The sequence below is a fragment of the Pelodiscus sinensis genome, chromosome 2 (assembly GCF_049634645.1).
Source record: "Pelodiscus sinensis isolate JC-2024 chromosome 2, ASM4963464v1, whole genome shotgun sequence".
Classification (NCBI taxonomy): domain Eukaryota; kingdom Metazoa; phylum Chordata; order Testudines; family Trionychidae; genus Pelodiscus; species Pelodiscus sinensis.
This window is the reverse complement of record NC_134712.1, coordinates 163,014,321-164,046,527: the sequence shown is the minus strand read 5'-3', so window position 1 is coordinate 164,046,527 and position 1,032,207 is coordinate 163,014,321. Positions and strand designations below refer to the sequence as shown.

General features: G+C 42.8%; 3 protein-coding genes and 8 long non-coding RNA genes across 19 annotated transcripts; 3 read left to right on the top strand and 8 right to left on the bottom strand.

The window, feature by feature from the left end:
• Positions 1-3,798: 3,798 nt before the first annotated feature.
• Positions 3,799-25,359, bottom strand: LOC142827260 (uncharacterized). Its single transcript, XR_012901866.1, has 4 exons — positions 25,282-25,359; positions 17,505-17,627; positions 5,136-5,283; positions 3,799-4,866 (listed from the first exon to the last, which is right to left on the bottom strand). It is a non-coding gene; the product is annotated as an uncharacterized LOC142827260 (long non-coding RNA).
• A 94,482-nt stretch (positions 25,360-119,841) lies between these two features.
• Positions 119,842-166,457, top strand: LOC142827259 (uncharacterized). 5 transcript variants are annotated; one of them, XR_012901863.1, is made up of 5 exons: positions 119,842-119,920; positions 160,958-161,056; positions 163,940-164,035; positions 164,460-164,591; positions 166,320-166,457. It is a non-coding gene; the product is annotated as an uncharacterized LOC142827259 (long non-coding RNA). The 5 variants fall into 5 exon arrangements; XR_012901862.1 differs by lacking the exon at positions 119,842-119,920 and adding an exon at positions 123,960-124,655; XR_012901864.1 differs by lacking the exon at positions 163,940-164,035.
• LOC112545977 (uncharacterized) lies at positions 126,176-147,581 on the bottom strand. Its single transcript, XR_003089566.2, has 5 exons — positions 145,844-147,581; positions 144,652-144,810; positions 129,756-130,114; positions 129,157-129,264; positions 126,176-127,318 (listed from the first exon to the last, which is right to left on the bottom strand). It is a non-coding gene; the product is annotated as an uncharacterized LOC112545977 (long non-coding RNA).
• Positions 166,458-169,884: 3,427 nt separating the features above from the next.
• On the bottom strand, positions 169,885-221,144 carry LOC142827258 (uncharacterized). Of its 2 annotated transcripts, XR_012901859.1 has the most exons (5): positions 220,934-221,144; positions 217,453-217,533; positions 213,539-216,586; positions 173,471-177,619; positions 169,885-172,512 (listed from the first exon to the last, which is right to left on the bottom strand). It is a non-coding gene; the product is annotated as an uncharacterized LOC142827258 (long non-coding RNA). The 2 variants fall into 2 exon arrangements; XR_012901860.1 differs by lacking the exons at positions 169,885-172,512; positions 173,471-177,619 and adding an exon at positions 185,147-185,371 and having other exon boundaries at positions 220,934-221,134.
• LOC102449766 (uncharacterized) lies at positions 202,557-206,332 on the bottom strand. The gene has a single exon (XM_075921714.1). It carries the CDS (start codon positions 206,130-206,132, stop codon positions 202,704-202,706), a length of 3,429 nt encoding a protein of 1,142 aa, XP_075777829.1. The 5' UTR covers positions 206,133-206,332; the 3' UTR covers positions 202,557-202,703.
• Positions 221,145-221,277: 133 nt separating the features above from the next.
• Positions 221,278-228,897, top strand: SEC61G (SEC61 translocon subunit gamma). The gene is made up of 4 exons (XM_006124115.4): positions 221,278-221,419; positions 224,321-224,420; positions 226,471-226,573; positions 228,643-228,897. Exons 2-4 carry the CDS (start codon positions 224,327-224,329, stop codon positions 228,650-228,652), a joined length of 207 nt encoding a protein of 68 aa, XP_006124177.1. The 5' UTR covers positions 221,278-221,419; positions 224,321-224,326; the 3' UTR covers positions 228,653-228,897.
• Positions 228,116-683,485, bottom strand: TPK1 (thiamin pyrophosphokinase 1). 3 transcript variants are annotated; one of them, XM_006124113.4, is made up of 9 exons: positions 683,180-683,475; positions 682,426-682,485; positions 579,148-579,222; positions 488,822-488,891; positions 428,871-428,943; positions 384,842-384,937; positions 364,476-364,622; positions 317,780-317,891; positions 228,116-230,466 (listed from the first exon to the last, which is right to left on the bottom strand). In XM_006124113.4, the coding sequence occupies exons 2-9, from the start codon at positions 682,466-682,468 to the stop codon at positions 230,348-230,350; spliced, it is 735 nt and encodes a 244-aa protein (XP_006124175.1). In that variant the 5' UTR covers positions 682,469-682,485; positions 683,180-683,475; the 3' UTR covers positions 228,116-230,347. The 3 variants fall into 3 exon arrangements, with proteins under 3 accessions (XP_006124175.1, XP_075777830.1, XP_075777831.1); XM_075921715.1 differs by lacking the exon at positions 579,148-579,222 and having other exon boundaries at positions 683,180-683,485; XM_075921716.1 differs by lacking the exons at positions 579,148-579,222; positions 683,180-683,475 and having other exon boundaries at positions 682,426-682,488.
• Positions 604,601-610,726, top strand: LOC142827257 (uncharacterized). Its single transcript, XR_012901858.1, has 3 exons — positions 604,601-604,895; positions 605,347-605,425; positions 610,269-610,726. It is a non-coding gene; the product is annotated as an uncharacterized LOC142827257 (long non-coding RNA).
• A 13,891-nt stretch (positions 683,486-697,376) lies between the features above and the next one.
• LOC142826804 (uncharacterized) lies at positions 697,377-791,196 on the bottom strand. Of its 2 annotated transcripts, none has more exons than XR_012901054.1 (3): positions 790,996-791,195; positions 789,080-789,209; positions 697,377-697,604 (listed from the first exon to the last, which is right to left on the bottom strand). It is a non-coding gene; the product is annotated as an uncharacterized LOC142826804 (long non-coding RNA). The 2 variants fall into 2 exon arrangements; XR_012901055.1 differs by lacking the exon at positions 697,377-697,604 and adding an exon at positions 725,374-725,564 and having other exon boundaries at positions 790,996-791,196.
• Positions 791,197-809,021: 17,825 nt separating this feature from the next.
• On the bottom strand, positions 809,022-821,433 carry LOC142826803 (uncharacterized). The gene is made up of 3 exons (XR_012901053.1): positions 821,286-821,433; positions 810,760-810,832; positions 809,022-809,183 (listed from the first exon to the last, which is right to left on the bottom strand). It is a non-coding gene; the product is annotated as an uncharacterized LOC142826803 (long non-coding RNA).
• Positions 821,434-1,001,967: 180,534 nt separating this feature from the next.
• Positions 1,001,968-1,015,986, bottom strand: LOC142826802 (uncharacterized). The gene is made up of 3 exons (XR_012901052.1): positions 1,015,888-1,015,986; positions 1,005,001-1,005,152; positions 1,001,968-1,002,555 (listed from the first exon to the last, which is right to left on the bottom strand). It is a non-coding gene; the product is annotated as an uncharacterized LOC142826802 (long non-coding RNA).
• Between the last annotated feature and the right edge of the window lie 16,221 nt (positions 1,015,987-1,032,207).

Here is a 1,032,207-nt window from a genome sequence, read left to right as displayed (position 1 = left end):
ATGATTAAAAAAGTTACGACAGTGCACTAGAGCTTGGAGTTTTGCTACTGCTTTCTATGGGACCGATCCTGTTCCCACAGTGTGCATTTTATCATTAAAACTCTCTATGGAGTTTGTGAGAGTAGAAAAAAAGAGTCTAACTATATTATTTTTATGTGTCCTTTCCTCCCTCAATAACTCATAGTCCCTTGGGCACTGATCCTACTTGGAACTAATGGTTTTTGCTATATTGTATGCTCCTGTTCCTGTGTTGCTTGGTTAAGGAATACTGAATTAAGAAAAAAATTGTTTTATAATATTTTCCTTGTACAAACCAGCATATATATGCGCACACACACATTTGGACAACACATTAAATTATGTGGGTTTTTGATGGTTAGTATAACATACTGAGTTTGTGCATCTGGAAATACTATTACACTATCAGATACATTGTGGGTGGATTGTCTGGCTTTCATTAGAGACAAATAGGATTTTTTAAAATCACACCAGGTCAACATAAATAAACTTTGCAGCACTGTGGGGGTAACCTTAGTATATATTACAGATTGCAAATTGCACAAGAAGGATGGGTACTAGATTAAAGGTGCTGGGAGAGATGTCTGTCACATCTCATAAGAAAAAAAGTATAATGTAAAGCCTAATGTATCTACGATCTTGAAGATAGTGCAAGAATAATTTATTTAATGCATACTGTTAGCCTCCTGAATGCAATAGACTCAGACATTTACAGAGTTCACCAAAAACTAAATAAACCACAAACCAACACACACACACTTTATCTATGGTCAATCATCGTTTCTATTTGAATTTGTATGAAACTGACCATTTGACAGTGAGTGATCTCTTACCTCGTTCCTGACCTAAACTGAAAATATGTCAGCATTGCGCACTCTTTATGGAGGCATGTGGAGTAAGACATCCTTTTGGTATGTGCATGAATAGCAGTGGAGACGGGGAAGCACTGCTGAGTGGAGTATAGACATGTCTGAACCCTGTGGGCACCTATCCTACAAACAGCTTCACTTCTCTACATGTCCAAGCAATATCTCCCACATCTGTAGGGCTACTTTTAGTTCTGTTTTGTATAGTGGAATTTTTCCCATCACATGGAAAGACTCTAGCAGCAAGGAAAGGGCATGGAGGAGATGGTAGGGAAAGGCTCCCAATGTTCATCATCACCAGAGCCTTTCCCTGGCCACAGCTATTTCCCCCCTACTGCTATCTTTCATTGATGTATTGCTACACACCACAAAGTATATGCAGGTTGCTTTTCATTGCGGCATATAGTTACACGTACCCTATATGCCAGCACCAGTGGTGTGCAGCATAGATCTAGCCTTTAGGAATTCCCACTGTAGTTATCATTTCTCCTACTGCAAATGTTCAACTCATTTTCAGAGTGGAAAAGGCTCTTTTAGCACTGACACTATGGAGTTCTGCAGCAAACAGCTATCATTTTTTCCTACCCTATCCTACTGAGTTTGAATGTATTACATTCTTGACAACTGAACTCTTCTAGTCAAGAAAGTAAGATACATAAAGATACACCAAGACCTGAAGACCATATGCTGCAGCACAACTGGGAACTACCAAAGCTGTCAGGTCTGCAGATGTCTCCTGTTCACATAACCAAACAATCGCTGAAATTGTTAGTTTACATAATATCTCTGTTTCAAACACAGGAACCTGTTCTATGTGGGTATGTCTACACAGCAGCATTATTTCAGAATAACTGACATTATTTCGAAAAAACGTAGTGCATGTCTAAACTACAAGCTTTTATTTTGAAATAATGCTGAGATGGAGGACTTCTTACTCTGACTCATGGTAACCCTCATTTCATGAGTAGTAAGGGAAGTCGAAGCACCAAAAGCCGAATTAAGCTATTTCAATTTAAGCTATGCAATTGTGTAGTTTAATTCCACTTTAGCTTTGGGCTGTGTCTAGACTGGTCAGCTGTCTACACTGGCCACTTGAATTTGCACAAGAACACTGATGATCTAATGTAAGATTGTCAGTGTTCTTGCGCAAATACTATGATGCTCCCACTCGGGAAAAAGCCCCCTTGTGCAAATGCTTTTGCGCAAGAGGGCCGGTGTAGACAGGTAAAAACTGTTTTGCGCAAAAAAGCCCCGATGGCAAAAATGGCGATCGGGGCTTTCTTGTGCAAAACTGCATCTAGATTGGCACGGACGCTTTTCCGCAAAAAGTGCTTTTGCGCAAATGCATCCGTGCCAATCTAGACGCTCTTTTCCGCAAATGCTTTTAACAGAAAAACTTTTCCGTTAAAAGCATTTGCGGAAAATCATGCCAGTCTAGACTTAGCCTTGCTGTGTAGATGTACCCTGAAAGGCCTCTACAGGACTGACTAACAGAATTCTAATGTCCCACGGTTTTTGTTGTTTCAATAGGCGGGCTGTCATCCCTTACTACATGGCATAGGAAGAAATAATTGACATTTCCATAATTCCTCAATCCCCATCAACAGCAGAGATGGAATTAACCTCACTTGCCCCCACAGACTGTGTTGCAGAACAGAATGCAGCTTCAGAACAATTCCATGGTAGGTAGAGGGATTGTGGAATCTTGTTGCATGGAGTCCTTGCAGCTTGGTCCTCCACTCTTACAAAGCATAGGTGTGCCTTGCGTTCTATTGCCTTCTTACAAGGATGGTGACAGGATTTGTTCCACAATGAGAACTTGAAAGGTTTTATTATGAGCAGAGGAAAAAATAAAGGTGCATTGATTGGAAAGAATTTAATCTTTAATTTGTTCAGACTTCATCTGTGTTATGCTGGAGTTTGTACAGAATGTACTTTGACGTATTTTGCATTTTAATGTAAGAAATGATTAAATGACTTATAGCACTTCTGTGGTCCCTGACACTTTCAAACATTAACTAGTTATTCTTCACAACTCTCCTGTGAAGCAGCTTAGTATATATAAGATCCACATTTTACAAAATATCTTCTCTGGAAGCAGCATGATATATAGGCATATAGATAGATATAGACAGATACATATTCACATACACACGGGTAATAATTGTTTGCCTAACAGCATGTAGGGAGATTTGGGAAGGTATACAGATGGGCACTGGGGTTAAGCCTTAGTAACCATAAATCCCTTAGTCAATATTGCTTTACACAGAATATGTGCCTCTGTCCAAATCAAGAGATTTTTATATTTCTGAGTTTGTACTGCCACTATCTATGCTCAAGGCTATCCCTCCCACCCTCCAAGGGGCCAGGACACAGACCGGTGGTTACAATACATGGAGGAGGACCCTACTCCAGGGACGGTCCTGTATGCAAACATACAACACGGGGGGAAGGGGAGTAACCGAGTGGGCCCAAGGCACACTACTGTGGTGTCACCTGGGCTCAGGGGTGGAGACCATGAGGTGTGGGGACAGTGGATGGGCTGCCTGACTGACCCATCCTTTCTTCTGTTCCCTGCAACGGGACCAAGTACAAGCCAGGGACCCTCAAGCCCTGTGGCAGCGGCAGCAGCAGCACCCACAGCCGCCCAACCACCAAGGCGGCGGCTCCGCCACTGGGATCAGCTCCTTCGGCGCCACATGCAGGCCATCGAGCGCGTCGAGGCAGCCATCACTCGGCGTGTGGAGGTGGGCCTGCAGTGGCGCCAGGAGGCCTGGGGCTCCTTCCAGGCCCAGTGTGTCCGCAAGGCGGATTCAATATCCACCCTCACGTCACGCATTGGCCATGCCATTCACTATAGCATGGCCTTGCCCCATGCCCCCGCCATCCCTCCCCTAGCACTGTCCCTGCCCCTCCTGCAATGGCCCCTCCTGCTCCTGTCCCTCCTGCCCCTGCCTCTCCTACCCACCTCCCCGTGTTGCCTGCACCAACGCGGCCTGCCCCCCATGTGCAGGTCTGCCCCCGCAGAAGCAGTCGCAGGGGCCAACCCTCCTAGGAGTAGCTCCTCCCCCTCCCAGTTCAAGGTCTCCCCTCTCCCCATTGTAAATAAAAAGTTACAAGTTTGTGTTAAAAAAAACCCCTGTGTTTGTTGTTTATTGGGAGGTAAGGAGAGGGGAGGGGTAAGGCGAGGGGATGGAGGGAGTTGTAAAGGGAGACGGAGGCGACCCTACTATGGGGCCTGGGAGAACATGTCCGTCAGGTCCTCCCGGATACGCACCCCATCCTGGTGTGCCAGGCACATGACAGCTGTGAGGGGCTGTTCGTAGGCCTGGCCCTCGCCTGCCATCCATGCCGGGAGGAAGGCCTCCCCCCTCCGCTCCATGAGATTGTGGAGCATGCAGCACATGGCCAGTACCTCCGGGACATTCCACTCACCCATCTCGAGACGGGTGAGCAAACAACGGAACCGGGCTTTCAAGCGGCCGAAGGCGCACTCCACTTGGTTGCGGGCCCAGTTGAGGTGGTCGTTGAACCGGGCCCAGTTGTATTCTGTCTGCCCCCTGTAGGGCCGCATTAGCCAGGGCAGCAGGGGGTAGGCTGCGTCCCCCACAACATAGATGGGCATAGGCACATCCCCGACAGTAAACTTCCGCCGGGGGAAGTAAGTGCCCGCCTCCAGCCTGCGAAATAGGCCAGAGTTCCATAGGATGCGGGAGTCGTGTGCCCTGCTGGACCAGCCCGCATAAACGTCCAAGAACTGGTGATGGTGGTCCACGAGGGCCCCGAGTACGATAGAAAAGTACCCCTTTCTGTTCATAAAATGGGCCGCTCAATGCCCCGGGGCACGGACGGGGATGTGGGTTGCATCCAGGGCTCCTCCGCAGTTGGGGAACCCGAGGGCAGCGAAGCCGGCCACTGTAGCGTCCACGTTGCGCAGGCGGATGACTCTTGGGAGCAGGACGTCATTGATGGCATGGACGACCTGCAGAAGGGTGCAGAGAAACACAGGGGAACACATTACATAAGGCAGGGTGAGTGCGCCCCCCCCCCATGACGTCCTCTATCCTCACACACACACACACACGCATCAGGGCTCCCTCGCCCCATGGGCCCACCCCCCATCAGCAGGCCTGTGCAAGGGAGGGACGGCCCAAACCCCTGGGTGACCCAGCCTGGAGTCTTGGCTGCCCCTGGGCATGGAGTGCAGCACTCCCCTCCCCTCCCCTCCCACACACTCCCCCTGGGACTTACCTCCATCACGACGACACCGACGGTTGATCTGCCCACCCCGAACTGGTGTGCCACTGATCGGTAGCTGTCCGGGGGTGGCCAGCTTCCAGACTGTAATGGCGACCCTCTTGTTGACGGGGATTGGTGCCCGCAGCCGGGTGGTGGTTCTCTGGAGCACAGAGGCAAACCAGGCACATAGCTCCAGGAACGTCTGCTTTTGTATACAGAAGTTCCGGAGCCATTGCTGGTCGCCCCATTGCCCCAGTACCAGCCGGTCCCACCAGTCTGTACTGGTGTCCAGTCTCCACAGTGGCCTCTCCACAGCTGGGGCACCAGCTGCAGGCACACCAAAATGGCCAGCAGGGGCCAGAGCAGGCACATGGCCACCCCTGGCTCCATGGCACAAAAAACAAGCAAGATGAAAAAAAAAACAGGCAAAGGCACTAAAAGGCAAAAGGCAATGGTTTTCAACAAGGCAGAGGGCAACCACAAATAGAACTGCTACTGCTGTCAGTCCCTGCAAGAGGTCCTATAGCACGCAGCAGGAGAGAAACGGCTGTCCAGGGAGATCCCTTTAAGCACACGTCTCAAATAAGCTCCAGCCCCCGCCCCCGGAAAGGGCTGGTGCCCTTTTGCCCTCTTCTAAATGGTTCCAGGCTTCTGCTTTTGCGCAAAAGCATCTCGCCAATGTAGACTCACATTTGCGCAAAAGCGCATCGTTGTAACGATAACTCCGGGACCAATCTAGATGCACTTTTGTGCAAATACTTTTAACGGAAAAACTTTTCCATTAAAACTATTTCTGCAAAATCATGCCAGTCTAGACATAGCCCTTGTGTTTACTGAGCATGCTGTCATTTTGGATGATTTTAAGCAAAAGAGAAAATGATCTCACTCTCATTGCAGTTAATAGGAGTTTTGCCTTCCATACTACAGGTTGAAGCTCTGTTGTCCAGGACTTTCTGGTCCAGCAACATCCATGGTCCAGAAGGATCACAGATATTGCTAGACTACAAAGCCCCAGCACAGAGGTTGCCGGTGGCTGGGAGCAGAGCTGTCTGATGGGCAAGGAAGGGGCAGCAGAACCTGCAGCGGGCCGGGTTGGGAAGCTGGCAGGGTAGGGGGGAAGCAGAGCTGTTGGGAAGCCAGTGGGAGCACCAGAGCCCACGGAGTGGGTGGGGCCAGCAGAACTCAGAGCTGGTCGGGCTGGGAAGCCTGCAGGGCCGTGAAGGGGCAGCAGGGCTATTGCCAGAGCTTTTGCCGTGGCTATTGCCAGGGCTATTGCCGTGAAGTTGGCAGGGCCACGAGCACCAGCAGGGCTATTGCCAGAGCTTAGGGGGCCAACAGGGCTGCCAAAACGTGTGGGGCCACAGAGCTAATGGAACTGGGCTTAAACTCATCCCTCATGGGGCAGCAGAGCCCACTTGTGGGGCCATGGAACTAATGGAATTATTTTCTTATTCATCCCAGTCTGATCTAAGAAAGATATAGGTAGGTATGTCAAAGGATTATGGCATTGTAACACCCCCCAAATAAATGCAGCCTCCAGTCGTTATCTGCCACTAATTAGTAACTGAAAAATTCAGATTTTCCTGCATCTGAACAACCTCTCATTATTTTGGATGATGGAGACCAACGTATTTTTGGGTTTGACGTGTGCACACCTTATTTTTCAGTTTTTATTCAAACAAAATATATTTCCCAATCATCAACCATTTTATCCCCGCCTTCACTCTCCTTCATTTCAAGACCCACTCATGCAACAACCAGCAGCAGGTGAAAGGATGATACACACATCTTGGAGGCTAATATCTCTTTGAAAGATAACATGGAGCTGACAACCCTTTTCTCAGGCCTGTAAGCTTAATGGGTGTGATAATGATCACAGACACATCATTGCCTTTCGCAGCATTCTCAACCTCTTCGCTTATATCCATGAATGACTTCTCTTTGGCTATGATTCTACAGAAAAACATTCAGTGCTCATAAACTGTCTTTTTTGTTTAAGATTCATGTTTATGGCAAAACCTCTAGAGTGAATGCAATTTTATCTCTATAAATATTCTGATGTTGGGATAGCACAGTTTAGTTCCCTGGCTCGAATAAGCTCTTCAGGTATGTCTACACTAGCCACCCTAGTTCAAACTAGGGTGGCTAATGTAGTCATTCAAACTTGCAAATGAAGCCCGGGATTAAAATATCCCGGGTTTTATTTGCATGTTCCTGGGCGCCGCCATTTTTAAATGCCTGGTAGTTCGGACTCCCTGCCCGCGGCTACACGCGGCACGGGCTAGGTAGTTCGAACTAAAGCCCCTAATTCAGACTACCGTTACTCTTCATTTAGAACTATCTAGCCCATGCTAGTGTATACATACCATTCTAGTCTAAGTAAATTATGACTGCAAAGCAGTGTTGCGGGAATAAAAAAAAATAAAGATGTATCCCCTATGGTCATAGCTATAATGGTCAGCCTTTTAGACCAGGCCTCAGTTGCCAAGCAGAGAGACAGAAGATAGAAAAGTTTAGGAACATAAAGCACTGCTGTCCACTATTGGAAGACTTGTGGTTGTCTTTAAATACTTATCTCGTCTTTACATATTCTTCTTGTTCTTTACCCCTTTCCATGTTATTATTTCCCCACTCCACCATCTCAGTTTCTCGCCCACTAAGGGTTCTCTCCTCTGTCTCTTTCTGGGAAAGATAACCTTTTGCCTCTCGAACAATTTCTCCTTTGATGCCTGTGCTTTTCATCTCTTCCATCTTTCCCCATGAGTTCTCTTTTCTCTTCCCCTTGCTCCTCCTTTTCAGATCTCTCATCTCCTAACTGTTTTCCTTATTTTATACCTTTTGTTTCTGGAGAAAGCCAAAATCATGTATTCATATACTTCCAAATTTTAGAGTGCTTGAAATTGAGGATCTGAATCTTAATTTTACATGTTTTTCCTTCATAATGGGTTGAATTAAAACTTAAAATCCAAACAACCTTAGTCCTTTAGTTTTACCTGGACAACCACCGGATATAGGAAAGAACATAAAACCAGCCATTCTGGGCGAGACCAAAGGTCCATCTAGCCCAGTATGCCATCTTCGGACAGTATCCAGTGCCAGGAGGAAATGAACAGAACAGGTTCATCAAGCAATCCATCACATTTGCCGTTCTCAGTGTCAGTAGGATGACTGTAGTGATGTTTTGGGGATCCAGCCACATAAGAGGTCTATGAAAGATGGTATCTAAACCCCTTGATCATTGCCCCTCCTTATTGGTGAACCCCAGTCTCAGAATATCCATCCTTTCTATCCCTGTCCCTCATACCAGTTCTTCCTCATGTCCTTCCTGAGCTCTCAGCTCTTGAGCCTTGCAGACTATAAGCCTTTTTACTGTTCAGAGAAGTGGACAATCTTTACCTTCTCTGGGTGACCACTAAGGGTACGTCGACACTGCACGTCTACTTTGGGATACTGGAGGTATCCCGAAAAAGCTACTCCATGTCTACACAAGCTGCCCATTATTTAAAAATATTTTTCGAAATAACAGGCGTGCTATTACAACATCCTGGTAAATCTCATTGCACAAGAGATAAGGGATGGCTCGAAATAGCACGTTATTTCAAAATTTGGCATTGTGTAGACGTGTCAAATTTCAAAATAAGCTATTTTGAAATAGTTTTGAAATAAGATATGCAATTTGTCTAGCCCAAATTGCGTATCTTATGTCGAGTTTAGGTTGTTGTGCAGACGCACCCTCCGGTGTGACTATTTCGAAATAAGTGCTGTGGCCACTCCAGCCTCAACCAAGAACACTCCTCTCCTTCCTTCCTCCCCAGAGCCCTTAAAGGGGTTGACTCTGGCCACAGTGCCTGAGCCAGCTCCAAGCCTGCCAGCCCAGAGCCAGCAGTCACTGCCTTGACCCAGTGACCCCAAAACATGAGCCAGCAAGCCACTGGCAGCCAGCCTTCCACCACTCCCCAGGAGCAGTCTGACAGTTCCCAGGAGCCTGCTTGGGCCCGGAGAAGGTGGGCACCTTCCTGGTCCAGGATGGAGATCATGGACGTTATTCAGGTCTGGGGAAGATGCCCCCAATGCCCATGATGCCCACACTAGATGGAGGAACATGGCTGTCTATGGCAGGATAGCTGCCAGCCCGGCCACCAAAGGCCACATGCGAACCCAGGAGCAGGTTTGAATGAAAATCAAGTTGGTCCAGCGAGACCCCCAACCCTGATCCCTGAGCTTCCCCTCCCCCTTCTTCCCATTGCTTCCCCCTTTCAGCTCCCTCGTCCCAGGTTTCCCCCTCCCTCCCACACTCACTTCTCCCCTCTCCCACCTCCTTTCCCCAGTCTCACAAGAGTTTCATTCCCCCCTTCTCCAGTTTTGTTAAATAAAGAGATACAGAATACACTTGATCTTAGCCAAAAGGCCGAGAAGCGAGGTACTATGTCAAATTTGTTTTAATCTTGATACAATACTACAGGATTAAAACAAGAGCTTTTCAAAAAGCACTTAAAGGAATTACAAGTGCAGGCGGTATTGGCTTTCAATGGGCCTTCTGTTTCTTAGTCCCTTAAATGCTTTTGAAAAATCTACCCTCAAATAAATAAATTCTTATGCAAGAAACAAGCACTAAGTAAAGAGAGAGGTCACCCTAAGCCTGATACTGGCTCAGTCTTGACTCACTGTGTTGCTATAGGCAAGTGTCTGCCTTTTTCTCTTTCTCCGTCTGTTAATTGGGGATATCACTTTCTGACCTACCAGTGAGATGGTCTGAGGATTAACTAGTTAGTGTCAATACAATATTTTGGATTTGTAGAGATGGTGACAGATACATGTTTGATGTTTTAGGAATGAGCCTCACTCTCTTTTCTTAACAATTTCAGTAGTGAAGGATCTCCACCTTCAGGAGATTCTGAAATTCAAAGTTGGTAACAGGGCCAGTCCTAACCAATTGGCAGCCCCGGGTGACTTCTTGACTCACCCGTAGGGTTGCCAGATGGTTTTAAAAAAATACTGGACCAAAATTTTTCAAGAAAAAAATAGGGTCAAGAAGTTGAGAGTGAAACCTGGGAGAGAATTCGGGAGGTCGGGCCGAAATGCGGACACAGCCCCAAAGACCGGCTCTGTCGGCAGCTCTTTGAAAATAGCAGCCGCAGGCGACCGCCCGGCTTGTTCTCTCCTAAGACCAACTCTGACTGGTAAAGCCAAACATGTGTACAGACACTACTGCTCTGTACCCCTAACTATTCACAGAGCGACAGGGCACTATATAAATCAAGCTTGCATGGTAAACAGTAATTGCCATGTTGAAACTAACCTCTATATTAACATTAAGATCTGCCACAGTCTTATGAGGGGTTATTTGTTTCATTTATTAAAAGCTTAGGAAGAAAAACCATATGACTGAATTGTCAGCTGGATGAAATGCCACAGAAGTCTATGGAGCTGTACCCATTTATACCTGAAGAGGATTCAGAGGGGAACACTGCAAATGATGTCAATGAGTTTTGGTAAAAAATGGTCATACATGGTGTCACAGGGTGTGGGGGAGTCACCAGGCCCTGCATCCCAATCCGCAGCCAGATTCGACTCTCAGGCAGCAAGTAGAACAGAAGGTTTATTCCTTGACAGGGCTACAGTGTAGCACACACTTGTTGTTAACACAGGAACCAGGAACATTCAGTAGAATCCCACTGGCGGAGCGGGGCGAGGGGGAGGGGGGCAGAGTCAGGGCTCTGAGTCCCTGTCCGGCCCCCCAAGCCAGCTAGACTCCCTTCTCCCCAAGCCAGCTGAAAACTAAACTACCATACCGGGCCACTGGTCCCAGCTGTCTAAGTAGCTCCACCTCCTCTTTTGTACAGATTCCCAGGCAAGGTGTTCTCTGACTATCACTAGTAGCATCTTCCCCTGAGGGTCAGGTGAAAGGCTGGCCTGGGGCCATTCCCTACGTGCCTTCTCCCAGGAATTCTTCCCCAAAGATCCCATTCCCTGCTGGAATGGATGCACGCATGCACACACACACACAGAGTCACTACAAAGCAGAACAGGTCAGCAGGAATCACAGCATAACAAAGCAAACAGTGAATACAGTGACTACAAGAGTGAATACAGCCCGCCACTACATCACACATGGATACAAACTATATTCAGGTTAAAAATGGACAAAGTAATTCACTACCATTATATAGGACATAGGTTGAAATGTTTGGTTTTGAAAATGCAGAGTATTTTTAACAAGAGCATCTCCATAGCAGTGATATTTATTTACTTTAGTGTGTGTAAATATGCTAGAATGAGTTCTGGGAAAATGAAAGCCTCTCTTCTTTCACAGAACAAATACAGAAGGAATGTAAGCGTCTTCTTAATGCTCCAGCCAAATGCCTCAACTTGTAGCTGGGAGAGGACCACTTACAGAGAACAAGAGGGCAGATCAATCTTTGTGCTCGTTTGACTCTTGTCCTGCTTCCCGCCACCAAAAGTGCCAACAAGTGCAAGTTTTGGTGTGGGGTTTTTGTGCTGTGGACACATGTTCATTTGTAAGTAAGCAGGGATCACCAAATATATTACACAGGCTAAATAGCCAGCAGGAGGGTAACAATTAGGGCTGTCAAGCAATTAAAAAATTAAGCATGCTGTTAAATAAATAGTATTCTATTATTGTTTAACTATTTTTGATGTTTTCTCCATTTTCAAATATATTGATTTCAATTACAACACAGAATACAAAGTGTACAGTGCTCATTTTATACTATTGTTATTACAAATATTTGCATTGTAAAAAGATGCACAGTATTTTTTTTATTTACCTCATACAAGTACTGTAGTGTGCTTTCAGAGAGTGTTCACATTGCAACACGAAAAAAGTTGCAAAAAACACCCAGTTTCGGCGACAAAAAGCTTCCACCTCCACAAGGGACTTTTGCCCCTCCTTCTCCCTTTACTGTGAACAATCATGTAGTGTTTACTACAGCAGACTTTTTTTTTTTTTTTTTTTAGTTCATTGAAAGATGTTTCCCACAGGGCCCGATTATCCACTTTGGCTAGTGTTTTGAACTCTGCTGCTCTGCAGCCAGGTAAACAGGTAAGTAGAAAAGTGCCCTTGCCCCCTGCATGCCCTGGGAACTTTAAAATCCATTTCCTGATGGCTGGCTGGCTCAGCGTGCAGTGCTCCTCATGGCATCTTCTCAGGGAAACAGGGGTGGCTATCGCTCAAAACACTCTCCTTCTCGGAGCACCCCAGAGCTTTTGGATCTTATCAGTTTGTGGGGTGAATAATCAATGTAATCACAGCTGCGAGTGACCTGGAGGAACTGGGACACGTACGGCTATATTTCTTGAGCCCTGTGTGAGAAGGAGTATGAGCGAGACACCCTGCAATGCAGAGCCAAGATAAAGGAACTGTGGAGGCCCACCATAAGGTGAAGGAAGCAAATTGCCAATCTGGTGCTACACCCAAAACATGCCATTTTTATAAAGAAGTGGACACAATCCAGGGAGGGGACCTCACATCGACAAGCAAGGACCCTGTGGATACTTCACATACTATGGTGTCAGCAGAAATAGGACATAACCTGGAGGATGAAGCTCTTGATGGAGAGGTAGAAGCAGATGAGGAAGAGAGGCTCATTGTGGAGTCAACCAGTGTGGCGGGCAGCCATCAACTGTTCTCGAGTGCTGAGGCTCACATGGTGTCTCAGTAGCATTTCCCTACCCCTGTGGTATGACACCTTTCCAAACCAATGCTCAATCTGTGCTGCTGGTACCCAAGGCAGCACAGAACTAGTCTGTATAAGAAGCCCCTCATTCACATCCATTGCGAAGGATGTTTTGCAACATTCAAAGTTCAAAATCAAAAAAAGGAAGAAGAGGCGGTCAAGGAAAACAAAGCTAGAGCAGAAGCCACTGAGCACATGCTAAAGCTCACTGAACACCAAACTGAGATACTGAAGTTCTAATTAAGATGCAGCATGAACAGAACCTCTCTGGCGGCACATTCAGAATTCTTTATTAAGCAACCCTCCCTTTATGCCCACACAGACGCCTCCCTGGCAACACATGCAAAATTCTGAATCCAGCATCCCTCTCTCTATGCCCACACACTCCTTTTCACTGTCTGGGAATGGTTTTTTACCAGCCCCGTCTCAGCAGCTGTGATTTTGACAGCCGGATGTTAACATAGTTCTGAAGTTTTCCCAATAACTCTTACCTTCCCTTGCTAGAAAGCATTCACTCTATGTGTTACCGTGATTGAAAGGGATCAATAAGAACAAAATTGATGCAGGGTTCAATTAGTGTATTTTGTGACACACAACTCATATCAATTGCTCTGGCCTCTGTGGAAGCCTGTAACCATGGCTGTATGAGGTAAGTCAAGTCAACTGAGGATCATTATGGGTATTTCTACATCCCTCCCTGTAATTCTGTGGTCTGGAAAGAAAGTCCCAGCCTGCAGCCTTCTGTACAGGCCGCTGTACCTGAAGATGCATGTGTCACGCCCCTTTCTAGCCCACACTGCATTTATGTCTGTGAAACACCCGCAGCAATCCACAAGCCCTTAAAGCACCATGGGGAAATATCCCTTCTGTCTGATGTACTCTGAGGCGGGATGGCGCTATATGGGAATGCATGCACCATCAACTGCTCCGCCACAGTTTGGAAAGCCCATGTCAGCAAAGCCAGCTACTATGTCATACACATTTCCCAGAGTCACAGTCCTACACAGCAAAATGTGATTTCTTGCCCTGCACACTTGCATAAGTGCTGCCTCAGTAGTAGACTTGCCCCCTCCAACCAGGTTTGCAACTGAACAGTAGCAATTGGGAGTCGTCAGTTTCCACAAAGCAATGGCAACATGCTTCTCTACCGAGAAAGCAGCTCTCATTTGGGTGTCCTTGTGCTGCAGTTCAGGGGCCAGCTCAGCACACAGCTCCAAGAAGGTTGCTTTATGCATCCTAAAGTTGTGTAGCTACTGCTCTTCATCCCACACTTGTATTACAGTATGATCCCCCCACTCGGTGCTGGTTTCCATGGCCCAAAAGTGGCACACTAGTCTGCACAGGTGCTCTGAGGCAGCCAAATGCAATGCCAAGTTGCTGCTGTCCATGGCACTCAGACTGCCATCTACATGAAACAAAACACAGGACTATGCAGCACTTTAAAGACTAACAAGATGGTTTATTAGGTGATGAGCTTTCGTGGGCCAAACCCACTTCCTCAGATCAAATTGTGGAAGAAAATTGGCATGACCATATATACCAAAGGGATACAATGAAAAAAAGTGAACACGTATAAAAAGGACAAATCAAATTTCAGAACAGAGTGGGGATGAGGAGGGGAGGTTTATGTCTGTGAGCTAATGATATTAGAGATGATAATTGGGGAAGCTATCTTTGTAATGGGTAAGATAATTAACATTACAAAAAACCCATTACAAAGATAGCTTCCCCAATTATCACCTCTAATATCATTAGCTCATAGACATTAACCACCACCCCTTATCCCTCCTCTGTTCTGAAATTTGATTTGTCCTTTTTATATTTGTTCACTTTTTTTCATTGTATCCCTTTGGTATATATGGGCATGCCAATTTTCTTTCACAATTTTATCTGAGGAAGTGGGTTTGGCCCACAAAAGCTCATCACCTAATAAACCATCTTGTTAGTCTTTAAAGTGCTGCATAGTCCTGTCTTTTGTTTCAGTAAGACCAGACTAACATAACAGGGCTACATCTCTATTACTGTCATCTACATCTGAGTCTTCTTCCTCTGGTACTAAGTTCAACAGTAGTTGTGCTGCCACACGTGACGTCCTAGGCACATTGAAGACAGCACAGGAGAAAAGACTGGAATCCATGATTTCTTACAGCGTATGCTGCAATGCACAGCAAGGACTGGCAGTTTCAAATTGCATGAAAGGAAGCTGAAAGTCCTAGGAAGGCTGGGAAACAAAGAGGTGGCTGATGGGACATTTTTCATATTCCCCAAATGGCTAGCACTACACATGGGTGGCGGGTGAAGGCCCAGTTGGGAAACGCAAGTTGAAACCCCGCCCCTTCCACCTGAAATCTCACCTCGTCTCTCCAAGACCATGCCCCTTCAACAATCTTCCCTCTCCTCCCAGCCAACAGGGCTGACTGTAGGTTTTTTGCCACCCCAAGCAAAAATTTTTGGCTGCCCTCACCTGCCCCCCACTTGGCCCGCTGCTGCAGGACAGGCACTGAGGAGGAAAGCGCCCCTTTCACCTTGCGGCTCTTTGACTCCCACAACGCCTTCCGGCCAAACCCAGCCTACGTCCTGTCTCCCCTCCACACACATCCCCAAACCCCCACCCAGCCACTCACCGAACCCAGTTTCCACCTGCCCCTCCTGGGTGGCTTGCCTACATTACTGGCCACCCATAATGCTATGTTGTGTGTTCCCACAGTGCCTATAGACAGAGGGTGATGCCAGTCATTGAGGAATGTTTACCCACCTTGCCTTGCTCATCCTGTTACCCGGGGTAAGGGGAAGCTAACAATGTGATTGTGATAAGTCAACAGAGGATGGCAGTGTAAACATGATTGGATGACTTTTCTTTTTGACAACTTTTGCACGTCAGTAGTACTTTCATTGCCAGTATAGACATACCCTAAGTGATTTTAGGTCAGAAGCACAGTCCTGGCACAGGTGATTTCAGTTCTTAGTGATTTCATCTCTGGAGCAAAAGGACAGTCCTGCTACAACTGACTTCACTTCAATGGGGCAAAATAACAAAGAGGCTCCTAATGAAGTCTATTTAGCTCTGTTCTTGGAACAATGGGGAGAAACAGGTTGAACCAGTCTTACAGCAGACCCTGGAGGGTATGCAGAATGCTGAGGGGAGTCCTTCCCTCCCCTTTTACTCTCACAAAACTCTGACATTCCAGCCCCTGACCATTTGAAGTTCTTGAAACTGATGTCTCTCTTTTTTGGGACAGGTTATGCACAGTTTGTCTTTTCTGTTTTTCCACAATAATGATTGGCATTGGTGACCATATTTCACAATTCCTGCATGTAGCACTAATATTATTTGGGACACAACATCCACCAAATTGATTACAGTGGGCAAAACATCACTCCAGCAGCTGAACATCTAGCAAATCTAATCAAACCAGGAGCAACTGCATATACATAAACATGCCCAGAATCTCTTCCCCGCTTCCCAGCTAGCTGTCAGGGAAGCATTCATTCAGATCCTGCTTACATTTCACTGCAGATTTAGCAAAATGTGCATGTAATCAGAACTGAAAAGCTAGAGGTGAGTGTTTCTCAATCCTGGGGTCAATTTCTTGAGTCCTTCATTGATCTCAGGTGTTATCTTCCCTTTCATTTGTCAGAGAAAATGTGCCCCGTACTCCACAATGAGCACTATTTCCGTAGAGAGAAAAGTAAAGATGCTAAGTGTCATTTCAGAGTTCTCCTGGCATTCTTGCACTGGGAACGGGTGTGTGGAGGGGACTCACGCATTTCTCCACAAGTGGAAAATACTTGGGGATAGATAGGAACCCAAATCAGCTCTGTAAAATCATCAGATCTCAGAGAAATCCATTAAAAGAAAGGGATATCGATGTGTAAAGCCCAATCTCAGTTCTGATGCCACCCACCTCTCTGCCTCCTTGACAGCAGAGATTCTGCAGGAACCTGGCTGCCCTTGGAATTACCTTTGGAGCTGGTGGTGAAGTAAGTTCCACAGCATGGAGGAGGCTGCTGAAGATCCTGCAGACTCTGAATCAACTTGTGCACTTTCCCTCATACATTTTGTCGGAATTTAGTTACTCTAGCCTCACCCAGCCCTCCCCAAACCAGGGCAGCTAGTACACAACCACAGGACTTCCCCAGAGGACACCACTGGCCCATGTTACAAACCCAGCCGGAATCCACAGATATAAGATCTGATCCACCCATAGAAAAAAATATTTGTCCTAATATTTTAGGGCAAGATCCTGAGACCATGACACACAGAGCAACACCTCAGTATACAAGAAGCCCCACTAGCTTTCATAGTATTATCATGGAGAAAGGCAATATTGACCACAAGTAAAGGTATCAGAATCTGGCATTTAATATAAATCGCATGCATTTATATGAACAAACTGATATTATTAAAATTAATGTACACTTACACTAGTGTTCTGTGCCAGCTCCCCAGCTGGTCCAAGTTAATGGAGCTATGTTAATATACTCTAATTGAGGTTTTGGTCTACACTTTTATTTCCCAATAAATTGCAGGAACACAATCTGATGGTAACTAAAAATATGCTATTTCCCCCCCACCCCCAATAACTCCTTATCAAATCCATCCTCATATTAACCAATATTCTCCAAAAACATATTCATGACATGAAGTTTCCAGACGGGAATATGAAAAGAGATGAACCCGTACCTGCTTTTATACAGAGAAGTTCCACATGTAACACATTTTCACAAAATCAATGTCATTCAAAACCACAATGTTTGCTGTCTGGGCCATTCACTCATAGATGTAGAATCTCTGAAATGGTTTGTGCTGAAGGAGAAGAAAGAAAAACATTCAGAATAATATTTTATCCTTTAGAGACTTTTATGGAAATACCACTATACTACAGTGCTACTAAAAATATAAGAGGGCAGAAACATGATCACAGGATTGGCTCACACTGGTGTTCAATATACCCAGGAAAGTCAATCTAAATTGTGGTATTAATGCAGGAACCTCCCCCCCCCCCAATTGCAGCACTGAATAGGACATTTATAATTGAATGATTTGGGGATTTTTTTAACTGTTTCAGGGCTTGTTTTCCCTCTTTTTGCAATGAAATTTTTTTTTAAAGTTGTACTTATTTTCTGGAGAGCAAAATTGCATTTAGCAAATATTTCCTCCAAAGAAACCAGAACTAGACACAGTAGTCCAGTAGCTGTAGCACCAATGCCAAATGCAGAGGTAAAATAGCCTTCACACTTCTATTCAAGATTCTCTTTTTTATGCAGCTAAGTACCCCATTAACCCATTTGACCATGATGTTGCACTGGAAGCTCATGTTCAACTGAAGATTCATGACTCTCAACTCTTTTTCACAATCAGTTTCCCCAGGTAGGATCCTGCATCCTGTCCTATATATATACATTTAGCCACATTAAAATGAATATTGTTCCTTTGATAAATTGGACACAAACAATTCAGTTCACTCTGTATCAGTGACCTGTCCTCATTTATTGATAAGTTTTCAATAGCATACAACAGGAACCTATCTTTCTGAAACATCCTCTAGAAACACATCTGCTAAATGATGATCACACTTTAGAATTACATTTGGAGACTTATCAGTTAGCCACTTTTTAATTCACTTAATATGTGCTATGTACATTTTATGTTGTCCTAGGTTTTTAGTCACAATGTCATGTTGTACCAAGTCAAATGCTTTACAGAAGTCTAAGTGTATTATAACAACACTATTCCGTTTATCATTCAAACTTGTAATCTCATCCAAATCAGTTGGAATTGTTGGCAAAACAATTGTTTCTTGGCAGATTCCATAGATACTTTCATGTGTGCAGTGCTGTTAGCTGTTAATAAAAACAAATGGGACGTTTTGCACCCCGAGAGAGGACAAAAAAGAATGTACAATGATTCAGGAGTTACAAATAACCTTCTTTTTTTCCAGTGCAACCATTACACTGCTAACCATTGTGAAATTACCAGTACTGAGGAAATATCAGGGCTCTTATTAGGTTTAAATTTAGTCTGCAATAGGATTACTTTCTAGAGATTAATCTAGTTCAAAATTTTCTTTAAAGCATGTAGCCTCATTTAATACATACATTAAGTTTGTTGTTTTTTAAGAAATAGCTTTGTGGCCAGGAGAATAAACAATGGTTTTTAATAAGAGGAAGAGTAATTCATCTGAGCATAAATGAAGTTGTATTAGCAAGGTGGAAAGAAGTAACGCCAGATGGTTCCACATAATGTAATCCTCACATCGTTAGGGTATGTTGACACTATGGGATAAGGTCGAATTAAGATACACAATCTCAGCTACATTAATTGAGTAGCTGAAGCTGAAGTACCTTAACTCGACTTTTGGCTCTATCCGCACTGCAGGAAATCAAAGGGAAAACACTGTCCCTTTGACTTCCCTTACTCCTCATGGAAACAGGACTGCTGGCATCATGGAAACAGGACTGCTGGTAAGTGGCATGACCACTGGGCTTTTTTCTCTTGCCATAATTTTGGTTGGGAAAGGTTCTCCGAAACAGATACAATTGTACAAAATGTTTGCTTCAACGAAGTGGTATTTTTGAATAAATGAAAAACTGCTTTGTCAAAAAAATCCCAATCAGCTGTGAGAATAACACCATTATTAGCTCTTTGTGGAATCAGAAGCTTTATACAAAAGTTAATTCTTCTATGGTTTACATTCACTACACAGACAGACACAATCCCCAGTACAGCTTGTGTGCACACTCCACAATCTAATCTAAATAACCTTTCCACGCAAATAACTACATGGGCTATACATGAAATAAACAGCATTGGTATGATTTGCTACTTTGATCTCTACTGCAACTCTTTTGTTTACAGTAATATGTCTAAGTTTGTTCTAGTCTTCTATTGTTAGATATATATGGTCCAGAAGTCCCTATTCCAGATTCCTCTCCCTAAATTGTAGCTTCTTCAAATCTTCTTCCCAGTTATTCGTCCCTTCAATCCATCAGGGAACAGAAACACCACCAGGTGATTTCTAACCAGTCAGAGTGAATAAATACTGCACAATTTTCATATGTCAAGTATCAACTATTTGTGATCAGTCCCGTTTTTAAAAATTCCCCAAATGGTGAGATGATTAAATACAATAATTAGTAAATTTGAGAATCACAATGTGCTTACAGACATTCCAAGAACAGAAAGAGGCCAAATTAATCACCCTTTTTATTTGTTATTGTGTACTTAACAAGGTTACTAAGAGGTCATTCTGTATGTCACCAAGTTGGTGACATAGAAAGAACCTGTATAAAACCACTTCTTTGATCAGATTATCCAATCATGAGCAAGCTTACCCACAGAAAAACAACTTTATTCTTCCAGATGACTGTATTGCTTGGTTGACAGTATAAACAGTTATTAATTTGATCTTTCCATTATTTTTGTACTGCAGTTCTCTTCACAGCAAGGGCGGACCTTTACCTTGAAATAAGCTACGCAATTTGCATATCTTATTTCAATGTTATGTTGAAATAGCTTATTTTGAAATTTGCTACGCAGTGCCAAATATCGAAATAAGGTGCTATTCTGAAATGTCCCTTACCCCTCCTGCAATGAGGTTTACAGGGACGTCAGAATAGTGAGCCTGTTATATTTTGATATAACAGGCTTGCTCTTAAGATGCAGAATAGCTATTTCGGGATACCAGAGGTATCCCAAAATAGCTCCGTTGTGTAGAAATAGCCCAACTGACTCCTACTTACATCTTCTACTTCTTTAACCAACCATAGTACCAAAAACGTAACTGATCTGGCCCTTCTTTCCTATCAACTTGTCCACAAGTCAATCATGATTTTTACAGATTTGATTTTTAGAATTGCTCACCAAATATACTTCCATTTTTAAAAACTGTGTGAGGCAAATGCTCTCCTGTGCATTTGGTCTCTGAAATTCTGTGTGTTTGGCTAACTGGTTACATCACATGGTTCCTGTTCCCTGAATCGATGTATTAACCTCTAAATGAACAGGAGTAGTGGAAATCACTGAAAAGGTAAGGAGAAATAGGTAGGCAGTAAACAAGGTTAGAAAATGTTACTGTCTCCTTTTGCAGTTTGTTTATATATATATATATATATATATATATACACACACACACACACACACACATATAGAGGGCTTGACAAGTGGTGGCGAGCCCTGCTCGCCAGCCACGTGGTTTGGCATGCTGCACATGCGCAGACCGCGCTGCGGTGCCATGCCAGGCTAAAATCTACTCACCACGGGTGAGTAGAATGCCCTAATTGTCGAGCCCTGCACATATATATATATATATATATACACACACACCCGCGCATTCACATATATGGATCGCTGATTTTAAAATAGCTGGATTCCCAGGAAATGTAAAAGAAATACACCACATTATCTAATACACTGTACTTTTTATTGTCACATTCCTACCATATAACTGCATATATTGACCAGATGAGCACTTTGGGCTTGAAAACACTCATTAGGCGTGGATATCTGTGGTTGGATGAATAAAAGTTTTTTCCATCAAACATTCATGTGGAATAAAAAAACAAAACACGTGAAGGATACTAGTCAAGTTGCTTCGTGAGCTTCTGGAAGGCTCTGATACCATGGTGGTGGGTTTGGTATAAAGTACTTGAAAATGAAACCTATTCTTACAAATGTTTGTTAAAATCAGCTTAAGTTTCCTGAAAATGCTGCATTCCCACAGTAATTTGCCCAACCAGCTCTACTAAACCCATGGACTCTAAAAGAGACCACTGGAATCTGCACCTTTCTCTTCTTTGTAGTTCCTTCACAGAGGATCTCTGAGGAGAAATCAGCCAAGTTAACTACACATAACTCACTCCTAAAGGGCACCTATCCAAGAACCTCAGGATTACTGCATTTCATGAACACTAAAATGACACCTTATAAAGCTTTCCAGCAGCCACCTCAAGGAGGAGGAGACAATTACAAAAGTGTTGCTTTGATTCTGTAGAAAAGTGTCTGACCAACATCCGCCTTATTTTACACTTCAGCAGTAGGGCTTGTAGAACTTAGAAAACACAGTAACCATAAAACTACTTAGGCCAATATTTTCCTTACAATGTGGTTATGTTAGAAGTTGTGTGCTTAATTCTCCATGCACTGCCCTGAAAATTATCCCCTTAATATTAGCCTGAGATTTAGGTAAAAAAGGCAAACTGAAAACAAAGAACAAGATGTCGACCAGTCATAAGCCTGGGTGTTTATGCATGAAATTTATGGGGCAGAGACATTCCCATGCCAGTGTACTTAACACAGCGTTTTGGTCACAGGGCTAGGCATTGGTATATTTGCATTCCATTTCCACCTCCGTCACTATTTTGTTGTGTTTCAATGAGCAAGTCACTTAACCTTTCTGTTTATCCATCCATAAAACTGGTCATAATTCCTATCTCATGGGAGTTTTGTGAGCCTTAATTAAATTATTTAACTTAAAAAACAACAAATGGTCTGGTAGCACTTTATAGACTAACAAAACATGTAGATGGTGTCATGAGCTTTTGTGGGCATGGCCCACTTCTTCAGATGACCTCTCAAATAGCACCTTATAGGAAAGGTGCTATTTAAGTTAGTTTAAAGTAGTAATTCCTCAAAATTCTGAGTTTTCAAAAACAAAAATAAACCTGAATTACTTGATTAGAAAAAAGAATTCTCTCTCAAACCCAACCAATGACATTTTCCATTGTGTCCCGAAAATTTCTCTATACATGAGGCATAAAGAATTGTTGTATAAGAAATTCAGTTCTACTTATGCAGTTTCCTGTTGAAGGATGTGGTGAGGTGGAAACCTATTTTCAGCGTTGGTGGTCTTGTCCTAAAATCTTCTGGGAGTACAGTGTTAGTTGCCTACTGTAGCTTGTTCCAGAACTTTGAGCTGGAGACAGGACAGTAGACAAATGAAGTTCATGGTTGTTTTAGGGCCTGATCCAGTGCCCACATCTTTCCACTGAAAATAACACAGGCACAGGAAGTAAGGGTGCTGCAGCACCTCCCAGATTTTGCATCCTATGTCTGAGTCTCAGCCACCAGCCTGTGTCTGGGGGCCTTGCTGCCATCTTGGGTCCCAGCTGCCAGCCCCAAGGGGTCCCGGCTGCTGCTGCCTGGGGTCCCAGCATCCCTGCCTATTGGCCCTGCACCCAGGGCTGTGCAGCTGCCAGCAGCTGTGGACCCAGTCTGGGACAGTGAGTACACGGATGGGGTAAACTGTATGGGGGGGGGTGCAGCTCAGCACCACCACCCTAAAATTGTTCCAGCTCTATTGGAATCTAATGGTAGGAGGTCTTGGACAGTGAAGAAACTGCCAACCTTGGTGAAGTGAAGGGGACTATGGGGCAGATCCTTAGCTGGTGTAAGTTATCTTAGCTCTACTCATTTCCATTTTCACCAGCTGAGAATCTACCCATATGACTTACAATGGTCTGTATGCTGAATCTATGGCATACTGCAGCAAGAGGGAGTGCCTCCTAAATGGGTTCCCACATATCGACTATGCGGGTTCCCTTTTGTAAAATTGGAACTCAGAGCATTTCATTAATGCTGGCTCTTGGGTTATGTGTGGTAACTACTCCCTCTACTTCTATTTGCTTCCTGCGGAGAGACTCGGTAAGGTTCTTTGCACCACAAATTCCATTGGTTTCTATGGGGCCTTTAAGTGTTTTTCGCTGCCTTCCAATAGAATACTACTAAAAATAGGAGGAGGGAGGGGAGGAGTTCTCAGAACTTTTTCAGGGGCTAACACCCCCTGATTTGATGATAGTATACTTATTTAATTTTGATTCATTAATTTTGGTTTATATTATGCTGTTTAAGATCACTATGTACAGTTTACTTGATCTTGACAGAAATTATTATATTACCATTGTATCTCATTTAGTCCAGATTTATAAATGAGTGTTGACAACTCATGTGACTGTATTGCAAAGTTTGCAATATTTGGTGTTTTTCTACAAGCTTCAACTCTTGGAATCATGTGATTATGTTAGAACCCCAGCTTTTTTAAGGACAGTAAGGTCTGAGATCTCACAGTTGGGGAGAAAAGCTTGACTCGAGCCCATGGGTCAAAATCCTGTAGATAAAGAGAAAGAAACACAAATGTGTCTTTCAAAATTGTCATTAAAAGACAAGCTTGAAAATGTGATACTTAAGACTTTAACACCAGAAGGTAAATAAAAAGACCCCAAATTTATTATTGTTAAACTCTTGTGACTGTTAAGCTAATCTCATGATTTTTTATATCAGATTCATAATTTTTGAATGCCTGGGGGATTGGCAATAGTATTTAATGGACTGAATCCAGACCCTGCTCCTTCACTGTCTTTGTTCCACATAAGTAGTACAGAAGGCTCAGAAAGCAGCTGGATTTCCCCGGCTCCTACCCAGTCCTTTGTGTAGCTTCTGTTTAGAGGGAGTGTCAAGAGTGTTTCCAATGGGAAGGGGTGTTGCTGGATCATTGCTACCCTTCAGCAATCCCCAGCAGGGCCATAGCTAGCTGGATGTAATGCAGAGCTATGCTAGAGATACATGTGGGGAAGAGGAATCATACTTAAAAAATTATCCTACAGTATAGTCAAGCCCTTTCCTCAGAAGCCATTATCCACACTAGTTCCCCTAGGAAGGAGTTTCTATTCTTTCAGTTAAAGATGATTCTATGTGCTGCATTAGCGGATACCACCCAACAGAATAAATATTACTTATAAAAGAGTGCTGCATTTAGGATGTGGTTGGTAGCTGGGAAAATACGCTTTCTCTGTTACTTGCCAAGTTTGTGGTAGCATCAAGCTGAAGACAGACATACAAACATTAACTATGAGAATGTAAAATATAGACTGGATGATATTTTGCTTTTACTGGATCCCTACTCCAGTTTGAAGCTGACAGGGCTGTTCCCCACTCTGGCACTCTGAGTGCAGAAGGCGAGGGCCCACAATAGAGCTTCAAAATCTTGCCGCTACAGGCACTGGTTACAAAAAGCTTTCCCTGGAATCATAAGAAACAGATTTTGGGGGCCACCATCAAGTGCTTTTTGATCCCTAAAAACCAGGGGCGAACACTTGAAATCACCCTTAGGGGTATCTCAAGCTCTTTTGCCTCAAAAGAGCTTGAAAAAAGAAAAAGAGAGAAACAAGCTGCAGTCTCTGGTAGCTGACTCCTCAGTCAAAGGCATGCAGATACCCACAGACAGACCGAACTCCTAGGTCACAATAATCAAATCATCATCTTAAAAAAAGTGATTTTCATTGCAAAACAAAAGATAAAGTTGATAAAGCATACTTGGTTGCTAGATGTTACAAAGCAACTAAGGAAAACAAATTAAAACACAGAGAAAAGTCTCTCACAATGCTTAGATGGTAGTAAATGGGGAGGAAAGGCATAGAATCACACAAAGCAGTTCAAACCAAACCATAAAATAAAGAAAAATTACCCTGAACATGACTGGATTCACTTTTCCTACTTCCAATTTTCCTCTGTGTTCAGTCTACTCCCATGCCCTGAATTCCTTGGAGTCCTGCCTGGGTTTAAATCATTCTGTGTCTCTCAACTCCTGGTTTTTCTCTCTCACTACCTGAGCTTAACCCCTTATTCACTAGGTGCTGGTCAGCACTCCTCCAGTCCATTACAGAGGCTGTAAAGATAATCACAGCTGCTTTCAAGTACATCCAAGATGAACACGGCCATCCACGATAGATTAGTGCTTTTGATAATTGCACATGAATGAAAATAAACCAGTCTGATAGAATCATAATTCAGAGGCAGATTCTAACCAGTTACTCATGCTTGACTATCGTCTTATTGCTTGCCAGAGCACTGTATTAATCAAAATAAATTAAGTTAGGAGATCCTCCTGCTCAGCCATTTAGCTTTGGTGCTTATGACTGCATCAATCTATGCTTGATATGTAAGCACTACAGAGGCCTATTTCACTTTGGGGTGCAACTCTCTTCTGAGCAAAGCCTAAGAAAATGACCTTTGCAAACAGAATGATGCAGTGAGGGATGGTATCTTGCCCTCCCTATCTCAAACAAAGTTAGAGTACAGGGCAATTATGTAGCCACTCTGTGACCACTGCTACTGTACCTGGATTAGAGAAGCAGTCACAGCATCATGCTTTATGCTGAATCAGGAATCTTGGCCTAGAACCTCTTGAAGTCCCATGCCCTATTACAGAGAACATGTCAATTTGCTTGCAGACAAATTGTCTCTATGGTTATATAGGTTGGAAATTTAAACACCTCTAGTTTCCATTCTAAAAGAAAACATTTGTAAAAGGATTTACAGCTCCCTCAGCTCAGGAACTAATAGTGCTTGTTAGGCATGTTTTGATATAAAACTCCCTAATGATATGGCTGTACATGGATATAAGCAGCATAGAAATGATCCCCCTCGCTACAAAAAAAATAAAAAAATCTAGACACACCCATATGTGTGTAAGCGGCAAGGAGTCCTGTGGTACCTGATGACTAACCGAAGTGTGCATCTGACGAAGGGGGTCTTTGCCCACGAAAGCTTATGCTCTAACACTTCGGCTAGTCATAAGGTGCCAAAGGACTCCTTGCCGCTTTTGCAGATTCAGACTAACACAGCTACCCCTCTGATACTCGACACTGTGTGTGTGTGTGTGTGTGTGTGTGTGTGTGTGTGTGTGTGTGTGTGTGTGTGTGTGTGTGGAGATAGACAGACAGACTTTCAGATATGTGGGCATCTGTTTGAGGTGGATAGGGGGCATATTTTTCGACTGACACACAGATGTGCATTTTTGTGCTAAAATTTCTATTTTCCACAAGCTTTCATATCTTTCCCTCTCCATTTTATGAATACCTTTTGGTCAAATTTCAGCAGATATTTTTGTTTTACAAGATCTTTAGAAACTTTAACTAATTGTTACAATATCCTATGATGAGAAAGTAAGTATTATCATAGCATGATTATTAAGACAGAAAGTTTAAGGACCAGATTTTGCCTACAAACATAGCCCTGAGCAAAGGGTGCTTTGTAAGCAGCACTGTTGCTCCCAGAGTAGGGATGTAAGGGTATGTCTAGACTACATGGCTTCCTTACTAGACATAGATGAGTTTACTAGACATAGGAAAATGAAGCAGTGATTTAAATAATCGCCACTTCATTTACATCAAAATGGCCACCGCGCTGTGCCGATCAGCTGTTTGGTGGCACAGCGGGGCAGTCTGGACGCGCCGCGGTCGACAAGGGAAGCCTTTGTCGACCGCTCCGGTAAACCTCATTTCACGAGGCATAAACGGAGCGGTCGACAAAGGCTTCCCTTGTCGACTGCAGCACATCCAGACGGCCCCTCTGTGCCACCAAACAGCTGATTGGCACAGCGCGGTGGCCATTTTGATGTAAATGAAGCAGTGATTATTTAAATAGCTGCTTCATTTTCCTATGTCTAGTAAACTCATCTACATGGCTCCGTCGATGGAGCCATGTAGTCTAGACATACCCTAAGTGACTAGTTGACTATCCAATAAGCAAAGGCTTATAGGATAGTCAATTAGTCCCTCAGCTCGTTGCTTCCCCCCCTTGCTGCCTCTAGAGGCAGCAAGGGGGGTAGGAGCCAGTGCTGGGGGGAGCTGGCTGGAGCCGGCCAGAGACATTGCCAGTTCCCCTCAGCAACATATCTGCAGGGGGAGCCTTCAGGCTCTTGCTGGGTCCCCCTGCTGCACTTCCTATTGGCTCTTAATACATTGAAAAGGCAGAGCTGCAATGAGGTTAGCTCCCGGGACTGGGAGCTAATCCCGCTATGGCTCTCCTGCTTACCAACTAATTGACTAGGTGATGGAAAATCCATCAACTAGTTGATTAAACAAAATGTAACATCACTATCCCAGACATCCTCTAAAGTTATAATTCCCAACCTGGTCCCCCCATTCCTTTGGGCCTAGGACAAACAGAGCCTTGCTGGTCCAACTGGGGTGTCTCCATCAGTTCAGTATGGGGGTGGCCTGCTCTGCCACCCAGTTGTCGGGCTTTGCCATTTAGCAGGTGATTCTGGATGGGCACCATCTAAACAGATAATCTGTGGATTCTGAGCTGCAAAACAACCAGTCTGGCAGGGGCAGGCGATAGTTATCAGCAGCAAGAAGGCTGCAGCCCCAAGGCAAGGCAAAGTAAACAAGCTCTATACTCTTGCAGTTTCCAGGCTGGGACTGCAAAACAATCCAACAGTCAGGGGAATTAGCCCCCTGGACAGAGCAAAGCAGCAAACAGGCAGGCAAGGCAAGTGAATAATCAGTCTACAGGTCTCTCTGGGCTGGAGCGTTATTCAGGCAGCTTCCTCAGAAGACAGTAGCTCAGGTTTCACGGCAGTTTCTGCATCTGGCAGGTAGTCCAGATCCCCGGGCTTTACTGAGAAGGACACTGTTGGGTTTAAGAGCCGCCGCAGCCGCTGTTTCCGTTCCGTCTCGTCTCGTCTCGTCTCGTCTCTGGTCTGGTCCAGTCCAGTCCAGTCCCAGTTCCTCCCCCTCCGTTTGACTGGCCTGGGCTGCTTCCTTTTATCTGAGTTCTCCACTTGGAGCATGTGCAGCTGGTAAAAGGGGGTGTGGACTCCAGGGCCCACACTGATTATTTTGCCCCAGATGGCCCAATCACAGAGACCCTAATAATTTGCTTCTGACTTATAATAGCTGCATATCATGGCAATTTGAAAGCTGGTACAGCTGTGTTAATTGGTTACCGGGGTGGAGTCAGTACTCTATCAACTTCTTCCCATCTGCTCCACAGAGAGGAAGTAATGGCCACAAGTGGCCACTTACTTCTGCACACCCAATGATTACTCTTCTTTATGCCCATTTGGGAAAGCAGTCCAGATCATAGCCCATAGTGACTTGATCAAGACTACAGAGGGAAGTCAGTGGCAGAGCTTTGACATTGATACCAAAATATGTAGATCTCCATTCCCTGCTTTGTACACCAGATCCTGCTAACCCTTGTTCTCTTGAGTTGCCCCTCCTATGGTCAGAGCCAGGCTGGCCACTCAGGAGAAGAGCTGTGTCAGCTGCAGGTAGTCAGTGGCCAGGAGAGAGCATGCAGGATCCCTAGCATTGTTGGCAGCAGTCTGAGTGACATGACCCTTCTACATATACTCCAATTGGCCTAGAGTTACTCAGAAAGCAAAGTGCCCCCACAAGGGCAGCCTTCCATTCCTAGAGAGACCCATAAGCAAACTATGACTGTTGAAAATAATCTTGCAGAGCTCTGAACCTTCACTATAACATATCATTTGTATTGTAGTAGCCCCTGGAGGTGACAGCCAGCAGCAAGGCCCTGCTGTGGTAGAAGCCAAATGCTACCCAAACTGAGTTCCATTTGTAGGGCTGTCTTCACCGTAACAAAGGCTCGATTGTTGAAACCCTGATCGAAGGGGATGTGAGCTTATAACTTCAGCCAGGATAGCAACACAGAACTGGGTGCTACACTGTTCTCCTAACGGAGTTCAAGTGAATTGAAATTAATTCACGTTTGATATACAGACTTGGAACCTTAAAATCCTATCTGTTCTACTGGAAGGTAGAGCCTTTTAAAAACAGAAATCAGGGCCAGGATCACTAGCAGAGTTGTTGACTCGAGTCCCATGAGTTGAACTCGAGCCCAACTTAAGTCGCCTAGGTGACTCACCTTGAGACTCGACTCGGGTTCATTGTTTGTTACTTGAGACTTGACTTGAGACTTGCTAATTCTGTTAAATCGACTTGATGAAAAAACTGTCCGAAAATGCCAATATTGATGGCTTGTACAAAAGTGACTTGACATTTTTAAAATTAAGATTTGAGACTCGACTTAGGACTTGACTCGAAAGTGGCTTTAGGGACTCAAGACTCAACTTGAGACTTGAACTGTAATGACTTGAGACTCGACTTGGACTTGTCAGTGACTACTTGAAGTCAACACTGATCACTAGTATACTTCAACTGTGTTGTGCCACCCTGGCGACACAATGCAACCATTACTAACCCACTTTGGTTAAACTGGGTTTGACTGCTTTGTTTTGCAAGAGTAGTGCAAAGAAGACAGAACATATCAATTTATCTGGCCCTCCGTATTGTTGCACCTTCTTCTGACACCAGTGCCATGTTCTGATGTCAGTGTTGTCTTTCTGCCAAGTGGTAGCAGGTGTCGGGGGCCTTGCCGGTTGTTTTCCCAGTCAATGAAGTGAGGCCTGGGATATTTTAAGTGTGACTAGATTTAAACTCATAATCCAGTCGTGAAATGAAATGGTCAGACAACACGCAATCCCTTCCTCCAGGAATTCCAGAACAACACCAATGCCCAGATCTCAGGGAGTAACTGCCTGAAGAACTGACTCTAATCAGAGCCTGAGGCAAAGAGCAACCTCTTCTACTGATTGTGCAGCATTCTCTCTCCTCTAGCTGCCTCTACAAAAGCCTTGACTAATCCAAAATTAACAGTATCACAGCACGTCTCCTTAAGACTTTGCTTGCAAGACTATGTGAACAGTCCCACCTTATGACACTTACCATAAGAGTATTACTCAAAGGTACTCACTGTTCAAGACAAATGGAATTTTAAGGCATCAAGACCCTAGCTGTTCAATTAGAAGTTTTATGGTTTCCATTTGGTCCATAATGGACAGATGACAACTAACCAGGGGAGAACTACAAGAACTAAAAGAAATGCAGCAGTCAAATTTGGTATAAATAACTCCCACAAATGTTAATGCTAAATGAAAATGAACCCCAGCTATCCCACAAACTCCTGGGTTTATAGCACTAGAAGAAAATGTTGGCATTTCTGCACTTACACTTTTAGTATGATCTGAAACCATGCAGTGAGGAGATGAATAAAAAATACAAACAAAAATTATTCTGTAATGAGATCTCTCATCTTTCTCTCTTTGTCCTAGATGAGAATCCAAAATTGGTTCCTCTTTCTCCACAAATCTTGCTCTAGTCTTGAAAAAAAGTATTCTGGTTAAACAGGAATTATTCTAAAAAGTGATAACATTTTCAAATTCCCAAAAAATCTGAATGGTAGCATACAGTATTCATGGTTACTTTGTAGAAGATAAAATACACTTGGGATTTAGCAGGACAGTGGCGCTGCCTGATGACCATAGACCTCAGGCATAAGGTGGGTAAAGCAGCCATAGGATCTGGAAATGAGTTACCCAGAGGTCTACTGGTTTTCCGTGGTAAGTAGAGAATCCCAGTGATGGAAGCAGAGGTTTTGGTGATGGTAGAGAGATGGTTGGCTGGCAGTAGAAGTTAGTGTATACCTATGTTGGCAAATGTTCTTTCCATAAAAAGTAGAAAATATATTGAACCTAGAACTTGTGCCTGATTGCCACAGGTTCAAGATTCCTTAAGAACTGCCTTACTTATGACTACTGAACATGGCACCTCTTATCCCCAAAGTTCCCAAATTGCCTCTTCAACTATTATACAGACTTTACATATGGATCACCTCATTGACCCCTGAAATGAAACCAACTCCAGAGTGAACAACTGTTTAACAGTGACACTACTCAATAGGACAGAAAATTTAAAAAAACTTAAAAATCCAGTTTAAAAATCCAGTTAAAATTACAAGTGGAATTTTGGATGGCAGAACATAAACCCATGAGATGGAATTTGTCTATGTTGCCCAGTTAGCACACCTGTTACTAAGAAATTAAAATGGGATCTTGAAATACCAAAAGTGGTCAGGACCTCATATGTTTGTCTTATTAAGACAGAGACACCTGTACAATGTGGAGTTTTGGAACTGTTTCAAATCAGAGTGAAGAATGCCACCTACTGAATTATCTACATCGTACAACCCTTCCATGTTTCTTGAAATTTTCTACAGGTACTGATACTATGGGATTCATGAATTCGGAAGCAATAAGAACACAAAGGGGTAATGCCGTTCATTTAGGATATTATTATGGGCAAATCAGGAGCATTATGTTTGGTCACTTTGGCTCATGATAGAAAAAGGGTAGACAATACTGTATGCCATCTTCCCTTTATTGCTCTGACTGTAGTTGTAACTGGGTATATTACTTTCCTAGATGGCACTTGGGTGCTCTGACAAACATTGCAATGGGAACACATCTTCACTTTTGTGGCTGTCAGACAGGCCAGGTAAAAAAGAAACTTTAGCATGGAAGTAGTGCAGCATGAAGCCGTGTGGAAATGCTACAAATAAATTGGCAGAAGAGTTACCTTTTTTTCTGCTGATGAAGCCACACAGTTTTGTAACATGAACTTTGCTTGAAGGCTTATTAATATTTTTATTACTCTTTGGGAATACTTACTGAAACCTTAATTAACGTATCCCCCAGTGAAAAAGCATTGTTGAGAGCAGAAGGCAGAGTCCCAAGAGGTGAACTAAATTCTGAACACTCCCTTCCCTCAAGGTGAAGCTGGGAAGATCAGAACAGTTGCTAAACGTGGTGAGCAGAAACAACTGGAAATATGTTCCCTGAAGGGTGGTACGTGCTCCCTCCTTCCATGTCAGTCAAGAGCAGAACCATCAATTCTTTGCCTTGTCCTTATCTTGGGAGGGTTTGGAGAGCCACGCTTCTGTTTACACTCCCGTATTTCACATGATAAATCACAAGCATACATGATCAGATACTGCCTTTGATCCATGTACAGCTCTCCCACTGAGGGACAATCAAGGCTAATAAAGGACCCTGCATATTCTAGGGTTGCTTAGTTGCTATTTCCATTTGTTAGTGTATGAGCTCCTGATGTGACATAATCTGACAGAAATATAACAGTATGTACAGTGCAAGAAGATAGGATAAACTTGGCTTAGTAGGGCTGGTTGCTTTGTGTGGGTATCTCAAAAAGAAACCCTTTTATCTTAACGATGGGGAATTGTAATGATTGCTACTTAATCTAGACATTAATGACATACATTCTGGGGTAATGAGGATGCATTTGCTCAGTGCTGAAGGAGAAGAAGGTAAGTGGGTGGTTAATTACATTAACAGCTGTGATTTTCTGAAGTCTGGCGTAAGTCCACGGTAATTTCTGTGACTTCAGAGGTGCTACAGAAAATTTAAAGCAGCATAAAATGGTAAAGAAATTAAACAATTATGAAAGTGGGTCTGAGAAAGGGCCAGATTTCTCATCTATGCCAAGGATGCTTTATACCACTTTGGTTCCTTTACACTAAGACTACGTCTACACTGGCATGATTTTGCGCAAATACTTTTAACGCAAGAGTTTTTGTGTTAACAGTATTTGCGCAAGAGAGTGTCTATACTGGTCCGGGACTCATCATAAGAACGATGCGCTTTTGCTCAAAAGTGCGTCTACATTGGTGGGACGCTTTTACACAAAAGCAGAAGCCCGGAACCATTTTGAAGAGGGAAAAGGGCACCAGCCCTTTCCAGGGCTGGGGCTGGAGCTCCTTTGAGACACGTGCTTAAAGGGATCTCCCCGGACAACTGTTTCTCTCCTGCTGCGTGCTATAGGACATCTTGCAGGGACTGACAGCTGTAGCAGTTCTATTTGCGGTTGCCCTCTGCCTTTTTGGACATCACTGCTTTGTGCATTTTAGTGCCTTTGGCTGATTTTTGTAGCTCAGCTTGTTTCTTGTACCATGGAGCCAGGGGTGGCCTTGTGCCTGCTCTGGCCCCTTCCGGTCATTTTGGAGTGCCTGCAGCTGCTGCTCCAGGCTGCTGCATTCCTCATCCAGGACCTCGAGGCGCAGGTCGCTCTGGTCTTCCTCACCAGGGAGGCCATGGCATCCCTGTGCCATCCCCACCCCACCGTGCAGAGGTCCTTGTGGAGACTGGACACCAGTACCAACTGGTGGAACCGGCTGGTCCTGGGGCAATGGGACGACCAACAATGGCTCCAGAACTTACGCATGCAAAAGCAGATGTTCCTGGAGCTATGTGCCTGGCTCGCCCCTACGCTCCAGGGAACCACCACCCAGCTGCGGGCACCCATCCCAGTGGACAAGAGGGTCACCATTGCACAATGGAAGCTGGCCACCCCAGACAGCTACCGATCGGTGGCACACTAATTCGGGGTGGGCAGATGGACCATTGGTGCCGTCGTCATGCAGGTAAGTCCCAGGGGGAGTGTGTGGGAGCAGAGGGGGGTGCTGCACTCCATGGCCAGGGGCAGGCAAGACTCCAGGTTGGGTCACCCAGGGGTTTGGGCCATCCTTCTCTTGCACAGGCCTGCTGGTGGGGGGCGGGCCCATAGGACAAGGGGGCCCTGATGTGTGTGTGTGTGTGTGAGGACAGAGGACATCACGGGGGGGACGGGCCCAAGGGAGCACACACTCACCCTGCCTTATGTGATGTGTTCCCCTGTGTTTCTCTGCACCCTTCTACAGGTTGTCCATGCCATCAATGACGTCCTGCTCCCGAGAGTCATCTGCCTGCACAACGTGGAGGCTACGGTGGCCAGCTTTGCTGCCCTTGGGTTCCCCAACTGCGGGGGAGCCCTGGATGCAACCCACATCCCTGTCCATGCCCCGGAGCATCGAGCAGCCCATTTTATAAACAGAAAGGGTATTTCTCAATTGCACTCCAGGCCGTCGTGGACCACCATGGCCACTTTCTGGACATTTATGCGGCCTGGTCCGGCAGGGCACATTACGCCCGCATCCTACGCAACTCCAGCCTGTTTGGCAGGCTGGAGGCAGGCACTTACTTCCCACAGCGGGAATTTACTGTCAGGGATGTGCCCATGCCCACATGTGTTGCAGGGGACACCGCCTACCCCCTGCTGCCCTGGTTAATGCAGCCCTACACAGGGTGGCTGGACCACAACCGGGCCCCGTTCAACGACTGCCTCAACCAGGCCCGCAACCAAGTGGAGTGCGCCTTTGGGCATCTGAAAACCCAGTTCTGTTGTTTGCTCGGAGGGTGTGCACGGTGAGGGTGGAAATGGCATCTGCCATGCACACACACTGGGCCTGGAAGGGACCCCAGGCCTCCTGGTGCCACTGCAGGTCCGCCTCCACCCGGCGTGTGATGGCTGCCTCCACTCGTTCGACGGCCTGCACATGCCGCCAAAGAAGCTAGTCCTGCTGCCGGACCCACTGCCTTGGTGGTTGGATGGCTGGGGATGCTGCCACTGCCGCAGGACTGGAGGGTCCCCTGCTTCTGCTTGGTCCCGCTGCAGGGAACAGAAGAAAGGATGGGTCAGTCAGGCAGCCCATCCACTGTCCCCACACTCTATGCCCTCCACCCCTGAGCCCAGGTGACACCACAGTAGTTTGGCTTGGGCCCACTCGGTTATCCCCCTCCCCCCATGTTGTATGTTTGCATACAGGACCGCCCCTGGAGTAGGGTCCTCCTCCATGTATTGTAACCACCGATCTGTGTCCTGGCCCCTTGGGGGGGTGGGAGGGCGCTTGTGTTGTGTTAACTGTGAAACTCCCTGCCGGTGGAGGCTGTGAGGCTTTAGGCTGATCACTGGTGTTTGACAGGGAGTGAGATGAATCCACACACAGTGCTTGGGAGCACATCTGGCAGACGTGGGCTGGGCTCTCAGATCCCCATCACGTGGGATGTCTCCTGGATGGAACCAGGAGAGTGACTGGGGAGTGTCCCATCCTTGCAGCAAAACTCAGGTTGCCCTAGGGCCGGCCCGAGTGCTTCCCCCCTTCCCCTCCCACTAGCCCTCACACATGGTAGCCCAGGGACATGTGTGACTGCAGTGGGGACTTCCCTCGGGGGAGCCAGCCAAGGCACCGGGAGCAGGCGAGGAGCTCAGTGGGGGCCACGCTCACAGGCTGTGACGCTGCAGTTTTCCCAGGAGCAGCTGGCTGTGCCTCACAGCCAGGCATGGGACAGTGAGCCGTTCTGTGTGCTGCATCCTTGCAGAGGTGCAGGCTCTGGCCTGAGCCCCTGGGGTCCTGGCTGGTTCCAGCCGGCATCCACCCTTGCCCCTGGTCCCACCGGCAGCACGGTCCCAGGCGTGCCCTGGAGCTGCCTGCCACAGCCACGTGCCACTCGGTCAGCAGGCTGCACGTGCTGCATACTGCTAATGCTACACAGCGTGTAGCTCACACGGCCTGAGTGATGTGCTCTCCCCCTCCCCCCTCCGGGCGCCTGGCTCCCCCTGGCCCTTGTGAATGCAAAGTGCAACACTCACCGGTGGATTCTTCCCTGGCCTCCAAGGACGTACGGGAGACCTCTGGGCTGCTGGAGGGGGCCTCCACCTGGATGGTTGCAGTGCTGCCCTCGTCCTCCGACCCACTGGCTGGCTCATCTTCCTCCCCCGCCTCGCTGGTGCCTGTAGGTGTCCACAGGGACAGAAGGTCCCTGAGGTGGTGCCTGGCCCAGGATGCGGTGGAGCCGCTGGTAGTGGGGGCAGCTGTCGGCTCCTGCTCCCTGCCCCTCGCTGGCCCGGACATAGCCCAGGTGCAGCTCTTTCACCTTAGCCCGGACTTGCTCAAGGGTCCGGGCTGGATGTCCCTGGTGTGAGAGCTTCTGGGCCATGCGGTTGAAGATCTCCGCATTGCGGCGACGGGAGCGGGTGTCATGGAGGGCCTCCTCCTCCTCCTCCCACAGGTCCAGTAGGGCCTCCAGCTCCTTCGCAGGCCTTTGGGGCCTCTTGTGCTGGGGGTGCAGGAGGCTGTTCCCCCCCTGGAGCTGCCATCCTGCTCTGGTGGCTTTTGGGGATGGCAGGAGCCGCGTGGCACAGCTCTGGGCAGAGGCAGCAAAAAAGGCTTCTGCTTCGTGGCCTCTGCAGGCTGCATCTGCCTTTAAGGGGGCTCGGGTTACCAGGAAGTCCAGAGCTGCCTGCAGGTACGGAGCGTCCAAGCGGCCACTAGGGATTTTTTCCGTTTAGACTGCTTTTGCACAAAATGTCTTGGCTGCCTGTCTACACTGGCCTTTTGCGCCAGAGCACTTGCTCAAGAGGGCTTATTCCTGAGCGGGAGTGTTAGAGTATTTGCGCAAAAGCACTGATTTCATACATTAGAACATCAGTGTTCTTGCGCAAAAACTTGCGGCCAGTGGACACAGGTGGCAAGTTTTTGCACAAAATCTTGCCAATGTAGACACAGCCTTAGAGCATGATGTAAAAGGGACCATAGTATAAACAAGAATCTGGCTCAGTGCAACCACAACGTATTTTTTAATGGCACTAAGGTAAGTAATGTCACTGAGCTTCAGAAGAAAGCATAGGCCACCTGCTATCCAAGGGATAGCAACATGCTAGTTGCCAACCTTAAAACTCATGGACTTATTTTAACTTTCTTTCCAAGGTTACAAAGAGTCTAAACAAGTACTGTAATAGTATCCTTGACTGAAACATCTGAACATAAAAAATCCCATAGTATTTTGCTGATGTGCAGACAGACACACCCCAGACTGAGACCATACATCTGACATTGTCACTCCCCGTCCAGCAAACTGCTTAGTCAGCCCAGTGATTCATACACAGATCAGAAAATCTAAAGGCCCAGGCAGACATGAGGTTTCCTGTCCAGGAACACTGAGGCTTTATAGGAATAAGCAATGGCACTAGGTAAATAAAATTTTAGCAACAAAATACAAATGTGAGCTAAGGGACTGTATTTGTAATGTGAATTGAATTGTATTGAGCATTTTTAGAGAATCTGAGTCAAGAATGGGGGCCAAAACCTGCCCTTAGTTTTGACCAATGCAACTCCACTTAACCCACTGGGGTTGCATCGATAGGAGCAAATTTATGCACTGTTGTTATAACTGGGGCCAAGCAGGCCTGCTTTGATGGTTAGCCTAATCGGTGATAAGTAATGATCACAATGATCTATTTAAGAAAAGATGTGAGAAGGGGACAGAGAGGCTGAATTAATTTAATCAGAAGGAGCCAACTGACCCCCTTCAAAAGACTGTGTTCATATTACAACTGGGCTACATCTACACTGGCACCCTTTTCTGGAAATGCTTAAAACAGAACAGTTTTCCGTTATAAGTATTTCCAGAAAAAGAGCGTCTACATTGGCAGGATACTTTTCTGGAAAAGCCCCTTTTCCGGAAAAGCGTCCGTGGCCAATGTAGACGCGCTTTTCCAGAAAAAAGCCCCGATCGTCATTTTCGCGATCGGGGCTTTTTTCCGGAAAAGACTGTTATACCAATAAAAGCAAGCAGGATCTTATGAGGGGGATAAGGCAAAAAGCCACATTTATTGTAAAGATAATAATAAAAAAATAAAGAAAAGATAGAAGCAAACAACGTTGTTTAACTACTTAACCCTTATACATATAAACATTCATTCATCCATTCATTCAGGTTCTGTGTATTTGTTATAGTTACCAGCCTGGAAGTTGCTTGTGACAGAATACTGGCCAGGTATTCTGTACACAAGTGATGGTAGTGGGGAGCGAAGTCCTGATCAGATGCGCATCTGAAGCTCCTGGTAGGCTGGCAGCAGAACCTTGGACTCTGATTCCATAGTTTTTTAGTCCAGTTCTTATAGGAATTTCTTCCTATGCCAGTCTATGGAAATTGCTGCATCATGCTGATGTCTCCAGGGTGGCTGCCAGGTGCTCGTCAGTGATCTCATCAGGTGGACCTCCAGTACTTGGTTTTCTCCACTTGACACCTTTTGGTTGCACTGGCACCTGACGCCTTCTTCAGCCCTTTGTTGCTGTATTCTCAGGCTGGCACCTCTCAGAGCCATTCACTCATCATCCAAGCACTCTCTCATATATTCATACAGTATTTTGTATAATAATAAAAGTTGTAGTTACAAAAGTTTCTGGGTGGTATTGCTTAAAATATTCTCTGAGTGCTGAGTAAAGTTACAATGTTTTAAAGAGAACAGGCGTCAATTATGTAACAATGCCCGTAGTCAATTACAGGGCTTGGCTCCCATAGCAGAGTTAGTGGCTTGACAATGCACTGTTACAATGTATCTCTGCAATGTCAATTTCAAGCAGCCCCTTGATTATATTCTTAACAGTTCTAAGTAACATGACCTAATACATTATATTCTAAAGGGGCAATAATAATAATAAATCTAAACATTTAACAATCTTAACAAATAATAATAATAATAAGAAGAAGAATTAATAATAAATCTAAACACTTTAAGTTGTGGGGAACAAATTATGGGGAGTCACTTCCATTTGGAGGAATCATTTTCAATACATTAATATGTTATACCTACAAGACTACTGTGATGTCTACACTGGCCCTTTTCTGGAACAGTTTTCCGGAAAAAGGACTTTTGCCCGAGCGGGAGCAGCATAGTTTTTCTGGAAAAACACTGACAATTTTACAGTAGATCGTCAGTGCTTTTCCGGAAATTCAAGGGGCCAGTGTAGACAGCTCACAGCTTATTCCGGAAAAGCGGCTGCTTTTCTGGAATAAGTGGCCCAGTGTAGACACATCCCTGGTGAAAAAGAGGAGTAGAAGATCAGAAATCAAGACAGCAAAGTTAGAGCGGAAGAAATTAAGCCTAATTGATGGTCAAGTAATGAGATGTATTATTCTAATCATTACCTTTTTGAAGCCCCTAAAAAAGACTTTGGCGGAGCGGGGGGGAGGGAGAAGGGGGGAGGGTGGGGTGGGAGGGGAAGGAATTTTCTACCATCACTGCAGCTGTGGCATAAGAATTCTTGCCACAACACCAGACACCTTGATACTCTAATGGAGATGCTTGAACATCATTACTGCACCAGAGAGGACCCCAGCAGGACATATGTGAGATACTCCTGTGTCTTGTACTTTTTTCTGTCCCTCCTCCCCACACCCATCTTCCTTGTACTGTCTCTCTTGGCTTTTCAACTACTCCTGGAATCAGGAGCGGCCTGATGCCGGCTGTAGCAGCTGGCACCCCAGGCGGAACGTGTGATCGGCGCCCCCGGCTACACGGCTGTGTGACGGCGCATTGGGGTCCCCCGTCTCCTGCACCCCGAAATGGCACAAACAGACTGCACCAGCCGGTGGAATAGAGGAAGTTTATTGCCTCTCCAGGATACAGCACAGCACAGATGTAATCTGGTCCCAGAGCTGGGCTAGGATGCCTCAGGCCCCCTTGAGATGGGGGAGACTGGGCCCCTAAACTCCAGCCCCTTCCCCTAGGCTCTCCTCCATGCTCTCCGACAGCTAGCGACCCACTAACCCTCTTCCAGCCCTGCCCCCCAGCCAGGGCAGCATTCCACCTTCCTTTGTTCCTCTCCATGGGGGGTGTCTGGCCACTGGTTTGCATAGTGACTCATCCTGTTTTGCTGGGTCGTGGTACCCACGGCAGCCAGTGGGGGTTACCCCAGAGCCAGCAGCATAGAAACCAGCCAGGTACCCCCACTACGTCACAGGCTGTCAATGGCGTGACGTCAGCATCGGGCACCCCAGGTGTCCCATTGAAGGCAGCGCCCTAGGCGACCGCCGAGTCGGCCTATACTCACAGGCCGCCCCTGCCTGGAATCTGGCTGGCCTGAAAAAGACTAGTGAGACGAGGGACTCGACCAGAACCACCAGATTATTCTTCTGACCAGCAAGGGATCCAGGGTCTAGAGCATGACAAACTGTACTCTTACATTCACTCCTTTAGAGAATTATGATAAATTTTGTGCAGTATGACATGGGAGATGTGATTTGAAAACTCGTAGTCTGCTGAACATTATTGTCCAGTTTAAAATATGTGTGGCAAAATCATATGTAAAGTTAAAAAATTCTACTACATGGGGTTACTGGACCTGTCACAATTCTGGGGAACTCCCACAGACCTGTTCCTCAGAGACAAAAGGCAACCTGACACTTCAGAGAGGTGTCAACAAAATCAAATGAACTAATACCTGGTTAAGTGGCCATTCTTTCACAGGAACGAGGTGTGAATGAAAACAAAATCTGTATTTGGACAAAGGAATAGCTGGGGGTTCCCATTCTGACAGACTTTCTGTCTCCTGAATCCCAATTGGAAATTATTCTTGCAAATAAAAGAGAACTATAAGAAAGAAGAATAGACATCCCAAAATACTCCTCTTTTTCTCTCTGCTCATAGCATCAACACCATTTGAAGAAAAGAGACAGCTTTGAATGCGGAAGGAATCCCAATTGAAACAATTCCAGCCAGCAAAACTGCTAAAGCAGTTAGTGAGAGAAACCTTTATTTTGAAAAAATATCTAACTAGTTGTGTTTTGACTTATTTGTTTGTCACGATGCTGACTTTTATGCCTCATTACTTTTAATCAATTAAAATCTCCCTTTCTGTAGTTAATAACTTGTTTTATTGTTCTATCGAAACCAGCGTGTTTGGACTGAAGTGTTTGGGAAACTGCATTTGAGATAACAAGATTTGTGCCTATCATTTTCTAGTAATAAAATAACAGACTTTCTATGAGCTTGCATTGTTCAGAAGAATGCTGGACAGTATAAGACAACTTTTCTGAAGGAAAATCTGGGACTGGGAATTTGCTGGTGTTACTCTGTTGTGTAATTCAGGAGTGGCTGACCATAGTGTTCATGTAATACAGCTGGGAACAATGTACATGTTGGAAGTGTGTCTGAGCAGAGCAGGAGTGGTTGCTGTCATAGCAAAGCAGTGTAAAAAGCCCCCAAGTTGGAGAATTGAGCGAACAGAGCTGTTCCACATTTCAGATTGTACATTGGGTAATGTAACAGAACACAGCTGCCATGGCTATAAAGCATCCATCTGTGACTGACCATCCATCCTTTATCCCACTAACTTCAACAAAAGCTGTATTTTCCCCATCTTTACAATATTATCTCGTCTTTCCTTCTGCATGTCTGTTTTATCTAAAGCAGGAAAGTCACAACTCAGAACTGAACAGAATAAACCTCTTGCTTTCCCACTGAGCATGACTATTTGATCAAAAAAAGAAATTATATCCCATGTTCACGTTCTCTAAAAAGGGACTCCAATAGGTTTTGATTACACTTATTTTGCATAAACACTCAGTTTCAGAGCTCTTTACTTCATTTTCTTTTGTGCTTGTCTATCAATATATTTCTAAACGTGGGCATGAATTTAATAGTGTGTTCACCATGGTACAAAGCAGGCTAAAGTCTGAGAACAAAACTCCAAACCTTGTTTGAAACCATATAATGTTGAACAATTTCAGAGTCATGATAATACCTTTGACTCTTTGGGCTCTTTGATGAGCCAGAAGCCACAGCATGTGGCTTCCTATGGAGCCCAGAGCCATGGTACATGACTGCCCAACAGGTTTGGGAGCTCTGGCATGCAGTTGCTCAGTGGGGTCAAGAGATGCAGCAGCGGTGGCTCCTCAGTGAATTGGCAGTAGGTGGGGAGCCTGTTGGAAGGCCAGCAGGACAGGCCACAGCTAAGGGGGCCAGTGGCAGGAGGGCCAGAAATGACCTCCCTTGATCCGGAAAAATCCCTCATCTGGGACCAGTCCTGAGGGTACCAGATTAGGGAGGTCCAACTTGTATTGTCAACATTAAAAAAAAAATCATTACAATTTTTTTATTAATAGCGGGTTTAGTGAAATAAGTTTTTTAAAAGAAATCCAGTCACAGACAACATCTTTATATTAGAATTTTATTCCACAAGTAGCTCCACTGAAATCAGTGATACTTTTTATGGAATAAAGTGTTCCTCAATGTGATTTGGGGGGAGGTCAACTTCCCTAAATTTCAGATGCCAACTACTCAACATAATCTCTCGTATATTAAAAATATTAAATATGCAAATGATTTTGTAAAATGATGCTATCCATTCAAAGACAGGAAGTTTAACGCAGTCATATACCCTTTTTTCTATTTTCGGTGACTAGTGGGATTTTGTTATAAAGCATTTTTCACGAGTATCAGATTAGTGCGTGGAAATAATGGCCAGCTAAGGATATGTTTTCTCTGCAAAAATATTGTGTTCTTACACTGCGATGATTCTCTTGCTACAAAATGCTTGCAGGAAAACACAGCACTGCAATCAAAGAGAGCCCCAAGTTGTGAGAGGCATATAATTGACCTAGACTAGCTTCATTGCAGTAAAAGCCTACCTCCAGTAGGCTTTTATATCAAGATTGATATATCCATGTAATCACATACTTTTTAGCCAATGAAGACAAAGTCTAAGTATGGTCCTGAACCAAAGCCTATCGAAGTCAATGGAAAAACTCCTATTAGCTTCAATAGGCTTTTCATGAGGTTCTCTGTTCCCAAGTAATATGAATGATAGTTTAAAGTAGCACATTTAAGCCATATGTTGCTAGGACACTGCACTACTATTTTGGTTGTATGAGAAGATTAATATTTTTGGCATTTAACTAATCCTAGGGGGCATCTAAAGGGAAGGACACAAGGAAGTACTGAATGGGAAAAGCATCAGTAGGCCAAGTATTTTTGCAGCAATGCAACTGAAATTGTGTTTTGCATTTTAAGATGAGTCTCAGAACATTTTGCAGTTTTATTGCTTCCTTCTAGAGTGCTATTCACTTCAAAGGACAGATCTTGAGACCAACAGGGGCAATAGGCAAAAGGTGGGTGAACAGTGTCAGTGGTTCATACTAGCACAGTTATAAACACATTCTTAAACATATGGGAAAAACAGCAGGATTTAGGACCAGTTCCATTTTATTACAGGCTCTATGTTTGAATAACTTCACAGGTTCATAGGGAAGAAAGTGTACAACCCGGGGTTTTCATCTTGAGAGCTAAACCTTTCTTTCCCCTCCTCTTCTTCATGAGAAGGCTCTTTGGGCTGGTTTCTGATTACACAACAGCATAAATCAAGAATAAGTCAATGTGTGCATGATCAGAATCAGATACTCACTGACCACAAGGAGCTCAGTGCTACTCCTATAGCCAGATTTTCAAAAAAGCTCAATGCTCTACAGAAAAGGTAGTTAAAAGTATTTCAACAGAACAGTTTTTCTTTGGAAAATAAAGTTTAATCGGAATCAAAATGTTTTGTGGCGATGTGTCAATTTTGACACTTTTCAAGGGGTAAAGGGTGAAAGTTTGTTTCAATGCTGCCTTTTCAATGCATTTCATTTTGACATATTATATAATTGTAGACATTAAATATAATATAAAATATAAAAATAAAAACTAACTGATCTGAAATGACACAACCAAAACAAAACCTTTAGATGATTCTGTTTTCGGAATTTTCGTTACCCAGAATATGTCAAAAATTTGACTTTTCATTCTAAATGCAAACAATTTTTTTTTAAATACTGCAATTTCCCATGGAATAGAAATTCTAGTTCCTGACCAATTCTACTAGGGATGTCAACATGTAGTTGACTATACAATTTACAGATAAGCCTAGGCTTATTGGTTAATCTTGTCAACTAAACACATTCCATGCCCCCTTAGTGTCTCTGTACCAGAGGCAGCAAGGGTGGGGGGAAGCAGAAGCTGGTGCTGGGGAGAGCCAGCTTAAAAACTGCTTCTCCCTGCACCGGTTCCATGGTGCTGCCTACCCCCTTCTCTCCCCCCCCCTCCCCACAACAGCCAGCTGCTGCCTCTCAAAGAGGCATTGGGCTAGGACTGGGGAGGCTGCTGCAAAGCAGACTCTGTCTGCGGTGGGCCCGAGCTCTCCACGGACAGAGGCTGCTATGCATCCCATGGAGCAGCCTCTGTCCACAGTGAGCCTGTCTGTGGGGATTCCGAGCTGCTGGGCCCGCCCCTAAGGACTATCAACTAGTTGTGTAAGTGCTAAGATTTAATGTGCTTACACAACTAATCAATTGCCTGATATCTAACATCCCTAAATTCTACCCAACAGTTTCTGTTGTTGCAGGTGGCCAGCAAGGGAGCTGCAGAGGAAACACTGGGAGTTAGTTGGTAAAGCAGCCACCAACTGTGCCTTCCAGTAGTGTTGGGGATTGATTAATAAACTTCACTCATATCTACTTAAAAGGCACAGGGATCAGCTCAGGAAATAAGTTTGCAAAGCATAATCAGATACAGATTTCATCTTTAAAACAGCTGCCCTTGAAGGCCACAATTTAGAGTCTCAAGTGCCAGAGATTAGCTGCCACTGTGTTTGTGATGTTGGCCAGCACTTGGTGACTAAAGGGTTAAACTTGGGAGGCTACAGGGTATTGGCAGGAAGCTAGGAAAGCCAGTGGGAAAGATTGTTGAAATTTAAATTGAATAGATAGATTTGCCTGCAGTTCTTTTGTGTGAGTTTTAAGCTAGGTATTGGAGAAAACAAGATGAATTAATCCAGACAGGACTACCATGCCTACAAGGTACACTGGGGATGGAAATAGACTGAACCTTGAAGTATGGATCGTGAGTAGATAGGAAAATGTAAAGTTAGTCATGATCAGGTTATTTTCTTTATTTTGCTATTTGGTTAAACTTCTCTATGCTAAGTCCATGTGCCTCCCATTCACCATATCTAAGATGCACCCAGAGATATTAAGTTTCTTTGTGTTTTACTTTGTTTTTACTCAGTTGCTCTGTAACACCTAGCAACCAATATGCTTTATTAAGTATATCTTTTTTGTTTTGCTAGTCTCTAATTGCTGACCCCTGTTTTTTAAGTTTTTTTAGTTGCAACAAGATTTTCCTCCAGACTGCATTGTTTTTCCAAGGTCACCAGATAGTCACAAGATTAGTAAAATTTGTGATTCATCAATGAGAAAATCAATCCTCACACTTGCTACAAAAAACTCCTTGCAGAATTAGGTCTTCTGTAATCTCAATGAAGCCCACAGAGCCCATTCCTAATCCCGTCCTACATGCTTCATTTATATCCATCTGTGCATAAATTATAAGTCTATTTGTGACTGAATCCAACTCCAAAAGACTTTAGTAAGAACTGAAGGCCTTTTTACATATTACTCTAGCTCCTTTTCTGTCTCTAGAAAAATCAATGAAATCTGTATCAGAAGAAAGAAATGATTCACAGTGTAAAAAAAAGTGTACATTGTGCCCAACAATTAGTCCGATTCTAGGCCTCAATCTGAGAACCTCTGTGCAGTCTCAGTTTTCATTGACTCAGAGGAGAGTTAAGGAAGTTTAGTACCTCTTGTGAGCCACTTAGCATGTTGCAGGATCTGACTTGAAGTGATGAACTAGTTTATGACCTTAGTCCACACCTTATGTAGATGTAATACTCTTAATATTGCTATGCTTTTGTTCCCTGCAGAGCATACAAACTCATCAAGAATCAATAAAACCCTGCTTTGGGATCAAACTGTTTACCAATTAGCTATTTTAATTTTTTGACAATTGTAATTTTATAGCATTTTTTAAGCTCCATTTGCCAGATAGCACATTTTTAAATTACACGATCTCACTCTGACTACTAAAAACAATGTTTGACTCCCATCCTGGCAGCAATACGTATCTGATATGAAGGGTTGCCAGATGGTTTCAACAAAAATACCGGACACACTTGACATTACATCACAGTCTACATTACATCTTATTTAGAAAATACCGGACATTTATATTTTCTCTAATCGTTTCCTGAACAGAAAGCTCAAATACTGGACTGTCCAGTTCAAAACTGGACACCTGGCAACCCTAGAAACAGTGAAGTGCTCCAATGACTAGTTAGTCTATGCCATTTACTCCTTCATATATCTCTGTGGATTAGTATTTGTATGGGACATGTAAAACCAATGGGAGTGATCTAAACCAATTAGTGCACCTTCATTGTTTAGTTGAATTATCTTCGGTTAAGAAGCCCACAGTTCTTGGCCCCAGATGGAAAATATGAATCTGAACTACTTACATTCCTTATTTAGATTTGTTTACACTGGGTTGCCTTGCACTTGTAAGAATTTTAAGTCACTGTAGCCCATGTTTATCAGAAGCCAAACACCAATTATTTTGTACTCGTCTCCAAATAAAACTACTTTCTTTCAATCCAAACCTATTAAAAATATACAGCTGCAAGGTTACACCCATTTCCTTCAAATTACAAATATTAAATCATTCTGTCAGGGCTTCCCCTGTAGAAACATACAATGAGACCCAAAAAAAGCAGGAGGGAAATGCTGATAGTGCTCTAATTTTCTTTTTGGAGCGTATCGCCAGGGCATTGCAAAGAAAAACATTTCTTCTTTAAAGTTATTGCATTGAATTGAAGCTGAGAGGCCTTCAACTGAAATAAAAACTGAGGGCCTGGCCATGTGTGGTTCCTAAGGATCTCATGACCATTTTGATAACAGTACAGGGAGTAGGCTCCATGCTATGACCAAATTCCAATTTGGAATATTACAGTCTGCTTCCCAAAACATGCCTTTCTAGTTCAGTTCTATCATTTCCTGTCCTAAGTTATTGTGTAGTGTTCCTGCATGCTGCCAAACATTAGCTATGTTTCCTAGGACATCATTCACAGACATGGACAGTGGGTGAAGGCAGCTGAAGCCCCGCCCCTTCCTCCCAAAGCCACATTCCTTCCCCGAGACCATACCCCTTCACAACCTATCCTTTCACCCTCCAGCAAAACCCTCTTCAACCCCAGCTGAGGGCCAGGGCTGCCACATGGCATAGTCCTCACTTTCCCCAGCCATTGAGGAGCTGGACTGCCATGTGGCACGGCCCCAGCTTTCCCCAACCACTGGGGAGCCACATGGCATGGCTCCAGCCTTTCCCAGCCTCTAGGAAACCAGGCTGCCATGCGGCGCAGCCCCAGCTTTCCCTGGCCATTGGGGAGCCAGATGGCTATGCGGCACAGCTCCAGCCTCTTCCAGATGGCTAGGCAATGTAGGCAATTTTGGGGAGGCAATGCCTTCCCTTGCCTACATGACCAGCCGCCCATATTCATACATTAAGTAGTGGTGTTGTAAGGCTTAATTTTCAGTCATTACTAATTGGGCCCAGATGCTCTGCTCCATGCTACACAGAACAGAGAGGAATCAGCAGACTGTACCTAAGAACTAATATTCCCTCTAATTTTTTTCATCCATGTGCAGAATATATTGTACGTGCACCAAGGCAAATGCAGATTTGCGCCACCAATAGAAACACATTCTGCTGCTGTGGGCAGCTGTGGACTCTCTGCTAATCAGCTGAGTGGCATCTGAATCTCTTCTGGGTGGCTGCCCAAGTGCTCACCTTACAGGGAACACTGCAAGGCTCTTGCATTCTTGTTTATAAAGTATCTTGAGCAGTGATGTGCTAAAGGAGACTCCTAGGAAATGTCCTAGCCCTTTCTGCCAATCTGAAATGGAGAATAGGGTACTTCCACAGACTGTGGGAATTCACTCTCTCTCTGGCTGCTATTGAATAACCTCTGCCAGAAATGACTTATTTCCAGAGCTCATTAAAACAATTGTTTGATTCTGAAATGCATCAGATTGTGCCAAATGTCAGATATATAAACCCAGTTGTACATTCAGTGGGTGACCCCTCATTTTTATATTTTGGGGAAGGATAAATAATATTTCTCTATTTTTCCATTCCATTCATGATGTGATATACCTCTGTCATATTGCCTATTAGTCATCTCTTTTCTAAAGTGAACAGTCCCGATATTTTTAATCTCTCCTCAGATGGATGCCATTCCATACCTTTGATCCTCTTAGCTGCACTTCTGCGAACCTTTTCCCATTTCACTATACCCTTTTTGAGATGGTACAACCAGAACTGAACACAGCATTCAAGGTGGGAATGCAACATGGTCCTGGATTTAGAGAGTGAAATTATGATATTTTCTATCTTATTTTCTGTCCCTTTCCTAATTGTTCCTCACACTGTTAGCTTTTTCTACTGCTGCTATGTATTGAGCTCATGGGTGGCGGGTGAAGGCCCAGCTGGAGAAGGCAAGCCCCTTCCTCTCAAAACTACACCCTTTCCCCCAAGGTCACATCCCTTCAACAACCTCCTCCCACCCAGCCAAGACCCACCCAACCTCAGCTCTCAAACCCAATCCTTACTGGCCACCTGGAAGGCCGAGGCTGCCATGCTGTGGCCCTACCCATCCCCAATGGCCAGGGAGCAGGGTTGCTGTGCCGTGGTAATTTGTCACAGTATGCATAAATGCTACACAATTGTGACTGTGTATATCCTGCCCCGTCAAGTCATTTCATTGCAAGGCTGACCAAGCCCATAAGGAGATAAAACAAAATAATGCTGCTTGATTCTTCTGCATGGTCCATCCTAATAAATTCAGTCTTCCCTAAGGCTCTCTCTCTGCTATTAGAAAAACACTCTGTGGCCATCTCCAGCTGAGGACTATCTATTTAACTTGCATATGGTGCATGTCACGTGCAACCTGGGCTTATCCTTGCTTTTGGCAGAAAACTTGCAACACATCTCTGAGTCCCAGCATTTGATGGTTTCCAAAAGTAGACATGACACTTCTCTGCAAGGACAAGAGAAGAAATTTAGTGTCCAGGCCAACACCATCCCTTGCCAGCTGTCCAGGAAGCTTTGTTTGACCACTCTACTAGTCTCTAAGTCACCCCTTTTTAGAGCATGATAGAGAATGACGTGGTACTATGAGCACAAAATACAATATACAAATCGTGTTCCATTCAACCTCACCCGGTAGAATCAGAGGGGACTGCAAAGCTGAGATCAGTGGGTCAGTAGCTACCCGCAGCTCATAAAATTCAAGGTTAAAACTGAACCATACTTGGTGGATTTAGCTGCCAAATAAGAGGCCTTTAAGATGGAAGCAAGGGATGAAAGACTAATAAAGTAAGGCAGTAAACAATCAATTCCAGACAGTAAACACAAGTTTGGTAAAGAGGTTGAACAATTTAAAGAGGGGAGAAAAAACAAAGTCATCTGGCTTTCCCTGTTAATAGCGGGAGGCCTGGATAACATGTAACTAGAGCTGTTTAAACAAGCGAATTTACCATTTCATGGGAAATTCTGGATTGGCATGGTTTCGTTTTATTCTGGTTCACATGAGAGAGGGGGAGTGCTGGCAGAAAACCAGGCAGGTTGGTAGGGAGGCTGGCCAGTTGGCCAAGTTTCCATCAAAAATTTGGGCAGAATCAACATGTTTCTGTGGAATCAGCATTTTTTAGCTATGAACTGTTCCGTTTGAACACTTTCAGCCAGCTCTGAAAAGGCCATATTTTAAAGGCATAAAGAAAAGGGAGAAGAGTTTAGGTCAAGACCAGTGACCCTGTAAGCTGTGCACTCGTGTGGCTGCCTAGCTGATTAGCAGAATGCCCACAGCTAGGTTTTCTTTCTATTAGTGATGCAAATTTGCACAAGTCTTGGTGTACATATAACATTTACTCTGTACAGGGACGGAAAAGGTTAGAGAAAACATTAGTCAAGACCTCAGCTACTATGTGGCACATTTATGACCTAAATCAGGGGTGTCCAAACTTTTTTCAAAGAGGGCCAGATTTGATGAAGTAAACATGCGTGAGGGCCGACCATTTTGCCTGACATTCTTTGAACCATTAAAATTAAATGCAAATTAACTATTTTATGCAAAGTTTATTGCAAACGGCATACTTTTCATTTCATCACATGGATGACAAATCTAAACAGGTGTTAAATCACTCTGCCTTTCATATCTGAAGGCCAGATGAAAAAAAAATCCAGGAAGCTGAAATATATGTCAGGAACATTGTAAAGTACATTACATATTATTGGTAATAAAGGTTGTCTGTCAACTTTTAAGTTCAAAAAATATGAACAGGAACATAACACCAAGTATACATGTTGTGTCCAAATATATTTATAACTGATTTAGACCAACTGACATTAACTGAGATTTTACAATGTATTTCATCTCAATACATATGGATTCGTTGGGGGCCATAAAAGATAGATATTGCCAAATTACCTGTGGGGCCGTATTAAACCGGAACACGGGCCGCAATTGGCCCGCGGGCCGGACTTTGGACATGCCTGACCTAAATGATACAGTCATGTCCTGTAATTGGTGTTTCGGAGCTAGGGGGAGATTTTCAAAGGCACAAAGGTACTTCACAGCTATCTATACTTTTGAAAATCTCTTCTATTCTGAGTTCTCCAGGAAAATGAGAATTATACAGCCATACTAGTTAATTATGAAATCATATAACAACTCTCAGTGTTAGTGAAATAACTGCAAAAATACACTTTGAAATGAAAAACAGACTGCATGAATGTTTTAATTTGAAATAAGAAATACTACTGCAACTGGTCACAAAAGAGTCAACAATTTTCGGCCAATTTTTCTCTTTTTTTCAGGCGGGAGGGAGGGAAACAGTTTTCAGTTTTTTATTTAAAAAATGAAAAAGGGGAAAATTCTCATTTGAAAAGAAAGTTTTGTTGTGGTTATTGTTGTTTAAAATGTAGAATACAATTCCTGTGTGCTCTGGAAAGAGGGTCCATTACTGGACTTTGTGGTTGGCTAAGGAATGAAGGACCAGGGATATGTACCAGTCAATTTGTGGGAATCATAGGATGTAGCTGCCATCTAGGATTTATAAGCTCTGTTGGGCAGTCACTTCTCCATCTCTGTCATCTCTGACACCACACAGAACCTGAAGCATCACGTGACAGGCAAAATTCCCTAAAGGGAAGATTTTATCCTCTGAAATCTCTTTGGGAGGTTATGAGAGAAGAGAACAAGGGAGAAAAAAATACAAAATAGCAGGTGCACAAGCTGAAAATTTGGATGATGACAGGAAAAAAGACTTGAATGCAGATTTATGGAACACAAATAGATTTATACAACACCTCAGCATGAAAGAGAAATCATTTGGTATTTTATGGAGCAACATAATGCATTATACATAAGGCTATGATTAAGACTGAGCTTTCTTCTTTAAAATCTGCATTCCCTGACTTCTGAATGGCCAGTTTGTCAAACCTTAACATTGCTAGGTTTTGCAAGAAACTAGTATGGATGTTTGGTGTATGTGGTGTTTCATTTACACAGGCAGTGCAACCAGGGTAAAGTGGGGGAGGGAGGGACAGCTCTGTGCCCCTAGAAGAGGTGGGGCCTTGGACAGAAGTGGGAGCTGGGAGTAGGCTCCCCCAGGAAGCCCTCAGTGCCACCCAGAGTGTGCCACCTGGGACTCTGGTGGTGATTTAAAGGGCTTGGGGCTCCCAGCTGTCACTGCTGTTTCTGGGGGTGGCGGCAACTGGAAGCCCCAGGTCCTTTTGAATCACCAGGCCCTGGAGCTGTTGTCCCCTTTAGCCTCCCCACTCCGAGTCAGGCCTGTACACAGGAAATATGAAAGAGGAACTGAATTTGCTTTGGGACATTGCCTCCATTCACAAACTGCATTTGCATGCACACATTCTGGCTGTGTCTACACTGGCCAGATAACCCGTAATAGCTATGGAAATGAGAGAAGTCAGAATAGGGAAATGCGCAGGGGATTTAAATATCCCCCGCGGGATTTAAATAAACATGGCCGCCGCTTTTTCCCGGCTTGGGGAAAAGCCGGAAAAGAGCGTCCAAACTGGCGTGATCCTCCGGAATAAAGCCCTATTCTGGAGAATCTCTTATTCTTCTTGCAAGTAGGAATAAGAGATCCTCCAGAATAGGGCTTTATTCTGGAGGATCGCGCCAGTCTGGATGCTCTTTTCCGGCTTTTCCCCAAGCCGGAAAAAAGCGGCGGCCATGTTTATTTAAATCCCGCGGGGGATATTTAAATCCCCCGTGCATTTCCCTATTCTGACTTCTCTCATTTCCATAGCTATTACTGGTATCTGGCCAGTGTAGACACAGCCTCTCTGTATAGCTGTTAATAGTGAATTACATCAGTGAAGACAACCTAGTATTCTGTCATCATTGGCTTTCTAATCAATTCTCTTGAAGCAGGAATTGGTCTGGTTTCCACAATCTTCAAAATATCAATACTCATCCTTGGCTTCAAAACACTCCAGCTTATTCAATTTACAACAAACTAGAGGTAACGTGGATGTGTAGGGGCGTATCCACACCCAACAAGATTTGCTGCTTGTACTGAGGATTCTCACATGTACTGAATATCCTCAATAACATCAGCTGAAGCTGCTGCCCCTCGCTCTGCCCCTCCCACTATTGGCAGATACAGGCTGTCTCTTCCTCAAATAAACTTTAAGGCAGCATTAAGATTGGAAGTATAAATACCTTTAGCAAACAGAAATATATTAAAAGATTGTGTAAAGAAACTAAATATTTTAATACTGGGGTTTGAGAGCTAAGCTTTCACAAAACAATGAGCCAAACCGGCCTGAGCATTTGTTTCAAGTCCTGTGAAATATTATGCCACCAATCTTCTCATATTCTCCTCTGTTTCCAATTCTTTCCAGTCACAAATAATTAGATGGCTAATATTTATGGTGCTCAGATTCTGCTCTCAATTGCACTTAATGCAGCTTTTTTTGCTTTCAGGACGGATGAACAGAAATAACAGGTCATGGTATGAAAACAATGGGGCTACTCAGGTGATAGTGAACTGGAATTTAGTTAATTCTGCTAATATATAAGTCCCACATGATTCAACTTTACCATCCCAGAGCTGTGTTAGCTCGGAGAGACTGACAAAAAAGGCAAAAAGGAGGAGAGAAATATTCTTAAAATAGGCAGCTGGAAATCTAGACAAACAGAACACACTTGCTGTTATAAAGGAATTTTTTTATTAACTCTTTTTTTTCAGCATAGTAGCACACTAAATCTGTCCCATATCTCCCAGGTCTCCAGTCAGGGGCTCTAAGGAGCCCTGATTTTGAGCAGTTTGCCCTGAGCTGACAGCCTCAGAGGTGCCCAGACCCGGCCAGGTCTGTTACAGCTCCCTTGAAATAAATTGTAGAGACTTTGAAAGGTAAGTATTAGAAGAGTACAGGCAGTCCCCGAGTTACACGGATCCGACTTATGTCGGATCCGCAGTTACAAATGGGGCTTTTCTTGCCCCGGAGGATGCGAGCGGCGGGACGCCCAGATGCGCCGCGGTCCCGCCGCCTGCGTCCCCCAGGGCGAGAAAAGCTGCTCCGCGTCTCCCTGGTCTGCTGGGGGGGGGGGGGGGGGGCGCACTAGCTGCGCCCCCCCCCCCCAGCAGACCAGGCTTTTCTCGCCGACGACATCTGGGGTAGAGCCACTGGGGCGCTGCTGGGTTGGTCCCGCAGTGCCGCTCCTCGGCGCTACTGGACCAACCCGGCAGCACCCCAGCTGCTCTGCCCTAGGTGTCCCCAAGTCAGCCGCTGCTGAAACTGACCAGCGGCTGACTACAGGAAGCCCGAGGCAGAGTTGCTCTGCCCCGGGCTTCCTGGAATCAGCCGCTGATCAGTTTCAGCAGCGGCTCACTTGGGGACACCTGGGGTAGAGCAGCTGGGGTGCTGCCGGGTTGGTCCCTGCAGCGCTGAGGTGCAGCGCTGCGGGAACCTGCCTGGCAGTGCCCCAGCTGCTCTGTCCCAGGCATCCAGATTCAGCCGCTGTTGAAACTGATCAGCGGCTGATTCCAGGAAGCCCAGGGCAGAGCAACTCTGCCTCGGGCTTCCTGTAGTCAGCCGCTGGTCAGTTTCAGCAGCGGCTGAATCTGGACACCAGTTCCGACTTACAAATACAAATTCAACTTAAGAACAAACCTACAGTCCCTATCTTGAACATAACCCGGGGACTGCCTGTAGTTGTGTTAGCCTGTATCCATAAAACAACAAGTAGTCCCATGGCTCTTTAAAGACTAAGGGCACATCTACACAGTAGGGCAAAAGTCGAATTAAGCTATGCAACATGAGCTACGTTAATTGCATAGCTTAAGTTGAAATAGCATAATTTGGCTTTTGGCGCCGTCTACACAGCAGGAAGTCAAATGAAGAGCACTCTTCCTTTGACTTCCCTTACTCCTTGTGAAATGAGGGTTACAGGAGTCGGAGTAAGAAGTCCTCCAGCTCGCCATTAATGTTAGTTATTCCAAAATAATGTTGCTGTGTAGACGTACACTAACAGATTTATTTGGGCATAAGCTTTTGTGGGCAAAACCCCCACTTTGTCAGATGCATAGAGGGGAAATTACAGAAACAGGCATAAATATACTAGCACATGAAAAGAAGGGATTACCTTATCAAGTGGAGACCCAGTGCTAACCAGGACAATTCAGTCAGGGTGGATGTGGGTCATTACCAAGAGTTGAAGAGGAGATGTGAATACTAAAAAAGGGAAAATTGCTTTTGCAGTGAACCATCCAGTTCCTATTCAAATCCAGTAATAATGTTAAGTTGACAAATACATTGCAGCTCTGCAGTTTCTCTTTGAAGATTGTTTTTGAAGTGTTTTTGTTGAAGGCCACTTTTAAATCTGTTGCTGAGTGTCCAGAAAGATTGAAGTGTTCTCCTATTTGGTTTTGCAAGGTGCAGATGATGATACGGAGAGATTGAGATCACAGATAGAAGAACATTTAGCAGATGAGCAAGCGGGATTCAGGAAAGAGGAAATACCATACAGCAGAAATTGGCACTAAGATTGATAGCGGAGAAAGCTCGGCGAAAGAACAAGAACATTTACAATTGCTTCATTGATTTTCAGAAGGCATTTGACAGTATAGATCAGAAAGTGACTGGGGCGGTGTTGGAGCCGTACAGAGTGGATAGCAGACTGATACGGTTGTTGAAAGATATCAACGATAATGCGGAGGCAGTGGTGAGAATGTGCAGAGAGTTGGGAAGTTGGTTTAGAACGAGTAGAGGTATGAGACAAGGAGATCTGATATTGCCAAGTATCTTCGTCATGCACCTAGAGCGAGTGATGGACGAGATCAAGGAAGAGGTAGAAGGGATATCAGTGCATGGGATGAGAATTAACAACTTGAGGTTTGTGGATGATCCAGTTATCATCAAGGAAAATGAAGAGAAGCTAGCGAGAAAGGTGCAGGTGCTAAATGAGGAAGGGAAGAGGTATGAACTGATTATGAATATTGATAAAACTAAGACAATGGTATTTGGAGACAAGGAAATAGGAAGGAAGATAGATATAGATGGGATCGAACTAGATAACAGAGAGAAGTTCATGTATTTGGAGAGCAACATGACGTATGGTCTACACTGTAAGAGGGAAAAAGCGACTAGAATAAGAAAAGCAAAAGTGAGCTTGAAGGTGCTAGATAAGATCTGGAAAAGTAAAGTGATTAGCTTAGGGACGAAGCTGAGCGTCTTGAAAACGTGTGTATTTAGCAGCATGTTGTACGGATGTGAGACATGGATGATAACAAAACATTCGAAGAGAAGGATATTGGCATTCAAGAGGAGTTGTTATAGAAAGATCCTGAGAATAGGATGGATGTAGAAGGTCACCGGTGAGGAATTATATAGGAAGATATAGCTGAAAAAGAACCTACTGCAGAAGGTTATACAATGGAAGTTACAGCTATTCAGGCATATCTGCCTGATGAATGACGAGTGAAAAGTTAAGACCCTGGTATTCGGCATAATGGATGGTCCGAATAGGAGTGGCAGACCCCACAGAGAATGGGTAGATGATATAGTAGATTGGTGCGTAGCTAGTCTACAGAAACTAGGCCCCTCTGCACTGGACAGGGAAAGATGTAAGGAAATACTGAGAGAGGCATCGGATACCAACGGGTGTTGAGCCCATGGTTGTTGATGATGATGATGATTCTTGATGTTTGATTTGTGTTCATTTATTCTTTTGCATCAAGACTGTCGGGTTTGGCCAATGTACATGGCAGAGGGGCATTGCTGGCACATGATGGCATATATCACAATAGCAGATGTGCAGGGGAATAAACCTCTGATGGTGTGGCTGATTGGGTTAGGTCCTATCATGGTATTCTTTGAATAGTAATTTTATTTTGCTATATAACCATTTTAATTATATTTATTCTACCCAGAAAAGTAAGAGGTTGCCTCATCCATCTCTAAAACTTTTGATGGTGGTTCTAAAATCATGGATCAAGATATAAATTGGCATTAGAGTTCTTTAAATTGTATGCCTACATGTCATGTCACACAAGTTTAGTAGCAATTCTTGCTTGGATTCTCCCAGAACTGGGAGGGTTCCAAGCCAGACCCTTGGCTAGCGTAAATAAACATAGTTCTGCAAAAGGCAGTGGAGCTATGATGATTGAAGTTATTGGAGCTATGTTACTTCACATCAGTCGAGGCTCTAGCTAAGATACTATTTCATATCAACTAGTGTTTTGCAGAAGTGACACCCTTCCAATATTCAAATGTTAAGAAAAAATATTTGCAACAAAATCTCAGGGAATGTCATGGCCAATAAGTTTCACTTTTCATGAAATACCTCTTTTTTTGTATTGACACATGGGGAAAAAATGGAATCTTCACATGCTTAAGGCACCTCCACCCTCATCTTTCTCTAAATAAAATTCAAATAAGGGTCAAAATTTAAACTAATAAAACTAGACTGTGCAAGCTTCGGAAGGACAAAAAGAACATTTTCTCAAACAGAAAATCTTATTGTCACTCAAATGGTCTTATATACATGAAAACAGAAGTGTTTTGTGAAATAGATTTCCACATATTTAAAGACGTCTTAAGCATACGTATATTCTTCATCTTATCAGGTTGAAAAATAGAAACATTTCCAGATACCAAAACACCACTGATTTCTCCCTATCTTGTTTTGTTTTAAAATATCCAAGCTTTCAGAATTTTCTGAACACATCTGTTCTTCATGACCACATGTGGTAAATCAAGAGATCATCCGCAACATGAACCATTAACTAATAAAATATCAGGACAACTGGGGTGAAATCGTGGCCGTACTGAAGTCAATGCCAAAACTCCCATTTAGCTTCAATGGGATCAGAATTTCAGCTTTGGTGTGTAGTCTGTCTAAACTTTACTAAAATGGCTCAACTATGAAAGCTGAAAAATGTGGGAAGAGAAGTGGATACCCCTTTCTTATGCCATATGCCAGTAGGAGCTGCTTTGTACTATTCTTAATATGATCCTAAAATCCTTGTATAGGATTTTTATTCATTGGATTAAAGTTACTATGAAATCTCTTTTCTTTCATTACTGTGGCCCCAATTATATAAAGTATCCAAGCACATGTGTAACTTTAAACATGCAAGTAGCTCCATTAAATTCAAATGAACATGCATACATTTTTTTCCTCATCCAGGGACCTGAAACATTTTCTATACTTATGGCCAAAACTTATCCTCGGCCCCCAATTTCTTTGTTTCAGAAAAGAGTCTCTAAATTATAAATAATGGTTTTCATTAGCCAAATTATTGCTCTAAGGATATTGATGCAAACATCTCTTCTCTTGGAACAAAATGTAAGTCTTCCCATCTCTTATTCCCTGAAGTGTAATAAGCTTTTATTTTTTAAAAGGTTCACATAGTTCCTAGCAGTGTGCTGACTTCATACATAACTATAATAAAGGGACAAGTTTAAGTCTTTAATAAGAGAATAAGTTTCTATTATTATGAGAAATAGCCATATGAATCTTGAACGTCTTCTATTTGGAAGTCTATAAATTATTAGATCAGTTGGCAGGCTATTGGAATTTGGTAGGATTGAGTGTTTTGACTGCATCTATCACAATATTTTCACATATTTATTTTTCATAGTAGGTATTTTGTTACAGGTAGTTTTGTTGTTTGGACTCACTCAAACAAATCAAAGCATTATGATCAGCCTGTTGTCTGGAGCTGAATAAATAATGCGCTAATCACAGATATTATGAAAATATTACTTATTTCTGTTGACACATGAGGTGGCCATTTCTTGTTTCTATTTGGGAGATGGCATATCCACTTTCCTACTTTCTGAGTAGCCACACCGAAAGTTGCCTTGCTTTTGCATCCCATTGTGTTGGTCATAAAATTAAATTTTTATGTTCCAGTTGTGACACAGATGGACAGTTAATTATGAACCACATTGAAGTTTACTTGCCTTTCGGGATAGGCTGTTAATGGTATTCCTGCTCAGCATAATTCATTCTGTTTTTCTAAATCTGACTTTATTTTGTTGCCAATTCCTGGGATGGGATGTGGGGAAATCTGATCTCAGATTCTAGCTTTTTAGGCATCTTGCTATATCCTGCAGCTGATGCTTTTTCTTTTCCAGTGTTGAAAAATAACCTTGAGTTTTTGTCAAAAACTGTGATACAGCTTCTTGAGAATCTTAAAAAAATAGTATATACATATGTATCATAAATGGGTGTAGGAGTACTACTGATATTCATCTGCATATATTTATATGCTATCCTGCAGATGGCTTAGAGTTTGTATTACATTATTGGAGTTGTATATATTATAGTATATTGAAGAAATTCCACTTCTGCTTTTCTTACTTTGGAATGGGATTAGTTTAGAGCTTTTCTAAAGAAATATATCTAATAGGAAATTAAAATAACTCCCTAAACCTTATGTCACAGGCATCTTTATAAATTCTCTCTTCGGTTAACTATAGTTTTGAATAAAAACTGCTTAAATGGTTTATTAATATCTAACTGCATTGGATATAGTTTATTGCTACTGTTGTGAATAGCAGCGGTTTTATTTTTGTTAGCCTTTTGCTTAAGTCTGTATTTCAACAGGTTGTCAGCTCTCTCACCATATTCACAATAGTTTCGATTCAAAGAGAATAAAGCAAACTCAGTCTCTTTGGGATAAAAGTTTCTTGATGTCATATCTTATAATGAGTTTCCTTGGGTGCGGGTGGGATGGACAAAAAAGTCTACATAGAATCATAGAACTGGAAGGGACCTTGAGAGGTCATCAAGTCCAGTCCCCTGACAATTAGGAAGTTTTTCCTAATGTCCACCCGAAAACATGTTTTCTAGATCTTTAATATTTTTTGTTGCTCTCCTCTGGAATTTTTCCAATTCGTCCATATCTTTCCTGAAATGTGGCACCCAGCACTAGACATAATACTCTAGTTGAGGCCTAATCAGCAAGCGGTTGAGCAGAATTACTTCTCACTTTTTACTTACAACACCCCTGAAAATACATCCCAGAATGATATTTGCTTTTTTGCAACAGTATTATACTGTTGATTCATATTTAGCTTGTGGTCCACTATACTGTAATCCCAGCTAGGCAGTCATTTCCCATTTTGTACGTGTGAAACTGACTGTTCTTTTCTAAGTGGAGTATTCTGCATTTGTCCTTACTAAACTTCATCCTATTTACCTCAGACCATTTCTTCAGTTTGTTCAGATCATTTTGAATTTTATTAGTATCTGCCAAAGCACTTTTCCCCTCCCCCCCCCATCCCCAGTCTGGTATAATCCACAAACTTTAAGAGTATTCTCTTTGCCAGGGTGGCCAAACTGAGCCTGAAAAGGAGACAGAATTCATCAATGTGCATTGATAAAAAACCACAGTGATATGTCAGCAGCCACCCATCAGCTCTTTCCCACTCTGCTCCAAGGATCTCCTGCCCACCAAAAACCCCACTGATCAGTGCTTTCCCTTCCCACAGCTCCTGCCCACCACAATCAGCTGTTTTGCAGTGTGCAGGAGGCTCTGTGGAGTGGAGGGGAAGGCAAGGAGGTGTAGCAGGCTCATGGGAGGCGGGAAGGGTGGGGGCCTTGTGAGAAGAAGTTGTTCTTGACAAACCCGTGCTGACTATTATGTATTACCTTATTATCTTCTGGATGTTTGCAGTTAATTATTTGCTCCATTATCTTTCCTGATACCGAAGTTAAGTTGACTGATCCATAATCCCTTGAGTTGTCCTTATTTTTCTTTTTATAGATGGGCACTATATTTTCCCTTTTCCAGTCTTCAGGAATCTCTCCCATCTTCCATAACTTTTCCAAGATAATAGCTAATGGCTCAGATATTTTCTCAATCAGTTTCCTGAGTATTCTAGGATGTTCTTCCTCAGGCCCTGGTCACATGACGATATCTAATGGGTTTTAGCTTGTTCTTTCCCTATTTTAGCTTTTGATCCTACCCCATTTTCACGGGTGTTCACTATGTTAAGTGCCTAATTGCCACCCTTCTTGGTGAAAAGAAACTTATTAAGCAGCTTTATGTTGCTGTTTTCTCTCCTACTATTCCTTAGAATCATGAACTCTGTCATTTCATAATTACTTACCCAAGTGGCCTTCCATTTTCAAATTCTCAACCAGTTCCTCCCTATTTGTCAAAATCTTGTGCAAGAAGCCCCTATGGTTAAAATGGCCATCAGAGCTTTCTTGCGGAAGAGAGCGTCTACACTGCCATGGATGCTCTTGTGCAAAAGCACATGGCAGTGTAGATGCTCTCTTGTGGAAGAGTTTTTGCACAAGAATTCTTCCGCAAAAGAGTTCTTGTGCAAGAAGCTGTCAGTGTAGATGTAGCCCAAGCAAATCTTCCCGGCCAATTATTTTGCTTGGTTAAAAGTTACCCTTATTGCAAACACATCATGGGCGTAATTTTGAAAGAGCCCCACAACAGCAACTTTTTACCTCTGGAATGCTGTGCTATAAGCTCCTAAGGCTACGTCTAGACTGCAATCTCTTTCAAAAGAGGCTTTTTCGAAAGATACTTTCAAAAAAGCCTCTTTCGAAAAAGAGCATCTAGACTGCAAGCAGTACTTTCGAAAAAGCAAGCCGCTTATTTGAAAGAGCACACCCAGGCAGTCTGGATGCTCTCTTTTGAAAAAGTACAGTTTGCATTATATAGCACCTTCGAGCACTTTCGAAAAAAGGCGTTATTCCTCATGAAATGAGGAGTACCGCCTTCGAAAGAAAAGCCACATTCTTTCGATTTAATTTCGAAAGAACATGGCTGTAGTCCAGACGCAGGTGAAGTTTTTTCGAAAAAAGGCTACTTTTTTCGAAAAAACCTTGCAGTCTAGACACAACCTAAGTGGTGAACAACACAATCAGCTCTTTAGGCCAACCTCCTGGAACTGGCTGGGGGCAATGGCCTTCTGGCATCCCTCAAAAAATATGCTTAAGTCCAACTCTCTTTAATGAGGCTAAAGAAAACTTTTTAGGGCCTTACAGGATAGGGATGGGCTTAATCACGCACTTAAGTATTTTAGTAAATTGGAACCACAAAGCCCTAGTTATTACAAAACATTAGTCTGTCTCTTACATTAATGGGGTGAATGAGCTCACTGCAGACACACATTAGCTAACAGATCCATTCAGGTACCAGAATGTCCATTCCATGGGAAATTCAGACATTTAAAAAACAATTCATTCCAAATTAGAAGGCACTTCCAGCCGCACCATGCGCCACTCTCAGCCCTGAGCCCCTCCTCCTATCCAGGTTCTGAGCCTCCCCCCTCCCCAGTTACTGTTATCAAAAAACAAAGTACAAACATATGTTTTGAAAACAAAACCATTGTTTTTACTGACTGTACAGGGAAGGGAGTGGTTTTTGTAGGAAAGGCATGGGGGTCAAAGCACAAGCCCCTAGTGGGGAGGCCCTGGGGAGAGTTACTGGGGATGGTCAGAGAAACTCTCTCTCAGGGCCACCTGGATGCGCACCCCCTACTGATGGGCCTGCCAGATGGCAGCTGTGCATGGCTGCTCCAAAGCCTTTCCCTCCTGGCTGGTCTCTGCCCTCCATCCTGGTAGTAAGGCCTCCTCCATCCTTTCCACTATGTTGTGGAGAACAGAACAGGCTGAGATCACCTTGTGGATGTTGTGCTCCCCAACATCGAGGTGGGTCCACCTGAATGCAGGTCCTGTTTAAGCAGACATTGGATTGGTCTCTACTCAGGTCCAAGTGGCCGGAGTACGGCTTCATGAGCCATGGCATGAGGGGTAGGCCGCAGCCCCCACAATGCACAGTGGCATCTGCACATCCCCAACCCAAAAGTCACACTGGGAGAAGAATGTGCCAGCCTCCAGCTTGTCACAGAGGCTGGAATTCCTGAAAATGAGGGCATCGTGCGCCCTGCCCGATCACCCGACAAAAATGTCCAAAAACTGTCTGCAGTGGTCAACCAGGGCCTGCAGCACCATTGAGAAATAGCCCTTTTGGTTGATGTAATGGGCGGCTCGATGTTGTGGTGCTCGGATTGGAATATGGGTTCCATCTAGGGCCCCTCCACAGTTGGGGAAACCTAGGGTGGCAAATCCAGTCACAATTGGGTCCAGGTCTCCCAGGCAGATGACCCTGTGCAGCAGGATGGAGTTGATGGACCTCACCACCTGCAGAAGGAGACAAAGAAACACACAGAACAGAGAATGAGAGGGAGCCCTTGGGAGGTCCCTGAGTCCCCCTTCTCTCCCCTTCAAACACCCCCTATGAAACTCCCTCCCACAGGGCTGTGTGAGGGCAGGACCCACCCCCAGCTTACCCCCTGCACTCCCACCCCCCACTTCCCTTTCCCTAGGGTCCCCCTTTCCAGTACTTCCCCCTACCCCTTCCAGGGACTGTAGCCTGAGAGTGCCTTACCTCCATGAGGAGGGCCCCGATGGTGGACTTTCCCATGCCAAACTGGTTGCCCACAGACCGGTTACTGTCTGGGGTGACGAGTTTCCAGACCCACTTCTCCAGGGGGGTGGCAGGTCACATCTTGGTGTCCCATCGATGGAGTTCAGGGGCAAGCCAGGCACACAACTCTATGAAGGTGGCCTTCCTCATTCGGAAGTTGTGGAGCCACTGCTGGTCATCCCAGCTTTCCATCACCAGCCACTCCCACCAGTTGGAATTGGTGTCTAGCCTCCAAAACCATTTCTCCACTGTGGGGTGTGGTTGCAAGGGCTTTGCTCCCGCACACAGAGAGACGGTCTTGATGATGAGCTCAGTGTCGAACTCCTGCAGGGCCAGAAAGGCAGCCTGCAGAAACTGCTACAGAAACAGCAGCATGGCAGTGTGAGGCCATCACATGGCAAGAGGCAGCTCCGGCAAAAGCTTTGCTGTCCCTTGGAGAGGTAGGCAAGCACGCAGCAGAAGCAGAGAAATGGATTTATGCACGTGTCTCAGCTAGTCTTAGGCAACAGCACCCAGAAGCAACTGCTGACTTAATGTGCTGTCTGAACTGGTGCCAGATGGCCTTAAATGTGAGACAGCATCCAATCAACGTGGATGCTGTCTTTCAAAAAAGCACATCACTTTTTCAATGCACTTTTGCTGTGTGGATACTTTCTTTCGAAATAAACTCTTCTGGAAAAGCTTATTCCGAAAGAGGCTACGTCTCATCTGCAAGCTTAACGCAAATAGTTTCAGATATGTACAATGTAAAAGATTAGGTTTGAAAACTGTTGAAATAAAGCTTGTCACATGAATCAATGCAAGCTCCAGGACCGATTCAATCAGCATATAAAAAAAAAATCTGTGGAGACAAGCTATATTTATTGTCTGGGTCAAATGCTGACATTTACAAAGACAAAGGCACTCAAAGATAAGTCTCTGATGTGGGGACCTCCTGGGTAAGAGAAAATAGTAAAAAAAAAAACCCAAAACCCTACACACAAGAAGAGTCGGGACAAAAATTTATCTTCACCTATGAGACAAGCAGACAGCATATTTTGTGTTCTGAAAAAAGGATCACAATCTGCAGAGTTTGAAAGACACTTTATTAGCCACGGGAGTGCTTTTGAGAAACAGGGTGAGGTAATCTCTTTATTGAAACAACTCCTGTTGTCCAATAAAAAGATACTACTTCACTGCCGTGTCTCACTCATATCCTTGGACCGACAAGATTACAACTACACTACATACAAGTAGTATCTTGTTAATCAAGTGTGGGCTATAAAATAACACACATTCTATTTTACACATAACCATTTGTTTCCAATACTTCTACTTGATATCATACAAACCTCTATACTTTGTGAAATAAACTTTTATATGTGTTCACAAATGTAGTGATCTGAGGTGAAACTAGGAAGCTGCGGGTTCTGTTCCACTGGGAGCAGCAAATAAGGAAATATTGTGCATGCCCAGCAGAACGGGGGCTGGACACTCTAGGGAGATGCTCAGGTGTAGAGGTTAGACAAGGGAGTGACTATCACTAACCTGCCCAAAGAGGGAGGGGCTTGTTTAGGCTTAAAGGACTGGGAGGGGGTGTTGTCACAAGACAGGAATTGGGGAGCTGATCCCCACCAGGCACAGATAAGGTTGCCTCACACTATAGGCAGGTGGTAACAAGGTGCCTGATATTCCTGGAAAGTGTCACATTCTGCCAACCATTTTAAATTGAGAAAAAATTGAATTTTCTCCAATAGAAAATTGTTCAGACTAAAATTTTTGACCGAACTCTAACAGCCAATATTATTTTTGGCTCAGAACACGTCAAAAGAACGGTTGAGCATCTGTCCTGTGCCAATCGCCAAGGAATTCAATACGACAGCACAGAGCTCCATCTGCGCAGTTCTCTTGGCCAGATCCAGGCCTCCAGCTGTATATGCAGTGAGTTCATGTCATGAAGAAGAGAGGGGATAGTTTCCCTCTGTACAGCTTGATCCAGGCCAGGAGGCACCACACAGTATGTTGCTCAGTCCTCATCCAAAGCCCACTGAAATTAATGCAAAGACTTGCTGTGAGGTGCAACAATGCCCCCTGAGGCCAAGCATAGCTCAGCCCTGATCTCCCGTAGCCTAGTGGGCATGGGCGGTGGGCATAATAAGCTGGGGAGGTTCTGCTGCGGCTACCCCATCTCTGGTTGTGAAGTTTGGTGGAGAAGTTTGTTTTATTATGCCCCATGCAGGTTCCAGAGCAGCTGAAGAGGCAGTCTGTGCTATACTTGGATTTATCAGTAATCTTCCTGGACTCCAGACAGAGCATTGATGAACTCAGGAAGCTGAGTAGCAATTACTGCCTCTAGTTGCCCAAGAACTTGGATGGGGCATATCAAAAACATCTTCAGGATGAGATGCTTTTCACCCAGTATGTGGCTTGGCTCTAGGGAAGCGAAGTGCAACATGACTGGCTGGTCCAGGGCTCCTCAGGGCAGATGAAGATGGGGGGCTTGGTCCTTCACTCAGCCCAGAGCCTCCCCAGCTGAAGTGGGAAGGTGTTTGGGATTCCTCGGGGAAGGAGGGGGGAATCATGGGCCTAGTGGGGGGGGGGGGGCAGAAATGGGTGGAAGCTGGGGAAATGTGGCCTGTGGGAGCTGTTGAGGTGGCACCTGCAGATGGGGCAGTGTGCAGAAATGCCTGGCCATGCCTCTGCTCAAGAGCTTGTGGGGGTCAGGCCACTGCTTCTGGGAGCTGTTTAAGGTAAGCACCTCTTGCAACCGACATCTGAGTCCCCCTCTCCACCCCAGCCCCTGCCTGAGCCTTCACCCTCCAAATTCTTCCTACCCGCCAATCTCTTTGATCCCAACCCAGAGCACCCTCCTACACCCTAAACCACTCTTCTTTGGCTCCATCTGAGACACCTCCCCCATTCCATGCCCAAACCCTCCAGCTCAGAGCCCGCTCTTGCACCCTGAAGCCCTCATTTCTGTCCCCACCCCTTCACCCACACCACCAGTCCAGAGCCTATACCCCCTCCCCTCAAGCCAATTTCCTGCTTCAGCCTGAAGGCCCCTCCTTTACTCCAAACCCTTAGGCTCCCCCCCATAGGCTGGCGCCACCTCCTACTCCCCCAGTTCCTCATCCCTGGCTCCCACCCCAGAACTCTGTACCCCCTGTCACATCCCAACCCACTACCTCCACCTGGAGCCCTCTCCCAGATCCTTGGTTCATCATTTCTGGCCCTACCTGCAACTCTCCTGCAGCCCAAACCCCTGAGCCAGTCCAGTGAAAATGAGCCCATGAATGAGATGGGACAGAGTGAGCAACAGAGGGAGGAGGCATGGAGTAAGCATGGGGCAGATCCTAGGGGCAGGGGTGGGGCCACAGGAGGGACAAGACAAGGCTGTTTTGTTTTTTGGGTGTAGAAAGTTGGCAAGTTTATAGGGGAAACTAGGCCTGACCACTCCACTGGGTTCCAGCTCTGAGGCCCAAAAGGACTTCACAGTTCTTCCACTTCCCTGAGCTTCTTCCTACCTTCTTCTGGATCTCTGCTGACTCTCCAGACTAAGGGTCACGTGTTCCCATTCTGAGCTGTTGTCTGTGGCCAGCTCTTTAGTAGCTTTTTGGCAAAGACTCCTTTTTCCAGCCTGCTCACTCCTCTGGTAGCTACCCCACCCTTTTGCTTCCCAGCTGTCTTATCCTCATAGCTGCTGCGAGACTTCCAATTAGCAGTGAATGGCAGTGCCTGTATTAACCCTTTGGTTGCTGGACCAACATGGGGTACATACCCCCATTACACTCTCAAAGACTTCAAAGACCTTTGGATTAAGATCTCTGTGACCTACAGTGTAAGTGTCCCACATACTAAAGAATCCCCATTGCTTTCCACTCACTACATCTGAGATAGTGTCAACCACTGACTTACTGTCATAATCTTGGGCAAGTCATCCAGGTGGAATTTTTGAAGAAACCTGAGTGAATGAAATTCAGTGGGGATTTGGGCTCCTCATTCAATCCCTTTGATCTTTAATCACTTTAATCTCTCAGTTCCTTAATCTCCCCAATTTTTAAATTGGAAAGAATAATATTCCAAATCCTTGCACAGTGTTATTAAACTAGCAAATACTAAATGCAATTCGTGATGTCACAACAGCAACAGAAATCCATTAACGTTAAGGGCATGAGTGCAAGCATCACAATTATCAAAGAGTTATCAGTTCAGATTTACCTTCTTCCAAATGTCTGCCTACACACCACCTATAAGCCTGAGGACTTTGCTTCTTGTACAGAGCTTTCTTTGATTGCATTAGACTGGATTTCTTTCACAATGCTTTCTTTCATTTCATTATACTAGATAACTCACCCGTGCTTTGAGCCTGCACCAGGAGTTGATACAAGAGTTTCCAGCTCAATCTGTGATTCTCCGTTTCAAGTGCAGTGTTGACCTGGGGGAGTGGGAGGCAAAGGATACACCTCGGCAGAGCATGGGAAAGGTAGATTCAAGAGGGCCTATGCTCATGCAATTTCTGGCTCATGCTATGAAGGTGAGTAGGTTTCACATATTGGGGCATAGAGGGAGATAGAGTCTGCTGCTGTTGCCCATTGATGGGAAGAGGTGTGTATGCACTGAGGCTCATCCATTCTTGTTATAAATTATATATATTTGCAAGCTGGGGTGGGGGGCTTTCTATGCTGGTAATTGAACAACAAATAATTTGTCTTTCAAATGACACCCTGCTCCTGAAGACAAAAGTTTTACCAGCGACAAGCTCCGGTGAGGACAGTGCTTGCTCTGCAGAAGCACTTTCCTGCTGACAAAGCTAACACTGCTCGTTAAGGGTGGAAGTTTTTTCTCTGCAAAAGAGCCAATAAATGGCAGCTACACTACATGATTTTTAGTGACACAGCTGTAGCAACATAGCTGCATTGCTAAAAGCTGAATAGCGTAGGCAAAGCCTCAGTCTTTAGCACCTCAGAGAGCAGGATCTTCCAGTGTGATTATGTTCTAAGCTCCTATTTTCATTAACTTTCTTCTTTAAAATTACCTTTCAGCTCCGCAAGATTTTTCATGATTGTGAATTTTATATGGGTTATAACCTCAATTATTTTTGAGGGGTTTTTTTGGACAAAAATGTATTTTGGGGGTTCTGAAACTATTTGCTGAAATTGAGTCGAATTCAGCTGGTAGTTTTGATAGAGGAAAAACAGAGTCAAAATGTTGCATTTAGAAAATGCCAAAAATGTTTCATTTGTATTTGAAACAGAATTTCACATTCAAAATTTGGCCAATTATAGAGACGGAAGGAGGTTTGGGAAAAAAAAAACCCCTTAAGTGGCTAAACTGAAATAAAAAAAAAGAAAAAATTAGTATTGATGAACAGAAATGTTTCAAAAAATGAATCAAAATGAATAGAAAAAATGAAAATGTCTTGTTTCAAATTAACAGGAAATGTTTTGACATCATCCTGATTTTGTACTTTGATTTTTCATTTGGCTGCCAGACTGAAAAAACAATGTTATTTGCTCAGATCTAGTTACAAAGCAAATGAGTGAAAGAGATTCAGTGGCTAGATTGCATGTGGCAAGTTCAAAGGGTGGAAGAGGGAGGACAGGATGTAGTTCAAGGAGCTTCCCCTTCCTCCCCCATTCTCCCTCTGTATAGTCTCAAACCAGCTATAGTCTCAGTTCTTGTAGACCCTGTTATACATCCACCTTGTGAATTTAACACCCCCAGAAGAGAGAGTGTGAGAGAGCGAGAAATGGAAAGGGTAAAGTCACAATTTTGTAGAACTAGGTAGGCCATCCCAGGAGGGAGCAGGAGATGCATCTAGAAAGTGGAGCAGATGCCACCATAGCCTATGCTCCCTGAGGCACTAGTCTGCCTCCAGGATTAGTTGATTATGTTTACTCCCTAATCAGCTCCTCAGCCTCATGTGGGCAGTGACTTAAAACCACACAATCTATCCCTGTGACTTTAAACAAGAACTATTCTTATAGCAATAGCTTTCAATGACACAAGGCTACAGCTTATCATTTTTAACTACATTGTACTTGAAATACATTATTTGTGAGGACAATACGTAAAAACAGAGCAAATTACATTGCTCATCAATTATAGAATCATAGGCTGTGTCTAGACTGGCCAGTTTTTCCGGAAAATCAGCCGCTTTTCCAGAAAAACTTGCCAGCTGTCTACACTGGCCACTTGAATTTCCGCAAAAGCACTGACTTCCTACTGTAAGAAATCAGTGCTTCTTGCGGAAATACTATTCTGCTCCCGTTCAGGCAAAAGTCCCTTTTGCGCAAAACTTTTGCACAAAAGGGCCAGTGTAGACAGCAGAGATTTGTTTTCTGCAAAAAAGCCCCGATCGCGAAAATGGCGATCGGGGCTTTTTTTGCGGAAAAGTGCGTCTAGATTGGCACGGACGCTTTTCCACAAAAAGTGCTTTTGCGAAAAAGCTTCCGTGCCAATCTAGACGCTCTGTTCCGAAAATGCTTTTAACTGAAAACTTTTCCGTTAAAAGCATTTCCGTAAAATCATGCCACTCTAGACGCATCCATAGAGTCATAGAATACTAGGACTGGAAGGGACCTTGAGAGGTCATCAAGTCCAATCTCCTGCCCCATTGCAGGGCCATGTACCATCTAATTTAATCTAAAGTTGCTCTTAAATATCTCCAGTGATGGAGATTTCACAACCTCCCAAGGCAATTTATTCTAAGGAATGACCATCCTGACAGTTAGCAAGGTTTTTCCTAATGTCCAACCTAAACTTCCCTTGCTAGAATTTAAGACCATTGCTTCTTGTTTTATCATCAGATATTAAGGAGAATATTTTTTCTCCCTCCTCCTTGTAACAAACACCCTTTCAGGTACTTGAAAGCTGCTATCATGTCCCCTCTCAGTCGTCTCTTTTCCAACAAAACAAACCCAATTATTTCAGTATACCCTCATATGTCATGTTTTCTAGACCTTTAAAAAAATGTGTTGCTCTTCTCTTGACCTTCTCCAATTTCTCCACATCGTTCCTGAAATGTGGTGCTCAGAATTGGATGAAATACTCCAGCTGAGTCCTAATCAGCACTGAGTAGAATGGAAGTATTAGTTCTTGTGTCTTGCTTACTACACTTCTGTTAAAACATCCCACAATGATGTTTGCTTTTTTTGCAACAGTGTCTGACTATTGACTCATATTTAGCTTGAGGTCCACTATGACCCCTAGGTCCCTTTCTGTAGTACCCCTTCAGAGACTGTCATTTCCTATTTTGTACGTGTGTATCCTTCACTTTTAAAAATTACTCTTTCCACTGACGTTGACTATAAAAGGACTATATTTTATAACCAAGAAATGTGGCTGAGTGGGTATGGCCCTGGGTTGGGAGTCAGAAAACCTGGGTAATATTCTTGACTCTGCCACTGATCTGTTGTATGATCTTGGGCAAATCATTTGACAACTCTGTTTCCATCTGTGTGACTGCTGTAGTTAGATTGCAAACCCTTCAGGACGAGGGCTATCACTATGCATTTGTTCAGGGCCTAGCATAAGAGAATTCCAATCTCAGTGAGGGCCTAGAAGTGTCACTGTCATAATAGTACGTGAGGTTTTTTGTTTGTTTTTGTTTTTTTTAAATATTTTCTTTAAGTTTAATCATAGCCTTGTTGGCACAATGAATCATAAACTGATAAACTCTTCTGGAGAAATGCTCAATCCCATGTCTTTGATTTGAATCTTTTCAAATGTATTATGGCTTTTTAAGTGAACTTGCCACAACACATCTTTCTATACTTCCAGCTAAGTATCTCAGCTAACGCTAACAGCACCTAGCGGAGGTTACCTCACACTCCCAACACAGAGCAAAACTGAACAACCAAGTAAAGTTCCACATCGCTTAAACCAGTGGCTGAATTTAACCCCTTAATGGGGTGTCAGAACAGTCAGATTTTCCTTCTAAGGGACATTCCTTGTTTATGGTGAGATGCATTGACACCACTGGAATCAAGGCTGGCCCCAGGGATGGGCCACACCAGAAACTACCTGGGGTACCATGGTCAAGAGGCTGCTGTGTGGCAGCGCAGAGGTGCATGCTTCCAGTGTGGTATCAGAAACTACTCATGACTGGCAAGGGAGTGTGGTGTGGGGGGACACCCAGTTTTCCCCCGTCTTCTTGGCAGAGGAAGATGGGAAGAGGTGAAGCAGCGACACACACACAGATACTGCTTCACCACCCTGAATTTCCTCTATGTGAGAAATGGGGGGAAGAGTAACACCAAGTGTTCCATGCATCCAAGTCACTCTCCTCACCTGACCTGAGCTGCAAGGTGATCATATAGAGTTGCTTCTCTGCTGCCTCCCTGCAGCACCGCTGGGGAAAATGACAGGGATGCAGAGAGACCTGATGTGGCTCCTTGCACCCCATCTCTACACAGCTCCATAGCAGAATGTGGAGAAAGGGGAAATGGGAGCAAGAAGCAATGCATCCAGGTCAGTTTCCCCATGTAGGCGTAGGAGGGATGTGCAGGGCTGAGGCACAGTAAGGGTATGTCTACACTACCCTCCTAGTTCGAACTAGGGGGGTAATGTAGGCATACCGCACTTGCAAATGAAGCCCGGGATTTGAATTTCCCGGGCTTCACTTGCATAAGCGGGGAGCCGCCATTTTTAAAACCCCGCTGGTTCGAACCCCGTGCAGCGCGGCTACACGGGGCACGAACTAGGTAGTTCGAACTAGGCTTCCTAGTTCGTGCCCCGTGTAGCCGCGCTGCACGGGGTTCGAACCAGCGGGGTTTTAAAAATGGCGGCTCCCCGCTTATGCAAATGAAGCCCGGGAAATTCAAATCCCGGGCTTCATTTGCAAGTGCGGTATGCCTACATTACCCCACTAGTTCGAACTAGCGGGGTAGTGTAGACATACCCTAAGATAATAGGGGCACAGGAGGGAGGGGCACAGCGTAGGGATTAGGGAGTAGGGACTAGAATGAAGGGAGCACATTGCAGGGGTAGTGGGGCACAGAGAGCACAGTGCAGGGGGGTTTAGGGGCTCAGGATGCACAATGTGGGGGCTAGGGGAACAGGAGGAGAGTGCAGGGGTTGGGGCAGAGTGTGGGGTTTGAGAAGCCACAGAGGCCAGGTGCAATGAGGTGTTACTATGTCAATGGGGGCCGGGGAACCAACATACAAGTTCACCCAGGGCACAAAAGTAGAATTTTTCTTAACCGGTGGTCCCCAATATTTTGGGGCTGCCGGGCGCCTGGGGGCAGAATCGCACATGCACCGTGCGCCCGGGCCAGAGGCTGCGCAAGGGCCGCACGCCCGGGGTAAGGGCTGCGCATGCACCGGGGGCGCAAGAATGGCTCGGGCCGGCCCTAGTCACTAGGCGGGCGCACATAAATGCCCCAGCAGGTGTCATGGCACCGGTGGGCACCGTTGGGTACCACTGAGGTAAGCCCTGACTGGAATGCCCAACCCCTGCACTGTACCCCCTTCACTCTAATCTCTACTCTCGTCTCTGCACCCCAACTCTTACAAAGTCCCTAACCCTGCCCCGCCCCCCCATCCCCTACTCCTGCACTGTGCTCCCTGTGTCTTTTGATGTAGGCCCTAACTGAAATCAGGAGAATGAAAGAGATTTTCTTGCTTTTTGATGAATGAGTACAGAGAGGACTCCAAATATCAGCAATTCTTAAGCTGTCTTGGGAGAGGGACTTAAAAGAAACACTATATACTGGAGGGGAAGGTGGTTGGGTTGGACTGGATTTTCTTTTCTGATTTATAAAAACATGCTTAAGGAATTATTCCTCCCTGGTTTATGCATCATGTGGGATATACTTTGTTAGGGGGAAATTGCCTCTGCTTTTTCACTGACACAGAATTGGGATTCAGCTGTCATGAAGTTATTTAGCTTGCATACAACAAAGGACTTTGTAACATTTGGGTGAGGAAGAGGGAGGAGGGGAGGGAGGAAGAGAAACTGCTCCTCCAAATAAGAGGAACAGAGAATAGATGTTAAAAAAAAAGTAGTGGGAGCACATAGCATAAGCTGTGGCATTGGAAGAGGGGGTAGAATGTGGCCACCTGTGTCCCCAGCAGACCCCATAGTGTGCAAAGGAGACAGTACCCCACTCTGGACTAGAGTCTACGTGGTGCCCCCAAGTTCTTCCCCCCATAGCAAGTGACGTTAGGGGAAAATTATGGTGAGTAGCTAACCAGAGGCTCCAGCTGGCATGGTCAGATTCAGCAGCCAAAGCAGGGCCCTCTGAATATTCAGGTTCCTTTCTATAGTTGACTGGACTTTTTACATCCTGTGCTGATTGAGTACTTGCTCCCCATTCCCCAGTCTCTTCACCTCAGTATCTCTCAACTGTTCCTCTTCTCCTGCCCTGCCTCTTTCCATCTGCTGTGGCATGAAACAGGGCTGCCCTCTCAGCCCCATCATATTCATCCTGGCAATGGAACCACTCCTCCGAGCCATCTCCCATGGACTGGCTGGGTTCAATCTTCACAGCAAGAGAATCAGCATCCTGGCTTACATAAACAACCTGGTCCTGGACACCAACAGCTTGGAGGGCCTCTGGCAGGTGCTTGACTCGTGCCCTCCTTGTGGGGCCCTGGGCACATGGGACCACCCCTCCCAATGAGCCAGTGAGGCGTGTGGCATGGGTCGGTGCTACGCCTGGCTCACGAGGTAGCTGATGGTATCACACGCCATCCAGTGGTCCAGGGTCATCTACACTGAGCATGTCATGGGCCACCGACAGTACCAGGATGAGCGCTTGAGATCGCCAACAAGACACACAGACACACGAGACTGCAGATGAGAGACATGACTAGGGACATCATCTGCTTCCTTCCTTGACAGACTATGTATCTTTTCACCAAAGACCCACAAGACACCAACAGACCAAGAGACAAACTCCTCTATGGGATGCACTCCACCACTTCACTGCCACTGACTGTGACTTTATACCCTTATGGGTAGCATCCCAAGGACACATTCACTGACTCTTCAAAAAACCACCCGCCTTACACTGAGACAATGCAGGTTGTTCAAGCTATGTATCTTGTTAACCCTACAAAAACAGATACTTGCATTTCCCCATAACCCAAGCTTGACCCTGGATATACGTCTTCCTTGTTTAACTTGTATCTTGTACAATCTTGTATTTGAAACATTCACTTTAAGAAAAACTCTTATTGCTTGCATCTTTGAATCAAGATATGCCCTAGCCAAATGATCTGTTACCAAACAGGAGGAGGGAATTACAAAGTGAAAAACCACATCCTGTATTAAGTAGAAGACTAGACAATCACAGAAATCACTTGTGATCTTAAAAAACTAAGAATGCACAAGTTTGTCTAGAACTGAACAAGTCTCCCTGAAACCTCTCTTGTAGTCTAGACCCCACGTGATGGCAGATACCATTATATTCTGTCTTTTCAGAGTCAGAACTGATATTCTATATGAGGCATTAACAGGAAAGATTGTAAATGTAGCAGGGCTAAAAGTAGGAAGAACATCAGCCAGCAATTCCTGTCTAGTGTATACTTGAAGAGGTTCTCTGTTTTCTCTGAATTAGGTATAAAATGTTTAGACCACTTCACGCTGAGACTCACATTCCTCCTTATTGAGACAAAGAAATCCATAGTTAAGAATATAGACTGTCAACCCCCCACCCAGCTCAAAGTCAGTTCTGATTAATCTTGTGCTGCAAATACACACTCACCAAGGAATTTAAAGCCAAATGTGTGCATGTGTGTGGGGGTGGGGGCGGTACGCTCACTCACTCTTCCTTCTGCAAACATGCTTCTGTGAACAAGAAATGTATGAGGGAAATCACATCTCGATTTTTGTGCTACCATAATGCTGTAGGATCTAGTGGGGGGGGGGGGGAAGAAGGGGGAGTATCATAGTGGCAGTTGTATGTATTATTAATTAGGCCTTTGGCAATAGCTGAGAGAAGGCACTGTTTCTCAGTACTCAAATTTTCGTGCTATTGGTGCCCTTGTGTCCTCAAAATATTTATCATTGACCCTGCAGTTCACTCTTATTTTTGTGACAAAAAAATTGCAGTGACCCCCACCTGACACAGTCAGCCCAGTTTTAAGCTTGCACTTCATCCTAAGTTAGCCATATATTCCTTGCCATGTTTATCATAAGACCTACTGTGACAGGGTCAGGCTGGAGGACTATAATAGATAGAAAGGCAGCTCTAAGGCAGCAACAGCCCTGGTAAATCAGGAGCAAAGGAGACAGGGCTGCTGTAAATCCATCAGAGCCAGCTGAGGCTGCCCTGGAGCCTTTTAAAAGGAAGCTCTCCTTGGGGGCGGGGGAGGCTAAGAAAGGTAACAGGAACATTGTCAGAGATAGCAAAGTGGGTGTGCGGTGTGCCAAACAGGGGTTATAGGCCCAACTTTTCCTGGCAGCCTGAGAACCCAGCTGAGAGCTGGAAAGGACTGTTTTGGCAGCCCAGGTTGACCCCGGGACACTGGCCCCAATATCCTTTGTGGCTGAGGGATCAGAGCTTAAATCCTACCAAGGGCTAATAGCATGGTACTGAGACTGCCTGATGAAGGACTGAGCAGAGTACTGGGACCCAGGAGTTGAGTTACCCTGCCACACTACATATTTTCAGCCCTAGTTAAAACCATGTGCACACTCTCAGCAGTATCTTACTGTATGTCCAGATACAGAACTGCCACTGAAATTGATGAGAAATTTGTACAAAAAAATCTATGACTGAACAGAGTCTTGCATTAACCATAGACTAGATACTGACATTAGGCTCAGCCCCAAGAAAAGGTGAAATAACGCATAAACTGCATAATGCCATCAAGAATCCTGGGAGCAATGTTCCCCTTAATTTTTTCCATCCATGTGCGGAATATTTTTATGCATATTGAGGCATGTGTGAACATGTACCACCAGTAGAAACAGAAATCAAGCTGTGGGTGCTCTGTTAATCAGCTGGATGACACGTGACTCTCTTCTGAATGGCTGCACAAGTGCTCAGCTTACAGGGAACACTGCCCAGGTGGTGTCATGAATGAAAAGCACACATTCCCTATTTCTTCCTTGCTTCAAGGAAGCATTCATTTACTGCTGGCCTACACCAGTCCTAGCTCAGAAATTTCAGCCAGTAAACTGGGCCATGGTCTGTACCAATCTATCTCCATATAATCCCTGCACAACTTGTCCAGGGAACGATTGAGTAGCCCAGTTGATTCCAACATGCCTGGACTTGGGCTCGAGGAAGCTCTCATCAAGATAGAAGTAGGATTTTCTTATGCATTAGGCCCTTGTATTGATGAATAGTCTGTCATCACCAAGTCATATCATTGTATGTTAAGGCAACGTTATGGTTGCATTGCAGGTGCCATGTCAGTTGCACCTATGAGAAAAATGTTCATTAAAAGGCTTTTTAAGGAAACCTAAATAAAACAATAAAGCTTATGTGGACAGTATATAATACTGGTATGAAATCAAAGCCTACCTCATTTCCTGCCCTGCATCAGGAGATACATTTGGCACCCACCCAAGAAATGTAACAGCGTCATACTCTGCATTGAAAAGGATCTCTCCTGCGAGAGAAAGAGCAGATACATTGCTCTTGTCACTGAGACATCCCAGAATCCATATGGATGCTATACATTTGTGAGATGGGAAGCCTCCCTCTGAATTACTCTCTTAACTTCCTATTGGCATAACTTCTGGATAGGCCTGTGTCCCCTGAGGTGCTAGAAAATTTGGAGCCAGGAAACGAACAATGAGTTGCATTAGTGCTCATGTGGGAAAGCAGAATGGAGTTTCTGCAGGCTTGGAGATGGATGATGCCACTCAGAATGCCCGTTCTGCAACTCTGCTAAATTAAAACCAGGAGGAATGACTGGAAGCAATAAAACTGTCGAAAGCTCCCCTCAAGCAGAAAGAAGAACAGCTTTTCCTATCCTTCTCGCTCCTCTGCAAACTCTGAAAGCAGACAACTGGTGCACAGCAGAGAACCACGCTCTACAGGTTCCTTTTCCTTTGATGTCTCATCAAAAAGATGGAAGACACAAGCTGCAGGAAAAGGTGGAAATTGGACAAAATAGAGAAAAATGAAGAGAGGAGAATCAGTTCTGTAATCAGGATATGTGTAATGCAAGAAAGTACAGATCCTTTAAGACAAGGAAAAAAGCAAGAAGGGCATCTCTCCCACACCTCTTAGTGTCTAGACTAAAAATGAGAGAACCCAGAATCTGATTATGATTCCCTTACTCACACTAAATAGCTGCTTTTCTCAGGACTAAATCCACATTTTTTATGTTACTAAAATATTTTGCTTTTCCATGGGGAAAAACCCCTTAAAATATTTCATTTTGAGGCCAGTGTGAACTGAATTGAAATCCTTTGGTTTGTTTAACATACTCAAAAGGTTTTGCTTGAGTCAGTTCAGCATTAAAATGTTTTCCCTTTGTTGGTGTATTGCTGTAGCCAGACACAAACCCCATCTTGTTTTTCCACAAACCCCATCTTGTTCCCCCCCCACCCAGAGAGCAAGAGAAAGGCAGTCAGCCTTTGATGCCCTGGGAACTCAGGTGTGCTGCCTGTCCCTGACTCTACCATAAACAGAAACCAGACAGTAAATGGGCTAGCTGATGACCCGGGGCCTCCCGTCGCCCTGATGGCTAGTACCAGTAATTGACACGCCTGCACTGTCCCAGGAGAGGAATCTTCGCCCATCACATACCAGAGGTGCCCATTGTCTGCATTTTTCCCAGGTGTAAATTATGCTTTGCACCCTTCGTGGGAAACTTGGTGTTCAAAGCCATTTTTCCTAATTGGCCACTTGAAACCAGGAAGAAGCCTACATGACCCAAGGGGTATAAAAGAGGTTCAGCAGCCCACTCCATTTGAGCTCCAATCATCTATACCTGCTGGCAGGTATTGATTGTCTCCCGAGGTCTGTGGGACGCCCAACCTCGCCCTACTTTTTCCCGAGGGATTGAGAGAAAGACGCTGGCCACGCCAAGTCTGGAACGCAGGGGTGAGAATATATACCTGCTATGTGTCTATTTTGCATGCATTTAATAAGAGCTCAGAGAACCAAAGGGTTTCATGGTACCTGTAAGTGACTTATTAGTGTAATTTCTGTCCTGTCCTTTGTAGTGTCTGTGTTATCTGTAACACAGTAGTAGCATTTAACAACTAAGTTTACCCTGTAACAATAAATAGTAACTGTTTAAGCTTTAACCTGACTCCTTCAGTTGCTGTAACAGAACCAAGCACAATTTAAAAGAACTTCAGCCGGTCATAAGGGACTCACTGCCCTGACCGTCGGCTGACAATTTCCCAATGGGAGTTTGTATTTGGATGCCTAATGACTCCATTCTTAATGACAGGCCAGCCTCCCTGGTAGGGTTATGTTGCAATGCCATTTCCCCTTTGATGGAGTGGCCTGGTGTTTCACATGGATGGGAGATGTAATCTGGACAGGGAATTCATGGAATGGAATATGATGCACCTCAATTTCAACTCCCATAAGACATTTCCAGATTGAAATTTTTTGCATTTTATTTTGTGAAGAGATTTGATATTTCAACTTTTTGTCCCAACATAAGAAAATTTCATTTTCTCATAAAATTACAGATTTGATTGATAAAGATAACTGTGTTCATATAGCTTCATATAGCCGAGTTAGTCCGTAACAAGAAAAACTTAAAAAACAACAAATAGTCTAGTAGCACCTTAAAGACTAATAAAACATGTAGATGGGATCATGAGCTTTTGTGGGCAAAACCGACTTCATCAGATGACTGGAATATAAGTCCAGATCCAAGAATAAATAAGGTAAGGAAGAAAGGGTGAAGGGAGAAGGAAAAAGGAGAGCGGAGGAAGAAAATGAGAGACAGTGAGTAGATAGTTCAAATGGTTACAAGAGGTTGTTAAGAACCATTTGCACCTCCATTGTTTGGTTTCCACCACCCTATACCGGAAACCTACTGACTGCTACACTTGCCTTCATGCCTCTAGCTTTCATCTCAGACACATTTCCCAATCTATTGTATTGTAAGATACAACTGTATTTGCTCCAATCCCACAGACAGAGGCAAACACCTATAGGACCTATATAGAGCATTCTTAAAACTGAAATACCCACCCAAAGAACTGAAAAAACAGATCGACAGAGCCAAAAAAGTACTCAGACATGAACTACTTCAAGACAGGCCCAGAAGAGAAAACAGAATTCCACTTGTCATTACCTACAGTCCACAACTTAAACCCCTCCAATGCATTATCATCAATCTACAACCTATCCTGGAAAATGACCCCTCACTCTCACCGGCCTTGGGGGAAAAGGCCAATTCTCACTTACAGACAACCCCCTAGCCTCAAACAAATTCTTTCTAATAACCACACAACACACTTCCATCATAATCATCCAGGAACCCACCCCTGCAATCAGCCCTGATGACAACTCTGCCCACACATCTGTACCAGCGATTTCATCACTGGACCCAATGACATCAGCCACCAAATTAAAGGCTCATTTACTTGCACATCCACTATGTGATCTACGCCATCAAATGCCAGCAATGCCCCACTGCAATGTATATTGGCCAAACTGGACAATCTCTACTGGAAAGAATTAATGGACACAAATCAGATATCCGAAAAGGCAATACACAAAAACCTATTGGAGAACACTTTAGTCTTCCTGGACACTCATTAATGAATCTCCAAGTTACCATTTTGTTTCAGACCAATTCCACAAGCCAAATACACAGAGAAGGATTGGAACTTAACTTCATTCACAAGTTTAATTCTTATGCAAATGGTCTTAACCAGGATATAGGATGGCTGGCACCCTATCTTCTACCTTTTAATGATTTAACCAACCAACCAAACAAACAAATATAGGTGCTAAGGGTTCTTAACAGCCTCTTGTAACTATTTGAACTATCTATTCGCTATCTCTTTTTTTCTTCCTTCCTCCTCCCCTTCCTTATTTATTCTTGGATCTGGACTTATTATACTCCGGTCATCTGAAGAAGTGGGTTTTGCCCATGAAAGCTCACGATACCATCTGCATGTTTTGTTACTCTTTAAGATGCTACTAGACTATTTGTTGTTTTTTAAGTTTTTCCTTTGTTCATATAATATACTTAGACTTTTATAACCCACACAGCATTCTGACTTAAAAAGTTAGCATCGTGAAGTATAAATAAAGCACATAGTAAACGGATTAATAACTGAGACAGCTTCCCTAAAAACGTTGCTCACAGTGGAGAATCATCATTGAATGAGGGTGTTTCCAAAGAAGTTCCACAGACATTGATTCTGGGCCTGATGCCATGCAATATTTTTATGACATTATCTGAAAGTAAATATATAATCATTACTGATAAAATATGTGATGACACAGATTGGAGGAGTGGGAACTAATGACAATGGCAAGGCAGTCGTACAGAGTGAACCACAATGCTTGGCCATGAAAAGAAATGCATTTTAATACATCCAAATGCAAAAGATATTAAAGGGCAGTTTTAATACAGCAGAAAAAGGCATAACATGAATCAATGGCTGGAAGCAAGATACATTCAGGCTAGAAACTAGGCACAATTTTTTAACTGTGATTAATTATTGGTATTAACAACCCCAGGTAGTGGTTGACTCTCCATTTCTTGAGGTATTCAGATCAAGACTGGAGGTTTTATTAGAAGATATTCTTTAGTCAAACGCAAGTTATTGGATCACATACAATAGTGGCTGGATAAAATTCTATGACCTGTGGTATATTTCAGGTCAGACAACATGATGTAATGGTCCCTTCAGGTCTTAAAAATCTATGAACATATTGTTTGCTTTTTTGACCACAGCTACAAATTGATCAGAGATCTTCACTGAGCCCCTTCACTGAGTATCCAATGACATACAGAATCATACAATCATAGAATACTAGAACTGGAAGGGACCTTGAGAAATCATCAAGTCCAGTCCCCTGCCCTCATGGCAGGACCAAGCACTATCCATGATAGATGTCTAGCCTACCTGCTCTTAAATATCTCCAGTGATGGAGATTCTACAATCTCCCTAGGTAATTTATTTCAGTGTTTAACAACCCTGACATTTGAGAAGTTTTTCCTAATGTCCAACCTAACCCTCCCTTGCTGCAATTTAAGCCCATTGCTTCTTGTCCTATCATCACAGGCCAAGGAGAACAATTTTTCTCCCTCCCCTTTGTAATACCTGAAAACTGATATCATGTTCCCCCTCAGTCTTCTCTTTTCTAAACTAATAAGCCCAATTCTTTCAGTCTTTTCTCATAGGCCATCTTTGCTAGGCTTTTAATCATTTTTGTTGCCCTTCCTTGGATCTTTTCCAATTTCTCCACATCTTTCTTGAAATGTGGTGCCCAGAACTAGACACAGTACTCCAACTGAGGCCTAATCAGTGCAGAGCAGAGTGGAAGAATGACTTCTCGTGTCTTGTTCACAACACTTCTGTTAATGCATTCCTTTTGTTTGGCCCAGGGCTGGCCTTTTAGGGTATGTCTATACTAGCCCCCTAGTTCGAACTAGGGAGGCTAATGAGGGCGACCGAAATTGCTAATGAAGCACGGGATTTAAATATCCCGTGCTTGATTAGCGTGTTCCTGGCTGGTCGCCATTTTGGAAACTGACTAGCCCGAAATAACTGCCCGCATCTATACGCGGCAGAGAAGCGGGATTCCGAGATAAACCCCTTAGTTCGAATTAACTGTTAAATCTCATTCCATGAGGAGTAACAGTTAATTCGAACTAAGGGGTTTATCTTGGAATCCTGCTTCTCTGCCGCGTGTAGACACGGGCAGTTACTTTGGGCTAGTCAGTTTCCAAAATGGCGACCAGACAGGAACACGCTAATCAAGCACGGGATATTTAAATCCCGTGCTTCATTAGCAATTTCGGTCGCCCTCATTAGCCTCCCTAGTTCAAACTAGAGGGCTAGTGTAGACGTACCCTTATGAAGCCTTAGAGTAAAAAGAATTGATTTGTTTGTGTCTATTCTGAACTAAAGATGCACAGCCCTTCAAGACTTTGAAACAAATGAATTGTACTGGATTGCACTATAATGCCCAGGACAAATACTGACATCTTAAACGTTTTGAATTCAAGACAGCTATGTTAGAATCCATCCCTAACTGGGCAATCAAAGATCAAGGTTTTGTTCAAAAAGATAAAGGGCCTGATTGTTCAAATGATACTTCACAAAGATAGTCCTACTAAAGTCAACAAGCCTATTCATGTGAATAAGGCTAGCGGGACTGGACTGAAATTACTTTTTTAAAAGGCCAATTGTCAACTTAACCAGGCACGTAAGGTAATCTATTTACTGTCTGAATGCACACTTGCATATAACCCTTCAAAAGTGACATTTGAAACATTTGAAACTCTTCTGAGATATCCAAGGACATGTGAAGAGAGGGAGTCCTTCAGATTTTGTCTGAATTATTCCAGATAGCTGGTTTGATTTATGAGCAAATTCAAGCAGAGCTTCAGAGCCGTAGCAAATGCTCTAGACCCAGCCCCTGTGAAACTGTGGTTGGATATTTGCGGTTAGATTTGCCTAACATGGAAGCAGTGAAACTTTGTGACTCTCAAGTCTATTATTTGAGTAGCTCATTTTTAATGAAAGATATCCGTGTTTTAGCTAGATTTTCACTTGTGTGGTATTCTTGATTTTGGACCTCATCTGTTTGTCTATTTTGACTGACACTTTTCTGAACTGTGGAAGGATTGCTGGTTGGTCTATGAAAAAATTCTGTGGGTGAGAAAAGGAAGAAATTCTGACTTTATAGCAGAATTGTGGTAGGATTGGTTGTGTAAATTGTGTGAGACTGTGCCCAAGGGAGCTGGTGTCAGCTCTCCATTGTCTTCCTTTAGAACCTTTCTAGGTATTTTGAAAATTCCTGCTTAGACAATGGCCCCAGAATGCCCCTGGTTTCTGTTTTGTTCAGCAAAGAGCAAGGAAGTCTGGTGATAGAGCAACTTTTCACTTAAGCAAAAATAGAAGTTGAAATTGATGCACCTTATACCTAGGGTTCAAAGGTGAAGTAAGCATTTGTGCTGCTTCACAGGGTTTCTCTCCATCTTACCCAAGTGATCAGCAGCATTCCTAGTCTGAAGCCACTGGTGAAGAAGGAATGAAAGGCATGAGCAAATCCTCTAAAATGAATAAAACCAGAAAAGCTGATCAAGCCAAATTCTGCTCTGAGATGAGACACACAACTCCTACCGATTTTACTGGACTACCCAAATGAAAAATGCTTATTTTAAATTGCACTTTTAATTTTATTATTTTAATAGAAAAATATCAGAAACCGCATTTTGCCACTTGATAAAACATATTACTTGTATTACAGCAGTAATACGTTGTATGTTAGGTCAGTGTGATCATATACAGGCAGATTCTCTCTCTGTTACTCAGGGTACATCTACACTAGCCCCCTAGATTGATCTAGGGAGGCTAATGAGGGCAACCGGAATTGCAAACCAAGCCCGGGATTTAAATATCCTGCGCTTGATTTGCATGTTCTCGGCCGGTCGCCATTTTAGAAATTGACTAGCCCGAAGTAACTGCCCATGTCTACGTGCGACAGTGAAACAGGATTCTGGAATAAAGCCCTCGAATTAGGTGGTATTCCTCATGGAATCTGGCCCACTGAAAGGCACAGTTCAAAGAACGCTTTTTAAAACTCAGTCAAAGGATGTGGTACTGGCTAAATCACTAAGGAGTAATGGTAGTTCGAATTAGCCTAATTCGAACTACCTTCTCCGTGGAGTCCGCACTAACGGGGATTTAAAAATGGCGGCACCCGGCAAGATGCAAATGAAGCCCGAGATATTTAAATCCCGGGCTTCATTTGCAACTTCGAATGCCTACATAAGCCACCCTAGTTCAAACTAGGGTGGCAGTGTAGACATACCCTAAGTCGGAAGCCCTTATTACCATCCTGCCATCCAAAAGCTTTGTAAAGCTTTTCGTCAACAGCAAGCAACCCATCGATACTGTTAGTATGGTACAATGGTCATCTCCACTGGACTTTTTTTTTTATTTAAGAAAAAAGGGTTAAAATAATGAGTAAAGATAATATTAAAAGGAACCCTGCAATTTCTTTTTTCACATTTTTATCTGAAGAAAATCACTTACAAGTCAGAAACAAAGTGACCTTTAGGCTCAATAAATCAATATGACAGGTGATTCAATCAGCTACATGCCTTCTCCGATTTAAACAGCTGCTAACTCAAAGAGCAAGCTGAGTTCAGGTCCCAGTGGTTCTGCAAATGGGGAAGAAAGAGCAGGTTTGCACTTTTGAAACCACTGAAGCCTGGCTGAGGAAATCACTGACACAAGTGAAATAAAAGGTACTGAATATTTAATTGACACGAGCTACTGGTACTGCACACCTTCACATTCTATTTTCGCTCCTACATATACTGTCAAAAAGTGCCATAGAAAATCTGCTCTCAAAGGATAGAGTTACATTTCTATTGTAAAGTATGAATCAAGCCTTGTCTGAAATTTCAGTGCATTTTACTTAACTTTAAACCAAGAACTATTGAAGCAGAAATATTATTAGCTTCAATATGGAGGAAGTAGAGTTGAATAGACTCAGGGTGCCAAGGTCTGTCCTAACAGACACCTGGTGGGCCTGATTTTTCTTGCACTGTTGTTACATCAGGACAACTCAATTGGGTTTCAAAATAGTGTTTTGCTATTTCGAAATAGCACATCCACACTGAGTGGACCCTGAACCGAAGTTAAGGCTGGCCGGAACCAGTGTCGGCAGGGCATCAGGTTAGGACTTAGTGTATGGGGCTGCTGCCTGAGGCTAACTGAGCTTCGTGCTTAAAGGGATCCTACCCCCACCCCGAACAGATAGTTTTCAGGGTTCCCCGCTTGCTTGTCTACCTCAATGAGGGACAGCAAAGCACTCGGCCACATAGTGCCAGAGCTGCCCCTGGGCCCGCTTGTGCGTCTCGTGGGGTCGTTGCCATCAGCCCGGCTGCACTTGCTGCAGGCAGCCATCTGGCGGGGCCATCAGGGGGCTGTCAGGATCCAGGAGGCCCTGTGGGAGAGCGTCCACTGTGAGGAGCCCTCAGAGCCACCCCGGTCCTTCCCACCGGGGGCTCGTGCCCCATTCCTCCCTCACCTCCTTCCACTTATCCCTCTCTAGCTCCCCTTCCTGATGTCAAACAAAAGACACATGTTCAAAATAGAAACTGAGATTATAGAACAAAACTGAGGAGGGGGGTTGAACCTCTGGAGACTGGGAAAAGGAGGTGGGAGAGGGGAGGGGGAAACCTGGGAGGAGGGAGCTGGAAGGGGGAAGCAAGGAGAAGAAGGGGGAGGGGAAGCTCAGGGCTCAGGGCTCAGGGTCTCACCAGACCAACTTGATTTTTATGCAAACCTGCTCCTGGGTTCGTATGTGGCTTTTGGTGGCCAGGCTGGCAGCTATCCTGCCAGAGACAGCCAAATTCCTCCATCTAGTGCAGAGGTCATGGACTTTGGGGTCATCCCCCCCAAACCTGAAGAAGGTCCATGATCTCTACCCTGGACCAGGAAGACACCCGCCTTCTCCAGCCCCTGTCAGGCTCCTGGGAGCTGGCAGACTGCTCCTGGGGAGCGGTGGAGTTCTGGTTGCCAGTGACTTGCTGGCTCATGTTTTGGGGCCACTGGGTCAGGGGCCCTGGTGGCCACTGCTGGCTCTGGGCTGGCAGGCTTGGAGGTGGCACAGGCACTGTGGCCAGGGTCTACCCCTTTAATGGCTCCAGGACTGGGGGAGAGGAGAGTAAGTTTTCCTGGTTGTGCCCAGAGTAGCCACCAGGGCTCCCTGGGAAGGGCTGGAGGCCTCCTATTTCGAATTAAAGTGTCTACACAGCACTTAATTCGAAATAGCTATGTCAAATTGGCATTACTTCTCATAGAATGAGGTTTACCAAATTTGAATTAAGCGCTCCACTATTTCCACTTAATTTCAAAATAGTGGTTTGCATATACAGATGCTATTAAAGTTCATTTGAAATAACATCTGTTATTTCAAATTAACTTTGCAGTGTAGACATACCCTTACTTACACTAGTCTAAATGAGAACAGGAGAAACAAGCCGATAGAGTTCTATGGTGTTTCACAGAATTTGTCTCAGAATCAACAGGGCATGAACCCCCAAAGATGTAATTCGGTTCAGGTGACACAGTCCATATTTTTCCCACTCCAACTATGTATTTGTATATGTTATACCAAATACTGCAGATTCAATAGCTTTATAGAATATCCACTTAGCAGCAACCTTGTCTTTTCTCAACTTTATGATTTTTTTTCTGTGCCTAGCTGTCCTAAATAACTGTTCAGAGCAAAGGATTCATGGACTTTCTTCACAAAAGCTATAAAAGCCAATCTTTCAGTATAAATTGCAAATTTATTCTCAGCTTCATTATGAAGTTTTCTTAGGAATATTGTTTAACCAGCCTTCTGGATCAGTGGGTTTGATGTTAAGCAAATCCTTAGAATCAGGCCTTCAAGTCTCTGTCCTGTTTTATTAATGAAGGAGACATACTGTACAGATCAATTCACTGAAAGAAGAGAATAAAGGTGCAAATACAACAGAAGATGGTCTCTGTTGGTCTTCGCTCCACTCAATTAATCCATTCTCACCCCTCGCTCAGAAATGCACACAAGGGAAAAAGTGAATGCAAATATGTTGGAAGAGCTATGGAGATGACATATTATGCTGGACCATTGGGGGAGGAGAGGGGTCTGATGAGGGCAACCTCTCAAAAACAATCACAACGTTCCAATTCTATAGAACCCAGCCTAATGCAGATACCATCTCCTTTGAGACCCTCTAGTCTCAACATGGATCATGGTACCATTGTTTGGCTGGCCCATTGCCAGGCTCTCTTATTGCCCTGATAGGGTTCCAAGATTATCAATGTAGGAATTTGCTTTTTACACCTTTCACTATGTGAAATATGCAGCTTATTGCAATCCCATATCCTTCTTGTTTTGGCCACACTGATCTGTTGCAGAGAAAAGGTAAGTAGTTCATCAGAAAACAGTGCTATTCTTTTTTCCCATTTGAATGGTTTCCCTCCTCTTCATACTGTTTCATCATTACTTTTCTCCAGGGGTCTGCTCCGACCCACACTGCTTAGCTCTGAGATCTTTCTGGTGCATATTATTACTACTCCTCCAGATTCAAATTAACACATCACACTTGTTAACTGATTGAGAGCAACAAGAAAACCAAACAGCAAAAATGAGGTGACAATGCAGCAGAATCTTATTCGCAAGCTATTTCTAGCCTCACTTCATTGTTGGATTCAATCTCTAATTCCAGCTGCAACTGCTACTGTCAAGCACATCTTTTAAACTCTGCCCCACAGAATGTTCTAAAATCTTAGACATCCAGTAACACCATGTTTCTTAGACCAAGTCTACACTAAAGCTGGAAGGTGAGGTTAAGGTACCCAACTCCAGCTATGTAAAATATGTAAAATACATAGCTGGAGCCAGCTTACTTTAAGCCGAGCTTGGCACCATCTTCATAGAAGGAGGCTGATGGGAGCAAACACTCCTGTCGGATTCCCTTACTCCTCACAACTGCCAAGAGTACCAGTGCTGATAGAGACTGCCCTCAGCATTCAATTTAGTGGGTCTTTTTTAGACCCTCTAAATTGAACGCCAGAAGATCGATGTCCGGCACAGCAATTGAAGACGTGGCCTTAAAGTGCTTTATATCACAGTCACTCTCTTCCTCTCCCCATACCTTGTTACCTGGGCAGTATGACACCTGAAGGAGCTGCTGGCAGTTCTGTTGCTTTCTCTGAACTCTGCCTCTGTAAGCAGAAAGGAGCAGAACCCCAGCTCTACCCCTGGCCCTTCCACAAGCCCTGCCAGAGGACAGTATCAATTGCTCCAGCCCATGGAGGAAGGAGCAGAACGCTGGCAGCTCCTCCAGCTGGCATAACACTCCCACTCCTCTTTCCCCTCACCATTGTCCTGCAGAGCTGCTGTTGTACAGAGGGAGCTGGAGGAAAAGAAGCTCCGGAGAGTGGATGGGAGCAGTACTGTGTCTTTCCAATATGCTGTACTGGCTATAAATAGCCAGTATGTATACCAGAGCTTGCCACTCTCTTTCTTGCTGGTATGGCTTCCCACACCCTACAGGCTTACTTTCATCTTTGCTACCACCTCCTGTTCATGACAATAGGAGACTCAAGCAAGCAGAAAGAACAAAATGTTGAAGTGAAGAGCAGCCACACAGTTAGGGCAGCCACACAGTTAGGGCAACAACTTTTGCCTGAAGTTTGTTGTTCTGGTATCCACTGGTCAAACAAAAGGCAGTCATAGGCAATACTCCAAACAAGTTATATTAATTTAGTCACACTAATTTTACCTGAAGCATTCATTGCCCTTTTAAAGGGAAAAAAATTTTTAAAAAAATAAAACATTTAAGAGCATGGACTATATCTTCCAACTGGAAAACTCACTTCCTCACCAACCACAGGACTGTATCTTGGTAAAGAAATCATGATTTATGCTGCATTTGCACTTATTCTACCAGCATCCCAGTCAATAAATAATTCTGGATACATTACTACATTTTTGTAGTTGGAAGAAAGACAGTAGGGCTAAATCCTCAACTGGAGTAAATCAGCATTGTCATATTAATATGAGTGAGGCTACACAGATTTACTCCCGTTGTGAACATGACCTTATATTTTTTCCTAGATGTTTATTTTCTTTTCAAACAAAAGAATGGCATATTTTGGAGGACAGTTTATTATGAATGGATTAAAGGAAAAATGTGACACGGTAGCATGTTCCAACACTACAACTCCTTTAAAAGTTGAGCCACAATGAAATGCTTTTAGTCAATTACTTCATCTGCCAAAGAATCCCCCCCCCCCCCATGGAAAAAAAAAAAGCATCAACAGTCCAAAACTGCTGGTCATTTAAATAGTCATGTCTTGTGCATTGCTTCATTTCTTGGAATCTGCTTGAAATCGCTCTCTAAAAATATTTGTCAGGAGAGAGGAAATTAAGAGCTGAAAAAGTAACTGCTTGAAAACAGCTTTTCATCATTCAGTCATTATTAGTGTCCCTAAGATGAGAAAGGGTGCTTTTTAATCACAAGATCTGTTAAATATTAAATGCAAAGAACCCACTTAGAATTACATGTATGGTGAAATATTCAGGTCTAGATCATACTTTGAGGCACAACCCTGAGTGGGGGCAATGCATAGAACAAGGGTGGGAAACCTTTTTTGGGACAGGGACTGCTGACCCACAGAAAAACCATCCCATTGACCTGGCCCTTTAGTGAGAAACAGAAAGACACTCCCCACATTCCCCCACCCCACCAGATCCTAGGCGGGGCTGGGCTAGTAGATGTTGTGGCCTCCCCTTAGGCTCTGGGCTGGGGCCAAAATGAGAGGTTCAGTGTGTGAGAGAGGGCTGCCTCGAAGTGGGCTTGGAGTGTGGGTTCTGGGCAGGAGGGAGGGTGCTTGAGTGGGTTGAAGTTTGGTGAGTATGGGAGGGTGCTAAAGCAGGCTGAGAGTGGGGACCTAGGGGAGCGGTAGGGTGCAGGAGCAAAGTGCAAGTGGGGAGTCTGGGCAGGAGAGGGTGCAGGAGTGAAGTGGGGTGCATGGTCGGGGTGGACAGTAGGGTGCAGGAGTGGGCTGGGCTGGGGAGTTGGGTGGGAGGGGAGTGGGAGATGCACAATCTGGGCGATGGAGGCAGGGAGCTTACCTGGCATAGCTCCTCAGGGATGCACATGGCTCTGTATCCCTCACCTCTCCCAGGCACCTCCCCTTCTGCTCCTATTGGCTGTGATTACAGCCAATCAGAGCAGCTGGGGGAATCCTCCAGGCAGCGCTGCCATTTCTCCAACAAGGGGAAGAGAAAGCAGGTATGGCAGTGCACGGAACCATTTCTTTCCTCCGCCAGACAGAATAAGGGTGAGATCCAACTCCGGTTTGCCTAACTCCAGTCCGTGAAGCTCAGGGCTTCCCCCAATCCACAGCGGAAAACCGATGCTGACGTCCTGTGGGAGTCCCGTGGGGGGAGCCACAGGGTCGGAGCACCAACACTGGCTCCCTGACGCTGGGGGGAGATCCCGGAGGGCCGGACCCAAGAAAGCCAGGTGCCAGACCCAGCTCCTGGGCCATGGGTTCCCTTCCCCTGGTATAGAAAGACTATTCAGTGGGAGGACTTTGTGTCTCAGAGATTCCTGCTATCTGTGGTACTTATATGGCCCCCTACTACTTTAATATTCTAGCTTCTGAATCTGTAGTGTATTTATCTTTACAAAGCCCCTGGGAAATAGGAAAGTCTTGCTGCACTTGGGAGCTAAGTCACACCAGTGATTTCTCCAACATCAGACAGGACCTCTGAGGTGGTACAAGGAACTGAACTCTCAGAATAGGGCCCTAACCTCTAGACTATCCTTCCTCTCAAATCCTCCTGGGACTCCTATTGCACGGGTAGAGGAGTTATCGTAGTACCTTATGCAGTACAGCATACTACCCTCCTCACATTAGGATCTGCTGGTTCTCCTGGCTGTCAGTTGGGAGCCACAGTTGGATCCCTTGTTCCATTGCTAAACCAAGAGACTAATGAGTCAGTACATTTTCCATTCTTTGAAAAATTCTTCTTCTCTCCATTTACAAAATCTTAACAGTCATGTTATGGCTCACTTGGGTAATCCTCATTACCGTAGAGTTTGTAAAACACTGTCTGTTTTCCATCTCTCTGACATTTCTCCAAATTCATCTGGGAGATTAATTTTTCCATGTTTAGTCTCTACCCACAACTGAATAATCGATTTGTGACAAGGTTGAGCAAAATCCCACTAGATTTCAGTGGGGATGGAAAAAGTGCAGTCACAAGACAGATTTATATCCAGACCAGCCAACCATGGTTGATGGGAGAATTGAGGAAAATTAACTCTTCCAGTTGGCCCTTCCCAGAGAGCATGTAGACCATAGATGCCTCATGACTCAGTGAGGCACATAGAACATATAACCTCTGACTCCATGGACACATGGACCAGGGAGGGGGGAGATATACACTGACTGGAGAGTGTGACCTCATCCCCTTGCATCCAATCTGTTCCACCTCTCTGGATTATGATTTTAACAAAGAAAAGTTTTGAACAATGAACTGATGAGCCCAATATCTGGCATGAACCAGAGAGACTTACTCCAGACTGTCTGATTTAATATTACTGCTATTATTCTAATCTACAAACTCTGAAATGATTATTCATTTTAACCTTTTAATAACTCTTCCTTGTTGTATTTTTAATTATTAAAGGATTGGCTACCAGCATATTTTGGCCTGGCCCATGTGTTTGATTCGTTGGAACTAGAAGAACCTAATATATGTGACTTTGGGTTTTAACAAGCATTTATGACAGAATTCTGGTTTGTCTGGCTGGTACAGGTAGGGCTAAAGGCCAGAAGGGGGCTATCTGTGACTTCATAATTGCTACTATAGTATTTTGGAAGCACACATTTATTACTGGCTTGGTGAAATCTTATGAGAGACTCTATCATCAGTTTGGGGTATGCACACTGTGTTCTGGCAGTCTGACCTGAGACTAGCATTCTTAGCTGTGTCCCATACCAGGCAGTGAAGACCTCCTGACTCTGAACCCTGTGCTTGGTCTTACAGGACACTCTTGTTTCTCAAAGTCCAATAGCTCAAATTATTATTTGTTCTTTAGCACCACACTTAAACATCAACTCCCTTTTTGACCCTGCTGCTGAACAATTCAGCTCAGCTTTTCCCTCCACATGACACCAAAGGGGAAGTCCAAAAGAAAAGCAACAGTTGCATAAAACCTGAAAAACATTACGGAGGAGAAAATAATATTTTAATGGAGCAACTCATTACATCGTAATTTTCTATGTTGGAAAATAGGTACAACATTCCTGATGTTGGTACATGTTTGTAAAATATTCCTCTTGCAAATATCAAATGACTCTGCTTCCTTTCAGTGTACATTCACTCATGAAAAGTATGTACTGCCTGGTGTGTAGAGAACAGTATGACACTTTCATAACCCCAGTGACCAACATTCACTCAGTGGTGTTGTGGTGAATAAAAGAAGTGAGTAAACTAACAAACTAACTTCTATATTCCCCAAATGAGAAGCGGTAAACTCAGTTTAATTTTTTTTATTATTGTCTACATTACTGAGTTCACCATGGTTGATGAATGTAGGCAGAATTTCTTGAGCTCTCACCCATCTCCATGGGTGTCCAAAATGGATTTACTGATCATTTTAAAACATGAGAAAACTCAAGACTAGGTTAAAATTAGGTTAAAATCTTGGTTTCAGCTGAGGGTTTTTCTTAGGAAATGATTATTAATTATGCACAAATGGTGAATAAGGCCCACAGTGATGCATACAATTCTGGAAACCTTATTACCAAGTAAGGCTATTACACAGTGAGTGCTAGAGCACCAATCCCTGCTATACATAGATACTCCTTTTTGCCAAGATATTAAACAAAGGCCATCCAAAAAGCTTCACCAGATAGGTGGAATAGCTTAGGAGAAAAAAAAGATACTGAGTGATGATGACTAAGAAGGAAATTGACAGTGGAAAACAACAAATGTTTGGAGAAGGATTTAAGTGTAATAAATGAGTTAGAGCTAGAAGTGATGGGATAAAATTTAGAAAGGAAAATTTGGCCTGAAAAATCAGATAATAGGAATCATAAGATCTTTTAGGGTATGAACCAGGAAAGGCCTGGGGAATGATAAGCAAGGGAAAAGGTGGAAGGCCTACATAACAGTACACTAGTAAGCTGGAGTGTTAATATTTACCAACTGTTATCAGACTCTCAGCTGTTCTTTTCTAAGTATATGTATAGAGAACTCTAATATTATTAGCGAGAGAAATACTTTTGAGAATTCTCTCATGGTGAGAGGCTTTAACTTCCCAGATATAGATTGGAGAATAAATGCTACTAGTACTGGTAGATCCCAGTTATTCTTACATACGATAGATAACTATCAAACTATCACTGCACCAACAAGGGGAGATACAATTTTAGACTTGATTTTAGTAAGCAGTTTGTCATACAAAATACTCTTGGATCGAGCTAATTTAGTTTACATTTAATGGAAGGATACTCAAAATCAGGTTGTCAACTATAGGCTTTGATTTCAAAAGGGGGAAGCTATGGAAAATAAAAAAAAAGAGTTGAAATCAGCAAAACTGAAGAGCACAAGGGCTTACCTGGAATTTCTTCCAATCAACTACATATATATATTTTAAAAACAACTACCTGAAATGTGTATTCTGAGAAAAAAGAAAAAAAATTGTAGGAGCATGTTGAGGGCAAAGGATGTTGTTCTCTGTTTGTAAGTTATAATTGATATAAAGCTGAATTGTTATCAGTTTAAGTTCTGTAAGTTCCCCTTATGGTTCCCCCTTCCTCAATGAATGCATGGTGTGTGTAGGAAATGAACATGCAATGGGTGATGAACTTTTACTCACCTGAACTTGAGTGCACACGGCCCAGCAAGGACAGCAAGGAAGGATTATGGATCCAGAAGCTGCACATGGCCTATGCAGCATCGATCCATAAAAGAGAGCGAAAACCCGGAAGGGGGATCACCAAGCAAGACCTCCTGATAGTGCCCTCTGCTTGGATCACCTGGCTAGCCAACGGGTTCCGGGGTCAACACAGGAAGAGATCAACAGCATAAACCTCAGCATGAACTTCTGGTGCCTGGCGCTCAGCCTGTATTTCATCGGACTGTAAGTGTGATTGCAGATAGTGAGAATGAGTCTCCCTTTCCCCTCCTTCCAAAGCAGGTTAAAGCAATTAAAGCCATTTGCACTCGTTACCTCATGGGCCCAGTCCTTGTTAGTCCAAGGTTAGTTGCAAACTTGTATCTCCCAGTGTTCCTTATTCCCTTTCCCTCCTGCTTGCAACAGAGATATTTAAAAGAAAGGACGATGCTGGCACAAAAACAAATGGATGTAAACTGTCTATGAACAAATCCAGGCAGAAATCTTTTAATTTCCAAACCAGAGGGTGAGATTCTGGAACAGCATCCTATCAATTGTACAGGCAACTAACTATTAGCTTTAATAAAACCCGAACAAATGTATGAGTGCAATTGTATAAAGGCATTGCTTTGTGATGATGGTGGGCAGGGTTCCACAACCGTGGGCCACAATTCCAGCTTATATTAATAAAAGTTCATGCTTCAGGTTTTCATCCAGCTACAAGCTAGGTTTCGAAAGGGATTTTATCCTCTCCCCAGCGTATTGTGGGAGACTCTTGTCTTTCATCTCCCTCCTCTGAAGCATCAGGGATGGCCACGGCTGTAGTCAGGACACCGGGAAGGGTGAGCTAGGGCTGTGAGGTGATCCTGAGCATACTCACTCTCTCTCTCTCCTGGCTGGCTGTTTTTTGCTCACATGCTGAAAGTCTAACTGATCTCTATCTGTTGGGTTGGGAAGGAACTTCCCTCCTGGTCAGATCAGCAGTGGTCTGGGGATTGTGGGGTTCACTTTCCTCTGCATTATGTTGGTACTGGGCACTTGCCAGGATTATCTGGGTCTCTCTCACTTTATCATTTCCCTGTCACCGCAGGGGTCTCAGGGATGTGAGAGACTAGTCGACTAGTCAACTACCTGATAAGCAAATGCTCATCGGATAGTCGAGTAGGAACTCGACTAGTCAGTCACTTTCCCTGCTTGCTGCCTCTATCAGAGAGAGACAGCAAGGGGGGAGCATGAACCAGTGTTGGGGGGAGCCGGCTTAAAAGCTAGTTACCCCCCAGAGCTGTCTCTGCAGAGGGCAGGGGAGGCAGAGGGCAGCGGGGAAATGGTGCGAGATGGGATTGAAACAGTCCCACTCGTGCCAGTCCAACTTTATTGAATGTAAACTAAATCAGCAGCTCCTCTTCCTTTGAAACGTACAAGAACTGCCTGCGGCTTTTGTACATTTCAAAGGAAGAGGCACAGAGGGGAACTTGTGCCAGCAGGGATTGCTTCAGTCGGCTAGTGTGGGTTCCTGCTGTCTCTCTCCCTTTGAAATGTACAGGAGCTGCCTGTGGCTCTTGTACATTTAGTGCGTCTCTCTCCCTTTGAAATATACAAGAGCCACAGACAGCTCTTGAACAGGTCAAAGGGAGAAGTGCAGCAGGATAGTGAGCACCTCCCCAATCGACTAACTGAGTAATGATAGAAATTCCATCGAGTACTAGATTAGTTGATTAATCGAAATGTAACATCCCTAGTCTCAGGTGCTGGTACATCCACGGTCCTTTCTAGTCTCTGCCCATGGTACATTCTAACATAATTTTCTGAGAGTCTCAGTTACTTTAGTCTCATTTCTGTTGTTGGGTTTGGTTGCAGATGCCAGGTGGTGCTAGTGGCCTGTGACATACAGGATGTAAGGTGAGGTGATCTAGTGGTTCCTTCTGCCCTTAAACTCTAGCCCAAGTATAAGGGGAAAGGATAGTAGATAAGATAGAAATGTATGGTTAACATGGGCAAATACTGTCAGACGACACTAGCGAATAAGGACATAAGAACAGTCATTCTGGATCAGACTAATGGCCCATCTAGTCCAGCAGCCTGTCTTCCAACAGCGGCCAGTGTCAGATGTTTCAGAGGGAATGAAAAAGAATAGTGTAATTTATTGAATGATCCGCCCCTATCATCCAGTTCCAGCTTTTAGCAGTCAGAGGCTTAGGGGAATCCAGAGCATAGGGGTTGCATCCATGATCATCGTGGGTACTTATCCTCCGTGAACTTATCTAATTCTTTTTTGAACCCAGAGGGCTGACAGAATTGCCAACCCCCTGGGCAAACTGGAGAAGGCTGACTCTACACACCCAGATGGGGTGGGGCCTCAGGCAGGCAGCCTTCATCGCTGCCCAGACTGCACCTCACCATGCCTCTCCCCCCTCCCGCAGCCCTTGGAGCACGCTGCTGGGTCTCCAGTGGTGATTTAAAGGGCCTGGGGCTTTTTCTGCCATTGCTACTGCAGCAGCAGTGGCCAGGAGTCCCGGGACCTTTTGAATCACTGGGCTCAGGGCAGCTACTCCCTTTGTTCCTCCTTGTTGGTGGCCTGTTTGAAACTAGTTATATTTTTGGCCTTCGCAATGTTTCAAGAGTGAAACCACACAGAATTAAGTGCAAGTATCTCTGCAGTCCATTGTATTAATGATTTATATATTAATGGGGGGCAGGACTGTATGTAATCTCTCAAAGGGAAAGATGTCACAGATATGAGACCTGGATGTTCAAAGGACTACACTGACTACATGCCAGACAAGACTGGACTTTTGGTTTACTGGGGAATATCTACAGGAAAGATTACGTGGCAGGGTCAGGCCACAGGGCTGCTGCAGAGGGAGGAAAAGGCAGCCCCAAAAGGCTAAAAGACCTGTTTATAGAAGCAGAGGGCTGCAGGACAATTAGCAGCAGCTGGAAGGGATCTGGCTCAGGCAGATTGGGCCCAGCTGACTCCACTGCTGGCTGGCTCTGCTTTTAAGAAGAATGGGAAGAATGAGAGGAGAGGTGAAGGAGAAACAGAGAGCAAGAAGTCTGAGAGCAAGTCGTACCAGCATTAGAGCAGAAACAGCTGGGGAGGAAGACCCAGACATAGTTCCCTATCCCATAGAGCTGCTGCAAACCCCAACCCGTGTGGTTGGGAGCCAGAGAGTAGCCCCATCGGTTGCCTGGGTAAGATGGGCCCTTGCCACAATTATTACAAATTCCCTGTCTCTTGTTCTGCAAAAGCCTGAGCTTTCGAATCTATGCCCTCAAGAGTGAACTGAACACCTTTTACCTGAGGCCAAGCTCAAAGACCCATGGGCTGTGTCTAGACTGGCCAGTTTTTCTGGAAAATCAGCCGCTTTTCTGAAAAAACTGGCCAGCTGTCTACACTGGCCGCTTGAATTTCCGCAAAAGCACTGACTTCCTACTGTAAGAAATTAGTGCTTCTTGCGGAAATACTATGCTGCTCCCGTTCAGGCAAAAGTCCCTTTTGCGCAAAGCTTTTGCGCAAAAGGGCCAGTGTAGACAGCTCAGATTTATTTTCCGCAAAAAAGCCCCAATTGCGAAAATGGCGATCGGGGCTTTTTTGCGGAAAAGCGCGTCTAGATTGGCATGGACACTTTTCCGCAAAAAGTGCTTTTGCGGAAAAGCGTTCGTGCCAATCTAGATGCTCTGTTCCAAAAATGCTTTTAACGGAAAAACTTTTCCATTAAAAGCATTTCCGGAAAATCATGCCAATCTAGACGCATCCATGCTGTATAAAGGAAAGACTATACTATTCACTATAGTTCAACTTCTGAATCTGAGGCAGTTACCAATTTGTAACTATAGAGAAAACCCAGCTGAAAACCCAAATAGAGCCTAAAGCTGGTAAGATTTTTAGCAGGTGTGTAGATTCATTCTTTTATTATTTTGAATATACTTTCTCTGTAACGTGTTCACTTTCACAAGAAAAAACGCTTGATTAGAAAGAGCTGTGTGGTAACTTGTAACTGCAAGGGAATTGTGCTGTTTGTAACCTTTGCAGAGAGTAAGCAAAGCACAGATGCTGGCCTTTCAGGCAGCCTGGGTTGCTGCGGATATGATAGTGTAGGCAGAAAACTGTGCAACATGGATGAAAAGCCTGGTCAGAAGGTAGACAGATGTGGGTCTTTGCCCAAGAGAGAAGGTGGCTAAGGAGATAGAAATCTAGAGTGGACATCTTCAATGCACCACCGAGGAGGAAAACAGGTGCAAATGCCCTCAACTGTGACACACAAAACCATAGTTCTTTGATGCTTCTTAAAGTAGCCAAATCCATCCTTTTTATTAAAGCTTGAAAGTATTGACAAGTCAGCGTGAGGAAGTTTGAATAGTGTTTAGCTTAATTGTGCATATAGTCTTGGTAAACAAATGGCTTTATTTCTCGGAACTGCCAGTCCACTCTTGCCAACCTTTCTGTTTATATTGGAAGGCCTCCATTTTGGAGACACCCACCTACCCTGAATACATTGGCGAACTTCCTGGGTTTCCTGGAGCCCTTCACTCACTCAAAGATACAAAACAAGGAAAGCACCGCAGGCAGCAAAAGGGACCATTAAAAAAAAAATCACAATAGCAAGGAAATCCAAGTAGGGACCACATAAAAATACATTCTAAACACTGGAAACAAGGGGCACCTCCCTCACAACAGTGAAGGGGGAAAAAAGGTGATCCTGGTCATCAGAGAGAAGAGCGTCCATGACATTTCCTTATTATAGATCTGGGCATGGGCTGGCTGACAGGGCTAGCGCTCAGGCCAGCTGAAGGTGTGGGTGGCTATGGTTTAGACTGGCTGGCTAATGCAGCTAGGATGAACCGGTCAGTGGACTGGGGCTCAGGAAAGCTGGGGCAGTGTTTAGGGTGGTTCAACTGGAGTTCCTCCAGCCATGGTGAGGGAGGGGGGGGGAAGGCAGAAGAAGTGGGGTATGAACAGAGCCTTGGGTAAAATGGGCAGTGCCAGGGGGTTCGCCTGCTGCCCATGTAGATAAAGGTACCTTACTGCAGAGTCATTTATCAAGCTAATAGTGCACTGAGTTGTAGTAGAAAGATAGATCATAAAGCATGGGCTTGGTACAAGGCCTGAGGCCTGAATCAAAATCAGCAACAGTCACACCCTGTCAAAAGCAAATGCTTGCCTGCAAGTCAATATTCGATACACAAAGTCAGTACTGGTAGTGCAACCATTGCTAAAAACATACTGAATATGGAAACATATTCCAGCAGGCCAGCCAAGAACACCCCAATGATAAAATGATTTGACCAAAGTGATGAATAGGAAGGTTTATCTGAAACATCCAGAAGAAAGTATAAGGAGAGTTAACAAACATGTCATGAAACGCTTACATAAGTTGTTCAACACGGATTGTTTGCCTGGGTCAATACATTTTGGGATGCCTTGCTTTAAGCTTTTGTCCAGCCTAGGGGGTAGTAGAAAGTCCCACCACTGATAGATCTGTGTCCCTTGTCATGGGCATACACGTGTTAGTGTACCTGTAACCATTGAGCCATGGCATTAGCATCATGCTTCGTCAGCCATAAACCTGGTCGTGTGCCTTTGCTACCAAACCAAGTCATGAGGTCTTATTGGGAAGTTAATTTGGAGCCTGCCATACGGGCCCCCTGTGCAGAGGGTGTACTACAGACAGAACATACACAAGCAGGCAAACACCTGATGTCACGTGTATTATACTGACAGGTACTCAGGTATCAGGATCCCTTCAGTGGTTCCTGAATTATCAGCATGTGAAAAAAGCAGCATGTGTGTTTCGGGGTGTCAGAAGTAACTGTCCCACACTACTGTAACTCAAAAACTAGTTTTTAAGACTCTGCATGTAAACAGGCCTCATGTTAAGGTTCAGCCACAAAAACAAAACAAAACAAAATAACCTCTCCCCACCAACTCACACCTTGAAAAAATGATTGAAAATGGAGCTAAGATGAAACCTGTGAGGCAGGCTGCCTCCTCTAAAGTGCATAGCTTAGAGGGAGCACTGGTTGTGGCCCACTTTCGGGGTCTCAACCCACAGTTTGAGAGCCGCTGATCTAAATAAATGCACTTCATACATGCTATTTTTCAGTAGTGTGCACATTTTAAAATGAGCTTTCTAGGTTAATCACCAGTCTGTTTAATAACTAATTTCAACATAAACGCTTAAGCTGCTTTTAGTCTTTAATGTCTTAAAGGAAGCTTTCAGCCTTTACTTTAAAAAATGGAAATTAAATGCAAAAATGTTTGTTAATTAAAGAAACAGAGACAGGAAATACAAAAGTTTCACAGCAAAAGTAAATAGGCCATGTTTGGTACACAAAACATTCTCCATTTCTGCTTATTAAATGTAAATCATAAGATATACTTGCATGCAATACAGTGAAATTTACATTGCTGTAGAGAACTCACTTTTTACATTTCCTGTTTATTTCTAACTGTGCAATCTTAAATCTGCAATATCATTTTTGTTTAATGACAGGAAAGAGTATATTGGAAGTTAGTGACAGGCAAAATTATTAACCATGTTTTATAAAAACTCTCAGATTTTTGTTTTTCAAAATCAAACACTAAAGCTGTTCCCATCTAAATGAATTCCTACCAAAGTTCAATGTGTTCAAGGTATGTTTCCAGGTTTTACCCCTATAGATTTCTATTTAATTAAGTTTTAGATTCATGACTACTTCATTTGTAATTTTCTATTCACAAATATATCAACTACACATATAATATCTACATATTTTTATAACAGATTAAAGGGAAAATGACTCAATAAGAAATTATGACTTAAGTCTTCAGAAGAGAGTATATTATGTTTCTCTTCCCTAGAGGGTTGCATCAACTGAATATTAAATGGCAGATACCTGTAGCAGACGGACAAAAAATTCTTAGTATGCAGAAAACAGACTACAGTTTACAACTATTTGCCGTATTATTGGTTGGGGCTCTAGTTGCAAAGCTAAAGCCTCAAATGATTCACAGAGTCAGATTACCATTTCTCTCAATTCCATCTGAATGTGAGTGGGGTGAATGGATAAATGGACTCGACTTTGGCCTACTTCCTATTCTTAAACAAGATAAAAAAAATAACATGTTTTATTTGTCAATTAAGCAATTCATCCACATTATAACAACCTAAATAAGTTAGGGGGTTAATTGACTTGCTTGAAAACATGCTTAAAATTTCTCTTGGGAGTGAAAAATAATTCTTCTTAGCTCAAAAGAATTAAGCATAAAATGACTAGGACCAACAGAGCAATCCAACTGACTAAAGTAAAGTTCCAAATCATGCAATTAATGATAATTATTATTAAACTCTTTACAGCAGCGGTTAGACGCCAACTGCAAAATTCTTAACCATGTTATTCAAATAATAAAATTATAAATGGAGCAATACACCAAGACATTCACTTGTGAGATAGCTGTACTTCTGGTTGTTTGCAGGACTTGGCTACTTTCCCTGGACTTCACTACGAATCAGTGATGCGTGATTCTAACAGCTGCATGTTCCATCATGTAGCCTCCTCTCTTTCTGCTGGAAGATTCCATTTTCTCATGGCTCTCCTCCAGTGGACTGCACCAAGTTATTATTTGAATGTGTGTTGTGTTTTGAATATACCATGAGCCAATGGGCTGCCTTGTCCATGTTTACCTCATGCAAAGTTTTCTGAGCTTCAGTTTTCACCAGAGTTTGCTGTATTTCTTTAATCTGTTGTTTGGCAATTCTTAAAACTCAGAATTATGCCACCAACTAATTATGAAAAATAAAATGTCATGATTGAGCTGTGAAAAAGTGATGCTATGAACAATAACCTCTGAACTGCATGAAGCGGAGAGCTTAACTACTCTGTTTAATTAGACAACCCCCAAAGGCACTATTAGGAGAATTATTCATCAGCATAACTTTCATCTAGGACTATGTGTGTCAAAATTATCCCTGGAAGCTTGCGTGAAAGAAGGGGAGCCCTTTTATAAATTGCACTAAAGACGTAGGATACTCAGTAAACACAGATGTGTGTTTTGACAATTGCAGAGTTGCCAGATTTAACTTCAAACACTTAACAGAGAGCTAAGCAGCCAAAGCACTTCACAGAGGCCTGGGTTATTTTCTTTTATTGTCTCATGTAATTGTTTATACTGAAAGTATGTGGGGTGTTGGGACAACAATTATTAAAAATCATACAAACCCTCAAACCAACTCAAACTGCTCTTCATAAAATTATAGCCTAAGATAATCAGTGAACCAGCACAAAGACATCACCATGGCCACCACGAACAACAAATACAGGGGAAAATTTCAGTCCAAAGCCTGACTGAACACGAAAAACTTGCAGTCAGATCCAAAGCTCAAACTCAGAGTCTGACAGCCACATGAATTCTGGAATCTTCAGCTGACAATTTCCTATTGCTTGCTGCCATCTTAATGTGTCTAAAACAGTGTTTCTCAATCTTTTTTTTATAAAGTACCCCTTTAAAAAATTATAAATACCCCCAGTACCTACAGTTTTCAGACACACACATTTTTTTTCTACCTTTGCAACACATTTGTTTAAACAACTTAATTGTAGCTGGGCAGGAGATGAAATTTTTGTGTGTAAAAAGTGCAAAAATAATAAATCGCTGTAAAATTTAAAACAAAAATTCAGTTTTCTCCAAATTTCAGTTGTGTTGACCTACCCTCAGACTTCTCTCGAGTACCCCTAAGGGTACTCGTACCATTGGCTGAGAAACATTGGTCTAAAATACCCCAGTGGACTTCAGTTGCTGCGGCAGGCTACTAAAAGGCACTGTCTCAAATAACTGGGCTCCAAAATCATGCTGGGTGTTAAAGATTCTAAACTCTTGAGTATTAGACCTGAAACTGAACTATTGGCCATGCAATGTGAGTAGCAGAGGTGTGACCTATAGCTTATTATACAGTGATGGATGGATCACTGTGGTGAGGACTTCATCAAAAACGACAGGTTCCAGTCTCCTGTATAGCTGCAGATGGAAGGAGATGTGATGAACTGCTGCTCCTGGCTGTGATTCCAGAAATAGAGACAGTCAGCAGGACAACGAATAAGGATACTGCAGTGTAAAATGATGGCTATGAACTAAATGTAGATTTAAGCATGATCCTAACCTCTCAATTTATTTAGATTTAATCAAAGGTACCTCTTTAGTGCTATAGGCACCTTCTATTACATTTAAAAATTCCTGATTGGTTTAATTTTTTTTATAATCAACAGCCATGAAAATAATTGACTGAGAACTACTCAAAAGGGGCTGAGCAAACATAATTCTTCCATCAGCCCAGGGAGAACTGCGGCTGCTCACCAGAACCAACATCTTCCCTCACCCCTCAAAAATTATTAAAACAGAACTGAGACTGGCTTTCACCACACAGCGTCAATCGTCTCTCCCAGTTCCCAAGCCCGTTTGAGAAACTGATGTATAGACCCTGAGCACCGTGAGCTGCAACTAATGCAGCTAGCATGCTGAGAAATCCAAGTGTTTGCAGTGGTAATGTTGTTATACTCCGAGATTAAGTCAAGACATAAAATTCAGGTTTGGCTTTAAAGTCATTCAATATTGGATGTAGTTTAATTCCAGGGTTTTTGTTGAGCCTGTAATAGAAAAAAAAAAAACTGTCTGCCGATCCTGAATCGGACTTCATGCTTTGAATAATCCCAAGATTTGGAAGTGTTTGGAGCTAATAATTATACCCCATCTCTATTTCTAGTGTTATTCTAAGTACAACACTTAATATTAGACTAGTACATTGAATTACAATAGTAGCAGTGATTCAGCTATTTGGGTACTGTGCCCCAGGAGTACAGTGTAAGGGTTTCCATCCCAAGGCAAAAATTTCTAGGTTCTATACTGAAATGCTCTTAATATTGACTAATTTAGAAAGATGATGATTTTTTAATAAAATATCTGTGGACAGTGAAGCGAAGAGATATCCGTATTGTTGACTTCGATAATGACAAAAGCAGCAAAAGGGCTATTTAAAGTCAAATGCTGAAATTAGCATCTAAAGACTAGATTCATGCCCCTGCTCAAGAGAACTCGCATTTTTGTGGTAAGCAAAGTGATAGAAACACTGTCCAGGAAATATATGTTGCCACAACACTCCTAACACAGGGATTTTGTAAAATATTCTCCTGCAGTTGGTTAACTTTGGATTTCTGACACATCATACATCAGGCAATTCGAAGTTAAGAGGTCTGCCTTCTAAGACTTGTTTTTGTTTCCTTTTTTGGCTTTTATAACAGAGCTTCTCATATGAGATTTGTGACTTTTAAACAAACTCTTCCTTCAGAATAAGACATTTTTCATGCTGGAATTCAACAGTGTAATAGTTCTGAATGTATTACTCCATTTGATAAACAGAGTGCAGCAATTCAAAACTAGGGACTGTATACTGTTCTCAATTCACATATACAATTCTCACTGGCGTCCAGGGTGGTATATTATTCTAACTGCATACTTTAAATAGATACCTGAAAAATGATTGTTTGCTTCCACTATGAAAGCTTATGTATCAATAGTCTGGCATACAGGATGCCAGTGTGGTTCTCTTGGATAGCTACATGGGTACACAATGACTTGAGCTGGTCAGGAATCATATTTTATTTCCCACAAAAAATATCAAATTACAGATTAATGGCAAAATTTGTAGACTCTTTTTTGGTGTTTTTTCAAAAACCTTTTTGTGCAATTTTTGAAAATGAAATCCCTAATTTTTTATGAAAAAGGAAATGTTTATGAGAATTTATATTTAGTCAAAATGATATATTTTTAGAATATTTGGTGAAACATCTCTGACCAGCTACAATGGTGATGCAGCATTTGTTGGCCAGCATTTTTATTCATAGGGTTCCATGTATTGTAAGAGGGATGTAAGTTACAGGACTAAGATTTGAAGCTCTTATTCTAGTGATCAAACTCCAAAGAGGAGCCTGCAATATAAATGAGATTTAGGTTACAATTAAAAAAGAGATATAAACATGTCCAACTTTAGAAACCATATTTAGACATATGAGCTTGTGGCCTGAGTTTTAGGAATGCAGGACACTAAATACACACTTACTTTAATGGGTAAGGTATAATTTCCAGCTTTCTGAGACAGACCTATATTAATTCTGCTTGAACTAATGGACTAAAAGTAGAAATATAGCTGCAGCAGTGCAAGGGGCTAGTTGCTCTAAGTACACACCTAAGTGTCTTGAGTCAGGACCATATTTGGAGCGGCTAGCTCCTCCTGCCACTGTGGCTATATTTCCATTTTTTAATGAACTGGTATGGGTAGTTCGCATCAAGCTGACAATTGCACCTTCCATTCAAATGTAGACATGCCCAATGAGTGGCTAAGTTCTTTTGAAAACTGAGCCACTGATTTACATGCTTTAGACACCCAATTTTGAAAATCCTGGCCCTAACTTCCACATAGGTTTGTTAATATATATGCTTTATTCACCCAAACCAGCTGCATTTACAGTAATATTTTGGCAAAAGGATTGTTTACAATGTCAATGGAACACTGTACAAAAAGAGCATCAGTTTGACTCTGTTAAAATCCTCCAGTGTAACTCCGCTGAAATCAGTCACTCCCAGTTTACACCAGCATAGCTAAGAGCAGCATTTGGCCTATTAGCTTTTCCTAATCTTCAACTGCCCCTTTGCAGTATCTTCTCTTTGGCATGCTCTGAATCTCTGGGACAGCCTGGGTCCTTCAAAACTAAACAGATGGTCCAGCTACCCCACTGGCCTTTTTGGTATGGAACACTGACACTGGTAGCTGAAACCTGGTAAATGAAGCCTCGGACAGGGCATTATTAGTGACAGCAGTGTGACAAGCTAACCCTTGATTAATGGGTCATTTTTGATGGCACTGGGTGCTAAAGAGACTGACAAAGTTGAGGCCATACTGACAGCTCTGAAGGGCTATGTAATAGTTTTATTCACCCTGCACAGAAATTCATTTTATTCTCTTCCTTTTTGTGGCTCATTTTACATACTGATACCCATGCACTGATGTTCTTGTGCTGTGAAGCTATCCCTGTATACATCCTAAACTCTCCTGGTCCTTTCACAATTCAGATCTGACTGATTCAGATTCAGATTGGTGTTAAAAGAAAATAAAACACCAGACTACTGTGAATCTGTAGGCCACAGACAAGCCAGAAACAAGCGAAGCTACAATGCTGAAAAATGACTACAAAAATGACATAGTGGGGGAATCCATATTTATTGGATCACAGATCAAATTATGTTCATCTTACAAGTAATAAAATTTCTTCTGAATGCCAGCTTTGCAAAGTGCAAATTCAATATGCATTGAGGTCTGGTCTAAGATTGGGGCTAAAGTCTTTCATTCTCATGCATCACCATCGGTTATAAAGGATTGTCAGGGGGTACGTCCCCGTTAAGGGGTTCGGCCCCCTCAGACCGGGCCTGTACAGCACTTCGAAGTCTCAACGCAAAAGTCCCGGCCCTTCTATCAGGGCATATACGGTACTACAGTCTCAACACAAAAGTCCCGGCCCTTCTATCAGTGCATATACGGTACCACAGTCTAAACACAAAAGTCCCGGCCCTTCTATCAGGACATATACGGTACTACAGTCTCAACACAAAAGTCCCGGCCCTTCTATCAGTGCATATACGGTACCACAGTCTAAACACAAAAGTCCCGGCCCTTCTATCAGGGCATATACGATATGGGAGGCCTAGCCGCTCTGAGAAGCCTCTCCTGGCCCGGGGTTCGCTTGTCCAGGGAAGGGAAAAATGGGTGGTAGGGGGACCCGGGCCCTCCCTCTCCACCGGGTCCCAGCCCAGGGTCCTGTAGGCAGGGTCTGTGGCTCCTGCCGGCTCGGCGGGGGATCCGGCCGATACAGGCCGAGCCAAACCTTGTCTCCCTTGCCCTGGGCTGCTTCCTACCGCACCCTGGTTCCCCCCGGGCCCCTTCGCCTCTCAGGCAGGACCTGTCGGGGTTGAGGGCGCGCTCCTGCCTCCCTGGGTCGGCGGCTGCTTTCTCCGTGTCAAAGTCCAGCGCAGGCTGTGACTCTGGACCCAGCAGCTGCAAGAACTCCGGTCCGGCCTGGTCTCCTCCTTCGCCCTGGGGCCTCCCTGCCTGCTGGGCTCCTTCTGCCTTTATACCCGGCCGCTGTTGGGAGCATGCCCAGCAGGGTCAGAGGGGCGGGGCCTTCTCTGCCAGCTGGGCCTGGGCTATCCCCTGCTCATCCCCTGTCCGCCCCGTCACAAGGATCTACTGACTAAATTATGCCAAATTTGTGTGAGCCCATTACTTTCACTGGGTTTGCCCACATAGAACTGATTGTAATTTGTTAAACAATTCTGTTAATGCACAAGAAGGAGCAGAACCCAAGTCCTTCTTCCATAGCCACACTGGCTCTATCAACTTCAGTAAAACTTGTTTTTCCTCAACAGAGTCAGCAGATATGACAGAGCGAAAGTCAGCTGAGTAAGAAAGTACTAATTTTACATAGTCACTTTTCAAACAGTAGAACTATGATTTATGCTTAGTATAAATGTGTTGGAGTACTAAACTGGAACTCTTTTCTTTTTATATACCCTACACAAGATTTCTGTAAGTATGGTTTCTGAATCTCCAGTCATCTAACATTTGACATCTCTTTGGTTTCAGTTGGCAGCATCTTACCAGAAATGAGGATCTTACCTTTTCTAACCAGAATGATGGACGTACATGTGAAATTCTGCCCCTCAGTCGACTCGCCTCTGGGTCAGGTATCCACAGCTGAAAGGGTCATAGTAGTGCATACAGTAGCCTAACACAATTGCACCTGCTTCAACACTTTCCCTCTTTAGGACCAAGCATAAGGAATCCCCTGTAACTGCAGGCATCTCTGGCTAACTCCTCCCACCTGACTTAGAGAAATTCTTGTAGGTAGAACTCAGAAGTGAGTAGATTCCAAAATCTGCAAGAACTGATTCTTAAAAATGAACAGAATTCAAGCCAAAAGGTCTGCTTGCAGAAACATTCTGTAGTTTTGTTTTAAAGGGTTTTATAAATAGTTTTTATTTTATCCATTTGCTTTTTTTTCTCTGGTGTCCCTTACCATTCTTCACCCTCCCAATATTAGCTCCCCACTCCTCATTAGAAGATCTACAAAGTTTTCAGAATATTTTTTATTAATCAACCTTCCAATAATATTGTTCAAGTTAATACTTTTGCACAATGAAATAATGAAACAACGAAATATAAGATCCTATCCAAACACATCATTCAATCTGTAGCCCATTCAGTTACAAATCCTGTCTCCTTTTAAGTCTGTGAAAAAAGAAGGGCTTTGTAAAGTTCCCAGAAGCTTAATAAGTTCAAACTCTGACTAATGAGGGATGCATAGTCAAGAATCAAGAACCATTCACGGAACATCAACTTCTAGCTACTTCCCTATTTCTGGTCTTGGTCAAATACATGAACACTCCTCCAAGCCCTCTCCCTGCTGGCAGCAGCAAGCTCCAGTAAAGGGGTATGCCTCCTACTCTTCCTTCTCTCCTCCACCCAGGTATGACACTCATCCAAGTCCCCTCCCCCCGACAGGCTGTCGCTCAGGAGATCCAATCAGGATAAGCTCCTCCATAATCAGAGTTCCATACTGGACAGAGGGGAGGGCATGTGCACAGCAGACATCCCAGTCTTCCCAGGGAAGATCTCCATTGTAGCTGGCCAGTGCTATAGTGCAAGGGAGCACAGTGTGGAGCTGCAGGGAGCAATCACCCACTGCCCAGGGCAGGCAGGGATGCTCAGGGGAAGTGGCAGGCAGGGACGGAGGAGAGACCTGGTCTTGATCATTGGTAGATACAGGACTCTTGGCCCCCAATATTCCTGGAGCCCAGGCACCAGGGGCCTATACAACTCATCCCTGCAGAGAGAGATTTTAAATGGCAATAATCAAGGATTGCATCCACGTCTTTTCACCCCAATAAAATACAGCCAGGCTCACGCAGTCATCAAATCCAATCTCAGTTGCATCATTATAAATAAGGGGTAAACCCATTGATCTCACAGTGACCACAAATTCACTCCTGTAGAAGTCTAAGGTAAGAATTTGGTCCATTGCATTTTAAGTCACAAATACGTAGTTCCCTTGTCAAGATGCTTCTGGGATTTGTGAATTCTTACTCAGCACTTTGACCTTATTGCAAGAATTTTGGCAAAGCCATTTTTCTATTTTTACTAAATGAAATTCACCCTTGTTCTCTCATCAAGAAAACAATCCATGTTCTGAACAGCTGGTGGTTCTCTTGGTGGGGGGGGGGGGGAAAGACTTTGCGCGTTCACCCACCCCCAGAGCAATCAGGATCTGTGGGTGGGGAAGCATGGAAGTGTCCTGGCCCCACCCCTTCTTCCTGAGACCCTGCCCCTTCTGGGGTGGTCTGGAGCCACTTCAAAAATTTCTTAAGTGGCCTCCAGTCAAAAATGATTGCCCACCCCTGCTATAGACCTATACTATACCAAGATTGATATGGACATTTTAACACCCCCAATTTCCATATATCTTCCTGAACTTCATCCTCTATAGTAGCATATTTCTCTTAGAAACTATGTTTTTATATAGGTCCCCTGGAACCAGCTGTAGAAGGGGTTCCTATTGTGGAGGCAGTCATTACAAGATGTTGCATACTTTTGTTGTTTGCAATCATTAGATAAATGTGTAAAGTGTAAATTAATCTAACATTAATTTGCATTAGGTATGTAAGATTTATCTGTACTCTTTCAATACTTGTTACTGTACACACTTGAAATGGATACTAATTTACACAACCTTCCTTATTGACTAAAGAGTGATTTACACTGCTGAGCAAGAGACATACATCCATAAAGGGGGATTTTGAAAAACGTATACATTAAGATCTTTGCTGTGCCCCAACGAGATGCTTACTTACTATGTTGTTATGCGTTCAGTTGCATATGCCGTTTCTTCCAACCCAGCACTTACACATTCCTGTGATCTACCACACCAAACCCCAGTTCTCATATTGCAACTCCAAATTTTGACCTATGTAAGAACGAATAGGAAAATAGCTTAGTCAAGACTTTCTTGCATTAATCCCTGAATCTGTATCCCTCACTGATGTGCTCATCCCAAGCTGGGAGTGCAGTTGACCTTTGTAAACTAGATAAGGGAAGATGACTATCCTTTATTATCTCTAGTACAACTCTACTCCGCTCACCCCTCATCTGGCTACCTCTGCCTGCCTCAGGAGAAAATGGAAAAAGATGGCTACTTTCCGTAACTGATTTTTTCAAGATGTGTTGCTCATGTCCATTCCAAGTTAGGTGTGTGCATGTGCTGCATGCCCAGTCGCTGGGAAGCTTTTCCTGTAGGTCAACAGGAGAGACCCCTAAAATGGTGCCAAAATAGTTAGGTATATAGCACCCTGCCAACTGCCTCCTCGCTCAGTTCCTTCTTGCTGGAAGCTACTCCAATAAGGGGAGGTCGGAGGGTTCTGGAATGGACATGAGCAACACATCTCGAAGAACACCAGTTACAGAAGGTTACCGTCTTTTCTTCTTCATGTGATTGCTCAAATGCATTCCAAGTTAGCAGCTTGGGAATCACCTATCTGGTGAAGGGGTTGCAGATCACCAGTCTGAAATCTGCAACACAGCTCTTCCAAATGCAGCGTCCTCTTTAGCATAATGTTGGATAGCATAGTGGCACATAAATGTGAAGACTGAGGACCACTTGGCTGCTCAACAAATGTCTTGGACAGGAACATGGGCAAGAAAAGCCATTGGGATGACTGGGCAGACAACTGAGAGGCTGACACTTTTGCCAAGTCATAACAAGTATGGTCCGGATACGGGCAGTGATCTAGAAAGAGATCCTCTGGGTGGTGACTGGAAGCACCTTCATCCTAGCCGCTATAGCAAACAACAATTGGTTGGATCTCCTAAAGGGTTTAGTACAATCAAATTAAAATGCTAAGGCATGCCTCACATCCAGGAATGTAGGGACTTGTCCCGAGGGTTAAGGTGAGGGTTGGGGTGGAACGCTGTTAGGGAAATGTCCTGTGACACATAAAATGGGAAACAACTTTCAGAAGGAAAGAAGAGTGGGGTCTCAACTGAATCTTATCTTTAACGAAAACAGTATAAGGGGATTCTGACATTAACACTTTTAGTTTGGAAACTCATGTGGCTGAAGTAATGGCCATCAAAAATATTACCTACATAGACAAATACAACAAAGAACAAAGTAGCTTGAATGGTGGAGCCATTAACTTTGACACCAGGTTTAGGTCCCATTGGGGCACTGGGTCCCTCACATGAGGGTATAACCTATTCAAAACCTTAAGGAACTGTCCCACCAACCGATCCATGAATACCAAATACCGCCCCCCCATAAACACACTCACAACCCTGGGTGGAACGCTGATATTGCAGCCAGATTAACTTTAATGGAGGAAGTGGCAAGCACCTGTTCCTTTAACCTCACAAGGTACTCCAGAATAAGGGGAACTGAAGCTTGCAGTAGCTGGCTGCAGGGCCCAACAAGGAAAACCCCTTCCACTTAGACGCATATGAGGCCCATGTGGAGGGTTTCCACTACTCAGTAAGATTGCTCGCACTCCCCCTGAGCACTGTTGCTCTACTGTGCTCAACCTTGGAGCCTTGAGGCAGTCAGGTGTAAAGACTGTAGGCTGGGATGCAGCAACGCACCACATGCCACCTGAGAGACCACCTGTGAGCTTGAAACGAGCGGCTGAGTCTGTCTGCCAAAGAGTTCTGGGACCCCAGCAGGTAAGATGCCACCAAGTGCATCTCATTCCGAACACACAACTCCCAAAGTAATATCGCCTCTCTGCACAGGGGAGAAGAGCAAGTACCACCCTGTCTGTTAATATAAAACATCACTGTAGTATTGTCCATATGGACCGAGTTGCACTTGCCACTGATTTTATTCAAAAAGGCCATACAGGCCAACCTCAAGGCTTTGAACTCCTTTACATTGATGTGCATCATCCATTCAGCCCACAATCAGATTCCCTGAATCCTGAGATCACCCAAATGTGTGCCCTACCCAAAGTCTGAAGTGTCGGTCACCAATGTTCAAGTGGGCCGAGGGGAATACAACAGAACCCCTTGGCACACATTTACGGGGTCCAGCCACCACTGAAGAACATCCACCACCAATGGTGAGACAGTCAGACATCTGGTCAAATGATGCTGAGATAACTTGTACACACGTACCAGCCTCATCTGTAAAGGATGGAGGTGAAGCCCTGGTGAAGAGAAAGATGTAGGTGCAGGATGTGCCCCAACAATCTTAGGCAGGTCCTGGCCATTGTGACAGGGTGGGCCCACAGACCCCAAATCAGTCTGCACATGTTCTTGAAACAAGGCTGGGGGAGGGAAGCTCTGGCTGCCAGGGAGTCCAGATGAGCCCCAATGAGTTCTATCACTTGCGTAAGAGACAGTGTTGATTTTTGAAGGTTGAGGAACAGACCTAAGTGGTTGAACATGGCCCTGGTCAATTCTATGTGGGCCTTGACCACTGACTCAGACGGCCCTTTGATCAGCCAATAGTCCAAGTAAGTGAAAACCTGGATCCCCCTGTGCCGCAGGTATGTCGCCAGTACTGCCATGCACTTTGGAAAAAACCCTTGGTGCAGCCGAACAATAACACCTTGAACTGATAGTGGGATGCATCCACTGTAAAACAGAGTGTGACGGGACAAGCAGGCCCCGTACTGCAGGGCTGGGAGTAGCCCAGGCCCAGCTGGCTGAGAGGGCCCCACCCTTCCGTCCCTGCTGGGCATGCTCCCAGCAGAGCCAGTATAGAAAGGCTGAGGGAGCACGGCAAGGGAGGAGGCAGCCTGAGAGTAGGAGGGCCCAGGCTGCAGCCCCGGTGTTCCTGCAGCAGCTGGAGCCTGAGCCAGAGCGGTAGGAAGCAGCCCAGGGCAAGGACTTGCAAATGCCGCTCGGTGCATATCGGCTGGATTCCCCACCGAGCAGGCAGGAGTAAGAACCCCTGACTACAGGGCCCTGGGTTGGGACCCGGTGGAGAGAGAGGGCCCAGGTCCCCCTACCACCCCTTTCCACAACCGGGGCAAACGCGTCGCCCAGGAGAGGCTTTTTCCAGAGCTAGGCCGCAGGTACCATATATGCCCTGATAGAAGGGCCTGGACTACTTGTAAATTCTGGGAATACCATATTTGCCCTGAGAGAGGGGCCGAGACTTTTGGGACTTTGGGTACTATAAATACCCCGAGAGAAGGATCCGGACAGAGACATGGGCCCGGAGACGGGGGCCGCAACCCCGTCAGGGGCGTACCCCCTGACACAGAGGAAACTTCCGTGAGCTGGAACTATGGCCACATGTAAATATGCGTCCCTCAAACTGAGGGTGGCGTACCAATCTCCTGAATCCAGGGAAAGAATAATCGAGGCCAAGGATACCATATGGAATTTCTATTTCTTTAGGTACCTGTTTAGACTGTGGAGGTTCAATATGAGGCATAACCTACCTTTGGCCTTCGGGATATGGAAATAACAGGAATAAAACACTGTGCCCCTGAACTGCAGAGGAACCTCCACTACCGCCCCTACTGCAAGGAGCATCTGCACCACGTGTCATAGGAGTTGCTTGTGAGAAGTATCTCTGAAGAGGGGTAGGGGAATTGGAAGGAGGGGTAACTAATAGCTGGACAGAATATCCCAGTCTTATCATGTCTAGAACCCATCTGTCTGATGTGACCTGGTTCCAGGCATGGTAAAAATGGGATAATCGGTCCCCAAACGTAGGGACATGGTCCAGAAGTGGAGAATGGGATCGGTGCCACGAAGTAGTCTTCAGCACTGGCAATCTTGGGTGCTGGGAGCACTTGTCTGACTTCTTATGTGGAGCTAGTGCAGTCTGCACCAACAATGGTGCACTCCGCACCAAGGTCAACTGATCTGGTCCCACAGCCTGTGGCACCTGTTGGGGATCCAGGGAGATCTCCATGAGAACATTTCGGAGGCAAAACTCTCTGTCACTTTGTGTTCTTGAAGTAAAGGCCCTGCAGATCTTGCACTTATTTGCTAAATGGGCCACTCCCAGACACTTAAGGCAGGAGCTATGTGGATCACCCGTGGGCATAAATTTCATACACTCCTTGCACTGCCTGAAGCTGGAAGGCTGAGGCATGCCCTGGCCCGAGGGCAGGGAGAAACACAGAGAATCCTCGCAGGAAACGTATCATTTAACTAACTATCAACTACTTAAAACTTGAAAACTATCTACATACAAACGCTAGGGAAAGGCATGCTTGCTCAAGACAAGAGAAGCTAGCTCTGACAACTGTCACTGGCGGTAAGAAGGAACTGAGGGGAGAGGACAGTTGGCAGGGTGCTATATACCTATTCATATTGGCACCACTAAGGGTCTCCATTACTTACCTGTGGTATCCTGCTAGGGAAAATCTTCCTGGCAACTGTGAACGCAGTGCGCACACACCTAACTTGGAATGCACATGAGCAATCACTCAAAGAACACTCCTTTTTGGGGAGTGTTCGCCAATCAGCCACTGTTGCGTCCCAAGTCCACTCCCACCTTTTGGCTACTCATTACCAAGTCCTTGCAGATTCAGACTGGAGTATACAATGTGTACATTAGATGCAATATGACATGTAAATCACTATTTACATATAAATTATCTTTATATTACATTCAGTGAAATGTCATGCCTAAGAGGGAGCATGGATTTAAGTAATCAGCTGAGGAGAAAAAAAATGACACACACACACACACACACACACACACACACACACGCACGGAACAGTGAGTGGGAGGGACTTTAGGCTTTTAAGCCAATATTGAAGCCTCTGCCTAACTTTCATAAGTGTAGAGTATTCCACGCAGCTCCCTTGATGGTCTTTGTGTATCACTGGGGGCTCAGTACTTTTGGAGATCGGGCAGATGCCTCAATGTGCACTTAGAAGCCTAACTGTAGACTCCTCTTGGTCATTAGTGTTTTTTAAAATCAGGCTATAAGTGAACTTGATCCTGATAAGTTCAATTAAATCATTAGGAGTTGCAGTAGCTTCTTGGAATCTGGCCTACTACGAGCAGGCAGTGAGCATTTTGGTTTTGTGCATACACTGCTTTGCCAATTCACCTCATCTCTCATCAGCTATATCCCTGTTGTGGGTCTTCCCTAGGTCAAAGACTATCCATAAAATAAAGTGATAATGTACAACTGAATCTGTCTACCCACTTCCAAGTACTTGTAGAAATACCGTTAATTGAATTAGCCACATGCCAGACTTCATTTCTTGTATTTTTTAAAATCAAAGCTGGTTTGGAGTTTTAGAGAAGCATCTGGAAATATTTGGTTAAAGATAAATTGCTTTTAGTCTGGATTTTGGATGACAAGTTTCTGGCTGGCTTTTAGAACAACTTATAAGAGATCTGCTGGCAGATGATTACATATAGTGCTCGGATACAATTAGAGCAATATTCACAAAATAATTCCTGAGCTATTTGTTTAGCCTCTATTTTATGTTTATATTTCAGTAGGAAGTTAGATCATAGAGAAGGATTTGATTCTGCTTATACTAAAAGTGGTGGGGGCTTTGCTTCTAATTTTCACAAGTGCCACAGACTCCATGAAGTACACCACGGACTGTGAGCTACTGCTATCATTGTTACGTGGAAGGCACTCAGGTACTACAATGATGAGTGATAATGCAAAAGCCCAAGATAGATTTTGATGGAAACTAAATCAGGGCACAAATTATTCTGATCTGTCTAGAAACTTCTAAAGTGTCATCACCTTGATATTCAGATGTCAGTATAATCGTAATTCCGGAACAAAGGATAATCAGTTGATCAATTAATATGCCACAGGAAATCCTGTAATTTTATAGAGAAAAATAGTTATTAATACTACTACAGTAAGGCTCAGCCTGACCTACAGTGTGGGGTACGTCTAGAACACAGGCCTTTGTTGACAGAGGCTTTGTCGACAGATACTGTTGACAAAGCCTCTGTCAAAAAAGAGCATCTAGACTACAGCCAGTTCCGTCGACAAAGCAAGCCGCTTTTTTGACAGAGAGTCTAGACGCTCTCTTTTGAAAAAGCACAATGTGGATGCAATAGTACCTTTTTTCGACATAACTCTGTCAAAAAAAGGCGTTGTTCCTCGTAGAATGAGGTTTACCGCCGTCGACAAACTGCCGCGTTCTGTCAACTTACTGTCGACAGAACTCAGAGGTAGTGTAGACGCAGGTATAGTTTTATCGACAAAAGTCCACTTTTGTTGACAAAACCCTGTAGTCTAGACACACCAATGCTCGCTTTCTGAAAACTGAAAAGAAAGTAATGGAGGTTTTCTTCTTAGGTTGTTCAACTTTATGACTCTTCTGAAGAAAACTCTCTCATAATAATAACCTTCATTAGAGATTGAAATTGAAAAGGAACACTTCAAGGATCTAAAACTTCCAATTATCAGACTCACCAAGTGACTGGGATTTCCTTCCTTTTTAAGTAACCCTCTTTTCCCTGTCTATTACTGTGACTCAAGCCAGATGTTAGAGTGACACAGATACATCCAGAGAACAGATGACACATTCAGAATATATTATCAGATCCAGCTTGGTATATTATTGCAAGCTAACTTCCTCAGAGTCAAACTTCTTGCAGTGTTGAGATTTATTTTAAATCGGATCCTCAAAAGGGTGAAGAAAACTAGATAGGAGTCTGATTTGTCTAGGGCCTTTAAAGTCCCATTCATTTTTTGTTTGTAGTATTGTTGTAGCCACATTGGCCTCTGAACGCTAGAGAGGCAAAGCAGTGAGGTAATTTCTTTTATTGGAACAACTTCTCTTGGTGAAAGAGACACACTTTCAAACTACACACAGCTTTTTTTCAGGTCATTATAAGAATGTAGTTACTTAGCAAGAACTCAGCATCTAACACTGGCTACGTCCAGACTGCAGAATTTTATCGAAAAAAGATAAACACATTGCAAACCGCAATTTGCGTATCTTTTTTCTGTTTTTTTGGAAGAGGCTTTTCCAAAATTTGCCCCATCTACATAGGACCAAATTTCGGAAAAACCTCCTCTTTTGGAACATCCCTTATTCCTCTCACTGAGAGGAATACAGGGATGCCGAAAGAACGTGCTTGCTTTTTTGGAAACTGTTCCAAAAAAATGGATGTGTTCCCTGGACGCAGCAGAGCTTTTCTGGGATATCTCTGGTATCCCGGAAAAACCCTGTAGCCTTGACAGAGCCTCACTTTCTTTTATATAGGAACATAAATAACAATGGCATGCAAAAATCTACATGATAATGTAGGTATTTCCATAATTGTAGATGTGCATAAAAGCCAGAAAAAATTAAATCTTATGTTCCCATATCATATATAACACCACAAAACAGTATATGGCATTTTGTATTATTTAATATTAGAAATAGTTCTGGGGAGAATCTTTGTGGATGTCTAGATTGAGGATGGTTCTGCTCATAAGATAGGTGGTTGTTTAGTGCAAACAACTGATCTACATTCAGACTTTCCAGAAGTTTTGAACTGTAATGATCTAGGATGTTACTTTGGGATCATCTCTACTCTATCTGGAATGTTCGTGCCTATACCTTATACATACAGCATCCATTGTACATTCGATGTGGAAGAGCCTTTCACTGTGATAATTAAGAAATATTGGAATAGAATTTCCTGGAACTTGCCAAATAAATTAATTTCTGAGTTGGAGCAAGACTGAAAAATATCAGCTTCAAAAGGTCATTTTAATCAAAAGTTGTAAGCACCTGAAAATAGGGATTTGGAATGAAAGTGCTGGTTTAGCTCACATTTGTTGTGAAATATACAGCTTAACAAGAGTTCAGTATATAGAGCTGTGCACCATGCAAGACACATAGTGCAATGGTTTTAACATTGTTTTCTGATTTTAATCTCTAGGCCACACTCATCCCTATAGCATATGCGGAGGAGGGGGGGAGGGGCCAGCCCCTCACACTTCATCTTCACTCCATCACCCGCTTTGCACACCCACCCCGATTGTCAGCCACTGGTGAAAAAGACTAACCAGGTCCTGCTGCTGGCCAGATCCCTGCTTACCAGCCGCCCTGGTGGGAGGGATCTGGCCAGTAGAAGGACCCACCAATACTGATTGGGTTTGGAGTGGGGAAGATAGAAAATATGGGACAATTTGCCTATTTTAAAGAAAAAGTTGGGACACCTACAGGAGGGTTAAAAATGGAACTGACCCTTTAAACATGGGATGTGTGATCACCCTACATAAATGCCTTCCTGTGTGCAGGAAGTATTTTCCCCCTCCAAGTTAGTCACACAGTTGTTTATGTAGCTTGGCTCTAGATTGTTGTAACAGGGGGAAAAAAATCCAGCATTTGTAAATCCTTACTGCAGAGAGAACAAAAAATGTTGGTGGAAATTTCATCAGAATCATTAGGTTGCGTGTCTCAGTGATTGAACTTGGACACACACCCACTGACACACACTGGTGTGATACTAGCCCCCCTTCAGCACTGTGTGAACAGCTGGGGATTGCAGTACCGGTCACCTCATCTTCCCGTCTGTACAGTGAGGAGATATGCTGTGCTATCTGAGGAATGTGCTCAACTTGGCTTTTTCTCCAGAGTATACCAAGCAGACATGAATTTACACTGTAAAGCTCAGTTCATCTTGTCCAAGATGATCTAATTCCTTTAGAGTTGAGCTGTCTGACAGTTCTGTTTTACATCCCAGAGAATGTCTCCTGTACAAAACACAGATAACAGCTTCATAACATTTAAACAGCGTTTTCTCCATCTGCTTGATAAACTTAAACACAACTCTGTCTGGTGCAAAGGGAACCAAATATAGAACTTTTTAGTTCTCTCTCTCTCACTCACACACACTCAGAGGCATAGTCCCAGAGCTGATGAATCCATACTGCTGAAAGCCACGTGTAGATGGAATTGAAAAGAAAACACATAATTCTAATATTATTCTGCAAAAATTAAACAAATAGAGTGGTGGTTTTTTGCTTGTTCTGTATAGCTTTTCTTAGAATTAATTGATTCCAAAGGATTTTCCCCTTGACTCTTAGACATTTCGACTTTGTTGGTGGAGATTAAGACGTGTGTGTGATGTAATATTCTATATGCTTTACAAAAATATGCTTATTATATGAATATGTCATTATTGAGCTTTGCTTTTTGCAAGATGGCTCATGTATTATTTATTGGAAAGGTTGTAATTTACTGAATATGATTATCCCAATTGAATGTATATATCATCTTTGTAGATGAAGTTGGAAATATTGACCTGTGTTTCTGTAATTTCATATTTGCTGCTTTTGTGCCCAGCCACAGTTTACCCTTCAGGAACAAGAATGAAAGAAGCCACTATACTAATAGCCTATCAGCAAAAGACAATGAACTGTGAAGAAGCTTGACACTCTTGGGAATATGTGGGTCAGCCTGTGAGAAAATGGCTACAGCGACATATGACCATGTCACCTGATGCTGGAACCCATCTTGATTTCTGTACTTTTACATGAGAAGCTGAGAGGACGTCAAACTATGAAACAAAGGGCTCCCACCTTATGGAAATCCTATATAAAGGTGGGGAGTGAGATAATCCTGGTCCTCAGTTCTCCCTGGCTATTCCACCCAAAATGACTGCTGGAAACAACTGAACTGGAGGAAGGAACTGGGCCCAGGCTGGGAGGGTATCTGGCCTATAAAGAAGATTATTAGAATCAGATTTAGGGTGAGATATTAAGGGTAATTAGTTTCTTTACTCGACTAAGCTTAACTTGCTTGTTTATTTTGCCGAATCACCTACTTGGTTCTGTCTGCCACCTCTTAAATCCTATCTTTTTATACCGAAAAAAAATAGCTTTGTTTAGTAATGAACCCAATGAAAGTAAATACTACCCGGGGAAACAAGGAGCCTGTGCATATCTCTATTTAAATTGAGAAAAAGGACAAATTTCACAAGCTTGCATTGTAGAGATCTCTGCATAGCATAAAATGGGTTTATGCAGGGTTCAGCTCTCAGAGGGGCTGTGTAATTGAGTTCTGGGAAAAGGACTCTCACTGAACTTTCATGCTGTGCCTGCAGCCTTGAGGGTATTGCCTTGTCCCTGTACTGAAGCAAGCTGGAGGACTGAGCAAGACTGGGTGTCACAACCATGAGGGCTGGCCAGCAGCCCAGTGGCTAAGGGGTAAACCTAGCCAGGTATCTAGTCAGCCAATAACAATGCAGATAGGGATTTCAAACTGGGACAAAGACATTTTTAATTTTCCCCACCTTCGTCTGAGTCAGAGCAGTTTTTTCCAAGTAACAGGGAGATGGAAAAGCCTGTCTCTCTCCAAGAAAAGCCTTCTCACAATGTGTAAGTAGGACAAAGTTTAGTTAGCCCATCAGGTTTGCTTTGTTTTCTGGTTTGGGGATTTGGAACTGATGTCTGTGCTATTAAAAGTGTTTTTTCTCTCTTTTGTAACTAAGTTTTGAGCCCATTGGTGAGGGGTCCCCCATAAGTATATCAATTGGTGGCTCTTGCCATCTAGCCACCTTAACTATGCTTGCAATGGTAGTACGGTTTTAATAATAAAAGTTTGTTTTCTTTTTCTAATTAACCTGGTATTGGTTCATTTCCGTGTCCTGGAAAATCTGTCTGGGTATCTTCATGCCTCTGACTAGGAGGCAACTACTACAGACTGCAGCTTGCTGTTTTCTCTTTTCTTTTTCAAGCTCTTTGGGGGAAAAGAGCTTGAGGTATTCCTGAGGTTTTAGGGAGGAAGTTTCCAAAGTGATCTCTTCCTTGGTTTTCTTGGATTACTTGGGTGGCGGCAGTGGTTTTTGTATTCTCCAAAGTCCAGGTGTTAGGATTTTGGTGGAGTTTTTTGTACCAAAGACTATAGAGATCATTGCTGCCCCCCACTTCTGCATTTTTCATGTCAGAGTAGGGTTACAGGGCACTCACTGTCATGGGAAGCAGGATCAGTGGTATCTTAGCACATCAGGTGATGGTCCCAAGGGAGTCTTGACCTGCCACACTGTGTTTTCCACCTTGTAACAAGGCCTTCTTGGTTCTGTTTATATTTCAGTCAACAAATGACACAGAGACCATTTTGCTGGCCCAACGTTCTGTGCAGTCCCACCCCTTTCATAGCATATATAGCACCATTACTAAGCAGAAAAGAGCTCTGCTTCCTGTGCCTCCCTTGTGGGCTCTGGCTAATGACTTAAGTAGCCTTTTTGTCCTGCCCCATCCACAAATTAGACATAATCTTGCCTAGTCAGCTCCAATCTGCTTTGCCTTATTGAAACTGCCAGAGTGCTGACTCAGGCTTTCATATTTGACACGTGGTCACACTCCTCTATTTGTGCATATATTGGATAGCACCATTGTGTCACTTTGGGGTTCAAGGGCAAATGATGAGATAAACCCTAACTGGTCTGTATTGACCCTCAAAGCATCACAAACAGACCTGGGAAACAACTGGAAATAGTCTTCGTTACTTAGGATGTTGAAAATATTAGGCTGCAAATTGACAAACGGTGGTATTTTGGAATGGGTGTGTTAAAAGAAGCCTGGTGTAATCCTTACTAGAGATGTATCTGAGCCACAAAGTTCAGATACATCTCTCAAATGCAACCTCAAGTTCAATGGTGTTAGGATCCATGGTTTTGAATTAACTCATCAGTGCCAGCTGCAAAGTTTGTATCTTCATCTGCAGCTAGATTAATTCAGACTGAAAACAAGGTATAAAATTTTACCAATTACAATAGTTAACCACTGGAACAATTTACCAAAAGTCAATTTACCAAGTGTTGTGGTGAATTCTCCATCACAGGCAATTTTAAAAACAAGATGAGATTTTTTTTTTAAAGATCTGCTCTAGGAATTATTTTGGGGGAAGGTCTGTGGCCTATGTTGTACAAGTGGTCAGACACAATAATAATAGTCCTTTCCAGCTTTGAAATCTGATCTACAAAGCTGCGGTTAGATCTCAAGGAGCTTCCAAATGGCTTTGCAGATCAATTCAGGAAGGATATTTTATGTATTTCAAATGGTGTAGAGGAAAGAAGAGTCAAGATTGATGAATGAGGGAGAAACAGAAACCTTCAGTCTTCAATATTGTCCATCAAGATCCTCGGCCAACATTAAAGTCACTTAGATGAAAAACAAGGATTTAATTCTGCTTTTTCCATTCTATGTTCTGTCCAATGGCTTCTCTCTTTTAATCACTCTTCAGTTATGTCTTCCTTAAAAACCGTGCAGTAGCACAGTTGCAACTGAGCCACTGTAGTGATTCAGCATAAACACATTCCTAAAGGGAAAAAATTCCTCCAACAGCATAGATAATCAGCTAGGTCAACAACAGACCTAGCACCGTCTATACCAAAAGGTAGGACATATAACTATACTGAATAGAGGTGTGGTTTTTTCACACCCCTGAGCAACGTACCTGGGTAGACCTAATATTTTTGTGTAAACCTGGCCTTATTCAGTGTCATGTTTTTCAACAATATCCTTCCAGTGTCTCTGGGTATGTCTACATTACAGAGTTTTGTTGGAAAAATGGCCGTTTTCCCAACAAAACCTGAGTAACGACCACACCGCAATCACGTCCTTCCAAAAGTCAATCGAAAGAACAGAAGTGATCTTTTGGAAAAAGGTGTGTGTGGACGGGGAAGAGGTAGTTCCTTCGAAAGAAGAGGAAAGAGGAAAAAGCACAGGTGCCCTGGTGGCCACTCTGTCCATAGTAATCACAGCTTACATGTGAGATAGCATCCACACTGAATGGATGCTATCTTTTGATAAAGCAGATTGCCTTTTCGATGCACTTTTGCATTGTGGATGCTTTCTTTTAGAAAAAGGTTTTTTTGGAAGATCTCTTCTGAAAAATGGTTCTTACAAAAGAAGTCTGCAATCTAGACATAGCCTCAGATACTTGAAGATATACACATGTGCTTCCACTTATAGAGGAGTCCTGCCCATGTTCACAAGGCCAGAATTTGCCCCTTCCATGTAGGAGGTAATAAATTCAAGATGGCTCTTTAGAATCAGGTATATTTTCAGCAACGGATGTCGGAAATATAGCTGTATACCTTTTATTTACGTTCATGGGAGACATCTAGTTTAATCCTTATGCTGGTACTTCCACAAAGAGTTCTTGTTTAGGTGTATTGTCCCACTGAGGTTAATATTTGCAGAATGGAATCCTATAATTATACTATTAAGTGATTAAGTCTGAGAAGTGAGTCTTTCCAACACTGGTTCAAACTGAACTGAAAGAAATTAAACTTGGTTCATGCTTTCTCACAGGCTAGTATAGTACTTTTGTTCTCTAGTTGTGCAACGTATTTTCACACACAATGGAAAAACATTGCTTTTTATTTCCTTCTTAGTTTTGCTATAAGACGTATGTGTAAAAAAAAAAAAAAGAGTGGAAGTGAAAGCTATTTAAATTAAATGTAGAATTTGCACAGTTTAGATCAAACACTACATTTTTTTAAAGCTTAAAACAACAACAAAACACACCTAAAAAGTGTCAAGAACTAAGCTCTTCCTTTGGTCTCATTCCTGCACTAATGACCTGACATACTTTTCATTTTCTTTAGTCACATGAGAAAGCATATGAAGACTCATGAGAGCTCAGGCATGTGAATGAATGGCTACCTTAACAGAACTCACAAGTCTGAGCCCAGAAGAGAGATTTACAACTAAATTCTACCAATAGAAGCAGGAAGATGCAGCTGAAGGATTTACATAGATGAGAAAAGGGACATAACAGTCCTATCTGTCCCTTATAAGAATTACTCAGTATTCTATATTAAGGGTCCAACACGTAGAAGATGTCAGTAATATTACTACAGTTATGAAACAGTATAGGTGACTATATTTCTATTATAGCATAGGATGATCAAAGGGAAGTGTCATGCCCTGAATATAACCTTTTGTTAAGTAGACATTTAAATCCCCTACAACACTGAAGCAGAATTTCCAACCAGAAAGTGTCATTTGAACTGCCTGACTTCCATTGACTCCAATGGGAATTTGTCAGCTAAAACTCAGCCTGCTGCTTTCAAAATGTGCCAGTGAAATCCTCACCAGGGTAAATTCAGCCTTGTTATTAACAAACCCAATGCCATTTTGGCTCATTTATTTTAATAGCAAGTTTGCCTAACAATTGTAGTGTTTACCAATAGAATATTTAGCATGACATTAGAATGCATTCAGCTTTGTATTTGAATAAGGAGGGCTAGTTGCTCCTCTGAAGTGTCATACAGCAAACCTCCAGAGCCAGGCCCAGGCAGCCTAAATATATATGCTAGTTTAAAAAAAAAAGATCTTTATTCTTTACTTTTTCATAGGGCTTTTACCTTTCCCAGACACCACAAAAAAAAGCTATCATAAAAAACAATCTCAAGGGAAGAAGAAAGGCTGTGAGCATACTTTTGATGAATAGTTAATATATCAAGTGCTGGCAGGCAAGCTCTTTTTCACTCTTAAATTTCAGATTTTTTTCCCTCCTATTTTGACTCAGCTCCTTTAATAAATATTAACAAATTTTAGCCACTGGCAAGGCTAATAGGAAAAAAATGTTTTGCATCTCCCAATGACTGTTTTGCTGGAACTGATAACCCCTCAAAGTCCAATTAAGCAAACTGTAGACATATGATAAATAACTGGGGAGACTGAAAAACTGTATGAAAGAAAATGTTAGAAAAAGAGCAATAGTTGTTTTTCTGTCACGGAAATTAAATATCTTCCTAATTCTTCCCTGGAAAAAGGTTAAACATACTGGCAAGAGCCCTAAAAGAGACTAGCAGGAAATCAGTCTTATGCATTCTAAAATCCTATTATGAAAGAGATGAAAAAAATGCTATTGATAAAGTTTTTTTCTGGGAACCTTTTGGCATCTTTTCCATGGTGCGTCATTTCCACTCATCCATTTGAAAAATAACACAGTGTTCCAACTTGCTTTGCATGTCTGAAATGAAGTAGTCCATGGGACAGTGATGTTAAAAAAAAAAAAAAAAAAGTCAACTCCATTCCTTGTTACTTCTCACATCCCTCCGGAGAAGGTGCACAGACAGCATTACTTCCTGAGTTAAAGGTACTGTTTCACTGCTCTTCATACTTACAAAGGAAACCTGCTCCTATCTTATCATAATACTTATCATTTCTTGATTGTAATATTTCTGAAGAGTTCAATCAGCTGTTTCATGGATTTATTAGTATTCAGTCTTACTATTTCACAGAATGAAGTCTGGCACACAAAGTATAAAGCAGGAGACTTTTTTATTAATATTATTAAATCTGGCTGACATTTATTGGGCCATTTTTCAGTTCTATGAGAGAAAAAACACCCAACAAGGGAAGTAGTTTTGTTATTACAGATTGTTTTTGCTGTCCTAGAACCAAAACTCATTGTATGCAATGAGCCCATATTGTGGGTTTTGGATATAAAAAGCTTGTAATAGCTAAGATAATGGGTCAGATTCAGAGATGATCTGTAATGTGGTTCAAGTTTCACATCCAAGACTTATTAAAATCAATGGCAGAGTCCCCAGCGCTTTCCATGGGAGCAGGATTTAAGACCCAGATTGGGCAACTTTCATGCATAAGGTCAGGGAGCAGGAATTCAGATGAAAAACAAAGTGGGGGAAGCAAAAACTACTTCCATTTACATGTTCTTACACTTTTTTTCCATGTGAAAGATGCCTATAGAATTGAATGAGAGAAAACCAAAGGTTTACATATATTTTAGATTCTAGAGGCATCAAAATCTAGAGAATGTTACAGAAAAAAAAGCATAATTGTCTATAGAACATTTAAGCCAACCTACAGAATGCAAAAGATAATTGTAACCCACAATAGGATTCTATAGGTTGGCTTAAAATAATTAAAAATAAATACTGTTTTCTATTAGGTTCTGTCAGACTTTTCCATAATGGCTGTTGTTTGAGTCTCTGAATGTGGCTCTCAGATTTTACAAGTGGTTCACAACCTTCCATTGAGATTTTCATTACTTTGCCTTTCTTTAGAGTTTACCCAATCGAAACTGTTGATAGGTTTATAATGGATACCAACATTATCCATTTAAATGAGACATGCCCAAAACTATCAGAAGAAAATTAATAAAGCTAGTTATTTCTGATCATGGCCACTGCCAAACCAACGCTGTTCCAATCATCATAGTACAGAGTACAATGCAATGAGGCCTGAATTTTCTTGAGTGTCTGTGTACTACAATACCAAATATTTCACTAAAAAGAAACAGTTGGGATTTCCCAAAGGTGATGGCAGCAGCAAATTATGCTGCCATTCTGAGTTAAGAAGAATGGCCTGGCTACAACTTCTCTGCTGACTCAGATCAGAAATCAGGTATCTAGTGAAGGTAACGGACACAGGAGCTGTCTTTGTTAGTCCTCTAGTAAACATGTATAACATAGTTCTCCACATATTGTTCACCTTAGAAGTACCCTGCCAAGTTAAAATATGAAACCAATCTACTGTGACATGATAGAGATAATCTATTCTACACCTTGGATCAGCTCTTTGACCTGGGTGCACAGGAGATATAAACTACATGATATTAAATAGCAAAGAATTAGTGTCAAAAAAGGTCAGCAAGAGGAAATTAGGTACTTTCCTGCAATTAATCATTATGTGCAAGGTTGGAGATTTCTGAAGTTGAACATGATTTAAATTGATACAGCTCCGCTGGAATTACAGAAATTTATGTCAAGTGGAAACAGTGGACCAAGAACTTTTTAGTTTCCTTATTTTAGTAGAAGTGTACAGTGTGGTTGGGAGACTATGATCACATGCTGTAGCCCAGATTCTGATGAAAGCTAATCCAGCATAAATATGAAGCAGCATTTTCTTTAAGGGAGAAGGGTAAAAGACTCATATATCCTACTTGTGACCCTGTGCTGTTTAGATTACTTGGGAGCTGTTTACATACCCCTGTAAACCTCTGTAACAGTTGCTTCCACACTGCACCTCCTCCCCTCCAATGTAACACATAGCTGGGAACATACTACAATCCCAGGTGCAGGCATTAAAGGTGACTGGTCTGCAACATTAAAGAGTAAATAAAAACATAGAACTGTTATAAACGGTCTTTATTAATCAGGAAATAATGCACTGAAACACTTCAAAGCACCTTCGATAGCTGGTAAAGGAAATGCTGGCAAAGGATTTCATCCTTCAAATGTGTGTAGGTCCAGGGATCATAATCAAAGTTGAGAGAGGGGAAAACGAGGACTTGCAAAGGGAAAAGGAATGTGAGGGCCTACAGGGCAGTTGCTGGACACAGAAGTTTGAATCTGCTGTGGGGAAGGAGGATCCTGTGTTGGTTTACTGTGCAGTTTCACTAAGCACTTCAGGATCTCAGTCTGTTCCTGTTACCCTGGTTGTTCTATGGCCTGCCTGTAAAGGCCTGATTGTCCTTGTAATTCCTTAACTCCCTTTCGAGGGTTGTTCCTGTTATCTGCAGTTTCTCACTGATTGATTTAGCACTTTGTGAACTAAAGCCTCCCTGTTTTCCAAGGACATGTCCTTATCTGTTGCAGCTTATCTGACGTAGTGCACATAGGGGCTGGCAAAGTCTCTGTTCGGCAAAGTGCACAAAAAGGAGTCTGAACATCGAGTCCTCCACTGTAACATTTCACCGACAAACACTTTTTTCAACGTTTCCACTCACTTCCCACTGATTTTGCAAAGAACACCTCTCAGCAAGCAGTTTAATCATTCAACATATTCAGAAATGATCTGAAGAAAGGGAAAAACAGTGAGGGGGTACAACTCTGCAGATGATACAAAACTGCTCAAGATAGTTAAGTCCAAAGCAGACTGTGAAGAGCTTCCAAAAGATCTCACAAATCTAGGCGACTGGGCAACCAATGGTTTTTAATGTTGATAAATGCAAAGTAATGCATACTGGAAAACATAATTCCAACTATACATATAAAATGACTGGGACTAAATAAGCTCAAGCTTAGATCAGAGGTTTTCAAACTACGGGTTTTGACCCTGGATTTTGACCCTGGGTCATGGAATGTCAGGCACTGTGTCTCATTGCTGCAGAGTGATCAGGTGACCAGTGGGGGTGCTGAGGCTACCTCTGCCTGTCCTGACACAGCAGACTACGCTGCACCCCAGAAGTAGCTGCCAACAGGCCTGGCTCCTAAGTAGGACGGGGGGGGGGGGGGAGGGGGAAGGAGAGTGCACAGGGCTCTTCACACTGCCCCTGCCGTGAGCACTAGTTCCACACTCCTATTGGCTGGGAACTTGCTTTTGGCTACTTCTGGGGCACAGGATGAATTGCAGTGCCAGGAGAGACAGGAAGCCTTCCTTAGAATCCCCACTTCACCACCGACTGGCAACTGTTAAAGGTAAACCCTCCTGCCACAGTTCCCCCCCCCGCCCCCCCACACACCCACCCCTAAAGCTCCCATACTCAGCCCCCACCCTGGAGCCCACACACTAGTCAAATTATGTTGGGTAGCAGGCATCAACAATTTTCTTCAACTGGGTTATGAGGAAAAAAATGTTTTTGAAAACCACTGTCTTAGACCACTCAAGAGAGAGATCTTGGAAGTCATTTGATTGTTCTCTGAAAACATCCAATCAATGGGCAGCAGCAGTGAAAAAAGGAAACAAAGTGTTAGGAATCATTAAGAAAAAGGATAGAGAATAAGACAGAGAATATCTTATTGCCTCTATGTAAATGGATGGTAGGCCCTCATCTCGAATACAGTAGTAGTTGCCTCATCTCAAGAAAGGTATCTTGGAATTGGAAAAGAGAAAGGCAACACAAATCATTAGGGCTGTGTCCAGACTCAGGGTTTTTTTTGGGAAAAGTAGCCTTTTTCCGAAAAAACTTCACCTGCGTTCTTTCGAAATTAAATCAAAAGAACGCGGCTTTTCTTTCGACGGCGGTAAACCTCATTTCACGAGGAAGAAAGCCTTCTTTCGAAAGTGCTTCTTTCGAAAGAAGGCGTTCTTGAATGTAAATAGGGCTTCTTCGAAAGAGAGCATCCAGACTCACTGGGTGCTTTCTTTCGAAAAAGCGGCTTGCTCTTTCGAAAGTTCCACATGCAGTCTAGACGCTCTCTTTCGAAAGAGGCTCTTTCGAAAGTATCTTTCGAAAGAGCCTCTTTCGAAAGAGGCTTGCAGTCTAGACATAGCCTAGGGGTATGGAACGGCTGCCATATAAGGAGAGATTATTAAAACTGGGACTTTTTTCACCTTGGAAAAGAGACTACTAAGGGGGGATATGATAAGAGATCTGTAAATCATGACAGGTGTGGAAAAAGTAAACAAAAATGTATTTACTCATTCCCATAACACAAGTAAGGGTCACCAAATTAAGTTAATAGGTAGCAGGTTTAAAATTAACAAAAGGAAGTACTTCTTCACACAGTGCAGAGTCAATCTATGGAAATTCCTGCCAGAGGATATTGTGTAGGTTAGGACTACAACACAGTTAAAAAAAAAGAGCAAAATAAATTAATGGAGAATAGGTCTCTCTGTTAGCCAGGATAGACAGGAATGGTGTCCCTAGCCTCTGTTTGTCAGAAACCGGGAATGGGTAACTTGATGATTACCTGTTCTGGTGCATCTGGCATTGGCCAAAGTCAAAGGACAGGATACTGGGCAAGATGGATCTTTGGCATGACCTTCACTTATCGTAAGTAGTGATGGGATGGCGGTGGCTGGAAGTCGTGCATATAGACAAAAGAAAAACCAGTCGGGGCTCAAAAATTCCCTTTCCAGAAACAGTTCTAATTATGCCACACTTCTCCACTGGTGGGTTACACCTTGGCAGACATCTCCCTATTCAAGGTAAGCAAGAAAACCAGGGCACAATTTCTCCAGGCTTGTGGCTTTTGTCTCGTTCCATATGTGGTCCACCTATGCTCCGTTTTGGTTCTTGCACAAGTGATTGGTTAATGGTATGGGCTGGTGTCCTACAATGAGGGAGGGGACAAAGCTCACTGCCATGGAACCTTAGGCAGAACATTTACAAGTTCCTCTCCAAAAGTTTCGATGGCCTGTCCTTTCAGGGTTCCACTGAGATCACAGAGTGCATCATCATCGTGCTTGGCCATATGGATTAGCTACACGGGTACATACAGCTCACAGAAACACAGCCAGCCTTCCACTTTTCCACACCCTTGGCCCTGCACAAGCCACAGCCACTTACCCCGCATCTCATCATCTGCTTCTTGATCCCCGGAAAGTGACTGCTCAGACCGGCTATGTGTGTCAGCAGTGGAGAACAGTTCCTGGCTGCCAGATATATCCGGGGAAGAGCTCCTGGTCCACATCAGCCACAATCACCTCATCTACAGTTTCATCCTCCGGGCTAGGTCTTCTGTGCACTGCCTCCATGCCCTCTGAAGTATCCAGAGGTCTCTTGTTGGTGGAGGTGGGGTCACCGCCAAGGATAGCGTCCAGCTCCTTACAGAAAAGGCATATCTTCAGTGAAGCACCAGAGCATTGGTTCTCTTCCAGGGCCTTATGATCAGCTTGTCTCGGTTCAATCTTTTTTCTGCACTAGGGCTGTAATAGTGTAGCCAATTAAATGATTATCCAATAAGCAAAAAGTTATAGGTTAATGCTATAGAATACACGCATTCTTCCCCTCCCCCCTGACAGTTACTTTTTTTTTAGCAGGCTGCCCAGCATGCTGACTCAGTCCTGGCTTGTGCTGGGTCTGGGAGCTCAGACCTCTCTCCCCTCTCCCCCCCTCCCCCCACCCCACAACAGGAGCTGCTGCAGGGTGACAGGATGCCGGTTCTCAAGGGGAGCTGGTTTTTTAACTGGCTCCTCTTGTTGACCAGCTGCCGCCTGGCACCCTGCACTGCTGCTTCTGATACAGAGGCAGCAGTGCAGAGTGGCAGGGGGCTCCTCGGGAGTGGGGCTGGAGTGCACTGGCTGCCAACCCCACCCCCAGGGACCACAGAATAGTCAAGCAACCGATAAGAATTCATGAGGTTAATCGACTATTCAATTAACCAAAATTTAATATCCCTACTCTGCACTGCAACATGTCCCGCACATACCTCTTTTCACACAAGGCTCGAGAAACGTGCCTGTACATGTCCCAGGTCCTAAGGGTGACTCGCAGCTGGGACAGAACAGACTCTTCTCCCCTTACACTGATCAGATCCAACAGCTCTGCGGTAGTCCAAGAGGTGGAGTATTTAGTGTGATGGGCAGACATGGGCATCTGGGTAGACACCATGAAACCACTGTACACTGAGCCAGGACACAGGGGTGTGTCTGTGTCCAGCTGCTCAGGCAGCAGAAAATGTGATTTAAATTTCTTGGGGTTTGCCAGAGAGCGGGCTGAGTAGCTAATGACCTGGGTGCAGGACAGAGGAGTTAAAACTGATGACCAGAGGGTCCTGTTGGGAACAGTGGGCCACTACCTAGAGTTCAAAGCAATGACAAAATGCCTCGAGAACGGGGAATAGAAAAAAAAAGTCCTTTGTGGAGCCGGAAGCTTTTTTTCGTATTGGCAAAAATATCGTGATTTTTTTGCAACAAAAATCATGTCGCAGTGTGAACGTTCACAGTTTTCTCTACAAAAGGCACTTTTCCTTGACAAAACTTGCCAGTGTAGACAAAGCCTTAGATAAATATCCCAGAGAAGTTTGTGATGTCAGTTATCCCTGCTGGCCCCCTCCTTTGTCATTGTTTGTTGCATTTATCATCGGTGTGAGAGCAAAGATGGAACAAGACCATCTGGTTAAGTTGCTAGCCTGGGACTTGGGGGCCTGGGATTTTATTTCAGTTCTGCCACAGATTTCCTGTGTGACCTTGGGCAAATCACTTTACGCCCCATTTATCGTGTAAAGTGGGAATAGCCTTGCAAACCTGTTGTAAAGATAAACACACTAAAGACTGTGAGGCTCTATTGACAATTGTAATGGGTGTAGGGGACCAGAAAGAGCAATGGCATCTCACCCTTTAATAGTATCCTATATCAATGTCCAGCACAGCAGGTTGTAAAAGATTTTGTACACAATTGCCCAGAATCTAAAGCTAACATGTCAGAAATTGAATTAAGAAGCTTTTCATTGAGATCAGCTGACCAACTGCAATTCAATTCTCAAATGACGAACCCAGCTTCAGTGCAGTAAACTGAAACAAGGGAACAGTAAGAGGCAATGAACTGCTGTTTGCAATGAAGCAGGTAAGGCACTTATGAAATGCAATATTTCAGATTTCTCTGGGCATAGCTAGGGTTGTCATCATCCATCTGGATAATCCATAACCCACTGGTGAGAAAAATTGGGGAACAGCACGAGGAGAATGTGTGCCTAGTCTTCTGGATTGAAAGCCAGAGCGATATTTTAGATTTGGCTGAAAAATCAGTCCTGTGGGGTTTTTGGCATTTGTCACAAATCAAGATGAATTAAATCTGCAAAGCATAGATCTGGTCTTCCCCAAAGTTAATAGAGGCTTGATTCCAAGTGTTTTGTTGATGAACATCTCTAACTTAAAACAGTTGAATATAGCCCATAAAGATTTGCTTTATTTGCTATTTTGATTCTGCTTCTGCTAGACTTAAAAATATAAGCCAAAAATTTGAAACTTGGGTGCCCAAAGCTTGAGGCTTTGGGTTTGTCTACACATAATTGTGCAAACCTTGAGTAAAACTAACCTCTACTGCACCCAACTCTGTCTCAGCCGTGATCTCCCCTCCGATCCCCTCGGGCCCAGTCCAGAGTACCTTCCTATATCCAAAACCCCACACCCTTCGACATACCCCATAGTCTGCATTCCCAGCTGGAGCCCTCATCCCTTCCTGCATACCAACACCCATCCCAGGATCCCCCTCCTGCACCCAGAACTCCTTGCCCCAGAGCCGGCAGCCCCAGCTGGAGTCCTCATCCCCTCCCATATCTCAACTCCCAATTTTGTAAACATTTGTGGACCACCATACAACTTCCATACTGACATGTGGCCCTCAGGCCAAAACATTTGCCTACCCTGCCATAAAGTCTTCCCCTACTAGCTGAAACACAAACCAGGCTTGCCTTTCTTTGTTAGCATTTGTTAAAAGTGTCACAAATCTCAATAATTTTGCAACAAAACTATGCTCAGCCCCATTACATAACCCTTGTCTTCCATGTCTACACTTAAAATGCTACAGCTATACTGTGATAGTGGTCAAGTGTAGACACTTAGGGTATGTATACACTAGAGTTTTGTCGGAAAAACGGCTGTTTTTCCAACAAAACTTGAGAAATGTCCGCACTGCAATTGCGTTCTTCCACAAGAAAAATCAAAAGAACAGAGGGTTTTTTCTGGCATTGGTAATCCTCATTCTACGAGGAAGAAGCCATTCTGCGAAAGAGCTCTTTCGCAAAAAGGCATGTGTGGATGGGTAAGAAGGGAGTTCTTTTGGAAGAAGAGGAAAGAGGAAAAAGCACAGATGCCCTGGTGGCCATTCCATCCATAGCAATCACAGCTTACATGTGAGAGAGCGTCCATTCAATCTGGATGCTCTCTTTCGAAAAAGCAGATCATTTTTTTGATGGACTTTCGCAGTGTTTTTTAGGAAGATCTCTTCCTAAAAAAGCTTCTTCCGAAAGAAGCCCGCAGTCCAGATGTAGCATTACTAACGTGATAGAACAGGTTCACCTGTTGCTCTAAGTAATCCATTTCCCCAAGAGAGTTTGAAAGAATTCTTCCATCAGTCTAATGTTATGTATTTCAAGGGCTAGGTCAGCTTAACTATGTCTCTCACAGACTGATTGTTCCTGAGACATGTTGCTATATCGATGTAACTTTTCAGCCCTGCATATCTGCTTTACTTTCACCAGATCTGTTGTTTACTGGAACATTGAGATGTAAGGATTATTAAAGGACCCAATAATTTGAAGAATTTTGGTATGGGTTAGGTCAGTGGTTTTTTCCTTCTCCTTTTGGAAAAAAACCACAAAAACAGAGAACAGTGCACAGTCAGCACAAGAGACTGCAGGACAAAATGACAGGTGATAATTATGGGTACAGTGCTCAAACCTTTGCACTATAAATTTTTTAAAAATGCTGTTGCTGAGATCCTGTGTTTTGGGGACCTCAGGGAATACTTTAAATTGTGAGTAAAGCTGAGTTTTCATTTCAATTTCTGAATAATTAATGGCATTGCAGAAAAAAAATATCTGAAAACTTTTTTCTTAATAAGGTATTATTGCGTTATCTGTCTCACTTTCTTTTCTCCTTTCCACCAATATCATGCTCTGGCAAAAGTTAATTCTGAAAAACTATGGAAAACACAGTAGAAAATTTGAAGTGTTACCTGTATTTCTAAAAAATCCTGATAGGAAGTACATTTCCAGCAGAGGATAAGGTGAAGTGACTGGTATAAATACTGACAAATTCTTACCAAAAGCTGGTCTAAACTAAGCTTTATTCCGATGAATTTCCTATCCCTAGAGCCCTGCACATATACAAAATTTATATTTGCATCTGTAAAAATGATCCACAGATATCCATGTCCACATCCACAGATTTGAAGGGCTTTTCCCATGATTGCTAATGCCCGTGCAGCTCCACCAATGGCAACACTAATGTAGATAAGGCACCAACATTTTTACCATCTTGTGTAAAGTAAGCAGATTTAGACAGCATCATGGTGAGAATTCTGTCTCAGCCATACTCCCTCTTTTGTTACAACTGTAAAGATGTAGTAGGGGTGTCAATGGTAAGTACTTCTGTCCTCCCCCAGTAAAAAACCCTAGGCTACGTCTATACTGGCATGATTTTCCGAAAATGCTTTTAACGGAAAAGTTTTCCGTTAAAAGCATTTTCAGAAAAGCGCGTCTAGATTGGCAGGACGCATTTCTGCAAAAGCACTTTTTGCGGAAAAGCGTCCATGGCCAATCTAGATGGGGTTTTCCACAAAAAAGCCCCGATTGCCATTTTCGCGATCAAGGCTTTTTTGCGGAAAACATTACCGTGCTGTTTACACTGGCCCTCTTGCGCAAATGATTTGCGCAAGAGGGCTTTTGCCCGAATGGGAGCAGCACAGTATTTCCGCAAGAACACTGAAGATCTTACATGAGATCGTCAGTGTTCTTGCGGAAATTCAAATGGCCAGTGTAGACAGCTGGCAAGTTTTTCCGCAAAATCAAATGATTTTGCAGAAAAACTTGCCAGTCTAGACACAGCCCTAGTGTAGTGATAGCCTCAAGTTATCAATTCCTGTTCTGCAAATACCACACAGAATTCTATTTTCAACAGGTTATCTTTCGCTGACTGTACATCACACCAGCTCTTCAACGACGTATCTGCTGTTAATCTCAGCCTTAGAGTACAACTATCCTGCATATGTTCCCAAATAATCTCAGAGGCTCACCTCCTTGTAAGTCATATTGGAAATATGGCTTGATTTAACTGAAAAGTTCATTAGTCCCCCGTATCGGAAATCATTATGTCAGTTACCTTTTCATTCTGGAAGTGGATTTCAGTTATGTTTACAGCATCCAAGTTCAAAAAAACTTCCAAAACAGATTGCAGCATGAAACTGTAGAGTTGCAATTCATATGCAAACTTGACACCATCAGAATGTATCTGAATAGATATTAGGAATGGCTAGCTCAGTACAAGAGAGTAATTTTTGCCCAACTGGTATTCTGACCTTCTTATTACCTGTTGAGAATGGGCCATATCCACCCTAACTGAATTGGCTGTGGTAGCACCAGTACTCCACATAGTAATGTAACCCTCCTATCTTTGTATGTATCCCCACCAAACTGAACTTTCCACATTATGCATCTAATGATGTGGACTCCAGCCCATGAAAGTTTATACCCAAATAAATTTGTTAGTCTTTAAGGTTCCACAGGACTCCTCATTGTTTTTGTTCTTAGTGTTCAATTTCACTTCTTGTGAATATTCTTGACCATCTGTGAATTCAGGATTCATGGAATAGCAAGATTCATGCATCAAATGGCATCACTTTCAGAAGTCCTTATTCTCTGAAGGCAGATATGTAAGAGCTTCACACTAAACTCACTCTTCAGCAACCCATTTTGATTTGCTTGAAGCGTTTTGCTTAATTGCTCTGCCTCAGGCATATTCTGGCCCATTCCAAACAGACTAAAAAAGCTAGACTCACCTATGCTCCAAGTAGCCAAAGAATAAAGGGCTTTTTTGGTACTTTCCATTTGTAGAGGGAGTGGCAAAAGGTGAATCAGACCAACACCAAGGAGATGCAAGATTAACATCTCTCTCCTCAGGTTAGATAGGTAGTTGCTCAATTCTCTCTTTCCATTCCTACCTGAATTCATTACCTAATTCTAATTTAGACAATTACATTCTGCCTACCTAATACTCTCCCTGCAGTTAAAATTGGATGGTATTCTTCCCTGCTCATTCCTAAGTTATTTTGTAGTGTTGCTGTGTACTGTTAAGTAGTTAGCACAGTCTACTTTATAATATGGGTGTGGAACCTTTTAGTCATGGCTGAAGTGTGAACACATGAAAAGTCTCTTGGACACCCCTCAGAGTTCCTGCTCAGGCTTTGTTTTTTTATACATGTAGCTTATCCTTTAGGTTGCAATTATAGAGAAGCTGAAGTCAAGTGTGTTTCCCGTATGACTGGCATATACCTGGATGTAGCTGTATCCCGTTTAGAATGCAGTTGTCCTTGCCCTGAGGCTGCCATTTGGGGGCAAACTTCTTCTAACATTATTTTCATATTAATGAATTCTGCAGTGCCCTATTTTGGTTAAGTTCCCAGTCCCACCACAGTTATAAGATGCTGCCCAAGTTCTGTCAAGTGCCTATTTTACACAGTACATGGAGCCCTGCATGGAGCCCTCAGTGTTTCAGCTTGCACAAGCAGCTTTCTAACAGCAGCCGTTAGCATAACACCAGCTGTCTATCCGTCCTTGATCAAAAAAACCTAACACAGGCTGGCTGGGATAGTGGAGTTCTTACAAGTAGGCTAGAGGGAGAAGTAGTACATGTGTTTCTTCCCCTCTCTTTGTTGTGCTGCAATCAAGAAGGGATAATTCATTGCGTGTAACCTGTCTGTTTTTTTGGCAAAGACTACACAATCACCACCCACTACCAATTTCTCCAAGACAGAAAAACATTCCCCTACTGTGACAATCAGGGAGAGAACCTCCCTCCACCCCCAATAAGCAACTGAATCAAATTTTATACAGTATAATCACACCATAAAGGTATTGTGGTATGATTAAAAACACTTGGTGATAGGCAGGTCATGAATATCATTGTATTATGTATGTACAGAGGGCTGGAGAGAGTTATGTATACGTGAAGGAAGTATGTTCCTAAAATACATTTTCAGAGCATATCTAATAAACAGGCTTTTCTGGACAAAGAACAGTGGATTTGCTAGTGTGCCAGGGGAAGCCAGACACTACATTTACATATAAGCTAAAGAAAGCAATTAAGCTAACAAAAGATAATTTGATGAGTACACCAATGTCTGTAGCCCCTGACTCCGGAAGCCTAGAGGATGCACTTTGAGTGATATAAGGGGAGCAAATAACCATTTCAGTTTAGGGCAGTGGTTCTCAACCAGGCATCTGAAGCTCCCTGAGGTTTCAGAGGATGTGCCAAAGCAGGGCCAGTGTCAGGCCCTGGTCAGGTCAGGAGCTGGAGCCAGGCTGTGGAAGAGTTGCCCAGGAAGATGGGGACATGGGCTGGGAGTTGCTCTTGTGCCCCCTCACCCAGGGTTAGTGGAAGGTCTGGGGCTTCCTTGACAATTCTTATCATGGCTCAGCTGCAGCTTCTGGCCTGGCTAGGGGCGGGGCCTCAGGACAAGAAGAGGAGCAAGGGGTGGAGCCACAGTTCAAGAATCATTGGCCTCCTTCCTGTCTCTAGAAGAGACAAATGCTCACATTAGATTTATGAGAGTTACATATTTGGCACCCCTTAATTTCAGCCAGCAAACAGTCTATAGTAGTTCAAATTCCTGTATGAGTCACCGCTTGGAACACCACCTTTGGAGGAGTCATCTACAGAGGCTGAATTCGGGAACTTGACGTTTAAAAAAAAAAAAAAAACACGTTCATGAATCTCTAATGCTTCAGTTAGAACATCAGGACTTAGGCAGTGACAGTAGCAGATTCAAACTTCTATAATGTTACCTAACCACTAGAAGAGATTAAGAGCCACAGCAAGTTACAGATACACACTGGCTGTGTCTACACTGGCACCCCTTTCCGGAAAAGGGATGCTAATGTAGACTTCGGAATTGCAAATTCCGCGGGGGATTTAAATATCCCCCGGGGGATTTGCATTTACATGGCTGCCGCTTTTTTCCGGCTTGGGGATAAGCCGGAGAAAAGCGCCAGTCTAGACGTGATTCTCTGGAAAATAAGCCCTTTTCAAGTAGGAATAAGAGATCCTCCGGAAAAGGGCTTATTTTCCGGAGAATCACGTCTAGACTGGCGCTTTTCTCCGGCTTATCCCCAAGCCGGAAAAAAGCGGCAGCTATGTAAATGCAAATGCCGCGGGGGATATTTAAATCCCCCGCGGAATTTGCAATTCCGAAGTCTACATTAGCATCCCTTTTCCGGAAAGGGGTGCCAATGTAGACACAGCCACTGAGTGTGAGTCACATCTTCTGTGATCTATCCTACCTCTTTCCAAATTTACTGAACACAGAGTGCTAGGTCAGTCACAGAGAGATCATTTCAATACGGCATTGAGTTCCTCAGCTTGCAGCCAACCTCAAATAACAACTTTGAGAAGCTTGAACACACCTATCCTCAAAAATCCTCAGGGCGTTAAAATATCGTCAGTAGCAGGGATGTAGAATCCTGTTTAATTAGTTAACCGGTTAAATGTTAAGTTTAACTAGTTAACTAATTAAACAGGGGAGAGCTGAAGTAGCCCCTGTGCTGGGGGCAGCGACAGCTCCAACCTGGCTACTTCCAACCCCGTGCTGGGCTGCCAGCTCCCAGCCCACATGGCCTGGGAGTTGGCAGCATTGTGTGGGGCTGGAAGCAGCAGCAGGGTGGGGGCAGGGGAGCAGGGGAAGGCTGCTGGCTCCCAGACTGTGTGGGCTGGGAGCCAGCAGCCCAGTGGGGGAGTGGAGCAGCCCTCTGCCCACAGCAGGCCGTTCCCTGGTAACAGTTAGCCATTATCCATTCATGTCCCTAATCAGCAGGCTTTAGAATTAAGTGCTATTATTTCATTGCTGATCATTTTAAGAAATGGGAGGGGCTAGGAGCAAATTCCTATTGGGAATCACTGCAAGGAAGTAAATGCTGAAGGAAGAAATAAGTGACACACAAATAGGCAGTGATGGAAAAAGTACCCAAAAAAGTGACTTCAGTAAAAGTACTGCTACTTTGAAAAAAAATGTAATTAAGTAAAAGTCAAAGTATCCTTCTGGAAAACTACTTGAGTAAAAGTATCGCATCGTAATTGTACTCAAGTATCCAGAAGTAAAAAGTAGCCATCTATAGTTAACCACCTGAGTTATCATAGGGCATCATTATTTGGGTCGGGGGCCACTGATCTACAGAAAAATCAGTCAGGAGCCACACAAGTGAGAGGCAACCCCCACCCCCAACCCAAAAACAAAAAAACCCAAGACCCCTCACTGATGTGGCCCCCAACTGAGATACCTCAGTCCCCTGCCAGTCCCTCAGCGGGGGAGGGAGGGGAGAAGAGGCAGGGAGGACCAAGTTTCAGAGCTTCCCATAGGCCAGATTAATTCTTTTGGGGTCCCAGGGTTAGTAGATTTGGTGAGGGGCTCCCCAGCCTCTGGAGTGAGGCCAAAAGAGGGGTTCAATGTGTGGGAGAGGGTTGCCAGGGAGTTGGATAGGGATGGGGGTGAGGGCGGAGGCCTGGGTGGGAGGGAGGTGCAAGAGCAGGCTGAGAGTGGAATGTCTGGAAGCGGGGAGGTTGCAGGAGCAGACCAGGGCTGGAAAAGCTGGGCAGGAGTGGGGGTGCAGGAGAGGGATGGCCATGAGGAGAATGGGGGTCCGCACTCTCTGCTGCTCCCAGCTGTTCCTATTGGCTGAAATCTGGCCAATGGGAGCAGCAGGGAAACGCTCCCACAAGCATTTTCCAACACCACATTCCCCCAGCCAGGGGGAGGGTGAGCAGGAGTGTGTGGCACCACGCTTCTGCCCAACACACCAGATCTGGCCCTGCATATAGACTGTTTTTTAATAAAAAGGTGTTGATACGGTTCTGAAAGTAGCAAATAGCTAAGCACTTCTGGAAATAGTAGGGGAGTAAAGAGTACAATATTTTCTAAAAAAAATTAAGTATTTCTACTTAGTTACTTTCCATCTCTGCAAACAGGAAACGTGAAAAAGGCTTAGAAAAACATGAGCTATGAGGGAAGACTAAAGGCACTGGGCTTGTTTAGTTTAGAAAAGATAAGACTGAGAGGGAACATGCTAGCAGTTTTCAAGCGTCTAAAAGGATGTTACAAGGAGCAGGGAGAAAAATTGTTCTCTTTGGCTTCTGAGGATAGGACAAGAAGCAATGGGTTTAAACTGCAGCAAGGGAGGTTTAGGTTGGACAATAGGAAAAACTTCCTAACTGTCAGGGTGGTCAAACACAAGAATAAATTACCTAGGGAGGTTGTGGAATCTCCATCTCTGGAGATAAATATTTAAGAGCAAGTTGGATAGACATCTGTCAGGTCCTGCCATGAGGGTAGGGGACTGGACTCAATGACCTCTTGAGGTCCCTTCCAGTTCTAGTGTTCTATGATTCTAGGAAAGGAGAGAAAACAGAAGAAGAATGGGAAGGTGAGACAGAAAAAAGGGCAGAAATAGATGTGGTCCTGAAAAACAGACTCCCCCAATGAGGGATACAGAATTGACTGTTGGGCCCTTAGTGTTAATAACTCAAAGTTTAGTTAGTCCCTAAAAGCCATATTCTTCTCTTGATCTTTGTTCAAACCTCCCACTGATAGATGTGGGTACTCTGTTGAGGATTCAACAAAGGGTGCACTCCTAATTTTGTACCCTGGTGCATGGATAACATTCAGCATTCTCTGTAGACTGAATCTGACATCCCTGCTTTAGCATGCTGGGACAAGACTGTAAGTAAGGTATCAATTGCCAAGTTGTGCTGAGATTTTGGGTAATATTGTTTTAAAAGCATTCCATGTCTGACTGAGAATCAGAGTCATGAGTTAATGTATTATAAGTGGAAGCCACAGATGTATGTTATTTTATTTCATTAAGTAGGGTAGCTTGCTTGGCAGTAGAATGGTGGTTGTTCATCAGCTATGGATTGCAATTTAGCTCATATTACCTCTCTGCTGATTACTGTTGGTTAACTTGAAAAACTTTTCTTTTTCTTTTTTTATTTGGCACAGCACTATTTAGGTTGTCTGGGACTTGGCCAAGTCCAGAGGCTGCACTCATCTTTCTTCAGTTATGCAAACATTTCAAAGTACGTGCGTTCATACACACACGCCCATTTCTCATGATGAGAGAGAAGTGCTGTAGATGAAGGGCCCGATCTTGACACCAACAAGAATTTTGGTGGATGAAAGGGAGCAGGATCTGGTCCAAACAGAAATGAGGTGGAGTTTTTTATGACAGGAGAGCGAGAGGAAGTTTCGTCCACTGGTTAGGACTCTTCCCTGTGTTCAAGTCCCTGTTCTGCCAATGAACCCCTGTGTGATTAGGCCAGTCACCTAGCCTCTCTGTGCCTCAGTTTTCCATCTGTTAAATGGGGCTAATGGCATCTTCCCCCTCCCCCAGGTGTTGAAAGACTGAATACATTAAAAACTGTATGATGCTCAGACACTGCAGTAAATAGGATAAAATTAGAGATGTGAATGTGTAAATAGTTAACCGATAAGCCCAGGCTCATTGCTTAACATTCACCGTTACCCGCAGGCTCCCACCCCACTCCAGGGGAGCCAGCTGCTGCCTCACGCTGCTGCCTCTGACACAGAGTGGGCACTAGAGCACACTGGGAGCCGGGTGCTGCTGCAGGTGCATGTAACTGCTAAGTTTTTCAGCAGTTTCAAATCTTTTCAACATCCCGGCTGCGTCTAGACTGGCAAGTTTTTCTGCAAAAGCAGCTGCTTTTGCAGAAAAACTTGCCAGCAGTCTACACTGGCCACTTGAATTTCTGCAAGAACACTGACGATCTAATGTAAGATTGTCAATGTTCTTGCGCAAATACTATGCTGCTCCCTCTCGGGAAAAAGCCCTCTTGTGCAAATGCTTTTGCGCAAGAGGGCCAGTGTAGACAATGTGGTATTGTTTTGTGCAAAAAAGCCCCAATTGCGAAAATGGCGATCGGGGCTTTCTTGCACAAAACCGCATCTAGATTGGCACGGATGCTTTTCTGCAAAAAGGGCTTTTGCAGAAAAGCGTCCGTGCCAATCTAGACGCTCTTTTCCGCAAATGCTTTTAACAGAAAAACTTTTCCGTTAAGAGAATTTACGGAAAATCATGCCAGTCTAGACATAGCCCCCTAGTATAAATACGATTATTTGTGGTAGGAAGAGACTGAAACTAGCTGCTCAGAGGCACTACCTGAAAACACCAAGAAACAGGTTCAGAATTTCACACTAGCACTTATTAAAAAAATATCTATTACATATACCACACATTTAACTATTCCTGATGGTCAGACATGCTAATTACATTTATTTTTATTATTTGGGATGGGGAGGGAGTAATATGGTATAAACCTTTAACCCTACAGCCTAAATGGACTTTTACAAGTGATCTTTAAAACTTGGTCTTATAACTGCCAGTTCTCTCCCACCTAAAATAAGTAAATGAAAATCAAGACCCATTCTTAGTTGCCTAAAAGAAACAAATATCTATATTGGCACTCAAAGCTCAGTGTACATTAAATGACACTCTACTAACAAACAGATAACTGTTTCCTTTTTCCACTGAAGTTTGCTGTAACAGTTACATAGTACTTAAGAAGCAGTCATCTGTAGAGAAGATCCAAATATTATCCAATGTCAAAATCCATGGGACTTTTAAGATTTCCAAGGCTTATGCCTTACATCTGGCTAAGGCTTTGTCTACATTGGCAATTGAGTGACAAAGCTTTCATCGTTCTCAGTTACTTAAACACACTCACCCCCCCATGACAAAAGCCTTGCTGCAGCAAGTACTAGTACAAACAGTGCTGCAAATGCCAGGAGGTGAAAGTTTTTGGCCCGCAAAAGTGGTGATAAAATGTTTATGCTACCTGACACCATGGGCTCGTCTACATTGGCCCCTTTTCCGGAAGGGGCATGTTAATTTCAGAGATCGCAATAGGGAAATCCGCAGGGGATTTAAATATCCCCCGCGGCATTTAAATAAAAATGTCCGCAGCTTTTTTCCGGCTTTTAGAAAAGCCGGAAAAGAGCGTCTACACTGGCCCCGATCCTCCGGAAAAAGCGCCCTTTTCCAGAGGATCTTATTCCTTTGAAGTAGGAATAAGATCCTCCGGAAAAGGGCGCTTTTTCCGGAGGATCGGGGCCAGTGTAGACGCTCTTTTCCGGCTTTTCTAAAAGCCGGAAAAAAGCTGCGGACATTTTTATTAAATGCCGCGGGGGATATTTAAATCCCCCGCGGATTTCCCTATTGCGATCTCTGAAATTAACATGCCCCTTCCGGAAAAGGGGCCAGTGTAGACGTAGCCTATATGTGGAAGTTCAACATGGAAGTTCAACAACAAGCGATATGATATTTTAAAACAAAACATGTAAACAAAACACAGTGCTGGGTTTAATTATCTTTTTGATCATTGTCAGACTTTTTGGAGTCAGGGCTGCCTGTCACTCAGCATTTGTGCAGTACCTAGTACAGTAAGGCCCATCTTTACTTTGTCTTGAGGTGCTATCATAATAAACAAGATTAATAATAATAAATCAGCAGATAGAGACCATTGGAAATATTTGGCTAGTGAGATGGAATTGGCAGAACTTTCCAAAATATCTTACAAGTGCTCATGTACTTAAAATGTTATAGACCAGCAAACATTGCAATTTTGGAGCAATTTATTCCTCTGATAGCTAAAGAAAGAACTCACAGGTGCTACTTTCTTTCAAAACTGGGATCAAAAGTGTGATGTTTTGCCATCCTTGCCTCTTACAGACTGTTATATACCACAGCAGATGGTGGGGGGGGGGGGAGGTGGTGTCACGTTTCATTTAAGTGGATTAAGTAATACAACCCTTAGAGACTTGAAAGGAACTCTCACTGGCCAGGACCAGCCTTAAGTACCAGTAAAGCCACTGTCGATATCACAGTTCAACTCATGCTCAGTAGCTCATGTTGGCTTGACTCCCACTGAACCACCTGGGCCAGAGCAGAGGCAACAATTTAGAACTAGATTCCCTTGGTCTCTGGCAATGGGATTGGATAAGTAAGCAATTTAAGTAGGAAGAGAACTAGCATCTTAAGTCTGTGCAAATCATAAAGTTGGCTGTGTCAAATGTACAGTACAGGATAGCACATGACCAAGGTGGACAGTCACACAGCTCAAACACTGAGCTGCAAATAGCAGCTACTCAGAGAAAATAAGGAAGGAAAGCAGTTTGTCAGTAATCTACAAAGGCTGAAGCTTGCCTACACAAGACATTTAGGCCAGGATGTTCAAAGAAGCCTTAGGGAGCTAAGACCCTAGCTCCCACTGATCTTTAATTGGAGTTGGGATCTGATTTATGCTGCTTTGAGAATCCCTACCTCAGCCAATTTCAATACATGAACAAGTTCTTGAGGCATAGCTGCTGACAAATAAATATGAAATAAATCTGGTTTTGATCATTGCAAATTATTTGGCCAGCTCTAATTATAAATTGCTATTCATGTTATTGTATCTTTTCAAAACATTCAATCTTGGTAACAAAAGTTTCCATAGCATTCCACCTTCAGGTGAATGAATTTGATAGAGATAGCATATTGCTAGTACTGAGATTTCTCCCCTGTACTTTCTACTAATCACTACAACATTTCACCCCTTTCCCCAAAGAGGTATAACATGACAATAGATCAGCCACAGTTGGAAGCGAATACTAATGTATGTCAGTAACAGAACCCCACCCTCCCCAATATTGTTTAATTTAATCTTTGTTCCCTCAAGTTCATAATGATAGAAGCTCTTACCTGAATAGGGAAGGAGAGAACAGAGTTCCCAAACAGGCAGAAAAAGTGACAGCCAAACACTAGTTGCCCAATCAGGTGAAGGTAATTTGAAGATTCACAGGTGCAGCAATAACCAGTCAATAGAAAAGGAGACAGCAAGGGTATTCTGTTGAATAAAAGCTGGGAGCAGAAGAGTGGGTTATTTTGGAGAGTGATCTTTAAAGGTTTTGGGTCCATTAAAAATAGATCAGTGAGTGCATTTCAGAGAGGATATTGTGAGACTTAATACATGACTGACTAATAAGAGTACAGTCTTTGAACAGAAGGACTTGTTTTGCATCTCTGTTTGCACAACACTTAGCACAAATGGGCTCCTGGTGCAGAACTAGGGCTTTTAGTGCAAGACAAACTAGCGGAACAAATAAAACATGTACTGTACAATTAAGTACATTAGTAAGTGTTGTTAAGATATTAAGTAACTTTGTATTGTATTAAATAACTTGGACTAAAACTCAGATTCCTAATTGAGATATTAAACTAACCTTATATGAAATGAAGAGGGGGAAAAAAATCTGTCCATGCTGCATTTCCCAACCCCCCTGCAAGATACATAAGTTTCCTGTATTTGACCTTCTACAGAGTTTGTAAATTATTGAATTATATATAATGTGCCAGTTACTTGCTTGTTAACACTGCCCAGACGTTTCTTAAGAACAGTTAAGTATTAAAATTTAAAAAAGAAAAAGGAGGAAAACTTTTTGAATTACCACACAAATTTCTGTTACTCACACAAAAAATGCCTTATGGCAGTTCCCCAACCCTACATTGTCTCCTCTATTCCTAATTCAGTGGATGAAATACATTTTCCTTTGGTTACATCTATTGCAGAATTGTGTTCAGAACACAATCATTGAACTAATACAATTACTGAATGAAATGCAGAAGAAGTGCCCTGTCCTAAGTGACTCAATTATTTATCCTATATGATTGCAAAGGAACAGCAGTGCATTATATTCACACTATGTGGGATAAAATCACCAAGACTATTATTAATCCTCAGGCTTCAAGGAATAAATTGATCTCCAGCTGTAGAGAGCTCACATGATTATGTGCAGCATTATGAAGACTTTAGACTGCTGTTATCAATAGGACAAGATTGGATGCGACAAAATTAACTGGAATGTCTAATATATTTTGAATTTTACTTACTCACCTGTGGAATTCTTGTGCTAATGTCACAAAGGAAAAGGAACCTGACATATGGAGAAAAAAGACACATATTTGTATATAAATCAAACAACCCCTTAGTTCCTTTCTAACAGTTGCAAACAAAACAAAACACCTACCCCAATAGAGACAATATTAATCCAAATAACACCCAGATTAGATTCTATGTAATATCATAGTTTGAAAGGAAATTTGGGCATATGGGCTGAGGAAATCTTGATGCTGGTGTCATCCATACACTTACAATACAAAAATTGGCAATGTTTTAACCTTTTAAATAACATTTGAACTCTTATCACATCTAATTTAAATAGGTGGATTTGTTTTCTTTAAAATATGATAGTCTCTTTGGAAGATGTGCCATGAAAACAGAACAGATTGTCAGACAGAAGAGTGCACCAGTTGATAGACTAGAGAGAATTCATTCTTGGTACAACTTTACTATGAAGTAAAACGAGTGATGAATTTGGTCCCAAATCATTTGCAACAGAGACCAAATGGATGGAAAGGAAACAATTTTCTAGCAAAATTAAGATTACTGTAAAACAATGATTTGAAACTCTGAGCCGCTGAAAACTTTATTAAAAAAAAAGTTTCCTGAAATGGACAGCACATCCTTTCACATGAGGCCGAACAATCCTTCATCTGATCTCTGGGTTAAGCAGCTCTATCCCAGTTTACTATTAATTACTTCTTAGAGATGCAGCAGTAGCAGGGAAAGCTTAAATGGGGTGCTATGTCTAGTAGGCTTTTTTTCCCTGCTAATCCTTTTTATCTTTGAATTAAGGCCATAGGCTATAGGCTATGGAAGTTAATTCCACACTGGACGTGATGAAACTGTAGTAACCTGTGAAAACTGCAACCTTGACAAAGAGAGTTAATCACTTCTTGCATGTTTAGGCTTGTGAAAGTGAGCAAGGATTTACATCAGTAGAAAGTGTGTTTTTCTTACGCTGATTGAAGGGCATGAAGCTATGTGCTCCCTAGTTCTCTCAGCGCCATCTAGTAGGGTTAACAAAAAAAAGTTTTACGTTCATTCTACACTACAGGAACAGTGATTAACAAAGCAATTTAAAACATAAAGCTTAAAGACTTATTTATATGGTGTTAAATAAAAGAAATGGATGTTTTAAAAAACTAGGGCCTTCCTGGAAGATTGAGAGACTGAGCAAAAAATCATTGCACTCAGTCGTGTCATCAAAATACAGACATGTACAATTTTTGAGCCAGTCATGAGGGAGGACAGCAGAGAAATACTGGAGAGTGAGAGAGATATCTTCATCTTTCCCTCTCTGTAATATTCAAAATTATTGCACTAGTCCTCAAGATCCCAAATCAACATTTGGGAACCATTGTGCAAATTGCTTTACAAACTCCTGGTAGGGCAGATCTACAGTCATTTAATTTACCTATTTTTAAATCAAATTCCATTATAATTTTTAAAAGGCTCTAACAACAAATGCTGCATCTCACAAGAAAACTGCCTATTGGCAGGGGATTAGACTAAATGACCCTAGTGATGCCTTTTAATTCTCTGTTTCTATCTAACTCAGTGGTTCTAGAAATCTACACTTAAAACTCTGCATCAGCACAGCTCACTGATGTAATGCTTAAGTGAAGGGGTCCTATACTAACAGGAGAAGTTTTCCTGTGGGTGTAGTAAATTCAGCTCCCCAAGAAAGATGCCGAAAGCAGCTATGTTGACAGGAGAAACTATCTAACCGATATAGTGCTATCTACACCTGAGTAGGTCAGTATAATTCAGTTGCTCAAGGGCAAGGTTCCTTGTAAGTTGCAGGCTCCTGCAGAGGCATGGAAATCAGCTGATGGGGGTGGGGAAGGGAAGGGTGAGCATCTTACTGAGAAAGCAGATAAACTGGAGCTAGCTGCCTGCTTGGACTGAGGCACTCAAAGAGCCAGTAAAAAGGGAGATAAGGAGAAAATTAGTGGTGAGGGGGAGGGAGTAAGTAACTGGCTGCTCAGGAGTCAGAGGGGAGGGGAGAGGAGTTTAGAGCATCCTGCTGCAGGAGAAGAGAGAGGCAGAAATTCAGCACTCTCAAGCCTCCTGGGAAGGGGGAGGTAAAGGGCTGTCTGCATGTGTGCAGTGAGGTGGAAGTAAGGGGCAGTTTGTTTGGGGTATCTAACTCACTGCTGTTTGTCTGGGTTGGGTGGGGAGCAAGCTGCAAGGAGTGTGTGTGCGTGTGCCAGGACACTTTCATGACTATATTTCAAACAAAGTTTACATTAGGTGTTAAAGGCTTAAGATAAGAAAGAAAAAGATTCTTTTAACATTCTATCTTTGGAGTGTTGCAGACATCTAAAATTCTGATCTTAATGTTTTTTTTTTTAAATCCTGTGTTACTAATTAATACATGGTAAATTTAATAGCATTAAGACCAGATCTTTGTTATGTGGTAGAATTCTGGCTCTTATGAGTCAGAAGTAGCAAGTAATAGCTTGAGCTGTTAGAAAGGTTGATACATGTACTCCAAAGGTAGTGTTAATTTTCTTTTTTCTTTGATTTCATATTACATATTTCAAGTATTGCTCCTTGTTAGATATCTCTTGTTTTAATATATTTTTTTCCACACAGATGGACTGCTTAAAACTATGTGTGTGTATTTTGTTTGTATTAGTGGCGCACATCCACACACTGTCAATATTGGTGGTATACATAAGAAAATTCAACCCACCCAAGGATAGAAAATGTTAGAGGGAACACTGCTTAAGGATTTTTCACACCTTTGAATAAGTATGTGAAAGGTCAGCCTGTACAACATACGGCCCAAGGGCCACATGCAGCCCGCAGGGGCTCACTGTGCGGCCCGTGACAACTATGGGCAGCGTGGCCCCATCCGATCCGCTGGTAGGGCGGAGGAGCGGAGCACTGCCGGGGAGGGGAAAGTGCAGTGATTCTTGCCACTGGGCTGCCTGCGTGCAGCTCCGGCATGAAGAGGCGAGGTGCGAGCCAGAGGGTGGGACGACGGCAGATGCCAGGATGCTGGCGTGAAGTCATGGTCAGTGACCGCTGGATTCAAAAAGGCAGAAGCCAGGTAGGGGAGGGGAAGGGGCTTGTGCTGAGGGGAGGGGGGCAGGTCAGGAAAAAGGGGAAGACACCAAGGGGCAGGGTGAAAGAGGGTATGTCTACACTACCCCCCTAGTTCAAACTAGGGGGGGTAATATAGTCATACGGAGTTGCAAATGAAGCCCGGGATTTGAATTTCCCGGGCTTCATTTGCATAAAGCTGGCCGGCGCCATTTTTAAATGCCGGCTAGGTCGGACCCCATGCCGTGTGGCTACACGCGGCATGGACTAGCTAGTTCGGATTAGGCTTCCTAATCCGAACTAGCTGTACACCTCGTTCCACGAGGTGGTCCGACCTAGCCGGCATTTAAAAATGGCGCCGGCTGGCTTTATGCAAATGAAGCCCGGGAAATTCAAATCCCGGGCTTCATTTGCAACTCCGTATGACTACATTACCCCCCCTAGTTCAAACTAGGGGGGTAGTGTAGACATACCCGGAGAGACAAATACCAGGGGGCCAAGTGGAGACATGCGGTTTTTCTTTTTTTTTTTTTTCTCAACAAAAATTTTTAGCCGTGTGTTTGGTATTTTTTGGGATAGCATCCCTACTTGCGGCCCGCAGCTGTTTTCTTTGGAGTAATATGGCCCTCGTCGCTTTCCGAGTTGTGCAGGCCTGTGAAAGGTTAACTGGTTCTGGTTAATGGGTGGGGGAGGAGGCTGCTCCAGACCCACAGTGCCTGCCATGGACAATGGAGGGGCTCAACAAACTATAGAATCTACTTGCCCGTGGCAAGTAGATTTCAACCCGCGCGCCCCGTTTACTGGTGGTGTGCGCAGGCGCAATGTGGCTCTTGCACATGCGCAGTGCGGGGCTGGCGAGCGGCTTTCGCTGCCGTTTGTCAAGCCCTAGACAAGGGTAATCCAGCCTGGTCAGAGCAGTCCCTGTCCACAGAAGGCCTGGGCACACACCAGGCAGAGACTGCTCCGGGGGGAGCATGCTCTGGAATGCTATCCCTTTATTCAGTTAAATGGTTAAACAAACATAACATTTAACTGGTTAATCAATTAAATGGGACTTTATATCCCTACCCTGAACAACACAGTTATAGCAATATAAATCTGTAGTGTAGACCTGGCCTAAGAGAGCATCTCTAGGCTGAAATCTAAATAGAGGAGAGAAAAAGGAAGCACTAGCTTCCCATTTCACAGGAAAACTGAGGAACATAGAGACTAAGGCCTGGATTTTTAAAGATATTATGCAATGCTCTGCTCAGCATTACAATATCTGACTTAGGAGCCCAGGTAATTTTCAAGAGTACCTTAGCGCAACTGCATGCTACAAAATTAAACTGACCTAAGTTACATTCACGTACAGCCACTGCAGTAATTAAACTGCTTTTATATGTCTACGGCAGGGGCAGGGAACCTCTTTTGGGTTGGGGGCTGCCGACCCACAGAAAAATTAGTCATGGGCTGCACAAAAGTGAGAAGAAGGAAAAAAAGACCTGTCCTCACTCACATGGCCCCTAACTGAGAAGAAAGACACACCCCACATCCCCCTCATACATCAGAACCTAATGGGATCCAGGCTAGTAGATTTTGTGTGCTCCAGTCCTGCAGTAGGCATGGGTTCCCCAATGCTGAGGGTGGGAGCCCTGAGCCTTGGGGGCCGGATCCAGGCCAGCCAGGAACTATATCTGGCCCATGGCTCTGAGGTTCCCCACCATGTTCTACACTATGCTCCTTTGGTCAGCTGTGCCCAACCTCACCAGCAGTGCTTGCACTGATATAACTGCTGGAGTGGGGCATTGTGGGATGGCTTCTGAAAGGCAGCAACAGTCTATGTAAACCCATGGTCCCCAACACGGTGCCCGCGGGCGCCATGGCGCCTGTGGGGGCATTTGCATGTGCCCGCCAGGTGCTCGGGGCTGGCCTGGCCCCGGGCACATGGCGCAGCGCTTGCAGGGAGCACCGGCCCCGGGCGCGTGGCGCTTGTGGGGGGGAGCGCCGGCCCCAGGCGCGCGGCACTTGTGGGGGGAGCAGGGGAGTGCCGGCCCCGGGCACGCGGCGCTTGCGGGGGGGAGCACCGGCCCTGGGCGCGCGGTGCTTGCGGGGGGGAGCGCCGGCCCCGGGCGCGCAGCCCTTGGAGGGGGCCCCCGGCCCCGGGGCTATGGGGGGGCCCTGGCCCCACGGCTATAGGGGGGGGGCCGCCCCCGGGCGCGCAAGTGTCCCCACCCCCTGGTGCCCGGCGGGCGAACGGCCACGCCCCCTGGTGCCCGACAACCTCAAAAGGTTGGGGACCACTGATGTAAACAATGGAGGGTCTACACTGACACTCCATTGCATCGACATAACTGCTATGTCTCTCATGTAACGGGAGAGTTACATTGTGTACACTAAATGCAGCTCTTCCAGTTACAGAGTTTAGGGTTGCCTACCCTCCCTATTACCCTGGAGTCTCCCAGAAATACAGATTAATTTTTAATGAAAAATTGTCATGTGATGAAACCTCTTTATTTTGCATAGAGCTCCTTTAAATACCTATGAATACTGTCTATCTGCAGAGAGACAGCAGCTATTTTGTTGTTGCCATTTCTGCAGCCTGTTAGAAAGGAAGCACATTTAGCTCTCTCCAGGAAGTATTGTCCATTCTGTTTTTGCAACCAAATACATCAAACCAAAATTGGCAATTCTGATAAAGTTAAACTGATGTAAGCTGCCTTACATCGACCTATCTCTGTAGTGCAGAGCTACACTTAGACACTTTAAAAAATGAGATTTAAAGAAGGATCTGAAGAAGGATCTTAACACATGGGTTTATCTTAAGTTATTGACAAAGTGGATTAAACTAAACCAAATTAAGTTCCTCATAATTCTGAATTATGGCAACAAAGGGATTTAAACATTCAATTAATGTTCAAACATACATCTTTACTAAATTCAGATTAGCTTTCCTTGATGTCCCTCTGTCCACAAGTGCCTTGGCTCCTAAATTAGTTGCATCTTCCAACACCCACATACCTTTAAAAATCTGACCAGGTCACATACGTAGAATTCAGAATTGAATACAGAACTCCAGACCCTGATAAGTGACTAAGGGCATTACTGTGATCTTAGATGGAATTTATTAAGGTCAATATTTTACTGCCTGATTTTGTTAAGTCAAAGGTGTATGTTCCCACTTTGCAAGAGAATTCGATGCTGTTCAAAGTAGGTTGCAGTAGTGCATGCCCAGCTGGGAGGCTGCTGTCGACTTTGAGAGCGATGTATTGTGGGAAACTGTATGTGCCCCTTTGCATTCTGGGTTAAGTTCCTGGTGGACACCGGGACCAAAACTGTGCTCTGGTGGTTCTGGGAATACGTCATCAGCATCCCATAATGTACTCATCTAGGGTAAGAAACGAGGAGTAACAGTAGTTCGGAATAGGAAGCCTAGTCCGAACTACCTAGTCCGTGCCGCGTGTAGCCATGCGGCACGGAGTCCGCACTGGCGGACATTTAAAAATGGCGGCGCCCGGTGAGATGCAAATGAAGCCCGGGAAATTCAAATCCCGGGCTTCATTTGCAACTCCAGTTGCCTACATTACCACCCTAGTTCGAACTAGGGTGGTAGTGTAGACATACCCCTACTCACTTCACCTTTGCCTTATTGTAACAGTAAACAGTCTTTTTGTACCCTTTCTTAACTGTCTACCGGTGCAGACACTATAGCAGTGGACCCCAGGGTGGAACTTTCTGCACATCAAATAATTGTGATAATGACGCTAACCATTGTGTGACTTACGCTGGAGTATATTCAGAGCATATTAAGTGTCTACCAAAATCTGACGAATCACAGAAGGCCATAAACATGCTCCTATGTGAAGCACTTCAGTTGACCAACTTGCAAATGCCAACAGCATTCGATCCCCCGGACACAAGTGGAATGCCAGTTCTGTTGCCCACAGACAAGGACAGAGTGGTGGGACCACATGAGCAGTGGCTGCAAAACTTCCATATGTGCAAGGCCGCTTTCACTGAAGTTTGTAATTGCTTTTTCCCACCCTGAGATGCAAGAATACCAGAATGAGACCCACTCTGACAGTGGAGAAGCGTGTAGCAATTGCCTTCTGCAAGTTTGCAATGCCAGATAGCTACTAGTCAGTTGGGAATCAATTCACTGTGGGAAAATCTATACAGGCAGTCCCCGGGTTACATGGATCCGACTTACATCAGATCCCTACTTACAAACGGGGTGAGGCAACCCCGCACTAGCTGCTTCCCCCCAGCAGACCAGGGAGACGCAAAGCTAGCACCCCTCCCAGCAGACCAGGGAGACGGGGAGCGGCTTTTCTCAGCAGACACCTCAGCTTGAGAATAAAGGACTGAGGGAAGTGAGGTGTGGGAGAATAAAACTGAGCTCTGGAGAAATGTTTGGCTAGTTTCCCCTACAATATGTACCAGTTCCGACTTACATACAAATTCAACTTAAGAACAAACCTACAGTCCCTATCTTGTACGTAACCCGGGGACTGCCTGTAGTGGGGGCTATTGTGATTCAAGTGGCCAAGGCAATTAATACCCTCTTACCGCAGAGGGAAGTCATTCTTCAAAATGTGAAGGACACAGTGAAGGGCTTTGCCAAGTTGGGGGTTCCCCAACTATGGTGGGGTGACAGATGGAATACACATCCCTATCTTGGACCCCAACCACCTTGCCGAGGAGAACATACACTGCAAAGAGTACTTCTCGCAGGTGCTGCAGGCGCTGGTGGATCACAATGGCCTTTTCACTGACATCAATGTGGGATGGTGTGGAAAGGTGCACGATGCATGAATCTTTAGGCACTCCTGTCTTTTCACAAAGCTGCAAGCTGGAACTTTCTTCACAGACTGGAAAATTAACATTGGGAGCACACAAATGGAAAAGAAAAGGAGTTTGCGGGGGAGAGAGATAGGGGGAATCAGTGGCGTGGAAAGGAAAATCTTTTGCTCCAGGATGCAGCACAGCAGGTTGAGGCTTCCCTTCACCTCACATTTCCTTCAGCCCTGCTTTCTAGGGCCCCTGGGAGAGCTGTCTATGGACCCGGGAAATGAGGGAATGTTGCTCCACAATGACTGGAGGGGAACCTCTGGAGGAACACATCCTGGAAAGCCGCCATAGACAATATCAACCTCTCCTGGTTTCTCAGTTCCTAGTCCCTGCATGCTCTCTTGTCCTCATATTCAGTGCGCATCTTCTCTGGGAGCATGCTCCTTCATTCCCCTAATCACTCGTTGTCCAAGCAGGTGTTTTGCATCTGCTCTTTGAACATTTCATCCCTTGTCTGTTTTCACCCGTGGAATTGCACCAGATGGACAGCTGGCGGAGTTGGGGGTGTGCACAGCAAGCTTCCTGCTGTACTGAAAAGTTAAGGGCAGACTTTTCCAGAGATTTATGGAGCCTAAATCCCAATCTGTTAACATACAATGAAGGTCTCTCTAAAGACACTAGGGATGTGTTCTGTGCAAGGCTTCAGTTATGCTTTTAAGTGTCCACTATGCAGCAGGTACACAACAGAGTTCTTAGGGGAGGAGTTGGACTCGGTTTGTTGGCAAGCATGGTAAGGGACATGCCAGGGCATGTTCCTGCAGGTGGGAGGGGGGTCCGGTTCTGCTGGCTGGGCACAGTAGCGGCTCATGCAGCTGCCCTCTGTGTCTGGCATACACCATTTCCCGGGAGAGTGCTACTTTCCCATCCACAGGAGCCTGCAGGCAGGAGGGGGACAGGATCTGGTCACGCTGGCTGGGAAGGGCGGTGGCTCATGCAGCTGCCATCTGTGTCCAGCACACCCTGCTTTTCAAGAGAGTGGTACTGTGCCATCCTGCAGAAGGCGGCAGGTGGAAGAGCAGGAGGAAGGAAGGGGGTGCCAGAGGTTGAAGCCATGCTTCCCTGGGGTTGGGCAAATGGAGGTTAGCAGCAAAGGCAGCAGCTAATAGCTTCCCCTTTCATCTAGGCTGCCATGCAAGATAACAGTCTTTTTCGAATCACAGAGTGATAAGGAGCTGATGCTGACAATGTGGCCAGAAACCTGGGCCTTATGCTGCAATGCTTTGTGCTGCAGTGATGGTAGACCACTTACTGCTGGCTTGGCGTGGGAAGGGGTCTGACAGCGGAGGCCTCCCCAGAAACCTTGTGAGAAGGATTAAAGAGTTCCCCTATGACAGGTTCATGGAGATGTGCAGGGAGGATTCTGGCTCCATCTCCAGATACATAAACAAGCTGTTCCTGATCCCCTGCACTGAGTAGTTATAGAGAATGCCACAGATCACCACCTCACACTCATTTTCCTTAACCCACTTGTACCAAATATATATATATATATATATATATATATATATATATATATATATATATATATTAAACTCACCAGAAGTGCCTCCCCAAAATCAATGCCCAACTGAAATGTCCTGGGGGAAGGGAATTGTTTCTAAAGTAATGAAAAGTTCTTGGCTCTCGGCAAAACTGGTTTCCCCAGTTGCCTGCTGCGTATTCTCCCCCTCACCTTCCTCATCTACGCTGTCCTCCGTGCCACTGACCAAGACTGGCGGAGTGTCTTAGGAGGAATTCGCAGTCTGACTTGAGAGAGTGATTCTCCCTCTCCCTACCCCTCCCCGAGAATTGCATGCAGCTAGTCTTAAAGCAACATGTTTGTAGTGATGCTGCAGATCGTCCATTTGCCCTCTTTGCTTTTTGGGAGGACAATCTCAGCTCCTTTATTTTAATGAAGTGATCTTTTACACCCAAAATCACTTTTTAAATGTCTGGGCCACCCAAGGTCTACCCCCATCCCTTTCCTGAGATCCCACCCCTTCCTTGAGGCCCTGCCCTCTCCATTCTCCTCCTCTCCATCACTTGCTATTCCCAGCCCTTACTCACTGGGCTGAGACAGGAGGTGCGGGCTCTGGGGTGGGAATGAGGGATTTGGGTGTGGAAAGGGGTGAGAGGTGCAAGCTCTGGGAGGGAATTTGGATGCGTTTCATGAGGCATACCGGAGCGGTCGACAAAGGCTTCCCTTGTCGACCGCGCCATGTCTAGACTGCTGCGCTGTGCCGGATCAAGCTGATCGTCGGCACTGCGTGGCTGCCATTTTTATTTTAATGAAGCTGAGTAAACTACTTTACATGGCTCCGTTATGTAGTCTAGACATACCCCAGGAGTGCATTAGAGTTGCAAATCATGGCCAAGGTGGTTTCTCCAGCACGTCCTTCTGTGTTTGGACACAATATTGTAGATGAGACCCTGCCTCAGTTTCCCCTCTCCCAGGGTATAAACAAGCCAAAGTAAGCTTCCTAGTATTATAGAGCACTCTCTTCAGAGAGTCTCATTTAATAGAAAAGGATAATGAGAAAATATAAATAAAAGTTTCAGTTACCTACTCCACCAGACACTGTTCACCCAAAGGTTAATCCATTTTATGTCTCACCCCTCTAGACCTAGTGCACTCTCAGGCTGGATTTCTTGCCTGAAGCTTGGGACTCCTCACTCCTGTTTCGGCTATTCATTGGTTGTCCCCTGAATTCATTTGGTTCCCAGAAGCAGGCAAGTGCACTTCCTGGATATTCCACTAAGCCCCCCTGACAGTCAAATACTACAGAGACAGTTCTTTAAGTTGTTAATATTCATACCAAGACCATAGGTTCACAACAACTGATTTAAGAGAAAAGATATGTTCTCTGAGAGATTTCACTCTTTTGAGTGCTACGTCTAGCTTTATTCAATCAGGTAGTTTTGCCACTTTGTTACTGTACATTAAATTACTTGACATTTTACACAGAATCATGAGATGATGTGTCATTCCATGACAGGATAACCATCACATTCTTGTTTTACTGCCATAAACAAACAATTGGGCCAGGGATTTAAATTCTTCTCAGGGTATCTTGGCAACTCTTCTGTCTGTGAGATCAGGTGTTAATAACTAAGACAATGCAAAACTCAGAGGCTTTGACTCATAGGGGTTTGTATGAACCTTTAGATAAATTCTAATTTCAGTTACAGTAATTTGCTAGTGATTCATGAGTCAGTCTTAGCACTAAGTCCACACACAAAAAATGAACATGTATGATACAGATCATATTAACTATAAAGGAGAAAGTTTAGTGAAGTGGACTGACTCGAGTCCATGAGGATGTCTGGCTCAGTCAGGTGTACAGTTTCAAACACCCTTGGAGCTGCGTTAGTTATGAATTTCCTTTTGAAATGACTGACTCATGAATCACTAGCAAATTACTGTCTGCCTATGAGTAGGCATCAAATGTGTGGGATGTGAAACTAGTAAAAAAGGAGCAGAGGGAATGAAGGAAATCACCTCGTAACTGAGCTCAAAGGACAGTTATGTGAGGAAACTTCATTTTCCCAAGTATATCCTTCCAGTGAATGAAAATGTAACTTCACTTGCATTTTTTTTCTGTAAACAAAATATAATCTCTTAGGGTATGTCTAAACTACATGGCTCTGTCGACGGAGCCATGTAGATTTGTTTGTTTGGCAAAGGGAAATGAAGCCGTGACTTAAATAATTGCGGCTTCATTTAAATTTAAATGGCTGTCGCGCTGAGCAGACAAACAGCTGATCAGCGTGCTAGTCTGGACGCTCCCGCGCCAACATGAAAGCCCTTTATCGACCACCCCGGTAAACCACATCCTACGAGGCATAATGGGGAGGTCTATAAAGGGCTTTCAGGTTGGCGCGGGAGCGTCCAGACTAGCGCAGTGAGCCGACAAACAGCTCATCAGCTGTTTGTTGGCTCAGCGTGGCAGCCATTTAAATTTTAATGAAGCCGTGATTATTTAAATTGCGGCTTCATTTCCCTTTGCCGATCAGCCTAATCTACATGGCTCCGTCGATGGAGCCATGTAGTTTAGACACATCCTTAGAGTAAATCATAGCAAGAACATAAGAACATGCTATACCACATTAGATCAATGAACACTCTAGTCTAGTATCATGACCCAGAAAGTGGCCAGTGCCACAAGAAAGCACAAGAAGTCCTGCACTGGACAGGTATGGAAGAAAATCTTTATAAAAAAGGTTCCTTCCTAATTCCCATCTATTAAAAGTTAATGCCCTGAAGCATGAGAGTTTACATCCCTTATAAACATTGTTTTGATCTTTCTAATCTAACTGCCAAGAATCACAATTTCCATCTAAATGACCAATATTTTTTTATAATTCTGTTAAACTCATGCTCTCAACTAAATCTTGTGCTACTGAGACCTGTAGCCTAATTGTGGACTGAGTCAAATAGTACTTCCTTTAGTCAGTTTTTAAATTGCTGCCTTTCCATTTCATTGATTGTTCCCTTCTTCTTGTATTATACGCAATGATAATTAGAAGCCACAATCTTCCTTCTCTGTATCACTCAGGGTACGTCTAGACTACATGCCTCTGGCGACAGAAGCATGTAGATTAGGCTACCTGGCATAGGAAAATGAAGCGTCAATTTAAATAATCGCTGCTTCATTTACATTTAAATGGCTGCCGCGCTGAGCCGATCAGCTGTTTGTCGGCTCAGTGCGGTAGTCTGGACGCTCTGCGGTCGACATCAAAGGCATTTGTCAACCTCCCAGGTAAACCTCATCTCAGGAGGCATATCTGGGAGGTTAACAAATGCCTTTGATGTCGACAGTGGAGCATCCAGACTACCGCGCTGAGCCGAGAAACAGCTGATTGGCTCAGCGCAGCAGCCATTTAAATTTAAATGAAGTGGTGATTATTTAAATCGACGCTTCATTTTCCTATGCCTACAACCCTAATCTACATGGCATTGTCACCCTCATTGTTTTATATACATTTATTATGCCTACTTTTATTCACCTTGAAAGCAATTGCCCCATAATTGTCACTCTCTCTTTATATGGGTGGTTTCCCCTGCCTCTGTTCTCATCAGTCTCTGCCCACCTTTCCATTTCTCCTATTGCATTCATTAACACATTAAAATCAACATTATATGCTGAGATTAAACTAATTTAAACATGTAACCAAATGTATATTCCTTTTGTGCAACAATCAAAACATCTGTATTAAGATTATATTCAGTCACATCTTAGCTTTCTACATACAACGAATGATATTATCAGCATTAAGGTGGTAGTCTGTCTAAAATTGGTTGTGATAATTAGAAGTCTGATTCCATTGGGAAGAGTATTCAGATTTCCAGGCGTGAAAGTAGATGCCGGAACTTACCAGTGCACTCTGCTCAAGGCCCAGCAGCTCTGGGCACCTGGAAGGGGCATGGCCTCAGGCAGAAAAGGTAGGGTTGGAGGCAAGCCCACTCCCCCCCCCCTCACAGCCAAGGTTTTAGCTATGAGCTCCAGAGCTGCAGCAGTGGAAGCTGGGAGAGCTGGGGCTCCTGCAGCAATTTGAAGGACCCAGGCTCCATCTGCTGCGGCAGTAGCTGGGAGCCCCGGGGCCCTTTTAAATCACTGGGCACTAGGGCAGCTGCTCCTTTTCTTCCCCTCCTATTGCAGCCATGCTGGTAGGGTCCAATGTTGGGGGCAAAAGGGGCAACAAAGTGCTGACACAGCAGAGCTGCTGGACCCCACCTCACTGGCAGGGCTGCCGATAGGGAGGGGAGCAAAAAGTGGGCAGTGTGGGGCTGGTCTGATGGTTGGTTCTTACCCACACCAGCCCACTTTCATCGCTGTAGATTTCTTTTTATTCTGTACTTTTTACTTATTCTGAGTCTTGACCTTAAATAGTATTTAGCACAATGCCTTCCCTATAAAAATAAACGATAGTGTGTGCACTGTAGATCAAATACAGAATGTTATTAGAGAGATTACTGAGGAGAGTTCTTACAATAGTCACAAAGTAGTTCTCAAGTGGTCATTATTTACTCAGGGATCCTGACTATCTGGATCTAAATTTCCCTTATCCTGCCCTATCAATGGCATTATTGCTTTACTAAGGGCTCAACTGTTCTACATGAAAAACAAATACAACACTGTACTTATATATTCAAAACAATATTTCAGCAGAGACTTCCACGACCTTTTACTTTATATATTTACTATTATATCAACCATTTTATTTCATGCTGAATTTTATACATTGTAAAACACTTCCTTAAACTTCAGGCAGGGAGTATAGAAGAGATGAATTGTTCCAGTGTCATTATAGGCTAATTTAGGAAAAAATTAAGAGTCCATTGGATAGGGTGGTAGCCTAAAATGCAAATCTCATTTCAACTCTCTTCGCTGTAAGGCTACATCTACCAAGTGTACCATAGTTCGAAATAAGATACGCAATTTGAGCTATGCAAATTGTGTATCTTATTTCAATATTATTTCAAAATAGCTTATTTTGTAATTTGGTGCTGTCTACACAATGCCAAATTTCTAAATAACCTGCTATTCCGAAACATCCCTTACTCTCGTGGAATGAAGTTCACAGGGACATTGGAATAGCAAGCCCGTTATATTTCAAAATAACAGGCTTGCTGCAAAGATACGGGAAAGCTATTTTGGAATACTCAGGTATCCTGAAATAGCGCTGCAGTGTAGACGTAGCCTAACAGACTTTCTGTGTTGCCTTGCGTGAGCCACTTAGTCGCTCTGATTATGAACTGTAAAATGTTGATGTGACATACTCCTACCTCCCAGAGGTGCTGCATGGATGAGTACATTAAATCATGTAAGGTGCTAAGATACTATGGTATTAAGAAGCTATGTACATAGATAAGATACATTTAGGGAAACAGAATTAATGAGAATAGGTAATTAATATCCCACAGAAACCATGTCTCCGCAATGTCACCGTGAGTTGCTTTACTTATTCATTCTTTCTGTTGCCAGATGGAATTGGGAGACAAAGCCTGATTCCACTGAAATCTATGGCAAAACTCTGTACTGGAACTAGGATTTAGATTTCTGCATTTAAGAGGATTTAAGTATGGTTTGTAGTAGATTATGAAATCTAGCCTGATGGCTATTAAGTAAGGTCACTGTCCTGTTACATGTCTGGGCTTTTCCTTTCTGGAGTAAATTGGGTAGATTGCCATTCCCAGCCTGCATGCAAAAGGTTAAAATGTTTGTTTTTAATATACATGCACAGAAACCATCCTACTTTGCCCAAGAAGCTGGATCATGTTTAAGAGGAAAGTGGGAACCTCAGAACGGAAATTCTTCTTGTCCTTGTCAAGTGCAGCATGAGGTATGATACTATATTCCTCAAGGAGGTGTGCCAGAGACCAGTGACAGGCCCAAACTTGATCAGCTTCTATGTTTTTAACATCTCAATAGTCTTATAAATCAAAAAGATTAAAAAAAAAAACCTGCAAAGAAATAAGCTTAACAGCTCATGAAAAACCCTGGAGCTCTGGTATGAGCACAGAAAATTAACTCTTTCTCCACTCTAAAGCATAAGACGCAACTCCACTTAAAGACGTTATCAGAACTATATTTAAGTATTTAAAAATTGTTTAGGGCTGGCTAGTGTCCAGGAAGTAAGCACCACTCCCCACAAGTTTCCAGTTTTACATCACTTTTTATGTAATTAAGGCACCTTCATCTTTTTGCTTCCTGTTTATTTGTGGATGCTTATTATCTTAGAGTTCCCCCTTTAAATTTAGCAGCTCCTTAGGAATTTGCCTCATCACCATCTTTTGCAACTATTTCATAGTCTCCAGGCTTTCCTCAGACTGGTGATCTATGCTATCATCAAACTTGGGAGCTGAGAAATCCTTTGCTACACATAGAAGCATTGGTCGCTCAAGCTCGGCAGTCACACTTCTCGTTCCTTTAAGTAATTGGGAGGGGCAAACACGGAGTGGCAGATGAGGAGCAAGTGGAATAATTTCCTTCTGACAGAAAGGTCAAAGTCAGGAGGACAGGTTTAGTTGATTGGTAAAGTGACTGCTGCAAATACTCAGTATTAATTGAACATGTTGGGACTCTAATTGCTTACATCAGCATAGGCCCACCGACAAGGGAGGAAAAGTGGGCAACTGTCCTCGGGCTAGGCAATTCAAAGGACTGCAGGGCTCCCAGCTGCTGCTATTGTGGTAATGGAGATAAACAGAGTCTTGGACCCTTTAATTGCTGTTGGAACCCCAGGCAGCACAATCTGGACAGCACAGAAGGGCATGGTATGGTCCAGGCGGCACTGAAGGCCAGCTGCTCCAGCCATTCCCCTTCCACCCAAGGCTCCGTCCCTTGCAGGAACACATTGTTGCCCCTGCTCTACCTTGCCGAGGGATCCGGTGAATCTGTTGGCTTGCCTGCATTGGCGTAACTCCACTGATTTCAAGAGGGGATGGGACCTGAGAAAGTTTCACTATTAAGATGTGGCATGCCTTAGCAAAAAAGTTTGAGAAGCCCTGCTCTGTGGAAGACAAAGGGCAAGTCTACACAATGGGGCAGTGTTGATTAATTTACACAACTTTAGCTACATGAATACTATAGCTGTAGTTAACATACCTTAAGCTGAGTTGCAGCAGGCTCTCTACTGTGGGGGGTCGATAGGAGAAACTCACCTGTCGACTTCCATTACACTTTTTATTCTGGTGGAGTACCGGAGTTGACAAAAGAGTGACCTACAGTTGATTTGGCAGCTCTTCTCTAGACCTTTAAATCGATCCCCCAGTAAGTGTAGAAATACCCTAAGTTGTTGTAGAAAATATTTGTAATTCCTCCCCCTGAAGACGAAATGGTAGCGCTCTTCCCTCTGAGGCAGCACTGAACCAAGGAAGCTTTGTTACAGGCACTCAGGGTCCTGAAAGTTAAATCTACGTTGCCAACCCTTGCTATTTTATGTGGGATGTAGTGATAAAGCAAAGTTACTCATGTTGGTGCAGTAACTGTTGTTCTTTGAGATATGTGTTCCCATGGGTGCTCCACTGTAGGTGCTGGGCTTGCCCCGGCATCACAGGACAGAGATTTTTCACAGCAGTAGTCTGGCCGGACCACGCATGCGTGGGGAGCGTCTCGCAGCATTCGTGCCCTTTTGCGCTGCCCGGTCTAGTTTGAACCAGTTTCTCATGCCCGCCTCAGTATCTGGAAAATAAAACGGACACAGACTCCAAAGCAGGGAGGTGGGCGGGTAGTGAAGCACCCACGGGGAAACACATCTCGAAGAACGACAGTTACTGCACCAAGGTGAGTAACTTCGCTTTCTTCTTCGAGTGATATTCCTGTGGGTGCTCTACTGTAGGTGTCTGCACAGCAGTATCCCCCCATCCCGTAGCATGGAAGTAGGTTGGATTCGGAGCCTCTATCGATTGGCAGATGAAAGAACTGCCGCTGTTACGGATTTATCCGGCAGCCATCTATGCTGTACAGCGTGATAGGATGCCCACGTGGCTGCCCTACAGACGTCTGCAAGGGGAACACCTCTCAGGAAGGCAGTGGAAGCTGAAATGACTCTAGTGGAGTGCGCTTTAGGGCTCTCGGGAAGCAGTATTCCCCAAATAGAGTAGTAATGGGTTATGCATGACACAATTAAGTTAGCCACTCTTTGAGCAGAAATGGGTTCGTCCTTGGAACGTTTTGTTAGGGACAGGAGAAGCCTGTCTGTCTTTCTAAAGGGCTTGGTACAGTCAATATAAAAGGCTAGAGCTCTACGCACATCTAGGGTATGGAGAGCCACCTCTTTAGCAGAAGCATGTGGCTTAGGGCAGTATGAAGGCAATATGATGGGCTCGTTAATATGGAAATCGGAACAGACCTTAGGTATAAAGGCTGGGTGATGCCTGAGGACAACACAGTCCCGCTGGAAGCTGGTATATGGGGGTACCGTCATCAACGCTGATAACTCACTGACTCTGCGGGCAGAGGTGATCACAAGCAGAAAAAACAGCTTCTGGGTCAGGAGCTGAAGAGGTATTGTAGCCAACAGTTTGAATGGTGGGGCCGTAAAGGTCCGTAGTACCAAGTCCAGGTCCTAGAGCAAAGGGGGTGTGTACAAAGGCGGGTTCAGATTTGTTAGGCCCTTGATGAACCTCTTTGTGAGGAGATGCGCAAATATTGACAACCTCTCTATAGGTTGTTGGAAAGCCGCTATTGCCGTGAGATGTACTTTCAGGGATGTTTGTTGTAGGTCTATCATATAGTTGAGAATGGTATGGATAGGAGTAACTAGTGGGTTCATAAGACGGTCTGAGCACCAGGCGGTAAACCTCGTCCATTTCGCCAGGTATGTATTTTTTGTATTACATCGCCTACTATGTATGAGAATGTTTTTGACACTCTCAGAGCTTAAGGCTTCAGAAGTGCTCAGCCAGCTAGGTACCACGTTGTGAGGTACATTGTGTGAAGCTGTGGGTGGAGAAAGCAGCCATGGTTCTGGGTGAGGAGTGTCAGAAACAGTGGTAGCTGGTCAGATGGGTAGTGGGACAGTTGCAATAGTAGAGGGAACTAGTGCTGCTTCGCCCATGCTGGAGCTATCAATATCACTGTGGCCCGGTCTATCTTGATTTTCTGCAGCACTCTTGGAATGAGTGGTATAGGGGGAAAGGCATATATCAAGGGGCCGCTCCAGCTGATGAGGAATGTGTCCCCCAAAGAGTGGCGTCCGAGACCTGCCCTGGAACAGTAGCGGTGACATTTCTTGTTGTAAGTTGCAAACAGGTCGATGAGCAGCGTGCCCCATCGGTAAAAGAGGGAGTGGAGGACTCCTTGGTGAAGCTCCCATTCGTGATCTGGTGCGAAGTTCCTGCTGAGGGAATCTGCTGCAACGTTGTTGATGCCAGGTAAGTATGATGCAACAAGAGTGATGCCGTTGGTGATGCACCAATTCCAGAGTCAGACCTCCTCTACATATAGGGATCGTGAGCGTGCTCCGCCCTGTCGACTGATGTAGTACATTGTGGCTATATTGTCTGTTAGGATCTTTACTGTGGAGTTGCATATGTGGTCAGGAAAATGCTTGCAAGCATTGGCGACGGCTCTGAGCTCCAGAAGATTTATATGGAGTAATGTTTCTTGGGGTGTCCAGAGCCCTATATTGAGGCTTCTCTCATATGTGCGCCCCAGCCCAGCAGGGAGGTATCTGTCATAATCTGGCATCATGGTAGCTGCTGGCGGAAGGGTACTCCTGACAGCAAATTCTTTTGTTTAGTCCACCAGGAAGGTAATGACATTGGGAGGTATCGCCACAATCCTCGTCAGGGATGGTATGATTGTGCACGGTGGCTAGCCAATGTTGGAGGGTGTGAAAGTATAGTCTAGCATGCGCGACCATGAAAGTAGTTGTGGCCATATGGCCCATTAGCTTGAGGGATAAGAGTACTAGAATCCTGTGATTCAAGTATCTATTAGCAGTTGTATTGAATGAAACCTGGCCACAGGTAGGAATGCTCTTGCCGCCTTGGGAGTCCAGCCTCGCCCCAATGAACTCTAGGTCTTGGGTGGGAAACAATGCTGATTTATCCTCATTCATTAGTAGGCCGAGAGATTGGAAAGTCTGTCTGATGATGGATAGCATCCTGCCTACCTGCAAAGACGATCGGCCCTTTGAGACAGTTGTCTAGGTAGGGGAATATGATAACCCCGCTGAGATGGAGATGAGCGGCGATGACTGGGAGCACTTTTGTGAACACTCAGGGAGCAGCTGAAAGTCCAAATAGAAGGACTTTGTATTGATAGCGATTTTCGTCAACAACAAATCTGAGAAACCGCCTGTGAGAGGGGTGGATTGTACCATGGAAATATGCATCTTGGAGGTCGAGAGCAACAAACCAGTCGTTCTGATCTAAGGCTGGGATAATTGATGCCAGGGTTACCATTTTGAAACGCTGTTTTCGAAGATATTTGTTTAGTTGCCTGAGATCCAAAATAGGTCTCCAATCCCCTGTTTTCTTCTGAATCAGGAAATAGTGGGAATAGAACCCTTTCCCTCTGAATTCGTGTGGCACTCTTGCTACCGCGCCAATCTGCAGCAGATGATTTATTTCGGCCATGAGCAGATCTTTGTGAGAGGGGTCCCTGAAAAAGGTTTTGGGGAGGTTGTAGGTGGGATACACAGGAAGGGTATGGCATAACTGCTTCTGATTATCTCTAGCACCCATCTGTCACTGGTGATATTTGTCCAGTGCTCGTAAAATGAGCATAGACGATGGTGAAACAGCGGGATGGTAACCAGTAAGACTGGTTGAGTGCTCTCGACCAAGCAGTCAAACCTGCTGCCTGGTACTGGGTTGGTTTTGTGGATGGTTATTCTGATTCCAACGTCTCAGAGGCCTCTGCCATTGATGGGAGTTATCTAAGGGCTGGTGCTGTTGTTGCCATAGCTGCCTTGGATGGTAGTAATCATAGCATCTCTGGAATGGCATGAATTGTCGTTTCCTATATGGCGGAGTGTACATACCAAGTGTTCTCAGTGTGGACCTGGTATCTTTGCTGGAGTGTAGTAGTGTATCCATCTTCTCTGCAAAAAGGTTATCTTTCTCGAAGGGTAAATCTTCTACCTTTGATTGCAGGTCCCTAAGAACTGCTGCTGCCTGCAGGAATGAGGCCCTTCACATGACAACTGCAGTGGCAGTGGCCCTGGCTGCAGTATCTGCTACATCAGCTGCTATCTGCAAGCTGGCCCTGGTGGCAGCGTAAACCCTCCTGAACAACAGCCTTCAGAATGGGTCTCTTAGATTCAGGTAGAGACTCCATGAGGGTAGTCAGTTTTGAGTAGTTGTCAAAATTGTGGTTGGATAAATGTACCAAGTAGTTGGCTATTTGGAGAAGAAGTGTACACCTTCCTTCCAAATAAATCCAGCCTCTTTGAATCTTTGTCTGATGTTTGGCTTCTATACTGTGGTGCCCTTGCTCTTTGTTGCGCTGCGTCAACCACTAAGGAGTTGGGGAGCGGGTGGGCGAATAAGAATTCTGACCCCTGGTGGGGGGAGGGGACGACAAAATATTTCTTGTCCGCCAATATTGCCTCATCCAAGGGGATAGCCAGTTTAGGAGTATGAAATGGCTCAAGATTCTTGAAGAGACGGTGGTGTTTCCCCTTGATTTCAGTGAGCTGAATCTCCTGAGAGAAAGATTGTCAGGGGGAGAGGAGTCACCTGGTATAACTAACTCATACGGTGAGGATGACGTTGGACTGGTACGTTGTCTCAGGCTGTTGCATTTCCTCTAGTAAGGGCTGTTCTTCCTCGATGTGAGGATGGGGAGGGAGTGGGGACCTTGAGCCATGACCCTAACTGGATGGGTCGGTCGCTGGTGAATATCTCAGGGTATGTCTACACTACAGCACTAATTCGAACTAACTTAATTCGAATTAGTTAATTTGAACTAAGATAATTCGAACTAGTGCATCTAGACCTAAAACTAGTTCTTCTTCACAAAGCAAATAGTCAACCCGTGGAACTCCTTGCTGCAGGAGGCTGTGAAGGCTAGAACTAGAACAGAGTTTAAAGAGAAGTTAGATAAATTCATGGAGGTTGGGTCCATGGAGTGGTATTTTCCAGGGGGTAGAAATGGTGTCCCTGGCCTATGTTTGTGGAAGGCTGGAGATGGATGGCATGAGACAAATGGCTTGGTCATTGTCTTCGGTCCATCCCCTCCAGGGTCCCTAGGGTTGGCCGCTGTCGGCAGACAGGCTACAGGGTTAGATGGACCTTTGGTCTGACCCAGTACGGCCATTCTAAGCTCAGGGCTCAGCGTCGGGGGTCTCACTGGACCACCCTGATTTTCATGCAAACCTGCTCCTGGGTGGCCAGGCTGGCAGCTATCCTGCCCTAGACGGCCTCTTTCCTGTGCCTAGTGCGGAGGTCGTGGATGAGGTCCACGATCTCCGCACTAGACCAGGTGGGCGCCCACCTCTTGCGGACCTGGGCAGGCTCCCGGGAGCCGCCAGCCTGGTCCAGGGAAGAGGCAGAGGGCTGGGTGGCAGCGGGTGGCTGGTTCGTGCCGTGCCAGGTGCAGGGTCTGCTGGCTGGGTGCTGGCAGGCTTGTATCTGGCACTGGCACTGTAGCCAGACCGTTCCCCTTTAAGGGCTCCGGGGCCGGGAGGGGGGCAGACGAGTTTCCCTGGTGGTGCCCAGAGTGGTCACCAGGGAAAGCTGGGGAGGGCTAGCCTCCCACTAGTTTGAATTAAGTGGCTACACAGCCCTTAATTCGAACTACTTAATTCAAACTAGGCATTAGTCCTCGTAGAATGAGGTTTACCTAGTTCGAATTAAGCGCTCCGCTAGTTCAAATTAAGTTCAAACTAGCGGTTTGCCTGTGCAGCGCCTATCAAAGTTAATGCGAACTAACGTCTGTTAGATCGAATTAACTTTGTCGTGTAGACATACCCTCAGAGAGGAGTCGTGAGTCCTAGATCTAGGATGTGATCTGGATGAGCAGTGATAGGAGTGGTAGTATGGCGAATGGGTTCTGTAGTACGTGCGGCTATCATACGGGTCCCAATAATAATAGAAGGAATGAGATGGCAAGCGCTCGTAGCGATGAGACCTGCTATAAGACCGCCTGTAGGAGTGGTTCAGTGAATGTGGTGACAATGAGGGAGAGTAGGACCTCTGTGGTAATGGAGAAGAGGAGGTGGAAAATTGGTTATGATAATACCGTTCCCTTTGATAATGATGCTCCCTTGGTGGTGTTAGGAATGGAGATGGTAGGCGTTTGCAGGAGGAGAATCTCCTAGGTGGTGACCATCTAGGTGACTAAGGTGGCGAGGAGGGTTCTGGAGAAAACATTGGAGAAGGGGAGCATGGAGATGGGCTCCACTCTTGTGGTGTCTTGGTTGTAGCCTACCTAGGTTGCGTGCATCTCGGTGTCGATGTCGGTGCTGGATCATCAGACCTAGTAGGTGGGGTTGCAGTCACCGGTGCCGCTTGCGGTGCTGGCAAACTCGGTACTCACAGGCAGTCTGGTCTTCCGGGCGACTCGGCATCACAGTCGGTGCCACGTGAGGTTCTGGGGAGGGGGGGTCGGTGCCGCCATTAAGAGTCGGTGCTGGCAGTGCGGCCATGGCTCGAGCAGAGCTTGTCGGTGCCGATGTGCCGCAAGCAGAGCTTGACTGTTCCTTAGACGTCAGTGCCGATAGATGGCGTGTGGTCGGCACCGAAGAGCCAGATTTTGACAGTGCTGTGGGCATCGTAGACATGCCTCAAGTGCCCGGTTTACTGCCAACGCTCAATCTGCCGTGCGAAGTAGCTGGCAGAGAGTGGGTCGGAGATGGCTTACTCTTTCTTGGCGGGGCAGCAGTTGGAGAGGAAGCCCTTCATTTTTGTGGCTCTCTTGATGGCCGTGGGTGGAGGCAGGTCCTTGAGGCTGAAGAGCCTGATCGAACAGGATCATCCTGAGCCTCATCTCCCTGTCGCGTCTTGCTCTAGCTGTAAGCTTAGAGCAGTGAGAGCATTTTTGTGGCACATGGCCCTCCCCTAAACAATGAATACAAGAGGAGTGGCCCATCTGAGGTGGGCATGGCCTCACGGCAGGCCCCACATTTTTTGAATCCTGGTGAACTAGGCATTGTTCTAATCTAACTTCAAGTGTACTTAACTAACTTTAAACTTTTTTTTTTTTTTTTTAACAGAGAGAAGGTAGAGAGTAAACAGGGAAGATAACTGAAACTTAGCAAGTAAGGGCAGTTAAAAACTTATGCTAACTACTTTAAACTGTAACTCTTAACTTTATTTTTTTTTTAACAAGCAGGAACGGAAAGGAGAAGGGTAAGTATAAACTGGGTTTGAACAAGAAACAAGCTTGAATTCCTCACAAACAGAAGAGATCCAAGGAGAGAAGCTTCCTGGCTGTGTCTACACTGGCATGAATTTCCGGAAATGCTTAAAACAGAATACTATTCCATTTTCAGTTTTTCCGGAAAAGGAGCGTCTACATTGGCAGGCTGCTTTTCCGGGAAAGCCCTTTTTCCGGAAAAGCGTCTGTGGCCAATGTAGACGCGCTTTTCCGGAAAAGAGTCCCGATCGCCATTTTCGCGATCGGGGCTTTTTTCCGGAAAAGACTACTGGGCTGTCTACACTGGCCCTTTTCCGGAACAGTGTTCCGGAATAAGGACTTACGCCCAAGCGGGAGCAGAATAGTTTTTCCGGAATAGCGGCTGATTTTGTACAGTAGAGCATCGTTGCTTTTCTGGAAATTCAAGGGCCAGTGTAGACAGCTCGCAGCTTATTCTGGAAAAGCGGCTGATTTTCCGGAATAAGTGGCCCAGTGTAGACACAGCCCCTGTGTCTGCAGCCTGAGGCAGTTCAGAAGAACTGGTTCAGACCGGACCGGGCAGCACGAAAGGGAACAAATGCCGTGAGAAGCTCCTCGCGCATGCGCGGACCAGCCGGATTATTGCTGCAAAAAATCTCTGTCCTGCGGCGCCGGGGCAAGCCGAGCACCTACAGTGGAGCACCCACAGGGACATCACTCAAAGAAGAACTGTTGTTTTTGTAAAAGTCCCAGCTCCTGTATCAAGTAATTCTGTGACAATCTCGGCTTATATTAAAAGTACATTTCTAACTCCTTTGATTACAATAAAAAGATGGGAAAATGTGGCTCCTAAAAAAAGGCTGAAAACTGTAAAGGAAAAACCCCCTCAAAAATTCGTTTTTTAAAATCTCATGGGTTTTGGAAGGGAACCTGACACGATTTTTGAATATTTGTGATCAGCACTGCTCAAAATATAAAACCAAACTAGCAAACATGTGGGCAGAGATCACACGCCACTTTTTGCTGGGATAGAGGTATACATCTTGGTATCCTGGAATAATTATTTTCTGCTCCATTTAATTTCCTTCACTTTGAAATGAGTTTTATTCTATATACTCCTATCTAAAAAAATTGTTATTTAGAGTTCCTGGTGCAGAGTGTCAGCTACCTTTTCTCTTCAGAGGTAAAGAGAGCCTTATACGTATCAGGCAAAATGGTTCTCTTGAAACTACACTGCTGAAAAAGTAGAATTTGGCAGAGAGTCCATAAAATACTTTGCGATACTTCAAGATGAAAGGTCCTATTAAATGGAAGGAATTATTATTAAGTTGTGAGCTACAGCAGAAAATCTATGAGAACTTGGAAGGAACCCTGAGAGAAAAGTTTTATTAAACAAGATCAAACTAGCCAATTGAGAGAAGTTGTGTGTGTGTGGAGGTGGGGGGACGGACAACAGAAATGTAATTCCTGTGGCACGATGCCAATGCCAGTCTTGTTGGTGCATGTAAAAATAAATCCCTGTTTTCTTCACCTTCCAGCTAAAAAATTAAGTTTTTATAAGACACACATTTCTTCCATTATGACTAATCAGTTGTTCTGGAGACTGATTCTATAGAATTGGCTCCTACAAATTATGCTCAGCATCTCACAAGATTGGACAACTTTTAAAATGGTTCCTAGCCTATCGCTTTGCATTTATTGTGGTATGTACATATTGTTTACACTTATCTGATTAAGTGAATTAATTTAAAAAAAAGTCAATGGGTTAGACACTTGAGATTTATTTTATCTTGGGCTGTAAGAGTGGGTGGAGACAACATGCTAATATCAGAGAGGCTTATCTCATACTATACCCCTGCTGGATTTCACACCTTCCTGCCCACAGCTTGGAAACAGTGGATACATGTCCACTGTATTGGCCCCTCTCTGAATCTACAATCTTGTTTTCCAGAATCTCAGTCACTGTTTTAATTAACAGCATTAGCAGTAGAATATTCGACCAAGATTGGGGGAGCCCCACTGTGCTAGGTCCTTGTACATACAGGGTACATCTAAACTACACCTCTCTGTTGGCAGAGAGATGTAGATTAGGCACGTTAAAATTGCTAATGAAGCAGGGATTTAAATATCCCGCACTTCATTAGCATAAACATGGCCACCGCTTTTTTTTGAAACGGAGCTTTTTTCGAAAAAACAAAAACCCGGCAGTCTAAACGCGGATCTGTTGAAAAATAAACCCTTTTATAGGCCTGTCTGTCTTTCAGCATCAAAGGGCAGAAATGCCTCCTGTAGTTATGCTAGCACTGGACACTTTAAATAGCAGCCTGCACTGTGCTGCAGAGTTAATGTTTTCCCTCTCGCTGCTTTTGTCTCCTTCAGTAATATAAATGCCAAATGCAGTGAGCTGTTCTTTTAGCTGGAGTTTCTCTTTTTAGTAGTATCTTCAGCATATGAAACCTTTTGTTTGTTCAATGAAACATCCAGCCAAACTCTCTTCACCCTTCTTCTCTTAAAAAGTGTAAACAACCAACAGTCACTTAACAGCCAGGGGATAATCCTCGGTACATGCATCTCAAATAATAGTACAGAAATTCTGGAATAATTTATTTTACTCATATCATTGGACTCACATAATATTTAGAATAAGGTTCCCGTAAAGGAGCTTAGACTCTCACCATGGAGGGAGGTCTCTGGCAACTGCTGGCCAGAAGGAACTACAAAATTATGAAGGCGGGTGAGGGGGAGAAAATGCTCAGCCTTACCAGGAAGCTTCTTACTGCAGAATTTTTTACTTCAAACTTAGAACAATACCACTATATTGTTTTATAATTCCTATCAGAATTATAAAGTTGAATAAAAAACCAAACTATTTCCCTGAATAAAATCATCACAGAAATCTCTTTGTCCACCTGACTGATGCCTCTCCACAACACAGGGGCATTTGTTCTTCATAGAGAAGAAAATTTCCAAAGCTGGAAGTTTTGCTCTGACTTCTTCTGGACACAAATCCTAGAATGGTAGAGTAAGCAAAAGAGAAGTAGGAAAAGAAACCATTACTGTGAAGAGGGGAAATTGGTTCTGAAACAATGAGAAGTCCCATTTAATTATTCGTTATATTCAGTTGTTATCCTTCAGCTATAAAAAAAGAGGTGTAGGCCTGTTGCTTAAGAGAACTCACACTTATTGGCAGCTTTAGGGTGACAATATATGGGGCAATGGTCAACCAAAAGAAATTATGATGTTAATGTGACTTTTAAGACCATCTACATTTACATGTGAACAGTGTCTGAAAACTGCATTATGCATTCTGACTATGATAAAGTTACATTCACTGTGTGGTGAACAGAGAAGCCAACCATGGGATATGGTAATGAAAGGGTTACACTTCTGGGGATTAAACAGGTGGCTGTGTATGCACCATTGGATTTCTAGGTTTACATGTGGGCGTAAGACTGCATCCAGTTATTAAATTATTTCAGCTGCAAAGAAGAGAACCCGGAAGTGGCAATGGTTGTGAATGGTGCTAGTTACGAAAGGCCCAAAATTGCTGGAGAGTGAATGAGAAGAGGATGCATGTGCTGTGACATGGACAAGGTTACACTTTGTGGGAAACAAACAACAAGGAGGCAGAGACAGAACAAAAATTCAGACTGAATTCTCCCTCATAGACCATGGCTGACTGAAAAAAGTCTCATCTCCAAACTCTGGCCTTTCAGTTTCCCTTTCCTCCTCCCTACAAGTTCTAGAATTCCCCATCTCTATTCTCTGCCTTTCTCTCTATGTGCCCATTAAATCTAATTACCAAGAGCTCTTGTGCTCAGGGACTCTTCCTTAAATAGAACTGAAGCCCAGGTGTCTGCAGTGAGCTCCAGTGAACACATTGCTGAAGGGGACTGGCATTTTATTTTTTTCTGCTTTTCTTGTCAGCTAATTAAGGTTGTGGAACATATTAAAAATATTTACTTACATCTTTCAAGAAAAACTCTTAGAAAAGGATAATTTTCTAAGTTCTCTTCAGAATTAATCTGGTTAGACGCAGGTCTGGTGAGTTTCTCTCTGAGGACTGGTAGACCTGAGTATGAGAAAGGAAATGAATGATTCCGAACAGTTACTGTTCATAAAAATGAGTTCTAGTTTTCAAGAAATGTAATAAAAAAGACATCCTTGGAAATTGAAATCTGCTCTCCAAAGAATAGGCTTAAAGCATCAATGTAAATTTTACCATGTATGCCTCAACTGGATTCTGAAGAGACCAACTCTAAGGTGATTGGATTGTCTCTACTACCTGCCCAATCAGTAGTTTTTCCATATAGTCAGTCAAGATTACAAACAGCAGTGATGGTTTTTCTGATGTAGACACCTTTCCATTAGGAACTTTGTGTTTGAACTGCCAAACTCATTTCACACAAGCCACTGCAGCTATTATGAAAGGGTAACAAGTTTTGGACACTATTAAGGTGAAATTCGGACTTTGGGCCAGAAGTTGAAAGGTGCCATATCTCTAATTCTCTGACTAGACTAGTCATAAGAAAATTAATATTTAAGACTTTAAAAAATACAAGATGGTTAGGAAAAAGTTGGATCAAGGTCTTCTTTCCCCCATAAGACTTCGCTAGACACCTAAGGCTTTGTTATAAATAACTGTAGACTAAGCATCCCAGATCCCCTTCAGTCTTTTGTGTTCTCTGTTATCAGCATCAAAGGACATTCTTATATGAGTCATATCCCATAACACACTTAATTAAAGAGTAAAATCCCCTTGGTCCAGCTAATTGACAACATTTGTATCAGTATTTATTTACATAATTTTGGCAAGATTGAAGGAAATCTTTCATCATTATGAATTAGTAGGAAAAAACATAATTGGAATTTCCTTTAAGGTTCACAGCTTAATCCTATTGCACTCTACTTAATGCTGATATACAATGAATGTATAACATAACATAATTTAGTGGAAGGGTCCTGACCTATAGAGTTTGGTCAGTAAGGGCACATCTACACTGCAACGTTATACTGAAATAACAAGGTGAGCATCTACACAGCAAGGGTGTAAAATAAAAGGCTTCTTATTCCAGAATAATAAACCCTTGTTTCACAAGGCATAATGCCTCTTTTGAAATAATTATTTTGAAATTGGGTGTGTGTAGACAGTACAGTTGTGGTTATTTTGAAATAATTGGCCTCCAGGGCTTCTCACAGCTGCCCTGGTGGCCACTTTGTCCATACCTATCAGCAGGGCTTGACAAATAGTGTAGTCTACTCGCCCGTGGAGAGTAGATTACACCCTGGAAGAGCTGGCGTGGAGCAATCTGCGCATGCGCAGAGCGCAGAACCGCGCGGCTGGCGAGCGGGGCTCACCGCCACTCAGCAAGCCCTGCCCATCAGAATTCTATAGTTCCCCTTTTGCCTTTAAAGGCACAGCCTCAGGGAAAAGGGTTTGTAGCATCAAGCAGACCCTGTTAGCCCTGTGCCACACAGCAGCAGCCTTCACTGACTTCTTTGCTGCCATGACAGAACCCCATGTTCCCACTGTGCCCCCACAGCTGCAAGTGAGCCAGCAGCCAACTCCCAAACCCCTGTCCAGAGGTGGAAGAGGAGGGCACCATCCTGGTCTGGTGCGGAAATCCCCATTGAGGTCTGGGGAGAGGAGGCTAACCTCCACGATCTCTGCACCAGATGTAGAAATGCCGATGTTTACGGCTGGATGGAAGGGACACATGCGCACCCACAAGCAGGTGTGCTTGAAAGTCAAAGAACTGTGTCAGGCCTACACAAAGGCCAGGGAGCAAAGCTTCCAATCTGGCACAGCTCCCCAGTTGTGCCAGTATTACAAGCAACTCCACTGTATCTTGGGAGGGAGAGGGGCTCAGTCCTTTCCCCACCTTGTTGTTGACTCCGGCCTGGAGATGCCCTTTGTTAGCCTCCAACAGGCAGGCCTGTGGATGAGGAGGTGGCCAGCACCGATACCATGCCTGCCAGCTAGGAGTTCATCCTGTCCCTGGGTGCACACAGAGCACCAGTCCAGAGCATACAGCTGCATGAGGCTGCCACAAACAAACCTTTCACTCCTGCTCACAGGGTTTCTGGAGAGGCCTGCCTTCTACCACAGAATTGGGAGTGACACCTTTCCACCATAAGCCACCACTAAGGAGGCTGGGATCACGGGCACACACAGCAGTGCCACACATGGCACAGGCTCATGCCCGCACTCCCAGGGCAGCATCTGCTCCTGGGCAAGCACAGCAAGGTGGAAGATACCGAGCCCATGCATGGGAGCCTGCCAGGGAAGAGGCAGAAGAGGAGACCCCCGTAGCACTGTCTCCGACAAGTGGCATCTGCTGCTCATACATACCTTTCCTAATGCGCCTCCCCCAGTAGGCAGGGAAAGAAGTCCTGTCACTGTGGGAGGTCGCCACTGCACAGCCCAGAGGGAAGACAAGATGCTCTGTCCCTCCCTCCTGCAGGCTCCTGGCCTGGCTGGTACCTTCCCATGCCTGCTCATTCCTGGGATGTGGGGGTAGCGAGTCTCCCCTGAGACATCTGTGCCCCTGCAGGAAAGTGCCCACTGTCTAGGACACAGATGGCCTTTCTTGAAGCACATCATCATCGTCTGAACCAAGACTTTTCGCTGTCACCTCACACATTAGGGCTAGATTTCATGAACGGTATCTCTGGGGATGACTGTCATTCTCCGTACTTCACAGCTGGACCAGCTGCAAGTGGTGTGAAAGCCACACCTCCCATGCTAGCCTCCAGACCCCTTGAGACTCACAGGTCTTGGCAACTCCAGGAAGACCTCAAGCAGTAACATCTTATCTGCCTGCATGCCCTGCAGTAGTCTCTGGAGTGGCAGGACTGGAGGTTGGATGCTGACGTAGAGCTGCACCATACAACCTGGCAGGAGCTGTCCATACAAAACTGCAGAATGTGCATAGCACACACTGCCACCATTGACCGCCTTGTCACTGCCTTTGAGCAGTCCAGCAGCTGTCCCCTTCCCCCGCTCCTCTGGCTTACCCCTAGTCCCAGTGGGTACTTGTACTCCTAGTTTCCCCCTGTAGCTGTCGAAAGTCCTGCACATGAGGTGGTGGGACCACCCAAAGCTGGCGCCAATCTCAGCCCCATCCCTCATCCCAGGTCCTTTCCACAGTCCTTCCCCAGTTACATTTACCCCAAATAAAAATAACAGTTTCTTGTTCCAAATAAAAAAGTCTGGTTTCTTTGGTCTGCAGGGGAGGGGCTGGGGGGAGGAAAGTGGGAAGGGAGGGCAGGGTAAGGGAGGTGTGGGGGAGGAAAGGCACACAGGGGCTATGCAGAAGCCCCTTGTGGGGAGACCCAGGAGACAGTGTCTCAGGAGTCCTTGGCTGAAACGCTCCCTTCAGGGCCTCCCGGATATGCATAGCCCCCGATGGGCCTGCTGGATGGCAGGGTGCATGGCTGCTCAAAGATCCTTGCGAGCTGCTCAGCCTCTGCCTCTCACTCTGGCAAGAATGTCTCCCCCTTGTTCTCGCACAGATTGCGCAGGACAGCAGGCTGCCACCAATTGGGGGACGTTTTATTCACCAAAGCGGGTGAGGAGACCCTGGAACCTCCCTCTGAGGTGGCTGAAGGCACCCTCCACCATGATGTGGACCCTGCTCAACCTGGCATTGAAGCGTTCCTTGGTGGGGTCCAGGTGTCCCATGTAAGGGTTCATTAGCCGAGCAGCAAGGGGTAGGCTGTGTCACCCACAATGCACATGGGCATGTCCATGTCCCTAATCCTGATAGTGCAGTCGGGGAAAAATGTGGTGGCATGCTTCTTCTGGTAGAGGCTGCAGTTCCTAAATATGCGGATGTCGTGTACCTTCCCTGACCACCCATCGTTAATGTCAGTGAAGCGACCTGGTTGGGCCATGAGGGCCTGCAGCACCATTGTAAAGTACACCATTGTACACCTCCTATCCTGTTTGATACAATTGGAGGCCCAGTGGTCGGGGGTCAGGATGGGGAGGTGGGTGCTATCAATGGCCCCCACAGTTGAGGAAGCCCATGGTGGCAAAGTCGGCGATGATGGGGTCGATGTCGCCCAGGATGATGACCTTGCACAGCAGGATGGTGTTGATAGTCCTTACCACCTGTAAGGATACAAACAGAGAATTACAGGGTTGCCAGAGCCCCAAGGAGGTCCCCGAGCTCAAGCCCCTTCTCACACAGCAGGAGCAACCCCCAAGTAACCCATTCCCGACAGGGCTTTCCCTAGGGAATCCCATTCCAGTAGTAGAAACAAAATACAGGACTATGTAACACTTTAAAGACTAAAGTGCTACATAGTCCTGTATTTTGTTTCAGCTACACCAGACTAACACGGCTACATTTCTATCACTATTCCAGTAGTACACCACCATTCTAGAACAAGAGCAAGAGAGCCAAACCTGCATGAGCAAAGCCCTGACGGTTGATATCCCCACACCGAACTGGTTCCTGATGGAGCGATAGCTGTCTGGAATGGCGAGCTTCCAAACAACAAAGCTGACCTACTTCTGGAGGGGGATGGCGGGTCTCATGTGGGTGTCCTATCACCAGAGGGCAGGGGCGAGCCGCTCACAGAGCTCCATGAAGGTGTCCTTCTGCATGTGGAAGTTCTGGAGCCACTGCTGGTTGTCCCACTGCTCTATGTTGATCCGGTCCCACCAGTTAGAACTGGTTTTCTGGGGCATGGTGTGCAGGGGAGGTTGGGAGGATTTGTACTGCATAAGCAGCTTGTGGAGAGGGGAGATGAGGAGCTCCAGAGTGAACTGCGGGTCCTGGTCCTGCAGGGCCATGTGGGCAGCCTGCAGTAACTACACTAGGAGGTGCAGCAAGAGGTCTAAGAGCCGGTGGGTACTTTGCAGCAGGTCTGGCTCCATGGCAGAAGTGCTGTGGTGTTCACAAGGGCAACCAGATCAGGCAGTGAGAAAAGTTTGCTGTTCCTCAAGGAGGTAGGCAATGGAGAGGAGACTGAGACATGGCTGTAGAGGTGCCCTTTTAAGCACAAGCCTCTGATAGCCTCAGGAACCAGCTCTAGAGTGACTGCTGCCCTTATGCCCTGCCCAGAGTACTTCCGGGGGCAGTTTAAATGTGATTCAGTCTCCAATCAGTGTGGATGCTCTATTTTGACATAGATCTGTGCTATTTTGATAAGCATTTGTAGTGTGGACACACTGTTTCGAAATAGCTATTTCGGGAGTTATTATTCTGAAATACCTTATTTCAAAATAAGCGTGTAGTATAGACATACTCAAAGACTGCTGACAGCCTGTCGTGAGAAAACTTTGCTTTGAATCTAATTCAGTTTATTAAATTAGACATCAATAAATGTGTTTTTTTTTATTTCTCTGGCAATCATTTCTAACTTTTAGATCTCCTTACTCGTATTCACCTAAAAAGCTCTCTTTGTGTAGTAAATAACTTGTTTTATTGTTTTATCTAATCCAATGTATTCAAGTTGAAGTCTGTGTAACTCCATATGGTGCAACACGCTGTGTGCATATTATTCTCTTAAATGAATAAATAAATAAATAAATAATGTCCAGGAGAACTCTGGACAGTATAAGACATATTTTTAGGGGTTAAGGGGGAGGAATCTGGGCTTGGGTGTGTGCTGGCGTCACCTTGCAGCATAATGAAGTCTGGTTAAGAGCCAGTGCCAGATTAAGACATGATGAGGCCCTAAACTGTGTCAAGTTTAAGAGGCTGCATAGCGTTACCAAATATGTGATTATTCTAACAGAAAGGACAGTGAAAATAGAAATAATAAAGTTTTATATATGCATAAATCGGGACCTAGAGCACAGGTATGATTTTTCTCAAGTAGTTTTATCCTCTGTAAGTTTCCATTTTACCACATTATATATGGTCAATAGATGAAGAAGAGATACTTAAAATCCTTAAACCACTCGTTTTTATTGTCCTGTGAACATGATATTTTAATGTGTAAAAGCAGGGAGGCATGAGTGATGATCTCATGGTAGGGGAGATGGTGGGGTCATGGGAATAAGTCCTGTTCATATTTTGCTATTTATTTTTGTGTCATTCTTAATTTCCTGATTTAACGAGTAAATGAAAGTACTGAAATGCCACACAAATGTTATTTTTACAATGGAGCTGAACTCCATAAAACCCTAAACAAATACCGCAGAGTTGGTCTGGTCCATTGTATACATCACAACTATATGCAGTATAGTAAAGAATAGATCCGACACACATTGTATATACATATACAAATGTATTAAATGCATTTTAATACAATAACTGGTTATATTGATACCAGACATTTTAGAGAAGTGATTAAATAGCACAGTATGTAGTTACATGCTGCTTTTGAGTATATTACTACTGAAGATAACTTTGGGTATTTTTGTTTAGATAACGTTGATTATATAAAAGGGAAAGAGACACTGTGTGAAGTATTAAATTAAAGATGGGCAACAAACTTATGCCTGCTGAAGATTTGACATTTTCTTTTCAGGACTTCATGAGGCAGGATATGGGATTTTCAGCTTTGCACATAGCCTATTAGTAGTGGCATCCATTAGTTTGGGTGTGTATGCTAAACACTATGCCAGCTTGAAGGGGGGGCAAAACCCAAACAAATTCAACAAAAACCAAACAAAATACTTGTGAGGATCTGTAAATAGAGACTGATGAAGACAATTGAGCAACAAAAAAAAATATGTATCCAAAGTTTACTATTCTTGCTAGCCTGAAAGAGAAGCTGGTATTTTAGTATGTATATTGGCACAGTCTGTAAGAACACATTGGGACAGACAGAGAGTCAAGCAAAACTGGCAAATGTGTTTCTGTGAGTTTGGGGAGTTGAGAGAGACAAAGGATAAATAATATCTAGCTGGAGACAGGTGGAACAGGTTTGTTAAAAATGCAAAATTATTCTTCTCAGGTTCCCATAAACTTCAAGATTTCTATCTGGTTATACCAGATATGATCTTGACATAGTCTCCCCTGCTAACAAATGCTCAGATATGGCTTGCTGGATTCAAATTACAGAAATGAAAAGGAACACTGCCATCTAGTTGAGATTTCTTTGCTAAGCTTGCTATTGCGAATCATTTTTAATTTAGAAGACACAGCTTATAAACTTGTATCAATCAAAACAAAAGATTATATGGACAAAATTCAGAACTCACTGTAGCATAGCATAAGAACATAAGAATGGCCATAGTGGGTCAGACCAAAGGTCCATCTAGCCCAGTATCCTGTCTGCTGACACTGGCCAATACCAGATGCCCCAGAGGAAGAGACCACAATAGGTAATCCTCATGTGATCCCTCCCCTGTCACCCACCTCCCGAGAAACAGAGGCTAGCGACACCATTCCTACCCAACCTGGCTAATAGCCATTGATGGACCTAACCTCCATGAATCTATCTAGCTCTTTTTTGAACCCTATTAAAGTTCTAGCCTTCACTGCATCCTCTGGCAAGGAGTTCCACAGGTTGACTGCGCTGAGTGAAGAAAAATTTCGTTTTGTTTGTTTTAAACCTGCTGCCTATTAATTTCATTTGGTAACCCCTAGTTCTTATATTGTGGGAATAAGTAAATTACTTTTCATTATTCACTTTTTGCATACCAATCATGAATTTATAGACCTCTATCACATCCCCTCTTCGTCTCCTCTTTTCTAAACTAAAAAGTCCAATTCTTTTTAATCTCTCTTCATATGGGACCTGTTCCAAACCCCTAATCATTTTTGTTGCCCTTTTCTGAACCTTTTCCAATGTCAAGATATCTTTTTTGAGATAAGGCGACCACATCTGTCTCCCATATTCGAAATGTGGGCGTACCATGGTTTTTTATAGAGGCAATATGATATTTTCTGTCTTATTCTCTATCCCCTTTTTAATGACTCCTCACATTCTATTTGCTTTTTTGATTGCCGCTGCACACTGAGTGGATGTTTTCAGAGAACTATCCACAATAACTCCAAGATCTCTCTCAAGTAGTTGTAGCCAAATTAGTCTCCATCATACCCAAGGCTCGACAAATACACTCGCCCACTCGCCTGTGGCGAGTAGATTTTATCAGCTGGCGAGTGCAGGGGTGGACTGGTCTAGTGGGTGGTTGTGACGGGCTGGCCAAAGCCCGCACTACGGGCGGCATGGCCCCATCTGATCTGCCGGCCGGGCGAAGGAGTGGAGTGCTGCCGGGAAGGGGAAAGCGCAGTGATCCTCAGCGCCGGGATGCCTATGTGCAGCTCCGGCGTGAGGAGGCGGGGCACGAGCCAGACGCCAGGCCCCGCCCTGCCGGCTCCAGTCCTGCCATGGCCCCAACCCCCTCGCCGGTAAGAGACCGCTCCTGGCCGACCACCTGGATCGCTGCACCCACCCCGCGCCACTTTGTCTCCGCACGACCCATTCCCCACGCCACCCCTGCTCCCCTGCATCCTGCACCCCCTGCTCTCCCTCTTCCCTGCGACTCTCTGGCTCTCCGCTGCCCTTGCACCCTGCCCCCCAGGTCTGTGCTGCGTATTCCCTGCACTGCCCCTAGACTCCGATCCCTCTGCCCCTCCCATTCCCCACGTCCCATTCCCCGTGCCTCCATCGCACCCTGCGTCCTTCTGGCTCTGTGCCTCCCGTTCCCTGTGCCACCCTGTACCCCCACTCCCCACTGTTCCCTGCACCCCTCTGGCTCTGTGCTGTCCCTGCACCCTGCTCCTCCTGTGGGTTGGGAGTGAGGAGTGCTTGTCCATAGGGAGGGGCTGGACAGGCCAGGGAAAAGGTTGCTGTGACCCAGCAGCGAGTGAAAGGGGGAGTTCACTTAAAGCGCCTTTGCCTTTATGGAAAAAACAAATGAAAATGCTATTTGCTATTTATAGGGCTAAAATGCCAGGACAAAAATGAAAACAAACACACACACAAAAAAAACCATTGCAAAATGCAAACGTGTAAAAGACAACAAAAAAAGGGAGGGGGGCAAAAATGTTTTGCTTGGGGCAGCAAAAACCTAGAGCTGGCCCTGGGGGAGGGGAAGGGGCTGGGCTGGGCTGTGGGGAGGGGAGGGGAGGGGAAAAATATGGAGAAGGGGCTTGTGCTGAGGGGAGGGAAGGAGGTCAGAAGAAGAAGAAAGGGGAAGGCACCAAGAGACAGGGGTGCAAGAGGGACAAAAGCCAGAGGCCAAGTGCAGACAATGAGGAAAAGGGCAGGAGGGGAGTTGTCAGTGGGAGGGGAGACAGGGTGATGCTGGGAGAGGAGAGAGTAAGGGCACTGGGGCTAGAGGGGAAGGGGGAGGTGCTGGGAGAAGTCTAGAAAGAAGGGGTGGGCATGAGGAGGGGGGATGGAGCAAGGGAGTGGGCATCAGGGAAAAAGAGGGCAAAGGGGGCAGGGGCAGTGAGGGAAGGGGGAGGCACCAGGAGGGTGCAGGTGCCAGGGGATTCTGGGGGTGAAGCAGAAGGGCAGACACCTGCAGGAGAGGGACCATCACCAGAGGAGAGAAGCAGGGCAGGTGTGTAGAGGGACGTGTTAGGAGAGGGGATGAGGATCAGATCAGAGTAGGGCTACTGGAAGAGTGGGCACAGGGGGGAGAGAAGGGATGGTGGAGGGGGACAAGTCTCAGGAAGGCTGAGGGCAGTGAGAAGGGCAGGAGTCAGGACAGCAGAGGTGGGTGAGGAGTTGGGGGGGGGGAGCAGGCACCAGGGGAGCTGATGGAGCAAGGGGAGGAGACATGGCAGCAGAGGGAAAAGGTAGAGGTTTATAAGATATTTATTAATAACTTGGGTGACATTTATTAATAACTTATTAGTAATTACTGTTCTTATTCTTATTAGGAATTTATGCTATTTAAAAAAACACTTTCTGGGAGGAGGGTGGTGAGTCCCTTTTTTGTCTGGCAAGTAGGGTTTTCCAGAATTTGTCGAGTCCTGATCATACCTCTCTCCACTCTGAAAACTTACCATTTATTCCTACCCTTTGTTTCCTGTATTTGAATCAATTTCCAATTAATGAAAGGACCTTCCCTTTTATTCCATGACAACTTACTTTACTGTTTTTAAGCAAAGTTATACTGTTGTAAACAAAGATCAGCTAAATATCTTAATGGGCTGAGTTACAGGCTCTGATTTTTCGCTGCCTTGAAGTTTATACTGTCATTTACACTTACACAAAACAGGTACAAAAATGCTACCACCAGTATGAGTAGAGAATTCTGAATTACCAATACTAACATTTTTTAATGTTTTACTAAATGAATTTACTGAATTAATTTTACTAACATTAAATGCATGTGACAGTGATTATAGCAGATGCAAAGCAGTGAAGAATCAGGACTACAGAATATGAGGAAGTAAAACAAAATTTTGACTTGTTTTCAGAGGCTAGAGGACTGGATAGTTATTAAACAAAACAAAACAAAAACCCTGACTACAAGCAAACAAATCATAGTCATAATTTAAAAAACTGCTGTTACATAGAAAAAGTCCACAACATGACAATTGCTTTAGGGCATTCAATACATTTTTTGTCTGAATTGTGCTGCCTAAAGTCAACTACTATATTTTGTTTCAGTCCTTCACGTGGTTTGCTTCTTGGCTGCATGTAGTAGCAGCTTGGTAAGCAGCTTTTCTGTGGATGTGGTTACACATATTGTGGGAATGTAGGACACAAACAATGAGTATTGAAAAAGAGCTTAGAAGGGTTTTTTGAACTTGTATTTATTTCATTGCTAATGAAACAATCAATTTCTGCTCAAGGCATATGTGGTCACAATTCAAATAAACCTATAAAAACGTTTCTAGGAAGCTAAAAGAATGACAGCACCCAAAGACAAACAATGAAAATGAGTGAAGAGGAAAATAAAAAACCTGTCTCTTAAAATCTATGATGTGGCTGAAGAAAGACAATCAAGCAACTAGCCTATGATTTGCTAGAGAACATAGTGCAGAGTACAGCAAAGGCAGAAATGGTGTAAAACTACGCTGAAACCTGAGCATGGGCTAGTACATCAAAAGCTGTACACTTCTCTCTACCTAGCTCGTTTCTGTTAATTCTCTTTTGGCATGTTCGAGTTTTGGTAGCAAGCATCCAGATGACAATATGCTTTTCAGCCACTGAGAGGGGTAAAATAATGTCTCCTTGAGGCTTTAAAAGGTTGAGACAATGGTAAAAAGAGGTTAATTATGGCATAGGAAATGTACAGTAGAACTTACCTCAAAGTTATGAACCAACTGGTCAACCACACACCTCTTTTGGTACCAAAAGCATGCAAGCAGGCGACTGACAGACAGACACACACATACAGAGCAAATACTGTACAGTGTTGTGTTAAACTAAAAAAATAAAGGTAAGGTTTAAAAAAGATTTGACAAGATAAGGAAACCATGTCTGTGCTTGTTTCATTTAAATTAAAATGGTTAAAAGCAGTATTATTCTTCTGCATAGTAAAGTTTCAAAGCTGTATTAAGTTAGTGTTCAGTTGTAAACTTTTGAAAAAACAAACATAACATTTTATTCAGTTACAAACATTTCAGGGTTACAACCAACCTCCGTCCCGAAGTGTCTATAACTCTGAGGTTCTAGTGCATTAGCTCAAATCTCTTCAGAATTTACAAAACTAGCAAGGGATGCAGGCTTGAGCTCCAAGCGTTAGGTTGTATTAAGTATTACAAACAAGGTGTCATTTTAAGCTACAAGTATATTGTTCAGACAAGTAGCAAAGGCAAGTCCAAGCAGGGTTCTGTCTTCACACTTCCCAGTTCTTTTTGGTGACACTGGAACATTTTGCATCTGTGTCTTCTTTTGGGCTTCTGTGGTGTATTGCTGTCCTCTGAGTTTTCCACAACTTGAATTCATTTGGCTTCAAGCAAGGAGGTTCTATAATCTTCTAGATTTTTTTCTCCATCTGGCAACACATGAAGTTAAACAAAAAAAAAAAGGTGCATCCTCTTAGTGGTTTCCAAAATGAGTACTTTTCATGTGAAGAACAAATGAACCCTCTGTAGAAACTTAGTAATTCTCCTTCCAGTAGTGATTTGATGGTAGCCACTTATTTTGAAGAATGCTTTGGGAGAAAATGTTTTGCCCTGTTTTTCCAGTCAGCACTTGATATTGCTGAAATTTGTGATTTCAGTGTAAGCTGGGGTATCAGAATCAGACCTTATGCTTGGCAGCCTTTGGGAAACTAATCAAGAGCCTCCTTGATTCCTGGGGAACAAGAATCCATATCACTAAATCCACTACCTCAATTGGTACTGATTGGTCCTTTCCTTGGCAGTCTTAGCAGTGAGAACAAGGATTGAATATGCAACAGAAAACTAAAACTGATCCTTCCAGATCAGAGTTTGAGTATATAGTCAGGGCAGCATGGAAAAAGTTTGCATTTCTTCTCCAGTGCTGTACTTGTCTGTAGATAAATAAAGGACTTGAGATCTAAATGCTTAAATTAAAAGCTTCAGAGAATGTTTATATAGAATGGAATATATTTATTCAGTAGGGCCCTATCAATTGATGGCCATGAAAAATGCATCACAGACAGTGAAATTTGGTCTTTTATATGCTTTTACTTTATACTTTAGAGATTTTCCCAGGGAAACCAGTGTTTCTCAAATTGGGAGTCCTGATGCATAAGGGAGTTGCAGGGGAGGGAAGGTCACAAGGTTATTTTTGGGATTGTTGCTTTATTGCCACCCTTACTTCTGCATTGTCTTCAAAGCTGGGCAGCTGAAGAGTGGCTGCTCCTGACTGAAGGCCCGGCTCTGCAGGCAATAGCCCAGAAGTAAGGGTAGCGATACCATACCATGCCATGCCATCCTTACATCTGCACTGCTTCTGGAGGCAGCTCTGCTTTCAGAGCTGGGATCCCAGACAGCAGCTGCTGCTCTTCAGCTGCCCAGTTCTGAAGGCAGCCTGCCGCCAGCAACAGTGCAGGTGTAAGGGCAGCAGTTCTACTGTCCCCTTTTCCCACAATTCCTTTTTGAGTTAAGACCCCCTACAATTATGACATGAAATTTCAGATTTAAATAGCTAGAATAATGAAATGTATGATTTTTTAAATCCTATGACCATGAAATTGACCAAAATGGACCGTGAATTTGGTATGGCCCTATTTATCAGGTTTTTCATGGTTTATAGAAAGAAGATGTGTTTCCTGTGGTAGAGAATAGTTGAAAATGTGGGTAATAATTCTACTGAAGTCAGTAAGTTATTCCTGATTTACTCTGATATAAATATGATCAGATACAAACCCACTGGTGTCTTGATAAGGGTTCACTACTATTTATAGATTTAGGCCCAATATCTGTTCTGATGGTATGTGGGTTTTCCCTATTTTTACCTCAGTTTTGTATTCTGGTAGATCTTGCAGCAAGGTAATAATATTGCATTTATGATGATCAGTTACCATGAAAAGGGTTGCAAGGTTACAAATTTAACATTAAAGATTACTGGATTTGCATACAGTATTCACTGTCTTTGGTCTAGAGATAGTAAATGATTGACATTTAGAAATACTTTCACGTGAACTGCAAAGGAGTTATAAAAAAATCAAATTACATTATGCATCTTTTTACCCAGAGAAATCCAACATTTCCCAAAACTTAACAAGGGTTTGCTTTCTCATAGGCACTTGCTTTTATTGTCTGATTCTTTACCAAGATGCCTGTGACAGTATTTCATGCAATTGCTTCAACCACTGAGTTTAATTTTTTAGAAATATACTTTTTTAGACACTCCTACTATGAGATGCTTATCTATCTTATTTAAAAGATAGTGACTGAAAAAGGCACAAACTACAGCGCACTATATTTTAAAAGGATTGTGCTCAACTTAGCAAGTTAAATATCAGTCTAGACACAATTAAAAATCCCAAGTACTGTTGAAACACATTTTGCTTTTGTGATAGTCAGGTTAAGGGAACACATGGGATTCAATAACAGTTAATAGATAAGGGTTTTATATAATAGGTTGTCCTTGTCCATGACATTTTTGCTGTATGTGAACAACCAAATAACAGTATACAATGACATACTATCATGGAAGATAAGGAAGTCAGCTGCTGCAGCAAAACTATTGGCTCTTAATAGAATCATAGATAATGGGACCAGGAAGAAATCAGTTGGGTCATTCTATCAGACTATATTATACTGAATACATCATAACTTCTATCATCTGTCTAACCTGTTTAATATCTATAGAGATGGCTCTTTGGCCATCTTGCTTGGTATGAATTCTGCTACTCAATTGCTCTCATCACTAAGCAATTTCTTCCTGATATCTACTGATTGGACCTTGCTGGTTGGGCACCCTCAGGATCTGACCAGTCCTGGACAAGGGAGTTTTCCAGAGCAGGGAAGGTTTGGGAGGGCTGGCACCAGCATCCCCAATGGGCTCTTCTCCACATCCACTCAGGCGCCTCTCCACGGCCTCTCAGCGCCACAAGCTGCAGCAACCCCTCTGGAGTTCCTGGCAGCCCTGCCATAACTCCTGGTGGTCCCACTGACTTGACAGAAGCCCCACCACCCTGCCAAAGCTCCCGGTGCTCCTATGACTTCGTGGCAGCCTGCCGCCCCACTGGAGCTCCCAGCCACCCCTCTGACCTTGCGACAGTCTGCAACTCTGCCTGCGCTCCCAGCAGCCCCACCGTACTGCTTGGACTCTTGGCGGTCCCACTGCCCCATGAGTTCTGCCCCCCCAGTTTCCCTGCCTCACTGGGTACAAACTCTGGTGCCCCATTGGCCAACTCCACTCCAAGCCACCAGCAACCTTTGCTGCTGGAGCTCTCTAGTCCCGCAACTTCTGTGGTCCCTGTGGATCACAGACATTGCCAGACCAGAGTTCCAGACCACAGAGGTTCAACCTGTAGTTGAAAATATCGTGCCTGGATGACTGTAGTAAATAAAAACCCTATTGCATTTGTAACTGGAGTCCTAGCCCTAGTGTCTTGGCCCAGTTTCATTTTCAATATCTTCTGCTTACCTAACATTTCCTATCTAGTTTCAGTAGAATATTGGTGTTTTTCACTTTCTCTCCTAAACTGTTACACAGCATTTATAGGTCCTGGAACTAAGTATGTTGGAGGTGCGGTAGCACCCTTTGATTTGAAGTGGGTTCCTTCATATACACGGTTTATCGTTTGGTTCAATGGTTTTCAGCACCCCCCCACTATAAAAATTGTTCCTGTACCTATGACAGCAATATCATGTGCTGTTAAACAAATGCTCCCTGCTACACCAGAAGTGAGAGCAAAGTAATGTGTATTAATATATAGGGCATGCAAAGTGTTCTGAGATTAATCTGTTATAAAATGCTGTTATGACTATCCAAAGAATCTGAGAGACTAGAATACTAAATGGTCCTATATACTACAATCCGGGTTGTTATGTTCTGCCATGACATATTACAGATGTTTACCAAAACACATGCAATGTTGACAAAGTACTCACCACTTGTTCAAGAATGAAAGCCTGAAACTTAGGGAAACTACTGTGGGAAGAGGGGAAACCTAAAGAAAGGATTTCTCACTTCCTTCCTGTGGTGGAACTATGGTTCACAATTAGGCTACGTCTACATTGGCAAGATTTTGCACAAATAATTTTAATGCAAGAGGCAGAAATTGAAATTGAGACAGACAAGTATTCCAGATTCATGTTTGCTATTGTAGTACAATATAGGCAAATATACAAATGCCATTTGTATTTGGCAATTTGATGGGCTGGGAGGAAGAGGGAGTCAGAAATGGGAGAGTCATCAACTAGTCCATCAAGCGATATTTGGAGGCCCTGTGCCCCATATTTGCTGGGGTCTCAATCCCTCCCATTTTATTTCACTTACACAGATCTTATATAGATATTGGGGGAGGTGCATTAGTGCTAGGCCCTAGCATAACTGTCCTCTCACCTATCAGTCCTGGTCATCAGTTCAAATCAAACCCACAGCTCAGTAATGCCACTACCACTTAAGTCCCTGTGCTGGTAGTATTGGTACTACAATTCAGTAATATTTCCCACTGTTTCCATAGCCACATCAGAAACCACCACTACTCTTGATAAATTGGTCTCTCCTCCCTCTAAACACAAGGACACCCAGTGAGTGGGGGCACTAATACATGCATTTTCTAGTTTATAGGTATTGAGAGTACACCAAGTGGCTGTTTTGTTACAGACCAATTCCACAAGCCAAATACACAGGGAAGGACTGGAACTACAATTCATTCACAAGTTTGATACTCATGTTAATGGATTAAATAAAGATACCTACCAAACAATGAAGGTGCCAATGATTCTTTGTCTGTATTGTATCTGGTGCTAGTACTCTTCTTCCCTATTGTCTACTTTATAGACTATTTGTTTTTTCTGTTACATTCCAGCTCGGCTTTTCCCTTGATATTTTTATACCTACTACCTCTTCTTGTCCCCCCCATCCGATTTTTTTCCTTCTTTCCCCCGCCTCCTTCTCCCCTATTTACTTTAGTTCTGGACATCCAACACTCTGGTCATTTGAAGAAGTGGGCTGTGCCCACAAAAACTCATGATACCATCTACATATTTTGTAAGTCTTTAAAGTGCTACCAGACTATTTGTTGTTTTTTAAGTTTATCACATCTAGGCAGTAATGTTTAAAATATTTTACAAAGCAAATAACACAATACACAGGAAAAAAACATTAAAGAAAAAAAGTTATTCATATGAGCAGTTCTCCTAAAAAACTTAGGAGAAACTTAAATAAACTTTTTATGAAAAATAATTGACATTTATCCAGGTTTTCTGCAGTATTTTCCCCCTGAAATCTTTTGTGGAACAGATCAATGAAAGTGTTGGTTAGAATGCCAGCAAAAAAGAAAAGTGGACCAACTTCAAAATCCTGCACAACAGAAATAAGTGAGATATTCACAAAATTAACCTATTGCCCCCATCATCTCTTAAAAATATAATGTAGGAACATAAACACAGCATTGGGTTTCTTCTATATCTTTATTTCTCCCTTTAATGTCACTCTCTGTCTCTCTACTCTTACCTTTCTGTATGTTCCCTTCTTTATTTCCTGTCTTTCCTCCTTATCTGATTTCCACATTCACTTTGTCAGTAGCACCCATCTCCTTATCCCAACTTTTCTTCAACTCACTTTCCCTCTCTTTTGGTCCCACAATTTTCTCTGGCCCTAATACTTTACTGTTCCCTTCCCTGAGGGTATGTCTACACTGCATTCCTCTTTTGAAAGAGGAATGCAAATGCAGCCGAGCGAAATTGCAAATGAAGCACATATTGGAATTTCCCACGCTTCATTTGCATAATCACGTTCGGGCGCTATTTCGAAAAAAGAAATGCTGTCTAGATGCGGTTATTTTGAAAGAAATCCCTTCTTTCAAAATTACTCTTAGTCCTTATAAAATGAGGTTTAAGGGTAATTTTGAAAGAACGGTTTTCTTTCAAAATAATCCGGTCTAGACAGCGTTTCTTTTTTCGAAATAGGGTATTTCAAAATAGCGCCTGGATGCAATTATGCAAATGAAGCATGGGAAATTCAAATCCGCGCTTCATTTGCAATTTTGCTCAGCTGCAACTGCATTCCTCTCTTGAAAAGGGAATGCAGTGTAGACATACCCTGAGACCTCTCATTTATACCGCCCTCTTTTCCCTCACATAATTTGCCTTTTTCTTTTTTTGCCTGTTTGTGAAGCTCTGTGAAAGAACATGTTTCTGGCTAATCTGTCCTCTTTCCTCCATTTCAGTCCTCCTTTCACTAAGGACACCCCAGATAATAATAAAATTAGCATGGATTTGGTCCTAAATACTCTCTCTAAGGTGCCACAAGTCTACTCCTTGTTTTTAAAGATACCTCTGATATGCTTACTGATTACAAGTTACAGGGAGTAATGGAGTGTGAAAGAATCAAATTCATAAATTGAATGAACTGTTTTTTGCAAGGTCAGGTTAACAGCCTAAGGCTAGATCTACTTTGCAGCTATAATTGTTATTTTGTAAGCAGCTATGGACACACTCAGTTTAAGTGGTTAAAAATTAAATAGCATGGTCTGTCCACACAGCTACTTTTCTGCCATCACAACAGAACAGTGTCTCTACTTCTACACCTTGCACTCTGCCTAACGATGCCCACTGGAGTGAATTATGGGCAGCTGTCCCACAAAGCTGTAGGACCAAATGTTCCTGTCAGGAACTACAGCTAATTTTACAGAGACCATCCACCATTCTGTCTAAGATCAAGGGATAATCTCCTGCCTCCCGGGTCATCATGGCCATTTTCCATCATAGACTGTACTGACATTATAGGCTGTTGGATTTGCTTAGCTTCTCCATTCAATTGCTTAGCACTGTGAACACAGAGTGGGTCAGAAATGGTAACAGTACCCAGTGTACTCAGATGTTACCTGGAAAGGAGGCAGAAGTACATACAATTTATATCCAGATACCATAATGACCTCACTGTGGTTCAGTTCAACAAACTTAGGGCCAAGAATAGTTCTACCACCCATTGTGGTGACAGTGTTATAGCTGTTTAGACTAACAGTGGCTTGCTCAGATATCTGCCAATCTCACTTGAATTGAGTTCAGACTGCAGCTGACTCACTATAAGAAATCCATGTAAATGGAGAAGTGCTGCTGCTGTTGACAAAAGAGTTACCATGGCCCTTGATAACAGTGACCACAGCAGCCTGTCAGAGCTCTTTGATGCAGGAGAGAGGAGGGAAAGGATGAGATCAGAGCCATTGGGTTATATATGTACTTACTAAAATAGGGCAAATATCTTTGTGATCAATGTTACCAACACTTGTAAAATAATAGAGAGGTTTGAACCTAACTATGCTGGGGGTGATTCCCTTCTGTTTTTACTTCTCCATCAGACCATGGAGTTCTCCTGCTCCTTGGTCATGCAGGCTATGGTGGGCTCACTTCAGGGAAATAAAAATTGACTAGCCAAGCAAGAGTCATGATGATGCCTGAACATTAAGGAAATCCTGCTTTTACAGTGTTCTCTCCTCTCAGGAATATTATTTGTGTTTCTATGATAACTGTGATCCAATCTTTATAATCAGGGGCTGTTATGTAGTCATTCCTGTACCTAATCTAACACCATTTTGTTGAACAAAGCCATATCTTTTAGAAAGACATTCCCACTGGAAGAGAATGTGATCAGTGAAGGAAGATTTGTTCTAATACTGAAGTAACACCAGGGATCTGTGAATAGAAATCAAGACTTGATCAAAACAGAGCTTTTCAGAGATCTTTTTTGTGCCAAGTATGAGCAATGAAAAGGGAATACTGTCACATGACAGTTGCTTTCGCCCCATAACACTGAAAGAAGAACTATATAAAGCAGGATTTGTACTAGAGGTCTGACACACAAGAGTGTCAATACGATATTGATCTTCAATTCCTGGCTCCAGAACATTTACTATTCACTGACCTTAACTGTCCCCTTATGACTCTGCTCATCCGAGGAAGTGGGTTTTTGTTAGTCTCTAAGGTGCCACAGTTATACTCACTGGCTATGTCTAGACTGGCTACAAATTCCGGAAAAGGGATGCAAATCAGGTAAGTCAGCATAGGGAAATCTGCGGGGGATTTAAATATCCCCCGCGGATTTAAATAAACATGTCCGACGCTTTTTTTCCAGCTTGGGGAAAAGCCGGAAAAAAAGCGTCTAGACTGGCGCGATCTTCCGGAATAAAGCCCTTTTCCGGAGGATCTCTTATTCCTACTTCAGGAATAAGTAGGAATAAGAGATCCTCCGGAAAAGGGCTTTATTCTGGAGGATCGCGCCAGTCTAGACGCTTTTGTTCCGGCTTTTCCCCAAGCCGGAAAAAAAGCGTCGGACATGTTTATTTAAATCCGCGGGGGATATTTAAATCCCCCGCGGATTTCCCTATGCTGACTTACCTGATTTGCATCCCTTTTCCGGAATTTGTGGCCAGTCTAGACGTAGCCACTGTGTCTTCTGAAGTCTACCCTAATAGAGCAAGTATCAGAGGGGTAGCCATGTTAGTCTGAATCTGCAAAAGCGGTGAGGAGTCCTGTGGCACCTTATAGACTAACTGAAGTGTAGGAGCATAAGCTTTCGTGGGCAAAGACCCACTTCATCAGATGCATGCCTAATAGAGCAGGTCTTCAAAGAATTAAAACTCATCACAAGATTGAGGCCAGTAAGCAACCACAAACTAATGGTGCTTATATCAGTATTATTCCTAAAACTGTTCAGTTTCTTTTCCATTGTAGAACTTCCACCTAGAATTTTCTTCAATCTCTTCTGACCTTCTCTACAGGCATAAAGACTCTGTACATAACAAAGGCTCATACTAATCAAAATTGTGAGCCAATAGGTTATTAAGGAAGGTTTATGGCTTATTGACTATTAGAAAGCCTTCTATAATGAGAGGCAGCCTGTGTCATTATAGTCTGATTTAAAAAGCAGGACAGAGCCCCAGAATTTTGCTTATGATGATGTAAGAACTAATTTTTTTTTCAATTTCAAACTTTTATAGCCTTTTCATATGGCTGGCTCTTTCTACAGGTCTTGAATAGTTATAATGACCAAATCCTCTACTCCCCCAACTCCAGATTATGTAAACTTTGTATACTGAGAAGTTGAGTTAATAGAAATCTGTTTTTTAAATAAGAGTGAGCAATTTATAACAATCATCAATAAAGGCTGAAACAATTTTATTTCTCCATATCTTATAAAAATCTTAGTGTAACATTGCTATTATGATACACAAGTATACTGCAGTGCCACCTACTGTCAAAATATGAAAAGAGTCATTTCAAATGCACAGCTCTAGGTCAATATTTAAAGGTGGGCAAGAGTACATAAACATATATGTCCACCATGGCAATGCATGCTGAAGTATCCATTTTCATACACAACTGTCACAACAGTGCAGAGTTTGTATTTGCCAGTTTGGAAACAAATGCACAGGCCTAAACAACAAATTAAGAGTAAGCAGTGATGAAAACTTCTGTGATATATGATACTCAAGAAAAAGAAAAATCAATCTATGTTCTGCCATGGTTATAACTCCCTAGAGAATATAGTATCCCAGACCAAATTTTTTGAAAAAGCAAACAAACAAAACGTAAATACCATTCAATGCCTAACCGAATACAAAATATTTAACGTGTTCTACTGGATGCTGAACAGTGATAGAGATGCAGCCGTGTTAGTCTGGTCTAGCTGAAACAAAAGACAGAAGTATGTAGCATACTTCTGTCTTTTGGATGGTGAACAAATTGTAAGCTACCAATTACTGGAGATGCAGCTATGATTTGTTGGCACATAAAGTTATTCTGGAATAGCTATTGTGGAATAACTATTGTAGAATAAGTGCATTTATTCTGGATTAATTATTCTGCTTTAAACTCACAAGCTTTCATGTGTAGAGACAAGCCTTTACTATCACAGCCTTTAGTCCATGCAAGTCAAACACCTAGATTTTTATCTGCACCTGTTCCTCAGAAGCACTAAATCATACACTATCCCTTCCATTAAACAAGCTGGTCTCCATATTGGAAGAGAAGATTAAAGGAGTAGGCCCAAGTACCTACTCTGTGTGGCATCAGAGAAAATGAAAGCTTTCTGGACAGAAGTCAGTGTAGGGCATTGCAGGCACAGCATGCTGAAGAATCAGAGAGGACAGCCATAGAGCAGGGAAGAAAACTGGAAGGATGAGACCTCCAGAAGAAAGAGGAGAACTCATGTACCCCCAATGCAATAGAGGTAAGACATTGTTTTCAGGTTCTTTGCATAGGTACTACAATGGACAATGATTTGGAATAGTTAACTAAGTGAAGGAATTAGAAGGAGATTCCATCAACTGGAAGGCATAGGATGCAATGCCCTAGGGATGGGGATTCCATGACCACCACTCTCACAAGGAGGAAACAGGGTGGTGGTGGTCAGGAACGACCTGTTAAGGGGAACAGAGTCATTCATCTGCCATCCAGACTGGAAAACTCAAGAAGTGTGCTGTTTGCTTGGAGTTAGAATTCAGGATGTGATGGAGTGTCTACCAAAACAGATCAAGCCATTGGACCGCTATCTCTTCTTACTTCTCCAAGTGGGTACCAATGATACTGCCAAGAATGACCGTCAGCAGGTCACTGCAAGCTACATGGGTCTGGGAAGAACAATACAGGAATTTGAGGCACAAGTCATGTTCTTGTAAATCCTCCATGTTGAAGAAAAAGGCCCAGGGAGGGACCATGGAATTGTGGCGGTAAATGTGTGGTCACAGAGGTGGTGTTGGGCTTCGAATTCTTCAACCATGGGATGTTGTTCCAGGAAAAAGGATTGTTAGAAAGAGATGGAATCCACCTAACAAAGAGAGGGAAGAGCATCTTCTCAAGCAGTTGCTAACCTAGTGAGGAGGGCTTTAACTAGATTCACCAGGAGATGGTAACTTAAGCCCAGATTTAAGTGGGGAAGTGGAATACAGGGAGGAAATACAAGGAGGAGGATGCAACAGGTGAGACCTCCTGATTCATAATGAGAAAGTAGGGAATTGGCTAGTTATCTTAGGTGCCTGTACCTGAATGCAAGAAGCCTGGGAAACAAACAAGAAGAATTGGAAGCCCTGCCACAGTTGAGGAACTATGATGTGATTGGAATAACAGAGAATTGGTGGGGCAAGTCACATGACCGGATCACTGTCATGGATGGGTATAAATTGTTCAGAAAGGACAGGCAGAGGAGAAAAGGTAGAGGAGTTGTACTGTTTGTAAGAGAGCAGTATGACTGCTCAGAGCTCCAGTATGAAACTGGAGAAAATCCTGTTTGAGAGACTTTGGGAGTAAGGCTAGAGGTGAGACCAACAAGAATGATGTTGAAGTGGGCATCCACTATAGACCATTAGACCAGGAGGATGAGGTAGAGGAGGCTTTCTTCCGACAACAGGGCTACGTCTAGACTGGCCACAAATTCCGGAAAAGGGATGCAAATCAGGTAAGTCAGCATAGGGAAATCCGAGGGGAATTTAAATATCCCCCGCGGATTTAAATAAACGTGTCCGCCGCTTTTTTTCCGGCTTGGGGAAAAGCCGGAAAAAAAGCGTCTAGACTGGCGCGATCCTCCGGAATAAAGCCCTTTTCCGGAGGATCTCTTATTCCTACTTTAGGAATAAGTAGGAATAAGAGATCCTCCGGAAAAGGGCTTTATTCCGGAGGATCGCGCCAGTCTAGACGCTTTTTTTCTGGCTTTTCTCCAAGCCGGAAAAAAAGCGGCGGACACGTTTATTTAAATCCGCAGGGGATATTTAAATTCCCCTCGGATTTCCCTATGCTGACTTACCTGATTTGCATCCCTTTTCCGGAATTTGTGGCCAGTCTAGACGTAGCCCAGAAGTTTTGCGATCACAGGCCCTGGTTCTCACAAGAGACAGACATCTGCTGGTAGAGCAATACAGCAATGCACAGACAATCCAGGAAGTTTCTGGAGATTGTTGGGGACAGCTTTCTGGTACAAGTGCTGGAGGAACCAACTCGGGGTCATGTTTCTCTTGACCTGCTTCTCACAAATAGGGAAGAATTGGTAGGGGAAGTAGAAGTAGGTGACAACCTGGACAGCAGTGACCAGGAGATAGTTGAGTTCAGAATACTGACGAAAGGGGAGCTGCAGAATGCAGACCCTGGACTTCAGAAAAGTAAACTTTGACTCCCTCAGGGAACTGAGGGCTGTATCCCCATGGAGATTAATATGAGGGGGGAAAGGAGTCGAGGAGAGTTGGCTGTATTTTAAAGAAGCACTATTGAGGGCACAAGAATAAACGATGCCCATGTGAAGAAAAAATAGCATATATGGCAGATGCTCAGCTTGGCTTAAAGGAAATCTTTTGTGAGTTTTAACACAAAAAGGAAGCTTATAAGAAATAGAAACTTAGAAAAATGATTAGGGAGGAGCATGCAGGGGTGTAATCAGGAAGACAAAAGCACAACTGGAGTTGCAGGTAGCAACAGATGAGAAGGATAACAAGAAAGATTTCTACAGGTATATTAGCAACAAGAAGAAGATCTGGAAAAGTGTTGGACCCTTTCTTGAATGGGGCAGGCAATCTAGTCACAGATGATGTGGAAAAAGCTGAAATACCCAATGCTTGTTTTCACAGACTAGGTCATCTCCCAGACTGCTGCATTTAACAGCACAGTATGGGGAGGAAGAGAGTAGTGAAAGATCAGGTAAAGGACTAATCTAGAAAAACTGGACATGCACAAGTCCATGGGGCAACATCTAATGTATTCAAGGGTGCTAAGAGAATTGGCTAATATAACTGCAGAGCAATTGGCCATTATCTTTGAAAACTCATGACAAGTGGGGTAGGTCCTGTATGATTGGAAAAAGACCCATCTTTAAAAAAGAGAAGAAGGAGAATCCAGGGAGCCTCAAACCAGTCAGCCTCACCTCAGTTCCTGGAAACACATGGAGGTGAGGAAGGTGATCAAGAACAGTCAACAAGGAATCACCCACGCCAAGTCATGCCTGACCAACCTAATTGCCTTCTATGATTAAATAACTGGCTCTGTGGATATGGAAAATTGGTGGCCATGATATATCTTCATGTTAGCAAAGCTATTGTTATGGTCTCCTACAGTATCTTGCCAGCAACTTAAAGAAGTATGGGTTAATGGAATGAATTGACTATAAAGTGGACGAAAAGCTGGCTAAATTGTTGGGTAGCAATCAATGGCTCAATGTCTAGCCGGTATCAAGTGGTGCACTCCAGGGATTGGTGCTGGGACTGGTTTTGTTTAATATCTTCATTTAATTATGTGACTGTTAAGCTGGATTGCACCCTCAGCAAATTCAGAGATGACACTAAACTGAGAGAAAGGGCAGATAAGTGTGAGCAACCTAGACAAATTGGAGGCTTGGTTCAAAAGAATATGATGAGGTTCAACAAGGACAAGTGCAGAGTCCTGCACTTAAGACAGAAGAATCCCATGCAGTACTACAGGCTGAGGACCAATTGGCTAAGCAGCAGCTCTGCAGAAAAGGACCTGGGGATTACAGTGGATGAGAAGCTGGGCATGAGTAAACAGTGTTCTTGTTGCCCAGAAGGCTAAAAGCATATTGGACTGCATTAGTAGGAGCACTGCCAGCAGATTGAGGGAAGTGATTATTCTCCTCTACTCGGCACTGATGAGGCCATATCTAGAGTACTGCATCCAGTTTTGCCTCCCTCCCCCGGCCACAGAAAGACTGTGGAAAAATAGGAGAGAGTCTAGCAGAGGGCCAGGGCAATAGGATGTGCCTGGAATAGGATTGTTTCTCATAAAATGGAAAGGGAGGAGACTGGTAGGAGGGAGAGTGATACTGCAGAATGACCCCAGGGGCCATAGATGGGGACCAGGTATAACTCAAATGAACCCCAAAGACATCTCCCTTTTCCTGGGCAGTGACTGCAGATCCCTTCCCCACAGCTGCTCTCAACTTTATATAGGCCCTTCCTGTTCCATAGAGCTGAGCTTCATTTAATCAATCCCTGATCCTTGGCTCCTCCTCCAGGTGCAGCATGGGGAATTAATTGGTACTTTAACACTTGCAGGGCTTGTGTGGTATGGATGGTCCATAATAATGCTTCAGCCCCAATAGAATCCAACTTCTTCAGGCAGCAGAAAGCTTCAGAAATTTTGGTCCAGCCTGACAGCCTCTAATTCTACTTTTCCTTCAAAGCAAGATAGCTTGGGACTACCTTCTCTTTAGTTCCTCTAGCCATAATGAGCATCATCCACAAGTGATTAGCAAAATACAGCATTTTCTGCTATGGACTCCTTTCCCCTCTTGTAGATTATAAACCTCTGCTTTATTTGCACTGGACTCAGCCACGTATAATTTATCAATGATAAGCAAATGTTATGCATTGCCTGCTTACAAGTTTACAGAATCTGGCAACAACAAATCTAATATTGCAAAAACACACATTTCTCAGAGCTAGGCACAGAGTACTTGTGTAAACAAATTCCAGAAGAGTGGTCCCAGAACATCCCAATATCAAGTATGGTCCAAAAGCATTCCATAGGGATTATAGAAACACAATGACCCCTCTTAAAAGATGTCAGGATAACACAGTAATGAATAAACATGTTTTAATATAACCAACAAGTACCAGGAGATGGACAATACCTGATCACGTTGGGAAGGGGGTGGCAATGGGTCAGACTTCTAACTATATTAGAGTGACAGTATGTAACGTGTATAAAGAGATCACTCAGAGTATGTCTTGGTCCAGCTGAGGGTAGAAAAATCACTAAGTTGTGTCCATTCTCACAGTATCTTTGTGAAATTTGTCAGATGCAATTCCTGTGCTTTGTCAACAAAAAACTTGACCCAGTGCCCTTATACCTTACTGGATCGTATAGTCATTGGCAGTGTTCCCTCTAAGATTTTCCATCCATGAGCAGAGTTAGTTAAGTCTTGTGTACCAATATTTAGGTCATGTGCACTTGTTCGGATGTATGCCATGGCGGCACCCAATTTATTTATATATATAAAGTGTTATGAAAGAAAGAATATTAAAACAAGGGATAATTAATAAGATCCATGACTTTAAATGTTTATTTAATATGAAGTGAAATATGTTAGATGGGGCGGCGGGGGGGGGGAGGGGGAGAATAGCTCAGTGGTTTGTGAGTTCAATCGTTGGGGGGCATTTAGGGATCTGGGGCAAATCTGTCAGGGATGATACTTGGTCCTGCCTGGAAGGCAGGGACTGGACTCAATGACCTTTCAAGGTCCCTTCCAGCTCTATGAGATAAGTAGCCTCAAGGCTGCTCTAAATCTGCACTGTCCACAATTCCATAGAAGTCACAGGAGGCCAAGACTAAGCACACTGTAGCACTGCTCATACTGTGGTAGCAGCAAGGCTCTTTTCACACATGCACAGCCTGCAGACAACTGCTCAAAAAGTTCTGCTCCATGACTCCAGGACATCACTACACTTTGGGTGGAGCACCCACAGGGACAGCACCCAAAAAAGAACAGAGTGATTCCATGTCTAATATATCAGAATTTAAATGTATAAACAGTAAAGTCCAAAATTAGAGCTGTAGTAAAACAGCTGTCAAAAAGTTATTTTGCATGCATCCGTTCTTTTTTTAAAAGACGTGTGAATATTTAGTCACATACCTGTTTTATCACTATTGCTGATTTACAGCTGTGTGAGAGCAGAATCAGTCCCCCTCAAGACTGAAGAAATGCTGATTTTGCTTTCACTGTATCTGATTCTGTCTTTTCTAACCCCCATCCCCACCCCAGTGTTTGAGCATAGCCCTGCTCCGGAGCAGCCGCCTGTCTGCCATGTAGTCGCTGCCTCAAGCCTCAGGCAGCAACCTTCCTGCTGCCTCAACCCCCCAGTGGCAGCAACCCGCCCATCTGCCCGCAGCCCCAGACTCCAGCAGCAACCAGCCAGGCACTCACATCCCTAAACCTCGGAAGCGGCCATCCACCTGCAGCCCCAGACCCTCAGCAGCAGCCACCCGCCCGCAGCCCCAAACTCCAGCGGCAGCCACCTGCCCACCCACCCACAGCTCCAAACACTGGTGGCAGCCACTTTCCCACAGCCCCAAACCTGGTGGCGGCCACCCCGCCTGCCTGCAGCCACAAACCCGGTGGCGGCCACTCCGCCTGCCTGCAGCCCCAAACCCAGTGGCAGCCACCTGCCCGCCCACAGCCCCAAACCCCAGCAGCAGTCGGAAGAGCCGGCCCCCAACACAGCCACAGACGCCAGAGTAACGGCTCAATCCTCGACCGCCATGCGACCTCTCCCATGGGAACAGCTATGCCACTCACCTTCCAAATCCAGCAAGAAGGTGAGTGCACTGTGTGGCTGTGTGAAGGACATGGGCAGGCTTAGAATTTTTTGTGCGCAGCCACATAGGCACGCACCTAAGGGTACGTCTAGACTACATGCCTCTGGCGACAGAGGCATGTAGATTAGGCTACCCGACAGAGTAAAATGAAGCGGCGATTTAAATAATCGCCGCTTCATTTAAATTTACGTGGCTGCCGCGTTCAGCCGACAAACAGCTGATCAGCTGTTTGTCGGCTCAGCGCGATAGTCTGGACGCTCCCCTGCCGACATCAAAGGGAGTTGTCGACAACCCAGGTATGCCTCCTGGGATGAGGCATACCTGGGTTGTCGACAACTCCCTTTGATGTCGGCAGGGGAGCGTCCAGAGTATCGCGCTGAGCCGACAAACAGCTGATCAGCTGTTTGTCGGCTGAACGCGGCAGCCACGTAAATTTAAATGAAGCGGCGATTATTTAAATCGCCGCTTCATTTTACTCTGTCGGGTAGCCTAATCTACATGCCTCTGTCGCCAGAGGCATGTAGTCTAGACGTACCCTTAGAGAGAACACTGGTCATGGGGCAGTTTGCTCAAGATCCGCTGTGCCAACTGTCTATAAAGAGCTGAAACAGCACAGGAACAGCACACTGGAAAAACACACACACACACACACACACACACACACACACTCTCTCTCTCTCTCTCTCATCCTGACCAAGTGGCTCCCACCATATATCACAAACAATGCACTCTTCAATCACACTCTCACCCATAAATTCACTCTTCCCTTCATAGCTCCCCATCAATAACCTGGCCTCCATCTTCAGTAAAAACTCCCCCCATCACCCATTTATCTGGAGGCTCCTCATCCAGCAGGTTACGATAAGCTTTCAGTTGCCACTCAAATCCCTCCACAGATTTTTCTGTTGGCAGGATGTTCCATAACTTCTTTCCCACATCCCCTTTTACAGGAACAATAAATAGCATCGGAAGATTCCAAATGCCAGCCCTGTTCTTGCTCCTGCAATCGACTGATCTCTGAGAAAGTATCAGAGAGATTAGACAGACATTGGCAGAGAGGTAGAAGTGTGAGGTCCATTTGTAGCTTATCTACTAGTGTTGTGATATTTAGATTGATGAAGGAAATGCCATTGAGTTACAAGGCAATCATGTTCAATTGGGCAGCAGAATTCCACATAGTCCATGTATACTTGTGCATGTGTCAAACACTGTGTGAGAAGTGTGGTAATCCTTTAAAAACTGTTTAAATAGAGAAATAAAAAAGAATATGAACAGACTTTTTCCATTTGTGTTTTAATGTTAATGAAACAGTGGTTGTACATAACCTCTAAACTTACACAATGCAGTAGCATGCACTGATTCCTGTATGTATTAATGTTTGCTGGATTCCAGAAAAAATTCAGGCAATGGGTCAGACTTCTGAGTCTAGCCTGATTCAAAATAGTCCCAAATGGATTTTGCAAGAGGTCTTAATGAACTTTTTGTTGCATTCTCTGGCTCTTTTTGAGTTTCCAGTTGTTCCTCCATGGCTCTATCCTGTTCTTCTATGTCTTTCTCCTGATCTTGCTCCTGTTCTACACAGACCTTTTTATGAGCTGTCTCCCATTCCTGTAAGTCCTTTTTCTGAACTCTTTCCAGGTCTTCACAAAAATTTTTATGAACTCTTTCATGTTCTCCTGGGGCCTCTTTCTGAGTTTCCTCCTGTTCCTCTGGAACCTTTTTCTGAGTTCTCTCATGTTCCTCCAGGGTTGTCTTCTGAGCTTTTTCTTGCTCATCCAGGACTCCTTTCCGAACTCTCTCCAGCTCCTCTAGGGACTTTTTCTGAGCTTTCTCTAGTTTTTCCAGAGCTTTCTGAGCCATCTTCTGTTCCTCCAGGGCCTTCTTCTGAACTTTCTCTTGTTCCGCCAGGGCCTTCTTCTGAACTTTCTCTTGTTCCGCCAGGGCCTCTTTCTGAACTTTCTGCAGCTCCTCCAAGGCCTTTTTCTGAGCTTTCTCCAGTTCCTCCATAGACTTTTTAGCTCTGTCCTGTTCCTGTATAGCCTGCTTCTGAACTCTCTCTTGTTCATCTAGAGCCTCTTTCTGAGTTCTCACCAGTTCTTGCATAGTTTTCTGAGCCTTCATCTGTTCCTCTAGGGCTTTTTTCTGAATTTTCTCTTGTTCCTCCAGAGCCTCTTTCTGAGCTCTCTCCAGTTCCTCCAAAACCTTTTTCTGAGCTTTCTCCAATTCTTCCAGGCCTTTTTTAGTCTTCTCCTGTTCCTCCAGAGATTTCTTCTGAGCTCTTTCTTGTTCCTCCAGGGCCTCTTTTTGAGCTCTCTCAAGTTCCTCCAGGGCCTCTTTTTGAGCTCCCTCAAGTTCCTCCAGGGCCTCTTTTTGAGCTCCCTCAAGTTCCTCCAGGGCCTCTTTTTGAGCTCTCTCAAGTTCCTCCAGGGCCTCTTTTTGAGCTCTCTCAAGTTCCTCCAGGGCCTCTTTTTGAGCTCTCTCCAATTCCTCCAGAGACCTTTTAGCCCTCTTCTGTTCCTCTACAGCTTTCTTCTGAGCACCCTCTTGTTCTTCTAGGGCCTCTTTCTGAACTCTTGCCAATTCTTTCAGGGCTTTCTGGACTTTTTCCTGTTCCTCTATGGCCTTCTTTTGAGCTCTCTCTTTTTCCTCTAGGGTCTGCTGCTGAACTCTTGCCAATTCTTCCAGGGCTTTCTGGGCCTTTTCCTGTTCCTCTATGGCTTTCTTTTGAGCTCTCTTCTGCTCCTCCATGGCTTTTCTCTGATCTCTTTCTAGTACCTCTAAGGTCTTCTGAGCTCTCCTCTGCTCCTCTAGGGCATCTTTTTGTGCTTTTTCTTGCTTCCTGTGAGCTTTCTCCAGTTCTTCCATAGCCATCTGAGCTTTCCTTTGCTCCACCAAAGCCTTTTGCTGTGCTCTTTCATGTTCTTCCAGGCCTTTTTTCTGAGCAATTGCCAGTTCCTCCAGGGCCATTTTCTGAGCTCTTGTCAATTTCTCCAGGGCCTTCTCAGCCCTCTCCTTTTCCTCCTGGGATTGCTTCTGAGCTTTCTCCTGTTCTTCTAGAATTGCCTTCTGAGCTGTCTCCTGATCCTCTAAGATCTTCTTCTGAGCTTTTCCCAGTTCCTTCAAAGCCAGTTGTTGAGCTCTCTCCAGTTCCTCCAGAGCCTTCATCTGGGTTCTCACCTGTTCTTCCAGCACCTTCTTATGTGTCCTCTCCTGTTCCTTCAGCAACTTCTGCAGAGCTCTCTCCTCTTCCTCCAGCTGTATCTGCTGACTTTGCAACTGTTCTTCCAGCTCTAGCTGCAAAGCTATCAACTGTTTCTCCAGATCCATCTGCTGAATTGAGTCTTGTTCCTTCACTGGTTCCTGTTGAGTTTCCTCCTGTCCTAGCAATATCTGCTCAGCTGTCTCCGGTTCTTTCATTACATTCTCCTGAACTTTCTCCTGTTTTTCCATGGCTGCTTTCTCATCTATCTCTAGTTCTTCCAGGTCTTTCTGAGCTCTTTCCTGCTCCTCCAAGACTTTCTTCCTCCTTTTTGCTAGCTCCTTAAGTTCATCTTCCTTGCACTTTTGCTCATACTTCCTCCAGTGTTGGATGATTTTCTGTGCTCTTGGTTGTACCTCTTTCAGAATGGCATTGGTCTCTTCATCATAATCCAGCTGACAGGCCAAGGAGAGGTCCTTGGCAGCCTCCTGCCAGTAACCCAGAAGTCGGAATGCTCTCCCTCGCCATTTGTAGGGCTGTGCGGAGTCAGGGTTGATTTTTATGGCTCTGTCACAGTCTCTAATGGCAGCATTTGGCTTCTGCAACTGCACATAGACACTAGCTCGATTAGCATATAAGATTGTATGGCGGGGGTTTAGTTTGATGGCATCTGTGAATAAATCAACAGCTCTATGAAGTTCTCCTTTACGCATTGCATCAAAGGCCTCCCTCTTCTTTTCTGTGGCCTGATTCGTCATTTCGCCTGTTACCTTTAGATTTTCATCTCCCATCTCCTGGGGCTCATCCCTGTCGGGTTCAATCACCCCTTCATTATCAATCTCCAGCTCACTTTCTTCACTGGACTCCTCCTTCTGAGCTTTTTCCTGATCCCTCAGGAATGTCTTATTAGTGCTTCCTTTTGCCAGAGCTTTTTTTACTCTCTCCAGTGTCATTCTGTACTTGTAATTTTTCTCATTTTTAGTTTTGTGTTCAGAGTTCTTTGGGTTTCTCACCTGAACTTCCTTTACTATATCCCTGGCATCTTCATTACAACTCAGTTTGCAAGCCAAGGCCAGGTCACAGGCTGCTTCTTCTAACAGCCCTAGAAGCTTGAGTGCTTTTCCTCGCAACTTGTAAGGCTGGGCTAAGTTAGGGTTGAGTTCTATGGCTCTGTTACAGTCACTAATGGCTGCATTTGGTTCCTGTAGTTGCACAAAGACATTGGCTCTATTAGTGTATGAGTGTGCAAGATATGGATTCAGTTTGATGGCATCTGAGAACAAGTTAACTGCTTTCTGAAATTCCCCTTTAGACAGGACATCAAAGGCCTCCCTATTCTTTTCAATAGCCTGCTTTGTCCTCTCAACTGTTACCTGTAAGTTTTGGTTTCCCATCTTTTGGTGATCATATTGGTCTGCTTCCTTCACCTCCTCTGCATCAATTTCCAAATCAGTCTCCTTGTTCCCAGTCTCTTTCAGGAGCTTATCTGCTGCAGTGACCATCTTCCCTGCAGTTGTATGGCTTGAAGTGGGAGACATGGAATTTTCTATGCTTTCCGCTGACTCCCAAAGGAAACGGCGCTCTTCAGAATGTATAAAGTCCTGATTCAGTTTTGGTAAGTACTGCATCTCACTATGAACTTTCCTAGGATCCATACTGCCCCTCCCAGGAGAATGCTGGAGTCTGAAGTATACAATTTGGCCTCAGTGGAGGGAAAAAAAAGGACAAGAAGGAAAATGACTCACTCTAGAAAAGGATTTGGTTAAGAAGTTAATGTGAAGCCTCATGGTAAACATCTTTGTTTCTTCTCCCATTGTTCTGAGTCCTCTTACAAAAGTAAGTCAGCCTCCCTTTGACTTCATAAACTATGATGATTTTTGTGATATCATAGATCGTGTCATCATCGGAACCCTGAGATGTGTTCTTAAAGTCATGTGCTGCCAATGTTTTTAGAAGAAATTCCCACAAAATCTTATCTCCTCAGACTATTACATATATCTTGTCTACTAGGAGTGTGTGCCCTACAGTCAGAAGTCGTCACAAGACTGGGGTATTTATTCATTTGTCTTCTCATTTGAACAAAAATTATTTTTCACAACCATAGGCAGAATCTGGCAAGCAATCTTCTATTAAGCTGTGTTTTTGACATGTTTATATTCAATTAGTGGGGGGAAAAAACTTCCTGCATTCACCATGGCAACGGGAGCTAGAACGACATGGCAACCTGCTTCACTCCGCTGCCCTTCCCTTCACTGTGGTAGTAGGATGCAGAGTATCCTGGGTTTGGGGCATTTCCTGCTGCCACGGTGAAGCTAAGCACAGTGGGCTAGGAGAAGGCAGAGCAGAGCAAGCTGCCATGTGGCTTTGGTTCCCGCCACCATGGGGGAGTGTGGAGGGATGACCCCTGCTGCTCCTTCCTCAGGTTATCCCTGGGCCCCATCAATAAGAGGGTTGAGGTGGCCACCACAGAGCCCCCCGAAGCATGGAGCAGCCTCCCAAACCATTCTATGGCTCTGCTCTTGACTTTGCATTATGGCACTACATCCACACAACTCCAGTGTGTACCTTAGACAATGTCTTTTTCCAGATTTTCCCCAATCCTCCTGTGATGGGGCGAGCCGCCTCCTCCCCACTGACACCGGCCCGCCCCGCACCGAACCCGCGGTCGCCCTGACTCTCCTGGGAACCACCCGGAAAGCGGGGACAAACTGCGGTGCCTGCTCCGCCGCCGCGGCCCAGCTGACGAGTGACGCGGCAGGGGTGTGGCTGGCGGAAGAGCGTGGACGCGCAGAGGGGGAGGGGCCAATGGGCGCGGCGCCTGACGTCATCAGGGCCAGACGCCGGCGCGGTCTTTTTTAAAAGCCCCGTGGAGCCAGAGAGGGGGAGGGAGCAGAGGGGAGCGGGGAGCGAGAGGGAAAGCGAGAGGTAGAGAGAGCAGGAACGAGCAGAGGAGGGTGGAGAGAGCTTGGTACAGCACAGAATGGGGGGGTGGAGGTAGCACAGACCCGTGGAGGCCACGGGGGTAGTGGATAGGGGGTAGGAAGAAGCCCAGGGCGGGTGAACCCGGCGAGCTGGTGTGCTTCGAGCAAGCGCCCCACCAGCGAGACAGGTCTCCGCTCACCTGTCCTTAGGGCCCTGGGTTGGGGTCCGGGAGAGAGGGTGGGCCCGGACCCCCCCTACCCCACCTCGGGGTGCTATCACCAAGGGGCTGACCGGAGAACCCGAAACAACAGGGAGAGAGGCTGGCCTCGCCTGTTACACCTCCCTTCAGCCAATGTCTGTTAGCCTTTCTTCCATGCTGGCCTCCATTCATGGAGCATCTTCTCAAAACCTCCCCATGAAGCCACCACCTTCTCTTGACTGAAATTATTTCTTAAAATTCACTTGTGCCAGATCATCCACACAAAGTGAGTCAATATACTTAAAACAAATACCCGACCAAAAAAGTATAGCCAGAAATCAAGAATTAGCATAGGAACAATAGAAATGTACTATTCTAAACTATCAGAGCAATAGAGCCTTAACAAAATAAATTATTCTAAATATGCTAATACTGTATGCCATGATAAACATGCTAATTATGTGCAGCTGTTGTACTGAGAAAAAATGTCTAGTGATTCCAACCTCCTTATCTTACTAATTCATCCAATTTTTTTAAACTGAAAAAAAGGGGGGCGGGAAGGATGAATGGAAACAAGAGATGAAAAAACAAAGACAGAATTAGAATTTGACTATTACTGTAGTCAGTCTATTGGTGCCATCTAGTGGAAGAAGGTGATTACTTTAAATGTACCAAACATTTATATTATTTATATCTACAACACAATATCTAAGTATATTTTCTTAAAATGATTATAGAAAAATGCAGAAGGAAAAAATTCTGAAAAAGAAAAAATCATTTAATGTTACAATTTAATATTTAAAAGCAATAATAAGGGTGCCTCAGATGGGCACTCTTAAATATCTGAACGGTTTGGGAAAAGGCTATCATCTCTTATAAAATTCCCCACAATACGTAGCAAAAATATCTCTGCAAATGGAAATATCTTTCAAAGTGGTATTACTTTTTAAATGTGCCAGCTGTTTACAATCTGTCATCCAATGTTTTTTTTGCAATGACAGACACCTATTTAATCTTAGGTTAACAGATTTTGATATTTGTTATTTTCTTTACTCTTTTCCTTAGTCAAAGATGATAACTGTCAGGCAGATAGACTGAAAATCTATCAGTCTGGCTACTATATGGCTTTTCATCCGGGTGCTGATTTTGACATGACCTTAGAGAATGTGGGGAGGTGATTTAAGTTCCTCTTAGCTGTGTGGTCACGAGCTTCTCATTAGTCCCGGGCAGGGGGTCAAGCCTGCAGAGGGGAAAGATATCTCTCCCCAAACACTGAAGCTGCTGCAGCCAGTGGGGAGGACCCTCTTCTTGCCAGCCCCAGCATGGAGATGCCATAGCAGGTGGAAAGGAGCTCCTCCCTGCTGGTCCCAGCACTCAACTACCATGGCCGGGGGAAATGGAGCCCCTTCTTGCTATCCCCAGCAGGAAGATAAGCCTGAGTCCCAACCCCCTTTCCCACCTTTAGTACTTCCCAGCTCTGAGCACCTCCTGCATCCCAAAGCCTTCATCCCCAACCCAGAGCCAGCATGCTCTCTTGCATCCTAATCCCCAGCCCTAAACCCCTCCTCAAACCTGCAGCCCAAACCCCATTCCCAACCCTATCCCAGAGCCTACACCCCCAGCCAGAGCCCTTGCACCCCAACCCTCTGTCCTAGCCCTGAGCCCAACCCCAGCACCACCCTAAAGCCTGTACCCCCAGCCAGAGCCCTCACACTTCAGCACCCCAACCCTTTGCCCCATACCTGAGCCCCCTCTCACAATCAGAACCCCTTGGCCCATTCCTACCACATTAATTTTATGTGCACCAATACGAAGGTGATGTGTTGCACATCACCCCCACAATGATGCACATCAGAAAATTCATTCCGCTCAGGGGGAGGAAAAATTAGAGGGAACACTAGAGATGATGTTTACAAAATACACATTTTGCTCTTTCAGTACAGAAAACAAAACAAGTGATATTCTCTACTATGCTATGGCTCCTTTTAACTGCTCTGGTTATACAAGCTTTACTGACTTTGCTAAGAAGTTATGCTAGCCTAACCAACCATGTATGAACATCCCATCTATAAATGGAACTCTCAGGTGGTTCAGAGCTAGATAGCACCACTACTCCAACTCATCTTTCATCCCCCACAGCATGTCTGGGGGAAAGAGGCTTGGCTGGCATGCTATCTTGCCTGAGGCCCTACAAACTGGACTTTGTGACAAATAGTCACAACAAAAATCACACAGCACACATTCAGCTACTCCAGTCCCAAGAGAACAGTCAGTTATGCCAGATAAACTGGCACCCTAGAATGATCTTACGGCAATGGCAGTATCTGTAGCCAATCCTGTAATAAATAACCTAAAGGTTTATTAACTTGGAAAATGAGGTAAGAGAGATAGTTACAGGTTAAACCAAGCATTATCATCCAAATCTTACGAGTTATAGTGATCTGTCAATTCAAAGTGTCTTTCAGAGTAGTCCTAGGAGGTGGTCACTTGGGATTTCTGGGTCCAGTCTGGTGTGTCTAACTGTCAAAGTTCAAAAAGCCAAAAAGATGGATTTTTTTCCTGTGACTTAGTTATATTTCCTTAATTTATATTCCAAGTCCACAGGACAAGCTTCAGTGCACATAGCATTTTCAAGGTGTGACACTACCATTAACTACCAGTTCTTTGGATTTCAAAGTTCTTTGATGGTCTAGCTGATTTTGATAGTCTTTCTGGATGGGTGTCTGGATTCACAAATTCTGAGCGAACATTTTCAAAGTTATAAAGCAAAAAACTTACATGTTTTTTACAGCTGTGGTCACCAACCTATTTATCACGATTGACTAGTTGGCTGCAGGGGCACAACCAGTCAATTGCGAGGTGGCCCCAGTCCCCCTTCGTTTTTCCCCACTCCCAAGAAGAAGCCCGCACTGGTGCTACAACTTCCTGGGAAATGAAGGAAGCACTTGCTTCCTGCAGTGTGGGGAGGGAAGTCCCACAGCTCTGCCAACTACGCCAATTCTGTCAGCCGACGGTCAGGGCAGTGTGTGTATGACATGATCCAATGCTCAAGCTCTCCCTATATCTGTCCCTTATGACCGACTGAAGTTCTTTTTAAAATTGTGCTTGGTTCTGTTACAGCAACTGAAGGAGTCAGGTCACAGCTTAAACAGTTACTATTTTATTGTTACAGGGTAAACTTAGCTGTTAAATGCTACTACTGTGTTACAGATAACACAGCCACTACAAAGGACAGGACAGAAATTACACTAATAAGTCACTTACAGGTACCATGAAACCCCTTTGGTTCTCTGAGCTCTTATTAAATGCATGCAAAATAGACACCCAGCAGATATATATTCTCACCCCTGTGTTCCAGACTTGGCGTGGCCAGCGTCTTTCTCTCAATCCCTCGGGAAGAAGTAGGGCGAGGTTGGGCGTCCCACAGACCTCGGGAGACAATCAATACCTGCCAGCAGGTGTAGATGATTGGAGCTCAAATGGGGTGGGCTACTTAAACCCCTCTTTATATCCCTTGGGTCATGTAGGCTTCTTCCTGGTCTCAAGTGGCCAATTAGGAAAAATGGCTTTGAATGCCAAGTTTCCCACGAAGGGTGCAAAGCATAATTCACACCTGGGAAAATGCAGCCAATGGGCACCTCTGATATGCGATGGGCGAAGAGTCCTCTCCTGGAACAGTGCAGGCATGTCAATTACTGGTACTAGCCATCAGGGCGGTGGGAGGCCCCGGGTCGTCAGCTAGCCCATTTACTGTCTAGTTTCTGTTTATGGCAGAGTCAGGAACAGGCAGCACACCTGCGTTCCCAGGGCATCAAAGGCTGACTGCCTTTCTCTTGCTCTCTGGGGGGAGGGTGGGGACAAGATGGGGTTCATGTCTGGCTACAGAAGTCCCACAGCTGTGCGCCAGATCTGGCATCTCAGGAAGCACATGCGATGTTCCTCCCCTCCCCAAAACAGCCAGTGCGCTTCCTGAGAAGTCAGATCTGGCGCGCAGCTGGGGACTTCCTTCCCTATGCTGCCTGCCTGCTGGCCTTCCTGCAGCAGGGGTAGGGGAGAGGAGAAGTCCCGGGGCTGCGCACCAGATCGGACTTCTCAGGAAGCACGCACATTGCTCCTCCCCTCACCACAATAATAGGTGTACTTCCTGAGAAGTCGGATCTGGCATGCAGCCCTGGGACTTCTCCCGCCCCTCCCCCCGCACATAAAGGCAGGCAGGCTGCTCGGGGAAGGAAATCCCCAGCTGCGCACCAGATCTGACTTCTCAGGAAGCACACCGGCTTCCACCAGCACCCTGCCCCTGACCAGACCCCATCCAGCACTCTGCACAAACACCATCCAGCTCCCTGCCCCTGCCTCATGGCCAGACACCAACCAGCACCCTGCTCCTAACCCCAGCCAAACATCCACCAGCACCCTGCTTCTGGCTTCCCCCTCCTGGCCAGACACCTACCCCCCATCTTGCTCCTGTACCCTATTTTCCACCCAGATTCTGCACCCTCATCCCTATCCCACTCACTGGCAGCCCTGTCCTGCACACTGGATCCCTTATTTTTGGCCCCACCTCAGAGTGTAGAGGGGCCCACAAATTCCACTAACCCTGGAACTCCAGAAGAGTTAATCTGGCCTGAGGCCTTGAATCTCAGTCCTACCTCCCCTCCCCCCCACCATGGGGCTGGAGTGCCAGGGGACTGAGGTGTCTCAGTTGGGGCCACATCAGTGAGGCTTAGGGGGTTTTGGAGGGGTTGGTTTTTTGCAACTCACTTGTGTGGTCCCCTACTGATTTTTCTGTGCGTCAATGATCCTGACCCAAAACAGGTTCCCCGGCCCTCCCATAAATAAAGACAACGCTGAAACATTTTGTTTTGGATATAATATTTTATTTGGGGGCCAACAAGCCCCAAATTGGGGCCAAGCTCCCATCTGGCCGCAGAATCATAACACTCGTGCACCCCCCCCCCCAGTCTCCAATCCTGAGCCCATCATACACCAGATCCCCTTGTCCTGAGCCCCTCACATCACCAAACTCCTGCACCCGCATTCCCACTCTTCTGCCACAACACTCCTGCACCATCCACACACTGCAAACCTGTGCCCTGAGCCCATCACACACCCAACCTCCCTGCTGTGAACCCCTTATACAACACAACCCAAAATCCTGCACCCTCACATCCACAAGCCTGCGGCTTGCTCAGCACCCCAACCCTCCACCTAACCTCAACACTTTCCAGCCTGGAACCCCCTCCCTGAGCCAGTATCCCCTTCTTCATCTCCTCCTGCACTCAAATTCCCTCCCAGAGCTTGCACTTCTCACCCCTTCCCATACCCAAATCCCTCATTTCCATGCCAGACCCGCACCTCCTGTCTCAGCCCAGTGAGTAAGGGCTGGGGATAGCAAGTGATGGAGAGGAAGGGAATGGAAAGGGCGGGGCCTCAAGGAAGTGGTGGGGTCTTAGGGAAGGGATGGGGTAGATCTTGGCTTGCCGTGACATTTAAAAAGTGATCTTAGGTGTAAAAAGTTTGGAGACGACTGTTTTACAGCATGGAATAGGAATGTTAGCTATCAGTTAATTGAACAGTTAGGTAACCACATGAAATCTTTGTAGTTACTCGACTATTCTATTGTCCCCAGTGACGGGTCTTGCAGTCAGTGTAATTCAGCCCCACTCCCAAAGAGCCTCCTGTCTCCCCTCGCTTTAAAAACTAGCTCTCCTCGTGGACCGCAGACCGGCTACCTACTGTCCCAACTGCTGCCTCTGACACAGAGACAGCAATGCCGTGTGGCAGCAGCCCCTGTCCGCAGGTGAACTGGTCTGGTCTCCAGCTATGAGTTTGTTAGATCTTAGCTAATGCCTGCAGTCTCAGCAACAGCTGGCACCTGTTTTGCCAGCATCACTTGCACTAAAATGGTATTAGATGGATCAAGGAGAAAGATGTTGATACCTTTAATCGCTGTATCACTGATGTAAATCCCGTCCAAATCAGTGGTGACTATACAGCACAAGTTGAAATTCTCTAAACTGGGACTCTCTGGTCCGGCAACATCTGCAGTCCAGGAGGAAGCCAGAAGACCTTTGTGGTAGCAGGCTCTGGCATGGCAGTGGGTTCTGGGGGCTGGGAGCCTGATGGAGCAGCAGACTCCAACAGGGGTGGTTTCCCCAGCTTGGTAGCACTCTACCTGGTTAAAATGGAGGCACTATGGAACAGAAACAGTCAGGACTGTCTCAGACCATTAGAAATCAAAATGAAACAGAGATCGCTTAAGTGACCAGCATACAGCAGCACTGAGGAATTCTTGCCATCTTACTTGCATATTTCAATTAATATTCTCAGGAAAAAAAATGTTTTTACTTAAGTGCTTTTTTCCTAAACACTCACCGAGAGATAGAAAAGAAATCTAAGTGGAATGAAATTACTGTTGTAATTAGGACAAGCTTGTTATGTTAGAGGCCTATTTAATAGTTGTATGCAGAAACTGCCATAATTAAAAAGCAGATTTTGACAATAATAACCATAGTGTAGAATATAAAAGTTACATTTACAAAAACATATTAGTGTCACAAAATGATACAAACTAATCTCTTCAGGAAACATGTATTTCAAACCAAACAGCTTAAATGGAAAAGCCTTTTTGGGAAGTGCATAAAAGAATACCTGCCTGTTTGCTCTAGGAACTCCTAGGATGGACATATGTAAGCCACAAAAGGCAATTCTGAAAAGAACCTAGACAGAGATGATCACATCAGACAACAGAGTAAGTTTTATGGGTACAAAACTTCAGCAAAAATCATGTACTTCCTTTACAATCGGCAAAAACACGTACTTTAGTATTTTATTCTAAATCAAGGCAGACCAGATGACTCAGAAAATTGTAAAAAACCTTCTACATTTCCCAATGTTGATATTACTTAAGAGTTTCATATAACGCACTATAGGCTGGATCAATATATTTGAATATTTTAACAACAACAACAACAAACAGATCAATAACCCAGCCCCAAGAGAACTGGAAAAACAGAAATACATATAGGAAATAGGTGTGTACATGTTCTTATACAGTACATTTAAAAATTGTTAAATGTTAGACTTTAAATATTAAAAAAGCTACATACAGAAAAAAATATCCTTTATAATAGCTATACAGTTTATTTTATTTTTAAAACACCAACAATATGAATAATGCTGGTCAAGAATCAAAACAAAGAGAGTGTCTAGCCCTAAAATATAAAAGACAGAAACAGAGAAAAGAGATTTCTCATACAAGCAATTTAATGTTATTTGGTAAAGATTTCATGTGATTAATTTAAGGTTACTTGCCCAAGATACCACAATTAGAGGTAATATGTAAAATGTTGTAAGCTTTATATCTTTAAATGGGCATGAAGGGGTCTAAATTCTAGTCTACACTAAGAGGAATTTGCCAATATAGTTATACTGGTAAAGCTATACGAGCAAAACCTTTTAGTGTAGAGAGTTAGGTTGGTGTAAAAGTGCCTATGCCATATAACTCATGCCTGTTCTCCAGTCTGGCATCAGCTATACTGGTACAAGTACAGTAATACTAGTATAACTGCACCTATTCTAGAACTTTTACAGGTGTACCTATGTTGGTAAAACAAAACAAAATTGAAACAAAAAAAACATTGCCACTCATACAACAGACACTATTATTCTGGTAAAATTTTTTAAGCATAGGCTAGGCCTAAGAAATAGCTAGTAAAATACAGAACGGATGACTGACTGACAGTTATTTTCCATATTTCGACTGTATAGTTTACACACTGATTCATGAAAGGCCTTATGTTGCAGCCTCTTGCAATATTGTCATGGGATTTGTGATACAGTACTTGGTTTTTTAGTTCAAGACCAAGATTCTGTGCATAACTCACTAACCTCTGACTCCATCATTGCAATTGATATCCTAGTTCAAACTGCATTTATTTTCGTGCAAATGTTAAGTTATTTTAAAGACAGAACTAAAAATACAATTTGAAAATAAGCAATTTTCAAATGCCTCATGTCTAAAGTTAAACTGGCACTGCTAAAATTAGTACAAGCTAAATTTATATTCTAGAAGGAAACTATTATTTGATGGTACCTTTTTAAACAATTAATGACAAAACACAATATGCTAATAAAAGTAATAATCATAATTACTCCAGCCAAGACAGATTAGGAATTTTAGAACTCACTACTCAAAACTTAAATGAATTATGAATGCATAGATCAATGAAAAAACTAAAATATCAGCACTTTGAAAGACTTATAGAGAATATATGTGTTTGCTCATGCCTTGAGTGCAGGGAACTGAACTTGATGACTTCTCAAATTCTAGTACTCTATGATTTTATGTGCATTGCAGAAGGAACCAAGAAATAACAACAATACAAGTATGCATTGAGGGTTAAGTTTATGAAAGAGATAGTGGCTATGACTCTGTGCGAAAAAACTGTGTATATGTGTGTGTATATGAGAGACAGAGGATGTGTGTGAGAGAGACAGAGAGTGTGTGTGTGTGTGAGAGAGAGAGATAAATGCAGTGTGTGTGAGCATGAGAGACAGAAGCAGTGTCTGTGTGTGTGTGAGAGACAGTGTGTTTGTGTGTGCTGGGGGTGTGTGCTGTCCTTTTAAGTACAGTGGCATTCAACAGTCTGAAAGCTTGTTCAGAGAGCAGCACCTCTAGCTGTTCCACCTCACTCCTGAGCCTTGTCCCCCATTTTCCCACTCAGCAGAGATGGGGTACATATGCAGGAGACATCCTGACACCAGTGCTTTCTCTCTTCTGCACAGCAGACAGAAAATCTGGTCAGGGTGGCTCCAAGGCAGGGGCCAGAGGTGTCCTGCTTATAACAGTCCTCTGAGCTTTTGTCCTGTTCACCCGTATCAAAGGCCAGCCTTGTGTAGGATAGGTAGAATTGTGTGCCACCAGCAAATTGCTAGCATTTGACCCCATGTCATCTGACCAGTTTTCTTAGCGTTTGCATGAAGATGCTGAAAAGGATCACAGAAAAACACAAATTTACTTTTATCTAGTATCAGCAAGGAGAAGAGAGCCCAAAGAAGGAACATTCTAGTTCTGTGGCTAACTGTTGCCTGGAGCTATTTTTAATTTTTGCTGAGCTCCTAGATGGTTTATAAATTGCTGAATGCACAAACAAAATTAAAATTAATATAAAAAGTCATCCAACAAACTATGAATTTATACGTGGCTGAAAATAAAATAAATACTATATTGTATTACTATCTTAGCCTTCAGCAGTACTAGCATGATGAAATAAAACTCTGTAAGTATATTATCAGGAAAAACAATTTCTTTTTAATCACCTCTCATACATAAATGTGTCCTCTGTCTTACTGAGATGCATCTATTTCTTAGTTAACTTCTTTATCTTCTCTGCCCTTTCAAAACTTTATTGTGGATTCTTCACAATTTTGAGTTTAGTTGTCATTTTTAATGCAATCCTTGTTTCTATCAAAATCATATTTTTAATGCCAATAGAGACATAGATATTCAAAATGACCATGTTCCTCAGTTCTTCTGAATGAAACTGAATAAAATGTTGGATTAAAAGGTCAACTTTACAAACGCACACAATAAATTTACTGATAAAAAACTATTCTAACAGCATCCGACACCTTCACCACCACCACACATTACATTATTCATGTCATCCTCACTGAATTATAAGCCAAGCAAATCAAAAGATGGGGCTTGTTGACTGCTTGTGACTAGCAAAATTTCTTTTGTGCTCACAGTGCTGAAAGCTGATCTAGAAGCACGTCTTAAATTAATGAAGCTGATGCAGGGAAACAGAGCATAGACACTTAATCACTTCCTTCAGCACAAAGAATCTTACCTATCATTAATCCCCAGTATGCCCTTCCTCCACGTGCACACTTCCACAGCCATTGTGAAGGGGAAATCATCATTCTTCTCACTGTAAATCATGTAGAGATGCTCAGCAAATAAACAAAGTCTTACAATCAATTAAGATCCCTTAGTGGAATGAAAAGCTAAAAATTATTTAAACCCTCAGAAGCAAACATATTCCAAAGATTTCCCAAGAAAAAATTAATCACAGATATTTATGATATTATAAAATTAAGAAATAAAGGCCTTATTTATCTTAGGATTGTCTATATAGCAATCATCACCATAGGCTACAGTTCCCTCAGATCTCTTCCTCCCAGCTCCATATTATAATTTCGATTTCCCTTTGCTTTTCTTATTCTCCTCATTCTTTCTTTGTCTTTACTCCATAAGCCTGATCCCCCCTCTATTGTCTGGCTCCTATGTAGCTGTCTAGACCTGTTAAAAGTTAGTGCAATGTAGGTTCAAAATGCTGACAAATCACAATTTTCTGTTCCCTTAATACCTTGAATATTATGTACAGTTCTGGTCACATCATCTTAGAAAAAAGATATTTTAGAATTGGAAAAGGGCAACAAAATGTATTAAGGGTATGGAACAGCTTCCATATGAGGATAGCTGGGACCATTCATCTTAGAAAAGAGATACCTAAGGGGGGGGAGGAGTATAAAGAGATCTATGAAACCATGAATAGAGTGATGACAGTGAATAGGGATGCGTTGTTTACCCCTCTGCAAAACACAAGACCCTAAGTCACCCCATTAATTAATAGGCAGCAGGATTAAAACAAACAAAAGGAAGGACTTTTCAGACAATGGTTAGTCAACATATGGAAACTGTTGCCAGGGGATGTTGTGAAGTTCAAAAATGTAAGTGGGATAAGAAAAGAAATGTATAATTTCATGGAGGACAAATCCCTCAGTGGCTATAGCCAAAATAATCAGTACCCCCTGTCCCAGGTGTCCTTAAACCTCCAGCAGCCCGAAGCTGGGACTGGATGACAAGAGATGGATCAATGGAAATTGCCCTGTTCTGTTCACTCACTTTGATGCATCTGCTAATGGTCAGTCAGAAACAGGATACGAGCTAGATGGACCATTGGTTTGACACAATATGGCCATTTTTATTTTCTTACTTTGATGGTAACAAGACTACACAAGGTGCAAGGCATGGAAAATCAAGTACTACTGTCCATCCTTTCCTATCTTCCATATTTTATCATCCTGCACTCACCTATCACCATATACTGATATTTTCCATAGCTTGCTTTATTCTTCCTTCTTTTGCTCTGTACTTTGGGCATCCCTCTTTCTTAGATCTTCTCCAAGTAATCCACCTTCTCTCACTATCAGTGTAGGGTTGCTAATATCCTGACTGCAAAAACCTGGCTATTTTTGCTATGTCCCTTCTCCAAGGCTCCACCTCTGCTCACTCTATCACTCACTGTCCCCGACCCTTGCACATTTTCACCAGGCTGGGGCAGGAGATTGGGGGGAGGAGAGGGCTAAGAATGAGGGATTTAGGGTACAGGCTGGGGCTCTGGTCTGGGACAGGAGGTTGAGGTATAGGCATTGGGAGGGAGTCTGCATGCAGGAGAGGCTCAGGGCTGGAGCAGGGATGTAAGAGAGGTCGCAGGCTCCAGGTGGTGCTCAGCTCAGGTGACTCCTTGGAATCAGCTAGCATAACCCTTAGGTTTCTAGGCAGAGAGGTAGCTAGGGAACCCTACTGATGTCTGCAACACCCCTGCATCTCCCTCTGGCCATGGATCCTGACCAATGAGAGCTGCAGAATTAGGGCTCTAAGGAGGGCCTGCATCACAGGTGGAGGAAGCAGGCAGAGCCCTCCTAGCTGCACCTGCCCCTTTCAACTGTACTAACCCACCTCTGCCTTCTAAAAACAAAACAAAACAAAACAAAACAAACACTGCTTAAAAGATACTATGAAGTATTACAGTTATTGTGTGGATTTAACTTGCTACAATTTATAGCTTATTTGCAAGACCTATTCTAGCCGCATGAAATCTCTGTATGTATTCAAATATATTAGTCTGCGTGTTAAGGTGTTCATAGAACTTCCTTTCAGATGTAGTTTCTTGGTTCCTTAAAAGCAATACCTAGACCAGGGGTGGGCAATAATTTTTGGCCAGGGGCCACTTCAAAAATTTTTGAAGTGGCCGTGGGCCAGGACAGAAGGGCTGGGGTCAAAATGCTTCTGGGCTTCCTCAGCCCCAGCCCCGCCCCCTGATTGGCCTGGAGGTGGGGGGAGCGCGTGAAGCTTCCTCCCACCCTAACCCGCCCTGTAGCTCCTTTTTTGTGCCTTAGACTTTCTAATTATATCTCTACATCCAGTTCCTCCCTAAAAAAGCCTGTCTCTTATAGCTTTCTCCACCTTCTAAAATAAAAATGTTATCTTCAATGCATTCTATGAACTACTTGGACAATCAGTGCCCTGCTATATTCATTTTCCAACAGATGCCTCGGCAGTTTGAGTCTCCCCATCACCACCAAGCCCCATGCTTTGTATAATTTTGTTAGCTCAAAGAAAGCCATGTCATCCACCCCATTGTCCTAGTCAGGTGATCTGTAATATGGATTTTATAATGCATTTAATCAAGTAATTGTGTAACTGCTGAAAAATTTCAGCAGTTACATGGTTACACACAGGGGAGCAGTTGGCTCCCATCTGCAGTGCTCTTTGCCTTGTACTGGCTCCTGCCTCGAACTGCTACCTCTGATACAGAGGCAGCAGTGTGGCAGGATGGGGGGAAGTGGCTCCCTGGGAGTTAGTGGGTGTAGGCAGCCAGCTTTGAAGCATAGGAGGAGTCTGCCTGTAACTGTGAACGTTAACTTTAATTTCATGTTTGACTTACTTCTGGGCTTCTCTCTCAAAGGTGGCTGAAGTTAAAAGCCTAAATACATAGTTGGGCATCTGAATAAAAGAGATCTAATTTTTATCAGTGCTGAGCCCCTTGGCCTCAATCCCAGACCAAATGGAAGCTGGGGTTGGTCAGCACTTTTTGAAAATTCTGTTCACTTCCATGTAGGTGTCTAATATACATTTTGAAAAAACTTAAATACTACCAGACCATTTGTTGTTTATTAATAGACTAACATAACATGGAGATGGCATCATGGGCTTTCGAGGGCTCAGGCACCCAGAGGTGAAAACTGGAGCTTTGCTGGGGAATGGGCCTTTCCCGTTGGCTAACACAGAAATGCTGCCCCCTCCGGGCTTGTGTGTTATTTGAAAATGGCACAAACCCCTTTACACGCCCCAACAAGGAAAACAACAGCCACCGCCTGCCTGCCTTTCCATCTCCCTGTGCAACGCCTCCCCACTGAACTGTGCGTGTGTTGGGAGGGGTCCGTGCCTCTACGGGAATCTCTGGCCACCAGATGTGTGTGCGGGGCCCTGCATGTTGCATTTGTACAGCACCGTGCACAGCTGGCGGGGGGAGGGGCTCATACCTTGGCGCGGGTTCGCAGCGCCTGCGCAGCTGCAAACAACGCAGGGGCGCTCCAGCGGCCGTTGCTACCCCCAGCCCCTGCTCCCACTACAGGAACCCCCACCGGGCTCCGGGCGCGCGGCACGAAGGGCTGTAAGAGCAGCACGACGGAGATGTACACGTCACTGGAAACCCCGCCCCGCCCTCTAGCGTTCCATCCGCCTCCACGTGAGATCCCTTCCACCCTGAACATCCCCTCCCCCCCCCCACTGGCGCATGCGCAGAGTGCAATAATCCACCCTCCTCTCTGCGCCCGCAAAGGCGGGGCCCATCCCATCGCCGTTTAGCGCATGCGGACTAGGAGAAGGTGGCCTGCGGCCTGCCCAACGTCCCCCCCCCCAGCGGCGGAAGTTCCGGTGCATTTTCTCGTTCCGGTTCCGGGTCCGTGCCGTGGCGTCTGCAGTTGCTACGTGTCCTTAGCGCGAGCGGTTTGGTGCCGGTGCCCCAGGTGAGAGCGGCGACGGGGCTGGTGCGTGGCGCGCGGGGTTCTTGAGGAGCGGAGGGGTCCGAGCGGCGCCGCTTTCTGTGTGGGGCCCGCACCCGTCCCCGAGCAACGCGCCGGGCTCTGGCCGCTGGGAGCCCCCTCGGTGACGTGGAGCGGGGGGGGGGATGGCGGTGTGTGGAAAAGATGGGGGTCGCCCTTGGGGCTGTAACGGGCCCGCGAGCCTCGCTGCGGGCCCGGGGGTTCGCTGACCTGATGTGGGAGGCCGGAGTCGGCTTCCAGCCCGCATTCAGCGAACCCTCCTCCCTACTGCCCCCGGGTCCGAGGGCTCCAGGCCGGTCTCCTCTGGGTGCCAAGGGAAAGGAAAGCTCGAATCCGGCGACATCAGCGATCTCGGATGGTCCACTAAATCCTGGCCCTAATCTACGTCGTCTAAGCCTGGGTCACCTCTTTTCCCCTTCTCCTTTCCTGCTGGAAGCCCCCCCCCCACTCCCATTTTTTTAAAACTTTTTGTAAGGATCTTGGTGAGTCATTCTCCTCCTTTCCTTCAGCTTCAGGAAGAAGCAAATGATGAATTACGTCAGGGTCCTGTTCCCTGTCTCTGGCTGTTAAGTTGTGTGGTAGTACAAAGAATAAAAACTAGTATGAACATACCAAATGTTGGGGCTAGGGGTGTTAAGGACTAGTCGCTCCTCCTCCCCCTCTCCCTCGTGCTGCCTCTATCAGATAGGGGAGGGATGGGGGTATTTCAAAGGGGCAGTGCCACAGGGAGCCTGGGATCAGCTGTGCGTTTCAAAGCAGCAGCGCAAGGTGGAGCCTGGGATCAGCGGGGGGAGTCCTCTAGACTAATTGAATAGTCGATGCAAAAATGTGTTGACTATTCAATTAGTGAATTACATGCTACTTACATACTTGGTTGAGGCATTATATTGCTCAGTTCCAGCTCACGCTGGGTTCAGGAGCTCAGACCACCCATAGACAGAGGCTGCTGCCACCCTGCATTGCTGCCTCTATCAGAAGCAACAGCACAGGGCGACAGGTAGCTGGTCTGCGTTGGGAGCTGGTTTTTAAACTGGTTCCCCTCGCGGATCAGCTCCCACCTGGAACCCAACGCTGGTGCCTCTGATAAAGAAGCAGCAGCACAGAGTGGCAGGAGACTCCAATGGAGTGAGGCCAGAGCTCACTAGCTACCAGCACCACCCCACAGGGACTATAGAATCCTCCACTAATGGATAAGCATTCATGAAGTTACTCATCTATTCAGTTAACGGATAAGAAGTACCCCTAGTGTTAACTAGTGATGTGAGGGGTTAACTGGTAAGCCTCATCTTTAATGTGTGAGACTTACCTGTTCTGGTTAACCGGTGGGGGCTGCTCCAGCCTGGGCTGGAGGGGGGAAAAAGAGAGGAGGTGGTATTACAACTCAGCTGAGCTGGAGTGGCCTCTCTGCCAGCTCCCCTTTAATCGGTTAAATGTAAAGCTTAACCCATTCACCTTGCATTTCTCAAACTGTGGGTCCCAACCCCCTGAGAGGGTTGCGAGCAACTTTGAGGGGGTGGTGCAGCAACTTGGGGGGGGGGGTCGCAGTATCACAAAGTTTGAGAACTCCTGCATTAACTTATTAAACAGGATTAACTGAAACTTGAAGATCTCTGAAAGGCATCACATGGCAGCTGGATCTTGTCCTTTGTATATGCAAAAATCTCATTTCCTATCTAGAATTTGGATTATGGTGCACTCTTCATATTGATAATCCCATTGAAATGTGTTCAGATATTTTACAGGTGAAAAATTTGTGATAGTATTGATAATCCCATTGAAATGTGTTCAGATATTTTACAGGTGAAAAATTTGTGATAGTATATCAGAAAGCGAGTTAGATTCTTCTTTGTTTACTAATTTTTATACTTTAAAATAGTGGAGACAAATGAAAATACAGGCAGTCCCCGGGTTACGTATAAGATAGGGACTGTAGGTTTGTTCTTAAGTTGAATCTGTATGTAAGTCAGAACTGGCATCCAGATTCAGCCGCTGCTGAAACTGATCAGTTTCAACAGCGGCTGAATCTGGACGCCAGTTCTGACTTACATACAGATTCAACTTAAGAACCCCATGCATCCCCAAGTCAGCTGCTGCTGAAACTGACCAGCAGTGGCTGAATCAGGACGCCTGTGGCAGAGCAGCTGGGGTGCTGCCGGGTTGGTCCAGTAGCGGCCAGAGCGGCGCTACAGGACAAACCGGCAGCGCCCCAGCTGCTGTACCACAGGCGTCTGGAGCAAAGCCGCGGAGCACGGGGGCAGCGGGACAGCCCAGACGCACCGTGGCTGTCCTGCTGCCCTCGGGCTCCGCGGCTTTGCTCTGCTTTGCTCCCCGTCTCCCTGGTCTGCAGACCAGGGGGACGGGGAGCAAAGCGGCGGAACACGCAGGCAGCGGACAGCCCAGACACGTCTGGGCTGCCCGCGTGCTCCGCCGCTTTGCTCCCCGTCCCCCTGGTCTGCTGCAGACCAGGGAGACGGCTCCGTTTGTAACTGCGGTTCCAACATAAGTCGGATCCGCGTAACTCGGGGACAGCCTGTAGAGGGAAATGAGGAGAATGAGAACATCAAATAGACCTGAAGTGGATGTAAGAATTGGATGTCAGAGTTCATGGTTCTTTGGATTGATGAATTGACTGTTCTAATGGACATGCATCCATCTCTTGGATGCAAAATATAGATTTCCTACAGCTTTATAGACTTAAATCCCCTAGAAACCTGACATGTATGATTAAACATTAACATTTTAACATTCAGTACAACATATACAGTAGAAGGGCAGGGGTGCACAGGGAGAATTTGCCTTTAAGATATGAAATGATTTTAAAAAGTTACTCTTGAAGCTATGTATTAAAATGTGACATTCTTGCAGGAAGTCATGGATCAAGTAATGCAATTTGTCGAGCCCAGCCGTCAATTTGTAAAAGATTCCATCAGGCTTGTTAAAAGATGTACTAAGCCAGACAGAAAAGGTAAAGTATGCAAAAAGAAAGATTAAAGGAAAAAAGCCCCTAGGACCATGATGTTCATTTCACTTGATATTGTCTGAAACCGCCCCCCCAACCAAACAGGCAGACCCAGTATTTAGGTATAGTAATGGATATCCATTTTTCATGTTAACTGAATCTCAATTTTGCACTTGTGTAGCAAACTATTTATTTTCACAATTTTGTCTGAAAAGCATGAGAAGCTCTTACTTCTGTGTATAACTTAAACTACAGAAGACTCACTTACAGTATCATCTGACCTAAACAGGACCGACACATGGTCAGATTACCGAATATGTCAGATGATACAGACTCTACTGTAGAGAGCAAAGGAACAGCTGATGCTGCTCCTGCGGGGAACGTCCCCCGCAGGAGCAGCATCAGTTGTTCGCTTGCTCTCTAGGAGAAGCTGCTGCTGCTGCAGCTCCTGCCTGGCAGCGTCCCGGCAGCAGCAGCTTCTCGCAGAGAGCGACGGGGCAGCAAGCGGGGCCAAGACCGCGCTGTATACGACCCTGCAGCTCCCTGGGAGCTGCAGGGTCAGATAAAGTGGAGTGTTGGATTACTGGGTGTTGGTTAATCCGGACTTCACTGTACTTTGAAAGTTTTGTGGTATACATCTTGCTGAAATCAGACTTGTGATAGCAGCAGTATGGTAGTGTCACTTTAAGCTAAAGTGTTTCTGAAATGTAAATTGCTTAATTTCAGAATCCTTTTGATAATGACTTCTATGGACACTTCACAATTGGTATTTGAGTGCTCAAATCTTGTCCAGTGTCACTAACTTGATTTAATTTTTCTTTCGGAAAGTGAATGCATTAGTACTTTAAATTAAATTTAACATTCCCATTGTTAAACAATCAACTAATTGACTAGTTGCTGGATTTTCCATCAATTAGTTGATAAGTGGGGAGCTGCAGTGGGGTTAGCTCCTGGCTTGGAAGCTAACCCCACTGTGGCTCTGCCTTCTAAATGTTTTGGTGCTCAGCAGGGGTACCCAGTGCAAGCCAGGAATCAGCTGTCCCGGCTCATGTTGGGTCCCCTCCGCTGCCCTTTAGCCTTTTAAATGTATTAAGAGCCTGACATTTTACATCTCTTGTTTACAATATTGTCAGTGACTTAAGTTCAAGTTTCCTTTAAGCCAGATAAGCTATATGTGATTCTATATATGGCAGGGCTGCCAAGTGATTAAAAAATGTAATTGCAATTAGTCGCATGAACTGTCCCTTTGAAACGCTGTGAGGATGTTTCAAAGGGGCAGTGCTGCAGAGGCCCGGAATCATCTGGAGTCCTCAGGTGACCCCAGGTTCAGTGCAGCTTCCCGTTTGAAACGCAGCAGCGGTGATACAAAGGGGCAGCACTGCAGAAGCCCGAGATCAGCTGGAATCCCCAGCTGACCCTGGCTCAGTGCAGCATTGCCCTTTGGAAAGGCCACCCTGGGCCCTTTGGAAAGGCCGCGGGAGCCTGGGGTCAGCTGCCCCTTGGAAACGCTGGACCAGCACTACAAAGGGACAGCATAATGTAGACCCAGGGATCATTTGGGCACTGCAGCTGATCCCAGGCTCCATGTTGCATTGCCCCTTTGAAGCACTGCTCTGCTGCTTCAAAGGGGCAATGTGTTAGGAGCCTGGGATCAGCTGGAGTGCCTAGCTGATCCCTGGCTCTGTGTTACGCTGCCCCTTTGAAGTGCCAGAGCAGTGCTTCAAAGGGACAGAGCAGCATTAATGCGTTAAAAAAATCAACGCATTAATCCTGCCTTGTGTTAATCGCAGGATTTGATCAATTCACAGCCATAATATATGGTAATCTCACAAGTATTAATCTCTAGAAACCTAGTGTTTATTTTTAGAAATTACTGTCTTTGTCTTCAGATATTACCATCTTAAGTGAAACTTCTGAAGTACCTTTTTTTTAACATGGGAGAAACTTTCAAAGTCGCTAATCTCTCCATGATCTTTGTAGTAACTTAATCTACTGCATGTTTTAAGTAGTAGGTTTACATTTGCAAAACTAAAATGTATAATTTCTTAAATTACAGAATTCCAGAAGATTGCCATGGCAACAGCAATAGGTTTTGCAATAATGGGATTTATTGGTTTCTTTGTGAAATTGATCCATATCCCTATTAACAACATCATTGTGTAAGTAAATCTGGTAAACGAGCTTTACTGGTATCAGAAAATGAATAGCAAAGTTTGTTCAGCTTTGAGCAGATAATTAAACTTGTGATTTCAGTGAACATAATCAGAAGCCCACTTTGTTATTCATTTATCAAAATACTTATGTGGCCCCATCATTATAAGCATTTTAGTTTCTTCATCTGTTTCTTGCTGTAATCATTCAAGTGTTTTCAGTAAATATTTGCTTTCAGCTATTAGTGTTTCATCTTTTGTTTGCTAAATATACTGCAAAATTTTAGTACTATTCATTGCAGCTGTAGCTGAGAGGAGATGGGACAAAGCGATTAGAAGCTAAATGTTGTACAGTTAATCTACTCCAGGGGGAATTCTGCACCATTGTGTAATGCAGAATTTGTGCGGAATTGGGCTGCTGGCTGCCAATGGGGCCACTGGACTCTAGGGATGTTAAGGTATGTCTACACTTGCACCCTAGTTCAAATTAGGGATGCAAATGTAGGCATTTGAAATAGTCAATGAAGCGGGGATTTAAATATCCCGTGCTTCAGTAGCATGATCTTGTTGGCATGTTACTCTGATCAACAGCTGTTTCGGAAGTGAAAGTGCGCGCTGCGATGCGTTGGTTCGAACTAACTTTACTCATTTTTTGTTTCACTTTCGAAACACCTGTTGATTGGAGTAACGCGCTGGTGAGATCATGCTAATAAAGCGTGGGATATTTAAATGCCCGCTTCATTGACTATTTCGAATGCCTACATTTGCATCCCTAGTTCGAACTAGGGTGCAAGTGTAGACGTACCCTTAGAATGCAACTGAATAGTCATGTAACTTCATCAAATTTGAGCAGTTACATGGTTATTCTATAATCCTCGGGGATGGGGATGGCCACCAGTGCACTTCTGTCCCTGAGCTCAGACCTCCCATGGACAGGGGATGCTGAGTGCTCTTCATTTAAAACTCAGATCGGTGATCTAGGACTGAGCCAGCATGCTGATCCAAATTTTAAATGCAGAGCACGCAGGGGAGAGGTATGATGTGGTTAACTGATGCAGTGGACATTAGGGACCTCAGCTGATTAACTGATAAGCCTGGATTTATCAGGTAATCTTGTCAACTACATGCATTTTCCCCAACCCTACCCCCCTGCCTGAGCTCGGTACAGACAGACTGCTCCACATCCCGGGCAGCTTGTCTGCGTATGGAGCTGGTGAAAGAGGCAGCAGTGTTGGGTTGCAGGGGGCTCACCGGGAGTGGAGCTGGAATGCACTGGCTGGGGACTATTCAATAATTGTGTAACCGCTAAGATGTCATGGTGTTATGACTATTCAGTAACACAATATTTAACATGCCTAATTTAGACCGTATGGAAGATAGTTTATTGGATTTTGCGCTGATAACTTTCCACTTAATTTTTAATTAGAAATTTCCTGACACGACTTGAACCCTGGTAGAGAAGAATATTGCAGAGAATGTAGCAGTATAAATGAGGCATATAGTTGAGGGGTTAATGTTTTATCAGAAAAAGACACACAATAAAGCTGCTAATTCGTAGTACTAAAAATCTTTATTAAAAGTCAATTAGTGTTTCCAATTTCACATAGCTTTTACTTTTGTACAGTCTACCACAACTTGTGTATTAAGGTTTTGCAGATGAACATTGAGCCTTAAATTAATCTGGTAAATAGCAAGACAAAAGTTACTAATACTGAAGATTTCAAATACTACATTTAAGACTTCTTAATTGGTTAACATAGCAATTGTTTTGGCTAAGTTGTTCGCAAACATTTCCCTTGAAGGGACTTGTTTTTCAACAGAAGTTTCAGGATCCTTTTCCCATCCTATAAAAGTGTGTGGTTGTAGTAGTTTGAGATCCGTTTATTATCACTTTTGGAGCAAATTTGTGATCCTCAAATTAAGAAATCAGGCTCATCTTTATTCCAAGACTAACAAGCTATGTAATGTCTGGGCTGTTTTGAAGGCATAGCGAGGACATAGTTCCAGTTAAAATGGGATGATGTAACCTAAAATAGCAGTCATCTATATGAAACTGATCAAACTCTCTTTTTCTACAGTGGTGGCTGAACACTCATCAAGAAGATTATTTACCTGAAGCTTGGAGTGATGGACAGCTGGGGGGGGGGGGGGGAAGCTTTTGTTTACTAATATTCCATAAGCCTGTATCTTGTTTGTTTACTGCTATAAACCAGGTGAAGATTTAAAATAAGCTTGATATTTGAGTTAGTCTTATTTCATTTTACTGCATCTATGAACTTTCTAGGCTGAGTAAATAAATTATCAGTGTGGTGGTAGCTGCACAATAAGTGAGAGGCCTGCCTTTCTTGGTTTATTGCTTTCATCACTAGAATAATTATTTACCTATTACGACTTTTGGCCCAGTATTAGGAGGCACTAAAAAAATCAACTCAATGTATTCATATGAAAAAAAATTAACCTGTTGCCATTTTCCTATATTATGTCTTGTGCCGGGGGGGGGGGGGGGGGGGGGGGGAGTGAACCCCTACAAAAAGGAATGTGGTTATATAAAGTAATGTCAAAAGCATAAAGCAAATTGAAAAAACTTCAGTCTCAGTTGAAAAAAATTCAGTCTAGTCTTTGAGTTGAAATAATCTTTGGTTTTACTTACAAAAAGTATGTTAGTTTTTCAGATCTTGTTCTAAATACCGTCTCATTAAGAGTCAACAATTGAAATACACACTTACAGATCACCACACAGTTGAGGGCCCTTATCCTTCCTTACCAAATGGACTTTACAGTGTCTTTGCAGTGCTTTTGAAGATGGTGCAACTTGACACTAACATAAGCACTAAATTTGCTGTACATAAGAACTTTTGAAATCTGATGATGTAACACGACATGTTTAGTATCTATTCTCTTTTGAATGACGTCCTATACGTTTTATTCCACCTTACATGAACAGATTCTTTAAAAGAAAATATACCAACTTGCTTATCAAGGTGGTCTCTTCAAATTTTCCTTTACAAATTAAAATGCAACCATAGCCAGTTGTATAAAGAACTTGCATGGACTTCTGCGTACAATGCTCATGCTGTTGTGACAAATTTAAACATTTTAATCAATACAAGGTTGCATCTTAACAGTTTACTAGCACTTGGTTAGTTTAATGTTGCTTACTTTCTAAATAGTACTTGACGCTGGGAAGCCACAGTAAAAGGGCAGCACAGACAGCAGTATTAAAGGAAACAGCCTGGTATTCTAAGAGTCACTGTAGTGGTATTAATCATTGCTGTTCTCCTTTAAGCTTTGCAGCTGGCTTTTAACTTTACTTCACTTGAGTTATGTTACTAAACAGTGGGGCAGACCAACTTGTTCTAGTCACCATTAAACAGCAAAAGGTTTGTTTACTTACAACAGTGCTGTATTATAGTACTTGTTTTAAGTCAAATACACACACAAACTTTACACTATCAATTAAATTTTGACTTGTGAAGGGATTTTGATCACTAGTATTAGTTCCATGTTGATTTAACAGTAATAAAACCTAATTAAGACCTGCTCCTGCAAGGAGTAAGCGTAGGTCAGTTTGTGCCATTTTTAGTCCTGTTCAGTGACTGTTGGTTTAGGAAGTGCATATATCCTATGCCTGGAACTTGAGTGAGGTATTCAGTCAGTTTTCTACTATCTTCCTAAAAGTGTATTTACTCTTGCCATAATTCTGTTTTTTGTTAGTGAAATTTTCCAACATGTTTAAAGTCTTTGGTCAGCTGAAAAAAGGCAGTTGTAGTCTTAAGCATTTTGCTAATTTTTAATACCCATTGTCCACAGCAAAGGTTTAGCTGTCTCTATGGTCACAACTCCAGATTCATCGTACGTATTTGAAGTGCTGACAAGCGTTCCAAACTTTAGCACATGGTTAGCTGTAAATAATAAAAATAGTTTAGGTAAACATCAGGGGAAATTTTGCAGTGGCATTTTAAAAAACAAACTGTTAAATAATCAAATGAAATGACATTTATATCCTCTCTGGCTTAAGTGGTTTCAATTTCATGTTGACTGCAATGAAAACAATACAGCTGGTCCCCAACTTACAAACGAGTTACGTACCAAACACTAGGTCGTAACTCGATCTGTTCGTAAGTTGGATTACATTCACTAACGTACGGCCACACTGTTCGTAAGTGTGGATTTCGTTTGTAACTCGGGTTCTGGCTGTATAGGAGGTTGGTCGTAAATACAAATGGTCGTAAGTTGATCCGTTCGTAATTCGGTGACCGGCTGTATACAGGCAGTCCCCAGGTTACGTCAGTCTGACTTAAGTCAGACCCCTAATTACGAACGGGGGGGAGGGCGCAACTAGTGCGGGGTGCCTCCCCCACTATCGCCGCCTCCGGCAGTGCGGGGGGCGCTTCCCCCCAGCAGACCAGGGAGATGCGGAGCGGCTTTTCTCGCCGCGGAGGACGCGGGCGGTGGGACTGCTGAGATGCACCGCGGTCCCGCCACCCGCGTCCTCCGTGGCGAGAAAAGCCGCTCCGCATCTCCCTGGTCTGCTGGGGGGGGGGGGGGGGGGGAAGGCGCAGCTAGTGTGCCCCCCCTCCCCCAGCAGACCAGGCTTTTCTCGCCGACGCCTGGGGGGCTGCCAGGTTGGATCGGCTGAATCGGACACGCCTGGGGCAGAGCAGGTGGGGTGCTGCTGGGTTGGTCTGGTAGCATCGACCCTTGGAGCTACTGGACCAACCCGGCAGTGCCCCAGCTGCTCTGTCCCAGGCGTCCAGATTCAGCTGCTGTTGAAACTGATGAGTGGCTGATTCCAGGAAGCCTGGGGCAGAGCAGTTCTGCCTCAGGCTTCCTGTAGTCAGCCACTGGTCAGTTTCAGCAGCGGCTGACTTGGGAACACCTGGGGCAGAGCAGCTGGGGTGCTGCCAGGTTGGTCCAGTAGCGCCAAGGGTCGATGCTACCAGACCAACCCAGCAGCACCCCAGCTGCTCTGCCCCAAGCGTGTCCGATTCAGCTGCTGCTGGTCAGTTTCAACAGTGGCTGAATCTGGACGCCAGTTCCGACTTACATACAAATTCAACTTAAGAACAAACCTACAGTCCCTATCTTGTACGTAACCCGGGGATTACCTGTACTCTTAATAATCCCTATATATCCTTTTATTCCCTCTTGCAGCTATATATGCCATTTCAGAGGAAATTCTGCATACTGTAAAATACAGTCAGTCAAAGCACAGACCAGCAACAGAAAATAGCTTCTGTGTGTTTAAATTTTATTTTTCTGCATAAACTAATTGAAAATAACATTTGGTAAGAGAATCCTTCATCTTTCTGTATAGGTCAAATTAAGCTTTAGTTTAAACATAGTTATCAATTCACATTTAAAATTACTGGTGATTTTGAAAGGCAGTTGAAGGAAACAAGTTACATGAGTCAAGTACGCTTTTGGCCAAGAGTATTTCCTAAAATATAGGCATTGTTTGCTTTTGGAATGAAGAAAACTGAAAGACAGAAGAAAGCTGTTTTAATAATTCATAGCAATAAGTTTAGGAAGGGAACTGAATATAGTAGCCAACTGAAATTCCTGCAAGGGGCATTTTAGACAAGCAGCTCTATACTCACTCAAGTTGGAATTTGGTCAAGATAACAGCACTGATTCCTTTCCACTTGCATGAAGTACCGTATCACCAAAGGTCAGTATGATTAAAATAAGAGAAAAGTTATACACCTTTACCACCACCTTTCCACCAAAAGTTGGGGGTGTATTTATACCTTTGCCACTTATCTTCCAAGGAAGAGGATGTATACCACATGCATTGCATATCAACATCACTATGGTCATTAAAACTAGAAAAATAATTATTTTTAGCTGGAGCTGAGATACATCAGCAAAACTTCACATAGCAAAGTTTGGGAACCCCTGTTCTAAGCAATTTCTTTTCTAGCTGAGCTATTCAGGAAGTAGGGTTGCCAGGTGTCTGGTATTGACCTGGATAGTCCACTATTTTTGCCTCCTGTCCGGTAAAAAAAATTCAGAAAATACCGGACACCCCCCAGCCAGAAGGTGAAAATCCAGGGGAGCTGTCTGGCCTGGTGCAGGAAGGCAAGATGGCAGACGGCTGCCAGCAACCTGTTAGGGCCAAAAAGCCTCAAAGCAGTTCCTAAAGGTGCCACGCTGTTTAATTATTTTATTTATTTTTATTTTTTTGCTCAACTTTGGTGTGTCTTTTTTTTTTTTCCTCAACAGAACTTTTTCCCCGGTAGGGGGTGCGTGCGTTTGGTATTTTTGGTTAAACCATCTGGCAACCCTATTAGAAAGTGAGCATGTTCAATGTTTAGACAGATAAAATAGGGGCAAAGGCTGCTGTCTATTATTGTTCTAGGTTATCTTCTACTTGAAGTGGTTCACTTCCAGGGACAGAAACAGCTTCTTACATTATATAAAGATTATAATTATATGCATATTTTAACACCAGTAAATCCTGTATCAGTTTCTGCTTAGCCAAGATTATCCTCAGTTTCTGCTAACTTGTCACAAGGATAAGTCCATTACAAGCCATTTCAAAAGGGAAATATTAACAAGATGTGCTTATTTTATCCATCAGTTACATTACTATGAGCTGATGGGTAAAATAGGCACATAATCTACAAAATGGTAGAATGATCTACATGGCAAGATACAGGAAGGGGTAGAGACAAGACTCTCTGTGGGTGATCTCTTAGCTCTATCAACTCATGCAGCAAAAATGCATTGTTTTTGATGGATCTGAAGTTGAACCCCTCTGCATTTGCAATTAAGTGGCCCAGTAAAAATGAGAAAAAATTTTGCTTTCTGGGAACCTAGTGTGGAAAGTAACATGTATTGACTGAGTAATGGGCTGCTTTTTCTGTGGCCCAAGGCCCAAAGAAAATAAAATGCCAATTGTGGACATCAATGAGGGCTGGACAGTTCATGTGTACCCATCAGAACTCATCAACTCACAAATCTAAGGCAAAGCTATGTGTTGTCTTCATTGTCTCAAAAAGTAGGACAGGCAGGAACTAGGGCTAACTTTTTATAATACTTACTTTAAAGTAATAATTCCCCAAGTCAAATCTTGAATTGCTATTCCAATGGCTGCTACCCTCACTTCAGTTGCTCGTTTGGAATTGTTGAGTTGAGGCTTCAACACTGAACCAGGTCAGTGTTCAGTATATTAATGTCCAATCCACATAGCTCCTTCAAAGTTCTTCCCTAAGTCACGAAAGGCCTGGGAAACTGCATTTTTTACTTCCCATACTGATGACATTCCCACAATATGAGTGTCATATAGTGATTCAACAGCCGACAGATCTACTGTCCTAGGTCAAGACCATACCCCCAAATGGTTAGTTTCAGGGGGTTTCTATCAGATTCAAAATTACTCCTGAGGGAATTCTAAGAAAAAAAGACTGGCAGAATTTTAAAATATTGCATGCAACGTCAAATTAATTTGGAGGATCTAGCATGCCAGTAGGAAGCATAGCCCACTGGCTGAACAAAGTTGGGAGATCACTTTGCAGCTCCCCCCATCTCCCATGGACATAGATTTGATAGTGAGGATCTACTCAATCCTGACAGCTCAAGGATCTGCCCTAGAAACGTCCCAGACTCCTGTCCCTCTATGCCTGGCATACCAGAATGGACAGGCAGGCAAGCTGGCTCAGCCTGGTAGGTTCCAAATGTGAGATGAAACGATTGTGTGGCGGTGGGGCCAGATTGCAGAGAAACGGTCTGGATGCACAGGGACTGGTTGAGGGGATTCCAAGTGCAGGAACAATGGGACTCTGCAGGGGGAATCCAGGTGAAGGTGGGTGGGGGTTAAAGTATAGGGCTCATTGGTGGAGTCTTCATGCTAGAGGACTGGGGTTTGGGGTCGGGGTGTGGGAGTAGCTGGTTGGGGCTTGGTGGATGAGGGTTCATTAGGATGATCCGGGTGAAGGGGCTTGTGGATGTGGGGGTTCAAGTGCAGGGGACTCAGTTGGGGTGGCCTGGATGTAGATGCAGGAAGTTGGGGCCAGGTTGAGGGGTCTGAGTGTGAGGGATGGACTCGGTTAGGGGATCTGGGTGAGGTTAGGTATAAGGGGTCAAGATACACAGAAGTTGGGTGGACAAGGAGCTGTCTAGTCAGAGGCCTAGGGAGAATGCTTTCCTCTGGAGAAGGCTTTAAAATAGTTTGCATGCTTTGTCTTAACAAGCTTTGCAGTTCACCTTAATTCTTTAAAACTGACTCTGCATTTTTTTAAGCTTCATACTAAAAATCAATTATCAAGTGAAACATGTATAGCATACAGACAGTTTGTAGAAGCTGCTTATGATTTAAAATGTCAGAACATTTCTTTAAACTGTCCCACAAACATTTAATTCTGTCATCTTTAAGTATAGTACCCAGATTATACATTGTAGTTTTTGGGAAAACCCCTAAACGACCTGTTTTTTTTCAGCCCTGGACACACACACTATAAATCTGATAGTTTAATAGTAGTAGTTATTGCACGTTGGTTAAAATAATGAAAATGATTCCTATTATTTGAACTGCAAGTATGAAATAAACCTTCCCTAACAAAGCAGCCATTAAGCACCTGCCATTTTAATAAAACAAAATCAGAAGGAATAATGTCTTCATGAATAAAAAGTTAAAATGAAGTAAGTAAAAAGAGGGACAAGTCTCTCAAATATCCCTGCAACCCGCACAGCAAGAACAGTAGTAGTTCCAACATAAATTAAAAGAAAGATTGCCAGTTATACCACTTTTTCTATCCTGTAGGGGGAGCCTTCTACCTTTCTCTACACAGGAATTTCTTTGCAAGAATGGAAACCCAGGCGAACAAGGAAAAGGATATAAACAACACTTTATTGATTCTCACAGTTCAAATGGAAAAGTTCAAATGATTTGCTTTCACACCCAGCCAACATTTCAACTAGTGTAATTAAGAAAGCACATTTTTAAGCCAGCAAATGAGCAGTAATGTGTGGAGAAGTGGAGTTGAGCTGGCAAAGGTAATAGAACTAATGCAGCTTCTATGTTTAACTGTTAGTCTTGCAGGAAAAATGTATTACATCCTAAATTTGTGTCACAACATCAATATAATAGGTTACAATACTCTCAAAGTATCAGAAAATAAAACCAGCAAAGCTCTATTTGTTAACTTCTCCTTCATTCCCTGGCCAGTGCAAGATTATTCACCAAAGTACAAGAGCGTATGTTGTATCCAATCTAGACTGAAAACTTCTAAGCAATGAGGCTTCCCAGGAAGTTTTTTCTGCTATTCATTCGAATTAAATTTTTCTTTTTTTAGACTAATCCCATCATGCCAATGTACCTCCCCATACAGACTCAGGCAGAAAACAGAAGTTACATTTTGGAAGGATTTTGAGATTTCAAAATCTGTTTTCATTCAAATTTATAACAGAAAAAATTGCTGTTTTGGTTTTGACCTTATAATTTTAATACAGAGTGCAAAAACTGAAAATGAAAGTAATTTTAAAAGAAGAAAAAGTTTCGCTTCCATAATATCGAAATATCTTGTTTTGGTCTCTGAAGTTTTTCCCCCTCCCTTTTCATGCTCTCAAATAGAATTTTGGAGAAAATGAAACAATTTTACAAAGTGTTTGAATTCAGATGGAACTGCATTTTCTGATGGAAAAGTATTCTGCTGATTTTTTCTAACAAGTTACCCTATGAGTTATATTTTTTGTTTTCATATTCCCCCACCTGTAAAGCCAAATTGCTCTAATTGTTCCGGCTTCCAAGGGAAAGAAAGTGTAACATTTTAACTTAAAAAAAAAAAAAGGAATTCTGCCATCTATGATGCTGTGATTTTCAAGTGTGACATAAGGCCTTCCAGAGCTAAAAGCAAATGCTAATTTACCTTTGGAAAAGTAGGGATCTCTTTCTAAATTTATATTTTTTTCTTCTGGTATAAAACTCATATTTCTAGCCTTGATGAATCCTGTCATTGGTGCACAAAAGAATATTGCCTTGAGTAGGTGTCATTAGGGAAAAGTCAACATTTAGGAAAGGGAGGAATAGAAGAAAACAGTTCTCTGGTGGTTTTTATGTAACAGGACAGGTGTGTGAAACTACCCAGAGATTTGGAATGCTGGCAATAATATAGAAAGAGATGGATTAGTAGGGCTGATGGTAGCTGAGAGTTTTGAAGTCATATTACGTATAATTTACTAGAGAATTTATCCAGTGTTCCTTGAGTCCTGTGTGGGATCAGGGCAGAGGCTGAGAGGTGCAGGAATCAGGGTTGTGGGCTGGAGTGTTTGGGAGGGCTTACCAGGGTGTTCCATGGTGACAACGGTGGTGCTGCTCCAGCAGCTCCCTGCAGCTTCCAGGGCCATGCTGTTTGGCCCATGAGGGGGCGCTGCTCAACTCTTATCTAGGGTTGCCAGGTGTCTGGTATTGAACCGGACAGATATTTTTGCCTCCTGTCCAATAAAAAAAATTCAGAAAATACCGGACGCCTAAAATGTCCAGGACTTTCTGATTGTTGCCCAGCCAGGAAGCAAAAATGCCGGGCTGTCTGGCTCAATATGGAGGCAGCCTGGCAACCCTAGTGCTTACCAGGATCTGCAGGGAAGCTGTCTGGCCCAGTGCAGGGAGGCAAGATAGTGGGTGGCTGCCGGCAGCCTGTTAGGGCCAAAAAGCCTCACCACATGTTTTTTTAAAGGGGCCATGCTTTTTTTTTCTTAACTCTTGGGGGCTTTTTTTTCCAGTATTTTTTCTGAAACCATCTGGTAACCCTACCTCTAATCCATCTCTCCTCCAGGAGTGGATGGGTAGGGCAGAGGGCTGTGCTTCCCAGCCCTGGCCAGTGTCTCCTTTGGGGGCGGAAACTGGGCTGTGCATTGCCTGGTCCCAGCTGTGAGGCTGTTAGCCCACCCCTCTGGCACTGTGGCCGAGGGCCAGTTTGGGACAGGGGGGCCACTTACCTGTGACAGGCAACATGGAGAGTCCTGGTCCCAGCTGGCTACTCTCTTCCTAGTGCAGTCGCCTCCCTCTGCAATATAACTGTCCCCTGCGCCTGCTGCCCCCATCACTGGGGGGAAGCATGATTGTCCCTGTACTCAGACCTCTCCCTTTCTGTTATGGAAAACAATCCAATTCCTCGCAACCTGACTGGTGCTGAACTAGAGAATTTGCCAGACCATGGGAAATCGATATTGTCTAGCAGCATTACCAACACTTCTACTGCTTACTGGGCTCTTAGAAGACATTTAGGGGTAAATTAGAGCTAAATAACAGCACAGAACACTGAGAGCCAGGACTGGTGGCAATAAAGAAACGTTATGGGATCGCGGGAAACTTGGCTACCCCCATGATAAGTGGACATCTGGCTCACTAAAATCATGCTGAACTGCAGATGTTGCCAGACCAGAGTGTGCCGGGCTAGAAAGGTTCAATCTGAACTATATATACATTTCCTTTGGTATATTTTAATCTCTAATGACCAGATTATAAACAAAGCCTCAAATAATCTGTGGTAAACTCAGTATTGGCAACTCATGCTTTCATTGCAGGTGTTTTGATATTTGGTGTTCTCTAAGCCCCCATGCCTGTGGACATGTGGTTAGGTCCATGGTGTCCAACACACTAATCACGTTAGCTGAATGTTGCTAGTTGGCTTGAACAATGTGGCTATTTGGCCAGCTAAGAGTGGCTAGTTTGCTATAGCAGTCACCACTATAATGGCTAATGCTTCAGAAGTGGTTGAACATAACAGAGTTAAATGATAATTTATTTAAACCAAAAATAAAACAAAAAAACCTCAAGCAAACAAGTTGCTAGCCGTTGTACTTGCCGAGAAAAGCTTAAGAATGTGACCCAAGGCTACTGTACTGTTTCAGAAACTGGAGGACAAATAAAAAGAACTCAACATTTATGTTTTGAAATCCTTATGATTTTTAATCTACTTTCATGATATATGGGGACATGCCTCATAATTTATGAATGCTTGGAAGTCACAATGCTAGATGACAGACCTAAATTCTGCTGCCAATCCACCTGCTTTCTTTAGCTTCAATGTACTGCAGACTGGACATTCATTTGCAACATTAGAACAATTCAAACAATTGAGTTCCCTTTTTAATATTATTACACTATAGCCCTCAGCTACATGGTGCTAAGCTCTATAAAAACAAAGAACAAATGGAAGTTCCTGATCTAAAGAACTCCATATCAAATATTACAAGATATTTTAATAACTGTGTATTCATATTTTAATATTATTTAAAAACTAACCCTTTGTGATTACTTTTATGGCTTTAGTGTGTCATTTAGATAAATCAGACATACACAAATCCATGGGTCCGGATTTATTCTATCCAAGGGTACTGAGGGATTTGGCAAATGTCATTGCAGAGCCTTTGACCATTATCTTTGAAAACTCGTGGAGACTGGGAGAGATCCCGGATGACTGGAAAAAGGCAAATGTAGTGCCCGCCCATCTTTAAAAAAGGGAAGAAGGATAATCTGGGGAACTACAGACCAGTCAGCCTTGCATCAGTCCCCAAGAAACCCATGGAGGAGATTCTCAAGGAATCAATTTTGAAGCACTTGGAAGAGGGGAAAGTGATTAGGAATAGTCAACATGGATTCACCAAGGGCAAGTCATGCCTGACCAATCTGATTAGCCCCTATGATAAGGTAAGTATCAGAGGGGTAGCCGTGTTAGTCTGAATCTGCAAAAGCAGCGAGGAGTTCTGTGGCACCTTATAAACTGAAGTGTTGGAGCATAAGCTTTCGTGGGCAAAGACCCACTTTGTCAGATGCATGTAGTGGAAATTTCCAGAGGCAGGTATAATTATGCAGGCCAGAATCAGGCTGGAGATGATGAGGTGGATCCAATCAGGGAGGATGAGGCCCACTTCTAGTAGCTGATCTGGAGGTGTGAATTCATTTATGATAAGGTAACTGGCTCTGTTGATATGGGGAAGTCAGTGGATGCGATTTATCTTGACTTTAGCAAAGCTTTTGATACGATCTCCCATAATATTCTTGCCAGCAAGTTAAGGAAGTATGGATTGGATAAATGGACGGTAAGGTGGACAGAGAGCTGGCTAGATAGTCGAGCCCAATGGGTAGTGATCAATGGCTCGATGGCAGGTTGGCAGTTGGTTCCATGTGGAGTGCCCCAAGGATTGGTTCTAGGACCAGTTTTGTTCAATATCTTTATTAATGACCTGGATAAGGGGATGGATTGTACTTTCAGCAAGTTTGTGGATGACACTGAACTAGGGAGAGAGGTAGATACTTTGGAGGGCAGGGATAGAGTCCAGAATGACCTAGACAGATTAGAGGACTGGGCCAAAAGAAATCTGATAAGGTTCAACAAGGACAAGTACAGAGTCCTGCACTTGGGATGGAAGAATCCCAAGCATTGTTACAGGCTGGGGACTGACTGGCTAAGTAGCAGTTCTGCAGAAAAGGACCTGGGGATTACAGTGGATGAGAAGCTGGATATGAGTCAACAGTGTGCCCTTGTAGCCAAGAAGGCGAATGGAATATTAGGTTGCATTAGGAGGAACATTGCCAGCAGATCTAGAGAAGTGATTATTCCCCTTTATTTGGCACTGGTGAGGCCACATCTGGAGTACTGTGTCCAGTTCTGGGCCCCCCCACTACAGAAAGGATATGGAAATACTGGATAGGGTCCAGCAGAGGGCACCTAAAATGATTAGGAAGCTGGAGCACATGACTTATGAGGAGAGGCTGAGGGATTTGGGCTTATTTAGTCTGCAGAAGAGAAGAGTAAGGGGGGATTTGATAGCAGCCTTCAACTTCCTGAAGGGAGGTTCCAAAGAGGATGGAGAGAGGCTGTTCTCAGTAGTGATGGATGGCAGAACAAGAAGCAATGGTCTCAAGTTACAGTGAGGGAGGTCTAGGTTGGATATTAGGAAAAACTATTTCACTAGGAGGATGGTGAAGTACTGGGATGGGTTACCTAGGGAAGTGGTGGAATCTCCATCCCTAGAGGTTTTTAAGTCCCAGCTTGACAAAGCCCTGACTGGGATAATTTAGTTGGGATCGGTCCTGCTTTTGGGCAGGGGGTGGACTTGATGACCTCCTGAAGTCTCTTCCAGCCCCTATGATTCTATGATACTAGTATTGTTTAAAGATGAAGTTCACACCTTTTGAAAGGCCTGCAAAGGCCTATGCCCTTCTTAGAATTTACTTAAATCCTCAAAATAAGTGAGAAATGAAGGATGCACAGTCCTCTGTGTGCACATGGAAGCCTTTCCTATATTACACCACTAGGTATTACATATAGTGAAGCTAGCCACCATCTGAGCACCCCCTTTTGACTAGAGATAGCTCTGAACTGCTCCGCCTTATTGTTGCCTTCACAGTGTTCCCTAAACTCAACGTCCAAAGAAAATTAAAACAGTTCCCAATTTGTTCAGTCTTCAAGCACACACTGGTCTTTCAATCAATTTCTATCTCTCCTTAGCTTGCAAGTTCCTACCTCCTTCTCAGAGCTAAGTACAACTCAAAATCTTTGGAAGAGCTAATCTTGCTTTGATGCTGGGGCCACCACCATCCCTTCTAACCCAAACCTTCCCAGTCCTCTCTCCTTTCCAGACCTCCTCCCACCACCTGCTGCTTTTTGTAGAGAATCAGCTACTTTATGGTTAGTACTCAGGGTTGGCTAGCTCCAGGCTATCCTGCCATTAAAGGGAGAGCCACTCTGTTACATGGCAAAAAAGAAAAATGAAATTAACCTTATAGGGCTAATTAAAGATAGTATTCTCCAAATTAGTTAATTGCATATATAAATAAATAGCATTAGGTAAGGAATGACATTTTGGGTGGCAGTGAAGTTTTTGATGATAGTAAATGATTGTTATAAGTTGTTATATAGCACCTAGGACCCCCAGTTACAGATTAGAACCCCACGGTGCTAGGTACTGTAGAAACAAAGATTACAATGATAGAGCTCTCCCAACATTAGCAGTTACAGCTGGTCCCCGAGTTGAAAACGGTTGACTTAAGACCGTTCGCAGTTACGACTGAAGCTGTAGTAAATGGTGGACCCCGAGTTATAAACGCAATCCACACTTACGAACAGCGGTCGCATGTAACTCCATGGGATCCGACTTACAAACTAACCAAGTTACGACCAATTGCTTGGTCCGTCACCGATTCGTAAGTCGGGAAGAGGCTGTATTGATGCAAATCACTATTGTGCATATGGAAATAGGGACAGGTTCAGTAAGAATAATAAACTTTGGGTGTGGCAGGACAAAAGAGCCAATACTCCCCCAACTTTCTCCAGCTATTTTTTGAATCTGGTGCACATTTAGGCCCTGATCCTGTGGTTGCCACTGAAGAATCAGAGCCTTTGACCAGTAGTGTCAGAGAGCTCAATACTCTTGTGCTCAGCAAGGCTATTATGGTGAAGTGTCTGCCTCCCTTTCTCCTTCTCTCTCTTCCAAGTTCTGTCTCTCAGTTACTTCCTGCAATATGTAAGGTCACACCTTGCCAGTTTCCATTATTGAAAATAGGCACCAGCATATAAGCACAATGCCTCTAGTGGAACAGATACGTGGAATATCAGAAATAATTAATAATTAATTACAAGCCTTATTAAAATGCATACAAACCTCTTTCTTTCCCCCCTGGACAAACGTTGCATTAAAAGTGATAGAAAATTAAGATCAATAAGCTGCAACACATGTTAAAGTGAAATATTGAATTACAATTTGCTATCCTATTACAATTTATGTGAAGAGGATTTCCCTGAAGTCCTGTGTAAAGAGCAAAAAATCTGCATTTAAATAGGCATATGTTAGTAATGCATGAGCTCGTGCTTTGCAGGTCTCCCTGTGCCTGTAGAATAGTAAGCATTCACTTTACTATTTATTTTTTTTAAATTGCAAGGTTACAGCCTAATTCTCCTCTCACCTCCAGCATTTTACCCTTGTGTAATGTGACTGAATTCAGTGGAGTTACACTTGATTTACACTGGTGTAAACTAAAGGAAATATCAGGCCCTTAGTCTTGAAAACTGCAGCACTGTAAGTCCTAAAAATAAAGCACCCACTGCAATTTTCTGCAGAGCTATGTGGAGAACAGCAATTGTTTCATGGAGAATATCAGAATTCTGCTTTATTCCAGTCTGGAATGAAAACCATACCTTTGAAATTCTCTGCGAACCAGAATTTCAAAAAATTAAAAACCAAAGAGGTTCATTTTGATCATTTCAAAATGAAATTCCACCATGCAGGCTGACAGGGAGCCAGTAAACACCAGTTTCCAAGATATCAGGCTCCTGGCCTAGCTGGGGCGTCTAAGCTCTTGATTCTCTTCATCCCACTAGGCCCTCCCAAGTTCAATGTTCTGGTGGTACTTTAATCACTGTCCCCCATGGACACAATAGTGTTTTTCTTTAAAGGGTGCAATTCAACTTAAAAGGTATCAAGTGCATCTCCCTTCATTAGTGATTCACCAGGAAACAGCAGGTGGTATTTGCATCCCCATGTTCCCCCACTGGACAGTTCCACTGGATGTGCAACAGCTGTAGACTGTGTCTACACTTGCAGAATTTGTGTGGTCAGTTTCACCAGTGATAGAGAACTGGTAAAAGAGAAGAGCTGATTTATGCATTTTATTACTTCCACAGATGTCAGAGTGTGTTTACATTTGTAGCACCTCCATCGCAGATGAGAGCAGTGTCCTGATGACAGCTATCCCACAGTACAGCTCTCTCCGCTTTGAGGATAGGTCTTTCAGGAAGTATGTGTGAGTTGGTGGGTGGTGATGGTGGGGCATCTTGAGTCCCTTCACAGCCTCCTCTCTCCAATCACTGACCAGCAGCTCGGCATTACTGCAAGCAGGGGAGTGTTTGCTCCATGGAGCAGGCATTGTCACGTAGCCAGACAAGTGAGCATTTGCCAAGAAAAAAGACAGGGGAGCTTCAAAGTCCCCAGGGCTTTACAGGGGGAGGGGTGGACATCTGTTTACCTGGCATCAGAGCAGGAGAAGTGATAGCTAGAGTCACCGAGGCACTGTGGCATTTCCTGTGGAGGCTAAAAGCTTGAAAAACAGCAAGAGCATGCCTTCACTTGCACATCGGCACAAAAACATCACCAGTAAGAGCTGTCTCTTGTGGAGGCATTTTCCTTTTGTGCAAAAAGTCAATGGCACTGTAAACACACCAACAGTTTCTGCACAAAAAAGGGACTTTTTACATTTTAAGTGGAAAAGGTAGACATGCCTTTAGTTTCTGCTCTTTTGAGTCTTCCTGAGGGCTTCACTTAATTACCACATCCTCCAGTAAACAATTACTCAAGGCAGCAACATGTAGAGTGGGGCAGAGGTATATATACAGGGGCGGAGGAGGTACACTGACAATTCCCTCTTCCAAGTGGACTTTCCATCACAGGGGTCCTATGCTTGCAGCCAATATTACCCAGCGGGGACTCACACCCGAAGTGGCAGCTTTAATTTATTTCGTAGCTCGCTCTGGGTTGAATCCCAAACATTTATAAGCATGGTTTTCTACCTGGATACCAGAACATTATTAGTTTTTTTCCTCCTGTACACTGTGTTGTCTGGATTCCTGACAGTGTTACACTCCAAATCATGCCATGTTAACAAGGCTTTAATTTTTGTTTTCTATGTTATTTAAAAATGGCCAGGACATTATCAATGTTTATTACAAAAAATTAAAAAAGTGAAAGTCTATGCAAAAATTTCACAGTTTGCCAGAGTGGGGAGTCAGAGCTGGAGGCTCCTCATGTCTGACCAGGTTACTGAACTGCTCTCTCTCCTTCCAGAGCAGGGAGACAGGTCCAGGAGTTCAAACACTTCTTTTATTTAGGAATTCAGCCCTGATGTACGTAAACATATGTGCATGTCTGTATTTTCCACTATGTTGCCTTACTTTAACAGTCTGGCATTTATACTTATACTAAATTATTATGAAGACAAGCATCTATCTAATATAGTGTTTTGTATTATCTTAACTTTTCCATGTACTTGAGTGGTCCAAAATTTGTGTGTGGGGAAAAAAAACCTAACAATAAGTGTAGTAAACTTGCAAAATTTTTTTGAGTAAAAATTGGTTAACTCTCCCCACCCACAGCCTTACATATAAAGAACAAAAGCCTGAGCCATTGAATCAAGATTTAAATCCAATACATACACTGATACACAAAGGTAGATGAGTCACTCAGGGATAGAGTGCAAATATGATTAATGTGTACATTACAAGGGATCCATTATGCTTCTGAGCTTGTGAGGCTTTGGTGAAACAGGAGTAAAGCACCCAAATGGCAGAGACTGGAGCCACTAACCATGGGCAAAGCAACAGGTGGCTCCATGGAATATCCAGCTTTACAAAAATAAGGATTAAAGCAAACAATCCCAATGCTTACAATGCAGCTCATTAGCCAACCTTCTTCTAACGTGGTTTAGGAAGGTGCTTTCTATGGGTATGTCTACACTAGGTACCCTAGTTCGAACTAGGGTGGCTAATGTAGTCATTCGAACTTGCAAATGAAGCCCGGGATTAAAATTTATCATTGCAGGAGGAGTAACGGTAGTTCGAATTAGGAGCTTTAAGTCGAACTACCTAGCCAGTGCTGCGTGTAGCCGCGGGCGGGGAGTTCGAACTACCGGGCATTTAAAAATGGCGGCGCCCAGGAACATGCAAATAAAGCCCGGGATATTTTAATCCCGGGCTTCATTTGCAAATTCGAATGACTACATTAGTCACCCTATGGGAGCAGGCTATCTGATAAATTGCCTACTGTAGGGAGTCTTCTTCAAGCATCTGCTATTGGCCACTGTTGAGGACAGGATGCTGGACTAGACAGACCATTGTTGTGACCCATACGGTAATTCCTGTTCTTAAAACTGCTCTGGGGCCAGAGCTGTTGATAGGTGCAGGGACAAAAATGGGCTTCATGGCCCAGCAATTTAAAAGGACCTGAGACTCCTGGCCACTGCCACTTCAGCTAGTGGTCGTGTGGTCTGTACTACTGAAGAGCTGGTGGGGAAAGGCTAGCTCAGAACCCACCCCTTCTGTCCAAGGCCCTTCTGGGAGAACCCAGAGCTGCCCACCCTTTTTACAGGAGCTTGGCATTTCTGTCCTCAGCCCTGCCCCGGGCACTAGGAAGAGTATAGTCAGAAGTGGCAGCTATTGTGCACAGTGTTAGTATACATTGCCCTTCTTCAAGCACTGTCCTCCCTAACACTTGCCCAGGTGCAAAAGAAATGGACACCAGCTATATTTCCAACCCAGCCAGACCTGCCCTTGTTGGGGTATACAGTGCTGCTGGCAGTACTAGTCATTGCACTCAAGGACTGCAGCCTGATGCATTATTGCTAGTGGGCTGGAGCAGGGAGTGATAAAAGGCTCCCTACATGTTAAATGCCAGAACAGCCACAATTTGGCAATTAGTGCTCAGATTATACACAGCAGCCTTTGCTCAAACTAAACCATACAATAAACAACTCTACAGTGCAGGTTTTAATAGCAAACGGTGCCATTTCCTACATTTCCAGTGTTTATGGAAATAGGCAAATAAAAAGAACAAACTAGAGCATTCATCCTATGCACACAAGGTCATCACCAATGAAGCAGCTGCGTTTTTGTCTAAGCCATTCCTTTTGAAAGGGTAATCATTATTATTTTAAAAATATACATTGATCTGCTGTAGACAGCTCACAAGGTGTCTGCTCATCTCCTTGCTTTCTCTGGCAGCTGATCTATTTCTGAGCTCAGGTGAATGACAAATAAGGCCTATTATACATCTAATAGAAAAGTGACAACATTTATCTTTATTCTTTCTAGCAGCATTGGGATGGGATGTTTTTAAGCTTCCAACCTGTAATTATTTTTACTCCTAGAACCACTACGTGTAATTACTTAGAATTTTAGATTGCTGCATTTTCTTCATAAAAACAATTAGACACAGATAATATCACCCAGAGGATGAGGCCAAGCCAATTATTTTTGTTACAAAATGTCCCCTCAGATTTCCACATGAAGTTTACATTAAACAAATTCTTTCTATTATCAACACACTATGTATATCTAACATCTATACTATGTCATTTATAAAATCATTACTGAAGTTGTTTGTTTTATTTACGGAGGCCTGTATATATAAAAACTTGCAGATGCAAAAGATGGTGAACATGCACAAACGGTTGGTATTCACAGAGTGGCAACCACTTACAATTTGTTCTGTAGAAAATCAGCAAAGTGTCTATGGGCACCCAGAAAATACAGCAAGGAATTTCACAAGACTCCAAAGATTAAATAAACAAACCAAAACCAAGCATATTATCCTTCAATTAACTAGTTGTTTCCATCGAAGTCAATGCAACTATTTGTATAAGTAAGTGTTACAGGACTGGGAAATTACTTGTATGAGTAAAGGTGGCAGGGCTGGGCATCAATACATTTTAACTAAACATATTAGCCTAAGTCCTGAGTGGTGTTGAGCATCACAACTCCCATTAACTGGAATGTAAGTGATAAGCTATCACCTCTTAGGATGTGCCTCGCTGTAATGTACAACTTTTTTCTCAGTAAAAGATGATTCACTGGGAAGCAGTGTTTGTCGGGGGGTGGGAGGGGGGGAGAGAGAGAAATAGGGGGAGGTGCGCTCAGGACAGGGGATAGGATTGGCAGGGGCTGCTTGGGGGCTGTCACAGGGCAGCTTCCAGCTGCTTCTTGAGGTTGTCCTAGAATTGGTGGGGGGCCATGTGGCTGCTCCCTTGGCCAGCAGGAACCATGCAGCATGGGTTGGCGGCTGCTCCCCAGGGGTGGCCAGGGTGGCAGCGGCCACTGTGCTGCTAGCCAGTGGCTGCTCTCCTGGGCTGGGGTGCTTTCTGCCTGTCTGTGGTCATTCTGGGGTATAACTGTCTCCATGCTTGCTGCTTCCCTGTGGTCATTTGTGAGTATAACTGTCCTTGCTATGACATTCCTCCCTTTCCGGTTGATGAGAAACAATCACATTCCATGCACATCCCATTGTTCTGACACAACCAAACCCAGACCTTGCTTTTGTTAGGATAAGAGGAATCTGCATACAAATTTAGTGATTCTAGCTTTTTACTATTTAGGAGGAGTTCTTGAACAAATGGATTCACAGAGGGAAGGATGGACACACAAACTCTCTCAAATATATAGGAAAGAAAGGGTATTATCATTATGATTTTAATGAAATAATGCAGCCCTCCATGTTCTTTCTGTTCTCTGTTTATTTTAAACCTATACAGTCAGCTGATTTACAAATTAAGAAAGGACACAGATTAATTGTGTATGAATTTGTGCTTTAGATTGCTTAGGGCTAAGATATATTGGGAAATTTTCCTTAGTCTTGTTTGGATACATTCTTTGACTTATTTCTTCAATATATCAAGGGATTCTTTTTGATGACAATAAGACAGAGGGTATTCATCAGCTTATGACAGAGCCAAGGCCCAAGGAACTTACTCTTACACTGAGCTAAATGCAAAGATCTTTATTTTAAAACAGAGCTAAATATTGAGATCTTTAACTCAGTTTTGCACTCTGGCAAACTCCTGTTGATTTCAATAGTGAGTAAAGCCCACACTGAAAGAAAGCAACAGAAAACAGTTTCATTCAACAGAAAACAGTTCCAATCTCTAATCTTCTTCAAAGTTCCCCCTATCCCACCCTTTTTTGGGGGAGCTAATTGGCCTCACAATATCTTTGAATTCAGAAATGTGCCTGTTATCTGTAAAGATGCAGTGGTTCTGGATGTTTTCTCCTGCTTCTCCAGAGATAGAACAAGATTTCTGCAAGGCTGAGAGAAATTAAAAGCCTTGGCATTATTCATGTAGTTGTTCTTTTTATTAGATATCAACCAAGCCATGTGATGTAAGCTCTTAACCCTAAAAGCAGAGGCTTAATGCACCACTGCATTAACATACGGGTACACTGGGCAGTCAAAGACATTCATATTTCTCTAGTACAACTGATTACGTGTAGTCCAACTTTCAAACATGCTTCCCAGAAGGAATTCCCAGTCACACTGCAGTACAGCAATGTGTGTCCGTGGTTTCTATAATTTTAGAATATGGAGGACCTGGTGTTGGCTTTGAATGCAACATACACCTGAAGTAAGCAAAGAAACATCACTCTCCACCTTAAGAACTCCAGAAGAAATTGGAAGGAATACAAACTACAAAGGCCATGCCACCAACTGGAATGAAGTGTTAAAATAAGACACTAAATCAAATACATTATGGCTTGTCTGGATTTCTGTCAACACCAACTTATTTCTAGCACTTGGGGTTAAAAGATGATGACAGCTGCAATTGAAGAGTAAGAAAATACACTCCCAAAGCATATATTTTCAGGAGTGTTCTGAATTCTTGTCAAGTGAATCTGATTTACTACCTGGGACCTTCCTCATCTTGTCTGAAATCTAGTCCTTTTTTCTGGTAGAAATTGCTCAAAACTGAACACTAACATTTGAGAAAGCAGATGGAAAGACACATATCAGTAATTATTACAATAACCTTACAATGTTTTATTTTAAATTAAAAAATTATAAGTATTAATCATTTTACTTCCACTTACTGGACATGGTGTCTCTTATTTTGTCACTGAATATAAACTGATTTCAGTAATCATTTAATAAAATAGTTGATATTTATATAGCATTTCCTGTGTTTTATAAGGCATTAGTTAATCCATCCTCAAAAAAACACTAAGTAATAATTATTAATCCATTTTATAAACAGGGAAACGGAGTCTCAGAAAGGAGTAAGAATATGTCCAAACACAGAGAAAACAGTCATAACTGGGATTCTAAATCTTTATAGGGTCAGGGATTATATATATTTCTAAGATGCTTCCACAATGAGCCCTCAAACCCAATGGAGGCCACTGGTGCTATCATAATATAAACAATGAGCGCCAATTTTAAAATAGCAATTTTCTGTGAGAAATTTCATTTTTAAAAAGTTTTTAGTAAAGTTTCACCGGAGACTTTCATTCTTTTTAATGAAAAAACAAAATTTGAACATTTTCAGTTTTTGAAGCAGTCACTGGTAAAACTTTTAAAAATTTAATCAGTTTTTAATTTCCAGTTTTTCATTACAACACCCCAAAACATATTATTGAAAATAAATTTCCGTGAAAATTTCTCTCAGATGAAAAGCCTTTTTTTTAAAATTGCTTTTCAATAGCAAATTTAAATCAGTTCTATAAACAAACAACAATGGGAAATTCCTGTAGTATAAAAATGCTTCTGAATCAACGAAGCCATGGACAGCATACTAAAGCAGTTCTGAAAGATATGGCAGGAATATAAGAGAAGGAAACAACCACAACCAAGACAGATGCAAAACTAGGCTAAGGGTTAATACCACCTGCCAGCCGAAATTTCTAGGTGATGGAGAAGATAGGTTGTGTGGTGCTTAGTTTTAACTTTGTTTCCACACATCTTTTGAGTTTACACATTTGTTTAAAATTAAACCAGTGCCCAAGGCACAATTGTGTATTTTCAGTCAAGTTAAATGAATGATGAGAACCTTTCAATATATTGTATCTTTAGGTACAAAATGCACCTAGCACTATCCTGGTGTCACATAGTTTCTTAATAATAGTTGTAATGTCCCTCCTATGCATCATGTTGTGAGTTTGGCAATAGCTTTATAGAATCGTCACCTGCATTTCCCCCCTATGTTTTAATCTACAATATACAAAGCCAATGAGAACACAGCAAGAATTCAGGGCCTTCCTAAGAGAATAATCTAGAAAATCGCATAGAGATATAAACCTGCTCTCTGACATCCCCATTGCCACAATGTGAGTAAAATTAGTTATTGTGCAAGCAGACATGTTTTATAAGGCATGCAGTGATGTAAATATCTAAAGACTGAACCTGGCACAATGTACAGTTCATGCTGGGCATTTACAAGATAAGTCAGACTCAGATGTTTTAAATGAGCCAGATCCGAACATGTATTCACTACCAAGCTTGAACTTTTTGGATGTTGTAGAGATCTGCATGCTTTCTTCCTAAGCATTTATTTGGCTAGTGGTCTGGAAACTGCCAGCATTTTATGGGTCACCTATCATACCCTAGAGATTTCTCATGCTCAGACCTAGGACAGAAAGATGCATGTACAATAATTAATGTCTACTGAAAAATACAATACAATGCTTTTGGATTAAAGGCAGGATCTATTCTCAACATCACATTGTTATTAAATATGGAGCAATGGTCCTACACTGATAGTGAGTTTAGCTTCAAGATCCTACAATGTCAGTGATCAAGGATGTTTTTAGATTTATCTATGTGCGTGCACGCACGCACGTGCGCATACATAAGTATATACAGTAGACTTCCGATAATCTGGAATCTTTGGGACCTAGGTGGTGCCGGATTATCGAATATGCCGGACTATCAGGAGGTAATATAAGTTGGTTTTATATATATATATATATATATATATATATATATATATATACACACACACACACAGTATATAGTTTATATAAAGTGTTTTAACCCTTTTTATTGTACATACTGTACATAGTATACTGTAATGTTTTCGTTTTTTTAACCTTTTTGTACCCTTTTTGCTCAGTTCAGCTGCTGCCTTTGCTGCCTTGTGACTCATTATTTGCCGAAGCTCACTCACTAGGCTCTTGCCATTTTGATGCCGGACTATTGGGAGTGCCGTAAAATTGGAAGCCGGGCTATTGGAGTTTTACTGTACCATAATGGTGCAGACTACATGAGCAGTCAAGTAGCAAATCCCCCGCCCCTGCATATGTATCACCATATTTTGGTCTCATAAAAGATTAATGTATTCCTAATGGGATTAAGGTTTTCCTAGTGCCTTTGGTGTTTGCCCCAATGCTAGCATAAAGTTTTGAATTTTGTTGTCACATGTAGTTTCAGTGATTCAAGGACAATCTTCAAGATACCTCTAGAAAACGCCCCATCGTTGTAGACTCAGTGGCCTCATTTCTTACACCAGCAAACCATCTTTCTGTGTCTTCAATAAGATTGTGTTTGCAGATATTTCTTGAAGCTAGTCAGGTGTCAATAACCCCTGATGAGACATTCTTTTTTTACAGAATTATTGATCCTCAATGTTCAGGCATTTTTATTATTCTTAAAGATAACATAGATCTGGATTCAGACTTGGATCCTGGTGGAAGAAAATCTCCTCAGGGTTTGCTATAGCTAACCAGAGCTAAAAGACCTGATGCTCCAAGTGTCCTAGGCTATTACTATGGTATCTGATCTTATTTTCTTGATGATCTCCTGGACTGATGGAACTGTTGGAAAAATCTGAGATATGGTCTTTGGCTTTTGAGGCTCTTTTCAGAAGAGCTATACATGAATTTGGAGAGGGCTGATGGAGGGGCTCTCTGCACCAACTACATAAATGGTGTGGTAGGACATACTTGTGAGGAGCATGGCAAAAGCCTTAATGATGAGAGGGTAAGAGGCTTTAGGTAAGGTTATGCAACAGGTCCTGAGAGTCCAGAAAGAATTACAGAATCTAAGAAAAAAATTGTTTTGAGCTGAGATAGAGAGGTGAGCCCATGCGTGACTAGTGATATCACTACACTGCATGGGCCTGTGACCTTATATGCAAGAGTGAAATCAGGTTACACATAAACTTCCTTCTAAGGAGTTCATTCTGGGGTACCTAAGTGGAGAGAAGAGCAATAAAGTGTAAAATTTGAAAGTGATGTGAAAAACCTTAGCAACATGATGGTTTTAATGTCAGCGGCAGCCAGTTGGATAAATCTCTGCATGCTGCTGTGAATGTGTATCTATAAATAGCTAAATGATTTTTGGCCAAAGGGCAAGGATTTTTAAAGAAGGCAGGAATTCCACAGAAAGTTGTTACTCAGAAAGCAAATCTAGAATCAATCAGCTTCAAAGAATGATTTACTAAAAGTCCAAGTGTATTACGTTAGAAATGGACCTAGGAACTTAATACTAATGCTGCACACTAGGATACGCCCCTGTTTAGACAGAGAGTAGGACTACTAGCCAGGCATTGCTAAAACCCATCATTTTGGGGCAGGTGGCAAAAGGCAGGAGTAGATTTGACAAAGGGGAAAATGATATTTGAGAAGTCTGCTCACTTGATGCAGTTCGCGGGCTGACCTCTTTTGCCTGAGATAACCATAGGTAAACTCCCACCAGGATTTTCATTCTTTCTCCTGAATACCAGACATCAAGTCAGTGGAGGCTGAATGCAACACCCACATGACCTGCTTAATTTGTAGAACAGGGAATGGACAATATCATTGACATAATGTAATGAGCCATTTCCCTTCTCCCCACTATGATTAATGGTGTGGAGAGGAGTCCTGCTCTCTGAGCTGACAGACAGGATTCTGGCCCTAGGGGCATGCCCTATATATCGCTCTCTGAGAGCATATGCATGAGAGACTGGCAGCTCAGAGCTGTGTCAAGGGCCTGTGCTACTGTCCAGCTGACTCTTTCCCAAACACCTCATACAATCTGTCTAGCTTCCAGGGAGATATCTTTAGAAGAGATTTTCTTGATGGAAGAGTGCAAATAATGCAAAGTAATGTGACAGTGATTGACTGGAAAAAAAAAAAGGGGGGGAGAGGGGGATGAGTTAGAGCAGTAAGAGGTGGGGGTGAGAAGACTCAAAAAAAGAAAAGATTCGTCATTACAACAGCATGTGTGCACTGGCAAGACATAAGACGTGGTTGCCTTTTATTACAGACACTAAAATCAGTTAGGATGATGTAAGTGTAGTGTGATAAAAATGGTTTTCAGGTGATTACTGTGAAACTTTTGAAAAGTTTATTTTCCCTAAATGGAAATTTTTAATAAGTTTAGGAATCTATCAATGTACTACCTTCTCCTCAGTGTTCATGGGCACTGCAATGAGAACAGAAACCTCAGAGCATAATCCTACCTTAGATTGATACTCCCAGGCACCTCAGGTCCTGAGTCTCCCCTCACACTTATTTCACATTATGAATTTGTATTAAATAAATCAATTAGACTCATATAATACACCGCACTGTGGTGCATTCTATATAACTGGTTTTTGCAGTCATGTTGTGGGTTTCCAGGTCCAAGAGCAGAAATTTCTTCCCTCACTTATTTTTGTATCAAAAATGAAAAATATACCTTTTGTGAAAAAACTGTTATTTTAAAATATAGTACACATCCAAATGTTTTGCTGAACTGAGGTCCCAACCAGTATTAGATCGAGGATTTGAAAATGGATACTGTGGGGTAGTGAAAAAGGATGGAGTTAAAAATGTGGAGCGTATGATGGTTTAAGCAAAAAGGGCCAGGGAAGTGAGGAAGACCTTACAGCTACAGGACTTCAGAATATCTGGAGCCATCAGTGCCTCTAAAGTTTAATTATTAAAAAACCTATTTTGACTTAATCTCTTTATTTATGATCTAAATAATTGTGAAACAAATCAATAACTAAAGGTATGAAAACTATTCTCTTTTCCCCACTGACCGTTCTTCTTACAGCAATTATGGTATATTCCCCCATCTCTTGAATAAATGAAGGAGACTTGCTTCACTTAGATGTGGATTGTCTGAGCCACACTGGCTTTACATTTTGACATGCACAGCTAAGAATCACATGATTCTGAAACCGAAGGGCACTTGCTAAGAAAGGATTGGGGTTCAAAACCCAGTGAATTTAGAAGTTCTCTCCCCCATTTTAACATAACTTTGCTCCAGAGGGCAGCGGTTATTTTCTTTTTCACACTAAAACAAAACAGAGTTAATATGACCCTAGTTATACTGTGCCAATTTGAAGGGCACTATGAAAGCCTTGTATTACTTTCTGGGGAAGTTAACATAGGAGTGGGGGGAGCAAGGGAAGCCCAAACCACCAACCTCAAGCACATAAACTAGAAATGTGAACTTGGAAATACACTCCATGAAGTGATCTAGACATTCTGACAGCTGCAATTTATCAACATAAATTACTGCGCTTAGCTACAAAGCTTCTGTCATACAAAGACAGTGCACTTCCTAAATTGCCTACTGCCCCTTTCAATAATAATCTTAGTTTTTAAGATCTAGATTTCCATTGATAAGAGACACCTCAGTGCATACAGAGACAGAAAAATTCAAGTCTCATGTACATCATTGGACACATCCATGCACTGCTCTATTAATCTTTAGATTAGGGTCATTTTTCTGCTTGGATATGGCAACAGATTACTTTTAGAGATGAAAATGGGGGAGGCACGCTTAGACAGGATGCTGCTGAGCAGTAAACAAGTGTGCCTATTTCCTTTTAATTTTAAATCAAAGAAAGACTCTTCTGCTGACAAAAGTTGCTCTTAACAACTGACACCCACAGACAGACCCCCTACTGAAATCCACAAATAGAATTTGAGAAGCATAATGGCATGAAAACATCAGGAGGTTTAGTAAATATAACTAGTTTTATCAACAAAAGCACCATATGCTGTAGATACAGCCAACTAATCTATACCTCTATATTTTAGAGGTATCTGTCTGTCACTGTAGTCCGTCTGTCTGCAAGTCCATTTATTCAAAAACGCCTCCTAAATGTTAACAGCTAGGACCACCAAATTTGGCATGCAGATTCCTCTTATCCTAACTTAAAGCAAGGTCAGGGTTTGGTTGTGGGGATGTGCCTGGAATTCAATTGTTTTCTGTTACATGAAAAGGGAGGGTGCTGATCAGAGGGATACAACACTGCAAGGTCACCACTAGGGACAGCAAGCACAGTGGCAGCTGTACTGCAGCATGACCTCTGGGCACAGCTGCACTGGGGAGGGAATAGGGCTTGCCACTGACCCAGGTAAGTGCCTCTCCCCCCCCCCCCCCCCCCCGCCACCAAACCCTTTCCAGGTCTGAGGCTTTGGCCCTAGCATTGGGGGGGGGGGGGGGGGGGGGAGGGCCTTGCTGCAGTCCCCTTGATCCGGAGCACCGTTGGGGCTTAGCAATACAACTCTCCCTCTCAGAATCACAGGTGGCCCCCCCACCAACACCATTGGGCCACCCAAAGTGGCCACCCCAGCAAGCCAATGTGTCTCCCCTTTCCCTCTCCCCAGGAAATACTTGCAGGTGTCTTGCACAGATTCCCCTGGCTCCACATTGGCTTCTCTCCTCCCCAGCTCCACGCTAGACCCAGGGAGTGCCACTGGGAGGCCTGTAAGGTCCTGCTCCCCACCACCCTGTACCTGAGTTTTTTTTTTTTTTTAAACAGTCTTGTGTCTTCTATTTGACCCAAAACACTCACACTCCTCCTCCACATTTTCTCCATCTCTTTTGCAGTTGTCTTGCTGGGGCCAAATTTCACTCACACAAAACAGGCACTGAAGTCTTTAGGAATTTTACGTGAGCCAGTTGATCAGGATTTGACATTTGAACTTTATCATTTCTTGCCACTCATTCTCCTGTGCTACTGCTACTGGTAGATGTCTCCTCCTCCTTCATTGTGCAAAGTTTTTGAGTCATATCAGTTTGCTCCTGAATTTTCATCACTGATACTGATGCTTGTCTGTTGTACTCTAATGCTCCTTTGCTTGAGACTTTTAAAGCCACACTAGATAATGCTCCTGAAAATACGCAACAGGGAATAATCCTACCCAATTAACGGGTCTTTGTTCTGCGTGGTTGTAAAAGATCTTTTTCATCTTCTGTGCCACTCTTCTTAGCTCTACTTTTTGAAAACCATGTCCACCAGCAACTCAGTTTCATGACAAAAGTCCAAATTTGTATTCAGGACATCTAATTCTCTACCCACATCAATGTAAATCAGAAATAACTCTATTGCAGTCAGTGGAGCAACACCAGAGTAAAATGGTGCAAGTAAGATGAAAATGAGAACCAGGAAAAAAAAAGTTGCCCCTATTCAGTCATCAAATTGTGTCCAATCTTCTTTACAGAATTTCTGCTGGTTTGGCTTAACCCTTCAGAGTATGTTTTCTAGAATCCATAGTGTATTCTAATTTATTTTATTGCCAGTCCCTCCTAATACCATGTCAGGGTGCAGCGAGTGCATGACGCACTCTGGCAAAATCACACCAGTGAAACAGCCCCTATAGAGCCATTCCCATTGCTCAGGGGTGGGGGACCTTTTTGGATCAGCAGCCACACACAGGTGAGAAGCAAGAAGGACTGAGGAGGAGGAAGACAATTCTCCACATTCCCCTCACACACCAGAGCCTTGGGGAGGAGGGGGAGGCCCAATCTAGTAGATTTTGTGTGCTCCAGCCCTATGGGGAATGGTGGGAGGGTCTGAAGCACCAGCACAGGCTCTCCAATGCTGGGGGGCAAGCCCCGAGCTTCAGGGGCCAGATCAAGGCAATCTGGGGGCCACATCTGGCCCCTGGGCCTGAGGTTCCCCACCCCTGCCATAGCTATTAGAGCAGCAAAAAACATGCTTTAATTTATGCCGGGGCCAACCTGGCCCACCAGATGTTTCCAGAATTAGTACGGGAGAACAGGGTGGGGAAAGATGCTCCCCTAGCCCTCTGATGTTGTGACCTCAGCTCAGGAGTACCTGAAAACTGAGCTCTTTGGGTGTATTTATAGAGTATGTATATATAAAGCATGGTCTCAGCAGCCAGTGGGTAATAGTCAAGGCCTATGTTTGTATTTTAATTTAATAGTACCAGCTACAAAAAGTTGTCAGCGACCATCCCACATTTAATTTTATAATATAAACTTTTGGTTTTGTACGTTCTTCGAGATCTGAAACAACTTCATTGCCAGTTACAAACGTGCACAAACCAGTAGAGCCTTATGTGGCGACTGTCTTTTGGTACTGGGCCAGCCAAACACAGACTGAAGTTTTTTGAGACAGAAGGATGATACTGAAATCTGAGGAACAGATTGTGCTATTATCAGGTGGCCCATGCATTAACCTTAGAACCAAGTGTCATGTTTTTTGCTACTTGTTCTCTCAAAGATTTATCATTTACCAGGCAGCCTTCAAGCCCTAACTGCCATTTGTCCAGCACAAAGGGAGTCTATTACAGACGCTCATTGATATTAATGACATTTGCCCAACAGCACAGGGAATCCCAAGCATGACAGAAGAACTTTTAGGGTTTTGGGACTGTAGGATGTTAACAGTATTTCTAATATATCACATCTTAGCATAATGTGAAATGATATTTGCAGGAACTAGACAAAAGATCTCTCCACTTTTAGAAGCATTTCTTGCACTTGATATTTCAAATGCTAAGGCTGGTATTGATCCCCCTCCTATACCCCCAATGCTTCATCCCTAACCCCACCCCAGAGCCCAATCACCCCCTCCTGCACCCAACCTCCTGCCTCAACCCACAGCCCCTCTTGCACACTGAACCCCTCATTTTTGGCCTCACCCTGAAGCCCAGGGCCCTCCCAAAATCTAATAGCCCTGGCTCTCTTGAAGATTTAATCCTGTCTACAAGTGGTGTCCAGAGGATACACATATTGGCTCCATCTGGGCACTGAACTAAGCACAAAATGGTATGCGCAGTTGGGACTGTTGGCTGCCAACAATGGTTAGGCCCTGCCACTACGTAACAGTACGAAACAGTGGTATATCATGTTGAGAATGCAAACTATGAACCCTGATGTTAATTAAGTCACGGTTTTTGTTCCCATGTCAGTGGAAAGGAAGAATAACATTCACAATGCCTTACGTGCATATGGGCGAAATGGAGGAACTATGGATAAAGGTTGCTTTGCCAATGAAAAGTATTTGTCAATTTGCAGACACTCAGACATGAGTTGCTCTTAACTGAAGGGGACATAATCAATTCAGATAACAGTTTCCCCAGAGCACATCCAGAATAACTACACTGGTTTCAATGGGGTTATGAAAAATTTACACTGGTGCAACTAATGGCAGAATCTGTTCCAGACACTGATCTTAGGGGTTGTCTTCATGAACCATTAGGCTAGTTAGGGTGCAAATCTACTCTGCACTAGCCTGATGTGCACTGTCTGTGTGGACCCTGCTGATGTGCTTTCATAGTTCATGAATGAAAGCTTCATGAGATGAAAACTTCCATCTCAAACAGTTACACACACTGTTAATGCACATCAGCAAGGCCAACAGAATTATTGAATGTCAGGCTAGTGCAGTGCAGATACACAACCTCTCTTGCTGCAAACTGAGGGCACTTCTACACTTAAAACACAGCACTAGTGCAGGTGCACCACTTGTAGCATTTTAATGAAGATGCTCTACCCTGATGGGAGAGCTCTCTCCTACCTGCATAGTTAAATCACCTCTCCGAAAGCTATGTCAGCAGGAGAAGCCCTCCCACTAACATACCACTGTCTACACAGAGGGTTAGAAGTCAGTATAACTACATCACTCAGAGGTATTGATTTTTCATACGCCCGAGCCAAGTTCTTCTACAGAGATAGATCTGTAGACTTAAATGTTGATGCATATATACCCTTCAGAAGGCCATATACATCTAGGGTAATCTGACTTCTGTAAATCAAGTTACTCCAGATTCACTGAGATCAGAACATGGCCTTCTGTGAATACCCTGAACCTGAAAACGCTTCTAATGAAGTTAATGATCTGGAAAAATTCTGGTACGCAGTCCTGATGAGTCACTTGCATTGACCCAATCAGCAGTAATGACTCTAAAACAACACTTACAGGTTATTTAGGTCAGTTTCCTGTAAACTAAACACATTTGACACAGGAGGCCACATAGCTTTTGGCCAGAAATCTGCATGTTAATAATTCTGAAATTGATTTTTTTTTTGTAATCTGGTACTATTACTTATTTTAAGAATGCCCAAGAAGTGAAAGAGTCATCAATAGATGTGCTGATACTATAAAATTCATAATAAAGTTTCCACCAACTCAGTAATTACTGTGAATAATTCACAAGGGTTATAATAGTGTGACATGTTTTGATGAATCCCTGTGATTTAGGATATTTAATGATTACAACAAACTAAGAAATTAAATTCAAATATATTAGAAGAAAAATAATTCAATTTTTTAAAAAAATATAACAAATCCAGTCTGAATGGAGGAGTTGTATCTAGATCATATGAATTCATTAGCAATATTTTTTAAACTAAATCTGTAACATTAATAAAAAGAGTCTGATGCCACAAAAGCTAATGCATATGAAAAACTTCATGTATATAAGGAATTTTGTTATTTAATGGGACAATTCAGGCTTAAGTGTTTGTGAGACAGGAGCCACATTTTGCAGAAAGAAAGCAGTTGAAAAATAGTCCATCCTAATTTAAAAAAAAAAAAAAAAGACAAATAGAACCATTCCTACTTCTCTTTTTAAAATCTTCTAGAGTGGTTCAGAAAATAAAGAAGAGGGCAATTAAATACTCAGAGTGACAGTGTGGAAATTAAAGTAATCAGTCTGATTTGCTCCAGTGTAATACCATTGATTTCATAATACTCACCATCATGTATGCTGATATAATTCCATTGATATTGAAGTAGTTTCTACACCATGCAAACTGGAATGCAGAGGGGAATTGGGCACAATTTATTAGCAGTGCTACAACAAGATATTAGATTATGAAAATTGAATGGATTTCAGATATTCAGGGCCAAATCTTGCTCACCTTATTGAAGTACATGTCAGCCACCAGCTCAAACTGTTTCAAATATTCATAATTTTAAAAATTGTTTTAATGGATACTCAAATATTATTTTAAAAGTATCTTTAGCAGTTTTTAAAAAATAGTTATATTTTGAGACCAAATAAGTGTGACCATTTGAACATTACCGTACAACACCAGAGATCCAAGAAAAAAAGTGTACAGTTATTTATTTAAAAATAGTTTTGTTTTTTAGTCAAGAAGTTGGACTATAAAAGGACTTGTGTTCACATGTCAGAAAGAACCACAAAGGGCCCAATTCTATCACCCTTAATTCTATTGGGTTGGTCCACTGAAATAAAAATCAAGCCTTGTAACTTTCAATACTTTCACCTATGGAATCATTTTGTTACACAGCAGCGACTTATTTACCTTTGACTAAAAGGAAAATGCCTATCACAAAAATGCTACGCTGGGAGACTCCAGTCAATGTGGCTTCTTTCATTTTTCCTCTTGAAAGCCAAAGGTCAGAATTCCAAGTGGAGAGATGAATTTTCCAGCTTCTAATTCTGTGATGACATGCTGATAGAGATGGGGCAAGCCCCACTATGACTGGATCTACTGTAATTCCACTACCCAAGGAGTGGGCGCTTAGGTAATTTTTCATATGCAAACTGGGTTTTGTGCCCAGAATATTGCAGAGCCCTCAGCCAACAGATGGATGGATTTTGCTACCAGGCACCCTGAAATTCCCTCTAGAAAGATGAAGTCAGACTGTGCAGGACAGAATATTCACCTGAAATGAAATATGCCCTTATTTCCATTGAGTTTTTGACAACTTGCAGTCATTTTTTCCAGTGCCCATTTACTCTCTTGAACACATACAATATAATGCATAGCTTTCCTGTTTGAGAATTCATCACTTGAATGGCTTTGACCACTCTGAGGTGCCCCTAATGTCCCTATTTTTATAAATACTAGATGGCATATTAAAGTATGCTGAACTATCAAGCTAAAATATTTAAATATTACACACTGTCGACTACGTACACACCCCTCTTTCTTGATTGCTAAAAGTAGGCAGCAGACACTTGTGGAGGGGGTTGCGACAGATGAGAAAGATGCATTAAATCAGTGTTCCTCAAAGTGGTCCATGGATCCACTCTGAGAAAGCTGCCAACGGGCTGCTACGGTTTGTTTATTTACTGGCGCTACAGCCACAGAGAAAAGGCCAAAGGGAACTGCGGGAAGCGGTGTGGTCTGGTTATCCCCCATTCTTTATTGACATAACTATATTACTAAAAGCCTTAAGTGTAGACTGGGCCCTATGCTTTTTCCACTTCTTTGTCATATGGAGGAAGCAAAGCAAAGAGCTTTTATTCACTAACCTTCAATATTAAATGATAACGTTGAAAGTAAAAGACCAATTCTTGATTGGTTGCCTTGGTTGTCATGCATTCTTGAGATATTCTGTGCTACGGCGGCAGCAGCATATTCAACCCCCCAATTCTAGTAGAGACCCAAAGGTGCAGTGTTTTCACGGGAGGAAAATAACATTTAATTTTATTTCTTTATTGGAGAAAAACAATTTAACAAATGGCCCCTGAAACGAGGCATTTCTTGGAGAATTGACCAGTTGAGGTTAATGGCCCTTGGCTGTGCTGTGGGCTATAAAATTTCCCAGCCAGCCATTAATTTCCAAGAAATGCTTTGTGCCTCAGTCATTACTGCTTAAATAAAAACACATATTGTATATCTGGCTGACTCAAATTATTATTGGAATTTTGTTAAGCATAGAAAAGACTGTAAATATAATGAGCCTTTCAAAAAAGGGTTTGGGTTTTTTTGGGGGGCAGACATGTTCAGCAGTGGAAGGAGCGTTTAAAAGTCAAAAACATGCCCAGGGAAATGCCCTTGTTTTGTCCTTACATAGAATGATAATATGATTAGAAACTGGAATTAATTAATTAAAAATAGTCAATTGCATTTATTCTTCTTGCACATTAATGAAGAAGTACAGCTGTAGGTTATTGGGTTAAATCTCATTTAAACTGAGGCTATGCTGATGGGAGAGGTTCTCCTGTTGGTATAGGCAATCCACTTTCCTGAGAGGCAGTTGCCAAAGTGATGGAATAATTCTTCCATCAACCTAGCATTGTCGATGCCATGGGTTAGGGTCAGCATAGCGATGTGGATTTTTCACACCCCTGAAAGACATAGCTACACTGAAAAATTCCCAGTGTAGACCAGCTGCCACCATATCAACTAGGTCTTCTCAGTGCCTCAAGTCAACAGAACACCATCTGCACTAGGGGTTAAGCCAACTTAATTGCATCTCTCAAGGGTGTGGGTTTTTCACACCCCTGACAGGCGTAGCTATGGTGATGTATCTTTTCCACAGTACAGCTGCCCTTAGCGTAACAACCATCATTCCTTCAGGTCAAAGATAAGGCCTGGGCTACATTAGTAAATTAGGCTGGTATACTTCATCACTCAAGGGCAGAGGTGGGCAAAAGGGCCTCCGCGAGCCGGATCCGGAGGGTTGATCCAGCCCGTGAAGGCCCTGCCACTCCCCTGCCCCCAGGCCAATTAGGGCCTAGGAGTGGAGGGGGGAGGGGAGGAAGCGCACAAAGTTTTCTCTGCTCTGCCAGGAGCGCGCGGCATTTCTAAGTGCCATGCACTCCTGGCAGGGCAGGAGGAGACTTTGTGCGCTCCCCAACCACGAGCCCTGATTGGCTTGGGGGCAGAAAGGGGAGCACACAAAGTCTTCTCCTACCCCAGGAGCATGGGTGCCTAGGGGGAACCTCTGTGGGGGAGTTCACATGCTCCCCTACCTCCCAGACCAATCATGGTCTGTGGGTGGGGAAGCAGGGAAGTAACCTGAACCTACCCCTTCCACTTGAGGCCCCGCCCCTTCTAGTGCAGCCCAGACATTTTTGAAGTGGCCTCTGGCAAAAAATTATTGCCCACCCTTGCTCAAGGGAGTGAAACCATATCCTTGAGCGGCATATGCCAATGTAACCCTCGATGTCAACCTAGATACTGCCTCTTAGGGAGGTGGAGTACCTAGGTTGATGGGCAAATCCCTCCTATTGGTGTAGGAGGTGGCTTTGCAGTGCAGTTGCACTGCTGCAGCGTTTTTAAGTGTAGACAGCCCTAAGAAACTACAATAGTGTCCAAGGGAAAGGGACACCCAAGGTCACTCAGGTGTTGTAATGACTCAGAATCACAGATTAGGGTCAAAAGAGACTTCAGGTCATCTATTCCAAAGCAGTACCAACCCCAGCTAAATCCTCCCAGACAGGGCTTTGTCAATCCTGGCCGTGGGCAGCAGGGTTCTAGCTGAACATTGTTTGAGTAAGGGTGTGTGAGAGAGAGAGTGGGGGAAGAGGGTAGGAGACAGAGCACCCAGAGAGAGAGACAGAGGCCTGGTCTACATTTAAAAGTTACGTCCACATAGCTATGGTGCTCAGGGAATGAAACATACATGGTCCTGAGAACTGTACCTATGTTGATTCAAGACCCCAGTGAAGATGTAGCTAGGTCAATGGAAGAATGCTTCCATTAAAATCTAGCTACCTTTGAACGGGGAGATGGAGCTCCTCCAGAGGTAGAAAAAAAATCCCCTTCTATTACTATAGGAAGCTTTTAGGGTTATCATATGGTGCTACACCAGCCTAGTTATGGCACTGCTGCTGTGCCACTCTACTGCCCATAATGTAGAGATAGCCATGGACAAACATGGGAGAAACCCTTCTGGGTCTGGACAAACTAGCTAAACAAGGTTGGGGCTACAGACAAAGAAGTTATCTTCTATTATTTGGTTCCTCCATGTTTGGGGGGAAAGGACTTTGTATAGGGTACTGAACTTTGACGAACTGTACAAACAAGATTCGAACAAGTCTCAGGTTCCATCTTAAATATCTCTTCCAAGCTGCAACAATCCTCAGGGTCCTGCATGTTGATCAGTTGGTAGTGTTAAAAAGGGTAACAATACATACACTCCATGCTCCAAAATCATATAATGAACTGTATATAACAATCCTCCTGCACAACTGGAATGGTAGATAATTTATTGGCATGAGTTTGGGATGCCTGTGGAAAAGTCATGAGTATATTGTGTATACATTCCAAATGAGTGTCAATAAGCCCCATGCTACGGAAACACCAATTTATAATTGAGAGTTTAACAAATTTTACTGTGGCTGTATTTTGCATCTCCATACCTATCGAGCTAGGTACTTTCATTGCCATCAGTCAGATGACAAAGGGATTGGAAGATCTGAAAGATTAACTAGTAAAATTTTAGGAGCCTCTATAAATGAGCAAAAATAAATATCCTTTTCTAACATCTGAATCTCTCATTCACCTTTCATTATTCACAGTATTATACAGTGCAACAATTCAGCTCTGGATCTATAACAGGTTTAAGGTCAAGTATCTTGTGACTGTGAAAGGAACTAATGGGAGCTTTATACCAGTGGAATGAGGGGATATACCAGGTTTCCAGTGGGACATAAAGCATTTGTGTCTAGCCATGGACAATCCAGAGATAACAGACTTTGAAGTTTTGAGGATTTTATCTACAGGAAAGTAGCCCTAGCTCATTCGTAAAGATCTTTTACATTAATGAATTATATTCCCCTGCCCCTTCCCCACTGCTAGTCCTGAAACAGCAGAAATCATGGAGTGGATTTTGTGTGTTTAGAAACAGACTTATTTAAAAATAGGACATAGTGGTATCATCCCAGCAATGGTGCAGGAATAGAACTGTGACTCTCAGCCCTTACCAGCAGCAATTTACTTTCTACTGCTATATTGGAAGGGCAGAGCTAACACTGTTTACTCCTCACCTACTTGTAAGGAGAAGTAGTACAGGTATACAACTTCTTCTCTGCCCTTTGCCCCTGATGTTGACATGTGAGAAGTCCATGAGAAAAAGAGAAATTTTATCAGCACTCATTTAGGAGGATCTGCATTACTCACTCATGCCTTTGCCACTCATAAGTAACTACAACATCTTAAATTAATGCTAATAAAAGCTGAACATTCTATTTCCTAACAATTACACTCAGTTTATATGAGCAAGCCTTTGTTTGCAAGTGTGGGCCATTATTCTGTTCCAGAATCAAAGCACTTTGACTAGAAAAGTCATAATGTCATTTAACAGAGAATACTCTGGCTCTCTTTCTTCCATTCTGCAGAAACTCAATTTATTTATGCATGTATGTGAAGTCATGAAAGAATCAGGACACAAATATTAATTTTGTGCCATAAAGCCAATGAGCAGTGTTGCAAATATTTGACATCTTTAACTTGCACTGCAAAAGTTATTAAGAAATTTATGCCCACTAACAACTGCAGTGAACCCCCACACCAATTAATTTTAGTAATTATTATTATATTACATGCACCAAGCAAATGGTGTGTAACAGATTATTTTAGAATGTGATATTGAAGAGATGGTAAAGCAGTCTTTCTGCCCTGGTAGAATGAACAGAATGAATTTTTACCCTGATTAGAGGGGTAGCACAAAATATTGGCAATGGAACTATTAATATATAGAATCATAGAATACTAGGATTGGAAGGGACCTCGAGAGGTCATCGAGTCCAGTCCCCTGCCCCCATGGCAGGAAATAATTAAGACTTCTGATTTTAGCTGTTAAGTAAGAAACACACACACAAACTCAATACAAAAAATTATGTTTAGCAAATAAATATTAGAAAAATGCTGGAAAATGGTGACTTGTATCTAAGGGCTTGTCTACTCAGAATAGCAATATAGATTCCAGGGGTAGAATTTCTAATGTACAGTAATGTGTTTTACATTAACTGGGGCATGTATACCAAAGGTGGGCAATATTTTTTGATGGGAGGGAACTCCAAGTGGTCAAGGGCCACACTATTCCATGATATTAATGGAGGAAGTTTGGGGTCTGGGATGAAGGCTGGGTGCAGAAGAGAGCTTGCAGTAAGGGACTGGGGTACAGGAGAGAGTGTGGGGTCTGGGAGGGAGTTTGGGTGAAGGAGGCACCCAAGAGGAGGTGCAGGGGTTTTGGTTGTGTCCTAGGGCAGAGGATTGGGGTGTAGGATCTGGGAGGAGATATGGAGGCAGCAGGGGGAAGAGGGTATGCGTTATGTGGGGTAAAGGGGCAGAGAGATGGGGTGCCAGAGGCAGGGTCTGGCTGGGAGACTTACCTGCTTGACTCTCAGCCAGCAGCCTTGCTTAGCAGACTCCCTGCCTGTCCCATTCCCTCACTGGCTTCAGGGGCCATGTGGTTTTTGAACAACTACAAGCCTGAGGGGGGAGGAGGGGAAAGTGCTTCATAAGCTGCCTGTTGACAACAGGCAACCCAGTGGCTGGAAACCGGCCAAGGGGATCATACTAGGGACAAGCACAGCATCTGAAACCACTCCTCCCTCTCCCGGGCTCACAGCTGTTCAAACAGAGCCTCCCAAGTTCACAACAGACACTTTTCTCAGCAGGGGGGCAGATAGGGAGTCTGCCTGAGGCTCCTTGCTCTGTCCATGGGCCAGATCTGGCAGCTCGCAGAGAGTATTTTGGCCAGGCCTGATGTAGGCCTTGATGGTATGCACACAAGGTTCCATAGTGAGCTTCAATATAGTGCTGCATGAAACAGCACTCCATTAAAGTGCCTTGAGGAACAATTACATAGATATTAGTCTTTACAGTATATACTACTGTATTTACAAAGGAAACCCCATCCTCCCAATTTTTGGGGATTACTAAAAACTCAAAAAAAGCTAAAAATAAGATCTAAAATATGATATTAATAAGTCCACAAACCAGAAGCCCAGTATGCAACGTTTTGTGGCCACGTGAGAGAGTACATGCACATTGACATAACCATATATTTAGATTTATAATTATAATTTGTAATTGTATTTTGTTCTTTTCTAACATTTGAATCTCTCATTCACCTTTCATGCACATTATTAAGTGATATGCCTCTCAAAAATATTATGATTCCAGGAAAACAAGGGCACTTATTAAGATCTGTGATGACTGATTTATGCAAATACACCTTTCTCCACTGTTAACCATGTCCTCCCCAGTTTTACTCTCCCTCTCTTATTGGTTTATTCACAGGTTAAATATCTAAATCCTATATGAGAATCCTTTGGGCAGTAACTCTCTATACATAGTCTCATAAAAGATTTGTTTATGTCTTATAGTGGTTCTCAGGCACTACTGCAACAGAATAAATAAATAATAATTAAAGAGAAAATTATAACAGCTTAAATATGAGCCACACATTTCCTATCTTGCAAATATTGCGGAAATTTTTTCTCTGTCAGGACACACCAAAGACCTTTTTTTCCTCCCCAGAAAACAAACATCAAAGAGAGATTGAGAGACCAGCCTACCTCAAAGTAACCAGTAGCTCAGTGATTAGGCACTCACCGGGAAAGCGAGGCCAGTTCTACTTTGCTGGAGAAAACTGATGTAAGATATGCAATTTCCAGCTTTGCAAATTGTATAACTGGAGTTGAAGTACCCTGCATCGATTTTCTGGGGCAGTCACACAGTTGAAGGTCGACGAGAGAAATTCTTATGTCTATCAGAAGACAGGATATTGGACTACACGGACCTTTGGTCTTACCCAGTATGACTGTTCTTATGCTCATAGTCGATGCGGGTGCCCTCAGCATTTGATTTAGTGGGTCTTTACTAGACCCGCTAAATTGAACCCTAGAAAATTGATCACCAGAGCATCAATCCTATGGTAAGTGGAGACGTGGCCTAAGAGTCAGAGATTCAAGTCCATGCTCTTTCTGATTCAGACCACAGACTTGCACTTTGATATCCCATGTTCCAAGTGAGTGCTGTAACCGTCAGGCATGGGGGTGCTTGAGGCATCTAGGATATTGAGGGACCTTGTTACTCCCTATCTGTACTGAGAAGGAATCTTTCTTGGGATGTTTGGGTGTCATCTTCTTCTCACCCCCAACCTTCCAGCCACTCACTATCTTCTAGGCTTTCTCAGCCCTAACTCTGTCATGTAAGTTAGCGACAGATGCACCCCAACTCTGAGTCCCTTTAAAATATTCCCCTGTGATATATAGCCCCTGATACTGGCTACTCACAGAAATTCCATATACACTGCACCTGAAGGTGAGATATATCCCAGTTTTACCTTAAATTACTACTCCTGTAAACTACACAGATCTTGTGAGTGCTCACAGTCAAAGCAGATTTATTTGAGAAAGAATTAACACTTATCTAGAAGTGAGAGAAAGTGATGGAAACACAATTGGTTACAATGCAAAATCAGAAAATGTGAACTTGTTTCTACTCTTATCAGTACAGGCTGAAACTTGCTAAACCAAGACTCTCTGATCCGTCACCATCCGTGGTGCAGCAGAACCATGGATGTTCCAGGACTAGAGTCCTGATGGAGGACTAGCAGCCTAGCAAGGCAGTGGGCTGCTGGTGATAGTTCTGGGAGCCCAGTAGCGGGGCTACAGACCTGTCTGGCAGGGTTGAGAGCATGGTATTAGGGTTGTCTGGTGGTGGGGATGAAGCCCAGTGGGGCTAGAAGCCCAGCACACAGATGGGCTGGTAGTAGGAGGGAAGCCAGCTGGGAGGCCAGCAGCCAGGCCTTGGCTGGGGAGCTGGTGGTAGGGAAGGAGGAGCAGAAATTATCTGCCCTTGTCCAGCAAGTCCATCATCCAGGACCAGTCAGGTCCTGAGGGTGCCAGTCCAGGGAGGTCCAACCTGTAGTTATTTTTCCTAACTTATAAATAGATTTAATAAGAACAGGACTGGCTTTAGGCCGATTCCCCCAATTCTGCCAAATCAGGCCCCACGCCTGAGAGGGGAGCCCCGGCTCGGTGCATGCACAGCCCCCGCCCCCAGGAATTGGGCCCCGCACTTCCTAAAGCTAGCCCTGAATAAGAACCAGGATCCAAACATTCATGAACTGCACCCCGTCCCCCCGTTAAGGTGTTTCTTCAGTGAATGGATATAGAATGTGTTTCTTCTGTTATACTAAAACAGTCATTTTCAGCTGTCTTTGGTGGCTTTCCATTGATAGCTCTGGGATGTGGGGCCAGGGCAGACAACAGAAAATTGTACTAAATCATCGGCTGGGCAGGTAAGCAATTCCCTCTTTCTTGAATCAACCCCAGTGACTAAGTTTTTACTCTAAGTCCATAAAGCCTATTTTCAATGTAACCAAACTATTTCTTACATATTACCCATGTGATTATGAATCTTGACAAGTTCTAAGCCTTCTGTGGATACCTTACATGTTACTCTTTATGGAGAAATATCCTGTAAGATGTCTTTGCTGTAGTAAATTTGTTGTATCTGAGGTTAAAGTTATTTGCAAAGAACAGGTGATCTATTGCCAAGGTGCTTGTGTGTCATACCACAACCCACCACATAACAGATATACTGTACTGGGATAGGTTGGTCTCCCTCTCTCTCTCTCTCTCTCTCTCTCTCTCTCTCTCTCTCTCTCTCCCAGTTGATTCTGGATCTGAGAAACTTTCTCAACAAAGGTTTAGTCCAAATTAGTATGTCTTCACAACCCATTTTAGTTTTGATATATTTGCAGTTTCTGACCAAAACAACAACATTTTGTCAAAAAAATTCTGAATAGCTTTAGTTGGAAATGCTCAGCTTCTCTGAAAATCTAGATTTGACATAAATTTGAACATTTTGGCCGCAGGTAACTGAACAGTGAAAACTGTTTTCAAAATTTAGTTGGCGTTGACAATAAAACAAAGTTGTGCGAGGATAGTTAAAATGACCAGGAAGTTCTCCTCTATCATTAATTTCCATGACATCATTTACATGCTGGAGATTATTGAATGAGTCATTAATACATAATATCATTTTCCACAAAGATGCTCAAAAACAAGTATCTCTAAATAAATACTTATTTTACACATATCCACCCCCCCAAGCCCCTGTAAAAAACATTATTGAGATCGCAAAGTCCAGCACTCAAAAGCTAAGAATGGTCAGATTTATTTGGCCTTCTGGTGCATATGCATTATGATCCATTTTTAAATTACTAATTTGAAAATATACTATTTTAAAATCACACTTTTTTCACAGCTCCCTGCCTCACTGACTTCAGAGGATTTTGGACCAGGCCCTTAACCAATTAATTTTGCTAATTATTTTGTCATTTTAATACTCTGCAGCAAATTGACAGCTGCATTTATGTTACAGGGTGAGGCTCAAATTATGATGGTGCTGAATGACTGGCTGAAACTGAAATAACATGAGATAAGTAGTAGAATATTCCTGCCTGACCTTGATATGATTGAATATATATTGCTGGTGAGGTCTTTTGTTTGTAAAAAGAATCTTGGGCCGAGGCCCCATAGTGAAAAAGGGTCTCCTAAAAGGTTAACACATTCTTCAGCATACTAAAGAGAGCAGCAGTCTGATCCACTTAGCTTATGCATACAAAAGGAATTTTCCTGCTTCACATTTCTGAATTAGTCCATCACTCTTTGTGAAGGATTTTAATTAATGGACCCTAGCCAGCACCTGCCCAGTCACTGCCTTGTTTTTAGTCTGATTTATGAACAAACATTAGCTTTTTCCCAGTGTGATCAGGATACAAGTTACCAGCTGATGGCTTTTTTGGCTGTGAGGTTTCCATAAACTTATTACCTTGTGGAAATCAATCCTTTAAGATGTGCTCATGCAGACGTGGGATTCAAGACAAAGAGTACCAAAGATTCTTCAGGATTTGTGTACAGTTTACATATCTTTCAATTCCATATGGTGTACTCACATAGTAGTGACAAGCACATTTTATATAACCAATTAAAACTGAAAGAGAAAACATCTGTAGAAGGTGAAGACAAAAACTGATGTAACTACTTCACACTGTTAAGGGCTTGTCCGCACCAGCATATTGTAAGGTGTGAATTTAAACCTATGTATCTTTATTGCTATAACCTTATTGCTATAACTTATTCTACTGCAACAGTACCATTATTTAGTTTCCCTTAGGCTGTTTTTGAAGAGGTTTAAGCTAAATGAAACAAAAAAAACCCACTCATAGACTTTAAGGTCAGAAGGGACCATTATGATCATCTAGTCTGACCCCCTGCACAGTGCAGGCCACAGAATCTCACCCACCCCTCCTAGAATAATCCTCTCACCTATATCTCAGATATTGAAGCCTTCAAATACTTTGAAGACCCCCAGATGTAGAGAATCCTCCAGCTGTGATCTGTACCCCATGCTACAGAGGAAGGCGAAAAACCTCCAAGGCCTCTGCCAATCTACCCTGGAGGAAAATTCCTTCCCGACCCCAAATATGGCAATCAGCTAAACCCTGAGCATGTGGGCAAGACTCACCAGCCAGACACCCAGAAAGTTCTCTATAGTAACTCCTATCATCCCACCATTGATCTATTTCCCACTGATAATGAATGGTCAATTAGTTACCAAGATCATGTTATCTCATCAAACCATCCCCTTCATAAACCCATCTAGTTTAATCTTGAAACCAGATAGATCTTTTGCCCCCACTACTTCCCTTGGAAGGCCGTTCCAGAACCTCACTCCTCTAATGGTTAGAAACCTTCGTCTAATCTCAAGTCTAAACTTCCTACTAGCCATCTTATATCCATTTGTTCTTGTGTCCACATTGGTATTAAGCTTAAATAATTCCTCTCCCTTCCTGGTATTTATCCTTCTAATATATTTAAAGAGTGCAATCATGTCCCCCCTCAGTCTTCTTTTGGTCAAGGTAAACAAGCCAAGCTCCTTGAGTCTCCTTTCATAAGACAGGTTTTCCATTCCTCGGATCATCCTAGTGGCCCTTCTTTGTATCTGTTCCAGTTTGAATTCATTCTTCTTAAACATGGGAGACCAGAACTGCACACAGTATTCCAAATGGGGTCTCACCAATGCCTTGTATAATGGCACTAACACCTCCTTATCCTTACTGGAAATACCTCACCTAATACATCCCAAGACTGTATTAGCCTTTTTCACGGCCATGTCACAATGGCGGCTCATAGTCATCCTATAATCAACCAGGACTCCGAGGTCCTTCTCCTTCTCCGTTACTTTCAACTGATGTGTCCCAGTTTATAACTAAAATTCTTGTTATTAATCCCTAAATGCATAACCTTACCCTTCTCACTATTAAATTTCATCCTATTGCTATCACTCCAATTTACAAGGTCATCCAGATCTTCCTGTATGATATCCCAATCCTTTTCTGAATTGGTAATAGCTCCCAACTTTGTGTCATCCGCAAATTTTATCAGGACACTTCCACTTTTGGTGCCAAGGTCAGCGATAAAAAGATTAAATAAAATTGGCCCCAAAACTGATCCCTGAGGAACTCCGCTAGTAAGCTTCCTCCAACCTGATAGTTCACCTTTCAATATGACCCGCTGTAGTCTCCCTTTTAACCAGTTGCTTATCCACCTCTCAACTTTCATATTAATCCCTATCTTTTCCAATTTAACCAATAATTCCCCATGTGGTACTGTATCAAATGCCTTACTAAAGTTGAGGTAGATTAGATCCACTGCGTTTCCTTTATCTAAAAAATCTGTTACTTTCTCAAAAAAGGAGATCAGGTAGGTTTGGCACAATCTACCTTTTGTAAAACCATGTTGTAATTTGTCCCAATTGCCATTAGCCTCAATGTCTCTAACTACTTTCTCCTTCAAAATTTTTTCCAAGATCTTGCATACTACAGATGTCAAACTAACAGGCCTATAGTTACCCGGGTCGCTTTTTTCCCCTTTCTTAAAAATAGGAACTACAATTTTCCAGTCAAATGGTACAACCCCTGAGTTTAGAGATTTATTAAACATTTTTGCTAATGGACTTGCAAGTTCATGTGCCAGGTCCTTTAATATTCTTGGATGAAGATTATCTGGGCCCCCGGATTTACTCCCATTAAGCTGTTCAAGTTTGGCTTTTACCTCGGATATGGTAATATCTACCTCCACATCCTTAGTCCCATTTGTTATGTTACCATTATCTCTAAGCTCTTCATTAGCCTCATTAAAGACTGAAGCAAAGTATTTGTTTAGATATTGGGCCATTCCTAGATTATCCTTAACCACCACTCCATCCTTAGTAATTAGTGGTCCTACTTCTTTTTTTGTTTTTTTCCTATTTATATAGTAGAATAAGTGATAAGAGTGTCTACTTGGGGAGTTATACTGTTAAATTACACCAGTATAACTAGCAAAGCTTTCCTCTCATAGACAAGGCCTTTTGCTTGCTCAATCTCTACAGCATGACACCAGGGATGGATTGTTGGTTCTCAGTTTCTTGCTCCCCAGGCAGCATAGAATTGGGTGAATGTTGAGGCATTCAACATAACTGTTTTTTGGGGACTGGCTGCACTTCACATTATTGATCAGTAACCACACGCTTTACACCTTAAGTAAGGATATGGGAATTTCATACCAAGTCACCCTCCAGCAGCAGCATGGAGGCTGAAATGTGGAGCTTTGAAACAATAGGAAATAGATCACATCCCTTATGGCTCCAACCAGGGCTAACCCAAAAAATGTACAATGTTTTTAAAGTTGTGATATGCTGTCCTACACTCCATTAGCTCTGTCATGTTTTATGCTACATGCCGTCACTCTGGAAGCAGACATGATCTAGTGCATCAGAATAACAAAGTTTAATCTGGACAGAATAGAAACTGCTTTGCCCGGCACTGTTCAATTTACATTCTTGGAAAAGATAAGCCTCTGTCTGATTCACTGCTGACAGAACCTGGCCACGAGCTTGTGGGAGGAGCAGCATGCCTACTAGGAATGAGAGAAGAGTGCATTTGCTCTCATTGGAGGAGTCTGGTTGGACTAAAGGGGTGCTGATTCAGTACATCTCCTGGACTTCTGAGGGAATTTAAAGTTTCTCCCCTGGGAAAATGGTGGAAAAAAGTCTCACTCTCATAATCTGTTCCCTGAGGAGTGCCAGGGAGTGTCGAATGCTGTGCAAATGTGGCTTTGTGCTTCTCGTGAAATTAGCACATTCAGTTTGTTTGGGGGAGCAACTGAAACTGATGATTATTCATTCTAGCAGCCTCCCGCATACCTTCTGGGGAGCTAAATATCAGAACAGTCACAGATAACAGAAGCTTGGATGTGAGCTTCAACTCCATGATGGTAATAATCAGTCCTGCCACCTTTTGCTGAACGCCTGCTCTACACACAAAGTTGTCTTGGTATGAATAAAAAAAAAGTGACTTATACCAATTTAGTTAAACCAGAGCAATGGGGGAGTATGAATATTTTTGCTACACCTTACTTGTACTGCTTTACTTTATGTCGGTAAACTTACTGGTGTGTGCAATAAACAGGTAGGATCAGTTTTAAACTGATATACAATCAAAACCATTTTAAGTTCAACTGCTACAACTTGCGAGTCTACACAACACAAGCTCTAAGCAAAGGTTTATATTTTCTATTGAGGATCCCCTACGGTAGCTCATCAAGATGGCATACTAGTCCCCTATCTCCATCATAACATTTTCTCTCATTCCCTCGAAGTTACTTTGCCTTCTATATTCCAATCAAGTTTTTTAAGAACAAACCAGGATTTTCCTCAACTAAGGCTCCAATTCAGCTTAGCACTTATAGCATGTGCTTCATGTTAAACAAATGAATAATCTGTCTTAGTCAAGCACAAGTAGTCCCAAATAAAAGTACCCATGTGCTTTAAGTTAAGTAAATGCTTAAGTGCTCTACTAAGATAAGGCCTAAGCGACTGAGAAATGTGGAACTCAGAACCTCTGAAAGTTAGTTATTTAGGCCTTCAGCTTTTTTGCCTTGATAAAATGTGTAGAACACCACCTACATAACAGAGGTCTACAGAGGCTTTTAAAATTCACAGCTGATCATTTTGGATCCTCTTTCCTTCACCAGTTTTTTCCTCTTCCTCGAATGTTGGCTTCTCTATTGGCCTCCAATATTATTACCAATCATCAAAGTTTTGTACCTAAATATATATAGATGAGCATTGTGTAAATAAAAATTAATTGATCCAAAGTTGTACAACACTGTCACACACAAAAGTTATGTATTTTGATAGATACCACTGCAACAGACTATCAAATGTCTGAGGTCTTATGTACATTATGTTCTGGATCAATCGATGGTGTAGTGATCAATCCATTGGCCATCAATTTATTATATCTGCTGTAGATGCAATAACTCAATCTCTAGGGCTATGTCTACACTGGCACGATCTTGCACCAGAAATATGCAAATGAGGCTAAGTGTGGAATATCGCCGAGCCGTATTTGCATATCTAATGAGCCACCATTTTTGTGGAAGAGGCTCTTGCGCCAGAAGGAGAGTCTACACTGCCCCTTCTTGCAGAAGAAAAACACTCTTGCGCAATGCTGTAATTCCTGAAAATAATCAGCGTAGCAGCATTGCCCAAGAGGGTTTTTCTTGCACAAGAAGGGGCAGTGTAGACAGCTCCTTCTGGCGCAAGAGCCTCTTCCGCAAAAATAGTGGCTCATTAGGTATGCAAATGAGGCTTGGCGATATTCCACGCTTAGCCTCATTTGCATATTTCTGGCGCAAGAACCCGCCAATGTAGACATAGCTCAAGAGTACTCATATCCCTGCTGGTACTCCACCAATACAAGAAGAGTAACTTGGCGTTGACAGAAGAGCAGTGCCACTGACCTTGGGGAAGGAAAAGAAAACACTGAATATATTGACTTCAGCTACTCTACTTGTGTACTTGAAGTAGATAACGGTGCAGATCAGTATAGACAAGGCCTAAGATAGATACATGTAAACTGTCATCATCATTGTAAACAGGTGTGCCACTACTTAAGCTTTTCAGCATACCAAGGATCTCATGAAGGAAAAAACAACAAAGAGGCTTACCATGACTGGCTATACAGAGGGACACAAGTTTGTATTACACTGACATGCATGACAGCTGAACAAAAGCAGGTTTTATGCCCCAGCAAATGGTAAATAACCTGCATGAGAACCTTAAGCAAAACTTGCACCCGATCAACAGGCAATAATTAGTTGCTGATTGGGCTCAGATCACTGTAGCTTGGTGACTGGTTAAGGAATGGCTAGGGAGTAGACAAGGAAATATTTCTCCCAAGAAATCAATACAGCTGTCTCAGAAAAATATGATTAATGTTTTCTTGAGAAGCTGCTGCACTGGAGGGACAGCTATGTCTTTACACATTATTAATATCAAGTGCACTCCTGCTCTAAAACTCTCAAGTAAGGCAACCTACAATTGAATTACCGATCTGTCAAGTCTAAAAGACTTGCCCTGAAATACAAAGTTTCTGTCCGAATCTTGTGGGCACACAACAAATCTATTATATCTCCATGTTTCTGCAATCTGATGCCATATGTCTGCTAGTGAATGCATAGGCTGTTTTGATATGTTTGTCTATCCCACCCAAATACTTCTGCCTCTGTTATTTAGCTTAGTTTGGCTAAAATGGCTGTTAAAAAAACCCAGAGGGACTGTAGACTGATCCAGGCAAAAAGTAGGTTAATGGCAAAAACATTGTTATATTGAATATTTAAAATGTTGTGCAGGGATGGGGGAGAGGAGAGAAGAGAAACATTAAGATGGAAAATACTCCTTCCTTATATTAATAATTTTATAGTATAGGAAATGGGTTTTTTATACTTTTGCCTACTTTGCTTTGGAAGTTACTATAGGACTCCTATCTCAACTGAAAACCCATCTCAACACAGCATTATACCATACACTATTTTCTTCGCTACCAACACACACACACACACGTATATGCACATGTACACACACAGTAGCTATATAGTCCAGAAGAAACAGCATTAGAGTTTTTTGTTTTTAATAGCATGCTTACAATTTTTTATTCTGTTCTCAAGAGAAAGGACATTGCGGAGACTTACTAAAAGATTTCTTGTTACTGCAGAATGAGACAATTTAGTTTCATGACACCAATGTCATGATAAAGTATGAGTTACCATGAAGTAACAGGAAACTTTTCTTTACTTCACTTTTTATCTGGGATATTTTTATACATGTGCAAATGAGCTCATACATCATCCAGCTTGTCATTAGCTTATCTAAAACTCGACACAGAAAATAATTGTTCATGATGTGCAAATAATATTGCAAGTACTAAGAGCTGTCAAAAGTATTTAGGAGGGCCAAAAGTCACCAAGACAGGCTAAATGTAAAACTTTACAATATAAATATCCTTCTCCTGCAACCTGTAAGCTCACTGAATTTGACTACCCAAGTTTGAAGTGTTGTCCTCTTTTTTTTTTTGTCCAGAGAAAAAACAGTTTATTGACAACTTGGCATACTAGGTGTAAACACCTTTTAGTTTCAAACTTTAAATCATATCATCACTGAGTATCCATAATCTCATGAACAGCACTGTCTCATACATTTCACATTGATTAACAACTAGTGTGGTGTTAGTTTTCAAATGATGCTGTACAAGACATTTTGAACAAATAACATTGCAGTACTGTATGGGCCGAGAACACAGAGGTGCCTGGAGGCATGGGGGTAAAGGGGTAGTTAATATTAATTGCCCACCTAGTAGCTACACTGGATATAGACAGATGTGTTCAGTCTCTAGGGCTGTCAATCTGGTGCAATTTGCCAGCACTGAAGTTCATCTTTAAAATAATAAATAAATAAATAAAGTAGCCACCTGGACTCATTTTTTGTGTGTCCCAAATTACTTCATCTACATAATGATCACTTGGGGGGCGTAGCTCCAGATCTCCCCAGGCAGGTGAAGTGGGACATCATGCAAATTGCATTCATTATTCTCCTGCAATGTTGAAAATGATGAAGGAAAAAAACTATCATGTGGCTAAATTATAAGAATCTAGTTATCTTAAACTGTCTTAAATGGTTTGTTTTCTTTCCTCACATTCCCTTTATATTCTGGATGGGGAAAAACTGTAAGCAGGCATAGAAAAGATGGAGGACAAGAATTAATGTGAGAACAGGAGAAAAAGAAAAGAAACACAGAGAATGGAGACCAAGAGAAATTGTGAAGAACAATGGGGAAATCCCAATTTTACTTATAAATTATGTAATAATTCTTCAATTTTACTTCCAGATTTCAATCTATATTATTCTTTTTAACCCAGCAATGGGTTTATCAAAAGTTGGCAGCCTTAGCAGTCATTCAACCAATACATAACACTGATTTCTAAACAGAGGGGATTCCAAGAAGGGCTGCTATTAAGCATGGGCAATTAATTGGCCTTCTGTTCTAAGAAATTAAAGAAGCAGAGAAAGTCCACATTATCTTGGCTTTTGCAGACATGACCTCCTAAATTTATAATAAACAACGGAATTTGTTGATTTATAGCCAAAAAAATCCAACCCCTACATGTGAATACTTTATCTTTGTTATCATGGAAATGCCACTAAGAGTGCTCATTTCTCTGTTTCAAAGTTGCACTGATTCTTAATACTTTAAAAAACTCTGGTGATTAATTATAGTAAGAAAATATTATTCATATTGTTGGCATTAGATATTATGCAAAGGTACCAGATGACGCTTTCCTGTGCTATTGATTGCAAATATTACATCAGATTTAATCCCTCCAAACTGCAGAGTTTAGATCATAAGTCTTCAGGATGACAGCATCAAAAGGTGAGTGTAGGAGTGTGCTGAGGGGCGTTTGTTTTGAAAGACTGCAGAATTGAAGATGATGTAAAGTAATAAAGTAGTCCTTCTGACCGTGGAGGAGTCAACTGACAACATTCCACGGGTTTATAGGGAAACCAACAGAGAGTTTGCAGCAATGGGGCTGCAGCAATCCAGCTGTGCAGTTAGTTGTAAGCTCTCTAAATAACTGCTCTAGGCCAATGGGAGAGAGCTCTCCTGTTGGCGTAAGTCCAGTCCCACGAATGGCAGCAGCTATGTTGGTGGGAGAAACTCTTCTGCCGGCATAGTGCTGCCTACACTGGCACTTAGGTCGGTGTAACTTATGTCATTCAGGGGAATGTTTTTTCACACTCAGCAACAAATTACACCACAGTAATTGATAGCTCAGAGATAGCCTTGGGAGCAGACAAATCTTTGAGCCAGCACTTACACTACCAAGTTTTGTTGCCAAAATCTGCCCTTTGTGGACAAAACTGTAGTAGCATTCACACTGCCACATGACAAAAGTTGTGAAAAAATTCCAGTTTGGGTGGCAAAAAGAACTTCCACCTCCATGAGGGATTATTTTCTTTCCACCTCCCTTTACTGTTGACAATCATGCAGTGTGGACAACAAAAGTTTTTTTTTTAACCTTGTTTGCCCTCCAGGGAGTTTCCCACAATGCTTCAAGTAGCTGCTCTGGCCAGCACGTTGAACTCTGTTGCCCTGCACCCAGGTATGCAGCAATCCACCCCTTCCCCTTGCAAGCCTCGGGAACTTAAAGTTTAATTTCCTGCTGGTTTGCTCTGCACAGATTGTTTTCATGGCATCTTCCTAGATGATCATGGCTGGCTATCACTCCAAACTCTCTGCTGCTTGTACCACTGCTGAGCTTTTGGATCTAATCTATGTGTAGAGAGAGAAGTCTGTGCAGTCCTAGCTGCGAGTGATTCATAGGAAGCGGGACAACACGTACAGGCATATTTTGTGAAGCTTGTGTGAAAATAGCTATGAGCGAGACACACTGCAGAGCACAGCAAAGATAAAAGAGCTGAGGCAGTCATACCATAAGGTGAGGGAGGCAAACCATTACTCCGGTGCTGCACCCAAGACCTGCTAGTTTTATAAGGAGTTGGACACAATCCTGGGTGGCGAGGCTACCCTATTTCCACTGTCAAGAGCCCCATAGATACTTCAGGGGTACTGAGTAGAAAGAGGACTTAAACCAGAGGATAAATCATAGATAAAGAAGTAGAGCTGGACAAAGATGTGGGGCTCATAGTGGGGTCACCCAGTAGGATAGGCAGCAAGGAATTGTTTTCCACTCCAGAGGTGAATGGCTAGTCTCAGCAGCAGCTCTACGGGGAGCAGGAAGAGGAGGATGAGATGCAGGGTATGTGGTTCTGCTGTGGGAAGTGCAAAGGTGGGTGGAGGGCATGGAAAGATGAGAGGGGGGCTGTGTTTCTTCGAGCTGCGCACAGCCCTGCATAGCTAGAAGTTATGTCCACGCAGGGCATTGATGCACACTGAGATGTCAATGGAATCCTGCAGAAAGATGCTTTGGAAATGGTGCCTGAGGTATTTATCGATTTTCTCGTGCAGGTTCCAAGGCAGCACCGCCGTGTTTCCTTCTCCATGGTAGGCCACTCTCCCATACCATTCTGTGGTGTAGGGACCAAACTGGCACATAATTGGGCTGCACTTGGAGCAAGGCCAGAATTTGAGCCCTGATTTGCCTGTTGCCCCTCAGCAGTGAGGTATCAGCAAGATATCCACCTCTGGAGAAATGTGGCATAATTAGCAAGATTTCCCTGCAAACATGCTGCACAAGCTATGGCTGTATTTTCTTGTGTCCCTGTGTACACACTTAATTCCTCCCTTCCGCTTCCCCCACATTGAGTGGGTTTACGGTGCCTGCAGGGATGTGTGTGTCTTGCAAGGTTCAGTAGGAAAGTGGCTGCATATGTTGGAAAAGGTACTTGTAAATGAAATGTTTCAACTTTGAGCAGGAATTTAACATTAGTAACATTCTATGTTACACATGAGACCTTGAGAACAGAGAAAATTTCTCCTGCTAACAGACTTGAGTCAGATAAGGAAGAGACCCAAAGGCAACAGTGAGGACCTCAGGAGGAAAGTTATAAAGCATTCCTTAATGGAGGGAAGGCTCAAAAAAACCAGAGGAGCAATGGGTAACTGAAAGGCAGGATAGGAAAGATGCATGATCAAGGTCATGGAGGATCAAACCAAGATGCTCACGTCTTTAATCAAGCTGCAGAGTGAGCAGACCTGGCTTCAACCTCCCCTGCAGCATATACACATTTATTTGTCCAGAACCCCCTCACTATGCCCACCCATTCCTTTTCACTTTAGTAATCCTCCACTCTCTACCCACTCTTACAACTTTACTATGACCGCTGGACCTACACACAGTTGGGAGGCTTTATCTTTTTCAAGACCCTCGCTTACCAGCAAAGGTAGGTGCTTTGGTGTGTTTCACTGTGATTTGTCTTGATTAATAAAGGCAAATTTGTTTTCTGTTCTACAGCACATAGCAATCACTCAAGCCCTTCACAGAACTGTGTTATATGGGATGCAGCAGGGAAGCAACTCTGCAAGAGAGATATTTCAGTGCCCCTCCTTGTCAGAGTGATTCCTCAAAGCCTCCTTGATGTTAATAGCATCCCTCTGGGCTCCTCTGATTGCCCTAGTGTCCAGCTGCTCAAACTCTGCAGCCAGGCGCTGTGCTTCAGCGCTTTCCATATGAGCAAATACTGCACCCTTATTTTCACAGATATTATGCAAACTATAGCAAGCAGCTATAACCATGGAACTATGATCCTTCATAAAGTCTAGCTTGCTATAAAGACATCTCCATCCAGGCCAACAGCAACCTCCTGAGTGTGGGGTCTGTGGCAACATCCCCTCTACAGGTGCTTCTCCACCTCTGCTCATTTCCTATGGATGGAACAGCTCTGCCTCCATCTCTCTTTCAATCTGCCAAAGACACATTCCATTACCAGGCAGCATCACTCAGCCTGTTGATAAAATGCTCCTTGCTGCTGTCCAGGTGCCCTGTATAAGGTTTGATGAGCCTGGGCTGCAAGTGGGTAAGCCGGGTCTCCCAGGATCAGAATGGGCATTTCCACATCCCCCACTGTAATCTTGTGATCTGCAAAGAGAGTCCCCACCTGCAGCTTTCTGTTCAGGCCAGTGTTACTGAAGATGTGTGCATCTTGCATCTTTCCCAACCACCTGACATTGATGTCTGTGAAACACCAACAGTGGTCCACAAGCACTGCAGCATCATTGAGAAGTATCTCTTTCTTTTGTTGTACTTGGTGCATCATTCAATTTTGTTCCTGCAAGTTGTGAGTACTTACATTTCATATGTACATACACAACAACAAATATATGTGCAAAAGCAAGTGTTATGCCACCAGAATATACACATCTCAACATGCACATGGGACAAGAATAGACTGGGCTGTGGAGATAAGGAAACAGTGTTATAGATGGTTATTAGCACATCAGGAGATTCAGAGAGTCTAAAGCCATTATAGACTAACTGAACTGTAGGAGCATAAGCTTTCGTGGGCAAAGACCCACTTCGTCAGATGCATGTGCATGCATCTGACGAAGTGGGTCTTTGCCCACGAAAGCTTATGCTCCTACACTTCAGTTAGTCTATAAGGTGCCACAGGACTCCTCGCCGCTTTTGCAGATTCAGACTAACACGGCTACCCTCTGATACTTAAAGCCATTATGGTAATCTAATCTGACCTCCTGTGTAGCATAGACCAAAGAACTTCTCCAACATAATTTCTACATCATATATTTTTTAGAAAAAAAATCCAATTGACTTAAAAATTGCCAATGATGGAGAATCCACCACTGCCCTTGGTAAACTGTTCCAAAGGTTAATTATCCTCATTTGTTTTAAAAAAAATGCGCCTCATTTCTACTCTGAATTCAGCTAGCTTTAACTTTCATTCATTGGGTGGTGTTCTGTTTCTAAGATGGAAGAGCTCATTATCAAATATTTGCTCACCATGTAAGTACTTACAGACTATAATCATGTCATGTGTGTCCCTCTCTTTGTAAAGCTTAAATAGGAGCTCAACACATTTTATTAATCTTTAATCATCCCCATGCTCTTCTCTGAGCACTCTTCCATTACTCAATAACTTTCTAGAATTGTTGCCACTAGAACTGGGCAGAGTAGTCTAGCCGCTCTTCAGTTTAATCTATTCAATGTGTGCCATATGAATGTTATATATTTCTATTTTTTTAATCAAAAGTCAAATTCAGAAGTCTATTTCATCAACACCATTACTTTTATCAACCTAACTTTTAATCTCATTAAAAAAAGATACTAAGTTAGTTTGACAGGAATTATTTTCCATAAACTGAAGTTGATTGGAATTAATTTATATTACCTTCCTTTAATTTTTTTTGTTAATCGAGTCCCAAAACAGGAGTTCAATTATCTTGCCCAGGATCAATGTCAAATTGACAGGCTATAATTACTTGGAGAATGTGTAAAGAATGGTAGCAAGCAACCCACTGACCTTCTGGACTCTAACAGTCTATAACCACTATGACCCAAAGGTCACTCCAATACCAGACAGAAAAGGCCTCTGGGTATATAGCAGTGAATCTTAGCTGGCCTGATCAGCTCAGTGAGCCTCATTTCACTGTTGTTACATAAGGGTTCTTATGCTAATTAGCAACAAGTTGGTTATTAACACCATTGGTGGCATCTTTATGAGTGATGTATGAAAAAATATAAGTGCTGGATGACAGGATGAAGGCAACTCTGCTCATTTAAGAGTTAAACCTCATTTAAGCATCATTTGCAACCAAGATGGAACAGGGAGATACCTCCACTAGCATACAGAATGGAGAACAGAGATTCCAAGGCAAGAACCACCCTGAATTCTGGGACCAGAAAAGCAAGGAAGCACTACATGATGGGGAATCTCTGCTCCAGGTGTTAATGAGCCCACACCTATACTCAACCAGTTCAGTAGTTATCAGATCAATAATAATAATAAATCCTTATTGGTATCCAAAATATTGAAGCCCCCTCAAAGGAATACCACCTATAGCCAGGAATTATCAGTTTCTGTGGTCTGGGCTGAACATAACAACTTTGGTATACTCCCTTGGGCTATCAGTTTAGCCATAAACAAATCTATTGTTCTCCCAAGAACCACTGATTTTTCTCTACAGAAACCCCTGCCTGTGTTCAAGTAAGTGCTCTGATGCTTGGATCCAAAATTTGCATCAGTTCCATTGGGACTTCATTTTCTCGTGACTGATCAGACTGGGGGCTCTGCATGTCTCCAAATGTCTGGACCCTGCACAACCAACCACCTGTGAACATAGATCATTTCAAGCTTCATGGAGTGGTAAGAACCAATGTTCCTTCAAATCTTTTCCATCTATGTGTGCATTTTTTCCATCCACATGCAGAATACATTTTTTATGTGTACCACCAATAAAAACAAAACAAAAAAACCTCTAGTTGAGGACACTCTGCTAATCAGTTGGGAACATTTGAATCTCTCCTGAGTGGCTGCACAAGCACACAGCTTACAGGGAACACTAGTGAGAACCCAAATCTCTGGCGATGTCTATATTGCAGGCTTCTTGCGCAAGAACGACTGTTCTTGTGCAAAAACTTGTGGCGCATCTACACTGCACGCACATTCTTGCACAAGTAAATTTACAGCGAGGCGTCGGAATAGAGGGCTTCTTGCGCAAGAGTTATTCCTCTCCCCACGAGGAATAAGCCCACTTACGCAAGAGCTCTTGTGCAAGAATCTGTGTGGATGGGCAACAGAGGATTCTTGTGGAAGAAACCTCTATGGCTAAAATGGCCATCAGAGCTTTCTTGCACAAGAGAGCATCCACACTGCCATGGATGCTCTTGCATAAAAGCACATGGCAGCATGGACATGCTCTTGCACAAGAATTTTGGCGCAAGAACTCTTGTGCAAAACAGTTCTTGTGCAACAAGCCTGCAGTATAGACGTATCCTCTAAGTATAGCCTTCTGACCCTGACTTGTGTGCTCAGTTGTAGTTTTCTAAACATGACTTTTGTAATCAAATTAGACTTAATATCGTAATTGATTGGTTTGTTTGATGACGTTTATTGTATAGTTATTACCTGGCAAAAAATAACTTTCATGGTTAAGCTGGTTACTTTCCTCTCTCTCTTTCCCTCTTGTACCGAACCTAAAGATCCCTGCATTACCCAAAACTCCTGTGGGGTTTGCTCAGTGGGCTACTACCAGAACTGTAACGTGAAATTGGAGATGGGGACATGCTGAAACTGGAACACATGATGGTGGCAGCTTGGACGTGCTGCTCGACCCAGCCGGCTCAGGAATACTCTATTCCAGTGTGATGTTCATGGTATATGAAAGTGTCAGCTTGGAAGTGCCACTCAAACTAGCCTATTGAGTCCAGTCCTCTCATACATTCTCTGTTAAAATGTGCATGTGTGTTCATCTGATTCTGGGGTGAGAAGAACCCAGCCCTGGGAAACCTAGCCAGGAGAGCTCCATGGGAGGGAACTAGCAGAAGGGAGAAGTAGAGCTCTGTATGAGAACACAAGTAACACAAACAGTACATTGATAGAATTACCACCCTCCTCCCGCTCCCATAAGAGTAACCCTAATAAATGAGTGTATCCCAAAGTAAGAGTCAAATCTGGTAACAGCACGTGGTGATGCAATCCCTTACTGGTCTGGATGCACTCCCAAAGCATCACAACCATACATTTATTAGATCTATTAACTCTTTATGAACCCTAATACAAAGGGCAACTTTCATCTCTATAGAGTCTTACTGGTTTAATCCCCTAGCAGTTTTTTTCCACGTTTCAGCTCTGCTAACACCTCCCTGTCAACACTTCATTGTCTGTCCTAGAGCAATTCTTCAAGGGACTGTGAGAATCAGTTAACAGGGAAAGGAATGTGTAAATGCACAAATCAGCGAATCTGATGTACCATTGGGGGGGCTCTGTGAAGTGTAACCACCACAGGAGTTGAAAGGCAGGGTAACAGCATAGAAATGAAAGCAGTTATTAAATTAAGTTGGAAGGTTGGGAAATCATGCACTAAACAAGCAGAGAAGGAAGCAGAAGGCAATCCGAGCTGTTGTGCTCACTCTCATGTGCACACATCTTTAACATTCAGCAGAATAGTTTAATCATAATTCTGCAGCAGTGGGCAGGAACGTCTAAAAAAGAAGCCTCCCTCCATGTGCAATTTCTTCCACAGCTGGCCAGCTGCTTTACTAGCACCACATTCTGTTGCCCTGGAGGAGCAATGTCTACGCAAGACACATTAAAAGAATCTGCAGCATGAACCTGTAAAGAACAGTGCACTATTTACAAGTGTCACTGAGGGAGGGGTGAAGGGCAGGTTCAGCTTTTTTCGATAAAGCGGTATTTATAGACATATTAATATTGACTAGGAAGGCAACTCTAAGTGCTGGAAATAATTAAAATACTAAGGGGAGGACATGACCACTGGCTTGTTGCTATGCTGTGGACTGGAGTTCTCAGAGTGAAAGATATTTTTTAATTTGGATTCCCCTCCCTCAAAGAGCTGTGGCTTAAATTTATAGAAAGCCAGCCTTTAGCAAATATGAAATGACACACCAGTTTTGTTAAAGCATAACCCCCCCCCCCCCATCCCACTTACTGCAGAACTGTAAGGAATCTCTCAAAGCAGATTTTTTTCTAGCTCTGATCACAAATATAAGCCAAAGCAATGTTATCCGTGGAGCTTGAAAAAACAGACATGAGAGAGACAAAATGCTGCATTCAACACAGCAACTTGTTAATCATCAAACCTGAAGGTGACAGTTTAAATATCCAGGCAACTATTTCATTGCTGATAATTTTAGCAGAAATATTGTGCTTTTGCCACAATCTCAAGCTTTCCAAGCAGCCTCATATAGGGAATTTAATTCCAGAAGTTATAACACAGAAAACCACTTTTCCGATTCTGCACTTTTAATTCTAGCATTTATTTACACAAACACTTTTTTAACGGACTTGGGAAAGGCATACAGATGTAACTTCCCACTTATGTAAGAGGTGCCTTTTTCATTGTCACTTAAGGTCCTTGGGAAGTGTTCAAGATAAATAAAAAAAGGCACTCTTGCCAGAACAGTGTATCCACATGGGGAGTATATTTATACCCCAACAGCAGTTAAACATACCAGTATAATGGTCAAAGAACAGGATTGGAGGCATGCCTACACTATGCTATCATGGCACAGCTACAGTGCTTCAGCTTTAGCACCATAGTGCAGATGTTTTTTCTAGCACTTCTCAAAGGCCTTCTTTAACAAAGCTACATACACACCAGGAGTTAGGTTGATCTAGCTCCAGTGTTTTGGGGTGTACTTTTTTGCACCTTTACGTGACACAGCTAGGTCAATCTAATTTTGCCGTGTAGACCAGGCTTTGGATATCAGTAAGTTGCAATAAATACGCACCAGAAAGTAAGCAATGGAAATCGAGAGCTTTCTGAATAGGTATGGAACAGCGCAATGCAGTGGGGCCCGCAGCCACACACACACCAAATACAGTTGGATGGGCTAGAGTAAGGTACAGGCAACCTAGGCAGCGATCTAGGGCCCAATTCATTGCGGGTAGGGGAGGCCGGGGGCCTATCTGATCTCTGACTGAGCAGGTTCAGATTGATGCAGGCACTGGCCCAAGGGGGAGCAACTCTGGCTGTCCCACTGATCACTTGGGTTTCGACCCATGACCTTCCACCATGGTGAGGCTGGGGCAGGGCCAAAATGGAGTGAGTGATGTTGAGACTCTGTGCACAGGGGTCACGGAACCCCTCAGGGCTGTCTCTGCAATCCCTCCAAAACAGAGGAGCCACGGGACCAAACGTGAATGGGTATGATATGGTCCACAACTTCAACACATTGTCACTGGCTTCTGCACCAGGCACCCTCCATCCTGGGAGCCTATCCTGCCTCACCTCACTTTCAACTGCCTGTTCTGCCCACTGTACAGAACACCTATTATAGTGTGTAGAGCTGCAGCAAGTGCCTGCATGGGAAAGCCAGCCAACAGCAGGGAACCCTTAAGTGGGGTTGGGACCAAAATAAGGGGTGTAGCCTACAGTAAGATAAAGTGTATGGGTAGCTGCCATGCTAAGTTAAAGCAAGAATGTGTCAGTGCACTGGAGTGATGTGTGCTGGAGAATATGAGGGGTGGGGGGCGTTACTTCTACAAATCTCGTATCCTCCCAGGAACTAATTTTACAAGGAAGGTTGTTTGGGAGATGTAATGGAAAACTTTCTTTCACAGCCACAGGACTAGTAGCATCCTGGCCATATCACTGGTCTTTGAGTGCACCCCTCAAGTGTTCATCCTCTTGGCCTCACTATACTCACTCCTAAACTGGGAGCCAGTCCATTATCTCGCATGTACCAATCATCCTGAAGGCCTGTCTGAGTCTGGAACACCAACATTTCCTCCTTTTTGCAAGCTGTAAGCTGTGATACTCACCAATACCCTTCTTAGAACAAACTGCTTTAATTTCGCTGTTGGAACACAGCATTACAAAGAAAAAAGATAGAGACATTAAAACAACAGACAGCCTACAGGCATATTTAATCACGTGTAATCTGTTGCTTCACTACAAGCAAAAGCTGGATAGGCTTTCCTCTTCCAGTTGATGAAGGTCTCTCACTCTTGTTTATACTGGTTTAGGTTAATTCGCTAAGGATACTTGCTCTGGCACTGTCTCCTAACAACCACTACATGTAAGATGTTGGTGGTTACCAGCAAGGACTCTCGCACTCACTCTCTGTGTGTCTAGATGGATAGATTGCAATGTTGACAAACCCAACAGGTGAAATATCAATTCCCATGCATGGTACAGAAAAACCACGCTGGTGCCAGGTCCAGAAATAGTATGCATAATTATTATAAAGCACTACAATGTTTGTTATTGTAATTACTGATGCCTTTGAAAGAGTAAAGCCAAAAGAGAGTGTTAGAAATAAAGGCACTAGTGTAAGCACATGGAGATTAAGTAGAAAAGTTGGAACAAACTGAGGTGAAATCTAATCAAAAGAGTGAAAGGGAAGAAGAATGGGAGGAGAGGCTCAGTCTGGAGGAATGTGTTTCCCTGAAATGAACTGGGTGGTATGAAAACAACCCAAAACATTCAGCTGAGAACAGTGGTGTGGTTATATCTATATACACTTTTCTCTGACAGGAGGAATTTGGTTTGTCAGGGGAACCATTTTAAAAACTGATGTAATGTCACAGGTTGTTGCTTTGGAATAAAGAGCCAAAAGAAGCTAGGCATGGTTACAAGTACAAATGAATTTCCAGTTAAAACTGGAAAAAGTGTCTCGTAAGTTCATTAAGTTAACATATAGAAACAAATAGGCTGTTTGAGGGGACCGGTTAAGACAGGAGCCTAAAACAGCAAGAAATTTACTGTTTTATGACAACTTTATATAACTGAATTATTACAAAATAATATTTAAGACTCTCTCACATATGCAAAAAATAGCACTTATAGAGTTTGCAGCAAGGTTGCCTGACTCCCTTGACTGGGGTTTATACTTTTATCCTCCCCACCATGAGTGTACATCATTATATAACAAAAGCAAGTTAGCAAACAGTTCTCTATCACTGTGAAAAAAAGTCTTAAGAACGTTCCTAGGTCAATATAGATACTGTACTGGATATAATGATTATCCCAATGAAGTATTTGACATAAGGGAAAATCATAGAATCATAAAATCATAGAACACTAGAACTGGAAGGGACCTTGAGAGATCAAGTCCAGTCCCCTGCCCTCATGGCAGGACCAAGCACGGTCTATATCTTCCCTGATGGATGTCTATCCAACCTGCTCTTAAATATCTCCAGTGATGGAGATTCCACAACCTTCCTAGGCAATTTATTCCAGTCTTTAAGCACCCTGACACTTAGGAAGTTTTTCCTAATGTCCGACCTAAACCTCCTTGCTGCAATTTAAGCCCATTGCTTCTTGTCCTATCATCAGGGGCCAAGGAGAACAATTTTTCTCCCTCCTCCTTGTAACACCTTTTTAGATACTTGAAAACTGATATAATGTCCCCTCTCAGTCTTCTCTTTTCTAAACTAAACAAGCCCAATTCTTTCAGTCTTCCCTCATAGCTCAGGTTTTCTAGGCCTTTTATCATTTTTGTTGCTCTTCTCTGGACCTTCTCCAATTTTCCCACATCTGTCTTGAAATGTGCTGCTCAGAACTGGACACAATACTCCAATTAAGGCCTAATCAATGCAGAGTAGAATGACTTCTCGTGTCTTGTTCACAACACTACTATTAATGCATCCCAGAATCATGTTTTCTTTTTTTGCAACAGTATCACACTGTTGACTCATATTTAGCTTGTGGTCCTCTATGACCCCTAGATCCTTTTCTGCAGTACTCCTTCCTAGACAATCACTTCCCATTCTGCATGTGTGAAACAGATTGCTCCTTTCTAAGTGGAGTACCTTTAATTTGTCCTTATTAAACTTCATCCTATTTATCTGAGACCATTTCTCTAGTTTGTCCAGATCATTTTGAATTATGATCCTATCCTCCAAAGCACTTGCAATCACTCCCAGCTTGGTAGCATCTGCAAACTTAATAGGCGTCCCCTCTATGCCAATAGCTAAATCACTGATGAAGATATTGAATAGAACCATTCAGCATGTCCGCAAACCATTAATAACTACTCTGAGAATGGTTATCCAGCCAGTTATGCACCCACATTATAATAGCCTCATCTAGGTTGTATTTCCCTAGTTTACTGATAAGAAGGTCATACAAAACCATATCTACACGAGTGTAACTGTTTCCCTCACATCAATGCATGCAAATAGTGAGTTGTATGTATCTATATGGAGCAGCTGAGAGCAAGGAAATTCATCCAAGGCTATGTTCCTAACCCTGGACTTCCAGGCTTCCCTTTTGTGCTTGCTTTACTTTTCATGTTATTTTTTTTCCTAAGCATCTTTTGACTTTCAAATTTCAAAAAAAGTTCAGAGTTGTCTTTGAAAATTGCGTTACAGCTGCTTCGTCTCACTGAATTCAAATAAGCTGGGAAGAAGCAGCTAGAAAGAGTTCCTTTTTTATAATGCTCTGCTACAACCCACTGATTGTGCCATCTGTTCAACACACAATGAAGAATCTCTAAACAGAGAATAGCTGTGGGAGACAGTACACTATTTGTAGATCTAAGTTTGATAAGAGATAAGAGCTTGTATTAAAATAGCAAGCCTGGCTGCTTTGAACATGTTAGATATGCAGTATGTTTCTGGCACAAAGAGGGGGGAAATGATAAAGCTGTCCAGATGGAAGGAAAAGGAAAGCCACAGGCTGGACAAGAAAAAGGTGCTTCTGTCTGTGTGAAGACCATGTCAGCGTATTCTGCCTAGTATGAATGCAAAGTAAAACTGCAGAATGTGTGATGTTGGAGTTTTAACAGATGAGACTCTGCAATGTAGGAAGACATATGACAGAGAGGGAAAAAAATAAAGCTCTAAGTACTATGCAAAGGAAGTGCAAAAAATCACACCTCTGATAAGTATTTGATACAATTATTATGGCAGTTCCAATAAATCTTTCCACACAAATCATGTAGGTAGGAACATCTCTTGTTGCAGTAATTGTTATAAAAAGGCTCCCATCTGGCTTTTGTGTCATTGTTTTTGCTAGCATGGCTAGGGACACGTACGTTTTTGACTGGCATGCCATAGGATAGTTACATATGGGATGCACAGGCTCCTCGCTGCGTGGGGGGGGGGGGCGAGGAGGAAGGGAGAGGCTGAACTTCTGCTGTGTGTGCCACTCAAAATTGATGCGTGCTGTAGGTTGCTGACCCCTGGATTAGGGAATGGTTTATTTCCTGTGAAACAAAACATCTTTAAGAAAGGACCAATTATTCTGCGTAGCTCTTGGGTGTAAATGTGTAAAATACAAGAAACTGCAGGACCTATTGTGATTTGGGACTCAGAGCCTAGGAAGTTGTTCCTTCCCTGGGGAAAGACCATGATCGAGGTTCCCTCATGTGCCTAGCTAAGGTGGGGGCAGGGCTGGCCTTACCATGAGGTGAACTGAGGCGGCCGCCTCAGGTGCCAGACTGTGAGAAGGTGCCACTAGCACCCAGAGTATAGAAAATTGTGTCCGTTGCTGGTGCAGCAAGGGGCATGAGGGCATCATTTGAGCTCCCCACCTCAGGTGCCAAAATGTTGTGGGCTGGCCGGGGGTGGGCTTTCTCCAGGTGGAATGAACTCCCTCGAGTAGCTTTGGGCTCTGCTGAGGTTAACTCCTGTGCCAGAATGCATGCAAGGACCTTTCAACAACTAACAGTTGTATTTCAAATGCTTAAATGACTTAACTTTGATACCATCGCTTCCGCTGCATAACACCATTTTCATTTCCGTTGAACACAGATGTGTAACTTCTTAAAAAACAACTCCCAAACCAACTACCAAATCTTCTTTTCCTGAAATAAACTATTGCCCAGCTTATCTTCTGTTCTGAAATATAAATCATTGCCTGACCCCAAGGCAACTGACCAACTGAGAAGCTGTTCTGAGCGCTCTATTGCACAAAGTGCACTGCATATTGATATCGTCATACACGTGATTGAGGTAGTCCAGAGTACATGAAAGTAAACAAATGAGATTACAAACACTTCTGGTTTATAAGGGCTGTGAAGGAGGACTTTAAAACACATTTAATTGACATGAAAAGTTGTTCTAAGACAAATATTTTAATTTCTAAACTCAGATCATTTTAAGAGAACTAACGAATACTGGTAAGAATCCAGCTTATAAAGGAAAAACATCATGGGACAATGAAGCAAACTTTGTACAAAATACAACTCTGGCAGAATTGTTGAAATGTATCTCAGAGCTCAGGAAATACCATGCATTACTCAAAATTATGTGCTTATAGACTTCCTTTGCATCCCACAATCTCAACGTCTTTTATAAACATTAATTAAGCTTCCAAATGCTCCTGCAAGATTCAGCAGGTAATCATTATACCACCTATTACACACATATAAACCAAAATTATGATGCTTATTTATACGCAGAGTTGTTTCTTTTAAAATTGATTTCTCTCTATAAAAGATAATGCTGGTTTTACTATTACTTTTAGACCAGGATTTTATGAGTCAAATTTTTAGTAGGCAGAGTTATACATACAATTACCCAATTAGCAGAAAACCGGGGAAACAGTCCACAGAAATGGATAGCAGGGCAAGCACAATCCAAACCAAAGTTGGTGATGGAATGGAGGAACTGACATGCTGATCAGACCAGTGATCCATCTTCTCCTTTTTGTCAATTCAGAGGCAACCCTGTATTAGGCAAAATGCAGGACAATGTAGCACTTTAAAGACTAACAAGATGGTTTATTAGATGATGAGCTTTCGTGGGCCAGACCCACTTCCTCAGATCAAAACCGGTCTGGCCCACGAAAGCTCATCATCTAATAAACCATCATGTTAGTCTTTAAAGTGCTACATTGTCCTGCATTTTGCTTCAACTACCCCAGACTAACACGTCTACATTTCTATCACTATTCTGTATTAGGCAGTTATGGGATAACTTACCTCAAAGAAAATATTCCTCCTATCCCCCTATTGGATGGTTACATGCTATAAAACTTAAAGGGTTTATATCCCAAATTCTTTAAACATTTTTTGCTATTTTAACTCCAGATGGTCTCATTACCCATAAGAATACACTATAGTTTTGGTTTCCTGCTAAGCCTTTGGTCTCAATATCATCTTTCAGCAATGAATTCCAAAAGGCAAATCACACATTGTATAAAATTGTTTTCTCTTATCAGTTTTCAATTTTCTACCTTTCAATTTCACTGAATGTCCCCTGCTGACTATGTAGTCTGCATTTTGTTTAAATTCCAGAAGAAATGGATATTTTCAGCCGTTACACAGCAGTAATCATTGATAAGTAGTGTCATTTTAACAAAGGTTTCAGCGGCATACACTGAATTATGAATTGATAAAATGCAGTGCATCTGTTCTATAATGTTAGGTACACAGGATAGGATAATTTTACTTATTGTTTTGCTACAAAAGCTAATCTTACAGTATGAGACTACTCAAGCCAGCTATCAATACAGGAATGTCTAGGATAATATGATTTCCTTCCTTCCGCGTTCTGAAATGTACCTGGTCCACGAAGAGAACATTGTCTTTGGGGCTGGCAGCTCTGAAGTTCACATGTAATATTTACTGTCGTTGTTACTCCCAACCAGATTGGTCACTGTGGAGATTGAACTATTGTCTCTGTGCTGTAGCAGGAGCTATATATTTGGCTCAGACTGTAGCAGCACCAGGAAACTCTAATCTGACAAGGCCTAAGAATTAAAATACTAAGTAGTTTCATGTATTTTTTCTAAGACAAGAAACAATGGCACAATTTTTCTTTTGCTGAAGGGAACAAGCAGCTTAGAAACATAGACTCTCATTGACAATACATTAACTCGTCAAGCAGTTAGGGGATGTTGGCTTCATTGTCATCTGCTCCCACCAGGCCTCTAATTTATTACATTTTGTTGATGATGCTATGCTCCTGTACTCTAACCAGGGGACATAGTTTCAGCAATAAAGATACTGTCTTTGACCCCCGGCCAGGGAGAGGTCAATACAATGAACACCCATGGAGGTTTTGGACTGGATAGGATACTAACATGAGAGAGACTCTCCACCTTTTCAACTTCTCAGATGTCTGCCTTCAAAAAGCTGGCTTTTTAGCCTTCTTTTAGCCTTCATAGAGTCCATAAGCATTTTATTCTGAGTAGGTGTGGACAAGCTGAAGTTAGCAGGTGCAAGTCTCAGGTACTAGAAGCTATGCAATGCCATTTAAAAAAAATAATGTGATTCTAATCCCTGATTTATAAAAGACAGTTCCTCTTGATTATTTTTGGATGCTTCTGTTTATCTGAAAGGAATGAAGACTCTTTTCCTCACCTGGATTTACATGTGCTAGACATGGACCTTGTGTGTTCTGATAGGTTGTATGGAAAGTGAGAGAGTTTCTCGAAGTCCAGAAGAGGTAGCATGCATCAGAGGGGCCACATTCAGAGATTAGTCTAATCTGACAATTTACTGTAATACCTCTCTTATGGCCCATTATTTTAGACTTCCGTAGGTTTGTTTGTTTCTCTATACACATCAGATTGTAATTAGGTTGATGTCTGCTCTCAATTATGTCCACGCAGCTCCACGGACTTGCACTGTATTGTAAATAGTAGAGCAGAGCTGTGCACAATTTGTCCAACTCTAAGCAGATATCAATAAAAAAAATTGGCAAAAATGATTCTGCTACCCTTTATAAACATCCATCAACTCTGAATACAAACACAAGGCTGCACAGGGCTCACCCGGACTAGAAGCCAAAACAAGATAAACTATTAACTATTCAGATATTTTCTACATAATATAATACATGAACAAGTTCCCCATGTACTCAAACTATATCTGTTACAAGCTACGTAGTATCTTTTCATATTGCTTGAACTATTCCCTGCATTGATTCAGTTATACAGGTTGGACCTCCCTGGTCCGGTACCGTTGGGACTTGACTGATCTCGAACAAAAGATTTTGCCGGGCCAGGAGAAGTCTCCTATCAATGGCCCTTAAGCCCATCACCTGCTGCTGGCAGACTGCCCCAGGAAGCACCCTGCCTCACCCTTCCTCACTTCCAACCCTGGCTGGGCTGCTTACCCAGGTACCAATGGTTTCCTGGGCAGCACAGACTCTGGCTTCTGCCATGTGGGGGCAACTGCGGGGCTCCAGCCCTGGCCCTGCGCTGTGGCAGGCTGCTATGGGACTCCACCCCCATGCTGCTGCAGGGCTTGACTCCAGCCCCATGTGCTCAGGGGCTGCCAAAGTGCCTCAGCCCCACACTCCTGGGATGTGCCTGGGGTCAGGGACTCTGGTCCTGCATTGCCACAGGGCTCTGACATCAGCCCTGAGTTCCCGGGAGCTGCTGGGGGACTCCATCCCATTCCCATGCTGCTGCGGGCTGCTGGAGGCAGTCCCTGTCTCGTGCTGCCCGCAGCTAGGCCAGAATTTTTGCACTGACCCAGGCTAGTCTTCCTGCCCTTCGGCCCCAGGGCTCTCTGGTCCAGGAACATCTGTGTTCCTGACGGACGATGGATGTGGTATGACCAGAGAATGCCAGTTTTTGGAGGTACAACTTATATTTCAAAATATCTGATTGAAGAGTCAGTTAAGAAGGAAAGGGAAACCCATTTATAGGACCTGTTGACATCTTGTGGGCCAACTGATATCATGGCCTCTAATTCATAAATTACCTTTCACATATCTCCATTCCCCTATACACAAATCCAATGATCTGTTCTAAAATCAAAAGTGAAATATTTTAGCTCACGGCAGAACAATTCAAGAAAAAGAAAAACCTTGAACTTCTGATTATCCTACAATGGCCCGACGAAACACAAACAATAAATCAAGAAAATACTCCAGCAGCAGTCAGCAGACACATTTCTTTCTTCTTCTTATATATTCTGTCAATGTCAAACTCTATCATTTGCACAGTGGTGGGCAACCTGTGACCCATGGACCACACGTGGCCCAATGGAGTTCTGTGTGTGCCTCCAAGACTTTTTTTTTTTAACCATTGCCTATGCTTAGGATTTCCAATCAAAATGCTGCTATGGTTCAATTGACACATCCCACAAATACTAGGGATGTAAGTGCAAGTGCTTTTAACAAAACTACCCTAACCAGAGAGCATCTTGGTTACAACAGTCTTGCAGCCCACTGAGATGGAGGGTGACTCATGTGGCCCACTCACTAGCCTAGATTGCCCATTGCTGCATTAGCATGTGCAAACCCCTTCCCTTCCTCCCCCCCATTACCCACATGAAAATGTTTGATGGTGGTATAAAAGTCACAAAGAGAAAATGGCTGACGAGAATTCTGACTCCTTGGGAGTACCACCAGCTGCTAGTGTGTTGGCAGGACACCAAATAATTCACAGAGTAACCACAATATTAAGAACAGTGTCATCTAATGAACTCATACCACACTACAGTTTGCCTTTTCACTATGCATGATGACTTTTCACTACAGACAGAACAAATCTTAGGGGCAGGCGAGCCAGGCGGTTGTCCGGGGCCGCCACTTTGAAGGGGCCATCGACAGAGCCTGTGGTAAGGTTGCGACTGCATTTTGGCCCGACCTCCCGAATCCTTCCCCTTCAGGTTTCCTTGGTTACTCCACGATTCCCCCCCCCCCTCCTTTTTTTTTGCTTGACAAATTTTCTGCAGCGGGTTTTTTTTCGCTTGGTCCGGGCTGTCAATTGATTAGGACCGGCCCTGACTACAAAGGTGTGTATAGAATTTTTCACATGCCCTTTTTCCAACCCGAAACCTGTCTCATAAAAAAAAAAATCCCTAAAAGCAATATGCACTAGACTTGGGTCTTGTGTGTTCATGTATCTTGCTACTCTCACAATTCCCATACAACCATACTCAAAAGGCCAGCAGAGACAGTACACATCAGAAAGGCTACATTCAGAGATGAGTCTAAGCTGACTTGATTTACTGTAAATCCTCTCTTAGGGCCATTATTTTAGACTCCTTAAGTTTCTTTATTCCTCCATAAACATCAGTCTGTAATTAACCCTCAATCTATGAAAGGGAATCAATGAAAAATTGAGATAATCAGACAATTTTTCCTAGTAAGCTTAGGTGATGGGAAGTGTCTCCCAAGCACTAGTGGGAACATTTGGAACATTTAAAACCAGGCTGGCCAAAATACTAGGATAATGTCTATGGATAATGACAATTTATACCAGCTAAGAAAGTGCCCCAGATAATATTTTCAGCATACAATCCTGCGTTGGCAGGAGAAGAGTCTAGACATGGTAAGATTTTCTATAGCCATGTCTGAGTCTGTGACTTCACAACCCATATGGAAACACGGAAGATCTGTTATTCCCAAGAGATCAAAAATCACCAGCTGGGGAAAAATAAAATTTTAAAAAATTACATTGCACTTTTCCATCTGTCTTTTGATATTTGTAACATTGCCTGCCCATCCCCAATGACTGTGACAATAAGTGCTACCCCAAATATATTGGCTAGTGTCACCTCAGCTAACCCCCCCTCCCTGCTTCTCTTGTGTTTCTTTAGCTCTCTCTCTCAGGCTTCAGGGGGCTGCTACGGAGTCCTCCTCTGCCCCTTCTCAGGCTGTCAGGAGGGGAAAGCTCCAGGGGCTCTTCACCCATTTCTCTCCCCATCTGTAGTGTCCCAAGAGAGGCGCTGTGGGAGGCAGGAGCAGATAGGCTGTCCTGTCCGTTCTAGGGATGTAATTGTGTAGTCGATTAACTGATAAGCAAAAGCTTTTTAGGTTAATGCTCTAGACTACACGCATTCCCCTTCCCCCTACCCTACCACCAACAGTAATTTTTTTAGCAGGCTGGCTAGCAGCCCGGCTCAGTCCTGATTCATGCTGGGTCTGGGACCTTCCCCCACTGCGACTCTGCATTTCAAGTAGGAGGCAGGTGGTCAGGGAGTATCAGAGGCAGCAGTGCGGGGTGATAGGCAGCCAGTCTGTGAGGGGAGCTGGTTTTTAAACTGGCTCCACTTGCAGACCAGATCCTTCCTGGCACCCCGTGCAGCTGCCTGTGATATGGAGGCAGCAGCGTGGAGTGGAAGGAGGCTCCTCAGGAATGGAGCCGGTGCACCCTAGCTGCCAACCCCACTCCTGGGGACTATAGAATAATCCAGTAACGGATAAGAATTCATGAGGTTAATCGACTATTCAATGAATGACATGTAACGTCCCTAGTCCACTTCTCTCATTGAGGGAGAAGAGGCAGCAGAGCTGCACTGAGCTACTAGGCTCTTTGCTACTGCTTATGAGAGCAGGGAGTGTGGACAGGAAGAATGCAGGATGCCTTCTAGCACCCTGTGAAATCCAATTGCTTAAAAAAAAATCATGAGTTGACAATACTGCAGATATTCACTTTCCAAGGCAGCTACCGCACCTCCTGCTTAACTTTACTAAAAATAGCAGTTATGCTGGCAATTAAATATCAATAGGGTGCTGACTCTGGGACCAATTTTATGAGACTTGGAGCTAAATTTCTATGCACGGTTACTCCTATGTAGCCTCTAAGTTCAGCAGGAGGTGCATAAGGGTAACAGAGCAGAATTTGGCCATCTGTTATTAAAATAAAGCATAAGCGGTAGCAAAGACTCAGACATTTTCAAATTAATAAACTGGGTTCATTAAAAGTTAAGTAATTTCCTTGTTCTATTTTCTTTCTTTCCAGGAAAAAAAAAGATGGCTGTACAGCAAAGTTAAAAAGACTCAAGCTGGATTCCCAGTTGGTCCACATACTTCCTGGGTGACTTGTAGCAAACCAACTCCTCTGCCCCACCTCCCATGCCTCAATTTCTGATTCTATAGAATGGGAGTTGTGGCACAGAGCCCTTTTGTGGTTCACTACTGTGTCAACAGTTCTTGTCAGGCCTGACACACTTACTACACTTAACAGACTTTTGAAAATCTGTATTTAAAAAGGGGTATTGTAAGATCTCATTGGAAAACGAGTAACTCACTGATCATAAATATTCTTGCATCGTGTGTGCCCAAGAGTGTACTCAAAGTTATGAATATGCACTAGAACTGTATGCTTCAAATGTCTTTGGCAAGCAGTCTGTAAGCACAATCTTCCTCAGATAAAAGAACATGCATGTGATTCTCTGAGCCACTCCATTGTCAGGCAGAGACAATGCAAATCCATTTTTAAATGCAAGGTAAAGAAAGCTAACAAGCCAACATGCGTGGGAAACAACAGCAGGGTGTCTACACCCAGCAAGAGAGAAAAGCTTAGTGTGGGTTTTATTTTTCAAAGCATACATTGCAAAGGTTTACTGGTCTGTAAATACGGGCACAGGCTAAACCTCAAGTAATAAGCAATTCAATTAACTGATGGCATACAATATTACTATACTATTAAAGTATATTGAGCTGGGTCTTTTATGAAAATCTATGCTACAGTAGTGATTAATATCATTGTGCATTGTTTGCATTAATGCCATGTAAGGAACAAGGGATGTTCTTTAATATTATGCCTCACAGTCTGACCCAAACAAAAAGAGAGGCAGGTCTCTCCCTGCCAGGAACATCACAATTATCAACCTGTCTATGAAGAAATTAAGCAAGATGTGACAAAACAAAAATCAAAGCACCATTTATATAGAACTCATACAAAGGGTTTGGAAGCCCACTGGAAGGGAAGAACAGCATGAAATCATTCCGTCTCATGACGCAAGGTCATTGGTTGAGTTAAGCAAAGACAGAAGACATATTTGGCATCTGTCACTAGATGGACAAGGGAAGAGTACTCTTGCAAGCTGAGAAAAACGGGTTCTTCAACCAAAGGAGGTTGAAATCTCTGGGAGCTGAGTATCAATGAGGGAAAAAACCCCCGTCTTGATGAAAGCCAGTATCTTGCTATGTTAAGTTTTACATTTTTAAATGCATGTTTTCACCTTTTGCTTCTTATACTGTTTTCTTACTTTATTCCCTTTACTCAGCATATCTATGTTTTTGTTGTTAAATCTGTTTTGACCATAAACTAACAAAGTGCTTTATTTATGGGGAAGGGTGTATTTACCTCTGGTAAGTAAATAAGCTGTGATGAGCTGCTGTGTCATCAGAGGCACCAATGAATTATATTATTTCTCTGAACTGTCCAGGAGACAGCTGGACTTTGCAGAGCATGTAGGTTTGGGAAATATCAGGACTGGGAGTGTGTTCGGGTCATTTGCTGGTTGTAACCAAGGTTGGAGGAAGCCAGAGGGGGACTGTAGCCAGGATGCCAGGGTCCGAGTAGCTCAACGAGCACTGGCTGCACAGCGTATGGACACTCAGGGAGTGACCTGCATGCTTGCAGGGTAATAATAAGTGCCACACAGTGGGAACTCTAGCAGCAGAGCAGTGTAATGACAGCCGGGGTTGCAGGGCAAGTGGTGACAGATCCTTATGGGTCTGGATTATATCCTGAATCCTGTCACAAGAATATAGTCGTTTTTCTACCACACAGATGTTGTCAGTTGCACAAATATATTAACATTCATAAAATGCCTTGTAGATCATTACATGGCAGGTGCTATTTGAGTGCAATGAATCATTTTTAATGTACCTTCACTGCAGAGGTGTAGTAAGGAAGAAACTATCCATTCTTCCTTTTATTAGCGAATGCAGCTGGGAGCCACATACCCTGGTGACTCCAACCAACTGATGTACTTGTGTATGTTGGAAGGAAACAACACTAAATCAGAGCATAAACCAATTTTAGGGTTTCACTGCACATTTAACCTAGCACATGATACAAACTAAGTTCTTGCAATTAGCAGTTATGAGGTAAAGTTCCCAGTGTTATTTTTCCCATTTAATTTTAAAATAATCTCCCTTCTAAAACATAACACCAGACTGCACAGAGAGAAAATACTGAAATGGTTATTTCTCTCAAATTTAGAAACCATCTGTTTTAAAATTTTGCTTGGCTAAGGAAATCACAGGACTCTCAGACCATCTAACTCTTAAATACATGCAAAATACCTTTTTTCTTGTCTCCGAAGAATGTATTTAGATGAGTTATTTTGCATAATATGTCCAATATATCCCTCTTCCATTCACTGTGGCATCTGTGTTTCTGGTGTTATGTGTAAAAACCGGATCAAGGGTGCTCACAAAGGTTAATGCAGACAATAGACTGGCAGTACTTTGAAATGTAAGCAAACAAGGCTACCATTTCCCTTGCATCTTAAAGGTCAACAAAATATAAAGCTAATTCACATCTCGTATAAAGATCCAAGAACAGGCACATAAGATATGCACAGGCAAGTTTATTTTCAGTACTGCAATGACATCGTGAAAGTAAGTCATATTTCAGTACAGTAGATCAACTAAGGTGAAGAAACAGAGAGCATATAGAGCACATGCCGTTACAACTCTGTGGTTGTCTTTGGTAATATTCTGTTTATTAAATTTCCGATGAATAGTTTATGTACAAAGAAAAGTTACTTTGTAACATAATGGAGTTATTTATCATACTATACAAAGAGCCAATGTTGAACCCAATCCACTGTAATCCAATCTCTTTCAATTAGTCTAGTTTCCATATATTTTTGTAGTGATTGTCGAGTAATTGACAAGTGGCAATTCAAATGAATTTATAGCATAACCCTGATTACATGAACCCACATCATCAAAACCTACCTTTCTAAGGAACTGCTTGCTCATCTTGTTCCATCAGCTTCCAATTATGAAAACATACTTGGTAGTGCTCAGGTGGTTTATATAATGGGAACTCTACTATATGCACTCATACACATTGCATTTTAAATTTCTTACAGGTCTCACCACTCTGCCTGCCTGAAGTAAGTATAACACTATAAGCAAGCAACACAAAACTTTAGGAAAGTAACAAAAGAAATATAAAATCTGAGAGATCATGTGACAAGAGATGGTTGGGTTTTCTCTTTTCCCCCCGGAATAATAGATGGGCTAGTTCTCTGAATACACACAATTTGCTGAAGCTCAGCTGGGCTTAAAAGTCTCAACATGCTGTCTCAACATGCTATGTTAAACTCTTAATTGTTTCCTTCTGCTGAACCTATTTCCCAATTCCCTTTGTGTCCATTGTCTGAGACTTCTCTTGGCACCAGGCACATTGACAGCAATGGCAAAGTTCATCAATGAATCATTCAACATCCTTGTGCTTATCCCAGAACCCATATGCTATTTAAAAATTGTGGCTTGAATTCACGTGTGGTACATCAGCTCATAGGCACCGGCTCCATGGTTGCTCCAGGTTTGTAGTACTTACAGAAGAAAGAGTCACTGATCAGACCCCCATCAGCCAATTTCCTATTGGCTATTCAGTAGACCCCACCAATCAGCTGTTTGCTGGCAAGTTGGAAATGCTGGGAAGAAGGGGCCAGGAAAAGGCGGAGCAAGAGCGGGGTGTACTCAGGGAGGGGGCAGAGTGAGATGGAATATGGGTGCGCTCTTGGGGGAAGGGTCAGAGTGGAGGCTGCACCTCAGGGCAAAGCCAGCATGGAGAAACCACCCAGAAAAATGAAAGTCAATGCCTGTGCATCAGCTTGCTGTTTACAGGCTCCATCCTTGCTGCGGAAGAAACTATTTACAAGGTTATATAATGACAAATACATAAAGCCATCATCAATCACTCATCAGTTACAATTACCACTTGCATCCATTTATCTAATCACAGTCTGCAGTAACTGCCATACTTAAGCAGTTCAGAACCACTTTATTTAAAAATGGATATGTTGAGCATAACTGCAACGAAATTATTTTACCATTTTGTAGAGCTCCGTTAACTCATATTTCTGTCCCTTTCGGGTTTAATAGACATTAAACAAAATGTAGTTAATTTACATACACTCTCTCCCCCCACACCATGAGATAAACTGCACTTAGCATGAAACTTTGACCATCTCCTAGGCACTCAGTCCATTGATCCGTCCCCGCTGGTACTACTAGTATTTCAAACTTCCCTGCTATGTCTAACACACATCATTTAAAAAAATAAAACAACCCACCATAAAATATTTCTCACTCTCAAAAGTAGCATCCTTCCCATTCTCCTTTTCTGGTTACACTGGCCTAATGGGTAATACTGACTCCTGGACTAGTGACAACTTAGGTCTGCTGCCTTGCAATCCTGGAAGACTAGAAATAGAAGCAGTTTTTCTATCAATGACAGGGACAGTGAAGCAGTCAAGCCTGTGGTATGAGCAGGGCTCAGACGTAGTAGTTAGAGCAGGGGTCAGTAGTCAGGAAATGGAGCCTAGTGTCAGAGCTGAAAGCAGAAGTCAGGACTGGGTTATCTGGAGCAAGGCAAGATAGAAGCAAAGCTATCAAACGGGAACAGAAGCTGTCATAGCTATGACGAATGCTTTGAGCAGCTGCTGAACTAAGGCTGCTGCTGGGCTTAGGAATTGTTTGCTGTCTCATCCAACCAATGAGACAACCTACTCTACTTGTTGCTCAGAGACTGGCTGTGCTGCATGCCCTGATTCCAAACACAAAAATAATCCACTTGGCCATTTTTAGGTCACATGAATGTACAAGATACGGGTGCTAGAAGAAGCAATTTCAAATTCATTAGGTGTCATTTTTGAACTCAGAAGTGTTATGTTCACAAAGGCTTTGTCTACACTGGCAATTATATGACAAATCTTTTGGTGTTCCCAAGTGCTTAAACCCCACCACGAATGACAAAAGCTTTGCTGCAGCAAATAATAGTGAAAACAGTGCTTTGTCGGCTCTTGCCGACAAAGCAAATGACACTCATAGGAGGTGGAAATTTTTGTCTGCTAAAAATGCCAACAAACAGTGTTTATACTGCCTGGCTTTCAGTGACACCACTGTGTTGACACAGCGGTGTTGCTAAGAGCTATGTAATGTAGACATACTTTTACTTACAAATGTGCAGGCTGGTATGATACCCTATTACTTTTGGCTATTGAGAAAAAAGATAATGAATTACAAACATCTCCATATGTAGCTGAGTACATTGTCAACCAATGTGTCATAAGAAAGTTTACTTGATGCACTCAATGGCAGCTGTATGGATAGAATCTCAAGTTGAGATATTAGTCAACGAGCTAGAATATTTGAATATTCAACATACAGTCAAATCTATAGAGCTTTTCCAAGTCTTACATCTAGATACAAGACAAAAAGTACACTATTTGGAATGGATGTGAAGTTGACGTTTTTAGTTGTCAATCATACAGCCTAGATAGAACAGGAAATAATGTATTATTGCTATTAAAAAGGCTGATGATTAGAAACACACCACTAGTGTATAAAAGAAGATCCTATATTTTAAGTAGTTTTCAGCCAATTTCAGAAGTGCTCAATTCAGTAAGAAGTTCTGAAGGATGCTGATTTATTCATACCCCCAAATCAGTTTTTGATTTGACAACAGTGCTAATAAGCACACAATGCAGATTTCAGAGGGAAAAAAGCTTTCTACAATTAATGTGTTTATACCATTTTTATATAATACATCATCATTGGTTTAAAAAATTAAACCAATCATGTTCATTTTATAAAACAGAGAAAAAACATCATACCACCATCGCTAATGTAGGACCTCCAACTGATTTCCTTCAAAATCAGGAGCCTTGTTTTTGATGAGTACTCTCATAGTTGATTAGAAAATTGTCTAACAAACACAGTCATTAAACAGTAAGCCAATCAGCAGAGCTACAGTGCTTTAGGAGACAAAGGTGTAAATTATAATAAAGCAAGGCACCATATTGGGGAAACCTAGTAGTACAATTATTGATCATTAGATTGTAACTGCTATGTTCTGACTTGTGCCAGCTATTTATTATATAGTGTGTGTGTGCGTGCATGTGTGTGTGTGTGTGTGTGTGTGTGTGTGTGTGCATGTGCACACACGTACGCATGCGTGTGTATGAATATAGAGGACTATGCATTTGCTATCTTTTTGCTGTATGTCATTTATGGTTATTGATCTATAATTGTTATAGATGATGTTTTGACTGATTTGAAAATATTAACTGGTTTTATCAGTATTTCCTTATAAGTAAGTAAGTGAAATCTCTTTCCAAACAAAATATTAAGTTTTCTCTTTAAACACTCAAAATGTATATATAATCTCACTCTAATGGAGGAAAATAAACTGGGTGAAAAGTTTCATCTTCCCTGAGTAAACAGGGATGAGCCTAGTGCAGCAGTGAATAATCAGACAGGCACTTTGGGCCAATTAAGAGCTTGTCAGAAGCAGCAGGCTAATCAAGGCCCATTAAGGTCTGCTGAGACTTGTTTATAAGGTCTCCCTGCAATGACAGTAGAAGCCCAAAATCTGAAAGTGAGAAGGTACACTGCGTGAGCGGAGGACTGCGAGTAAAGCATAGTGCAGGGGAGGAGCAGAACAGACTTGCTCAGGTGCCAGAGAAAATGTAGTGGGAGGGATTATTCGGGGGAAGTAGCCCAGAGCAGAGGCTGCCAGACTGGAGGTACAAGAAACCCCATCTGTTGCTGTTGCCTTAGGGTGTCTGGGCTGGTACCCAGAGTAGTGGGCAGGCCTGGTTTCCTCCCAATCCTCCCCACGCCCCTACAAAGTCTCTACCTGAGAGGACTATGGAGGAGTATTCACCCCAAACTGTGGACTAGACTGTGGGTACATCTAGACTACCGCGTTTTGTCGACAGAAGAGCTTCTGTCGACAAAGAGCGTCCAGACACATTGAGTTCTGTCGACAAAGCAAGCTGCTTTGTCGACAGAACCCTGTAGTCTAGACGCAACCCTACAGGCAATAACACCTTCTGTCGACAGAGTGTTATGCCTCGTAAAATGAGGTATACCAGCGTCGACAAAACTGCTGAGTTCTGTTGACGTTATGTCGACAGAACTCAGCGGTAGTGTAGACGCTGGTATAGTTTTGTCGACAAAAGTCCAGTTTTGTCAACAAAACTCAGTAGTCTAGACACACCCTGTGATGAGTATGGCTCAGTAGGCTGTGGCCTTGCCTCTAGAAAAGAAGAAGCTGTATGGAGGGCTTGCCTCTAAAAAGAAGCAGCACTATCCACCAGGAAGCGCAAGACACTCAGGGCACAGCCAGCTCTTTGCCACAATTATAAAATATATATGTATTATATGCGTACAAACATACACATGCACATATTCACATATTGTGTGTGTGTGTGTGTGTATATATATATATATATATATGTGTGTGTGTGTGTGTGCAGATGCCCCCCTCCCCTCCTCTCACACCAAATGGAAGAAAGTATTAAGGTTGCAAGCACAAGAAACCTAAAGTTGCCTTTGCAACTTTAATATGGTCCCTTTTTGTGTAGGCACAATTGTGTAGTCTTTACTTACATGACCTCATATTACATTTTTCTCCATAGGACCTCCTCTCCCTGATGCACACAGTGCATAGGATGGATCTGTTCGAGGGATGAATCTGAATTATGTAGTGAATGAAGCATTTATGTGTATGACCCCCCACCAAATTCCGTCATATGGAGCCATGCTGACCCCTATACATTCAACAGCAGAGTTGGAACCTTCAGCTGCTCACCACAGAACTAAAGGACAAGATTGTCATTCTCTGTATCAGCCTCTAACAGGATTATGTTCATGTGAAACAGGTACCTTTTAAATTTTACTAACACAACCTACCCGGGCAATTAGAGAGCAGCACCTTAAAACACGATCACTAAGCCATAATGCATTATATCTAGAATCTAGGCTGAAAACCAATAATGCCAAATCAAACACATTTTAGTCAAGATTGCTACAAGCTACAATTAAGTGTCACACTGAATCATGTAGAGACACAAACTATCTTTTTCTGTGCATTGTACAAAACCAGAAGCACACATGGTGTTCAACGAAACGTCACCACTAACACCTCTGTACCATTACTTTAGTGGGAAAGAAAAAAAAACCTTTAGTCTTCTATAGGAATAATTATGAATTGATAACAAACTAGAAGAAACAAAAGTCATAGGCACTAGGCTGGGTGAAAGTTCACTGAAAAATATAATCTGGGGACAATCAAAACTATTCACACATCTAGGTTAAAATAGCAAACAGCATTGGCCAAATAAAAATATTAAAATATATATATTTCAAAAAAGCCAAAACAATTCATTTTGAATGGCCTTTTTATTTGACCTGGCAATGTTTTTGGGTGTTTCATTTTGACAAGGGAGGGAAAAACAGTTTTGGTTTGAAATTCTCTCCTCCTCTAGTTTCAGTGACCAAACTGAAAAATCAATTATTCACTCAGCTCTGTCATTACTGTTTCATCCCACAATGAAGTAACCAGAATGCTGAAGTCTCTTTTACTGCTTGACAAAGCACACATTGGTAGCTGGAAAACCTGACAACTACAGATTGTGGGAAACAGCTATACAGCGACACAAATGGAAGTCAAGGGTGCAAGAAAGGGAGAGAAAAAAGGTAAAGGGCAAAAGAAGGGTAAAGCTACATAACCAAATGGCACCTTTACTGGCAACTCAGGCACAGAGGACAAGGGCAGGCAGAGAAGATTATGTTTTTCAGCAACATTGGGATGAAGAAAATACATGCTGAACCTTTTAAGTCTGGTCACATCCGTGGTCTGGCATGATTTTAGTTAGCTGAGCGTCCACTTATCATGGATATGGCCAAGTTTCCTTTAGTCCCATAAAGTTTGTTTACAGCCACCAGTCCATGCTCTCAGTGTTCTGTGTTGTTGTTTAGCTCTAATTTATCTGTAAATGTCTTCCAAGAGCCCACGAAGCAGTAAAAGTGTTGGTAATGCTGCTGGACAATATTGACCTCCCATGGTTCGGCAAATTATCTGGTTCAGCACTGGTCAGGTCCTAAGAGTGCTGGACTACAGACGTTCACCCTGTAATGAATTATACTAATCTATGCAGTACCGTATATAGAATTAAAACATATATTTGCAAATATGCTAATTGAAAACAAATCCATTTTTAAGTATACAGTCTCGTATCTGGCTACATACACAGGCAGTTTAAAACGAGTACAATAGGATAAACTCTATATATTTCTTTAACTTAACTCATGAGCTATCACATCCCACTTTTAACTTAAAGGAACTTGAACCACACATGATTGATTTGTCCTTCTTTCAGTCCTTGCCCTTTTGTGATTCTGCAGAGAACACTAGGAACCAGCAATAACTCACCACATGCCTCAGAGATCTTTTGGTTTTTGGAAATCTCTCAGCAAAATGACATCTCACATTTGTTATGGTTGATTCCGGGCATTTAAATATGCAAACAATTAAAGTATATTTGCAAGGGATATGACAAATGAGCATCTGCACACTGGCCAATTTTTCATTGACTTGGATTCAAGAACACCATTATATTTCAGCTTTGCCTTCATAGTTGTCTAAATGAGTTGATTTCCTAATATTCATGTGGGCAGGTTGACTGATGAGAATGACTTTAGTATAAACTCAAGAGTCTCTCTCCTGGACAAATTCCCCTCCCATCATACTGGTATAAATTCAGAGTAGCTGTTGAAGTCAATAGAGTCACTGTGGATTTACAATGGTGTAATGAGAGGAGAATCTAACCCTGTTTCTCTTCCAACATTCCTTCCCCTGTCACAAAACAAAAAGTTTGCTAAATGTTTTACACATCTTACCTGACCTATTTCTGTTGATTATTAAGTGATTTTAGTATATTAAATTAAGTCATTGAGCTATATAAATGAGTCAAAGTACCAGAGCTGAGACTGGAGCTAAACTGGTCTTTCTCCATGTCTGAAGCTCAGATTTCTAGCACACACTTTCCTCTAGAAAACCACAGGGACTGATTAAAAGAACAGAAAGAAGATGCAAGGGAAAGAAAGATTTCATCCTACACCAAATGTCTGAAAGAATGCACCACAGTACTTAACAGCGGAACACAGCAATATTCGAATATCTGCCAGACCAATTCCATCTAGTTTTATTTACAGTTATGTTCCCAAATGGCGTAAGGGAGGAAAAATCACTTTTGGAGAAGAGCTGGAACCTTCCACTCAGATTTCAGTGGATGTTTGAATTTGGGGAGGAGGTCCACACTTCAGGTTTGTGCATAGACTTGGGACCAAACCTCAGACCAATGCCATTACCACTTGGGATCCAAACTTTTCAGGTCAGGTACAACAGTAAACATTACTTTTGGGTTTTAAAAACTCCAGCTGCCATACACTGAGTTGAGCACTGCTTTAGTGCAGAACACTTCCCAGTTTTAAAATATTTTATGCATTAGGCAGTGCCCCTGTCCTTAAGCACAGCTCAGCGTTGACGTCCGTCTTACTGTAAGTATATTTCAGCAGGCCTTGCCCTATAACAACTGATCAGCCTCCTTGAAGGCAGACAACAAAACACTTACAGTGGAGCAGCTAATTTGTTGGCAACAGGCTGACACTTCCCGAAGTGGCTGCTACTACAGTGCTGTTTCTGATGCTCAGTACTAAATTGTATAAATATAAAATTGGAAGGAAGCAAGATACTGCCCATTGGAAGCTCTGAAAATGCTTCCCAGCTGATGATCTAGAAAGATATTTATTTTCTAATAGAATAGAAAGGGCCTGGATGCTTCAAGCTGTTGGTTGCGAAACCTTTCACCTATGTTCACTGGTTAAATTCCAGCCCTGGATAGAAGCCGCTGCCCTCTGACAGCTGTTTGCCTGTAGGAGATGGATTTCATTTAGTGGTCTCTATGCAATTCCTAGGGACAAGTCTCCGTATCATAAAAACCACCATCACAACCAGGACCAAATCAGTTAACACTCTGAGAAGAGGCATCAAGGATGTATTGATTATTTGCCCTCCCTAATTGGCTGGGCAGCCAGGGGGAAGCTTTCATTGCTGTTGTCCATACTGTATACCATTCGGGGTATAAGTAACTCTTTGCAGTCTCTACTAATGTTAATTGAGAACTTTCCCTGAACAATAAACCCATAAAAGAAAAGAAACTCAACAGGTTTTAAGATTTCAAATCAGTAGCTCAAACAACCAGCCTGAAAAAAGCAGTTTCTTCTTCTCTTTGGAGTTCCAAGTTCTGTATTTGCTCTGCAACATTTGACCATAAACATGTAAAACAGTGCAGTACCTTTAAAATAAATATTCAGTCTGAACACTAATGGCAGTATCTCTTTTTCATTTCTTTTCGGGGGGGGGGCGGGGGGAGAAAAGCGGGGGTGGGTATTCTTCAATTTTATGAACAAAACAATTAAACAAGTTAGAAATGAAAAGCAACACAAAAATAAGAAGTACTGCAAAAGTTTGATTAGTACTATCAATGGCAACATTTTAAAACAGTTTTGGTTGACATTAGCAAAAAGCTCTTATTGACTACAACAGAAGCAAGGGCTTTCTTTTATTGATTATTTCTTCTTGCTTGTAGTCAAACAGTATGGGCTCTTTGTTGCATAGAAGTAGTTAACAAAATTATAATTCCTACCCTACAAAAACCAGTTTTCACAAAAATTACATGGAAAAAACCATACACACACTGTGCTCATTCACTTGCAGAGGTTAATTACTCAGGTCTCACAACGTACAGCATATGAAGAATATGCACTGAGTCATAACTTTCTATTACTAACAAGATCATTCCTTATGAAAGACAATTCTTAGTATGCCATTGTCCTCCAGCCAGCTTCCCTTAACAGCAGTACTGCAGTTTTCTTTCTTCGTTCTCAGTTAGCCTCTATGAAGGGACCTTAGAGCAGTGGTCTCCAACCTTTTTAACCACAAGATCACTTTTTCAATTTAAGTGCAATGTAAGATCTACCTCAAAGCCAAATACTCTTTCCCCACTTCCTTCCTGCCTCTTCTCTGAGGCCCTTCCCCTGCTCTACCCCTTCTCCGAGGCCTCACCCTGCTTACTCCATTCTCCTTTCTCCCCTATCCTCACTCACTTTCACTAGGTGGTAGGGGGTTGGGGTGCAGGCTCTGGTCTTGGGCTAATGGAGTGAGAGTGTGGAAGGGGCTCTTAGCTTAGCCCAGGGTGGGAGATTGGGATCCAGGAGAGGTTTCAGGGTGCAAGCTCTGGGAAGGAGTTTGGGTGCAGAGGAACTCATGTCTGGGGCAGGAGGTTGGGTGTAGGAGGAGGTTCAGAGCTGGGACAGGGGCTCAGGAAGCAGGCTCTGGCTGGCACCATTTAACTGAGATGGCTTCAGTGGTGTTAAGGCAGCTTACTCCTGCCCTGGCCCTGCACCACTCCTGAATGCAGCTGGCATGTACAGCAATGGCTTTGTGGCGCCATCTGCTGCCCCTCATCTAAAAGCATTGAGCCCACAGCTTCTATTGGCCACGGTTCCCCATTACTGATCAATGGGAGCTGCAGGAGTGATGTTTGCAGGCAATGACAGCATGTGGAGACCCCCTGCTGTGTAGGGTTGCCAGATGGTTTAACAAAAAATACCAACCCTCTCCCACCCACCCCCCCAAAAAAAAACACCAGAGAGAAAATGAAAAAAATCAACCCCCCCATAATAACACACTTTGCAAGCAGTAAAAGAAGTAACAACCACCATGCATGTATGCGTTGGGTTGGGAGATGAGAGTGAAAGACAGTGTGTGTTTGTGAGAATGACAGACACACACACTGTGTGAGAGTCACAGAATTGCTTTGCCAAGCTCTCTCCATTCCCTTCTCTCTGTGTGGAGATGCGGTACAGGAGTATGGGGAGAAGGCACACCCTGAAATCAGTGCCCCCTTGAGGAGGCTCCCAGTGGGGCAGCTTCAAGACAGAGGGCAGGAGCAGCATGACAGTGGGTGGAGGGGCAACTGAAGTGCCAATGCTTGACAGCTTCCTGGCCAAACTAGTCAGGATCACCTGTCAGAGGCTCCAAGATCTACCAGTAGATCCTGATCTACTGGTTGGTGACCACTGCCTTAGAAGATCTATATTGGATAAGACTAGCACTCGATTTTTTTTCTTTTAAAAAAGGTATGAAGCTGTTATCAGCAAGCAGACAGATGAGTCAAATCAGAGCTAGTATTATCTAAATTCTCTATTGTAAATCAGATTTTAATGGAGAAAAGATTTATATCCCTTTTGAGACCATGTAAGCAATATGTTATTAGTCTGATCGAGAACATATACTTTACAATAGTAAACAGAGCTAGGAATTGTTCCCCTGAGAAATTTTCAAACTTCTCAAAATTTATTTGCGTATAAGACAGAAACTAAAAAATGAATCATCCATTTACATCCAGTGACAGTTTGTAAGGAAGCATTTTTACACATATATGCACACGTATGTATGTACACACACACACACACACACACACACACACACACAGCACTGCATGTGAAATCACGATACAAGCTCTGTTTGCTTGACCACTGGAAGGAGACACGTATGAATTTCAGTTTTATTTATTACGTCATAGATATGAGAAGCTTGGTGGCATCTCCAGCACAGTCTCTGTCACAGGAATTTATCCCTGTCTATTGCTGTCAAAAGCCTACAAAGTCTCTCAACATTTGTGAATTGGATGTAGATCACATGTCACAGCCCCCCTAAACCCAAACTAGACAGTCCCTCTCTCTCCCACATTTTGAGAGTTTAGGCTCCTTTTTAAAATCCTAGCCTACACAAGTTTGGTGCCCCAAATTCATGGACCTTGGGCTCATAAGTCCCTTAGACTCCTTTTAAAACCCCAGTCTTATGTTTTCAAGCAAACACATTTTGAGGGTATATGGAATGCTATCTATTGATCATGTAATAATGACTGCACACAGTGCTCTCTAACAAAAATGATCCAATTAATCCTCTGTGGGGTGCTTATGTCATTCCTACTCATTTCAGGATGTAATAGGGATCATGCAGGGTCCTATGCTATACCTCTGCACTTTCTTGTTATTCGAGAATGCCCTCTGTGCAATATCCTTGGCTGTGACATGGGAAGTCACTCTAGTAAATATTTAGAGTAACTCTTGTCCATTGCCAAACAATATTTATTTCCATTTGGTCAGGGTATATTTAAATCAAGGGAAATAAATGTTCATCTATCCTTTCCTCTCCCTATTTAAATGTCAGTATGGCAATAGCTTCATTGACAGACATGGCAGGTTCTTCCCATGGGAAGGAACATTATTAAGATGGACATTCCCACTGGATTCTCTGACTATCTGATTCCACAGACCTCTGGGGCACTAAGCCAAGTTTAGAATTGCCTTTAGAAATCTCAGTGGTTACACGGTTACCGATTTCATCGACTTTTAATGCCCCAAGTACAGGCAGTCCCCGGGTTACATGGATCCAACTTACATCGGATCCCTACTTACAAACGGGGTGAGGCAACCCCGCACTAGCTGCTTTTCCCCCTAGCAGACCAGGGAGACACGAAGCTAGCGCCCCACCCAGCAGACCAGGGAGACGTGGAGCGGCTTTTCTCAGTAGACACCTCAGCTTGAGAATAAAGGACTGAGGGAAGTGAGGTGTGGGGAGAATAAAACTGAGCTCTGGAGAAATGTTTGGCTAGAGTTTCCCCTACAATATGTACCAGTTCCGACTTACATACAAATTCAACTTAAGAACAAAGCTACAGTCCCTATCTTGTACGTAACCCGGGGACTGCCTGTATACAGAAAATTCATTGTACAGCCAAAAGCAGATGAGTGAGGAGAATTTAGAAGGCTTGTTCTCCTCTTACCCTTATCATTGTGAACACATATGTTCAATGTCTTTCAAATTAAGACATCAGTGCTCATTTTATATGGTACAGCCAGTCCTTACAGATCAGTTGAAAAGAGTTAGATCAGAACTGTGCCAGTCAGCAAGCTCTTCACGTCAATCTCCTGTATCTGGAAACTTCCTTCAATTCTTAATTTAAAGCCGAATTCAGAACCCAACTACAGTAATTACTTGTTTAACACGTGCCCGCTTAACACATTTTCGCAGTAGCACCTTTTTTTTTAGGGAACATTTTTCGAATAACACGACCGTCCCCGAAATAACACAAAAATAATCAAGTGATGAACTACTTCGCACGACAGTACAAGTTGGTGAAAACAGTGGTAATATGCATGAGCGGATGCATACACGTGGTCACAGCGCTCCTCCGCTCACTCACGCGTTTATCTTTGTGTTTTAACAAACCACAGCGACTTGTGTTGCTAGATATCTAATGTTGACGATCCAGCACCAACAAAAAATTGACTTTGCCGCCACTACCACCTGAAATGCAACCCCCACCTTTTCCATTATTTTTAATGGGAAAATTGACCCCGCGTAGTACGTTGTCGCTTAGCACGAACACTCTCTATTGTGTTAAATGAGGAATTACTGTACTAGTGATCAATTGCTAACAGGGGATTTCAACTGTACACATCAAATCCGCAGTGCAATCTGAAGTTTTCCAGATCCTGAAAGTGCAAGAGACCATGTAACACTATGTTTTGCCAAAAGTTAAGCCCCTAGTAAAAGATAAAAGCAGACAGCTACATAGGCAGGCAACAGAGGCATAGTAGGCCCCAGCACAGCGGTTAGACCTCAGATTCATCATTAAGATAGAAAAAGGTATTCACGTGGGGGCCATCTATGTGGGTGGGCACAAGGATCTGCCTACGTAGATCTAACTGCAGGGTTAGGATGCAGTTTAGAATCACAGGATTGGAATGCTGCATCTACACAGCACCCTTACCTAGAAATGAATTACATAATTTGTGTAGCACAAATTGCGTAGCTTATTTCTAAATAGTGTTTTTTGAAAATTTGGAGCTATCTACACAGCACCAAATTTCAAAATACAGTGCTCTTCTGAAACATCCCTTAACCCTCATGGAATGAGGGTTACATAGATCCCGGAATAGAGCACCCATTATTTCACAATATATTTCAAAGTAACAGGTGCATTTAAAGACACTGTCTAGACATAGATGACAGGACCTCAAGACATTATCCAGTCCATTCTAAACTGCTTTTAAAAATCTCCAAAGATGGAGATTCTACAACCTCCCTGAAGAGTTTATTCCAGTGGCCAAACCACCCTGACAGGTAGTAATTTTTTCTTTATGTCCAATCTAAACTGCCTTTGCTGTAATTTAAGTCCATTGCTTCTTGTCCTAGCCTCAGAGGTTAAAGAGAACAATTTTTCTCCTTGCAAAAATCTCATATGTATTTAAAAACTATGATGTCCCCTCTTATTCTTCTCTTCTCCTGATTACATATACTCATTTTTTTCAAACTTCCCCCATAGGTCATGTTTTCTAGATCTTTAATCTGTTTGCTTACTCTTCTCTGGACTTTCTCCAATTTGTCTAAATCTTCCCTGAAATGTGGCACCCAGAACTGGACACAGTGCTTCAGATGAAGCCTTATTAACATGGACTACCAGCAGAATAATTACGGAGTATGGGACCTTTCAAAAAGGGTTGTTGTTTTTTTAAAGAACCACGTCTAGATGGCACATTCACTTTCGAAAAACCCTTTTTCGAAAAAGTGCTCGGATGTCATTATGCAGATGAAGCACAGGATATTTAAATCCTCGCTGCATTTGCACTTTCAATTTTCCTAATTTACATCCCTCTTTTGACAAGGGATGTAGTTTAGACATACCCCCAGAATGATGTGGGTTTTTTTTTTTATAAAGGTGTTACATTGTTCACTCATATTTAGCTTGTGATCCACTATGACCCCTAAATCCCTTCCTGCAGTACTCCTTCCAAGACAGTCATTTTCTGTTTTGTTCCTAAGTGGAAAGCTCTGCATTTGTCCATACTAAATTTCATCCTATGTACTTCAGATCATTTCTCCAGTTTGTCTGGATCACTTTGAATTTTAAGCCAAAACGCCTGCAATTGCCTCCCAGCATCCTATGCCATTATCTAAATCACTGAAGATATAGAACAGAACTGGACCCAGAACTGATCCTTGGAGGACACCATTTGATACACCCTTGAGAATTCTAATTCATCAGGCCTTGGTGATTTGAAGACATCTAACTTGTCTAAGTAATTTTTACTTGTTCTTTCCCTATTAGTGCCTTTGATCCTACCTTGTTTTTGATGGTATTCGCTATTTTAGGCATCCAATCGCTATCAAACTTTTTGATGTAAACTGGAAAAAAAGTCACTTAGCACTTCTGCAGTTTCCACATATTCTATTATTCTCCCCCCATCAAATAACAGGCCTACTTTGTCCTTGGTCTTTCTCTTGCTTCTAATTTATTTGTAGAATGTTTTCTTGTTACCCTTTTATTGATGTTATTTGTCTAGTCATCCTTTGTAATTTGACCTAGTTTCCACTTTTTGTAGGACTCTTGAGTTTCAGATCATTGAAGAACTCCTGGTCTCTTCCATGCTTCCTATCTCTCCTATGCAGTATCATTATTTGCTCCTGTGCCCTTAATGATGCCTTCCCCCCTCCCCACCCCAAAAAACCCCCTGCCAATTCTGTTCAACCGTTTTCTGTCTTAGACTTGCTTTCAATGTGATCTTACCTCCCTGTGTGTGCTAAAGTCTGACCTCTTGAAATCCATTATCTTTATTATGCTATTTTCCCTCCTACAATTCCTGATAATCATGAACTCTACCATTTCATGATCACTTTCTCCTAAGCTGCTTTCCACTCTCAAAATTCTCATCCAGTTCCTCCCTATCTGTCAAAATCAAATCTAAAACTGCCTCTTCCCCACTAGCTTTTTCCACCTTCTGAAATTAAAACAAAAAGTCTCCAAGATAATAGCCAATAGCCTTTAGGAAACCTTCCAGTGCTTGTAAACTGCTGCTTTATTTATTTCCTTTTTTAATTTGAATACATCTCCATCAAAACAAACCAAAAAAGGTTGACTTAACCTTCTTAGGTAAATATACCCAGCACGATTCAAATGAAAATATTCCCTTACTATTTTTAGGTCTATTTCTGTTGCTCCATTTTAAATACAAAAGAGAAAACAAATATGCATCCAGGGTTGAAAATATACCATGTATGCCAAGCAGTTCTCAGAAAGTGAAGTCGCTTTAATAATCTGTATCACATTATTATTTATCTCTCATAACTTTATGGCTTATAGGCAGGAGTTTCAGCATTTGCAGCCTTACCTCCCTGAAGACTCATGTATCAAGAAGGTAATGCATCATGACCTCAACAAACATTCCATTTAAACAGTATTATGATTCCCAAAAGCAAAACATATTTCAGAGTGTGATGTGTTAGATTGTAATGTAATTCATGCATTTCCCCCCCTTCTTTACTTTTTCATTGCTGGAAAAATCTGCTTCAGGAAAGTCTACTCTTTCCTTCCCCCTTAAACATATAAGGCAAGATTTTAAACGTGTGTTACATGGGTGTACATCTGAAATAACTCCAATGAAGCTACCCCCCAATTTGAAATGGTGTTAACAGTGAGACATCTTACTTACTTAGGTTCCATTTTAGGCCTGTTGTAGTAACATTGTCACAAGGGTTCCCAACTGGAATGAGGCCACACCACTTGCTTTCCAGTCCTGTATTTACATGCAGTTGGTGCTTCCCCTGCAATACAGAAAGAAGTCTTCTTTAGTCAGTAGCAACCATGGACAGGGAAGCCAGTTATGTTTTATAATAATCTGAATTAGAGACTGGAATGACCCAAATTATCCTGAAGTTCAGAAGTATTTGGAGCTGAGACTTCAATTTAACCTCTCCTACACTAAGGGACCAGTCAAGGATCCAGATCTAAATTGGCATTTGGATCTGGGCTTTTGGTTGGTCCCACCTCTAATCTGAATCAAATGCTGTTCAGTATTCTTCTGCCCTAGCACTCACATCAAAATCTAGGTTGTTTTTTTCCCCATTCTGGAGGAATCCTGGTCTAGTTATTAATATTCTGATAAAACTGTTAAGTTTTCATGTGAACAGTGTTAATGCTTTAGAAACAAAATTAGGGAAAATGTACCTAGTTTGGCAGCTCATCACAGAGCCAACATTTTGGCCACATTTGTAAGTTTCATATACTTTCCCTTATGCAAAAAGTTTTAAACAAAGCCAATGGGGTTCTACAATGTTTAAAAGATTTCTAGGGAAAAACCTATGAAATTTAAGAAAATGACATCTTCATTGTGATGTTTTTAAGCACCACCCAGGGGATGCAATTATCATAAATACAATGACAAAAAAAAAAGCTATGTGGATTGGAAAATTAATACTCATTTCAAATGAAACTCAACAGTCTGACACATATAGTTGAAACTAAGTTTCTTATATCTCTCGTATTAACTCACTTCCTTGCTGTTAATGTCATTGTTTGAAAGAGCTACTTTTAGCGATGACTTATGATTTAGAATTATATTTTGCAATAATAAATACCCTTCTGTTAGTTGTGCTAGGTGCCTAATTCAGCACATTACTAACTTTAAGCACATGAATAGTTCTAATGAACTAAAGAGTGGACAGTGCAAAGTTAAGAGGAAAAGGAAAAGAAGCAAAATTTCACAGCAATGGGCAATCATTTTCTGTGCTCAGATGTTTAAGACAGAGCTAGGAGGAAACATCAAGGATGCAAAGAAGGAAATTGTGCCAATATTTGTGGAAAAAATATCACATTCTTTCTACATAATTAATTTGTTCTACATAACAAAAGAGATAAGATGCTTCAGAAGTGTATGCTTGTTGCCTTTTATTCTCTCAGATGCATGGAAGCACTTGACTCCACTACGTGCTAATCGGAGTCACAGACATAATTCCCTCTCACAGCAATGAAAATTCTAGATTTTTTTTTTATGGTTTAACAACTGATTTACCATAATGTTTTTTTTAAGGTAAGAAACCAAGAAATCCAAAATGCATACCTCACTGAGTATTACAAAGAATAAGACCCTGTTCCAAGCAAAAGAAAACTAGTTGTTTAACCCAAGTTGCATCCTAAATAGCAAATAAATAACCTTTTACTGAAAGAAAATGCTGTGAGCTTAAGCCTTGTATTTCTCATTTCCTCTCCCACAGCAGCCTCTGTCACTGTGAAATGACATGTTAGAAGACTAAAATGAAGGAAAGATACCTTACTGCCAAGATGAATTATCTGAGGTGTTTGACAAATTCTACTGTTTTTCATATCTTGTGAACGTTCCCTTCCTGGGAATTTGCTCTGGGCCCTGGACTACGCTACAGACTTCAGTTGGTATAATAGCCATAAGCAACTCAGATATACCAACTTAGCTGAAGGTGTAGACAGCACTGAGTTATGGGAGACCTTCTCATAGGTATCATACCTCCATTCTGATACCTATTAGTAAAGAAATATGAAAAAACAGTGAAATAAAGATGGCTGGCATGAGACGGACCTTGATTATTTCCTGGCTTCTCAAACTCAAAGATCATTCTCTTTTTTTGACTTTCTGGCCCCGATTGATTCAACAATGGGGCCACTCGTATGCTTCAAGTAAGGTACACACTTGTGGAACAGATGCCTCTAAAAGTATGTTACTTGTCTAAAGATCATGAGATCTTAAAACAGAAATACCTCAGGGTATGTCTACACTACAGAGCTTTGTCGGAAAAATGGCGATTTTTCTGACAAAACTGGAGTTAGGTCCACACTGCAATCATGTTCTTTCAAAAGTAAATCGAAAGAACAGAGGAGTTTTTCCAGCATTGGTAATCCTCTTTCTACAAGTAAGGAGCCTATTTCTGAATGAGCTCTTTTGAAAAAAGGCATGTGTGGACAGGGAGGAGGGTTTTCTTTTGGAAGAAGAGGCCTCTAGGAAATAGCACAGGTGCCCTGGTGGATGCTCTGTCCATACTAATCACAACTCTATAGTTTCTGTCTCATGCCAGCTCTTAAAGCTGCAGGCACCCTAGACAAACCTTGTGGCAGGAAGCCGACCTGAGAGCAACACCCTGACCACACGGTCCTCCCTGCCACAGGCCTTGCCACCCATGGCCCAGACTCAAGCCCCCCAAAATCTCTCTGGCCCTCAAGGGAGCAGCCCCAGGGGTCCCAGGACCCACCCCAGGGGACCAAGCAGCAGGCAACCTCCTGATCTGGAGTGGAGATCCTGTCCCTCCTTCAGCTGTGGGGCAAGGAGGAGATATTACAGGCTCTCCGCTCCAAGTGGTGGAACTCTGATATATCTGAGCACAAGGCCGAGTCCATGGCGGATCGCAGACACCCACCACAGACCCTGGAACAGGAATACTTCAGGGCCAGAGAGCACAGCTCACACTCTGGGGAAGGACCCCACACCTGTCCCTATTACAAGAGCTCCACCAGATCCTGTGGGGTGGGGAATCCATTTCCCCACTTGTTGTGGTGGACTCCATCCTCCAAACCCCTATCGTCACCCGGCCAGAGGTCACCGTGCAGGAGGAGGAGACGGACACCATCACCCTGTCCCTGGAGCTGGTGATTGTCAACCACAACATCTCCCAGGCCTCGTCTGATGCCAAGGAAGGATCTTCAGGTGAGTGCTCTCAATTTGTCTCACACACAGGGTGGGATGTGAGCGTTTCAGGGATTGCTTGGGCTGGACATCGTGCTGCAGTCTGTGCATGTGGAACCATGTGCAGTATTAGTGTGCACCACACGGACTCAGCAGGCAGCCCCTGAGCACAAGGACTGTTGGTCGCTGCTCACAGAGGAGGGCACAGCCTCAGAAACAGTGTCTGCATGGATGACTGACTGCCTCTCCCTCTTTGTGTTCTCTACAGCTGGACCAGTTGGGACTGAGGGGTGAGCCGAAGGTGTGCCAGAATTCAGGAAGGCCTCATGAGCCAGCATGTCAGCACCCTGCACAACATGCAGCAGACCCTGGCACAGAAGATATGTGAAGATGCTGAGTGGCGGAACAATGCCTGGGACCAGCTCATGCTGCGGTGCGATTACATGTATGCTGTCATGAGAGAATGATGGCACACCCGCCTGCTGTCACTCCTCCTGCCTACTACCCACCTGCCCCCTCGCTATGCCCATTCCCCCTCCCCCTGCCATGCTGCTGCTCCTTCCCCAAGCAATGCCCATACTCCCTCCCTACATGATGCCTATGCCCCCACCATCTCTGACCCTGCTCCAGTCCCTCCTTTTGCTCATCCACCTGTGGTCCCTGGACCCACCCAACCCCAACAAGGTCCCCCCACCTGAGGTGACACATCTAGCCACGCCACACGCCACTCCAAACTCCCCTCTCCCTCCAGGATATGAGCCCCTTCCCCCGCCCACCTTTTCTTAATGTCAGATAAATACAGACTTCATTTTGTTGGAAACCAAACAGGTGTGTTTATTGAGAGGTCAGGGAAGGGGCAAGGGAGGGGCTGTGGTGGGGAAGGGATAGGGCAGCAAGCCAGAGGCCCCTGTTGGAGGCGGCCCTGGGGAGAGTTACTGGGATGCTTGAAAGAACCTCTCCCCTAGGGCTTCCCGGATGCGCACCTGGGCCTGATGGGCCTGGCGGATGGTAAAAACCGCGGACAGCTGCCAAACTTTTGTAAGTGCTGGAACTTTCCAGACACATATCACTTCTCTCCTTCTGGAATGGGAAGCCAGGTTCAGGGGGTCCCTTTGGAACCCGAGAGATGCCCCCATGTCCAAACCTAGCTCCGTGCTCCAGAAAGAGAGATGGCAACTTGGTAACCCCAATATTAAACCTAATATTTACCCTGATAATCAAGAGAGGAGTTTCAGGAGGATAGGGCACCACCCGTGCGCTCCTGGATGCTTTTCATCCCATTCCGTGGACTATAAGGGAGTGAGGGGAAAACACTTGCATTCCGTGAATGCCTTTCACACCTGACTGATCACCAGGTCACTTGCTAATAAATGAAGTTAATTTGTGTACTGATTTCCATCTTTTTTTTTTGTAGTAAAGAACACATTCTTAGGAAATTTTAAACAAAGTAAAGGCAGAAATGAAGGGTCTTAGCAATATGGTACAAGAGTTACATCAACTTAGTTTAAAATTCATGCATTTTAGGGAGTTTATTTTGAAAAAAAATGTCTAAAAAGTTAGCAAACAGGTTCATTGCTTTTGCATAAAAATTTTAAAACTCCACATTTGTACAGCAAGAGCTAGACAGTCAAAGCGCTGTGAGATTCCCATAGGGAAAATAAGGTGCCCAGTGATATTTTCAAGTTCCCATATAGAAATCTGCCATTGAAGCAACACAGGGCTATGCATTTAAGGGAGTTCACATAATCAAAGTTATAATTATTGGTAAATAGCACACAAACAATACACGCTGGTGCCCCCCAAAAAGGTGAAACTGATGTAGCAACCAAATGGACAAAGTTTAAAAATAAAAATAAACCCAACGATTGATTAAATTACTTGCTTTTAAGTTTTTCTTTTACCTCTGAAGTACACAGTAGAACTGCTTTAACATTTTAACTTATAAATCAAATAGTATCATGTTTTAATGTTACTGTTGATAATAATGGCAAATAATATAGCTACATTGATTTTTATCTTATTAAAGCAGTCTTGAGAAAAAACATTGATTCAATCCTCAGGACTGATCAATGTATTTTTTTTCCCACTTTTTGTTTGATGCTGGGAATGAGATCAACTTCTAAGTTCAGCAATATGAAGAAAATGTCAGAAGTCTTTTTTTACTGTGTTTCAACCAAAGATCCATAACTTTTATCTTTGATTTGGATGTGAGACTCATTTTGGGTGCCATTTTAATAAGAAAGCACTAACAAAAATACTAGTTGGTAAAGAAAAATCCAAGAATCAATTTTCCCTCTGTCAGCTCTCCTAAGGCAAGTGGGAACTAATGCAAATAATCATCTGAACACTGAGAACACCTATATCTGCCTAATACATTGAAGATATTGAGCATGTGTAACTTTAGTCAAAAATATCCAAATCAAATGTCGATAACAAATAAAGAGTATCATGCAGAACAAATACAATGACCATGAACACAATTACAAGTAAATGGTCTTGTTTGCATTATAAGTTATAATTGTAGCCAGTTAGTTCATTTTATTATTTAATTGTGTTACTGTTGCAGTTAACTCACTTGTTAAATATAGGGCTGTCAAGCAATAAAAACAATTAATCAAGATCAATCATACTATTAAACAACAACAGAATACCATTTATTTAAATGTTTTGGATGTTTTCTACATCTTCAAATATATTGATTTCAATTACTACACAGAATGCAAAAAAAGTTTTCAGTGCACCCTTTATATTTTTTTTATTACAAACATGTGAACTGTAAAAAAGAAACATCAATTCCCCTAATTGAAGAACTGTAACACAATCTCTTTTGAGCTGACCCCTGGGCAGCGCGGAGCTCTGTGTGTGTGTGGGCGGGGGGGGGGGGGGGGGGCGAATCGGCCTCAGCCAGGCAAGGGCAGAGGAGGAGGTGGTTGGGGGTAAAGGAGAGGGATCAGCCTTGGCTGGAGGAAGCACCGAGTTTGGGGCAGGGGTATAAGCCCCAACTGCAGGTGGCAGGAAGGAGTCAGTCCTAGCGAGCAGTGGGCAGCTCAAGACTGGGGGCGGGTGATGAGCTCCAGCTGTAGTAGCAAGGGGCTCTGGAATCTGGGTTAGCCCCAGTCCTAAGTGACATGGTGATAGTGGGGAGGGAGAGCCCATGCTGGGCAGTGCATAGTTTTTTTTTGGGGGGGGGGGGTTAGCCCTCAACTGTGGGTGGCACAAGGCTTAGCGGTGAAGGTGCCCAGCACCAGCTGGTTTAGCTGGGGGAGGGAAGAAGCTCAGGGTCAGCCCTAGCTGCATGTGGCACAAGGTTCGGAGGGAGTGGCCCACCCCAGCCTCAGCTGTGGCAGGTGTGTGTGTGGGGGGGAGGGGAGCATGCAGTGGGCAGTGCTGAGTTGGGGATAGGGGCTCGACCCCCAACTGCAGACGGCACAGGACTCAGGGGAGGGGTCAGCCCCAACCCCAATCACGGGTGGTACAGGGCTGAGTGAAGACCCCACTATGGGCAGTGCAGAGGTGGGGGGTTCAGCCTCAACCCCAGCGGTCGGCAGCATGAGGTTCAGCCAAAGATGCGGGCGGGGCAAGGGTCAGCCCCAGCTCTTATCCGCACGAGGCATAGGGAGAATGGCTTGAGCGAGCCCCATGTGGCTATTTTACTTTAAGAAACAAGGTCACCGGGGAGGAGGGAGGGAGAGTGTGTCATGATCTCTGTTTTCCACTGAAGTCAGGATGAGAACCATACCTTTTTTTACCCTCTTTTCTTTCCACCTACCATCAGCTGGGGGCTTGTGTTACTGTATCTGACCGGATGTAGGTTCTCTGGAGCAACTGATGCTACCCTTGCGCCCAGAGAGTCTGATTAACACGTTAATTGTTCCGCATGCTAATTGCACATGTTACACAGCAATTAACTGACAGCCCTAGTTATATGTAATCAATGTTTGATTAATAGATAAATTGAATAAGATTATACCAGTACAAGAGTGACGAGTATTTAGGAGTAATACATTTGTAAGGCAGTAATTCAGGGCCTATACTGTATTGGGAAGAGATTAATCTAAAGTACTTGGTGAAAAGTGTTAACACTATTATTACATGGTGCTGTAATCTTAGGAGAGTCAATTATTTGCAGACAGTTTCCTATATATAGCATTGATCACTTAAATGTTTAACCTTGGGGGGGATAGTAAATCTCTATTTTACTGGCATTCACCACTAGAGGGATTTCATCCAATAGCCTTGTCAGAAACGGTTTGAAGCACATGTGTTCATTAATTGGGTCTAATAATCATTATAATTCACTTGCTCCAGTACCCAAAATTTAATTCGCTGTAGAATAGCTCCTTTATTCGATGTGCCTCTTCAAGGGTAGCACTTAAAGTGTAAAGCCCTATCCCGTAGATAATTCAAGCAACTGGCATGTGTAGTCCAACTAATTTCAATGCTGCAATAGAGCTATTTACATTTGATAGGAAGAATTTGCAGGCCTAGGTCCAAAGGTCAAATAGTGTTTGGAGGCGCAATAAATGTATTACTTTTCAAGTACCATGTAGGCAGTTCATTTTATCATTTAATTGTATTATTGTTGTGATTGATTCCCATTTTATATGTAACTAATATGCGATGAATAGATAAGTAGGCCAGGATTATAGGAGAAGTCCTTGATTCTCCTGCCATGCAACATTTCAGACAACACTTCACCAAGCACATTAGGTGAGTCCTTTACAAACACAGGAATAGTGGGCAAAAGTACCGTTCTACCTTTGGAACAGTAATTTTGTCCTCTGCTGTCAAGCCCGTATGATGATTGGTGATGGTCAGCAATGGAAAGAGGAAAAAAATGATGCAATCTTCAGGGTGAAAATATCCTTCCATCAGTTAAACTGCCAGTAGTGAAGATATTACAAATATACACACAAATAAAGTGAAATTATGACCTGGTATGAAATGAGCAGTCTGCTAGATGGGATCACAAAATAGTTACTATCAGAGGGAGCCTGGGAAGTTCAGTTGTGGCATGCAAGAGCACCTTCAGCACTCACAGATGTCTCAGAGGTTAACTGTCAATCTGCTATAAGAATGCCTCCTCCGAGCACTCATTTCATAAACCTGTATCCGCCTGCTACACATACACCTCCACAACTCTCTTCAGATGACCAGAGATACAGAGAGCAGATGCATCTGGAAAGTGCAATAACCAAAAATATTGTGGCCCTCCTCAAATTTCCAACTAGCTTTTTACTGTCCCATTGTTAAGATTTTTATGCCTGAGCCTGTGCACTGGTTGCCCTATACTCAGCAGATGTATCATTATGGGCTTAATAAAGTATTAACATTTTTAGTGACTTCATGCTTAAAATATATATAAAAAAACCATGCTCAAGGCCCTAATATTCTGAATCCCAAAGTGCTGAGTATTACAACATACTTTTCCTCTCAATCTTTTATTTTATGACATATTTAAATAGTCAGTAAGTCCTTTATTGTGCAGTTGTGTGTGGATGAGTCCAGATAGTGTCTTTCATTTAAATTCATTCTGTCCTTTTCCTATGGTACCAGAGATCTGCATGAGTTAATTCACACAGCAAGGATATTTTACATATCTGTGACATAAATAACTTCCTGTGGGAGCTAAGAGGCTAAATTGCCTCTTCACTGTACTATCAAACCACTACCTATTGCTGTCAAGTGCCTTTGACAAGTCCAGATCAGTTGAGCTTCAAAGTGAGTAGATGGTTATAACCCTTTTTTTGGTAATAGCTGATGTTCTATCACGTTCTAGGGGGGAAAATGCTACAATGGTTTCAAAAATCAAGCTAGCAAATATGTTCTATTCTTCTAAGGAACTGTGTCAGGTTTTGTCTGCACATGGTAAACAGTATTCAATAGTGACATGCATCTGACGAAGTGGGTCTTTGCCCACGAAAGCTCATGCTCCAACACTTCAGTTAGTCTATAAGGTGCCACAGGACTCCTTGCTGCTTTTGCAGTATTCAATAGCTGATTTTTTTTAAATCAACATTTAAATAATTGTTGTCTCAAAAGTAGCTTGTAAACAAACATTAGCCAAATGATGCTGCCCTAACCTTTTTCTCTGATAAACATATGAGAAAGAGTAGCTTGGTAGCCAATGGTTCCTAATACCAATAACAGAGAGGAACAAAACATTTTAATAGGAGATTATATTTCCTGATGTCATATTGCTATAAACTTTTATTCATAATTTTTAGTATAACCTATTGATTTCATTCTGGAAATCTGGAGTCCATCCATTGCGTTTGCAGTAATTCATTAGCTTCCTTCTTCACAGCCCTGTTGTGGAGTTCAAGATTCTTAGGACAATCACCAAAAATGGGACATATGAAAATAACATGAAGAGATGCAAACTCAAGTACTTCAATAGCATGCTGATGGTATTGGCCTCACAATTTCACATATTTAATCTAGTTGTCTTGTATTTATATATTGATTCAAGGTACAGTCTCATGCCTTCGCAAGATCAGCAACTCCTTCACACGATCAGAAGCTTCAGAGGGTAGCCAAGTTAGTCTGTGTTGCCGGCAAGAGTAAGTCTCAAGTCCGACACTGGGTTCTCAAAGTACAAAGGATGATACACAGGTATCTATCAAACACAAGTAGTTTATTTCCTGACAGATAACAGCTGCAGCCCTTAACTAGAAGGGCAACATAACAAAGAAGCGGCATATCTTATGTCCCTTCCTGCTAGCCGGGGATCCCGAGTTGGCTGTGGACGAAGTGGGAGGTTGTCTCAGCTTCTGAGGCACCAGTACCCAAAGCCCATCGGTGAGGTTCAAATTGCTGTGCTTTGATGCAGCCTTAAATACAGTTCTCTTGCCTTGTTTTGCAGTTTGGAAATTTCCAGGGGTTACTCATTACGTGCTGATGTAGGGCTTAGCTGTTAGTTATCCATCTGGTTCTACTTGTTCTTTGGCCTTGTTTACGTGATCAGTGCATTAGGGTAAACAGGATTGTTTATGCGTTTTTGCCCTTTACCCTTATCTTACACTTGTTCTTGCCATACTGGCACCAATGCTTATCTTAAATGGTGTATGTTCCCAAAGACATGCTTCTGGCTCATCAGATATGGAGAAAAGGGGAAGGGGGAAGAATGCAGGCCTCACCACCCCTAAACTTGCACGTACAAAATTCTTCCGCAATTAACCCCTACAGTCTGTTATAGAAAAAACCAACAAATGGTCTGGTAGCACTTTATAAACTAACAAAACATGTAGAAGGTATTCTGAGCTTTCGTGGGCACAGCCCACGTCTTCAAATGACTGTAGTTCATCTGAAGAAGTGGGTTGTGCCCACGAAAGCTCACGATACCATCTACATGTTTTGTTAGTCTATAAAGTGCTACCAGACCATTTGTTGATTTTTTCCTTCACATGAGTTATTCTAATATCTCCAAAAAGACAAGCAACCTCTGAAAGTAAGATGCGCCACTCATCTCGGCTGCTACTTCTCCATGTCTGTTATTTATCATGGAATCTAAAGCCCTCTCATTAACTTCTACTGCTTGAGCACAAGACCTTGCTCCAACAAGTCATTAAATAGGGCATGACAATGTTCTTATTGTCTAGTTCAGATCTAAGTTGTATGTAAGCAAGTAAGATTGAGTGATACAGTTCTTTGCACTGAGCAGTTGTTTGTCTCAGGCCCCTTTCAATATGACCCTTACTTTCAACCAAACAGTGTAAAAGAGGGGTTGGATATAGGTGAAGATGGACATTCAAGACGTGAGCTTGTGTGCGAACCTCATAATTCTACATGTATACTTTTTTGGTCTTACTTCTGGTTCTAGAAAGAAGTAATTTGATGCTCTCATTGACACACCTTGCTTGAACAACCTGGGGAATAGTAAAGGTGACTTCCCTCTCAGCTGACTCTTAAGATGAACTACAGCTCGATGCTTCTGCTGGGCGTGACTGGTTCTCCCAACCCTGCTAGTACTAAGGCCACACAGACAGCCCCCGTTGCATACATTAGTTAAAGACTAGAGTGTCCTGCAGAAGCAGTTTCTTCTCTACTCCTAAACCTTTTCTCTCGTAGCAGAGGAGTCAGCTGGACTTTACAGTGCACAAAACATTCCTTTTGGCAATAAAATGATGGTTGAAACTCTATTAAAATGTTTGTAGAGCATACATTGGTATAACTCCTGTTCAGTTTGACAGGAATTATACTCATTAATATCAAGGCTGAATTTGGTCCTTAGAATCCAGAGGAAAATCTCCCATTACATTAAAATAATTTTAAATAGGCCACATTTGGACCTCAACTATTTGACAGTGCTGTGTTATAGTCAAACTTGCAGTGTCAAAGAACTATGAAGGACTGAAAGCAAGATTTGCATTTTCTTGGCATCCTATTTATCATCATAGCCATATTTCAGAGAGATTATCTATACAGCATTAAACTGAACACATTTAGAGTACCACCAAAAGGTAAACAACTGTATTGGTTTGCATCAAGGAAACTCCAACTCCCCCGCCAAAATAAAAAAAATAAAAAAGCCTTATGACATTTAATTGCTTATTGCCTACTAGAAAAGGTGCTGACCTCCTATACCTGAAAAAGTGGTATTTAAAAACTCGAATGCAATGACTGACAGCCCATCTAAGCCTTAACACTGACTTCCCATGTCATGTGCCCTTTTATACACCAAACAGCAGTTGCACTCTCAAAATGTTTGACTCAATAAAGGCAACCAGAATTAAATAATGCTGTACAAATTGCAGAACAACATGAGGCAAAAAACCAAACACCCTCCCCATTACCCAGAAAATACAAACTAAATGATCAACGTAATCACATTTCACAATATGTATGTGTTGAGATATTGTAACAAGTAATGTTGCTTAATCTAGGTCTTTCATATGATACCATACTTATATATGGTCAGTAAAGAGACACTTAAGTCAGTTCCAAACAGCAGTAGGAAAAAAATTGGATTCCAGGTCTCTGGTGTGCTACAGCAAATAAGCCTTTTGATAGGAGACCAAGCCTCTAAACATACCACCCAAAGCAAAAGAACAGAGACTCATAGAGACAGGCCAGATTATTCACAGCCTGAGTTTCCAAAGTAAGAAAGATAATTTTGACAAGAGCTGTCCAAGCCTAAAGATAAACAAACAATTCCTTCCCAAGAGAGAGGTAACAATAAAGAGAAATCTTAAGTAAAATAGGACGGCTGAGGTTTTTCAAACTTTCAAAATCCATGCAATAAGCTCCACATCCCCAGAAGTTGATAGTACAGGCAGTCCCCGAGTTACGCGGATCCGACTTATGTCAGAGCCGCAGTTACGAACGGGGTTTTTCTCGCCCCGGAGGACAGGAGCGGCGGGATGCCCAGATGCGTCGCGGTCCTGCCGCCCGCGTCCTCCAGGGCGAGAAAAGCTGCTCCATGTCTACCTGGTCTGCTGGGGGGGGGAACCCCCCCCCCAGCAGACCAGGGAGACGCTGAGCAAAGCTGCACAGCACGCGGGCAGCGGGACAGCCCAGACGCGCCGCGGCTGTCTTTGCTCTCTGTCTCCCTGGTCTGCTGTCTCCAGCAGACCAGGGAGACGGGGAGCAAAGCCTCGGAGGACGCCGGCAGCGGGACAGCCTCAGCGCGTCTGGGCTGTCCCGCTGCCTGCGTGCTGTGCGGCTTTGCTCAGCGTCTCCCTGGTCTGCTGGTCTGCTGGAGACCCGGGCGGCGGGACCGCGGTGCGTCTCGGTCCACCGCCCGCGTCTCCCTGGTCTGCTGGGGGGGGGGGGGGGGGGAGGCATACCTGGGTGGTCGACAAATGCCTTTGATGTCAACACCCGCGCGTCCAGACTACCGCGCTGAGCCGACAAACAGCTGATCGGCTCAGCGCGGCAGCCCTGTAAATTTAAATGAAGTGGCGATTATTAAAATCGCCGCTTCATTTTCCTATGCCTGGTAGCCTCATCTACATGCCTCTGGCGACAGAGGCATGTAGTCTAGACGTAGCCCAAGTCGGAACTGGCGTCCAGATTCAGCCTGTTGAAACTGATCAGCGGCTGATTCCAGGAAGCCCGGGGCAGAGCAACTCTGCCTCGGGCTTCCTGTAGTCAGCTGCTGGTCAGTTTCAGCAGCGGCTGAATCTGGACGCCAGTTCCGACTTACATACAGATTCAACTTAAGAACAAACCTACAGTCCCTATCTTGTACGTAACCCGGGGACTGCCTGTACTTCAAATTAAAACTATAAGGATGTGTCCAACATTAAATAGCATATAATCAAGGATAATTTATTTAATAGGGTAACAAGCAGGATTCACCTCTGAATTTTCTATCCCTTTGTTCTAAATCTTGTCTGGTTATAGAGGCGGCTTTCCTGTTGGAAAAGAGGAGTGCTCCTTAACTCATTCTTTTAGCACATGAACAGAGAAGCACACTTATACTAAAAGAATATAAGCATAACATTTTGAATCGAAATGAAGATTCTATTCTCTGAAATCCCAGCCAAATACAAATAATAAGTAGAGTACCAGTATCCATGCAGAGTTGAAGAATTTGCATCTAATATTTGCTTTAATTTGTTAAGTTCCAAAGAGTTTATATATTATTCTCAAGAGGATGGACAAATAATTTTAAACCAGTCAAAAGGGCTCAGATTATTTTTGAAGTAGTAATTATAATTTTGGGGACCTCATGACAGGCCCGGCCAAAGAGTTTGTGTGATCTAAGGCAGCAGGTTGTAGTTGGCTACACCGTGTGGCCAGGCGGCTCCCAGCCAGGGCAGAGAGTGAGCAGCCAGGCACTGGGTAGCCCTGAAGATGCGGGGCCCAAGGCAATTGCATTACTTGCCTTGCCCTAAAGATGGGCCTGCCTCATGATATACCTTAGAACAGCCTGATTTTCAAAGTGCAGATACCTAGCATCTTTTGAAAACTGAGGTTACTATATGATGTTTCAATTTGAGTACGCAAAACTTGAGGCTCCACAATCACTAATCAATTCTGAAAATTTTAGCAAAAGTGTGTAAATGAGCTATAGAAAACATATATATGGCTTAATTACTACATTCACTTCATCACTTCATTGTGTATTTATTTACATTTGAACAACTAGTTTTATATTGGCTCTGTAGGGATTGAAAATGATTGTTCAGCATTCTAGAGGCCTTGGAGTTTATTGCACAAAGTATGGGGAAGATGGTGGGGGGGATTGTTATACCAGATGAACACAGCTGATTAATGTTTATATAATAAACTATTTCCTAAATGCAGTGTAAAAAAGATAAAGAAGTAGGTCTGAAGCAATTTACAGCTCAAAGAGTTAAACACTTAAAATGACCTGCTAACATCTTAAACAGTAAGAAACTGAAAGAAATAAATCAATTACTTGACTTAATTATTTAAGGATTAGATTCCTACAGAATTTACCTTTGTTTTTAGTCATGGTTAAATCACGAAAAAAAGTTAATTATTTTTAAGTCATACCTGATTAGTGAATTTCAGAAGAAAGGAGAAAAGCTATTAGAATAAAAGAGAATAAAAACTATTTGGGTTTTGTAACAGATCCAATCTAGAGATGCAGAAAAAAATAATTATGGTTTGTTTTTATTACTGCTTGAACAATCTTTTTGTTTTAAACTGACATTTTAAAAACAATTTTTTATTTTTTTTCTAACTTTAGAATAGATTTGTTTAATTATTATGCGCAACAATAAATACAAGTGAGCAGAACTCTGATCAGCCAGTAGACAGTTTGTGAACAAAACTGTCTGTCTAGAATTAAAGAGAATTAAGATGAATACATACTGCATAATATTATTTGGATTTCAATGTATCACTCTGCCATTGCTGCAGCTGGTGGGAGTCTCTGAGCTGAAGCTATATTCTAACACAGGTTCTCTCAACCTTTCCAGATTGTACCCCTTTCCAGAGTCTGATTTGTCTCGCATACCCCAAGTTTCCTCACTTAAAAGCTACTTGCTTACAAAGAAAGAAATACAAATACAAAAGTGTCACGGCACACTACTGCTGAACCCTTGCTTATGGTCTCATTTGTGTCATACAATTACAAAATAAATCAACTGGAATAGAACCATTGTACAGTGAAAGCTTTGTTCTCCAGCACTCCTGGAGCATGGGAGTTGCTGGTTAATTGAATTTGCTGGATAACACAGTTTAATGCTCTGCCCCCACCCCCTACAGGAAGATCAGGCTCCTGGCAGCTCTAGATGACCCCAGCTTCACTGCCAACAGCCCCATGGCTACTTTGGGGAAACTGGAATCAGCAGCCAGAAGTGTCAACTCTGAGCACCAAGTGGCAGATAAGGATCTCAAATTGCGGGAAGGTTGATATAGGGAACAGGTCATTTGATGGCATGGTGAGCCAGGACCTCTTATTGACTCTGGAGGAGCTTAGCCAGGCTCAGTACTCTGACTTTGGAGAGAAGAGCTCTGATAGGTACTCATTTTGCTTTGCTATTGCAGTGAACATGAGGTAGAGATGTCCTTTATTTTGTTATGTGGTACACATGGGCAAAGGGACAGATATTAACAACACTAGATACTGTTTGCATCTGCTTCTTATCCCCCATGCAGCTATGCAGTGGAGGTCCTGCAGAAAAGTTTGTTAATGCACACTGGGATCTCCTGAAATCCTTCAGGCAGATCTCTAGGAAACGTTCCTGAAGATATTGCACAATCCTCTGCCAAAGTTTCCTTGGCAGAGCTACTTCGTTTCTTCCGCTGTTGTAAGAAACTTTGCCTTGCCAATCAACAAAGGCTTTGCAGCATACGGGCAAGCAGTATATTGACCTGTTTTGCAGCCACACACACATGCAAGAACATTTAAATTGAGAAATGGAAAAACTTTGGACAAGGAAACCTACTTGATTACATAGGAAAGGGTACCATTTGCTTTCAACACACTCTTGTTATCTTAAATCCTTATTCTTTCTTACAATAAAACAAAAGGTGGTTTATTGAAGTGCTCATAAGCATAGTGTGGTTTACAAGAGCTCTGCTCACAAGCACAGTGTAGTTTACAAGTGTAGTGTGAGTGCAAAAACTGTGATTTAAGGTAAAACTAGTAAACTGGAGCACTTGGCATTTATGTGTATACCCGTTGTCAGGGGCTGGGGTGGTACAAGGGAACAATTCAAAGGATTTTGGAATTGAGCTGCACCTGTTAGCCTGCCAAGTGATGTAAGGGTTGGCAGAGTCCAGTGGAGGTGCTTAATAGGCTGACAAGCTGGTGGTGTGAGGGAGCTGACATCCAGTCACCATGGGTAAGACTCCTTGCTGGAAGCAGGGATCAACAAGGTTATGCTCCTCCACAGAATTCCCCATAAAAGCTCTCAGAAGAATGAGAAGAGAGTGTTAGCCTACCATACACTCATTTTCTATCATCATGGATTACATTTTCTGAATGCTTCCTGGTCTTCCTTTAGCAGAGTCAAAGAGTCTACCAAAATAAATGTTGAATTGTTTCAGGACCTCCTGGTTCCGTAGGTCACAGACACCATTCATGTAAAATCAAAATATAAGAAAAATACTGCTGAACTTTAGATTATTAACATGCAATACAATAACTGTGATCCACTCAGACTGAACCCTATATTGGCTAACAGATGGTTAGAAACTTGGGCTTGTATTTTTTTGATGTGAGAACTGTGATATTATTTCTTGATGTTATTACTGAGCTCATACTCATTACTCAGTGAAATGGGTGATAACATAAGAATATAGGAATTACCTAGTTCAATCTTCATTCTCTTTAAATGATGGAAGAGGCCAGGTCTCCACCTGAGTGTTCTCTAACATGCATCTGGTTTCAAGTACAGACAAGGGGAACTTTATCATCTTGATTCACACCAGCTCCTTCTTTCAATAATACTCAAAAGCCTTTTTTTTGGCTTAATCTACTGGGCTCCTGATCAGGAAAAGGCTATTAAGTTTCCAAGATTGAGGGAGATCCAACTGAATATAATACCAAGTGTTAATAACCGATTTCAGCTACTTGCATATAAACTAGTCAGGTGCCACAAGAGGCGAAGATTCAGGGATGTAGTTTCTTGAAACCTTATGGAATATTTATGATATATTAGTTAAGTTTAATAATAGGCTGTAAGGAAAAAAGGCAGGAAGGAACCAGTCACTCAAAATAAGCCAATCATTAGCAAACACTTAGGCCATATCTTCAACTAGACGGAAGATTGACGCTGCCATGCTCGATTTTCCAGAGTTTGATTTAGCAAGTCTACTTAAGACTTACTAAATCAAACTCAGAGGGCACCCTCTCTGGCTGCTGGTACTTCTGCTTCTGCAAGGAGTAAGGGAAGCTAATGGGAGCATTTGCTCCTATCAGCCTACCACTGTGGAGATAGTGGGGAAATGCAAAACAAGGTATGTTGACCTGATTCAACGTTCCCTATGAATGTAGACCTAGCCTTATGGTTTAAGAGCCAATATTCTATTGCTGAGGTGGGGGTGGCATCCAAAAGTCTGGGAAAAGGAAAAGGAAAAGGAAAAGAAAAAAGAAAAGAAAAAAGGACTCCCGCGAGGTTAAAATGACCCTCTCTCGAGACAGGGGATGTGGCTGGAGAGCTGTTGGGCAATCAGACTGTGAGACAGGCATCCACTGGAGTATTTGAAGAAGCTAGGACTGCCTAGGCCACCATCACTGGTTGGAAGGTCTTTAGGTAAGAGAACTTCTTGTAGACTGTTCCTTTAAAATCCTCTCTCTAAATGTATTTTCCCCTCCCACCCATAATTATAACAAACAATACTGTGTTTTAAGAAACCTGTCTGGACTTTATGTATACCACTAGTCAAACTCCCAAAGGGAACTGCACATGCCAAACACAGTCAGACCTGCTAGGTAACCACAGTTGATCCATAAGGTACTATAGCCCACGAACTGGCCTAAAATTGGAAGAACTGCATAACTCTACCACAGGAGAAGTAAAAGCTTGAGAGGCCCAGCAACAAAAGGGCTATACTGAAGAGGTCAGGAAGGGAAAAGAGTGTGACTAGCCCAACAAGCATGACAATTGTTACTGAGAACTGTTCACTAAGGGTATGGCTACATTGCAGTCCTCTTCCGAGAGAGGAATGCAAATGCAGACAAGCAAAATTGCAAATGAAATGCAGATTTGAATTTCCCGCACTTCATTTGCATAATCACGGACCGCCGCTTTTCCGAAATAGCGTCTTTCAAGAAAACAAACGCAGTTCCCGCAGGGTTATTTCGAGAAAAAACACTTCCTTGAAATAACCCTTACTCGAGGGTTCCCAAAATAGCTATTCTGTCTTTTGAGCGTGCCCGTTATTTTGAAAGGGAACCTGGGGGTGGGAGGCTTGGAATTGGGGCATTCCCGGATGTGGTGAGGTTGCCCCTAGCTAACTCCTTTCACCTGCCTGGTGATCTTGTGTCTCTTCTGTATGATTTTATGAGAATCAGTTCCAGGCATATATCATTTTCCTGGAACAACCAAGCCCTTACTTGGCTTTAAGTTATGATGAGAGGAAGCTATGTACTGAATTTGGTGGTCCTAGCTTTTACCATTTAAAAGGAGTTCTTGAACAAACAGACAGATGGATGAATGGACAGACAGACAAACTTTCTCAAATATATAGTAGATTGGTTTGAAGGTGAATAGACACCAACAACATACAGTTAAATATGCAGCCTCTCACACTGCAAGGGATTGACTTGTTGAAAAAATACGCTAATAACTTTAAAACTTCTGGGGAAGGAAATGTCATTTATTGCATATTTGCAAAGTACTTAGCATAATGTAGCTCACATCTGGTTGTGGCCTTCAGAATACACACCACAGTGTAAATGTTTAATAACAACATGAAAAGGCATATTATAAAATGAAAGGGCACATTATTCACTATTGTTTAAAAGTCCCCAAACTCACTTCGCAATCACAATTGTAACAACACTATAAGTGTACTGGCAGTTCTGTTTTGAGAAGGGCTTCATTTTATGTGTATTTTTTAATTTGTTTTTTGTTTTTCTAATGTCAAAGTTAATAGTCTCTTTAAAAGAGACATCTTTTTTCCTTTTGCTGTATTTCCAGCTCTCTTATCAACTGCATAACACTTAGCCTTTGTGTTATTAGTACAGTGAATTCCTTCAGCAATTTTCATCAAAGAAGCTGGCAATTCTGTCCAAAAATTTCAAACACCCAGAAAAGGTTTTTCAACTTCTTGCTAGAAAACAAGGGAAGGGAAAGATCTAATACAACATAACAAATCATAAGCTATTACCTTGACCTAGAGTTACTGTCTACATCAAAAGAAACTGGCTGATACCCTGAATGTCACAGTTAAAGTTCTATACTTTCTTTCTCCGTGTTAAATGTCGGCAGCTTAAGAAAGTTAAAAATGTCATTTTGTGTCTTAAGACTTGTGCTCTCAACATCGTATGGGCTGATTCTGCCTTTTGCTTCAACCTGCAGTTCTGTAGTTTTGGACTTGCCTGTTATTTGTTTGTTTTACTCCCCAACACTTTGGGTCAGCTTTCTAAAGCCTGACCTCTCTTTTAATAACTGCCATTTGTAGGCAAAAATAATTGTGGACACAATTCACATCATTTAGACATTTAAATATTTTATTGCACTAGATCAATATTTTAAACCAATAGCCTACCCCAGTGTTTTTTAAGACCAAGGAACACCAAACAATTTTTTTATGAGGAACACCAAGGATTTTTTGTTGAGAGGAAAAAAAAAAAAAAAGATCGGGGGAAGTTATTGAGGAAAAAAAGGTCGCCTGCCCCTTTAAGGGTGGCCATTTTTGTTTAATAAACCACCGAGGCATGGCCAGGCAGTGGAAGCGGGCACTTCCCAAGGCCTGCCTGGGAGCCCAGCGCCCCTGGGTTGGGAGCCGCTGCCGCCCCCACTGCTCAGTTTGGCGCAGCTTTGCCTTTGCCCCCCATGGCGCATAACGCCCTCACTATGCCACTGACTCTCTCCCATGTTGGTGGGCCTAACCAAACCTATTAGCTTCTCTGAAATCGCACATCAAAATCTCCTTATCTGTAAGACTGCCAAAAGATTATCATGTACAAACTACATCTACTCCTCCACAAAAAAGGATTTCATAGACCTAACATACTGGGTCAGATTTTCAAGGAAGTATGTTGGTGCGTGATCTCCATACATATATGTAGTGCAGGACAAGGCAAAGGAAGGTCTGTGTATGCTGAAGAGTATTTCTTAGCCATACATAAGAGGTTTAATCCTTCAAACTCAATGCAAGGTAAGGGCAGGGGCTTAAATATGAACTATAAAGAAATAAACATGTACTTCTTTAGGATATATAAAGAAGGATTTTTTCTTTTTACATGAAACATATCAGGTCTTGATTTCCCTAATTTGCTGGGGGGCGGAGTTGTAGCAACTAGAAAACAATCTGAACAGGAGGTTTCACAGTTCTTGTGGTTAACACATTAAAGGCAATTTCCCCTCTCTGGAAATTCACATCTCCAGACCAAATGTTATGAATGATCCGTTTCCACCCTGACTTGATTAGCTTCATGAACACAAGCAACTTCTTCCTTATGTAGTCCCCTGCTTCTGTAACTTCCACTTCAATTCATCTAATGAAGTGGGTTTTACCCACAAAAGCGTAGGCTCTAATAAATCTGTTAGTCTCTAAGGTGCCACAGGACTCCTCATTGTTTTTGCAAATACAGACAAACATAACTATCTGTAGCGGCTTCCCGCTCGCCACAGCGCCACCTACCGCCGAGTTGGAATTAGCACTGCTGGCAGGTGGCCGGATCCCTTTCAGGACACTGCCCTCCGGCAATGTCCACAACAGCCTGAGCGTTTCCCCCCTTCTGGGGGCAGTTTATGATAGCCTCCTCCACCTCCAGCACAGGGAGAGACGTGCCTGCCTCCCTGCGTTACCGCGCCTTAAACTAGTCCAGGCGGGTGGAGTCTCTTCCCGGCCTTCCTTCAGGTCGGGCCAAGAGGTAATTGTTCGTGCGCCCGGCCTTGCTTCAGGTCCGGGCTGCAGAGAAATAAGCCCACCACTGGTCAGTCTATTATCATACAGTTTGGGGCAGGGCAACTATTCTAGTCCTGTCCCTTTAAGAGTCCCTGCCCGATGCACGGACGGTCCCAAACGCACTGCAGGTAAGCCCGGACTCTTGAGCAGGGCGGTCAACAAATACCGCCAGCCAAACCCAGGCCCTAACTCCAGGCGGGACGGTAAATGGCAGCCAGGCCCTGACGCCAGGCGTGGCCGCACCCAAACCCCAGTTTGTAGAAGCTCCTCCTTCAGGAGCGGGCCCGGGAGGGCACCGGCAGCAGCAGCAGTGAGGGGGAGACTGCCACCCGGTTAGGAGGTGGCGGGGGGGGGGGGGGCGCAGGTCCACCCACCTCACTGCGCCCTGGCCCAGGGGCCCTGATGGCAGCAGTGCAGCTGCGATGGGCTCCGGCCCGTAACTTGCTGGCCGCGGGCGGCTCTCCGCCCGGACTACCCCCTGGGCCACGCTCGTCTCCCGCTTCCCAGGTACCTGTAGCTTCAGCAGGTTCGTCAGGGAGTCGAGGCCGGTGTCGTCCCATCAGGGTCCGGGTGGCCCAATCCAGGGGTCAAGGGGTTGGAGCTCTGCAGTGTCCCGTGGGCTCGTCCAGCCCCGGCGTTCCAGTACCCATCCAGTACCCCCGGCTCAGGCCAGTCCTCTGGGTCCCTAGGAGGTTCTGCTGGCTGGCTTGGCCCGGCCTCCGTAGCCCTGGCAGGGATGCCTTGGCTGGCCTCCGGGGAGGCTGCCGAGAGTGGCCTAGCCCCGGTCCTACTCTCCCCAGGCAGGAGCTCTGGACAGACCTCCGTCTCCTTCAGAGGCTGGGCCCTGACTGAGCTCCCTGGCAGCCTTCTTATAGTCCTAGCCCCTCCCTTTGACTTCCAGTCAGGTGAGGGGGCGGGGCTAGGCTGGGCCCAAAATGGCTCCCGGAGGGGTTCCTCCGCCTCCAGCTCAGTGGGGGACCACTCTACCCCCCTACACTATCCCTCTGAGACTTTTAGCTCTCAGAAGAGTAGATGGTGCTTGATCCTGCCATGGGGGCAGGGCACTGGACTTGATGCCCTAGTGAGGTCGCATCCTGTTCTAGTATTCTATGATTCTAGAAATGAATCACAAAGACCTTATCTCCCAAGTGTTTCTTAAGATCTGAGTTATACAGGCGCTGAAAACAAAAAAGCAGTAAGTTTTACATAGTAAATAAAAAAGTACCTTCCTCTCTCAATTGCTCAGGTTGAAATCTCAGTTCTTGTGATGTAATAACCTCACTCTTTTCAGAATTCATCTATGAAGATCAGTAACTGATACCGATAACAAAAACACAAGAAAACAAAACCAAACCACACCAAAAAAAAAAGCCAAGAATAAAAAACTCGCAAAAAACCTGGAGTAAAACTTATACACACACCCACACACATCCTTCTGAAGGTCCTCTTTAGAATTCAAAGGAGCAGTAAGATGACACTTATTTCTTTGTACTTTTAAAGAATTATAGCCAATTAATAGTCATTGCAGGGGTTATGAAACAAAATATTTTCCTTTGAATACAAAGGGACACCTTTCAAAAGACACCTTACTAATTCTTTTCATAGCACAAGTTTCAATTCTGCCTAATTTTTAAATAGGAGAATGAAGGTCAAAAAGGAATGTGTCTTGTCAAAGTCACTGAACCAAGGCCATTACATTCATTATTATAATGAATACCACCATCAGGAATTGAGATTGAAATAAAAATTAACAAGGATAGGCAAATGAATGTATTAAGCATTTATCTGAAACCAAACACTTGTTGTAGTCTTTGCTCTGACACCTTGCTTAGAAAACTAGTGATTAAGTAAACTTGATTGTTAACTAGATATTTTAGAAAGTCTTAGAGGGGTAGCCATGTTAGTTTATAACTTAAAAAAAAAGAGTAGTCATGTGACACTTTAGAGACTAACAAAAAAAAAAGATCATGAGCTTTTGTGGGTAAAACCCACTTTTTCGGATGAATACTAATCTGATGAAGTGGGTTTTACCCACAAAAGCTCATGATCTTATATTTTGTTAGTCTTTAAAGTGCCACAGGACAACTCATTGTTTTTGACATTGTATAGTTAGTGTTACCATTTGTATCAACATATACAGAATCTTTTCCCTGGGTAATTTACCTGTTCATCTTATATTTTCCTAAACTTACAATTTCTTGTTGATGTCTACAGACATTTTATTAGTGTCAAAATCAGTTTGTACTTTCAGAATATTCCTCACTGTTTTTTCCCACAACACAGAAAAGTGCTTAGTTATGCCAGTTACCTTTGAACTCTTGAATGCTACAAAAACTGAATTTTTAAAAAGACCAAATTATACCCTTGAAATCACTTATGTGGGTTCCCATTGGCTTCACTGGGTGTTGCAAGTGCACTGAAATATATAACTTGGCTTATGCTCTTTTAGGTACATTTTCCCCTCCTCAACAAACAACACCTATTGAGCACAAAGACAACAGTTTTATTTCACAGCCTGGCCATAAGTATTCATTTTACCAGCACTATACCACAGTTAACCATGTGAGTGGGGTTTCTTTTTTTCTTATAAAAGCCTTCTTTCGTGTGCTTATTTCTGGACCATAAAAATTTGCTTCAAGCAGAGATATGCAAAACCAGAGGTTAATGTTCCTAGCTTCTGGTAGAAAAACATCTCATAAACATTTAATGATTCCAGGCTCTGTGTGGTATAGCTATCATTAGCATCTTATTCTTTTGGTTTAAGTGTGCCATTGTTTAAGCAATGCAACCCTTTGATTTTACAGAGCTGTCCATGGAACAGCTCCTTTGAACCCAGCATCTGTTTTGCATATTAGTACCAAGATACTTGTCCTAATTTGCTTCCTGAGGTGTTAGCAATACCTTAGATCAGTGATTTCTTCAGCTGAATTGAATAAAGTTGTCTAAAAAAACAAGAAACCTCTGGAAGACAACAGATGCCATTAATCCTTTGCCTCTAATTAGAAGAGTCTTTCTTATACACATCAGAAGACTTTTCTGCTTATGGACCCTCAACCACCACAGAAACTATTGACAAGAGAAATTCAGAAAAAGAACTGCAGTGGCAGATTTCATGAAGAAGTTCTACAGCAGCATACCTGAAAGTCTATGTGGAATTTTTCAAAAACACTCACAGCTGGACTAACTCTGCTCCCACTGAAGTCAATAGTAGAGTTCTCATTAACTTCAGTGAGAGCAGAGTTAGTCCAATGCGGACAGCTCTGAAACTACTATTCAATTTTTATAACACAAAATGTAAATGTTCAAGCATTGTAATGTCTATATTGTAAAAATTTCTCACTTTTTTCTTGTTGTTACTTAAAATGTATTAGCAACTGTATTGGTTGGGTTTTAGTTTGGTGTGATATGATCATGGTTATCAATCACATATACTATACACATATACATGCCCATGTGTGCGGTGGTATGTGTATGTCTACATACACTAATATATACATACACACACGTATGCAAACTTTCTTCTCTCTTCCCGTTCAATTAAAAACATAAAAAGGACCTCTAGCTAAAGGAAAGCATGTGCTATTTATGAGCAATTGGACTAGCACCAAAGCATTTTGGTTTTGAGAATTAAGTCTTTATACAGAATATGCATATGTCTAAAGCTTTATAATCTCAAAACTATAGGCATTATTGCACATTCTTCTTAAAATATACACTGCTTATCTTTTCCGTTCGCTTTCTTTCCACCTACCCCCATTGCTCTACAGTGATATTTCACTCAGGTCACTCTGCTCTATTATTCACTATATTTATTCCCTGGATATCTTCCTCTCTCTCATTTATATCAAACCTATTACATGGAAGACAAATTAAACCATGTCTGAGCTTAGCTATTTGAACCACCATGGGTTAAGACTAGACAAAACAAGTTAATTTAGCTATAAGTAAAAGAATAGTAAGTTTGGACTGGAACTGGAATCTCAAATTTGAATGAAAGAATTTGAGGAAAGTTCAGCTGAGAGTTTAAAACTGATCTTTGTTATGCAGGCCCATGAGTGCAGGTAAAAATCTATGACGTAGTACAACAGGATAAAATGAAAAGGTATAAAATTTTTAAAAATATAGAAGGAATAAAAATATGAAGTATAGATATTAAACATGGGAACAAGTGTCTTGTCAAGCAGTGTATTTTTCTCTTCCTCTTCCCCACTCTTGACATATGTCAGTAATGCCAATAAGAGCTGCTTAACTAAGACACATCTAGGCATCATTTCTTAGCTTGACATAACATTGACAAGTCTTTTAAGCTCTCAAACTTTAATCAATATGGAACCAATAATAAGAGTAGTGTATATAAGTTTGATTGCATGCTCTCAATTAGCATCTTTCTCAAGCATGATTAGCACTGCCTATAACCTCTCCAAGTATGGAGCAGGGGAATCCAGTGAATTTGTGACTAACACCATAATCCTTAAATTGCATATCAATAAAATGTTTACAGTGCATAACTGCATTTGTCTATGTTGTATGCATGTATATACATATACAAATACACATGCCATAGTCATACAAATATATATCATAATTATACAATTTAAACAGATATAGGGCTAAATTCTGTCCTTGGTTATACACAGAAAATCAATTTTACAGATGCAATTTAGGACAGGATTTGGCTCACTAAACAGACATTTAGTTTTTAAATAAACACATATAAAAACACGCACATGTTCAGAAATCCTATTATAAGAATTTAAACGACAAGTGTCAGGAACCAAATTTACCGCTTGACACCATGGTTCAAGACATCATCATTTAGATTAACTTCTGACACAACAATCACAAATTTTCTGCAGGCACTGCATTTTGAGAGAAACACAATAAACTCTAAGAGTTTTAGAAATTGTGACTTCCACCATCACTTTTATTCAAGAGAACTTCCTTCTCTGTTAAGTTAGTAAGACATGCTTTGTTTTGGTGATGCTTAGAAATTCTTTAACAATTCAAACTGTATCTCAGAATTAGATCCTGCAAATATTACATGTCTACTTTACTTCAAACTTGTAAGTATGGTTGGAATTTGAAGCCAAGCAAATTCAGGTTAGAAATTAGTCACCAATTTTTAACAGAGAAGAACAAATTACAAGGGGAGTAGTGGATATTCCATCTATTGATATTTTCAAATCAAGATTGGAAGCCTTTCCGGAAGGTATGTTTTAGCCAAACTCAAGTTATTGAGTTCAATACAGGAGAATTTAATGCCTGTGATACATTGGAAGTCAGATTAGATGACCTAATGATCCCTCCTGCCTTAAACTCTACCTATGAAAGGAGCCCCAAATAACTCAAACAAAAAACAGGACTATGTAGCACTTTAAAGACTTAGAAGATGGTTTATTAGGTGATGAGCTTTCGTGGGCCAGACCTACTTTCTCAGATCAAATAGTGGAAGAAAATTGGCATGACCATATATACCAAAGGATACAATACAAAAAATGAACACATATGAAAAGGACAAATCAAATTGCAGAACAGAAGGGGGATGAGGAGGGGAGGTAAATGTATGTGAGCTAATGATATTAGAGGTGATAACTGGGGAAGCTATCTTTGTAATGGGTAAGGTAATTAGTGTCTTTGTTAAGACCTAGGTGTAAAGTGTCAAATTTAAGCATAATTTGGGCTGGTTTGTCTTTTTAAATTCACTGTATGAAGAAATACACCTATTTTGTATTTTCTTCTAGGGGTAGGTCTGTAGTTTATGGTATTGTGATGAGGCTGAGAAACCTCATACCAGCACAGAGTTCAGAAAGCTTATGGGTTCAGCTTGCCCTGCCCTGCTATACCTGCAGCCAAGGAGGGCTGACTTGTGAAAGGGAGGAGCTAGCTGCCTCCCTTGATGAGGGGAGGATAACTAGGAGTCTGGCAGCCAGAACAGCTACTGGGTGAGAAGTACTGTAGCCTTGACTGAGGAGAATGCTGAGGAGACCAAGGAGCATCCAGCAATGACTTAACTAGAGAGACATTCTGAGATTAGGCCCCTCTAATCCAATGCCCACTCAGAGGGAGCCAAAGTCGCGACTGGACACTGCAAAAGGTCCACAATTGGGCAATATTCCAGTTGAGCCACTACTGATTGTTTGAGGCTTGGTTCCTATAGCCCAAACTGAAGAAATGGAGGTAATAAGTCAGGTGCTCTCATTAGGGAGCCAGCCCTCCCCTCCTAGTTCCCTATTGCATGTTTATTACGGCAAATGTCCTGGAGATTAAATATACAATGGAAACAGCCCTCTAAACCAGTGGAAGCATTAAACATCTTGGCAAGAATGATAATTCACAATGGGGTAGTATACAAATAGTTTCTAGTCAATATCATTATGTTGCTTTCCCCCAGAATAGTAATAGAACGGTGGCTCAAAACACCGCTCCCACATGACTTATAACTATACTCATGTCATTCCTTTCTATCTTATTCCTTTATGCACAACAGTTATAACATTATGGTTAATAACTCCCTCTTCAAAAATCATGTTCCTTTCTTGAGAACACATTATGGATATATAAACATGGTGAAATGTTCTTTATTGGATAACAATTTTTTTTTGGAATTATGTACTCACTAAGTATGTATGAATATACCTAAGGGGAAACATTTTTAAGAATATTGTGGTAAGGGGACCTACCACTATATTTTAATGCAGGCTCTGACTTGTACATTGCACAAGGCTAGTTTTAGGTTTGTGACAGATCATTACAGACATAAATCCATAATTCACATAAACTACATGTTAATTATGTATTATATTATATAGTGTATTTTTGTGATTGTCATTTGTTGTTAACATTTCAGCTACATAAAGAAGAAACTACATTCCCAAACCATTTTCTACTTCTACTGCTATATTTGCCCCTCACTTATTTTGATCAGCGGAATACTTTGGTTACATGGATCAGATTGTGAGTAATTCCTTTCATTTTCTTTGATGGTTTCTAAGGTAGGAAAGAATTTCACACATTCAAGTTTGATTCAGGCAAATTAATTCAAGTTAACTAAAAGTGCGAATTTAAAAGCAGTTAACTGCATTAAAATTGTGTTGACACTGCCATTCAGAATTAAAATGGTCTTAATTTTGGCTTGTCTTAAATTGAAAGTAACCTGAATTAAGACATCTTTAATACTGTATGACAGAGTCTATCAAGGAGGCTTAATGCAATTTAAATATTTCACTTTAAGTTCACGCCATTTAGTTAATTCAGATAGTTAATTACACAGATATTCAGATAGTTGAGTTTATTTTTATGACTGTCCCCATGTAGAAATGCCTTCAGTTAGAGGGAAGCAAGTTACATCTTGTGATACCAGTAAGAGTCAGTTTTGAGCAGATGGACATGCTTTGCATGACTTGCTCTGTCCTTGGAAAAGGAAGATTTTGCTTTTATGCTGTCTGATTTTGGAAGCTCATAGTTTGATAACTCTGGAAGCAGTCATTATTCAGTGTGTGTGTGTGTGTGTGTGTGTGTGTGTCGCCTACTCCTCCCTGCACATCCATAAGAACATCTGTGATTAGTTTGGAAACTCATAAGACCTGCCTATTCAAGTCATTTAGGTTTTACCTTCTACTTTTTGCTAGTGGCAGATGGGTTTTGATGCAGCTGGTCTGTAAGCAGGATATTAGTTTCCGATTTACCAAAGAAACAGTGTGTTAACCAAAAACTGATGTCCTGGAAAGATTAATGGGATACTTAGAAAATGATTTAAATAGCCTCACAAAATATGCTGTATGAAAACACATTTATTTATATAATAAAAATAAAAATAAAAAATGAGAGAGAATTTCACGGGATTGGGTGAAATTTTTCAGGGAGAATCTACTGCAATAAGAATCTCTGATTGGAATAATATTTCTCCAAAATACCAATGCTATGATCTTAACGTCATCTTCAACTAATCTTTCCCAGACATCCAACATTCGTTTTTATCTTGTCTGCTAAATACCTTGCCTATGCCCTATTTTTTCCTAATCTGGACTCCTGCCATCCCTTCCTCTTTGCAACCTACACTTTCCCCACAACAGTCCATCCACAGCAAGGCTAAAATTAGGGATGATATGTTAATTGATCTGATTGTGGAATCATAGAAAGATAGGCCTGGAAGGGACTTTGAAGTCACCAAGTCCAGACTCCAGAACTGAGGCAGGACCAAGTAAAGACCTCCCATGATGTAGGATTCCACAACCTCCCTTAGAAACTTATTACACATACTAACTCCCCTTGTATTTATAAGTTTTTTCTAATATCTAACCTAAATTTCACTTGCACCTGACTAAGCCCAAAACTTCTTGTCCTACTTTCAGGAAACATACAGAACACTTGATCATAGTCTTCTTTAGAGGAGCCTTTAATGTATTTGCAGACTTATCAGGTCCCTCTTCAATCTTCCTAGAAGTACTATGCTTGCCCTTCTCTAGTCTTCTGGGACCTCACCCATCCTCCTGGAATTTTCAAAAATAATTGCTACCAGTTCGAAGGCTGCTTAAACTAATTTCTTAAGTTTCTTAGAATGAATTTCATCAGGCCCTCCCAATTTAAATACATTTAAGTCGTCTAAATACTCTTTAACCTGTTCTTTCCTTATTTTGGCTTGTGCTCCCTTCCCCCTCATGTCACTCTTGTCTTTGCTCTTTCACTAACTGAACTTCTGCACTGCATCTAGCTTAAATATATTTTCCTTTGCCTTCAAGATCATTACATAACTGCGGCCCTGATTATATAGTTGGTTTACATTGTTTCCTGTCTCACCTTGCCCCAGCATGTGATACACATGGTCATCATTCAGTCATGCAGTATCATAGTTACTACTACATACCACTTTTTTACAATTACAACAAATCATGTACAAAGTATACACTGTAAAGGGTCAATGGAAAAGTTATTGTCAGCTAAGTAAGTTGATCCAATGTTAATTAATCTATCATTTCTGCATATGAGGCTATGGATATTGACAATGTACCTGCATTTCAAATGTGTTTCCTTCTAGGATAACACCCTCAAAATAATTTACATCAAGTTTAGCCAGCACCTTGTGAACAGAAAGCAAAATTCCATCCACATGAGAAAGGGTATAAGAGACCCTGAAAAGCTCCTCCAGTTTGTCTTCATTTCTTTTCCTGCTTCATTTCTCTGGACTGGATTTCTAACAAGGAAACGCCAGACAAGAACTGATGACCCCCAAACTAATTTCCAGAGAGACTTTGTCAAACTAAAGCAGTTCATTCCATCACTGCTTCACATTTGATATAAGAACTTTGCAATGGTTATATGTATATGATCTTTTGACTATTTTAATTTTCTATTTCTAATTTGTATTTCTCTTAAATAAACCTTTAGATTTTAGCTATTAAAATACTGGCAACAGCATGATTATTGGGGAAGATCTGAATTATATATTGTCTTGACAGTCTCTTGAGATAAGAAGCACCCTTTATTTGATTAAAATGGTTTTTAGTAATCACTCATCATGAAGTCTAGTATCTAGGACCGGGGGGGGGGGGGGGGGGGGGGGAATCAGTCCGGGTCTGCACACAAGTGAGAAACAAAAACAAAGCAAACAAAAACCAACCACCCCTCACTGACATGGCTCCCAACTGAGAAAGAGAAAAACACTCCCTCTGCACACCAGAGTTAGCGGGGCCCAGATTTTATGTGCTTTAGCCCAGCTGTAGGGCAGCGTGGGGGCTGGAGCACCAGTGTGGGCTCCCCTATACCGGGGTGGGCCCTTAGCCGTGGAGGTGGGGGGAGAGAGACGACGACAGATCCAGGCAAACTGGGGACTGCATCTGGGTCCTGGGCCCAAGGTTCCATTCTCCGATGTAAGTGGTGAAAAAAGGACTGGAATGCCTAAGATGAATGTATTCTGATGTCTTGCAAACCAGTGTGGTGAGAAAGAAGATTATTTTTGTTCCTGGCATGGCATATCTAGTGGCAGAATCAACACCAGTTTGGGGTAGGTTTGCCCTGTTGACTAACTACTTGTCCTGAATCTGGTATTCTAAGCCATGACCCACTTAGGCATCGTGACACAATCATATCAGTGTTGACTCCAAAACTATATGTTTTTTTCACAACCGATTCATTAACCTTCTCCATGTGTCCTAATAAAAAATATTTTGGTTTACCAAACCACCTCATCTTTTTTTACCAACATCTAGGTCAAGATCTACCAAGCTCACACCACATGCATTCCTTGGTTAGGAATTTTTCAGACACCAGAACTAGACAAAGTAAGTTTAGAGTGTGGAAATTATCCCTATCCTCTCATTCAAAAATGTATTTTTCTGAGTATGTATTAAAAGAAGAGCAACATTATTGTACATTTTGTGTGGATGAAAACTCACCACATTGGTGATATAATGCCAAGAATTTTCACAGAAAATTCATATGTGAGCAAAACTGAAGTCTAATGGCAAGCTCATTTCAATGCTGTTCGATACTTCTCTTGTGTTTATTCATTTATGAAACACTCATGTTTTTCATCCTGAAAAGTATTTGAGGCAGGTGAAGGTTAGGAATGCTTAAAAAAGAACTTCAGTGAAATAAACACAAGCATCCTTTAGCCACTCATGTGTGTGATTTGTGGTGACAACCATGATGAGTTCTGTAGTATTTTGATGAGAAAAAAATATCAGTGGCTACAAAAACATCAACTGCTCAAATACAAAGAGAAGAGGAGAAGGAGAACCTCATGACACAAGTTTTCAAGAGAGTTTAACAGTTTACCAGAATTTGACTAGCTTGTCCTTTTCCTTATCTCTTTGGTGAGATTATTCATAAAAAGTAACTTAAGAACAATCTTCCATCAACATGATTTTTAGAATTGAGATTATTTTCTATACACTTATGTTCTCCTATGAAGCATCACTGGATATATTGCTGAATGCTATAATGAAGTTGTCACTGTTCAGGGCAACTGCTCCTGTATACCCCCTGTGGTCCACCAAGGGCTCCCTACTCTGGCTTCCGGTTCTGCAATCAACTGTCCCCTTCCTGACCGGAATATTACCAGGCTGCACAGCTCCCTGCCAATACTGTGCAAGTCACCCTGCTTAAGCAGACCTGCTTTGCTTTTCTCTTCAAAGGCTACAAACAGCACACCTGTCCAACATTAAGCTACCACACAGCTTTTCCTCAATAAGCACATTAATTCTTAAGGAGAAAGTGTTAGAGAAAACATGTTAAAACTACAAAAGATGCTACACATATGCTAAGAAGCTTACCAGAGATCATCCTCCAATTCTAAATCAACTCCTACAATACGTAATTCAATAAGGCAGGTCCAGTATATTGCAAGACACTGCCATATTTATAACAGAAGTGATTTTATATTATGAACTTTTTGGAATTTCAAAAAATTCATAAATAAGAAAAATAAATATTTCAGTTTGGGACTAAATTTGCCTCCATAAGTCAAATTGGGGAGGCAAAACGACCCAGTGGATAAGATATTTAATTAGGACTCAGGAAACCTAGGTTTTATTCCCAGCTCTGGCGCCGGTTCTACTAGGACTTTGGGCAAATCATTTTGCCTCTCGGTGCCTCAGTTTTCCAATCGTTAAAATAATTATTAAAATAATAATACTGCCCTCCTTTATAAAGTGCTCAGAGATCTATGGATGCAAAGAGTTAGATGGGTTTGATCCTTGATTTCAGTAGCACATATCAGGATCTATATAAATGCTATTGCATCTTGAATCCTCTCAAAAAGAACAGGGCCACTCCAAAACAACTATCCCCATCAGGGACTTACTACATCAAGAAACATCACCACAGACCACTGATCAAGCTAATGAATTCTGCATAGCAATGTTCATTCATTGCCATCAAAATACATACATAAATAAAATTCTGACATCTCTGTACCATATCCAGATCTAAAACTACAGTTGAGGAGGGTTGAGGAATCGTGAACACTAGAAGTCGTCTCAGATTTACTTTCCCACCATCTTCTTTGTAACATTTCCCCCAAAGAAGATTAAAAACCAAGGGATAATGAGCAAGATGACAAGTGTCAAAAGATGACCCCTGAAAAGGCCGTGACGCTCCCCAAGCATTTCTAGAGCTGAAATGATAAATATGGGCACATTTGGGCAGAGAATCATAGAATCATCAGGTTGGAAGAGACCACTGGAGGTCATGGAGTCCAGCCCCCTGCTAAAAGCATAAGAACGGCCATACTGGGTCAGATCAAAGGTCCATCGAGCCCAGTAGCCTGTCTGCCGCAGTGGCCAATACCAGATACCCCAGAGGGAGGGATCACAACAGGTAATCTCCCCGTAATCCTCCCCTACAATACATAATTAGCAGGCCTAGTCCCAACTAAATCATCCCAGCCAAGGTTTTGTCAAGCTGGGATTTAAAAACTGATAGGGAATGGAAATTCCACCACCACGCTAGATAACTCGTTCCAATGCTTCATCATGTAACAGCTAACCTAGACCTTCCCCACTGCAACTTGAGACCATTGCTCCTCATTCTGCCATCTGTCACCACTGAGAATAGCCTCTCTCCTTCCTCTTTGAAGATAAAAACAACTAAGAGAAAGTAAAAACTCAATCTGCTTCTGAGCAACCCTATCTATGAAGTACAAGAATGCCTTCCCATAAGAGAGATTTCCACACTGCTCACAGAAGAATACCTTGATGTTGTGTCTACTTCAAGGAACACTTGTCTGTGTCAATCTCAAGTTCAGAGACTTGTACTATTTTTAAAATGAGGGACTTTCAAATCACATCACAACATGTAGTTATTTCTGATTGTTTTGCACCTTTTAACAGATTGTGCTGAATAGCTGAAACTATCCTCAGTCACACATGACTGGGGATAAATGGCAAATGTTTAAAGTTTGGTTTATCTATAGTTTCCTTAATAGATGTAATATTTTAACGTGTCTGTGTTTTGCCTTCAGAGAAGAGGCTTCTTTAAAAAGACCTAATTGCTAAATTCGTGTTGGTATAAGATTTCCTCAAAGTCAAATGAGAGATATAGTGGAATATAAATTACAGCAGCTTGTTATCAAGTTTGCACAGAGTGTTCTTGATGAAGTAGAATTACTATTAGTAAATGAATAAAATAACAGTGTTTTTTTGTTATGCACACTGTGTCATAAATAGTGGAGGTGCTTGGAAGAAAGGAGTTCCTTTGGAAAGTCAAACACATAAGCTAAGCTACTGACATGGTAGTACTTCAACTAAATTCTCCAAACCATCACAAAAAAGTGAGACACGGAACATCTGCCCTACATGGGCCCTTTAAGGGTTAAAATCCAGCCCTGGGAGAGGGCTGGTTGTGTGGCGCTAGCAGCTGTGGCAGATATTAGCCAATTAGGGCCTAGCTGAGTGCAGTATAGATGAAGGCTCTTGGAGGGGAGGAAAGGGACAGACTGTCACTTGCTCCAGTTGTGGAGCAAGAGGGATCTAGATGCCAGAGAAGCTAACACAGGGCAGGCTGGGGAAAAGGCAGGCAGAGCCGGGAAAGCTCTGACCAGGCAAGTTCTCAGGCTGCAGGGCCTGAGACAAGGCCCGAGGCTACTAGGGCTGCAGGGCGGCAGCAGGTCCACATCCCGGTGCCAATGATGAGTTTGCCCCTGAGGTAAGGGGCTAGATGACGACTGGCAGTGGGTCACTGAGGCAAGGTGGGTTTAGGGGCTTCAGGGTTTCCTGAGTGGGAGGACCTCAAAGTGTGGGGGTGCTGCAGCAGGACAGTGCCCAGAGGGGAGGATGCCATGGTCTGGGAGGGACGTGGGTCCTAACACAAAGTGGTGGAGAATAAGAGAAAGCAGGCATGACTCCAGCCAGAAGGGGGTGCTCCAAGGCTAAAGAGCTGATTTCCAGAATGATCAGCAGGAGGCACCTGTACTGGTGAGTCGTGCCCTCTTACAGTCTGTAAGAGAGAGAGGGTGGGGTGGAGTATCTAGGGCGCTAACTAGATGCACTTTCATTCACAGCACACATGAACAGGCACAATGGATAATATTACTGTGCGTGCGCTCAAGAGCGTCTTCATTTATGCTTTCCTTGCATAGCGGGTCAAATATAGGCCCTTCAGCCACAAGGAGGTGTGGAGAACCTCTGAGAAAGGAGATGGCTTATTAGGGCATGTCTACAATTAGGAGATTTTTTCAAAATAACTTATTTTGAAATAACTCCTAAAGTAACTATTTCAAAACTAGCCAATTAGCCTGTCATAAGACGGGATTTTCAGGTCTCTCCTCCACGTTGGTCTTCTCTTCTGAGCCTCCGGTCTCTCTCTCTCCTCCTCCTGCTTCCTCCTCTCTCTCTCTCTCTCTCTCTCTCAGCTCTCCTCCACCTCCTGCCTCTCTCTCTGTTTCTTCTCCTCCCCCTCCTGCCTCTCATTCGGGGGACCACGGAACCCAAACAGCCGGTTGGGCTCCGCATTCCCCGTGCTGCATAGAGGGCATGGAGCCCAAACGGTTGCTTGTGCCACTTGCTCCCACACAACGGCCAGGCTGAGCGGCGCAGAAGTCAGCCGAGCGCCACGGCAGGAGGCGAAGGAGGTCAGGGAGGTGACGTTCACGGCCAGGCCCCGCCCCCTGGCCATGTACGTCACCACCCCACCCCCTTTCCCCTCCCACAGTGGCGCTCGGTTGACTTCTGCGCCACTCAGCAGGGAGCAAATAGCGCAAACGGCCGTTTGGGCCCTGCGCTCCCCATGCAGCATGGGCCGCCCAGAGAGAACAGCCAGCATTTCAGCGTTACAGACTCTCAGACATTGGGCTATTATATGTATGATAGTGTGTCCAGGCTACCAGGAAGCCTCAAAATTAGTCCAAGGCAGGCTCCATTAATGTGGACTTGCTACTTTGACTTACTCCCAGTGCTTCCTGGGGCTCTAATTACTTTGAATGACTCTGGGGAGTAGTTATTTTGAAATAGCAGCAGTGGAGCGTCCACACTACCGCTATTTTGAAATAAGTGTTACTCCTCGTGAAAAGCAGGAGTTATTTCAAAATAACCAGCCTGTTATTTTGAAATAATGGGCTTAGTAGTGTGGGACAAAAGATTGTTTAACAGTGGCTCATCTAGAAGTTGCAGGTAACACCCTCCATGTCTCCCATTCACACATTTGAAACTCACAAAATATTCCCCACTCCATGTGTCTAATTTTACACACACAAATGATGCATACAACAGAGTAAGATAAACAGAACCAGCAGATCATGACATGAAGATCGATGGGTTACATGAAATAATTCGCTCAAACCACCTCTGAGTTATGTATATTCGTGTCCATGAGTCCATTTCATAAAGCATGGGGGAATCCGTCATAGACGCTTCAGTTGTTATTTTGAAATAACTCCCTAGCGTTAGGCTTACACCAGGATTGAGGGTGGTTAGCAGCCCTGAACACTAGACTACTCTGCAGCAGCAATCAAGAAACAAGAAGTTGTGGGGCTCTGAATTTCATCTTTTCCATTTTCCACCCACAGAAAGCAGGAGAGAGGAATGAATGGTCCTCATGGAGATAATTCTGGCATCTGCCTTCCTCACATGAATCTGCTCAGTTGTCATTCAATTAATTACATCAATGTTTCCATTATCCCCAAGTGATTAGTTATTGCCAGTGCCTTTCTAGTTCCCAAATTCCAGTGGCATGGAAGATGTGGGTCTCTCTTGCTTGTATGCAAATTTAAACAAGTTTGCTGCTAATGATAATTTCTGACTTTGGTATGCTTCAGTTAAGCCTGCTTCTTTGGTGACCTTCCACTGGTGGCTTCTCTCTCAGGTATATCCCCTGCCAGTAGTTATAAATTGGAGAAAAATGCCTATTTATTAGGAAGAAGCTTTTAATTTTATTTCCCCCAAGAGAGATGTGAGGTATAAACAGGAACCAAATATGGTGACCTCTATTTGCCTCAGAAAAGGCATTCTATTGTACTATACTTTCAGCAGCATATATGTAAGAAGCTTAAAAATGTCTCCGTTTGAAGAAGCAAATATTTGCTTTACTGCAAGCACTTTGGTTTCTCAAAGGGAACCCTGCAAGCTAATTACTGGTCCATTAGATAATTTATTTCTTGAATCAGCTCAAAAGGATTCCCCTCTGGTTCCAGCTCCTTCATCTGCCTGAAGACTGTAATTCCATTACCAAAGAATGGAAAAATTAAAATTAACCATTCCGAAACAGATGTAGAAATCAGTGAAGTTTAGATATTTCCCTGTGGAGAATTCAATGAGCATTACAGACTGGATAGAAAATGGGATACTATACCTTTAAATTTGCAGGCCTTAAATTTGCAGCACATAGGCAAATACTTAACATTTCATTAGGTTTAACTGCCATGTGCTTAAATCTAATGTGTACAGGTTGGACCTCCCTGGTCCAGCTCCTTCGGGACCTGACCAGCCCTGGACAAGGGAGTTTGCCAGACTAGGGGAGTGAGGGGTCCCAGCTTCCCCATTGGGGTCCTCTCCCCAGCCACTGGGCTCCTCTGCCCCCGACCCTATGGCTCCAGTGGCCCTGCCAACTCTGCTGCCCCACTGGCACATGGACTGTACTGACCTGAGGGCTCCACGGCCTCAGCAGCCCCATGAACTGTGCTGCCCCGTGGCCCTGGGTTGACACCGTAGGCTCTGCCAGATCCCGTGGACAGTACAGCCCTGAGGGCAATACTAGCTATCAGAAGTCAGCAGATCTGATCATTGGCAAGTCCTATTGACTTAAAGAGGATAGACTTCTGCAGGGTGTCTAACAGCACCATGACGGATGCTCTAGGGATGATCCTGGATAACCGCAAGGTTTTGGCATAGCTAGGGATATATCTGTACATGGATTGGAATAATAAAACAATGTTGGCAGTAACAGGAAAAAAAATCATATTTCAAAGTCACTTTCAGTGGTTTGATTGAATAGCTCTCACTAAGTCAGTAAGGACATGTGCTCATTTATCAGAATGGAATCGCATTCTCCCCTGAGCCTCAGATATTACTGAATATAATCCTTCTTTCCAAGCTGGTTCTGAAGTAACAATAAGTAAATTTAATCAGTCCATACATAGCTAGCTCTACTATGAAGGCAGAAACAGAATTAACACTCATACTAGAAGGGATTAGAAAAGCCTGAGCAATTTTACAAAGGGATCAAATTTAACAGACCTTTTTTCAATATATAGTTATGGCAGTAGAGCATGGATAAACTCAGTTCTCCAAGATTTGATCTTTCAAAAACATTTTTGAGTTTTCCTGGAAAAGGAAAGAATCAGCCATTGAAACCTTGATCAGACTGAGTATTAAGCATTCTGAATTTTCTGGTTTATGTAGTAGATAAAAATTGAATTTCAATTTCTAACATCTCAATTTCCCTGGCATTTACATTCAGTCTAGAAATGCAAGTACTCATTTTTCCTTTCTACAATTTTAATATACAATAAAATACTTGTCAGACTTTTATTTTCCTTCCAGAAGCATCTGTTTGTATAGCTTACAGACTCATGACACCTGTCAAATTGTCTACAGTTCTGTTCCAGAATATGATCTGATGAAGTGGGTCTGGCCCACGAATTAAACCATCTTATTAAGTCTTTAAAGTGCTACATAGTTTTTCCTTTTGTTTTAGAATAATAGGGAAGATACTTGTTAAGAATTTCACCTTCTTACATACCCCACCTACCATGAGAGTCCTGCTCATACTGGAAGTGGGAAGGAAACCACAACAATTCCATGTTTTCCCTTACAAAGCATCTTATGAGAAATTCACCCCGAATAAGGCAGTAATATAGGAGAATAAGCCAACCAAAATGACGGTCTCCCAATATTTATCATCATTATGAAGAATTGTTTATATGACAAATGAAAATGTTATGCATTACAAATGAAGGCTATTATAGTATTGCAAAATATATTAGCAAAAAGCAAAATGACAAAGAAAGTGAAGAGCTACAGTGCCAACATGAAAATCCCATCCCTGATAAAATTAGTCTTTTTAATAGAAAGCTTCTTTTGGTACAGTGCACTCTGTTCCCATATCAGTTATTTAAAATAGTAATATTGAGTCCCATTATGACATTTAGGGGTCAACAGCAAGATAAGTAACTTCCCAGGAGGAACTTTATTAGGTTCAAGATGCTCTAATATGCTCATATAAGGACTGTTGTGGGACCGAATTAGAAGTTTGAGCAAAGATTGAACATCTGATAGCAGAACTATACGAGAGTAGTGAAATGTGGATATTGACTCAATCACACGTCCACATTTAGGAAATACAAAGGTAATCAAATTAATTTGCTGCCAGTTCAATCAGTATGATCTTGGAAGATAAATCTCTTAGGAGGTTAATAGGAGCTACAGTTGTGTGATTAATCAAACTGGCCACATGAAAATAGAGTGTTTGTTTAGGAATGAAAAACATACCTCATGTTGGATAGTAGCTGCTTGGATAGATTAAGCTGTTATATCAAGCTTACACCTGGAAGCATTGTCTTCACGTTTCCTGGCAATTTAGTGTCCTATCCTGCAACCCTTGCTCATGGGAACTGACATTATATATTACCTTTGAACTCACAGCAGTCACTTGCATGGGTATCGACTTTGTGTATGCAAGGGTTGTGTATGGAAAGCACATAAAATCTTTACTATTTTACATGTGTGCCTGCATTAAATAGAAAAAATTGGTAAGTGTCTGCGGTCATACACTGCCAATGGTCACTCCACCAACCCTATCAAGGGCTCCGTCAACACCTGAATTACATCGTCTCAAAGTTCAGCATTATTCTAAAACACTCTTCTGAAAAGTCATGTAATACGATACTTCTCTTCTGATATGATACTAATTATGCAATTCAAAAGGGTAACGGATTACAACATTATTAACTTTTTTAAATTTAATATTTATACATTTGACAGTAATCATGTGTCAGTAGTGGAAAAAAACAACTTACACAAAGGATTGGTATGATAAATTTCCCCTTAGATTTTCCTGCAGCAACAGCAAAACAGAGGATTCTACCCAACTCTTAAAATCTGAATGGGAAAAAGTTCATCATATCTGGATCAACTCAATTTAGTAGATGCAGAATACAAGTGGTGATAGTTACACATCATTTCTGTATTTTAAACCCGGCTACTGTAAAACAGACCTTGACCAAAAGAAATAGAGGCTTTCATAGGCCACTTTTATATAGTGTAATCAAAGCTGCAATACTACAAATGAAATCCTACTGATATTTTCCAAGTGAAAGGCTGGAGCTGCCGTGCCATGGCCCCATCCCTCCCTGGGAAAGCTGTCCTGCCGTGCTGCGGCCATAGCCTTTGGTGGTCAGGCATGAAAGCAGTTTTGGGAAGGCTGTGCCTCACCTTGCCTAAGTTACCAGCCACCCATGCTCATTATGAATGTCAGTACGAGTGAAATCAGGACTTTACAGGTAGAAAGGCAATAGGGAACTAATCTGGCAATGATGCTGACTCCTCAGAGACCACTTCTCTTAGTTGGAGGTGGAGGTGCAATTCCCACCTTGAACAGACATGCTTCAACTAATTCTCCTTGAGCCAGCACACTAAAAATAGAAGCATAACCGTTAGGGGAGCCTGAAGTACGAACTTAGCCCATGCTCCTCCTGCTCATGTTATTGCAACTACACTAGTTTTAATGTGCCAGTTCAATTAGAGCTCGCCCAATTCTGTCCACTCAAAGGTTAAGTGACTTGCCCTAAACTACACCCTGTATTGGCAGTAAAGCGGAGGAAAAAACATCCACAAATCCTGACCCACAGACCTTAGATTTAACAAGAAGCTCGCATTCCTAATATCATCAGCATTCTGTTTCCCTTCTCAGTTTCTATGAGCATTATCACATTCCTCATTATTTCTTATGGGAAGGAAAAAACACCAGGAAGTGCTACAGCATGGAAGAAACAGGTCATGCAGCATTCCAGGAGAGTTAAATAACTGACAAAAGTATGTTTGTGCAACATATTTTCAAGTACAAGTAGCAATACTTCTTCCCACCTCTCAACAGTGAAATCTTGCATAGGGAACACGGAACTCCGTTCAGTATAATGAAAAGACATGCCTCATTAATTCTTGGACATCTTCTCATTTCTTGGTCATAAATCCTATTACCTTGTATTACAAACTGCCATAAGACTCACAGATAAAAGATAATTTATGATCAGTGTACAGAAGCTAATGTTTCTGTACTCCTGAGAAACACAGTACCCAAAAATGAGAAAGTAGATATGTGAAATCTTAAGCTATTCATACTGAGCATGGCTGGCATGATAAACACAACAGAGGACCTAATGTTCTTCAGCCAGAGCGTAGCCTAATGGTAATTGACATGAGCGAAATTTCAAGCATAAAAATATGCACTGTTACATAAAATATCCTGCTCCTTATTAAGGGTTCTTTTTTCACCAAAGAGAGAAAAATACGATCACTATTCCAGGTGGAGATTTTATATGTTCTATTTAATTTTTTGCTTAAATCCTCACATTGAAAATTGCTTCAAAGGAAATTCTGGAGCATCTGCTCTGCCTCCCTATATATAATTGGAGGAATGTGACATATTAAAAAAATATAATTTTCATTATAATTCGTCTTTGCTTTGAAAAAAATCGAAGTGCTCGCTCTATAAGTGTTTGGCCTAAAAAACAAAACTCTTGATATTATTTTACCCATTTTACAGACAGTGAAATAAAGGCACAGAAAGAGGTTGAGCAGCTTACTAAATGCACATGAACCAATGGCAGCTCTGCTTCCCTGACCTAATCATGTTGCTCACTTCTATAAATTCATCATACATAGAATTCCATTGGTCAATTCATTCCTGTTAAGATTCACAATGAATGAAGTTGTAGATTATTCTTATAAATTATAAAAACCTGATGTTAAATTGATCGCATTATATACTTTCAAAACACATTTTATGGACAGGGATTGTAAGTGGTTTACCATAAACACTTACTATCCTCTGACAAATATATTAACTTATAATGCAGGCTAATGCAATGAACACTAACTGGGACTACTTCTTAAAACAATCCAGAAACGTAAACTCCCGTAAGACAGTGGCAGCCTGTTTAGGAAGTGGCATATCTCAATAAGATGACAGAACACTGGTGTTCTGGGATCAGCAGCAGCTTCCAAATCTGTTGGTCTTCAGGACCCAAGGAAAGGCTCACCCTTTATTCAGGCTTTTAGGGATTGAGAAAAATGATAAAGATTGGTGTTTTTCTCTCTATTTTGATTATAAACCAAAAAAGCAAACAAACTAATAAGGAAGCTACATAATACATAACTAATAATATACTCCTATGTTAATAGGAAAGTCTATTATTTTGGAGGTAAAAGGCTTTTTTGCTCATACTTTGCTGAGCAACAACAAAAATGGATCCTTCTTCCCAAAGATATTATGCTTTCAGAGTTGCATGCTACATGAACATGAAAGATTTCCTAGCTAGACATTGTAGCAGTTAAGGGCAACTGTGCTTATGTTCTCTCAAAGGCACTTATTTTCAGTCTTCTGGCTCCCAGCAGTTGCCTCACTTGGGCAGAAACCCTAGCTTTTCCCTCCCTTATAGGGATATACCCAAACTTTTATATTCCTTCATATACGGTGGGTCTATATAGCACCCTAAACTCAAAATAAGCTACGCAATTGAGCTATGCAAACTGCATATCTTATCTCAAATCTATTTAGAAATAGCTTATTTTGAAATTTGGTGAGTCTACACAGCGCCAAATTTCGAAACAACACTATTTCGAGCCATCCCTTATCTCTTGTGCAACGAGGTTTACTGGGATGGTGAAGTAGAGTGCCCATTATTTCAAAAAATATTTCGAAATAACCAGCAGCTTGTATAGACGTGGGGTAGCTATTTTGCGATACCTCCGGTATCCTGAAATAGCCATTCAGTGTAGACGTACCCATAATGTTTTATTCCCAGTAGGGATGTGAGCCACTTGTTGACTAGTGACTCGACTAGTTACTCTCCAACCCCCCCTTGCTTCCTCTGTCAGAGAGAGGCAACAAGGGGACGGGTGATGGAGCTGCTGCTTGGGGGAGCTGGCTTAAAAGCTGGTTCCTCCACCACAGCACCATCTCCGCGGTGGGTGGGTGGGAGGAAGAGGAAGCAGGGGAGGCAGAGGTGCAGCGAAGCACTGGGTGCCAGCCAGGACAGCTAATTCCCAGCTCACGCCTGGTTCCCCACATTGCGCTTCAGACTTTGAAATGCATGAAGAGCCTTGTGGCTCCTCATGCATTTAAAAGGCAGAATCGCAGCGGGGTTAGCAATCAGGCCCTGCTGTGGCTCCGCAGTTTCCCCTCCTATCAACTAGTCAATGGAAATTCCATCAACTAGTCGATTAGCTGATTAAACGCCATTTAACATCCCTAATTCCCAGGTATCCAAACTACTGTCTTTTAGCGAATATACCCCACACCTGAGTAAACCCCGCACCCGAATATACCCCGCAGTTTTTGCAGTTTGAGTAAAAAAAAATCTGGTATACCTCGTGCACGAGTATAACCTGCAGGGTATACAAGACTTTTTTTCAAACTGTGCGGGGGAGGGAGAGGGCTTCTACGGGTCGGGGGGGAGAGGAATTGGCCACCCTCCGGGTGGGGGAGCACTCACCCCCCTGGGTCCCACACGGCCGCACAACCTCCAGGTGGGGGAATGAGAGTGCTCCCCCGCCCCTTCCTGCGGCCGCACAGCCTCTAGCCTCCGGGCGGGGGAGCACTCATCTCCCAGTTCCTGTGCAGCCGCAGGAAGGTGGAGGGGGAGCGCTCCTGCGCAGGAACCGGGAGATGAGCACTCCCCTGCCCGGAGGTTGGTGGCTGTGCAGCGGGGGAGCGCTCACCACCAGGTGAGTAAAAAAATTTTTGTATACCCTGCACTTGAGTATACCCCACAGGGGGCTGCAGAGTTTGTAAATACGAATATAACCCGTGGGTTATATTCGCTAAAATACGGTACCTAAACAAGCCAGCATCAGTGCTTTTCTTTTCCCTCAAAGGCTATCAACAGAGTTTCCCACAATTAAAAGTAAACCACAGCTCTCTCTAAGCAAGCATATTTATTCTTAGGGTAAAAGCATCAGAAAGAAAATGTATTAAAACAACTAAGGGATCTACTCATACTCATATACTAATAAGCTTACCACAGATTCCCCCCCCCCCCCCCCCCATCACACACACTCTGCAACAAAGCCTCTGGTAGGATGTCAGTTCTTTAAACTCAACCAAGAGTCTTTTCCAGGGTCATAAATTCTTAGCAGCTTCAGTGTGAAGCAAGAACCCAAACTATGCATATCAATCTGTTTCTTTATACAACTTAGGCCTTGAAGCTCCTGCCTCCAAAAAGAGACTGCAAATAATGGATCTTGTTTCCGGGCCTACCTTCCAAAACATTGTGGTTCTGAATAACAGGTGGACAGCACTTGGTTTTACCTCACTCCATGTATTTCCCAGGAATTTCCCTTCACACATATTGTCCCATTGTCCCCAAAAAACCATTCTGTCTGCCACATTGTCCGGTATAGTCCTTTGATTATCCAGGCCCACAATAACATATAAGCTTAACATTTCATACAATGGACTCCAAAGATATTCAGTAGGTTTTCCTCAAGGATTGCCACGTCATCATTAATTTTATAATTTGTCTTTGTCTTAATGTATCATGATATCCCACTTCTTTGTTCCACAGACTTGCCTTATTTAAAAAACAAAACAAAACAGTTCATTTTCCACTGTGCTCAAATTCTCTCCAGCCTTCATTTTAAATTACAAAGGAAAAAGAGCAGTCATTTTCTGCAACTATTTACAAGAGAAAACTATACTGTAAGCCTAAATTGAATGCAATAGTAAGAAAAGTACTCTCAGTTTAGGAATATCCTATTTATAAACTACTTATTTGATCTTATTTGGAAAACAGAGGGTTAAAATAATTTTCTAAAAAGACCATGGCAACAGATGGAAGATACTGGAGATAAGTTTAAACTAACAATGAAACAGAATTGTGTGTCAGTTAGCTTTAAGATTCTGCCCCTGGAACGTGACTTTTATTTCTGAATACAAGCAACAGCCTGGAGTTATAAAAGTCATCAGCTGGCAATACTGTACATCAGCCAGAAACAGAGTGGGAAAAAAAGTACTATCCTGTGTCAATGAAAAATAGCATTAACATGTTTTGTAAAAAGTGTAATAAAAGTAGTAAAAAGTTATCAGTAAAACAATCAAACAAAAAAAAAAAGCCCCAATCCACTTAGCAACAGTGCATAAGTAATAATGATACAAAAGACTTTAGTTCAGTTTATTGGAGGGAGGGAGGGAGGGAGGGAGGGAGGGTGTGTGTGTGTGTGTGTGTGTGTGTGTGTGTGTGTGTAAGGGACGCATTATTCCTTCAAAAATCACAATCTTAACTCTGACATTTTAAAAGCCACTGATTAAAAAAAAGAATTAAAATAGATGTGTGATAAAATCACACATTTTAAATGCTATTCTGGGCATTCCTATTCTTATTGGAACTCTTAAAAATGCTCTAACTAGCCTGCTCAAAAGTCTCCTAAAATTAATTTAGTGTCAGTACAGAATGGGCAAATCATTCACGTGTAAATTACTTCCTACTTTCAGATTTGATCGCAATTATCCTTCAGGCCTGGTTTTTCCTCACTTTGTTCCCTATCTGGCCTTTTAGATTTGCAACCAATAATCAGAGTCATTCCTTGTCAAACTGGAAAATGAGCTCCAGTGCCCAGCATCCCTCTTGCAGACAGAGTACCTCACGTTGATAATGTAGAATTTGCCTCTGTGGATTTAAATCTCCAATCTTTTATAGAACCTCATTAATGCTTCTCAGATTACTGTGAAGCATGCGTATATAGTATAAGCTTTGTCATCAACTTTGCCAGTGAATCTCATTCTATAAGAAAAGTATGCAGCCTGTTAAACGTCTAGAAATCCAGTCACCAGAAAAAGTATTTCTAAACAGAAGGCTATAAGCAGCTGTCGGGGGGCCAGGGGTGCTCAGAGTCAGATTTACGTTCTAAATTAAATCTTAAAAGTGAAAGCTGTGCAAAATATCATGTGTGCTATTTTCTGAATCAAAATTTGAACACTACAAAATCAGAACATTTTCAAATAGAGTCTCTGATTAATCACATGTCAATTTCAGTCATGAATTGCAGCACTCTGATTATATGAGGATTATGGCTAACAGGTTTGTCAAACTCTTCAACTTTCCTCCTCTCTCTCTCTCATGTGTCAGTCATATATATTTCTGTTTAAAATGAAAAACAAAGGGAAGGGGGGGAGCTAGATAAGTTTAATTCTACTGGAATTTAATTTAGAAGCTCAAACATTTTCCCTTCATAACCAAGCTCAAAACTGAAAAAGTACTGGCTTTTACTAACTTTTCACTTGTTTAGTTTCCCACTCTCTATTTAAAATTTATTCTTGGTGAGTTAACTTTAATGTCTTCAGGCAGAAAGAGCAAAATATACCATTCCTGCACTGGTGCAACCATAAATCATCTCCCAACAAACAGCAATATATTTTAAATCTAGAGCCTGATGTACAATCCTGAAGCAAGCAGTATCCCCACTGAGAGAAATGGCAGTTTTGACTGTTGGAATTGCAGGGTCAAGTGACTTTCATGTTTTTTTGTGATCTTACACTTCATTTCACTTACAGGCTGAAGCAGGTAGATGAGGGAGCATTCTTGAATAACTATAACTGGAACAGGAGTGATGTTAGTTGCATGGAAGAGAGTCTCCACTGATGCCATGATTTGGTCAAAACGTCCCCCAAGTCCACCCAAGGTCACAATCATATCAATCTAGAAGAAAAAAAAAATCAAGGTAAAAAAGGAGAACTTTAAGAACAGTTATTTAAAAAAAACAGTTTATACGATGGGACCTCAAACAAGGTTTTAACTACAGAGACTTTTGCCCAAATGAACAGTCCTTTGGAGCAGGTATGTTACTCCAAGATTTGGCAATTTGCCTGACCGATGACTTCTACAGTATCTATGGGCTACTGCTGGCATGTTTGCAATTCCACTAACTTCAGTTAATTTGGACCTATGCCTTTTTGAACTCATTGGCAGCTCAGACATCCAGATCTTCAGAGATCCTTTAACTCACATTAGTTGCCCAAATGCTCATTAATTAAACCCAACAGCAACAACGGATGACACTTTTGAAGATAGCATCTGTAAAGACACTTGTGCTGTGCAGCTATAAGAAAAATAGAGCCTGCCATTAATGTCATTCTAGTACCACTGAATGTTATCATGTGATTCCTGGGTTAATAAAATGTCATGTATTTTTCACAGCTGTCAACTAATGCTTTATAAATTCAAGGTTAGTGATGGTTCATCTGATAACTAAAGAACAGTTATAACATCACGCATGCACATAATATTTTTCATCCACAGATCTGAAAGTCCTTTAACAAATATAAATATTATCCCCATTTTACAAGAGAGGAAAACAAAGTAAATAAATTGATTAGTTCTTTAATCCAGGAGCAGACCCATCAATTGGATTGGGCTACTCAATCAGTTTAGTATTAATCAGTGTAAGGATAGCAGAATCTTGCCCTGAGTGATCTACATTTTGCCCAACAAGTCAGTGACAGAGCCAGGAACAAAAGCTCAGGTCTCCTGTACAGTTCCCTAACCAGCAGAAAATGCTGTTTGGAATAAATCACAGTCTGGTTCCAACCTCAACAGTCACTCAACAAGCAAGGCACAACCTCTGTATGTTGCACCTTCCCTTACCAGTAAAATGGTAACATTTACCACTCTTTGTAAAATGTTTTCAGATCCTCAGACATAAGGTACTATCTACATGTAAACTATGAGTATTATTAGTACCATAACATAGGTCACTTATGCTCAGTAATTATTTTTTTAAGATGCTATTTTCACATTAGTCATAACTAGAGCTTTGCCACAATGTAGCTCTAAAACTTTTACAGTCTGCTTTGACAATGGCCATCTGGTGGATTTTCTAGTTTTATAGCGCTTTAGTCTACAGCCAGGGCAAATACGTGACATTTTACTCAACCCATGGGCCACATAATGGTACTTTGTGTATCTGGAATGATATATTAATAAACATCAGCTTCTATTTTTATCACAAGGACTAGAACTTTATGATTCAATTGCCTACTTGTCTGCATGCAAATTAAGTCCTTTTCCTTTAGTCAAGAATATTGCCACGTCTTCTATTACAGTTCTACCAAAACAACCCTTCCCCCAAATCCCTACACTGAACTAGTGTAATAATTTTCCTTAGCTGTGAACATTTAAATAAACATCCAGATTCTTCCAACAGAGAAATCACTATTTTCTTATGTTGATAAAGATCACAAAAAATCCAAAATAAACTTAGGATAACCATAAAAGATTCTTACAGGTCTTCTGTTTAAAAAAGCTATACAGCCAAGGTCTCCTGTTAATTAAGCTACATTTTTCATTGTATTATTTCTATTGTAGAAACAACCTGTTTTAGTTTGACTGGAAGCAACTCCTGTTTAACAGAGCTGAATCTGATGACATATTTTTAGAAAGAAAGAATTCCTTTAAATCACTAACAGAAAGGCCCCAAATCTGCAACAACAGCATGAGAGTGGATTGTTGCACCCATCTGGAGCTCCACTGACTTCAAGGAGACTCTGAAAAGACTCACCGGGTTACCTGCATAGAACATATGGTCAGCTATAGGACTGGGGCTTTAATTATCCCCAATGATCCAATTTTCAGAGAGCTAAGCAACTGCTCTTCAGTTTTATGGCATGGGTTTTCTACCATATGGGTACCCACAAGGATTGTTTTCTTTCCTTGGGCCTTGAAGGGGAAGCATTTTATTTTGCCCTGTTGAACTATTATAATACAATTTTAATATTACACCTGGAAATATTCAGGTATACAATATTTAACGTGGGTGAATGAGAGGGATAGAAATGTGCCTAGTATTCCTCATGCACTATATTTCCCTCTCCCAAAAGAACTGCCAATTTGGATGCTGAATTTTGCTCTTAATCTATGCACAAATTATACCTCTTTCTAAGAGCAATAGGATCTCTTGGAAATAATATTGTCAAGTCTTAGCAATTATTTTGTGATACTGGCAAGAGACTGCTAGCTAAGAAAAAATAGTTTTTCTATTAAAAAGAATACTATCGTACGATACAAAACCATGTAAATATTATTTCATTTAAAATAATGGTACCACACTATTTAAAGAGATTAGCATACAATACAGTAACTTTTTTTTTTAAACAAAAATTAGTTCTTTAATGTTTTAAACATCACAGGAATATCATGCTGAGTACAAAGCTATAAAATATTAGGGTTGGGTTAAAAAGATATTCATTTTCACATGTTCTTTGTATATATTATTCAGGAACTATTAGGACTTGGCAAAACGTAATAGAACTGCGATGAGTAGGGAAGTATAGATGACAGCATCATCATCACAAAAGCAGGAAGAATACAATATTTTTGATGTTTTGACCATTGCCTTGCAAAAGAAACATGGCATCAATGGTGACAAACAGATGCAGATAATATTCTGATTTCTTTGAAGGATTTGTTCGAAGCACTAGGTGCTTCAATGCAAACATCTACTTCTCTCTTGCTTGCCTACCCACCACAAAAAAAGAAAAAAAAAATCACAGCCACACCATCCAAGACCTACAATTCCCACTTGTAAAGTCACAAACCAACAACCAAGAAATCTTCTCTGTCTTTGATATGCCTTTCAGTGTGACACAAAGACAGACAGACAGACAGACAGACAGACAACACAAATATTCCCCCTCCCCAGAAATCCTGCTTATTTTGGGCTATGAGGCAAAGAAGGAATGAATTCCTAAACCCAGAACCTCTTACAGATTAAGGGTATGTCTATACTTGCCCCCTAGTTCGAACTAGGGAGGCAAATGAAGCATATCGAAGCTGCAAATCAAGTGTGGGATTTAAATATCCCGCTCTTGATTAGCATATTCGTGGCCGGTCGCCATTTTAAAATGCCGGTCGCCCGATTTAACTTGACGCGTGTAGACGCGGTAGTCCGATTTAAAACCTTTCCCTCAAATTAACTGTTACTCCTCATGAGTGGTAACAGTTAATTAGAGGGAAGGGTTTTAAATCGGACTACTGCGTCTACACGCGGCAAGTTAAATCGGGCCACCAGCATTTTAAAATGGCAACCGGACGCGAATATGCTAATCAAGCGCAGGATATTTAAATCCCGCACGTGGTTTGCAACTTTGGTATGCTTCATTTGCCTCCCTAGTTCGAACTAGGGGGCAAGTGAAGACATATCATAAGACTTATCCATCTTTAAATGATATACTTGTGAATTCATGTTACAAAGGATTTCAGGAGTTACAGCAAGGAAGTATGTTAATATTACTCTATTGTAAGAAAAATACGTTACAAATACTATCTTAGCGTCACACTGTGATCCAGCAGCTCAAAGACACTGTGATTTCTCTCTCACCCAATAAGAGTCAGTTCTGAACCCATGGTAACCAAGAGGAATAAAGGCTGCCATCACATCATGATCAAGTTGCCTAGTTTTTGCTACCATTCCTATTGTGAATATGGAAATGGAAAACTGGCTTTTAACAATATTCCTACGTATACATTGGTCTCACTGATTTTCTTCTTTCATATGTGGATAGATTAATAATATATTAATTAGAGATTAAAAAGATGTACATTTAAAGGAACAGGTAAAAGGGAGAAAGGGATGGAGCTAGGGAGCAGAGTGAAATGAGTGAAAAAAGTTTCCTAGGTATATGTTGCTATGTATCTAGAAGCCAAATACAAAGTTGAGAATCACACAGAGCAACCACTTTCCACTCTTTTGCAGCACCTTCACAATCAGTCCCTGGTTGAATGTCAGACTATTCTATCTAGACTCTCATACTGTGGTCATTGTACTAGGTACCACGAACATGCAGATCACTGTGGGTTGGTCTTTTCAAGAGGAAAGAGCACAATCTCCCAAGAACTAGATGGTAAAAGGCTTCTCTTATTTGTTGCCATCTCCATATCTTACAGCAACCTTGAGACCGTGCACTGTGGAAGACCCAGACCAGGGGGGGTGATGGTAGTTTGATAGAAGATAAATATACTGGCACTGGATGAATAGTTTTCCATTTGCTGAGTGACTAAGGCAGAGACTGCTGCTGAACAACCAGAAAGATCCCGGAGCCAAATTAAAGGCTTGCCAGAAGCAAGAGAAAGAATGGGTAATCAGAACGCCTGCAGCCCATTAAGGACTTGCTGGGCCTAGTTTAAAAGGCTCCCCTTCAGGGAGGATGACGAGCTAAGGATTGGGAGTGAAGAGGTGCACTGTGGAAGAGTTGATAGGATGTGGTCAGGTACAAGGAGGAAGATGCTGGGAAGGGTTTTATGGAAAGTAGCCCAGGGAAGGGCTGTAGTTCTGGTGGTGGAGGAAACACTACATGTTGCCACTATCATTAGGGTCCCTGGAATGGAACCTGGAGTATAGGGTGGGCCCAGGTTTCTCTCAAACCTGCACACACCACTGCAGAGCCTACACCTGAAAGGGGAGGTTAAGACTAAAAAGGGGTTTCATCCCAAACCTGTTTAATTGGCTTATGATGAAAGTGGCTCAGTAGTCTGTGACCCCTGATCTCCAGTAAAGGGAGAGAGACAATGTTGAGGGTCACAGTGAGCCTCTGGAGGCAAGTGCTAACTGCCTAGAAGCACAGGACTGCCAAGGCAAAGCCAGAGATCTGCCACAGGCACACAAAGGGAAAATATCTTCCCATTGATGATAAGGTAAATAATCTGGGACCATTCTTCAAAGGGCATTTATATACTGAAAGATGACTGGAGAAATGTCCCAGAGTTAGGTTTACTGTCTCTTGGTAAAACTGTCCCAAGTTTGATCCATTTAGAATAAAAATCCATTTAGAATACAAACTCTTTCCACCTGGGTTTGGCTTCACCAGCTCTTTCAAACACATGTGACACTGGAACCTACGCCATGTTATGATCTCTCAGATTAAAACTGAAGGACACATGACTGGAGACTGATCCTTCCAGGACTTCACTTACAGGCTTTCAGGGATGAACAGCTACGGGACCAAATATTGAAATCTCTCTCAGAAGACTGGGCAAAACCAGTTTAGTGCTGCACAGTTCAGTCTTATTACAGTTTAAATGCAGATCAGCAGCACTTTCTGATCAACAGTATAAAAAGCTCCCAGGAAATTGGTCATATGAGCACAGAGGCTTTTTTGAACACTTTCCGATGATGGAGATCATCCACCTTTAGTGCCATGTCCTGGTTAGAAACTTGATTGTGGAAGGGCAGAATGCAGTTTACAAACCAGAACTAGTGAAAGAAAGGACAGATAAAAGGAAAGAGATTATCCCTTTGTCCTTGACATTTAAAAAAAAATATTCCCAATCACCTATCCCTCACAGCTATTGGAGAGCGCTGCCCTTCATTAGTTGCTTACAACACATAAAGAGGTTGCTCGGAGAGTCAAATACCTTACCATTATCCAGATGCCTGCATTTATATACTGAAAGATGACTGGATAAATGGCCCAGAGTTAGGTTTATTGTCTCTTGGTAAAACTGTCCCAAGTTTGATCCATTTAGAATAAAAATCCATTTAGAATACAAACTCAGCGTGCAAACTCAATTTCCAGTTGTATTTTTTCTGCTTCATACATCAGCAGCACCATTGAAGATTTTGCCATTTGGCAAGTAGTTGACAATTCCTTCAATGATGCATGAAGCAGGATAGTTTTCAATTCACCTTCCTGTTGTTGTATTAGTTCTCGAGTGCTAGCTGAAGTATAGTCTCTTTATTGTGATTTTACTTAGTGCCTTGCGATATATAAATTTAGTAATTAATATTTCACAAGTTTTGGGCCAAGTAGTTCCTAAAATAAACATCTTTTGGTTTACAATACATGTTGGCCCTTCATTTCCTAGCAAAATAATCATATATCAACATCAGAAGTTTGCTCAGGTACAATCCTCTTACCTCCAGAAACAACTTGCTCTAACCATCTAACTCTCCAAGGGAAAAAGAACTCTCAGATGATGCCTGTCGCAGTATCTCAGATGATAGCCCTCAATCAATTTAATTGTCACCTCACTGATTCCATTAATCTTGATGTTATTTCGTTCCAGGTCAGTTACCAGCTCCCGCACAGAGTCTCTTTCACTTCTTCAGTTCCATCCCTCACGTTTTTCCTACAATAGTGTTCTATTCATAGACTTTGTTAATTTTTAAGAAGGGAGGATTCAGTGCAATAGCAGCAATAATATGCCAGTGGATCGTGTTGGTCTGTTTAAACTAAACAACATATTTGATAGTGCATCCCTTAGCATCCGGGGAAAAAGATGAAAAGCAAGCTGTGTCCCGGAGTGCACGGCTTCTGCTCCCCCTCTCCCCCACCTTGCACCTGAAATGGCGCCCTTGGCTGGCTTGGAAACAAAGAGAACTGGAGACCCACGTCAGAATAAAGATCACCTTTGTCTTGAAGACGTGCCTGAAATAAGAACAGTTCTTTAGGTTCTGTATTCAATAAGTTTCTTTGTGAATTAAAACAAGCTATGGGTTTTCCTTTCATTTAAACTTAGTAACTTTGATCTGCCTAGTCTAACTTGCAGCCACTTAAATTCTACTGTTTGTACTTAATAAAACCCTTTTATTTATTTTCAGGACCAGTGAAACAAATTTTTACCTGGGTGCGGGTGGTGGGGGGATGACCACCACCAGTATGCATTTCTCTTTCTTATTGATAAAGAGGGCGAACATCCTCATGAGCTTTCTTTGTGTAAAATTTTTACTCAAAGAAAAGATGGATTTATTTGGGATTTTCATCCCTTTTGAGAGTTGGTTTCCTGGGTGCTGTGCCCTAGAACTGCATCCTCCCAGAGCTGAAGTGGTTCAATGACTGCACTGCTCTTGGGGGGAGTGGCTACTCCAATTCTGTGCTTCGTCTGGGGAGAAAGGGGAGAGCAGAGAATCTGGCCTAGCAGGAACCCAAGTGAGCAAGAAGGCTGGTGTTAATCAGCACACCGGAGAACAATCCCAAGAGTCTTCTGTGACTGTACCCTGTTACATAACCTATTAAGTGAGGCTGTTTGTGGGAGCCTACATAGTTGCTGCCCATGCAATACTTACTCTGTAGATCAGTGTTTTTTAAACTGTGTTCCGCGGCACACTGGTGTGCTGCGAGGCAATCGGAGGTGTGCCACGGAGAACAACAGAATTAAAAATGGCTGCCCTTAAAGGGGCAAGTGACCTTTTTTTTTTTTTTGGCACAACTTTCCCTTGACCCTTTTTTCCACCCTCAACCTTTTTTATTGTTTTTTATGCTCAACAAAAAATCCTTGGTGTTCCTCTTTAAAAAAAAAAAAATTGTTTGGTGTTCCTAGGTCTTAAAACGTTTAAGAAACACTGCTGTAGATAGTACTGAACTCCTCTATCAGCTAGGCACCTTTTAGAAGTACTAGATTTCTTTTAAAAAATTGAATCACTCAAAAATGGAGCATTTAAACTTGCTGCAGCAGATACTCAACTCTGAATATTAATGTTCAAACATGGAAACTAAAGTGCATTAGTCATTCATCTTTTATTTAGAGTCAACCCCTTCTGTAACTGTTGACTTTATGAAGCAGTACAGGTCTTTGGGAGTCTGTAAGCTGCACAGACTTACAACGTGCATTTGCAGATAAATTAAATAATCAGCATTCTCTACGGGGATTATGTAAAGTCTGTATCTACAGAGATGTGCTTGACAGTGAAAGTCTCTGCCCCATGGAGTTTCCATAATCAATGAATCATTGAAAACTTATCCTAATTAGCCCAGTTTTTCCATGGAAATTTATTATTTGTGAATGGTTTAAATTTCATGTTTCACTTAAATAAACTCCCTTGTTGTCTGATTACTAGTTAAAGGAATAAATTACCTGATCCAAAAAGAGGACTTATCTTAACCAAGAAATAGTCTTTCCAATGTCTTTGATGTGATTTGGTTCAAGCCCTATAAGGTTTTCTAAACAAAACTCTAAATTTATATCTAAACAGGCTTTCTTCTATAAAATTTACTGAAGCCAGTCAAGCTGTATGCCTCTTGAACTTTTGCAGGGTTTTTTTAAGTGCAAGAGTTCCAGTGAAAATCAACCACAGCAAATTCAATGAAGCAAATGTCTGCTCTCAGGGAAGAATTTAACTGAGATGCTTAAACAGATTCTCTTTTACTTTCAAAGACCAGTCCTTCACTGCACGGAAGCCTGAGCTGAAAAATACAATTCTCTGGTCTGGTAGTTTGATGCACCAATCTTAACACAGAGGATCCTGCGAAAGACTGGAGACAAAAAAGCTGGCTCAAGTATGACTGAAAACAAATTAACTGACAAAAGCAGTAACAAGTGAAGTAAGTTTTAATAAGCCTAAAAAATATAACCCCAGTCACTGGTCAAAAGTATCATGATCAACGAGGGATTATACCAGAGGCCCGAAGTTGTGCATTCAATCATTAATAGCAATAGCTGCAATGAAAGACATAGAATGTGAGTGCTTCTTGACAGCTTGCAGAAACTATCCTGTCAAGGGTCCCAGTATTAACGCACAACCAATGTGTCATACCTAAACAAAAGCAGTATTAGTGACTGTGTTTTCTGATGGGAAAGAAGAGAAATAGGCTGTTACAGGCTCAGAAAGAAGCGGAAGTTTTTTGGAAACACTGCTAACAAACAAATCCTTAAATTTCTGTTCTTTAATACCATTGCCTACATTAAATACTCATTCTTTGAGCATCCACGACCTACATTTTAAAATACCACTGTAGTTATAATACATAAGTCATTCAAAGCAGTAAGACTTCTCCTTACCCTCTGTCTCCTAATCACTAGTCAGCAGACCAATAGGTCTCAAACCCACCACTTACCACCAGACAAAAATTCCTCTCTCCTTTCATCAGTGCTCTACCAGGACTCGCTCAAATCACATTTGTTTGGCTCAAGAGATTCAAGAAAAGTCAACCAGAGAAGAGAACATTCCAAGGCAAAGCACGCTTGACTGAGAAGGCTCTGCCATTTGTAGTAGGGGGAAGCACCTCTGCAGCCCTAACGCATTGAGTGCAGAATAGTCTCAGGAAGGAAGGTCCTAGACCAGTGGTGGACAACCTGCGGTGTATGGGCCTCACGTGGGCCCACTGGGGTTCTGTGCACAGCCCGCAAGGCATTTTGTTTAGCATTGCCCATGTTCAGGGTGCCAGATTCTGCTGGTTGCCAACCACACAGTTATTTTTCTTACTGTTATTACTGAAGTGACATACACATAAAGCAAGGGCCTGTGAAGTGAGGTGCATGTTGATTGCACACAACATTGACTGTAAGAGCAATGTAATCTCTCTGCAGCCAATCTAAGCGCTACAATGTTCCATCGGCACACCCTGCAAATTCTAGGTATGCAAAAGCACTTAGCAAAACTACCCTATGCCAAGAAACTGTCTTGGTTACAACAATCTTCTGGCCCACTCTCTAGCCTAAGTTGCCCATCACTGTTCCAAACCATTCAGGGCTGGACAGGGCAAAAGCACCACTTTAAATTCCAACAGGTAGCTCAGAGTCGGAAAACACAAGTCCCAGGGCACAGATAAAGTGAGGATCTATGCCTTCTCACACTTCCTTTAACCTCAGACAACTTCCCATTCTTTTCACAATCCAGTTAAAAACAGACCACCTCTTAACCTCCTTTTTGAAAAAATCTTGCCACACCTCTGCTAGAGTCAATATGTCATTAGTTATTTTTGTCCTTTAACCCAGATAAATATTTCCATTCACTTGACGAGCAACGTAGAAAAATTTTGTTCAGCTTTGTGGGCAGAGTGTTTCAAATACACATGATTACATTTGTGTAGTTATGGATATTTAGTTGCTTAATGTATATAAAAGAGAACTGTAATAGGTTTCTTAAGCGAAGTCAGGAGAAATATCCACATCTGTTCCATAATTGGGCAGAGTCAACTCTAAATACAGTCAAGCATTTTTTTCTTTTAAAAAAGATTACAGGCAGTCCCCGGGTTACGTACAAGATAGGGACTGTAGGTTTGTTCTTAAGTTGAATCTGTATGTAAGTCGGAACTGGCGTCCAGATTCAGCCGCTGCTGAAACTGACCGCCAGTTCTGACTTACATACAGAATCAACTTAAGAACTCCAAGTGTCCCCAAGTCAGCTGCTGCTGAAACTGATCAGCAACTGATTCCAGGAAGCCCGGGGCAGAGCAACTCTGCCTGGGGCTTCCTGTAGTCAGCGCTGGTCAGTTTCAGCAGCGGCTAAATCAGGACGCCTTGGGCAGAGCAGCTGGGGTGCTGCTGGGTTGCTCCGCTGCCGGCTTCCCCGAGGCTTTGCGAAGCTGCGGGGGGGCGGGGGGGGAGGAGGGCTTTGCTCCGCATCTTCCTGGTCTGCAGACCAGGGAGACGTGGAGCAGCTTTTCTCGCCCGGAGTACACGGGCGGCGGAGTACACGGGCAGCACCGTTCGTAACATAAGTCGGATCCACGTAAGTCGGGGACTGCCTGTATTTAATTTCACCAACCACTCCTGGCACTACACCATCCTCACCTCATCTCAAGTCTTTGCCCTCACGGAGAGAACTGCCAGCTGGTGGTTCCCTCTAGGCACCCACACCCCCAGCAGTGGGAAGAGACTTCATGCACTCCCCCTACCTGCCCCCAGATCAATCGGGGCCTGGAGATGGGGAGAGCGTACAAAGTCTGCCCCCGCCCTGCAAGGGAGCGCTGCACTTAGCCACCTGTTCAGCTGGCGGTTGACTCTAAGTGCCGAGCCCCTTGCAGGAAAGGAGGAGACTTTGCATGCTCCCGCTACCCCCAGACCCACTTGCGCTCCGCGCAAAGTCTCCTCCCATCCTGCCCTCCAATGCTTGTTGCTTAAGAGACAATCTCCAGGCTTGACTCTAAATGCCATGTGCACTCCGTCCCTAGACTCTGAATGGCCTGGGAATGGGGTAGCGGCAGGGTACAGTCTGTGGAGGCCCTTTTGCCCACCCATGGCCAAGAGAGTGACCAAGAGGGCTGGGGCTCCATGATCTTGCCTGCCAGTAAGGAGCCCCCCTGCCTCAAACCTGGAGCCTGCCCCTTACCATAGCAAGCCTACAGACCATGAAGGGAGTCACTGGAAGGAGCAGCCCCCAGAGCCTCTTCTCCCCCCCCCCCCCCGACAGCCTGCCCCAGGAGCCTGATCCCTCCCCAGACAGCCTGCAGGATGTGTGTGTGGGGGGGGAACCCATTAGAGAAGGGTGCAGCCCCCGGAGCTTCTCTCCACCTATACAGTCTGCAGGCCATGGGCAAGGGGAGGCAGGCCATGACGGGAGGGGCCCTGAAGGCTGGGGTCAGCTCAAAGAGGCTGGCCAGCCTCCTGGAGTGTCTCCCCAAACAGGCTGCAGGTGGCTGCTGAGCAGGGGCGGATGAGAATTTTGCGGGGCCCAGAGCCTATTGAAGCACGGGGCTCGGGGCAGCCGCCCTGCTCGCCCTGCCCTATATCCGCTGCTGCTGCTGAGGTTAGGATAGTTTTGATCCCCATTACCAGCTGCAGGGCAGAGGGAGGCAGCTGGAGGCCGGGGTCAGCCCACAGAGAACCCCTCCCCCAACAGGTAGCAGTCTAGGAGCTCCCTCCCTGAAAGTGTGCAGGCTGAAGGGAGTGGGACCCCCCCCCAAAAGCTGCAGGCCGGGTCAGGGACAGCTGGAGGCCAAGCCAGCCAGCAGAGCCCCAATCCCCACCCGACAAGTACACAGACCTAGATTCCCCCCGATTGTGGGAGGAGCCACCTTCTGGAGAGTGCTGCCCTGGACCTTTGGGATCTGCTGCTAGAGTAGCACCACTCTCGCTGTCACGGGTGGCCCCAGTAAACCCCCCACCTTCAAGCTCCCTGTTCTGAAGTCCCAGCCCTGAGTCCTGCACCTCCCACCTGCCTTGACATCTGAATCCCCACCATTTCTTGGAACCCCCCCACCTCCTTCCCCCTATTCTGAGGCACCGACCATCTGCCTTGAGCTCCCCCACACCTCCTAACCCTCTACCCTAACCCACCCACATCCTGCCTCTCTTTATCCCCCCAACCCTCATCCCTGCCTTCATTTAAAAAAAAATACAGTAATTTAAATAAAGCATGTACATTTTACATTTTAAAAATTCCTTCAGTTGAAGGCCTCTGCTCGTGATAAAATATATGAAATGGTAACATTCTAAATACCAACAGTGAGCTTTCTAACACTGGCATCTAACATTAGGCTCAACAAGTCTATATGTAGGCCCTTAAAGTGGCCTGATTTTCAGAAGAGCAGAGAACCTAACAAATCACATTCACTTCAGTGGGCTTGGTAAATAAACTTAATAGGTCTTCCTAGTGAGTGATGGCAAGGATGGATTAGGTACTGCAGCCTCTGAGGATGTATTGGCCTTTTTTAGAACTATTGCAGTATATTCAGAGTCATCTATGAGAACTAGGCCTATCTATTTGTCATCTCTAGTTAAAGGTCTGCTATTTTCTAAGAGGGAGCAGTGGAAGCTGGGACTTGAAGTGCTGCTTTATCATGATCCTGAGGGACAAATGAATCAACATAACTAGCTGTCCAGCTGTGGGTCAGATGCCACACAGGTGTGTGTATATTTTATTACTGTATCTACTAGCAGGTGAGGCCATTGTTTACCAGGCAAAGTCATTTCGTGTAGATTACACTTACAGGAAAGTTCAAGAAATTAAATATATATATATAAGGCAAGTAAAACAATAGTTTTAAAATTGTAGGATTTCAACTTCAAACATTCAGTTTATTGAATTACCATGCATAGTAAATTTGAATCAGAAACTCGTAAAGTTTTCATTACTCTTTCCATAACTAATCTGAATTATGATGTAATTTGTAACAGTAACATTTTTCTTTGCACTAGAATGAGTTGAATAGGTGATTCGATTTTGTTAGCAAATATTTTTTATGAACTCTAATTATAGTAGTCATGACTTTTTTCCAACAAAGAACAAAAATAGTTATTCAAACCTTTCATCCAGCATATTCCGGTGTAAAAAGTAGTGCATTCAGCTAATTTGAGGGGTAAGATTGTTTATTGCAAAATTTGGTATTGGTAGGTAATCCCAATGTATGACTTCATTTTGCACAAACAAATCCACAAACAAATTCACTCTTCAAACTATATAAAAGATATAATTTGGGTCTGATTTTCCTCTTTCATCGGTGAGGCCAAAGGGGTCACAGCGGTATAAAACAAGTGTAGGAGGTGAATTAGGTTCACACAAATCAGTAGCAGAATGGTTGCCAATCTGAAGCACTAAGGAGCATGCAAGCCTATACCCATGTCCTTCACAAGTATTTATTCCTGGGGGAACTGTCTGCCATTCACCAGAGGGAATCTTCCAGAGTTTGAACAGAGACCAGTCACTGCCATTGTCTTAGGGCCTCTGGGAGATTTCTCAGGGAGTGAAGATGCTCTACCTGGCTCCTCTGCCTCAGAACTGCATCTATATAGTGCCCTTCCCAATGCCCAGAACTGCTGCCTCAGACACTTCATCTCTCTCTCTCTCTCTCTCTCTCTTCCCCCCCCCCAAATCTCAGCCTGTGTTATGAATATTCTGGGTTACCCCTTAGAAGGGGCACAATAGGTATAACCTGATACATTTCTATGCAATGTCTGTGCCTTTTAACACCATTAAGCTTTAATCATATGAAAAATACACAGATCTGCAGGAAAAAAAAATCCTGCACATATATTCCTGGTCCAGTTTCTACATCACTCCAAATCATTCTTTGGGTTAGGGTCCGTGCTCTGAGATGGAGTTTTCTCTAGCCCGCTAAGCCTTTTCTGATCTCAGATAGTCCTTTTGCTCTTGCCCCATGTGTTCTTGCATGTGTCTTTGAGCCTTCCCTGTGAATCATCTTTAAACTGTGGCTTGGTCAGATATTTCTATGTGCATAGGCAGTTCTTACGACCTAGCATGGTCTGAAAAACAACCCTGTCCTGCCAGCTCATGGAAGATTCCACATGTAATTAGAGACAATGATGCTGAAATATTTATAGTAACAACTTCAAAATATCAAGCAGAATTCATAAGCTGTATGGACAGAACCCCCAAATCATCACAGGTAGGCATTTAGTCCCTTTTGGGAAAGTGCCAAATAGCATGTTGTGCTAACACTCTCAACTTAGCAGTCACAATGAGAAACATGGGTGTTCTGCATTCCTCAGCATCAGGCATTAAGTTGACAACCCATCAGGAAAGATTTATTAAGAGCTTGTCTGGATAAAAACATTAGCTGCATATATACACTAAACCATACTCCACTGGCAGTGACATGTAGACATAGACTTGTTAACTTAACTTTCCTGAGTGTCCCTGTATAAATGGCTTCTTAATAACTAATGAAGACTTCAAATATAAACAGTCCTCAAAAGCACAGGCTTAAGGAGTGAAATCCGCTTTCGTTTATTCATCCATTATTCAGATTTACAGGCAATTTTTATAATCCAGTGATAGGTTTCAAGTGTTATCTTCCTCGAGAAAGTACAGATTGTTCTTTCTTTAACTGTTTAATCTAAAATACTATCTATTTTAAAATGGAGTTCTGAGACTTTTAATATAGCTTTATTATTCTCCCTGCTACAAACAAGGTTATAGCAGATCTCCATTTCCTTATATAGGCCAACAATATAAAAATGAATTTCATTGAAACTCCTATTGCCTTTCAAAAAGTTTAATGCTAATTCTTTAAAATTAATAAAACCATCAATGTCAATGTGGAAAGTTAAAGAAAAAAGACATTTGTTAAGGTCACTGATAATATACCAGCATTTTCATTTAAAAATCACATTCTTCAAAGGTTCACTATCTCAAAAGCTTCAGACCTAGCTCTTAAATGAAAAAGTTCAGCTTCCAACTTGTACCTTTTTCTTCCATAGAAAGTGTTTGCATGAGTTCAGTCCCTTTTCTATGCAAGAGAAACTCTCTCCCACACCACACGTTATTAATTCATGAGTATATTTTGTAGCGTGAACTGATGTTGATACTATTGGGAGATATACTACCCTGGACAGTGACTCCAAAAGTCCCTTACAGGATGTTATGATGGGTCAGGGTTATACATTACACACATGGAGAATCTAGAATACTGTGTGAAGTGATATAGGTGATTCAACAGCTGAGGATTCATCTCCAAGTCAGTACTGCATCATTGTGAAAATACAGGTATAGAATGACAAGAGGTGCCAGATTTTGAATGAATATAAAAACGCCGGCAAGACCAGTCATAGTCATTGAAGATGACATGGAATGTTTGCTGGAGCATCTGTATTAGCTCCAGCACTTGAGTCAATCCAAGTTTGGAAAATCATTTAAATTGATTGGAGACATTATTCTTCACTTCCTCTCCTCAAAACTGATTTGTAAAAAGGAGGGCACCCACAATAGCAAGGGGTTGGGTGGTGGTTAACCTAGATAACAGTAGGTTAACCTGGACAGCAGCAGGGTTTGTGGGATAGGGAGAGAAACAAGCTAGCAAGTACCAAAGATGGTGAAAAAGAAAATCTGGAAGGCAGTAAAAGCTACACGAGGCTCGACTGCATTTTTCTGACCCTAAAATTCCTGGCTGCATCTCAGAGTGCCAAGTGGAAGTGGTGTGGGGTTTAACCACTCACTTAGTGGTGACTTTTATAAAATCATTATCTTATAAACCTGTCACGAGAGAAGGAAAGAAAACGCAGGCAACATTTTCTTTCACTGAGACATATTTTAGGCAAAGTTAACTTGAATAAAGAAAGATAATTGGCCTAATTCCATTATTGTTGGCAGTTTTATAGGTTTCAAGGGAGTTGCTGATGATTGTCACTAAGAAGTAGGGATATTAGATATTGTTTAATTGAATAGTCGAGTAACCATATTAATTCCTATCGGTTACTTGACTATTCTATAGTCTCTGGGGGCCAGCAGCCTGTCCCAAGAAGCCTCATGGACCGAGGCTACTCTAGGGCTGGAGAGGAAGGAGACTGGAAAGGAGACGCTGCCATGAAGCAGCCTCTGTCCAAGGAAGCCCAGGCTGACTGCAGACTGAGGGTAGTCCAGCAGCAGCCCCTGCTCGTTGGGGGTCCGAGCTCCCTGTGGACAGAGGCTGCTCAGCCTTCCACAGTTTCTGTTCCGGGGTGGGGTGGGGGGGTTCCAAGCTCCCCATGGACAGAGGCCAGCTCTGTCTGAGGACAGCTTGGGTGGGGCCCCTAAAAACTGAGGTACCCAAAATACACTTAATGCTTGTAAGCAAGAGGCAACATCAACCAAAACTTCCGATTTGTGATGCAGTCTGGGACTTCATTTGCATCATTTATGTATATCAAAGCAGTGATTGTTTCTAGCAGCCACATTATTGGAGAAAAAGAAAGGTCAACAATAGAAAAATAAATGTATGTTTTCCATCCAGCTGCATGGCTCACAACGGATGGCACCTTAAGCAAGAGACATATTGAACAAGAAATAGTCACCATTAAATAAACACACTAGTTATGTTTGGCAAAAACATGCCCTTTTCAGTTGATTGTACTCTCAGAAAAAAAGCAAAAGGTTAGTACTGAATTTAAAGCCAACACCTCAGCTGTCATTACATGTAGCAGCATATCAATACAATTCAATTAAAAATTAGGTATTGAGCTATCGGAAGCTTTCTGAACAATTATTGCAATTATGCTTAGGCTTGTGCTTCACAAAAGTATCAGAAAGGACTTAGAGTGTGATATCCTTCATCAGTCTTTATAATACATTAGATTACTGAACGAAAGTGAGATCGAAGCAGTCAAAGATTTAACGAGTAGGTTACTTGTTGCTGAAGTGCCTTTGTAGACGTCACACTCCCACTGCACTAATAATTCTGTGGTTATTATTCCATTTTAAACCGCTCATAATACTCCTTTAAAACAGATCTGTCCACAGTGAGTTGGACTGATAAAGCGCAGAGGGTGCAGTTGAGGTTTATTGTAGTCCCTCCTCACTCTAGGTCCAATTTAGCATCCCTCATACATAAAGAGCAGCATCAGTAGTCGAAGCGACGAGGAGTCCCGTGGCACCTTATAGACTAACTGAAGTGTAGGAGCATAAGCTTTCGTGGGCAAAGACCCACTTCGACAGATGCACATAGTGGAAATTTCCAGAGGCAGGTATAAATATGCAGGCCAGGATCAGGCTGAAGATGACGAGGTGGATCCAATCAAGGAGGATGAGGCCCACTTCTAGCAGCTGATCTGAAGGTGTGAATTCCAAGAGAGCAGAAGCTGCTTTTGTAGTTAGCAAGCCATTCACAGTCTTTGTTTAATCCAGAGTTGATTGTGTCAAACTTGAAGATGAACTGTAGCTCAGCAGTTTCTCTTTGAAGTCTGGTCCTGAAGTTTTTTTGCTACAGGATGGCTACTTTTAGATCTGCAATTGTGTGTCCAGGAAGACTGAAGTGTTCCCCTACAGGTTTTTGTATGTTGCCATTCCTAATATCAGATTTGTGTCCATTGATTCTTTTACGTAGGGACCGTCCAGTTTGGCCGATGTATATAGCAGTGGGGCATTGTTGGCACATGATGGCATATATTACGTTGGTAGATGTGCAGGAGAATATACTAGTGACAGTATGGCTGATCTGGTTAGGTCCTGTGATGGTGTTGCTGGTGTATATATGTGGGCAGAGTTGGCACCGAGGTTTGTTGCAAGGATTGGTTCCTGAGTTCGAGTTATTATGGTGCGGTGTGTAGTTGCTGGTGAGAATATGCTTCAGGTTGGCGGGTTGTCTGTGGGCAAGGACCAGCCTAGCTCCCAAAGCCTGTGAAAGTGAGGAATCATTGTCCAGGATGGGTTGTAGATCACTAATGATGCATTGGAGAGGTTTTAGCTGGGGACTGTAGGTGATGGCCAGTGGTGTTCTGTTGGTTTCTTTCTTGGGCTTGTCCCGTAGCAGGAGGCTTCTGGGTACACGTCTGGCTCTGTCAATCTGTCTCCTCACTTCCTTGTGTGGGTATCGCAGTTTACAGAATGCTTGTTGAAGATCTTGTAGGTGTAGGTCTCTGTCTGAGGGGTTGGAGCATATGCGGTTGTACCTCAGTGCTTGGCTGTAAACAATGGATCGTGTGGTGTGTCCAGGATGGAAACTGGAGGCATGCAGGTAAGTATAGCAGTCGGTAGGTTTTCGGTATAGGGTGGTATTGATGTGACCGTCACTTATTTGTACCGTGGTGTCCAGGAAATGGACCTCCCATGTAGATTGGTCCATGCTGAGTTTGATGGTGGGGTGGAAGCTGTTGAAATCATGGTAGTCGAAGCGGATCCTGAAGCTCAAGAGTTCTAACGGCTGTTGTCAACGGATCTTGGTGTGTGAGAGTGAGGCAGCCTCTTATACCTTCTTAGGGTGATGGAGTGAACCCAGGGGATGAGGTTGGGGATAAAAGAGTAAACATATTTTAAAGGGTTTTCTGGCTCATAACTAGTCAGACAGCAGCATCTGCAGTGTGTGGAGGGGAACCCTCCACCCCAGTTTCTACCAGGATGGGTAATCTGTATTGATGGAAATGACACATGAAAAAGGTTCATGGTGGGAGATTCTTCACCAGAATCTTAATAAGTACCCCAGGGAAATATTTCGCTATCAGAAGGTGAAGACATTCCAAATGGGACTGTGAGCAAAACTGTTGTATTATGTATCTGCACAGAGAACTAAGGAGAGGGATGGGATAGCACTGCACTTCCTTCTTCCCCTGTAAAAGAGAGGGAGCTGGTGGAGGCTGGATCCTTTACCCTCCCCTGCCCAAATAGAAATGGGGGATGAGGGGCTAGAGCCTCCTTCACCCCTACTTTGTAACGGATGGAAGGCAACAGAAGTTATTATTTCCTTCTTTGCCTTTCAGCCAAGGCAGTGCGTGGCTCTCCCCATTTGCTTTCAGACTGTAGGTTATGGATAGAGGACAAGGTCTTTCTTTAGAGGAGGAGTATAAAGGGATTCCTTGTTTTCTCTCAGGTGCTATTTAGGGATGTAAAATCCCATTTAATTGGCTAACTTGTTAAACATATTGTTTACCTGGCTAACTAACTAAAGGGGAGCAAGCAGGGGGCCGCTCCAGCCTGGCTAGAGCAGCCCCCCATCTGCCGCTGGGCTGGAACGTGATTCCCACCCAGAGCAGTCCCTGCCTGCACTACGTCACCCCTTGTTGTAGGCCTACAGACAGGGGTTGCTCCAGCATCCCAACTGGAGCAGACCCTGCTTGTGGGGAGCCTGGGGTTGCCACAGACCAAGGTTGCTCCAGCTGAGATGCTGGAGCAGACCCTTCCTGTGACAGGCCAGGGAGCCCCAGCAGGCAGGGGCTGTACTGGAGCAGGCCCTGTGCACAGAAGGCCCCTCACAGTGAAGCTTAACTGGTTAAACCTTCACATTCCTAGTGCTGTTGCTGTTCCACTGGAAGAAAAAGACTCCCCTCTTCCTCCCCCCAAGCCAGAGAATGAGGAGCTAAATTCCACTCTTGACTTAACCTTTGCTTACTTAGCTAATAGCACCTTTGATTTCAAAGGGCGTAAGCCACTGGTCAGCCTAAGGGTTCTTGTTTTCTTAATTCCTCCTAAGAGGCCTACATTGATGTATAGAGTGCCAAAGTCTGAAGACTTATTTACATACCTAAGTGAGCCTCTTGTCTTGTACACCAGTGCCAGCCACCCGCCACAAATTGTTTTTCAACACATTAGGCAGTTCATTAAATACAAATCAACACAAGCTGTCTTAAGAAAGTGGTTTGTTTGTCCCTCTATCTAGGGTAATTTCGCCTAGCAAAGACATAAATATTTACTCCCTGCGTAGTAAATATGGTGAGCACTCAGACTGTCAGGGCTACTGTAAATAACCATTTCATTTCAGTGAAAACTTAACAGGAGCCTCGGTTCCCTCATGGGGAAGAGTTATAATGTTGCCAGAGATTGAAAGATTAGTTGGCTTTACCTGGAGACTGTTTTCTTCTATCTTCTTCTGGAGTATCTGAAGGCACTTGGTGAAGTCAGTGAGGTCTTGATCTGGTGTCTCTATCAATTCACACCCCTAGCAATAAAAATAGGAAACAAAAGAATAAAAAAGGTTGATTATTTCTCAGTTGCAAGAACAAGAAAAATATGATTTCTCTAGTCATTTGCTGGTCTTACATGATTATCCACATTGGAATGTATATTGGTTTAGGTTGTTAATTAAATGAACTGTGGTCCCACTTGCCCACAAGTTTGTGCACAGTGATGCAGAAGTAGAATACAAACAATAAGGCTGAGATAGGCATGGGGCTTAAGTCCTCAGCAGACCTAGATACACAAATTACCCTCCTAAATTCATGCCTACCCCTCTGAGAAATCTAGAGAGAACTCTTGAATATCTGGATATGTATGTCTGTAAGTACTGTGTTGGCTGGGGTCTCCCCAAGACCATGGTTGGAGTCTTCCCAAGCAATGAGCATTGCAAATAGGCAGTTCCTTGTAGGATTAGCTTCTTTTCCTCTCCTGTGCTGCAATTGTTATATTTCTGCTATATGCCACAAAACTTTTGCTAGTTCCAGTAAGCTGATAAGTTAATGTGCAATGATATAAAAATCAAGCCTTCTTATAATAGAAAATGTAAGAAAATGGAGCCGAGCTGGAGTTCAGATTTGTTAATTCAGAGCTAAAATAATTCCTAAGCCTCTGGCAAAGAGCTGAGTAAGGAAAAAGTAATGTCTACCACAAAGTCACCATTCAAAGAGGTTTCAAGGATACAAAACACTTGTATGGCATCATAAATTATAATAAGAACCATACTTGCTAGATTTAGAGGTTCTCATACCTACCATTTCAAGGTCTCTTTAAAAGCTTTCTGGCTCTATGTCTGTCTGATTCATTTTACATTTCTGCCCTACACGGTAGTGACCGATAAGAAAATTAGGTTCTTGCCACTCAGAACATATTAGAGTCTAAAAAAGTATTGCATACAATGTTGGTAAGGCAAATAAAAACAAATCTTGTCAAGTTTCTCCTCCACTTCCATGGTTAAAATATAGGGCCAGAAATGAAAAAAAGAGAGAGAGGCAGAATTCACTAGTGCAGCTTGCAAGTAGCACTTAGTTATTTGCCTACAGCAAAATGATAAATCCCCAATAGCAGTAGTAACCTCTTATTTTCCTTCCTGAAACGTGTATTCTGTTCTGTTCTTGCTGTAGTTTACGTATCAACAAACCAAATGGTAAGAAACTGAAGAAGGGAAAAAAAAGAAAGGAATCCATGAGAAGGGAATGGTGAATATTTTGTTCCAAACATGTATGCACACCTCAAAATTCTTTGAGGCCAAACCAGTTTACTTATGAAGAACAAAGCGATGGCTCTTCTGCCATTTAAATAAGCGAGTGTCCTGCATACACTTGTATTTAAGATGAAAAAAATCGCTGTATGCATACTCAATCTCTTATTGGACTTAGGAAACATTCCAATACCGTAAAGTTTAGCATCATGTTAGGGTGCCTGCCACCATGACACCATAGACATTGGTAATGAATGAGTCCCTTGAAGCACCCATACATAAGTTTATTAACCTAATTAGTCTCAGATGTTATAGTCATCAACATATTTGAAAAGTGATTTTGGTTTTTTTGCAACATCTATTAACATTTTTCATAACTACATTGCAGAGTATTACTGAGTACAACCCCCACCCCAGAATTCACAAAGCTTCCTCCAAATTCTACACAATTCTTGGGACCATGTCATTAGCCATATTGGTGTGATATCATTCAGTAAGTGAGGGAGGCTTTGTCTAGTCTACCATGGGCTGCTGATGTCAGTTATGCAACTTCAACTACAACAATAACTTAGCTAAAGTTGAGGTACTTAGGTCTGTTTATCTTCGCTGTATTAAATAAATAGCTGACACTTTCCCATTGATTCCATCTACTCTTCTCTTGTGGGAGTACCGCAATTGACAGGAGAATGCTCCGCAGTCAATTTATCACCTCCTGAGATTGATCGCTGCCAGTCAATCCCACAGGCAGTGAAGACGTGCCTGAAGACCTCTCTCGCAAGCCCCAAAGTTTTGACTCCCATCTTGGAATTGGTTTCTGAATATTTAGAGATAAAGTCACACTACTTTTCTACCATTGGGCTGTACATTTTGCCCCTAAAGGAGAACAATTTCTTCCTGCAACAAAAAGCTTCCAGTTCAAATATTCACCATCTGTTGTCTGCAACAAATAGCTATGCTGGAAGTTGCCCACCTGTTGTTGGATACAGCCTGTTGGACTGAATCCCTGCTGGTTCCACTCACCTCGTCATATTTTACTTCGATTCCACAGAAGAGTCAGGTGGCTTTCTGAATTACGTGGAATCTATATCTAACGGTTTCTCACTTAACAGCTTTCCTAGGGCTGATACAGCATCTGATTCTTGCACTTTCCTCTCTCTAAAATGGCCTGTTGAAGGGAAAAGGACTGGGTAGGGATCGTTGAATTGAGAAAGTAAATGCGTGGTTGCACAGGTGGTGTCGCAGAGAGGGCTTTGGTTTCTTTGACCATGGGACTCTGTTCCAGGCACAAGGATCGTTAGGAAAAGATGGGATCCGCCTAACAAAGAGAGGAAGGAGCATCTTCGCAGGCAGGCTTGCAAACCTAATGAGGAGGGCTTTTAACTAGGTTTGTTGGGGGATGGTGACCAAAACCCTTAGGAAAGTGGGGAAGTCAGATACTGGGAAGAAAGGCAAAAAGGAATGAGCGACAAAGGAGGACCCCTGATTCAAATGGAGAAGGTAGGGCAATCAACTGGTTATCTAAGGTGTTTGTACACCAATGCGAGAAGCCTGTATAACAAACAGGAAGAATTGGGAGCCCTGATCCAGTCCAAGAACTACAATTTGATTGGGATAACAGAGACTTGGTGGGATGACTCGCATGACTGGAGCACTGTCATGGAAGGGTATAAACTGTTCAGGAAGAACAGGCAGGGGAGAAAAGGAGGAGGAGTTGCACTCTGTGCAAGAGAGCACTATGATTGCTCAGAACTCCAGTATATAGAGGGAGAAAAGCCTGTTGAGTATCTATGAGTCAAGTTTAAAGATGTAAGCAACAGAAGTGATGTTGTGGTTGGTGTCTGCTACTGGTCACTGAATCAGGTGGATGAGGTAGACGAGGCTTTCTTTGGACAACTGAGAAAAGCTGACAGATCTAAGGCCCTGGTTCTCATGGGGGACTTTAATCACCCTGACATCTTTTGGGAGACCAATACGGCAGTACACAGACAATCCAGGAAGTTTTTGGAAAATGTTGGGGATAACTTCTTGGTACAAGTGCTGAAGGATCTGACCAGTGGCCATGCGCAGCTTGACCTGCTGCTCACAAACAGGGAGGAACTAGGAGGGGAAGTAGAGGTGGGTGACAACCTGGGAAGCAGTGATCATGAGATGTTAGATTTCAGGATCCTGACCAAAGGAAGAAAAGAGAGTAGTACAATACACACCTTGGACTTCAGAGACCTGATGGGCAGAATCCCCTGGGATGCAAACATGAAGGGGAAAGGAGCCCAGGAGAGCTGGCAGTATTTTAAAGAAGCCTTGTTGAAGGCACAGAAAGAAACCATTCCAATGAGTAGCAAGAGAAGCAAATATGGTAAGAGACTGGATTGGCTTACCGGGAAAATCCTTGGTGAACTTAAGCACAAAAAGGGAGCTTACAAAAAGTGGAAACTTGGACAGATGACTAGGGATGGGTATAAATGCATAGCTCGAGAATGCAGGGGAGTTATCAGGAAGGCAAAAGCGCAACTGGAATTATCTTATCTTGTGAAGGATAACAAAAAAGGTTTCTACAGGCATGTTTGCAAGAAGAATGTGATCAGAGAGGGCATGGGGCGCCTCCTGGATGCGGGCGGTAACCTAGTGACAGATGATGTGGGGAAAGCTGAAGTACTTAATGCTTTCTTTGCCTCTGTCTTCACGGACAAAGTCAGCTCCCAGACTAATGCGCTAAGTGACACAATATGATGAGATTCAACAAGGACAAGTGTAGCGTCCTGCACTTGGGATGGAAGAATCCCAAGCATTGTTACAGGCTGGGGACCAACTGGCTAAATAGCAGTTCTGCAGAAAAGGACCTGGGGATTACGGTGCATGAGAAGCTGGATATGAGTCAATAGTGTGCCCTTGTAGCCAAGAAGGCTAATGGTATATTAGGGTTCATTAAGAGGAGCATTGCCAGTAGATCCTGAGGTGTGATTATTCCCCTTTATTCGGCTCTGGTGAGGCCACATCTGCAGTATTGTGTTCAGTTCTGGACCCCCATTACAGGAAGGATGTGGATGCACTGGAGAGGGTCCAGCGGAGGGCGACCAAAATGATTAGGGGGCTGGAGCATATGACCTATGAGGAGAGGCTGAGAGAGTTGGGTCTATTTAGTGTGCAGAAGAGAAGAGCGAGGGGAGATTTGATAGCAGCCTTCAACTTCCTTAAGGGAGGTTCCAAACAGGCTGGAGAAAGGCTATTTGCAGTACTGATGGATGGCAGAACAAGGAACAATGGTCTCAAGTTGCGGTGGGAAAGGTCCAGGTTGGACATTAGGAAAAACTATTTCACTAGGAGGGTGGTGAAGCACTGGAGTGAGTTACCTAGGGAAGTGGTGGAGTCTCCATCCCTAGAGGTGTTTAAATCTCGGCTTGACAAAGCCCTGGCTGGGTTGATTTAATTGGGATTGGTCCAGCCTTGGGCAAGGGGCTGGACTTGATGGCCTTCTGAGGTCTCTTCCAGCTCTATGGTTCTCATAGAGCTTCTTTGTTGTTCTATGATTCTATGAACAACTGGGAACTTCTTTTAATTGCTGGGACTTGTCTGTTTCCTTTCTTGACTGCATTCCTAAATTCTCCTCCCTGCAAACACACCCCACAGGGTTTGACTAGTCTAGTCTTCTCAGTTCACTACTAGAAACCCAAAGCAACTGCCACTTCCACTGTCACTTCAGGTCATCATGTGCAACTTTATGTTGTCCAGTCACAAAGTCTCAGAGGATTTTCAAAGATTTGTCTCATTATCCCAAATCAGAAGAGATTTTTTAACCTAATAAGGAAGATGACAGAAACCAAACGCAGGGAGGCTAAAGAGCATCAGGGTTTCTCAATGAAATGTTGCTAATACTGGGAGGCCCGTTTCAAAGATACTGAACTGCCACTGTGTTGGACAACGAAATTGCTAAATGTGATTCCTTAACTGAAGCCCACTTGAGAAGAGTCTGCTCACTCAATAATAGGGGGGCAGACTCATTGTTTCTATATCCAGAAACAGGAGAAAGAAGGTTGTAAAAGGTTGCATGAAAAAAACAAGACCCCTTCTCAATCTGGAAATCCCCGAGGCCAATGCAAGGCTCAAGCTATGTTGGCACACTCTGGAACACTATCCCAGCATTTTTTCCTTGGGTGCTAGAACACCAATCTAGCACTTTAATACTACCACTTATCTGTTACAGTGGTGCCAGAACATACTTCCTCTGCTTCTTTCAGTCTTGAGCATAGCCTCTCCAACCAGTTTTATGAGAAAATGAAGAGGACAGGTGATGATTAAATCAGTGGGAAAAATGGCTACTCTCAAGCCTGGTGAGAAATGACATGAGAGGTTAGGACAGTTTCTAACTCCTAAACTGAACAGCAGAGAAGGAGAATCTTGTCTTTTGACAGGATCATTCCTTGCTCCACAGTTCAGTCAGAAGCAAGCAGCATGTAAATCCCGATTTAAAAACAGATTTAAAGCCCCCTCAAACACTGGCATATCCCTTTTTACTGTAACCAAGAGTCTTATCTCCTCCCTGCAGAGTCAATTTCGGGCAATTGAAGGCAAACTATTGCTCTACATTCAAATCTGAACTATATTTTTCAAGTGAGATTATATGGCAGCTTTTACCTCCGGTATTAGGAAAGCCATCTTGTAAGATGCTCTTGGAAAAGAAAAAAAATTGAAATGTAACGACAAAGGTAGTTCTCAGAGAGACAATTTCAAGATGATGGATGTAAGCTGCTGTAGTGAAATATCACAGTACTTGAAGGAACCAGAGGTATGCTACACTTCAAGTCAAGTGCCAGCACCAAAAATATTCTAAATTCACTCCCACTAGAAGAAAGTTTTCAGGAGTCTTGTTCTCTAAATTGAAAATGGCAGTAGAAGTGCTTAATTTAAAATTTAACAGTTGTTTTTTTAAAAATCACGGCATTGCTCACAAGCCTAAAAGCTAAAAATGAACACGAAGAAAAGAGGCCCATAGAGGAAGGAAACATAATATGTTTCTATTCAAACTCTACAACTGGTGCAGCTTTGATGATTACCCACATTAACCTGTGTGTCCCTCTGTAAATTATATTGGAAAGGAATGTGTAGGAAAAAAAGTTGTGTGATCATGGAAGACTTCAATTTGAGTGACATATGCTGGAGGTCTCATGCTGCCAAAAACATCCTTACAATGTCTAGATATTACAAATGAGAATTTCTTAACTCAGAAAGCCTCACATCTCAACACAGGAGAATTTTATATTAGACCTCTTCTTGACAGATAAAGAGGAACTGATCATGGTAAAAATGAATGGTAACTTAGGTACAATTGATCATGATTGGATCACATTTGTAACTTGCAAACAGAATAAAGTCCAGAGCAATAATATGAACACTTGGGGCTCGTCTAGACTACAGGGAAGATTAGAAAGAGGATATGCAAATTATGCAGGAATTTGCATATCTTCTTCTGAGCTCGCTTTCAAAAATGAAAGAAGTTTAGATGCGTCTCTTTCAGCAGGCCCCTTTGTCAAAAAGCCGCATAAACCTCATTTTTTGAGGAAAAGTTTGTCCCGTGGAATTTGTATATCCTCTTTCGAATCTTTCCCGTAGTCTAGACATAGCTTGAGTGGGCCAGCTTCACAAAGCTGAAAACAATGAGACAAGAAGCTGTGAAGAATTCAAATAAGAAAAAACGTGAATTTTAATTGGGAATTGTTTAAGAACACTTCATTGTATGCACCAAAAGCCACACTTCTCTCATCAAGGAAGAAGGTTATATTATTAAAAAAAAAAATCATTGATCTAGTTTAGAGGCGAGGTAAAAACCGTTATTTTTATTTTTTTTATAGAACAACTGGAAGAATATGGAAGTTTACAGTAATGAATATAAATCAGAAGTAAGGAACTGTAGAAAGTCAATAGGGAAGCAAAGCGATACAAAGATAAATTTATGGTAGGAGAGATAAAACAAGCTGTTCTGACTCTCTTCAAATATATGATAACTAAAAGAATCCTAATAATGGTATTGATTCACTACTGCTTGGAAATGATAGAATGATCAATGATAATTCAGAAAAGACAGAAGCGTTCAATAAGTCTTCTTATTCTGCATGTGGGGGGAAGATAATGTAATCATAGCCTGAGAATGATACCACTGTTTCCATTCCACTAGTTTCCGAGGAGGATGATAAACAGAAACTATAGTTGGACACTATTAAAATCAGCAGGTCCAGACAACTTGCATCGGAGAGTTTTAAAAGAGATGGCTGGGTACAACTGAACCATTAATGTTGATATTCAATAAGTCTTGGGACACTGGGGAAGTTCCAGACTTCTTGAAGAAAATTAGTGTCATGCCAATATTTAAAAAAGCTTAGTATGACATCAATTTTTCAGCAAGATAATGGATGGCTGTTATGGGACTCAAAGAATTAATACCAATCAATACAAGATTATAGAAAACAGATCCCGTCTAACTTGATTTTCTTCAATGAAAATTACAAGTTTGGTTGATAAAAGTAACAATGTTGATATAACAGATTTTCACACAACATTTTGATTACAAAACTAGGACAATATAAAATTCACACAGCACACATTAAATAGATTAAAAGTACATTGAGATCTATTCACTTGTAATGGGCAATCATTGAACAGATGTGTTTCTAGAGGGGTCCTGCGGGAATCGGTTCTTGGCTGTATCATATTTAACATTTCCATCAATGACCTAGAATATAAGACCACCACCTAACAAGGTTGCAAATCATAGACATACTGGGAGTGGTAAGTAGTGAATAAGGTCACTAACACAAAACAATTGATATCACTTTGTAAGATCGGTGCAAGCAAACAAAATGCATTTTAACCTAGCTATATGTAAATGAATGCATCTAGGAACACTGAATGAAGGCCACACTTGTAAGATGAGGGAGCCTCTATCCTGGGAAGTAGCGACTCTGAAAAAGGTTTTGGAGTGGAAGTGGACAATCAGATACACCTGAGCAACACTGTGGCCAAAAGGGCTAATTCAATCCTTAGTTGCATAAACAGGGAACCTCTATATATGGCACAGGTGCAACCACTGCTGGAATGCTGTTTCCAATTCATGAAGGACATTAATAAATTGGAGAAGGTTCAGAGAAGAGCCACAAGAATGATTAAAGGATTAAAATATACTTGATAGTATATTCAGAAAGCTCAATCTATTTAGTGTAACAAAGAAAGGGCTAAGGAGAGTGTCTTTATTATTGTCTATAGGCACCTACTTTGGGAACATTTGATATTGAGGCATGATGGCCTTTTTAGGAATATTCCTACTGATGCAATGGTAGAGGAATTGGTGGTTAGCAAAGCTTGGCCAGCATGCATTACAGAAGGCATGTTCATAGCACTCAAATCTTGTCTTGGTCTCCTTTATGACCTTGTCTAAGTGTCTCAACTTTCCATAGGCTTGCATATCTGCTGACATATTTTGGTACTGGCACACCAAATCTATTTACCTAACACTTTATACAGTAGACTTCCAATAATCCGGAACCTATGGGACCTAGGTGGTGCCGGATTATCAAATATGCCGGACTATCAGGAGGTACTATAAACTGGTTATATAAATACTGTATACATTAAATACTATATATAAAGTGTTCTTAACCCTTTTTATTGTACATACTGTATGCAGTATACTGTAATGTTTTAGTTTTTTCAAGCCTTTTTTACCCTTTTTGCTCAGTTCAGCTGATACCTTGTGACTCCTTTTTTGCCGAAGCTCACTCACTAGGCTCTTGCCATTTTGATGCCGGACTACCAGGAGTGCCGGACTACTGGATGCCGGACTACTGGAGTTTTACTGTATTATGATTTCTCACTTTTCTTGATCAGCACTTCAAATGCAGGTCTTGTCAAACTTCACGGCTTTATTCATGAACAACAAAGTTCTACAAAAGGAACAGTTTTCCAAAGCAGGCAGAATTTCATCAAAGACACTGTAATAATTGCAACACTAAGCAATAATACCTGTAACATTATATATATCCTCTTAAACTTAATGGCATGAACCTTTGGGGAAAAAACTAAAAGCAAAGCAAATTTTACATAAGACAATTCAGCAGGAAAGAAAATAGGAGCTTGTGTCTGGCAACAAAATCACATCACAAAATGGTAGGATGAAGTACCATGGAGTTAGGGCTTTTGTTGTTATGCCTTATTAAGATATTTACAAATGGTTCATTACTGAAGAAGAACAAGACTCAAACAAATAAGATTCTTGGACTCTGAAGTCTAGACAGATTGCTGTGCCAGTCTGAAGGCCTCCATGCCTTTTACTTTTATGGAACTGCTAGGATCCACGGTACAAGTGAATAGGCAGAGAAGTGCTTAAATATCGATCCACATGTATGCAACTCTTTATGGACTGAAAGACACTAAAAACAGATAGACAGAATGAAAGAATGAACAGATGGAGGGAAAAAGAAAATGTTCTGTCTCCAATTGTCATGCCTACAACAGTCTCTAGTAGCATAAAGTAACTTATCTGGACTTCTTCCCCCAAAGCTTTAATATAATAAGTAATTTAAGCACATACGGATCTTTCATGCATGAGTGGAACTGCTCAAGTGCTTAGAGTCATCCCAAGGAAGGCAAAAATCTGCAAAACTATGAGGTTTTTTTTTTCTGAATTGGAACCAATGTTAGCCAAACGCTGACTATCTTCAGCACAGGAGTTCCTTAAGTATGGAGTAAAAGAAGAAATGCATATCTTTAAACAAAAAGAGAAGTAGGAATGATATTAATCTCCCCCAAAGAAATCCAGATAGATGGAGAGTGTAAAGTGGCTATACAAGCAAAACTGGTATCCCAAGAAAATGAAAACACAGCAAGTAGGACAGTTCCTCTGTTTTCAGCTAGAGTGGCATTGTGCCCAACTAGTCCTCCCTAGACCACTCAAGTGAGGAATATGCAATCCCTTGCTAGTAACACAACATGGGGTTACCATATGCTCCCCTGAATGCAAGCGAAGCTTTTGCCGGTGAAGAGGAGGAATGGCCCATGACTTTCCCTTGTACTCTTATGCTTTGAAGGTGAATTTCTTGTGCACAAGGGAGCAAAGGGGAAGGAGAAATCTCCTGCCTACAGCCTTATCCTGTAGGCTACATCCATCTTTCCTAAATGTTATCACCTGGGCTAAATGTCCAGGATCTGGGACTGCTACGTGCAATGCTGGCAGCATGGAAAAGAATTAGGGATTGAACGGACAAAATAATGTGGATATGGATCACCAATTGAAGTTTCCTCTAAGCTATGCAGCTACTTATTAAAGTCCTGTCCAGGGGCTCAGGGTTGCAGCAGGGAGAGGCACCTCTCTCTACCTCCGAGAGCTGCTGCAGCTGCGGCAAAGATGCCTCTCCCCACTGGCCCCTGCAAGGAGCTGCCATAGCCAGGGGACAGGCACCATTCTCCAGGCTCTACAATCATTACATAGAAATGGAGAGGTACTGTTCAGAGTGTTGTTACAAAGACCTTTCACAACAAACCAGTAAACGTGGTTCTATTTTTGGCAGTACTCTCAGTCAAAATTACACCACCTTCTAGACTATGTTATTGCTCATCATAATGCCTGAGGAATGTTTATATTATTAGACTCGCTAGGTGAAGCACAAAATGTTTTGTGGCACGCCAGCTTATCCATACTCAGCTGCTCAGTCCTAGATTGAAAACTGCTCCAAAACTAAACAGACGCGTAAATGTCTTGAAACTTCATCAATAAGGAGAAGCCGCTTCTATTCACAAGCCATTATTAAACTGTGCCAATGCAAGAGTAAGTGGAACTGTCAATGAAGGACAGGGCATCTTTAAAACTGCAGTGCAATCAACTGGCAAAGTTGCCATAGGTGTTCCAATTCAATAAAATGTGGACTGGGACTCTAGCACTCCTTGTGGCCCATCAAGTCATGTACTGAGTTAAAATGAAAAACCTTTCCATCTTCATGGGTGCAGAAGCCTTCAAGAAATCAAAATTTAAAGGATGTCAAATGATGCAGGAGATGAAAATGCTTGCTGGAGAAATAAAGAAACAGGACTACAAGCTCTTAATGATACTAACATTACTAATATTTCCAGGAGTTAGAGTCCATTTACTGACCATAAAAAGCCAATAACTGTCCAAAGCTTGTCTATTGAAGGCACCATCCTCCTAACAGAGCACAGTTGATACCAGAAAGATGGAAATAATATTTTATGATGCTCCTCAATTGTGAGTTGAGCACATGATAGTTTAGGATGGTCTAGGATCTAAAAACATTTAACAGACTTGAGCTAATTAATTTGATAATTAAAACAAGCAGCAGGAAATTAGTGAATTAAATATTATTTCAGTTTCTCTGAAGGGACAAAGTGGGGCTCACTGATTTCTCTCAGGAATCCCAAATGACACTGAGTAGAAGAACTACTGAATGATTTCCTTTTGGATCTGACATTTCCTAAAAGCCAAAAGGCAATTGTTTGACTATTTTAAAGAACAAATCACTTAAGTATTTTAGAGAACGAAACCAATTATTGTAATTAGTGAAAGGAACTTGTGATTTTTAAAGGCACAGAACACTATTACATGAGTACCACTTGGTGGCATGGAAAAAAAAAAACTATATACTCCCTCTACAAATCAAAAGCTACATGAACTTGTCAAATTTGACAAGTGCTAGAAAAAACTGCACAGATGAAAGAAACTTGGACTTCAACAGCTGCAGCTTCCTTCCCCCGCTGGTTCTTTCTGAAAATGTTATTTTTACTAAGTAAATAAGAAGTGGGGTTGTTTTTGTTTATTTTAATGAAACAGCATGTGGCTTCTGATGGAAGATGGGTTTTTTCATACCATATATTTGATGCTGAGACTGCAGCAATGAAAAAAAATTGTCTTACACTTGCAAAAAAACCCAAACAAAAACCACAAACAAAACCCCACGCCTGCACATTGTTTTAAGAATTACAGTGATTTCCTAAATGTGCAGAGTAGAAAAGAAAAACTCTTTCTTCATTCTCCTACATTCACAGGTGCTTATGGGATCCACTAGCTTCTGTCATTTATTCCAGTTTTGTGCTGATCTGCTTAGGTTTCTGCCTGCTTATTGATTGTTTTGGCTTCTCTCTGTTGTTCTGATTAAATGTTTCTCTAGATTGACCTCTTTTCCTGTTTCCAGGTGGCGTCCACATTTTTACCATGGAACTTATGAAGATGGCATCCTTAAAGAACATCCTAAATATATCCATTGTTGTCTTCTTGCAATATTCAATGTTTTAGATTGGTTTGCTCTACTCAGAAATTCTGATGTTACAAGAAGCGCTTTGCAATGGCCGCTGAAGCTCCTCTATGGAAATTTACTCTGTAATGAACAGATCTCCTCATCAATTTGTTGCAGATTTCCATGACTCTCTCCATAAAGGAGGACAGAGGCTTACTACATTAAAAATATTTTTTTAGCTTCAGTAACAATTATACTACATTTCCAAATCTTTACAATTGATGTACATTATTTGTGGCTTGCCATCTAGCATTGGAGTTAACTCTCATTGTACATCTCACTTCCTAGATAGGCAAGATGACTTACTTCTTCTGTTTCTTTATCCAATCTAATGATTAATTCTGTGCAAAATACTTCAAGTATTTACAATGTAAATGTACAAGTAAATGCATATAGTAGAACAGATTTGTTTCCTTACAGACTGGAAACCGATAAAGCTGGCAAAGGTGGCAATTTGCTAATTGTTAAAAAATGCAAATGCAAAAGCAGAAGCAGAAATCTTTAGAAGAACCTGGCCTGGATTTTGTAATTACGTACAGCAATGTCCAAAACACTGGGGTTGCATGGACAGAAAAACTTACATTGAGCAGAATATGGGCCTGTATGTTTATTTGCAGAGCACAGTCCCAGAGAGCATACACATTGAAGAGGCTAGTCAAAAACTACCAACTGCAAAGCAAAGACATGCAATAATAGTATCTATCCATGGGACCTTCCATTAGTAAATTTCAAACAACACTGAATTAAGCCTTGTAACTTTTGTGAAAGAGGTGTAAGTCACATTTTACAGTTGGAGAGACTAAGGCAGAGGGAGGTTTAGTGACTTGTTCAGAGTCACGTAACACAGTTGGGAGGTTTGGGTTATAACTCCTATTGCTGTGGTTTACTGCTTCTTCCTTTCTACTTTTGTGTAGAACTCAGCCATGTGTTATTTTCTGCAGTTTGATGTTTAGAACTGAAGACAGAACAGCACTGACAGCTGTCTGCTATTTCTGGATCTCGTATGAAATTTCCATTACATGCCCAACTTCACTTGCAGAGCAAAGAGGTTCAGAAAGAGCAGTTTACACTCATGTCTACCAACAATTGTAAAAATAATTTGTCCACCAAGCTGATTGGGTTCTTAGATCACAAGATAGCACGTTGCACCCCCTTGTTCTAATTTTTTTTAAATTAGAAGACTTACCTGGGACACTGTCCAGGTCCTTAAGGGCAGGGAGCTGGTAGGAGGGTGCATGAGTCAAGGCAGGGTCTGGGGGATGTGGGGGACTCAAGGAAGGAGGCTAGGGACATGGGAAGGTGCAAGAATCAAGATAGGGGACTGGGGGAGGGGGTGCTCAGGGGAGGAGGAGATGGCTGGCTTTTCCCTGGGGGGCACCTGCCTGCTTGTCCCAGGGTCGGGGGTGGGTGCACCCCACCCACTGCTTTGTCTTTGGATCCCCAAAGGGCTGCACTGCCTAGCAGCTTGCTCCCGGGGACCAGGCCACAGTGAAGGAGGCTTGGGTTGTGGGGTGGGAGTGTGTAGGCCGACCCCGCAGATGCTCCCCAGTCCTGGGCTGGAGGAGGGAGGTCACACCGGCTGGCCCGAGGCTGGGAGAGCAGAGGGGGTCATGCAGGCCTTCCAGGGAGTGGGCACGCTGGATGGCCTGGCAGTACTTCAGGGGAAGGGGGGAGAGGGGAAGGCTCTAGATCCTCAGGGGGGTGGCGGAGCTTCTGTCCTCCCCATCCGGAGGGACTTCTTCTCTCCCTGCCCATCCCTAGACCCACATCTGGCAGGGCTCTTTTCTTTCCCCTCTCCCTGCTCCAGCGCTGTGGCCAAGGGCCGGGTTGCCATTTATTTGGTCCCAGTGACTGCAAGATGGTGAGCCCCAGGCCCAGCTGATCAGTTGCTTGGGGGTGCGGCGTCACATTTAGTGATAGCCTATTGTTTTTATTCACTCCCCAGGCATTGCATCTATTTACGGTGTAAATATTGGTGTATGCATCTGACCTAAGATGCAAGCCTACCATACTGAAGAGAGCCTGGGGGTGAAGTGAAAATTCGTGTTAGTGTGGAAATGTGGCACTGAGTAGCCTGATAGTAAGTGACAATCTAGGAAGGAAGACTGAAAAAAAGGGATTTAGGGGTCATGGTGGACCACAAGCTAAATGAATCAATGGTGTGACGCTGTTGCCCAAAAAGCAAACTGGATTCTGGGATGCATCAACAGGAGTGTTGTGAGCAAGACACGAGAAATCATTCTTTCGCTCTACTGTACTCTGATGAGGTCTCAGTTGGAATATTGTGTCTAGTTCTGGGCACCACATTTCAAGAAGATGTGGAGAAATTGGAGAAGGGTCCAGAGAAGAGCAACAAAGAATGATAAAAGGCCTAGAAAACATGAGTTATGAGGGAAGACTGAAAGAATTGGTCTTGTTCAGTTTAGAAAAAAGAAAATGGAGAGGTGACATGACAGCAGTTTTCAAGTATCTTAAAGGTTGTTAAAAGGAAGAGGGAGAAAAATTGTTCTCCGTGGCCTTTGATAATAGGACAAGAAGCAATGGGCTCAAATTGCAGTAAGGGAGATTTAAGTCAACATTAGAAGAAGGTTCCTGTCAGGGTGGTTAAATACTGGAATAAACTGCCTAGGGAGGTTGTGGAATCTCCATCACTGGAGATATTTAAGAGCAGGTTGTATAGACATTTATCAGAGATGATCTAGATGGTGCCTGGTCCTGCCATAAGGGCAGGGGCCTGGACTTGATGATCTCTCGAGGACCCTTTCAGTTCTAGTATTCTATGATCGTTGCGTGAGTGCATTACAGTAGAAATAATTTGCACTGGAACCAAGGGGGGAAAAGTGTATAGCAGCTAAACAAGAAAGAAGGTGAAATCACCTCAATCATATTTTTGGCATGTAAGACCAAGTTCTAATCATTTGTCTTTGTTCCTTCCATCTTTCCAATCATATCTTTAACACACAACTGTTGCTGTTATAAATAGTAGCAAGTAAAACTTCTCTCTCTCTCTCTACTGCTCTCTACATTTGTAATAACGATAAAAAGCCTACAGCTTCAGAAATCAAGTTATGAGGAAAAATAGGGCAGCAACAAATTTGCTTGTGCACAAATTAAGAGGTGACAATTCCCTTACTAATTTTAAAGATGTTTCTTGCAGAATATCTATATAAAAATATTTTCTAAACATTTCCTTTTTAGTCCCAGTGCACCCCAGAGCTGCGCACAGGTCACATTTGGATACATATTCCATACACTCTTTTCGCATCTGCAATATTTGGGATTCTCTGCACTCATTTAGCAAGTACCTACAGAATGATGATTACAAAAAACAAAAACCCCACAATCAACAACATTACCCAATGGGATTATCAAGCAGAGATAAATTTGAGAGAATGACCCTTTAACTACTCTGTTAAATTCCTGTCATGCATTACTCAAACAAACTGTAAATATGCTTTCTCTCTAAATTTTCCAGTGGGGTGTCTTGTGTGACGGTGATTAATAGAATCCGATCATAGGAGCTGGAGATTAAATTGACCTATTCGGTCATCTTGTCCATCTTCCTGCCAGTGGGGGATTGTTCCATATAGTATATTCTCAAATGTTGTGTTAAACTTAATTTTAAAATGTCTCTAGCAATGAAATTTTGTCACTTCTCTGAGAAGACTCTTTTGCAACATAACAGATCCCAGCTAAAGCTTTTTCCTGATATTCTGTCTTAGTTTCTTTTAATTATTCATATTCCATTACCCGTTGGCATTATAAAATAATACTCCAAAGTCAGTGGGATTTCAAAAGCTTTAATGAGACTTCAAGATCTAAAACATAGCATAACACTTTCTAAGTGAGCATGCTAGCAAAGCTAACTTTAGCAAATAATAATAATGTGATACTACACCCGCTATTCTTCAGGGAGATATACTTATGATATGGTTATAGAGCAGGGCTGGGCAGATGCGGCCCTATGGCCGGATCCCGCCCGCAGACTGCACCTGGCTGCTTTCTATTTATATCCTACTGCCCATTGCACTGAATTTCCAGGTGGTGGCTCAGGTAGCAGGATCCTATTTAAATGGCTCATGGCCATGGCGTTACCCCAGCAAGGGCTGGAGCCATGATCCCTTTAAATAGCCGCAGCAACCCCGAATGGCTGCCACGCAACGTGGTAGCAGTGGGGCTGGATGCTACAAGCCCTTTTACTTTGTTTTTATGTCAAAGTCTCAGGTCCCAGACACTTCTGCGGGGTGGCCAGTGCCCAGCCCCCAGCCCCACCCCTTTCCCCCAGGCCCTGCCCATTCTGGGGGTGAAGCCAACCCATGACCACGTACCAAAAATCATTAAGTGCCCCCCCCTCTGCAAAAATTGTTGCTAATGTCTGCTGTACTGTCTAAATTGTATTTTATGTAAGATGGGTTAGGTGAGAGCACTGAAAAAGTAATGATTTACTGACTATGATTATCCTATTTGTATTCATGTATCTTGTAGGGTAAAATTTTCCTAGGCCATCTATGATATTTCGCTAAGACCCCCTATTCAAATTCTGAAGTCTGGTATAGGCCTCTAAACCCTGTAGACCTAACAAACGGGCAGTAAGCATGAGTGGAGGGACCTTGGGAAAGGCATGAAACCACATTCCAAGGGGCCGCACTAGATAACAGAGACTGGTACCAAGACAACCTTGCTAATTTAGTAAGTGTGATATGTTCTCACTGTTTTTCTTTAATCCTAGATAATGGGCCCATAACCCAAGGATCACACCAGTGCGAGGCACCACCAGCTGCTTCATAGATGCATCATAATTCAATTAGACAAAAGTTGCCATTACATTGTCTGCTCTGTTTATGTTGACTTATTTAACTTAAGGAAAATCACCTGTACTAGAGATAAGGTGTTTTACTGATGATGGGCGGAGATGCTATGTAACCTTTCTTTGCTTACTGGCTTATGTGCTAATTTCATCTTGCTGCTAGAACCTATCCAATTGTTTCCCCTCCTAAATCAGCAAGGGAGAACAGTAGTTTTAACTAGAAAGCAAGAGCAGTTTCCCAACAAGAATCTCTGCAATTTGTCTAAAAGAACATTTAGGAAGAGAAATTACTACTTATGACCAGTTTATTTAGTATCTTAAGCTTGTACTGCAATTTTTTACTTGCGGGATAATCTGCTTTGATCTGCTTGCTAACACTTTTGTAGTTAATAAATTTGTTTTTCTTTAAACCAATCTGAGGAATTCATAACTAGGGAGAAGAGGGGGGACTGTTCACATCTTCCTACAGCTTGAGGGAGGAGACAAATTTCAATAAACTGATACCGTACAATTCTCTAGGCAGCACAAGGCACCACACTTTAGGTTGACATTTTGGGGGGAGCACTGTACAATACCTCTTGTACAATTCAAAGCTGGCACGCCACATGCAGACCGGAGTCAGTAGGACTTTCTGCTGGCCCCAGGCTGCATGTGGAGTTCCGCATTCCTCCTTCAAAATGTACAAGAGCCCTACTCAGTGGGAAATTCCATCGACTACTCAACTAGTCAATTAACCATTATTTAACATCCTTACCCTTTATTCAGGTCAAGCTAGCCTTATCTTCATATTCTCAGCTGATGAGGGTGCGACTGAATATACCTGCGTGCACATTTGTAATGTTTGTACAAGGTATGCCCATCCTTTAAAAACTCAACTTGCTGATCAATATCTGAAAAATGCAGGTAGTGGGTATTATATGTGATGATGTAATCATAAACAGAAATGCTGTCTAGTAGTATGTTCTCTAGATAAGTCTGGGGAGTAACCATACCTGTACCTGAGTGACAAAGGGCAAGCTGATGCCTCAGCCAGATGTAAAGAAAAGACTTAAAGACCATTGCCTGTTGAATGGCCATGTTTTGACAAGAAAGATGGCCAAAGCAAATTAAAAAAAAAATCTACATTTGAGTAAAGAAACAGCATGGAGTTTCCTTTCACACAGACTAGCTGTCGCCTGGCTCCCAGCTTGAAGTGTTTTCAAAAGGGGGACTGAAATGATAAAAAAACACCCCAAATCTCTCCCTGCCCATCACATTCACTGCACCTGAAGAAATAAAGGAAGCAGCCATTGGACTCTGGAGGAGGGGTCCTGAGCTAAACAATTTGATCAATAAGACAACTAAAAGCCTGTGGTGAGAAAACTTTGCTTTGAATCCAATAGTGTTTTATCTTTATTTTTCTTGTAATCATTTTGGCCTTTATGCTTCATTCTTTGCATTCAAACTCTCTTTGTAGTTCATCAGTTCATCCTTTGTATTGTTTTAGCTAATCTAGTGTGTTCAAATTGTAGTGTGAGTAACAAGTTGTGAGCATATTAATCCCTTGAAAAGGAATAAAGGACTCGACAGATTTGTACTCTCCAGGAAAGGGCTGAGCAATAGAGGCCATATGTTTCTGGGGGGAAAATCAAGGATGGAGATGGTGTTGGCATCACCCTGTGATAATTTGTAAGGCTGAGAAGATCTTCTATGTGGCTGGCTGGCTGCAGCACGCAGAATTGAGTGAGATTTACATGGTTTATGTGGCGGTTTATGAGCAATCCAGGTTGGAGGCTACATGAGCAAGGCATCGTAAAGGGCACCCTAGATTACAGAGCACAGATTCCAGGGTACAATCTAGACCAATGAGTATGTCAAAGGGCTACCGTGCAAAGGCAATCTGATTTAGAGAGCCATACTACGGTTGCACAATCCTGTGCAGCAAAAAAAATCTGCAACTTGCTTCCTGTGTGATCAGCAAGTCCTGTCAATTGCAAATGCTGGAGGATTTGCTGATATATGGAGCCTCCTACCAGTTCAAAAAAGGCCTTATAGACACAGCAGTAGTCAAATAATAGCTCCTTTGCTGGAGGTGCAGAGGGGGATTCCTCTGCATTATTTCCCTTGCTGAGTTCTTCTACTCAGAGATCATCTGTTCTATTTCTTTCTTCAATGTCCAGCGCTGCTATGCTACCCAAGCTGGAAGCTGAACAAATGATTTAGCCGCTGAGGTTGAGCTAAGCTGAAATCCACTCAGTGGTAAAATTCCCAGAAGAAAGGATTTCATCTCCAATCCCTTTACTTCACAGAAGTAAGTTTGGCCCCCCAGAGACAGCTATAAACAGAGCAGGATGCAGCATAGAAGTCTAGTTCGCCAGTAAATCTTTACTGTATATGTTCTGTAGATATATACCTACTACTGTATCCAATGTTTAGTGTTATGGGCTAATTACTCAACTTGTGTGGCTGGGTAGGGGTGCAATTACCTGCAATTATTGCCTGAAACAATACTGTCAATTTTGCATGCAAAACTTGCATACAATTTTTCAAGTAGCAGCTATGAATAGTCATTTGTGATTTGGATAAATAATAAGTTCTTAAAACAAGTAATACCCCACTCTTTATTTTTATTGGAGAATAGATTAGAAAGCATATAAATGCATCAATTAAAATCTATTCAACAGCTCTGTTCTTAGCCCCGAGGCAAGTTTCTGCTTCCTTTTGATAGAACAGACTCTCTCAAAAGCCTGGGCTAGAAATTAAGGATTCCATCAAGTAACAATAACAAACAATTCCACTGCAGAAAATGGGAATTGCTGGTTTTCATTTTGAATACTTCTTTGGGAGTTCAGAGAGGAAAGGATTTTATAGTAGTCCTGAGGCCAAGGCTGTGCTCACTAACAGATTATATTAATGATAGAAATGTAGCCGTGTTAGTCTTTAAAGTGCTACATAGTCTGGGGTAGCTGAAGCAAAATGCAGGACAAACAAGATGGTTTATTAGATGATGAGCTTTCGTGGGCCAGACCCACTTCCTCAGATCAAATAGTGGAAGAAAATAGTCACAACCATGTATACCAAAGGATACAATTAAAAAAATGAACACATATGAAAAGGACAAATCACATTTCAGAACAGGAGGGAGATGCGGGGGGGGGGGAGAGGAAGGAAGGTAAGTGCCTGTGAATTGATGATATTAGAGGTGAGGAGAGTGGGATGTCTGTGAGCTAATGGTATTAGAGGTGATAACTGGGGAAGCTATCTTGGTAATGGGTAAGATAGTTTGCGTGTTTGTTCATTCCTTCCCGGAGAGTGTCGAATTTTAACATGAATGACAGTTCAGAGGATTTCCTTTCAAGGACCTTTCACATCTGCACTTTCACATCCTCCTGTTCTGAAATGTGATTTGTCCTTTTCATATGTGTTCATTTTTTTAATTGTATCCTTTGGTATATATGGTTGTGACTATTTTCTTCCACTATTTGATCTGAGGAAGTGGGTCTGGCCCACGAAAGCTCATCATCTAATAAACCATCTTGTTAGTCTTTAAAGTGCTACATTGTCCTGCATTTTGCTTCAGATTATATTAAGTGAAAGATCATGTTGCTATTTAATATTATCCTTCATATACACATTAAGCATCATTCCCTTACACTCTGAAATATTTGACATGGTCAATAGGTTTTTTGTGTACCTTACACCAAAAAATTAAGAAAAGTTATGTTATGAAAATGGAACACTGTCAGATTCAAATAGTATTTTGAATGCGACAGCCAACTATTGAAACAACTATCTAAATGCAATCTAACAGAATATTATATCATATTTCAATGGTTTTCTTGAAGTGAAACACTCCATTTGCTTAATTCAAATTAGAAGAAACCATACAAGGAATCTTATTAACCTCATGAAAAAGATACAAATTTAGCTAAAAATGAACATATTCTACAAGGTACAAATACAAGGTAAGATCTTGTATGATTCCAGAACACCACATATTAGTATCTCTTAGTTGTAGTAGAAACTTCTTCCTTCTTTCATTGGAAGGTCACCCAAAATTTTACAAATATTTCCCTGAGAGAGCTAGGACATAGGACATTTTCAGTAAGTATCTGTTCCCATACAATTTGGCTCAGGTTGTTGAGAATGAACAGTACTCCTTATAAAAACAACTAGATTAATATACACAGGAAGAAATATAGTTCCTCCTATGAGAGGAAGTAGTAAGGCACTGTAAATAACATCTGCACTCTTACTGTACATCATTTTGGTGACAGATGGTACCGCCATGGAGTCTGATCAACGTTATCACTGAAGCAAAGCCAATTATTTTGATATGTTTGTATGACAAATTGCTGTTATTAGTCAACATTAGGATGTCTGATGAAATTCCACGAGGTAGACATTAACCCCAGACAGACTTGTTTTGTGTTCGTGAAAGTATCTGTGTAAAAATTGAATGGGATGAGGGAGGAAGGAGGGGATTTATTCTCTTTCAATTACAGCATACCATAGTTTCCAGCCTCATCTCTCCCCTAGCTTCTAGCCCTGCAACTTATTGAAAGAGTTAGGCTGTGTTATTCTTTCAGCTTCTCACGTTGTCATCAGTGAGAAAGGTTCTGCAGTTTGATCTCAACTGAATTTTGTTGATGTGATGCAAAACCAGAATCCAGCTCCCTTTCCAATAGCTGTACTGGGTTTGAAGTAATAAGAGTAAAATTTAGTTTTACCTTCATTAAATAAGCAGTTAACATCTAATCTTTTGAGCTACTGGTAGGGGAAAAAGAGTGTTACAGCTACGTCTGGTAGAAACGTTCTTGGTATTTCTGCTCATCTGCTGTCACTGCAGTTCTGTCAGCTCTGACTACTGAAATATGGGAAATAGGAAGTTGCAAGTCTGCTTGAAAGAACCCTCTTCAATTTGAGGATATAAGCAAATGGAAGAGAACTGATAGGCCCCATAGTTCCCTAAAACTGGTATGGGACAGAAGAGATACAAGACATAGGAGGATCTTGGAAGGAAGATAACGGATGAATATCCATAGATATACCACAGAGAAGGGAGATTTTAGAAACCAGGGTGGCAGACGAGGCATTGCAGCAATAAAAGGCAGCCCAAATACCCGGAGCAGAACATCAGAGATATTTAAACAAGTATTAAAGCTATTCAAAAAGTTGTTGGTGAGAATGCATATTGTGGGTGAAGTTATCATATTTGTGTAATAGAAAGAATGATGGGTTATTACCTGACTTAGATCTCTCAACTCCAGCTCAGCAAGGCCAGAATACTTGGTTTTAATTGCTGTGGTTGGTTCAGTGTGTGGCTTTTGGGCAATATTGGTGGCCTGTGAGATGCAGGATGGGTCCCTTATGGACTTAAGCTCTAAGCTCTCAGAGTTCTGAAATGCAAGCCACTTATCAGTTAATATCTTTTGCTATCACAGTGGGAAGATCCTAGAGGGTTGCCAGGTATCCAGTATTCAACCCAAACATCCAGTCAAAAAATGACCCTGCTGGCTTTGGTCAGCACTGCTGACAGGATTATTAGAAATCTGATCAGTAACACAGTGGGGCTAAGGCAGACTTCCTGCATGCCCTGGTTCTGTGCAGTTCCTGTGAGTGGCTAGCATATTGCTGTGGCTGCTAGGCCCAGGGCAACAAAGGAAGCACCTTGCACTTCCTACACCCACAGGTGCCACTCTCACTGGCCACAGCCTGGCTTATAGAATCATAGAATAATAGGACTGGAAGGGACCTTGAGAGGTCATCGAGTCCAGCCCCCTGCCCTCAAGTCAGGACCAAGCTCTGTCTACACCATCCCTATGGGAGCTAAGGAGACCAAGCGTCTACAGGTGTTGCCACTGTACACCATGCAGAGCTGCCTGGCCACCCCTCAGCCTAGGGGATTGGCATACCGACCACGTCTAGGAACAGTATGAAGACAGGATGGGGAGGGAACCTGCCCTAGACCCATTACATTGGCAACCAGGAGCCATCTGAGGTAAGTCTTACTTGTTTGAAGCCAAATCCGTACCCGTTGCCCTCTCAGCCCCAGCCTGGAGCCCCTCCTGAACATTAATCCCACACCAGAGCCCACATCCCAACCTCCTGGAAGTGAATGAGGGTGGAAGAGGACTAGTTATGGAGGAAGGGGGGCTGGATCGATTGTGAGGCAGGGCAAGGGTGTCTGATTTTATGCCATTAGAAAGTCAGCAGTCCTAAGCTCCTAGCATGTTGGATGTATTTAGACACAATGAAAGTCACATGTTAAGATTTAAACTGAGAAAACAGATTGCCAATTGTCATCTGTATTCTTGTTTACTGCTAGATATATCTGAAGAGTGTTACTGCATATTAGCCTCTAGAGGTCCTAAATCAGGCTACCTACCATGAGGCAATGTGCAAGCACATTGTGCAAGGAGCTGATCTAGTACATGTTACTCAATGTGTAAAATTCCTATTGACTGCAATGAGAATTGAATGCTCTGAACTACTTGCAGGAAACACTCAGCATCTGGGCCATGATCATGCAAGGAACAGTCTATAGTGTATAGGAGTTTTATGCTATTAAACAGGAACACAGAAAAAGCAGCAGTTGTATTCTAGAGCTCAATTCAGACCAGGGTGAGGTTGTGTTACTACTTGTAATATAACCCTGAATACTTAGAAATACTGGGATAGTGATAGAGATGCAGCTGTGTTAGTCTGGTGTAGCTGAAACAAAGAACTGTGTAGCACTTTAAAGACTAACAAGATGGTTTATTAGATGATGAGCTTTCGTGTGCCAGACCCACTTCCTCAGATCAATATGTGGAAGAAAATTGTCATGACCATATATACCAAAGTGATACAATAAAAAAACCGAACGTATGTGAACTTGACAAATCAAATTTTAGAACGGGGGGGGGGGGGGGCGGGGGGGGGGCGGAAGAAAGGTGTAGCCAGACAGGAACCCCCCTTATAACATCCATTTTTGCTTGCCTGGAGCATACAGGGCACACAGAGCAGAAGGCCCAGGCTGTGTGACCGTGAATGGCTGTAAACAGAGATATGCCAACTGCTGACCAAGAGGCTGCCAAGCAGTGTCCTTGACTTAACCCATATTGATACGAACACACAGCCGTCCGCGGGGGGAGGCATCTCTCGCCCAGTAAAAAAAGTGTCCAGTACTCACAATTTAGTTCTCTCTCTTGCAAGTGTAAATTAACTTGAAACTTGCTTGTAAGAACTGGTGCCATAAAACGGACCAGTACAATTCAGCATCTTAGATAAGAAATAGGATACGGGCCCCCAGGGGTATATAGATGGGTCCAGCAGCACATTTTCTCTGAGTGTCAATCTACCATCTATCTGCTGGTCGGGTTAGGTGTTTGATCGCCCGAGGTTCCAGAGGGGATGCCCACCTCGTATTCGTCTTTCCTAGGAATTAAGAGACCGGCCCTGGCCTGACACGCTGGAGTCGAGAGGCACAGAAAGGGGTAAAAATTGTACCTGGATGTGGTCCTTTAAGTATATATACACACACATACACATAGTGTTAGAGCTCTTTAAAGATTAAGCTGTCACTTGGTACCATTATTTCTATTTTCTATCTTTACCTTTTTCCTGTAATCATTTTTAAGACCTATATATTTGCTAGCATTTAAGAAATAGAGCAATAGCCACTGTAACCATATGATTTATAAGCTTCTTTAAGAAACCTGTAACTGTTTAAGCTTTAACCTGACTCCTTCAGTTGCTGTAATAGAACCAAGCACAATTTAAAAGAACTTCAGCCGGTCATAAAGGGACAGACATAGGTAGAACTTGGGCGTTTGGATCTGTGTCACTCCCAGGCGACAGATCCGTTGGGGCACTTTTCAGCCTTCCCCAGGCTGCCTGCTGCGAAGGAACCTCTGTGTTCTAAAAGCTAAAATCTAAGGTGTAATAAGCTCTTCCTATATAACGGGGCATCTGTTGGCCCGCTGGCCACCCTCTGCGACGGGACCCCGGTCCTAGCAGTAAAGACACGGACGTTAAACCTTTTCTAGGAAACACCCACCCACCCACCCTGCTCTGACCATCGGTTGACTGGGTGGGGTGGGGGGGGGGTAAGTTTCTGTAAGGCAATGACATAGGGTGATAATAGGGGACGTTTCTGTGAGTTATAACCCCTAATGTGCTGCTGCCACCTCGCGCTGCTGCCTTTGTATCAGAGGCAGCATCACAGGACAGCAAGCAGCCAGTCCTTGAGGGGAGCTGGTTTTTAAACTGGCTCACTTCACAGACCACCTCCCTCTTGGCAACCTGCACTGCTGCCTCCGATAGAGAGGCAGCAGCATGGAGAGGCAGGGGGCTTCCCAGGAGCGGGACCAGAGAGCACTGGCAGCCATCTCCAGGGACTATAGAATAGTCGACTGATAAGAATTCATGAGGTTAATCTACTATATTCAATTAACGGATATTTAACATTCCTACTTTGAATCCAACAGTTTACCAGAAGTTGTCACAAACAGTTAGTTGAAGTTAACAGGTGACCCCAGCACACCCCATGTTCCACACCCCATGTTCCCCAGACAAGAATGCTGTTATATCCTGCTTGCTCATACAAAATTCAAATGAATAATAAATAGTCATTCCTCCCTTAAAGAGACAAAACCCACCAACTTATTAACTTGGGGGTAAATACACCCTTCTCTTTAAACACTGCAATGAGACACTTTTGATAAAAATGAAATACAATCTACACAGAATTCAGTGAATTCTCATATAAGGAATTAAAATAATGACACATGAAAGCCCAAAACATAGTCCAGCAAGAGAGATCTTTTGTATTTCTCTCAAGTTATTCGTGGTTAACTATCAGAACCTGCCTCAGAGCACAAGGGGCTGGTTTCCCTTGTCTTCCTAGGTGAAAAACCTTATATTCAATCCAAGAGTTTTCAACCCCACACCCTCCTTGACTCATCTCTCTCCGCTGACAAGAGCTCTGTTCCTTTGTGCCTGTCCATGCTAAATGCTTCAGTCTCTCTTTCTATCTTCCAAAGTTCAATATTTGTTTCAAGATTCAGGATGGTCTCCTGTTTTTATTCTCTTCCTATGGGTTTCCAATCCCTCTGTGGATTTCTTTGTAAGAGGAGCTTCCATTGTTTCTGGTCATACCATGGTTTGTTTGAGACAGGTAAATACTTCCTTTTTTCCCTGCCTGGTAGGAAATCTACTTCTCCCTGTTGGGCTCCACACTTTTAAACAATGTCATTAAGGATCATTATTGCCTCATACAGTTTTAATACAGACATTTCACACGGATTTTTATCACCACTATGTTGTTAGCTTTTAGAAACAACCTTGCTCTATACACTTATGATACAATAATACTGTGTACAAGCAGCTGATTCAATTGCTTATCACTGTAGTTCAGCCGCTATCTTTATTGACAAGTAAATCTTCGCAGGGCATTATTTGAAAAGTAAATCCCAGACCAAACTTCTCTCTCTTGCTCAGTGTAGAAGTCCTGCTATCTTCTCCCTCCCCCCACTTCTTAGTGTGAGGTTTGCCTTCACCTTTTGCTAGCTTGAAAGATCTGTTTTTTTGCCCAGATATAAATAATAATACTCATTGTCTTTCAGTGTTTTGGAAGAAGTTGCCAGGTAGGAAAAAAACCCGTCCTTTATCTGGGGCAGACCTGATTACTAACTCCCCTGACATACGTAGTTTTAATTAAGTCCTATTCCATAAATCTTAATACATACACCACAAGAATATTAATGATCAGCAAGTTATTAGTTTTCAAATGCTCTCAAGGCATATTTTGCACCAAGATTACAATCATTTGTAGGGTGTGAATACTAGGATGGTAAATGTCATAATGCTCTTAAAGAGCAACACAAAAAGCAGCAATGCTTGACTCTGCTTGGAAGAACACTGGAAATATATCTGGAGCAGTACAGACAATAGAAAAAAATTCACTGGATTTGTACCTAAAAAACAGATTAAGAGAAAAATGAAGATGTGTGTTTCAGTGGAAAACTAGGATGTGATGAAGTGAAATGATATGTGGTGAAGACATGGAAAAAAAGGAAAGCATTCAAAACACACACACACGCTGCTGTGTGTGTGTGCGCGTATATATATATATATATAAATATATATAAAAAAAGTATAATGTTTGTGCACTAATAACTTGGGCACTATACAAGCTACCACAACCAAACTTTGCATGGGGTAACCTTTCCTCCAGGAGAAGGTTTTAAGGTACTTTTGGCAGTGCGGTGGAAAGTGGTAGGGACAGTCACTCACTAAGACTGGTGGCAGAGGCACGAGGGGAGGGGCAGCACTCCGAGCAGCAGCTGCCCCACTCGCCTCTACCAAGCTGTTTCACTGTGCAGGTGCGTCAAGGGCTGGGGAACCCCTCTCCTGCCTCCCGCCCATGATGTCACTCAGCCCAGGCCCCTTCACTCTGGCAGCACTCGAGGATTGCCAAGCGATGGGCTGGAGCTCCTGGGGCAGCTGGTCAAGCCCAGTGGGGAGGCGGCGACAGTGGTGCTGGGAGCGGCCCTGGTGCTGGGAGCGGCCCAGGGTCTGGCACAGCTTCCTGGTCACATGGCGGGGAGCCCGGCACCTGCTCGCCACAGCCCGCAGGAGTAGGGAGCCTCCGGAGCAGCCCCATGGTGTGGCAGGTAGCGGGGTGAAAGTTTTGGGATGGGTGGTGGGGTCGTTGCCCCCTGCGGCACCTGCAGCCCCAGGCACGAGCTGGGCCACGCTGCCCTCTCATGGAGCACCCCTGGCAGGACCCCACTGCCCGCCCTGCACAATGCTGGGTAATTCTAGCTTGGGTGTGTGTGTGTGTGTGTGTATATGTGTGTGTGTGTGTAAGTAAGTAACCACAGGTGGTGGGTATCAGAGGCAAGGTGAAGCAATGCCTTCCCTGGGTCTTACTGCTCATCCTCACCCCTCTTCCTATCCCTTTTCTGATCATTCCTGAAGGCTCCCATTGAGGCTATTGCAGCCTGGTGAGTCTTCCTCCTGAACGGATCTAGAAACTTAAGAGTGAAATCTTGACAGACCTATTAGCATAATATTGAACCTGCAAAAGAGCTATTAAGTTATAATGAAGCCATTTAACAGGTATGTGCCAACCCAGAGGTATATACGGACAGTTTCTGAATTTTTAGACAAAAATAGTTGTGCATTACTGTAATAGGTCTACCTGACCTTAGTTTAAAGTTTGCTTTACATATGTCATTAGGTTTTTGCTCAAGATTATAAAAGTTTACACCTCTAAACAAAAAACAAAAAAACCTTTGCATAGATGTACAACGTGAGTATTCAGCTTTAGCCTTAAATGCTTTGATCTTCAGATATATAGTTTAAATATTTTTTTCAAAAGACAATATAAATTTTTTCAAAAGAATCTTTTCTACAATATACTTTTAATTTTAATTACTATATATAGAAACTTGCTTCCAAAGTCCCCCAGCATTTAAGGCTAAAGCTGTCCATCCCTGCTCTCCTTTCAACCCCTGTGGAAGAGAACTGTGAAAGCATGGATACTATAGTCCGTGAACAGTTATCCAACCAGTTATGCACCCACCTTACAGTAACTCCATCTAGGCTGTATTTCCCTAGGTATTAATGAGAAGGTCCTGCAAGACTGTATCAAATGCTTCACTGAAGTTTAGGATACCTAATATACCACTTCACTCTTATCCACAAAGCTTGTTATCCTATCAGGTTGGTGGGTCATGATTTATTCTTTACAAATCCATGTTGTTACTTACCACCTTATTATCTTCCAGATGTGTGCAAATGGATTCCTTAATTATTTGCTCTATTATCCTTCCTGATACAGAAGTTAAGCCGACTGCTCTGTAGTTTGCTGGGTTGTCCTGATTGCCCCTTTTTATATAGATGGGCACTGTATTTGCCCTGAAAACTCTCCCATCATCCATGACTTTTCGAAGCTAATGGCTCGTACATATATCCTCAGTCAGCTCCTTGAGTATATTAGGATGCATTTAATCAGGCCCTGATGAAATAGTGTATTTAATAATTCTAATAGTTCATGTGTTAGAGAAAGTGGGAGAAGTGAAATATTCTATTGGACCAACTTCTAGTCCAATTTAAGAAAATGCTACCTCGACCACTTTGTTTCTTTAATATAGCAGGACCATTACGGCTACAACACTAACTCCTGTACTGAAACAACAAACAGGACTATGTAGCACTTTAAATAAATAATAATTATTCAATATTAACATTGACAAATAATATTAATACCAATTGTTATAAAGCTAAACTTATTATTAAATATTAAATAAACCATCTTGTTAGTCTTTAAACTGCTACATAGTCCTGTTTTTTGTTTCAGCTCGACCGGACTAACACGGCTACATATCTATTACAACTCCTGTACTTATATTCAGAAATTAAAAGGATTTATTGGTGCACAGATTCTTACAATCATTTTCACAAATCTACTTCTATGTTTGACAAGATTCTTGATGTGATTTGCAAATAAGCTAATATACTCAAATAAAACTCTTAAATTTTGTAGAGAGAAAACATATGCCATCTAACCGTTTAACCGTATACATGCAACACAGAAAATCTACAGTGCTCAGTTTAAAAAAAAATGCATATTTTATATCTAATTTTACAATACTAAAGGTACACAATTTTCATAATTCAAAAGACATCACAAAGTACTTGTACCTGAAAATAACTCTCTCCAGACAAATATTTTGGTATAAAACTTCTGATGCTGGTATGCATTGAGTAAAGTATTCCTGGTTTTTAAAACCAGGATCTTCATGCTTTGAAGACCTGACATGCACTTTCACTTGACCAAGCTAGTTTTGCCTTAGCAGTCATTCCTCTAGATTAGTAATTTAAAATACGTTGTATTTAGTATACAGAGAATCCACTCTTTCTGCTGTCTCCTTTTCATTCCTGGAATGAGGACACCTTTTAAAATCCTGGTTCCGCTTTCCGAAATCAGTCCTAATAAATCTGAACTTAATGCTTTCCTAATTTAAATGTGATGAAAGTCACCTCTCTTCTATAGTCTCAGAAACAGATTTTCAGTTATGTTCTTGCAATATTTATGCATGCCTAAGTTAAGGGCATAGCAGATGCTCAAACACAAATCAGTTATTTGCATGCACACACACAGGCCCCTTACTCACAAAATGCCCATTTATACATCTGGTATTTGTATTCCTAAACTAGATGTGCACACAATCTATATGTGCCTAACTTTAAAGCTCTGGCCCTGTGTTTTGTTTTTTAAACTAGAGAAGCCCAAACAGAAACCTTAGTTCTAATCTCCTCACCACTTTGCTTTCATGCTAGTGTGAAAGATGCAGTGTTCCATTCAGAGGGAGACTGCAAAAGGCATTGCATCTGCAGTCATGTGAAACAATGCCTTCTGGAGCTCCCTTGTGCAGAGGGAGATGTATCTTAAAGGTATTGTAAGACACACAGGAGTAGTCTCCTTACCACCTTAGAGTTCACATGAGAGAATGTGACTTTGCTAATGTCACTGGAACCTTAAGTTTTGCATTTCCCAGTCTCTGCATGTTTACTAAAGCAATTTAACATTTCTTCAGTGTCATGGTTACAAGGCTAGTTACACCTCTGTCGCCTTCTGGTCTCTGAGTGCACACTCAAGTATTGAGGCTTGAGCCTTCACCTTTGTTAAGGTGAAATCATGTGATCTTTGACTATGTCTACCCTACAGACCATGGTGTTACCATGTCAGTCAGGCGTGTGGCTGAACCATCCCCTGGAGCAACATAAGTTACACCTACATAAAGCGCAGAGGTGGTTTTACTATGCCAGTGCGAGATCTGTCTCCCCCACTAACATGGCATGGCTTCAACAGTACTGTATGCGTAGACAGACATGTTCTTAACTGGAGCTGAGCTGTAACACTCTGGGTATCAAGTATGCTTACTCCTTTAAGTCTGGTTGGGTTCAGCACTCATGGTTCTATCCTCTGGAGCATGAGCCGACAATGAACCTAGGGCTTGGGGAGGCAACCCTTCAGCCCCGCCTCTTCCACTGGAGGCCCCGCCCCCTGCAGAAGCCAAGCCTCCCCACCACGGGGGCTGGGTTCCAGCCTCCCCCTTCTTCCTGTGAGTTTCCCCCCACAGCAACAGCTCTCCAACTCCCCACATGAGCCTCCTTGGCCCCAGAGCCTCGGGAGAGTTGGTGGCATTCGGCCCCACTCTCAGCATGGCTGAAGCAGGGGGCAGAATGTGGGCAGGGCCACGCCTGGCAGTTTGGGAAGGCAATGCCTTCCCCTGACTCTTATACCCACTATCTGCCATGCTCTAGAACAGTGGTCCCCAACCTTACGAGCATATGGACCCCTTCTCAAATCATTAACATTTTATGGACTCCCCCTCCCCACCCAAAGGAAGCGAAGGCCAGCACATCCTTTGGCCCACACTGCTTCCTGAGCTCCCACCCCCTCCATCCCCTGCCCATTCACAGAGGATACGGTGAGGGGGCTCTTGTGGCCAAAGGCAGCTCCTGCCCTGGCACTCTGCCCTTGGCTAGGCATGGAGCCCTAGAGAAGGAAAAAAAAAGGCAAAGGAAAAGAAAAGTAAGGATCAGGCCCACCACAGGACTGGGAAGCAGGAGAGGGCTGGAGCGTGAACAGCAGCATGTGTGCAGCTGGCTGCCAACAGCAATTCCCCAGGCAAGAGTCACCTGATGCAAAGTCCCAGTCCCTTACTTTTCCTTTCCTCAACTTTCCATGGACCTCCTCCAGTACCATCATGGTCCTCCAGAGGTCTTTGGACCCCAGGTTGGGAACCACTGCTCTAGAATCATTACGAAGTGATGAGTTGAGGGATCAGACCACCTTTTCAAACCAAGGTATTGTTTAATCTTATCCGTAGGAATGAAGTATAGCATAAGAGGAAAACGTTTTAACACACAGTCTCTGTGCAGATCCTCTCGCCGAGTGGTAAGCCTTGCCAACCCCTGGCAGAGACTGCCCTTTACTGTCTCTCTCAAACAACTGCTCCTTCCCTAGAAATTCACTTTTATCCCCTTCGAAATCCTTCATTTTAAACTTGGTCTACACTACCACCTTATGTGGTGTACAGATCGTAACAGTTATATTGACTAAACTTCCTGTTTAGACAGTGCTTTGGGAAAGCTTCTCCTGTTGGGAAAGCTACCAACTGTTGGGGACGGGGAGTAACTATACTGATGGAGCAGCCCTCCTTTTTGTGTAGGTGTGTCTTCACTAGATGCTACAGTGGCCCACCTGCGCACTGGTACAGCTTTGATGCTACAGCACTGTAAGTACAGACAAGCCCTTAGTTTTCCAGGTCTTTTGGCTCTGCTGCCTCAAACTACACCAAAGAGCTCAGCAGGATGTTAGAGGTGAAGCTTCAAAGCCAATAATTCTTTGTGTTGTCCTTTAAGCTTTTGGTAGATGGGTGGGAATCTGGAGCTATTATACTCTTTTTTCCTGTTTTTGTGCAATCAGCCTTTTCTTGAATTAAGCCCCCTGTAACAAATGAAACATAGTATTCATAAGTTATTACAAAGCAACTCCATGTCCCTTATTACAAAGCAACTCCATGTCCCTCACAATTAACTGTTTCTAAAGTAATTGAAGCATAATTATTGTTTATAAGTGATATTTGAACACTCCCCCCTCCATACACACACACACACACACACTTCAGCAATTTTTTCCTAAAGAAAATGGAGCATGTTTTCCACTGCATGCCACATTGTGAACACTGCACATGGAAAAGGTACCTAATTAAAAGCACTAAACTTTAAAAAAAAAAACCCACCACACACCCCACCACACACACACACACACACACCCCTCCCTCCCCCCCACCTTTCTCCAAAAGAGAACATCCACACACAAAAGGTGCGTGGGAGTCCATTCAGTGTGAATGCTCTCGCACATTACAACTGTGATTATTATGGACAGAGTGTCTGCCAGGTCACCTTTGTTTTTTCTTCTTCTTTTGAAAGAATTCCCTCGTCCCTGTCCACATACACCTTTTTCTGAAAGAGCTCTTTTGGAAAAAGGCTTCTCTCTCATAGAAAGAAGATTACCAACACCAGGAAAATCCCTCTGTCCTTTCAATTTACTTTTAGAAGAACGTGATTGCAGTGTGGACACAACTCAGGTTCTGTTGAAAAGACGGACGTTTTTCCCGACAAAGTTCTGTAGCGCGGACATACCCCCAGATACCTCCTCTATCAGCTCCTTGTGACTAGCAGACATCTAAGTAATTTTTAGCTCATTCTTTTTTATTTTTACTTCTAAACCAACCTCATTTCCACTAGCATTCACTACGTTATGCATTCTTTCATTATCAGCCTTCTTGGTGAAGACCGAAGCAAAGAAGTCATTAAGCACCTCTGCCATTTCCAAGTTTCCTGTTGTTTCTCCCTCTTTACTGAGCAAGGGGCCTAGTCTGTCCATCTTCCTCTTGCTTCTAAAATATTTATAGAATGTCTTGTTATCCTTATCATGGGACCTCAGAGACTGTTGGGTATAGGCAAATTTGTGACAAGAGACCAGCAACTTTCACCCTGAGCAGGACCAGGAACTAAACAGAGGTGGGAAATCTATTTGGGTCAGGGGCTTCTGACCCACAGGAAAAAAAAAAGTCAGTCAGGGGCTGCACACAAGTGAGAAGCAACAAAAGAAAACACACACACAAAACATAAAAAACTGATCATAACGTGGTCCCCCGACTGAAAAGGAGAGCGACATTCACCACATTCCTCTCACACACCAGAGCCTAGGGTGGTCCAGGCTAGTAGATTATGTGCTCCAGCCCCACAGTAGGGAGGCAGGAGTACTAGTATGGGCTCCCCAATGCTGGGGTGGGGTGGGATGGGGAGAAGAGCCCTGAGTCTGCAGGGATGGATCCAGACAAACTGGGGGCCACATCTGGCCCCCAGGCCTTTGGTTCCCCACCCCTGAGTTACAGTGTTATTCACAACTACCGTAACAGTTAACTACCATAAAGTGGGATATTCATGGCTGAAATACATGCAGACAGGTTGTCAAGAAGTTTCTTTTCTCAGCAGAAAGTTTGAAGAACCACATCAATGCTCAGCCTGTCAAGCAGATCCTAAGAAGGCTTCCAACCCATTCACAGGAATTCACTGCAGGCTCCTCATAATGCTACCGGGATGTTCCACTGCGGTAGAGGAAAGATCTGGAGAGGAATTGGGCCTAATAGAGAGGTGGGCACCAGCTATTGCTATTCTGAGAACAAACTCCCAGTCAGACCACACTGGCACCAAGAATTCTGAGACGGGCTAGTATTTTTGTGCTGGCTAGGCATATGGCCTGCAGAAGACTAGACAACTTTCATAGCTCACTTTCGTTTGACCACCAAGAAAATAAAAAGGATTCAAATTCATAACTATTGGGTTGTAAGACAACTGAGGTTGATTTTTTGAAGCATATAGTTGTGTAATAAATTGTAACATTCTGCCTCTGCCACTCATCTTTTACCAGCTTGTTTCAAACAACTGAACATCTTCAGCTGCTTTGTGTGTCAAAGCAATCTCCTCTCCTCTGAAATGTATAATTTCTCCTTAACATTATATTTGGCAGAAGCCTATTATGGTTAAGAGTCACTCCTCCCCCAGTAACAGCTTCTTTAGACAGAAGAATGTCATTAAAAGCCTAATTTTTTTTTAAGCAGCTCTACGGCGACACGAAAGTAGGAGCTTAATATCATCAGACTTGGGAGATTCCCAGGAGTGTATACATGTGTTTCTAGCCCTAGAATGCCCATGCTACTGATCTTTAAAACCCTTGGGTATTGAAGAGTTATTTTAAATTGGTTTGGCTTTTCACTTGTGCAAAGCAGAGTTATATTCATGGCCACCATGCCAACTATTTTTATAGACAACAGAATAAAAACTTAATTGGGAATGTTTTTAAAGACCTCTGTCCACACACAACCGAGTGATGAGCTGCCCATTCCATAGATGTTCAAGTCCAGACCAGCACTTCAGGACAGCCTTCATGTTTATACTAGGCAGCAAAGGTGGTTTCTATATCCTCAGGGAGCTTAAGAGAACTACAGGGATCAGAGTGCATTCAGTGAACTGAAAAGAAATCTGTTATCCTCATTATTACAACTTCTTGCTCTCGATTCTCCGTCACAAGGGACATTACACACATCTAGATTGCAGTTCCTTCTGTACTATTTCTCCTATGTGTCTCAATGACCTCAAGTTCTCTCCCAACTTTTCCCCTGAATCTGTACCCAGTTGAATCTGTATTCGATTTAACGTTAGGTTAGTCTGTCCAGAAACTGCAGAAGAACTAGGCAATTTTTGGAGCGGTCAAATTTTTGCAGCTACTCTGTCTGCAGGTTTTCTACCAAAACTTGGTCCTGACATCTGTTTAGTGCTCTGACACATATGATCACTAGTTCCCTGGTCAACTATTTGAATTGAGGTGGAAACCAGGACTAAAACTCAGTCTTCTGGTCAGAACTACTGGATAAAGGCTTGCTTGTTGTATATGTTTGCGCCTCTTATGCCTTGATAGATTCTCTCTTGCAAGCATGCCTCACAACTTTAAACTTCTCAGTCCACAGCTCATAATCTACTGAGTTGGTGGCCTTGGGATGTCATTTCTCCTAAAGTAGGTCTAGTATTCCCCTTGACTATCTCCTGTAATTTAAACCAGAAAGAACCCTGTTAATGTCCGAGGGACTTTATGGATAAGAGTGGCAGAAGTAATTGGTGCGAATGGCAAGGTTTCAACATATAAAAAGTATGTTGCACAAATCTGTAAGGTCTTATTACATTTCTCTACAAGCACATCAGACTGCAAATGGTGTACCAACTTGAAGGCTTTTCATCTTCACAGGCCCTTAGGACAAAGCTGGTGTTGTGATCTTATGATTATTTTCCAAGAGATACCATCTAGGCAAATACTTCCATGAGCTCCAGAGCTGTTGCGTTTGTGGGGTGGAGCAGAATTGCCTCAGTGGCATAGTCCACTATATGACTTATTGGCTAGAATTCTGCTGTAGCCTTTCCAAGGGGCCCATCATGTCCATGCCAAGCCTCTCAAAGGAGTCCCTACCAAGGGGAAGAGTATCAGCAGGGCTGCCTTGATTTGCCCACTGCCATTCCAGGTAGAAATTATAGTAATTTTGTACCTCATGGTGGATTCCCAGCCAGTAAAATACAGTCACTTGGTTAAGTGTCTTCTCTTGACCAAGGTTTCCCACAAAGTATGGCCTCTACCAGGCACAGTATTTCCCTGTGATATTATCTTTGAGATGGAGGTGCTGATTCTCATCCCTCAGTGAGGGTTTTGGGTCATTGCCTTGCCTTCACTGCCGTAGAAACTTCAGGTAGATGGGGGGGGGGGGGGGGCGGCAAGGAGACCATGGCTTTCTCTCTCTCTACCTGGTCCCAGCCCAGGCCAAGTAGAGAGTGTCAAGAGTGGAGTCAGACTCTTGTGACTTCCATTCCATGCCTTCCCTGGGTCACTTCCTACCTTCCCTGCTTTTTCTTCAGTTTGGTGTGTGGTCCCAGGCTTCTCCTTCCACAGTCTCAGTAATTCAGAGCATCAACTCACCCTCAGAGTCAGACAGGAAGAATGGGACACAGGCCCTTTGCCTCCCAGCTGAGTCTTACAGTCCCAGTCCTTCCCCTGAAGATCAGTGGCTACGTCTACACTGGCCCCTTTTCCGGAAGGGGCATGTTAATTTCACGAGTCGCAATAGGGAAATGCGCGGGGGATTTAAATATCCCCCGCGGCATTTAAATAAAAATGTCCGCCGCTTTTTTCCGGCTTTTAGAAAAGCTGGAAAAAAGCATCTCCACTGGCCCCGATCCTCCGGAAAAAAAGCCCTTTTCCGGAGGATCTTATTCCTACTTTGAAGTAGGAATAAGATCCTCCGGAAAAGGGCGCTTTTTCCGGAGGATCAGGGCCAGTGTAGACGCTCTTTTCCGGCTTTTCTAAAAGCCGGAAAAAAGTGGCGGACATTTTTATTTAAATGCCGCGGGGGATATTTAAATCTCCCGCGCATTTCCCTATTGCGACTCATGAAATTAACATGCCCCTTCCGGAAAAGGGGCCAGTGTAGACGTAGCCAGTCTGTTTCAGCAGCAGCTGCTGGTTTACTCTCTTATAGCCATTCTCATAGCCATTCTACCTCACGGTCCCTCTACCTGATTGCAAGGCTTCCTTATTAAGCAGGTTCTCCATAAAGACCATGCCCCAGGCCTTCTCAGCCCAGGAGTCCTAAAGCACTGCTTCAACCTCTGTAAGTCACACCACTTCATTTGTGGGCATCAGCCCTTTTAGCCTGTGACAACTACTTGCAAAGGAGTATATTTTATAGCGTGATTAATTTCACATTTAGGCTTTAACTAACTCTTCTTATTTGGACACTTTAAAAATAATGTCTCTCTCTGTCTGTCAATCAATGCTGCTTTTAAAAAGGAGGGTTTGGCACGCTAACATTTTATGCGTAAGTGGAAATTAAGTGAGCTATAAAATACATTTATAAAACCAGAGAGAAATGTAGCTTCAGTTTCACAAATATGAACAAAATTTCTTTTACTACTTGCTGATGTAAGTTTAATGACATGATTTGTTTCAGGCCAATACCTTCAAATACTTGAACACAACTTGCTCTTAATCTAGCAAATAGATCAAGAGTGTACGATATACAATTGATCATGCAAACTGTTCCATCACTGAGAGTCTGATGAGAACATAGGGTGGTATTTTCAGAAGCACTCAGATCAGCCCAACCCCGCTCCACACGAAGCCACACGGTTTTCTAAAGGCAGGTCTGCACTTAAAGGCAACATAGCTGTGCAGTATCTCAGTGAAAATGCTGTTGTGTCAGACAGTTTCCCAACTCCCATCAGCACAAATTTACCCATGAGAGCTGGTAACTGTTGATAAGAGAAACCCTCCCATTGGTATAGCACTGTCTGCACCAGGGATTAGGGCTGGAATAACTGCAACACACAGGGTAGTGATTTTTCACATTTTTAATCCATCAATGCTGAGCAACGAAAGGTCCTGTTTCTCCCATTTGCAATCATTTACTCTGTTTCCTAATAAATGGTTAAATGCAACATTCATATTGTCCACATTCTTTGATATCTGTTTACTCTCAACTCTTATTCCATCCTATAGAAGCCAAGTCAAGCCAAACCAAAATATGGTGTAAGGGGGAAGGATGTGAAGTGCACATAGAAGTGCAAATCTTTATCTGGTACAATTCAGCCTAGCTTCACCCAAGTCCTATCAGTGGAGCTGAAACTGCCTATTTACACCACCTCTCCCAATGTATTTGGGTAGGCATTTACTGTTAAGTGTTTCACAGGTGTACCATATTTTACAGATTGTAAATAAGTCATGTTAATGTAGGAACTGAGTAAACTTCTGCTGATGACTAGCCAAATGGTGATGTGAGTAGGAGACAACAGTGCTGAATAGCAGCCAAATCTCTCGCCCCCCCTCCATAGAATTTCATACATTTACATCTATCTTTACCGTCTGAATTTCAGTTTTAAAAATAAGTTTTTCCTCTAGCCAAGAACACCCTCCCTAGGGATCTCAAGTCAAGCTCTGTCTTTTTTTGGTTCATGCATTACCACCAAATATTATGGATTCTTCAGGTTAGATTATGCCCTGTTACTTTGTAACAATGTGGTTGTATAGTTGTATCTTTACACCACAAATACAAAGTGATATAAATTACACTCTTTTCAGAGTTGAATGGTGCGTAGCATCAGAATTCAGAGTGGAAATTCAGATTGTCACATTCACAGAGGCATAGGGCTCACAGGGATCCTGAGAAGTCATCAAGTCCAGTCAATCCTGTGGTGATGCAGGACCAAACACATTTAGACCATGCCTGACAAGTGCTTGTCCAACCTGGTCTTAAAAAGCCAATAATGGGGAGTTCACTGCCTTGCTTAGAAGCCTATTCCACAGCTTAACTACCACTATAGTTAGAAAGGTTTTCCTAATGTCTAACTTAAATCACCTTTGCTGCACATTAAGCTCCTTACTTCTTGTCCTAGCTTCAGTGAACATGGATGATACTTCATTGCATTCTCTTGGTAACAGTTTACAAATGTATTAAGGATGGTTATGAGGGCCCTCCCCTCCACCTCATTTTCTTTTAACGAAACACACCCAGGTTTTTTTTTGTTTTGGAAAAAAAAAAGTGTCATTTTTGTTGCTCTTAAGTGAACTCTCCCCAGTTTATCCATGCACATCTTTCCTAAAGTTATAACACCCAAAATTGGACACTGAGGCCTCATTACCAAGTAGATTAGGACAATTACCTCCTATGTCTTACAGATCATAGAATCATAGAATAATAGGACTGGAAGGGACCTCAAGAGGTCATCGAGTCCAGCCCCCTGCCCTCAAGGCAGGACCAAGCTCCACCTACACCATCCCTGACAGATGTCTATCTAACCTGTTCTTAAATATCTCCAGAGAGGGAGATTCCACCACCTCCCTTGGCAATTTATTCCAATATTTGACCACCCTGACAGTTAGGAATTTTTTCCTAATGTCCAATCTAAACCTCCCCTGCTGCACTTTAAGCCCATTACTCCTTGTCCTGTCCTCAGAAACCAAGAGGAACAAATTTTCTCCTTCCTCCTTGTGACACCCTTTTAGATATTTGAAAACCGCTATCATGTCCCCCCTTAATCTTCTTTTTTCCAAACTAAACAAGCCCAGTTCATGAAGCCTGGCTTCATAGGTCATGTTCTCTAGACCTTTAATCATTCTTGTCGCTCTTCTCTGTACCCTTTCCAATTTCTCCACATCTTTCTTGAAATGTGGCGCCCAGAACTGGACACAGTACTCCAGCTGAGGCCTAACTAGTGCAGAGTAGAGCGGCAGAATGACTTCACGAGTTTTGCTTACAACACACCTGTTGATACAACCTAGAATCATATTTGCTTTTTTTGCAACAGCATCACACTGTTGACTCATATTCAACTTGTGGTCCACTATGACCCCTAGATCCCTTTCCGCCATGCTCCTTCCTAGACAGTCGCTTCCCATCTTGTGTGTATGGAGCTGATTGTTCCTTCCTAAGTGGAGCACTTTGCATTTCTCTTTATTAAACCTCATCCTGTTTACCTCTGACCATTTCTCTAACTTGCTAAGGTCATTTTGAATTATGTCCCTATCCTCCAAAGAAGTCGCAACCCCACCCAGTTTGGTATCATCTGCAAACTTAATAAGCGTACTCTCTATCCCAATATCTACATCATTGATGAAGATATTGAACAGTACGGGTCCCAAAACAGACCCTTGAGGAACTCCACTTGTTATCCCTTTCCAGCAGGATGACACTCCTATCAATACACCCCAGAATTATATTGCCTTTCTGCAACTGCACCACATTATTTAGCTTATTCAATCTGTGATCCACTAACTACCGTTTCCCTTGTTACCACAACCTAGCCCACTATTCCACATTTTGAAATTGTGCTTGTGATTTTCCCCCTTGTAAAGGAAACAAGTTCTCATTTATTGAATTTCTCCAATTTGTCAAGGGTGTTTTTCCAATTCTAATCCTGGCCTTCAAAGTGCTTGCAATCCCTCTCAATTTGGTGCCATCTGCAAATTTTATTCTTCGTGCTATTATCCACATCATGGAATGAAAATATTGACTAATACCAGACATAGAACTGGTTCTTGTGGGACCTCACTAAATATAGCCTCCAAGTTAGACAGTGAACCATTGATAAAGTATAATATTTCAACCAGCTGTGCACTCACCTTATAGAAAGTTCATCAAGCCCACATTTCACTTAGGTTTTTTGGACACAGTCCAACATGACATTTTCCTTACTCAAATCAAGAGCGATCACATCTACTGCTTTTCTTATTCACTAGTCCAGCAATCCCGCCACAGAGGAAGTAGATTGGTCAAGAACAAGTCATGCTAACCCAACATATATTGGCTACATTTTATAACAATAATATCCTATAAGTGTTTACAAATTGATAATTTAATAATTTGCCCCCATAGCTTTCCAAGTATCAAAGTTAGGCTAACCAGTCTACAATTCCACAGGTTCTCTTCATTCCCCCTTTTAAAGACACATACTAATTTTGTTCTATAGTTTTCTGAAACCTTGCCCATCCTCTGTAAGTTCCAGAAGATAACCAACAGCTCTGAAATTGCTTCAGCTTGTTCCTTAAAAGTAGCCTGAGATCAATTTCAAGGAAAGTATTCACAGAAATACAAGGCAAAATAGAGAAGGAGCAGATTAAGGAATATTTAAACAGTTTAGATGATTCAAGGTCTTGCTGACTTAAATATATCTAAACTACTTAAATATTCTTTAGCCTGTTCTTCTTCTATTTTGTCTTGTATTTCTTCCCCCTATTGTGTTGAGTATCTCTTCACCTTTCTAGTGAAAACTGAAGCAAAATTGGCATTAAACATCTCAGCCTTTTAAATGTCAGTATTAGGTCTCCTTCCCCACTAAACAGGGGACCTATATTTACCTTTGTCTTTCATTGCTCCTTGTATATTTAAAGAATCTCTTCTTTTTGCTTTTAATGTCATTTGCTAGGCATAATTCAAAATGGCGACGTAAGTTATATATATTCAAATGGATACAATTTATATGACAAAAAGGAATATTTTAGTCGGAAGAGAAACTGCTGTAAAAAGATGTGACATCCTCTGACTTAGCATATACCTTCTGACACCCTTCTGCTAGTTCTTACTCATCAATAGCACCCCTACATTTTGACAGTCCCTTGCTTGAACTCTCTGGTATATAATCTACACCCACTTAGCAGTGTGCAATTTACAGCACCATTATTAAAACTTAATCCAGCTATTAAGTCAAATGTTCTCTGTGGTAGCACTCTTCAAGCCTGGCCTCCCACTACACTTTGAAATTAGCAGTTTACTTAGGCAGAATGAGTCAGATAAACACTAATAATTAGCACAAATAACTTTTAAAAAAAATTCCTTTTGCAAACATTAACCATAAAAAGCATGAGCTCTTAGGAATGAACTTAGTAGCTGAATAAGATCGTAGTCACAAAATGCTATAAGATGGAAACTAAGTCTTAGGTACATAGCACATGAAAACTCATGATAAGATGAGAGCAAACGGATCAGAAGACAATGCCAATAAAGCACCTTACAATCCATTGTGCCTTAAGCAAGAACTCAATTTGGGTCTATACTGCTGGCATACTACAATTGAAGTACCAGAGGGGAACTTGTCTCCTAGCTACTTTATTTCAGTCTCAGTAGGGGTGTCCTTGTGTATGTTCTCCTACACAGCTGTAACCCAAAGAAGAAATATCAGATTTCTGAGCGTAGGAGGTAAGTGACCCATTTTACGAGGAACAAGCAGCCATTTACAGGTTGAACCTCTAGTCCGGCAGCATCGGAACCTCAATTTCCTGAACCATGGCAAGTCAATGGTGTCCATCAGAACTACCAACACTTCCACTGCTTGCTGGGCTATTATAAGACATTTAGGGGTAAATAAGAGCTAAACAACAGCACAGAAGACTGAGCGCAAGGACAGGTGGCTATAAACAAACTTCATAGGGCCACGGAAAACTTGACTATATCCATGGTAAGTGGACATCTGACTAACTAGAATCATTCTGGACCACAGATATTGCCAGACCAGAGAGTGCTGAGTTCGAGAGGGTCAACTTGTAGCATATTTGTATCTAGTTCCTGCAGTGCTTATAAGCAGCACAATTTTACGAATTCAGATTTTACTCCAAAGTGTCAGTTTTCTTGGGCCTGAAGGCATGATACAAAGCACAAGTTCCCAGACAAACAGACCTCTGAAGGGTTACCCACAACCCATTAAAAGATTGTCTTTCACACACTAGGATTCTCTAACATACAGTCTTTAAGAATAGCGATTCTACACATAATGTGGAGACTCTAAATAGAAAGGGGAGTTTAATCAACCATCTAATAAAAGGGGTTAAAATTAAGTGTGTTGGTGGAAAGTGTGCTGGCTGCATTAGATGCAAATTAACAAATGCAGGAATCTGCCAGAAGTCCCATTAAAAGTCTGCATTAGTCAAATAAGCGCGATTCACTGTGTCATTGCGTGCTCAAGAAAGCAGCAGCAAAAAAAGCTATACACTGTTTGTGGCTTAAAGGACAAAAATCACATCACATTAAAAAAAAATTCACATTGCTGAAAATATCTGTAGAGCTTATGTGGGGATCCTGGGTACATATAAATCCTGGCAGATTAATCTTATTTCTTGATCTCAGTTTGTGGGGGGCGGGGGAGGGGGGGGGAGGTCTTTCAAATTGAGAGTTTCAGAAAGTACACAGTAATTTCTTGCCAGGAAAATCTCTACACATCTCTACCCTATTAAATTGATAGTGCAAATTCTAAGGAAAAGCCAACTGCTTCAAAGTCGTTTTGCTTTTTCTACACATTTTACTTATTAAATTATATGTTGTCACTCACATATAGCACAAGGGCTGGTCAAATTTTTCAGAAGCCAAAAGGAAATGAAGAATGCTCAGTAACCCACAGGGGGTGCAAAGGATTCCTCACTAATGGGGTGGGTCCCATGGTGCTTTAACAAAAACAAGTGTAAATAACATTAAACAATTTAATTTACCTTGACCGTGTAGTACTCCTTGACTTCAGGCCTAATGGAATCAAAGTCACCGCTGATGTAATCAGGCAAGAAGCTGAAAGAGATTCAGTGAACAGTTAAATGAAAAATTAAAGCATCTATTTTCTTAAATATATATATATATATATATATATATATATATATATATATATATATATATATATATATATATATATATATATATATATATAAAAAATAAAAAAAGATTGGGAGAGGAATATTCCTTTCCCAAAGGAACAAGATTATAAAGCAAAGAGGGGAAAAACATATTGTACCTTTAAAAGGTACCTTTATTGTACCTTTACACAGACAGAGACAAATCCCAGACAGAGTTCAGGAAGAGTTGTGCATGTATATTAAAAAAACAATTGACTCCAAAACTTATTATTGAAATACACGGTCATCAACAAAACATATTAAAAACCAATTCATTATACTATACCATCTAGTATCTTGGGATCTTGTTCCTTTGCTGACAGTAATAGTTTCAGGATGTTAGACATTTGCAGAATTTGTTCTTTTATTAACAAGTTTCCAGTCTCCCCACAAGAGATCTGAATTAGCTCACTACAAGCTTCATGATATATGAAAGTACAGAGTTTTAGTGGATGTCAGCCACTAAAAATAATTTGTTACCCAGTTTAGCACTCAGGGATCTCTTCTATACATTGCATCCACATACAAAACTAGCTAATCAAACACCAAAGTTACATAAAAATCCATTTAACTTGGTTTTCATTCTCCCAGTGATTTAACATGCTGAGTAAAGTTTGGTTAATCTTTGTGTTGTGGTGTGCTCAGATACAATGCATTGAGATAGCGGGTTTATTTTTTCTTTAAATATCTATGGAGAAAAGGACACAGGCAGTCCCCGGGTTACGTACAAGATAGGGACTGTAGGTTTGTTCTTAAGTTGAATCTGTATGTAAGTCGGAACTGGCGTCCAGATTCAGCCGCTGCTGAAACTGATCAGTTTCAACAGTGGCTGAATCTGGACGCCAGTTCTGACTTAAATACAGATTCAACTTAAGAAGCCCAGGCATCCCCAAGTCAGCTGCTGCTGAAACTGATCAGCGGCTGATTCCAGGAAGCCCCGGGCAGGGGCTTCCTGTAGTCAGCCACTCGTCAGTTTCAGCAGCAGCTGACTTGGGGACGCTTGGGGCAGAGCAGCTGGGGTGCTGCTGGGTTGGTCCAGTAGCGCCGCCGCTGGACCAACCCAGCAGCACCCAAGCTGCTCTGCCCCAGGCGTCCTGATTCAGCCACTGCTGGTCAGTTTCAGCAGCAGCTGAATCAGGACGCCTGGGCCAGAGCAACTGGGGTGCTGCCGGGTTGGTCCCGTAGCGCCCAGAGCGGCGCTACGGGACCAACCAGCAGCACCCCAGCTGCTGTACCACAGCCGCCCGGAGCAAAGCCGCGGAGCACGGGGGCAGCGGGACAGCGCAGACGCGCCATGGCTGTCCTGCTGCCCTCAGGCTCTGGGGCTTTGCTCTGCTTTGCTCCCCGTCCCCCTGGTCTGCAGACCAGGGGGACGGGGAGCAAAGCGGCGGAACACACGGGCAGCCCAGACGCGTCTGGGCTGTCCGCCGCCCGCGTGCTCCGGGGCTTTGCTCTGCTTTGCTCCCCGTCCCCCTGGTCTGCAGACCAGGGGGACGGGGAGCAAAGCAGAGCAAAGCCCGGGAGCACGCGGGCGGCGGACAGCCCAGACGCGTCTGGGCTGCCCGCGTGTTCCGCCGCTTTGCTTCCTCTCCCTGGTCTGCTGGAGACCAGGGAGAGGGCCCCGTTCGTAAGTGCAGATCCGACGTAAGTCGGATCCGCGTAACTCGGGGACTGCCTGTATTAGCAACTGCTCTAATGCCACATTTTAAAGATTTTTAAGCTATTTCTGGTATTCTATTTGACTATGGCTCCCCACCACTTCCTTAAGAAAAAAAACAAAAAACTTGCCAGGGATAAGTTTATCTAGGTCTAAGGTTTAGAAACTATATCCCCTTATTTAAAAAAAAAAAAAAAACCACACAACACCATGAGACAAACAAAAAACCTGGAACGTCTAAGATCCACAAGAATTCAAAATTCCAAAAAGCATCTCCCCTAAAGTCTACAGCAAAGACCATGAAAGAACAGAGGTATGGAGGTTTGGGGGAATTTGTTTTACCAAACTAGTTAAGGTTTCTCCCCAAAATAGCTTTTAAATGCAAACATTTGTTACCACTACTAATGTTTTCAGATATATAATAAAAGTTGTGCTTTACAAAGGATCATTAAAGTGTTTTGAAGAATAAAGTTTCCCATATTACTAAAGTCTTGTAAAATTTTAACTTTCATAAGATAGAGGGAAAGGCAAGACAGAATTATGAAAATGCTGGTCACTGTTTCATAGATAGTTTTGAAATTAACTTGAGCCCTAAGTAGGGATTGGACCATTTTGTAACTCTCTCAGAGGTCAGCATGTATTTTCCAAAGGATTTGTATGTAAATTTGCTCACTGCCTTATACTTAAAACTAATTTTTAAAACATCCTTGAAGAAGTTTAGCAACACTATCATCAAAGTTTTCTCCTACTTGATCTTAACAAAATAGCATACCACATACTCTTTAAAGTTCCCACATAATTAAAACCTTTTGCAATGGTTGTTAGATTTTTTTTTAAAGGCTTAAGAGTCATTTGCCATTATTATTCAATAGGGACAGGAAGTAACACTCTTCTACGCAGCATTCAGCCCACAACTACCCACTTTCAAAGCAACCAGCATTGTTCCCAACAAAAGCAAAACCAACCTACTCTCTGAAAAAATAGCAATCCTTTGTGCTAACCCAAGCACTCTTGTATACTTTCGTAGTACATTCTAAATTTTAAGGACTGCTCTTGCTCCCATTGAAATAATCAACAAAACTCATTACACCCTATCCTCTCATTACCATCAGGGTAGCTCACTGACTTCAACACAAGTGTGAGAAGAAAATCAGGCTTATTCACTTCAGTGGAAATAGGATTGGACTCCTGGTTTGTTCTACCCAGACAAAGAGCACCTGTTCAAAAAGGCTGATAGCAATTTAGTTTACTACTGAGTTTAGTTGTACTAATTAGAAGATCTCAAAGGCCTGAGAAACTTCAAAGGTGAACTCCTACCTTTTGTTCTTTCCCCTACTGTCCTACTTGCTAATGTAAGGAGGCTATTAAAATGTTTACTCTGAATGACAAAATGGTTCACCCTCAAGTCAATTCCTGCCCTTCACCCCACCTAAGAAAAAAAAAAGTTGTTATGAAGAGTGTCATATGAGATGTCACATTTATTGATATGAACTTCTATAGATCATTAGTTGTTTTATAATTAATCTTGCTCAAACAGTGCATACAGTCCAGAGGTTTTAATGTGGGCAAAATTGACATCTATGGTCACCAGTTTTCTTCTGCTTGAATTCCTTTCACTAATTACTAACCACAGTGTTTTTCTAATGATTAAACATTTCATAACATTGAAAAGATAGATGTTTCAAGAGACACTTTGAGGGGCTAGGAGCAAAATTACAAGAGAAATAGGAACAAATCACATTCTCTCCAGGTAACAATTCACTTCAGACATTCTGGCTTCACCACAATTGATACTAAGTGAGAAACAGTTGCTAGATGAATTTCTAGCCATGAAATTTTAGACAGTAAACTCAAAAAACAAGTACAAACCATACCAAGTAGCTTTGCAGGATCCCTAGAACACCCTCTTTGACTTCTGATCAATACAACTGCTACACAGGTCTCTCTTCTCTGGGAGAAATACATCCTTGTACAAATGTTTACTTCAAGTGCATTCAGCTTCACATAATTAGCTCAAAGACCGGCATGCCTTCCTGAGTGGCCCATGAACTCTGGCTGAAAGTTAACCTGCCAAACTCCAAGCCACTTGCCTCCCTCCTAGAAACACCACTGGGGACTGGAATAGAGCCAGGCTTCAGAATCCCCTGCAGGGGGCACCAAAAGGCCTCTCTGCCCAGACACAAGATTATTACAACTTCTCCTTTCTTCTTTTCTTCCTACCAGTGTGAAGCCTCCCTACTAATGGTTCAGGAGTGGCTAGGGGATCATTGATGTAACTTGTGGGGTGTGTCCCTGCCTGCAGATGTCTCTGTAAGTGCAGGGTGTGTCAGAAGCTTGTAGCTTGACATCAGTGTCACAGTGTGAGAAGCATCCCAGGTTGGTGGGTGAGGAGGGCTCAGCAGTCTCACAGCTCAGGTTGCGCTCTGGGAACCCCATCAGACCCATTTTTGGAGCCAGGCATCTAAACAGTTGAAGTAAAGTAGCAACACTCTTTAGCCCAGTAGCTAGCAAACTTGCCTGGGATATGGGAGATTGCTGGTTCAAGTCTCCCTCTACAGGCGGTGGTATCTGATTAGGAAGTTGCTGCATCTCAGGTGTGTGCTTTAGCCACTAGACTATGGGATAGTAAACTGGATTTAGCACAAATTTTCTCCCCCCTGCCTTAGAAAAGACTGAATGACTTGCACTGAAACCACAGGAAATTCCTTCCCGAATCTGTCTGGTGGGTTCTGCCTACCATCACAAGGTTTAAATGATCATCAGTATATGCGCCCAGAAAAGAATCTTCCCCCAAGTGAGATTTGAAAAGAGCCTAGGAGTTTTTTGCCTTCATCTGCAGCACAGGTCCTGGATCCCTTGCAGGTTTGAACTAAAGTAAATGGTGGATTCTCTGTAATTTGTATTTGCATCTGTATCTGCAAAAATGAGTCATGGATATCCACATCCATATCCTCGGACATGGATACCCACTACTAAAAGGTAGATATATGCGGATTAACACATGTGGTTTGAAGTCTGGTAATAATCTTATATTAGGAATATATTTCGTCTTGGAAGGTTACATTTTTATAAATATAAAATATTTGGTAAATATAAAAACTCCATTTCACCACATTCACGCACAACCCAAATGTAGGGGGACTTTTAACCCCTTACTAAAACTCAGTGGGAGTTTTTGGTTGGCCAGCTCCCAGTACCAAAAGGGGAAAGGTCCATGAGAAATCAGGGCCCTGAGACTGACAGACCCCAGGGACAATGGGAAGAGGCCAACACTTCAGGTCACCTGATGGACAGGTTGGACAGGCCAATGTGGGAATTAGGAGGCCAGGTCCCGTCCTCCCTGTGAGCTGGGATTTTCTGGGTCTCTGAGTCAAAGGGGGAGAGAGCTAAGAAGAGTAGCAAGCTGTACTGACAGGCAGACCTGCAGCAACACAACCAGACACACACACAGCCCAAGGAGTGCAAGCTGTGCTGAGGAGCAGACCTGCAGTCACCAGAGCCAAGGGGGTCAGAGAAGCAATGCAAGGAGCTAGAGGCTGGCAAAGCAGCATAGTCTGGAGCTGGATATGGTGAGCATCTGAGACTAGCAAAGGGGGGGGGGGGAGAAAGAGGCTCTGGGCAGGGAGACACCACCAGTCAAGAGGCCCTGCAGGCCAGACTTGGAGAGGGATTGTAACTCCAACTGGGAGAGGGGTCCTGCCATCCAGAACCTGAAATCGTATGGCTACTGCCAGAGCAAGCGTGTCCAACCTGCAGTCCCCCCTGCAGCACAGCCAGGGCCTGAGAGAGGGCCCTGGGACCTATAAGGAACAGACTGTGAACTGTCCTTGCAAACTGCTGTTTGTGATGTCCCCGTGCTACAGAGCAGGACTATGTGTTCTCTTTTAACCTTTCTCATTTTTACCTTATTCTTTTCTTTTTAATCAGTTGCTGTTTAATAAATTGTATTTGCTTTGAACTGTATGTAATGATCAGTGGGTCAAGAAAGCATCCAGTGTGAAGAGAGCACCCCAGAGTGGGGACACCCTAGCCCCTGCCCTCAGTAACTACAAGGTCAGGGATTACACCCCAGAAAACCTGGGCCCAGCCTGGTTGGGATTTCGAGGACTCTGCTACTCAGGAGAGTAGAAGGGGAGCCTTCAGGGTCGGGGAGGCCTTTGGGTAAAAGAAGTGGGCGTGAGGACTCAGATCCTTTTGCTGGTCCATTTCACTGGGGTAGTATAGAAGCCAGGAAAGTTCCCTACAATAGTGGGACTATTCCCCCGCTTACACAAAGAAAAATATTTCCATCCATAATAATCATAATTTACAAATAAGAAAAGTATGAACAGTGTTGCTTGAGAACTTATGAGAGTATAATTTAAGGTAATTTAATTTGTATATTTTGATATGAGATTGACTATAAAGCTATAAAGTTTTAATTTTTTGAATCTCGATGTCTTCTGTTATTAAATATTGTTTGCTTCCCCATTAATTTCCCACAACACTGAACATTTAAATTAATTTGAAAAGTCAAAATACACAATTTTGTGTTACTGTGAAAATATAAATTGATAATAGTAGAAAAACACTGTAAAAATTGCTAATATTTGTCAAAATTCGGCCATGCTTAAATATATTGTAATGCCTCAACCCACTATTTTCTGTACAATAATTGTCCCTTTATACAGTAGCATAACTATATCTATACAATAATATTTTTTCAGTAGCATTTCTAGGACCTTTACGAGAAAGGGAAAGAGAATTACAGCCGGTCCCTGACTTACGAACGAGTTACGTTCCAAGCACTTGGTCGTAACTCAATGTGTTCCTAAGTCGGATTACATTCACTGACGTACGGCTGTACTGTTTGTAAGTATGGATTTTGTTCGTAACTCGGGTTCCAGCTGTATAGGAGGTTGGTCGTAAATATGAATGGTCGTAAATTGATGTATTCATAACTCGGGGACCGGTTGTAGTTTGCCTGTGAGATCAAGAGATGTCTCTTATCCCTCTCCATCCCACTGAAAAAAATCTTTATTCCTTGTAAAATAAGGTGTACAGGAGGCTTCCGAAAGAGGTTTTTTTTTCTAACGTTTGGCCCCATGTGGATGGGCCAAATATTGGAAAATCTCTTCCGGATAAAGAATCGGAAGAAGATATGCAAATGCAAGGGCAATTTGCATACCTTCTTCAAACCTTCCCCCACAGTGTAGCCGTACCCTTACACTGGTATTATCAGGAGTTGGGGTCATTCCATTAAGCCCACTAGCACTACACCAGTGTAAGGCCAGTGTAAGTGAGATCATAACTAGGCAGGGGCAGGCCATGAGCCTAGGCGAACTAGGCAGTTGCCTAGAGCGCTGCTGGCCCGGGCGCCCGATGATGATGTCACGGGGCACCAGGGCACCCCGTGATGACATCACGGCCACTGACAGCCGTAAAGGCGGGGGCGCCAATTGCGCCGCCTGCCTGGGGCACCAGCTGCCACAGCCAGCCTTGAGCCGCTCCTATAACTAGGCACAATAGGTTTAGTGTGAATAGGCTGCAACTCTATCCAGTGATATTCCAACCAGGATGACAAAGCTCTTCCATGAGACTTGGCACATACCGTTTTTCCTCTCCACCCCTACCAATGCACACATCCTCCTTTCCCGATATTTGAAACAGTTTTAGAACAATACAGGGCACAGCTACTATGCTGACTGATGTTAATATGTAAGCTCCACCAACTGAAAGTCAGGCATGCTTTGAGCTAGTGATTTAAAATAGCTAGAATATTTCCCTAATGTTCTAGCTATGTCCACTTTATAACCTCCAATGTGACTTTTGAAAACTTAAAATAACCTAATTTTTATATGCTGAAAATGTTTATTAGTTGAGTAAGGGGGTATAACAACTCATCAGAAGGCTTCAGGGAATATCTCAAAACTTCCAACACCAGATGAAAGGAACATTGGCTAGTCCACCCGTGGGTCCGTTGCCAGCTGCTCCCTGCCCGGGCTCCCTGGTCCAGCAACATCCATGGTCGTACCAGGCCACAGATGTTGCCAAACCAGACAGACCCACACCAGAGAGGTTCACCTTGTATTTTCAATTAAAAGAGCCTTTTCTAAATAAGTCCAAACAATGGCTCCAATCCTGCAATTTCTTACAACTGCACAGGGAGCTTACTACCAAGAGCAATTTAATTATTTTCAAGTACTATCAATAGTAATGTCACAGTTCAGAGTCAACTGCACCTCCATTCCCAACAGGTGGTCCCTCAAAGGCATCCACATTAGGTTCTGGCTCCTTAGCCATCCCCTCTCTCAGGTGGGGACCCACATCTCTCTTCCTTGTATCTGGGGTATTTCCTGGCTGCACAGTTCACTGCCTACACTTTGATATTCACAGCAAGCCAGACTTTCTAACCAGGCCAGAGTCTGCACTTTGTTTTCTCTCCAAAGGCTATAAACAGCTGTAATTGCCAGCAATTGCAAATTATGACACATTCTAAAAGCAAGCACATTTATTCTTAAGGTGAGTGCATTACAGGGAAAGAACATATTAAGCAATAAAAGAACCTGAATGCAATCTAAAAACAGCCAGGAATACTTCAGTCTTTCCTTTATACAGCTTGAGTCTGATTCTGGCTGCAGGTAACAGGTGATCAGAAGACAAGGCCCACCCCTGAGGTTGTAGCTTCAAGAAGCTAGTGAGCATCATACTGATTTGTAAGTGTTTGCGGAACTGGTACTGGGCCCTTTATTAGCTCACTTTCAAACTTTAGAAAACACACCTTTTTATACAATTAAAATCACTTCAGAAGTCATTTTATAATAAAATACAGTGCTATTTTCTTAAATAAATTACTCTGGCATAACCACTCAGTTGTGTCATTAATTCAAAGTTACAATTTCCTACTATTGATTTTTCTTGTGATGTAGTTCCTTCACCATATAATGGCATGCAATGAACCTTTCTAAAACAAATGTTAACACTGGAGACATGAACATTTAAAGACCGGGTACGGTACAGTTTGCTTTGTATTACAATACAACAAACACCTCCAGGCAGCCAGCCTGTAAAAGACCCTATTTCCATTCAAGCCTGAAGCGGGCTCTTTGGCTATGTCTACACTCGCTGCTTCTTGCGCCAGAAATATGCAAATGAGGGTAAGTGAGGAATATCGCCGAGCCTCATTTGCATACCTAATGAGCCGCCATTTTTGTAGAAGAGGCTCTTGTGCCAGAAGGAACTGTCTACACGGCCACTTCTTGTATGACAGCTGTGGGGACTAACATGTCTTGTTCATCCTAAGAACAGGTACAACAGAAACATGAGTTTGTTTTTTTAGTTTAGTTTTGTTTTTTAAAGAATACATTTAGTTTCCATTCCTATTCAATCTATCAACTTTCTATTGAGATTGTACAAGACTGACACTTGTAAGAGTGGTGTTTGAGACATGAAGACTGGTCACTATGGGCTGAGACAACCCACTGATTTCAAATACATTACCAAAAAAGCTGTTAGATGACAGCAACTTGCAGTCACAGCACATTTGGAACTAGTCACCCAAAGTTAACAGACTCCATATGCTATTTATGTACTGTTATGTCCTGCAGATCTGTGGCTCTCTACCTTCCCAGACTACTGTACCCCTTTCAGGAGTCTGATTTGTCTTGAGAACCCCCAAGTTTTATTTCACTTAAAAAAGACATGCTTACAAAAGCAGATATAAAAAATACAAAAGTGCCACAGCCCACTCGTAGTGAAAAATTGCTTACTTTCTCATTTTTACCATACAATTATAAATCAATTGGAATATAAACATTGTATTCACATTTCAGTGTATAGTATACAGAGCTGAATAAACAAGTTATTGTAGTGTGGACTGACTTTGCTTATGCTTTTTATGTAGCCTGTTTTAAAACTGGGAAATATCTAGATGAATTGATGGACCACCGGGAAGACTTCAGCATAGCTCTAGGGATATACGTAACCCTAGTGGAGAACCACCGCTGAAGAGAATTTTTTTTAGAAGAATTAAAGCATAGGTTTTCAAAAAGTGTGAACTACAACATAAAAAAGAGATTAAGGACACTTCCACCTCTGTTCACAATCTACCTTTGCTTACACCAGTGGTTCCCAACCTTTTCCAGATGGGGATCCATTTTGACAATTCAGGAAGACTTGGTGACCCAGGGCAATTCAAAAAATGTGTGAATGGCTCCTTAAGAGTCACCTGAGGAGATACCTGGCAACCCTTTTGAAATGTAACGGTGACCCATAGGCTGGGAAACCCTGGCTTACACTTAAAATCATAAAACTTCCCTTCCTATTATTTGTATTGCAGTAGCACATGGGAGTCCTCATCAGGGACAAGGACCCGACTGTGCTAGATACAGTAAAAACAGAAGAAAAAAGATGACTTCACCTCAAAGTATTTACTAATCGTCATGACAGTGACAGTAACTCCTTACATAGAAAAGCAATATTTGGAAATTATGCAATATACTTTTAGCATCGTTTAATGAAATTTACAGAACCAATATGAGTGAAGCACATACATAACTGCTTTGCTGAATCAGGATGTGCATATGACCAGCCAGCCCTCTGTGGACTGCCAGAAAGTGCTGCACAGGCCACAGTGTGAAGCTGTTTCCTAATATTTGGCAGTCTTGGAGATAAGCTTCTTTCCAATTCCTTTGAAAACCTTAACATTCAAGAAAAAGTATTATTTAATTTGGAAATGCTATGATTTAAGGAAAAATATAAAATTATATGAGGTTATCACTTCATTAATGTATGCATTTATGCTTTCCTCCAATGTAGTGTGCCACCATGCACATAATAATAATGTAATACTCGAAATAAATTGTAGAATAGATTATAATCATTTCTAACTACTACCCAAAGCATACATCAGGGGGAAATTTTCTGCACGGGGACAGTTAAGCAACTTCCATTATCATTAATAAAAATCATGCTTCAAAATTCTGTTCTGAAAACCTACCCTTTAGTGACAAGAAGAAATGTTAATGATAAATAGAGATATTGGGTTTATTTTTGCTAACGTTTGAAGTGGTTCTCCTGTCACTAATGAGCTATGAAGTATAAACTAAAATGCTACTCCAAGATTTCAGAACTAATATCCTGATTTTCAAAGGTGCACAGCCTCTGCAGATCTCATTGGCTTTCATGGGAACTGGTGTTGTCCTTCTGAAAAATCAGGTAATAAAATCTTCAGAGTTGCTGAGCACTCTTAACTCCCTTTGTATTATTTACATTATTGCTAGTGACACATTACTTAACAGGCAAGTATAGCTGCATGCTCCACTACAGTTGTAAGTTTACTTAATTTGAAAGCAATGAGCTACAGGCATTTTGAACCTTCCAGGAAAATTCTTAGCAGCAGATCAAACACTATACTTGGTGTTATTGTTGGAATCATGGTGCTATGAAGAAGGAGGAATGAAGGTTAACAGAATCATACATCCAACAAAAGGCAGCTTGGCTCAGGACAGGCCAAAGGAATTATATAGTGAGTTGCACGTTGTTGTGCCTTCAAAAACGAGCAGTGTACACCCTTCCCGAGCATGACTATAAACCACAATGTATGGGCCTGAGAGATAGGAGGAGGATGACCACTTTCCCATTGCTTACTGACTATGGTTACAGGAAGCAGCTAATACAGAGGACAGGCCTAGATACAGAGTGATCTGGATTTTTTGGTACACTGAGTGCAGGTGAACAATATGCATTTTAACATGGCCAAATACAAATGTATACTGTGACTGAATGTAGCCCTATATTCACACCTGACACACAACTGCAATAATCTTTGTACAAAATATGCCTTGCAAGCTATCATCTAAAACCCAATAACTCACTGGCCAATAATATCATGGTGTAATGCATGTAGTAACATTACACAAAGTAAAGAACATAAGCTGAAATGATGTGTGAAGTATTTTTAACAGAGAAGTCTGGGTGGGGAATAAAACTGTTCCTCACACACAAAGGAAAAGCTCATGCCTCTGGCTAAGTGTCACCAAAGCTGATTGTCAGTCACCTGTCAAGTGGCCATTCTTTGGCAAAGAAGGGAGGCAGAAACACATTGCGCTGCATGTTAGCAAGGAACCATACAGAACCTCTTTCCCCACAACACTCTATGTCTCTGTTCTCACAGTGGAAAACAACTTTAGCTACCAGTACAGGCAGTCCCCGAGTTACGCGGATCCAACTTACATTGGATCCACAGTTACGAACGGGGTTTGCTCCGCGTCTCCCTGGTCTGCTGGAGACCAGCAGACCAGGGAGACGGGGAGCAAAGCCGCAGAGCACGCGGGCAGCGGGACAGCCCAGACGCGCCGCGGCTGTCCCGCTGCCGGCGTCCTCAGAGGCTTTGCTCCCCGTCTCCCTGGTCTACCAGGGAGACGCGGAGCAAAGCTGCGGAGGACCCGGGCGGCGTCTCTCTGGTCTGCTGGGGGGGGGGGGGGAAGCGCAGCTAGTACGTTCCCCCCCCCCCCCACTCCAGCAGACCAGGCTTTTCTCCGGACGCCTGTGGTAGAGCAGCTGGGGTGCTGCCGGTTGGTCCCGCAGCGCCGCTCTGGGCACTACTGGACCAACCCGGCAGCACCCCAGTTGCTCTGCCCCAGGTGTCCTGAATCAGCCGCTGCTGGTCAGTTTCAGCAGCAGCTGAATCAGGACGCCTGGGGCAGAGCACCCCAGCTGCTCTGCCCCCAGGCGTCCCCAAGTCAGCCGCTGCTGAAACTGACCAGCGCTGACTACAGGAAGCCCGAGGCAGTGTTGCTCTGCCCCGGGCTTCCTGGAATCAGCCGCTGATCAGTTTCAGCAGCAGCTGACTTGGGGACGCCTGGGGTTCTTAAGTTGAATTTGTATGTAAGTCGGAACTGGCGTCCAGATTCAGCCTGTTGAAACTGATCAGCGGCTGATTCCAGGAAGCCCGGGGCAGAGCAACTCTGCCTTGGGCTTCCTGTAGTCAGCCGCTGGTCAGTTTCAGCAGCGGCTGAATCTGGACGCCAGTTCCGACTTACATACAGATTCAACTTAAGAACAAACCTACAGTCCCTATCTTGTACGTAACCCGGGGACTGCCTGTAACTCAGGAAAATGCATTTCAGAGGGTGACTGGATGATTCAAGTGAGGAGCAAAACCAACCTGAAGTTATCTTTTCCCCTCCCTCTCCGTATCTTTTTTCTTTTTTTTTTTTTACCTATGAAGACAAAGGGACCAGCCCTTTTATTTCAGGAGGAATCATGAGAAGTTGGTTAGGAGTGTTGCTAGGACCATGTAAACATATGCTGGTAAAGATTTTACCTTGAAGCAAGTCTAGTTTGTTGAGTTACAGTTACTGGAAAGTGTTTTATTTTTATTTATATTGTAACCATGTCTCACTAATGCCGTATACTTAGGACATTATGAAATTCACTGTCAAATTTGGTCGATTTCATAGTTATTGGATATTAAAAATTGGAAATGTCATGATATCATCGATTTAAATCTGATATTTTATAGTATTATAATTACAGGGACCCAGACTCAACAAGGAGTTGTGGGGAGATGGTCGCAATGTTAGTGTGTGTGTGTATCAAAGTGGACTCTCCATCAGTGTTACTTTTTACAATTAAAATCAGATGCATTTCTCAAATGTATGCTCTAGTACAAGCAGGAATTCAGGGAATTTCTCCAGCCTGTGTTCATAAAATCATAGAAGATGAGGGCTTGAATAGACCTCAGAAGGTTATCTAGTCCAACTCCTTGCTCAAAGCAGAACCAACCCCAGATAAATCATCCCAGCCAGGGATTTGTCAAGTCTGCCCTTAAAACCCTCTAGGGATGGAGATTCCACCACCTCCATAGGAAACCCATTCCAGTACTTCACAAATCTCTTAGGGAAGTAGTTTTTCCTAATATCAGCATAGATTTTATATAAAATGTCAGGCTAGATCAGGGGTGAGCAATAATTTTTGGCCGGGGGCCACTTCAAAAAAAAAGGGGGGCAAGACCTAAACCGGAAGGGGCCAGGATGCTTATGGGCTACTTCACCCACAGACTATGATTGGTCTGGGGGTGGGGGAGCTCCTTTGCCTCCCCTTCCCACTAGGCACCCCTGTCCCTGGCAGGGTGGGAAGAGGCTTTGCATGCTCCCGCACCCTCAGACCAATCAGGGCTTTGGGGCGGGGGAGCGCGTAAAGCCTCCTCCTGCCATGAGAGAAGCATGTGGCATTTTGAAGTGTTGGGGACAGGGTGAAGGAAGCTTCGCGCAGCTCCCCCACCCCCAGGCCCTGATTGGCCTGGGGGCAAGGGGAGCGCGCAAAGCCTCCTCCCACCTTACCCGCGCCCTACGAGGAGCACGCGGCACTTTAAAGTGCTATGCACTCCTCGCAGGGCGGGAAGAGGCTTCGTGTGCTCCCCTTGCCCCTAGGCCAATCACGGCCCGGGGCGGGGGAGTTGCGTGAAGCTTCCTTCGCCCCGCCCCTGCCCTGCACAAGTGTATAGCGCTTTGAAGTGCTGCACACTCCTCGCAGGGCGAGAGGGGGGAGAGGGTGGAGGAAACTTCACATGCTCCTCCCGCCCTCAGGCCAATCAGGACTTTTTGACGGTGGAGCACGTGATGTCTCCTGCTGCCCTGCGAGGAGCGCATGGCGCTGCAAAGCGCGGCGTGGTCCTGCTAGGGCGGGAGGAAGTTTTGCGCGCTCCCCTGCCCCCGGGCCCTAATTGGCCTAGGGAAGGGAGAGCGGCAGGACCTCCGCAGGTGGGATCAACCTGCTTGGTTGGCCGGATCTGGCCCATGGAGGCCCTTTTGCACACCACTGGGATAGATAATAAAAATCATCCTTTTGGCCTTGGAATCTATGTTTCAACAAACTTCATCTGTAATCGGATGAGAGAAAATGAAGGAAGTGAAAGAGGTTCCTAGTTCAGCATGGCAAAAAGGGTTCAGCAGTGCAAACAGAATCCCTATTGTTAGCTCTCACACTCCAGAGCCTTGGCATATAACAATGGCCACCTACAATGATTAATACAGGTCTCTTTCCTGATGCTTGCCTATTGTTATCCAAAAGATTACTATTCAGCACATCACTGAAATACTTGATTAAATTTGAAGCACATGATTAAGTCCCACTGACTTTAATGGAACTTTTAACTCATGCTGAAAGTTAAGCACATGCTCAGGTACATAGCCAAATATAAATGGATATAAGAAGCTGTTCTGGTGCTTTGCTGAATTGGATGCCTAGCTCCTGATGCTACACTGAATTCCACATGGCAGAATGCCACTGAACTCAGTGAAACTCAGCCCAGGTACAGGCATACACTCACATGGAGATTAGTGCAGGATTGGGCCCTGATGCTCTTCATGAGCATGCAGGCATCCATCCATAAGACAGCAGCTTCCATGTTCCTCCAGCCTTCATTTTTCAGAGTGCTACTTGTTTGGGAGCACATTCTCCTCTTGATGTCCACACATAAGTCCATACATTAGTGATTCAGTAGCCTAGATGACCTGAGCAGAGAAGAGATGCCTTAAAAGTATAGAAATAGTAACAAAACAAAAAAGGAGATGGGGGGGGGAAGGGAAATGCAAGAAAAAACACCATGCAGGGTTGCTAAAAACTGATGATTTAAAACAAAATTAAAATTGGATTTTTTATTTAAATTAGGTTTTTTCCCCTCAAAAACATGTTATAAAAAATCTATCTAGTTTTAATTACGATATTTTATAGCTCAAATATATCTCCTCATGGAATAGGGACTATAAATTCTAATTCTATAGTATGAGACAATATATTCATGTAATGTTTAAGAAAAGTTTTGCAAATGAGTTCCAATAGTTCATGGATCAGGGATCCAATCTTATGGGGTTCAGTATAGATTATTTAGGTTAATCTTTCTGTCTACCCAATGGAACTGAATGCGTGGCCTAGAAGATACCATCAGAGATGCTTAGTTTTGCAGTTCTCAGACTGCAGATTTGTGTCTCCAGAGATAACATGCTTGTTAACAGCAAACATGTTTTTAAATAAATAAATATATAGAGGTGAGAAATAAAAGACCTCAATCATACTGTTCCTCTGAAAATTTGTGTACAGAAAGCCAATCCCTTACCTCTCTCTAAAAGTGCAAAGTTTCAAAAAGTTCAATGAATAGAAGATTGTTGAGAGTGGAATAGAGCTGGACAAGGAGAAGAAATCCAGGGAGAAATGTGAGAAGGGAGGGACAGGCAGTAGAAACAAAAGTAAAACTGTTTAAGCAGCATATTCCAGAAGTCTTAGGGTCTTTCTGAGTATAGCCTTCATCGATTTGAAATCTACCTTACCATTCTCTCACTAGAATGCATTTATGTAGAAAACTAGGATTAAATCGAGTCTTCCTGACTAGCGATTTAAATCATGATTAAAATCGATTTCGTTTAAATCAAATCCACCTTGCCACTATGACAAAAACTGCATCAAATTAGGGACGTAAGCGAGTAGTCAAGCTGACTACTCACATTCGCCATCCCACACTGCCTCTGAATCAGAGGCAGGAAGGAGAGTGGGAAGCAGGAGCCGTTGCTGGGGTGAGTCGGTTTAAAAGTTGGTTCCCTCCGGCACCATCTCCGCGGTGCTGCCTGCCCCCCCCCCTACTTTATCAGAGGCAGCAACATGGGGATGGGGGAGAGGCGTGAAGCAGGCTCTCCCCACATCTCTGCAGCATGGTTAGGTCCCAGACCTGGCGCAAACCAGGACTGAGCTGGGCTTGCTCAGTCGTGGCTCACACCAGGTCCAGGACCTACCCCCGCTGTGACTCTATGATTTAAATGTAGTAGGAACTGGGTGCGCAGCAGCCTAATTCTTACTACATTTAAACCGCAGAGCCACAGTGGGAGTAACTCCCGGACCCAGTGTGACCGGGGACAGAGCGCCTTCCATTATCGACTAAATGTGTCATCGATAACAATTTTATCGACGACACAATTAGTGAAATACCTGCTTCTTAACATCCCTACTTCAAATAAATGTTTAATCTGAACACAACAATGTTTAAAGAAAAAAACCCATAAAGAGTATGTCTACCATGGGACCAAATATCCTTATTGATTTGACAAGATGATTCCCTTATACTTAGTTAAAATAGCTCCTGGTTCAGGTTCTAACTTGGCAATAAGTCAGCCACTATGAAGAAACTTCTTCCTCTCTGTTGATTTAAACTATCTCATGGCTCTGCATCGTGAATTATGAATATGAGCCTTTCCGATATATTTCTAAACTCCCTTCCTTCCTCAGCCTCACTACAAACAAGGCTAAATTCGGCCTACGATGATTACTTCCTTTTAAAAGGTAAACAGTGCATTGTGGATTCTGAAATGTTCCTACTCAAATATACATTAAAAAGAAATTGTTCCATTCATTTTAAACATATATGTGAACACATGGGGAGACAGAGGGAGGAGGATGGAGAGAAGCAGCATAGTGTGGAACTGTTAACAGTAAAACAATTGTGTTTGTCTAACTACTGCACAGCTGACATTTGATAAATGAGTAGGATATGAATGCCTTATGAAACCTTTTGCTGCTGTCCTCTGTTACAACTTCTGTGCATTGGTAGAACATGCTGCTGTTCCACTGGACTGTTGGCGTTTTAAATGTGACCACACCTGGTACACAGTGTGGCACTGAAGCATGTAATTGAAGAGACAGAAGATAAATGTATGTTCGGAATGAGTGCTGGGTTCAAAATGTTTCGTAAGGAGTTCCACTCTTCCAAGGTGAAAATCAAGACAGCAAGAGGCCTGCAGAGAAGACAGATACATGTCTGGACCTGGACAAGACTTCAGGCTTGCTGGGTAATAAGATACATGTCATGTGAAAGAGCTGGGGGCGGGTGAGGGTTTTGTTCCAACACCAGGATCTCTGTGCCAGGATGAGATCTGAAAACAACTTCTGGGAAGGCAACACATATTGCATTGTTAGTGAACGCTACCAAGAAGATCAGCATGAGGGAAGATGGTTCCCAGTGGAATAAATAAAATCACGCTAACTCTCAAGCTAGCATGCTGCAAATAGAAATGTAACTACAGGAGCACAGGCAACAATGTGTGGGAGCTCATGCTAACTGCCCCAGTACTAATTTGCTCAGACTTGCAGGATACATACTTGGGAGGTGGCAAGCCTGGGCCAGCCTCACCGCTTCCCATACTACACAACTAGTTTGAGTGCAGTAGCTAGTGAGAGTTAGCATGGGTCTGTCTATTCAAGCTGGGAGTCACACCCCAAACTCCAAGTGTAGATGTAAACGTAGAGTAGTCTCTCCACATGCTCAGCATCAAGTCTGATATAGCCAGAGAGCTGCCGCCGATGCAGCAAGAAGGGTGCAATGTCACTGTGAGGGGGTTCACTCACCACCACAGCACCCCCTGCCGTCTGTCCTAGGAATTAGCTCCTTCTGCTGGCAGGGTACCTTCCCTCAGGTGGTGTTTCCCCTCTTTCCTCCAGGCAGTGCCCCTTCCGGGGGTTGTTGTTTCTTCAGCGGGCCATTCTTCAGGCCCTGCAGTCTGGGGGTTTGCTTGGCCAGAGCTCCCCTAGCCCCATCTTGCCTCCCCAGCCCTGCCCTAGCTCCATGGAGCCTCCTATTCCCCCAGCAGCCAGGCTCTCACTGCTCTCCCTGGGAGCAGCAGCCCATCCTCTTATATAGTTCCCAGCTGGGCCCTAATCAACTAATACAGGAATAAAATAAAATAAGGAATAAGGGATCGTTCAGAAAAGGCTTTATTTTCCGAAAGATCCGCCTCTAGACTGGCGCTTTTTTCCAGCAAAGCTCTGAGCCGGAAAAAAGCGGCAGCCATGTTTATGCAAATGAAGTGGGGGGGATTTAAATCCTCACTTCATTTGCAATTGCCATGTGTCTAATTTGCATCCCTTTTACGGAAAAGGGATGCAGTCTAGACACAGCCCTAGAGTGTAAGCCAGAACATATTAAATATTGCTATGCTACTGTGATTGGGTGCAGTCTTTGAAAGTGACAAGTTTCTGGAATGGAATGGTAACTAGTGCACCATTCTAATTTCAATAATTAGGCAAATCACTGCAATAGCTATTTATATGTAATTATATACCATGCGTACATTATGTATGGAAAACATAATTTACCCAGTTGTGATCTGCAAAAACCATAAGCCTCCTATCCCGTGAGCAAGCAAGGAGCATCTTCATGTGGTTAGCAATAGCAGGAGTATGTCCTGTTTCTCAAGTGAGCAAGACAAACACCCACCAATACTGTCGGCAGCTAGTTAAGGGAGGGGAGAATTAGGTGGGTGTGAGGAGGCCTGGGATGTAGTGTTGTCATTAGGCTGATGACATGCAACTATATGTATCATTACCTCATTCAACTGAGATGATGTGGTACAGCTACTCTTCAGTCAATGAGGAGACTAGGGGATAAATAAGGAGCAAGTTGGGTGAAACTTAACCCAGACAGGATTGAGCAGGAGGGAGAAGATAGCAGAGGTAGTTATCAGTCCCTGTGAGTGAGAAACTACATCCACAGTCAGTTACTAGGATTTTCAACGTAATGGTTATTTTAGATTCCCAGCTGCTGTTTGATAGCCACATGACAGCTGTAAGCCATTCAATTTTTTACCATCTGCATTAGATTAGGAAACTGTCACCTTCTTTCAGATGCAGACTTTGCCACTGTTACCTAAGCCTTAGTGACGTAACAATTATAAATACTGGAAAGGGCTCTCCAGGGGGCTTTCCCTTGCAACCATTCAGAGATTGAAACTGGTGCAGAACACAGCAAATGAGGTATCTTACTGGGAGCACATGTCACCTGAGCTGCAGGATCTGTATTGATTGGCCTTTGATCTTGAAATGGAATTTAAGGTGTTGATTAAGACCTAACTGTCCTGTGACCAGCCAACCTGAGGTGTCTCCTCTCATCCCAGGCCACACTGCCACAACCAGTGTTTTTGTTGTAAGAAAAAAGGTGCCAGTACTCTAGGGCAAACTTATTGAGCAAAAAAACAACAACCCACAAATCCGCACTGGGGGCTGAAATGCGGTCGCGGCCCCTTTAAGAGCCACTCAGCCGTGCTGGAAGAAGGAAAAAAAAATGCCGCGCATTACGAGCCAAGGAAAACAGGTGCCGGTATGCATGGGGGAAAATCCCATTCCCTTTCTGTGGGCTGGGAAAATAGGTGACGGTACGCCATTCTGGGCAATACCATCACAAAATAGCCCTGCCCACAATCATGGTTTGAGCTGGATCCCCTTTGCTATAAATGAGGGGATGGCTGTTCTCTGGGCCCTGGTCTACACTAGGGAGTTACTGTATTTGGAAAGAACTCCTCTTATTTTGAAAAAAACAAGTGTAGCATCCACACTATCAAGCCCATTATTTCAAAATAGGGGCTGGTTATTTTGAAATATCGACTCCTACTTTCCACAAGGAATAATGCTTATTTGAAAATAATTATTTTGAAATAGCGGTAGTGTGGATACTTCACTGCTGCTATTTCAAAATAACTACTCTCCAGAGTCATTCAGAGTAATTACTCCCCAGTGCTTCCTGGGGCTGTAAGTCGAAGTTGAGCATCTACATTAGGAGCCTGCTTCAGACTAATTTCAAGGCTTCCCTGTAGTGTGGACTTATGTTCTTATTATTGTACAGCACAATTTCCCTGGTGATTTTGGAAACTAATCCCTCATCCCCACCTGTCAAGACTACTGCTAATTTTTTTTCTAAAAATTCTCCATATACAGAGCATATGATACAATGTACACAGCCTGTCTCCAGCGCTCTGAAAACTTTTAGCAATAGCACTTGGTCTGTATCTCTTTTGGCTTGAGCATCACCTGCAGGGTTAAGTGGAGGAAACAGTAAACTTATTTTGGTCAGTAAAGCCAGAAGATGTGAATGTGAATACATACAGAAGTTGGGCTCTTGAGGAAGAAGGTTGTATTTTAAATAAACTTCTTTCTGATCATAACTGCACTTTGACCTTGCTGATCTAACTCTAATTAAGAAAAAAATGCAAGTTTCTCATCTCTACTTCTGACATGTAAAAAACAACCACAAACAAAACAAAAACAAATTAAGTTGTACTCGGTTCCACTAAAGTCAGTAACTCTATCCTTAGGTGTTCTCCAGTCTCATTTATTACATTTAAGATTATTTGCATATATAAATGTATTTCTTCTTTTTTTTCCCTGGGGAGGTTGAGCGAGAATAGGATGGATAAGATAATGTGCATCCACTGGAACAAAATCTGCCACTGCCATCTGTAGCCATTTACTCCTGTAAGATGTTGAAGCCACTGAAGCAAACATCCAGGTTCATGCCTACACTCTACACCTTAATCAACAGAACAGGCTGTTTGGTTGACAGTGATTTGCTATGGGTTTGATTTTTCTTTTCCTTCTTCCTGATCCTGTTCCTTTTGTGAACAAACTCAGAAGTAACAAATAAAATCCAATAAACACAGAGCCAGGGGCAATTGCACACAGATCACTAATGGGCTGCCAGCTTTCCCAAAAACCATGTGACCACTGAATAAAAGAAGAAAAGTCAGTCTTGTTAATGTGCTGCTTTTGCTATGTTTGCAGACAGAGATTCCCTTTTTCTTAGCAGTAAGTAGAGCTACTAAATGTTCTCTGCAAACAAATGAAATACTTCTAAAAGTCAGCAAAGCATGCAAAAGGGACAAAGTGGGAGAAGGGAAATGAGGTAATATCTTTTATCAGACCAACTTCTTGTCTCTTGCCACTGCTAACAAAAGTTGGTCCAATAAAAGATATTACCTCCTCACCTGTATCTAATGTCCTGGGACAAACATGGCTAGGAGAACACTGTACATAGCATGCAGAAGAAATAGCTAAACATTATAATTGAGACTGAAGAGGTATCTGAAAATGTATATAAGTAGCCAGTCAAAAAGTCTAATGTTGTAAGAGGAAAGGGTATTAGTTTAGAGAAGTAGCTAAAAATCATAGGACCAAATTCTGTTGTCCCATGGACTGAACACTTAGGCTATGTCTAGACTACATCCCTCTTTCGAAAGAGGGATGTAAATTAGACAGATCGAAATTGCAAATGAAGCTGGGATTTGAATTTCCCACACTTCATTTGCATAATGGCAGCCATGCGTTGTTTTGGAAAAGGGCTTTTCGAAAGTGAAATTGCCATCTAGATGCAGTTCTTTAAAAAACCCTTTTTCAAATGATCCTGTACTCCTCAAAAAATGAGGTTTACAGGATCTTTCGAAAAAGGTTTTTTTTTCCCAAAAGAACTGCGTTTAGACAGCGGTTTCACTGTCAAAAAGCCCTTTTTTGAAAGAACGTGCAGCCACCATTATGCAAATGAAGCACAGGAAATTCAAATCCTGGCTTCATTTGCAATTTTGATCCGTCTAATTTACATGCCTCTTTCGAAAGAGGGATGCAGTCTACACATGCTCTGAGTTCTATTTAAGTATGAACTGAGGGGTTGATCCTCTTGCCAGTGTAAACTGTGAAAGCTCCTTCAAAGTTAATGGAGCTATGACAATTCACAACAGCTGAACATCTGCTGTTGAAAAGGGACTTTGTATATGGCTTAATAATAGGTAAATGTTAAACCAGGCAACGTAGTTAAGAAGAGAGAGGTTGTATCATGTTTTACGGCATGTTCCATAGTATTTGACAATCTTGATGTTAATCAAGACACATTTGATTTAATTTTGTATATCATATATCAACTATAGAAATTTTAAACTGAAACTACAATGGGTGGCATAATAATATTTCAAAATATGGTATTTATCTTTACCTGTGTGGAATTTGTAACAACTATGCATAGAAAGGGAAATGACATAAATATTGCAGTAAAATGAACTATTCCTGAGGATAAAGGTTTTTAAATGGAACTTTTTGAATTAAAAGACGTACACGTATTAGCAGTTAGTTGTTAACACAAGGATTAGAGACAACTGCTATTAATAGGCACTGTGAATCTAAAATCCCATGTCACAAATTAATCTCTTAGGTCCCAATCCTACAGACACACATTTGCTTAACACAGCACATTTTAACAGTCCAATTGAGATCAATGAGGCTACTCCTATATATAAAGTTACATGTATGCATAAAGTGTAGGATGAGGTCCTTACTGACTGACAGACATCTGTGTTAAGATGATAGCAATTAATACCCTCCTTTCTTACATATAAAACTATTATTTATTTATTTTACTTAAAATACACACAGGAATAAAAGAAACGAAATGCACACCAAAGGCCTCCAGGTCAAATTGATATGTTTCTATACCTGAGAGCTCAAAAAGGATTACAGTTCAATATGATGTTACTGGTTTAGAAAGAAGAGCTGTTTTACAAGTGCTATTGAACCTCTAATTATGTTAAATTTCATGTCAAAACGTTGTGTGCTACATATCTACAAAACTCCTTCACTCTCTATAGATCTAATTATTGACAATGCTTCATCAAAAGCAATGAAATTAATTTATGAAGATAAGCCTCAACTTATTGTCCTTTATTGTAACTGCACTTTTGGTCTTACATCAATTCCTGGTGCAGAATTTGGGGTGCTAATGCAAGCATTTAGCTGTCTAACCAGCTGATGTGCAATCTGGCAATTAAATATCTAAATACTGTCATTTGTAAATGCAATTGATTGTACTCACAAGTGTAACCCCCAAGGAGATTACTTGGATTCCCCGGGCCTTGTCTGCCCGGCAACCCATGGGGAGTGAGATGCCCCTCCCCAGGAGGAAGAAGAGACCATTGTTGAGTCTGGAGCCAGCCAGGGCAAGAGGAGGACTGGCTGTGTGGGAGCTAGTATGCCCCAGGCCTGCATGCAGGGTTCCCCCTGAGAACTGGCCTCTAGGGACCTGAAGGCAGGATCCCTCAGCTGGGTTTATGTCTCCACTGTTGATTCCCAGTTGTGGAGTTTGCTGGGAGGCTTCTCCAGCCAGGCTGAGTAGGCTCTCCAGCTCCCTGGGCGAGAGGAGTACCCGCATGGTCAGCTTGGCTCTAGCAGCAAGTTCAGGGCTGCTGCCTGCTGTGTGGGTCTGAATGCTGGGCTGGGAGGCTATAGTTTGAATTTTGGTGCAGTTGTGTGGTCTGCATCTTGAGCCCTGCACCCCTTCGCGGTGAGGGGAAATCCTGGGACCGAAGCAGTCTAATTCCTGCCTGAAGAGGATCCCTGCGAGAAGAGAGCAGCCCTTTGCAGAGACTGAGTCATCTCTCAACCTGTGGTCATTCATGGAGTGTGTGAGTGCACCAATTTTTAGTTAGGCAGGGAATTTGTTTGGGGATTTTATTACCTGCTGCACATTAAACCTGTGGAGGGATTTACTGCCTTCTCCCATGTGTGAGTCCTTTGGGCTGTACCGGACCTAGTCAGCCCCACGGCTAAACCACTGCAGAGAAGGATTTTGTGGTCAACAGTCATCAAGGGCCCCATCAAAGTACTCGTACCAACGGGACACTAACCTCACAGTTGCTGGGCACCGGTGACCCTAAAAATAGTGTTTTACCCTGTTCTGTTATAATTGTCTCTTGTTTCATATAATTGTGTTTGTTTATTATAGTGTATGTGTTTGTGCTATTTTCTGGAAGTCTCCAACTATCTGGCAAATACATGGGGATTACCCTGGGCTAGAATTTTCCTCCCAAGCTGCCCTGATGACCCTGCTAGGAAGGAGTGAGGGGGGTGGAGGCACCGCCAAGTACATCAATCAGAAAGATTAAAATTGAGTGGGTGGTGGGATCCAGAAGAACCCAGACCTATCCATCCAAACCTGAAAGGAGATTGGCTTTAAAAAAAGGTAACCAGGTGGAGAGGGGGCGCTACACAAGGTTGCACAGAAGATGGAGGCACTCAAATTCTAGCCTGTTTTTTAAAGAATTACTGTTAACATTTACTTTTAATATATGCACTAGTGCAGTGGCTTTCAAACTTTCCAGAGAAACGTACCTTTTCCAGGACTCTGATTTATCTTGCGTACTACCAAGTTTCACCTCACACTGAGAAAACTATTTACTTACAAAATCAGATGTAAAAATACAAGTGTCACTGCACATTATTACAGAAAAATTGCTTACTTTCTCATCACCATATAATCATATATAATACATGGCATATAAATACTGTACTTATTACAATGTAAAGTTACAGCCCTATCAAATTCATGGCTATGAAAAACATAACACAGACCATGAAATCTGGTCTTTTGTGTACTTTTATCCTGTACTATCCAGATTTCATGCAGCGACTAGCATTTCTCAAATTGGGGGTTCTGACCCAAAAGGGGATTTACAGGAGAGTTGCAAGGTCACTGTGGGAGTGCCGTAGTTATTTCCATTCTTACTTCTGCGCTGCCATCAGAGTTGGGTGGCAAGAGAGCGGCAGCTGCTAGTCAGGTTCGCAGCTCTGAAGGGTGTACCTAGGCAGCAAGAGCATAGGAATAAAGAGGCCAGTACCATGCCATACTATGCCACTCCTACTCCTGCGCTCAGAAATGGTGGCCGGAGAAAAGTGGCTGCTGGCTGAGGGCCTAGCTCTGCAGGCAGCAGCACAGAAGTCAGGATGGCAACACTGTGACCGCCATACAGTAACCATTTGGAAACCCACTCCCCCATACCCAACTCCCTTTTAGGTCAGGACTCCTACGGTTGCAATAGGGGATGTAAAATCCTGTTTAACTGGTTAAACGTGATGTTAACCGGTTAGCCGATTAAAGGAGGGGCAGAGCAACCTTTGTCTGCAGAGCGCCCCCTACCAGGGCTGGAGCAGCTCCCTGCCCGTGGCAGCTGGGGAGCTGCTCCAGCCCCCACTGGTTAACAACATCTGGTAAGTATTAGGTTAACCAGTTAACCTTTAACATCTCTAGTTACATCACCATGAAATTTCAGATTTAAATATCTAAAGTAATGAAATTTACCATGAAATTGACCACAATGGACCATGGATTTGGTAGGGACCTATATATAATATACAGAGCAGTATATAAACAAATAATTATGTGTATGAAATTTTAGTCTGTACTGATTTCACTAGTGCTTTTTATATAGGCTGTTTTAAAACTAGGCAAATATCTAGATGGGTTGAGGTACTCTCCTACAACCCCTGTGTACTCCTAGGGTTACATCTACTGCTAGTAGTGTATCATCTATTAAGAAAGTGTTTGGACAAATTTTTTTTTACTTTTTAGTTCCCTTATTTTGTTTTGACTAAATTCTGACGGTGTACATAGATATTACATAGCAAAAAGTGCCCCATCTTTACAAAATTATATCAGAACAATCATAAGGACTAAGCATACTTTTTATTTTAAAGTATTTTATGTTGTTGATACCAGCCTCAAAGTATGAGAGTTTAAAAGCATCCTTCCTCACCACTCTTCATTATGTATTAGGTTGAAAAGGAGTTACAAATTCAATATTATTTGTTGCTCCTTTACTTAAGTTATGCTATTGAATAAATACCATATGTAGCAATTATTTGTATTTATTTTATTATATTTCAAACACTGATTAATGTTTCTTATGGAATCAAAAATTACTTTTTACAGTTTAAGGATATAGATATAGAGTTACATATAAATAAAATACAGGAGATTACAAACACACAGTATAAGGTACCGTGACTTGCTCCTCCAGAGAAGACATTTACAGCCTGATTAAACACAGCCTCACTCCTTGTGTAGCCATTTACACTCATCAAAATTGGGTATAAAATGCCACCATCCCAATTTGGCAGCATTTTACACCCTTGTTTGCCCAAATGTAAATGGCTACACACAACGTAGATGAGTGGAGAATCAGACACTTTGAATTAATCTGTACTGAGCTGCTCTGAGGAGGAGCCCATAGACAACTTCAAATGACAGTTACATTACATTCAGTGTCATTAGAGATGGCATTTAGTAGTCAGTGGAATACCATGGATGACAGTATGGTCCATTCTTTCTGTGAAAACGTCACTGCTAGTTAAATTTTTCACGCCATTTTAAGACCAATATTTGCATCAGGCTGTTTATTCATGAGTTTGAAAGCTTTTCAGACATATGCAAAGTTGTGAGAGATAATCCAATCTGCCTGATAATGAGACAGGTGAAGGCTGCATATTTTAACTAGGCTGCTAGAAAACATTTTTCTAACTGAAGATACTTCCTTAATTGTGTTGAAGGGAAGATGAAAGTACTGCTGAAGATACAAAGGACTTGATTTCCTCATTTTACCAAAATACGAGCCGAAGTACAAATACTGCAATTCTAGATTTTTAAATAGATATGGAAAATGGAAGCAAACTAAACAGTAAAATTCTAACTTATGCACTCGCAAATCAGGGTTTGAGCTTGTGTATTGGCGTTCATATGGAGGCTAACAGGCACTATTTGGACAATTCACTTTAGAAAATTTGTCCCTGTAAGAGCTAAATGATGAGCCCATCAAGAGGCACGTAGGCAGCTTTAAAAAATAATTTTGGCTAGACTGTACCACCCTTATTCATGCTGGTGAGTGTTTACTCATGTAAAGATTCCACTAAATGTGCCTACTCACTTTTATGAGTTCTTTCTGCTGTAAACAAAGACTGCACAACCTACAGAGGAGGGCAGACTCACATCAAGGCAAACTGCTGCCCTTCACATAACCCATGTTATGACCCACTAATGTCATCCTCGTGCATGCCCCATCCCTTCCTTGAGATGACAATGGGTGGTACCACCCGCAGAATAGTTGTTTGGTGAGAGCCAATCACTCCTCTTCGGGCTGGTGTTTCAGGTGGATTCAAGTTCATATGGAAACAGGGAGGACTCAGCCTCCACCCACTTGAGCAAGTAACGATGAATACTGCCCTACAAGAATCAGGATTAAGTGGCAGTAGTGAGGGCCCCTTACAGACACTGTGACCTTTCTAGAACTCCTAGGGTGCTGTCAGTATGAATAACCCCAGAGCGTCAGGTTTCGGATTTAACATTCTACTGTGAGGAATGGGGACAATTAACCAACTCTCACAGCTACTGATTCAGGCTGTCTGCAAACTCAGGTAGACGACACACCAGATACACTCAGGTCATATTTGTGGGCTCGAAACATTTAAGATGAAAGCTGATGTCCCAGCATCACGTGATTTCAGAAGTCAGGCTCCTACATGTATGCCCATAGTGTCTGTGCCTTAATCTAGCCCCGAGTAAAAGTAGGAATGCTGCAATTTCATGTTTTGTTTTTATATAATATGGTTATTGTTTATAAACACAATTAATTTTGTTATTTAAAATAACTAAGTTTTTGACTTCTAAGCACAGAGAAATTAGGCATTAAAAAGCAACAACTGCTGATAGCGTATGTTTCTGTCTAGACAGTGTAGTACATGTGGTACAGAAAATTCATTAATTCTTCCCTGATCTCTGAAATTATGAAGTATGGTATTTGGGCACAAGTCTGTGAACAGAAGTCTGAATCAGCTAATTTATACTATGTTTTGGAAAAATCCACATCTGGATTGACAACTACTCTCCAGCAATGTGCCAAGTTCTCCTCAATACACTTTAAAATGTTCAAATTCTATTGAAAGCACAAATTGTGATGGGACTCTTAAATAGGGTCAAGACTATGTTTCTATAGCACTGGTGTGAAATTTAAAGGTGTGAAAAACCGTGGCAGCCTTTCCAATATGAACACAGTAAAAAGCATATTCCACTCTGATTAGAAATGAAGTTCTACATAGCTAGAAAGGCACTGCACTTTTGAGGAAAGTTTTCTTAAGTACATCAGGAATGTTATTAAAGTTCTTAGAATCGCTCTTGAGATGTATTATGATTACATATATGCATGGCAGAGATGACCACTTAATCCCCCTGCTGTCATATCCAAGTTCAGGAATAAAAATTACACTGACACCCAGGGGTATTTTATAATAGAATATGTAATAAAATAATAAATTTGCAGATGATTTCAGCTTTGCCTTGTGGTACTGCATCATACACCAAATACTTCACAGCTCCTCATTCATTACTATTTAATTACAACATAATACCTTTCTTTCAGACTTAATTAACCTTTCAAAAAGAGTGTCTGACCTTGGGACCCTTCTGCACATTTGCAATGTGCTGTTAGAATATTACCCTGCCAGGAAACATTTCCTCTTATGCTGAGATTTAATGAAATACAGAGGTATTCATGGGGAATGTGTGAAAGATGAGATTCCTCTACATGACTGCTTAATAAACAAGATTTGCATTAGCATTCAAAATCAATACTGAGATAGTAAAAGATGGCATGAGTTGCTTGAAAAAGAGGACCGTTTCTTTTTTAAACAGTTATTACCGTGAACAAGACAAAGGAAACTGTCTGTTCCACAAATTCTGCCATCCGCTTTTGCCCACGTAATTCTTGTTTGCTTATGATACAGCAGAAAATTTAAGTAGCCAAGCAAGTCCCACCATCAGGAGACGGGATGGAGAAGAATGCAGAGGCATGGGTCCAGTTCTCAGAAACTGCTACCCGATTTCAAACTTTTGGATTCTAAAAGGAAATCAGAGAGCAATAACCTTTTAACAAGATGAGAGATGGAACCACATAGCATGCAGGCACTTACACTTCTTTATGGCAAAGCTTAGAATTATGGATCAATGTTGGCCCCATGGTACCAATCAGAACAGTTGCATTCTGAGCCTGCGTAGGTTCAGTAATTTGCTTGCTAGCACGGCTGTTAATTCCTCAAAAAAGATTCTTATTATATGAATTCCCACTGAGAGCCAATATCTCCAGAAATCCATCATGCACTCCTCTACAAATCCCTCTCCACACACACAAAAAGCCGCAAACCATCATGCCTTATTCATAATGTTTATTTTATCTAAAATAGAGACCCATTTTTTAAACAAACTGAAAGAGACGGTCTCTCTCTTCTTTGTCCATTTGGTTGACTAAAAGGAAAGCTGTCAAATAAAAATCAAAGTTGAACTTTTAAGGGAAAATGTCACTAAATTATTATTTAGCCCTTCTCCTTTCCTGAATTGTGTTTCTGGGATATTCTTGCCCCCTCACCACTTGTTATGCAGATATTCAAATGGACTGACTCCAAACCTACCCCCAGTGAACCTGCTGAACCCTATTATGTAGGAAAATGCAGCAATCCTATTGCCAGTAGCTGATGCCTGGACAACCAAACACTTATTTTGCTTTTACCTAGAAAGAGCCTCACTTGTTTTCTTAAGGCCCAAGAGTGGAGCAACCACATTGATGCTGAATAGTTTTTGCTCCTGTGGCAATTGCACATCCGTGAGTTGTCATGGGCCAAGACATTTTACACAAATTTTGACTGTTAAGAGTGTTTACTTCTTTCTACCAGTGAGTCTTTTGTCTTTCCTGGTGTGACAACCCCCCACACACTATGCTTTATGAAATGGACGTATGAACACAAATATGCATAACTCAAAGATGCTTGTGACAAACTGTCTTAGGTAACTTATCAATTTTATTGTCTTCATCTTCTGGATCTGATTATCTTATTTGGGCGTATATATCATTCTTGTGTGTAAAATTAGACATGTGGAGTATGGAATGGTTTATGGTTTTCTATGTGTAAATGGAAAGCCATCAAGGGTGATTCCACTGCTGGGAGGCCTCAATGCCAGGGCAATTATATGCAAATAGCCTTTTGTCCTTACCTCTTAGTAGTGCTTGGTAGGGATGGGCTAGGTGAATTCCCATGCAAAAAGGGTATCTTTACAAATAATAGGAAAGTAGGAGGGTATGTCTATACTACAAAGTTAATTCGAACTAACAGCTATTAGTTCGAATTAACTTTCATAGGCGCTACACATGCAAACCGCTAGTTCGAACTTAATTAGAACTAGCGGAGCGCTTACTTCGAACTAGGTAAACCTCATTGTACGACGACTAACACCTGGTTCGAATTAAGTAGTTCGAATTAAGGGCTGTGTAGCCACTTAATTCGAACTAGTGGGTGGCTAGCCCTCCCCAGCTTTCCCTGGTGGCCACTCTGGGCACAACCAGGGAAACTCTTCTGCCCCCCTCCCGGCCCCAGAGCCCTTAAAGGGGCATGGTCTGGCTACGGTGCCTGTGCCAGGTGCAAGCCTGCCAGCACCCAGCAGGCAGGCCCTGCACCTGGCATGGCATGTGCCAGCCACCGGCTGCCACCCAGAACTCCCCCTTTTCCTAGGACCAGGCTGGTGGCTCCCAGGAGCCTGCCCGGGGCCGCAAGAGGTGGGCGCCCACCTGGTCCAGTGCAGAGATCGTGGACCTCATCCAGGTTTGGGGGGAGGCCTCCAACATCCATAATCTCCACACTATGCACAGGAAAGCGGCCATCTAGGGCAAGATAGCTGCCAGCCTGGCCACCAAAGACCACATGCGAACCCAGGAGCAAGTTTGCATGAAAATCAAGTTGGTCCAGTGAGACCCCCAACCCTGAGCTTAGAACATAAGAACATTAGAATGGCCGTACTGGGTCAGACCAAAGGTCCATCTAGCTCAGTAGCCTGTCTGCTGACAGCGGCCAACACCAGGTACCCCGGAGAGGATGGACCGAAGACAATGACCAAGCTATTTGTTTCGTGCCATCCATCTCCAGCCTTCCACAAACAGAAGCCAGGGACACCATTCCTACCCCCTGGCGAATAGCACTCCATGGACCCAACCTCCATGTTAGACTTTATCTAACTTCTCTTTAAACTCTGTTATAGTTCTAGCCTTCACAGCCACCTGTGGCAAGGAGTTCCACAGTTTGACTATTTGCTTTGTGAATGAGAACTTTCTTTTATTAGTTTGAAGACTGCTACCCATTCATTTCATTTGGTGTCCTCTAATCCTTATATTATGAGAACTAATGAAGAACTTTTCTTTATGCACCCTCTCCACACCACTCATGATGTTATAGACCTCTATCATATCCCCCCTCAGTCTCCCCTTTTGTAAGCTGAAAAGTCCCAGTCTCTTTAGCCTCTCTTCATATGGGACCTGTTCCAAACCCCTAATCATTTTAGTTGCCCTTTTCTGAACCCTTTCCAAGGCCAAAACATCTTTTTTGAGGTGAGGGGACCACATCTGTACACAGTACTGAAGATATGGCATACCATAGTTTTATACTTCCCCTCCCCCTTTCTTCCCCTGGCTTCCCCCTTCCAGCTCCCTCCTCCCAAGTTTACCCCTACCCTCTCCCACCCTCTCTCTTCCCCTCTCCCACCTCCTTTTCCCAGTCTCCCCAGAAGTTCATCCCTCCCACCCCCAGTTTTGTTAAATAAAGAGAGTTTCTATTTTTGACCACACGTGTCCTTTATTTTGTACATCAGGAAGGGGGGCTAGGGAGGGGTAAGTGGAAGGAGGTGAGTGAGGAATGGGGCACGAGCCACCGATGGGGAGGACTGGGGTGGCTCTGCGGGCTCCTTGGGGTGGAAGCTCTCCTGCAGGGCCTCCTGGATCCTGGCAGCCTCCCGATTGACCCCCCCCGGATGGCAGCCTGAGGCAAGTACAGCCGGGCTGATGGCCGAGTGATGTGATGTGCCATGTGGGGGCACTCAGGGCACTCCAAGTCAGGACTGCTTTGCTGTCCCTCATCGAGCTAGACAAGCAAGCGGGGAACCCTGAGAACTGTCTGTCCGGGGTGGGAGTCGGGTCCCTTTAAGGCTAGCTGAGGCAGCAGCTCCACACTCTAAGTCCTAGTTCCGGCCAGCCTTAACTTGGGTTCAGGGTCCACTCAATGTGGACATCCTAGTTCTAATTAGCAAAACGCTAATTCGAATTAGTTTTTAGGTCTAGATGCACTAATTCAAATTAGCTTAGTTCGAATTAACTAATTCGAATTAAGTTAGTTCGAATTAGTGCTGTAGTGTAGACATACCCGGAGTGTTTTGTCTTTGGTGGGCATACCCGATGAAAGGAACCAAAGACCCCAGAGAAGGAAAAGCTCTGGTTTGGAAGGCTTAGCTGGGAAAGAAACAGTTTTAGAGTGAGTTTGTAATAAGTTTGTGTACTAAGGTTTCAGTGTTAGCGTTAGCTCAGTGTTTTCTGTTATTGAGTTTGTCATCTGCTTTGCTCAGCCTGTTCTCACTTATTACCACTTAAATCCTACTGATTCTACGTAAGAAAAATCACTTTTATTTTCTATCAAGCCCCGTTCAAATAACTGTTACCTGTGGGGGCAAGCAGGGTGTGCATTCCCTCTTTCATTACTAAAGGGGGCTTACCTAAATCATTCATTTGGGGTTCTGATCCCATATAAGGAGTGGTATTCCAGGAAGCTGGGTCCTAAACTTCACTTTCCTTGGACCTGAAGTGTCTGCATTGCTTCTTGTGTGTGTATGGAGCTGGGAGGGGCAGTGATCTCAGCTTGGTACCTTTGCTGGAGGAGACCAGAGGAGCTGCTCCAGAAGAACTGGGCCGGGCAGTGAGAAACCCCAGAGAGAAGGAAGGTGAGAGGCAGTGGCATTGGCAGCCCTCCAGGAGGCACCCCAACGGGACTTCTGTGACTGTTCCCTATCACGCCTGGGTTGAGATTGAGCAATAGTATTTGCCTTCTAAATATGGGAGGATGCCAGTGATGGCAGAAGCTGGGCTGGCAGAGATAGATGTAAGTAGGGTTTCATTAGCACATGTGACTTTATAGCATTTCGTGATCTCCCTGAGGAGTTTCCTGTAAATGCTGAAGAGTTTACAGTTGAAGGCAAAAAATAATGGCCAGTTCTTGAAATATGGCCAGATATGTACATGTCTAGCAATCTGAAGACTATAAATTAACTAGCCAATAGCCCGTCATAAAACGGGATTTTCGGGTCTCTCCTCCATGTCCGTCTCTCTCTCTCTCTCCTCCTCCTCCTGCCTCCCCCCTCTCTCTCTCAGCTCTCCTTTCTCCCCCTCCTTCCTCTACTTTGGGGACCGCGAAGCCCAAAAGGCTGTTTGGGCTCCGTGCTCCCCGTGCAGGGGCAAACAGCGGAAGCGGCTGGGCTCCACACTCCCCATTCAGCATGGGGACCACAGAGCCCGAATGGCCTCTTGTGCCACTTGCTCCCCCATGGTGGGCTGGCTGAGCAGTGCAGAATTCAGCCGAGCGCCATGGCGGAGGGGAAAGGGAGTGGGGCCCGGCAATGTACGTTACCGCCCTGCCCCACTTCGCCTCCCGCCGTGGTGCTTGGCTGACTTCTGCACCGCTCAGCTGGGCCGCCGTGGGGGAACAAGCTGCACAAACGGCCATTTCGGCTCCCCTGCGGTGGCCCGGCTGAGCGGCGCAGAACTCAGCCGAGTGCCATGGCGGGAGGCGAAGGGGGCGGAGCGGTGATGTACACAGCCAGGCCCCGCCCCCTGGCCATGTATGTCACCTCCCCGTCCCTCTTCTGCTCCCACTGGGGCACTTGGCTGACTTCTGCACTGCTCAGCCGGGCTGCCGTGGGGGAGCAAGCAGCCGTGCTGCATGGGAAGCGTGGACCCCAAACAGCCGCTTGCGCCACTTGCTCCCCCGTGGCGGCCCGGCTAAGTGGCACAGAAGTCAGCCGAGCGCCACGGCGGGAGGCAACAGTGCCCCCCAGAGGCAAGACTGTAATGCTACAACGTTACAGAGTCACAGACATTGAGCTACTATATATATGGTTTTAGTACTCCAAAAATTTTACAAATTCCAAATAAAATCACCAAAGCCTATTCCCAAATCAGATGCTTTAAAAACTGTACTAATCCCATGAATTATATTATCTCTGCCATACCTGAATACCAAAATTGTTCTGTTTAGCCAGTTCTGCACTGCAGAATAAGATGAAGGAATTGTCAAAGATATCATCCTTTATCAACTTTGTCATCACTTCATAACTGTGGAGTCTAAAAATACTTAGCTACAGCTCTGCTCCTTATCAATCTTCTTTCTGACATTCTGTTAGCCTCTCCACAATAACGGCATCATCCTCTGTCTCATGCCACAAAGTCTCTAGTACGGTCTACAGTCAGATATCCATCCCCCTCTGTCCCCAATATTAATGACAGATAAGTGAGTAGACGCAGATAAGTAATTATTTTCTATTTTACATGCCAATCACCTTTTTCATGGGGTTTAAAAGATAAAGTATTTTGGGGGGGAACTCTCCCTCTGACTCAGATTCAGGAAGGCATTTAAGCACAGGCTTTTCTTTAAGTGCTGCCTTGAATAGGGCAGATTTCCTGCACTAGGGTCCTAGTGAGGCCTCTTCAACTTCCATCTTTAATCTGACATAGTCTGAATTTATTATCTACCAGAGCATGCTGCGAGGCTCGACCAGGCTTTGAAATTTCAAATGGAATGAAGCAGGGCTGCATACTTGCTCCAGTGCTGTTCAGCTTGTTCTTTGCGTGTGTTCCCAGTCATGCAACAGGGGACATACATCAGAGGATATATATCCATTACCGACTCGATGGCTCCCTCTTTGATCTGTGAAGACTCAGTGCTAAGACCAATGTGCCAAAAGTGTCCATCTGCTATGTACATTGGACAAATGTCTCAGACACTTCGCCAAAGGATCAATGCCCACAAAACAGATATCAGACAGGATCACAAAGAAAAAACAGTTTCTTGCCATTTCAACCAGAAAGGACATTGTCTCAACGACTTGATTACCTGCATCCTGCTTCAAAGACCTTTTAAAACTTCACCTCAAAGAGAATCCTCTGAACTGTCATTCATGCTTAAATTCGACACTTTACGCTCAAATTTGAATAAAGATGCTAATTACCTTACCCATTACAAAGATAGCTTCCCCAATTATCACCTCTAATATCATTAGCTCACAGACATTTACCTTCCCCGCCTCCATCCCCCTTCTGTTCTGAAATTTTATTTGTCCTTTTCATATGTGTTCATTTTTTTTATTTGTATCCTTTGGTATATATGGTTGTGACAATTTTCTTCCACTGTTTGATCTGAGGAAGTGGGTCTGGCCCACGAAAGCTCATCACCTATTAAACCATCTTGTTAGTCTTTAAAGTGCTACACAGTCCTATTTTTTGTTTCTGGTAAGACCAAGACACTGGAGAATCTCAAGTGCCTTCCAAAAATCTGAGGTACAAGGCGTGGGACATATTTTCAGAAATCTTAAAAGAGCAACACTCTGATGTGGAAACTACAGAACCTGAACTGCCAAAAAAAGAAAATCAGCCTTCTACTGGTGGTTTCTGTCTGAGATGATCAAAACGAACATGTATTGGTCCTCTCCGCTTTGGATCGTTATTGAACAGAACCCATTAGCAGCATGGACCTATGTCCCCCGGAAATGTTGGCTGAAGTGTGAAGGGACATGCAAATCTTTAGTGCATCTGGCATGTAAATATTTTGTGATGCTGACTACAACAACACTTTGCAAACATCTTTTTTTAACTTTCAGGTGACATTGTAAACAAGAAGTGGACAGCATAATTCCCTGCAAATGTATTCAAAATTGTTTGTCTGAATGGACTTGAAGTAGAACTGAGTGGACTTGTAGGCTCTAAAGTATTACATAGTTTTATTTTTGAATGCAGTTATTTTTGTACATAAATCTACATTTGTAAGTTCAACTTTCATGATAAAAAGATTGCACTGCAGTACATATAATGGGAGAATTGAAAAATAATATTTTTGTTTTATACTGTGAATATTTGTAGTAAAAATAAATATAAAGTGACAACCATATAATTTGTATTCTGAGTTGCAATTGAAATACAACTATTTGAAGAGGTAGAAAATATCCAAAATATACTATATATTTGTGAGAGCTTGTTTGTCTGTTTGTTCAAGAACTCCAAAATGATAAGAGCTAGGACCACCAAATTGGGTATACAGCTTCCTCTTATCATAAATTAAAGCAACGTATAGGTTTGGTTGTGACAGGAAAATGGGTATGTCTGGAATGGAATTGCTTCTCATAAAACTATACAGAAGAGAGACAGAATCATCAGGCAGGGGGCAGACCTCCCCCTGTCTGGTACTGCCATAGTCCCAAGCCTCCCATCCCCCAAGTGCCCTTTAGGGAGGCTAGGGGGACTGATGCTCCTCCGCTCTCAATTAGTATGGACACATTGCTGGTTGTTCCCCTTCATCAGGGAGCAAGCGGAAAGTGCACAGTTTGCTACATTCTTTACACTGGCTGAAGAGAGCAGGGGGCAGACCCTATGCATTTTGCTCTCCTTCCCTGACAGAGACAGGAAGGGGAAGAGCAAGCAGCCCTGGCATGAATCTCGGGGGAAGAGGGGACTTTAAACCCCCCACCCATACACCCAGCCCCCTGTACAGAACCCTTCCTCAACCCCCAACCCTAACTCCTGCCCTGAGCCCCTCCTTAAGGACCAGAGCAACACGAAATGTGCTAGTATTTTAAAAAATGGAATTTTATTATTGTTTAATGTTGCAATTGATTTTTTAATTGCTTGACAATTCTAAAAACTATACATCATTTCATATAATCAATTATAATGTCAACATAATTTATTACAAAATCTTTTTTTTCTTTGATCTTTATCATTTTAGCCATCAGTGGGTAAACAAAGACTTGAGAATACCATCCTGGAGGACAACAATGCTCAATGGCCCCTTCCATGCTCTAGGAACTGCATCCATAAACTGAATTTGGCAAGACTGCAGAGAAAATACATAGAACATCAGGAAAAATTTGAAGACGCTGAGACAAGTGCCACACCAAGACCAATGCCATTCATTTAAAAAGAACACCTCCTTCTGCAATAAGTTAGAAGCCCAGAGACTTTCATTACCCACAGTTTCACTATGCGAGACAGGTAAGAAACTGTACAAAGCAGTCATTCTTAAAAAAAAAAGTTGCACAGGAAGTAAAGTCGATGTATTGACCTACACGATACCCATGCATATGACACTGTGTTTCACATCGAGTGCTACACCAAAAATATGTGTTCCATCAAGAGGTAAAAGCAACACTAACTTTATTACTGTGACTCAGCTGGAGTTCACAAATTGCCTCACAGAGATTCTATTGGATTTGAAAATAGCAGCAACAGCTGAGGCAGAGGCTAATGACAGAAAAAAGTGCTCTGAATAGGATTAAAAAGGAACAAATGCTTAGCAGAAAGGTTCTGGGAGCACTTATTGAAGATGAACTGTGGATATGGACACAATTTTTAGCAATCCTATCCAGAGAAATCAATTACAGCGCATGACCTTAAAAGCTGCAAAAGATGGGGCAGCACTGAAAGAGGAAGAACGCATTGCTATCAACAGTGATACAGATGTTTGCAGCTGCTCACTTATCTATCTAATCTAATCTATCTATCTAAATAGAAAATAATTTTGTCCTGAAGCATACAAAAGTTTTAGGGAATCTACAGCTGATGCTATACCTGAAAACAATACTGTGAGCTGTTCTTCAAGTGGTCTGCTGGTGTTTGCAGTGACTTCAGCAGCAGCAAGTGTGACAGGAAGCAAGTAGAAGGTTGCCATTGTACTGCCAAGTGTCATGTACAAGTAGAAAGGCAGATTTCCAACATATCCATGGCATCCATGCAGCATATAAATAATCTATCGCTAATGACTGTTTATTTTCACAATTAATTCCAAAACCCACAGTAAATTTCTTGTGCACCTTCCACACAACATTGGCTCTGTCTCCAAGAACAAACAAGAACATTGCCTGGAAACTGCACACACAAACAAGGTTCTTCACTGCTTGAAACTTAATGAAGGGCTGTACATTTCCTCAGACCTCCTCATGGTTAATATTTTCTGCTGTTGATAAGGCTTCCGTACCAATAAAGTAGATGGTGGCAAAGGTACACCTTTTGCTACTGCTGTAGTTTGCTATCAGGAGTGTTTTTTATAATAAGAACCAGACTCCTCCACAAGTGCTATCTGGACCAGCAAAGAACTATTCTTTGAAAGAGCTTCCAGATTCATTCATTTTCCATTCAAGGTCCAAAAATTCTGAAGCTAAGTAGTCCAGGTTTCAACGAAGCAGCAGTTAAATTGACTGTACTAGAGCTGTCTGTGCTCAGCAACCTTGCCCTCATATGGTGATTGTGCAAACGACGGATGGATTCCAGAGGCAAAATCATTGCTGAAGAGACAGAAGATCTGGCTATCAAGGACAGTTCATACCCAACCACGTCATTTCAGGAGAACAGGTACATTCCAACATAGTCATCTGATCATGGCAGAGCAAATGGTCTGTGTATGCATCCCACCAATCCTGCCTGCTAGCCCCAGTGACTGCTCAGATCAGTTAAAATTCCTGATATATCTGGAACATATGAACAAATACATCTGTGGCACTGAATTAAAATATGTCATAACACTAGACCTTGTCCTTTAAAGGCCGGTGTCTAGTAGTGGTGGCCCTAGACAGAGACATCAGCAATGATGACTTTGATAAATAAACATTTTCAATCCTATGTGTAAAGGTTAATTTCCCATAGAGTACCAAAGATCAATGGCCTTTATAAATCTAAGCAATATATCTCTATGTATAAAGTATAATTTCAGAAAATGTTGACTGTTAAACATTTGCTCAAATATGTACCTACATATCTAGGTTTGTCATATTTGGTGCCATTGTGTTCATGGGAGAAGGGGCTTTCTAATGATACCCAATTTGACCCATGTCTGACATCACATGTCAGATATGTATTGTGACATGTCAGACATTTGATAATCAAATGTATTATCAACATTTTCACCAGCTAAAGGACCTTGAGCTGGGAGCTGTGTGGCAGCAATTTCCACCCACCATGCCACAGAGGGTGAGACCCCTGAAACTCTGATTCTGCAGATTTTTTATATCATTAAATGATACCACCCTTTCCTTTCGTCCACAGGCAGGTAGTGGGAGGAGACTTTAACTACATTATAGTCTGAGACTACTGGTCATAAATAAATGCTTTTATATAGATCCCATTTTATACCCGCAACAAATATCTTTAATTTAGTCACTTAAAATACAGCAAATGAGAACTATCTGTCAGGAACATAAATGGCAGCCTGGATTCTGCAATTACAATGGCAATGATTTGTTGTGCAACTGGATGACTAAAAAAGTTTGTTCCCAAACACAAAAGTCAAACATAGATGCCTGACAATTACGTGAATAGCTACAATGACCAAAAGTCTTTGTATCAAATGGATTTGGTTCTCCGAAGTATTCAAGCCAGCTTCTAGTGTTATACTGCCTTTTTGTTACTCCTTTTATTTATTCTCTTTTCAATTAGAACTGATTGGAAAATGAAGGAAAATATTCCACATATCTATGTTAAATCTCTCTTCTTTTTTTGAAACTGAAAAAAAAATCAAATGTCAACATGTTGCCTCTATGTCAGTTGATATCTTCCACAGGTTATAAAACCAATTTCACCAACTCTGAACAGGTTTTCCAGGTCTCAAAGGACCAGCCACAGTCCAAGGTCAATTTACATGTCAGATCTTAGACAAAAGAGCACCCTAAAATACCTTACTTTATCTATCCATCAGTGGTATATCTTGTCTCCAATCCCTGTAATATCTAGCATTTAACTGGGATTACAGGTAAGAACCTCACCTCCTCCTAGCCATGTTACGGAGCAACAGAAAGGAGTGCTAAGAGCCTCATATCCTGCTGGAGGAAGATACCCCGGTGCAGACATTGTGGAGGATAGCCATAAGGCTGCCTCCCTAGGAGCACCTCACAAGCCCTGGCATAGGGGTGCCAGGGTAGGAGGGGCAAGTGGTTATATGGAGGTTCTGGGCAGTACTGCAGGTGATAAGGCAGCCTCAAGAGGCAGCTGAAGGTATACTAGAGGCTTCTCCAGTACCCGGTAGAGCCTCTGGGCAGAAGATTACAAATGTGGCTTAAAGACACCTTAGCTAACACCCCCTGGACTGAAGTTCTGGGCATCATCTCTTTAGGATGCAATGAGCACAGAATTTTACTCTATGTGTTTCTAACATTTGCATCCAAGACCTAATGTCAGATAGTCCAAAAATAAAGTGTACATCAATTTAATCTAAGGCATTTAAGCTGTTTGATCCACTTCCGAATTAAATCAACAGGGGACTTTGCACTGATTTCAATGGGAGTTGGATTGGGCCCTTATTTGAGGAGTGCTGCCACTCTGTCTATTCCTGTGTTACGAAGTTAATAGAGGAAAAATCACCACCAACGAAAATAAAATCAATTTCAGCTGAGCTATAAGCACACTCATGTAACTCATTGGAGCCACAGCTTCCCCATTCTCACCAGCTGCTTTTTAACACACAAAACAAAAATAAAAATTGAATGGAGAGCAGAAGCAAATTGCAGTGTGCCCACAGAGATAATCACTGGTCATGGTTTTCTCCTAAAAGAAAATAAGAATTGCGAACGTGGAGAGTTGTATTATTTCTCATATTATGTTTGCCTCCAAACATTATTTATATGACCTTTTCTTTACTCTGCAATCAATTTAGTTCAACATTCACGGGCAACTCAGAGGAATAAACCATGAAAGCAGCGCATATCAAATAGTCTGTGTTTTCCCATGGAACACATATCTCTTTCTAATCCAATTTCAGGATGTTCTGTATACAGTGCATTCAACCATACTCTGGCTTAACCAGAATTACTGAATACGGATTGTAATATACCAGGTTGGTCTGGGGCACCACCATGAGGGTCAAATCAGGGCAAATTGCTTAGAAGCAGGGCTATTACGACCTAAGACTAGGGTTGTCTATAAGGCACCAAACCAATTACATATAGCACTTCAGCTGCCAATTTGGCCAGCAAGAAGTTGCACAAGCAAATCCCCTTAGACACTCCAGCTTTACCTGTGCCACAACCAGCACCAGACCTTACACAGGTGAGAGGTTATAAAACCAATTTCACCAACTCTGAACAGGTTTTCCAGGTCTCAAAGGATCAGCCACAGTCCAAGGTCAATTTACATGTCAGATCTTAGACAAAAGAGCACGTTGTGCCAATCCTTTAGAATCTAAAATCTAAAGGTTTATTAACGAAAGAAAGAAAAGGTTGAGAGTAAGATTGTTAAAGGAAGCACACTACATATATCAATCACCAAGTTCTTGATGCAGACTCTTAGCAGGGATGTAACAATCTGCCAGCTTAAAAATCTCCTGAGTACATCCTATGTTAGGATGGGTCCATAAATCCTTCCAGGTCCTCTGTCCTTAATAAAGGTGCTTCTGTTAACAGAGGGCAGGAGCGAAGACCAAGATGGAGACACCCACGGGATCCTTTTACAACCTTGACCATTGGGAGGGAAATTAATTGTTCTCCTGGGTGATGGTGCTTCCCAAAATGGGGATGATCACATGATCAGCAAACCAGTCCATGTGCTTTTTAGGTAAGGAGCCATGGAATATCCGGGTTTGTCCTTTTCAGGGAAAGGGCCACTGTATTATCCTTCGGTGTCAATTGGCAACCCTTCAGAGCCATTGTCCATGCCGTATTCACTGGGCCACCACCCCTCACAGTCAGTGGTTGATGTCTACTTCTTTCTCCCAGACAGAAAATATGTAAAATATAGGTAGAGAGCCCATATTCATAAAGTTACATATAAAAACCATGCAAGTATACAAGTAGCATAGACAGTCTAAGCATAGCCTAAGCTTTCATTAGACACCTCACATGGCCCACTTTGCACCGAATGTGGGGCAAACACACAACAGTAGGTGCAACAGTGATCTGCCTGTTCACATTAAAGTCCAATAACGTGACACGTACCATTATGTATATATATATAAACTCAGACTGCTTTGCATTTTATTCTAGTTGTTTTCCGTACTCTTCTGAATTTGCCTATGCTTTTATTTCCATTCAGCCAACAACTGCTACTGTCTTCTCTGGTCTCTCCAGAGTTCACCTCTCACAACTCTGTGAAGCATGAAGACATCCTTCGTATCTTCAGATGACTCCACTGGGTTCTGATGCATTCCTATTTAGTTCAAAATCCTCCAAATTCTGAGAATCTAGCGTTTTGCAAGGTATTTTATAGTCCACTTCTCTCCTGCCTGTTCTGTCTCCTTGTTGAAAATCTTGTCAGTGTGGTGTAAGAAAGCTCTTCTGCACAACTCCTGCTACTTACAACATCCTTTGTGCACCACACCACATCACTGATGGTAGATATTCAATTATTATCCCAAAACATATTTTACCCTTGTCCCAAATTCTTAAATTCTCCATTTAAATTTTAAATTTTCCATTTAAATTCTAAAAATTCTCTGTTATAAAACTTTTACATGCATTTTTTAAAACACTTTGAAATACAGTTTCTATGAAAAGCAACTGCAGAAAACACTGTGTTGCATTTTATCATATTATGTGCCGGTCTTGGGAAGTAAAATAGTCATGTGGCCCCTTCTTGATTTTCTGTTTCATCTACAGTCCCTTAGAAAAACAATCTAGAAGTAGATGTCAGAATCCAGCCCATATGTTTGTACTCAAAGTGCAGAGCAATTTGCTTGCACAGAAGTCTAAATGTATGCATGTACACAGAATCTGGATGTGCAAATTTCAGTTTTTGTAATTATAATGAAACGAAGATCAAAGCTCACAAAGTTTAACTGCGTACCTCAGCTTTGCTGGATAAATTGCTTTGGTGCATAACAACTTGAACTGGGCTCCACTTACAACTCTAGACTGTGGCCCAGAACTATGGCCCAATCCATAGTCTTCAGTGACAAACAGCTCAGAGTAGCATAGCAATCCGTCATACAGATTGCTTAACGGATGATTGACAGTAGCCACTTACCAGGGACTACTTTATTGGCTATCTTAGATGACATTCATTACCTAACCAACCAAATGGAGGATGCTTCTTGAACTGTCTTTGCCAGAACTAGGCACAAGACAAAATACTTCCAGCATTAAAAAACAGAACCAAAATTATGTAAAAATTAACAACTTTCCTACCATGCAGCATGAAAGCCTGAATTTTCCCCAGCACAAATACAAGCGTGTGAGTTCATAGCCAAATGTATAAGAAGATAGGAAAACTGATTTCCCCAAATGGTTAATTTCTGGGAGTCTACATATACATTTGCATCTTATTCTTGTTTATTCATTACAATAAATATTCTGTCATAGTTACAGGATGCAATTCTTTGTTCTTAATGGCACTTTCTGTGAAAACAACTCTGATACACAGCACTTTAGGATGAAAAAAATGAAGGAGGTGATTCATAAAATGGAAGGACTTGCCTGGAATAAATTAGATTAAAAAATCTTAGATGAGAAACTAGAAAAAACAGTTTAAAGATAAATGGATTTACATTTGAAAGTTAAATTTCCCCATTATCATCAAGACTGTACAAAACCCCCTTTTTGTGAGCTACTGACTTCACTAACAACACTAAATTTAAACAGATTTGAAGTACAAAGTAATGTGTTTTCAAAATGAAGGCGCATATTTGAATGCAAATTGTTTTAAGTTAGAACTTCAGGCTTTCACATATTTATAAAAAGTGAACAGGCCCAAAGGAGAAAGAGAACAGGTAAAATCTAAGAAACATTCAGAATCTATTTACGCTCTAACAATCCCTAATAAGTTTACTGAAAGAGCATTTCAGTGACAGCAGAAAGTAATCTGAATAATTGGTGTTGAGGTGCCATGCTTACTCCCATTGCACAACTTCCTAAACAATTTGAAGTTCTGTGGCATTCTTTTCTCTCTGGGCTATGAGTCCAGAAGCTCTGAAAGACAAAAAGGAACTGCAATGCTACCCTTGCTTTGTTCTACGTCTATACTGGCTACGTCTAGACTGGCATGATTTTCCGGAAATGCTTTTAACGGAAAAGTTTTCCGTTAAAAGCATTTTCGGAAAAGAGTGTCTAGATTGGCACAGACGCTTTTCCGCAAAACACTTTTTGCGGAAAAGCGTCCGTGGCCAATCTAGACACGCTTTTGCGCAAAAAAGCCCCGATCACCATTTTCGTGATCGGGGCTTTTTTGCACAAAACAAATCTCAGCTGTCTACAATGGCCCTTTTGCACAAAACTTTTGCGCAAAAGGGACTTTTGCCCGAATGGGAGCATCACAGTATTTCTGCCAAAAGCACTGATTTCTTACAGTAGGAAGTCAGTGCTTTTGCAGAAATTCAAGTGGCCAGTGTAGACAGCTGGCAAGTTTTTCCGGAAAAGCAGCTGATCTTCTGGAAAAACTGGCCAGTCTAGACACAGCCTATGGGTATGTCTAGTCTACATGCCTCTGCCGGCAGAGGCATGTAAATTAGACTACCTGGCATAGTCAGTGAAGCAGGGATTTAAATATCCCTTGCTTCATTAAAATAAAAATGGCCACCGTGCTGTGCCGGCTCAGCTGATTGTTGGCACAACGCGGCAGTCAAGACGCAGATCGGTCGGCAAGGAAAGCCTTTGCCGACCAATCTTGTAAACCTTGTTTCACGAGACGCAAGGGATCAGTTGGCAAAGGTTTTCCTTGCCGACCGATCTGCGTCTTGACTGCCGTGTTGTGTCGACAATCAGCTGAGCTGGCACAGCGCAGCGGCCATTTTTATTTTAATGAAGCGGGGGATATTTAAATCCCTGCTTCATTGACTATGTCGGGTAGTCTAATTTACATGCCTCTCCGGCAGAGGCATGTAGTCTAGACATACCCTATGATGTAATTGCAGCATAGCTCACTTTAAGGCTTAGATGTTGAAGTATTGGCATAATGCACATTTCTGCATGTATGGGTTCAGCACTGTTCTTCAATCTTCTTAGCATTCTTCTCACCAATAAAAAAGCTTCGTTTGTTGAATCAGAATTCATGTAGTTATTTGAAAAATTAAAAGTATGAACAAAAAGTCATCTGATCATGTCTGTCTGTCTTTCTTTTTATCTACTTTCTTTTTATCTACTGAATCTTTCCCACGTGGTGTTAAAAACCATTTGTTATTCCCTATTCTTCTATTTTTTTAAAAAAATACTAAACTATGAAAGAAATTGTCATCCACCTGATCATTTATTTCTATGGATATTCAAAGTCCTAATAAAACTCCACTGTCATAACTTTCACCTAAATGCAGCTCAACTAACAAACTTCCCCGACATTGGCAGTTATTCCTAATGCATAAGGAACTGGAACACTAAACCAGAGTAGTTTAGATTAATTTAGATTTCTTTCTGAACTTTTTTTTCCACTAGTGACTCAGTGCACAGTATTTCATTGACAGGAAACCCTAACTCCTGTCACCGATGACTTATCATGTCATAAAGCTGGAAATCACCCAGACTGCAGTGACACTGCTCTACTTACAGTATGCTGGAGGCAAAAAAGCAGTCTATCTGCCTAAGGAGCTGAAGCAATAAAAAACATTAGATTGTGGGAACAAAGTTTAGACGAATATATCCCTATTTTCCCTGAGACAGGTTCTCTGTCTGGCAGCTATCACAACTTCTCCTCCCTCTCCCTCCCTTGCCCAATCTTTCTAGCCATTGTGGGGTAACGTATTGTCATAGAATCATAGAATAATTTTCCATAGGCTTGGAAATAGACCTCAGGAAATCATCGAGTCTAACCCTTTACCCAAAACAGGACCAACCCCAACTAAATCATCCCAACAAGGGCTTTGTCAAGCCAGGACATAAAAACCTCTAGGGACAGAGATTCCACCAGCTCCCTAGGTAACCCATCCCAGTGCTTCAACACCTCCCAGTGAAATAGTTTTTCCTAATATCCAACCTAGACCTTCCCCACTGAAACTGGAGACCACTGCTCCTTGTTCTTCTATCCGTCAATTCTCAGAACAGCCTTTCTCCTTCCTCTTTGGAATCTCCCTTCAGATAGTTAAAGGCTGCTATCAAATACCCTCTCACTCTTCTCTTCTGTAGATTAATGAGTTGCTAGCATTGATAAAACATGAACTTCCATTTTCCTGGATGGTAGCTAGTTCTTAGTCAACCTTCTCCTAGTCTCTTTTCTAACAGGGAGGCAGGACGATCTAGTGGATAGAGTAGAGAACAGGATTCTATTCCCAGCTGACACTGCCCTGCTCTTTGTCCTCAGACAAATCATTCCAGGCCTATGGGCCTTTCTTTCCCTTCCCATCCTCTCTCCAGCTTGTTCAATTACATTGGCATCATGTTTATCTAAAAATGGCATCATTTCATTTAAGCTCTAAATTACACCATAACATATTGTTGTTATTATTTTCTCATTTTTAAGATCTCTTCTAATCTAAAGTCATCCATGTGCTTAAGTGCCTAGCTAACATTTAAGTATAAATTTGGCCATCATGTAGAACCTGTTTCTGCTTTCAACAGAATCATTTGCAAAACTGTCACTGAGTTCAAGAAGGTACAAGATTGGTCCTGATACATGTCTGCTTTTTATCAATAAAGTAACTTTAGAGGTGCCCATGTGAATAAAGGTAGAATTGGTCCTTATCAAATCCCCCAAACAAGTGTTATTTTCATTTTATAGATGGGCACACTGAGTCACAATATAGTAGACACTTGTACCCGTGACTCATTGGGTGACTTCAGTACAGCACCTAATGATCCTGAGTTTCAGTTCCCAGCAGTGACCACTAGACACCACCACCACACAGAAGTGACATGTAATCCATTATGCCTGATAAATCTCCTTAGTATACTCAGTGATTCAGTAAACTTAGAGATGATGTACATTATGGGCCTGTCTACACTAGGAATTTATTTCAAAATAACTTCTTGTGAAATAATTCCTGAAATTATAATTTCAAAATAGCATGTCCACACTATGGGGAATTCTGAAATTAGTCCAAGGCAGGCTCTGCTAATGGGGACACGCTACCTTGACCCCCAAGAAGCACTGGCGAGTAACTGGTTTGAATTACTCTGGGGAGTAGTTATTTTGAAATAACCAGCCCGTTATTTTGAAATAACGGGCTTGGTAGAATGGGCATTCTGCTTGTTATTTCAAAATAAGGAGAGTTATTTCAAAATAATTCCCTAATGTAGACCAGGGCAAAGGCATTACCCCAACAGTCTTTATTGTTTGACTACAGAATTCACAGACATCCACTCTTGGCTTACTGTATAGTTATGTTTCTTTTTATGTTTTGGGAGGAAAAAAAATCTATACTGAGACAGAAGAAACTGACACTTCACAAATGTTACAAAAGTGTGTATAGAAAATGCCATCTTTCTGGTTCAGTTCTGACCTGGGAGTTACTTCGCAGGGCTGTAACTCACCTGTGATTTCTCTGGTGTTCCCATGTAATTTGTTGGAAATGAGCAAAATTTTCTGATAATGCTAATTATGTTATTTCCATCTTTAATGGCACAAGCTGTAGACATTCAGCTAATAAAATCAGTCTCACCTTAGTCCTGTAGTGTAATTTCCCTTACAGCTGACTTTCTGGTACACTGTACCTTAGTTCCAAAGGACCTACCCACTTGAACAAAGTTTCTCAGGAACATACTCTATATAATATAATAACTATACAGGCAGTCCCCGGGTTACGTCAGTCCGACTTAAGTCGGACCCCTAGTTACGAACCGGGGGGGGAGGGGCCCTGCTAGTGCGGGGTGCCTTCCCCACTGTCACTGCCTCTGGCGGCGCAGGGGGCGCTCCCCCCAGCAGACCAGGGAGACGCGGAGCTAGTGCCCCCCACCAGCAGACCAGGGAGACACGGAGCGGCTTTTCTCGACGCAGTCCCACCGCAGCTAGTGCGCCCCCCCCCCCAGCAGACCAGGCTTTTCTTGCCGCGGAGGACGCGGGTGGCGGGACCGCGGCGCGTCTCGGTGGTCCCACCGCCCGCATCCTCCGCGGCGAGAAAAGCCGCTCCATGTCTCCCTGGTCTGCGGGGGGGGGAGGCGCAACTAGTGCGCCCCCCACAGCAGACCAGGCTTTTCTCGCCAACACCTGGAGTAGAGCGGCTGGGGGCTGCCAGGTTGGTCCCACAGCACCGAGGTGCGGCGCTACTGGGCCAACCCAGCAGCACCCCAGCTGCTCTGCCCCAGGCGTCCCCAAGTCGGCCGCTGCTGAAACTGACCAGCGGCTGACTACAGGAAGCCCGAGGCAGAGCTGCTCTGCCCCGGGCTTCCTGGAATCAGCCGCTGATCAGTTTCAGCAGCGGCTGACTTGGGAACACCAGGGGTAGAGCAGCTGGGGTGCTGCCGGGTTGGTCCCCGCAGCGCCGAGGTGCGGCGCTGCGGGGACCTACCCGGCAGCGCCCCGGCTGCTCTGTCCCAGGCGTCCAGATTCAGCCGCTGTTTAAACTGATCAGCAGCTGATTCTAGGAAGCCCGAGGCAGAGCAGCTTTGCCTCGGGTTTCCTGTAGTCAGCCACTGGTCAGTTTCAGCAGCAGCTGACTTGGGAACACCTGGGACAGAACAGCTGGGGTGCTGCCGAGTTGGTCCAGCAGCGCCGAGGAGCGGCGCTGCGGGACCAACCCAGCAGCACCCCAACTGCTCTGCCCAGGCGTCTCCGATTCAGCCGCTGCTGGTCAGTTTCAACAGCGGCTGAATCTGGACGCCAGTTCCGACTTACATACAAATTCAACTTAAGAACAAACCTACAGTCCCTATCTTGTACGTAACCCGGGGCCTGCCTGTAATTAACAGTGCCCTTTAAGTAAACTTAGGCGTAAAATTGCTTTTACAGAAGGTTCCAATGATACTTCCTTCAAAATTTGTTCCCACTTTATGTGATCTGAAAACATTCTACTTCTGCTCCCCAACTATCCTAGAATAAATCAGGACAATGTTTAAGCAACTTGTAGATCTCCAGGTTATAGCACTTGATGACCAAATGTCTAGAAATATATCATACTGACTTAGTCAATAATTCAAGATAAATACATTCAGATGCTTTGGGTTTATATTGCACTTTTATACCAAAAATCCAGGCTACGTCTAGACTACAAAAGTAAGTCTGAAAAAGATATGTAAATTGAGAACTGCAACTTGTGTATCTTTTTTCACTTTTCTGTCAAAAGGGGCTTTTCCGAAATTTGGGGCATCTACATGGCACCAAATTTCAGAAAAACCTGCTCTTTCGACACATCCCTTCTTCCTCATAGAATGAGGTTTACAAGGATGGCGAAAGAGAGAGTCTGTTTTTCCAAAAAAAAAATTGCAGAAAAGAGGATGCATTCCTGGGACGTGGCATTGCTTTTCCAGGCAGTCTAGACGTAGCCCCAGTAGTAAATCTTTCTCAGGAATACCAATCATTTGCACCTGCCATCATTTTTGTGAATGTCCGCTTCAGAAACCCAATAAGGCTTAGATGGTAACATAATGTAGCAATTTATTTCCCACAAATCCTTAGGAAATATCTACTGATGGAGAGAGTAATTTTTGCTTACATTTAGGATTATAAGCACTAACATTTTGAAAGGCTTTGCTAATTCAGAAACAAATGAATTTTACTATCAGATTAAAACTTAGAAGAAAAATATATTTGAAAATGTACTAATGTGTATCAAAGTTTAATTAGTAAAAATTTAAACAAAGAAATATATATATTATTAATTGTTCCTACTACTTGAGGCCTCATCTGCACTAGAAAAACAAAGTAAAACAAAATCACACATTTCCTAATCCCATTTTTTTTAAAATGGTCCTATTCTCCTAACAAGGATTTAAAAAAGATTCAGGAAAAAAACTCATTAAAACCATTTTTACTTTAGTCATTGGGGTAGCCTTGAAATTAGTTTAAAAAAAAAAAAAAGTTTATTTTTAAAAATTGCAGGCCAGATCGAACATCAGGCTAGATGGCAGATTTACCAAATACTGATCTTCAATGAATCAGAAAGACCATGTCTACACTGCGTGGAAAACTGACGCTGATGCAGTTGATCTTCCAGGGTTCGATTTAGTGAAGACTCACTAATTTGATCTAAGAGGACACCCCCCATTAGCACCCGTAGTCCTGCTCCTCACAAGGAATAAGGGAAGTTGAAGGGAGCGTGTGCTCCCGTCAACCTCCCACTGTGTGGACGGCGCCAAAATGCGATTTAAGATACTTCAACTCCAGCTACATAATTAACGTAGCTGGAGTTATGTATCTTAAGTCGACTTTCCCTTTTAGTGTAGACCTACACAAGGAGCCTGAGTTCCTGATATTGGACTTTAACAGTGGTAATCTTGTTAGCGTTAGGCAGAGAATATTTAGTGTAAAACTCCTGCAAAATAAACGGATTTCTCTGTTTTAAGCTTTTTAGCTGTTTGGTTCTTGAACCCTGGGCTTTGAGTTCAAAAGACAGTTCTTATCCATTAGCTGGCTGACGGTGCAGAGAGTCACTTCCAATATATTTTTCTTTATGTTCTGCTCATATAATTTTCACACATTACAGAAATGTGAGAACAGAAAGATGTTGCTTAATTTTTTAAAAGACAATTTACATGCTCCTGAACACAAACACTTCACAGCTTCTTAAGGTCAGAAGGGATCATGATGATCATTCAACCTCCTGTATATATCACAGACCATGGAACCTGGCCAATCAGCTTCTGCATCAAGCCCATAACTTCTGTCTGACCTCTAAAGTAGAAAGACACTCAGTCTTGATTTAAAAGGCTTCAGGTGATTCAGGAGCCACCAAATCCCTAGTTAAGATGTTCCAATGGTTAATTACCCTCACTATTAAACACTTACATCTTATTTCCAGTATAGAGTTTACAATACTCATTTGTTTTTAAAACACTGGAAAATTGTATTCTCTGCTGTCCTGTTAAAGAACACTTTTATTATTACATTTGTCCTCTCTATTCTATTCGGTTTTCTTTACATGATGCTGCCAACAGTGACTTATGCTTATTCATTGGACTACTGATGGGGATGGCGCCTTCTGTGATTAGGCAAATTCTAAATGAAAAAAGTCTTATTAATACTAAATCAAAATAAGACAGGCTGGCTGCTAAACTGGCACCACTAAACTGTTAACCTCTGGAGAACACAGGCAAGGCAGTTGAGATTTATTGGCTTGTCTCACCACATGCAATCTTTCCACATTTCATTCACAGATGCATTCTGCTCACCCTGAAATAGGCTAAGCTCGCCCTTTCAGTAGTGAGTAAACTGTTTGCCTTTCAAAATTCTGGTTGAAATCCTGGCCCAAATGAAGTCAATGGGGGTTTTGCCTTTGACTTCAATAGTTCCCGGATTTCACGCCTAGTCTCTTTACACATACTTAAGCCCTGGTTATTTAAACTTCAAAAGACTCAGGCTCTGAGGGCATGTCTACACTACATAGAAGATTGATTCTGTGGGTGTAGTATAGACCCACTAGATCAAACTCAAAAGACATCCCCATCAGTGCTGATACTCTTACTCCTCACAAGGAGTAAGGGAAGTTGATGGGAGCATTTGCTCCCATCAACCTCCCACTGTGTGGACAGGGATTTAAGATATGTTGACTCCAGCTATGTAGTTTATATAGTTGGAGTTGCATATCTTACTTCGACCTTCCCATGTAGTGTAGACCAGGCCTCAGTGAATTGCCCAAGGTCACACAGGCACATCCTCTGCCACATCCTCCGAGCCATAACAGCATCCTCCCTCTCATACTAGCTGTTTCTATTTTATGATGGCCTTAAGGTCTAATAAACAAAGGTCTTAATGCCTGTAAAACTGAAGTAAAGTGCATTTAATACCATCCTATAAAGTAGTATTTCAGAGACACACAAGTGAGTATTAACAATTGCTTTTCCCAAAATTATTATAACAGTTTTTAAGGCAGCATTGCCTTTATGTCCCTCAGAATGCTCTTAATCAGAAAGTGTTTTAAATAGAAGTTATTCGAAGATGGACAGTTAAGTAGAAATCTACTTATAGAGTGGATACCCTCACTCCATAACAATGCAGTGAAATGTTCAGCAGCACAGAATGATCAGACCCAATAAAATAAGGACTAAAAGGTTAATTTTCCAGTGGGGATGGGGCAAAAACCTTTCCTGATGTACATTACAGCTGACCAAATAACCAGGAAATATATTTGCAAAAATGTTCACAAAATATTCGTCTTGTATTTGCATAGATTCTAAGACCAAAAGGAACCATTCTTATCATCCCTCTGACCACCTGGATAAGGCAGGCCATGAAACTTTCCCCAAATAATTCCTAGAGAATATCCTTAAGGAAAAAAAGCCATCCAATCTTGATTTAAAAATTGTCAGTAATGGAGTCTCCACCAGGAGTTCTGGTGAATTGTTTCTCTTGTTACATTATTCTCACTGTAAAAAATGTACACCTTATTTCCAATCTGACTGTGTCTAGCTTAAACCTCCAGTTTAAGCTGTGTGATAGCTTTCTCTGGAACTCTGAAGAGCCCATTGTTAAATTTTTTGTTACTCATGTTGGTATTTCTAAATTTCAACCAAGCAGCTCTTTAACTTTCTCTTTGTTAAACCAAATAGATGGAGCTTTCTGAGACTAACCTTTAATCATTCTCATAGCTCTTCTTTGACTCCTCTTCAGATCAGTCAGGATCCTTCTTGAACTATGGGCACCAGAACTCAGCAGAGTATTCCAGTGCTTGCATCAGTATAACATATAGAGGTAAAACAGCCTCTGTTCTCTTATTCAAGATTCCCTGCTTAGGCATCCAAGAATTGTATTCTTTTTTTGGCAAGTGTCACCCTTGGAGTTCACATTCAGCTGATTATCCACCACAATCCCCAAATCTTTTTCAGAATCATGACTTCCCAGGATGGAGTCCTCCATCCTGTAAGTATATCTGACATTCTTTGCTCCTAGACATATTCATTTACATTTATGGTATTAAAATACATATTGTTTGCTTGCAGCTCATCAACCCATGCAGATCATTCTGTATCAATTACCTACCTTCCTCATTATTTATCACTCCCTGAATGTGTGTCCTCTGCAAACTTCAGTGAGTTTGTTTTCTTCCATTTTTCTTCATTTTGTCACTGACAAAAATATTAAATGGTACGGGGCAAGAAACAGACCCACTTGATGATGATTCCTACTTTAATAAGGATCTATCTGTTAGCCTATTTTCAATCCATATAATGTGTTCCATGTTATTTTTTTAATCTTTTGCATTGCTGGAATTTTGAAATTTACCATCTCCATAGCTGGTTGAAGAATGGGATTTTTTAGAATGAAAACTATTTTAATACTTTCTTCTATATTTCACTCCCACCCTCACTACTCCAAATTAACAAATCCCTAATGTGGAAAATATCAGCCAGCTCTACTGTACATTCGTATATCAAAAAAACTAAATAACGTATTTATAAAAAGAATCCCTTCTGCAGTTTTTAATGTTTTAAATATTTTAAGCTGAAGGAGCTGATAGAGGAGATATTTGAGCCTTTAGCTATCATCTTTGAAAAATCATGGAAGACGGGAGAGATTCCAGAAGACTGGAAAAGGGCAAATATAGTGCCCATCTATAAAAATGGAAATAAGAACAACCCAGGAAACTACAGACCAGTCAGTTTAACTTCTGTGCCAGGAAAAATAATGGAGCAAGTAAGTAAAGAATTCATCTGGAAACACTTGGAAGATAACAGGGTGATAGGTAACAGCCAGCCAAAGAACAAATCATGTCAAACCAAGGATAACAAGTCTTGTGGATAAGGGAGAAGCGGTGGATGTGGTATACCTAGACTTTAGTAAAGCATTTGATACAGTCTCGCATGATCTTCTTATAAAAAAATTGGCAAATATATCTTAGATGGGGTTACTATAAGGTGGGTACATAACTGTCTGGATACCCATTCTCAGGGCACGTCTACACTGTACACATATTTTGAAATAAGCTATTCCAGAATAGTTATTCCAAAATAGCATATTTTGAAATAGCATGTCTACACTGCAGGGAAGCCTCAAAATTAGTCTGAGACACGCTTCCCTAATATAGACGTGCTATCTGGATTTAGAGCTCCAGGAGGCACTGGGAGGAATAACTTAGAATGGCACTGGTGTGGGGCTATTTCAAAATAGCAGCAATGGAGCGTCTACACACACCTTATTTCAAAATAGCTAGTTTGGAAAAGATGTTATTCTTCATAGAATGAGGTTTACTGGGTTAGGAATAAGCTATCTGTTATTTCAAAATTATTTCAAAATAACAGAATGGCTGTGTAGATGTTTGCATTGTTATTTCGAAATAATGCTAGTTATCTCAAAATAATGGTGCAGTGTAGATGCACCCTCAGAGAGTAGTGATCAGTGGTTCACAATCCTGCTGAAAGGGCATAACAAGTGGGGTTCCTCAGGGGTCTGTTTTGGGACCAGTTCTGTTCAATATTTTAATCAACGATTTAGCTATTGGAATAGAGAATATGCTTATTAAGTCTGCAGATGATATGAAGCTGGGAGGGGTTGTAACTGCTTTGGAGGATGATAAGGTCATAATTCAAAATGATCTGGACAAACTGGAGAAATGGTCTGAGGTAAACAAGATGAAGTTTAATAAAGACAAATGCAAAGTATTCCAGTTAGGAAGGAACAATCAATTTCACACATACAGAAGGAAAGGCGACTGTCTAGGAAGGAGTACTGCAGAAAGGGATTTAGGGGTCAAGCTAAATATGAGTCAACAATGTGATGCTATTGCAAAAATAGCAAACATGAATTATTAACAGGAGTGTTGTGAGCAAGACACAAGAAGTCATTCTTCCACTCTACTCTGCACTGATCAGGACTCCATTGGAGTACTGTGTCCAGTTCTGGGCACCACATTTCAAGAAAGATGGGGAGAAATTGGAGAAGGTCCAGAGAAGAGCAACAAGAGTGATTAAAGGTCCAGAGAACATGATCTATGAAGGAAGATGGAAAGAATTGGGCTTGTTTAGTCTGGAAAGGAGAAGACTAAGAGGGGACATGATAGCAGATTCCAGGTATCTAAAAGCGTGTTACAAGGAGAAGGGAGAAAAATTGTTCTCTTTGGCCTCTGAGGATAGAACAAGAAGCAATGGGCTTAAACTGCAGCAAGGAAGGTTTAGCCTGTACATTAGGAAAAAATTCCTAACTGTCAGGGTGGTTAAACACTGGAATAAATTGCCAAAGGAGATTGTGGAATCTCAATCTCTGGAGATATTTAAGTGCAGGTTAGATAGACATCTATGAGGGATAGTCTAGACGGTACTGGGTCCTGCTGTGAGGGTAGGGAACTGGACTCGATGACCTCTCAAGGTCCCTTCCAGTTCTAGTGTTCTATGATACCATGAAGCTCATGATTTGGAGTCGGGGGCAACCTATAAAGCACCCCTTTTCCTGTATCCTGAAATGTTAGCCAGATAAATAGTCTAGCATGTGGAAAAAGAAGGAGCCAGGAAAAAACATGCTCCCTGGGGCACCTACACCTGGCTACCTCACCTATGAGCAAGAAAGAGGCACTGTGATGGAGTGGACTAGGACCCAATGGCCCCCTGCTGGAGAACTCAGGGTCCAGCCACACCTATCCCACAAAAGGAGCAGTAGAGAAGTCTTCCAAGCAGGTTAGAGTGACAGGGCTGGGACTATTATTGAAAGAATGCAGACATACCCAACCAGAGGGGTGCTCGCAAGAGTTGGCTGCCGACACTATTACAGGCATGAAATGGGCAAAGCTGGGAGTCTGCTCCTCTTCTCCACTACCACAATGCACCTCCCAGCATGAGGTGGGAATAGGAGGCAACCTGTCAAGGGCTGCAATAACTTACTTCATCTCCAGAGTCAGATGAAGTCCCCTGGGAGGCGCTGTTACCCCCTGTACTCAACGCAAGGTAGGTATAAAACATGTGAGTATTCTAAAGACTCATTAAACTGCTGTAATTTATTCTCATTTTAAACAAAACTTCACGCTACCAGGACAATATAAAGTGCCCTGTATGTGAATGAGACCCAAAGTCTCCATCTAGTCCTTTCAATAGTATCCCTTAACACTATAATTAATTTAAAATTAACATACCATGGTTTAGTTTCTGATACAATGCTATTAACTACCAAAGCCTTGACTTAATAAAATAGAAGACTATGTCTGCATTAAGAAAATAATTAACATGTCAGTAATCCCTGGACAGACAGCTCTTTAATAATGTTGAACAGGGAATTTAGAGAAAAAAAATAATTTAGACTAGTAAATGAATATTCTTTCCAGCAGACTTAGTTTTCTTAAAAAAAAATATAAAGCCTTGCTGGATCTAATTTTTAAAGGTTGATTTTGATGGTATAATTTACCTCCCCAGAAAAGAACACTCTGAGGGCCAGCACATAAAGAGCATGTGAATCTATTCAGTCAAGGCACAACCAGCAATTTCCCCTGAACTGCATTTATGTTTAATGAATGAAATCTCTGCAAGTCAGAGGAAAGTTCTAGAATATTGTTGCCTAGATTTTACAGCTCACTTTGTTTCTATCTGCAAACATAATTATGTTTTTATCAACTGCTTGCTTTGAATCAAACATGTTCTACTTTACATTAAGAACCAGGTTATGTATGCTGCTGCACTGGGGCTGAGAGGAAGGTACATACGGAAAGGTAAGGATACTCTCTCATTCTTGCAACACTAGGCAGTGGCCTGCCTCCATCACACAGTTGCTAAGTACAGGATGTGCTGTGATTTTTCCCCCAACCTGACAAAACGACATCACACACTGAAACTTTATTTGGAGCAGATCAGGAAAAGGGGGGAAACGTCATGAAGTTTTAAATACAGTGAAACCTTTGCTATCCGGCACTCTGTTAACCGGAAAACTTTGATAACAAGCATTGCCCCCAGCCACAATACTGTCACATCCTCAGGCACACTGGCCTGGCTTGGTTTACCATGATTGGCTTATCAATTTTTTATTTAAGAAGTACTAATCATCTTTACCTCAAAATAGAAATGTGAAACCAACCGCCTCATACTACAAAACTACCAATATTAAAAACTTGAGTTTTACTATTATTGTCCATTGGTTTTTCCTAGGTTGATAGGACCCTCAGATAACTGGAATTTTTAGATAACCAGAACGCCCTAATCCCCGAGTGTGCCGGATAACACAGGTTTTACTGTAATTGAAAAACAGAAATTCATGTGATGGATTTCATTTTACAAACTGATAAGCTTGAGATTCTTAAGGAAAACACACGACACAGAAGTGAATCCCCCTGTCTACCAGCTAGTTAGGCCTATTTCCCTTTCATATTTACCCTTAAATATGACTTAACTGACTTATTTGCTTTTATGGCCCTTAGCCATTTATGAAACTTCTACCAAACTGATCCAAATGTACTAAAACTACACACAGTTGATCCAAAGTAGGCTTCAAAAGACTGCACACCTATTAACATTCATAAGACACTGAATTCAGTTGTCCTGTCTTCCCATGTTATTTCCAGAATTTTATGCCAGTTCTATGAAATGCACTGTGACACAACCTTCTCTGAACATAGACTTCAGACAGAAATCTGCTGGAAGAAAAGGAAATAATCTCAAGATTATGTTCTATTAGTCACATCCGTTCCATTAGTCACAGCCTTTTCTTTTCTTTTCTTTTCTTTTCTTTTCTTTTCTTTTCTTTTCTTTTCTTTTCTTTTCTTTTCTTTTCTTTTCTTTTCTTTTCTATATGTGTGTTTGGGTTTGGTCATGTATAAAGCTGCAGCATTGACTCAAAACTGACTTAGGAGGAAAAGTGACCCTTTGAGGCACACTGCAGAAGCTACTTCTCTAGGAGCCCACAGGTGGATCAGATTTGTGAGGTTTTTCCACATGCTCAACTCTGCTGAACATATGAGAAGTCATAGGATCATAGGACAAAGTGGAAAAAAAAAGGATAACAGGACTAGTGATAGAAATGTAGCCGTGTTAGTCTGGTCTAGCTGAAACAAAAAACAGGACTATGTAGCACTTTAACGACTAACAAGATGGTTTATTAGGTGATGAGCTTTCGTGGGCTAAACCCACTTCCTCAGATCAAATAGTAGAAGAAAATTGTCTCAACCATATATACCAAAGGATACAATTAAAAAAATGTATCCTTTGGTATATATGGTTGTGACAATTTTCTTCCACAATTTGATCTGAGGAAGTGGGTCTGGCCCACGAAAGCTCATCACCTAATAAACCATCTTGTTAGTCTTTAAAGTGCTACTTAGTTTGATAACAGGACTAGGCTTCCAATAAAAAATAGCTTCCAATAAAAATAGAAACGTTTTAGGCTGTTTCATATTTCTAAATGTTGTGATATAAGGTAGATCTGATACAATAATTAAATACAACCGGAAAAGGAGTTTTGCTATACAGTACCTCTTCTATACAAATCATTATACAATTACATTCTGAATATTTTTATGTAAATGAGATGATGTGGAGATCAGCCAGTGGATCACTTACTTATTTCCCTATCCAGAATACAAATATCACTTAAAAGGATTAGCCAGGTATAACTACTGATTGAATTTCTCTAATCCAGAACTTTCTCATCCAGAAACATCTGTCATCCAGAATGATTTTAGTTAGCTGGATGTCCACCTTTCATGTCTGTGGACAAGTTTCCTGAGGTCCCATAAAATTTGTTTACAGCCACCAGTCTGAGTTCTCAGTGTTCTGTGCCATTATTTTGCTCTTATTTACCCTAAATCCTCTAACAGAATACTAAGCAGTGGAAGTGTTGATAATGCTGCTAGACAATATGGACCTCCCTTGGTCCAGAAAATTTTCTTGTTCTGAATCGATTAGGTCCCAAGGGTTCCAGACTAGAGAGGTTCATCCTGTAATTAATTGCTTATAAATAGGTCTCTTTAACTCTCCTCATACTCCACCATACTCTCCTCTTGCATCATAAGCATATTGGTTAATGTCTCATCACATAAAGATTTAAGGATGAAAGAAAGTGCATGGCAACTTGTTGACTGAGGTATAAATCCCTTCTTGAGAAAGGAAAGGTCTCAGACTTTCTAAGTAATTACAGACAAATAAATTATACTGATCTTTCCTTGATATTACTGTAAATGTACTCCCCATGAAAAAAAGGAGTCAATTATGGATTTTGTCTATAGATGTTCAGCTTTTATTAATTCCAACCAGCTAGCACTAATGTGTTAAACCACCATTTTAGGGGGAAAAAAGCTATTTCCTTCACTGTATAGATGCTGTATGTGCACACTCTACGTCAGTTAAGATGATGGTGAGTTTAATTAAATTATATTCATCTAAATAAAGGAGAGGGATTAGAGAATTTGCAGACAGACAGTTCAGGTCCATTGATGCACTTACGCAAGATTAAAGGGAAGATGTCAGAATAGATTAATATTAACATACCTCTCCTGATTTCCTTCTGTGATATGATATAGGCGATTAGCACCGCCGTCAGCACAAGCTCTTAGAACAGCTGAAAATAAAGAAACAGGTTGTCAAGATACTTCTAGACATGTCTGTGATGATCACTACAATAATGACTGAGAATCTTACAAACATCAGTAGACAAACCTTCACAAAAACAATGCACGGTGAAAATCTATTGTAAGAAACATTACCCCAGTTATATGATCAATGAAACTGAGGTACAGAATGTGAGACTTTCGGTAAATCAATTATGTCCATGGCAGAGCAGAGAATAAACCACAAGACCATTCACCTCCTCCCTTCTTAGGCTTTTGGACGTCTTATGTTTACACACATATTTGCAACAGTTTAATTAAATTGGTTTTGTTAAACAAGTGCAGCCCTCCATGTGAACACACTTATTTCAGTTTGTGTGGCTTATTTAGCTTTCACTTGAACTTGATCCCAATCAACTTAGGCTAAACCAAACCAACCAAACAAACAAAAAAAGGCACTCAAAGAATGTCTAGAGTCCTGAGCGGATACAAAATTTGTATCCGCATCCACATCTGTACCCACAAAAACAAGCTGCGAATATCCACATCCACGGATGTGAATACCCACAGATATAAAGTGATTATCTGCATCAACTTTCTCATGCAGTCAAGGCCTTAGTAACAGTACCCACATAGGATATGTCTACACTGCAGTTAAAAACCGGCAGTTGCTCTATGCCAGCTGAAGCAGGTGCACATGACTTTAGCTGCAAGACTATTTAATTGCAGTGCAGACTTCTGGACTTTGGCTGGCGCGAGATAGGAGAGGTCACAGTGTTTGGACTGTAGCCCCAACCCGGACATCTCAATTCTAATTAAACAGCCCCACAGCCTGAGTCCCTTGAACCCAAGTGAGATGGCATGAGCCAACCATGGGTATCTAATTCAGTGCAGGCATACCACAGGCAGTGATTTATGTGCAAAATGGAATAGACTGTTCAAAGCACTACTGGTCTGATCTGATCCCTGTTTTACTTTTTTTGCTTTCTTTCTTACATTCTCTATGCCACAAGGCACAATTCTGGGTCCATGATGTTAACGAGATAGGTAAATAATTCCTTTACTGATCCCCAGATGGTTTAACTCGATTAAATCTTATTTAATACTTAAATCTACAATTCCTTCACCTTGCCTAGTCTGTTGCATCCACCCCACCCACTCATAAAATTCCTTGTTTCGATCTCCCCAACCCACAGGCTCCTTGTCCAATCTGATGCCCATCCCAGTAGATTTGATCCCAGCAAGTCAGGGTCTATTCTTGTTAGCTAGAGCAACCAATCAGAGACCTGAAAAAGGCGGTTTCAGAGTCTGTTTGTATTTTGTGACACAAGAAGTTATTGGGTTTCTAAGTGTTTCTGAGTAATCAAATAGCTTGAATGGCAAAGAATACATCGTTTCTCCTGCATTTGGCTGAAAGGTTGTAACCTTTTCTCTTGAATTAAGATATCACTCTGTGCCCTTGTCGCCTTGAGATTGGATTACTGTAATTTTCTTTTACAGAGGGGTATTTGTAAAGATAGTTTCAGCCAGTATACAATTGGACGCTTCAGCTAGTATACAATTTGCTAGCTCATTCAAGTAGCAACACTCCTCACAGGGAGAGCACACAGCAGCTGTGTCACATAATCTACACTAGCCACCAGCTTGCTTCAGAGCACATAAGTGTCTTGTTATCTATAAACTGAGCAATGTTTGGAGTCTGTCCAACAGATGGGTTTTCTTTCTTCTTGGGATACCACAGCGGCAGGTCAGCTGAGACGTTTGTCCTAACCACAGCCACAAGACAACTGCAGGAAGGGCATGCTCAGTGAATGGACCATAGATTTGAAACCTGCTTCTGTCCTCGCTACACTAGAACGCCAAGTCTGTTATCTGTCTGAATGTGCTTCAGTGTCCATCTCCTTTCCCAGGGCTTAAAAAAAACAGATGGATTAGAATTTAGTGGGATGTTTATACACGTAAGAGAGAGGGACGACTCCATTACTAGTCTTTGGTTTATTTTGAAGTGACCTAGATCCTCAACTGTTTGTAAAGCTGCATGACTTCATCAGTGATAACAATCATTTACTACAGCTAGAGTTTTGGCCAACTGTCTTTAAATATGCATAAATATCCACACTCCCTCTCCAAAATAAAGAGGAGCTAAAATAAATTAACACTCATTTGGTCTGTTCATTGTTGGGATTCTAACGAAGACCTAAAGCTCAACCGTCTTTCCCTCTCATGTGCCACGGATACAGAGCAACTATTGAAATTAAAATAGCTACCTTACTTAGCCAGGATTTAAAAAGCTCCCTCCTCCCATTCAGTAAATTTATTAAGAAAGCCATTTACAAAGTGCTGATCCTTACCTGCAAGTTAATGACTTACACTGGTATGGACCAAAGCCCCAGGTACTTCAGGTAACTAGCAAGTAATTAACTGTTGGGCAAAAAGTCAATAACTCACAGTATGTTTACAGCTCTGGACCAAACATTGCTTGATAAAAAGTAATTATATGCATTAGCTATAAGAAGATGCAGCACTATTACCCAGATGAATTCAAATAGACAGTCAGCAATCTTGACCTTACAAATCAGATGGAAAAAAATCCCTACGAAAAGCTAAAACACGAAAACAGAAGTGTATTTTATATAGTGCTGTTTATATCAAAGATGAAAATGCTTTAAAATAGCTAATTGGTCACTGTATAATGCACCAATTGTGTAGGCAATTCTAGCAGGCTCTAGGCATGCAGCAGCAGCTTACCCAAAGTTAATTATTATTAATTATTTGAAATACAGCAATGCCTAAAGGCTTCAGCCAAGATTTAGGCCCCATTATGCCAGGCACTGCATAAATAGCACATAATAAAAGAAAGTCCTTGCCCCCAAAAGCTTGCAGGCTAGACAGACGAGGCAGACAAAAGAATCAGAGAAAGATTGGAACAGAACCCATATCCGTTGTGGGCAAAGAAGCTGGGTTTTTTGAAATAAGGAATATTAGACAAAATATGGATATTACCCCCTGATCTTTAACATCTACTACATAGCCCCTAGAAAGTTTTATATTTAATGTGAATGATATCTTTACCAGTGCAGCATCATAATCTGGACAACATCGTGGAGGAGGCAGACTCGCAGAACACGGCAGACATTTTGATAGGCCTCTTACAAGAGATACAAGCATAAGAGGAAAAAACCCCTAAACAAATGGAAACATGGTCCTATGATGAAGTTGCTAAGGAAAGGAGACCTCAGTCAGTGGCAGATCTGGAAGAGCCTTCAACTGGTGTCCATCCCAGTGAAAATACGTGTACACATTACCCTAAATAGACTAAAGAAGGTAGTGAAAGTCCCCTTCCTGTTTGCTTGGTGGTGGGTAGTGAATTCTCAACTCATCTCTCCAGCTGATGATGCTTGCTCTAAGCACCAGGAGATCCCCAGCTTGGAGCCATGCTGAGGCGCTAGATCTCATCAGCATTTGGGGAGAGGAGGCTGTCCGGTCTCAGCTGCACTCTAGCTATAGGAAGTGGGTAGTTAATAATCATCACAATTACCAATTTCTCTCTGAGTAAAATTCATTCCTGGACTAATGTCTGGCATGTCCAGCTGTGATGTTCTGAACAAAAGAGAAGATAAAGACAAAGAGTAAAGAAAATATGTTTTCCTAAGCACAACTAACTCAGCAAGACAAACATAACTTCAGCCATGTCTTATAATTACAATACTATGTATTCAGTTCCCTTATAAGAAGGGCCTTTTAGGGATTTGAAATTAACAAACATAATAAACTCTCTCAGTTATGAGAGTTTACCCCCATCTCTTTATATTGTCCCATAACTTTTTCTTGCCATCTTTTCCCATGCATATCTGTTCCCCTCTGCTCCACTCCCTCATTAATTTAAAGATTTGGTAACCTGGTTACCATAATTAACCTACTGAAATAATCTACACATAAGACATCCTCTACCTAATAAATGACTTGAAATTGTGGTATTTATAAGTAAACTATATGGTAGAAATGCACAAAATTGCTTTGTTTGCTAAAACATATGACTAACAGTTCTTTGCTTCATCATTATAGTAATAATGTTAGATCATGAGCAATAGAAATCCATAGAATTGAGCATTCATGGTTTTTGCACATTTTCCCTTAGTTTTACAGAAGTTATGAGAATACAGTCACAGAATCCATGTATTTCTTTTGCTCCAGCTCTCCATGAAAAGTTCACCCGAGGCTGTAAATCCATGTAATTGTGTCAAACATTAATGTAGCTATAATGCCTACTTCTCACCATTTAAAATAAATATATTTTAAGCTAATTCATCTACAAGTAAAAATGTCTAGTCTTGACACTGATATTTAATTGTATTCCTATATTTTCAGTGCTGCACAGGGCTTGAAACAACCATGATTAAGCATACCATCTGTGCTCAGGTTACACTGTGACATCAACAAAATTAATGGGATACAAGGATCTTTCCTAACTAGAAGTTACAGGCTGTGGGAGATGAGAGAAGCATATCACAGGAGCACTGAGCACTGCACAGGATTAAGCCGACAGTTATGACTGTGTCTGCAATTTCATTTACAACTACGCATGCGCCATTTTAGCAACAAAATGATGGCTTTTAAATTCTATAAGTGCAAAAAAGAAAAAGTCTTCTGAGTTTCAGATGTTTTATATGAATATCATTCAAATGGGCAATTAAAAAAATCACATCTTTCAAGCATATGTCATTAATATTGTAGCTGCAGGTCCACTTCTGTACGTTATGCCTTCTGGTGCTTAGAACAAAAGACAACAACGTACTTCTGGCAATTATGGGTTCCTTTTGCAAGAATTCCTCCTGCAGTTATTCCACCTGAAGACGTGAACTCTTCAGATTTCACAATAGCAATGTTAACCAGTTAACCAGTAAGCATACCAGTAAACATTAGGATTACCGGTATGCTTAGCTGTTAACCAGCCCTTGCCAGTTAACTCCGACAACAGCCAGCCACACTGGGCCAGAGCAGCCCCAGCCACAGGCTGTGTCCAGACTCAGGGGTTTTTTCGGGAAAAGTAGCCTTTTCCCGAAAAAACTTCCCCTGCGTCCAGACTCAAGCCGCGTTCTTTCGAAATTATTTCGAAAGAACGCGGCTTTTCTTTCGATGGCGGTAAACCTCGTTTCACGAGGAAGAACGCCTTCTTTCGAAAGTTCCTCTTTCGAAAGAAGGCGTTCTTCAATGTAAATAGGGCTTCCTCGAAAGAGAGCATCCAGACTCGCTGGGTGCTCTCTTTCGAAAAAGCGGATTGCTCTTTCGAAAGATCCGCCTGCAGTCTAGACGCGATCTTTCGAAAAAGGCTCTTTCGAAAGATGCTTTCGAAAGAGCCTCTTTCGAAAGAAGTCTGCAGTCTAGACATAGCCACAGTGGAGCAAGTGGGATGGGCAATGGGACCCACACAGCCATGGCCACAGCAGGGCCAGGCAGCAGGAACTAAGTTAAAATAAAAGTGACAAGGAGTCCTGTGGCACCTTATAGACTAACAGATGTACTGGAGCATAAGCTTTCGTGGGCAAAGACCCACATCAGATGCATCTGACAAAGTGGGTCTTTGCCCACGAAAGCTTATGCTCCAATACACCTGTTAGTCTATAAGGTGCAGGACTCCTTGTCAATTTTGCAGATCCAGACTAACAGGGCTACCCCTCTGATAGGTTAAAATAGTTAACTGGTTAAGTGATATCAATTAGCCTATTAACTGTTACATCATCCCTATCTCACAAGTAGAAGCAGACTTGGTCAAATGGTTAAATGAGAGAACATAAAAAAACCCCTAGGATGCAGTCAGTGTTCCCTCTAAGCTGCAGGACAGCAGAGCTTCACAGGTGATTAATCAGCCCCGCCCAGTCAGTCAGCTCCATGCATGAAACTGTGCTGCCCCACAGCTTAGAGGGAACACTGGATGCTGCACAGTTTTGTTACTGATTTAGTAAATCACATTTTTCCCCTCATAGTCAATACTGTATTAATGACCTACTACGGTGTTCTGGGTGGGAAGGCAAAACACCACTTACATATTCAAAAAACTAGAGTTGGTTCCTCCCATGGAAATATGAGAAAAATGGAATAATGTTTTTGTTGATGTTTTCCATGGAAATTTTTGAGTTTTCAGCTGAAACATTGTGCCCCCCCCAAAAAAAATATATTGGTGAAAAGCTGAAAAAGGAGATGTTTTAAGGCCCTGTCAAAGGCAGAATTATGCTATCCTACTTAAAATTTTTGAAGTGGAAGAAATTCTGAGGATGAAAACTGCCACAGTGTGTAAAATCAAATATATTCCTATTCAACCTTTTCCTCATATTTATGTATAAGATGTACAAAATGCTTGTATAGACAGTCCCAAAGGGATATTTCCTGGTGTCTGAGAGAGGTTTCTGTGAGGAGGAGTTATAGTGGGCTTCAAAAGCTTAGCAACCAGTTAGTGGGAGCTGCTACCTGATTTAGCAGCAGCCCTAATTCTACAGTGATGGTGCTTGTATTGTATAAAGGCAATTTACAAGGTATAATCAACATCTCTCTTTTATGTGCATGGGGTTCTGCAAAAGGAGTTTGACCATAAGCAACCGGATGAAAGAACGCTTTAAAAATTCAAGGAAAACCAAGCAAATCAAAAGTCAAATGAATATTCATTTAGGGGCAAGGTGCTTTTATTTTTCTTGTGTCCGCATCACGTCTCTTAATCAGTGTTTCCACTGAGTTCTCTGCTAACAAATGTCATTCTTGGGCAAAAAGGAAGAGATAGTCAAACATAACATCATTGGTTCATGGTATTTTCCCTAAAATTAGTCCCTCATATAGAACTGACATCACCCAACCCTCAGGCCTGTCAACTGAGGGAGACAAAGGGGCCAGTTGCCCAAGGGCTCAGTGATTCAAAAGGGCCCAAGGCTCCCAGCTGCCATCGCAACTACTGCAGCAATGTCGGTGGCTGGAGCCCTGGCGCTTTTAAATCATTGGAGTACTGCACAGCATGCTCCAGGTGGCTCTGAGGACTGGCTGCCCCCACCATTGTCCTTCTGCCCATGACTCCATTCCTTTTAGGTGCACAGAGCTGGGTCCCCTGCCATCTTGCCCACTGGCCCAGGAATTCTGCCACTCACAATGGAAAAGAAAGGATAAACAATGACAACAAATTTCTCTGAGGCCTCCTCCATGACAGATGGAAATCAGGCCACATGGCCACACAACCATGATCCCGCCTGAAGGCATGGGAGCCACCAAGAGACTCAAAGGCAAAGCAGCATCTAGCAAATACTTAACCCACAGCAAAGCCTATTTTTGTGGCAGATCATTTTTAGATGTCTTTAGTGTAATTTAGGAATAGGAAACAAGGGGGAAAGCCAGCATCATCTGACCAGTCAGGTGTCCGCCAAACAGCAACAAGTCCTCCATGGGTCATAGAATCATAGAATACTAGGACTGGAAGGGACCTCGAGAGGTAATCGAGTCCAGTCCCCTTCCCTCATGGCAGGACCAAATACTGTCTAGACCATCCCTGATAGACATTTATCTAACCTACTCTTAAATATCTCCAGAGATGGAGATTCCACAACCTCCCTGGGCAATGCATTCCAGTGTCTGACTACCCTGACAGTTAGGAACTTTTTCCTAATGTCCAACCTAAACCTCCCTTGCTGCAGTTTAAGCCCATTGCTTCTTGTTCTATCCCCAGAGGCCAAGATGAACAAGTTTTCTCCCTCCTCCTTATAACACCCTTTTAGATACCTGAAAACTGCTCTCATGTCCCCCCCCCCCAATCTTCTCTTTTCTAAATTAAACACATCTAATTCCTTCAGCCTTCCCTCATAGGTCATGTTCTCTAGACCTTTAATCATTCTCGTTGCTCTTCTCTGGACCCTCTCCAATTTCTCCACATCTTTCTTGAAATGCGGTGCCCAGAACTGAACACAATACTCCAATTGAGGCCTAACCAGCGCAGAGTAGAGCGGAAGAATGACTTCTTGTGTCTTGCTTACAACACACCTGTTAATGCATCCCAAAATCATGTTTGCTTTCTTTGCAACAGCATCACACTGCTGACTCATATTCAACTTGTGGTCCACTATAACCCCTATGGGTCACTTGTGAGCCATAGGCCACAGGATGGGAATCAATAGTTACTTGTAGATAATATGATTATCTCAAAAGGAATATTGTGCTTGTTGATGTCAGGACAGAATGTAGTCCATTCCTGGTGTTTTTCGCTCTTCAGGAGCACTTCAAATACCACTCTCTTTCCATTGATTTCTTAAATATATCCTGCCAATACCCCAAAACTTTATATCCGCTTTACCACAACTTGTCTACAGATGTCACGAACTTGTAGAGAACACGCACATAAAATCATAAATGAAAGTTAAATTAAAAGTGTTGAAAGTATGTGTTGCTGGGTTTTCATCTACATCTATTATCTGATTTGCAGGTGAAATGGAGACATTTCAGCGCTGATGGTATTTGTGAAAGTTTTAAAATTAGATTGTTTAATAATTCAGTGTAACATGCACTGACTTTAGGCTTTGATTGACTTTTTATTTCTTCATTTCATGTTGTTTTCCATGGCAGCATCATTGATTTCTGACGCACTGAAAACAAAGAGCCACAAGTATGATGGAAAGCTCCCACTACCTGTGTTTTTAATTGCCATTCAGGGTTTCCATCAAGCAAATTTTAAAAGCAAACTAACTTCATCCTTCATGGAAAAAATAAAGCTCTCCACGTTGATAGCATTTATGAAAACAGATCTGTGAAAGGCAAGAGTGTCTGAGCACCCACTCAGGGGAATGTCAGCATCCTCTTAGTGCAGGCATAAGCTGCTTGTGAGGCTGGATTCAGCACAGGTGAGGGAGAGCAGGTACTCCAAGTCCACAACTCCCATTGTCATGGTGCCTGGGTAAGGGTCAGACAGACACGGGGAATGGGCAGGCTTTGATTCCATATTGCAATATGTTGATCAGCAGAACTGAGACAACAAAACAGTCTGCTACTATATAGAACAGTTACAGAGTACCGTATATACTCGAGTATAAGCCGAGTTTTTCAGCACAGTTTTTGTGCTGAAAAATGCCCCCCTCGGCTTATACTCGAGTCGGCATCTCGAGAACTGAGGCGGGCTCAGCGCGTCTCTACCGCTGGCCGGGTCTAGCCCCGGAAGTCGGGGCGAAAGCTGCTCCGGTGCCCCTGGTCTGCTGGAGATCGTCTCCAGCAGACCAGGGGCACCGGGCGGGTTCCCGCGCTTCTGAGGCTTTGCCAGAGCAAAGCCTCAGAGGCGCGGGACCCCCCGCGGCTGCGGCTTCAGTCCGGGAGCCTGTGGTCTGCTGGGGACGGTCCCCAGCAGACCACAGGCACCCAGATTGAAGCGGCAGCAGCGGCGGTTCCCCGCGCCTCTGAGGCTTTGCTCTGGCAAAGCCTCAGAAGCGCGGGAACCCCCCCGGTGCTCCTGGTCTGCTGGAGACGGTCTCCAGCAGACCAGGGGCACCGGAGCAGCTTTCGCCCCGACTTCCGGGGCTAGACCCGGTATCTATCTTCATTTTTTACATTTACCAGTAGCTGCCTCATTTCCTACCCTAGGCTTATACTCGAGTCAATACTTTTTCCCAGTTTTTTGGGGTAAAGTTAGGTGCCTCGGCTTATATTCGGGTCGACTTATACTCGAGTATATACGGGTATTTCCCTGCAGAAGCAAGTATCACAATTTCTTCTCTACTGTGCTCCTAGGGCAGTGTACCTAGATACTGTCACAGATCCACCCATCAGACTGCCATGAGAGAAAACAAGCCCCACCAGCCTCTTATTTTGGATTCTATCTGTAGCTCTAAACTGCAACTTTCCTTCACTGAAATTGCAAAACAAATATTTTAATTTTCTTAGAAGGAGGATGGAATATTACAGTGCATGAATTCCTGAACAAACCCAACACAAGTGGCACCTTGCTGAAAAATAATCCAAGATACTCCTATTGGAATTCTGCAATTGTTGCATTTGGAACCAGAGTAAAACTGCAGAATTCCAACATGACTAAAGATAGCCTGCCTGCCTTTCAAATTGCAAGATCTCAGTCTGAATGCTGCCTGGAGATTTAAACATGTGGGCTACGTCTAGACTGGCATGATTTTCCGCAAATGCTTTTAACGGAACAGTTTTCCATTAAAAACATTTGAGGAAAAGAGCATCTAGATTGGCACGGACGCTTTTCCACAAAAGCTCTTTTTGCGGAAAAGCATCTGTGCCCAATCTAGACGTGCTTTTGCACAAAAAAGCCCCGATCACCATTTTCGCGATCGAAGCTTTTTTGCACAAAACAAATCTGAGCTGTCTACACTGGCCCTTTTGTGCAAAAGCTTTTGAGCAAAAGGACTTTTGCCTGAACGGGAGTAGCATAGTATTTCCGCAAGAAGCACTGATTTCTTACATGAGATCGTCAGTGTTCTTGCAGAAATTCAAGTGGCCAGTGTAGGCTGCTGGCAAGTTTTTCCGCAAAAGCAACTGCTTTTGCGGAAAAACTTGCCAGTCTAGACACAGCCGTGAAATTTACCAATTCCAGCTAGTGATTAAAAGGATCTATGGGTACGTCTACACTACAGCGCTAGTTCGAACTAACTTAGTTCGAATTAGTTAATTCGAACTAAGCTAATTCGAACTAACGCGTCTAGAACTAAAAACTAGTTCGACTTAGCGTTTTGCTAATTCGAACTAGCAAGTCCACATTGAGTGGACTCTGAACAGGGCTTAAGGATGGCCGGAAGCAGTGCCGGCAGGGCATAAAAGGAGGACTTAGAGCATGGAGATGCTGTCTCAGGCTAGCCGAGGGCTGCGCTTAAAGGGTCCCGACCCCCACCCCGGACACACAGTTCTAAGGGGTGCCCCGCTTGCAAAGAAGTTCTGGCTTGGAGTGCCCGGAGTACCCACACTGGGCACATCCCACCACTCGGCCATCAGCCCGGCTGCACTTGCCGCAGGCTGCCATCTGGGGAGAGGGGATAATTGGGGGGCTGCAGGAGAGCTTCCACCCCCAGAAGCCCGCAGAGCCAGCCCAGTCGTCCCCATCGGGGGCTCGTACCCCATTCCTCCCTCACCTCCTTCCACTTACCCTTCCCTAGCCCCCCTTCTTATTGATGTACAAAATAAAGATAACGTTTCTTCCAACATTGACTCTGTCTTTATTGAAAAAAACTGGGGGAGACTGGGAAAAGGAGGTGGGAGAGGGGAAGAGAAAGGCTGGGAGAAGGGAGGGCAACTAACATGATCAGGGGTTGGGAACAGGTCCCAGATGAAGAAAGGCTACAGAGACTGGGACTGTTCAGCTTAGAAAAGAGGAGACGGAGGGGGGACAGGATAGAGGTCTCTAAAAGCAGGGGTTGGGTGGAGAGGGTGCATTCAGAAAAGTTCTTCCTGAGTTCCCATAATAGAAGGACTAGAGGACACCAAAGGAAAGGAATGGGTATCAGGCTTCAAACTAGTAAGAGAAAGTTGTTGTTCACAAAGCAAATAGTTAACCTGCAGAACTCCTTGCTGCAGGAGTTTAAAGGGAAGTGAGATCAAGTCATGGAGGTTGGGTCCATGGAGTGCTATTAGCCAGGGGGTAGGAGTGGTGTCCCTGCCCAAAGTTTGTGGAAGGCTGGAGAGGGATGGCACGAGACAAATGGCTTGGTCACTGTCTTCGGTCCATCCCCTCCAGGGTCCCTAGGGTTGGCCGCTGTCGGCAGACAGGCTACTGGGCTAGATGGACCTTAGGTCTGACCCAGGACGGCCATTGTAAGCTCAGGGCTCAGGGTCGGGGGTCTCAGTGGACCCCCTTGATTTTCATGCACACCTGCTCCTGGGTGGCCAGGCTGGCAGCTCTCCTGCCCTAGACAGCCACTTTCCTGTGCCTAGTGCGGAGATCGTGGACGAGGTCCACGATGTCCGCACTAGCCCAGGAAGGTGCCCGCCAGCCTGGTCCCGGCAAGAGGGGGTGGTCTGGGGGGCATCGGGTGGGTGGCTCTGTGCCGTGCCAGGTGCAGGGTCTGCTAGCTGGGTGCTGGCAGGCTTGCACCTGGCACGGGCACCGTAGCCAGCCCGTGCCCCTTTAAGGGCTCCGGGGCCGGGAGGGGGGCAGAAGAGTTTCCCTGGTGTTGGCCAGAGTGGCCACCAGGGAAACCTGGGGAGGGCTAGCCTCCCACTAGTTCGAATTAAAGGGCTACACACCCCTTAATTCGAACTAGTAAGTTCGAACTAGGCGTTAGTCCTCGTAAAATGAGGATTACCTAGTTCGAACTAAGCGCTCCGCTAGTTCGAATTAAGTTCGAACTAACGGAGCGCTAGTGTAGCGCCTAGGAAAGTTAGTTCGAACTAACGTCCGTTAGTTCGAACTAACTTTGTAGTGTAGACATACCCTAAGAGAGTAAATTTAATTCCCTAGCCAATGCATAATTTTTCCCATAGGGTATGTCTACACTTGCATCCTCTTTCAAGAGAGGGATGAAAATGCAGACAGGCGACATTGCAAATGAAGCGCGGATTTGAATTTCCTTAGCTTCATTTGTATAATCGTGGACCGCGGCCATTTCGAAACACCCGATTTCGAAATAACAAATGCTGTGTAGATGCGGTTATTTCGGGAGAAAACCCTTCTTCCGAAATAACCAGTAAACCTCATTGTAGGAGGAATAAGGGTTATTTTGGAAGGAATAAGGGTTATTTCGGAAGGAATAAGGGTTATTTCGGAAGAAAGGTTTTCTCCCGAAATAACCGCGTATACACAGCGTTTGTTATTTCAAGATAGGGTATTTCAAAATAGTGGCAGTCTGTGATTATGCAAATCCACGCTTCATTTGCAATTTCACTTGTCTGAATTTGCATCCATCTTTCGAAAGATGATGCAAGTGCAGACATACCCATAGTATATTTTGAAATGCTTTGATGGGGTACATTAGAATAATTTGTTCACTTCTTGTATACATTTCCCCACCCCTATCTTTACTTAACAAATACACCCTGCATGGATGAAAAATAAATATTTACTCACTTCGGATCACAATCAGCAGTCATATTCTTGTTTAGTTTCAGACCATGGGATTGCACCCAGGACACACAATGAGTACATGAAGACTTAGAGAAAAAGAGGGAAACACAGAGAACAAGTAAATAATGAAAGCAAGAGAAATGAACCACAGAAATAAGAGATCAAAAGAACAGGATGGAGATAAAAAAGAAATCTGTTAATTAAGGTATAGCTTAGTCACAAGAGCTAATGACAAATAACCCAATTAAAAAGGTTGTTGGTTTCTTTGCTAATGAATGGGAGTAGGCTACTCAGGGGGAGCGGAAAGGTGAAGAGTATACATTTTATGTTTGCCACAGTTCACAAACACCTAAAGCTTTTGAGTCATGCTATCCTATTTGAGTTACTGGTGTCTGTAATAATGGTAGTAACCAGTAGTATTTTCCTTTGCAAAGGTTTTATGCCATCATGCCTATGTGAGCAGAGCTCCTAAGTATAGACACAGCAAAAGTAGGCTGAATTCTTCTACTGGCATAGCTACTGCCCCAAACAACATTAATATAAACTAGGCCAACAGAAGCACTCCTCTGTCAGCAGAGGAGTTAAAGCTACACTTGGGATTTGGCCAGCACAGTTATTTTTTATACTCCTAGATGACATAATTATTTGGGCAAAATCTTATCATGTGGACCAAGCTGAATTATTTGATTTTAGAAGTCATATTGCCATTGAAAATAAATGAGTTACACTCATTGAGCTTGGACTGAATGTGGTCCCCCAAGTCTAAAATTCTGCAATATAACACAGGATAAAGTTGGAACCAAGACAATGCAATTGCTGAACATCATACCTCACCTCCTAATTTTCCCATATGTCAAGACACATAGTCTGACATTCAGCTGGGTTGTACCAGTGTCGCTACATAATGGAGCTCAGGTTAATCATACAGCATATTGAATCATTTTGCAAATGTTAATCTCAACAATATATACTAATAGAAAGAAATGCCCAAAATGGAAGAGGAACATGCCTCAGAGGAAATTTTATGAAGACAGAGTTGATATTTTTACAAGAAAGAATCAGCACGAGTAATCATATTAGGGGAAGCTCTGAAAGTTACCTTGAGAGGAGAATGCAGTACATTGTCACAGGAAGATAACAAAGCTTACCTGAGCAAACAGAATCAGTTACTTAAACCAAAAAACTTGAAAGAATCACAAACTGTAAGCTGGAAGCCAATGACACTTCGTTTATGAAATCTCTTTTACAAAGAGCAAATACAAAACACTGTTATCTCTGAACAAATCAATTATTCAACATGTAGGCTCAATTGGCAGCATTAGGAATGAGGACAGAATACCAGCAAGTGCCGAGAACACAACATTAGAGAAGAGATGGTATATCAATCCCTATAAAATAACAATAATATCATAATGACCCTCAAGACCCTTTTTAACAGATCTACTGTAGCCTGAACAAAAAAAAATATACACTCTCTAATTAGTAATTCAAAAGCTTCAGGGGATAGCCAAGTTAGTCTGTTACACAAAAAAACAGGAAGCAAATGGTCTGGTAGCACTTTATAGACTAACAAAAAATTTAAATAGTATCATGAGCTTTTGTGGGCACAGCCCACTTCTTCAGATGAATTCTACTTGTAGGAAGGTCACAAGAAATATCAGATGCCTTACTGATCAGTTTTCACTTGAGATACCTTCATCTGCTCTCTGTACACAGCAACAAAGCTAAATTTATTAGAGAATGGGAGTTGTCCAAATGAAGAATGTATTATCTGCATTAAACCCAGTTCAGGCAGTCATGTAGAGATGTTATGTCCTAACATGGAACACATTTCAACAGGGTATAGCTAGCCAATTGCCAATGTGGAGTCTCATTCAATATGCTATGCAAAGGGCATATTTGCACTTATGAAAATATATGTCTATATTACATACAAATATGTATATGTAATAGCCCCATACATGAATATATCCATGCAAAAAGCAAGCATGCTTTTGCCTTAGCTATGCCCCCTCTTATATTTGGAGCTGGTCCTGAAGTTAGGAAACTTATAGCCAATTATATCTCACATATTGTCCTTTACATCTCTCCAACTGGACACAAACATTCATGGGCATGTTTCAACCTCCCACTCAAAACTTTTGACAGAATGATCCAAATCTATTCTAGTTACTGATGTAGGGAAGGCAAATACACACGCCAAGCAAAAGCTGTTTGTGTATGATATATTAGGGCCTGACCCAGAGCTTAATAACGTCAATAAGAGTCTTCCATTGATCTCAATGGTCTTTGTATCAATCCCCTAATGAGCACCTGATACTTCTGTCCAAATGATCTAGATTTAATCAAAAGTTTAAAACTCCTATTAAGTTGCAATTCTAGTTCAAGTAAATCTAATCCTTTAGAACATTGCCTATTAGCGATAAGCAAACAGTATAATGGCATTGAGCTTGATATTCAGAAACTGATCCCAACAGTCTCAAACATGTGATAGCCTCCACCACCCAGCTTTCATGACTTTTATAGAGGAACATCTTTAGAAATCACCTTAATTTTTATGTCCTTTTATGGATGTGGTACAGAAGCAAGGAGAGAGGGGAGCAGACTGCTCAGTGGCCTAGTTGCCTAAATAGTAGTCAATACCCATTTATGTCAGGCAGATGTTTCTCTTGTTCCCTGGCTTTTCAGGAGAAATGGGCTGGGCTCCCAAGGCCAAATGAGAAGACAAGTGCTGGAGTTCAAGGAAGAAGGGAATCCCTTTGAAGAGGTTAATGACTTGGTTGCCCAAATATTTGCAGACTAAAATGTTTTTCTGGAAACAGGCAGGCCACTCTACAGGCCAGTATTCAGGCGATTATGTTTCTTGTGTTATGTGAAGGGGTAAACAACACTTATTTATTTGCTTTCTCCAGAGCATTAAATGACTTTCTATACCTCTATCATGTCCACACGTAGGCATCTCTTTTTCCAAGCTGTTGAGTCCCAGTCTTTTTAATCTCTCTTCCTACAGAAGTTTTTTAAGATGGGGCAAACAGAACTGCTCGCAGGATGCAAGGAGTGGGAGTACCAGGGATTTATATAGTTGCATCATGATATTTTCTGTTTTATTATCTATCCTCTTCCTAATTAGGGTTGCCAGGTGTCTGGTTTTCTACCGGACAGTCCGGTATTTGCACTGTCTGTCCGGTAGAAAAATTCAAAAATACCGGACATGTGCAATTTCTGGTATTTTCTGAATTCCCGGCTGGATGCTGGAGGGAAGCCTGGTGGGGGCAGGAGAGCGACTGGGAGGCAGGCTGCGACTGGCTTTGGGAGCCCTGTGGTCATGCACAAAAGTCAGGCAGGGCGGGGTGGGGCTGAAGCCGGGACTCCCAGCCACCCCCTGCCTGGCTTCTGCTGGCAAGTAAAGGGAACGCCTGCCGGGGGGCGTGGCCAGAAGGACTCCGGCTGTGGCCAGTGGCTACACCGCCCCCCTTGCCAGGTCTGCTTCCCGCCCCCCTTCCTCTGCCTCCCCATCCTCCCCTCCAGCCCCACGGCCCTCGATCCTCCCCCAGCTCTGCTTCCCGCCCCCTCTTCCTGCTGGCCAGCCCCGCGGCCCCCGGACTCTCCCCCACCAGCTGTGGTTCCCACTCTCCTTCCTCCAGGCCCCCCTTTCCTACCAGCCAGCCCCCAGAGGTCCCCCCGCCAGCTCTGCTTCCGGCCCCCGACAAGCGTGTCTGGTTTTTTAGCAGGGTCTACCTGGCAACCCTATTCCTAATAGTTCCTAACATTCTGTTAGCTTTTTTTGATTGCCACGGAACCTTAAGCAGATGTTTTCAGATAAGTATTTACGCTGCCTACAAGAAGGTGATGGGCAACCTACAGCCCATCAGGGTTCTACGTGTGGCCTTGAGGTTGCCTGTTTACCATTTGCTTACTGTTGCCAATGCACAGGGTTGCCAGATTCCACTGGTTTCTGTCCACGTAGATTTTTCCTATCATATTACTAAAGTGACAAACACATAAAGCCAGGGCACAGGAAGTGAGGTGTGTGCTGATTGCACACAACATTGGCTGTGAAAGACATGCACTCCCTCAGCATCCACAGTGCTGCTCTTGCTCAATCAACACAATCCCCAAATTCTAAGTGCACTTAGCAAAACTACCCTACCCCAGGAAAATGTTTTGGTTATGACAATCTTGCAGCCCACTGAGATGAAGGAGGGCCACTCAATCAGTCCCCTCACTCGCCCATCGCTGCTCCAAGATCTCTTTCTGGAATGGTAACAGCTAAATTAGGCCCTATCATTTTTTTATATATAGTTGGGATTAGGGATGTAAAATCCTATTCAATTAGTTAACCAGGTGATGTTTACCGGTTAACCATTCACATCCCTAGTTAGGATTATGTGTTCTAATGTGCATTACTTTTGCATTTATCAACACAAAATTTCATCTGTGACTTAATTGACCTGTCACCCAGTTTTGTGAGATCCTTTAGTTACTCTTCACAGTCTGCTCTGGACTTAAGTATCTTGAGTAATTTTGTATCATATGCCAACTTTGCCACTTCACTGTTTACCCCTTTTTCCAGACCGTTATCATTAACTATCTTCACTGTCTAAACTCTTTCCATTGCAGAGCTGTCTTCACTACTACTGGAGGTCTACAACTTTCCTTGATGTTTGTTGAATGAGCCATCAGTATCTTGTTGAAACAAGTTACTCAATATTTGTAAATTGACGGAACCTCCTGCCTTCCATTTAATGTAAACTAGAAATTACCATAATATTTGGCAGTCTTCTGTACTTCTCGAAATCCCCCCATAATAAGAAGTCAATAAACTAATTATGAATCGTATGGGACAAGAATAGTCATGGTGGTCTTGTTCATTAGGTCCCTATGTCTTCAGGCCCTTATTCAGCAATGCATTATTATTCAAAGCACTCAGGTATGTGCTTTATGCTAAGCACATTCTTAAATGAATTTAAGCATGTATTAAAATGACACTTTTTTTCTGATTTCAAATCTTATGGAGGAAGGTGATCTTGTAGAACCTGATGTTTAGTGTATTGTTTTGCCTTCAACATCAACTGTGCTCAGAATCACAAATCAAAAGTTGTTCAATATGGAAGAAAATACTGCTTCCTCTTTGGAGCCCTTTTCTGCTTTTTGACATAAAATGGAATCTCATCCACTATTTAAGTGAAAACCTATACTTAGCACAACCAGAGCTGTACTATAATATTGCTTCAAGAAATTCACTCCAATTGAAAAAATTCCCTGAGCATTTTGTGGTCTGATTTGTAATGCAGAGTACAATGCAATACAATGTCCTTTGTTCACTTATTAAAACTGTTCAATAAAACCCCCATTTAATAGATTTGAATTCTTCCCTTTAAATTTTGCTAGCTAATTGAAAATTGTCATTTCTTAAAAAAATCCATGGGGAAGGAGGGGCAGAGAATAGGAGGAAAGAATCATCCAAGCTATATGAAATATATCTTTATTTAATTCATCCAGATGTTGGCTAATAAAGAAGGTCTTAATATTTCAAATGGTTTGCAAAGCTTTGTCTATACTAAATGAATCTTTCAAAAGAGTAGGTCACCTGTGAAGACAGAGTTCTTAAAATGTGACTTGAGTCACTATTACAACGCTCCTGTTTCAATTTAACTACCAGATGTGCTGCATTACTATATACCTTAATGCTTATTTTCATTAGAAGTTGTATGTTCCACCCTAACCCCATTCTGGTTTAAATACACAGCACTGAAAAATGGTAAAGGTGTTAAAGGAGTTTTGAATTATTTAACTGGGATTTTATCTTTCACAGATTCTGGCAGGATGCAATTTATATTGCAGTTACTGAACCCGATAGCTTAAAAGTTATAGTTATTTCCTTTCATCTACCCTTTGGTTCCTTGTTCTACAAAAGTAAGATTTAATTCCTTCTGCCATGCCTTTTTTCTCCCTCCACATCCATCCTCACTCCCCTCTGTACCCTTCAAACCACCAACACATCTGAACTTTACAGGGACAGCGTCTTCATTTAGGAATAGTAGTCTTAAGTGCTGATCTGGTTAGAAAGAGAGAGAGACAGGTAGATATAAATGAAACACTGGAAAAGCAAAAGTCCACACCTGAGATGAGGCAACTTCTCCTTCTCCTGCATCATGTTGACAAAAGACTGCAAAAGCTGCATTTGACCATTTTGTGCCATTTAGTATGAGTTTTCTTGCTGTAGCCTCTTCTTTCTAGAATTATCAAGAAGGGAGGCCAACATCTTTTATATTTTATTTGGTTTCATAAGACCGTAAACCCAGTGGGACAGACACTTGTCTTCTTGTTGCATGTGTATACAGTGCTTAGCACAATGGCGCTCCAATTCCTGACCTGGTATTCCAGATTAGTGATGTAAAATCCCAATTAACCAATGAAACTGGGGCATGCGGGTGGAAGCCGTTCCAGCCCAGATGCTTGCCACGGCTGGGCTGGAGCACGGTGGGTAGGAGACTGTTCCAGCCCACTAGTTAACCTTAACTGGTAAGCATCACCCACTAAGAGTGATGCTTACCAGTTAACCATGCACATCCTATTTTAGAGGTTGCCACGAATGCAAACTACAACTAGAGCCTGTCTCGTCAGTCAAAAATACTTCACACTTTCTCCAAGTATGATGTCATCACACAGAACCTTAAAAACACCATTTTTACCTGTTAAGAGGCATACCAAGCCCAAGTCATCAGATGCAAATGAATTTCCTAACTTGACTTCCTGAGCTTGGATAGTGTATGCTTTTGCACATTAAAAGCACATTTTCACTGACTGTACAAAGGTGTCCTTTCACCCACCCCTGCGTATACTTCTCAGTTCAGCTGCGTTGCCCACTCACACAGGTCCAATGCCCACCACGCCCCCTCTTGTCCGGCATGCGGGGCGAGTTCTGAACAACAATTCCCCCTCTTTCCTCAGTCAGGAGACGCAGGATAGGGAGGCCTGGGCACGCCCTCTCTCACGGGCCCCAGCTCAGGGCCCTAAGGACAGGCTCTCACGGTGTCCTGTCCGGCTGGTGGGGTTGATCCCCAAACTCACCAGCCCACTGGCAAATCCTGGAATGCTGTGCCCTGAACTGCTTCTTACCCCGCTGATCTCAGCGGTGCTTCCCCGCACTTGCTCACCTCCCCTGGTTCAATCCCGGTTTCCCTTCCCTGCTCCAGGCTCCCCTTTGTCGCTCTCTGTCCCCAGGCTCGGCCTCCCTCTTTTCACTCTCCTCACCCGTCTTTCCTTCCCAGCCTCCTCTTCTAGACTCTTCTCCCGTCCTCTCCTTCTCCCTCTGTCCTCTAGACTCTCCTCCTGTCCTCTCCTTTTACCCCCCCCGCCGGCATCACTCTCTCTGACGTCACCCGCTGACCTCGGGGTGGGGGCATCCTGACATCACCGACGTGACCCGATGCTCAGTGTTTCCCCAGTGGCCGGCTCCTGCGCCTCTCAGCTGGGCTGCAGCCGCCGAACAGCGCACACAGGGGGCCGGTGCTTCCCAGCCTGCCCCAAGGAGTGCATGCGCCACTGAGGGGTTAGTGTGGGGCAGATCGGCCCTGGCTGAGCGGGGACTCTCCAACCCATCACACTGACAAAGTGAAAAAGGACTTTCTATTACTATCTCCAACAGCACAACATCTTGGCACCTGGTTGAAATTTTAAGTGGAGCACCAGAGGTAGTTGCTAAGTTTCAAACAACAAGGCTAAATGATTCTGCTATGAAAGCAGACCAAACTTTAAAAAGACACCATTTATTCATCATGTGCACTGGTAAAACTGAACATTATTAACTCACAGTTCAACCTGTCAATATTCCCCTGGCAGAGAGAGAGAGTCTCACAAATTTGGTTGAACAGCCAGCCTTCCACTCTAAGAAATATATGTGGCTGTTGCCCTTTCAGGAAACTAAAATCAATAGGCATACAAAACAAAAGTAGAATAACCCTTCCCCTATATTATGCATTCTTCTTTTAGTCTGCTCAAGTGCTGAGCGTATTAAAACCAGAGCCACTAGTGAGTGCGGTGACATACTTGCTCGGGTCCAGATTCTGAAACCTGTACTCGTACTAAGTAAATTCCTTGCCCTTTGAGAAGTGCTACATACATTACTGCAGACCTTTTCCTGCTCCTGGTGCCTCTGTAGGTTGTCGGCCTCACTTGTTGTGTTTTGAGTGGCTTGGCCCTCTGGCTGGGTCACAGACAAAAAGGAACCTCTTCTAGGTTCCAAGCAGGGACGCTACGAACAGCATCCACCCACTACTCTCTTCCATTAGTAGACTCTGCTTCCCTGGGCCTCTTCCCATCTGGACCCTTTATCTTCCACTTTTGCCTTAGGATGAAAGTTCTTAGATCCCCTCTCTCAGCTAAAGCAAATGCAGCCACAAGAGCGCCTGTGGACAGAGTGGAGCATCCTTCCTTGCTTCTCTGATCCCAGCCAGAGATTGACCTGCTAAGGCCCTGCAGCTCCTTTTACCTTAGTCTGGCCTCCAACAGGCTGCTTTCATGCAGCCCTTAAAGGCAGACCTAGAGAATGCATCTTTGCTGCCTGGGGCAGGATTGAGGAGGACTTCAAGTTTTTGCTGTCTATGGACTATTTTCAAATGAAGAATGATTTTACTTCTAATTGGCTGTGAAAACTTTAAAAAAATGAGTGACAGTGAATAGAAAATGTACCCACAGGAAAGACAGCATCTTTTCTCTGAGAATGGATATATTTTACACGCAAATCTGGAAAAAATATGTTACAGGTACTGGTGTAATAGTCAAGAAGAAACATAATAAAACAAAGCTGCCACACCATTTCTATGCAGAGTTGTTATCAAACAGGATCCAAGAAGTTAGAGAAACAAGATGAGTGAGGTAACATCTTTTGTGGGACCAACTTCTAAAAGAGAAGTAAGAGAGACAGGCTTTCAAACTTCCACACAGCTCTTCTTCAGCACTGGGAATTGTACACATAGCTAAATACAAGGTGGAATAGATTGTTTAGCATAAGTAGCTAATGTATTTCCAGGAACCATTTCTAGCAATTTTCAGTAACACCAATTAATAATCATACATACATAAAAATTATATTAGAAGGTGAGTCATTTATGGGCAGTCTCCCCAGTATATCGAAATGTAGAGAGGCCCTATGGAAGAGATCACCCAAAAGATTTCTTCAAACATCATACATCTGATCTGTTCCTAGGGAGCTCCACAGGACTGCATTGCTACTACGACCTCTGCTAGAGGGGTAAAAGATATTGAGCAGAACTCAGAAGATGGGGAAACTTGCAGCCTCTTCTCCCCTGTCTTCTACCATGCCTTCCTTCCCACACTTGACATGGAACAAGGAAAACAAGTCACCGTTAGCTCACCACTCCCTTACACTCTTCTAAAAGAGGAGTCACCACATCCAAAGGTGCTGATTCCAGTGGTATTCTGCAGCTGGAGCACCCACAGAAAAAAAATAGTGGGTTCTCTTCATCCACGAGCCGCTGTTTGGCAGCAGAAGGGAAGATCTAGAGGGAAGAGGTGGAAAGGGGACTGGAAAAGGAAGAGTGGGAAGAAGCAGAATGAGGGGTCTTGGGGGAAAGGGTAAAGTGGGGGGGGGGGGGAGAGAGGTGGAAAGAAGAAAGTTGGCACCTATGACCAGATCAATTAATTCCCTGTAACTAGCAGTAGGACACAAGCTGAGGAACACCTCTTTCAGCAGAATAAAGCGGCATTCACTTTGGAATGGGTGACTGTCTGTCTCCCTGCCATTCCCTCTCCTCCCCAAGAGGCAGCAATCTGTGATTCTACAAAGGAGGGATGAACCAGGTCTGCACTAAATGGAAAGTCAACTTTGTAGCTGGAATCGAAGTATCTTTAATTGCATTTTCGTGCTGTCCACGCAGCAGGAGGTTGATGGGTGCACATGCTCCCAACAACTTCCCTTACTCCTTGTGAGGAGCAAAATTCCTGGTGCCAATGGGAGCGCCCTCTCAGTTCGAATTAGCTTGTGTCTTCACTAGACCCGCTCATTCGAACCCTGGAAGATCGACTGCGGTTGCTTCAATCTTCTCTGTATTGTAGACAAGCCCAAAGTAATCGTTGTTATTTCTTCTGCTCATTAGAAGAGAGGCCAACCATCTCAAAATGCATTATTTAAACAACAAGCAAGGCTTCAAGAAACATTTACTGCCCACAACAACTATATTCACTGTGATATATTTGCAGTATTTGCTACTCTCTGTGTAAAAAAAAAATCACACATTCCACAATTACGGGATGTAATACCAATGGTTATCATTGTATTGGAGGAGGAAAAAAACTAGGAAAAAATTATGGCTGCATGACAAAAGATAGTTGAAAGAAACCATAAAACCATTAAAATAATTAAAGCCAGAGCTTAGAAGAAATGATTATTATAGTTTGGCTGGAGAACTGCTGTAAACTTTAATAATAATATTTGTAACCACACTAGTCACATTGCTCATGCAGAAATTCATTTTTGATAATGCAATAATAACATCTCATGCACAACATTAAGTTTCCACTTTATAGTAAAGTAAAATGGTATTAGCATGGTGCATTGTGTCTACCTTGGCTGGGATTATTTTCATGCTGGAAAAAACAGTTATTTTTCTATTATCCTAGTATGTTATCAACTTAACAGTAGGAAATATATTTCCATTCCACAAAACCTTTCATCAAAGAGGATATCACTAAAGTTTCTCTCATTATGTACTTAAAATCTTAGCCAGCAGTAACGTAGCTAACTATTTTTTTGCATTAATCAATATGATTTATATAACACTAACTTACTTGTATACTAAAATTAATAAATGAGCATTCAACCCTAACATTCTTACTGAGATCTTAACCTCATTAGGAACTTTGCATGAGTAATGGCTGAGTAATATTATTTATAATTATATGGGAGGAGAGCCCAAAGATCTCGGTTAAGATCCTATTGTGCTAGGCACTGTAAAATAAGAGTTTTAGTCACAGGGTATGTCTATACTGCAGTCATGGGATATGACTGCAGTTCAAGTAGGCATACTTGAATTAGCTTTAATTTAGCTAGCTCAGTCAGAGGAGAAGTGATGCCCCGGCAGTGCATGCTTCTGTGTGGGCAAGAGGCCTGAATAATTCCTCAGGGTTCCAGTGCTGAAGTGCACGGGGGCTTTGCTGTTCCAGCATCCTAGCTAGCACATTAAAGCTAGCTCAGGCTGCAATCACACTATCATTTGCAGGGTTGCAACCTGAGACGATGAGCAACAATTACATGCTTCTTGGGGTAGATTTTGAAAAGCAGTGTTGGCCCAATTCTCCTCCCAGTTTAATCAATGGGACCATTGACTGCCAGGGAAGTGGAGTTAAGGCAAGTGCCTGTGAAAGGCCACTTAACGTTCTGACAGCCCCAAACATTTGTATTTTGTAATAACAAATACATATCAACTCCCACAACTTTCCCTGCACTATTAAAAAGTGGCTGATTGCTTAAAGGTCCTGTGGTTGAAGTGAGTTTGGATAAGAGACTAGAAAAGGAGGTGGCCAGTGGCCTCATGTTTCAGTTACGGCAAGGATTGGTGTAGACTAAGGTGCAAACTCAATTATGGCAGGAGCAGAGAAGTAGGGGAGGCACACTGGGAGCATTCAGAGGATGGATGAAGTGGGGAGGTAAGGCTGTGTGTGATACACTTCACATCACTTGTGCTGCTAAACTCTCACGCACTCATCTTAATAAGACCTTTTGGAGTGAAATTAAATGTCCCCCAAATGTCTGGGATAACACTCCAGACACGGCGGCTGGCAGGACTGCCAGGGCCCTGGACAAGGGGCCATGGCTCTGTGCTCCTGAAAGGGGAGGAGCCTCGGGCGGAAGAGATGGGGCTGGAGCTAGCATTCTCCTGCCAGCCCTTCAGCAGTGAAGAGGGACGTGTAGCGAAAGAAGTGACCAAGTAAGAAGGTGATAGCTCTGGCTACTGCTGCCACCTTTTGAATCGCCAGTCCCCAGGGCAGTTGTCCCCTTTGCCTTACCCTATCAATGGGCTTGAGTCCAGATTATTATTTTTTGTAAATATTACAGCAAATTTAATGCAGGTAAAAGGTAAAAAAATGCCATCTCTGGAAACTGAAATCTTCTATATGTAGCAGAGATGACAAGGAAGGCAGGACAGATTACATGACAGTAGGAAGCTTGAGTACGAGTGACATGGGACATTAACACTATTAACTAAGTTCATTTTGCATCATTCATTACAATGCAAAGGGAAATTAAACTGGGCAAGGATTCCCCTTGGAGAAATCCCTCTATATAGGGGGAGTCCCTATGCCTGTAAAGCTGGTGGAGGTGATGAAGCTGCCTCCTATACCTGCTGCACCAAGGTATATGGGATAAAGGGAGATCATCCAAGCTGAGCCAGGAGACAGAAGCAAAGAGTAAGCACCATAGCCCTCCTTCAGCTCTGCTGGGACCAAGCAGCCAGTCAGAGGGCAGCTGTAGCCAGCTCACTACTACATGTAGGCAAGAAGTGGGACCTGAGAGAATCAAACACCTGGTAAATAACACAGATATTTAAGCACAACCCTAACTTGTACAGTTTGAAACTCTCTAACCCAAGACTCTGGTCCAGCAACATCCTTTGTCTCTACCGACAGAGTGGAGCTGCCCGGCACAGTAGCAGGAGCCTGGTGCATGGCGGCGGGGCTGCCCAGCAGGGTAGTGGAGGTCAGCAGAGCAGCAGGAACCAGAGGCAGGGTAGCGGGGGAGGACAGGAGGGGCCAGTAGTGGGGATAGGAAGCCAGTTGGGCTGCAGGGACTGGTGGCGGGGGGCCAGAAATGACCTCCCCTGGTCCAGCAAAATTCCTCATCTGGAACTGGACAGGTCCCCAGGATGCATCCAATCTGTAGCCTGAGTACTCCCTTGAACTCAATGGTACTTGTTGTCATTTTCCAGTTGTCCTCATCCTTGTTTGTTTTTATGCTCGCCTCCTGTTTCTCAGTACTCCCAGAGTTGCCATACAGCTACCTTACACTGACACCTGCTGCTAGGGACAGGGCTGAAATAAACATGTTGCCTCTTAGCTTTGGTGTGTGATTTTCTGCACCTGCATCACTTGCCGGCAGCTTCTTCTGAACATGGTAGGTTTTAACATAGGAACATGCTTAAGGAACTTGCTGAATTGGAGTCACATTCTATGGTGCTGGATGACACTGAACTAAGGGGTGAGCTATCACCTTCTTACACCCTCCACCTGATCACTTTTTTGGCTACACGTCCCTCGTCCAGAGCCATAACAGGCGAGCTACACTTACACACAATCTCTTGCATCCCTTTGCAAGATGAGGACAACTGGCAAATGGCAACAAGTACCATTGAGTTCAAGGGAGTACTCAGGCTACAGATTGGATACACCCTGGGGACCTGTCCAGTTCCAGATGAGGAAATTTGCTGGACCAGGGAAGGCCAATGGGTAACTTACATCACCTCACCATAATTTCTGAAGCTAACACAATAATCACATTGGGCCTGATTCTCATTCCTGTTGAGGCCATTTGACACCACTCTGACAAAATAAGAGGGCCTAAAAAAAGGGGAGGAGGTTACATTATTTTTGCATCCATGTTCAGTTTTCTTTAAATGACTAGAGCAGTATAAAGTGGCCCCAGTGTAAATGGGAATCAGGCCCAACATAAGCACTATATGGATCAGAACTGCTGGCATCAAGGCCATTCCTTGCCTAGTGATAAATAGGACACTGGAAGAAGATAGGAAATTTAAATATGCTTAGAAGAAGCTGCCGGCAGGTGATACAGGTGCAGAAAATCACACACCAAAGTTAAGAGGTAACATGTTTATTCCAGTCCTGTCCCTGGCAGCAGGTGTCAGTGTAAGGCAGCTGTATGGCAGCTCTGGAAGTACTGAGCCACAGAGGGTCAGCATAAAAACAAACAAGGATGAGGACAACTGAAAAATGCAGAGGAGGAGTGGAAAAGACAAGTATTATAGATAGCCAGGTAACAGCTTCCAATAATGGTGACATGGAAATTCCCAACAGCTGGCCACTGGGCACAGTCACGCATTAAGTGATATTTTGTTTGCAAACAAGATCAAAGGAGAGCAGCTTGCTAGTAGACATCTGATACATAAATACTTAAGTATGGAAAAATCTCTCATTGTTTAGTTTACAAATTAGAAGCAGCTATAAACAGCATTTATTTTTTACCCGGGGGATTTTCTATTGATATGCAGAGTGTTCACGCCTTTACCCGTGTCTGTTGCCTGACATGCATTTAGACTGCAACCACGCTATTTAGTGACAATAAAAAGCCATCTATTGTCCAAATAAAACACCTTTTGGATGGAATTGTTCATTGCTTTCAACGGGAAGTGTTAGGACAATGTATTTCTGAAAAAGCTATCAAAGTGTTTCTTTTGCAGTGTTTCTTTTGAACCTAAAGCAGTACATAGTAAAGTTCCAATCAAGGTTTATACAAATTGGTTTAGTAAGAAACATATGAGAGGTAGGGGTGGGACTGTTAAAAAAAGCCAAATGTGTCTTTTCCAAGTTCTCATTGCCTTTGTGAAATTCTGAACTCTGAGGGGAAAAAATAAATAAAGCCTCTGCCTTGATAAAATCGACTACCTATCCAATATAATGAAACAAGAAGACTGACCTGGCATTGCCCAAGTTTGTCAAGGCAGGGGGCTAGTGGTGGTGGGGGGATTGTAGGAGTCAGGGCAGAGCCTTGAGGCTGTGGAGGGCTCAGGGTAGGAGGTTGGAGGTGTGGTGGGTGAAGGAGTTAGGTGGGGGGGGAGCTGAGGAGGGGCTTGGGACAGGGGGTGGGATGTAGGAGTCAGGGCAAGGGGTATAGAGGGGCTGAGGGCCAGGAGCCAGGAGGAGGAGCGGGCTGAGGACAGGGAGTGGGGGTGGCCACTGGTTTCCCCCCGAGGCAGCCCACAGCAGCAGGGACCACACAGTGTGTCCACCAGCTTGTCCCCAGGAGTGGGCAGGGGCTTTTTTCCTCCCCCCTACTCCCAGCCAGGGCCCCGGGGGGGGCACCTCTTTCCCCCCCGCCCCTTCCCAGAGTGGGAGGGCAACTGGAGGGGGCTCCCTCTCCCATGGCCCTTCAGGGGGGGGGGGGCGTCCAGTGTAAGCTCCAACCCTCCTTATGGCCTCTCCTAGGGCAAAGGGGTCCAGCAGGGGTCCTTCTCCCTGTTCCCTATCAGGGTGGAGGAGACTGGGGGGGGGCGTCCGTCTCCCAGGTAGGCAGGGCCCACTTACCCAGTAGGGTGGCAGATAAGATGGCAAGCCCCAGCCCTCCTGGCCACTCTCCTGGTGGTACAGCTGCTCCCAGTGGTCACTCGTCAGTATAGCTCTCTTCTGTGGGCTTGCTGCCCCCTGTGTTGACTATAAGTATAGCATCCCTCCAAACATCCCCTCCCTTTCCATGTTGTGGAAAGCAGTCCCATTCCTGGCACTTCCCATTTTCCTGGCACATCCACACCCTTATCTTTCTTTAAGGTAAGAGAAAAGGAAGTTGCATACCAAATTTTTTGGTCATCGCTCTTATCACTTAGGAGGAGCTTTGGAACAGACTCATAGACAGATAGATGCACATTTCTAAAATACATATATAGATAATTAAATGGGAAATTTATATTAACCTAGCATTGAGTCAGTTTATTTAACTCACAAAGGCACTGAAATTACATTGCCTGTAAGAGACAAGTGATCATAGAATTAGGTTTACGTTGGGGTGAGAAATATGAGGCCTGTGGGCCGGACACAGTCCCTGGCTTGCCTAGATCCAGCCCCCAAGGCTTAGGCCCCCCGGTATTGGGGAATCCATTCTGGTGCTCCAGCCCCCGACTGCCCCACCATGCACTTGGAGCACACAAAATCTACTACCATGGGCTTCCCATAGGCTCTAGTGTGGGAGGGAAATGTGGGAGCGTCTTTCTCCTTCTCAGTTGGGAGCCACACCAGTGAGGGGTTTCTTTTTGTTTTTACTTCTCACTTGTGTGGTGTACAGCCCACAACTGATTTTTCTGTGGGTCAGTGGCCCCCGGACCCAAAAAGTTTCCCCACTCCTGGTTTAGATGGATTATTTCCAAAATTTGAACAGCTTCCCACTTTCCTTCCCCCACGTGGTGGCTTTGCCATGCCCAGAATGCTAAACTTTAGTACCAGTAGCCAAATGTGTTGGCCTTGTCTTTTTCTCATAGTTATGGATGGTGATGAGTGGGAAGGGCCCAAAAGGTCACATGAACCTCCCCAAACACCATCACGGTGGCAAGGGGCCAGCAGCCAATGGAGCCAGAACCAGAAGGGAAGAGGCAGGGCCAGAGCCTCTCCTCTTTCAGCACACTGCCTGGTTGCTCCATTCTCCCAGGGAGCCTCTGACCATGCTGCTTGGAAGGGGATGATGCCCCATGCAGTGCAGTGGGACAGAAATACCCTCCGTACCTGGTAATGCGGGCTGGGGAGGGAAGGGAGTGGGGTAGCTATTCTCTCCCAGGTGGCCTCCAGCCACACTGCCTGGGACACTGTGCACCACAGTGGGATGGAGAACCCTAGTAACGTAGGATCAGGCCCACCAACTGGGTAGGGAGGGTAGGGCAACTGCTCCAAGACCCAGTGATTCAAAAGGGCCCAGGGTTCCCAGCCACGGTTACTGCAGATCAGTGGCAGCCAGAGCCCAGGGTGGCACCAAAGGCTGACAGGGGAGGGGTTATGGCACCGTCTGGGTGGCACTGAGGGCTAGCTGCCCCAGCCCCACCCTTCTGCCCAAGGACCCACCCCTTCTGGGAGCACGCAGTCGCTCTCCCTACCTTGTCCAGGTGCCCAGCAAGTGTGTTGGTTCCCCTGCATGGGATGGGTAAAGGACAGGATGGAGAACGTGTAGGGGCCACGATGTGGAGTGGGGCAGGGAGGAGTCATGTGGGGATGTCACTTGGCCCCCTTTGTGTCCCTCTCCATTATTCACCTCACCTACAATAAGCCACTTCCTACTTCTGACCACACCATCTTGGGACTACTCTGCCATGCATAGCATTAAATCGTAAGTGCAGCAAAAATTATTGAGACTCTTCCAAGTGCAGTGTCAAGGCACTAAATACAACTCTTGAAATGATCATTGAAATCACCAGAGCAAAAGAACCATACCCACAGAGTCAGCATAAACAAGTAGAACAATGGAAAAGAAAAAGAGCTCAGTAAAGACAGTATTTGTAAAAGCTTTTCTTAATGTGTTCAAATAGACCTCAACTTAAACCCAGACATCTAAAAAACCCCAGATCTTAACTACCATATTATCTAGTTTAGAAATAGAGCAGCCAGAATATCCCATAAAGAACAAAAGCAGAGTAGGGTTGTGCATGTATTTAGGTGTTAATTCAAGAGGGTACATAAGCACATGCTTAACTTTAGGCATGTGAACAGCCCCACACTGAGTTCAACGGTCCCACAAGTGCCTAATTGCAAACCAGTACTTAAAGTACATACCTTTTTGAATCAGGGCCTTATTACCTAGTCAATTTCATCAATTTTCCTCTTCTTTGTTCTTTTATTAGATACTAAGGGGAAGGTGAATACAGCTGAAAAACAAGTAATTGGCCTGAGGAATGGCTTAGGGTTAGGGTTAGGTGTAACTAAATGAAAATATGCAACTTTGAAAATGAATTTTGCTCTTACATAATACATAAAGGACAGGATGGAGAACATGTAGGGGCCACGATGTGGAGTGGGGGCAGGGAGGAGTCATGTGGGGATGTCACTTGGCCTTACATAATACATAAAGGAGAATTTTAGTATATAAGATAAGACAGGAAAAAAGAGAAAACATCTGAGGGTGAAAATTATTTTAAAAGTTAAACAGGTCAACTAGTGCACAAGGGATAGTTTTCTAAAATTTTACATTAATTGTGTCATCATGAGAAAAGAAGAAACTTGGACCTGGGAGACCATCAGTATTGGGGGTGCATCTAAAATAGAGTGGAGATATGAACTAGCTAGTCTTAAAGCTTTTAAGATGCTAGCATACTCTTTAGTTCAAGAAGTGAAGGCATTTTATCTGGCAGTAACACCATTAGGCTGAAACAGGTTGTGGTTGCCAGTTCATTTCTGCTTGCCCTAGTACAGAAGTTAAGTATTAATAAAGCCCCTGTTCACTTTGGTATCCAAGCACTGGGCACAGTTTAAAAGCCAGTCAGTTTCATTCTCCACCCAGCTCTTTGTGAACTCACACACCCCATCTGAGGGTGTCCATCCCGCTATAACTTCAGCCATAGCTTATTATTAAGGTGCACCATTCAGGGCTGTCTACTGTGTCAGTTCTCTGGAGAATAGGGTTTGTTACAGCATGAAGATGGCAAGAACTGATTCCTTCCCTGGCCTAATTTCAGAAGGGGAGATTGACCTGCTGTCAAGAATGCTCTGCCCCGTGCTCCTTCCTGTCTGAAACATTAGCTTTCAGTTATCGTAGTCAAATCCCATGTTATAAACACACTGCCAAAAAAGCAGAAAAAGACTCATTTTTAAACAGGTGCTGCAAAAGCAATCCCAGGGTTTCCACAGGGAAGTGCAGATAATTACTAGGCTGAAAAAGTGCTGCATCACCAACCCAGAGATTGCTAGAACATTGCTTCCATGATTTACTGAAGTTGATGGAAACAAGACTGCTCAAACTTAATATTTTAGAAGCAGCTTGCAATTGGTCTTGCTTTATTGGTTATAAGCATGGAATAGGAGTCAGCGCGGCTGCTGTTGCGCCTGCTAAAGACAAATATTATACATTCTTGTTTAGTTCAAGAGGTAAATCTAATGCTTACAAAGCAGGGTCACATTCCAATAAGGAGGGGTAGTGCTGAAGCTTAAAAAGAGACTGACACCAATCACAATCTTGAAAGTTATATGCACCTGCAGCTCTTATAGTAGTAAATGGAAATTGCACGTGGTCAGAATTTCTCACAGTATTTGGCCATAATTCCTGCTATGAGACCCATTAAAGTAGTATAAAGAGTGCTTGTAATTCTCTCTTGGATGCCAACGTGAACTCCCCTTACAGCTTTAATTGAAGTGAACATTTATTTAGCAAGTCTTTTTCAAGGACACTGACTTTATGCTGCTTCTTATGAAGTATTCTTGTAGCTCAGGTTTTCCTTGGGGGCAGATGTGAGATCTTACATAGCACACAACTGTCCAACTGAGGCATTCTGTGAGACACACAGACACTACTGAACATGCAAAACTGCTTGCTGATATGGCTGGGACCCAGGAACCATTTAACACCAGTTGGAAAGGGAGTTACAAAAATATCTTGCTTCTGGTATGGATAACTTAGTTCACAAATGAATGTCATGTGAGGTCTTAAATAAAAGGCAAGGTCACACTGATCACCAATATCATTGTGAAATGGATGCACAGATTCTATGTGTAAAATAGTCGTGGACGTGTGATCACAATGGCTACATCTACACTGGCATGATTTTGCGCAAATACTTTTAACGTAAGAGTTTTTGCGTTAAAGTATTTGCACAAGAGAGCGTCTATACTGGCATGTGCCTTTGCACAAGAGATGTGCTTTTGCACAAAAGCATCCGTGCCAATGTAGATGCTCTCTTACGCAAGAAAGCTCCGATGGCTATTTTAGCCATCGGGCTTTCTTGCGCAAGAAATTAACGTTGCCTGTCTACACTGGCCTCTTGCACAAGAAGAATTGCACAAGAGGGCTTATCCCTGAGCGGGAGCATCAGAGTATTTGCGCAAGAAGCACTGATTTTATACATTAGAACATCAGTGTTCTTGCGCAAGTACTCACGGCCAGTGTAGACAGGTGGCAAGATTTTGCGCAAAAGCAGCTGCTTTTGCACAAAATTTTGCCAATGTAGACACAGCCAATATGTTTTATTTAAAATCTGATTCACAGAATAGCTGACATCTGGGTTTCCTGTCATAGAAGATTTTTATTCACTTGTCTCTCTGGTTATCACAGTGGAAAGTAATTTACACATGAAAGGGCTAAGGGACTGGAGTGCGCCTATTGTTAACCTGCAAGGGAAAATGAAAGCTGGTCTAGCCGAAAGGAGAATGTTTGGATGTCTAACAGATGGATCTCAGAGGGGTGACCATGTTAGTCTGTAACTTTAAAAAAACCAGTAGACCTGTAGCACCTTAGATGCTAACAAGTGTGTGTGTGTGTGTGTGCACATGTGCAACAACGAAGTAAAACTAACTTTGGTAAACTATTTTTTTAAATTTCTTTCATATCTGTTACATCTGCTTTCCCTCTCTCTGAGCTTAGCCCTGAAAAGTTTGTCAGCTGACAGTTCTATAGCACCATTCCATCTCCCCTTTTGCAATGGCTTCAGCGGAACAACAATATGTGCAACATTGCAAGCAATGGTAGCCAGGTCTCTTCAAATATGACCCGGCATGCTTCTGCAGAGTGCAATACCACATGCGGTTTCTCTTGATGCTGCTGGCTGGCATAGCTTTATATCTAGTCAAATGTTGGCAAGGATGAACCTTGAAACTTTGCTCTGATAATAGGGAAAGTTTTATGGATTTTCAGCATTCTCAGATTATTGGAACTGTAGACAGCCAGGCAGCTATGCCTCTGCCACTGACCAGCTATGAGCCCTTAGGAAAGTCACTTCATCTTTTTCTGTCTGTTTCCACTGTCATCATTTGTCTTGTCTATTTAGAGAGGAAGGGTACATCTAAACTGTGTTGCTATTTCACGTTTAACATTCCCTTTAATATAGGTGGAAGCAGAATTAAGCCAATACTGAGTACTTTTGAAAATCCTACCCTAAGCCTATTGCTACCCTACCACAGAAAGTTGACCTAAAGTACAGGCAGTCCCCGGGTTACGTACAAGATAGGGACTGTAGGTTTGTTCTTAAGTTGAATTTGTATGTAAGTCGGAACTGGTACATATTGTAGGGGAAACTCTAGCCAGACATTTCTCCAGAGCTCAGTTTTATTCTCCCACACCTCACTTCCCTCAGTCCTTTATTCTCAAGATGAGGTGTCTGCTGAGAAAAGCCGCTCTGCGTCTCCCTGGTCTGCTGGGGGGGTGGGGGGGAACGCTAGCTTCACGTCTCCCTGGTCTGCTGGGGGGAAGCAGCTAGTGCGGGGTTGCCTCACCCCGTCTGTAAGTAGGGATCTGATGTAAGTCGGATCCATGTAACCCGGGGACTCCCTGTACATAATTCCAGCTGGAGTCAACATACCTTAGGTTGAGTTACCACCGGGTCTACACCATGTGGGAGGGAGAAACTCTCCCACTGACTTACCTTACTCTTCTGGTTGGGAGTAGAGTACAGGGATTGACTGCAGAGCATTCTGCGATTGATTTGATGGGTAGTGCAGTGTAGTGTAGATGTAGAAACTGTGTACACATTATGGGTAAGTGGGTGGGCAGAAAAGCTTATCATTATAAATCCCAGGAAGTATGAGAAAAGTCAATCCATGGGATTTGCAGAAACGGAGGGATCATATCAGTGTCTCTCTGATTAGAGAGAAGAGTGGTCTTGAGGTTAGCATGCTAGCCTCAGTTTTAGGAGACTGAGAATCAAGTCCCTGCTTTGTCACAAACTTTCTGCGTGACCTTGGCCAAGTCTGTGTCTCAGTTCCCCATCTGTAGAATCAGAATAATTCTACTCCCCTGCCTCACAGGAATGTTGTGCGGATAAGTACTTTAACAATTCAGAGGTGCTCTTATCCTATGGAAATGGTACCAGAAAATAGATAGAACATTATCGTACTCAGATGAAAACAGCCAGAACTGAGGGCTCCAAGTAAGAAATAAGGGCAAGATTCTTTGAAATGTTTAACAAAAGAAACATTATCAAAATTGAAGATTTTTTTACACGTTTAAAATAAAATCTTTCACAAATATTTGCACTAGTTAATTTTTCTCTTTCCTCTTGTTTTTCTGCCTTCCTCTCTTCCTCAATGCTGGTGTTGATTGGGAGAAACATGGGCAGGAATAAAGCAGCATCATGGGAAGAATTCAGGCTTGAGAGGCTACATTTGAAGGGCAAATGTACGTGTGAATGAACAGTGAGGAACCTATTCTCCTAAGAGAAGAAATACTTCAGAAATTGGTCATTGTTTACAGTCCCCTGATTGAAAGTTCATCAGATGTTCTGAGGTCTAGGTTTTCCCATTCCATATATGCTACAGAACCTTTAAATAGGACAATTCATTCAATAAGGTTTATTGTTCAGTGTATTTGTTCTTGTATGTTAATTTACGCTCTTACTTTCTATTTCCAGGATGCAAACATGGTGTTGTAACTTGTATTACTGTTGCATATGGTAATACCAGTGTTTGCAAGAGAGGAATGGAAATTTAACAAAGTGTTCTAAGCTTTAATAGTGTGTGCATATGTCTGTGTGTGTTTAGAGCAGCCATCCAAGCTCATGCAAATGTCAGCTAAATGGCTCAAGATCTTCCATCTAAAATTGTGATCTAATATCTGTTAATGTCAATAAAAAGACTCCCATTGACTTTAGTAAGCTTTGGCTCAGGCCCTGTCAGTTCCACCCCCTTCTCTCAAGTACTACCCACAGCTGTGGTCACCTAAGAAAATCTCAACTGGATTGTCATTGGTATAAGAGAAAGGGGGTTGCTTCCAGGGTATGCTCTGTTAAGACCCTGCAACATCAGAATTCTGCCACTCACTCCAACGACTTGATAGTTACTGCCAGAATATGATGTAAGGTCCATCTTTTCTCCTTGACCTTTGAGAAAATTGATGAGGCTAGGGGTCTTGGGAGAGGGACTGTGGTGGGGATTTATCCATTGAGATATTTAATTTTTGTTCAATTACTTAAATTTCTGAATTGTGTGTAGAGAATAATTGAGGGAGTCTCTTAGTTTTAAGTCTCTCTTTTGGAGTTTTTTGATTGTTTGTTTAAGAGATTGTTAAGGGTGCCCAGATCTTAGGATGGTTGCTCTTTTGTTGTAGGACAAGTAATAAGATCATAGATAATTTGCATATTTAGATTCACATGAGAACAAAAAAGCTCCAACTTCTGCTAACCGTAAGGCATATTGGCAATTTGCTGCAGGTGGTTTCCATAAAATGGAATAGAACCTGAAGACTCTCATTTTATTGTGGAGGTGGAGATTTAAAGTCAGGTTAAGATGTGGCATCAGAATCAATGAAGCAACAATGTTGTCATAGTCCATATTTTAGAACTCAAACATCAGTATTTCACCCAAAAGCCACACTTTTTGCTAGCCTGGCAGTTCAACGACAAAGTTCAATGTTACCTTCAATGTATGTGTGTGTGTGTTGCCTGAGAGAGCGTATGGCTAGCTTAACAAGTCTTTATAACCACAAAACAGGGAATTTTAAAAATAAAATAAAATTGCAAAACCAACCTGTTTAATGTTGTTAGAAAAAAGTAAATAAGAAAAACAGATGGAATTTTAACATGTTTTTGCTACTCCACAGAACAGAAGTGTTCTGAATATATTGAAAATTTTAGGTGGTGATTCAATATTTTTTCATTGTACACACCCTGTTATCTTTGGGCTACATAATTACATTTCCCCCCAAAAGGTCCCTTTAAATCATTGCTTTAAACTGAAGTTGAACACTTGTTGGAAAGTGGTTCCCAGTTTTACCACTGAACTAGTTTTCAACACAAAAGTAACCCTGAACCTTTTCTAGCAAGGGAATAGTTCATCCAGTGTCCTCCTCTGTAAATATACAGTAACCAGTTGTTAAACAGCCATTTTGAATCTACTTATTGAAATCAAAATAGAGTAAAATCCAATTTGTAAAATAAATTGTTTCCTGTTTAACAAAGTTTTATAATCAGTAATTATTATAAAGTCTAAAGTAAAACTTTTCAGTCATAATCACAGAATGATTTTTAAAATTTATTTTAATCAGTTTCAGTATAAAGGAAAATAGCAAAGAACTCAAATGGAAACATTGAAACAAGTTAATAAAATAAACAGTAATTTTGATATATAATAGAATATAAAAGTTTCACTAGCATTGACAGATATGCTAGTTTTATTCTAAAGCTAAGAGTGGAAATGTATTAGGTTGTAATCAGTTGACGGGTTAACTGATTAATCAGAAAGTATCACCCTTACTGGGTCATGCTCACTGGTAACCAGTTAACCAGCAGAGCAGTTCTCTGCCCGCAGTGCAATGTGGTAGGCGTGGCCCCACCAGAGCAGCCTGCAGCCCAGTGGGCCGAACTTTGCCACAGGGGGCCACTCCAGCCTAACCGGGCCTATTGCGCCACGCCACAGGATCCCAGTTAAGTGGTTAATCGGTTAAACATCATTGTTAACCAGTTAAACATTACTGTTAACCAGTTAACTGATTAACTGGATTTTACATCCCAAAAACATCCCAAAAACATATAGGGTACGTCTACATTGGCAAGATTTTGCGCAAATACTCTTTAACCCAAGAGTTTTTGCGTTAGAGTATTTGCGCAAGAGAGTATCTACACCAGCATGTGCTTTTGCGCAAGAGATGTGTTTTTGTGCAAAAGCATCCGTGCCAGTGTAGAAGCTCTCTTGAGCAAGAAAGCTCCGATGGCCATTTTAGCCATTGGGCTTTCTTGCGCAAGAAATTCATGTTGCCTGTCTACACTGGCCTCTTGCTGAGCAGGAGCATCATAGTTCTTGCGCAAGAAGCACTGATTTCACACATTAAACGTCAGTGTTCTTGCGCAAGAACACCCCGCCAGTGTACACAGGCAGCATGTTTTTGCGCAAAAGCGAGTGCTTTTGTGCAAAATCATGCCAATGTAGACACACCTATACAGTATATGAGGAAGAAGAAAGGTAGGGAATGGAAAGCACTACATAAATAGAGCAGCAGTTGATGGGTCTTTATTTCTGGAGTGATTGGGCAACAAAATGGCAAATGAAATTTAATGTTGATAAATGTAAAATAATGCACATTGGAAAACATAATCCCAAGTATACATACAAAACGATGGGGACTAATTTAGTTATTGCCACTCAGGAGGGAAATCTTGGAGTCATTGTGGATAGTTCTCTGAAAACATCCACTCAATGTGCAGCGGCAGTCAAAAAAGCAAATAGAATGTTTGGAATCATTTAAAAAGGGATAGAGAATAAGTCCGAGAATATCTTACTGCCTCTATAGAAGTCTTTGGTATGCCCATATCTTGAATACTGAACAGATGTGGTTGTCTCATCTCAAAAAAGATACACTGGCATTGAAAAAGGTTCAGAAAGGGGCAACAAAAATGATTAGGGGTTTGGAATTGGTGCTCTATGAAAAGAGATTAGAAAGACTGGGACTTTTCATCTTAGAAAAGAGGAAACTAAGGGGGGATATGATAGAAGTCTATAAAATCATGACAAGTATGGATGAAGTTAAGAAGGAAAAGTTATTTATTTATTTCCATAATATAAGAACTAGGGGGTCAGCAAACGAAATGAATAGGTAATAGGTTTAAAACAAAAAAGGGCTGTTTTCCTTCATTCAGTACATAGTCAACCTGTAGAACTCCTTGCCAGAGGACATTGTGAAAAAAGAACTAGATGAATTCATGGAGGTTAGGTCAACCCATACTTCTTAGCCAGAATGGGTAGGAATAGTGTCCCTAGCCTCTGTTTGTCAGGGGCTGGAATTGGATGATAGGAGGGATATCCCTTGATGATTACCTGTTCTGTTCACTCCCGCTGGGGCATCTGGCATTGGCCACTGTCCGAAGACAGAATACTGGGCTAGATGGACCTTTGGTCTGACTCCGTATGGCCGTTCTTGTTTTTATTTATTCATGTGCTTAACAGTAAGCATTGCTTACTGGGCTTTGAGAGAGGCAAGCATGTCACAGGAGTGCTTACAACACATGTTGCAGGTCTAACTCCATCTACTTCCTTTTATTCTTACACGTTTAGTATCTTGTTTACACATCTCATGTTCTGCAACACAGACTGGCAGGCAAATTGACATGGCATTGTCCTGCCACAGCTTTTTCACATGCCCAACTAGCAAGTAACAGCATTAGTCCAATGTAGCCTATTTTGATAACTTTCCAGGAATGCTGCAAAGCTCATCCTTTCCTCTTGATCTTTTGAGGTCAGGCCAGCTAATATCTGGAAACATTTGGCTTTATTTCTTTCATCGTATTTGGGTTTATTTCCTTCATCGTATTACTAATACAATCATACTGGTCAAAATGGGACTGAATAAACTGTTATGGTATTGAACAACTAGACTGCATATGTTAAACATCAATTTAAGTAGGGATGTGGAATGGTTAACTAGTAAGCATGGGGCAAACGAGGCTTAGATGCATGCTTACTAGTTAACCATCCCTTGCAAGTTAATTCTGGTGGTGCCGGCAGCCAGCTGAGCCAGGCCAGAGCCGCCATGGCCACAGAAGAGCTGGTGAGGTAAATGGTGGGACCTGACAGCTGCGGCGGGACCTCATTGTCGCGGAGGGCCCTAGGTTAAGCCCCATTGTTTAACCAGTTAACTGTTTTAACATCCCTAAATGTAAGTATACAAAAATGAGAAGGATGCAGTCTGAGTTTGGCCTACATATGTGATAACATCTCTATATAAAGGGAGAGAAAACGTTTGGTGACATCCCCAAAGTTTACCCAGCGCCTGAGTGGCACAACCAGAATGCTCCCATCCCTCTCTACCCTCACCCCTTTTCCTCTCAACTAGACACACTCAAGCACAAGCTTCTTGTCATCGGTCAATTCTTAGGGGGAAATATATTAAAGTATTTTATTCAGTGTGTGCTTCCCCGCTTCTCCCTTCTTAAAGGGAGAGAAGGAGCATGCAGGCCCTCAAGAGACATGAAGACCATGTGCACTGTGAGCCAGCCTCTATCGAATATCTCCTTGTCTAGGGTGGTGTTCCTCGTTAATACCCCCACACTCCAAATGGCAGACTCCAGAGACAGTAGTAGAGACAGGGAGAGCAACAGCTGAAACTACTAAATGGCCCCTGATTTCCTGCTCCCTCCCAATGAGGCAGACAGGGCCGCTCCAGCTTCTTTCTTCCTTGTGAGATGGATTTAGCTTATAGGGTCAGTGCAATTTCTAAGTTAACAGCCTCCGTGCTATTTCCTGCCCTTCACCCAATTTCTGACTCCTTTACACATGCTTTAGTAGTGACTCACATGAGTAGTCCTATTGACTACTGAAGAACCACTCAAATGAGTAGCTGCTCACCAGTGCACATAAGTAGGTCACTATCTTGCCCTCTGAGCATTTTCTGCATGGTGAAGTCTTGCTCTTATGGGAATTTTGCCATGGCTTCTGGTCCAGGGTTAGCGCGCTTGCAATTACTCCTGCCAAAATATTCTCAGTTATGAAAGGGTAATATATACATATATTTTGGTCCCCTTCCTATTAATAAAATCTGCATAAGACAAGACATTATTTGAACATTATTCTAAACCAAATGTAATGTTAATATAAGCATAAAAATGGAGGAAGTCTGAGTACTGTACACAATTTTACTTTTTTTTTAATTTAAGGATGACCATTAAACTCCACTTTCCACTGCCATTTGTGAATTATGTGATAATCCTAAACATATGAAAATAAATTGTTAATCCACTTCCTCCTCCTCCTCTATGTTTTCTGTATTTATGGTAGCTGTAACTATACTACCCATAAACAGTGATAGCAAACACACTCCAAAAGCAGCCAAGTCAGCATTAACTAACAAAAGAAAATCTCATCATGGAAGGACAAATTTATCAGCAAACTTAAAAACCATTTGAGGTTATCAACACACAAACCCACTTCACAGTAGCTCTGGAGTAGATTCAAAACAAATTCCCCTTCTAACTGCTGAATTTAGAAAGAAGGGGGAAAAAAAGAAATATGTGAGCAAGTAGAGCAATATGTATACATTCTCCTTATTAGCATAGTTATTGGGCAATGCTATTTCCTCTGCTTTAAAATAAACAGCTTTAATTTATTATTTCTGGTGTTTTTTAAATATACATCATCAACCAGGGCTTACAAGTCTTTGTATTTAATGTAAACATCGGGGGGGAAGGAAAAATACATATAAAGAGAGCATTTTCTGAATGAAGAAAGACCAAGCAGAATGCCAACTAATACTTTTTTCCTGAAACAATGGAATAATCCAAACAAATTTATCACTGCTGAATTATTCCTTTTGCTCATATCATTCCACCAACATATTCTGATTGATTACTGCCTCTCTGGGACCATGTCCTTTCTTTTTGGTATTACTTTCTCCAGCATGATGTATCTGTAAAATCTACTTAAACCACAAGATATCTTCTAAAAGGCAGATGATAGTTCACTACATATTAAATGTATCTGTATGCTCAACATACTTTAATAAATTACAATAAAAGACAAGATATTTTTATGCATTGCGGAAAAAAAACTTTTTTTGCCTTTTGGGAGGAGAGAAACAATATCTATTGTTACCACCATGTCTCTTCAACTGTAAATGCAATTTCAGAAATACTTTGATTCGTGTTTTAGGTAAACAGAATCTAATGTTAACTTTAGTGGGGTTCCAGCTACTGTGGTATGCTAAACTATATTTGAAAAATGTTATTAATTTGCAGGAAAATATTTCTGGTACATAATAAAAGAAAACATAGCCTCCTAAAGGAATGCTCTGGACTGTCAATCAATAATTTAGAGATGGACCCAAAGGGTATGGTTATTCATGGGAATTAGCGGCTGGAACAGCCCTCCTCCCCCACCAAATATTAGGAAGGTCTGCTCCAGCCCCATGGGGCCCACTGCAGGCAGGGGCACTCCAATCTGGCTGAAGCAGCTCTTGTATGCAGTGGGCCCAGGACACCCCATGGATAGGGATGCTCCAGCCTGGTTAGAGCAGCCCTTGTTGATAGTAGGCCCAGTCATGGCACGCTGCAGACAAGGGCATTCTAGCTCAGCCAGAGCAGCTATCATCTGCAGCGGAGAGGCCATTCCTGCCCACCCTCCACATTTAACCAGTTAACCAGTTAAATTTAACTAATGAAATAAGATTTGACATCTCTAAGAGGAGTACCTATCTCTTACACGTTCTCTATTTACCCCAGCTGTTGCTCCTGTCTACACAGCTACTGAATTTTTTGCCATGTTATTGTTCTGCCTCATCCTCAGGAAAAGACTCCCCCAGCAGGGAAAGGCTCTGATGAGGGAGGGAGGCAGTGTAGATGGGCTCTGGGGCCTCCCCAGAGCTGGACCCCCACCCCCAGTGCCGCAAAAGGCTCTGGCAGAGGGGAAAAGATCTGGCAGTGGGAGGCAAAGGCGAAAGGCTCAGCTTTTTCCCACTGCCAGACACTTTCCTTGCCACAGTGCAAGACTCAGGCACTGGTAAGCTCCTGGAGCCTTTTTCCTACTGCATCCCCTCTGACAGAGTCTGTCTCTGACACGTGTAGCCACACAGCGAAGCACGGACACAGCCTATGTTCCACTGTGCTGCATAGTCACACAAACCCTACACGCCACCACTAATGGTGTGCAGCACAGACACAGCCTTAGTTTGATCTCACAAATGACTCCATAGTGTGAATTCCTGCATCCACATGAAGCCTCGCTGAACTCATTAATGTCAATTTAAGAGGAAAATTCATATTCTAAAAATCTAACAGTCAAAGAGATTAAAAACTGTGTCATCAGAATGGCCATCCTTTGTTGGGAGGGAAAGAAAAAAAAGCAATACAAATACAATTTTCAAAATGCCATTCATCCTTTTCCAGTCCTATCTTACAAACATAAGGTCACAGTTTTGCTATTACGCATACTGTAATACTGACTTGATATTTACATTCCCCCCGCCCCTTCTCCTAATTCATTTTTGTGCTGCGTTTATTTATTTGTTTATATTAGCACACTGTGAATGGAGCCCATATCACCAATTAAACTGAAATCAATTTGGAGAGAAGTTCAGAAGGTTAATTAAGTACTAATGATTTTGGCATTTGTTTAGGTTAGTCTGTTAACTTAATTTATTGATGTGACAGTATATCAATGTGACATGGTTTATAAAAGACACTGAAAAAGCAAAAGGGTTGGTCTCGGAACATTCAGCATCACATACTAAGAAAATGAACACGTGTAATAAAAGTTACTTTAAAAAGAAACAACTATGAGGTTAAAATCAGTCTTACAAAGCAATTTTTTCCACACTTATGTTACTGGTAACACTTCAGAACAGATTTAGTATTAGATTCATTAACTGTAATCGGAACATTAAAAATATATCAAACAATGTATTTAGATGTCTAAAAATGGATATGAAAAGCTAGTATTAAGTTCCTATTTTTAAAAATCTTGGCCAATGCAGCCTATTACAATATATACTGCATTTATAGTAATTCTTTTCAATAGCTGTGCTAAGCAGTCAAGGCATATTCAAAATTTACACAGATTTGAATTTGGAGTCAGAGCATTTTTGTGATGTCTACAACTGCACAATGGCACTTTATTGCAAGCCAAACTCCGTAAACAAAATTACAGCCAACTAGAGGAGACTGGGTGAGAGGATTAAGACAGACATGACCTACATCATTCTGAACTACTTCTATACCACTTGACAGTCTAGCAATCTAACACTCTAGCATGGAATATTCAGACTATTCAGAACCTCAAGTACATTTCACAGCATGAGCCAATGAAACTTTTCATCCGAGTTAGAAAGACTGAGTACAGAGAACTGAATTAAAGCTTGAAAGCCATTATTCTGTCTGTTTTGTATGGACATATATGATTTCCTGGCACTTTTCATAACAGCAAGGTTTTCCCTTTTTGCCTACAGCCCCTGTTTGTACTATAGCTGTGTGAAAAATGTCCATCAGAAAATGCTATTTAATCAAAATGTTTCACAGGGATATGTTGATTTCAATTAAATTACAGATGGAAGCAAGTCAAAATGAATCATTTTGATAAGACATCATGTTTCTACCTTCTCAAAACGAAATGTTTCAATAGTTCTGAATCAAAATTTGTTCAGAAGTTCCATTTCACGGGAAATGTTGATGCTTCCGCTTTTCATTTTGAGGCACAATGAAAACAAGTTTTGAAATGACAGAATTTTCAACAAGTGGAAATTCTGTCATCTGACCACCATCAGTAAAAGGTCATGCACCTTCTATCAAGAGGTGCTGATTGTTAGTTGAGGTGGTTGTATTTGGGACATTTTCGTTAGGGCTGTGGGTATGCAGCATCTCTAATAATCCAGGCACTTACCCACCTGCCTGAGCCCTGGTCTACACTAGAGAATTATTTTGAAATAACCTCTCTTATTTCGCAATATCAAGTGGCATATCCACACTACCACGCCTGTTATTTTGAAATAATAACTCCTGCTGTTCATGAGGAATAACGCTTATTTTGAAATTATTATTTCAAAATAGCGTTAGTGTGGACACTCAGCTGTTGCTATTTTGAAAGAACTGGCCTCCAGAGGCGCCTCCCGGCTGCACTTGTGGCTGCTCTGGCCACACCTGACAACTCCAATGCCCCTCCTCCGCCGTCTCCTGCAGTGCTTAAAGCTACAGGCATAAGGGAAAGGGCTTGTGGCACGAGGAGAGCGTTGCCAGGCCCGTGCCACACAGCACCCATCCCACGAACCATGGCTGACTCCAGTGCTCTCTCTGAGCCCCCCCACAGCTGTCAGCATTCTGCAGCACCCTCAGCTGACACTAGCCAGGAACGAAAAAGAGCACCGGCCTGGACTGGTGCGGAGATCCTGTATCTTAGTGACGTCTGGGGGGAGGAGACCAACTTCTAGGATCTCCACATCAGGAGATGGAATGCAGAGGTGTATGGCCGGATGGGGGTCCTTGACTACGTCAGCAGGAAAATCAAAGAGTTCTGGCAGGCCTACACTAAGGCCAGGGAGCAACTGAGCAGCTGATACCATCCTGGAAGAGGGGGCCGGTCACCTCTACAAGGGCGAAGTTGTGGGAGAGGATGATGACAACGAGAGGAGGAGCTGGCCAGCCAGGACACCATGCCTGTCAGCCAGAACCTGCTCCTCACCCTGGAGCTGCTCCCGCCACCCTTCCTAGGATGTCTCCCAGGCCTCATACAATGCCAGCAAAGGCACGTGGAGCACCAGTCCAGAGCACTCAGCTCCATGACGCACTCACACAGGAACCCTTCGCTCCTTCTCACAAGGTACCTGGAGAGGCCTGCCTTACTCCAGACTCTGTGGTGAGACACTTTCCTACGAGAAGCCACTTCCAAGGAGCTGGGGTCATGGAATTACACAGCAGTGCCGCACATGGCACAGGGTCATGCCTGCACTCAGACCTCATCTACTCCTAGTCAAGCATGGCAATGTGGAGGAGACCGATCTCCTACATGGGAACCTGCTGGGGAGGAGAAAGAGGAGGAGTCTCCACTAGCACTCTCTCTGGCAAGCAGCCTCTGCCACTCACACAAACCTCCCCCAACACACACACACTCCGTTGCCCTCTCTTTCGGTGGGCAGGGATAGAAGTTATCTCTTTGCAGGACACTACCAGCGCTGTACCCCGTGTGTGCCGGACATGAAGGGAGGGAAGGAAGCTGAACTACCCCATCCTTCCTTCCCACCTGCAGGTTCCTGGCTTGGCCAGCACCTTCCCATGCCTGCTTGTCCCCAGGCTATTGGGGAAGGGATGCTCCCCTGGGACTTCTGTGCACCTGCAAGAAATTGCCCACTGTCTAGGCAACAGATGGCCTTGCTTGAAGCACATCACCCTTGTAACTTTTCTTCACAGCTGGGCCAATTGCGAACCTGGCATGTCTAACACCTCCCACACCATCTTTCTGACTCTGCAGGATCCAGAGGACGAAATGAATTAGAGAAAACCTGCTGCAGCACCAGATGGCCTGCCTCCAGTCCTTCATCCGGGGGTTCAATGAAGCATGCCCGGAAAGGGCTGCCAACTACGAGGAGTGCTGACTGGGAGCAGCAGAAGGCCACGTGGTGCCAGCTGGTACACAAGCATGAGATCATGTGCTCTTCTCTCACTTCTGTGAGGGAGTTCATGGCCATGTGCATGGAGCAGGCTACCCTGCCCTCCCTCAACTCCCCGCACCCACCTTCACCTGCTCGCTTTCCCAGGGGTCGCTGGGGCCCCCAGACACATGGTGCTGGGACATCTCAGGCAGCTGAAGCCTCCTGAGCTACCTGAGGCAGATGCCAGTCCCAGCCCCAGCCCTGAGCCCCCTTCTCACTCCATTCCAGGTTCTTTCCTCATCCCTCCCCTGTTGTATATCCCCTAAATTAAAAAAAAACAGAATTGTGTTTTCAAAACACTTACATCACATATAAACCCTATTTTTGAAGTTTTAAGTGGGACTTACTATACCGAGCCTATGCCAATTTCTCTGTATGCACAAGAAGGTATCTCATCCTCAAAAAATAACTGTAAATTATATTATTGTGCTTTGAGCAGAGACCAGAAATAAGAAGTGATAAAAACATATACTCTACTGTATCAAGACTGCATATTAAACAGACTTTGACAATGTTTCTCAGTAAACATCCTACTCTACGAAGCCAAGACACATGGGGAAAGGATCACATTATAAACAAAGTATTTACATAGCAATCCAGATTATCTGCATAAAAGATAATGAGGAGATGATGAACTTTGACATCAATCAGCTACAACTATCAACAATGAATTATAGTTAAGACAGAGGTAAAGGAAACATTAGAAAACATTTTTAAAATGGCTTTAGAGATACACAACACAGAGAACACAAACCTATGCTGTATATGAATTTCAAGATGAGTATTAATTAACAAGTGTGCCTGCTTGATCAAAAAGCTTGTATCAAAGGATACAATAAATAAAGACTAACGCCATCTATTAGTAGGAGAAATGAGCAGAAAGAAATGAAGATTTGCCTCGCGTAGAAAAATGAAGTGAGAAAGAAGCCATTTGATCTAACAATCTCCAACGGACTTACACACACTCTCAACCATAATCAATGTAACAGTAAGAAAGAAAAATCAAGCAGCATCGAATCAAAACAGCAACTTTCAGCCCCAGTGATCCACTGGCATGGAACATGAATAACAAAGGAAGTCACATGTATCACAAGTGACACGGGTGCCAATATAGTCTCTGCTCCAGTTTCTTTTTTTCTACGGCAGCTATCACAATATCCATCACTCTTGTTCAGGGGTGCACAAATTCCAGCCCATGGCCGGACCCAGTCCGCAGGGTTAGTCCATGGCGGGCACTCCACCTCCATGTTTACCTGCACCTCCGCAGGTATCAGAAGACTGCAGCACTGGTTGGCCACGAATCGCAGTTTGCGGCCAACCAGAACTGCGATCTTGCAATACCTGTGGAGGCGCAGGTACACATAGTGGTAGCGGCCCACCAGGGACTAACCCTGCAGGCTGCCAGGGCTTTTTTTGTCTACCCCTGCTCTAGTTAGTCGTCAGTGACTTCTACAGTATGTATGTTAAATAATAAAATTTTGAGAGGAAGAATGGCCTTAAAAGATCTCAGGGGACCTAGATTCAATTCTCAGCTCTGTTACAATCCTAGCATACAACTTTCAGCAAGTTATTTGGCTGCTCTGTTGTTCAGTTTCCCCATTCATAAAATATGCATTTCTTTCTCTTACCTTTTGACTGTCTTGTCTTTTTTAACTTTATATTTATTGTTTTATATAAAATAAAAAATGAAACATATATAAATACATGCACAAGATGGAAATACCATATACAAAATTCAGTGCTCATTGTTTGTAAAACCTGGGTTGGGAGGACAAAAAAACCAACCAAACAAAATAGAAACAATTAGGTCATGCAGAGCACAGAATCATAGAACACTAGAACTAGAAGGGACCGCAAGAGATCATTGAGTCTAGTCCCCTACCCTCATGGCAGGACAAAGCACTGTCCAGATCATCCCTGACAGATGTCTGTCTAATCTGCTCTTAAATATCTCCAGTGATAGAGATTCCACAACCCCCCAAGGCAATTTATTCCACTGTTTAACCGCCCTGACAGTCAGGAAGTTTTTCCTAATGTCCGACCTAAACCTCCCTGGCTGCAGTTTAAGCTCATTGCTTCTTGTCCTATCCTCAGAGGCCAAGGAGAACAATTTTTCTCCCTCCTCCTTATAATACCCTTTTAGATATTTGAAAAGTGCTATCATGTCCCCTCTCAGTCTTCTCTTTTCCAAACTAAACAAGCCCAATTCTTTTAGTCTTCCCTCATAGCTCATGTTCTCTAGACCTTTAATCATTCTTGTTGTTCTTCTCTGGACATTCTCCAATTTCTCCACATCTTTCTTGAAATGGGGTGCCCAGATTATTGGCACAATATTCCCATTGAGGCCTGATCAGCGCAGAGTAGAGCAGAAGAATGACTTCCAGTGTCTGGCTCACAACACTCTTGTTAATGCATCCCAGAATCATGTTTGCTTTTTTTGCAACAGCATCACACTGCTTATTCATATTTAGGTTGTTGTCCACTATGACTCCTAGGTCCCTTTCTGCAGTACTCCTTCCTAAATAGTCACTTCCCATTCTATATGTGTGAAACTAATTGTTCCTTCCTAAGTGGAGTACTTTGCATTTGTCCTTATTAAACTTCATCCTATTTACCTCAGACCATTTCTCCAATTTGTCCAGATCATTTTGAATTATTACCCAATCCTCCAAAGCTATTGCAACTCCTCCCAGCTTGGTATCACCTGCAAACTTAATAAGCATACTCTCTCTGCCATTATCCATATTGTTGATGAAGATATTGAACAGAACCGGTCCTAAAAGAAACCCCTGCGGAACCCCACTTGTTATACCCTTTCAGTATGGTTGTGAACCATTAGTAACTACTCTCTGAGAACAGTTATCCAGAAAGTTATGCACCCACCTTATAGTAGCCCCATCTAAGTTGTATTTGTCTAGTTTATTGATAAGATCATGCAACACCACATCAAATGCCTTACTAAGGTTTAGGCTAGGTATACAACGTCCACCGCTTCTCCTTTGTCCACAAGGCTTGTTATCCTATCAAAGAAAGCTATCATATTGGTTTGACATGTGTTCTTTACAAATCAATCACCTTATTTTCTTCCAGATGTTTGCTGATGAATTCCTTAATTACTTGCTCCATTATCTCCCCTGGCATAGAAGTTCAACTGACTGGTCTGTAGTTTCATGGGTTGTTCTTATTTCCCTTTTTATAGCTGGGCACTATATTTGCCCTTTTCCAGTCTTCTGGAATCTCTCCCTACTTCCATGATTTTTCAAAAATGATAGCTAAAGGCTCAGATGCCTCCTCTATCAGCTCCTTGATTATTCTAGGATGCATTTCATCAGGCCCTGGTGACTTGCAGACATCTAACTTTTCTAAGTAATTTTAACTTGTTCTTTTATTTTAAGTTCTAAACTTACTCCACTTCCACTAGCATTCACTATATCAGGCATTCCTTCATCATCAGACTTCTTGGTGAAGACCGAAACAAAGAAGTCATTAAGCACCTCTGCCATTTCCAAGTTTCCTGTTATTGTTTCTCCCTCCTCGCGAAGCAGTGGCGTACCCTGTCTTTGGTCTTCCTCTTGCTCCTAATATGCTTGTAGAACATCTTCTTTTTGTCCTTTATGCCACTAGCTAGATTTAGCTCTTTTTGTGCCTTTGCCTTTGTAATCTTGCCCCTGCATACCCGTGTTGTTTGCTTTTATTCATCCGTTGTCATTTGACCTATGTTCCACTTTTTATACAACTCCTTTTTTATTTTTAGATTATGCAAGATCTCCTGGTTGATCCAAGGTGGTTTCCTGCCATACTTTTTGTCTTTCCTACGCAGTGGAATAATTTGCTTTTGGGCCCTTAATAATGTCCCTTTAAAAACTGTCTTCAGTTGTTTTTCCTCGTAGTCTTGCTTTCCATGGGACCTTACTTACCAGCTCTCTGAGTTTACTAAAATCTGCCTTCCTGAAATCCATTGTCTTTATTTTGCTGTTCTCCCTTCTACCATTCCTTATAATAATGAACTCTGTGATTTCATGGTCAATTTCTCCCAAGCTGAATTTCTGAAGAGTCTAAACAGATAAACAGTTGAGAACCTAACCATTGAGTATGAGGGACTAATATACATTAAACAGCAGAAGTATGCAATAATATGGTTAGGACTGAAATGACCTCTACCTATCAGAGGGTCACAATTATTACAATTCTACATTCTAAACCAGGGTGGACGAAGCACCCTGTCAGAGAGAGTTCATCAGGGCTGTCGGATGTTTTAATTATATACCTGAGCCATCTGCAGGTACGACTGCTCGCATGTTTCATCATTCCTGGCCAAAGAGAGTTGCAGGAAGTGGTGTAAGTTGGGCGTCAGACGTTTATTTTTCACCCTCCTCCTTTTAATAACCCATTAGATACTAAAAAGCTGTTATGTCCCCTCTCAGTCCTCTCTTTTTCAGACTAAACAAACCCAATTCTTTCAGTCTTCCCTTATAGGACATGTTTTCTAGACCTTTAATCATTTTTGTTGCTCTTCTCTAGGCTTTCTCCAATTTGTCCACAACTTTCCTGAAATGTGGTGCCCAGCACTAGACACAATACTCGAGTTGAGGCCTAATCAGTGCAGGGAAAAGCAGAAGAATTACTTATGTCCTACTTACAACATGCCTGCTAATGCATCTCAGAATAATGTTTGATTTTTTTTCCAATAGTGTCACACTGTTGACTCATAGTAGACCACAAGCTAAATATGACCCCAAATCCCTTTCTGAAGTACTCCTTCCTAGGCAGTCATTTCCCCTTTTGTATGTGTGCAATACATTATTTCTTCTTAAGTGAAGTATTTTGCATTTGTCCTTATTGAATTTCATCTTATTTACATTAGACCATTTCTCCAGTTTGTCCATATCATTTTGAATTTTCATCCTAGTCTCCAAAGCACTTGGCTTCATTAACGTATGACAGAAGCACTGTGAGGTGACCTCATGAATTCAAACACTCAAGGCTTGTATGCAAAAACTCTTATTCTGAAATCCCTCCAGTTCACAACCTCTTCCCGTTTGCTGCTAACTTACTTTGAATCATCCAAGACATTTTCTATCTTTTTCTCCCCACTAACTCTTTTCTCCCTTTCTCCCTATTCACTCCCTCTTCCCTTTGATTCTTCCACACCAGTAGCACCTTAGATCACTGTATGAACAGAAGCACAGGCCTAGCTGGCTGTATTCTTCCAGCAGCCAGGCTCCTTTCTAGCTTACTTCCTTTTTATTTTTCTTTTAACCTAAGGAGATAAACTAGAGACTGTGATTTATCTTCTTAAGTAAAAGTTCAAAGGAGCTTAGTTGCTTGCAAACTGCTGAGGAGTGCAGTGTCTAGGCTAGGGGAGAAACACGGTATTTCCTTTTGAAGTTCAGACGTTTGAGAAGAGTTGGCAGCCAAACCTCAAAGGAAATTGCTAAGGCTCTCCTCCTCTTTCCAGCCAGGCCTAAGTACATGTACACTTTCACTTAGAAACCTAAATCAGCAACACTTAAGAAAAGGCTCACTTTAGCCTTAGGTAAAGACCAACCTTCAAATATGCCCAGCTAGTTCTAGAATGCTTCAAAGAGGGTGGATGGAAGCCAAGTGAAGGAAACAGGTGCTAAAGTATGCCTTTGCAACTAATGGTTCATGGTGTGTTTTAAAGCAATGAAAGATTTCCTATTGTTTCACAACCACCACCCATTTTATTTGTGCTATAGGTGTCCCAAAATCAATTATGCAAATAAGAGGGTCAAATGCTGCTTCTTCTGTGTTAACATGTCCTTGGGAACTATGATTCTCCAGGACTCACCAGCTGCAGAAGAGAAATCCTCAACATTAACCAGGCACGAGAATGGAGGCAGGACTGGAGCCACAAACACCAGGTAACTCTGTGCTAACAATGAAGCTGTTCTGGAGCTGGCATAAATGGGAGTAAGGAGCACATTCCATATAGGACTGTGAAGGCTTGGTGGAAGAAGAATTGGTTTTAAGAGTTGATGTCATACTCATTTGCTCTACAGCAGATTTAAACACAACTACAATCTTCCACATGCACAAACATACGTGCACACCCTCACAGAAAAGCCCAATCTGTCAATCAGAACTCGGCTTTGCTAACACATGTCAAAAGTTATATTATGGTGGTTAAGATCTAGTAGCCACAATATTATACTTCAGATTTTTCAAAGGACATTACCATGTTTTAGATAAGTAGTTTAAACATGATGCTGTACCCCTTATTCTTCATAGAAATATTGCTATTATATGAATATGGCATAACTAATATGAATTGTAATGTAAAATAAATCATGTTGAAGTGTCATTGGAAAGGTTATGATTTACTGAATATGCTTATACAATTTGTATGCATGGATCATTTCTGTATCTGAAGTTAGAAACACTGACTGTGACAATGACAACTGTTAGAGAGGGGTAGCCGTGTTAGTCTGTAATTGAAAAAACGTAAACAACAAATAGTCTTGCGGCATCTTAAAGACTAACAAAAAATGTAGATGGTATCATGAGCTTTCACGGGCACAACCCACATCTTCTGATGAATGGAATTAAGGGGTTCAGGGTACAAATAAATAGAAGGAAAAGAGAGAGAATGGAGAGGGAAAGAGAAGGAAAAACGGACGGGGGAAAGGGTATCATTAGGGTGTGGAATGTAGTAGCCCATACATTTAAGGTATTTGTTCAGACCTCGATTCCAGGTGTCAAACTTGTAAATGAAACCAAGTTCTGCAGCTTCTCTCTCAAGTTGGCTTTTGAAATTGCTTTGTAATAACACAGTCACTTTTAGATACATTAGCGAACGCCCGAGCAAGTTAAAATGTTCACCAACCAGTTTCTGTGTGTTACATTTCAAATATCTGATTTGTGTCCATTAATCCTTTGTCATAGACACTTTCCAGTTTGGCCAATGTACATGGTTGAGGAGCATTGCTGGCACTTGATGGCATACATCACATTGATGGATGTGCGACTATATGAGCCTCTGATGTGGTGGCTTGTGTGGTTAGATCCTGTGATGATGTTGCTTGTATAGATGTGTGGACAGAGTTGGCACTGGGGCTGATTGCAGGGCTGGGTTCCTGGATGAGTATGATGAAGGTGTGTTGCATGGTTACTGGAATGAATTTGTTTGAGGTTAGGGGGTTATTTGTAAGCAAAGACTAGCCTTTCCCCCAAGGCCTGTAAGAGTGACAGGTCATTTTCCAGGATAGGTTATAGATTGTTGTTAATGCACTGGAGAGGTTAAAGTTGGGGGCTCTCGGTGATGATCAGTGGTGTTCTGTTGTTTTCTTTTTTGGGCCCATCCTGAAGAAGCTGATGCCTGGGTACTCATCTGGCTCTGTTAATCTGTTTTTTCACTTCCCTAGGTGGGTATTTAAGTTTTAAGAATGTTTTATATAGATCCTATAGGTGTTTGCCGCAATCAATTGTTTACAGCCAGGCCCTAAGATACAACCGGATTTGCTCCAGTCTCACAGACAGAGACAAACCAACTTGAGAGAGAAGCTGCAGAACTTGGTTTCATTTACAAGTTTGACACTTGGAATCCAGGACTGAACAAAGACCTGGACTGGATGGGCCACTACGTTCCACTCCCTAATGACATAAAAAGCTAAGTAATGGGTATTTAGAGCCCACTCTATTAGCCTCATTTAGCAGGGACACTCAAATTGACAATATTTTCCTCCATTTTTTCCTTCTCTTTCCCTCCCCAACCCCTCTCTTTCTCTGCTATTTATTTGTACCCTAGACCCCTTAACTCCATCTAAAGAAGTGGGTTGTGCCCACAAAAGCTCATGATATCATCTATATTTTTGTTAGTTTCTAAGTGCTGCAGGACCATTCGTTGTTTTTAATTTATTTTTCAATTACAACTGTGTCTCTGTACTTGGAGGAACACCCACCAGCCAGCAGGCAATCAGCCTAGATGGGCCATTTTAAGTAAGACATCAGAACTTAGAAAATATTCATCTCCCATCTTCCTGAGAAGCTTCCTGAGATGTTGCTTTGACACTGCAAAGTAGTTTGACAATGTCTTCTGGTACTTTTCCACTGGAAACAGGATACTGGCCTTATGTAAATCCAATGTAGGACTGGGAAGTGAGTCATTCGTGGCTCTTCTCCCTTGTCTCCCCATCCAGAAATATAATTTATGAAATCATGTGCCGAAAGTGTCCGTCTGCTATGTACATTGGACAAATGTCTCAGACACTTCACCAAAGGATCAATGCCCACAAAAGAGATATCAGACAGGATCACAAAGAAAAAACAGTTTCTTGCCATTTCAACCAGAAAGGACATTATCTCAATGACTTGATTACTTGCATCCTGCTTCAAAGGCCTTTTAAGACCTCACTTGAAAGAGAATCCTCTGAACTGTCATTCATGCTTAAATTCGACACTTTACACTCAAGTTTGAATAAAGACGCTAATTATCTTACCCATTACAAAGATAGCTTCCCCAATTATCACCTCTAATATCGTTAGCTCACAGACATTACCTCCTCCACCATCCCCCTCCTGTTCTGAAATGTGATTTGTCCTTTTCATATGTGTTCATTTTTTTAATTGTATCCTTTGGTATATATGGTGACAATTTTCTTCCACTATTTGATCTGAGGAAGTGGGTCTGGCCCACGAAAGCTCATCACCTATTAAACCATCTTGTTAGTCTTTAAAGTGCTACATCGTCCTGTTTTTTGTTTCACTCAAGAAGGAAGACTGCTGAAAGTAGAAGAAACAAAGGAACTAAGCGAGGGAAAAGCAAGGGCCAAGTCCAGGCTAAGATAAAGGTCTAACGTGTAAAGAGAAATAATTTGGAGGTGAAGAAACTCTGTAACCTGCCTATTTGTAACCTGTTTGTTAGTATATTAAGCTTAGATTGCATGTTTTGTTATATTTGCTGAGTAATCTGCTTTGTTCTGTTTTTGCTGTCACTTATGATCACTTGAAATTTACGTTTTGTAGTGAATAAACTTATTTTTTGGTTATTCCAAACCCCAGGTCGTGCAATTCATATAATAACTGGGCGGGGGGAGCTGTGCATACCTCCTTCCATGTTGAGGGGGAAGGAATTTGTATGAGCTTGACTGGTATGGATCTCTCTATACCATATTATTTCAGGTTTACACCAAACAGGAGGTGTATATGTGAGTGCTGGGTAAATCACTAAGTTGAATCCTCCCACTCAGGCTGTGTCTAGACTACATGCCTCTGTCAGCAGAGGCATGTAGATTAGACAGATCAGCAAAGGCAAATGAAGCCACAATTTAAATGATCGCGGCTTCATTTATATTTACATGGCTGCCGCGCTGAGCCGACAAACAGCTAATCAGCTATTTGTCGGCTGGCGCGCTAGTCTGGACGTTCCCCCTGTCGACATCAAAGCCCTTTGTCGGCAGCCCCGTTATTCCTCGTGGAATGAGGTTTACCGGGGCTGCTGACAAAGGGCTTTGATGTCGACAGGGGGAACGTCCAGACTAGCGCGCGAGCCGACAAACAGCTGATCAGCTGTTTGTCGGCTCAGTGTGGCAGCCATGTAAATGTAAATGAAGCCGCGATCATTTAAATTGCGGCTTCATTTGCCTTTGCTGAACAAACAAATCTACATGCCTCTGCCGACAGAGGCATGTAGTTTAGACGTACCCTCAGAGCTGATTTCAATCTGTCTGAAGCTGGCTGTGGTCTTACCTATGTTGTATTTAAATCTGCTGTGGAATAAATGGCACAGCAAGGACAGGGTGAGGAAGTCAAGGTTGGTGGAACAGTTTAAATGTGTTCACTAATGGAAAAAAAAATAAACTGGAAAACTTCCAACATGCCACGCACATTGTTACATCCCAAAGCAGTGGCAGCATTTGAAGTGTCTCTTTACCTGTTGAGACAAGTCAGCAGTTTATACTGTGAACACATTTTTCGTTCAGTGAAACAAACTGCATGACAGCTAAAAAAGATTTACGCTGGATCAAATGATGTAAGACAACTTAGAGAGAGCCAGATAAAACAAGGTAAAATATTGACTAACAGTTCAGCTGCTACTGTTTACTAATGATTATAATGACTAATACTACGCTTCCACCAAATACTAATACTTCACACGCTGTCCCCCGCTCCAGCTTCCGATCAATAGAAGCTTAGAGATTTTGCTGGGGGCACGGGCAGCATGTGAAGCCTCCTTCCTTCCCCCTCTTCCCTCCCATGCCCAGAGCAGAGCCATGTGGAGCAGCCAGCCAACTGAGACTTCAGTAGAGAGGTAGGGAGCCTGCCTCAGGTTCCTGCAGGGCTGCTGGATGGGAGTTGCCTAGGTGAGTGCCTCCCAGACATAGCCTGCCTCTGGCACCCCACTCCCTCTTCCCCCCCAACTACCTGCCCCAGGATACCACCCAAACCCTCTGTACCCCTTTCTCCCCTTCTCCCAGGTCACAACTCCCCCCCCCCCCCAGATCCTGCACCCCTTCCAATATCCTCCCCCAAGTCAGAATCCTCTTCTGCACCCATTACCCCGCCCCCTCCCCACAATCCTGCACTCCATTCCCCTGCCCCTGGACACCACCCGGACCTTCTTCACCCCCATCTTCCAGGTCACAACTCCCTCCCAGACCCTGCATGCCCTCCTAAAGGCCCTCCCCTAGACAGGAATCCTCTCCTGCACCCCTACCCCCTCCTGGACCCTGCCTCCCAAGCCCCTGCCCCAGATCACAACCTCCTCCTTCACCCAAACTCCCTTTCAGACCCCATGCCTCCTCCTGCACCCCAGTCCCCTAACCTAAGCTCCCTTCTGCACCCAGCCTCCACCCCAGGACCCTCATCCCCTCCATAGAAGTGTGTCCCTTAACTAAAATTTTAGCAGTGACCACCCCCTATGACAAATTATTGCCCTCCCGTGTTCTAGAGAATGTGAATTCTGCTTCTTTCTTAGTACTGCAAGGAATGAAGCAGACACCTCAAGAACACATTTATTTGTGCCTTGGGGCTGCCTTAGAGAAAGATGACAGCTTGAGTATCAGTTTCCCTTGTTGTGCTGTCTACTGGGTTTTTTCCACTTCTTTCCTTGACAGTTTTATACGTCTGTTCTGATAGCTTTTCATAAACATCGGAAGAAGAAAGCAAGATCCCTAAACCATTTTTGGCCCCTTCAGTAACATAGTTTGTACATGATAGAGAAATATGAGAAGTACTTTGTGTCAGGAGCCATCCCACATACACAAGTGTCTTCAAGGAGTTCTGCCTCATTCAGAGCCAGATTTTTAAAAGGATTACAAATTGCAAGTGGTCTGGCCTCTCTATGATAAGACTGTGCTCACTGTACAGGCAAAATCTGCATCACAAAATAAATTACAGGCCTAAATCTGAGTCCTGGTGCACTCTGGCTATCAGATTGGCAAACAGAGGTGAAGTTACTCCAATACATCTAGAGGCAAGTTTTACGGGTTCACATTGCTTGTGGAGCAGAGAGTTTGGGCCTCTTGAAAATATGGATCTCAAATTGCACTTCAGGAGGTTTTTTCTTCTTCCTAGAATAAGAGTGTTGTGTTTTCCTGCCTTCTTATGCCATGCACTCCTTCATACTCTATGTATGATGCTGTCTTTACTTTCATCCTGAACTCTACCCCAGCACAACCGCTCCTCCTTCCTGCATGACTCAGAAACTCCACACCATAATAGATAAACCCCTGTGTTGTTGCTGAGCTCTGCAAGAGTGGTTAATTCTAGGGATTTAACCAGTTAACCAGTTAATCAGTTAACTGGTTAAATATTAGATTGACCTAATGGTTAGCCTGTTAACCGACTAGTGGGATCTGGGCAGGGGACCACTGCAGCCTTGTTGGAGTAGCCCCCAGCCCACAGGACTCTCACTCCCAGACCCGTGCTGGGGCTGACTGCTGGCTTCCAGCCCCCACCAGAGCAGTCCCGGTCTGTAGTGGGCTGGGCTCCCTGTGGACAGAGGGTGCTCCAGACACCAGCACAGCTCCTACCTCTAGGATGCCCAGGCTCCCTGAAGACAGAGGCTGCTCTGGATGCTGGAGCAGCCCCTGCCTGCAGGGCCTCTGGGACTGCAGCGGCCAGGGGCTGCTCCAGGCAAGAGCAACTCCTCTCTGCAGATGGTCCCTTGTGGGGCTGGAGCACCCTCTGCCTACAACCAGCGGGAAACTGTTCCAGCCCCCCCACTGGTTAACCAAAACCAGTAAGCCTCAGCCGCTAAGGGCAATTCTTACCAGTTAACTGGTTAACCTTTCACATCCCTAGTTAATACTCGTAGTTGCATCCCTAGTTAATACTCGTAGTTGCTTTCCTATGCTTTCTGGGCACCTTAGCATCCACATAGTCCTGTCACACACACAGAGGGTATGTCTACACTACCCCGCTAGTTCAAACTAGGAGGGTAATGTAGGCATACCGCACTTGCAAATGAAGCCCGGGATTTGAATTTCCCGGGCTTCATTTGCATAAGCGGGGAGCCGCCATTTTTAAAACCCCGCTGGTTCGAACCCCGTGCAGCGCGGCTACACGGAGCACGAACTAGGTAGTTCGAACTAGGCTTCCTAGTTCGAACTACCGTTACTCCTCATTTCAGTTCGAACTAGCGGGGTAGTGTAGACATACCCAGAGTGAGTTGCATCCATTTGCAACTCACTCTTCATTTAGAACACTAGTAAAACTAACAATTCATAGTAAATGAATGGCTTATGTACAAAGTGCTCTTTAGAAACAAACCTTTTTTTTTTTTGAGTGGAACATTCAAAGAACTTTTTCCTCACTACCAAATTTACACTTCATATCCTCAACCATTTTAATGCCAGACCTTTTTAGCAGGGAGAGGGATGGAGGAATCAGAGCTACTTTATACTAAGAAAATGTATTTTTTTTCACTCTCCTTGTATTCAAACAGAACCTTTCTGTTCAGATTTTTTTTTTGATCAAAAGATGAAAGTTTTAACAAACTAGAAGCAATTGACAAGGGACTACAATGGAAACTTTCATACAACCTTGACTACAGATGTCTTTAGTGCTTCAGCCATAATAAAGAGAAAAGAGCTGTGCTAGGCCTGGGTATAAGCAGTTGTCTTACTTCCACTATACTTTTTTTCTTTTTGCACTATATAGCGGAGTGCATGTTTATACACTGTTATAATTAAAATTTAGTGTTTCACCCAAGTTAAGAGGATTAAGCAGATTTGATTATCCCTTATATTACCGTATTTATTACTATTTTATTACATGGTTAGGAATGATTTATTTAGTCATATATTGCTTGGCTGAGACTTGATCAGGACCAATCATAGAACAGCAATGCTCTTTTTTTAGTTAATAGATGAGTTGCATAGTTTTATTGTCGAAGGTAACAAAGGCAGTAAATTTGAAGCTTCTCCCACTGTATTTGCAAGATATGTGTGTGTGTGGGGAGGGGGGTCACAATTCTTTACCACACATTACAAAGGGATCTGCATGATCCCCCCTAGCAACGTTGAAAGCATCAACACTTTTATTTCCCCCATTTGCTCTAAGTTGTATTTGCTGCGGGTCTGCAGAACTGGCTGCGTTAATACTACATCTGGGAGCTAGATATTTTATTCCACCGCCATTAAACTTGCTTCCTACACAAATTAGCCTCTCTGAGTCACTAGATAGGTTTCTATTAAGTTTACAGACTCACTTGTTCATCATTATCTCTTTATAACTAGCTCTGATTCAGACTTTAAAAAAATGTAAGATGTTTCAAGGAAGAGTATTATGCTTTCCACAGGAGAGCAACAAAAACAATAAAAGGTTTAGTAAATCTGACCTATGAAGGAAGGTTAAACAAACTGTGCATCTTTCAATCACGAGAAAAGACGATTTGAGTGAGAATCTGGTACAAGTCTTCAAATATATTAAGGGCTATGATAATGAGGACAATGATCAATTGTTCATTACAAAGGTAGGACAAGAAGTAATGGGCTTAATCTGCATGGAGGGAGATTCAAGTTAGATATTAGGGAAAATTCTGATTATATTGACAGTTAAGTACTAGAACAGGCTACTAAGGGAGACTTTGAAAGGTTTTTGGAACAGGTTGGACAAATACCGGATGTGGGCATACCTGGAGCTGCCTCAGTGCAGGGGACCGGACTAGATGACCTCCTAGGGCACGTCTACCATTCAGAGTTATTTTGAAATAATGAGGCAAACGTCCACACAGCAAGCCAATTAATTTCAAAAGTATTCCAGAATAATCAACCCTCCTTTCACAAGGAATAATGCCTATTTTGAAACTGCTATTTCATAATAGCGGTATGTGGGAGCTCCTCTGATGCTATTTTGAAGTAGCTCCTCCCCATTCAAAGTAATTACTCCCCAGTGCTCTTGAGACTCTAAATCGAAGTAGTGTGTCCACATTAGGGAAGTCTCCCTTGGACTAATTTAGAGGCTTCCCTGTAGTGTGGATGTACTATTTCAAAATATTTATTTTGGAGTTATTATTCCAAAATAACTTATTTTGAAATATTCTAGGGCTGTGTCTACACTGGCACATTCTTGCACGAAAACGGCCACTCTTGCGCAAAAACATGCCGCCTGTCTACACTGGCCGTGCGTTCTTGCGCAAGTAAACTGACGTTGTTCTGTAGAAAATCAGGGCTTCTTGCGTGAGAACTCTGACGCTCCCTCTCAGGAGGAAGCCCTCTTGCACAAGAGCTCTTCCAGAAGAGGCCAGTGTAGACAGGCAACATGAATTTCTTGCGCAAGAAGCCCCTATGGTTAAAATGACCATCGGAGCTTTCTTGCGCAAGAGAACGTCTACCCTACCATGGAGGCTCTTGTGCAAAAGCACATCTCTTGCGCAAAACCACATGCCAGTGTAGACGCTCTCTTGTGCAAGAGTTCTTGCGCAAGAAGCTGCCAGTGTAGACGTAGCCTCGTAGTGTAGACATACCCTTAGAATCCCTCCTAGCCTTACATTTCTATGATTCCATAATGAACACAAGATATGAGATTACTATGCTTTACAGTTTGGCTTATCAAGTGATACCCTGTGATTAATCTGGGTAATTCCCATGACTTTTAACAGGTTTATACACTAATCCAGAATGCACGATTGATATATTCAGCTTCTTTGAATATAAACCACTGAAAACCAATTAAACAACGCAGGATAAAATATTATTGCAATTAGCGGAATTTGTATTTCCTTGTCTGTTTTATGCTGATGCTTCACAGAACATGCTGCTGGACAGTTGTGGGGGTACAAGATGTGTTTACAGATTTTCAATAGACAGACAGTTGTCTACAGTCCAATCTCAGTATGTCTTGGGCTTTCAGATTATGATTTATTAGTGCCTGAATGGACATTCCAGTATCATGCATATTAATTATTCAGGTCTGTGCCATCTATTCCTTTTCATTTATTGTACTCCTGAAGGAATTCTGTGCCAAAAAATTTAAAATCATGCACAATATTTTACAATATTTTACAATTCTGAGAAGTGTATTTGTCAATGCATAAATGTGGCTCAAACATGGCAGTTGGGAACACAGGCCATTGGCAACATTGAGGTGGGAGATCACTCTGAAGTTGTCTCCACCCCCCTCGACCCTCCTGTACAGGGACTCAGCAGCATGGCTGTAGCTGACCGTGCTGCAGAGAAAAGATATGGCTTACACCAGAAACACCTCAGGGACCAGACGCTCTCTGGCAGGTGCCCCAGGTGTGGGTGGACAGGTTCAGGCCACCAAGGGTGGGGGAAGCCAGGTGTGGGATGAGAGGTTTCTTTGGGGAGCAATCAGAATATGGGGGGCTTAATGGGAGACCTGGATGCATGGGGCTCCTTGAGGGGTTTCAGGTGCAGGAGCAGTGGAACTCTGCAGAAGATCCAGATGAAGGTGGCTGGAATTCAGTGGGGTGTGTGTCTGGGTGTGGGGAGATGGAGCTTGGGGTGGTGGGAGGGTGCTCAGAGTGGGAGTCTAGATGCTGAGGGAGTGGGGCTTGATGGGGTAGAGTATCCAGCTGCTTAGAGATCAGTGTGAAGGGGAGCCAGTGTGGTGGAGCTCATTGGACGAGTCCGGGTTTTGGGGAACAGGGCTCACCAGGATAAGGTTTCAATGAGTCCGATTAACTGGGGAGCCCCAGCTACTGCCAAGGGGTTGCCACACGCTGGGCTCCCACTTGCCCCAATTCCCCAATCTTCTTTTCTTTTCCAATCCCTTCCCCTCACTCCCACATTCCCCTCCTCTATTGCATTCCCTCCTTTCCCACTGCCTCTTTCCCCATCCCTCACTCCCACTCCCTCATTTCCTCCAACTCCCCTTACTCAGCCCCACTGCTGGCACTCACGGTTGCATGGAAAACAGGAAGGGTCCCAAGCACACAGAAAGGGGGGAACATAACTGCCAGATATAGCCTCATTCTGCTGAGCAGCTCTGTGCTCGAAGACATGAGGGAAGCAGTGGCATGTAACCCCCAAGTGCCCCTCTAATGCCTCACCTCCGTTTGGAGGGAAGCAGTCCCCTCTGCCAAAACTGCACCCACTGTTATTCCTGGCCGCTCCTCCCTCTTCTCCCCCCCCCCCCCCCCCCCCCCCCCCCCCCCCCCACACACAGGGCTTCCCTGTGTTTCCATGCTATTTTCAGAAGAGAAGCACAGGAATTCTTCTTGGGGGGCATTTTCTGTGGGCATGCAGTTACCCAGAATCCCTCAGGAGAATATGATGTAAACACTTGTGAGGAAACAGAGCCTTTACAAATACAAAAAACATAATGGGGAACGACTAAAAATACTAAAATATTTTATGTTCATTTAAATCAATCCATCTAGTTGGAAATGTATCTGTTACAGAAAAAGTATACAAGAAATATAATCTACCGCACAGAAATTATGTTATACCACTCTGCACAAGGGTCTGAACATTCAGGAGTTGGGACACACACGGCAACAAAATGATTCCTAGGGTGAGAGCTTCAACTGAGTAATAGTAAATCACAATATGTGGGATGTTTATTTTCTTCTCTACTAAATGGTTTTTCTTTTTGTTTGTTAAAAAAGTCAATACTGTGAAAAATATGACAAATATTTATAGTATAGTACATTCATATCTATAATGCATAGTAATAAAGCAATCCTGGGTATTCAAAAACAATTTTTTCTTCATTATTGTGCACATTTATATTATTTTAGGCTAGCTTCCTTTATTATCGTCAGCCAGGGGTTTTAATTATTGTCAATAAGCACTAATGAGATCAGGGAGCCAGAACAAAAATCAGCGCACACACATCAAAAAGACTGATTAAGTATTATTCATAATATGTGGAAATGTTCTTTTAGATTAGAAATTAATAACAAAGGATTTTTCTCCTAATAATGCTGAATTACAAGTCCTTTATTTCTCTCTTTTTACAAAGCATTATTGTTCAAAGCTTTCTCCTGCCAGTAATCAGGATAATTTGAAAGTTCACTTTTAAAACAAAGGTTTTATTATCTACCTTTCCACAATTGGCACTGCCTTTTTTAGTCGTAGAAAAACACAGTTTCTTTTACCTACCACAAGCCTGTCTTTTTGCTCTTAACACACATTGATTTTTTTCTTCCATCTTTTTTAAAGAAGCACTAGCCTTTGTCCTCTATTTTGTTTACTTAATCAGTGTAATCAGTGGGAACGTGCACCGGACATTTGAGAAGAGAGTTTGGTAGTTAATTGCTGGAGCAGAGAAATCAGGAAGAAAACAATCATGTTCCTCAGTAAGACTAACTAAAAACAAGACCATTTAAAATACTTTATTGAAAGGTCTTTGTTTGGAACAGCAAAAATGAAGAATTCCCGTGGCAAACTTCTTGAAGCCACGAATCGATTCAATCATGCATTTGTCAACAAATCACGTAATTTACTGGGTATAGTTAAAGTTAGGGATATAAGAGTGTAACCATTTAAATGGGTAACAGTTAAGCATGATCTTATTGCTTACCCAATTAAGCATGATCTTATTGCTTTCATGAGGCTACCAGGCTGGATCCCAGGGAGCCAGCTGTCAGCAGTGCGAGGCAGCAGCCAGCTCCATGGCAGCAGGGAGGCAGGTAGAAGTCTGTACTCACCAAGAACCAGCTTAAAAGCTGGCTTCTGGTGTGCACTGGCTCCCAGGGAGCCAACTGCCACCCCGCACTGCTGCCTCTGTAGCAGAGGCAGCAGCGCAGGGTGGCAGACGGGAGCCGGTACACGTGGGGAGCCCACTTAAAAGCGGGTTCCCGGCATTTACCAGCTTTCAGGGAGCTGATTACCATCCCGGGTGTAACCGCAAAAGCGCTGATATTTTTAGCAGTTACACAGTTAGCCAACTACATGCATTTTAATACCCCTAGTTAAAGTATGACGTTCAGTGTGACTACACACAAATAAAATAAAACAAATCTTACCTATGAGAACCACAGCAGATCTTTTCAAGATACTGTATAAGGGCTTGTCTACACTGTCACTTTCCAGCGCTGTAACTTTCTCGCTTAGGGGTGTGAAAAAATACCCCCACCCAAGAACAAGTTACAGCGCTGTAGAGTGCCAATATAAACAGGCTTCCAGCAGTAGGAGCCACTCTCCCAGCTTTTCCCTTCTTGGAGGTGGTTTATTTACAGCTCTCTCCCACCTGTGACCACACTGACACATAAAAGCGCTGATGTGGCTGCACTACACACTTACAAATAGACAAAGCTTAAGCCAGTGTACTGCAGTTGGTTTTCTTCATCTAAAGAAGTGTATTCTATGACATTGGGGGCAAGGTGATTTAATATGGAACACTTAAATTAATGCAAATTTCAAATGCGTAAGGCCAGTTTCAACAAGTGCTCAAATTCTTAAAATAATGACAAATGAATTCTTAACATGGCAAATAAATGCAATAAACAAATGTGTATAAAAAAACTGCTATAGGTAAAACCTGCTCACATGTGTTATTAGAAGCCAAGTTACACAATACCTCTTATGCACATACCCAAAGCACCACATTACACATATTAAGCACTGGCAGTCTCCACACCTGCAAAGTGAATTGCCTTCCACCTGCATAAAGAAACATAATGCACACCACACAATAATTTAGTTTGTGTGACAATACAAAACCTTGACCGTACCCTCATTAACATAAACATGTAGTCTGCCTGGACACGCGTACACTGGTTAGATGTGATCTGTCATGTGGCCGAGGGGAAAATATGAGGCCATAATAAAGGTATTCTTTTATAGAGTGGGGAAAGGGACCAGAACATTTTATGTCATACTTTTCTGAACCCAGGAGAGTTATTTTTGAAAAATATTTATTTAAAAAAAAATAATTTAAGTTTCTAAAGAGCTTTGCATGTATTTGAGGATGTATTTCTCTTGACTGGACAAGGCATTTGATTACATGGATTATAGCCATCTACTTAAAACTATTTGTATTTTTGGGTTTGGGCCCAGTTTTGAAGTAAAATAACCTCTGTACTTCTATTCTATGTTCTCCTGTTCATGCATCCAAGGATCACATCAGCCCTTTTAGCCACGGTGTCACACTGGGAGCTAACGTTCAGCTCATTATGCGCCACGACACCCAAATCTTTTTTCAGAGTCACTGCTTTTCAAGACAGAGTTCCCTTTCCTGTAACCATAAGCCTACATTCATTACTCCTAGGTGTATACATTTACATTTTACTATATTAAAACAATTAAAAATTGTTTTCTTATGCATAGCTTACCAGAATCCTGTGTGTTAATAACCTGCCCTAATCAATATTTTCCACACCATGTTTTTTGGGTCACCTGCAAATTTTATCACCATGATTTTATGTTTTTTTCCTGGTCATTGACAAAAAATGTTGAATAGCATAGTGTGAAGAACTCAGCTCTCCAGTACCCCACTAGAAACATACCTGTTGGATGATGATTTCCCATTTACAATTACATTTTAACACCGTTCATTTGCGTGTTGTTAATCCACTTACTGTGTGTCAAGTTAATTTTATATCTGTCTCATTTTTTTAATCAAAATGTCATGCAGTATCAAGTCAAATGCCTTCCAGAAGTATATAATATCAACACTAATACCTTTATCAACCAAACTTGTAATCTCATCATAAAAGGTTTCAGGCTAATGTGACAGGATCTATTTTCCATAAACCCATCTTGATTGGTATACTAGGGTTGCTGGCCCATGAAATGAAATTGGGCTCAGCTCTCCTCTTCCATAAGAGGAGCTTCCAGTTGGGTTAACTAAGAGGGGACACAGCAGCACCTGGGGGCTCTAACAGTGGGGTGTTAGATCAGGCTGAGTCAGTCAGGAGTCAGACACAAGAGAAGCAGGACATGATAGCTGATAGAGAGGTGATTCCTGAGCGCTAATGGCAGGAAAGCTTCAAGGAGGAATTGCTGCTGTAGGAAGAAATACTTCCTTTTGTTTGTTTTAAACCTGCAAGCTATTAATTACATTTGGTGACCCTAGTTCTTGTGTTGTGGGAAAGAATAACCTCCATCATATCCCCCCCTTAGTTATCTCATTTCCAGAGAAGTTCCAGTCCTATTAATTTCTCCTCATATTGCCACCGTTCCGTACCCCTAATAATTTTTGTTGCCCTATTCTGACATTTTTCCAATGCAAAGGTATGTTTTTTGAGATAAGGTGACCACATCTGCATACAGTATTCAAGATGTGGGTGGGATTTATTCAGAGGTAATAAGATTTATCTGCCTTATTCTCTATCCCTTCCCTAATGATTTGCAATATTCTGTTTCTTTTTTTGACTCCTGCTACACATTGAATGAATGTCTTCAGAGGTTCCATGGAAATCCTCTTTGCTGGACAAGAGACATTATATACATATACTGTATAAATTTGAAATAATTGTAAACAAACTATTTAATACTGTACACACCAATGAGGATTGTTAAGCTTGGTTAAGACAGGGGCATAGTGGGGTCAAGACATGGGGCTTGCCCCACTCCACTCCCCAGTGCTCCTGTCCAGGAGCGAGGTCGGGGTTTGTCCACTCCTCATCTGGAATGTTGGTCAAAGTAGGAGTAAGTCCCCGCACTCTGACCCCACTTGCCAGCTGGAACGCCGGAGGGCTGAAACAGGGTAAACGAAATAACCTTAATGGAACTTTGCACAACTTTAAACAAGTATGTTGTCTAATAGATCAGCAACCTAATAACGAAACAATGTTAATTAGAATGACTTTAAGTGAGGAGCTTATTTTGTTACTAACTGATATGAAAACAGTTTGGTAGTTGTGGTTTGTTTCCAAATGGCTAAGTGTCCAATTTATAAAAACTTACCACAACAACTGGTAACTGGGGACCATCTCAGCAGGGGATTCAGTGAACTAATATTTGTCCCATCATGACACAAATTGGCACACTAGATTTCTGTTATCATTTGTACTGTGCAAGAATACATTATAGTTTACATTAAGTTTGTGTTTTTTTCCTACAAGGTTTGCCAGCTCTTATTAAGATGGAATCAGGTGTCAAAACAGACCAAAAAAACCCATTAGTGGTGGTCACCCAAGGTCTGTAGCAAATCCAGTCTGACCCACTTGAGGTAAGCATCTGAATGAGATGCCAATGGCATAGACTGAGCAGATCTTCATAATATATGTCTTGCTTCTTTCTTAGATATTTTGAACTTTAATATTTAAATATTAAATTTAAATATTTAAACTTCAAAGTCCATATTAATCTGATGTCAATAGGAGCCACTGCTGCAGACACTACAGCATCAGTTTTCATTCTGCTCTCAATCTCAGGGTAGTCATCAATAATAAAGTCTAAATTTTTTAAAAACATTTAGATTATGCAATGTAGAATGGAAGCCTCTAGAAATTATACCAGCTTGTCAAGTTGCCATGATCTGGCCCAACTTGTCCTCTGACAGGAGTATTATGTTCAGAGTTATGTCTTCTTTCACGGGAGTTGCTACTGGGGGTTTTATGTAAGCTTCAGAGAAGAAAGGGAAGTTTCTATTTTACCACTGATCTCAATTCTCTTGAGGTAGCTGCCGTGGATTTTCATAAAGAGACCTCTGTTGAGCTTTATATTAAGGGTACATTTATAAATTATTTATTAACTCTTTATAAACTATTAATAGATGTTATATGCATGTTACAGGCACAAGCTGTATGTGTTATACATGTTAAACACATTGTAGAAGGTTTCATGAACGATTATAAGCAACCTAGTGACCTGCTAGAACTAGAACTGAATAATCATTTATTAGAACATCCTATTAATTATTTACTAACCCTTATAAACTATTGATAAGGGTACAGAGTGTGACCACGATCTGAAGAGTTCTCCAAATTTGCTATCACATATGGAAGAGTTTCTTTTGGCTGAATGCTCAGATATCATTACTACTGTAGGAAAGATGAGAAGACTGTCTAGTCTACTCAAAATAACATGAAGGGAAGTGAGAGGAAATGTCACACCTGGTGCATTACACCGAGCATCAGCTCTGATAATTGCAGAGCCAAAAAACACCCACAGATTGTGGGAATGTATAAAATGCTATTGGGCAAAGAGAGTCACACTGAAAAAAAAGAGTGAACATAAAGCTTCTACATCTTGGGCGAAATCCTGGTCACACTTGAAATCAGTGGCCAACCCCCTTGCAACTAGGTATCCATATAGATTTACCTTTATTTTTCTTGTAATCATTTCTGATCTTTATGCCTCACTACCTGTCCTCACTTCAAATTTCTCTTTGTTAACAAACTTGTTTCATTGTTTTATCTAATCCAGTGTGTTTAAATGGAAGTGTTTGGGAAACTTCTTTTGGGTGGCAAGTTGTGTGCTTATTATTTCTATTAAAGAAATGACAGGCTTAATACAACTTGCATTGCCCATGAATGGCCTGGACAGTACAAGGCATATATTTCTGGGGGGAAATCTAAGAATTGGGGTATGTTACGGTCACCCTGAAGTATAACCCAGCCTGGTCAGAGACGGAGTGTAATCCAATATGGCTGACAAGTTGCTATTACAAACAAATACTCAACAATGTGTTTTGCATAATGAAAGATGGTTTAAGAGGTGGGATCTACCTCTGAAAGGCATTGTATGGTACCCTTGTTGCAGGGAAGGACTGACACATCTGCTCATTAATCTGTTATATCACAGGCACATTTCAAAATAACGAAATTTAAATTAAAAAAAAAAACTACACAACAGTGACACTATCCTCAATGGGCATTTAGTACCAATAACAACAGGACACATGACATAACTAAAAGCAAGACTAAAAAAATGTTGGCATTGGCTCTTTAATAATTTAAGGCAATTTTACATAAATTTCCCCCCATTCTTTCCAAGAATTATAATATTATGTTAATTACTTGTTTATTCTAGGCTTTTCTTTTTGTTTAGTAAAAGCCTGTGAACTTGCCATTTTGTAAATTCATTTGAGGTCCTCATATACAAACCCACGTCTAAATCCTGTTCCAGCACACAGGCATTTCACGGTAGACTGATAAAAAAGGCTTGATCCAAAGCCTATTAGAATTGGTGAAAATATTCCTGTAGATTTAAGCATGGTTTGGAGCAGAGCCATATAGGTTTGAAAGTACTTGTGTATGTGTCTCAAGTTCTTTAGACTGTTTTGCGAACAAGAGCTATGAGACATTATTTCCACTTTTACTTTCTACACACTAATAAATTACTTTCTAAAATAAGATAACATGATTAAGGCTGTAGGGCCATGCTGCTATATATAATCTTCAAAGTTGCTGTAGGCATTTGGCCTCTTGCCTTACTACACCCAAAACGTCCATATAATTTGAATGTTATTCTTTATACAGTTCTCCATAGCCACATCTATCGGATGCCCATATCGTAGCATGATGGTAGCTCATTGTGCCATCTCATGACTATTAATCAAAACTAAATATCAAAGATTCTCACATCAAAATGTGTATTTTCACTTTTGGTGGAGATTCCCCAGTTGATTAAGGTTGGGTGCAAAGTCCCTTAGGATCATTTGGAAACCTTTTATGCTTAGTTACATTATTAATCTATCAACATCTGCAAAAATGTCTGTATTACTTGAAAGCCGGAATTCCATGGCGGAATTCTTGAAAGTAGGAATAAGAGATCCTCCGGAAAAGGGCTTTATTCCGGAGGATCGCGCCAGTCTAGATGCTTTTTTTCCGGCTTTTCCCCAAGCCGGAAAAAAAGCGGTGGACATGTTTATTTAAATCTGCAGGGGATATTTAAATTCCCCTCGGATTTCCCTATGCTGACTTACCTGATTTGCATCCCTTTTCCGGAATTTGTGGCCAGTCTAGACGTAGCCCTTTTGTCTGGAGCCTCGTTAGCAAGTTTGTTAGAAGGGTTCAAAGAGAAACCTGCCCCAGCATTATAGTGAAGGGAGTGCAATTAAAGTACATTCTGATTTTAGACATATTACTGATTCCAGACACATTCTCTATACTTAAAATGGGGAATGCTGCTGGAACTGGTGACGTCTCTAAACCAGAAGGACTGTTCAAGCGCATTCACTGTACACAGCCAAGGAGTATGTAATTAGCCGCTAGCCCATGTTAGGAGCACTGCAGAAATGCACTAACCTGGGGGGAATTTAGGAAAGAATTCTTTGTCCTTAAAACAGAATTCATCCTTGAGCTCCCCAGCAGACAGAGGAAACTATGCTATTTTTAGGAGAGTACCATAACCAGCCACCCAACAGGATAATGTGAAGGGGAACCATGTCCACACCTTCTCCCTGATTTTGTGGGGCTACTGGCATCCCTCACAGTGTTAGGGGGAAAAGACCTTCAGCTGCAATCCAGGTCCCTGCAAGGAAGTACGAGCAGGGACTAAGGAGCAAATTTTTTTTTTTCACATGTCTCCACTGCCACTCCAAGGGCAGGAATGTGATTCTAGCCCATAGTGTTGCACAAGTTTTGTTTCTAATCATGGCAGCATTTCTTAAGACAGCTTTTAGGCCTTCTGTGAGACTTAAAGCCACTGCCAGCTGATATTTGTCATTGCCCAGTTCACAATGCTGCCTTCCCCAGAAGTGTGGCACCTCAGATCCTATAAACCTAATGAGGCAGAACAGGCAAAAATAATAGTTTCAGGTTATTTCTATGTATGATAACCATGCTTTTAATAATATGATTATATAAGTCAGACTGAACATTTTCCAGCAGACATGCAGAAGTGTACCTTCTGAGCTGCTATTGTTTCATGAATCCAGAATAACTAATGGGAAACATCTGTGTTCTTCCATTATAATACAATGATAGATGCTGTAAAGCAAATAAACAGTGAATAATTCTGGGATTAAGAGTAAAACAAAAAAACTACCTATTCTTTCCTTAAAAGTTCCCTCTAATTGATAGAAAGGTCTAACTATGCAATTCCAACAGTTTTTCTGGAGGTTGGTAGGGACTACTAAAATTGATATCTTCTTATTAAATCTAAACAGACACACACAACTAAGTCAAATCTGTTGCCCAGAAAGGGGCTTCGAGACTCATTTTCCCGTGCTTTATGTTTGTGAGATAAGTCAGCAACTAACGGATGATACACTGTCATGATAAATAAATGCTTAGACTATGCAATGCGACCACAAAAGCCAGAACCAAGTTTTAATATGTAGTTATTCATGTTAGTTTAAGCAGTCTCAGAAGAACTCACTAAGATGGCAAGCTTGTAAAATAGAGGGCTAACAAACTTGAACAAAAGCAGTAAACTTGAACAAATTGTGCACATCTTTTAATTTGATATCTAAATAAGAAACTGAAGAGCAGCATGCACCAAGCTTTTAGAGTGCATGTGAGAAGCCTGTTTTAGCAAAGATTTATTGCACTCATAACTTTGGACCCTGTCTATTTCCTGCATGTTTTGGAAAGGACACTGTATTCTAGGGGTACATCTATACTATACCACTATTCAGGATACCTGAGTATCCCGAAATATCTATCCTGCGTCTTCACAGCAAGCCCATTATTTCAAAATATAACAGGCTTGCTATTCTGATGTCTCTGTAAATCTCATTCCACAAGGAGTAAGGAATGTTTTGAAATAGCACTGTATTTCAAAATTTAGCGCTGTGTAGACAGCATCAAATGATGAAATAAGCTATTTCAAAATAGTATCAAAATAAGATATGGAATTTGCGAAGCTCAACTGCATACCTTATTTAGAGTTACAGTACTGTATAGAAACACCCGTAGGGTATGTCTACACTACAAAGTTAGTTTGAACTAACGGACGTTAGTTCGAACTAACTTTCATAGGCGCTACACTAGCGCTCCGTTAGTTCGAATTTAATTTGAACTAACGGAGCGCTTAGTTCGAACTAGGTAAACCTCATTCCACGAGGATTAAGCCTAGTTCGAACTTACTAGTTCAAATTAAGGGCTGTGTAGCCCCTTAATTCGAACTAGTGGGAGGCTAGCCCTCCCCAGCTTTCCCTGGTGGCCACTCTGGCCAACACCAGGAAAACTCTACTGCCCTCCTCCCGGCCCCGGACCCCTTAAAGGGCCACGGGCTGGCTATGGGGTTTGTGCCAGTTGCAAGGCTGCCAGCACCCGTGCCAGCACACCCAGCAGCTGACACCCCATGAGTCAGCCACCCGATGCCACCCAGCCCTCCCACTCTTCCCGGGACCAGCCTGGCGGCTCCCAGGACCCTGCCCGGGGCCACAAGAGGCGGGCGCCCGCGTGGTCTAGTGCGGAGATCGTGGACCTCATCGAGGTTTGGGGGGAAGCCTCCAATGTCCATGATCTCCGCACTAGCCACAGGAACGCAGCAGTGTACGGCCGCATGGCTGCCAGCCTGGCCGCCAGTGGCCACCAGCGCAGCCGGGAGCAGGTGCGCTGGAAAATTAAGGACCTGTGGCAGTCCTACTCCTGGGCCTGCCTGCCAGGGGCCGACCTGGAGGCGTGCCCCCACTTCCAGGCTCTGGACCGCATCCTGGGGGCTTATGCCGTCCCTGCCCCCCGGGAGGTGATAGACCCCGGGGCAGAGGGACCGCTCCCAGACACGGAGGAGGAGGAGGGCTCCGAGAACCAGAAGCCTGCCGGCAGCCTGCCCAGGACCCCAGAGGCACCCCACAGAGCCGCTCGCCTGTGTCGTCCGAGGCCGGGGAGGCGTCCACATGTGAGTACCACGATGCTCCCCTTATGTGTACGGGAGGCTGGGGCGAGAAGGAGCCCATGGACCATGCGCCTGGGCCTTGCCCACCACGGAGCAGCAGTTGGGGATCCTGCAGGTGCCCTGGCCTTGCAGAGGGGGGCTGAGTTTCACACACCTGGGCCCCTGGGGTAATTGACCGCTGTTCTTGTTTCACCACAGCCGCAGCACCTGGGCCTGTAGGGCGCACCACGCCGCCTGCAGCAACCGCCCGTGCCAGGGCCAGAGGAGAGCCAGGAACCAAGAGGACCTAAGAGAGGCGGCACCTCCGGTTCCTGGAGCACCAGCTCCACATCCAGGACCACTGGGTCCAGGAGGACCTGAGGCTGCGCTGGAGGAGCTTGGAGGCACTGGAGGAGCAGGGCCGTGCCCTGCGAGGCCACCTCCAGAGCCTGCTCGACCGCTTTCCAATTCCTCCTGCTCCGGCTCCTGCTCCCCCTCCTGCTCCCCGTACCTCCACACCCCCCGTCCCTCCTGCCCCACCCTCCACAACCATTCCCCACCAACGACCCCGGACCCGCAGTGTTGCGAGACAGGAGAGGCAGCCGGACCCCCACTCCTGAGCTTTCCTTTCCCTTCCTCCCTTCCATCCCCTTCCAGCTCCCTCGTCCCACCCTCATTCCTCTCTCCATCTCTGAAGTTAGGCTGCTGTGTAAGGTCTTCCATTTACAGTACATTAGGTCTACAATACTACAGTTCTATCTGACTGGAGGTGGGGTGATTCTATTTTTACATTAAAAAAACATTATTCTTTATGAGGCAAATTCTGCACTGTGTAAAACTATGAAAACATCACTGAAGTCAACTAAGCAGTTCATTTGGCCCTTAAGGGTCTGACTGATTTTTATTCTGTTTTATTTTATTTACATTTCCATGCCCCCGCCCTCCAAAAACCAACTTTGTTTACTTTGCTTAAGAGCCTTTGGTGAGGGACCTTGTCAGACTTTCTGAAAGTGCAAATACCTCATATCTCCTGGACCACCCTTATGTACATGCTTGTTGATAGCCTCAAAGAATTGTAACAGACTGAGGAAATATGATTTCCCTTTTCAAAAGCCACGTTGACTCTCCCCCAACATACTATGTTCATCTACGTGTCTGATAATTCTGTTCTTCACTATAGTTTCAACCAACTTCCTTGACACGGAATTTGGCTTACCAACCTGTAATTGCCAGGATCAACTCTGGAGCCTTTTTATGAACCATTAACATATTAATTATCCTCCGATCATCTGGTAGAAAGGCAGCATTAAATGACAGGTTACAAACCACAGTTAGTAATTCTGCAATTTCATATTTGACTTTTATTCCGAACGCTTCAGTTAATACCATCTGTTCCTGGGGACTTATTACTTTAATTTATCAATTTGTTCTAAAACCTCTTCTATTGACCTTACTCTGGGACAGTTCCTCAGATTTGTCTCCTTAAAAGAATGGTGCAGGAATCTCCCTCACATTCTCTGCAGTAAAGACCAATGCAAATAATCCATTTAAGATTTTCTGCAATGGCCTTGTCTTCCCTGAGTGCTTCTTTAGCGCCTTGAGCATCCAGTGCTCTCCTGATTGTTTGGTGAGCTTCTTGCTTGTGATGTAGTTAAAAACATTTTTCCTGTTAGTTTGTGAATCTTTAGCTAGTTACTCTTCAAATTATTTTCTGCCCTCTCTCGTTAAATCTTTACACATCATTTTCCATTTACATTCCTTTCTATCTTCCTCAGTAGGATTTGACTTCCAATTTTTAAAAGATGCTATTTTGTCTCTAATATATCTTCTGCTGTTGTTTTTCAGCCACATGGGGTTTTATGTCATCTTGTTGTTTGGGGGATTTTTAAAATTTGAGATATACATACAGTCTGAGCCTGTATTATGGTATTTTTGAAAGGCTTCCATGCAACTTGCAGGCATTTAATTCCTGTAACTCTTCCTTTTAATTTCCATTGAACTAGCCTCCTTGGTTTTTAGTTCTCCTTTTTGATGTTAAAGACTTTTGTATTTCACCTCCCCCTCCACACATGCACAAAGAGATCAAATATAATTACATTACGGTTGCTTATACAGAGCAGTTCCGCTATATTCACTTCTTGAAACCAGACCCTGTATGCCTCTCCCATTTGGAGAGGGGCTGCTGCAACTCTGTGTTGCTGCCTCTGTATCAGAGGCAGCAGTACAAGGCAGCAGGACAGGAGCCAGTCTGTGCAGGGAGCCAGTTTTTAAACCGGCTCCCCTTGCAGACCAGCTCCTGCCTGCCACCCAGGGGTAGCCCTAGACTAGCTGCCAGCAACTGGCGCCTTAGGTGAACCATGCAATCAGAGCTCTTCGCCCCCCCCCCAGCCCCAAGGGCAGATATCGACTGAGGGTTTTGGTTCTGTGCAGGAGAGAGGGGGGCTGGGGATGGAGTTCTGTGGCTGGGGGCCAAGAGGGTTGGGGATGGAGTTGGAGTTCTGGTTGGGGTTGGGGGCCAGGGGGCTGGAGATGGAGTTCTGTGGCTGGTGACTGAGAGGTCAGGGGGTTGGGGATGGAGTTCGGGGGGATGGGGGCCAGGGAGAGGGAACAGGGGGCCAGTAGGGAGAGACAGTCCCCTGCACCCACCTCCTCCCAAGATCCTACCCCCCCCCAGAGGGAAGTCGGCATGCACCACTCCCGGGGCGACCTCTCCCCCCAGCTCCCAGGGCACAGGGGAACACCCCCCACGTTCCTCCTCCCCCGGGGCCAACCTCCTCCCCCACCACTGCATGCTGCCTTTCCCAGGACTTATTCCCCTCCTGGCCGCAGGGAAGCCATGCTCCAGGTAAGGCACCAGAAAGGGAATGGGAAATAGAAGGGGCAGGGTTTGGAATTTGGCGCCTCATGCAACTTGGCACCTTAGGCAGCTGCCTAGTTTGCCTATAGGCACGGGCCGCCCCTGCTGCCACCCCTTTCTGATGCCTCTGATACAAGGCATGCTTCTTATTCAAAGATGAAATTTCTCTCCAAAGAGATTCTGTGACTGTTAGATTAATTTAAGATTTTTATTTTATTTGAATATGCTTTCTGTCACATTGTAGTGAGGCAATGTGGCCTCCCATGGCTCCAGGTGGAGTAGAACGCCTCCACTTGTCCCAGTGGGCAGAGTCAGTACATGCTAACGCCTCTCCCGGAAGTCAGCTGTCAGGACAGGAAGTAGAAAAGGCAGGTTCGGGAGCTTAGCTGCGCTGCAGCTCTTGAAGAAACCACACATCTCCTGGTCACTTCCAAGCTGGAAGATTCCTGCAGGCCTCTGTGGAGTTGAGGATTGGCGAGTATCGGTGGAGCCATATTCTGACCAGACCACAGAGGAGTCACCAGGTGTGCCACAGGCCCTCTACAGACTCAGATATACCCCGAGGATGAGTTTTAAGTGGCCCAGTGGAGTCAGTCTGGCTGCAGCGCTGCCAGAGATTAGGTCAGTGTTTTGTGGTCACGATCCCTGCTCACCCAGGGGAATATTGCTCTATCATTAACTGCATTAGCTGCTCAGACTTGCATCCAAGCTTGAGCTAGAGTCTCTTGCTGTCCTGACTGAGTCCTATCAAATATGTTTACTGCTCACCCTCTGAAAACAGGCCTGAGCCCCAGATTCTTGTCATCCTGCTAATTCCTCACAGTTAGTGATGAACAGTGTGCACTGAGATGGTATGGCCCCCTATGGATGCAGGGAAAAAGGAACCCCGCCCCTACACCACTACACACACAGAGTGCAAGTCCCACACCAGAATGATATATTTTGTCATTTTTAGATTTTTTTACCCTGGTATTACTATGTCCCATTGATTTATCATTGTTCCTCCATGTTTCTCGGATGCCTGTTATATCAATATCCTAATTTATAACCAGGCATTTAATTTCAGTTGTGTTAGCATTTAGACTTCTTGCATCTTCATACAAGCACTTATAAAATACATCAGTATTGAGCTGTGTGCCTTCAGATGATGTAACAATGGAATTCTCTTTTGTTTGACTGTTTCTCTTTAGTTCCTACTTATATTTCATTAACTTCTATCTTTTCCTCTTTATGAGGACATAGACTATCCCCTTTAATATCTCCTGTCCAAACCATGTTCTGTGCCACACCTGTTGGCTTCCTCCAGTCCAGAGTTTACAATCTCTTCTACAAACATTTTTAATTTTACATATCAGCTATCTGGTTCCACTTTGATTTAGGTGCAGCCCATATTTCCTTGACAGGCTCCTCCCTTCCCAGAAGATAACCCCTGTTCCTAATTAATCTAATTCCCTGCTCCCACCATTGTCTCATCCATGCATTGACACATGGCAACTCTGTGTGTGGAACTGAAGGCATTTCAGAGAAAGCTACCGTGAACATCCTGGAATTTAACTTCCTACCTAATCACGTAAATTTGGCCTCAAGGTTAAAGGTTCCCTCAAAGCTGCATAGCAGCATGGCCCCCCAGCTGTTTAATCAGCCCCACCCAGTTAGGGGCTTAGGGCTCCACACACAGAGCTGCTGGGCTGGGAAGGGCTGATTAAGCGGCTGTGGGGCTGTGTTTCCTTGCAGCTTAGAGGGAACCTTGTCAAGGAGATCTCTCCTATCTTTCCCTATGTCACTTGTGCTTTCATGAACCATTGCCACTGGCTCCTCCTTAGAAATGCATAAGAATCGGTCTTGATGTTGTGAGAAGTCTACTTTCTTGACACCCGAAGGCACTTCACCAGCTGTGTCTCCCAGTCATCACAAGCCAAACTACATTTCTATCATTGAAATCTGCAATTATTATTACCTGTCTCTTCCTACTAAATTGGTCCCTTCCCAGGAGGTTTAACCTGAGTGCCAGAGGATACTATGTCATCATCAGGAAGGAATGTCATGACTATTGGATCACCTCCCTCTACTCCAGCTTGATGTTCTCCTTCCCTGAGACTTTCATGCTCCTGAACAGCACAGATGCTGTTAGACAGAGAGTAGGACTTCTCTACTCTGTCCCAAAGTGTCATCTATGTACTACTGTCTCTTCCTTAGTGCCTCCAATTCAACCACTCTTGTCTCTTAAGAGTCCATACTATGTCTCAGAGGGCCATGAGCTGTTTTCACCCGATGCCCACACATGCCATCTGCCCAATAAGGCAAGGTACTCATACAAGCTATAGTTAGTACAATAAACTGGAGAGCGCCCAGTCTTCTTCCTGCATTATTTTTACTGTTGCTGGGATGTGTTCTGATTTCTTTGGGGGAGGCGTGTGTGTGCGCGCGCGCGTGCGCTTCGTTGGTCAATTGTGTACAGTGTTCAAAAGTATTGTACAATACACAAAAATACACCACAACTAATTCTAGAGAACTTAAAAGACAGGAAACAGTTACATTAAAGAACACATTCAAACTTACAAAAAAAGGCAAATCATCAATGTAGATTTAATGAACCCCTCGGTACTTACTTTCAAATTCTAGGCAATGTGACAAACTGTTCAGCAAAAAATACAACACATCCTGGAAAAATAACTGCATGTATTTCCAAGCCTTTAGGTGCACCTACTGTTTTTAATACATATATGTAGCGAGATAATGAAACATCCTATTGTAATGCACCTGCACAACACAGCAGAGTTGTAAGAGAAGTGAGAATTTTTACTTTGAATTTTCTGACTTGTGCATTGTTAAGGTTGAACATTAAATCGTACTGCAAATATTTTCCTGAATATTTACATTTTGCATGAGACTTACTTGCCAACTTTATTTACAGAGACTGTTTATGTGTAGCAGAGTTTTCTTAACAGCCCGTATCAGAACATGTAAATTGCTCATAAAAGTTTTTAAAAAACAACTGAAATTTCATTTAAAATGTAGTTGAAGAGGAAACATTCCTTCCGGCTGTAAAGAATAGACATTCCATCAGCCAAGTAGCCCAATAAATACCATGATAGTCTCAACTATAATAGAATAGCTAAACTGTTAAGTGGCTGTGTTCCTCATTAGAATCATGGTCATAAAGCAATCAAACTCTTAAAAATCAATGGTTGCCAACATAACAATATGTAAGTAATTTAAAAAGGGGAGATCCACTTTTAAAAAGCAATCAATGATTGAAATAAAATCACCAGGCCAAGACTAATGGAGGGGTGTTTGCATCAATCCAGGTCTTTTCTGTTCTGTTTGCCTGCCCCAGGAAGGCCTGAGGTAAAAAAAAGAAGGGAAAGATTTAAGAGGTGAGGATCGGATTCAAATCCCAGTGAAGTCAGTGAAAAGATAATTATTACTGCAAGTTCTCATGCTTTGGGCCTATTTGCTAATGTATTGGATCAATACTAAGATCTGCCTACAGAAACAGTATTGTTGGTAGGGATATTTACGCCTAAAGAGTAGCCTCTCAACCACTCGACTGTCAAGATGAAATGAAGCAGCTGTGCATGCCTAGTAATATCCCAACCATCTAATGTGTTACTGAAATGTGGAAAACTCCTTCAGAACACAACACAGGTTTTTCAATGTACATTAGGGATACGTCTACACAGCAGTGCTATTTTGGAATAATTGACGTCATTCTGAAAAATAACCGTGTCTACACTATATGTTGTTATTTTGACATAATGTCGAAATAATGGTGAGCTGGAGGACTTCTTACTCTGACTCCAGTAATCCTCATTTTACAAGGAATAAGGGAAGTTGGAGGAAGAGTGCTCTACCTCGGTATTCCTGCTGTGTAGGCAGCGCCAAAAGCCAAAATAAGCTATTTCGACTTAAGCTATGCAACTGAAGTAGTTGAAGTTGCGTAACTTATTTCAGCTTTAGCCCTGATGTGTAGACGTGCCCAAAGTGACCTTACATTATGTGAGCATTTGTACACTCCCCACTTAGTTTTTCTGTCTTCTCCATTCTCTCTCCTGCTTTCTTCCCCTTCCTCTTAATCTTTCCTTCTACCATCTCACTTTTCCATTGTTTTCTCTCTTCTCCTGCCACACATTGACTTCCTTCTACTTAGGGTGATCCCCTGCCTTTTAAGGAATGGAAGGATAATAGCATGAAAATCCCATGACAAAGCTATTTTTAGAAGGATAGAAACTCACACGGTTTTATCAATAAAGCATTAAGAAGAATGTAACAGCCATACTGGATCAGACCAATGGTTCATTTAAGCCCCGTATACTGTCTTCTGACAGTAATTGCTGCCAGATACTTGAGAAGGAATGAACAAAACAGGGCATTTATCAAATAATCTATCCTTTGTTGTCTGGTTCCCACTTCATGCAGTTGGACGTTTAGGGACATCCAGAGCATGGAGCTGTGCCATGATTGATACATGCACCTGTCAAAAATTTAAGATTCACAAGTTCAAAAAAATTTGATAATTTTGAATTTCAGTGAAAAAATAACACACAATGTTGGTGAAGATTTTCACAAATTATGCCCATTTTTTCAACCAGATCTAATTCCTGCATCTGACCCTTAGCATCAAGTGTGTTTGAAATAATGGGTTTTACTTGTTCAATCATTTCTTTGTAGTTAGTTACTGATCTAATTCCATCAACATTAGTCACTGAATAAGGAGCATCCCTTCAAATAGGCAGTCCCACTTCCATTAGTTGTCTCCCTCTGCTTCATTCTCTATGACCCCAGAACTCCCCACCTCTATTCTCTAGTCTGGCATCAGAGTTCTCCCTGCCAGGCCTAATATCAATTCAAGCTTGTTTATCACTTGCCCTCTCCCTCCCTTTTATTCTGACATTGTTTTGCCTTGGACATAATTCCTTTCTAGGTAGCTAGGGTTACAGCAGGCAAGTCAGTTCTAAGTGTAATGCCAATGAAAAGCCAAATAATATTTTAAGTGAAGAAGTGAAGAGCTTTTTCCTAGCACAAACATCTGTGTCAATGCTGTATACTTACTCCTGGCCCTTGGCTTCCCTATATCACATCTCTGCAACCAAAGCACTTGCTTGTTACATTCTTTTTTTTTCTTTAGCAACTCTGAAGTTTCTACTTGATAATATTTTCTGAACATTCATGTCGTCTGCAAAATGTGATGGCAACAGGATATATAGTTGGATGCTATCCAAGGCTTCCATACAGCAAAACTTTTGACAGCAGAAGTTCCCTAATGGGATTTCCAACCCAACTCAGTAGTAAAAAGTATTGTAATAGCTTCTCTCTTTTTTCCCCTCCTTCTGCTCTAATCACCTGTTAAGCTTTTCCCTAGCACTTCAAAGCAATTCTCTATTGTTCTGTTACTCTGAAATAAAGCTCAGCAGGGTTTAGCTCTTCAAAGAACCAAAGGGAGTTCTTAATTATTCACCATTCTTCCATTTTCAAAAAACAAAAACAAACAAAAAAAGCATCTGCAATTCTTTACACAAACAAAATCTCCTTTTAAATCTCAGCATTTCCCGTTAGTGACATGGTGCAGAACTGAAAACAACATATAGCTTACAGTCGAATATGTGGCCATCTACCACAGTTATGAGCTAAGGACTTTATTCTATCCCACATATTAAGGAAAACAAGACTAAATGGCGTTTACAGTATGAAACTCAAAGCCAAGGGACCTGCGTTCTATGCTTAGCTCTACCACTGACTTACCGAGTAACTGTGGGCAAATCAAATTTTCACGTTTACTGTACAGTTATAGGTCATGCTAACCTTGACCACCTTTTCATGCTTATAGTAGCACATCCTGAAGGCCATGCACTCAAGAAAGCTGATGATAATGCTGTTTAGACTCCTACAGTTAAAGAAAATTAACTCACAGCACAAAATCCAGCCTTCCATACTTGGAAAATATGAAAGTTTTAACTCTATAGCAAGTGTGCAGAATGGTGAACTTAAATCACTAAACATGACAAAATATTATTTGATTTAAATTTTTTGAGGGGGAAAAATATGCTCTATTGTCGACTTATCAGCTGCCTAACATCATCTCAGAAAGGATGAAGAAGTTTTGCTGAGGCCAGCAGTAAGAATTACTGCTAGTCTGGATGCTGGCATGAAATTGCAATAAAGCACACAAGTCCATCTGACATTCCAATCACCATTTTTATGAACATTTTCCTATTTATTAATAGTAGCTGTTCTAAAGTTTTATGCCAGCTGCCAATTCTGGATCTGGTACAAATTTGAAATGTATGAGAAGTACGTTCAGCTGGAAATGATGAAAATAAAAGGTGAGGGGAGAATACAGCATATGCCGACACAGCAAGTTCATTGCAGACTAGTAGCAGAGCAATTGAATGTATGTATGTATTTAATAATTTCAAAGGCTTAGGTGAATTGCTCCAACTCTTTTCATCATGATAAATTGAGGCAATGGAGGAAAAGATAGCAGTCATAGAGGAGCATAACCCAGATTTTCAGCTTCAACCTCAGACTTAAAAAAATAAATCACTGAGCATATTGCAGACAAAAGCATATGGAACACGAAATGCAAGAGAACATATAGTATTTGCAAATAAGCTGCACTTCTTCCCTGTGAGAGTTTTTGTAAGAGATAAATAACAATACTAATCATCAGGAACAACAAATTACTCAAAAAAAAGCAATATGCAATTAAACAACTTCTGGTGATAATTTATTCCATCCAATAGCTGTCCTGGCTTAGTTCATTACTGAATAAGACTGACCAGAAGTGGTGTTGAAGAAAACCAAGAATCCTGTATGTGATGGAAACCATACACTCCAGCACTCCTAGTTCCAGCACCTCAGCTGACAGATAAGCTAGCCCACATTTAGCTCTAAATCCAATAGCAATTTTGATAGTAGAAAGGTCTTTGTAAGATTTCTAATAGCTTGGCTGTGGAGCAGAGTCTAGTTTCTCACCCTTGATCTACTCTTCAGGCTGTTCATCACTTTTGCTGGCTTTTGTGTCTTCTCCATGATCAGAATTCTCATTATACACCTATGCATCATTGGGGTGGGGGCAAGAAGGAAGTTCCTGGCAGGGAGCACAACAAAGCCCAGCTAGATCCCAAATTCCTGCAGAGGGAGGAATCCCACATGGAAGAGAGGAAGAACAAGGAACCTTTCTGCTATCCATACCTAGAGAATGTACCCAAAAGACCAGGAATGGTCTTGGTCAGTCTTAGGAAGAAACTGAAACTAACCCCATGTCCATAGATTCTAAACCACAAGGGACCAATATAGTCGCCTACTCTCAACCGCTCCATGACACAGTAGGGATGTAAAATCCCGTTTAATTGGTTAACTGGTTAAACATTATGTTTAACCAGCTCACCGATTAAAAGGGGGGGGGGGCGTCCATTCCAGCCCTACTGGGCTGTAGGGGCCTTCCCCTGCCCACCGAGGCTGGGATAGAGCTCCTCTCACCATCCCCCTGGGCTGCTCCAGCCAAACAAGAACAGTGGCCTCTCCCCGACATGGGCAGGCACTTCTCCAGTTCAGGTCAGAGCACATCGCAGGCAGAGGCTGCTCTAGTTGTTCAGCAGGTGGGGAGCTGTTCCAATCCTTAAAGGTTCACCAGAACCGGTAAGCATCACCCATCAAGGATGATGCTAACCAGTTAACCTTTTCCATCCCTATGACACAGACCACAAAATTAAACCTAGCCATTCCCCATCCAGGAAGTCCTGATCCATACAGCTGTTTACTCAGTGCATGGCCAGTGCCTAATCACTACTGAATATGTAGCTCACAGTCAAGGTTCGACCAGTCCCAGTCCTCTGAAAGCTGGTATTATATTTCAGTGCAGAAGCTGAAAGCTATTGTGTAGCCAGAGTGACTAATATTTAAAAGAAAGAAAGTACCTGAAAGGTTCTGCCTGATAACATTCTGTGATAGCTTTTATTTCCTGATGAAATGCAGACCTGCTTCAGGAATGGACAGCAGTTAATTCTATGCAGTATCAATGGACCAGGAAAATACCCACAGCCATGCTTTTCTTACACAAGGCACAGACATACCATCTTCTGTCCACAGCCTGGAAACAGAATTCAATTAACCAACACACAAATCCTGCAACCAGATTTTAGATATACAGCCACTGAATTGGGAGCAGGATGGACTCCAAGGAAGAACACTTCTGTATTACATCTTTCTCCACTCACAAACTTAAAAAGATTATTTAATAGCACTGCCTGGCATTTCTAGAAATACAATATAGTGTGAGAATTTTATCAAATCCCTGTAGAGCACTAACTCTATTAGTTATTCAGACTCTTTTTACAGTGCATGACTGTAAAAATAGTTGAAATAGTTTTCATCATTAACCTTTCACTTATGAAGAGGATTCTGAATGCATAATTATTTAGCATTCTGACACCAAATAAGTGCACATGGACAATACCAGACCATTAGGGTTATGTCTATACTGCTGGCTTTTGCCGGCAGAGAGTATGCTAATGAAGTGCTCATTAGCATTTGTCGTGCTGACATTACCATATTCTCTGCCCGAGGCTTTTCGTGCAAGAGGTTTTTGCGCAAAAACAAGCAGTGTAGACGGGTCTGTTTTGCACAAAATCTCCCTTTCGCACAAGATCCTTGTGCCTACACTGCTTGTTTTTGCACAAAAACCTCTTGCACAAAAAGTCTTGGGCAGAGAACATGCTAATGACAGTGCGACAAATGCTAATGAGCGCTTCATTAGCACACACTCTGCCAGCAAAAGCCAGCAGTGTAGACATAGCCTAAGATACTAGAGATTATAAGAGCAACATTTTCAAAAGTGAGAATTAACTCTGGGTGCTTCATATTCATGTGCCCAACTTGAGGTATTTTCAGAAGGCCGATGTTAAACACTTTCTGAAAAATCATATTGCTTTCAAGCTGTCTCAGAAATTTGGCGTACAAAGCCAGAGGCATTCAACATTTCTAGTCAATTTTGAAAAATCTGGCCTAATTGACTAAAGTTACTGAGAAAAAATTAGACTTTTATAAGCTTTTATTATGCGTTCTAGATGACCTTTGAGGTTTTGGTGTCCAAAGTCTGAGCTTCCTTGGGTTCTGAATTAGTACAGAGACTACTTCAGTCTTTAGATCTAGAATCCATCATTTTGGGGACACATTATATTTCAAATGTTACCTTTTTTCACACCATGTGCAGACGAGCACTAGTAAAGTACAGATTGATAAGGTCTAGATTTTTTTTCTACAAGTATATTTTGAGTAAGAGATATTTGTATAGGGGATATTTGTGGGGTTTATAATGAAGGCAAAGATCCATGTACAGCAGGGGTAGGCAATAATTTTTGCAGGGGGACCACTTCACGAATTGTGGTAGTGGTCATGGGTCAGCTCTCCCTTCTCCCCCTGGAAAAGATGGGGCCTCAGGTAGAAGGGGCAGTTCCCTCTAGGTACCGTGTTCCCCTGGTGGGAGGAGGAGACTTTGTGCACTCCCCTGCCCCCAGGCCAATCTCAGTCTGGGGGCAGGACAGTGCATGAAATCTCTAGCCCCTGCACCCATCCTGCCATGGGTGGGCAGCACCTAGAGAGAACCACCTGCTATTCTGAATAGCTGGCAACTCCCTATAGGCACACCCCTGAAGAGGGGAGGAGACTTTGTGCGCTCTCCCTACCCCCAGGCCAATTGGGACTTGGAGAGGGGGCGTAAATGAAGACATTCATTGTTCAAAATGGCTGGAGGCTCCCTGACAGGGGGAGGAAGCCACCAGCCATTTTGAACAGCAAATGACTTTGAGCACTCCTGCACTCCCGGGTCTGGATTGGCATAGGGCTGAGGTATGGCAAGGCAGATTGTTGTTTGGATCAAACAGCTTGGAGGGCCAGATCCAGCCCGCAGGCTATTTCTTGCCCATCCCAGATGTACAGCATGACTGAAGAGCTATCCCCAGAAGACAGAAAAAAAGCACAAGTTAAACCTCTCTAGTCCAGAACCCTCAGGACCTGACTGAACCCAAACCAGAGAATCTGCTGGACCACCAGCAATCAATATTGTCTAGCAACACTTCCACTGCTTACTGGGCTCTTAGAAGACATTTAGGGGTACATAAGAGCTAAATAACAGAACACTGAAAGCCAGGACTGGTGGCTGTAAACAAACTTTATGGGACTACAAGAAATTGGCCACTCCCATGACAAGTGGACATGCGGCTAACTAAAATCATGTGGGACCATGGATGTTGCTGGAACAGAGCGTGCCAGAACAGAGGGGTTCAATCTGTAGTACTGATCTATGGTCCAGTGTATGCTACTACCAGAATTTATGTGGGTACAGTGGTGATGTTACTATGTTTATTCCTAGAAAAAGGCTAATTAAACACAGAAATCACATTACTATGGCCTCACAAGGCATAGACTGGAAATATCTTTATTGGAATCTTTGCAGTATGAAGTAGTTCTTCGCAAAGTACATCAGCAAAAATATCTGTCATGAATATCAGAAAGGAAAACAGAGTCTAATTAGCTGTAACAACTGATTCTTAAGGTCAACTGCAGTTCCACCAGGGATGAATTTATCCCAGGATGTCCACATTTTCCCTGCGATTGTATAAACTCAGGACACAGCAGAATGTATAGATCACCTCACTCTTTTGTTCTCACTTATTGCTGAGGTGACAGGATTAATGAAACAAGTTGCCTTGTTAAAGGAAAATCATCCACTTGAAAATAACATTTGTGCCTGAACTTTTTGTACCTACTGTAACACCAAAGATTGCTGTAACTGAAAAAAGCTAGTCAAAAATATTTACTCTGATTTTTTCCAGGATCTCTCCCTTATATTTTTACTTTGTGCATTTGCTAGCACACTGTGTACAGTTAGTTTTCCATTTCTCCTATTGTCACAAAGAGTAGAATTTTGACTTAAGTGATCTAAGTCACTTATTCGAGCAAGTCCCATTGGCTTTCAATGGAACTTGTGTTCCTCATTCACTTACACACTTATGAAAATTCCATTTTTCCTAGTAGGAGTAATTGTTATTTTCCCTGCAGTAGTCCTCAGAAGACTGGGTCCCAGAAACAGAGTTATATTAAATGTTATTCAAACTCTTATTCACTCCCCTCACTCTAGTGCAGCACAGAAAGTTTCTTCACACAACAGAATCCTGTGGAAGTCTTTGCCAGCAGATTTTGTGATAGCTAAGACCAGGGCTTGACAATCTATGTAATCTACTCGCTCGTGGCAAGTAGATTACATCCTGGAAGAGCCGGGTTCGGGCGATCTGCGCATGCGCAGAACGCCAGACAGCGTGGCTGGCGAGCGGGGCTCGCTGCAGCTCAGCAAGCCATGGCTAAGACTATAAAAAGAGTATCAGAGGGACAGCAGTGTTAGTCTGAATCTGCATAAACAACAGATTAACAGATTTATTGGAGCATAAGCTTTCTGACGATGCATCTGATGAAGTGGGTCTTTGCCCACAAAAGCTTATGCTCCAATAAATCTGTTAATCTATAAGGTGCCATAGGACTTTTAGTTGTTTATATAATAAGAGTAGTTATTAATGGTTCACAGTCATGCTGGGAAGGCATAAAAAGTGGGGTTCTGCAGAGGTCTGTTTTGGGACCAGTTCTGTTCCATATCTTCAGCAACGATTTAGATGATGGCATAGAGAGTATGCTTATTAAGTCTGCAGATGATACCAAGCTGGGGAAGATGGAGTGATATTTCAAAATAATCTGGACAAAGTGGAGACATGGTCTGAGGTAAATAGGATGAAGTTTAATGAGGACAAATGCAAAGTACTCCACTTAGGAAGGAACAATCTGTTTCACACGTACAGAATGGGAAGTGACTGTCAAGGAAGGAGTACTGTAGAAAGGGATCTAGTAGTCACAGTGGACAACAACCTAAATGAGACAAGTGTGACAAAAAAAGCAAACGTGATTCTGGGATGCATTAATAGGAGTGTTGTGAGCAAAACACAAGAAGTCATTCTTCTGCTCTAATCTGCGCAGATTACGCCTCGATTGGAGTGTTGTGTTCAGTTCTGGGCACCACATTTCCAGAAGGATGTGGAGAAATTGGAGAAGGTCCAGAGAAGAGCAACAAAAATGATTAAAGGTCTAGAAAACATGAGCTATGAGGCAAAGCTAAAGGAATTGGGCTTGTTTACTTTGGAAAAGAGAAGAGTGAGTGGGGACATGATAGCTGTTTTCAGGTATCTAAAAGGAAGGTGTGGGGGAATTGTTCTCCTTGGCCTCTGAGGATAGCACAAGAAACAATGGGTTTAAATTGCAGCAAGGGAGGTTTAGGTTGGACATTAGGAAAAGCTGTCTAACTATCAGGATTAAACACTGGAATAAATTGCCTAAGGAGGTTGTGGAATCTCCATCACTGGAGATATTTAAGAGCAGGTTGGATAGACATCTGTCAGGGATGAGATAGACAGTGCTTGGTCCTGCCATGAGGGCAGTGGACTGGACTGGATGATCTCTCAACTTACCATCAACTAATCAACTAAGTTAGATAGGTTGATGATCATGGAGGATAGGTCCATCAATGGCTATTTTCCAGAATGGTCAAGGATAGCTTCTCTAGCCTGTTTGCCAGAAGCTCGGAATGGGTGGTAGGAGATGGATCACTTGGTGATTACCTGTTCTGGGGAGCCACTGGAATGATTAAGAAAAGAGATGTAGTGAGTAGAATAGATGATCTCAGAAGTGACATTTGGAATAGACTGAAATGGGGCAATGAAGGCTAGAAGCAGGTAGAGAGTAAAAAGATGCAGTAATTAGGACAGCAAGTGACCTTGGCCTGGACAAAACTTCTGAGATGCTCACTTATTTTTATTAATTTTTAAATTATGACAGAGCCCAGAGGCCCTGATTAAGATAACATCCCAATTGTGCTTGGTACTATACAACTATAAAGTCAGAAATGGCCTGAAAATTTTATAACCTAAGTTTCTTCCCAGATAGTATCATTATCTTTACCACAGAGGATCACCCTCCCTCAGGATGCCATTTCATTGTAGCCCTTCTGACAAGGAGGTGAGGAACTGCTTGGAGCCAAACCTGATGCAGGGATACAAGGTCTCTGCAGGGATAGCTGTTGCCTTCTGTGAAATATCTAGGAATCATCACTTTTGGGGACAGACTCCATTAAGGTTCTGTGAGGGAATTTTTGCAAGGAGATATGCACACCTAAACAGCCTCCTGTAAGGGAATTCACCAGAAGAGACAATCTGGCTTTCAGGTTTCAGTCCAAAATTATTTGTCTTGCTGCAGTTTTGGTTTAACAGTAACTCAAATAATAGCAACTCATAAACCTCTCCCTCCATATGGCCATTTTTATAGTTTCTCTGCAGAGACTTCTCTCATATCTAAGTGCTTTACAACCATGGAACCACTCTCACCCTCCCTCGCGTCTAAGACAGAATTAACAATTCACACCTGTCACCATGAGGCAGCAAGTCTCTCTCTCTATCTCTGAATCCAAACTTGTTAACCGATTACAAGCTGTCCCAGTACTTCATCAGAAGTTAAGAGTCTTTTTTTCAAATTGGTCTATTAAAAATATACAAACTGACAGCCTCTCTTTAAGTCAAGCTTTGTTTGTAACAAGTAAGAGTAACTCCATGAATGAGTGCTGGAAATTAAGTTTGTGTTGCAGCATTTTAAGAATATTTTAGGCAAGAATTTCTAGCAACATTCTGAAAGATTGAGCTTCTCCACTGAAAGAATGAACAGCTTAAAACATGTAAAATTGTATCTCTCTACAAAACATTAGTAGTATTACACTGATCATGACAAAAATAATTAGCACTCACTACACTTACAAAACAAATGTGTACATTTCTAACACAAGAGGATCCATCCCCCCACATTTTTATGAATCTTTTTGTATGCTTCATTTTATTTTGATTAAAAATAACACATTTTGCTGATGACCTATGTTCACTTCCTAAATCACAAATGCAGCTTTCATCGACTACACTCTGTCAGCAAAACCACAATCATTCTAGAGGATGCCTATGAAAAGCTGTAGTCCTATTTCATATGAGTGCACATACATGCACTTCTTCCCAATCCATTAAGTTGCACTGAAATGCATAAGAGATGCAGAATTTAATCTATTCTTTTCCTGCACTCCACAATGAGGAATGTATTCTGCTGATTCACATTCCCAGTTGCACTAGCTAGTGGAAATTACCACACTAAGATTCAATAGATATGGGTAGAATAGCTGGGCAGCAGCTAAGTAAATAAGCAAATGAAGATATATGTAAGTTAGTATTACCTTTGCTCCACAGAAGATGAAAATGACTTTTGTCCAAAGGCTGATTAAGAATCAAAAGGCAAAACCTCAGGTTTCCTATTAAAAAAAAACACAGATGATAATGCTCATTAACAAGTAAATTGATTTCTCCCCTCATTTTCTTAATTATGTTTGCATTTAACATCCCTCCCTACTTAATGTTAGGCTAAAAACTTGGGAGCAGACTTCACTAATTGCCTTATTTCTTAGGTTTCACCATTTCAGATAAATAGAGGCAGCCAGAGATTCATTAGATACATTTTACTTAATAGAGGATTTTATTAGCAAGTCCCTTTTATTTAGAGCTGTTCTCTGCTAACAGGCCCCCTCAATAGAACACCATGTTTGTGCAACTCTCTTGTTCAGTTCTGTCTTGCTGTTGACACCTGCGGATGGCATTTAAAGGTTTTAGCATTGTATAAGGTGCACGTACAAGCCGTTGGTTCTGCGAGAGAGAAAGAGAAGATTGCAGCTACGTTATTCAACAAAACTTTTTTACAGTCATGGACTTGGGCCCCACTCTGCTAGAAACTGAACAAACACAGAAGAGAGGATCACTGCCACGAAGAACTTACAATTTAAGTATATAACACAGGAATCATACTGGATAAAATGTAATTATTTTACCAAAGCATATTCTTTTTAGTGTATGTCTGTGTGATGGAGTGGACCAGGCCCTGAGGCCCTCTGCAGGTGGCCCTGTGGTCCTGCCACACCCTGCACCAGAAAAAAGCCACAGACAAGTCCTACAAGAGGCTAGAGTGGCTTTGGAGGAACCGGCAGAAAGGTCCTACAAAAGGAGCTACAGGACCAGAGTCAGCTCAGTGTCTCTGAAGCCATGAAGAGATGAAGATTGAAGAGACTGCCTGGCTAAGGGAACAGCAGCACCATGGAGAGCTCTGTGTGGGGCATTAGTGTGAGACTATGATGAACTGAGGTAAAGCCCTGAGCAAGGGGCAAGGAACCCTCTCCAGGAAGAGAAGCCCAGGAGGCATCACACTCTCCGGAGTGAGGAAACTAAGAGACAAATGCAGAGGGACACTAGCAAAGGGCACTGGGATGGGCCCCTTTTAGGCATCTACCCGAGAGGCGGTTGTGATTTCACACAAGGCTGTGTGACTCGGAGGGAGGGCTGAGTAGCCAAAAAGGCTGAAGGACAGAGCGAGTGCCCAGGCACTTGGCCAGAGGGTGGCTCTCAGGAGAGACGAGTGACACCCCCCCTTACAGTCTGTTATCATGGTGATTCCACAGACTAAATCTGATTCCTGGAAACATGCTATCACCAACATGCAACCCTATAAGACTAAACTAATGAGCCTGCATTTCCACAGATTGAAGTGGCCTGTAAGCCCCTACAGTCCTTAAACTATATCCAACACAGGGGACAAAAAAGAACACACAAAATGTAAGTTTTAAAATAAATGGATACTAGCTATTCCAGACTGCGCCTCCAGGGAGCAAATGTAACCCCTACGCCTTATTAAGGTTGCATGTGCTGGGAATTGCATTTATTTCATTTCCTAATTATCTATCTTGGAATAGAAGTTTCCCCTGGAGCTTGATTTCCTTAAGCTCTCAGGTTAATGAAGTCTATTTGATCATGTGAAGCCAATGTAATTGCAAGGAGAAATCATCTATCCCTAGAAGGTCTTTTGTGCCTCTGAGCACATTTAGTAGAGCAGAAGGTGGAGCAAGGAAAGACTCGGGCGGAAATATAAGGGAACAAAAAGGTGAAGAAGATCTCTGCAATGTGCATTAAATTCTTGGGAAAAAAAGAAGGAGATGCATAAATTCAGCCACACATGAATAGGCATGAGAGGCAGCAACCTGCACTCTACTAAAAACTACATTCAGACCGTGAATGTACAAACATAAAACAATTCTGCATATGAAGTACCATTATATGCTGTGATATGGCAGTGGCATGATACCCTGGAAAAACCACATGCTCACCACCTAAAAGAAAGCCATTATTGAGATAAGACTACCACACCTCTTCTATAAATGAGAACTTGTAGTTTGGCTCCTGCTAGACTCAACAAAGACGACAATCAGAAAAGGTCAGCAAAGTACAAGTTTCAGTATTTGCTTATTTTTTATTACAAATAAAGTGAACTGGGTGATCAGAGGCACATATTTTCTTATCTACTCCATGGGTGTCATAACTGTCTTGGCGATTACCTCATCACAGCATTTTCTAACCTATGATGTTTTGTAGAACCTAAACTGCTAAACATTATGGAGGCTGCTCCCCACTTGAGCACTTAGTTGACGTTCCTCTACTCTTCTGCCAATTTCTTCTGCAGCAGGGTAGAAGCTAATAGCATATACATATGGTCACAGAAGTTAAGGGTTCAGGAAACCACAGTAAATAATTGGGTGTGGAACTTTCTTTCGTCAAGTTTGAGCATGTTTTTACCTTGTACTTGAACTGACAAAGACAGATGGGAACAATACATTTAAGTTGAAAAACAATTTATAGCTACATCTGGAAGTGGGACCTGGGAAGCAGAGCTCTTAATGATTAAACCTCTTTTTCTGGTGACCCCCATCACAAAATAACAAGTGGACATAATACATAAAGGTAGTCACAGATACTGTACACTCGCTGAAGTAAGCAAATCACAAAAGTCTTTGCCAAGTGTTAAACCCTATCTGCACACGGTTAGCTCTATCTGCACATGGTGGAGGGGAGGCAGGGAAGAGGAGAGATTATGAATGTCAGTACTGTATTTTGCTGCACATTTTGGAGGTATCTGCTGTAAGTTAACAGACACTTAAAAACATTGGCTCTGATTTTGGGTATTCAGATTGAGACACGAAAAGGCTCATTCTCAGAGGTGCCAAACAAACACCCCAAACCCTCAATGAAGGCCTTAGGAACTGCAGATGCTCAGCACCTCATGCACAAATGGGGTACACAAAACACGATGGCATACAAAATTAGTGGATGCTTTTGAAAAATGGAGCCGTGGTTTGCACAAGTGGAAAGATGCAATTATGACGTTCCCTATATTTATAATGGGGAACACAGCATACATGTTGAATGAACCACAGCGACAGGAAAAATGACTAAATATTAGACACCTGTGTCACCAAAGCAAGCACAAACAGAACCATTTTAACAGTGCTCACTATTGATAGCCAGCTAACCAAAAGGGGCCAGACCTTCAAAACGGACATATTGCCAGTGAAGTGTAAAGTAAAGCTACAACAATTTATGCTCACTGAGAATCCTGCCTAAAGAGTGGCAATTAATAAAATGGACATTTTTGATAAATGTAAGACCACACTGAAACTTCAGCTAGGCAAGAAAGATTGTTTAATGGAAACTACAGCATTGCTCCATGTGATCTATTGGCTTCTCATTTGAAAACAATCCACTTCCTGGTCTTCAACTTTATAATCCCTTACATTGAAGAGAGGCGCTCTCATGGGCTGGCTGTCCATCCATTACTCAAGAACAATTAGCACTAGGGCTGCCAACTTTCTGTCTCACAAAACAAAATACCCTTGCCCCAACTCCTGCTCTGCCTCTTCTCTGACACCCTGCCCCTATTCATTCCATCTTCCAATCCTCCGTCACTCACCGTCCCTCTGTCCTGACTCACTTTCACTAGGCTGCGGCAAGGGATTGGAGCGCAGGAGATCGTGACAGGGGATGGGGATGCAAGCAGAAATACGGGGTTCTGGGTGTGAGAGAGGGCTCAGGGTTGGAGTATGAAGTTGGAGTGGAAGTGGAGGTGTCCTCCAGCTGGGAGGCATTTACTTCAGGTGGCTCCTTGAGGAAGCTGGCATGTCCGGCGCACTGTCCATGCCCACAGGTGCCAACCCTGCAGCTCCCACTGGACATGGCTCCCAGGCAATGGGAGCTGCAGAGCCAGTGCTTGGGGTGGGAGTAGCACATGGAACTCCCCTGGTCACCCTTATATCTAGGAGCCAGACATACTGGCAACTTCTGAGAGCCACATGGAACCAGGGCAGGCAGGGAGCTAAGTTAATGGCCACCAGCATTCAGCACTCCTGCTGTAAAAATTATTCAGGTGCCACTGCCTCCACAGGGCTGGAGCTCTGAGTGCAGGTTTGCCCCACTGCAGGAGAAAGCCTCGAGCCTCCGTACCACCCAGGCAGGTGAGTGGTCCATGATTATTCTTCCTGTTGGTTATTGTCCCATGACAGAAAAAAGGGTCCCACCCAACCTGTGAAGGATATTGCAAGGATCTGGGCCATATAAAAACAAAGGTAGATAAATGGAAGTCCAACTGCAGGCTGATCTCTGTGTCCCGCAAAATAAACAAAATAAACTGTCATGGGATAAGAGGGAAGGTTATTGGTAACTGGTTAAAAGACAGAAAACATATTGTAGATATAAATGGTCAGATTTCAGAATGAAGGGAGGTAATTAGTGGTGTCCCTCAGGGGTCTGGCTAATCTGGGACCAATCCTAGTCAACATATTCATAAATGATCTGGTAAAAGGAGAAATCAGTGAGGTGACTTAATATGCAGACAATAGAAAATTACTCAAGACAGCTAAGTCCACAGCAGACTATGAAGATTTGCAAAGGGATCCCAGAAACCTGGGTGACTGGGCAAAAAAGTAGCAGATGAAATTCAATGTTAGTAAATACATAGTAATTCACATTGGCAAACAAAATACCAACTATACATACAAAAATGATGGTGTTGCTGGCAAGAGTAAGTCTCAGGTCCAACACTGAGTTCTCAAAGTACAAAAACATGCTGCACAGGTATCTGTCAAACACAAGCAGTTTATTTTCTGACAGCTATCAGCTGCGCCCCTTAACTAAAAGAACAATATGATAGGAAAAGCGGTATCTTACGTCCCTTCTGCGAGCAGGGAACCCTGTTTCGGCTGCAGACAAAGCAGGAGACGGTCTTGGCTTCCAAGGCACCAGTACCAAAGCCCACTGGTGAAGTTCAAATTGTTGTGCTCTGGTGCAGTTTTAAATACAGTGTCTCTACCTTGTTTGGCAGTTTGGAAATTTCCAGGAGTTACTCATTACTTGCTGATGGCTTAGCTATTGATCTGGTACTGATCTGGTTCTATTTGTTCTTTGGCCTTGTTTACGTGATTGGTACATTAGGGTAAGCAGGATTGTTTATGTGTTCCTGCCCTTTACCCTTATCTATAACTTGTTTTTGCTACACTGGCACCATTGCTTATCTTCAATGGCGTATGTTCCTTGAGGCTTGCTTCTGACCCATCAGATATAGGAAAAAGGGGAAGGGGGGAATACATGTCTCACCACCCCTAAACTTGCATATAGACAGTTCTTCTGCAATTAACACCTACAGATGGTGTCTAAATTAGAAAGATATCTGCGGACTTACTGTGGATAGTTCTCTGAAAACAGCTACTCAAACTGCAGCGGCAGTCAAAAAAAAAAAAAAAGCCAATAGAATGTTGGGAATGATTAGGAAAGGGCTAGCTAAGAGAAAATATATTTCCTCTATATTAATTTATGGCACACACACATTTTGAATACTGCACTCAGATGTGCTCTCCTCATCTCAAAAAATATGTACTAGAATTGGAAATGGTTGAGAACAGGGCAACAAAGAGTATTAGAGTTATGGAATAGCTTCCATAAGAAGCAAGATTAATAACACTGGCACTTTTCAGCTTGGAAAGGAAACAACTAAGGGGAGATATGATAGAGGCCTATAAAAACATGACAGGTGTGAAGAAAATAAATAAGAAAGTGTTATTTACTCCTTCTTGTAACACCAAATGAAATTAAGATACAGAAGGTTTTAAATGCAAACAAAACGAAGCATTTCTCCATGCAACACACTGTCAACCTATGGAACTCTTTGACAGAGGGTGCTGTTAAGGCCAAGACACTAAGGGTGTGTCTAGACTACATGCCTCCTTCGACGGAGGCATGTAGATTAGCCAGATCGGAAGAGGGAAATGAAGCCGCGATTAAAATAATCGCGGCTTCATTTAAATTTAAATGGCTGCCCCGATCTGCCGATCAGCTGTTTGTCGGCAGATCGGGGCAGTCTGGACGCGACGCGCCGACAAAGAAGCCTTTCTTCATCGGCACAGGTAAGCCTCGTGAAACCAGGTTTACCTGTGCCGATGAAGAAAGGCTTCTTTGTCGGCGCGGCGCGTCCAGACTGCCCCGATCTGCCGACAAACAGCTGATCGGCAGATCGGGGCAGCCATTTAAATTTAAATGAAGCCGCGATTATTTTAATCGCGGCTTCATTTCCCTCTTCCGATCTGGCTAATCTACATGCCTCCGTCGAAGGAGGCATGTAGTCTAGACACACCCTAACAGGGTTCAAAAAAGAAATAGATAAGTTCATGAAAGACAAGTTATCAATAACTATTAGCCAGGATGGACAGTAATAGACAGGGCTCGCCAACCCGCGGCGAACCCCGCTCGCCAGCTGCACGGTTCAGCACGTGTCGAGCCCTGGTAATAGTGTGCCTAGCCCCTCTTTGCCAAAAACTGGGACTGGGTGCCGGGATGAATCACTTAAGGATTACCTTCAGAGGGGTAGCCGAATTAGTCTGTAACCGGAAAAATTTAAAAAACAACTAATAGTCTTGTAGCACCTTAAAGACTAAAAAAACATGTACAGTAAACTTCCGATAATCCGGCACCTTTAGGACCCAGGGGGTGCCGGATTATCAGATTTGCCGGACTATCGGGAGGGGAGGCTATGAGGGGCCTGGGGTGCGGGGGGGGATGCCACCCCAGGCCCCTCAGAGTCCCCCCTTCTGATGGTCCGGCTCTGCCCCAGGCGTCCCTGATTCAGCCGCTGCTGGTCAGTTTCAGAAGCGGCTGAATCGGGAAGCCTGCAGCAGAGCAGCTGGAGTGCTGCCGGGTTGGTCCGGTAGCGCCGACCCTTCGCGCAGCAAGACCAACCCGGCAGCACCCCTGCTGCTCTGTCCCAGGTGTACCCAAGTCAGCCGCTGCTGAAACTGATCAGGGGCTGATTTCAGGAAGCCCGGGGCAGAGCAGCTCTTCCTCGGGCGTCCTGGAGTCAGCCGCTGGTCAGTTTCAGCAGCGGTTGAATTGGGGACAGCTGGGGTGCTGCCCGGTTGGGTTCCGCAGCCCCGAGGGGCAGCGCTACATGACCAACCGGGCAGCACTCCAGCTGCTCTGCCCTAGGCATCCCCGATTCAGCCACTGGTCAGTTTTAGCAGCGGCTGAATCAGGGAAACTGGGGGCAGAGCAGCTCCAATGGTCCGGCTGCCCGGAGCACTTCCAGGTTCCTGATGGTGCCGGACCACCAGGAGTGCCGGACCATCAGATGGCGAACCATCGGAGTTTTACTGTAGTTGGTATCATGAGCTTTTGTGGGCACAACCCACTTCTTCAGATGAATGGAGTTATTAAAGGTACAGTTCCAAAATAAATAGGTTATGGGGGAGAAAAAAAAAAAAGGAGGGGGAGAAGTCAATTAGAGTGTTCATGCTGATAGAGAAGGTGCAAATGGTTCTTAAGTACCCATTGTTTGATTGTTTATGTCATTAGGATGTGGAAGGTAGTGTGCTAGCCAGGTAATGTCTTGATTCAGACCTTTGTGATGGGTCCCAAATCTGTAAATGAAGTTAAATTCCAAGGCTTCCCTGTGTAATTTGGCTTGTTGAAATGGTCTGAAACAACATGGTGACTTTGAGATCCATTAGTGAGTGCCCTGGCAGGTTAAAATGTTCTCCAACAGGTTTCTGTGTGTTGCTTTTACGGATATCTGATTAGTGTCCATTAATTCTTTCCAGTAGAGACTGTCCAGTGTGACATGTCAAAGGGGCATTGTTGGCATTTGATAGCATAGATCACATTAGTGGATTTGCAGTTAAATGAGCCTCTGATGAGATGGCTGATGTGGTTGGGTCTAGTGATGATATCAAATGTGTAGATGTGTGGACAGAGTTGGCACCGGGGCTGAGCAGGGGTGGGTTCCTGGATGGTTATAATGGAGGTATGCTGCATGGTTACTGAAAAGAATTTGTTTCAAGTTAGACAAGGATTGGCCTGTCCCCCAAGGCCTGTGAGAGTGAGGCCTAGGGTCATTTTCCTACAATCTACAACCTATCCTGGAAAATGATCCTATCCAGGATAGGCTGCCCAGCAAGAGGGCTGTGTGGTAGAACTGTCAGGGGGGCTGCCCAGTGGGGTTGAGACGCCCAGTGGGGCTGGTAAGGCAGCTGGGCTAATAGCACAACCAAGGCTGGGGGGGAGGGGAGCAGTGGCAGGGGAGCCAGTAATGACCTTCACTGGTCCAGCAAAATCCCCCATCTGGGACTGGTCAGGTTCTGAGAGTGCTGGACCCAGGAAAGTCCAACTTGTACCATTAAAACAAAGACAACTGAATGTATTTTTCCTCTGATGGTTGATGTCTCACTACAGTAGTAGAATTTCCAGTGTCACCTGTGATTCTATTGCAAAGGGAATCTGTCACAATAACAATACTAGGATGGGCTAAACACAGTGCTTTATGGAGCCAGTAGATCATGACTAAAAAATGCTTATGCAAGTTTGTATCCCTGAAGTGAAAAGGCTATTATTAGAGAGGATACAAAATTTTTACTTTGATATTTTATTTTTTAAAAGTCAGAATGGAATGAAATATTTCAATTGTATTGAAACAAAATGATCCAATTGACCTGAAACTTTTTTTTCCCAAAATACCATTCTGCACAACGTTTCAAATATTGTCATGAAACAGAAATCCTGGTTCCTGCACAGCTCCACGTATTATGAATTTTAAATAAGTGTTAGAATAGATTTTTTTTCTATTCAGCAAAGAGTATTCTACTAATATGGAATGAGTGTTAGTGAAAGCATAAAATACAACACAAAATAAAGCCTATTTTCAATTCCAGGAATTCTAGAAAGCTGTTTTAATGAAGACTTAGAGGAAAAAAAGGTTTTAATGTCATCATTCATGATCTTAAAAATATAGTTGATGCCAGGGTTCCCTCTAAGCTGTAGGACGGCAGAGCTTCACAGGTGATTCATCAACCCCGCCCAGTCAGTCAGCTCCATGAACGGAGCCCTGAGTCTCTGACTGGGCAGGGCTGATTAATCACCTATGAAGCTCTGCTGCCACACTGTTTAGAGGGAACACTGGTTGGTGGCAGAATAATATTCTACCATTTTAACAGAGCTCAGTTTCTTGGATGTTAGCCTCTGTTCTGTTCTTATTAGCATTAGTGCAAACCCAGGCTTTGTCTACACTATGGCTTTTGCCAGAAGAGCCAAGGCAAATGAAACACTAATTAGCATATTGTCACACTTCATTTGCATAATCTATTCCTAGTGGTTTTAGCACAAAAACAAGCAATGTGGACATTTCCTTTTTGCGCAAAAATCCCTTTTTGTTCAAGATCCTTATCCCTCTCCCGGATCCTTATCCCTCTCTTTATCCTCTCTGGGATAAGGATCTTGCGCAAAAAAGTTTTTTTTGCACAAAAAGGAAACGGCCACACTGCTTGTTTTTATTCAAAAACCCCTTGCGCAAAACCGGCTCAGAATAAATTATGCAAATGAAGTGTGGCAATATGCTAATCAGCACTTCATTTACATAGCCTCTTCTGGCAAAAATTGATAGTGTAGACATAGCCCCAGAGTTAACTCACAGGTTTCACCTCAGTTATTCAGGCTTCATATAAGTGCAAATGAGAAAAAATTAGCTCGTAACCTTATGTAGTCCCCAGTACCAGGATATGAATGCCTTTAACTTTCAGAAAAAAAGATCTTTCCAGTCAGTAATTATGATCTCATACTTCCCCAATAGGTCAATTTCTTGCTACAATTCTTGGTACTCTTAGCTATCAAGCTCTTTCTTGACAACCCTCAGCCTTTTCATTTCAGTCATAATTGGCCTTCTTTTATGCTGCCCCAGACATTGTTCTAAAAAATGTATTTTACATTAATCAAATGAAGACACATTATGCTCACTTTGCCTGGTCACAAATGAAGGAAAGAGAACAGACACTTCAGACTGCTAATATGTGAAGGATATTTAGGAGGTTCTCACAGCATAAGAGTGGGGATTCTAAATAGGTATAAATCAATATAGTTCCATTAGAACTATGCCAATTTACACCTACTGTGCATCTAGACCAATATTTTTAAAACTCAGGTATATCTTTTGTTTTTCTGGGGTGCTGTAAGAAGAAAGAGTTGCTAGCTTCTAAAAGCACAACTTTGAAATAAAATTGTGTATTTATTTCAAAGATGTTTTAATAGTAGTACCACTGAGTTTCCCAAAAAAGATCAAACAGAACCATCTTCATATCAAAAGCTGAAAAAGCAGAGGCTTCATTAGAAAAAAATTAGGCAGCACAGCTATCTAAAGAGGAGTTCAGCAGTCTTCAATTGTCCTATATTTGCTTTAAATAGTTTTGTTTTTTAAATGTTGTAACTTCAGAGTCAGTATTTTATCAGATGAATTGCAAACACAGTCCTAAAAGGGCAATCTACTCTCTGGAATGAAGATGATTTTGCAAATTAATGACTCAGTAGGCCAAATTCTGATTTTATTAGCATTCATGTAAATCAAAATTAACTCACTCATGTCAGATCAAGCAATCCTTACAAGATCAAAATTTGTCCATTTATATTCTATGACTCTGCACTCAATTCTAACAATTCCTTTTCTCCTCCATGCTAAAAATATGTATTCACCGCAACATCAACTGAATTGTCAATCCAGGACCAAGTTCTGCTTTTTCATTCTCAGGAGATTCTGGAGGGATAGATAGATGAGGACAAAACCTCTGATTCAAAAGCAGTTCCTATTGGTGAACTAGGATTCAAAAACCCAGCTCACTTCTTAGATTTGTATTTGAGGCTGGCATCTAGGTGAAAAAATATTTTACCTGAAAAATGAGCACTGTAAATTACTCAGATACAGCAGACATGGAACCATGCAATACCATTTTGAAAGTCACTTTTCAAGTAGAAACTCACTGTAAGTTGAACCTCTCTAAACCGAGACTCTCTGATCCGGCAATATGGACCACACATTTTCCAGGACCAGAGTACCAGTGGAGGGCTGGCAGCGGGGAGCCCTGTGAGCCAGCTGGTTAGCAGGCTGCTGGCAGCAAGGAAGCCCAGCAGGACCGGCAGGACTGTGAGGCCAATGGCAACCTGGGAGCTGGTTGGGAATTGGCCAGAAGGCCAGCAGCCAAGCCAGGGGTAAGGGTGGAGACCCAGTGGAAGGGGGACCAGAAATTACCTCCCGTAGGCTTGCAAAATCCCTTATCCAGTCAGGTCCCAAGGGTGCCGAACCAGAGAGGTCCAACTTGTGTAAATCAACAGCGAGACACTTTGAAATACAAATAACGCAACTGATGGTCAGTCTCCTGTTCTATAATGTAAAGCTACTTATCTGTAGCAGTCTATATTTCACCTGCTTTTAGAACTAGCACGCTGGACTCTGGAGTGTTATAAGGAGTGATAAAAAGAATATGGGATACATAAATCCAAAAATAGCCAATATTCTACTAGATAATGTTTAACCAGATTCACTAGTAAAATTATTTCCTACCAACTCCTACATAATTGGTGTTTCTAAATCTGAAAACCTTCCTTAGAATCCATTTCAGTAAAGTCTGACCCTGTGCCTGTGCACTTGCTAACAGAGTAGTTGTCAGCCCTAATTCTGAGATGCAGTTAAGTTTGGACTATCCTGTTAATTATTCCCACTATTTATACATTATTTTTGTAGTTGCATTTCACTAGACTGAATCCCAAGTCACCACACAAGATGTTTATTCTTCCTCTTAAGGGTGACAACTCCACTAATAAACCAGCAAAAATTATGCCAACAGAGCATAAAAATATGTTCTCAAACTTTTTAAATGAATAAATCAAATCAGCACAGCCAATTACTTTTCCTGTGAAAGCAGTGTTGTCCCCTTCAATGTATTTTTGCTGTTAATTCTTAAATTAAAATTCTATTGATTTTTTAAAAGTATTTTACTGTCATTGATTCTCAGGGTAAATTCCACAAGGGATAGAAAGAAACAGGGATTTGTGTAGACATATATTCAGCAATCTTACTGAAAAGGAGCTTGGTAGTAGAATCTATGCAGAAGAATTCAAAACATCCACAGGTTTCTCCCCATTCAAACTCTTGTATGGGAGGCAGCCAAGAATTCTGGACCTGCTCCACTAGACAGGGGAAGAGCAAGAGGCCAGGGCAACTACTATAATGCAATACATTATACAGCTCAGAGAGAACACAGAGACCCTGGGGACAGAGGAAGGAGAATTGCAAGGGAAAATCTGCAAAGGGTGCGGCATAACCAGGCGTATAACAAGATGGCCTTCAATGCAATTTCCAGTGTGGAGACCAATTGTTGCTTTTGTTGCAGACATCAACATCCAAACTCTTGGCTCAATGGGAAGGCACTTTTGAGTTGGTAAAATGAGTGGCTGGAGGGAGCCTGCACAGAGCCTTGGCCAACTGGAAAAATGAGTGGGGGAGATGACTACAAGATCTGCCCCTGCCAGCCTCACTCCCGGGGAACCAGTGTGTAACCAGTAGCAGGGAGGAGGGCCGTGCCAGGCCTAGCACAGACCGGGTTGCTCCTGCCAGCCAGAACAGCCCCTGTCTGCGACGGACCCTGCAGGACTGGAGTAACCCCCTGCCTGGAGCTAACAGGGAGCTGCTCCAGCCCCAACCGGTTAAACAGAACCAGTAAGCATTAACCATTTAGGATGATACTCACCAGTTAGCTAGTTAACCAGCTAACCTTTCACATCTCTAAAGCTAACCACTAGGCCAGCTGTTCCTTTCTGTGCCCTATTTTTTGAATGTATTAAAATGCTTCAGTGTGCGATCCAGGCCAACCCTGAAAGTAAATCTCTAAGAATACTGGTGCAATCGTTTTTAGCTACTGCATCTCCAAAATCATGGATAATGTCTCAGTCAAAACACTTGTTTAAGTAAGGCCATGTCTACACTACCACTTTACTGTACTGCAATTCTCTGTCTCAGAGGTGTGCAAAAATGTACACATCCCAAGAACAGCAAGTTACAATGCTGTAAAGTACCAGTGTAAACAGGCTCCCAATGCTGGGCACTATGCTCCTTGTGTAGGTGGTTTAGTACCCGTGTAAACCTCTCTCCTCGTGCTAGTGCCTTGATCATACTTACACTATAAAGCATTGCTGCGGCAGAGCTTTAATGTTCTAAGTGAGGACATTGCCTCTGTGAAGATGCCACCAAACTAACAAAGTTTGATTGTTACATAGTCCTCCTCACCATGTAACACAATCACTGATGGATTTTACCTTTTACCCTGTGGAATATCAGTTATCACCAATACATTACAGATGGGGAAGGTGAGACACAGAGTAGAGTAAGTGATTGCCTAAGGTCACACAGGATTTCAGTTCCAGTCCAGTCCCTTATATGCTAGATGATCCTTCATTCCTAATACAGCATAGGAACAATCAGCAAGCGAGTATGGATAGTGTTGTAAAGGGGTAACCCGTTACCTGATTAGCACTGCCTTAACAGCATGCATACCAGGATAACTGGTTAACTGCAGCAGGGGGCTGCTCCAGTCCAGCCACAATTTTAGATCCCTAGTTCAGAGCCACTTGTCATAGATATAGCCTCTTTCTAATTTGCTACTTTATTTTTCAAATGCTCCTAGATCATAATATATGTTCTTTATATATGTAATCTAGCATGCATCCTAGATGCATAAACAAAGTATTTCTTTACTCCCATTGTTCTTTAAAGTCCTTCTAAGTGTCTTGACCCCCTAAAACTTTTTTGCAACCCCATGTTGAAAACCCATACTCTGGAAATAACACTGACAAGTGGCTCAAGTAGGAGACAGATCATTAGTAACAGCTAAGTCACTTAATGGACATATGTATTCTAAAGCATTCTGAGATGTTGTGATGATGTATGGAAGGAAAACTTATCTAGAAACAAAACACTGATATGGAGAACTATAAGAGTCAGAGTTAAAGTAGAGGTTGAAACCTTAATGGAATATTTCCTAACTTGCTACTGTGAAACTGTTTTGCTAAAGTGAATTAATTTTCAGTCTCTGCAGTGCATCAGTAATCATTTTGCTGTGGGACAGGATATTAGGTTACATAAATATTGGGATAAATTATAAAGCAAGGGAGAGAATTATTCCACTAGATAAAGCTCTTGCAAGACCACATTAGAGAAACAGAGTTTTTGTTAGTGACTTTAAATTAGGATATTCTTTGTCTGAAAAAAGCAAAAATTGAAGTGGCAAGAAAGCCCTAAAAATAGTAGGATTATTGAATTAAAGTTCAGTCTAAAATAACCAAATAAGCCACTATTTTCAGATAAATGTGCCTAGAACTACATCCCTGTATCCATATTTAGACACATAAATAAAAATGACTGAGTGACTGTATCTCCTCTGGGAGTCACTAGCACCATCACACCTGGCCATGGATCACAGTCATGGTAAGCAAAATGCTGTTTATACAACTAAGGCTGTGTCTAGACTGGCAAGTTTTTCCGCAAAATCATCTGCTTTTGTGGAAAAAAAAATGCCAGCTGTCTACACCGGCTGCTTGAATTTCCGCAAGAACACTGACGATCTCATGTAAGATCGTCAGTGTTCTTGCGGAAATACTGTGCTGCTCTCGTTCGGGCAAAAGCCCTCTTGCGCAAATCATTTGCGCAACAGGGCCAGTGTAGACAGCACACTACTGTTTTGCACAAAAAAACCCCAATGGCTAAAATGGCAATCGGGGCTTTTTTGCGCAAAACCGTGTCTAGATTGGCACGGATGCTTTTCAGCAAAAAGTGCTTTTGCGGAAAAGCGTCCATGCCAATCTAGATGCTCTTTTCCAAAAATGCTTTTAACGGAAAACTTTTCCGTTAAAAGCATTTCCAGAAAATCATGCCAGTGTAGATGTAGCCCTATAGTCTCCGCCCCTCTCATGTAAGCCATGTGTCGTCACAAGGTCTTTGGTTTGGTTTTTGGATTACTTAAATTGCTTGTCTTCAGGAATGAGTTATTGTTCTTGAGATGTCGTATATTTGGGGAAGTGTGTGCAAAGAGATGGATCTTCCATTTCATTCTGAGGGTGTTGAAATTTGGCCACATCTCAGAGAGAGTTCAATAGTTTGATGTTGCCAAGAAAATAACTTCAGGAAGAAGGGCCAGATTGATGTAGACCAGTGGTCTCCAACCTTTTTACACCCAAGATCACTTTTTAAATCTCAGAACAGGCGAAGATCTACCGACCCCCCCTTCCTTGAAGCCCCACCCTCTCTATTCTCCTCCTGCCCATCACTTGCTATCCCCAGCCCTTACTTACACACTCTGATAAACAGTTTATTTTTAAATTATGCAATACATAACATTAAAATCAGGTGTTTATAGTTATGAAATAAATGGTCTGTTTTTTATTCATCCTATTTAAATCTAAAATGAAGCATTTATAATTATTCATTTTGTGGGGACAGAGTTCTGCGGCTAGGGGCAGGGGAGAGGGAACAGGGCGCTGGGAGGGCAGGGGACAGAGTTCGGGGAGTGGGGACGGGGGAGTGGGGTGCCAGTGGAGGAGGAGAGTCCCCTGCATCTCCCTCCTCCCAGGATTCTCCCCTCCCCCCAGGGAAACCAGCCCGTGCCTGCCCCGGGGCCGACCCCCCGCGGCGCAGGGAAGCCCCGAACGCGCCTGCCCCAGGGCCGATGCCCCCCCCGCGTAGGGAAGCCCCGTGCGCACTTGTCCCGGCGCCAAACACCCCCCCGTGCAGGGAAGCCCCGCGCGTGTGCGCCTGCCCAGGGGGCTGACCCTCCGGCGCGGGGAAACCTCGCGCGCGCTTGCCCCGGCGCCAACCCTCCCCCCCGCGCAGGGAAGCCCCGCGCTCGTGCCTGCCCCGGGACCAACCCCCCCCATGCGCGCACCGGAAAACCCCCTGTACACCTCCCGCGGTGCTGACTCAACCCTCCTTGAGGTAAGTAGTGGGGCTTCTCGGGGGTGGGAGGGAAATGGGGGCGGGGCAGACAGGACGCCTCACGAGCGACTGGTCGAGGCCTCGCGATCGACCAGTAGCTCGCGATCGACCTGTTGGTGACCACGGATCGAGGCTCATTCAACCAGCCTATGTCTAGACTGCAGGCTTCTTTCAAAAGAAGCTTTTCCGAAAGAGCTCTTCCGAAAAAACTTCTTCCGAAAGAGAGCGGCCACATTGCGAAAGCACTTCAAAAAAGCGATTTGCTTTTTTGACAGATAGCATTGACACTGAATGGACACTATCCCCCATGTAAGCTATGATTACTATGGGCGGAAGAACTCCCTCTTCCCCATCCACACAAGCCTTTTTACGAAAGAGCTCTTTCGAAAAAAGGCTTCTTCCTCATAGAAAGAGGTTTACCGATATTGGGAAAAAAACACAGTTCTTTTGATTTTCTTTTCGGAAAGAGCGCAATTGCAGTGTGAACGTAATTGAAGTTTTTGGAAAAACCACTGTTTTTCCGAAAAAACTCTGTAGTGTAGACATACCCTTATGGAGTTACAAGGAGAGGGATCTGATGTAGCCAACATCCAGCCTACTGAGGGCTCAGAAGACACAGATATTGATACATTCGTAGACAGGGAAGTATATACAGTGTAGAACACAATGCACAAGACTAATATGCTATTGCTGGGTTTTCTCTCCTAATAGCCAGGCCATTCTACATTGAGCTGGCTGGAGCTTCTGTGTTATCCTCACCTAAAGCACATTGTAGGAATAAAACGTTGAGGTAACTAACATGTAGAGCACAGCACCATGGCTGGGTTTACAGCCAGTAGAGAGAGGCACAGCTTTGTTGGGAAGGGGACAGTGGACTCAAAGACAGGTACAGTGGCTAGAGAACAATACCCAGGTAATTTATGAACTCTAACCTACACCCTCGATAAGCACTGGGGAGAGACTCCAGGAGCCACAACTGATTGCCCCCAAACCAATGCTGCTTAAGCCTAATATCACAGCTGACCATAGGATTGCAAACAATCTTAAAGATCTCAGGAATGGACAGGCCCGTCAAAAATTTTCACCAATTCTTGGGAATGCTAAACTTTTTCCAGAATGCCTGGGGATTGTTTTAATCAAATTTTTCTCACTCCCTCTGTCACCTAGATGGCTGGATAGTGACCCCCTTGGCATTTGACAAGAAAGAGGGATACAAAATAGGGTATACAGCAAACACTGAATCACGCTTTCATAATACAATGCTAAATACTTAGTATGCTTATCTTTGAGGTAATAATGGTGTGCTCTGCACTCCTAACAAAGTTGAATTATTTAAAGGATTATTGGCAAAGGGATCTAAGAAAAATATAAATAAATTTAGACATATAGAAGACAAACACGCTGGTAACAGTGAACAAAATGCTGCTCATATTAGGCTTCAAGAGATAGTATACAACTGTAATATCAGGTAGACCATTTGGAAGTTCTATCTCTATAGGGTACTGGATTATTTTTTAACTTTTGAAATGCAAAGCCAGGGATAAGCACTTAATCCAAATAAAACATACAGACACAGACAGACAGTGAGAAAAATTAATTTGTTTTCTTATTTGGAAGCTTCAAAATAAACATTCTTTTCCTACAAAGTCTCCACTTTCAGTTATTACTTCTTTCTTCTGAACAAGATATTGAAATATCTTCACATCAATAAAATCAGTGACAGGTGCCCTCTAGACATGATTCTCGAGATAGCACTACAATTTCAAAATTGAAAAGAAATGAACTTTCTAATTGGTCACTAACTATCCCCACAGGCCATTTTGCAGGATAGTAAACCTGATATCCTGGCCAAATTACAGTTTGGATTATAATTACAGCACTTCCTATTTACCTGGCTCCGGCACTTTCAGTGAGCGATAACAGTCTTTTGCAGCACCATACCTTGATATAAAATTGCTGTATGCTGTTCAATAGCTGCTCCATGCAGTCAAAGAGGGGACCATTTATCAGTTGCAGATTAACAGATTTGTGAAATGCATTGAGATCTTTTGAGATTAAAGTTGATACGTAAAATGGAAGATAATCTCTGAACCTGCAAAGGATGTGAGCCTAAAGAATTATGGGTGAAATCTGGCTCTACTGAAATCATAGGTAAACTCCCTTGACTTGTATGGGGACAGGATTTCACTGTATTCTTTATGACAACAAGCATCAATTTGCTTAGCCCCAAGAGCTTCTCTTGGGATCAAGCTCAATCTAGTGCACACATTAAGGAGCTCACTGTGCATCAGAAGAGCTGCCTGCTGAGCCCAGCGTGCCCCAGCAGGATCGCCCAGCGGAGCCGTAGCCTGGCACGCATCAGTTGGGTTGCTGGGAGCCCAGTGCGCTGGGAGATGGGATGCTTGTCTTAGCAGGGAAATGCAGGGGAGAAGGGTAGGGCAGCTGGCTGGGAGGCTCGTGTCTGGTCCAGGTCTGGGGGGAGACAGTAGCAGGGGAGCCAGATATGACCTCCCCATGTCTGGCAAAATCCCTCATCCAGGACCAATCAAGTCCCAAGGGTGTTGGACCAGAGAAGTCTAACCTATAGTAGTTATAGAGCTGTTCATGAGCTTGAAGAAAGAGCTCTTTCCTCTGAGCCCTATGATGGTCCCCTCTATGTATGCAGGCTAGGAGCAGAATTTGGGCTATATCACAGGAATAGTCATGGTTCTCCCATATGTAACTCCAAGGGAAAGCTGTGCTTAATTTTAAAAATGAACAGATTTAACAAGTCTCCAAGTGGCAGTTGAAACTTTTCAAGTTTAAAACTAAGTTATACATACAGTAAAAGGGAGGATACAAACTCCAAGTTCTCAAAGTGAGTTTATGTTAAAAAATATAAATCATGGAAATATTTACATTTTTATGCTACGGTTCTTATCTTAACAGATGAAGGATATAAAAGGAATGACTGCATTTTAGCAACAACATTTAAAAACATTTGACTTCTAAAACAATGTCTTTTGTTTTCATTTGCTTCGCTTAGAAGTTAATACTTGGAGGCTGAATTTAGTACCTAATGAAGGTTTAACACAGATCTGTTGCTGATATGATACATTATACATTTCCATATCCATTACAGACTCCTTTTGACAAATGGCTTTTAAAATCAACTTTTGTTTACTGTCTGATTAGATAAATCTGTATCTACAGGAAATAAGCTAAAATACACACACACACACACCCACACAACCAAGAAAATCACATTACAATATCAGAGACACGGGAATTTTTATGCAAGGCTTGACTTTTCATTATATTGTTTAATGTGTCATTCATGTTGCCTTATGTTAGAAAAATATAATCAAACACTAAGGCTGTAAGCATGCTGATACTCTATTAAATGGGTCTACTAAAATCAGAAACTGGCTAACATTTAAATACTGTTTTTTTATTCCAAAATGTTAGAGGCTTTAGGCTAGTGTTGTACCATTGACATTCCTTCCAGAAGTTTCCAAAACTACAAGATGTGTAATATTCAAACATATCACATCTTGTTTAAGTTCTTTATCCAAGAATCTCAGAGCACTTTACAAAATAGGGTAAATATTATTAGCCCCATTTTATAGCCACAATAAGCACTATGAGGTATATGGCCCCATTGCTGCAAACACTTTCTCATATAAATAGCTTTACTTATACAAGGAGTCACATCATAATCAATACTACTCAAATGAGTAAGGGTTTGCAGACTTAATCCCTACACAAAGGCTATAACCGTTTTTTACTGTAAGCTGCTTGTGCTTGTAGATGGTCACATCCTTTGACATGTTTTCAATCATGGTAATAATTAAAGATAAAAGACCTGTTCCATAACTGGTTCTCCAAAATGTGTTACTCATGTCCATTCCACATTAGGTGTGTGTGCTCTCCACATGTACTAGTGCTGGAAGTTCTTCCCTTAGCAATATCTATAGAGGAGAGGCTCTGATGCCCTCTCAAGTGGCGCCTTCATGGTGTAATATAAGGGGTGCCACCCACTCATCTCACCCTCAGTTCCTTCTTCACAGAAACTCCAGCATTGGGGAAGGAGCACAGGTCATGGAGACAGCCAAGGTATAGTGCAGCCCGCAATCAGCTGCATCCGAAGCTGCTTGGAATGCCATTTTTACCACTGCCATACCCCCCTGAAGGATCTCTCATAATTCTTTTCTGGACCCCTCAGGAAACAACTCTTCAAATTTAACCATTGTCTGCCATCTAGTGTAGACGTAGTGGCGAAGTAGTGTTTGATTAGCTACTCTGAGCTGTAAGATAGAAAGCAAATACTTTTTTTGCACAAATAAATCTAGCCTCGTTGAGTTCTTATTTGGGGGACAGCTCCGGACTAAACCTGCCTCTCCCTCTGACTGACTGCTTTCACCATCAGGGAGTTTGGGGCTAGGCGGATATAGAGATATTCATGACCTGTAGTTGGTACAAAGTACTTCCATTCGGCCCTTTTTGAGATGACCATGTGGGGCAAGAGGAGGAAATATGCCTTGGTTATGATTTTTGACACCACTTCATTTAGAAGCCTAGGAGCACTATAGAACAGACGACATTAAAAAAGCAAGTCTGATGGTTCCTCCAATTCCTCTGCCACAAGCAGGTTCAATTCCTCCAATTCCTCTGCCCCAGTTTGGATGCAACCTTCCAGCAGTTCCTGATGAGCGCTGGCATCATCCTGCAGAAGTGGATGAGGGGGAGCCAAAATGGCCTCATCCAGCGATGACAAGAACTAAATTGGTACTGTGGGTGGTCCCCCGTACCTCATGGTCCAGTAGCAGGTTGCTCAATGACCTTATGGTCATGGGCAGTGGCTTCCTGGGGGACTTCTGACTCAGGAGGAGGTCGTAATACCACGGATAATGGCCTATCTGAGGTTCCTGCTACTGAATAGATGGGCTGTGTGAACCCCCATGGGGTATCAGGCTGCTGGCCACTGGCTCTGGAGCCAGGAGCGAGGCTGCAGTGCCAACAGTACAGACGGTACCGTCAGAGTGACAAGCTTGATCTGCCACCAGCAAACGGTACTTGTTTTTGGAGTCAGATGGCCATCAAGTTCTGGCTAGTAACCAGGGTGGAGCAATGCTGGCTACCTGTAGCCAGACACAAAACCCCATCTTGTTTTTCCCCCCCAGAGAGCAAGAGAAAGGCAGTCAGCCTTTGATGCCCTGGGAACACAGGTTTGCTGCCTGTCCCTGACTCTACCATAAACAGAAACCAGACAGTAAATGGGCTAGCTGATGACCCGGGGCCTCCCGTCGCCCTGATGGCTAGTACCAGTAATTGACACGCCTGCACTGTCCCAGGAGAGGAATCTTCGCCCATCACATACCAGAGGTGCCCATTGTCTGCATTTTCCCAGGTGTAAATTATGCTTTGCACCCTTCCTGGGAAACTTGGCATTCAAAGCCATTTTTCCTAATTGGCCACTTGAAACCAGGAAGAAGCCTACATGACCCAAGGGGTATAAAAAGAGGTTCAGCCGCCCACCCCATTTGAGCTCCAATCATCTATACCTGCTGGCAGGTATTGATTGTCTCCCGAGGTCTGTGGGACGCCCAACCTCGCCCTACTTCTTCCCGAGGGATTGAGAGAAAGACGCTGGCCACGCCAAGTCTGGAACGCAGGGGTGAGAATATATACCTGCTATGTGTATTTTGCATGCATTTAATAAGAGCTCAGAAAACCAAAAGGGTTTCATGGTACCTGTAAGTAACTTCTTAGTGTAATTTCCTTTGTAGTGGCTGTGTTATCTGTAACACAGCAGTAGCATTTAACAACTAAGTTTACCCTGTAACAATAAAATAGTAACTGTTTAAGCTTTAACCTGACTCCTTCAGTTGCTGTAACAGAACCAAGCACAATTTAAAAGAACTTCAGCCGGTCATAAGGGACTCACTGCCCTGACCGTCGGCTGACAGAATTGGCGTAGTCGGCAGGATTGTGCTACTGGTTCACATACAGCAACATGAAGCCTGTCATGATAGACATGGATTTTAGTGGTATAGAGAAAGGGTTTGCCCAGGAAGGTTGGGGCAACCCAAAATGGGATAGAGAAATGTTAGGAAAGGATTGGGGAAATCCTGAGGCTTTGTGGGTGCAGTTCTGTAAGTATAGAACTGCCTGCAAGCTAAAGAATGGGACAAAGCCTGAGTCTGTGGAAAGGAGCCACTTTCCATTTAGCAAGGAAAACAGGATCAGGCCCAGACAAGCAGGCAGAAATGGAAAACAGGATCAGGCCCAGACAAGCAGGCAGGTAACAGATAAGATTGAAAGCCTTGTGCTAGAACTGAGAAAAAGGCAGTAAGTACTGGGAATCTAAACCCTTAAAACATACTTACAAGAGTAATATCTGAAACAAGGCCAGTTTTTATTTTAGAGATAAGAAAGTGTTTTAAGAAAAGAAAAACACAGAGAATTTAAACTCTGCAGAGAATGGAGAGAATTGAGCAGTTGTGCAAATGCTAAAATGGTGTAGATAGAAAACTGTGGTTTCTTTACAGTCATTCTGAAGGAAAATTGGGCCCTTTTTCCAAAGGAATGTCTGTAAATAATCCAGGCAAATTTGACTCAAATCTGAACATTTGATTATAGATACTGCTAAAAGAACTCTAAAGGGAGGGAGTTCTATTGGAACTGAACTACCCCAATGAATAAAAAGGGAATGTAATTGTTGTACAGCTATGTAAAAATAGTGTAAGAAAGGTTCAGAAAGAATGTATGTGTATCTGTGTGTAGATATATATATATATATATATATATATAGTGTAAATAAATGAAGTTTTAAGGTCCAGTAATCTTGTTTGTTTGTAGGTTTAAAACAAATTGGTTTGGTAAGACCATTTTAGTCCAAGTTGTTTAATGAAGGTACAGGAAAACTGTAAGCATAAAGAAAGAGTTACACTATATGCAAAGTTTAATGTGGCTAAGTAGTGTTGTAAACAAAAATTGCACATTTTCCTGTAAACTATAGAATGAGTAAAAACTGAAAACAGACTAAAATGCTGTGAAAGCTCCAGGAGCCACACCAGGTTGTGATTTCCTTTGTGGTGCAAATGCCCTAGCTGGCAGCACAAAGAAGCTTTGCAGGTAATAGCTAAGTTTGATTAGCAAACTAGCTGAGCTCAGAAAGTTCAAATTGTAACCCTCCAGAAAGAAAGAAAAAGGAGGTATTGGTATTGCTGTTTTAGTCCCAATAGGAGGTTGGGTATACTAGAAAAGGTTTAAATGTAAGCAGTCTTTTAAGAAGGCAGAGAGAAGACTGAGAGAAATTGGCATTTGTAAAAGATGTTACCCCTTTTGAACAAAATCTTGCAAAGGTTCGGGCATAGCCCTTGGTCTGATCAAGTGTTAATTGCTGTCCATACAATTTCAGACCTACAAGACAAATTGGCTAACTGCTTGTGTATATGTAAACCCTCAACTCCAATGAAGAGGGAAACAGCTGCAGCTTTTGTCTTCTATGGAAAACCTGTAATGAGGTGTTCTTCAAAATTGGCTGATACCTCTGCTGCAGACATAGAGAGGTAGAAATGCATGTCCCTCAGTACCCAGACAGAGCTAGATTCCCTTAAGGATGGGTGCTGAGAGTTAGAGCAACTCAGATTTTTTTTTTTGTTTTTTGTTTTTCCTCCCTCAGGAATATGTTTAAGAAAAGGACCAGGAGGTATGAGGCTTAGTGAACAAGCTCACCCTCCTTACCAAATTAATAGTAGACAAACATGTGTCATTGTAAAAAGTCATTTAGCAGGAATTAGGATGGACCATAAGAAGGGGAAGGCAAAAAGTTTGGAGCCCTATAGGCATAGTTGAAGGAATAAGGCAGACATTGGAAAGTTACTAGAAATGAAAAACACTTTTGAAAGAACAAAGCAAGTGATTTGAGGGAATGTGAAGATAAAAGTGGACTCCATGGGAGTGTGGAAGGAACTAAGTGGTGGTTGTAATATGTAAAGGGAAATCTTGTTTTAAAATGACACCTTGTTTCTTTGCAGCCTCTTAACAATGTGCAAACCATCTATGCAAAGAAACAATCAAATGTAAACATTTTGTCTATGGACACCTTTGTTAAATCTGCAAAGGAAAATTAAGGATTCTACTGAAACTTAATTGGTTAACTGCATAAAGGAATGAGCTATATATATTGTAACTCTATTTTGTGGATTTCAAATTAAATAGTTTTATTTTGTTTTGGATAATGTCCTCTTGCTTAAAATTGCAAACAGACAAGGCACAAATTGGTTAGTGCTTCTGTTGGGCATTCAACTTTTAAGGACATTTAACTTTCTAGAAACCAAATTATTAGTTTAGAAATTCAAGCTTTGAAACTTAACTGTCTCTTTCAAGGCTGAGTTGATAACACTTTTGGCTTGCTTTTAAATTCAACATTATATGTAAATACAGGCTGCCTGGTTATTTTCAAAGGAAAGTGGACAGGGAAGGCTGTTGCTGTTTCAGCAGACACATCCACTGCACCCTTGTCCACAAACATAGAAGGAACAGCTCAGCTTGCAGAGCTGGCAGCAATCAAGCAGTACCATCTACACCAACTCCTATGCTGTATGGGCTGGAGCCACCCAGTGGATAACTAATTGGAAGGATAATAACTGGGAAATAGGAAAGCCTGTTTGGAGATTGAAATATTGGAAATGGATATACCAGTATTCAACCCAAAATGCCTTAAGCATAGGTCATGTGGCAGCTCACCAAAAGAATAACACCCTGACTGCACAGCTAAATAACCTAGCAGATGCAGCAGTACAAATTTTTGCTGCCCAGGTGGATTGGGAACACCTGTACATTTGGCTACATGAAACCTTGGAACACACAGAGAGCTGGTGCGGCAGGCACATGCCAGGGGGTGGCCTATCACCCACAAACAAGCCAGAGATCTGGTACAAGCTTGCACCCTATGTGCTGAACTCAGGAAACATAACAGAAAGGCAATGATTTGCCAGGCTAAGAGATGGAAAAATACTATGGGCAACCTGGCAAGTAAATTATATTGGTACACTACCCACCAGTAAGCAAGGGTGGAAGTATGTTTTAACTGGAATGGAAATTGTTTCAGGAATTGGTTTTTGCTTACTCAACCCCAGTGGCAACAGGGTTGTTTACAGTCATGGGACTAAACCACTTAATAGCCCTGGTCCCAACACCCCAGTTTGGGAACGCAAACCCATGTACTGCACTCCTATAAGGGAAAAGGAGTCTGGACAACTGCAGATGCTGGGCTAACACCAATAACCATTACTGAGGTTTGGATTGTATCCAAGACCGGCAAACCTTATGTTTTATTACAGGAAACTGAGGCAATATCCCTGAACAGTGCTCCAGTGGGATGGATCCCTCCCAGTGCTGGTGCGAATCCGGGAAACCACCATGAACTTTTTGTATATATATACTGCTTGCTGTTGTAGTGCTTGCAAAAGGGAGTTACTCACCTTGTGCAGTAACGACTGTTCTTCGAGATGTGTGTCCCCGTGGGTGCTCCACTGTAGGTGAAGGGTCGCCCTGAGCCTCAGATCGGAGCTTTCTATAGCAGTTTCCCCTGTTGAGTCACGCATGCCCAGGAGGCGTCTCGAGCCCTTGCCGCCTCCTGAGGAGCGTGACTCATCCCCCCTCCCTTTCAGTTCCTCGTCTCCGCCCGAGTAATTTCGACTCCGAGCAGAGGGGAGGTAGGGAGGGTCGTGGAGCACCCACGGGGACACACATCTCGAAGAACAGTCGTTACTGCACAAGGTGAGTAACTCCCTTTTCTTCTTCGAGTAGTGTCCCCGTGGGTGCTCCACTGTAGGTGACTACAAAGCAGTATCCAGTATATGGTTGGAGGGAGCCGGAGTCAGTGTTTGGCAGTGGTGGAGAGCACTGCCGTGGCAACTGCTGAGTCACTCTTAAGTTGTGGAAGAATGGCGTAATGTTTAGCAAAGGTATGATCTGAAGACCATGTCGCTGCCCGGTAAATGTCTCTTAGGGGGACATTGCTCAGAAAGGCTGTGGAGGCAGCCGTGGCTCGAGTAGAGTGTGCTCTTGGTGGGCATATCAGCGGTCTATTGCCCAGAGAGTGGCACTTAATTATGCATGTAGATATCCATTTTGAGATTCGTTGAGATGATATCGGTGTGCCTTTGGATCGTTCAGCGATGGAGATAAAAAGTCTTTCAGATTTACGGAATGGTTTTGTTCTTTCTAGGAAGAAGGCCAGAGCCCTCCGGATGTCCAGGGTGTGCAGAGTGGCATCTGTCTGCGACGAGTGCGGTTTTGGGAAAAAGGTAGGTAACACGATCGGTTCGTTAATATGGAATTCTGTACCGACCTTTGGCAAAAACGTGGGGTGGGGTCTAAGTATGACCCTATCCTTTGTGAAAATTGTGTAAGGAGGTTCTGACATTAACGCTCCAAGTTCGCTCACCCTCCTTACTGAGGTGATGGCTAGGAGGAAACAGACCTTCATAAAAAGGAAAGGAAGTGGCACTGTTGCCAGTGGCTCAAAGGGAGGTCTGGTGAGGTAGTTCAAAACAAGATTTAGGTCCCACAAGGGGGGTGGAGTCCTATGTGGTGGGTATACATTCTGGAGTCCCTTGAGGAATCTTTTTGTAATAGGGTGGTTGAAAACGGAGAATCCATCTACTGGTGTATGAAATGCTGCTATTGCAGAGAGGTGTACTCTTAGGGAAGAGACAGAGAGTTCTGATGCTTTAAGGTCCAGAACGTAATCTAGAATGGTATCTAATGGTGAGGCACGGGGCTCCATTTTGACTCGCTGACACCAGTGACAGAAACGTGCCCATTTCTGTTGGTAAGTTTTCCGAGTAGACTGTCTCCTGCTCTGGAGGAGGATGTCCTTTACTCGCTGGGAGCAGCGATCTTCTACCTCTGAGAACCAGAGAGAAGCCAAGCCTGAAGATGCAGGGTATTGAGTTGTGGGTGCAGTATCTTGCCGTTGTTCTGAGATAGTAGGTCTATCCGGTAAGGTAGCGGGTAGGGGGGCTGGACCGCTAGCCTGTGAAGGTATGGGTACCAGGTTTGTCGAGGCCATGATGGCGCAATCAGGATGACTAGGGCTTTGTCCCTCAGGATCTTGCGCAGGACTCTGGGGATGAGCGGTATGGGAGGAAAGGCGTAGTGTAGGGAAGCTGTCCAATTGATCAGGAAGGCGTCTCCCAGAGAGTGTTTGCCAAGTCCCGCACGTGAGCAGAATTGGGGACATTTGGTGTTCTGGGTAGAAGCAAAGAGGTCTATCGATGGCCATCCCCACTGGTGGAAAATTGAGTTCGCCACCGCCGTATGTAACTCCCATTCGTGGTTCAAAGCGAAGTTTCGGCTGAGTGAATCCGCTTTGATGTTGTTCACCCCGGGCAAGTAGGACGCTATGAGGGTGACTTGGTTGCGGATGCACGAGTTCCACAGGCGAATAGCCTCCGCGCATAAAGAGCGGGAGCGGGCTCCACCCTGCCTGTTTATGTAGAACATTGTGCAGATGTTGTCTGTTAGGATGCGGACAGTGTGATTGGCGATGGCGGAGGCAAAGTGTGCACAGGCATTCCTTACTGCCCTCAACTCGAGGAGATTGATATGTAAGTGTCTCTCGTTTGGGGACCATCTGCCTTGAACTTCGTGGCCGTTCATATGTGCCCCCCAGCCTAGCAGGGAAGCATCTGTGGTGATTTGGATAGTGGGTTCGGTTTGTTGGAACGGAACCCCTGTCAAGAGATTGCTTGGCACTGTCCACCATCGTAAGGATCCCAGCACGTCTGGTGGGATAGTAACCGTTTTGTTTCGAGGGTGCCGTGATGGGATATAAACGGTTGCCATCCAGAGTTGAAGACATCGAAAGTGCAGGCGAGCATGGTGGACTACATAGGTGGTGGAAGCCATGTGGCCCATTAGTCTGAGGCATGTAAGTACTGTGGTGGTAGGAACTGTAAGCATCCCATTTATAATTTCTTGCATAGTTGCAAAACGTTGTTGAGGTAGGTATGCCCGGGCTGTCACTGAGTCCAGGCGTGCACCAATGAACTCTATGTCTTGAACTGGATACAGCGTTGACTTGTCTTGGTTGATTAGAAGGCCTAGACGACTGAGGAGGGTCGTGGTCGTCTGTATCATAGAGGCTGTTTCGGCGTACGAGGATCCCTTTAGGAGGCAGTCGTCTAGATAGGGAAATATGATGACGTTTTGTCGTCTGAGATATGCCGTTGCGACAGCCAGTACCTTCGAAAATACTCTCGGGGCTGATGAGAGGCCGAAGGGGAGAACCCTGTACTGGAAGTGGTCTGGTCCCAACATGAAGCGCAGGTAACGTCTGTGGGAGGGGTGGATGGTTATATGGAAATAGGCATCTTGGAGGTCGAGGGCTGCAAACCAGTCCCCTTGATCTAGCGCAGGAATGATTGTGGAGAGTGTGACCATCTTGAAATGTTGTTTCTTGAGAAATTTGTTCAGTTTGCGGAGGTCCAATATAGGTCTCCAGCCCCCTGTTCGTTTTTCGGTTAAGAAATAGCTCGAGTAAAACCCTCTCCCGTGGAACTCTCGGGGTACCCTTTCTACTGCTCCGATGAGGAGGAGTCGATCGATTTCTTGTTTCAGAAGGGTCTCGTGAGAGTGGTCCCTGAAGAGGGACGGGATGGGGGAAGGGTAGGGGGGATAGAGGTGAAAGGGATGGTGTAGCCCACTCGAATGATTTCCAAAACCCAGCGGTCCGATGTTATGGACTCCCATTGAGGAAGGAATGGGCGCAAACGATGGGTGAACAGATGGCCATGTTGGGGTAGTGCTAGATCGTAAGCAGGGTGTCGCAGGCCCTCGACCAAATCTTCAAATTTGCTGTTTAGATGGTTGGGTAGTTGGTGGGCGGGCCTGGTTGTGGCGTCTTCTGGGACCTCGTTGCCTTGGTCTAGTGTCTTCATAGGGCCTCTGAGATCTATTATATTGCCCATATCGGTATCGGTTGTATGAGTTATATGGGGTGTATCGTCCGCGTCTATAGGGCTGCGTGCACATGCCCAACGTGCGGAGTGTAGACTTGGAATTTTTGCTGTTATGGAGTATTTCATCCGTAGTGGCTGCAAATAGTTTGTGCTTGTCGAATGGCAGATCCTCTACTTTAGGCTGGAGATCGCGGGGAACTCCTGATGACTGGAGCCAAGAGGTTCTACGCATGACTACCGCTGTAGCTGTAATTCGGGCTGCGGTGTCAGCAACATCCATTGCGGTTTGAAGAGCAGTGCGGGCGATCATATGGCCCTCATGAACTATTGTTTTCAGGATGGATCTTTTAGACTCGGGGAGATGTGGTATCAGCTCTCCCAGTTTTGAGTAATTGTCAAAGTCATGATTTGCTAAAAGAGCAGAGTAGTTCGATATTCTGAGTTGTAAGGTGGAAGAGGAGTATACCTTCTTGCCAAAGGAGTCCAGCTTTTTGTGGTCCTTATCTGCGTTGCCCAACTTGTATTGTGGGATCTTTGCACGTTGTTGCGCTGAATCCACTACTAACGAGTTGGGTTGTGGGTGTGTGAAAAGAAAGTCGTTGTCTTTTGATGGGACAAAGTACTTCCTATCGATTCTTTTATTCGTTGGTTGAATGGATGCAGGTGTTTTCCAGAGGTCTTCCGAGGTCTCCATTATTGCCTCGTCTATAGGGAGGGCAATCTTGCTATGTAATGTGGGATGGAGATTCTTTAGCAGTTGGTATTGTTTCCTCTGGACCTCCTGCAGGGAAACATTCTGGCTTATTGCAACCCTCTTGAATAGATCTTGGAATTGTTTTAGGTCGTCAATTGGTGCAGAATCTGATGGAACTACGGCTTCATCTGATTGTATATCGGGAGCATCAGAATGTGTGACGTTTATTGAGTGAGTGTCTGATTCATTGTCAGAGATTCGGTCCACCTCCTCATCCGAAAGAGTTGCTGGAGGTAGGGACTGCGGCCGAGATAAGCTTCTCCGGGATGGAGTGGAGTGAATTGGGGAGCGTTGTCCACGTGATTCCCAGTGTTCCCAGGATCCCCATTGCGGATAAGGTGGGGGTGGGTAAGGCCAGTACGGGTGCCATGGGTTCTGTTGTGGTGGGGCTCCGTAGTCATAAAAGCGAGATTGCCTAGGTGATGGGTGCCTCGAGGAATAAGATGTGTGGTGATTATCCTCAGGAAGGGGAGCGTCTCGGCCGGATAAGATTGGTGTAGACCTGGGAGGGGATAGCCGTGATAGGGACTTCCCAGGTGAGTAGGATGTGGAAGGCAGACACTGAGCAGAAAGACTGCTGTGTGAGAGAGCTTCTTGCTGGCTCTGCTCCATAGCAGTGTCGTCTGGCTGCCTGTCAGTTTGCTGTGGCAGCGTTAGTGCAGCATCCTGCTGCTTATCTGGAGGTGGTGCCGGGCGTTTGGGCTGTGGGTCACTCTGCTGCGGTGCCGTGGTTTTAGTCGGCACCGTAGCTTTAAGGATCGCTGTGGCTTTCGGCGCCGCGGAAGGCTGTGCAGTTGAAAGCGGTGCCGCTGTTTGAAGCGGCACCGCGGTTTGCTTCGGCGCCGGCTTTTCTTGCCGTGCCGGCTGTTTTGAACGCTCCCGGGGCCGCTCAGCAGTGGCGTGCCCCGATGCCGGCGCGGAGTGGGAGGATCGCCCCGAAGCCTTTGTGGCGGGCGTCCTCCCAGTCTGGTGTGCCTCTCCTCCATGTTTAGGAGAGGAGGAGGCTGATAAGGAGCAGGATGGTGAGGCTCTACCCCTCAGCTCGGTTCTGGAGAGAGGGGGAGGCTCTTGGCGCGTTCCCGGCTGTTCTGCGGGCTGCAAGGCTTTTTCGAATAGGATCATTCTTAGGCGGAGCTCACGGTCTTTCCTGGCTCTCGCCGTGAGGGAATTACAATGAGTGCAGCTGTGGGGAGAGTGAGATTCCCCCAAACAGCGAATGCATTTTGAATGACCATCCGAAGCCGGCATAGGGTCCCGGCATTGGTCGCACTTCTTAAAGCCTGAGGAGGCGGATATGTCCGGTTCTCTCCTCTTTAAGCTTTTTTTTTTTTTTTTTTTGTATTTATTTTAGTGTTCCTGCTGTTGTGGTCAGTCCGTGTTGGTTTCTTTTTTTTTTTTTTTTAAATCTGTTCTTTCTTCTCTGTGTTAAAGAGCTGTGAAAACTCCGGTATCTCTGAGACCCGGTCTGAGGTGATTCAAGCCCCCCCGAGGGGGGAGGGGGGGGGGTTAGGTAAGTGTATTTCCCTTATTACTAAAAATTCTTTTTCTTCTTTTTTTTTTTTTTTTTTTAAAAAGAAACAGGGAAGGTAACTTGGATATCAGGGGAAAGAACTATAACTAAACTAGGGAGAAAAAAGGTAGTCAGAGAGTCTGACAGGGTCAGAGAGTCTGACAGGGAGCTCCTGTTTGCTCCGTCCGCAGGCGAGGGCGGTTGAAGAGGAACTGAAAGGGAGGGGGGATGAGTCACGCTCCTCAGGAGGCGGCAAGGGCTCGAGACGCCTCCTGGGCATGCGTGACTCAACAGGGGAAACTGCTATAGAAAGCTCCGATCTGAGGCTCAGGGCGACCCTTCACCTACAGTGGAGCACCCACGGGGACACTACTCGAAGAAGAACCACTGTTGTTAGTTACAGACTATTGAAATGAGACATGGTACTCCAACTCACCATGGTCTTCTTCCTCATCCCAACTGCTACTGCTGTACCAGAACACCTTACTTGACTCCTCTACTGGACTGGGAATCGAGTTTGTCCCTCTCAGCCCAAATGACTGGTGAAACAAAGTGACATCTTCTGATGGGGACCGGTATGGTTCGATGACAGCGACTACCGCAATCCTCTAAATAACTCTGGGGGGAGGCAAGGGAAGTGGCAACAAACGGTATGGGATAAGACATGCTATAACTAAAAATGTAAAGCCTCATGGCTAGATTGTCTAGCCCAGGGGTCTCCAAACTACGGCCCGCGGGCCGGATGCGGCCCGCGAGGCCCTCTCATCCGGCCCGTGGAGACCGTCCCTGGGGCGCCGCCGAACGGGCCCTTCTTGCCGCGGTGGGGGGGCCCTGTCAGGGGTGTGCGGCGTGTACTCACGCCGCGCCGGGGCAGGAGAAGGGGGCGGGGGTTAGCACGGGCGGCGTTCCCCCGCCCAGACTGACAGGGCAGCCGGCCAATCAGGGGGCAGGATGGGCGGTGGTGGTAACGCCCGCCCGGCGACGTGCGGGGGAACGTGAACCCCGGCGGGAACTTTAAAAAGGTGACCCCTGATTTAAATCGATATTAAATTCTTTCAGATCTCTCCTAAAACACCAGATCTAGTGCCTAAAATCAGCTTCTAGGTGAGGAAAAATGTTAATTTTTAATGCTTCATTTGTCCCTTGCTCCTTTTAAGTATTTTTCTCACTCTCTGGCTTTCTTCTCGCTGGCCTGAAGGGTGAGTTTTCCCCAGTGCATTAATGCAGTGCCCCATAGCATGTGCCTGGCATGCTGCTAATTTGTTTTTGGAACAAGTACAGGCCAACAACTTGACGCACTTTCAGCAGTGCAAGGTCTTCATGGCTGAAGCAACAGCTGAGTTCCCCACGTCTGAAATATGTGAAGAACTATTTGAGAACAAACTTGTCCGATGATAATCTCAGGTCACTGTTGATGTTAGGGACAACAAATCTAAAGCCAGAAATGTCTGCTATTTTGGCATCCAGGAAACAATTTCACCATTCACACTAATACAGGTGTTCATGTGTAGTGTATGAATGTGTTATTAAATAATAACTGAATAAAATAATATTAAATAAATAATTAAAAACAACATCCATGTTTTGATTGTTTTTTATTTGGACCTCAAGTGTGTAGTCGGCCCCCGAACTGCTGTTTGATAGTTAATGCGGCCCTCGGGCTGAAAAGTTTGGAGACCCCTGGTCTAGCCCAACACCTAGGACTTTCGTTAACTCCCTTCCTTCACTCTATTGTAAATACTATATTAACCATTTTACTTGTTGTAATTGCTTGCTGCATGCTTCTATGTATTGTCAGGCGTTTTGTGTACACTGCTACCTCCTCTGCACAAATCTGGTATATGGCATTGGGAAGCGATCCTAATCAATCCCTTGATCCAAATTATCTGATCAGACCCTGCTGATAGGGCGATTTTAGCTTCCTCCAAGGAGGGCAAAGGGTGCTGGCATCACCGCCATCTTGCGTTCTGGGACATAGTGAGGCGTGTCAAGGGGGTGGAATGTAGCCAGACACAAAACCCCATCTTGTTTTTCCACGAGCCCCATCTTGTTTTTCCCCCCCAGAGAGCAAGAGAAAGGCAGTCAGCCTTTGATGCCCTGGGAACACAGGTTTGCTGCCTGTCCCTGACTCTACCATAAACAGAAACCAGACAGTAAATGGGCTAGCTGATGACCCGGGGCCTCCCGTCGCCCTGATGGCTAGTACCAGTAATTGACACGCCTGCACTGTCCCAGGAGAGGAATCTTCGCCCATCACATACCAGAGGTGCCCATTGTCTGCATTTTCCCAGGTGTAAATTATGCTTTGCACCCTTCCTGGGAAACTTGGCATTCAAAGCCATTTTTCCTAATTGGCCACTTGAAACCAGGAAGAAGCCTACATGACCCAAGGGGTATAAAAAGAGGTTCAGCCGCCCACCCCATTTGAGCTCCAATCATCTATACCTGCTGGCAGGTATTGATTGTCTCCCGAGGTCTGTGGGACGCCCAACCTCGCCCTACTTCTTCCCGAGGGATTGAGAGAAAGACGCTGGCCACGCCAAGGCCGTGTCCAGACTCAGGGGTTTTTTCGGGAAAAGTAGCCTTTTCCCGAAAAAACTTCCCCTGCGTCCAGACTCAAGCCGCGTTCTTTCGAAATTATTTCGAAAGAACGCGGCTTTTCTTTCGATGGCGGTAAACCTCGTTTCACGAGGAAGAACGCCTTCCTTCGAAAGTTCCTCTTTCAAAGGAAGGCGTTCTTCAATGTAAAGAGGCCGTCTTCGAAAGAGAGCATCCAGACTCGCTGGGTGCTCTCTTTCGAAAAAGTGGATTTCCTCTATCGAAAGATCCGCCTGCAGTCTAGACGCGATCTTTCGAAAGATGCTCTTTCGAAAGATGCTTTCGAAAGAGCCTCTTTCGAAAGAAGCCTGCAGTCTAGACATAGCCCAAGTCTGGAACGCAGGGGTGAGAATATATACCTGCTATGTGTATTTTGCATGCATTTAATAAGAGCTCAGAAAACCAAAAGGGTTTCATGGTACCTGTAAGTAACTTCTTAGTGTAATTTCCTTTGTAGTGGCTGTGTTATCTGTAACACAGCAGTAGCATTTAACAACTAAGTTTACCCTGTAACAATAAAATAGTAACTGTTTAAGCTTTAACCTGACTCCTTCAGTTGCTGTAACAGAACCAAGCACAATTTAAAAGAACTTCAGCCGGTCATAAGGGACTCACTGCCCTGACCGTCGGCTGACACTACCGCATCGCAAGAGCGAATGTTTGGATTGGGCCAATTTCCTGGCAATGGGAAACCAGTGTCCAATGGTGCTCAGTGATGGTAGACTTGTGATCCATACCTAATACACCCGTACCTGGTGATTGGTAACCAGGACCTAGAATGGGACCAGAAACTGGAATGTACTGATCTTCTAAGGGGTCCTTCCAACCGCTGGCAAGAGCATCCCAGTGATTGTTGTCTACTGGATAGCAAAAAACGGCCATGTTCACTGAAGCAATCACATGATCAGCACCGAGATGAGGGAGAGACGAAGGGCTAGTGCAGATGCTTTTGACAGGAGGTGGCTTCCTCCACAGCTCTGTGCCAGGTAACTAGTGAACTGTCCCAATGTAAATGCCCTAGATGGCATAAACTGCAGAGGGCTCCTATGAGCCTGCCTCCCTGTCTCTGAAGCATGACAGCTCCATGAGGACAAGCACTGGCGGAACACTCCCTGGGATGGGAAACAGTGCCGCTAGGTTGGGGACCTACATGAGGGTCCCAAGATGGGTTTTCCATTAGACCGAGAAACCATCAGAGCCAGTGTAGGCAGCACCAGTAGTAACAGGATTTCCTGATAGATGGGTTGAGCTTCTGACTGTACGCCTTGGCCCTCTCCAATCCTTTCCTTTCCCTTATGGGAAGTGGGAGATCTTTTTTAGGCTTTTTGGATGAAGCTGGAAAGAAATCAGTGCTGGCCGGAAGATGTTGAAAGAAATGCACTCTGCACCCATGCCGCAGTACTCGGGGGCCAAATCAGATCTCTGCTCTGGTGCCAGAATTAATGCTGACTCCATTAGGACTGCTTGGAGAGTCCCTCTCCCTCTTTGTCTGAGGTTTGAACGAGTTGTAATTGTGACATTTGTTGCTTCTGTGCCCTTCACCTAGATACCTCGAACAGCTGATGTGAAAACTCACTGAAGGGCACTGGGATCAACTAACTAATTCTAACTAACAGTAACTCTCCTAAGGAATAATAATTAACTATTTTACAGCAAAAGTTCATCAAGCTGAACAATGTGAATAACTCTAGCACAAGGCATCAGAATGTTCCAGCACTGTCACTGGGGACAAGAAGGATCTGAGGGTGGAGGAAACAGGCAGCACTCCCTATACTCACCACTCCAGAGCCCGCCTGAACTTCTCCCCTATAGACACTGCTAAGGGAAAAACTTCCAGCACTGCTGCATGGGGCAAGGCCTCAAACCTAATATGTAATGAACACGAGCAATCACTCGTAGAACTATTGCCTTTTTTCCCTCCAAAATACAGTGAAGCCTGTAAATAAAGACAAGCATTAGGGCCAGTAAGAAAGGGTCTTATTCACACCCTGTCTTTTCAACTAGACCCTTCAACTTTAATACCAGAATTGTCAGACTTGATTAAGACTTATGGGGTATAGCATAACTATTTCAAAGCCATAAATCCATATTGCAGGAAAGTAACATCACTGTCTCAGTGAATATCTCTTTTCAAATAAGCAATGTCTCTCTCTGTGACCTAATTGACGTTCTCGATATGGAACTTTATACTGTAAATAGCTCTGTTTCTCATGCCATGAATATACCTGCTGCCAGGAAACAATTTCATTCTGATATTTTCTGGTTTAACTGACTATGGACTTTTTAATAAATGCATATTCCAATGCTACATTGCTATTCTAACCAAATCTACTGTAGCTTTCAGAGATTATTCAAAATTCTGCAGAGCAGTGCATCTCTTTCCTGCTCCCTTTAATCTTTGCCTTTAAGGTCAGGCTTATAGACTTTAAAATACACACAGCAGTCCACACGCCCCCAGCGCCTTAGGTAAAATTATTGCTAAAAGAGGGTAATCAGCAACAGATTCCAAATTAAGCTTTACTCTCAAAAACACTTTTTAAATCTAGCTTGGAGGCCTCAGTCCTGCAAGGTGACAAACACTCTAGCTTGGTTCAGCACGAAGTTCTAAACATGCTCAGTTTCATTCATTTCAGTGAGATTATTTATGCATTTAACTTTAAACATATGTGTAAGTCTTTCAGTGGAACAAGCCAAAATGCTCAGCACTTCTCAGGATTGTGGTTCTACTGGACAAGGAACCAAATCATAAAATTCACTACAATCAGCATCATTGTTCATTATTTTCAGCATAGAGATCAAGAACTTGACAGATATGAAGCTAGAACTATTTACAATGTAGTGAAGTCTGGAGTCTCACGCTATTTAGTGGGTTTTTTTATATTTATAGTATCTAAAATTATGCAAGTTGTGGTGGATTTTGTTTGTAAGCTCTAGCTCTTGGAGTCATGTATTAATGTGAAATTCAGCTTTCATTGATGTGTGACTGCAGAAATAAGTTCAATAAGGTGAACCTTCAGTATTCAAAATCAAAAAGACAAATGAAATGAACTTCAAATTTGTTTTTGCTTTTTAATCTCATGATATTTAAGCCAGGCTTGTGATTGTTTTTTTGTTGTGGAGCCACCCTGTCGTGCTACAGTTCATGCTCAACATGCTCTGTTTATAAATAGAAGTCAGTCAAGTCACAGGCCTGCCAATTCTTCATTCTCTTTGGAAATAAACATCTCTCTCTTTAATTTTATGTGGGTTCTGGAGATCCCTTTTATGCAGTGGCCTGTATTTTGTCCTGAGGATTGAATCAAAGATCTCCAGAGCTAACAACGTAAGCTGCTACAGCTTGAGGTTATGAGCTCTCCATCAAAGAGCTCACACAGCCTCATGCTGTGTGTAGGTCAGTTCCAGAGGCTGGTACACAACAGACACTGACCCGCGGGCTGCAGGCATCTTGGAGATTATGTTAAGAAAAACAACCAAATCACTGAACCTTTCTGGGCCTTATTACACGATCTAAGAATACGTTTAATAATGTTGCTTTGTACTTACAAAGTACTTCCACTCGTAGATCTCAAATCACTTTACAAAGGTGTATAAGCATTATCTTCCTCATTTCACAAGAGTTGAACCCCATCATTCCTTGAATAGCTCAGGTCCCACTGTATGGTAAATAGGTAATCACCAACTCCTACATAAAATTGTGACTAATTTTCCAAGTCTAAGTTAAGTAGGTAACCAAATGCTAAAACAGGATTTAATAATGAAATCTCAAACATGAAGAGGCTAATCTCTATGTAATGCAATTTATAGATTTTAAAGGGGTCATTAGAAGGGACCACAGATTATCTAGTCTATGGTGGACAATAATTTTCACGGGAGGGGGGTACTTCATGAATTCTGGTAAGTTATCACGGGTTGCACATTTCTACTATATTAGTGGAGAAGGGTGTGGGATCTGGGAGGGAGTTTGGGTGCAGGAGGAGGTTCTGATTGGGACAGGAGGTTGGGGGGTAGGAATGGGTGCAAGGTGCAGGTTATGGCCAAGAGGTGCTCACCACAGGCAGCTCCCAGCCCATGGTGCAGTGGTACATTGAGGCAGGCTGCCTGCCTACCATGGTTCCATGCCACTCCCAAAAGTAGCCAGTATGTCTCTCTATGTTCCTTGGGGGGGAGGGGCGAGGAGTGGGCCTCTGTGCCCTGCATGTGCTCAAGCACTGCCCTCACAGTTCCTATCATCCAGAAACCAGCTAGTGGGAGCTGTAAGTACAGTGGTGGGATGGCAGGAGCAGCACATGTAGACTTGCTGCCTCTCTCTTCCCAAGGGTGCATGCAGAGACATCCAGTACAGCGCGATGCTTCTAGGAGACACATGGGGCCACCGCAGGCAGGAAGCTTTCCTGAGTGCCCTGCTGTGCCACGGAGCTGCTAGAAATGTTAGACGGGCTGGATCTGGGCCATATTTGTCCCATCCCTGATTTAATCTTACCTGCTACATGAAACAAGTCATAGACTCATAGAAATCATAGAATACTAGAACTGGAAGGGACCTCAAGATGTCATCAAGTCTAGTCCCCTGCCCTCATGGCAGGACCAAGCACCATCTAGATCATTCCTGATATATGTCCAACCAGCCTGCTCTTAAATATCTTCAGGGATAGAGAGTCCACAACCTCCTTTGGCAATTTATTCTAGTGTTTAACCACCCTGACAATTAGGAAGTTTTTCCTAATGTGTAACCTAAACCTCCCTTGCTGCAATTTAAGCCCATTGCTTCTTGTCCTGTTAAGAACAAGAATGAAATAATTTCACCCAGTCAGCCCTGTAGTGAGGTCAGTAACTTGTGTTTGACGGAAACATATCTTCCAACAAGCATCATATCATGATTTGAAAATATGAAGACAAGGAGAATATACAACGTCCTTTAGTACTTTGTTCCAATCCTTAATTGTGTGCAGTGTTAGTATAGAACAGTGGAGTTAAGAGCGATGCTGGTAGGAACTGGTGGGTGCCACAGTGGCAAACAAGCGCACATGATGTCAATATTGGTGCACCAGACAAAACATACTTCACTCACAGACAGAAAATCTTAGAGGGAACACTGGCTATGGGTTCTGTTCACTTCCTAGACAGCGTGGGTTGGACCCAAAGACAAATGAAGTCAGAAGGAATCTTTCCAATTGCTGCAATAAGCCTTGGACAAGGCCCTATGTAAATGTAGTGCAGGGGCTTTACACAAGTGAAATAAATTACCACAACTGAGGACCACAGTTGCAGAGCAGTGGTGAAGACTGAGACTTGAACACTCGCTGTTGCCCCTCCTGGTAATTTCTTCTGTACATTGTGACCATTGGATTTATAAAGAAGCAGACCCTTTCTCACAAATAGAACCTTCCATGCAAAGAGGTACCTTCCAGGGACCGCTTTCTATGGCACCCAAAAGGAGTAGAAGCCTCTCTGTGGAATTACGCTGCCTACAGACTTAGCTAAGCAGCCTCTTAAAAACTTAAAAGATTCAGAGAGGCCTGTGTTGAGGTTCTGCACCACGGCTGATGTTTAACAAAGAAGTGGAGGTCTTGCAATCTGTGCACAAGTTTACACTTAATATGCTGCAATTGTGCAGCTGCATTAATATCTCTCTCTATATACAAAACTTTTTTTCCTGTGGGACACCAGAAATGTCATTATGTTGCTCTGTGTCCTGCCTGCCTCCTCCCTCTCTGGTGCTCTAGGGGAGAGCCGGGGCTCCCGCATCGCGGCATCGGCCCTCCCCAGTGGCTGGGGAGGAGGGAGATCCAGGACTGGCCCGGCCTTGGCCCTGTCTGCTGGATGGGGCGGGGAGAGCCATCCCTGCCCACTGAACAGGGGAGTAGGGAGAGCCAGGGCTGGCCTGGGTCCGGTGGCCGGAGGGGGGAGGAGGCAGTCCAGGGCTGCCACACCACGGCTGGGAAGACAGTCGGGGCTGCCTACCCCTAGAGAGACGGGCGTTGGTAATCATAGCAAGAAGGGGCACAGCCCCCTAGTAACATTTAAATGAAGATGGTCTAAATCAATAAGAGAAAGATTCTTCCATTGGCTTAGGTAATCTACCTCCACAAAAGATAGTACCGTATATTCTGGCGTACAAGACGACCTCTGAAGTTAAAAAACATCCCCCAAAAATCGGGGGTCGTCTTGTACGCCGGATGCCCCGCTGCCGGAGCCCCTGCGCGGCTTTGAAAGCCTCGGGGGAAGCCGGCGGCGGGGCATCCCAGGCGCGCATGGGCTGCCCCCCCACCGGAGCCCCTCCGCGGCTTTGAAAGCCTCGGGGGAAGCCGGCGGCGGGGCATCCCAGGCGCGCATGGGCTGCCCCCCCGCCGGAGCCCCTCCGCGGCTTTGAAAGCCTCGGGGGAAGCCGGCGGCGGGGCATCCCAGGCGCGCATAGGCTGCCCCCCCCCTCCGGAGCCCCTCCGCGCCGCCGCGGAGGGGCTCCGGAGGGGGGGCAGCCCATGCGCGCCTGGGATGCCCCGCCGCCGGCTTCCCCCGAGGCTTTCAAAGCCGCGGAGGGGCTCCGGCGGGGGGGGCAGCCCAGGCACTCCTGGCGGCTTTGCTCCCGGTGCCTCTGGTCTGCTGGGGACCATCTCCAGCAGACCAGGGACACCGGGAGCAAAGGAGGCGGAGGGGCGCTGGGGTATAAGATGAAACCCTATCTTTTAATTAAAAAGATAGGGGGTCGTCTTATACGCCCAGTCGCCCTATACGCCGGAAAATACGGTAGCTATGTTGTCAAGAGATGCTGTCATGTCCAGAGTGCTGCCTATGCTGGTGCTCAGGTCAGTATAATGACGTCTTTCAGGGCTGTGCATTATCCACTTCCTTGAGTGATGTAGTTATACCTAAGTAATTCTGTAGCATAAACCAACCCTGGGTGTTTTAGAGCACTAAAACCATGAAGGCTTTTCATCAGCTTACACTATAGCTGGACGTTAACTAGATCCAAGTTCTCTCAAGCCATTTCCCCTGAAAACACACATTGTTGGGTTGTTGTTTTTTTGTTGGTCTGATTTTTTACTAACTGCTTTTAGGCTTTTTATATGACCAATTACATAGCAGCTGTACCACTTCTACCCCCAAAATAACCAACCCCCAATTGTGATTCTCAGTGGTGGACGAGATAGCCATTACCAAGGCCAGAACTGATAAATCACATGTTTAATCCAATCTACAAGCTTTATACGCCTCCAGCAGTTAAAGATTTTTAATAGGAGGCTGATATTTTATTCAGAATGTAGTTAAAATAAATAATATATATGTAATACAAGAGACTTATTCAAATAGCATGTTTAAATGTGAAAGTGGAACAATATGAACAGCATCACTGATGGTGAAAAGCATAAATACAGCTGTCCCAGTAGCATTATGTCAATTTTCTAGTTGGGAATACAAAATACAATTTCAATCAAAGTTCATGACTTCCTGAACAGTTTAGGGCAAACTTATTTTGACTCCCATTGACTTCTATTTAAAAGCCAATGAGGAGAAAAAACAACCAGCTAAACATACTTTGCCTTATGAGATTATAATGTCAGTTGGCAGACCAATTCAATAGGTTTTTATTTTGTTTTTTAAAATAAAAAGCTGAAAAAAAATTATATTATGACTAAGCCAAGGATTTAAAAAAGAAAAGCCTTTTTAATGAAAAACAAATGGCATTTAAAACGTAATAGCCTTGAGGCCTAATAGCAAATGCCAGGTTATTTATTTTTTAAGAAATTAATAATCACAGTCACCATTATGTGTAAACGGAACCGTTTTTAATGAAATGGGTGCTACTTCTGAAGACTACTGGCTATTCTAATGGAAAATGAAAATATATATGCCTTGAAGCAATATAATAAACACAATAAAAATCAATGGAGGAAAGAGAAACTCTAGAACTTAATACTGTCAGTATCTTTGCTGTTCTTCATGCTTCAGTGCAAAAAGTTCCATTTGTTATAAATTCAACAGCTTGCACTTAAGCTCACGGACATCAACTACTTTTTCTGGCTGTCCTGACAGCCCTCATATTACCTTTCTCAACAGAACCAGTTAGAATGGAGGCAGAAGTTAATATTTCTTTAGAGCAGGGGTCAACTAGTATTTTAATACCTTCTAGCAGGGGTTCTCTTTTATGCTGGCTTCCCCCGAGCACTGGCTCCCCCCACCACTTTTCATACAGAAGCAGCAAGGGGGAAGGAAGTGAGTAGTCAAGTACTCGACTACCTGAAAAGCTTAAACTTATTGGGTACTCGCTTACCTCCCTAGAATTCAGTGGAGAAGGATTTCACCCTATGTGAAAATTTGTTCATATAAGTACTATACACTTTCATGCTGCTCTGCCTGACATGGTTAAAAGAACAGGCTCGATCTTTTAAAACAGGCTGGTTCATGGGTAAGAAAGAAATTAGTATTGCAGTGATTCCATCTAGTATATTTTATTTACAATATGTATATAAATCCTGTTCACCTTGAACAAGGACAGCAAATGGCCGCGTCAAAATTCTGGAGATAATTCAGCCTTCAATTAAACCCCTGTGTTCCAAGTCCTTTAACTGGTTCTCCTCTTTTTCACTCTATGCCTTCCTTCTAGCATTTCAGCTTGGCCAGACAACCACCTGAGCCCCAAAACTCCTATTAATACACAACCTATTTTTCTCTTCAATGACTATCTTTGGCACTTTTGAAGTCCTCAGGTCTGAAATAATCCATAGAAGAGTGCACACTTAACCTATGTACCTTTAACAGCTGCATTAGACAGGAATACATGAGCTAGTCCTGGGGGGATTCCGTGCCAAAATATTAAACATTCTGCATATATTTCAAAAATGTGCATATTATTTGTCAAAATTACACCATATAATAAAACCAGTTCCAATTATTTGGTAATTTATTTAAACTACAATACAGTGGATGGAGAATGAGAGTGGAAAGCATTAGAGAAATCCCTAAACCTTTTATCTAATAATATCATAACTAGTTTGAGCCTTTATTTCTAGTTACTAGTCAACAAATACATGCACTCATATGCTCAGTGTTACATCATAGGCCACTGAAGAGCAAATAATGGATTGGGATTAAAACACACAATTTATATTGGCTACTGACCATCTCAGAAAGGTCAGTAGTAAATAGTTCATGAGTAAATTCTGATATGAACATTTTTTACTCTAAAAATTTAGACCAGTTCTAATCACTAAAACACTATAAGCTTTTTAAGGCCACACTGTCATTTACAATAAGGCTCCTTTACACTAGCCTGGCAATGTAAGAGAGCTTTCATTCTTTTAAACCTGTTTTATGCTCATGGAAGAATTCACTAAGAACAATGTGAAGAATTCACTACAGAGGCTGGCTGCAATAGGGAGTGAGAGGGACAAGTCTGATTCACTTGCTCCTTGTCACCCCTGCCAGTGATGATGTCTCCACATGCACGTATGCTCACCAGCCCTGCATACACACCCAAGTGGTGATCTAAGTCTCTGCAGAATGCCCCAGGTGCACAAATCAACGTGCCTGTGCTGCTGGGGAGAGGCACATGATCTCCCTTGCAACCTCCCTTTGCTTCCCCATCAAAAGTAATTTTTCTGCAGGGGAGCAAAGAAATCTGCATGGAACATGAATTCTGCATATGCACAGTACAGGCAGTCCCCGGGTTATGTACAAGATAGGGACTGTAGGTTTGTTCTTAAGTTGAATCTGTATGTAAGTAGGAACTGGCGTCCAGATTCAGCCCCTGCTGAAACTGATCAGTTTCAACAGCGGCTGAATCTGGACACCAGTTCTGACTTACATACAGATTCAACTTAAGAACCCCAGGTATCCCCAAGTCAGCTGCTGCTGAAACTGATCAGCGGCTGATTCCAGGAAGCCCGGGGCAGGGGCTTCCTGTAGTCAGCCACTGGTCAGTTTCAGCAGCGGCTGACTTGGGGACGCCTGGGGCAGAGCAGCTGGGGTGCTGCCGGGTTGGTCCAGTAGCGCCGCTGCTCCTCGGCGCTACTGGACCAACCCAGCAGCCCCCCAGCTGCTCTGCCCCAGGTGTCCTGATTCAGCCGCTGCTAAAACTGATCAGCAGCAGCTGAATCAGGACTCCTGGGGCAGAGCAGCTGGGGTGCTGCCGGGTTGGTCCAGTAGCGCCAAGGAGCGGTGCTGCGGAACCAACCGGCAGCGCCCCACCTGGTCTGCCACAGGCCTGGGGCTCCGCCTCCCGGCTTTGCTCCAGGTGTCCCTGATCTGCTGGAGACGGTCCCCAGCAGACCAGAGGCACCGGGAGCAAAGCGGCAGCAGCGGCGGGGTGCCACGCCTCTGAGGCTTTGCTCTGGCGGTCCCCAGCAGACCAGGGGCACCCGGAGCAGCTGCGCTCTGGGCGGTCCCGCTGCCTGCGAGCTCCGGGGCGAGAAAGCCCCGTTTGTAAGTGCGGATCCGACATAAGTCGGATCCGCGTAACTCGGGGACTGCCTGTAGTGTATAATTCACCCAGAAAAATGAGCCAGCTATTACCGAATACTGTGAAGTAACTTTTGCCTGGTCTCCCTAACTGTAATCGTTTTTTTATAAAAAGTCTAGTTCTTATATCTCAGTAATTCAGCAACATGGCTTTCTTTACTACCTTTGCCAAAACCATGCTGCTGTAAATTAACATGAGTTTGTTACTTTGCTAAAGACAAACACAATATGGATGGATTTGCCCAATCAATTGTGGTAAGCAATGGAATTAGCCAAGTGTAGCACCTGTGGTGTAAATCAACGGAGTTTCGATGTTGTCAAACTGGAGTAAGGGTGTGAAGACAGCCAATCTCACACCAACAAAATACAATTACATATGGTACTCACCTCTGCAAACATTTTCTGAGTTAATTTTTTTTTTTAAGTAAAAACCTGTACTTCCTGAAGTCTTTTGAAATTCAAATGACAATCCACTGGGCTGCTCAGTGCACTATTACAGACGCATATGAATCTTTTCCTCTAACTCCCCTAGTTTTGTGATGTGAAATGTTAGAAATCAAGCAATTTGAGCATTAAAAAAGCGATTAAAATGCCCCATTTGGCACCAAATGCTACCATCGTAAAAACTAATGAAGGAACCTAAAATGCATTTCCCATTTTCTGAATATTCCCATCAAATCTAAAAGCCATGGATTTCACACCCATGTGGATTCAGGAGTCTGGTCTAGGGACATAAGTGTCACCTTCGCCAGGGGATACTTATGGATAACCGGTTAACCAGTAGCCCAGCGGAGTTGGACCAGCCCCCCACCCGTGGCACAGTGAGCCCAGCTGGGCTTAATCAGCCCCCCATTCATGGGATTGGGAGCTGGCTACAGCCCAGACAGACCCGCCGCCTCTAGCCCAGATGGGTTAGAGCAGCTCCTTGCCCACATCGTGGCACGGGGGGCCAAGCCTGAGGAGTCCCTGCCCGTGGCAGACTCAGCCTGGCCTGGCTGGAGCAGCCCACACCATGGAGGCACAATTGGGCTGGAGCAGCCTTCTGCCCGAGTCACACTCTGGGTGGAGGGCTGCTCCACACCAATGGGGCTCACCGTGCTGCAGGCAGGGGGCTGCTCCAAGGTTAACTGATTAAAGCTAGCCTTTAAACACTTAACATTTTAACGAATAATTAACATCCCCACTCGTTATTTTTTTTATATAATTACACTATTCCAGAATGACACCATCAAACCTGTTCGTAATGTTCTCAGACCTTCAATCTATAGACAATATTAAAATACTAGCTGACTCATAAAGGGCCAGATTTTCAAAAGAAGCAATATACTTTTCACATATTTGACTGCTCATTTACAAACTCATATGTGTATGTTGTGATGGATAGGAGAAGTGCTGGCCAGCACCTGGTGACTAAGGGGTTAAACTCAGGTCACTAGCAAGAATGTTGGCAGGGAGGCAGAAGAACCAATGGGGAAACAGTGCTGAAATCTGACTGGGATATAGATACCTGGTCTGCTCTTCCTTTGTGGGGATTTCTAAGAAAAGGGCTGGAGAGAGCAGATACAGGGCTCAGAATTACCAGAAATATTGGACATAGGAGTAAACTGGACCTTGAAGTACAGATCAGCATGTATCATGAGTAGAGGGAAAAGTGTATCTTGTCGCGATCAGTGTATTTATTTTTTAAGTGGTTTAGTTTAAACGTCTCTATGTAAATCCATGTCTCTCCTCCCCTATTCACAGAGTTGTTCACAGAGATTTTCTCTGTGTTTTAACTTGTTTTACAGGCAGTCCCCGACTTATGCGGATCCGACTTATGTCGACCTCCGGGGCGAGAAAAGCTGCTCCCGGTGCCCCTGGTCTGCTGGAGACCATCTCCAGCAGAACAGGGGCACTGGGAGCGAAGCCCCAGCCGCAGCGCGGTCCCGCGCCTCTGAGGCTTTGCCAGAGCAAAGCCTCAGAGGTGCGACACCCCGTGCCACTGCGGCTTTGCTCCCCGTGTCCCTGGTCTGCTGGGGGGGGGGGCAGCTAGTGTCCCTCCCCCCCGCAGCAGACCAGGCTTTTGTTGCCGGAGCCTGAGGCAGAGCAGCTGGGGCGCTGCCGGTTGGTCCCGCAGCGCCGCTCTGGGCACTACTGGACCAACCCGGCAGCACCCGAGCTGCTCTGCCCCAGGCGTCCTGATTCAGCCACTGCTGGTCAGTTTCAGCAGCGGCTGAATCAGGACGCCTGGGGCAGAGCAGCTGGGGTGCTGCTGGGTTGGTCCAGTAGCGCCGAGGAGCGGTGCTACTGGAGCAACCCAGCAGCACCCCAGCTGCTCTGCCCCAGGCGTCCCCAAGTCAGCCGTTGCTGAAACTGACCAGCGCTGACTACAGGAAGCCCGAGGCAGAGTTGCTCTGCCCCAGGCTTCCTGGAATCAGCGCTGATCAGTTTCAGCAGCAGCTGACTTGAGGACGGCTTGGGGTTCTTAAGTTGAATCTGTATGTAAGTCAGAACTGGCGGTCAGTTTCAGCAGCGGCTGAATCTGGACACCAGTTCCGACTTACATACAGATTCAACTTAAGAACAAACCTACAGTCCCTATCTTGTACGTAACCCGGGGACTGCCTGTATTTAGTTGCTCTGTACGCTTTTATCAAGTATGCTTTTATCAAATATATTTTTGTTTGTTAAAGAAAATCACTCTATTTAAGGTGATAATTTGATTCTTGTGTCCTAGAAAGTAACAAGGGTTCTGTGTGTGTGTGTGTGTTTGCCTGCCTAAGACTGGATGGTCAGCTACCAGAGACTGCAGCTTGTTTCTCTCTCTCCTTTTTTCAAGCTCTTTTTGGGCAAAAGAGCTTGGAGTACTCCTGGGGAAGGAATTCAAGTGTTCTCTCCTGGATTTTAGGTACCATTTGATGGTGGCAACTTTTGGGGTTTTTTCTCAGAGCCAGTGCACTGTGACTCTGGGGAGTTTTTGTAAGCAGAGCCTATAGAGGCAAGGTATTTAAGGTCTTTGCAGGCCCCCACCTCCTGCACTCAGGCTACATCTATACTGCAGGCTTTTGCCGGCAGGGAGTATGCTAATGAAGCACTCATTAGCATTTGTCGTGCTGTCATTTGCATATTCTCTGCTTGAGGCTTTTTGCGCAAGAGGTTTTTGCGCAAAAACAAGCAGTGCAGACGGATCCGTTCTGTGCAAAAAAAACCCCTTTTGCGCAAGATCTATACAGCTCCTATTTTGAGGCAAAAGGATCTTGTACAAAAGGAGGGGTTTGTGCAAAACAAACCTGTCTGCATTCCTTGGTGTTGCGCAAAAACCTCCTGCGCAAAATGCCTCGAGCAGAGAATATGCAAATGACAGTGTGACAAATGCTAATGAGCACTTCATTAGCATACTCTCTGCCAGCAAAAGCCTGCAGTGTAGACATAGCCTCAGAGTGCCAGAGTGGGGAACAGCCCTGACATATGCATATATACATCAATTTTGCATGCACCCTTTTGAAAAACTGGAACAAACTAGATATTGGGAGTTAGTGTGTATTCAAGTATTCGGTTAAACATTGAGCCTTAACTCATAGGTTAACTGTCTCGGTTACATGCAGGATCCCCGCCCTGCTGCCTCTGTATCAGAGCATTGGGGGGAGGGAGGGAGGTGGTTGTGTGGAAGCCAGTGCCCCACGGAGCCTGAAGTAAACAGGATGATGTTTAATAAAGACAAATATAAAGTGCTCCACTTAGGAAGGAACAATCAGTTCCACATACAGAATGGGAAGTGACTGTCTAGGAAGGAGTACGGCAGAAAGGGATCTAGGGGTTATAGTGGACCACAAGCTGAATATAAGTCAGCAGTGTGATGCTGTTGCAAAAAAAAAGCAAACATGATTCTGGGATGCATTAACTGGTGAGTTGTGAGCAAGACACAAGAAGTCATTCTTCCACTCGACTCTGCGCTGGTTAGGCCTCAGTTGGAATATTGTGTCCAGTTCTGGGCACCGCATTTCAAGAAAGATGTGGAGAAATTGGAGAGGGTCCAGAGAAGAGCAACGAGAACGATTAAAGGTCTAGAGAACGTGACCTATGAGGGAAGGCTGAAAGAATTGGGTTTGTTTAGTTTAGACAAGAGAAGACTGATGGGGGATATGATAGCCGTTTTCAGGTATCTAAAAGTGTGTCAAAAGGAGGAGGGAGAAAACTTGTTTATCTTGGCCTCTGAAGATAGAACAAGAAGCAATGGGCTTAAACTGTAGCAAGGGAGGTTTAGGTTGAACATTAGGAAAAAGTTCCTGTCAGGGTAGTCAAACACTGGAATAAATTGCCCAGGGAGGTTATGGAATTCCCATCTCTGGAGATATTTAAGAGTAGGTTAGATAAATGTCTATCAGGGATGGTCTAGACAGTATTTGGTCCTGCCATGGGGACAGGGGACTGGACTCGATGACCTCTTGAGGTCCCTTCCAATCCTAGTATTCTATGATTCTATGAGGTTTACTTCCTGATAAAAAGCAATTAAAAATCAATAAATTAACGAAATGCAACACTAAATTATAGGGCTGCAACACTGCAATGAGTCTATTTACATAAGTCTAGTTTTATGAGTAATACTTTAGGGAACTGAGTCTTTTTTTCCCCCCTAATAGACCTATTTCACTCCACTAGAAAGCATAAATGGGAGCCCACTGGCTGCTAATGTAGAAAATTATAATTATCCTAATATACGTGTTGTGTTCCTGTGATAAAAAACTAAACTGTCCACTTAAAGTCAATCTGTTGCACACCTCAGTAGATCAGTTTGTAAATATCACGTATCTGCTAATGATTTTGAGCATAATTTGTGGTTAGGAAATTTCTAAAGTATTTGCAATAAGTCTGTAATCATAAATTTAGAATACCAGCCACTTTTACCAAGATGGATAACATGAATTAGATTGTCCTCTTTGTTCCAGAGGCAAATTATCTCAAATATGCACTACTGAGCTTTCCGCATAATGCTCTTGGGATAAAACTAAAAATCCAGTGTTGGTACAAAGGTCACGATACAAAACATCTGTGCCTCCAGTCACATGGTAAAAATAGAGGATAACTTCAACTATTTAGGCTGAGAGTCCTCACATGGCCACTGTCATCCAGATATTCTAAGAAGAACTGATTTAGCAGCCTCAGCCATGCAGGACCTACATACAGTCTGGAGCCAAAGAAGGAGAAACTATGTACAGAAGTACAGATTTAGCAAACATTAATACTTCTGATCTCATATGAATCTGAAACAGATCTTGCTTAAATAAGGCATCAGAAGAATAAAATGCATTATTTCATCCGCACTGCCAGTGGCAATCACTGAGTATCAGATTAGTTGATTTTTATCAGTTATAGGGACCTATCATCGAGAACTGGCTCGATGATGAGAAGTCATCATCATTGGCCAGCTGGTCCTTGTTTGTTCATGTTGCCTGCTTTAGAGACAAAAGTCCCACATTGTCACGGACTGACAGTGGCCACACAGTCACCCATGATTAAGCTGCCCAGACCAGTTCAATAATAAGTCTGTGGAGCTTTGAGACACCTTGAATATAGCTGTGTATGGCCATGAACACTCAGCACTACAGACTTCTGCTATCTACTCATATTGTTGCTGTCTTGCCTTAAGCATGATGCTAAGAAATGTATGCATGTACTTTAGGTTAGTACGGAGCAAGAGCTGTGAGATGTGAAGATGGGCATTAGCTGCAGCGCTAATATCTACGAAGCCAGCTCCCCTTGCACAGGTATTTCCTATCTCCAGTATTCTAGTGGAAATGTAATTTAATGTCTTTTGAAAACAGCATTTCACTATGCCTTTAAATTATTCCCCACGGGAGACATTTTCACTTTGTTTACTGTCTCGGCTGCTTCCAGTAGATGCCAATATAGACAATGAGTTCTACCATGCACATTTTTCGATGGATGAAGACAACTTGGCATAGTTTTCCAACTGATTATGATTCCTAAAGAATTTATTACTGTGTAGTGAGGTGATCTATATTTCTGTCAAATCATGTTATTTCCAACTTATGGAGAATAAAGAGAGATGTTTCAACATACAAATCACATATTACACTATAGGAATGTTTTCTACTCTCATTTTTCCCTGTGATCTTGGTGTCCTTATACCTAACAAGGTGTCATTAACTATCACCAGACTTGAAACAGTATTGGCAAGAGTATAATAAAGTGCCTATACCACAGTGAATGTATTCAGAGATCGTAGTGAGAACCTTTTGAAAATAAGAGTTAGAATACTTTAGGCTTTCAGATCCAGTAACAAAAAGCATTATGTAAGCCTAAATATCACCGGATATTTTTGCTGTACTATTATTAGTGTTATTAGAGTAGCAGCTAGAGTACCAGTCCAATGATTCTCAAATAAATCCTCTGGTCCATGCTCCTTATCCACACAATCAACAACAGCAATAAATTTGCTGCATTATAAAAACACTCTAAAGTCTGTAAGACAAATTCATACCGTAGCTCTGCAGTACCTAAGTTGGCACAAAAATAATACACTTTTTTCAATGTAAAATATTTTAAAATGTGAAAGGCCCAGTAATAGAGATGAAATAGTGAATCTAATTAAATGATTATCGGATAAGTAGACAGGCACGCTGGCTCCCAAGTTCCTTTCAATGCTGAGCCGCAGTGGTTAATTGTGTGACTAACAAAAATTTTCTCTGATACCTGGTTACCTGATTACACACTTCCTAACATTCCTACTCAGTAGCTACTTTAAGGGTCATCTACACTATAGCCAATACAGTGGCACAGCTACACTGCTGTACCTGTGCAGCCACAGCACAGACGCTTCTCACATCAGTAGAACAGGCTTTTCTGTCAACATAGCCAATCAGCCTGTCAGAGAGGTGGTAACTAGGTCAACAGACAAAATCTTCTATCAACATAACCATAATCTACACCTGGGATTATGCTGAGTATGAAATATTTCACAGCCCATAGCAAAGTAGCGGGGTCAACCTAAATTGTAGGTGTAGAGCAGGCTAGGGATGTTAAATTGCATTTAATCAACTAATTGACTAGTCGATGGAGTCAGGTTAGCTTCTGGCCCCAGGAATTAAGCCCACTGTGGCTCTGCCTTTTAAATGTATTAAGAGCCAGCAAGCTCTTAATACATTTAAAAGGCCAAAGGGTAGCGGAGGGAGAGGGGGACTGGGTGTGAGATGGTACAGCTGATTCCTGGCTCCCGCCTGGTCCCCTGCAATGCGCTTATGCTTTTTAAATGTATTAAGAGCCTGCCAGCTCTTACTACGTTTAAAAAACAGAGGCGCAGCAGCGCCTGAGAATGAGCTGGGAATTATCTGATCCCTGGCTGCACCCGATCCCCTGCTACGCCTCTGCCTTCCCTGCCTTTCACGGAGATGGTGCTGGGGGGAACCAGCTTTTAAGATGGCTCCCCCAGCACCGACTCCTGCTCCCCCCCATTAGTTGCCTCTGATAGATATGCTTATTGGATAGTCAACTTGTCGCTTATATCCCTAGAGCAGGCCTAATACTTTAGCAATGTACGTTGACTCTGTTGATTACAGAGGCATCAAAATGTCATGTATCAGCATTGCTATATTCATAATTAATGCCCATAACCATCATTCACTGGTTGGACTCTTTCTTATTTCCAAAAAGTAGCTTCTCTTTTCACTTTCCCTATCTTAAAAAGTATAGTTTGCTTTGCTGTGGAGCAAAAAAAATTCCTTTGGTTATACAGTATATTTTTTCTGTGTATAACATCCCCTTCTTTTATAGTCAAGAATAAACTACTATATGTGTTTTTATAATTTGGTCACGACTGATACACTCAAAATATATTCATGCTGACAGAGCAGAGCAATTTCTGAACACTTATTTAACTAGTAAGAGTTTTAATTAAAAACAAAACAAATAATTATTTTTCAAAATGATTTTCAAAAAATTCCATTTCTGCAGTCTTACAAAACAAGATTATGACTATTTCTTCCTAGCATAGAGCTCCTAATTGCTATTCACACCTTCTGTCATCTCCTGGTAACTGCTACAATGATTAGGGCTACTCTTAAGGGCTACTCTACACTAGAGGGTGGCAAAGCAGCCTGTTAGACCCTTCAGCCCGGCCCCTGTCCTTGCAGAGAGTAGGGTCAGGACAGCCCTGCCAGGAGGGAACCAGCACAATTCTCAGGCAGCCCAGCGAGGAGGAGGAGCTGGGGATCCGGATAGCTGAGGAGGCTAGCCCCTAGCCTCCCCCTTCTTTCTCCGTCCCTTGCAATCTCAGACACCTGTGGTAAGGCCTGGTAAGACGGCTTTGATGTCACTGCCAACAGGGCTCCTAGATGTTCCCTATACTGCCCCTGCAGAGGCACCTTCCTCTGCTGCACCTTATACAGTCCCCCTCCACCATCTCAGTAATGTCCACATTCATGGTTCTCCATACAATTTCCTGGGAGCTTCCAGGTGTCCACTGCAGCTTATCATACCAAATGGTCTCCTGCTTGGAACCCTGTAGAGCTTTTGGATCTGATCAATATATGGGGAAAGGAAGCTGCTCAGTCCCACCTCTGGACCCACAGGAATTGGGTTATCTTCAGGCACATTTCTCAAGGCTTGTGCAAAAAGGGCTATGATAGGGACATAATGCAGAGCAGATCGTAGACAAAGGAATTGAGGTGGGCATACCACAAAGTGAAGGAGGCAAACCATCGCTCTGGTGCAGCACCTAAGATCGGCACGTTTCTATAAGGAGCTATCATTGGTGATGATCCCATCTCTACTACCAAGAATCCCATGGATACTTGGAAGGGCACAGAGGTAAGAGGACATAGCCCAGTGGAGTTAGATGAGGATGTGGAGCTAGATGAGGCTGTGGGGTCACCTGGAAAGGCAGGCAGCCAGCCAGAAACCATTCTCTATTCTTGAAGTGCGTAGCCAGTCTCAGCAGTTGCTATTGGGGGAGAAGACAGGTAAGTGGCTGTGGTCTGTGTAGTGTGGAAGTGGGGGCAGGGTATAGAAAAGTGGAAGGCTGGCGGTGTTCCTGGAAACTGGAGCTTTCCCTAGGTAGCTAATCGATACAGTGAAGCAGGTTGTTGATCTCTCTGGAATCAAGGGACCAAAGCAACACATAGGCAAGCTGCCTAGAAAGCAGAGTGGAGGCCACAAGCGTGCAGTAGATCTACTAGGGAGGTTAAAAAGCAGGTTTTTTGTAAACTTGTAACTGCTGAAAGGTGCAGCAGAGGAGAAATGTTCCAGGAGGTACTGCAGTGATCCACTGTAGAGGAAAAAAAAATGCAAGGATTGCTGAGAAGCCGAAAGGCAGGACAGGAAAAAAGCGTGATAGGTTTGTAAAGAACACAACTGAACAGATGATTAAAAGAAGGGAGGAGCAAACCAAGATGCTCACGTTCTTAATAATGCCACAGAATGAGCAGATCCAGGCTTGTTCTCCCCTGCAGCACTTTCACAACTTTCCACCAAGCCCCTCCCCCTGCACCTGCACAGTCCTTTCCACTTTCTGGGACTCCTCAGTTTCCCCTTCGTTCGACCCTCTCGGACAACTTTCACAATGATAGCTGGACCTACACACAGTTGTGAAGGTCTGCCCCATCTCAGTTTCTCCTTTCCCAGCAAACATCTCCGTGTCGGTGTGTTTTAGTGTGCTGTTTCTTGTTCAGTAAATGCAACATTTTATCACAGTAAATTGTCTTCATTCTGTTTTCCACAAATTCAGCTTGCAGACACAACCAACACATGCCCAGGCATTTTAATCATTTCCTTATTTGGATATACAGCCCCATAGGTCACAACTGCCACAGAACCTGTAGCAGAGAATTAATAAATATCACCAGGAAACTCTCCTGAGATGTCTCTGGAGGATTCCCGTGAGATCTCAGTGTGCATCCATAACCTGCTCCATCCTACTGATTAGCTACCAAAGAAAAGGCCCAGCTCACAGAAACACAAAATATCATAGGAAAAATTCTTAAAATGTAACATTGAAGCACCTGTAACACATACATGCATTAATGCTGCTCATTGTCAAAAAAACTGCCTCAAAACCTCCCTGATTCAAATAGCCTCTGAACTCCTCTGGTATCTAACTCTGAAAACTCTGGTATCTTGCTGCGCAAACTCAGAAGCTAAGATATCGGCCTCATCATGCCACCCCAAAGCAAACTTTTCACCTTTGGCTTCACAGAGATTAAGCAAACTACAGCACACAGCTATGACCAAGAAAATATTATCCTCATTAAGGTCTAACTTGCCATAAAGGCATCTCCTGCACACCTTTAATCTGCCTAAGGCATAGTCAATTGTCATCCAACACCTACTCAGCTTGCTATGGACAGTAGTAATGAGCAGTTCAACGTCTCCCATTTAAGGGTTCATAAGCGATGACTCTAAGGGGCATTTCAACATCCCATTTTGTAATCTTGTGGTTTCAAAAGAAAGTTCCCACTTGAGGTCAGTGAAATGCCCACCATGGAGAAGTACCCCTTACTATTGATGTATTCTGTTGCAAGTTGTTCTGGTGCCAAAATTGGAACTTATGGGCCATCTATCACCCCTTAACAGTTAGGGGAACCCATTTCTGCAAAGCCATCCACTATTTCATGCATTTTTCCCATAGTCATGGTCCTCTGTAGTGGGATGTGATTCATTGCCCAGCAAACGACCATTGGGGTTGTATTAATGCCAAACTTCCCCACTCCTAATTGATTTGCAATTGACCAGTAGTATTCTGCAGTTACTAGCTCCCAAACATTGCACATGCTTTTCTACTGAGGCTTCATCTACACTGCAGGGTTTTTGCGCAAGAAGCCTTTTACAGAAGAGTTCTTGCACAAAAGCATGTCCAGACCTCAAAGTGCTTCGCAAAAGCAATGTGCTTTTGCGCAGGAGAGTGTCCACACTGCATGGACGCTCTTGCGCAAGAAAGCTCTGATGGCCATTCATAGAATGGCCATCAGAGCACCTGTGCTTTTTCGGATAGGCTCTTTTTGCGCAAGAAACACCTGCGGAGCATCCACATTTGCCTTTTTGCACAAGAGCTGTAGCGCAAAAAGGAGTTATGCCTCGTGGGGAGATGAATAACTCTACCGCAAAAAGCCCGCTCTTCTGCCAATTTTCTTGCGCAAAAGTGTGCTTGAGGTTTGAACATAAACCTTGTAGTGTAGACGTAGCATAAGAGGACAGCTCTTTTTCTGGTGCCCTTGCACAACAGCAATGGGTCAAGCGCCACATGCAGTTCCAGAAAAGTAACTTTCCACATCTCAAAGTTTTGTTGCTACTGGTTTTCACTCCATGCCCACATAATGATGCAACGCCACCATTCACTATTCCCACCTTTTTGTTTCCCAAGTCAAAAAGCGATGGTCTACTCTAGGCCACTGCTCTGTGAATGCCAAAAGCAATTTAAAGTTGATGGTATCCTTATCAACACAGAATGCTGGGCTCCTGAGAGTCTTCTTCTCTCATCCACAATGTCTTCATGTCACTTGAGAGACCACAGGAGAGAAGTGCAAGATCCATTTCTTCTCACAACAGATTTCTTCTGTACACAGCACAGACGTGCCGTTGAAAAAATGGTGTGAAAGAATGCTGGAAGCCCACGAAGAGCTGGGACAGAAAGCAGTGCATCACAGCACATTTAGCACAGTCCCCAGTAGCACCACAATCTGCTCCATCTTCCTGCAACATATGGCAACAGAAGGTGTTGAGCTAGACTATGGGTACATACAACTGCATTGCTCACATTGTCGATGGTGGTGCCCCCAATGTGAATATGAGCTGATGAAAGAAGAAGCAAGTGTGAACAATATAGTCCAATGTATTCCAATTTTTATTATGTAGACTTTTGGGTGTCGATATCACTTTGGTCTACAAAACTTGGTAGTGCAGACAAAGCCCAAGTGTGCTACCTAGCTGCCTGCTACTTAACAGGTGTGAATCTTTCTGAACACGCAGTTACAGAATTCAAGACTAATTACCTCCTGTTAAGCTTCAGGTGCAATTCAAATGTCTTAGGATAATTTATAGGTTTCAATTCAGAAAGGTATTTAAACATGTGCCTTACTTTAAACATGTGACAAGTCTCCCCATGGTCAACAAAATTATTCACATGACTGAACTGAGGTATTTAAAGTGTTTAAGTATCTTGCTGACCTGGGATCTAAAACCCAGGTAACAGATCTATCCATTTGTGATTTTTATTAATGTAGTATATATTGAAAACTGTGACAATTGTTTAGCTGATAGAGACCTTCCAGACAGAGATATTTCATAACTTTGATATAATTTGTCACAACAAAATTCATGCTTTTTCTTCAGATTTTGCCTGATGCGCACATAAGCCATAATTATTTATAGGCACAGAATTTCTCTCAACTGCATTTTCTTCATCTGATCTACCTTAAAAATACAATTGGTGTGGCAAATCAAAACTGATCCCATCTGCCACGAAAGACAGCCTTACTCTCTGATCTGTAATTTACTAGATATCCCAATCCCCTCTGGTCCTTATTCTTAAGATTAGGATTATGTTTGTTTCCCTACAGCCCTCAGATACCTCTTCCTCTATGTCCTGGGAACAATTACAAATCTGTCATTGGCTCAGTAATCTCTTTACAGCCTGAGCTTTTTCATGATTCAAGCCTGTCCCCGAAACTCTATCCTCAGCAATTTTAGCTTATATAAAAATGTATTGTAAAATGAGACAGAATTGTTGGCTTGAAAAACAGAATTTAAAGGTTTGTATCAGAAACCCTGCATTTGTGAATGTTTTGTAAAAGAAAGGCTTTTTGCTAGTTAGCATATTTACTTTAAGTTACCAATGTGTCAGATATCATTTAGCTGTTTCACTGAACAATTGTAGAAACAATTGTTGGCAGTGTTTTAATTTTTTTGTCACGAAGCAGTAAAGGCTGAGTAACCTATCCAATATCTTGCCCAATTTAAGGGACAGGTGTTTTCCAAATTTCTGCCTTTCACCCTCTTCTTACTCAAATGTTCTACTTTGCAGCAATTCTCCCTTAAGCAAAGAAGAATTAGACAGGACAACTCCAGACCCCAAGACAATATGAAGTCAGGGATGATGGAACGGGGGGCAAGGGGCATGGCCCCATCACTTTTACCTGCCTTAATGATAAGCAATGAGGGGGAGGGGGAGAGAGATGGAGAAGAGTGAGCAGGGAGTGGGACCATCTGGGCAAGAGGCGGCATGAGCATGGGGCGTTGGCACAAAATACAACATTGGAGCAGTGCCTCAGGGGAAGATGTGGAGTAGGGAAGGGGCCAGGGTTTGGGGCACTGGTGACTCCCCCCACCTCAAAGCTTTGTAAAGAGACAGAAGAAGAACAGTTTATATTAAGAGGATTCTCCCTCATTAATAAGGATAATAGACACAGAAGGTGTTTATGAGATTACATCATCCTCTAACAGATGCAGCATATAAAAGATAAAGGGTGGGTTTTTAAAAAACGAACTTGTGCTTTGAAGATATTTAGGTGTTTTTGAAGAGCCCTTCATAATATTGAAGGGTCAGATTTCATCTGACCCTTTAAGTGGATGCCCAGAGGGGGATAGGTGTCACTCCCACATAAGAACCAAGCAGATCTGAAGTCCTTGAATCCATGAGAAAACAGTGACTGTCTTCCCAATTCCTCAGAGGGCACACACAGCCATGGCTCTGCCTCCACAAATATGAACAGAACTGGCACCAAGCAGGAGCAGAATACTTCTCTCAGCAAAAGGTCGTTGCAACAATTAGGGTTGCCAGATGGTTTCAACAAAAATACTGGACACACTTGACATTACATCACAATCTACATTACATCTTATTTAGAAAATACCGGACATGTATATTTTCTCAATTTGTTTCCCGAACAGAAAGCTCAAATACTGGACTGTCTGGTTCAAAACCGGACACCTGGCAACCCTAATTACAAAGCCTACACCCAATATCCCAGGTAGAATGTCTGCCAGTGGTGGCTCCACACCTTTCCCACCACAGGGCCATGAAGGGGGAGGGAGATGAAGTGGAAAGAATATAAATAAAGCAGAGCTGAGGGTATCCAGCACTTGGCAGAAAGTGCTCAGGCTTCTCATAAGCTAAATAACCAATACAGCTGTTACAGAATGACCCTGAATTTGATGAGCTGGTAAACTGGAAGCAGCTTGTAGGTAAACAGATTTATAGCGGTGATGAGTCAGAGGGAAATCAGACCCTTGATGCACTGGAAGGATAGATGGTTTGACTCCAAGACAGTTTAATTATAGCTGCTTACTGTTGACATAAATGAAAGAACTGTGTTTGAAGGGGAAAAAACTGAGGCAGGAGAGAATGGATGCATGACAAGAGAGGCAGTTCCAGGTTAAAGAGGCAGCAGGAAAAGCAAGGAAGACAGGAGTAGGAGGATGATTGAAAAGGGAGCATTGAGGCCAAACGTTTGGCAGAGCAGAGGTAGCAAGGGCTGAGATGGAGAAAAGGATAGAGCAGTGCAGAGCATTTAAAGCATGGGCAAGAAAACTGAGCTTGATGCAAAATGGAGCGGGGAGAGAGTTATTAACAGTTTCAGAGTAAGAAGTGGCACCGATGGGCAAGGAACATTTTTAAACAGCTCTCTCAAAGGTCCAACTTGTTTGACGAGGAAGAACAGAGAATTTTGCTTAGACCCACTTATCCAAAAGCTAAATTCTAACAACTTTCCATATGCAAGCATGGAGAAACACTGCATGTGCCCAATGTAACATTATTTTATTCTACATGTATTGTTCTCTCAATCATCATTAGGCATCCCACTTTAAGAGGAAGCTTTTTGACAATATGTAAAAGAGCAATTAAAATAGAAAAGGGTTTGGTCATAAAAATCTCCTTGTTACACATCTCTGTTATAAATTAAGACATTTTATATAGATTCAAATAGAGGGAGGGGGACAAGTGTGCATGGATATTGAACACACTTGTCAGACCCTCAGCTCACCAACAACCATAGCATACACCAAAACCTTATTGAGAAGAAATATCAAAAGGAGGCATAAAGTGGCACCCAAAGTAGACATCACTACTAGACACTTATGGTTATGAAGTTGCAATCTTTTTATATCTGCTTTACATATATTTTTAACAAGTGAATCTGTAACCTAATAGTATGTTATCTGTCCCCCTCTGCACCTAATCTACAAAGGACGCGGGTCTGTTACTACATCTTTTGGCTAGAGAAGATTCAATGGTCTTCAGCTTCAAACCCCTGCTCTCCAGAATTAACCCAAATTGTCAAGGGGAAATGCCTCAAATCTACACTACATGAACCTCCTAATACTAGTTCTTTCCACTGCAACCATAGAACCGCTCACCTCCAGAGAGCACTTTTCCTCAGCAATTGGACACAAAGCTAGACTGTGCTCCCAAAAAATATCTAAGCAACCAGAAACCTCAGAACCTTCCACTTTTTGACTCAACTTTGGTTACATTTAGGCAGGAGAAACTAGTTCTCAATAAGAAGAATGAAAATAAAATTAGCCCTAATAGACTCAAACACATGTAGTCTAGTTAAAGACCACTCTACACTATAAAATCAACTATATCAAGAGACCAGGTTACACACTGTTGTCCTCCAATAGCATTAAAACATGGCTCCACTTTGCCACACAGACAGGACCTATACATTTTCAGAATCATATGAAAGAGTAACCAAAGACCGCAGAGCTGTATTGTAAATTAATCAAAATATGGTTCAAATCACATCCACTGAACAAAACCACATCTGAACCATATTGATATTGTTATCTGATCTTGCAGCATAGTAGCATTCTGTACTGCATCTTGGACCTTTGCTAAGCTCCATTGTGATATCATAGGCATTTCAGCTCCCCGCTGCTTGGACCACCAGAGAGATCAGATGGTCTAGCAAAACTTGAATACAGCAACAGAATGCAGGCCTTGAACAATGCTTTGCTCTTCAGTGATTATGTTTACCAGATCCATTCATAGAATTTTCTTTGCAAAGAAATGGACAAAGAATAAAATGCCAATGTTTGCTATTGCTATTAAAATTATCTTCATATGTAAAAGAAAATCAAAATACAGACTTGAACTGTTGAAAGTAATTCTTTCTGTGGCAATGAAACTTCATATTCAGAACAGCAGCTTTCTGGGCCAGATCTACAGCTGGTGTAAATTAACACAGCTGCATTAAAGTCAGTGGAGCTATGCTGATTTATATTTGCCAAGAATCTGGCCCTATTTTATTTTATTTAATTTTGTTTAAGCTCTATATATTGTGCAGTGGGAGTAGAGCTAAAGTTGTTTTAAAAAACAATAAGAACAGAGCCAAGGTCAACACAGGCAGAAATATTACAATAATACATTCAAACAATATTCCCAACACACCACCAGAAAGATATAGTTCTTATCTCAAGGTTTGTGGTCATTTTTGATAGTATAAAATCTCTTAGCTTGGTGCGGTATGCCTCCAGTTTGAAAATATTTTGAAATCATCCACAAAAGAACATGAGTTTATTGAATCTGTCCTGTTAAACAGAGAATTTCATCTCTCAGTTAGAAAGGAGCTATGGCTGCAGAATGGGTATAAATTCAAAAAATAATAAAAGGATATTTCAAGGAAAACTAAAGAGATTCTTTTGCCTTATTTCAAAAGGGTGGCAAACTTTCTTTTGTTTTTAGTTTTAAGCCAACATTAGCAGGTTGAACAGGTCAAAAGAAGGGTGGATGGAGTAATTGAGTATGGTTTAAGAACAGGAGCAGTTTGTTCTTGCTGATAAATTAGACAGCTGCTCTGAATTACATTTCATGCTGTTTTCACACAAGAGCTAATTTCCTGCTGCTAGTTCTAAATCTACTTGGAACTGTACACAATTAACTCCATCACCTTTCTTTTATCCTTCAAGAAAAGCATCAATTTTATTTGCTTACAGTTCTCAACATATTTTCATTTTTCCTCCTCCTAAAATATCATAGAAAAAATACACATTTGTAATCGAGAAAATGCATTAGCTTCCCAATACACATTCTAAAATGGGTAGATTAGCATACATTTTTAAAAGCAAAAAATATCACCACTCCTGCATTATGGTATATCAATTTATTTGCAAGCTTTATTAAACTAATGGATTTTTTTCATTATCTACATATTTTACAGTTCATAAAATATTTTTTCTGTATACAGAAAAATTACAGTCTTTAGTGTCAGCCTTTTTGATTGCTGAATCCAATTTACATTTTTACTTCAAACCACTTCCAATCAACATTATGCAAATTATACCATAAATGAATGCAACATAAAACTGAAATCCTTTCTAATGAAGATTGGAAGGAAAGGGGAGGAAAAACCCTAAAAGAGCAGTTATCAGGAATAAGATAACTTTGTTATAATTCAATGTAAAATACGTTATAATTGTATGTAAAATACATACAAAACACATTTTTGAGAGGTTTCATTTAATTGTTTATTAGTCATTAACCTCAGTGTATCCATGGTGCAGGAAAAATGGTGGTTCTTTGGTGTAAAAGAACTGTAGCCCAGATTTGAAGGACAGCACTTAATTAAGTGCTTAATTTTAATCAGAGGCTTAAATATCAGTGGCTTGATTGGGATTTAAACATGTGTTTAATTGCTCTCTTCAACAGGGATGGATTAAACATTCATATAAATGCTTAGCTCATTGGGCTTTGGCCCTATTTAAGTCAACAGGAGGTCAACGAGAGCCTTTCCACTGACTTCAATGGACTTTGGAGCACATCCCAACAGAAACGACAGTGTCATATAAATTCCCATATACAAACTTTAATCAAAATAAATTATAATACTTCTCTCACACAGGAACTGAAACCATCTTCTGCTCCAGTCTTTATTTCACACACATAATATGAATAGTTGGTTATTCTGTCTTTGTCATCATTAATAAAAGCTTCAACATATAGCAGCATGACTTTTTATGAGATTTCTTAAAGCAAAAATTCCGATTGTAAATGCAAAACAATAGTTTTTTTATAACGGATGACTTGGGTTATGATGTCATATTAAAATAGTTTATCTTGCCATTTAAATTTCATTCTGACGTTCCTTAGCGACATAGGCTGAGAAACTTTAATTTAGTTCCAAACATCATATTACACATTATTTATTCAAAATAAAAATATTCCTATAACAATGACATGAATTTCTCTCTCCTCGCCCATTCTCTCTCTCTCTATGTACTGTTCTATTTAAGTCAGGGTTTTTTTTTTGGGGGGGGGGGGGAGTGTTTTGGGGCGGGGGAGGAGTTTGCCACCATAAATTGTTTGACAGAAAAATAAAATAACTTCATTTCAAATTCAGCCAAGCTATTAAAAAAACCAAAACCAAAAACAGAGCATAAAATTATTTGTACTAGTTCATAAAACATATCCACACATTACAGTTAACTTCTCTGGGAACAAGCCACGTCTGCTCACAACATTACAATTCAAAATTATTGATCCACATTAGAATAGCTTCTACTGTTGTTCTCTTGTTACTAGTTTGAATACCCTCGGCAGTGAAAAAAAAATCAGCCATAACAGAAGCATATGCTATCCACAATGCAGTCAATGGAGCTGTGCCATCAGGGCTAGATTTGGCCCAGAATTTAACCCATTTTAAAGTACAAAGATATCAATATCAATTAAATCCTTGTTCCTGGAGTTCCGTGTTGCCAACCATTGTGAATGTATTAGGTGTCTTTTAGTATTTTTGGGTTTATTGAGATATCTGGGACACAAAATTTTATACAGATTTAATTATTTTGATTAGAGGTTTGATATTATTCTTCTTCATTTTGTTTCTATTTCATTTAACTTTTCCTGGAATGTATCAGTGTGAATTAATACAACAAAAAATGGGATAGTGCAAATGTATTATTTTTTCTTGGTAAAAATCAGGGTTTATTTTGATGGAAAGACAAAGGGAAAAAGTATTCAGTAGACTGTTGTTTCTCAAAGTGGGCCACGGGCTAGCTTTAGGAAAGCCACTAGTGGGCCCGCCGCTTTGTTTACCTAAAGGGTTCCCCCTCACTCATCCCCTGTTTAAACATTTAACCAATTAACTAATTAAACAGGATTTTACATCACGTACATGAATTGCACATCTTAGAACTCTTGAACAATAAAGATTTTAAAAGACATGGAAAATGTTCACACACACAACTTTCTCACAGGTGGGTTTAGCACAGTTCTCGTGCTGCAGAAGACCCTGCTGTTTGATTGATTGTACAAGCAATATGGACGTTATCCCCGTATGACCTAGATGTTAAATGGACACATCATTATGATATGGCAAAAAGAGGGTTTGAAATGGATGTAAATATAATTTGCATCCACTTCATAGTCCCACTGAGGAAGCCTGTGAAGTGGCTTGAAATAAGAATCAGACTCAATAAGTCAAATTCATCACCAGTGCAACCTGATGGGCTTACAACAAGGGATGAATTATGAAGCTCATTTTTTTCCTTTCTTTTTTGTTCTGATCCATTCCTATTTGTGTCTACTAACAAACAGCCAGTTACACTTTATTTATTCTTTTTCCTGACACAATGATGGATCTTGTGATTAACCCAGAAGGGGGAAAAAAACCCTACTAAAAGTCACCTTTTTTCAAGCTGCGTTTATTTATAATGAACATACAATGGTATATTTTTATTCCACTATAGAGACACTTGTTGCTGCTGCTAGTTTTCATTATTATTTATATAGCATCTAGCTGTACGTGGTGCTTGGTAAGAAAACATATTAAACAAAGCCAAAAGCATAATTCCAAGCACAAACAATTTGCAATATAAGCATATGTACAGATAAAACAGAGGGCATATGCTATGCAGAAGCTGGTTGGCTTGTGAAGGAGATGGCATTTCAGCAATCACATTACAGAGGACACCGCTTAGTAAATGGTCGGGAAGCTGTTCCAAAGCTGCAAGAAAGAGGGTGTGAAACTGGAAGAGGAAAAAAGTGGCAGTGAAGAGAAAGGTTTGGGCAGAATAAAGGGAGCAAATGGGGAAAGAAGAAGAAACAAGGGCACAGATATATGGTTTCAGACAATCATTAATATGGCCCACAGTAAATTAAATTAAAAGTAACTGGTAAGACTCACAGTGTGATATTACATAGGGAATCATAACCAAATGGTTGTGACTATTTTTTTCCACTATTTGATCTGAGAAAGTGGGTCTGGCCCACGAAAGCTCATCATCTAATAAACCATCTTGTTAGTCTTTAAAGTGCTACATAGTCCTGTATTTTGTTATAACCAAATGGGTGTGTTTCGAATGGAGTCCTGCAGGGATCAGTGCTTGGCTCTATACCATTAAAGAATTTAACAAAGACGTGGAAGAAAACATAAAATCATCATAGAAAACGTTTGCAGAGGCCACGAAACTTGAGAGACGAGTGGGTAAGTACAAAAAAAGATGGGTCACTTATTCAGAGTGATATGGATCGCCTGGTGACCTGGGTGCAAGAAAACAATGTGAAAATGTAAATGTGTACATCTAGGAACAAAGAACAGGGGCACATCTACAGGATGGTGGACTCTATCCTGGGAAGCAGTGAAAAAAGATTTGGGAGTGGAGATGTGTAATCAGCTAAACATGAACTTCAAGTGTGACACTGTAGCCGAAAGGGCTAATGTCATTCTTGAATGCATGAACCAGGGATGTTAAAATGTGTTTATTTTTGCAAACATGTAACTGCTGAAAATTTCAGCAATTACGTGTTTACATGCCACATGCGAAGGATGTGGCACTCATCTGTTAACCATGTATATACTCACATCCCTAGCATGAACAGCAGAATCATGAGTAGGAATAGAGAGGTAATTTTACCTCAAATTTGGCACGGGAGCAACTGCTGCCTCAATACTTTGTCCAGTTTTGGTGTCCACAGTTTGAGAAGGACACTGATACATTGGAGCGGGCTCACAGAAGAGCCATGAAGATGGTTAAAGGATTAGAAAACATGCCTGACCGTGACTGAGTCTAACGAGGAGAAGGTTAAGTGGTTACTTAAGTACTATCTATAAGCATGATCCAATGGCTGGAGGTTGAAACTAGACAAATTCAGCGGAGAAAAAAAGGCATACATTTTAACAGTAATTTATGTTTGGAACAATGTTTGTTGTGGTGGATTCTCCATCACTGATCATCTTAAAATCAAGATGAGATTTATTTAATTTATTTATTTTGCTAAAAGATATTCTCTAGGAACTATTTTGGGGAAATTTTATGTCCTTCAAACTAGCGGTCAGACTAAATAGTCACAGAGATGCTTTCTGGCCTTGTTAGCTATGGATCCAAGTAGTTCATTGCTAAACATACGTCAGCAATCAGTTTAGGAAGGTACAGAACAGTTCTCCCCCAAAATTCTCCAATAATTTACTTTCATCATTTCTACTCCCAGGACCACAGCATTCCCTTTGACCTACATGCAACATTGGGAATGGAACTGGAGAAGAAAAAAAACACACGTTTCAGCTCTGCTGGTCTCTATTAATCAGTCTCCTGTTGCACTAGCACATGGACCACACTCTTCGTTGGCACCATCTAAGACTGTGACAACATTATAAACACAGTCATGTGAGGAAACATTGCTTTACAAAACACAGCTGAGGTTTAGGGCAACAAGTACAAAGTGGGGTCATGTTTGTAACTTGGTTAGAGGATAGCTGTATTATAATCAGGTTTCTTGGCACAGCTGGGTGTGTAGTGCTGGCAGAACCAATAACGGGAAAGTGAAAAGACAGTTATGGCTTGTGATTGGGGTTTGTGGATCTATATTACAGCCCACAGTCCAACCACAATTCCACTTGATCATAAGTGGAAATGTAAATCTGCCTTCCCAAGTGGATAACTTAGTGGGAAATATTTGGAAATGTTTAAAAGCTGTAATTAGGTATATTTAGGAAAGGAACCTTTGTCTACTTCCAAGCATCTGACTTGTTACGTGATAATGGCAAGTTACTTAGCCTCTCTGTGATTCAATATCCCCTTCTGTAAAATATAGGTAACACCTAATTCACAGCTGTGCATAGAAGTTTAATATACTTATACAGTACTTGTACATAATTTTGATGGCCTCACAAGAACAGAGCTCTAAAAGTGCAAAGCATTATGATTAGAGAATTGTAGCTTCTTGTATATCTGCAAGATTAAGTTATTCATAGTTGAGTAGAAAATTACTGTGTGAGAAAACCTGACTGTTACCCCCAAAATCTCTCTCTTCAGTTATATGCAACTTGCCTGCAATAATTTCCATTGAGTCAATGCCAATTTGAACCACTGTGAGAGGAATTAAGCCGTTTTTGTGGTATTAACCATGATCATACCCTGGAAAGAGCTAGTTCTACTACATACCTGGCAGCATGTCTTCTGTAAGAAGATTCAGTTCTTCGGGGAGGGGGAGAGACTGTTACATCCTTGGCTTGCCTGCAACCATTCTTTGGGAACTTTAAATTCTGAAATATGCAGGAACACTTTTAAACTATCTTTTTCTTTTAAAGTAAGTTAATAAGCTGTTAAGTAAGTGGCTGAAATTGCTAACTCAATGGCTACGTCTAGACTGGCCCCTAAAAACATAAAAGCGATGCAAAGCAGGTAAGTCAGCATAGGGAAATCCGCGGGGGATTTAAATATCCCCCGCGGATTTAAATAAACATGTCCGCTGCTTTTTTTCCGGCTTGGGGAAAAGCCGGAAAAAAGCGTCTAGACTGGCCCGATCCTCCGGAATAAAGCCCTTTTCTTAAGGTAGGAATAAGAGATCCTCCGGAAAAGGGCTTTATTCCGGAGGATCGGGCCAGTCTAGACGCTTTTTTCCGGCTTTTCCCCAAGCCGGAAAAAAAGCGGCGGACATGTTTATTTAAATCTCCCGCAGATTTCCCTATGCTGACTTACCTGCTTTGCATCGCTTTTCCGTTTTTAGGGGCCAGTCTAGACGTAGCCAATAAGTAAACAATGAAAAAGTGTCTCAATACATTCACAAGCCTGTTTTTTCTCTCTCTACTAGCATACAGATTTCCATGGCAGTCAACACAACTGAGGGGGGCAAAAGGGGTAGTGTGCCCCACAGCACAAACCCCCAAACTGAATGATGTTGCAACCTGCAGCACGGGACTATAGTACCGCTTAGGTTTACCAGAAAGTGTCCGCCAGACAAATTTGGGGGAATGGCATGATCTGGCACACTGTGTCACATCACCACTCAGCTTCCCCTCCACAAAACCTGAGTACCCCTCGACCCCAGGCATCAGGTCACAATGCCTGGAGCAGGGATTCAGATTTAGCCCTGCGCAAATGCAGGGGGGATTACTTGTCAATCTCTCTACCACCACCCAGAATGTCTCGGTGACTTTTTTGCACCCTTGGGTTTTTGGAAGGTTGGGGAGGAGGCCTCAATTTCAGATTTTGACTCAATGTCCCAAAACCTCTGGGTGGCCCTTAAAATGTCAGTGTTTCCTTTGTAAAGTAAAAGACTAACGTCCTAATATTTACTTATAAGGTAATATAGTACCAAGAAATAATAATAATAAAAAGACACATTTTTCAACTAATTGTTTTTAACTGATTAAACACAGTTTAGGGAGGGAAAAAAAATACTGTCAACCCTCAGGAAGCAGCCAGGATCTGAAGTCAACAGTAAATGTTGTAACAATACAATACTCTAACTCGTGAGATTTTGTTCTGTACAATACTATACTTTTATAACTCATCTCTTCCTCACTACACAGATTCATGAGGTTTTTAAACAGAGAAAGTAAAAAATAACCATGTGATAAAGAACTCCTAAACACATTCCCATGGCTTAGCATCTGCTGGCTACAGTATAAAAAGCTTAAGAGAGAGTCTGCTGAATAGCAATATAATGTGGTCGCTAGGTCGAAATCAGTTTTCTAGCTTGCCAAACGTGTAATATTGCAGTCCACGTTTCAAGTGAACTCTTCATTAGATGTCACTTCAATAAGCTCCAAGCAGTAATTAAACCAAAGAGGACATGTTTCTTCATGCTCAATGTTCAATCCTCCAGAGACTTCATATAGAACTTTTTCTGTAGTCAGTCCATCGTGTTGACACACTGCTATGCATATATTTACATTTTAATTTCAGTGATGGTTAGCAAACAAATTTCATTGGATCTCTCTGATGGGAAATTCCCGTTACAAACTGTAATGCTTTCTGGCTCACAACATGCTCATAACATCTTCATTGGCTATGTTTAATTACAGTTCTCTTTAAAATAAAAAATCTATAATATTGTATAATTAATGCCAGTATTTTTGCTAGCCTTTTGATATTTTCTCATTTTATTTGTTTCAACTTCACATATGAAACTATGTGGCAGGTAGAATGAAAATATGAAAAGTAAACATTTTTTCTACCCTATTTCTAGTCAAATGTATTTTGCTTTCATACTGCTTTCATTTCTTTTTAATGATTAAAAAGCACAATATTGCTCACAGATTCATGGGGTCTGTTTTAAGGCTTTTTTTGCAGCGGAAAGAAAGGTGTAATCACTTTCCTGCAACACTGTCCTAGCTGCTTTGTCATAATAATAATAAAATAATAACAATTTTCCATTTCTATAGTCTTTCATTCAAAGAGAGCTTTATAATCCATTCAAAAAGGAAGAGAAAGATTTGGTCCTCTTTACTTATGTCAAATGGTGCTTTACTCCATGAGTAGTCACATTAAATTCAATGGGGGATATTCATGGAGCAAAACTGTATTCAAACTGAATTAAGGGTAAGAGAGTCTGGCCTTAAAGAACATATGCCCTCTCTTTTTTATTTAATTTTATATTTTACAAAATCAGCAATGAATGTAAAGGTTCTGTACCAGTGGAAGTTAACACATTTGATCTGGTCAGGGGAAAGGACTGGAGAAACAGGGTTCTGCGAACACATTTTTCTCTGGGAAAAATAGTAAAAGTACCCAAGTGTTCAACTCTTTCAAGGACATTTATCAACAAAAATAATTTTTTCTACTGAAAAATGCCAATTTATAAAAAAAAATTTTTTGGTAAAACATTTGGAAGAAAGTTTCAATATTGTCAAGATATTCTGTTCTCACCTTTTCTAAAACAAAAAAGTTTTTTCAGTTCAATAGAAGATATGAAATCTGTTACTTTCCTAATATTTGTGAATTCTCTGAAGCAAAGTCACACTTCATAATGCTTAAATTCCTAAATAAGATGTCTTATTTAGGAATTTAAGCTAGTTATAGTAAAAATAAAGTAAAAGGAAGAGGCTGAAATCAAACCAAAATCTTATGACATTATCTAAATGAAATATTTCAACTGGCATGAGTCCTCCTGCTTCAGTGCATGGCATATGAGCTACAATATGGACCCATCTCCATCTTGGTCAGCTTGTTTCCTTTGTCCTTCACCGATCTGATGAAACTTTGGGGGAAATCTGGGATCAGGAAAGCAGGCCTAAAATTCAGGCCACTGCTAAAACATTCCTGGTTGGGAACCAGTCCACTGTCTAGAGCTGGGGTGGGCAATAATTTTTTATTGGGGCCACTCCAAGATTTTGGTAAATGGTGAAGGGCTGCATTTTCTATGTAGGAGTTGTGGGGCTTGGGACAGAGGTTGGGTGCAGAAGGGATCACAGGATAGGGGACTGGGATGCAGGAAAGGAAGTGGGTTCAGAGAGGGCGTTTGTGTGAAGGAGGAGGTTGTAATCTGGGGCAGGGGATTGGGGTGCAGTGTCGGGGAGGTGGTATGGGTGTAGGAGAGTATTCTGGCCTGGGGGAGGGCTTTGAAGGGGCTACAGGGTCTGGGAGGGATTGTGACGTAGGAAAATGGGGCTGCATGGAGTTTGGGTGGTGACCTGGGGCAGGGAGCTGGGGTGCAGAAGGGGGTGGGGTGCCAGAGGCAGGCTCTGGCTGGGAGGCACTTACCTAGGCAACTCTCAGCCAGCAGCCCTGCAGGACCCCAAGACAGGTTCCTGCCCGCCGCAGCCCCAGGCTGCTCTAAATTGCTAGATGCTTCGGGTGCCGAGACGGAGGGGAGAATGCTTTGGTATATATGGTCATGCCAATTTTCTTCCACAATTTGATCTGAGGAAGTGGGTCTGGCCCATGAAAACTCATCACCCAATAAACCATCTTGTTAGTCTTTAAAGTGCTGCATAGTCCTGTCTTTTGTTTCAGCAAGACCAGACTAACACGGCTACATCTCTATTACTATTCCAGAATCTCAGCCCAAAATGGAGGCAAACAGATAATAGAGGAAGCAAAAGAACTGCACATTCAAAATGGAGTTTGCACTTGGTAAAGATACAGAGTTCATGATAGGGATGTAATAGGATAACCGTTTACACAGTTAACCGATAAGCCTGGGCTTATTCGTTACCATGAATAGTTACACCAAGGCTCTATATCAGAGACAGCAGTGCAGGGTGGCAGCTAGCTCCCCAGGAGTAGGCAGCAGCCGGTGTGCACAGGCTCACAACAATCTGGCTTCAGGTGCATGTAACCATGGACATTTTTAGCAGTTACCCAGTTACCCAAATACCCACTTTTTAACATCCCTAGTTCATAATCTCAGAAAGCATTCATTTATTGTAGATGCCAAAATCACAAGAGATTCCTATTGTGCTGTCTTCCTGAGCTTCACAGGAGCAAAGACCCTGCTTCTATGGACCATTCAGATAGCTAAGTACCATCATTTTTCATTCAAAAGAAGTAATGTCTTACATTTAAAATCGCCAGAGTTTTGATTGTACCACTCTAGATGTCATTATTTGATATACAACCTTTTATCCATCTGTTTCAGTGAAACAGACACAATAATTGCTAACAATGCTAATAACTTCTTTCTTGTAATTGTTTCTTTTTTCAAATCTAACATACACAAAATTTTATTTAGTTCTATATCCACCAGGAGTTACAACTGGGTTTGTTTTTAACAACTGTATGGGAGTGAAATCTAGGGAAAAAGGAGACACCAGTTCCAGATTTTTGAGGAAATGGGTGATTTTACAATGTTAAGCCTATAAATTATTGCAATGCAGGACTTGTAAGTTTGCAGAAAATTAAATATTTACTAAGAGAAAATGGTGTAATTTTTCTTACAATCTTCATTTGTTTTAATGCCTAATGAAGTGTTTTAAAATCCAGTTTAACAGAAAAATTCAACACAAATTTTAACTATGGGTGTTAGTGCTACTTCCATAACGTGACACCTTCAAGACAGAAAGATTGCCAACATATTTTGAATCAACTAAGACCTCAATTCTGCAAATGCTCAACTTCAATCTTAAGAATAGTCCCATTGAAGCCAGTATCAAGATATATAGATATACAGATCCCTTACTTAATCCACAAATGAAATGTAATCAACTTCCAAAGTGGAAAATGGAAGGCAGTTACCAACGCAGAGCAACAATGTAAGAGCTGTTAAGACCAAGCACTTAAAAATCCTGAGCAAGACCCCAGAATGTAATCTCCACAGCTGAAATTTGGCCAGGACACCAGAATAAACAACCCTATAGTCTTGCAAAAGCATGATATGATCTTTAATACCCCAAACTGACTTTGGTTATACACCATTTCAAAAAGATTACTGGGACATAAAAACTGAAAATTGTATCAAAATCTCAGTAAAAATTAAGGCACTTTGTACCTGAGAGGAAATATAACATTCCCAGCTAAAGATATAAAAGAAAGACATCTCTAGTGATGACAATGGTCAAGCACTGTTACTTAAGTGTCATTATGTACCATGCTGAATTAAGGAGGAAAAACATTATGTTTGTTGCAGCCAAAGTGATAAACCCTATTAATTTTCAGCATCTGTTTGCTGTCTCCCACGAATAATTATCTCACGAGTTTAATAAAAAAAATGCTTACTATGGGCCACTTAATGCTTATATAGACCTCATATTCCTATGAAACCATTAAACATATCAGGCATTAATGTATGAGAAAATAGAATATTTTAAATTTAGCGCTATAAAATAACACAATTTTTTTAGAATTTCAAATATTCCTTTCCTAATTTTTAAGTTCCCTTTCTTCTTAACTCTGGAATTGCTCCATCAGTAGGAATCCCCAGGTTTCTAGTGATATTCATCAACCAATAAAACTTATTTTGTTAACTCTCTTCAGAAGCTTAATTCTTAAAGAAAAAATCCAATACAGCTATAAAAATACTAATTAAGAAAGTTTTGGGGAAAATGCTGCAGACTTAATACCACTATATGCACAGGAAATTAATTCTGTAGATGATGTGGAAAAGATGGCTTATAAAGTTAACGAGATATTACTTAAGGCAAGAGAAACAATTAGGCTATTAACAGTGAAGATAAACCAAACATTGTGCCATCAAATATAATGAAACTAATTAAAACTGAAATGAAAATTAAGACATGAATATGAACACAAAATCAATCGAGATAAAAGGCAAGAGTTAACACACTACAAAACTCAAACTGATGTGCTGTAACAGGACAACATCTAAAATATCTTACATAGCAGTCGTAGTCGGATTTTACTTTTGTGCAACATGTTGTTGTATATGTTTATTCCTTTGTTTGCAAATGCCTAAAAAGAAGGATCTGTTTTCCTGGGGTGTTTTTTTTGGAAGGATAGAAGACATTTTTATGGACATCAAAAATAAATGATCTTTTCTTCTCAAAGTCAGGATATAATTACAATAATAAAATCTGAAAAAGTGATAAGCTGTGACATAAGCTTTGCTAATTATTATGAATAATATACAATGTGTAGGATAGAGTCTGATCTCAGATACAGGTAGTCCCTGAGTTACGCAGATCCGACTTATGTCGGATCCGCAGTTACGAAAATGTGTAAATGAGATCAGCATTGGAACCTCTGGCCCAGCAAACTAAGTCTTATACATGCAATGCAGCTGCCAACTTAGATTGGCTGGATAACCGTAGTCAGAGAGTTGTTGTTAACGGTTCTAAATCCTGCTGGAAAGGGATAACAAGTGGAGTTCCTCAAGGGTCTGTTTTGGGACCCGTACTGTTCAATATCTTCATCAATGATGTAGATATTGGGATAGAGAGTACGCTTATTAAGTTTGCAGATGATACCAAACTGGGTGGGTTTGCAACTTCTTTGGAGGATAGGGACATAATTCAAAATGACCTTACCAAGTTAGAGAAATGGTCAGAGGTAAACAGGATGAGGTTTAATAAAGAGAAATGCAAAGTGCTCCACTTAGGAAGGAACAATCAGTTCCATACATACAAGATGGGAAGCGACTGTCTAGGAAGGAGCATGGCAGAAAGGGATCTAGGGGTCATAGTGGACCACAAGTTGAATATGAGTCAACAGTGTGATGCTGTTGCAAAAAAAGCAAATATGATTCTAGGTTGTATCAACAGGTGTGTTGTAAGCAAAACTCGTGAAGTCATTCTGCCGCTCTACTCTGCACTAGTTAGGCCTCAGCTGGAGTACTGTGTCCAGTTCTGGGCGCCACATTTCAAGAAAGATGTGGAGAAATTGGAAAGGGTACAGAGAAGAGCGACAAGAATGATTAAAGGTCTAGAGAACATGACCTATGAAGCCAGGCTTCATGAACTGGGCTTGTTTAGTTTGGAAAAAAGAAGATTAAGGGGGGACATGATAGCGGTTTTCAAATATCTAAAAGGGTGTCACAAGGAGGAAGGCGAAAATTTGTTCCTCTTGGTTTCTGAGGACAGGACAAGGAGTAATGGGCTTAAAGTGCAGCAGGGGAGGTTTAGATTGGACATTAGGAAAAAATTCCTAACTGTCAGGGTGGTCAAATATTGGAATAAATTGCCAAGGGAGGTGGTGGAATCTCCCTCTCTGGAGATATTTAAGAACAGGTTAGATAGACATCTGTCAGGGATGGTGTAGGTGGAGCTTGGTCCTGCCTTGAGGGCGGGGGGCTGGACTCGATGACCTCTCGAGGTCCCTTCCAGTCCTATGATTCTATGATTCTATGATTCCATGTGGCCCCATTAGCAATGTAACAAGCATACTTTCAAAAAGAGGCTGGTAGAGAAAATGAGATTTCTGAAAAATCCCTGGTGATGAGATAATAGAGTATCTGCAGAGAATAGAGATGTTAAATGTTGGTTAATTGAATAGTCGATTAACCTCATGAATTCTTATCGTTTACTCAACTATTCTATAGTCCCGGGGGGCGGGGCTGGCAACCAGTGCAATCCAGAACCACTCCTGAGGAACCCCATGATGTATCAGAGGCAGCAGAATGGGATACCAGGCGGGAGCTGATCTGTGAGGGGGTAGGTCCTGGACCCAACTCCCCTCGTGCACTGACTGCCAGTTGCCTCTTCAATGCAGAACCGCAGCAGGGGGAAGTCCCGAACCCATCGCAAGCCAGGACTGAGATAGGGCTGCTGGACATCCTGTTAAAAATTTACTGGCCTGGGGGGCGATGGGCGGGAAGGGAAGGTGTGTAGTTTATAGCTTTAACCTATAACTGATAAGCAAAAGCATAATCGACTATACTATTACATCCCTAGCAGAGAGCACCCAGCCCAGTGAGGAAGGGGATGTCCTAGGGGTAGAATGGAGAGGGCTGACTTGTCAGATGCTTATCACACATTGGCAGTTTCTTTTCCACACAGCTGGGCCTGGCTCCCTTCTGCAGGCGTAATGATTCAGTGCACAGGGTCACGTCATTGCTCAGGTTTGGCCTGCCTCCACTCCATGATGAGGAGCAGGCAGGTTAAACCTAAGCAGGGTTACAAAGTCTTTCATTACTGTTTGGCCCACTCATTCTCCCCCCGCAATCATTGCAAGAGGACCAAGACAAAAACCTGAGCAGTGCTGCAACTCAGCACACTGGTTCACAGTGCCACGCACTGAAGTTAGGTCACCCACTCCCATCATACTGGTGTCATGATCAGAAGGAGTGACCAGCATCCAGTGACTAAGGGGTTAACTCAGGTAACTAGTAAAGGTGATGGCTGGGAGGGGGTGGGGGTTTTGAGCAATCAGCCAATAACAATGCAGGTAGGAATTTCAAACAGGAAAAGAGGGGTTTTTCTCTCTCTCCCCTTTGTTTTGAGATCAGAGCAGTTTCCCCCAGGTATTGAGGGAAATGGGAGACGCCTTCCCTCTCCAAGAACAGACTTCTTGAAATGTGCAAGTAGGGAAAAGTTTAGATAGCCCATTAACGTTTATTGTTTTCCTTGTTTGGGGGTTTGGACACCATGTCTGAGCTGGCTAATTGTTTTTCTCTTTTGTAACTAAGGATTACAGCCCAGGGACTTTCCCTGAGTATATATCAAATTGTGGATATTTATCATCAAGCCAATTCACTATGCTTGCAACAGTCGTTTGTTTTGATAATAAAAGAGTTTTATTTTTATTCTAATTAACCAGTATTGGTTGACTGTTGTGTCCTTAGGATTAAGTGCCTCATTACAAGGGCAGAGTCCATTGTTATCTGTAGATTCCCTCTGTTTTTCTCAAGCAAAAGGGAGGTTGGGGCAAGGGGGAAAGTTTTACCTTAGGGAGGGGATTTCCCAAGTGATCTCTTACCTGGAAAATGGTTTATTTTTATATTTTCTTGGAATCGCTTAGGTGGTGGAAGCGAGGAATCAGTCTTGTGTGTTTTTGTTTTGGTTTTTTTTTTGAATCTCGGGGGACTGAGATTCAGTAAGTTTGTCTCTGGGAATCACAGAGACTGGTTTTGCAGAGTTTGTTAGTCAGTACCCCCATCTCTGCACACATAGTGTCAGGTTGGGGGACTGAGCCGTGACAACTAGTATTTTGGTTTATCCTCTGGTTTTCATTTTATTTTGTATTATTTTGCCTTCAAGAAACATAAAAGGCTCTTCTGACTGGGTTCTACAGCTGTACACTAAAATTACAATATTTGAAATTTGGTAAGCTGTTCTACCGAGGACACCAAAAGGGAACAGAATTTATGTTAACACAGTGTATTCTATGCGAGGCCCTACAGGGTTAGCTAGAAGGTTTTGTTTCTGTAAAAAGATGGTTCTGATTTCAAATAAGAAATATGTAGAACAGAGGTGGACTTCATAATCCCCATGCAATCTGACGAAGGAATCACAGTTTTGGAATCAGAAATTAAATCAGGTAAGATAGGGAAAGCCATCAAGTTCCTGGCAAACAAAACAGTGTTCCTGCTGAAATTTTATATAGTGTCTGACAAAATAATTCCCATTTTACATTTTTTATTTAGCCCAGTCACATCTGCTCTCTTGAACATGTTAATGATGCATACACAGGAGAACTCCAACCTTCCAATTCTTTGGCTTTTTTTTTAAGGAAATTACATGCCAAATTTAACTCAGTACACAATGAAAGGAGGTGGAATAAAATAAGTGTGTAGTACACTAGTGAAACTCCATCTATAATCTTAACTCCAACTCCACTCGGTCTTAAAAGTAGTTCAATGTTCTGACAAAAAACTATCATCATTTATAACAGGGACATGTAAAAGTTTGCTATTAGTTTTCAAAGACAATACCCATTTTACATAGAAATCTTACTGCTTGTTAGGTTAAGCTATCACTGCACTGGTTACATTCAAACAAACAGGCACAAAAATTCAGAATTATTAAAGATCCTGATCATTCCCGTACTTGGCCCTTGATCCTAAAAGGTACTGTGCACTCATATCTCCTACTGGTTTCAACAGCAGTTGCTGATGGTCTCCTTCTCCCAGGCCTTAAGTATATGACTATCTTCATATGTTTAAAATGCATGCTTTTCAATACAACAAACTGCAATTCAATTTCTTCAATTCAACTTTGAAAAAAAAGTCTCTATTTTGTTGTTTTTTATGACTGATGTAGGATTAGCAATGTTCTGATACTACAGGGATGCTTTAAATGTCACAGAACAACACTCATGTTCTTAACAATACTATGAATTTAACAATAAATAATAATATCTAGCTTTTAATACAAACATCTCCAATACTTTTACAAAGGTTGGTAAAATACGCTTTAGCTGTGAAGCAACTGATGCACAGAAAAGGTGTGATTGTAGCACAGGTACACAAAATCATGCCATCTTAATGTAGTTAGTAGGGATGTGAACAGGTAACCGGTTATCTGGTAAGCATCACCCTTCTGGGTAACGGTTAACCAAAGCCTCCGATTGTGGGCAGAGGGCTGCTCCAGTCCTGCACCATCAAGTCAGGAGCAGGCCCTGCACAAGTATGGGAGCCCTGGGAGTTTAACCTAAAGTTTAACCAGTTAACGGATTAAATGGGATATTACATCCCTACTACCTAGAGCAGGGAACAACAGCAATAAATACGTGGCAGCACAGACTTCAGCACAGGCCCACAACTGAAATACATATCCAGGGTCCCCAGTGGCTGTACGGGGGCTGGGAGCTCATGCTGAATATGCCACAGGACTCCTCGTCGCTTATGCTGAATATGTACCTCAATTCCTTCACTACTATTCTTACCTGTATTATAATTACCCCTTCATTTCCAGTGTAACCTAAAAGAGTTGGCTATAGTCACACAGAAACACAGTGGTAGAGTACAGACAGTACACTTGACACCCCGTATCATCCATCAAACCATGTTGCATCGGTATATAAACAAAATGATGTTTTGTTTTGTTACTAAATAAAAATGAAATTCTAATCCAATACATGTTTCCAAACATTAAACTTTCTACGTGCTATACTGGGTGACAATTTTTCACCACTTTTACTATAACTGGACCAATCCAGTAGTGGTCAGTTGCACTCTATTCGATGCTATACACCATCAACACAACTGCCACTAAAATTCTGACAGGTCACAGAAAAGAAGTTGAACCTTTCACCAAAATACTATGTACAGGCGATCCCCGCAATTATGACCTAATTGGTTCCTGAAGAACTGTCATAAGTCAAGCCGTCATAAGTCATAAGTCAAACCCTTCCCATAGAAGCAATGACATAATGGGGGTTCCATTCCTGGACCACTTTGCCTCCTGGGAGTTGTAGTCCCCAGCTGTGCCGGGTGGAGGCGGCGTAGTGCTATCTGCTCCCATAGTTGGCCTAGGGCTGTGTCAAGTGGAAGTGACGCAGTGCAAGCTGCTCCCACAGCCGGCCAGGGCTGCGGGCGACTGGCTGACCCTGTGGCTCGCTGTGCAGGTGGGCTTAAGAGGCTGGGCCAGAGCAGGGCAGTCGGAAATGCGGAGGGGGGAGGGTCATAAGTCAGAGGTTGCCTGTAATTTCCTAAACTAGTCATCTTGTTATGATTTTTGTCCAACAACTCTGCTGTATCAGGACCACACAACAGCAACCAAAACAAAATACACAACAGACTGGCCTGAAATAAAAAAATAACTTTGGTGGAACTGCTGTTTTGCCACATCACGTCTCTTTAACATTTAGTACAAAAATATTAATTTGCCTTGCTCCTCATGGTGACATTTAAATTGTTGGAAACTAATGTTATAATCTACAATGGAATTCTGTTGTCGCTGCCAGATAAGATTATGGACTGCTTCAAGAGTTAATGAACCAAATAGATAAAGTTAGTGGGAAATGTAAAATTCACCTGCATATTTAAAAAAAAAAATCAATAGCCAAAACCATGCACCCACATGGAGCCTTACTGAAGTCAATGACTTGGAGGTTTTTGTGCAGCTTATTTCAACACTGAAACCTAAACAGAGCAAACAAAAGCATTTAGACTTAATGCAAACCAACATCTTATACAGAATCAACAGAACGGTGGCTAAATGTGCTGAAACATTAATTGATAGGTTATAAAAGGATTCTGCTTCATGCTCAAGAACTTCCCTCATAACCTTGTTGCTTTACCCATTTATCCGTCATGGTATTTGTCAGTATTTAGTGATAATATTCCGAACTAATGCTCTGCTGGATTTTTGCAAGTTCATTTTCCTCAACTACTGATAGCTAGTGATATAATCCTTTCCTGCACCTTGATAACCACCGAAATCTTTTTTTTTTTTTAAACAAAACTAAACATTGAAAAATTTCCTAGTATCAAATTCAATGGAACTACTCTGTCTGAACCTTAGCTTACATTGTGTATCTCCTGTTTCTCCCAACTATCTTATTTTGGAACCATGACCACATTATTTTAGGATCTAGTGCCTGTGCTAGCACGTTTCAGACCTTAAACACATCCAGTTCATTCTGTGCTCTCATAGGAGACTAGCTGTTTACTTCTATCCTCTGAGGAAGCTCATAGCACAAATCACAAAATGACAAAAATTAGGAAAGCTAGTTCTATATACCCTACCCCCAAAGAACAAAATGTTTTTTTTTACCATCCCTCAAATTAATATCATTCCTCATATCACTTAAATGTTGCCTGTATTCATTCCTACAACCTTTCCTTTTTGTTTAAATTTTGTTCTCTGACACCATCCCTTGTCCTCTACATTCATGCACACCTCTCTGAAATGGTGACAGCAGAGGGGCTTTACTTCTCTTCTTCATTAATTCCAGCTACTCCAAAAGTGTGTGACGGCTTCACGGCATACAGCAGTTTTGAAAACGCTCTCATTCTCCTTCCAGTTGTGATTTAGGCTATCCACACACTACATCTTAGGTCAGTATAACTTATGCTGCTCAGGAGTATGGAAAAGCCACCGGCCTTAGCAACATAAGATACACCAACCTAAGTAGCAGTGTTGACAGTGCTTCTTCCAAAGACATAGCCAGTAGTGCCCCTTGCTCTCTCCAATCCGCTCAGAGTGTATGCACTAGCAGCACTGTAATTGCATAGGTGCACCAATATAAGCACTATATATTTGCCATGCCTACTTAAAGAGTACACTTCCAGACAGGAGGTGAGACACAGCTGATGTCAGCAGAAATGCTGATTGCTGTCCACTACTAGGGAAATCACTATAGGGTCATAACTAGGGTTGCCAGGTGTCCGGTATTGTACCGGACAGTCCAATATTTGCACGTTCTGTCCGGCAAAAAAAATCAGAAAATACCAGTTGAGTGTGAGGAGGAGGGGAGACCTCCTCACTTGTGCATCGCCGGGAGCCTGCGCGGGACAGACAGCAAGTGCCCAGGTAAGTCCCGCTCCCCACCGGCCAATTTGCTCACCCCCCCTTTCCCAGGCGTCCGTTTCTCCTTCACTTCCCCTCCTGAACTTCCCCGGTCAGCCCCCCTTCCCCTACCCCCAGCTCTGCTTCCTGCTAGCCCGTTCCTCTTCCTGATCTCCCCGGGCAGTGCTGCTGCACCCTCCCCCCTGCCAGCTCTGCTTCCCGCCCCCCCTTCCTCCCCGCCAGCGCCACCGCCCCACCCCACCGCCAGCTGTGCTTCCCGCTCCCCCTTCCTCCCAGGCAGCCCCCGAACCTCCCTCTCCCCCGCTCTGCTTCCCGCTGGCGCATCCCCCGGCTGCTCTCTCGGCCACTAGCAACAGGGCTGCCTTCTCCCCCTGCCTATGTGCTCCTATCAGCCCTGCCACACTCGGGCTGTGTCTACACTGGTGAGATCTTGCGCAAAAGCAGCCACTTTTGCGCAAAAACATGCTGCCTGTCTGCTCTGGCTGTGAGTTCTTGCGCAAGAACACTGACGTTCTAATGTATGAAATCAGTGCTTCTTGCACAAAGACTCTGATGCTCCCGCTCAGGAATAAGCCCTCTTGCACAACTGTTCTTGCGCAAGAGGCAAGTGTAGACAGGCAACATGAATTACTTGCGCAAGAAAGCCTTATGGTTAAAATGGCCAGTGGAGCTTTCTTGTGCAAGAGAGCATCCACACTGGCATGGATGCTGTTGCGCAAAAGCACATGCCAGTGTAGACGCGCTCTTGCGCAAATACTTTAACGCAAAAACTCTTGCGTTAAAAGTATTTGTGCAAAATCTTGCCAATGTAGACATAGCCTCAGAGTGGAGAGGAGCATTCAGCCTCTACAGCTCCATCCTGGTCCCAGAACAGCTCTGAACCTCAGCGGAAATCGCACTGGGATGGGGTAGGGGCAGAGGGAAGCTGAGCCCCAGCAGGAGCCGCATCTTGGAGGGGGTGGTAGTGAGGGAAGCCACAGGACAGCATAAAGGAAGCTTGAGACCTGGCAGAGGCTGCATGAGGTGGGGGTTGGGGAGTGAAGGGAAAGAAACCTGCCTTAGTAACTCGCATAGGGCCCTATAAATTGTACCTGCCCTTCAAGTATTAGTATGTGCTGCCACCAACTATGACCTTAAGTTAAGCAGAGGCCAATCTGCTTAGCACCGTCAATCAAGGCACTGACACTTATTAGTGTGGCACATCATTTTATAAATGGTACTGTTGTGGTGATATTCATTCACACTGGAAATTCTCAGGGTAACATCTGGTTCCACTGAAGTCAATGGGAGTTTCCCCAGTTTTCACACTCCAAGCAAGCATGCACTAGGCTCACTGTAAACTTTGAGAAGGGTTTTGTTAAGGGTGTTTTTTCTCTGTTTGTTCAAAGTCCCATTTATGGATCTAGAGCATGTCCCAGAAAAGTGCAGTCAGCTTCTAGCAACTTTGCTGACAGTCTAGTTATAATGCAAAGTTTCATTAAGAACAGTATATTCACACACTAAAACCCATGAACTAGCACTCCTTTACCTAACACTCTCCCTCAAAGCTTCATTATTCTAGATTTCAGTGGTTTTCAACCAAGGTACATGCAGCCCAGGGGTACTCAGAGGTTTTCCAGGGGGTATATCAACTCATCTAGATACTTGCTTAGTTTTTTAAAAAGCCATATAAAAGCCCTACTGAAGTCAGTAGAAACTAAAATTTCATTCGACAATGACTTGTTTATACTGCTGTATATACTATGCACTGAAATGTAAGTAAAATATTTATAGTCCAATTGATTTACTTTATAGTGATATGGTAAAAATGAGAATGTAAGCAATTTTTCAGTAACACTGTGACACTTTTGTATTTTTATGTCTGATTCTGTAAGCAAGCAATTTTTAAGTGAGGTGAAACTTGAGCAGACGCAAGACAAATCAGCCTCCTGAAAGGGGTACAGCAGCTTGGGAAGACTAAGCCACTACTCTACATACCCTATCTAATGTATGCAAATCTGTTAGATAAATGCTCAATATCAGTAACAGCCATGCTGAAGTGAAGTGCTCAGGAGATTTTGCCATCTGATGCCTCTCCCCATCCCTTCCCACATCTCATTCTTCACTTTGATCAAATGGAGCCTCAGACACAGTCTCAGTGTTCTGTATATTGACATAGCTTTAATTTTATCTCTGTGACGAGTTCTAATAGAATTGATGTTTGGACAAAGCAAGTCAAAACGTTTTGATTAAGGATGTTAAATTGCGGTTAATCAAGTAGTCAATGGAATTTCCATCGACTACTCGACTAGTCGATAGGCACTTCCACTGGGGCTCTTGTACATTTCAAAGGAGAAATACAGAACATCACGTGCAGCCCGGGGCCAGCAGGAGGTCCCGCTGACTCCCAGCCCCTGGGTGCTTTCTTTGAAATGTACAAGAGTCTCCAACAGGGACTCCGTGCTGCTCTGCATGCCGTGCGGAGCCCAAGGTCAGCTGGGGACCCCACAGCAGACCCCGGGTTCCACGCGGCATTTCCCCACAAACCTGGAGCATTTCCCCAGCTGACCCCAGGCTCCACGGCTACCCCTCTGAAATGCGGAGGCGGCGTTTCAAAGGGGCAGCCGCCGCACAGCTGAGCCCGGGATCAGCTGTGCGGCGGCTGCTGCTTTGAAATGCTGCCTCGGCATTTCAAAGGGGCAGCGCCATGAAGCCCAGGGCCAGCTGGGGAGTCCCCAGCTGACCGTGGGTTCTGGGGAAATGCCACACGGAACCCAGGGTTAGCTGGGGAGTCTCCAGCTGGCCCTGGGCTCCACAGCACTTTGGCATTTTAAAGGGACAGCGCTGCTGCACACAGCTGAGCCAGGGATCACCTGTGCCGCGGCTGCCCTTTTGAAATGCCGCCTTGGGATTTCAAAGCAGCAGTGCCGCACAGCTGATCCCTGGCTCTGCTGTGTGGCGCTGCCACTTTGGAGTACCCTTCCTTTCCCTTTGCTGACTCTCATAAAGGCAGCAAGGCAGGGGGGTGGGGTGGGGGAAAATTGACTAGTTCTTAACATCCTTAGTTTCAATACTCTTAATCTTAATGATGTAATAATGTAAGGCTTGATCCTGCAGACCTCTTCATGCATGAATGTTCCTCTCGCTTCCTTGCCTTCTGCAAGTTTCCCCACTGGACAAACGATTGGACTCCTAGATTTTACATTCTTTTCTAATCAATGTTTTGAGTACCACGTACATAGTCTACTGCAAAGATTAACCATGTGGGTGGGAATAGAAAAGGATGACGGAATGCTATTAGTACCACCTTGAACACTGAACTTATTGCAGCACAGAAAAGGCTACAGGAGCCACTGAATATTTTTTATTGGAGGATTATGAGCATCGCCGTGACAATCACTAGCCTAATGTGGCAGTAACTGGGTTGATTTAAGGTCAAAGACAGGAAGGAAAGGGAACTCAGAGGGGAAGTTCAGGTCAGCTGTGCAGAGGACAGTGACTGCATAGAAAGTTCCTGCTACAGGATGCCTGTGCATACTGAATGCATAAAAGTGTAGAGGCATATAATATACGTGTGGTGAAACGAAAAGATCCCAGGCAACTTTCTGATCATGAGGTGACAGAAAAAGGCTTAATAGTGTGGCACAATGGAGCAGAGAAGGGTAATACAAATGTCATGGGCAACAACATTCAGACTACAAATCTTAAAAAGCTCATACATTCATACAAAACATTGCAACTCTTTACTTTGCCACCTAAATTTACATTTCTTCTCTCCTGTTCTCATTTACATTATGTAGACTGCGTGACTGCACTACTTTAGATCTCAGTTGTTTTGTCAGCATTCTGATCCCTTTACATGTATTCAGTTCCAGTTTTGTTCTCAAAATGAGACCTGCTATTTATTTCTGTAAATGCATTCCGTAAATGTAAATTTGGGTGAGAAACAGAATAGTTTGGCATAATGGCTATACAAGTTCAGCATAACTATTTCCCTTGGGAGATAAATTAGGTTTTTTCTTCTGCTTCCCAGAATTCACAATTATATTAATTATAGATAAACAAGGATACAAACTACAGAAATCATTTTAGAAGTTTTCTGATATTTTGCAATAGCAGGCAGTATGTTCAGCACTATGTGCACGTCTTATTGATACATTCAGTTCTTCTGACAATTCACAGGACTCTTAACTAATCACTTTTGTATCTTTATATATATATATATATATCATGCATGTTCAAAATGTCAAGAAGAAGATGATCACATGGCTAAAAGTCACTTGACCCCCAGATCTGTCAAAGGCTTCCTGTGAGACTTGGGGCAAGTCACTTGATCTCTCCTTGCATTAATTCTCCATTTGTAAAAATGGGGATATTGTTCTCTTTTCTCAACTTCTGACTTTCCTATTTAGATGGCAAGTTCTTCAGAGTAAAGATTTTTCTAAGTGTTTGTATAGCATCTCAGTACATTTGGTTTTGATCTAAGCACTACTGCATAATAAATAATATTATACAAATACCCACACAGGATACATACAATTTACCAGATTCTCACAAGCAGATGTCTTCAGCATAAACACTCTCATGACATGAACATACTGACCCTGGAAGCCTTTTATTTTAGAAAACGTGTGGGATCCAAATCAACTGCCTTGGACCTTGAGCTGAACACCATTCTGCTTTGAGATCTCAAATACGCCAACGACATTGCCTTGTTGGTTCAGTTTGGTGAATCGCTGCTGCTGAAGGCTAGCTAACAAGATCAGGAAAAGAGCAATATACACTGACATGGTTATTAATCCAGATAAAGCTAAGTCTCTGCCCATTTACCATCAAGCAGTCTTCAGTCCCAGATGACAGCTAGCTCAGCATTACCCTGTCCGGATGGAACACTGAGCAGATGGCAAGTGACAAATACTTCAGCAGTGCCATAGGCAGTAATGGAGGGTTCATGAAAGATATGGGCATTCGTGTAGCAGCAGCTTCTGCCATGTTTTGGTCCTTTAGCAGCATCTAGGGGAGACATTGTGACATCAGGCTTGCTAGGAAACTGCAAATCTAAACCAGTTACACCAAACTCAGATAGGTGACATTTTTAAAATTCCAGTTCACTCTACCTTGTTTATGTTCTTCATTTACTTTGTATTTCTCTCTACTTGCACAACAAATAAAGTCAGCTTTGCTTTTGTTTATGGTTTGTTTCACTTTGGTGTTCTCATTGCCACACAATTTCAGTTTCAAAGAGTTCAAACCAAAGCTTATATAATTATTAGCAATTTTTCCCCTTCCTATCTAAGAGAAAACTATTATCATGTGGCTACTGGTTTAGTAAAAGCTTGGCTTTTTTTCTGAATCTAAACTTTGGGTCAACGATGAGGTGACAGAGTTGGGCCTCATTATTCCAGCTTTAAAGCAGTTACAATAGCTTATACTAGACTAATGAGGTAGTAAGTGAAGCCATTCATTTTAACAACAAAAATGTCAGTAAATTCAAATACTAAGGGTCTCTCAACAAAAATAATGCAGCCATATTAAATATATTGTCGCCGCTGTAATGAGCAGTGGTAGATTTGGGGGCTTGCTCATTTGCTATCAGAAGAGAAATCAGAAATATAGGGTGAAGGTTTTTTACCTCGTCTAATTTGCTCATTTACAAAGTACACTCAAGTACTATTGAAAAGGAACAGAGGCAGAAACTTCAGCTAAAATATCAAGTCAACAAAAGCAGAAACTTCAGCTAAAATATCACGTCAAGTCTTTAATAAGCAGCAGCTCCCTTGACCCCTGTCTCCCGGGAACGCTTACTTAACACATTTGATTTTTCCTGAGGCTATGTTTACAGTGCATATACTGGCAAAGCCCCTAGTATGGATGCAAGGTATACCAGCAACGGCAGAGTTTGGCCAGCATAATTGCACGGCCAGCATAACTGCATCTACAATAGGAGCTTTTTGCTGGTACGTTTATGCTGATCAGAGATGAAATCTCTTCACATCCTTCATTGACACAGCTATGCCAGGAGAAGCTTGTATTGTAGCAGCCTGGGGAGGGGGGGGGGGGTCACCAAAGAACCCCTAGGAAAACCTGCATGCAACAAGCACAAAGCCTCAAAAAGATGAGCCTAAAGCATAGGCAACTGATGACAGCAGGGGGAAGGAGTGCAGAGGGCCACCCATAGGAATCGGGAGGAGGCATGAGGGGGCACCCCATTTAGCGATTAAAATGTCTGCAAGGGCATGAGAGTGAAGGGGTGCATCTTCCAAGTGCTCCCATGAGTTACCTATGGCTGAAGAATAACTCTCCTTTTGTGTGGACATTAGGTAACACAAAGAAACCTCAGGAAAGATTGGAGTGCCCATCCGAAGGAGAACGCTTTAATCCTGCACAATTGGTTTATTAACTGTGGTTACAATATGAGAAGCTTTTACTCTTTCTATAGAAAGTTTCATACTGTGATTATCCATCAGTGACTCATAACATTAACATCTGTTGCTAAAACAATATTTATCCCTTTTATAAAAAAAGAAATGGATACAACTCTTATCACAATGCAACTAAGCACTTCTGACACAAATTTTTAATTATTCCACTTCTACTAAGGCTGCCAAAAATAGTATTTGTCATCTAATTTTTGTGGAAAAAACAACACAAAAAAATTAGAGTTAAAAAAATGGAACATCCTAAAACAAAAAAAAAGCCAAAGAAAAGTCAGCAAATAAAAACTAAATAAAAGGTAAGAGACCCAAATTCTGCTCACACTGAATGAATATACTGGCTATATTCCCATGGGTTTCAATGGGAACAGGATGTGGCCTGACAGACATACCTTGCATCATACCTTGATGCGTTCCAGACATAGGTTATGGCAGGCAATCCATGAAGACAAGTTACAAAGGCAGTATTCTCTACTGAGAAAATTCTGCTACTATTAAAAAAAAAATCAATCCCAGGAAATGATAGCAAGAGCCCCTTAGTAGCAACTGAGTATATAGCAAGAAAGAAATTTAATAACATTTCAAAAATGCTATATGTACTATCTATAATGTAGCTGAGTGAATGTTGCTGAAGAAAACTGAACTTTTCAATTTGCTAAGTTTTTAAGGATGCAAACTTAATGATGCATTATCACCGCTATTTGCATTCATCACTTGTCTGTGTAAAATCTTCTATTCACAGATAGATTCATATACATATCAGCATGTAAAAGATGTTTTTAAAACATCATTTTCCACTTACAGAAATAGACCAAAGTAATCAGACTTGGATATCTAAAGGTGGGCGTTAGGTCTGGGTTGTGGTGGAGATGAACAAGCCATGTGAGGACACAGTGGGGAGGTATAAGATGATCTCTTTGATGTTAACATTTGTTTGACCCTTGGTCCAAAACAACACAGTAAACTTCCGATAATCTGGCACCTTTAGGACTCAGGGGGTGCCAGACTATCAGAAAGGGGGGGCTATGAGGGTCTGGGGTGGGGTTAGGGGGATGCCACCCCAGAACCTTCATAGCCCCCCTTGCAATAGTCCGGATCTGCCCCAGGCATCCCCGATTCAGCCGCTGCTGGTCACTTTCAGCAGCGGCTGATTCCGGGAAGCCCGGGAAGCTGGAATTTGCAGTATTCACAGAAAGTCCTATGGTCAGTATAGTAAAACTCTATTGGTCTGGCATCCAATGCTCTGGCACTCCTGATGGTCCGACACCATTGGGAACCCAGAAGTGCTCAGGGCAGCTGGACAATTGGAGCTGCTCTGCCTCGGGCTTCCCGGAATCAGCCGCTGGTCAGTTTCAGCAGTGGCTGAATCGGGGACGCCTGAGGCAGAGCAGCTGGGGTGCTGGCGGGTTGGTCCCGTAGCGCCGCCCCTCGGCGCTGCAGGACCAACCCAGCAACACCCCAACTGCTCTGTCCCAGGCATCCCCAAGAGCAGCTGGGGTGCTGCTGGGTTGGTCCCACAGCCCTGAGGGGCGGCGCTACGGGACCAACCCGCCAGCACCCCAGCTGCTCTGCCCCCGGCATTCCTGATTCAGCTGCTGGTCAGTTTCAGCAGCGGCTGAATCGGAGAAGCCAGGCGCCGAGCAGCTCCAATTGTCCGGCTTCCCCGAATACTTCCGGGTTCCCGATGGTGCTGGACCATCAGGAGTGCCGGAGCACTGGATGCCGGACCAATGGAGTTTTACTATACTGATCATAGGACCTTCTGTGAACATGGGATTTGGAATAGTAAGACTCATCTATGGCATTAGGGCTAGGTGGCTGCATGCAGAGTAAAATGCTTTCTTGCTGATTTTGTGTTGGATGAGATCTGCCACTACATTTTTTTTAATGTTTTGTTTTGACTGGACTTCATCTTGCATAACTGCCAAGGAAGTTTATCCTCTTGGATAGGTTACTTTGAGTTGTTAAACAGAGATAAATTTTCACTAGCAATTAAAAAAAAATCTGGATTAAGTTGTCAATCAACAATGTTGTTAGCAATATCCCTGTGATTAGATCCACACCTAATAAGCTTATTACATTTGGAAGCCTGTAGAAGGATTACCAAGAGTACTTGTTTTTCAGTGAATAGGGGCAGGAATTACATTTCTATTAGGTTTTGCTCTAAACGTAACTGAGATCAAATGCAATGTTTTACTACCCAAAAACTTGCATGAAGCCTGGGCAAACAAGTCTTCACACATACAAGCTGAAAAGAGATCACAAATACAAGTGTAAGTTGGACTGGGAAGATAGAAGGCTTAGTGATTTTTGGAACCCAAGACTTCCAAGCCTGAACCAGTCACCTAATATGTTTCTTCCTGTGTAACAAATGATTGCATTTTCTTTTTTATATTCAGCTCCTACTTTATTTGGGATGGATTCACATTTACAAATACATACAAATTGCATTCAGGTTGGTTTCAAACAGAAGCCAAAATTTAGGTTTGATATCTGAATATGGAAAACAATTTTTTATATTGTTTTCCATATTCAGATATCAAACCTCATTGTTTACTTCTATCTGAAACCTGTATACAGTTTGTATCAGTGGTTCAGCTAACATGAGGTATTGTAGCCCAGGCTCTAGGACCCTGCAAGGTAAGAGGGTCCCAGAGCTCAAGTTGCACCCAGAGTCCAGAATTCTACACAGCAATGAAACAAGACAATCTGAGGGCACGCCTTCACTCGCCATGCTGGAGATCATGATCATTTAATTTAGCAGGTCTAGTTAAGACCCATAAATCAAACACAGAGGCAACTCTAGCTGGCGCCTATACTCCTTGCGAGAAGTAAGGGAAACCGACAGGAACCTCCCTCTATAACAGTGGTTCCCAACATTTTTGGCATCGTGCCCCCCTTTTTGATTTTTGAAAAACCCTCGCGCCCCCCCCCCCCACAGCAGCAATAACAGAGGCATCAGTGTGGCAGGGGAGTGGGCTGTACAGTAAATCGGCTACCAGCTATTCCCCTTGTGGAAGTGGTTTACCTACAGTGCAAGGAAAGCTCTTTCCATGGCCATACTTTCACTTTAAAGCACTGCGTTTTAATGTTTTAAGTGTAGACTTAGCCTATGTATTTGCATACTTGCCTGACACAAAGGCTCCGAGAACAATTCAACATGGAACTATATAGCTCACAAAGGATTTGAAAGAGAACTTTAAGAGTGAGCCACAATAATGCATTGTGAAATACTGCGCTCTCCCTGTTTTGGGGCCTGTTAAGAATTGTGTGGTACTTATATTCCTAGATGTACAATAACACCGTTAGTGCACCTATTGCTTTTATAGTTTTCTGTACATTTATGAGTATAACATTGTCCCTGACCGTACGAGTTGTATCTTACTGTACAGTAACAAGTGGGGGCTTTCAGAACAGCTAGGTACTCTGCAGCATATAATTGTTGACTAATAAAGAAGAATTATTTTCTTAATAATAGAATTTTATAGAGTATCAAAACCAGCACAAAGGAAAATCTGTGCAATTTAAAAGCAAATGCATAAAAATTTCATAAGTTAACGGAAAAGAATTCATGAAGGCAATAGGACAGGTGTGTCCATTTTAGCTTCACATTCAGCTACCAAGACTTGCACAAGTCAGCGTATGTGAAACTGTCATTCTCCTTAATGCTCACTGGTATGGTGTGGGAGGGTTAAGGATGTAGTCTCTTGAAGCCAGATGGAAGGTTGAGGGGGTGCACAGGGAGATGCTGTAGCAGTGTTCTCTAGTAACTGCAGAGGGAGGCAAGCCTATGATTGTTGATACTGCAAGTCCACAAGTGTGTGCAAGAACTGTGTTTGCCGCCAAAGAAACCCTCATTATGTCCTGGTGCATCTCCCTCTACTTCTCCTCCTTGGTCTCCAAACACTGTTTAATGTTCGTCCTCTAGGTCTCAGACTCATAGACTTTAAGGTCAGAAGGGACCATTATGATCATCTAGTCTGACCCCCTGCAAAGTGCAGGCCACAGAATCTCACCCACCCCTCTTAGAATAATCCTCTCACCTATGTCTCAGATTTTGAAGCCTTCAAATACTTTGAAGGCCCCAAGATGCAGCTGTGATCTGTGCCTCATGCTACAGAGGAAGGCGAAAAACCTCCAGGGTCTCTGCCAATCTACCCTGGAGGAAAATTCCTTCCCGACCCCAAATATGGCGATCAGCTAAACCCTGAGCATGTGGGCAAGACTCACCAGCCAGACACCCAGAAAGTTCTCTATAGTAACTCCTATCATCTCTCCACTGACCTATTTCCCACTGATAATGAATTGTCAATTAGTTACCAAGATCATGTTCTCAAACCACCCCCTTATCATAGAATCATAGAACTGGAACAGACATCAGAAGGTCATCAAGTCCAGCCCCCTGCTCTAGGCAGGACCAATCCCATCTAAATCAACCCAGACAGGGCTTTGTCAAGCCGGGACTTAAACACCTCTAGGGATGGAGACTCCACTACTTCCCTAGGTAACCCATTCCAGTGCTTCACCACTCTCCTAGTGAAAATTTTTTTCCTAATATCTAACCTGGACCTCTCCCACCACAGCTTGAGACCATTGCTCCTTGTTCTGCCATCCGTCACTACTGAGAACATCCTTTCTCCATCCTCTTTGGAACCTCCCTTCTGGAAGTTGAAGGCTGCTATCAAATCCCCCCTCACTCTTCGCTTCTGCAGACTAAACAGACCCATCTCCCTCAGCCTCTCCTCATAGGTCATATTCTCCAGCCCCCTAATCATTTTGGTTGCCCTCCGCTGGACCCTCTCCAATGCGTCCACATCCTTTTTTAGTGCGGGCCCAGAACTGAACACAATACTGAACAGATGTGGCCTCACCAATGCCGAATAAAGGGGAATAATGACATCTCTGGATCTGCTGGCAATGCTCCTCTTAATGCAACCTAATATGCCATTAGCCTTCTTGGCTACAAGGGCACACTGTTGACTCATATTCAGCTTCTCATCCACTGTAACCCCCAGGTCCTTTTCTGCAGAACTACTACTTAGCTGGTTGGCCCCCAGCTTGTAACTATGCTTGGGAATCTTCCGTCTCAAGTGCAGGACTCTGCACTTGTCCTTGTTGAACCTCATCAGATTACTTGTGGCCCAATCCTCCAATTTGTCTAAGTCACTCTGGACCCTATCTCTGCCCTCCAGCATATCTACCTCTCCCCCTAGCTTAGTGTCATCTGCAAACTTGCTGAGGGTGCAATCCATCCCCTCATCCAGGTCATTAATAAAGATATTGAACAAAACCGGTCCTAGAACCGAACCTTGGGGCACTCCGCTAGAAGTGGTCTGCATCATGGTCTGATGCAGAACTGGACTGCAGGATGTCATTGAACACATCCTCTTGAGTTCTCCTCTTTCACCTTCTTGTTTGGTTCAGGCGTTCAGTAGGTGGGGAAGGGGAATCCTTCAAGGCCACAGTGGCAGATAACACACACCAAGAAACTGTTGTCTGCACAGTCACAATGGAAAGTGATAGTTAATATTCAGAACTCTTTTGTTCTAACGTTTTAGGCAAGAGTTGATTATTGACACTTCTGCTTTGCAATGCTTGTGCCCAGTGCCATTCACAGCACCAGTGGTGAGCATGGCCTGCCAAAAAAGGAGGGAAATGACGAGGGAATTGTTTGGTTGCACAAAGCTATGAGTATAGCGTAAGACCACTGAATCTTCGCTAGGGATGCAAACGTGTACTCATATACATAGTTAACCGATGAGCCTGAGCTCACTGGTTAATGTGCACGGTTACACACATAGCCCACTCCCCTTCCACACTGCTGCCTCTGTATCAGAGGCAGCAGAGAGGGGGGAGGACAGGCGGGAGCGGATACGCTCAGGGAGCCAGTTTTCAAGCCAACTCCCCACGTGTACCAGCTCCCACAGAGACAACTCCATTCCTCTACTTCCGCTGCTGCCTCTGGTACAGAGGCAGCAACATGGGGCAGGAGCAGTCCCACCTGCATATTAACATTTAACCACTGACACTTCCAGTGGTTACACATTTACCTAAAGAAACGCATTTTAATATCCCTAATCTTGGCACCATTTTTCACAGGAAGTGGTGATTCTAGCTGGTATCTCTTCCTGACACTTGGCCCAGATCCATTATAGGCTTCCCTGATACACTTGCTGCAGTGACTTCACTTTCACACAGCAGTGCTGCTGACTCCTGTCATATCCCTTCGCCTGCACTCCCGGTGCAACCTACTCATAAAATGCTGATGTTTTTATGACTGATTCATAGCTGTGCTTACATGGCCTCTTCTTCTCCCCACAAGCCCAGGAGAATCCATATTTCCTGTCTACCCAAGCTAGAAAGCATGTAGCCAGCATGGTCATAGGCAGCTGCATACAAGACTAGAGAACTTTTCAGTAAGCTTACCAAGCTGGATAATAAGAAAAAGGCATATTAAACATGTACAGGGCTTTAAAGGGGTGGGAGGCTTTCCAGTTTCTGTGACCCTTTGTCAGGGCTGTTCCCTACTCTGGCACTCCAAGTGCAGAAGGTGAGGGCCTGCAAGAGAGCTTAAAAACTTTGCCTCTATGGACACTGGTTATCAAAACTACCCAGAGTCACAAATTTCCCGGCTCTAAGAAATAAACAAACAAGCTGCCACCATCAAGTGATTTTATCCCTAAAACCAGGGGTGAACACTTGAACCCACACCCAAGAATACCCCAAGCTCTTTTGCCCCAAAAGAGCTTGAAAGAAATACAAGAGAAAAACAAGCTGCAGTCTCTAGTAGCTGACACAAGAATCAAATCGTCACCTTAAAAAAGTGATGTTATTTTTAAAAACAAAAATTAAACGTGATTAAGGCATACTTGGTTTCTAAATGTTACAGAGCAACTAAGCAAAATAAATTAAAACACAGAGAAAAGTCTCTGGGCACAGTGGTTGATGGTAAATGGGGAGGGGAGGCACAGATTCACACAAAGCAGTTCAAACCAAACCACAAAATAAAGAAAAATTACCTAGAACGCAACTAGATTCACTTTCGCCCTTATATACTTTCACTTTTCTCTTTGCTCAGTCCACTCCCATGCCCCAAATTCCTTGGAGACATAGTAGTCCTGCCTGGGTTTAAATCGTTCTGTGTCCCTCAACTCCTGGTTTCTCTCTCCCACACAGAGAAAGCACGCAAGAAATCTATATCCAATTCAGATTTCAACACTATCTCAGTTGGTTCTCCTGGCTCCCTGGCCAACACCTTTGCTAGCTACCTGAGCTTAACCCCTTAGTCACCGGGTGCTGGTCAGCACTCCTCCTGTCCATTACACCCCTAGACAGTGGAATTCACAAGTGAGACCAGAGCAGCCAGTGCTGGCCATTGCAGAACAGTTGCCCAAGGCCTATTAGGGTCCACATAAGAAAATGGAGCATCCACACTTGCTCTACATCAGTCTTGGTAATGTGCACTTTGGCTCAACTCTGCTCAGTTAGCTGGAGTTACAAGCCAGCATAACAAGGCACTTACATTGTTGAGAAATAAATTCAATTCAGACACCTGCACAACTAGGTTGAAGCAAGGTGGCTTACGGCAACCTAACTTTGTTGTTCAGACCAGCCCTAAATCTTGTGGATTGATGGAACAGTAGTTAGGTTGCTGACTGCTGCTTCCTCCTGCTCTCTTTCCCTTAAATTCAATGCAGAACTTTATAGTTCCTGTGTACAGAAAGAACGGTACTGCCATATATTGTAAAACACTATTTGTTCTCTCTTGTGGCTTGCTTGTGACTTACAGGTGACCTTGCTTTAACAGAACAAAGCACTAGCTTCAAATGGAGGGGGAAGGGGTAACACTTACCTGCAATAAATGGACATTTCAGCTTTACAGACAGTTACTTTGCAATATTCTTTTAAACCTGAAACAGCTTTGGCTCATTTAACTAGAGACAACGTGATTCTGGACACTGGCGAAATAACTATAACATCAATGCAGCCCATATACACTTAAGTTTTAAGACTTACTTAAAATAATCATTTTGATAAAACCTGAAAGCCTGCTCAAGTTGATGAAAGGGTAAGGAGACCATCAAAGAATACATCCTCTTCTAAGTAACCCAAATCCAAGCCTCAACTACCACCCCAAAGCTGCTGTGGGTCTGATGCACAAAGAACACGGGACAGGTTATAAGAGACAGCCTCCACAAATGGCTCACACTCCCCACAGTGATGTGAGGAATAGTTTCATGGAGCACTTTCTGGGCCAGGATACGGAAAGCAAGGAAAAAAGACTCTCTGCTACACAGTGCCTTTCCTTCTGCAGAAGGGATGATAAGGAAGTGGTCACCAGGGAGCTACTCTGGCGGTGTACTTGGGCAATGGAAGAAACATCTCTTGTTCATTCTTCTTGTTTGGCAGAAGTTAGGAAATGACAGAAGTTGTATTGGGGCCTTCTTAAAACTAAATAAACTCCACATTTAAGCTGCACACGAAAGGGCTTTGATAAGTTAAAACAGTAAAGTTAGAATTACCCATGGAAACAAACAGAAACCCACTGCAGATCACACAACACACTGCTCCATATGAGCAATATTTCTGAGTAAGTGGAGCTAGCATACCCTACCACCCAAAGATTCCTAGTACTAATCACGTGCAGGCTTGTCTGACGCACACAGTAGCACACCAACGTTAAGGAGACAAAGGCATGGAACTCTCAAAGTCCACTGTAGTTCAAGTTTAATATTACCAGTCTCCTTGCAGTATCCACGCAGGGAAATCTGGACAAAACACCAAAGATCACCAGTGTGCAGGGAAAGGCTATAAACAAAACAACAGGAGGGAAACAAGGGTGGTACACACTATAGAAGGTCCAAGGTCTTTCTGAAAAAAGAAAACATGCTTTTTATTAGGGATGTAAGAGGTTGACTGGTAAACCTCACCTCTGTCCATGGTGGGCCTGGTTACAGGCTGACTTGGGTGCCTGCTGCAGAGCCTGATGGCCCCACTCCAGGGAGGCTTCGATGTGGGCTCTTAAACAAGCTTTATGCTGCAGAGCCTGCAGCACATGTAACCGCTATGGCTTTTATCAGTTCCATGGATACATTTATTAAAAAAAAAAAATTAATGGAGATTGCCTATCTCCTAGTACTGGAAGGGACCTTGAAAGGTCATTGAGTCCAGTCCCCTGCCTTAACAAAAGGACCAAGTTCCATCCCTGACAAATTTTTGCCCCAAGTCCCTAAATGGCCTCTGCAAGGATTGAACTCACAACTCTGTGTTCAGAAGGCCAAGGCTCAAACCACTGAGCTATCCTTCCCCCCTGCATTTTTACCTCTCTACTTTTTAAATGATTTTACAAAGTGTAATGTGTGTTATCTGATGAGAGCCCCATGCATTTGCTGTAACAGGCTTGCACAACTATGTATACACTCCACGCTGCACCACGTAGCTGGGCTGAAGAATCAAGTTTTAGTTTTTAAAAGAGTGTCTAGGCCCCTGGTTGCACATGTAACTTTCCAAATGTGAAACAAATGTAAATCAAAGAAATACTGTCTGCAGAGGCAGTCTCACAAAGACACTGGAGAGCCATTAAATGCTTTCCCCCACCCATTCATTGTAATGAGCAGAGGTGAGCACTAATTTTTGCCAGGGGCCACTTAATAAATTTTGGTCTGTGGTCATGGGCCAGCCTCACCCTAGAAGGCCCGAGTGGAAGGGGCAGAGCTCGGGGCTACCCTCCCCCCAGAGCTGTATGGACCAGAGGCTTTGAACTAAAAACACAGCAGAGGAATCACAGCTCCACTGCTACCATGTGTGTTGCCAGGCAGCTGCCTGGGATTGCTGGGGTTAAAGGGCTCACAGCTCTGGTTCCTGCTGGGGAAGCACCACAATAGGGAGCTGTGAGCCATTTTAATAGAATCCTGCTGCCTGAGCCGCTGCCTGGAAATTCAGTGACATGGGCAGCAAGATAGAAATAGAAAGCAGCCAGATGCAGTCCATAGGCTGGATCAAAATGTTAGGCAAGTCAGATCTGGCCCTGAGGCCACATCTTGCACAGCCCTGCAAGAGAGCATGAACTGATGCTAGCTACTGACATTTTAAACATCATAATTTGCCATGCCTTCATTGCCAAAATACATGTGTTTTCCATTATAGGATGACTAACACACATTAGGTATCCTGCTATAAAATCCTAGAGGAATTAGGTGAGGTCCAGCTTAGATACTAGGATTTTACAGTGGGATAACCATCATATGTTGGTTATTTCACTGTAAAAAGCCACCACCCTTTTTAACAATGATGATACAGACATTGTTAATTTCATTGCAAATCAATTGAGCACAAACATCCAATTATATCGATGAGCTTACCCATTGCTGTTGAATAAGCGGTGATTATTTATAGGACATGAAAGGAGGAATCTGCTACAGGAGTGATGAGGTAGGAGTTCAACCCTTGCCATGAAAATTCAAAATCCACTTTACTTCTGACCACCCAAAGTGGGCAGGCATCCTCTTTCCATTGCCAAAAAGTTCAATGATTCCCTTGGGTGCCAAAAATCAAACGCTCTCATCACTTTTACAGTTGTCAAAAGCACCAACTACCTCAGCCACACATCAAACCCTCCAGCTTCTCTGTGGTTTTCCTTTCATAGTGTTACAATACATACAACTGCACTGCACGTAAAAATATGGGTGAAACAAAAAAAAAATTATTTAATATGAAAATAACTAATGCAAAGAATACTCTAGTGCAGGGGTCCCCAAACTTTTTGACATGGGAACCAGTAGATCCATTCACGAGCTTATGGAGGACTGGTAACATTCATTTGCATATTCATTAATCAAATGATGACTATTCAGATAAGTTGTTTCTGGTCCTCCCAAAGCCCCAGTGCCAGCGTTAGCAAAGCTTTTGATACAGTCACCCACAATATTCTTGCCAGCAAGTTAAGGGAATATGGATTGGATAAATGGACTGTAAGATGGATAGAAAGCTGGCTAGACCAGGGTTTCCGAAACTTTTTACTCTAGTTGGAACCCGGTTTTTTTTTTCAGTACTGTTTTTTGCAGCCCAAAAACATAAACGCATATAAAAAAAGAATTAAAAATGAATAAATTTTCAGTGTTTCACCCGGCTGCATCCTCCACCCTGCCTGGGCGAGGGCTTGGGGTGCCGGCGCCACATGGGCACTCCAGGAGGTGGGAGCAGGAGCAGACTGGGGGTGGGGTATCTGGCTAGGAGGGAGGGTGCAAGGAGGAGTAGCGTTGCCAGGTGTCCAGTTTTGTACCGGACAGTCCGGTATTTTCTAATTAGGAAAGTTTTATTATTATTAGGTGTATCAGTCTGTAGCTGCGAACTGCCTGGCTGGTGGATGTGCTCACGCTGCCTGAGTGTGTCCACCAGCCAGGCATTTCGCAACTACTCGAGAAGGGGCACGGGGGAGGGGACGCAAACTGGAATCCTCAGGGCTGGACTCACTCGTGTGCCCGGGTCTGCATGTGCCCGGGTCAGTCCTGCTTCCCGCCAGCCGATTTACTCCCCCCCACCCTGCTTCTCCTCCCCATCTCCCGTCCAGCCCTGTTGCCCCTATCCAGCCCTGCTTCTGGCGGCTGGTTTCCCCCCCCCTCCCACCGATCTCCCCTGGCCAGCCCCACTCCCCCCTCGCAGCCGGCCAGTTCTCCCCTGCTTCTCCTCCCAATCTCCCGTGGCCAGCCCTGCTGCCCCCGTCCAGCCCTGCTTCCAGCAGCTGGTTCTCCCATCCTCCTCCTCCCCATCTCTCTCGTCCAGCCCTCCCCTCCCCCCGCCCTGTCCAGCCCTACTTCCGCCAGCCGTTCTCCCCGCCCACTACCTCCCCCGACCAGCACCGCTCCCCCCGACCCCTTCCCAGCTGGCTGATTCTCCCCCACTTCTCCTCCCGATCTCCCCTGGCCAGCCCCGCTGCCCCTGGCCAGCCCTGCTTCCGGAGGCTGGTTCTCCAGTCATCCTTCTCCCAATCTCCTCTGGCCAGCCCTTCCCTCCCCGTCCTGCCCTGCTTCCACCGCCCACCCGCCTGCTGCTCTCTCCACCCCCGCCGATCTCCACCAGACCACCTGCTGCCCCCAACCCTGCTTCCAGGGGGCCGGTTTCCCAAACACACACACACCCCTCCTCCCAGCCCACCCCACTCCTCTCCTGGCAGCCACACTTAGGCCCAGTATTTTTTTCCCAAAGCCCGTAGTTTGGGAAACTGCTCTAGTGACTACAAGTCTCAGGGAGTAGCCATGTTAGTGTGTAACTAAAAAAAGCAAAAAACAACAATGGTCCTCTAGCACTTTAAAGACTAACAAAAATATATAGTATCCTGAGCTTTCGTGGGCACCACCCATTTCTTCAGATGACTATATTACTCACTTCCATAATTAAATTAATAAGAACCTCCATTTTTTATTTACTTATAGCTGTCCTTGACTTTAGCACCGGGGTGCCACGCAAAGCAGGAATCTTAGTCATAAAATACATGCCCAGAGAGAATATGGGACTTTGGCCTGGACCTATCACTCATTAAAATTCACAATCCACAAGTCAGATACAGTAATAAACCCCACTGCTGTCTCACTTTTCTGAGAGGAAAATATTCAGCCTGGTGTTTGTAATCAGCTCGTTAGGGCTCAATCCTGCTCCTAAACTCTACACCTCTCTCAATTTTAAACAAAGTGTGTTTCACTATAGAAGTCCCTAAATATATCTTAAGCAAATTATTATAAGCCATATGTGGCTCTTTTATAGTTAAAACTGTGGCTCCCAGAGCCCATTGTGCACTCTCTTCCCCATTTTCCCTCTTAACAGACTGGTAGGTCTCAGGGCTTCAATGGTGCACAAGTCCCAAGCCCTACCATCGGCCACAGGGCAGAATCCTTGAGTCCCAGACAACTATGTCTTGCTCTTGAGGTTATGAAGATTATTCTATGCAGCTGAGGTCAGTAAATTTGGCCATCGCTGGTACAGAACCATACTACTGGAAGTATTCAAAACCAAAGCAACTTTTGCTAGTGAGGACTAGGGATATAAGCTACTAATTGACTAGTTGCACTCCCCCCTCCTTGCTGCCTCTATCAGAAAGAGGCAACAAGGAGGGGAAAAGGAGAGGGTGCTGGGGGGTTCTGGTACCAGTTCCCCCAGCTCCAGCTCTCTGGGAGGGATCAGGGGGAAGCGGAGTTCCACCTTTCAAATGTACAAGAGTCCCCTGCCTGGTCCCAGGCTCAGTCTTTGAAATGTACAAGAGTTCCTGCTGGGACTCTTGTACATTTCAAAGGCAGCACACCGCATGGCACTTTTGCCTTTGAAATATAGCAGCATCCCAGTGGGCTCTTGATACATTTCAAAGCGGAAGAGCTCTTATCAACTAATTGAACAGTCGATGGAAATTCTATCGACTTGGATTAGTTGATTAATCAAATTTTAACATCCCTAATGAGGACAAGACTGTATATATGGTTTCCAGGTGTATGTTACCCTAAACTACCATGTAAAGTTGACTACTGAATATAGCTGACTATGCACAGCAACTATTTTACAAAATAAATGGTGGCAGATACACATCTAAGGTATGGCTATAGATAGAGTTAAACTGGGATTTTTAAGTTTTAATTACATTTTTACTGTGCCCCTCTGTCTCAGAAACTGGATTATTTAAGGCAATCAATTAATTCTTCAAACACTACTTACCTTTCTAACCAAAACCAACAGTGCCCCAAATACATGCTGCCCTCTGATGTCCAGTATCTGTTTATTAGGAATAGTTCATATAAGTCTTTCTTTTTAGTAACTTTAAACACTCTGCAAATAGGTGCAATAAGGAAAAAAACTTAAAACATACTAAGACAAAATTAATTCAAAAAACAGTTGGAAAACAGTTGGGGAAAAGTTTAAATTAATAATAGATAAAAATATTTGTTTTAATATTTTAGGATAAATAGACTCTTATTTTCCTGCATGTCTGCTTGCTAGTAACAATATTACCTACCCAATTCCCACCCCACAGTAGCTTAAATAAATCTACCCAGCAACAGTACTATCAATGCATTATAATGAAGCATTCAATCCCCTTTACCAAAGCACCAGAATTCTTTTTACAAAGTATTACTTAATATTTATATTATAGTAACACTTCTCAGAATCCAGCTATGATCAGAAACCGTGTGGTACTGTGCACAATGGAGTCCTGCACCATGACTTGGGCTCTCAGATACTACAATGATGGTAAAATACATAAAACAAACAAACAAGGATATCTTAAACACACACAGGGCAAGAAGGTATTTAATAACGTATTTTCAAAATATGACACAATATAAAGCACAGAAAATCAATCCAAAATGGAGATTCACCTGGCAGAATTGGTGGACACACATTTGTGGCTTCAAAGTGTGTATTGGGCATGATGTTCACCTACAATTTCCCACTAAGATATTAGATAAGATATCCACTAAGATATTAGATAAAATATCCAAAGATCTCCAGCTTCTCCTCAAGTGTAGGCCTTCACTAAATGAGAAAATTAAACCAACTAAACTAGAGCTGGTATTTACACCAATTCAGTTAAACCAGTGCAAATGCCTGTGTCAACATTCTTATTACTGTTTAAATCATTTCGCTTATTTCCATTTAGCTCAAATGGCATAGGAATCAATTTGAAATATTCCAAAATAAGAGTGTCCACTCAGGAATTAGCACTGGTTTAACTAAGTGGGGTTAAAAGGAGGAATGTTAAATTGCTGTTAATCAGCTAATCAAGTAGTCAATGGAATTTCCATTGACTACTCAATTAGTTGATAAGGGTGAGAGGGCATTTCCTACATGCCCCCCTCCTCCCCGTGCTGCAGCTCTGCAATTTAAATGTAGTAGGAGCCAGGTTTCTGACTCCTTTGTCCCCCCTCCCCCAGCAGAGATGGTGCTGAGAGGAACCAGCTTTTAAGTTGGCTCCCGCTCCCCCCACCCTTGCTGCCTCTGACATAGGGGGCAGCAAGTAGTCAACTCAACTACCCGATATGCTTATCAGGTAGTCAACTAGTTGACTACTCCCTTACATCACTAGTTAAAAGCATATTTAAACTAACCAACGAAACTTTCTAATACACGCATAACGTGAGGCTTTAGATAAGCTGCACCAGTTTATTAGATGTGATGTGAAATGGATATAGAATGACCAAGCATCTGGTTTTTGATTAATGCCTTGTCAAAAAGGGACTCTGGTGGCTCTGATCAGTAAGGCCCACAGGCTGTTAAAAGTCCACGTGGCAGTGCAGCAGAGATAAGGCAGGCTAGTCTCCACCTGTCCTGACACCGCCTTCACTCAGGAACTGGTCAGTAGGTCTGGCATGTAGGGAGGGGAGCAGAACATACTATCCCCACCCTGAGCACCAACTCTACACTTCTCTTGGCTAGGGATGGGATAGGACCGTGTTGCACCACTTCCCACCACTGCTCCCTGTGAGGGGGGGACCCCCTGCTGCAGGTGCCAGTTCCCCCCACTAATTCCCTGGACCGTGCAGGTCCCCCCAAAGCATGGGGCCCAGGTAAGTTGAGCTCCAGATGCTGGCCCCTTACCCCTCCCCACCCATAGCACTGTGAGTGCATGTGACCCTTTGTGTGTGGGGGGGGGGGGGTAGGAGGAGGGCACAATTGCCACTCCCTCTGTTCCAGCCCAGTGAAAGAGAGTGAGGGTGGGAGAAAGCAAGACACTACGGCTGTGTCTACATTGGCATGCTTTTGCGCAAAAACATGCTGCCTGTCTACACTGGCGGGGAGTTATTGCGCAAGAACACTGACGTTCTAATGTGTGAAATCACAAGAACTATGATGCTCCCGCTCAGGAATAAGCCCTCTTGTGCAACTGTTCCTGCACAAGAGGCCAGTGTAGACAGGCAACATGAATTTCTTGCGCAAGAAAGCACGATGGCTAAAATGACCATTGGAGCTTTCTTGTGCAAGAGTGCATCTACACTGGCACAGATGCTCTTGCAAAAAAGCACATCTCTTGCATTAGAGTATTTTCACAAGATCATACCAATGTAGACGTAGCCTAAGGGAGAGGGAATGTAATAAGCAGGGGGTGAAGCCTCAGGAAAGGGGCGAGGGTATTCGGTTTTGAGCTATTAGAAAGTAAGCAACCCTAAATAGTTATAATTAATCCAGTGTATGCCCTTGTGTGTGCACACTCTTATTTCAGTTGATCTAAAACAATTAGAAACAAGTTTATGTTAAACTGAATAAGCCAATCTTAAACCAAAATAAGCAAGTCTACAAAGGTGCCCACACCAATTCCACTCTGTTTAAAACAATTCAAAATCAAACTAATCGAACTTTGTACCCTAGTTCCACCATGTTCCCCCCTCCTTACCTTCTCAAGGGATGATGCCCATCACAATAACATCTGATTCGGTCTGCCAGCAGCAGAGGGTAATATTTTAGGCCATATATTATTAACCTTTCAAAATCAGAGATAATAACTAAGCTGTCCATCAAAGCAAGATTCTAATTTTTAATGCTGTGCATACCACATATAATTATCTGCAGGGTAATACTCTTTACAAAGATGTAAATAGTAAGAAGAGGTACAATACCAGTGGGAAGCAGACATTCCAGCGGAGCAAACACACGTTCCATAGCAGCTTACTAACTTTCTGCTTTTCAAAACAAAACACAGAAAGCGGGTTAAAAAGAGTCCAAGTTCTGGCCAACCTCCTCAGATGTCAATTAAACCTCTTATTTTACTGGCAGATTCCTGCAAAGGCACAGATCAAGTTTGCCTGGGCGTAGAGCAAATGTGCACACCAACGTGAATATTTATTTTTCGAAACAATAGACAAACAGCTTTAAAAGCGTTTGTTTGCAGGTAACTTTGCAGCACGCGTGGCCAGGCCAGCCCGTTTCTGTTGGGGGAGGGGGATTGATCCACAGGCACAATTTGGCCTTGATACGGACATATCGCCACCCTGCACCAGAGATTAAAGAAGCCAGCGCAGAGAGGGCAGGGACTGAGAAGCATCCTCTTTGCTGAGCTACTAAACTGGGAGAGAGCTTCAAGTTTAGTTCTGATAAAAGTGACGGGGGGGGGGGGGCTCTTTCTCCCCTAGGAGCCTGCACCCCACGGTGGAGGGAATGTGTAGCTCTCCAGTCCCCCCCCCGGGAAGCAAAGAGTGACAAGCAGCCTTTTGGAGGAGACAGCAGCAATAGCCGGGGGGCTGCTCAGCACGTGGGCTTCAGCCTAGGAAGCAGCAGCTGCAGCAGCTGCCCGTGCAGCTCTCTCCCCTCCCCCCACCCGCACGAAGCACGAGACGGGCGCGAGCTGGGAGACCGGCCCTCGCGCCCAGGTACCTGAGGCTTCGTTCCTTTTTGCGGCGGGGGGAGGGGGGGTGGGGGCCTGGCGCGAGGGCGGGCGCGTGCAGGTGGCCAGGGGCGGAGGCGAAGACAGCGGACGGGTGGGGACGAGGGGAAGGAACCGCGATAGCATCGATTGCGACGGGGATCCGTTGCTCTGCGATCGATTTAGAACGGCGGGAGCAGCAGGAAGAGCGGCTGGTGGGAGCGTGCTCAGCCCCTGCAGGCAGGCACAGCGAGAGCAGCGTGTGTGCAGGGGGGGCGACAGGGCAGGGCAGCTGCAGGTGTCCTAAGAGGCTGAGCGCCTTCCTCTCCTGCTGATCTGCAAGGTGCCCAGCCCCTGCGAGATCCTTGCTCTGCTGTGGATTTTAGATGCCTGAGTTCAAGCACTCACCCCCCCACCCCCAGACTTTTGCGCCTTCTGGCTAAGCTGTAAAAAGGAGAGATGGCAGCCCTTTTTATTTATGCTCTGTCCTGTTGCACCACAACTAGGGCACAGTGTTTTGTTACATTTCTCTTTGGGTATTTTGGATGCATACAAGGCTGGCTGCCTGAGGCTTGTTAGACCACTTGTGAGTTATTTTTTGGGAGGGGGCGGTTTGGGGTACCAGCTTGATTCTTTTTTCTTAGGGCAGAAGGGAGTAGCCTGGGAGACTTATTTTTCAGGCAGAGGGGAAAGGAAGCAGGTACATTGGTCCAGCAAGAGCTGGAACAGCTGTGGCAAAAGTCAGCAGGGAGCTATTTAAAGAGCTGGCTGGAATCTGGGTTGCAATAGGACAGGACCTGTAAGAAACTTTTAAGTTACTTTCACCGCTGCATTCAGGAGAAAATATTAAGCTTTACAATCATTCTGTAAAGAAAGACAGCAAAAGGACAACAGTTATGGAAAAGAGGTGTTTTTATAGCAGAAATAACTCAGATTTTTCTTGGTTCACTTATAATAGTGTAGGACAAAACCATTCACAACAACATGCTGAAGAGTGTGGCAATGACCCAGTTCTGCACCTTGTAAAATCAAGTCAGATCAGCTTTCCACCATAAGGGCTACCAACAAACCATAAGACACAGAAGAAATGGGTACAGAAAAAGAATTGCAAATACTACAAAAAGCTTTTGCTGATGTTTGAATGTTTTATATTTTTTCAGAGAGAGAGATTACAAGATGTGTATCGAAAAGCAACTTGCTAAGAAAAAATGTAGGGAGAGCACATTAGTGTTTTATTTTTCTTGGACTAGGTCTGGACAGAGTGATATTTTGACTGGGAAAAAGTTTATTAAAGAAAGCTGGGGGACCATAAAGAACAGTTTCAAAGCCTAGTATTAAGATCTGAGGAAGTACAGTTCTTGGGTAATAGATTGTAAGATCTCCAGGACAAAAGCTGTCTGAGTTTGATTCTGCAAACACTATAAGGCATGGTCCATTGACTTCAATCTAAGTACTTACATTGCTCTCATCACTGTAGCATTTGAATGTTACAGTCATTAATGGACTTCTTTCTTCAGAATATTCCTGTGCTACAGGAAAGTACTACCTTCATTTTAAAGTGGGGGATCAGAGACACTGGGTAGATTAAGTGGCCTGCCCAAGGTCAGACAGTGGCGTGGCTGAGCTAAAAATTGAGCCAGTATCTAAAGTCCCAATACAGTGCTTTATCCCAGTGTTTCTTAACCTTTTTTTTTATAAAGTACCCCTTTTAAAAAAAAATTATAAGTACCCCCAGTACCTACAGTTTTCTGACAAACAACATTTTTTCTACCATTGCAACACATTTGTTTAAACAACTTATTCGTAGCGGGGGGGGGGGGGCAATGACATTTGTGAGTCTAAAAAGTACAAAAATAATAAAGCGCTGTACAACTTAAAACAAAAATTCAGTTTTCTCCAAATTTCAGTTGTCTTGCTGTATCCTCCAGACTTCTCTCAAGTACCCCTTAAGGTACTCGTACCACTGGTTGAGATTCACTGCTTTATCCCAATAAAGCAGCCTTCCTACGCCAATAGGACTACTTAGGCTAGTACACTCTTTGGGCCTGATCTAAAGTACATGGAAGTCTGTGGAAGGGCTCTCACTGGGGGCATGTCTACCCTAGGAAATTATTTCATAATAAGTAAGATTGAAATAATAACTCCCGAAATAACAAAACCAAACTAGTGTGTTCCCACTATCGGGGAGCATCAAAATTAATTAGAATTATTTCAAAATAGTGTGTCCACACTGATTGGAGCCTGCCTCAGACTTAGAGACTCTGGAAGCACTTTGCAGAGGGCAAATACTTCCTGTGGCTGCTTGGTCAGGCAAGTTGTGATGTGTGCTTTCAGGGGCTCCTCTCTACAGCTGCGTCTCACAGGCTACTCCTCCTCACAGGACACAAAATGGACAGTGTGTGCTGCAAAGCAGTACCAGCCTCACAGACCTCTTGCTGTGCCTTATGGTGCAGTACTTCCAAACTGCCCGCATGCAGCTCCAGCAGGACGAGAACCAGCTTGCGGCAGCAGGAGACCAGTTTGAAATGGTGGGACTGCATTGTCCATGCAGCTATAGGATGAGCAGCAATAGTGCCAGAACTCCTGCATGCAGAAGGCCACCTTCCTAAAGCTCTATGAGTGGCTCACCCCTGCCCACATGCAATAGGACACCCAAGACCCACCATCCCCATGCAAAAGCGTATCACCATTGAACTCTGGAAGCTCGCCACGCTGGACAGCTACCGCTACATCGGGAACAAGTGTGGGGAATTCCACAGTTGGTATTGTGCTCCTGCAGGTAGCCAAGGCCATCAATCACATGCTGGACACCATTGTGGATGGCTTTGTCACCACGGGCTTCTCCAACTGCGGAGGCGGGGGGCATAGATATCCCCATTCTGGCCCCCAACACCTGTGCCTTAAACTACATAAACAGGAAGAGTTATTTCTCCATGGTGCTGCAGGTCCTCGTGGATCACAAGGGACACTTCACTGACATCAACGTTGGCCGGTCGAGAAAGCTGCATGGCACCCGCATCTTTCGGAACACCTGCCTGTTCCGAAAGATGCATGCTGGCACTTGCCTCTCTCCTCTGGTGCTGGTCCCTCCCCTGCAGGTGTCTGCCCTTCTGTTTCACCCCAAAATCCCCTGGCATCTGCACCTTCCCTTAGCCCTGCACCCTCCTAGTGCCTCCCTCTTCCCTTACTGCCCCTGCTCCCTTTGCCCTCTTTTTCCCTGATGCCCACTCCCTCACCACTCTCTGCCCCATTCCCCTCCTGCCGCTCTGTGCCCTCACACATGCCTTGCTCCATCCCCTCCTTTCTCATGCCCACCCCTTCTTTCAAGCCTCCTCCAAGCACCTCCTCTAGCCCCCAATGCCTTTCCTCTCCCAGCATCACCCTGTGCCCTCTCCCACTGACACCTCCCCTCCTGCCCTTGGCCCGTGGCATTTGTCTCTCCTGCACCTGTCTCTTGATGCCTTCCCCTCCCCCTGCCCAAGCCCCTTCTCCTTCCACCCTTCACCCTCCGCCCAAGCCCCCCACCTCCACCTAAGCCCAAGACTCTTCACTTCCCGCCACCGCCACCGCCACCGCACAAGCCTGTTCCCTACCTTCTGCCTTCCACATTGCGGTTGTGGTTGCGGGGCTGGGGCCAGCAAGGCCCCGCAACGTGGCCTCCCAGGACTTGAAAAATCATGGGCCGTGATGTCACATCACGCCCGGGCATCCTCCCCACTCATGTGCAGCGCCGCACACGGGCAGCAGCAGGCGGCAAGGAGGAGCCATGTATGGCAGGGACCAAGGGGGACACTCTGGGGGCGGGGTGGGAGGACGTACAGGGGGGCCGGCAAGGGGGGCCGGGGCCCACTCTGGGCAGAGCCGGGGGAGAGACCCAGCTCCACATAGTGGTGGAGCAGGGTCCCAGCTCTGTAACTCGCCGGCCGGCACTTCCGGGTTCAAAGGCGTGGGGCCCCCTTAGGTGCGGGGCCCGATTCGACCAAATCGGCCTAAGGCTGGCCCTGTGTCCATCTGCATTCTGGGCAATGCAGCCTATCCTTTGCTGCCCTGGCTCATGAAGCCCTACACAGGCAGCCTGGACCCTACCAAGGAGCACTTCAACACCAGGCTGAGCAGATGCCGCATGGCCATGAACTATGAGTTCAGCTGCTTAAAGGGGAGGTTCCAGAGTCTCCTTAGCTGTCTGGATCTCAGCAAGCGCAACATCCCTTTTCTGGTGGTGGCCTGCTGTATGCACCACAACCTGTGTGAGAGCAAGGGGCTGACTTTTCTGCCAGGGTGGGTGGGGAGGAGAAGAGGCTGAACAGCTGGTCAGGGCATAAGAGCATTCCAACACCAGTGCCTTACAGAAAGCACATTAAGGGGCTTTGTTCATCAGAAGGGCCTTGAGGGACAGTTTCATCCAAGGCCAGCTGTGAGACTCTGCCTTCAGCTCAGGAAGATTTGGCTTCCTGAGTGGTCCCACTGCCATGTGTTCTGGGGCCTTGGTGGTCACTGAGGGGGCTAGGAAGGGGAGCCATGCGGGAGGTGGATGGTGGACTGCTTCATGCACAAGACCATGTGCTCCATTACTGAGGTGAAGCAGGAGCACATCACCTCATGCTGGTGCACCAGGTGGCCTTCCTCTGCTCCCAGTCAGTGGCCCACTTCTGGCATGCCTCCTTGAGGCCCCGGACAAGGGACTGCAGGCAGGCCATCTGCTCCCGCATGAGGTCCTCCCAGGTTCTCTTCTGCCTGCGGATCCTGCAGAGTTGTGCAGATGGCATGGGAAGTGGGGGGCGTGCCAAGCTCACAAGTTGGCCCAGCCGACATAGTGTTTTTTGAGCAAGGCCGTATGTTGCCTAGAAAGTGGGCACTTTCTTGCAGGGACACAGATGTCCCAGGGGAGCATTGCTACACCCATGACCCAGAGACAAGCAGGCATGGGACGGTGCTGGCCAGGCCAGGAGACTGCAGGAGGGAATAGAGAGAGGGAGGCTTGGCTTCCTACTGTGTCCTGCACATGCCAGGACTGGCACTGGTGGTGTCCTGCAGAGAGAGAATGCCAGCTTGAGGATGATGGGGGGTGTTGAAGGAGGTGTGTGTGAGTGGCAGAGGCTGCTTGCCAGAGAGAGTGCTACTGGGTTCTCCTCCTTTTCCTCCCCTAGCAGGATCCATGCACAGGATCTGTCTCCACTGCATCACTGCACTCCACCAGGATCGGATGGATGCTGCCCGAGTGTAGGCGTGACCCTGTGCCAAGTGTGGCACTGCTGTGTAGTTCTATGACCCCAGACTCCTTAGTGGTTGTGACGGATTTTTCGGGTGCGAGCACCTCGCACCCCCTCCTGCAGCCAATCCCGGTCCCAGTCCGGGGAGGGGAGCGGGGCCCAGCGAACCCACCGTCTGGATTGGGCTCTTCGGCCGCCCCACCCGGGGTCTTAGTAGTAGTGTCTGGTTGCGGGGGCGATCACCCCTCAGCCCCCCCAAGGGACTGAGGGGGCTCGGCGGCCCCTTCGTCAGCCTTTTCTTCTCCTCGATTTGGCGGGGTAGAAGAGGGTTGCGGCGGTGGAAAGGGAGGGGAGTGGGGGACCCGGGCCCTCCCTCACCTCCGGGTCCCAGCCCGAGGCCCTAAGCGGAGGTCGGAGACCTGTTGTCGCCCTCCACGGCGGACGGGGCTGCGGCCCTCAACTCGTCCGCCCACGGGCGCCAAAAGGGTCCCGCCTCGGGCTCCTTCCACTCCCCGCTGACTTGTCCCGCTGGCGGAACCAGTTTAGGGTCACTCACCACGCCGGAGTCGTCGGGCGCGTCCCAGGGCGAGCCGCCAGCTGCCAAGCCCTTCTCTCCGGGTTGCCCCGAAGGCTGGGGGTTTTGTGCTCCTGGACACCAGGGCGCCCGCCGTTGCGCTCTCCCCTCTCTTGCCGGGACGCTCCCGGCTGTTATAGTCGCCGGGGGATGACGTCGGGGCGGTAAGCTCCGCCCCCCCCGGTGCCCCTCCCTTCGCGGCTGTCCCGGCGTGCTCCCAGGTGCTCTGCTGGAGTGTCAGTCGGGGCAGCAGGGGCGGCCGCTTCCTGGCCGCTCGTGCTCGGCCCCGCCTCCCGCTCCCCGCTCCTGTCGGCGCTGCGGGGCGTTCAGCAGCCGCGGCGGCTGCTTTTCCCACCGTGGGGGGGGGGGTGTTTCCCCCGTGGGTTCAAGTGCGGACCCTGCCGGGTCCGTCACAGTGGTGGCTTGTTGTGGAAAGGTGTCCCACCACGGAAACCAGAGTAAGGCAGGCCATTCCAGGAACCTTGTAAGAAGGACTGAGACGTTTCTGTGTGGGAGTATCATGGGGCTGAGTGCTCTGGACTGGTGCTCCATGCCCACCCATGTGCACAGGCTGTTGTGCAGACCCAGACCAAGTAGGCCAAGCAAGGAGCATGCAGCCCCTCACAGCGTTGTAGACGTCACCTGCAGTGACTTGCCTGGGTTCATTCGAGGCCTGGGAAATATTCTGGGAGGGGCAGACTGGCTCCAGGGTAAGAAGCAGGTCCTGGCTAGCAGACATAATCACCTGGCTGGTCGCCTTCTCCTCCTTCTCCTCCTCCTCCTCCTCCTCTTCTTTATCCACAACCCTACCCTCAAGGAAGCTGACACCAGGCGTGTCCTCACCAGATTTCACAATGATGGGGGCAGGGAGCAGTGACCAGACACCCTCTCAGGGTGGCATCCATCTGCTCAAAGTAGCAGTGCCATCCCAGAGCATCCACTTTGCTCACTGGCCTTGTGGCCTGCATGAAGACTAGTTGAAGGTCTGGTTGTGACCTTTGTCTGCCAGGCTGGCAGCGATCTGGCTATAGATGTTCGCATTCCTTTTTCCTGGTACGGAGGGTTGATCTCCCTCCAGATGTCAATGAAGGATATAGGTGAGAGGATTATTCTAGGAGGGGTGGGTGAGATTCTGTGGCCTGCACTGTGCAGGGGGTCAGACTAGATGATCATAATGGTCCCTTCTGACCTTAAAGTCTATGAGTCTATGAGTAAGTCCAGGACCTGAGCACCAGTCCAGTCCAGAGCTCCCTGCGTCCCTGGCCAGAGACAGCCAAAGGAGTAGCAGGAGTGCTGGCAGCCATGGGTGGCTCTGTGGGAGCGTTGGGGGTCACTCATGGCTCCCTCAGATCCTGCTGCGTGGTGTGGGGGTGGCCAAGCTAGCCACAAGCCCTTCTCCTATAGCCTGGAGTTTTAAGCTCCGCAGGAGAAGGGGAGCAGTGGAGCTGGCAGGTATGGCCAGAGTGGTCAGAAGTGCAATTGTGAGAGGCCTTTGGATGCCAATTATTTCAAATTAGCAGCACCAGAACGTCCACACTAAAGCTATTGAGAAATAATTTCGAAATAAGCTTATTCCCCAAGGAAATCAGAGTACAGATTTCAAAATAACCGGCCCATTATTTCGAAATAATGGCCTCAGTAGTGTGAATGCTTTTCTTATTATTTCAAAATAAGGGGATTTAAGACTAATTTTGGTGGGCTTTGGGGTAAGGGCTATAGCCAGTAGTTAGTATATATTTAATAAAGACCTTGACTCTGCTCAGGCTTGCATTTCATCAGTGCTTAAATTAATAATAACAGTATTGTAGGTCTGGGTTACTCTGAGATGTAAAGCTAACTGTTAAGATATCTTCAGATGTGTATGTGTTGGTATACCAAGTGATTATATAATGATTAATGCTGATCAATGTTTTAAATCTAAAGGTTTTTGTTTGTTTGTTTTTTTTAAAACCACACCTTTCTTTGTATTAACTTTTCCAAACAAAGGGAGGTGTTACATGAAGCAAATGAGAGAAACCATCATACTCAATCACAAAAAAAAAAAAAAAAAAAACACCCCACAATCCCTGCCCAAATCATTATACCTGTTAGAAACATTCTGATTTAGGATTATTTATATGATTGTACACTCAACATACAAATCATAACTGCATCATCCAAAATTATTAAAACTAAAATAATCTCAGGTCTCAGGTTGCAATTCTGCACTCATGCAGCTCCGATAAAAGGATTACTGTCTCTGAGGTTTCCTTTTTTCCCCCACTGCTTTTGGATTGGATCATGAAACTATGTGAAAGATTTTTGTTCTTAGTCAGTTTCACTTTCCAGTTTTCCTGAACTCTCAGTACAGAAGGATGGCTTTTAAACTTGAAAAACATATTTTCATATATATAGAAAGCAATGGAAACTGCTTCTATTTAAGATTGGATTTTGTATATGAAAAACATATAAGAACAGAAAAACAAAGAACAAGAGGTCTAAAGTATCTGACAGTGTGTCTTTAACTTTTAAAAGGTTCTGGATGGTTGTTGATGCTCTTTGAGGCTCTGAAAATGTGGCTTTTAGTTGCCATCTTTTAGTTTGGCATCCCCCCCCCCCGATATTTCATACTGATGTTATTAGCCCTGACCTTTCTTATTCTGTAAAAGTCTCAGAGGGGTAGCAGTGTTAGTCTATAACTTTAAAAACAAATAGCCCTGTGAGACCTTAGGGTGTGTCTAGACTACAGGGTTTTTTTTTAAAAAAGTGGCCTTTTTCTGAAAAGCTTCACCTGCATCTAGACTGCTGCCGTGTTGTTTCTAAATTAAATCGAAAGAACGCGGCAGTTTTTTCGACTGTGGATAACCTCATTTTATGAGAAATAACGCCTTTTTTCGAAAGTGCTCTTTCGAAAAAAGGCATTATTGAACGCAAACAGTGCTTTTTCGAAAGACAGCATCCAGACTGCCTGGGTGCTCTCTTTTGAAAAAGCCGATCTCTTTTTCGAAAATACTGGTTGCTGTCTAGACACTGTCTTTCAAAAGAGGCTTTTTCGAAAGATTCTTTCGAAAAGCCTCTTTCGAAAGAGGCTTATAGTCTAGATGTACCCTTGGAGACTAACAAAAAAGTATATATAGTGTATTCTACTCCAGCTCATCTGAAGAAGTGGGTTATGCCCACGAAAGCTCATGATACTAGTTATGTTTTTGTTAGTCTCTAAGATGCCACAGGACTAATCATTTTTTTCTTCTTTTCTGACTCAGTTACTTCTCAAAGATCCGTCTCCTCCCCCCCCTTTTTTTTTAAGTTTTCGGTGTGTTTTCCTGGGTTTCAAGTAGGGAGTAGGGATGTCAGCAGTTAATTGGTGGCCCAATCAAGCTAGAGCAGCCCCCACTCAATGCAGGTAGAGGTCTGCTTAAGCCTACACTGACCTGCAGTGCTGCAGGAGGGGAGCCGCTCCAGCCTGGCCCGGGCCTCTACTTGCGGGATCCTGTTTAAGTAGTAACCAGTTAACTAATTAAACAGTATTTTACATCTCTAGTTTCAAGACCTGCTTTGACTAGCAGTCTCTCAAAGGAAATACAAAATTGCTCTCTCTCTCTCTCTCTTTTCCCCTCAGACAATTTAGAGGAATTATACTGAGCCCTGCAGTAGAGGGCAGCAAAGGAACACGACTCAAGGATTCAGATGGCAGTTGCTATTTTCAAGTTTGCTTCAATTGCCTCTGTTTTTCTAGGAAATAAAAGCAACCTGCAAACTGGGGCTCCTGCAAACCCATTCAATTGAAACACCTTGCTTCGGGATTTAACATGTCACCTTCTCTTCCATGCAAATTCTGTATTGTATTGGTTCAGGAGGTCATGTCAGGGGGTTATGTCAGAGAAGAGGAAGGGCTGTATCCATGGATTTGCAGTGGGAAGAGAAAGGCAAATTAAATGAGAGAGGTTTCCAGTTAATCCGAAGGATAACGGAGCTAGTATGCCCAATATAAAGGAAACAATATCTTGGTTCTTTAGAGGGATCAAGCTCTCCGTTGAGATGCAACCAGTACGGCATAACATATAGACCTGAAGCATGATCACAAACATGACAGAGGACCCCATTCGTAGACTCCAGTGACTTTAGGTTAGGCAACATGGATCCAGCTCAGACTGGAATCTGGGATATAGGACCCGCCCTCCAGAAGTCTACACAGCAGAGAAACAGTCCTGACCTTATCCCACATCCTGTGAGCCTGAGTCAGGTGGCACAAGCTAGGTGCAGGTTTTTCTCAGCTAAGTAGACATAACATTGTCTCTGAACTGATTCAGTTAAAAATGATGGAGTTAAAAACAGACAGAGCTGTCACATCCTTTGGATGGTTTAGGGCAACCAATCTTGGCCCTGTACTTGAGGAGAAGCAAGGGGCCCAGTGAGGTCTGGGGGACCAGCAGGTGACTTGGTTCAGGCAGCAGGGATAGGGCCCTGCCTTGCATTCACCAGTAGTGGGAAGCAGACCAACCCAGCTCCAGCCTGCTCTGCTCCCTGTCATGTTGCTCAGGAGAAGGGGTTTGTGGGAAAAGGTGACTTTGCCCCCTCGCACTCACTGGCAGCAGGAAGTGGAGTCGTGCAGCTAAGAGCCAGAAGAGTGGAGTGGGCTGTTGCCAGGTCGCTCCATTTCCTGTCACTGCCAGTGATTGTGGGGGTGGGCCTGGCTCCTGCTGCCGGTGCCAGGCCCCCCACTAGACTCCTGGGCCACATCATTTATGGGAGAGACTTGGGAGAAGGGGTGGAGTGAGGACAGAGCAAGGGTGGGAAGAAGTGGGGTGGGGTTGTCCCAGGTCCTGCACATATGCAGGGACAACCCTGCTTTCAGGTGTGCACTGCAGCAGTTTGCAGAGATGTTAAGAATAAAGATTAAAATCTTCACACAATTGTACTCTTCAAAGTTAGCAAGAAAATCAGGGCAATGGTGTTGGGAGTGGTCTTATCTTGAAGAAATGGGGAAAAATTAAATGCTTCCAGACTTCATCTTAATGAAAGTTATTAAAAATGGTGACAGACTTACTTTACACTATACATGCAAGCACAGCCATCCCCATGACAGCCCTTCGAATCAAATTACCTGCCTATTTCAAAATTGTCTTCCCACTCTTGACATTCTGTATTTCAATCAAAGAAATCGGATCTAGACAGGACTTTGGAGCACATCAACATCAGGCTTAGGGTAAAGAAAAAATTTTAAGTTACACAGGTATGTCCATTCCTCCCCCAGCAGAGGCTGAGCAAGCTGCTTCCACAACATACCTGGCTCAGGTAGCAGGAGAATTCATCTGCGGTGCCTCTATTCTCATCCTCTTATTTGACATTTTCATTGTCTTTTTTTTAATTCAGGATTGCTGATAGTTTTCCCAATTATGGGGCAAAGTGATTCAGTCCTGCTTCTGCTTCACTAACGTCTGAATCAGCCTTTCTGGGAACAGATTTCTGCCTGTCCTCACCAGCTAACCAGTCCAAATCAGGGACATCCCTACCAGTTTTGGTGCATTATGAACCCTGAGCACTTGCACCCTCCAAACAAGGGGAAGGGAGATGTGACTGCTCCACAGGGGGGGCCACCCACATAAGAGTGGAGGTTCAGGGGCAGAAGGTGTAGGTGGCAGGCCCTGAGCTATAGCAGCAGGGCAGGGAAGCTCACCTGAGGTGAGCAGTGCAAGCCTGTGAGCTGGAGGATTCAGGAGGAGCTGGCAGTGGCTGTGTAGTCCACCACCTCCTGTTCCCACCCTACTCTGAGCAGCTGCACACCCATGGCAGCTCAAGCAGCACAGCATCAGCTTTCCCTATCTGGGCCAGGTCCTGACAGGCTGAGCCTCCAGCCCACACCCTCAGTTTCCAGCTCCAACAAAATTCTAGCAGGCAGCTGGGCCCCCAGGGTGCTGTTCACCTTGCAACGCACTGTTGAGAGCCTCACTCCTCTCTTAGAAAGAGACAAAATTGGGGGCCACTTAGCAGAGACACTGGAGCAGAAAGGAGGCACCCAACCCTGGGAAAACCCCTCTCCCATGGGAGCTGGGTCAGAGTGGGGTGGGCATTGTCCTCCCTCTCTGGAGCATCCTTCAGGCATAGGAACTCATCTGCCAGCTGCTGCTCCTGAGTCCTCCAGCCAGCAGGCCCCCACTGCTTGCAGCCACCCAGTGAGTGGCAGGTGGGCCTAGCCTGCAGGGTGCCGGCTGGGGAGGGAGCTGCCGACACTGCCGAAAGACAATACCCAGCTGCCTTGGGCACCACAACATTTAGGGCAATTTGGTGCTAAATGCAGCTGCATATTTTGTGTATCAGTGGGGACAGCCTTGATGCAGGTGATGTGAGGTACTGGTTTCAAACAGTGTGCTTTTTGGAGTCTATCTTGTTTGTTCTTTCTATCCCCCTTTCACCACTTTGCTGCTGCTGTTTCTCTCCTGTCCTCATACCCCTCTCAAGCCTTACTCTTCATTTATGTCCCTTTACTTCTTCTATTTTCACTCCTTCACTTTCCCTCCCTCACTGAGTCCTTTTTCTGTTCTGTGGATATATCTGCACTACATCCAGAAGTGAACCTCCCCATGATGGCCCATAGACTTATGGTTGTGGGGCTGGCAGTAGCGTGCTCAGAAAGTACAACATATACACCAAGAGTATGTCTAGATTACATGGTTCCGTCAATGGATCCATGTAGATGAGTTTACTAGACATAGGAAAATGAAGCGGTGATTTAAATAATCGCCGCTTCATTTACATCAAAATGGCCGCCGCGCTGTGCTGATCAGCTGTTTGGCAGCACAGCGGGGCAGTCTGGATGCGCCGCGGTCGACAAGTGAAGCCTTTGTCAACCGCTTCGGTATGCCTCGTGAAATGAGGTTTACTGGAGCGGTTGACAAAGGCTTCCCTTGTCGACCGCGGCGCGTCCAGACTGCCCCGCTGTGCTGCCAAACAGCTGATGGGCACAGCGCGGCGGCCATTTTGATGTAAATGAAGCAGTGATTATTTAAATCGCCGCTTCATTTTCCTATGTCTAGTAAACTCATCTTCATGGCTCCATCAATGGAGACATGTAGTCTGGACATACTCTAAGTTCCTTTTAACACCATAGCATGAGCTCTTCCACCTCAAGTTTGTGGTGCCACCTGGAAGGCTTGATCCCAGATGCAATGTAGATGTCCCCTGTAAAGTGTGGATATAGCAGTACCTGCTAGCCACTGTTATAACAAAGTAACTGTAACTCAAACTTCCGTGTAAGGTAATGCACGATTTATCACAACAGACGTGTTACAGAGGGAAATTAACCATGTGTGAGGGGGCTGACAAAGGGATCTTTAAATACCTTTGGCATGTGCAAGAATGTGTAAGGAAACACACTTTGTATGTATGTTCTGCTGTAAAGGAGGTAAGGATTCATGCTATCTGATCTTTCTTCTTGCTGACTTTTTGAAAAAAATGACCACCTTACATATGGGCACCTCTTTATCCAACACATACTTAAAAGTGCTTTAAGAGTTAACTGTAAAGGAATCACTTCACTAAATAGCAAAATGCCAACAGCACTCTGGTGAAACCTGACAGCTATCTCGTACAGAACAGCACCAGTCTCTCACAGTTCAGAACAGTGTGCAGCTCAACACTGCAAAGGAAATTTTATTTAGGTAAAATAGGTAATTCCATCAGACTCTGGTGGAAAGTGCCATGAGACCTTTAATGACAACAAGCAGCCAGACCACTGCTTTTGCACTAGCTCTGAAAAACCAAGCCTCTCCAGCAGCATGCTACACCTTAACACTGTGCTGGAATACAACTTTAATATTCCAAAATAAGAGAGCCACTTAATGACTATCAGCACCACATTCCACTGCCTGAAGGAGGTCCTCCACCAAGTACTGAACCAATACATCCCTGGTTAGCATAGAAGATTTGGCAAGATTTTTTCCTCCTTTCCAGCCTGGCTATCAAAGTTAAAAGGGTTTTTCTAATGTATTTGTCCTTGCTCCCATTACTTTGGAAAGCCAGCGAGAGGCCGAGAGATTGTCTGAGACTGCTCAAGAGTGCAGTTTGTGGGTGGGTGCCTAAAAAGTAGAGATCTGGAAGTTTTTTCTTTCCTTTGGTTTAGTATAACGGGATAAATCTTGGAAAGCTCTAGCCTACGTAAGGAAATAAATTAGACAATAGAATTAATACTGGATAGAGGAAATTCATCAGTGGTTGGTAGAAAACATTATGGGAAAATTCACGGACCCTTTAAAATTTCTCTGATAACCAGTCAATTCAGGCCATGGACTCAAAACATTTTCCCTTCACTTAGTTTTGCACAGGTTTAATGAGTTGGCATTTACATGGAGACACGGGTTTTTTTTTTACATAAGAAGTATGTTTAATTTTTGAGACATAAGACTTTGGATGGACTAATTTTGTTTATGAAAATTACCAGTTGGGCAATTAACACAGAATGCAGTTGCTGCATCAGTAACACTGCACTTTAGTGTTACTAAAATCAATCAAGCAGGAAGAGCTGCAGGATGATTAGCTAGGCGTTTCTATTTACATAGAAATTTATATCAGCCCCAGAGGTCCTTCATGCTGGTTGGCTTGTATGAAGAAATTTGCACTGATGCTGCCTGTGTTAATCCTGTTTGGTAGAGAAATTCAGTCTTCAGGGCTGTCAATCTGAAAGTAAAAGTGAAGCATATTTTCCCCTTCTCTTCCTCTAAAATAATCCCATAGTTAAAATGGAGCAGCCTGGGAACAGTTCATTCCAGTGTCTTTATGCGGAATGATCTGGTTAGGAACGTTTAGCCAGCTCAGCTGTTTGATTGTCTGAACATCCCTACATGCTTTATAATTCAAAAAGTGCAGCCACCAGTAGATGAATGGAATGCTTTATTATAGATATTACATCTGTGCAACTCTCCTGTGTCAACCATTTCAGTTCCCCACAACTCCCTGAAACACCATTTTGAGAGATACAATAATTCAGGGAAGAAAGACCCACAATCAATCACAGCCAGCCAAAACTTGGATAACAGCTTTCAAGTGCAATTCCTAGAACTGCATTGGAGCCAACTTCAAAAGTCATTCTGAGTTGCCTTAGAAGAGAGAACCTTTCGTGCAGATTTTAAAACGTTAAGTACAATCAGTTCCTGCAGGAATAAGAAGTGGAGCACAATTCTGTGACCACTGGGTATCATGCTGAGCCAGAAGACACGAATTCTGTTCCATGTTCTGCCACTGAATCATTCTATGACTTCAGCAAGTCACTTAACCACTCTATGAAATGGACTTAATAAAGCTCACCCCACTCTTTAAAAGCATACAACAGTGCTATATAAATGCTTATTGATAAAGGGAAGTCTTATTAATTAACTGCATAAGCAGGGCTTGACAAATTTTGGAAAACCCTTCTCGCCAGACAAAAAAGGGACTCGCCACCCTCCCCCCCCCAAGTGGTTTTTTTAATGGCATAAATTCCTAATAAGAATAAGAACAGTAATTACTAATATGTTCTTCATAAATATCACCTAATTTATTGATAAATATCTTATAAACTTCTACCTTTTCCCTCTGCTGCCATGTCTCCTCCCCTTGCTCCATCAACTTCCCTTGGTGCCTGCAGCCCCCAACCCCTCACCCTCCTCTCCTGTCCTGACTCCTGCCCTTCGCACTGCCCTCAGCTTTCCTGAGACCTGCCCCCCTCCACTAGCCCTTCTCTTTCCCCTGTGCCCATTCCTCTAGTAGCCCCACTCTGAGCAAGTGATCTACCCCTCCTCATTCCCTCTCCTAACACGTCCCTCTACACACCTGCCTTGCCTCTCTCCTCTGATGCTGGTCCCTCCCCTGCAGGTGTCTGCCCTTCTGCTTTACCCCCAGAATCCCCTGGCACTTGCACCCTCCTGATTCCTCTCCCTACCCTCACTGCCCCTGGCCCCTTTGCCCTCTTTTTCCCTGATACCCACCCCCTCAGCACCCTCTGCCCCCATTCTCCTCATGCCCCTGTGCCCTCACACATGCCTTGATCCATCCCCACCTTCCTCATGCCCACCCCTTCTTTCAAGACTTCTCCCAGCATGTCCCCCTCCTCCCTTTAGCCCCCAGTGACCTTACCCTCTCCTCTCCCAGCATCACCCTGTCCCCCCCTCCCACCGACACCTCCCCTCCTGCCCTTTTCCTCATTGTCTGCACTTGGCCCCCTGGCATTTGTCTCTCCTGCACCCCTGTCCCTTGGTGCCTTCCCCTTTCTTCTTCTTCTCCTGACCTCCTCCTCTCCCCTCAGCACAAGCCCCTTCCCCATATTTTTTCCCTCCCCTCCCCACACAGCCCAGCCCAGCCGCTTCCCCTCCCCCAGGGCCAAGCAAAACACCCCCCCTTTTTTGTTGTCTTTTACACGTTTGCATTTTGCAATGGTTTTTTTGGTTTGTTTGTTTTCATTTTTGTCCCAGCATTTTAGCCCTATAAATAGCAAATAGCATTTTCATTCATTTTTTTCCATAAAAGCAAAGGTGCTTCAAGTGAACTCCCCCTTTCACTCACTGCTGGGTCACAGCAGCCTTTTCCCTGCCCAGTCCAGCCCCTCCCTATGGACAAGCACCCCTCACTCCCAACCCACAGGGGAAACATGGTGCAGGGACAGCACAGAGCAAGAGGGGTGCAGGGAACAGTGTGGGGGGGGGACAGGGGTGGCGCAGGGCACAGGAGGCACAGAGCCAGAGGGATGCAGGGATCGGGGGGAGCAGGATGCGGGGTGCGGTGGAGGCACAGGGAATGGGACGTGGGGAACAGGAGGGGCAGAGGGATCGGGGTCTAGGGGCAGTGCAGGGAACGGGCAGCACAGAGCTGGGGGGGAGCAGGGATCGGGGGGAGCAGGGTGCAAGGGCAGCGCAGAGCCAGAGGGAGAGCAGGGGATCCGGGATGCAGGGGCGGCGTGGGGAATGGGCGGCAGGAGCCAGATGGGGCACGGGGCGGGTGCAGCGAGTCAGGCGGTCGGCAGGGAGCGGTCTCTCACCGGCGAGGGGCTGGGGTGTGGCAGGACTGGAGCCGGCAGGGTGGGGCCTGGCTCCGCTGCATGCCACAGCCAGCTGCCAGGGACACGCAGCGAGAGCCGAGCTGCCACGGCCCTTTAAAATCGGCGGGGCCACATCATGCCAGCGTCCTGGTGTCTACCAGCACTCCGCCTCCTCACGCTGCAACTGCGCACAGGCAGCCTGGCGCTGAGAATCGCCGCAGTTACCCCTCGCCGGCAGCGTTCTGTTTCTCTACCGGCTGGCGGATTGAATGGGGCCAGGCCGCCCTCAGTGCGGGCTTCGGCCAGCCTGTGACAACGGCCCACCGGGCCAGTCCGCCCCTGCACTCACCAGCTGGCAAAATCTACTCGCCACAGGCGAGTGGGCGAGTGTATTTGTTGAGCCCTGTGCATAAGTATCGGGGAAAGCCATTTACTGAGAGGTAGGATACACTAGAAGCACTACAGCAGGGGTGGCCAAGCCACATGTGGCTCTTTCCTTCGAGAAATATGGCTCTTGGTAGTTCTGAGCCACGTGCCTGGACTGCTCACGACTGGCCGTTCTGCACACGCACCCCAGCATCTGGAGGGAGAAGCGACTGGCGGCGGTGGTGAGTCCAGGACCGAGGCATTATGTTAGAGTGTGGGGGGGTGCCTAGCTCTGGGGGAGAGAAGAGGCCTGGGGTGCTGAGCTCTGGGGGAGGGGGAGGGAGGGAGAATGGGGTTAGAGCAGGGAGGCTAGGGATGCCTTGCTCTGGGGGAGAGGAGAGGAATTGGGTTAGAGCGGGGGTGCTGAAGCACCTTAAACTCAAAGTCTTCATGGATGCAGAATAAGGCAGCAAACACAGATGTCATATTTAAATTCCAGGGCAAAAAAAGAATCACAGTGGTTTACACTGTGTTTCTTTAAAGAAAATTCAAAGGCTATTGTTTGCCAGCTTGAAGCAATTATTCTGTGATATGAGTCTCTCATGTTTTTAAATCTCTTGTATTTGCAGTCTGGGACAGACCTGAATTTTGAACTATAAAAAAGCCATTATCTTCACAAGTAAAAAAAAAATGAGGAAACCATATGTTAGGGGTCAACTCCCCAGTCTTTGTAACCCCCTCCTCACGCAAGTGTCTTTCAGTGCAGTCTTAGCTCTCCTTATTGTTATCGGAGTCCCTGTAACCACTGAGAGGGAAGTGGGACCTAGACCCTTCCTCTCTCCAGGTCCCAGCCCAGGACCCTAAGAATAGGCATAAATGACGTCCTGTTCGGCCAGGAGGGCAATGCCATAACACGCCGGCCCACGGGCTGTTCTTAGCCCCGTCCTGGGCTCCTTCCTTGCCTCTGGCCGTGCTCCATCTGGTCGCTCCGGTCACCTCTTTCCACCCTGCAGGCTGGCGCCTCCCCAGCCTCAGTCGCTGGAGTCTCGTCACTCTTTGGGACCCTGCTCGCCCGCCTCTCCGGAGCTTGCTGCTGCCACACTCCCTTCCTCCCCAAGGACGGGTGTCCTCCTTTTCAAAGCCGACGCCCTCTTCCCGGGATGATGGCGCATGCGCTTCTCGGCCCTCCAATGTGTCTGCCGGGGGAATCCCTCTGTCTACGCAAGCAGCGGTGGCCGAACAGGCTTATCCCTTCAGCCCCCGCCACCCTGTCACACCATAGCAGAGATCAACAAGCTGGAGTGAAACAGGTACTTCAAATTGTGCTAAGTTACTTCTCAGTTCAGTTTAATTTTAAAAAACTCACAGGACATAATAGGACAGTAGTGTTAAATTTAAAATACATGGTGGGGATGCTTTTTTTTTTTTTTTTTTGATGTGAGAATATTACTGGTGTTTTTAAAGGTTGGATTTTTTTTTAATTTGATGTTTGTTCCTTCTAAAGTTCTCTGAAGATCTATGGACTGGCCATGAATTTTTTAAGTGACTGGATACTTTTTTATTGGTTTTTGTCTGAAATGTGCTGTAATGTTATTTTTATCACTACATTTTGTGTACTATATCTACTTATAGATATATAAAAATAAATATATAATACATGGCTCATCGCACGGTATCCACAGCTATTCTGTCTCTTCATCTCTAAGGGCTCATCTCTAGACTATGGGGAACAGTCAAAAGAAGATATGCAAATTCCACGGGAATTTGCATATCTTCTTTCAACCGTTCCCTGTAGTCTAGATGAGCCCTAACTGGTTGAGCACCCCTGCATTACAGCAATGCAGCTGCACTGATGCAGTTGTTCTCTTGTAGCATATCTGGCTATGCCAACAGGAGAGAGCTCTCCCATCAACCACCTCCACCAGAGGCAGTAGTTATATCAGTGGGAGCAGCTCTCTTGCTGACCTAATGCTATTCACACCAGTGCATAGGTCAGTGTAGCTCATGTTGCTCAGGGGGTGGCTTATGCACACCTCTACGCATCATAAGTTATAATGACGTAACCTATAGTGTAGTCAACCCTTAAAACAATCAGTAATATTCTGGGGGCAGGGGCGGCCTGTGACTATAGGCGGACTCAGCTGAGACCTACTCCTGTCTGGGGGTAAAGATCTGTCAAGACAACTATCTGAAAGAAGAGGATGATGTTCTTATAGATGGGTAGTGTAGCTTTTAGTACTATCGTGCTTTTTCACAAAACCTACTGGAGGCATTGTCCACAGACAGCATCTTATATCCTTTTGGACATGTCATTGGAATGTCATAGGATGCACGGGTAAATACTATTCCCCAGGTGGCTTGTAAAATCTGGGATAAAATTCCACCAGCTGAGGGGTGGAGGCAGCTCAGAGGTAGACCTCCTATATTACAAGTCTGTTCCAGTGTTGAACTATCAGGTTGTCAAGCCCTTGCAGGCCAAATGGGAAAAAATCACTACAATCAACTCTTTGGCTAAGTGTTGAAGATAATCTCATACTCTGTGTCTAGACGACATCCCTCTGTCGGCATTTGCACTTCAAAAGTAAAAATGAATCAGGGATTTAAATATCCCGTGCTTCATTTGCATAATCACGTCATGGCATTCTTTCAAACAAGAGCCATTTTGAAAGTAAAACCGCAGTCTAGACGCGGTTCTTTCGAAAATGGCAGGCTTTTTCGAAAGATCCTGTACTCTGAGTACATGATCTTTTGAAAAAGCCTGCCATTTTCGAAAGAACCGCATCTAGATGGTGGTTTTACTACATAATCTTTCGAAAAAGCCTGCCGTTTTCGAAAGAACCATGTCTAACCATGGTTTTACTTTCGAAATGGTGCTTGGTCGAAAGAGCGCCATGATGCGATTATGCAAATGATGCACGGGATATTTAAATCCCCGCTTCATTTTCACTTTCAAAGTGCCTCATTTACATCCCTCTGCTGACAGAGGGATGTAGTCGAGATCTAGAGTTATTGAGTAAGTGTGGAAAATGGTATTTGGTGATCACTGAGGCAGTTCTGGATTCTATTACTGTTGCTGGTCAGTAGATTTTCTGTGGTTTTAGGCAAGCTAGTTATCTAGATAAGAATTTATGAGTTGCCCTATTCACTGTAGTATTTAGGCACATGAATTAAGATATAAGAATATTCCACAGAGATGTTGCAAATGAGAATTCTGCACTCTGTTCTGCCTACTGCTGTTAAATGAAAGTATTCTTTTGATTTTTGGAGTGTCTAAAATTTTGTCTGAGAAAAATTGTCTCGGTGCAGAAAGGCCAATGTGAAGAATTGTTCAGCACTTTCCTCTTAACACCTTTCTTTGACTCAGTATAATTTCTTGTGGCAATATATTCCATAGTCTAGGACTACTATACTCAATTCAGGAACTAAATCAGCTATCAACATTACCCAAAAAAGTCACAATTGTGTGACTTGATTGTTTCATTTACTATATATATATATATACACATAAGCTTCAGGGTAGCCAAGTTAGTCTGTACAGGATAAACTTAAAAACAACAAAAGTGCTACCAGATCTTTTGTTGTTATATATATAATTCTCACAGCAAAATGGCTGACCAGGTATTATTTTATCAACTACAATTGGTTAATAACATAGTAAAAGCATCCTGATTGGCTAATTACGTAGACTAGTTAATAATTAAATGTCATGGAGTTTTATTTTTGTGTGTTGCAAGGAACCACATTAAAATAATCACTTGCAGCACAGTAGCCTCAACCTAAGTATCACTGGTGTAGGAGTTTTCACCCACAAATATCTCTCCTTGTGTTCTTGATAGTTTCACCTCAAGCCTTGATAATGGCTCTCTATATGGCAAACATAGTGCTCTCACTGGCTAGTAGAAGAAGAGCAAATCTTTGGTAAGTCAATACCAGGCAGGGGCTGATGAGAGTGCCGCGGGGCCCAGGGCAGCACCGCAGGGCCCCAGGCAGCGAAAGTTTGTGGGGCCCCTCCTTTGACACAGCGCATGCACCGTGGCGCCACAGCGCATGCGCGGGGCCTCGGGAAACGCGGGGCCCGGGGCAGCCGCCCCGCTCGCCTTGCCCTAAATCCGCCGCTGATACCAGGCACTTGAATTAAGCCTGTAAACAATTTGAAATGTGTACAAAGGCCTGCTGTGATGCATGTCTGTCCCATCCAGAATAAGTGGTGCAGCATTCTGAATGAGATGTAGTGCATGCAGCCAAATGGTAAAACAAGCTGCATCAACTAAACTTAGCAAAAAAGGCGACATGTGTTACAGCTTCCTGATCCTCGACCCATAGAAGACAATTATTGCTGCCATCATCTCAGCATTCAGGAGTCAAGATACCACAATTGAAACCCTGTGTTCTCGGTCAATGATAGGAGTCAATGCTGTTGATGGCAAGGTTAGTGAACAAAGTGAGATTCTAAGTGCTTTCATCTTAGAATTAAAAGCATTTTCTTTGTGGTTGGATTTAGCATGAGCAGCTTGTGCTTCTGGGCTCTAAGATGTGTGTGCAACAATACTTGATGTGTCTGCCTAAAAGACGACAAAGCTGGTATCCCCATGGCTGACATTTATGCCTATCGTGTGGTCTGAGTTGAACAAAGGCTTCATGGATGCAGTGAAAAGTAGAGGAAATGTAGGTCTCTGCAAGGAACAAAAGTGGTAACTTTGGTGGAGGAGGAGCCACTCTAGGGAAATCTGTTAGACAAAAGTGATCAGCATCCTCTGCTTGCTCCCTTGTCTGTTCTTGCTAGATTTTGTAAAAAGTGATACTGCAGGTCAGAGATTCAGCAGCCTGAATAATTTTGCTTGGCCCTTCTCCACTGCCACTGGGTCATCCATTAGTACAATCAGAACTATTGCTACATCCTCTTTGAGCCCAAATATGTTTTGACTAGCATGCTTGCTGGTTTTGAGTTTAGGAACCAAGCAAACAAGTGCTACAAGTGTTACAGGGGACTCAAACCCTCAAGTATATCTACTGGGAACTTGAGTTGAGGAAAGTGTATGTCTCTCTCTAGTATTCTCTTCAGCTAGAGCAGTGGTTCTCAACCTCTTTGGCACTGTTACCCCTTAAGCTTAACCAATAAACCAAAATTACCCCTCCTCCTTTTTTAAATGGAAAAGAAAATTACAATTAATCATATTTATTGCATTTCATTTTGTTTTACATTATGTTGAACACAATTGAACACTTATTGTATTTTAAACTTGTTATATATTAGGTTCATTTTTCAGAAAATGAATATCACCTCACGAATAGTATTTCTCAGAAGATTTTCTCTGTGTGAAGGTTGATACTGCTTGACTAGCTTAGAGATATGAGGTTGTGTCACAGCTAATGCACATCTCAAGTCATGACTAAGATCCGATCTATTCCTTGCCTTCGTTTTAATGTTGACCATTGTAGAAAAGCCGATCTCACAGCAATATGTAGTGGCAAATGGAATTAGAAGTTTGAGAGCTCTGTCAAAGAAAATCAGGTATTTTAAATCAGCTTTTCGCCAAAATGTTGCTGGATCAGAATCTTGTAAATCTGATTTCAATGTGTTATCTTTTCACAGATGAAGGAACTCTGCTTTCGTCTTGATATCCTTGTCTTTGATTACTTTTCCTTCCACTGTAAATGGTCCCACAATCCATGCATTCATGTGATGCTGCTCTATAGCTTGAGAGTATCCGCTGATGCATTCTGTTACTGACAGTAAGCATCAGCAAATGAACATTTCTGTTTGGTTGCCTCAAGCAGATGTGTCAATTCTAACCACATGGATACATCCAGGGGCGCCCATCCATATAGGCGAACTAGGCGGTCGCCTAGGGCGCCAAGTTAAGTGATGCGCCAAATGTTGGTGCAATATCATTGAGGGGTCTGGAGGTGGGGGGCGCCGATTGCATGGTTTGCCTAGGGCGCCAGTTGCTGGCAGCTAGTCTAGGACCACTCCTGGATACATCAACAGCTTGAAGCCCTAGGTCGGTAAAGCTGGAACTTACTGAGGAAACTAGAAACCTTGTTCTGACCTGTGAGAATATTCACCATATTTCCTTGTAGTGGGAGGTTTAGGTGATTAATTTCAGTAAAAACATCTGCAGGGTATGCCAATTTTAAAATTAATGCATGGTCCATTATTTCTCCAAATAAGTCTTGCTCTTTGGCAGATCTTTCTCTTTCAAAGAACACTGATATTTCTTCTCTTAGTTGCAACAGTCAGTTTAAGACTTTTCCACATGATAACCAGCGAACTTCTGTATGAATCAGAAGTGCACTAAATTCAGCTTCAATCTCTTCATATAATACTTTACATTCTGAAATTTGTGGCACTACCTCGAATGTGATTAACATTTTTAACAACTGCACAGAACACTTTGCTAAGATCTGGTGGAAATGTCTTCACAGCCAAAGCATAGCTCTGAAGCACACGGTGGGTGAATGTGGCATGAAGGATGACCTGCCGTATGGGAGCCTTAAACCCAGAATGAGTTCCCATCATTGACGGTGGTCCATCAGTGTATATACCAACTAATTTTGTCCATTATATACCTTTTCTTCTTTTGTCAATGAAAAAAATTCTGCAATGTTCTGAACACATCTTCTCCATTTGCAGTTGTGGTCAGTAATTCAGAGAATAAGAATTCCTCCTTCACGGTGTCACCTTTTATGTACCGAGTGTACATGAGTAATTCTTCATAGAAGGCAACATCTGTTGATTCATCCAACTGAAGTGCAAAGTAGGGACAAGCTTTCATCACTGCAACTACTTGATCCAAAATGTCTTCACTCATCTGAGAAATGTGCCCTTCCACAGTGCAGTTTGAAAGTGATACCTGATCCACCTTTTTTGCATGTTGCTCCCCAAGAACAAGCCTCAGTTTTTCAAACAGACATGGTTTGATGAGATTCTCTCCGACTGTATGAAGATTTTTACGTTCAGCAATTTGGAGAACAATACAATAGGATGCTTCAAGAACAGCTTCATTTGTTTTCGCAAACTAACCCATTGAATCCAAACAAGAGGATTGAGGCTTTTCTACTGAATTATCAATAATGCTAGTAAATCCCCACTGTAAAAATGCTTCTTTATATGACCGTTTCTTTGTTAAAGCCATGACTGAAATTAAAAATCTAAAATTAGAAATCTTGAAAATAAATTTAAAAAAAAACATTTAAGACTGGTTATAATTTGAAGAACAAATATGATTATTCATCAGATTGTAAATTACATCATACTACACTAAAATGTGTATTGTATTGTAAATCTCTAGTTAAATTTCCATCATTTAAATTTAATGTAAAATTATAAATTATAGTGTGTTACTCTTATTTGTAATTTTATATTGAAAAAGTAATAACCTCATTAACATATATTACACAAAGACTAAATAAAAATATTTACTTTTCTCTTTTATACTCTAAAAGAGAAAAAATCAGAAAGTGAATTAATTAATGCCAAATTTAATTAATAATTAATAAAGATTGACTTGCCTCAAGTAACAACTGCATTTAATTATTAGCTATTATTAGGGGGCTGAGCACTGGTGAGGGTGCACAGTTTCCAGCTCCCCAGAGCACCAGGGAGGGGGGAAGGAGGAGGCCGGGTAGCTGAGCTGCTGGCGGGCCACGGTGGCAGCCCTGTGGCTTAGGACATGCCACCCCTGCCGGGAACTCTCTCTCTCATGCCCTGAAGGAGGGGAGGGTGAGAAAGAGGAATGTCTCAATGCCTACAGCAGAGAATCCGGGGGGCGGGGGAGCAATCCCTAGAGTCAGACCGTCCTCTGTTATTTCCAGTAGCACACGGCCCTCTTTACTGCAGGTAGGGAGGGTGTTCCTGGCGTTGGAGAGGGAGGAGGCCACAAGCAGGTAACAAGACGCAGTGGCCCTGCTGCCATCAACCGAAATCCTGGAGCCCTGCCCCCAGGGACAGCTGCACTACATGTGGCAGGGGGAACTGACCAAGGGGAGCAGATCCGGGATTCCAGAATGACAGACGCTACCCCCAGAAAACACATCGCGACCAGGCCTGGCCCAGGGGAAGGAGGAGGAGGCCACGTGGCTGAGGGCGGAGGTGAGCGGCGGAACACAGAGTGATATGATGATGTCACTGTGTCGTCCCGCAGGAAAATTTTTTTTGTATATATAGAGAGAGATTTCATTACCAAGGCTGAACCCAAAATGATCTTTTATTGGGTTTGCCAGTGGTTTTATAGGAGCTGAGTGGTAACAGGACTGAACATGTCTCTGCAAGTCAGATCAAGTTGTGCTGCAATGCACACTGTTACTGCATGACTCATACTACATCACCTCAAAAAGAACAATAATAAAATATTGTTGAATAAAGAAAATTAAACAATGTATTGATTTCGCCTTTACTTTGCATTAGTTCAATTTAATAATATAAAACATACATATTTTTCGTTGCTGATATTCCTTTATTTATCAGAAGTGTATGTAGCTGACCAGCTCATTCGACCCTGAAATATGCCAAATTACCCCTCAAGGGGTAATTACCCCTCAGGTTAAGAACCACAGAGCTAGAGCAAGGAACAGCACTGATTAGCTGCAGAGGATTTTCATGGACATTTACAGATTTGAGGACAAGGAGAAATTACTGATCTATAACATTTAGCAATAAAAACCCACAATGCATTCTGGCTGTCACAGCACTTCCTGGTTTACATTTATAGGTGTCCCCATAGGTAACACCTACAGGCAAGGTACATACATACAGCTATGCTTAGAGATGAATAGATTGCTTATACTTTTAGTTTAGCTGCTTAAGTTAGCTGCAGGCTGACCTATGAAAGCGTTCACATTTAAATCTTCACAGTAAAGCACTTTAAGAGCAAACCTATTAAGGTTAATAGAATGAACTTATAATGCCCATGGTTAGGGAAGGGGGAATGAGACACTCAGTAAATTGTTCAAGAAATAGCCTGTCATCTCTGGGTTTGCAGCTCAAGTCCTACCAATGGATCACTCCATTATCTTTAATGAGATGAATTTTAAAGTGCTATGCTCCTCAAATTTTAAATATCAACATCAGCTGTGTTACCTGACACCTCACTCTGCCCTTAAATGCTATAATAGAGAATGTGTATGGGATGTAAAATGCAAGGATATGCTAGATAAATACAAAAGTGTATTGCCTATGTCTAAAGTAAAAAGAAAAAAATGCATCTCTGTTCAAGCCACCTTGATCCTGTCTAACTAGAATTAAACATTCCTGGAAGGAAATTTTAAATTGAATGAACCCACAAAGTAAACTGTTACAAGGGGTGGGACAAAGGGAAAATACACAATTTGTTACAAGTAACTTTCTAGTAAATATTTCTTTTCTCTTAAGAATCAGAGATTAGCTATTTACTAAAGAATTAGGGCCAAATTTTGAAAGGTATTTTGAAGCCTAAATTATAGATAGGTGCCTTGTGGGATTTTCAAACATGTCTAATTCCCAAGACACGTTTCCTAATCTCAGTATCTGCATCTAGGAACCTAAATACCTTTGAAAATTTGTTTCCACATCCAGACAGTGCAGGAGCTCATTCTCACATTTCGGTTCCACATGTACATTGTACTCAAGTGATCCCTTAACCTCCTCTTAGTTAAAATAAATGAATTAGTCTGCTTGAATTTATCACTGTAAGGGTGCATCTACCCAGCAGGGCTGAACTTGAAATAAGCTATACAAATTGATTTACGTCAATGGCGTATATTATTTCGAAATAGCTTATTTCAAAATTGGGAGCATATACAGAACACTTATTTCAAAATAGAGCACTCTTCCTCCAACTTCCCTTACTCCTTGTACAATGAGGGTTACAGGAGTCAGAGTAAAAAGTCCTCCAGTTTGATAGTATTTCAACATTATTTTGAAATAACTGCCTTCTGTGTAGATGTGGACTAAGTTATTTCGAAATAACGCTAGTTACTGCATTGTTACTGATAATTCTAAAATTTCCATGTAGTAAAGAACAAGTTTTTAGGATTCTCTTTGTTTGTATGCTGCTCATACACTTCTCTTTGTGTACCTTTGCTTCCCTTATCAATGTTCTACAACTCCTACCTTCTGATATTTTTAATTACTGTCAACTTCCCCTTTCTTCAATTTTTTAAATAGCTGCCTTCACTTTCCTTTTTAAGCAAGTTGTGTTTTAAGCCATACATCCTTTCTTGATTATAGGATTGAAGCATTTGGGGCCTCTAGTAAAGTAGTCTTAAATAATTCCCAATTATCATTCAGTTTATTCTTTTTCACTTCTTTCTCCTAGTTGATTAGTGAAACAATTTGAGGATGTTCAAATTGCAAAACAATTTGAGGATACTGAAATCTTTCTCTGTCCCATTACTGTGATGGGTTCATGTGTGTCATTGTTTCCCAAAGTAGATACTAAACACCTAAAAGCTTGTTGTCTAACTAATAAGTGATTGCTAGACTAAAGGAGTATGTACTGGGCAGGCAGCCTCTATTCCAAGCCCCTCTCAAGTTGTGCTTCATTAAACTAAATATTTTAAAAAAAATGTTCAAGCCCACCCAAAAGGCCACACAAATAAAGTTTTATCTTTCTTCACCTAAGCCTTCTCGCCGAGTGCCTTTCCTGCTTTGGGAGGGCACTCCCAGGCCTTACCCTGGCAGGAGTCTCAGAACTGCCTACTAGCTCTTGCTCACTCCTAGCCATCCCTAATCCCTAAGCATTCTCCACCTGGTTGTTCTTTATTAATGTAGTCTCCCTCATTGCTCCCAGCTGCTATTCTGTAATCAGAATTGGTTAGCTTCAGTCTTCCAACCATGAAGGGGCAAGCCATCCTGTTACATACATTATTTTAAAGCTGTTAGAAAGTGTGGGATTCTAGAAATAATTTTGCATATGTGAAAGATTGCCAGAAGGACTTACTGATTGTATTTCAATTAAAATCTTGATTTGACTATTGCATAGCATTATTGTAAATTAGGTTCAGAAACTATAAATTAAATGAGCTAGGACATTTTGATTCAACTCATCTTCATTTTTATGACGGCTTGCTTAATCTTTAATTTATAAAAAAAAGATAGACATTAGACTGATTTATCCCTAAAAAACTGTAGTGCAAACAAAGTGACCTACCCAGAGGAATAAGGTAAAATAATGAAAAATGATTCCTGAGCCCTGTATAATATTTCAGTTACTTAAAATAACACATTATCCCCATGAGCCACTTGTGTCATTTTCACCTAGTTAGCATGCTAAGCAAAAGGATGCTTTGGTTAAAGTTGAAAACTGCCTTAAAAATGCATGTTAAGGAGTTGTTCAAAAGTGCACACAATGCTGCATTTTTTAAATTATATTTTTGTTTTTGCCAGCTGCATCATTAATGAAACACATTTGCATGCCCTCAGTACAGGAATTGGATACAACAGAATAATTAAAAAGGTAATTCTGAGGCAGAGGAGAGGGAGTGTAGGGGTAATTTTAATTGAATGTGGATTTTTCTTGAACAATCATGCACTAGGATTTGAGAGCAAAACAAAAGAATCTCAGATTGAAAGAAATTAAATATGAAAGGAAGCTACTGTTAGGTTGTCTGTTCCATCCTTTTCCCTGATGGTTATATGCTTCTGAGCTCTTCAAAACATATCTAATCCAGAAACACACTGCTGTTTTTAACTTAAAAGAATTCTCTCTGTGCCTCACTGAGTAACCACAACAGTTCTCAACTCTGGCAAAAAATCCAGTAGAGACATCAAAAGTTCACTCTCAAGTACCCATTCAGAAAACATAATGTAACACTCTATTGGTGTTGAATGGGCACACATTTCAGCCTTTTCCTAATTGGTTAGTTACCGGACTAGAGCACAGACCTAGCCTCCTATATCACTTGATTAATTTGAAACTGGGCTAGACAAAGCACTATTGAGTAGAGTGTAGTGAACAACCCAACAGTGGCAGGGAGTAGACAAGAGTAGCGATTTGTATTTTCCCCTTCTCTAGAGTCTATGATTCTCTAATGGGAGTCTATATATTTAAATGCATACTTGTTATGAAAGGTTAGCCTTTTCCTTCAGCATCTAATCAACTGTCTGGCTTACAGTATCTTGTCATTCAAAAGTGAACATACAAGTAGTCCCTTTGCAAAAAGTTATAAACAGAAACAAGTAATATATGATATTTCTTGGTATAACTGGTAAGTTATTTTTTAAAAATTTCAAGAAGCTTAGTATAGGGCAGGGCTACTCAACACGTGGCTCCATTTGTTTGTGGCCCACGGTGTAGTCTGGGTTTATGTGGTGTTCAATGCATAGCCCACGCGTAGAAGCCAAAACAAAAAAGTAGTCAGTATAATGCATTTTAGTAGTTAAATTCCTGGACTGTCATTGCACATTGAAAGTGCTGTCATAGTGGGTGGAAATTGGGTAAATACTGCATTTTATTAATATCAGCAGAACTGAGTTAACTAGGGCCTGTGCGTTGTGAAGCTTTGCCTTAATCTTTGTATTCATACCTGTCAGTATGAAAGAAGCTATTTGCATATATATTTCAATGTATATACAATCACACTTAAGTTGTGGCTCTTGGCATGTGCTGAGAGTATCATTTTGGCCCCTGGGACTTCCAAATTTGAGTAGCCTTGGTATAGGGGATAGCATTAGATTGTATCAGTCCTGAAGAAGAGCTCTATGTGGCTGGAAAGCTTCTCTCTCATATCAAGAGACATTGGTCCAATAAGACATATGCCCTCATCCACCTTCTCTTTTTAGGGCACTAAATTGTGAGTCAGGAGTCCTGCATTCTATTCCCAGCTCTGCCACTGACCTCCTTTGTGATCTGTGAGAAGTCACTTCAAGTATATATGTCTCCATTTCCTATCCTACCCATGCCTCTATTTGAGGTCAGGTCTCCATTATGGTGGATGTTGTAGAAATATAGCAACAATACAGTACATTATTAAAAAATACAAGTGGTCCAGGAAGGATAGAGAAGACACAACCACATACACATACTTTTGGCATTCATTTGCATGGATTTAAACTATAAATCGCCAAATACCATCTAACCCCTAGCATTAACTGGCTTATTTCTTATAGGTAATGAATGAGAGGTGAATCTTTTCCTTACAAATCAGTTGTGGAGGCAAGTTCTATTTATAAGGGGCATCACAGAAAAAGACACAGGATGTTGGTGAGACAAGACTATTGGTTGAGCCATGTGATAAGAGGTGGACACCTAGGGATGGGAAGATTTGTGAATGGCCAGGAGTGTGGAACCAAAAGAGCTTGAGCTTGGTGCAGAGAAGGGATTTGAAGATGTGGTTACAGCAACCAGCAATTATGATGAACTTAGTCGTTATGTCATGGAGCAGGATGACAAGGATGTTAGCGAGACTAGAGACAACATGGTGGCCGTTATCATAATCAAGGTGGCAAAATAGTACAAATGAAAGTTTGGCTGACTGGCTGAAGAGAAAAAAATGAATCTCAAAATATTATGAGGAAGTAGGAGCAAGATTTTGACACAACATGGATAGGGTTGCCAGATTATTTCAGAAAAAATACCGAACAAAAAAAACCCCCAAGAGTTGTTTAGCAAAAAAACAAAACAAAAACCAAACCAAACCAGCAAGGTTCTTTTTAAGAAATGCATGGTGAGGCTTTTTGGCCCTACAGGTTGCCGGCAGCCATCCGCCATCTTGCCTCTCTGTACTGGGCCCGACATCTCTCCGGTAAGCACAAGGGTTGCTAGGCTGCCTCCGTATTGAGCCGGACAGCCCGGGATTTTCACCTCCTGGCTAGGAAATAATCAGAAAGTACTGGACATTTTAGGTGTCCAGTATTTTATGAATTTTTTTACCCAACAGAGGCGAAAATACCAAACTGTCCGGTTCAATATCGGACACCTGGCAACTCTAAACATGGATGAATGGTCTAAGAGGGAGAGGCTGAATATTTACATTAGAGACTTCAAAGACAGAGGATGGTGGAGCTGTCAGTGACAGAGGGGAAGGTGAAAATGAAAAGCTTTAGTCATGGTAAGGGGAAGATGAGGATAAGACGCCAAGAAGGAGATGTAACCAGGACAAGTTAAGATGCAGGAATTAACCTAGAGAAACAGATGCAAAGTGTAAAACTAGAGCTGCATGTCAATAGCACAGGCAGTGTTAAATGATGCATTTCCCTTTTATTCTACAGTCATTGCTCAGAGCATTGCAAGAGTGCTTTGTAAAATGTACTGTGTAGTGCCATTACAGTAGAATGCTATAGTGGTCTCTTTGTAAAGGTCAATGATCAGCCAGCTTGACCTGCAAGAAGTTCATGAAGGAGAGAGCAATAATTGCAGCAAGTGCAAACATAGTGAACTCAGGGGTACAAAGGATCCACAATAGACAGCACCAACAAGGGCAAAATGCTGAGGACAAAGCACTGTTTTCGGTGACAGTCCTCCTTATACAGCCAAAAAAGGTTGTCCAGTTTGTTATAACATGATTGCTCCAACCTGCCTCTCTTCCCTTTGCTCAAAAGTGAGTCAATTTATGCAGTCCTATGTAAGGCAGGTATTAGCTCTGTAAAAGGTACCATTCAGCTGGAAAGAGCATAACCAAAAAGAAATTGAAAACTATTGAGCTACATAGTCACCCAGGGCTCCATGCTTCAGAAGGCCCATCTCCTGCTCATGTGAGAAGGGGACTTAACCATTTTTACCTCACAGCTCCTTGTCCATCAGGTCAGGAAGCTGCAGTTGGAAGGGGAAGAAGACACTGAATCACTTTCACCCTAAGCCCTGTCTAGGACAGCAGCACAGAGAGGGAGCTACACAAGAAGCCTGGTGATGGTGGGGAGCTCAGAGAGGGCAATGTGGGATACAGCCTCTGTGCAAAGGTCATGACCTCTGACAACTTCCTGAGGTTCAATGGATCTCAGGCAGATTCAGGGTGCTAAAACTCCTTTTCACACGAGGACATGGGAACAGAATGACTTCCTGCCTCCCTCTCCAATAAAGGCATATGGAGCCTGCCCCCTATAAAAAGAGGGGTTTTTAATATACACACATAACATATTGTAAATAATTTAAATGATGAAAAAATTGAATATGCCCAGATAAGCCCCAGTGGAATCTAATGTAACTTCAGGGACAGTGGGTAGCATAGGCAAGATAAGGTACTGCCTTCTCAAAAGTTCTTATGCTCTCTGCTGGTCGCCCAGGAGTACAGGGGCCACAGCACAGCAGCCTGGCTCTCCATCTGGCCAGGAAGGATCAGGCTGCTGTGTGGCTGCACCAGCTGCTCTGGTCACTTGGGAAGGGTGAGGTCATGCCACCTGCTGGGAGGCGGATACTAAGTGGGTTAAGGAGCAGTAACTTGGGGAGGGAGCTGGGCTTGGTTCCACAGGATGGGAGGTTGTGGAAAGGATGTGGCCTCATGCAGAAGGGGTGGGTCTGGGGCTTCACCCACCACCCATGTGCAACTTCAGTGACACCAGTCGATCTATATCTTCATTCACAGGGCTGGAATTTGAAACAGCTACTTTCATCTATCCAGCAGAGGCTGAAAGCATTTGAAAGATGATGCTTTTCATTCTGTGTGTGCAAGTGAGGGAGGAAAAGGCTATAACAACTGGCACTGTGCGCTGTAGAATCGAAGGTTCCTCGTCTATGCAGCTGCAATACCAATGTGGATACCAGATACTGAGGCTACAAATGGAGAGAATGTAGGCTAGACTTGGAGTTGGGGAGTGGGTGGAAATATGACTAAAATAAAGCACGGATTAAACTATTTAATAATTGTCCATGCTGTAACCATTGCCTAGGCAAAAATGATAAGAACAACTCATCTGTAGTAGACACTTTTACCAGAGTCAGTGAGGGAATGAATAGTGGTGTCCTATGGCCCAAATGGAGAAAAAAACCCACATTGTTTAATTTCACATATGTGTGAAAATAAAATAGACATCAATTTATTACTGTTTACAATTTAAAGATACATATACTCCCAAATCTGTTCTTGCAGCAGCAATTGGTCTTCTCAAATGATGGTATTTAGCACATCTTCTCCTTCCCTCTCCACACACCAGCTTCTCTCACAGAAGCAACATAATTTTTAAAATACATAAACAATATTTTGCTCTGGCTTATAGCCAATATTCTGATTATTTTGGACAGAGTCATTCATACCACCAGGCTACGTCTACACTGGCCACAATTTCCGGAAAAGGGATGCAAATCAGGTAAGTCAGGATAGGGAAATCCGCGGGGGATTTAAATATCCCCCGCGGATTTAAATAAACATGGCCGCCGCTTTTTTTCCGGCTTGGGGAAAAGCCGGAAAAAAAGCATCTAGACTGGCGCGATCCTCCGGAATAAAGCCCTTTTCCGGAGGATCTCTTATTCCTACTTTGAAGAGTATTGCTACTTCAAAGTAGGAATAAGAGATCCTCCGGAAAAGGGCTTTATTCCGGAGGATCGCGCCAGTCTAGACGCTTTTTTTCTGGCTTTTCCCCAAGCCGGGAAAAAAGCGGCGGCCATGTTTATTTAAATCCACGGGGGATATTTAAATCCCCCGCGGATTTCCCTATCCTGACTTACCTGATTTGCATCCCTTTTCCGGAAATTGTGGCCAGTGTAGACGTAGCCCCACTGTTTCTGACAGAATAAATGATCATCAGGACTTATTCATCTCTCGCTACTGAAGTTGTTTGGACCATGGTAACATCTGAGTGAAGACAAATGAGGGGCAGTTCCTGCCTACTATTCATTTCTGCAGTGCCTTCTCGTCAGTGTGAGTGGTATGCAAAGAGGAATGAAAAGTGAGACTAAATTTGGAATTTTATTAGTGTTCTACAAATGAAAATGTGTCTGCCAAAGATGATCAGAAGGATACTAATGCCTCTCCCGAAATATTTTCATGCTAGTTTCTACCGCACTGAGCTCTTAGACCAGTGGTTGGGGCTGCCGGACGCCTTGGGGCGGGGCCACTCACACACGGGGCACCCAGGGGCAGGGCTGCACACGCGCCTGGGGGTGGGGCCACGCACATGTGCAGGAGCGGGGCCACCCATAGACTGCGTGCCTGGTGCCAGCGCCACCCATGTGCCGCACTTCCGGGGCCGGCGCTGCTCCTGTGCTGCACACCCAGGGGTGGGGCTGGCGATACGCCATGCGCCCGGGGCTGGAACAGCCCATGCGCTGCATGCCCAGGGCTGGCACCGCTCCTGTGCCGCGCGCTCAGGAGCTGGCATCACCTATGAGCCACCCGCCTGGGGTGGGTGCTACTCCTGTGCTGCGCGCCCAGAGGCGGGGACGCCCATGCGCAGTGCACCCAGGAGCCGGCAGCACCCATGCACCGCGCACCCAGGAGCCGGCAGCACCCATGCGCTGCGCACCTAGGGCCAGCGCCGCTCCTGTGCCATGTGCTCAGGGGTGGGGACACCCATACGCCACGCACCCAGGGCCAGCAGAGCCCATGTGCCACGCGCCCGGGGCCGGCGCCACCCATATGCCGCGCGCTCGGGGGGGGAACAGCCCTTGCACCGTGCACCTGGGGGCGGGGCCGCCCATGCGCCACGTGCCCAGAGGTGGGGCAAGCCCCAATCACTCAGCGGGCACACAAATGGCCCAGCGGGCGCCCCATTGGGGACCACTTTCTTAGACTATATTCTGATCTCAGTTATGTGTTTAAATCAAGCAAAATTCAGTTGAGTTTGAATTTATAACAATAACTGGGATCAGAATTTGACCCTATAACTGCAGAATTATTCTTGAATTAATACAAGTTGAGGCAATCCCCCTTCCCCCCCCAAAAAAAACCCGCCCCAAACTCTTGAGAAACAGTGCAGCCAGGCAGCAATGGCAAAGCTTAGGCACCCCATCCAGGTCCCCAAAGGTCTAGGCAGGTTTGTACTTAGGGTGGCTTGCCTATGTTGCCACTCATAGCCCTTAAGGTCATGTCCAACTTCCTGCACATTGCAGGCCACAGAACTTCATTCACCCACTCTTGACTCACTTCTGCCTGTGCTACCATGGCTGTACTATTATTTTCAGTACACTAGTTTGATGAGAACTAGCAGAGGTATGCCCACTCGAGCTGGGAATCACACCCCCAAGCCCAGCTCCAAGTGTAGATGTGGCCTTAAAGCCATCTACTCCATCTCCTATTTATAGTTACTTTTGATTTTCTGTTGTTTTGTCAATTTAGTTTAGAAGAGGAAGAAAAAGAAATCTAACTTCCTCCATGACCATGAATGTGAATACACTACCTTTGTAATTTAAGGTATATTTTGTTCGCTAGTCTACACAGTCTTTCATTAAACATGCAGTGGGATGTAGTAGCCCTAGCAGCAAGCTCCAATTATGGGACTGACAGAAGGATATCTTAACTTGCTGCTGTGCTCCATTACTCAGAATACTTGCTGGAACATTTGTATTTGCCATACTGCATGTGATCCAGACATATCAAATGTCAGTATCCTCATACTGCACAGGTTTATATGAATGTATTGAGGGCCAGAGTTCAACAAAACTCCGCTCCCCTCAAAAGGTTCAGCTGAAAGTTTTCATATGGGAACACGTATATCTTCAATAGTAGAGAGAATCCCACTTTCATTTAGTCACTTATGGAAAGCATTCCCAGTGGGAGTGACCATTTGCAGAGGACTTTTGCAAAGTCGTAGATTTCAAGGCCAGAAAGGACGACAATAATAATTCCTAGAATATATCTTTTAGAAAAACATCTAGCATGATTTAAAAATTCTCAGTGATGGAGAATCCACAACCAGCAAATTGTTTTAAGGGTTAATTACTCTCACCCTTAAAATGTAGGCCTTATTTCCTGTCTAAATTAGTGTAGCTTCAACTTTCAGCCATTGGAGCATGTTATACATTTCTCTGCTAGATTGAAGGGCCCATTATTAAATATTTGTTCTTCTCATAGGCGCTTATAGACTGAAATGAAATGTAATGTCTTTGTTAAGCTAAATAGATTGAGTTCCTTGAGTCTATTACGATAAGGCATATTTTCTAATCCTTCAATCATTCTCATAGTTCTTCTCTGAATCCCTCCCTCAGATTATCAGCATCCTTCTGTAACTGTGGACACCAGAATGGGACATAGTATTGTTGCAACAGTTGCACCAGCACTAAGTACAGAGATTAAATAATCTCTCTATTCCTGCTCAACTTTTCCCTGGGTACACATCCAAAGATCACAGTAGCCCTTTTGTCCAGCACTTTGCATTGGGAATGCATGTTCAGTTGATTATGCACCATGATCCCCAAATATTTTTCAGAATTGCCACATTCCAGGATAGAATACCCCATCCTGTAAGTACATTTTTTGTTCTTAGATGTATAATTTACATTTTATCATGTTACAAAGCACATATTGTTTGCTTGTACCTATCTCTTGAAAAATCTGACACAGATTTCCCAAATATAGTTTAAAAATCTGTTTACACTGAAAGAATGTTCCACTAAAGTCCAGTGCACACGCAAAAAGAATTAATTTTTTTTTTTTACAAAATTCAACAAAGTGAACAATTATGGTGACCAATCAGTTTCAGTTTACTATATCATAAGTCCCTTTTTCACTTATTTTCACAATCTGGCTTATACTGCCTCCCCAATTTTAACAAAGCCCCTTGATTTACTTTGGAATACATATGTGCTGCTTGAGATGTACTATTGACTTTATATATTCATTAGTAAATGTGTAGCATAGATTTCAAAAGAAATAGTGTGTTAGAGTCAGGTCCATGACAAGTGTTATACTAATACTATACTAAATACTATAGAAATAGTAAACAATAATAAAGTTATGCTGAAAACAAGTAGTCCTATGGCACCTAAGGGTATGTCTACATATCAGCGTTATTTCAGAATAACTGACATTATTTCAAAATAACAAAGTGCGCATCTACACAGCAAGCAATTATTTCAAAATAATGTCGAGATGGAGGACTTCTTACTCCCGACTCCTGTAACCCTCATTTAATGAGTAAAGGAAGTCAAAGAAAGAATGTTCTTCCTTCAACTTCTTGCTGTGTAGACAGCTCCAAAAGCCAAATTAAGCTATTTCGACTGAAGCTATACGATTGATGTATCTGAAGTTACGTATCATAATTTAACTTTTGCCCTGCAGTTTAGATGTGCCCTTAGAGACTAACAAAATACATAGAATCATAAGCTTTTGTGGGTAAAATCCATCTGATGAAGTGTGTTTTCTCCACAAAAATTCATGATTCTATATATTTTTGTTGGTGTTACAGGACTACTTGTTTTTAAAGTTACAGACTAACCCTCTAAGGTTATGTTAAGTCAATCTAAATTCTCACAGTGTGATGTGATGATGGAGTAGAATAATTTTATGAATAGATTTGGAACAACTGATCTGTATTCTGAAACACATTGCATATAAGCATATTAACTTGGTAACTGGAGAACTGTATCTATTATATACTTTGTGTCAGTTTTTTGAGAGAGAATAATATTATAATGTATGTTAGTGTTATATAAGAAATTATGATCTCTTAATCACGTTATTTTGATCTTTCCATAAAACTTGCACGTTTGAACTACAAAGGTAAGATTTTATGAAGCAATAGGCCATGATGAAGGAGGGAATTGAATACATCTCTTCATCGTTCTCTTATTTTTTTGAAAAAACAAATAGAAAAATTTTTATAAGGAAAGGAATATTTTACATATTAGCAGGACTCCTCTGAAAAACACTTTTAATCTTAACTCTCTTAACCAAATGCTTTGTTGGGGAATTTCCTGCTGTTTTTTAAACAGAGCATCAAAAGTTGAAATTTGAGTGGTGGATAAGGTCAATAGAAAGGAAGGTGTGATCTATTTCTTCTTCTGCAAGACTTTAAAAGATGAGAAAGGCTAGGTGGAAACAGATAATAAAGGAATGATTTCATCCACACTGAAAACTATTAATTCTATAATGTATGTCACAGGAAGTTTTAGGATGGCTAAAAGACTGGCTTTCTCTATGCTTCCTTTAGTTTCCTATGCCTCTTTTCTAGTCTATAATATCACTCCTTTCAGTAACTGAACGCCATACCTCACTATATGTCCCAATGCAGAGGACCAAACAAAACTGGTGTTTCTAGACCACACCATTTTCTGTACTCTGATGAAGCAACGATTTTTTCCTACACAATTAGGGTGCATCTACACTGCACCATTATTTTGAGATAACTAGAGTTATTTCGAAATAATGCGAGCATCTACACAGCCATTCCGTTATTTTGAAATAATTTTGAAATAACAGACGGCTTTTTCTGAAATCTGTAAACCTCATTCTACAAGGAATGAGGTCTATTCCAAAATAGCTATTTTGAAATACAGTGTGTGTAGATGCTCCACTGCTGCTATTTTGAAACAGCCACTCATCAGGGTCATTCTAAATTATTCCTCTCAGTGCCTCCTGGGGCTCTAAATCGAGATAGCACATCTACATTAGGAAAGCCTGTCTTGGACTAATTTTGAGGCTTCCCTGCAGTGTAGACATGCTATTTTGAAATATGCTATTTTGGAATAACTATTCTGGAACAGCTTATTTCAAAATAGCCGTGCAGTGTAGACATACCCTAAGTGAACAAGAGGGGGATTAAAAAAGCAAATCTTTTGCGCAAAGGCACATGGCAGTATAGACGCTCTCTTGCACAAATACTTTTAACAGAAAAACTTTTCCGTTAAAAGTATTTGCGCAAAATCATGCCAGTCTAGATGCAACCTAAGCCATGCAGTCTTCCCCTGCTTCCTTTTCAATTTCTTCCAGGAAGTCTGGCATTGAGCTGTTACCCTCCATTTTCCAAGACCCTGCTGCCTTTCCCTCTGTTCTCCTTCCTTACTAGCTGGGCTTGTTTCCTTTACTGGTTCTAGCTGTGGTTCCATCTCTCTGTGACTGCCATGCTGGAGTGTGGTCTACTTGGTTGCCTATATGGCAGGGAGACTCTGCTCTCCCTTCTGCCTATGGTTAGTACGGGGTTTATAAACTCCATTACAAGGCATATAGGTAAACAGAATAAAGATACCTAAACTGGATTGTTGCAGGACATGATGCTTAATGATCCTACATCTCAGAAAAGTGTCTCTGGAAATTTTTTGAATGGCCCCAGATAATCAGGACCTCTGATCTTTATCTTACCAGGGAGATGTACCAGAAGTAGCCTGTTTCCTCTCACCAGACTAACACGGCTGCATCTCTATCACTATGCTGTAGTATTCCATACTGATCCAGAATGAGGAATGACACATACAGTACTGCATCACCATGCCTCACTATGAGGTGTCCCCTTCAAGAATTTATTTAAGGGGGAGTGAAGATCTCTCCACCTCAGAACTCAAGTGGGCAAACCACAGCTATGGAACTATAAACAAGCATTGGTAAAAGTGACTGACTGTTAATTCATTCCCCACTTTAAAGGGTCTTTATATTAAATGTGTCCATTTATGGGTACACAAACATTTTTCACTAATAATCACTTTAATAAATTATAAATACTAATCTAAAAGGAAGATTAAGGTATTCATTTCCTTACCCATCATCATTAGTGTTGGATCAAGTTTTACTTTCCACCTTCTATCTAATCCTCATCTATCTAACCAGCTGCAGAAAAGATGCCTTTTTGCACAGCTCCCATGTATAAAACAATTGTATTTTGCAATTCTACCCCCCTTTAAAAAGGGGGAGATATGATCCAGTTTTAGTGTGGTACTGGGAGTCAGAACCCATAGTTCTGACACTGACAAACTGTATGGCCTTCAGCCAGTCTGTTGGGCAAATGCACATGCTGATTGCTTATCTGTAAAACCAGTGTCTTCCACAGGTTCTATGGGGCTTAATTAATGTTAAACACTTTGAGAAGCTTGTTGAAAGGCACTTCATTCCATGAAGGTAGGCTATTATGATAGCCTCTGATGGGTAAAACCTGCAATTATATGGCACTGTTTTAATACTCAAAACATGCAGCAATGTCTTACCTCTCCTTATGTTCGATGCTAATTTCCTTCAACTGTATTGTTTAGATTCCCAAATAAGGGGGAGGGGGACAGGGGCAGGTTCAAACAAAGGATACTTACCTAACAGCTTTTTGTTCAAATGCTTTATTGAAAGAGAGATAAACCTTCACACATTTCCTATGGACTTTTTCTAAAAATTGTTCACAGTAATGGTTTGTTTTCCTACTAAAAGACACTGCAGTACATATTTCTTTTTCTGCCATCTATTTTTTAGTCAAAATAGGTCACACCTCTCAAATTTGTATTTAAATACCATGTACCTCCAAAGTACAGGCAGTCCCCGGGTTACGTACAAGATAGGGACTATAGGTTTGTTCTTAAGTTGAATTTGTATGTAAGTCGGAACTGGTACATATTGTAGGGGAAACTCTAGCCAAACAATTCTCCAGAGCTCAGTTTTAGTCTCCCACACCTCACTTTCCTCAGTCCTTTATTCTCAAGCTGAGGTGTTTGTTGAGAAAAGCCGCTCCGCGTCTCCCTGGTCTGCTGTGGCGGGGGGATGGGGGGAGCGCTAGCTTCGCGTCTCCCTGGTCTGCTGGGGGGTAGCAGCTAGTGCGGGGTTGCCTCACCCCGTTTGTAAGTAGGGATCCGATGTAAGTCGGATCCATGTAACCCGGGGACTGCCTGTATTCAGTACCTGAATCCAGATCTAAATTTGGTGGTTGGCCTTTTTCTATATGAACCCATTATTTGCCAAATGGAAAAGAATTAGGGGGAAAATAGATTCCATGGAAAAAACAATTTTTATATTTGAGACTATTATGCACCAATGTACAGTTAAAAGAAAACACTGGAACATGAGAGAGAGAGACCTTTAAACAGGGTAAGAGCTAAACATGCTGGGATTGTCCAATTGCTTTTTGAAATTTGTTCTTTGTTCTTTAGAGCATATAGAGGGTGTTCATGAAACATTAAGCTACTAAAGCTTGCCAGATTAAAGTCCACATGGTAATAGTATAAAAAAGGAACAGTTATAATCACAGATGTACTGTACATAGTAGCAATTTCCTTCTAGAAGGATAATTGCAAAAGTGGTTTGAAAATAATCAGGCCCTTATTCAGAAGATCAGGAAGATAGAAGGCAGCTGTACAAACACTAGCAACCATGACAAAGTGTAGCCAAAAAACAAAGCTGAGACTGAAATGTGTTAGTAAAAAAAAGTCATGTTTTAAATGATTCATAGCTGCCTCTGTCCTTCTTGTGTGCGCATACATACACACTACACACATTATGCAGTTAAAAGCTTATGTTAAAAGCAACTTAACATGCACCCTTTTATCACTTACCTATCCCTCTTCTCATTAGTGCTCCATAACTACTAACATTCTAAATCTCTGAGCAGTTTCTAATAACCACCTTTATTGTCTTCAACTGCATTTTTGTCCTCTCCCTCCGGCCTTCATGCCTTTTTGGTGATTTCCAAAATATACACAGTACTTGCTATTGCCTGGTTTTAAATACAGGAGAAATTTTAAGTCTAATTTTTCATGTCTAGTACAATTATTTTGAATACTTGAGATGTTATTTCTTGCCTTTTTAATCCTATAGGTAACTAACTTCAGGGCAACTAAAGTTTTCAGTGGAGGGATAAAAAGTCTGTACAATCAATTAAAAAAATCTAAAATAGCTGTCTATAAAATATGACACACACAATTCATGATGATTTAATGTGGCATGACGTGTTTATTGACACTTAGTTGAGATGACCCCTTTAGTTCACTGAAGGCTTAGCCCGGTTAGCTCCCTACAACCTTTGTACAAACTCTCTCAGGCACTTAGAATGGAAGCTCTCTCACACAGAGACACAGCCACCTAAAATTGACCAAAAATGGTAACAGATTGAGAATATTTTCCATTTCCGTTTTTCTGACCAATTCTGATTAATATGTTGGGTTTTGTTCATGTGAAGAAAGAGAGGGAAATACCTTGCTACCAGCTCATCATAGGAGCTTGTTGGCCCAAGAACCTCAGAAAATCTCCACTACTGCAGTGCAATAATAGGACTGAGGTGTCCTCCAATGTAACCAGGACCTAACCCGCCACCTTTAAACTGCCTCTAGAAATGAACTGGAAGCCAGTTTAGACTGAAGAATAGAGTGGGGTGTTTTGATGATGTACTGTTCTGTCCGCAGGATTTCAGGCTTCTCCAGCAACTCTGTGAAGAAACAGGGGCGATCCTCTTTTTGGCATGTTTGCCCCCTCTGACAACTAGAAATTCAGTCTGAATCCTAACTATCAATCTAGAAAAATATAATGAAAAGTCTGTTTAAGAAATCCTGACCTCGTCTTTGATGGCAGCAAGTGCTTATAAAACAGCCTACTGCCAGGAGCATGTCTGCTGACTCAAGCTCTGTGGATATTACAACAGAGGCAACAGACCCCTTGGCATTGAGGGCACATTTTTATTCCTACTCAAATGGTAATGGTCCTGCCAGGCCTGACCTAAGGCTAGGAGTACTGCTACTGGGAGACAGAGGGTAGCGGGGAGTTGCCGAAAAGAGGGGAGGGCGAGAGTGATGATCAATATATTAAGCAGCTTTTTAATGGAGAACAAGCAGTTAATGGAATGGGAGTATTTGATAGCCCAATAAACAGATAAATAAAAGACCGACAGCTATAGATTACACGAATTCTGGTGACAAAATAAATCACAGGAGCACAGGTCATCTAGATAAGGACATTACCGAGCCTCATGTACTTGCTTGAAATTTATAGTGTACGTATTATAAAACAAGCCTCTGAACAACACAAACTAATAGAATTTTTTTATTTTTTAACCAAGGAGCTATAACCAGCTAAAGATTGCAAGTGTCAATTATTTTTCCTTCACAAGAAATCATTCAGAGTGAGTCTTCTCTATAAAACTCAATAGCTTACTTTTTCTGATAAAAATCCACATATATTTATAATTCATCATTGGGATGTCATGCCTGTGAATGACATTTTTCACACCTATATGATAAATAATACTTTGCAGTCTTTTTTAGCATCTATTAAGGGAGGAACTCAAACCACTTTACAGTGATGGATATTTCCATTTTAGATCTGGAGAAATGGCTGTTCCTATCCTGAGATTTTCTTAACACTTTCCACCCTCACTTGCAACACCGATGGTTGCAATCCTTGAGTAAATAGGGTGCTGCAATTTTTACAGCAACATCATCTCTGTTCACAGCAAGTTTAGATGATATACAGGTAAAAAAAACCTAAAGGACACAGCTCAAGTTGGTTGTGACAGCATAATTAAGGTTGAGGCAGAAGTGTCCAGTTTATTGTGAGCTTTGAAGCTTTATTTTGTAAAAAGTTCTATTTTTGCCATTTTTTGAATGTGAAATGAAAACTCTGAATAGTATTTCAAGATTTTGTGATGGTTTGATGAAAATTGAATTATACAAAGAGAATAACGAGTTGTAAATCTTACAAGTTTGGAAACATTGCACTGTCTCTTTGTATCAGACACTTTTCGCAAGAAATCTACAACATTGTTCCCCATGTTGTTCCTCATTAATATACTACTCATTAATATACTTCTACTTATATTTAAGAAGTATTTAATCTGTCTCATGATTTGAGATTTTTTACTCCAGAAACTGAAAAGTGCCAAGCTTTCTGTCTTTGGCAGTAATAATATAACACGTCCACCGGAGGGCACTGACTCCAGAAAAGATAATGGATGGCTACATTAGTAATATATAATGTAATATATTACAATACAATAAAATAATAGATAACTACATTATTTCACCAAATATTCCTGTACAAGGTTCCATGAACTGGAAGCCAGTAGTTTATATTTCTCCGCTACTGATTGCTTTTTTATTTTCATTCATTTCCTCATCCTAGTCTGTTTTATAAATAAACTAACCTAGGTTATTGCAGCCACAGTTGGGTGTATCATCTAGAACTGGGATCCTGATCCTTGCTCTGACCCTTTAATGCTGGGTAAAAAGGGCAGAACTGGCACAGAGGGATTCTCAAAGACCAGTTCCAACAGGGGAAGATTCCACTGGGACAGGCATTGTGGAAGGAAGCTCTAAGGCTGCCCTCTCAGGATTCCCACACAAGTCATGTGTGAGTGTCCCATACAAAGCACTGAGGAGATTCCAACAGTGCACCCTGCAGAACAGCAGGAGGAAGCTGTTGAATCATACATAGGCCCTCAGAATGGTGTAAATTAGATCAGGAAGTACTGTGGGGCAGTGCAGGATTGGGAGGAAACAGAAGGTGTTTAATAGATCTCCTTTAACCCCTACTGTTTTGGGGCTGTGAGTTCTGTACTGAATTAGGGTACGTCTACACAGCAGCATTATTTCGGAATAACTGACATTATTCCAAAACACCATAGTCCACGTCTACACTACAAGTAGTTATTTCGACATACTGTCGAGCTGGAGAACTTCTTACTCCAATTCCTGTAAATCTCATTTTATGAGGAGTAAGGGAAGTCAGAGGAAGAGTGCTCTCTCTCAGACCTTCTGCTGCATAGACAGTGCCAAAAACCGAAATAAGCTATTTTGACATAAGCTACGCAATTGATGCAGCTCAAGTTGTGTAGCTTATTTCAGCTTTAGCCCTGCTGAGTAGATGTGCCCTTAGAGACCTGGGGTAAGATTTCGGAGTTGCTCCTCCAGTATGGTAAACCTAATGCTTTTCATTATTGACTGTGCTTCAATTATTCTGTCTCAAAGAACTAACCATGCCCTCCTTCCCCAGAGCCAAGAATGGAAGCTGGGATTCCTGATCTCCAATATATGACTAATATTGAGCGATCATGTAACCCACCAGGCGGCAGTATGTTTAGTGGTTAACACCAGACAGGAGACTGGAGTTCTCATTCCCAGCTCTGTCACTGGTCTGCTGGATGAGCTGGGGTAACTCATTCCCTCCCCCCCCCCCACATCAGTGCCTCAGTTTCCCCATCTGTAACATGATACTGAATTCCCTTTGTAAAGTGCCTTGAATTGTGATGAAAAGAGCTGTCTCATCTCAGAGATTAGCTCAGTGAGCTACTATCAATGTGCAGGAAGATGAGGGGAATTCCCTTTATGTGAGCCGGCCAGGAGCTGCACCATTGCCACCTGTGTTTGTTATCATATCTGTAAAGTATTTTAAGTCCACTTCCACTTCCCCCAAACATGGTTATACTTTTGGTTTCCACTTGGAAAGATATTTGCAAACCTGCTCCTGTTACTTTTGATGCTGGGAAGTGAATCAATTAAATGAATTAGTGTCAGCCTGGTTTAGGCAGCCGTTTTACACAATGGCAAGTACTTACATGAATAGTCCCTCTGCTTTCCAGTGGGAGTAAGACCTTTGTGCCATGAACATCAGTGTTGGGCTTCCCAGTGATGTCATTTTACCGTTCATTAACTTCATTACATGGTTGGGCCTAAGTGCTGAACTGTGCCACTGCTGGCTTGGGACGCTTGGTTCAGACAAGTTCTTGTGCACATCAGATACAATTTTCAAATGTACTAAGTGTTTTAGGAGCCTAAGTTCCTTTTGAAAGTGAGATATAGGTTTTCACATCACTTAAGCACTTCTAAAAATGTTACCTATCCTCACCTTTAAATACACGATTAGTTTCAAACATTTAAGCAGCTTGAAATCGTTGTGTGAGTTACTCTGTGCACCTAGCTACACAAAATTTTAAAGTTTTTTAATAATATATTATTTCAACTTCAATTTTCCAACACAAATAAATTACTATGCAAAGGATATTTTTTTTTTACTTAAAAGCATGATCTTAGTACATTATTGAAGTGTCATTGAGAGATATTTTATAGACTAGAAGATTTACCCAGCATTGCTTGGGTTCTTAACTCAATTAATTTTTGTTTTTTGGAAAATAAAATGAAAATGCACATGCTTCATTTAAATCATTGCTCTGGGGTGGAGGTGGGGATGAGGGGTTCTGCTGCCCTGGGAAGAGAGGACTACCCCAGCCTTCTCTTACTGCAGCAGCTTGGGGCCAGGTGAAAAAAGTGACTCTCCAGGGCCGCAGCAGTTCCCGTGGGCACAGCTGGGGGAGGTCTAAGTTCGTCTTCCCGCTGCACTCCCCAGCCAGAGTGAGGAATGCACTTTCCTCTTGCTCTCTGATGAAGGGGAGCAGCCAGCAATGTACCCATATGAATCTGGGGGAGGGAGGTGACTTCAAACCCCCTACTCTCCTTAAAGGGCACCTGAGGGCGGAAAGCTCAGGGATGGGTAGTCCCAGAGGGAGGGGAAGTGCCCCCAGTCAGCCCCTTTTACCTGTCTCTTTTCTGTATGGCTTTACAAGAAACAATCCCATTCCAGGAACATCCCATTTTCCTGGCACAACCAAACTCTTACTTTGCTGTAAGTTATGATAAAAGTAAATTGTATGCAGAATGCAGTGGTCCTAGCTCTTACTGTTTAGGAGGAGTTCTTGAACAGACAGACATACAGACACACTCAAATATATAATAGATAACTACATTTCTCTCTGTACAGTTTTTATTGCCATGATTTTGTTTCTCAATTCTCATTTGTCTGATGGATTTATTTTACAGCAATGGCTCCCTTGTCAGTAAACACTATAAAATGATATTTTTTAAATTGCTCTGTGGGGTTTCCCTGAGGAATTAAATAGGTACCCGGACTAAATTTGCATTAAGTTCTACACCCATGGATGTGCAAAATGGAATGCTGATTACAGTCTAGTGGAGCAAAGGAAACTAAATGCTGTTGATTCAATTATAGAAAATCACTGTACATTTTAAAATGAATATAAGAACATTTAGCAGCACTTATCCTTGGGGGGAGATTGAAAGTCCAGTGACACTGTTATATTTTCATTAACACACACAAAAAAAGTTAAAAGAACATCCCTGTTGCAAAGTCAGACTTTCAAAAGTTTGAAAATGCCAGAATTAAGGTTGTCTAGGCAACGTTAATTTAGCCTTCTTCTGCATATGCATCATGAAACAGTCTTTAATGACATGATCACAGACTATTTTTTCCATAGGACACCTGTCTCATTCATTGCTCAAGATGGAGCTGCTGTAGAGATTGATTAGGGTTATATAGTTAATGAAGTTGTCTTCCTGGCCTCTGCCTAATTTGTTGCAGAAACTCCCACTCTGGGCTGCTAAATCCAGTTTCCTGCATCCTGCCCTAGTATCTCTGGTTAACCAGTCTGAATTCCTCCCATCTTTTAGCTCTGTACCCAATACATCTCTCTCCTTCCCTGCACCACACTTAGCCCCTTCCACTGACATTTCCTGTCTCCTGCCCTGGCCTCCTTGCACATTTCAGGTGGGTCCCCAATGCCTTTTCCTAATATGTTTGCACAACTGGTCCCAGTTCTTTCTTGCTCCCCCAAAATCCTGGCTCCTTGTCACATTTCCTCCCATTCTCCCAATCTAATTCCCACTACTCCACTGGTTTACAGTCTCTCTAACCAGTCTCCACTAATTCCCTAGTCACAGTTCACTGTTCCCCCTTACCTTTGGAAGCTCTTTTCTGCTAGGTTTTCAGTGAAAAATGTGTAGGATTTTTCCCCATCCAGATAGCTATTTGATTTGCAATAAATCAGATTAAATTATCAGAATAGTCCCTTCTGGCCTTGAAATCTATGAAGAGGTTTTTCCCCTTAATGTTGCTAGTCCTGTACCCCTGTTAAAACCTGAGCTAAGTTCACCCTTGTGCATGATTACTGAGCTATTGTAATGTATCCGACTTTTGGAGACTGCATGTTCCCAATCTTATTAGGTCTGAACAACATCCAGACACCTTAGTCAAGTCTGGCCTCTTAGAAACATTCCTGGGGTGCTGATTCTGTCTGGCTCCCTCCTTGAAAAGCAGGCCTGTCAGTGTAGTTGCCCTAATCCCTGTGACCCATGCTGAACTCTCCAGTTCTCCCCAGTAGTTTATGTACACTCTGATCAGAACTAAACACTCCAGTTGTGGGCACTCTGATTTCTAGTCTTTCTGGGACCCCAGACCAGAAGAAGAATGTGGAACTCAAAAGCTTGTGTCTTTTACCATAGTATCATAGAGCTGTAAGAGACCTCAGAAGGTCATCAAGTCCAGCCCCCTGCTCTAGGCAGGACCAATCTCAACTAAATCAACCCAGCCAGGGCTTTGTCAAGCCGAGGCTTAAACACCTCTAGGGATGGAGACTCAACTACTTCCCTAGGTAACCCATTCCAGTGCTTCATCACTCTCCTAGTGAAATAGTTTTTCCTAATATCCAACCTGGACCTCTCCCACCACAACTTGAGACCATTGCTCCTTGTTCTGCCATCCGTCACTACTGAAAACAGCCTCTCTCCATCCTCTTTGGAACCTCCATTCAGGAAGTTGAAGGCTGCTATCAACTCCCCCCTCACTTTGCTTCTGCAGAGTAAACAGACCCAACTCCCCCAGCCTCTCCTCATAGGTCATATGCTCAAGCCCCCTAATCATTTTGGTTGCCCTCCGCTGGACGCTCTCCAATGCCTCCACATCCTTTTTGTAGTGGGGGGCCCAGAACTGGACACAATACTCCAGATGTGGCCTCACCATAGCTGAATAAAGGGGAATAATCACTTCTCTGGATCTCCTGGGAATGCTCCTCCTAATGCACCCTAATATGCCATTAGCCTTCTTGGCTACAAGGGCACACTGTTGACTCATATCCAGCTTCTCATCCATGGTAACCCCCAGACCCTCTTCTGCAGAACTACTACTTAGCTGGTTGGTTCCCAGCCTGTAACTATGCTTGGGATTCTTCCGTCCCAAATGCAGGACTCTTCACTTATCCTTGTTGAACCTCATCAGATTTTTGTGGCCCAATCCTCCAATTTGTCTAAGTCACTTTGGACCCTATCTCTTCCCTCAAGCATATTTACTTCTCCCCCTATCTTAGAGTCATCTGGAAACTTGCTGAGGATGCAATCCATCCCCTCATCCGGGTCATTAAATAAAGATATTGAACAAAACTGGTCCTAGAACCGAACCTTGAGGCACTCCACTAGAAACAGACCACCATCCTGACATCGAGTCGTTGATTGCTACCCACTGGGCCTGGCCTTCTAGCCATATTTCTATCCATCTTACCATCCATTTATCCAATCTACATTCCCTTAACTTGCTGGCAAGAATATTGTGGGAGACTGTATCAAAAGCCTTGCTAAAGTCAAGGTATATCACTACCACTGACTTTCCCATGTCCAGAGTGCCAGTTACCTCATCATAGAAGCTAATCAGACTGGTCAGGCATGACTTGCCCTTTGTGAATCCATGCTGACTATTCCTGATCACTTTTCTTTCTTCCAAGTCCCTCAAAATGGATTCCTTAAGGATCCCTTCCATGATTTTTCCAGGAATCGAGGTAAGACTGACCTGCCTACAGTTCCCTGGATCATCCTTCTTCCCTTTTTTGAAGATCAGCACTACATTTTCCTTTTTCCAGTCATTCGGGCTGTCTCCCGATCTCCACGACTTTTCAAAGATAATGGCCAAAGGCTCCTTAATGACATTTGCCAACTCCCTCAGTACCCTCGGATGCATTAAGTCCGGACGCATGGATTTGCGTACATTTAGCTTTTTCTAAATAGTTCCTACCCTGTTCTTTATCCACCAAGGGCTGTCCATCTTCATCCCATCTTGCATCACTTAACGCAGTCCAGGAGCCAACCTTGTCCGTGAATATAGAGGCAAAGAAAGCATCGAGTACTTCAGCTTTCCCTACATCATCTGTCGCTAGGTTACCTCCTTCATCCAGTAGGGGCCCCACATCCTCTCTGATCACCTTCTTCTTGTTAACATGCCTGTAGAAACCTTTCTTGTTATCCTTCACATCCTTTGCCAGTCACAATTCCAATTGCACTTTCGCCTTCCTGATAACCCCCCAGCACTCTGAGCTATACATTTAACCTCCTCCCTGGTCATTTGTCCAAGTTTCCACTTTTTGTAAGCTTCCTTTGTGTTCTTAAGTTCACTAAGGATTTCCCCTGTAAGCCAATCCGGTCTGCTAGCATGTTTGCCTCTCTTGCTATGCATTGGGATGGTTTCTTTCTGTGCTTTCAATAAGGCTTCTTTAAAATACTGCCAGCTGTCCTGGACTACTTTCCCCTTCATGTTAGCATCCCAGGGGTTCTGCCCATCAGGTCTCTGATGAGTCAAAATCTGCTTTTCTAAAGTCCAAGGTATGTATTTTACTATTCTCTTTTCTTCCTTTGGTCAGGATCCTGAAATCTACCATCTCATGATCACTGCTTCCGAGGTTGTCACCCACCTCTACGTCCCCTATTAGTTCCTTCCTGTTTGTGATCAGAAGGTCAAGCCACGCATGGCCCCTGGTTGGATCCTTCAGCACTTGTATCAAGAAGTTATCCCCAACATTCTCCAAAAACTTCCTGGATTGTCTGTGTACTGCTGTACTGGTCTCCCAACAGATGTCAGGGTGATTAAAGTCCCCCAGGAGAACCAGGGCCTGCAATCTGGAAGCTTCTCTCAGTTGTCAGAAGAAAGCCTCATCTACTTCATTCACCTGATTCAGTGGCCTGTAGTAGACACCAACCACAACATCACTGCTGTTGTTTACACTTCTAAACTTAACCCATAGACTCTCAACAGGTTTTTCTCCCTCTATATACTGGAGTTCTGAGCAATCATAGTGCTCTCTTACGTATAATGCAATTCCTCCTTTTTTCCCCTGCCTGTTCTTCCTGAACAGTCTATACCCTTCCATGACAGCGCTCCAGTCATGCGAGTCATCTCACCAAGTCTCTGTTATCCCAATTAAATCATATTTCTTGGACTGGGCCAGGGCCTCCAGTTCTTCCTGTTTGTTGCCCAGGCTTTTTGCGTTAGTGTATAAACAACTCAGATAACCAGTTGATCACCCTATCTTCTCCATTCGAATCAGGGGTCCTCCTATTTTGCTCGTTCCTCTTTGCATTTCTACCAACAAAAGTTGGTCCAATAAAAAGATGTTACCTCATCTACCTTGTTTCTCTCAGATCCTGGGACCAACCTGGCTACAACATGGTCAGACTTCAGTCATGCCCTTGTAACACAAGAATGATGGTCAGCCTAACATGGTGGCATAACAGACAGTGAAAAACGTAATCAAGATTACACTCAACGTGGAGGCTGAAATACAAGATTTTTTTTTCAGAAAGTCAGAATTGGGACACAACATCAAAATATTACTACTAACCACCTCTATTAGTTATGTGAGGGGAAAAAAAGAAATGTGCCTTGTCTCCATTAGAATTGAATTCCAAGATAGCTATTTTGCTATTACCACACTATTTTTTGCAGCGAGTAAAAGCTTTAATTTGATGTATGTGATTCATGAAACCAGGAATCTCTGAGGTTATTGCTTTGCATCTCCTCTTGAATTTTCTCTATTTTATATAAAAGCTAAAACAAGGTGACAAATATTTGGGTAGTCAAAAAAGGGATAAGAGATGGATAAGTTTGAGGACCAGTTATTTAATGGCTAGAGAAGGGCACTTTGAGTGCAAACTCCCAGCTTTGATTCCCATTTCAACTATTGACTCAGATACTGAGAATACCACTCAGTCTCTTTGCCTCGGTTTTCCTAACTACAAGGGGAAAAATAAACACTAAATTGCTCCACGGTGAAACATGCTTATTTAGCATATGCAGCATTTTAAAATCCTCAAATGAGAAGTGCTATACAAAGATATTACCTGCACTTTTACCAGACAGCCATTTTTATGGACATGCCTAGATAGTGCTTTTGAGGTTCATGTTTGTACTGCTAAGTCAGTATCAAAAGTCTTGCAGAATAATAGTGAACATTCTTTTTTGGAAGCCAGTGCCCACTGGGCTCTGACAAACTCCAAACCCAACTTTTCAATGGAATTTGTAGCAAGGGATTGTGAAACCTGTTTAAAACGGAATTTGAGTAACCTGAACATTGGATGTCTTTTGCTCTTTTCCCTTTATCAAGGTTTCAAAAAAGACCATAGCAGAGTTAGTTCAGATTCAGGTCATCGAAAATTTGGGGAGGTCAGGAGATATAAAGTGTTCTGGTTTTGATCCTATTTAGCACTACAGGCCAAATATGTTCTGAACTTTGATAGGTAGGTCAGAGATGGTTTAGCTAACTATGTATTCTAGTTCTGCTAAAAGCATACCAGTGATTTGTTAAACCATTGCACAGGCGAGCCAAAAATAATTTGTTTTTCCAAGGTTCTTGATGTAGCTTTATAACACATATAGTTGGTGAAGATAAATTAATGGTTATTACAGCATCTGCTCTGCCTTTCACTTGTTTTTATACTGAAAAGCTGACTTGATTTTTTTTATTTTAATAACACAATAGTCAGACACCTGCTGGAGCCCTGTTATATTGCTACTCCAGGGAAAGCTAGTTAATTGCATTTCCTGTCTATTAGAAGTAGTGTTTGCTAGATTTAGTATCCTATTTGGTAATGTTCTTTAAGCATCTTATCAAAGTTTTTTAACATGGTTAAACCTACATTTCCTTAGTTTGCCATATTTTCTTAAAAGGCCACTGCCAAAATAAAAATCATGGTGCCTGATTTGGGTTTTGGTTATGAAGTTTGGAAAAAAAAAATCAGGTTTTTATTATTTATTTTAAAACAACACCACAGTGGGTAGCCTGAGCTATAGCTGGCCCAGGGTGTAACAGAATGCAGCTGCAGGTGAGAAAAGAGCAGGTTTGTGATTATTGGCAAATTCTGGAAAGGGAAAAATCAGTTTCAATTCAGGAAGCGAATAAAAAGAAAATATTCAGTGTCTTTTAATATATTTAAGCATATCTGCAGCTTAAGATAAGTAGGTAGGTAAAACACGATAGATAACACCCTTTAATGTTAATAGGAGAAGCAAGCTCTAAGTATGGCGTGAACTGTAGAGCCTTTTAGTATAAGAAGCTACCCATGGCTGGAGTTATGGAGGCCAATGTTTATTAGCTACTCACATCCTCCAAATTGTTTGAAAGGGCTCATGGATTTTCCAAGTCCACTGCCACTAGGAAGAAGGAAGAATGACTGGGGCCATGCTAGTTTTGCTGATCTGGGCATAATTCATTCTTATTCCGTCCTTGACAGAGGGATCTGGTTGTGTGCTCCTCAGTCACTGCTCTTAAGAATAAGGAACAGGTGTTGGTGACATGAAAATCCTGGTGGAACCATGGCAAATTAGAAGTAGCAGTGATTAGGCACCCACAATAAGAGCAGCTGCTTGATGATGCCCATTAAAAACAAAGAAAGAAAGAACTGGGATTGGGGTAGAGAATAATAAAAGTACAGGAGAAAAAGTCAAAATCTGGAAATTACAAAGTAAAGCCAAAGCTAATTTGTGTCATTCAATATTATGATTATCAGTGGAACCCTAAGCAGAAACACAACACTAACTATAAAAGTGTTCCATTGTTTTGTCAGTTCCTGGGGACTCCCAGCTTTTCCAAAGACACCACGTTGTGGCACAGACTGCTATAAGTCAGGGGCTACATAGTGACACTGAGTATAAATTGGGAACCTCATTTAATTGTGTCTAAGGGAGGATGTTTAGTTTGTGTGTGTGGGAGACTGGTTTTGGAATCCAAGTTTAGTTGCATGAAATTGACTTATGATTTCAGGCAGGCATTTCCTTGTACTAGAATGATTACACTTCTAAAATCCCTTTTACAGGAACAGACCTACAAAGTATCATGCATACATTGGACCACAGTAAGTGCAAGTCTAGAAGGAATCAAAAGTGGTATACTTTAGAATCAACTTTTGGCCTGCAAAACATGAATGATAACATGATAGATAGCACCTTTAATGTTAACAGGAGACACAAGTCCTAAGTATGGAGTGAGCTGCAGAACCTTTTAGTATAGGAAGCTGTCCATGGCTGAAGTTTCCACTATGAAAGGGAAAAGGCAAATGGGAAGAGGACAATTCAGGGAACTACAGACTGGTCAGCCTCACCTCAGTCCCTGGAAAAATCATGGTGGGGATACTTAAGGAATCCATTTTGAAGCACTTGTAAGAGAGGAAAGTGATCAGGAATAGTCAACATGGATTCACCAAGGGTAAGTCATGCCTGACCAAGCTGATTGCCTTCTATGATGAGATAACTGACTCTGTGGACATGGGGAAGTCGGTGGATGTGATATACCTGGACTTTAGCAAAGCTTTTGATATAGTCTCCCACATAGTTCCTGCCAGCAAGTTAAGTAAGTATGGATTGGATAAACGGACTGCAAGGTGGACAGAATGTTAGCTAGATTGTTGGACTCAATGGCTCGATGTCTGGTTGATGGTATATTTCAAGTGGGGTGCCCCAAGTATCAGTTCTAGGTCTGTTTTTTTCAACATCTTTATTAATAACCTGGTTGAGGGGATGGATTGCACGCTAAGCAAGTAGGCAGATGACACTAAGCTAAGGGGAAAGGTAGATATATTGGAGGGTAAAGTTAGGGTCCAGAGAGACCTAGATAAATTGGAGAATTGGTCCAAAAGAAATCTGACTAGATTCAGCTAGGACAAGTTCAGAATCCTGCACTTGGGACAGAAGAATCCAAGGAACTGTTACAGGCTGGGGTCCGACTGGCTAAGTAGCAGTTCAGCAGAAAAGGGTCTGGGGATTACTGTGGATGAGAAGCTAGGTATGAGTCAACAGTGTGCCCTTGTAGCCAAGAAGGCTAATGGCGTATTAGGATGCATTAGGAAGAACATTTCCAGCAGATCTAGAGAAGTAATTATTCCCCTTTATTCGGCACTGGTGAGGCCACATCTGGAGTATTGCGTCCAATTCTGGGACCCCGTTGTAGAAAAGATGTGGACGCATTGGAGAGGGTCCAGCGGACAGCAATGAAAATGATTAGGAGGCTGGAGCACATGATCTATGAAGAAAGGCTGAAGGATTTGGGTTTGTTTAGTCTGCAGAAGAGAAGAGCGGGGGGGGAGGGGGATTTGATAGCAGCATTTAACTTCCTGAAGGGAGTTTCCAAAGAGGATAGAAAGAGGCTGTTTTCAGTACTGAGAGATGGCAAAATGAGGACCAATGGTCTCAAGTTGCAGTGGGGGAGGTTTAGGTTGGATATTAGGAAAAACTATTTCACTTGGAGAGTGGTGAAATACTGGAATGGGTTACCTAGGGAGGTGGTGGAATTTCCATCCCTAGAGGTGTATAAGTCTCGGCTTGACAAAACCCTGGCTGGGTTGATTTAGTTGGGATTGGTCCTGCTTTGGGCTGGGGACTGGACTTGATAACCTCCTGGGGTCTCTTCCAGCCCTATGGTTCTATGAATGTTGCATCAGTATACTTATACTTTTACATAAGTAATATAAGTATGCTTGAACCCTAAAACCAAGTTGACTCTGCAAACTTTTGTCAACCCACGTAACTTCAGAATACAGCCACCAACGACTATATATTGCTTGGGTCCCTTTATTCTTGGCTGCTTGCATTAATACTGCATGTACATACCAGGGATATGTGCAGTGCACCATGGAAAGGTAACCCAGGATGCCACATATTTTTGTGCAGTGCAGTGCCTTTTGGAGAAATTTTTGCAATATGTTGTAGGATAAAAGTGACTTGACCAAGGATCTTTGGGAGTTAGGGATCAAACTTCCAACTTTCTTCATCCATATACTGTAAATGTCATGCTTTTTTATGAAAAAAAAATCTTACAAAGCCAACATAGCACCTTTTGGGGTTTGATAGCTTTATCAGAAGCATGTAGTCCCCAGAGCTTTGTACTATTCTCACAAGTGTTGCAAGTGCTGGTTGCATAATTCTCCTGTATTTGCAGACCTGCAGGAAGTACCACAAAAATGGGGCCATGGTGATTTCTTGGATATGCAGCGTTGTTGTAGCTGTGTGGGTCCCTATAGTGGTCAACTGCAGAAGAACTTTGTATGTGCTAGTTTAGGGGTGGTGACGCCTGCATTCTCTCTCCCCACCCCTTTCCCTTTTCCCTATATCTGATGAACCAGAAGCAAGTCTTTGGGAACATACGCCACTTAAGATAAGCATTGTTGCCAGTATAGCAAGAACAAATGGTAAAGGGCAAGAACACATAGACAATTCTGTTTACCCTAATGTACTGATTACGTAAACAGGGCCAGAGAACAAGTAGAACTAGATCAGAACCAGATCGATAACTAACAGCTAAGCCCTACGTCAGCACGTAATGAATAAACCTTGGAAATTTCTAAACTGCCAAATAAGGCAGGAAAACTATATTTAAGGCTGCCTCAGAGCCTAGCAAATCAAATCTTACCAATGGGCTTTGGGTATTGGCGCCTCGGAAGCTGAGACAAACTCCCACTTCATCCGCAGCCTACCCGGGGTTCCAGGCTTACAGGAAGGGATGTAAGATATGCTGCTTCTTTGTTATATTGTTCTTCCATTTATGGGGCACAGCTATTAGCGGTCAAGAAATAAACTACTTGGCTGTGTCTACACTGGGCCACTTATTCCGGAAAAGCAGCCTCTTTTCCGGAATAAGCTGAGAGCTGTCTACACTGGCCCCATGAATTTCCAGGAAAGCTGTGACGATTTACTGTAAGAAATCTGCTGCTTTTCCGGAAAAACTATGCTGTTCCCGCTCGGGCAAAAGTCCTTTTTCTGGAAAACTGTTCCAGAAAAGGGCCAGTGTAGACAGCACAGTAGTCTTTTCAGGAAAAAAGCCCTGATTGCGAAAATGACGATCGGGGCTTTTTTCCGGAAAAGCACGTCTACATTGGCCACAGATGCTTTTCCGGAAAAAGGGCTTTTCCGGAAAAGCAGCCTGCCAGTGTAGATGCTCTTTTTTCCAGAAATACTTATAACGGAAAACTGTTCCATTTTAAGCATTTCTGGAAATTCATGCCAGTGTAGACACAGCCCTTGTGTTTGACAGATACCTGTGTGGCGTATTTTGCACCTTGAGAGACCAGTGTCAGACTTTAGACCTACTGTGGCTGGCTACAGTCAGAAACAAAGTAGATGAGGTTTGTGATGTGACTTCAAAATCAGTCACAGAAGGAATTGTTCCCCAGTGTGCGGATTATGCCACCGACTCCAATGAATCTGCTTCTTCAAGACAGGCCCAACAAGGAAAATAATAGATCACCACTAGTCATCACCATCAGCCCCCAGCTCAAAACCCTCCAGCGCATCATTGACAATCTATAACCTATCCTGGAAAACAACCCCTCACTCTCACAGGCCTTGGGAGACAGGCCAATCCTTGCCTACAGTCAACCCCCTAGTCTGAAGCCAATTCTTTACAGCATCCACATATCACACCTGAGACACACTCACCCAGGAACCTACCCCTGAAATAAACCTCTTTGCCAACTCTGTTCACACATCTGTGCCAGCAACAACATCACAGGACCTAACCACATAAGCTACCACATCAGAGGCTCATACAACTGCACATCTTCTAATGTGACACATACCATCAAGTTCCAGAAATGCCCCTCTGCCATGTATATTGCCAAACTGGATGATCTCTACGGCAAAGGATTAATGGACACAAACTATATATTAGAAATGGTAACACACAAAAACCTGAAGGGAAACATTTTAACCTGTTTGGGTACTCATGGACTTAAATGGACTTAAAGTTGCCATTCTTCTGCAAAGGAATTTCATAAGCCAACTACAGAGAGAGAGAGTGTGTAATTGACCTTCATATGCAAATTTGACAATATTTCCCTTGGCTTGAACAAAGACATGAACAGTTTAACATCTTATAAAACCAGCTTCCTTTACATTCAACACCCTATTTACATTGAAAGCTAAGTATGGGGCACTTCTAGCCCATGCAATTAGCTTCATTAGCACCAGGACTACAATTGACGAGTAATATTTTTTCTCCCTCACCCTTCTTATTCTGAGAGTTCCCCTTTTTTTCCTCTCCACTTAAGTTTATCTCATCTGAAGAAGAACTAACATGGCTACCCCTCTGAGACTTGTGCGTATGGAGCAGCTGTACGGAATACCTCATGCAATGGAAAGCTTCATTTGGGGCCTGTAGGTGTTGTTGTAATACAAATAAGACGACTAAGTGATTTCATTACCTGCTTTTATAATCTCTTCATACTGAAGACAACTCTTAATAATGGAAGGAGTGTTAATAATCTACATGAACAATTACAACAGTACTTGTCCTTTACAAAGATACAGCAAAGACAATTACTTTTCAAATACGTACATTGAATTAAAATACATGATACAAAAACAAGGAAAAAAATCCACCCTGATTGTTCCCTTGAGTGGCACATTGTCTTTAAAAATATTTGAGCCATGACCAAAATAAGACAACAGAAATGTGTAAAGACAGATATTTTGGATAATGTAACAAACTAGTTACTAGCAATAGTTTTCATAGGCCTGCTTTTCACCAGTCTAGAATAGAGGACACATTTCATTAGGGCACTAACGCTAAACATTCAGCAATCTTACTGAAGTTCAGTAAGGCAGCTTCCCATACAATGTTACCAGCATGTTCCTGAGATAAATTGCTGTTTTTCCTTTGGGCAAGTAATAGACATTCACCGAAGACAGAAAGGCTAAAATGATCTTTGCCCTCTTAGCTAGTTAAGATGAATGAAAATGTGTGCTTTGATGTTTTAGCTTGGAGAAAGTTTCTTTAATGGGGAGTAATTATGAAACAGCAGTTGGGAATAGGATGAATTATGTTATGGAAAACAGCAAAGTATAGAGGATTTGTCATCAGGTTCCTTGACTGTATATGACTTCAGGCTACTGTTTCTCTCTGTCTCAGCTGAATTCAAACATCTGTAAAATGATGTAATTGTTTTCACCTACTTCTTGATGGTGTTGTGTGGCTTAATTATTGGAATGAAAAGTTAGAAATCATCACAGTGTATAGTGCTATAACATGCATTACACGGTATTAATATTAATTGAACAATGTGGCTATGATTCTGGATATCCTTTCTGGTCAGCCTCCTCTAGTAATATAAGGTGGTATGTTATAATAAAATGATTGGGAAATGATCCCTGTCCCCCATGGAAATGAAAATGGAAAACTTTTGTTTGAAAACCAAAGATGTCTATTCACAATGATGCTACTAAATCGTAGGGGAATTTAGTTCAGATGTTTGAGCCCCCAAGTCTATTAGCCAGGTCTCCCAACTGGACCACCTCTTCCAAGATGCACAATGGTGGTTCAGAAAGAAGGGAGACCATAGCTTATCAGATGGAAGGAACAGGGCCTGAGGCAACTGAACTGCCTCTCCACTAATACCCCACAGTGGCATGTCCAACCAGAATTTTTCCACTTTTTGGGTGTTATGTAATTTATGAAAATTTGAAGAGTTCCATCAAAAGAAGACACATTCCATGAAAAGTTTTGATTCACCCCAAACACAGTTGTGTTAAAAACTAATTTTGATGGAAAATTTTCAGTCAGTAAGGGTGCATCTACGCAGCGAGACTTAACTCAAAATAAGCTATGCAAATTGAATTACGTCAATTGCGTAGCTTATTTTGAAATAACTTATTTCAAAATTAGGAGCATCTACACAGCACTTATTTTGAAATAGAGCATTCTTCCTCTGAATTCCCTTACTCCTTGTACAATGAATGGAGGAGGAGTTGGAGTAAGAAGTCCTCCAGGTTGACAGTATTTTGACATTATTTTGAAGTAAGTGCCTGCTGTGTAGACGTGGACTAAATTTATTTTGAAATAATGCTAGTTACTTCAAAATGTTGCTGTGTAGATGTACCCTAACAGTGTGGCACACCTCTCAGGAGCACCCCTTGAGGGGGGAGCATATGTGCCTGTCCTTCCTGTAGCTCTTTTTGGGCACAGGTCCTTAATTAGTCCCACAGACTTTAATGGTCTCAGCCCTGGTATTATGCCAAACTCCAGGGAGGCAGTGGTCTTCATCTCTCTGGGTCTTTTTGGGTCCAGCTCTCCTACTGGGCAACTAATACAAATCAGTTAATTGCCCCCCCTTTCGATAGTCCGGAATGAGGAATAAGGGATCTTTCAGAAAAGGCTTTATTTTACGAAAGAGCCGCATCTAGACTGGCACTTTTTTCCAGCAAAGCTCCGAGCCGGAAAAAAGCGGCAGCCATTTTTATGCTAATGAAGCGGGGGAGATTTAAATCTCCGCTTCATTAGCAATTGCGATACATCTAATTTGTATCCCTTTTACAAAAAAGGGATGCAGTCTAGACACAGCCCAGTAGTTTGGCTTCCCTGCATTGCTCATGGGTATGGATTTCACACACCTGAACAATATAGCTGGATCACCCTAACATTTTAGTGTAAACTAGCCTTAGAGTGCTATTGGGCCCAGGAGATGTGTTAGTCCCAGGAAGAACAAGTAAAGTCAATTTTCTAATAACCATCCAGATCTTCTGCAAGCAGTTCCCTCCTACTGAACTCATGGCCTGTTGGAGAGTCCCAGAGTCTCTCTTGTCAGTGCCTTTTGTTTTTTGTCAGCATCTTTACTGTAATAATGAATGTATTACTTCTGCTAACTACAGATGAAAAGACTAAGCCACATGGCATCAAGCAAACCGTGAGTTATAATAGCTACAAATATGCACACTGCTGAAATAGCTTTGAGGGAGCCTTCAAAGGAGTTCAATTTCTCAATTACTCTTTTAGGTTGTTTTGTGCTTCTCTTATCTCTAGAGTGAAGAGATTGAGGAATTCATTCACATGGAACTTTTCAGGCATTTGCTCAAAGTGAGGGGTAAGAAGTAAACTGGATAAAAGCAGTGTTGATGGACGGCAAGCAGGACAGTTCTTGAAGTATAGACAAATGAAAAACAGGTGTTATTTGCCAAAGCAAATATGGGATCTGACCCATGACTCTTGCTTTTTGTTAGTCACAGCTCAGCAAGTAGAAATCTATATTGGAATTCTAGATTCTTAAGGTATTAATGCTATTTGTTTTAAAATATAAGGGACTGGAGTTGTTCACTATAAATCAACTTTTGAAATGCAGATCAGCATGCAGAATATTCAGTGAGAAAACAGTGCATCGATTTAACTCTGCATCCTGTTTTGTGCAAACACGGCCCATTAAATGGTTTATTCATTAAGAATCCTTCAGCTCATCCATTCCAAGTCCCGTTGTCCATTGCACTCGTGTTAAACTGTATTTATAATGGTGAGAACAGAATTTGGCCCATTCTGTTTAGATCCAACAGGAACTATGGAATGTTACAGGGATAAACTCTGTTATAGTTGTAATAGTTGCTTTAAATTATTAGCTTTGTACAATCTTTTTATTTCATATGCATACAGTGCCTACCTAGTACAATGGGCTGAAGCCCTGACTGGGGCCCTGAGATGCTACTGTGATGCAAATATATTGAGCACCATAGAGAAACAAAATATTTAAAAAAACCAAAAAACTGCTGTTTTCAGATACTGGGTTAATCTCTATTCTTATTAAAAACTCCACAGTAGTCAGCCAATTCAATCTACTGAACACTTTTATTATTGCAGTAATTTGGAATATTGCCATCAAACATTGCAGTATTTTAAATAAGGGTTTATTTTGTTTATGTAGGCAAAAAGCCTACATTTTATGGTGAAGGCCAATTAGTTTGTGAGGAGAATGGATATCAGGAAGATAACATGAACAAAGATAGACCACTCCAGAATGTAGCCAGAAATAAATACCACCAATTGATGGTCTTCAACGCTGTTTATTCGTGTGAATGCTTCAAAAGCTTGATGGCAAGGTGCACCTCTATTGTCATCACCAGCTAGTGCTGTAGAATAGTTTCCATTTGGTTTAATGAAACTAAATCTTCAGAAGAAACAGATATAAAGTGGCCATGAATAAAGACAGGTTGGAGATTAGATTTTTAGTCATCAGAGGAGTGAGGTTCTAGAACAGTTGCTGAGAAGCAGGATTAAACAACCTAGCTAGTTTTAAGATTGAGCTTGATAGGTTTATGAAAGGAATAACATGACAAGGTTGCTTATAGCTGGGGACTGGATTCAATGACCCAAGAGATTCCTTCCAGTCCTATGTTCCTATGGTAACAGTTATTATATTTGTGATATAACAATTGTATTTGGTTATGTTAACTTAATAAGGTTTGGGAATCCAGAGAGAGGACTGGAATAGGAAGCTGAAAGGACGGCTTAATAGCCAAAAGGAATAATCAGTTGAGGTCCTTTTTTTCATACAAAATGTATGACGCATGTAGGGTTTGGAGGAATAATTGGAGGTAGTTGGACAGGATGTCAAAAGAACTGAGGAAGCTGAAGAAATTGGAAAATGGAATTGCAAAAGATAGTGTGTCCTGATTTGGTTTCTGCAATGTGAAGGCTGATTCTTTTTATAAAATCCAGAGACAGGGGTGGGGAGTAGAGCGGGATGAATAGCTTATTGGCTAAAATGAAACTGGACTGACTCTACTGAAATTGCACATCAACTGTCCCTGAAAGGTTCTGGAAAAAACAAACAAACCAACAACAAAAATAAAAACAACCCCCCTAAAAAACGACCAACCAAACCATAAAACAAAACCCCCATCAAGATGGTTGAGTACTCTGAAATTAAGTGGTTCCAGTTTCAATCCAACTTCAAGTGCTTGCTTAAAATACTATTTAATTACTTATACAAAAATGGATCAGCTTCAACAGGAGACCTTGAAAGAGACTCACATGAGAAAAGCAAAGAGCCTAGTGGTTACAGCACTTGTAAGAGACTTGAGTTCAACTTCCTGCCATATCAAGCAGAGCATATTGGTAACCAGGGAGGGCATCTCACTAACATCTGCACTTAGACTGAGGAAGACTTGTCTGCACATCTGTGGGTCAGATCCCTGACTTCACCCATCACAGGGAAAACAAACAATCCCCTTTCAGCCAATGCAAGCTCAGCTGTCTCTCTGTAGCTTAGCAATAGGCACACTTCAACTTCAGAACATCTCCCCAGAAAGGACAGCCCTATTCCACAGGGCACTCAATGTTCACAGCTGGGCTGTCCCAAAGTAGTACATCTCAGCTTAGCAGTTCCACCTCAGATCACTGCCTTGTTTAACACACACCACTTAGGTATGTTTATAGTGAAAACAAGCAAAATCTTACCAACAAAAGGTTCAAATGATAGCAAGGTGAAGTGCTGGAAACAAATAGGTACATATCATTTAAAATCATAACATGCCTTGTAGTACTTACACTGTTTAAATAGGTATGTTAATCTCTTAGGGTATGTCTACACTACCACCCTAGTTCGAACTAGGGTGGTTAATGTAGGTATTCAAAGTTGCAAATGAAGCCCGGGATTTAAATATCCCGGGCTTCATTTGCATCTTGCCAGGCGCCGCCATTTTAAAATCCCTGTTAGTGCGGACTCCATGCCCGCGGCTACACGTGGCATGGAGTAGGTAGTTCGAATTAGGCTAATTCGAACTACCGTTACTCCTCGTGGCACTCCTCATGGAACAAGGTGTACCGGTAGTTCGAATTAGAAAGCCTAATTCGAACTACCTACTCTGTGCCGCGTGTAGCCGCGGGCACGGAGTCCGCACTAACAGGGATTTAAAAATGGCGGCGCCCGGCAAGATGCAAATGAAGCCCGGGATATTTAAATCCCAGGCTTCATTTGCAACTTCGAATGCCTACATTAACAACCCTTGTTTGAACTAGGGTGGTAGTGTAGACATACCCTTAGGGTGCAGCTACACTACACTGTTATTTTGAGGTAACTAGTGTTATTTCGAAATGGCAATGCAAACATCTACACAGCCATTCCATTATTTCAAAATAATGGATGGCTTATTCCAAAATCTATAACCTTATTCTATGAGGAATAATTCCTATTCCAAAATAGCTATTTCAAAATAAGGCATGTGCAGACCCTCCAGTGCTGCTATTTTAAAATAACCCCTCACCAGGGCCATTTTATGTTTTTTCTCCCCAGTGCCTCCTGGGGCTCTAAATTGAGATAACATGTCTACATTAGGGAAGACTGCCTTGGACTCATTTTGAGGCTTCCCTGCAGTGTAGATGTGCTATTTAGAAATAAACTATTTTGGAATAACTATTCCAGAATAGCTTATTTCAAAATAAGCCTGCAGTGTAGATGTACCCTTAGTGAGCCAAGTTCACACCAAGTCCTTTCCTAATTTTTCAGCCAAACCTGGCTGTGATCCTTCTGTCATGAGACAAAACATTCTGCTAGCTTGTTCCCTAGCTAAAGCACACTGTCTGTCTCTTTGCAAAGCCAGATATATTAAAATAGTCCTTAGATCCTGTAGATTTTGTGATCTCTTGTTGATTTCACAGTCGTGATTACTTGGTACTTAATATGCAAATAGATTTAATTATAGAATACTAGAACTAAAAGGGACCTTGAGAGGTCATCGAGTCCAGTCCACTGCCCTCACGGCAGGACCCAATACATCTAGACCATCCCTGACAGATGTCTGTCTAACCTGCTCTTTTTTCCAGTGTTTAACCACCCTGACAATTAGGAAGTTTTTTCTAATGTCCAGCCTAAACCTCCCTTTCTGCAGTTTAAGCCCATTGCTTCTTGTCCTATCCTCAGAGATCAAAGAGAACAATTTTTCTCCCTCCTCCTTGTGACACTCTTTTAGATACCTAAAAACTGCTATCATGTCCCCTCTCAGTCTTCTCTTTTCAAACTAAACAAGCCCAATTCTTTCAGTCTTCCTTCATAGGTCATAGGCTTCCTTCATTAATCACTCTTGTTGCTCTTCTCTGGAACTTCTCCAATTTATTAACATCTTTCTTGAAATGTGGCACCCGGAACTGGACACAACAATCCAATTGAGGCCTGATCAGCGCAGAGTAGAGCAGAAGAATGACTTCTCATGTCTTGCTCACAACACTCCTGTTAATGCATCACAGGATCATATTTGCCTTTTTTTTTTTTTACAACAGTGTCACACGGTTGACTCATATTTAGCTTGTGATCCACTATGACTCCTAGTTTCCTTTCTGCAGTACTCCTTCCTAGACAGTCATTTCCTATTCTGTATGTGAGAAACAGATATTTACTTCCTAAGTGGAGTATTTTGCATTTGTCCTCATTAAATTTCATCCTATTTACCTCAGACCATTTCTCTAGTTTGTCCAGACAATTTTGAATTATGACCCTCTTCTCCAAAGCAGTTGCAACCTCTTGCAGCTTAGTATCATCTGCAAACTTAATAAGCGTACTCTCTAGGCCAATATCAAAATCATTGATGAAGATATTGAATAGAACTGGTCCCAAAACGGACCCCTGTGGAACCCCACTTGTTATGCCCTTCCAGCAGGATTGTGAACTGTTAATAACCACTTTCTGAGAATGGTTATCCAGCCACTTATGCACCCACCGTATAGTAGCCCCATCTAAGTTGTATTTGCCTCATTTATTGATAAGAAGATCATGCAAGACTATATCAAATGCTTTACTAAAGTCTAGGTATACAACATCCACCGCTTCTCCCTGATCCACAAGACTCGCTATCCTATCAAAGAAAGTTATCAGATTGATTTGACATGATCTGTTCTTTACACATCCATGCTGGCTGTTACCTATCACCCATTTTCCAGATGTTTGCCAATGAATGCCTTAATAGTTGCTCCATTATCTTTCCTGGCACAGAAGTTAAACTGACTGGTCTGTCATTTCCTGGGTTGTTCTTATTTCTTTTTTCTTTTTTTTTTTAAATAGATGGGCACTATATTTGCCCTTTTCCAGTCTTCTGGAATCTCTTCCAACTTCCATGATTTTTCAAAGATGATAGCTAAAGACTCAGATACCTCCTCTATCAGCTTCTTGAGTATTCTGGGATGAACTTCACCAGGCCTTGGTGAAAGACATTGTAAAAGATACAATACACAATGACCAGACAAAGAAAAGCATCTGCCATCCCCTACTGAACAGAATAGTCCAAGACATGTCACCATCTGGTGACCCATCTTTAACTTCAAGGTTTTAGTAACATTTTTCCAGCACAGATACAGAAATTCCTAGCTATTATCCATTTTGCAAGAGCAAAATTATGCAGAATAATTCCCTAAAGGTTAGCATGTACTTGACCAAGAAGGATCATTGTACAACTGATGCTTTTCTGTGTCCTCTTCCAGTTGGCACGAAAAGGTTCCTGGATCTGCTATATCTCAATGCAGTGCCCAAAACTCTGGGTTAAGTTATAAGTAGACCATCTTTCTCTCATCCTCCTCTGTGACTCGTCCTCCTTGATTTTGTGAAAATGCCCCAAATGAAAGCAAAATATTGAGTTGAAAATTTGGAAAGACATTCACTTTGGATTGAACCAAGAACCAATCTGATTTTTCACAATTGTTAGTGAACCAAAACGTCAATTATTCACCCAGCTCTAGTTAGGAGTTCAATTGTGTCAGGAGGAAAAAAAGCTAGCTATTGCCATCTTCAAACTAAGGAAGAGAACATAAAAAAAATTTTCTTTAGATTTCATCAACACAGAAGAATCTGGATATCTGCAAATGCAAAGTGCTGTATTTTTCAATTCACATTTGAGACGTGTTGTTCTTTGTGAACATTTGTTGTTACTAAAAAGGAATACCTGTGCATTAACAGAAATAAATCCAGAATCAAACAGAGGGACTCATTGTCTCAGAAACACTTTGACTCTGTAGAACTAGAACTCTTGCCAAGCCCTCTTAGGAGTAGCATCTGCATGATTAGTGGGAAAGAACATTATGGACAGAGGAGTTACAGCCAACATATTCAAATTTAGATATCTCATGTTAGGTACTTATACCCACACATAGACAACGTAAGAATTGGTCCAATTTCCAGAAGTGCTGCCCACTGAAAATGTTCACATGGCTATTCTTTCTCAGAGCCATACAGCCAATCAGCAACAGAGCCAAGAAGAAAATCCAAAAATAGGTTGTGAGTAATGCATTTTAACTGCAATGCCTCATTATTTATCTACAGGAGATTAATTCAAAGCTAGAATGTAAAAAATTCAAAACCCTTTTAAACAAAATTCCCAAGGGACTTATATATTTTACTAGTCTCCTCTCTAGGGGGCTAGTTTACAAATGCAATTTGTGAAAGATCCTTACAAGGAAGTAGTTATGCATATTTATTTTTTAAAAAGTTTGCCCTCTGTGCCTTAAATTGAATTAATCATGAATTGAGTATAAATTAAATAGGAGAAAGAATTATTTAAATTTATTTAGTGGCCAAGCTGTTTCTCATAATACTAAATTACAAATGATTATTTATTTCTCATTTGCCTGTGTGCAGCATCCGTACAACAGATGAAAGCACACAAAAAGAGTTTAACAAACTTGTGGCGTATGATTTAATGTCTGGGGAAAGAGGATTTAATATGTACAGAACTGACACTGAGAGCTTGGGGAACAATTTGTCTTAAGAGATTTGGAACTGTTAGATCAGTTGAAGATTCAAAGTCTTCCCCCCCCCCCCCCCAACTTTGCTGTACTTACGGAATTGCTACACTACAGGTTTTATTACTTTTGGAGAAGCAGATCAATAACAGTCGGTGAAAAGCTTGAGTTAGAAACAACTTGAACTAAGACAAGCATTCAATATAGAGTGCAGAGTTCACAGACTTCAAATTGTTGAGTAAAAAAAAAAAAAAGACTGATGCTTGACCTTCACCTGGCATCCCATGCTAGCGGAAGAGAATGTTTATTTGCAGCAAAGAAGAAAAACGTGGAATCTGTGTGGGAGGGCATGTACACCTGTTACAGATACTTGATGGCCATTTCAAAGCAGAGACTAGTATAGCAACATAAAAGCGGACAATCAATTTTTTAATATATTAAATTGGCCTTGCCTTTCTTCAAGCTCCAAGGTCCAACAGCCAATTAACATAGGTATGTGGCAATAAATTAGATTACTGGGTTACTAGCAGATGTATATTTTGATTGAAACTAGAAATTTACTGCTTTGTGTCTAAGATCCTGGCTTTATTGATTTCAGTGGAATCAGAATTTTATCCACAGGCTTTGGTAAAACTCCATGTGGATGTCCTAGACTATCTGGGCACAATAAATTACACAATTCAAAAAAATCCTTTATCATATTTAATACCCTCCAATCCAGTAATTTAAAAATAAAAATACAAAAACTCTAAGATGTGAAAATTTTGAGGCTGATCTTTCAGCTGAACCTGTATCAACTTGAGCGATCTTCCCTCAGTCTGGAGCTAAGAGGTTCTGCCCTTGACTTCAGTGGGAGCATCATCAGACCTCTAAAGTCATTCTTCTCCCTGGCGTAGGAGCATGACTCCTGAACACAGAAAGCCATGATCGATAGAGACACAAAGTAAGTGAGGTAGAATATCTTTTACTGGAGTCACTTCTCCTGGTGCAAGATGAAAGCTTTTGAGCGACACAGAGCTCTTCTTCAGATGCAGAGAAGGAAATGAGAATATCTGAGTTAAATTCAAGTTGGGACCAATTGTTAAACAGAAGCGGGGAGGAGGGTGAGGGAGCACTTATTGAAATGGAGTGGGCATAAAGGTTAGATTGTTACATTTAAAACAGTCTGAAACAGACCATGAAGGGTTAGCAGGCAGGTGTGTGCTACAAATTATCGTAATGAGACACAATGAGTTCAGGCTTTGGTGTCTAGCAGTGTTAAGAATTTAAGTTCCAAGGCTTACTTTTTAAAAGTAATGTACTACCGGTTACCTTTGAGGATGAGTACTGAATGAGCAGATAAGGCATGATCACACCGAGAAACACTTTCTCCTGTGGAAAGATAGGATGCTTGTGTCTTTTATAATTTTTTGCGTGTGAATTCGTTCAAGAGCAGAGTGTTTTCTTGGTTCCATCCATATAGAAGAAGTTAATGGACATTTGAGGCTCTGGGCAAAGTACAGCATGTTGTGACAGACATGCAGAGGATCCATGGATCTTGAAAAGTATAGTGATTGTCATGGCAGTTGAGATGTATCTGCAGTTTTGCATCTGTTGATGCAAAAAGAACAACAGATTCAGCAGTGGTAGAAAGCCATTGGGAGGCAGATGTCATAATGGACAAAGCACTCTGACTGCATTGCAGAAGACGGGAATCTTTAGCCTTGTACAAGCAACACTTCTCTCTACCATGGATTTCTCTTGTGCACTCCTGAATCTTTGATTGGCTCCCAAAAATCCCTCTTTTGAAGTCAGTTGGAAGGATTGGTGGGTGGGTGAGACCCTTGGATCAAAGAGCCCGTGTAGCCACTTAGGATCAACAACTTAAAAATAGTCTATTATTGTCAGAGGTGGGTGACAGGCAACATAATCAAGGCCTGCAGCAAGTGTACAGAATGGCCTGCACTTTGTGGTTTTGGAATTTGAGTGAGCTGCTTCTAAAACTTCCTGGAAATAGGTATAGCTGGAGACTTTTGCCAAGGTAAACCAGACTTTTGTACTAACAAACTCTGCCTAGAGAATGAATTTTCAAACTTGAGCTTTTGGTGAACTCTCCCCCATTGGTCTGCATCTGACTACGTTACCAGAACTAATTCTGTTTGTCTCAAACAGCCCTTACACAGAAGAAAGAAGGGGATGTAGAGGAGCAACAGAGTAAACAAAGATTTTATAGTCTAAATGACTTACTCAATCTGTCCTATTGCCAGTGAAAAAGTTTCCCTATTCTTTTGGCTTTGTGCAGACTAGTTTTAGGTGCCTCTAGATGACAAAGATTCTGCTAGCTTGCACAAAAGTTTAATCCAATATAAAATGTTATTGGCTTTGAAGAGTGCAGATTGTGGCTCAGTGTTTATTTTTATTGCAATATCACCTAGAGGTCCCAACTGAGATCAGGACCCTACTTCCTACATTCTATCCAAACACATTGTATGTGAGAGTCTCTACCTTCATATTCACAGCCCAGACAAACTGTGGGGAAAAGGAAGACTTATTATCCCTTCCTACAGGTCAGAAATCGAGGCATGGAGAAATTAAGTGATGTGCATAGTCATGCAGCAAGTCTGTTGCACAGAGTGGGGACTTGAATCCAGCTCATTTGAGACCCAGTCCTGTGCATCAAACATAACACCATCCATCCACAATGAAACCACATTTAAAAACAATGATGAATAAGAGCAGATACTTCCATATAGGTTTGGGGAAGGGGGCCAAGACCCATTCTAACCATCCTTAAACCCCACTTCAGATATCTGATTAAAATTTAAAACAAAGAAAGTTCTGATCGAACACTAAAAACACATTTCCATCCTTTAATATTTAGAATTTACAGGGCTGCAGATAGTAAGATGAGAAGTCTTATTAATAAGCATTGGAAAAGGAGAAGAGAACAAATAAGACTATTGATATGATATAGAATTGCCTGTATGTGCATATACCTTATATATCTTGTCTGTTTCAATAAGCTCTGGGGGGCAGAGACCATTTGTATATACTTGGACAATAGCAAGCATGGGGCCTCAAGCCATAAAGTCCACGAGACATCAAATAAAGCTCACAAATGGCAACAAAAATTTCAGTCCCATTCTTCAAGAATTGGTTTGTTTTTTGAAAGTCAACCAACCAGCTGTTACAACCAACCACCCCATCATAAATAAAATAGATAAACAAGGTCCTGCTGTATGGCACCTTCTCCCCCCAACCTGGAATCTCCTGCAGGTCTCTCTGTTGGCCTTTGATATAAGCCTGCAGGTTATCTGGTCCCTTCACCTGATCCCTGGCCTCACATCTGTCACTTGGCATGAAGGTAATTAGTCACAGAGAAGGCCAAGTGCAGCTTTCTGACCTGGCTGGATTCTAGGTGCTACTGCAGCAAATGTGTTGAATACATTACAATTAATGATATGCGCTCATTCTGGGAAGATATATTTTGAAGATAAATTCATTACACAGGAAAAAATATTCCTATAGACCAGGGGTTCCCAGACTTTTCTTCCCTGAGGCCACCTGTGCAATAAACACTGCAGCCCTTTATTATCACTTCCCGAGGAAAAGTGGCAATTTTAATTATATACCTATGGATCATATGTACCAGCAGGGGGCTGTCTTTCCCTGCCCCGATGACCCTTGCCCTTCTGGGTTGAGGCCTGAGGATAGATGCAGTGCACCACATAGATGCCCAGAATCTCTTTCCTTTGTGAGGGCCAAAAGCCCTGACTTCACCCCCTGAATCAAGCCAAAGCGCCATGTCCCAACCTTATGATAAGGAAGGTCCTCTGACCTCTGCCCCCCCCCCTCCAGAGGTGCAGGTAGGGGGAGGGGGTTACTGAGGTCCCTGACACTGGTGGCAGGCCTGGCACATTCTGTTTGGCTTTGGGATTGCCACAGCACCAGGTCAGCCTATAGACTGACCCTATGGAGCACCCCCTCCAGCTGGGAGGGGTAAGGAGGAGCAGAGAAAGGAAACAATCTATTTCCCCAGCCAGACAGGCATTTTGCCTCAGAGAACCCCAGCTTGGCCTTGGAGCAGAGGGCAATACCAATAGCAGTTTAGTCCAAGACGGAGCACACTGACAGATGGTTCATGGGGGAAGCAGAAAGGATGAGGTGGGTTGGGCTGATGCATATGAAGAGATAAGAGTGTTTCAGAAGGGGTGGGGCAGTCACATGGAGGTGGGTGTGCAGGGTGGGGGAAACTCCAAATTTGGGGAAAAGGCAGGCAAAATGCCTAAAGAGAGTCTGGCTGCAGAGGGTGTGCTAAGGATGCTCCCAGCGACAACTTCATGCTCCACTTGAGGAAGAATAGATGACTGGGGAGTGCACCATGTGGAGGCTGCAATGCAGGGCAGGTGCAGTTCCTAGCACAGGTATTTGAGATGGGAGTGGGGGGAGGACAACTCAGTGCCTTGGGGAGGAAAGTTCCCTGACACCTCCCCCCCACTGCAAAACAGCACACCCACACCATACCACTGACAACTAAGATGGAGAGAACAGCTTAATGCACAGGGGATGGGTGTAGGCCACAATATTCCCACTACAAAATAGCAACCCCTGACTCCTGCCTGCAAGACAGAGACTGAGGAAGGGAAGAGGAAGCCTTCCAGCAGTGCCTGTGCTGCTCTCCCAACCTCAGCTTCCTTCTCCATGAAAATCTGCATCTTACAGTCCCTTCCCCTAAACTCCCACCCTCCACTAGCTCTCCATGTAGGCTCTGTCAGGCAGGTCAAGTGGATGGAGTTACGTGCCCAGGAGATGTGTTGATGGACCAGTGTTGGGAGGAGAGTGGAAAGATATATGAAGGGCAACAGTCCTACATGCCTGCCGGGACTGGGTCATATCTCACCTTTGGGTCGTGACCCACTTTGGAAAACAATACATTCGTTGTCTTACAAGGAATAAAGCAAGACGCAAACAAATGGGTTCCCTGGGACATACTAGCTAGAGTAGTCCAATTTCTTAGGAAAGGAAGAGGGTGAGATTCCTAGCCGGAAACAACCCCAGGAATCTTAATTTAGATGTTGCATGGGCTTATGAGAGCCTGGGAGAGAGGAGAAAGACAGTACTAGAATAAAAGCAAAACTCTCGTGAATCTAGCCCACTACATTTTCCATATTCATTAGAAAACATTCATGTTCGTATTCATACCCAAGAAATTAATAATAGCTGCTGGACATTTTAAAAGCTCTTGTTCCTGGAAAGTCTTTTCTGCTCAATCATCTTGGGACTAACAGCACTCTTAACTGGGTCCTAAAATCCTCTAGATGATTTCATTCAATGAATTACTCATTGTCTTAAATATAAAAAGCCTTTGTCCATAAATAGCTCTGATAGATATACTGCCTACCTTGCCAAGATCATTAAACACAGCTAAAAGTGAGCCGAAAAAAAGCCTTTCCCCTATGTACCTGGGAGGCTATAAATAATAAATTATATGGAGTTCTGCAAGTAAAACAACTTCTGCCCATTGAGCTGGCCTTTGCTTTGTTCTTCACTCTGAGGGTATGCTCTACGCTGCACTCATGGAGTGTGATTGCAGGCGGTTTACACATACCCAAGCTAGTTTTAATCTAACTACAGTTGAGCCTCCTAAATCTGGGACTCACTAGTCTGGCAACATCCGTGGTCTGGCAGGATCACGGATGTTGCTGGACCAGGGAGCCCCAGTGCCCCGGAGTGCAAGCCAGTCAGGAGTCCAGCAGTAGAGAACCCCACCATAGGGACTGGCGAGCCCCTTCCTGGGGAGCTACAGCTGGGTGCAGCAGAAGCAGGGCAGCCTCAGAGCCCTGATCCAGAATGGCAGCAGCGAGCAGCGGGGCGGCCACGGAGCCCCAACCTGGCACAGCACAGTGGGCCAGCTGCAGAGCCCTGCCCCAGCGTAACAACAGTGGGGCAGCCCAACAGAAGCAGGGTAGCGGCGATTGGAGAGCTCCATTCCATAGAGCCCCAGCCTTTGACAGAAGCCAAGCCTAAGGCCTGTAGCATCAGGGCTGGAGCAGAGCCAGCCAGAGGGAGGGGCAGTGTCCTGGGATGCTGGTGGCAGGGGCCTCCCCTGATCTGGCAGTTTCCCTTATTTGGGATGGGGCGGGTCCTGAGGGTGCTGGACCAGCCAGGGAGGTCCAACCTGTTGCTCAGATACTGGAGCAGTGATGTTGGAAGAGCACCTCCTTTGGTGCAGGCTCTATAAGGCTGCCTGGAACCCTGAGTAACCACAGCTATCTTGTGCCGAAGCCAGTGCTGTCTTGGCTTTTCTCCTCCAGTACTTACTCTAGCTAGGGTATATTTACATGTGCTATCCATCCCTCAAGGTACATCTAGACACCAATCCTAAATTGCTTCTCTTGATTCAGATTCATCCAAAAGCAGAGAAGACAAATATGCTACATTTTGTAACTTGAATAACAAGAGTTCCTTTTTTTTCCTTTTTAATATATTCTTTAGTTTTTCAATAAAGTAAGCAACAAATTTGGATGAATCATGTCCTCTAGCCTTCTTCAACTGAATATTTCCCCCCAAGCATAAAGAAGTCTTAGAAATATAGCATACATTTTCTGCAAGAAAAAAAATTAAATGAAATACCAGTTGCCTGTCCAGGATAAAGAAAAGTTCAAATCTCAACTCTCCTACATAACAGAACGCAACATTAATTAATCACCAACCCCCTAAATAGGGTGCTAGGTGCTAGCCAGCCACTAAAGAAAGGCATGGCTCCTGTCTCAAAAAGCTCACAATCTAAAGCCTGAATTTTTCATTTAGATCCATTAGCACAAAGTCTTAAACTCATGCCGAGTGTGGTCAAGTTCAGTGCGACACTACATGGCTACTCCTGTTCCATGCAAATGGATCAAGTTCAAGATTGGGGCCTAAAAATTACACAATGAACAAAAAAAAGTGGTTACAACAAACAATGGAGCAGGGCTAAGCGAGAGAAAGACACGTCATACAAATACATAATAACCAGGGTATTTTATAAACCCTCATAGAGGTTCTTTTCCAGGTTATTTGGGGTCTGGTTGTCCTAGGTGTCCCATTCTACCATGGCTGTATATCCAGGTGACCAACCGCTCATGAATGGTAATCATCATGAGATTCTGTAGAAGAGGAGAGGGATCTAGATTGGAGAGCTGACAGTAAGAAAATTGAAGAAAGACAATGGATATGGGATATGACTTGATGGTATTCTTCAGAACTTTCCTAGGCCACCAAAAGCTACCACTTATCTGCTTTGAGAACTGGTGACTCCTGGTTCAGCCCTCTATTCTAAAATCAATTACAGCCAACGAACCTCAGTTCTGGCATCACACTTATGGATACTGCATCTGCATCATCTTCCTTTGCAACCACTCAGAATGATCAGCTGTTTTATCAGCCTGACTTATTTGGTTTAGTCCAGTCAAGTCATCAAGCCTGTACAGTTTCGAGCATAGTCTCTCAAGCTCCTCACCATTGCCTGTGACTTCACTGTAGGCTGTAGTTTTGGGATCTACACTGAATAGTGGCTCTATTCTTGTGGGGTTCACCATCCCTACAATGTTAAGCAGTCAATTCTCAGGGCCGCAGGCAGACAATCACAAGACTTTAGGCTATCGCAAGCGACAAAGACAGTGTACATGTTCTACATGAACCTCTTTCCCCATGTTCTCAATGAAATGGTCACAGGGTGGCTTTTTGTAGCCTTACTACACCCTATGATAGAGTCTTGATTATAGGGTTTGACATTCACCCTACAGGAGTGGGCAGCAGAGCATCAGTGGAAGGTAAGGTGTTAGGAAGGTATTGCTGGCTGGCACTCTGGGGAGGCTGAGATCTCTATAGTGCTGCCTTGCTAACTAGGTCCAATTAGGAAAATCAACAGTGAACAGCATCTTCTTCCCCTAAAAGTTCCAGGACTAATGAGAGAATTGGCAAACCTAAGTGCAACCTCCCTATCCAGATGGGTTATTAAAATCCCAGCCATGCAGCAGAGTCAACCCTTCCTCAGCAAATGAGGGTGATTCTTCCTGCTTCAAGAACTTGACTCAGCCTAAGGAGAAGCATAAAAAACCTGACTCAGCCTAAGGAGTTATGGACACATCTTGAAATGAAAGTACTATGAAATGTAAATATTTACCTAGACGTATGCATGTCTGCATATGTATAATAGTTTACACATATGTATCCACTTAAAATATGTAGAAACTTCAGTTATACAATAGTGTGAAAGTCGTATTTGTTTATGGTGCATGATGAGAGGAACAGAGGAGAAATACGAAACTCAGAGGGACGGAGAAGCATGGCATTGGGAAACAATGGAATCCAGTGGGTAGGGTTCTGGCACATCTCTGAGGATTATGGTGTGAAAAAACTGTCCATGATTGTAGAAGCTGAACATATTCTCTAATATTTACCTGGCTGGTTTCTTGATCTCAAATTAGAAATAAATTTATTGTACAAATCACTGGCATGTTTACTCACACATCAAGTGTATAATAAAGAGGATAGATGCATCATTAGCAAAGGCAATAACAAGGATTTACAAATAATGGAAAAAAAGGAAAAATCATTACTCTCTATTTAATGGCTTCAACTGGAGTGACTGAGCTTTTCAAATTGGTCTCATATGTTAGTTACTTTCAATGACAGATGCATATATTTTACCAGAAGGGGTAACTGCAGGATTTGTGTTAAAATGAACTTTGCTCTGGCTTATAAAGCATTATTGTATATAGGAGCAGCAAGGCAGCAATCCAACAGAGGCCACGTATCCACTTGCTGTACTGAAGATCGATCTTCTGGCATTTGATTTAGTGAGTCTAGCAAGGACCTGCTAGATCCAATGCTGAGAGCACACCCAGTCAGTGCTGTACTACTACTCTTTGCAAGGAGCAAGGGAAGCCCAGGAGCATTTGCTGCCATTGACCTCTTGTTGTGAAGATTGCACCAAGCTCGGCTTAAGGTACATCGACTCCAGCTACGTTATTTATGTGACTAGAGTTAGATACTTTAAGCCAACATTCTGAGTCTAGTATAGACCTGGCTAGAGTTGCTCTTTCTTTCTGAAATAAGCATATTGAATTCCATGAAGTTTATTGTATGTAGTGGCTCTCAAATGAGACATTAAAAAGCAGGCCTGTTGACTTTCCATAAATGTTAAGTACGTTAATCTAAAAATATGATCGTGTCCCTGATTTCTTGGACAAAACTTTTCCTTTTGGCCTTCTTGTGTGTTATGCTTAATAGTTACTTCAGTGCCATGCCAGAGATGATTGCATTCTAGTAGTGTTATGAATACCATATATAATTAAGCATGTTTGGAGTAAAAGGTTATAATACATTTATTTCCTCATCAAAATCACTTTTAATTAATTTAAAATTTCAGAATTTTACTCTGAAATTAATACAGCAGATAAGGGATAATATCTTTTCAGATTATATACAACCGTGACTCAAGTTTTTGAAATGTAGCAGAGTTTGGCGCACAAACCACAAGAGTCCAATTTTTTTTTCTATTGCTCACTTTGTAAAACCAGAAGTGGAGAAAGTATCCACTTGTCCTTGATAAGGTTGAGACATTTTACAATAAAAACCATTACAAAACACAAAATAAATAATAAAAAATGGCCAAAGTCCAAACCTCTATATTGAAATTCTGATGCACCACAAAATTAAGATTTGTGCAGTGGTAGTAATTTGTCTTATGACATTTAGTCTCAAGTGCCTAAATCTCTTTTGAAAATATGAGATTTAGTTTCCTAAATCAGGTAGGTATTGCGTCACTGAGCACAGCAATGCCTTCATAGCTTTAAAAATCTGGGCCTCAATGCCTTTGTATGGGGAGAGTGAAGTTTCCTTACCCAGAATAATTACATTCCCAGCCCTTATATTGGAGATAGTATCAAGGTAGACCAATGCACTCCTCTTATTGAATGTGCAGCTGAATAGACAAACAATAGAACTTAGCGAAGTGGGACAAGACAAAGAAGATCAAGAGCATATAAACTATCATTACAGCATTAAAGCACAAACACTATGGTTAGGATGTTAACCTCTAAGGAGAAATTCTTTTACTCCTTACACAATAAGAGAGACCATAACTTTTACTTTAAAAACTTGCTGATACAAGAAAAGAGGAGAGAAAGGGTGGGCAAAAATGCTTCAGAGGGTAGATAAGGGCAGTCTGATCTTCAAATGGGTCAGAGATGAACAAGATCCTATGCTGACCAGTGAGTACTTCAAATATAAGGGAGATGTAGAATGTAAGATATCTACCTTTTCTCAACTGGGAAAGTGTACCAATAATTTTGCACTGAATTTACCTATTTTTTTCCATGTGTAGGTATTAAAAGGGCTTTCATTAGATTTGATAATTAAGAAAAAATGGAAAGGAATTTTAAATGAGTTGTTCTTGTTATGACATTTAAGATTTAGTCTGGTTTTTTTCGGGGTGAGCATGGGAGTGGTAAATTCACAAAAATGCCTCGTGAAGGAATAGAATAAGCCTCCACACCTTGAAAGGAGATGATAAATCACCATGAATCAGAGTATTGGGCTAGATTTCAACAAAGCTGGGCCAGAAATGAGTTTTTCAATTCTGCAACAGTTTGTGTTTTGTGGCAGATCTGGAAGAAAAGGCAACTTTGTGACTTTTCATGAACCAACAGTCTAAAAAAACTGGATGAAGTCAATAGAAATATTTTGAAATTACTATAATAAAATAGGTTGTTTGAATTTTAATCTTTGAATTTTTAGAATTTAGGTATAAATTAAAAGTTCAAAACAATAGTAATTCAATACAAGAAAACAAAAAACTTATTTTCATTTTGAAAATGTCAAAAAGGAGCATTTTGACAATTTACAAAATCCTTTTTGTCCAAAGTTGTTTTGTATTGAGAGATTTGTCAAAAACTAACCCTTTTCTCTTAATGGTTTCAGTTTTGAAAAACTGACATTGTTGAAAGAAAAAAATGTTTTGTTGGAAAACTTCTATCCACCTCTAGATTGAAGTGAAAGCCATGAAGTACAGAATCCTGTCCCAATAAGGTTGATCCAAGCCAGGAATAAGTTCAGCTCCATTCATAAGAAAGGCCTATAAGTCCAGGCTGAAAGAGTATATCTAAACTGCAGCTGGGAGATGTGATTCGTGAACAGATTTGTGCTAGCTCAGCTTGCCCTAGTGTACAAAAGTACCAAAATATTGTGGAACATGCTAGCTGTTATGTTGTGTGGAGTTTCACAATATAGGAAGAAATCAGTGGAAATACAGAAAGCTTGAGTAGTTGCAAGTGTCCGTTTTATTGCATAGCACAGAACTAACTAGAACAAACCCAAACCAGCTGGGCTGACCCCAGTGACCTAACTCAGTTACTATAACAACAAGATCTATGTCCACAACCCAATACACAACACTAGCCACCTGAGTTCAAGTCTGCCTTACCCAGAATCCAGGCTCAGGAAACTAACCGGAGTTGCTGTTCATATAGCACATATATATGTTTATATACTGTTATTTTTAGCGTGCCAGCTTGAGCTGAGCTAATGCAAATCCACCCCTCAGTTGCAGTGCAGACATACCCTCATGAGAAGCAAAGTAACAGCAGAACTTGTTCAGCAGGAAACATTAAAGGTGCTCAGTAGAATAGAGAAACAAAATTAGCTGGGACATCCTTGCAAGAAAGCATAGAAATAAGGACTAAGTACATTTGTCCACATGTTCAACCCTGGGCGACACCAATGGCTCAGCAGCTCTGGAAAATCCAGCCACTTCTTTTCAGGTGTCTTAGCTTTAGGGTAGTCTACAACAAGGGCAGAGTTTTGGGGGGATGGAGGGCTTTGGTTTTGTTTATACCAAACATGGCTTGCTTTTCATCCCATTCCCTTGACTATCGAGGAATGAGGGGAAAGTACTTGGATTCTGTGCATGCCTATCACAGCTTGTTGGTCTCACCAGCTATGTGTGAGAAGCCTACATGGAAATCAACTACTTTCTGTTCAATCCCCAATAATCAGTGGAACACGATAGAAAACAAGCCATGTCCCAGAGCGCATGGCTGCTGTAGCCCCCGCACTCTCCCAAAACTCTTCCCTTGCTTTTTGTTAAGCTATCAAATGAATTTGAGAATACACAATTACTTGTGGTTGCTTTTCATTTAAATAACTGAACTTTTATGTATGCATGGTTGATGAGATGGCTATATTACATATGCATATAAACCCAGCTAAATGCCAACAAATTGTACATCAAATATATATCTCCCTCAGAACTTATTAGCTCAGAGGCAAAATCTGTTGATATCACTTGCCGTGTTTCTCTAGAGGTGGCAAATGAAGCAAACAACGAAAACACAAAGCAAAACCTCATATTGAAGAAAGTCTGACAATTTCTACCGTAGTACAGGAAAACGATACACCTTTTACTCATATCTAAACTTTTCAAAAACCCCTAAGGAACTTAGAGTTGTGACCCAGTACTGGGTTGAAGGACATGGGTCACTGGGTCAGCAGCCAGATCTCTACAGCAAGGGGAGAGGAGACGAGGGAGCTCTCCGGCAAGTGCACGGGGAACTTTGCTGGGGGGAGCTCACCTGCAGCAGCATGGGAGCTCTGCGGGGGGTGGGGACTCTGAAGAGATATAATTGGGTCAGGGGTATAAATGATTTTTCCCTACTGAGTCGCAAGAAAAAAAGTTTGAAAACCACTGACTATCAAGTCTCATTTTCAAAAGAAACTTTTGCACTTGGAAGCCTCATTGAAAGGCGTAGAGACATAGGCTGAATGCTTAAAGTGCAGATTTTCAATGGTATTTAGGCCCCAAAAGATGAAAATGGGCACCTAGAGTGATGTTCTGAAATACCTAAGCAGCTCAGGCACTTATGGGAATTAAGTGCTTTTAAAAAACTGAGTAGACACTATTTTTGCATCTTTAGGTGTCTACATACCATTGACAATCTGGCCTCAAGTACCTTTTTTGGGGAAAAAAATTTTAGGCTTCTAAATCAAGGAGTTGCTTTAGAAAATTTTACCACTGCAGTTTTCTCCTCAAACTAAAGTGCCAGCAGGATTAATTGGCTAATTCTGGTAAAGGATGAATTCTGGCTTTGAGGATGAAAAGCAGTACATGTTATTGGAGGCTGGATTTTTCTCATCTACAAGATTAAGATTTTTGTTCTTTCACAAAAAATTGAAATGGATCCTCAGAAAACGATGATGTACAGGGGATATGTTATGTAGTGGTACATTTAAAATTTACTGTACCTGGGAGGGTCTATTATTTATTAATGCCTTCACAGAATAACATTAAACAGGGCAAATCAGAGTGAGTTAGAATTCTTTGGTATTTGGTTAGCAGCACACATCTAACATGCAACCACAAACATCAAGACAAATCCTTTGGCAAAGAAACAGTCTTTGTACTAAATATGCCTGCTTGTAATATTTTTACATACAGAGCCTTAATATGCTCTTTTCCATCTGAAGTACTCCTCCTGGGAGCAGGAAGAGAAGCCAAGCAAATTTTTCGCACCTTCTAGACTTAAAGCAACTATGCAAGTAATACCTCAGTTTGGCAGTCTGAATAAACAGAGGTAAGTTGATGACAGGTCAATAAATTATCAATTAACGATAATTTAATGCCAGTCTCTGGATTTAGTAAGGATAAATTACAAAAATGTGCAAAATGCCCTATTTCAGAATGAAAAGCTAGAGAGTATTAATGAGGAGTCCGAAGGCATACAGGAATTTCCCGCTGAATTGTATTAAACTATGCCTGCTTTAGTAAAGCCCTCTCACTGGGATCACAAAAGAGAACATTGATATTAAAAAAAGAAAAGAAAAGCTTTTGGCTTTTTTTCGGCAATATAGAAACTAGCAGAAGTACAGCAATGCTATTCAGGTATGAATATACCCATGTAATTCTCATTTTGCTGTTTTATTGAACTTTGGTTGGTAAGTTTCTCTGAAAATTCGATATTGGAAATGATAAAATAGGAAGGTAGCTCACCAGGGTTGATGTTTGGCTAACAAGTAAAGATAGAAAAATATTTGGCAATTCCTTCATATCATCTAACAAGATCTCTATGCCCCTCTTCCACACTTATATTGACAGTGTTTAAGCAAGGATGACATTAGCTAGCTGCTAGTGTTAAGTGATGGAGTTATAGGACAGATTTCTATGGTACAAAGAGACTCATAAGCATCTGTAATTTTTCCAGTTTCCAACTAGCTGCACGTATGGAATGCCATCTCCCCTCTCTCTTTTGGTTGTTGAACCATTGCCAGGAAAGAAGTAAAATGATCGGTGACAGGGAACAATGTGAAAAAAAATACACCTACATAGCTGTTTTAGATGATTAGAGTCTTAGAACACAATTCATTTCTATCAATTAAGCACTATCAAATTCTAGCAAAGCTTTTCTCTCATCTCTGCTGTAGATAAAAGATTCTTGATTACCAAATCAATAAAGAATAATCCCCATAGAGTATGAAGGTCTCTTTACACTGTTTTAGCAGATATGTTTTTACTGGGATAGAGGGATTGTTTCTAGTTACAATCTATTTGCAACAGAAATCACTCTATTCAAATAAAGCTACACATTTCTAACCTAATAGGATGACAAATGTTAGTGCATTTTAATTATGGTTTCTAAAATTAAGTATAGAATAATTAGCAGCAGTCTTTATAATTTAGAAAACCAGATGAGAGAGACTAGTTTCTAACCTGCTCCATACCACTGGCTACAACAGCAACTGCCTCAACCCACCGGATAATATTGTTAACCTCTCCAGCTACAAACTCAATCCAGCAGAAGAGTCTGTCTTGTCCCGGGGTCTCTCTTTCTGCCCCACGTCCCCCACAAACTGGATACAATTTTGTGGTGACCTTGAGGCTTTTTTTCGCCGCCTCCGTCTCCGAGAATATTTCCAAACCACCACTGAACATCAATCTGACCTATCAGATCCCCCCTACCAACACCAAAAGAAAAATAATTCTATATGGACTCCCCCTGACGGTCGGAATTACAATCTGGATTTCTATATACACAGCTTCCGCAACAACGCACAGACTGACATTATTCGCAAACGACAACAAGCGACACACAATCTTAGCCGCGCTGAACACCATGCCATCCAGAGTCTCAAGAACAACCTGGACATTGTAATCAAACCAGCTGACAAAGGGGGTGCTGTGGTCATTATGAATAAGGCCGACTATAACCAGGAGGCAACCAGACAACTCTCGAACACCACATTTTACAAACCTCTCCCCTCTGACCCCACCTTGGACTACCAAAAGAAACTACACTGTCTCCTTAAAAGCCTCCCCACAGCTACTCGGGAACAAATCCTCACAGAATCACCTTCTGACCCCCGACCAGGATTGTTCTATCTACTTCCCAAGATCCATAAACCTGGGCACCCCGGACGTCCCATCATCTCTGGTATTGGCACGCTCACTACTGGTCTATCCAGCTATGTAGACACTCTTCTCAAACCCTTCGTAACCAATACCCCCAGCTATCTCCGAGACACTACTGACTTCCTAAGGAAACTACAAAACATCGATAACCTCCCCAATAATACCATCCTTGCCACCATGGATGTAGAAGCTCTATATACCAACATCCCACATGAAGACGGATTACAAGCAATTAGAAACACTATCCCAGAGGACACTACTGCCAACCTGATAGCAGACCTATGTAACTTTGTTCTCACCCACAATTATTTCCAGTTTGAGAACAACTTATACCTCCAGATCAGCGGCACAGCCATGGGTACACGCATGGCCCCACAGTATGCTAACATCTTTATGGCTGACCTAGAACAACGTTTCCTCAACTCCCGTCCCCTTTCACCCCTCCTCTACCTACGGTACATCGATGACATCTTTATGATCTGGACACATGGCCAAGAAACACTGGAGATATTCCACAGAGATTTCAACAACCTACACCCCACCATCAACCTCAGCCTGGACCATTCTACACGAGAGATCCACTTCCTGGACACCACCGTACAAATCAACAATGGAAAATTAGACACCACTCTCTACAGAAAACCCACCGACTCATACAGTTACCTACATGCATCCAGCTCCCATCCAGAACACACCACACGATCCATCGTCTATAGCCAAGCCCTTTGATACAACCGCATCTGCTCTAACCCCACTGACAGAGACCAGAAGCTTCAGGGTCTCTACCAAGCATTTATAAATCTCAACTACCCACCCAGAGAAATAAAAAAGCAAATTGAAAGAGCCAGACGAATACCTAGAAACCATCTACTTCAAGTCAGACCCAAGAAAACCAACAATAGAACACCACTTGTCATCACCTACAACCCCCAACTTAAACCTGTCCAACACATTATCAATAAACTACAGCCTATATTGGAACAGGATACCATACTCAAAGAGGCTCTGGGAGACAGACCCATAGTCTCCTATAGACAACCACCTAACCTCAAGATGATTCTTACCAACCACCACAGGACATACCACACTAATACCAACCCTGGTACCTTCCCTTGCAACAAACCCCGTTGCCAGCTTTGTCCACATATTCATTCTGCTGATACCATTATTGGACCTAACCAAGTGAGTTATAAGATCAAGAACACATATTCCTGCGCATCCAGAAATATAATCTATGCTATCATGTGCCGAAAGTGTCCGTCTGCTATGTACATTGGACAAACATCTCAGACACTTCGCCAAAGGATTAATGCCCACAAAACAGATATCAGACAAGATCACAAAGAGAAAACAGTTTCTTGCCACTTTAACCAGAAAGGACACTCTCTAAATGACTTAGCCACCTGCATTCTGCTACAAAGACCTTTTACATCTGCACTTGAAAGGGAATCCTCTGAACTGTCATTCATGTTAAAATTCGACACTTGCCAACAAGGACTTAACAAGTCTTTGAACTTTCTCACCCATTACCAAGACAGTTTCCCCAATTATCACCTGTAATACCATTAACTCACAAACATCCCACTCTCCCTACCTTTAATATCAGCAATTCACAGACACTTACCTTCCTTCCTCCCCCTTCCCACCCCCCCCCCCCGCATCCCCCTTCTGTTCTGCAATGTGATTTGTCCTTTTCATATTTGTTCATTTTTTTTAGTTGTATCCTTTGGTATATATGGTTGTGACTACTTTCTTCCACTATTTGATCTGAGGAAGTGGGTCTGGCCCACGAAAGCTCATCATCTAATAAACCATCTTGTTAGTCTTTAAAGTGCTACATTGTCCTGCATTTTGCTTCAACTACCCCAGACTAACATGGCTACATTTCTATCACTATTCTAGTTATTCTGAAAATTCTGTAGTAAATAGACTAATATTTATACCAGTAGAAGTGTATATGGTACTACTACACAATGGGTGAACTGTACGATAAAAATAACAGTGTCTTGCCCCAAGAGGCTTATGTTCTAAAGAAAAATGCAGGATCAATACTATATTGAACACGCCTTGGACAACATATGGTCATTAAAAATATTATATATTTCAGAACAAATGCAGTGTCCCCTATCCCAGAGGGTTTACAATCTGATTTTAGGCATGATGCAACAAACAAGAAACAAGTGAGAATGGGATAATGAAAGACAATGGTTACAGTCACAAACACATACACAGTTATGGAATGGGCTATAATGTTATGCATTTTAGAACAACCTTGTATAGCCCCTTAGGCTATGTCTACACTACAGGGTTTTTCCAGGATAACGTGTCTGCTCCTCTCCTTTTTTTTTTTTTCCCAGAAGTGCAGAGACGCTCTTTTGGAAGCCCTGTCTTCCTCCTCCCTTGAAGAAGGAGGGCTCTTCTGACAGAGGAAGCTTTTCCAAAATTTGACCCAGTGTAGACTGACCACATTTTGGAAAAGCCTCTTCCAAAAAACTATTGGAAAAAGGTACGCAAATTGTACTTCGCAGTTTGCGTACCTTTTTCCAAGAGATCAATGTAGTGTACACACAGTCTGAGAGTCAGATCTGGAATATCTCACTAAGCACAGCTATTCCATGAAATCTGGGAGAGGAGAGAGAGAGAGAGCGCAAACCATGAGAATATGAACCGAGACATGTTTCTAGACTTATGGAGCAACATGAAGGCCACACATGGCATCAGCAATAGGTGAGAGAGACAAATAGAACTGAAAGAAAGCTTGGCTGACAGGTTATTGAGAAGAAAAGGAAAATAGTGTCAATAGCTAAGAGTTAAAAAGTTCTTATGCAGGGGATAAGAAAACTTGAATTTTATGGGGAAGGGGAAACATCTAGGCCCCAATCCTGCATACATATGAATGATTAACTTTGCTACCAAGACTAGCCCTAATGAAATCAATAGAACTTCTCACTGTATTAAAAAGTTAAACATGTGTTTGCAGAATGTGAATGTTAATTAATTAGTAAGTCTTTTAAAAAAAAAAATCAATATATTTTTTGTTTCACATTCCATTCACCTTTAGAGGTATTGGCTAATATTACTATTCTTTTCTTTGGATTTTCACCTGATGTAGTTTATATAACTTCATTGATTCAGCATGTCTATTTCCCTCACTTTACGTAGATTGACAAGGTCTATAGTACAAGGAGTTTCAGGAATATTAAAAAGGAATCTTCAATCCAAGTGTAGTTAAATCCAAGTGGGCTTAAAGTGCAGCAGGGGAGGTTTAGATTGGACATTAGGAAAAAATTCCTAACTGTCAGGGTGGTCAAATATTGGAATAAATTGCCAAGGGAGGTGGTGGAATCTCCCTCTCTGGAGATATTTAAGAACAGGTTGGATAGACATCTGTCAGGGATGGTGTAGACGGAGCTTGGTCCTGCCTTGAGGGTGGGAGGCTGGACTCGATGACCTCTTGAGGTCCCTTCCAGTCCTATTATTCTATGATTCTAACTCAGTCACAGTTCTGAAAGTTATCTAGATAGGTTTAAAGTAGTATATTAGACTTGATTTCAGTCACTGGAAATTAATGCTATTTTATTGCCTGTGCATCTTTTAAAAACTAACTCCAGATATTCCTCATTTTCCACTTTAACACTTACAATAATTCATTCCTATTTTGAGGGTTAAATAGTGCACAGGCCATTTGCCTTTCCTTTGCACGAAAGTAAAGTGCACTTTCACTAAGTAAGTAATGATAAAAATGATGGTTTTCAGATGAACATACCTAGCTGAACCACTCCATAAATAGTGTATATTGAACTTATCTTTCAAGCAGTAGCTGAATTTTTCTATTAAATATTTAACATATACGTTCATAAATACTTGACGTCTGATGCATAAAAACAAGTAAATTTATTTTTCCCCTTCTGCTACTAAGTTGATATTTCACACTTTAATATATTTTGTGAAAGAGGACTATAAAGAACACTGCACTAATACACACACTAATAACGTCTACTGGGATAAACAATAAGAAATCATTAGCAGGTGTGCAGAAGATTAGAGGCATAGGAGACATAAGACCAAGTATGAAGAAGTTTGGAGGCATGAATATAATATAGAATTCTTCCAAGATGCATACTGAGTCCTAGGAGTTTTTATTTTATGAGATATCTATACCATAAGTCATCTCATTGTTGGACTTTTATCTGATTACAGCCTCTCCAAAGGCTTTGTATTCTTTCCTTATGAAGTAGCACTGCAGAATTTTATACGAATGAAACCAGTAGGGTTCTACGGAAATTATTCTTAAAAATCTTTACAGTTTAATAGTGAATCATATCAATTTTATAGGTGTTTTAGACTGTTATACAACAGGCATATAACTATCTATTAAATTATTTGAGATAGTCAATGGAAGTAGAATTTAAGAAATAACATAAGCTTTAGAAAAAGTGGATAGTTGTATTGTGGTAACAAATATGACCTAAAACCTCAGGCATCAATAAAACCATTACCACCAATTTTAGAGACAGCAAGAACTGGCTCAAAATTTAGTTTCAGAAACTTAAACTCAGATTAAAATCATGACATGATAATCATATGGCATTGAAATCTCCTGAAAAGTTATTTTGTATCACTTAGTATCTTCCATAATGAGTGTTCTCTCTACCTAACTTCTTCCTGATTAATTCTCCTTCCACGAAACTTCTTTATACTCGTATTTTGATTACAATTTTATCGTTTAAAATGTAGCTTATTAATGAAGCCATATCCATGCATTTCAAAATAATCAGGTATGATCCTCTTTTTTCTGATATACTATGTTTGAACTTTAAACTTGAATTTTCTACTTTAAACTTGGCTATAACTCCCCTGTTCCATATTTGGAGAACTAAGCTAACATTTTTAAAAAAGCAGATGCTTAATAAAATTGTTGCTATTGTGCATTATGAAATGTGCAGCCAACGGAGAATTCTCCATTCTAGTCCCCTGACGCTTTCAAATTTTTACTCTTTTCAGGACATAGAATTATTACTTGTCCAATTTCAGTTTAACGTGTTCATCAATTCATTTTTCTGATCTCTCTACTTCTGCACAATTTGAACATTATTGGTTCCATAATTTAAAGAGTCCATATATTTAAGCTTCTTTTATTTATTTGGAAAAGAAACAAATTGAAGGTCCTTGCCCATCACATGCTATCCATTGCACAGTTTGTCATTCTGGGTTAAATTCACCCCAGTGCAGAAAGTCTATTCATGACTTAAGTCCCATCTGACACCTATTTTGTGGGATTAGGTGGTGCATAGGGATCTGTTGTCACAAGGCTGAAGTGAGGACCTTGTCCAGGGCGTGGTGGGGATGTTCACCAGGCCCTGTCATGCCTGCATTTGCCGTTTTCTCCCCCAAGCCAGTGCCTGTGATCTCTCATGCCCATCGGATTACTCTTGTCCTCTAGCCCCTGGGTCCCAACCTATATCTCACCGTTATTGGCAGGGCAGCCGAGTTCAGTATTCTCAACATGACCCGATGGTCATAATCTAAACCCTAACCCCTATTAGCAGGGTAGCACAAGTCCATAATTCTAATATGACCCAATGGTCCAAGTCTATTTTAAGGGGTAATAAATAAGGGAACATTTTACAACCCCTGGCAGAGGAGTCCAAGGCCCTCCCACTCCACTAGACCCCAGCCCAGGGCCCTGTTAGTGGCTTGCTCTAGCCACTAAGTCAGCGGGGAAATTCCTGCGGCAACACAGTGACTCTCCAATGGTGGCTCACTCGCCCTGTAGCCGTTGCCATCCCTGGGCTGCTTCCTGTTTCCAATGTCTCTGTGCATTTGTGGATCTCCATCTCCCCCTCCCCTCCTTCCTCTGGGATCTGGTTACTCTCACCTGCTTCTGAATTCTGCGTGGTCTCTAGATGCATTGGGTCTTTGTCCTGTATGGTAACATGTTGGTGTTTGGGCCTTCACTGAGGCTTGCAGGGATCTGGCCAGACACAGCCTTTCCATCTGGCTGCCAGCACCAATTGAGCAGGCATGTTCTCTTTTGTAGCAGTGTAGCTGGAGCATGCCCAGTAGGGTAAAAGGGAAGTGGCCTCCTCTGTTCTCAAGACACTGTTAACCCCTCCTGTTCAGTGCGGGGGGAGTACACCCCAACACATTCACGTTGGCTCTTTCGTCTGAATGGATTCTTTCAGAGGTTGAAATTGTGAACTGAATCCGTTTCAACTGGTATAAATTTGTGTCTTTGGTGACTCCACAAAGAATTTCATCACCAAGATTCTTTACCACAAACTTCCAGGTTGTTACAGTAGTACATTTAGGGGCTAGAAAGAACATTTGATTATGTTGGTGGGTTTTACTCCAACTGTTTTAATATTTGGTATTTCAAATATGACGATATCTGGGACGATTTTATACTTCTGATTCCAATAGTATTATTGGTAACATTTATATTTGTTTATCAATACTTCTGTATCTTTGGGAAACAGTTATTTTTTAAGTTCTTTTCTTTATTGTAATCTTTCTAGCACTGGTTCTGAAGCTGTAATTTTATGCACTACAGACTTCCCAGTGTATAATAGAATCTATTAGAGCTGGTTGGGAAAAGCTATAAATATATTTTCCATTAAAATTTGAAATGAAAATGACACATTTGTCATTTTTTCCATTATTTTTTTCTTTTTTGTCCTATTTTCATTAGAAAAGAGAGGAAAGCAGCAAGAAAATGTGGGTGTATGGAGGAAGAAACTTGCTTTTGGATTTTGAAAAAAGGTTATTTTTAGTCAGGCTTTAAGTCTGTTTTGGGGGAAAAATGTTTTTTACAAATATTTTCTATCATCAGTTTGAGAGACATTCTTCCCTGAAAATGTTGACTTTTTTTTTCAAAAAGCTCTAAAAGCATTTTACAGTTTCCATTGAATTTCCATCCAGTGATAATGCTCCTTCTGTAAATCATTTTTAAGTCAAAAGATTTTCCCACATTAACTTATTTTGATATTTTTATTCAAACTATGTAATATTTAATATATTCTATCTGAAATCACATTCCTTGAGTGTCCAGGAATTAAATTAAATAATAAGTCCCTTCCTATGTCATATTATCCTGTGTCGTCTCTTTATTCTCTCCAGGTGTGTCTACACAAGAGTGCATAACTGGAAATACGTTACACAACTTCAGCTATGTCAATTGCTTATTTCGCAATAGGAGTGTCTACATAGCACTTATTTCAAAGTAGAGCACTCTTCCTCCGACTTCCCTTACTCCTTGTACAATGAGGGTTACAGGAGTCGGTGTAAGAAGCCCTGCAACTTGACAATATTTCAACATTCTTTCCAAATAATTACCTGCTGCATAGATGTGGACTAAGTTATTTCACAAAATATTACACTTCCTGTTAGGGTACATCTACACAGCAACATTATTTTGAAACAACACTACTTACTCCAACAGAATAGTGTAATATTTTGTGTCACTTTCTTTTAAGCTGCTTTCTCAATTATTTTAAACACTGTGGTGGCAAAAAATGGTGCCAGATGTGGATATCCCTGTGAATATCCCTGTGTGTGTTTGTGTGTGTGTGCGCGTGTGTGTAAGTAAAATATAGAATACACTGTCTTCCTCTTTTCCAATAACCCAGATGGGCCAAAAAAATGGAGTGGTATAGGCAGGGCAAATAGATCTTTGGAAATGTTATGAAAAGGCATATGCTAAAGCAGCCCCAAAGCTGTTCCAAGCTACCCCATGCCTCAACTTGCATAGAACCATCTCAACAATTTGGTCACCTAACAAGCTCCTCTGTAGCCCTCTTCTTCACTCTCCCATTCTGTGGCTAGGTCAGGGAGACACTGAGTACAACAGCAGATCTGGGCCATACATGTAATCTGATTTATCTATTACATACACATTAAGTATTTAATTTTTGTAGCATTCCATTAGAAATTGCATGAAGCTTTCAACCTCCTGCTTTGATTTATTAATATAGATGATAGGTTACAAAATAAATCCTCAAAAACCAGCACTGATACTTTACTAAAGCTAATTATAGTAGCACCTGGAGAACTGGAGGGTAGTGAGGATAAGAGCTGTGCAAGCTAGGACACACCATCTATTTTCAAACCTGGTTTTGTTCTTCAGTTTCAATTTTGCATTGTGTAAAATACATAGATTTTTAAGACCAGAAGGGAGTACGGGGATCATCTAGTTTGACCCATTTAACACAGACCATAAAAATCTCACTGAGTAATTCTCACATCAAGGGCAGAATTTTTGCTTGAACTAGAGCCATGTATTATAGAAAGATAGCTCTACCAACTAATTTTTCAAAGTAGTGACTCTATTCCTACAACAAAGAGAATGGATGACAATGTACTTTTCTTTTTCTGTATTTATCTTGCTAGATACTTATATGGTTCTCTGTCTCATAGTATCTAAGCTCCCTAAAAATATTAATGGAGTCTATCCTCACAAAACTCCCTTGGCATAGAAAATCATTATCCCATTTAAGGATGTGTAACTGAAGCATGTGATATATTAAACAATTTATCCAAGTTTATGGATTGCCACAAAATGAACTCAAGTTTCCTAAATCCCAGTCTAGAATAATATATTTTGATGTACATGGTCTGTTACTGGTTTTCTAAATTTGGGACAAAGACACATTTAAAATAGTCCATTAAAATTAGCTACTCATCCATATCAAAGTCTATGCATCAAGGTGATCAGACATGTTTCTGTTTCTTTAACCAGGCCAAAGAGATAAAGAAAATTGTAGGTAATCGATAATCTGAATATTACCCACCAATAGTAAAGGCTGTTTGCTTATTCTTGCTGTTTATATTTTAACATGATTTTAAAATTTATATTTAAAAAGCAATTGGTTACTACACACCACAATAATGTGTAGTAGAGCTGGTCAGAAACAGGAATTTCCATTCTATAGGAAATTAGGACATTTCTAAAATTGTTTTCATTTCCAGTAAGAGCAAAAAAGAGTAAAGTTTTTTGAAGGATAGAAGTTCTGAAAAATTTCTGTTTAGAACCATTATAATATTTCATTCTGCTAACACTGAAATATAACAGTATAAAATATTAAACCTATTATGCTAAAAACAATTTTAATAGAAAAATATAAGCACAATGATTTGTTTTGATTTTTTCTCCAGGGAAAATACTCACAAAGTGTTCTTGCAAAAAAGTTGATTTAAAAAAAAAAGTAACATTTTCTAGCAGAAAACTTTCCCATCGCAAAATTTTGACCAGCTGTAATATATAGGTTCTATCTCCTTGAATAACAATGTAACAGCAGCTTTTTACTTTCCTTGGGACTACCCTTTTAAAAGTTTCAGTAAAGGAAATACATTCTTCCTAATTTTTTTTTAAGTAGATATTTCAGTATCCATTTGAGATGTTGGGTCTTCTAATCTAATTGCATCTTCCAATATAAATGGCAGTTTCACTTTTAAAAATATTATTGTGTTCTCTCTATATTGGGATGTGATATGACATAATAGGTATAGAAATCCTGAAAAGCAGATTTAATAGTGCTACAATCTTTTATCATACCCCCTTTCAGTTCCTATTTGACAAACTGCTTTCATATGAGCTATCCTAAGGAGATAACCAAATATTTTTATCAGCTTTGCTGCCCTTTTCATAGAGGCATTTTAGCTAATTTTCTTTACCATGCTGCTTTGTCACTCAACAGCTTATTAAGTCCATCCTTTATAAATGCTCAGTGTTCCTCCTGATTTCATATAGTCTTATGAAGAGGTGCCACTCTGTCTTCGGTGAGCGGGGGAGGTTAAAAAAATTAAGAGACACAATTGTTTCCATTTGTTAAATTACCAGATATACCAAGCAAATTCTTTCAAATGAGTCCCTTGACCACTCGCCATAGGGTACAACCACTGCTGTCTGCTACAGCATTCAGTTTTATGGAATCAAATTATTTTTAGCAACTATTCTTAGGCTCTATAACAAGATATTTTACCCAGCATTTTCATAGAAACATGGGATTGAAAGAGATCTCAAGAGGTTATCTAGTCCACTCATGGTAGGAGTGACTAATAGCTATATCATCCCTGACAGGTGTTTATCTAACCTGCTCTTAATTTCCCATGAGGTAGATTTTCCCATACTTGCCTCTACCATTTCAGAACAGGGCCATGATCTACAACAGTATCAACCCCAACTTCCTTCACTTTTCAGAGATGTTTTACTCACAAGTATAAGCTCTCTTTTGAGTATGAGCACAAACTATCTGAATAGACTATATAGTCTCTTTCTCTCCCCAACTTGTATTCTCCACATATCCACTTATTATATTTCAGCTAGGATTTGGGACATTTGTTTTTTTTTCTTATTACCATACAAAATTCCCTCTCTCCTACGCTGACAGATATTTTATACTATGCCTGTAAGCCCTGGTCTACACAGGACCTTATTCTGAAATAAGCCCCGCAAGTTCAAATTTATAAGCTGTGTGTCCACACTACCAAGCCTGTTATTTTGAAATAATGGGCTGCGGAATTCAAACTCTGTCCTCCTGTTTTAGATGAGGAGTAATGATAATTCCAAAATAGTAATTTTGAAATAATGTTAATGCAGATGCTCTGGTGCCACTAATTCAAACTTATTGGCCTCCAGGAGGCCTCCTGCAGTTCCCCAGAGTTCTTCCAGGGGCTCTAAATCCAGGGTAGCACATCCACATTAATGGATCCAGACTCAGACTAATTTTGACATTCCCCGTAGTGAGGACACACTAGTTCGAATTTGTTAAATTGGGAGTAATTAAGTCAAATTTAGTAATTTTGAAATAGTTTCCTATTGTGGACGTGGCCTAAGTAATTAATATGTCTTTATTCCCTTTTGAGTCTGGGTTACTACAGGGGCTGGAGAAGCACCCTAAAGTAATTTTGGGAAACCACAGTAATCTGTTCCCAGCTGCCTGTGTGTTGTTCCCTGACTACTTCTTATCTCCATATGCCTCTTATAAGTGGACCCATTGTGGGGGCCTCAGAGGGCGATATATCAGTCTTTGAACAGGACCTGAACTGGAAAAATTCTCTCCTGGCTGCAGCAGTGTAATGAGGCATAATAGAGGAAACAATCACTCCCTTCATGTCTAGCTGTAGGTACGAGACGCAGCTAAGTTTCGCTCTTACACTACACCTGATGTGGGGAAAAAATAATGTAATCCTTCCTCCATTTAAAGAAAACAACATCTTGCTCTCATACATACCTATGTATCTACCCTGCTTTTTTGTAATCAAGGTTGCAACTTCTGTTTGTTCATAGAAAATGTAAGCTCTCCTATCCAGTCCAACCCTTTCCAGTTTACTTAACTCTTCTTCAGAGAGGTTACTGTAGTGTATCTATGATGCTTCCCCCACTTTTTCCCCATTTGCTGAATTATCTAGACATTAACATTCCAATAAACTATTTTATAAATTAGTCTCTATTAGGTGGCAGAATTAGTGAGGGACATATTTAAACCAAGATATTTGTAGAATTTTCCTGTATTTCTGTTATGTGGAAACTATACCAGAAAAGAAGATCTCTACCATATAGAGTCATTATCAGCAAAAGGAAAAAGTTGTATAATGCATTAGCAGTCTGGCTTATGTGGAGGAGGGTTTGGTTAAGGTACATTGCATCACTTCTATATTTTTGATAAACACAATACATGATGGGGAGATGTCAGCTTCTTACCCATCTGGGATAATCTTAGTGAGCAATTCATATCCTAACTTCAATTTAGTTATCTTATCCTCCCTCCCCCCTCAGATCGTTAGTCCTGTAACAGAATTCGCTCATAACTCTGGCACCCCCTGCTGGTTGTCTTGAGAGTTAACTCAGCATGGTAGTGTGCCTTCTACAGGTGGCGCCTCATCACGCTCACTCCTGCTTTAGGAACCCATCTCTCCAAGTACCTCTTTAGCAATACAACCCTTTGACCATGCTACACACTGTGCTCCCCCAACCCCATCCAGAGGACCTGTTGTTCACGGTGTACTCTCCCCCTCCAATGGCCAACTATAGTCACTTTACTCTGGGCCACCTCCCACATGGCTCCAGTACACTCTTTGTCCTTGTGTCAGGGCCTCAGTCTGCAAACCCCAGCAGCAAGCCAGAGGCTGTTTCGTGCTCTCTCAGCCCCTGCTGGCGGCACTGCTCTGTCCAGGCCACTGGCCATTCTCTTTGCCCTTCAGAGAGGCAGTCCTTTCTTCCTGGGTTTCAAGAGATAACTGCCCTTCTTTGCTCTGCAGCGCCATTTTTATATGGGCCTGCTTGGCCCTTCCCTTCAGCTGGTTGGCTGCCGCTAGCACAGCCTCTGTCAAGCTGCTTTTAAGCTCTTTTCTGCCAGTGAGGGACAGCCAGTCTGTCACAATTCTATTACTTTTGCCTGCATGCATGAATCACAGATAAAGAGACATGAACTAATTACAATAAATGGAACAATATGAATTTGCAACAACAACAACAACAAAATAAAAAAATGGAGCCTTTAAACAAACAGGATTTTTTTCTTAATATTTCTGGCCAGCCAATTTCATTCACCCATCACATACACTTTTAAAATACAAATGGGAAGGACAAAGCAAAAACAAAACACAACAAAAACCTCATTCATTCTTCATTACCAGAACTCTGAGGAATCCCCTAGTATCTCCTGATAAATACATTTTTATTACCCATGCTGAATATGCAGCATGTAATTTTAATTAAAGTTGGCACAATTATTTCTATTGCCTTCTTGTAATCATACCCTTACACCAATAAATTAAATATATAGTATTTATAAGTGTAAACCATATTTTAAAGCAACTTTCCGCAAAATTTTCTACATTAAAAAACAAGCTCTTAAAATAAACTGATGACTGGGTTTTAAGCATAACTTTTCCCCTTTGAAAGTGGTGAGGAGTCCTGTGGCACCTTATAGACTAACTGAAGTGTTGGTGCATAAGCTTTCATGGGCAAAGACCCACTTTGTCAGATGCATGAGGGTCTTTGCCCATGAAAGCTTATGCTCCAACACTCCAGTTAGTCTATACGGTGCCACAGGACTCCTTGCTGCTTTTGCAGTTTCAGACTAACACGGCTACCCCTCTGATACTTTTCCCCTTTGGTTTCTCTTTGAAAAAGATCTACTGGCACATTTATTGATTTTTAGCTGTGTTTGGATTTTCCAAGAAATCCAGCAATGACATTGCTTCTGAATGTTTTAATTTGTTTCCTCTAAATCAGTGGTTCTACGCCAGAGCCCCTGCAGCACCATAAGCCAGTTTCAGGGGGCTATAAGGCCCCCCGTGGATAAAGCCTGGTGCCCTGAGCTCCAGTGCCCCCATAGGCCTGTAAGTGGGAGTAGAACTATGGGGAGCCGAGCCCCAGAACTCCCCTAACCCATACTGGTCCCTGGAGTTTTCTGAGCATGTTCAACAAAGCATGCTCAAAGAACCTCAGAAAAAAAAAGTTTGAGATCCTCTGCTCCAAATGACAGCCTTGCAGGACACCAAAGAGCCAAGGATATGTACTCTTCCTTAAGAGAATAAGAAGCATTCTCTTCCAAGTGCCACCAAAGACTTAGAATTTATAGTGGTGTTCCCCATTAATGGGAGCTCAAATCAAAGCACAGAAAATCAGATAATGGAGGCAAAATACATGACTAAACATTATTGATCATGTCTGTCTGGAACGAGTATTCACAAATCACCTATTAAACTGCCAAAGTCTTTTCCCAGCAGACAGCAGGCTCAGATAAATCTGAGGTGGCTTTTTTTGTTGTTGGTATTGTCTCTTTAGTTTTTACTGAGTCCTGATCATTCTGAAGGAGATATCCACAGGACAATACAATCAGAATAAAAAAGGCTAAGGGCTAGACTGCAATCTTTTATTCCCATTAGTGAGCAGTTAAACAGTCCCCCAATCAGAAAAACATCCCTGGCACTTAAGTATGTGGTTTCGTTGAAGTCAGATTAGACTTAGGTGCACGCCTAAGTACTTTCCTCTATAAAGACCACAAATAACCACATTGACTTTGGGGAGACTGCTCAAGTGAAGAACTACTTCCATTAGGGAGAAACAATTTTATAATCTGATCCTAAATTTGTGACCAATTTTACAATGCTATTTTAGTTTAAGCAAATTTAAGGATTTAGGTTCCAGTCCAGCATTGTTAACGCATGAAAATTGACCACAATAGAAATATTCACATGCTTAAAGTTAAGCACGTACTTAGGTACTTTGCTGGATCAAGGCCTTATTGTCTGCTCTTCGTTGTAGCATACGGTCTTCTCTTCACCATAGCACAGAAGTGTTCATTTCAAATTTTGACCAAACATTTGCAGACTCTCTTCGAAGATGTGTCAAGGGAGGCAGAATTACCGTGTCATGCCTAGTAGCACCCTTTTCTGGTATAAGGTTGAAGCATCTTAGTGGGAGAATAGGAGTAAAGAGTTGCTACCTATGTTGCACCTGCACTGTGAATAATTTTAGCCACCCAGACTGTTAGATACTTGTGACTGAATTCACAATTTAAAAAACTAATAATTAAAAAGCATCATTACTCTGAATAATAATGTTCTGTTGCTACATATTTGTATAAGTCATTCACTTAGCATCCCAAATAACATGAGGCAACAAAATTTGTTCTTAAACTGCCTATCACTAGATCACTGTATGGCTATGTCTATACTACAACATTATTTTAGAATAACTGACGTTATTCTGAAATAACATAGTTTTTGCCTACATACAAGCAGTTATTTTGACAATGTTGAAATTACGTCGAGCTGAAGGACTTCTTACTCTGACTCCCGTAATCCTCATTGTACGAGGAGTAAGGGAAGTCAGGGAAAGAGTGCTCCATCTTGAAATACCTGCTGTGTAGACAGCGTCAAAAGTTGACAAGCTATTTTGACTTAGGTAACGCAATTAGCGAAGCTCAAGTTGCCGTAGCTTAGTTGAAGTTTAGCCTTGCTGTGTAGATGTGGCCTAATAGTGAAAGGTGGTTAATATAGTACAGTATGCACAAAGTAACAGGTAAACCTACCTATATGTTTTTCAGTTAGAATTCTCATTCCCATTGTCATCCTCTGTACCATTCTGACAGTTTAAAGGTGTAAGTGTAGGGAAGAATGACATTCTTTGAGATCCAGCAGCTCCTGGACCTGCCCCAGCTTGGGGACATGCACCCTTCCCGCAGCTGTGCTCACTGGAGATGCAGCAGCCATGGAGAGGCACTTCTCACTTTCCCCATGCTGCTGCAATGAGAGAGGACTGGAGTAGTCCTCTCTCCCAGTGGCAGCCTGCCCGGTGGGACCCCCCGCCCCAATCCTCAGCCCCACCCCAGAGCAACGATTTAAATGAAGCATGTACATTTTTATTTTTCAAAAAAAAAAATAAATTGACTAAAGGTCCTGAGTAACCCTGGATAAATCTTCTAATAGTAAATAAAGTGAATAACCAAACCATTTGCAAAATGTCTTCAGTATATGGCCGTATTATTAGGCCAGCATGATCCAGTCATTTAAAAATGCCCTCTTGCCCTCATTCCATCCTTATCACAATAAGCAGTATAGATAAAATGGGATTCAATTTGTTCCCTCTCCCCCGGGGAAATACGTACGTCAAATCTCATATCATTCCTACTATTAAATGGCACAATACGTTGAAACATATGAAAAGAATACAGTTTTCAAAGAAAAGACATAAGGGAAATATTTTAAATGAAACTTCTTAGTAAGGAAGACAAGAAGACTCCACCTATCTTTAAAAAACTCATCTTTTACAGACAATGGGAGCAAATGGACTCCCGTATTAGAAAAAGTCAAATATTTGGAATCTGAGATTCCTCAGTTTCCTCAGTTGGGAGAAAGGCAGTGCCACCGGGGAGGCACTAGATTGACCACATTCCCATTCAAGACTCAGATACATTTATAGAAGGACCAGAAGATTTCCCCCTGGCCTCTCATAGCATAAGGATTCTGAAGTTGTCAGAACAGAATGTTCCTCGGACTGGAGCAGGAAATACAAGGACAACAGGAATTTTTAAAGCTTAAAAACCTCAAATGGATAACAATTGGGAAACTAGTGACATGCAAAAGGAAGCTGCTGATAAACTCACCACCAGTGTAAGGAGGACATCTTAATCTTTGAGTCTCTCAATATGTATTGCTGCAATATCTTATGAAAATGGTCTTGTAAAATGTAAACTAGACCAGAAACAAGTCACTGTGCCACAGAGGATTATGTAAGCAATTATTAGATTTTTTTTCCCTGTCTTTAGAAAATAAAGAAAAAATAGTATATTGCAGCGAAGCAGAATCTTCTTCCCAGTAGGTAAACGTCTAAGGACAAGTTCTTGCAGCTTTTTCTACTAATGTGACTTCTGTAGGTGGCCATTAAACTTTAGAAACACTCACGAGTTTTGAAGTAAGCAGGAAGTTCTTGAGTAAAGAGACCACAAATATGATCCCTTTTTCAAAAAGATCAAAAAGAAGTGCTATCAGACCATTTGTTGTTTTTTCCTGTACAGAATAACTCAGCTACCCCCTGAAGCTCAAAATATTATCTAAAGCCCATATGAATTTTAATGAATTCTAAGAAAAGAATATGTGGATACAACTTTGACCTTACTACTATAGCAGAACATTCAGAAAACAGTGATGATAGATTACTACACAAAGATTTAAATGAGACAAAATTTGTGTTGGTAGTGTACACAAACACAGAGCACTTAGCTTGCATTATTCTAACTATCAATAATAAATTGCAAGCATCATGCTATTTAGGGCTTTTCTTTAAACCTCTCCTCCTGGAGTCATGAGACTCTCTTCTTGATTTATTAATTTGATTATTAAAGAAAGGAAATGTCTAGCTCTTCTGGTTGCAAAGAAAAGCTTGAAAACATGACTCCAGTACACAAAAACCCAGAAGGTAAATAATCCAAAAAACTCCGACAACCAACCCACCCATCCTGAACCATCTCGTGATGGCAATGCTGAATCTGACTCATGGCCACCACAGTCATTAGATGGGCAGTGAGCCCGTTGTGATTAAATCTATTAAATAAGAATACGGCCATTAAGTCTCCAGTGTGTTCACTGCTAGGTGAAGTCTGGGCATTCATGAATTAAAAAAAAAAAAGGTTCCACTTTTAAACACAACTACAGCACATTTTTTATAATCAAGCTCAGGGTTAGAGGGAGCTGAGCAGGACTTTCCCTGACATTATTGCTCCCAGCTGTGTGGGGTTCGGGTCCATGCACCAGAGTCAAGAATAGAAAGCCTGTCTGATCCCTGAACTGAAGCATTGCTCCCTATGGACTGTTAGAGCCCTGCATGGATACACAATTTGTATCTGCATCTACATCTGTAGCGGCAAAAAAGAGCCACAGATATCCACATTCACATCCATGGATGTGGATACCTGTGGAGATAAAATGGATATCTATGGATTAGAAGGGCTCTATGGATAATATTTTTGGGGAAATAAGCTGCAAAGTTCTAACAAGTTTTCATGGAACATCCGCTGACTGCAATTTTTAAAAGGCTTATTTCTTGGTCAAATTTGGGTAGATTTTCATTGTCATGGCAAAAAGGACCCACTCAAACAAATGTCAAGTTCTTGCTTTAAATCATGTAGGCTTTAGAGCTTCTCAAGAAAGAGATCACCAGTATTTTTTAACATGGGCAAAACAATGCATTTCCCATCCCCCACTGCAAGCCTCATGATTAGAAACAACAGATCCATTCTGGCCGAAATTCTCTGAAAAATTCAGCCAGAGGCAAATACCTTGCATATGAAATTTCAGCCCAACCAGCTGAAGTCTGGCAAAGTTATAAGCATCTGAAAAAGGGTGTTATAGTGGGCAACATTGGGCAATCTTAACAAAAGGCTTTGTGAGCAACCCACATGCAAACAGGATTAAAAGATTTAAGACCCGGCTTAGCTGAGGCAAAAATAAATTCATAATTTATCTTTTACTGGTAGATACTTAAAACCCACTGAAGAGAAACTCTGAACAATCAGAATGAGAACCTCTTGCTACAAATTTGGCTTGGTTGTGAACAAGCTTTAAGATTTAAATGACGCATATTTCATGCCCTGGGAAATCATTCTGGTGATGAAGTTCTCTGAGTGTGTTGTTGAAACAGAAGTTTGTTTTGCCTCTAGGAATTACAAATTGTCTGTTTGAGTGTAATTGAGCCAAATGGTAGCTTTATCCCCCAAGTGAAATTATTCCCACTGTACAGAGTTTAAAGCAGCTACAAATTTGTTCTATGTTACTGACACCTAAGCAGTGACATTATTACTTAGCAGCTGTTAGCTTAAAAGAACAACCTCTTTTCTAGACTACCTGCATATCTTTTTAATTAAGGTATCATTTCTGAACTCTTTTTGTAAATATATGTAGTCAAGGTCACTATAATTTTCATAATGTCTAGGCACTTCATGTGCTAAATAATTTTTTTACACCTCCTATAAAGAAATGACATGATCACCACAACAAAATCTCATCTGAAGTGGAATACTGTCAGGTTTTTTATTTAATTTTGCATTTTATGTTTAATTCTTAAAAATCCATCAACAAATAAAGAAGTCCTCAACGTATTTTGTGTGTGGACGAGAGAATGAGAAAACAGTATGTCATTACCTAATATCTGGGCCCTCCTTTATGCTCAATTATGGTGGTGCAAGAATAACGCATACAATATTGCTTCACAAAAAGATAACTAGGCTGAAAGATTACTTAGGCTGAAAAGTCAGCCATTCAAAAGTTAGAAAATGCCAGTATTTAGATTGCCTATGCAACCTTCATTTGACCACTAGTGCATGTGCATTTTAATATGGTTTTTAAATAACAAAATTGCTAAGATCCTACCAAATTCACGGCCATGAAAAATGAATCATGGACTGTGAAATTTGGCCTTTTGTGTGCTTTCAGCCTATAAGCAGGGGTGGCCAACCCATTCCAGATGAAGAGCCACAACAGCAGTGGAGACAGCGTGAAGAGCCGGGACAAAGTTGTTGAGCAAAAAAAAAAAAGATGGGGGAAAATTAGTTAACAGCTTTTCCCCGGGTCTTCGCAGCCTTGCGGGGGGGAGGGGGGAAGTTGGCTCAACAACTTTGCCCGGGCTCTTCATGCTGTGTCTGCTGCTATTGTGGCTCACACGCAAAAAAACCCAAAACCAAACAGCAACAACATCAACAACAAAAAACTCCACTGGGAAGGGAGTGAGAGGTGCAAGCTCTGGGAGGGAATTTTGGTGCAGGAGGAAATAAATGGAGGAGAGGAAGCTGGCTCAGGGAGGGGCTTCAGGCTGGAGAGGGTTGGGATCAGGTGGAGGGTTGGAGTGCTGAGCAAGCCGCAGACTTGTTGCTCAGAGGGTGCTGCAGTTTGGGCTGGGGTGCATGAGGGGCTTAAGGCAGGGAGGCTGGGAGTATGATCAGCTCAGGACAAAGATTTGCAGTGTGTGGATGGTACAGGAGTGTTGTGGCAGAAGACTGAGAATGTGGGGGTGCAGGAGTTTGGGGATGTGAGGCTCAGGACAAGGGGTTCCAGTGTATGATAGGCTCAGGTTTGGGGTCTGAGGGGTGCATGAGTGTTATGATGCTGTGGCCAGATGGGGGCTTGGCCCCAACTGGGGGCTTGTTGACCAGGCTTCATTTATAAATAAAGTATTATGTCAAACACAAAATGTTTCAGTGCTGTCTTTATTTATGAGAGGGGCAGGGAACCTGTTTTGAGTCAGACGTCACTGACCCACAGAAAAGTCAGTCAGGGGCCACACAAGAGAGATGCAAAAAAACAACCACTCCAACCCCCTCCCCCAAGCCTCACTAATGTGGCCCCAACTGTGCTGGTGGGGACAGGGTGCTGGGGCAGGGTCCTGGTGGGGTGGGGGTCTGGCCAGGAGGAGGGGACAGAGACAGCTGGGGCCAGTACGTTGGGATCCCTGGTCTCAGGAAGTGCGCTGGCTGCTTTTCCCCTCCCCTGCCTCAAGTACCCCCCCATTCTAACCCAATCTCCTTCCCCAGAGCCAAGCACACACACCTCCTAACCCAATCTCCCTCCCCTTCCCCAGAGCCAGGCACACACACCTCCTCAAACCCAATCCCCTCCCCCACAAGCCAGGCACTGGCCCCCCTCTATACCAATACCCTCCCCCCCGCTCTAACTTAATTCTCAGGTCCCGGAGCCGCCACCACCACTACAGCCACATGTGTCTCCCTTCAGGCGCTGGGGCACATGCGCTGAGCGTCTGGCATGCCGTGCACACTCCCCTCAACCTCCCTCCCCTCTCCTTCCCCAGAGCCAGACATCTCCCCTCCCCACTCTAATCCCTCCCCCACTAACTTTATGGCCAGGTCCCGGAGCCGCCACTGATGCTACCACTGCACCCAGAGCCACTGCCACTACCTGCACTCAGCAGCCAGCTGCTAGCACTTGCAGGCCGGGATGCGGTGTGCGACCGGGCCTGCACTTGCAGGATATGACGTAGAGTGTGCTGGGGGCCGTGAGCGGAACAGCGCGGGCTGTGAGCATGCATGCAGCTTAGAGCAGCCTGGCTGTGAGAGCAGCTGACCCGAGTGGTTCCGGGTTCCGGGTTCCGTTCTGGTTCCGTCAGAAGGCACAATTTTTTTGCGGCTCGTGATCTGTGGGTTGACCACCCCAGCTATAAAGATTTCATGGAGAGACCAGTGGTTCTCAAGTTGGGGATCCTGACAAAAAGGGAGTTGCAGTGGGGTCACAGGGTTATTTTATGGCCAGTATGGCATTGCCACCCTTATATAAGCACTGCCTTCAGAGCTGGGCAGTGAGAGAATGGTATCTGCTATTTGAGGGCCCATCTCTACAGGCAGCAGCATGAATGTAAAGGGGGCAATACCATCGCATGCCCTCTAACTCCTTTTTTTGATCAGGACCCCAAAAATTAAATTTCAGATTTAAATAAATTTAGTATTTTAAAAATCCAATGATCATGAAATTGACCTAAAGGGACTATGAATTTGGTAGGTCCCTAATGATTGCATACAATTTCTCTAAAGGTCCTCTAGCTCATATATAAGGATTCATGAACCAAAACCCAAGTCTGCAGAGCCTGGGATGGCTGGTTTTCCCAACTGTGCCACTAGTAAAACATGGGAGCAATATGGAGAGTACTCGCTCCAGGAAGTACCACACAAGGAAATCAGTACTGGCAGGGCATTTGGCCAGCAGAGGGCTGTTTAACTCCAGGAAGTTGTCTGGGAAACCACACTCAGACTTGGGTCTGATGTTACTTCAAACTTTGCCTTTTCTCCCGCTCTCCAGTGCAAGCCTAATTACGACCTCGATTTCTGCCTGGTTCTTCCACTGACCTCCCGTCTCTAATTCCAGGCTGATTCTGACCCAGATTGTTGCTTGTGGAACTTTGTTCTTACGATTCCTGACTCCTGCATAGCAACTACTGTCCCTGATGTGCAGACCCTAGCCCAGACTGGATATGCTTACACCTTCTTGCCAGCATCCTGTCTTTTGATGATGAACTGTTCCAGGTGATTCAAAGGGAGTGAACAAAACAGGACAATTTATCCAGTGATCCATCCTGCCATCCAGTCCTAGCTTCCAGCAGTCAGAGATTAGGGACACCAAGAGCATGGGGTTTGTCTCTTATCACCTTGGCTAATAACCATTGATGATCCAATCATCCATGAATTTCTCTCTCTCTCTCTCTGTTTATTTTAACCCAGTTATATTTTGGCCTACATAACACCCTCCCCTTTATACCTTCTGTCTATTAGGTGTGTAAGTGACTACCCAATAAGTCGACTACCAAATAAAGCAAACCTTTCCAAGGAAGAGACTCAGAGGGGAACCTGCACCAGTAGGAACATCTTCAGTCCCCACAGGCATGGGTTCCTACTGCCTCTCTCCCTTTGAAACCTGTTACATTTCTCTCTTAGAAGTATACAAGTGCCGCAGGCGGCTTCTGTATATTTCAAAGAGACAGAGGCAGCAGGAACCTGCTGGGTCTCTCCCTTTGAAATGTACAGGAGCCATAGGTGGCTCTTGTACATTTCAAAGAGAGGTGCAGCGTGATAGCAAAAGCCCTTCTTATTGACTAACCGAGTAGTTGATGGAAATTTTATCAACTACTTGATAAAATTTCCATCAACTACTTGAGTAGCTGATAATTGAAATTGAACATTCCTACTTCCTATTAGTTTCATTGGGTGACCACTGGTTCTCTGTTATGTGAAGGGGTACATAATTCCTTATTCACGTTTTCCACGCCATTCATGGTTTAGACCTCCATCAAAACCTCCACCTTAGTCAACTCTTTGCAAATGTAGTAGTCGCACTCTTTAAATCTCTCCTCCGATGAAAGCTGTTCCAGTTCTGTAACCACTTCTGCTGCCCTTATCTGTACTTTTTCCAATTCTCATATCTTTTGGGGGGATACAACAAGCAGCACGTGGCACAACGTTCAAGGCGTAGATATACCATGGATTTCTCTCTTTTTGGGGGGGAGGGAGAGGGACTGCAGATATTTTCAGAAAACTATTCTCAATGATTCTAAGATCATTCTTGAACAGTAACGGCTAAGTTAGACCCCAACATTATATATGTACTGTTAGGATTATGTTTTCCATTGTGCATTATTTTACATTTAGCAATTCTGAATTTCATCTGCAATTTTGTTTCCCAGTCACCTATTTTTGTAACTCTTGATACTCTGCTTTTTGCTGTGCTCCACTTTGCCATGGCTTCTGCTGCTACAGGTTGAGTGGAGGGGTGGGAGGTTATTGCTGGTGTCACTCTGTGCCAGGCCCTCTTGGTTATCCCCAAGGCCTCATTCTCGAGGGATGGGGTGCCATGAAGGGTGAGGGCGAGGTGGTGGCAGGAAGTGGCAGGGTTTGTGGAACAAGAACAGACAGCACACAAACACTCCCATCTTGCCAAGACTCCCAGGCTGGATTGCAAAACTGCTCTGGCCAGTCATCAGAAACTCAACTATCTATATTTCTAATATTCAAATTCCCCATTACTATTACCTGGTTCTTTCTAATAGAGGCTCCGTCTCCTGGAGAGGTATCCTCAGAATGAGAGGATTCAAGACATCATCTGTCAAGAGGGTCTCAGGATGACAGTTCACATTGTGCTAGAAACATGTCTATTTCTAATCTGAAAAGACAGAGGTAAGAATACATCTTCAAATTTGAAGATAATTTCACTCCAAGGAGGACGATCTTATACTTCATGCAATTTTCAAATGTAAGGAAGGAAACAACTGATCAATATTTAAACTTAAATTCAGACTATTTAACAATATGCAAGGGTTTAATGAAGTGAAGTCTTTCAAAATGACATTTGAGAGAGGATTGATTTCATCAAACAAAATTTTTTGCTGGCAGATCTGAGTGAATTTCTTTCTCTGAACGAATCTGTCTAAACTTTTGAAAGCTTTTTGTACTCTTTGTTCTATGGATATTAGGATATCTAGAGAAAGACACCAGGGTAGGGAATCAATCTCATGTAAATGAGGTTGAGAGTGTGCACCTTTAAAAAAAATCTGCTTGTAAGTAAAACTGTTCTGAAAAGAAATCCACTTTGAGTATTTGCATGCAGAGTTGATGGAACAATTTGGAGGTTTTTTAGAACTTCTTAACTCTGTTTGATAATGAACTCTTTCAATAGTTATCAAATTATAACTGCTATTTTGATTGAAAAATCTACCTTCTCTGCTGTCTTTTTACCTTCATGCTTAGTTGAAATTGAGACAGAGTGCTTATATTGTGGAGGATGAGGTCATTAAATATTTGTGGTTCTCTACTCAAGAGGAAGCACCTTTGGACAAAAAGTTCACTTATACTTATACTACCCAGGTGCTTAGTCCATCCAACTAAGCAACAGATCAGACAGGGATTTTAAAGTGGACCAGGATATTATCTGACAAAGGAAACTGGAGATCTATAGAAGCAAGGCATGAAGATGAATCATTTGAGAGGCTGAAGAAATAGAACACCAAGGCAATGCTTACTAGGAAGAAGGAAGACGAAGTGTGTGAAGCAGAAACCCAGACTCCATGAACAGATACTGATCAAACTCCAAAGAACTCTTGGAGTAATAAAGAAACTGAGGCAAGGATTTGTGTTCAGCAAACCCAAATGCCCACATGCTTAGAGCTCTTGGAAAAGGGTGTTTAAATTATTGGTGTGTCTTAGGGGTCAGCACTGGTCCTAGGTAGGATTGCCACCTCCAAAATGCAGAAAAACCGGGCATGGGTCTTTTTCCACTATCAAAAGTGGTCCCGATGCCAATTCTGTCTAATTACAAAAATGTTTTAGAGAACCTCTTTACACAGAAAGTCTCTTGTACACAATGTTAACTGCATTGTTCTTTATGCTAATACGGCACTACAATCCAATCTAGGAGATGAGAGTTATAGGACAAGCTATCGTGTTTCAAGTTGCTGGAAGGGAAGCAGCACAGTAAGAGCCACTTGGCTTTTAGCTCATGCTATGGAGACTATGGCTTTAACCCCCTAAGGTTGCAGGTTCAATCTCTCTTGCTGAGGACCCCGGTCCATCACCTTTACACTTATAAGAAAAGTTGTAAAAGGAAGCACACTGATGTGTCATAAATGAGTAAATTTCACCTCCTATTTCAATTCATCTTAATATACAGAAGTCATTTTTGATTGCTGGTATAATAGAAAGGACTGGAGTTAAATATGAAGTGTTAGTATATTTTGTAAAGAGGTGCTTTTTTTGCTATTAGTGATAATTTTATTCAAACAGTCTCAAGTACTGAGCTGGATTAACTGAAACCATACTATAGGTCAGTGTCAGGGTACAAGCCCCCACTGTGCCTCAGTGCCCCCTGACTGTCCTCATATAGCCCCTCTCAGGGTGAGTTACAGTCTGTATGGGTTGCTCATCATTGGCATTATCTCCGCAGCCCTGCTTACCTAAGCCACGCTGTGATCCGCCTCCAAACCCGGGGCCTTGCCTCCGGCCCCTAGCCAGGGGAGCCTTAGCTGGCCTTCTCCCAGCCCTTGCTGGCTATCCCCAGCGGGTCTCCCTCCTGGGAGCTCCTGCTTCCTCCGCAGTCAGCCCTTCACTGGCCTCCCTTCCTAAGCACTGTGCTTCTCTCTATATAGCTGTCAGCTGGGCTTTCCCTCACCCTAACGGCTTCTCTGTATAGCTGCCAGCTGGGCTCTCACTAGCTTCAGCTGACCTCTCTGGTCCCAGCCCCGTCTCAGGGCCTGAGTCCTGGTCTTAAAGGCCCAGTGCAGGGGAGATGCCCTGTCACAGTAAGGATGATCAGAGAGAAATCAATCAAATACCACAGTTGCAGGTTCAAAATACCCGTACTTTGCTCAGCCTAACCTATACATTCCAAAGTGCCTTCCAAGAAACCTGACTCTGGGAAGAGAGCTGTTAGTACTGTAGCCCCCAGCTGTTGGATTAAGCTACAATAACTATTCCAATGAGAGGTATCAACACAGTATTGTTTTAAGGAACTTTTCTATCTCTGAGATATTTTTGCAGGGAAATTTTGACTGAAATCTTGTCTTCTGTTTTTAGATTCTGTAGGGTTTTGGGTTTTCTTTTGTTTTTGTTTACGTTTTGCTATTCAAGACTTCAAGCAGTTTCCTTAACAACACCCACACAAAAATGAGATGTGTACCTCGTGAAATTGTCACAGCAATCAAGCGTGTACATAAAGGAACCAAGTCAGGCTCACCAGTGGTGGGAAGAGCAAAAGGTGCAATTGCCCCATGGCTCAGTGATTCTAAAGGGCCCAGGATTGTGGCTGCTACCGTAAAGCTCAAGGCCCTTTAGAATTGCTGTGGGAGCACCGCATGTTGTGCAGTAGAACTCTGCACCATGCACTTTGGCCAGTTCTGAGAGCCAGCAAGTGCGAGGAGTAGAGGGGTGGGTGTAGCACCATCCAGGTGGTGCTGGGGCCTGGTTGTCTCAGCCCAGGCCCTTCTGCCCAAGGTCTGTACCATCTGGGTGTATGGAGCAAACCCCCAACCCTGCACATTGGCTCCCCTGGACCAAGTACTTTCTTGATAGGGTTTTACACTCTATTAGCCTCAGAAGAGCAGAACGACATTAAGGAATCCATCTGCAAACATCTGGAAGAAAATAAGATGATAGGTAACAGCCAACAGGAATTTGTAAAGAACAAAATATGTCAAACCAATCTGATAACTTTCTTTGATAGGATAATGAGTCTTGTGGCTAAGGGAGAAGTGGTGGATGTGGTATACTTAGACTTTAGTAAAGCATTTGGTATGGTCTTGCAAGATCTTTATCAATAAACTAGGCAAATACAACTTAGATGGGGCAACTATAAGGTGGGTGCATAACTGTCTGGATAACCATTTTCAGAGACTAGTTATTAATGGTTCACAATCATGCCGGAAGGGCATGACCAGTGGGGTTCTGCAGAGGTCTGTTTTGAGACCGGTTCTGTTCAATAGCTTCATCAACAATTTAGATATTGGCATAGAGAGTAAGCTTATTAAGTCTGCTGATGATACCTAGCTAGGAAGGGCTGCAAGTGCTTTGGAGGATCATAATTCAAAATGATCTGGATAAATTAGTATGTCCTGAGAAGAGCAAAAAGAATGAATAAAGGTCTAGAGAACATGAGCTATGAGGGAAGACTGAGAGAATTGGACTTGTTTAGTTTAGAAAAAAGAAGACAGAGGAGACATGACAGCATCTTCAAGTCCCTAAAAGAGTGTTACAAGGGGGAGGGAAAAATATTGTCCTCCCTAGACTCTTCTTATATGACAAGAAGCAATGGGCTTAAACTGCAGTAAGGGAGGTTTAGATTGGACATTAGGAAAAAGTTTCTAATTGTCAGGGTGGTTAATCACTGGAATAAATTGCTGAGGGAGGTTGTAGAATCTCCATCACTGGAGATATTTAAGAACGTGTTGGTTAGGCATCTATCAGGGAAGGTCTAGGCGGTGCTTGGTCCTGCTGTGAGGAAGGGGATTGGACTTGATGACCACTCAAGGTCCCTTCCTAGTCTAGTGTTCTATTAATCTATGACATTCCTTCCCCTTCCCTGCTTCTTAAGAAGGCCATTTTCTCCCATTGGGTCAAATTCTGAGCGGGGGGGAGGGGGAGGTGAGAGTGGTTGAGCATCTATATATTTTCTAGAGTCAATGAGTTGCAGATGCCCACTACCTCTCTGGATTTCCATGGCTCTTGTGGGTTATCCAGGGGCAGCCCTCCCCCCCCCCACCTCGAGGTGAGCCGTCCAAGTCCGGGAAATAGTTTAGAACACTCAGGCCTAGTCTCAAAGTACGATGCCCCTTTATTAGGGGAAATACAGCCCACTGGCCCAGTATGCTGCCCCTGGATTAGGGGAAATATGGCCACCTGGCCTAGTCCTCTGGATGCAGGCTTGGAGTCCTAGTCCTTCAGCCGAGCCTCCTCTCGCTGGGGTTCAGGGCAGGAGGGGGGGGCCCGGGCCCTCCCTCTCCACCGGGCCCCAACCCAGGGCCCTAGCAGTGGCAGGCGGCTCCCCCCCACTGGCTCGGCTGGTTCTTCCCTGCAACATGCCGAGCCCTCGGGGGCTTCTCCAGCTCCCTGCCCTGGGTCACTTCCTGCCCCTGGCCCGTAGGGTCCCACCTGTTGGCGCGAGTCGGGTGGCGGTAGCGGCACTTCCCAAGTCAGCGTCGGGGTTTGCGGTGACCGGTCCGGTGCCTGGGTTGCAGGAGGTCGGCTGGTGGCTCCGTCGCTGGGGTTGAGCCCAACTTGGGCCTGGCAGCAGCGCGTTCAGCAGGCCTGGTGACTCCCTCTCTGGCGGCCCGGTCTGCAACTTGGGAGATTTGGCCCTAGCTCCAGCAGCAGTCTGCCCCTTCTGAGCAGGCCTGCAGCCTTTTATACCTTGGCTCCCCTGGGAGCATGCCCAGTAGGGCTGCGTGGGTGGGGCCACCCCGTCACATAGGTACACTTGGTAAAGTCTGCCTAGACTGAGGAGAAGGGAGCATCTGAGATTTGAAAGATGCCAGAGTCTCGGAGTTCTCTATGTTCAGAATTTCATAGAACACATGTCATGGGCACCTCACTGAAGAATCTAGCTGAAATCACGAGTCTCTGTTGCCTGGGTTAAAGACTCTAAGGCTACGTCTACATTGGCATGATCTAGCTGAAATCATGAGTCTCTGTTGCCTGAGTTAAAGACTCTAAGGCTACGTCTACATTGGCATGATCTTGCGCAAATACTCTTTAATGCAAGAGTTCTTGCGTTAAAGTATTTGCACAAGAGAGTGTCTACACTGGCATGTGCCTTTGCGCAAGAGATGTGCACATCTAGACGCTCTCTTGTGCAAGAAAGCTCCGATGGCCATTTTAACCATTGGGGTTTCTTGCGCAAGAAATTCATGTTGCCTGTCTACACTGGCCTCTTGCTCAAGAACAGTTGTGCAAGAGGGCTTATTTCTGAGCGAGAGCATCATAGTTCTTGCGCAAGAAGCACTGATTTCACACATTAGAACGTCAGTGTTCTTGCGCAAGTACTCCCCGCCAGTGTAGACAAGCAGCATGTTTTTGCGCAAAAGCGTCCCCTTTGGCACAAGATCGCGCCAATGTAGACACAGCCTAACTGAAAGCAATAACAGAGCGAGCACTCAGGTTGGCTAGAGAGATGGCACTATTACATGACACTCAGCTCAATCAGATTCTGTTGAGCCACCTGATAATATATTCACACAGGGCACGTTCTAGGCAAATATTATGCCTCTGTCACTGCCATTCCCATCTTGCATCATCTTCTTAGAATAGCTGTTCATAGTAACAATAATCCCTATCCTAAAAGGGGCATAGTGGCAGAAGCTTTTAGAATTACTGATGGAACCAGCCTACAAAAGACACTTAACTTTGAATGAGAGCCCTTTGTACATGCAAAAGCTAAAAAAACTGCAAAACCCCAGGTCAGAAAACTTTAAAAAGAAGATGGGAAATAGTTCATGGTTACAACAATGAATGTGACTGGAAAGCAGCATATTGCAGCTCAGCTTATAAATGAATAGATGCTCAAAAAAGCTATTTTGTAGCAGGTGGGGGAAACTAACAGCACTAGATCTTGTTCTGCTGTTGGCAATGATAAGAATGTGGATGGAATAATCCCTTTGCTTACTACTGCAGTGTAGAGATCCAAGAAAACTGAGCACATGCCATGCAACCTTCCCCCAACTCCCCATCCCCCCCAAAAACAACCTTTAGCTGAGGAATTTTCTATAAGATATAAAGGGCAAAACACGGGGTAGACAAAAATTTGTATCTATGGCTTTAATAGGATGGAAATGCTCATAGAAATTTGGATTCAGATGTAAGATTAACTCCTCCCCCATGGAGCCCCCCCCCCCCCGAAAAAGAGGAAGGAGAATAGAAGGTATAGTATTCAAGTCAACAAGCAGGTAGAACTCAACTAGAACACAGGCCAATTCTTCTTCTAACAGACTGAAGTCCAGAAATATTGATGAAGTTTAATTTAGACATGCAAAGCAGTAGGCTTTAAATCCAGCCAGGAACTTAGTGGTCTTGTCAACTGTCCTGTGTAAGATAACAAATATCTCCACATCAGTTACGAAAGTGAAGAATGAGACTAAAGCCTGGTCCTCACCTAAAACTTAGTGTACCTAGCTACCTCTCTCAGGGATGAAAATAAAAATCACACCCTGCTCAGTATAGTTAGGTTGATCCAGCTCTCAGACACAGATAGGAGAGGAGGATGGCCTAGATCGATGGGAAACCATTTTCTGTTGATGTAGGCATCATCTATGCTAAGGCTTACAACAGCTCAGCACTGTAGCTGTGCCACTGTGGTGTAGTTCTACCCTAAGAGCCAGATCCTGCTTCCAGTGAAGCCAAATAGTAAAACTTGTGTAACCCACAGCCACTGAGATCACTGAGAGGGAGAGTGTAGTCCACTGTATAGTCTTAGCTGAAAGCCAACTGGCTTTTAGCTCATGCAAGTAGAGGCTCATGGCTTTAGTGTTTCTGGGTTATACTTTGCATGAAAAGCGGCAGAAACAACAGTAAGCCTGGTTTAAAGTCATTCACTAGCTGGTGTGTGTCTTGTGGCTAGGTGAAATGCCAGGCAGACCCTCTGTCCCTGTTGCCTCATGGGCTACAGCTTGGATCACTCAGGGCATGTCTACACAGCAGCATTATTTCGAAATAACGGACTTATTCCCAATTCTGTAACCCTCATTTTATGAGGAACACCACCTATTTCGAAATAGCTATTTCAAAAGAGGGCGTGTGTAGACAGGGCAGCTGGAGTTACTTTGAAATAAGTGACCTCCAGGGCTCCCCACAGGTTCCCAGCTGGCCACTCGGTCCTCACTCATCAGAACTCTGTAGTTCCCCTTCCCATGCAGCCCTGAAAGCCACAGCCCCAAGGGAAAGGGCTTGTGGCAGAAGGCAGGCCGTGACAGCCCTGTGACATATAGCAACAGCAACCATCTCAGGTGTCCCTGCTGCCATGTGTGAGCCCCATGCTCCATCCAAACCCACCACAGCGGCAGCCGAGTGGCAGCCTGTTGCCAGGAACCTGCCCAGGGATGAAAAAAGCACACACATTCCTGCTCTGGTGCAAAGATCCTGGACCTCACTGAGGTTTGGGGAGAGGAGGCAAACCTCCAGGATCTCTGCACCGGGCACAGGAATGTGGATGGCTGACAGCCTGGTGCGCATGAAGATCAAGATGCTCAGGCAGGCCTATTCCAAGGCCACTACGGGACCACACACTGCAGACCTGCCCTTATTATGATCAGCTTCACTGAATCCTGGGGGAGGGAGAAGGGAGAGTCAGAAACTTGGCAGTGGGTAATGTGCAGATGCCTATATGCATCGTGGCCGATGCGGCCTACCCCCTTATGCCCTTGGCTCACGAAGCCCTATACTGGTCACCTGAATGCGAGCAGGGAACTGTTTTATTCACGCCTGAATCGGGCTCGCTACCAGGTGGAGTGTGTCTTTGGCCATCTGAAGGGCAGATTTAGATGCCTTCTCACTCGGCTGGAAATGGGGGAACACAACATCCCCGATGTGGTTGCAGCATGCTGTGTGCTGCACAACCTGGTGGAGAGGAAAGGGGAGGCCTTCCTCCCTGAATGGAGGACTCAGGCTGAGATGGAGGGGAGACAGTTTCAGCAACCCCGGACAGCTGCCATCCGGCAAGGCCACCAGTCGGGATTGCAAATACGAGAAGCCCTGAAGGAGCAATTCTCCCATGGAGGCTGCTGAGTTTCCCCAGGGTCTTCAAAATGTGGGATTGCCCCATGCCCCCGGGGCCTTCCTCCCCCAAACCTCTCCCGGCCCCACATTCACACATTCTATTCGTTCTTCACACACTGAAAACGGAGACAGGTGGTGGTGAAAACTTTTGTTCAGTTTATTTCACTGTTGCTTTTGGCACAAAATAAAATAAATAACTCTCTTGTTCAGAGAAAATAAAAAACTCTTTTTTTTCTTAGAAAATAAACGGCAAACAAAATAAAGTGCGTCCCTCAGTTACTGTCACTGGTGGGAATGGGGAATGTCAACCAGGAAGGGGGGAGGGAGGCTCAGGGCTGAGGGGGCTGCCTGAAGGAAGAGCCCCTGGCACTTTGGCTCCAGAGGCCTTGTCGCACCTGGCTGTTCGTGTGGGCTGCCACAGCAGAGGGCTGGGCAGGAGGTGGGGTTGGACCTGGGTCTGGGATGGCAGGGGCCGAGGGGCAGGCTGAGGGGGAGGGGCAGGACCAGGCACAGGATGGGGGAAGGCCATAGCCTCCTAGATTGCAGCGCAGATGTCCCTCTGCTGCTGGGCGAATTTGTCCAGCAAGTGCCGGTGTCACTCGGCCTCTGCCTCTGCCTCCAGTCCATTGAGTCCTGCATCTTTTGCAGGACTGCAACGTGCTAGCGCACCGGCTCTAAATATGTGCACCAGTGCCAACGGGTTCCCTGCAGCCATCTGGGTGGTGGGGCAGGTGTGACACCCCCCTCCTACTCAGCTGGTCTGGCTGTGGAGGACAAGAGGGTATGCCCTCCTTCTTCTCAGCAGGCAGTGCCTGTCCTAGGGTCAGAGGCTGGTCATGTGCGTCTCTGTAAGGCATGGTATGGCCTGGCCCTCAGCCACGGCCTCCCTGGAACCCAGGGCCACCATCCTGCCCCCGCTCACACACATCCCGTGGCTGAGCAGCCCAGACAAGTGTCAGGCCACGGTTGGGGTTCCTGCAGAGTACTGAGAGGCCTGCAGCTGTGAAGCAATCCCGGCATCCCCGACCCATGCCTGCACTTGGCATCACTGCCTGCTGGAGCAGGTGGTGCCCAGCAGCTGTGAGGTTTCAGGGTAGGATGGCCCTCCCTGAGGGCAGCCATGGGTGTGCCCCTCTTTCCCCCCAGCTGTGATCAACATGACATGGCATAGCACTGCACCATCCCCTTTGCTCCCGCCTGCCCTGCCCTGTGTTGTGGTGGACCCTCCCAGCACTCACGTCCTGATGTTCTCCCCCGGTGTCCAAAGTTGCCTGGGAGGCCTCCTGTGTTTGGGCGTCTGGGTCCTGGGTCAGGGTCGCTGTGCTCCTGCTAGTGGTGGTGTCTTCATTCTCCTCCTCCTGTTGGAGCTGCTGGTGTTCTGCTGGGGTGTCACCCTGGAGTTGTGGCCGCTGCTGACCGTCTCCAGTCCAGACTCCACGACCCTCTTGGGAGGCAGGGGTTCCCCTGACCCCAGGATCCGGTCAATGTCCTGGTAATATGCACAGTAGTGCGGTGCTTCCCCAGAGCGGGAGCTGCGCTCATGGGCTCGAACATACCTTTGCCGCAGCTCCTTAACTTTTGCCCTGACCTGCACCAGTGTGTGGGGGTGGTGACAGAACTCTGTTGACAAAAGCGTTATTCCTTGTAGAATGAGGTTTAATGCCGTTGACAAAACTGCTGAGTTCTGTCTACGTTATGTCGACAGAACTCAGAGGCAGTGTAGACGCAGGTATAGTTTTGTCAACCAAAGTCCACTTTTGTCAATAAAACCCTGTAGTCTAGACAAACCCTTAGTGTATCCAATCCCAAACTCCCTTCTCCCACCTTCCAGTCTTTCTCTTGCCAGTTTTCTGTCTGCCACTCCCTTTACATCTGTCTCTTGCCTCTCTGTTTCCTCTTCTCTACTGCCTGGGAGCCAGTAGGAGGAGCAGACTCCCTGCTCTCAGTTTCTGAAATGGTTTCACTTCCTGAGCTATAGAGCCAGTAGGATCAGAACCCAGCACTGCTTCTCAGTCACGAACCCACTTAGCATCATAGTAGCCTATAGCCACCAGGAGCAACAATTGCAGAGAAACACTACTCAGCTCCTACACTTCTGGGATGGCACATGTTTAGTTCTGTGGGGAACATGCTTGGGCAGTCTAGTCACTGGTGACAGCGTATGCTCTGAGCAGAAATTTTTTGTGGAATTTAGGTTCCAAGTTATAAATTTGAGCATATGCAAACAGGTATTTTCTTCTAGAGGTACATAATTTGATCAAATTTGAGGCGTTTCCCCATAGAAACAGCAAAAGGTATCTCTGATATCAGGGCAATACCACCCCAAATTTCAAAACTTATTTCCTCACTCTTGTTCTTGCAAATCAAGAATCATTTTTTCTGACACATAAAAAAATCAAACCAGTAAACCTTTATCTTACCCCCCGCCCAAGTCACCTACCAAAAACAAAACAAAACCCCACACTCAGCCTAAGGCAGACACCCAGAATGAAAAATTTCAGCCCAAATTATTTAAGTTTGGCAAAGTTATAAATAATTGGAGTTTTATAAAGAAAGTGTCCAATTATCCAGACACTATTAACTGGCAGGCTACTAACGCTGCCTATAATAATGCAGTCTCTGCAGAGCGGACAACTGTATGCTTTCTCATGGACATTTAGTTATGCTTTCCTGGTTTGTTGTTCCCTAAAACTAAATTCAAATTCATTTAGGCTGAAATGATTCATTTGCTATATGAGTATGGAGAAAAGCAATAATAACCATGCAATTCATAAAAAAGTCTGTTAACTCGTATATCTGTATAAATGCCTGCTTTTGATGCAAACTGACATATCCAAAAAGGAAGAAAATACATAGGAAGTGTTTAGTCTTCCCTTTAAGAGAGGGAGAGATGTCTGTATAGAATAGCAAGTATATTTGGTAGAAAGCCTTGCTACTCCTCAACATATAAAATATGTTCTTATTACAGGCTACATTCCAGCAATAAAAGACAATATTATCTGAGAATTGTGAGTGTGCATGCATGTTGTCAAATATTAGATTGTTTGTATATAAGTGGATAAGTGATCTTTTGACAGTTATATGAGTATGTTCAGGTAAATACCTTTTATATTAAAATATCAGTTTGAAGAATGAAAGACAGAAAAGGGAAGTGGGAGGTTTCTGAATGAGGATTAAATGATAGAATTTATAAGTGAAATGTAAAGAAAGTTACTGGTCATTTTTTAAAACATTGTCCCTAAGCTTTTCTCTTCTCAGCAGAGCTAGTTTCAAATACTGTCATTAGTTTTTACAGAACATTAGGCTTTCACTATAATATTTTTCTCCACAGAAAGTATTTGCTTTCTTTGGAAAATTTTGATTTTGTCCTCAAATCAAACCATCCAACAATTGATAGATTTTCATTCATCTATGCTGCCACAGTTCCTCACAGTAGTAGTAGTTCAGCTACTGGATGCCCTAGTTCCAGGAGTGGCCTGAGGCGGGCTGCGGCAGCTGGTGTCCCAGGCGGAACGCGCGATCAGCGCCCCCGCCTGCACGGCTGTCAATGGAGTGACGTCATCATTGGACACCCCGGGCACCCCGTTGAAGGTGGCGCCTTAGGCAACAGCTGAGTCAGCCTATAGTCATGAGCCGCCCCTGCCTAGTTATCTTTTTTTGGCCAGATACCCCAACCAAACTCTGTCTCTTGTAGCACACCATGGCAATGCAGCAAGAAGGGAAGATCATGGTGCACCATGGGAAGCACAGCCAAGAGAGGGAACCCATATAAAACTGAGACATGCTGCACCTCGACTATAGGCTGTACCTCCCTGGTCATGAACCCTCAGAACTTGACCCATCCTGAATGAGGAGATTTCCTGGATAGAGGGGGGTCCCCATGCCACCAGTGTCCCAGGACACTGCCCTTCCTTCCGGCTGGCTCCACTCCAGCCCTGATGCTACAGAGCTAGGGCTTGTCTCAGGCCCACTTCTGCCAGCTGGCTGGGGTTCTCTGGGATGGAGCTCCCCAGCCGCCACTGCCCTGCTTCTGTGGGGGCCAGAACTCCATGGCTACCTTGCTGCTGCACCCAGCTGGGGTTTCCCATGGATGGGGCCCCAAGGCTGTCCTATTGTGCCATGCTGGGACAAGGCTCTGTGGCTGGCTGTGGCTCCCCAAGAACAGGGCTCACAAGTCCTGATGGAGGGCTGGATTCCCTTCACGCTTGCCTGGCCTGGCCCAGCAACATCCGTGATCCTGATGGACCACGGACGTTTCTGGACCGTGGAGTCCCGGATTTAGGAGTTTCAACCTGTACAACTCTATTGAGAAACTATCTAGTCTTTCCAAATCAAAATTCTGGTTTTCATTTTTTTTTGCCAAAATGTTGAAAGATTCCAGTGACATTTTTGAACAATTCTTTTTCAGCTAATTTTTTCTGGGAAGTTGGTTTTCTAGCCAGCTCTGCTTTTAGCTTGCTGCCATAATTTAGGATCTGATCCACATAGTCACTGAGCATACCCTGGCAGGTGCTGACTCGGGCTTTTTTATTCGAAGTTGAGACATGCAAGCTGGGTACCTTGCTGGACTGATCCTTTATTCCAATGATAAGACACCCCACACTGCCACAGACACCTTGTGAGTGATCACTTATGAAAAACTTGATTTCAATTTACCAGGAATGATGAGCTTCTACTGTGAACTGCTATTAAAAATCATAATTTCCCTACCTGTCAGGCTGAAACTCGGTGAAGTAGATACTTCTCTGAATATTACATATCACTGTGTAACTGTAACATGAGCGATGATTCTGCATTTCAAATGATGCCCCAAAAGCAAGTGAGAAACAGTAGATTCTTATATAGTTTATAATTTTGGAAAGGCTATTGTACAGATTCCTGAGCTTTATCTTTTACTCATCCCCATAAACAACATGCACTATAATTAAAGCAAAGCATGGCTTAGAAGAACAAAAATAGAGTTAGCATCTCTCATAAGCACAACTTTCTGAAGGGAGAGAAAAAACAAACAAAAGAAGTATAAAACAATAAGAATACACTCAGTTATTATGGGCTCCAGGGCCTATACTAGTATAGTTCATACTGTAAGCATGAGAGGGATTACAAATTTGCTTGCTCTGGCAGCAAGTATATGCCTACTGACTGCATCCAGCTGTTCCAGAGAAAATGTACTGCCAAATATTAAGGATCTCATGATTTAGCTTCAGGTCATGTTTCAACAGAAGAGATTGCAGAAACTGTGATTTCAATACAATTAATAAAATACCAGTTATTCTATACAAAATATAAAGATACCTCAAGAATAATTCACTGTAAATTTTACCTGTCATGTTTAAAGCTGCCCCCACCGTGTCTTTTCCCTTAATTGATTCTAGTGTAAGTGTATGAATTACTATTCCAAGAATTCTATGTCTTACTACTGAGCAAATAATATATTATACAACAATAACCATAAAAACTTACCCTCTGCCATTGTTTTCTTATATTGCCTGAAAAGTCAGAATGGTTTCTACACAGCAAGAAGGAGAATATGTGTTGGATTAGAACTAAATATGCTATAAAACAAGGTATTATTTTGCCTGCCTCTCACTTCCCTTTATATAATAGAGAAAGAAATGTTATGGAATCAAGGCCTTCTAGGTACATAAGACCAGCAATAAAAGATCTGTGGCATGGCCACAGCTGGCCTGGGTCAGTTGACTCAGTCTCATGGGGTTTGGGCTGCAGGGCTATAAAAAGGCAATGTAGACATTTAGGCTCAGGATGGAACCTGAGTTCTGAGACACTTCAAGGGAGCAAGTCTCAGAGCCTGAGCTCCAGCCCAAGTGCAAACATCTATTCTGCAATTTTTAGCCTTGTAATCTAAGCCTTGCAAACCAGAGTCAGTTCACCTGGGCTTTGAGTCTCAGGGCTGGAAGTTTTTTTTATCATAGTGTAGATGTACCTTGAGACAAGCTGCTCTACAGCCTGGGGTTCTAGTTGTCATGTACACCTTGCCAGAGAGAAAAGGGTGGGAATCAAGAGAGCCCAGCATAACATGAGTCTGGGCTTCAAGGGAAAAATGGAGTTAAAGAAAGGAAGACATTTTAGACTGTCAGTTCTTTGGAGCAAAGACTGTAATTAAAAAATTGTATAGAACCTAGCACAGATAGTACCCACCTGATCCTGGTTTGTACATATTACTATAACTCATTGATGAGTGGGAGTTACATGTCACTGTGATGGGGGAACTCATCACCAGAGTGTCCCCTTGAGACAAAGTATTGCATTGCAGGAAGGTTTATACTCAGTACTCCCAGCTATCGGTTTCTGGTTCTGCTAAAATGGTGCCCATAACAATACAATATACAATAATTAAATATTTGTCAGTATGACATGAGAGGGGAAGAATAATATAGCCAAGAGGGAGCTGAAAAAGGAATGTGCAAGTATGTAATTTGTCTGGCTAACAATAGCTTTTTTCACCCTTGCCTTCTCTCCTAGAAGGCTGCCCTCTTATTCTCTAGGGTTTTCTTTATAAATTATTCCTTGAAACCTTTACGGTTCCACAGAGACTCTTCAGCTTGTGACTGGGGTGCAAGCCAATGAAGAAACATCCACTTATAATGGTAGGCACACACAGAAACAGTAATTCTGAGTGACGTGAACTGTTTCCATTCATCAAAAGTTTATATTAACTCTCAAGCCTAAAAATGGTAGTTTAAAATGTTAGATTTCTTTGTCTGCTCATCAAAACATACAAGATCAAGGAGAGAACATCTATACAATAAGACTAGTAGCTTCTCTATTGTGAAAATCTGCATAATATGATGACCTCACAGTGACGTACTGTGGAAGAGAAAGCTATTTCTCAAGTGGGCAGAGCTTGATTTATAGGTGAAAGTTAAGAGAATGTCAGCCAAGTCATCCTTTTAAAGGTATGATTTAATAACTGCGAGGTTGTTTACATGGATAGGAGAAACCATGTACAGAATATGCAAGGAGTAAATAATGCTCTCCTCCAAGACAAAAAAAGCCTTTGAATTCCGTACGTCATCCTTATTTGGCCACTGGTGAACTTCAATGGGCATTACTGACCTAATTAAAACATGCTTCCTTACCTTTCTAGTGATTTGTTTGTTGCACATGACTCAGCAATTTTTACTTTATTTTAGAAGTTACTGGACCTCTTGTTCTGAACTTGGTCTCCACCAAGATGGCAAGCCTTAAACTTATATTATTTACATAATGGTATGGCTAGTGGTCATTCTACATGGCCAACTGTACATGTCAATCTACGTACTGTCCTTTATGACAACAGGGGGCTTGGATGTTTGCATAGACTAGCATATGAATGTATGGAGAGGAAGACAAAGTTTCACAAATTGTAATTTTAAAAATGTAGCTTCAATACTATGGAGACGAAGCCTGTCCGTAGTTAAGACTGAGAATATATTTCCTTTATTCTCTTGTTAAAGTCTTCTTTTCACTTCAAAGTTCACTTGCATAGTCTGTTGCTAGTAGATAACTTGTGCTAATTTAAGGTGATTTAGACACATTTTTGAGATGGGGACTATAGAAGGTTAGGTCACAGAACCAAGAGGTGGTAAAGATAATCAAACTGTCAATCCATTTCTTGCTCACTACAGGACTGTTCCTCTTATTTTAACTTCATTTTAAACTCAACTTTCATCTCTCAGTTGGCACAAAGCTGACTTTTAAATAGAAACATCTGTCTGTAGTACAACAGAAAGCTACCAGTCTCTTCTCTCTGAAGACCACACCAGAGAAAGCCACACAGAGTGTACGATCATTTAATCTCATTCATAACCTTACTATGAATTTCACCAGCAGCTCAGTTGCTCTTGCTTCATGCACTCAGAATTGTCTTCCAAAAGATTAGCATAAATTCCATCTTTTTTACCTCTTGTTCTTCATTGTGGACTTAATAAGAGGAATGAGGCTAAGTCATGATGAAGGACTAATACTTAGGTGAATCAAAATCATCTCACGAGTTTTGGTTGCACGAGGTCTCTAGAATCTCCATTTGTAGGGAAACAATTCCAACTGTCCCTCTCATTTATTATCTGAATAATCATCTCAAACAAATGCTTCCAGGCTAGCAAATTTACATTTTAAATAGCTACAGTTCAAAATGTTGCCCATTTCAAAACACTAAGTGCGGAAGAAACCAAAGAGCACCAAAAAGGAGTATTCAATCCAGGGCATTCAAGTCAAAATCTCCAACACAGGATAAGAAGAGAGCCTTGCAAGTCAACTGCTAAAGATTTTATACTGCTACTTGGCATGGGGTTTTAAAGCAGAATCAGTTTAGGCTTTCTGATGCCTCTAGCGAGTTGGGTAAGTGAAGGACTTATATCCATGTCATTGATTAAACACTGTCTTAGGGACAGCATGAGAGGAGACAGGATTAAAAGAGGAGTTAGAGATGGTATTATTATGTAAAATGTTCATAAAGGCACAAAGAATACATACATGGTAATCACTAGAAAAGCAGGAAGTACAGAAACCTACAAAAATCTTACATTTCCTTGAAGCAGGGAGAAAGAGAGAGAAAATGAGAAGAATGACCTCTGACTCTCCGTATAGGAAAGATTGTTCTTGTACACATTCATATTTATCTCCTCCTTCCACAGCCTGTGGATTACCTTTTTGCTTGATGCAGCTTCTTTCTATTAAGGAAACAATTCATTCAGGTACTGTCAGATTCACATTTTTTCCTAGTGTCACAGGAGAACAGTCTTTGCTGTCAAAGCCATAAAAAAAATAACCCAAGAGATTTTCTTTTGACAGCCCCTGGAGCCTAGTCTCATATAGTGTACATATTTGTGCTATATCAGGAAGCCCAACTTCCATGATAATCTATTCTAGCTAGTACACTTCTAAAGGGAAAAAAAAGAAAGAAACCTACCCATTATTTTTCACAGCCTGAAAAAAACATGTTCATAATTACCAGGCAGTCAAGAGAAGCAATAATATGCAGTATGATTTCTCAAACCCAAATGCGTGAATGTTTACGTAATAATGCTATTGTGAGAGGCAGTATCTGGAGCTAATACTTTTTATTTTCATGTGGGTCACTTCCATACTGGTTCCTTTTTGCCCTGCATATCTGGCTTGGTTTAGATTTTCAAAGATTTTACTTAAATTCCCTTTAGAATGAATAAGACTTGTATGGTTGAACACCCTAATGGGTGTTGAAAATCTCAACCCTTGTCCTTGGGTAACCACCACCAGGCAGATTTGAACTTGGGACCTTTGAAGCTTAGTATAGAAGCCTCTACCTTTTGAGCTCAAAGCCAGAGCTCTCTTGTTCTTATCTGTTGCTGTGATCTAAGTGCCACTGCATGGGACAGTGAACCACACTATGGGTGCGTGGGTTAACACTTACTGTATACTGCCCACCACCTGCAGGGCTGGCCTTAGGCCTATTTGTCCGATTCCCCTGAATTGGGCCCGGCGCCCTGAACTCGGAAGCATGGGCGGCGAGTCATATGGGCTCATGGTGCCCATGCTCCAATATTCAGAGCCGGGGGGCCCTGCTTCACCAATATGTGGAGCTGAATCTCTCCCCCGGCCCTGCCTGGAGTGGGCCCCAGCCCCCCTGTGCGTCCTCCCACCCCAGCGCGTCCCTCCCAGCCCCAGCCTGTCCCTGCCATGTGCAGCTTTAAGTCCAGCTCCCCCTCTCCGGCACACACTGCCAGCTGCTGCTACCATGCGCGGCGTTCCCAGGTGAGTGGGGATACGCCCCGGCCGTAATGTGACGTCATGGCTCGGGACTTTAAAACGGTGCAGCGTTGTGCCGCACAGCCTAGCTCCGGGTTCGGAGTCTGGGGCCCGAGCGCAAACTCCAGCCCTGCAAAGTGGAAGGCAGAAGGTAAAGTAGGAGGAGGAGGAGGGGGACAAAGGGACTTGTGCTGAGAGGGAAGGGGAAAATAGGGGAGGGGCCTGTGCGGAGGTGGAAGGGGTGGTAGAGGAAGGGGCTTGTGCAGAGGGGGACGGGGAGGGGGAAGAAAGGGGAAGGCACCAAGAGACAGGGTGGAGGAGAGACAAATGCCAGGGGGCCTAGTGCAGACAATGAGGAAAAGGGCAGGAGGGGAGGTGTCAGTGGGAGGGGGGACAGGGTGATGTTGCAAGAGGAGAGGGTAAGGACACTGGGGGCTAGAGGGGGAGGTGCTGGGAGAAGGCTTGAAAGAAGGAATGGGCATGAGAAAGGTGGGGCTGGAGCAAGTCATGTGTGAGGGCACAGAGGGGCATGAGGAGAATGGGGGCAGAGGGTGGTGAGGGGGTGGGCATCGGGGAAAAAGAGGACAAAGGGGGCAGGGGCAGTGAGGGAAGGGGGAGGCACTAGGAGGGTGCAGGGGCCAGAGGATTCTGGGAGTGAAGCAGAAGGGCAGACATCTGCAGGGGAGGGGATCAGAGTGGGGTTACTGGAGGAGTGGGCACACTGGAGGAGTGGGCACAAGGGGGAGAGAAGGGCTGGTGGAGGGGGGCAAATTGCAGGAGGGCTGAGGGCAGTGAGAAGGGCAGGAGTCAGGACAGGAGAGGAGGGTGAGGAGTTGGGGGGCAGCAGGCACCAGGGGAGCTGATGGGAGCAAGGGGAAGAGACGTGGCAGCAGAGAGAAAAGGTAAAGGTTTATAAAATATTTATAAATAACTTGGGTGCCATAGTGGCACATCCAAACAAGCCACATGAACTCAAGAGTGATGCACAACACAATTCATTCGGCTCATGGGAGGAAGCTCTTAGGCTATGCCTATACTGGCGGCTTCTTGCGCAAGAACATCTTGCGCAAGGTTTCTTGTGCAAGAAGTCTTGTGCAAGAACACGTCCACATTGCCATGTGTGAGCTGTGCTTTTGCGCAAGAGCATCCATGGCAGTATGGACGCTCTCCTGCGCAAGAAAGTTCCGATGGCCATTTTAGCCATAGGGGTTTCTTGCACAAGAAATCCCTGCCGAGAGTCCACACTGCCCACTTGTGCAAGAGAGCTTACACCTGTTAGAAAAGAGCGTAGCACTTGCGCAAGATGCCCTCTCTTACCACTCCGTACTGTAAATGCTCTTGCGCAAGAGCAGGAGGGTAGTGTGGATACTCTGTGGGTTCTTGCGCAAGAACGACTGTACTTGCTCAAGAAGCCACGAGTGTAGACATAGCCTTAAAGGGAACACTTCCTGCAGCCTCTCCACCCCCGAGGTAATGTCACACACAATGGGTTAATGCAATTGCAGGATAGTTGCATGGGGGGGGGGGGAGGTTGGTGAGGGCCAAACTAATCCCTGTTAGTAGGAGGATGGTGGGAAAAGTCCTTCAAGAGGGGTGACATGACACCTTTTACTTCTGGTCATATGTCCATCTTGCCCCAAGCGTGTTAGCTCCAGAGGCCTGGTTAATGGGGGACAGGGAGCTTGGTTAATGGGGGTCAGAGGGTGTGGCTAATAGGGCACCACCAAAAATTATACAAACCTGCCGCCCCTGCCCGGAAGTGTGTCGGGTGCACTGTGGGATGGGGTGTTGGCCCCGGAGGAGAAGTGTGGCAGCTGCTTGCACCTCAGGAGGTGTGAGTTGAGCACAGGGTTTCCCTGTGCCACGGGAGGGGTGTGTGTGAGTGTTAGCTTCCTCCGGGGCTTTATGGGGGAGGTAGCTGGGGACTTTTTGCTCAACCAAAATTGCTGCGGGCCCCGTCAAAATTGTTCGAATTGGGCCCCGCACTTACCAAAGCCGGCTCTGACCACCTGCCTCTATCTCTGATTTGTTCTACTTTCTTCTTTTGTCCTGTTCTCTGCACTGTTGTTCGGTGTCCTTCCATTCTGCTTCTTTCAATGCTCACCCAAAACAAAGCAAGATGCCTCACCACGTTTAGTTCCCTCCTAAAAACTTGCTTCTGCCATGAAGCCCACAAAAGGAGGAAGAAGAAAAAAACCCAACACCACAATAACTCAGCAGCCAATTGAGAGATGCACTGGCCTTTCTGACCTAGGTAACTTTGCAATCGCATAGTCACCATTACATATCCCTTCTTTCTGTTTCCATGCTTAAGATCTTCATTTATGTCATGTAAGATTTAGTCCCTGATCCTGAACATACTTGTATACATCAATAGTCCCATTGACTACTGGGGCAACTCACTGTGTATAAATGATCTCCATGACAGTTTCTTGGCTGTCATTCTCTATTCATTTTTCAACCACCTTAGCTACAGAGTTATCCCTATAATGATTACTGGTGTAGAGATCAATCAGAAGCAATGCATGGAATTCAACATCTGGGTCTTTCACTCCAAATATAAAACTGGGCAGCTAAAAGGAACAGATCTCCAGAATCCACTTTAGGAAAAGATTATTGTACCCTAGTGAAGAAAAGTGTCTCATGTGGGTGCTCCCATGCAGATCTGATTGAATAATTTTTGTATTTAATGACAGAGAACACTAATCATCCATTTAAGTCAGTGGAAAGACTCCCCTTGTCTTTAACAGGCTTATAATCAGACCCTAGCTGCTTTGCTGGTACACTGTGTTCCACCCAAACACATAAAAATCGCAGTTTGGAATTAAAATTCTTTGTAATATAAAATGAACCCACGTAAGTTGGATTGGTTTGCACTGCTGTAAGAGAATGCAGACTGTATACCTCAAGAAGGGAGATTTAGAATTCATGGAGGAGTTGGCCAATCCTTGTTTAATCAATGGTTATGAGGAGAGGGCTGGGAGGAACCTGAAAGAGTGTTCCTTAGTGGAGCACCCACAGATACAGACCTCACCAAACACTTGGGGAATAGGCCACCTGGGCTATGTCTACACTTGCACGCTCTTGCGCCAGAGATATGCAAATGAGGCTAAGCGTGGAATATCATCGAGCCTCATTTGCATATCTAATAAGCCGCCATTTTGCGGAAGAGGCTCTTGCGCCAGAAGGAGCATCTCCACTGCCCCTTCTTGCGCAAGAAAAACCCTCTTGCACAATGCCGTATTCCTGAAAATAATCAGCATAGCGGCATTGTGCAAGAGCGTTTTTCTTGCGCAAGAAGCGGCAGTGAAGACAGCTCCTTTTGGCGCAAGAGCCTCTTCTGCAAAATGGCGGCTCATTAGATATGCAAATGAGGCTCGGCAATATTCCATGCTTAGCCTCATTTGCATAACTCTGGCGCAAGATCGTGCCAGTGTAGACATAGCCCAGGTGTGGTGACAGTAATATGAGGGTACAGCCCACGTGTTCATTACCATCACTTCTACAACAACAAAGGTACATTGGTGTGTCCTAAGGCTTGGTGGGAGGTAGGAGGACAGCTTTGGTGTAGGGAGAAAGGCTGTGAATTGTCTGGCATGGAGAAGATATTCTCTGTATAAGTTTCCCCCTCAGAGGTGCTCAGAGTACACTGCACCACAAGATCAGCCCCAGGCCTCTGTGAAGTAAGTACAATGTTTACTTAACCTGAAATTGGTTAAATATCAAACACTTACCCAGATAAGTAGGCACTGTACAGTTTTTTCAGCATGCTTCACTCTGTGAAATGTTGCCAAATCCAAACAATCACTGAAGAGCACAATAAAACTTTAATTAAAAAAACAACAACAAAAAAAGGTATCTTCACCTAACCTAGCGAATAAACTTTCGAGATAAGGAGGAGCACATTTTTGTATGGCTCAGTATGAACTGCTCACAATAGAGGCAAATGCGCGTGCCTTTTCAAAGGAGCTCAGGACTCCATGTGGTTCAAACAACCTGCATCTGCTTTTTCTATTTAGCATTTTGTAGACCGTGCTGCCTGGCACCACCCTCACTGCAAGTTGCCAAAGTACTGGCGGAAGAACGAGATAACTTGGCACCAGCTTGTATATACTTTCTAAAGCCATACAAAAAGAGGACTTCAGGGATATGCAAATCACTGTTTCATTGCAAAAGGTTTGCTACGTGTCATCCAGCTTGCCTCATCTGAATCTGTCTTAGTAGCCAACTTGAAAATGGAACAATACATAGACTGCGTGCTCTTGTTTTATGTTCCAACAGTAATGGATCTTATCATGATTTATGTCTGTGTGTATACTGTTATCCAGTTGCAGTTGCTACATAAGTATTTAAGAGAAATCTCTGCAGTGCAGAAGTAAAGCTTGTCATTAATTCCCTCTGCGCTTTTTTCAAATTTGTAAGAATGCAGACAATTGTAAACTGTTTTTTCGGCCGCAAGTGCCAATAGTAGAGCTGTGCGTGGTGACTCGGTGCAATCCTGTGCTAGAAAGGCTAAGAAATTATCATCATTGAGCTAGGAATGATTAGTGGCTTCACAAGGCACATACCAGACTGCTCACTGACATCCAAGTCTAAACAGCGATGAAGGTTGACAAAGAGCAGTAGTTTTCACAGTTTGTTTTACAGAAGTCAGTTCTCAGCCTGTCTTTTGCCTCCTCCATTATTCCCTTTGTTGCACCCTCTAAACTCTATGTATGAATATCTGCTTCTAAGGCATGGCACACAATTACGGGAACTCTTGCAGCAGGCCATTACCCCGTAACCATCAATCCTCTCCATTACACGGGGGATTTGATTCTCCACTGCCTTGTCCCTTATATAGTTATTTACCTCCGTGCAGAGCGAGAGTAAAATGCTACCTCTGCTGTAAGTGGGCTGAGAATTTGGCTATGGCACTATTCTCCACCCACTAAGCACTTATGTCGAATGTGTATAAATAATTATACGCAGTATCAGTAATAACAGCATTAAGCAGCTGAAATCGGACATCTGGCTCACGTTGCACTGAGCTTGTAACAAAGGGCTAACCCTGTACTGCCGAAAAATACTATACAAAAAAAGAAAAGAAAGGATATTGCAATGTTTAGGCTTCTGTTATGCAGAGACTCCCTACCAATCATGCTAGTGAATGTTGTTTCATTGTTGCTTTGTGTTCCTCACTGCCTGCATTCATCTGTTGTCTCATCTTATATTCAGATTTAAGCTCTATGGGAGCAGGAGCAGTCTTTTGGTTCTGCATTTATAATTATATCCCTAGTACAATGGGGTTCTGCTCTATAACTGCAGCTCCTAGGCTCTGATTAATAAGCACCACTAGTTCCCCTAGTCTGGCAAACCAGGCTACAATATGAGATCCTTTGCACATTTCTAGTGACCATTTGTTAGTTACGAGGCTTGCTCTCACTAAATACATCACATGACATGATCTTGAATGACGGTTAGTATCAACAAATGAAAGAATTTTAGCCAATATGCAATAGTATTCCCACACCCATATTAAAATTTGTTCCTGGTTTCTTGCCTATAATAATTTTACTGAAGGGCTAATTCAAACTGGAGATTATCTCTGATTCTGAAGCTCTTCCATTCAGTACCATTTAGCCTGATTGGTGAGTAAAAGTTGCAGAACTGGGACTTTTGTGAGCATGATAATTTGGACAATTTCTTCATTAAGGCAAGGAAAAGTCTCGACATGGTCACCTCTAGAGCCCATCAGGGTCAGTTGGTCAGAATGTTTACTCAAAAGACTCTCTGCTCCATTAGGGATAAGTGGAGTTCATGGTCTTTGAAACACTTCTAGCTAGACAGGACGGGACAGAGGTTGGAACCCAAAGATGCCTTATAAGGCCAGCCCATGTTTGTCTTTGTTTTATTTAATAATCCAGTTCTAAGTAATGATTTAGCAATTGGCAGCAAAATGAAGGGAATAAAATCAATGCTTAGGAACTATGCCCATTTCCTAGATTCTAGGCTGCCTCGACCTAAAAGCACTGCGGGGATATTTTATTTTGCTAGTAAAAGTTGCCTCGGACTATTTTTTAATGAGAACACTCAGTGGGAGCTGAGTCCTTCATCGGTTTTTGTGAATGACTGATACATTTCTGGCCACTGCCCTTCTGCCCAGCTCCCTACTCACAATTAGTAGTTGTGGGTTGGAGAAATCTAAGGATTCTAGCACATCAGTACCCAGAGGGGTGATTTTTACTTTAGTTGCTAAATAAGGAGGCCTGCACCCATGTCCTTTGGGAAGGCTTTGCTCTGTACTGACCATTTCCTCAAAGGTACAGCCACCACTCCGTCACATTGGTGCTACTGCCACTTCTCCCCAACTGCTGGTGCTGCCTCTTCGGAGGTGCCACCACTATGCACCGTTCATCAGTCTCAACTCACGTGTCCAGGAGGGGTCACTGGTATTTAGGAATCTTGCCTTGATAGAGGCTTCAACAGAGCTACTCCCAGCGGAAGACAAGACCATATTTTCTCCTTGGTCCCTTCCCTGCCTCAGTCCACGCTCCACTGCCCATCTGTGCTGACAGCAGTGGCGACTAAGGTGACCCCCAAGCACATTTGATGCTGATGTCTGATCCTTGCTGATGTCTGATCTCACAACAAGGGTGACGACATTTTATGGGCTCAAAACTTAAATGCACTTTCATCATAGTGTCCCAACCTGTCATGTAATTAAAATGACAATGAAGTCTGGCTTAGTCAAGTCAGCTCTCTTCAGTTGCCAATGGATGCTGGCACAGTGGAGCCCTGCCCACCTGTGGCTCTTGAGCAGCTCTGCATCACTCTTTTCCCATTTCTCAAATAGATGACAGCATTGAGCTACCGTCTCTTTCAGGCATCAGGTCACAGTTTGTACATTATTGGGGGAAGGGAAATACAATTGGAGGATAATAGCAGTGTTACACACTTACCATAAAGAATATTCAAGATCTTATTCCTTTGTTCCAGATCTTACATCTAGAGCATTATCATCATTCACCTGCACAATCTCAGGCTGTTTTTTCATAGGTCTAATGAAGCATGCCACCACAGCCTATGTACCTGACCCATTAGAACAATAGAGACCAAAATGGCGCTATTGCCGACTCATCATCTCAGAGCATCTTGTCGTGGGCTTTTGGAAAGTCTCTTATGATGAGGACTAGAACCTCTAAAGTCCCTCCCCTTCCTTGTTAACCACTGTCCTTAGAGTCTTAAATAATGTCCCTCATGAATCATAAAGCATATACAACCCAAATGTTTTCTGCACCTCATTGAAGCTCTCCTCCCTTTTTGTCCTACTGTAAAGTGGTGAGAGAGAGAATACTGTCAAGCCATGTCCACAGTTTCCAAATTAGCACAATGCTAATTTTTAGATGTCACTGAGACTACTCATGTGCTTAGAGTTAAGCATGTGCCTAAATGTTTACAGGATCAGGGACATTGACATGTAATTTTAGCCACTCAAGCATTGACATGAGTTTATAAACACACTGGAGAGACCATGAAACCTCTTTTTCGAGTACTTTATGCAATTAGGTACTCCAGATATGCTTTCCTGGAGATTCATGCTTAGTAGATATCATGTGCAGTCATAGGAAATGGGGGGAAATGAATTAAATATGCATTTAGACACAAAGTGGAAATATTTAGCTATAAACATGGACATTTCGTTTATTGCCCTTTAGACCCATTTAGGCCTCACTAGAATTAAAATGTATTAATTATGACTGAAGTGTGCTATAAATCCAGAATGGAAACATATTTACCACATACAGTCAAAGCTGACAAAGGCTCTTTATAAGAAAATCTTAACCAGATTAGAATACTTGTAATTATGAATAATTTAGAGAACAGATATGCTGAGGATTCTGTATTTTATCATGTACGGTAGTTAAACATCCTAGGGAAAATGAAGGAGTCTATGAGGTAGAGGAGTGGGTGGGTAGGTAGGAATATTTTATCAAGTATGGCATGGAGGAATAGTGAAGAAAAATCTATTGTGGGCGGGGAAACATGGAATGAAGAGGGAAGTGCCTATACACCTCTGCCCCTGAGGGCGTTCTGATTGACAAAAAGGTAAGCTGGCATTAGTATAAATGAGAATCAGGACTGTGTTCATTGTAGTCCAGAATTGAGGGTCTGGAACAGAGCAGGGCAATATAAGGGCAATATAAGAGCTGACCCACCAAGCCACTAGAGCTGGCCTGTGGGTGCTGAGGCTCCCTGTCTGCTCTGCCCCCACATGCTGCTTAGAAAAGCTGGCTGCAGGGCCCTGTTTGAAAAGCTGTAAGCCTGTTGGCTTCAGGTGCTGTCCCCCAGCACAATCTCATAGCTCTCATTTGCAGGTTTCTGGGCAATGGGAGCTGTCTGTTTGGTAGTGCACAAAGTTCTCCTCTGCCCTTTTCCCCTCGGGCTCGCAACTGTGGTGCAGGTGGTCCCACAGCTGTCTGCTCTGAGTGGCTGGCGAGGGCATGAAAGGCAGGGAGCCTGGCTGTAAAATCTGTTGAGCTGCTGGTGAGAAGTTGCCCAGGTAAGCATTTCCTGGCTTAGTTTTGCGCCTCTGAATAGTCCTATTGATGAGATAGTGATGGGAATCAGTTTAAATATGTGTGTAAATAGTTTCAGGAATGGAGCCTAAAAGGGTCACCATATCTTCTGTATCACTTACATACTCTGCAGTTGTGGTCTATTCAGTGTCAGATTGGACAGTATTACATGGGCTCTGTCCAACCCTCTGATTTTCTTTTCTGTGATTAAGAAGAGCGCAGGTAGGTGTGACATCAATCCTGTGTCTATATTTATCCTCTAGCCCTGATTCATATGAGTCATCCCTCTGAAGACAAACTGCAGGACTGGGCTTGTGACAATGTGTCAGAAAAGACATTGGCCATATAATGTCTTTGGCCGTGCCACAGCTGGAATGAAGCTGAATAAACCAAGTCAGAAAAGAGCTTATCATGGTAATAGACTTCATAAATAAAAAAGAATGTAATGCCATTTAATTGAAAACTATTTAAAAAACAAATCCCTTTGCTGCTAATTAAATTATTAGGAGTAATTTAGGATGTTCTTAAATCTGTCTTTAATCATATTTGTCTAGACTTCAATGATATAATCATAGTTACAGAAGCAGCTAATTCTACTGAAAAAATAGAGTATGCTCATTCATAAAGTGATTTCTCTTTGAAGTTGTGAAATAAAAGCAAGGGACTGCAGAAAGATTTTGTGCAATTTCCTTTTCTAAAACACATTTTTGGATATACTTCCCTGATGTTTTTAGATGGCTAATTTGCTACATAGCAAATTACAAGCACTTTAAAAATGCAAAACCAAAAAGACCTGCATTTATATTACAGCAAGCCTGCAATTTTAAAATAAAGCACTAACACGACTATAGGAAATTTTACTGAGCCACATTAGCCCTATCAGTAGGAGTTGCTTCCTACCATGCCATAGGGACCTGGCATGTCAAAGGGGCCTGAAGCTACTGGCCACTGCTGTTGCTAGTGTGGCAGGATCCTTGGGCCCCTTCGACTTGCTGTGGGAGCCTCAGAGGAAAGTCCATCACTGCACTCTGGGTGGCGGTAAGTGTTAACTGCCTTCGACTCCACCCTTCCGAGGGATGCGGAGCCAGGCCTCCCATATATTGCCCCTGGGGCTCCGGTGGCTATCGGTTCCACTGCTTCCTACTAACACTGCTTTCATACTCATGTAACTCCATTAGCTGTCACTGAGTTACTTTTTTACACCAGATTAAACAAGAGCAGAACCAGTCCCATACCATCTTGTAGCATTGTGGTAATAATTCCATAGATGAGACAGTAAGGTTACTTTCCAAACATGCTGTCTTCAGGAAAGTCAAGTCAAATGCACCCTCTACACAAGCATATATCTTTTTCTCCATAAAACATACTGAACTCTGCTTCACCCCCACAGGAATTACTAAACCCTCCCAAGGTACAGCATGCCTACAGGAAAGGAAAACTCTTTTGGGGATCTTTTGAAAGTCCATGGGAGTTTTGCCTGAGTGAGGCCTTAAGGATTGTCTTGACTGGGGTGAAGGTAGGTCCTTCAGGTTTTATTGATACAGGTTTTTGGGTGGGAAGAGAGAAAATAATCCTTATACACTGAGCCTTTATCAAGGTCCATTAAACCATTTCCCAACCTTGAAGTGGTTAACTTTGAAGTTTTAACATTGGCATCTTTAGTCTGATTCTCTAACATGTTCAAAAGTTTCAGAGGGGTAGCCATGTTAGTCTGTAACTGAAAAAATAATGAATAGTTTGCAGCACCTTAGAGACTAACAAAAAATGTAGATGATATCGTGGTACCACGATGGTGTCATGATACCATCTACATTTTTTGTTAGTCTCTAAGGTGCTGCAAGACACTTTGTTAGTTTTTTAAGTTTTTTCTCTAACTTCTTCAGACCCCTTCCCCTCCCCCCAGATCTAATGCTGCCATTGGCATAGTGGGTAACCAGGGAAGAAAACGATCAAGGTGAATGATCGTCAATTTTAAGCAATTCTCTACTTTCCATTTGGTATTAGATAGGCAAATTGCAACTTTTTTACTGCAATGCTCTTTTGTCCCTGGAAGGACATAAACGCTGTACTTAAAATGATTACAGATTCACACAATGTTCATAAACTTCCAACAGGAGGCATTCTATTTTTATTTTTGTCTAGTTGGGAAGTGGTCAAATCTGAAGGGAGCACCACTAGAGTTTTTGCCCTGAACTGGGAAAACAAGAAACATGAGATTGGATTCTTTGCCATAAAACAGGGCTCCCCTAAGATGGACAGCATGCTAACTACTGAAACCCAAAGGAATATCCAATCTGACCTGAAAACATGATACCATTATAAAATATTTAGAAGCAGAGATTGAAATGTACATTAAAAACATAATTAACTTTATCAGAATGCATAGTGTGCTCCAGTTTTCACCAGCTACCATATGGTCCCTAAAAAGCCATACCCAGTATGAAAAATTAAACTAATCCCCAAACTGATCAAACTGGAATTGAGGCAGAAAAGAAAGCATTAACCTGCTCCCAGCGAGTCACTGGGCACAGCGTAGGATCCTCCCCATTATTTAATATATAATAATCAGTCCCAAATTTGTAGAGCTGCCCAGCCACGGGAAAGAGGACATGTTGCATTCTATCAAAACATACCTGAGCTACCACTACAGACTATAAAGATTTCAGAGACCAAACACTGAATGCAGTCTACTTTGCTAGCTATCAGAAACCCTGGACTGTCAGAGTTATTCTTCCAGTTTTTCCATCTGAAGCTCATCTCGTCTTCACTCCCTGCCACATATGCCAGGACTTACACTAACACTTTGTTAACTTGGAGATAAGTTTGACATATCAATCGACTAAACCGAAAACAAGGAGAACATTGTCATTTTTCCACAAAGGAGAAGTGTTATCTGGCATGTCCCAAGTCAAGATTACCATTAAAAGAAAAATATGAAATAAACTTACCTCTGCCCCACCCGCATAGTTTTGCTCAGAGAATGAACAAAAAAACATTACTGGCCCATATTCTTTAGGAAGGCCTGCCATGTGGTACTGCAACACTGTTGCATGATATTTAATATTTTTATATTATCAAACTAAGTGCAAAGTTCACCCCTTATCCTACACTATGAACCTGGGTGGCATATTCTAGGCTTTTTTCTTCTACCCTGCTTATCAGAGATTTTCAGTGTGGGCAGAAGAGGTGAAAGTTCCCTTTATAATCCAAATTGTTTGAATGCATTAGAGTTAAAAGATATTCTGAATCTGAGCTCTAAGGTACATCACCAATAAACTCTCTGCTTTTAGACTTTATTACTTTTCACTGTTTACTTTCAGTTAATTTTGTATCTTCAAGTTATTATTTTAACCCATGAATCATAATTCCTTGCTTTATTAAATTATTTTCAGCATGAAATATTATTACTCTTTGAAAATATAAGTCTACAAAACACAATGTAGTTCCCTTGTTTTCCACGGCAGCAATCTCTCTCAAGAACTAAAGTGAGTTAAAAGTAGTTTTATAAATCCTTCTTAGATATTTAGAATCAAATTAGGTATTTCAAGGTCTTTCATAGCACATCCTTCAAAACATTTTCACCATTTATGAAGCTGAGAAGTCTATAATTGCCGCTACAGTATATTTTGTAGCTTTTTTTTTGTTAAGATAGTGGTGTTAGATTTGCCATTTTCCAGTCCTCTGGAGTATGTCCTGTCATTAGAAAATAGCTCTCCATATTCTTTGTCCTCTGAAAAGTCTGAAGCAAAATAATCATTTAACAAATATGCCATCTCTATCCTTGTCTCCAATTCCCCACTATAATTTTTTAGTGGACCAATTTTCTCTTTTATGATATGTCGACTGAGAATATATGTGAGGAAACCTTTATTGTTAGTTGAACATTCCCTTGCAAATTGGACATTACAACATGGAGTAATTTCTATGTTTCTAATTGTGAAAAGAAAAATGAATCCAGTTTAGCCTGTAATACCACCAAAACAGTAATTAAAGACATCCTGATCAGGCTTTTTACTGATATCACTAAAAAACTATAATTCTACTATTGGTCATCAGAGAGCAGCCCAATCACACCAGATGCCAGGATCAGAGAAACCCATATTTTTGGGAAAATTCCCATCAACATCCAGATTCGAAGTTTATGGCTGATCTGAATGTGAAAAGGGGAAACCTCTTAATAAAAATGTGTAACTTCAAGTAGACTTCCATTTCTCTTACTGCCTTCTGTTAGTTGTTCTTTCTGCTTTGACAACGAAAGCCTTGTGTGGACGTGAAATTGGTATTTGCAAAAATAATCTGTTGATATGTGCATCCACCAATGAGGATATCAATGGATATAAAACATATCTGCAAATCTGCAGGGTTCTAGATATAAAATATGTATCCAGATCCACAAAAATGAGTCAGGGATATTCACATCCATACCCACAGATATAAAGCGGCTCCAGTGTATATGTTTGTGTGTTTATGTTTTGCACATTTTCTGACAGCCAAATCTGTGCATGTTATACTGCTTTACCTTGATTTACAAGTTGGTAAAGACACCTGCTGACATGTAAAACACTCCATTCTGTTAGTTTATAATCAATATGGAAAGCTGAATCTTAGACTGTTAAAAACAAACAAACAAACAAACAAACAAACAAACAAAAAAAACAACAAAAAACCAAATCCCAAACAAACCACCAAAAACCAGGCTAATTCTTGAAGCTCTGACTCAGCAACCAAAGCTATGCTGACTTCATTGGGCATTTGGTCTGAAGAAGTTAAAAGATCTTCAGAAAGTACATCTCTGTAAAGTCTTCTTTTATTTCTTATTCTCACCCTCACTGAAAGCCATACTTCAATGGCTTAATTTAATTGGCTTGCTAATGGAACTTTATTATGTTTTCCTTTATACATAAAATGTTCTATTTCCCAGTGTGACATTAGTTAAGTCAGAGGATTTTATATTTTATTTTGCAGCTCTATAAATGCCATCACACAAAAGCTACAACACATCCTCCTGAAAGCCTCATTTTTTTTTAGAGGAGACATAAAAATGCAGTCCGTTCACTTAATCTGTTCTTTAATAAGTTAAGTAACAGCTTGGCTCTTCTTTCCTGATATTTTCCTTGCTCTGAGCCACTGACATTTTTGATGACTTTGATAAAGAATCCCTCAGTTCAGTAATGCCAAGTAATATTTTCTATTTTCAAGCATTACAGATTCAAACTAAAGTTCAAACTGATTAAAAGAACATTACATTTTATCCCCAGAACCGGTTCTAATCAATTGTTGGAAGGCAATTTTAAAAAGTAATAATAATACTTAGGCAATTCTGAATTGGACATGTAAGCCACACACAAATAGCAGCTATGGGACTAGAAATAAAAATAAAAATACGTGAACATTAGTAAATTTTTGTTATAGTTGTTTATACAAGAAGCAGGTGAGCAAAGAGACTGCCTTTTGCAGGTTGGAATGCAATAGCATTTTAGAGTGAAATGTTTTTCCTAAAGGCTTGTTTAATTAGAGTCAGAGTTGAAGGCCAGAAGGGCCCCAAATCAACTAATCTGACTCTGGCATGTCACATCTTACTAAACCCCACCCAATTATCTCTCTATTACAGTCAGTAACATTGATTACATTAAAATGTTAGGTGACTAAACTATATGGTGCACCACAAGCTGAGAACAGTAGGGACCAAGGTGAATCATTACCTGAGGCTTCTGACAGGAAATTTATTTGGGGAGATATGCCCAGATGATCCGAGCAAGCAAGTGACCCACATTCCCACACTGAAGAGGAAGACAAAAATATCCCAAGGTCCTTGTCAACCTGTTCTGGGAGGAAATTTGTTCCTGAGCTTGAAAATTATGATTGGTTGGACCTTGTGCATGTAACCATCTCCCACCAGCTAAATACCCAAGAATGAATTCTCTATGCTGTCACAGAGTGCTGACCTGCCTGTTCAGTGTCCATGGCAACCTTATACTTCAGAGGAAAGAGTCCAAGAGACCTCCCTATGCCTTCCCTCTACAGGTTAAACAACAACAAACAACCAAACCAAACCCACAACACCACACAACCAAAAAGCAGAACATATCAATGGGAAAATAATTGCTTCCTGGGCCCCTACAAGTATTTTGCTGAAGCTCATGGAACATAAGACATGCACTAGAAGAATGAGCCAGGGCTGACAATCTCAGTACCCTGTTCCCCAGATAACCCAGTTTATATAATTCCATTCTCAAATAGATCAAGCTTTATCTTAAAATTAAGTAAGTTGCTTACCCCTGCAACTCCTGTCAGAAATCTGTTCTGGAGCATCTCTCCTTTGATGAATAGAAACCTTCTTCTTATTTCCTGTCTAAATTTATTCATGGGCAGTTTCTACTCATTTGTTCTTGTGCCAACGTTGTCCTTAAATTTAAATAGCTCTTCTCTCCCTCTAGCATTTACTCCCTTGATAGATTAAATCATAGAGACTAAATCATCTCCCCTGTCAGTCTTGGTTTTACTAGGCTACACAAGGCAGTTTCTTTCAGCCTGTTCTTGGAAGGTAGGTCCTCCATCCCCCTGGTCAGCCTAATAGACCTTTTCTGCACCTGTTTCCTTTTGAATTAATCTTTTTTCAACATGGTGACCAGAACTGTATACCATATTCCAAATGACATCTTACTATTACTTTGTGCTATGGCATTAATACTACCTTATTTTTTACTGGCAATACCTCATCTGATACATTCTAGGATCACATTTTCCTTCATCACAGCTTCACCCCATTGGTAGCTTGTAGTAATTCAGCAATTGACTAATACACCAAGGTCTCTTTATTTATGTTCACCTGAGTCCCTGGCTTATAGCAGAAATTCTTGTTATTAATTCCTAAGTGCATGAGCTTTCATTTTGTATAATTAGATCTCATCCAATTTCTATTCTAGTCATCTAGATCATCCATTTTCTTCCTATATACTTTTCCAGTCCTCCTCTGTATTGACAATGCCTCTTGGTATCGCCAACCAAATTTGTTAGCATATTTCTATCATTTGTGCCAAGGTTGTTAATAAAAATATCAAATAAGGTTTGAAGCAAGATGGAGCCTTGAGGGATTCCACTATTAATTTCCCTCTGACCCAATAATTCCTTCTTCAGGACCATCTCCTGTACATCTTACAGTTCTTGTCCCAATCCCCATCTTCTTCAGTTTAAATTATTAGTTTTCTATGTGGTATCATACTAAATGTGTAAGGGCATGTCTACACAGCAGCATTATTTCAGAATAACATTAGTTATTCTGAAAGAATATAGAGTGTGTATAAACAGAAAGTCAGTTATTTCAAAATAAATTCGAAATAACGGGCTTCTTACTCTGACTTCTGTAAAGCTCCTTGTATGAGTAAGGGAAGTTGGGGGAAGAGTGCTCTATTTCAAAATAAGTGTTGTGTAGATGTGGTCAAAGCTGTAATAAGCTATTTCGACTTAAGCTACGCAATTGACATAGCTCAAGTTGTGTAGCTCATTTCGAGTTTAGTCCTGCTGAGTAGACATGCCCTTACTGTGCTCCAGATACGCAGTAAAACCCAAAAGCTCCACAAACTGGCACTTTGTGAGGAGTTGCGGGCTCTGAGAGGGAGTTTGGGTTCAGGAGGGGGGCTCAGGGCAAGGGGTTGGGGCACAGGAAAGATTTTGGGGTTCTGAATCTGGATGGCATTCACCTCAGGCAGCATTCACCATTTCTATACACATTTATATCAGTCATCCTATTTTTGTACCCTTATTCTATATTATCTACCTTATTCAATTGAAGCAAATATTCAATTAGATTTGGGGCCATACATATGCATCCATAAACATGTCAATGCTTGTAGGTGGGTAATCAATCGCTGGGGCTCCCTTGCACTACTGGAGTGATGGATCTGCAGCTCCCATTGGCTGGGGATCATGGTCAAAGGGAGCTGTGGGAGTGGTCCTTGCAGGTGGAGGCAGTGTGCAGAACCACTTGGCCATACCTCTGACTAGGAGCATTGTCATGTTGCCACTTGCAGAAAGCTACCTGAGGTGAGTGACAGCTAGATCCAGTATCCCTAAAGCCCTCTCCATACCTCAACGCCTACCCCAATCTGACTCCCACATCCAAGCTCCCTCCTTAGCAACCAGAATTCCTGACTTACTGGCATCCTTATACCCCCAACATGCTAGCTATCTAAGCTTTTATTTTATTAAATTTACTGCATTTCCCTTACCGTAATAAAATTAACAATCTCGTTAAAGTTAGACTGGAATAATCTCTCTTTGGTAAACCAACGTTATCATTCATTCCCTTTACCTCCATATACTTAATTATTTTTTCCCCTCAAAATGTTTTCAAGAGCCTTTCATGCTATTAAAGTCAGACTAACAGGTCTGTAGCTGCCTGGATCTTATTTCAATTTCTTAAATACAAGTACATTAGCTATTTTTCAATCACACACTACTACCAAACTGATAGATGTATTAAAATCCTTATAAGTAGACTTGCAATTTCATGTGCCAGTTCTTTCAATATTCCACAGTGGAAATTATCCAGTCCCTCTGATTCGAGCACATTAAACATTCGCCATTTCTATACACATTTCTATGAGTCATCCTATCTTTGTACCCTTATTCTATATTATCCACCTTATTCAAGTGAGGCAACTATTCAATTAGATTTGGGGCCATACATATATTACTTTTAATCTTTACCCCATATTAGTGTATACTGGCCTGCCTCTTCCTTTTTTGTTTTCGGTTTACTCAAATAATTCTGACGTGCAAGAACAATATTTAATATTTTGTGTATATGTGGGGACAACCGCAAACAGATGGGAGATGATGTAGAACAATGTCAGCAGCATTGTCTTCTGTGGATGGAAATATGAATATGACTACAGAAACCTATTAAAAAGAGATGAGTCTGAGCCATGAATTCAGATTACCAGTCAAAGTCACAGCAGAACTTCCTCACAGTTTGGTGCTGTGCTTACTTCTGGAAGTCCCATTAATAATATGCCTGAAATTTGATATAAGACAGCCATAGGGAACCTATGCGTAAAATATTTGGACTGTTCAAGAATATATTGGTTCACTGAAGAAACCAAATGAGTATCTAAGTTCAGAGATATTAGCAGCAAACTAGTAGACATCTACATTTAAGATCTAGCCCTTTAAGCTATTTGATAGGAACAGATAGTTATATATTGGTAGCCCAACCTTGATACAGAGAAAACATGGGATTAATTTGCATTTAAGAGTCTTAATATCTATTAATGTGCCTGTCTCAAAAATCACTCTTTAAATGAAATTTTAAGTAGATGATTTAGATATTTCTTTGGCATGGTAGGATGCAGTTAAGATCACACAAAACAGCTATACACATCTGTGTCACTAGTTGATTAATCTTTGCACATCCTATCACATTATACAAGGAACTCTATTCATCTGCCAATTATATGCTCATATAGGCTGCATAAAATTTCAGTGAGTTCACCTTAAGGATTTACATTTCATATTAAAAAGCCCATGAATTGATCAACTTCTTTAATTCAAAACAATTGCTTGGTCCTGACACATGTTCAAGGGACTGGACTGGATGACCTCTCGAGGTTTATTCCAGTTCTATGGTTCTATGAATATTTTATGGTACCTTCTTAAATGCCACTCGTATTTAACAAAGGTATCTTATTGATTACATTTCTAGCTTTAAATAAAGCATGGTCAGAACTACTTGCAATATTTTGTGGTCAGGTTGCCTAGGCAATGAAGCTTCCTTGAACTGAAGGGGATTTTTACAGAATGTTCTGTATAAGAAACTATGTAAGAAAATTAAAACCAAGCCTTATGAGACATCAGGAATTGAGAATGGTTAAGTCAGCTGTTGGAGTTAGTCCATCTATAGCTCCTGGGTAGAGTGTTACCTGGGCATAATACAAAATGGAGTCTGAGTGGTTCTTTTTTCCCTCAGAGCAGTTTTTCCCACCAAAACAGGTAGAGGAAGGCTGTGCACCCAGCACTAAACCTGTGCACACCGCTCCAATTGTCTGCGTGCACACCCATCCTTTGTACACAGCACCCAAGTCTTATGCACCCAGCTCTAGTTCTCTGCACCCTGCTCTCTTCATGGTTTTCCCGCCATGAAGTGTTTATACACCCCTGTCAAGGAGCATTCGTGTTCTTTGGCCCCCTTCATGTCCTGTGTGTGTGTCTGATCATTATTGTTCCCCTGCGTCATCGTCTACCCGGAGGACGCCAAGGTTCCAGCCTTCAGTCTGACAAGACTATCCACTGCTAGTGACTATAACTGGAGTAAGGGAAGCCTTTTCCGCTCCCACTAAGACTTTGGGACTTATAACACTGTCTCGCTTACGGATACTCGGACAGGATCCGGTGCCCACCAAGCGTCCGCTCATAGGAGGCAAGAAGCATCCATCGAGGGATCGCTCCGTTTGTCCTCCCTTAAAGCTTTTCACTAGCTGCAAGGTTGAAGGTCACGGACATCGAACATCAATCGCCGCTTTGAATGTAATGTATACCCTTGTGTGTGTGGGACTCTTCTATGTCCTTCTTTTCTAGGGTTAGGGTGGGACTGTTGCTAAGTTGTATGCTGTTTGCTGATGTTTGATCTTACATTTAAAATACATGGTTTGGCCCTAAATTCTTGTTGTTTGGTGATTTCTAAGTTGTTTCCCTGGTGACTAGATATAGGATACCAGGCCGAATCTGGCTTCTGTGGGAGGGCACCTTAGGCTTTAATTAAATTGCATAGCCCACAGCACAGCAATTGTTTACCCCAGTTCTCCGGGTAACAAGAGGCTTAGGCCTAAATTGTGCCACACATTCTGGCATATGCGTGGATGCATCTATCATTAATAAGATCCACCTAGTTTGTATTACTATGCCATAGGATGGCATTAAAAAGTAGAGGCATTCACAATTATAAAACTGACTTAATGTTGACTTGTAATGTCTGAGCTCAAAAGCACACCTAGCTAGGAATTTGTTTTATTATGTGTTCAGCAAAGGCTGATTTTGATGAATGAGGAATACTGACTATGTTATTTAACCCATTTTTTGTGAGCCCATAAGGTTTAATGTACATAGTCACGTCTGTAAGCACCACAGGTGCTCGGGTGTGTAAAAGATGGTTCAGAATGCATTTTGTGTTCTGAGAAATAAAACAAAAGAAGAAAGGCTGGAATAGAAGAGGAGGACCAGACCAGACATGGCCAAATTGGTATTATTCAGGAACTCCTGTAGGGCCCAGATGATGTGCAAGGATTCTACAAATCTTATAAACCCATTTGAAAACCTTGTGGGTTTTATAATCTCTATGGGAATTTTGGTGGAGAAGATACACCTTTTTAGTGACTCCTGGAAAGTTTGTAAATCCTGTATGATTTTATGATAAGTTTATAGTCACTGTATGGATTCCTACAGGGATTATTAAATCTGCATGAGTCATACAGAGTTTGTAATCCCTGAAAGGATTCTTGGGAAGATTATGGACTTGATCCAATACCCACTAAAGTGAATGCAAATCTTTGCATTGATTTAGGGGGTTAACCAATGCCCAGTGAAAGTCTTCTTAGGATAAGGCCGTGGTTGTAAACCACTGCATTATTTCTGGCAGATTTATGCAACATTAATATTTCACAGAGACAAATACATTCCATTGTTTGAGACCAATAATATATAGTAGTGTCACAAAAAACATTAAAAATTAAGTTTCTAGTTACAAATCTTGATTAAGTTTTTCAGTTAAAACACTTATCACTAATACAGGGGGGAAAGTTTAAAGAAGATTTAAACACCCCTAAGCACCAGAAACTAGAACTTTGTAAATAAATATGAAATTACAACAAAAACCAATCACTAGAAATAATGAAGATACAAGTAAATACCTCAAGGAGTCTCCATTCTGTCCCTGTAGTCCTTGACTATCATCCATCCAAAATCATGAGAAAGTTTTGTACCCACACATTCTACGGTACATCTTCACCCCTGACAATATGAGCCACATTAATACTGTGTACCATACTCAACATATTGCAGTACCCATCCATTATATGTGTGTGACCCAGCACAATCATAGCTCCTTTTCTTCAGTTCAGCCGTCAGTCGCAGAAAAGTAATAGTGTTTCACTTCCTGCAATTCTTATACAGTTTGAACCTCTGAAATCTGGGAGACTCTGGTCCAGAAACATCCGTTGTCCAGCATGGAAATTGCTGGACGGAAGAGCACTGGTGGCCAGAAGCAGGAGCCTGCCAGGGGTCCAGAGGCTGGGAAGCCCAGCCAGTCTGTGGAGCCATCCTGGAGTCCGGCATCCCGGAGTCCAGTTGGGCAGTCTTAGGGGGTTGGCAGCAGCAACAGGGCTGGTGGTGGCCAGGGAGCCCCATCCCAGGGGAACCCTGGTCAGGCCAGCTGCAGCGGGACTGGCAGTGGCCAAGGAGCACTGGCTGAGCCAGTGGAAGTGGGGCCAGTGATGGTTGGGGAGCCCCAAATCTAGGGAGTTCTGGCCAGTCAGCAGCTGGTGGAAGCCCCAGTTAGGCTGGCAGTGGCCGGAGAGCCTGTGGAGTCCTGGCTGGGTCGGCAGAAGTGGAGCCAGTGGCAGCCGGAGGAGAGGGAGGTGGCAGCCAACAGAAGAGCAGGAAGTCCCAGCCAGGCCAGTGTAAGCAGGGCCAGCAGCAGCCAAAGAGTCCCCACCCCAGGCCGGTAGTAGTGGGGCCGAGGCTAGAGCCCAAGCCCAGCAGGCACAGCTGGAGTGTGGTGACAGCAAGGCTAGGGCTGGAGCTCAAGCCCACTGGCAGTAGTCACAGCCTGAACCTGGTGCTGGTGGGTCCCAGGCTGGGGCCAGAAGTGGAGCCAGCAGCAGAGACGGGCAACAGGCTGGAGGGCGAGTGGCAGGGAACTTCCCCTGATCCAGCGAACTCCTTCATTTGAGTCCAGTCAGGTTCTAAGGGTGCCAGACTAGAGCGGCCCAACCTGTACATGCAAAAGGCCTACCCAACACCCATTCCATCTTCCAACCGACTAGTCTTAAGACAGACATTGATAACTTTACAACCGTTGTCACCATTTGTTATTCGTAATTTGTCATTTGTTTCCAGAGATTTAATGACGTGTACCTTATGTTAATTGTGGTTTGGTTCATCCCAAGTAGAAATGGGTCAATGTGGCTGCCGGCACAGGCTGTGAAATTCTTAAAGTTCATGGCTCAACTGCCACCTTGTGGTGTGTGTGTGTGTGTGTGTGTGTGTGTGTGTGTGTGTGTGTGTGTGTGTGTGTGTGTGTGTGTGTGTGTTTAACCATACTGTTGTTCTTCAGAGTCAGGGGGAGTTGGTTTAAGCCCCTTCGGCCTCTTGCCCCTCTATTTCACTTTCTATGCTCTGATGCTATTGTTGGGACCCCTGCAGGCTTCTGACCTGCTGCCAGAATTTCCTCCATCTGTACCTGAGGTTGGAGCAACACAGAACTTTCCCTCTGACTAGCTGCCTTGTCTTGACTCCTAGCATTCTGTCTCTTCTCAGTAATGTGAAATATTAATCTCTTCTGAGTTTATGGGGTTAGGCATTCATTATCTTTGTAACGCATATACCAGAAAAGGAGATAGGTTTTAGAGAAAGATGCTATTGTTAGGAAAGCACATGATAAAAGTGGAGGACTAAAATAAAAGCTCTCACCTATTCAGAAATTATGTTAGACTACAGGAGACGTAGCTTCTTTAATCTTCAAGGAAACTACTTTTATGGTGGTTTATGAAATTTCAAAATAGCACTTTGTCCTTTAACTGATCAATAAGCTTCCTTCTTCCCTCCCCCCATACATTGCTTTTGCCAGTAAACCATAGTGCAGTGGCAAGAATGCACTATTTTCCATTTGCAGTAAGGAAGAAAACTATTGCTCAAATGCTGGTTAATTAATTCTGATTTGCACAGTTCTGCAGTTGAAAATAAAGGTTAATGTCCTCCCTGTCAGACTGTCAGCCAAAATGCATCAGGTTCCTGCAGCATGCACTGCCATTCTTTCCCTGCTGTTTGTGTTGATTGTCTAGGTGGGAGATTGAAATAATTTCATTAACAGTCTATTTTCAAATGGGCCTTTGTTAGTTAAGTATCTCCTGCTATCAAACTGCAGAGTGTTTTCTGAAAATAGCCAGGTCATTGGGATGACAAATACTGTTCTGCTGCTTCTCTTCATACTGTGAGTTTTACTGTGTTGGAAATTCAGATCTGTTACCTAATTGCAAAAAAGAGGCACAAAAAGGTCATTAAGCTAAATTAAATCCTTTAAGGACGATCTCTAAAAAATGTATGAAACAAACCTGACTGGGTTTGGTTCTCTAAAATATTAAAACTGACTAAATATGAAGCTGAGGGTATGTTTGCAAATGGGGCAGACACAGGAGAATCAGAACAAAAATTAATTTAACCAAACTTCATATGAATAATTCAGATTTTAAATTATGGTTTGTCTAATATTTTCCTCTTTGTGCTTCTTGAGCCATGTCCTGTGTAACAGAGGATTAAAAGGCTATTGACATTTAGTATTTATATAGAGAAAACTGGAGAGAAGGGCCTGAGCCACAAAATTAACATCTGCACGTAGATCTAGCTTTGTGAAAGACAGAAAGTTGCATGGTGGAGCTTGGCTCCATCTTGGCTACAAGCTTTGTAAAGTAAAAAAATTACAAATAATACCCTTTTAGATTAATGGACATAGATTGTAGCCTTAGAGTGCTGTCGTTCAGACTCTGTTGCCCTAAGAAAGATCACATCCATCATACATTGTTAGACTTGTTTTCTTTTACGTTAGATATATTTGGTCCTGCAAGGGACTGGACTAGACAACACCTTGTGGCGGTCCTTTCCAGCTCTATACTTCTATAATGAGAGCAACAAACTCTGGATGCACTTTATTTCTGGTAGCAGAACCTTGACTGTGGGCCCCTACAGTGGAAAGTCTGCCTGGTGGTGCAAGGCTCCCTCAACCCTGTGTCACTGGTCAGCAGAGCTTGTCACAAGAAAGCTGGCCACTGTATATGAAGTAAGGCCAGTATCCCTGGAAAATGCTCCCATTTGGCCAGTTAGTCAGAAGGTGCAGCATTTGAGGCATACAAAGGATCAGGACAAACCTAGTGAGTCAGAACTGTCTGGGTCAGCCAGGAACAGTAGGTGAGAAGTAGCGTTGAACTGCAGGAGTCTTGGAAGGAGGCAAAAGGTGGTGTCTGTGAGAAGGCTAAAGAGCAATATGAGCTGGCTGGCATCCCCAGCCCAAGTGCAAAAGTCTGAAGGTTGGGAGCAGCAGAGGAGCTCACCCACTGATATATCTGGGGTCAGAGGACTGGAGAAAGTTCAGTTGGGGAGTGATGGATGCTCCCTTAGCAAGAAGACTCCAGTAGAGATGGCAAGCAGAGGGGTCCTCTTGAGGAGGGTTCAATTCCACTTGAAGAGCTGGAGTGGCTGTTGTGGCACAAGGACAGGGGAGGACTGACAGACTTCAGGAATGGTTGAGGCACCAATGTATGGCACAATCATTGTTCTGGGATGAGAGGTCAAGTGATCTTAGGATGATTTGCACAGAGGGTGATGAATGGAGTTAGTGGGGATTTTAATTATGGACTGTTTTGAGTTATAAAACAACCATGTTGATGGACTAGAGCAGGGGAGGGGAACATTTTTGGGTCGGGGGCTATTGACCAACAGAAAAAAATCAATTGGGGGCTACAGTCAAGTGAGAAGCAAAAAAGAAAAAAAAAACCCTCACTGATGTAGTCCCCGCCTGAGAAGGAGAAAGACATTCCTCACATTCCCCTCACATACCAGAGCCTGGGGGGCCCAGGCTAGTAGATTTTGTGTGCTCCCGCCCTATGATGGGATGGTGGGGGGAGGGGATTGCCTGGTGCTCCAGCATGGGTTTCCCAATGCTGCGGGAGGTACGGGGGGAGGGAGCCCAGAGCCTCAGGGACCAGATTCAGGCAAGTCAGGGGCCACATCTGGCCCCTGGGATTTAGGTTCCATACCCCTGGATTAGCGGACAGCCTTGTTATGAGGGACTCTGAAAGGGCAAACTGAGGCAGGTGTGCCTATTATTCTGTGGCATGAAGGAGTGTGTTACCTGTGATAGACCCTTTAAAAGCAGTGATAGCTGCGGAGTGAAGGAGTATGATCGATTCCCAGGGAGATGTGCTAAGTGGTTGCATCTCCTGGGGATTGGCTGTTGGGATGTTCCATCTTTCTCCAGTGAGGATGAAAACAAACACCATCTTCCACTGGGGATCATGTTTCCCACAGAGCAGTTGTCTCTCTGTTGGAGCAGAACAGGGGTTGCATTCTGTGCCCAAGGTGAATGAGGGACTTCTCTGTTTTTAAGAATATTATATGTACCTCAGTTTGCTTGCATGATCTTATCTATCTGACTGTATGGAATTAAACCAAAAGGGCTATTAGGAAGAGCAAGGAGAAAAACATAATAATGGTCTGAGAGAAGACATCTCTAGGTAAACTTAAAATGGGTAAGACAGCAATGGTCATGCCAGTAGTTGGGAAATTGCTGTTTCCACCAAGTGGAATTACACAGCTGCTTTGCCAAAGCCAGAACTTAGGCTACATCTACACTGCAGGCTTCTTGTGCAAGAAGCCTTTTGCGCAAGAGCTCTTGCACAAAAGGTCTTGCGCAAGAGCATGTCCACACTGCCATGTGCTTTTGCGCAAGAGCATCCATGGCAGTGTGGACGCTCTCTTGTGCAAGAAAGCTCTCATGGCCATTTTAGCTATAGGGGTTTCTTGTGCAGGAAACCCCTGTTGCCTGTCCACATTGCCTTCCTGCACAAGAGTTCTTGTACAAGAGGACTTATTCCTAATGGGGGGAGGAATAACTCTTGCACAAGAAGCCCTCTTTTCTGATGCTTTACTGTAAATTTACTTGCACAAGAACACGCGTGCAATATAGACACTCCACAAGATTTTGAGCAAGAACAGCCATTCTTATGCAAAAAGCCTGTATTGTAGACGTAGCTTTAGAGTACAGAAGGGCCATAGACAATTAAAAGTACTCCCTGCAGAATGGGCTGCAGGGAGAGAGAACAGAGAATTGCTAACTTCTCCTTGAAGGAAGATATTCACAAGGATACACAAAGAGGTAGAAAATATAGCACCATGGTCTCCTAGGCCAGAAGACAGGTTAAAGTGGAATTTATCAGGAAAGGATAAGGACTAGACCCAGGCCTTCTGTTGTTTTAACCCTTTTCTTCACTAGTTATGCATCTGTGGCTGAATAAGCTATGTCTGTTTTGAAAAAGCTGTTTTGAGTCACTGAATCAGCTACTGCTCTCGTCTCCTGAAAGAAAGTTTCCTGCAAGAGCAAAGCCCAGGTGGTCCTGATACGAGAGCCACGATAGATAAACAATGGGACTTCAACCCACCATCAAAGCTAAGAGTGGTTGAACTGCAGCTTTCAGAGAACTGAATGCATCAAAGCTTAGCACCTGCGGGGTGCACTTGTGCGGGTTCTCACAGGGCTGTAAAGTGTTGTTTGCCCTATAACTCTGGCAGTAGCCATCAATCTTCATGTGTTTAATATCAGGCACTTCTTGGTGCCTATCATCAATATAGTAATACTCTAATTGTCCGGCATCCAGTGGTCTGGCACTCCCGATAGTCCAGCACCAACTAGAACCTGGAAGTGCTCCGACTAGCCGGACAATTGGAGCTGCTCTGCGCCGCTTCCCCAAGTCCGCTGTTGCTGCTGCTGAAACTGACCAGCGGCGGTCTTGGGGAAGTGGCGCGGAGCAGAGCAGCTGGGGTGCTGCGGGGTTTGTCCCACAGTGCCGCTCGGGTGAGGACCCAGCTGGTCTGTCGCCGGCGGCTGCGCGGGGATTCCCACACCTCCCTGGCAAAACGGTGGCGGGTTCGCCCCATGCTGCGCTGTTCCCCGCTGACTCCCACCTTCCCCAGACCCGTCACAGCTCCCCTGCTGGAGTACCTCCTGATACTCCGGCATATCCAAGAATCCGGCACCCCCTGGATCCCAGAGGTGCCGGATTATCGGATGTCTACTGTACTATGCAGTAGGACACATTAGGATTGTCACTGGTACATTTCATAGCATCAACTGCATAGAGACTACCATGTGGCTATGTGCTAAGGAGACAAATGACCACAATCACGTTAGTTTTACTTTCAGTTAAAATAAAAATAAATGGCATGTTTCAATGGGAGCTTATGATACTTTCACATCTCCTTAGTTTTGTAAGTTATTCATGCAACGCTATATAAAAACAATATCTGATGCAAGTCAAAGTAAGTGACTCAGTTGACTTAAATGTCAGTTTATGAATGCCTCCCTTGTCACGAATCTTTGCTAAGATACCTAGGTAGAGGATGCTCCTCACTGCAATAGCATGCTGCCTCTAGCAATTTGAGGTTTCTACTGACAGCCATTTCTTCTTAACAGCGGACAATGTAGAAGGACAAGTGCCATGACTGTGCCAAATATTAATTGAAAAGTCTACACTTCAATTAAACACCTGCAGCTGGCCCATTGAGACATACCAGAATGCAATTCAGACCAGTGAGGGGTAGGGATGTAAAATCCTATTTAATCTGTTAACCAGTTAAATGTTACGATGCGATGTGGAAGGCCTGGCTGCCCCACCATGAGCAGGGACAGCTCCAGCCAGGCAGGGCCTGCCGTTAGGGGCGGATGAGAGTTTTGCAGGGCCCAGGGCGCGAGGCCTATTGAAGCACGAGGCCGGGGGCAGCACAATTTCGCAATGCGCCATGGCTACAGCTGACAGGTAGTAGCGCATGTGTGGGGCCTACTGAAGTGCGGGGCCCAAGGCAGCTGCCCCGCTCGCCCTACCCTATATCCGCTGCTGCCTGCCGTGGTCATAGGCTGCTCCAGCTGGGCTGGAGCACAGGTGTGGCAGGTTGTTCCAGCCCATCTGGGCCGCTGGTTAGCCACAACTAGTAAATCTCATCTGGCAAGGATGATGCATACCAGTAAACCATCCTCATCCTTAGTGAAGGATGTCACCACCTGCAACATAACCTTTGGTGCCTCCCAATGCTTCTCTGTAGTAATTCCCAACCTGAGCTGGTCCAGCCCAGCCTTAGGTCAGATCCTGAGTGTCAGCAGCCTGGGGTCAGCAGCTCTAATCCTAAGAGCCTGTCTACAGTTGCACAACAACTTATATAAACCATGGTTACTACTTGCAGGGTGACCTTAGCATGCTCCCTAGTCCAGAATTTTTCCCAAACAGTGTTCTTTCTAATGTCTGAGGTTCAGAAAAATAATATGGTTTATTTGCTTTTTTAAGGAGACAAAAGGTACTAGTTAGCCACTTTAACGGGAGCCGACATCCACTTTAGTACAAACATAGCACTGTTGTCTTAAATTAATAGTAATGCAGGATTTTAGAAAGGATTTTAAGTGAGTTTAAGTATCGGAAAGTTAGAGATAGTTATATTTAAGAATGTAAAAAGTCTAAAACTGAATCTAGCAGGTTTTGGTTCCAAGCTTTGTTCCAGATGACCTCTTTCACCGTCTTCCAACAAGATACTGACTCTCTCATTGTTCAGGATCTCTTCCAGAGTGACAAAGGTGCTAGTGCCCTTGTCTTCTTAGAGGAAAGGATAACTTGGGGGTTCTGCCACAAGTCCTTGAAGTGGATTATTTTGCAGGATCTCTCTTAACATACAGTTTTAATTAAGCCCATACTTAATGCTGAACTTTGAGTTGTTTCATTGAGGTGATGCATGTGCTTAAAATTAAGATTGTATTGAAGAAGTTGCTAAACTGATCCTTAACAAATAAAGATGTATTTGCTACAGTTCACCTTCTGCAGGACTACTTAGCTTAAAAAGAGTTTCCCTTGTCAAAAGCAATAAACCTTGAAATTTTGGCCTATCAAAAGTGTTCAAATTGAATATTTTGTACACCTGCCATTTTAAAAAATATTACCTTTATATTAAAGCATAGAAAACACACAGAGAAGAATTAAAAATGAAAAATGCTAATAACGTTTCAGATTTTTTAAATTTAGGCTATGCAAGATGTTTCATGAAATTTGTCTTATATAAAAAGACACGTGCAAAAGGCAGGACATTTTGGTGTTACAGGGATTCCCAAAACCAAGTTATCCAATTTCAAACAAGGATCACATTAAAAATCCTGTAGCTGAAAACAATGTTTTGATTATTTTAGTTGAAATTAAATGTAATTGAAAATAAATTTAAATGAAATTTCTATAATAAACAAAGCACAGATCACAAAAATATTGTTGATGTCAATTCCCCATCTTCCTCTCTCTCTCTCTCTCTCTCCACCCATTTAAGCTATCTGTGTAAATATTGAGGTTGTAATGAAGACCTGATTGAAGACTTCAGTATGAAATGAGTAGTGTATCTCCATAATGCTGAACTATGTATATATTTCTTTACTTGTGTTCCTTATATTGCTGATTATTAGAGTTACATCTCTAGCAAATGTAAAATTTATAGAACGCACAAAAAGAGCTATGTATTTGCTAGACAAAGAGCAAGAGGAAATATTATTGCACATAAATATTGTCAAAACCTGCTTCTTTCCACATGAACATTTTTTCTTCATATTTAAAGTTTATAGCCGAACACAGGGTACAGAGTTTCTCTTCATATCCAAAGTTTATAGCAGAGCTTGAAATACATATTAATATAGAAGCTGTAATGTATTCTAAGTTAAGCTGTCATAAAATCTAGGGCTTTTCACATCATCACTTTTGAAGGTCGGTGCCACAGAGAAAAGAGGCATCTGTATTGGATCACCGTGAAGGTTTGTAATACATTGCAATAAATACTGCAATATATATCATTTTTATATGTTTTTGATGAAGAGGCAAAAGTGCATCTTCTACAGTTGCTTTTCAAAAATTGCTCATTTGTTTGGAATGAAAGTAAAAGAGATTGAAGCTAAACATTATTTATGGATACATTACCACTCCTCACTTCAGCCAGAGCTGAAATGAGAAGAGGTTTCCAATGATATTTCATTTAGAGTATTGATTTTTCTGTGCTCATCCCATGAAGCTATCACATGTGCATTCCAGAGAAATATGAGAAAAATGTAAATATGCTAACTGGATTTCTTTATCCTAGTTGTATGGCTTGGATTTTCTCATGTTGCTAATTTTGTGTTTACTTTCCTAAAAATTCTAGCAATAGCAAAGACTCTGCACTGCTTCTGGAGTGGTTCCCATGGAGCCCAGCTGAGCCTTCCAGAGCCTGTCATTCAGAATACGCACATCACTTCACAAAATGATTGGTCAAAAGCCTTTTGCCCACCAATGAACAGCAAAGAAGTGTGGCAGCTGTTTAACAGCACACCAACATTGATCAACAGTTTAGGATGCTGCAGACGTTAGAGAATACATCTGGACCCCTGGAAGAGTTTCAGTCTAGTCTAAGAACCAACATAAGAAGAGATTGCTGTTTCTAGTCTTCCTCCATATGTGGTCCAAGACAAGGCAAAGAGGTGTGAAATTTAGGGACTCAAGTCAGGGATAATGTGTAAGGGAATCCAATTATCCCAGGTAGAAGTGACATGCTTAGATCTGCTTCCTACTAATGTACGTGAGAGTCTCAGTAGGTGTAATTTAGATGCAAAAGGGATGGAAGGATTAACTGTTTTTATGCTAAAGTTTGGTAGAAGCTACTTTAGCTTAGCACTTCATGTGTTAACATGTCAGTTGTACGAACGTGTAGCCCCGCAAAATCAGACTCAGTGGCCCAGGGCAGTGATGTGTATGAGAGTTACATATTGGTAAACATATAGCAATCTACATAAGTAATTTGTTAAAAAAATCTGCTTATTGTATTGCTTTTCCCTGTAGCTTACAAATGTTGGGCCTCTTGTGGTTTCTTGGTGTCACCCTTTGAGAGGAAGCCAATCTCTCCTGGCCCTCTTTAGTTTGTCTTCAACCAATTCAATACCAGAGACTTCACCTTTAATTAAGGCCAGCAGCTCTTCAATTTTAGGGCATGCAGTCTGCTTCAGTAACTGGGATACTCAGGTTATCCATTAACATCAGCAACATCAGGAGTTGCTGAGGGATTTGGTCTTCTTTAGTCTTCAGAAGAGTGAAGGAGGATTTGATAGCAGCCTTCAACTACCTGAAGGGATGTTCCAAAGAAGATGGAGAGAGGCTGTTCTCAGTGATGACAGATGATAGAACAAGGGGCAATGATCTCAAGTTGCAGTGGGGGAGGTCAAGTTTGGATATTAGGAAATCCTATTTCACTAGGAGGGTGGTGAAGCAATGGAATGGGTTACCTAAGGGAGGTGGTAGAATCTCAATCCCTAGAGGTTTTAAGTCTTTGCTTGACAAAGCCCTGACTAGGATGATTTAATTAGGGTTGGTCCTGCCTTTGGCAGGAGGTTGGACTTGATGACCTACTGAGGTCTCTTCCAACCCTATGATATCTTCCTCCTCACCCTCTAGCCAGCCCTCTATTTCAGTGGCAAAACTGAAGAAGAGTAGGGCGAGAGAAAGAGACAGAGTTAAAAATGTGAAAAGTTTCAAATAAGTGAAAATATTCCTGTCTCAAACCTGAAGATCAAAAAACAATCCATTTTTTCACCAGAACTCTCCACTATTTATGAAGCAATCCTACTATAAACCAAGTCCCAGATCCTCAAAAGCATGTAGACGCCTAACTCTCAATGATTTCCATAAGATTTAGTTGTCTAAAAACCTTTCATTTACAGAGTCACTAACCTTCCCTTTAATCTCAGGAAATCACTCTTCTCTGGGCATTCATTACCGTTAACTAATCTTTGTACAGGGCATTTACACCAGTGCAGGTACAATACTATCAACTCTGCATAGGAGTGAATCAATTATTTCACTACATCTATTAGTAATGGTAAAGTAAGCCTGTTATGTTTGTTTGGGTCCTCTTGTGTATTTGGTGGTTTTAGAATAGGATATGTCCACACACTAGGATCACTAGCTGGCAATGCACAATGCACCTTTCTGATTCTGATTTTTATTTCCAGAGGATTCTCGGAAGGTATGTCTACACTACAGAGTTAATTCGAGTTAGCTTAATTTGAATTAACTATTTCAAATTAAGATAATTTGAATTAACGCATCTACACACAAAATGCAGTTTGAATTAGCATTTTGCTATTTCGAAATAGCGTGTCCACACTGAGCGGACTCTGAATCAGAGTTAAGGCTGTCTGGCAGGGCTCCAGGTCAGGACTTAATGTGTAGGGCTGCTGTCTGAGGCTAGCAGAGGTCTGTGCTTAAAGGGACCCTACAGACAGTTCTCAGGTTTCCCTGCTTGCTTGTCTACTTTGATGAGGGGCAGCGAAGCATTTGTGTCTCTGAGTGCTCTGCTTGCCCTCACTTAGGACACCACAGCACTCTGCCACAGGGAGCCAGAGCTGCCCTTGGACACTCTGGTGCATCTTGTGGACACATTGTCTAAGCCTAATAGACTACGTCTACACTGGCAGCTTCTTGCGAAAGAACTCTTTTGTGGAAGAGTTCTTGTGCAAAACCTCTTCTACAAGAGAGCGTCTACACTGCCATGTGCTTTTGCACAAGAGCATCCATGGCAGTGTAGACGCTCTCTTCCGCAAGAAAGCTCTGTTGGCCATTTTAACCATAGAGGCTTCTTGCACAAGAAATTCATGTTGCCTGTCTACACTGGCCTCTTCTGGAAGAGCTCTTGCGCAAGAGGGCTTATTCCTCGTGGGGAGAGGAATAACTCTTCCGGAAGAAGCTCTGTTTTACAATGCTGTACTGAAAATTTACTTCTGGAAGAATGCTTGTGCAGTGTAGACAGTTGGCAAGTTTTTGTGGAAGAATGGATGTTCTTGCGCAAGAAGCTGCCAGTGTAGACATAGCCTAAGAGTAAATGTCACTACTAATTTAAATCCCACAGTGTGTGGTTGAATGAAATCAATCAACAACACAGGATACAGTACTGCCACCATTTACCCCACCCTGGATTCACACTTACTTGTGTGGGTGAACTTGAACATCTGCAGCTGGAGACAGCACTCTGCAGGTTCTCTGTGTCAGTCCAGCCAACGTAGCACAATCATTTTGAAGCTGTGAGCTGGTCCCACCAAACACCAGCAGCTCTGAATCCTGGCTCGGTGGGAAGATCATCCTGCCTCTCCCCTGACTCATACTCTCTGCTGTGCCCCCTTCCCTTGCAAGTACTTTCCCAGACAAGAATGGGGGTGACTCACAGTTCCTCTACTGCAGCTCCAGGAACAGCAAGAGTTTCTCCCCTTCAAGGAAAACCACCAATAGCTTCTGATGCTCCCTGCTTGAGCAAAGCCCCGGCAGGCTCTAGCTTCCCAGCAGCAGCCCTGGTCTAGACAGTGATCCACACTAGCCATCTGATTCCTTTCTCCAAAATGGAGGCCATCACTGTTCTCTCTGCACACTCTCCTCTTTCTCCTAAGGCATCATGGGAGTTCTAGTTCTGCAGGCTAGAATGTATCTTCTGAGCTGGTATACCCCCAATAAAAGTCAGAGGCCTATATAGCAGTATGAATTAACAGATGTCCCCTATTGACACCTCCCCTCCTACTCCTATACTGAGTCTTGCAAGGGTGCTTGTGTTGCCTGCCTATGTTGATCCTATGCCATTGTTGCCTGAGGGGAATTTTTCCTGATTTAACTGGGGGCTTTCTTGGCCTCTGAACAGCAGCAAACAGAGAGTCATAGGCTGTGTCTACACTGGGCCACTTATTCCGGAAAATCAGCTGCTTTTCCAGAATAAACTGCGAGCTGTTTACACTGGCCCTTGAATTTCCGGAAAAGCAACGACGCTCTACTGTACAAAATCAGCCGCTATTCCGGAAAAACTATTCTGCTCCTGCTCGGGCATAAGTCCTTATTCCAGAACACTGTTCCGGAAAAGGGCCAGTGTAGACAGCCCATTAGTCTTTTCTGGAAAAAAGCCCCGATTGCGAAAATGGCGATCGGGGCTCTTTTCCGGAAAAGCGCGTCTACATTGGCCACAGACGCTTTTCCGGAAAAAGGGCTTTTCCAGAAAAGCAGCCTGCCAATGCAGACGCTCCTTTTCTGGAAAAACTGAAAGCAGAATAGTATTCCGTTTTAAGCAGTTCCGGAAATTCATGCCAGTGTAGACACAGCCGTAGTGTTGGAGAGAAACCTCTCTGATATTTTACCAACTTGGATACCATATAAAGGATTTATGAATAGGAAACCACCAGCTTTTAAGCTGTGGCATGTCTCAGTAGGAAGCCAGAGCTCATTTGCATTTCATATCAGATGATGACAAGAAATCAAATGCTGCACTCCACTTTTTTATAAGTAATAATTAATTGGTTTCGTATATGGCATTATGGAACAGATCAAGAATATTTCTGGTCTGTATTAATACTTAACACTGAATTATCATTGCATGACTTAGAAAGTCTGAAGAATGTCACCAGTATTACTCGAAAGCTTCAGAGGGGTAGCCGAGTTAGTTTGTAATGGGAAAAACTTAAAAAACAACAATCAGTCTTGCAGTACCTTAAAGACTAACAAAACATGCACTTTTGTGGGCACAACCCACTTTCATCTGAAGAAAAGTGTTGTGCCCACAAAAGCTCATGATACCATCTATGTGTTTTGTTAGTCTTTAAGGTGCTGCATAAATATTATTGTACATCTGTTACAGATGAAATGGTTACCTGTGTGGATGAAAATAGTCCAGTCATTGTTTTATGGATTCACAATCCTCTGTAAGAAGTCATCTGTCTACTATATCTGAAGAACTCAAGTGCTGGATTTGATATTTAGATCTGCCTTATCTGAAAGGCAAATAAGGTAAATATCAAGGAAGCAGAGGTTTTATTTTTGACTGTGCCCTAAAGAGTTTTCCAAGCTCATAAAATGACACAAAACTTAACTTTTGCATTTTCGTATTACTTACAATCCAAGGTTCTCAAAGTGCTTTCCAACTCTGGGTGTTCTCACTTTACAGATGCACAAACAGAGACCAAGATTTTCAAGAGTGACTAATTATTTCAATTTTTTTTTAATGCAGCTTCATTCACCATTTTAGGGGTCCAATTGTTGAGAAAACACAGAGCACCCATTCTCTGAAAATAAGGCTCCTTGCGTATCTCAAATTGGGCACCAAAGTCTTCATTAACTTTTGAAAATATCGACATTTTACCCTTCATTTTAAAAGTGTTTTACTATTATTATTGTATAGAAAAACCTGGACTAGGTTGAGACAATTAGAGATAAATATTGAGCAGATTTATTTGAAAATCTGTATCTTCATTGATAGCAGCAATAAAGCTTTCTGTTGTATAAAAGTCTAAGAAAACATTGCCTGAAACATTGTGGTCAAATTGGTTCATTTTTCATTCAGACTACATACTGTATGTTGACCATAAACTGCCACAGGGTCATTTAAAAAGGGGAACCAATTCAAAAAAATCTAACCACCCCCCCATGTAACTTTGTCTCGGACTTTTACCAAATATAAAAAAAGCTTTAAAAACTGAATTTATTTTAGCAAAGAAGAAGCATCACACACTTTGACACTTTCTGAATTTTGCTGGAGGCAAAAGTACTAAAAACCTTTGAAAAGGTTGGTTCTTGTGCTATTGTTGACAAAAGGCCCAAATCCAACAATAATGGAAACTGAAAGAAATAAGGATTCTTCTGAGTTTTTGACCCAATTTCGAAGACCAAAGAGGTACGATGTGTCTGAATAAGCCCACAAACTAATGTACTTAAATTCCAAACTAACATAATTGCAGTTCTCATATCTGTACTTCATAGAAAAAACAAACATGAAAATGAAGGCACAAGTCCAATTTCCTAAATTAGATGGAATTTTTTCACCCAGGCCCAAGGATGAGGAGGGAGGAGGCAAAGGAGGTAATTGGCCCAGGACCTGGTGATTCTAAATGAGGCTCCCGGCCATGAATGCTGCTACTGTGGCAGCATCAGCATCCTGAACCTCACGCCCATTATATGGGTGCTGGAGTTCACTGCGGCTCCAAGGCCTTGCGGGGAGAGGGTGGTGTGGCATGCTACAGGTGGCATTGAGGCCTGGATGCCCCAGCTCCACCACTTCCACCTGAAGCCCTGCTGCTTCAGGATATGCGAACCACCTCTCTCATCTTACCTTGGGCCTGGTATAGCTGTCAACTCCCCTGTTTTCACCATATTCATACTCACACTCTTATATGCCTCCTGTATAGACTTACTGCTTATATGATCATTAAGATGCTCATTATATTCCCTTACAGTTTTTAAAACAGTGACCTCAGATAACTGATGATTATTTGAGTAGGTTTTACAGGCATTTATGCCTATCTGTTAATGCTAGTATTTGAGCAGCAGAAACACACATTTCTGTCAAGATTATTTTTAGGCTGACAATGTTATTACTATAAGAATGTCATGGCAGTTTAAGTTAAGACCAGGAAAATAGCTACCATGGTGCCTTAAGAAATGACATTTAAACAACTAGTTATCTAGTTTTCTTGAACGAACCCACTGAATGCTTCCCATACAAATTTTAAATGACGTTATTTTAGTTCAATTTTTAGAAAAATAGCTAATTCTGGTGATAGCTATCTTTCTACATGTTTCTGGGGCATAATAATTTAATTAAAGTGATCAAGCAGTAAAGTCAAATTCTATTGTTGGCCCCACTATTACCTGAAAAATCTTTGCTAAGCAATAAACCAATCAACCAAAAAAACCTTACTTAGGAAAGTGAATGCTGACTTTTCAAAGGCCTGCATTTGCTATCTAAAACAAGTTCATTATAATTAATACAAAGTTACTACCAATGCTATTACCATCTGAATTTCTATAAGTGAGGGATGTTATTACCATCTGAATTTCTATAAGTGAGGGATGTTACACCGGAGTCGGAAATTACTAGAGACAATAATCATTTCTTTGCCTCCTTACAGACTATGCACTACTTCTCAGGCGATCCAACATGAAGTCAGATTAGAAGTTGTGATTTTGTAAGAAGACAGGACCAGATCTATAGACAAAAGAACAGATATCAAAATAATATAATACTGAATCTTAGCCTACACACTAAGCAACAGAAAATAATGGATTCTAAAATGTAATGCAGATAAGTTTTTAGAGAAGTAAAAACTAAAGGTCAATGAAGCATAGAAGTTCCATCTCTTGTGTATTCAAGGACTATACATAGATTTTCTCCTTCTTCATGTTTATAGACTCAAACCAAGATTTTGGGAAATAAACTGATTAATAATTTGGGACACCTCAATTTTTAGGTGTCCACAGAGTACCAGTTAGTGAAAATCAGGCCTCTTTAATTTGTCTTCAGTGGAGTATCCAAATTTTAAGTTGGTCAGTTTTCACTTACTAGCGCTGGGCCCTTTTTTTTAAGTGCATAGTCTATTCGCTGAAATGAGTGGTTTTGGTCAAGCCAAATTTGTGTTGAGTTTGCCAAACAGTTTTGACCAAACTGAAATTGGCTGATAATGCTAGCACAAATTATAATGTTTCTGTAATACTGAAATAAAATGGCATTAGTAAACAACTTGTATTTTTATTTTTTCCAGTTTGGAGTCACAAAACAGCTGGGGGAAGCACTAGAAACAACACACTCATATTTTTTTAGTTCAGTGGTGAAGGCACTTACCTCAGATATGGGAAACCAAGTTTCAGTTCCAGTCTTTGGCTGATATGGATAAGGGATAAGAACTTGGGTCTCCTACACTGCAGGAGAATGTCCTAACCACTGGAGCAAGGTTCTAGACTTGAGTCACGCACCTGCAATGAGGCAGCTCTAAACATCAGACTACAGAATCATTTTCACTCTTGCCCTGGTCCAATGATTAGCCATTTTGTCCTTTTTCCTTCTTCTCTGTGAATCTAGTCCTCTGATTTCAGGCAATTAACAAAAGCAAATATTCCTAGTTGGGCTAAATAAAACATTGCATTTAACTGAACTTGAAATGTTTTCGAACTTTTTGACTCTCTGACAATTAAAGAGAAAATCATGTTTGGTTTGACCCAAAATAAATGTTGCATTATTTTTCAGAATGTCTAGCATTATTTTTCAGAATGTCTAGTGAATCAAGGAATTATTCCTCCCCTCCCCCCCGCCCCCCAGTTCTAACAACAGCTTGCATTTTGGATAATTTTGAATGCCAAGATTTTCATTTGCCGTCCCATGTGGTCACAAAACACATTACTTTTACTTCTGTAAGCTCCTCTTCTCACATACTGACACACTTAGAATATCAGTCCTGGGGATGGATACAGATCTTGGAACCTGTCAACACAGCTAAGAAATCATGCACTAGGTGTGTTTTATAGGGCAACGCCTTCCCAAGAGTAATTGCATCACTACTGTGATTGTGAGGCTACAGTTCTTGAAAGGCCTCTGCCTGTGTTGGTTAAAATAGCATTCACAATATAAAAGACTACATATTGCAAACATATTCAGGGAATGCTCTGCCTTTGCAAAGATACAGCCTGTACTGTATTTTTCATATGTAAATGAAGAATCAATATTTCCCCCTTCTTCCTAAACCAGGTAAATACATCTCCACTTTACAGTTTATAGTGCTAATATTGTAGTGACCTTTCAGTGACAAACTTCCCATAATTTCATTTTTGCAGCTATAGCAGTATGTTGTTTGACTCCTTTAGCTTCTCATCTCAGCACAAAGATTAATTTTAAAAGGGGTCTTTAAAAGTCTTATTTTCTGGAGGGTGCACATGTTGTGATGTTTAATAGTTTATGGTTAAATGTCATGAACTAGAGAGCTTTTTATTCTAATATCCCTTTACTTGTCCGTCTGTACAGAATGGGTCATAGAATCAAGCCACTTTGATTTTGAAAATGAAAACTAACTGATAACATATTGAAAAAATCAAAACCACAGCATACCTTCCAATACCCGTCTCTAGGTTTAGTTATATTTTAAGAGGTGTCTAAAAAACTAATGGGTAAACATCACACATACATTTCAGAAATCTGCTATATATTTTAGAGAGTTTGCCTGTCTGTCTTTCTTGATCAGTAACTTCTCCTCAATGGTAAGAGCTAGAGCCACCAAATTTGCTATACAGCTTCCTCTTATCAAAGCTTAAAAGCATTGTACAAGTTTGGTTCTGCCAGGAAAATGGGATGTACCTGGAATTGGATTGTTTCTTATAAAACCAAAACAGGAAAGAGACAAAAACAATGAGGAGTCCTTTGGAACCTTAAAGAACAACAGATTTAATAGAGCATAAACTTCTGTGGGTAAAACCCACTTCATCAGATGAACTGGAGTGGAAGTTACCAGTAGCCACAGGACTCCTCATTGTTTCCGCAGATACAGACTAACATGGCTACCTCTGAGAAAAGAGACAATCACCAAAGCAAGTATACTCCTCACAATTGATGTAACTGAGCGAATGTTGAAAGAGACTGAACCAAGATAAGTCAGACAGGATGAACCTAGAATAGGACCACTTCTCCATAAACTTTACAGAAAAGAGATAAAATGGAGAAATGTGGAGTAGTGCTCTCTTTTGGCACTACCAAGAAATGCCTGGTAAATCTCCTGGACCTAGAATATCACTAGAAGTTTATGGCTGTTTGATATGTTTTATTATACTTTGCAGTAAAGCCTTGAGGTCTTTCTCCCTTTCTGTACATTTTCTGCTTGCATTTTCTCATTTATGAAGGGGATCCACTTAGCTTGAAATGAAAAAGCTGAGCATGAAGTTCCTGACCTGTCCTCCTCTGTCTAACAGGAACAGCAAATAAGAGGAGGTTGTCTTCCAAAGATGCCTCACAAACTACCCAGCAACAATGATACACAAAACACGATTCCTGAAACTAATTAAAGATTGATCCTGGAAATGAGAGAAGAAAACTAAATGCCATAAAAATACCCACAATGTTTTTGAGAGAATCAATGAAAGAAATACACCTGCTTCCAAGGCAACCCAATGCATCTTCTTGCCTTCTGACATAATGCAAAGCCATTCTGTTGCCCACATTTTAAATTTCCTTAATGAGTTTTCAGCTGAAATACCATAAGATGGGTCTATTAAACCAGATGCTATTATACAAGCTAACAATCTAAACAAGATTTATTTTTAAATGATTTCCTATCATTTTACTATTTTATTAGTCAAAATTCAGGCCAAGAAAATTCAATAGGTACCATCCCTAAAATATTAAACTTCTCTATATTTACCTAACTCTTCTCTGTAGTGTTTTTAATGTGACCTGAACTCTGCCATTTAAATGAAGCTCATTCATGCAAGCAAATTGATCAGATAACTGGTTGAATGCTGAATTCTTCATCCTTTTTGCCTGACATATGTCCTGTGCCAACACTCACAGTGTAAATCTGTTCAGCTCAGCCTGTGCTGACAAAATGCTGTGACAGAGGTCAGTAGACCTTTAGGTTGTCCGGTTTCAGTTCAGATAGTTCGGTAGCCAAAAGGAGTCAGCGTCAGCTTGATGCTAATTTGCATTTAGCATAGTAGCAATTATTAAAAAGTGCTAAATGAAGAGATTAAACTAATACTTGACTGTGCAGAGAAGAAACTACCACATAGCAGGCTTTCCAAAGTTTGTATTTATGTATTAACTACATAATGGAGTTGCACAGCTCTTTAAGAAGAGAGGAAGGGTCTTCTTGTGGTTATGGCATTGGACTAAGCCTCAGATGATCTGGGTTAAATCATTGGATCTCCCATAAGCTTCCTGTCTGACCTTACCAAACCCCTTTTATTTTATAGATAGGGACTAAGGCACAGGGGAATATTATTACTTCCTTTGTCTCATCTGTGCTTGTTCTGTTTATTTAGACTATGGTTGCCAGGTGTCCGGTTTTTGCCCAGACAGTCTAGTAATTGCATCTTCTGTCCGGTTAAAAAACCCAGAAAATACTGGACATATAATGTCCAGTATTTTCTGTTTTTCTTGTACAGAAGGCTGGCGGGGACATTTTTCCCCTGCCGCATCTGGCGGGGGGAGAGCAGGAATTAAGAAACTTTTTTTTTTCTGCTCAACAAGTTTGATCCCCCATTTCCCCCTCTCCCTGCCATGTTCAGGATTTTTTGAAAAAGTATCTGGCAAACCTAATTTAGACTGTTAGCTATTTGAGGCAGGAACTTTTTCCTAGTAGGTGCATGTGCAATGGCTAGCAGAAGAGGATCTCCACAAGGGCACACAGGGAAAGCATACCCTGTCTTGTGTTGAGAACTGTTTGTGTGTGTGTGGGGGGGGGGGATGTTATTGCTCTCTACAGCACAGTGTTCAAGGACAGTGAGTTTGCAGACTGCTAGACTAAAGCAAGTTGGGGTGAGTTGTGCTTCTCTGTTTTAGGAAGCAGCCTGTCCCATTCCCCACTCCCCAGCCCCAGGGTTCTTTTGAATGATAAACACAAGACAGTGATGAATTGTAACCTTGCAGCAAAAGTATTCCTATTTTCAAACAAACCTCTCTGTGCATATCTGAGAACGTGGCACTTCCTGCCTGTAGCAGAGCAACAGCGGACACAGTACTTCTCTAACGTAGAGTAGCCTCTGGCCTGCATGCATTTACCTGCCATCCTTAGGGCAGCAGGGCTGTAAGCACATTGGGGCAGTGACTGTTTCTGGGTTCTGGTCTGTGAATGAGGCTCCTAGGCCCTATCTCAATGCTAATTAATAACACTAATCCATAGATCCTGGCTTTCTATGGACCACCCTCGATTTCTATGGACCACTGCTCTCTGCAAGGCACTAAGAGCTTCTGTGGAGCGGGGTCCTACAGCATTCAGAAGGTACAATCCCCAGTACCACCTCTGAGAACCTTCTCCCTCCCCCATCTCTCCAGCAGAGAGAAGTCACACTGGTTCTACTGCACATGGGTGGGAGGGATTTATTCCACAGAACTCATATTGAGTGCCAGACCATATTTTGCCTGATTCTGAATAGGCATTTGAACTCGAGTCTCTTACATCTTTATAATATAGAGTTAATATCTTATCCTTCACCTTTCTCTAACTCTTTGTATAAATAATAAAATGCTCAATGGGCCAGAAAGACATTGACTGACTTTATTGCACAGTAATCAGGGCATCTACTCCGAGAATGGGAGTTTCAGGCAAGTACCCTAAGCACGGGGCTACTGGCTGCTCTTGGCTCTCTTTCTCTCTCTCTCTCTCTAACTTGCTATCCTGGATATGAGAAAACTTTTGTCAAAATAGACACATTTCTATGGAAAGTTTTAATTCTGGTGAATTGACATTTTCCGATTGAAAAAAAATGTTTGGTTGAAAATGTCCCAACTAGCTCTCATCCTAGTGTATTAGAGACTGTGAAAACTAGGTAACTATAACTTATTTTTTTCCCCACTATCCAAAGTGGAGGAAATGAAAGAAATACGTAGAATAGACAGTGAACCTACATTAGACATCAACTATTCTTTTAATTTTCATAATCTATGGTGGGGTGGGAAACCTCAGGCCTGGCGGAAGGTTTAGTGTCACAAAAAGAAACCCTCCTGTTTTGCTGCTAGTTGTGGTTTCCGCCAGGCAAACGTGACCTTCTTGGCTACTGCTCAGGACTTACAACAGCGAAGGTTACTGCATATGCTCAATTCGGATGAGCATGCTCAGTCCACCCAAAGTAGGGAATTGGGAGAGGAAGGTTTTTCTGTCGTTACACCGGATGTGCACACTGGCTTGCCTGGATCCAGCTTCGAGACTCAGGGCGCCCAATCACTCCATCACGAGGCTGAAGCACACAAAAATCTCACTTGTGTGTAGGCCCCAACTGATTTTTCTGTGAGTCAGTGGCCCCAAACCCCAAAAATGTTCCCTACCCTTGATCTATGGAATAATGTTAAAATTGTAAATGGATATTATACTTTATTTAGGCAGTCCCTTAAGCAATTACCATATACTGCATTACTAATATAATTGAAAGGAACAAACCACCAATTAAAGAATAATAAGAGGAACTTAATGAAGAATCATAGGTATTCTGTCTACAATCTAACAAATTTCAACCAAAGTTTAGTTTATGAGCCTTTATAGTTATCTATAATAAATAAGTGAAGAACTGTACGAAGTTCACATATTTAAAATGCTGAAACATTCTATGCAATCTTGGACACTTCTGTGCAATATTTCATTTTACTTACTTGGCCTGGTATTTGCTTCTATTTGTGACAAGAGTTAGAACTGGAGCCAATCAATCCCTCCTGCCTCTCAAATTTAGAAGGTTTCTTGATAAAATCGACACATCTTTGGCAAAATAATTCTGGAAAAGTCTTCCATTTTTTCCAAACAAACCTAATTAAATTATTTCCCATCTGTTGCCAGAATGCTAATGGTTGGAAGATAATGTGGACCAGATCCTCAATAGGTGTTCTGCTAACAGCACACAATCTTATTGAGGCGGGCAATGCAACACACTGTATTTGTTTAAAGTACGAAAGAGATAGCAGAAACCAGCATATGAAGACATTCACTCCCCCTCCCCCTCTGCTTTCCTACTCCCCTAAAAGTTCTGCAGCTGGTATTATTATTGTTGAACAAGTCAACCTAGTGGCCAGCTAGACTGAACATGAGTAGGGCAGCTGGGCCTCAGCCAGACATATCCAAATTTCTGTTGTTCTTGCAGAACGACCCAAAGCCCCTTGGCTCTCATCCATCTTTTAAAGCAACAGATTCTCATGTAGGCCTCTGGATGCTGCTGGATCATGCTTGGGTTGTTAATCACAAATGGATTGTTTCTGTAGTTCTTCATCAACAGCATTTTGTTTTCACAGCTATCCTCCATCTCCTTGTCTTGTTCTTGATTGAGAGATGCTCTCGTATAGTCATTGAAATGATTAACCAATAAGCCTGAATTTATCAGTTAATCCTACTGACTATACGCACAAATGTCCCTTGCTGCCTCTGTACCAGAGGCAGCAATGGCGGGGGGCAGGGAGGCAGCAGCTAGTGCCTGTGGGGAACCAACATTTAAGCCCACTCCCCAGGCATACCAGTTCCCGTTGAGCTGCCTGACCCCCTGCTGCCTCTCACAGAGGTAGCAGTGGAGGGGGTCAGCAGGAGCTGGTGCTCCCCACAAACACCAGCTGTACAGAGACACCTGTCCCCTCTCCCCCACTGCTGCCTCTTAAGATGGCTTCCAATAGTTGGCTCCTATGGAGCTGCCTGCCCCCCTGCACTCCTGCCTCTTTATCAGAGGCAGTGGATGGAGGTGGAGGAGGAGCAGGAAGGAGCTGGCACTTGTGGGGAGCTGTCTTAAAAGCCAGCTCCCCAAGAGGACTGGGCTCCCACCTGCTTCCCTCCCCGTCACGTATAAATGTGTAACGGCGAATATTTCAAGTGGTTGTATGTTTACATAAAAACATGACCATTAACATCTGTATCTTGATTTAGGGTGGATGCCTTTTGCACTTTCAGGCCACCAATTTGTGTACACCAACCATCAAGGTCTCAGGATGATGATGCTGATGCCTTCGATTGCTTCACTCCCTCTTTAATTTGCTGACGTCTTTTCTCTTATCTACTAGCATACCACACGTCTCATTCACACCCAGAACAATACAATGATTTCAAAAGCAAACTTCTAATAGAACAGAATAATACTATCACAGCAGAACAGAACAAAGCAATCTGCAATATTTAGCCATCAGTATAGAACCTCAATATATTAATTTACATTAATACAATCATAGCAACTATACTTATACTAAAGGACAAAACAATTTCATCCCAAGCAAATCAATTTCACCATGCACTGGTGCTGAACAGAGATAGCACCACTGAGTTAACTTTAAGCACATATGTAAGAGCTTTGCTTAACCTTGGCCTCTATGGGTGTGTCTAGTCAGCACCCTTCTGTTGGAATAAGCGAGGCAATTTGTGTTACGCAAGTTGCGTAGTTAATTCTGAGTCTAGGTTGAAAGAGCTTATTTTGAAATTTGGCACTGTGTAGACAGCACCAAATTTCAAAATAAGGCACTATTCTGACAAATCCCTTAACCCTCCTGGAATGAGGGCTACAGGGATGCTGGAATAGCGCACCACTATTTTGGGAAGTAGTGGGAGCTTTTAAAGATGTGGCATTTCTATTTTGGGATACTTCCGGTATCCCAAAATACGCCACAGTGTAGATGAACTCTAAGGGAGTGCATCTAGACTGGCAAGATTTTGCACAGAAGTGGCTGCTTTTGCGCAAAAACTTGCCAGCTGTCTACACTGGCTGCCTGAATTTGCGCAAGAGCACTGGAGTTCTAATGTAAGAATTCAGTGCTTCTTGCGCAAATACTTTGATGCTCCCACTCAGGGATAAGCCCTCTTGCGCAAGAATACTATTATACTATAAGAATACTATAAGTATTCTTGTGCAAGAGTGCCAGTGTAGACAGGCACCTTAATTTTTTGCGCAAGAAAGCCCGATGGCTAAAATGGCCATTGGAGCTTTCTTGCGCAAAGTGCGTCTATACTGAGCATGGATGCTTTTGCTCAAAAGCACTTTTTGCGCAAAAGCATCTGTGCCAATCTAGACGCTCTTTTGCGGAAATACTTTTAATGGAAAAACTTTTCCGTTAAAATTATGTCCACAAAATCATGCCAGTCTAGACGCAGCCAGGGTGTTTTTACACTGGTATAAAAGACCGAGCACATGGCCATGCCTGGCCTATGTTTGCTGACTCAGGCTTGCAGGTCTAAAAATTGCTCTTTGTGAAGTTCCAGAGCTCAGATTCCAATCCAAGCCCCAATCCAAATGGCTACATGACAATTTTACAGCTTCTCAGCCTAAGCCTCACTGGGCCAGCCATGACATGTTTTTAAATGTAGTAGACATACCCTAATAGCAAGAACTATGTTTACAGAGTGTAGGATATGTTATGGTGTCAACGTATTTGAGGTGGCTTGCACCTTCATGTGTCAGGCCTCCTCTCCTGCTGTAGTTCCCACTTCTTGGGTTTCTTTGTTCAGCAGAATTTGCTATCACAAACTCTGTAGTGTATTTGGCCCTTTGTCTTTCTGTTCACTTTCAAGGTGAATCATCCTCCACCCAAATTGCTTCACAGAAACAATCTAGGCCTGTCTATTAATCTGCTTCAAATACATGGCATTGAAAGAGCTCGGAGGAAAGTAATCTATTAATTTTATTGATCCTCATTTGTCCCTTTTTATTGCTAGTATTTTCCTCATGTGGATACTGTTTAATCTAGAGATTGTATTAAAATCACATACAAACGTGCAACCTCACAGTGGGAGTTTAAAATCTTGATGTAGCTTTTGTAGCTTGGGTCCATCACAGTCATAAGTCACTCAGCCATACTGCATAATATTCCCTTTTCTAAGGCAATAATTAAGCTCTTCTTTTTTCATCCATTGTTTTAAATTGACAATCTAGCCACCTACTCCCACAGGGGTGACTGAGTTACCCACTAATAATTCCATGGGGTTATCAGATGCAGAACTAGTAGAGTGAACTTTAAATGAGAATAAAACCATGCTGTAGCTGAATTGTTTGTTCATCTAAGAGGTCAAATGGTTAGGACTAACACACTACTCTCTTATAGTTTAGTGATCTCCTGAATGGGTAAACTGAAAAAACAACAAATAGTCTGGTAGCACTTTATAGACTAACAAAACTACCAGACTATTTGTTTTTTCATTTTACCTGTACAGACTAACTCAGCTACCCCCTGAAGCTCCTGAATGTCGTTCATCTGGGTCAGCTTCCGTGTTGGTAAATCCCTATTCCTGCCCATGCCAGGACTAGGTGTGAAGGGATCTGGGGTGAGGAGGACGACCAGGGTTCTGCTGCTCCACTGGTACCAGGCTCACAGCCCTGACAATGTGGCAGTATGGGATGGGGCTGATGCAGGTGACCCACTGTTACCCTCGTACACAGTTTTCCCTGCCTCTCAATGCTGTCTCAAAGGGTGGGGGAGGATTCACAGCTGGACTTCCTTAGCCCCAGCTCCTTTTTCTCCTGGAAACGGCTTTTATCTATTGCTTGCCTAGGCTGCTGGAACTATTTTTATAACCACTCCTTTCCCCAGGAGCATACTTATCATGAGGGTGGAGCTTAGCTTGAGGATGGAATTTTCCTGGCTTTGTACTTCTCCAGCCTTTCTCTGCCTCAGTTTGGTGTTTGGCAATAAGGGTGGCTTGGTTGCTTTTTTGTAATGATGTACTACAGGAACTTTGGTTCAGCACAGGTCCTCTTCAGAACATACATAAACCAAAACCAGAATTCTATAGCAGTTTACCACTATTTCAATAAAGACTTCAGAATATTTTAAAAACAATGTGATCCAGGTCCGTGGCTGTGCACCCCTGATGAATACTGTCACAGTGACTCCTGGTGCCCTCAACAGAATTTAAGGCCACAAAAGTCACCTTCCAAGAAAGTCCTAATTTTATTCCCTTTCAAATCAATAGCCAACTCTTATTGGTTTCAATGGGAATACGATCAGGTCTACTTTGGTCTGGACCTTGAGATTTACTCATGATTGCTATTGTGGGCTTAACTACTGATCTTAGTTGCACCAAATTCAATGGAATTACTCCACATTACTCCTGAAAATAGAATTTGGTTTATGCCTTTCAATAACTTTTTCGTTATGAAAAATTACCAAGCATATATTAAATATTATAGGAGGAATTAACAAGTAAAAGTGTCTGTAAATCCACACAACACATTTTTCTTCCTACATATGTTTACTTAGGGTCAGATTGAAATTCCTTTACTCATACTAGAAGTCACAATTACTATAATAGGCACCTGTGGGATTACTTGTAGTGCCAGGGCAGCACAGTTTGGTCCTTGGATTTTAATGGTATTTAAAAGTTCTTGTCTTGAATGTTGACTAATTTGTTTTTCATCACTTAGCCATTCTGATTTCTGCCTTCTCCTGAACAAAAGGCCATGTGATACTGTCACTTTGTAAGTCATTGATCTCAGAATAACACTAACATCAATGCTGTTAGAATCTGTTGTGACTTCTATTTTTCCTGCAGTTACACCAATGACCTGCCTGATCTGAAAGCCAAGAATAGTTACACCTTCTTTGTGAAAAGGTGTGCTTAGTTTAAAATTTAGAGTACTAGAAATGTATAATTTGTAGAAATGAGCAGGTTGCTTTGCTCTTTATTATTTGCAAAATGCTCCTGTGTCATAGTAACGGCAAACAGTGTGAACAAGAATATTTAGAAAAGTACTCTTTATTGTCACCCCTTTATTTATTTATTTTTTTTACCATAATGACACTCTTTCATCTTTCTGTATGTATTTTGGCACAGCCTTTAAAAATTTCTCAATCCTTTGAACTGTAGGAAACAGACAGTGCAAAAGAAACAAATGTGTGCATTCTAAATGTTTCTTTTTTTTTTACTGCTGTGCATGGAAAGACAAATATTTATAAGTGAGCCCTTGCTTCATAGTTGGATAGTTCAGAAATAGAAATAAAAAGATAAAGATGCAATTGATCCTCTATTTCAGCAATTTTACCTTTACTTTCTGAGACGACCCTATCTATTTATTTGTCCATTCTGTTATCACATGTTTGAAGGCTGGAGCCTTAAAACTTTATCAGTGTGTAAAAACAACAACTTGTTTTGGAAATGTCACTATCACTTTCTTTAGCTTAAAAAACAATACAGAATTGCACATCTTTACACTTGTTAAACATTATGATATACTCGGTATGATCTAGACTAATGACTAACTGTGTCACCCCTGCCTTTAACCTGGAGAGCCCTTTACACTGCTTTGCTGTTGTTGCCTCCAGGCCTGGACTGTTCATAAACAGCCTCCAGCATGTAAGTCATTCCCAGCTATGTCTACGTGTAGAGCCCTACGAAGTTCTCAGCTCTGAAAAATGTGTCAGACCATGAAATCTGGTCCCTATCGTGAAATTTGGTCTTTTGTGTTTTTACCCTATATGACATAGGTTTCATGAGGGGAGACCAGAGTTTCTCAATTGGGAGATTTGCAAGGCAGGCCACAAAGTTCTTTTAAGGGGGGTAGCAGTATTGCCATCCTTACTTCTGCATTGTCTTTAGAGCTGAATGGCTAGAGAGCAGTGCCTGCTGTCTGGGTGCCCAGCTCTGAAGGAGTGTCCCAGAAGCAGTATAAAAGTATGGATGGTAATCTCATATATCTTACTTTGGCACTGCTCCCGTCAGAGCTGAGCAGCTGTTGAGTGGCAGCTATTGGCTGGATACCCAGCTCTGAAGGCAGCACCCCACCAGCAGCAGTGCAGAAGTAAGGGTGACAATACCAAACCTTGCTATCCTTACTTCTGTCCTACTGCTGGCATGGACTCTGCTCATGAAAGTGTATGCCCATATAAAGATGGCTTTCTAAGATGCCATAGGCCTCCTTATTGTTTTTGCAGATACAGACTAACATGGCTACTGCTCTGATACTTAAACTATGTTAAATTCAAAGCAGAGTTTTTCTTATCCCACACACTCAACAGTTTTACAAAAGTCAAGTTTCTTTGGCTAGGAGTGATGGCTGATTTCTTTGTTCCTTCTGGTGCAATGAATCATTGGACAGAAAGAGTGAGGAGAAGAGGTCCCCATGGGGAATTTCCCCTTCTTTTTGATAGTTCTTCCCCCCACATTGAGAAGCATTTCCAGCTGGGATCATGGTGACCAGCAGTCTTTTGAACAGGAACCCTATGGTGTGTCTTTGCTAAAATGCATCTTTTTCACCCAAACCCCCTTTCCTGCCAAATAACAGCCAGTTAGCAATTGATAGCCTATTTAGATTGTTTACACTTGGCTGAGACATTAGCTTGCCTTTGTCTCTGAGAAACTGGCTTGGCCACTTCTCAGACTTGGCACATGTTTTAGTAACACCATACTCTACCTACAAATGTTGCTACACATATTTTATCAGAACAATAATGATCAGCAAATTATGAATTTTCAAATGATACCCCCAACAAGAAATATTTGTTAAAAAAAAACCTACTACAATAGTGTGCAAAGGACAATTACAGAAACATAAAGAAGAATTAACCTTTTAAATATTCCCTGTTACTAGGTTTCTCTCGTTTTTTCCACAAGGAAAGTTCATGGCAGCTTCAAAAGAGTTTCAACTGCTCTGATAGGCTGCATCAGAGTGCCTCCAGTTTAGGTGTTGGTTTGGGTGAATGATTCAGAATAAGTGTCATTACCTCCCTAATGGGATCCCCAAAAAGAAGCGATTGTTTGGAAGTAGAATCATCGCACAATGCTCCAAAACAGAGAGGAAAAAACAATCTGTGTCAAATGACCTTACATTTATAAAGAATAGGAAGAAAAATTTCAGATAAAAAGAGAAACAATGTACATTATATATCTGTTCATAAACACGGCCAAAGCTAATCCAGACACACACCATTCACACAGATATAGGGAATAAGCTATAGTTTATATTTCCCAAGTGCCCCACCTCCCACTTTCTCTTATCTTTTAGTTACTCCAGCCTCTGACATCAAGTTGTTGTCCCTTCTTCCTGACTGATGTCCCCTAGCTGTATATTTCATTTTACTTTGGAAGGGAAGACCAAAGATATTGCTACAGATGGTATTTCTAAGTTGGGTATGATGGGCCTGATGCATCCTATCTTGCATTGTCATTTACAGTTATAAAATGTTTTCTACACTCACTGAGTTCATTTTGCTCGCACAAACAACAAGGAATCTGGTGGCACCTTAAAGACTAACGATTTTATTGTGGCATAGGCTTTTGTGAGTTGTAGCTCACTTCATCAGCCACATGAAGAGAAAGAAAAAGAAAGGAGTTGCACCTCACAAAAGCTTATGCTATAATAAAATTGCTAGTCTTTAAGGTACCACTGGATTCCTTGTTCTTTTTGCTGAAACAGACTTACGTAGCTGCCTCTGAAATCTGTTTGCTTGCACAGCTGGAAATAAGTCTTACGATGAAAGATAGAGAAGAATTTGGCTCGATAGTCTACAGGTCCATTGTATGTGTTTCCCAAATCCATCAGTAATTTTAAAGAGGCAGTAGAATGATGCAGCAAAGCTCAGCTTAAAATTCTTGTCTCTCCTCCTCTGCAGAAAGAAGGAGCACCTTGTGTCACTGAAAAGACACTAAAGAACTTCTCCAGGAGACTGGTGGTTAGGGCATGGAATTTCAAGCAGAAGAATGGGAAAACTGGGATGAAAGCTGTAGAGACATCCTAACACCAGGAGGCTTTCATCATTGTGCAGAATTGGGTTGCAAAGGAATGATTATGTTTCTTCATCCATCCGTCTCCTTCACATCCAACAACAGTCAGGGTCAGATAAAAACAAAACAAAAACAAAACAAAACCACAACTCCAGTAAAAATATTTCCTGTTTAGTTTGTGCTAAATTATGTTAATATGTATTAACTTTAAAAGTCTTCATTTTGTTTACTGCCACCTCCCTTAGCTCACAGAAACATAAAAATTAAATTCAAGGAACAATCTAGAGAATTTCTATTTCATCTTCTTCTGTGTGCCGGATATACCATGTACTACTTCAGCTTACACTTTGTTAATAGTAACTAACGGCCACAGGAAAATATGAGTTATCTGCCAGTACAGTCAGTTCCACTCTAGCTTTTTTAATGACAATATTAAATTTCTCTCACACGGGTGTTTTTTTTTTTTTTTACAATGTTTTATTGTGGCTTGGGTAAAATAGTACCTCTATTTGGATAACTCCCACTTTACACCGAACAAATCTGTAGTAAAAATCATAGAGTGCAGTTATTTTCCCCACTAATGCACACGTAACTTCATTGACTTCAGTGGAATGAGCCCAGATTTTACACGAATTTGAAGAGAGAATCAGGCTCCTCATCTGACTCTTTACTCAAGTCTATGGAAGTTATCCCTCTGTTAAAACCCCCCTCCCCCATCTTACCATGTTTTAGAACTGAGTGAAAATATTCATTGAGGAGGATAAAAACTCTTTTATAATCTTCATTGCATTAAGAACAGTAGCACAATAAGCCAACTTGTACCAACTGCTTCTCAGCAGGGCTATTGTCATTCAAGCATAGGTATGACAGTTAAAGTACAATAAACTATGATATTAGTTGTATTATTGCAGACATTTTACTACAGTTACAGCTATTGAAATTATCTGCATTGTTGTTGAAATATATGTTGGTTTGGAAGCCTGCCTGCAAGGCAGAAATATGATCAGTTTCTTTCACAGCGTTATGTTATGCCACATGCTTTCTTCTCTGGCATTTCAGATGAGTGGGCGAATAAATGACAGGAGAGAGAAAGCTATTATTTTGCAAGTCGGGAAAGTCAAGATCATCGAGGCCTTTCGATAATTATGACAGAACACTAGAAGCCACAGAGCCCAGTAACTGCTGTTTGTATGGCAGTGGTAAGATTGGCGGGCTACAAAAGGTAAGAAAGGCAAAAGAAAAAAAAAAGAGATAGAAAACCAACTTTTTGTTTTACGAGACCAAAGTTTGCAAGAGAAAATCAGAATTTTCAGAATAGTGATAGAAATGTTGCCGTGTTAGTCTGGTGTAGCTGAAACAAAAAACAGGACTATGTAGCACTTTAAAGACTAACAAGATGGTTCATCACCTAATAAACCATCTTGTTAGTCTTTAAAGTGCTACATAGTCCTATTTCTTGTTTCAGAATTTTCAGATGATGAGCAACCTCAGATTCCACTGATGCAAAATGAAAGCTAGAGGTATTCAACATCACTGACAGTCCCCTTAAACAGCTAACTAGGGACTGAGGTAGAGCTGCCTACCCTGTAGGATTGTTCTGGAGACTCCAGTAATTCAAACTTAATTAAAGATGTCACATGTTAAAACCTCCAGAAATACGTCTAACAAAAAAGTATCAACCCTGGATATTTGTACAAATTTGTAATCCCAGAAGAAATCTGCAAGTGCCGTGGTATCACGCTATTCTTTAATCGTTTCCTTTTCAGAACTGATGCAGTAGCAAACAAGAAAACAAATCTGGAAGACAGATATTTTTCCTGTGATCTCAACCAACATGACAGGTATAGCAAGAAGGAAGCTTCTATCAGTGAAATTAAGATGCCCAAGTCTTCAGTTAGCTGACTTTAAAAATTTGCTGTGGCTATCATATTACGCGTGGGTGACAACTTAGATTTTCACTTGACTAGCTGCATAAGATTGATGACAAGTGTCATAGGTAAGGAAACAAATTTTCCTGATTATGAATAAGTGTGTAGAACATTGAGAAATGTGTCATCTTTTCTTTCCATTGCTTAAAGCTATATATTTAATCTGACAAATAGAACAGAATCTTAAGCAGCATTACAAGGAAAAGAACATCTATGAAGAAGCTATGTATCACAGATGAGGGCAACTTGCTCAAATGACCCAGTACAAGGGATCAAGAAATGTTGCTCTTCTGTATGTTTTCCAGTAAAATATAAAATGCTATAGCATTCACAGCAGGTCATAAGTCTTTAACAAAGGCCAGAAGCTGTTTAGTGCAAAGGGAGTGATTTTTAGGCCTCATCCATACTCGAGCTATTACTGTGATTCTGTAACATATTAGATGCACATAATCTTAAATTATAAATTACAAGATATAGCTTGAGCGACGAGGAGTCCTGTGGCACCTTATAGACTAACTGAAGTGTAGGAGCATAAGCTTTCGTGGGCAAAGACCCACTTCATCAGATGCATGTAGTGGAAATTTCCAGAGGCAGGAATAAATATGCAGGCCAGGATCAGGCTGGAGATGATGAGGTGATCCAATCAAGGAGGATGAGGCCCACTTCTAGCAGCTGATCTGGAGGTGTGAATTCCAAGGGAACAGAAGCTGCTTTTGTAGTTAGCAAGCCATTCACAGTCTTTGTTTAATCCAGAGTTGATTGTGTCAAACTTAAAGATGAACTGTAGCTCAGCAGTTTCTCTTTGAAGTCTGGTCCTGAAGTTTTTTTGCTGCAGGATGGCTACTTTTAGATCTGCAATTGTGTGTCCAGGAAGATTGAAGTGTTCCCCTACAGGTTTTTGTATGTTGCCATTCCTAATATCAGATTTGTGTCCATTGATTCTTTTACGTAGGGACTGTCCTGTTTGGCCGATGTATATAGCAGTGGGGCATTGTTGGCACATGATGGCATATATTACGTTGGTGGATGTGCAGGAGAATGTACCAGTGACAGTATGGCTGATCTGGTTAGGTCCTGTGATGGTGTTGCTGGTGTAAATATGTGGGCAGAGTTGGCACCGACGTTTGTTGCAAGGATTGGTTCCTGAGTTCGAGTTATTATGGTGCGGTGTGTAGTTGCTGGTGAGAATATGCTTCAGGTTGGCGGGTTGTCTGTGGGCAAGGACCGGCCTACCTCCCAAGGCCTGTGAAAGCGAGGGATCATTGTCCAGGATGGTTGAAGATCACTAATGAATAAGATATAGCTTGTGCCCACATGATGGCATTTGTCATCAGAACTATGCTATTGCAACAACAGGGTTTTTCTGTGCCAATTGTGATTTCTGGAAGCCCTACATATTCATAGGGCAAGGATGTGTGGGGTATTGTGCTATGAATGGTAAAACAAATGCTGAGCATTTTCAGTCTGTTCATGGCTTATGAGTGACAAATTTAGGTAAGTCCTGATGCATGGACAGAGTCTCCAGAAGTTAGATACACAGAGTTGCACTCTAAACATGTGAGAAAGTACATAATGGGATAGCTAATGGCACAGAATTCTGGGAAGCTGGAGAACTTGGTTTGATAGTTACAGTGGCACCAATCAACAACACAATTAGAGCTGGTCAACATTCAGCATTTCCATTCTGCAAAAATTTCCAACATTTTGAAGACTTTCTCCTTTGATCCAAATTAGACTGAAAAGGCAAAATATCCCGTGAATTGAAAATGGGGGGGGAGGGGGAGAAGGAAAGGGAGAGAAAGGGGAAATCACTTAGAAAATATTAGAATGGCCTTCTCAAAGGGTACATCTACACAGAAGGTCTAAAGTAAAATCAAGCTACGCAACTTCAGCTACATCAATTGTATAGCTTATGTTGAAATAGCTTAATTCGGATTTTGACGCTGTCTGCATAGCAGGAAGTCGAAGGGAAGACTTCCCTTATTCCTAATAAAATGAGGGTTACAGGAGTTGGAGTAAGAAGTCCTCCAGCTCAACATTATTTCAAAGTAATGGCTTGTAGTGTAGTCCCACTTTCTGTTATTTCAGAATAATGCTGCTGTTATTCTGAAATAATGCTGCTGTGTAGACATATGGTGTTTTGATTCAATAAGACTGAAGCACTTAGTTTTGACTTTTATAATATAAATTTGAAACAAAGCACTTTAGCTTTATTAAAATGAAATTTTTGATATGTTTTTGTTGCCAATTTTGAGAAAGTGGGTGCATGCCCATAAAACATTTCAACGGTGCTGTTTGAAATTTTTCGACCAATTCTAAAAATAACCATTTGCCTAACTGAAGTGTGTACTGAAGTGTGTACCAAGTAAGCCCACTAGCAGGGGCTGTGCATGGTCAAAAGTAACTACTTATTAACAGATGGATATACATTTGCTCTGTGGATGTGAACATTTCTTTTTTCTCTTTCACAATTGCACCCTTAACCAGACAGTAGCATGGGTGGGGTGGGGGTAGGGGAAAGCATTTTCAAATTTGTGAACTTACATTTGTTTTACCTAAGTGACTTATGGCCCTAAGCTTAACTGAATGATATATTAGTCATATGACAGACTGAAATCTAGAAATGGATTCTGGAAAGATATGAAGAGCTGAGAACAAATAAGCATGACATTCATTTACTTTGCACAGGATTTTTGAGATCTGAAGATACTCAACCAGTATACTGAGGCTAAAAGACTTAAAGAGCTCTTTTTAGTACTGAACAGTAACACACAGCAATAATCTGTATGCATCACCTAGAAGCCAACAGTAACCTATATTATGTCCAAATATTGGAAATTGTAACTGGTGGGGACAATGACTGCAATATATTTTTATGGATGATCAAAGAGAACTTCCAGTGGGCATAAATGTCGTCCTTGGACACTTGTAAATAGAAAAGGTAGATATTCATTAATATCTAATAAACTTTGCCAAGAGGTACACTAGATGTCAGAAACACCAGCTCTTCAGCACATTGTACTAGAGAGAGAATAAACTAAGATGGATTTGCACTGCTTGCAGGTGAAATCATTGCATTTTTTCGGACTAGAGTACATTTGCATAACTTTACTGTTAAGTTAGCTGATGAAATACTGCACAGTACATTTGAAATTGGCTTTTCAGATTTTTAATTAGATGTGTAGGTGGTAAGTCATTCTTTTTTGACTGAAGCAACAACATCTTCAGTTATTTCTAATTGCTTTCAGTATTACAGCATAATACAATATTGTAAATGCTCAGAATATATGGGGATTTGAAAGCGGAGAATAATTTCCCTGATTTAAATGAAAGGAAGAATAACACTACTTTCTTTTTTGACAACCCACAGTTCAGTGTGAAGATCTGCCCCTACCTACCTTGTGAATTCCAAATTATAGCTAATATTTAAAAAACCCAAATTATGAAGTTCTTGACCAGTTTTGCCTTAGTTTTTACGCAGGTGAAACTGCCCTCTAGCCATTTTGTTTTGCAAGTTTTTGCCCTTCCAGTGAATACTGTCATTGAATATGCTCTTAAAAAACAGAACATGCTATCTGAATTCCTTATTAGATACACATTAGGGCTATGTCTACACTTGCCACTTATTCCGTAAAATCAGCCGCTTTTCCGGAATAACTTGCCAGCTGTCTACACTGGCCCCTTGAATTTCCCGAAAAGCACTGACGATCTACTGTAAAATAGTCAGTGTTTTTCTGGAAAAACTATGCTGCTCCCATTCAGGCAAAAGTCCTTTTCTGGAAAACTGTTCCGGAAAAGGGCCAGTGTAGACAGCACAGTAGTGTTTTCTGCAAAAAAGCCCCGATCGTGAAAATGGCGATCGGGGTTTTTTTGTGGAAAAGCGCGTCTACATTGGCACAGACTCTTTTCCGGAAAAAGTGCTTTTCCGGAAAAGCATCCTGCCAATGTAGATGCACTTTTTCCAGAAATACTTATAACGGAAAACTGTTCCATTTTAAGCATTTCCGGAAAAGGGTGCCAGTGCAGATGTAGCCTAACAGTGGTATTCTAAAAATGGTGGTCAGACAACTTACTTGTCTAGAGTGATGACAATGAAAAAGCAGCATTTGGAAGTACATTGGATGGGCAAATAATTAAATAATGCAATTAGAATTACTGCAATAATTTGAAGTAGGAAAACCCTGAATTTAACTGGGCCAGACTGAGAGTACTTGAGTTTTACAGACCTGATCCTGCAAAGAACTGAGCATTCATAGCTCTCAAAGAAATCAGTAGAACACTGGGCTCCAGGAATATCAAGAGAGCATGGAACATATTTATGCTGGAAAATGTCATTTTGTTAAAATAAAAATTTTCCATGGACATATGGCCCTGGTATAAACTAAGGAGATATTTTGAAATAACTCCCGTTATTTCGAAATAAGAAGGCAAGCATCCACACTATCCTGCCCATTACTTCGAAATAAGGGGCTGTTTATTTCAAAATAAGAACTCCTGCTTTCCTTGGGGAATAAGCTTATTTTGAAATGGTTATTTTGGGAGTTATTTCAAAATACGTTATTCTGAAATAATTTTGTAGTGTAGACATGCCCATGTTGACTTGGTGTAATTTTTGTCTTAAAATATTGAAATGAAGCATTTTGCTAAGGTCAAAACATTCCACTTTAACCTGGGCATAATGTTTCTATTTTTTCTTTCTGAAAAGTCTGTTTCCAAATTTTATTATACGAGTAATAAAATTTAAAAAAAGTCAGTCAGAACAAAATGTTGCAATTCTGACTGACCTAAAATGAATTTGATTTGGAAAAGTTTACAAGTGTCAGAACTTTCTGCAGAATGGAAACTCAGTTTCCAAGATTTCTAGCACAGAGATTTCCTTGGAAAATGATTCACATCATCATTTTCCATTCAAGTCAATGGTAGGTGAGGGCATTAGCATTTACAGAATCTGATCCTGTTCTGTTAAATGTACTGCAATATACTTACTTTTCATCATTTGAGAAGCAAATATATTCTACAGAATTATGCAGAGAGAGTGACAGTAAAAAGTCCCCAATATATAGTAAAACACGAATGTATTTGCAGCAATATTAACACATCTGTGTTTGTTTTCCTTACATGAGTGTTTTTATGAAGATGTACTCATTTGTTAAGATTAAAAAAAAATACTAAATGTATTACTTTCTTTCCATACAACTTTTTCCTCTCAGCCACATTGGACTCATGGCAATAAATGAATTTTCACATGTCTGGGTTTTTAAAAAGGGTTCATTTTATAGCAAATTAGAATAGATCATCTCTTTGAAACTTCTTCAGGGCATGGAGCTTCACCTCAACAGTGTCTCAGCTCTTCACTTTTAGGGATCCTATGTAGTTCAACATTCTTAAGTGCCTAGAGTGATGCAGTTTGCTTTCTGCTGTCTAAAAAAAGGCAAAGTGATGGAGTCTAACAATCATGTACAGAGCCATACATCTTTCAAACTAGTTTTGTTCTCCTTTTACATTTGCATTCTAAAGTCATACTGCCACCTCTTTCGCCTGAGTAGTGAGCTGAAATTTGGGGCCTTAGAGAGCTGGGTTTGCTAAGAGAAGTCATTGATAGAAATCCAGTATAATCTTCAGTGTAGTTCTTATTTACAGAACCAACACAAAGTCTTGTTTTCCTGAACACAGTGGAAACAGCAAGCACTTTCCATGCTCAGAAATCCCCACACGTGCCAATCCAGTGAGCTCTGTGCACAGGAAGCACTGTCCATCTGCTTTCTCCCATGGCTATTCCTGTCTCTCTACCTCCAAGGCCACCAGTTTTGTATCTTAAGTCCTACATTTGCAATCTGGAAACCCCAGTCCACTCAGCATAGTTTTGGCTTTCTCTTTGGGTACGTCTACACAGTAGCATTATTTCAAATAACTGATGTTATCTGAAATAACAGTGCACGTCTACATTACTAGCCTTTATTATGAAATAATGTCAAGCTGGAGGACTTCTTACTCTGACTCCTGCAACCGCATGAGGCCCCTGGGAAAGGCGACTGGGGGAACTGGCTCCATGTCCTGAAAGTGGTGGAGCCTCGACTGGAAGGGGTGGAACTGGGGCAGCAAGCACTCCATGCTGCCCAATGCCCAGCCCTCAGAGCTGCCTGGAGCATGCAGTGCAGTGGGCGGGCAGTAATTTAAAGAATTTGGGGGCTCCAGCCACTGCTACAGTAGCAGAAGTGTCAGAGTCCTCAAGCCCCTTTGAATTGCTGGGCCCCAGGGAGGCCTGGTTCTATCAGATCAGTATTTCGTTCTGCTTGAAAATGTTTGACAGTTCTTGGACTCTCAGTTGCCATGTGGCCTATTGCCTTCAACAATAGCCCTCCAAGGGTACATCTACACAGCACGGCTTAACTCAAAATAAGCTATGCAAGTTGAGCTACGCCAATTGAGTAGCTTATTTTGCAATTGGGAGTGTCTACATGGCACTTATTTCGAAATTGAGCACTCTTCCTCTGACTTCCCTTACTTCTCATACAATGACGGTTACAGGAGTTGGAGTAAGAAGTCGTCCAGCTTAACAGTGTTTTGAAGTAACTGCCTGCTGTGTAGACCAGACTAAGTTCGAAATAACGCAAGTTATTTAGAAATAATGTTGCTTTGTAGATGTACCCATAGTATTCAGCCTGTTTTCAGTCTTCATTGTGGCTGATCAAAGGTGTTTAGGCCCCTAAAATGCAGATTGGTGCATAACTCCCATTGTCACTGGGTGCTGATCAGAAAATTTAGGTATGTATGTACTAGGAATGTAAGCGACTAGTTGACTATTCGGTAAGCATAAGCTTAGCAGATAGTCAACTAGTCCTTGGACTAGTCACTTCTCTCCCCCCCCCCCCCCCATTGCTGCTGCTAGGTGGGAGCAGGAGCTGGTGTCACGATACAGCTGATTCACAGCTCGCACCCTGTTGGTTATTAATACACTTAAAAAGCAGAAGCGCAGCGGGGGGGGGGGGGAGGGGGGGACTGGTGCAAGCCAGGACAGCTAATTCCTGGCTCACACTGGATCCCCCCTGCTTCACTTCTGCCTTTTAAATGTTTTAAGATTGGGCTGGGACAGCTGATTCCTTGCCTGTGTCAGGTCCACCCTGCTGCGCTAAAGCCTTTTAAATGTAATAAGAGTTGATTACTTGATTAAACTAAATTTAACGTCTTTATTATGTACATTTTAAAATTTGGCCCTGAACCACTTCTGTAGCGGTGGTGAGCCAACATTCAACTCATAGCAGTACAAATCCATGGAGAAACCTGTGAAAACTGGCATTTTGGGGGCCTCAGACACATTATGAAGTAGTTGTAAGACTGGACAAAATAGTTATGCTAAATACAGCAGTATTAAAGATTGTTTACCAACTTGTCAATACTAAAAGTGAGAAGGCAAAGAAATGGAAGGTGTAATTAGTATCATAATTGCTTTAGGCAAAGACTTTGTATCTAAAAGAAATGTGGTATGTTAGAATTGTGGTACTCAGACCTCAGTGGCTTAAGATCCAAATTAGTGGCCAACATTACCCAAAGGATCCAAAGTAGTATGAATTTATTGTTTCATTTACTGTTGTAGTATATATTCAAATTTAAAGAGTATGACAGGTGAAATATTTTTTAATTTCTATTTTATAAATAAATAATATAATATAATAAATATACATACACACATTTTATATATATAATTATAATTCTCACAGTTAACAACTTAGTGTAAGTTGATAATTTGTTCCTGATTGAGTAATAACTCAGTCTCACAGTGTTTTCATATCATGGATGGCAAAGAACCACAGGAGACACATTAGAGAGTCACTTTCTGCTTGGAAGCCTCAGTATGAATATCACTGTATTGGAGGTATATTTTCAATATCTCTGATCAAACTGAATCTTGATGAATATGAAGCTGGGATGTGCTAATTACCCTCATCATTCATATCTGGCACATCAAGGCAACTTCATTAGAAATCTGTGGAAAGGTCAGCTTCCATAGAACCCCTTGATGACCTGCTATGTTACTACTTATCCCGTCTCAAATTTCCTTGGTGTCATCAGTGGTCAGTTATTGCCTCTGTACACTCTTAAGCTAAGGCAGCCCAAATGACACACTAAGATATCCAAGCTCCAAAACAAATATAGAAACCTTAAAAGGAAAGTTGTCTGTCCCAGTTGTGGGATGGATCCAGTATTTTACTCATGATCTGTCTCTTCTAGTCAACATTTGTGTAGGTTCCCTGCCTCAGGCCTACCTTCCCTCCTGGGACACTTTGACAGGCTGTAGTTTGTCTCTGTGCCAAAAGGCAATATAGTAGAAATGAAATTTAACAATAGTTTCATTTCAGGCCTTCTTTCTCTTAAGCAGGCTCTGGCTAAGAACCATCTGGCTTTGTTTTCAAGCTCCAGCTCACCTATACTTTGTTAGTAAGGTCTAAGAATCTGCTCTCCTTGCTAGTCATCTACCAAGTGAGTCGAGTTGTCATCTTTTTGAGGCTCCCACAAAACCGGGTAACTGAGTACAGAGGTTCATGTTAAATCTTTTTTGGCCACTGTGAGGTTTGTACACCGGTCACAAAATCATACAGGTTTACTCATTCAAGAAAACAAAGCCAACATCCACATATGGTGACAGTCAGAGCTGACATTTATTCATGCAATTGGTATATATATGATATTCTCTCTCTCTCTCTCTCTCTCTCGAGAGAGAGAGCATGACTATATAAAATAAATATCTCACACAACAGCAGTGAATAAGTAAAGAAACAGCTACAAAAATTGAATAAAGCTCAGTTTGGTAGGCATGGAATTCCAGAGGCTGCTATCACAGATAATAGACACTGGATTGCCTGACAGCAGAATATGAACATATCCTATCCTCTTCACATTATAGCCAGTCTAATAGAAAAACAGAAGACATTATCAAGATTGCCAAGAATCTATTAAAAAGACATACCAGGGACTATAGATATCCATGGGCAGATTTAACGGAACATAAAATACACCACAAGAAGACGTGGAACAGTACAGTATAGCGTCTTATATCTAACATATCTAACTGCACAAAGATGCCACTGCTGAGAGAAAATAAACATTTAAAGTTGGCAATAGTGGAGAAGGTAACAGAACAAACCAAGCATCAGTGACAACAAGCCAAGTCCTACCATGACAGAGGCACCAGAGAACTCCAGGCAGAACATCTAGAGAGAGTGTAACCAGCACCTAAGAACTAAGACAAGAAATAGAGTGGCGATGGCATGTTTGCAAAGAGTAGCACCCAGATCATGGTAGAAGAGGAAGAATTCTATTCCCCATAACCACTGTTGTCTGTGAACCACCAAGGATCAATGCAAAGAAGCCCTAAGTGAGTCACACCAGATAAAGGGGAAACAGACCATGACTGCAATAAGAGTTCACTAGTTCACAAATCTTGATAGTGTCTTCTGCTAGACAATCTACCAGTACCTCCTACAGGAAAACGAACAACAGATGGAAGCAACTCATCAAATTATGTGAACTAGAAGAGCAGAAAAGTTGTTTCACTGTTTCAAAGACTATATTGTTCACAGTGAAAGTATTTCCTTGTAGGAATGGAGATGCTGCGAGAGTGCTTTACAAAAGAAAATTCTGTGTGCATGTAGATAATGAAAGTGTTTTAATACAGGGTGCTCAACAATATGCCGTATTGTACAGAGATTCGTGGGACTATCAAAAGTTGTGCATTGCAAACACCTTTCTGTTAGCCTTTCTTCTAAAGATAGGCTTGCCTTATTAGTCCTGTCCCTTTTCCCAACAGGCCTTGACATAAAGAGACAACAAAGTTAAAAAAAATAAACAGAAAAGTAGAAGGAAATTCTGGCCTAAATTCTCAGCTGGTGTAAATTAGCATAGCTTTATGGATGCCAGCTGAGAATCTGGCACACTATCAAATTTCAGCCACAGACAGACAAATCATTCACATCTTAATTTTTCAACATTACCCAGTGCTATTGTGCAATTCATGACAATACTGGGTAAGCTTTACCTCATGTCATGACACACATCACAATTCTATGCCAAAGTAATCATAACACAATTATTTTTTGACTCTTTGCAATAGATTAGGTGATAAAGTGGCTCTCCAATTCAAGTCTGAGTATTACTTTTCTAACAACTTCTCCAATATGGATTAAGCTACAGAAAGAGAAGATTTGGAAGCCAGGAAAATAGGAAATGGACCATCTAAATAAGAAAATTATGCCCCATCTGAATTCAAGCCATTATTTCTATTGGTTGCTTTGGCAGAATTAACAGAAAAGGGCAGATTTTCAGTTTGAGTGAAAGGTGTGTATGTAGTGATCAGAGAATAAAGAATGCTGAACTAAGGAGAAAATCAGACCGCAAAAGTAAATAAGTGAGCATGCAAGAGGAAGGAAAAAATGAGAGGTGTTCAGTAACGACTGAAAAATGAGGAACAGAAAATAGAGTAATTAAATTAAGTATCCATAAAGAAAGAAAAATGGAGAGACAGATAATTTGAAGTACAGAAATACAAGCTGTTGAAATCAGCCAGATCAGAGCTATAGAAAACAGATCTTCAATACAAGTATGGGCAGCAAGCCAGCATTTGAGTGACATTTAGAAGGGAGAATTGAAACTTTCTGGAAAAAGTCCAAACATGACATGTTGAGAAAAGAGGGGGAAAGTGGTAGAAGTAAGAGATAAGAGAATGAAAACAGCATTGGAAAATAAAAAGAGAGAGAACACAAGCTGTAAGAATAAACAAGAGGTGAATTTGTAAGAGCAGGAAAGGAACAAGAAAACAACTTTGGAAAGCAAAAAACTTGTTTCCATGCTGGAAGAGATACTGTATTATTGACTATTGATATAAGGGGGACTTTAAAGCTGGCTAAGAATAAATTGTGAAGCTGAAGTTTGGGGAAAATACAGAGAAGAAAGTAAACAAAATGATAAAAGAAATGAATGGATTTGGTGTGTTGTGGGATACAAGCCATCCCTCAGCTTATCTAAACACTAAAAGGCACTAAAATCTCTCTTTGAGGGCCTAATACATAACATGGTCTCTGTTGCAGACTTGCTGTGACAAAAGACTGCCTGAGTTCCTGAAAATGGTATTTGCCTATTTCACATTTCCAACAGCTTCTCAGTGTAAACACTGCTAAATAGCAGTTTCTAAGTGAACCCTGCTTCAGGGGAGTATTCCAAAGAGATGCAAAAAATAAGAGAATACAACCATTTCAGAAGGATGAGAAGAGATGTGTATGTTCCAATAAACACCTTTCCTAATTGGAGCGCCCTCCTTTTTTCTTGTTATACTGGTTCAGACCAAAGGTCCATCTAGCGCAGTATCCTGTCTTCCGACAATGGCCTATGCTAGAAGCCACCAGAGGGAATGAACAGAAGAGGTAATGGTCAAGTGATCCCTCCCCATAACCTGTTCCCAGCTTCTGGTAAACAGAGGCTAGGGACACCACTCCTACTAACATGGCTAATATCTATCTATTCATGGGACTAGCTTCCTGAATTTAACTAGCTCTTTGGAATCCTATTGAAGTTCTGGCCTTCCCAACATCCTCTGGCAAGGAGTTCCACAGGCTGACTGTTTGTTGCATGAAAAAACCCTTCCTTTTGTTTGTTTTTAACCTGCTACCTATTCATTTCATTTGATGACCCCTAGATCTTATGTTATGGGAACAAGTACATAACTTTTCCTTATTTTCTTTCTCCACAACAGTCATGATTTTATAGACCTCTACCATATTCCCCCTTAGTCTCCTCTTTTCTAAGCTGAAAGTCCCAGTCTTTTTAATCTCTCTTCATATGGCAACTGCTCCAAACCCTTAATCATTTTCGTTGCTTTTTTCTGAACTTTTTCCAATGCTAAGATATCTTTTTTGAGATGAGGCGACTACATCGGTACTAATGATGGTAAATATTGGTTTATATACTAGTTGAGTAGTTGATGGAATTTCCATTGACTATTTGATAGGCACTTCCACATTCCTCCTTTGAAATGTACAAGAGCCCCAGCGGCTTGTACATTTCAAAGGAGAAATGCAGAACTCTATGTGCAGTCTGGGGCCAGCGGGAAGTCCCGCCGACTCTCGGCTGCACATGGGCATGCCAGCTTTGAAATGTACAAGAGTCCCCTGGGGGGCTCTTGTGCATTTTAAAGTGGAAGCGCCCTCAGAGTCCCCTGCTGACCCCAGGCTCCATGTTGCGCTTCCACTTTGTAATGCCATGGGGAGCCTGGGGTCAGCAGGGAAATCTCCAGCTGATCCTGGGTTGCGTGGAAATGCTGCATGGAGCCTGGGATCAACTGGGGAGTAGCCAGCTGACCCCGGGCTGCACGTGGCAGCTGCCGCTTTGAAATGCCGAGGTGGTATTTCAAAGGAACAGTGCCACACAGCTGAGCTGGGGATCAGCTGCGAGGCTCTGCCCCCTTGAATGCCACATTAGAGTTTCAAAGGAGCAGCACGCTGTACAGCTGAGCCAGGGATCAGCTGTGCGGCGCAGCGGCTTTGAAGTACCCTCTCTCTCCTTCCCTTTGCTGCCTGTATCTGACAGAGTCAGCAAGGGGAGGTAATTGACTAATTGACTGATTATCCGATAAGCTGTATTCAAGATGTGAATGTACCAGGGATTTGTACGGAGGCAACAAAATAGTCTCTGTCTTATTCTCTATCCTTTTGTAATGATTCCTACCATTCTGTTTGCTTTTTTGACTGTTGTTTCACATTGATAGATGTTTTTGGAGAACTATTCACAATGACTCCAGGATCTCTCGAGTGGTAATAGCTCATTTAGTCCCCACCATTTTGTACATAAAGTAACAATACCCAGGTTTGGTGACGGACAAATTATTTTAGTCAGAGTAAATTATGTACATTCTCAATTAAAAAGCCCATAGAAATCATGAAGATGGGAAACATACGTGTACCTACAATAAATGTACATGTACTCTTTGCACAATCAACCTGGGGGCCATTTTGAATATGTAAATTTGGGTTTGTACATTCAGCTAGATGCACATTGGTTCTCGGGTTACAATTCAAATGCCAATGTCTGAAAGTTGGAGCATGAGTTTAGTTTTTACAGTTACACATATTGCATCTCAATACACACCAGTTGCATTGCTGAAGCAAGATTAAAACTATGGTTATTCATAATGTGTGGAGAGAGTGCTCAGTGCTGTACCTAACATGCAGAAGATGTGGTTTCTAATACATTATAATTCTTGGGTGTGCTCCTTTGAGGTGCACAGATGACTTAAAATGGGAAATGCAAATCCTCCGCTCTTGTAGCATTGTGCCTTCGGAGTCCTTGCAGAGTTCAAGCAAATGCTATTTAAGTGGGAGCTGCTCAAGATTTGAGGTAGCCAGAAACAAATTAAAATGGAAATAAACAAAAGCAGAGACCTAGTCCTTATACCAAGCAACTGTGGTTGTTGGATTATTGCACATTAGGGGCACGCTCAACTGGATAGAGCCAGTTAAATTAGGAAAAGGCGGCACAGGTGCTTTTTATTAGGAGAGGAAATCTTTTCAAGTACGTAGCCTGAAGATGATGTTAAATTGTATTTCCAAAAAAAGAACAAAACCAGACTGTGAATGGCTCTTAGGTGCAATGAGATGCCTTGAGGAGATAAAATGTTTTGTTTTAAAATCTTTTCCGGAAGAGTACTGTTCACTCTCACCAATTAAGAATCAGGGAATACATGACTTGCTTTAGAATATCTTACAGAATACTCTGGAGCATGGCCTTGATACCTGAAACATACAGATCTGCAATAATGGCATTGTGGAATCACTATCCAGACTCCACACTGAAAGCTGTAATCGCCTATTTAACTAGAATATTTTGCTTTGCCATTTCACACATTTTTCAACCCAAAGGGTTTTTTTTTGGAAAAATTGGAACAGTTCCTAGAGGATTTTCATAACACAGTGGGCCAAAGCTGGTCTAAACTGTATGGCGCTTCAGAATGAAAAGGTGGCTCAAAGTCACTTTCCTCACAATTCAGATTTTGCACTGAGCATAATCGCCAGATTGAGGGACCTGTGTAAATGTCTGTTAGAATGGTGTATCAAATGGTGAAAGGTGGATTGGATATAATTTGTACAGGTTGGACCTCCCCGGTCTGGCACCCTTGGGACCTGAACAAGGGGATTTGCTAGACCAGGAGAGGTGCTAAACCTTTGTCTCCACTCCCCACTAGGGCTCCAGCCTACCCCGCTGCTGCCTTGTTGCTCCCTGGGCTGGAACTCTCTAGCTCCCAACGGCCTCACTACTGCTGGGGCCGGAGCAAGAGCTTCCTAGCTGCTGCTAGGGCCAGAGCTGCACAGAGCTTCTTGGCTGCCACTGGGGCCAGAGCTGTGTGGCTGCTGCTGGCCCCCTGCTACTACCCAGCTGTTGGGACCAGATTTCCCCACTGAGCTACCTGCCCCCATGGGTCTCCCAGCTGAGTTGCCCCCCCCACTGTACTCTTGCCCTGTGGCTAGACCTTCCTATACCTGGACTCTGGTCCAGGAACATCTGTGGTCCTATCTGACCATGGATGTTGCCAGACCAGAGAATCCCAGTGAAGGGAGGTACAACCTATTGTCAATAAAAATATTTTCCACCGGACTAAGGAATTCCCAAAAAACTTGCAAGGAAAGAAAAGAACTTATAGAATTATAGAAGATTAGGGTTGGAAGAAACCTCAAGAGATCATCTAGTTAGTCCAACCCTCCTCCCACACATCCCACTCAAAGCAGGACCAACCCCATCTAAATCCTTCCAGACAGAGTTTTGTCAAGCCTAGCTTCCTCTACCAGTACCTCACTAGGAAACACAAGCCAGTGCTTCACCAACCTCCTAGTGAAATAGCTTTTCCTAATAGCCAACCTAGACCTACCGCACTGCAACGCGAAACCATTGTTTTGGGTTCTGTCATCTGCCACCACTGAGACTAGCCTATCTCCAGCCTCTTGGAACCCCCTTCAGATAGTTGAAGGCTGCTGTCAAATCTCCCCTCATTCTTCTCTTCTTCAAACTAAATAGCCCAATTCTCTCAGCCTCTCTTCAGTAGGTTTTCTTCCCCATTCAGGAAGGATCTCACATTTTCCCTGACCACCTTATTGCTTACATATCTGTCGAAACTGTTCTTATTATCCTTCACATTCCTTGTGCTTTGACCTTCCTGATTCTACCCCTGCATGCTTGGGTGGAATCAGGAAGGTCAAAGCACAAGGAATAGTTTTAATATTCCTCCCTAGTCATTTGTTCTAGGTGCTTCCTTTTTTTGTTTATACTTACAGAAGATTTTGCTTTTAAACAAACTGGGTCACTTGCTATATTTGGTATTCTTTCTCCACAGTGGGATGGATTCATCCTGTACCTTCCATTTGGCTTCTTAAAAATTTAGATGGATTTTCTAGATTTCTTTTCCACCCCCTCACATTAGCCTCACAGGGGATCCTGCTGATCAGTTGCCTGAGGAAGTCAGAGTCTGCTACATCTTGCGAGCTTTATTATTTTTTTAACAAACAACAATTAAGCTATGTCCTACAGCTAAGTGCTTGTGCTGCTAAGTTTGCAAGGCTCTAAAAGTTGTCACCAGCCTTTTCTGGTCAGTTTGGATAGAACTGCTGAATGGCTTCCTGCCAAATATGATGGCTTGTCATAGGCAAAGCCAAAATCCAGGATCTGAAAAACCCTGAATATCAATCTTTGTAATCCCGAACTCAAGCTGATTTTCAGTTTGGCTGTGTCTCATCATTTCAATCTACACATCATTGTTTCTTATGTTGTTCATCCACTCCGACATGCCTACAGTGCCCATCACAGCACTCTGATGTGGGCTCTAGGTTAGAGCTTTCCCAGGCTATGTCTACGCTGCGGAGCTATTTCGGGATACTGGAAGTATCCCAAAATAACTATTCTGTGTCTATTGAGGCAGCCCATTATTTAAAAATAGATTTCAAAATAATGGGCTGCTTATTCCGACATCCCAGTAACCGTCATTCCACAAGGGTTAAGGGACATTTTGGAATAGTGAGTTATTTTGACATTTGGCGCTGTGTAGACAGCACCGAATTTTGAAATAATCTATTCAATCTGCATATCACAAATTATGTATCTTATTTCAAGGTAAGGGTGCAATATAGATGCATCTCCAGTGATTAAAAATCTCATCTGGAATGAGGGGGGTTAGCACTGTTCATACTGACAGTTTTCAGTGCTAAAACTTTAATCACCAGGGAGGGAGGCATGTTTTTTCCCCTCCCTCTAATGACTCAAGTTTTACCACTGAAAGTGGTAATGTAGTCACAGCCTTAGACACAGGCCTGAGATAATACATTGAGCACTGAATCTAGATATGACTTTTCCTCAGACAGAGGGATGGCTAGATCTGGAATTTAGGTTTCCTTCTATCTCTATGCTGTTTGTTGTTTTCTGATTCTGAATATATCTTGTTTTCAGAGATGTCTGCAGGGAAGGTGTTAGACGCAGATTAATTTTATGGGTTTGATTCATCATAAATCTATTTTTGCAGGAAAAAAATTCCTTGCTGTCAGGCATTCTTTCCTGCATCTCTGAACTTCAAAAGTTTCACTCCAGCTTCAACGATTAAAAATAAAACAAAAGGGATGAGAGGGTTATTGAACAACAGGTGCAGTAGCATAAATATGACTCCCCTTCTCTTCCTCCTGGATTTTATTTTTTAGAATTATTTATTTTTTTCTTTGTATTATATTTCATATACATCAAGTGTCAAAAAGAAAAAAAATAAGAGGATCACCTTTTAATCTAGTAAAAACTGTCATCCCCTTGTTTTAGTGTGAGATGTCCCATTTCTGGAGTCCAAGGCACCAGTTGTTCATAGATGTGTGTGCGCTAATTTTATGATAAGCATAATATGTTTAGCTCACAGCATCTCCTTCCTCTACCTCCACAATATTCTAGTCACTACAGATCCAGATCCAGCAAATACACACCTAGGGGCAGAGTTGTCATTTTATTCCTTTGGCGGCTGACAAAGAAGGAGCTCATTTCAATCATTAATATTAACTATTACTTATATTACCATAGCACTGAGGAGCCCTAGTCATGGAGAAGGACACCATTGTGCTAAGTGTTGTACATAGAACAAAAAGAGGGTCTCTGCCCCAAGAAGTTTAATTGAAAGCCCAGAGAGAAGAGATGAACAGAGACAGATGGGGAATAACAGGAATCTGCATGACAGACCTCTGAGATCATTTTCTACCTAAGTTTTTTGCAAGCATCATGGCAAAGGAGAGTCTTGAGGAAGGATCTGAGATAGTTCAGTGAGGTAGCTTTGCTGATGTTTATAGGAAGCACTTTGTAAGTGTGAGGAGCAGCAGCAGCAAAGCACAATGGTGCTCGTTTGGAAAGCGAGTGATGGAGGCTGGTCTCATGAGCTCATTCGAATCCTTTGTGTGATCACATACTCAGTGAAGAAACAGAACAAACCTGGCTACCTTTCTAATGTTTAATCCCTCTGGGTATGTCTACACTACCCCGCTAGTTCGAACTAGCGGGGTAATGTATGCATACCGCACTTGCTAATGAAGCCCGGGATTTGAATTTCCCGGGCTTCATTAGCATAAGCGGGGAGCCGCCATTTTTAAATCCCCGCTGCTTCGAACCCCGTGTAGCGCGGCTACACGGGGCTCGAACTAGGTAGTTCGGACTAGGGTCCTATTCCGAACTACCGTTACTCCTCGTGAAACGAGGAGTACCGGTAGTTCGGAATAGGCACCCTAGTCCGAACTACCTAGTTCGAGCCCCGTGTAGCCGCGCTACACGGGGTTCGAAGCAGCGGGGATTTAAAAATGGCGGCTCCCCGCTTATGCTAATGAAGCCCGGGAAATTCAAATCCCGGGCTTCATTAGCAAGTGCGGTATGCATACATTACCCTCCTAGTTCGAACTAGGAGGGTAGTGTAGACATACCCTCTGAAACTAAAGGGTTTTTAAAGGAGTTAGTAAAGATATTTTCTGACATGGTGATTATGGTCAGATCTTTCATTATCTCAAGAGATGTTCACCCAGACACTAATTCAAGTAGGATAGTCCAAAACAATGCACAGTCTCGCCAATAGGATCCTCAGAGATGTTCTGAGTCTATTCTCAGTCATACTATTATGCTGGATAGGCATTTCAGGATATTCAGGCATTTCACCTTTTCTGAAAGTGTTCATTCATCAATGCCTGGAGTGGGATTTCTCATTCCGTGCCATTCTGTATTCAATGCACTGACAGGCATTTCGGTGCCAAGGTTCTGAAAACTGTAACTCCCAGAATAATTTATCAGGCTATTTTCATGGTGAAGAGTGATGGTAGCAACCATCATGCATTTCTTTGATTTGTAGGCATTTAGAGACCATGGTGCAGATTGATGGACAGGTTAGTCTCCTTTCATTCTGGATATATATAAGAAGCAATTAAGTTCCTTATGGAGTAAGATGGCTGAAATGATAGGACACCACTTAGGCGAGGAGGCCACAAGCAGAAGCTATTAATGGAGATTGCCTGTCTCCTAGAGCTGGAAGGGACCTTGAAAGGTCATCGAGGCCAGTCCCCTGCCTTCACAGCAGGACCAAATACCATCCCTGACAAATTTTTGCCCCCAAATCTCTAAATGGCCTCCACAAGGATTAAACTCACAACCCTGGGTTTAGCAGGCCAATGCTCAAACCACTGAGCTATCCCTCCCTCCCCAAGCTGAATCATATGGGCAGAGAAGTTTCCCTGGGAGGAGACGATGGCAAACTGAGCAAGTGAGAGTATCACAAGCAAAAAGAAAGAAAACCCTGAAGAATTATCTCTGCAAAAAGCACAGAAAGCACCTAGATAAAACCCCCCATGAGGGATTACTGGAAGAATGTCCCCGGGAGATGCTGAGAGGGCATGCTTCTTTTGGGCAGAGAGCTGGTTGGAAGCAGGCTTGGATTACTGAAGAAGGAAATGGCTTCTTTTTTATTCCTGCTGGGCTCAAGGAAACAATATTTTTGACATTTTTTGTAAAGAAAAGGGATCACACCCAAGAAATATTGGACTATCATTGATTTCTCCTCCCAGTGGAAATAAGTTTAACCAGTCAGGGTCTGAAATGTTGGGTAACCTCTCAGGCTAAAAACAGCAACACTATTTAAGTTGTGGATTAGCTAAGGAAGAAACTCAGTGAATTTTTAGTATCGTAAGAGAGAGCAAAAAATAAAAGTATACTGCTTATTGAAAGCAGCTGTCAAATCTCTCCATTCACATTTAAACCATAATAAAAGCTTTTACACCTACCTATAGAATCATGTTCAGATGCAATTTTATCTAATAATTTCTTTGCTTTTGGACGTTTGTCTTAGGTGTAACATTTTTAATATCACTAAACAAATTCCCCAGGCAGCTCCTGTGTCTGTATACTGGAATCGGTGCATCAGAACATGTTTGAAGTTCTTCATGTGGCTTAAAAGTGTTATGTCATTGCTATGTCTGCCCAACGGCAAAGGCAGTTAATGCTAATGCTATATATTTATGGCTTTTAATTCAGAAAGATCGCAGACCAATATAGAGAGGGCATATAACCATTTCACTCATCACTGAAACTCATCTACCTCTAAAAATAGTGGTGTGCCTCACAATGCGCACACACACACCAATAAAATAGATTGTCTCATATTTAAATGTTGCAGAATATTCCTTCCTGCAGTATGCTCTCAGCCCAGTGAAGTAGCTATCACTTTGCTATCTCTTTTGGATGGTCATTTTTGGTTTTGGCACATCCGAGCTTAAACAGATTTCATCTCATGCAAAACAGTTTGGTTCCTTTTGTTCTATAACATATCAGAAACATTAACAGCTGTGTCTCACAAATTTCACAAAGACAGTACTCTCTTCCAAAGTGCCACTATCAGATATTGTTAAAAACAAATTATTCGTACACTTCAGAAATTCCCCCATTACGTTAAACCAAAATAGTCTTGTACTTGGTTTGCCACTTGATCTTACATGGGCTTCAATCCAGCCAAGCAATCAAGCATGTTGTTGTGACTCACCACACCACCAGGAAAAAGGAGGCTACAGAGACAATACCAAATTCCAATAAACTAAACATCTCCCTAAGTTTAAGCAAATAAAGCAGTTCTGTTGAAGTCAATGAGGCTACTCAGGAGCTTAAAGTCAAGCATGTAGTCCAGTGAGTTACTGGACTGGGGCCAGGCATTTCTTTTGCTGACATCCTGTCTGCCTTTTTCTCTGTACAAGCCGAACCTGGATTATAAAACAACTAGTGATTGACTTCATACTAAGAGACTGATGCTGTCACCCTTACTTGTCTTACTCTGAGTTCTTCCCCTGACAATCCATGGGACTTTTTGTGAAATAAGGCCTGGATTCACAAAATAATGTAGGCACTGAAACTCTGAGCAATATGGCACCTAAAAGTTATCACAGGAATAACATTGCTATCCATAAAGCCTGAGTTACATGACTAGACTCCGCACATAACCAAAAGGAAGAGAGAATTGCCTTAGATTGAGATCTACAAATATACAAAATACTGAGAGAGGGAGAGTTTCCTAAACTAATTAATGGGCGATGCCAACCATATGGGCTGTGTCTACACTGGCATGAATTTCCGGAACTGCTTAAAACGGAATACTATTCTGTTTTCAGTTTTTCCGGAAAAGGAGCGTCTACATTGGCAGGCTGCTTTTCCGGAAAAGCCCTTTTTCCAGAAAAGCATTTGTGGCCAATGTAGACGCGCTTTTCTGGAAAAGAGCCCCGATCGCCATTTTCGCGATCGGGGCTTTTTTCCGGAAAAGACTACTGGGCTGTCTACACTGGCCCTTTTCCGGAACAGTGTTCCGGAATAAGGACTTATGCCCGAGCGGGAGCAGAATAGTTTTTCCGGAATAGCGGCTGATTTTGTACAGTAGAGCGTCGTTGCTTTTCCGGAAATTCAAGGGCCAGTGTCGACAGCTCGCAGCTTATTCTGGAAAAGCGGCTGATTTTCCGGAATAAGTGGCCCAGTGTAGACACAGCCATGGTGTGTAATAAGCTCTGTCCCTCTCATAGACTGGGGTACCTATTTCTGCTTAGCAATCCACAAACAAGAAACCATCTCAGACTCAAACTGACTAAGCAGATTCTTATGGAAATGAATAAGGTGCCTGCCTGACTGCATGCAAAATTGCCAGAGGAATGGGAGTTCACATTTGAACGTTTAACCCAGTGTTTAGAACATTCATATATGCTTCAGGAGACCCAGGTTCAACTCTCTTCTCTGCCTGGGCAGCAGAAAGGATTTGAAAAGGGGACTCTTACATCTTAGGACAGAGCTCTAACCTCTGAGCATTGTAATGAGGGGATCCTTCAATCTTTTTCTGATTAATGCAGTTCCACTGTGGCTAAACAATGAAAGAGTGATTGTACCCTGGATCTCCCACCTTCCAGAGAGGAGCCCTAACCATCTGACTACAAAGTCATTCTCTCCTTTTTTCTGGACTAACAACTGTTTCATTGTGGAAAGAAATGTAATGAGTCATGGGGCCAGCAAGAGAATCTCTGTTCAGATCCTCTCTCCTACTCAGGCTGGTAGGAATAGAACATGGCTCTCACTGATCCCAAGTAAGCGCATTAATCACTGGGTTGAAAGTTTTAATATGAACACCATCACCACTTTGTGAATCACTCTAGAGATTAGGTGGGAGACAGGCATCCAGACACCTATCAGAAGGCAGCAGTGCTCATACCCAGATGCAACTTAGGGGCCGATAGAACTTTTACCCTAAAAGCTTAGTTACAAACTGAGTTTAATGTCTGATTCAGTGGGAGTTTTCTGGATCACAGTGGAGCCAATAACTAGGATGTCAGGGCCTATGCTCAAGACTTAGGCAACTAAGTATCTTTGTGGAACAGTGTCGAAAGTGCTCCTTGGCATTATAAAGAGTGGCAGAATTTGACTCTTATGAGCCGACATGGATTATTTCTATTAATATTCTTATGGTCTTCCAGGGTGTTGAACAGGCTTGGCTTGCCTAGAAATGAACTAAGCCCTGGAGGGAAAACTGTTATTAGTTATGTGGGTGGAAATGTGAATATGAAAATTTCCTTCATAATTAGTAAATTCATCCCTAAGGATCCACATTAGAAATGTTGGGGATAAAAAAAAAGAAATACACCTTCATTACCTGTTCCCAATAGGAAACTGAAGAAGTGAGCTGTAAACAAAGGTATCTAGAAATATTAAATACTACAAAGAGCACACAGGCTTCACCTAGGTTAGGGCAGGAACAAAAACAAAGTATCATACCTACTGCGCTGGGTATTTTCTTTCTCCAGATTCCAATCACAACTCTGACTCTGCTTCAGTCCCATGACTCCCGCATTTTGTCCCGGAAACCACAGCTATCTAAGAGACATTGTAATTTTCCTCTTGACATTTTCAGTTTCTCGCTTTCCTTTGTCCCTATCTTTGGCCTATTTGGAGAACCACTCTACACAACCTCTCTCAACTTCTGCTGGGTTTTTACTCAGAATTTGATGCACATCCTTACACCCTTACACATCCTTGCATTTCAATGCCCATGTTTGCCCCAGTTGACTTGAATTTTTATTATTGTATTTCTTATTCTACTGCCTCTTACTTCTTTTCCATTGTCTTCTCATTCATGCTAGAGACAGAACTTCAGCTGGTCTAAATCTGCAAAACTCTGTTGACTTGAACACAACTACAGTGATTTGCACCAGCTATCAGTCTGAACCTTATTATTTCCCAAACAGTGTTCTCTTTTCAGAGGCAATTGGGTAGAGTCACTAACACACTCCAGGTGATTTGGGCTACTCCAGCAAAGCAAAGCCAGCAAGCAAACCCCAAACCCAAACCTGGAACTTGCCAGGTCAGCTATGGAAGTTCTGCATCACTAGAATGATGCAAAGTAACCAGCGAACCTGGCCTTATGCTGCTTAATCCCTTCATTGTGACCCCCCTCACTTGTTCTACTTCAGTGTTGTTCTTTCCTTCTTGCCCTGTCTCTCACTCCTTTCACAATCTCAAGTATGTGAACAGTTCCACCATGACTTTATTCCTTGCCCTTGATCCAATTTGTTGATGCCATCATTTCACTCTTTTGCTTCCTAGCTGCACTGACGTATCCACCTCACTAATTCACAGCTGTGGGTCTCTCGTGTTATAAGCCAGCCTCTAAGGGTGTGTCTAAACTACATGGCTCCATCGATGGAGCCATGTAGATTAGGCTGATCGGCAAAGGGATTATTTAAATCGCGGCTTCATTTCCCTTTGCCGAACAAACAAATCTACATGGCTCCATCGACGGAGCCATGTAGTTTAGACATACCCTAAGATATTACCTCTGCCAGTATTCCCATTGATTTAAATGATACTATTCATGGATTAAGGCACTATTCTGTCTTGAGTAAAAGCTGTATAATCTTGCCTTTGGACTGCTCCACTCTATGCTTGATGAACACTTAAAATGTGTCTTGTTTGTTTTTCTTAATTCACTAACCTTATTTAGAATTGCCATTGTGCCTTTTTCATTTAAACACAATCCTGTATAATTTGGTCCTTATTATATGAAGGGTATTTTAAAGAGGAAAAATTATTATTTTTCTACTTCTGGTGAAAACAACCTGGAAAAGATTCCTGAGGCTAACTCAGAATTTATTTAAGTATTAATGGCTTTGTATTTTTTCAACCAAATTACTAGTTATGGGGCAGGAATAGTGAATAAAAATATGTTTAAAAACACAGACATTTCCGAGGGAGTATTTTTAAAAGACAGTAGTGATGGCAATGATGACCCTTAATGTTTCAGATGCCGAGGCTTTGTTGAATTCTATATTTCCTATGAGGGTGGGTATGCCTACACATCAAAGTTAATTCAGAATAACAGCCGTTATTCCGAATTAACTTCTATAGTGTCTACACCAGTAAATTCGAAATAGCGGGGCACTTAATTCGAGTTAGTTAAACCTCATTCTATGAGGAATAATGCCCAACTCGAATTAGCTAATTTGGAATGAGCATTGTGTAGATGCTTATTCTGAAATAGGGGACCTCCAGCCTTCCCAGCTTCCCCTAGTGGCCACTCTGGGCCAAACCAAGAAAACTCTTCTCCCTCCCCCCAGCCCTGGAGCCCTTAAAGGGGCAGACTCTGGACACAGTGCCTGTGACAGCTCCAAGCCTGCCGGCCCAGAGCCAGCAGTCACTGCCCCAACCCAGTGGCCCCAAAACATGAGCCAGCAAGCCACTGGCAGCCAGACATCCACTGCTCCCCAGGAACAGTCTTCCAGCTCCCAGGAGCCTGCCAGGGCCCAGAGAAGACAGGTACCTTCCTGGTCCAGGGTGGAGATCAGTGTGGACCAAACTTAGGTTTGAGGGGGATGCCCCCAATGACCATGATCTCCACACAATACAGAGGAATGCAGCCGTGTATGGTAGGAAAGCTGCCAGCCTGGCCACCAAAGGCCATATGCAAACCCAGGAACAGGTTTGCATGAAAATCAAGTTGGTCAGGCAAGACCCCCAACCCTGAGCTTCTTCTCCACCTTCCTCCCCCTTCCAGCTCCCTCCTCCCAGGTTTCCCCCTCCCCTCTCCCATCATCATTCCCACCCCAGTTTCGGTCAATAAAGAGAGTTTGTTTTTGTCAAGAAGGCAAGAAATGTGTTTTTATTTGACATCAGGAAGGGGGGTTAGGGAGGGGTAAGTGGAAAGAGGGAGGAATGAGGCACAAGCCCCCAGTGAGACACACCAGGGAGGCTTTTAGTGCTCCCCAGGGTGGAAGCTCTCCTGCAGGGCCTCCTGGATACTGACAGCCCCCGATGGACCTCCGGGATGGCAGCCTGCAGAAAGTGCAGCTAGGCTCGCAGCAACACATCCATGAGAAGCACCAAAGTGCCCAGGGGCAGCTCCGGCTCCATGTTGCAGAGTGCTGTGGTGTCCCAAGTGAGGGCAAACAGAGCATGCAGAGACACAAATGCTTTGCTGTCCCTCATCGAGGCAGGCAATAAAGCAGAGACACCTGAGAACTGGCTGCCCCGGGGGGGGGGGGGGGAGGAGGGGGAGTGTCCCTTTAAGCACAGGCGTCAGATAGCCCTCAGGCAGCAACCACACACAGACACTCCTGACTTGATGCCCTGCCTGACCTGGTTCTGGCCAGCCTTAAATCCAATTCTGTGTCCAGTCAGTGTGGATGCAGTATTTCGAATTAATAAAATGCTAATTCGAACTTCATTTTGTGTGTAGACGCGTTAATTCAAATGAGCGTAATTCAAATTAACTATTTCAAATTAAGTTAACTCGAATTAATGCTGTAGTATAGACATACCTGGTAATATTAACTATATTGGGTAAAAAAATCAAATAATAATGGGAAGTAAAATAGAAGGACAACATAAGTTAACTAGTATGGAATTTATTTATAAAGGATTTCATTCAAACACTGTCTTGTTGAACAACAACATACATGCTCCATGAGTAGTTTCATTGGAGTCAATGGCACTACTCATGGAGTAAAATCCCATAATAATATTCAGATTATTTAAGAATAAATTCTGATACCTTTTTCAGACTGGAACTTTCATACCATTTCATACCATCTGGAATCCTATTTTCGCTGCCTCCGCCTGAAGGAATATTTCCAACACACAGATATACAACACACTGACCTGACTGTTCCCCCCCGCTGATACCACAAGAGGAAGGCTTCTATGTGGACCCCCACCAACAGACATAACAAAAGTCTTGATTTCTACATTGACTGCTTCTGCAAATGTGCTCGAGCTGACATTATCAGCAAACACCACCACATAACACAACCTCAGTCATGCAGAACCCAAGGCTATACACAGCCTCAAAAACAATCCTAACATCATAATCAAAGAGGCAGACAAAGGAGGCGCTGTGGTCATCATGAACAGGACAGATTATGAACAGGAGGCAAACAGACAATTCACCAATACCAGATTCTACAGGCCTCTCTCCTGTGACCCCACTAAGGAATACCAAAAAAAACCTGAAAAAACTGCCCATTAAGCTCTCTGATGCTGCTCAGGAACAAATTTACACTAACACGTCCCCTAATCCCCAGCCAGGAATTTTCTATCTGCTACCCACAATACACAAACCTGGTAATCCCGGATGGCCAATCATTTCAAGCATTGGCACACTCATCACAGGATTATCTGACTATACTGGCTCCCTCCTCAGACCCTGTGCTACCAGCACTCCTAGCTACCTTCAAAACACCACCGACTTCCTGAGGAAACTACAAAACATCAGTAATCTACCTGAAAATACCATCCTGGCTACCATGGACATCGAAGCTCTTTACACCAACATTCCACATGAAGATAGATTACAGGCCATCAGGAACACCACCCCGATGACAGCACTGCACACCTGATTACAGAGTTCTGTGACTTTGTCCTTACCCACAACTACTTCAAATTCAGAGACAATTTGTATGCTGCTGCGGGCTGCCGGAATTCTCTGTCCCCACATTGCCACAGATGGCCAAGCTTCTTCTTCTTTCATCTTCATGCTGCCATAGGCTGCCGGGGTTCTCTGTCCCCATGCTGCTGTGGGTGGCCAAACTCCTTTTTCCTCCAGCTTATGCTGCCGAAGGGTGCTGGGATTCTCTGGCCCTGCCCCAGCACTTTTGTGGGGTTTGGCCCCACTGCCTCGGCAGGGCTGCTGGCCCTCCTACCACTAGGCTCCTGGGCTCTCTGGTAAACATAAGATTGGCCATACTGGGTCAGACCAAAGGTCCATCTAGCCCAGGATTCTGTCTGCTGACAGCAGTCAATGCCAGATGCCCCAGAGGCAGTAAACACAACAGGTGTTCAAGTGATCCCTCTCCTGTTATCTATTTCCAGACAAACAGAGGCTAGGGACACCATTCCTACCCATCCTAGTTAATAGTTATCCATGAATTTATCTAGCTCTTTTTTGAATCCTGTTAAAGTTCTAGTCTTCACGACATTCTCTGTCAAGGTTGACTGTGAGCTGTGTGAAGAAAAACTTCCTTTTTTTTGTTTTAAACCTGCTACCTATTAATTTCATTTGGTGACTCCTAGATCTCATGTGATGGGAGCTTTTCCTTATTTGATTTTTCCACACCCGTCATGATTTTATAGCCCTCTATCATATTCCCTGCCTTAGTCTCCTCTTTTCTAAGCTGAAAAGTCCAAGTGTTTTTAATCTCTCTTCATACGGGACCCGGTCCAAGCCCCTAATCATTTTTGTTGCCATTTTCTGATTCCAATATCTTTTTTGAGATGAGGCGACCACACTTGTATGCAGTATTCAAGATGTAGGTGTACCATGGATTTATACAGAGGCACTAAGTCTCTGTCTTGGTCTCTCTCTCTTTTTTGTGATTCCTAACATTCTATTTGCTTTTTTGACTGCCACTGCACATTGAGTGGATGTTTTCAGAGAACTATCCACAATGACTCCAAGATCTCTCTCTGGACTAATTGTAGTTAAATTAGTACCCTGCTGGACCACGGATGTTGCCAAAACCAGAGAGTACCGGTTTTCAGAGTTTCAACCTATATTACTATAACATGAGCTCAAATATCAGAATATAGCTCTAATAGTCAAATATTTCAGGCCAGATTCTGTCACCTTTACTTAAACTGAGTAACATATTTCTCTGCAAGTCATCTCACTGCTTCCGTGGAGTTACTTGCTGAGTAAGGTGCTACTAATTTTAAGTAAGGGTGGGAGAATATGGCTTTTTGGTCTGATTTTATTAAGTATACTTGTTGCTTGTCCAATTTCTGAGTATATTATTCAGAAGCTATTTTCTTCTTTATGGAGATTTCTTAATCATAATGCAAAATTTATTCTTATGAGTCTCCTGTTGTGTTGTGTCTTAAGAAGAGATTCTTTGTGATGGTTGCATTGTCCTTGAGTTAGAGACATGATAAGCTTACACAATAATTTCCTCTCTCTTGTTTTCAACACTGACAGTGATTTCTTGGAATACTTTTGACACCTCTTTATTGACAAGCTTTGGGTCTGATGCCCTTTCCCCCTCTCTTTCCTATGCTTGTTTGTCAAGGTGAATCAATATTTTTATTGATGTTGTACAGTTAAAATAAATTTAAAAAATACTAAAGAGATAAAAAAGCTCTTTAATATGCAGTTCTTCCAGGAATCCTGCATGCATTTTTCTCCTCACCAATAACTATCCAATCTCCCTTGTTTGAATTGATGTCTCCTGACTTGTAGAGCGTGAGAAAGGCTAAACAAATGGCCTGATACTTTGAGATGTTGAACACTATTACCACACAATGATTTTGGTGGGAGTTGTGGGTACTTAGCCCCTGAAGAATCAGTCTCTTAGACGGTAGCAGTTTATTTGGATTCAAGAGGTTCAGGATCAGGCCCTTGGACAAGGAGTGTTACTTAATCTCTGTTTAAGAATTGCGTTGCTAATTTACAAAGATTTAATTAAAATAATGCACATAGTATCATGACAACTATTCTTTCTTCAGAGAATGAATTCCCACTTTTCTTTTCCACTTTTTCCTGGAAGGAACATCAGACTATGTAAGAACATCAGCCATTTTGTTTACCTGATAAATACAGCAATGAAGATCTAAATCTTTTCAATGTAAAGGTGAATGTGTCAGCCTAGCACCCTTCATTTGTCTCCCTATACCAGTTGCTTTGCTGACATGACACCCTGGAGGCATTTCCCTTAAGTCTTCAGCAAAGTTGTACTGTCAGCTCTAGCAATATTCTTCTGTACACCTGGCTCACGGTTTCCTAGCTCATATAATTTGTTACCTCAGGACCCTTCCAGTATTTTCTTAATGGCTATAATAATGCAGGTGTTTTTAGAGGAAATTCTTGACAAAGTGTGGTCTGTCAGGAGGCTGAGAAAAGCAACCTTTGCCTCCATTATCATTTACCATTTTTTTGAAAGCAGAGAGCTGGGTCAGTTTTTTTCACCCCTCCACTGATGCCTTGTTTCATGCTCTGTTGATGTTTCTTTGACTTCATAACACACCAAATCATCCATCACTGATAAGAGTGAAAGCAGGCTTTTTTTTTTTTAAACAAAATGTGAAGAGATTTTTTTCCCTTCTCTTTCCCTCACACCTTTGTCAGATATTTAACCCTGCTGTTTTGCAGTAGAGCACCTTATTTTTTTTGTTTGCCTGGTGTGTTTTCAGTTGCCCTTGAATTCTCTGCATTTCTCTCTTTTTCCTGGCATTTGGACAAGGTCAAAGTCATTTCTGAAGTATTACTCATGGTTAATTTTCTTGCCTAATGAGCAATATGAAATAGCAGAAGTATGTACTTAAATAACTTTAAAAACAGCATCATTATTTACAAAATTACTACCAAACTTGGTTAGAAAAAGGGTTTCCCACTTTAAAGTGGGTAACTATTTAGATATATTTTGTTAGATATTTAAATATCTAGATATAGATTTAGGTGCTGATATTGTAAAATGGCCTCAAACCTGCAAATTCACATACTTGCTTACCTGTACGCACTGGGATTATTCCCTGTGACATTAATGAGACTAGTCACTGTGTGTAGCAATCAGCACAGGCAGGATGGAGGCCATAGTGAACACGTCTTCTGAGGACAGAATGCTCTCAACTCCCATTCGTCTGGCTAGTAGGGATCACTGATCTTTCAACTGTTTTTTCTGTGCTTGTACTGATCTTTAAATATTAGTGTTTTGTTTGCATAGACACTAGCTAGTTGAAGGTCCACTATTGAGGCTTTGTGGATCAAGCCATGTACCCCCGTTCTGTTGGTATAGATGATGATTCAAATGATTTCCTAAAGACTATTAGGAAAGGGGAGGTGGAAGACCCTTCTTCACTCCTTCTGTTTCCCCACGGTAGTCACTCTTCCCTTAACAGGATGCAGACAAGCTGCACAAGATGGGAAAGATTATCTCTGTAATCATAAAGTCCCTTTTGATTGAATATTGGATATGAATCTCTTTCATACAAATTGCAGAGAAACACAGTAGGACAATACTAATGAATAATTGGATATACCTCTCTCATCCAGCACTCTCTGATCTGGCAACATCCGTGGTCTGGCAATGCTTTTAGTTAGATGGGTGGCCACTTATCATGAGTTTCCTAAAGTCCCATAAAGTTTGTTTACAGCCACCAGTTCTGGCTCTCAGAGTTCTGTGCTGTTATTTAGCTCTAATTTATCTCTAAAGGTCTTCTAAGAGCTTAGTAAGCAGTGGAAGTGTAGGTATTGCTGCTCGACAATATTGACCTCCTGTGATTCGGCAAATTCTCTGGTTCGGCACTGGTCAAGTCTGGAGAGTGCTGGACTAGAGAGGTTGAACCTGTATTATGTCATCAAGACTCATATATATATGCCTTGCAGCTTAAGGAAATAAGAGGTCAAAGTGAAGGGGAGATAGAGAAACAGTACAATGACCCCTCTCTGTCCCTCATGCTGCATTTAATCTCTGACTCTCCTCCCCTTGCCTCTTTCTGAAATGCCTCTTTTCTTTTCAGAAACTAATTACACAAAGGGCCCTGCCAAGTTCTCTTTTAAATGTTAAAGTCATGAAGAACTTGTTAGGCCAGACAGCAATTAGTAGTCATGAGAAGGTTGAGATGACAATGAATACTAACACCCCTTGGAGATCTCATGAATGACTCCACCTCTGACAGGAATTATATATTCCTCAATGGATACATTTTACACGCCCATATAAATAAAAGTTGAGGCCCCTAGCAGTGGGAGCACAACAGCAGGTAATGGCAGGTAACAATGACATTTTCAAAGTAACAGTTGGCTTTGTTTTGTTTTTAATCTCTGGGGACAAAGGACTGACAGGAGGCTGGGAAAGCCTGTGGAAGTAGAGGGACAGAAAAGGGCAGCAAGTTGTGCTGCTCCAGATTCTCCCACAGATCCCTGGGAAAAAATGGCACAAACTGATGCAACCCAAGTCTCTCAATCCCTTTTGGAGGAGTCCACCTGCAGAAATCAGTGATGCAGGCAACAAAGTAGAGCAGGGCAATTGGCACCCTCCTCTTCCTCTGTAAAGGCTAGACTGAAGAGGAAATTCTGCAACTTTAAACCTTCTTGAGTTCTTATGCCTGATAGGAGCGTCTTCCACTGAGCTATAGTGATGCTCATCAGTTTCCCCATGTTGGCAAGACCTTCTGGTAAAGTAAGGCTTATCAGCTGCTAATGCTAGCATTAATAAGCGGCAAATGGTATATTTTAATATGAATGGCTGTCAACTTCCATTCCAAGTTAACAATAGTGGAGAACTCTGTATTTGCATAGTTTTATACATTGTACTCCTTTGTTTGTGGGCACAATTTTACAAAATGAATAGACAGGGTATGTTTTCCTTTTCCAGAGATCACTGTAACAGATACAGCAATCTCCAGTAATAGCATCAACAAACCTTAGTGAGCATTTTAGGAGAGCATTGTATTAAACATTCAAATATCTCTGTGTTATTGGCATAGTATGTAACTTGTCTAGGATACTTACCTAATGTAAGCCTGGGGAAAGGTTATGAACATTAAAGGACTCTTTTGAACAAGAGGCAAAGACAAAAAGCAAACTGTTAGTTGAGTAGTTTCCTAGGAATTTCTTGAAAAGAGGAGAATGCAAAAATCCCACCTTTGAACCTAATCTTCTGATGCTTGGCTATACAAGTGGGGGACTTGGCTATACAAATTACCCATTCTCAGGACCAAAAGGCTTGAACACCATAAAAGAGGCATTTGCATATTTATGATTGTGCTAGTTATGAATTAAATCTCATATAGGCTATGGTGAGACTACAGCTTTTTTTTCAGTAAAAAGTACACAAAATAAATAAAAACTCCAACTGTATCTTACGCCCCCACCCAGAATTATGCTTCTACTTTTGGCACTAGGAAATTAGAGGGAAATTTCTCTACTTGCCTTTCCCAGTGGTTCTTCCTCTTCACAAGCTCTCAGCAGGCCATGGGAATATGGATTTGCAGTATCTTTTCTGGGAAGAAAAAACAAAACATGGAAGCTCAGTACACTTGTTTACATGCAAGAAAATAAGGAACTCAAATGAGTGAATCAGGAAGTCAGTGAGCCCCATGGTTATCAAGATTAATTATCCACCTGATAGCAGCCACCCCCCTAAAACCACATTCATTCTTAATTTATAAATTAGTCTCAGCTATAATTGAAAGGCAGGTCTCCTCCAGTCCAGAGAGAACTATTCTGTTTGCTGCACAGTGGAGCAGCACCAATCTGGTCCAGTTCTGCGATGCTAGCCCTATTCGTATTGAATTAGAGGGCCAAGGTGCTGGGTTTGGATTGGAGGAGAGGCCTCACAAGGGGCAATTGGAAAGTGAGCCATCTCTGAACTCATCCTGCAGCAATGGCTCCCACAGAGCTGCACCCCGCTTTCTGCTCCAGGGATACATCTACACTGCAGGCTTTTTGCACAAGAATGGCCGTTGTGCAAAAACTTGCAGCATGTCTACACTGCACACACATTCTTGCGCAAATAAATTTACAGTAAAGTGTCAGAACAGAGGACTTCTTGCACAAGAGTTATTCCTCTCCCCACGAGGAATAAGCCCTCTTGTGTAAGAAGTCAGCATGGACGGGCAACAGGGGTTTCTTGCGCAAGAAACCCCTTTGGCTAAAATGGCCATCAGAGTTTTCTTGTGCAAGAGAGAGTCTACACTGCCATGGACGCTCTTGTGCAAAAGCACATGGCAGTGTGGACATGCTCTTACTCAAGACCTTTTGCACAAGAACTCTTATGCAAAACAATTCTTGCACAAAAAACCTGCAGCGTAAATGTAGCCTTGGTGTTTTGACCTGGTGTAAGGCGTTGTAGTCAGTGTTCCCTCTAACATTTTCTATCTGTGGGCAGGTTGAATTTTCTTATGCGCACCTCCAATGGTGAGGTAGTGAATCACCAATACAAAACAAAACACACACACACACACACACACACACACACACACACACACACACACACACACACACACACACACACACACACACATTTTAAGCAGCCCATATGTGTGAAAGAAAAGATATTAAAACAAGACACCTGTATCTAGTTGCCGTGAGGTATTCTTAGGGTATGTCTAGATTACATGCCTCTGCCAACAGAGGCATGTAAAACAGGCTACCCGACATAGCCAATGACGTGGGGATTTAAATATCCCCGGCTTCATTAAAATTAAAATGACCACGGCGCTGTTCTGGCTCAGCTGATCGTCAGCACAGCGTGAGTCAAGATGTGGATCAGATGACAAGGGAAGCCTTTGTCGACTGCTCCTGTAAACCTCATTTCACAAGGCATAATGGAGCAGTGGACAAAGACTTCCTTTGTCGACCGATCCGCGTCTTGACTTGTGCGCTGTGCCGACGATCAGCTGAGCCAACACAGTGCCACAGCCATTTTTATTTTAATGAAGCTGGGGATATTTAAATCCCCGCTTCATTGACTATGTCGGGTAGCCTATTTGACATGTCTCTGTCTGCAGAGGCATGTAATCTAGACGTACCCTTAGTGACTACAAAGGTGCTGTGCAAAGGTAGGGAATAAGCCTTCTTCTACTCCAGGAAGAGTAGAAGCCGCAAGCTCGTTAACACATTGCTTCAGGGTTTGTAGACAAATGCATGTTTCAAAGAGTTTGCAAATAAGATTTCATCTTACAAAACAACTAGGATCACACCTAGTTCATGCTACTTCTGGCTCATAAGAGCCAGAACTCTTCCACAAAGCAAAAACCTGGTCTTAATGCACTACAATGTACCATGTATTGATTAGTAACACAGGATTTAAAAAATCATTAAGTTAAAAGTTTTAGATATCTACAACACTTCAAACATTCTGTTAAAAGAATCTTTTTCTTTCTTATCTTAAGTCATTAACACCTATGTAAACTTAGCTTGACATGCAATCATGCAAATGTCCTCATAGCCCCCACCCCACCATGTAGCTACTTTCCCCTCTCTCTCCAACCCAGACAGAGAGGACTGTAGCAGTCAGGATACCCCAAACCAACTGCCCCCTGCTTCCACCTCACTGCACAGATGCCACTACCCATCACACCTTCTTTACCTACCTATCCCATGCAGGCAGCCCCTTCAATCCTCCTGGGCTGGGAAGTGGGAGGTAAGAGACTGTTGGGTTTCTGACTCTGGATCTTCCTCTCTCCTCCCTTCTGACTTTTCCCCAAGCTAAATAATTAATGACTCTTAACTGTCCTTATCTCCGCTGTTTATCTTGGCAGTTTTTCTGCTCTGGGAGCTCTTCAGTTAGTATGGGGGCAATTGGCGTTTAGCTGCTGTTTATAGACACCTGCTCCTGCCAGTCAGCTGAGCTCCTTGCCTGCATGGAGAGCTTTGAATCTCTGAGAAAATCTCAGAAAATAGCTACACAGTTGTGCACCCACTCAACTTAGAGAGAACTTTGGTTGTAGTGCCTCACAGGTACGGCCTGGCTGTTCCTCCATCATGACAGAGAGGTGGCTGGGCCAGACATTTGCAATACCATGACTCCATATTAGATTGCATTGCCCACATCAGAGAGCTAGGCACTGCCCTGCAGGATGGGAACTGCTGCTCTTATGTGAGTGTGCATTGGGGGCACTCTCCAGATCCTCCTAATGGTCCCAGTCCTTACCAGGCCAAGACTAGGGTGCTGTACCAGAACACACGGTGCAGATGTGGGTAATTAGTGCTACATCTCTGAGACATGCAAAGTCAGCTCAATAGTACCACCGCCTATCATGTTGCTGTGAAGTCTGCTGCTAGTTCAATTGGTTCCCTCTACAGACAGCTGTGCTCTGTTACTGCCACCACTACTCCAGTCAATCCTCATTGCTAAGCCTGCAGCACTGCTAAACTAGTAATTAACTCCATACATACTATAACTTCCAGATAGGAAACATACTAACCATGATTAATTAGAATCCTTAGAGCTCAGCCTTGCACTTCCCATCTGAGAAGCCAAATTAGCCACATCTATACAGCTTCTATTTTGTTACCAAAGTCCACAACTGTACTGTTAGGTTGATCCCTCCCTTTCTGCACAATTCCTATGGTCTTTCATAAGTACAGCAATGGTAATAATCTACTAGCCCATTGGCCCATGCACATATAAATAAATTATAACCAAAGCAACAACATTCCATAGGTGGAGTTAGGGGCAAACATAATATTTCATGTGAATAAAACTAGCCAGAGCTGGTTTTTCCCTTTCTCTGCTATATAGAGAGATGAGAGTTTCATCCCTTACTCTCCTAACCATTACATCATTATTTTAAAGCCAGTTTCATGATTTTTTTTTAATGCATGTATGTTAGCAATTAGGGGAACTGACATACTTGCCAGGGCCCTGGGGGCCCTCTTTGCCCTGTCAGGGGGCCTGTTAGCAATACTGATGTAGGTTATGCTGGACCCCCTACAGTGCAGATGGGAAGACAAAGTTAGTGGAGCCAAGGCCCAGAGAAAAAAAGATTACCTAGTCTGATGTTATCAGTTATATTTTTTTGTTTGGGGAGGGAGAGCGGACATTCTAAAAACTGTCATACTGATTACTGAATGACTGTACCATATAGTTTTATGATCCACTTCTCTTTGAATAGAACTACTATGTCTACCGTACTGAGAAGGAGTGAGAATATGCATTTGACAGAATACCTCAGAAAACACTCTGTAATGAAACACAGAACAACATCAGCTCCCTCTCCTCCTTTCCTTGGTAATGCAATTCTTTTGTTTTACATCTTCTCTTTCTCCAGGAGCAGTATAATTTCAAAGTATCTTTTGGATACATCTCTTAAAAAAAAAAACCCCAAAAATCCTTTGTTTTCTTCTTGTAGTCACTGTTTTCTTTCCTTTACCTTCTGTTCCTCTGCTCCTTTACTCAGTTTAGCAGGCAAGGAGTGAGTTACAGCAACAACGCAAACAAGATAAATTTCTGCTGACCTATGAAATTTGTTTAGTGGGGCTTCTCTGCTGTTTAGAATCCTAATGCCATACTCAGGCAACATTTTCAGTCCATCAGTTATCTTACAGCTGCATGTGTGCACCACAGCAGGAAGATTTATGTGCTACTATTTTTAGATTTTGGCAGCTCTGTATTGTTCATTTAGCCAAACTGTAATATGCTAATTAAACCTTATAACCCAAATTATAAAAGCTCTTAGGGATGTTCAGCCAATCCTATTGCTTGATTGGCTGAGCATTTCTAACCCGGATTTTGCACGTGAGGTGCCTTGCATTGTAAAACAAATAGTTTTTTGGACTATGCCATTTCTCATTTTGAAAGGAAATACATTCTCACACAATCTTCCATTTCATTGTTGTTGCTTTTGTTATTTCAGAACATTGCATTAAATGGATAGGAATAACTTTTTTTTAAAAATGATACCACAGTTTCTAGGTTGCTGATAGTTGGGTCATTTGAAGACGGCATTAGCTTGGGAATATCCATAAAACAGAGATTCCTGAGTGGATGTGACAACAGCTAAAGGAAGTTACTGAGGTTAACGGAACCAGTCCTAAGCTGTAAAAGTGATGTGAAACTGATAGGTAGCAGTCAATTTTAAACTAACACTCACTCTTATCCCTGTTCAGATATTGATGCACTTCAGGTGCTGGCTGATGTTCATTAGATACCTGTTATGGGGTGGTCCCCTGAGAGTCCTCTGCCACTTCCACCACTAATCACAGCCACTCTTATCTACCTCCATAATTTATTATATTGGCAACCATAGTCCACTTCTTCACACAGAACCATTACAGGACAGCAGCCATACCATCCATACTACTGCCTACCATCAAGCTCTCTCACCACCATGGCCCTCTGGTTTGCTTATATATGCATAGCTGCTGGGGCTACTCTAAACAGTTGTAGCCACTCAGTTAATTGGCCTCTTCTGCCAATTGCCTGTCATTCAATCAGAGCTCAATTTACGTAAACTGGCAGGGAGTTGAATGACAGGGTGCTGTGTTAGTTCCTGAGTCAGCACTACCTGTTACAGTGCCCTTTAGCAGAATAAGCAGCCCCCCTTCTGTGTTGTAGCTTTCAATAGTAGCTTACTTTCCAATTATTGTGGTGCATAGTTAGTGATATGATGCAACATCTAACATTATCAGTGGAGGTAAAACAGCCCACTCTTTTCTTCAAGTCAAATGATAAAATACATACATAAACATCAACACTATAAATCTGGATTTCAAGAAAAAAGGAATTAAGTACTTTATGCATTGTAGGGGCTATGGAAAGGGAAGACTTGTGAATAAGGGAATGCAGGGAACATACATTATCTCTTGCTTTAGTTGCAAAAGGGAAAAGAAAGAGCTAGTAGAGTAAGCTAGTAATACACAATCTACCTGAAAGCAACAGCAACCTATTGTACTGGAGTGAGCTACAGAACCCATAGCAGACTGACATCTGGGTATAAGTACCATTTTGATATTATTATTATGCATATTAAATACAAAACCCACAAAATATAAAAGGTGCATCTTCCCAAAGGCAAATGTGGCTGAGGGTTTCCATCTTTAATGGGGATCAGGGTATGATGGATGAAACTCAAATGGAGAAAACTGAAATAATGCTTGTGAGCTGTGGAAATAGGGAAATGACCAGAGTCTGGATAATCCCCTTTAGTTTAAACACAGAGGCTGCGTCTAGATTGGCATGATTTTCTGGAAATGCTTTTAATGGAAAAGTTTTCCGTTAAAAGCATTTTCGGAACAGAGCGTCTAGATTGGCACGGACGCTTTTCTGCAAAAGCACTTTTTGCAGAAAAGTGTCCGTGCCAATCTAGATGCGCTTTTCCGCAAAAAAGCCCCACTTGCCATTTTCGCAATCGGGGCTTTTTTGCACAAAACAAATCTGAGTGTCTACACTGACCCTTTTGCGCAAAAGCTTTTTGCAAAAGGGACTTTTGCCTGAATGGGAGCAGAATAGTATTTCCGCAAGAAGCACTGATTTCTTACAGTAGGAAGTCAGTGCTTTTGCGGAAATTCAAGCGGCCAGTGTAGACAGCTGGCAAGTTTTTCCGGAAAAGCGGCTGATTTTCCGGAAAAACTGACCAGTCTAGACACAGCCAGAGAGGTCCCCTCCCCCTGCATATCCAGAAATAAGGTCAGCTATTGCTGTAGCACTTATCATTTTGCCTATGGAAATACAGAGTATATCTCTCTAGTCTGGCATCCTTAGGGCCTGACCAGTGCAGAACCAGATAATTTTCTGTACCATAGGAGGTCAATGCTGACTGGCAGCATTACCAACATGTCCACTGCTTATTGGGCTCTTAGAAGACATTTAGGGGTAAATTAAAGCTAAATAAAAGCACAGAACACTAAGAGCCAAGACAGGTGGGATTAAACAAACTTTATGGGACTGCAGGAAACTTGGCCACACCCAAGATAAATGGGCATCCAACTAACTAAAACCTTGCCGGACTATAGATGTTGCCAGTGCTTTTTTTGTTAAAAAAAAAAAAAAAAAAAAAAGGTGTTGGTACTCCAGGGGAAAAGTTGCTGAGCTCTGACTGGAGGTGCCGGTACTCCAGAGGAAAAGTTGTTGAGCTCTGATTGGAGGTGCCAGTACTGCGTACCAGGCAGTACCATCACAAAAAAAGCACTGGATGTTGCTGACCAGAGAGTGCCGGACTAGAGAGGTTCAACCTGTAGTAGCAGGCACTTGTTAAATATAGTGGCCTACAGAAAGATACGGGACAGAGATGTCTTGTGACGATGATGGAGAATCACACAATGAGTTGCTTTCTTCTAATGTTGAACAATATTTTGCTGCAAGCTACTGTTCCTGCCCCCTTATCACTGTCTCTCTGTGGAATTTCTGCCTTGCCTATTGCTTTAGATTTAAAGACATAGTACGTAGATTCTTACAGGAATGGACATACATTATCTTCCCTTCAGCCCTAAGGAGCTTAGGCAAACCAACCAACCATGCATCCTCGGGATTTAGGATCTTTTCAGTGGAGACCATCACCACTCCAGGACTCGAAGAAGTTGCTGCAGACAGGGGAGGTCTTGGTAATGAAGTTTCAATGATGCTGTGCGACAAGGGACATTGTGGAGCTTTTAGGGAAGGGAAACAGTGATACTTTGAAGGTTCAGATACTGTGGAACTCTGAAGATTTGCCTGATTTTTAATAGAACGTGGGCCTATTCAATTAGAAGAGAGCAAGAAAGACAGACATACAGCCCCAGTGCCAGAGAAAGAACTCTGCACGGAAGTTTTCATGGAGTTTCTGTCCCCTGAAGTTCCCACCTGCAGTCTAGGGAAGAGATGCATCTCACTCATTTGAAGGATTAAATCTTCCATTACCTATTCTCGGTCACAATCTTAGGGCCTCATTGGACCCTCACTTTCCCCTAGAAATTCAGGGTAACAGGATAAGCCCAAAGGGTTATATTTTAGATGTGCATTTGGCAAGAAAGCTGTAACCTTTTCCTTCTCAATGGGGTTTGGACCTAGTTATCTAGAAGCATCTTACACTTATATTTCTGATCTATATTGACTTTACCAGTGGGTTTCCAGATACTAGTTTTAGCATATAAAGTCATAAAAGGTTTGGGAGAAGGCTGCTCCCTCCTTGTGTAATGCTGTGAGCTAACAGACTGGGGGTTGATACCGGAGGTGATCAATGGGGGTGTATTTCTGATAAAGGGTCTTCAATTGCTCAGTTTGTCACTGCAATCACAGCTCATAGAATCATAGAATAATAGGACTGGAAGGGACCTCAAGAGGTCATCGAGTCCAGCCCCCCGCCCTCAAGGCAGGATCAAGCTCCGTCTACACCATCCCTGACAGATGTCTATCTAACCTGTTCTTAAATATCTCCAGAGAGGGAGATTCCACCACCTCCCTTGGCAATTTATTCTAATATTTGACCACCCTGACAGTTAGGAATTTTTTCCTAATGTCCAATCTAAACCTCCCCTGCTGCACTTTAAGCCCATTACTCCTTGTCCTGTGCTCAGAAACCAAGAGGAACAAATTTTCTCCTTCCTCCTTGTGACACCCTTTTAGATATTTGAAAACCGCTATCATGTCCCCCCTTAATCTTCTTTTTTCCAAACTAAACAAGCCCAGTTCATGAAGCCTGGCTTCATAGGTCATGTTCTCTAAACCTTTAATCATTCTTGACGCTCTTCTCTGTACCCTTTCCAATTTCTCCACATCTTTCTTGAAATGTGGTGCCCAGAACTGGACACAGTACTCCAGCTGAGGCCTAACTAGTGCAGAGTAGAGCGGCAGAATGACTTCACGAGTTTTGCTTACAACACACCTATTGATACAACCTGTCCACAAGTTACTACTAACAATAGCTTTTGCATAAGCTGAAGTGAGAACTGTGGTCTAACAGACTGGGCATGGGAAGGGATATAGTGAACAGAGACTTTGTGCCTCAAAGACTTTGTGCTTTGAGACTGCCACTGACTCAATAGGGGACATCCCAGACTGCCACTGACTCAATAGGGGACATCCCAGACCCAGCCTGTGTCATAGTTCTACCCCACAGTAAAACAGAAACAATGATTCTCTTCCTTGCAGAGGTAGCATGACAATTATTTAGTCAACATTGGCAAGGAGACAGGAAATACCATGCATGAGCTACACATTTATATTAGTGTTAGTCAATTATTCATATGCATTTATTTATGAGCCGGAGGCAGGAACCACTTGGGGGAACTGCAGGAACGTTGATCATAATGATCCCTTCTGGACTGAAAATCTCAGAACTTAGCTGACAGAAGAGAAACCCTGGAGGAAAGAGGCCTCAGTTTTGGGAGGTGACATGGATAAGAAAGTGTATGGAACATGCTTCAACCCAGCAGAAGAACATGTATTTTTTGTTACATTAATATGATCACTGCAATTATGACTGTCCATGTATTAACTTCACTGTGACAGCTGGGATGTTATGAGAACCAATTAACATAGCCATTTTATCAAAATAATGAATGCTGGGTTAGTAGAACAGGGCTATAACCTCTCTGAAGTAGATTTTTCACTGGTATCCGCAGTGAGTTGTTATCAGCGGGGACCTAGGTATAATGTGCCTGCTAAAGAACATGTTTCCTAAGGGTCAACCAAGTGAGCGTCGTTTTGCACTACAACCTTTAGTCTCATCTAGAGACGACAGGGAAGACACAATTATTGTTAGACATATATGACTTTCTGTGAGTTTCATTTGTTGGTATTTTTTTCTTTGCTGGCTTTATATCAATGCCACGAGATATCTCCAGTGGCTCATGCAGCCTCTTTGATCACTGTTCTAGGCCAGAATATATGCAGCGTTTGCATAAAATGTCCACAATTATTTAAGCACAATATTCTACACAGTATAATGAAAACTGGCTGTATTCACAGGATGAGCAAATCTTCATATGCACTTTGAAACATTGTATTAAAAAAACCTTCAGTTCCTTATTTTTATTCAAAGTCATACTGGTTGCTTCAGGGCATAATTGGTCGGTTCACTTTTCAGTGCTGCCAGTTATTTTACAAAATCATAAAATTGACTTCATCTCTGAGATCTCTGTAATACACAGGTACTGATGGGATTAGCCATCACAATAAAGATATATACACATTGTTTTTATTAAACCATGGGATGTTCTGTTTGTTCCACAGAGATGAGAGTTTTTGAAAAGTTTCTAACACTACCATTAAAAAAAAATTGTTTGAAAATCAGTGTTAGTTATATGAATTTATTAAATACATCTTCGGTAATTTGATAGCTTTCCCTATGATTCTATTTTAAGTTGAAGTGGAATAATTATTTACATTATTGCCACTAATTAAAAATAATAGGATGATACCAATATATCTTAATAGAGCAAATGTATCCTCAAAATTCAGGCAGGTATAAAACCTTTCTGAAGATACACCTACTTTATGTGTATGTGTGTCTTTAGATTATTTGCATGCATACTAATTCAGTATCACCTGTGGCTGCAGCTGACACTGAGATGTAAAAGGACATGTTGCTCAGAACCATTGTTTTCTAAACTGGTTTATGGTATTGATATGTTCTGACAATTTTTAAAAAAAGCATCTGTGGCAGATTAATCAAAACTGACTCTTTACTATAGCCAGTTCTTTTTCAACAAGTTGGCTTTTTCTGATGAAAAGACATTTAGTTAGAAAATTCTCAACTAGTTCTAGTTTAAATCCTTTTCACTATGGGAGGAATGCTTGATCCAAAAAGAAAGTTTTGGGAAATGAGAAGTACAGGAGCTGCCGAAAAACCTCCCCGCTGTCGGCAGAGCCACGGCTACACTTTACTTTCACTTTCGACACTGAGCCTGATCTGCACAGTGTCAGAACGTGAGTATGCAAATGAAGCTCAGGATATTTAAATCCCGGGCTCATTTGCTCTTCCGAAGTGCTTGATTTGCATCCCTCTCTCGGCAGAGGGATGCAGTCTAGACACAGCCTTAGGGAGGCAAGCAGACATATACAGGTTGAACTTATGTAGTCCAGCACTCTGTGGTCTGGCAACATCCATGGTCCAGACTGATTTCAGTAAGCCAGATGTCCACTTATCATGGGTGTGGCCAACTTTCCTGTGATCCCATAAAGTTTGTTTACAGCCACCAGGTCTGGCTCTCAGTATCCTGTACTGTTAGTTAGCTCTAATTTACCCCTAAATGACTTCTAAGAGCCCAGTAAGCAGTGGAAGTGTTGCTAATGCTGCTAGACAATATTGACCTCCTATGGCATCACTTTGTTAGACCAGGCTTAATCTAAGATAGCTATTTGTCCAGGCACTGCAGTCTTGTTGGGTTCTTCAGGTTAGATTTTCTGCTTCTAAGGAGAAAGATATACCATTGAGTATTATCTGCCTATTTTTGGCATCAGGGATAGAATGAATCCAAGCCATTTAAAGAATATGATTGTGGTAGGAAATAATTTACTGGCAAAAATAATGTTTTGCAACTCTTCTCACCTCTCAGCATTGCATAGCCAGCACAGCTATGGGACAGTAGATGCTATTCTCATTTATGAATCTTGAGAAGAATTGTTCACTGAGTTCTACTTGCAGAATAGTTTAAAAAACGAGTGCTCCTATAGTACCTTAGCCTATGTCTACACTATGCAGTTATTTCAAAATAAGTTATTTCAAAATAATAACCCCCCAAAATAGCTATTTCAAAATACTGTGTCCACACTACAAATCTCCATTGAACTAGTGGATATTTATATCAAAATAGTGCATCCACACCGATTGGAAGCTGAATCACATTTAAAGCCCCCTGGACAGGGCACTCTGGGCAGGGCATCAGGACAGCAGTCACTTCCTGTAGCTGCTTCCTGAGGCTATCTGAGACTTGTGCTTAAAAGGACTGCGAGAGACCAGTTCTGACTGGTGGGACTGCATTGTCATGGAACGAACATTGGGACAAAATAACTCCCCAGTATAGAATGCCCTTCGAGACTAACAAAAAATTTATGTAGTCTCGATAGCTTTCATGGGCACAACCCATTTCTTCAGATGAGTGGAGCAAGAGGCACCACCTACTTGCAACATAGTTATTACTGGGGATGATACATAAGCCCAGAGAAACAGGGATTTATTTCCAGCTCCCATATCTGTTATTTTCCGTGATCATGAGTGATCTATGATTTCTCTACATACTTCCTAATGTAAATCCCAGGGTTACTTTTTTAACTAATTTTTTGAAACTATCAAATTTTCCCAATTAAAAACCAAGCTGGACTTCTTTAAAAAATCAACACATGAACTATAGGCCTTGTTTTAGAAGGCTGTGGCATCATAAGGTTAGACATTCTCTTGGCCATTAACTGCTATTAATTAAGAAGTTCATAAAATGCAATTTATATTTCTTTGATTCCACAGAAGCCAACATAAGCTTCCAGAGAAAGAGACGGTCTGACTCTGTTAGTGGAGGACGTATTTAGAAGCCTTGAAAATGGTGTGTCAAGATTTCAATATAGTTTGTAAGCATTATGGATGAGGAAATATCCTGTGCTAGACATGATTTGTCCTCAGTAATGCAGAGAGATTAGCGTATACAGAGAAATAATGTGCTCTGAAATTTTACTAGGAAAGATATTTGTATTCCTTTAGAATAAAAGCATTTGTAAACTTGCAAGCTAAATCCCCCTTAGCATGGAGAAGTATTCTGCAGACTGGGGGCCAGATTCTCTCAATTCTTTGTATGGGAGCAGATTAGGTGTGTGAAGAGGTGTGACTGCGTGCAAAAGGCTTGTAAGAATTCCAGCTCCTGTCGGGGGAAGGATGAAGCAGGGATCCAAAGTTCCTTCTAAGCTGTATGGCAGCATAGACCTGCAGCTGCTTAATGAGCCCCGCCCAGCCAGAGGCTCATTAAGCAGCTGCAGAGCTGCCACACAACTTAGAGGAAACCTTAGCAGATTATGGCTTCATCTTTCAATGCACAAGCCTGCAGAGCTGGTGGATGAATGGAGGGCATTTAGCTTCACTCCATAAAGGCACTTGGGAGTCCAAAAATGCATTTAGACAACATAATCCAAGAATATGATTCTTGATGCTGTCTCTGGGGAAATACCACTCTATACTGCCTATTTCTACATGGGCAATGCATAATCTAACCTTGGGCTATTCATTATTACTCTGAAATTGTTTGCTGATTTATAAGATATTTTTGTTTTTTAAGCTCGCTAGCAGCTTGGGTCCTTAACTCAATTGATTTAAAAAAAATGAAAAGGAAAATGTACATACTTTATTTAAATGATTGTAATTTTCAAAAATACACTTATTTTTATGAAGTTAATTTTTATGTTGGATTTCTTAAAAGAGGATCATTAAAATGTGCCACTATTTTAGTAAAAAAAGAGCACTACTTCAAATTTCTGCCTTTTATTTCTTTTCTGCAAGGTAGATTGAAAAGCAATCCTATTCCCGGATCTGGCTCATCTTGGCTCAGGCTTTTTCAACATTCAACTCAGTTATGTCCAGGGCTCGCTGAACCGCGGCGAGCTCTGCTCGCCAGCAACGCTGTGCGACGATCTGTGCATGCGCAGATCACCCAAACCCGGCCCATGACAAGTAGATTGTATTATTTGTTGAGCCCTGGTTATGTCCATTTTGAGGACTGTACTTAATTTGGTGCTTGACTCATTTCCGTTTGCTTTTATGAAAAGCAATCCCATTCCAAGCACATGCCATTTTCCTGACACAACCAAACCCTTACGTTGCTTTCAGTTATGATAAGAGAAAGCTGTATACCAAATTTGGTGGTCCTAACTCTTACCATTTAGGAGGAGTTCTTGATCAAACAGACAAACTCTCTAAAATATGTAGTAGATTACAGAAACAGTATTGGGTTTTCAAAGATGTATAACACAGTGTCTGAAAGTTGCTTGCAGAACTCAGCTCAGATAAGGATGTTTTTGTATTGTCTTAGAGTATTTCACACAGCTTGTCAAATGTTGCTACATGGCTACTATGAATTTTCATGGTATCTCAGTTTCTCGGAAAAGGCAAAACAGTCTGATGACTTAATTTACTACTTTACAGCCGTCCGTTTAGAAAGTTGCAAATAATACAAGCATCACACAGAGACCCTGCAGATACATATGAAAAAATAGATTCATTAATGCAGTTGAACCACTCTGTATTATTGCAAGTGAAGTTAATCTGGGTAGATCGACAATGGAAAGTCTACTTTAAATTTGAGCTGTGGATAAAGAGGGAATTTTTCAAATTCCTCATTTCTGAAATAACTGGCATCATGATGGTATTTGACTTGAGTGTCCAACTTTATTCTAATTAGAATGAGCAAATGGACTAGGTATAATTAGAGAGACCAGAAGCAGAGGATAGAATTGATCATTGGGTGGGGAAGCAACCAAGAGGAGATGTCATACCCAAATGCATAGTTGCAAGGGTACAATTCAGTTAGTGGCAGGACATGGCTACTTCCCAAGCCTGAAGGTAGGGTGATACTAGGTCTAGTGGAGTTGGGAAGGAGATATTTGGGTAGCTGGAAAATGGACTGAGGATCAGGTAGGTGGGAAAATGAGAAGAAATGCTGGTTGAAAGTAGGAGCAAAGGAAGCATTGGTCTTGCTCTCTGCTTTTAAGAGCATGAAGCATTGGACCTGCAACAGGTAGTCTGAGTCAGTGAGGAGTCTGAGTCAGTGAGGAAAACAGAAATTTTAAAACAGGTGATTTCCATCACATGACCAGCCCATCGCAAGCTGAAAGTGCCTCATGAAAAGCAACTCCCATTTCTTACAGACACACTTACAAAGAAGGATTTTCAAAAGAGTTCAATTCCCATTTACACACACCCTTTCTGTGCTATTTCCAGTCAATGCACCTGGATACTGACAGTTCTGAAAACAAAGCTAACTTGTTTAGGCATATAACTGGGAGTGGAGCTCTCTCAAAAGTCTTGCCCATGATTTCTAACTTTGGTGAAATTATTCCATGTTAGTGGAAGAAGATGAGATTTAGCATTTTTATAATTTTTAGTACCATAGAGTTTTGAGGCAAAGATTTAATATAGGTCTCTCTGTATATTACATTACATATATTATATATATTACAATATATCCTTGTAAACTGCTGAAATGAAATCAGCTAGGTTTTCCCCTGATTCAACCTATGAGAGTATGAATTATTGAAAAGGGCTCTAATCTTGAGTCTCCAAAAAAACTCTTATTTTCCTCATAAATTGAAAAAAACTCACAAAGGGTTATTTAAGTAAAAGGTGATGTAAAGCCAAGTGTAAAAATACCTTGTGAAATTAAACTTTCAATGTATCTGCACAGGATTGGTATTCACTGTCACACATTTAAAATACGAAATGATTATATCTTCCACTAAAGATACAATTTGGCTTCCACTGAAGTCAACAGAAATTCGGCAATTAACTTCAGTTGAAATCATGTTCTAGTCACAGTGTTTGCTGGTATGTCATCATAATTAATTCCCTTTTTAAAAACTCTATATATATATGTTGTCTTTGCACAAGACTAAACTTCTGTAAATTAGAAGTCTTACCATATGGAATTCTCAGCATTAAATTGGGAAAAGCATAAATTTTATAGTGTCTCAGATTTCTAAGCATCCTATGACGACAGCTGACATCTACAAGGGAATAATCTCCTATGAAAGATCTTAGCTATACTTTTATGTCACACACAGTGTTTGGTTATGTTATAGGAAAGTATTATTATTAGCCACTTTTTATTACAGATGGGGAAACTGAGGTACGGAAGTGAAGTGACCCAAGTTCAGATAGTGATTCGGGCAATAGAATATAACCACAAAACTATTAATCCTTTTGATACTAATAGAGAGAAGAATAAACTTAAAAACAACAAATGGTCTGGTAGCACTTTGTAGACTAACAAAATAAGTTTTGTTAGTCTATAAAGTGCTACCAGTCCATTTGTTGTTTTTTAAGTTTATCCTCTACAGACTAACTCGGCTACCCCATGAAGCTTCAGAGTGTAGAAAGTCATCTTCTGAACCAGGAACACATCCTCCTGCTGAAGCTAGGTGCTCCTTGGAAGTCTCCTAGGGTGTGTCTAGACTACAGGGTTTTGTCGACAAAAGTGGACTTTTGTCGACAAAACTATACCTGCGTCCACACTACTGCTGAGTTCTGTCAACATAACGTCGACAGAACTCAGCAGTTTTGCCGACGCTGGTAAACCTCATTTCACGAGGCATGCCTTCTGTCGACAGAGTTCTGTCGACAGAAAGCGTTATTGCATGTAAACTGTCCTTGCGTCTACACTGCCATGTTGACAAAGCATCTTGCTTTGTCGACAGAACTGAATGTAGTGTAGACGCTCTTTGTCAACAGAAGCTTTGTCAGTATCTGTCGACTAAACTTCTGTTGACAAAACCCTGTAGTCTAGACGTACCCCTACTTAGGTACTGAATACCTGCTTGCTTGAGGTCCTCTAGATGGCTGAGGATATGCAAGGAGACACTGGGAGAAATAAAGCAAAAGTACAGCATTCCCCACCTTGAAATGAGAGTGCTTCGTATTTCACAGCTAATACACAGTCTTGGACCAGTACTTTATAACACCCATCTCCTCATGACTACTGAAGGAAAGAAACAAAGGATCTGATTCCAATACTCATTATTATATTTGGCGGTAGGAATAAAATGCATGTGTGTGGCGTGGTGGGGCATGGGGTCATGTCATAGGGTAAATAAACCCCACACTTTGTTACTGAAGATTAATGGCCTCCAGTCATCAGTGGCTGGAGAGAGGGCTGGCTGAAGGCAGGAACTTGAATAATTGCTGCCAGGCTGTCCCTCCTGGAAGTCCCTCCAGGAAGGCAGGTAGGCAGGCTGGCCAGATGCTGATCAGCCACTATTGGGACTGTTTCTTCATGTGAGCTTACTGTAGGGCATAGCTTAACATAAGTCTCTTTAAAGGAAGAGAGCCATAGCCCCGCCTCTAGGATAATTGTTTGTGTTAATTCCTTTGGATGTGTCTACATTGCACTGTTATTTTGAGATAACTAGCGTTATTTCAAAATAACAGTGTGAGCGTCTACACAGCCATTCCATTATTTCTAAATAATTTTGAAATAACAGGCAGCTTATTCCAAAATCTGTAAACCTCATTCTACGAGGAATAATGCCTATTCTGAAATAGCTATTTCGAAATAAGGCATGTGTAGATGCTCCACTGCTGCTATTTTGAAATAACCCTCACCAGGGCCATTCTAAGTTATTCCTCCCCATTGCCTCCTGGGGCTCTAAATTGAGGTAGCATATCTACATTAAGGAAGCCTGCTTTGGATTAATTTAGAGGCTTCCCTGCAGTGTAAACCTGCTATTTCAAAATAAGCTACCGGTATTTTGGAATAACTATTCCGGAATAGCTTATTCTGAAAAAAGCATGCAGTGTAGACGTACCCTTTTTGTATTCATGGACAACCATGGAAAGGGCAGAATGTTCATGATTCAGCTTGAAGGTTGAGCATCTTATGACTAGTCTGGACTGATGGTGCCCAGCCCAAGAGACGCCATGGGAAAGGAACAAGGGACAAGGCTACAATTGCACCTCCTGTGTGCTGGGCTCTGCCCATTTCTGGAATAAGTTAGAACAGCTTCTGCATTCCTCTTATTTACACTTTGCTTCTTGTGAACCCCTGGCTGTGTCTACACTGGCGCGATCTTGCGCCAAAGCGGCCACTCTTGCACAAAAACTTGCTGCCTGTCTACACTGGCCGTGTGTTCTTCCGCAAGTGAACTGACATTCTAATGTATAAAATCAGGGCTTCTTGCACAAGAACTATGATGCTCCCGCTCAGGAATAAGCCCTTTTGCGCGACTGTTCTTGCGCAAGAGGCCAGGGTAGACAGGCAACATGAATTTCTTGTGCAAGAAAAACCTATGGTTACAATGGCCATCAGAGCTTTCTTGCGCAAGAGAGCGTCTACACTGGCATGGATGCTCTTGCACAAAAGCACATCTCTTGCGCAAATGCACATGCCAGTGTAGACGCTCTCTTCCGGAAAAGTTTTTTGCACAAGAACTCTTCCGCAAAAGAGTTCTTGCGCAAGAAGCTGCCAGTGTAGACGTAGCCCCTGTGTTTCTGAGCAAGCAGAGAATAGCCAGAGGTCAGTGTAGTCCAACTATGCCGTTAACACCTCTCTGACAGAGGAAGGAAGCAGGGCCAAGATACAGCCTTTCTTGTAGCTCTATACCTATCTGAGACATCCTATGCATATTATAAAATCTTAGTGGACTATTTCCACCCTATTCAAAATCCCTTTATACTGTCAGAGTACCTTGGAATGGCTTGTAAACCAGAATCATATGCTAGGAACATGCCAAAAGACATGAATACATTGGAAAAGCATCCGGTAAATAATTCTAAGTTTGGTTTTAGTTAATCAGTATTAAAAAGTCCACCTTTTTATTTCCTCTTTTTAGCTCCTTCTACTGTGTTTTAATGCTTTAGTCACGAAATAAAAATAACATTGTCCTAAGTTCATAAAAAATGTTAACAATGAGCGGTGAGTTTAATGTTACCCAGGACAACCTGTTTGTTACAAATCACATCGTCTTGTGGGTTATCTTGGCATTGGCTGTCAGAGTAGAGGAGACAAGAAGGAGCAATCCTGCTCTAAGCAGAACCGTAAATAGCAGTGCAGCCTTCTGAGACTTAGCACCAAGTCACAGATTGATAATGGGGAACTGAAAGCTGCTAGAGACAATGATTTCTACTCCATCTGCTCATTAATCTGATCTATAAATCCTGAAAGAAAGATCTAGTGCTCAGCAACAGGAGTCTCTTCTTTATGTGGAGATGCTTTCCTAATGCTAAAAGAGAAAACCAATAATAATTAGCCAGTTGTCTTGGAAGTCTTGATATGGAAAATGCACAGTGTTATATGTGAACGTGCTGCCATAAGTGGAGGCTTTTTATGTATCAGTGAGTTTTGATCAACAAACTAAAAAAAAGGGGGGAAATATTTAGAGACTTTATATTTTAGATTGCAAATTGCATCTGGATTTTTGCTGAAGGGTTTTTCTACAAGGCAAGTCGCATAGATCTCTCTGGACCACTTTCATCCACTGAAGTCAATGGAATTACACCAGGGATGAACTTAGCTTCCCTATACTTCAACTGCATCGTCTTTAAAAACAGAGATTGTCTTGCCTTTACAGGATGTGATGAAGATAAATACAAATATGTGTATTAACTACATTGAGAATTTCACATGGGAGATGCTATACATCAGTATGTTGTCATGTTAGTTGCATACTACTTTCCTCTGTGCTGGGTGTTTAGCCAGGATTTTCACCAGTGAGTTTAAAATAGAGGTGGACACATTACCAGAATTTTTCATTCTCCTTTTGGAACTCAGAAGCATATGTCTGGATAACCTCTGTTGTTCTAGATAATGAGATGACCAGACACTCACAGCAATAGCTTAAGTGACTGTAATTACTGTATTTATATAGCTTGTGTTTCTTCTTCAATGGATGCATCTGATGATAGTCTGTAGAACAATTTTATATTGCAACAGCATGTTGGAATTCAAGATACGCATATGCAAGACTCTTTCTCTTACACTCATGATAGAACCTTGCATAAAGGCACAGAGTCATTTATTTCTGCTCATTTTTGCAAGCATGTATGGCAGCTCAGGAGATGAGCTGGTCCAGTAATCTTATACCAGTGAATCAGGAGCTTCTCTGAGCAGAGAGAACTAGGAGGCAGGAACATAGGAGTTCTTTAGGGGATAGCACTTGACACAGCTTAACCCAGGATAAAGGTTAGGTTTGAGTCTCATGTTTTGTTTTTCTTACTTACATTGACAACACAAATAAACTCCAGGCAGGGGATAAATCGTTCCATTTGCTGTGTGTGATCCATTCTGATGTAGAGTAGGAACTACAAGTGCTTACATGCTTTTCATTGTTGTGTTATTGAAACTTATGCTGCAGTTACAAAATAATGGTCTATTCAACTCCACATGGCTCTGGAAGCTGAAGATGGAAATATTACACCAGGGGGCATAAAATCAGCCCCCCACCAGATGTTTGGTCAGCACCAAATAATTTCTGGTTTCAGATACTTTAAAGAAGTGAGCATACCTACAGTCAGAGTCCCATTACTAACACAGGGCTTCGGGAATCCCTTAGCACCACATCAACAGGCCTGAAAAGAGAAGTGTGTTAACCTACTCTATTTGGATACAACTGTGTGTATTGCTCAGTGCCCTGACGCCTGTTCAGATGTCTGTTCAGAAATGGCAAAAAAATGGTCACTCTGATCTCGAGAGAATCTGGGAATACAACCAGGAACTCATGTTCTTGAGCTACAGGCCAACGCTAACGATAGAGAAATAAATACAAGAACATAAATGATGCACTCAAGGATCCCCATCAGCTTTAATAGAAGAGATAAAACCAGTCTCAGCCTTTCTGGTTCTCTTGAAATAAAGCCTACACATGATTCCCCCTCCTACCCCCACACACACCTTCCCTCCCACTTCATTGGAAAGTGAAATCTCAAAATAGCTTTTGCATAATTGTTAAAGAAACCCAAATCTCTAAATGGAGGAATTGGCCCTCATGAGAAGACTGTTATTCCTGGTATTACAAGTAGAGGCCAATGGTAAACTGATTCACAGGGTTAGCCGTATTAGTCTGTAGCTGAAAAAACTTAAAAACCAGCAAATAGTCCTACAGCACCTTAGAGACTAACAAAAAGAACTCAGAAGAACCATTACGAAGGAGGTAATAGCATTGCAAAATGTAAGCGGAGGATGGTCCAGTGTCTGCTTAAAAACATTAAAGTAAATAGGGGGTCCTTTCAGCGTGGAAGGTAAAAGGAATTGAAAGGTTGGGGAAGAGTGAGCTTTGCAAATAACACAGAGCCACCTGTGAGGTATTACGTGTGATCATGTTACTTGCCAATGACCAATTTATGATATGTCTGGATACCTGTGACTCTACATTTTTTCATTTTCTTTACTATCTCAACAATCATATGGAACATGGGTTGTTTATTCCAGATTACTAATTCCCTTTCCCAACACTTTATTAACCCCTTCACCCACTTCTAGGCCAGCGATGTAATTTATACTGGAACTATGATTTTTCTTGTGATCTCTTTGGCTACTAGCATTCCCTCTGCCCCAAATCCACATACTGAGAGTTATGTTCTTAAGGTCTTCAAGTAACAGCAGATAATTAGGAAATGACATTCCTCTGACATGTTGCTTTCAGGCACAAGGTAACAGACATGCATCTTCTTGTCTGGTCCTTTGTGCATTGTGACTTCACACTGAACTAGGCAAAATAAGAGATGGCAAAGGAGAAAATTCTACGGGATGAAACAAACAACAGAGGGTGTCTTTTTTAAGAATAAAGGCAAAGGATGGACTAGTACCTCTTGGGGGCTACGGTCCCTCTATGAGACACAACCACGCAGCTTACCATTAAGCCCCTGCCTAGGGGTTCAGGGCTGCAGTGGGGAAAGAGATTGTTCCCCAAGCCCTGAAGCTACCTCACCATGCCAGCCCCAGCATGCAGATGCTGCAGCCAGGGGTAAGAGGCCCCTCTTTGCCAGCCACAGCAGGAAGGCACCCTCCTAAGCCCAACTCCCAACCCCCTGCTCCATTTACAGCCTCCCATCACTGAGCATCCTCCTGCACTCCAAAGCCCTCATCTCCAGCCCCATCTCAAAGCCCACATCCCCAGCCCAGAGCCTGTAACTCCTCCTTTACCCCAAACACCATCCCTCTGCAAACCAAGAGCCCTCTCTTGTATCTGAAACCCCTTATTCCCAGACCCCCAGCACAGAGCCCTCACCCCTCCTGCACACAAACCTGCAGCCCTGAGCCCCTCCCAAATCCTGAGCCCCCCCTGCACACCAAACCCTTCATCCCCAGCCATACCCCATAGCCTGCTCACCCAGCCAGAGCCTTTGCACCCAACCCTCTGTCCCAGCTCTGAGTCTCTCAACCCCAGCACCACCCTAGAGTTTGCATCCCCAGCTCGAGTCCCCACACTCCTGCACCCCAAACCTCTGCCCCAGGCCTGAGCCTCCTCCCACACTGAGAACTCCTTGGCAACCACTCTCACCACATGGATTTTATTGGTGCATATCACCCCTGTGTCCCACATCACCTCTACATTGGTGCACATAACCAAATTTGTTCTGCTCAGGGATGAAAAATATTAGAGGGAACACTTTTTGGGGAGGGGAGAGGATTCAGACTGAATCCTTTATCTATGGAGCAAGCTGCCAGCATGTCTGCCTCATGAAAGGAGAATCACAGCCACCTTGGCTTTAAAGGCTTGCAGCGATGTTTAGGTGAGCAATAAATACTTGGTCAGACATGAGTATTTGTCAATTATCTGTAGGTTTATGGATGGGTGTTATTTTATATGTCACCTTTTATTTCCAATACTTTTACCTGCTATTACCTGACACTTCATGCTTTGTTAAACAAACTCATACTCAGCTTCACTGTAAACATATCTATTAACTGTGTGTTAAGTGCAGCTGAAACTGGTAAGCTGCGGGGAGCTCTTTCTTTGGAACTGGCAAATCTGTGGATCCTGCAACTGTCCACAGACCATTGGCTGTACACTCGAGGATGGTGCCTCAAGGGCAACAGTGTGCTAATTGCTGACCTGTAGAGAAACAGAAGAGCCTTCAAGCCCTATAGGGAAGTTCCTGTGTGGCCTCGGGCTGGTAGAGCTAGGGTTGGCACAGGTAAGACTGTCTCACACTAAGGGCAGTTGGAAGTGTGATGCATCACAGCCCTGGGTACCTCAGGAAGCAGCACATTTGAAGGTAGGATGGACACTATAACAGTCCTTTAGAAGAGGGAAAACAGATCACGGCATGTGCAGTGGATGATACTGCTCTCTTATCTGTCAGGGACAAGGTTTTACTGCAGTACTGTGATAGGTTCTCAGCGTCTTTCCTTTGTTTTATATCTATACAATGGGAAGTAGAATTCAAAGGGAAATATTCTAAATCAATAGCAAGGAAAATGGGTAACTCAATCTTCTTTTCAACAAGCAAGATTTCCTTGGTCAGTAGATGTCATTTGGAGCCCGATATAAAAAATACTGGATAACATGTAAGTCAGTTGTACAAATGGCATTATTTGCCAAAACTAATTACAGTCTGTTTCTTATTGTTAAACAATTACAAGGTCCTGATCAAACAGATTGCAACTGCAAATTGCCCAGTTTGGCAGTATTTTTTATCCTTGATGCAGGTCTTCATGAGCTTTCTGTTTTACATATGTTCTCATACTCCATTAAGTGAAAAAGATATACTTTTACTGGGGTTGTTTCATTTGCCTTTTGCAAGCATATTTTGAGGATAACACATTAATCTCCCTTTTCTAAAATATATTAGTAACTGATACCCATACTTCAATGATGAAAGGTGGCCTCTTTAGTCTTTTATACATTCTAGCTCTCATATAAGGTAGCTCTACCTTGTTCGCACTTGTATCATTTCTAGTTGTCATGCTTCACCTTCTAAAAAATTTCATAAATGTAGAATTATGCTCTCTAGCTGAGGTCATCACAGTGCTGCTGCAGCTACTGGCATCCATGATATGCCATATAGAAAAATGACTGTACATGGTGCAAGACTACATGCAAACTGTACCAAGCAAATAAAGTTACTGGCGTGATGTGTCTAAAACTGAAATGAATGAATGAGTGAAATACAATCCACCAGAGACTAGTATCTGAACTGGAATGCTTCACAGAATAGGGCTGTAGCTGATTTTACTTTGAAGAATCCCCTTCTACACAACATTCTTTGCCACCCTCTTTGAAATCATTGGAGTCACATCAGCCCAAGACTGGGACAATGTAGTGGTGAATCAGGCCTTGAGATTCTTCCCTGGAGGTAGGCTGAAGAGTCAAAAGCCTCTGCAGATCCCTGTGCAAAGTGTGTGGGTGTGGGCAGTTCTGTGCTCCTGCAAGAGGTGGAGCTGATGGCAGAAGGGCCAGGGCTGAGAGCAGCCAGCCCTCAGCACTACCTGTAACGTGGCAGGCTCTCTGTAGCCCTTATTGCTGGGTTGAGTGTGCAGCAGGGCACTCCAGCAGTGAGTTAAAGGGCCTGGGGCTGTAGGCACCTCTGTTGCTATGGCAGCAGCAGTGGCGACTGGAATCCCAGGCCTCTTTGAATCACCCGGCCATGATTCCTTTTATTCCCCCTCTCCACGGACACGACGGTAGAGATTTATCAATGAGAATGCATTCATAGTTTATACTGTGAAGCTGAATTTTAAAATATAAAGGGTGTCTCGTCTCTTACTACCATATGTTATGTATACTATCTGACATCATGTGAAATAAACTTCTGTTACTGAGCAACTATTATGATAGCTGTCAACTAATTGCAATTAAGGCAGGTGATTGACACAAAACTTAACAAAAAAGAGTCAAAACTAATCATAGTTTTAATTGCATTTTTAAACAATAAAATACCACTTTGTTATATTTTGGATGTTTTTCTATATATTCAAACATATTGATTTAAATTACAGCACAGAACGCAAAGTGTACAGTGCTCATTTTTATTACAATATTTACAGTGTAAAAACAAACAAAAGAAATGGTATTGTCAATACACCTCATATAAGTCCACTTAGTGTTACTCCTTGTTCAGCCAATCGGTAAGACAAACAGGTTTGTTTAGATTTATGGGAGATACTGCTGCCTGCTTATTTACCATGACACCTGAAAGTGAGAATAGGCATTCATACGGCACTGTTATAAATGCCATTGCAAGATAGCCATGTGCCACATATGCTCAACTTTCATATCTTCTTCATGCTTCTACAGGCTCTGAAGTGCAGTTATGTTTCATGGAAGGAGATTACATTACAGTACTTGTAAGGGGTGAATTGAAAAATACCATTCATTTTGTTTTTTTACAGTGCAAATATCTGTGATCTAAAATAATATAAAGTGAACACTGTTCCCTTTGTAATTTGTGTCAAAACTGAAATCAGTATATTTGAAAATGTAGAAACATACATTTTTATAATGAATTTAAACAGTGTGATTTAAACTGCAATTAATGGCAGCTTTTAAAACTTTCACAATTAATTGCAATTTAAAACAATAATTTGATTGCCCTAGCTTTATGCTAAACTGATTCATGACGACAATTAAAAGGTAAGAACTGTGTCAGTGGGTATGCCGTATGTGTAAAACATTTTACCTCCTCATGGTTTACAGCATTGTCATACATAATGGAAACATATTTTAAATTCTTCCACAAAATAGGCTTTTTGCGCCAGGATAAAGCTGCTAAATTCTCAGAAATGCATGTCACCGAAGCAAGAGCTCCATCTCCTCACACAGCATGGTGCATTTTATTTCATGAAAGCCTCTTTTTAAGTCACACCCAGAAACAGCACTGGAAGCCTAATCCTATTGAAAGATGTCCATCAGCTGTCACCATCTTTCACTTCACAAACAGCACCACAGCGATGTATTGAAAAGTAATGACAAACAGAAGAAATTCTGAAAGAACAGCACTGCTCTTTAAATCCTAGCCCAGAAATCTTTACTCCTGGAGAAAAAGAAACTGAAATGAAGGAAACGCAATACTTTGTTGCTTTCATTTAAACAGCATCCAGATCTATTTATTTACATTCAATAAACCGGGTTAAATAGTATTCATATTGCTAAATGTACACATTTGCAGTTTTTTAATACACTTAACAATAATAAATAGACAATTGAAAATTGGCTAGCATACCAAACAGCAATTACTTCCAGAGATTGTTTTTTTTCCCCAGTACAGGTGCAATAAACTGCACAGCTGTGAACACGAGGAAAAAATGTTTTTCTTCAGGTACTCTGAAAAGATTGAGAGCCACTGCTTCAGATTACTGTATGCCTTTCAAAACTCTGATTTGTCTTGTGTACTTCCAAGTTTCACCTCAGTTAAAAAAAAGTGTCACAGCACACTTACTGAAAAAATGCTTACTTTCTCGTTTTTACCATGTAATTACGATATAAATAAAATATTTTACTTACATTTCAGTGTATAGGATATAGAGCAATTGAGCAAGTCGTGGTATGAGATTTTAGTTGGAACTGACTTCGCTAGTGCTTTTTATGTAGCCTGTTGTAAAACTAGTCAAATTTCTAGAGGTGGTGATGCACTTGCTAGAAGACCTCTGCATACACTAGGGCTGTGTACTCCTCTTTGAGAACCAGTGTTCTGGAGTAAGGCATCTGGGCATGTTTTTATTGCCTACACTATAGAAATGAACTGGAAGCCTTTATAATGGAATTTCCAGACTAAGTAAACCTACAATAAAAGCTTCCCCTTTTCCCCGTCCTATCAGCGAGTAGATGAAACCAAAGGAAAATATAGAGGTGCCACCCGTTTATGCAAATTAACAGTGCTAGATAAAGATTTTTCCATGATTACGTGACTAGGTCTTCTGAATCCATAAGGAAAGCTTAAAGATATCATTCTACCTCAAAGATCACTGTCTGTCCTCTTCAGATACAGATGGGCAAAACTAAAGTAAGTTATCCTCAACTGTTGATTAAGATTTAAAAAAAAAAATCACGTACGTGCTATTTCTGACTCTTTTAATTCCTTATCCATCACCATGTGTATGAAAAAACTTTTGTTGGCATATTTATTTTTCAAGGATCTGTCTAGTTTCTCTCTAGTCACAACAATACCAGGTTAGACTTGTCCACACTATTTTATTCATGTTCTTATACCTCCCTCATCACCACAGCATCTAAGGTGCTAGCTGATAAGTGGTATCAGATCATGTTACTTAAAATTGAGTTGGACTGCTTATTTTGAAAAAAGCACTTTTTGCCTGGTTTAGGCAGACCTAAAGGTCAGAAAAGATCTTTTCCAATTGAGTTGCATGAACTGGACTGAACTCCCCTCTCTCACCTCATACACAGGTTAGTATCTTTTAAATTATTTGAGCTGGTTGTGCTGTAGGCAGAGTGACCTACATTTTTTTTCAGGTGCTTCTGTGAATAGGTATTCACAAAAGCAGAAATGTTATTATGGGACATCTTGAATGTCCTTTATCATGTGAGATTCAGGCAGGAGAAACAATTCTATGTGGTTGGGTGACCAACAAAATGGTTTGGGTAGTGGACAAAAACGGGCTTGAACCTGGGTTCTGTTCCTCAGTCTACCAGATAACAGAGATAAGCCACTGTAAATGGTAAAGAGAGATACATCGTGCAATGTTCTGCATTAATTTACCTCCCCATCACAGGAAGCTGAGGACATGGATGGAATTGTGACTGACTGTCACGGGATGGGCTCCCCCTCAGGCTTACAGCCCGGTCATCATCGGGGTTGTCCACCCGTGCACCTTCCCCCCACCCGTGTTTCCCTTATTAGTCCAACTAGAACATAGAGTTCGCGGTTCGATGGGGAGTCCACAGAGTCTTGGATATGCACAATCCTGCGTGAGGAAGGAGGGGGACTCGGGCCCAGTCCCGCTCCAGGTCCTGACCCAGGACCCTAAAAGCAGCAATGCACTGGCGCTGTCTGGTTGGTGGGGATTCCCCCATAACTCACCAACCCTCCGGGGCTTACAAGGTGGAGGCAGCACTGCCGTCTCCAGCCCCCGTCCTGGGCCGCTTCCTCCTCCTCGCCAGTCTAGCTCTTCCCTTGGTGCCCAACGTCATCCCCTACTCCAACGGTGGTCGTCCTGGCTGCGCTGGATTGGTCGAGTTCTGACTGGGGCAACTCTCCCTGTTCCCTCGCCTCCTGGTTGCCTTCCTCCTCCTCGCTGGCCCTCCCTGGGTGTCTTTTGAAAGGCCCGCCTACTGAAGCTCTGCCTCTCGCCCCGAGGCACGGGCTGATGATGTCAGTGGCAGGGGACCTCCACGTCCATGACGTCCGAGCCCCCGGCCACCCTAGTGCAGGCAGGGCATGGGAGCTAGAGGGCCGTCCGCGAGCCACCACGTCTCTGGCTCCCGGCATCTTCTGCAGCCGTGGCTGGTCCCACGGCGTCCCCACCGGCACCTCCCTTGTCTGCAGCATGCTGGCGAGTGCGGGGTGCCGTGTACTCCATGTCGGCAGAGACCGGCGCCCCGTCACACTAACTTAGTTATCTTGGGAAAATGCCACTTTGTGCCTCCTCTTACATAAGGGTAGTAGTTAGGTTACAATCTAGTAACACTGGGCTATGTAACCCACACAGCTTCTGGGTGTGGAGTAATGTCCCATCCAGTAGTACTGAGACCACTTACAGAGAGAATGAGTCTGCTTTAAAGCCTTTGCTAATAGCCGACTGGCTTTTAGCTCATGTGGTAAAGGCTCATGGACTAAGCTCCAACTGTCCTAGGTTCAGTTCTGCCTGTTGGCTGTTACAACTACTGAAGGCAATGGTTACTAACCAAATAAATATATATTTGATGATTTCCTAATATTGCAGACAAAGAACAAACTCTATTTGTCACTTGTAAATATTTTATCTTCAGAGCCCATCTCTCATTAGAGGATTTTGAGCACATTAATTCTGTGTGTAACATAACTGAATAAAATTGAGTTTCTCCAGCAATGATTTTGGCCCATTGTGTTTACTGCTGGTCCATAACTATGTTTCCATTAAAATCATAACGTGCATGATTCTGTCTAATAGTATTACTGACTGTCAGCTTGTTCTATTGAATGTTGGGTGTTTTATAATCCTATTTTATAGGATTGCTATTGAAAAATAAAGAAATCTTTCTGTGATATTTTTAATTCATGGCATCTGTTTTTTCTGTATTGGTGATTAAATTCATTACTTAACACAGGATGAACAGAACAATGAGAGGATTTGTTTCAAATGCTAATCTCATTTCTAAACAATAAGGACACTTTAAGGACTACTTCGAACTTCATAAGATGGAAAATGTTAGCAGGGAAAAAAAACTAGGAAGATGATACCATCGACCATGTATATTCCAGTTCTGCTCCTTCCTCCACAATTTCACACTATTGCTAGAAATGCCACAGCTCCATGTGTAGAGTATTTGAGAGAGTTCTTGAATAGATGAGATTCGAGTAGCTGATGTTTATAGCACTGTATTCTCTAAACCTACCTTGGAGCAGGGTTAGATAACCAGTGTCTGTGCGAATACTGTTTGCATTGGCACTTCTTTTAGTAGAACTGGAAAGGCAGTGTAAGCAAGGGAAGGAAATTTTAAAGAAAAAAGGCTAGTATAGACAAGCCCATAGGGACATTATGCAAACTACATGTGTTGATTAACCTTTCTCAGTGGAAAGCATTTATTACCTGGTCACTTATGGCAGACCCACACCATTTCCCACTTGGGTAATTTGCAAACACAATTATGCTCTTAGGGAAAAAGAACTAACATCCCAACCTCACGTCTCATAAAAGATTAAACAGCAGAGACCTACAGTCAGGTCTGATAACCAAGCCTTCATTACTTTCAGAAAATTGTACAATAATAAATTTACTCAACTACTATAAATTACTGACTTCAATAATTAAAAATCCTTAAATAATTAAACTAAAATTACATTTGTCAACATAAAAGAGCAAAATATATTGTGTGAAGAGTATCCTGCCTTGTCATTCAGTTGATGGGTTGAAGAACACAGTGGATATGTCTGTAAAGAAACATCAGTATATCTTCTACTTTTATAATTAAGTTCACGTATTCAAAAATAATGCAAAATGTGGTGATCTGGGGGTGGGTCTCCCTGCCGTTCATTTGACTTAGTTAATTCATGGGAATTACAGATGAAATTAGAAACCTCAGCTGAGACCTGGGACCCAGTGTACCAGGCACTGTAGAGAGTGACAGATCAACCTTGCTTTGGAGAATGGACAAACTTAAATGGAGGAGATAAACAAAGGTTGGGAGAGGAAACAGGGGCATGAAGTAATAAAGAACCACAGCAGAGGGCTGGCAGAACTGGGAATAGAGCAGTTTTGCTTTCTCCCTATCCAGAACCTTATCCATTAGGTAACACTGCCTCTCTCCGGTCTTTCTGACAGTATGGGGTTCAGAGAGTCATAGTCCGCCTTCCACTGCATCCCCTCTTCTGCAAAAAGGTGACATACCTTGCACCATCTCCATACCTGATGCAGTTTTCATAGGTTGGTGCAGTTGTACTGGCTGGTTCATTGCAGGGGCAGAGCCAGGTCTCTTTCAATTTTCCACAGTCTCTGAGCCTGTTCAGGGCGGGGCATGGCAGTCATTTGCAGGCAGCTATCCTCCTAAACAGTCACCCACTATCTGGAAAGCTTATGCAGAGGACTAAGAGGGCCTTGTTCCCAGTGTGAAGTGTGCACTTCCTTGCCCAAGGTTATGCCATTTCACCCACCATAACCAGTATTCCAAGTTCCTCTGTTTTTGGAAGGGTTGTTTCCATAAGAGCATCATCCCTCACAACTCTGAGAAGATGGGGCCATTTTGAGAAGCTAGTGCCAGTCATGAAAAACTCTATCAGAGGCTTTTGAGTTTTGAAAGAAAATAGGGGACACTTTTTTCATCAGGGTTTTTCTAAAAGACTTTTTTGCACTCTTCATCCAGCCCTAATTAAAAAAGGTAAGTTATATTTCAAGGTTCTCCTAGAAACCACTGAATTAGAGCATGAAGAAGATCTAAATGAGCACTCCAATTCACTATTTTCCCCCCTTGCTTCCCCTCTCCCATCCCCTGCTTATTCTTGGATGTGGACTTTTTATACTCCATTCATCTGAACAAATAGATTGTACCCACAAAAGCTCAAGATACCATCTACATGTTTTGTTAGTCTTTAAGGTACTCCTAGACTATTAGTTGTTTTTCAAAGTTTTTCCAGTTACAGACTAACTCAGATACCCCTCTGAAGCATTTATCTGGAGTCTTTTCTGGCCTTTCCCTTACTGTAACCCATCGCTCCTTATCTCCATCCACACAGCCTCGCCTTTTTGACAATATCCTCATGCTCCTGCAGAATCTTCTCATGGTCTAAAATCCTTTAAAAAAAAAAGCCCAAATATAAGACTAGCCATCTGATTCTCCTTTCAAAAACAAACAAAAGATAAAACAAAAAAAACTGCCTGAAGTTTTGATCCCACTTTATTTCTCCTCAAGGAATAATCTATTCTCTGGCTATTTTCTGATTCCCATTTTCTTTCTCCTCTATGATGTGTTTCATCCCATCTTTCACTACATCACTAACTATGCACATTCCCCAGCCTGATTCAAGGAGCATAGAGTCTCACCAGAAGGTCTATCCTCTATTCTGGTTTACCGGCTCGATTGCTGTTTTCAAATGTCATTTTATATCAGCATTCAAGTGTCTGAAAAAAGGAACACACCCTCCTTTTGAGAAACCAAAGCACATACAGCATTTCAAAAGAGCATGTAGACCTGCTGAGCCCTTCCATAGATTTTATAAGATAACAACTAATGTAAGAATGCCTTGTTTAGGTCCGAACTGATCTTGACATGGGCTTTTTTAGAAGATTTTCTTAAGCAAACTGTTCTGAATTGTCAAAGAAGTTCAGATTTTGTTTAGTACATGATCAGAGCTCTAAGACAGTTCTCACAGTCTCTAAACTGGTTTGCTCAATCCTTTGTTCTTATACCTTTGGTTGAGAATTTCAAGCTCATGGAAATAGAAGCAATGTTTCAAAGAATAAAAGAAGAAGAGTCCTGAAATTCATTTCCATAGAGAATACTGTGAAATTTAGCCTTGACAAAAATAGTAAGGATAAGACTTTGATGCATGGAAACAACAAGCAACTGTTTCACCAGAAACACTTTACTCCTGCCTAGAAATCTTTAGAAACATTTTGAAGAAAAAGACATTGAGATCAGCGAAGATTAACTGCACCACTTCAGATCGTTTGATGACATAAAACAGTCATCTCTGTTGAAACCTTTAAGAATGTTGAACCACAGCAGAATATTCAGAAGGGAGAATAAAAATTTAAGAATCAGAGGAAAAGGAAAGGAAGGGCACGGAACACAAACTCAAGAGGAATGTATCTTACTTCATTTTTGACATGTTGTGGGACAGATTTTCAGCTGGTGTCTATCATCTTTGCTCCATTGAGTTCAAGTAAATTTCCACTTTACAATAACTGAGAATCTAGCCCAAAGATCTAATTTTCCTCTTATTTTCACTGGTCTTAAACTGGTGAAACTCCATTGGCTCCAGTTGAGTTACTCCTGATTTTCACTAAAGGAAGTGAGGATAATTATATATTATGAGAACTATTTCTTTTAATAAGATTTAAAACACATTTTCAACATCAAACATATTTTAGCTGAGTATTCAAAATGAGTCAACTTATATAACATAAAAAATTGTACATAAAATAAGCAGTTTTTCCACATGGGCAGCTGTTTAATTTGTGGAAAATATATAGAGGTGGTTGCATGAAAAGAGATGTTAATTTGAAAATGACAGCTCTTACAGGATTATAAGACATTTTAATTTAAAAAAACTGGAAGAGGTGAAGATAAAAGTTATGACACATATTTGCCATCTTAGTCTGTGCAGCTCTGTCCAGTGAGACAGCTTTCACAAAAATCAAATCATTACAATAGCATCTGGCTTGAATTAAGACATTTTCTTTTTTAAAGTACTATTTTTCTTAATCTTCTCAAAGAACAGCATTTTATATTTCTTCCGATTTCTAGCTTTTATTTCTGATGAGGGTTAAACTGATGTTTGGATTCATCAGTGAAACTATTTAATATATAACTTTTTTTGGACTGTGATTATCTCCCTAATCCATATTCCCTTGCAAGCATTCTTGCTAGTTATTTACTTCTCTTTCTCTTCTTATAGTGGATAAATATAAAATGTATTAGAGGCTTAATTCCCAATTGCGAATAAGATTTCACTCACAGTGATTTGCAAACCTCTCAAGGTTCAGGTTCCTTAAGCCCTTCAATTCCTTAAGCCAGATCTCAACCTAAAGCTTTTAAAAAAATATTCAAAACAATTTGCGCTATATATATTTTTGGAGGGGTGGTAAACAACTTAAAATTGCTGTCAAGAAAGGAATGAAGGAGAACCTTGTGAATAAGGATGCATCTATGCTGCACCATAACTCGATACACATTTGCGCTACGCAAATTGCATAGCTTTTTTTGTCATTTGGCACTGTCTACACAGCTTCAAATTTTGAAATAAATCTCTATTCTGAAATGTCCCTTACTCCTCATAGAATGAGGTTTACAGGGACACTGGAATAACAAGCCCAAAATAATGGGCTTGCTGTGAAGATGTGGGATAGCTATTTCGGGATACTCCGGTATCCCAAAATAGTGTTGCAGTGTAGACATAGCCTGAGGTACTATATCTGATTAATTGGGTTTTTTGCCCATGAAAGCTTATAAATAAATCTGATAGTCTTTATGGGTGCATGTACACAGCACCCTAAATTCGTAATAAGATATGCAATTTGCGCTACAAAAATAGTAAGAATTAGATACACATTTTGTGCTATGCAAATTGCGTATCTTATTTCAATTGTATTTTGAAATACATTATTTCAAAATTTAGCTCATCTACACACAGCCAAATTTTGAAATAACATGCTATTTTGAGACATCCTTTAACCCTAATAGAACAAGAGTTACAGGGATGCCAAAATAGCATGCCAGTTATTTTTAAAAATATTTTGAAATAACTGGTGTGTTTAAAAGACACTGGATAGTTATTTTGGGATATCTCCAGTATCCCAAAATAGCCCGGCTGTCTAGACATTCCCTATGTTGCCACAGGACTCCTCTTTGTTTTAACACAGCTACTGCTCTGATACAAGGTCCTTTTCTGAAACTCAGAAGACCTGGGTTCAGTCCTCACCATACTACAAACCTTCTGAATAGATAAGGCACTAAGAGCCAGACCAAAGGTATTTAGGCACCTAACTCACATTGAAATCAAGAGAAGTTACGCATCTAAATACTCGGTTCTGGGGCTGTGCCTCAATTCTTGCAATGTAAAAATGGCTAGGAGTATCGCTCACTATGCTTCTGTTTACCCTGGTGTTAGAGGTGTAATAGCCGGTGGGGATGTCCATGCTAGTACTGCTCAAACAAGCATGCTAAAAATAGAAGTGTCACTTTGGGCACATGATCAGTGATCCAGGCTACTTTCCAGAGTAGGATCACACTTGACTGTCTAGCCTGTCCTGCCACTTGCGGTGCCATGGCACGGCTTCTATTTTTATACCCCATCTTGATTAACACACCCATCCAAGCTGGAAATTTTATCTCTTGCTCCAGTGTAGAGATATGGTAAGGCCCCGATATCAGTTAAGTTCTCTGGACACTGTGGTAATACAGATAATAATTCATTTTATACTAAGCATTGATGTGGAAAAAGCAAAAAAGGAAGGAGAGGTTGGAAATTATATTAGAAAGTCTATTAAAATATTAAATACATCTTCAGAATTCCCTCATGACTTAAAATGTATTATTCTCATTGTATAGAAGGGACATCTGATGAACAAGTCACCTAAATTCTCGGTGCAAGACTACATAACGAGTCAGTGGTAGAAGTGATATTAAAACTTGGGAAGTTCTGGTTTCTCCCCATACATACGCCAGATAACCATATCTCATAACTGAATGCCTTACCGCCCTTCCATAGACGTGAATAAATACAAAATGTTCTCCTTCATTAATGACAAACTTTTAATGGGAATAAATGAGTATATTAAACTTGGAATGGCTAGTTCCTCTGTATTGTCAAGCTTCAGTCACAGCTTCAATTAGTTCTTTTGTTACTGACAAAAATATAGAACAAAATTTAATGAATAATTCACAGGAGGTAATTTATTTGTTGAATTTGTGTTTCCTTTCCTGCTTCTGTAATTTTTGCTCATGGACAGGAAAGTTCTCAGATTAAGGTTCCAATTCTGGAAACATTTACATATGTACTTAATGATCAGTACTTAAGCAATCACATTGATTTGATCTTGTGTATAGGTTCAACCTCTATGGTCTGGACATCTGTAGTCTTCCACAATATGTAGTTTGGCATTCCCACGGGTGTTCCCAGGCAGGAGCATTCATGAGGAAAACTGCTCCCCTACCCTCCAAGAGCTTCCATGGTGCCACAAGCTCAGGGTGGAAGATCAGAGGGAGGAGCAGAAGCAGGTCTGGGAAATGCTTGGGGGAATAGACAGGTGGTTGTAGAGCTTTGTGGGGTCAAAAGTGTCACCCCATAGCTGGTGGTGGGGGCTGGGATGCAATGTTCTCCTGTGGGGGCTGAGCTCCTGGGGCTTCACCCTCCCTCTTCTCCTGATTGACCAGTCCTCCCACTCAGCCAATGGTGGCCCCTCTGCCTCTGCCAGTGCAGATCCCCACAGCTGATGGCAGCAGAGCGGCTGGCATTGGCCAAGAGTAGCATGGGAGGTGGTGGACATTGGTTGGAGGAAGTGACAGGGTGACTTTGGAGCCCTATTGCTGAAGGCCAGGAGTACGGCAGCCAGTGACAGCAGAGGGGCTGGCATTGACCTCCCTTGGTCTGGCAAATTCTTTGGTTTGCAACCAATCAGGTCCCAAAGATGCTGGACCAGGGATGTACAACCTGAACTCAGACTTTCCTAGGCAAGCAAAGGTGTGTTTGCAGTCTGATTTTGGAGTCTTCCTATAAAATCCATGTTTAAGCTAAAAACTCCACTTTTTAAGCACATTAGAGCTAGTAATCATTGATTGTGCAAATGTTTCCCAAAAAATAATGTAAAAGGGAAGCATATACAACTTATTAAAAAAGGGAAAAAAACACTTTTGAATTTACATGAATGAATATTCACTTCCTCAGCTCTGCTGTACATCTTCTCATAACTGATGCTGGTTCTGAGAACTGGTGGGCCCATAAGATACTGGTTATGAAAGCCATGGATGGGGAAAAACATTTCCTTTGAAATCCAGCACAAAGAGAAATTCAAAGTTTTTATGGTGATATTTGTTTGTGTTTGGTCCAGTAACTAGTTCTGGCTGTCCTTTTAGTTACACCAGTGTAAAGCCATAGTAAAGCCACGTGTGTCAATGTAGTAATAAAGTTACAATTATATATAAAAAAACAAGTAAATTAGGAAAATGAGGCCCATTGCTGTCATTATGATAACTGAAGAAAAGGATGCAATTTTCGTTGTGAAGTTTCAGCTAGCTGATCCCACAGATTGTCATCATTTGTATTTTATACATGTTCATTCCCTTTGCAGCTCTATTAAAGTTAGTGGGGTTGCTGCAGCCAACGTAAATCAGAGCATAACATGGCCTATGATGTCTATTAATCCGTATTCACTTGTGATAAAGATGTAGTAGGTATTTAAGCACTGTTTTTCTGCTGGAAGAGTATGAATAGGATTCAATGGGGACATCACTGCCTCCATGTGAGTTAAAAATGCTTATAGTATAACCTGTGTCAGCAGTGAAAGCAAGATGTTTGTTCCAATGTTCTAAAACACAGTAAGTAAAAAGCTTGTATTTTTCCACAGTTGGTGGGGGTAGCTAAATGAGGTCAACGCTATGCCTGCACACATGGCTGATCTTGCCTAATTCAACATGTGATAAAACTACAGGGGCTTAGTAGTGCCTGTCACCCAGACAGACCATACACACCAGTTATTTGCGGTAACACACACATCCTTTGTGGAGTTCACCCATAGCCACACTGAAATTTAGGGGACTGGAATTGGAGAAAAAAGTGGCAGTAGCTCTATCAACATGTATCAACTTATTGTGTCACCTGAAGCAAAAATATATTCTATTTAAGAAATATTACATTTAAAATCTTTGTTTCTAGAGCATTTTCTTACAGATACTTTACTGAAATAGGCATCCAGTCACATGCCTTTCATTGAATAAGTATGTATAGTACATAGATCTATAGTTCAGATCCTGGCTGACCACTTCAGAGACCAGGTTACAAATAACCAGGTTACACATCTCACCCAACATGATTAAAGCATAAAGTTCCTCATATGCTATATGCTGTAGTCTCTACTGTTAACAGCCTAAATTTTGTCAATGTAATGCAAATTTTAAAAAAAAATGACACCGATGTGAGCAGAAGTAGTGATTTGATGATGCTTCCATCTCCTTCTGTTGTATCCTATTAAATAGCAGTGTTAACAGCTGTGGCTACACATGAGGTACGTTGGCAGATTGCACACCATTAGGCCAAGCTCTCTGGAATAGATCTCTCCAATTTCTGACAGCATAGCCGATTCTGCTGTAAACTGTTTGGCTGACTCCATCGCTGATTACGCTATCAACCGTGAAGCTGCCTTTGGGGCTAACTACTGGTTATGTTGAGTGAATAGTGTACTGTGTCTTTGTCTCACTGCTGAACACCATCAACATGGCCACAGTTGAATTTGATTAAGAACTCCATGTTAGTTTATTCATAGATTACATGGATTATAAAGCTAGAAAGGACCACTGTGGCTATTTAATCTGACCTCCTGTATAACACAGGCCATAGGACTTCCCCACATTAATTTCAATTTAAAACAAGGCATATCTTTCAGAAAAAATATCCAATTTACATTAAAAAAATTCCCAGTGCTAGAGAATCTGCCATAACCCTTGGTAAGTTTTTCTGGTAGTTAATTATGTTCATGTTAAAAATATAGGTCTTATTTCTAGTCCACAATTTCTGTGATATGGATCTTAAAATTAGGATTGAAAAGGCCCTTAATGTTTCTGTGCACGCCAGCAAAATGGTATGCCCTAACATTTTGTTCCATTCAGGAGAGTATCTGTGAGAAACCAATGATTTTTAGGAAACATCACAGAGGCAGGCTTTCAGCTCTAGCAATTGAAGACTCTCTTTCTCATGAGAAATGGCTATACTGTACATGTCTTCTTAAAACAACTGAAAGCAGTTGGAGCATTTTTATTGGAGGTATCTCAAGTATTAATGAGCCCATTACTACAGGCTCCATGGACCCAGAGGACAGCTCCTTTCACAGCCCAGGACAATTGCACCTACATTCCCCTTAGAGGTGCACCTACAGTTGGCTTCTGGCTCTTCAACAGTCTCGTCTCAATTCGGAAGCCTAATCCGAACTAGCTACTCTGTGCTGCGTGTAGCCGGGCGGCACGGGGTTCGAACTAGCTGGCATTTAAAAATGGCGCCGGCCGGCTTCATGCAAATGAAGCCCGGGAAATTCAAATCCCAGGCTTCATTTGCAACTGCGGATGACTACATTACCCCCCTACTTCGAACTAGCGGGGTAGTGTAGACATACCCTGAGAGATTTGGAAGGATCCTCTGGAACGAATATATTTTATGTTATCGTCTTCTAGACTTATCAGTTTCCCCTCCGCTTTCAAGTGAAAAAGAAGAACAAATATGAATAAAAAGGTACCAGAATTTAACTGGCCTCTCAGTCCTACTCTAAATTATATTTAATTTCAGAGGTAAATTCTCAAATAGAATAAATTGCTAGCTTTCTGGATTTCAGTGGCACTACACCAATTTACTCCAGCTGAGTATCTGGCTTTTGTTTTCTAACAGCCAATCACTAGCTCCTTATGCTATCAGGAGGAGGATAGCTTCCCATACCTATTATGCTCCCACACAGAAAGAAGGAATATTTTAGTCCTAAAGCCCCAAAAGCTAGAAACTGCTTTTAGAGTGGCATCACCAATTAGCTTAAAAAAGGCATTGACATTTTATCCTTATTTACGATTGTAGTTGCTTCAAGTTTTGAAGCAAGCTGCTAAATAAGCAGTATTTCAGACCTATTCCCCTGGAGAAGCTCAGGGTTGATTTAGCTGGATTGCAGTGCCTCACTTTTTATTTTAAAAGATTAAACACAGAAGCTTAAAAGTCAATAAAAGTAGAGGTGTCTAAAATATTCACTGCAAACAGGCAAAACTAATTAATATTTTTGAATTTCTTCACAAATATGAGAAGCCCATTGAACTGAATTGCTTTTTAAAACATTTTGTGGAAGTTTTCACTAGAAAAAAAATGGGCAAAAGTTTGAATGAAAGTGAGCCCATTTTGAGCAACTGTGCTTCCTAATCCCAATACTAAAATGTGAACTCTGCCATGGAAAACCCACCACTTTATTATCTTTCTATGAAAAATGAAATCTGAGAGCATGAAATCAAATCAAAGCCTTTTGGAAAAAATTCAACAGTTTGACAATGTTCAATTTATTAATATTAGGGCAGGACACAAGGGCTATGTCTACACTAGTGGGTTCTTGCACAAGAATATCTCGTGCAAGGGTTCTTGTGCAAGAACTCTTGCTCAAGAACAGGTCCACACTGTCATGTGCTTTTGTGCCAGAGCATCCCATGGCAGTGTGGATGCTCTCTTGTGCAAGAAAGCTCTGATGGCCATTTTAGCCACAGGGCTTTCTTGCACAAGAAACCCCTGCCATGCGTCCACATTGCCTTCTTGCATAAGAGCTCTTGTGCAAGAGGGCTTACACTTTTTAGAAAAGAGCGTAGCTCTTGTGCAAGAAGCCCTGTCTTCTGACGCCATACTATAAATCTTATTGCGCAAGAGTGGGCAGGCAGTGTGGACACTCTGTGGGTTCTTACGCAAGAACCCGCCAGTGTAGACATAGCCAAGGTGGGGTAAACCTGTGAAGTTCTATCAAAGTCAATGCAAACACTCCAATGTATATTATCTGAGCATCTGTCTCAGTTTTTGCATCCAATATTATTTGCTGTTCTCTCTCAGTGGAGAAAGAACATCTCATCCTACAAGACACTTAGGAATCCTGCCTATCAACCTCCATGATATAAAAAACGAGTGCCTGTGGCACTATTTAACTAGCTTTCATTTAGCCATAGAAAAGACAGTCTTCTACCACACTTGCCATGTGACTCTGATCTCACCTCAACCAGTGCTCTGTCCTGATTCTTCTCAGTGGAATCATAGGGTATGTCTACACTACAAAGTTAGTTCGAACTAACGGACGTTAGTTCGAACTAACTTTCATAGGCGCTACACTAGCGCTCCGTTAGTTCGAATTTAATTCGAACTAACAGAGCGCTTAGTTCGAACTAGGTAATCCTCATTCCACGACGATTAAGCCTAGTTCGAACTTGCTAGTTCGAATTAAGGGGTGTGTAGCCCCTTAATTCGAACTAGTGGGAAGCTAGCCCTTCCCAGCTTGCCCTGGTGGCCACTCTGGCCAACACCAGGCAAACTTGTCTGCCTGCCTCCCGGCCCCGGAGCCCTTAAAGGGCCACAGGCTGGCTACACAGTTTGTGCCAGTTGCAAGGCTGCCAGCACCCGTGCCAGCACACCCTGCACCTGACACCCATCAGCCAGCCACCCGAGGACACCCAGCCCTCCCCCTCTTCCCGGGACCAGCCTGGCGACTCCCAGGACCCTGCCCGGGGCCGCAAGAGGCGGGCTCCCGCGTGGTCTAGTGCGGAGATCATGGACCTCATCAAGGTTTGGGGGGAAGCCTCCAACGTCCACGATCTCCGCACTAGCCACAGGAACGCGGCAATCTATGGCCGCATGGCTGCCAGCCTGGCCGCCAGTGGCCACCAGCGCAGCCGGGAGCAGGTGCGCTGGAAAATCAAGGACCTGCGGCAGTCCTACTCCCGGGCCTGCCAGCCAGGGGCTGACCCGGAGGTGTGCCCCCAGTTTTTGGCTCTGGACTGCCTCCTGGGGGCTCATGCCGTCCCTGCCCCCCGGGACGTGATAGACCCCGGAGCAGAGGGATCGCTCCAGGAGACGGAGGAGGAGGAGGAGGAGGCCTCCGAGAGCCAGGAGCCTGCCGGCAGCCTGCCCAGGACCCGGGACCCCCGAGGCACCCCACAGAGCCGCTCGCCTGTGTCGTCCGAGGCTGGGGAGGCGTCCACCTGTGAGTACCATCTTGCTCCTCTTATGTGTACGGGGGGTTGGGGCGAGAGGGAGCCCCGGGACCGTGCGCCTGGGCCTTGCCCACCACAGAGCAGCAGCTGGGGATCCTGCAGAGGCCCTGGCCTTGCAGAGGGGAGCTGGGTTTCACACACCTGGGCCCCTGGGGTAATTGACCGCTGGTCTTGTTTCACCACAGCCGCAGCACCTGGGCCTGCAGGGCGCAGCACCCTGCCTGCAGAAGCTGCCCGTGCCCGGGCAAGCAGGAGAGCCAGGAACCAGGAGGAGTACCAGAGGCGGCACCTCCGGTTCCTGGAGCAACAGCTCCGTCTCCAGGACCACTGGGTCCAGGAGGACCTGAGGCTGCGCCGGAGGAGCTTGGAGGCCCTGGAGGAGCAGGGCCGTGCCCTGCGAGGCCACCTCCAGAGCCTGCTGGACTGCTTCCCAATTCCTCCTGCTCCCCCTGCTCTGCCTCCTGCTCCCCCTGCTCCCCCTCCTGCTCCCGCTCCTGCTTCCTTCACACCCCCCATCCCTCCTGCCCCACCCTCCACAACCATTCCCCACCAACGCCCCCGGACCCGCAGTGTGGCGAGACGGGAGAGGCAGCCGGACTCCCACCCCTGAGCTTTCCTTTCCCTTCCTCCCTTCCCTCCCCTTCCTGCTCCCTCGTCCCAGGTTTCCCCCTCCCCTCTCCCACCCTTCTTCCTCCCACCCCCCACCCCAGTTATGTTAAATAAAAAGACATTTTTGTTTGAAAAACAGGTGTCTTTATTTGACAGTAGGTAGGGAGGGGAAAGGGGAAGGGGGTAGGGTGGAAGAAGGCCCCAGTGGGGCATGCAGGGAGAGATCAGTCCTCCTCCTCCACCAGGAAGCTCTCCCGCAGGGCTTCCTGTATCCGGAAGGCCCCCTGCTGGGCTTCCCGGACGGCGGCGGTGCGGGGCTGACCGTAGTGGCCAGCCATGCGGTCAGCCTCAGCCATCCAGGCTGGCAGGAAAGCCTCCCCCTTTCGCTCACATAAATTGTGGAGCACACATCATGCTGCCACCACGGGAGGGATGTTGTGCTTGGCCAGGTCCAGATGGGTGAGGAGGCATCGAAAGCGGGCTTTCAGTCACCCGAAGGCCCCCTCCAACGATACGGGCCCTGGTCAGCCTGGCATTGAAGGCTTGGCGGGAGGGATTGAGGTGCCCCGTGTAGGGCTTCATCAGCCATGGCTGCAGTGGGTAGGCGGCATCCCCCACCAGGCACACGGGCATGTCCACGTCCCTGACCCTGATGTGGCGGTTGGGGAAGAAGGTCCTGTCCTGCAGCCACTGGCACATGGAGGAGTTGCAGTACACCCGGGCGTTGTGTGCTTTGCCGGACCAGCCCACATTAATGTCCGTGAACTGGACCCAGTGGTCACACACGGCCTGCAGGAGGATGGAGAAGTACCCCTTGCGGTTCACGTAATGGGACGCCTGGTGTTCCGGGGCATGGATGGGGATGTGTGTCCCGTCGATGGCCTCCCCCGCAGTTGGGGAAGCCGAGGGCGCCGAATCCCCGGATGACGGCGTCCGGGTCTGCAAGGCGGACCACCCTGCGGAGCAGCACCCGGTTGATGGCCTTGACCACCTGCGGAGAGAGAGACAGCAAAGCGCCAATCAGTGGGGCGCCCGGGTGGCTGGGAGCATTCGTGCCCTGGCAGTGCCCCGCGCTCCACTCCCGGAAGCAACCCCCCTGGCGGCGTGTATTATGGCCGGGACAGACCGACCCCTCTGGTGCGGGGCGCTTTCGCCTCCTCCCGCCCCCTTTGTCCCTGGGGCGACCCATCCCCTCCTTGCAGCCCCCCCTCCGCCCCGGCGCAGTGGCCGACGAGTGCCATACCTGCATGAGCACCGCTCCGACGGTGGATCTCCCCACGCTGAACTGGTTCCCGTCGGATCGGTAGCTGTCCGGCATGGAGAGCTTCCAGAGGGCGATGGCCACCCGCTTCTGGAGGGGGATGGCAGGCCTCATGCGAGTGTCCCTTCTGCGCAGAGCAGGGGCGAGCCACTCGCAGAGCTCCAGGAAGGTGTCCCTCCTCATCCTGAAGTTCTGGGTCCACTGTCGGTCTTCCCAGTGCTCCAGGACGATGCGGTCCCACCAGTCGCTGCTGGTGTCCAGATGCCAGACGTGGCGGGGCACGCCGGTGCCGGGGCGCCGCCGCGGCTCCTCCACGGCCCTCTGGGCAGCCAGGTGGAGAGGCAGGGGGCTGACGTGCACCAGGTGGTGCCAGGCAGCCTCGAGCCATTGGTGGCAGGCTTGCAGCAGCAAGTCCAGAAAGTGCACCAGAAGGTGCAGGGAGAGCTCTGGCTCCATGTTGCCACCTGCGGCGGCGTCCCCGAAGGGAAGGACCAACACAGACGGGCACAGAGACCAACGCTTTGCTGTCCCTCGGCGAGGTTGGCAAGCAAGCAGGAAAAGCTGAGAACCGGCTGTCCGGGTGGGGGGTCCCTTTAAGCACGAGCCTCAGATAGCCTCAGACAGCAGCCACACAAAGCAACTACTGACCTGATGCCCTGCCAGAACTGGTTTCAGCCGCCCTTAAATGCCCCCCTGCATTCAATCAGTGTGGACGCACTAGTTCGAATTAGCAAAACGCTAATTCGAACTAGTTTTTAGTTCTAGACGCGTTAGTTCAAATTAGCGCTGTAGTGTAGACGTACCCATATTGGTGTAAAGTTGGCTGACTCCTCTCAGGTACTATCAGCACATATGGCCGTCACTGATTTCTTTTGATTCGACCACATCCTACTACCAAAACTCAGTTGCATATTCACCTCTAATAGAATGCATAGTTGGTTAACCACACTACTGAGGATTATTTTGATGTGGGGGAATCCATGTCCTCAGAGACAATGATCTAGGAATTATGGTCAAGGGAAAAGTTTGTGGCTGAAAATGCTGTTGTACTTTTTCTTTCCACACTCCCAGTACAGCCCCTATGCAGCTGTTGAATCTTGCTCAAGTATAAGCAGACCAAAAAGAATTAAAATCTTTTAAACTAGCAGGTGGCCTGAGAGTTCATTGGTGAGCCCCAACCTTCAAAGTTTTTTGACTTCAGTATAAACCAGAACATAAATGTACCTCTGAGAACTCACCTATCCTCCATGAGTTCTCAAAGATAATTGCTTCAGCATGTTGTTAGTAGATATAAATAGAGCCCTTTAGAGGCTAGTATCCTGATCTCTTAGATCACCCAGGACACAGGGAGGATAATAGGAGAGAGTTTGATTAGGGTTGGAAGGCTTCATGGGATCACTTATACCTGTAGGGAGCCTGCTGAGCTAATGAGGTAATTAGCTGACCAGCCAGGGAACCCAAAGAGGAAAGCACACAGTATAAAAAGCTGCCCCAGAAAACCAGCAGGGACTTCCATCCAACTCCTTCTATACTGTGTTGAACTTTGAAGAAGGAAACAATAACAACCCAGTTAGAGAAAGTAACCTGATATACAGTGTGTGCAATATAAATAACTTATCAGCCTGCATGTGAAGGGGAAGGCAGGTAGTTTGATTCACCTGGGAGGAATTTAATCAGGCCCTGCTGACCTGAAGCTATCTAAATATTCTTTAACTTGTTTCTTCCCTCTTGTGGATATTAATTATAATGAGAAATTAAAAAAATGAGAGAGACCTGTCAGGATCTTCTAATTCCATGTCTCCCAATATTTTCCTGGCTGAGATGCTGCTTACAACAGAAAAAGGGGCTTAGTGCTCTTCTTTCAGCAAGCCGTAAGGAAAGAGTACATGGGTGTGATCCCCTGCAACCTGCCTATGTTCCCCATGAGAACTTATGGGCTAGTCGCTTCCTCTTTCGGTATTTCCTACAATACATTTTACAGTGTTTGTAACCTCTCTAGTGATGGGGCTTATCCCATTCCTTTGGAATGACCCATAGATCTCATTATCTTCCTGCCATTCGGCCAACATTTTTCCTTTCTTAACTTCATTTATTTTCTCCCACTCCTGAGCCACCCTGCATAATTCCTTCTGTATACTTGTTGACTGCATGTAGGCAAATTATTAGCTGGCATTTTCCATCTCGAGTGGATGCTGTTTTCTGTCCTTACCCCCTCTAGGTCACTTATATTATTTCTTTGTGGTTGTTGATGTTACTAACTGCTCCCAAACTAATATTATCTGAATCTTTAATTTCTATGCTGCTTGTCCCCTGCAAAGGACATTGGAGCTGCTGTAATATTTTATGAATATAAAGTTTCATCTGTTTGGTTGTTATTGTGTGGTTTGCTGGATGAAAACAAAGGGTTAATTCAAGCAAGAGCTGATGGTACATCTACAGGGAAGCAGACTACAGCCTCAGATAGTACCTCATTTAATGATACGCTAGGGTACATCTATATGATAAAAGAAATCAACAGCATCAAGTCTCTGAGCTTAGGTCAATTGATTCAGGCTTACAGTCTAAAAATAGCAGTGCAGACAATTTGGGATCTGGCTGGAGCCAAGGGCTGAGATTTTCCCTCTTCACAGTGGTTCATTGTTTTTAAGTTCAGGTTTGAAATATGTAGGGCCTAATTCACCTGTGGTGCTATCTGCGCTGGAATTAATGGAATTAAAGCAGGGATGCATTTGTTTGCCATACTCCTCTGTATTAAAATTCTCATCCCAGCAGGAATAAATAAGCCTTTTCTTTTCTTAAGATAGATAAATTAACTTCCATGCAATTTAATTCCTTTGAGTCTTTCAGATTGACTAGAGAGCCTATACATGTTTCTATTGTCACAAACCCTGGCCAAGGGACCCTGATGATAGAAAATCTGCTCAGAGGAGGAATGCTACTGAAGAAGGTGACTGCTAACTTCTCTTTCTTGGCCAAAAGTGGTCAGCACTAGAAAGGTGAGGCTTTGGCCAATTGGTATGGAAGAGTTGTACTGACTCAATACAACAATAACTCTCTTGCACAAGGAAGTGAATCTTGACTGAGATGTTTAAAATCCAAGTCCTGAACTCTCCCTTTTGCACTTTTGTAAGAAGTGTATCCCATTTTTCTTTGTTAACAATTCATTTTTCTTCATTTGTCTATACCAGTGTTGTATGTAGTGCTTATTGGCTACTCTCTAGGAGTATGTCTACACTGCAAAGTTATTTTGAAATAACAGCCATCTACACAAGCCAACTGCTATTTCGAAATTAATTTGAAATAGTGAAGGGCTTATTTTGAAATTAGTAAACCTCATTCCACGAGGAATAGCACCAATTTCTAAATTGCTATTTTGAAATAAGCGCTGTGTAGATGCTTATTTCAAAATAGGGAGCCTCCAGCCCTTCCCAGGGTGCCCTGCTGGCTGCCCTGGCCACAAGGTAACTTCTGACCTGATACCTTGCCAGAACCAGTTCCAGCTGGCCTTAAATGCGATTCAGCGTCCAATCAGTGTGGACGCGCTATTTTGAAATAGCAAAAAGCTATTTTTAAATGCATTTTGTGTGTAGACGCATTATTTTGAAATAACGCTGTAGTGTAGACATACCCTAACATAAGAGGGCTTAGCAGTGCTGTAGGAGGACTTTGAGTTTCCTTGCAGTGATAGGTGCTGTATAATTTAGAGGTGGTCAAAACTGCAACATTCATTTCTAAAGTTGGGTCTTGATTTCCATAAGTACCAATCTGAGTCAAGCTCTCATTCAAATGGAGTGTTTCATACCTGACCCCCACCTCAAATAAAGATCAGCTCCTCTAAGAACTGCTTGCAGTCGTTTGGACAGAAACTGGAAGCTTAAGTAGACAGCAGCCAATTTAGCACTGCTGCCAACACTGAAATACTGCTCCTCCTGGAATAAGCTAGCGGTGATAGATAGAACAGTGAATGTACTTGCTATGACTTAGGACTGAATGCATTTTGGGAAGCCTGCATAGAGAAAAAACTCCCTTTCGATTTAATTAATTTTTTAAAGTTCTACATTTGCTTGACACACAGAGGAAAAAGATGGGGAGGGAATGGAGTTAAGTAGTTTGGCTCTAGTTCAACAATTTACTTAAGAGTGCATCCAGCTAAGTATGTGAATAGTCTCACCGACTTTAACGGCACTACTCACATGCTAGAAATGAGTCATGTCTAAATAACGTGCTGAATCAGAATAAATACATGCTCCCACTTTCTTCCATCCTCAATATTGTAATGACAGAGAAATTTTTGATTAACACAGAGCATTTGCAACTGTAGGGATGAATCTCAGAGGATGCTGTCTTTCCTCGCATTCCCAGTTTCTGTAACGAAGGTCCATTCCTTAGGAAATTCAAACTGCATCGGAATCTAATTGTGTGATAGAGTATGGCACTATCTGAATAATTAATTATTCCCTATGAAATGCCCCTACACAACTGGTAAGCACCACAAAACTCATAATGAGCCTAATTCTCCCCTGCCTTGAACATAATGTAGTTCTCAATGGGCATATGTCAATATATTCTCATTTCCTCTTTGTACTCAAGTGAGACACTAGACAAGATGCGTGAGAGTAGGTGGGACTTGTCCAGAGTTGACAATTTTGGTTTTCCTAGATACAGGAAACATTCTTACTATGACCTAGCCCAGGGGTCAGCAACTTCTCAGAAGTGGTGTGCTGAGATTCACTTCTATTTATTGGTCAGTGTGCCGGTGATGCTTTTTAAAGTCAATAATAGTCCTACTTACAGCAGTTTCATTAATAAATACATTAAGATGCAGATCTTACCATTTAGTGTGATCCTTAGCCTTGCTTGGCGATCTCAGGCTCATAGACTGATACTTTAAGCAGCACACAAGCCTCTGAGTCAGGATTTGGCAGCCTACAGCATGCCAGAGCAGCCACCCTCCAATGTGGCCACGGGCCCATCCCAATCTCCAACCTGCCCACCCACCTGTGGCTTCAACCCTCACTCCCCCCCCAGCTGCGGCTCTAAACCCCCCCCAGTCCGCAAGCCACCTGGCCGCAGCTTCAATGTGCTGCAGCAGCAACCCACCCACCTGCTGCGTGTCCTAGGCCCGAAACACCAGTGGCAGCTGCCCCACAATGCAGCCTCAGCAGTAGCTGGTCCCCAACATGGCCCTGGCTGCCAGAGTGGCCACCCAAACAGCAACCCCCCAATGTGGCCCCGGGCCAATCCCAGTTCCTAACTTGCCAGCATGTGGTTTCAACACTCCCCAGTCTCCAAACTGCCTGGCTTCAGCTCCAATACTCCCTGACGACAACCTACCCGGCCACAGCTTGAACACCCCCCAGTCTCCAACCCACACGGCCACAGCTTCAACGTGTTGTGGCAGCAACCTGCTTGCCTGGTATGTGTCCTAGGTTTGAAACGCCGGTGGCAGCCTCCTCACAATGTGACCTCAGCCCCAGTGGCAGCTGGCCCCCAACATGGCTCTGGCCACCAGAGTGGCTGCCTGAGCAGCTGCTCCCCCCCTCCAATGCTGCCCTAGGCCGTCGCCATCATTGTCGCCATACCTGCCATCAGGAGCAGCCACAACACACCTTCCAGGAGGAGGAGGAAGTGAGTGCTGCTGTGGAGGAGGGTGAGCTTAGCTTAGAATTTTTTGTGTGTCGCCGCATAAGCACGCATGTTAAGGGAACACTGGTGCAGGCTCCCGGCTGCATGGCAGAGAAGGGGTGGAACCGAGCTCCTGCCTCATGTGCCAATCAAAATCGGCTCACATACCATTTGTGACCTGTGTGCCATAGGCTGCTGACCCTGATCTAGCCAATGACCATTACTTTCAAGGAGTCCATACGGTCCTTTTAGACTGTTCTCTCTGAATGCCAGTTCCCTACATACCAGCACCAGAGTATTTGTACTTGACACACTCAGGGTGTATTGACAAAGCAGGGCTTAACTCGAAATAATCTATGCAAACTGAGCTACGTCAATTGCCAAGCTTATTCTGAAATAGTTTATTTTGAAAATGGGAGTGTCTACACAGCACTTATTTTGAAATAAAGCACTCTTCTTCTGACTTCTCTTATTCTTCATACAATGAGGGTTACAGGAGTCAGAGTAAGAAGTTCTCCAGCTTGACAGTATTTTAACATTATTTTGAAATAACTGCCTGCTGTGTAGATGCGGACAAAGTTATTTCGAAATAATGTTGCTGTGTAGACATACCCTCAGTAACCTTAAACAGTTCTTTTGCAATCTGAGGTTGATGTGTGACTCTTGATCTTGTGCCCTGCTTTCTGGAGTAGAGATAGCTATGGAAATGCCAGTTAGCTGCTTCAGTTAATGCTTGAATTCAACAGTATGGTATCTGCTGGTTGAAATAAGAGCCTAACAAACTACTTTACTTCTTATCAAATGTCTTGTGTAAGGCTTCACTATGAGCTTCATCAGAAAGGAAAATGGTTCACATATGTCACAGCAGAACTATCTATATTTCACCACGATCCAGAAAGTATCATAGGTCTACGACAGCTCTATCACTCTGGGATGCCTCTTCCAACATTTATGTGGTGCCTTGCACATAGGCTCCTGATCTCAGCTAGGTACTACCATAATATCAATATGAAGAAGGACTATAGAAGTACCCAAAGCAGAGACACATAGCAGAAGAAAGACCTAGTGAAAGAGAGGGAGAGCTAGGGAGTTCTCTTCAGCTCCATGATCTCAAGCTGCCTGTTTCTGGTACAAGCTGCAGCTGCAAGGATACTCAGGGACCGTACACTAAGGAAGGACCAATCATAAGAAAGCTATGTTCTCCCAGGCCAAGCCCTACTTCAGCCCTCACTAACCTGACCCCATTCTGTTATACCAGTGAAGGTCTCTGCTGGCTTTCCATTGACTGAGGTCCCTTGCACAGTGGAATTTTTCAGCTGGCCAGCTCACAACATGTTGGCTGTGTCTAGACTGGCCAGTTTTTCTGGAAAATCAGCCACTTTTCGGGATAAACTTGCCAGCTGTCTACACTGGCCGCTTGAATTTCCGCAAAAGCACTGACTTCCTACTGTAAGAAATCAGTGCTTCTTGTGGAAATACTATGCTGCTCCCGTTCAGGCAAAAGTCCCTTTTGCGTAAAGCTTTTGCACAAAAGGCCAGTGTAGACAGCTGAGATTTGTTTTCTGCAAAAAAGCCCCGATCGCAAAAATGGCGATCAGGGCTTTTTTGCGGAAAAGTGCGTCTAGATTGGCACGGACGCTTTTCCGCAAAAAGTGCTTTTGCGGAAAAGCGTCCGTGCCAATCTAGGCGCTCTGTTCCAAAAATGCTTTTAATGGAAAACTTTTCCGTTAAAAGCATTTCCGGATAATCATGCCAATCTAGACGCAGCCGTTATGCTTGCTTGGTGATGCTCACAGCAGTTTGATAGGTTAGTAAGTGGAAGAAGATGCTTCAGCCAGACACATCTAAGATGGAATTGCCTTTCCTTAAAAATGATGCGCCTTAGCAGCTAAATAATAAAATGGCCATGAACAAAACTTTGAAATCAATATATTTCCTAATAATTAATCAGTGCAAGTCTACTAGCAAAATAATCAGACTTTCCAGTGAGGGGAAGAATGCACAAAAAAAGAAGTTATTGGCTAAGTTTAAAATGTATTTTTGATTTGCCCTGGGAAATATAAATATTGTCAATCACATTATTTTCTTCTTAATTAAAAAAGATTGATCAGCCTCTGTACTGAAGCCAAGGAAAATTACATAAAGTTTCAGTACATATTAAAGGTAAAGTGTCATTTCATGCACACCCTCACACATATGCACAGGAAACAAAAAGAAAATAAAAAACTTGTTTAATATATTCATTTCTTGGCTATCTTTTCTAATGATACTTGAAATTTTTTGTAAAAATGGTACAAGAACCTAATTGCTATTCATGTAATTTGTATGATGCTATTGTATCCTCACTACAAATTATTTTGTAAAGCTAATGAAATAGGAAAAAAACGGAGTAGTTTCCAACCTTAGTTTATTTAATCAAGGGCTATTATGATTCATGGGGTCATAGTATTTAATATTCCAAAAATTGTTTTTTTTTGACTACACATGGTGTAGTCAACCTGTGGAACTCCTTGCCAGAGGAGGCTGTGAAGGCTAGGACTATAACAGAGTTTAAAGAGAAGCTAGATAATTTCATGGAGGTTAGGTCCATAAAAGGCTATTAGCCAGGGGATAGAAATGGTGTCCCTGGCCTCTGTTTGTCAGAGGCTGGAGAAGGATGGCAGGAGATAAATCGCTTGATCATTGTCTTCGGTCCACCCCCTCTGGGGCACCTGGTGCTGGCCACTGTCGGCAGACAGGACCTTTGGTCTGACCCAGTACAGCCGTTCTTATGTACTTATGTTTGTATTTCCCAAAAATGACATGAAATTTACCATAAATTATAATTCTCCTAAAATCCACTCTCTAGATTACAGGTTATTTCCCTATTATCAAAGCAGAGCAGAAACATTATCATGTGACTGTAAGCAGGTATAGTTCTCACACTGGCCAGAACAGAGCATAGACTTTACACAGAGTGTAGACTTTATACAGAGTCCAAACTTGAAACTTCTGGGGTTTGGCTTTATTGATAACTTAAATGGAAGTGGAAAGTAAGCCTTACCCTATATTTCTCCCTATGTTTGACTGTGCTTGTCTGTTCAAAATCTGCTCTGTCCAAGTTCTGCTTTACTTTGTTTCCTAGAGAGACTCTTCATACCATCTTATATTCTCAAGCACCTAACATCACAATACTCAAAAGATCCTCTACTCTGTAGGGTCCTAGAATCCATACAATGGCCCACTATGCAACACAAATAAATACGGAAAGTTGGAATGCTTCAGAACTGTATGATGCACAAGAGAGCGTGGTAGCAAGATGCATTGTTCTGAGGAGACAGGTGATATCCTGCTCCTTGAAAATTGGCAAAAAGGGCAAAGAAAAGCACCATTACTGAGCTTGCTGAAAGATCACTGCTACATGCTGAGAGGTGTGAGTTTGCCTGTGAGCAGCAAGTCCCAGCTAGCCCTCCGGAACCCCATGGTATCACACTAAAGTAGGGTCCTCCCGAAAACTGATAATCTTTGTCTAGCTCTACTCATATTATTATAATAACCTCTTTATTAAGGTCCAAAATGTGAGGGTTGCAGGAAATGTAGGAATTTGTTCTTAAACTATGTACACACTGCTGATTTAAAATAATATCCCACAGATTATGTAATGGGCTGGATTTTGCTCTTACACCATCTTAAATCAGGAATAAATTAATTGAATCGAGTATAGTACAGAAGTGAGAAATGGAAATGAGAACAGAATCTAGCCAAGTATGCCTTTTGCTGTCAAGTATGCTGTCATTCTTCAGGTGCCTGCATTTCCATCTTAGCTGGATACTTTATGAAAATCTAAGGTGAAATGAAAGATAGATGCTAACCATATTTTCACTCTCTAACTCAATCACTATTTCTTCCCTAAGCTTCATTTGATATTGTAATCACAAAACTTAAGCTTGTGCTAATCCACAGTGAATTTTTTCCCTTGGATTTAGGATAAAATTGATCTTAGCCACTAGTAACTTGTGCACCTGTATTACTGTTTCAACCAAATGAGATTAGTCCCATTTATACATCAGAGAACTTCCTGAGCTGGACAGACCTTTTAGAAATCTCTGAGGTGTCTGGGTGGCTAAAATTTGAAGCATTTCTATTGGAAAACTGTTTGCTGTAACATAAAAATGTGAAGCAAGCTCCAATACTGAGATGACTGCTCTCAAAATTGCTTGTATTCGGCTGATATTTAACAACTAGAGTTAATGAGAATACCTGGCAATCTGGATAAAAATGAAGAAAATTTAAATAGTTTGAAAGGAAGAGAATGGAGGTGATTATATTTTTGGATATGAGAAAGAGAAGATCCTCATAAAAACACTTTTCATGAGATGGAGTAGCAGGTGTACCTAGAAATATGCACATTTTAAATTCATTAGGAGCATGTTTCAATCAGAGCAAGATTTGCATATTTAAACGGGGAACATGGAAGTACTACAGAAGGGCCTTTGGCAAATCGCACGTCTGTTCTCATACAGGTAGGCTAGTCACCTGCATATTTCAAGCCTCGTCTTCAGTTCTTCACAGAGAGTGTTTGTGGCTGAATTGATTCCTGATCATAAAACAAATCAGCAATGCTGGTAACCTGAAATAGGAAGGGGGTGTTAATGAGAAATATTTCAAATGTGTATCTGTATTCGTTTAATAATGAGTCTCAGTTTGCAGCAGGGGAGGTCTAGGTTGGATATTAGGAAAAACGATTTCCCTAGGGGGTGGTGAAGTACTGAAATAGGTTCCTTAGTGAGGGTGTGGAATCTCCAGCTTTAGAGTGGTGTCAAGTGTGGGATGGACAGACGACTTGCATAAGAGTGCAAATCGGCATGCTGAAAAAAGTCACATATTCAATTTAGGATAAAGATATAGCCCAGCCTCTGGTGTTCCTGCTGAGGCCAGGCAGCTTCCCAAAGCTTGGCCCAAATGAGGATGAAATCCTGGTCTTATTGAAATGGCTGGGAGTTTTGCTGTTGAATGCAGTAGGGCCAGGATTACAATCAGAAAGCTTCTCTTTCTTTTGGGAAAGATTAGCTTTCAATTTTAATATTTGTGCAAACTCCCCCCCCCCCCCAATAATGCTGTAATACACGTACTCACACCAGTGGAAAACCTAGAAAACGTGTATTATAGCACTTTTGCAAAAAAGTTTGCACAAACATTAAAAGAGAACTTGTTAAGCACAAGAACTGGTATGAAAATTCACTAAAAAGATATTTGGCTTTCAAAGGTAGAAATGAGGGCAATTAGGCTGTATCATAAAAGTGAGTGACATTCACTACCAAAATGTTGGTCAACAGTGTGAACAAAGATGGGATATTTAAACCTTGCCCTTCCATTTCCTAGTATTGTTGGCTCAGTGGCAAATTTTTTTAAAGTTCCCATTTGGCAGTTTATAAAGGCTGGCACGTTATGTCTCTTACTTCAACACTGGGTTTTTGTATATGAGTTATAACTACTGTGCCTGGCTGGCTGCTCTGTAATATAATGAATGTGGACAAAGGCTGCCTAAAGTAGAATATTTTATTAGGTCAATTAATATACCAGTAGCATCTTATTCCTTGGGTTAATCACTGGGCTGAATCCTGAGCTTACATTGAAATTTGGGTAAGGCCATAAAAATGACTCAGGGAAAAAATGATATCTGGGTGTTCCCTATTTATTCTCTGCCTATGACTTTTACATCAAATAGATTCAGATTTACAAGTCCAAACTAGCTTTTCCTAGCTGTCAAAACTGTAAACTCAACCTGACTTTGAAAAACAATTAATCTGTGTGCTCTCTCTTTCTCCCTACTATCATGACCAACAGAAATACTGGAATCTGAATTAAACTGGCCATTTTTGGATGATGCATGGAGCAGAATGAAATACATCTTGTTCTTCCACAGATATACCAACCTAAAGTTTCTGCATGTATTAATATGCTTTTGTCTGTAACTATCCTGTGAGTTTTATACTTTCTTTTGATCCTTAATTTCATGCTTTCCTTCATGCAAGGATTTTTAGATGCTCCAGGATTTGGCTCTACTCAGGCAAACTCCCATTAAACTCACTAGGCTTGATTTCTATCTCCTACTATTGGAAGTCAGGAGTAATGCCACTGAAAATAATGTTGAAAAGAGATTTCAACAACCTACACCTCACCATCAACCTCAGCCTGGACCATTCTACATGAGAGATCCACTTCCTGGACATCACAGTACAAATCAACAATGGAAAATTAGACACCACTCTCTACAGAAAACCCACCGACTCATACAGTTACCTAAATGCTTCCAGCTCCCATCCAGAACACACCACACGATCCATCGTCTATAGCCAAGCCCTTCGATACAACCGCATCTGCTCTAATACCACTGACAGAGACCAGAAGCTTCAGGATCTCTACCAAGCATTTATAAACCTCAACTACCCACCCGGAGAAATAAAAAAGCAAATTGAAAGAGCCAGACGAATACCTAGAAACCATCTACTTCTAGACAGACCCAAGAAAACCAACAATAGAAAACCACTTGTCATCACCTACAACCCCCAACTTAAACCTGTCCAACACATTATCAATAAACTACAGCCTATACTGGAACAGGATACCATACTCCAAGAGGCTCTGGGAGACAGACCCATAGTCTCCTAGGTTATGTCTACACTACCCCGCTAGTTCGAACTAGTGGGGTAATGTAGGCATACCGCACTTGCAAATGAAGCCCGGGATTTGAATTTCCCGGGCTTCATTTGCATAAGCGGGGAGCCGCCATTTTTAAAACCCCGCTGGTTCGAACCCCGTGCAGCGCGGCTACACGGGGCTCGAACTAGGTAGTTCGAACTAGGATTCCTATTCCGAACTACCGGTACACCTCGTTCCATAGGAATAGGAATCCTAGTTCGAACTACCTAGTTCGAGCCCTGTGTAGCCGCGCTGCACGGGGTTCGAACCAGCGGGGTTTTAAAAATGGCGGCTCCCCGCTTATGCAAATGAAGCCCGGGAAATTCAAATCCCGGGCTTCATTTGCAAGTGCGGTATGCCTACATTACCCCGCTAGTTCGAACTAGCTTGTTAGTCTTTAAAGTGCTACATTGTCCTGCATTTTGCTTCAGCTACCCCAGACTAACATGACTACATTTCTATCACTGAAAATAATGGAGTTAGACCAGTGAGCACGGGTGTGGTGAAGTAAATGAGAATCCAAAGAGCACGAACATTTTAAACCTGCAGTGGCCTCCACTAAAAAAATCATTTATTTTCCTAGCAGTGACTATGCATTGGTGCATGAATACTGGACATACATTCTATTTTAAGCTTCAGGGGGTAGCCGAGTTAGTCTGTACAGGATAAACTTAAAAAACAACAAATGGTCTGGTAGCACTTTATAGACTAACAAAACATGTAGATGGCATCATGAGCTTTTGTGGGCACAGCCCACTTCTTCAGATGACCAGTGGGCTGTGCCCACGAAAGCTCATGATACCATCTACATGTTTTGTTAGTCTATAAAGTGCTACCAGACCATTTGTTGTTTTTTAAGTTTATTCTATTTTAAGACTGTAAGGAAATGACCCTCTATTGAAGACAACTTTGTATACAGTAACTATTGGCAAATTATCACTTGGGTGACTACTTATTCTGTAAGGCAGAAATGGATATTTAAATGTAAAGTGTAAATTATAAATGCAAATGTAAGATCTTGATGTAGATTCACCCTGTAAACATCTGTATAAGTGCTAAAGGATGGAGGTTATCCTTGTATACATATGTCAATGTCAATTCAATTCTTGAAAGGTTTGTAAACTTAAAAATATGCAAGTCTGGCAATGCCTCAAAATGGAGTCTGAAACTCCATTTTGAATTTAGAACTCTTTCTGGTAGCATCCATTTGAGTTATGCATTCTATCACATTCACAGGTAGCTGTTAGAGTTTGAAAATAGCAACTCACCTACCTGTTGGAATTTACATCATCTATGAATATTCATAAGCATCCTGTTCTACCAATCAGTTTAAAACACGCCGTAAGAGCATCCTTTAGTGTCCAATCATTTTAAACCTTAGGGTTCATGAATGTGTATGAACCAAAACTATAAAAGCTTCTGCCGCGCAACAGTTTGGGTCCAGCTTAGCTGTCCCTAGGTTGCATCTGGGCGTTGGGCTTAGGGATAGGTTAGGTTCTAGAGAGAGAGAGATCCTTCAAGTCTTGTCCTAGGTCTGATAGAATGAGAGAGGTCTTGTAAAGAGATTCTTTTAAGGGAAGCTGGCACAAGGCTGTGCTTCACTCTTTTAAATGTTAATTTAGCTATTTCTAGGGTTAGATCTGACGGAAGGTCAGATCTACTCACTTAGGTTAGGTAATTAGGTTAGTTAGTTTAGTATTTTAGTTAGATTAGTTCTCATCATCGAGTCTGTACGTCAGGCTGCCTCGGACCACGCATGTCGGCCGTTATCGTGTCTGTACGTCGGGCGCGTCGGGATTTGGTTTAAGGTTTTATTTTTAGGTTAGGTTTAGGATAGATAGGATCCAGAGTCGTCCATCGCCTGATCCAGTTGCACCGAAGCACGAGAAGAGGCGTCGAGGACCAGAAATTCTGTGGAAGGCGAATCGACCGTCTTCGATCTCAACTCCTGCTTCGAGGGATCACCTTGGCTGTTCCTCTCCTGCGGCTAGCAAATAGCCAAAGGATCGTAGGTCGCCAAGCGCCAGATCAGCCGACGAGGGACACCTGGCAGGTCCTCCTCAAAGGCTTCCAATTAGCCCTAGGGTCGTAGGTCGCCAGCATCCATCAATGGTCTTCGCCGTAGACTCTGTTGTAGGTATAGGGACCTTGAGGGACTTCCCCTCCTGGTCCATTTAGTGTAAGAGGGGACTGCCCCCTTGAGTTATTTTGAGGTATTGTTTTGTTAAGTTTATTTTTTAACAATATAGTCTGGTGGTTTTCAGTTTAAAACCAAGTCTTAAATTTTCATTTAATGCGCCATCTTAATCTAATATCTCACACTCTCCAGTGAGGGTCGCTACTTTAAATACCATCCCTTGCAGATTGGTCGGGTTATAAAATTAACTCTCGGGAGAAGTGTTCTTAAAGACCTTCTTCAATTTTGTCAAAGAGATACCGTAACAATTCCAGGATGGACTACAAGCTGTTGGGAACACTATCCCCAATGATGCCTCAGCACACCTGGTAACTAAGCTATGTGACTTTGTTCTCACCCACAATTATTTTCAATGTGGGGACAATTTATACCTTCAAGTCAGCAGCATTGCTATGGGAACCTGCATGGCCCCACAATATGCCAACATTTTTATAGATGACCTTGAATGACATTTCCTCCGTTCTCATCCCTTAGCATCCTTTCTTTACTTAAGCTACACTGATGACATCATCATATGGACCTTTGAAGAATTCCCCAGGGATTTCAACGATTTCCACCCCATTATCAACCTCAGCCTAGGCTAGTCCACAACAGCGAACTACTTCTTTGACAGGACAGTACAAATAAATGATGGTCACATAAACACAGCTCATTACCAGAAACCAACTGACTGCTATTCTTACCTACATGTCTCTAGCTTCCATCCAGGACACATCACATGATCCACTGTCTACAGCCAAGCCCTAAGATAAAACAGAGACAAACACCTACAAGATCTTCATCAGGCATTCTTAAAACTAAAATACACTCCTAGGAAAGTAAGGAAACAGATTGACAGAGCCAGAGACATGCTTCCTCAAGATAAGCTGAACAAGGAAAATAACAGAATACCACTGGTTATCACCTTTAGTCCCCAGCTTAAACCCTCCTGTGCTTCACTAACAATCTACAACCTATCCTAAAAATGATCTCTCACTCTTACAAGCCTTGGAAGACAGACCAGTCTTTGCCTACAGACAGTTTCCCAACCAGAAGCAAATCCTTTCCAGCAATCACTATTCATACCTCAGTTACACTCACCCAGGAACTTACCCCTGCAACAAACCCTGTTGCCAACTCTGTCCACACAGCTATGCCAGCAACACCATCGCAAGATCTAACCCCATAAGCCACATCATAAAGGGCTCATACAACTGCACACCCTGTAATCTGATACATGTCATCAAGTGACAGCAATGCCCCTTTGCCAGATATACTGGCTAAACTGGCCAGTCTCTATGACAAAAGATAAATGGACACAAAATAGACATCAGAAATGGTAACACGCGGAAACCTGTAAGAGAATATTTTAACCTGTCTGCTCATTCAATCATGGATTTAAAGTTAGCCATTTTTCTACAAAGGAATTTCACTAACCAATTGCTGAGAGAGTCTGCAGAACTGGAATTCATCTATAGATTTGACACTGTTACCCTCGGCTTGAACAAAGACATTAACTGGTTGGTGTATTACATAGCTGATTTCTCCTGCCTTTCACAACTGCATTTCCACATCAAAAACTATTTACTGGATACTTAATTGGCCACTTAATTGGCCTCATTCACACAGGTTCTACAATTAACAGATACTTCTGCTGTTATGTATGTCTCTCGGATTTTGTTATTTCCCCTCCAATTCATCTGATGAAGTGGTTTTTATCCACGAAAGCTCACGATTCTATATATTTTGGTTAATCTCTAAGGTGCCATAGGACTATTCATTAGACTTGTACCAGAGTTATTTATATGGGACCAATGGAGCTACTCAGCGACTAAAGTGAGCAGAATTGGCAGCACATCTCAGACCAATTAATTGAATCCTAACTTTCAGACTATATTCCAGAGAACAAAGTGAAGTGCAATATATTACATGTAAGAGAAAGATTTTTTGAAACATATCCCTACATATATAAGGCTTAAGATACTATATTAACATTTCTTACTGAAAGATAGGTATTCTTGGTTGAGGATTTCAGTATTTTTCTGTTAAAATGTTACACATTGATTTATGGTCTCTGTGCTGCATATCAGGCTGCTAATCAGGAGGTTTAAATCAATGTTTCCTAAATATATTTGAAAAAACATTCAATTCCAATAAAAGTAACACAATAAAAGAACCTCATCCTGTAGTTGTGCTCATAAAAATGAAGCTTAGAAACTTTGATGCAGGGCCAGAACTGAATACTCAACTAGCAGGCTAGCTGATTAAATTCAAACTTTAGTGACATAATAGTAAATACTGTTTGTATTTTTGTGTGTTTACAAATATATTGTTAGATGTTGACAGTGTAAACAAACAAGTCCAGTCTATGCTGTATTCTGTTGATGCAGAGATCAAAAGGAGAGGTGAACATATAAATGAACTGTGAATTTAGTGATATCACTGGCTTCATTTCGATTTGAATTACACAGTAAATTGCCAGTAAATGGCAGGAGATAGGCAATTGCCTTATGTTAATCTATGTAACTAATTAGTCATGATGTCTAGGAAATAGAAGGTTACTTGGGTAACCTCGGGTAATAGTGGTTTTGAAGTAACCCCCTTTTCTTAGGCATCACCGGTAATTAGTTACATGAATTAACATAAGGCAAGTGCCTAAAACTATTATTCATCACCCAAGGAATACCTACTACCAAGAGGCTGACAGTAGCCTGCCAGGGAGCTGTAAAATCTCTTGGGTACTGATCTTTGCATTTCAGATCTGCTCCGGCTTCATCAGGAGAAGTTTGAGTCACAAGACTGAGGTCTCTAGTTCCATTTTGGATTAACCTGCTTTTGGACTATAACTTAATAAACTGTCTCTGGAAAGAACTCTTTGCAACTCTAAAGCTCATCATATCCATTATGAAACAAAAAACAGGACTATGTAGCACTTTAAAGACTAACAAGATGGTTTATTAGGTGAAGAGCTTTCGTGGGCCAGACCCACTTCCTCAGATCAAATAGTGGAAGAAAATTGTCACAACCATATATACCAAAGGATACAATTAAAAAAAGAACACACATGAAAAGGACAAATCAAATTTCAGAACAGAAGGGGGATGGGGGGGAGGTAAATGTCTGTGAGCTAATGATATTAGAGGTGATAATTGGGGAAGCTATCTTTGTAGTGGGTAAGATAATTAGAGTCTTTATTCAAACTTAGGCGTAAAGTGTCGAATTTAAGCATGAATGTCTTACCCATTACAAAGACATTGGCTCACAGACATTTACCTCCCCCCATCCTCCTTCTGTGAGACTGGCAGGGACGGGACCCCTCTTTCGGGCTTCTGGATACCCCTGGCATTAACAGCCACTTGTGCTGACTGTGACAGTGAATCAATCCGGGGGGAGTGGAGGGGGAGCGGAGGATTACCTCTCACCTAGCCTCAGCCCAGGACCCTAAGGATACTGGGACCCTTTGTCCCTGTCCTGACTGGTGGGGCTGTAGCCCTCAACTCACCAGTCTGCGGGCCTCTGTTCCCAGCCCCGTCCTGGGCTACTTCCTTTCCTTCTGTTTCCCCCTCCTGGCATCTTACCGCCGGGTCTTCCTCTCGGCCCCTCTCCGAGTTCCTGGTTCCCTGCTCACTCTTCTTCTATTCACCTTCCTCCTTCCCTCCCCCCACTGTACACTGGTGGTACCCTTTTGAAGGGTACACTTTCCTCACCCTGCCCCTAGCGGTTGCATCCGGGCGTTGCATCACACCCTGGCCCGCCCCTTAACGTGGCATCCGGACGTTTCCATGTGTCCGGCCTGCCCCCTATGGCAGCGTTTGGGCATTCTGGCATGCCTGCCCTGCCCCCTTTACTCCTGGACGCAGTGGACGCCGCTTGCTCCAGCGTGTTCCCCACTTCTTGCTACCAGGTCGCTGGTTGCGGCCCCGGCTTCATGTCCGTACTGGTCCGGCCACGAGTATGGGGCCGTATTGCCCCGTCACACGGCCCTTTGGACAATGGCCCTTCGGGAAATTCCTGGTATCTCACTGAGCCAGTCCGCTCCTATGTATGATTAATAAGATTTTCAGTGATCTTCATCATACTTGACTTGGCTTGGGTGAGAGCCTGTCATCCATTACAGAGAACAAGGCTGGGTTGCTATAAAGGAACTGAATTTCTGGCTTCTGGGTAACTAGTAAAGTACTGTAGAACCTGTTCTATTCCTATTCTTGTACATCTAATTATTAGAATAACCACCAGTTTGTGGGACTGCCTGCCCATCCTTTGCAGTTTTCTCTAACTGAGCAATCTCAGGGGGATACAAGTCATAGAAACACAGGAATTTCCACATATGAGTGGATCCAGTTTTTATCAACTTTTGTAGCCCCACCTACAGGTCTAATGCTGAATGCTTTTAAAGAAGATGTGAAAATGCCTTAAACTATCAAAAATCATACCAGTGAGTGAGAGTGTTTTTATTCATCTGAGTAATATCACTGTAATTTAGCTCAATCACAAGATCTGAGCTAGATGCAAGAATTTACTGGGTGAAATTCTATGGTCTGGTTGGAGATTAGACTAAATGATTTTTTTCATGTCTTTTCCCTCTGTGCAGTGTAAAGGAGGAGGAAATTATATGGACACAGTTTGTGTTCCAAATAATTGTGTTTACCAACTAAATATCCACATAAATATGCAAGGCCTAGTTACATATGTGTATTACTGCTCTGTTAGTTTCTAGTGTTAGTGTTAGCTTCTGCAACACAAGATTGGGAGCCCTCTAGTTGATTTCCTACCTGTTTAAAGGGATGCTATCCAATTCATATACACTATAATCAATCACTTCTGGCCTTAAACTCTGTGAATCTATACTTATCCCTAATAATGCTCTGTGGCAATGAAATCCATAAGTTAACTACCCCAGGTTTAAAATAACATTGCAGCTGAAATGATACAGTATAAGCAAATAATGAATTGATGGGCACATAAATATATTCATTATGCAAAGGAAACTTTTGTAAACAAGAGAGGAAAGAAGCTGTAAAACATATCTATAGATGTAAACCACCTTTTACAGGTGGCTTGAACCAAAATCAGCCCCTCCCCCCATTGTTCTAGGCACTGTTCATATACATCACAAGGGAGAGTTTATATCCCAAAGAGCTTATAGTCTAAATAGAAAAGATTGACAAAGGAAATATTATTCCCCTTATAAAAATTAGCGCAATGAGATTAAATGACTTGCTCAAGAACATAAAGGAAATCTGTAAGACAACCAAGACCAAAGTTTCAGATGTCCTAAATCTCAAGTTAGTATTTTCAATGCAAGAACACCCTCTCTCTAGAATAATGGCTATTTTGTATTTAGAAGTTTGTAACACACTCTGAAAGCAGCATTTTAAAACTTCCTATATTAAAAACCCTATATTTGGAGTTGACAATTGTTTTTCTAAAATTACTTTAATATGGATGTAACAGAATGAAAATGCTCCCATGTAAAGGCCACAAAATATCTAGTTGCCTGATGTGGTAAATAACGTTGAGTCTAGCAATTATTTTCTGAAAACTAGTATTTGCTGAAGAACTGACACTAAACATGCTACAAAACAAAATGACTGTAATTAGTGAGTCAATGCTTTTTGAAGTGACATGTACCTCCAAGTAAAACATTTATCATTTGTATTTCGAGTGTGGGAGAAACTCATATGGACCAAACAGTAGCTGCAAGGGTATTAATTTGCTATTTAATCACTATTATTATGCGGCAATGGGACAATAACTGGACACTGGTCAACAACTCCTCTTCCAAGAACAACTCTGAAGAGTATTTGTAATGGTGACATGGCCTGCTTTCTTTGCTGTAGCACAATAGTTTCTATACTGTCCTGGAGATGTCCTTTCAAGATTCTTAACCCGAACTATGGATTATCCAAAGTGATTGGTCCCAGAGATTTTATTTTAGATACTTATTTGCCTCCACTTACTGTCATACCTGAATACCTACCAGTTTTTAATTTATTTATTCTCACAGAATCCTTGCAAGATAAGGAAGGAAGTGCTATTTTACTGATGGGGAATTGAGGCACAGATTCTCAAAGATAATTACGTGCCCAATTCCCAATAATTTCCATAAGAAGTAGGTATCTAACTACCTTTATGGATCTGGGCCAGATAAACTAAGGGTGTGTCATACAACATATTCAACTCGAAATAAGATATGCAATTTGTGCTACACAAATTGTGTATCTTATTTCAATTGAATTTCAAATAGGCGATTTTGAAATCTGGCGCATCTACATAGTGCCAAATTTCAAAATAACATGCTATTTTGAGACATCTGTTAATCCTCATGGAACAAGGGTTACTGGAATGCTGAAATAGCATGCCCATTATTTAAAAAATATTTCAAAATAATGGGTGGCTTGTGTAGACACGGGGTAGCTATTTCAGGATATCTCCAGTGTCCTGAAATAGCGATGCAGTGTAGACGTACCTTAAGCGAATTGTCTTAGATCGTATAGGATGCATCTAATGGAGTAGGGGCTTGCTCCTGCACCTCTTCAGTCCTAGGTTAGTGTCCTTCCCACTGGAATATCCTTTCCATAGCATATTTTATGCTAAGCCTTTGCCATTATGACTGTTAATGCAGTACTGGCAGATATTCAAACAGTTCAGGTATGATAAATAAAACCAATCTGTTAATTCATTTTAGACTCACAATACCTTAATTTCAGGAACTCCTAAGTAACTAGGGACACAACAGGCACATTATGTTGCATTTGTATGTATGCAGCACAACTGGATCCAAAGTAATCACTCTGTGGACCACATTAAGTCATTAGTGTAACAAGTGACTGTCAGCCACTGCTGTGTGGTGTCACATTATATGGAGTCAATCAATCTATATCCAGATGACAAACTTTCCATTTCTCCCACGCTCTCTGGCTCATATCAATTTAGTGGAAGTATAATTTGAACTAGATATTCTGTCATGCCTTTTTCCATTTTTTAAAATGACTGCATCTTACAATCAGGCAGGATGTTTAAAATAAAAGTGTCTGTGGCAGAAAATAAATTTTAAAGAATTCTCAATACTATACAAACTGCTAGTCTATACAGCTAGTCAAGAAAATAAGTTTTTTTAAATACACTTCAGAATGTTGACGTTGCTTGCCTTTAAAAGCGTTGGAAATGGATCCATGTTTGTTTGTTTGTTTTTCACTTTTTTGTGTAAACATTTATATACAAATTTTGAAACAAGGTCTAAAATGGCGTGAAACATTTTACTAAGAGAGAGAAATGTCAAGAATCATTTCCCCAACACTTTTTTAAAACTAATTTGTTTTGAAACATTTCAGCCAATTCTTCTCTTCTGTATGTATTTTGTGAATGTCCCTTAAACAGACTATGTCAATGTTGTAAGGGAGAGACTTTAGGGATTTGGCTTTGATCTCCCTTGCACTGTAATTCAGGAATTTATCGCTCCAATGAAGTCAGCAGAAATCACAGCACTATAAAATTGTTGCAAATGAGATGAGAGTTGGGGTAATGTTTTATGGGTAAATGTTGGTAAACACCGATTTGACCATATTCTTACAGAATGATGAAAAAATATTTCCATTGATAATAACTGAAGTTTGCAAATTGGTGAGGAGAAAAGCAGCTTTTTAGAAATGTATTAGGATTTGTGTTAAGGATATTTACTTTGTATATTTTGACCTTTGATATTGACCATTTGTAAACAGTTAAAGCTTTATACTCATTATAACACAAGTCAGCATCTACAGTCATTAATTTATTGTCTGATCTTCCATAATTTCCTGCAACTGAGAAAATTTAAAATAAAAAAGTAGAAAAATGCTTAAAAACATCAATATTATCCATTGTAATTATTAAAAACATCAAATTCTCTCAGCCATACTTATAAATCATGAGACGTCAATGGCAAAAACTCCTGTTGCAGAAAGAATCTCAGCTCTTACCTTTATAAAACAGTTTGACAAAAGTTGCATTCCAACTGGATGCCAATATTTTAGAATTTTCTTCCAACAAACACATTCTTCAAGAGCATGAAGACTCTTTATCAATACCATGCCTAACCATGTTCAAAATCTGCATGCAGAATATTAGCTGATGTATATTCACTGTTTTGTAGGGCAGTACATCTGCAGAATATGCGGCTACATAGGGCACCTGAAAATTTGGGGCACCAGTGGGTCTTAATGTCCCTCACTCACCTCATCATATTTCTCTTCCATGGCTTAACTTCCTCCACAGAGGATCTAGTTAAATTAAAAGTGAAAAACTCTGCCATTAGCAGGACACTGAGCCAGTGAAAGAGCCATTCAAGTGCTAGTGAAGCCATTTTAATGGGCATTTGCCAACTCCAGATATATACTGTCAGTTTCTGGATTTACTGTAATAGAGAGGTAGCCTTTCAAAAACAAAAGGAAAAACTATGTAGCACTTTAAAGACTAACAAGATGGCTTAACCCATTAAACCATCTTGTTAGTCTTTAAAGTGCTACATAGTTTTTCCTTTTGGATTTACTGTGTTAGTCTACATGACCTTATATTAAAAATCTTCTTTAAAAATATTTCATGAGTGCGTTGATGAAGACTATAAAATGTCATCTCTAAAAAATCATCCTCACTCCAGCTGCCATCAGACATAGGGGCACCAGTTTAATAGTACTGTGTAGGGCCCCATCAGGAATCAGGAATCAGAGCCTGAGTCAGGATCCAAGCAGGGTTGGGAACAATCCAGGCATGGAAGTGACTGCAGCTGCAGGCCTAATATGGCTTCTGGGTTTAAGAGTAGGTCTGAGATGCCTTTCAAGCACTCATGGGGTATGTCTACACTACCCCGCTAGTTCGAACTAGCGGGTAATGTAGGCATACCGCACTTGCAAATGAAGCCCGGGATTTGAATTTCCCGGGCTTCATTTGCATAAGCCGGGCGCCGCCATTTTAAAATCCCGGCTAGTTCGAACCCCGTGTTGCGCGGCTACACGCGGCATGGAGTAGCTACTTCGGATTAGGCTTCCTAATCCGAACTAGCTACTCCGTGCAGCGTGTAGCTGCGCGGCACGGGGTTCGACCTAGCCAGGATTTAAAAATGGCGGCACCCGGCTTATGCAAATGAAGCCCGGGAAATTCAAATCCCGGGCTTCATTTGCAAGTGCGGTATGCCTACATTACCCTCCTAGTTCGAATTAGGAGGGTAGTGTAGACATACCCATGGTGTTTGGTTAATCAGGGTGTTCATCAGAAGGACAATTAACTGGTGCTAGGCAGTGTTCCCTCTAAACTGCAGAGCAGCATAGCTTCATAAGTGATTAATCAGCCCTGCCTAGTCATTCAGTTCCATGTAGGGAGCTCTGAGCCTCTGACTGAGTGGGGCTGATTAATCACCCGTGAAGGTCTGCTGCTGTGCAGTTTAGAAGGAACATTGGTCCTAGGCACACCTGAAGGCCCTGATTGTTGACACAAAGAGTGTGTCTAGACTACAGGGTTTTGTTGACAAAAGTGGACTTTTGTCGACAAAACTATACCAGCATCTACACTGCCGCTGAGTTCTGTCGACATAACGTCAACAGAACTTAGCTGTTTTGTCGACGGCTATAAACCTCATTGTACGAGGAATAACTCCTTTTGTCAACAGAGTTCTGTCGACAGAAGGTGTTATTGCATCCACACTGTCCTTTGTATCTACACTGTCATGTCGACAAAGCGGCTAGCTTTGTCGACAGAACTGGATATAGTCTAGATGTTCTTTGTTGACAGAAGCTTTGTCGACAGTATCTGTCAACAAAACGTCTGTCGACAAAAGCCTGTAGTCTAGACGTACCCAAAAAGATTATGCCTGAGCCCATATGGCTTAACTAAGGAAAGAACTCGATGGACTGCTGTCTCACCACTAGCATCCCAATGTAATAGTATCTAAACCTTTATCTTTAACATGTGTGCCCCACACTAACTCATAGAATCTAGAAACAGAACAGACCAATAGGTCATCTCATTACTTAATGCAAGATTTCTCTCTACAGGCTACTTTTGAGCTTTTTTCCCCAGTCTAGTACTAAGTGATTCAGAGCAAAAGGACATCTTTCCCCTAGGGAGATGATTCCACAGTCTAATAATTTTAACTGTTAGGGAAATTTTACTCTTATTTTCCTTTGTTCTGACAGCCATTTTTTTCTGTCTGTTCCATTTCAGCATAAACAAGTTGGTTATTATTTTAATGATATAAATACCTGTCAGTAACTATTTAAATTATGAGAGACAGATTTATTCAGCTTTTTTGTTAGATTTTTAAATTGCCGACAGAGCTACTATTTCAACCATCCCACCTCATTGATCTTAATATTTCTTTCACTTAACCAATCAGCTGTTATATATATTTTTCATCTAGGGAAAAATTAGACCAGAAGTGATACCTTTGCCAATTCATCTTCACTTACACTTTCTTCATTCAGCCTGTCAGCGGCTACTGGGGAAAGAAGACAAAAGCTGGAGCATGACAAATAGGGCCTGTGATTGTTTTCAACATGCCACCAAAAAAGTAGGACAAAATATCTTAATGTTTCCTTTTTCCCTTCATCAGTCACTCAGCAGAGATTGGCTGTCATTTATAAAGGTCACTGGCCTGTGAAGCATCAGAGAAAGTAAAAAACTTTTTCTGTCTTTCTAAATATGCATTTTAAGACCACCAGTAATATACTGTCTGTAAAACTAAGGACTGCAACTACAACTGGTCAGGACCAGTTTTGTTCAGAGTATTTCCAGAGACTGCCCTTAGCCTAATTAGATTGCCCAGGCTACTTACAAGCCAGGGAAAACAGCTGTTTATTGGACAAATGCAAAAGTGATAATAACCCTGCCAGTTCTTATACCAAAGCTCACAGAGTACCTATACCAATTCATTCATCCCCATGCAAAGGGCCAGCAAAGAGTCAATGCACCACTTAAATCTCACTTAAGCAATATATAGGCTTGGCACTGTCACTCTATACAGGAGTCTCTTTCAGTGAGGGTGTGCTCCTACAAGTAGGGCTGGTTGAAAACGTTAGGATGAATCAGATTTTCAGTGGAAAATTGGGATTTTGATTAATTTTTTCCCCTGAGAAACTGAACAAATCATAGGCACCAATTCCATGAGTGCTCCTGGGCTAGAGCATCCATGGAAAAAAATTATGTGTGCTTAGCACTTTGCCACCTCCCCCCAGTGTTCCCTGCTTAGCGACTGCCCACCGATCAACTCCTCCTCCTGCCTCGTAGCATCTCTCACCCACCATGGATCAGCTGTTCCGGGGCATGCAGGAAGCACAAGGAGAGAGGAGGAGGAGGAGTGGGGACAGGGAACACTCTGGGGGAGAGGGCAGAACTGGATGGGAGGAGGCAGAGCAGATCAGGGACAGGAAGAGGTGGGGCAAGGGATGTGGCATGGGGCTGAGCTCCCCAGGGAAAATGGAAGCTGATGCTTATAGAACGAAAGTCTAAAAACAAATATTTTAAATTCAGAATTGCTGTTGCTAGTATCTCATAGGAGGCGTAGTTCTGGTACCCCATATCTCCATTCTTTTCTACAGACCTGCTTCTCTAGTAGATAGTATATCTCCAGTGATGTACCAATGGCTGAATAACTAAAATTTGTATCCATAGTGGAGCTGTCACTTGGCCAGACACAAAATGATTCTCTAATCCAATTGGTAGGACGCTAACCTGGGAGTCCACGGGTCCAGTCCCACTGCTCCAATCACTCTTTCATGATTTAATCCACAGTGGAACAGCTTCAACAGGAGACAATGGGAGACATCAGATTATCCACCAACTCAGTGAGTGGAACAGTCTTCTAAAAGGTGGGGGACACCTGTTCAAATCCTCTTTCTCCAGCTGGTGCAGAGGAGAGAATTGAATCTGACTCTCTTACCTCCTAAGGGATTCTTTAACTGGAAGGTTACAAGTTTTAGTGTGGGCACCTTCATCATCACCTTCTCCTCCTCTGGTAGCCACATTCTGAATGGGACCTGTTCTAGTGGGCATCTTCTGAGCACCTCTCACATGAGATTCGGTGACCAAATCTCTATCTTCCCCTTTGTGGATTATGATGAGGCTTATGCAGGAGACAAGTGTCCAAAAACTTAGAGTGAGGCAGCATGGAGTATGCCAAGAGGCAGGAACTTAGGCACGGAGGGATCCTTTACCCTGAAAACTTAGGCACTGTGTGAGTTTAGTACATACAGGGTTGATCAGGGGTGGGGGAGTTGTGGATCACAGTGGAACCTAAAATTGGGATAGAGGCCATAAACCACAGAATTAGGTAGCTTTGTGGATAAGAATCTACCACCCTGTTACAGGCACATGGTGCAAAGTGAATGGTGCAAAGTGAGCCATACATGGAAAGGATATGTATCCAATCATTGAGCTAAAATCTCACCCACGCCCTTCAACAACCAAATATTCACATGCTTTTGACCTCAAACTTGAGCGCATTTATGCACAGACTGCACTTAAACTCTATTCTTACGCTTAAAGTTAAGTACATACATCCAGTCCTCAGGATTAGGAACTTTATGGCTGTGTCTAGACTGCATCCCTTTTCCTTAAATTTAAATCCCCCCCGCTTCATTTGCATAAATATGGCTGCCGCTTTTTTCCGGCTTGGGGCTTTGCCAGAAAAAAGCGCCATTCTAGATAGGGATCTTTCAGAAAATGAAGCCTTTTCCGAAAGATCCCTTATTCCTTTTTTTAAAAGGCTTTCCTTTGTTAAAAGGAATAAGGGATCTTTCGGAAAAGGCTTTATTGTCCTAAAGATCCCTGTCTAGACTGGCGCTTTTTTCCGGCAAAGCCCCGAGCCGGAAAAAAGCGGCAGCCATGTTTATGCAAATGAAACAGGAGGATTTAAATCCCCGCTTCATTTGCAATTGCGATGTGTCTAATTTGCATCCCTTTTACAGAAAAGGGATGCAGTCTAGACACAGCCTATGGGAGTCTATATGGGAGACTGTTATAATATGATATAATTTATTATTGGAATAGTTTTTTCTTTGTCTATGAGGATGAACCCTAAGCACTTCCCAAAGTTCGGGTTCAGGGCTTCCTCTACAATGGACTGAGAATGCTATCATCCCTAATGTTTGCCTTCATTTTACTAAGATAACTGATGATGCTTCAACAAAAACACTGCAGTGTCAGATTTTAAGACAGGGCCATTTTCTGAACAATAAAATAACTTGATGACGTTTAAAACAACAACAGCAATACAGAGAGAGCATGTTATTCAAGCTACGTAGGCATTCATGCACCACAATTGAATTCATCTAGAGGAGACTAGTAAAAACTAAGACTCTGAGTGCACTTGACACACATCATCATTCTTGGTAATATGAGAAAATATAAAGTCTGGGATAATTTAAGGCACTTTAAACCAGTGATGCCTGAGATTATCTGAACCTCTTCTTAAGCCATCCAAGAGCTACCTGAATGAGACTGCAAATATAACATAAAATTACAACTTCAACCAAAAGGGCCTTGTCTACACTGGTATTTTTTGTAAATCAGCTCACCATTGCTCTACAGCTGTGTAAGTGGTACTTGGTACAAATTGGTAACTGGCTTTTTCACTGCTGCATTTTCTAGCTCTGTTTTGTATGAGGGTAGATGACACGATGGTCAAAAAATGCTTGAGTCCAATGTACGCTGGGGATCTCACCATTGTTACCATAAGGATATGGCTGGGTGGGGAGGGAGGAAGGAGCAGCTGTCCTGGGCCCTGGTGATTTTAAAAGGCCTGGAGCTCTGCTAGCAACCAGAGCCTTGGGTCCTTCAAATCACACCAAGCCCTGGGCAGCACAGCCTGGGTATCACTGAAAGACTGGCTGAGGGAAGCTAGCTCAGCCCCACCCCTTTTGCCAGAGGCCCTGCCCCTTCTGGCCCAGAGCTGTCCTTTCCTTCCTCTGCCTTGTTCAGGGACCTTGTAATTCTGTTGGCAGCCCTGCACAGGGGATAAAATGATACAGCGGACAAAGAAAGGAGGTCTATTAGTGGACTCCAATTCTTCACTTCTGCATTAATAGGCAGCGGGTTTATAACAAACAAAAGGAAGTCTTTCTTTACACAACACACGTTGAAACAGTGGAACTCCGAGCCAAAGGATGTTATCAAGGCCAAGACTATAACAGGGTTCAAAAAATAAGTTCTTGGAAGATAAAGTCCATCAATGATTCAACTGTGTGTAAATTGGATTTTTGACTAAATGACGGTCTGAATGGACAAATAAATAAATAAATACATAAAAAGGGGGGAAGGGGAGAGAATCATCTTTGTTTTAAATATGTCCTTTACCCTACTTCTCTGCCATGAACATTTCTAATATAATGTGTTTGGTCCCTATCTTGCAAGAAGCTCCACACAGGTGGATCCAGGTGCTTGTCTAGCATCTCAATGAAGTCAACAAGTCTCTGCATAAGCACAGGAGTCTGCTCATGTACAACTCATTTCAGAACTAATGCCTTATATTGGCCAGCCTTAAACAAAAGACAAACAGCAGCAACTGGGAGAGGCCCTTCTCTTCTGAGGGCTCTATGATGGCTCAGATGTTATGACCAAATAACTCCCCCTTTCTGTGTCACAGAGTGCTATCTTCTCCAGTTTTCAGACAGGAGAACTAAGGCCTCAAGTCCCAGATCTAAGGCATTTAGACACATAACTAAGGGTTTGTCTACATTGCAATTAATAAGCCAAAATGGTCTTGTGCTGTTCAATTGCAGTGTAGATATCTAGACTTAGCCTGAGTCAGCTAGTATGGACCAGCTGCTGTTGTCTAACTAAAGTATAGACATAAACTAAGTGATTGTCCCAAGATCACATAGGGTATGTCTACACTACAGCACTAATTTGAATTAACTTAATTTGAATTAGCTAATTCGAACTAGTGCATCTAGACCTAAAAACTAGTTCGAATTAGCATTTTGCTAATTCAAACTAGCATGTCCACATTGAGTGGACCCCAGAACCGAGGTTAAGGATGGCTGGAAGCAGTGCCGGCAGGGCATCAGATTAGGACTTAGAGCGTGGAGCTGCTGTCTCAGGCTAGCTAAGGGCTGTGCTTAAAGGGACCCGACCCACACCCCGGACACACAGTTCTCAGGGATTCCCCGCTTGCTTGTCTAACTCGATGAGGGACAGCAAAGCAGTCCTGGCTTGGAGTGCCCTGAATGTCCACACTCGGTACATCACAGCACTCGGCCATCAGCCCAGCTGCACTTGCCGCAGGCTGCCATCCGGGGGGGGGGGGGAGGTCAATCGGGGGGCTGCAGGAGAGCTTCCACCCCGTGGAGCCCACAGAGCCAACCCAGTCCTCCCCACTGGGGGCTCATGCCCCATTCCTCCCTCACCTCCTTCCACGTACCCCTCCCTAGCCCCCCTTCCTGATGTACAAAATAAAGGAAACGTGTGTTCAAAAATAGAAACTCTCTTTATTGAACAAAACTCGGGGAGACTGGGAAAAGGAGGTGGGAGAGGGGAAGAGAGAGGGTGGGAGAGGGGAGGGCAACTAAAATGATCAGGGGTTTGGAACAGGTCCCATATGAAGAGAGGCTAAAGAGACTGGGACTTCTCAGCTTAGAAAAGAGGAGACTGAGGGGGGATATGATAGCGGTCTATAAAAGCACGAGTGGTATGGGGAGGGTGCATAAAGAAAAGTTCTTCATTAGTTCCCATAATAGAAGGACTAGAGGACATCAGATGAAATGAATGGGTAGCAGGCTTCAAACTAATAACAGAAAGTTCTTCTTCACAAAGCAAAGAGTCAACCTGTGGAACTCCTTGCTGCAGGAGGCTGTGAAGGCTAGAACTATAACAGAGTTTAAAGAGAAGTTAGATAAATTCATGGAGGCTGGGTCCATGGAGTGCTATTAGCCAGGGGATAGAAATGGTGGCCCTGGCCTCTGTTTTGGAAGGCTGGAGATGGATGGCATGAGACAAATGGCTTGGTCATTGTCTTCGGTCCATCCCCTCCGGGGTAGCTGGTGTTGGCCACTGTCGACAGATAGGCTACTAGGCTAGATGGACCTTTGGTCTCACCCTGACTAAGCTCAGGGCTCAGGGTCGGGGGTCTCACTGGACCACCTTGATTTTCATGCAAACCTGCTCCTGGGTGGCCAGGCTGGCAGCTATCCTGTCCTAGACAGCCACTTTCCTGTGCCTAGTGCGGAGGTCATGGATGAAGTCCACGATGTCTGCACTAGCCCAGGAAGGTGCCCGCCTCTTGGGGACCTGGGCAGGCTCCTGGGAGACGCCAGCCTGGTCCCGGGAAGAGGCAGAGGGCTGAGTGGCAGCGGGTGGCTGGTTCGTGCTGTGCCAGGTGCAGGGGCTGCTGGCTGGGTGCTGGCAGGCTTGCACCTGGCACAGGCACCGTAGCCAGACTGTGCCCCTTTAAGGGCTCCGGGGCCGGGAGGGGGGCAGAAGAGTTTTCCTGGTGGTGCCCAGAGTGGCCACTAGGGCAAGCTGGGGAGGGCTAGCCTCCCACTAGTTCGAATTAAGTGGCTACACAGCCCTTAATTCAAACTACTTAATTCGAACTAGGCATTAGTCCTCATAGAATGAGGTTTGCCTAGTTCGAATCAAGCGCTCCGCTAGTTTGAATTAAGTTCGAACTAGCGGTTTGCCTGTGTAGCGCCTATCAAAGTTAATTCAAACTAACGTCTGTTAGTTCGAATTAACTTTGTAGTGCAGACATACCCATGTAGATTCAGGGGTGAGCAGGGAATAGAACATTGGTCAAATCTTCCTTGGAGTGGCTGGCATATTGAGTGTGGCTGGGGGAAAGGGAATATGACTGAGCCTTCTATAAACCTTGCTGATTCTAGCTGCCATATATGAGCATTCCTGGTTACTTAGTATTAAGGTGGAAATTGCACCAGCTTTCAGGCCACTCTAACTTATGCAGGGGGATTAGTGCAAGATGTAATTGATCCAGAACTGGGGATATTTTATGGTGTTTTTGCATAGGAAATCCTGCAGCCATTATTTCTTTACCACTAATTAGCTTCTAACTGCCTAAATTTCTTTTGAAAATGGGATTTAGGAACCAAAGTCACTAATGTACTCTTGCAAAATACAGGACTATGTAGCACTTTAAAGACTAACAAGATGGTTTATTAGATGATGAGCTTTCGTGGGCCAGACCCATTTCCTCAGATCAAGTAGTGGAAGAAAATAGTCACAACCATATATACCAAAGGATACAATTAAAAAAAATGAACACATATGAAAAGGACAAATCACATTTCAGAACAGGAGGGGGATGCGGGGGGGGGGGGGGAGGGGGAAGGAAGGAAGGTAACTGTCTGTGAATTAATTATATTAGAGGTGGGGAGAGTTAGATGTCTGTGAGCTAATGGTATTAGAGGTGATAATTGGGGAAGCTATCTTGGTAATGGGTAAGATAGTTAGAGTCTTTGTTCATTCCTTCTCGGAGAGTGTCGAATTTTAACATGAATGACAGTTCAGAGGATTCCCTTTCAAGTGCAGATGTAAAAGGTCTTTGTAGCAGAATGCAGGTGGTTAAGTCATTGAGAGAGTGTCCTTTCTGGTTAAAATGGCAAGAAACTGTTTTTTCTTTGTGCTCTTGTCTGATATCTGTTTTGTGGGCATTAATCCTTTGGCGAAGTGTCTGAGATGTTTGTCCAATGTACATAGCAGACGGACACTTTCGGCACATGATAGCATAAATTATATTTCTGGGTGTGCAGGAATATGTGTTCTTGATCTTATAACTCACTTGGTTAGGTCCAATAATGGTATCAGCAGAATGAATATGTGGACAAAGCTGGCAACGGGGATTGTTGCAAGGGAAGGTACCAGGGTTGGTATTAGTGTGGTATGTCCTGTGGTTGTTGGTAAGAATCATCTTGAGGTTAGGTGGTTGTCTATAGGAGACTATGGGTCTGTCTCCCAGAGCCTCTTGGAGTTTTGTATCCTGTTCCAGTATAGGCTGTAATTTATTGATAATGTGTTGGACAGGTTTAAGTTGGGGGTTGTAGGTGATGACAAGTGGTGTTCTATTGTTGGTTTTCTTGGGTCTGTCTTGAAGTAGATGGTTTCTAGGTATTCGTCTGGCTCTTTCAATTTGCTTTTTTATTTCAATTTGCTTGGGTAGTTGAGGTTTATAAATGCTTGGTAGAGATCCTGAAGCTTCTGGTCTCTGTCAGTGGAATTAGAGCAGATGCGGTTGTATCGAAGGGCTTGGCTATAGACGATGGATCGTGTGGTGTGTTCTGGATGGGAGCTGGAAGCATGTAGGTAACTGTATGAGTCGGTGGGTTTTCTGTAGAGAGTGGTGTCTAATTTTCCATTGTACTCTTGTAAATTTTACTTTAATTTTTACCACAATGAAATCAAATAACCTAGCAATAACGGAAACACTTCAAGATCTCATCAACCTACATACACAATTGCCACCAGAATCTCATATTACCACCTAAAGGCCCTACCTGACACCTCAATCTTCACAGACAAGAAAGGAAATGGATTTTGAAGACTAAAACTCAGGATGTCATGGACATGGGGCATTCCATAAGGCCTTAAGAGAAAATCTCTTGCCAGCAGTGCCCTCTCTCTTGTATCAATGGGGCATCATCTCAAGAACCTTTTTTGATCAGACCTGTGGCAGTATAGTCAGGGAGCAAGATGGTGTCTTCAATAGATGGGTGAATGGATTAAATAAATGTGAATAAACTAAGAACTGGACTTGACTCTTATCCACAAACTTAAACCAAAAGCCCAAAATTATTGACTTCCAGGGGGAACGGAATCAGAACAAATTTTTTTCAGAGGTTTGAAGACACTTCATTTTTTTTTGTGGTTTATTTTTCAGTTTCTTAGTGGAAATGGGGGCATCAAAATGCCATGAGAAAAACCGTTATCCTAACATTTCCAACATGAGTAAAGTGGGAATCACTGAACTCTCATGAGAGAACTATTTTGGCAGAGCCATGAAGGTCAGACAAATGTATCTGAAAGGAACTTTCAAAACATTTACTGAAGTTCATCAATCACCAGTTTTTGACAACACTGAAAGTAATTCACCCTTTGAAAAAGTGCAATTGGAACATGGGCCTATTTCAAAACCAGATTTGTCATTTTAAATAATTAGTTTAGTTTTCCCTTGCTTATCATCACTTTCCTTTACCTTTAGTAAAATGAAACATCTCCAATGCTAATGAAGCCTATACACTATGCTACAGTTATGTTTAAAACCTGCTGCACTATTTCAAGTCACCTGAGCAGTGGTATATTGGCTAAATAAATCTTCTAGATAGGTAATAATAAAGTACAGGTTATAATGCATTCTTGTTTCCATGTCATATCATTTACCTTTACTGTTTATCAGTAACTGCATGTTTGCTGAAGAAATATACTCTGGCACAGGCAATTCTCCCTTCATCTGCATAAATTCCCAAACGGAGCATAGTAAAACTTTTGTTTGAAAGTACTAATAGGTGATAAGAGAAAGGTTGCTTCAAATATCACTGCAAAATGCTCTTTGCTGGTGAAATTGTCCCCTTTACAGAGAGCCAATGCATCACATAAGCTCCAATTAAGCCTCTCTTTGACAATGTTAATGGCTTTTAAGTGATGCTGGCCTGCTGTGAAGACATGAATATTTCCCAAGTGTGGACAGTCACACCAGCATCATGGGAAAGCTCTGCAAGGGTCTAAGAAAATAAGAAAGGCCATATTGTGTCAGACAAAAGTTCCATCTAGCCCCATGTTTTGCCTTCTGACAGTGACGAATGTCAGATGCCCCAGAGGATTGAATAGAACAGTAATCCATCCCCTGTCGCCCATTCCTAGCTTCTAATAGAGACCAGCGATACCATCCCTTCCAATTCTGGCTAATAGTCATTGATGGACCTATTCTCCATGGATTTATCTCGCTCTTTTTTTAACCTTGTTATAGTGCTGACCTTCACAACATCCTTTAGCAAGATGTTCCACAGGTTGACTATATACCAGTCATGATTTTATAGACCTGTATCATATCCCACCTTAGCTGTCTCTTTTCCAAGTTGAAAAGTCCTAGTCTTATTAATCTCTCCTCATATGGCAACCATTCCATACCCCTAATCATTTTTGTTCCTTTTTTCTGAACTTTTCCCAATTCCAAGATATCTTTTTTGAGATGAGGCACCCACATCTACACTCAGTTTTCAAAATGCAGGCATACCATGGATTTATATAGAGGCAATGTGATATTTTCTTTCTTAACTCTCTGTTCCTTTCTTAATAAGTCCCAGCATTCTTTTTTGCCTTTTTGATTGCTGCTTCCCATTGAGTGGATGTTTTCAGAGAACTATCCACAATGACTCCAAGTGATAAAATTTAATTTAGTCCCCATCATTTTATACATATAGTTGGGATTATATTTCCCAATGTGCATTAGTTTGCATTTATCAACATTTAATTTTATCTGCCATTTTGAGGTCCAGTTACCTAGTTCTGTGAGATCCTTTAGAAGCTCTTCATAGTCTGTTTTAGATTAAACTATCTTGAACAGTTTTGTATCATCTGCAAATTTTGCCACCTCATTGTTTGCCACTTTCTCAAATCATTTGTGAATATGTTGAATAGGATTTGTCCCAGTATGGACCCATGAAGGACACCACTCTTTACCGCTTTTCATTCTGAAAACTGACCATTTATTCTTACCCTTTATTTCCTATCTTTTAACCAGTTATCAATCCATGAGAGAATATTTTTTCATATCCCATGACAGCTTACTTTGCTTAAGAGCCTAGAGCAGTCCTGGGCAAAATACAGCCCACCTGCCAAGCCACCAGATGCAACCCGCAGATGCTGTGGGGAGCCCCAGGCAGTCTTCCCGCTTGCCTTGCCCCAACCGCACATCACTCCGAAACGCGACTGTGGGGCAGTTTCACTTTAAAAACTGAGAGTCCGGAGGGAAGGGGGGACCTTTAGGAGCTGCTCCCACCCCCAGACCAATCCCATCGACCAGTTTCTGGCCAGAACTGGCCAATGGGAGCTACCAGTTTCAATAACAGGCAGCCACAAAGCACAAGGACTCCAGAGCACATGGCTGCAGCCAGTGTGGGGGCAGAGCAGGCAGCATTGTTCCCTCTAAGCTGTGTGGCAGCACAGCTTCACAGGGGATTCATCAGCTCTGTCCAGACAATCAGCTCCTTGCTCAGAGCTCTGAGCCACTGACTGGGTGGGGCTGATTAAACCTCTGTGAAGCTGTGCTGCCATACAACTTAGGCGATGTCTATTTGCGAAAGAGGATATGCAAATTCCGTGGGTATCTGCATATATTCTTCCGCTCTCACTTTTGAAAATGAAACTTTTGAAAGTGAAAGTAGTCTGGATGCAGTTTTTCGGAAAAAAAAACCCCTTTGTCAACAAAACCCGCTCTTCATTAAAAAAGGAGGCATATGTGTTTTTTTCGAAAAATGGTTTTTGTACCCAAAAAAACGCATCCAGACTACTTTTGTGTCCGTGGAATTTGCATATCCTCTTTCGAAAATAGCACGTAGTTTAGAGGGAACACTCGCTGGCAGGGAGACTGATTCAGAAACAGGCTGCTGGCTGGTAAGTGTCTTGGCCAGACCCATCCTCTGACCCGCCAGCCCCTCCTTTTCCCAAACCTCTGCCCTCCACTCCTGCCCGCTTACTCCACATACCCAAATCCTCTACCCCCTCTTGTACCCATATCCCCTCCCAGATCTGGCACCCCAATCTCCTGTCCCAGGTCACAGTCCCCTCCTGCCCTGTCTCACAACCCAAATCCCTGCACCCCCTGCTATACTCCAATTCCCTGGTCTAGGTCACAGTCCAACTCCCTGCACCCTAGTCCAGTGCTCCAGGTCACAACTACTTTCTTCACCCAAACTCCCTCCTTTACCCCAAGCTCCCTTCTGCACCCAACCTCCATTCTAGGCCCCGCACCTCCTGCATTAATATAATGGAAGACTGCGGTCCTCAACCACTTTCCAAATTCTTGGCAAAAATTATTGCCCACGCCTGGCCTATAGCAAAGGATTTTGACAAAGGATTTCTGGAAATCGAAGTACACTATATCCACTGTATCCCTCTTGTCCACATGCTTGTTGATCACCTCAAAGAATTCTAGTAGATTATTAGTAAGGCATGATCTCTCTTTACAAAAACTATGTTGACTCTCCTCCAACAAATTATGTTCATTTATGTATCTGACAATTCTGTTCTTTTCCATAGTTTCAAACAATTAACTACCTACCTCATTTTTGAGTAGTTCCCCTTTCTGTAATTAAATGCCACAGTGTCATGCTGCTGTGATGTTTTTCCCGCCAAAAGGGTGTTACATTTAACTATATCGTGATCACTATTTCCAGGAGGTATATTCCAGCGATATTCACCCATTGGACCAAATCCTGTGCTCCTCTTAGGACTAAATCAAGAATGGCCTCTTCTCCTGTGGATTCCAGAGCCAGCAGTCATTTAAGATGTCAAGAAACTTTATCTCTGTTTCCCATCCGGAGGTGATGTGTACCCACTAAATATGGGGATAGTTAAAGTCATCCATTATTATTGAGTTTTTTTTTATTTTTATAGCCTCTCTAATCTCACTTAATATTTCACAGTCCCTATCACCATCCTAGATTATGTTTCCAAAGCAGGAGGGAACATACACACTGTTCCATTGCTTTGGATGAATATGAATATCCTAGACAAGACTTTTATTCAGAGTTTAACATCGTGCTTACTTGTTAATTTCCTCAGGAGATGGAGGAACATAGCTATGGCAGAAGGGTTACATTTATATGTGATAATTTAATTAGACTTGAAAAAGTCCTTGACATCCTCAGATTATAGGTGTCACATAAATTCAAACAGGAAGGAGTTACAATGATAACAGTTAATTTCTCCACATTTATTTTATTTTATTCTTTTCCAATGCAATGCATGTTTTCTTCTATCCTTTTACCAGTTGTAAGGTTTTCTAAAGACAGTTAAGCCCTGATCCCAACTGAAGTCATTGGCCAATCTTCCATTGACTTTTCAATAGAAGACAGGTCAAGCTCATAGCAATTTCTTCCCATACATTATTTCAAGTACCTCTGTTTTCCTTTTCATTCTCTTTCATTTAGACTCCCTGCCACTGATCCTGTTGCATTTGCTACAGCGAAGACCATGGAACCTGACAGTGCCATTCAGTTACTGATCAGACTTTTCACCATGAAGACAATGTAATAAATCAGAAGGAAGACATGTTTATGAAACATTTGTATTTTCACTCAGCTATCTGGGAAATGAAAGGATTTTTTTTTAAATAGAGAAGTTTTTAAAGCTCCATGAGAAATGTGAAAACATGATGATAGATGATTTGATTCAAATATAAAAAGACTGGCAAATACTCTACCCTGATTTACACACACGCCTACATTATCAAAGGAATTGCAGTTGAAATTGTGTAATGACTGGGCATCTTAAGTTTATTGAAGAAAATGTGAAAGAGATCAAAAACTTTAAAAGACAAAGAGATAATTTAGTCATGCTTCTTGTTTATGGCCAGAATTGTTGCTGCTTATGCATGTGGAAATGAACTCCTTTCTGTGCTAAGCTCAGAATTGTTTTATGCCTCCCATTAATAGTTAAAACTTAGGAAGTGGAATTTTGTTCAATTTCACATTAATTTAAAACCAGCAAAGGGCCATCAGACTATGATCCCATGTTTGACATAAGACATAAAAATAGACCAGGGTGGGAAAAATTGCTATATCAGAAAAACTGCCTGAAAAAGAGAAAAGAGATTTTTGTTTGTTTTTTTTCACAGCCTTTTACATTTTTTCACTCATTGAAAGGTAGCTCTGTTATAAACAAGAAACAACCATTTCCTTGTGGCAGCTAGGGGTGCGTGGAAACCATCCTCATAATAAAATGACTAATCCACGATAGAAAATAGCAACATTTCTCCTGCAGAAAATTTGTGAACAATTATAATCTGCATTAGAATGATCTGTGGCCATTTACCATGCAAATATTGGCTAGATTGTGCTGATTCCACACAGCCTGCACATAGAAGGGGCTCTGTGAGTCTAGCCAATCAATCTAGAATGCCTCTAGAAACTCTCTGAGTCACAGGAGAAATTTACGCTGTTACATCCCTTCATGCTGTGCAGAATACCCCCTTGCTGGTGAGCTCTCCTACATGGGAAACTATGTCTCAGGGATATAAGTGAGGCTATGGCTACACAGCAGCATTATTTCAGAATAACTGACATTATTCCGAAATAACAAAGAGCACATCTACACTGCAAGCCATTATTTCAAAATAATGGTGAGCTGGAGGTCTTCTTACTCTGACTCCTGTAACCCTCATTTCATGAGGAGTAAGGGAAGTTGAAGGAAGAGTGTTCTTCCTCTGACTTCCTGCTGTGTAGACAGTGCAGAAAGCCAAATTAAGCCATTGCGACTTCAGCTATGCAATTATAGGGAGCAGGAGATAATTTATTGCTGACTACATTAATCTTTCCAATACACAAGGGAGAGTTCAAGTACTGCTATCTTTTCTTGCCTGCCTTTTTGGCCAGTAAATGTTGTTGATGTTTCTTTAGGTGTTAATGATGATATAGTGAAGCTCAAGTAAAGATGTTCATCCCAGTCTGAAAAATATTTCCTTCACTTTTGTTCTGTTCTATTTAAAAAGACCAGAATTTGGAAAACATTTGTCAAACAGAATTCGACTGTGAGCATCTTTCATCTTTCTTAGAAAAGATTGGCCTATTTTCATGTACCTTTCTCTTGATGAGACACCACTCTGAAAGTACTAATATAAGCTCCCATGTCCTTCATTACCAGCAATGGGATACAATTGCTTCTTCATCTTCCCTTATCTACTTTCCTTTTTATATTTAGGATGAAGAGAAGCAAAAAGTCAAAAATCAAGGTACCAGATAAAATCAGGACCAAGGTTGAGGACTGAGGGAGTTGGAATATTACCTAAGTAATAGTAGTACCAGCTCGGCATATTCACATCCAAACAAATGCTCAAAGGTAGTCACTTAAATTCATATTTGGATATCTGTGCAGAATCTGTTAGGCCTCAATAACCTCATTCCTTAACTGAAGTGTGTGAGTGCCTGCAACCTTACTATGGTGCAGTGCCAATTCATACAAAACACATTCCATCGGGCTCTCATTGTAGAACCAGATGACAAATATAGACACCTCCTTTTGAAAATGTTGGTCCCAAATGTTATCAGGAACACAGTGACATTGTGGCAGAACAGAGTTTTTCTAGGTTTAGCACAGGATGAACTTCCTCTATTTTTCAGCAACTCAGGTAATAGAATAACCATTTGTCCCCTGAGGTAACTACTGCTCATAGAGGGTATGTCTACACTACCCTCCTAATTCGAACTAGGAGGGTAATGTAGGCATACCGCACTTGCAAATGAATCCCGGGATTTGAATTTCCCGGGCTTCATTTGCATAAAACCGGCCGGCGCCATTTTTAAATGTTGGCAGTTCGAACCCCGTGCTGCGCGGCTACACGCGGCACGGAGTAGCTAGTTCGGATTAGGCTTCCTAATCCGAACTAGCTGTACTCCTCGTGGAAGTTCGGGGTTCGAACTGCCGGCATTTAAAAATGGTGCCGGCCGGCTTTATGCAAATGAAACCCGGGAAATTCAAATCCCGGGCTTCATTTGCAAGTGCGGTATGCCTTCATTACCCTCCTAGTTCGAATTAGGAAGGTAGTGTAGACATACCCATAGTAAAAAAAAATCATAAAAATGTAAAGTGTGTTCCTTCAGTTGCATTACACTTGTCTTTATTTGTGTCTTTTAATCAGGATGCTCAGTGGTAAGAGATAGTAAGGGTTAATGGAAATCCTCACAGCAGAGAACAAAACTTGCCAATTTCTTGTTAGCCTAGAGGCAAACACAGATCTCTCCAGACCCACTGACCACGGTGAGTTTTAAAGACTGGGGTAAGCAGGATTGTGAATGGAGAAGAGTGTTGTGCATGGATCCCCGTAGTGGGGTCATGTCATGGGCGTACGCCAACAGAACCAACTGCAGCTCTGGCTCTCAGAGCACCAACCCTGTCAATCTCCTACAGAGGAGACAGAGGAAGGACTTAATCACCAGAGTGTACAGCTGGCCAGACAGCGGACACCCCTGACGTACTCTGCGCCCGAAGCTGACCAGCTCAGTCAAGGTCCAGTTGAACCTGACCAAACACTCCGCGAGCGCGTACAGCACCTGGAGAAAAGCCATGAAATGGGGCCTGAAGCTGAAGGCCTGCAGAGTGCCCAGGAGATACCCGTGGTCCACCCTGTCGAACGCCTTGTCCTGGTCAGGGACAGGAAGGCGAATGACAGACCATCCCTACACCCAAGCTCCAAGAGATCCTGAACCAAGTACAGATTGTCAAAGATGCTATGGCCCAGGACGGTATAGGTCTGGTTGGGGTGGATCATGTCCATCAGCACAGACCGCAGTAGCAGCGAGATGGCTTTTGCTACGACTGAGGAGCAAGACGGGACACCAGTTCTGAAGGTCGTGGAGGTCCCCTTTCTTTGGCAATAAGGTGAGCATGGCTCGCCTGCATGACAGAGGAAGACCCCGCTCTCCAAGGACTTGGCCCAGACGGTGACGAGGTCTGGGCCTCGGACATCCCTGAACATGTGATAGAACTTTACGGTCAGCCTGTCCATGCCCGGGGTTTATTATTGGGCATGAGACAGTGGGCTTCCGAGAACTCTGCCAGCGTGAGAGGCAGATCTAGCCGGTCCCGGTTGCCTGCGCTGACCGTCGGGAGCTCGGTCCAAAGCACCCTGCAGGTGTTGGCTTCAGTCGGATCTAGAGAGAACAAACTGGCATAGAGGGCCCTGGCTCTTCCACGCATCTCCTCCAGATCTGTGAGGAGAGTGCTGTCCTCTGCCAAAAGGCAGGTGATGTGCTTTTTAGCCCCCCTCTTTTTCTCCAGGGAGTAGAAGAAGTGGGAGCCGCGATCCATCTCCCGAAGGAGAGGAATGTGGGATCAGATGAAGGTGCCCCAGGCTCGATGGTCCTCGAGGGCCTGTAGTTCCTCCTGCTTCTCCCGGTACGCCTCGCGGAGAGGCGGATTCTCGGGGATGGATGCCAGGCACCTTTCAAGCTTCAAGACCTCCTGCTCCAACTGCTCTATCACCGCATCCCTCCGCCGGCTGGCGCCCGGAAGTAGTCGTGGCAAAAGAGCTGGGCATGCACCTTCCCCACGTCCCACCATCGCCGTGCCGACGGAAAGGCGGGCCACTGCCCCCGCCAGGCCAGCCAGAACTCCCGGAAGGACACCACAAAGTCCACGTCCTCCAGCAAGCTATTGTTAAAATGCCAGTAGGCCGGCTCCAGCCTCTCCAAACTGAAAGAGGCTTTCACAGCCACCAAATGGTGTTCCGTGAACAGGGCCAGCTGAATGCTGGAGGAGTGGACTCATGTCAGATGGAAACGTGATAAATAAATGTGATCCAACTGGGAGTGGCTCAACTGATTGTCCCCCACACTGACATAGGTAAAGGTGGTGTTGTCGTCCGGGTGGTGGTCTCGCCACCACCCCAGGAGCACAGATGGAAAAGAAGCTCAGTCTTTGAAAGTCCCCTCCACAGGTCCAGATGGTGGTGCCTTCTCCTCTTCACCCCTCCACAGGGTGCAGGTGGTGCAGCTACAGCAGCAGGCGAGCAGCGGCCAGCCATGGTGGGGGACTCCAGGTGGTGGGTGCTGCTGGTGGTGGTGGTGTCCTCTTTCTCTCCTTCTGGAGTGTGTGTGGGGGGGCAGGCTGGCAGCGTCTCCCCCCCCCCCCCAGGCAGCAGCAATAGCTGGTGGTGGTGAATAGCAGCAGCGATGTCCAGAGGGAGCAGGTCTAGCAGCTGGGGGCCTCAGTAGATGGGTGGTGGCTGGGTAGGGCAGGGAGCGCTCCGGCTGGTGCAGGGCAGCAAGAAAAGGGGGAAAAGGCATGAGAGAAGGGGCACTCTGCTGCTCCCTCTCTGTAGTGGAGCGTGAGAATGGCTGCCAACTGACACAGAGGAAGAGGAGCCCCTCCAAGAGCCCCAACCGGCTACAGTCCCCAAGAAAGTCCAGTCTGTACTTGTGCAGCACCTGCACATGGAAACAATTTGTAATAATTCTACATTTGTCCACAGGCTCACCATCTTTTGTCTGGCAGAAGTCAGTTTGTCAACATTGCCTTGATGCAGATTTTAGGAATATATTTATACCAGACATGCACACCTACCTACATAGTGTCTGGAAATACAGTTTGCAACAATATTAATGACCAGTGTGATCCTGGCTTTCATTTAAGATTTTACATGACCGTCTTTGGTGAACCACAGGATTAGGATATTACTTGTGTAAATCCCTTGCTAATTGGTATTGTGGAATTTTAGGACACATTATAGATTTATATTGTGAAGTTTATGGGACAAAGGACTGTGTCTTACTATATCTTTGTAAAGTAGGATAGGACCCTAATCTCAATATAATATACATAATATTAGTACTATTGCTTATATGGCATGTTTCATCAGTAGATCTTAAACACTTTACAAAGGAGGCAAGCATCTTTATCCCAATTGTAAATAAGGGTTAATTCTGGCCACTTTGCTCCTATTGTTGTCAATGTATCAGACAGTTCTTGTAAGCTGTGGAAAATATATTATGGTACACTGGACGGGAGAGAACTAAGCAGCTTAATAGAACTTTACCACCTCAGATATCCAAGATAATGACGACTTTTAGACATAAATGTGAAAACTGCACTGAGACTGCCAACAGGCTAAATGCATTTTGCCAAACCACATTCATGAAAATGACTTTTTGGTCACTATGGCTGTGTCCAGACTCCATGCCTCCGTCGACGGAGGCATGTAGATTAGCCAGATCGGAAGAGGGAAATGAAGCCGCGATTAAAATAATCGCGGCTTCATTTAAATTTAAATGGCTGCCCCGATCTGCCGATCAGCTGTTTGTCGGCAGATCGGGAGAGTCTGGACGCGATGCCCCGACAAAGAAGCCTTTCTTCATCGACACAGGTAAGCCTCGTGAAACCAGGTTTACCTGTGTCGATGAAGAAAGGCTTCTTTGTCGGGGCATCGCGTCCAGACTCTCCCGATCTGCCGACAAACAGCTGATCGGCAGATCGGGGCAGCCATTTAAATTTAAATGAAGCCGCGATTATTTTAATCGCGGCTTCATTTCCCTCTTCCGATCTGGCTAATCTACATGCCTCCGTCGACGGAGGCATGGAGTCTGGACACAGCCTATTAGTCTCATGCCTTTATAGGTAAGAAGGTCAATATGTCACCAAATGCACTGCTGGTTGCAACAACTTTTACAGAAATAGCACGAGCCAGATGTAGACAATTAGGCAGCATTAATGATTCAGATTCAGAAAGGCTTAGGGGCCTCTTTTCATGCTGAAGGCAAAAATTGAAGATATTAATTGTTCTGCTTATAGCGTCAGCCTCTTTATCTGCATGAGATGCTTTGTAATTTCCATAACCCCCTGGAGCATGATGATTGAGCTGAAATACATTTCATGACAGACTGACAAATAGGGCAGATTTTTTTCTTATTACAGCTACTGGAGTAGGGGAAGCCTAAAAATGACTTTAAAATATACGTATGTACACAATGGTATTGATTCCAGAAATGTTCAGCAGGATTTTTTTCTGTTAATGATCCTCATATTGTCGCCTCCTTATTCCACAGTGAAAATATCATGAAAGTGGTTTTATATTATATAAGTGCAGTCTTGAAACTACTGGGGATGATGCATACAGTAAGACTTCATTCTGACATCAGTTATACTGGTGGATATGGGAATAGATTTCAGTGAAATAAATGGTGTCGTACTGGTGAAAGAGACATGACAATCATGCTCCAGATCTTGCCTCACAGGAGACACATAACAGATACTGACATCACCATATTGTGGTAACATCACATTCCATTTGTTGGGGTTAGTTACAGCGAGACCCCCAAACTAAACAAAATTTACTATGTGTCAGGCTTTCTTTTTGGAACAAATCTGAAATGGAGACCAGATTTGTTGCAACTTTCAATAAGGTTTATTGATTTTTACAGTGACAACCGGTCCGGTTTTGAGAGAATCTGGGACGAAGTTAGGTTTTTGTTGTTGTTTTTCACAGTAATTTCTTGAGTTTTGTGGAGGTATCAAATGTTGCAACTGATTTTTAATTTGGTGCTTTCAGGTTGACTGAACCAAAAACTCAGAACAAAGTGCAGGGCAGTGCAAGCCTATGCTAAATATAATGAAAGAGAACATTTCCATAAGGCTCCATGGTGTGAAACCACCAAGGGTTGGTTGCTGAGTCAGAACTGTTTGTGGATAGGTATGTCTGCCATGACTCCTCTATGCCACTACAGCACTGTACAGAAGCATAAAATAATTCCTATGGTGCAGGCAGTGAATAGGAAAGATACAAGCTGACTTATGTAGGATTCCTTTCAATTCTGCAAACACAATGTGGGTGGCTGAAGGAAGGGATGGGATGGAGGAGAACTGCCGTAATTTTGAGCAGCTCCCTGGGCTTCTGTAAATTATGAAGATGCTGGTTTCAGTTTCTGACCAATCCAAAATCTCAAGGATTTAGATTTGCTGCCATTACCTGGGGGCATGCCTGAGTGTGCTGAAACTCCTGGGGGGCCTTGCACACAATTTCTATACTGAAACAAAACCAGATATACAAACTCCATGACAAGGGGGTTGGTGAAAGTCTGGATTTTGTGAGACACACGAGAGAGAGAGAGACACACATCCAGTCTCCAGCAGACCCTGTCTCATGGGTCACATGAGAATCACTGCTATCTAAAGGATAGATTATGTTAGATCCGTTCAAGTGTTTATCAGCTTTTAAACATTTCACTCTGGGTATGTCTACATATAGAGTTTTCTCAGAAAAACAGTTGTTTTTCTGAAAAAACTTGCATTATGTCCACACTGCAATTGCATTCTTTTGAAAGTAAATTGAAGGAACTGAGGGGTTTTTCCAGCATTGGTTATCCTCTTTCTATGAGGAAGAAGCCTTTTTCCAAGAGAGCTCTTTCGGAAAAAGGCTTGTGTGGACGGAAAGGAGGGTTTTTCGAAAGAAGAGGCCTCTAGGAAATAACACAGGTACCAAATTAATCAGGACTCTATAGTTCCTGTCTCCTCTTAAAACTGCAGGCACCCTGGACAAACCTTGTGGCAGGAAGCCGGCCTGACAGCAGTACCTCACCATGCATCTCTCCCTGCCACAGGCCTTGCCACCCATGGTAGAGCCTCAAGACGCCCGTGACCTCTCTGGCCCTCTCAGGGAGCAACCCCAGGGGTCCCAGGACTCACCCAGGGGGACAAGAGGTGGGCACCTTCCAGGTCTGGAGCGGAGATCCTGTCCCTCCTCGAGCTGTGGGGTGAGGATGACACCTTGCAGTGTCATCTTCCGGCTCACTCAGCAATATCTGATGAATATTACAGAGTGGCTGAGTGCTGAAGTAGAAAGCATACCTAGCTTATTATATGTAATGTACGCTGTCACGCTTGGAAAGAGCATGCTATCCAAACTCCCCATAAAGCATACTCGGTAGGTGTATGTCCACAGAGTATGCAGCATGTGTCTGTTTTTCCTACCATAGCAAGAAGCATATACCACAAGCTACATCCCTTCACAGAATTTTTTAGGCTGGATTACAGAGCAATAAAGGACATTCATCTGTAGGTTGGTAGAATACACTTTGCACCTTATGAACCACACAGAGGGAGTTGCTGGACCCTGTCACACTGAAATATGGTGAAGGTAGTGAATAGTTAAATACCACATCTATTTTTGACCAATGTTAAAACCAACCTCCGTTTTCCATATTTTGTTAATCTGCTTTATAGTGCAGTTAGAAAGCTCCTGGAGGCACTAACTGAAACATGAAGTGCCTTGTTTGATTCCATCTGAGGAAAGGAAAAGCAGCCTCTCTCTGCATCCTCTATGCAACTGCAGTTATGTTCATGAGGCACCTTAGAATTCAATTAGAAATACCCACAGCAGTCACCAAATCACATAATATAGAGCCAGATCCTTGGTTCAGATAGCAACATCTTCAAGCTCAGAGCCTGAAGGTGCTTCATTTCCAGCTGTGGATGGTGGAGAGGTTCCACAGGTGGAACAAACTCTCCCTTGCTCTCATGACCCAAAGTGCTTGTGCAGCCAGCTACGTCTTCTCCATTGCTGCAGATGATATCTGAGACACTTCCCAGATTGGATGTCATTTATGACAGGTAGGGGCTTGGGATGACATGGTCACTGAGCACAGAGAGGATCTTTTCAGTACCTAAGTACAAGTTGGATTCTGATAGGACAGCTGGGAAAATATGAGTAGGCCTCATAGCTAAGGAGGATGGCTGAACAGATCTCTGAAACGGTGCTGCTGGCCAGTTTCAGATGAGGACTTCTAGAGTTCTACCTTCCATGGCAATGAGGTGGAGGAGAGGAAAAGACTGATGTGCATCCTTTGATACATTTGAAGAAGATGCCATGTCTGAGGAGGTTGGCAGATGGATCTCTGACCTTACCTAAGCATTCTCCTGTCTAGAGAGCAGATGTAGGTCTCCTTCTTGTACCGTGTCTAAGCTCTGTAAAACTTGCTTGACCCAATGCAGCTTATGAGGTCCAGCCTGTTTATGAGACCTGTTGGGTCCCACATCACTCTTACTGCTATACAAACTGGAAGAGCAGCCTATTCTGTGAGTGCTCTGGGGCTCAAGCACTGAAAAAAAATAGTGTGCTCAGCACCCAAAGCAGTGGATTAGTATTTTGTGAGTTCCAGTGCCCCAACTGTGGCCCTGTCCCCCACTCCACCTGCACTCTACCCAGGGTCCCACCCAATGCTGTTTGGGTTCATATTTTACAACCCTGTTTTACCCAAATGGTGTTGGAGACACTAGGGTACTAGACTTCAGTTTGAAAAAAAAAAGATCTTGGTGGGCCATTGACTATCTAGTTGGTGGTGCTGTGAAGAAGGGCTGGTAGACTCTCTGTTAGTCTCTGTGCCATGTGGCTCCCCAAAGAAGCAGCATGTCTCTCCTCTTGCTCCTATGCTTGAGGGCAGCCAGGATGCTCCGCACGCTTTCTCCGCCCCAAGTGCTGCCCTGGTAGCTCTTATTGGATGGAAACAGAAGTCAATGGGAGCTGCAGGGGGCAGAGCCTGTGAATGGGACCTCCTGGCTGCACCTTCACAAATGAGCTAGGGAGGGGGAGGGGAATGTTTCAGATGCTTCCAGGAGCTGCTTGAGGTAAACACTGCTTGGAGTCTGTACCCTTGATCCCCCAACACTCTGCCTCAGTCCTGATCCCCCTCCTGCCTTCCAAACCCCTCAGTTCCAGCCCAGAGCACTCTCCTGTACCCCAAACCCTTATCCCCAGTCACACCCCAGAGTCTGTTCCTCACTCCCCCACAGCAGAGCCCTCACACCCCCAATAATCCACATACCTGAGCTGGCTGGTGAAAATGAGTGAGCGAGGATGGGTAGAGTGAGCTGGGGGGGGAGGGGAGATGGAGTGAGTGGGCCTCTAAGAAGGGGTGGGGCATGGGCACAGCCTCAGAGGAAAGGTGGGGAAGGGGCAGGACAATGGTGCTCGGTTTTCTATGAGTAGAAATTTGGCAACCCTGGGAGACATTCAAAATTCAAAGATCAAGCTGGATTTTGGCTAATAGGGATTGTTGGTCAGAAGGTATTGAAAAGACTGTGCACTGGATCCCAAACCCCTCAATACAGAAATATAGCACTTGCCAGTCACACTACAGATGGCCAGAATCCTGCATTCCCCAGCACAAGAGAAAAATTCTAATCAGCTTTGCAGATCTTCTGACTTTCACAGGGCCATTCTAGCTGGCTGGTACAGATATACTATCTACCATCATAGGAGACATAACCAAAATTTGGCTCTGACTACGCAATCAGAATGAATGAGATGGAGTTGCCTAGTAGCACCATGTATTATCAATTGTTTCCATAATCCTCTGTCTAGAAAGAGAATCATTAGTGGATAACTTAGAGTATGTCTGCAGTCTTATGTTATGTCAACTTACAGTCACATGATCCTCCTTCTGTTGGTGGTGCACATCGTCCGGGAATACTTCCACCAATTGATGAGGGGCAGTGTGGGGGACCTCAGCTCCATGCAGCTCTGTGCTTCTCATCTCCCTGCTCCTGGCTGGGAGGCAGGGGACTCCCAGGGATGCTCTTCTCCAGTGAAGAGATCTGAAGCTTGGTCAGCTGCCCTGATTGTGGTGAGAAATTGAAAGCCTTGGGAGATCAATGCCTGGAGTCCTGTCAGCTGTCCTGCTCCTGGTGGAGAGCCTGAGGGCAGCTGGGCTCCTAGTCAGGAGCCAACAGCCTCAGTGCAGCCAGTTGACAAGGCAACCGCCAGCCAGTGCAAGGAATGCAATGTCTACCCAGACAATGCTTTGCCTTAACTATGCTGACATAAGCCCCATACCTCTCATGAAGGTGGACTTATAATGAGGGTGTAATATGGCACTTGTATCAGTGGGACAAAGCTGTAGTGTTTACATTGACATAATTACTTCAATGTAAGCTACCTTTACAACTGTCAGCCTAACTGTGTAGTGTAGATCAGGCCTTAGTCTCCATTCTGCTGTTCAGTAACTCCTCTGATAAGATTGCCAATACGATTCCTGTTTCTGGTGATGAGTATTGTGCTGGGGGCTCCTAGCTGCTAAGAGCTGGAATGAAATTGCCACATTCATTTCACATAGGCCACTAAACAGGCATCAGATGCTGACAGCATTTGAGCACACCGATCTGGACTGGATATGAGACAATAATGCAGGTGAAAGACTCTGTAGCCCTATACCAATGCTGCCTTGCCATTTAGGCCGACTGACTAGTACCATCTGCAAGTTTGTCAGCTTTCCTCAGCTTTTCTTAAAACTTTGGCCCTAGTATTATGTGATTTTTATGCTTTCCATCATTGCAGGTATTAACTTTCCAGCTTACATATACTCACACACATTTTTCTTTCTTATTATACAAATATAATTTTCATTGTGGACCTTGCGTAAATAAGATGTAATTATATAAAAGTGTTGAATTATATTCAGTTTGCTTAACCTGGATCATCCTATTTCCAATAGGCTGTATGGTTTTTTTCCTATAAGATAGCCATATTTAACTTTGGTTTCCAATATTGATTATTCTGCTAGTTATTTACATTGTGCCATTTATTCTATATGGACAAGTACTCTGCTTTGATAAGAAATTATATGTTTTAATGTCAACATAACTTGACATTTTATTCTACTTAAATGACCCTCAGAAGTGGAGTACACATACTTTGATTCCTATTCACATACATGGGGCCTGATTCACAATTCCGTTATTTTGATTTTATGCCAGTGTGAATCCAGTGAGAACAAGAGCTAGACTGCTAAATGGCAAGACAGTTGGTTACATAAGAAGAGCCATATTGGGTCAGACCAAAGGGCCATCTAGCTGAGTATTCTGTCTTCCAACAGTGGCCAATGCCAGGTGCCCCAGAAGGAATGAAAAAAACAGGTAATCATCAAGTGATCCATCCCATCATTGATTCCCAGTTTCTAGTAAACAGTCTAAGGACACCATTCGTGCCCATCCTGTCTAATAGTCAGTGATGGACCTATCCTCCTTGAATTTATTTAGTCCTTTTTTTTGAACGCTGTTATAGTTTTGGCTTTCAGAATATTCTCTGGCATGGAGTTCCATAGGTAGACTGTGCATTGTGTGAAGAAATGCTTCCTTTTTTTTGTTTTAAATCTGCAACCTATTAATTCTTTTGGTGACCTCTAGTTCTAGTATTATGGGAAGGAGTAAATAACTCTTCTTTATTCACTTTCTCTACATCAGTCATGGTTTTTCCTATATTGTGAAGAAGGAGGCTGAGTCAGTGTCATCTGAGGAATGTATCTGCTGTAGTCCAATTAGTCAGCCTCCTTGGCTTTGTCCCATCTACTCTACCCTGGATTTAATTGTACTAGTACAAAAAAGTCATAACATTTTTTGGCTAGCACTCTGGTTGCTTCATTTGCAGTCTATAAGAAAGCTGTTATTTCTGTGCTGATTTTTGGGTAGGGTATGATAATCACTCAAACTCTTTGTCCTTTAAATGGGAAAGAATATGGATAAAGACACCCTTCATCCCTTCCATAAAATGCAACAATTGCTTAAGTGTAGTCCAATAGTTTGTTTCTAGGTTGTAGGATGCAGTCAAGACACTGATGATTGAAGGAGCTAGACAAGATTAGAGAGAAAAATCAATGAGTGTATAAATAAAAAGTGTTTCAGACTTTAATCAAGTGATTTATTGCCCATTTTGCGCTTCCTTTTGCATTAATGTTGTTAATTTAATTTTACATGATAGAGTTTATTGTACACTTTGCTTTGTCATCTGGACTTTATTTGTACAAAGAGTAGATGCATAAAGATCTTGTTTAACATATGAATTGGAATCTTACTTTTGGAAAGCCTGTTTTTTTAAAGAGTTATTGACTACAGCAGACAAATAGTCTGTCATGATTGTACCTCCACAAAGTGATGCCTCATCCTGTTTGCTGAGGACAGGTTTAAAAGTAAAATACTAAGTTTCCTTACAAAGATCCAACAGTTTTTGTAGAAGGGCAGCAGAGAATACCTACAGCAAATTTTGCTGCTATAGACCTAGAAGGTAAGTGTAAACTGCTTTGCAGTGCCAGCAAAATATCTATTGGAACAAATGCTACAAAAGCTTTTAGAGAATGAAAGAATTATCAAGTAATTATAAGGATAAGTGGCTATAAAACAGAGCTGACCAGAAGACAACAATTTCATCTCACAGCCATTTATGAGGCTTTGAAATTTGTTTTTGGTCCACATGAGATTTCATTTTGACAGAAATGTCCCAACCAACTCTTCTGTAACAGTTTCCACTGGAGTAACCCTGATCCATGCCATATGACTGGAACATGGATAGAAATACTAGTCTCTTATTTGCTCTTGTATCAGATACACACTTTGCCTTAACATACAGGAGACCCTTTGAATAGCAAGACGTGGCGTGTTTCTTAGGAGTGTAATTCGACACACAAGCCCTATGCTGAAGTTTAGTGCATTTAAATCCTGCACAAATGCAAAGTCCAGCCCCCCAGGTGGTCCTATCATGAAGAATTCTTTAAACCTAACTAACAAAATAGACAGTGGTTGCAGGGGAATATTCAGAAGTGCAGCCTCGACATAGATGCAGAGAAACCAGGCATCTTAAAAGTAGACTTTGAGTCATGAATAGAAGCATGCTGATTAAGTTACAGGAGGTGGTACACTTCCATTCCCCACAGAAATAAAACCAGGGTTGGTTTCACTGCACCATATTCTCTGGGCTTATGCTGCTGTGTGTGTGTGAGTCTGGTACTACTTAAATAGAAGTTTAATTATTCAGTAAGCTTTTTTTTTAATCTTTATAGAATTAGCCCAGAACTAGAACTAGCCCAGCAGTTCTTTCACTGCATTAAGATGAGCCTTCCTTCCCCAAACACACTTAAGTATGAATGCTGCTGCTAACATTACACCCTGAAGTGGGTGGTTACCAGAGATGTCCCATACATAGGATGGACTGGGGCAACCATCCTGGTCCCTGCACTTTGGGTGGCCCCACACTTCACAGAGATGTAGCACTTTCCTAAAGAGCCCATTTACTTACAGCCTTCTCCTGTGTGCTGGTTGTACTGTAGTCCTTCTGAGCCACAGGCACAGCCAGAGTCTCTCCCTTCTAGGGCAACTAGCAGCCTGCTAGATCCAAGCACCACAGACTTTCAGTCCCAGGCTGTAGCCACAACCCAACAGCTCCTGGGCTGGATATAAGGCTCTTTCACAGCTGTCTGGCTCCCCTCGCCCAAAATGGAGAATCCCAGACTCTGAGACCCTCTCTCCACATGCCTGGACAAGCCTTCTCTTCCTGGTTTTCTCAAGGGCTCATGGGAGTTGTACTCTCTAGGGCTAGATTGCAGCACACAGGATTCTCCCAGAAAAAGCCAGAGGCACCTTTTGTAAGGGGACTACATAGGTATGATCCCTGCACTTCTAACAGCTGGGGCAGGGTGGCTGTTCAGTAACCTTTGGCAACAACAGTCAAATTCTAACATCTAGTAATAACTTTGCATGTCTATGCTGCAAGAAATGACCTGTGATTGCGAGTCTCAGAGCCCGTTAACCGTCTTGACCTTACAGAGGTCATGCTGTTGGGCTAAAGGTAGTTGTTGATGTTCAGGCTCAGGAGGGAGCCCAAGATTTAAGCCCTTCTCCTCTAGCATGTTCTGAGACCCCAACCTGATCCCAAACCCTGTAGCCTGTCTTGCAAGACTAAGTCAACTCACCCAGGCTCAGAGTCTCAGTGCTGCAGGTTTCAATTTCCAGGGAAACATACCCAGTCTCCTTTCTGTGCACCATCCGGATTCAGAGGAGAGTGCCAGTCTTTGAGACAGTCACCTCACAGCAGACACCTCTCATATCTGCATGATTCTGCTGCTGAGCTCTCCAGAGCCATCTCCACCTTCCTTAGTACCAAGTTCTGCAGCCTCTAGATGGTGACTGTGGATGTGTCCTGCCAGGGGATTTGCCCACAATAAAAGCTTCCTACATAGCTTCATAATAACTGAGCATGCTGATAACTGCCACACCCATATCTGCAGACATATAGAGTACTCCAAACTAACAAGAAAGAAAAAAGATCCATGCCATCCCATATCTGGGCAATGGAAAGGTGCCATGAAAGCACATGTGAATCTTTGTTGTTAGAAATATATCATCTGGAAGTGAAAATATGCTGGTGTTGCCCTTTATTTGGATTACATTCCTTTTCTGAACCCTTTCTGTTGCAGCTAGACTGAGCAGACATGGTATGAAAATCTGACAGATTTCATTTCCCAAGCATTTCATCAGTATTTGCATTTGTGAAGTCCTGCATATTTGCAGGATCTGTGTGGAATTTTCTGACATTCCTCGTACAATATTCTTTCTATAGACTGTCCACCTTCCTACTAAATGCTTGAGGTCCATGACATCAGAGGAACTCACAAGCATTTAGCATCCTTCACTCAGAGCAATGTCTTGGTACCATCAACTAGTGGTAAAGTTGCCTTTTGAAAATCTCAGTGGTTGGAATGCAGGCAGTTCAGACATCCTGTACTCTCAGAACTTCTGCACTGTCCTAGAGGAAAGACATAGAGCTTCTAAAACAGAGCTCTTTCATTCCCAGACCTCTTTTGAAAACCCCTCTTCTCGCAAAATAAACCAATAAGCACAGATAATGGGTTTCATGAACACATGCTAAACTCTTCCAAGTACTTAATTCTGAAGTTCCTTTTAATTAATCTTTGGAGGCTTTGCTGACCCAACAGGTTTGGAGGACTTGTTTGAATAGCTGAAACAGGTTCACTTGCCAAGGTGGATTTTACCCAGTTTCTCTTCTTGCCATTTGTAATATTAAGGCCTTAGCTAAGAGTGATTAGCGATGTGCTGTACATTGGTTATTAGCATTCCACAATAATATGAGTTTAGAAATAGAATGGCATAAAATCAATGAAAATAATCTAACACAGGCGACTTCTGAGATCAATAATAGGCTAATGAGAAAAATGGAAAAAGCATTTTGACTCAGTTACATCACACAGAGCCCACTTTTTAGCCCAGAAGTATGGAGGATTGAGTCATTGTGATCTTGATACTCATTTTTCTCAGGTTAAGAAAAAATTCCTATTCTTGCTATCACTGGTAGTAGTAACAATGGGAAGACTAGAATGGATTAGGTATTGGCAGCAGCAGGCCTTTAAAAATCTGTTTTTAAAATCAATAACCTCTGAGTAGCGTTGGTTATTGTGATTGAAAGAATAGGGCAAAATTCCATTATTTTGAATGTTTTCTTAACACTTACATAAAAATATTATGAATAACCATAATTTACAGAAGTGAAGGAAAAAGGAGAACTCTTTCTTGTAAATCACAAGTTATAAAAATACCGGTTTTGCAAAGCTCTAGTAATGATATGATTCCGTCAACTACCCATGACTACTCAGAACAAATTCTTGACTATATCATGGTGATATTAATGCCCGCGGTTCTCATTTCTATTTATACATACTGTGGATTTTTACTCCACTTGAACAGACCTGTAACACTTGTATACTGTTCCAAGTGAAGCCTATAAACAGCCCTGTAACAGATCAGATAGCACATCTTGGTCAGAACAGAGGATTGAAGGCCGAAGACTTTGCCCATGCTAGGGAATTCAGCCATGGGTGTTTACCCACAGGAAATGCTGTATTGGTGGAAATCTTTACTTAAGCAAGGCAGAACAGCTAGCAACTACATTTTGTACCAGTGAAACAGGCTGTCATACCGTATCATTAAAGATGACTATGCACTGTGGTTACATCTATTACATAATTTCCATAAGTCTAGTATTAAATATGCCACGTAAGGTATCAATGAATAGCAAGTTATGAATTGCGTAGTATGATTATCCTGTTTATATGCACATATCATCTTCACATATGAAGTTGTGAATAGGACCCTACCAAATTCACAGTACATTTTGATCAACTTCATGGTCACAGGATTTTAAGAGCCAGTACTCTCCAGCCACTCAGCTCTGAAGGTAGTGTAGAAGTAAGGGTGGCAATACTGCAACTGCCTCCCTCCAAAATAATCTTGTGACCCCCCCCCCACACACACAAATACGTGTTGGATCAGGACCCTCAATGTGAGAAACTCTGGATTCCCCCACTAAATTTGTAAAGTATATGGTAAAAGCACACAAAAGACTGTATTTCACAGTGGGAAAATGTGGCAGTGGTAAGGCCCTAGTTATGAACTTGGTAGGGCCCTAGTTATGAATATTGGATATGTACTTATCAGAGGGGTAGTCGTGTTAGTCTGAATCTGCAAAAGCGGCAAGGAGTCCTGTGGCACCTTATAGACTAATTGAAGTGTCGGAGCATAAACTTTCGTGGACAAAGACCCACTTCGTCAGATGCATGCATCTGACAAAGTGAGTCTTTGCCCACGAAAGTTTATGCTCCGACACTTCGATTAGTGTATAAGGTGCCACAGGACTCCTTGCCACTTTTGCGGATATGTACTTGTATCTTAAATACGTGTTGTATTCTAGGGTGACACCCGTCAAACAAGATTTCCATCAGGGCTAGATAGGTATGTGTTGAGGGCCCATCAACTCACAATAGGCCATTGAAGAAAATAAGTACACCCAGTAAGTCTTTCTTGTGGACACCTCAGAAAGAAAATGGTCAATGGCCATCACTATGAATTAGCACAGCCCATCTTGGGCCAGTAAATTTCCACGCACCTGGCAAGGGACACAAAAGACATCTGGAACACTTCCATTTTGCCTCTTTTTTTGCTCCAGTTCTCTGGACAGTGGATCTACAACTAAGAAGAAATATTTTGAACAATGGACTGAGGACCTTTTAATCTTTTGTAAATTACCAGAAAGACTTTGCAAGTCAGCTATAGACTTTCCATCACTGCTACAAACCTGATCTAGGGACTTCGCAGTCATTTGTATGTATATGATCTATTAAACATTTCTAACTCTATTCTTTTCTTTGATTAACTAATCATTAGTTAGTTTACTAAGGATCGGCTGACTGTGATATTTGGGTAAGATCTGAGATATATACTGATCTGGGGGTAAGCTTCTGATCCTTTGGATCAGTAAGAATATCACAACGAATATCTTGGGTTTTCAGTAAACTCTCACTATATTAGACCTATTTGTCTGGATAGGAGGCAAAGGCTGCAATCCCTAAAGGGGACTGTGTTTGGCTTCTGATTAACCAGTGTGGGAATGTCTACACTCATTGCAGGAGGAATAACGGTAGTTCGAATGAGGAGCTTTAATTCAAACTACCTAGCCTGTGCCGCGTAGTAAGGCAGCTCTGTTACAAACAAGAAACAACCTGTGGTTTAGACACACCCCTAGTGGATGGACATGAATAGCCTGAGTAAATCCCAACATAGACAAAGACTTAAGATTTTGTAAGGGACAGTCATTTGGAATTGCTGTATTGTTTATAGATAATCAAAGAATGGCATTTCCACCACTGTTTCTGCAATTAAAACATAAAAATAATGTACCATTGTAATGATGGAAGTTGAAGCTGAAGTGAACACTTCAGATTGGACCCAAGCAGGCTCTTATCTGTCATGTATATTGGCAGTCAAACAAATCTTTTGTTTGTATTGCTTTTCTCAATGTCTAAATTGTTTTAGAAACAGTCTGTCACAACTATAGTTAAAAGCCTCCAGCTTCCAGGAGTTTGTGAAAATCAAGTTATCTTCTTCCCTTAGCTAAAAATCAGTCATATAAGAAGAAACTTGTTTTGATTTTAAGAGAACTGTATGTATATGTTTTTTGTTGATTTGGGAGTTATCTTTTGTTTTGTTTGCCAATGACATAGGAAGGGAAAAGAACAAAGCTTTCTTTTCACAAACTAATTAGACTCTTCAGAGCCAGAAAAGGAAAATAACTCTGCTTCCCTGGAAAATCTGAGAGTTATTGAGTTAGTTATAGGGAATATAGTATCTTTACAAGTTTGCAACATCAAAGTGTTATTGTTTAAAAGTTATAGGATGTATTGTCATAGTCTATAGCAGGATATTTTCAGAAAAATCACAGTTATATGTTCTGCAGTTGACATGGGGAGTAAAACTCATAATGAGAACTATGAATGTTCCAGTTTGCATGGTTTTACAATTTCCCTTTGCTTCCAAGATTCACTTTGAGTTTTAGATCTGAGTGAACTCAAAGCTCAAAGTGAAATTCTGTTCCAAGCAATCAATTTTTAACAGGAGTCTACATGAAACCTTGAAACCAACCTAGATTCATTCAAAAGGTGCACAAAGTTTAGGAAACCTTTAGAACAACCCGTCTTGTGTTGAATATGAATTTACCTAGTTTCAGGCTTTATAACAACATTTCTGCAGAGCTGAACTTAAATACTTCTCCACCACTTGAACTAAGAAAAAAATTTCCTTTAGTGTACTACTAAAACTTGTATGCCATCCTTTTAAACCAGCCAGAATACAATGATACAATTGTATCCAGGAAAAGACACAAAGAACAATACCTAATATACCAGAGTAGATTTTCATTCAAGCACATCAAATTATAACATATACCGCTATTGAAACAGGTGCAAATGAAGTATTTTTGCAAAGATAGGTAACTAATTTAAGAACAAATAAATAATGTGAATGTACACTTGAGGTATTAACAAGTATATATTAGTGTGACAGGGCGGAGGCGCCCCACACTCCAGTACCACCGGCGGCCGCTTATCCAGCAGCCCCCGTGCAAGAGGGTGGGGTAGCGGCATCGGGCGCACCGCATGGCGCGGGCCGACTAACGCAGGGGCTGGCCTACCGGCTATGCGACAGCTGTTCCCGTGCGGCTGCACCGGCCGAACGCCCACGCACCTCCGGCCGGCTGGGTGCCGACGCGGGGAGGAGCAACGCCGGACTGGAAGCAGGACCACGCCGGAAGGGGTGGGACCCCACGGTCCGGGAGTCTGCGCGGGGATTTAAACCCCCGGAGATGCCGCAGAGGGGAGGAGGGATGCAGACGTGGCCTCTCGCCGAGGCCTGACAACGGAGGGAACCCAAGGCGAAGAGGTGAGCCTGGAGGCAAGGGGTTTTGACCGCGGAGAGAGGAAGTAGCCCAGGCAGGCAAAGGGAGCCAGTGGGCTGGCAAGTTACGGCGGATCACCCCGCCATTCGGACCGGACAGCAGAGGCGTCCGTGTCCTTAGGACCCTAGGCTGGGGTCTGTGAGAGGGGGCTGGCCCGGACCCCCCTCTCCCCGTGGTCGACGAGAGACCTGTTTACACTTGGTGGAGAATGTGGGCATAATCGACCCCGCCCCTGACGTAAGGGGCTGAGCGGGTGCCTCAGTGTGCCAAAAAAAAAAAAACCTGAACTAACTTTTTCTCGCCCCGGACATAGGGGGCAGGATGTACAGGGGGGTAGAATATATCTGTCTGGTTCCCCTTGATTTTCCTCTGTCCCCTGAGTAAGAGACACAGAGTCACAGAGATGGAACTTGGGGTGCTAGAACGATTGATGGAAAGTCAACGGCAACACCGCCAACAACAGACGGTCCTCCTGCAGCAACTCACTACCCTGCACCAGGAACAACAGGAGCAGTTGGTGCGCGAATTGATGGAGCTGCTCGAAGCCTAACGAGCGTGGAGGAGGCAGCAATATGGGGCCCTGACAAAGACGGCCTTAGGGACACCGGCAACACAGAAAGCCGAAGGAACGGAAGGATTAGGGGAATGGGACTGCCCCTCGCCCCCCTTGAAGGGCCGGCCGGCCCATTCGGCTAAACCCCGGGGAGGTGCAGAAGACTCACGAGCCCGCAGGAGGAAGAAAACAGGAGAATGGAGGTTAGTCCCAATGTGGATGACCCCAGGGAAACAACTCCTGCCAGGACCTCCCCAGCCACCAGCCGGTGGTGGATCGACTCCCGGTGAGGGGGGCACCACGAAGGGGGCATGTTTCCGGCGCTGCAAAGGGGGACGCTCCCAATGGGAAGACCCCTATGTGGAATGTACTTATGCCCACACCCTGGCCGGGGGACAACCCCAAGACAAGGGGGAAAACACCCGGATCACCAGGCAGGTACTGATTGGAGGGCAGAAGGTAGAAGTGCTGGTAGACTCAGGGTGCAGCCAGACGATCATAAGGGAAGACCTGATTGGAAGGCAAGGACCCCGAGGTCCGCCCGTCCGGGTACAGTGTGTGCACGGGGATGTGCACCAATATGGGACAGCATGGGCTCAGATAATAGATGGCCCAAATGAAAGTTGGGCCTACGTGGTGGTGGCCCCAAAGCTGGTCTACCCCGCTCTTCTCGGACGCGACTGGGAAGGGTTCCAGTGCGTGATGGGCGAGTGGGGGAGACAGGGAAGTGTGGAAGGGATGCTACGTGAGAACGGCGAGCCCGGCGGGCCCCCGGCTAGCTCCCCGGGCGGACAACCCAGGCCACAGGGGGTAACAGAGCCGCCATTGGAGGTGTCCTCGCTGGAGCCCTGGGACGGCGACTTTATCCAGGAGCAGAGAGCTGACCCGACATTGCAGCATGCCTGGGCCACAGCCGGAGAGGAGGGCGAGGCGAGGGCCGGAAACGAGGAACGGCGGAGCGGGCCCTACTTCGAGGTATGTCGCGATCAGCTGTACCGGACTACGGAGCGGGTAGAAGAGTACGGGACTCTTAGGCAGTTACTGATTCCCATCAGATATTGCTGCCCGCTGATGGGCCTGGCTCACGCCAACCCCTGATCCGGTCACCTGGGGTATGAGAAAACGGTGCGCAGGATCATACAGCGGTTCTACTGTCCAGGGGTTTACCGGGAGGTGAAAGACTTTTGCTTGTCGTGCCCGGAGTGTCAGAAGGCTAGCCCCAAGGGAGTCCCCAAAGCCCCCCTAGTCCCTCTGCTGATTATCGGCGTGCCCTTTGAGAGGATATCCATGGACCTGGTGGGCCCGTTAGAAAAGACAACCACCGGGTGTCAATACATCCTCGTGATTATAGACTACGCCACCCAGTATCCCGAGGCCATTCCCTTAAGGATGGCTACGGCGCAGGTGTTGGCAGCCGAGTTAGTAAAGATTTTCGCCCGGGTCGGGGTACCAAATGAAATCCTCACCGACCAAGGGACAAACTTTATGTCGCGACTGATGCAAGAACTGTGCCGGTTACTGCGCATACGGACATTGCGGACGTCAATATATCACCCCCAAACCGACGGCCTCGTTGAGCGGTTCAACAGAACCTTAAAAAGCATGCTGAGGAAGTTTATAGAGCAGGACCCCAGGGCGTGGGACTGATTACTGCCGGCTCTAATGTTCGCGGTAAGGGAGGTCCCACAGGCCTCAACGGGGTTCTCCCCCTTCGAACTCCTATATGGGAGACAGCCTCGGGGGATACTGGATATTGTGAGGGAGAAATGGGAGGAACAAGAGACGTGGGTAAGGGGGTCGGTCCCCTATATTCTAGAGCTGAGGCAGAAGTTGAAAACCTTAGGGGAGTTCGCCCAGCTGCACCAACTAGATGCTCAAGCCCGGCAGGCAGCCCATTACAACGTTGGGGCCCGCCTCAGAACCTTTGAACCGGGAGACCATGTCTTGCTCTTGTTACCCACACAGGACTCCAATCTGTTAGCCAAGTGGCAAGGCCCCTTTGAAGTGGTAAGAAAGGTGGGGGAAGTGGACTACGAAGTACGGCTGACGGGAGCCCGCCGAGAAACAAAAATCTACCACGTTAACCTTTTGAAGGCCTGGAGGAACCAGGAAGGACTAATGTCGAATGTCGCAGAAGCAGAGATGGACCTAGGCCCCGAAGGGGTGCGCAGTCTCTCTCCACCAGAACTGGGGATAAGCACAGAACTGGCACCGGAACAAAAAAAGGAATTAGAACACCTACTCCGGGAGTTCGCCGGAGTCCTGACTGACCAGCCAGGGCGGACAACCCGAGCCTACCACCACATTGATACCGAAGTTGGCAAGAAGGTGAGGGACCCAGTTCGCCCTCTGCCGAGGAAGATGTGGGAAGCAGTGAAGGTGGAGGTACAAAAAATGCTCCAGTGGGGAGTGATCGAAGAGTCACATAGCGATTGGAGAAGCCCCATCGTGCTGGTCCCGAAATCAGACGGCTCAACACATTTCTGTATTGACTTCTGTAAGGTCAACAGTATATCCCGCTTCGACGCATACCCCATGCCTAGGGTAGACGAACTGCTGGACCACCTCGGACAAGCCCAATACCTGTTGATGATCGATCTAAGTAAAGGATATTGGCAGTTTCCCCCTTACCACCACCTCGAGGGAAAAGACAGCCTTCTCTACTCCCTTTGGGTTATATCAATTCGTTCGCATGCCGTTCGGCTTACATGGGGCGGCGGCTACATTCCAGTGGCTGATGGATAAAGTATTAAAGGTCCATCAACAGTACGCAGCCGCGTACATCGATGACATCATAATCTATAGCCGGTCGTGGGAAGAGCATCTGCAAAGACTCCAGGCCGTACTAAGAATGTTACAGGAGGTGGGACTAACAGCGAACCCCAACAAATGGCACTTTGGAGACTGGGAGGTTACGTACCCGGGCTATACCATCGAACGGGGTGGTGTGAGACCACTGATCGACAAGGTAGGAGCGTTACGAGACTATCCCCCACCCACGACCAAAAAACAAGTCCGCCAATTTTTAGGACTAGCCAGTTATTACCGCCGGATTGTCCCCCACTTTGCGTCTCTGGCAGCCCCGCTGACAGATTTGACACAAAAAGTGCGACCTAACAAGGTAGTGTGGACAAGAACGTGTGAACAGGCCTTCCAGGCACTCAAAGACCAGCTGACAGGGGCGCCAATACTAGCTCAACCGAATTTTGAGAAACCCTTTATAGTACAAACCGATGCTTCGGAGGACGGATTAGGGGCTGTCCTCTCACAAGAGCAGGAAGGCACGGAAAACCCCGTAGTATATATAAGTTGGAAACTGTTCTCCCAGGAACGCAAGTATTCGACTATAGAGAAAGAAGTGTTGGCAGTGAAATGGGCTATAGAGATGCTCCGGTATTATTTATGCGGAAGCTGGTTTACGGTCGTGACAGACCACACCCCGTTGCAGTGGCTGCAAAGCATGAAAGACTCAAATGCTCGAATTATGTGCTGGTACCTCTCTTTACAGCCTTACGCCTTTGATGTAGTTCACCGGGCCGGAGCCGCGCACGGAAACGCGGACTTCTTCTCACGACGGGACAGACAGGAGGAGGACTCAGAACAAGGGGTAAAAAAGCATGTGGGGGGGGAGTTGTGTGACGGGGCGGAGGCGCCCCAACACTCCAGTCCCGCCGGCGGCCGCTTATCCAGCAGCCCCCGTGCAAGAGGGCGGGGTAGCGGCATTGGGCGCACCACATGGTGCGCGCCGACTAACACAGGGGCTGGCCTACCAGCTATGTAACAGCTGTTCCCGTGCGGTTGCACTGACCGAACGCCCACGCATCGCCGGCCGGCTGGGTGCCGACGCGGGGAGAAGCAACGCCGGACTGGAAGCAGGACCACGCCGGAAGGGGCGGGACCCCACGGTCCGGGAGTCTGCGCGGGGATTTAAACCCCCGGAGATGCCGCAGAGGGGAGGAGGGATGCGGACGTGGCCTCTCGCCGAGGCCTGACAACGGAGGGAACCCAAGGCGAAGAGGTGAGCCTGGAGGCAAGGGGTTTTGACCGCGGAGAGAGGAAGTAGCCCAGGGCAGGCAAAGGGAGCCAGTGGGCTGGCGAGTTACGGCGGATCGCCCCGCCATCCGGACCGGACAGCAGAGGCGTCCGTGTCCTTAGGGCCCTAGGCTGGGGTCTGTGAGAGGGGGCTGGCCCGGACCCCCCTCTCCCCGTGGTCGACGAGAGACCTGTTTACAATTAGGTTGCTATGTTCTTTGATTGCAAGGATGGTCATGGCTTTGGGTATTCAACATGTGGGGTGGGGGCTAGGGACCGGTAAGAGAGCCCAAGCCATCCTACTCCATTATGTTTCCCTGTGCTCCAAGGCCCTGTAAGTGCAACACAAGAATCTAATGCAAAGGAGAATCATAGGGTTGAAAGAGATCTCAGGTTGGAAGAGATCCAACCCCCCACTAAGAGAAGGACTAATCTCAACTAAATCATCCCAGCCATGTTTTTGTCAAACTGTCCTAAAACCCTTTAGAAATGGAGATTCCACCACCTCTGTGGGTCCTTCCTAGTAAATTAGTTTTTTCCTATTATCCAACCTAGACCTCTCTCACTGCAACTTGAGAACATTGTTCCTCATTCTGTCATCTGTCACCGCTAAGAACAGCTTCTTCCATCCTCTTTGGAACTTCATTTCAAGTAGTTGAAGGCCGCTATCAAATCCCCCCTCTCACTTCTGTAGACTAAATAAGCCCAAATCCCTCAACCACTCCTCATAAGTCATATGCTCCAGCCCCCTAATTATTTTGGTTGCCCTCCACTGGACTTTTTCCAATGTGTCTATATCCTTTCTATAATGCGGGCCCAGAATTGGATGCCGTACTCTAGATGTGGCCTCACCAGTGCTGAATAAAGGGGAATAATCACTTCCCCAGATCTGCTGGCAATGCTTCTACAAACATACCTTAGGCTTCTGTCTTTGGACCACTGCATACCACCTCACTACTGTCCAAAGTTCACAGTCTATCGCAGGAAGCTGTGAAGAGGATCACTTCACCTCTTGGCATCTCTTCATAGCCAAGTATCTCTCCCTCTTGGGGAAGCAGTTGGCTTCTCTCATGAGTTGGCCTTTCAGCCGGGTCACTTCCAAGTCTTTCCCTTGCAGGAGTAGGATATAAACAAAACATGGAAAAGCAATAAAAGTAAACAAGGTTAGTAGATGAGTGGGGAAATGTCTTCCTCTCTGGGTATAACAGAAGCGGGTCCTCCCTTCTCTCAGGAAGAAGAGATCTACCTTCCACCGATGCTTTTATCAGGGGCTGCAAGATAAAGGTCTTTTCCCCTCTCTGGCCTTTCCACAAATGAGTTGTTTTGCTGTAATTCTTTTTCCAGTCTGTGCATCTCTTGCTGGTGTGGCAGGGTGGGGCTGGCTAAGCCCATAGCAGCTCCTTAACCCCTCTTGCTCCCTATCTTGTGGGGTTTGTACAGCATCCAATAGGTACATCCAATTCCATGCAACCAACTTTAGAAATCCGGACCAATACCACCAAGAAACACTGATTAGGCATTGACTGTTTGCTGTGATAATATGTAGCTTCTGATACTGTCAGGACCATCCTGAGGGATCTGTGGGGTTGGGGGCAATCTCCCCACAGTGTCCAAGTGTGGGGCCCAGGACAACCCCTCTGCCCAGGCCCTGCCCTTGCCCTACTCCACCCTTCCCTAAGCACTGCCCCTATTCTGCCTCTGCCGTGCCCCATTATTCCCTCCTCTGAGCAATGCAGCCCAGGAGATTACGGATACCTGGCACAGTGGCAGCAGGGTTTGCCTTCCCACCACTCACCATTCAGGCCAGGAAGGCAATGTATGTAGCAGGTTAGAGAGGAGCAGGCTGCCAGACCACCCACTGGCTCCCACCACCTGCATGGTAATGGGGAGGGAGTGGGTGAGACTTCAGCCACCGTGCCAGACCCCTGCTGTACATAGGACAGTTGGGGTGGCTGCCACAGGGCCCAAAAAGCACAGGTCTGGGGTGTCTCTCCACAATTCATCCTATGGACGGGACAGCTCTGGACACTGTATTTTTATTATTATTATTATTATTATTATTTTACAGTAATGACTTAATTCCCCAATGAGATCAGGAGCCAGTTGTGTTAAAACCTGTACAAACATACAGTAAGAAACAGTCCCTTCCCTGAAAAGTTTAAGAGTCTAAGCAGACAAACCAGACGGGAGAAAGGAAGCATTTTTATTCCTGTTTTTACACATGAAAAAATGGAGGCACAGAAATATGAAGTGACTTGCCTATAGACATATTGGAAGTATGTGGCAGAACCAGAGTTCTTGAGTTAGTCCATTGCCTCAGACTCAAGACCATGCTTTGCTATATTTAAATACATTTGTCCATAACTGCCATGAGACTTCACAGTCCATAACCATATCAGAGTGGAACCGGACACTTCAGTTATTTGCAATGAGAATGCAGGTAATTTTAAATGTTTTAACAGTTCAGTTTCAAGTACCTCACAGGACTGAATGATTGTCTAATGCATAGACAATCCCAAATGTCTATACAACATTTATATATAGCCCATGCTATTGAGAATATGAAAAATACACATAAAGCAAAATAGAAAGGATTTACTATCAGGTTGGCCTGCTAATTACACTTACTGCCATATCCAAATAGTCTTTAAATTATTTTATGATAGAACTGCCAATACTTTAACTTTAAAAAAAACTTTTAAAATTGTGCACTGAGTCCAAAAGATACCCCGTACTGGCCAGGAAGCCACATGCTATCATTTTGGAGATAGTGTGGAAGAGACAGGCTGTAGCTCTGGTCAGTGGAGATTTATGGCATATGGACTGAGTTTAATGATTTCCAGGATTCTGAGAGTTGAAGTGCTAAGATAAAAGTAAAAATATGGAACATTCACTACAGACTGAGCCATGGGGATGATAGCAGAAGGAATTTATTGTATATCGGCAGGGGAAAGCCACTGTCTTCTTGAAGGATATATATTCTTGATGGCTGACATGGTATAGCAAGGCTAAGGTACGGATAAGATGAAAGGAGTCTCTTCATGCACAGCAAGAAGTTAGAGGAGCATACACTTTTTGAGCTAGTGCTGGGGGGAGGGGCTGATAGGCAAAATCAATGACATCTTCATAGAATAGCATGAAGTGGCACAGAAAATACACTGGGGCAGATTCCTGCAAAATGTGCTGATGCTTTCCACTGCAGATGCTTAACAGAATCTGATCATACAACTGGGCTACGTCTACACTGGCATGATTTTCCGGAAATGCTTTTAACGGAAAAGTTTTCCGTTAAAAGCATTTTCGGAAGAGCGTGTAGATTGGCAGGATGCTTTTCCGCAAAAGCACTTTTTGCGGAAAAGAGTCCGTGGCCAATCTAGATGCTCTTTTCCTCAAAAAAGCCCCGATCGCCATTTTCGCGATCGGGGCTTTTTTGCGGAAAACAGTACTGTGCTGTCTACACTGGCCCTTTTGCGCAAAAGTCTTTCGGAAAAAGACTTTTTCCCGAACGGGAGCAGCATAGTATTTCCAGAAAAGCACTGATGATCTTACATGAGATTGTCAGTGCTTTTCTGGAAATTCAAGCGGCCAGTGTAGACAGCTGGCAAGTTTTTCCGGAAAAGCGGCTGATTTTCCGGAAAAACTTGCCAGTCTAGACACAGCCCTGGTGAATCCAACCCAGTAGAATCATTGTGGCATGGAGCCCCCATGTTTGCTACCCCAAATCCCTGCTGCTAGGGCACAGGGCATGCCTGAAGCAAGGCAGGCATATCTGGAGCTTCCTGCTAAACCCTGATTGCTGTTTAAACTCTCTAGGTTGGATTAATTTGTGTTTTTAGGGTGGCCCTGAACACTACAGCCTCATAACTGGAGGAGGGAGAAAGTAAATATAATTTTCACTGTATCCTTCTCAGCTACAGGTAAGGATTGGACTCATGACTAAATCAAACTGTAATATCTGAGGACCAGGTTCTGATCTTGGTTATATTAGAGCAGCGGGTTTCAAACTATGCATTGAGACCCCAAAGTGTGATCCCATTTTAATGGGATTGCCAGGACTGACTTAGATTTGTGGGCTTCAGCCTTGGCCCTCTGCCAGGGGTATTGTGGGTTGGGCTTTGGTTGGGTCAGTGGGGCTCTAGAAGGCTCAGGCATTAGTTCCCCCTTCTAGGGCTGTGCAGTAATTTTTGTTATCAGAAGTGGATTGCAGTGCAATGATGTTTGAGAACCCCCATATTAGAGTTACCCAGGAGTAGGTCCAGGGACTTTAGTTTCTGCTGTATTTACACAACTATAATGGAGACCAGAGTCTGTGGATGGATGAACTGGATCAGATCAACAAGAAGCCACTCAAACTTTTGATCTGCTGAACCTGAGAGGAGCCTTTTTAGGAGTCTGAAAATGTTTGGTTAACCTTTTATTGAAATTGTACATGTTTCCTCTACTCTTCTTGGTTCTGGATAGGTGTTAAAGCAGATAGGTGGGGGAACAGAAGAGAAAGAACCATTTGCTTTACTGTAGTTTTGGCCTGAGTCTCTTCTTGTCCCAGAAATCCAGTGAGAATGCTTGTTCTCACCAGATTCCCCTTCTAGTTTTGCTGACACAAAACTTATTTATTCATTTTTATTCCTATATTTTTCTGAACCAAGAGCTTGATCCTATGGACTTCTGCCTCCCCCTTAATACTTGGAGATAGATCACTAATTTGAAATCCACTTGCACCTTATCTTCGGTGGAAAACTAGGGATCTTGCTGACACAGACTAGTTAAGACTTTTATTTCATCTAGCTATTTTGGAATACAAGTTTTTACACAGCACCTCTTTCTTACAAGCCTTTTCTTCTCTCTTATATACTTTACTGCACAGCATTTGGATTAAATGCTATCTAGAGATGACATCATCCTTTTTGTCAGCTGAGATTTCCTCTTTTCAAGGGCTTCTATTTTTGAATATAAATTGACTTCACTCTTTTTTTAAAACTTGACATCAGATGTTTTTGAATCATGTGCCTATTATATTGCAGGTTAATCCATCTCTTTGACTGAATGCATGGAGGTTTTAACAGATAAAAAAGCTGAAGGATAAACAATGAATGTTGTGAGAAGAAAGAGAAAAAGGATTTTGAAATACATTTTTTCTTAAAGTGAGACTAGAATGCAAAAGGTATAAGCTATGGTACAGTGGTCCTCAGATTTTATTTAAGAAAAGCAGAATTGACAATTAAAATAAATGCTTTAAAACAAAGAAAATAAGTGAGGGTGAAGTATTTTCATGACTTCCAACACTAATGGAGGCAAAGAAACATTAATTAAGATGTTCAGTTAGCAAGTTAGTTTTTTTGGTTATTTTTATGAAATGATTCTTTCCAAGTGATGGAGCAAAAGGCATAAAAAATGCCATTTAACTGGCTCAGACAACTGATCTGCCATCCAAAACAGCTGTTGTCACAAAGAGACTTAGACATCAAAAAGAGCTTTGACATGTTTTATATATATATATAAAGCACCATAACAATCCATGATGATAGCCACTGACAAAGACACAAAAATATGTTAAACCAAATGAGACTTATTATTTTACTAGTAGTTAAATTTTTACTTTAATATGTCTCTTATCTATTCATGGAGTTTAGAGTTCAGTAAATGCATTAAATCATGAGGGAGAAAAAAATTTGCCTTGAAGATGGGCAGCCATCAGAGATCTATGAATATTTTAAAGGGCACCTGTTTCCCCTCAGACTGGCAACTTTGAACTGTTCTTTACTTGAAGAAATACTTCCACTGCCTCTGAAAAGAGAAGAAGCATTTGAAAATTCTCATGGAATGTTAGACTTCTTGAAAATTCTCTAAGGGTATGTCTACACTTGCAGCCTAATTCAAAACAGGGCTGCAAATGTAGGCATTTGAAATTGCAAATCAAGCCCGGGATTTAAATACCCTACGCTTGATTTGCATCTTCCTGGCCGGGTGCCATTTTTGAAATTGACAAGCCCGGAATAACTGCCCGTGTCTACACGCGGCAGTGAAACAGGCATTTGAAATGAAGTCCTGCTTTGAAATACCTGTTACTCCTCCTGCAATGAGGCTTAACAGGTATTTTGAAATAGGGCTTTATTTCGAACGCCCATTTCACTGCCGCATGTGGACGTGGGCAGTTATTTCGGGCTTGTCAATTAAAAAAAATGGCTCCTGGCCGGGAAGATGCAATACAAGTGCAGGATATTTAAATCCTGGGCTTGATTTGCAATTTTGAATGCCTACATTTGCAGCCCTATTTCAAATTAGGCTGCAAGTGTAGACATACCCTTAGACACCAAAGGAAATCTCCATTGTTACATTCATGTTTTTCAGCTGACAATATCCATGTTTTTAATGAGGAGGGTAATTAACCATTGGAATAGTTTGCCAAGGGATGTGGAATTTCCCATCAGCTGGAATTTTTCTGTCAAGATTGGATAGGCTATAGCTCAAACACAGGTGGTACAAGTAGGTGGAAAAATCTAGGGCTTGTATTATGCATAATGTAAGGCTAGAGGATCATAATGATTCATTTTGTCTTTAAAAATCAGTGAGTATTAATATGAAATTGAATTACAAAGAGGAATAAATGCTGTGCCTGAGTAAAATTGAAACATTTTGCTAGGTGACAGACTGAGCCTGCGAGTCAAGCAAAAACAAATCTTAAGAATAACATACATGTGTCACAACATGTATTTCATTAACTACTTCTTGTTAGTGGAATACACATTATGACACATGGGTGAAGATATTCAATATGAAACTCTCCACAGAGAAAGTTAAAATGTTGAGGTCTTTTCCAAGGACTGCGCCTCAGAGTTGTGCTACAGTGACTGTACCTGGATCATTGTGAAGGGAATTGTGTGGGCTAAGAATTCTCTTGTCTGGATGCATGAAGACAGATGGCTCTAGTAGAACTCTGGTGATGAATGGGAGTCAGAAAAGTCAAAATTACATTCGGGAGCTGGCAAGCCAGCCAGGTTGGGACTCCAGAGAGTCAGCGTACCCATATCGGGGGGACAAGGAGTGGGGTTGGGAAAGAAAACCAGGTTTCTTGGCAACCCTTCATCTTCCTCTCTTACACAACTCTGGGAGTTGTGCTGCTGTATGTGTCTTTGGAAAAGAAACTTCCCTTACATTTGCTATAAAGAGTGATCTATGAACTCAGTGTCATGCAGTTTCCATAAAGCTTAATGAACTAGCAAATTAATAGGATATGTAGTAGGTGCTCCTGTGCAAGAACTATTTCAGTTGAGACGTTGAAAGCTCTTGCTATGTGCTTTTCAAAATGTAATTTTCTTCAGCATTACACAAACTTATTGGATTTCACCTGCGCCCACCATGTCAGTAGGTATAGAAGTAATTATCTTTACATAGGCAAACAAAATCCAATATTTTATATATTGGATTGAATTTTATTAAATTAGAAAGATGAACTCAATTAGTAAAACTCATTATTTCCTAAAGTTTAATTTATTTACACTCAATATATCTGTTCTTTGGATGGTTACTCCCAGTAGTAATATAATGAACCCTACTGTTGCTATTCAAAAGAGATATTATTGCAAGCTAATCTCTTACTACATGTAAAAAAAATCAGAAGGACAACATGCTAAGAGAAGAAAATTTCCAAAGCTATAACAAGGATTTAAGAAATGTATGGTAATCTCCAGTTGGTGCTGAAAAGATAGAGCCAGTTCCACTTACACTGGGGCTGTGTCTACATTGGCATCCCTTTCCGGGGGATGTAGACTTCGGAATTGCAAATTCCGCGGGGGATTTAAATATCCCCCGCGGCACTTGCATTTACATGGCTGCCGCTTTTTTCCGGCTTGGGGATAAGCCGGAGAAAAGCGCCAGTCTAGACGTGATTCTCCGGAAAATAAGCCCTTTTCTGGAGGATCTCTTATTCCTACTTGAAAGTAGGTTGGAAAGTAGGAATAAGAGATCCTCCAGAAAAGGGCTTATTTTCCGGAGAATCACGTCTAGACTGGCGCTTTTCTCCGGCTTATCCCCAAGCCGGAAAAAAGCGGCAGCCATGTAAATGCAAGTGCCGCGGGGGATATTTAAATCCCCCGCGGAATTTGCAATTCCGAAGTCTACATTAGCATCCCTTTTCCGGAAAGGGGTGCCAATGTAGACACAGCCTAGATGTGTGTTATTCAAACAATTTCAAGACCCAGACCAAATTCATCGTTCATAAACCAAACTTACCTTGAAAAACTCATGTTACAAAAAGCCTATTTATCCTGCTATTTTCCATATTTGTTGTCAGCTTCCCTTATGCCTCCCTTCTGTAGTCTTCTCCACATCGTTTGTGGATTCCTCTTCTTATCCAAACCTATCCAATACAGGAAACCTGAGACCTGCACAAGTTGGACCATTGGGGAAGACAAACAAATCAGGCTTTCCCCATGGAGTCCATCCTAATCAGCATTAAACTGTTATTACAACTGGGGTGTAATTGGGAATAACAGTATTTACATTCCCAGATATGAAGGAACAGACATTTTCTAAAAAGTTTTTAAAGGCAGTCATTTGTTTTCTCCTGAGGCAAGAACCCAAACAAACTATATAAAACACATTGGAATAAAATCCAAAAGAGGCTAGCTGTGTGAAAACCATAATCTTAGCAACAGAAATTATACCAACATCTTGACATTACACAAGGCGATGTTTACAATTTATACTGAAAATGGCAAAATATGCTAAAATGTATTTATGCACCATGCAGGGAAGCCACTAGATGAAAGTGTTTCAGAGGGTCTGTTAGTTTTGTTTGACCTGGGTGGCTAAGAGTTAGCTCTTGGATAAATGTATATTGTCATCTTTTCAGATGCTGACCTTATCACCAGTCAAGTCTGTGTTGCCTTAAAATCTGTCTCAGTAATTTCAAGGATGGAGCTGCCTCCTACATGTTGTTCCAACACACACAAGCAGAACCATCACACCACACCAAAACATTTGTGCATCAAAGTCAATCTCGTCCATGCTTTGTGCAGTCACTGTGCAGGGTTTGCACTTTCCAGAATATGACAATCAGCAGAAATATCCCCTTGGTACCTCATTCTTTCTGTGCCTAGAGTTGCTTTGAAAATGGTAATTGATGCCTGAGTACCACTTTCTATAATGCTCACCTGTGACTGAAGCAGCCCTTAATTCTCTCCTTTATATTAAAGAACCTTCAACTGGGAATTTGTAATGCTGTTAACTTAGCTCTCCCTCTCTCTTTAATGAAAACCCACATCATAGTTAAAAGCTAGTGCACCTGCAGGTAACCAATATGGAGAATTGTAGCTGCCAGGCAGCATGACTTGTGAAATGGCCATTTAACACCTAGTGGATAACATACCACACACAACTGTCTTTTGTTATGTGCAGCATTGCTCATTGATGGATGAACCTTACAACTTGCTGATTTAGGCCTCAGACATTTAATTCCCACTGAATGAACACTCCCACTGAATGGCACTACTCACATGTTATAGCTACATGCTGCGCAGTTGTAGCAGTTTGATCCCAGGATATTAGAGAGACAAGTTGTCAGGAAATATTTTTTATTGGATCAACTTCTGTTGCTGTGGTTTTGAGCTACATCAAGCATTTCTTCAGGTCTAGGAAATGTACATGCTAACTACTTATGCTTAATCTGTTCCATCCGGCATTTAGCTTTAATGCTTCAAGTACTAATGTTTTCCCAGAGCTGAAAAAGAGCTCTGTGTAGGTGGAAAGCTTGTCTCTCTCACCAACAAAAGTTGGTCCAATAGTAGCTATTACCTCCCCCACCTTATCGCCCTACGTTTAAAGCTGAGCGTGTGCACAAATGCTTCCATGGTTTGAACAGGAGCTTGGAAAAGGACTGATTAGTCCACATGGTTAGCCAAACAGTCTAACATCTTCTTTTCCTTTGTACTCCTCTCCTGATCACTTTGGTTTTGTTTTCCTTTCAAAAATTACCTAGTGGGTTAATTTCTTAAATGAACAAAACATTTCCCCAAACATAGGCTATGTCTAGACAGCATTCCTCTCTCGAAAGAGGAATGCAAATGAAGCAGAACAAAGATTCAAATGAAGCATGGATTTGCAAATCTCATACTTCATTTGCATAATGAGGTGAGAGCATTTTTTCGAAAAAGGTTTTTTTGAAACACCCTTCTCCCCTGCAGTCTAGATGGGGTTCTTTCAGGGGAAAAAAAACCCTTTTTTGAAAGAACCTCATTTTTTCAGGAGTATGAAAAAGAAAGAGAGCCCTTATTAATGTCTCAGATCTTTGCCTACTCCTACAGGAATACTTGAAGGCTGCTCAAAATTAGACTGGAGCTCAAATCCTCAAAGATATATAGATGTCTAATTCCATTGATTCAAGTCTCTGGACCTGGCTGCCAACAGTCCCAAGAGATTCATAAGGCAGCCAGGGACTATGGGTTTGTGAGGAAGCCTTGTCCATGTCTCTTTCCTCCCAGTCATAACAGCTTAGTGCTTAGTGGAGAAAAGAGCTGTAGCATAGGGGCTTGCTAGATAAATTCTACACTGCTTGAAGATCCTTATACACTGGGGAACTACTCACATATAGGTCTATTGAGCATCACAGTGCAGAATCTGGTTTGATCTGTTCATTTTTCTTTCTACTGCTGCACATTTTTGTAACACTCTTTTAGGGCTTGATCCTAGGAGATGATGAATAATACCATCAAGGGGGAGTCTAGTCAACTGCTTGAAAGTTAAACACATACTTGAGCACATCACTGGATTGGGTCTAAGGCTCAGCATTTTGCAGGATCAAAGTCAAGTCACTCTTTGGGATTTTCTGGCCATAGGTTGTAAGCACTTCATATTTGTAATGCCAGGTGACTGGAAGAGTTGTTACACCTGAGAAGAGAATGCATCACTTGAGCATGCCTACAATCTTACTTCTTGGGACACAGCAGAGACTCACTCATCAAGAAAGCCAACTGAAATACAGTTGTATAAATACAACTTTCTCTTCAGGATGTTGTAATTCAGCTTTCTGGACAACTGTTCTCTGTTTGCGCTGTGCACAAGCCTGCAAACCATGAAACACAGGGCTAGTTCAGGGTCTGAATATGGAAGCAAATGTTGCTAAGTTTACAGACTTTGAAATGCCAAGTGTTCCCCCCCCTCCTTAGGGAAGTGGGAAGTCGAGACTGCATATCTACCAAGCTTTTGTTTTGGTTTTGTACTGAGATGTGTGACAGTCACATGGTGAGTTTTGGGATATGTGCACTTGTCAGCTGGGTGTTTACTTCCCAGTTTGATAGAAAGACACATTAGCTTTGCTTGATTTATGGTGCTAAAAACAGTGTAGCCAGGGATGATACCTCAGATTAGCCACTTAAGTACAATCATGCCTGAGCCACTGGGAATGTATTAGGTGGCTAACCTGAACTACTGCCTGCATTATCTTCAACCTCACTGCTACTATTGGTGTATTAGAGTTAGGACATGTTTGGCTCCCCAAGCTGGAAAGCACATTCTCAACTGTAGTGTAGATGTACCCTTAGGCTACGTCCATACTGCAGCACTATTTCACGTCTTTTGAGTGCACCCATTATTTCAAAACATAACATCCCTGTAAACCTCATTCCATGAGGAGTAAGGGACATTTTGGAAGAGCAATTTATTTAGAAATAAGTGCAGTGTAGACAGTGCCAAATTTTGAAATAAGCTATTTCAAAATGAGCTCAAAATAAGCGACAATTTGTGTAGCTCAAACTGCATAGTTTATTTCGAGCTCCGGGTTCAGTGCAGAGGCACCCTCGGTGAAATAGGCACCAACCATCACAAAATGATATGCAATGAAGATTTTTATTTTTTGAGTCTCCTCTTCACCCTAGAGCGTCAAGTGGAGCTGACATTTAAAGCACAATCTAAAGGGAATAAAGAAGCTCCAAACAATACTAAGGAAAAGCCTTCTTTACATGAGTTGGAACCACATGGTAAGTTTCATATAGCTCTGTTCCATGTCCTTTGCAGAAATGCTTCTCCCTGCTTATATGTTTAAGCATTGATTTCTTTCTCTCGTTCTTTTGCCCAGATGCCACATCTGCATGCCAACAGTAGGCAGGGCAGGACACAATATGCTCTTCATGCCTTCCCCTTCACTTTGCTGTACATCCAGGCTTCACTATGTGAAGGAATTAGGTCACCCTGAAATTTTCTTCTCCCCTATGGCAATGAAGCAAGTTGTTCTCTCATTACACGACTGAGAGTGAGTCAGTGATGAACAGGCAAAAAAGTGGCTTTTCCCCCCCAAATCCTTCCATTTCATAATTCTAGGTGCTTTTTTGATACCAGTGAGAAAATTTGTTTTAAAATATGATTCTGAACCTGAGGTGTGAAAGACTGGAATTGCTTCACTACTGGTTAATGGAAGCATAGCATAGCTCATGCATGTTAACAGAGGTAGACATAAAGTCCCATGGGTGAATGCTGAAGGTGGACAAATCAGACTACATAAGGTGCATATTTTGAATAGGGAGGGTAACCAAACAATGGGATAGGTTTCCTGGGGTTGTGGTGGATTCTATATCATATACGTCTTAATTCAAGATCTAGATATTTTTCTTACATACATAGTTCTATCAGGAGTAGTAGGTTTAATGCAGAAATTACTGGGTGAGGTTTTATGGCATCTGTTATGCAGGAAGCTAGAATAGATTATTGTAATGATTCCCTGTGGCCTTAAAAACTGTGAATCTATGAATAAGTTTATTCCTTGTGTAAGTGACTCCTTATTGTGAAATTACAGTCCACTGAAATTATGTTCTACTCTGCTAATTCCAGGCATGGGATTAAATATGGGATTCACTGGTATTTCGTGCTGATACTTCAATAATGGTGTGGCCAGACAGCCCGCCTCCATATCATCCATCTTATTTGCCTTCCTGAAGCATACAGGACAGAGAAGGAGCAATAAAATCAGCATAGTCTATGCTGGCTCATCTGATCCTGAGAAGCTGAAACATAGATATGAGGAGAGATCAGGATATGTGAGACTGCCACCGGCTGGCACCTATGTTGATTCGAACACACACACAGTCCCTGAGAGGAATTTCCCACTGAGAAAACAATGTCCAGTACTTCAAAATTTAATCACCTCAATTCTCTCTTACAAGTGTAAATTAAGTTCACAACTCCCTTGTAAGAACTGGTCTCACAGCAGACAGACCAGCATCAATTGGCATTACAGATAAGAAAGAGAAATACGTGACCCCATGATTATATAAGATGGGCCCAGCACACACTCACTTTGAGTGTCATTCTACCCTCTACCTGCTGGTCAGGTTAGGTGTTTGACCTCCCGAGGTTCTATGGAACCTCGTATTTTCGTCTTTCCTAGGAATTGAGGGACCGGCCCTGGCCTGACATGCTGGAGTCGAGAGGCACAGAAGGGGGTAAAAATGGTACCTGGATGTGGTCCTCTGTCTTAAGTGTACACATAGAAAGAGTAAGCTGTTACTTGGTACCATTATTTCTATTTTTCTATCTTTATCTTCTTTGTAACCATTTTTAAGACCTATATTTTGCTAATAGTTAAGAAATAGAACAATAGCCATTGCAACCATATGATTTATAAGCTTCTTTAATAAACCTGTTTAAGCTTTAACCTGACTCCTTCAGTTGCTGTAACAGAACCAAGCACAATTTAAAAGAACTTCAGCCGGTCTAAAGGGACAGTTATAGGAAGAGCTTGGGCGTTTGGATCTGTGTCACTCCCAGGTGACAGGACCCACTGGGGCATCTTTCAGTCTTTCCTCAAGGCTGCCCGCTGCGAAGGAATTATGAAATTCTAGCAGCTGAAATCTAAGATGTAATAAGCTCTTCCTATATAACGGGGCGTCTGTTGGCCTGATGGCCACCCTCTGCGATGGGACCCCAGTCCTAGCAGTAAAGGCACGGACATTAAACCTTTTCTCGGAAACATACACACACACACTGCCCTGACCGTCGGCTGACAAATGTCTCCATCCATCTGTGTAGAAAGGGGACACTTTCATTTTAATATAGAGTCTCTAGCAAGAACAGCCAGCATTACAGTTGTGAACAAAAATTTGGCAAGACATATTATCTCATGCTTTAGGGTTTAAACCAAATCTCTAAATATTAGGGATTAATATGAGACCTAATATGAGAGGAAACTTATCCCACATCTGCCTGCTGGAAGTGTTACACCATACTCTGTCACAGCTGGTGCTGATCACTGTCAAAAACTGGATATTAATTAGGTGGGACTCAGATCTGATCCTGTCTGGCAATCATTACCTACCTTGCCATTATGACCTACACATAGATCCACCTGCAAGGAGAATTTATTGCAAGAGAGAAAATCCTTCAGAAACTGGGATTTCCCTCTGCGTTGATAAAACTCCCAAAAGCAGCAGGGCTCTGTCTTCAGTATTTATGAGCCCCAAAGCTCAACTCACTCTTGATGTTTTGGGATGGCAACCCTCATACCCCATGACAATTATTTTGATGTAATGTCCATGTTAATTTTCCAACTGGGTACTTTTCCCCTCTCCACCTTGACCTTTTCCCTTGCATACAACCAAAAATCATCTTCTGTGCTTCTTATAATCCTAGAGTTAAAGAAAATCAGCACTCTGTACAACACAGTGGATAAATACCCTGCCCAATACCTTTTCCTATAATGAGGGATTCCCAGGCCTCCTCTTTCTTCTCTCCACACTCAAGCATGTGGTCCCAAGTGAGGCACATGCTTAGCCAATTAACCTCCTCTGCTACTCTGTCTGAGAGTACTCTCCCAACCACAGACCTTTTCCCTAGTCCATACTGGCTATGTCTAGACTGCAGGCTTTTTGCGCAAGAAGCTTTTGTCAGAAGAGATCTTCCGCAAAACCTTCTTGTGCAGGAGCACATCCGCACTGCAAAAGTGCATCAAAAAAGTGATGCGCTTTTGCAAAAGAAAGCGTTCAGACTGCATGGACGGTCTCTCAAAAGTAAGCACTGATTGGTATGCACAGAATGGCCACCAAGGCACTTGTGCTTTTTCCTCTTTTTGAGCAAACCCCTCCTCTTCCAAGTCCACACAAGCCTTTTTGTGAAACAACTCTTTCGCAAAAAGGCATCTTCCTTGTAGAAAGAGGAATACCAATTTCCATGAGAACACACATTTTTGGGAAGTCAGAGTTGGACAGAGAATGGGAGGGAGCAGCTGGTTACTTTGGCATATGGTGGCAAATTTGTGGATTTTTTACAAGTGGTAATTAATGGTTTCAACTCAGCAGTTTATACTCTTTTCTCAGACAGCCTTAGAAAAGGTATACACTGTAATGTAGTCACATTTGAGATACCAATGGCAGAATGGTTGAGGAGTTAGCCAATCAGGTGTGGGAAACTGTAAGGCAAGGATGGCACTGTATATCTCCCAAGGATGGCACTGTATATCTCCCACAGTCTAGAAGGCTAGACCTGGATTTGCCAAAGGAACAATGATCCTTGTGTGATAATAAGTCTATGCTTCTTGCTTCCTGCATCTAGTGATGAGTTGCAATACTGTTAACTATTAGGTTATGTTTCAGTCCTGTGCTTATCATTAAATGCATACATAAGTTTCATCTGGAATAAGGATGATTTTCATGTAGTCCATGTACAGGGGAATGGACCTTAGGAATGGAATGTTCTATGCTATTGTAGCATTTGGTGCTACAATAGGGTAGAAAAATCTTCTGAGGTAAATGATGAAAACCAAACCTGGAGACACGAAGTGATAAATGACAAGATTGAAGGATACAGTATAATGAAATTTAGTATCACATGGAATCTTTATTCTAATATTTTTTCTTCAGCAAATTCCATTCTGCAGTGTATCAGAAATTTAGAAGACTATAGATCATGCAGTATTGTAATGTTTCTGATAGCTTTCTAAACGTTTCAGCAAAATTGATAGAGTGGACGAGAAAATTCTCTAGATGATGTAGTTCATTTCTTGCTGAGAATACCTACTGTGAGATGGGAGACTGGTGTCTGAAAATCATCATTAATTCCTCTATTGCTTGCTAATCACTAAAGTGGATACAGAACCTTGGTTTTTTCCATGTGGATCTACTTCTGAAATGTAGTAACAAAAGCCCTGTTTTTACAGCCTCAGTTTTGTTGAAATAGTTAATATCAACCCGCTGACAGCCACAGCTTTGAAATAGCCCTAATAATATCATTTAAAACATGGAAAGGGCTTTACTTGTTTTTCTTCTGTATTTTGGAACCTACTGCTATTCAATTTAGTGCACTAAATGAACTCATATCATATCCCATTATTGAGGAAAATGACCACCTGCCTCCCCCATATGTTGACTTCAGTTTTAAATACCTCCATTTGAAAGTCTTGAAACTCATTAAAGTGACAGTGCTTTCAGTACACAGAGTACAGCACTCAGAACAAATGATTGCAGGAAATATAATTTTCTACTGTGGAAATCAGTTTTTTTCTCTTTTTGAAACTGCTTTACTTTCTACTCCTCCAACTGTGTGGTGGCCTTCTGGATGAATTTTGTAACAATCATCTGCACACTGTCATGGATTATCATTTTGGGGGGGACAGGGATGTGCAAATGCTTTGTCTTCTACGGCCTTCTAATGATCTGGTATTCATTCAAAAGATTGGAAGATGCGAGTATCATACCTTTAAATTAAGCAATGCTTAAAAATACAGCTCAAAAACATCTCCACAGAATAAATGTAAATGTCTGAATCTGAACATTCCTAAGTTCGGGTGGTCTACGTCTGAGGATCTGCCCAGACTAATGCAAAGATTTTAAAATTATGATCTCACTTCCAAAGGAAGGTCCAGATCAAAGGCTCTAGGTCTGTGGCTGGGTCAGTGGAGAAAAAGTCACTGTAGAAAGGTGGGGGAAGAGAATCACAAGGACCTCGCTACATGCCCCTTACCCTGGTGCCTTGCCACAGCACTCCACGGGAGATTAAATGCAATTACAGCAGTAAATAGATTGGGCCTTATGAAAATTCCATGTTAATGAGATCACAGACAGAATCAAAATATTAACACAGAATCCTGCTCTCCCTAGCACTAGGGCTGTAGTCTCAGGCAAGCAGGGTGGGCCACATGGCTGAACTCCTGGCAGCCACACTTAAAGAGACATACGGACAGACTTACTTAGGCACACACACACACACTCTCTTTCTCTTGCCCCTTCCCTGGTGGACGTCTTGTGTTACAGTTCAGCAATAGCAGTTTGGTTATATTAGCGAGGGCTACTATAGGAAAGCGATTTATAATGTGTGACTTTTGGGGCACACACAGCAGCGATTTCCAAGTTGATAACATGGTATAAACCAACAATACCAGTCCCAGAACACTACAGCAGCACATATTAATGCGGCTCAGTGTTAATATGCTCCTTCAAAGCTTCCCTGTAAAATCGCTCTCCCTCCACATCCCATTGATCTCCTTTTTTATAATTTCATAACACAGCACAATACTGAAGAGACGTTCAGGATCCACGTTGTCTGACAAAGCTGGCTGGCTCCAAGGGTGCCAGGGCAATTGAAAAGTGACTGCAAATCTCATAGGTTGCTCATAGAACCTAGCAGGATGCTCATGGGACTGAGAAACCTACAGCATGTGATGCTAAACATGCCCCTATGAGGCACAGCAAACTTTTTCTTAATTACCTTGTGGTCAGTTGCAGTGTTTCAGTATGAAGGCTGCCCTGGGGAGAGAGGACTATCCTAGCCCTCTCATCGGAGCAGCTTGAGGCCAAGTGAAAGGCACTTCTCCTTGGCTGCTGCAACTCCAGTGGGCACAGCCAGGAGAAGGCTGCTTCTGCCCCATCTGGGAAGGTCCAGGTTAATCTGTCCTCTGCACTCTCCAGCCAGATTGAGGAATATAGCAAAGTGTGCAGTTTCCCCTCACTCCCTGATGAAGAACAGCCAGCAACATCCGGGGGGGGGGGGGCAAGAGGAGGGAGCTTCAAACACCCCCTCTGTAAAAGGCTACTGGGGTTAGGGTAGTTACAGATGAGGTAGAGGGGCACCACTAGCCAGCTTCTTTCATCTGCCTGTATAGTTTTACCTATCTCATAGAACTGGAAAGGACCTTGAGAGATCATGGAGCCCAATCCACCGCCCTCATACCAGGACGAAGTACCATCCCTAACAGATTCACTCCAGATCCTTAAGTGGCCCCCTCAAGAATTGAACTCACAACCCTAAGTTTAGCAGGCCAATGCACAAACCACTGAGCTATCTCTCCAAAGTGAAAAGTTTTATGAGAAGCAATCCCATTCCAGGCACATTCCATTTTTTCTGGCACAACCAAACCCTGACCTTGCTTTAAGTTATGATAAGAGGAAGCTGTGTACCTAATTTGGTGGTCCTAGTTCTTACCATTTAGGAGACATTTGTGAAGAAACAGACAGACTGACCTACACAAACTCTCTCAAATATAGTAGATTGTGAGCTGAATATGCAGCCCACAAAGTGTTACCTGGGTTGCAGATTGAGAACCACAGTGCCCCCCATCTTATCTGCTTTCAATCCTCTATGCTCAGTGCCCTCAGTGCCCTCCACATAAAGACCCTTCTACAAAATGGGGCCAGCAGTGGAGAGATGGGTGTAAAGTGAGGAGGGGCAAATACCCTGATCCTTTCCATACAGAGCCAGAGGACAGCCAGGATCCTGACCCTGGATCTTGTTATGAGGTGCTGGGGGACAGCCAGCAGCCCAGAACCTGCTATGCAAGGCCAGGGCAGCCAGGAGCTTGATATCAGCATGCAGGGCAGGGTGGCAATCAGTTCCCTGGACCCAGACCCTGCCATGTGGGGCTGTGTGGCAGCCATCACCCTGAATCTCACCCCACTGGGACCCCAGAGCCAGCTGTGTGGGGTCAGAGGCAGCCTGCATCCCAGAGCCCACATCCTGTAGCACACAACTAAGCAAGGCCACAGCTGTGTGCTAATTGGGCCATATGTAGCCTGCAGTCTGAGAACAGCTGGTTTAGAGTATATGGTCCTGACAAAGCTCAAGGGAAGGGAGATGTGGGATATTTTTCCTATATCTGCATTTCCTTCATTCAGCTTCCAAGTTGTCATGGGGCAGACTCACCAATATGGCACCTCCAGCTGGTTGCTCTGGGAATTAACTTGTTGACTCACTGGACACCTCCCTCTAACTGGTGTCTCCCCATGTTCCTCCTTGACCTCCAGCCAGAGCAAGAATGAGCTTCCTTATATAGCCCTGAGCTGGGCCCTTATTGGCAATAACTGCCTCAGTTGGAGCTTTGCTCTAAGCCCTCACTCAGGGCTGGGGTTTTGCCCTTAAAGGGCCAGTGCAGGGCAAATGCCCTGTCACACAAGTCCACAGAACAATACTTCCTTGCATGTAGCATTTCCAAGGTACTACAGGGCCATTAACCAATCCTTCATATTGCGATGCTCTTTGATGGCCCATCTGATTTTGATAATCTTTCTGCTTGGGTAAGGGAGTGAGGTAATTCCTGGGTTCACAAGTTCAGAGCAAACATTTTCAGTGTTATTAAGAATATTTGCAAGATTTGCTTTTAGCATAGAATATCAATATTAGAAGTGATATTAATGTGTGCAGCAATTTATAAGTGTTTTATAGCATCTAAAATGCTACATACATTCTTATAAGACCAACACATATTTTGAACAAAACTCATATGCGATGAGGTTGCCAGGTCATAGGTAATGCCTGCAGCTTGGGAAAGAGCTGGGACCTGGTTTAACAGCTTCACAAATACAGAAAACATTTATGAAGTGGGGCCATATAAGAATCTAAAATAGATGGAAATGTGGCACTTATAATACACATATCTCGGCTTGGCAGGATTAGATTATTGTTGGTAAATGTCAATTTCACCACACACAGTCTGATGAAAATAATATTTCCTTGATAAGAATCAAACTTTACAGATGGGCAAAAAAGAAAAATGCTGCTAGGGAACTTAAAGTTTGATTTAATATATAAAGACTTTTTATTTTATATATTTTGATATGTGATGTTGGCCATTTGTATTTCATTGGTTTAAAAGCTTTAACTTTTTGAAGCTGAACATCTACTGTCATTAAATAACTAGTCAATTAGCCCGTCATAAGACGGGATTTTCAGGTCTCTCCTCCAGGTCGGTCTTCTCTCCTGAGCCTCCGGTCTCTCCTCCGTCTCTCTCTCTCCTCCTCCTACTGCCTCCCCCCCCCAGCTCTCCTCCACCTCCTGCCTCTCTCTTTCTCTTCTCCTCCCCCTCCTGCCTCTCACTTGGGGGACCACAGAGCCCAAACAGCCATTTGGGCTCCGCACTCCCTGTGCTGCATGGGGAGCGCAGAGCCCAAACGGGCGCTTGCACCACTTGCTCCCAGCGGCGGCCCGGCTCAGTGGTACAGAAGTCAGCCGAGCGCCACGGCGGGAGGCAAAGGGGGGTGGGACAGTGACGTTCATGGCCAGGAGGTGGGGCCTGGAGCCGCTGTCACACCACACGTCACCACCCCATCCCCCTTTGCCTCCCACCATAGTGCTCAGATGACTTCTGCGCTGCTCAGCCAAGCCGCCGTGGGGGAGCAAGCAGCACAAGCAGCTGTTTGGGCCCTGCACTCCTCATGCGGCATGGGCCGCCCAGAGGGAACAGCCAGCATTTCAGTACAGGCAGTCCCCGGGTTACGTACAAGATAGGGACTGTAGGTTTGTTCTTAAGTTGAATCTGTATGTAAGTCGGAACTGGCGTCCAGATTCAGCCGCTGCTGAAACTGACCAGCGGCTGACTACGGGAATGTCACTCGGGGACTGCCTGTATTACAGACTCTCAGACATTGGGCTACTATATATATGATAATTGTCCAACTCCTCTATCAGCTGATACACCCCATAATTGCCTGCAAATGTTAAAATATAAATGTAACCATCTTTAAAAGTAACTAAAATAAACATTAATATTATCAATTGAAATTATGAATAATGAAATGCAGCCAAGCCTATTTTAAAGGCAGAATTTTTTCACCTGCCATCTGATGGTGGGCAGAATCCTCTTTCCATTGAATTCACCGGACTTTTGTTGAAAGGCATAATTATTTGTAATGTCAAGTTCTATAGTTCAGTTAATGAAAGGAGGAAAACACGGTGTTAAGAATGCTATAGCACGACTATTTACAGGAATACTTTCAAGACATGCTTGAGAACAGTGTATGTGGAGGAAGAATTAAAGTTGGAATGTTCAACATTTTGGGTCTTACTTTTAGGCATAAATGCCAAACATAACGTGTAGGCTAATATTTCTGTTTATAGTATAGGCCTGTTGATTTTTTACATGAACACATTCAGAGCATGCTCTTTTAGGACTGCTTATATGAGTAGGAATAGCAGGAGCCAATCAATCGCAGTTTAGGTCTATGTCTGCACCTTGAGCAAGAGAATAAATAGATTTCTGAGCTGATTTTCAAAATCAAAATCTCCCAAACATAGCTGCCTGCAGTACATGAAAATGCTGCCAAATCGCAAGTCTGCAGGGGCACTCAGACAGTAGTGCCCAACTGATGGGTCATTCCCTACAGAAGCTCATAGGCTAATTGCAAATCAGAACAAGTGTTCTGCTCCCTTGAAATCAGACCAACAAAAAGCTTGCTGTGAAGTTCACATGTCCCATACAGTCTTGAAATGTCAGCTTCAAACAAGCATTGCAAGCATAGAGTTTAGGAGTGGGGGAGGAAAAAGGGAGGTAGAAATCATGTCTGGTTAAAAAATATAATCTGAAAAAGCTCACACATTAATAAGTGGCCGTAAATGTTTTCATTTGATTGACAATCCTAAAGATTCCTCCTTTATCAGAGCCAGGTAACATTTGAAATATGATAAAGAATTGGAATAGAAAAAGAGAAGAGCTGATTTCTCAGAAAGATTAGTTCTCCTGATACAATATCTTTAGCTGTAAATCCTTGTAAGACTGGGATGCTCTGAAAGAGAGAGATGTAAACATTAATAGTAATATTTAATATAAAATGAAGACACACAGAAAGGAGAAGTTATCACTGTGCAGTTTTCATTGGTTTTAGGCTTTCTCAAGACACAGCTTGAGGGGGCATTAACTGAGACAGCTGGATTAGTCAACGTGCAATGTGCTCCCGAGAGCTGTTGCTTGCTAGCAGTGATCCAGATCAGCGAAGACTTTACTCAGGCAACATTTCCATTGATGTTGATGGGAGCTTTGCTTCCCTGATAATGTAAGAAGTTGGCTTAGAGGTCTCATGTCTCTGATGTGGCATTCACAATAGTCTTCTGTTGGGGAACATAGGGAATGTCAGGGCTCCAGCACTCAGAAGCAGTGTGTCATTGGAAAGCATAGTTCTTCCCAGAGCTCCAGATCAAAACTATGGAGTGTGCTTGCAGTGACACCATTTCAAGGATGTATTATATACTCCCCTGTGTAGGTTGCCAGGTTTTTAGGACCATCTGGAGAGAAACTGGGGGAGCCATCCCCCATGTGCATCCTGTCCATTCCCAACTCTTTTAAAGTGGGGGAGCATTACTTGAGAGGCTGAGTGTACAGATTTTTCTCTACATGGAGAACAGAAACACAGGGTGGCTTGCACCTGCACAAGAGAAAGCCACAATTTTGCCTCAAATAGTAAACAGTACTGCTCCTTTTCTGTGGTAGTAGATGTTGAATCCTTGGAGGCCTGTTTCCTACTAAAGGAATAATCAGAGATAAGAAGCTTGGATATTTTCTTGTTGTAATTTGTTTTATTTCTATAGTGTATGAAATACACACACACACACACACACACACACACACACACACACACACACACATACACACACACTAACACCAATCCTAGAACAGAGGTGATCACAAACAGCACACAGACAATCTCCTCTTTCAGCCATTTCAACCCAACACCAATGCCTGATTCTCAGGAAACAATTTTGCCCAAACTACCTTCCAAGATATAGACTTGGATGGTCCAATGCTGGAAAGAGGCAATTTTAAATAAGCAAAATTGTTGCTACCAGAATGCAACTTGAGAGTTATTGTTGCCTTTTTTTTCTAACAAGACTGCTTGCAGCTAAGTCCAGATTTGATGGTAATACACAAAATCTGCCATAAGTGCAGGGGTTCATAAAATGAAGGGAAAGTGCAATAGCTTACTGTTATTCTAACAAACAAATATCAAAGGCAGGTTCAGGTTGCAAACATTAGATCTTAATCCAAATACAAATTTTACAAAGCGCTAGGGGCCAGGGTTCAGATTTAGTATTCCAAGTCTCACCCTTCTGTAATTATTACAATGGCTTTTATCATTTTATATCCCCCCTTCTCCCCCTACACACTTAATACTATAGCTATCTGGACATCTCACTTCCAATCTAGTATATCACTTGAAGGTAGGTCAAACCAGTTTGTTACCACTTCTTACGTAGTTACAACACTCAGCATTTGAACTCCTGCCTAACAATCTAGCCTACTGAGGTGTCTTCTCAAGTTGACACACATGGTCTGTCAATATGTGTTGCTGAAATTGAAAAGTTAATGGTAGGATTTTCAAAAGCACTCAAGGCTGGCCCATCATTCCTCCCGTTGAAGCCAATAGTACATTTTCCATTGACTTCAAAAGTCAAATATAGAGCAAATATCAGGTGGAAATATGCAGTGACTTTGTTGCCTAGCAGAATAACCATGGGGAATCTAAGCAATAGCCTCCTGAGTGATCCATGTCTTGTTCAGAGGGATACAAAATAAGGCTGGAGGGTGGGGATGGGGTAAAACTCACATGTCTCTGAGGGTATGTCTACAGTACCCCGCTAGTTCGAACTAGCGGGGTAATGTAGGCATACCGCAATTGCAAATGAAGCCCGGGATTTGAATTTCCCAGGCTTCATTTGCATAAGCGGGGCGCCGCCATTTTTAAATCCCCGCTCGTTCGAACCCCGTGCCGCGCGGCTATACGCAGCACGAATTAGGTAGTTTGTACTAGGCTTCCTAGTTCGAACTACCGTTACTCCTCGTAACCTGAAAAATGGAATGGAAAGGAATCAAAGTGGGAGGGCTATTGCCCTCAGGAGAAGGCTACACATGCACAGATGGTGTACTTCGTAAATGCAATGTAAAATAAAAAGTAAGTGAGTGTCAAGGAAAGGCAGGCACAGTGGCTTCAGCATATACAGTAAAAAGAATGGTCTAGCAATTGTGAGCTCAGGACTGAGAGACAGAGACCTGCATTCTTTTCTCATCTCTGACACCATCCTAGGAATTTAGGATTTCTGGGTATAAGGCCTCATTTACAACAACATAGGTACAGTGTTTAGGGGTATGCAAAATGTTATGCCTACTTAACCCTAGTATAGATGCAGCTAGATTGATGGGAGAATGGATTGATCAACATCAATACCATTACTTAGGGAAGTGGTGGTCCTATAGTAATGGCAACATAAAACCCTTTCAATGCTATAATTTGCATCTACACTATGGGATTACATCGGATTAGCTGTGCCACTGTAGTACCTATTGTGTAGAGATGGCTTCAGATTCCTTATTTCCAATGTGGGGATAACAACACTTAACTCTGTTTCAGTATCTCAAGAGTACTGGGTGAAAAGCACTATGAGAGCAAGATACTAATTATTTTCCTCCTCCTAACAACTTGGCCTCATGCAATCATGACAGATATCCTTAGGAAGGACCACAGGCACATGGAGTGCTATTAAAGGCGATGAAAACAAAATTTGGTATTAAAACAAATAAATAGCCTAAAATCAGTGGTAGTTAGATAGTTAATTAAAAAAAAAAACCCAAAACCTAGCATGGACTAATTTTGTGTGTAAAATCTTGCAGAAAGAGATATGATAGCCCAAAGAAACACTCAAAATTGCTTTTGCTAAACAGAGATCTAGAATCAATACCTTTCAATTTATATGATTGATCACACACAATGTTGTTCCAAACCATACTGTCATCAGTTGCCAAGACTTCTGGAGTCATCTTAATATTAAGAAACGTTCTCAAACAACTTGGCTCAAATTTTCGTTGCAAAGGGGAACATATAAAGAAAAGTTCAGAACCTGTTCAAATTCCAAAGAAGTCAAGTTTCAACAGAAAAAGCTTTTGTGACAAATACCTCACTCAGCCCTAACAGAGCATATGAATCTTGAGCAGGGGTTCCCAACCTGGGATATGCATACCCCCAGGGGTACAAGAAGCTTGTCATGGGGGCACGGGGAATATTTGGTAAATAACTAGATTATCTTAATTGAAATATTCCAAAAGTAGTAGTGTTAGTGAAAAAAGTTGTGGATTCTGGAGTTTAGAATTTATTTCCTTTCATATTGAATAGGGGGTACGGGAAGGTTTACTAAAAGCCAAGGGGGTACGGGGACCGAAAAAGGTTGGGAACCCCTAATCTAGAGCCTTCCACCCTGTTTCATTGTTCATAGGCTGGATGTCAAAGGGCTGAACAAGCACAGAGGAGCAAAAAAGAAAGTATCAGCAATATGTTCACAGTTGTGTCCTCTTAATTATTCCTAGCATTCCTTCTGGCCTCTGGTTACATAGAAGGTTTATGTATCCACACAAATTGTTACATTCTCCTTGAAATTTACCATGTCAACCTAATTCTAAATTAACTTTTTAAAAATTAATTAATCAACATGGGAAAATGCTCAGACCAGCTGCAGGAGACTATATGACTGTTAAATGTGTGCTTGTGATTGTGATAATTGGAGACAGAAATTTCTGATTGAGATGTGAAAAAAGTAACATTCATAAACCCAATTAGAAAATGGGACCCTGTTGATAATATCGATAGTTTAAAGGAATAATAAAATTCCAAACAGCACAAACATTTCCTTTACTAATAAGAATAGGGTTTACAGCTATCCAATAAAAAATATTTAGCTGTCGGATATTGTTGTGCTGATTAAGGGAATGAGGATTGACTTGAGATTCCAAATGTCATGGTATGCTGCGGCTCATCTTCTAGCCATTTCCAATTGCTTCTGCTGGTACAGAAGCTGGCTTCTTCTGCTTCTCCTTCTGCCTACTACCCAACAATGCCCCATCATCACTACTTTTTATTCTTCTAACTCTGAGTCATGGCTTCCCAGGGCTGCCTGTATATTTCCTCTGGACACTTATAACTTAAAAATAATCCTGGTGAAAAAACCCCGTCAGATTACCCCTTCTCTTCTTCTGTTTGTGAGATTTTAAAACCATTCACCGTCTCTTGCCATTAGAGTTCATGTGAACCTGTTATTTCCCTAATAAAATTTTCCAAATCCTAAATCAATAAGTTTCTAATTATCCTTCAGGTAATAGGAAGACCAATTACAAATTGAGTATGATTCAGTTCTGGATATTGGACTTCCCTAATGCATACATCAGGTTTCAATGTAGTTGACAACCTCATTCTTCTCCAGAATTGCTTGTTTTATTGATAGTAAAATACTAGGATAAAGCTGGGAATGTTGCACTGAAGATGATCCAACTTTTAATACATTTACCAGTCTGCCAAAAATAGAATTAATTCTTTATAATAATCTTACTAAAGATCATCATGCCATGAAAGGTTTCCACAAACTTTTAAATTATGCCAGCAAAAGTCTGTTTAATATTTAAGGATTTAGAAATAGAAATACACATCTGTCCACTAGAGCCATGTGAAAGGAAACAGACTCAATTGCTAAAGGGGAAAAGCCTACATAGTTGAATGTAGCCAATTGACAAACTTCTTTCTTAGAGGTACCCACCCATTTCCCATATATTTAAATATAAAGGCTTATTGGAGGGGAAATTTTTTATTTATGTATGAAGCAATATAATACCAAAACTATACAAAAAATGACTGCACTGTTACTCTAGGATTAAGAACATATACACATAAGAATGGACATACTGGGTCAGACCAAAGGTCCATCTAGCCCAGTAGCCTGTCTCCTGACAGTGACCAGCACCAAGTGCCCCGGAGGAGGTGGACCGAAGACAATAATCAAGCGATTTGTCTCATGCCATCCATCTCCAGCCTCTGACAAACTTGACTAACCTGTTCTTTAAAAAATGACAGAAATTCTATAACATGCCTATGCAATTTGTTCCAGTGTTTAACTACCCTGGCAGTTAGGAAATTTTTCCTAATGTTCAACTCAAGCCTCCACTGTTGTAATTTTAAGCCCATTATTTTTTGTCCTATCCTGAGAGGTTAAGGAGAACAATTTTTCGCCCTCTTGCTTGTAACAATAGTTTATGTACTTGAAAACTTGTGTCTCCTCTTAGTGTTCTCTTCTCTACACTAAAATACAGTGTTTTCAATCTTTCCACGTAGATCAGATTTTCTAGAACTTTAATCATTTTTGTTGCTTTTCTCTGGACTTTCTCCTATTTGTCCACATCATTCCTGAAATGTGGCTCCCAAATCAACATAATGCTCCAGATGAGACACCGCTGCTAATAAATCCCAGAATGCTGTTCACTTTTATTGCAATAGTGTTACATTGTTGACTCATTTTTGGTTTGTGATCCAGTATAACTCTCAGGTCTCTTTCCACAGTATGCCTCTGCAGGCATTTTCCATTTTATATGTGTGCAGTTGATTACTCCTTCCTATCTGAAATACTCTGAATCCATCCTTGTTGCATTTCATCATGTTTACTTTAGACTATTCCGCCAATTTATTCAGACCATTTTGAATTTTAAATCCTATGCTCCAAAGCACTTGTAATTCATCCCAGGTTGGAATATTTTGGCATTCCAGAGTACTGTCAAAGCATGGTAGGTGGACAGTTTTATGCACATCTGAAACATATTTCCTAGCTGACTGACATTTCTCATCACGTAAACCAGGAAGTCTGTACTGCACGACTGGTACTTCTCTAGTCACAGGCGGCTAGCACTGTGCCATTTTAACAGGAAACTGATTAATTCAGTCTTGCAGTCTGAATGAACACAACTGAGTTTTTGCTTATCAGGGAATTAAAGCTACAGTATGCAAGTAATTACAAGTCCTGGGCTATTATTACTCTGGTTTAATGATGAGAATGATGACATTGATTTTAGTACAGATGATTCAAGGGCACAATCTTAGGGTGCGTCTCCACTGCACCCAGAGCTTGAAATAAGCTACACAATTTGAGCAACGCAAATTGCATAGCTTATTTCAAGTTAATTTCAAAATAGAGCACTATTCCAAGATGTCCCTTATTCCTCGTGGAATGAGGTTTACTGGAGTATCGGAATAGGGAGCCTATTATATTTTACAATAACAGGCTTGCTCAAAAGATGCAGAATAGCTATTTTGGGATACTTCCAGTATCCTGAAATAGCTCCGCCATGTAGACGTAGCCTTAGAATCCTACAAAATCTCTAAAATTTCCTTTTTTCCACCCTCAAAAACATAAAAAGTTCCATATAATTGCTATTTTTTTAGCATTATAGTTAATCACTTTCTCAATTCTAGGTAATTAGTTTTAAGATGTAGCTCCTGAAAACTGCTAGCACTAGCCAAATGTGTGGGCTTCCAAACCCTTACTAGCCGAAGGCCAGATCACAGTTCTCTTGCAACACAAATAGTCCCTTTGACATCAGTCAAGCTACTTTTATTTGGAGAAAACAAATTAGGCAGATGGAGGGTGCTGGTGGCATGTATTAAACAGCTGATGATGTGCCATATGGCCTAAGGGAGGATCTTCAAACTGTGTGCTGGACAGATTGGAGAAGCAAAGAGATGGATGTTGATGCAGCAAAGTAGGAACACTGCAAAACATTGAGTTCCAAGTTGTTTATGCCCTGCTTTGGGCTGACAGAACTAAGGAAATAGGAACACAATATTTTAGTGCTTATTATTTGAACTAGAAGGTAATTTAAGATAAATTATTACAATAATCAATCAGCCAGCTATACACACTACACACACACAAGAATGAACAAAGATGCTGCACATAAATTAGAGATTGAACAGGCAGGTCTCCTTTGATTACCATTCATAGTCTTGTCCAATCTAGTTTTGGCTATGCACGTCTATGCTTTACACCTAGTAGATCTCAGTATTAGGAACTATTCTAATATTATACACTGAGCCCGGTGGGACTCCCCCCACTCTCCCACGCTGGAGTGGATAGCACCACGCTGGAGAGCGGCGGCTGGTGCACTGGGCCTATCAAGGCCGGCACAGAGCCCAGCGGGGCTCCAGCAGCCCAGCCGGAAAAAGGACAGGGTCAAGCAGTGCCAGGGAAGGATGGCTGTCAGCTGCCGGTGCCATGCCTCCGGCGGCCTGCCACAGCCCGTGGGGTGGGGCTCCAACTCGTGGACCAGCGATCCTGTAACAGCTCAACCAGTGCATGGGGAAGGGATAGGAAGCAGCCTGGGGAAGAGTGCTTTTGGTGCCCATGGGCTGATGCGCTTCAGGGTGGAACCCCGTCAGCTGGGTAAGGGTTAGCCACCCTGAACCCTTAGGGCCCCAGGCTCAGACCCAGTGAAGAGGGGGGCCCCGGGTCCCCCTAAATCCCCTCCTCCCACACATGGTACTCCAGTTGTAAATGGCGCAATTGTCTGATCAGCCTCCAGAGTAAAGAGTGTCACTGTTGAGCCCCAAAGTAAGGGCAGGATCTAGGGGCCAAGGGACCCCAGGGATTCCCCTTTTTTCCTTCCTCCCCCCCGCCCACCAGACCTTTGGATACAGTGGGCTCGCTGGGCCCCATCCTCCACCCAGAGGAGGAAGCTCACGCCCTTAAGTACGTTGGGCAGGAGGTAAACTGAGGCGGTGGGCTCGCAGGGCCCCATCATCCAGCCAGAAGGAGGAGTTCACGCCCGTAAACTCACCACACATGGTGGAGAATGTGGGCAAGCCCCACTAGACAAGAACTAAATAGATGAAAGGAACTTGGGTTCCGAGAACTTTGGTGTGTTTACTAGGAAGGAGGAAAAGAGTCATAGCCAGATGGGATGGAGCCGAGCCAATTCCTGGAGTGTCTGGGGGAGAGCCAGCACCAGCAACAACAACAACAGCAGGCCCAATTAATTCAACAGTTGGCCACCCAATTTCTAGAACAGCAACGGCAACTCGTCCGGGAGATGGCCGCGCAACAAGGCCCTACATTTTCCTTTATGTAATTATATGCAGTTCTTCTGAGATTTATACTCCAGTATTACCCTGCCCTCCCCAGGTGAATGCCTTTGTTAGCCAAAGGCACACTAACCGCGTTAATTTAGGGCCTGATCTGATTAGATGGAATCATGACTTTGGTTCAGAAGTGTGTTCTCTCCAGACTCTATCATATCTGTCACCGGCAGATTTTTTAAATCTCTCAATAAGTACAGACACAATGGTAAATTTAATCAATATTTAAGCATAATGGGTAGAACAATACAGATGATCCAACAATAATCAATCCCAAACCCACTCCCACTGATATATGAAGAAGACAGTACAGCTTAAACCATGAATTAACAGATGGATACTATACTGGCTCAGATGGCCAATGGTCTGGAACCGAAGCTCAGGACTTACTCCCTCGTGGCTTTGGTAGCCAAGAGGGAGGAACACTGAGGCGTCCCTGGTGGTAAATGAGATGACTTTGAACAGTTCAGTCTTTTGGAGAAGCATGCACCTTCGTGACACAGAGCTGACCAGGACTGACAGCGTTCAGGTCCGATGCAGCGGGACAGGTAGTTGCTGAATCACAATGTTGGGCATATGCCACAAGCGTGGATCAGAGCACCCTGGCAGCAGTAGAAGAAGAGCGGGTCTGGAAACACAGAGATGATCTCGGCCTTTGCCACGGTATCCTGGTCCAGTGTGCCTCTCTTCCTTGTTAGAGTGGAAAACTGCCAACCCAATCCTCTCACAGGTCAGGTTATTTATTAAGTTCAAAGGCAGGAAACTTATCAGAGTCCTGTATGCAACAGGCAGGATGACGCGTGCAAAAAGTTCATACTTGGTGAACAGGATTAGTGACATGCTCAAAGCTTTAGTGCTGACTGCATAGAGTCTTTTGGCAGCAACTGCCCCTGTCAATCACACGGGTTCCATTTTGACATCCTCACACACATCCTGACTCCATTTTGATTTAACATTATCATGTTAACACCTTATCCCCTAGGCCACTCGGCAGCCCACCTCTGCACCAACTGTGCTCTGTGGCACACCGGTGTTCCGTGAGCCAGTGGGAGGTGTACCACGCCCTCTTCTTCCTCTTTTTTTCGTGCAAGTTTTTTCTTTTCCCGGCGGCTGATAGAAGCTCAGTCAGGACACTCAGCATTTAAAAAATCTGTGGCTATTTTTTCCAACATAATACATTGTAAGGATCTTATAGAATTTGCTGTGTCCTATAAGTTTTTTTATGGCATTACTGATTTCTCCATCAAATAAATACACGCAGTTTGAATTATTTCTACCCCAGATGCATTAGCAATTATTTTCCAGGTTAAATTTCATTTTGTTTGTTTACTCCACATATTTAATTTCTTTAGGTTGCTTTGTATTATTTTTCTGTCCTCTTCTGAGTTTGTAGCAGCTCTCAGTTTAATATATTTGGTGAGTTAATTTGACAGTATTGTTTTTTAATCAGATTATCACATTTACATATACAACAGAACAAAAGCAGAGAGACCATACTGATGTACAACAGTTACACACAATATAAAGAACAGTTTAAATAATGTATTTGAATCCCTATTTCTAAAATCATGAGAACAATATATAGAGACAGATACAGAGTGAAAATTGCAGGAGTAAGGGACTATGTTCAGTAAATTTACAACAAGGATGAATGAATTTGACTCATTCATTGAACCCTCTGTTCCCCCCCTCCCCCCAAAAAAGAAAAACCCTGATAGTGTTGATTTTGTTAATAGTCTATCTTCACTGTCCTTTTCTAGGCAATGTTACTGAAAAACTAGGATTATGAAACTGATCTCCACCAATATTTTGGTCCCTGTATACTAAAAAAATCAATCTGGCATTTGGCATGGATTGGGTTCAGTTGCACAGCTGAATGATTGTCTTGTGATCACTGACAGAAGGCGGAGCTTTGTGGTTTCACTATTGACTCTATCAGAACCTTTTGGCATCTTCAGTCATAGCACTTGGATAAATGGCTACTTGCTCAAATGCAAAACTATGTGTCAGTCCATGTTTACCGCAAAAGTTTTATTACAGTTATCATGTACATAATATGGGTTTTATTTTATAACAAAACGCACAACTAATTCCATAATGAATTGCCAGAAAGTTCTACAGATGAACAAAAGTTCCATAATTTCTTCTCAGCTGCTTTTCTAACTAAGCAGACGGCATAAACTAAAACAGTTACTGAAACATTTGTAAAGTTCATGGTAAATAATAGTTAGAGTAAGTGGGTTTAAATAAAAATGAGAAACAGAGGATGTGTTAGCAGAGTTATCACTATTGATTTTTATTTCCTGTCAGTTTAGTAAAATACTTGATGTCAAACTAGATTTATCAGTATAAACTTCTAATCAAAACAATGTCCTCCGATTATAGATTTCCAGGGTTATGAAGTAAAGTTTCCATTAGCTTCAATGGGACTGGTATTAGACTCACGGTTTCTGTTTCTTCAGAATTAATAGGCATATTTTCATTGACATTTCTGTCAGCGTTCTATGATTTGCATTTTATTCCTGTACCCAAATTGCACAATTCATTTGAGACAGCCATACTAGGATCCCCTGCAGGGTGGCTCAGAAGTGCTTGTCATTATATTTCTCTGGGAGTTTGTTGGTTAGATTCTGGTTTCTGCTTTCAGGGAAATTACTCCAGATTTACATGGTGTAACTGAAATCAGTTCTCCTATTTTCTAACATAACATGTTTTTTCACACGCTCTTGTGAATAACACACACATTTGACCTTCAAAGCAACCTTAAAAGTTTGTCTTCATCTATATAAATAAGGCAGCGTATTTTTCTACTTATAATTATGATAGAGAATTATTGTATTTCCTCTGTTAATCAGCCAGGTGTCTGGAGTGTACTATTAGTAGTAACTGCTCATAAATAGTCACTGCATACTCAAAGGTAAAACACACTCTACAGTGCTAATTTGCTTTCACTTCAGTCGTGTCCTGTCCTGCCTGTGATCTTTACACAGAAGTGGAGTTTTAACAGAGTGTGGAAGGAGTTGGCTCCCCTTTTGCATGCTCTAATCTCCAAGGGTATGTCTACACTACCACCCTAGTTTGAACTAGGGTGGTTAATGTAGGCAATCGAAGTTGCAAATGAAGCCTGGGATTAAATATCCCGGGCTTCATTTGCATCTTCCTGGGCACTGCCATTTTTAAAGCCCCGGTAGTTTGGACTCCGTGCCCACGGCTGCACGCAGCATGGAGTAGGTAGTTCGAATTAGGATTTCTAATTCGAAATACCATTACTCCTCGTTCCACGGACACGAGGGCATGGAGTCCGAACTACCGGGGCTTTAAAAATGGCGGCGCCCGGCAAGATGCAAATGAAGCCCAGGATATTTAAATCCCGGGCTTCATTTGCAACTTTGATTGCCTACATTAACCACCCTAGTTCAAACTAGGGTGGTAGTGTAGACATACCCCAAGAGATATCATTCCAGCAAGATGGAGCCACCTCCTTGTTTTTCTGAGCCTGCCTTCTGAGATCCTTTGGCAAAGAGAACAGGTTACACTGTCCCAACTGATGCTACATTCTTCACAGTCCTGCTCCATACCAGAGATCTCACTGAAGCAGTCTCACTCCCCGTGCTCCTCTGCAGTGAGGGGTCTGTGTAAAACCCCTACCTCAGAGCTGCACAGAAATCACAGCCTGCAATAGGCTACACATTCTTTAAACTGTTTGGCTACAAAGTATATTTTTAACCAAAGAGCTGTATCAGTTCCATTTTAATGGCAATATTCTAGTTCACTTGTTGGGATAAACAATTCAGCTGAACCAGATTATTGCCTCATAAAACACAGCAGCAATACTATTATTGCTTAACTGCACCTGAATTCAGGCAGAACCACTTCATTCATACAGCAGCAAGCACATGGCGTAAGTTGTTAGGTAAGGTCATTGAAGCAAACAACATAAATGAGTGTTAGAGACACTGGTCACTCCTGAAGGAGACTGAAGGATTCTGTGACAGGTGAAAGAAACTAAAGAAGGGCATGCTTGGATGGCAGTATTAAAATTCAGTGCTGCGCAAAAGGAGGTTGCAGTGCCTGTCCAACAACCCTTCAAATGCAGCTTTATATGGGACATCAGTGGCGAATAGGCCCTCTGAACAGAAGCTAATTTTAACTTGGATAAACAGAGGACATAGTTGATCAGAGACATCAATGTAATACTTTTCAGGAGCAGTACGTTCATGTTGGTTGTGGTTTCAAGCATGCCTCTGAAAGGTGTATAAAATAGAACTGTTAGTGAAAAATGAAGCATGGGCTTATAGATTGCAGGTTCACAGTATTCACTTCCTACCCATTACCCTATCTACTATCAGCCTCTAATGTGCAGTGATGTAGTGGTGCTAGCAGGAGCTTCAGTTTGTGTGCCGAGTAGGCCATTTGGAGAGTATGTAATATAACACACTGCTAGAAAACAAGGTTAGGCAACCGATACCTAGAAAATCTGGATATTGCCATGTGGCAGGGACCATTTTAAAATAGCAGCACTCAGCTGAAGTTTGTCACAGATTTGTAACCTGATCTTTCCTTCATCTTACCTAATCCCAAAATTGGTTTCCTGTTTGATCCTGCCTTTTCATCCTCGGCCCCAGATAGCTCCATCCATTACACTGAGTACATTCTGCCACCTTTCCCTATCCCCGACATTTGTCTCCTTTAATCCTTTTAAGCAGGGGCTACCTTCTCTACTCAATCCCTCTCTTCATAATGTTGTCTCTCCAGCTCCCTCTGGATGTGACATCCTTTGGCCCAGTCACAGATCCAGGCGAAGTTCTTTTACCTGTCCAGATTACTCCCAGTAGGCCTGATCCGAAGCTTATCAACTTCAATTTGCATTGGGGCAGGCCCTGTGTCAGCAACGGTACCTAGAATTAAATTGATACTGAAGTTCAGCCCATGAGCCCATGCCCAATAACCCCCCAAAGGAAATTTGTCACTGCCTTCTTTATCTTATTTGCAAAGGCATAATTTAATTTCTCTGAAGGGACTGGTGCTTTTCATGACACATCGCTGAGTGGTTACATGTGGCATTACTTCTATTTCAAGGCTTACAGAAAATGGAAATGCAGGCTGGAAATTAGAAAGTTATAAACCATCTGAAGTGTGAGGTTCTGCAACAACCTGCTAACAGGAGTTGCGGGGACAAATAACTAATTTTAAGTGTTCACTGGACAAATTTATGGGTGCAGTTGGATGAGTGGGTTGCTTTTGATGATGAGGTACAGAGCTTAACTCCTGATTTTTATCTTATGTTGCTAAAGGCTTCAGGTTTTCAGCTGATCAC

What these genes read in the sequence shown, in the direction of transcription:
- LOC102449766 (XM_075921714.1), bottom strand. Translation starts at nt 206,132, where the DNA reads ATGGATCCTAGGAAAGTTCATAGTGAGATGCAGTACTTACCAAAACTG.
- SEC61G (XM_006124115.4), top strand. Translation starts at nt 224,327, where the DNA reads ATGGATCAAGTAATGCAATTTGTCGAGCCCAGCCGTCAATTTGTAAAA. An exon ending in TACTAAGCCAGACAGAAAAG is followed by an intron (nt 224,421 to 226,470) that starts GTAAAGTATGCA and finishes CTTAAATTACAG; the next exon opens with AATTCCAGAAGATTGCCATG.
- TPK1 (XM_006124113.4), bottom strand. Translation starts at nt 682,468, where the DNA reads ATGGAACGTGTGTTTGCTCCGCTGGAATGTCTGCTTCCCACTG. An exon ending in TAGAAGAAAACAGTCTCCAG is followed by an intron (nt 364,623 to 384,841) that starts GTAAAGCCAACT and finishes TTTTTCTTCTAG; the next exon opens with ATTGATATGATTGTGACCTT. An exon ending in AGGCCTAAAATGGAACCTAA is followed by an intron (nt 230,467 to 317,779) that starts GTAAGTAAGATG and finishes TATTATTTACAG; the next exon opens with CTAACCATGTGCTAAAGTTT.